The following is a 1,153,433-nucleotide window of genomic DNA, read 5'->3' as shown; positions in this document are numbered from 1 at the left end:
TTATCCTAATGTAAGTTTTTAAGTTTCACTCCACAAGGGATGCCAAATAAGATAAGCCAAATTTAATGAACAGCATGAACCACTTTGTTAAATTTTGGTGAATTTTTGCACTGTCTAGTCCAAGTTTGCACTGTCAAAAACTGATAGTATTGAGTTACAAATAAAAAGTGCTTTTATCTTTTTCAAAAACAGCGCCCCTCTTGTTGATATGTCCATATCTGGTATTGCAGTTCATCAGCATTAAATTGCATGGGGCTGAGTTTCTATACCAGACACAGCCCACTGATAAAAAATGGTATAATTATTTTTTACAACCTATTTAGCGAACCCCCAGCACCAATAAGAAAGGTATTGTGGAACTGGAGAATTATTCTACATTCTCCTTGTGTAAAGACCATTATTAATAATGCTGTGACTCCCTCCCACCCAGAACGGTGAGCGCTCAGGTGTTTGAGCCCCGTGTCTAATCATCTTGGATAAAATAGACATCTCAGGGTTATTGAAATCCAAAGCTAAAGTCTCCTGACGGGGGGCTTGTCCTGGCCATCGGCTGCAGGAGAGCCAATGATTTGAATGCACACAAGACAGCTCATTAAGGATTTCATTAAGATGCTAATGTTTAGCGCTTCCTAGAAAAATGAGATTTTAGCTGTTCAATTATGTAATTAGAGCCATGGAATGAAGGGAAGAATTGAAAAGCAATTGTCTAATGGGAAAACACAAACATCTCACCATAACATCGCAAGCAAAATCCATGATTCCCTACACTCCAGACACTTCCACACAAACATCTCACCATAACATCGCAAGCAAAATCCATGATTCCCTACACTCCAGAGACTTCCACACAAACATCTCACCATAACATCGCAAGCAAAATCCATGATTCCCTACACTACAGAGATTTCCACACAAACATCTCACCAAAACATCGCAAGCAAAATCCATGATTCCCTACACTCCAGAGACTTCCACACAAACATCTCACCATAACATCGCAGGCAAAATCCATGATTCCCTACACTCCAGAGACTTCCACACAAACATCTCACCATAACATCGCAAGCAAAATCCATGATTCCCTACACTCCAGAGACTTCCACACAAACATCTCACCATAACATCGCAAGCAAAATCCATGATTCCCTACACTCCAGAGACTTCCACACAAACATCTCACCATAACATCGCAAGCAAAATCCATGATTCCCTACACTCCAGAGACTTCCACACAAACATCTCACCATAACATCGCAAGCAAAATCCATGATTCCCTACACTCCAGAGACTTCCACACAAACATCTCACCATAACATCGCAAGCAAAATCCATGATTCCCTACACTCCAGAGACTTCCACACAAACATCTCACCATAACATCGCAAGCAAAATCCATGATTCCCTACACTCCAGAGACTTCCACACAAACATCTCACCATAACATCGCAAGCAAAATCCATGATTCCCTACACTCCAGACACTTCCACACAAACATCTCACCATAACATCGCAAGCAAAATCCATGATTCCCTACACTCCAGAGACTTCCACACAAACATCTCACCATAACATCGCAAGCAAAATCCATGATTCCCTACACTACAGAGATTTCCACACAAACATCTCACCAAAACATCGCAAGCAAAATCCATGATTCCCTACACTCCAGAGACTTCCACACAAACATCTCACCATAACATCGCAGGCAAAATCCATGATTCCCTACACTCCAGAGACTTCCACACAAACATCTCACCATAACATCGCAAGCAAAATCCATGATTCCCTACACTCCAGAGACTTCCACACAAACATCTCACCATAACATCGCAAGCAAAATCCATGATTCCCTACACTCCAGAGACTTCCACACAAACATCTCACCATAACATCGCAAGCAAAATCCATGATTCCCTACACTCCAGAGACTTCCACACAAACATCTCACCATAACATCGCAAGCAAAATCCATGATTCCCTACACTCCAGAGACTTCCACACAAACATCTCACCATAACATCGCAAGCAAAATCCATGATTCCCTACACTCCAGAGACTTCCACACAAACATCTCACCATAACATCGCAAGCAAAATCCATGATTCCCTACACTCCAGAGACTTCCACACAAACATCTCACCATAACATCGCAAGCAAAATCCATGATTCCCTACACTCCAGAGACTTCCACACAAACATCTCACCATAACATCGCAAGCAAAATCCATGATTCCCTACACTCCAGAGACTTCCACACAAACATCTCACCATAACATCGCAAGCAAAATCCATGATTCCCTACACTCCAGAGACTTCCACACAAACATCTCACCATAACATCGCAAGCAAAATCCATGATTCCCTACACTCCAGAGACTTCCACACAAACATCTCACCATAACATCGCAAGCAAAATCCATGATTCCCTACACTCCAGAGACTTCCGTCTACCACTTACATCTTAACGCTCTTCAAGCCATCTTCTGACATGTCTACATGCCACCGCTGCCATGTTATCAATAACTCCATGTGATCACCTCGTTTAAAGGCTCGTGAACATGAACGTGTTTTCAGTCTGAGTGCAATCGGACAAAACATTGGACCAGGATCAATTTTATTCTATGGGGCTGTGCACACGTCAGAGTTATTCCTCGGTTTGGCATGGTTCTAAAAACTTGGCAAGTTTTTGGTTCCTCTTGGGCAATAGCTCTAAAAGTTGGCACGTTTTTAGTTCCTCTCAGACACCAACTCTAAAATGTTGGCATGTTCTTGGTTGCTCTCAAACCATAGCTCTATAAGGCAGGCACACTTTTGGTTCCTTTTGGGCAATAGCTCTAAAAGTTGGCACGTTTTTAGTTCTTCTCTGACACTAACTCTAAAATGCTGGCATATTCTTGGTTGCTCTCAGACCATAGCTCTATAAGGCAGGCACACTTTTGGTTCCTCTTGGGCAACAGCTCTAAAAGTTGGCACGTTTTTAGTTCCTCTCAGACACCAACTCTAAAATGTTGGCATGTTCTTGGTTGCTCTCAGACCATAGCTCTATAAGGCTGGCACACTTTTGATTCCTCTTGGGCAATAGCTCTAAAAGTTGGCACGTTTTTAGTTCCTCTCAGACACCAACTCTAAAATGTTGGCATGTTCTTGGTTGCTCTCAGACCATAGCTCGATGAGGCTGGCCCACTTTTGGTTCCTCTTGGGCAATAGCTCTAAAAGTTGGCACGTTTTTAGTTCCTCTCAGACACTAGCTAAAATGTTGGCATATTCTTGGTTGCTCTCAGACCATAGCTCGATAAGGCTGGCTCACTTTTAGTTCCTCTTGGGTGCCAGCTCTGTTAGGCTGGCATGTTTTTGGTTCCTCTTGAATGCCAGCTGTGAGAGGTTAGCACAGGTTGGTTCTTCACCCATTTTTCAAAAGTGCCTAAAGGGAAGGAATCATTGTAGAACATAATAAGAAGCACTAACCTTTTCGAGCCCTGCCGGTACTTTGGTGGTCTCCATCAGATCTGGAAGTGATGACATCCTATCTATGAAGTAAACACAATTTGAAGGATGGAAGATAATATTGAAGAACAGATCTAGAATTTGAAATTAAAATTGAGTTTTTTTAGTTTTCCCCAGATCTTTGCTTTGGTTGCGTGGTCTGTCTCAAATTCCTTGATTTTTAGCAGAAGAAAAACGCAACACGCTGCACTTTTCTTGCAAAAATGACATACACCCTCCCCGATACAATCATGGATCAATAACACTTTACTTATTCAAATACCCAATACAGTATATGAAGATGTCTTTGGGTCATGATTTATGCTTCTAATGGTGGACACTACTGGCAGATCTCAGATCTTACATTTTACAAAAAAAAATGAGCCATTTTAGCTAATATTCCAGTGTTCTCTGTGTAAATGTTATCTGGGTATCGCTTGTTGCTTTGAGACCTGAGAACAATTTCCGAGGCTTATCTTGCTCTCAACCTCAGGAATATAGATGGATCGAACTCAAACTACAAAATCGTGCTTGTTTTAAAGCATCTGGGTACGGAGCTGAATCCAGGAGTTTATCAGAACGATTGCACGCAAACATCTATCTATCCATCCATGAACATATGAATGGGGTCCAATTGACAATATTTGTATCTGTCATAGGACGGAGATCCATTCTTCTGGTCCTTTATCTGGGTAGGTTCAAAATAGGCCACTCGTTATAGGGAATGTGTAATCAGAAAATGGCCAATTGCTTAAATCGAGATTTTCCATTGTATCTTTTTTCATAAAGTTTTATATAAAAAAATATTTTTCATTTTTCTGGCTGCTAGATTAGATTTTAGTTCTTGCCCTTCAAAAAGACATTTGCAGCAACAGATTTACTGATTCCCTATTTGTATAGCAGTGTATGAATTGGGCATGTGCTAATCTGGGCAGTGGTCACTGTACAGCAGGAGGAGGAGGTGAGCTGTGACGTCACCTATTGTGAATGGTGGATCCTGTGCTATCTATTCTATATAGAGGTGTTATCAGTCATTGTACAGGAGGAGGAGGAGGTGAGCTGTGATATCACCTATTGTGAATGGTTGATACTGTGTCATCTACTGTATATAGAGGTGTTATCAGTCATTGTACAGGAGGAGGAGGTGAGCTGTGACATCACCTATTGTGAATGGTGGATCCTGTGTTATCTACTGTAAATAGAGGTGTTATCAGTCATTGTACAGGAGGAAGAGGTGAGCTGTGACATCACCTATTGTGAATGGTGGATCCTGTGTCATCTACTGTATATAGAGGTGTTATCGGTCACTGTACATCAGGAGGAGGAGGTGAGCTGTGAAGTCACCTATTGTGAATGGTGGATCCTGTGTTATCTACTGTATATAGAGGTGTTATCAGTCATTGTACAGGAGGAGGAGGAGGTGAGCTGTGATATCACCTATTGTGAATGGTTGATACTGTGCCATCTACTGTATATAGAGGTGTTATCAGTCATTGTACAGGAGGAGGAGGTGAGCTGTGACATCACCTATTGTGAATGGTGGATACTGTGTCATCTACTGTATATAGAGGTGTTATCAGTCATTGTACAGGAGGAGGAGGTGAGCTGTGACGTCACCTATTGTGAATGGTGGATCCTGTGTTATCTACTGTATATAGAGGTGTTATCAGTCATTGTACAGGAGGAGGAGGAGGTGAGCTGTGATATCACCTATTGTGAATGGTTGATACTGTGTCATCTACTGTATATAGAGGTGTTATCAGTCATTGTACAGGAGGAGGAGGTGAGCTGTGACATCACCTATTGTGAATGGTGGATACTGTGTCATCTACTGTATATAGAGGTGTTATCAGTCATTGTACAGGAGGGGGAGGTGAGCTGTGACATCACCTATTGTGAATGGTGGATCCTGTGTTATCTACTGTATATAGAGGTGTTATCAGTCATTATACAGGAGGAGGAGGTGAGCTGTGACATCACCTATTGTGAATGGTGGATCCTGTGTTATCTACTGTATGTAGAGGTGTTATCAGTCATTGTACAGGAGGAGGAGGTGAGCTGTGATATCACCTATTGTGAATGGTGGATACTGTGTCATCTACTGTATATAGAGGTGTTATCAGTCATTATACAGGAGGAGGAGGTGAGCTGTGACATCACCTATTGTGAATGGTGGATCCTGTGTCATCTACTGTACATAGAGGTGTTATCAGTCATTGTACAGGAGAAGGAGGTGAGCTGTGACATCACCTATTGTGAATGGTGGATCCTGTGTTATCTATTGTATATAGAGCTATTATCAGTCATTGTACAGGAGGAAGGGGTGAGCTGTGACGTCACCTATTGAGAATGGTGGATCCTGTGTTATTTACTGTATATAGAGGTGTTATCAGTCATTGTACAGGAGGAGGAGGAGGTGAGCTGTGACATCACCTATTGTGAATGGTGGATCTTGTGTTATCTACTGTATGTAGAGGTGTTATCAGTCATTGTACAGGAGGAGGAGGTGAGCTGTGACCTCACCTATTGTGAATGGTGGATCCTGTGTCATCTACTGTATATAGAGGTGTTATCAGTCATTGTACAGGAGGAGGAGGTGAGCTGTGATATCACTTATTGTGAATGGTGGATACTGTGTCATCTACTGTATATAGAGGTGTTATCAGTCATTGTACAGGAGAAGGAGGTGAGCTGTGACATCACCTATTGTGAATGGTGGATCCTGTGTTATCTACTGTATATATAGGTGTTATCAGTCATTGTACAGGAGGAGGGGGTGAGGGTGAGCTGTGACGTCACCTATTGTGAATGGTGGATCCTGTGTTATTTACTGTATATAGAGGTGTTATCAGTCATTGTACAGGAGGAGGAGGTGAGCTGTGACATCACCTATTGTGAATGGTGGATCCTGTGTTATCTCCTGTATATAGAGGTGTTATCAGTCATTGTACAGGAGGGGGAGGAGGTGAGCTGTGACATCACCTATTGTGAATGGTGGATCCTGTGTTATCTACTGTATATAGATGTGTTATCAGTCATTGTACAGGAGGAGAGGGTGAGCTGTGATGTCACCTATTGTGAATGGTGGATCCTGTGTTATTTACTGTATATAGAGGTGTTATCAGTCATTGTACAGGAGGAGGAGGTGAGCTGTGACATCACCTATTGTGAATGGTGGATCCTGTGTTATCTCCTGTATATAGAGCTATTATCTGTCATTGTACAGGAGGAAGGGGTGAGCTGTGACGTCACATATTGAGAATGGTGGATCCTGTGTTATCTCCTGTATATAGAGGTGTTATCAGTCATTGTACAGGAGGGGGAGGAGGTGAGCTGTGACATCATCTATTGTTAATGGTGGATCCTGTGTTATCTACTGTATGTAGAGGTGTTATCAGTCATTGTACAGGAGGGGGTGGGGTGAGCTGTGACATCATCTTGTAAATGGTGGATCCTGTCTTATATAGAGGTGTTATTAGTCATTGTACAGGAGGAGGGATGAGCTCTGACATGTACAGAACATGCAGTATGAGTCTGGGATAACATCTAGTAGTCAAATGTGAAAATTGCAAGATTTCTAAGTTTTTTTAACATGGAAAACTGGAAAAAAAACAATATCATTTTTCTAATATGCATTCATCATAAAACCCAATTTAAACAATAGGTCATTTTCTGATGCCACAATCCCTTTAAGGGGTGAAAGTGAACCTGTCAGCAGGATTTTGCTAAGTAAACTACAGGTATTGTCAGGTTGGCAGTGTTAAACTGATTAAAATGATACCTGGGGTGAAGAAATCCGTCTTGTGGTTCTTGTGTAATCAGTGTTAGACGTTTTCAGTTAATGAGATGTCAGTGCTGCACTGCGGGACTGTGGGCTGAGTCTTATCTTCCTGCTCTAAGCCAAAGAAACCAAGGAGAGACCTGCCCACAGGCCGCCCCGAAGCACAAACATATTCCTCATCATAGAGACTGACTGTTTGTGCTTTTGGGTGGCCTGTGGACAGGTCTTTCCTTGGTTTCTCTGGCTTAGAGCATGGGCATCTCATTAACTGAAAACTTCTAACACTGATTACACAAGGACCACAAGAGGGATTTCTTCACCCCGGCTATCATTTTAATCAGTATAACAGTGCCAACCTGACAATGCCTGTAGTTTACTTAGTAAAATCCCACTGACTGGTTCACTTTAAACATAATTATAGAAAAAATATTGCTATAGTACCATACAGTCCATGTAAAAAAAGTGCTACACTCGACCTATGAAATAAATCACCCAACTATATAGTGCCTAGAATACTTCACTTTTTTTCGGATAGTAATAACAAACAAAGCCAAAAAGAACCACATGGGGGAATTTACTGACTTTACTGAACAGATGCCCCCCGGAGTAGGATGTGACAAATTTATTAGGAGGCGCATGCGGTGTCCAAGTGACAAAAACTGGTGCAAATTAATTTCCACCTCCACTAAGCCTCAAATGTCTGCACAAATTTGATAAAAGTCACAAAAAATTAGAAAAAGCGTGCAATTTTTTTTTCCACTCCAGTTTTCTGATAATTTCTCCCTATTGTGTTCTTAACCTAATAAAAAAGTATTAGTAATATTATGATTCCACATATAATAATGGTGAAGAGTATTACATTAGTTATCTTAACATATTAACCCCTTCCCAACGTAGAATTAATAGTACTTCCAATGTCGAGTTCCCATGTATGGAACGGGTTCAAAAGCTGAGCTTGCACCAAACCCGACAGATGCTGGCTGTGTTACACAACCAGCATTTGCCTGTAACAGCAGCGACTGGAACTAGCTCCAATCGCTGCTGTTTAACTATTTTAATACCACTGCTATTGGCAGACAGAAGCATATAAATGAGGCATTTGCCAGTGCATACACAGGAAAACTTCATTTTTTCTATATATACTGCAGCACAATAGTATAACGGTATATAGAACAAGAGGTGAAATGATCTCAGATTCATGTTCCCTAAGAGGAGTAAAAAAAGAAGTAAACGATAAATATAAAATATCTAAAAAAAAAAAGAAGCTAAAACAATAACTCCCCTTTTCTCCTGTTAAAAATAAATAAAAAAATAATAAAAAAAACATGATAGGTTTCGTCGCATCCATGACAGTCCATCAAAATATAAAACTAATTAAAACAAAAAGAGAAAAAAAAAATCAAAATGCCAGAATTGCTTTTTTTGAGTCTCCACAACTCCATAAAAAAATGCAATAAAAAGCGATCGATATATTGTAAGTAATCCAAAATGGTGTCAATAAGAACATTAACTCCCCACGTAAAAAAACAAGCTCTCACCCAGCTCCGTCAACTGAAAAATAAAAAAAACAGGACTTTGGAAAATTGTGATAGAAACCAATTTTTTTATTTTTTTTTCCGCAAATGTCCACATTTTTTCACCATAAAAATTTAAAAAAAGGTAAACCAATGCAAGTTTGGTATCAACGTAAACGTGCTGACCTGGATAATCATATTGTCTGGTTATTGTTAACGTAATAAAAGCCATAAAAACACAACACAACACAATCCATTTGGATTTTTTTTTTTCAGTACAACTCATTTAAGAAAAAAATGGCAAAAAATAAAAAAGTGAAAGCTCTTGGACGAAGTGCAAAAATTAAAATTGTCTGCGGTGGGAAGACGTTAGAGGCCCTGGTGTCTCAGGTGGCTTCTGAGCATCACTGATATACAGTATTGTGAATCATCTGGGCTTTATTATACCTTTGTCGTGTATTATGCCTCATATATGGGCATTTCTTAGGGCCTTGTTGTATGAGCGTATCTCAGCTGTCGGTCTTACATAATTGAGATCACGTCGTCTTATAAATAAGGCATATTTCCTTTTATTGAGAAAACCAGCATGGTGACGGTTATCTACCATTGTATGAATTCATTCCGCAACCAATGTAGGCTGATGATATGATAAAACTGAATCACTCATCGCCAGGCGCCGTCCCCTCGCTCCGCTATAATGAAGGTGCCCCTTACCGTCGTACTCCGAACACAAAGATCCATTCCCAAGGAATCCGATCGTCTTAACTCTTTGATATGCGAACGTTGCCCCTCCGCTCCAGTCTCTTCACACCCAGAGAGACGAGCAGCTCTTCAACCTTTTCGTAAATGGTTTTTGTGTCAGATAAGTGGAAGCTTCAAATATTCATAATCCCTAATCTTTTTTCTTTTTGAATGTAAAGTATTAATTTTAGTCTGCGCTTCAGGGCTTGTCACATCTGTCGCCCTTCTCTGAACACTGCCTGGGGCAGAGAGAACATGCCGTACATCTTTCTGAGATTGGCCACATTGTCCCTCTCCGGAATGATAATGATCGAGGAGACGCAGGAGCTTACCTGTGCGTTTCTTTACTAAACCGAATCGGCCCCCTGCATTGTAAAGGAGCTGTCCAATTTAAAATAATACCCAGTCAGGGAATTCAGAGTTAATAATGGAGAAAGAGTCTTTTCAGGGTCCTCAACTCTTGGCTAGAGAGTAGAAGGTTACCAAGAACAACTCTTGCGCTGGAGGACCTGTCCTGTTCTGGATGATATAGACCAGTGGTAGTGCTTTGGGGAAATTAAACACTTACTGTTTCTACCTTTCTAAAGCCTCCCATATAAATTAGATCGGAGTCAGCTGAACACGCTGATATCAACAAGGTCAGCCAACAGTTGCCATCCCCAAGATGATTTTGGGGCTGTTAAGTATCCTGCATGTCAGAATTTGGACTGTCGTTCCTTTTGTTCTCTCCACCACCAGAGAGGTCTGCTCTCATAGAAACACAGGAGCGCTCCTCCGAGCAAGTGCACGTGTGTAAGGGATAGATGGCCAAGATAGCGGCCAGCCGAACTACCAGTCAACGTATTGTTCGACCGATTGCCATCTAAAGGGGACGGGCGTCCAAAGGACATGTTTGGAACCTCCCAGAAAAGTTGAGTTGATAAATCTCCCAGTAGGCCATCGAAACCTTCCTAAATTTCACCGAAAACAGTACTCATGGAAGGTTTTCTGTGTGTGACTCAGAGATGTTCCATCAGAGTAGACACAACGACGATTTCTAATCACAGGGTCAAGGAAGGAAAATAGAGTATGGTTGGCTGAAAAGGGGGCATGGTTATAGGTAAAAATTTTCAGTCACACTCAAAAATTTCCCAGAAAGGCATCAATAATAGCTGTCCAGTATGATACGAGGGCAAAATTTGCAAAAAATGTGCGTCACAATCTGCAGCAAAATCCACATGTAAGACTTGAGGAATCTTCTGTAGAAGCTACTCAATTTTCCATTGATTCGTAATAGGGATTGTCTAAAGTGGAAAAATAGTATAAAGTTCTTTATATGCCAGATACTCTCGTAAATACTCGGTATACAATATATATACTAAAGCTATACCTATACAGATACTTTTTAAGCTATCACTGGTCATTTCCCAATATAATACTGCCATACGATACCTATTTAGCAGAAGGTAGAAGATAAGTGTCTACAGAATTTGGGGACATTTCTAATGAATTCAAACCCTGTGGGATAAAGACAGATGGCCGGACGGCTAGCACTGCAATACCACCCAGTTCCTACTTCATGATGCTTTTTGAGCAGATCTTTTTAAAGTATATTGATTGGCTAGAGCAGGGGTCCCCAACTCCAGTCCTCAAGGCCCACCAACATGTCATGTTTTCAGGATTTCCTTAGTCTTGCCCAGGTAATAATTGCATCACCTGTGCAATGCAAAGGAAATCCTGAAAACATGACCTGTTGGTGGGCCTTGAGGACTGGAGTTGGGGACCCCTGGGCTAGAGGCTTTAATGGGGTATCAACCCCTATTCATTCGAATAGTGGCAGATATACAGTACTCAACTGTGACAACTATCCTTTCCAGTTCTCCCAGTAACTCTTCGTCATAATGACATGCTGCAGCCAATCATCATCACAATCCAACACCAGGTTCTTCCTGGGCATGCTCTACTATGTGTACCTCCCCCTGTAGCTGACACCTTAGAGGACTATCATCGTCACTGCCAGCTATAGTATCCTTACCTGGTACTGCTGCAGGGAATCACAACCTGTCGTTTGGGCAACATTTCCAGAATGTGCCACCAGATGGCTCTGCGTTGTATTAATGCAGCACCACCTATGCGTCCGTTATACGTAACAATCCTTTACAGTAAATGATCACGAGGCAATGCTAATTAGATAGCATCAGGGCCACTTATATCCGTACAATATGTTTATGTCTTTTTGATCAGGCTAGGGCTCACTGATATGAATGTATTCATTCCTTGTACACTCCTGCTGAATATGTATACAGAAGCAAGTGCTAGTTAGTATTTAGAGCATATTATATTATATATTATTATTATTTATTATTATTATAGCGCCATTTATTCCATGGTGCTTTACAATTAGACATTCATTGTGAGATATATATATAGTAGCGACACTGATGTTGAACATAGGACCTTGAACACAGTGGGACAATGTTGTAACACAGCCAGGTCCAGTACTGTATAGAATTATATGCGCTACATCTATTATGTGCTTGGAAATACCTATTCTGTATGGTGCTCACTTCAAATCCATGTGTTTCTGTATTTTTCCTTTATCATTTATCACCCGTACCTCCATACGTGTCTGGATAAGGTGTTATCTGAGACGCTCAGGGACTAACCGAATGACTTGAAAAATATATTCGAGTCCCAGCTACTGCATGTCTCGCGGCTGTTTGACAGTTTCTGCTCTTTCCCTAAACCCAGCACTCACATGATGACCACTGGGTCCAGAGGAGGAAGCACTATCAGTGCTTTCTAATCTGTATACACAAGCACTGGTTCAGTTTGTGTATACAGCGATCGAGAAGATACACATTGTAACAAATCATGTTTGCCTTCTCCGTGGGCGATCTGGCTGTGTCTGACAGCATGGTGTCTGCTCCCACAGCAGCACAATCTTTTACAAGCAGCTTACTCTGCATTGACATTTTATAACATCACTGCAGAGTAAAGTGTGGACCCTCTGAACGATTATGGTCAATGGGCAGTCCAGAAAGATTTACAATGGTATAATACTCTACATAAATGATCATTTAATCACTGAATAGGTAATAATTGTTAGGTTGGTATGGTTCCCAATACTAGGACCCCTACAAAACTGCTAGTACAGGGGATTGTGTCGCCATCCTCCACTAGTTTCCCCTTGATAAAAGACTGTGTATAGGAGGAATGCAATAAAACTATGTATGCTCAGCTATCTTCCATAATACTATAACAGCTGCGCTATCCGCTCCATTCAACTTGTCGTGCTCACAGTTTGCATCCACAGCTAGGGGTAGAATGGGGGCAGATATTGGTGCTGGTCCTATCAGTGTATAGGTGAAAACTTATATAGCCTTTTAAGCCTCCGCAAAGATTTCTACACTATATTCAAATAGTTTGTGTATAGCATTACCTTATTTTGTTTCCTTCTCTCCCAAACATTATTTTGCAGTGCTGATTCAATGCTCAGTTCATGCTCCTTTATAAGCTGCTTTCAACTGCTGCTCATCAAAATTTGTACACTACATTCAAACAGTCTCTGTACTTTATGATCTTATTTTACTTCCTTCTCTCCCAAACATTATGCTGTAGTGTAATTTCAATGTCCAATTCATGCCCCTTTAGAAGTTGCTTTCAACTGATGCTCATCAAAGATCTGTACACTATATTCATTATGTGTACTTCATTACCTTATTTTGCCTCCTTCTCTCTCAAACATTATGCTGCAATGCTGTTTCAATTCCCAACTCATGCTCCTTTAAAAGCTGCTTTCAATTGCTGCTCAATAAAGGTTCATACACTACACTTAAACAGTCTGTGTGCTTAATTACCTTATTATGCTTCCTCCTCTCCCAAACATTATTTTGCAATTCTGTTTCAATGCCCAGTTCATGCTCCTCTAAAAGCTCCTTTCAACTGCTACTCATCAAAGATCTTTACACTGTATTCAAACAATCTGTGCACTTCATTACCTTATATTTATTTCTTCTCTCCCAAACATTATGCTGCAAGGCTGTTTCAGCTCATGCTCCTTTATAAACTGATTTTGATTGCTGCTCAGCAAAGGTTCATATACTATACTCAAACAGGCAGTGTACAGGAATTCCTTTGTCTAAGCAGAGTGGTTGGGTGAAGAGAGGCTCAGACAGGGAAATTCCTGCACAAAGTCTCTTTCAATATAGTGGATCAATCTTTCCTGAGCAGCATTTGAAAGCAACTCCTAAAGAAGAATGAATTGAGAATTGAAACAGCACTGTAGAATGGTGTTTTGGGGAGAAGGAAGCAATATTAAGCAATGAACTATACAGATTGTTTGAATATTATGTCCGGTAATAAGGCAATGAAGTTTATTACAAAAAATCATAACTTTGCGCTACCTTGACGATAATTAAAAATGGCAAAATTGCACAATTGCTGTTAATGGATCTGTACAGGTCACAGGACAGGTCTTGTACTCAGGAGCAGAGCTTCCCAAAAGAAGAGGGTCATTAGAATTTTTAGCAAAATTTGAATATTTTACTTGCGGATATTGCCATTAATGTTTTCCAAATTTGATCACAGACTTTACTGGTTTCCACTTTGGAATCTTCAAAAATTCTGCACCCCATGGAGCATATACAACATGCCAATTACCCTTGCCACTCAGGGTCCTTTCTCTGTATTGGGATTAATAAAATTAAATATAATTATTTTTGCAAAATTAATGAATGTGACAACACATTTTTTTTTCCCATAGAGGAATATACACTTTATCACTTGATAGTTAAGAAGAAGAAAAAAAATTTAAATGATGACAGCAATGGGCACAGTTAAGTTTATTCTTCCAGTAATATGATAGTTACTATATATATCTAGATCTATATTGACATACTGATGGTCTATTGCTTCGGGCCTTGAATGCCTTTAATATCCAATTAGAGCCGGGTAAACAGAGGCCTAAAATGATCTACGCAAGAGTACGCGCTGAATGGGAGAGCGACATTTCATTTGCTCAAAATCAATTTCTCCTCTTTTCCCCTCCCGTATCCCCAAACAACAATGATTTGTCTCTAATTACATGAAATGGAGGAGTCCTCGCTGGTCGTTTCTACTGACAGATCTTCCTCCCTGCCAATCAGCTTGAGCAGCATAGTACATCAAGGTGACGTTCTATTCATACGGCTCCACTCTCTTCACATTACCTCTGAGCCTTGACCAGTTTGATTTCCCCTAAGACTTCCACCAGTTTCGCAGCACTCTATCAGCAAAACTGTGGGAAGACGCCGGTGCCTGGTGTAGGCCAAGCTCGGGTTAAGTTCCTGCAAATAAGAAAAATCTCTCCCTGCTGTTTCCTAGCTCTACGTTTCACGACTTGTTAACAGCTATAGAATATCGTATTGGCATGTCTCGGGCATGGCGTATTTCGTACCATGTATTTTTCATGGTTTATGTTGCAACATATTCCGCAGTGCTCTACATAGATCATACACAAGGGGTTCATAATCTAATTTTTCTATCAAAACACATGGGGGGGCAATTTAATCGAAAGTCCCCTACCTCTTTGGACTCGTGCAGATGATCGTGAGAATCGGACGATTACTAGTCCCCATGTTATTCAATGTGACAGTGCACATGTCCAATTTGATCCTCAGACTGAGACTGTCCAAGGAAAAAAATCGCAGCATGTCCCAGGGTCGTTTGAGGCTGTCCAAAGATATGGCTCCTTTCTGTGAAAAACCCCAGAAGGAACCACTTGCAGTTTATGGGCACAGCCAGTCGGACAAATAACATGACCGACGATTGCATTGTGGCACCCCAGGAGTCCGGTTGCCACAGTGGAATTGCCTCCCTCACAGGGGGTGATGTCATGCCTGGAAGCAAGAAGGGGTCCCCTTACCAGGTAACACAGCATCCAACACATTCCTGACTCCAGACCAGAAGGAGGCGCTCTAACACCCAGTTTCAGGGGAGCTTCCTTATAAGTTCTGGCCTAGAGACGGAGTTAGTTAGTCGGTAGTCTGAGTCTGAGAGGAGAGGAGTGAAGTCGTGGAGAACCTGGGGAGTGGAGCTGTAACCAAGCTCACCCCAGAATGGAGCGCTGACAAAATAGGACGCCAGAGTCCTTGGCTGTGTGGGTGCTATACGCACCGACAGCCGAATCTGGAGGGCAGGGTACTGCAAGCTCCCTGGCCACACTGAACACCCAGAGGCACCACAGCAGATCAAGAGCCCGGGGCTGCCAGTGAAAAGTCAGTGCTCATGATAGGCTCATGCTGTCTGCCACACAGGTTAGAAGCAACACGCAGGAGAAGAACTTGAGCAGAGCTTAAAGCAGCAAGGACCTAACAGAACAGCGCAGAAGAAAGACCTCCAAACCCACCTAGTTAGATGGATCCTAAGTTGCTTCCAGGCTGCCCAGACCCCATCATCACCTGTTACCCGTGCCCCGGACTGCACCTGCAACTAACTAGTAAAGGTAAAGGAAACTGCAGTCCTTGTGTCCTCTAGTTATTTTCCACACCCTCAGTCCTGCACCCCAACCTCTACGATCCCTTACCAACTGTACCGGTAACCCTGGGGCCCCGCTCCACCTGTGGGGAGCAGAACCATCCCAGCTGCATCACCATTGGCCCCAGCAGTTCCCTCAAGCAGCGTCCGCCACTCATTGCTGAACACCACAGGTGGCGTCATGAACTAATCTCCCATTAAACTTTATTCCCCTTTCAATTCACTTTCATTGGAAGCCAAGGGCCATGGATCGGGTCCCTGCTGCCGTGACAATCCCCTTTAAGACCCGTCCGGCCCAGCCAGAGTACCCCATGGCTCTAGCAGGCACTCCATCATCGCAGTGTACAGACTGGTGGCGGCTCTCCTGACCTGAGCGTGACAACATTTGCAACGTGATCATTGTCCATCTTATGCGTCCATCTGACTGCGCCCTATGAATTTCCTCTCACTGAGGGGTAAAATGACGGATGACACCAAAAACTGAATCGAATTGTAGTGATTTTTCCCATAATTATGTGTTCACCTGCTTGTAAATACATACAGTATGTATTAGGGATCCGTCTGGGATCCAAAAGAGCCAGTTCTTTTCAGGGATCCTGATCACAAAAAAGAGCTAGACTGCTTGTTATGGTCTCACCTTGTGAGGTGATCCTCTAGGCCCAAGTCCAGATGGGTACATGGCACTGATGCAGCACGCAGGTAAGGTACTTGGGAAGCAAGTACTAGAGGCACTGGATGCTGCAGACAGACAGGACACCAGAAAGCAGGTATAGAGGAGCTATTAGAAGGACTAAAGGCCGCAGGCAGACATGACACCAGTAAGTAGGTGTGGAGCAGGTACCAGAAGCGCTGAAGGCCAGGGTTGAGATTAAAGTCTCTCTATGTGACTACAGGCTTCTGAATTCTCACAGCGCATGCACTGCACACTTTTAGGATTCTTCCTTGCACAAGTATGTGATTTGTATATGGAACGCCCTGCCAGGGTCTAGGGATACTCGGTACCGGGTCCGGTACTTAAGAGGAGGTGTCATGGCAGCAGCGACCACTGGGGTGATGTTATGGCAGCTAACATGATATGGCTTCCTACAGGTGAAGCTGGGTCCCCAGGGCTCCCGGTGTAGTTGGAGATGGTGGGTAGTGTAGAAAGAAATGGAGGACACAGGTTTGCAGTCTCTTTACCTGGTTTATTGAAGACTTCAGGCAGCCACAGTCCAGAGCACCAGATCACAGGTACAGGTAGGGTCCAGCCGGCTTGGAAGTGAGTTCAGAGTCCCCTTTACCAGGTGGAGTTAGAAGCCTTCTTACTAGCGCGGTGATGTAGTCCCTTGATGCCTGTGGCTTCTATCAAGGTCCTCACTGTTCTCTCTGTCCTCCTTAAAGGGTAGGACACTAACCCGTATGACAGGTGGCTCGAGCCTTTTTACAGGGTCTCGATCATGACCCAAGCTCTATGCGGCACTGGGTCTCCAGGTGTTAGGGCGGACAGGTGACATGTAGTCCAGCTGTCCTTCCAGTTTCTGCTGTGAGTCTTGGAGTCCCTCACAACCTCGGTCTTCCGGCTTCCAGTGTCTGCGCTCTGCAGGGGGTATCTCAGTCACAGCTATTCTCCCCAAGTCTTTACTCTCCTGAGCTTCGCTTCTCCTACATGCTAACTACAAACTGTTATTCTTTCCGTGTTATCTCTGTCCAGGAGCTGCAGCACCCTCTTGGCTGCACGGCCCCTTCAGTCCTTCCAACTCTCACTGTTTGACTGCTCTCTTCTCTGTCTCTCTGACAGACTGACTGACCTTCCTTTCCCTCCAGACCAGAATATATATAAGGGAGCAACCCACAAACTGGATCAGAGCTCCCCCTTCTGGAGTGTGAACATGTATGCTTGTGTATGCCTGATAAAGAAGAAGATCTTCCCTCGCTCTCAAACGTGACATCACTCTCCCTGCGAGGAAAGCAATGCACTGTGACAACCAGGACCCTGGGGTGTCACATATACTTCTGGCTACATTCCGACTAGAAGTGTCCGGCTCCTCTCATTTTATTTTCATTCAGTGAGACCATGCATATCTATTCAGCACGTGACTGTATGTATGCGAATCGCCGGCACGAGAAAATCCTGACAGTGTGCAGTGTGCACTGTGAGAATTCAGAGATCTGCAGTCACATAGATTGACTGCAGACTCATCACAAACCTGGACATCCCCTTTAATGCTTCTAACATAAATGAAAATATGAGATTTAGTCAGTATCACAAATAACATTTACATCCAGGTACCTGATGACGCTGTCTCTGGAGTTGTTCTCTTTCTTTTCTTCTTTATCTTGTCGAGACACCATGATGAGTTTTCTCATCCACAGCCGTCTCTGCAGACTTCCATCTTCTCCGGTCTCCTGCAGCACATCCCCACACGACACCCTTAAAGATAGCAGTTCCATTATAATGCTCCTGAATAAAAATATCTGCTCTACACTGATCCCCTGAATAAATAATTGCCCCTCACTATATTCCCTGCACAAAATATGACCCACCCACTGTCCCGCTTATGGTACATGCCCTTCACACTGCCCCTTCCTTTCCATGCAGGGCTCCATCTTCACACTGTGCTCTCACACTGTGTCTCCCCATAGGGCCCAGTCTCTATAATATGCCCCTCACCACACTCTCCCTCCTTGGCTTACTATAACTTCCTGGCTGTGCCATTACACTGTCCTCCTATGCTACTCCTCCACACTACTCAGTTTTTATTTTGTGCTCACACTTTTCTTCCCCCATACTGTCTCCTCGCACTATTCCTATCAATAGTCTCCTCACACGTTTCCCCCTCCCTACTCCCCATACATTTACCCTCTCAATCTTCATACTGCCTCCTGACACATCCCCTGACCCCACATTCTGTGTCTGCACCCATCCCATCACCCATGTCCCCATACTGTGTCCACATATACTTTCCCCTTGCTCCTCATACTGTGTCCGCACCATCCCCCCACTCATCATACTGTGTTCGCACCCATCCTCCCATACTGTTTCTTCATACATACCCCCCATCTTATTGCGTCTTCAAATTTCTCCCCCTTCCCATATTGTGTCTGTACCTGTCCCTTCCTTGCTCCCCAAACTTGTGTCTAAAAATCACCTCTCCCATTACAGTATATCTCCCCCACCACGGTAAATCTTCCCCTCACACACAGTAAATCTCCCACCCCATTACATTTAATCTTTGGGGTCTTCAGCCACTTACCACCAATGTTCTTCGCGCCACTGCCTGCCGGCGAGTGATGCCAGCAGAGCAATCACATGACCTGAGCAGATTTAGTCCTTTGTTCTTTATAGGATTTCCCGGCCAGGGTCACACTTGCGTGTGCATGTATTTCTTTGCAGCCCCACGCTCCGGTCCCGAGTGCCGGCGGCAGCGCCGGGTATTGATGCGAGAGACTCGTGTGAGTTTCTCGCATTGCACACGCAAGTGTGACCCGGCCATATAGAGATAATTCTGCAGACTGATGATGCAGGGAAATATTATTTCCTAATTTATAGATGTATTGTTCGTTTAAGACTTAAAGGCATATGTGCCCTTTAATTTTTTTCCGTGCTGTACCCTAAATAAATAGTGTGGCTTTTATTGTTCTATACATTAATTTAGCTTTTAGTTAGTGTTTTTTCTTTTTTGTTATTTCTGGCTTGACAGTCGTACCACTTACTTTCTCTCGGATGCAATTATATATTATATAGTCATATTATTATGTACACAGTAAATGCACAGGACGAGCTCACCGGCTCGTCCTATTACATGCTATTCTCAGTATCTGCAATTATTCTGTGTCTTGTACTTATTGAAAGAGTTTAAACTGGAAGGAATTGTATTATACACAGTCCAGTAGCTTTGACATGTCCCTGGAAATTGTATTCAAATGTGTGTTTAAGCATTATTTGCATGATTACACTGTAAAATTATTTATTTTGGTATGATTGACTCGCCCTATAGTGTATATCGTTTAATTAACCCTGTGTTACAAATCAGATTTGCTGCAGGAATCCGACCCTGCTGTGATCGACTGATCGTATCTGCAGTCTGAAACTAAAGAGACAACCTGTTAACAAAAGTTCTCCACCGAAATGTATGTAAAATCTGATTACTGCCAGTGTCCACGTAATGCCGCCATATAGATAGGAGCAGAGCAAAAAAAACACCACAATCCAGTTTTGTCTATTTTTCTCCACCTAAAATAATTTTGTTTAGTAAAATCTGATTTACAATATGGTTTTAGCTGGAAAATGGCCTAACTACTTCCAGTGACCACATAAAATTGCATATTAAACCACATAATACCGCCATATAGGTCAGCACACAGAGGGATATCAAAAAGACAGTTTTCCTTATTACTTACCTTAAGGTATTCATTTTTGTAAAATCTAATTTATAATGCATGCAAACTGGACAATGGCCTGACTTACTGTCTGCAATCTGTATATACAGCCCATATAATACCGCCAAATACCGTCAGCAGAGCCGGATACCAAAAAGACTGTGTTGTCTATTAGTCTCAACCTAAGCGTATTTCTTTCATAAAATCTGATTAAAAATGCAGCTCTTGTTGTAGATTGGCCTGACTTTCCTACTGCCATTGTCCATATAAAACTGCATATACAACGTATGCAATACCGCCAAATAGATCAGTGCAAAGAAGACCGTAAAGAGTATTTTCCCTGTTGTTCTCCACCTAAATTTATTTTTCTTAGTAAAAACTTTTTAATAATGCAGCTGAAGCCGGAGAATGGCCTGGCTTGTCTACTGCCAGTGGCGACATAAAGCTGCATATACGGCACATATAATACCGCCATAAAAATCAGCACCGAGTAGAAAATCAATAACATTGTTTTTTCTCTTGCTCTCCACCTAAATGTATTTTTTTTTAGGAAAAATCTGATTAATAATGCAGGCATAGCTGGAGAATGGCCTGGCTTTCCTACTGCCAGCATCCGCATAAAACTATATGTATGGCACATATAATAGCGTCACATAAATCAGCGCAGGGTAGAAAAACAAAAAGACTGCTTTTTTTTTCATTATTCCCTGCCTAAATGTACCTTTTTTAGTAAAATCTGATTAATAATGCAGGCATAGCTGGAGAATGGATTGACAGCGTCCATATAAAACTGCATGTAAGGCACATGTAATAATGCTGCCATATACCGTAAGTTAGTGCAGAGTAGAAAACCAAAAGGACTTTTTTACTATTGTTCTCCACCCAAATGTATTTTTTCAGTCAAATCTAATTAATAATTTAGGTGTAACTTGAGAATGGATTGACAGCGTCCACATGAAACTGTATGTAAGGCATATGTAATAATACCGCCACATAAGTCAGTGTAGAGTAGAAAAGCAAAATGACTTTTTTTTCTATTCTTCTCCATCTAAATATATATTTTTTTCTAGTAAAAGCTGATTAATATTGCAGGCATAGCTAGAAAATGGTTTGACAGCATCCACATAAAACTGTATGTAAGGCACATGTAATAATACCACCACATACAGTAAATCAGTGCAGAGTAGAGAGTCAAAAAGAGTATTTTATCAGTTATTGGCCATACTGCTCAGTGTAAAGGAGGAATCCTTAGTCTACTGAAACTGATGGTGCAAGTTTCAACCCTAGGAAATGGCAGCCCTGTTCAATTGCCTAGTTTGCCAAACCCTACAACCATCTCCAATCACCCAATGACATCTAATAACACTGACGCGATTCCGCATATTGCATGAGCTGTGCCCCTTTATGTCATCGAAGACACCCATAAAAAAAAACAGAACTAGGTGCTCCTCTATTTTTGCTGTGCAACGTCTGACATTGATATTGCTACTGTCTTAACAATAAGCCACCCATCTCCGGAGTGGAGGGAGGGGTGACACCAAGTCAGGACAGATAAAACTCTCGTCTTAATATTATGGCAAAAATCTATTTTTGTAGAGTCCCAGATAATGAGTTCCAGGGAGAGTGACAGCTGGTAGGAACGCATGGTCAGGACACTGCAGCTTTCCCTGCGACCTCCAGATAATCCAACAAACAGACAGATTGCCAGAGGCTTCCCTGGGACCATGATATATATGTCAGCTTCACGCCCACCTTCCTCCTCTAGAGGAGCCTTGGCATTATGGTCTTCTTAACCCGCTACGACTACGGATGGAATTGTCTTCTTCCGAACCACAGTAATACAGAGACGTGTGTCTGTGATGGCAAGTTATAGAGACGGCAAAAGCTTGTTAGCCTCCACAAAATGATATAGAACACATCATCTAAATCTGTATGGCTGAAGAGTTTTTAGAATTTAAGAAAACATAATATTAGACACTTTAAAGTCCAGCAAATAAAATATAAAGTGTTTTCGTTATTAATGCAGTCATCCAGTACCCAAATAGTCAATGAGAAAAAGTACTATGCCACTTCCACCACCTCATGCCATACAACTACCACCACTTCATGCACTATAACTACCAACTCGTACCATACGATTACCATCTCATACCATGCAACTACCACCACCTCATGCCATACCACTAACACCTGATACCATGCAACTACCACCATCATGCCATGCCATACATGCCATTATGCCATACACCTCATGCCAAACCACTACTGCCCCTCATGCCATACAACTACCACCACCAGTAGCTTTGCCCTTCAGCCCATGCTGGGGGCTAAACGCCCCCCCTCCCCCCCCCTTCTCTCTCTGGCTCTCTTTGCTTCTTTGTGTCGGAATGTATGGTAGAAGAGGGTTTTATTGCCCTGGCCTTAAATTCCAGGCTCGAAGCAAGTTAGTCGTCCCCCTCCCATCTGTACTAGCTAGAACTGGTATAGAAGTCTCCAAAATCTATGAGGGTCTTTGTTCTAATATGATAAGGTTCTGGGCCACCGACTTGGGCTAAGAGAATAATAAATACATATTACTAACGTCCATCGGCGCATCTATCCATCACTGTAAGCAGGAGTCTCCAAGTCCAACAGGGACAGAGTACGGATTTCTCTGGAATGGAGTGTCCCTACTAGCCTGAATTTAGTATCTATAGAGAGAAAATCCTAATACAAGATGAATGCTGGGTGTGTTATGATCCTGACATGTTCTGTAGCGGAGATACAGTCATTAGACAAACTTGTGTTAAATCTAGTAAGACGGAAGAGATAGGAGGGTCTGGGTAAGCCAGCCCTGCTGGTGATGTCACGGGCTGCGGTTTATACGTTTCTGACAGACTCCCAGCAGTTAGTTTTTACCTGGGAAGCCCTGACTGCTAGCCCGATGCATTGGGACATATGGAAACTAGCCTGGTTGCCTGCAATGCTCTGAACACATGTAAGTGTTGATTTCTCATTCAACCCCTGTTATTTTTATAATTACCTTGTACATATTTTCAATTGTCTCATATTGTAACATCTTTATATAACTGTTTATAAACACTGCCTTAAACCTTTGATGGAGTATAATATTTAATATTAGATTTGTTCATCCTGCTCTAAAACGTACCCTAAGTCTTCTGAAGGGAATTACGCTACTGTTTTGGGTTAGGTTCGGACTCGTTTAATCGAAGCTGGTGGCAGCATACCTTTGTACAGTGCCTTTGGGAGTCGTTGTAGCGACTGCGGCGTTGATAATTATTGTTCCTGCCTGAGTGGGAGTAGTTAATCGCGTCGCTGCAGCGTGCCCAATAGCCAGCACATAGCAGGCAGCCTTGCTGGCGACTAATTACCCTACGTGCAGTACCTAATCTGACCTGAGAGTAAGGGGGCCCCAGAGAGCTGCAAGTTTCAAGTAGAACTGTAAGTGGGATATACATAAATACCTGCAGTTTGTGGTATATTGAAGAGCAGTGGGATACCTAAAATAAGCCCCTGCTGCAAACTAAGAGGTCAATAGCCTTTTGTGTGTTTTTTATCACATTGTGGAGTGGAGGGATAACTAAGAAAAGCCCCCCTGCACATGTGATAGACGTCTGTTGGCCTAAAGTCACCCCGACCCGTGACGTGGGGGTGACGGTCACGGTGTGAATCGTGACACCACCTCATACCATACAACTAGCATCACCACATACCATACAACTAGCACCACCTCATACCATACAACTATCACCACCTCATACCATACAACTACAACCACCTCATACCATACAACTATCACGACTTCATACCATACAACTAGCACCACCTCATACCAACAACCACCACCACCTCATACCATACAACTAGCATCACCTCATACCAACTACCACCACCTCATACCATACAACTAACACCACCTCATACCATGCAACTATCACCACCTCATACCATACAACTACCAGCACCTCATAACATGCAATTAGCACCACCTCATACCATGCAACTACCACCACCTCATACCATACAACTACAACCACCTCATATTATACAACTATCACCACCTCATACCTTACAGCTATCACTACCTCATACCATACAACTAGCACCACCTCATACTATACAACTACCACCACCTCATACTCTACAACTACCACCTCCTCATACCATACAACTACCACCACCTCACACTATGCAACTTCCCCCACCTCATACCATACAACTACCACCACCTCACACTATACAACTACCACCACCTCATACCATACAACTAGCACCACCTCATACCATACAACTGCCAGTACCTCATACTACACAACTAGCACCACCTCATACTATACAACAACCACCACCTCATACTATACAACTACCACCACCTCATACCATACAACTACCAGCACCTCATACCATACAACTACCAGCACCCCATACCATACAACTAGCATCACCTCATACCATACAACTACCACCACCTCATACCATACAACTACAACCACCTCATTCCATACAACTATCACCACCTCATATTATACAACTAGCACCACCTCATACCATACAACTACCACCACCTCATACCATACAACTAGCACCTCCTCATACCATACAACTACAACCACCTCATACCATACAACTGTCACCACCTCATATTATACAACTACCACCACCTCATACTATACAACTACAACCACCTCATACCATACAACTATCACCACCTCATATTATACAACTACCACCACCTCATACCATACAACTACAACCACCTCATACCATACAACTACCACCACCTCATACCATACAACTAGCACCTCCTCATACCATACAACTACAACCACCTCATACCATACAACTAGCACCACCTCATATTATACAACTAGCACCACCTCATACCATACAACTACAACCACCTCATACCATACAACTATCACCACCTCATACTATACAACTACCACCACCTCATACCATACAACTACCACCACCTCATACCATACAACTACCACCACCTCATACCATACAACTACCACCACCTCATACCATACAACTAGCGCCTCCTCATACCATACAACTACCAGCACCTCGTACCATTTAACTACCACCTCATACCATAAAACTACCAGCACCTCATACCATACAACTACCGCCACCCCATACCATACAACTACCACCACCTCATACCATACAACTAGCGTCACCCCATACCATACAACTACCGCCACCCCATACCATACAACTACCACCACCCCATACCATACAACTACCAGCACCTCACACCATACAACTACCACCACCCCATACCATACAACTACCAGCACCTCACACCATACAACCACCGCCACCCCATACCATACAACTACGACCACCTCATACCATACAACTACCACTGCCTCACACTATACAACTACCACCACCTCATACCATACAACTACCACTGCCTCACACTATACAACTACCACCACCTCATACCATACAACTACCACTGCCTCACACTATACAACTACCACCACCTCATTCCATACAACTACCACCACCTCATTCCATACAACTACCACCTCCTCATACCATACAACTACCACTGCTGCCTCTTTTTTGAGTGTCTGTAAACTTGCTGCAATCGCTGGACTGGTTGCTTGAGGCCCTGCACCTGAAGATAAGTACTAGAGTTGTGCTGTTCCTTTTTTTCTACTATATATATTTATATATATAAGCGGTTGTGGTTTCCATGTTCCTGTCTTCGCTGCATCGCGTGTAATATTGTGATAACGCCAGATTTGTTTACATTGTATTCTAATTTAGAAGTCTTTATCTGCCATTTTTTCCTGCGCTGACAGACACGTTACCTTATAAATAAAGCATAAACTGATTTCCATTATTCATGTTTTCTGCATTTTCTAGGACCATTTATTCTCTACTTTGTATGTCTTTTATTTCCAGTGATGAGACGATTGACAGACAATTAATAGGAATGGGTAATGTTGGGAGTCTGCGAAGATGCAGAAAATTAATGGGGACTCTCAATTTACAGCTCTCTCACAGGCCCAGATTATAATTTGTTGTCTACATTGATATCTATAGAGTAGGTTCAATTTTGATGACCTATGTGCAAGATAGGCCTTAAATGTCAGATTTTTGGGGGTCCGAGTCGACACCTGGCACCCCCATCAACAAGGCTGCGACGTGAGCAAGGAGGTGGATGAGTCATGTTTTGGGCCAGAATCATGGGGAAACAGCTGGTGGGGCCCGTTAAGGTTCCTGAAGGTGTGAAAATGACCTCTGCAAAGTACGGTATATAGAGTTTCTGACTGACAACTTTCTTCCATGGTCTAAAAAGCAGAAACATGCATTCAGGAGCAAAATCATCTTCATGCATGACAATGCACCATCTCATGCTGCAAAGAATACCTCTGAGTCATTGGCTGCTATGGGCATAAAAGGAGAGAAACTCACGGGTGGCCACCATCTTCACCTGATCTCAACCCTATAGAGAACCTTTGGAGTATCCTCAAGCAAAAGATCTATGAGGGTGGGAGGCAGTTCACACCAAAACAGCGGCTCTGGGAGGCTATTCTGACTTCAAGCAAAGAAATACAAGCAGAAACTCTCCAAAAACTCACAAGTTCAATGGATGCTAGAATTGTGAAGGTATTATCAAAGAAGGGGTCCTATTAGTGATGAGCGAGTATACTCGTTGCTCGGGTTTTCCTGAGCACGCTTGGGTGACCTCCGAGTACTTGTTATTGCTTGGAGGTATAGTTTTTATCGCCTCATTTGCATGATTTACGGCTTCCAGATATGCTGAATTCATGTGGGAATTCCCTAACAAAGAGGCATTCCTCACAGGTATTCAGTGTATCTGGAAGCCGTAAATCATGCAACTGAGGCGATGAAAACTACAGTATATCTCCGAGCAAAATCAAATACTCGGAGGTCACCCGAGCCTGCTCGGGAAACCTGAGCAACGAGAATACTCGCTTATCACTAGTTCCTGTGTTAACATGTAACTTGGCCTTTTAGAATGTTTTGGAGTTAAATAGTTTTTTTTGTTCAGTGAATGTGACCTCCTAATGCTGCAAATTCCACAAATGAGCATTTTCAGTTCTTTAAAACATATCAAATGTTTACAAATTCTACTGTGCCTAATAATTTGGAACAGTGCATTTTGATTTTTTATCCATTTTGGAATTACTGTTTGAATTATTACTGTTTTCATTGGGAGGTTTCTTCAATAAAATTCGATGTATAATCTAACGGGTGACGAATTTTATTAGACTGACTGTCATTTGCACCGACCGTTTAAGAAAATCTGAGAAAAATATAATTGCATAATAATTTGGAACATGGTGTAGGTCATCAATATCATAAGCTTGGACAACCCGTGTTAAGAGTTTTTCCTTTTAGTTTTGCTATATCCATGCTTGATGACTCTCCCAGAATGTTGGATAGACTACCTGAAAAAGGGGATACCTTCTAGACTTCTGGAGGATTTAGCAAATAATCTCCTAAATTCTGCCAAAGCCTGCCAGAAAACAGGTTTTTAAGCCATCGGAAGCGCCAAAACAGCTATTTAAGGGACGTACAGTATAAGATTAATGGAAAAGGTTTGGAGGGGTGAGTAGAGAAAAAAGTCTTAGCTACACAGAGAATATGTACCGCTATCTGTTTCCTTCTGGACATCAAAAAAGTTGGTAAGTATAGTTGTATCCCAAATCTATATTTCTTGGTGGTTATCATCCATGATGACCAGGAAGCAGTTGCATAAAATCTTTGCTTGTTTCCAAAAATTCTGAAGATGAAACTATCTAAGATTTGTAAATGCAGTTCAACCATCATAAATAATAGCATAACATACAGCAGAATATCTATGGAGTAGATTGCTCACCCGTTTTGTGGTGTAGACCAGGGTATAGAATGTAAGGGATGTCTTCAACTTTTCCTTCCTGCAAGGAAGTTTGGACTTGGCTATAGGAGAATCCTCTACGTCAGACTTCACAGAATTATTGCTGACTGGCTGTAGAAACACGGAAACATTTGGAGAAGTTGTGTAGATGGGTGTAGCTCTGATACAGGTACAGGAGATCATCACAGGTACCAGGCATGGTATGCAAGAGTCCAGCAGTAGTGTAGTCAGCAATAACTGGGCTGAGGTCCAAGTTCAGCAATGAAGTAACCAAAGACTTCACAGAGAGGTCAATTTAGAGATTAGAATTATGAACTAGGAAACCAAGTAATTTTTAACTAAAGACTAAAAATGAAATAGAACACATAGCATTCCGACTGGGTGGCCAAGATTGTTGATTCTTTAACCCTCAATGATGCCACCATCTTGCTGTACTTCTGAAAGTAATGGTGGTAGGTAGGAGAATGTTTCACAATTTACTGTCAACGTAAGAACACTACACCATCATTATCCAAACTGTACAAATATAATCATGATTGGAAGCCAAATGGTTCAAAATTGATATGAAACCAATATGTACTATTGACAAGTGGCCCTCCAGCCGTGATCTCCACTTTTATTTTATAATCTGCAAAGGTCTAAAGCTCTGTATTAATCAACTTCTAATTATATCTTCATGCTGCGAATGCCCAGTACAGACATGGTACAAAAAATTAAAATTATGGTTGACGCTAGAAGGAGCGTAGCAGCTTACTGCATGCAGAGATTGGTCTGTCATAATAATTCATGACCTGTTCATAGGCTGGGACCACCACTGATCATAAGAATGGGGTTCTGGAGTCACCCTTTGAATGGAGCGATGGATGAGAATGCTGTTGCTCTGTTCAATGTCTATGGGCCAGACTCAACTACCCGAGCATTGTACTTGGAAAAATGTGGAGTTCTATCAACTAACAATGCACCAATTTTTATCTTTAGGCCCAATGACAGTGTTTGGTCCTGGAGATGATGTCCTTTTCCACCAGAACGTTTCCGATTTTTGTGCCAGAAAGGAAACTTTTTGACTTATCCCTGATGGGAATTCAAAAATATCCTACATATCTCTATGATCTACATGTACCGTTATATATAAGACAAGTTTCCTAATCCAGGTCGAACTTCACTTCTACGTATGCACAAGCTGATGCCTTCAGAAAGCTCTCATTGAGTGAAACGACCATAGGCAAAGTGCTCCACATTTCCTTTCACCTATTTTAGTACATTCATCAAATAAAGTGATTTTTACTACTTAAAGATCCGTCAAGTGAGCGGAGTATGTACTTATTCTTTGTGTTACAAATTGTATTCTGCCTATAGTTTTTGGAATGTTGATATTCAAGAAGTCAATGAAGGATTAGTCCATGGGCAGGACAGAAAGGGTTCAGACTCAGTGGCCAGTTCTTCTCATTCATAATTTTCTTTGGTTCCTCGAAATATTCAGTATTCTTGGGACCCTATATGATAAAGTTCACTGTCTCTTTTAATTATCTAATTTTTATAAAGTATCAAGGACATATTAATATAAGTCGAGCTTTATCTTCTGCTGTTGCAGAATTTAAGCTTTTCTTTGCCACTTGTACTATAAGATAGCAAAACACAAGCTAATAATAGTGGAATGAATCTAGGTATCTATGGATTTCTCTTGCAGCCGTATTGATCGTCGCCATTGACATAAAAACTGTTACAAAATATGGTAACCCTTTGATTTTCTTTTTTTTTTTTTAAGCAGCACTAAAGACAACGAGTGGCATCCTACTTAGTTCACGTATTGATTGTAATTCCTTGTAATTAGTCTGACTTAGGGAAGTGCCAAAGTTTCACACAGTAATATCCACAGAACAACCATTAAGATAATGAAATCGGAAGGAACTCAATGCCTAACTTTCTTTCTCTGTCTCAATAAACCAAACTTCTTCTAGCTTCTCTTTTTTCTACCCCACCAGATTCTCCTACAGTGATTATATTGTCCAGTCCAGATTATTTAACTAGATAGACATATGGACATACAGTGGGGCAAAAAAGTATTTAGTCAGTCAGCAATAGTGCAAGTTCCACCACTTAAAAAGATGAGAAGCGTCTGTAATTTACATCATAGGTAGACCTCAACTATGGGAGACAAACTGAGAAAAAAAAATCCAGAAAATCACATTGTCTGTTTTTTTAACATTTTATTTGCATATTATGGTGGAAAATAAGTATTTGGTCAGAAACAAACAATCAAGATTTCTGGCTCTCACAGACCTGTAACTTCTTCTTTAACCCCTTCACCCCAAAGCCTGTTTTCACCTAAGTGACAGGGCCAATTTTTACAATTCTGACCACTGTCACTTTATGAGGTCATAACTCTGAAACGCTTCAACGGATCCTGGTGATTCTGACATTGTTTTCTCGTGACATATTGTACTTCATAATAGTGGTAAAACTTCTTCGATACGACTTGCATTTATTTGTGAAAAAAACTAAAATTTGTCGGAAATTATGAAAATTTAGCAATTTTCAAACTCTTAGTTTTTATGCCCTTAAATTAGAGAGTTATATCACATAATATAGTTAATAAACAACATTTCCCACATGTCTGCTTTACATCAGCACAATTTTGGAAACATAATTTTTTTTTGTTAGGACGTTATAAGGGTTAAAAGTTGACCAGCGATTTCTCATTTTTGCAACAAAATTTACAAAACCATTTTTTTACGGACCACCTCACACTTGAAGTGACTTTGAGGGGTCTATATGACAGAAAATGCCCAAAAGTGACACCATTCTAAAAACTGCACCCCTCAAGGTACTCAAAACCACATTCAAAAAGTTTATTAACCCTTCAGGTGCTTCACAGGAATTTTTTGAATGTTTAAAAAAATTGAACATTTAACTTTTTTTTCACAAAATTTTTACTTCAGGTCCAATTTGTTTCATTTTACCAAGGGTAACAGGAGAAATTGGACCACAAAAGACGTTGTACAATTTGTCCTGAGTACGCTGATACCCCATATGTGGGGGTAAACCACTGTTTGGGCACATGGCAGAGCTCGGAAGGGAAGGAGCGCCATTTGACTTTTCAATGCGAGATTTGCTGGAATTGAGATCGGAGCCCATGTCACGATTGGAGAGCCCCTGATGTGCCTAAACAGTGGAAACCCCCACAAGTGACACCATTTTGGAAAGTAGACCCCCTAAGGAACTAATCTAGATGTGTGGTGAGCACTTTGAACCTCCAAGTGCTTCACAGAAGTTTATAATGTAGAGCCGTAAAAAAAAAATTATATTTAATTTTCACAAAAAATGATCTTTTTGCCCCAAATTTTTTATTTTCCCAAGGGTAAAAGGATAAATTGGACCCCAAAAGTTGTTTTTCAATTTGTCCTGAGTACGTCGATACTTCATATATAGGGATAAACCACTGTTTGAGCGCGTGGCAGAGCTCGGAAGGGAAGGAGCGCCATTTGACTTTTCAATGCAAAATTGGCTGGAATTGAGATCGGACGCCATGTCGCATTTGGAGAGCCCCTGACGTGCCTTAACAGTGGAAACCCCCCACAAGTGACCCCATTTTGGAAAGAAGACCCCCTAAGGAACTTATCTAGATGTGTGGTGAGCACTTTTAACCCCCAATTGTTTCACTAAAGTTTAGAATGTAGCATTGTGAAAATTAAAAAATCATTTTTTCTTTTCACAAAATGATGTTTTAGCCCGCAATTTTTTTTTCTCCCAAGGGTAACAGGAGATAGTGGACCACAAATGTTATTGTCCAATTTGTCCTGAGTACGCTGATACCCCACATGTGGGGGGGAACCACCGTTTGAGTGCATGGCAGAGCTCGGAAGGGAAGGAGCACCGTTTGAAATGCAGACTTAGATGGAATGGACTGCAGGTGTCATGTTGCATTTGCAGAGCCCCTGATGTACCTAAACAGTAGAAACTACCCACAAGTGACCCCATATTGGAAACTAGACCCCCCAAGGAACTTATCTAGATGTGTTGTGAGAGCTTTGAACCAACAAGTGTTTCACTACAGTTTATAACGCAGAGCCGTGAAAATAAAAAATATATTTTTTTCCACGAAAATGATATTTTATCCCCTATGCTTTCATTTTCCCAAGGGTAATAGGACAAATTGGACCCCAAAAGTTGTTGTCCAACTTGTCCTGAGAACGCTGATACCCCATATGTTGGGGGGAACCACTGTTTGGGTGCACGGCAGAGCTCGGAAGGGAAGGAGCGCCATTTGAAATGCAGACTTAGATGGATTGGTCTGCATGCGTCATGTTGCATTTGCAGAGCCCCTGATGTACCTAAACAGTAGAAACCCCCCACAAGTGACCCCATATTGGAAACTAGACCCCCCAAGGAACTTATCTAGATGTGTTGTTAGAGCTTTGAACCAACAAGTGTTTCACTACAGTTTATAACGCAGAGCGGTGAAAATAAAAAATTTTTTTTTTCCACGAAAATGATATTTTATCCCCTATGCTTTTATTTTCCCAAGGGTAACAGGACAAATTGGACCCCAAAAGTTGTTGTCCAACTTGTCCTGAGAACGCTGATACCCCATATGTTGGGGGGAACCACTGTTTGGGCACACAGGAAAACTCGGAAGGGAAGGATCCCTGTTTTACTTTTTCAAAGCAGAATTGGCTGGAATTGAGATCGGACGCCATGTCGCGTTTGGAGAGCCCCTGATGTGCCTAAACAGTGGAAACCCCCAATTATAACTGAAACCCTAACCCCAACCCTAACCCTAGCCCTAGCCCTAACCCTAACCCTAGCCCTAACCCTAGCCCTAACCCTAGCCCTAACCCTAGCCCTAATGGGAAAATGGAAATAAATACATTTTTTTACATTTTATTATTTTTCCCTAACTAAGGGGGTGATGAAGGGGGGTTTGATTTACTTTTATAGCGTTTTTTTGGCGGATTTTTATGATTGGCAGCTGTCACACACTAAAAGACGCTTTTTATTGCAAAAAATAGTTTTTGCATCACCACATTTTGAGAGCTATAATTTATCCATATTTTGGCCCACAGAGTCATATGAGGTCTTGTTTTTTGTGGGACGAGTTGATGTTTTTATTGGTAACATTTTCGGGCAGATGACATTTTTTGATCGCTTTTTATTCCGATTTTTGGGAGGCGGAATGATTATGTTTTGGCGCTTTTACACAAAAACTATTTTATATAAAAAAATAATTGTTTTTGCATCGCATTATTCTGAGAGCTATAACTTTTTTATTTTTCTGCTGATGATGCTGTATGGCGGCTTTTTTTTTGCGGGATAAGATGACGTTTTCAGCGGTACCATGGTTATTTATATCCGTCGTTTTGATCGCGTGTTATTCTACTTTTTGTTCGCCTGTATGATAATAAAGCGTTGTTTTTTGCCTTGTTTTTTTTTTTTTTTTGCGGTGTTCACTGAAGGGGTTAACTAGTGTGATAGTTTTATAGAGCGGGTCGTTACGGACGCGGCGATACCAAATATGTGTACATTTATTGTTTTTTTTTTTTTTTACATAAATAAATGTATTTATTGGGAAATGTTTTTTTTTTTTTTAATTTGGGGATTTTTTTAAATTTTTTTTTTACACATTCTATTTTTTTTTTTTTACTTTCTAACATTGTCCCAGGGTGGGACATCTCTGTATTAGATCAGATCGTTGATCTGACACTGTGCATAGCACACTGTCAGATCAAAGATCTGACAGGCAGCTTAGCTGGCTTTCCAGCGCCTGCTCTTAGCAGGCGCCGGCTAGCCAGGTCACTTCATGACCCGGAAGGAGTCCGGCGGCCATCTTGGATCCGGGGACTCCTTCCGGGTCACCGGAGCAACGCGATCTCATTGCGTTGCTCCGGTGGGAGAGCGCAGGGAGCCCCCGTCCCTGCGCGATCCCCCTCTATGCCGCTGTCACTACTGACAGCGGCATCAGAGGGGTTAAATGCCCGCGATCGGCGATAGCGCCGATCGTGGGCATTGCTGCGGGGTGTCAGCTGTCATATACAGCTGACACCCGCAACCGATCACCGCGGCGCTCAGCGCGAGACCGCGGTGATCGGTGCGCCGTACTAGTACTGCTGCTGGCACTTATGCAGTGCCGGCAGCGCAGTACTAGTACGGCGGCTGGCGCGAAGGGGTTAAGAGTCTCCTCTTTCCTGCACTCATTACCTGTAGTAATGGCACCTGTTTAAACTTGTTATCAGTATAAAAAGACACCTGTGCACACCCTCAAACAGTCTGACTCCAAACTCCACTATGGTGAAGACCAAAGAGCTGTCAAAGGACACCAGAAACAAAATTGTAGCCCTGCACCAGGCTGGGAAGACTGAATCTGCAATAGCCAACCAGCTTGGAGTGAAGAAATCAACAGTGGGAGCAATAATTAGAAAATGGAAGACATACAAGACCACTGATAATCTCCCTCGATCTGGGGCTCCACGCAAAATCCCACCCCGTGGGGTCAGAATGATCACAAGAACGGTGAGCAAAAATCCCAGAACCACGCGGGGGGACCTAGTGAATGAACTGCAGAGAGCTGGGACCAATGTAACAAGGCCTTCCATAAGTAACACACTACGCCACCATGGACTCAGATCCTGCAGTGCCAGACGTGTCCCACTGCTTAAGCCAGTACATGTCCGGGCCCGTCTGAAGTTTGCTAGAGAGCATTTGGATGATCCAGAGGAGTTTTGGGAGAATGTCCTATGGTCTGATGAAACCAAACTGGAACTGTTTGGTAGAAACACAACTTGTCGTGTTTGGAGGAAAAAGAATACTGAGTTGCATCCATCAAACACCATACCTACTGTAAAGCATGGTGGTGGAAACATCATGCTTTGGGGCTGTTTCTCTGCAAAGGGGCCAGGACGACTGATCCGGGTACATGAAAGAATGAATGGGGCCATGTATCGTGAGATTTTGAGTGCAAACCTCCTTCCATCAGCAAGGGCATTGAAGATGAAACGTGGCTGGGTCTTTCAACATGACAATGATCCAAAGCACACCGCCAGGGCAACGAAGGAGTGGCTTCGTAAGAAGCATTTCAAGGTCCTGGAGTGGCCTAGCCAGTCCCCAGATCTTAACCCTATAGAAAACCTTTGGAGGGAGTTGAAAGTCCGTGTTGCCAAGCGAAAAGCCAAAAACATCACTGCTCTAGAGGAGATCTGCATGGAGGAATGGGCCAACATACCAACAACAGTGTGTGGCTACCTTGTGAAGACTTACAGAAAACGTTTGACCTCTGTCATTGCCAACAAAGGATATATTACAAAGTATTGAGATGAAATTTTGTTTCTGACCAAATACTTATTTTCCACCATAATATGCAAATAAAATGTAAAAAAAACCAGACAATGTGATTTTCTGGATTTTTTTTTCTCAGTTTGTCTCCCATAGTTGAGGTCTACCTATTATGTAAATTACAGACGCCTCTCATCTTTTTAAGTGGTGGAACTTGCACTATTGCTGACTGACTAAATACTTTTTTGCCCCACTGTATACATGCGATTACGAGTACCGCTATGGGGCCACTGGAGAAAGGCATTTTGAGGCTGGTTTTATCCCCAGTCATATTAGCCTACCAACACCACCGTGTCAGGTCGTCCCCAGTCGTTCCTTGGTCTTCTCTGCTCTTCTGTTGTTGTTCCTGACTCCATATCCCCAGTCATATTAGCTTACCAACACCACCGTGTCCGGTCATCCCTAGTCCTTCCTTGATCTTCTCTGCTCTTCTGTTGTTGTTCCTGACTCCATATCCCCAGTCATATTAGCTTACCAACACCACCGTGTCCGGTCGTCCCCAGTCCTTCAATGGTCTTCTCTGCTCTTCTTTTGTTCCTGACTCCATATCCCCAGTCATATTAGCTTACCAACACCACCGTGATCGGCCGTCCCCAGTACTTCGATGGTCTTCTCTGCTCTTCTGTTGTTGTTCTGTGGTTGTTCCTGACTCCATATTCCCAGTCATATTAGCTTACCAACACCACCATGTTCGGCCATCCCCAGTCCTTCGATGGTCTTCTCTGCTCTTCTGTTATTGGTCCTGACTCCATATCCCCAGTCATATTAGCTTACCAACACCACCATGTTCAGTCGTCCCCAGTCCTCCGTTGGTCTTATCTGCTCTTCTGTTGTTGTTACTGGCTCCAGTTTCGACTCTAGTTCACCTTCCCCATCTATTGCTGAATTAAAGTAGAGTATTTATGGGTCCCTCATACAAGATCCTAACTGTGCGAAGTGTTTTTTCTGAATTGTCATCAAGTTAGTGAAATGGCTTGAACCCTTACCTAGATGTTTGAATGCCGCCTGCCCTGACCTTCTGACATTCAAAGCCATCCTCAACCTGTGTTCTCCATGCATCTGTGATCTAGCCTCCCAGTACTTGCCTGCATGCAACCGATCTTCATAAGATCTCCTTCTCTACTCCCCTCTTATCTCCTCTTCCCACAGTCGCATACAAGATTTCTCCTGCCCAATCCCCCTACTATGGAACTCAACCCCAACATATCAGACTCTCGCCTACCATGTAAACCTTCAAAAGGAGCCTGAAGACCCACCTCTTCTGACATTCCTACAACCTGCAGTAACCACCGATCCACCAAACCGCTGCACGACAGGCTCTGCCCTCACCTACTGTATCCTCACCCATCCCTTGTAGATTGTGACCCCTCACGGGCAGGGTCCTCTCTCCTTTTGTACCAGTCATGACTTGTATTGTTAAGATTACTGTACTTGTTTTTTATTATGTATACCCCTCCGCACATGTAAAGCACCTTGGAATAAATGGCCCTATAATAATAAATAATAATAATTATCAAATTTCAGTGTTGTCCAAAGGACTGTCCTTCTCATCCACTAACGAATTTGATGTTCATAAAACGTTTCTAGATGTGAACAAATTTGCAAGAACATAGACATTATGCTGTCATTTTCATGATACAGATGAACAGGTTTCTAATACTAGCAATAATACAGGAATTTCCTATCTACCTGATGTGACTAATATAAGACATTTTCAGGAACAATGTTCAATATTAAAACTGAAATAATTAGCCAATGAAATAAAACAAGACTCCATAAATTTGAATTCCTTTTTTATAGCAAAGAAACCCTTTTATTATCCCATCCAGTTTCGCCCTCCAATACTGGATTCATTTCACGAGGTCATAGAGGAAGAACTTCACCTTCTGAAAAAATCTATTAAAGCGCAAGACATCTCATCTAATGTAACGAAGAATGAAAGAGAAGACATACTGGAATGAAGGGAAAATCGAGATTTAATTGTTAGACAGGAGGACATGGGGGGATGCAGGTCTTTATGAACTATTACATTTTTCTATGCTACAGAATTCTAATGTATAGCAGGAGCTGAGCTTCAACCCCACTGCTAAATTCCAAGCTAAATTAGACACATACCTCAAAGAAGGAGTTTCTATGGTTGTTATATCGAAAAAATTGAGGATCTTATGGTACAATTTCCTGTGGTTCCAATATTTTCATTATTTTCCAAAAAATCACAAAAATAAATCCCCCCCCCCCCTCTGCTGAGACCCTTTGTGGCCAAAATTCGCAGTTTGGCCCAAACCTGTCAATGGATAACCTGTTATGTCATTGGTTCCTACCCCAGTATTCCACATGACCATGCAGTATCAGGATTAACTTACCATTTAAACACTTACAGTAATTATCCCACTGAAATTCAAAAATGTCTTCTCATGGTTGTGGATTTTTTGTTGCACCTTAATTATTTTTCCTTTAATGGAACTTTTTATCTCCAGGGTGCTTATATGTGGTCTCTCACCATCTGTAGCAAACATTTATACTGTATGTCCAGGTGAGAAGAACTATGTTCGTTTTCCGATTCAAATCCATCTTTCTTCCATATCAGTTGGTACGGACGATATATAGACGACCTCCTCCTGATATGGGATGGTACCAGAGAGTCAGCACTGAAATTCGTTCAATATCTTAATAACTATGATATGAATCTAAAATTTACTCATAGTAACATAGTAACATAGTAACATAGTTAGTAAGGCCGAAAAAAGACATTTGTCCATCCAGTTCAGCCTATATTCCATCATAATAAATCCCCAGATCTACGTCCTTCTACAGAACCTAATTGTATGATACTGATACAATATTGTTCTGCTCCAGGAAGACATCCAGGCCTCTCTTGAACCCCTCGACTGAGTTCGCCATCACCACCTCCTCAGGCAAGCAATTCCAGATTCTCACTGCCCTAACAGTAAAGAATCCTCTTCTATGTTGGTGGAAAAACCTTCTCTCCTCCAGACACAAAGAATGCCCCCTTGTGCCCGTCACCTTCCTTGGTATAAACAGATCCTCAGCGAGATATTTGTATTGTCCCCTTATATACTTATACATGGTTATTAGATCGCCCCTCAGTCGTCTTTTTTCTAGACTAAATAATCCTAATTTCGCTAATCTATCTGGGTATTGTAGTTCTCCCATCCCCTTTATTAATTTTGTTGCCCTCCTTTGTACTCTCTCTAGTTCCATTATATCCTTCCTGAGCACCGGTGCCCAAAACTGGACACAGTACTCCATGTGCGGTCTAACTAGGGATTTGTACAGAGGCAGTATAATGCTCTCATCATGTGTATCCAGACCTCTTTTAATGCACCCCATGATCCTGTTTGCCTTGGCAGCTGCTGCCTGGCACTGGCTGCTCCAGGTAAGTTTATCATTAACTAGGATCCCCAAGTCCTTCTCCCTGTCAGATTTACCCAGTGGTTTCCCATTCAGTGTGTAATGGTGACATTGATTCCTTCTTCCCATGTGTATAACCTTACATTTATCATTGTTAAACCTCATCTGCCACCTTTCAGCCCAAGTTTCCAACTTATCCAGATCCATCTGTAGCAGAATACTATCTTCTCTTGTATTAACTGCTTTACATAGTTTTGTATCATCTGCAAATATCGTTATTTTACTGTGTAAACCTTCTACCAGATCATTAATGAATATGTTGAAGAGAACAGGTCCCAATACTGACCCCTGCGGTACCCCACTGGTCACAGCGACCCAGTTAGAGACTATACCATTTATAACCACCCTCTGCTTTCTATCACTAAGCCAGTTACTAACCCATTTACACACATTTTCCCCCAGACCAAGCATTCTCATTTTGTGTACCAACCTCTTGTGCGGCACGGTATCAAACGCTTTGGAAAAATCGAGATATACCACGTCCAATGACTCACCGTGGTCCAGCCTATAGCTTACCTCTTCATAAAAACTGATTAGATTGGTTTGACAGGAGCGATTTCTCATAAACCCATGCTGATATGGAGTTAAACAGTTATTCTCATTGAGATAATCCAGAATAACATCCCTCAGAAACCCTTCAAATATTTTACCAACAATAGAGGTTAGACTTACTGGCCTATAATTTCCAGGTTCACTTTTAGAGCCCTTTTTGAATATTGGCACCACATTTGCTATGCGCCAATCCTGCGGAACAGACCCTGTCGCTATAGAGTCCCTAAAAATAAGAAATAATGGTTTATCTATTACATTACTTAGTTCTCTTAGTACTCGTGGGTGTATGCCATCCGGACCCGGAGATTTATCTATTTTAATCTTATTTAGCCGGTTTCGCACCTCTTCTTGGGTTAGATTGGTGACCCTTAATATAGGGTTTTCATTGTTTCTTGGGATTTCACCTAGCATTTCATTTTCCACCGTGAATACCGTGGAGAAGAAGGTGTTTAATATGTTAGCTTTTTCCTCGTCATCTACAACCATTCTTTCCTCACTATTTTTTAAGGGGCCTACATTTTCAGTTTTTATTCTTTTACTATTGATATAGTTGAAGAACAGTTTGGGATTAGTTTTACTCTCCTTAGCAATGTGCTTCTCTGTTTCCTTTTTGGCAGCTTTAATTAGTTTTTTAGATAAAGTATTTTTCTCCCTATAGTTTTTTAGAGCTTCAATGGTGCCATCCTGCTTTAGTAGTGCAAATGCTTTCTTTTTACTGTTAATTGCCTGTCTTACTTCTTTGTTTAGCCACATTGGGTTTTTCCTATTTCTAGTCCTTTTATTCCCACAAGGTATAAACCGCTTACACTGCCTATTTAGGATGTTCTTAAACATTTCCCATTTATTATCTGTATTCTTATTTCTGAGGATATTGTCCCAGTCTACCAGATTACTCATAACTTTCAAGATAAAAATATAGGTTTTTTAGATATTACATTAACAAATGATCCAATCACAGGGGTCTCAGTTGTACCTTTCAGAAAAAATGAAGCCACTACATCCTTCTGGCAACATCTTGTCATCCTAGACAAGTAATTAAAAATGTCCTAACAGGAGAGCTTATCCGTATCAAAAGAAATACTACATTAGAAACTAAATTTAAACAAGAAGCCAAACTAGTAGAACAGAGGCTACAGGCTAGAAAATATCCAAATATAATGCTAATGAGGGCAAATGGTATTGTACATCACTCTCTTTAAATGCAGTGCTTAAAGACTTCTGTCTGAAACACGTAAGTTCTCCCCAGGGTAGTAATTTTTTATTATCTATATATTTTTTTAAATGTGTGTTTTTAATACTTACCTAATTGCCGGTCTCTGTGCATTGGACTTCTAATATGGGTGAGGTGACTCTTTCTTCAAAATTTTCTGTAACATTCTGCTTGACTAGTGTATTGCATAAGTTCTGTCTGCACAGTCATCAGCTTGCCTGACTACGTTTCCCGGATCTTGTTTTGTTCATATATTTAGGTTTCAATCATTGGAAACTACTCTGTGGCTTAGGAAGCCCTTCAGCAAAGCTTAGATCCATTTACAGTGGCATGTAAAAGTTTGAGCACCCCTGGTTAAAATTACTGTTGTTGTGAACAGTTAAGCAAGTTGAAGACGAAATGATCTCTAAAAGGCCTAAAGTTAAAGATGACACATTTCCTTTGTATTTTAGACAAAAAATATAAAACAAAAAGGAAAATGGACTGATGCAAAAGTTTGGGCACCCTAGGAGATTTGTGTGCTCAGATAACCTTGACCAAGGTTTTAGACCTTAATTAGCCTGTTAGGGTTAGGGCTTCTTCACTATCATCGTTAGATGTCAGATCTTTTGGAACTCCTAAAGTAAACCATGACAACGAACCTCGCAAGGGTGAGCTGGCCTGGTGGGACACCCCCAATACAGGGAGTGTTAGGGGCGGGCCCGAGGGAGACTATTGCCGCATAAGCTGATACCCGGGGACAGGAAGTAGGAGCGGAAAAGACGCAGAACTGGCTATAACGGAGACACAGGACAGACTGGCAATGACTGAGACTAAGAATAGGCAGGATAGGCCGGACACCCAGGGCAGACTGGATATGGCAGAAACACAGGACAGGCAGGGTATTATTATTATTATTATTATACATTTTTATAGCACCATTTATTCCATGGCGCTTTACATGTGAATACGGGGCAAATATAGACAAATACATTAAACATGAGCAAATAACAAGGCACACAGGTACATAAGGAGGGAGGACCCTGCCTGCGAGGGCTCACAGTCTGCAGGGGATGGGTGATGAAACACTAGGAGAGGGTAGGGCAGGTTGTACGGCGGTTCAGTAAGTTCAGGATCACTGCAGGCTGTAAGCTTGTCAGAAGAGGTGGGTCTTCAGGTTCTTTTTGAAGGTTTCTATGGTAGGCGAGAGTCTGATGTGTTGGGGTAGAGAGTTCCAGAGTATGGGGGAAGCACAGGACAGGCAGGTTATGGCGAATGCCCAGGACGGACTGGATATGGCAGAAGCACAGGACAGGCAGGGTATGGCGGAAACACAGGACAGAGCAAGGTATGGCGGACGCACAGGACAGAGCAAGGTATAGCGGACGCACAGGACAGAGCAAGGTACAGAGGGACCTGTGTCAAATGAGGACAAATCAGGCATGGAGCAGAGGAAGGAGTTACCTTAAATAGACCGAGTGCTGCAGAACTTCCTGGTCAAGATCCTCCAGAATCATAGAGTGGAGGAACGGAGCATCTGCAGTCCAGAGCGAGGAAGTGGTGAGCACTTTGAACCCCTAAGTGCTTCACAGAAGTTTATAATGTAGAGCCGTAAAAATAAAAAATCTTATTTTTTTTCACAAAAAAGATTTTTCGCCCCCAAATCTTTATTTTACCAAGGGAAACAGGAGAAATTGGACCCCAAACATTGTTGTGCAATTTGTCCTGAGTACGCTGATATGCCATATGTGGGGGTAAACCACTGTTTGGGCGCATGGCAGAGCTCAGAAGAGAAGGAGCGCCATTTGACTTTTCAATGCAAAATTGGCTGGAATTGAGATAGGACACCATATCTCGTTTGGAGAGCCCCTGATGTGCCTAAACAGTGGAAACCCCCCCAAATGTGACCCAATTTTGGAATGTAGACCCCCTAAGGAACTTATCTAGATGTTTGGTGAGCACTTTGAACCCCCAAGTGTTTCACTAAAGTTTATAATGCAGAGCCGTGAAAATAAAAAAATTTTTTTTCCACAAAAATGATTTTTTAGCCCCCAGTTTTGTATTTTCCCAAGGGTAAAAGGAGAAATTGGACCCCAAAAGTTGTTGTCCAATTTTTCTTGAGTACGCTGATACCCCATATGGGGGGGCAAACCACTGTTTGGGCGCACGGCAGAGCTCGGAAGGGAAGGAGCACCGTTTTACTTTTTCAACACAGAATTGTATGGATTTAGATTGGACGTCATGTTGCGATTGCAGAGCCCCTGCTGTGCCTAAACAGTGGAAACCTCCCAATTATAACTTCAACCCTAACCCCAACACACTACTAACTCTAATCCCAACCCTAACCACACCCCTAACCTCAACACAACATAACCACACCCCTAACCCAAACACACCCCTAACCAGGGCCAGACTGGGAGTAAAATTCAGCTCTGGCATTTGAAGTTACACACGCCCACTTGTCAGATGGTGACTGCATAATATCTTTGTACACTTGTAGGTTACAAGAAGTTTGGGGAGTGTAACACGACTATATAACATATAATCACAGCTGTATCCAGCATTACAGCCCTGTCCTATTTATTGCTTTTAGTTGCAGTACCAAGAAAAGCCGCTACTTTACCTACATAACTGGATCTTGTAGATAATGAAGGGATGAGACGACCAAAGGCTGTGGAACCTCATTCTGATGCTCCATAAACGTTGCCTACAGCCACTTTTGGTTCCGCTGTGCAGCATGAGACCCGGTGACTCTGAAGAGCGGTGACATCAGTAACGTCAGAGCTCTTCAGATATTCCGAGTCTTGTGCTGAGCTCGGCGACTGTGAAGAGCGGTATTGTTACTATCGTCACCGCTCTTCAGAGTCGCTGGGTCTCGCCAGGTCTTGGCTAGTAATGGGGGTATCTGATAGACACCTCTCCATTACTTACACCAGGAATTGATAGCAGCTGACATTATGCAGCTGACATCAACCCTAAAAATCATTACACATACCAGATTTAAATGCTCTGGCGGCTGGGAACTACAACTGTCATCATCCTTGCCTCATCTCCCTGCGAAGCATTTCTTTTTTTTTTTTTTTTATTCGTTTATTAACAACAACAATAACAAAAGAAAGAACAAATAGACATACATGGTTTACATATATCCAAGTCCGCACGGATACACTCATGTAAATCTCAAACCATAGACTGGTTCATATAAACTCAAAGTATTACAGTATATCTAAAGTACTTGAAACCCTAAAACTATTTTACTGCCAAAACAATCCCCATCACATTAATAAAATATATAAGAAGAAATGTGACACTCACCCCAACGATGCTGTAGTGAAAAGTCCTTTATTCGCTGAGATCAGCGCTCAGGTACACATGGAGAGGCGGCAGGGAATAAACAGGAGAGGGTGCGGGGAAACAGGTGAGGACAACGGCCGTTTCGCGCTGTGCGCTTCAACGGCGCAAAAGCGCTGAGCGCTGATCTCAGCGAATAAAGGACTTTTCACTACAGCATCGTTGGGGTGAGTGCCACATTTCTTCTTATATATTACTGCAAGTGAAGTCTCCGATCCACTGTTTGGTGTGCACCACCCCTGAAATGCTTTAATCTGGCTAGTGTCAGAAGTCTGTGTGCCTCAGCTTGCTGAATTGCCTGTGAAGATTTACTTACCTGGTGCCGCACAGTCTCTGTATCTTGGCTTGTTTCACATTAATAAAATAATATTGAACTACAGCGTGAACAATGCATATTTTACCGTGAGCTCTATCATATTGGAGCTAGGCCATCAGCTACGCAAGGATATAGTAAGGTAAGCATTTCTGCTGTATTTACATGCGCTGATCTCAGGCCACTAAACGAGTGTTATCGACAATACTGAAGTCGTTCGCTTGTTTCCTGGGCTCTTTACACCAACTGAGAAAGAATGATGGAACAGAACAATCACTATTAGATCAATCTGTCCCCATACAATATCATGTTATCAGCAGCACATCTACAGTTTACACCGGCGATGTGCTGCTGAGAACAAGGATTTCTGTTCCCACATAAACAATCCAATCACTCAATGAATAGGCAGCATTTTGCTTGTTTAGTATAATACATAGTCCTCCATATATTATAATGTGGACCTCAGTTCTCCATATAGTATAATACACTCCTCAGTCCTCCATATAGTATAATACACTCCTCAGTCCTCCATATAGTGTTATACACTCCTCAGTCCTCCATATAGTATAATACACTTCTCACAGACCTCCATATATTAAAATACACTGCTCAGTCCTCCATATAGTATAATACATTCCTCAGTCCTCCATATAGTATAATGTACTGCCATAGTCCTCCAAATAGTATTATACACTCCTCATAGTGCTCCATATAGTATAATACACTCCTCAGTCCTCCATATAGTATAATACACTCCTCAGTCCTCCATATAGTGTTATACACTCCTCAGTCCTCCATATAGTATAATACACTTCTCATAGACCTCCATATATTAAAATACACTGCTCAGTCCTCCATATAGTATAATACACTCCTCAGTCCTCCATATAGTATAATGTACTGCCATAGTCCTCCAAATAGTATTATACACTCCTCATAGTGCTCCATATAGTATAATACACTCCTCAGTCCTCCAAATAGCATAATACACTCCTCATAGTCCTCCATATAGCATAATACACTCCTCATAGTGCTCCATATAGTATAATCCACCGCCATTGTCATCCATGTAGTACAATTCACTTCCCATAGTATAATGCACCCCATAGTTCTTTATGTAGTATAATTTATTCCCCATAGTCCTCTACAGTATATAATGATGCCACTCCAGAGTATAATGCAGCCACCCCACAGAATATATTGTAGCCCCCTGAGTATAATGTAACCCCCCAGAGAATATAATGCAGCCCCCTCATATAGTATAATGCAGCCCCTGCATATATATGGTAGCCCCCTCATAGAGCATAATGCAGCCCCCCATAGAATATAATGTAGCCCCTCCATAGAATTCAATGCAGCCCTCCTCATATAGTATAATGCAGCTCCCCATAGAATATAATGTAGCCCCCTCATAGAGTATGATGCAATCACCCCTCATAGAATATAATACAGCCCCCCATAGAATATAATGTAGCCCCCAGAGAATGTAATACAGCCTCCCATAGAATATAGTAGAGCCCCCATAGAATATAATACAGCACCCCATAGAATGTAATACAGCCCACCTCCCCACAGTATATGATAAAACCCCCATTGATATATAATGTAGCCCCCTTAGAATGTAATTCAGCCCCATAGAATGTAATACAGCACAGCCCCATAGAATGTAATGCAGCCCCCCAATAGAATGTAATACAGCACAGCCCCCATAGAATGTAATGCAGCCAGCCCCCATAGAATGTAATGCAGCCAGCCCCTAGAGTGTAATGCAGCCAGCCCCCATAGAATGTAATGCAGCCAGCCCCCATAGAATGTAATACAGCACAGCCCCCATAGAATGTAATGCAGCCAGCCCCCATAGAATGTAATGCAGCCAGCCCCCATAGAATGTAATAAAGCCCCCCATGGAATGTAATAAAGCCCCCCATAGAATGTAATACAGCACAGCCTCTATAGAATGTAACACAGCCCCCCTAATTGCCCCATAATCATTATCACTCATTGATATATTAAATTAAAAAAACACTCTCCTCACCTCTCCTCGTGCCCCGTGCTGCTCACGGCTCCGGTCTCAGCAGCTGCAGTCTGCCCGCCCAACAGACAGCAGGTGCACGATGATATGACGTCATCGTGCACCCGCAGTGTCAGAGCGAGGCAGAGCCGGGAATGATGGGAGAGGGAGTGTCAGCGGACGCTCTCTCCTCCATCATTGCATTCAACTGTACCAGCATCATAGACACCGGTATAGTTGAATGAGGGGCAGGGCGGGCGATTGGAATGGGGGGGTGAGTCGGCGCTGGCGGGAGGAGTTGGCCCTGGCGCCGCTGATAGTGGCAGCAGCCCACTCCTGGCACCGGCCCTTCTGGCATTTGCCAGAAGTGCCCGATGGCCAGTCCGGCCCTGCCCCTAACCCTAATCCCAACCCCAACACACCCCTAACCCCAGCACAACCCTACCCCTAATCCCAACCCTAACCATACCCCTAACCCTGACACACCCCTAACCCAACCATAAACGTAATCCAAACCCGAACTCTAGCCTCAACCCTAACTTTAGCCCCAGCCCTAACTTAAGCCCCAACCCTAACCCTAACTTTAGCCCTAACTTTAGCCCCAACCCTAACCCTAACTTTAGCCCCAACCCTAACTTTAGCCCCAGCCCTAACCCTAATGGGAAAATGGAAATAAATACTTCATTTTATTTTGTTTAAATCATGTTTATTGAGTGAAGCAAGAAGAATAAAAGTAAACGATGCACTCTAGTATATCAGCAAAATACCAGGTAAAATTACACGTTAGACAAGAAATGCATTACAGCAACATCATGTATCTTGCACTTAACATTCTAAAAAGTAATACTACTGATTGATATTATAATATGTTGACAGTAAAGAACAATTGAAGTGAATAATAACCTATATTAATTCTCATTATGACTATTCAGTAATCACAATGGATATTCAAACTAAAGAAGGGGTGGAAAACAAACAAAGAGATTAGAGTAGAGAAGAGATAGAGGGGTAGAAAGAAGAAGAGAGGATTGGGTAGGGTAATGGGGCAGGGTGGGGAAAGGCGCGGCCATCATCCCGTCCCAGTTGTCAGGACGTAAACTGATGAATGATCTAATGATAAGCGAGAGCGAGTCATGTATTACATCGGGCTTCAGAAATCCAGAGATCCAGGTCAGGGGTTTCCCTGAAAGCTATCCAGGGGGCCCATGTGATATAGGTTTTATTTACATTGCCTAGAGATTGATTTATTAACTGCTCCATCCTATAGATGTCATTGAGTTCCGCCACAAACTCCGCACGTGAGGGAAATTTTTCCTGTTTCCAAAAGCGTGGAATCAAGTTCCTAACCGCGGTGAGGAAGTGTCTGAGGATGCTCTTTTTATATCGGGAAATCGACAAATCACATAGGGATAGTAATGCTATGCATGGAGAAGGTTGAATCTGAATGATAGACATCTTGTTATAAAGCTCAAAGACAGCCAACCATAAGGCTTTTATGGGGGGGCAATCCCACCAAATGTGCATATAAGAGCCAGTCTCCTTTAAGCATCTCCAACAAGTGTCAGGAGTAGTGGGGAACACGGCATGTACCATAGAGGGACATCTATACCATCTTGCCAAGATCTTGTAGCTCCTCTCCTGTGATACCGCGTATAATGACGATCTAAACGTGAAGAGAAGAATTTTTTCTCTATCCTCAGGCAGTAAAGGCTTTCCCAGATCACCTTCCCATTTCGAGAAGAATGCTGGTGATCCCTGCAGTGGAGCCCTTCCCCCCTGGAAGATTTTATATAGCAGCGAGACAGTATGATCTGGAGGGCATGTTGATGTGCAAAGCGTCTCAAAAGGAGTTAGCGGTCTGCCAATATTGGTTTGTTTAGAGATTGCGTAAATGAAACTTTTGAGTTGTTCATAAAAAAACCAATCAGCAAAGGGTGCTTCCTCCTCTGGAAATAATTCCTGGAGGGATTTCATCCTAGTCTCATTTAGATAGTCATGGAGAATGGGTTTGGAATCTTTTCTCTTGTTTAAATACATCTCTCTTTTTAGCCCCGCAGGGAAGGCAGGGTTGTCATAGATTGGGATCAAAGGTCCTGGGAGAGTTGTGATCTTGAGGTCTGAGTTTCTATTTTTAATGAGAAGCGATATGTTTCGTGTAAGGAAGGGTAGGTGGGCGCCCGCTCCCGATCCACCCCCGGACCAGAGAATAATCTGAGAGTCACAGCCATTCAGATCATTCTCTAGCTTTACCCATTTTTTACTATTTATGTTGTGATAGAGGTCTAGTATACATGTTCCTAATGAGGCGTAACTATAGGTCGCAAGATCCGGGAGGCCTAGACCGCCTGTCAGTTTTGATCTGCTTAATAACGTGTAGGAAATGCGTGCCCGATTATGAGACCATATAAACCTGGTGATTATTTGTTTAAGGCGAGAAAAAAAGGAAGCTGGCAAGTATAGAGGTATTGTTTGGAAAAGGTATAAAAGGCGCGGTAAGAGGTCCATTTTTACTGCGTTGATCCTGCCTAGCCAAGACAACTGGAGCCTATGCCATTTTTCTAAATCTAGATTAACCTTTTGTAGGGCTGTTGTAAAATTGGTCTCAAACAATTTGGATATCTGGCTGGTTATTTTAACGCCTAAGTAAGTGATGGAGTCAAAGCGCCATTTAAATGGAAAGGTGGACTTTAGTTGTTCGACCAAGGGAAGTTGTAATGAGATGTTTAAGATTTCGGATTTGTGGGAGTTCATTTTAAAATTACTTAGGAGGCCGAATTTGTGCAGTTCCGAGATAATGTTTGGTAGGCTCGTAGATGGGGACGTGATGTATAGCAGAATATCGTCTGCAAAAAGTGCTATCTTATGTTCTTCGGAACGCAGTTTTATCCCTTTGATTGAGGGGTTATTTCTCAATGCCACAGCCAAATGCTCCATTGTTAGTATATATAAGAGGGGAGAGAGCGGGCACCCCTGCCTTGTACCATTCCTGACCGGAAACACGTCTGAAAGTTTGCCGTTGACCTTGACCTGGGCACTAGGAGAGGTATATAGAGCAGAAATTCTGTGCATCATATTTTCTTTTAAGCCAATTTCTTCCAGGGTTTGAAAGATAAATTCCCAGTGAACCCGGTCAAAAGCTTTTTCAGCGTCAATTGACATGATACACAGGGGGTCCCCCTCCCTGCTCGCTCTGTCGAGTAGAGAGATAGTTCTGATTGTGTTGTCTCTCGCCTCTCGCCCTGGAACGAAGCCTACCTGGTCCTGGTTTATTAGTTTAGGTAAGAGGGGGCATAATCTATTTGCTAACATTTTAGCGTATATTTTAATATCAACGTTTATCAAAGAAATCGGCCGATAATTATTACATGTAGAAAGGTCTTTACCAGGTTTGTGAAGCACTGTAATGTGGGCGGCGAGTGATTGAGCAGGGAAAGAACCTCCCGAAGAGACAAAATTGCAGGCCTCCAGAAACAGTGGGCACAGTGATGTAGTAAATGATTTATAGAAGCCCGCTGAGAACCCATCCGGGCCCGGGCTTTTCCCTTGTTTTAGGGCGCTAATGGTTTCGGATACCTCTTCTGTAGAGAATTCCTTTTCGAGGTCGGCTAGGTCGCCTTCAGGCAATATGGGCAATTTGTGTTCCTGCAAGTATGATTTAATTTTATTATGAAGAAATTGTGGAGGTGCATCTTTATAATGTCCTGCTATATTGTACAGAGATTCGTAATATCTACTAAAGTTGGAAAGGATATCTTTAGTGTTGAACACTTTATTCCCTTCTTTGTTTTTGATAAAGGGAATGTAGGTATTAGGGCTGTGTTTGTTAAGGGCTCTGGCTAAAAGTTTACCACTTTTATTGCCGAGTTGGTAAAAGCGGCTTCTGAGTCTCTCCCTGAGACACTTGGACTTTTGATCTATGATAGTCAATAATTTCTGCCTAACTGAAGTAAGCCGAGCAAATGTACTGGCGTCGAGATCTCGTTTATGCTGATTTTCTAATTGATGGATTTGATCTGTTAGGATAATTATTTTCGCCGCTCTCTCTTTTTTCAACCGGGCGCCGTGGGAAATGAGAACGCCTCTCACTACACATTTCAAAGCCTCCCATCTCATAGTGGGAGACGTGGTGTCCCCACCATGGTCGGCCACGAAATTCGCGATTGTCTGTTCAATCTCGGATTTACATAATGGATCCAGGAGCAGATTTTCATTCAAACGCCAGGAGAATCCCGATCCCAAGGCGGAATGAAGTGAAAGAGATAAGTAAATAGGTGCATGATCCGACCACAGTATCGACCCCACGTCCGCCTCCATCTGTAAGTCCAGTAACCTATGTGAAATAAAGAAGTAATCTATTCTGCTGTATGTGTTATGGATTTTCGAGAAGAAGCTATAATCCCTGACTGTAGGATTTAGAACTCTCCAGACATCTACTAGTCTCAGGCTGCGTAGTTGGGATCTAATTTTGTTGATAGAAGATGAAGAATAGGAGGACCTACCTGAAGAGACGTCCACCGCAGGGTCCATTGGAATGTTAAAGTCGCCTCCAAGTATCACAGGAGAGGAGCCAGCAAACTCCCCAAGACGCCTCTTGCATTCAGCTCCAAAAGTCTGTTGCCCTTGGTTTGGAAAATAAACATTGGCTATTACAAGTTTATACGTTGCCCATGAGATGAGTAGGAAGATATATCTGCCATTTTTGTCGATTAAAGAATCTAGAATTTCAGGCATGAAGGATTTGTGGAAAGCTGTGATACCATTTGGGATAATTTTTCGTGACACAATGCGGTATCACTCCAGTTTTGAAGTGAGTCTCCTGGAGCAATAGCACAGAGACCCGTTGTTTATGACTATCGAACAGGATCCGCCTCCTTTTCTCTGGAATATTTAGCCCCTTTACGTTAAAGGAGCAGAGTTTTATTTTATCCATAATCTAAAATTTTGACAGTTTCTCGCGACATCGTGCGCCCCACCCGCCGGGACACGGGATAGCCAGGTGTGGTAGGGGAAAAACAATGGGAAAGAGGGAAGAAAGACAGGGTAGGAAAAAGGTAGAAATATGTGAAGAACATAGGAAAAGGTGCGTTGAGATTGACGCACCAAGTCTGGTCTCGCATCAGTATGGCGGAGGCAACCAGAAGGGGAAGAGATAGCTCCCCCCCCCCCGTCCCCGAACCGTGCACCTCAAATGGAAAAAGGAAGCCGAGGAGAACACCGACCCCCCACTTCCCCATGAACTTGATAGGTCCTACGATCAAGAATCTACATGCATATGATATTCAAGCAAAGCAGAATAATAGTAATATTAATAGCATATCTAATAAGGTCAAGGTGTCTCGCTTATTGACAGAGAGTTGTAAAACATTAATAACATTCGCGATACCATAAATTTAAAGGTTCAGAACTTGAGCCAGACCCCCATGGCAGGCCGCCAGTATGTCCGCCTATCCGGCCAGGGGGATCGGCCCATTAACAATATACTAACATAGGACCTATCTAACTGCAGCAGAACATCTGGACACAACACAATAATTGCCAGGAACTTATTGAAACAAATGAAAAAAAAAATGTAGAAAACAAAAAGAAGAAAGAAGGACTTCATGGAGGATCAGAAGGGACCTCATTAGAGAGCTTTTTCTTGGACTGAGGGACCTTGAGCCACCTTGGAGGAGCGTCCGGAAGTGTTGGGGTTGAAGGCCATTCTGGGAGATCTATTAACGGCAGTTCCAATGTTCCTAGGAAATTGGCCAGGTCCCCAATTCGGCGGAAGTATGCGCTTTTCCCGTTTTTGAATGCTGTTAGTTGAAATGGGAACCCCCATCTATAAGGGATATCTCTTTCCTTAAGAACTGCTAACAGGGGTTTTAGGGCTTTGCGCAAAAACAAGGTACGCCTGGATAAGTCTGATAGAAGTAAAATTGGTTGGCCTTCATACTGGAGAGGTCCCTTTTTCCTAGAGGCCATCATGATGGATTCCTTGGTTCTGAAGTAATGCACCCTACAAATGACGTCTCTAGGGCGTAAATCAGAGGTGGGTTTGGGACCAAGAGATCTATGGATCCTATCAAATTCAATGGTACTATCTTCACAATCACCCAGGATGTCTAGAAATATTTTTTGGACTGTGCGATCTAAGTCCTGAGGACTAACGGACTCTGGGAGGCCCCGTATGCGAATATTGTTACGCCTGTTGCGATTTTCCAGATCCTCAAGGCCAGAAGACATTTCCTCCATTCTTATAGTATGGTCCATTAAAATTTCTCTATGTGCCTGAAGTTCCTGTGAGATGTCATCCTGCGTCTTTTCTACATCCTCTATCCGTGATGTAAACTCCTTCTGTAGGTTATGTATCTCCTTTTTGTACGAGTTCTCAAGCCTGCATGCAAAGCCTTCCAGGTCCATTTTTGTTGGTAGAGCTTTAATATATTTGCTTAGATCAGCTATATTCATATCTTCAGGCAAGTCTTTGTCTCCCTTATTGATATCTGATGATTTTTTGGGAGAAACATGTGGAGCCTGTGACTCTCCCGAAGAAGAGTTGCTTTTATGTGGGGCTTGCGACATTGTTGATCTCGTGCTCCTTGTTTGGGTCGGCTGATTTAGAAACCGTTTCATATCCTCCGGAAGAGGTTCCTTATGCAGGCTTGTGGGGTCTTCAGTGATCTTTTTGTTTTTGCCCATAGATGTCTGCTGCTATCAATTATATCCCAGATAAGTGTTTAGGGGAACATGGGGGTGCAGCCATCACCACATTAGCCGTGGCCCCCCATCAGCAAGCCCCCTCCGAGATGCGTGCGTAAGTCTATAGTGCAACTGTTTTTAACTCTGGGCAGCCAAAGGGTTACTGTGTTATTCCACTATGAGTCTCAGGGGGGGAGCAGGTGCCACAGGGGCTATGTAAATGTGTGTCGTTTTACAGGGTGTTAGCGTTGCTTTAAGCCTCCTCCAGCGTGACCCAGAAGCTGGTGGGTATGGGGCAGCAGCAGGGACGCAGTGCCGCGCCACGAAGGAGAGGTGGGCACAGACCGCCAGCGGCGCACACACACAGGCACTCCAGCCCCTTGCAGGGGCAACAAGATGGCGCCGGGAGTGGCGGGAAATCCCCAGAATCTCCACCGCCGGCAGATTACTTCATTTTATTTTATTATTTTTCCCTAACTAAGGTGGTGATAAAGGGGCGTTTAATTTACCATTTATAGCGGGTTTTTATGTTTGGCAGCTGTCATACACGAAAATACGCTTTTTATTGCAAAAAAATATTTTTTGCGTTACCACATTCTGAGAGCTATAATTTTTCCATATTTTGGTCCACGGAGTCATGTGAGATCTTGTTTTTTGCGAGACGAGTTGACGTTTTCATTGGTACCATTTTCAGGCACATGACATTTTTTGATCGGTTTTTATTCTGATTTTTCCTAGGCAGAATGAACAAAAACCAGCAATTCTTGAATTTCTTTTGGGGGGGGCGTTTATACCGTTCCGCGTTTGGTAAATTGATAAAGCAGTTTTATTCTTCTGGTTAGTATGATTACAGCAATACCTCATTTATATCTTTTTTTATGTTTTGGCGCTTTTATACAATAAAAACGTTTATATTATTTCTGAGGGCTATAACTTTTTTATTTTTTTGCTGATGATGCTGTATGGTGGCTCGTTTTCGGCGGTACCATGTTTATTTATATCTGTCTTTCTGATTGCGTGTTATTTCACTTTTTGTTCGGCGGTATGATGATAAAGCATTGTTTTTTGCCTTTCTTTTTATATCATTTTTTTTACGGTGTTCACTGAAGGAGATAACTAGTGGGACAGTTTTATAGGTCTAGTCGTTATGGACGTGGCGATACTAAATATGTGTACTTTTATTGTTTTTTTATTTACATAAAGAAATGTATTTATTGGAACAATATACAGTATATATATATTTTTTAATTTATTAAGTTTTTTTTTACACCATGTACCATAAATATATATTTTTTACTTTTTTACTTTGTCCCAGGGTGGGACATCATGCTATAGTGTCAGATCGCTGATCTGACACTATGCACAGCACTGTGTCAGATCAGAAATTTGACAGGCTGTGCTGCAGGCTTGCAAGCCACCTCCCTGCAGGTCCCGGAAGGCTCCCCTGAGGCCATCTTAGATCCGGGGGCCTGCAGGGAGGAGGACGGAGGAGATGCTCGGAACAACACAATCACATCGCGTTGTTCCAAGGGTCTCAGGGAAGCACGCAGGGAGCCCCCTCCCTGCGCGATGCTTCTCTATGCCGCCGGAACGCTGCAATCAAGTTTGAGATTGCAATGTTCCGGGGGTTAATGTCCTGGGAGCAGTCTGTGACCGCTTCTGGCACATAGTGCCGGATGTCAGCTGTGATAATCAGCTGACACCCGGCCGCGATTGCGATCGGCCGCGCTCCCCCCGAGAGCGCGGCTGATCAGTGATGACGTACGATCCCGTCAGTGGTCATAGGTGCCCAGACCACCTCGAGGGGATAGTACGTCTGATGTCAGAAAGGGGTTAAATAAAAATGACATATATAAAAATGACATATATATATATTTGTTTGCCAAAATACAAAGTAAATGTGCCATCTTTAACTTTAGGCCTTCAGTAAATTTTGATCAGGGGTGACCAAAGGGATAAATGGTGAATATTAGGGAGTTCCAGGGTTCTCCACTCATTATTGTAGTCAAAGACCCCAAGGGGGTCTATTACTTTGGTCATGCTCATTTTAATGTGTACTAATTCACTTCCCAAGCATGTAGTTTCCGAAGGCAAACCAAGAATGTGGAAAATGTACTGAATTAGCAGATACCGATTTTGCATTAGAATTTAAGAGCATTTAGCAGGCCATTTGAAGGCATCCCACAGGACCCCTTAGCTTACTAAAAGTAATGCCCCGCTTTCCCCAAAGCAGGGCAGTGAGAATTTGGAATTGCTTGCCTGAGGAGGTGGTGATGGCGAACTCAGTCGAGGGGTTCAAGAGAGGCCTGGATGTCTTCCTGGAGCAGAACAATATTGTATCATACAATTATTAGGTTCTGTAGAAGGACGTAAATCTGGGGATTTATTATGATGGAATATAGGCTGAACTGGATGGACAAATGTCTTTTTTCGGCCTTACTAACTATGTTCTCTGGAAGGGCCTCCACTGAGCTGCTACTGAATTTTTTGTGGAAAAGATCTCCAGCATCATCTTCTCAGGCTCACTGGTGAAAGACCCACAAGCCACAACCAAAACAAGCATGTCTGGTCCCACCTTTGATATAGAGGAGGGCAAATACTTTTACTATGCACACGACAGTCCTGTATAGAGTATATATGCAAGTAGAATATATATGTATGTGTCAAATGCTGTTCTGTCAAATATTCTTGCTCATTACTAAGATTTCCTTCACATTAAAAAATACATCAGAGAAATTTACTATGAGTCTATATTCCTAATAATTCAACTGTCAAAAATATCTCTGCTACTCCGCTTCGTCTTGCTGCTGCCTGCAGTTATATTAAAGAAGATCCAACCTCACCATATTCCCAATTTCAGGATTATATAAATTGAAATCTTAGCAGAACATTCAGCTTGTTCCTAATTTAGAATCTTCAAGTTTAAACTCTGTCTTATCAGAAATTACTTCTAAGCTTCTAGAAACTTGGATTAAGCATGAGACATCTTTTTAAAACCTTGCAGGTACGCTAGACAGCATGTGCCAAAGCTTTGGAGACCTCTATTCTCTCGTTTTCTTAAGGCTCATATACATGGTTCAATTACTGCTACGATGACCTCGATAACAAGCTCTCTTGACGATAATTGAACTGTGCACATGAGATAAAACTTAGTCACCTACTTATCTCAGCAAGGTTAGAGTGAGGAGGGCTGAAATGTATGAAACACATCATTTTGTTATTCAATTTGGAATTCTTTAAGATCTTCTTAAAAATAAGATGGTTAAGGGTTCACCGGGTGAGGTAGATTCTCTAAGCCATAGAAGAGAGTGAGTAGCACGGACTGATGGCGATGCTGCACCGGAGTGGATCATGCCAGACGGCACATGGATCAGTAAAAACTAGGAGAGTGGGTTATGCAGGACAGCAGATAAACAAGTGGAGAAGGATACACCAGAGCATAGCAAACTTAGTTGTATGAATATACGTGGGAATAGTAGATGTATAATCAATCTGGTATTTGCAGCAGACAAATGGTAATAGCAGAATTGTATGGTTGCAGCAAACAAATGGATAATAGGCAAACTGATTTCATAGATAATTACACTGTTGCAGCAGAGTTGTAAGTATGAACATTTTGGGATAATGGATCTGGAGACATTTTAGTTATTTGTTGCTCTAGTGGCCAAAAGTGTATCAGGAACCTCTGGTGTATAGCACTAATACAACCTAATAAGTACAGAGTGATTTATTCCAATTTTCACACAGTAATTTCAGGCCTAATGGTTTTCATCATTGGAAGACACAGAAATGATGGCTCAGTGTATACAGAGCTTCAGAGTTCATTTATAGCGAATTGTTACTTCGATCAAAAAGATTTTACTTACCCAGCAACTGTGAATACCTGTAGAGTGAAAAGTTCTCCAGATTTGCGTTTAAGCATTTTATGCAAGAAATGGAGATGAAATCTGCATCTGATCAATGTGAATGTAACCAACTTGGGACGTGCAATAATAAATTATGAAGATAAGGTATTTGGGACCATTGGATACCCATTCATGATGAGATTTGTCACCAACACTCGTCATAGCCTATGTTCTGCAACAGTTATCACCAGTGTGGGGGCAACGAGGGTCACGCTGTCCGCAGTTATTTTCAAGTTCCTAAGTTAATGGACCCCTAACCACAGTAAAGCTTCTGTAAGAAGATGGTCATATTGCCCACAATCCAAACAAAAAAAGTAAATTGTTGTGATTTATAATGTGAATTGTGCTATGCATTAAGTTAATGAGTTAATGATGTGTCTTGTTTGACAGTAGGGAATGCAAGAATTAATGGTTGGGACTAGCACAGAGTGGGAAGGGACTAGACTGAATGGAAAAGAGACAGTTTCCCATTGAGACATAAGATAGGGTCTACAGTGCATAGAGAACGGACCTAAGGTTCAATGTGAGCAGTGCCACATTCTGGGGTGTTCCAAGAGAGTGAGGAGACCAAAAGAAAGAGATAGTGTGATCCAAAGCAGTAAAACTGAAAGACAGAGTGATTATCTGGAGATGGGTCCTGGAAGAGGACGCCTAGCAGTAAGCCCCAGAGTTTATAACTCCTGAAGGTGACGGGCCTAGACAGGACTAAGCCCGAGATGAATACAGTCACGGGAGCTCCAGAGCTTCAGCATTAGTGAAGATAAGTACCAGCCATACTGACACCATAGCCCCCTAAGGGGAAAAGAGAGGCAAAATCACAAGCTGAGTAAAGCACTCTTGCTAGCTGAACAGTAGAGTGAAACTGGGTTGCGGAGAAGTAGTGAGGCACAGTCAACAAAGACAGAGAAGATAAAGGGACTAAATTTGTGTGAGGAAAATGTTGCACGTTATCAAGGAAATGTTTGAGATGGTAGATACATGCTGTCTACTGCATGTAACCCCCCTAAGTTAATGTTTAATTTAAAGTTTTATTTTGAGCTGGTGGTGTCCCTCCTTGAACTGTAAAACATCTGGTCCTGGCCAACCAGCAATATCGGTAACATGCTGTCTGTACGGGCTTAGCACCCCCCTCACAGCACAACTCCACACATCCAGCCAGGACCCCCACCTTCATGTAACATGCTGGGGCGTAAGAGACAAGTACTTCGCACATGGCTACCGCTTTGCGCAATGCTAGCTGCATTTTTAGGCATTTCGTACCAAAACTCCATCCAGCAATATACCTGAGGACATACTTTATTATTTTAATGCTATACTGCCTGACATAACGGGGCATGTCATAGCATGGAAATCCAATACTCTCCCGTCTCCTTGTCTCAGAAAATGTGCTGAAGTCTCGGAGAGTAGCTGACAGGGAAGGAGTTAGGATACCCACGCTGCCACACGCCACGCTAAGTCAGGCAACAGTTCATTAAAGTAATGGAGGTCAGCCGTAGAGGTGGAACTATTACTTTGTGGGGGCATAAGGGGCTATTATTATTTTAAGAGCAAAAGGGGGTATTATGACATTTTGAATCACAAAGTGGGCACTATTACCTCATTGCAGGGCACAAAAGTGAATTATTACTTTGGGGGTCACAAAGAGGATTTATTGTGGTGTCATAAAGGGGTATTTTTATTGTGTCGCAGAAAAATAGAGGGCAATTATACTTAGAGGCGCAAATGGGACATTATCAATTTGTGGGGCATAAGAAAGGGTTCATCTTTACTGGTGAGTATATAAAAACACTTTTACATCCAAGTATTCCTTCATATCTTGAAACACCTACGCGTTACACCTTAGACCATGAGTAAACGTGCCATTTGCACCAGAAACGCGTCAGTGTTTCTACACATGAATTAACGCTTGGATGGAAAAATGTCCTTATATACTTGCCAATAAAGATGAAGATTTTATGTCCATTAAGCGGAATCCTTATCCATTGCTTGATGATTAGCTTCGTCCCTGGCAGTGATTCTTTTCCATGTTGAATAGGGCAATTGCTGTGAGCTAGTTTTCACATAAAAAAGGGCACTAATAACCTGTGGGGCAAAAAAAGAGTATTATTGTGTAGGGAGCAGTGAAAGAAGCTTTGTGGTTAGCAGCAGAATTAGGAATATGTGCAGAGACAATTCATGGCTGGGAGAAGTTGTCATGGCGGTCTGGACCTGGAATGAAAAAAATGGAAAAGTGGTCAGTTCCCGTCAGAGCAGACGTTTTTTTCTTATTTACAAGCTCTAAACATTCTACATAAGTTGTTTTATGAGTGATTGATAGTATTGCCGTCATTCTCCTGATGACTTAGTGGTTAATACTTAATATATCTTGTGGTCTCAGGGGGGTTGAGGTTAACATACTGTAGTTTATACATTATACATGGTGCTGTAGAGCGGTTATGGCTTATGAGACACTGAGAGTATCTGATTTTCAGGCATGGTGACCGGTCCATCCATACTTTATCGCCAGTTCTCTTTCTCTAACGCTGACCGGGACATTTGGATATTTATGTGACTTCGGAGAAAATCCATATTTGCTTTATTTCGTGTATCTTTTAGCACAGATGCTTTTATTTGATGCATTGCGTGATTGATTTTTTTTATAGCCTCTTCAAGATAGTCATATATAACCCAATCCTGGCATAAAGAAAGAGCTCCAGACAGTATGAAATGTTACCCTGGGCAGAAATAATCGCTGCCCCTGAAATAGTTAATAACATTTACGTGCAGTCTAGTAGGAGATTTAAGGGGAACTTGGTTTCATCTTAGAAAATAGCTATGTATGCTGGTTCCTCTAAACAGGGACAGAGCAGCCACGGCCTATAGCTCCTTAAAGAAGATCTTTCACTTAATTTTTTTCTCTTTAAACTGAGTACTCTCATCCATTTGGAGCATCTGCACTGATTCTGGAACAGTTTTTCTTTTTCTCCTGTGTCTCTCCGTTCCAAAGTTATGCCCCCTGGTAATAATGGTTCAAATGTTTCCTTCAGCCAACTGGGTGTGTACCACAGAACTCTGCGGGGGTGTGGCCATGTTTTGATTGGCCAGCAGCAGAGGTGAAAAAGCAAACGCCCACAGAGAAGTCCTGTACTATATGCCCAGTTGTCTTTTCGGAACATTTGCACCTTTATAACTCTGAAATAAATGGGCATAGATGAAAACGAAAAACTATTTCAGAATCTGTCCAATTAGAGGAGGAGCTCAGTTTAAAAATCCAGTGAAATGGTATTTTTACAATTTTGGCTCTAAAGAATATCTAACTCTAAATCATTTTTTTCTTTTTGATTACTCTATCAAATTACATATACTGTAAAACAACTTTACAGTCTTGATTAAAAATTTCCTACTGCAGGGCGGGCTGGGCCGGGTGGCAGGAATGCATATGCCCCCTAGGTCGGTGCCTAAGCAGCTGCTCAGGGCTGCTGGAGGACTGGCAGTGTTTGTAATATATAGCGCACCTGTAGGCTGCAGCAGTATGTGAAGAGCAGGCTCCTCCTGTGCGGCACTGCCACTCTGAGACAGTGCAGCCAGCAGCAGTCAAGATGAAAGGTCAGCATACCGGCCTGTGTGTGCGAGCGGAGCTCCCAGGGAGAGAGAAGCTCCAGCTCCTCCTCTTATCTGCTATCCTGGCAGAGGAGAGACCGGGGGATGTGACCGGACAGTGCAGAGCTGTGATCAGGAGAAACCAAAGAGCTGCACATGGACATCAGCCACCCCTGCACCACAGAGGAGAATGTGTGATGTGTGTATGAGGTATCTGATGTGTGTGATGCTGCTTGTGTGTGTGATGCTGCGTGTGTGTGATGCTTGTGTGTGTATTGCTGCGTGCGTGTGATGCTTGTGTGTGATGCTGTGCTTGTGTGAGAGCTGCGTGTGTGTGATGTTGCATGTGTGATGCTGCATGTGTGATGCTTGTGTGTGTGATGCTTGTGTGTGTGATGCTGCGCGTGTGATGCTGCGTGTGTGAGAGCTGCGTGTGTGTGATGCTGGGTGTGTGTTATGCTGCGCATGAGAGCTGCATGTGTGATGCTGCGTGTGTATGTGAGCTGCGTGTGTGTGATGCTGTGTGTGATGCTACGTGTGTGATGCTTGTGTGTGATGCTTGTGTGTGATGCTGTGCGTGTGATGCTGCGTGTGTGAGAGCTGCGTGTGTGTTATGCTGCGCGTGAGAGCTGCGTGTGTGATGCTGCATGTGTATGTGAGCTATGTGTGTATGTGATGCTGCGCATGTGAGATTTGTGTGTGAGAGCTGCATGTGTGATGCGTGTGTGTGAGAGCTGCATGTGTGTGAACTGCGTGTGTGAGCAGCATGTGTGTGAGCTGGGTGTGTGTGAGCTGTGTGTGTGAGCTGCGTGTGTGTGTGAGCTGCCTTTGTGCGTGTGAGCTGCGTTTGTGTGTGAGCTGCGTGTGTGTGTGAGCTGCGTGTGTGTGAGCTGAGTGTGTGTGTGATAGCTGCGTGAGTGTTAGCTGCGTGTGTGTGATAGCTGAGTGTGGGAGAGCTGCGTGTGTGCGATGCTGCATGTGTGCGATGCTGCATGTGTGTGAGCTGCGTGTGTGTGATGTGTGTGTGAGATGCATGTGTGAGCTGCGTTTGTGTGAGCTGCGTGTGTGTCATACAGTGGGGCTGTGTGAGTCATTATACAGTGGGGCTGTGTGAGTCATTATACAGTGGGGCTGTGTGTGTCATTATACAGTGGGGCTGTGTGAGTCATTATACAGTGGGGCTGTGTGTGTCATTATACAGTGGGGCTGTGTGAGTCATTATACAGTGGGGCTGTGTGTGTCATTATACAGTGGGGCTGTGTGAGTCATTATACAGTGGGGCTGTGTGTGTCATTATACAGTGGGGCTGTGTGAGTCATTATACAGTGGGGCTGTGTGTGTCATTATACAGTGGGGCTGTGTGAGTCATTATACAGTGGGGCTGTGTGAGTCATTATACAGTGGGGCTGTGCATATGTGTGTCATTATACAGTGGGGCTGTGCGTGTGTGTGTCATACAGTGGGGCTGTGCATGTGTGTGTCATACAGTGGGGCTGTGTGTGTGTCATTATAAAGTGGGGCTGTGTGTGTCATTATACAGTGGGGCTGTGCGTGTCATTATACAGTGGGGCTATGTGTGTCATTATACAGTGGGGCTGTGCGTATATGTGGCATACAGTGGGGCTGTGTGTGTCATTATACAGTGGGGCTGTGCCTGTGTGTGTGTCATTATACAGTGGGGCTGTGTGTGTGTCATTATACAGTGGGGCTGTGTGTCATTATACAGTGGGGCTGTGTGTGTCATTATACAGTGGGGCTGTGCGTGTGTCATTATACAGTGGGGCTGTGTGTGTGTCATTATACAGTGGGACTGTGCGTGTGTGTGTCATTATACCGTGGGGCTGTGCATATATGTGTCGTTATACAGTGGGGCTCTGTGTGTCATTATACAGTGGGGCTGTGTGTATGTGTGTGTCATTATACAGTGGGGCTGTGCGTGTGTGTGTGTCATACAGTGGGGCTGTGTGTGCCTGTCATTATACAGTGGGGCTGTGCGTGTGTGTCATACAGTGGGGCTGTGTGTGTCATTATACAGTGGGGCTGTGCGTGTGTGTGTCATTACACAGTGGGGCTGTGTGTGTCATTATAAAGTGGGGCTGTGCGTGTGTGTGTCATTATACAGTGGGGCTGTGTGTGTGTGTGATTATACAGAGGGGCTGTGCGTGTGTGTCATTACACAGTGGGGCTGTGTGTGTCATTATAAAGTGGGGCTGTGCATGTGTGTGTCATTATACAGTGGGGCTGTGCATGTGTGTGTCATTATACAGTGGGGCTGTGCGTGTCATTATACAGTGGGGCTGTGTGTGTCATTATACAGTGGGGCTGTGCGTGTCATACAGTGGGGCTGTGTGTGTCATTATACAGTGGGGCTGTGTGTGTCATACAGTGGGGCTGTGTGTGTCATTATACAGTGGGGCTGTGTGTGTCATTATACAGTGGGGCTGTGTGTGTCATTATACAGTGGGGCTGTATGTGTTTCAGTCATTAGTGCATTCACTCGGTGTCATTCTATGTGGCTGCAGACTTGTGCTTCTCACATTGTTCGCAGTGCTGTGGTTATTCGGCGGGTGTGTGGCTGCAAGTTTGTGATTTGCATACATGCGGTCACATGCTGACTAGACTTGCATGGCGAATGCAACTGTATTGAACAAGGCCAAAAACAATCTAGTCGGAACGTATTTGGTAAGAAGCAGAGTATAGATGGAAGAGAGTGTGACATCTGGAAGGGTCTGTTTGTAGTCTGTTACCACAGAGACACATAGGTCTGCGGAGAAGATGTGTTCACAGAATAGTAAAAAATCTGTAGTGAACTATAACAACGCATTGTAATGATAAAAAAACAATTGTTAAGGTGGACACAGCAAAATATTTTGTATTAACCCGTTTCCGACATTGGGCGTAATAGTACGCCCATGTCTGAATCCCTCCCTTTGATGTGGGCTCCGGCGCTGAGCCCACATCTTTCCCAGCACATGTCAGTTGTTTTGAACAGCTGACATGTGCCTCTAACAGCCGTGGGTGGAATCACAATCAACCCACGGCTGTTAACTAGTTAAATGCCGCTGTCAATCTCTGACAGCGGCATTCAACTCGCACTTACTCTAAGTGCATCGGAAACCCACCCATCGGTGACCCTGTCACTTGATTGCGGGTCACCAATGGGTCAGCATGACAACTAGAGGTCTGAAGCAGACTAAATGGTTGTCATTGCCAGATTACCATGAGCGCCGCCCGGTGGTCGGCACAAATAGCAAGTAAGCATTTCTGCTACACACAGGCGACTTGATCATCGCTTGTGTGTAGCAGAGGCGATCAGACAACTACAGCTTCTAGCCTCCCATGGAGACTATTGAAGCATGCAAAAAGTTAAAAAAGTTTTTAAAAATATTGAAACAAAAAACAAAAATATAAATCTTCAAATCACCCCCCGTTCACCCCATTCAAAATAAAACAATACAAAAAAAAAAATCAAATATACACATATTTGGTATCACTGCGTTCAGAATCGCCCCAATCTATCAACCTATAAAAAGAATTAACCCAATTTTATCTACACCAAAATGGTACCAATAAAAACAACAGCTCGGAACATAAAAAAAATAAGCCCTTACCCAGCCCCAGATCATGAAAAATGACGCTACAGGTCTCGGAAATAGCGCCATTTTTTTTTTACACAAAAAAAGCATTTAGTGAAAAAAAAACAACTGTGGGAAGAAAGGGAACAAAAAACAAAAACGCAAAAACCGAAAATACCTCCGCTGATCTAGCACTGCTACACTAGTCTTCACTGATTCAGCTCTGTGACACCAGTTAGTGTTGATCCCTCGTTAATAAACCAGTCATTATTATTATTATACATTTTTGTAGCGCCATTTGCGTCTGAAGAAGCAAGACGTGTGAAACGCGCGTTGGAGTGTGAGGAGGCAGCTCCGGTTCATCTGTTATGACTACTAGTTAGTATGTATACTTTTGCACTATGCACTATGCACTTTTCTTGCTTTAAAGCTGCTTTATGCGAGGGGTAGGTACATAATACTGGAAGTTACTTTTAGAATATTTACTCTGATATAGATATTTATGCACTTTCTCCCCTATACTTATGTCCCATGGTGGAAATACATTGATATAGTAACCCTGCGAAATATGTTTATATAGCAGCTTTGAGAAGCAGGTGTATTACTTTTTCCTGACTAGTGGTACTCAAATATTATAATAGGAAATATCCTTCTACAAAACATTGTATACATTATTATTTTGGATGTCCAGAGCTGCTCCTCCTGTTTTTATTATTTGTGTATTGTTCTATTGGTGTTAATAAAATATTTTGAATTTTTATATATCTTTCTGATTATTTATATTCAAGTGGTTTTTTTCTCGATTGGTTTAAAAATTGGTGCATCTGCTTGAAGTGTAATTATCTTTACTTTGGGATTTTTTCCTTGTCGGATTAAAACATAAGGAGGAGGCTCTGCTACATCAGTCATCGCTGATCCATCTTTGTCCCACCAGTCATTTCTTATCTAGATCTGCAACACCAGTCTTCATTGATTTAGTTCTGCTACACCATTCATTGCTCCTCCTGCTCTACTACACCAATAATCGATGAAAACAGAAGGAATCGGGTCAATAAAAATAGGGGTATACACATACCAAATAAAGATCTAATTAAACCATGATAATAACCTAGTTCTAATCCTATTTTACCCATTAGATGGACACAATAACTGTTCAGTACAGAAAAATATGAAAAATCCGATAAAAAAAATGTACACAAGAACAAAGTAAAAAAATACAAATTTTATTAAAGAAAAAACACAAAAAACAGTAACATACAAAACAACAAAATACTAAACCTGGTAGGTGTCACAGAGTGGGAAACCAAAAACGGCGCAGGAACCCACCATACTCAAAAGAGGCACTTCACAGAAAACTAAATGGACCAAAATGGTGCACATGGTAGGTCTGTAAGCATGATATCAAAAAGAATCACTAATCATAGAGAACCTCCAAGAGCAATTACCTATATCCATCTGTAAGTAGATACCTCCGGTGGGTGCCGACGCCTGCCCCTACGCACGTTTCGGCAATCAGCCTTCTTCTCCACAGAAGCCTCCACAGAAGAAGGCTGATTGCCGAAACGTGCGTAGGGGCAGGCGTCGGCACCCACCGGAGGTATCTACTTACAGATGGATATAGGTAATTGCTCTTGGAGGTTCTCTATGATTAGTGATTCTTTTTGATATCATGCTTACAGACCTACCATGTGCACCATTTTGGTCCATTTAGTTTTCTGTGAAGTGCCTCTTTTGAGTATGGTGGGTTCCTGCGCCGTTTTTGGTTTCCCACTCTGTGACACCTACCAGGTTTAGTATTTTGTTGTTTTGTATGTTACTGTTTTTTGTGTTTTTTCTTTAATAAAATTTGTATTTTTTTACTTTGTTCTTGTGTACATTTTTTTTATCGGATTTTTCCTTTTTTTTTACACCAATAATCGCTAATCTGGCTCTACTACACCAGTTACCACTGATCCAGCTCTGCTACACCATTCATCGCTGATCCATCTTTGTCCCACCAGTCATGTCTTATCTAGATCTGCAACACCAGTCTTCGCTGATTCAGTTCTGCTACACCAATCATCGCTCCTCCTGCTCTGCTACACCAATCATCGCTAATCTAGCTCTCCTACAACCTTTCAGCATCTCATCTTTACTTACTCCTTTATCCTGCTGCACCAGCACCACTTGTCCGAGCTGCTCCAGAACTGCTCTTCCAGATTGGAAACTTCTATGATCCGCCTCACCAGATGAGAAATAACAATTCTAATGTGTGCGCTGTGACTTTTTGTAGCGCCATTGATTAATGTTAACTACTTAGCTACACATGCAGTACATTAAATTGTGTGCAAATAGATGGAGAGCAGCTGCCATCTAATAGCTAAAAATCAATCAGTAGTGCTACAAAAAGTCACAGTATAGCCTAAGGCGTAACTTATGGGCCAATCCTATGGGCTGAAGGATCACACAAAAAAACATTTTGGATCACTCATCCCAGTTACCAGGATTTATGACAGATTAGAATGGATGATCACGAGCTACAATAGCCCAGGGAAAACCAAAGCAGAAGAGCCACAAAATGCATTTTCGAAAATGAAATCCACCAATGATAAAAAGGAAGCAGAAAACAGCGGAGAATAACTTACATTCTACTCATTAAACATAAATCATCTAAATAAGAAAGCAATCAATATGGAGCCTGGAGGCTCTAACTGATAAATAAGGTTAAAACAGAGAATATTCTATAATTTATAATCATCGTCATCACATAATCAATACTATTTAAAATATATAAACTCAGTATCAATAGGCAAAATCCAATAAACCAAGAAATAGGAGCAATTGTAAAAATGTAAAATGACGTTAATGAGCTGAAAACCGGCGGCTTGTGTCATGTGATATTATAGGTATTAAAATCAGGAAATACTTTTATTATATGTTTATGTTCTAGTTATATCGGCAGTATATGGTCCCCTTATTCCTTTAAGGAGTTGTATAATAAAGGCATATGCGGTTTTGGGGCATATGGACATTATAATGAGGGTCCATGATGCCTAGGTTTATCCTCTCAGGTCCCTAAAATAATGACAATGTGCATGCGCCAAGGAAACCCATCTTCTCTTATGTTATGCTGTAATGTCTATTGTCTGTACAAGTCCCCTCTATAATTTGTAATGCGCTGCGGAATATGTTGGCGCTATATAAGTAAAAATTATTATTATTATTATTATTCTCTTAGGACTCATTCTCACAGGTCATTGCCCTCAAGGAGGATTTGGTTTGTCACGGAGAGGAAGATGTATAGCTGTCAAGGTCAAAATTGGGAGACAAAGATGATCAAACACAGCCTTGGTCAAAGAAGGTGTTATGTTTGTGTAACAACTCACACAGGAGAGTAGGTAAAACACTAGAAAACTGCAACTGACCCAGCTGGAATAGCCCTAACTACAGACTAAACAATGGCAGCTCAGACCTATGCTGCCGGAAAGGCTGTCGAGGGCTTCACATTCCTCCTTAGAAATCGGAGGGCAAAGCAGAGTGTAAAATACCTACAGAAGGGAAGGAGTTCTGAGATAGAAAGAGATCCCAAAGTGAGTTAAAACAAACCTCAAAATAAAAAAATGAGACTATCACCAGCAGGAAATACTATCAGGGAAAAAGGTATATATAAGGCTACGTTCACATTAGCGTTGCGCGCCGCTGCGTCGGCGACGCAACGCACGACGCACGCAAAAACGCGTGCAAACGCACGCAAAAACGCTGCGTTTTGCGACGCGTGCGTCGTTTTTTGACGAAAATCAGACGCAAGAAAAATGCAACTTGTTGCATTTTCTTGCGTCCGACGCTAGCATCAAAAACGACGCACGTGTCGGAAAACGCAACGCGAAAAACGCATGCGTCCCCCATGTTAAACATAGGGGCGCATGACGCGTTCGTCGCCGCTGCGTTTCCCGACGCAGCGTCGGGAAACGCTAATGTGAACGTAGCCTAAGCGAACCCGAAAGGTGATAAGGCAGACAAATGAATAAATGAAAACACTTGTTAACCTAAAAAGACTAATGCCAAGATAACAGACGATAAACATCTGGAAAAAGGATGGCTCAGCAGATAGAGAAGCTGACCACAAAGCACAAGCTTAAGTTTTCGAACCCAGACGCATGACAAAAGGTTACAGAAGGTCAGGTAAGGTAATTGAGAAGCTGAGACTAGGATTGAAAGATGGGCTGGCGGGTGCAGGAACTCACTCAGGTCATGAATCACATCCACAGAAGAACAGGCCAAGATAAAACCTGTAGATATATTTTGCACTTATGCTCACCTAATCTCTCCAAAATGTTGCATGGGGAGACCTGTATGGGTCGGATTAGCCTTTGTTTGCATATAAAATAGATGAAGGTCAAAAATCAGAGGGTATGTGATCACTATTTGATCTTAACCAAAACCATTTTAGAATATTTCAATGCCATATGCGTTTGCCCTGGTTGGCAATAAATGGAGACCATGTAATGAAATTGTGGATGTGGTCCGCCATATAGTGACTATGAAAATCTCCATAATACAGCATAGTGCGGAGACAAACCATGCTACAGTATAAACTAACAAAAGTCTTTTGAAGCCATTCCAGAGCATGGAAGAAACAACCTCCATATAGCAGCTGCTAAGTACACCTGGTAAAAAAGTGGTCTCTCAATAAACTTAATAATATAAATTGCATACATTGTTACATAGGTTTCTTAGACCTTTTGAGACTGCTGTGCTCACTTTTGAAAATCCATGTCACAGTGGCTCTAAAATCCTGATATTAAATGAATCCAGCTAAAAACTGAGGGAGCTCATGAGACCTCGTGTAGTCAGTCTCCACCCACCCAACTTGATCGGCAGCTGCAGCTTGTACTGAGAAGTGTGAGATCTCAACAGGGAGGAGGGACACTGAGGAATTGTCAATGAGGCTGGGTGGTCCAGGAATAAGTTTAAACTTTCAAAAACATAACACAGCCTTTTTAACATGGTTATTAACTCCTTGGTTATATCTTCCGTACATGTATGGAAGATGTGCATACCACACATGTGTTGCAACAGAGAGTAACTGCTGCTCTGAGCTCAAAAGTATAACCTCTTTCACTCATGACAGTGGCATTTAAAATGGGTGGTGTCCATTCCTTCACTCATTGCCCACACCTCACCACGATACGATCGCCACTAGGTGATTATTTAAGACCCCCATAGCTGCCATGTTGGTGCACCAATGAGGCCCAGTACTGCAGAGTATTGTATAAGCAACTGTGGTGCCCCTGAGGGTCTAGTCACCACAGAGGTACTGCACCTCAGCCAGAGGTGTGGTACTCCGCTCTCAGGTAAGGAGAGGGCACTACCCTAGACCCATACTAGCATCCAACACCACATCACTCCAGGCCAGGGGATCTGGGCGGACCCTATTGAGGGAGGGCCCCATCTCAGGCTGGAGGGGAAACTAGGTAGAGGGTATGGGAGGAGAGAGTGACAGATAGAGGGAGGAGTTAGTTAGTCAGTTAGTGAGGAGTTGATCGGAGCAGATCGGAGTGGATAGAGAAGCTCCGGAGGGAAGGAAGGGGTCCTAAGGATCAGGGAAGTCAGGAATCCACCCTGGGTGCCCGAATCTAGGCCGATTGTAGTCAGATGGAAGGACCAGGTCGCAGTCGGGGGACAGGCCCCCAGACTAGTGGAGGAACTACAAGTCTCAGCTAGCAAGCCGGAGGCTGTGGCATCTGTATGTGCCACATCCACACACATTAACCAAAAAGGCAGCCACATAGGATCAAGGGGACCAGGAGGACCTCGCCCGGTAGGATCCCAGGCTGCTGGCTTGGGACACTGTGTGTGAGACGCAGGGCAGGAGGGCGAAGCCAGGGCAAAGAGGTGGCCAGGGAAGGAACATAAGAAGGGGAGTCTCGGGAAAGTGAACCCCAAATTACTTGAGAGCTGGCTGGACCACAGACCCAGAGGACACAGCACCCGGCTGGTGACTGCATCTAAGAACTGTGAGTAAAGTGTGGAAAGTGCACCCTGCTGTGTCCTCAGAATTATTTGCTGCGTCACCTGCCCTGCACTACAACATTCACCATCATTGACTTTAACTCTTTAACTGCCCTGGGGCTTAGCTTTAACATCCCTGCTACGTCACCAGCTGCCCCGGTGGACCTGAACCGCAGCGTCGACCATTTCTATATTGCCGAGCACCACGGGTGGTGTCACAAACAACTCTGTAAACTTTATTTACCCCATTTATTTTAATTTTAATTGGCCACGAACCGGGTCAATGCTGCCTGACAACCCCCCGAAGAAACGTTGGACCTGGCCCAAGTATCCCATGGCCCTGGCAGGCGCTCCACGACCAGGTGGTTCAAGTCAGCTAAATACTGTTAAAAATGTAAAAAAATAAATAAATATATAGAAAAAAGTTTAAATTGTCTCCTTTCACCAAAAAAAATAAATAGCAAAAAGAATAAATAAATAAATTAGCTTCACATATTTTAAATTCGTTTATTGAATTCAGGAAAGATCATACACATTTTGTTTGTATTTATCATTATCCATTGATTACAGGAAATCACCATACATAGCCATGTATAAGATATTATAAGGATAATAAATTGTGCATGTTAATCATTAATGCCTTATTTTAAACCTTAACTGTAACTACATTAACTTCTAATAAAGCCTCTAATACTAACGTAATGCCGCTTACGAAAAAGAGTTCTAAATAAAATCCCGCTCTGTTGGTAAATAGTGTCTAGAGAATCATACCCCCTTTTCTTATGCGTATATTCAGTCCTTTTAACTTATACAGTATGACAGGATGAATTCCATCTTCCCCATATCTTCTCAAATTTAGTTGGACAACCCCTATTCTGATATAGCGTCCGCTCATACGGAATAATTGAGTTCACTAAGTCAACCCATGCTCTAAGAGATGGACCAGAACCTCCCATCCAACGCAGCGCCAACACCTTTCGTGCCATAAACAGTGACTCCCTCAGAAATATTCCCGTGTGGTGATCCCAAGCCTCCGCCTCCCATACTCCAAACAAACATACCAGTGGCTCAAGTGGATCGACACCAAAGATGTCAATAGTACCGTCACTTCTCTCCAATATTGAAAAATAACAGGACACTTCCATATCATATGGATAAAATCTGCATCGCTAGAGTGACACCTCAAGCAGTCTGATGAATGAAGACGGCCCATTTTAAAAAGACGAGTCGGGGTCAAATAAGATTGATAGATTATATACAGTTGGATCATCTTATTATTGATTGATGGGGAGACCTTAGTTGGAGATTCCAAGATTTCATCCCATTCTTCTCCTAATGTATCCGGAAGAAGTCTCCCCCATTTTCCCTTAATTGAATCTATAGCAGATACTTCGCCTATGGATATCAGGTAGGTATATAAAGAGGAAATGAGTCCCTGGGGGCCCTGTGAGTTAAGAATTCCTATTAACGGCAGAGTTGAAATAGCTCGACCCGCACCCGTGTTTCGTACATGTGATTGGAAGGCAGATCTTAGTTGCAGGTAGCGGAAAAATTGAGACTTCGGTATATTATGAGTATTTTGTAATTGTTCAAAAGAAACAAAAACCCCCTGGCTATGTATATTGCTCACCGTGAGAACGCCATGTGATATCCAAAATTCGGTAGACGGGTGACCCAATAATCCCGGAAAGTAACTATTGTTCCATAACGGCATTTCTGCTGCTATATCGACATATTGTGTCACTTTTTTAATTTGTCTCCATATTGATCGTGCCAGGCGGAGCAAAGGAAGCAAACGAGGGACAGCAATTTTCTCCATCTCTAAAAAACCCATCGGGCAATCAACTTTAGCTGAATGTAATATATGGCTTTCAGAGTTGGGAAGAGATTTCCCGGGCATCCACTCCCTTATCATTTTGGCCTGCCCAGCAAGGTAATACAGATAGAAGTCCGGCAAGGCCGCCCCGCCCCCCTGTTTGGGTCTCTGCAGGGTGGATAATTTAAGTTTAGGTCTAGCCTTCCCCCATATGAAGGATGTAGTAAGGGAGTTTAGGGTTGCAAAGAAAGATTTAGGTATTAAAACGGCACTATGTTGAAAACAGTAGCTCAATTTTGGGAGTAAAATCATTTTGATCAGGTTGATACGACCAGCTACAGATAGCGGGAGCTTGTCCCAGGTAGCATATTTAGATTTAACCACGTCAATTAGTGGATATATATTGAGATGTAAATCTAGGTGACTGCGCTGAGTCATATGTATCCCGAGGTACTTAAAATTGGAGACAATGGGCAGCAGCGAGAGGGTTTCAAGGCTTGGCATTGGGGTATGAGAGAGAGGCATCAGAGCAGACTTGTCCCAATTTATATATAGGCCAGAAAACTTACTAAATTTATCAATCATCGTTATTACTTTTGGTAATGTATCTTCTGTCTGGTCCATAAACACCACCATATCATCAGCATAAAGACCTATAGTGTCCACCCGATCAGCAATATGTATCCCTTTAATATCTACCGAGGACCTCATCCGTATTGCCAAGGCTTCTATTGCCAAGGCAAATAAAGCTGGGGAGAGAGGGCATCCCTGGCGAGTTCCCCTATGCAAAGAAAATGGTGCAGACACAGAGCCGTTTACCACCATTCGCGCCCCAGGCTTCGCATATAATGTACCTATCCCTCTCAGAAATTTACTCCCAAACCCATATTTCCGTAGACATGCAATTAGAAAAGACCACTCGAGGGAATCAAAAGCCTTGGCTGCGTCCAGCGAAGCCAATGCCCACTTATTGTCCGGTTCTAGTGAACTATATTGAATAACTGATTGCAGCCGCCTGATATTAATAGAGGTATTTTTCCCGGGCATAAAACCAGTTTGATCTGGGTGTATGAGATCCAATATGATCGTATTCAGTCTAGTGGCTAGAATTTTCGTAAAAATTTTATAGTCAACATTCACCAAAGAAATTGGTCTATATGATCCACAATCTAGAGGATCCTTCCCTTCCTTCCTGAGCACGACAATATTAGCATCATAAAATGTTTCAGGTACAGATTCACCCTCCCATATTCCCCTAAGTACCTTTAGCAATATACAGTGGGGCAAAAAAGTATTTAGTCAGTCAACAATAGTGCAAGTTCCACCACTTAAAAAGATGAGAGGCGTCTGTAATTTACATCATAGGTAGACCTCAACTATGGGAGACAAACTGAGAAAAAAAAATCCAGAAAATCACATTGTCTGTTTTTTTAACATTTTATTTGCATATTATGGTGGAAAATAAGTATTTGGTCAGAAACAAAATTTCATCTCAATACTTTGTAATATATCCTTTGTTGGCAATGACAGAGGTCAAACGTTTTCTGTAAGTCTTCACAAGGTTGCCACACACTGTTGTTGGTATGTTGGCCCATTCCTCCATGCAGATCTCCTCTAGAGCAGTGATGTTTTTGGCTTTTCGCTTGGCAACACGGACTTTCAACTCCCTCCAAAGGTTTTCTATAGGGTTGAGATCTGGAGACTGGCTAGGCCACTCCAGGACCTTGAAATGCTTCTTATGAAGCCACTCCTTCGTTGCCCTGGCGGTGTGCTTTGGATCATTGTCATGTTGAAAGACCCAGCCACGTTTCATCTTCAATGCCCTTGCTGATGGAAGGAGGTTTTCACTCAAAATCTCACGATACATGGCCCCATTCATTCTTTCATGTACCCGGATCAGTCGTCCTGGCCCCTTTGCAGAGAAACAGCCCCAAAGCATGATGTTTCCACCACCATGCTTTACAGTAGGTATGGTGTTTGATGGATGCAACTCAGTATTCTTTTTCCTCCAAACACGACAAGTTGTGTTTCTACCAAACAGTTCCAGTTTGGTTTCATCAGACCATAGGACATTCTCCCAAAACTCCTCTGGATCATCCAAATGCTCTCTAGCAAACTTCAGACGGGCCCGGACATGTACTGGCTTAAGCAGTGGGACACGTCTGGCACTGCAGGATCTGAGTCCATGGTGGCGTAGTGTGTTACTTATGGTAGGCCTTGTTACATTGGTCCCAGCTCTCTGCAGTTCATTCACTAGGTCCCCCCGCGTGGTTCTGGGATTATTGCTCACCGTTCTTGTGATCATTCTGACCCCACAGGGTGGGATTTTGCGTGGAGCCCCAGATCGAGGGAGATTATCAGTGGGCTTGTATGTCTTCCATTTTCTAATTATTGCTCCCACTGTTGATTTCTTCACTCCAAGCTGGTTGGCTATTGCAGATTCAGTCTTCCCAGCCTGGTGCAGGGCTACAATTTTGTTTCTGGTGTCCTTTGACAGCTCTTTGGTCTTCACCATAGTGGAGTTTGGAGTCAGACTGTTTGAGGGTGTGCACAGGTGTCTTTTTATACTGATAACAAGTTTAAACAGGTGCCATTACTACAGGTAATGAGTGGAGGAAAGAGGAGACTCTTAAAGAAGAAGTTACAGGTCTGTGAGAGCCAGAAATCTTGATTGTTTGTTTCTGACCAAATACTTATTTTCCACCATAATATGCAAAAAAAATGATAAAAAAACAGACAATGTGATTTTCTGGATTTTTTTTTCTCAGTTTGTTTCCCATAGTTGAGGTCTACCTATGATGTAAATTACAGACGCCTCTCATCTTTTTAAGTGGTGGAACTTGCACTATTGCTGACTGACTAAATACTTTTTTTCCCCACTGTAGGTGCCAATTTATCACGGTATTTCCTGTAAAATTCAATGGGGAACCCATCAGGTCCCGGGGCCTTCCCAGTAGCCATATCTGCTATTGCATGTTCTACCTCTTCCAGGGTGAATTCAGCCTCCATAAGGGCTCGTTGAGATGGGCTTAGCAAGGGGAATGTTATATCTGATAGATAATCCAAGCATTCTTAGCTTCACATATTTGGCATCACCATGTGCAGAAAGGGAAAAATCATTAAAATGGCAGAATTGCTGTTTTCTTGTCACGTCACCTCCTAAATAAAATGGAATAAAAAGAGATCAGTCATTTGGATCTGAAAATAGTGCAAACAAAAATTATCGTTAGTCCCTCAGAAAACAAGCCTTCACAAAACCAGACCAGAAAATAAAAAGTTATGGCTCTCCTGATATAGCAACTGAATCCAAATTTATTATCTTTATTTTCAGAAGTGGTAAAAATAAAAACTAAGTGAGCATTAGAATAACAAAATAAAAAAAATTACAGTGGAATTGCTGTTTTATTTTTCTTCTGTTAAATTCCACCCAAGCTGGAATGTGTATCTTTTTCTCTTTTTTTTTTGTACATTGGATGATAAAATGAAGAGTGTCATTCATAACTGCAACTTGTCCCACAAAAAAACAAGCCCTCATACAGCTGTGTCTAATGAATAATACAAAAGATTATGGCAGGAGAGGAGGAAAAATTTAAAGCGAAAAATGAAAAATTCCTGCATCTCTAAGGGGTTAATATTAGTACACCATCCACACTAAGATATCTATTTACAGGGGCATAACAATCTTGGTCATAGGAGGTGTAACCGCTACTAGGCCCATGTTGGAGGGGGAACCTGGCGACACCACCGTCTATTTCAGCTGGATGTGCGTCCGAGGATGCACATTCAGCTGAAATTTATTGTGGTGCGCTCTGCACTGCAATAAACACTGACAGCCAATCAGAGACTGTCAGCTGGCATTGGCGTGCCTGTCACTGGGGTGCATGGCAGTGATGTCATGCTTTTTGCCCGTCGTTTACACGCTGAAATCATTGGCTCGCTTCTACATTGGCATGCTGGCATTCCGGCTTGGCTCGCTTCTACGTTGGCACTCTGGCATTCTTCTATAGAAGAGGAAGACGGTAAGAAGAACCACAGAACACGGACATTATTACAGGGGGCTCAGGATGGAGGACATTATACCAAGAAGGGACCCAGGATGGAGGATATTATACCAGGAAGTGGCCCAAGATGGAGAACATTATACCAGGAAGGGGCCCAGGATGGAGGACATGATACCAGGAGAAGGGAGATAATTACTGGAAGAGGCCCAGGATGGGGGATATTATGCCAATAAAAGGCCAGGGATGGAAGAAATATACCAAGAAGGGGCCAAGGATGTCAGACATTACACCAGAAAGAGGTTCAGGATGGGGGACATTATACCCGGAAGTGACCTGGATAGAGTACATTACAACAGGAAGAGACTCGGGATGGCGGTGTTATACCCGGAAGAGGATCTGGATGGGGGTAATTAGTACTAAAGGAGCCCAGGATGGGGAGTGAACTCATATGTCTTCACAGGATTTGGAACCCTACAATTTGATGAATATGTAGGTGGGGGCCCAGGTCCAAATTTTGCATTAGGGTCTATCGGACTCTAGTTACACCACTGTCTATTTACTAATGTGTGCTATTTCGTCTGTGAATTCTGGTAACAGATCTACTTTAAAAACCTAAGATTTGCTAAATTTTAGTCAAAATTTATATTTATTTCTCACTCAAAAACCTTTGGACTTTTAATGTCTGAAAACTTTTGACAGAAATATGAAGCCGTTCATACACAGACAAATGACGTGTCCATCTGGTACAAAGGGTTAAGATAGAGAAATCCTGCAAACACAGTCATGGTAAACTTACGTACAGGTTGACATTTAAATAACATTTTTATCGCCTTTAAATACTTCAGCTTTTATATTTTTGCTGACATTTTTACTACGTGATTTACAACCATACTTTTTTGTCTCAACTTTTATATCAAAAAGTTTTCTTTTTTTTTTTTCTTTATTTATGTTTTACTTCAATCATGTTTTAGTTGTTAAACCAATCATTTCTATTCTTCGACTAGGACTAAAATATAAAAAGAGCATGGTAAATAGAACGGTGGTAATATTGGTGACTCCATGGACCACCGGTGGGAATGCAAAATACAGCTCAACTCCATGTGTAGTGGTGGCTGCCAAGTACTGCAAAACCGCCCCCTATCCAAAAGAGTAGAGCTGCTCGACAGTACACGGTAGCGGCTGCTACATATGGAGTGGAGCAGTGCTCTGTAGCTTCGTTCCATGTGTCCACATCCAGCCGTTGCCTAAAAAAATAACTGATTGGATCAGACCCCCACTGATTTCATTTGATAGATCATCGTTATGGTGTTAGGCTGGGTTCACATTGCGTTAATGGCAATGCGCTGACGGCATCCGTTACATAGCGGCACTAGCGCTATGTAACGGATGCGTTAGCGCACCCATTAACTGCCATTATGTAGCGCATCGCTAACGCATGTCATAATCGGCATGCGTTAGCGATGTGCCGTCATTCTGTGACGGACCCTCGGACGCGGTCTGCAGCGTTTTCGGGTCCGTCACCGCTAGCACAGATAGAGCATCTGCGCTAGCACGATCGCATAAACACGATCTTTTTCGGCACTTGCGTTAACGCAGTCCGTTTAACGTAATGTGAACCTAGCCTTATTGATTAGACAAAATATTTCTGGAAAAAAACATTTAAAAAATGAAATTTGTATTTTGATTTTTGTACCTTTTACTGTGTATCATAACGTTAGATTTTAGCTTTATTCTGCAGGTCTTAACTTTTTGATAGTTTTTTTTAGAAGAAAATAAAAGCAATTCTGCTACGGTTATTTGGTTTTTGTGGCGCTCGCTGTTGGAACAACAAGTACAAATGATGCTAACTTATTTTTATTTTTTTCACTAATAAATTTGCCACTCTAAAAACATCTTTCATTTCTACTTAAATGTTTTTATATTAATACATTGAAAAAAAATCATATTATTAACGTTTCCGTCCACATAGCGATATGAGGACATGTTTTCTGTGGGACAAGTTGAATTATTTAATGCAAGTCTTTTGGGGTAGATATATTTTTTATTCTTTTTAACGTTTTAAGTGTTTTGAAAGGGGGTTTAAAGACGAGAAATTCTGCAATTCTTAATCAGGTTTTAGTATTACGGCATTCACCATTCTGGATGACTTTTGGTTTTCACAGGGATCAAGTTTGGGAACATATGACTTTGACTAAGGGCACTGACGTGCCAGAAATGCGTCAGGTTGTTTTTAAACATTTTTTATGTTTTGAGAACTGAATAAAGCTATGTTTTTGATTTCCTGGACCGCTGTGCTGAGCTCACTCCTCCCTCCTCTCCTTGCTTCCATTTGGCCACAATCACCGGCAGGACAAGCAGAGAGAACCGTCAACCGAAACTCTGTAGTGCACGGCATGGTAACCTGAATCTACCTTCCCTCCTTATCTACATATGATAGGATATACAGCACAACTTTCACATAGCCTCTTATATACAGCATGAGCCCCACAAAACCTCTTATATACAGTATGAGCCCCACATAGCCTCCTATACAGTATAAGATCACACATAACCCCCTGTCTACAGTATGAATCCCCACATAGCCCCTCTATATACAGTATACCGTATTATTCGGATTATAAGACGCACTCCCCCCCCCCAATTTTGGGGGTAAAATGGGTGTGCGTCTTATACTGCGGATATATCTTACTGGCCGTGGTGGAGCAGGGTCCCAGGATCGCTGCTGGAGGAGGAAAGAGTGGAGCGTTGCTGCAGGCCACAGGCTGGTATGAGGGGGTGTTCGGATGTGCGCCGCTGTGGTTGTTTGGTGGTTCGGAGGCTCTGCCAACATTTTGTGAAAGCTCAGAAGCCCCCGCACTTACATGGTTTACTATGCGGTGGACTCCGGGAAAATGGCTGCCGGGGGCGGCGCATGTGCAGATCGAGATCTCGACACCAAGATCTCGGGAGATGCAGCCTTTTTGCGATGTGTACATAATGTCTTTCTTATGTGGAATCCGTCACGAGAACGTGCTGCAAAAGTGGACCCAAAAATGAATATAATGTACAGCAATGTCAAAACGATATTGTGGGGCACCTGTTTCGTTTTATGTCACTCCAGTTAACCACTTTAGGGTTTGGAGAGTTATATTCTCATTCTTGAAAGTATAGAGTAAAAAATTCCAGTGGAAGAGCTGCCACAAGAACGATGGCAAAACTGCCAGCAAAGCCGCTTCTAGAGAGGGACCACCAGCGTTTTCATGAGGCAGGTTTGTCTGGAAAAACCCAGCTGCGCCACCGTCTAACAGACGCCGTCTGCACATAGCCTAGTTTGGAGAGATTTCCTTCAGGATCCATTTCAAAGAAGTAGAAAACGCTTTCTATTTCTTACCCCCAGGAGTTTTCTAAACCTTTTCAGGAACAAAATAGCTGAAAAAAACTCCTCATCTTTTGAACAGCAAAGTGGATTTGCCATAGAAATGAATTGGGAGGGTTTTCCAAAGGTTTTTGAATCAGCTTTTGTGGAGAATTTTGAAGTTTCCATACATAAAGATCCTAAAAAACTCTCAGTGTAAGGGCTTCTTCTCACTTGCGCGAAACTCGGATGAGTCTTGCACGGCAATACCCCGGCACTGCACCTGGTACAGAGGAGCGGAGCGTGCGGCTGCATGTATTGCTATGCGGCCGCACACTCCGATCTGAGTGCCGGGTGCAGTGCCCGGTTTTAGACAGGCGTGACTCATCCGAGTTGCTCGCAAGTGAGAAGGAGCCCTGAGCCATGTGCTCACGGGATCTTTTTGCTGAATTTTTCAGAGCAGAAACTGGCTATGTGCACAAAACGTCTTTTACCAGGTGGAATCCACCTGAAAAGGCTCGGCGAAACCAACTAAAAAATGGACATAATGAACACTAATGTCAAAACAGCATCGTTGTGCATATGTTCAGTCTTTTGTTACTTTTTTTAACCACTTCAGGGTTCGGAATCTCTGTAACGGTTAAAGGGAACATGTCACCTGAATTTGGCGGGACCGATTTTCGGTCATATGGGCAGGGTTTTCGGGTGTTAGATTCACCCTTTCGTTACCCGCTGGCTGCATGCTGGCCGCAATATTGGATTGAAGTTCATTCTCTGTCCTCCGTAGTACACGCCTGCGCAAGGCAATCTTGCCTTGAGCACGCGCAATATGCTTTGCCCAACTGCGGGCAAAGCTGAAAAGCTTTAGTGCGCATGCACCGGCACACTATGTCCCAGAACACAGCAAAATACTTCCGGGACATAGTGTGCCGACGCATGCGCACTAATGCTTTTCGGCTTTGCCCACAGCTGGGCAAAGCATACTGCGCGTGCGCAAGGCAAGATTGCCTTGCGCAGGCATGTACTACGGAGGACAGAGAATGAACTTCAATCCAATATTGCGGCCAGCATGCAGCCAGCGGGTAACGAAAGGGTGAATCAAACACTAGAAAACCCCGCCCATATGACCGAAAACCGGTCCCGCCAAATTCAGGTGACAGGTTCCCTTTAAAAGAAGTAACGTGTAATACAATATTTTAAAAGAAGATATAAGGAATCCTTTTATGAATGGTGGCGAAGCCACCGCAAAAGTGAGTGCAAAAATGCTGCCAGCTTTTTTCTCAATCGGTTTTGCGAAAGTAAACACGGCTGTGCTGTCGGATTAAAAACGCTCTGTGCACATAGCCAGTTTCCACTCCAAAAACGCCTCGGAGAACTCAGTGTGCACATACTCCTATATAGATATAAGCAAGTATGGGTTGAACTAGATGGACATATAGTCTTCCTTCAACCTTAATAACTATGTATGTATGTTAGGTAAACCACTAGCCACATCTCACTGACCAGGCACAAAAAAAGATGAAATAAGATATGAAATCATTCTGATGTCCCTCATCTACAGATGCCTTAGGCCACTGTCAACAAAATCCCATCTCAAGAAATGTTGCCTCTCCTTCATATCAAAGGCTGGCACTGTGTGTAAATGTTGATCCGGCGTGATCACAGACTCTTACCGTTCCTGACAGGACTTGCCTCCTCGTAGCACACGGCACCGCTAGCTCTAATTGGTGCTATCACATGAATTTCATGAAAGAACTGCTGATTCTCTCATAGTGGGACATCTCCGTATCGGGAATCCTAACACTTTCCGACACCTTTCTAAGTGTTTAGCTGGTGAGAGGAGGCTGATTTGTTTAAATGCTGAGTCGTGAGATTCCTCGTGGCATCCCCAAGTTGACTGCTAGAATTAAAGCCTTGCGAGAAGCGGAGGTAAATTCAAATTTCAATTAATACTGAAGTGGAGAGGTCAAGCTGGGCTTAAGAGGTGGTTTTCATCCATTTGCATACCATTATATGGGAAGACATGGGTACTTTCCTATAAAGCATTTATTCACTTTTGTAGTAAAAAGATTAAATTAGGTTCCTTTTACTAACTCGTTAATTCTTAAAATCAATCAACTGCACCGTAAATTAAAAATAGCAAGAGTTTAATACAAGAGCTCAACATATAATTAATGGACTGGCCTTGAGGGCTACTTGTAGACATCGGTTGTTGGTTCTGCTCCTTATTCCCCAAGGACCGATAAACTAAACTCTATGGACAAAAGTGTCAGACCTCCTCCACATCACATCTATTGGAGATTTTTATGATCTCTCATTCGACATCCATAGCAATTATTATGGAGTTGGTTTCCAGCTTCTATTTTAGGAAGACTTTTTACAAAAGTTTGGGATTTGTCTGGGAATTTTTCCTCTTCATACCGAAGAGCGTATGTGAGGTCAGACCCTGATGGTGGAAGAGATTTCAGAATCACAATCTCCATTCTAGTTCATCCCAAAGGTATTGGATGGGAATGAGGTAGGGGTTCTGTGTGGCTGGTCATGTTCTTCCACAGAACATTCCATCCAACCATGACTTTATGGATTTTGTTTTGTACAGGCATGCTGGAACAGAAAATGGCCTTCACCAAACTGATCCCACAAAGTTGAAAGCTGGAGCATTGGACCTGAGGGGCCAAGGCTGACCCCTGAAAAACAAGACAAAATTATCTCTTCTACACCAAAGTGTATAGCTGGCACAATGCAGTCATGCAGGTAATGTTCTCCTGGCAATCATGAAACCCAGGCTCATCTATCACACGCCAGACAGAGAAGTGTGACCTAGCACTCCACAAAAAGCATTTCCACTGCTCCTGCGTTCAGTGGCGGCTTTATACCACTTCATCTGACGCGCGGCATTGTGATTGGTGATGTAATATTCTATGCAGCTGCTCGGCCATGAAGATCCCGATGGGGGCGCAGTGTTTGTGCTCATCTTAATACCAAAGGTGGTCTAGACTCTCCAGTTATGGAGTCAGCGGAACATTGGTCACTTTTATGCCCTCTGCTCATCAGTAGTGCTAGGTGGATCTGTGGATGTTCGGGTCTATCGGGTTCCACCAAATTAAAAAAAAAAATTGTGGTACCCGGACCCCATTTAAACTTAGAAACATTGGCTATGATCGGCCGTAACCTTACATGTTACCGCCAGTTACAGTGCTGCGTGTGAGCCAGCAGTTGTGACCGGCCTTGAAAAGGTCACCACCCATCGGACGTCGGCTGATGAGTGCTACTCTCATCAGCGTAAGCCTGCTATAGCTGATAGCCGCGAGAGCAGGCAATGCTGATGAGAGTATTCACCAGTCGGTGCCTGTCCATAGTAGTAAACATGTCAATGAAGTAATTAGTGCAGTGTATGTGTATTTTAATTACCAGCGGAGATAAAGCTAACAGCTGCGGACTGCAGACCTCAGCTGTCAGATTTATCTTGGCTGGCTATCAAAAATAGAGGGGTCCCCACACCATAATTATTAAAAACACACATGGGGTCCCCTTCATTTTTGATAGCTGCCAAGCTAAAGCAGACAGGTGGGGTTTGGTATTCTCAGACTGGGAAGGGGACATGGATATTGGACCTCCCCAGCCTAAAAGCAGCCCACAGCCACTTCAGAAAAGATGGCTTCATTAGATGTGCCAATTCTGGTACTTTGCCCGACTCTTCTCACTTGCCTTGGTGAGGTGGCAAGTGGGGTAATAATTTTGCGGTTGATGTCAGTTGTTTTATGTCCCCTGACACTAAGCCCAGGGGTTATTAAGGGAGAGGCATCTACAAGACACCCCCATTACTAACCTCGTAATGAAAAGTAAGAGAGACTCACACAGAAAAAGTCCTTTAATTGAACAAAACATTTCCCTACAATAATTGTCTTTTATCCATTTATTAATGTAAAAAAAAACAAAAAAAACAAAGTTATATTAACTTTTCCGCCGATAATCCATAATGATGATGTCCCACGACGATCCCCAATTCTGCTACATCTGGAAGCATTGCTGAGCTGTGACAAATGTTACCGCTTAGCCCAGTAATGATGTCACCGTGGGTTATAGGCAGCTGCGCTCTTACACTCAACTCAATGTGAACTGACTGTTTGGGCATTTGTCTCTGCTCAGCAATGCAACCATTATATAGGCGCGTTGTATTCCCGCATTTTTTGATCCCTCGCCAGTGACGAAAGCAATGATGGCACGTTGTCCTTGTAGTGAAATCCAGCAAGGTGGCCACCCAGTAATCTGCACTGGCAATCTTGCCTTGCGCAAGCGTGTACTTCGGAGGAAACAGCATGAACTTCAACCCAATATTGCAGCCAGCATGCAGCCAGCGGGTAAAGAAAGGGTGAATCAAACACCCGAAAACCCCGCCCATATGACCGCAAACCTGTCCCGCCATATTCAGGTGACAGGTTCCCTTTAAGCTGTATGGGCACGAATAATCAGGATGTTTAGAATAGAGGGACTGCATGCATTAGGCCGGCTTCACACTCAGCATATGAAAATACGGTCCGTTTTTTACGGCCGTAATACGCTGAAAAGTCCCCAAAATAGTGGTCCATATCTCCTCCGTAGGCAGGGTGTGTCAGCGTTTTTTGCGCATGGCATCCTCCGTATGTAATCCGTATGGCATCCGTACTGCGTGTTTTTCTCGCAGGCTTGCAAAACCGACATACGGCTATACAAGGGATCCATGTGTAAAAAAACAAAAAACAAACATATATACTGTCTATATATATATATGTCAGTAGACACATATATGTATATATATATTATTACTTCATCCTGCGCGATATAGCAGAAAGCCGGTAATTCAATTACCGGCTTTTGCTTTCTCCTTCCTAAACCCGACATGATATGAGACATGGTTACATACAGTAAACCATCTCATATCCCCATTTTTTTTTCATATTCCACACTACTAATGTCAGTAGTGTGTATCTGCAAAATTTGGCCGTTCTAGCTATTAAATTAAAGGGTTAAATGGCGGAAAAAATTGGCGTGGGCTCCCGCACAATTTTCTCCGCCAGAGTAGTAAAGCCAGTGACTGAGGGCAGATATTAATAGCCTGGAGAGGGTCCACGGTTATTGGCCCCCCCCTGGCTAAAAACATCTGCCCCCAGCCACCCCAGAAAAGGCACATCTGGAAGATGCGCCTATTCTGGCACTTGGCCACTCTCTTCCCATTCCCGTGTAGCGGTGGGATATGGGGTAATGAAGGGTTAATGCCACCTTGCTATTGTAAGGTGACATTAAGCCAAATTAATAATGGAGAGGCGTCAATTATGACACCTATCCATTATTAATCCAATACTAGGAAAGGGTTAAAAAAAACACACACATTATTAAAAATTATTTTAATGAAATAAAAACAAAGGTTGTTGTAATAATTTATTCTACGCTCAATCCAATCACTGAAGACCCTCGATCTGTACCAAAAAAAAAAAAACCAATATCCATACCTTCCGAAGATCTGTAAAGTCCAACGATGTAAATCCATCTGAAGGGGTTAAAATATTTTGCAGCAAGGAGTTCTGCTAATGCAGCGCAGCTCCTTGCTGCAAAACCCCGGAGAATGAAGGTAAAGTAGGTCAATGACCTATATTTACCTTCATTTGCGGCGAGGCGCCCTCTGCTGGTTGTTCCTAGATCGTGGGAACTATCCTAGAAAGCTCCCTGGCTCGACTTCATAAGAGGCGCCCTCTGCTGGTTGTCCTCATATGAACTCGAGCCTGGGAGCTTTCAAGGAAAGTTCCCACGATCTAGGGACAACCAGCAGAGGGCGCCTCACCGCAAATGAAGGTAAATATAGGTCATTGACCTACTTTACCTTCATTCTCCGGGGTTTTGCAGCAAGGAGCTGCACTGCATTAGCAGAACTCCTTGCTGCAAAATATTTTAACCCCTGCAGATGGATTTACATCAGATAAACAACTACTGACATATTGGAAACACTAACAGAAATAATGATCCTGTAACCAGGATCTAAATGAGAGCGCGAATCGCTACTCCAAAATATGAATAACACCTACAAAAGAAACAGGAGTCTAAACTCTCAAAAATATAAGTATAGTGAAAAGGTTGAGCTCAAATGCCAGTGACATCATATCAAAAAAGTTTTATTTGTACAAAAAGCTCACTCACAAGTAATGGCAAAAAATAGCCAAAATGTAATAACAAGACAAAAATGAAAGGAACAGGAACAAGAATAAAAACATATGCAAACAGCCACTCAGGGTGTCTCTGTAGCAGAAAGCCCAGGGAAATGTGATCTAATAGATAAAGACACACATCCTAATAAATGTGCACACCAACTGGTGCTAGGGAGCACATACCAGCAAATTGCTGGTTCCACTGAATGTATAAGGTATGTGGACCCACCGGCTGACTGAAAAATGACAAGTGCTTACCCATGTGGGAGAGAGACCGTGACTGGCTGAAGGCAGGAGGACCCCGACGCGCGTTTCGCGTGGTTGGCTTCCTCGGGGGGCCGTATATTAGACCCTGCAGTGCCCCGTATTTATAGCAAACTAATTGATCTCAGAAATGCCGCGCTTAGTATGGCGCATGGATTTACATCGTTGGACTTTACAGATCTTCGGAAGGTAAGGATATTGTTGTTGTTTTTTTTTTTTTTTTGGTACAGATCGAGGGTCTTCAGTGATTGGATTGAGCGTAGAATAAATTATTACAACAACCTTTGTTTTTATTTCATTAAAATAATTTTTAATAATGTGTGTGTGTTGATTATAACCCTTTCCTAGTATTGGATTAATAATGGATAGGTGTCATAATTGACGCCTCTCCATTATTAATTTGGCTTAATGTCACCTTACAATAGCAAGGTGGCATTAACCCTTCATTACCCCATATCCCACCGCTACACGGGAATGGGAAGAGAGTGGCCAAGTGCCAGAATAGGCGCATCTTCCAGATGTGCCTTTTCTGGGGTGGCTGGGGGCAGATGTTTTTAGCCAGGGGGGGGCCAATAACCGTGGACCCTCTCCAGGCTATTAATATCTGCCCTCAGTCACTGGCTTTACTACTCTGGCGGAGAAAATTGCGCGGGAGCCCACGCCAATTTTTTCCGCCATTTAACCCTTTAACCCCTTAATCCCATATGACGTACTATCCCGTCCAGGTGACCTGGGACTTAATTCCCATGGACGGGATAGTACGTCATATGCGATCGGCCGCGCTCACGGGGGGAGCGCGGCCGATCGCGGCCGGGTGTCAGCTGCCTATCGCAGCTGACATCCGGCACTATGTGCCAGGAGCGGTCACGGACCGCTCCCGGCACATTAACCCCCGGCACACCGCGATCAAAGATGATCGCGGTGTGCCGGCGGTGCAGGGAAGCATCGCGCAGGGAGGGGGCTCCCTGCGGGCTTCCCTGAGACGATCGGTACACGGTGATGTGCTCACCGTGTACCGAGCGTCTTCTCCCTGCAGTCCCCGGATCCAAAATGGCCGCCGGGCTGCATCCGGGTCCTGCAGGGAGCACTTCCGGGTCAGGATCAGGCTGCAGCTGCAGCTCTAATCCTGCCCGGCTGTATGTCAGATCACCGATCTGACAGAGTGCTGTGCACACTGTCAGATCGGTGATCTGTGATGTCCCCCCCTGGGACAAAGTGAAAAAGTAAAAAAAAAAATTTCCACACTTGTAAAAAAAAATAAAAAAAAAATTCCTAAATAAAGCAGAAAAAAAAAAATATTATTCCCATAAATACATTTCTTTACATAAAAAAAAAACAAAAAAAACAATAAAAGTACACATATTTAGTATCGCCGCGTCCGTAACGACCCGACCTATAAAACTGGCCCACTAGTTAACCCCTTCAGTGAACACCGTAAGAAAAAAAAAAAAAAAACGAGCCAAAAAACAACGCTTTATTATCATAACGCTGAACAAAAAGTGGAATAACACGCGATCAAAAAGACGGATATAAATAACCATGGTACCTCTGAAAACGTCATCTTGTCCCGCAAAAAACGAGCCGCCATATAGCATCATAACCAAAAAAATAAAAAAAAGTTATAGTCCTGAGAATAAAGCGATGCCAAAATAATTATTTTTTCTATAAAATAGCTTTTATCGTATAAAAGCGCCAAAACATAAAAAAAATGATATAAATGAGGTATCGCTGTAATCGTACTGACCCGAAGAATAAAACTGCTTCATCAATTTTACCAAACGCGGAACGGTATAAACGCCTCCCCCAAAAGAAATTCATGAATAGCTGGTTTTTGGTCATTCTGCCTCACAAAAAATCGGAATAAAAAGCGATCAAAAACTGTCACATGTCCGAAAATGTAACCGATAAAAACGTCAACTCGTCCCGCAAAAAACAAGACCTCACATGACTCTGTGGACCAAAATATGGAAAAATTATAGGTCTCAAAATGTGGAGACGCAAAAACTTTTTTGCTATAAAAAGCGTCTTTTAGTGTGTGACGGCTGCCAATCATAAAAATCCGATATAAAAAACTCGCTATAAAAGTAAATCAAACCCCCCTTCATCACCCCCTTAGTTAGGCTAGGTTCACATTGCGTTAATGGGTTAACGCTAATGGACAGCGTTGCACGGCGAAAATGTCACAATTAACGCCGTGCAACGGGTCCGTTAGCACAACCATTGACAGCAATGTGATTTTCGGGTGTAGCGCATCGCTAGAGCGTGCCATTTTCGGCTCGCGCTAGCAAGGTGCCGTTCTTTTGTGGCGCGCCTCAGACGCTGCTTGCAGCGTCCGCGGCGCGCCCGAGGTCCGATCCCCGATCTTCCAGAGCGGGGACGTTAACGCGACCACTAAACACGACACCTAAAAAGACATTGCGTTAGCGCAATCCGCTAGTGCTAAACGGATTTCCCTAATGCAATGTGAACCTAGCCTTAGGGAAAAATAATAAAATTAAAAAAAATGTATTTATTTCCATTTTCCCATTAGGGTTAGGGTTAGGGCTAGGGTTAGGGTTAGGGCTAGGGTTAGGGTTAGGGTTTGTATTACATTTACGGTTGGGATTAGGGTTGGGATTAGAATTAGGGGTGTGTCAGGGTTAGGTGTGTGGTTAGGGTTACAGTTGGGATTAGGGTTAGGGGTGCGTTTGGATTAGGGTTTCAGTTATAATTGGGGGTTTCCACTGTTTAGACACATCAGGGGCTCTCCAAACACGACATGGCGTCCGATCTCAATTCCAGCCAATTCTGCATTGAAAAAGTAAAACAGTGCTCCTTCACTTCCGAGCTCTCCCGTGCGCCCAAACAGGGGTTTACCCCAACATATGGGGTATCATCGTACTCGAGACAAATTGGACAACAACTTTTTGGGTCCAAGTTCTCTTGTTATCCTTGGGAAAATAAAAATTTGGGGGGCTAAAAATCATTTTTGTGGGAAAAAAAAGGATTTTTTATTTTCACGGCTCTGCGTTGTAAACTGTAGTGAAACACTTGGGGGTTCAAAGTTTTCACAACACATCTAGATAAGTTCCATGGGAGGTCTAGTTTCAATATGGGGTCACTTGTGGGTGGTTTCTACTGTTTGGGTACATCAGGGGCTCTGCAAATGCAACGTGACTCCTGCAGACCAATCCATCTAAGTCTGCATTCCAAATGGCGCTCCTTCCCTTCTGAGCTCTGCCATGCGCCCAAACAGTGGTTCCCCCCCACATACGGGGTATCAGCGTACTCAGGACAAATTGAACAACAACTTTTGGGGTCCAATTTATTCTGTTACCCTTGTAAAAATACAAAGCTGGGGGCTAAAAAATCATTTTTGTGAAAAAAAAAAAGAATTTTTATTTTCACGGCTCTGCGTTATAAACTGTAGTGAAACACTTAGGGGTTCAAAGTTCTCACAACACATCTAGATAAGTTCCTTGGGAGGTCTAGTTTCTAATATGGGGTCACTTGTGGGGGGTTTGTACTGTTTGGGTACATCAGGGGCTCTGCAAATGCAACGTGACTCCTGCAGACCAATCCATCTAAGTCTGCATTCCAAATGGCGCTCCTTCCCTTCCGAGCTCTGCCATGCGCCCAAACAGTGGTTCCCCCCCACATATGGGGTATCAGCGTACTCAGGACAAATTGGACAACAACTTTTGGGGTCCAATTTATTATGTTACCCTTGTGAAAATACAAAACTGGGGGCTAAAAAATAATTTTTGCGAAAAAAAAAAAAAAATTATTTTAACGGCTCTGCGTTATAAACTGTAGTGAAACATTTGGGGGTTCAAAGCTCTCAAAACACATCTAGATAAGTTCCTTATGGGGTCTAGTTTCCAAAATGGTGTCACTTGTGGGGGGTTTTAATGTTTAGGCACATCAGGGGCTCTCCAAACCAACATGGCGTCCCAACTTAATTCCAGTCAATTTTGCATTGAAAAGTCAAATGGCGCTCCTTCCCTTCCGAGCTCTGCTATGCACCCAAAAAGTGGTTTACCCCCACATATGGGGTATCGTCGCACTCAGGACAAATTGCACAACAACTTTTGTGGTCTAATTTCTTCTCTTACCCTTGGGAAAATAAAAAATTGGGGGCGAAAAGATCATTTTTGTGAAAAAATAAGATTTTTTATTTTTACGGCTCTGCATTATAAACTTCTGTGAAGCACTTGTTGGGTCAAAGTGCTCACCACACATCTAGATAAGTTCCTTAAGGGGTCTACTTTTCAAAATGGTGTCACTTGTGAGGGGTTCCAATGTTTAGGCACATCAGGGGCTCTCCAAACGCAACATGGCGTCCCATCTCAATTCCAGTCAATTTTGCATTGAAAAGTCAAATGGCGCTCCTTCCCTTCCGAGCTCTGCCATACGCCCAAACAATGGTTTACACCCATATATGGGGTATCAGCGTACTCAGGACAAATTGGCCAACAATTTTTGAGGTCCAATTTCTTCTCTTACTCTTGGGAAAATAAAAAATTGGGGGCGAAAAGATCATTTTTGTGAAAAAATATGATTTTTTATTTTTACGGCTCTGCATTATAAACTTCTGTGAAGCAATTGGTGGGTCAAAGTGGTCACCACACATCTAGATAAGTTCCTTAGGGTGTCTACTTTCCAAAATGGTGTCACTTGTGGGGGGGTTTCAATGTTTAGGCACATCAGTGGCTCTCCAAACGCAACATGGTGTCCCATCTCAATTCCTGTCAATTTTGCATTTAAAAGTCAAATGGCGCTCCTTCCCTTCCGAGCTCTGCCATGCGCCCAAACAGTGGTTTACTCCCACATATGGGCTATCAGCGTACTCAGTACAGATTGTACAACAATGTTTGGCATCCATTTTATCCTGTTACCCTTGGTAAAATAAAACAAATTGGAGCTGAAATAAATTTTGTGTGAAAAAAAGTTAAATATTCATTCTTATTTAAACATTCCAAAAATTCCTGTGAAACCCCTGAAGGGTTAATAAACTTCTTGAATGTGGTTTTGAGCACCTTGAGGGGTGCAGTTTTTAGAATGGTCTCACACTTGGGTATTTTCTATCATATAGACCCCTCAAAATGACATCAAATGAGATGTGGTCCCTAAAAAAAAATGGTGTTGTAAAAATGAGAAATTGCTGGTCAACTTTTAACCCTTATAACTCCCTAACAAAAAAAAATTTTGGTTCCAAAATTGTGCTGATGTAAAGTAGACATGTGGGAAATGTTACTTATTAAGTATTTTGCATGAGATATCTCTGTGATTTAAGGGCATAAAAATTTAAAGTTGGAAAATTGCGAAACTTTCTAAATTTTCGCCAAATTTCCGTTTTTTTCACAAATAAACGCAAGTTATATCGAATAAATGTTACTACTAAAATGAAGTACAATATGTCACGAGAAAACAATGTCAGAATCGCCAAGATCCGTTGAAGCGTTCCAGAGTTATAACCTCATAAAGGGACAGTGGTCAGAATTGTAAAAATTGGCCCGGTCATTAACGTGCAAACCACCCTCGGGGCTTAAGGGGTTAATTTAATAGCTAGAACGGACATAGACACATTACTAACATTAGTAGTGTGGAATATGCAAAAAAAATGGGGATATGAGATGGTTTACTGTATGTAAACCATGTCTCATATCATGTCGGGTTTAGGAAGAGGAAAGCAAAAGCCGGTAATTGAATTACCGGCTTTCTGCTATATCGCGCTGTATGAAATAATAATATATATACATATATGTGTCTCCCTGACATATATATATATATATATATATATATATATATATATATTTATTTATATATATATATATATATATATATCTATTCTATGTGTCCACATTTATTCTACCTATTCTACTGTAAGCTGTCAGTGTGATTTTACTGTGCACCGCACTGAATTGCCGGCTTTTCTCGCTAACACCGCTGCGTATTTCTCGCAAGTCACACTGCTTGTCCGTGTGTAATCCGTATTTTTGTGGCTTCCATAGACTTTCATTGATGTTTTATTTGCGCAATACGGTGACAAACGCAGCATGCTGCGATTTTCTACGGCCGTAGAAAGCCGTATAATACTGATCAGTAAAATACGGCAGATAAGAGCAGAGGCATAGAGAATAATTGGGACGTATGTTATGCGAGTTTTACGGACGTAGTTTCTGTGCTCTTACGTCCGTAAAACTCGCTAGTGTGAGGCCGGCCTTAGGCTGTATTTCTTCTGTCTGACAACACGAATAATGGTGGCGCAACCTGACATGGCTGTGACGCAGCGGGAAGTGTCCACAGTTGTAAAGTTTGGCGATTTGGCTTCCAAACCAATCCTTGCTTCCAAACCAATCCTTGCGGTAATTTCTTGCTGTATTCGGGCCCTCATGTTCCAATTTCATATTTTATTGTTAAGCCCCAGTCTTAAAGCAATTTTACCGTTTCTGAAAACACCTCTTCACCGGCTGTTGTTTGTTTTAAAAAACAAATAAACTTCGCTTTGCTCACGCTCACCAGGTCCGGTACTTTGTCTCCACCCCTGCGCTCAGTGTCTGTTATTGTATACAGTGCTGACATCACGTCGGCAGCACTGCAGCCAATCAGTGAACTCAAGGGCTTGCAGCGGTTTATACCGCCTTTGACTTCTAATTGCGTGACATCAACGCTGCAAACAATGACATCGAGATCAGCGGTGGAGACCCAGCGCTAGACCTGGGGAGGGTGAGTAAGGCTCACTTTGTTTCTTTGTTAATCAAACTACAGCCAAGGGACAGGGGTTTTCTGAAACTGGAAAACCCCTTTAAAGCCTATGTAATACTATAGGGAATGCCTGTAAGCGTCAGAATGCTTTAGGTGAAAGCCATAGAACTGACATTAACTTTTGGGCAATTACAGGATCTTCAATCACCCTTGCTAAAAGCTCCAAATGACAGAGACATATCTAAAAATAACTGATCTAGAGACAATATCTTTACAATCAGGGATCCTTTTGTATATTCCGCTGGAAGACACATCGACATGCGTACGAAACAAGCAATCTATTACAGAGTATACAGACATATCGCACCACATGCGGGTGTGTAATTACACACAAGCTGGTTTACAATCACAAAATAATACATAATTACTCCAGAAATTATATGCAGGTACACACTCAAACATACACCAGATCCATAATTATACTCAATTATTCAGAATCATTTGATTGTGGACGTGCAATTATACATGGAGGCAAAAATGAGAAATACGAATAAAACTAGCTTTACTACATGTTAGACAGATGAACTACACGAGCCAGCAAGTCTTGATGGTCTCTGACTGGGGAACAAATTCATGCAGTATATTCCGAGATAAAGAACTATCGTAATGACTAAATGAATTTTTTTTTGTGCAAATATATGAATAGCTATGCAAATATATTATTAAATATACATCCCGGTCCTCATGGGCGGGGCTATATAATTTATTAACAGTGGAACTATTCAGCTCTCTCTCTCCCGCTTAAGGTTATCTTGTAGTTATGAGAGACCCAAGTAATTGCCCAGTTTTTCCTTACTCACCAAAGATGATAATCAGGTCACTTTCTGTGTCACCTGGTGAGTGGATCCTAGGAATATCTGGTCTGGAAGTGCAGATCTTAAGTAAGTGGCACTTGTGCAGCAGGATGGAAAAGTCAGCGCGCTGTGATGTCAAGGATATTGTGGGCCTCAGTAGTGAAGCTGAATTAATGTATTAAAGCTGATCAGCAGCAGCACTGGAACGGTCGAGACTAGATGCAGCAGAGCTGGAACAGCCGAGTCATAGTTATAGAGAAGAGATACTGCAGAGCTGGAATAGCAATATAATAAAAATGGAAGCTAGATGAAACTTAGCTGAAATAGGGGTGTGGTTGTGCTTGAGATCAGATGCAGCAGAATTGGACCAACTGGGTCATAGTACTGGATTCTGCAGAGCTGGAAAAAGTAAGTTGGTGTAGTAGAGACCAGATTCCGCAGAGCTGGAACCGCGGTGTTGTAGTATAGAGCAAATTCCGCAGAGCTGGAACAGCATCGTTATAATATAGACTAGATTTTTCAGAGCTGGAGCAGCAGAGTTGCAGTAGAGACAAATTGCAGCAGAGCTGGAACTTAGGAGTTGTAGTAGAGACCAAATGCAGCAGAGCTGGAACAGCGAAGTTGTAGTAGAGACCAAATGCAGCAGATCTGGAACAACAGTGTTGTAGTATAGACTAGATTCTGCAGAGCTGAAACAGCGGAGTTGTAGTAGAGATGAAATGCAGCAGAGCTGGAACAGCGAAGTTGTAGTAGAGACCAAATGCAGCAGATCTGGAACAACAGTGTTGTAGTATAGACTAGATTCTGCAGAGCTGGAACAGCGGAGTTGTAGAAGAGATGAAATGCAACAGAGCTGGAGCAGCAAAATTGTAGTAGAGACCAAAAGATGCAGAGATGGAACAGTGGAGTTGTTGTAATGGAGATGAGATGTTGTGGAGCTATAACAGTGGAGTCATAAAAATGGAAACTTATGGTTCCATGGAAAAAGAGGCCAGATAAAGCAAAGCTGGAACAGCAGAGTTTTGTAGTGAAGACCAGCTGCAGCAGAACTGGAAGAGCAGAGTAGTAGAGATTTTATTCAGCAAAGCTAAGTAACAATGTAGTAGGGCTTTAAAGGGAACCTGATAGCGGATACATGCTAGCTGATTCACGGACACTGGCAGTATGATTTCAGCCATACATGGCTGAATCATACAGTGTCTGGATTGGGCAGCATGAATGAGCTGTCAGGTTCCCTTTAATTCAGCAGAGCTATGCAACAGAGTAGAAGAAAATTGATGAAGCAAAGCTGAGCAATGAGATAGTAGAGACTAATATAATAACAATGATGCCAACTAGCTGAATAATCAGGTGGTATTCTGTCACCTGAATCAGGCTGGAGTGACGCATGAACGTCATTACAGGATGTTGGGTTGCATGCAGAAAAAGAGGCAGGACTATCCAGGGAAGGAGAACGATGCAGCTGAGTAACACTGCCACACATGTACTGAGACAAACAAGCCTCAAGTTTGGGCTTCTTAGAGATTTGCATTTTCCCAAAACAAATTTTAGTTTAGACTGGTATAAAAAAACTTTTCAAAAGTCTTACTGAATCTGATCAGTTATACACTGCTTAAAAAAATAACTCCAAGTAAATCAAACTTCTATGAAATCAAACTGTCCACTTAGGAAGCAACACTGACTGACAATCAATTTCACATGCTGTTGTGCAAATGGAATAGACAAGAGATGGAAATTATTGGCAATTATCAAGACACGCTCAATAAAGGAGTGGTTCTGCAGGTGGGGACCACAGACCACATCTCAGTACCAATGCTTTCTGGCTGATGTTTTGGTCACATTTGAATGTTGGTTGTGCTTTCACACTGGTGGTAGCATGAGACGGACTCTACAACCCACACAAGTGGCTCAGGTAGTGCAGCTCATCCTGGATGGCACATCAATGCGAGCTGTGGCAAGAAGGTTTGCTGTGTCTGTCAGCGTAGTGTCCAGAGGCTGGAGGCGCTACCAGGAGACAGACCAGTACACCAGGAGACATGGAGGGGGCCGTAGGAGGGCAACAACCCAGCAGCAGGACCGCTACCTTAGCCTTTGTGCAAGGAGGAACAGGAGGAGCACTGCCAGAGCCCTGCAAAATTACCTTCAGGCCACAAATGTGCATGTGTCTGCAAAACGGTTAAAAACCAACTCCATGAGGATGGTCTGAGTGCCCGACGTCCACAGATGGGGGTTTTGCTCACAGCCCAACACCGTGCAGGACGCTTGGCATTTGCCACAGAATTCCAGGATTTGCAAATTCGCCACTGGCGCCCTGTGCTCTTCACAGATGAAAGAAGGTTCACACTGAGCACATGTGACAGACGTGACAGAGTCTGGAGAAGCCATGGAGAGTGATCTGCTGCCTGCAACATCCTTCAGTATGACCGGGTTGGCAGTGGGTCAGTAATGGTGTGGGCTGGCATTTCTTTGGAGGGCTGCACAGCCCTCCATGTGCTCACCAGAGGTAGCCTGACTGCCATTAGGTACCGAAATGAGAATCTCAGACCCCTTTTGAGACCATATGCTGGTGCGGTTGGCCCTGGGTTCCTCCTATACAGGACAATGCCAGACCTCATGTGGCTGGAGTGTGTCAGCAGTTCCTGCAAGATGAAGGCATTGAAGCTATAGACTGGCCAGCCCGTTCCCCAGACCTGAATCCGATTGAACACATCTGGGACATCATGTCTCGCTCCATCCACCAACGTCACATTGCACCACAGACTGTTCAGGAGTTGGCAGATGCTTTAGTCCAGGTCTGGTAGGAGATCCCTCAGGAGACCATCTGCCGCCTCATCAGGAGCATGCCCAGGTGTTGTAGGGAGGTCATACAGGCACGTGGAGGCCACACACACTACTGAGCATCATTTCCTTGTCTTTCAAGCATTTCCACTGAAGTTGGATCAGCCTGTAACTTCATTTTCCACTTTAATTTTGAGTATCATTCCAACTCCAGACCTTTGTGTGATATTAGTTGTGATTTATGTTGATCGTTTTTAGGTTTTTTTGTTCTCAACACATTCCACTATGTAATGAATAAAGACTTACAGCTGGAATATTTCATTCAGTGATATCTAGGATGTGGGATTTTAGTGTTCCCTTTATTTTTTTGAACAGTGTATTTATGAGACAACCCTCTAGGTTCTGTTTGTCTGCCACTAGAGGAAGCGCTCTGAGTATGGATTTACATATTGCACAGATTGAGCTATGAGGCCGACCCTTAAGGAACATTACCCACAGCATTATCCCTCTTCCAACAAACTTTACACCTGACACAATGCTCCACCTTCTGGAATTCGCCAAACCCAGACTCCACCCTCAGACGTCAAATAGAGAAGTGTGATCCATCACTACACAGAACATGTTTCCTCCAAAGTCCAGTAGTGGCTTCTTTACACCACTCTATCCGACGTTCGGTATTGTGCTTGGTGATGTAAGGCTGCAAGCAGCTGCTCAACCATGAAGCTCCCGGCGAGGGCGCAGTGTTTGTGCTGATGTTATTACCAAAGGAGGTCTGGACTCTGCAGTTATGGAGTCAGGGGATGGATGTTATACACCGGGGGAAAAGGGACGGATGTGATACAGTGAGGGCGAGAGGCCTGATATTATACACCAGGGATGAGGGACTGAATGTTGTACATCAAAGGTGAGGTCTTGGATGTTATACACTGGAGGTGAAGGTCCAGATGTTATATAGTGGGGGCGAGAGGCCGGATGTTATACCCCAGTGTGAGGGTCCAGATGTTATATAGTGGGGCGAGAGGCCGGATGTTATACCCCAGTGTGAGGGTCCAGATGTTATATAGTGGGGGCGAGAGGCTGGATATTATACCCCAGTGTGAGGGTCCAGATGTTATATAGTGGGGGTGAGAGGCCGGATGTTATACCCCAGTGTGAGGGGCTGGATGTTATACACCAGGGGTGAGGGGAAGGATGTTATACCCCAGTGTGAGGGTCTAGATGTTATATAGGGGGACAAGAGGCCGGATGTTATACCCCAGTGTGAGGGTCCAGATGTTATATAGTGGGGGGCGAGAGGCCGGATGTTATACCCCAGTGTGAGGGTCCAGATGTTATATAGTGGGGCGAGAGGCCGGATGTTATACCCCAGTGTGAGGGTCCAGATGTTATATAGTGGGGACGAGAGGCTGGATGTTATACCCCAGAGTGAGGGGCTGGATGTTATATAGTGGGGGTGAGAGGCCGGATGTTATACCCCAGTGTGAGGGTCCAGATGTTATTTAGTGGGGGCGAGAGGCTGGATGTTATACCCCAGTGTGAGGGTCCAGATGTTATATAGTGGGGGCGAGAGTACAGATGTTATACCCCAGTGTGAGGGTCCAGATGTTATATAGTGGGGGCGAGAGGCCGGATGTTATACCCCAGTGTGAGGGTCCAGATGTTATATAGTGGGGGCGAGAGGCCGGATGTTATACCCCAGTGTGAGGGTCCAGATGTTATATAGTGGGGGCGAGAGGCCGCTATACCCCAGATGTTATATAGTGGGATAGTGGGGGCGAGAGGCTGGATGTTATACCCCAGTGTGAGGGTCCAGATGTTATATAGTGGGGGCGAGAGGCAGGATGTTATACCCCAGTGTGAGGGTCCAGATGTTATATAGTGGGGGGCGAGAGGCCGGATGTTATACCCCAGTGTGAGGGTCCAGATGTTATATAGTGGGGCGAGAGGCCGGATGTTATACCCCAGTGTGAGGGTCCAGATGTTATATAGTGGGGACGAGAGGCTGGATGTTATACCCCAGAGTGAGGGGCTGGATGTTATATAGTGGGGGTGAGAGGCCGGATGTTATACCCCAGTGTGAGGGTCCAGATGTTATATAGTGGGGGCGAGAGGCCGCTATACCCCAGATGTTATATAGTGGGATAGTGGGGGCGAGAGGCTGGATGTTATACCCCAGTGTGAGGGTCCAGATGTTATATAGTGGGGGCGAGAGGCCGGATGTTATACCCCAGTGTGAGGGTCCAGATGTTATATAGTGGGGGCGAGAGGCCGGATGTTATACCCCAGTGTGAGGGTCCAGATGTTATATAGTGGGGGCGAGAGGCCGCTATACCCCAGATGTTATATAGTGGGATAGTGGGGGCGAGAGGCTGGATGTTATACCCCAGTGTGAGGGTCCAGATATTATATAGTGGGGGCGAGAGGCCGGATGTTATACCCCAGTGTGAGGGTCCAGATGTTATATAGTGGGGGCGAGAGGCCGGATGTTATACCCCAGTGTGAGGGTCCAGATGTTATATAGTGGGGGCGAGAGGCCGGATGTTATACCCCAGTGTGAGGGTCCAGGTGTTATATAGTGGGGGCGAGAGGCCGGATGTTATACCCCAGTGTGAGGGTCCAGATGTTATATAGTGGGGGCGAGAGGCCGGATGTTATACCCCAGTGTGAGGGTCCAGATGTTATATAGTGGGGGCGAGAGGCCGCTATACCCCAGATGTTATATAGTGGGATAGTGGGGGCGAGAGGCTGGATGTTATACCCCAGTGTGAGGGTCCAGATGTTATATAGTGGGGGCGAGAGGCCGGATGTTATACCCCAGTGTGAGGGTCCAGATGTTATATAGTGGGGGCGAGAGGCCGGATGTTATACCCCAGTGTGAGGGTCCAGATGTTATATAGTGGGGGCGAGAGGCCGCTATACCCCAGATGTTATATAGTGGGATAGTGGGGGCGAGAGGCTGGATGTTATACCCCAGTGTGAGGGTCCAGATGTTATATAGTGGGGGCGAGAGGCTGGATGTTATACCCCAGAGTGAGGGTCCAGATGTTATATAGTGGGGGCGAGAGGCTGGATGTTATACCCCAGAGTGAGGGTCCAGATGTTATATAGTGGGGGCGAGAGGCTGGATGTTATACACCGGGGGTGAGGGGACGGATGTTATATAGTGGGGGCGAGAGGCCGCTATACCCCAGATGTTATATAGTGGGATAGTGGGGGCGAGAGGCTGGATGTTATACCCCAGTGTGAGGGTCCAGATGTTATATAGTGGGGGCGAGAGGCCGGATGTTATACCCCAGTGTGAGGGTCCAGATGTTATATAGTGGGGGCGAGAGGCCGGATGTTATACCCCAGTGTGAGGGTCCAGATGTTATATAGTGGGGGCGAGAGGCCGGATGTTATACCCCAGTGTGAGGGTCCAGATGTTATATAGTGGGGGCGAGAGGCCGCTATACCCCAGATGTTATATAGTGGGATAGTGGGGGCGAGAGGCTGGATGTTATACCCCAGTGTGAGGGTCCAGATGTTATATAGTGGGGGCGAGAGGCTGGATGTTATACCCCAGAGTGAGGGTCCAGATGTTATATAGTGGGGGCGAGAGGCTGGATGTTATACACCGGGGGTGAGGGGACGGATGTTATATAGTGGGGGCGAGAGGCCGCTATACCCCAGATGTTATATAGTGGGATAGTGGGGGCGAGAGGCTGGATGTTATACCCCAGTGTGAGGGTCCAGATGTTATATAGTGGGGCGAGAGGCTGGATGTTATACCCCAGTGTGAGGGTCCAGATGTTATATAGTGGGGGCGAGAAGCCGGATGTTATACCCCAGTGTGAGGGTCCAGATGTTATATAGTGGGGGCGAGAGGCCGGATGTTATACCCCAGTGTGAGGGTCCAGATGTTATATAGTGGGGGCGAGAGGCCGGATGTTATACCCCAGTGTGAGGGTCCAGATGTTATATAGTTGGGGCGAGAGGCCGCTATACCCCAGATGTTATATAGTGGGATAGTGGGGGCGAGAGGCTGGATGTTATACCCCAGTGTGAGGGTCCAGATGTTATATAGTGGGGGCGAGAGGCTGGATGTTATACCCCAGAGTGAGGGTCCAGATGTTATATAGTGGGGGCGAGAGGCTGGATGTTATACCCCAGAGTGAGGGTCCAGATGTTATATAGTGGGGGCGAGAGGCTGGATGTTATACACCGGGGGTGAGGGGACGGATGTTATATAGTGGGGGCGAGAGGCCGCTATACCCCAGATGTTATATAGTGGGATAGTGGGGGCGAGAGGCTGGATGTTATACCCCAGTGTGAGGGTCCAGATGTTATATAGTGGGGGCGAGAGGCCGGATGTTATACCCCAGTGTGAGGGTCCAGATGTTTTATAGTGGGGGCGAGAGGCCGGATGTTATACCCCAGTGTGAGGGTCCAGATGTTATATAGTGGGGGCGAGAGGCCGGATGTTATACCCCAGTGTGAGGGTCCAGATGTTATATAGTGGGGGCGAGAGGCCGGATGTTATACCCCAGTGTGAGGGTCCAGATGTTATATAGTGGGGGCGAGAGGCCGGATGTTATACCCCAGTGTGAGGGTCCAGATGTTATATAGTGGGGGCGAGAGGCCGGATGTTATATCCCAGTGTGAGGGTCCAGATGTTATATAGTGGGGGCGAGAGGCCGGATGTTATACCCCAGTGTGAGGGTCCAGATGTTATATAGTGGGGGCGAGAGGCCGCTATACCCCAGATGTTATATAGTGGGATAGTGGGGGCGAGAGGCTGGATGTTATACCCCAGTGTGAGGGTCCAGATGTTATATAGTGGGGCGAGAGGCCGGATGTTATACCCCAGTGTGAGGGTCCAGATGTTATATAGTGGGGGCGAGAGGCCGGATGTTATACCCCAGTGTGAGGGTCCAGATGTTATATAGTGGGGGCGAGAGGCCGGATGTTATACCCCAGTGTGAGGGTCCAGATGTTATATAGTGGGGGCGAGAGGCCGGATGTTATACCCCAGTGTGAGGGTCCAGATGTTATATAGTGGGGGCGAGAGGCCGGATGTTATACCCCAGTGTGAGGGTCCAGATGTTATATAGTGGGGGCGAGAGGCTGCTATACCCCAGATGTTATATAGTGGGATAGTGGGGGCGAGAGGCTGGATGTTATACCCCAGTGTGAGGGTCCAGATGTTATATAGTGGGGGCGAGAGGCTGGATGTTATACCCCAGAGTGAGGGTCCAGATGTTATATAGTGGGGGCGAGAGGCTGGATGTTATACCCCAGAATGAGGGTCCAGATGTTATATAGTGGGGGCGAGAGGCTGGATGTTATACACCGGGGGTGAGGGGACGGATGTTATATAGTGGGGGCGAGAGGCCGCTATACCCCAGATGTTATATAGTGGGATAGTGGGGGCGAGAGGCTGGATGTTATACCCCAGTGTGAGGGTCCAGATGTTATATAGTGGGGGCGAGAGGCCGGATGTTATACCCCAGTGTGAGGGTCCAGATGTTATATAGTGGGGGCGAGAGGCCGGATGTTATACCCCAGTGTGAGGGTCCAGATGTTATATAGTGGGGGCGAGAGGCCGCTATACCCCAGATGTTATATAGTGGGATAGTGGGGGCGAGAGGCTGGATGTTATACCCCAGTGTGAGGGTCCAGATGTTATATAGTGGGGGCGAGAGGCCGGATGTTATACCCCAGTGTGAGGGTCCAGATGTTATATAGTGGGGGCGAGAGGCCGCTATACCCCAGATGTTATATAGTGGGAGAGTGGGGGCGAGAGGCTGGATGTTATACCCCAGTGTGAGGGTCCAGATGTTATATAGTGGGGGCGAGAGGCCGGATGTTATACCCCAGTGTGAGGGTCCAGATGTTATATAGTGGGGGGCGAGAGGCTGGATGTTATACCCCAGTGTGAGGGTCCAGATGTTATATAGTGGGGGCGAGAGGCTGGATGTTATACCCCAGAGTGAGGGTCCAGATGTTATATAGTGGGGGCGAGAGGCCGCTATACCCCAGATGTTATATAGTGGGATAGTGGGGGCGAGAGGCTGGATGTTATACCCCAGTGTGAGGGTCCAGATGTTATATAGTGGGGGCGAGAGGCTGGATGTTATACCCCAGTGTGAGGGTCCAGATGTTATATAGTGGGGCCGAGAGGCTGGATGTTATACCCCAGTGTGAGGGTCCAGATGTTATATAGTGGGGGCGAGAGGCTGGATGTTATACCCCAGAGTGAGGGTCCAGATGTTATATAGTGGGGGCGAGAGGCTGGATGTTATACACCGGGGGTGAGGGGACGGATGTTATATAGTGGGGGCGAGAGGCCGGATGCTATACCCCAGTGTGAGGGTCTAGATGTTATATAGGGGGACAAGAGGCTGGATGCTATACCCCAGTGTGAGGGTCCAGATGTTATATAGTGGGGGCGAGAGGCTGGATGTTATACCCCAGTGTAAGGGTCCAGATGTTATATAGTGGGGGCGAGAGGCTGGATGTTATACCCCAGTGTGAGGGTCCAGATGTTATATAGTGGGGGCGAGAGGCTGGATGTTATACCCCAGAGTGAGGGTCCAGATGTTATATAGTGGGGGCGAGAGGCTGGATGTTATACACCGGGGGTGAGGGGACGGATGTTATACACCAGGAAGAGGGGAAAGATGTAATACACTGGGGGCGATGGCACTGTAGGTAAAATCTGAATTAAATGATTAAGAGGTGGGACTCAATACTTTAGGCCATTCAATGTAGTTTGGCCGTTACCTTCTTTTATTCTCTGCTTTGCCATGTACACAAGTATATACTGTATAGTCTGTTTACTGAACCAACGTAATTATACTCGCAGTTGATGAACATGTACAGTTTTGCGCACGGGAGGGGGAGCGATCTGTGCAGGGGATCTCTTAAGCGCCAGGACCTGGCTATAATTAGCTTAAGATGTCAGACACATTCACTTTTCTGCTAAGATTCGTAGCAGGAAGACAATTAGATTGTAGCTGCATGAGTTGGGTTGTAAATATGTAAACTCTGCAGGAAAATCCATAGTCTGTTTCCCTGTAAATCAGGACAAACATATAAAACCTGGTTTTATTTGTTTATCTGATGTTTCCAGGCCAAGTCCGTCTGGTAGGACACGTTCACATAGTGTCTAGCCGGGGGAGATCGTACTTACTAACTTCACAAGCCACAAAAGAAAAGTATTACTTAGAACTGTTTTTATAGAAAAATGTGCTGTTGTTTTTTTTACATTTTTGTTGTATTTTTCGATTTCTTTCTTTGACTTTTCTTTTAAACCATATAATACTACATTTCACCTGGTGTAACGCAGCGAGCAAGTGTCACGGGTATCAGCCACATCAAACCACAGGACAAAACTTTAAACCAATTGCTTCTCTAACTTATTTTAGATCTGTAAATTAATTTAGTTTAGATTTAATTTAGATTAAATAGACTTTAGACTAGACCCACTAAATGTTTCAGAACCTAAACCAGATCCATAAATTATTCAAACCCCAGAAGGGGCCCTTAAATTAATTGAAACTCCAGACCAGACCCCTAAAATAATTTAGATCTCAACTTCTACATTAACCAGACCCCAGACCATGAATCTAGACCAGACTCCTCTCAAGACCTTCAAATTAATTCCAAACACCCCAGATCAGGATACATTTGTTGAACCCCAAATTCAGACCCCAAACGAGCCTCCTAAATTAATTAACATCCCAGAGCCCTAAATGAAACCGAACTCAGTCTCCCGTAAATCAAACCAAACCAGAACCCAAAATTTATTCAGACCCTTAAACTCCCATAGCAGACACCCTAAATGTTTCAGAACCTAGACCAGATCCCAATCAAGGCCCCCATATTAATTCCAATCCTAGAAAAGTCTGATAAATTAAGCAGACCCAGGACCAGAACACAACATTTTCCAGACCGCGAATTCAAACCTCAATCCTGCCCCCTAAATTAATTAACATCATAGAGCCCAAAATAAAACAGACCCCAGACTACAAACTTTTTTCTGAATATATATCAGATCCCTAAAATATTCTGGCCTTGAGCAAGCCCCCAGTAAATTAATGTATGCTTTAGACCCGTGAATTAAACAAACCCCCAGACCAGACCCTCGAAATGTTTCAGAACCTAGATCAGATCTTTAAATTATTCAGATTTCACATCAGACCCTTAAATTAATTCAGATCCCTTCATTTCTCAGACTCCTTAATTAAAACTCGAATCCAGATCCCTAAATTAATTAAGACGCAGACCTTCCCCTAAATCAAACCAGACCTCAAAATTTATTCATACTGCAGACCCCTTAACTCCCAACCAGAACCTCTAAATGTTTCAGAACTTAGGCCAGAGCCCAACCAAGACCCCCAAATTCATTCCGACTCAAGACCAGTCTGACAAATTAAACAAACCCCAGACCAAAACCCTAATTTTTTTCAGACCCCAAACCAACTCCTTAACTTAATTAACATCCCAGAGGCTTAGATTAAAAAGACCACAAATTCCCTACATTTTCCTGAATCTATACCAGATCCCTAAATTATTCAGACCCCTAGCCAACTCTCCTAAAATTAATTTGTGCTCCAAACCTCTGAATTAAACAAATCCCCAGTCCAGACCCTCTAAATGTTTCACAACCTAGATCAGATCTTTAAATTATTCAGACTTCAAACAAGACCCTTAAATTAATTCAGATCCCAGACAAGACCAGATCTCTACATTTTTCACACCCTGAAATTAATTCAAACCCCAAACCAGATCCCTAAACTAATTATATCCCATTTAGGGTTAGGATATTGTATGGCAACCTAAAGCTGGACTTCATCAAGACCCCGTTTTCTTTGCCTTGTTTCAGGGAGACCTCTGCAGCTACCCCTATAGGTATGCCACTGGGTCTGATGCAAAGCGAGTAGAGGGGCAGCATGAGAGAAGTCTTAGGCTACTTTCACACATCAGGTTTTCGCTGTCAGTCATTTCAAATAATTGGTTCCGGCGAATGTTTTTTTCCCATAGACTTGTATTAGTGTCGGATTGACATTGCGTTTAGTCCGTTTTTCGCCGCATCCGGCAAATCTGCCTTTTCCGGTTTCTGGGAAAAAACGTCCATAGCAATGGACAGCTATGCTTCCGGCTGTTTGCTAGAATGGAAGCCTATGGGAGCCGGAAGGTGCCGGATCCGGAAAATGACAGATTCCGGTGCCGGATTCCGTTTTTTTAAACTGAGCATGTTCCAAATTTTTTTTTATCCAATAATCTAGATATGCTAGCTGGATCCGTCGACAAAACGGATCCGTCGCATCAGTTTTTCACAATCTGCGCCGGATCCGGTTTTTCCAACATTCACCTGGTTGTGCCTAATGCAAAAAACCTGATGTGTGAAAGTAGCCTTACACATGAATAGAAAAAGTTATGGTGAGTGCATGTAGACATACTGTAGCATCTAGAAGTAGTGATGAGCGAGTATGCTCGATCCTCGAGATTTCCGAGCATGCTTGGGTGATCTTCAGTAATGAGCATACTCGCTCATCACTATCTAGAAGGTTATGTTTCTCCTTGTGTAGAGTGACATGCCTGGCATACCAGTGTAAGGAGACTTTTAGGCCACGCAATGCTTGTCTGGTAAATTAAATATGCAAATTGTGTCTTCAGTCTGCACTAGAATTCTAGTCCTTTTCCTCTCTGAAGATGCAATAAAACAACAACAAAATGTGCACCCTATAAATGGGCATGTGAAATTTGGAATGTAATGTTTAGGTTCTCCCATTTTTAATCCCCATTAAAAATTATCTTAGTCCTGCCTGAAAAACCATGGCCATGCCGAGGCTTGTGGGTGCACATTCTGGCACCAAGCACCTGGTAAATTGCCCGCTTCCCGTACAACATTGGCATTTATGCACATACATAACAGATGGAATTGCATTTTAAGTCTCTTTTTTGTTTTCTTGAGACACATTTTAATTGCAATGTCCCGTCGGTTTCCACCTAATAACATTGGCAGGACTGCCTCCTGATCTATGGAGAAATGCATTCTGTAATGTGACTTCCAGATGCAGCGAGAGCCCAGTACAGAGGGCAGCAGGTGCGGTAATGACAGATGGGATAGCCATACAGTACACACGCCAGTCATAAAGGGAGGGCACTGTTCTATATATATGTCATCTCCTCTGCTGGAAATAGCCCATACTCCGCAGACAAGATTTACTAAGAAAGATTTCTCTCCTCGGCAGAACTTCAGAACGGTAGGACTGAGAATTTTTTTTTTTTTTTGCACCTTTTTGCTTTTTTTGTAGAAATCTTCCATAAACTGCGATCACTTAGGACAACGTGTTCTTCTGATCTTTGAGGCACAGCCGCCCAGATCATTACTGACCACGAAATTAGGTCAATCACCGTTGGCCGGGCCTCTGCAGTATCACTGTATATTGTCTCAAGAATGGAAAGAACTATTTAACTGGAGGTTCATGGAAGAAAATATGGAGGTTGTTGGGACAGTGATAAATTTGGATTACTTTTGTATTAATTTTAATTAAACTATATACAATACTAACAGTGGTGTGACGTGGCATGATTTGCCAGCGCTTAGGGCAAGGCAAATATTTTGTGCCCTCTCATTTGAAAAACAATTGTACATTGTTATAAACAATTGTTCTGTTTTTTTCTACTCTTTGTAAAATATTTATGGTTTTTATGTAACTATTTCTTTACGTTATCCCTAAACCTAGCCCTAGCTCAAGCTCTAGCATTAGTCCTAAAGTTAAAAGATTTATCTAAGACTCTTTTTTAATTATGGGGTTAAAAACCTCCCAACAGGTAGTTACTAACGGAGACAAATACTTGCCTGATCTGTTGGTACAGAGTGGTCATTGATCGCTCCTGCCGGCAATTCAGCTGCTCAACGTCAACAGAGCAGCTCTTCATATTTCGAGCTCTTCTGTCAACTCGCAATGATTGCCGTTGTCATGCTGATTGACTGCCAGCTCTCCGCAGTTAGGAAACAGGAAGCTGGCTGTCAATCAGCATGATGTCAGCAGTCACACCCCATCAATAGAGTAGAGCAGAAAACAAGCTGTTGATCTGTTGATGTCACGTGACATCAGTAGGAGCAGCTGAATTGCTGGCAGGAGTGTTCTGTGACTGCTCTTTTCTGGCAGAGATTGGCGCCGTGCACATCTTACCTGCCTGTTAGTTTTTAGGCCTATAGTAAAAAAAAAAAAAAATAGGCTTGGATAAGTCATTTAACCTTAGTCCTAACTCCAACCTTTGGAACCTGCACTGTCAGAAATGTTAAGGCAGCTCCTGGCTGCCTTAGTCGTCTAGTTCAGAGGTCCCCAACTCCAGTCCTCAAGGCCCACCAACAGGTCATGTTTTCAGGATTTCCTTAGTCTTGCCCAGGTAATAATTGCATCACCTGTGCAATGCAAAGAAAATCCTGAAAACATGACCTGTTGGTGGGCCTTGAGGACTGGAGTTGGGGACCTCTGGTCTAGTTTGACAGGAACTCAGTGCACTCTTCCTGGCTCCAAGGTGAAGCAGCAGTGCGAAGAAGAGGTGGTGCAATTTTGATCACCCATAGAATTTATTTTCTGTGGCAACTGCCCCTGGGAGCACTCCTTTCATGCTATGCCACAGATAACTATCATAGTTTAATATTAAAGGTGTTGTTCTAGCTTATGAAGTTTTCCAGATTGTTGTCCCAGGATGCTGAAGCAAAGGGGTATCTAAAGTAGTGGAGGGGGTTGCAGATGCACCCGGACTCGACTCTAGAGTGTAGGAAGGTCCAAAAGGTCCCTTTGGCGAATGCAAGAAGTCCAATACTAAAAAATACTTGTGATAGAGGGAAGACCTGTTAGAGGTTTTGCATTGTGGTCCATGAGCTTTATTTTATGTCCTTGCTCTGTTGTGCCCCACTAAAATGTAGTGATGGCTGCGCATGCGCATGACCACTTCCTTCATGGTCTTGAGTTCCGGAGATAGCTTTATTAAAATGGGGCACTTCAGAGCCCCATTCTCAGAATCTTTGGGGAACTATGTGATCCTGTAGATGGTTGATAACTTCTTAAGTTGAGACAAGCCCTTCAAGTTTGTTCTGAGAGATTAGGTCTGGTCATGTCTGTTGTGTATTGACAAAGCATTGATGTCATTCCCAAAAAATTGAAAAAAGGTCTTAAAAAACGGTCACTAACTAGAGATTACCATGAGATTACAAAATACAGTGTTAGTTCTTCACAGTCAAAGACGACTATGACTTCGGACTGCTCTGCTGCGTTCCTACTTCTGAAGGCAACAATTGTGCTATGTGTATGTAATGGGAACAGTGATGTGCATCTTCTATGTTGTGTGATGGAAATGTGTAGCGTATAAGAATGTAAAGTGTAAATGTATAAGGTGAGTAGTGCATAGTACAGGGTAAGCACAGAATAGATTAGGGATAAGATAAGTACTGTTTATATAGTAAGTGGTTTAGTAACGACATAGGACATAACATAAGTACAATAGATTTAGTCTATAGGATAGAATATAGTTAATGATAGAACTAGCCCAGTTTTTGGGAACTAGTGTTACTAAAAAGTGGGCACTTCCTGGCAGTGTCAAGAGATAGAGAAGTGTAGTACCAAGTCCAAGTTCTAGTTCCATGGGCTGCTAGGGTCAGCATGTGTCTACCTTCCTAGGCAGTGTGACACCATACTAAAATCCCAAGCGGACTCTCCTGTCGCTCCTGGAGCCCAAGGTCTGACATAAAGGCTGCCTGGCACATTGTGTCATTGGTGTGCAGGGGAAGATGGACAGGGAGCCAGAAGCTAATGGATCTCGGGTGCACTGACGAACACGAAGGGAGATCCATGGAGCTAACAGAGCCATTGGGCGAAGGGATGCTCAAGGAGGAACGAATGGTTGGGCTGAAGATGTGTTGTGCTAAGAAAGTAAGGAATATGAAGTGCGATGTCCTATCCTATGTGTTACCACTTGATGAACTTGAATTTACTATCAAACATTTGCTTGATGCAATGAACTTACGGTCCTTGAATTGTGTGCAGGTCCTGGAGGCCTGGAGACAGGGGAGGCCTGAGGCCTACAGATGAGTGTGATGCACCCCACACCTGACACCAAACTGGGACAGGGACACTGTTTTCCTGTAAAGTGCCATAGCGTAACCGGACAGCAGCTGAGTAACGACTAACCACTCTTGACACTTTACATGGCTGTGGGTCCAAAGGTGACTGATGAGGCCTATCCAGGCTTTGAATGCTCACCCACATATGTGACATAAGTAAGTAAATGTGGTCAGGACTGTCGATACCGCTGGTGCCTTGCTCACAGCTCGCTTTCTTTTAGCGTCAAAGATTCTCTTACCTTCAGCTGCAGGTGCTCCTGAGGTGATTTTGCCTCGCCAAGCTGGACGGTCCATTTGTTGATGTGGACTGTGGAAAATCAAAAAACCTTATACTCACCTAGTAAATCCCTCACTCTTCCAGTGCCACTGCTCAGAAGTGTCCCATCCGAATGAAGGGAGAAGTGAGCATGCGCATCACCACTTTATTGTCTTTAGGACTGCTGGAGACTCATGATCATTGAGGGTACTTGTTGATCGGTGATAATGTGCTCTTTCAGGACAACTCCTTTCAAATCTATTCTCGGAGATCAAGACCATGAGAACAGCTGGTCATGTATTGACAGACGAGTGACATCCCCAAAAAAGCCAAACTAAAGGAGTGATCCAATTTTTTAATGGCGACCATGAATGTCCTAAAAATAAAAAAAAATACCTTACACTCCCTTAGTAAATTCCTCACCCCTCTACCGTCACAGCTCTGGTGGTCCAGTCAGTCATTTTCAACTGTACTGCAGTGATGACGTGTTTGCCACTTCCATGTGACCACTGCAGGCGATCATCAGTTTCTACAGTCACGTGCTAACATCACCGACAAAACCATGTATGATGTTCATGAAAAGTCACAATTATAGAATATACTAAAGGAAAGCGTTTATAATGTAAGCTGATGTAATTTAACTCTTAAATTGCTTTTAGCCCACACTTCTACCTTCAATTAGTGTCGGCTTAGCGGAATATAAGATTGTAATTAGCAATTATGGAAAAAAATGTTCTAAACTTTTGTGCTATTTCTTAGACATGCAGCGGGTATACGCCAGCAGCTTTTCTCCGCAATCACAGAGAGAAAAACTTTAAATGTACAACACGGATGAGCCAGAGCCAATCTTAATTATAGGAGGCATTATTTGGCCGTCTAATAACCTTTGCCAAATATTACTCTGAAATTAATTGTCTCTTTGGTATGCAGAACGGGCTACTGAAATCGTAGTTTCATCACCCAACATCATAAGAAAAAAAATAACCAACATTATTTGCAGAAGCTTTGTAGGAAAATTAGGTTGAAGGGTAAGCAGCTAGGAAAATAAAGTAAAAAAAAAATATTAGAGAGGTGCAGATTATAGCAAATACTCAAAAATACTAGGATAAAAATAATCATAATGTACGAAAAACTAGAAAATTGTAAAAAGAGGTAAGTTTCATTTGAATAGTGCTCATATCAGAAATTTTCGCGAAGGCTTATGCTCTGGAAGATACACCACCAAGAAGAGGGGGTCTCCACTATCTAATTTTTCTAGAACCTATTTAGTTTTTCTGTTTAGCAGAGAGGAGGTGGCCATGCTAGAGGCGGACACATCATTTGTGCAACCTGTGTAGACGCACAGGGGCCAAGGGTTAAGGGGACCCATTACTACCTCCAAACCAGGAGGAATTCTACCTTTTGATGAGTTATTGGACTACAGATGGCCCATATACTGTTCTGGCACAGGAGCACTTTTTAACCTGTGTCTGCCAATAGTCTATGTAAGATAATTTTTAAAGGGGTTGTCCTCTTCTTGGACAACCCCTTCTCATTCCTCAGTTTGGCCTTGTTAAAATAATAACATCCATACTCACCTTTGATGCCGTCGTCATTCCAGTGGCATTGACTCTTGCATTTCCTGAGCTAACATGAGGTTATGTCACGTGAGCCCTGTGCCCAATCAGCACTGGTGTCACTGTCCTCGTCTTCGGACAAATAGAACATTAAAACGAAGTCGCAGTCCTGGCTTCCGGTTGATATGCAATACATCCAAAGATGGGGACAGTGACACCAGTGCAGGGCTCCTGTGATGTAACAACCTCACATGAGCCCCGGAAACGCGAGTGCTGACACTGTTGAAAAGGCACCAACATCAGAGGTGCATATAGGTGTTTTTATTTTAACAGGGCCAAACACGAAGAATAAGAAGGGCCCCCAACAGATTAGACTAAAGTCTGTCTAACCTGACAATATTAGCTTATCAGATGACATTCTAAGGTGTATTGGGGCCTCCTAATGATGCGCCCACAGGGCAGTGGGGTACTCGGTACCGGGTCCGGTCGCAAAGGGGGATGTCACGATGGCTGCAACTCGGTCCATGGCCCTGGGCATCAACGTTAAAGGGGGTTAAATGTTCAAAGTTTGTCGTGACGCCACCTGTGGAGTTCGGTCAATAGTGGGACCGACGCTGCATTAGAGGGGTCCCCTGGGGGATGTTGCAGCAGCCCAGATGTTACACTTCCCACAGGTGAAGCGGGGTCCCCAAGGGTAATATGGTGTGTGGCATAGATGGTAAGGCCGGTGAATAAATGGAGGAAACAGGTTGTAAGTCTTTACCTGGTTTACTTGTGGGTGACAGGCCACAGTCCAGGGCACCGGGAACAGGTGAATTAGAAGTCCGGGTAGTCCAGAGACAAGTGGAATCCCCTTGGCAGGTCAGGTAGGAGCCTTCCACTATGCGCTTACTGTCTCTGAGGTCCCTGCTGCCACTAAGTGTCCTAAGCAAAGTCCTTATTCGCTCTCCAGTCCAGGGACAGGTACCTGTATGGCAAGCAGCTTGAGCCGTGCCTACTGGGGTCCTATCACGGTGATTCCAAGCTCCAAGGTGCTGCTGTGCCACAGGTAAATATGGGCAAAGTCCATGTAATTCAATGCCCTCAGGTTCTGCTCTGTGTCTTATAGTCCACAAAAGCCTCGGGCTCCCGGTACCCGGCTACTGCGCTCTGACTTCCTGGAAGCCTTCCTAGTCCCCTTCTGGAGTCCTGTATCTCCACTGTGCTCCGTCCCTGTCTGTCCTCTCACACAGACCGTCTGCATGAACTGAACTAGCTCCTCCTCCACACCAGGATCTTTATCCAGGGAAGCTGCCCTAAAACAGGGTTTTGAGCTCCCCCTCATGGCCTGGATTTGGAAGGTGTTGTGTGTGTGATAACCTACCAAAGGGAATCTCACTTGTCTCCAGACATAGCACTACCTGTTGTGAATTCTGTGGCAGAGTTCACTCCTGTGGTCACAAGTGGTACTTCGGCTGATTCTCTCTGGGATCTTCCGTTTGTGGAGGAAAGTGGTACTGCAGCTTCTGAGTTTCCTCCCTCAGGTGATCTGGTGAGCTCGTTAGCTTCTTCTCTACTTAACTCCACCTGATGCTTTGATCTATGCTTCCTGTCAATGTTTCAGTGTGGGACTTGTTTTTTCCCTGGATCATTCCTGTGACCTGCTGCTCTGCAAAGCTAAGTTTTGCTTATGTTATTTTGTTGCTATTTTTCTGTCCAGCTTGCTTTATTGGTTTTTCTCGCCTGCTGGAAGCTCTGAGACGCAGAGGGACCACCTCCGTACCGTTAGTCGGTGCGGAGGGTCTTTTTGTCCCCTCTGCGTGGTTTTTTATAGGTTTTTGTGCTGACCGCAAAGTTATCTTCCCTATCCTCGTTCTGTTCAGCTAGTCGGGCCTCACTTTGCTAAATCTGTTTCATCTCTATGTTTGTGTTTTCATCTTACTCACAGTCATTATATATGGGGGCTGCCTTTTCCTTTGGGGAATTTCTCTGAGGCAAGGTAGGCTTATTTTTCTATCTTCAGGATTAGCTAGTTTCTCAGGCTGTGACGAGGCGCCTAGGTTCTGGTCAGGAGCGCTCCACGGCTACCTTTAGTGTGGTTTGATAGGCTTAGGGATTGCGGTCTGCAGAGTTCCCACGTCTCAGAGCTCGTTCTATTATTTTGGGTTATTGTCAGTTCACTGTATGTGCTCTGACCTCCATGTCCATTTTGATTCTGAATTGCCTTTCATAACAGTACAGGAAGCCAAAAGTGCTAATGATTCTCAATAGAGGGAAAAAAGAAGTTCTGAGACCATTTTTTTTTCTTTGCACTGTGTTTCGTCTTTTTTTTCCCCTAGACATTTGGGTGGTTCAGGACACAGGTGTAGCAATGGACATTAAAGGTCTGTCTTCATGTGTGGATCAGCTCACGGCAAGAGTTCAAAATATTCAAGATTTTGTGGTCCAGAATTCTTTGCTTGAACCGAGAATTCCTATTCCAGATTTGTTTTTTGGAGATAGAACTAAATTTCTGAGTTTCAAAAATAATTGTAAACTATTTCTGGCTTTGAAACCTCGCTCTTCTGGTGACCCAATTCAACAGGTTAGGATCGTCATTTCTTTTTTGCGCGGCGACCCTCAGGACTTGGCGTTTTCTCTTGCGTCAGGAGATCCTACATTGAGTAATATTGATGCGTTTTTCCTGGCGCTTGGGTTGCTGTACGATGAGCCTAATTCAGTGGATCAGGCAGAAAAAAATTTGCTGGCTCTTTGTCAGGCTCAGGATGAGATAGAGGTATATTGTCAGAAATTTAGAAAGTGGTCCGTGCTCACTCAATGGAATGAATCTGCGCTGGCAGCAATATTCAGAAAGGGTCTCTCTGAAGCCCTTAAGGATGTCATGGTGGGATTTCCTATGCCTGCTGGTTTGAATGAGTCTATGTCTTTGGCCATTCAGATCGGTCGACGCTTGCGTGAGCGTAAACCTGTGCACCATTTGGCGGTATTACCTGAGCTTAAACCTGAGCCTATGCAGTGTGATAGGACCTTGACCAGAGTTGAACGGCAAGAACATAGACGTCTGAATGGTCTGTGTTTCTACTGTGGTGATTCCACTCATACTATCTCTGGTTGTCCTAAGCGCACTAAGCGGTTCGCTAGGTCTGCCACCATTGGTACTGTACAGTCAAAATTTCTTCTGTCCATTACCTTGATCTGCTCTTTGTCATCATATTCTGTCATGGCATTTGTGGATTCAGGCGCTGCCCTGAATTTGATGGACTTGGAATATGCTAAGCATTGTGGGTTTTTCTTGGAGCCCTTGCAGTGTCCTATTCCATTGAGAGGAATTGATGCTACGCCTTTGGCCAAGAATAAGCCTCAATACTGGACCCAGCTGACCATGTGCATGGCTCCTGCACATCAGGAGGTTATTCGCTTTCTGGTGTTGCATAATCTGCATGATGTGGTCGTGTTGGGGTTGCCATGGCTACAAGCCCATAATCCAGTATTAGATTGGAAATCCATGTCGGTGTCCAGCTGGGGTTGTCAGGGGGTACATGGTGATGTTCCATTTCTGTCAATTTCGTCATCCACTCCTTCTGAGGTCCCAGAGTTCTTGTCTGATTACCGGGATGTATTTGATGAGCCCAAGTCCAATACCCTACCTCCGCATAGGGATTGTGATTGTGCTATCAATTTGATTCCTGGTAGTAAATTCCCAAAAGGTCGATTGTTTAATTTGTCCGTGCCTGAGCACACCGCTATGCGCAGTTATGTGAAGGAATCCCTGGAGAAGGGGCATATTCGCCCGTCATCGTCGCCATTAGGAGCAGGATTCTTTTTTGTAGCCAAGAAGGATGGTTCGCTGAGACCTTGTATAGATTACCGCCTTCTTAATAAGATCACGGTTAAATTTCAGTACCCCTTGCCATTGTTATCTGATCTGTTTGCTCGGATTAAGGGGGCTAGTTGGTTCACAAAGATAGATCTTCGTGGTGCGTATAATCTGGTGCGAATTAAGCAAGCTGATGAATGGAAAACTGCATTTAATACGCCCGAGGGTCATTTTGAGTATCTCATGATGCCGTTCGGACTTGCCAATGCTCCATCAGTGTTTCAGTCCTTTATGCATGACATCTTCCGAGAGTACCTGGATAAATTCCTGATTGTGTACTTGGATGACATTTTGATCTTCTCGGATGATTGGAAGTCTCATGTGAAGCAGGTCAGAACGGTTTTTCAGGTCCTGCGTGCTAATTCTTTGTTTGTGAAGGGATCAAAGTGTCTCTTTGGTGTGCAGAAGGTTTCATTTTTGGGGTTCATCTTTTCCCCTTCTACTATCGAGATGGATCCTGTTAAGGTCCAAGCCATCCATGATTGGACTCAGCCGACATCTCTGAAAAGTCTGCAAAAGTTCCTGGGCTTTGCTAATTTTTATCGTCGCTTCATCTGCAATTTTTCTAGTATTGCTAAACCATTGACCGATTTGACCAAGAAGGGTGCTGATGTGGTCAATTGGTCTTCTGCTGCTGTGGAAGCTTTTCAAGAGTTGAAGCGTCGTTTTTCTTCTGCCCCTGTGTTGTGTCAACCAGATGTTTCTCTTCCGTTCCAGGTCGAGGTTGATGCTTCTGAGATTGGAGCAGGGGCTGTTTTGTCGCAGAGAGGTTCTGGTTGCTCAGTGATGAAACCATGCGCTTTCTTTTCCAGGAAGTTTTCGCCTGCTGAGCGTAATTATGATGTGGGCAACCGAGAGTTGCTGGCCATGAAGTGGGCATTCGAGGAGTGGCGTCATTGGCTTGAAGGAGCTAAACATCGCGTGGTGGTCTTGACTGATCATAAGAACTTGACTTATCTCGAGTCTGCCAAGCGCTTGAATCCTAGACAAGCTCGTTGGTCGTTGTTTTTTGCCCGTTTTGACTTTGTGATTTCGTACCTTCCGGGCTCTAAAAATGTGAAGGCGGATGCTCTGTCTAGGAGTTTTGTACCCGACTCTCCGGGTTTATCTGAGCCGGCGGGTATCCTCAAGGAAGGAGTAATTGTGTCTGCCATCTCCCCTGATTTGCGGCGGGTGCTGCAAAAATTTCAGGCTAATAAACCTGATCGTTGCCCAGCGGAGAATCTGTTTGTCCCTGATAGGTGGACGAATAGAGTTATCTCTGAACTTCATTGTTCGGTGTTGGCTGGTCATCCTGGAATCTTTGGTACCAGAGAGTTAGTGGCTAGATCCTTTTGGTGGCCCTCTCTGTCGCGGGATGTACGTGCTTTTGTGCAGTCCTGTGGGATTTGTGCTCGGGCTAAGCCCTGCTGTTCTCGTGCCAGTGGGTTGCTTTTGCCCTTGCCGGTCCCGAAGAGGCCTTGGACACATATCTCTATGGATTTTATTTCTGACCTTCCCGTTTCTCAAAAGATGTCAGTCATTTGGGTGGTCTGTGATCGCTTTTCTAAGATGGTCCATCTGGTACCCTTGTCTAAATTGCCTTCCTCCTCTGATTTGGTGCCTTTGTTCTTCCAGCATGTGGTTCGTTTGCATGGCATTCCAGAGAATATTGTTTCTGACAGAGGTTCCCAGTTTGTTTCGAGGTTTTGGCGAGCCTTTTGTGGTAGGATGGGCTTTGACTTGTCTTTTTCCTCGGCTTTCCATCCTCAGACTAATGGCCAGACCGAGCGAACCAATCAGACCTTGGAAACATATCTGAGGTGCTTTGCTTCTGCTGATCAGGATGACTGGGTGTCCTTTTTGCCTTTGGCTGAGTTCGCCCTTAATAATCGGGCCAGCTCGGCTACCTTGGTTTCACCGTTTTTCTGCAATTCTGGGTTCCATCCTCGTTTCTCTTCTGGACAGGTTGAGTCTTCGGACTGTCCTGGTGTGGATACTGTGGTGGACAGGTTGCAGCAGATTTGGACTCAGGTAGTGGACAATTTGACCTTGTCCCAGGAGAAGGCTCAACTTTTCGCTAATCGCAGACGCCGTGTGGGTCCCCGACTTCGTGTTGGGGATCTGGTTTGGTTATCTTCTCGTCATATTCCTATGAAGGTTTCCTCTCCTAAGTTTAAACCTCGTTTTATTGGTCCGTATAGGATTTCTGAGGTTCTTAATCCTGTGTCTTTTCGTCTGACCCTTCCAGATTCTTTTTCCATACATAACGTATTCCATAGGTCATTGTTGCGGAGATACGTGGCACCTATGGTTCCATCTGTTGAGCCTCCTGCCCCGGTTTTGGTGGAGGGGGAATTGGAGTATATTGTGGAGAAGATTTTGGATTCTCGTGTTTCAAGACGGAAACTCCAGTATCTGGTTAAATGGAAGGGTTATGCTCAGGAGGATAATTCCTGGGTTTTTGCCTCTGATGTCCATGCTCCCGATCTTGTTCGTGCCTTTCATGTGGCTCATCCTGGTCGGCCTGGGGGCTCTGGTGAGGGTTCGGTGACCCCTCCTCAAGGGGGGGGTACTGTTGTGAATTCTGTGGCAGAGTTCACTCCTGTGGTCACAAGTCGTACTTCGGCTGATTCTCTCTGGGATCTTCCGTTTGTGGAGGAAAGTGGTACTGCAGCTTCTGAGTTTCCTCCCTCAGGTGATCTGGTGAGCGCGTTAGCTTCTTCTCTACTTAACTCCACCTGATGCTTTGATCTATGCTTCCTGTCAATGTTTCAGTGTGGGACTTGTTTTTTCCCTGGATCATTCCTGTGGCCTGCTGCTCTGCAAAGCTAAGTTTTGCTTATGTTATTTTGTTGCTATTTTTCTGTCCAGCTTGCTTTATTGGTTTTTCTCGCCTGCTGGAAGCTCTGAGACGCAGAGGGACCACCTCCATACCGTTAGTCGGTGCGGAGGGTCTTTTTGTCCCCTCTGCTTGGTTTTTTATAGGTTTTTGTGCTGACCGCAAAGTTATCTTCCCTATCCTCGTTCTGTTCAGCTAGTCGGGCCTCACTTTGCTAAATCTGTTTCATCTCTATGTTTGTGTTTTCATCTTACTCACAGTCATTATATATGGGGGGCTGCCTTTTCCTTTGGGGAATTTCTCTGAGGAAAGGTAGGCTTATTTTTCTATCTTCAGGATTAGCTAGCTTCTCAGGCTGTGACGAGGCGCCTAGGTTCTGGTCAGGAGCGCTCCACGGCTACCTTTAGTGTGGTTTGATAGGCTTAGGGATTGCGGTCTGCAGAGTTCCCACGTCTCAGAGCTCGTTCTATTATTTTGGGTTATTGTCAGTTCACTGTATGTGCTCTGACCTCCATGTCCATTGTGATTCTGAATTGCCTTTCATAACAACTACCCTCCCCGAGAGGAAGGCAGCACTACTGTGGTACCCGAATTCCTGGGGTGCCACATTAACTCTTTCCTGACAGATATTATAGGGGGAGAGAAGGATACATCATGTCAGATTTCCAAAGGCTTATCCTTTTGTTCTCTTGGTGACAAGCCGATTGGCTGAGCTATCATTCGGGATACAGCTATCTAATGTGTGTGGGGCTTTAGTGAGACATGTTTCGATAACCTCAGATTTAATTTGTGGTCCCAATCCAAGAGTGTAACCGAGACCGCTAAGTCTTCTGAGTAATTTCGCAATGCATCGTCGGGAACGGAAGATTGGCGGCAGGCGCATGCGGCTTGGCGGACTACGGAGGGTGAGAATAGCAGGTTTTTTGTTTTTTTTATTATTTTTAACATTACATTTTTTTACTATTGATGCTGCATAGGCAGCGTCAATAGTAAAAAAAGTTGGTCACACAGGGTTAATAGCAGCGGTTACGGAGTGCGTTACCAGCGGCATAACGCGGTCCGGTACCGCCGGCATTAACCCTGTGTGAACGGTGACTGGAGGGGAATATGCAGGCGCCGGGCACTGACTGCGGGGAGTAAGGAGCGGCCATTTTCTTCCGGACTGTGCCCGTCGCTGATTTGTCGTTGCTGTTTTGCCGCGACCAATCAGCGACTTGGATTTCCATGACAGACAGAGGCCGCGACCAATGAATATCCGTGACAGAAAGAAGGAAAGACAGACAGAAAGATAGAAAGACGGAAGTGACCCTTAGACAATTATATAGTTATTATATATATGTTTTTACATATGGAGGTAGTGGTATACTTGTATAGACGCTTGTCCCTCAATAAAAATGATACTTTTTTAATCAAAATCTGTTGTTCCAATCATGAGAAATCTAGTGTAGACTTCTTATGCAAATCAGGCTGGAAGTGAGGGCATGTCAATGTATTTAAAGTGCTTCTTCCACGCCCCCAGTGCTTTTCCAGCTTGATTTGCATTTGGCATCTTTCCTAGATTCTCATAATTCTTATAAAAGACAACATTTTTCATGAGGGACAAACACCATCATATACCAGATTTTGTACTGACGGTTTTACACATAGCAGTAGTGGTATGGCTGTATTGATGCTTGTCACCAAATATAAATTATACCTTTTTAATTGAAATTTCATGAGCCAGTCATGAGAATTTTATTGTAAAGGACATATGCAAATCAGGCTGGAAATGGGGGCGTGTCAATGGTCTTAAAGTGCTTCTTTCACGCCCACAGTGCATATGGCTTCTACTCTAAATTTCTCATGATTGGCAAATCGGATCTTTACCAAAAAATGCATCATTTTTCTTGAAGGACAAGAGCCTATAAGACCATAAAACTACTTCCATATGTAAAAAAAAACTGCTGTCAGGTTCCCTTTAACTGGGACCAGTGGAAGGAGATAGCCGTCACGCAATGTGCTTGGCTTTTATTAAGTGAAGCGTTAAACACATTGAGCAGCATGTCCCAATAACCGTAAAAGAGTACTCAAGGTTTTGTTGTAAGATGCAATACGAGATGCAATCATACGCTTTCCAGTAAATGGCTGAAGGTGCGAGACTGAACGCTGTCAGATCCATTCTGTCCACCCAGGGGAAATATCACTTAGTCAGACACACTGGTCACTGGAGGTTGATAGAGATGTTCTTCCCGCTTCATATAAAGAGACGTTGTGTTGTGTTTTAATATTATTACCGTGTACAATATTGTACTGCTTAGATCTTCTTAGTCATTACCCACCTCCTCTTCTACCAAGAACCTTCCACCTCCTTTATTTTTTCTCGCTTAGTGATTTCTCTCTTGAAGTCAATTTATTGATTAGGATAATTGGTAAGAATGAACTCGCATCAGGAACATCGCGGAGTTCGTAGGATCCGGACGCTCAAAAGTGTTTTGCTCTTTTAAGACATTTGAAATTCCCATCAGACTCATTAACTGCATCTGCGAAGAGTCAGATACGAACAGCGTCAATACTTTTTCAGTAAAACTATGCAGAATGACAGCAAAATTGCACTTGGAACATGTACCCCCTTGTGACCCTCCTCTAATCATTATCCCACCATCTTTATCCAGTCTGCTTAGGGATATGGCAGCTCAGAGCAGGATGGATTAATGAGAATGCTGCCTACGGAAAACCAAGAGATGGTTATAGAGACAGTCATTTTTTTGGCCAAAAATTGTGGCTTATTAACATGTGCACTTGGCTCATTCGTACATAGTTGTCATTTCCATGGACAGGGAAGATAAGTGGCTGCCAGGAATTATGGAAAACATCTCCGGGAAATAGGAGACAACCTGTCCATATTCTGAATCCACCAACAAATATCTAATGTCTACGAGCAGATTTATGATAAGGATACAGTTGTGGAGTTGATTTACCTAGAGTTGCCCTAGCTAAAAAAAATCCAAAAAATATGGACCGCAATTACAGAATCCCAGTTGAAAGCTTCAAGGCCCCAATTCGTCTTATGGACCTAAAATAGACTGGCACGGACATCATGAGAACTTGAAGATTTTTGTCTCTATTTTTCCATTAGATGCTACTAGATTTATTTTTCTCCATGTTCATGATTGTTCTGTTTGAGCCAAAATGCCAAAATCCTAATGAAGTACAAAATGTAAGGTGCCCTAAAACCTTCGATAGTCATTTGATGAAGGCTGATTTGGCCAACAGCTATTCCTTTTAGAACAAATCAAGCCAGTCACTCAAAGCAAGGATCACCAAACTATGACTTGCCTTCTTTGGACACATCATACGAAGAGAGCAATCACTGAAGAAGGACATCATGGTCGGAAGAATAGAAGGAGCAAGGCGAAGAGGAAGGCCAGAAACCCGATGGCTTGATATTATCAAGATATCGATGAAAAAGACCCTGGTGGATCTATCTAGGCTTGTGTGAGAGGAGCCACGTTCCCTTCAAGAAGATATTGAGGCAAGTTGATAGAAATTAATTGTGTGATTACATTTTTGCCTATGTTATATAAAGGGTGTATTTTATCCTTGTGGCTGGTGTGTGTCAGGTTCCTGGAGGGTAAACCTCAAGGCCGTCCTCAGGGAGAGGGGGTTGCGGTCCTACAGGGGGAACCTGTGTGAAGGCTATATGGATATGGAAAGTTGTTAGCCAGTGTTAGTTAATCGGGATCATAGCGTTACACGTGGACCTCTTTGACCCAATCCCTAAGAACAAGCAGACACTTCAAACATCTCCCTTTGCCCCCTGCAGTACCTGTTGCCAGGAACAAAGTGCAAACTGTAACTTTGAGAATGGAGCCGGTGTATTGTGTGAAAGTTGGAGGAAGAGAATGTATAACCTGTAATCCCCTGTTCACCAGTTTGGTCTAATATAAAATGGACATTGCTTTTAAGGACTGGTCCGGCTTATTTAATGAAATGGTTAAAGGCTGAAGTAAGTGCAATGGAACCATCGATGGAAGCAGCAGATACAGGTACAATGTCGTTACACACCCACCAACACAAAATTCTCTATAGCTGACCGTGATGTGGAAATGGCGGACCACTCACACCACAGTTTACACTTGCGCAAGATTGGTCTTTTTACAGATTGTTCATCCATCAAGTCGTCATGGCTGAAGATTGAACCGAAGCCGCTAAATTAGTAAATAATATTCCTTCCAAAACCCATCATACACGTGCATACTCAGTCTAGTCGAGCATGCATATATTTTTAATGGGAAAAGGGGAATAAGCCTGTGTCACACACCTCTGGCAGCGACTTATCTCCTTTAAACCCCTTCCCATCATGGTGATGTTCTGTTTTTTTGTGGTTTGTTTTTTCCTCCTCTTCTTCCAAGAGCTATAACTTTTTTTATTATTCTGTCGATATAACCATATGAGGACTTCTTTTTTGCACTTCACTCCATCCGCTTTATCATGTGATGTACTGAAAAATGTAGACTTTTTATAAGTGCAGCAAGATTGCAAAAAAAGGGCAATTCCGCAATTTTTTTTTCTTTTTACAGTGTTCATTATACAGTAAAAATGACCAGACAATATGATGCTCCAGATCAGTATGATTACAGCGATACCAAACATGCATAATTTTCATTATATTGAAGTGGTGAAAAAAAATTGGAAATTTATAAAATAACAAAAAATTTGCTTGTTGTTGTGGTGGCCGATAAAACACAATTCTGGGGTTTAGATTTTTGTTTTCTCATTGTGCTGTTTACCAATCGGGTTAATTAATTTTATTAGATTGGTCTTTTACAAACGTAGCGATACTACATATGGGTTTTTTTTTATTTCTTATGGGATAAAGATGAGCGATTAAAACTTTTAAATTTCTTTATTTTTTCATATTTTTAAAAACATTTTTTTTCCTTTTTACTTCATTTTGTAGCATCCTTGGGGATTATACACAGCAATACCAGAGGTTGGCTTTCATAGTAGCACAGTCATGACAGGAAAGGAGGTATTCAGCAGACCCCGGCCTTTATGACAATCCATCGGCGCCTCGCAATTGTGTCTCTAGGGCACCAGTGGCCTTCATTTATTAAGAGGAGTGCACCTCTTTAAAGAATTTTGGGCATCTTTCCACTGCCTCGTGCCACTGCCAGAATGGTATACCAGCCATTTTTCTGGCATAAATTATAATGAACTTGTCAGGTGGCATTGCCCTGACCTGTCTCAATGCCTCCTGCTTTGGTGGAACTGGCCAGGACTTTCATAAACATGGCAAAGGCTGAAAATTTCTAGTGGTGCGAACATTTCAAGGAGTTCTACAACTGAAAACTGGCAAAAACTTTTTGATGAATCGGGCCATGGATGCTTAAGTTCAACATGTCGAAATATTTTTTCCTCTGATGTCATCTGCCACTTGAGAGTCAAGAAGCTCCCAAACACATAAAATGGTTGAACGATCAGCTAAAAGGTCACAGTAAAGTCAACAAAGCAATATGGCTAAACCTAATATTAGAACCAGTGGTTGGGATCAAGCGCTGTCAGATGCGAAGTTAAGACCATTGGCAATCGAATGACCTTGACACCTGTTCTGTAAGGTCAAGTATATTTGACAATTATAAACCCACTTACATTGATTCTGGTCTTCACTGTGAAACTAGAAAAGTGATGTATATAGAGGAGATGGGGTCCCTTAGATTAAAACGGGCTTCCAGTTGTGATGCTACCTTTGCTACCCAAAAAAAGAAGGGTGTCTTGCTTGTTTTCCCATCCATGCCCTTTCTGTGGACTTGACCAATTTTCTTGTTGGAAGAGAATACAGATCTTATCACAAATTGTACAGCCTACCAACCAGCTTTAAGAGTGGAAGACTATGTACGTTCCCAGTATACATTTGTCAAGCCTGGAACGAGATGAAATTATGAATGACTCACATTTCCTTCTTATATCCACTACCGGTCAAATAGAGATTTTCATTATTCGGAGTTTTCAGGACGAATTTTTTGCAATCCATACTTAATCCTCCTACATAACACCGACTCCTCGCGTAAGAATGTTTTTTATCCTCTGCCTTCCTTGGAGACTGTCAGCTCGGCTGACAATATAGAATTCTAAAGATCTGATGTACTCAGAGGACATTTAATAGAGGAGTGAGGAATAATCAATGGCATCTTGGGATGCAGATCAATATTGTACAAGGGACAGACGAATCCCTATTAGAAGCTCTAAGAGCCGAGGCTTGGAGAGGTCGAGTGGGACTTGGTATGTTGTTCAAGTCACAGCTAGGAATGGTAATCTCTAGTGCCAGAATGAATTCATTATTTCGAGGAACGGAATGCTTATGGTTGGGCTTCTCGGAGATTGCCGGAGGTTTAACCATTTGCGCAATACATTATATATTGTAGAATTATTGCTTTATTCCAAATCCATACACATCAGTCATCCCGACCAGGTCTAATGGACTGTAATTGATATCTAGGGTCATTACTTATTGATATTTTAGGTACAAAACTCTTCCCTAAGATTGTGTAAATATCTTTTACAAGAATAGTAGGACTATTATAGAGCTGGATTAGAGCCTCTTACCCCATATACTCCACCGATCCATCTCGACCATGCATCCAGTGATATTTCCTACCTGTCTGGAACTGGCACTGTTGCATTTTTAAGGCACTATGTGGAACTTATCTTTGGGCTATGTATGCCATTATTATGTGTTCACTGTTGTCATGTCGGACGCTATTCACACTAGGGCGTCTGACAGACAGCGGTAATTCCACATTTGTCCACTATACGCTCAGTGGCGCCGGCTAGATTTTATCCAGGTTATCCAGGGTTAATCTGGCTGGTAATCTGGTTGGAGGTTGGGTCACGCCTGTGGTCTTTGAATAGTCATTCTGGACTTTGGGCGTCGCCGATTATAGCTTGTGTCTTGTGCCTGGTGATCTCGGTCTGGAGTGGTGGTCTAGGAGTTGAAGTATCGTATCTGGTGGTGTATTATCCTTTGTCATATTTCTCCTTCCTATATTTGTGTTTATTTTTGCCCTGTGCACATTATAATGTTTTCCTGTGTGTCTGCAGTGTGGTGTGTTTTCAGTTTTCCCTGTCTGTACTTTCTGTGTAGGTTGGTGTGGGGTCTTATCACTGGGTGGCGGGTGGAGGTTTCAGCATAGGGCTGAAACAGGAGTTAGGGTCAAGCCTGGCGGCCCAGACAAGCACACCATCAGTGTAAATTCTGGGAGAGGGACAGACAGGGTTTTCCCTAGTCTGAAGGATATCGCAGGAGCCCGGGTAATCAGCTTTAGTCTACCCAATACCCCCGTGACAACTGTATGACGCTATTTAGGCAACATGTTGAACTGTAAATCTGTGTTCACTATATGCCACCATAGGAAATGAGATGAGCAGATCGATTTGTGGGACTCCGATCCAGCATCCAGGTCAGCGGTTAGATGTGAGGCTCATGAACTTCTTACCTTCTGATGTCTCTGGCACAACTTTTGATTAGCCAGGGCTGTCACGATAACATCTGCACGTCACGTCGTAAAATCAAATGACGTATCGGGAACTCAGGAAGGTCCAACCTCCAGGTACCACGGAGTGTCACAAATCAACACACTCATCTCTAAGGCTTCTTTTACACTTACTGGGCCTGTTATTGTGGATCGCCGCTTTTCAAGTTCCCATTACTATAGCAAAAGTATTGGGAGAAAAAACGGCGGTCCGCAGAACCGGAAGTCACGGCGCACCACAAAAAACAATCTTCCGTTGTTTTTGCGGCCCCATTGATTGACAATTGAGGCTGTGTCCGTTAGCCGTGAAAAATATCAAGCAAGCTCGATATTTTTTCATGGTCGTAAATACGGCCCTCACGAACATACGGCGTACGGCCCTCCTACGTTTTTTTGCAGCCCGTTTTTGCAGCCCCATAGAAATCTATTGGGGCCGCAAAAAATGGGCCGCAAAACCACAGCAAGTGTAAAAGAAGCCTAATAGGAAGAATTATGTGGCCCTGTTTTTGTCACTGTATGATGGTATTTTTTAGGTGCATTATGGCATACTGTTTATATACTATTTATACATTATTGTGTCAGAATTCCTCCTTGTTTATCAAGTGGATACCCATTTTGCCAGTTGCATTGAAACTCAAATGGAGAAGATACAGATTAGATAATAGAAAAGCTTTTTGACAGTGAGGGTGATCAATTTGTGGAACAGGCTGCCACGAGAGGTGGTGAGTTCTCCTTCAATGGAAGTCTTCAAACAGAGGCTGGACAGACATCTGTCTGGGATGGTTTAGTGACTCCTGCATTGAGCAGGGGGTTGGACATGATGACCCTGGAGGACCTTTCCAACTCTATCATTCTATGAGTCTATGATTTCCTTAAAAAAAACATTTTTCCTCTAAAGCCTTAAAGGTGTCATGATCTACTGATTATTTTGCCTGGAAACTCTCTTCCTGGTCATTGATCTCTTTCTTAATGCGACTCATGTGGGTCAAAAGCATTCATCAGCCATTGTCTTGGCCTTGGCACCAACCAATGCCCAAGTGCCCCATGCTTTATAAAGGGGATTCCTACATCACTGTGGGATATAGTTAGCTGTAAGCCAAGTAGATCCATGTCTTCAGCTGACCTTTTGTTATAAAGGGGTAGTTTTGAGTAGGGTTGAGCGACTTTTACTTTTTTAGGGTCGAGTTGGGTTTCGCGAAACCCGACTATCTCAAAAGTCGAGTCGAGTGAAATCGGCTAGGGTTGAGCGAAACGGGTCGTTCATTTTCAAAAGTCGCCGACTTTTGGCAAAGTCGGGTTTCATGAAACCCGATCCGACCCCTGTGCGGGGTCGGCCATGCGGTACGCGACTTTCGCGCCAAAGTCGCTTTTCAATGACGCGAAAAGCGCCATTTCTCAGCCAATGAAGGTAAACGCAGAGTGTGGGCAGCGTGATGACATAGGTCCTGGTCCCCACCATCTTAGAGAAGGGCATTGCAGTGATTGGCTTGCTGTCTGCGGCGTCACAGGGGCTATAAAGGGGCGTTCCCGCCGACCGCCATCTTACTGCTGCTGATCTGAGCCTAGAGAGAGGTTGCTGCCGCTTCGTCAGAAGCAGGGATAGCGTTAGGCAGGGTCCATTAACCACCAAACCGCTTGTGCTGTAGCGATTTCCACTGCCCAACACCACCTTCGGTGTGCAGGGACAGTGGAAGCTACATTTTTTTTTTTTTCCCCTCAGCGCTGTAGCTCATTGGGCTGCCCTAGAAGGCTCCCTGATAGCTGCATTGCTGTGTGTACGCCGCTGTGCAAACCAACTGCTTTTTTCAAAGCACAAATCCTCTTGTTCCTTCCTTTCTGCACAGCTATCTTTTTTGTTTGTCCACACTTTTTATTTAATTTGTGCATCAGTCCACTCCTTATTGCTGCCTGCCATACCTGGCTGAGATTACTGCAGGGAGATAGTAATTGTTGGACACTCCCTGTTTTTTTTTTTTTTTTTTTTGTGGGAGATTAAGATTGACATTTCTGCTAGAGTGCCATCCCTGTGTGTGCCATCTCTCACTCAGTGGGCCATAGAAAGCCTATTTATTTTTTTGCTTGATTTGGGTGATAAAATCTACCTGAAAAAATCACTACATCAATCAGTGGGAGAAAAATATTGGCCTCAGGGCTTGTGTGCCACTCTTGACTCCTGTGTGTGCCATCTCTCAGTCAGTGGGCCATAGAAAGCCTATTTATTTTTTTGCTTGATTTGGGTTCTAAAATCTACCTGAAAAAAATCACTACATCAATCAGTGGGAGAAAAATATTGGCCTCAGGGCTTGTGTGCCACTCCTGACTCCTGTGTGCATCATCACTCACTCAGTGGGCCATAGAAAGCCTATTTATTTATTTTTTTTGCTTTATTTGGGTTCTAAATTCTACCTGAAAAAATCAATAAATCAATCAGTGGGAGATTAATATTGGCCTTTGGGCTTGTGTGCCAGTCCTAAGCGTGCCATCTCTCTCTCTCAGATAGTGGGCCATAGAAAGCCTATTTATTATTTTTTTTATTGGGTTTATAAATTTTCCCTGGAACAAAAAAAAAAAAAGTGGGAGATTAATATTGGCCTCTGGGCTAGTGTGCCAGTCCTGAGCGTGCCATCTCTCTCACAAATAGTGGGCCATAGAAAGCCTATTTATTTATTTTTTTTTGGTTTTATAAATTCTCCCTGAAAAAAAAAAGGGAGATTAATATTGGCCTTTGGGCTTGTGTGCCAGTCCTAAGCGTGCCATCTCTCTCTCTCTCAGATAGTGGGCCATAGAAAGCCTATTTATTATTTTTTTTATTGGGTTTATAAATTTTCCCTGAAAAAAAAATAAAAAGTGGGAGATTAATATTGGCCTCTGGGCTTGTGTGCCAGTCCTGAGCGTGCCATCTCTCTCACAAATAGTGGGCCATAGAAAGCCTATTTAGGTTTTTGGTTGATTTGGGTTCTAAATTCTACCTGAAAAAATCAATAAATCAATCAGTGGGAGATAAATATTGGCCTCTGGGCTTGTGTGCCACTCCTGACTCCTGTGTGCGTCATCTCTCACTCAGTGGGCCATAGAAAGCCTATTTTTTGTTTTATTTGTTTTATAAATTCTCCCTGAAAAAATCATTTTTATTTTATTTGGTTTCTAAATTCTTCCTGAAAAAATCTTTTTTTTTTTTATTATTTTTTTTTTATAAAGTCTCCCTGGGAAAAAAAAAAAAATCAAATCAGTGGGAGATTAATATTGCCCTTTCTGCTTGTGTGCCAGTCTTGACTCCTGGGTGTGCCATCTCTCTCTCTCTCTCCAATTGTGGGCCATATAAAGCCTATTATTTTTTTAGCTTGATTTGGGTTCCAAAATCTACCTGAAAAAAATCACTACATCAATCATTGGGAGAACAATATTGGCCTCTGGGCTTGTGTGCCACTCCTGACTCCTGTGTGCGTCATCTCTCACTCCGTGGGCCATAGAAAGCCTATTTTTTCTTTTATTTGTTTTCTAAATTCTCCCTGAAAAAATCATTTTATTTTATTTGGTTTCTAAATTCTTCCTGAAAAAATCATTTTATTCTATTATTTTTTTTTTCCTAAAGTCTCCCTGAAAAAAAAAAAAAATCAAATCAGTGGGAGATTAATATTGCCCTTTCTGCTTGTGTGCCAGTCTTGACTCCTGGGTGTGCCATCTCTCTCTCTCTCTCTCTCCAATTGTGGGCCATAGAAAGCCTATTATTTTTTTTGCTTGATTTGGGTTCCAAAATCTACCTGAAAAAATCACTACATCAATCAGTGGGAGATAAATATTGGCCTCTGGGCTTGTGTGCCACTCCTGACTCCTGTGTGCGTCATCTCTCACTCAGTGGGCCATAGAAAGCCTTTTTTTGTTTTATTTGTTTTCTAAATTCTCCCTGAAAAAATCATTTTATTTTATTTGGTTTCTAAATTCTTCCTGAAAAAATCATTTTATTCTATTATTTTTTTTTCCTAAAGTCTCCCTGAAAAAAAAACAAAAAACAAATCAGTGGGAGATTAATATTGCCCTTTCTGCTTGTGTGCCAGTCTTGACTCCTGGGTGTGCCATCTCTCTCTCTCTCTCCAATTGTGGGCCATAGAAAGCCTATTATTTTTTTTTGCTTGATTTGGGTTCCAAAATCTACCTGAAAAAATCACTACATCAATCAGTGGGAGATAAATATTGGCCTCTGGGCTTGTGTGCCACTCCTGACTCCTGTGTGCGTCATCTCTCACTCAGTGGGCCATAGAAAGCCTTTTTTTGTTTTATTTGTTTTCTAAATTCTCCCTGAAAAAATCATTTTATTTTATTTGGTTTCTAAATTCTTCCTGAAAAAATCATTTTATTCTATTATTTTTTTTTCCTAAAGTCTCCCTGAAAAAAAAACAAAAAACAAATCAGTGGGAGATTAATATTGCCCTTTCTGCTTGTGTGCCAGTCTTGACTCCTGGGTGTGCCATCTCTCTCTCTCTCTCCAATTGTGGGTCATAGAAAGCATATTATTTTTTTTGCTTGATTTGGGTTCCAAAATCTACCTGAAAAAATCACTACATCAATCAGTGGGAGATAAATATTGGCCTCTGGGCTTGTGTGCCACTCCTGACTCCTGTGTGCGTCATCTCTCACTCAGTGGGCCATAGAAAGCCTTTTTTTGTTTTATTTGTTTTCTAAATTCTCCCTGAAAAAATCATTTTATTTTATTTGGTTTCTAAATTCTTCCTGAAAAAATCATTTTATTCTATTATTTTTTTTCCTAAAGTCTCCCTGAAAAAAAAAAAAAAAATTAGTGGGAGATTAATATTGCCCTTTCTGCTTGTGTGCCAGTCTTGACTCCTGGGTGTGCCATCTTTCTCTCTCTCTCCAATTGTGGGCCATATAAAGCCTATTATTTTTTTAGCTTGATTTGGGTTCCAAAATCTACCTGAAAAAAATCACTACATCAATCATTGGGAGAACAATATTGGCCTCTGGGCTTGTGTGCCACTCCTGACTCCTGTGTGCGTCATCTCTCACTCCGTGGGCCATAGAAAGCCTATTTTTTCTTTTATTTGTTTTCTAAATTCTCCCTGAAAAAATCATTTTATTTTATTTGGTTTCTAAATTCTTCCTGAAAAAATCATTTTATTCTATTATTTTTTTTTCCTAAAGTCTCCCTGAAAAAAAAAAAAAATCAAATCAGTGGGAGATTAATATTGCCCTTTCTGCTTGTGTGCCAGTCTTGACTCCTGGGTGTGCCATCTCTCTCTCTCTCTCCAATTGTGGGCCATAGAAAGCCTATTATTTTTTTTGCTTGATTTGGGTTCCAAAATCTACCTGAAAAAATCACTACATCAATCAGTGGGAGATAAATATTGGCCTCTGGGCTTGTGTGCCACTCCTGACTCCTGTGTGCGTCATCTCTCACTCAGTGGGCCATAGAAAGCCTTTTTTTGTTTTATTTGTTTTCTAAATTCTCCCTGAAAAAATCATTTTATTTTATTTGGTTTCTAAATTCTTCCTGAAAAAATCATTTTATTCTATTATTTTTTTTTCCTAAAGTCTCCCTGAAAAAAAAACAAAAAACAAATCAGTGGGAGATTAATATTGCCCTTTCTGCTTGTGTGCCAGTCTTGACTCCTGGGTGTGCCATCTCTCTCTCTCTCTCCAATTGTGGGCCATAGAAAGCCTATTATTTTTTTTTGCTTGATTTGGGTTCCAAAATCTACCTGAAAAAATCACTACATCAATCAGTGGGAGATAAATATTGGCCTCTGGGCTTGTGTGCCACTCCTGACTCCTGTGTGCATCATCTCTCACTCAGTGGGCCATAGAAAGCCTTTTTTTGTTTTATTTGTTTTCTAAATTCTCCCTGAAAAAATCATTTTATTTTATTTGGTTTCTAAATTCTTCCTGAAAAAATCATTTTATTCTATTATTTTTTTTTCCTAAAGTCTCCCTGAAAAAAAACCAAAAAACAAATCAGTGGGAGATTAATATTGCCCTTTCTGCTTGTGTGCCAGTCTTGACTCCTGGGTGTGCCATCTCTCTCTCTCTCTCTCTCCAATTGTGGGCCATAGAAAGCCTATTATTTTTTTTGCTTGATTTGGGTTCCAAAATCTTCCTGAAAAAATCACTACATCAATCAGTGGGAGATAAATATTGGCCTCTGGGCTCGTGTGCCAGTCCTGAGCGTGCCATCTCTCTCACAAATAGTGGGCCATAGAAAGCCTATTTAGGTTTTTGGTTGATTTGGGTTCTAAATTCTACCTGAAAAAACCAATAACTCAATCAGTGGGAGATAAATATTGGCCTCTGGGCTTGTGTGCCACTCCTGACTCCTGTGTGCGTCATCTCTCACTCAGTGGGCCATAGAAAGCCTTTTTTTGTTTTATTTGTTTTCTAAATTCTCCCTGAAAAAATAATTTTATTTTATTTGGTTTCTAAATTCTTCCTGAAAAAATCATTTTATTCTATTTTTTTTTTTTTCCTAAAGTCTCCCTGAAAAAAAAAAAAAATCAAATCAGTGGGAGATTAATATTTACATTTGTGCTTCAGTGACAGTCCTGCGTGTGTGGCATCTCTCTCATTTGTTGCCACCAACAACAGAGTGTGTAACATTGTGCCTGATTTTCGTTGTGGTCTCACTCACCTGTAAAGGGGTAGCTAAATCATACTGAAGTTATAGCTCACCGTGTAAGTTGTGTGACAGCAACAAATACCGTTAGTTTGTTTACGTTTTTAAAACAATGAGGAAGTCTGGTGGAAGAGGTCGTGGCCGGGGGCGTTCATTGTCAGCTGGTAATGAGGGTAGTGGTAGTGGTGGAGCATCAGCTGGTCGTGGGAAAAAAAATATTGCACCTAAGTCTGGAGCTGTGGAGCCAGGTTCGTCGTCTGGCTACACAAGGCCTCGAACGCTCCCTTTTCTGGGAGTAGGAAAACCGCTTTTAAAGCCGGAGCAGCAAGAGCAAGTTTTGGCTTATCTTGCTGACTCAGCCTCTAGCTCTTTTGCCTCCTCTCGTGAAACTGGTAAATGTCAAAGCAGCGCGTCGTTAGTGGATGTTCACGGTCAGGGACAAGTCGCTTCCTTGTCCTCTTCAGCAAAAACAACAACAGAGAAGAATGCAGCAGGCGACACAACGGGTTACTCCATGGAGCTCTTTACACATACCGTCCCTGGCTTAGAAAGTGAAGCAGTTAATAGTCCATGCCCATTACAAGTTGAATCTGACATGGAGTGCACTGATGCACAGCCACAGCCAGACTACTATGCTGGTCCTTTGACTCAGACCACAACATTGCCCTCGCAGGGTAATGATCAAGAATCAGACCCTGATGAGACTATGTTGCCCCATCACGAACGCTATACCACCGACCGACACGGTGACACAGACGAAGTTGCACACGAGCTACAAGAAGAGGTAATAGATGACCCAGTTCTTGACCCCGATTGGCAGCCATTGGGGGAACAGGGTGCAGGCGGCAGCAGTTCTGAAGCGGAGGAGGAGGGGCCGCAGCAGGCATCAACATCGCAACAGGTTCCATCTGCCGGGCCCGTATCTTGCCCAAAACGCGTGGCAAAGCCAAAACCTGTTGGAGGACAGCGTGGCCATCCGGTTAAAGCTCACTCTGCAATGCCTGAAAAGGTATCCGATGCTAGAAAGAGTGCAGTCTGGCATTTTTTTAAACAACATCCAATTGATCAGCGCAAAGTCATCTGTCAAAAATGTTCAACTACCTTAAGCAGAGGACAGAATCTGAAAAGTCTCAATACAAGTTGCATGCATAGACATTTAACCACCATGCATTTGCAAGCCTGGACTAACTACCAAACGTCCCTTAAGGTTGTAGCACCCTCGGCCAATGAAGCTAGTCAGCAACGCAACATCCCTTCCGGCAGTGTAGGGCCACCATTTTCCGCACCACCTGCAGTATCTGTGCAGGTTTCTTTGCCAGGCCAAAGCAGTCAGGGTCAGGGAATCACCAGTTTCGTAGTAGGAAACACTGCATCTAGGGCACCGGCGGCAACAATACCATCTCCCACTGTCTCTCAGTCTGCCATGTCCACCGGCACCCCCGCTAGTTCCACGATCTCCAGCTCTCCAGTCCAGCTCACCCTACATGAGAATATGGTTAGAAAAAGGAAGTACTTAGCCTCGCATCCGCGTACACAGGGTTTGAACGCCCACATAGCTAGACTAATCTCGTTAGAGATGATGCCCTACCGGTTAGTTGAAAGCGAAGCTTTCAAAGCCCTGATGGACTACGCTGTACCACGCTACGAGCTACCCAGTCGACACTTTTTTTCCAGAAAAGCCATCCCAGCCCTCCACCAGCATGTTAAAGAGCGCATCGTCCATGCACTCAGGCAATCTGTGATCACAAAGGTGCACCTGACAACAGATGCATGGACCAGTAGGCATGGCCAGGGACGTTACGTGTCCATCACGGCACACTGGGTGAATGTTGTGGATGCAGGGTCCACAGGGGACAGCAAGTTTGGGACAGTTCTGCCTAGCCCACGGTCTAGGAAACAGTTGGCTGTAGCCGTTCGCACCCCCTCCTCCTCCTCTTCGTCCTCCTGCAGAAGCGAGAGATCGTCCACAGACCGCAGTCGCACAACCACTCCATCTGCAGCTGCCACTGTTGCACACCAGGTCTCCCATTATGGGGCAGCTACTGGCAAACGTCAGCAGGCTGTATTGGCTATGAAGTGTTTGGGCGACAACAGACACACCGCGGAAGTTCTGTCCGAGTTCTTGCAGAAAGAAATGCAGTCGTGGCTGGGCACTGTAGATCTTGAGGCAGGCAAGGTAGTGAGTGATAACGGAAGGAATTTCATGGCTGCCATCTCCCTTTCCCAACTGAAACACATTCCTTGCCTGGCTCACACCTTAAACCTGGTGGTGCAGTGCTTCCTGAAAAGTTATCCGGGGTTATCCGACCTGCTCCTCAAAGTGCGTGGACTTTGCTCACATATCCGCCGTTCGCCCGTACACTCCAGCCGTATGCAGACCTATCAGCGTTCTTTGAACCTTCCCCAGCATCGCCTAATCATAGACGTTGCAACAAGGTGGAACTCAACACTGCACATGCTTCAGAGACTGTGCGAACAGAGGCGGGCTGTTATGTTTTTGTGGGAGGATACACATACACGGGCAGGCAGTAGGACGGCAGACATGGAGTTGTCAGGTGTGCAGTGGTCGAAGATTCAAGACATGTGTCAAGTCCTTCAGTGTTTTGAGGAATGCACACGGCTGGTTAGTGCAGACAACGCCATAATAAGCATGAGCATCCCCCTAATGCGTCTGCTGATGCAAAGTTTGACGCACATAAAGGATCAGGCGTCTGCAGCTGAGGAAGAGGAAAGCCTTGATGACAGTCAGCCATTGTCTGGCCAGGGCAGTGTACAGGACGAGTTAGCGGGCGAAGAGGAGGAGGAGGACGAGGAGGATGATGGGGATGATTATATTTTTAATGAGGAAGCTTTTCCGGGGCCACTGGAAATTGGTGGCGCGGCAAGGCCGGGTTCTGGTTTTTGGAGGGACACAAGTGACGTGGATTTGCCTGAAACTGCCCCTCAACCAAGCACAACCGCAGATTTGAGAACTGGAACTTTGGCCCACATGGCGGATTATGCGTTACGTATCCTCAAAAGGGACACACGCATAACTAAAATGATGAACGATGACGATTACTGGTTGGCCTGCCTCCTTGATCCTCGCTATAAAGGCAAATTGCAAAATATAATGCCACATGAGAACTTGGAACTAATATTAGCAACCAAACAATCAACTCTTGTTGACCGTTTGCTTCTGGCATTCCCTGCACACAGCGCCCGTGATCGTTCTCACACGAGCTGCAGGGGCCAGCAGACCAAAGGAGTTAGAGGGGCAGAAATCAGAAGTGGCGTTGGCCAGAGGGGTTTTCTGACCAGGTTGTGGAGTGATTTTGCTATGACCGCAGACAGGACAGGTACTGCAGCATCAATTCAAAGTGACAGGAGACAACATTTGTCCAGTATGGTTACAAACTATTTTTCATCCCTTATCGATGTTCTCCCTCAACCGTCATTCCCATTTGATTACTGGGCATCAAAATTAGACACCTGGCCAGAATTGGCAGAATATGCATTGCAGGAGCTTGCTTGCCCGGCAGCTAGTGTCCTATCAGAAAGAGTATTCAGTGCTGCAGGTTCAATACTAACAGAAAAAAGGACTCGTCTGGCTACCCAAAATGTAGATGATCTAACCTTCATTAAAATGAACCACAACTGGATTTCGAAATCTTTTGCCCCACCTTGCCCGGCTGACACCTAGCTTTCCTATGAAAAGGTCTTGCCTGTGGACTATTCTGAATGCCTTTTCCAATCTCGTAATTTTCTGCACCTGATTGTCCAGCATACGACATGTTTACACCTCACTAAATGGCCAAACTCCCCACACGGGGCCGTGGTATCGACACTTGGCGACAGCACCCGTGAGAGTGCTGTTTGTCTGAAGAGGTGGGTGTGCCCGCTTTTGGTCGACGGCATTGCCACTGGGTCCCTCCTAGTACAATAAAGTGTCTCTGGCGGTGGTGGTGCGCACCCAACGTCAGACACACCGTTGTAATATGAGGGGCCTTGGGCCTGTACCGCCGGCCACAAGACAGTTCCCCCCCCCCAGCTCAAACAGTGCTCTACCACTTGCAAAATTATCTCACAGCTCCACCAATGTTTACTGTATGCGCTGACATCCTTCAATGACTGCCACTGACAATACCATTGTATTGACATTTTTGTTATGTTAGGCCTTCGAAGCCTGTCTGCGGTCACTCCTTCCACTATGCCTCCACTGACCACACCACTGCTGCCCGTGTACCCCTGGAACCAATTTAAAATTGCCTACAGCCATGTGTTATTATTTTAGGCCTTCGATGCCTGTCTGCGGTCACTCCTTCCACTAGGCCTCCACTGACCACACCACTGCTGCCCGTGTACCCCTGGAACCAATTTAAAATTGCCTACAGCCAGCCCAATTTTTTTATTTTAGGCCTTCGATGCCTGTCTGCGGTCCGTTCTTTCTACTACTACTACACTGACCAGGCCACTGCTGCCCGTGTACCCCTGGAACCAATTTAAAATTGCCTACAGCCATGTGTTATTATTTTAGGCCTTCGATGCCTGTCTGAGGTCACTCCTTCCACTACGCCTCCACTGACCACACCACTGCTGCCCGTGTACCCCTGGAACCAATTTAAAATTGCCTACAGCCATGTGTTATTATTTTAGGCCTTCGATGCCTGTCTGCGGTCACTCCTTACAATATGCCTCCACTGACCACACCACTGCTGCCCGTGTACCCCTGGAACCAATTTAAAATTGCCTACAGCCAGCCCAATTTTTTTATTTTAGGCCTTCGATGCCTGTCTGCGGTCACTCCTTCCACTAGGCCTCCACTGACCACACCACTGCTGCCCGTGTACCCCTGGAACCAATTTAAAATTGCCTACAGCCAGCCCAATTTTTTTATTTTAGGCCTTCGATGCCTGTCTGCGGTCACTCCTTCCACTAGGCCTCCACTGACCACACCACTGCTGCCCGTGTACCCCTGGAACCAATTTAAAATTGCCTACAGCCATGTGTTATTATTTTAGGCCTTCGATGCCTGTCTGCGGTCACTCCTTCCACTAGGCCTCCACTGACCACACCACTGCTGCCCGTGTACCCCTGGAACCAATTTAAAATTGCCTACAGCCATGTGTTATTATTTTAGGCCTTCGATGCCTGTCTGCGGTCACTCCTTCCACTAGGCCTCCACTGACCACACCACTGCTGCCCGTGTACCCCTGGAACCAATTTAAAATTGCCTACAGCCATGTGTTATTATTTTAGGCCTTCGATGCCTGTCTGCGGTCACTCCTTCCACTAGGCCTCCACTGACCACACTACTGCTGCCCGTGTACCCCTGGAACCTATTTATAATTGCATAGAGCATCCTTTTTTTAATAGTAGGCGTACAAAGTCTGCCTGCGGTTCACTATTGAAATTGTCCTCCACTGCCCAGAGCACTGCAGCTTGTGTACCCCTGTAACTTTTTTCTGCTGCAGTGAGCCACATTTTTGGTTTGAGTCCTACTACCTGTGTCTGTCTGCGCCACTCAATTCAGCTGTGTTCCTTTGAAAAAAGCTGAGCGTCAATAGTCTTGTTTTCAGCCTCTAGGAATTTTAAAACTGCATTGGGTGTACAACTTTGGTAGGGCCTACTAACGGTGTCTGCCTCCCCAAGGTGTGCCCCAGGTTTCCTCTCCATTGCTTCGATCATCATGCTCTCGTTTAGTAGTTGTTGGAAACTACGCTGCATTAGGCCTACAAATTGGGTATGGGGTGTAGAGAGATGGTGTGTTCCACTCCAAGGTGTTCCCCAGGTTTCCTCTCCATTGCTTCGATCTTCATGCTCTCGTTTAGTAGTTGTTGGAAACTACGCTGCATTAGGCCTACAAATTGGGTATGGGGTGTAGAGACGGTGTGTTCCACTCCAAGGTGTTCTCCAGGTTGCCTTTCCTGAACTTCTATCTTCAGGCTCTCATTAAATTGTAGTTAAATGGAACAACTGCATTTGGCGTACTAGTTGGTTTGGGGCCTACTATCGGTGTCTGCCACTCCTTGCTGTTCTCCTGGTTTCCTGTCCTGAAATTCCATTTTCAGGCTCTTGTTAAGTAGTTGTTAATGTTAGACTGCATTTGGCCTACTAGTTGGGTTGGGGCCTACTATCGGTGTCTGCCACTCCTTGCTGTTCTCCTCAACTGAACAAAGCTGGGCCGCCTGTTTACTACGGTTGCCAATTTTGAACTGCATGTCGACTACTTACTGATTTGGGCCTACTCTCTGTGTCAGCCTCTCATTCCAGTTGTCCTCCACTGCAATGCCCCCTGGTTAGTCCTGTGTTACCAATTTTGAACTGCATTTAGCCCACTTTATTCTTTGGGCCTATATCTGTGTTTCCTCCTCATCCTGCCCATTGCCCAGCCAGTGATAGATGAGTCTGCTGGTACATTGACCCATAACGCAAAATTCCCCGTGCACGCTACACAGCAAGATTGTGACCCTGCTGAAAGTCAGGTTCCTCTTCCCGCATACCATACCACCTTACACGGGGACAAAGAGGAAGGTGCAGATGAAAGTGCAGGTTCCTTCATCAGGTGGGGGGAGGAATACTAGTTGGCGACGTCACTGGCACAGGGCCTCTCATAGTACGCAAAAGTGTTGCTGCCGGTGGGAGGCGCCCCCGCCGTGCAAACACACCGCTGTACTTTGAGGGGCCCTGTGCCAGTGCCAATGCCAACAAGTGGGCCCCCCCTGCTTGCTCAGGATCACAGCACTTGCAAAGTTTAAATACTTACCTCTCCCTGCTCCACTGCCGTGATGTGGTCCAGATTTACTGGGCCCAGTAATTACTTGAACCAGCCCTACCCCCCACAACTTTAGCCAAATGACCCCCAATTTCAAATGCCTTCCAATTATTATAAGGTAAATTACGATTGATAAGCTTCTTTAACAAGAATGGATGTTTTTGCCATTAAAATGGGCAGTGTAGGTGTTTTCCTGGCCTCCACTCACTGCCGACTATGCTCCCCCATTGACTTGCATTGGGTTTCGTGTTTCGGGCGATACCCGACTTTTCGCGATAATCGGCCGATTCCACTCGACTCGACTTCTAAGATAGTCGGGTTTCGCGAAACACGGCTCGACTCTAAAAAGGTCAAGGTCGCTCAACCCTAAAATCGGCCGATTAAGGCGAAAAGTCGGGGATCGACCGAAACACGAAACCCAATGCAAAGTCAATGGGTAATTTTTTTTTTTCCTGTCTCTCTCTCTCTCTCTCTCTCTCCTCCGTCCCTGAACAGAGGAGCTGGTGTTACACATTGCAAATCGCTACAGCGCACAAGCGACAAGATGGCGATAGGCGCCCACGCCCCTAAGACCTATGTCATCACTCTGCCCACGCTCCTTCATTGACTGAAAAAATGGCGCCAAGCGCATCATACGAAACGTGACTTTGGCGCGAAGATCGCCGACCGCATGGCCGATCCCACACTAGGATCGGGTCGGGTTTCATGAAACCCGACTTTGCCAAAAGTCGGCGACTTTTGAATTTGTCCGATCCGTTTCGCTCAAGCCTAGTTTTGAGTCCTCCGTCTTACGACCTTCATACATATTAAGCTAATGTTGGCAGATATCGATGGTTTTCGCCAACACTCTAATGTGTTTTCGAGACTATTTACTGTCAAGGAGATATCGATCAGTATGAAGATAAGGCATGTCAGCCGAACGACAGCTCCTGTGTATGGGAAAGACGGCCAACATGGCCGCCAGCTGAATGAAGCATTGGCCGCAGCTATTCCATGGGTATGGCAAGATTTATAAGAAAATGTGCCGAATCTGACAATCTATGTATGTATGTACTCTACCCCAAAAAATGATGTTGGGGAAGATAAGTATCGGCGCAGGCTGAATATCAACGTCTAATCTTTTTATTGGAAAATAACTAATGCCCGAGATGTCTGGCATTGGCTACTTCCACTCTTTCTTATCAGACCACATGCACATGTATAGGGTCAGGAGATGTTGGCAAAAAAGTTTATGGGCACCTTTAATAATGATCTACAATATAATATTCTTATTTTAAATAAAGTTTGAAAGCATCATGATGTAGGGGAAGAGACCCTGATTCCAGAAATGCATCACTTACTGGGCTGCTTATTGCAGTTTTGATAGAATCCCTGTTTTCTCTGCTGTAGATGTAGCAGTGCTCAGAATGCTGAGCTGTTTATAACCCCACCCACACTGGACACTGCCAATCAGTGGTGGGGGCGGGGTTACACAGATTAGCTGGACTAACTTGCACATGATGCCTAGTCCAATAGTGATAATCTGCTGCTGATAAAACACTGATTGTTATGAAACTAGAGCAAGCTTATGAGCAAGTGACACATCGCTGGAATCAGGCTCTCTGCCCTTATATTATGTTGCTCTCAGATTAAATCTGCTGACAGACTGTCTTTAAAGCTTTCATGATTTGTTAAACATTGTATAACATCTTTAAAAACTCAACCCTTACTTTTTTTTTTTTGCGTGGTTCATTATAATTCGCCCACCTTCGTTCGCCATTCTCCAGAATTTCATGCATTCTGTCTGGACCTTCAGATTCTTTCTCTGGTTGGTTACATCCCTCCATATTGTTTCCTTTTCTGCGTCAATACAAAAACGTTGCATAATAATAAAAAAAAAACCTTGAGAAGTTTAAAAAAAAAAACATAATAAATTGCATAATACAAAAACCTTGAAAAGACAAAATTCTTGGAAAGCAGCAAAGTCACGATAGATATTAATTTACTAGACGAAAAAAAGGAGACAATATGTGTCCCCCGCTGTATAACTTCCTTCTTGTTGTGACAAGCCCAGTGTTTTATTACAGGCCTAAAGAATAATTTCATTTGTGTGGCAATCTCATAACCTTTTCGAAGAAGCAAATTGACATTCATAATATCCAGGTCAAAGATGGACTTAGTGAAGTGAAACAGATACTTAATTTCCTTGATCTATCACTCGCTCGTTAGAGAACACGTGGGCCGACAATGCTCCCACTCTTTTTGTACAATGTCACAGTGTCAAGATAATACAATTGTTAAAAACAATTGTGTCGATGAACTGGATTTATTACAATTATACAAAAATGTATTGTCAGAAGAGCAGTTTATGGCAGGAAAAATGGCTTCCATGGGGTTGTAGAAAATCATGTTGTCTAAGTTATGAATTTGCTGATCCATTAAAGGCTACGGACACCGATCGTGTTGAAAATTATTTTTTACATATGTTGGTGGATAACATGAGTTATTCCTTTATTTATTTTCAGACCCCCCGCGGCACACAGTATGAGGAAATGAGCAAATTAATTTGAAATGAACCAAATTTGACTTGAATTTAAAAAATATTAGGCTTTGCCCAAGTTCAATTTTTTTGCGATTTGTTTCTGGTGATTCTGGCAAAATGGCCAGGAAAGGGTTAAAAAAATGTATACCCGCAACCACAGCTCTCCACCCGGTCGTCCGATCTCTACCTGCCACCTCACTGTTCCTCTGTCCCGTTGCCATTGCGCTCAGCCCGGTCATCCCATATTTATCTGCGATCTCCCTGCTCATCTGTCCTACTGCCACAGCTCTCCGCCAGGTCATCCGATCTATACCTGTGCCTCACTCTTCATCTGTCAAGCTGCCACACTCAACTCCAAGTCATCCAATCTGTACTTGCCACCTTGCTGTTCATCTGTCCCGCCACAGCTCTCCACCCGGTCACCCGATCTCTACCTGCCATCTTGCTGTTCATCTGTCCCGCCACAGCTCTCCGCCCAGTCACCCGATCTCTACCTGCCATCTTGCTGTTCATCTGTCCTGCCACAGCTCTCCGCCCAGTCACCCGATCTCTTCTCGCCACCTCACTGTTCTTCTGTCCTGCCACAGCTCTCCACTCTGTCACCCGATCTCTACTCACCACCTCACTGTTCTTCTGTCCCGCCACAGCTCTCCACTCTGTCACCCGATCTCTACTCGCCACCTCACTGTTCTTCTGTCCCGCCACAGCTCTCCGCTCTGTCACACGATCTCTACCTGCCACCTCACTGTTCTTCTTTTCCGCCACAGCTCTCCGCTCTGTCACCCTGTAATAGTATGCAGGTACTGAGTATGTCACCATGGAACAGAAAGACCAACAGTTTAGGGGTTTAATAACAGGAATCAGGTTCTCCTCGCAGGGAGGAAGCAATGGAAAATAACTAGCAATAAAACAGTGCAAAAATATGGGAGTCAAACAATGTAACAGAAGTAAGCAAGATTTCTTGAGAAAAGAACACTTATCAGTCTGATGAGGACTTGCTTGAGGGGTCGTCTTCTCCAACGTAGGTGCCGAGAAACAGCGGCACTTGTCGTCCCTCTGTTGTCCGTGGGCTGAGTAGTCCTGGGGTTTCGGGAGTTAATGTGATATGCACAGGCTCTGAGTCTTTAGCTTTTACAGCACAGCCAGGAATCACTGTCTTTGTACTGATACTGCGGGTACCAAGGGGTCGCAGTCTCTGCACAGGCCAATGTCTCTACACATGTCTCAAAGCGCCCCTCTCCAGTCACAGCAGAGTCCGCTTTCATGTACTCACAAGATGCAGTCTTTCTGGGAAATCTCCCTGTATTTGTCCTCTGACCAGGCGCTCTCTCTCTCTCCCAGAGTGCAGCTGCACCCTGCTCTGACCGCTGCTCACGCTGCTCTGTCCCTTGCGCGCGTGCCTTTACCGCTCTCTGCCCGGCTTCCTTCCTGTCCCAGTCTCTAATTCTGCCCCCTAGGGAACCTGTAGTACAGCTTAATGGTTCCAGGCATAGAGCCGAGAAGGTAACCGCCCCCGGACTCTTCTTGTGCTTCACCTCCTTACAACCCGATCACTACCTGCCATCTTGCTGTTCATCTGACCCGCCACAGCTCTCTGCTCGGTTATCCGATTTCTACTCGCCACCTCACTGTTCATCTGTCCCACCACAGCTCTCCGCCCGGTCATCCGATCACTACCTGCCACTTCGCTGTTCTTCTGTCCTTCTGCTACCGCTGCTGTTTTCACTAGCTCTCACGTACCAGCATAGATTTCTACAGTGATTGCCCCACTGCAGCTTATGAAATATCTGGTACTTTCCTCCCTATCAACCACAAGAATAATCTGTCCTCCCTAATAACTTGTGCTTTCTTTCCTCACTCCTCTTTAATCTGCTTCGTGCAATCTCCTCCCCCTTCTTGCTGCCAACTCTAAGGTCTAAGGGTCCATGTATACTAAATGGTTATGGTTGTTAATTGGCTACATGCAAGCCAGGAGTGACTCTCTCATACAGAACTAAGGAGCCGAATGCTCCTGTATATGGCAGAGTTAGGATAGGCAGTGGGGGGTCCTATGGGGGGTCTTCATCAAGTAATTTATCTGACCCTGCAACTGAAATTGCTATGACTTCAGACTCTGGCATTCCTTCACCAGATCCCGAGTCACCTGCATCAAATTCGCCACCTGGTCACAAAGCGTGTGAACAGGAACCATACTGGCAAAAAAGAAAAATGTATCGGTCAGACGTAATGTGACGCTGGTCACTTCTCATGGCCAAGCTGTGAGTCAGAGTGGTCAAGGAATCCAAGGTCAGAAGCCAGGAAGGTATATCATAAACAGAAGGAAGAGACAAAAGCGCAGTCAAGTAACGTTCCGAGGTCAGAGTACCGGGAGGCTAACGGATCGGAGCATAAGGGATTAAACAGGCGGATGGTCAGAATGAAGTCCAAGATCAGGCAACAGATCAAACATATAGAACTCAAGGCAGGAGAACAAACCTCACAAGCTGAATGTATGTCTGGCAGAGTTCTGGGAGATACAGCTCAGTTAAGTAGCATGGCAATCACCTGGGATAATGAACACTTGGAGACAGCCGATGCCTCACAGTCTCTGATTGGATAGTCAAGCTGTCAATCAACACACTGAAAGCTCAGCACAACCCTACACCAGATTAGACAGCCGAGTTGTCAGTAACTGCATTCCAGACACACTGGGGGGTGGAACCGTGACACAAACATACCAGTGCCATTCACATAATGCTCCACATACCAGTGCCAGGCACATCACTATCACATATAACAGTGCCAGTCACATCACTACTCTACATAACAGAGCCAGCAAAATTATCTTGACACATTACAGTGCGGGCCACATCACATCCACACATACCAGTGCCAGGCACATCACTGCCCCACATACTGATGCCAATCACTTTACCTACACACTTAAAAGTGCCAGCCATATCACTTACACACACAGCAGTGCCAGCAGCATTACTGCCCCACATCACAGTGCCAGCAAAAATAATGTCGACATATACGGTACCAGTGCCAGCCACATCACCGCCACATATCAGTGCCAGACACATCACCGCCTCTCATACCTGTGCCAACCACACTGCTGCCCCTCTTATCATTGCCTGCCATATCACTAGCCCCATAACATGTGTTCATTTGTTTGTTCATAGAATTACTGTAGGTTACTCATCGTGTAATGTCGCCCGGGTACGTGTAAGTTATATCTGAGGGAAGATTACCTCCGCATGAAGCTAATGGATTAAAAACCTTCACTCGAAAAGAGGTGAACTTGACCGAGCGATAATGGACTGTCTGTTTGTTTTAGATTCTCTGAACGGCTATTAAAAGATGCGCATTTTTAGGTACGGGTACATCTGTTACCTAGCTACTAACGTGTGAAAGACAATACATGGGAACATTCTTCAGTATGCAAATATTATACACGTCTTTATACAAAATTGTAAGTTACATAACACTCCTTACTAATACTTCCAATTATTGAAAAGTTTCTTACCAAATGTGTTCTCTTATATAGACATTAACTAAAATTTTAATGCAAAAAAAAAAGAATTTTATGCAAGTGCTTTAATGCATGTATTAAATTAACACTACCGGTACAGTTGAAACTACAAGTTTACATAAACTATAAAGAAAGACACATATATATGTTTTTCTCAACATCTAATATAAAATCAGAATTTGTCCTTGGACTGATATGCGCATGTTGGACCAAAGCACGTTCATCTCTGGGACACAGAACCCGTCTCCTACCTGAGCGGTATGATGGCTGGACATTCCCATCGTTGTACTTGCGTATAATTGTTTGTACGGATGAACAAGGCACCTTCGGGTATCTTGAAATTTTACCCAAGGATGAGCCAGACTTGTGCAAGTCCGCAATTCTCTTCCTGATATCTTGGCTGATTTCTTTAGACTTTCCCAAGATGCTACACAAAGAAGCAGTGTGTTTCAGGTGTACATTAAAATACATCCACAGGTGTGTCTCTAAAAAACTCAAAAAAAACAGAAGCTTTGAAACACATGACATCATTGTATGGGCAGTCCAGAATTGTTTAAAGGTATAGTAATCTTTGTGTAAACTTTTGATTTTGCAGTAAGTAATAAAAATGCTTTAAAGCCCCCATCACTCATAGCGAGATCGCTAGCGAGATCGCTGCTGAGTCACAAGTTTTGTGACGCAACAGCGACCTCAGTAGCGATCTCGCTATGTGTGACACGTAGCAGCGACCAGGCCCCTGCTGTGAGATCGCTGGTCGTGTCGGAATGGCCTGGACCATTTTTTGATCGTTGAGGTCCCGCTGGGTAGCACACATCGCTGTGTTTGACACCTTACCAACGACCTCGTTAACAGGACGTCCCATTGAATCGTCATGAAATAGCATCGTTGTACAGGTCGCTACAGGTCGCCGCATCGCTGCTGCGTCGTTGGGGAGATCTCACTGTTTGACATCTCACCAGCGACCACATAGCGATGCAGCAACGATCCCTGACAGGTCGTATCGTTGTCGGGATCGCTTTAGCGTCGCTATGTGTCACGGGGCCTTAAGGCATTCTCTCTCTCTCTCTCGCACTCATTATTCTGGCATTTGGCAAAGATTAATAATTATGGTAATCCTAATCGACCGAAAACGGGAAAGGTTTATTCTGATTTCATGTCAGATATTGAGAAAAGCATGCAGATGTGTCTTTTTATATAGTGTATGTAAACTTCTAGTTTCAACTATATCTATTAAAATAGTTTTTCGAGGTCCTACTCTTTAATATTTGGTCAAGCCGGTATTGTTTCTCCAGGTGAAGTTGGAAAACTCATGCAGAGCAATTCTCCCTAGGAAAATATATGCAAATATGGCCATACACTATACAAAATGTTGGACAATATTACTTAGATATTCATAGAGCTTTACGTCCAACCTAACTGGCATTGCTCTTACAATTAGGACTCATTCAGACATCAGTTTTTCTCATACATTTTTTTTTCACGGACAGCACTATGATAGTCTATTGGGCTGTTCACATGTCCGATTTTTACGTTGGACCGAGTGGTCCGCACAAAAGCATGGAGACTTGTCCGATATTGATCCAAGTTTCGGACCATGTTTACTAATGCAAGTCTATGGATCCGTGAAAAAAAAAAATCGGACAAAACTATGCTTCCATTTTTCTCTAATTGTTTGATAGAAGAAGCTTGAGAAAACTCCATTAGTTTTTTTTTTTTCATCTGAGAAAAACGGATGGACCTTTGATCAAACTCTGATCAAAAGCAGTGATGAAACTTGGACCGTACTTTTTGCGTACTGATGTCTGAATGAGCCCCTATTACGATAAGTATGGTGACTTCTAGCCACAGGAGCATGGTCATTTGACCATTATGTAGCAATGCTACCCATGCCAAGTATTAGAGATGAGCAAAAAAATTCTTCTCACTACTCTAGTCCGTCATTCACTTTGGTACTGCGTGGCAGCCGGACCAGAGCATAGCATAATTCCTTGGATGATGACATCTTGGATGCCTCTTGTCATTATCAGGACTCTGTAACATCATGAATTCATGTGAGACCTTTTGACAAAAGGCACAAAGAATTACGGCATTCGGATGCAAGCCATGAAAGTTCTCACAGACCTAGTCTGGCTGCAATGAAATATCCAAGTGGATGTTGGACCAGGTTAGCTTTAATTTTTTGGCTGATCTCTACCATGTAGCCACCACGATCATGATAACATTTTTGTAAAATGTTGGGAACTCATGGATATAAAGCGAATAACCACTGCAGCTAGAAGCTTTGGGTAGAACTATCCACTAAGGACATTCCTATGGTTTACAAAAGGGATCGGTGATGTGTATTTGTCAGTTATGAGATACTCATTGAAATTATACCCAAAAATTAGGGATCAAATATTTAGAAAGATAAGTTCCTTTTGATCTTGCTTATTCCTCCTTGGATTCCCATGTAGAATCATGTGCATATTATAATAAGACGCTTGCTACTAAGGCCATGATTAAATTATTTTTAAAAAGAAGCTGTCTGGGGCGATCAGATAATTGCAGCAGATCCTTGGTCATGACAACAGTTGGGTCACCACCTGGCTCCATCCATACGTTACATGGTCAACCATCGATTTGACAATCACAAGTGTCATCCGGATCTGCTGCAATTATCTGATCGCCCCAGACAGCTTCTTTTTAAAAATAATTTCATCACATGAAACAACTGTTGTTGTGTTTCCCAACAAATCCCGGGTCTAAAAATCAGAAGGACAACCATAAGAGGAACTCTTTGGCTAGAGTTGCATGATTGTATTTTCTCTCATCCGAGAAAATCGGTCCGATTGGGCTAATCACACTGTGATCAAATTCTCAGCAGTGTGATCCAATTTTCTCGGGTAAGGAGATTAGAAAAAAATGTCTCCATCTTCTCTGTTCTGTCAGGGCTTGAAAATCGGACTGCAGTCAGATGTCTCCTGAGTCCAGTACGATTTTTTTCCATGGATTGATTGACTTGCATGGCCAAGTGCGATCCAAAAATCAGTGCATGTTTTGATATTTTTCCCGGACAGTCTCGGTTTGAGGAAAAGAAAGGAAATGTGCAGGGCCACATAGAATAACATTGGTCCAACTACGATCCAATGTTTTGTAGGATCGCACTTTGATCCCTTTTAACAAAAAAAAAGTTTTGTCCAAAGCCGACAACCCCATTAAAGACTACGTTGATGTCTCCCTTCCCCAACAACAAATTTCTCTAGTGATTAACAACTAGCAATTATTATTTTTTTAGCGGTTTTGATGAATTTTCATTGCAGAAGAAATTTCCTTCATTTCTAAACAAACATGCGATGATCATTATGGCTTAATCAGCCTTGTAAATTGCACCAGGCCTATCATTTGCTATGCAATAGATGTGCTCTATCCCAGCATAAAAAAAAAAGCACAAAAAAACCTTTGCGTACGCCGATCTAATGTTTTAGAACTAGAGAATATCGAGTCATTAGTTAGAATAGGAAGACTTGACTTATGGTTGTGTAGAACATGTCAAAAATAGGAGTCAAAAACTTCATGTGGGTTGAGGAATCAATGTCACTGGACTCAAGGGAACCTGTCGCCAGGTTTGGCGGATATGAGATAAAACCACCACCTGCACAAAACGAGAGAGAAAAAAATGCAGCACTCACCCACGATCTTCATGAAAAAATATGTGTCCTTTATTCAGCACAACAAGCCATAGTGGGCATAGCATGGCATAGGCAGGAGAGTGTTAGGGAGCGGGAGTGTGGAGAGACGGGATGACGGCCGTTTCGCGCAACAGCGCTTCTACGGGTCCATGTTCATAAGACCACCACCTATCAGGCTTGATATTCAGCATTCTATAATGCTGTATATTTTCCCCCAACCCGACCTGCGAGAGAAGAAAAAGAGCTTTAATTATACTCACCTACTGGATGGTCCGGTCCGAGGGGTGTCACAGGTCCAGGTCCGGTGCCTCCCTTTTTCTTGCCATGTCGTCCTCCTTCTTGCTTCGTGTGGATGAGGCATCGCTACGTCCTCCACATAGGGTTGCCGGCATCGTGCTCCTGCACATAGGGAGGCGTCATCCACACGAAGCAAGAAGGAAGACGGCATCGCAAGAAGAAGGACGCCCGACCAGGACCAGCGACGCCCTCTAGGACCGGTATAATAAAAGCTCTTTTTAATGTCTTGCAGGTTGAGTTGGGGGCAGATATACAGCTTTAAAGAATGCTGTATATCAGGCCTGAAAGGCGGTGGCCGTATCTCATACCGGCCAAATTTGGTAGCAGATTCCCTTTAAGGAGAAGAAAACGCAACATAGGCAAAAAAATCTATAACAAAATGGTGATGAGGTTAAAGGGCTTGCAGATGACATAGAAAATCAATGAAAGGTAAAATATTTGACAACAAAACATAAAAGATAACAACATGGATAGAGAGATTTTTCCGAGAGAACAATAGAATACATTCGTTGGACAACAGAATGGAAGGATTTCAGAAGGATTAAAGTGACGGGAAGCAGGTGTAAAGTACGTCTTCGAAAGAAATGGGTCCAGTTCAATGTTTAGTATAGGGGAATTGGGAAAATGGAAGGCAGATAATACATTTTCCGTGGGATACACATGGATAACAGTTAATGGATGTCTTTGAAGAAATAGGGACTCACACAGTTTTTATGCATCTAAACAGAAGAATAAGAAAGTGGCATAAAGGGTATAAGTGCTTATGGGGGAAATGAAGACTACAGCCAGGAGAACGAAGAACAGATAATGGAGGAAGAGAAGTGATATGTAATGTTTAGAATATTTTATATATTATATTTTGATTTATTTCATTAGATTTTACAGGAGATCATAAATATTATATAGGATACCATATCTCAGAGGCAAGTATAAATACATATTTTTTTGACTCTTTAAAGGAATCTGTCAGTAGGATCAACCCTCCTAAGACGTCTATATGGGCATGTAGGTCATAGGAAGCTGAATGAAATGATACCTTGATATCTGCGATACGATGTCTTATTCAAGAGAAATCCACGTTTTTCTTAATATGTAAATTAACTGTTAAGATCTATGGGCCGGCCATAGATCTCCCCGAGAATCTGCCTCCAGAGCTTAATTTAAAAAGAGAAGCGTTACCAGTGTGAGACATAAAGATCAGAAGAGCAGACTGTCTGTCATTACAAGTCTCATACTGGTAACCCATTTAATTTAAAGTAATCTCTAGAGGCAGATTCTTATGGAGATCTAGGTCTGGCCCATAGATCTTAACAGCTCATTTACATATTAGGAACAATGTGGATTTCTCTGGAATAAGACATCGGATCGCAGATATCAAGATATCATTTTACTCAATGTCCTATCACCTACATGCCCATATAGACGGTTTAGGAGGGTTCTTCCTACTGACGGACTCCCTTTAAATGGTTGTCTCATCACAGACAACTCCTTTAGTATCAGAGCTTTAGGCAAGGTTCAGAAAAGCTCTGGTCACCAGTTGACTTTGCCATGGGAAGTTTCTATCAGTGGATTAGTTACACTGAAATGGACACTAACCGGTAGATGTAGTATTACGTGGCCACATAAAAGAATGCATAATCGTACCATGACTGTTAGACCAAGAGCCTCTGCTTATTAATGGCTCTCTACTATGGCACTTAGAGAGGGGTCCAAAACAATAAAACCTCCTGCTCCTGTATGAAGCTTTTGTGCTACAAGAGAGTATATTGGAAAGGATGTCAAACTCAGATGACCCCTTTAAAGGAAATCTGTCATGATGTGTTTGGAACCCCATCTGAGAATATCATTATACAGGGGCAGAAACCCTGATTCCACTGATGTGTCACTTACTGGGCTGCTTGATCTAGTTTTGATAAAATCACAGTTTTCTCTGCTGCAGATCTACCAGTTCTCTGAATGCTGAGCTCCCTATAACCCCGCCCACACTACAGATTGGAAGATTTCTGTGTACGCTGTGCACAGACAGAAAGCTGCCAATCAGTGTTGAGGGCGGGGTTATACAGGACTCTGAAATATTAGCTCACTAGTGATAATCTCCTGCTGATAAAACAGTGATTTTAATAAAACTACATCAAGTAGCCCAGAAAGTGATACATCACTGGAATCAGGGTCTTTGCCTATACATCATGCTGCTCTCAGATTAGGTGGCAAAAACCTGATGGCAAATTCACTTTAACGAAATGAGTTACAAAAATTGTAGCACAGTATTATAGAGATAAGTAAGGATTGAATCAGAAAAAAAAGAAGACATACTAGAAGTTGATGGAGTGAATCAAAGGATATTAGAAGATAAAAGAATTAATCAGAGTAGGAGTTAATGAAGTGAATCGTGAACTACATGAAATAATAGATAATGAAGACGTTGATCAGGGAAGAAGAGATATTAGATGATTAGGAAAACAAGACATATTGGAAGGTGGGAGTCATGCAGAACCCCAAAATAATGGTGGGTTGAAGCTGGTTGAGTGAATCACAATGCACAAGAGATACACAGTGCCTTTCCTTACCCTTGATCTTGTCTCGACATGGCCAGCTTTGAAAGAAAATCTGATTGTCTAGATGGGACCACCATTGATTGTGTTCCCAAAACTGAGAGAAGTTTGGGAATTAATGAGAATGAATAAAAGATGTTATGAAAAAAATACCGTAAAAAGGTAAATCAAGTGGACAACAAGATTGTCTAGGCGACTGACGGGGAACAGGAGATGTTTGATGAAGGTAAATGATAGAATCACTGACAATGGAAATCAATGTAGAGAGAAAACCCCCTGGTGAGGAGGAGGCACCCAATGCTGGGAGTGTGGAGGACGGGGGCACCTTGCCAGAGACTGTCGGAACTATACTCAAGGCCAGTGGAAGCCGTCGTTAAACTACCAACCCCCGCAGTAGTGCGGCACTCTGTGGGGGAGGCGAGGAGAGAGGCCGCTCCATATCATAACGAACACTTGATTGCTGGGAGCCCCATCCTATGTGCTGAATTCGAAGGGGTTCTAGTAGATTGCCTGATAGATACCGGGTCACAAATGACAACGATGCCAGAAGCGTATTTCAAGCAGCATTTCCAGGACCTGGCCAAGCCAGAAAAAGAGACATTGATCCGGTTGTTTGCTGCCAACCAACAACCGATCCCGGTCACAGGGGTCATGTGGATGAATATTCTAATCTGTGGGCAAGAAGTTGGAAGAAAAGGGATCCTGCTAGTCCCTGAGCCTATCAAGGAAGATGTGCCTGTAGTACTGGGAATGAACATCCTACGTGAACTCGCTCAGATTATGTTTACCAAACGGGGACCTGGATATTGGAAGAAGGCTACTACATATAAGCCTACTCAAGAAGCCCTTCAACGACTGATCCGCGTCTGTGGGACGCAGAAGAGTGTTCCATCTTATCAGACGGTAGGGGTCTTCAGGGCTCCTGGTAAAGAACCTGTAATCCTACCTTCCGAGCGAGAAACTATAGTATACCTTCCAGTGGGGACTCACCGCAACCTTGACGGGTTGGAAGCGGTTGTTCAGCCTGTGGTAAGCGGAGGAGTGGACCAAGAAGTCATGATAGCTCGTTCAATAGCTGTGGTCCAGCGAGGACATGTCCCCATAAGAGCTTTGAATGTGGGCCCCGGTGAGGTCACCTTGCCACAAGGGACAGATCTGGCCCTGGTCTACCTACATAAGGGTGAAGTGGTGAGTCAGAAGGAGATGTCTTTATCACCGAAAGAAGGCGTGGGGTGGACCCTAGCAGGTGCTGGGGGGGACGAAGAGACGCCATCCCCGCAGTGGAGTGGACGGGTCATCCTTGATCAAATGGAAGTGGATGTGAAGGCTCTGGGCCCTGAGCATGTGCAAGCAATAGAAACTATGCTGTGGGAAAATCAGGCCACATTCGCCTGTCACGGCGAAGATTTCGGTTGTACTGAAGCCATCAGACATGAGATACCGACTGGAGAAGCTCGTCCAATTCGAGAACGATACCGGGAGATCCCGCCCAAGATGTATCAAGAGGTGAAAACATTACTGAGGCAGATGCTGGATTCGGGAGTGGTGCAGAGTAGTCAGAGCCCTTGGGCAGCCCCGGTGGTGCTCGTCAAGAAAAAGGATGGGACCATCCGGTTCTGTGTAGATTACAGGAAACTTAATGCATGCACTGTTCGAGACTCGTATCCCTTGCCCCGCATCGAGGAATCCTTGACAGCATTGGGGAAAGCCACGTACTTCTCCACCCTGGACCTAGCAAGCGGATACTGGCAAGTAGCCGTGGCAGAGAAAGACAAAGAGAAAACCGCCTTCATCCTCCCTTTGGGGCTGTTTGAGTTTAACGGCATGCCATTCGGGCTCTCCAATGTTCCAGGCACATTTCAAAGGCTGATGGAAAAGTGTTTGGGAGACTTAAATTTTGAGGCTACCCTGATCTATTTGGATTACATCATTGTGTTTTCGGCCTCATTCGAAGAACACCTTGCCCGGCTTGGACAGGTACTCGGAAGACTGCGGGCTCATAACCTGAAGGTGAAGCCAAAGAAGTGCCACCTCTTCAAGAGAGAGATCAAGTACCTGGGCTACATAGTGTCACAAGATGGAGTTCTACCCTCACCAGAAAAAGTGGCTGCTATCCAGAAGTGGCCAGTCCCTCGAACAGTGAGAGAACTCCAGGCCTTCCTGGGACTCGCTGGGTACTACCGCCGGTTTGTTAAAGACTTCGTGAAGGTGGCGGGTCCTCTCAATGAGTTGCTGAGGGGGACCGCTGGAGCGCCAAAGACCAAGCGCATCCCCTGGGCACAGTGACATGACGAGGCCTTCCAGGCTTTAAAAAATGCCCTTACTTTAGCCCCGATTTTGGCCTACGCAGACTTTGATCAACCGTTCCTGTTGTACACAGATGGTAGCCTTCATGGACTCGGTGCAGTACTTTCTCAGATACAGGATGGACATGAGAGAGTTATCGGGTATGCCAGCAGGTCCCTGCGAGACAGCGAAAGAAACCCTCACAATTACAGCTCCTTCCGGTTAGAGCTCCTGGCCCTGGTGTGGGCCATGACAGAAAAGTTTGCAGGCTTCCTGACAGGTACCAAGATTCAAGTTCGAACAGACAATAATCCCCTGGCCCACCTTTAAAATGCTAAATTGGAGACCTTAGAACAACGGTTGCTCGCCTAGCCAAGTTCGACTTTACCATCCGTTATCGCTCTGCTACCGAAAACGCAAATGCTGATGGGCTGTCAATAGTGACTGTGGAGACTCCAGTGAGGGATCTTGATGAGCAACTCGAAGAGGAGGAAACCCCAGACTTTCGCAAGTTTAAGCCCCAATGGTTGCAGCCCAGTCAAGAAGGGAGGCCTGTGCATTACCCCGGTCCCTGGGGAGAACCAATGAGGAATGGGAACAGGTTCAGGATGAAGACAAAGGGCTGAGACAGATGAAATGGTGGGTAACTCAAAAGCAGAAGCCTGGCAAACAAGAAAGAGATGATCTGGACTCTGAAATGAGGAGTGTGTTACATCAGTGGGATAGACTGGAGGTGCGAGAGTCAGTGCTATATCGTAAGAGGCAACAGCCAAAAGATATGGAAGCAAGGTGGCAAGTTGTCATCCCAGGAAGAATGGCTCAAGAAGTAGCTAAAGAAGCCCACGAAATTGGAGCGCACTTTGGCCCCAGAACGACCTACCAATGGTTACAGCGGTATGTGTATTGCCCCCGGTTGGAGTTGGTGGTGGAAGAGGTTTGCCGGCAATGTCGAGTATGTGACCTCATTAAGAGTACCGAACAGAGGGCACCCATCTGTTATGACCTGGTGGTTAGGAGCACCCGACCTGATAGTTAAACTCATACAGGACGAACTCTGGGATGTGGGAGCTCTGCTGACTGCAAGCCCTAATCCTATCACACACACTAAAAATAGCCGTGTTGCGCTCCTGACGCTCCCTAGGCGTCTCGTCACAGCCTCAGAGCTAGCTAGCCCTAGAGATAGAAAATAAAGCCTACCTTGCCTCAGATAAATTCCCCAAAGGAATAGGCAGCCCCCCACATATAATGACTGTGAGAAAAGATGAAAGTCACAAATGCAGAAATGAAATAGGTTTTAGCAAAGAGAGGCCAGACTTACTAAATAGACAGAGGATAGGTAAGGAATCTTTGCGGTCAGCACAAAAACCTACAAAAGACCACGCAGAGTGTTGTGAATTCTGTGGCAGAGCTCCCTCCTGTGGTCACAAGTGGTACTTCGGCTGATTCTCTCTGGGAGCTTCCGTTTGTGGAGGAAAGTGGTACTGCGGCTTCTGAGTTTCCTCCCTCAGGTGATCTGGTGAGGTCGTTAGGTGCTTCTCTACTTAACTCCACCTAATGCTTTGATCCTGGCTTCCTGTCAATGTTCCAGTGTTGGACTTGTTTTTCCCTGGATCATTCCTGTGGCCTGCTGCTCTGTATAGCTAAGTTCTTCTTTGCTATTTGTTTGCTATTTTTTCTGTCCAGCTTGTCTAATTGTTTTGCTGGAAGCTCTGGGACGCAAAGGGTGCACCTCCGTGCCGTTAGTTCGGTACGGAGGGTCTTTTTGCCCCCTTTGCATGGTTTTCTTTAGGGTTTTGTGTAGACCGCAAAGTTATCTTTCCTATCCTCGCTCTGTTAAGAAAGTCGGGCCTCACTTTGCTGAATCTATTTCATCCCTACGTTTGTCTTTTCATCTTAACTCACAGTCATTATATGTGGGGGGCTGCCTTTTCCTTTGGGGTATTTCTCTGAGGCAAGGTAGGCTTATTTTCTATCTTCAGGCTAGTTAGTTTCTCAGGCTGTGCCGAGTTGCATAGGCAGAGTTAGGCGCAATCCACGGCTGCCTCTAGTGTTGTTTGGAGAGGATTAGGGATTGCAGTCTGCAGAGTTCCCACGTCTCAGAGCTCGTTCTATTATTTTGGGTTATTGTCAGATCACTGTATGTGCTCTGACCTCCATGTCCATTGTGATACTGAATTGCCTATCACAACAGTACAGGAAGCCAAAAGTACTAATGATTCTCAATAGAGGGAAAAAAGAAGTTCTGAGACCATTTTTTTTTCTTTGCACTGTGTTTTGCCTTTTTTTTCCCCTAGACATTTGGGTGGTTCAGTACACAGGTGTAGCGATGGACATTAGAAGTCTGTCTTCATTTGTGGATCAGCTCTCGGCAAGAGTACAAAAGATTCAAGACACTATTGATCAGAAATCTATGTTAGAACCAAGAATTCCTATTCCTGATTTGTTTTTTGGAGATAGAACTAAGTTTCTGAGTTTCAAAAATAATTGTAAGCTATTTCTGGCCTTGAAACCTCGCTCCTCTGGTGATCCAGTTCAACAGGTTTTGATTATTATTTCTTTTTTGCGCGGCGACCCTCAAGACTGGGCATTTTCTCTTGCGCCAGGAGATCCTGCATTAAGTAATATCGATGCGTTTTTCCTGGCGCTCGGATTGCTGTACGATGAGCCTAATTCAGTGGATCAGGCAGAAAAGAATTTGCTGGCTCTTTGTCAGGGTCAGGATGAGATAGAGGTATATTGTCAGAAATTTAGAAAGTGGTCAGTGCTCACTCAATGGAAGGAATCTGCGCTGGCAGCTATGTTCAGAAAGGGTCTCTCTGAAGGCCTTAAGGATGTCATGGTGGGATTTCCTATGCCTGCTGGTTTGAATGAGTCTTTGGCCATTCAGATCGGTCGACGCTTGCGTGAGCGTAAATCTGTGCACCATTTGGCGGTATTACCTGAGCTTAAACCTGAGCCTATGCAGTGCGATAGGACTTTGACCAGAGTTAAACGGCAAGAACACAGACGTCTGAATGGGCTGTGTTTCTACTGTGGTGATTCCACTCATGCTATCTCTGATTGTCCTAAGCGCACTAAGCGGTTCGCTAGGTCTGCCACCATTGGTACTGTACAGTCAAAATTTCTTCTGTCCGTTACCTTGATCTGCTCTTTGTCATCGTATTCTGTCATGGCATTTGTGGATTCAGGCGCTGCCCTGAATTTGATGGACTTGGAGTATGCTAAGCGTTGTGGGTTTCTCTTGGAGCCCTTGCAGTGTCCTATTCCATTGAGAGGAATTGATGCCACGCCTTTGGCCAAGAATAAGCCTCAATACTGGACCCAGCTGACCATGTGCGTGGCTCCTGCACATCAGGAGGTTATTCGCTTTCTGGTGTTGCATAATCTGCATGATGTGGTCGTGTTGGGGTTGCCATGGCTACAAGCCCATAATCCAGTATTAGATTGGAAATCCATGTCGGTGTCCAGCTGGGGTTGTCAGGGGGTACATGGTGATGTTCCATTTCTGTCAATTTCGTCATCCACCCCTTCTGAGGTTCCAGAGTTCTTGTCTGATTACCGGGATGTATTTGATGAGCCCAAGTCCGATACCCTACCTCCGCATAGGGATTGTGATTGTGCTATCAATTTGATTCCTGGTAGTAAATTCCCAAAAGTTTGACTGTTTAATTTATCCGTGCCTGAGCACGCCGCTATGCGCAGTTATGTGAAGGAATCCCTGGAGAAGGGGCATATTCGTCCGTCATCGTCACCATTAGGAGCAGGGTTCTTTTTTGTAGCCAAGAAGGATGGTTCGCTGAGACCTTGTATAGATTACCGCCTTCTAAATAAGATCACGGTTAAATTTCAGTACCCCTTGCCATTGTTATCTGATTTGTTTGCTCGGATTAAGGGGGCTAGTTGGTTCACCAAGATAGATCTTCGTGGTGCGTATAATCTGGTGCGAATCAGGCGAGGCGATGAATGGAAAACTGCATTTAATACGCCCGAGGGTCATTTTGAGTATCTAGTGATGCCATTCGGACTTGCCATTGCTCCATCAGTGTTTCAGTCCTTTATGCATGACATCTTCCGAGAGTACCTGGATAAATTCCTGATTGTGTACTTGGATGACATTTTGATCTTCTTGGATGATTGGGAGTCTCATGTGAAGCAGGTCAGAACGGTTTTTCAGGTCCTGCGTGCTAATTCTTTGTTTGTGAAGGGATCAAAGTGTCTCTTTGGTGTGCAGAAGGTTTCATTTTTGGGGTTCATCTTTTCCCCTTCTACTATCGAGATGGATCCTGTTAAGGTCCAAGCCATCCATGATTGGACTCAGCCGACATCTCTGAAAAGTCTGCAAAAGTTCCTGGGCTTTGCTAATTTTTATCGTCGCTTCATCTGCAATTTTTCTAGTATTGCCAAACCATTGACCGATTTGACCAAGAAGGGTGCTGATGTGGTCAATTGGTCTTCTGCTGCTGTGGAAGCTTTTCAAGAGTTGAAGCGTCGTTTTTCTTCTGCCCCTGTGTTGTGTCAACCAGATGTTTCTCTTCCGTTCCAGGTCGAGGTTGATGCTTCTGAGATTGGAGCAGGGGCTGTTTTGTCGCAGAGAGGTTCTGATTGCTCAGTGATGAAACCATGCGCTTTTTTTTCCAGGAAGTTTTCGCCTGCTGAGCGAAATTATGATGTGGGCAACCGAGAGTTGCTGGCCATGAAGTGGGCATTCGAGGAGTGGCGTCATTGGCTTGAAGGAGCTAAGCATCGCGTGGTGGTATTGACTGATCATAAGAACTTGACTTATCTCGAGTCTGCTAAGCGGTTGAATCCTAGACAGGCTCGTTGGTCGCTGTTTTTTGCCCGTTTTGACTTTGTGATTTCGTACCTTCCGGGCTCTAAAAATGTGAAGGCGGATGCTCTGTCTAGGAGTTTTGTGCCCGACTCTCCGGGTTTGTCTGAGCCGGCGGGTATCCTCAAGGAAGGAGTAATTGTGTCTGCCATCTCCCCTGATTTGCGGCGGGTGCTGCAAAAATTTCAGGCTAATAAACCTGATCGTTGTCCAGCGGAGAGACTGTTTGTCCCTGATAGGTGGACCAATAAAGTTATCTCTGAGGTTCATTGTTCGGTGTTGGCTGGTCATCCTGGAATCTTTGGTACCAGAGAGTTAGTGGCTAGATCCTTTTGGTGGCCGTCCCTGTCGCAGGATGTGCGTGCTTTTGTGCAGTCCTGTGGGATTTGTGCTCGGGCTAAGCCCTGCTGTTCTCGTGCCAGTGGGTTGCTTTTGCCCTTGCCGGTCCCGAAGAGGCCTTGGACACATATCTCTATGGATTTTATTTCAGATCTTCCCGTTTCTCAAAAGATGTCAGTCATTTGGGTGGTCTGTGATCGCTTTTCTAAGATGGTCCATCTGGTACCCTTGTCTAAATTGCCTTCATCCTCTGATTTGGTGCCATTGTTCTTCCAGCATGTGGTTCGTTTACATGGCATTCCGGAGAATATCGTTTCTGACAGAGGTTCCCAGTTTGTTTCGAGGTTTTGGCGAGCCTTTTGTGGTAGGATGGGCATTGACTTGTCTTTTTCCTCGGCTTTCCATCCTCAGACTAATGGCCAGACCGAACGAACCAATCAGACCTTGGAAACATATCTGAGATGCTTTGTTTCTGCCGATCAGGATGACTGGGTGTCCTTTTTGCCTTTGGCTGAGTTCGCCCTTAATAATCGGGCCAGCTCGGCTACCTTGGTTTCGCCATTTTTCTGCAATTCTGGGTTCCATCCTCGTTTCTCTTCAGGACAGGTTGAGTCTTCGGACTGTCCTGGTGTGGATACTGTGGTGGACAGGTTGCAGCAGATTTGGACTCATGTAGTGGACAATTTGACCTTGTCCCAGGAGAAGGCTCAACGTTTCGCTAATCGCAGACGCCGTGTGGGTCCCCGACTTCGTGTTGGGGATCTGGTTTGGTTATCTTCTCGTCATATTCCTATGAAGGTTTCCTCTCCTAAGTTTAAACCTCGTTTCATTGGTCCGTATAGGATTTCTGAGGTTCTTAATCCTGTGTCTTTTCGTCTCACCCTCCCAGATTCTTTTTCCATACATAACGTATTCCATAGGTCATTGTTGCGGAGATACGTGGCACCTATGGTTCCATCTGTTGACCCTCCTGCCCCGGTTTTGGTGGAGGGGGAATTGGAGTATATTGTGGAGAAGATTTTGGATTCTCGTGTTTCAAGACGGAAACTCCAGTATCTGGTTAAATGGAAGGGTTATGCTCAGGAAGATAATTCCTGGGTTTTTGCCTCTGATGTTCATGCTCCCGATCTTGTTCGTGCCTTTCATGTGGCTCATCCTGGTCGGCCTGGGGGCTCTGGTGAGGGTTCGGTGACCCCTCCTCAAAGGGGGGTACTGTTGTGAATTCTGTGGCAGAGCTCCCTCCTGTGGTCACAAGTGGTACTTCGGCTGATTCTCTCTGGGAGCTTCCGATTGTGGAGGAAAGTGGTACTGCGGCTTCTGAGTTTCCTCCCTCAGGTGATCTGGTGAGGTCGTTAGGTGCTTCTCTACTTAACTCCACCTAATGCTTTGATCCTGACTTCCTGTCAATGTTCCAGTGTTGGACTTGTTTTTCCCTGGATCATTCCTGTGGCCTGCTGCTCTGTATAGCTAAGTTCTTCTTTGCTATTTGTTTGCTATTTTTTCTGTCCAGCTTGTCTAATTGTTTTGCTGGAAGCTCTGGGACGCAAAGGGTGTACCTCCGTGCCGTTAGTCCGGTACGGAGGGTCTTTTTGCCCCCTTTGCGTGGTTTTCTTTAGGGTTTTGTGTAGACCGCAAAGTTATCTTTCCTATCCTCGCTCTGTTAAGAAAGTCGGGCCTCACTTTGCTGAATCTATTTCATCCCTACGTTTGTCTTTTCATCTTAACTCACAGTCATTATATGTGGGGGGCTGCCTTTTCCTTTGGGGTATTTCTCTGAGGCAAGGTAGGCTTATTTTCTATCTTCAGGCTAGTTAGTTTCTCAGGCTGTGCCGAGTTGCATAGGCAGAGTTAGGCGCATTCCACGGCTGCCTCTAGTGTTGTTTGGAGAGGATTAGGGATTGCGGTCTGCAGAGTTCCCACGTCTCAGAGCTCGTTCTATTATTTTGGGTTATTGTCAGATCACTGTATGTGCTCTGACCTCCATGTCCATTGTGATACTGAATTGCCTATCACAACAGTACAGGAAGCCAAAAGTACTAATGATTCTCAATAGAGGGAAAAAAGAAGTTCTGAGACCATTTTTATTTCTTTGCACTGTGTTTTGCCTTTTTTTTCCCCTAGACATTTGGGTGGTTCAGTACACAGGTGTAGCGATGGACATTAGAAGTCTGTCTTCATTTGTGGATCAGCTCTCGGCAAGAGTACAAAAGATTCAAGACACTATTGATCAGAAATCTATGTTAGAACCAAGAATTCCTATTCCTGATTTGTTTTTTTGAATAGTTGCATAGGCAGAGTTAGGCGCAATCCACGGCTGCCTCTAGTGTTGTTTGGAGAGGATTAGGGATTGCGGTCTGCAGAGTTCCCACGTCTCAGAGCTCGTTCTATTATTTTGGGTTATTGTCAGATCACTGTATGTGCTCTGACCTCCATGTCCATTGTGATACTGAATTGCCTATCACAACAGTACAGGAAGCCAAAAGTACTAATGATTCTCAATAGAGGGAAAAAAGAAGTTCTGAGACCATTTTTTTTTCTTTGCACTGTGTTTTGCCTTTTTTTTCCCCTAGACATTTGGGTGGTTCAGTACACAGGTGTAGCGATGGACATTAGAAGTCTGTCTTCATTTGTGGATCAGCTCTCGGCAAGAGTACAAAAGATTCAAGACACTATTGATCAGAAATCTATGTTAGAACCAAGAATTCCTATTCCTGATTTGTTTTTTGGAATAGTTGCATAGGCAGAGTTAGGCGCAATCCACGGCTGCCTCTAGTGTTGTTTGGAGAGGATTAGGGATTGCGGTCTGCAGAGTTCCCACGTCTCAGAGCTCGTTCTATTATTTTGGGTTATTGTCAGATCACTGTATGTGCTCTGACCTCCATGTCCATTGTGATACTGAATTGCCTATCACAACAGCAGAGTGTACAAAAAAGACCTCCCCACCGACTCACGGTGCGGGGGGGGGGGGGGGGCACTCTGCATCCCAGAGCTTCCAGCTAGCAAGACAAAATCAGAATAACCAGCTGGACAAAGAAACAATGAGCAAAAATAACAATAAGGAACTTAGCTTCTGCAGGAGAAGACAGGTCACCAGGCAGATCCAGGAGCGAACTGAACCAATGCTAAAACATTGACAGCTGGCATGGAGTAACGATCTGAGTGGAGTTAAATAGAGAAGCCAACCAAAGGATAAACCACGTCACCTGTGTAAGGAACCTCAGAAGCAGCAGTTTCACTCATAGCCACCAGAGGGAGCCCATAGACAGAACTCGCCGAAGTACCATTCACGACCACAGGAGGGAGTTCGACAACAGAATTCACAACACCCATCCAGACCATACAAACTAAGGAACCGCTAGAAGTCTTGATGATCGACTATCTCCTCATGGGACACTCGGCCCGGGGGCTGCAATACTGTTTGGTGATGACCGATCATTTCTCTAAGCTCGCAGTAGTCACTCCGACTACAGATCAGACTGCGGAATCGGCGGCGCGAGCCATCTGTCAAGACTTCATCCGGGTGTATGGGAGCCCAAGGCGCATCCACTCCGACCAAGGTGCATGTTTCCAAGGCAAGGTGATGGAAGAATTGTATCGTATGTATGGCATCGAGCGGTCCCGGACCACCCCTTACCACCCTCAAGGCAACGGAGCTTGTGAACGCTTCAACCGAACCTTACTTCAAATGCTGAGAACGTTGGAGGAGGATAAGAAGGCGTGTAGGCCAGACTATCTGCCGGAATTGGCAACTCCTGGTGGTCCGGAAAATGGGTAAGATCCTGATAGGGATTGTGAGCATCCAGTATGTTACTTTGTATGGCAACCCCTGTTTTGGGTAACAGTATTTAGCACAGTTTGCTTACTCTCTCTCAGTAACTTCCTGCTTGCCCAATTCTATGATATGCACTAGTGGCACTTTACTTGTCTATACGGACATTTCCAGGGGGTTCTCCCCGGATGTGTGTTGTCTTTTTCAGTGTTTTTCTAGTTTTTCCCTCATTATTATTCTGTAGTACTGGTATTGTTATGTGATGTGTTTTGTATTTATCTCATGTAATAAAATTTGAAAATAATTTTATATCAAATAATTGTGGACATATACTCCAATTTTTTTCTCTCGGTTTTCATGATTATCTGCCGGAATTGGTCTGGACCTACAACAATCGGGTCCACTCCACCACGGGTTATACCCCCTATCTACTGTTGTTTGGAAGAGCTGCACGAGAGATCATTGAGCTGAATTTGGAACAGCCAGAGGAGCTGATGGAGCGAACTGTCACCTCATGTGTGAAAGAGCATCGGCAACGATTGCAAACGATATGGCGGTTGGCGGGTCAGCAGCTGCAAGAAAAAGAACATACGGGCCGCAAACCGACTCAAGAGTTACCGCTCCAACCTGGAGACCGAGTATTAGTCAGAGAGAAACGCCCCAAGGGAAAACTAAGTGAGAGATGGGAAGTACAGCCGTACAAAGTTATCCAGCGAGTGTGTGCTAATGGCCCTGTCTACAAGGTACAGATTGAGTCCGGGGCATCCGCCCCTGGAGTACTTCACAGAAATATGCTGCGGCCTTGCCGGTCTGAGGTCTGTTCTACGCCATTGTCGCCTGAAGGCGCTACTCCACTTGCTGAATCTGTCATGCCTGATGGTGAAATTGATGATGAGTGGTGGACCGTCCTTGACACAGTAGGGGGTCCTCAGCCGCACAGAAACGGTAATCCCATGGATTTACCAGTACCGCCACGTGAGGACGAGACCAGACAAGAGCCCACGATGACTCCTGCAGCAAGTGTTCCTCTGGAAGATAGTCAAGCCTTGCCTGACAGCCAAGAGCTTCGGAGAACCCATAGGTCTAATGCAGGGGTTCCACCAGTCCGATATGTAGAACAGTGTGTTCTGTCTGTTTTTACACCTTTATTGCCTCCTCTATAGGTGCTGTTTCCGCATTGCACGTTCCTCCATTACACTTTGACCCTGACGCTGTGATGGCCGAGGACGACCATCATTAAGAAGGGAGGCATGTAAGAGGGTGGTGCTGTTATGGACAGTAAGGAACTGTCACTTTAAGAGGCTGCACCCCCTTGTCTGGCATGATGGAATGCTCTGCTTCTCCCCTGCAATAATCGTTGTAATGAGCTAGTCTGTGCAGAGTGCAGGTGTGAAGCTGGAGCAGTGTGTCAGCTGAGGCTGCTGGAGAGAGGACTTGTGGTGCTAATAGCTGAAAGAGAGAAGAACTGTGTCCTGATATAGCTGCAAGAGAGCCGCGAAGATACAGAGAAAGGTATTTACAGTTTCCAGGAGCATCCCTAGGATCCAGAAGCAAGGAGAAGACCACATTTCACAGAGCTGACAGAAAGCCGTGCGCACCACCATATTAGACTGCTGGGGGCCCCCCCCCTGGGACTGGACCTGATTCCCCAACATCACCGTGAGTCTGTTCCTGTTTGGTGCACCTGTTAGGGCCTAGTGTAGGCTTCAATAGTCAGTACACGGGAGCCGTGTGGCCTGCTTAGTAAAGGCCAGGGAGATTATACGTAGAGTAGCATCATCAATAGTTTATTGTTTACGTTTGCTTGTTAGACATATTTTGAGTCTGTTATAGCTGGAGCACCCTGCTATTTTATGGAAAAGATAAAGTTTATTACTCTTGTAAATTGTCTGTTGCCATTGTATACCCGTTTGCATCTCTTCCTCATTCCCTTCTTTCCTTGCCTCCCAATAAATCTACCCTTTGTTGTTTGCACCTCATCTTGTGTACAGTAGTCTTCCTGCACCGTGGTGGTCCCCCGACCATCGCTTCACTACGGTCCAGCTCACCCCAAACCATCTCGATTGGGTTCAGGTCTGGTGACTGTGGAGGCTAGGTCATCTGGCGTAGCACCCCATCACTCACCTTCTTAGTCAAATAGCCCTTACACAGCCTGGAGGTGTGTTTGGTTTGGGGTCATTGTTCTGTTGAAAAATAAATGATGGTCCAACTAAACGCAAAGCGGATGTGATAGCATGCAGCTGCAAGATGCTGTGGTAGCCATGCTGGTTCAGTATGCCATCAATTTTGAATAAATCCCCAACAGTGTCACCAGCAAAGCACCCCCACACCATCACACCTCCTCCTCCATGCTTCACGGTGGGAACCAGGCATGTAGAGTCCATCCGTTCACCTTTTCTGCATCGCACAAAGACACGGTGGTTGGAACCAAAGATCTCAAATTTGGACTCATCAGACCAAAGATTTCCACTGGTCTAATGTCCATTCCTTGTGTTCCTTAGCTCAAACAAGTCTCTTCTGCTTGTTGCCTGTCCTTAGCAGTGGTTTCCTAGCAGCTATTTTACCATGAAGGCCTGCTGCACAAAGTCTCCTCTTAACAGATGTTGTAGAGATTTGTCTGCTGATAGAACTCTGTGTGGCATTGACCTGGTCTCTAATCTGAGCTGCCGTTATCCTGCGATTTCTGAGGCTGGTGACTCGCATAAACTTATCCTCAGAAGCAGAGGTGACTCTTGGTCTTCCTTTCCTGGGGCGGTCCTCATGTGAGCCAGTTTCTTTGTAGCGCTTGATGGTTTTTGCAACTGCACTTGGGGACACTTTCAAAGTTTTCCCAATTTTTCAGACTGACCTTCATTTCTTAAAGTAGTGATGGCCACTCGCTTTTCTTTACTTAGCTGCTTTTCTCTTGCCATAATACAAATTCTAACAGTCTATTCAGTAGGACTATCAGCTGTGTATCCACCAGACTTCTGCTCAACACAACTGATGGTCCCAACCCCATTTATAAGGCAAGAAATCCCACTTATTAAACCTGACAGGGCACACCTGTGAAGTGAAAATTATTTCCGGTGACTACCTCTTGAAGCTCATCAAGAGAATGCCAAGAGTGTGCAAAGCAGTCATCAAAGCAAAAGGTGGCTACTTTGAAGAACCTAGAATATAAGACATAATTTCAGATGTTTCACACTTTTTTATTAAGTATATAATTCCACATGTGTTAATTCATAGTTTTGATGTCTTCAGTGTGAATTTACAATTTTCATAGTCATGAAAATACCAAAAAATCTTTAAATGAGAAGGTGTGTCCAAACTTTTGCTCTGTACTGGATAGTTTTGAGTAAAATGTAAATTGTTCTTTTATTCTATAAACTAATGACAACATGTCTCCAAAGTTCCAAGCATTAAATTTTGTATTTATTTTCGGAAAATGAGAAATGGTCAAAATAACGAAAAAATGCAGTGTTTGCAGACCTCAAATAATGCAAAAAACAAACAAACAAACAAGTTCATAATCATTTAGAAACAGCAATACTAATGTTTTAACTCAGGAAGAGTTCAGAAATCAATATTTTGTGGAATAACCATGATTTTTAATCACAGCTTTCATGCGTCTTGGCATACTTTCCACCAGTCTTTCACACTGCTTTTGGGTGACTTTATGCCACTCCTGGTACAAAAATGTAAGCAGTTCTTTGTTTGATGGCTTGTGACTATCCATCTTCCTCTTGCTTACATTCCAGAGGTTTTCACTGGGGTTCAGGTTTGGAGATTGGGCTGGCCATGACAGGGTTTGATGTGGAGGTCCATTATCCACACTTTGATTGACCTAGCTGTGTGGCATGGCGCATTGTCCTGCTGGAAAAACCAGTCCTCAGAGTTGGGGAACATTGCCTGAGCAGAAATAATCAACTGTTTTTTCCTGGATAACCTTGTATATGGCTTGATTCATACGTCCTTCGCAAAGATGAACCTGCCCAATTCCAGCCTTGCTGAAGCATCCCCAGATCATCACCGATCCTCCACCAAATTTCACAGTGGGTGCAAGACACTGTGGCTCGTACGCCTCTCCAGGTGTCCGTCTAACCATTAGACGACCAGGTGTTGGGCAAAGCTGAAAATTAGACTCATGAGAGAAGATTACCTTTATGGTCCAGTATAATGTATGAGGGGATATACACTGTATAATGTATGAGGGGATATATACTGTACAATGTAGGAGGGGATATATACTGTACAATGTAGGAGGGGATATATACTGTACAATGTATGAGGGGATATATACTGTACAATGTATGAGGAGATATATACTGTACAATGTATGAGGGATATATACTGTACACTGTATGAGGGGATATACACTGTACAATGTATGATGGGATATATACTGTACACTGTATAAGGGATATATACTGTACAATGTATGAGGGGATATATACTGTACAATGTATGAGGGGATATATACTGTATAATGTATGAGGGGATATATACTGTATAATGTATGAGGGATATATACTGTACACTGTATGAGGGATATATACTGTACAATGTAGGAGGGGATATATACTGTATAATGTATGAGGGATATATACTGTACACTGTATGAGGGATATATACTGTACACTGTATGAGGAGATATATACTGTACAATGTATGAGGTGATATATACTGTATAATGCATGAGGGGATATATACTGTATAATGTATGAGGTGATATATACTGTATAATGTATGGGGGATATATACTGTACAATGTATGAGGAGATATATACTGTACAATGTATGGGGGGATATATACTGTACAATGTATGAGGAGATATATACTGTATAATGTATGAAGTGATATATACTGTATAATGTATGGGGGGATATATACTGTATAACGTATGAGGTGATATATACTGTACAATGTATGAGGAGATATATACTGTATAATGTATGAAGTGATATATACTGTATAATGTATGAGGGGATATACACTGTATAATGTATGAGGGATATATACTGTACACTGTATGAGGGATATATACTGTACACTGTATGAGGGATATATACTGTACACTGTATGAGGAGATATATACTGTACAATGTATGAGGTGATATATACTGTATAATGTATGGGGGGATATATACTGTATAACGTATGAGGTGATATATACTGTACAATGTATGAGGGGATATATACTGTACAATGTAGGAGGGGATATATACTGTACACTGTATAAGGGATATATACTGTACAATGTATGAGGGGATATATACTGTACAATGTATGAGGGATATATACTGTATAATGTAGGAGGGATATATACTGTATAATGTATGGGGGGATATATACTGTATAATGTATGAGGAGATATATACTGCACAATGTATGAGGAGATATATACTGTATAATGTATGAGGTGATATATACTGTATAATGTATGAGGGGATATATACTGTACACTGTATGAGGGGATATATACTGTACACTGTATAAGGGATATATACTGTACAATGTATGAGGGATATATACTGTACAATGTATGAGGGGATATATACTGTACAATGTAGGAGGGGATATATACTGTACACTGTATAAGGGATATATACTGTACAATGTATGAGGGGATATATACTGTATAATGTATGAGGGGATATACACTGTACAATGTATGAGGGGATATATACTGTACAATGTAGGAGGGGATATATACTGTACACTGTATAAGGGATATATTCTGTACAATGTATGAGGGATATATACTGTACAATGTATGAGGGATATATACTGTACAATGTAGGAGGGGATATATACTGTACACTGTATAAGGGATATATACTGTACAATGTATGAGGGATATATACTGTACAATGTATGAGGGATATATACTGTACAATGTAGGAGGGGATATATACTGTACACTGTATAAGGGATATATACTGTACAATGTATGAGGGGATATATACTGTATAATGTATGAGGGATATATACTGTACAATGTAGGAGGGGATATATACTGTACACTGTATAAGGGATATATACTGTACAATGTATGAGGGATATATACTGTACAATGTATGAGGGATATATACTGTACAATGTAGGAGGGGATATATACTGTACACTGTATAAGGGATATATACTGTACAATGTATGAGGGATATACACTGTACAATGTATGAGGGGATATATACTGTACAATGTATGAGGAGATATATACTGTACAATGTATGAGGAGATATATACTGTATAATGTATGAGGGAATATATACTGTACACTGTATGAGATGATATATACTGTATAATGTATGAGGGATATATACTGTATAATGTATGAGGTGATATATACTGTATAATATATGAGGGGATATATACTGTATAATGTATGAGGGGATATATACTGTACACTGTATGAGATGATATACTGTATAATGTATGAGGGATATATACTGTATAATGTATATGGAGGATATATACTGTATAATGTATGGGGGGATATATACTGTATAATGTATGAGGAGATATATACTGCACAATGTATGAGGAGATATATACTGTATAATGTATGGGGGGATATATACTGTATAATGTATGAGGTGATATATACTGTATAATGTATGGGGGGATATATACGGTATAATGTATGGGGGGATATATACTGTATAATGTATGAGGGGATATATACTGTATAATGTATGGGGGGATATATACTGTATAATATATGAGGGGATATATACTGTATAATGTATGGGGGGATATATACTGTATAATGTATGAGGGGATATATACTGTACAATGTATGAGGGGATATATACTGTATAATGTATGGGGGGATATATACTGTATAATGTATGAGGGGATATATACTGTATAATGTATGAGGGGATATATACTGTATAATGTATGAGGGGATATATACTGTATAATGTATGAGGAGATATATACTGTATAATGTATGAGGAGATATATACTGTACACTGTATGAGGGATATATACTGTACAATGTATGAGGGATATATACTGTACAATGTATGAGGTGATATATACTGTACACTGTATGAGGGATATATACTGTATAATGTATGAGGGGATATATACTGTATAATGTATGAGGTGATATATACTGTATAATGTATGAGGGGATATATACTGTATAATGTATGAGGGATATATACTGTATAATGTATGAAGGGATATATACTGTACAATGTATGAGGGGATATATACTGTATAATGTATGAGGGGATATATACTGTATAATGTATGAGGGATATATACTGTATAATGTATGAGGGATATATACTGTATAATGTATGAGGAGATATATACTGTATAATGTATGAGGGGATATATACTGTATAATGTATGAGGAGATATATACTGTATAATGTATTAGGGATATATTCTGTACACTGTATGAGGGATATATACTGTACACTGTATGAGGAGATATATAATGTACAATGTATGAGGTGATATATACTGTATAATGTATGAGGGATATATACTGTATAATGTATGAGGGATATATACTGTATAATGTATGAGGGATATATACTGTATAATGTATGGGGGGATATATACTGTATAATATATGAGGGGATATATACTGTATAATGTATGGGGGGATATATACTGTACAATGTATGGGGGGATATATACTGTATAATGTATGAGGGGATATATACTGTACAATGTATGAGGGGATATATACTGTATAATGTATGAGGGGATATATACTGTATAATGTATGGGGGGATATATACTGTATAATGTATGGGGGGATATATACTGTATAATGTATGAGGGGATATATACTGTACAATGTATGAGGGGATATATACTGTATAATGTATGTGGGGATATATACTGTATAATGTATGAGGTGATATATACTGTATAATGTATGAGGAGATATATACTGTATAATGTATGAGGGATATATACTGTATAATGTATGAGGGGATATATACTGTATAATGTATGAGGGATATATACTGTACACTGTATGAGGGATATATACTGTACAATGTAGGAGGGGATATATACTGTATAATGTATGGGGGGATATATACTGTATAATGTATGAGGAGATATATACTGTACACTGTATGAGGGATATATACAGTACAATGTATGAGGTGATATATACTGTATAATGTATGAGGGGATATATACTGTATAATGTATGAGGTGATATATACTGTATAATGTATGGGGGGATATATACTGTATAATGTATGAGGTGATATATACTGTACAATGGATGAGGGGATATATACTGTATAATGTATGGGGGGATATATACTGTATAATGTATGAGGTGATATATACTGTACACTGTATGAGGAGATATATACTGTACAATGTATGAGGTGATATATACTGTATAATGTATGAGGGGATATATACTGTATAATGTATGAGGTGATATATACTGTATAATGTATGGGGGGATATATACTGTATAATGTATGAGGGGATATATACTGTACAATGTATGAGGTGATATATACTGTATAATGTATGGGGGGATATATACTGTATAATGTATGAGGTGATATATACTGTATAATGTATGGGGGGATATATACTGTATAATGTATGAGGTGATATATACTGTATAATGTATGGGGGGATATATACTGTATAACGTATGAGGTGATATATAATGTATGAGGGGATATATACTGTATAATGTATGAGGTGATATATACTGTATAATGTATGGGGGGATATATACTGTATAACGTATGAGGTGATATATAATGTATGGGGGGATATATACTGTATAATGTATGAGGTGATATATACTGTATAATGTATGGGGGGATATATACTGTATAATGTATGAGGTGATATATAATGTATGAGGTGATATATACTGTATAATGTATGGGGGGATATATACTGTATAACGTATGAGGTGATATATAATGTATGGGGGGATATATACTGTATAATGTATGAGGTGATATATACTGTATAATGTATGGGGGGATATATACTGTATAATGTATGAGGTGATATATAATGTATGAGGTGATATATACTGTATAATGTATGGGGGGATATATACTGTATAACGTATGAGGTGATATATAATGTATGGGGGGATATATACTGTATAATGTATGAGGTGATATATACTGTATAATGTATGGGGGGGATATATACTGTATAATGTATGAGGTGATATATAATGTATGAGGTGATATATACTGTATAATGTATGGGTGGATATATACTGTATAACGTATGAGGTGATATATAATGTATGGGGGGATATATACTGTATAATGTATGAGGTGATATATACTGTATAATGTATGGGGGGATATATACTGTATAACGTATGAGGTGATATATAATGTATGAGGGGATATATACAGTATAATGTATGAGGGATATATACTGTATAATGTATATGGAGGATATATACTGTATAATGTATGGGGGGATATATACTGTACAATGTATGAGGGATATATACTGTATAATGTATGAGGGGATATATACTGTATAATGTATGAGGAGATATATACTGCACAATGTATGAGGAGATATATACTGTATAATGTATGAGGTGATATATACTGTATAATGTATGAGGGGATATATACTGTATAATGTATGAGGGGATATATACTGTATAATGTATGGGGGGATATATACTGTAAAATATATGAGGGGATATATACTGTATAATGTATGAGGGGATATATACTGTACAATGTATGAGGTGATATATACTGTACAATGTAGGAGGGGATATATACTGTACACTGTATAAGGGATATATACTGTACAATGTATGAGGGGATATATACTGTATAATGTATGAGGGATATATACTGTACAATGTAGGAGGGGATATATACTGTACAATGTATGGGGGGATATATACTGTACACTGTATAAGGGATATATACTGTACAATGTATGAGGGATATATACTGTACAATGTAGGAGGGGATATATACTGTACACTGTATAAGGGATATATACTGTACAATGTATGAGGGATATACACTGTACAATGTATGAGGGGATATATACTGTATAATGTATGAGGGGATATATACTGTACACTGTATGAGATGATATATACTGTATAATGTATGAGGGATATATACTGTATAATGTATGAGGTGATATATACTGTATAATATATGAGGGGATATATACTGTATAATGTATGGGGGGATATATACTGTACACTGTATGAGATGATATATACTGTATAATGTATGAGGGATATATACTGTATAATGTATGGGGGGATATATACTGTATAATGTATGAGGAGATATATACTGCACAATGTATGAGGAGATATATACTGTATAATGTATGAGGTGATATATACTGTATAATGTATGAGGGGATATATACTGTATAATGTATGAGGGGATATATACTGTATAATGTATGAGGGGATATATACTGTATAATGTATGGGGGGATATATACTGTATAATATATGAGGGGATATATACTGTATAATGTATGAGGGGATATATACTGTATAATGTATGAGGGGATATATACTGTACAATGTATGAGGGGATATATACTGTATAATGTATGGGGGGATATATACTGTATAATGTATGAGGGGATATATACTGTATAATGTATGAGGGGATATATACTGTATAATGTATGAGGAGATATATACTGTATAATGTATGAGGAGATATATACTGTGTAGTGTATGGGGGGATATATACTGTACACTGTATGAGGGATATATACTGTATAATGTATGGGGGGATATATACTGTATAATGTATGGGGGGATATATACTGTACACTGTATGAGGGGATATATACTGTATAATGTATGGGGGGATATATACTGTACACTGTATGAGGGGATAGATACTGTATAATGTATGAGGAGATATATACTGTATAATGTATGAGGAGATATATACTGTGTAGTGTATGGGGGGATATATACTGTACACTGTATGAGGGATATATACTGTATAATGTATGGGGGGATATATACTGTATAATGTATGGGGGGATATATACTGTACACTGTATGAGGGGATACATACTGTATAATGTATGGGGGGATATATACTGTACACTGTATGAGGGGATATATACTGTATAATGTATGAGGGGATATATACTGTATAATGTATGAGGGATATATACTGTATAATGTATGAGGGGATATATACTGTATAATGTATGAGGGGATATATACTGTATAATGTATGAGGGGATATATACTGTATAATGTATGGGGGGGATATATACTGTATAATATATGAGGGGATATATACTGTATAATGTATGAGGGGATATATACTGTATAATGTATGAGGGGATATATACTGTACAATGTATGAGGGGATATATACTGTATAATGTATGGGGGGATATATACTGTATAATGTATGAGGGGATATATACTGTATAATGTATGAGGGGATATATACTGTATAATGTATGAGGAGATATATACTGTATAATGTATGAGGAGATATATACTGTGTAGTGTATGGGGGGATATATACTGTACACTGTATGAGGGATATATACTGTATAATGTATGTGGGGATATATACTGTATAATGTATGGGGGGATATATACTGTACACTGTATGAGGGGATATATACTGTATAATGTATGGGGGGATATATACTGTACACTGTATGAGGGGATATATACTGTATAATGTATGAGGAGATATATACTGTATAATGTATGAGGAGATATATACTGTGTAGTGTATGGGGGGATATATACTGTACACTGTATGAGGGATATATACTGTATAATGTATGGGGGGATATATACTGTATAATGTATGGGGGGATATATACTGTACACTGTATGAGGGGATATATACTGTATAATGTATGGGGGGATATATACTGTACACTGTATGAGGGGATATATACTGTATAATGTATGAGGGGATATATACTGTATAATGTATGAGGGATATATACTGTATAATGTATGAGGGATATATACTGTATAATGTATGGGGGGATATATACTGTATAATGTATGAGGGGATATATACTGTACAATGTATGAGGGGATATATACTGTATAATGTATGTGGGGATATATACTGTATAATGTATGAGGTGATATATACTGTATAATGTATGAGGAGATATATACTGTATAATGTATGAGGGATATATACTGTATAATGTATGAGGGGATATATACTGTACAATGTATGAGGGGATATATACTGTATAATGTATGAGGGATATATACTGTACACTGTATGAGGGATATATACTGTACAATGTAGGAGGGGATATATACTGTATAATGTATGAGGAGATATATACTGTACACTGTATGAGGGATATATACTGTACAATGTATGAGGTGATATATACTGTATAATGTATGAGGGGATATATACTGTATAATGTATGAGGTGATATATACTGTATAATGTATGGGGGGATATATACTGTATAATGTATGAGGGATATATACAGTACAATGTATGAGGTGATATATACTGTATAATGTATGAGGGGATATATACTGTATAATGTATGAGGTGATATATACTGTATAATGTATGAGGGGATATATACTGTATAATGTATGGGGGGATATATACTGTATAATGTATGAGGTGATATATACTGTACACTGTATGAGGAGATATATACTGTACAATGTATGAGGTGATATATACTGTATAATGTATGAGGGGATATATACTGTATAATGTATGAGGTGATATATACTGTATAATGTATGAGGGGATATATACTGTACAATGTATGGGGGGATATATACTGTATAATGTATGAGGTGATATATACTGTACAATGTATGAGGGGATATATACTGTATAATGTATGGGGGGATATATACTGTATAATGTATGAGGTGATATATACTGTACACTGTATGAGGAGATATATACTGTACAATGTATGAGGTGATATATACTGTATAATGTATGAGGGGATATATACTGTATAATGTATGAGGTGATATATACTGTATAATGTATGGGGGGATATATACTGTATAATGTATGAGGGGATATATACTGTACAATGTATGAGGTGATATATACTGTATAATGTATTGGGGATATATACTGTATAATGTATGAGGTGATATATACTGTATAATGTATGGGGGGATATATACTGTATAATGTATGAGGTGATATATACTGTATAATGTATGGGGGGATATATACTGTATAACGTATGAGGTGATATATAATGTATGAGGGGATATATACTGTATAATGTATGAGGTGATATATACTGTATAATGTATGGGGGGATATATACTGTATAACGTATGAGGTGATATATAATGTATGGGGGGATATATACTGTATAATGTATGAGGTGATATATACTGTATAATGTATGGGGGGATATATACTGTATAATGTATGAGGTGATATATACTGTATAATGTATGGGGGGATATATACTGTATAACGTATGAGGTGATATATAATGTATGAGGGGATATATACTGTATAATGTATGAGGTGATATATACTGTATAATGTATGGGGGGATATATACTGTATAACGTATGAGGTGATATATAATGTATGGGGGGATATATACTGTATAATGTATGAGGTGATATATACTGTATAATGTATGGGGGGATATATACTGTATAATGTATGAGGTGATATATACTGTATAATGTATGGGGGGATATATACTGTATAACGTATGAGGTGATATATAATGTATGGGGGGATATATACTGTATAATGTATGAGGTGATATATACTGTATAATGTATGGGGGGATATATACTGTATAATGTATGAGGTGATATATAATGTATGAGGTGATATATACTGTATAATGTATGGGGGGATATATACTGTATAACGTATGAGGTGATATATAATGTATGGGGGATATATACTGTATAATGTATGAGGTGATATATACTGTATAATGTATGGGGGGATATATACTGTATAACGTATGAGGTGATATATAATGTATGGGGGGATATATACTGTATAATGTATGAGGAGATATATACTGTATAATGTATGAGGTGATATATACTGTATAATGTATGAGGGGATATATACTGTATAATGTATGGGGGGATATATACTGTATAATATATGAGGGGATATATACTGTATAATGTATGAGGGGATATATACTGTACAATGTATGAAGGGATATATACTGTACAATGTAGGAGGGGATATATACTGTACACTGTATAAGGGATATATACTGTACAATGTATGAGGGGATATATACTGTACACTGTATAAGGGATATATACTGTACAATGTATGAGGAGATATATACTGTATAATGTATGAGGAGATATATACTGTACACTGTATAAGGGATATATACTGTACAATGTATGAGGGGATATATACTGTATAATGTATGAGGGGATATATACTGTATAATGTATGAGGGGATATATACTGTACAATGTATGAAGGGATATATACTGTACAATGTAGGAGGGGATATATACTGTACACTGTATAAGGGATATATACTGTACAATGTAGGAGGGGATATATACTGTACACTGTATAAGGGATATATACTGTACAATGTATGAGGAGATATATACTGTATAATGTATGAGGAGATATATACTGTACACTGTATAAGGGATATATACTGTACAATGTATGAGGGGATATATACTGTATAATGTATGAGGGATATATACTGTACAATGTAGGAGGGGATATATACTGTACAATGTATAAGGGATATATACTGTACAATGTATGAGGGATATATTCTGTACACTGTATAAGGGATATATACTGTACAATGTATGAGGGATATATACTGTACAATGTATGAGGGATATATACTGTACAATGTAGGAGGGGATATATACTGTACACTGTATAAGGGATATATACTGTACAATGTATGAGGGGATATATACTGTACAATGTATGAGGGGATATATACTGTACAATGTATGAGGGGATATATACTGTACAATGTATGGGGGGATATATACTGTATAATGTATGGGGGGATATATACTGTACAATGTATGAGGGGATATATACTGTACAATGTATGAGGGGATATATACTGTATAATGTATGGGGGGATATATACTGTATAATGTATGGTGGGATATATACTGTATAATGTATGAGGGGATATATACTGTACAATGTATGAGGAGATATATACTGTACAATGTATGAGGAGATATATACTGTATAATGTATGAGGGGATATATACTGTACACTGTATGAGATGATATATACTGTATAATGTATGAGGGATATATACTGTATAATGTATGAGGTGATATATACTGTATAGTATATGAGGGGATATATACTGTATAATGTATGGGGGGATATATACTGTACACTGTATGAGATGATATATACTGTATAATGTATGAGGGATATATACTGTATAATGTATATGGAGGATATATACTGTATAATGTATGGGGGGATATATACTGTATAATGTATGAGGAGATATATACTGCACAATGTATGAGGAGATATATACTGTATAATGTATGAGGTGATATATACTGTATAATGTATGAGGGGATATATACTGTATAATGTATGAGGGGATATATACTGTATAATGTATGAGGGGATATATACTGTATAATGTATGGGGGGATATATACTGTATAATATATGAGGGGATATATACTGTATAATGTATGGGGGGATATATACTGTATAATGTATGAGGAGATATATACTGTGTAGTGTATGGGGGGATATATACTGTACACTGTATGAGGGATATATACTGTATAATGTATGGGGGATATATATACTGTATAATGTATGGGGGGATATATACTGTACACTGTATGAGGGGATATATACTGTATAATGTATGGGGGGATATATACTGTACAATGTATGAGGAGATATATACTGTATAATGTATGAGGGGATATATACTGCATAATGTATGAGGGGATATATACTGTATAATGTATGAGGTGATATATACTGTATAATGTATGAGGGGATATATACTGTATAATGTATGAGGTGATATATACTGTATAATGTATGAGGGGATATATACTGTATAATGTATGAGGTGATATATACTGTATAATGTATGAGGGGATATATACTGTATAATGTATGAGGAGATATATACTGTATAATGTATGAGGGATATATACTGTATAATGTATGAGGGATATATACTGTATAATGTATGAGGAGATATATACTGTATAATGTATGAGGGGATATATACTGTACAATGTATGAGGAGATATATACTGTATAATGTATGAGGGGATATATACTGTATAGTGTATGGGGGGATATATACTGTATAATGTATGAGGGGATTTATACTGTATAATGTATGAGGGGATATATACTGTATAGTGTATGGAGGATATATACTGTATAATCTATGGGAGGATATATATATATATATACACACTGTACAATGTATGGGGGATATATACTGTATAATGTATGGGGGATATATACTGTACAATGTATGAGGAGATACATACTGTATAATGTATGGGGGGATATATACTGTATAATGTATGGGGGGATATATACTGTATAATGTATGAGGGGATATATACTGTACAATGTATGAGGGGATATATACTGTATAATGTATGAGGTGATATATACTGTATAATGTATGAGGGGATATATACTGTATAATGTATGAGGGGATATATACTGTATAGTGTATGAGGGGATATATACTGTATAATGTATGAGGGGATATATACTGTATAATGTATGAGGGGATATATACTGTATAGTGTATGAGGTGATATATACTGTATAATGTATGAGGGGATATATACTGTATAATGTATGAGGGGATATATACTGTATAATGTATGGGGGGATATATACTGTATAATGTATGGGGGGATATATACTGTATAATGTATGAGGGGATATATACTGTATAATGTATGAGGTGATATATACGGTATAATGTATGGGGGGATATATACTGTATAATGTATGAGGGGATATATACTGTATAATGTATGAGGTGATATATACTGTATAATGTATGGGGGGATATACACTGTATAATGTATGAGGGGATATATACTGTATAATGTATGAGGAGATATATACTGTATAATGTATGAGGTGATATATACTGTATAATGTATGAGGAGATATATACTGTATAGTGTATGGGGGATATATACTGTATAATGTATGGGGGGATATATACTGTATAATGTATGGGGGGATATATACTGTATAATGTATGGGGGGATATATACTGTATAATGTATGGGGGGATATATACTGTACAATGTATGGGGGGATATATACTGTACAATGTATGAGGAGATATATACTGTATAGTGTATGGAGGATATATACTGTATAATGTATGAGGAGATATATACTGTATAATGTATGGGGGGATATATACTGTATAATGTATGAGGAGATATATACTGTACAATGTATGGGGGGATATATACTGTATAATGTATGGGGGGATATATACTGTATAGTGTATGGAGGATATATACTGTATAATGTATGAGGGGATATATACTGTATAATGTATGAGGAGATATATACTGTATAATGTATGGGGGGATATATACTGTATAATGTATGAGGAGATATATACTGTACAATGTATGAGGGGATATATACTGTATAATGTATGGGGGGATATATACTGTATAATGTATGGGGGGATATATACTGTATAATGTATGAGGGGATATATACTGTATAATGTATGAGGAGATATATACTGTATAATGTATGGGGGGATATATACTGTATAATGTATGAGGAGATATATACTGTACAATGTATGAGGGGATATATACTGTATAATGTATGGGGGGATATATACTGTATAATGGATGAGGAGATATATACTGTATAATGTATGGGGGGATATATACTGTATAATGTATGAGGGGATATATACTGTATAATGTATGGGGGGATATATACTGTACAATGTATGAGGAGATATATACTGTATAATGTATGGGGGGATATATACTGTACAATGTATGAGGAGATATATACTGTATAATGTATGGGGGGATATATACTGTATAATGTATGAGGGGATATATACTGTATAATGTATGAGGTGATATATACTGTATAATGTATGGGGGTATATATACTGTATAATGTATGAGGAGATATATACTGTATAATGTATGGGGGGATATATACTGTACAATGTATGAGGAGATATATACTGTATAATGTATGGGGGGATATATACTGTATAATGTATGAGGAGATATATACTGTATAATGTATGAGGTGATATATACTGTATAATGTATGAGGTGATATATACTGTACACTGTATGAGGTATATATACTGTATAATGTATGAGGAGATATATACTGTATAATGTATGGGGGGATATATACTGTACAATGTATGAGGAGATATATACTGTATAATATATGAGGAGATATATACTGTATAATGTATGGGGGGATATATACTGTATAATGTATGAGGTGATATATACTGTATAATGTATGGGGGTATATATACTGTATAATGTATGAGGTGATATATACTGTATAATGTATGAGGTGATATATACTGTATAATGTATGGGGGGATATATACTGTATAATGTATGGGGGGATATATACTGTATAATGTATGAGGGGATATATACTGTATAATGTATGGGGTGATATATACTGTATAATGTATGGGGGGATATATACTGTATAATGTATGAGGGGATATATACTGTATAATGTATGGGGGGATATATACTGTATAATGTATGGGGGGATATATACTGTATAATGTATGGGGGGATATATACTGTATAATGTATGGGGTGATATATACTGTATAATGTATGAGGGGATATATACTGTATAATGTATGGGGAGATATATACTGTATAATGTATGGGGGGATATATACTGTATAATGTATGGGGGGATATATACTGTATAATGTATGAGGGGATATATACTGTATAATGTATGGGGAGATATATACTGTATAATGTATGGGGGGATATATACTGTATAATGTATGGGGGGATATATACTGTATAATGTATGAGGGGATATATACTGTATAATGTATGGGGTGATATATACTGTATAATGTATGGGGAGATATATACTGTATAATGTATGGGGGGATATATACTGTATAATGTATGGGGGGATATATACTGTATAATGTATGAGGGGATATATACTGCACAATGTATGAGGAGATATATACTGTATAATGTATGAGGTGATATATACTGTATAATGTATGAGGAGATATATACTGTACACTGTATGAGGGATATATACTGTATAATGTATGGGGGGATATATACTGTATAATGTATGGGGGGATATATACTGTATAATGTATGAGGTGATATATACTGTATAATGTATGGGGGGATATATACTGTACAATGTATGAGGTGATATATACTGTATAATGTATGGGGGGATATATACTGTACAATGTATGAGGTGATATATACTGTATAATGTATGAGGGGATATATACTGCACAATGTATGAGGAGATATATACTGTATAATGTATGAGGTGATATATACTGTATAATGTATGAGGTGATATATACTGTATAATGTATGGGGGTATATATATATATTCTGTACTATGTATGGAGGAGATACACCGGGTCTGGAGGAGCCGGGCACAGCAGTGAGGGGCAGTACACACAGGGCAGCAGATTGGAGCTGGGTGAGGGAGGGTGAGGGATGAAGGAGGAGGAGGAGGAAGGAGGAGAGCCGGGAGGAGGAGGAGGAGAGGGAGTGCTGGCTGATCAGAGGCCGTCCTGCTCCCGGGCACTCATGGACTTTCCCGGAGCCTCCGGCCGCCGCTTCTGGATAGCTGGAGCATAGACGGGAGAGCCGGCATCTCGGTGAGTGCAGCTACCGGGCACCGCGCCCTCCGCTCGGGGCAGCACCGATGACTGACGGGGCAGTGTGAGCTTGTCGCTGGCTGGCACATCTGGACATGACAGCTGCAACTGGCACTAGTGGGTGCATGTCATTTATCTGCGGGCTCGGGTGGCATGATCGGGCTCCATGGTGTCATTAGTAATCCGTGTCTGTCCTTACTGATCCATCTGTGGCTGCAACTGGCACCTGGCAGCAGAAGCTGGGACATGGGCAATCGTAAGTTCAAGACTCGTCTGTTATTGCAAGTGGGGTGCCAACATTGTATCACACAAAATGGGGTGCCAGCATCATATAATAATAATAATAATAATAATAAGTGGGGTGTCAGCACTGCTCTGTAATAAGTGGGGTGTCAGCTCTGCTCTGTAATAAGTGGGGTGTCAGCACTGCTCTGTAATAAGTGGGGTGTCAGCTCTGCTCTGTAATAAGTGGGGTGTCAGCTCTGCTATGTAATAAGTGGGGTGTCAGCACTGCTCTGTAATAAGTGGGGTAACAGCACTGCTCTGTAATAAGTGGGGTATCAGCACTGCTCTGTAATAAGTGGGGTGTCAGCACTGCTCTGTAATAAGTGGGGTGTCAGCTCTGCTCTGTAATAAGTGGGGTGTCAGCTCTGCTATGTAATAAGTGGGGTGTCAGCACTGCTCTGTAATAAGTGGGGTAACAGCACTGCTCTGTAATAAGTGGGGTATCAGCTCTGCTCTGTAATAAGTGGGGTGTCAGCACTGCTCTGTAATAAGTGGGGTGTTAGCACTGCTCTGTAATAAGTGGGGTAACAGCACTGCTCTGTAATAAGTGGGGTGTCAGCACTGCTCTGTAATAAGTGGGGTAACAGCACTGCTCTGTAATAAGTGGGGTAACAGCACTGCTCTGTAATAAGTGGGGTAACAGCACTGCTCTGTAATAAGTGGGCTGTCAGCACTGCTCTGTAATAAGTGGGCTGTCAGCACTGCTCTGTAATAAGTGGGCTGTCAGCACTGCTCTGTAATAAGTGGGGTAACAGCACTGCTCTGTAATAAGTGGGCTGTCAGCACTGCTCTGTAATAAGTGGGCTGTCAGCACTGCTCTGTAATAAGTGGGGTGTCAGCTCTGCTCTGTAATAAGTGGGGTGTCAGCTCTGCTCTGTAATAAGTGGAGTATCAGCACTGCTCTGTAATAAGTGGGGTAACAGCACTGCTCTGTAATAAGTGGGCTGTCAGCACTGCTCTGTAATAAGTGGAGTGTCAGCTCTGCTCTGTAATAAGTGGGGTAACAGCACTGCTCTGTAATAAGTGGGGTAACAGCACTGCTCTGTAATAAGTGGGGTGTCAGCACTGCTCTGTAATAAGTGGGGTAACAGCACTGCTCTGTAATAAGTGGGGTAACAGCACTGCTCTGTAATAAGTGGGGTAACAGCACTGCCCTGTAATAAGTGGGGTAACAGCACTGCCCTGTAATAAGTGGGGTAACAGCACTGCTCTGTAATAAGTGGGGTAACAGCACTGCTCTGTAATAAGTGGGGTGACAGCACTGCTCTGTAATAAGTGGGGTGTCAGCACTGCCCTGTAATAAGTGGGGTGTCAGCACTGCTCTGCAATAAGTGGGGTGTCAGCACTGCTCTGTAATAAGTGGGGTGTCAGCACTGCTCTGCAATAAGTGGGGTGTCAGCACTGCTCTGCAATAAGTGGGGTGTCAGCACTGCCCTGTAATAAGTGGGGTGACAGCACTGCTCTGTAATAAGTGGGGTGTCAGCACTGCCCTGTAATAAGTGGGGTGTCAGCACTGCTCTGCAATAAGTGGGGTGTCAGCTCTGCTCTGTAATAAGTGGGGTAACAGCACTGCCCTGTAATAAGTGGGGTAACAGCACTGCCCTGTAATAAGTGGGGTAACAGCACTGCTCTGCAATAAGTGGGGTGTCAGCACTGCTCTGTAATAAGTGGGGTAACAGCACTGCTCTGTAATAAGTGGGGTAACAGCACTGCCCTGTAATAAGTGGGGTAACAGCACTGCTCTGCAATAAGTGGGGTGTCAGCTCTGCTCTGTAATAAGTGGGGTATCAGCACTGCTCTGTAATAAGTGGGGTGTTAGCACTGCTCTGTAATAAGTGGGGTGTCAGCACTGCTCTGTAATAAGTGGAGTATCAGCACTGCTCTGTAATAAGTGGGGTGTCAGCACTGCCCTGTAATAAGTGGGGTGTCAGCACTGCTCTGTAATAAGTGGAGTATCAGCACTGCTCTGTAATAAGTGGAGTATCAGCACTGCTCTGTAATAAGTGGGGTGTCAGCTCTGCTCTGTAATAAGTGGGGTGTCAGCACTGCTCTGTAATAAGTGGAGTATCAGCACTGCTCTGTAATAAGTGGAGTATCAGCACTGCTCTGTAATAAGTGGGGTGTCAGCACTGTTCTGTAATAAGTGGGGTGTCAGCACTGCTCTGTAATAAGTGGAGTATCAGCTCTGCTCTGTAATAAGCGGGGTGTCAGCACTGCCCTGTAATAAGTGGGGTGTCAGTACTGCCCTGTAATAAGTGGGGTGTTAGCACTGCCCTGTAATAAGTGTGGTGTCAGCACTGCTCTGTAATAAGTGGGGTGTCAGCTCTGCTCTGTAATAAGTGGAGTATCAGCACTGCTCTGTAATAAGTGGGGTGTTAGCACTGCCCTGTAATAAGTGGGGTGTCAGCACTGCCCTGTAATAAGTGGGGTGTCAGCACTGCTCTGTAATAAGTGGGGTAACAGCACTGCTCTGTAATAAGTGGGGTGTCAGCTCTGCTCTGTATTAAGTGGGGTGTCAGCACTGCCCTGTAATAAGTGGGGTGTCAGCACTGCCCTGTAATAAGTGGGGTGTTAGCACTGCCCTGTAATAAGTGGGGTGTCAGCACTGCTCTGTAATAAGTGGGGTGTCAGCACTGCTCTGTAATAAGTGGGGTGTCAGCACTGCTCTGTAATAAGTGGGGTGTCAGCACTGCTCTGTAATAAGTGGGGTAACAGCACTGCTCTGTAATAAGTGGGGTGTCAGCACTGCTCTGTAATAAGTGGGGTGTCAGCTCTGCTCTGTAATAAGTGGGGTATCAGCACTGCTCTGTAATAAGTGGGGTGTCAGCACTGCTCTGTAATAAGTGGGGTAACAGCACTGCTCTGTAATAAGTGAGGTGTCAGCACTGCTCTGTAATAAGTGGAGTATCAGCACTGCTCTGTAATAAGTGGGCTATCAGCACTGCTCTGTAATAAGTGGGCTGTCAGCACTGCTCTGTAATAAGTGGGGTGTCAGCACTGTTCTGTAATAAGTGGGGTGTCAGCACTGCTCTGTAATAAGTGGGGTGTCAGCACTGCTCTGTAATAAGTGGGGTGTCAGTACTGCCCTGTAATAAGTGGGGTGTCAGCACTGCCCTGTAATAAGTGGGGTGTCAGCACTGCTCTGTAATAAGTGGGGTAACAGCACTGCTCTGAAATAAGTGGGGTGTCAGCACTGTTCTGTAATAAGTGGGGTGTCAGCACTGCTCTGTAATAAGTGGGGTGTCAGCACTGCTCTGTAATAAGTGGGGTGTCAGCACTGCTCTGTAATAAGTGGGGTATCAGCACTGTTCTGTAATAAGTGGGGTGTCAGCACTGCTCTGTAATAAGTGGGGTAACAGCACTGCTCTGTAATAAGTGGAGTATCAGCACTGCTCTGTAATAAGTGAGGTGTCAGCACTGCTCTGTAATAAGTGGGGTAACAGCACTGCTCTGTAATAAGTGGAGTATTAGCACTGCTCTGTAATAAGTGGGGTGTCAGCACTGCTCTGTAATAAGTGGGGTGTCAGCTCTGCTCTGTAATAAGTGGAGTATCAGCACTGCTCTGTAATAAGTGAGGTGTCAGCACTGCTCTGTAATAAGTGGAGTATCAGCACTGCTCTGTAATAAGTGGGGTGTCAGCACTGCTCTGTAATAAGTGGGGTGTCAGCACTGCTCTGTAATAAGTGGGGTGTCAGCACTGCTCTGTAATAAGTGAGGTGTCAGCACTGCTCTGTAATAAGTGGAGTATCAGCTCTGCTCTGTAATAAGTGGAGTATCAGCACTGCTCTGTAATAAGTGGGGTGTCAGCACTGCTCTGTAATAAGTGGGGTGTCAGCACTGCTCTGTAATAAGTGGGGTGTCAGCACTGCTCTGTAATAAGTGAGGTGTCAGCACTGCTCTGTAATAAGTGGAGTATCAGCACTGCTCTGTAATAAGTGGGCTATCAGCACTGCTCTGTAATAAGTGGGGTGTCAGCACTGCTCTGTAATAAGTGGGGTGTCAGCACTGTTCTGTAATAAGTGGGGTGTCAGCACTGCTCTGTAATAAGTGGGGTGTCAGCACTGCTCTGTAATAAGTGGGGTGTCAGCACTGTTCTGTAATAAGTGGAGTATCAGCACTGCTCTGTAATAAGTGGGCTATCAGCACTGCTCTGTAATAAGTGGGGTGTCAGCACTGCTCTGTAATAAGTGGGGTGTCAGCACTGTTCTGTAATAAGTGGGGTGTCAGCACTGCTCTGTAATGAGTGGGGTGTCAGTACTGCCCTGTAATAAGTGGGGTGTCAGCACTGCTCTGTAATAAGTGGGGTGTCAGCACTGCTCTGTAATAAGTGGGGTGTCAGCACTGTTCTGTAATAAGTGGGGTGTCAGCACTGCTCTGTAATAAGTGGGGTATCAAAACTGCTCTGTAATAAGTGGGGTGTCAGTACTGCCCTGTCATAAGTGGGGTGTCAGCACTGCCCTGTAATAAGTGGGGTATCAGCACTGCTCTGTAATAAGTGGGGTATCAGCACTGCTCTGTAATAAGTGGGGTGTCAGCACTGTTCTGTAATTAGTGAGGTGTCAGCTCTGCTCTGTAATAAGTGGGGTAACAGCACTGCTCTGTAATAAGTGGGGTGTCAGCACTGTTCTGTAATAAGTGGGGTGTCAGCTCTGCTCTGTAATAAGTGGAGTATCAGCACTGCTCTGTAATAAGTGGGGTGTCAGCACTGCTCTGTAATAAGTGGGGTGTCAGCTCTGCTCTGTAATAAGTGGAGTATCAGCACTGCTCTGTAATAAGTGGGGTAACAGCACTGCTCTGTAATAAGTGGGGTGTCAGCACTGCTCTGTAATAAGTGGGGTGTCAGCTCTGCTCTGTAATAAGTGGAGTATCAGCACTGCTCTGTAATAAGTGAGGTGTCAGCACTGCTCTGTAATAAGTGGGGTAACAGCACTGCTCTGTAATAAGTGGGGTGTCAGCACTGCTCTGTAATAAGTGGGGTAACAGCACTGCTCTGTAATAAGTGGGGTGTCAGTACTGCTCTGTAATAAGTGGGGTGTCAGCACTGCTCTGTAATAAGTGGGGTGTCAGCACTGCTCTGTAATAAGTGGGGTGTCAGCTCTGCTCTGTAATAAGTGGAGTATCAGCACTGCTCTGTAATAAGTGGGGTAACAGCACTGCTCTGTAATAAGTGGGGTGTCAGCACTGCTCTGTAATAAGTGGGGTGTCAGCTCTGCTCTGTAATAAGTGGAGTATCAGCACTGCTCTGTAATAAGTGAGGTGTCAGCACTGCTCTGTAATAAGTGGGGTAACAGCACTGCTCTGTAATAAGTGGAGTATCAGCACTGCTCTGTAATAAGTGGGGTAACAGCACTGCTCTGTAATAAGTGGGGTGTCAGCACTGCTCTGTAATAAGTGGGGTGTCAGCTCTGCTCTGTAATAAGTGGAGTATCAGCACTGCTCTGTAATAAGTGAGGTGTCAGCACTGCTCTGTAATAAGTGGGGTAACAGCACTGCTCTGTAATAAGTGGGGTGTCAGTACTGCTCTGTAATAAGTGGGGTGTCAGCACTGCCCTGTAATAAGTGGGGTGTCAGTACTGCTCTGTAATAAGTGGGGTGTCAGCACTGCTCTGTAATAAGTGGGGTGTCAGCACTGCTCTGTAATAAGTGGGGTGTCAGCTCTGCTCTGTAATAAGTGGAGTATCAGCACTGCTCTGTAATAAGTGAGGTGTCAGCACTGCTCTGTAATAAGTGGGGTAACAGCACTGCTCTGTAATAAGTGGGGTGTCAGTACTGCTCTGTAATAAGTGGGGTAACAGCACTGCTCTGTAATAAGTGGAGTATCAGCTCTGCTCTGTAATAAGTGGGGTGTCAGCACTGCTCTGTAATAAGTGGGGTGTCAGCACTGCTCTGTAATAAGTGGAGTATCAGCACTGCTCTGTAATAAGTGGGGTAACAGCACTGCTCTGTAATAAGTGGGGTGTCAGCTCTGCTCTGTAATAAGTGGGGTAACAGCACTGCTCTGTAATAAGTGGGGTGTCAGCACTGCTCTGTAATAAGTGGGGTAACAGCACTGCTCTGTAATAAGTGGGGTGTCAGCTCTGCTCTGTAATAAGTGGGGTGTTAGCACTGCTCTGTAATAAGTGGGGTAACAGCACTGCTCTGTAATAAGTGGGGTGTCAGCACTGCTCTGTAATAAGTGGGGTGTTAGCACTGCTCTGTAATAAGTGGGGTAACAGCACTGCTCTGTAATAAGTGGGGTGTCAGCTCTGCTCTGTAATAAGTGGGGTAACAGCACTGCTCTGTAATTAGTGAGGTGTCAGCTCTGCTCTGTAATAAGTGGCAGCTTTACTAGATAATGAATAAGGTGCCAATATTGGCCAAGATTTAGTGAGTGCCAGTACTGTATAATAGAAATTATGATTGTATACAAGTTAGGGGATCTTGTCTTTGAGGGGTCGGAGCTGGCACAGTGATGGTGGTGATCTCACACTATATACAGGTGTAGTAGAGCTGGCACAGTGATGGTGGTGATCTCACACTATATACAGGTGTAGTAGAGCTGGCACAGTGATGGTGGTGATCTCACACTATATATAGATGTAGCAGAGCTCCTCCTCTTGGGCTATCTGCACAAAAGCTGTTCTACCCTGTATGCACACATGGATTTTTCCTTTCTGAACCCTGTTCACACAGGTTATATACAGATGATCAGGTTTTTAAATACATCAGATAGGGATTGCATACATTAGTTAGGACTGCTCTGATAAGGGTATACCGTGAAGATTGGTGGAGCAGCTTAGTATACATTTTTTGCAAAAAACGTATCAACCAAATACCCTGTTTTTTACATCTTTTACTAGCACTTGCGGATTACTGCAACATTTTTTCAAACTGAGTGTTTTTGGTTTTACTATTCTCTTTTGTGTCTTTATATACAGGTGTAGTAGAGCTGGCACAGTGATGGCGGTGATCTCACACTATATACAGGTGTAGTAGAGCTGGCACAGTGATGGCGGTGATCTCACACTATATACAGGTGTAGTAGAGCTGGCACAGTGATGGCGGTGATCTCACACTATATACAGGTGTAGTAGAGCTGGCACAGTGATGGCGGTGATCTCACACTATATACAGGTGTAGTAGAGCTGGCACAGTGATGGCGGTGATCTCACACTATATACAGATGTAGTAGAGCTGGCACAGTGATGGCGGTGATCTCACACTATATACAGGTGTAGTAGAGCTGGCACAGTGATGGAGGTGATCTCACACTATATACAGATGTAGTAGAGCTGGCACAGTGATGGTGGTGATCTCACACTATATACAGGTGTAGTAGAGCTGGCACAGTGATGGCGGTGATCTCACACTATATACAGGTGTAGTAGAGCTGGCACAGTGATGGTGGTGATCTCACACTATATACAGGTGTAGTAGAGCTGGCACAGTGATGGTGGTGATCTCACACTATATACAGGTGTAGTAGAGCTGGCACAGTGATGGTGGTGATCTCACACTATATACAGATGTAGTAGAGCTGGCACAGTGATGGTGGTGATCTCACACTATATACAGGTGTAGTAGAGCTGGCACAGTGATGGCGGTGATCTCACACTATATACAGGTGTAGTAGAGCTGGCACAGTGATGGTGGTGATCTCACACTATATACAGATGTAGTAGAGCTGGCACAGTGATGGCGGTGATCTCACACTCTATACAGATGTAGTAGAGCTGGCACAGTGATGGCGGTGATCTCACACTATATACAGGTGTAGTAGAGCTGGCACAGTGATGGCGGTGATCTCACACTATATACAGATGTAGTAGAGCTGGCACAGTGATGGCGGTGATCTCACACTATATACAGGTGTAGTAGAGCTGGCACAGTGATGGCGGTGATCTCACACTATATACAGATGTAGTAGAGCTGGCACAGTGATGGCGGTGATCTCACACTATATACAGGTGTAGTAGAGCTGGCACAGTGATGGTGGTGATCTCACACTATATACAGGTGTAGTAGAGCTGGCACAGTGATGGTGGTGATCTCACACTATATACAGGTGTAGTAGAGCTGGCACAGTGATGGTGGTGATCTCACACTATATACAGGTGTAGTAGAGCTGGCACAGTGATGGTGGTGATCTCACACTATATACAGATGTAGTAGAGCTGGCACAGTGATGGAGGGGATCTCACACTATATACAGGTGTAGTAGAGCTGGCACAGTGATGGTGGTGATCTCACACTATATACAGGTGTAGTAGAGCTGGCACAGTGATGGCGGTGATCTCACACTATATACAGGTGTAGTAGAGCTGGCACAGTGATGGCGGTGATCTCACACTATATACAGGTGTAGTAGAGCTGGCACAGTGATGGCGGTGATCTCACACTATATACAGGTGTAGTAGAGCTGGCACAGTGATGGCGGTGATCTCACACTATATACAGGTGTAGTAGAGCTGGCACAGTGATGGTGGTGATCTCACACTATATACAGATGTAGTAGAGCTGGCACAGTGATGGCGGTGATCTCACACTATATACAGGTGTAGTAGAGCTGGCACAGTGATGGCGGTGATCTCACACTATATACAGGTGTAGTAGAGCTGGCACAGTGATGGCGGTGATCTCACACTATATACAGGTGTAGTAGAGCTGGCACAGTGATGGTGGTGATCTCACACTATATACAGATGTAGTAGAGCTGGCACAGTGATGGCGGTGATCTCACACTATATACAGGTGTAGTAGAGCTGGCACAGTGATGGCGGTGATCTCACACTATATACAGGTGTAGTAGAGCTGGCACAGTGATGGTGGTGATCTCACACTATATACAGGTGTAGTAGAGCTGGCACAGTGATGGTGGTGATCTCACACTATATACAGATGTAGTAGAGCTGGCACAGTGATGGTGGTGATCTCACACTATATACAGGTGTAGTAGAGCTGGCACAGTGACGGTGGTGATCTCACACTATATACAGATGTAGTAGAGCTGGCACAGTGACGGTGGTGATCTCACACTATATACAGATGTAGTAGAGCTGGCACAGTGATGGTGGTGATCTCACACTATATACAGGTGTAGTAGAGCTGGCACAGTGACGGTGGTGATCTCACACTATATACAGATGTAGTAGAGCTGGCACAGTGATGGTGGTGATCTCACACTATATACAGATGTAGTAGAGCTGGCACAGTGATGGAGGGGATCTCACACTATATACAGGTGTAGCAAGGGAATGCATACATTAGTTAGGACTGCTCTGATAAGGGTATACCGTGAAGATTGGTAGAGCAGCTTAGTATACATTTTTTGCAAAAAACGTATCAACCAAATACCCTGTTTTTTACATCTTTTACTAGCACTTGCGGATTACTGCAACATTTTTTCAAACTGAGTGTTTTTGGTTTTACCATTCTCTTTTGTGTCTTCAGGTTTCTTGGTGGTGTGTGAACATGATCATACAGACTTGTTCACTGTGCAAGTAGCCCATGTGTTCCTGTTTCCATAATTATACAGGTGTAGTAGAACTGGCACAGTGATGGTGGTGATCTCACACTATATACAGGTGTAGTAGAGCTGGCACAGTGACGGTGGTGATCTCACACTATATACAGGTGTAGTAGAGCTGGCACAGTGATGGTGGTGATCTCACACTATATACAGGTGTAGTAGAGCTGGCACAGTGATGGTGGTGATATCACACTATATACAGGTGTAGTAGAGCTGGCACAGTGATGGTGGTCATCTCACACTATATACAGGTGTAGTAGAGCTGGCACAGTGACGGTGGTGATCTCACACTATATACAGGTGTAGTAGAGCTGGCACAGTGATGGTGGTGATATCACACTATATACAGGTGTAGTAGAGCTGGCACAGTGATGGTGGTGATATCACACTATATACAGATGTAGCAGAGCTGGCACAGTGATGGCGGTGATCTCACACTATATACAGGTGTAGTAGAGCTGGCACAGTGATGGTGGTGATCTCACACTATATACAGATGTAGCAGAGCTGGCACAGTGATGGTGGTGATCTCACACTATATACAGGTGTAGTAGAGCTGGCACAGTGATGGTGGTGATATCACACTATATACAGATGTAGTAGAGCTGGCACAGTGATGATGGTGATCTCACACTATATACAGGTGTAGTAGAGCTGGCACAGTGATGGTGGTGATCTCTCACTATATATAGATGTAGCAGAGCTGGCACAGTGATGGCGGTGATCTCACACTATATACAGATGTAGCAGAGCTGGCACAGTGATGGTGGTGATATCACACTATATACAGATGTAGCAGAGCTGGCACAGTGATGGTGGTGATATCACACTATATACAGATGTAGCAGAGCTGGCACAGTGATGGTGGTGATCTCACACTATATACAAAATAGATAGATAAATGATAATAGATAGATGATAGATAATAGATAGATAATAGATAGATAGATAATAGATGGATGGATAATAGATAGATGATAGATAGATAAATGATAGATAGATAGATAATAGATAGATAGATAATAGATGGATGGATAATAGATAGATGATAGATAGATAAATGATAGATAGATAATAGATAGATAGATAGATTGATAATAGATAGATAGATAATAGATGGATGGATAATAGATAGATAGATAATAGATAGATGATAGATAGATAATAGATAAGATAGATAGATATAGATAGATGATAGATAGATAAATGATAGATAGATAGATAGATAATAGATAGATGATAGATAGTTAATAGATAATAGATAGATAATAGATAGATGCTAGATTTGCTAGATGTGAGATAGATAATAGACAAATAAATAGTTAAATCTTGGGTTCAAATCCCACCCAGGATAACATCTGTAACTAGGTTGTATGTTCTCCCCGGGTTTCCTCCGGGCACTCCGGTTTCCTCCCACATTCCATAGACATACTGATCGGGAATGTGGATTGTGAGCCCCAATGGGGACAGCGATGATAATCTTTGTACAGTGATGCGGAATATGATGGCGACATATGAGCAAGTGAAAGTAATTCATACATAATTCCAGTGGTTGGATAGCGAACAGAGTAGCAGATAGATATGATGTGCACAGTTGTGACCTCCATAGATATCTGTGTGTAGCGGTTCTTATGTATTATCTATGTATATACTGTACGCTGTATATGCCCCGGTCAGTACCTGTGTTTTTGTGGGGTACTGGTAATTACCCACTGAGTGCGCCCGTGTTGCGGAGTCTCTGCGAGATGTGGAGTCATCGCTTACATGAGAGATTTCCATTCTGTATCCAGAAGCTCAGTGATTTGCAGAGAATTATAATTGGATGTTCAGGGAGAAGCGTGTGAGCGGAGTGATATTATATAACCGCGCAGTCACTGGAAGCCCCCGTACATATGGCGCGGAGTCAGAGTTTGGAGACTTCGCCTTTTGGAACCGATTGATAATTTATGGAATTAGTTTGTTTCCTGGGACTGACACTGATCTAGATACAACTCACTGCCTGATGTAAGGAGCCATAGTGGTAGAATCTCAAAATAATCCCACTAACAAGTGCAGGAGGAGAAACTGTAATACAACAAAATCCCAGATACATTAGTTATAGTAAAGATAAAGTGGCGAACTCCTTTAAGGAGGACCTGTCACTCCGCATAAAAATGTAATTTTTCTACCTGGTGTGAAAGCCGCTGTTCTCCTGAATCTGACGTTGTTTTTCTTTTGTTCCTGCGCCTCTCCATTCCTGAGATATGGCGCTTTCTTTTCCATTGTCCCCTCGGGGGCGTGGCAATCAAGATGTCTACTTGAAGACCACGCCCAGTTGGATAAAAGGCTGTATTAATATACAGGGAAGAAGGGGGCATATCTCAGGAATGGAGAGGCGTAGAAACAAAAGAAAAATATCGCCGGATTCAGGAGAAGAGTGCCGTTTACATCAGATTTAAAAAAAAAACATATTTATGGTAATTGCAAGGTCCTCTTTAAGTAGATGAAAAACTTATAAGATTATCTTATTAGTTCCCAGGGTATATTGCGGAGTTTGTACTACAGAAGCCATTAAATAAAACGATTTATTGCTTATATACAGAATGTTGCATTAGATTGGGGTGCACAGATGGGAGGAGAAGTCAAGACCCAAGAAGACTGATCTGGGCCATCTAGCATAAAAGTATATGGACACTTTATCAACCACTCTAACCATGAAACACTTGACACTTACACTAAAGAGGGTATTGCCTGAGCAAAGAGGATCTGATGAGCTGCAAACCAACAAATTTCCCATGTTGCGTTTTTTACTATTCAGTCATAAAATTATTTTTATATAGAGCAGTACCGCTTCTGTCCAGCAGGTGGTGCTACACTGTAGAACTTTCCCATGAGCAGCGCCCAGGTGACTGACCGCTCACACTGCCCCTATTGCTGCATCTGCTGCCCGTCTGGTTTGTTTTAGAACTAAAGTGGGGACTTTACTCACTGATTCATCATAGATGACAAATCGGGGTAAGGGTTTTATGTTTCTTAAAATATCTGTTAGACATTTTGTCAGAAGATACATTTAGGTGACGTTCCCCTTTAAATGCACATTTTATAGAGCGCACTGTCATTGTATTTGAATGTATGTGAGATATGGTTTGTGCAATTGCCCATAAAGAGATCACTTAGTGCCAGATCTGTTTTCTGCCTCCGTCCAAATATTATTTTTAGCCTGCCCTTATTAAAAGTCTATTCTCATCTATTGATACATAAGTCTATTTGTTCAGTGTTACAGTCTCCAAAAATAGTAGGTAGTGTTTGTCAGAGGTGCGTATAAATTAATGAAAGGGTATCTATTATCTATCCATCTATTATCTCTCTCTCTCTCTCTCTATCTATCTATCTATTATCTATCCATCTATTGTCTCTATCTATCTATCTATTATCTATCTATCTATCTATTAGCTATCTATTTATCTATCTATCTATCTATCTATCTCTATATAGTATCTATCTATCATCTATCTATTATCTATTATCTATCTATTATCTTTCTATATATCTATTATCTATCTATCTATCTATCTATCTATCTATCTCTATATAGTATCTATCTATTATCTATCTGTCTATTATCTATCTATCTATCTATCTATCTATCTATCTATCTATTATCTATTTATCTATCTATCTATCTATCTATCTATCTCTATATAGTATCTATCTATCATCTATCTATTATCTATTATCTATCTATTATCTTTCTATATATCTATTATCTACCTATCTATCTATCTATCTATCTATCTATCTATCTATCTATCTATCTCTATATAGTATCTATCTATTATCTATCTGTCTATTATCTATCTATCTATCTATCTATCTATCTATCTATCTATCTATCTATCTATCTATCTATCTATCTATCTATTATATATCTATCTATCTATCTATTATCTATCTATTATCTATCTATCTATCTATTATCTATCTATCTATCTATTATCTATCTATCTATCTATTATCTATCTATCTATTATCTATCTATCTATTATCTATCTATCATCTATCTATCTATTATCTATCTATCTATCTATTATCTATCTATCTATTATATATCTATCTATCTATCTATCTATCTATCTATCTATCTATCTATTATCTATCTATCTATTATCTATCTATCTATCTATCTATCTATCTATCTATCTATCTATTATCTATCTATTATCTATCTATCTATCTATTATCTATCTATCTATTATCTATCTATCTATTATCTATCTATCATCTATCTATTTATCTATCTATCTCTATATCGTATCTATCTATTATCTATCTATTATCTATCATCTATCTATCTATCTATCTATCTATCTATCTCTATATAGTATCTATCTATTATCTATCTATCTGTCTATTATCTATCTATCTATTATCTATCTATCTATCTATCTATTATCTATCTATCTATTATCTATCTATCTATCTATCTATCTATCTATTATCTATCTATCTATCTATCTATCTATCTATCTATCTATCTATCATCTATCTATTTATCTATCTATCTCTATATCGTATCTATCTATAATCTATCTATTATCTATCTATTATCTTTCTATCTATCTATCTATCTATCTATCTATCTATCTATCTATCTATCTATCTATCTATCTATCTATTATCTATCCATCTATTCTCTCTCTCTCTATCTATTATCTATCTATCTATTATCTATCTATCATCTATCTATTTATCTATCTATCTATCTCTATATAGTATCTATCCATTATCTATCTGTCTATTATCTATCTGTCTATCTATCTATTATCTATCTATCTATCTATTATCTATCTATCATCTATCTATCTATCTATCTATCTATCTATCTATCTATCTATTATCTATCTGTCTATTATCTATCCATCTATCTATCTATTATCTATCTATCTATCTATCTATTATCTATCTTCATCCAACCATCCATCCATCTCTCTATGTAGTACCCGCACTGGCACATCCTTCTCTGCACTTTTCCTTTCTCAGCTTGTTGTGTGCACACACAGAGATTAAGAAAATAATCGGTGAATGACTTAATGATTTGGGTTGAATATCCGCATTTCCGCTAATTGCTTTGCAAATTAAAATGTAGATTTTTTTTCTAACTCCAATTTAATCAGGAGAACTTAGCTCCGAGGTGTTCGGTGCTACTAGATATTCAGTTTCGGGGTCCGTGACCTATCTGCGTGGCGAGTAATACCCAGGTCGATTGTTGATGCCTTGTACATTCACCATATTTCTGAGGGATCACTATATCGGGGTGTGATGTTGACCCTTAGTCACTAGATATCTGCATATATGATTGTTCCTCTATACTCTCATGTCCTTGGGTTCGCTCCTTTCTTGTTGAGCTGCTGTTTATGGATCCTGACTCCTGTGTATGGCGCCGTAGACAGTGACTCAGAGAGTCTGCTCCTCAGGTCTGGTGGCATCTCATCAGTGTCACCCATCAGTGGCTTGTCCTATTCAGAACCTCCCACTAATCAAACAATGCCTATGAATGATGACTAACTTTTTTTTTTCCTCTTGAAACAGCGCCTCTTTTGGCCATAGTCCATGTCTGGTATTGCAGTTCTGTATGCTAGGTTCCAATGCCAGACACAGGCTAAATATAAGAATGGTCCCATTTCTAGAGGAAAGAAACCAACTTTCTTTAATCTCCTACATCCTTCTTATTGGGATAATTGTCACCTTAGGGCAACCCTTTTATTTTAGACCCTAGGCATTAGAAATTAATTTGATTTGTGTCGCCTTGGTCCAACATTGCGTTCAGTCCCCCGTGGCAGCTGGTCTTCATTTCTGTACCCATCATCCTCGGCAAACGGGAACTTACTAGGCTTCTCAACATCATGGCGTTGTATGATGCCTAGTGACTGGGTCTTAGGCAACGTCATGGCGTTGAATGATGTCTAGTGACTGGGTCTTAGGCAACGTCATGGCGTTGTATGATGCCTAGTGACTGGGTCTTAGGCAACGTCGTGGCGTTGAATGATGCCTAGTGACTGGGTCTTAGGCAACGTCATGGCGTTGAATGATGCCTAGTGACTTGGTCTTAGGTAACGTCATGGCGTTGAATGATGCCTAGTGACTTGGTCTTAGGTAACGTCATGGCATTGAATGATGCCTAGTGACTGGGTCTTAGGCAACGTCATGGCGTTGAATGACGCCTTGTGTCTGGGTCTTAGGCAACGTCATGGCGTTGAATGATGCCTAGTGTCTGGGTCTTAGGCAACGTCATGGCTTTGAATGATGCCTAGTGTCTGGGTCTTAGGCAACGTCATGGCTTTGAATGATGCCTAGTGACTGGGTCTTAGGCAACGTCATGGCTTTGAATGATGCCTAGTGACTGGGTCTTAGGCAACGTCATGGCTTTGAATGATGCCTAGTGACTGGGTCTTAGGCAACGTCATGGCGTTGAATGATGCCTAGTGTCTGGGTCTTAGGCAACGTCATGGCGTTGAATGATGCCTAGTGACTGGGTCTTAGGCAATGTCATGGCGTTGTATGATGCCTAGTGACTGGGTCTTAGGCAATGTCATGGCGTTGAATGATGTCTAGTGACTGGGTCTTAGGCAACGTCATGGCGTTGAATGATGCCTAGTGACTGGGTCTTAGGCAACGTCATGGCGTTGAATGATGCCTAGTGACTGGGTCTTACGCAACGTCATGGCGTTGAATGATGCCTAGTGACTGGGTCTTAGGCAACGTCATGGCGTTGAATGATGCCTAGTGTCTGGGTCTTAGGCAACGTCATGGCGTTGAATGATGCCTAGTGTCTGGGTCTTAGGCAACGTCATGGCGTTGAATGATGCCTAGTGTCTGGGTCTTAGGCAACGTCATGGCTTTGAATGATGCCTAGTGTCTGGGTCTTAGGCAGCGTCATGGCTTTGAATGATGCCTAGTGACTGGGTCTTAGGCAACGTCATGGCTTTGAATGATGCCTAGTGACTGGGTCTTAGGCAACGTCATGGCGTTGAATGATGCCTAGTGTCTGGGTCTTAGGCAATGTCATGGCGTTGAATGATGCCTAGTGACTTGGTCTTAGGCAACGTCATGGCGTTGAATGATGCCTAGTGACTGGGTCTTAGGCAACGTCATGGCGTTGAATGATGCCTAGTGAGTGGGTCTTAGGCAACGTCATGGCGTTGAATGATGCCTAGTGACTGGGTCTTAGGCAACGTCATGGTGTTGAATGATGCCTAGTGAGTGGGTCTTAGGCAACGTCATGGCGTTGAATGATGCCTAGTGTCTGGGTCTTAGGCAACGTCATGGCGTTGAATGATGCCTAGTGTCTGGGTCTTAGGCAACGTCATGGCTTTGAATGATGCCTAGTGTCTGGGTCTTAGGCAGCGTCATGGCTTTGAATGATGCCTAGTGACTGGGTCTTAGGCAACGTCATGGCTTTGAATGATGCCTAGTGACTGGGTCTTAGGCAACGTCATGGCGTTGAATGATGCCTAGTGTCTGGGTCTTAGGCAATGTCATGGCGTTGAATGATGCCTAGTGACTTGGTCTTAGGCAACGTCATGGCGTTGAATGATGCCTAGTGACTGGGTCTTAGGCAACGTCATGGCGTTGAATGATGCCTAGTGAGTGGGTCTTAGGCAACGTCATGGCGTTGAATGATGCCTAGTGACTTGGTCTTAGGCAACGTCATGGTGTTGAATGATGCCTAGTGAGTGGGTCTTAGGCAACGTCATGGCATTGAATGATGCCTAGTGACTGGGTCTTAGGCAACGTCATGGTGTTGAATGATGCCTAGTGAGTGGGTCTTAGGCAACGTCATGGCGTTGAATGATGCTAAGTGACTTGGTCTTAGGCAACATCATGGCGTTGAATCAGGAACACATGGGCTACTTGCACAGTGAACAAGTCTGTATGATCATGTTCACACACCACCAAGAAACCTGAAGACACAAAAGAGAATAGTAAAACCAAAAACACTCAGTTTGAAAAAATGTTGCAGTAATCCGCAAGTGCTAGTAAAAGATGTAAAAAACAGGGTATTTGGTTGATACGTTTTTTGCAAAAAATGTATACTAAGCTGCTCTACCAATCTTCACGGTATACCCTTATCAGAGCAGTCCTAACTAATGTATGCAATCCCTATCTGATGTATTTAAAAACCTGATTTTAAATGCAATCCCTATCTGATGTATTTAAAAACCTGATTTTAAATACATCAGATAGGGATTGCATACATTAGTTAGGACTGCTCTGATAAGGGTATACCGTGAAGATTGGTAGAGCAGCTTAGTATACATTTTTTGCAAAAAACGTATCAACCAAATACCCTGTTTTTTACATCTTTTACTAGCACTTGCGGATTACTGCAACATTTTTTCAAACTGAGTGTTTTTGGTTTTACTATTCTCTTTTGTGTCATCATGGCGTTGAATGATGCCTAGTGACTGGGTCTTAGGCAACGTCATGGCATTGCATGGGAGAGAAAACTCCACCGGTGCCCTGGATGCCAGGCTGAGGATGATGGGCACATAAGTAAAGACCGGCTGCCACAGGGGACGGGTTTGGATGCTTGACACAAATCGAATTGCTCATCTCTAGTGCTATACATTATTGGAGAATACAGACATTTTAGAGGGGAGTCTCAACCACTCGTTAGTTGATTAGTGTCTTGGGTTAAGATTTTTAAGAATGTGGCCAGTAGAACTGTAATGTTTTCCTGACTTTGCCTCAAAAAATTTGAAGGCCATTTCCTCCTCAAATAAAATCACAAGCAAATATTTATTCTTATTTCAAAAATTCTCGCCCGCCATTTCTTAGATATATCTGTCTTGGTGACTACCAATAAGAAATAGCCCATAGGTGAGGGTTGTTTCTCATGGGTGGAGCAATCTTAAGCTGGGACGGCCCTTTTCCAGTGTATTACAAAAAAGCCAAAAACCAGGAGGAGCTAGCCAAAAGGAGACTTCCACAACCCTTTCGCCTATAAAATAAGAATGGGGTAGGATGGTGCAGCTGCAAAAGCCACATCCACATAGGGGGTGCAAAATGCCTGAAAGTTTACAGTAACCTTAAGTTTTTAATGGCAAAATTGTGTTCTCATTCGTTCCTGTGTGTGGCCAGATGCTGCATTTTGGTACCAAGCCAAATGAGTCAAGAAGCATTGAGCATTATTATCCCAATTCAGGAATATGTATTGATGCATAGAAAGGACCCCATTACAAAGGTCAATAAGGGCCCCATCTTCTTAATGCATACCCCAGGAATTAAGTACCGTACTTATATGTACTGGTGATTTGTAGATTTTTGTAGGTAATACCATTTAAAGGGAACCTGTCTGCACATTTTTACCTATTGAGGTTGTGGTATGGTTGAAAAGGCGTTTGTCTCCCAATCACAATGATACCTTTTTTGTAGAGATCCGATGTGCCAGTCATAAGAAATCTAATGTAGAAGCCATCATCAAATCAGGTTGGAAGTGCACTGTGGGCGTGTCAGTTCACATGGGCTTGGCATTGATGACAGTGCACTTCCAATCTCATTTGCATATGGCTTCTACACTAGATTTCTCATCAGTGACACATCGGATCTCTACAAAAAAGGTATCATTTTTATTGGGGGACAAAGGCCTATTCAGGCATACCATACTTATATGAAAAATTCTCGACAGGTTTCCTTTAAAATAATTTTAGAGGTCAGTAGATAAAATTGACACTGGAGCCGGTGAGGGAAATTTTTTAGGCTGGCACACAGTTAAGTGTTCTGAGTCTGGAGGAGGTAAGGTGAAGTGGGAAAAGATGCTTTATTAAGGGAAACAAAGTTATCTAGTAATGTCTCGAGTGAAAGAGGAGAGACACAAAAGAGCGGAAGGAAAATTGCGTATATTTCTCGCTGAGTAGAGAAGAAAGACAAGACGCCCGTTATTGGCATTTTCCACTTATGTTTTCCCGCTATGGTGTAATGTCTTTTCTCGTACCTCTTTTAACTCAGCGGCGGCTCTCGTGTACCCACTGCTCTGTTTACGTTGCTTATGCTGAGCCTTCCATATAATGGAGCGATACTCTTACCGGTGAGCTAATGCTTGGAGTATACGGAGACAGCTGGGCCCTCTATTACTGGGTCTGGTGTGAATGCGAGGGTCAGTAATGCCCGTCTTATCTTCTATCATCCTCGGTTTTTCTTTGCCATTTTCTTGCCATGTTTCCATTGTAGCGGATAAGAAATAATCCACTGCTAGATAAGATCGTGTAGATAACCTCTTCCTCTCCAGAGAGATGTAGGATGCTATGGAGCTTCCCGCACTTTCGTAAGAGAGATTATCTCATGCAACCCTTTAACAAGGTGGCCTCTTCGGCCAAATCCATGACTCATGAAAAATATGAAAAAAAAGAAGGGAAAGGAAGTAGGTTTTTCATAAAAGGACACTTGGATAGTAAATTAAATGGGTCGTCCAGTAAAGACAAGTTATCACCCGTCTATAGGGCGGGAGATCATCTATTGATCGATGAGGGTTCAACCGCTGGGACCTGCACAGATCGTCAGAACAGATCATTTTTATCCATGATAGGGTTCTTCCAGACGACCATAAACGCTGATCAGAGTGTGGTTAGCATAATCGTCCTGATTTTCTAGGATGAGAGAATATACGGTCGCGTGACCCTAGCCTTAGAATGAAGGGTCAGTGCGTATGCTCACGAAGGGTCAGTGCGTATGCTCTGCGGGGCCGCCGAGTGCTGCTCTTCGCTGCAGCCCCATAGAGAATGAATGGAGCGGCCATTACTTTCTAACGGGAATAAAAACGCCATGTCAAGGATAAAAATTCTCCATTCTGTCGATTAGTTCACATCCCGGTCATTAGACGCCCACTGATTCATAACTTTTGTCACCTATCCGCAAAACTTGTTTCCACTAGAGAATCCCTTTAATTAAAAACTTGATATAATTGTAGCGGTAGCAAAATGTACGTGGGCTTTCCAGCAGGCATTTCACCATAAAGGTAAACTAGACAGGAAGTGCTGAACGGATTTATAGCTTTATGGGGAAAGATTCCAAACAACTTGTATTTTACTCATTGAAATCTCTGCATTATTTATGTTTTGGAGTCCAGTGGGCGGTCTTATTCAGTGATAGCATTCAAGTAGGACCTCCCACTGGACTACCAAGTTTAGAAACTTTTAAATTAGTGAAGTATAATTTATACTTAGTCATTCCTCACAATTAATCTTCTTCTCTAAACCATGCTTCCATTGCAGTAGGCGATAGATTCCCTTTAAGGTGGACATGTCACCACCCCTGACATATTTGTTTTAGTAAAGGCTGGCATTCCTCAAGAAATGACCTTTTTGGGTAATCTATTATTATTACAATCTGTTGTACTGTTTCTCTGTTATATCTTCTAGAAATGGGCTTTACTTTATTTAAAGTGAGTGTGTCCCTTCACTGTCAGCACTTATTGAACAATGTCAGACACACCCCCGACTAGTAAAATGTTAGACACTCCCCTAGGTAGTAAAATGTCAGACACACCCCCAGGTACTAAAATGTCAGACACACCCCCGAGTAGTAAAATGTCAGACACCCCCCTGAGCAGTAAAATGTCAGACACCCCCCTGAGCAGTAAAATGTCAGACAACCCTGAGTAGTAAAATGTCAGACACGCCCCTGAGTAGTAAAATGTCAGACACCCCCTTGAGTAGTAAAATGTCAGACACACCCCTGAGTAGTAAAATGTCAGACACACCCCTGAGTAGTAAAATGTCAGACACACCCCTGAGTAGTAAAATGTCAGACACCCCCCCGAGTAGTAAAATGTCAGACACACTCCTGAGTAGTAAAATGTCAGACACACCCCTGAGTAGTAAAATGTCAGACACACCCCTGAGTAGTAAAATGTCAGATACACCCCTGAGTAGTAAAATGTCAGACACACCCCTGAGTAGTAAAATGTCAGACACACCCCTGAGGAGTAAAGTGTCAGACACACCCCTGAGTAGTAAAATGTCAGACACACCCCTGAGTAGTAAAATGTCAGACACACCCCTGAGTAGTAAAATGTCAGACACACCCCTGGGTAGTAAAATGTCAGACACACCCCTGAGTAGTAAAGTGTCAGACACACCCCTGAGTAGTAAAATGTCAGACACACCCCTGAGTAGTAAAATGTCAGACACACCCCTGAGTAGTAAAATGTCAGACACACCCCTGGGTAGTAAAATGTCAGACACACCCCTGAGTAGTAAAATGTCAGACACACCCCTGGGTAGTAAAGTGTCAGACACACCCCTGAGTAGTAAAATCCAGTTCTCGATTTATTTATATTTTTCTACGAGGAATGAAAGGGGAAAGGAAAAATGTAGAATTATAGCAAAATATGCTTCAGAAGTGTAATTTTGTGGGTAATTGAAGAAATTTGGTAAAATGGGAGTGGTGGCTGCTGAATTAAGGTAAGGCAGGAAGAGCAGCTGTGGAGCACAAACTTTTGCGTCAAGAAGAAAATTTCCGTATAGATAGTATGTGTTCTTCTAGCAATTTCCATCATTGCCTGTCTGGATTGTATGATACGCATGTCACTATGTAGTTAGGATCATTTTTAACGGATTTTTGCCAGAAGCAACATTGCTGCATTTAAGTGTTAGAAGCGCTTTAAATTGACCGCTTTGTGCTCCGTTTAATTGGTGCAGCGACTTCAGACTGAAGGGCCTTTCTAATGGTCGCTTCAAAGGCACAAACTGTTTGTGATTTTAATATCAATGAACAATGGGCCCTTTTGTCAAGCATCACTAGTGGCCCAGACCAAAAATTTGCATATCATTTGCCCTGATGTTTTAATTCTTTTTTAATTATGGTTTTGTTTAAAAAAAATCTGCTCATAAGGTGCAAAAGTCAACATTAAATCATCCCTCTTTATACCATCTTCATGGGAAAATAAAATACCCTTCCTAGGACTTTTACCCCCCTACTGTAAGCCTACTATAAAGGGCAAAAAAAAAAGTAAAAATGTCCCCTTTTAACCCTTAAAAATAATCCTAGGGTAAAAAGCATTACTTGACATGCTTCTTAATTACTATGAAAAAAGGGTCTGTGGATGTGGAATAACAAGATAGGACAAGATAATATTCTTTAATGAGAAGGGTCCTCCTGCCAAAAAAATATCCCCACTGAAATTCCTCGGCCAGGTCCAGTTCATTTTCTCTGCAGCACCTCCGCAGGAGTAAGGAAGTATTACATGCTAATCCACCTGGGTCCTTTAGAATAAGAGCTGCGTTTTGTAGATATGCACTGCCCTGGTTAAAGTGGTATCCCCATCTCCAAGATCCTATCCCAATATGTAGTAGGTGTAATAATAATATTAGCAAATAACTTTAATTAGTAATGTAGTATAGTTCTACTGATTTGCTATTTCTCTTCCCTCATATGCAGGCATTGCAGGACCAAGGGTATCCATGATTACGACCACTGATATAGTGACAGTTAGCTAGTTGCTAATGGTTGTAACCATGGATATCTAAGGTCTTGCAATGCCTGCACATAAGGAAAGAGACATAGCGAATCAGAAAAACTCATACTACATTTCTAATTGGAGGTATTTGCTAATATTATTATTAGAACACCTACTACATATTGGAATAGGATCTTGGAGATGGGAATACCCCTTTAAAGATGACTTGTCACTTGTCATAAATCTGCATTTTTTTTACACGGTGTAAATGTCGCTGTTTTCCTGAATCCGGCAATGTTTTTAGTTTGTTCCTACGCCTCTCCTTTCCTGAGATATGGCTCCTTCTTTCCTATATATAAATCCAGCCTTGTTAACCAACTGGGCGTGGTTTTCAAGACCCTACCCACTTGGTAACAAGTCTTGATTTTTCAGACAGGGAAAAAGCGTTCATATCTCTGGAACGGAGAGGCGCAGGAACAAAAGAAAAACATCACCGGATTCAGGAGAACGGCGGCGTTTACATCGAGTGAAAAAAAGGACAGATTTTTGATAAGTGATGGGTCATCTTTAATTAAAGAATGTGTCTCCATTGACTCAAATTTAATAGATCGGGGACTGAAAATAGGTTTACTGAACCTCACAATCCTATCAAGGTTTGGGAAGTAAGAACCTTTATCTGTCTGGTAGTTAATTAAGCTCAGGAGTAAAAGAAGCAGAGTGCCAGACCTGCAGGTCCTGGAATATGCGCCTCATCCATGCTACACCGTATTTGGAGGAAGAGTCTGTGTACCGAAAAGAAAGTAAAAAATATTTAATGCTTTCTCCCGTGTTAGAGAGCATGATTTGTTTGTTGTGTCTATGTAGGTTTTCATAGAAGTTTTATTCAAAAACAGAAGGATATTTATGATCCGCAACATTTAAAGAGGACCTTTTACTCGATTTTTTAATTTCAACTCAGTACCTCTTCTAATTCTCATTGCTCCACTGATTCTGGAACAGTTTTTCTTTTTTTTCTGCGCCCCTCCTTTCCAAAGTTATGCCCCTTCGTAATAAAGGTGCAAATGTTCCATTTAATGAACTGGGCGTGTACCACAGAACTCCTCTGCGTTTTGATTGGCCAGCATCAAAGAAAAAAATGCAAATATACCGCAGAGCACTTTTGTGGTACACGCCCAGTTATCTAACGGAATATTTGCACTATCATTACCCAGGGGCATAACTTTGGAACGGAGAGGCTCAGAAAAAAAAGAAAAACTGTTCTAGAATCAGTGAAACAGCGGCAATTGGAGGAGGTACTTAAATTAGAAAAATCCGGTGAAAGGTCCTCCTTAAAGGTGTTCCTTTTTCACATTGAGCCAAAACTGTTGTTGTATGTGAGCTGTAGGCAGCGATAAGACTAATGTCCTTCTCTGTGCCTGGTAACTGGTTATATGTGTACAGGTGTCGGAACCATAAAACATGCGGTTACAGAATGTAATAAGTCTCTCCGTGCATAATAACTAACGGCCATATGTTTCCATGAACACTAAGTGATAAATTTAAAAAAAATAATCCATCTTTCTTGAAACATTTATTAAAAAATCATAAAATCATTTATTCTACATAGGAGATTTTGGGACCCCTTTGTCATTAAAAGATTGCTGCCAGTAGGAGTAAACAGAGGGTGAGGGTTACAAAAATATATATATATTTTTTTTTTTATTGAATTAAAAAATGCTACTCGTTTCCAAAACGGTCAGTTTTCTTCATTAAGCAAAATAGGTGTTCATAAATACAGCAATGGGCCCTACTAGTGTTTCTCTACTCTGATTAACACATAGGAAACCCCTACTTATGGAGTTGAGCTAGCAAAAAAGGACTGTACCTTTAAAGAGGCTGGCCACTACTTTTTTTTTAGTGATGGCCTATCCTTGTGATAGGCTATCAATATCCAATCGTGGGGGTACAACACCCAGGACTCCCACCAATCAGCTGTTACCGGCTCCTGAAGTTCTCAGATTCTGTCGAAACACAGCAGCTCTGTCAACACTATAGTGGCCGCCGATGGTTACTACAGATCCACGCCCTATTCATTTCAATAGGGAGTTGCTCTGCAGTACCCGGTTGTGGCCACTATGAAAATGATGGCGCTGCTGTGTTCCAAACTGCATCTGAGAACTTCTGATTGGTGGGAGTGCCGAGTGTCGCACTTCCACGATTGGATATCGATGACCTATCCCTAGGATAAAAAAGTAGTGTCTGACCCCTTTAAATATTGGACCATAAACGCAGTTCTCCTATAACTAAGAGTGGGACAAACTCCACAATAAAGGCATACCAGGAGTATACATACCAAAGAGTAGAAAATTCAATATACTAATGCCACGTAGATTATTCTATGACACGTGGTACCTTTCCTTGATGGGACCCTAATTTTTCATTAAGCACAAGGCCTACAAATTTAAAGAGCAGATAAGATCCAGCCCTAATTAAAAACAGCCTTAGGGCTCATTCAGACGTCCGATTTTCTCGTAAGAGCGCTATCAATGGTTTCATGGATAGCACTCACATCTGTGATAGTCTATGGGACCATTTACTTGTCCAGCATTATTCACGGTCGGTGTAAGTTCTCACAGTGTCCAATTTAGATCCAAGGATCAGATTGAAATCGGCAATGAAAGTCTATGGGTTCCGGAAAAAAAATTGGACCACCCTCGAATGATTTTCCCGGGCTGTCAGAAAAGAGAAGGTTGAACATTTTTCTCCATGTACAAGAAAAACTGATGACACTCGGGTCAAAGTCAAACTCTGATCCAAATAATCGGTCCGTTTTTTCTCGTACGTCTGAATGAGTCCTTAGACTGATGCGAGGAGGAGTTGTCAACCGAATATGGGACCTCGAAATGTATGCTACAAAAAAACTGACCTGCACCTCCAAACTGAACGAAGCAAATGTCAACAGGCGCAAATGTAGTGACTGCAATTTTGAGATACAAGAAAGAGCAGCATATATAGACCATATTGTCCTGTCTTGGTCATGGGAAAACCAAGAATCTGGTCATTTCTAATCATTGGCCTCTTCTACATCTCAAAAATGGCCCCATCGAATAATCCCATGATCGATTGGATCAACATTCATTTTGCGAAGTTTCCCTAGCAGAGTCAACTCCCTACTTTTTCCCGTAGCGCCGGCTGCCAACCGCTGTCTGTACTAAGTGGCTAAAGGCAGCGAGTATAAATGGTCGTGTCATCGTGGCGGAGACAGACACTTGATGTTCCGGAGATGATGGGGAGGGAGAAGAAGCCTCCTTATCGAGGTCCTTGGGGAATCCTTGTCACTCAGATACTTAAGCTTCGAGCTGTTCCACTTATCTGCACTGCTACATCGGGAGATGGAGAAGTCTCCGGCAGATAGAGCGTATCGTGGAGAAGCGTCTCGTGGGGGGCGGTCAATCCTTAACCGTGGACCGATGTGGTCCGTCACATGCTTTCGTACAGCATTTTGGCAAAACAGTTTGGAGCATAATGGCTTTTATGATGTCATGACTTATGAGGTCATCAGTCAATGATGTCAAACCAACTGGTTATTAACAGTCCCCACCCAAAATTTTTTTTTATGGCTTTAGCTGAATTTTTGTGTTTCTGTTCTTAGATAGATTTAATACATCTCGCAGACATGGACGTATCGCTCCGACAGGCTGGAAGTTTACGACGCATGCTGGTTTTCTTTTGCATTTATGACTAGCTGAGCTGTATCCGCTCCGCGCGTTGCATGCTGAGTGCTCGCACCTAGTGATCAGAGTTAAACAGGAAAGTTGTTTCTGTACCGAGAGCTCCGGGACGCATTAATATTCCTCAAAATAGACAAGTGAAAGACAACTTCTAAGTAGGTTGTGTGACTCGAATGCAGAGAGCCGGAATAGACAGCATAGCCTTCTCAACATTTCCTCTGCAAGAACAATAAATGGAGCCTTTTCCGTCCAATAGCTCCTCATAAAGCACAATTCCTCTCGCTTTTTAGGTGGAAATGGGCCCCTTACCTTTTGGGCCCCTGTGCACCAATGATACGTCATCCCCAATTTCACCCTCTTTTCTTCCTCCGAACTCTACTCTTTTCCATATTTTCATAAAGAGCCCCCTCCGTAGAACTAGACTGTCTCCTTACTTCCTCTTCCTCCAGGGACAGGCATGTAACTGCAGCAGTCAATCATCAACCCCTATATCTGTGATTGGCTGCAGTGGTCTCATATCTATACAACCAGAACAGGAAGCATAGAAATCTGGATCAATAACAGAAATGTCACATCTGTCTGCTCTTGTCATTTTCTGCATCTTAGCAGAACGCTCCCCAAATGACGTGTAATTACAAATATCCTGTATACTAAGCTATATTAGTTGGCGAGAGTAGTATATGTGACTATATCAGAAAAGGAGAAATCTTTCCAGCACGAATCCCGTGATCCACAGCAAATTTTCAGAAAGGAGGTAATTTTATAAAGGTTCTAAAACGGTTTATGATCACTGGTAAAGAAAAGATTAATCCCAGAAAACGCCATCCATTTGTCTTTACCCCATTTCTAGTTTAGTTGCCTCCTTTCCCTTTATGCTCATTTCCTCCTTTCCACCTTCCTTCCTATTATGTTCATTTCCTTCCTTTATTTTTCTCTACTTATCTCCCTTTACTCTATTTTTTCTTTATTTTCTAATTACCTACCAAGCTCTTTACCTTCTTTTACTTTATTTTTTCATCTTTCTCTACAGCAATTATCTTTTCACCTAGTTACACCCTTTTTCCTATTTTTTTCCTTTTTCTTGATTTACTTACATCCTTAGCCTTTTACTCCCATTTTCTTCTTCCTTACCTCCCTTTGCTTGACAACCATTTACTCCATCCATTATTTTTATGTCTTTGCATCTATTTCCTCCTTCCTCCTTGCTTCTATTTCCTCCTTCCTCCTTGCTTCTATTTCCTCCTTCCTCCTTGCTTCTATTTCCTCCTTTCACCTTGCTTCTATTTTCTCCTTCCTCCTTGCTTCTATTTCCTCCTTCCTCCTTGCTTCTATTTCCTCCTTTCCACCTACTTCTATTTTCTCCTTACTCCTTGCTTCTGTTTCCTCCTTCCTCCTTGCTTCTATTTCCTCCTTACTTCTGTTTCCTCCTTCCTCCTTGCTTCTGTTTCCTCCTTCCTCCTTGCTTCTATTTCCTCCTTGCTTCTATTTCATCCTTCCTCCTTGATTCTATTTCCTCCTTCCTCCTTGATTCTATTTCCTCCTTTCACCTTGCTTCTATTTTCTCCTTACTCCTTGCTTCTATTTCCTCCTTCCTCCTTGCTTCTATTTCCTCCTTGCTTCTGTTTCCTCCTTCCTCCTTGCTTCTATTTCCTCCTTCCTCCTTGCTTCTGTTTCCTCCTTCCTCCTTGCTTCTGTTTCCTCCTTCCTCCTTGCTTCTGTTTCCTCCTTCCTCCTTGCTTCTATTTCATCCTTCCTCCTTGATTCTATTTCCTCATTCCTCCTTGCTTCTATTTTCTTCTTCCTCCTTGCTTCTATTTCCATCCTTTTTCCTTTGTTCTTCTATACTTCCTTCGTCTTTGCATTTTCTTGCTTTATTCCTTCCATCCATCTTTTTCTCATTGTAGTCATTATTTGCCTTTTTATTTTTAAGTCCTTCCTCTGCCTCATTTCCCTTTTTAGTTTTATTTTTATCCACTAGTCCATGTTTTTTTCCTACCAGCTCTTCTCTCAACCCAATAGAAAATAAATTGGGCAGAAATTAAAAAAGTAAAAAGTAGAAAAAGTAATACGGTACATTTCAAGCACTGACTTGGAATAGATTGACGTTCAAGTATTACATGGCGTAGTAAGTAGACTTTCCTACCTGGAATGTGTTTACCCTAGGTGGTCAGTGGTACTCATAGACCTTTTTTGAGGGGTGTCCGAGAGTTGCACCAAGTTTCTTTTAGAATTTGTGGTGCAAACCAGTAAGATGTTCTCTGATCATGACATGTCAAATTTATTGTGTCACTTATGCTATTTTCACTTAAAGGGAATCTATCACCAAGATTTTGCCATCTAATCTAACAGCAGCATGATGTTGGGGCAGAGACCCTGATTCCAGCGATGTATCACTTAGTTTACTGGGTGCAACAGTTGTGATAGAATCACAGTTTTCTCTGTTGCAGATCGAGCAGCGCTCGGAATGCTGAGCTGTGTATAACCCCGCCCACACCAATAATTGGCTGCTTTCTGTGTATGCTGTCCATTGAGAGAAAGCTGTTAATCAGTAATGTGGGCGTGGTTGGACTAGAAGGCACGTGACACCTAGTCCTGTTGTGATTATCTCCTGCTGATAAAACACTGATTTTTTTGAAACAGCAATACACAGCTTAGTTGCTTGTTTTCATTTGTACTATTGATTTATGAAAAAAATAATGATTACTCTTCAACAATTCTCACGAAATGTCCTACAGACTACTAGAAAAAGGAACGTTTACTAGTCCTGTAAGTGGAGATTGGTCACAGAGAGGAGCATCTGTTAAAAGGGGGCATGGTTGGCGTTTAGACTTGCAAGGTATCAATGTCCTTGAGAGTCACCACGAAGGGCAGTGTTATGGCTGGCAATCAGGCAACACAGCGTGCAGTAATCAGCGCACATACAGAGATCTGGCAATAACCAAAAACAATAGGACGAGCTCTGAGACGTGGAATCTCTGTAGACTGCAGTACCTGATCTATCCTCACACAACTATAAGCAGCAGTGGATTGCGCCTATCAACTACCTATGCAACTCGGCACTGCCTGAGGAGCTGACTAGCCTGAAGATAGAAATACAAGCCTGACTTACCTCAGAGAAATACCCCAAAGGAATAGGCAGCCCCCCACATATAATGACTGTTAGCAAGATGAAAAGACAAACGTAGGAATGAAATAGATTCAGCAAGGTGAGGCCCGATATTCTAGACAGAGCGAGGATAGCAAAGAGAACTATGCAGTCTACAAAAAACCCTAAAACGAAAACCACGCAAAGGGGCAAAAAGACCCACCGTGCCGAACTAACAGCACGGCGGTGCACCCCTTTGCTTCTCAGAGCTTCCAGCAAAAGTTAATAGCAAGCTGGACAGAAAAAACAGAAAACAAACTAGAAGCACTTATCTAGCAGAGCAGCAGGCCCAAGGAAAGATGCAGTAGCTCAGATCCAACACTGGAACATTGACAAGGAGCAAGGAAGACAGACTCAGGTGGAGCTAAATAGCAAGGCAGCCAACGAGCTCACCAAAACACCTGAGGGAGGAAGCCCAGAGACTGCAATACCACTTGTGACCACAGAAGTGAACTCAGCCACAGAATTCACAACAGTACCCCCCCCTTGAGGAGGGGTCACCGAACCCTCACCAGAACCCCCAGGCCGACCAGGATGAGCCACATGAAAGGCACGAACAAGATCTGGGGCATGGACATCAGAGGCAAAAACCCAGGAATTATCTTCCTGAGCATAACCCTTCCATTTGACCAGATACTGGAGTTTCCGTCTAGAGACACGAGAATCCAAAATCTTCTCCACAATATACTCCAATTCCCCCTCCACCAAAACAGGGGCAGGAGGCTCCACAGATGGAACCATAGGTGCCACGTATCTCCTCAACAACGACCTATGGAATACATTATGTATGGAAAAGGAGTCTGGGAGGGTCAGACGAAAAGACACCGGATTGAGAATCTCAGAAATCCTATACGGACCAATAAAACGAGGTTTAAATTTAGGAGAGGAAACCTTCATAGGAATATGACGAGAAGATAACCAAACCAGATCCCCAACACGAAGTCGGGGTCCCACACGGCGTCTGCGATTAGCGAAAAGCTGAGCCTTCTCCTGGGACAAGGTCAAATTGTCCACTACCTGAGTCCAGATCTGCTGCAACCTGTCCACCACATAATCCACACCAGGACAGTCCGAAGACTCAACCTGTCCTGAAGAGAAACGAGGATGGAACCCAGAATTGCAGAAAAATGGAGAGACCAAGGTAGCCGAGCTGGCCCGATTATTAAGGGCGAACTCAGCCAACGGCAAAAATGACACCCAATCATCCTGGTCAGCGGAAACAAAACATCTCAGATATGTTTCCAAGGTCTGATTGGTTCGTTCGGTCTGGCCATTAGTCTGAGGATGGAAGGCCGAGGAAAAAGATAGGTCAATGCCCATCCTACCACAAAAGGCTCGCCAGAACCTCGAGACAAACTGGGAACCTCTGTCAGAAACAATATTCTCAGGAATGCCATGTAAACGAACCACATGCTGGAAGAACAAAGGCACCAAATCAGAGGAGGAAGGCAATTTAACCAAGGGCACCAGATGGACCATTTTAGAAAAGCGATCACAGACCACCCAAATGACCGACATTTTTTGAGAAACGGGAAGGTCAGAAATGAAATCCATCGAAATATGTGTCCAAGGCCTCTTCGGGACCGGCAAGGGCAAAAGCAACCCACTGGCACGTGAACAGCAGGGCTTAGCCCTAGCACAAATTCCACAGGACTGCACAAAAGCACGCACATCCCGTGACAGAGATGGCCACCAGAAGGATCTAGCAACCAACTCCCTGGTACCAAAGATTCCTGGATGACCGGCCAGCACCGAACAATGAAGTTCAGAGATAACTTTACTAGTCCACCTATCAGGGACGAACAGTTTCTCGGCCGGACAACGATCAGGTTTATTAGCCTGAAATTTCTGCAACACTCTCCGCAAATCAGGGGAGATGGCAGACACAATGACTCCTTCCTTGAGGATACTCGCCGGCTCAGATAACCCCGGAGAGTCGGGCACAAAACTCCTAGACAGAGCATCCGCCTTCACATTTTTAGAGCCCGGAAGGTATGAAATCACAAAATCAAAACGAGCAAAAAATAACGACCAACGGGCCTGTCTAGGATTCAAGCGCTTGGCAGACTCAAGATAAGTAAGGTTCTTATGATCAGTCAAAACCACCACGCGATGCTTAGCACCCTCAAGCCAATGACGCCACTCCTCGAATGCCCACTTCATGGCCAGCAACTCTCGGTTGCCCACATCATAATTACGCTCAGCAGCAGAAAATTTCCTGGAAAAGAAAGCACATGGTTTGAACACTGAGCAACCAGAACCTCTCTGTGACAAAACCGCCCCTGCACCAATCTCAGAAGCATCAACCTCGACCTGGAACGGAAGAGAAACATCAGGTTGACACAACACAGGGGCACAGCAAAAACGACGCTTCAACTCCTGAAAAGCTTCCACGGCAGCAGAAGACCAATTAACCAAATCAGCACCCTTCTTGGTCAAATCGGTCAATGGTCTGGCAATGCTAGAAAAATTACAGATGAAGCGACGATAAAAATTAGCAAAGCCCAGGAATTTCTGCAGACTTTTTAGAGATGTCGGCTGAGTCCAATCCTGGATGGCCTGAACCTTAACCGGATCCATCTCGATAGTAGAAGGGGAAAAGATGAACCCCAAAAATGAAACTTTCTGCACACCGAAGAGACACTTTGATCCCTTCACGAACAAGGAATTAGCACGCAGTACCTGGAAAACCATTCTGACTTGCTTCACATGAGACTCCCAATCATCTGAGAAGATCAAAATGTCATCCAAGTAAACAATCAAGAATTTATCCAGATACTCACGGAAAATGTCATGCATAAAAGACTGAAAAACAGATGGAGCATTGGCAAGTCCGAACGGCATCACCAGATACTCAAAATGACCCTCGGGCGTATTAAATGCCGTTTTCCATTCATCTCCCTGCCTGATTCTCACCAGATTATACGCACCACGAAGATCAATCTTAGTAAACCAACTAGCCCCCTTAATCCGAGCAAACAAGTCAGAAATCAATGGCAAGGGATACTGAAACTTAACAGTGATCTTATTAAGAAGGCGGTAATCAATACACGGTCTTAGCGAACCATCCTTCTTGGCTACAAAAAAGAACCCTGCTCCCAATGGTGACGACGATGGGCGAATATGTCCCTTCTCCAGGGACTCCTTCACATAACTGCGCATAGCGGTGTGTTCAGGTACGGACAAATTAAATAAACGACCCTTAGGGAATTTACTACCAGGAATCAAATCGATAGCACAATCACAATTCCTATGCGGAGGTAGGGCATCAGACTTGGACTCCTCAAATACATCCTGAAAGTCCGACAAGAACTCTGGGATGTCAGAAGGAATGGATGACGAAATAGACAAAAATGGAACATCACCATGTACTCCCTGACAACCCCAGCTGGTTACCGACATAGAGTTCCAATCCAATACTGGATTATGGGTTTGTAGCCATGGCAACCCCAACACGACCACATCATGCAAATTATGCAGTACCAGAAAGCGAATAACTTCCTGATGTGCAGGAGCCATGCACATGGTCAGCTGGGCCCAGTACTGAGGTTTATTCTTGGCCAAAGGTGTAGCATCAATTCCTCTCAACGGAATAGGACACCGCAAAGGCTCCAAGAAAAATCCACAACGTTTAGCATAAACCAAATCCATCAGATTCAGGGCAGCGCCTGAATCCACAAACGCCATGACAGAATATGATGACAAAGAGCACATTAAGGTAATGGACAAAAGGAATTTGGACTGTACAGTACCAATAACGGCAGAGCTATCGAACCGCCTAGTGCGTTTAGGACAATTAGAAATAGCATGAGTAGAATCACCACAATAGAAACACAGTCTGTTCAGACGTCTGTGTTCGTGCCGTTCTACTTTAGTCATAGTCCTGTCGCACTGCATAGGCTCAGGCTTACTCTCAGACAATACCGCCAGATGGTGCACAGATTTACGCTCGCGCAAGCGACGACCGATCTGAATGGCCAAGGACATAGACTCATTCAAACCAGCAGGCATAGGAAATCCCACCATTACATCCTTAAGAGCTTCAGAGAGACCCTTTCTGAACAAAGCCGCTAGTGCAGATTCATTCCACAGAGTGAGTACTGACCATTTCCTAAATTTCTGACAATATACTTCTACATCATCCTGACCCTGGCATAAAGCCAGCAGATTTTTCTCAGCTTGATCCACTGAATTAGGCTCATCGTAAAGCAATCCCAGCGCCTGGAAAAATGCATCAACATTACTCAATGCAGAATCTCCTGGTGCAAGAGAAAACGCCCAGTCCTGTGGGTCGCCGCGCAAAAAAGAAATAATAATCAAAACCTGTTGAATAGGATTACCAGAAGAATGAGGTTTCAAGGCCAAAAATAGCTTACAATTATTTCTGAAGCTCAGGAACTTAGTTCTGTCACCAAAAAACAAATCAGGAATCGGAATTCTTGGTTCTAGCATCGATTTCTGATCAATAGTATCTTGAATCTTTTGTACATTTACAACGAGATTATCCATTGAGGAGCACAGAGCCTGAATATCCATGTCCACAGCTGTGTCCTGAAGCACTCTAATGTCTAGGGGAAAAAAAAGACTGAAGACAGAGCTAAGAAAAAAAAATGATGTCAGGATTTCTTTTTTCCCTCTATTGGAAATCATTGGAGGGCTCCTTGTACTGTTATGGCTGGCAATCAGGCAACACAGCGTGCAGTAATCAGCGCACATACAGAGATCTGGCAATAACCAAAAACAATAGGACGAGCTCTGAGACGTGGAATCTCTGTAGACTGCAGTACCTGATCTATCCTCACACAACTATAAGCAGCAGTGGATTGCGCCTATCAACTACCTATGCAACTCGGCACTGCCTGAGGAGCTGACTAGCCTGAAGATAGAAATACAAGCCTGACTTACCTCAGAGAAATACCCCAAAGGAATAGGCAGCCCCCCACATATAATGACTGTTAGCAAGATGAAAAGACAAACGTAGGAATGAAATAGATTCAGCAAGGTGAGGCCCGATATTCTAGACAGAGCGAGGATAGCAAAGAGAACTATGCAGTCTACAAAAAACCCTAAAACGAAAACCACGCAAAGGGGCAAAAAGACCCACCGTGCCGAACTAACAGCACGGCGGTGCACCCCTTTGCTTCTCAGAGCTTCCAGCAAAAGTTAATAGCAAGCTGGACAGAAAAAACAGAAAACAAACTAGAAGCACTTATCTAGCAGAGCAGCAGGCCCAAGGAAAGATGCAGTAGCTCAGATCCAACACTGGAACATTGACAAGGAGCAAGGAAGACAGACTCAGGTGGAGCTAAATAGCAAGGCAGCCAACGAGCTCACCAAAACACCTGAGGGAGGAAGCCCAGAGACTGCAATACCACTTGTGACCACAGAAGTGAACTCAGCCACAGAATTCACAACAGGGCAGCCAGTATAAGCAGCAGTCTAGGGCGCCATGAAAGAGTGGGGCTTTGTCCTCAATATTTGTAAAAGACTTATCTGCACTCGGATGATATATATCCCTTATATTTTAGAACCAGAAACACATGGGCTACTTGCACATTGAACAAGTCTGTAGGAACCTGTTCACGCACCACCAAGAAACTTGAAGACACAAAAGAGCACAGTGAGGTAAAAAAAAAAAATCACAGTAATAAGCAAGTGATAGTCAAAAGATGGAAAAAAAACCAGGGTATTTAGTTGATACGTTTATTTGCAAAAAAATGTATACTAAGCTGCTCCACCAATCGTCAAGGTTTACCCATATAGAGCAGTCCTACCTAATGTATATAATCCCTATCTGATGTATTTAAAAACCTGATCAACTGTATAGTACCTGTATAAGCAGGGTTCAGAGGAGGAATATCCATGTGGACATGCTGGATGGAACAGCTTTGATGCAAATGACCCATAAGGAGTGGTGGACTCCCTAGTCTTGTAGAAACAAGAGAACAATTACAGAACCAGAAACACATGGGCTACTTGCACATTGAACAAGTCTGTAGGAACCTGTTCATACACCACCAAGAAACTTGAAGACACAAAAGAGCACAGTGAGGTCAAAAATACTCTGTTGTAAAAAAAAAATCACAGTAATAAGCAAGTGCTAGTCAAAAGATGGAAAAAAACAGGGTATTTAGTTGATACTTTTTTTGCAAAAAAATGTCCCTTATATTTTGTACTCTATGGTCATGTTAACGTTAGTCCCGGCGTTATGGAGTCCTGTTGCGTATTAGTCAGGGTTCTGTACATAACGCTTCCTTACTACATAGCACAGTGTGTCACGTCATCTGTAGCTGTGCCGGTGACAAGGACAACAGCGGGGAAGAATGTTTTAAAAGTGTAATTTCAAGGAAAAATTGTTCTTTACTCAATCTTCACGTCAACTCCCTGTCGTACGACTCGAGAACATTCAAACCTTAACTTTAAAGGTATAAATGTTTGATTGAAATCTGTTTTTTTTCTTATCACTACACATATGGATATATTTTTGTGAATCGACCTCTGAAATCCACACTTGCTGTCATTCAATGGAACCAGGGGATACAAATCCATCCTGGTCATGCGGTGGTTGCAGAGGCGCATGGTTCGTTATAAGAAGGAACTTTAATGGATTCACCTTGTCGCGGTGGGATGGTTTTACGCTTTTTTGATCAAAACAGTGTCAACTAAGTTCCCTATGATATTTACATTGGCTATTTACTTACTATGGGGTATATGTTTTTTTGTTTTTTTTTCTTGGCTTTTGTCTGTGAAATAGCCACAGTGTGAACTATACACTGCACATATACCAATTTATGCTCCTGCTCATTTTTTTGTTTTCCATACATACAAATGTGTCAACTATTTAATTATATTTAATAAAAGTTACATTTTACCCTTAGTTGACACTGTTTTGATCAAAAAAGCGTAAAACCATCCCACCGCGACAAGGTGAATCCAATCAGGATGGTCCTAATCATAGGGAACTTAGTTGACACTGTTTTGATCAAAAAAGCGTAAAACCATCCCACCGCGACAAGGTGAATCCAATCGGGATGGTCCTATCTCGAGTATTAAAATGTCACATTATGTCAGTCAACCACCATATAGATAAAATCCTTGTCATAAATTGTATATATCTATATATATAATTGTCTAAGGGTTTTTCCGTCTGTCTGTCTGTCTGTCTGTCCTGGAAATCCCTGCTCTCTGATTGGTCGAGGCCGCAAGGCCTCGACCAATCAGAGACCGGCACAGCATCGACGTAGAAATCCCGCGTCTCTGATTGGTCGAGGCCGCCAGGCCTCGACCAATCAGCAACGGGCACAGCGACGATGATGTCATAATGGTTGCCGTGCCGACGATGATGTCATAAAGGTTGCCTCGACCAATCAGCGACGGGCACAGTCTGCCGCGAATTCTGGAATCATCATTGTCCATATACTACGGGGACATGCATATTCTAGAATACCCGATGCGTTAGAATCGGGCCACAATCTAGTGTATATATATATATATATATATATATATATATATATATATATATATAAAAATATGGTAAAAAATAATGAATAACTATGTTCAATTATTGAACATATACAATATATTAGCTGATTTAGATTGAAATATGTTTTCTGTAAAGTAAGTAACATAAGGAAAAAATAATGGCAACACAGGAGCAACAGGCTCACCCACCAAACACCCAACACATGTTTCACCAATGCTTTGTCAGGCATCAGACCCCTGACGAAGCATTTCCGAAACGCGCTTGGTACCTCCCACTTCGCCTCAGGTTACAGTTTTTGTAACTCAAGAGTAGGCAAATTGTGGCCAGGTCTAGGAGCCAGTGACAAAAGTTAGGCCCAAGTCATGATACAGAGCATGGTCGGCACTGCAACTAAAGCCCTCATCAACATTAGAATAAAATTATCCGAGACTCTGAGTCTGGTGGAAATAGACATCTGATGTGTATGGGGGCCTCATGAAAATTGAACAATATGAATAAAACCCCAATCCTATTCCTCTTTCCCCATTAAAAATACATGAATATATATATTCTCAGCATTTATGTATATGCGTTAGTCAGGAGAAATAGCTATTGGCCGAACGAGGGTTCAGCCGACAGCTTTCTAAGCAGTATGGACATATTACAGAGGATCCGTCACCAGAGTTATCAATGCAAGTTGCATATAGTATTAAATCGATCACTTAGACCTGATGAGGCTGGTATATTTACTGTGAAAAGTCAGAATGGATAAATTTATTTATTTCCTTTATTAAATTCCTTATTTATTCCTTCATTAAATTGAACATTTTACACTTCCAGAGCTGGACTCATCAAATCATTATGTTAATATTAGGCAGTGAAAAGTTTAAAAAATGATTTTGCAGCCGTTCTGACATGGATCTTCACAGTAAGTACATCAGCCTCGTCATATCTATGTAATAATGAATGCAGTTGACATTATCAAATCTGATGACAGATGCGCTTTAAGGATGTGCGAGCCTGACCTTGCATACCACTGTAAATCAATACATGATTGTGGCAAAACTATGGCAAAAACGCATGCCTTTAGATTAAGTTTTGCCATGATGATGCAGTGGTGCCATTGTGCTGCCGACCTTTTTGACTGTGCTCCCTACACCCCTTATTGTCAGAATTAGCCCCTTTCTTCTTCAGGAGTTAGTCACCCACTTTTCCCCTACAAGTTATAGCAAGTTTTCCCCTTACCCCACCGCCTCTTCTGCAAGCAAGGATCCAGCTTATTCACCCTCCTAGTAGTTACGGCAAGGTTTGGCAGCTTTTCTACAGCCCTGCAGTAACAGTAACGAGCCATGCACTGATGTGTCCGGTGTTTTTAGCTGATTGCGGGCAGAGTTTTTAATTAGCCTAAATAGCTATTTTGGAAAATTATCTAACTTTTCGTAGTCGAAATCGTAATTCCAGTTTAATCCGTTTGCTAGATCAGACTACAAGGTTTGTTCGTAGTCTGTAACCATGGCGAAACATAGGTCAGCATAAGAGCTTCATGTCCCAAAATGATCAGAGATTTTTAATGACGTCTATTTGCAAAATTGTCTATTTTTTTAAAATATATTACGACATTGGTAGCCAAACCTTTTGACATAATGTAATATATTTACAAGGTTCAAAACCCCCTTTAAATGTCTATATGAAGAGGTAATCGGCTTGTTTAACCAAGTTATAGAGAACGTAGGGTAAAAAAATAAAAAAAAAAGAAGGTTTGCTCTAAAATTCACTGACTTAGATGTATTCGCAGAAAGGAATCTGAGCTGGGTAATGATCGCGCCCGGTGTAGTGGGGATATTGTGACAAATACCACTGTCAATATAGAGAAATGGTCTCTTTGTGTTCGGCTTCATTGTAAAATCCCACAACTAATGTTCCCTTCTCAGCAGCCTCAGATATTTCCTCCTTCTGCATAGTGGTAGGAAAATAAAAGCTGGCGTGAAAGTCGGCAGATCTCATAGTTGTATTTACGGCGCTGAAAAAAATCCCCAGATTTTGCTTTTCATTATTGCATTTATGACAGCAAACAAAAGATGGTTGTTCCTAATTAGATCTGCGCGCGGTGCCAGAGAAGAGGCCTGTTGTGTGCGATTCTGCCGTATTTATGTCTAGGGGTATTTCAATCCGTGGATTAATTACATTTCGCTCAAGTTTATTCCCTCTAATTGTTGTTAAATTGCTTATATCAGACATTTATTAAAATATGTGCCCGCTGTTATTAAGCTACAGACTGGTTAGTTTCACACATGGCTTACCTGTTTAAACAGCATTTCCGCAGGGTTGATAGTTATCGGTGAGGAACGACTATGTATAAACATGATTCTAGAGGAGACTAAGACTAAAAAGAAAATAATGGAGCATCTTTTTTTTAGATCTCTGCTTTGCGATGTTCTTCTGCTATTCTTTCCGGAAACGTAGCAAGAAATTGACCATATTCCACAGTTTCAATGACATGTCCCTGCACAATCAGTGTCTGGGTAGACAGAGGGAGAGGGTAGCGGGTGACCTAGTCTGCTAACCTAAACCGCGTGGACTAGGGATCATCCCACAGAACGCCAGCTCTCCTTTTACCGTGGGCTTAATACTACTCAGACAACACAGGGTGAGGGTAAAAGAGTGTGGCAATACTTTATTAAACCACAAAACAGGCAAATAACACAAAGAATAGTGCCATCAAAATATCCAAGATGGTGCAAAATTACAAAGTCTCACCCTTCCACTGACTTGCCAGGATAAGAACAACTGTGAATTTAGAGCTTCCAGGGCTGACTACCCCCCACCTGTATAACGCACAGAGAGGAGGTAATGACAAGCTTAGGAAGGTGAGAGTCCATTGAGGTACAAGGGCAGGTGACCAGAGGGTCACAACCTGGCTTCTCCGAACATCTCCATGGAGCCAGGTGACTGGTGGGTTCCAATCCTGGCTTTCCCAGACATATCCATGGAGCTCAGGTGACCTGTGGGTCCAAATCCTGACTAATCCAAATGTATCCATGGTTCAGTGATGGTCAATGGAGCAGATCTGTTTTCTTTCAGCCGGCGCCGTGGTCCCCTAAGCCAACATCCTGTAGAATGTCAAATCTGTGTCCCTCGTGATGGAGCCATGATCTGACAGCTATCCGGTACAGTGTTCCTGGCTGTGGTATTGTAAAGAGTCTCTGGATCTCTTGGCTGTCTGGATGCTTTAACTTATCCCTTGTCTCCCCGTCCTCTACTTTCAACCCATCTATTGCTCTTCTATAATCTATGAGGTTTCCGACTCTTGCTCTACACCATCTTCAGACCTCCTGGTTTCTTCCAAGCTCCTGACTCTATTGTCATATATTTCTGGTAACAACCCAAATACTGCCTCTCTTTTCCTTGTAACACCAGATTCCTCGAAATTTCAATCTCCTTCCAAGATTATGATTACTTATTACTTAATTCTGTCTTCCAACTTTTCAGACCTTCTGACTTTTTCTTTCCGACTCTCACAATTCACGTTCATGTTTTCTAAAAATCCTTCTGTAAATCCTCTTAAAGTTCTGTATTTTTCCCCATATCTTGCCACTGAACCCTCTACTGTGCCCCTGACATGTCCTACCATTTTCTTTCTGTTGTGTGTAGATAGTAACTTTCTTAATCTGCCCTATCTTTTGTCTTCAATTCCATCTCCTAGCTACGATTGTCCATCTCATCTCCTGTTTCCATGTTCTTTCCCAACTTTTTGTTTCTTTCATTATGGGCTCTCTTAAAATGCTTTATTTTTAACACCAGTTACTTACCCAACTCAACTTCTTTTTATCTGCTTAACCTCGTGTCTAACTTCTACTCCCATCCAGAGAAGGGGTGCCAGTCTACTGCCTCCTGGCTCTCTACCCAGCTACTGAATGCCACGTTTTAGCCAATTTCTTGCCTTCCTGCTCTCTACTCAACTACTGTTTCCAAGTTCTACCCAAAATCTTACCTTCCTGCTCTCTACCCAGTTACTGACTGCCAAGTTCTACCCAATATCTTACCTTCCTGCTCTCTACCCAGTTACTGACTGCCAAGTTTTACCCAATGTCTTACCTTCCTGCTCTGCACCCAGCTACTGACTGCCACGATCTATCCATTATCTTATCTTCCAGCTCTCTACCCAGCTACTGATGCCAACCTAAGTCATGCCCAATATCTTACCTTCCTGCTTTCTACTCAGTTACTGACTGTCAAGTTCTACCTAATATCTTACCTTCCTTCTCTCTACCCAGCTACTGACTGCCACGCTCTACCCAATATCTTACATTACTACTCTCTACAAATCTGCTGACTCCCAAGTTCTCTCCAATATCTTATCTTCCTGCCCTCTACCCAGGTATTGACTGCCAAGTATTTCCCAATATCTTTCCTTCCAGCAGCATGCAGCTAGTAAAGGATCCATACACATTAGACTAAAATCAGCCAAAATCTAATGTATTTGTAGGTCTTTCAACCTCCCCCCTCCCAGCAGATGATGTGTCGGGGAGGAGAACCAACTAGCCGGTTTTATTTCAATGGCTGATCCAGTTGTTCGTCAGGAAAATAAGCCGCCACAAGAGGAGTTTGGCAGCGACGTTTTCATAGAGGACATAGGAGGGCTTGGCCGAGCCGTGCATTCATGTGTATGGGTCAAGAGACATAGTTGATCATATCATTAGTCTGACAGCAATCAATTTTTTATACTGGTCTTAACGCCACCTTAGCCGATATTCAAGAATTAATACTCCTAACTTGTTTGTTGGGTGAGATAATTTTTAGACTTGCTTAAAAAACATCATTATCGATAGCACACCGCCCGCTACAAATAGAACATATGCTACCAGTGACGTGTTGTTCTTTGCTCACAAAACAGTCATACTAATGATCTTTTCGTGAGCATGAAAATTCACTTTGCCTATCTAAAGGGTATTAAACAACCATCGGTTGTCTTTAATGTTGTTTTACGACTGGGAACGTGCAGTGTAAAACTGGCTAAGGCCAGTTTGCCTTCCAAAACTCATCGCCTGATTTCCTCTTTGTACTCCACGTCAAACTTTTTTTACCCCATGTTTATGCTTTTTGTCTAACTTCTACCCACCTTCTGACTTGTTGTCTACCCATGGACAGACGTTTTAAATCTCACCTTTTGTCCCCTTCTCCTTTTGTCCCCCTTGCCCATATTCTGACTCTGTTCTACGCCACCTTGTACCTCCTCTATATCCATCCCTCTCCGCCTTCTTATTTCCTTTGAGTTGTCTTGTATTCTTGTCTACTATTGTCTTTAGCACCCATCTTTTATGCGCTCATTATTCTCTCCTCCCTCCTGAACTTCTATATCCCTACTTCTCAACTGTTTCGACTCTTCTGTTTCGCACCTGTCATATTCCTTGCGTAGACTTGGATGAGGTCCGTAGCGGGGCGTGCATGCAAACACTGCACTCTTTCTATATTAGCATCTTATTGCATAACACTATTTATAGAAGCCTTATGTTTGGCTCCTCGCTGATACAAGGACTTAGTCGCTGCACTATTAATGTGAGCAGGTCTATTATTCTGTGTGCTTAGCTTTTATATTTATACCCAGGCTTAGAGCACACAGCATATATCAATGCCAAAAATAAGTCTGCCACCAACAAATCAGAGGCAGTATAATATGGCGTATTAACATAACTGTTCTGGTATCAGCAAAACCCTTAGCAAATATAAGCCAAAAATACCCACAAATGAAGGAATACAGACATAGATCAATATGCAAAATTATTACATGACTTTTGACTGATCTGTGAATAAAAAATTTAGGTAAGAATTTGGTTAAGCACAACTAATATAGGGTTGTTTCGCAAAGAAAACTCCTTTTTAAACAGAAGCCAGAATGATGATCAGTTTATTTTTGTGGGTTTGTCTCTTCATCATCTGGTCGACCTATTGTTCTGGGTTTACTATAGCATTAACCGCTCATGCATCACAGCTCTGGTTCTTACCTGATATTACGTCTATATGCCTTAAAAGTAAAATATAAAATCTTTCTCAAAGATGTATATGTAACTAGAAAAAGTTAAAAAAAAAACCTGTTTACGTTTTAGGTAAAAACTTTGGCCACATAAGAGAGGGAGACTGGAATCAACTTAAGTTGGGATATATCACTCTGAGGGGATAGACTGTAGGTATGCAGCTTGTAAACACAGGGGAGATCTGTGCTGCAGTCTTATTATTTGCTGGGTGTTACAAAAATAACCCTTTAGAAGCAGTTATGTCCTCTTCCTTTAGATTGACCTTTTAGAAGCAGCTATGTCCTGCTTTTGAAGATTGACCCTTTTGTAGTAGCTATGTCCCTTAGATTAATCCTTCAGAAGCTGCCATGTCTTCCTCTAGCAGATTAGCCCTTTTAAAGCAGCTATGTCCTCTTCTTGTAGATTAACCCTTTAGAAGCAGCTATGACTTCACATGCAGATTAACCCTTTAGAAGCAGCTATATCCTCTCTTGTAAAGTACGGTAATCATTTAAAAGCAGTTATGTCTTCCCCTTGTAGAGTAATCTTTTCGAAATAGCTATGTCCCCACTTGTAGATTAACCCTTTATAAGAAGCCATTTCCAGCTCTTGTAGATTAACCCTTAAGAAGCACCTATGTCTTCCTCTTGTAGATTAGCCCTATAGAGACAGATGTATTGTCCTCCTTTAGCTGAGCTGCATAATACACAGAGACATCTTATTACATGTCTGATAAATGACAATATTCTGTATGAAGTAAAGTTCAGGCTCATGGCAGGAGGTAAGAAAAATATTCATCTAATTTTCATTACACTGCACATTGGGATACATTGATGAATTAATTCACTGTGTTTGTACTTGACTTGTGTTCCCATCTTTGAGAAAAATTGTTGAATTATTTCTCCCCTTGTATTCTATTGACCCTCAATTCTACAAAATAGTGAAACATGGAAAAGTAATCTGTTTTCTTTGAATCCTGCCAGATCTGAGCACTTGGCCATTCAGATGGCGCATTAGATACAATTCACCCCTCACAGTTGGTATCTCCCAGAGAAAATAATCTCACAATATTGTGTTTCATTAGTAAAATTAAAGTAAAACCTATGTTCCTAAAATAATGAGGGTGTATTTGAGAAAAGTCTTATAATTACATCATCTATTATACTTTTTTTTCTCACAACTGATAGGAATACTTTTAAATATAATCTGTCAGCAGGTTTTGCTATGAAATCTGAGACCAGCAGGATGCAGGGGCAGAGACCCTGATTCCAGCGATGTGTCACTTGCGGGGCTTTGTTTTTGTTTCAATAAAATCAGTGTTTTATTAGCAGGAGATTACCATTACAGGACTAGGCGCCTCGTGCTTCCTGGTCCAACCACGCCCCAACCACTACACAGAAAACAGCTAATCAGTGGTGTGGGCGTGGTTATACGCTGCTCAGGGTTCCCAGCTTTGTTCGATCTGCAGCAGAGAAAACTGTGATTCTATCACAACTGCTGCACCCAGAAAACTAAATGACACATCACTGAAATCGAGGACTCTGCCCCTACATCATGCTGCGGTCAGATTACATAGCAAAAATCTGCTGAAATGTCCCTTTAAGGAGCAGAGTCGCAACCCCTTTTATGTCTTTTGTAGCTTGTCTCCTAGTCTTTGAAGCTAAAGTTACACTATGCTATAGCCTTTTGTCCTGGCATTCTATATGGGGCAGGTTTGCAGTGTAGATAGAGTATACGATACTATATGGTGAGAATCCGCACGGCTGTGTGCATTCTGTGTGTACACAGCTCCGTTGTGTATACATGGCCTTAAATGAAGATGCTGCAAGCATTAATTTTCACTTTGAGGAATGATGTTTGCTTTGCAAACAATGGTTTACCAGAGGAAATGTCGGTGAGCTGTCAAGATATTTATTTGGTTAAATGAAGTTATCGTGTTGGCAGCAGAGATGATTTGCTCACAACACTAGATTTCTAAATGTTATTCTCTTCCATTTCTGAAATAAATAAAAAAAACATTTCCATTTTCGGTAATAAGAATTGAACGGAATAATCGTCAAAGTCAGAGCAACATAGAAGTAGTGAGCTAAGCTTCATTGTGCATCAGCAAAGCAGGTGTCATGATCCAGGCCGGGTTTTGAGTCCTGTCTACCCCTTTCCCGGTCTGGTCATGTTAATGTCAGGGGTTAACTTTGCTCTGCCTCATTTTGGGTTCATGTTTGCTATTTATCTCCGCTGCATCCTGCAGGCGGTGTCAGTTATATTTTCGGCCTTCGGCATGAGTATCTGACTCTGAGGTTACCCTGATTTGTCCTGCTGCTTCAGCTGACTTTGCTCATTTCTGTTCCCTCCTATCTCCTCGTCCTGATTTAGTGTTCCTGTTAGTATTTGGATTTCCTAGTGTTTTGACTCAGCTTTGATTTTGAGCTGACTTCGTCTCTTGCTTCTGGTACTTCGGCTTCTGACTGGTATTGACCTCTTGGCTCCCCTCTGACTTTGTATTTTGTGTTTTCCCTCTGTACTGCTTTACACTCTAGGTTTTGACCCAGCTTGTTTGACTTCTCTGATGCCACCTGGTGGTAGCCTTGCTGCAGAGCTACAAGGTCTGTTCTAGCAGACTTGCTGTCCTCCCTCCACTCTATTGCCATCTAGTGGAGCTTGAACCATCCTGCATAGCTGCAGGGTGACAGCAGGGGTATTCATAGAAATCCAGGGGCTCCAAATTAGCTATGGATGCTGTTCACCGCGGCACCTGAGGGGTATACTGCTGTGATCAGAACTGACTCCAATCATAGCAGGTAACAGTGGTTGTCCGCTGTATAAGGATCTGGCCCAGTGCGTGAACCTGGTGCGTAAAAATCCTTCCAACTTCTGTCGTACGTATACGTCGGATGTAGGGAGAGGTGAGCTGATGCAAAACACAGCCCCGGGCTCCACAGCTAACCGGTCCCACAGCAATCGTATGGCCTGCCGCATTGACGGTACACCACTGACGCCCAATCCTGTGCCAAGAGTAAAAAAAAAATGGAGACTACATAAATTTAAATATAATCTTTATCGGGTCAACAAAGACAACATGATAACAAATTCTAAGAAAAGGAAAAATGGATTCCTATGATACAACAGTGTATAAAATGACCTAGATATGTAAAAAAAATACATATATTCGACAAGTATAGTCCACTTGACAAGTAATGTCACATCCGTCAAAACTCCTAAGTATAATGCACTAAACATAGTAGCACATAATTGATATTTATGTAGTAATCTTAAACTAAGTCTGAATATAAATTAAGTAGAGAGGTAATCAAGTATAAAGTACAGTAATTACTAGATATTGTATGATGGTTAATACACACTTAATAGTCAAACCACTATTGTAACAGGTAAATAATATTAAATATTCAGTAAGTCATCATAATAGTGAGGTCAAGTAGTAACAATAGAACCCCCTCCCCCAACGCGCGTTTAGCTTTTGGATCTTCCTTAGGCGTTATGGTAGCTGAGGAGGAGGGGGCTGAGATTTCACAGGACTGTGTGGCTGAGATTTCACAGGACTGTGCGGCTGAGATTTCACAGGACTGTGCGGCTGAGATTTCACAGGACTGTGCGGCTGAGATTTCACAGGACTGTGCGGCTGAGATTTCACAGGACTGTGCGGCTGAGATTTCACAGGACTGTGCGGCTGAGATTTCACAGGACTGTGCGGCTGAGATTTCACAGGACTGTGCACCTGAGATTTCACAGGACTGTGCGGCTGAGATTTCACAGGACTGTGCGGCTGAGATTTCACAGGACTGTGCGGCTGAGATTTCACAGGACTGTGCGGCTGAGATTTCACATGACTGTGCGGCTGAGATTTCACAGGACTGTGCGGCTGAGATTTCACAGGACTGTGCACCTGAGATTTCACAGGACTGTGCGGCTGAGATTTCACAGGACTGTGCGGCTGAGATTTCACAGGACTGTGCGGCTGAGATTTCACAGGACTGTGCGGCTGAGATTTCACAGGACTGTGCGGCTGAGATTTCACAGGACTGTGCGGCTGAGATTTCACAGGACTGTGCGGCTGAGATTTCACAGGACTGTGCGGCTGAGATTTCACAGCACTGTGCGGCTGAGATTTCACAGGACTGTGCGGCTGAGATTTCACAGGACTGTGCGGCTGAGATTTCACAGGACTGTGCGGCTGAGATTTCACAGGACTGTGCGGCTGAGATTTCACAGGACTGTGCGGCTGAGATTTCACAGGACTGTGCGGCTGAGATTTCACAGGACTGTGCGGCTGAGATTTCACGGGACTGTGCGGCTGAGATTTCACAGGACTGTGCGGCTGAGATGTCACGGGACTGTGCGGCTGAGATGTCACGGGACTGTGCGGCTGAGATGTCACGGGACTGTGCGGCTGAGATTTCACGGGACTGTGCGGCTGAGATTTCACGGGACTGTGCGGCTGAGATTTCACGGGACTGTGCGGCTGAGATTTCACGGGACTGTGCGGCTGAGATTTCACGGGACTGTGCGGCTGAGATTTCACAGGACTGTGCGGCTGAGATTTCACAGGACTGTGCGGCTGAGATTTCACAGGACTGTGCGGCTGAGATGTCACGGGACTGTGCGGCTGAGATTTCACGGGACTGTGCGGCTGAGATTTCACAGGACTGTGCGGCTGAGATTTCACAGGACTGTGCGGCTGAGATTTCACAGGACTGTGGGACTGTGATTGTCCAGCACACCGTCAGTGTGGTCTGCCTAATTACTGGAGCGGACTATGAAAAATGTTTTCCTCTTTACCCCCAGTTTGCTCTTGCATTTCCCACAGTTGGATCGACCCTAGGTCCTGGCCATTCGCCCTGTCCCCCCTTATATAGTTATTTCTATTAGACACACAGGCAAAAAAAATCACAGTTCTTAATTTGCCAGTTTCATCACAACCTTACAAAAACGAATATATTTATAAATAGCTGGCAAGAAACTCAAGAAATCAGCTGCCAGATCAGACGCTATGTGATAGATTTCTTTTTACAAGGCATGTGCCCCTTTCCGGGCTGTATCAGCTGCCCTGCATTTAACACCAATGCAAATAGTTTAATTACGGTAAATGGAAAAGGAAAAATGACTCTGAAAACACCAAAATTTTGCAGTATTTTTTTTTTTAAATAAAATTATTATTTTTTCAATAAAAGGACGATTTATCGAAATTTATTTAGTACAGTATATTTAAGCTAAACTCGCAATTTACTTAGAAACTAATTTAAAAGGTACAACCGACATTTCCTTTTGTCACCTTTGCAAAAAAAGAAAGCAACAAAGCAGAAAATAACAATATTTCTGCACGTAGATAAGATAGACGCTAATTATCAGAATTTGGGCATTGATCTAAATTGTAATAAAAAAATTTGTTCCCAATTTTTATCTTTTGGGTGGAAATCCCCCTTAAATTTTCATTCTGTTCCAGCTTTGTTTCTTATGGTGTAGCAGATGGTGAAGATTTTAGTTTGAGTAGTAAATCGCCTGCAGCTCTCCTTTACATCTTGTTTGACCCTCTGAAGAAGCCGAAAAAACAACAGCGATGAATAATATATTATATATGTATGTTTTATGTGGCTTCTAATAACTGCAATCTGTTTTATTTGTATCTGTACGTACTGTAATATATACAGTACCATGTATACAGTTCATTTGTAAAGTTCCGGTAGTGTCACCACCCTCCAGTCATATCCTGCCCTGGGTTATATAAAGGACCGTGCTCTAAGAAAACAGATCTTTAAAATTAGATGCCTGTCGGCGAAACGATGCTCCTTCTGATCGTTGAGCCGACAGCCATCTCTCCCCTGCACGGGAGCTCTCATTCAGTCGAGTTCTCTTGTGTTCTTTGAGAAAGCCGCCATCAGTCATCTTCTCTACCAATGGCTTACCTCCTGAAGAACAAGGTAGTTCAAAATTGGACTTGCCCGATCAACACCTACCCCAAAAATTAGTTGTCTAGTGCCCCATGCCCATTAGACTGTCATCCGAGCTGCTCAATATCGGTGGGTGCTGCAAAAATTTGTCTAATCTGTGTCACAGTTCCACCCCTCAGTGTGTCTGGGATGCAGTTACTGACAGCTCAGCCATCTAATCTGGTACAGGGGCATGCTGAGCTGTCAGTGTGTTGATTGACAGCTCAACTATCCAATCTGAAACTGGCAGGCATCAGCTGTCTCCAAGTATTCATTATCCCAGGTAATTGCCATGCTACTTAACTGAGCTGTTTCTTCCAGACCTGTGTCAGACGTACATTCAGCTAGTGTCGTTTGTTTCCTCTGTGCCTCAAGTTTTGTAAGTTGATCTTCCGTTGCCTGATCTTGGACCTCGTTCTGACCATCCGTCTGTTTAACCCCTTCTGCTCTGATTCGCTATTATCCTCGTATTCTGACCTCGGAACATTACCTGACTATGCTTTTGTCTCTTTCTTCTGTTTATGACAGACCCTCCTGGCTTCTGACCATGGATTTCTTGACTATCCTGACTCATGGCTTGGCCATAATAAAAGTGACTAGCATCACAATCTGTATGCCGAGCTTAAGATTTCTGTGTAAAGGTGTTGAAATGAACTTTTGACTTCAACAGGGCTAATTTTATGATCATGTCTACTTGTTTGTTGTCTGCCCTGATCTTTTGGCTGTCTACCATCATGAAAAAATGATGCCAGCCTAACCCCTGACTCTTGTCTGACGACTTCTTCTGTTTGTTGCCTGGGTGCTGTGTTATGGTGCTACCTCTTTGTTGCTGTTTCGACAGTAATGACCTGGGGTTTCTCGATGGCATTGACCTTACCTCCTTGTGGAGGTTAAGGGTTAGGAACACACAATCCTTTAGATTCTGCCCATAGTAGCCATAATTGCTGTAAATATATACCACACGTAAACGCTAGCCAGTTCTTGCACAGATGTGCAGGTATAGTCTTACTATACAATTTTTGCATGCAAGGGTTGAAGAGAATCTATCAGCAGGTTTTTGTTATGTAATCTGACAGCAGCATGATGTAGAGACAGAGACCTTGTTTCCAGTGATGTGTCACTTAGTTTAATGGGTACAGCAGTTGTGATAGAATCAGTTTTCTCTAGTAGAGCTCGGAATGCTGAGCCATGTATAACCACGCCCACATCACTGATTGCTTGCTTTCCGACAGAAAGCTGCTAATCACTGGTGGGGGCGTGGTTGGACCACTAGGCACGAGGTACCTAGTCATGTTGTGATAATCTTCTGCTGATAAAACATTGATGTTATTGAAACAGCTAAACACAGCCTAGTAAGTGACACAGCGCTGGAATCGGGATGTCTGCCCCCACATCATACTGCTCTCAGATTACATAGCATAAACCTGCTAACAGATTGCATCCAAACACAAATTGTAATCTGTTTCTCTCTTCCACGACATCATTAAACTTCCAATTTCATTTAAAGCAGCAAACCTCATCTGTTTCTTCCACAGATAGGGGAAAAAAAGTGATTGGGCATATTGAATTTCAATATACCCTATCTATTTTTCTAATGAAAGATATGCTGTTACCAGATATTTCTTGCTGTGGCCTCTTGCATTTTTTTCCATTGAGAACGTGTGTATATTCTGTGTATGGGAGGTGCTCAGGAGAAATAGTTGGCGGTGAGAACCAATGAAATTGTATGGCTGTCATTAGGCCAAGTTTTATGTAGAGACAATATGTCTATTATTATGGTTAAGTATTGGAGCAAACTGGTTGGCTTTGATCCCAGCAAGCACTTGGCCACTGCATTGCCCCTTGGTAACCCAAAAGTCTCGGTTCTGAAAAGCATTACTAAAAGGAAGTAGAAACAATACCAGTAGACACTATTAGATCGATGTGTTCTTCTTGGAACCAGATGACTAGAAAGTCAACTTTTTGTTATGGGCACTATGGTATGGTAAGTCCCAATGGGGTAAATTTTCAGAACCAAAAGGGACTCAATTTCCTCATCTTCCATGTTGAGTGCAAGGTATAGACCCATATGCAGAACGATTTTCCATCCCTCGTCCACTCATCTGATCCCTGACCCGTGTACCAATTTAGAGCAAAACATAGAAAAAAAAATTCAAGCAGGGTCTATATCCATGCCAGCGTCCCGAAAGTTTGAGCCGAAGTTAACCTTGTGTGTGAGCCGTGAATCCAATGTACCGAGCATGAAAAATTAATTTATTACATTTGATGCACTAACAAAAGAAAGTTCTAGTGAATAATAGATGAACTACATGTTGTTACAACAGTCTGTTTGATTCATGGCGCCCTTTATCTCATAGCATGTGCCGGCTTAAAAGAATTCTCTGTTTCTGCTTAGAGAATGAAGAGCGCAGAAGATTTTATAGAAGGGTAAACCTAGAGGTGTTGATTCAAGCTGGTCTTTCGCGATGTCCTGTGACCATCACAATCCCACCGCACGATCAACATTGCGCTGTATAGGATGTATGCAAAAATATATACCTTCCGCCGGTACACCATTGTCCCGTGAGGGCCCTTCTACTTTAAGAGAAATCCTACTTCTATTCTAGACTCAGACAGGAAGCATTTTGCCATTTTTACTATAAAAGAGACAGCTCTTGATGCAATTGTCATCTGTATAACCGAAATAACCCCTAGAAAAAGCATGTTTGTGAAACACTGCTATTTAGGGATGACACAAGAAAAAAAGAAGACTTTTGTATTTTAAGTTCGTTATCTTTTCCAAAGTATTATAGTCTTGTGTAGACTCTTTAAGATAATGTCATGGTTAGGACATGGTTAATGTCCTGTTCTCTCAGGGTTAATTTTGCTGGCCTCCCTTTCGTTCTGGGAGGGGTATTTATAGTCACTCGAGACTAGCATTCGCTGTCAGCTATACTTTCTGTTCTAGTCTGTGTGCCTGACCCCCCTGGAGTGTGTGCCTGCTTTGCAATTGTTTTCCTTGCTCTCCGTGCGGTACTCCGTTTGTTTGTTCTTCTGGATTTCTGACCTCTGGCTTCACTTCTGGCAACCCCCTGTCTCACCCCTTTGGTACTTTGTGATCTCCTGGCTCTGATCTTAGCTCGTCCGACTACTCTCTTGCGTTTATCCTTTTCTCTGTTCCCCGGTGTTTGCCCCCGATCTCCTCCTACTCTGTCACATGGTTCAGGTCCTGTTTGTACATGGTTAGTAATCTGGCACTTTGCTAAGCTCCCTTGCCGCTGTGTGCTGCGTTTCCCACAGCAGTATTACCCGGGAGCCATGACAGATAACTTGTAACTAGTTTGGTTATCCTATGGAACTTTTAAAATTGGTCAACGATATGTCTTTAGTGTCAGCAGATGCTCTAGTTTCCTCCATGAGATGAGCTCCACCAACGCTTATCATGCTAAGCATGACAGAAGCTTCTCAAATCTCTTCATGTTATAGGTATAAATATAGGTATACCAATGTATTCCTTCTATCTGCATCCTGAGGATGCGGATAGCGGTGACATCGGGAAGAGGGTGATGGCGGACGGGCGGCGGGAAAGGGCATGGTGTGTTTTCAGCCTTTTGTTTGACTTGATCCGCGGGCTGGATTGAACAGCCAGAGGGCCAGATGTGGCCTCTGCTCTAGGGCGATGAATAGTAAGGCTTGGATCACATATATTTAATGCTCTACGCTGATCTCTACGTCCGTCGGAATGATATTTTTGGGGGATTCTGACGGAAGCCCCAATAAAGCCATTTACTCGAGCTGTCTTCTGTCTTGGCAGTGTTCTGCCTTTTTTAAACATGCACAAAACCGTAGTCTACCATGCTTTTGTGCATGTCTGCAAAAGACAAATACAGCAGGAACTGCGGCTAGACGGAATCCGGAGTGACTCCGTCAGTTTCATAATGGCTCTGTCTGGGGTTTCCATTGGAATCCTATTTTTCGGCTATTCTGACAGAAAGCCCGGGGCAGTGTTCAGCATTAAACACTGCATACTTGGGAACCTATCCCAAAATATATTTACACGTGATATTAAATCGTGTAAAGGAATTTACAGAAAGGAAGTTACAAATGGATCTGGATGGCAGCAGAACATACATGAAATATTGTGTATAGTTTATGGCACCAGTCCATAATGGAGCTACATACAGTTAGTTCAACCTAAGGAACAAATGGATGGAAAAAAATGATCAAAATGAAGGTCATTTAGTTAAAAAAAAACATGCCTGATGGTGATGTAATAACTATAATAATCAATTGTAGAGGTCTTTCATATGATCAATTATGCTCCTGTAAAGGAGGCTGGAAGGTGTCTGCAGCAATGGATTATTCAAGACTATAGAGCTTTCTGAAAGAGAAAGTTGTCATGTAGAATTCCATAAGAGTTAAAGGGAACCTGTCATGTCCCAAAATGCTATTAACCTTCAGAGATGGGATTAAAGAAATTCTAAAGCAATGCGGGCCGATGTACTGAAAGCCCGGGTTTCAGAGAGACACGGCTAGCAGTGCTTCAGTCACTGCTCTGTACATACCGGTGACTGAAACCTTGCCGGCTGCACCTCTGACTGAAAGCCGGAGGCTGCCTGGAGGAATAAGATTCATTTCCTCCCAGTAGCCAGGCTTTCAGTAAAATGGTCGGGCAGCTTTAGAAAGCTGTTAGCCTGCACATTAACCCCATATCTGCAGATTAATAGCATTTTTCACATGACATGTTCCCTTTAAACCGAACCTGCACAACATACGACCCACAGGCCACTTGTGTCCCACCAAAGGATGTTTTTTTGTCCTGTAGAGAACCAGGAGCCTCCAGTTCTCATCTTTCTAAATTCATTTGTATTCACAACTTTTAGACGTGAATACATTTTAACACTTTGGTGCCAGGACAGGGCACAGCAGCGATTGCCACCCTCCTTCTCGATCTTCAGCAGCGTGATGAGTTCATCACGCTGCTGACGTCATCACAATGCTTCTGTCGCTGGCGTGGATGGTAATTCTGGTGATGTATTCATGTAATCGTGGTGATCCTAGTGATGTATTCATGTCCTGATCGTGGTTCTGATGCTGCATTCATGTACTGACGGTAGTTCTGATCATGTAGTAGTCCTTAATGTACTTCGTATTAAAACTGAAAAATCCTCAAAACTTGAGATTATGAGGCGGATTTGGTCGATTTCTTGCTCCAAAAATGCAGTGTAAGTTTGAGTCTGTTCACACTGATAATTTTGAGCAGAAGCTGAAAAGAAACTCTCCAAATCCTTCTTAAATGATCAAAACTTGGTTCTGATGATGTGTTAATGTGCTGATGATGGTTCTGGTGATGTATTCATGTACAGTAAGTAATTTTTTTTTCGGCCCTTCATATATGTTCACTATGATATTGTTGTCTTTGGATCAAAAAATTTTGTGCACCCTTGCTTAAAGGAGCTGTCGACTATTAGGACAATCCCTTCTCGATCTCATAACAACCTCATGTGTGCCTGGGGACTTAAATACCGACATCGCTGCAATGGCGCCAGCATGGGAGATGAGTATATATGTTTTTATTTTAACAAGGACAAACATTCAGATCGAGAAGGAGTTGTCCTCTATATTGGACAACCCCTTTAAAACCATGGAAAGGATGCATTTCTGGAGATGGTTTGTGAATTTATGGCTTTATTCTGATTGCCATACTTGAAGTTGGGAAGGAATTTTTCCCTAAGATTAGAAAAGTTGACTTTCACCTCAAGAAGGTTTTTGACATCTCATGGATCATTAGTCTGAACCTCTGGATTTATGACTTACGGTATTTTCAACCCTACAAACTACAAGGAGTTGAGAATAGGACAGTGTAGTTTCTCTATTACAAAAAAAAAAAATCCAGTACAGACTTCCGTGGCTTTACCCTGCAATATGTTCCCATAAAGAACATTCTTTTGGAACTAAATTTACAAGGCAAGTATGAGGGTCCTATAAAAGTTTTACTTTATGTGACATTAAATGTGAATTTCATGACTTCAGCAAATTTTAGGTCATATCGGTGTGCTAGATTATAACCTCTAATTGATGGAAGCCGGCGGCGTATATCATGTAAAACTTTTTTACGTGCCGTCATGCTTTAGGAGCCTTTACGTATCCGCCGGTGTATTTTACATTTTATCACCCGTAAAGTTGTTTTACGCTGTTTGAATAAAAGTAACAACAGTCGTTTTATGAAAACCATTTATTACCTCGAGCTTGTGAAAGTCAAGTTATTAAAAACGATCTCGGTAATTTGATATTATCAACATTAATTTCAGCTTTACGAACGGCCTCCTTTATCACCGCGACACGCCAGCGAGAATGCGTGGTCCTTATTGTCGAGGTTTATTAAAAGCTTATGACTGTAGTGTCTGTGGTCGACTTTGACCTATTTCTGAGCTATCTACTGTGGACAGGATAGGACGGGGAAGAAAAAAAAAAACCTTTCGAGTTTAATGAAAGACATTGATAATGGTGATAAGAGTATCTGGACGGGAATTAAATCACATGTGGCCCTCCAAAACGGTTGTGTAAGCTCATAAGAGGTCACGGGAACACAGGCTTATTTCTTCCAACCCGTCAAGATGTAATAAGTGACCTTTGCCGGAAAGGTCATTGGCGTGTCAAGCAAGAAAGAGGTAGATATGGATTGACAGGACAAAAGCTCATTTGAGTGAATTATTTGTGTTGATTGGTGAACTTGGAGCAGATTTATCACTGTCCCTCGGAGGACACTGATGTTCAAGGTAAAACGAGATTCATTTTGTACCGGGGTTCTTTTCTATTGACCTGTATTAAGCAATCTCCGAGACCTTCTGTACAAGACGATAAAAATATTCGAGTTTCAAAGTAAAATTTTCTGAAGGCAATAGAAGATAGAAGGAAGGATAATAACACGTTGCGGTCTTTTTTGGTTGTTGTAAAGGTTGATATAATAAGTTGCTGCTTAATCCACCTTTATCTTCTGTATGCTTAGAAAAAGAAGCATATTGGATTGAACTCAAGTCAAACCTTAGGCTATGTGCACACCATGTCATTTTTCAGGCGGATTCCCCTAAAGAAACCAGCCATAAAAAAATAAATCATAAAACAATCAAAAGAATGGACTTATGCGTCTCTTTGTAAAAACGACTTGCTGTGACATGTTCAGGCTTTTGAACGTCTTTTAACCGCTTCAGACTTCTGAAAATACCAAGCAGTTAAAAGACGTGACATTTTCATTCTTCTAGTGGTTTCGCCTCGGAAGACGTTCTCCACTTTACAAGTCAATTTAAAAGTTCAGAAGATGCCCGGTCGTTTTTGGAGTGATTTGCCATCCTTGCTTACAAAAAAAACTCTACTGGTTCCTTCATTATTCAATAAAGTAGAAAAAAGATAGTAAAAAAAGATTATGTGAAAACCCAGCTAAAACCATCGAAAAGACGCTTAGGAAATGACCGGAAAAAAAACACATAAAAAACCTCAGGAAAAAAGATGCATGAATTTCCTGAAGCCTCATCTGCTTGAAAAGCTCGGAGGGTTCACCTGAGATTAAAAGACATTGTGTGTACACACCCTTGAAATTTGGGTTTGGCTGGATTTAACAATTTTTTGGTGGTTTGGCCATAACAATCACACATGACAAGTGAAGCTGAGATAGTCCATTAGTACTAAGTGCCATGCTTGATATGGATCTTGATCTTGACTTAAGGACGATTTCAAGTGGTGGCTTATTACCGTTAACTAAGCCTCCCCTTGGAGACAACCCCTTAATTAGACACTCTATTTCTCTATCACCCTTCTTACCAAGTAAAGACATCACTATACAATGATTAATATATAGAAACAGGAACACATGGGCTACTTGCACAGTGAACAAGTCTGTAAGAACATGTTCACACACCACCAAGAAACCTGAAGACACAAAAGAGAATAGTAAAACCAAAAACACTCAGTTTGAAAAAATGTTGCAGTAATCCGCAAGTGCTAGTAAAAGATGTAAAAAACGGTATTTGGTTGATACAGCGATTTCTCATTTTTACAACGAAATTTACAAAACCATTTTTTTTAGGGACCACCTCACATTTGAAGTCAGTTTGAGGGGTCTATATGGCTGAAAATACCCAAAAGTGACACCATTCTAAAAACTGCACCCCTCAAGGTGCACAAAACCACATTCAAGAAGTTTATTAACCCTTCAGGTGCTTCACAGCAGCAGAAGCAACATGGAAGGAAAAAATGAACATTTAACTTTTTAGTCACAAAAATGATTTTTCAGCAACAATTTTTTTATTTTCCCAATGGTAAAAGGAGAAACTGAACCACGTAAGTTGTTGTCCAATTTGTCCTGAGTACGCTGATACCTCATATGTGGGGGTAAACCACTGTTTGGGCGCACGGCAGGGCTTGGAAGGGAAGGAGCGCCATTTGACTTTTTGAATGAAAAATTGGCTGCACTCTTTAGCGGACACCATGTCACATTTGGAGAGCACCCGTGTGCCTAAAAATTGGAGCTCCCCCACAAGTGACCCCATTTTGGAAACTAGACGCCCCAAGGAACTTATCTAGATGCATAGTGAGCCCTTTAAACCCCCAGATTCTTCACAAATTGATCCGTAAAAATGAAAAAGTACTTTTTTTTCACAAAAAAAGTTTTTTAGCCTCAATTTTTTCATTTTCACATGGACAACAGGATAAAATGGATCCTAAAATTTGTTTGGCAATTTCTCCTGAGTACACCGATACTTCACATGTGGGGGTAAACCACTGTTTGGGCACATGGTAAGGCTCGGAAGGGAAGGAGCGCCATTTGACTTTTTGAATGAAAAATTATCTCCATCGTTAGCGGACACCATGTCGCGTTTGGAGAGACCCTGTGTGCTTAAACATTGGAGCTCCCCCACAAGTGACCCCATTTTGGAAACTGGACCCCCCAAGGAACTTATCTAGATGCCTAGTGAGCACTTTAAACCCTCAGGTGCTTCACAAATTGATCCGTAAAAATGAAAAAGTACTTTTTTTTCACAAAAAAATTATTTTCGCCTCAATTTTTTCATTTTCACATGGGCAACAGGATAAAATGGATCCTATAATTTGTTGAGCAATTTCTCCCGAGTACGCCGATACCTCATATGTGGGGGTAAACCACTGTTTGGGCACACGGCAGGGCTCGGAAGGGAAGGCGCGCCTTTTAACTTTTTGAATGGAAAATTAGCTCCAATTGTTAGCGGACACCATGTCGCATTTGGAGAGCCCCTGTGTGCCTATGCAATGGAGCTCCCCCACAAGTGACCCCATTTTGGAAACTAGACCCCCCAAGGAACTTACCTAGATGCATACTGAGCACTTTAAACCCCCAGGTGCTTCACAGAAGTTTATAATGCAGAGCCATGAAAATAAAAAATAATTTTTCTTTTCTCAAAAATGATTTTTTAGCCTGGAATTTCCTATTTTGCCAATGGTAATAGGAGAAATTGGACCACAAATGTTGTTGTCCAGTTTGTCCTGAGTATGCAGATACCCCATATGTGGGGGTAAACCACTGTTTGGGCGCACGGCAGGGCTCAGAAGGGAAGGCACGCCATTTGGCTTTTTAAATGGAAAATTATCTCCAATCATTAGCGGACACCATGTCGCGTTTGGAGAGCCCCTGTGTGCCTAAACATTGGAGATCCCCCATAAATTACCCCATTTTGGAAACTAGACCCCCAAAGGAACTAATCTAGATGTGTAGTGAGCACTTTGAACCCTCAAGTGCTTCACAGAAGTTTATAACGCAGAGCCATGAAAATAAAATAAAAAAATTATTTTCTCAAAAATGAATTTTAGCCCGCAATTTTTTATTTTCCCAAGGGTAACAGGAGAAATTTGACCCCAAAAGTTGTTGTCCAGTTTCTCCTGAGTACGCTGATACCCCATATGTGGGGGTAAACCACTGTTTAGGCACATGCTGGGGCTCGGAAGTTAAGTAGTGACGTTTTGAAATGCAGACTTTGATGGAATGCTCTGTGGGCGTCACGTTGCGTTTGCAGAGCCCCTGATGTGGCTAAACAGTAGAAACCCCCCACAAGTGTCCCCATTTTGGAAACTAGACCCCGAAAGGAACTTATCTAGATGTGAGGTGAGCACTTTAAACCCCCAAGTGCTTCACAGAAGTTGATAACACAGAGCAGTGAAAATAATAAATACGTTTTCTTTCCTCAAAAATAATTTTTTAGCCCAGAATTTTTTATTTTCCCAAGGGTTACAGGAGAAATTGGACCACAAAAGTTGTTGTCCAGTTTCTCCTGAGTATGCTGATACCCCATGTGTGGGGGTAAACCACTGTTTGGGCACACGTGGGGGCTCAGAAGGGAAGTAGTGACTTTTGAAATGCAGACTTTGATGGAATGGTCTGCGGGCGTCACGTTGCGTTTGCAGAGCCCCTGGTGTGCCTAAACAGTAGAAACCCCCCACAAGTGACCCCATTTTGGAAACTAGACCCCCAAAGGAACTTATCTAGATGTGTGGTGAGCACTTTCAACCCCCAAGTGCTTTACAGAAGTTTATAACGCAGAGCCGTGAAAATAATAAATACGTTTTCTTTCCTCAAAAATAATTTTTTAGCCCAGAATTTTTTATTTTCCCAAGGGTTACAGGAGAAATTGGACCACAAAAGTTGTTGTCCAGTTTCTCCTGAGTACGCTGATACCCCATGTGTGGGGGTAAACCACTGTTTGGGCACACGTCGGGGCTCCGAAGGGAAGTAGTGACTTTTGAAATGCAGACTTTGATGGAATGGTCTGCGGGCGTCACGTTGCGTTTGCAGAGCCCCTGGTGTGCCTAAACAGTAGAAACCCCCCACAAGTGACCCCATTTTGGAAACTAGACCCCCCAAGGAACTTATCTAGATATGTGGTGAGCACTTTGAACCCCCAAGTGCTTCACAGACGTTTACAACGCAGAGCCGTGAAAATAAAAAATCATTTTTCTTTCCTCAAAAATGATGTTTTAGCAAGCAATTTTTTATTTTCTCAAGGGCAACAGGAGAAATTGGACCCCAGTAATTGTTGCGCAGTTTGTCCTGAGTATGCTGGTACCCCATATGTGGGGGTAAACCACTGTTTGGGCACACGTCGGGGTTCGGAAGTGAGGGAGCACCATTTGAATTTTTGAATACAAGATTGGCTGGAATCAATGGTGGCGCCATGTTGCGTTTGGAGACCCCCTGAAGTGACTAAACAGTGGAAACCCCTCAATTCTACCTCCAACACTAACCCCAACACACCCCTAACCCTAATCCCAACTGTAGCCATAACCCTAATCACAACCCTAACCCCAACACACCCCTAACCACAACCCTAACCCCAACACACCCCTAACCCTAACCACAACCCTAATTCCAACCCTAACTCTAAGGCTATGTGCCAACGTTGCGGATTCGTATGAGATTTTTCAGCACCATTTTTGAAAAATCCGCGGGTAAAAGGCACTACGTTTTACCTGCGGATTTTCCGCGGATTTCCAGTGTTTTTTGTGCGGATTTCACCTGCGGATTCCTATTGAGGAACAGGTGTAAAACGCCGCGGAATCCGCACAAAGAATTGGCATGCTGCGGAAAATACAACGCAGCGTTCCCGCGCGGTATTTTCCGCACCATGGGCACAGCGGATTTGGTTTTCCATATGTTTACATGGTACTGTAAACCTGATGGAACACTGCTGCGGATCCTCAGCCAAATCCGCACCGTGTGCACATATCCTAATTCTAAAGGTATGTGCACACTCTGCAGAAAATGCTGCGGATCCGCAGCAGTTTCCCATGAGTTTACAGTTCAATGTGAACCTATGGGAACCAAAAATCGCTGTACACATGCTGCGGAAAAACTGCACGGAAACGCAGCGGTTTACATTCCGCAGCATGTCACTTCTTTCTGCGGATTCCACAGCGGTTTTACAACTGCTACAATAGAAAATCGCAGTTGTAAAACCGCAGTGAGATGCGCAGAAAAACCGCGGTAAATCCACGATAAATCGGCAGCGGTTTAGCACTGTGGATTTTTCAAATCCGCTGCGGAAAAATCCGCATAGGACCAGAATATGTGTGCACATACCGAAACCCTACCCCTAACCCTACCCCTAACCCTAACCCTAACCCTACCTCTAACCCTAACCCTAGTTCTTACCCCAACCTTAGTGAAAAAAAAAAAATTCTTTATTTTTTTATTGTCCCTATCTATGGGGGTGACAAAGGGGGGGGGTCATTTACTATTTTTTTTATTTTGATCACTGAGATAGGTTATATCTCAGTGATCAAAATTCACTCTGGAACGAATCTGCCGGCCGGCAGATTCGGCGGGCGCACTGCACATGCGCCCGCCATTTTGGAAGATGGCGGCGCCCAGGAAAGAAGACGGACGGACCTCGGGCGGCCAGGTAAGTATAAGGGGGGGGAGATCAGGGCACGGGGGGGGGCGTCAGAGCACGGGGGGGTGGATCGGAGCATGGGGGGGTGGATCGGAACACGGGAGGGAGGATTGGAGCACGGGGGAGGATTGGAGCACGGGGTGAGGGATCGCTGTGCGGGGGGGGTGGATCGGAGCACGGGGGGGGTCGCTGTGTGCAGGGGGGGTCGCTGTGTGCGGGGGGGTTTGATTGGAGCGTGGGGGGTGTGATTGGTGCACGGGGGGAGCGGACAGGAGGACGGGGGAGCGGAGCACAGGACGGAGGGGAGCGGACCACAGATCGGGGGGCTGGGGGGGCGATCGGAGGGGTGGGGTGGGTGCACATAAGTGTTTCCAGCCATGGCCGATGATATTGCAGCATCGGCCATGGCTGGATTGTAATATTTCACCAGTTTTTAGGTGAAATATTACAAATCGCTCTGATTGGCAATTTCACTTTCAACAGCCAATCAGAGCGATCGTAGCCACGAGGGGGTGAAGCCACCCCCCCTGGGCTAAACTACCACTCCCCCTGTCCCTGCAGATCGGGTGAAATGGGAGTTAACCCTTTCACCCGGCCTGCAGGGACGCGATCTTTCCATGACGCATATGCTGCGTCATGGGTCGGAATGGCACCGACTTTCATGACGCAGCGTATGCGTCAAAGGTCGGGAAGGGGTTAAGGCTCCGGGACACATTGGAGAAAAGTTCTCCAAATTTCTAATCTATGGAGGCCTTCTTTAGAGGAGGAATGGGCGCGAGTTGGCTTAAGCTTGCCATGCACATTAGACAGTTGTCAGATGAATGATCGTTTGGCTGACAGCTATCTACCAACTACCTTATACACAAAACCTCTCAACTTTTTCGAGTCTTCTCCGTGGGCAGGGTGGAGTTAGCCTCTGCCAGAATCCTCTCATTAGAATCAGTGGCTTATATACAAAAGCACAAGGTGATTAAATTCCAATCGCCTCATCCTTATCGCTCCCAACATAAGGAATTTCCCCCCCTAATACAGAGCTATTAGTGCTGCCCCATGGGGTTTTTACCTTCCTCTGGATCAACATGTTAGGATATAGGTTGAACTCGATGGTCTTAAGTCTACCTTCAAGCTCAAAAACGATGAAACTATAATCAGACTTATGTGGAGTCGGAAAGGAATTTTTCCCCTAATATGGGGATATTTATGCCTGTCTCATGGGGTTTTTGCCTTTCTATGGATCAGTATGTTAGGTTATAGGTTGAACTCGATGGACTTAAGTCTACCTTCAACCTTAAAACCTATGAAACTATCATCTGTGTTAGAAGAGTCGGGAGGCTTCCATACACAATTAGATTGCCAAACTCACCAATATCAGTGGTTTTATTCAACATTAGCTTAACGTGGCCTTCAAGACACAGTGGCGTTATCCAGCACCAAAAAGGAGCCCTAGTAGTATCCTTCAATGTCATTTCCGAAGTGATGATCACATTTTGTCAAGATCAGGTAGGAACCATGGAAGCACGAGAAAATCCAACCAAAATAATAACATTTTTGGTGTGTCCCATTGGTATTTAATGTTACTTATTTGTGACTAGGACACATCTCCAATCGGATCAATGGATCGCCCATGGCTTAGTTGCCTTAAATATCTCTATACCCATGGCCAGATCTTGTATCTGTAAAATTCCGCCAATGACGGTAACCTTGTATTTGTCTATGTAAGAGACCAATTTTAATTTTAGAAATTGTCAGTAAGGGCAAGCATCACCCTTAATATGATTACGGTAAACACTGACATGATGATATCATCTCAAGTCACCGATAATGATTTGATTTAGAAGGTGAGAAGCAGTCAGCCAGCTCAGCCCATTAAGCATTTCACATCCTTAGATCAATGTGGTCTGCATCTTAAAATAGGACATTCTCATTAGCATTGTCAGCACTGATTTTCATGTTATGAAAACCCCCTTCCCCCGACTTCGTTGTTATATCGCGCCGATTAATTATCTTATCAATACGATACCCTGAAAGTGGTCAAAGATGACGTTAAATCACATTGTCACTTTATCGATAGGGAAAAGCAAATGAGACCAAAGACGGGCCAACTTTCTACCGGGGGGTTAAACGCCATCTTTAGCCTCTACTCATTAGATCTGTCAGTATTTGCTTATTAAACGTGTGTCATTTATTACCTTTTTTTTGGAGAATGAATTATTTTGTCAATTTCGGCAGTAAAAATGATGGAAGATGGGATTAAATTCCATCCCGGGCTTAGCGGCGAGAGGAGGCCGAATGCTTATTGAAGCAGCTGTTAATACCCGTCCTAATCACATCCTTCGCTGCAGAAACCCCCACTTCTTTTTTACTTTATAGAAATATTGGTGTGAAATATTTTTTGTCTGACCTTTAAAAAAAAAAATGTCCTCCGTCATGGTGTATGGATGGAGGATTGCAAGGAGAGCTGGATTTTTGCTCTTCCCTACTGGTCTTGGCTTTTCCAACTGAGAAAGTAGTTAATTGACTTTCAATAACTTCTTACATCCGATGCGCTCAACAAAGGTCAAGTAGACAAGATAACTTGCCGCTTCTTAAGATCATATTTTATATATATAATATTATGCCAGTATTTTTTTTAATATCACCCACCATAGTTATTCTCATCACTATCGTGGAGCAACACGGTGGCTCAGTGGTTAGTTCAAATCCCACCAAGGACAACATCTGCAAGGACAACATCTGCAAGGAGATTGTATGTTCTCCCCGTGTTTTCGTGGGTTTCCTCCGGGTTCTCCGGTTTCCTCCCACATTCCAAAGACATACCGATAGGGAATTTAGATTGTGAGCCCCATTGGGGATAGTGATGATAATATGTGTAAAGCGCCGCGGAATATGTTAGCGCTATATAAAAATAAAGATTATTATTATTATACCAGACCTATAAGTTTTTTTCATATTTTAGTGGTTAAAATTTTTTTAAATTTTGTTAAAAAATTCTTTTGTTTGTGTCGCTGTAGTTTTTTTTGGAGCTTTGTGTCAGTTTTTCTGACACCATGATACCAAATATGTAAATTTTTTGTATTTTGTCATTTTTAAATACGGGAAAGGAGATGATTTAAACTTTTCTATTTTTTATTGCTCCCAATATTTTTTTAAGTTTTTTTAATTATATGTTTCATTCCCCTTAGGGATAGTTAAGTCTTGGATGTTCGGGTCCGTCGGGTTTGACCGAACTTTGAAAAAGAGTTCTGGCATCCAAACTGGGGCGTGAACATCCTGCGTTTCCCATGCTGTCATCTGTGTGACATCGTGAGAAACACCAGCTCTGGTCGCAGCACTGCAGTTCCCACGCTGTCACACAGATGACAATGTGTAAGCCAGCAGCTGTGACCGCTGGTCAGGCGTCGGCTGATGAGTGCAACTCTCATCAGTGTAGGCCTGGACTCCCTGATAGCAGCGAGGGCAGGCTACTCTGATGAGAGTATTCATCAGCCGGTGCCTGTCCATTTAGCTAATAAATAATAAAAAAACATGGGGTGGGTTCTTGCTAACTATCGCAGGTAAAGCTGACAGCTACGGGCTGCAGCCCTCAGTTGTTAGCGTTCTTTTGACTGGTTATCAAAAATAGAAGGGTGCAACGCTGTATTTTTAAATTATTTAAATAATTTTAAAAAATTTGGGGTTTTGATAACCAGCCAAGCTAAAGCAGACAGCTGCATGCTGGTATTCTCAGACTGGGAATAGACTGGGTGTCTTTATTAAGTTTGACAATGAGGTTAGTATGGGGCGTGTCTGATAGACGCCTCTCCATTACTGACTCCTGGTCTTGGTGTCAGCGGACGTAAAATATCTGACATCAACACCAAAAATATTACCACACTTACCACCGCACAAAGGCAAGTGGGAAGATCTGGGCAAAGAGCCAGAATTCGTGCATCTAATGGATGCACCTCTACTGGGACGGCTGCAGGCTGTTATTTTTATGCTGGGGAGGTCAATATCCATGACCCTTTCCCAGTCTGAGAATACCAGCCTCCAGCTATCAGCTTTATCTTGTCTGGTTATCAAAAAAGGGGGGACCCCATTCTGTTTTTTTTTTTAAGTATTTATTTAAATAATAAAAAAACAGGATGGAAACCTCTCTATTTTTGATAACCAGCCAAGATAAAGCTGATAGCTGAGGGCTACAGCCCACAGCTGTCAGCTTTACCTGCGCTGGTTATCATAAATAGGGATACCCCACATCTTTTTATTTATTTTTTCCCATGACTCGCCGGCCAATCTCAGTCATGCCACAGTCACATGGCTGTGATTGAGCCGGAAGTGCCCACATAGGAAAGGCTTGTTGATTGTCTGCGCTGCAGGCTTTCAAAAAACTTTGTTCAGGCTGCCAAACCCGAACAGTAACATAGACCCCCCAGCGACCAGAAAATTATCTTCTATCTAATAAATAAGGGATATTTTTTTCTAACCCTTTATTGTTTATGCATTTGTTATGATATCATTATATATACTTTTGGGCATTTGGGGGTAAAATAAACAAACCAACACTGATGCCCCAACATGAACCTGATTTTCACTGTTCTCTAGTCCATTATGCTGCTAGTCCTATGAAAATTAATGCACTTTATTCCAATTAATCTAATCTGTAAATCCATTAAATCCATATTTTTTAATGTTATATTGCCTTTATATCTATTTTATTTCTAATATTAGGTAATGTTTTTTAAAGTACAGAAAATCAGAAGTTTTATGAAAAAAAAAGTAATGGAGTAATGGTGAACCTATGAGGTGTAGGATCTGCAGTCGGCGAGAATCTTATATCACTCGGTTTCCAATTCTCGTATTATTCCTATTCTTTTCTTCTCGGCTGTTCTAGTAAACTGCTAATAAAATATGCATTACCGACAAAATGGTGCAGTGAACCTGATAAGACACTAGAAAATGAGCTTCAAAGTGAATCTCAGGCTTTAAAATAAAAAGGTGTCATATGTATTTAACTATAGACTACTTTAGGAGGGCATTTGGGTTTTTTGATTTTAGTCTTTTTTTTGTGTGTGTGCCAACTTGACCGTTACGCGAGTATTACAGATATACCAGATAGGAAGAAAAAAACTCAAGGAACTCTTTTACGGTACGTGCAAGCGGCGTCAGGAAAACGCTGGCGGTGTATTTCCTGAAGTGTCGTCTTCTGTTTCTCTTTGGTCGTTTTTGTGGCTCTTTAGCCGCCGGTGTCTTTTTTTTTTTTCACTTTTACATATAAACTAGTGAGCGGTTTCCACAGATCCATTCACCTGAATAGGGGAGTTTGACCTGCAAGTCAGATTAAAAAAACGGACAATCAGTCTGCAAGAAAGGGACACGAGACCAACCCCGTGGACTATAATGGGCATATGAAGAACACATTTGTGAAGCCGTAAGGTAGAATCCACATCTCAGTTGTTTTTTTCTCATATTTTAAAGCTCAACTTTTTGGATCTGTGTTTGGTCTATGTGTCTGTTTTTGAAATGTAGGCGTACTGTTATTCTTATGTGAACAATATCGGATCAAAATAGGAAAGGTCTTGGGTTTTGTGGGGTTTTTTTTGTGGCTGACTATAAGTCACACCAAGAAATGGACATGTGAATAAACCAACAGAAATTGATGGGTTTGTGTTGAATTTTCAAAAATGGACAGAAAATGTACAACAAAAGCGGACAAGTGAATGAGACTTAACTGGCTCATGTGGTATAAGACTAGATGCAGAAGGCTGATCTATCCATCCGTCTATACATCTATCAGTCTCTCCATCCATCTATCCATCCATCTGTCTATACATCCATCCATCTATCCATCCATCCATCTGTCTATCCATCCATCCATCTATCTGTCTATACATCCATTTATCCATCTATCTATCTGTCTATACATCTATCCATTTATTCATCCATCCATCCATCTGTCTATACATCCATCTATCCATCCATCCATCCATCCATCTATCTATCAGTCTCTCCATTCATCTATCCATCCATCTGTCTATCCATCATCCATCCATCTATCATCCATCTATCCATCTCTCTGTCTTTACACCCATCCATCAGTCTCTCCATCCAACTATCCATCCATCCATCTATCATCCATCTATCCATCTGTCTATACATCCATGCATCCATCCATCTATCTATCTATACATACATACATACATCCATGCATCCATCTATCTGTCTATACATCTATCCATTTATCTATCCATCCATCTATCTATCTGTCTATACATCCATCTATCCATCCATCTATCCATCCAGCTTTCTGTCTATACATCCATCCATACATTTATCCATCTATCTATCTGTCTATACACCTGTCCATTTATCCATCCATCCATCCATCCATCTATCTGTCTATACATCCATCTATTTATCTATCCATCCGTCTATCTGTCTATACATCCATCTATCCATCCATCTATCCATCCAGCTTTCTGTCTATACATCCATCCATACATTTATCCATCTATCTATCTGTCTATACACCTGTCCATTTATCCATCCATCCATCCATCTATCTGTCTATACATCCATCTATTTATCTATCCATCTATCTATCTGTCTATACATCCATCTATCCATCCATCCATCTATCCATCCAGCTTTCTGTCTATACATCCATCCATCCATCCATCCATTTATCCATCCATCCATCCATCCATCCATCTATCTGTCTATACATCCATCTATCCATCCATCCATCTATCCATCCAGCTTTCTGTCTATACATCCATCCATCCATCCATCCATCTGTCTATACATCCATCCATCCATCCATCTGTCTATACATCCATCCATCCATCCATCTGTCTATACATCCATCCATCCATCCATCTGTCTATACATCCATCCATCCATCCATCTGTCTATACATCCATCCATCCATCCATCTGTCTATACATCCATCCATCTATCTATCCATCCATCTGTCTATACATCATCTATCAGTCTATCCATCCATCCATCTACTGTATCTATGTATCCATCCATCCATCTATCCGTCCATCCATCCATCCATGAATCAGTCTCTCCATCCATCCATCCATCCATCCATCCATCTATCCGTCCATCCATCTATCTATATATACATCCATCCTCTATCCATCCATCTATCCATCCGTCTATACATCCATCCATCCATCTATCTGTCTATACAGCCATCCACCCATCTATCCGTCCATCCACCCATCTGTGAAATCCATCTATTCATCTATCGGTCTATACATACATCCATCTATCTGTCCATCCATCTATACATTTATTCATCCATTCATCTATTATCCAATCATCTATACATTTATTCATCCATCCAGCTATCATCTTTCCATCCATCTATCATCTATCCATCCATCCATCCATCTATCATCTATCCATTCATCTATACATCTATTCATTCACCCATTCATTCATCCATCCATCCATTTTTGGGATAAAAGGCCTCACCAAAATTAGGCCATAATGAATATATTGCTGGCTGACAAATTGGTAACTTTTGAGGTAAAGTCTATTTCACATCCAGTAAATGCATATCACATTTACCCCTTCATCTCCATTCATACTCATAATGACGTCCAATCAGGCCTTATACAGTGACTGTCCCTTTAGTCAGAACACTTAATGAAAATTGTAGAGAAAAAATACACTGTGTGCTTGTAGTCCCGATAGAAATGTATCGTAATGGACGTAGTTCCCCCCTTGGAAGAGCAATAAAAGCTCCTGATGTGGTTTCTTAAAGGGACATTCAGCACAACATTGATTTGTCCCCTGAACACCGCTGTCATCATGCTTGATGCAATGCCTGTTTTTGGACCCTTACTTCCCATCTACGTAATTTCGATATTGCTGCAGAAGACATACTCAACTAATATAATATATACTATATGGAAACACAATTTAATTTGTATGCGCCATCCTCATACCAATCATTCCATGTAATGTGTTTAGATAGGTCCTATCATCAGGTCAAAATTGGCCACGTTTTTTATCTTATTTTTCTGGTCTTTACCGAGAGGGTGGTACTCTCAGGGAAATTATACAGAGCAACTTATAGACATGCCCTCACAAAACCATATGTGAACCGCCCCCAAGGAACCCTGTAGGAACAGAACCCAAGGAACCCTATGGGAACCGCCCCCAGGGAACCCTGAAGGAACGGAACCCTATGGGAACCGCCCCCAAGGAACCCTGAAGGAACTGAACCCTATGGGAACCGCCCCCAAGGAACCTTGTAGGAACAGGACCTAAGGAACCCTATGGGAACCACCCTCAAGGAACCCTGTAGGAACAGAACCCAAGGAATCCTATGGGAACCACCCCCAAGGAACCCTGTAGGAACAGGACCCAAGGAACCCTATGGGAACCGCCCCCAAGGAACTCTGTAGGAACAGAACCCATGTAACCCTGTGGGAGCCACCCTTCTGTAAGTATTATAAAAAGTGTCACTAAGTCAAAAGGTCCAAATGGTGGATTTTACAAAACTCAGATTTTCAGATATGCTTTTAAGGCTATCAGAGTTGGGTTGTTCAGGGTTCAAAAAACATGGTTGCTTTCTATTAAACCCATGACAACAGATTGTGTTTGGTTTTGTTGCTCAGCCTTATTCACTTCAATTATACTCACAGTACGGTGTAATGCCACTTCAGGAAGTGCGCGAGCAGTGGAATAGAACAGAGTCTCTCTTACAACCTATTGGAAGTAATAATCCTTATCAGCCGATATCGACCCTTTAAAGAGCCTTTCAACAAGACATGGGATATAAAGCCAAACCAGAATCTACTTTTGCATACAGCTGTTTCGGTCATCTTGCCCCTCATCAGTGCAAAGTAAGAGACTGGTTGCCTCCATGTCACCACACCAGCCAGTGTCCTGCTTTGCACTGATGAGGGGCAAGAAACCCGAAACAGCTACATGCAAATGTAGATTATGGTTTGGTTTTATATCCTGAGTCTTGTCGCAAGGCTCTTTAAAGGGTCGAGACTTTGTTCTCTCTGAATAGGCTAGTTGAATACTTTTGTTTCCAAAGAAGAATTTGCATGGCCTTTCAGTTTACCTATACCAATTTGGCCATCTCCTTATGGAGAAATGTTACCCATTAGACCTTTCCTTTCAAGGAATGAGGTATCCCATTCGGTTCCCACTATTCACCATTATGGGTTGTAGCTAAAAAGTGAGTATCATCTGCTCTTCTGCTGGAGAGCCTTGTATGTCCATTCATTAAACGGAAATCACTTCAATGCCAGTAGGCCCCTTGTAATGCTTTATTTTTTGTGTGGTGATGGTTCAGGGAAATTGAGTATCAATCGCCAGGTATCTTCTCCGATGACTGTGAGCCAAACAAATAATTCACCAGTATGACATGCCCTATTTTTCACCATGGCCCTGGTGATTGGATGCTTACCATTGACTACTTTGCCAGAGTTGTGAAAATTTTAGTTTTTTAGAAACACACTGTCTTTTACTAGTCATGTCACTTACCATCGTTCTTGCTCTTGAACGTACTCAGTACGAAAATGAAGCGTCCTTCCTGGCTTTATGCACAGAAGAGTGTTCTAGAAGTACCTCTTACTGTCTCTCTCTTCTCGTTGAAGACACTAAGCTAAGCATGGAGGAGTCGGGAGAGTTCTCTGTCTGTTGAATGAATGTTTGGCTAACAGCTATCTCATGTGTATTCCCCGCTTAAAGGGTTTGTCTACTATTGGACAACCCATTTTGAATGTCCCCAGTGCGCTAAGTAAAATAAAAAAAGGATATTTCCCTCCCGGACCAACGTCTCTTCTACGCAAACTCTGAGTTTCCTGGCGATCTCGCGACTTTGTTTCTGTCACATGATTGCTGCAGCCTATCAGCGGATATTGATGGGTTGCAGCTTTCATTGTTCCATCAGATAAAACAGGTTCACAATCTTCACAAAATGGCTTGGACATTGTCACCAGATCGCGGAAGAGTAGCACCGGTCCAAAACGTAAGTAAGCTTATTTCATTTACCACACAGGGCACATTAGAAATTGGTTGTCCAATAATGGACAAACCCTCTAAGACCTTAGACTTAAACTTAAAAAAATATGGGCATATATCAGTCTTGAAATCCAAAAATGGACTCGGCGTCCACACCAAACCTCAAAATTAACACAGACCCCAGAAGAAATAGACTCTAGACTAAACTCCAGCCTAAATACTTTCTTAAAAACAGTAGCAGATACCAAACCCCAGACCAGGCTTCAAAATAAATTACCACTTTTCTCTTAGACCCCACTAGTTACTTAGATCTTAGTTCCTGATGGATGAGGGGTCTAGTAAGAGGGCACCGGTTGGTCTTCACGTCAGGATAAGGCTAGAAATGTCTAGATTATCAATATGATTTTTTGACATGTCTAACATGAGACATATGGAAAATGATAAAATTGGATAACACTAGTGACGAGTGAAGGTGCTCAGATAAGGCGTTATCCGAGAATGCTCGCGTGCCAACAGAATGTCTTCGGCGTGCTCGAAAAATAGGTTAGAGTCCCCGCGGCTGCATGTCTCGCGGCTGTTCGACAGCTGTAATGGGGCCCGGTGAGCAGATGGATAAGAGGCGGGGCCTGCCCCCCTCTTTACTGCTACTCACCAGGCCTCACACAGCAGTAAAGGCAGTAATGGATTGCTTGTTTGTTAGGCAATCCATGCATGTGTTGCGGCTGTCGACCAGCCGCGAGACATGCAGCCCGCGGAGGCTCGAACGTATTTTTCGAGCAAGCCAAAGACACTCGGTTAGCATTCGAGCATGGGGGACAACACCTTATCCAAGTATGTTCGCTCATCACTAGATAAAACCAACTATAAGTCTACTGATTGCCGACCATACGTTACAGATCACTTATGTTCTTCTTTCCGTCTAAATTAGTCGGAGTGTCTGCTGTCGTTGGCTTTTCCGCGAGAGAAGTCTCTGTTTTTTAAAATTTCGAACTGAATTCTATTAATTCCCAAGAGCGTAAAGCTGTCTGCCCCCCCCACTCCCGGTGACGCATGATCAGTGCAGACATCTCACCGCTAGCCTGGACCTCATCTTCCTTCTATAATGAGCTAAATTTCTGAATCGGGGAAGAAGTCTTTCCTACTTGGCTCACAGCGAAGATGCTGATCATGTAACCCATTGGATTATCCTTTCAGCAATTCGCCGCGCGCACGTTCCTAATTAGTGCTAGACCGCTGTTTGATTTTCTTAGTTTACTGCCTTGTGTCGCTCTAATAAGTCTCACTCTCCCCTGCTCGTGTTTGCCATTCCCAGCAGTTGAAATCAGCCTTTTTTTAATTGCAGTAGTGGAAGAGACGTTCTCTCAGTACTCTGATTATCTCCCTCCCACAATGGAAGACGGCAGAGCAGACTTTCAGCCTCGGGCTGCATGGTATCACGTCTGCTCCATCAAGACTCGCCTGAACAACCGTGCGCCCGCTCTGTCCAGATCCTCTTTAGTCTTGCGGATGTCACCAACTCCAGTAGGTTTGTCCCAGCCTATGGAGGACAGATGCTGCCAACCCTCGGGCAATAAAGCAGAAAATAACTATCCACTTGAATTAATCAGGCACCCACCAAATTCTGTCAGTCACGGTGGCGGAGTCAAAAACCTAGACATTAAGTGGAAAAAGCATTTTTTCTTTTCGAGCGAGCAGCTAAACTGTGACAGACTTGAGAAATCTAGCTGTATCCTTACTGCAGTTAAAAAAAAATAAAAAAATAAAATATATATATATATATATATATATATATATATATATATATATATATATATTTTTGCACTTTGTTTTTCCCACTCGTTATTCGCCTTATTTTTCTTTTTCTTTTTTTTTTAAGCCAAGGCGACACCATTGCAGGTGTATAATCAAAAATAACAGTGATTATCGTTTACTGGCAGGAAAATATTCCCTATGAGATTTGTTATGCATGAAAAAGGAATATGCCTTAGGTAGAAACTCTTGTTTGTTTTATCTGGAGTTTCCGCAAAAAAACAGAAGGATTTCAGTTAAGGCTTCCCAAATTTGCATTTAATTAAAGGAGGTGGAATTGCAATATAGATATAATATCTTTAATATTTTATAATTTGTTAGGCTTTTTTTTTTATTTTAGTTTTTTTTTAAATTGGGGTTCTATCTATTAAAAGTTGCAAAAAAAACCTCATTCTGAATTAATAGATGGGCTTCTATATTCAAAATCATCACCTTTTTACCAGCGAGAATAGTTATAAAGAGTATCTTAAGCTCTAGAGCAATGTTCCCCAAGTCCGGTCCTCAAGAGCCACCAACAGGTCATGTTTTCAGGATTTCCTTAGTATTGCACAGGTGTTCATTGCATCACCTGCACAGGCATTAATTCCATCACCTGTGCAATACTAAGGAAATTCTGAAAACATGACCTGTTGGTGGCTCTTGAGGACCGGAGTTGGGGAACACTGCTCTAGAGTATTCACTTTGTTCATGCATTGCATGATATATACAATATATATATATTTTTCATACCTGTGTAATGCAGGGGTAATTAAAAAGGGTTGTCCAAGCTTGGGGATTAAGTCTCACTCTACGCGACTGTAGACTCGAACAATGTGCACGCTGTCAGGATTCTCCGGTACCGATTTTCATACAGGCGGTCACATGCCGACTAGACGTGCACAGCCGACCTCTAGTTGGAATGTGGCCGGAAGTATGCAAATCGCATGACCGCACTGTTAGAGCACTAGAGAACCCTGACAGTGCGCACAATGCGCGCAGTGAGGATTCACGAGTCTGCAGACACATAGGTTGTATGCAGACTTTAGCCCCAAACCTGTACATGTCCTTCTACACCTGATGATAAGAAACTGCACATTTGTATTTTGAACTGCATTACTGTTATATAGACCGTACTTGGAAGTTTGAAGCACATTTTGATCAAATTGTGCAAGCCCATGTGCCAATGACAAGGAGACCTCTTTGGGGTATGTGCACAATTTTAATATTTGCAGTTTTTTATGCTTCAAAAAAGTGTTGGCAGGAAAGACATTGTGTAAAATCCGCAGGTTTTGGTCTAGTTTTTGAGGCTCTTTAGTTGCTTTTTCTCTCCCATTAATTTGGGTGAAAAGAACTGCAAAAACGCTGAAAGAATTGACATGCTACAAATTTGAAAAAAAGCTAAAAAACAAACAAAACAAAAACAAAATAAACAACATATGCTTGAGATTTCAGAAACTGATTCACTGTGTAAAATGTGAAAAACGCAGCATGTGAACAAGCCCTTAGATAGAGACCTATGTTTACTGACTTACCTCTGCAAAATGAGATTCTGGTTTGGCTTTAACCAAAGCCATGTGACAAGGCTCGTTAGAGGGTCAATAATGACTTTTAGGATTGCTACTTCCAATAGGTGGCGCCCGCTTCAAGCCGTCTTCTTCCCTAAAGAGGCAATTCGCATGCTAAATTTCCCAGAGGAGCATTAAATTGCCTATAAGTCTCTTTACGCTGAAGTCTCAGGCATGTCACTCCTCACAAGGAGAGACGTTACACTTTAAACCCTAGTCAAAGGAATCTCATACAGTAAAATCAGATCTCCTGCTTTGCTCTGAAGAAGGGCAAACACCCCGAAACATGTTTCTGTACATTTAGATTTTGATTTGGCTTTTATCCTAAGTCATGTGACAAGGTTCGTCAAAGGGTCGATATTGGCTTTTAGGATTGCTACTTCCAATCACTTGCGCCTTCTTCAAGCTGTCTTCTTCCCTAAAGAGGCAATTTGCATACTACATTTCCCAGAGGAGCATTACATAGCCTATAAGTCTCTTTACACTGACATGTCAGGTATGTTACTCGTCAGAAGGAGAGACGTTACACTTTAAACCCCATTCAGACGCTTTTCATACGGTAAAATCAGATCTCCTACTTTGCACTGAAGAAGGCCAAACACCCTGAAACACGTTTCTGCACATTTAGATTTTGATTTGGCTTTTATCCTAAGTCATTTGACAAAGTTCGTCAAAGGGTCGATATTGACTTTTATGATTGCTACTTCTAATAGATGGCTCCCTCATCAAGCCGTATTCTTCCCTAAGAGGCAATTTGCATACTAAATTTCCCAGAGGCACATTGCATAGCCTATAAGTCTCTTTACACTGACATGCCAGGCATGTCACTCGTCACAAGGAGAGACGTTACACTTTAAACCTCAGTCAGAGGAATCTCTTACAGTCAAATCTGTTATCCTGCTTTCCACTGAAGAAGGGCAAACACCCCGAAACACGTGTCTGTAAATTAAGATTTTGATTTGGCTTTTATCCTAACTCGTGACAAGGTTCGTCAAAGGGTCGATATTGACTTTTAGGATTGCTACTTTCAATAGGTGGTGCTAGAGTTCAAGCCCTCTTCCTCCCCGAAGAGGTAATTTGCCTAAAACAGAAGACTTTTGAGACTTTGCGAACTGGGTGAAGGAACAACCAAGACCCGAAAATGTTTTTCTGACACCTAGCTATCTGCAAAAAAAGTAAACATTTTCTTAAAGGAAGAAGAAAAAAAAAATCATCAACATTATCTCAGCAAATGAATGGGTTATGGCAAAATCAATGTCTGCGTCTATACTCTTGTTTTTCAGGTCGTTCTGGCAGTTCTGTTAAATTTGTGCTCCCTTCCATCTCTGTGGGGACCAATATATTCAATTAAAACAGTACAAAGCAGCAAATAAAATACAATCGTGACTTGTTCCACCAGACTCATCTACATTAATTCATTCTTTTTTTTTTCAAGTAGAAAGGTTGAAACGGTAAAGTAATAAAAGCCATATAAAAATCATAAAAACGCATATACCGGAAAAATACATCACAATTATTTAAATTTAAAGGGGTTTTCTAACATTAGCAAAAGGTCTGTTTGGTAAAAGGGTCTGTTATTTCTTCCTAAAAGCAACAGCAGCTTTGTCCATGGGATATATTGGGTGACAGCTGTAGCCGTATTTGCTTTACAGCACAAAATGACGGTTCAAACCAAGCACAAGTGCGTAGTGCACCCTTGGTGTGGCCAAATACTAAAGTGCACCTTCCCACCTACTTGTTTTTCATCTATCTCCAGTCTTCTCTTGTACCTTTAAAAAAAAGAGCTGTCAATCAGGCAAGAGGAGGGCAGAGACAGATGGAAAAAAGTCGCTGGAAAGGCGCGCTGAACTGCGCTGCCATGCCAAGGGTGCACCTATCGCCTGTGCTTGGTTTGAACAGTTATTTTTCACTGACAAACTCCTTTTAATGAGCAGAAACGTCCTATAGACCAAAGCGATGCTGTTTCTTGGGAGAAAAAAAACAAGCTTTTTTTTTTCTAATTTTGTACAATCACTTTAAGTTGTATGCCTTACACCAGGGGTGTCAAACTGCATTCCTCGAGGGCTGCAAACAGGTCATATTTTCAGGATTTCCTTGTACTGCACAGGTGATAATTTAATCACCAACTCATTATTTGTGTAGGTGATTAAATTATCACCTGTGCAGTACAAGGAAATCCTGAAAACATGACCTGTTTGCAGCCCTCGAGAAATGCAGTTTGACAGCCCTGCCTTACACTGAAGATATTAAAGGACTAATTGTATAGAGTAGGATACTTTATATATCATAACACAACATAAAGTCATCAAGTGCTCATATTTGGGCAGAGAGTTGTGTTTTTTATGAAAATATTTGACATTAGCTGCCAGATCATACACATTTGGATGATGCTTTGCTGTGTAGACTGGGACAGAATAAGCCAAGTCATCTCAACTTTATTTTGGATGTGATATGACAGCATTATTATAGTGTTGTAGGCCTAGATAATGCAGGATAGCAGTCCTATAATCTGGGATCTCATGATTGATGTTCTCCATTTTCGTCTGGGGACTATATAATCGAACCAGAAAAGATGTGTCTTTTTTAAAGGAACAGTTCATGTGTTTACGACCTCTGTAAGCTTCACATTGGTGGGTTTACTAGTTAAAAATCCGTAAATGTGTTTTTATTAATACTGGTTACCGGTATAGCATCTGGTATACGGCAATTATACGTGCCCTTTTATGGGAAGAAAACATCGAGGTTCATTACAGGGAGTCGTGTTTATGAGGTTATGTGTGAAATGGCCGCCAATGACATAGTGTTTTAGTTATTACTAAGGTGAAAGTGATAATGATCATTATCAGATAGGTCTGTCTTCCCGTCACCTAGAAGCAGATGGTCACTTTCCTTTTTTTTTCACTAATGCCCGTCTACTTGTGGGAATCAGGCAAGGTCAGCGCGTGAATGATGTGAGCGGCAGCTGGGTCTATTAGTGCTTCCAATGCAGGCTTCACGGGCTTGTGACGGCTCAGCTCAAGGCCTAGGGTTTTTCGAAATTCGGCTCAGCCATGTTGAGTTGTTTTGAAGGCAGAAAAGCAGATCTTCAGACGTCCTCTCTGCTCGGTACAATACAGGGTACGCTTCAACGGAATCTGCCAGCAGGTTTAATCTGAGAGCAGTGTAGTATAGCAAAAGAAAGCCTGATTCCAGAGATGTGTCACTTACTAGACTGTTTATTGTAGTTTTAATACAATCAGTGTTTTATCACTGCAGGACTAAGACTCACAGGCAGGCCAGTCAGGCTAATCTGTATAACCACGCCTCCCACCACTGATTGGTAGCTTGCTGGCAACTGTACACAGGAATCTGCCAATTAGTGGTGTGGGCGGGGTCATATGCAGCTCTGCATTCTGACCACTGCTACATATTCAACAGAGAAAACAGGGATTCTACCAAAACCGTACCAAGCAGCCCAGTAAGTGATACATCACTGTAATCAGGGTCTCAGCCTCTACATCATGCTACTCTCAGACTACATAGCAAAATCTGCTGACATATTCCCTTCAAGGAAGCATTGCCACTACGTACTAGCGGATTCAGTTCAGTCCTTGGTTGAAATAACACTTTCCCACATGACTTTCTGTCCTTTGTACACATGTTGTAGAGGAATATATTTAAAGAAGTTGTCTGAGCTCACAAAAATATAGCGCCTCCATGGTCTGTATTGGTCATGTCTGGTATTGCAGTTTAGCTCCATTCTAAATAATTAGGCTGAGTCGCAGTAGCAGAACAACTTTAAAGGGAACCTGTCACCCCCAAATTCGAAGGTGAGCTAAGCCCACTGGCATCAGGGGCTTATCTACAGCATTCTGTAATACTGTAGATAAGCCCCCGATGTATCCTGAAAGATGAGAAAGAGGTTAGATTATACTCACCCAGGGGCGTTCCCGCTGCGGTCCGGTCCGATGGGCGTCGCGGTCCGGGGCCTCCCATCTTCATAGGATGACGTCCTCCTCTTGTCTTCACGCTGCGGCTCCGGCGCACGTGTACTTTGTCTGCCCTGTCGAGGGCAGAGCAAAGTACTGCAGTGTGCAGGCGCCGGGCCTCTCTGACCTTTCCCAGCGCCTGCGTACTGCAGTACTTTGCTCTGCCCTCAACAGGGCAAACAAAGTACGCCTGCACTGGAGCCGCAGCGTGAAGACAAGAAGAGGGCATCATCGTAAGAAGATGGGAGGCCCCGGACCGCGACGCCCCTGGGTGAGTATAATCTAACCTCTTTTTCTCATCTTTCAGGATACATCGGGGGCTTATCTACAGCATTACAGAATGCTGTAGATAAGCCCCTGATGCCGGTGGGCTTAGCTCACCTTCGATTTTGGGGATGACAGGTTCCCTTTAATGAAAAATTGGGCCTACTTCTGTTCCTAGTCAACATCTTTAATAGTCATCATGACTTAGGCTTGGGTCATACCAACATATTTTCTCTTATCCGAGCAGATTACGTTCACCAAACTCTGATCAGAGTTTGATCAGCATGTGATCATAGCATTATCTGATTTTCTCGCTTGAGTAGAAGATGGGGAACACAAATTTCTCCATCTTCCCTATCCTGCCAGTCTGTGGAAACTCGGATGTCACACGATTACAGTCCGATGTTCTCCACAGACTCATTAACTTGCATGGCCGAGTGTGATCCCAATATCCGATCCAATTGGGGCATGCTGTAATTGTTTTCCTCGGTCATTGTCTTGAGGCGACTTCGCAGGCAGCTTTTCTGTCGTCCTTGCTATGGCTCAACTGCCAGTGCCATTCCCTTTATACTGCTTAAGTATAGAGCAGGCTGCCACGAGAGGTGGTGAGTTCTCCTTCAATGGAAGTCTTCTTGAGACTGAACAGACATCTGTCTGAGATGGTTTAGTGAATCCTGCACTGAGCAGGGGGTTGGACACGATGACCCCGGAAGTCCCTTCCAACTCTAACCTTCTATGATTCTATAATTATAGCCTGTGAACGGCTTTCTAGCGAAAGCTGCCCAAAGAATGAGCATGTCATTTTAGCGTTTTAAGGGTTACAGAACAGTGGTTTGTTGCTGCTTCATCGCAGCATGCATACACCGCTTACCTGCTCCTGTTAGTGGATCTTCACGGCACACCGATGACAACACACAAGAACGGCTGATCAAAAAAAGCCAAGGTTGATGCCAGGTAAGAAGCGGTTCTCCCGCTCTCGTCCAGTGGACAAAGGAATATTCTCAAATAGCTTCCCGATTGTGGAGATTCGACCACTGGGATTCCCACCGATTGAAAGAGCCAGGTGAATGGAGCAGTGATCGTTCATAAGCGCCGACACTCCATTTATTCTTAATGAGATAGTTGGGTGCTTCTCTAGGCTGGTCATCGGCACTCCAACAAGAATGAAGGGTACTGTTCAAAGAAAGAAATGAGTGTGGCACTCACCGACCCAATAAAATGTCCTTTATTCAGATTCACATTAAAAAACAGAGGCAGGAGAGTTCTGTGTGAAGAGACGCATCGAACGACGACCGTTTTGCCCTGGTATGTTCTTCTACGGGTCCCTAGCATGATCCATCACCACTCCATTCGCACAGCGCTCCTCAGAGTTCCACTTATTGAGAACGGTGGTGATCCCAACGGTCGGACCACCAGCAATTGGGACGTTATCTCCTTTCTCAGTGATAGGAGGTAACATCCAAACTCGAAAGTACGTCTTTAAGGCCATGACAGGCTCGTTCAATAAGATAGTCCTGATGAAGTGATTATCTATAACTGACCAACCATTTTGCTCACCTCATGACTTTTTATAAAGAGAATTACAAGAACATGTTTTAACGAAAAAGACATCAGTGTATTCGCTGTCTGCCATTTTTTGCTGTCACAGTAGAAATCCTTCCATTGATGGGATAATTGCCCAAACCTGCTGCATCTACAGCTTCAGGAAAAACACACTCCACCTATTATCCATATGGTCCCTGACTAACGCAAGCCGGCACCGAGCTCAATGTCCCAGAAATGTTACTCTAGGTCAGTTGAAAGCTCAATTCTGAAGTCGAGGGGCTTTTGCAATTACATGTGGTAAACGGCGTGAAAATAAACAACATTTGCATTTTTTACGGAAATTGATATAAATACTGCTGATCGCTATTTTAGCATGTTTCTACACCATACAATGACATTTCATGAAAACCGGACAAATTATGAGACAGGAGGAAAGCGTAAATTAGAAATTCAAGGATATAAATATCAATTGCCAGATGAGCAGGGTCTCCAATAGTTACGAAGATGTCGTCTACCACTCAAGAAGAACCAGCTTGGTAAAAATTGCACCATTGAAGGGGTTATCGCTTTAATTATTTTAATACCAGAAAGCAAGAAAGGCTGTTTTAAAGTAATTTATAGTGTTATAACACAAAAAATCTATCTAATTTATTAATTTTTGCAGCTATTTGTCCCTTTTACGCTGCTTGAGGAAGCTCTTCAGAAAATCAGTCTCCTTCTCCTTCTGGCATCTGACATATAGTCCCTTTTTACTACCCATGTAGGATTTTCAGCTATGCTGTCATGCTAATTCAGAGACTATGCTCCTTATCTGACAAATAGGCCCAAGAGCTTTCTGTTAGCTGCTCTGCAGTGATCATAGGATCGCTCTGCAGGGACATGGGTGTGGGGAGAGTGACTGAGCATGTGCGACCACCAGCACGCAGCGCATTAGGTGGACGTGCACATGGCTATAGATTTTGACTTCCAGATAGCGTTATACTTGTAAGTAGATGTCATAACTCTTCACTGGACTATTTTTTAACTGAACACGTGCCATTATAATGTCTACAGAGCAGGCTCGGGAGCTGAGCCTGCACCACACCAAGGAGATGCCAGCATCTTCCTATAACAGAAGTGACCAGTCTGACCGCTGCTGTTTAGCCATGAAAATGCCGTCATCAACTGCAAATGGCATTTAAATGGTGTGATCATGGATCATGGGCGCCGATGATTTGTCAGACAGCTATGGGCCAAAAGAAGGACGATATGGCAGCAGTTTCAGGCTTCCTCTGAAGCCTAGCCTGTAGCGGAAGCAATTTTCATTATATATTTCAATACGAACAAGTGATCAGATGATGGCAGGATTAAGCCCCTAAATAAAAAAAAGTTTGAAAAATAAAAAAAAATGTAAAAATTTTGAATCGCCACACTTTTTTCCCCATTTCTAATAAATCAACATTTTTTAGAAGCCATTTTGTATACAATGTGATGGAAACCAGGCATGTGTGGTTTCAAAATGGAGTCTAGTGGCAGAAGCAAGCACCTGGATAAAGAGGATCTACTTTGCGTGTTTTTTTTTCTTAAAGGGATTGTCTTGTGAATCTTCACAGCGCATCAGGATTCTCTACTGGAGGGGGCGTCAGAAGCGGCGGTCATAAGAACGCAAGTATGCGATTTGCATACTTCCTGACACATTCCAACTAGACATGCCTCGCTCAATTTACTTGTATTGCGCGAGGCCGTGCACTTCTAGTGGGCATGTGACAGCATGTATGCAAATCACATACTTGTGGACATGCATGCATCATCTCCCTACATCGGAGAATCCTGACTGCACGCTGAACCTTGACACCAGCATATTTAGCACCTGCTCCTTGGCATTATGTTCTTAGCCACAAGATAGGGAATAACTTGTGGATTGGTCGGGGCCTAACATCTGTGGACGCCACAGATCCTGAGATCGAGGCTCTAAAATGCCCCTGTTGGAATAGCCCTCCATTCATTCTTTGAGATAGTGGAGTACAGTGTGTTAGGTCTCGAGTTCCCGCTTCTGCACAGGGGGAATCTCGAGCCATCTCTGCTGCGGTCTCCCATTCTTATCCAGCCGCAGTGGAGTCTGCTCAGCAGGGACGTCGGTCCCAGCGTCTTGCTCAGTCTCACTCTGTACAGAGAGTTACTGCTGCTTCTTCAGCTTCTGCCATTAAAGCCAGTGCTGGTCAGCAGCGAGCGGACTTCTCTGGGACTAAGTCCTTGTCTGCACACACTGAGCATGCCCAGGGCAAGATCTCCCGTTGGAGATCGAGGGTCATGTGCTCAGGCTCTGCAGCACATTCCATTGGTCCTCTTGGCAGGTCTTGGAAGGGCAAAGTTTCTGTGGCCATTTCCTGTGCTGCAACTATATAAACTGCGCATGACCGCACGGCCATGTGCTAGTGTACATTTGCATACGTGTGTTTGTTGTGAGTGCAAGTCGTCCTTGGATACCCCTTCCCTATTGAATGTCTGTTCGCGGAAGGTGTATGGTTGCTATCTAGCGCCCGACTTATCCTACAGCACTATCACACATTACAGCGTCCAGTTGCTGTGACCGCCAGTACGGCGCCGTGCACTTCCTCTGTGCTTTCCTTACCCAAGCCTGGGTGGTTAGTGGCGTTCGTCAGTGCGGCACCGCATGCACTCTTGTGCCCTAAATATTGTTATTTTCCTTACACACCCAGTTGCGGTGTTGTGCCAGCAAGGGTCTAATCGGACTTCAATCCTAGTTGGGGTTGAGTTCGCTGACTACTTGCTCGCGCTCTATGTGCGGTACCGCGATCCTGTGACGCAACAGGATCGCTTCCTTCACGCTGGGTGAAGTCTAACCCACGTGTGTATACTTATGAGTACCGCCATATAGTCCGTCATTACTTGGCAGCAGGTTCCATCTCTGCACGGTGGACCCCGGGCTGCGAACGCACCATACTCTATCTGTCTCATTATTTGGTGCGTTCCGCTAGCCTTAACATTACACTAGCGCCAGGGTCTGGCTAGTAATGACGGACAAACAGCAATCCTTGCGGTATATCCAGCAGCTGGAGGGTAGGTTGGCGGCTCTTGAGAGCGCAACCTCAGCTGTGGATGTTACCGCAGTTGCTGTACAGGCTGCTAGCGTGGCTGCAGCAACCCTGTCCATTGCCACCCCTGCTCCGACATTTTCTCGCCTCCCGCTGCCAGAAAAATTTTCTGGTGATAGCAAATTTTGTAGGGGATTTGTGAGTCAGTGCTCTATTCACCTCGAGCTCCTGGCTGCACGTTTTCCCACAGAGCGGGCTAAGGTGGGATTTATAGTGTCTCTCTTGTCGGACAGGGCGTTGGAATGGGCTACGCCGCTGTGGGAGCGTGGCGATCATGTGGTGCAGAGTGCTCCGCTGTTTTTGAGCACTCTGAAACAGGTCTTTTTAGGACCTCAAGTCACCCATGATACTGCGCTCCAACTGCTGGCATTAACTCAGGGTGAGTCCTTGGTCAGTCATTTTGCCGTCCAATTCCGCACTTTAGCTTCTGAGCTGGATTGGTCGGATAAAGCTCTTATCCCCATATTTTGGAGGGGCCTGGCTGACCACGTTAAGGACGCTCTGGCCACTAGGGAGATTCCTGCCACACTGGAGGAGTTAATAACTGTCTCCACTCGAATTGACCTCCGTTTTAACGAGCGGAGGTTAGAGCGAGTCCAGTGTAGGCAGAGGTTTCGGCTGGCTCCTACCTTCGCCAAACCTCTGGAATCTCCGGTCCTGGTTCCTGAGTCACATGAGGCCATGGAAGTGTCACAAGCGGGATCTAAGTCCCGGACCGCTTGTGCACTCAAGGTCTGTCATGTTTGCCAGCAGTCAGGACATCTAGCCACCAGATGTCCTCAGCGGTCGAGGAAACGTCAGCGTCTAGTGGTAGTAGGTGGAGGTACACTAGACACGGCGACGTTTGCCTCTAAATTGTCCTTTAAGGGGACAATTACTATAGGCTCATTCTCCCACTCGGTAGAGCTCTGCGTGGATTCTGGGGCGGAGGGCAATTTTATGTCTTCTGCCTTCGCCCAACGTCACGCAATACCCCTGGTTATGCTAGCTCAACCAGTAACGGTACGAGTGGTGAATGGGTCGACACTGCCATCACAGATAACACACCAAACCATCCCTTTTACTCTGTCCATGTCGCCATCTCATCAGGAGATTATATCTCTGCTCATCATTCCTGAGAGAAATGATGAGGTCCTGTTGGGAATACCTTGGCTACGGTACCACTCTCCTCATATCGAGTGGTCCTCTGGCAGAATCCTGGGATGGGGCGAATCTTGTGGGGGTAGGTGTCAGAGGGAGTGCGTTCAGGTTGCTACTACAGAGGTACCCGCAGATCTTTCCTCTCTCCCCAAGCAGTATTGGTCTTATGCAGACGTGTTCTCCAAAAAGGCGGCGGAGATCCTTCCGCCCCATCGCCCCTATGACTGTCCTATTGATCTCTTGCCTGGTGCTGAGCCTCCCCGGGGTCGAGTCTATCCGCTATCTCTCCCGGAGACGGAGGCAATGTCACAGTACATCCAGGAAAATCTGGCAAGAGGATTCATTAGGAAGTCAGTGTCACCTGCTGGGGCAGGGTTCTTCTTCGTGCAGAAGAAGAATGGGGAATTGCGTCCATGCATAGACTACAGGGGTCTTAACGCCATCACCGTTAAAAATAAGTATCCTTTGCCCTTGATATCTGAGCTCTTCGATAGGCTTCGGGGAGCAAGGGTATTTACTAAACTAGATCTGCGGGGTGCTTACAACCTGATTCGCATCCGTGAGGGGGACGAATGGAAGACGGCTTTTAACACCAGGGATGGGCACTATGAATATCTGGTGATGCCCTTCGGGCTCTGTAATGCCCCAGCCGTTTTCCAAGACTTTGTGAACGATATCTTCCGGGATATGCTTTCCACCTCGGTCGTAGTCTATCTGGATGATATTCTCATCTACTCTCCAGATATTGACTCCCACCGGAGAGATGTTTGCAAAGTCTTCGACCTCCTACGGGCAAACTCCCTCTATGCCAAGTTGGAGAAGTGTATGTTTGAGCAGGAGTCCTTACCTTTCCTAGGCTACATCATCTCTGCCCAGGGATTGGCTATGGATCCTGCCAAACTACAGGCTGTGATGGACTGGCAGGAACCCCATTCTCTTAAAGCGGTGCAGCGCTTTATGGGGTTCATTAATTATTATCGCCAGTTCATTCCGCACTTCTCAACTTTGGTAGCTCCCTTGGTTGCCCTCACCAAGAAGGGGGCGAATCCCAAATTGTGGTCTGAGGAGGTCTCCAAGGCCTTTAACTCTATAAAGTCACACTTCGCTAGCGCTCCCATCCTACATCGCCCCGATGTTGATAAGCCATTTATCATGGAGGTGGATGCCTCTTCTGTTGGTGCTGGAGCAGTCCTCTTCCAAAAGGATGCTCAAGGTCGGAAGCATCCTTGCTTCTTTTTCTCCAAGACCTTCTCACCAGCAGAGAGGAATTATTCCATCGGGGACAGGGAGTTGCTAGCCATGAAGTTGGCTTTCTCGGAGTGGAGACATCTCTTGGAGGGAGCACGTTTTCCCTTCCAAGTCTTCACAGACCATAAAAATTTGGTGTACCTGCAGACAGCCCAGCGGTTGAATTCTCGCCAGGCCAGATGGTCCTTATTCTTCTCCCGGTTTCATTTCACCCTCCATTTTCTTTCTGGGGAGAAGAACATTCGGGCCGACGCTCTCTCTCGCTCCGTTGTGTCATCTGCGGAGGAGGAGGAGGAGCCTCGGCTTATTGTCCCCACCGAGAGCTTGAGAACTGTGGCCCCGCTTTCGCTAGAGTCTGTGCCTCCGGGCAAGACTTTTGTACCATCCAGTTTGCGACCGGAGGTTCTCTCTTGGGCACACTCGTCCAGGGTGGGTGGACATTTTGGTACCAAAAGGACATCTGAGTTACTGGCGAGGACATACTGGTGGCCGCATATGGCTCGTGATGTCGCAGAGTATGTTCGGGCGTGTGTCTCTTGCGCCAAGAACAAGACTCCTCGGCAACGGCCAGCTGGTTTGCTTTATCCTCTGCCGGTGGCGGACAGGCCCTGGGAGATGGTCGGGATGGACTTTGTGGTGGCCTTACCCAAGTCTCGTAACTGCACCATTATCTGGGTGATCACCGACTATTTTTCCAAAATGGTGCACTTGGTGCCTCTTCCACGGCTACCTTCTGCACGGGCGTTGGCTGTCTTGTTCGTCAAGCATATCTTTCGCCTACACGGTATGCCAGACAAAATTGTTAGTGACCGGGGTCCCCAGTTTGCGTCTCGATTCTGGAGAGAGCTTTGTCGTCTACTCAGTATTGAGTTGAATCTCTCTTCGGCATATCATCCCGAGACGAATGGGTTGGTAGAGAGGGCCAACCAGACCTTGGTCACATATTTACAACATTTTGTTTCTGCCAGGCAGGATGACTGGGCATCCTTGCTACCGTGGGCAGAGTTTGCACTTAACAATGCCATAGCCGACTCCACCGGTCAGACTCCATTCCTCCTAAATTACGGCCAGCATCCGCGTGTTCCTGTGCCCATGCCTGTGTCTTCTGCTGACTCCAGGGTGGCAGACTGGGCTGTGGAGGCACGGGACATTTGGGACCGCACGCAGGATGCCATTTGGGCCTCCAAGGAGAGAATGAGGTCCTCTGCCGATGTTCATCGGTGCCCCGCTCCGACCTTTGCTCCTGGCGACTTGGTGTGGCTCTCCGCCCGTAACATCAGGCTGCGAGTTGAGTCCACTAAGTTTGCTCCTCGCTACTTGGGTCCCTTCAAGGTTCTCGAACAGGTTAATCCTGTGGTCTACCGTTTGGCTCTTCCTCCACGCTTGGGTATCACCGACACCTTTCATGTGTCCCTCTTGAAACCCGTATACATGTCCCGGTTTTCCGAGTCATCTGCCGGGACATCGGGTTCGTCTACGGACGATTACGAGGTGAACGCTATTTTGGGGTGCAAGGTGGTACGCGGCAAAAAGTTCTATCTGGTGGATTGGAAGGGTTATGGCCCAGAGGACAGGTCATGGGAGCCTGCTGAAAACATTCGGGCCCCACAGCTCATTGCTGCCTTCGAGCGTAGCGAGGCCCAAGGAGGGGGGGCCCTAGGAGGGGGGGTAATGTTAGGTCTCGAGTTCCCGCTTCTGCACAGGGGGAATCTCGAGCCATCTCCGCTGCGGTCTCCCATTCTTATCCAGCCGCAGTGGAGTCTGCTCAGCAGGGACGTCGGTCCCAGCGTCTTGCTCAGTCTCACTCTGTACAGAGAGTTACTGCTGCTTCTTCAGCTTCTGCCATTAAAGCCAGTGCTGGTCAGCAGCGAGCAGACTTCTCTGGGACTAAGTCCTTGTCTGCACACACTGAGCATGCCCAGGGCAAGATCTCCCGTTGGAGATCGAGGGTCATGTGCTCAGGCCCTGCAGCACATTCCATTGGTCCTCTTGGCAGGTCTTGGAAGGGCAAAGTTTCTGTGGCCACTTCCTGTGCTGCAACTATATAAACTGCGCATGACCGCACGGCCATGCGCTAGTGTACATTTGCATACGTGTGTTTGTTGTGAGTGCAAGTCGTCCTTGGATACCCCTTCCCTATTGAATGTCTGTTCGCAGAAGGTGTATGGTTGCTATCTAGCGCCCGACTTATCCTACAGCACTATCACACATTACAGCGTCCAGTTGCTGTGACCGCCAGTACGGCGCCGTGCACTTCCTCTGTGCTTTCCTTACGCAAGCCTGGGTGGTTAGTGGCGTTCGTCAGTGCGGCACCGCATGCACTCTTGTGCCCTAAATATTGTTATTTTCCTTACACACCCAGTTGCGGTGTTGTGCCAGCAAGGGTCTAATCGGACTTCAATCCTAGTTGGGGTTGAGTTCGCTGACTACTTGCTCGCGCTCTATGTGCGGTACCGCGATCCTGTGACGCAACAGGATCGCTTCCTTCACGCTGGGTGAAGTCTAACCCACGTGTGTATACTTATGAGTACCGCCATATAGTCCGTCATTACTTGGCAGCAGGTTCCATCTCTGCACGGTGGACCCCGGGCTGCGAACGCACCATACTCTATCTGTCTCATTATTTGGTGCGTTCCGCTCGCCTTAACACAGTGCTTGTAATTGAATGGAGCAGTGGCACTCGCATGACCATCGCTCAATGTCCGACCAGGCATTTCAGACCCTCGTTCTCAGGATCGGTGCGGATGACAGTGGTGAAACCTCCAGTGATCAGCAAGATTTCTCCTATCCTGTGAATAAGTGATAACTAGAGATGAGCATATCGATTCGCGGGTCGACGGTCCTGGGTACCGATCCACTCATCTCTAGTGATGACTAATATGGAGTTTTCCACTCAATTATAACTTTTTTCCACATAGGAGCAAGGATGGTAAAACAATAAAAAAGGTATACAAGCCCCAAGATAACTGTCACCACTCCAGTGTTCTCCGCTGGCCCGCAAGTGATGACGTCACCGACCATAAGTAACCTAACTACTGCGACTACTAGTGACCTAACCGCTGCAGCTAGTGATTGGCTGCAGGTTCAATAGTGGTCTTAGAGTGTCGAAGCGGTAGTACTGGTGCAGAGATGGAAGTTCAGTCTTGACTCATGAGTATTTTTTCTTCGTAGTTTTACCACCTTGGCTCCGATATGGCAAATTTAATAGTGTACAAAACTTACAAGAAGCAAAATGAGCAAAAACCCTACTGTAACTAAATATGTAAAAAGCAAAAGTGCATTTAAATAACAAAGTGTTCTTAGTAATACTGTTTTTGATCAAAAATAGCATAAAAGCCATCCCACCGTCGACAAGGTGACCCTGATCGGGACGGTCCTACACTGTCTAATATTAAAAACCTTACCATGTGTCAGAGTTGACACAGACAAAAGGACCGGGTGCCGACTTGTGGATACCAGTCTGGCGAAGCCTTTAAATGTGATTTCCAGCTCAGGAGAGGGAGGCCACCAGCTAAAAACCAGCTCAATTTTTGTGTTTATTTAATTTAAATTTAATAGTGTGGTGGAGATCCCCTTTAATTGTTGGGAATAATTCTTTATGAATACGTGTGATTTTTTTCTCCTTATGGGAGCTTACCCTAATAGTCTCAGTACCTGTGGATTTTTTTTTTTTGGCATAGTAAGGGTTACTTAAAAGGCCGAACTTCCAATACTCCAAATTAATGAGACATAAGACAACATGTTAATTTAATGGACGCAAATTGACGGGAATCCGCAGGGTCAGAGACGAAAGAATAATTCTTAAGCCATCCATTATGCCTCCCCGTTTCATTAAAATTCTTCATCACTTGTCTCCTTCTCGGAGGAGCCCTTTTATGCCCCCTCTGCACACTATATTAAGCTGAGCGTGTGCAGACAGGCACTGCCCCTGGAAATAACAGACAGAAATAACAGGACGCATTTATCAAACACGTCACCCTGTCAGGGCCTTGCAGCTCCGTTGAGGGACTTTATTATCGGGACCCGAGCTGTGGGAGAAAGCAGGAAAATGGGAAAGAGATTATTACTGTATTTTTTATAAAGTGCTGATCTTGCAGACACAGCTTGACGGTATAAGTTGGAAAGCAATGTCACACGCTGAGAATTGGTTAAAGAGAAAGCAAAGCATTCTGGGACAACCTGACCATTAGAGGCGAAATCACAAACGCGAAGCTGAAATCACAAATTATCAAGGAATTATAAACTAGACAAAAAAAAGGCCCAAATGCAATAATGAATCAAGAACAAACAAATTAAACCCAACCCCTCTGAAAAAGCTACAATTACTCAACAGAATACAGGGCAGCCTGCATTCTGTGAATAGACCTCAATGAGGGTTAGAACATTCCGAGGTTCAAAATACAGATTTCGAAAATTGTCTAAAAGAATAACTGCCTTTGTTTCCCATTGCAACTGATCATACCGCAGCTTACATTTTACCAGGGCAGCTTAAGAAATGAAGGCTGAACTTTGATTGAAGAATTAATTTTAGAGTTTCTGAATCGAGAGCAGTCGTTCTAAATAATAGAAACCTTGTGAACCAGAATTAACACCCACCTAGAATTTTGGTATCAGTCGGCTTTCATTGATTTTCTAGGCTCTTTACCAACTATCTGGACACCCTCACGTTCTTCTTTCTTCTCACTTTGAGACCCTTAACATTATTATTAGACCCTTTAGTTGAAGGGGTTATCGTGGACTATTTTTTTTTTAACAATATGTGTTGTTAACTACCTGCTTGTTGTGCCAGACTGCTCCTGCTGGTGATTCTGCAGATTCCAATGATGCACGTCAACAGAGCAGTGGCTTCTCTTCTGACTGATAACGTCATGCTGATTGACAGCCGGCTCACAGCTGCCTAATGCGGGGAGCCAACTGTCAATCAGCATGGCATTGAAAGTCACGCCCCCATTGACAGGGCAACCTGGTAGAAGAATAGCTGTTCTGTTGACATTGAGAATCTGAATCGCTGGCCGGAGTAGTTGTGTTCAACAGGCAGGCAGTTAGCAACTACCTGCCTGTTGGCTTTTAGGCACATAGTAAAAAAAAACTGGAGAACCTCTATAATATTAGTTAGTGGTGTGATGCAGTGACCCCTGTAACAGGTAGGGGGCGCTGCATAGTCTCCCCAGTATACGCACGGAGGCGTATTGAGGCTGTGAGAGTGCATGGCAGTTGCATGCATGGATGTGATGATGTGACAAAGTCCGGCATTGTGGTGAATGGCCGATATATGTGTCGCAGAGGAGGGGACTCTGCGCTGCCAGCCTGAAGCGATGTGGTATTCTGGGTCCTATAGTCCCACAAGTATGTTGCATGTTGTTTAATAGTCATGGGAGGTTGGCAGGGCTAGTTATGTGAGATGGGCGGGACAAACTAGCCACACACTCCCACCCAGGGGAGTGGTTTAAAGGTATATAATGTGGCCAGGGTGTGGGTCACATGGTCCTGTGTGGGTCCTGTGTTCATGTTCCTGTGTGGTTCCTGTGTGGTAGGTCCTGGGAGTAGGACCGGATCCCTGAGCAGCACACAGTGAAACTGTGGACCTGGATAATCTGTGTTGGGGAAGCTACCGACCTTCGGTGGGTCTGGACTAACTAAGGTGTGCCGCCCAGGCAAGTTGGTGATCCCCGTAGGCAGCTTTCCCAGAAGAGAGGACTAACAAGGTGTCAGCGGGTGGAGCAGGAGCTCCCGTCAGGTACCGATACGGACTACTGGTGCTTGTGTTATGAACTGTGTGGTAAAGCACGGCATCTGGTCAGGAGAGGATCAGCGTGTTTAGTTGCTGCAACCGTAATGTCGTATGATGGTGCTTGTTGTGCTCCATGGGCATTATTGAACTGTATGGCGTGCGGTCACCCACGATAACTGGACACAGAGGTTCGGCGTGTTTAGTGACCGCGTTTCAAAGCCGTAGACCATGATCTGAAGACTGATGTAAAGACTGTGTGCTTATTGTTCATATTTCTGTGGCTTATGACTCCATAATAAATCACATGGACTGTTTTGTTTTGAAAAACCGTGACCGTGTGCTTGAATCCCGTGCCTAGTGAGTGTCCCCCAATACACTCTGTGAGAGCAATCTTACAGTGGTTAAACAAAACCCAAAATTGGTTCGGAAAAAAATGTTGGCCAAAAGCTGAACGGAACGGAAGCCGGCACATGCATCGCGGAGAGGCGGGAGAACTCCAGGGGCCGTCGGAAGGTAAGTATATCCATATTTTTTATTTTTATTCTTTTTTCACAAATATAGATCCCAGGGCCTGAAGGAGAGTCTCCTCTCCTCCAGACCCTGGGAACCATCCGGGACCACTCCCTGCACGCGCCGTTTAAGACGACACCCGGTGTATGAGATGACCCCCGAAAAGTTGGGGGTCGTCTTATACGACGAAATATACGGTAGATCCATTCCGGTGAGAATGTATCCTTGTTCTCAGTTTTAGCCCTGTCTCCCCAACGTACAGACCCCCAGCTGGACATTTGGTACATATAATTAGGTACACCAAATTAGATGTGATGCAGCTGAAAGTACCTGGGATCTTGCAGTCCTGATGTGAATTGGGGATCTTTATCTTGTCCGTGAGGGGAGAGATACATACTCAAAAAATGTCCGAGAGCCCAAGATAATGAACAGGAAGAGGTAGAAATGCCATAAAGTGCATACATAGTGATAACAGTATATGCTTACTTAGAAAAAATGTAGCCAACGTGCGTTTCGCATCAAGCTTCATCAGGGGATTTTTAAAAAATGTTACAAATCTAAATAATTACTGTTCGGTATAGCTTGATCTCATTTATTCTCCAAAGTAATACATCTCTAGCATCCGATTTCTAAAGATGGATTATAGGAAGTGGGATAGTTTTTTGTTTCTATGCTCCTGCTCTCCTGTCTCTGAAACTGCATACAGGTGCAACCCAGGGATGGGCTATCAGTTCAGGACAGGCACTAGTAGGAATAAGCTCAGGAGTGAGAAAATGGAAGTTCCAGTTCTTATAAGCCTGGCAAAATGCTGATGAAAAGGAACCACCCATCCAAATAGAGTGGATGGCAAGTTAAAGGGCATGAAATGCCAGACTTTTTCTGGATTCTTATGTGAACCAATAACAAGTTTAACTTTTGGGGGATTGTGAGCAGGAAGGCTATACTTTTCTGTTTGTGTTATAGAAAAGGTCCAATTTTAAGGCACAAGCGCCATTGTGGTGGTGACTTTCTAGCAGAAAATAAAGAAAGGTAAAAATTACTTTGTCTTATTAATTATTCTCTTTTAGCATTGAATGAGTTAAATAATAAAATGAGAAAAAGTCTGTTCTGGCATTAACTCCAGTAGGCAGGAATCTTTAAAAACTGTTCATTTCATATGATGAAGCCATTAATGGAATCTACATTTTTGTTTTACACTTTTGAAAACTTTATTTAAAAAAAAAAAAGTTTTATTTGAAAAGCTTTACACTGTTGAGAAGCAATTATTTATTGTGAACTGGAGATTTGCTTTTCATAGGTCTAGTGAAGGTCATTACAGCGTGTGCAGCTACTCTCTAAAGCAAATGTGAAAGCGACGAACAATAATCTGACTTTACTGTGAGGTTATAAAATCCTATACGCGATGTGTCTACCCATATGGTAGCTTGCAATTATCTATATCCCATTAGTTATAGAGGCAATATAAAATATATATATATATATTTGATGCTAGTATACGAGACCATTATTTATATATAAATATATATGTATATATACATGTACATAATCTTTATTCTGCCCCCGTTGTAAATTAGGTTTATTAGCAAAATGTACCCATTTTCTGCACTTTGCAATAAACCAATGAAACAAGAACAATGCAAATTAATCAACACAACTAATACAAGTGGTTTCTCCAGATTCAACTCAAAATGACATGGTTACTGGCCGCTGCAGTGTCAGAACTATTCACCCCTTCACGAGAAGCATCTTTATGTTTTAGTAGAGGACCTCTGGCTGTTATAACCTGCTGCAAATATGATGCATAGCCAGACGTCAGCTTCTGGCAGCGTTCCTGAGGAAGCACAGTCTTCATGGGCATTGACCTCCGGGTAACTAATATTCTTGGGTTTGTGACCTTCAACCGCCTTCTTAATTTCCCATCTAAGATTTTCATTGGGGTTTAAGTCATGTGACATAGACGACCACGCCATAATCTTCCAGGACTTCTTCTGAAACCAAGGATTGTTGAACTTTGAGATTTGATTGGAATAATTGTATTGTTGGAAGATCTATTAGCGCCCACGCTTTATCTTCCTTACAGAAGGCATGACGTTTTCTCTTAAGGTTTCCTATTACTTGATTGAATCCATTTTGCTCCTCTTACCTTGCAGGTTTCCAGGGCTAGTTGAAGCAAAAAAAGCCCCAGAGCATCACTGAGTCATCGCCAGGCATCATTATAGGCATCACCGAACCACCGATTGCTTCACTGTAGGCGGCACCAAGCCAGCGCCATGTTTCACTGTTGTCAACAACGGGCAACCACCAAGTTTCACTGTACACATCACAGAGGCACTGACATGCTTCACAGCAGTCATCACTGAGCTACCTCTATGCTTCACTGTAGGCATAACAGAGGCACCACCATGCTTCACTGTAGTCATCACCATTCCACCACCATTTTTCACTGTAGGCATCACCAAGTCCCCACTTGTCTCACTCTATGCAGGGTGTTCTTTTCAGTATATACTTAATTATTACTTCTTCAAACAAACTGGTCCTCAAAAAGATTTAGTTATGTTTCATTGCTTGTTTTGTAGTTTATTTATATGTTTTTAAGCTTATTGGGGCTAAATTTTCTTGTGCTTTTGGGTCAGTAGAGGTTTGCTTCCTATAGTCTGAGCATGAAGATTTTCAGCATTTAGTTCACACAACTGTATAAAAAATAATTTAATTTATTTCCAGAAAAAAACAAATGATTATTCATCTGTATTGCCATCCGTATGGAATTAAGTTTTATACATCAGCAGTTTAAAACATTTACAAGATCAAATACAGTTTACCGTTAAGAATTGCAATGTATCTGTAGAAATAGAATGTTATACAGTGGCATGTAAAAGTGTAGGAACCCCTGGTCAAAATTACTGTTATTGTGAACAGTTAATCAAGTTGACGGTGAAATGATCTCTAAAAGAGCTAGCGTGAAAGATGATATATTTCCTTTGTATTTGAACAAAAACGAAACCAAAAACAAATATATTGACATTTTTGTAGCTCTTAAAAATTACAAAAAGGAAAATTTGCCGAGGCAAAAGTTTGGGCACCCTTGGAAATTTGTGTGCTCAGATAACTTTAACCAAGGTTTCAGACCATAAATGTCCTGTTAGGGTTATGGCTTGTTCACTATCATTGTTAGGAAATGCCAGGTGATGCAAATTTCCCAGTTTTACAAAAACCCAGCCTCCTCTAACCTTGTGCCCAAAAACAACAGCCATGAGTTCTTCTAAGCAGCTGCCTACCACTCTGAAAATGAAAATGGTGTTGCCCCACAAAGCAGCGGAAGGCTATAAGATGATAAGAAAGTGTTTTCAAGTTGCCCCTTCCTCAGTTCAAAATCTAATTAAGAAATAGTAGTTACCAGGAACAGTGAATGTCAAGATAAAGTCTGGAAGACCAAGGAAAATTTCAGTGAGAGCTGCTTGTAGGATTGCTAAAGAGGCAAATTAGAACCCCCGCTTGACTGCAAAAGATCTTCAGAAAGATTTATCAGACTCTGGCGTTGTGGTTCATTGTTCTACTGTTCAGAGACACTTGCACGAATATGGCCTTCATGGAAGAGTCATCAGATGAAAACCTCTCCTGCGTTCTCACTATGAAATTCAATGTCAGAAGTATGTAAAAGAACATCTAAACAAGCCTGATGCATTTTGGAAACAAGTCCTGTGGACCGATGAGGTTAAAATAGAACTCTTTGGCCACAATGATCAAAGGTTTGTGTGGAGAAAAAAGGGTACAGAATGTTTAGTAAAAGGACATTTCGTCAACCATTAAGCATGGAGGTGGATCAATCATGCTTTGAGGTTGTGTTGCAGCCAATGACACAGGGAACATTTCATGGGTAGAGCGAAGAATTAAATTTCAATAAATTCTTGATGCAAACATAACACCATTTTTAAAAAAAAAGCTGAAGTTGAAAAGAGGATGGCTACTACTAATGGATAATGATCCTAAACACACATCAAAATCCACAACAGACGACCTCAAAAGGCGCAAGATGAAGATTTTACAATGACCCTCACAGTTCCCTGATCTGAACATCATTGAAAATCTGTGGCTAGACCTCAAAATAGCAGAGGATGCAGGACGACCCATGAATCTCACAGATTATGTACATTTTTGCCTAAAATGCAAAGGAAATGTGTCATCCAACATATGGAAGAGACTAGAGCAAATTTAAAAAAACAGACCATCACATTTGTTTTAGAGACTAGAGCATGCAGCAATGTGAAAAAATTATCATCTGAACAGCCCCTTTGAACAACATTGGTTGTAGTGCTGTCCACGTGATGTCAATTCTTGCCACGGACAGCACTTCAACCAAAAATACCGTCATGTGAATATAGCCTTAAAGGGACACTGTCACCTGGATTTGGAGGGAACAATCTTCAGCCATGGAGGCGGGGTTTGGGGGGTTTTGATTCACCCTTTCCTTACCCGCTGGCTGCATGCTGGCTGCAATATTGTATTGAAGTTCATTCTCTGTCCTCCGTAGTACATGCCTGCACAGTACAATCTTGCCTTGCGCAGGTGTGTACTATTGAGGACAGAGAATGAACTTCAATCCAATATTGCAGCCAGCATGCAGCCAGCGGGTAAGGAAAGGGTGAATCAAAACCCCCCAAACCCCGCCTCCATGGCTGAAGATTGTTCCCTCCAAATCCAGGTGACAGTGTCCCTTTAAGGTACTGTCACACATAACGATATCGTTAACGATATCGTTGCTTTTTGTGACGTAGCAACGATATCGTTAAGGAAATCGTTATGTGTGACAGCGACCAACGATCAAGCCCCTGCTGGGAGATCGTTGGTCGCTGAGGAAAGTCCAGAACTTTATTTCGTCGCTGGATCTCCCGCTGACATCGCTGGATCGGCATGTGTGACGCCGATTCAGCGATGTCTTCACTGGTAACCAGGGTAAACATCGGGTTACTAAGCACAGGGCCGCGCTTAGTAACCCAATGTTTACCCTGGTTACCAGCGTAAACGTTAAAAAAACAAACACTACATACTTACCTTCAGCTGTCTGTCCCCGGCGCTCTGCTTCTCTGCACTCCTCCTGCATCCTGTGTCAGCGCCGGCCAGCCGGAAAGCACAGCGGTGACGTCACCGCTCTGCTTTCCGGCTGACCGGCGCTGACAGTGCAGAGGAAAGCAGAGCGCCGGAGGACAGACAGCTGAAGTTAAGTATGTAGTGTTTGTTTTTTTAACGTTTACGCTGGTAACCATCGTGAACATCGGGTTACTAAGCGCGGCCCTGCGCTTAGTAACCCAATGTTTACCCTGGTTACCGGGGACCTCGGGATCGTTGGTCGCTGGAGAGCGGTCTGTGTGACAGCTCTCCAGCGACCAAACAGCGACGCTGCAGCGATCGACATCGTTGTCGGTATCGCTGCAGCGTCGCTTAATGTGAAGGTACCTTTACAATGCAATCTGAAAACCCAGTGCCTGCTGTTAAGGCTAGTGGAACGGACTAAGTAATAGAGAGATTGATACGAGGTGCGTTCGCAGCCCGGTGTCCACCGTGCAGAGATACCTGCTGCAAGTAATGGCGGATGGACACTGAGTTCACATGTGGGTTAAACTTCACCCCGTGTGAAATGAAATCGAGCTCTGTTGCCTCACAGAGTTGCGCTGTACACAGGGACTAAAACCCTAACTAAAAAAGTTGTGCTTGCTCTGGAACTCTTCTGTGCTAACTGCACACATGAGGGAACCAATTGCCCCCACTGACGCTAGCTGCCTGCCTGAGTGTACAGCCCCAAGGCTAAACAGACTCACACCACTTATATACAGTGTGGCAGAGTATCCACTTGCAACTGCCAAACACAAATGATACTAGCTCATGGCTGTGCGAACCTTTTATAGCTGTAGCAGTTCAGGACCTTCCTAGTGGACCATTAGGAGTTGCTACAGGACCTGAGCGTGTGACCCCCAACCTCCAATGAGAGGTCTTCCCCTGGGCATGCTCAGGAGGGGAAAAGCAGGACTTAGTCCCAGGAGCGCCTGCTCGCAACAGCACTAGTTATGATGGCTGAACCTGTAAGGGCAGCAGTAACCAAACGTGCAGTATCTGTCCTGGCCAGGCACTGGGACCGACGCCTCCGCTGAGCAGGCTCCACTGCGGCTGGAGAAGAATGGGAGACCGCAGCGGACATGGCTCGAGATTCCCCCTGTGTAGCGGCAGGAACTCGACGCCTAACACCTGCTACCACCAAATCTTCCAGCAGGTCTTTTGCATTCACTCAAGGGTTTTTAACCACCTGCGCCTTCTAGCGGCAGCCGGTGACAGCTTCCTGTTTCTTCCACATCCAGATAGTGTAGCCAGTCTTCCTGCAACTTCAAAATCGCAAACTATGTTTTCAACTCTACCTTTGCCAACATTCAGTGCCTTTGTATCTCCCTTGCATCCTTTTTCTTGAAGCAGTGATCTCTTAACTTTTGGGGCCACTCAAGAATATTAGTAAATAAAGATTCCTCAGGAATATTGCTAGAAGCAGTCATAATAGCAGGTCATAACAGCCAGAGGTGCTCTACTAAGTAGTAAGACGCCCTGAGTTCTTTATTCCTCCATATCATGGAGTAGTAAATTGACAAGTCGGCAGTACTATTCCACTGTTCAATAGATTGATTGGACAGTGTTAAAGTAATGCAGGTACACTCCCCAGTGAAAATAGGAATAGTAACACCCGGTTGTAAATATTTCATGGAGGACTATTACAATGCAGATTTCCCATAATTATTATTTTGTGGGGAATACAATTATCTATAAACATGGATACTGTAAATCAGGACTGCAAACACATTGTCTCTAAATCAAACTTTTATTGATGTTGGATATTCAGCAGAAATCGGCAACATTTTGAAACGTTGATGTTGCTAATTATGCTTAATTATAAGGCTTTGTTTCCAGCACTGTTATGTCAATGCATTGTCTTTTTCACAGTGGGTCGGATACATTTGTTTGCATATGTTATGCAATCTGTTGTTCGTAGGAACTAACATAAAAAATAGAATAGGAAAAAATGTTATTTCGATTTATGTAAGTTTGCAATTTAGTCTCTGTTAGGGGAGGCGATATTGGAGAGTCCCACACCTTTAGGACCTCCATTAATAACACCCTCAGTTAGCCGAAAGTGGCGAGGAAGAGCACATCTTTGCATAACATTGATTTTGTTAGGTGGACAGCCCACCCCCCCGAACGAACTTGACACATGATGGCCTATTTATTGTGCCGTACAAGTTCTCCTGTGTATGGGAGAACTGGCCAAGATGGCTCTCGGCCAACGATCGTCCAATTATCTCCTGTTTCCTGGCTTCCTTCGGGTGAGGGACGTCACTTGATTGCTATGGTCACTGAACAGTCACATTGTCTGAGAGCCAGATGATAGATTATCTCTCCTGGCTTAGGTAGACTGTGAAGGCTGCGGCCAATCAGTGGACGCTGGTTGACTATAACAGTCAAGTCACTTCCATCGCCGGAAAGGAATTAGAGGAGACCTGCATAGGTAGTGGTCCAGTAGATGAGTATTTGTTCTTTATCATTTTAACAACCCCTCATGCCCATTTTTGGGACCAATCAACCTTCCACCAGGGGAAGATAAGTATTCGGCATTTCCCGAGAACTCTGAGAACTTACCAGTCTCCATGATGAAGCATCATGGTCCCTTCATGGCTTCTTCAGGCATGTCCTACTGGGTCTCTCATACTGCAGAACACTGTCCTCACTGATCACATAGTCATTGCCTTGTCTAAGAAGACTATTCATATTTTTCTCCCAAAACCCTTTAATCTTTAAACATCTCTTTCCCGTTTTCACTCTTTATTTTACAGTTTTGGTGCTATGATGATTGTCCGGCCTCCTCAGTTTTTGTAAAAGTGATCAACATGGTATAAAATAATAAAAGTAGTAATACGTAAACCACCTATACACACGAGACTAATGTTGGCCGATATCGATGGGTTTTGGCCAAGAGCCTAATTTGTACGGCAACCACAGACAATTGATTGTCGGAGGAGTTAAGGATTCGGCTGCCGATCTATGTTCTCTCTGTGATAAGCCTCTGTCAAACATGTCTAGCAGCAGCGCTCTTATAGAAATCACTGGAGTTCTCAGTCAAGTGAGCGCTGCTGTGTATCTGAGAGTCCTCCAAGAACCTTGCGGCCAACAGCCGTTTAGTCGTTAAGAGAGTGTTACCTTGATGACTCAATGATCCCCCAGGAATCTAGTTCCGATACTTCCCTGGAACCCTCACCAGCACGTTTCACAGCCAGTGATTGGCTGCAGTGGTTCCACATCCATGGAGCAGAAAGTACAGGGACCAGACATGGATCTGAGAAGTGGTAGAAACAGAGCTGTGGTAACGGGAGCATTGCTTCTATTTTATTTTTCAGAGCAAAAATGCAAGTGGCCGGAATGTTAATGATGAGTAGAATTTCTCTTAAAAATATTAAATAGGATCATTTGCAAAAGAGAGGAATTAATCAAGGTAAACCAAGGATAAACTGAGACATAAGTCATAGGGGAAATATGTATTTTGGTCGAAATGACTTTTTAATTAAAACTCAGAAATCATTTTTAGTAGAAGTAAATTGATTTGGTGTGATGTCATTACTTGGGAACACAGGTCAGCTCAATAACAAAAAGTTAAGGAAAAGTTAAGTCACCCGTGATACGGTTTAAAGCAAACGTATCACTTCATAGTTTATGGTCAGTGGGTGGCGCAATGAAAGTAATTATTATACAGGGATGTCTACCAATCCAAATATTAGGGGTGTAGCAAGGTAGTGGTGAAATTACTAAAAGTATTAAAATATACCTTTTATTAATAAATCGTTAAAAAAACCAATTACGACAAAAAAACGACAAACCACATTTAAACATTAACAAAAAAATCTCAAATTGTTTGTCAACATCAGGCTCACAGAATTATCAATTCCATTATGGCACAATCACAATCTCTATCCAACCTTAAATTGTGCTATCAAGTCTGTGCCCCCAAAAAATCATGCCACTATACCATACATGTGTACGTGTAAACACATGATGCAAACAATCTGTGAAAACTGCCTGTATATTATAAGGGAACACTCTCACCCGGGTTAGTGTTCACCAATTCACAACGTCCCAGCCTTTGAGGTGACTCCAAAGATGATCCTGGTGGTCCGGGAGTAGAGGATAGATAATCAGAGGTCCTCATTTACTTAACAACCCACCACTAGGAGTCCCAGGTTATTTGACCGTTTCCCCATAGTCTCCCAACGCGTTTCATTTCTGAAATCATCAGGGGAGAGAAGAAAAAATATCTTTGTACACGAAGGACGTTCATCCTTTTTAAGGAGAACCCTCCCACCTCCCCGATATTTTTTCTACTAGGAGCTGGAGACAGGAACTAGACTGAAGGCTAGACACAATACTCAAGCAATGAGTGATGTTCCATGTGGCTTAAGTAGGCCCAAACAAGAAGCCAGATGGCTTCCATGGTTTCAACAATGGTCATCTTACTAATGGGTGGTGGCAGAACACAATAACAGCCTCCAGTGGTAAGGAGTAGAATTGCAGCACAATTTAGGAAAGTGAATAATGTCAGCCACTAGTGGCCAATCCGCAGAACAACAAAATCCAAACACTCCATCAATTTTTTTTTTCATCTGATAAAAACTGATGAAACTCTGATGGTAAAAACTGACATTGACCAAACTGATGAAACTTCGATGAAAAACATTAAAGAAAATCAAACGGAGTTTGGCTTACGAAAAAAATCACTGATGACTGAATGAGCCCTAACATCCATGCAGATAATGCATTACTTCCTCCTTATTGACTTGGAATAGTACAGGGTGGGCCATGTATATGGCTACACCTAAATAAAATGGGAATGGTTGGTGATATCAACTTCCTGTTTGTGGCACATTAGTATATGGGAGGGGGAAACTTTTTAAGATGGGTGGTGAGTGACCATGGCGGCCATTTTGAAGTTGGACATTTTGGATCTGGGTCATCCTTGTTGAGATGCTGCAGCAGCTGGATTTTGTAAGGGTGCCATTTGTGTGTAGCAAACATCCGCCAAAGAGATGTTCGACTGATACCAGATCGGAGCGCTGAATTTGCAGAATGGGCAAAACAAAAATTGGAACAGGACCCTCAGTTTACACAGAACATTATGTTCAGTGATGAGGCAAACTTTTTTGGGTGGGCCCTTTATATGGATACAGCTAAATAACATGGGAATAGTGATAGTTTTCTTTGCGTAGGGTGTCTTGAATTGAAATCTGCTGCAGTGACCCGGGTACTGCGTTCACCAGACATCTACACAATTTCTATCTGCTTCTCACGTGTTAACCTCTGCGACATGTCAATGGTTGTAAACAAAGAGAAACTTGCAAATAACTCATGGAAGAATAAAGATACGTTAAATCCAAGCACACCATTGTTTTTCTTGTGAAATTCTCAATAAGTTTAATGTGTCACATGACCCTCTTCCCATTGGAAAAAATAAAGTTGGTTCCAAAATGGCCGACTTCAATATGGCCACCATGGTCACCACCCATCTTGAAAAGTTCCCCCCCCATGTACTAATGTGTCACAAACAGGAAGTTGATATCACCAACCATTCCCATTTTATTTAGGTGTATCCATATACATGGCCCACCCTGTATATAAGACACTTCTACAGTGAATTAGGCTTTGTGTACATGTTGTTATATAACAACTAGATGGTAGCCCGATTCTAACGCATCGGGTATTCTAGATTATGTATGTAGTTTATTTATGAAGATTTTAGAATAATACATTGAATACACAGGATTTGGCCGGCCGCGACCAATTAGCGAAGCGTGGTTCAAATCCCGTGCTAACTGTTATGATCTGGTGGTTTAGGAGCAACATGGGACGAGCTCTGAAGGAGGTGGTACCTGTACTGACCGCATTCCCTAAGCTCAACACAACACTAGAAGTAGCCGTGGGATGCTCCTGTCACTCCCTAGGCACCTCGTCACAGCCTGAGAACTAACTACTCCTAAAGATAGAAACAGGAAAACTATCTTGCCTAAGAGAAAATCCCCAAAGGATAGATAGCCCCCCACAAGTAATGACTGTGAGTGGAGAGGGAAAAGACATACACAGAATGAAACCAGGATGTAGCACAGGAGGCCAGTCTAGCTAGATAGATTGGACAGGATAGAATACTATGCGGTCAGTATTAAAAACTACAAAAATCCACACAGAGTTTACAAAAATCTCCACACCTGACTAAAGGTGTGGAGGGTAAATCTGCTTCCCAGAGCTTCCAGCTTAACTGAATTAATCCATACTGAAAAGCTGGACAAAACATAGAATGCACAAAACGAATAAGTCCACAACATGTGGACAGAAAAGAGCAAAGCAAGGACTTATCTTTGCTGAACTGGTCAGAATATCAGGGAAATCCAAGAGAGATGTGAATCCAACCAGGAACCATTGACAAGTGGCACTGGCTGAAGGGAAGAGCCAGGCATAAATAGCCGAGCAGAAAGACAATCAGTGGAAGCAGCTGCAGACTGCTAAATCCATGGAGCATCCATACCACTTAAAACCACCGGAGGGAGCCCAAGAGCAGAACTCACAAAAGTGCCACTTACAACCACCAGAGGGAGCCCAAGAGCGGAATTCACAACAGCCAACTGCGCCTGTCGCTGATTGTTCACGGCCGGCCACTTAGTATATAGCACAGCCATGTAGTATATAACAACCCACGTAGTAAATAGCACAGCCATGTAGTACGTTGCACAGCCACGTAGTATATTGCACAGCCACGTAGTATATAGCACAGCCATGTAGTATATAGCACAGCCCACGGAGTATATAGCACAGCTCACGTAGTATATAACAGCCCACGCACGCAGTATATAACACAGCCTATGTAGTGTATAACACAGGCCACGTAGTATATAACAGCCCACATAGTGTATAACACAGCCCAGGTAGTATGTAGCACAGCCCATGTAGTATATAGCACAGCCGCGCAGTATATAACAGCCCACATAGTGTATAACACAGCCACGTAGTATATAGCACAGCCCACGTAGTATATTGCACAGCCACATAGTATATTGCACAGCCCACGTAGTATATAGCACAGCCGATGTAGTACATTGCACAGCCCACGTAGTATATTGCACAGCCCACGTAGTATATTGCACAGCCCATGTAGTATATTGCACAGCCCACGTAGTATATAGCAATGTGGGCATCATATCCCTGTTAAAAAAAAGAATTAAAATAAAAAATTGTTATATACTCACCTTCCGTCGGCCCCCGGATCCAGGCGAAGCGGTTACCGACGCTCCTCGCGCGCTCCGGTCCCAAGAGTGCATTGCGGCCTCGCAAGATGATGACGTAGCGGTCTCGAGAGATCGCAATGCATGGAGCGGTCACCGGAGCGTCGCGAGGAGCAGGAAAGGCCTGTTCTGAATCCGAGGGGCCGACGGACGGTGAGTATATAACTATTTTTTTTATTATTATTAGTACTTTTAACATTAGATCTTTTTACTATTGATGCTGCATCGGCAGCATCAATAGTAAAAAGTTGGTCACACAGGGTTAATGGCAGCGTTACACCGCAGCATAATGCGGTCCATTAACGCTGCCATTAACCCTGTGTGAGCGCTGACTGGAGGGGATTATGGAGGGGGCACTGACTGCGGGGAGTAAGGAGCGGCCATTTTCCCGCCGGACTGCGCCCGTCGCTGATTGGTTGCGGCAAAACAGCCACGACCAATCAGCGACTTGGGATTTCCGTGACAGACAGACAGACAGAAGGACAGACAGAAAGACAGAAGTGACCCTTAGACAATTATATGGTAGATATTTGTCGCACGCTTAGTGTGAGCTGTTGATGCATACGCCAAATGCCATAGGCTCCTCCTATTCACCTGATGAACGCCAAAAGAATGTTCTCTCAGTTGGGGTGAATTTGCACAGCAGAGAACACTTTCCTACATAGTGAGCCAGCTTGAAAAAACCTTTTGTTAACATTGTGGCTAATAGACAAGATATGGCACCGTATCGTATATCAGAGACTTCGAACGAGTGGTATACATGGTGGAATATTCTCAACACAAGCTTTAGACCTGATTATAACCCAAATGGCTGCTCACAACTATCTATTGATTCAGACAAATATGGACTTGTAGTTATTCCATTAAGTGCAGTAAAACACATAAAATAAGCAAATAAGTTGCCAGAGAAATGCTTCAAAGAGGACTTTGCCATAAATATGTACCTGGTATAAATGCCGCTGTTTTTCTGAATCTGGCGATGTTTTTCTTTTATTCCTGCGCCTCTCCATTACTGAGATATGGCCTCTTCTTTCGTGTATATAAATAAAGTCTTATTAGTCAAGTGGGTGTGGTACACTATTCTCTGTGGGCGTGTTCTTGAGGATCATGCCCAATTGGCTATAAAAAAAAGATTTATATCCCGGGAAGAAGCGACCGTATCTCATGAATGGAGAGGCGTAGGAAGACAAAATAAGTGACCCCAGATTCAGGAGAATAGCGCCATTTACACTAGGTAAAAAATTACATATGGCAATCGACAGGTCTTATTTAAGCACGGCGTATATGGCAATGAAATTTGGCGCTGTCTCGTCTTCCTCAGCTTTCATGAAGTCCCTACGATAATGCTTTTAGGCTCTATGATTAAATACCGCTAAACATGAAGAATCCATCGAAAGGCTCGATGGCCAATGTTCTTTAATTCAGATACAATTAGGATAATTAATTTAACCCCTCCCCACCACGATGCAAGAAAGGGTTCGCGAAATCAGATGTCTGATTGGTTGGCAAAGGTTAGAGATTGAAAAGCCATAAAGTCATTTATCCTGTTTGTTTACTTGCTGTGAACGTTTCTACGCATAGTATGACGTCTCCCGAGTTACAAGAAGGGAATCTGATATCGTTAGCTGACACTAATTGAAAAAATGTCATGTAGCGTCGCTTCGCAGCCTCGTGACGTACACAGACAATGGAATATACATTCTTTTCAATAAAAAGAAAAATGAAAGGGAAAACATGCTTTTCCGGGGCTCTCGGAGATCTGGCATTGATAAGCAATTAGGAATGATTCTTGGGTCTTGAGAATGCATTCAGCTCTTCGAGTGCCTGACGATATTTAAAGGGTTTGTGTAAGCTTAGAAAAACATGGCTGCTTCAGGCATAAAACAAAAATCATATTAGCTTCCTAAGCAGCTGATGACATACTGTATATATTCCATGTTATGTAGTCAGCCAAGTATTTCGGGCATTTTTCCTACCCTCTACATTTTATTCTACATGCTTTCCGGTAAATATTATCCTTTTTGTTGTTCCAATACCTCCCTTGTTGTTTCTTTGAGTAAGGACACATTTACATTGGCCTATAATCAGGAACATTTCCCGATTATCAGTCTAAATGGACTGCCGATCACCCAATGAATGAGTAGGTGGAAGGTCAACAGACACGGGTCGGGTCAGATAAACGCAACAGGACAGATCAGGAACTCACCAGAGCCAGCTAGCACACCAAAGGCAAGCGATATAACTGGCATTGCACCAAGACATAGCAGACCGGACATGGGAACGAGGCAGGGAAGGTTAACCCCTGACATTATCAGATCGGGAAATGGAAAGATGAAACCAAACCCCGGCCTGGATCATGACACAGTTGTTGCTTTGATAATTGTGAACCGGCATTCCTAAGAATGCTCGTCTACCGATCGGTCTCTCTAAAAAGGCTACTGATCACTCGTTCGTCTAGTGAAATTATTTATAAGCTTGCTTAAAAATCATTCTCAGCAGCACATTCTCCTGTGTAAACAGGACGTGCTGCAATGAACATGGTACTTTATGTCCAAAAAGTGATCGTATTAACAATTGTTCTGTGCCCATAGAAATTAGGGCAGCCAATCTAACCAGTCTACGAAGTTAAAGCTGATCGGCTTAATCGTTGATGTTCGGGAGTCCTTAAATGGCTGAGTAACTGCAGCTGCATCTCCCTCCTCTTCCTTCCATTTTTTTTGGTAACAGACTAATTCTAGAGGGATCATGGACGTAGGATTAGGTAACTACAGGTGACCAAAACGTCTTTACTTTCTGGTTAGAAACCTTGGAAAATGTAATATATTCCTGTGCATAAAATTGATTAATTAATTAAAAAATTGGTGAGAACTTGTAATTCAGTGGGAGCTCGATTACTGGAACACTCACTGTCTCTGAAAGCCCCATCAGAATAGGGTTACCCAAAAAAGAAGACAGTGTATTTTGCCATCTCCTGCCATCCTATAGAGAATAAACGAGGAGTGGCGCGCATGCGTGCATGACCATGGGGCATTACAGAGCCACATTTTTGAGTTCCGGCGGACAGACCACCGATTCACATGTCATCACCTATCCTTTAGATAGACCTCCACCGATTCACATGTCATCACCTATCCTTTAGATAAACCTCTAGGTAGACCTATTATTACAATATACCTTGTGGCCTCACGTTTCACTGAGCAGAACAGCTTGAAAAAAGTCCATTTTTTAGTTTAGCATTTTTGTCGTAATGTTTGTATTAGTCAGTAGAGAAGCGGAAAATAGAACGTAATATATATGTAAAAAAAGGTTATAAAAAAATTATCCTGAGTTCACAACCACAATCCATGTCTCTGCTCCGTGTGGTCACTCGACGCAGTGCTGAATCGGGAAAATACCGATACGAGCGCCACTTCCTTGACTTCAATTGATCATCTGGATTTTATCTCTCATTGGCCGTGCCACCAAGACACTCGAAAACCCAAAGGGCTGAGGATTTATCTCAGCAACCGTTAACTGATGGTTGTCAACACTTTGTACCCATTGCCGCCTTCGGCAGCTGACATATATAGATGAGGGAAGCCGGCGGATGGAATTTGTGAAGTTTTCTGCAGCTGGAAAGAACTGATTTTTTTTAGATCTTTCCATTAAAGTGGAAGCTCGGCCGTGTGGAGTAGAAATCACCTGTCACATGGAAGCCACCATCCTGGAATAAAGCAAATCAATCAGGAGATTACACAATCAAGTAGAGTGCCGCCGGGTGCCAGGGTCCCACATTTATCATTTATGCGAAACACGTCAGCTGCTCATTCCTATTCCTCACACTGGCCCAGCCATGGCAGATTACACACATATATCTCACCAATCAAGAAGCTCCAGCATGATCATAAGAGCAGCTCTATGGTAGTAATCATTGCCTCCATATCGCAGACGCCGGCGTGTTGGCTGTCGGACTCGTGACATGTCTCAGATTGTGTTTCTTTAAACTAAACCTTACAATATATCGTATTTCAGCCTACCATGCATTTGCTTGTAGGTGTGAGATCTCCTTAAAGTGTAATATTGTAATGAGGATTACACATAAGGAAGCCCAGATGATAGCGGTATGGTGGTAGACGATGTTACTATTGCAAAAGGGAAAAGCCACCACCACGTGGTGACAGCGCTGTTTCTCCCCCAGATCTCCGTTGGTGGCGTAGTGGTGTGCGCATGTCCAAGTGGCGAATCCACTGCGCAGCTTCAAGGAAAACAGCGCGATCTGCGCTATTCAGCCGTTTATCGGTGGGCGCGGCCATCTTTGTGAGGCCGCGCGTGCGCAGATGGTTCTTCTCGGTTTCCCGGGGCTTCAGGAAAATGGCCACGGGATGCCGCGCGTGCGCAGATGGAGATCGCGGCGGCCATTTTCCTGCAGCCGAGATGCGAACTGGTGACTGTAGCCACTTCGTGCACACCCCTATCACTGAAAGCCAGCGGCTCCTGGGAGAAAATAAATTAACTTCCTTCCTGTAGCTGCACTTTCAGTAAGGTGGCCAGGCAGCATTGTAAAGCTATTTACTTGTAGAAAAACCCTATATCTGCAGGTAAATATGCAAATTGCCTCTTCAGAGAGAAAGAGGACTTGAACTCTATAGTGCCACCTATTGGCAGCAGCGATCCTGCAAGTCACAATCATCCCTTTAACTAGTGTTAAATCTGGCGGCTGCTGTTAAGATCTACGTGTTCTTTTGTTCTCGATAGAGATCATTAAATTATGACTCTCCAAGAGTCACCACCGTAAAGTTCCTTTTTCCTGATTCTCCAAAAAATGTGGTGGCGCAATTGACTTTGGTCATAACAAAAATCCAGATCATCGCGATATGTCAAGGACTAAAGAGGTTGTCCATCTTTTTAGGCATTTTTCCATTACTTAGATGCAAGTATTTGGGGCTAAAAATAATTTTTACAATTGGGTTTGATTAACAATTTTGCTTATTTTCCCTCCAATAACCTCTATTGGCTGAAAAATCCAAATCTGTCAATCATCTCTCTATGACTGTCTGATAGTTAGTTTGTAACTTTTACCTTTCTTCTGAGCTCCTCTCAGCTGATTTATGACCAAAGTTGAATAGGTAGGGAAACAAAAAGCCTGTAAAAGCCAAATGGTTTAAATATTTTAATGGAAACCAAATGCAAAAAAAAAAAAAAGATTTTAGCCTCAAATAATTTAAATTAAAAAGTGAAAGACTTTGAAAGTTCGGGTCTTGGAAGTGACCCATGGCCACGATTTCCATTTAAACTTTCAGCTAAGGGTTTGGTGTGTCAATGTTGGTTTGCAAGCAGCAGAGCAGGAGGCTCTGTATATGCAATGGACTGATACAGACGATACGGCTGTCAACCGGATGATAACGTTTTGACTTTCGTAAGTTGGCAAAATAAAGCCATTTAAGATGGAATATCTTGGGCCACTACCTCATTACTGCACTGACGTGAAAGATGCTGCCTTACAGTATATATGTTTTAATATTTAACTATAGACGGCTTGCTGACCACTGTTGGTGAGGCATTTGATCAGCCACTGTTGGTGAGGCATTTGGTCAGCCACTGTTGGTGAGGCATTTGGTCAGCCACTGTTGGTGAGGCATTTGGTCAGCCACTGTTGGTGAGGCATTTGGTCAGCCACTGTTGGTGAGGCATTATATCAGCCACTGTTGGTGAGGCATTTGATCAGCCACTGTTCGTGAGGCATTTGAGCAGCCACTGTTGGTGAGTCATTTGATCAGCCACTGTTGGTGAGTCATTTGATCAGCCACTGTTGGTGAGTCATTTGATCAGCCACTGTTGGTGAGGCATTTGAGCAGCCACTGTTGGTGAGTCATTTGATCAGCCACTGTTGGTGAGTCATTTGATCAGCTACTGTAGGTGAGGCATTTGGTCAGCCACTGTTGGTGAGGCATTTGATCAGCCACTGTTGGTGAGGTATTTGGTCAGCCACCGTTGGTGAAGCATTTGGTCAGCCACTGTTGGTGAGGCATTTGAGCAGCCACTGTTGGTGAGGCATTTAAGGAGCCACTGTTGGTGAGGCATTTGATCAGCCACTGTTGGTGAGGCATTTGGTCAGCCACTGTTGGTGAGGCATTTGGTCAGCCACTGTTGGTGAGGCATTTGGTCAGCCACTGTTGGTGAGTCATTTGATCAGCCACTGTTGGTGAGGCATTTGGTCAGCCACTGTTGGTGAGGCATTTGGTCAGCCACAGTTGGTGAGGCATTTGGTCAGCCACTGTTGGTGAGGCATTTGATCAGCCACTGTTGGTGAGGCATTTGATCAGCCACTGTTGGTGAGTCATTTGATCAGCCACTGTTGGTGAGTCATTTGATCAGCCACTGTTGGTGAGTCATTTGATCAGCCACTGTTGGTGAGGCATTTGATCAGCCACCGTTGGTGAGGTATTTGGTCAGCCACCGTTGGTGAGGCATTTGGTCAGCCACTGTTGGTGAGGCATTTGGTCAGCCACTGTTGGTGAGGCATTTGAACAGCCACTGTTGGTGAGGCATTTGATCAGCCACTGTTGGTGAGGCATTTGATCAGCCACTGTTGGTGAAGCATTTGGTCAGCCACTGTTGGTGAGGCATTTGGTCAGCCACTGTTGGTGAAGCATTTGGTCAGCCACTGTTGGTGAGGCATTTGATCAGCCACTGTTGGTGAGGCATTTGATCAGCCACCGTTGGTGAGGTATTTGGTCAGCCACCGTTGGTGAGGCATTTGGTCAGCCACTGTTGGTGAGGCATTTGGTCAGCCACTGTTGGTGAGGCATTTGAACAGCCACTGTTGGTGAGGCATTTGATCAGCCACTGTTGGTGAGGCATTTGATCAGCCACTGTTGGTGAAGCATTTGGTCAGCCACTGTTGGTGAGGCATTTGGTCAGCCACTGTTGGTGAGGCATTTGGTCAGCCACTGTTGGTGAGGCATTTGATCAGCCACTGTTGGTGAGGCATTTGATCAGCCACTGTTGGTGAGGCATTTGATCAGCCACTGTTGGTGAGGCATTTGATCAGCCACTGTTGGTGAAGCATTTGGTCAGCCACTGTTGGTGAGGCATTTGGTCAGCCACTGTTGGTGAGGCATTTGATCAGCCACTGTTGGTGAGGTATTTGGTCAGCCACTGTTGGTGAGGCATTTGATCAGCCACTGTTGGTGAGGCATTTGATCAGCCACTGTTGGTGAGGTATTTGATCAGCCAGTGTTGCTGAGACATTTGATCAGACAAGAGGTGGTATGGGCAAAGGGTGGTGTGGTGTGGGCATGTCAGGAACAAAATTGAAGGATTCATGTCACGATTGTACTTTTCATGGAAGCTTTGCAGCTGTTAATAGAGTTTTGTAGGCAGACTTTGGAAAGCCACTCCGTTTACCAGATCCCAGGATCTGGACTTACACCGGAACGCCTAGGCTGGGGCCACAGAGTTAGCTGATGACTGGTGGAGCAAGCTGGCTGTAAGAAAGGTCATCACACAGGGTCAAAATCAGAAAAGCAAGCAGGTGGTCAAAGTACAAGCTGAAGTCAGAAAATGGGATAAATCAGGAGACACAACAGAAGCAAGGACTAGGGCTATAGACCAGGTAAGCGGAGCCTAATTACTGGCAGTGGAAGTCAGAGGTTCAGGGGTTTAAATGCCAAACAGCCCCACCGAGTGCTCTCAGTAATGAACACCAGACAAGCAATAACCCCATAGCTATCTTTCACTCAGCAGCTGAAGCGGAACCAGAGGGTACAGGAACCGGCACAGATCTTACAATGCCCTATATATGGTACAATTATTGTCTTATTGGTCAGAAATGTCGAAATGTTGTGCCGGATACGACAAGCTGTTTTTAAATCAATATGTACCCACATTTATATTATCCTGTGGAGTCCTTTTAAGCATATGTCACCTGCATAAATGATTGAACAGATAACATTCCAAACCCGTGATAAGTGATGGGGGTGAAAATAAAATCTGATCACAATCAGATCATGATTAACGATGGCTGCTTCCTTTTCTAAATGATACTTATGGGTCGCTTTTATGAATGTTTAGGGTTGGAAATTAAAATAAATGTGATTTGACAAAATTGTGAAAAACTTTTTAAAGGTGTATTTAAAAAAAATAAGTTTTTCACAATTTTTTTTATTCAATATTTTCCAAACTGCTAGGGCAGGCGAACGTACCCAGAAACTTTTTCTCCCTTCTCTTCTAGCATATTATCCCTTTTATATATGAAGAATAGCGCTGCAGAGCCGCATTATACAAGGCAAATAAATCTCGTATTAAAAAGAGATAATGAATTTGGTTGGACTTTATTTCGCGTCTCAGCCATAAACGCAGTTATCGTAGTTTTCTAAGTTTTACGGCTCCACGCAAGTTTTTATTTTATTGTAGTTTTTTTTCCTCCATTTAGAAAAAAATAAAATAAAATTTAAAAAAAATCTGCACATTTTCACTTAATTATAGCAAGATCTATTTAGGACTGAGGCGCAATATCTATAAAACAAATAGGTCTAAAGCAGAGTGAGCAGATAAGCGATCAAAATGTAGGCGCCTAAGAGCTATTGCTTGTTTTTCAATTTACTCCGCTTTCTAGCCCAGTAGTCGTGCTGCAACGCATGTATACAGAAAATATCGCCTGCGGTATATTTATGATTTTAATCAAGCCGGGCCCGTGTGTGCTTATATTCATGTCACTGCAAATATCGGGCGTAATAAAATCCAAGTGCATCTCGGGTGATTATATTGTGCTCTGCTGAGATTTATTTTACGTTTAGTTGAAAACTTGGCTTAATGCATAAAGATGGCAGTATTATTAGTGCACTATATGGTGGTATATGTTCGCTATGTACCATATATATGTATAGGTGTGCCTTATTGTGGTATCAGTTGGGTATTGAATGTATGCAAGATGGCATAATTTAAAGGGGATCTTTCAGTGATTTTTTGCTATGTAATCTGAGAGCGGCAAGATGTAGGGGCAGAGATCCTGATTCCAGCGATGTGTCACTTACTGGGATGTGTTTTGCTGTTTCACTGTTTTATCAGCAGATTCTCTTGACAGGACTAGGTCTCTCATGCCTCCTAGTCCAACCACGCCCTCAGCACTGATTGGCAGCTTTCTGTCAATATACAGTGTACACAGAAAGCAGCCAATCGGTGGTGTGGGCGGGGTTATACACGGCTCAGCGTTCCGAGATCTGCAGCAGAGAAAACTGAGATTCAGTCATAACTGCCCCATCCAGTAAACTTAGAAATACATCACTGGAATCAGGGTCTCTGCCCCTACACCATTCTCCCGTCAGATTAGCTACATCCTGCTGACAGATTCCCTTTAACTGGTTATCTCCATCTTCATAATAGTGCTTGTAAATGCAAGCAATTTTACAAATAAAATTCACCGTATTAACATTTTCAGCCGTTCTTGAAATAGTAACATTCTGTTGTTTACAGTTCGTTGCCTTGGAGACCGACCGACATGCGCCGCGTTTACAAGCACTTTTCTATTGACCTTGTAAGAACTCCTCTGAAGCTGGCCAGGATCGCTGGTGCGCGCTGTTACATCTCACTAGATTCAGCGCAGTATTTATAAAATAGCAGCGGTGGTCGGTCTCCTGGGCAACGAGCTGTGAAACAAAAGAAAAGTGATAATATCTCCAGAACCGTTGCAAATTTTAATAAGTAGTAAATTGTAAAAGTGCTTGTTTGTACAAACTCTATCTGACAGTATTCATCTAAGCACTATATGGTGGTATAATACCCACCCACCTCACAACGTCTCACCAGAAATGGCATTATTACTGATGTCCTGTTGGCTGTAAACCACGTGACCTGTCCACGTGACTGCAGGGAAGAACGGGGGATGTTTCAGTAATGGAAGTACATTACACCGATGCAATTTGATGGACAGCTCATTGCTTACAAAACTATGGTATGATCCCAGAACGCCCCTTTAAGATATATTATGTATCGTATCTACGTTCACATCCAAGTAATGTAAAAAGTCTGCCAGCTGCTCCTGCGTCTTTGGGACCTGGCAGCTTTGTACGCAGCCATATTACGGATTTATGTCGGTGTGGATCCATATTATCACCCCCATAATACACACGCCGGGTAATTTTTTTACCGATTCTGTATAAACTTATGAGAAAATATCGCAGGACACCATATTAGATAGATTTGGGGAGAATATATGGGGACATACGGGCTCATGGGGTTCCTGTGAGTCGGTATCACAGTATCTGGGACTGTGTGTTCAATGGCGTAACTTTACAAAATCTCCAACAGGCCCTCAACTGTCACGGATCTTTATTAGTACTGATCTCATATGGGCCAAAATTACCTTTTGGGGCTCCTTAGGCTTTAGGGCTTGGGTGTAACTGCCACCCCTTCACCACTGCCATTACACCCCTGTGTGTGTCCCTACACACCTTACATTGCAATGTACATGAGCCATCCATCGTGGTGTCAGGAGAATGGAAACTTTGTATTTAAAGGGGTTGTTTAAAGGCATCCATATATACTGTATTGGTTGGCTCAGCCAACATCCTAATGTGTATGGAGGCCGTCCGAATCTACCCCGACTAATGAGAGTGCAGATAAGGATCCAGCATGTCTGATTTAGGACTCCTGATCCTTTTGTTGTTGGCAAGATAAGCCACCGCCAGAGGAGTCTGGCAGCAGCTTTTTTTGTAGAGAACACAGGAGATCAGCAGAGCGAGCGCTCCCGTGAATGGAGCTGTTTGGAGAGATAGATAGTTGATTATGCCAACAGCTGGGAGGATTTAATCAGTTAGCGGCCAACTTGTTATATACTGTGAAGTGGAACAGTAATGGATTGTTGGTTGTATCAGGTGTCAGACCCTACCATAAGGATGGTCCATTAACATCAAAGGTCTGGAGAACCTCTTAAAGAGAATCTGTCAGTAGGATCAACCCTTCTAAGCTGTCCATGTGGGCATGTAGGTCATAGAAAGCCGTATAAAATGATACCTTAATATCTAAGATCTGATGTTTTATTCCAGAGAAATCCACGTTTTACTTAATATGTAAATGAGCTGGTAAGATCTATGGGCCTGACCAGGGCCGGACTGGGACTAAAATTCAACCCTGGCATTTGAAGTTACACAGGCCCACTTGTCACATGGTGACTGTATAATATCTTTGTACACTTGTAGGTTACAAGAAGTGAGGGGAGTGTAACACGACTATATAACATATAATCACAGCTGTATCCAGCATTACAGCTCAGTCCCCATAGAATGTAATGCAGCACAGCCCCCATAGAATGTAATGCAGCACAGACCCCATAGAATGTAATGCAGCACAGACCCCATAGAATGTAATGCAGCACAGCCCCCATAGAATGTAATACAGCACGGCCCCCTTAGAATGTAATACAGCCAGCCCCCATAGAATGTAATGCAGCCAGCCCCCATAGAATGTAATACAGCCAGCCCCCATAGAATGTAATGCAGCCAGCCCCCATAGAATGTAATACAGCCAGCCCCCATAGAATGTAATGCAGCACAGCCCCCATAGAGTGTAATACAGCCAGCCCCATAGAATGTAATACAGCACAGCCCCCATAGAATGTAATTCAGCCAGCCCCCATAGAATGTAATGCAGCCAGCCCCCATAGAATGTAATACAGCACAGCCCCCATAGAATGTAATGCAGCCAGCCCCCATAGAATGTAATACAGCCAGCCCCCATAGAATGTAATGCAGCACAGCCCCCATAGAGTGTAATGCAGCCAGCCCCATAGAATGTAATACAGCACAGCCCCCATAGAATGTAATGCAGGCAGTCTCCATAGAATGTAATGCAGCCAGCCCCCATAGAATGTAATGCAGCACAGCCCCATAGAATATAATGCAGCCCAGCCCCACTGAATGTAATGCAGCCAGCCCCCATAAAATGTAATGCAGCCAGCCCCCATAGAATGTAATGCAGCCAGCCCCCATAGAATGTAATGCAGCCCAGTCCCCATAGAATGTAATACAGCCAGCCCCCATAGAATGTAATGCAGCCAGCCCCCATAAAATGTAATACAGCTCAGTCCCCATAGAATGTAATACAGCACAGCCCCCATAGAATGTAATACAGCCAGCCCCCATAGAATGTAATGCAGCCAGCCCCCATAGAATGTAATGCAGCACAACCCCCATAGAATGTAATGCAGCCAGCCCCCATAGAATGTAATACAGCCAGCCCCCATAGAATGTAATGCAGCACAGCCCCCATAGAATGTAATGCACCCAGTCCCCATAGAATGTAATGCAGCCAGCCCCCATAGAATGTAATGCATCCAGCCCCCATAGAATGTAATGCAGCCCAGCCCCATAGAATATAATGCAGCCCAGCCCCACTGAATGTAATGCAGCCAGTCCCCATAGAATGTAATGCAGCACAGCCACCATACAATATAATGCAGCACAGACCCATAGAATGTAATGCAGCCAGCCACCATATAATGTAATGCAGCCAGCCCCCATAGAGTGTAATACAGCCAGACCCCATAGAATGTAATGCTGCACAGCCCCCATAGAGTGTAATACAGCCAGCCTCATAGAATGTAACACAGCACAGCCCCCATAGAATGTAATGCAGCCAGTCCCCATAGAATGTAATGCAGCCAGCCCCCATAGAATGTAATGCAGCCAGTCCCCATAGAATGTAATGCAGCCAGCCCCCATAGAATGTAATGCAGCACAGCCCCCATAGAATGTAATGCAGCCAGCCCCCATAAAATGTAATGCAGCACAGCCCCCATAGAATGTAATACAGCACAGCCCCCATAGAATGTAATGCAGCACAGACCCCATAGAATGTAATGCAGCCAGTCCCCATAGAATGTAATGCAGCACAGCCACCATACAATATAATGCAGCACAGACCCATAGAATGTAATGCAGCCAGCCCCCATAGAATGTAATGCAGCCAGCCCCCATAGAGTGTAATACAGCCAGCCCCCATAGAATGTAATGCAGCAAAGCCCCCATAGAGTGTAGTACAGCCAGCCCCATAGAATGTAATACAGCACAGCCCCCATAGAATGTAATGCAGCCAGTCCCCATTGAATGTAATGCAGCACAGCCCCATAGAATGTAATGCAGCCCAGCCCAATAGAATGTAATGCAGCCAGCCCCCATAGAATGTAATGCAGCACAGCCCCCATAGAATGTAATACAGCACAGGCCCCATAGAATGTAATGCAGCACAGCCCCCATAGAATGTAATGCAGCCAGTCCCCATAGAATGTAATGCAGCACAGCTCCATAGAATGTAATGCAGCCCAGCCCCATAGAATGTAATGCAGCCAGCCACCATAGAATGTAATGCAGCACAGCCCCCATAGAATGTAATACAGCACAGCCCCCATAGAATGTAATGCAGCCAGTCCTGTTATGACCTGGTGGTCAGGACAATAATGGACCTGGTGGTTAAGAGCACACGGAATGACCTGATAGTTACTGATAATAAAGGACGAGCTCTGGGACGTGGGAACTCTGCTGACCGCAATCCCTAATCCTATCAAACACACTAGAAATAGCCGTGGATTGCGCCTAACGCTCCCTATGCAACTCGACATAGTCTAAGGAACTAGCTAGCCCTGAAGATAGAAAAATAAAGCCTACCTTGCCTCAGAGAAATTCCCCAAAGGAAAAGGCAGCCCCCCACATATAATGACTGTGAGTAAAGATGAAAATACAAACACAGAGATGAAATAGATTTAGCAAAGTGAGGCCCGACTTACTGAACAGACTGAGGATAGGAAAGGTTACTTTGCGGTCAGCACAAAAACCTACAAAAAGACCACGCAGAGGGCGCAAAAAGACCCTCCGCACCGACTCACGGTGCGGAGGCGCTTCCTCTGCGTCCCAGAGCTTCCAGCAAGCAAGACAACAATAAAAATAGCAAGCTGGACAGAAAAATAGCAAACCAAAGAAATACAAGCTGGAACTTAGCTTCTGCTGGGAAGACAGGTCACAAGAACGATCCAGGAGTGAACTAGACCAATACTGGAACATTGACAGGTGGCATGGAGCAAAGATCTAAGTGGAGTTAAATAGAGCAGCCAGCTAAGAGAATTAACCTCGTCACCTGTGGAAGGAAACTCAGAAACACCCACCAGAGGAAGTCCATGGACAGAACCAGCCGAAGTACCATTCATGACCACAGGAGGGAGCCCGACAACAGAATTCACAACACAGTCCCCATAGAATGTAATGCAGCACAGCCACCATACAATATAATGCAGCACAGCCCCCATAGAATGTAATGCAGCCCAGCCCCATAGAATGTAATACAGCACAGCCCCATAGAATGTAATGCAGCCAGCCCCCATAGAATGTAATGCAGCCCACCCCCCAATAGCAGCACAATCCAGTTATCACTCATTGATATATAATAATAATAATAATAATAATAATAATAATAAAAAAACACTCTATTCACCTTTCCTCTTGCCCCGCGCTGCTCCTGGCTCCGGTCTCAGCAGCTGCAGTCTGCACGCCCGGTCACACAGGCAGAGCGGGGAATGATGGGAGAGGGAGCGACAGCAGACGCTCTCTCCTCCATCATTGCATTCAACTGTACCGGCATCTATGACGCCAGTATAGTTGAATGCGGGGCCGAGAGTGTGCCAACAGCGGGGGGAGTGTGCCAACAGCGGCACACTCGAGTGGCCCACTACTGCCACCGGCCCTTCTGGCATTTGCCAGAACTGCCCGATGGCCAGTCCAGCCCTGGGCCTGACATAGATCTCCCTGATAATCTTCCTCCAGAGCTTAATTTAAATAAAAGGGGGTGTTACCAGTGTGAGACATGTAGCTCAGGAGAGCAGACTGTCAGTCATTACATGTCTCACACTGGAAACTCCTCCTTTAATTTAAAACAAGCTCTTGAGGCAGATTCTCAGGGAGATCTATGGCCATCCCATAGATCTTAACAGCTCATTTACATATTCAGAAAAACATGGATTTCTCTGGAATAGGACATCAGATCGCAGATATCAAGGTATCATTTTATTCGGCTTCCTATGACCTACGCCCATGTAGACGGCTTAGGAGGGTTGATCCCACTGACAGATTCCCTTTAAAACTTTGGCCATGAACAGAAAATATTTTTTTTTTCAACGCAATTATGACTCAATGCATTATGGTGATATCAATTTTGGAATTTGTGGTGTTTCCTTTAATGGCTGATTTGCCAACCCTAAGCACGCTTGGCAGATATGTATTGTCAGATGCAGAAAACATTAAGCCTCCATCACCGTAAGTAATGAGCTAAGGAGAAAAATATTTAGAATTGAGAGTCCTCAGTGGTTGAGACATGGTCTTTCCTAGAGCAATCTTAGCTGTATGGAATCTTTTCCCTTCTTTCTCCGGGAAAGTGACTTCTTTGTTTCTGGTCCTTCTTCTGGAGTCATTGTCTGCAGGATTTATCATTTTTCATCCAGTCACAGATCCGTTTTCCAGCTTCTTTGTGGATTTCTGTATGTTCTCTCCATCTCGTTCTCTGTGCCGCTTGGAGACCCCCTCCCTTCTCCTTCTCCTTCTCCCTCGCCTCCCCCGCTCGCTCCTTCATGTCACAGATAATAGAGCTTTAAAGCATTTCATGGGCTCTGCGACAGGACAGAACAATTTCAGACTGATTTTCACATACCAGCAGAGTTTCCCGATACCAATGTGATATTTATGAAAAACTGCTAAACTAATTCAATACCAAGCAAGGGCATGCAAGGACGAGGAGGTACCTTGTGGGTACAGGAGCTGCTGGTATCAGCCAAGACGAGCTGGCACTTGCATAAAGGTTGTATCCTCTAACTATCCTTTCTCTCCGAGTGACCCGGAATTTTTCCAGCTATGTACGACTTAAAATTGTAACACGGCAAATACTACGGAAGTAGCGCTGCCATTGGAATCAGAAATGATAGTTAAATATGGTCCCTTAGAAAGCTGGCATTTCTAGACAGGAACTTGGAAATGCCACCACTTTACCGCCTTGTAAGAGCCCTTGATATCCAAGATTACTCCAATATTATGTTATAATCGCATTGTTGCCTTATGGAATCTTGTTATATTTCCACCAATTTCTACATTTAAAAACACTGTTTCGCTCTTTTTACCAGTCATCAGTGCAGGTTAGAGTTGTCGTTAAAATTTCGAAGTTCCTTCTATATTTTGAGACAAGAAACACATCACATAGCTCAGTGTCTGATCAACTGACGATATAGCAAGTCGATCACCAGTTGTTTAGTTTAGTCATTGTGAGGGTCCATAAGAAAGATTGTTCATCTGATCGTTCATCTGAAAACTTGATGTGAACCGATGAATAAAGTATATTGAATATATCGAATTTGAGAGTGCGGTGGATGTTCCTTTCCATACGAAATCTTTGACATTATCATCACTGGTACTGTTTACACTTTACACTACATTGATTAGGAACGTCTTAGATGTTTGTATAAAAACTCAACCTTTCAACCCAAGCTCCTTAACTGCCCATGTGTGTAGGTCTTTATTCACCCTCGAATACTAGTGTACTGTGTATATCTAAATATAATCTCTAAATATAATCTGCGTAAAAGGATGTGCTTGTGTAATATACAGTAATTATAACTGTATAATGCATTGATCCAAAACATGCATCGGAATTAGGAAACAATGGCACAGATTTACTGGGCTAATGGTTTTAACTTCAAAGATACGTACAACCACACAAACGTTTGAAACGTGGTATAGTTAAAAGAAATGCTTAAAAGCCCAAACATATGAACAGCAAGTAATTTTAACATAGACATGAAGTCAGCTGCAAACATGCATGAAAAAAACATTGTCTGAACATACGCTAATGGAGTTTACTGTGCTGCTCTTCTAAGTTATGCTCTCCATTGTTTTACCAAAAGTTGTTTGAACCAACTAATTTGGAATGTATGGGAACTTCTAGACAATACTTTGATGCAGGATGTTGGTGGAAGGAAAAATCAGTCATACTCAGTCAACATGGGGAATTTTTAACAGCTAGTGCCTTGGTCTTGAGGCATGGCGACTCGATGGATGAATGCTCTGTAGGAAGATCGATCTTGTTCAAGCCTAAATTGGTCCACCAGGGCCTTCTTTGGAGCTATCTTGATTGTATCAAATCATCGAGTTACTGGTCTTCCTCTACGAGTTACTGGACTTCCTCTATGCCAGTGTTCCCCAACTCCGGTCCTCAAGAGCCACCAACAGGTCATGTTTTCAGGATTTCCTTAGTATTGCACAGGTTATTGAATGCTTGCCTGGCCAGGTGATGCAATTATCACCTGTGCAATACTAAGGAAATCCTGAAAACATGACATGTTGGTGGCTCTTGAGGACCGGAGTTGGGGAACACTGCTCTATGCCTTGTTCCTTCTATTCTTCTCACCATGATGTTCCTTCTCCAGTGATTGCTGTCTTTGTCTGATGTACCCAAAGTGGGCAAGTTGTAGCTTGGTGATCCTTGTTTCGAGTCACATGTTTGGCTTGATTTGTTCCAAACTTGATTTGTTTGTTCTTCTTGCCATTCATGGTATTGTTGACATCCTTTTCCAGCACCACATTTTGAAGGCGTCGATTTTCCTTCTGTCTTGTTTCTTTATCGTCCAGGTTTCACATCCATATGTTACCACAGAAAAGACCAAAATATGTACCAGCTGTGTCTTGCTCTCAAGCCAAATGTTCCTCGATTTGAAGACCTTGTCTAGAGACTTCATTGTTGATTTGCCCATAGCTATTCTATTCATTTCCGGTATCGTCGTTGCATCTTGAATGATCGTTGATCCAAGTAGATTGAAGTTCTTTACAACTTACAGTTTGTCCATATCAAATGCGTCCCGTTGTACCTGGCAGTAGTCAGCATCATACATAGCTAGGCATATTGACATTCTTATACCCGTAAGTAACGCTCCAGAGAAAACCTATTCACTATGTTATGCCTAGTGCAGGGCGAAGGAGTGAGGTACATGAACTAAGACGTCAAAGAAAAAGTTCTTGTGTCATGCCCTGCACACCATATTGCACGGAAAATTCCTTTAATTTTCAGGTTGGTATGGAAAGCTTTTTTAAATGACTATCATTAATCCTCGTGCCTTCTGTTCACCTTCGCCATCTACTTCTTTTTTAGAGACTCATCAAGGATCCAATAAATTTGTGCCGCGTCAATTGATTCCTTTTCTCAAGTTCATTCGTAGTTCGCTATAATGTAGGAAAGTGAGATAAGACACTCGGCAATGTACAATTTAGAAGATTACATCTGTTTACCTTATCATTGATGTATTGAATTACAGATTATACCGCAGCGTATGGTATACCGCAACTATGTCTGACGGTTTTATTTTATGGTAATCATCTCACCGGGGACTCATTAGCAGTTGATACTATAAGTTCTGATAGATTGATACTAATAAATGACAAAAATTAAGATTAATAATAAAGTCTTCTTTATTTTACAACTTATCCACTAATTGACCATACAGGAAAGATGTTGGACTGGTCTGTAGTTACGTCTTTTCATTGATATCAGTCTCAGTCCAAGCAGCGCTTGCCATTTCATTTCCCAGGGAGGAGTTAATGCTAGTGGAGAAGTCATAGGATGTCACTTGAGATTATGAGTATACAAGAGCAGATGCTGCTCTTTTCAGACATAGGTGATATATTCTTATTTTCTGAGACAACCCCTTTAAAATCCTGAGTGTGAGAAAAAAATCCTACACTGATATGTTCTACAGTATATGCGACGCATACACCAATTATGTATGCAGTGTACCTGTTTTGCCAACCATCCAAAACTTGTACGTGCTGCACCAATTTTATGGATTACGCTACCCTGAATAAGCAGATTAAAGAGGACCAGTCACTTGCTCAAAAATTGATTGAAATGCCTTATTAAAATCCCCGAGCTACCCTGATTCTGAAGTTTTTTTTCCGTGTTGTACTGCGTCACTCCATTGCAGAGATATTCACATTTGTTTATTTTGTAGGATAGTATGTGAAATCTCTGCTTGCAGACCAACTGGGCATTTACTCAGAGTCTTCTCTGGAAGCATACGTGATGCTGCCAATCACAGTTTGGCAGTTTATCAGTCTCTGATGCTGCTGAGATATGATTGGCAATGGAGGGAAGGGTAAAAGCGCATACCCCCAGAGAAAACTCTGAAGAAACGCCCAGTTGAAGTACAAGTAGAGATTTCACATAGTGCACTCCCAAATCAACAAATGTGAATATCTTTGCAATGGAGCGACGCAACACAAAATAGAAAAAAGTAGCAGAATCTGGGGGAACAGGGATTTTAATGTGGTATTTGACAATTTTGTTTTTTTTTTTTGGGGGGGGGGGGGGGTGTCAAGTGACTGGCCTTCTTTCAAAAGTGCGCACCGGAAGACACAAATGTGAATGGAGCTCAGATGCATTTTTAAGTGTAGAATTAAAGCTTCTCTGCCCTAAAAAACGCTGCATTCAATCAGCTGCTTCAAATCTGCCCCAAAAACGCATCGAATACAGGGGTAAATGTAAAAAAATACAGGTTTGAAAAAAGATTAACACAAAATATTGTTATTACATAGTGTAGTGCGGACACCTGTGAAAAAAAAAAATGCAGCATTAACTCAATGAGTGAACGTGGCTTTACTGCTATTTACTGTTTTGTGGTGCATTTTTTTCTGCCGGAAAAATGTGCGGGGGTGAGGGGGAAACATAAAAAAATGTATCGTGTGCATTGACTCTACATTTTGTTCTGTACATACACAGCTAAGGGCAATTTGGCTTCATCTGCTTTTTTTTTTAACAAACAACGGCTGGAATATTACTTTTTACATGTTGTGTTCATCCTTCTCGTCAGTCGACACCATCGGTGGTGTTCACGGATTCATTGCCTTCATAATCTAGGGCTGTTTTGTCAGCAGGCAATGTTAAGGAAGGTGGTTTTAATGTTATGGCTGACGTGCAGTACGCCATACGATAATTGAAGGGAGGTTATACTTAAGGGTTAGAGGCTATTTTTCATTATATAGAGTATATCGACATGCCTAAAGCAACAACAACAGCAAAGTCGCTCTGATAGTAAAGCAGTCACAACTCGATGATTTGGAGGCTATTAATAACAAATGAACCTCGGACAAGGGATGGTCTTGTAAAACCGAAATCACTATTACTACTACTGACAAATGGAATCCGGGACCTGTGTACTGTTAATTTGACGGCCAAGGTCATTTCAAGGTTACAGTATAGATTGAATGTTTGTAGCACAAATTGGTAAAATTCACAATTTTTTATTCCTTCTAGTATTTCTGTATTGTCAGTAGCCATTTAAAGTATATTTATATTTTTTAAAAAGTCAAATATGTGTCGTAGGGACTCGTAAAACATCAGATTGTACATATTCATCCAATATCTTATCAAATGCCAAGTTCCGTGTGAGAGTAATAGAGCTGTGACCCACAGAAAAATATATTAAAGGGAATCGTTGCTATTTAAATTGACAGCAGCATGATGTAGGGACAGAGACCCTGATTCCAACGATGTATCACTTAGTTTACTGGGTGCAGCAGTTGTGATAGAATCACAGTTTTCTCTGCCGCAGATCTCGGAATGCTAAGCTGTGTATAACCCCGCCCACACCACTGATTGGCCGCTTCCTGCGTAGTTGTTGGGGGCGTGGTTGGACTAGGAAGCACAAGACACCTAGTCCTGTAGTGATAATCTCCTGATAATAAAACAGTGATTATATTGAAACTAAAAAGCACAGCGTAATAAGTGGCACATCACTGGAATCAGGGTCTCGGCCCCCACTTCATGCTGCTCTCAGGTGACATAGCAAAAACTTCCTGGCGGATTCTCTTTAAGTAATGGATCTATTAAATAAAATGTATTCTAAAAGGTACCTCTTTAAAATGTCTCCAAAATGGCAAGCCAAGACATCAAAAGACTTGGGAATAAATTAAAAGAGGACATTGATTGTAACCTAAACAGTGATGACAGTCAGATGCTTTTTACATTGATATCTGTATAAAATTCCCGGCTCAACTAAAAAAAAAAAGCTAAATATTGAGATAAATCCTCATCTCATTATAAGCAGACAACCCTTTTTGGCTATGCCGATGCTTACTAAGCAGTGATTTTTTTGGCTGTATACACATTTTTTGGCATTTTTTGGGGGGAGGATTTATCCAGGTTTTTATGTTGCTTTTTTCAGACTTTTTATGGGTCACTTCTTTTAACCACTTGGCGTTTTTCAAAAGCTGAAATGGTTAAAAGGCTGAATATATACACAGCAAAAGAAATTAATATGTTAACTCTTTTGAGTATTTTCTAGGTGCTTTTTTTCTGGCAGGTTTCAAAGCAGGCCCTCTCCAAACCTGCCTGAAAAAAATGACATGTGAACATACTTTAATGAGTCAATCAGCCTCATCCCCTGGGATTAACTCAAAATTCACTATCGGGATATTTTAAAAATTTGCAACTTTCACAAAGGCCGCCAGGACTTTTTAGATTCTAACTATTTGTGCTTTCAGGAAGAGTTTACAGCAGTCTCCTTATCATCAGAGGCAGGATTTACATTACAGGTTACACCTCAATACACAGCTGATTAAACAGGATCCACCAATCATTATAGGCTATGTCACAGCTCACTTCCTCCTCTCCCTTCAGTATAACATTTGCACACGCTCATTACATGCATCAATGCAATATAGGGTGGAGTTTGTTCATTGTGGCTAATCTACATGTGCATTTCCTGAAACAGTAGGAAGCTAGAGTTAAAAAAAAAAACCTGTTGGCCGGTGTGAACAAAGCAATATGTCTTATTTTTAATTAAGATTTTGATATGGAAAAAAATACAAAATTATAATTTATAAAATATTGTAATTTTCTGATTACACATTCCCTATAAGTATTATTTACATAAAATGTGACACCCTTTAATTGCATTTTCTTCATTTGTAGCATAAAATCCTACCTCAATTCTACAATTACTTTATCATCCTACTCGTCTCCGGAAATACATTATGCAGGTCTAGACTTTCCAATAAGTTGGTTGGCCAAAGTGAATTGTGAGTCTCTCGCAGGAAATCAAAACCAAAGTGATTTCGCCCAAAGCAAGCAACAACCTAATTGGTAAAGAAGCAGGAACCACCTAGACTGAAGATGTAATGGTCCCTAAAATACCATTGCTATTTGTGTTATTGCCCATTTTACAAAAAAAAGGCATTTTCCTGAATATTTACTCTGTTGTGTACAGATATTTTATGATGCCAACAGATCACATCATTAGGTATATGGTTTGCCAGTGAAGGTTACGTTCATCGAAGTCATAATATATTAGTCCTCAGAAAAGTCACCCGGATGAGGACAAAATATCATTCATGCGATTGTCTGGTTTTGAAAAATTATTTTCAAATAGCTTATTGGGAAACTATGGGTTAATAGAAGGTGTTCCTTGTCCAGGACCATCATCTTTTAGGGGTTAATAGAAGGTGTTTCTTGTCCACGACCATCATCTTTTAGGAGTTAATAGAAGGTGTTTCTTGTCCAGGACCATCATCTTTTAGGGGTTAATAGAAGGTGTTTCTTGTCCAGGACCATCATCTTTTAGGGTGTTAATAGAAGGTGTTCCTTGTCCAGGACCATCATCTTTTAGGGTGTTAATAGAAGGTGTTTCTTGTCCAGGACCATCATCTTTTAGGGTGTTAATAGAAGGTGTTCCTTGTCCAGGACCATCATCTTTTAGGGTGTTAATAGAAGGTGTTTCTTGTCCAGGACCATCATCTTTTAGGGTGTTAATAGAAGGTGTTCCTTGTCCAAGACCATCATCTTTTAGGGGTTAATAGAAGGTGTTTCTTGTCCAGGACCATCATCTTTTAGGGGTTAATAGAAGGTGTTTCTTGTCCAGGACCATCATCTTTTAGGGTGTTAATAGAAGGTGTTTCTTGTCCAGGACCATCATCTTTTAGGGTGTTAATAGAAGGTGTTCCTTGTCCAGGACCATCATCTTTTAGGCGTTAATAGGTGTTCCTTGTCCAGGACCATCATTTTAGGGTGTTAATAGAGGTGTTTCTTGTCCAGGACCATCATCTTTTAGGGGTTAATAGAAGGTGTTTCTTGTCCAGGACCATCATCTTTTAGGGGTTAATAGAAGGTGTTCCTTGTCCAAGACCATCATCTTTTAGGGGTTAATAGAAGGTGTTTCTTGTCCAGGACCATCATCTTTTAGGGGTTAATAGAAGGTGTTTCTTGTCCAGGACCATCATCTTTTAGGGGTTAATAGAAGGTGTTTCTTGTCCAGGACCATCATCTTTTAGGGTGTTAATAGAAGGTGTTTATTCGGTCGTCCATGACAGCACTACGGAGAGAGGGGATCCGCCCTTCAGGAACAGGAAACCTACAGATACATAAGGGCGGCACCTCTCCCCACGCATCAGTTGGTTTCCTGTTCCTGGAGGACAGGATTCCCTACAGATTTTCTTCAGTTTCTCCTCATTAACACGCTGCTGAAAAGCAGGAAAATGATTACCACAAAAATCTATGTCAGAATCTGGAAGAGATTTCTTCAGAATTCGGGCGCAACAGCTGGACAGTCAATACCGATTGTCCAGATCTTGGAATTCTTACAAAGGGGGTTAGATATGGGCTTATCCCCAAATACTCTTAAAGTGCAGGTATCAGCCTTAGGGGCTCTCTTTGGCTGTAACATTGCTGAGAATCACTGGGTAAGCAGATTCGTTAGGGCAACAAAACGATCTAGGCCAATTATGAAGAATAGAGTCATGCCTTGGGACCTGAACCTAGTCCTCTCAGCCATGACAGAGGCCCCATTCGAGCCAATTACTTCAGCCTCTATTAGAAATCTATCCCTTAAAGTAGCCTTCCTGGTAGCCATAACATCGGCACGTAGGATAGGTGACATACAAGCATTATCCAGGGTTCCCCCTTACATGCAGCTTAGAGATGATAGAGTGTTACTATCCCCTGATCCAGCATATCTCCCTAAGGTAGTGTCCAGTTTCCACAGAACACAGGAAATAGTTCTTCCATCTTTCCTCCCCAATCCTACTAACGATAAGGAAAGGAAGTTACACACTTTAGATGTAAGAAGATGTATCCTGGAGTATCTAGCGGTATCTGATCCCTGGAAGTTAGATAACGCCCTATTCGTGTCCTATCAGGGTAGTAGGAAAGGGCATAGAGCATCGAAGTCTACTCTAGCTAGATGGATCAGGGAGGCTATCTCGCTGGCATACATCTCAAAGGGCAAGTCGGCGCCTGAAGGTCTTAAAGCGCATTCCACTAGAGCTATGGCGGCTTCGTGGGCGGAAAGATTGGAGGTGTCGATCGACCAGATTTGTAAGGCTGCTACTTGGTCTTCTCCAAACACTTTCTATAACCATTATAGATTGAACCTGGATGCCTCTTCTGACCTCTCTTTTGGTGTAAGGGTGCTGCAAGCTGTAGTCCCTCCCTAGTTAGTTACTCTCTGTAATTCTCTCCGTAGTGCTGTCATGGACGACCAAATAAAGTCTTTGTTACTCACCGGTTAACGGTGTTTTTCGGAGTCCATGACAGCACCTGTACATACCCTCCCGTCTTCTTAAGTTCTGGGTGTACACCTCTTCCTTTGTTTATATATAATTCACGGGTAGTGAATAGTTAATTATTGTGTTATTGTTTATTATGTATGCTATTAACCTTGGTGGTCCTCTTGTGCTCTGTAAACCAACTGATGCGTGGGGAGAGGTGCCGCCCTTATGTATCTGTAGGTTTCCTGTTCCTGAAGGGCGGATCCCCTCTCTCCGTAGTGCTGTCATGGACTCCGAAAAACACCGTTAACCGGTGAGTAACTAAGACTTTCTTGTCCAGGACCATCATCTTTTAGGGTGTTAATAGAAGGTGTTCCTTGTCCAGGACCATCATCTTTTAGGGTGTTAATAGAAGGTGTTCCTTGTCCAGGACCATCATCTTTTAGGGTGTTAATAGAAGGTGTTTCTTGTCCAGGACCATCATCTTTTAGGGTGTTAATAGAAGGTGTTCCTTGTCCAGGACCATCATCTTTTAGGGTGTTAATAGAAGGTGTTTCTTGTCCAGGACCATCATCTTTTAGGGGTTAATAGAAGGTGTTTCTTGTCCAGGACCATCATTTTTTAGGGGTTAATAGAAGGTGTTTCTTGTCCAGGACCATCATCTTTTAGGGTGTTAATAGAAGGTGTTTCTTGTCCAGGACCATCATCTTTTAGGGTGTTAATAGAAGGTGTTTCTTGTCCAGGACCATCATCTTTTAGGGTGTTAAAGGGAACCTGTCACCCCGTTTTTTCAGATTGAGATAAAAATACTGTTAAATAGGGCCTGCGCTGTGCGTTACAATAGTGTATGTAGTGTACCCTGATTCCCCACCTATGCTGCGCAATACATTACCAAAGTCGCCGTTCTCACCTGTCAATCAGGCAGGTCAGGTCAGATGGGCGTGGTGACATCGCTCTTTTCTTCCCCAGCTTTCCGTTGGTGGCGTAGTGGTGTGCGCATGTCGCAGTGACGATTCCACTGCGCGCACGTGAGGAAGCAGCGCGCGATCGCGCTATGAGCCCTGTCAGCGGTGGGAGCGGCCATCTTCCTGGGGCCGCGCGTGCGCAGATGGAGTGCTCTGCTGCACGGGGCTTCAGGAAAATGGCCGCGGGATGCCGCGCGTGCACAGAAGAGATCGCGGCGGCCATTTTCCCAAAGCCGAGATGCAAATTTGGCTTTGGGAAAATGGCCGCCGCGATCTCTTCTGCGCACACGCGGCATCCCGCGGCCATTTTCCTGAAGCCCCGTGCAGCAGAGCACTCCATCTGCGCACGCGCGGCCCCAGGAAGATGGCCGCTCCCACCGCTGACAGGGCTCATAGCGTGATCGCGCGCTGCTTCCTCACGTGCACGCAGTGGAATCGTCACTGCGACATGCGCACACCACTACGCCACCAACGGAAAGCTGGGGAAGAAAAGAGCGATGTCACCACGCCCATCTGACCTGACCTGCCTGATTGACAGGCGAAAACGGCGACTTTGGTAATGTATTGCGCAACATAGGTGGGGAATCAAGGTACACTACATACAGCAGGGGTGTCAAACTGCATTCCTCGAGGGCTGCAAACAGGTCATGTTTTCAGGATTTCCTTGTACTGCACAGGTGATAATTTAATCACCTACACACATAATGATTACAGCACCTTGTGCAAAGCTAAGGAAATCTTGAAAACACGCATGGTTTGCGGCCCTCGAGGAATGCAGTTTGACACCCCTGACATACACTATTGTAACGCACAGCGCAGGCCCTATTTAGCAGTATTTTTATCTCAATCTGAAAAAACGGGGTGACAGGTTCCCTTTAATAGAAGGTGTTCCTTGTCCAGGACCATCATCTTTTAGGGGTTAATAGAAGGTGTTCCTTGTCCAGGACCATCATTTTAGGGTGTTAATAGAAGGTGTTTCTTGTCCAGTACCATCATCTTTTAGGGGTTAATAGAAGGTGTTCCTTGTCCAGGACCATCATTTTTTAGGGTGTTAATAGAAGGTGTTTCTTGTCCAGGACCATCATCTTTTAGGGGTTAATAGAAGGTGTTTCTTGTCCAGGACCATCATCTTTTAGGGTGTTAATAGAACGTATTCCTTGCCCAGGACCATCATTTTTTAGGGTGTTAATAGAAGGTGTTCTTTGTCCAGGACTATAATCTTTTAGGGGTTAATAGAAGGTGTTCCTTGTCCAGGACCATCATCTTTTAGGGGTTAATAGAAGGTGTTTCTTGTCCAGGACCATCGTTTTTTAGGGTGTTAATAGAAGGTGTTCCTTGTCCAGGACCATCATTTTTTAGGGGTTAATAGAAGGTGTTCCTTGTCCAAGACCATCATCTTTTAGGGTGTTAATAGAAGGTGTTCCTTGTCCAGGACCATCATCTTTTAGGGGTTAATAGAAAGTGTTCCTTGTCCAGGACCATCATCTATTGGAGAAGGATGGCTTCAAAGAATGTCTGGAGGACTTGGCACAGCAAAGTGAAATAATTGATTTTAATATGCACCTTGTAATACTTAATTTCCCCTGTAGGAGCGCTGCAGGATAATTGAACACTTGCTACCAGATTCCGTAACAGATCAGAGCCGATCATTTGAGATCGTAGCAAAAGGACATCCTGCGATCTGCTTATGTTCAGAGGGCCCTCCTGACAAAAAGAGATTGTACAATTCCTTTAAGATTTCTAGTTATTTTTTGGTTTATTCTATTAAAAATATTTTATGATCCAGATTGGGACTTAAAGGATTTGCGGTGTAAAAGTCACCAGTGGGAAGCCATCTTTATAAAAGTGAAAAAAAAAAGCCATACTTAGAACCGGAAACCACCCTCTACTCCTGTGCTACCACTGATCGGTAGGGATTGCATCCTCACCACCAGCCACCTGACCCCGTAGCCAATTAGTGGCCACAGCAGTCAGGCCACCACTAGTGGTCACTTACTATCCGGCAGAGGATGACTTCTTTAGAAAACCCCTTTTAAAAGGGAATCTATCATGAGAAAATAACCTATTGTTTAAGTTAGTGTTTTGTGTTAAATGTATTTTTTTTTATAATTTTGTTCATCTCACGATCTTTATTAAAAAAAACAGAATTAGCAATCTTGCAATTTTTTTTCACACTGGTCATTGGGGTATTTTTTAGACTTGTCCTTTCAAGAAGAGTTTTCAACAGGCTCGCTATCATCAGAGGCAGGATTGCAATGACAGGTTACACCTGATAACACAGGTTACACCTGATAACACAGGATCCACCAATTACAATAGGTAATGTCATAGCTAACCCTGTTCCCCTTCTTCAAAAGGACTTTTACGCAATCTCATTAGATGCTTCAATGTCATAGCGTGTGCAAAACACACTCTCTTCTATGTCTTTTGAACCCCAAATTGATAAATTTTGTTTTTTGAGCACTTGGGAAATCAATTCAACACAGCCTTGCATGGTGTACTCAGGACTTCTACTTTGTTAGCATATGTAAGCTACTTAAGTGGTGTCCCAGACTAAAGAAAAGTTATTTCTGAACTATTAGCCAAAATGTAAAACTTCCTCTCCCATCCGTGTTACAGGAATTTGATCACCTTGACACAGGGGTTACAAGACAAGATAGATACCACAGTCACAATGTGGGTTCTGTTCTCTCTGATCCTTGTGGCTAAAATGTGTGTGGATTTCCCGAAACAACAGGAAGTTACAGTCGAAAAAAAAGGCCTAGTGGCCGGTTAGGAGCATTGCAACTTTTGTATTTTTTATTTTTAATACTGATTGCGATATGAAGAAAAAAATATATATTGCCGAAAATTAAATAAAATTTTTTTTATCAAATAAACCTGATTAAAACAATAGGTCATTTTCTGATGACAGCTTCACTTTAAAGATCGAAACATAGTGTTCAGCCTATGAAATAAACAGCTCCGTTAGACACTATACAGTGTATACAGTATATACAGTGTGTACAGTGTATGTGTGTAGACGGCCATATTTTCTGTTATCTTATTGTGCTCAACAAGTAAATAATCCATTTTTGATTCATGGCCTAAGAAGCCGGATACTTGGTAAGAGCACTAAGCAGCGGCAGCAGAATGTCTGCACATTTACGAGGCTCAGGAGACTCACATAGTGTATGTAAATGTCAAATCTTAAAGTGTTTTACGGCTTGTTTTTGTTTAATCCGAAACCAAGGATGGATTGTAATCTGTTTTTTTTTTATATCCTTGATTCCACGTACTAAAGGACCACCTAAGTTGTAAGACTTAAATACTGAGCCCAAGTTGTAGACGTCAGCCACTGACATTCACCATTTCCATAGAGTTGTTTTGCATATGTAATTTACATAAAGGGCGGTTAGATCTTGACAGAAATACCATAGACAGCTTATTGCTCAGAGTTGGACTATGGGATGGGAATTAGCAAAAAATAAAATAACCTCCCCCCTCCCGATCCCCACCAGTTAGAGACCTCCATCAACCCCATCGGGTGGCTTTCGCATGGGGATATTTTTGGCACTGTACAATGCTATTATTTAGAAAGTATATTGCATTACCATTTAGGTAGTGTACGGCACTAATAAAACGAGTATGGCATCTCTAGATGAGCTTGTTCCAGATAATGGGAAACAATAAGACCCTACAGATGTTTCTATTAGCTCCCATTTATTATGATAACCTGAATAAATCGTTGAATGGGCTTGGGGACACAATCTCATATATTATGATGCCACCAATTTGTGACCTACCACCCATTAAGAACTCCATACACCATAGATGGTTCGGTTGATCGTTCAGCCGGCACATATCTTGCCCTGCTCTCCTATGAAAGAGCCTCTGTCAGACATCTCTGATGATGGCCTATCTCTAGCAAACAAGAGGATCGGCCGTACGAAATCGGATCCTTAAAGAGGTCGGCCACTACTTTTTGAGTGATGGCCTCTCCTTACGACAGGCCATCAACATCTGATCGTTGGTGGTGCATTACGTGGTACTCCCGCCGTTCAGCTGTTACCCATGCCAGAAGTTCTCGAATTCTGGTAGAATACAGTAGCTCCTTCAAAACTATAGTGGCCATCACCGAGTACAGCAGATGAATGAGTACGGGGTGGATCCACAGGACCTTACTTTGTCAACTATAGACAGGACAGAACTGCTGTGTTCCGGCAGCATTCGAGAACTGCTGGACCCTGTAACATCAGACGGGCACAAGGGGGCATTCTTTGCGTCTGGAGGAGAGAAGGTTTTTCCACCAACATAGAAGAGGATTCTTTACTGTTAGGGCAGTGAGAATCTGGAATTGCTTGCCTGAGGAGTTGGTGATGGCGAACTCAGTCGAGGGGTTCAAGAGAGGCCTGGATGTCTTCCTGGAGCAGAACAATATTGTATCATACAATTATTAGGTTCTGTAGAAGGACGTAGATCTGGGTATTTATTATGATGGAATATAGGCTGAACTGGATGGACAAATGTCTTTTTTCGGCCTTACTAACTATGTTACTATGTTACTATGTTACTAATGCACCCCTACCGATCAGATTTTGATGGTCTATCTTCAGGAAAATGTAGTGCCCAACCACGACATTTATATGCTGGGTGTGCCCAATCATATTAGATTGTTGGCCGAACAACTCAATATCGACAGGTTCGGATGTGTTTGGGGGCCTTTAGCTTTTACCTCCACAAAACAGAAAGTCAAGATTTGGTGAACCAACCAATTGGTGAATTGAGTGCATGAATTTACTTATCTTTAGTGACCAAGCCAAGCCAAGAGACCAAGTATTGGTTGTTATTTCAAACAATTGCTACTATGTGAATAGTAGGAAGCTCATGGAGGGCATGAATCGTGGAGGAGTAACTTGAGGCCAAGGAGGCCATAGTGCAGAATCTGTACCAAGTCACCCACCGGCCATGTGCTATTATAATAATGTTGTCTTTTTAGTGGACAAAGGGGCATTTTGGCTTCATTTTCAGAGCCTGGGTTTATCTAATACCTCTGCGAGTGCATCTGCTTCCTTCGTGGTTTCTGTGTAGTATAGACACCATGGACAGTCAGTGCTTGATTGCGTGAGGCCAATCGTCAATTAAAATTCATTGGGTTGGAATAATGAACATGTTGACATGAGGGCAGTGATTCGGTACTAAACTTATTGTTAATTGATATCCCATAAAATTCATGTGTTGTTAATTAATTCCCAGTTGATTATTATTCCCCAGGGAAAAGAAGATCCTAAATAGTTACGAGGCTCCTAAGACCCCAATCTGAGAGACAGTGTACATACAGTATTTCTTGTCTGGTAGACTGCCTTTTGGATTTTAATATTTTCGTTTTGATAGACTACAGAAACATATGCAAATTTTTATTTTTGGACTGAAGACATCATCAAGTATGGGCGTGAAATCTACTGTAGTTGGTTTTTCCGGATTTTAGTATTATGACCTATCTAGAGGATAGGTCGACGATGTCAAATCGGTTGGGATCCAACTCAAGGCACCACCATGACATTATAAGCAAACCATCATTATATCCATAGGTAGGAAATGATATTGGTCATTGGTAGCTCGAATTGTGGTAAATCCGAGAGCAAAACTGGACTTTCCCAGGGCCTCCACCATTTAGATACGTCCACCACCCCATCTTTACCATGTGCTGCCTGGTAAACTTCTTACCTAGCGCCTTGGCGTGAACATTTCTCATACAGTTCTACTGTTTGGAAAGGGTATTACTTTGCCATTTAGGTATTGTATGGCACTGTTATGTATTCACTATATGGCACTATTATTTAGGTGCTTTATTTATGGGCAAAACTGTACTTTTTGGGGTCTGGAACCATTAAAAAATGTCCATTAACCCATCTTCACCACGTGCAGCTCGTTAAAAACTTCCTACCTGGTAACTTGATATGAAAATTTTTCATTACGATTGTATTAATATAATTTGCTATGTTATCCTGTATGGTGCTACCGTTTAGGTGCTTTATGACGGTATAATTTAGTTGCTTATTTGGCACCACATAGTTGTAGGCACATTACGGCAGTAATATTTAAAGGGAATCTGTGAGAATTTTTTTTTTACCATGGAAACTGAGAGCAGCATGATGTATGGGCTGATACCCTGATTCCAGTGATATATCACTTATAGTTCTGCATGCTGTCATTTTGATACAATCCCTGGTTTATCTGCTGCAGATCTAGAATGCTGAGCCCTGTATAACCCCACCCACACCACTGATTGGCAGAAAACTGCCAATCAGTGTTGGAGGCGGGGTTACACTTAGCAGTTGACTAGGAGGCACAAGACACCTTGTCCTGCTGATAAAACACTGATTTTATTAACACAGCAACACATAGCCCAGTAAGTGGCACATCGCTGGAATCAGGGTTCCAGCCCCTACATCATTATGGTATCTGATCACTTAACAAAAACTGCTGACATATTCCCTTTAATTATTATTAAGGCAGTATAATTATCCAAAATTTGGAATGGTTTTTACACACATTCAAATCTGGGCCCTCAACAAACATTGTCCCTTTTTTAGTCCCATGTCGGATGGTAGAGATGTCCTTAATCCATGAAGATCCTCATAAAAAATCCGGTGATAAGTTGTGCTTTGGGCACATGATACAGCTCTGGAAATAAGAGCATTATAATACCCCAAGTAGGGGCACTATCAGCTAAGTAAGCCTTCTGGAGAAGTTGCTTCCCTATAGACAGAAATTTGGCTTTTTTTTTTTTTTTTAATAAAAATTAATATGCAAATGAGAAAATGACATTCACAAACTCAAATTTTGGGGAAGAAAATGATACAAGGGTTTAACGTGCTCTGTGTCTTGGGTATGCTCTACGCCACTGTGTGTAAGGCCTTAATTAAGCAGCCCCCGTGGAAGCAGGTCAGCATAATCCTTGATGAGCCACCATGACGTGAACATAGGTGGCTTGGTGACAGGTTGTAGAATCACCTACGTAACCCTTAACTGCAAGTGCGATTGTCTGCCATTAACTCGGAGAAGTTAGTAAAACATGCTGCATATGTACGAATGGCAAGGACAGGCTTTAGATTAGCCTCTGGCTATTTCTACCAGGCTAAAGGCCCATTTAGTCAAGCTGATTTTGGTCAATTATCCACCTCTATATCAACTATATACAAGTCTGTCGGAGCTTGTTTAATGGCCCATTCCATTCACCCGAGACGCCAAAAACCTGTAACGATCGTTAAAGGGTTAATATTCCCATCTACATAAATGGGTATTGTCCAAGTAGTGCTTGTGAAAACAAGCAATTTTGCAGTTTACTGCTTATGAAAATTTTCATCCGTTCTTGAGATATTACCACTTTTCTTTGGTTTAGCGCATGTTGTCTCCGACACCGACCACTTCTGATGTCTATAGCTTGAAGGCACTGCCCTGAAGCCGCTGAGGATTAGGAGGCAGCGGTAATCCAATCCTGTTTCAAAAAGGTCAATAGAAAGGATCTTATGAGCCCAGGGGTGGTCGGTCTCCATGGCGACCAGCTATAAACAAAGTAAAAATGTTAATATCTCAAGAACAGATGAACATTTTCATAAGCAGTAAATTGCAAAATTGTTTCTACAAGCACTATCGGACAATACCGATTTATGAAGATGAGGAAAAACCCTTAAATTTGATTGTTCAGTCCTCGTACAGGATTATGTTGTCAGCAGCACATCCACCCTATAAAAGCTGCCGGGAAATACTGCACTTCAGTCGTCTATAGGCAGAACTGACACCCGTCTCTACAGCATACTTGTCTGCTGATACCGTTATGGGGGTACTGTGGGTATTTTATGGGAAAAGTCTAAGTTTTGCTCCTAGGGGGTGCTGTAGTGTTAATTTGGGGCAGTTAAAAGTCTGCCATTTTTTTCTAGTGTCAGACATAAAGTTAAGCTAACGTCCCCAATTAATTGCTATTCCCCTTACCCTTAAAAGGCAGGTTTTTACCTATCCACATAATAGATGTTAACTCTCTGGGGTCTGACAGCTGAGATCTCCATCAATCCTGAGAATGGGAATCTGAAGTGCCTAATAGAATGGATCAATGACCAAGTTGGGGCGCCACCGCTCCATTTTTTGTCTATGGGCCTATGAGAGATACCGGAATGCATGCTCACGTACCACTCCATTCTAATTGGGCTTTTCAGTGCCCCGTTTTCCGGATCAATGGAGATACCTTTGGCCAGACTTATCCTGTGGTTAGAACAACTTTTTTATTTTTAACACATTTTTGCTTTCCTCTTTATGATAATAGTGGCTACGAATATCCAAATAGTCGAAGAGTATCTTCAAATGTTTCCCTTTTGCTTAGCCATATACTCCCCTCCCTCCTTCCAAATAAAGAAATGTAGTATGCAATTTATCTGTCATCTGAAGGATGGTTGAGCCGATCGTTCAGCTGACAGTTATCTATCCCGACTTCCCCATACACAGGAGCACTCCTGTATTTTCTATGAAAGAGCCACTGGCAGACATCTCTGGCAGTGGCTTATAGCTCAAGAACAAAAGGATCAGCAGCATGAAATCAAACACACCAGATCCTTATCTCTCCCCAAAATTACCTGTTGAAGACGAGTTGGGAGCCTGTATATACCTAAGGCTAGTTTCACATTTGCGTTTAACAATGCAGCGTTTAAAACGCATCCGCAGGTGGTGAAAAAACGCATGTAAACGCGTACAAACGCTGCGTTTTTTAGACACATGCGGTTAAAAAAAACGCCGCGTTTGTACGCGTTTACATGCGTTTTTTCCTGCGTTTGCGCTTTTGGTACGCATGATGAGAAATTTCACAAGAGAAAAGTCAAGATCCAGACACCGCCAATGGGCGTGTGACATGACTCTGTGGACCAAAATATAGAAAAATTGTAGCTCTCAAAATGTGGTAACGCAAAAAATAATTTTTGGAATAAAAAGCGTCTTTTAGTGTGTGACAGCTGCCAATCATAAAAATCAACTAGAAAACCCACTATAAATAGAAATCAAACCCCCTTCATCAACTCCTTAGTTTGGGGAAAATTAAAAAATTAAAAAATTGTATTTCTTTCCATTTTCCCATTATGGTTAGGGTTAGGGTTAGGGCTAGGATTAGGGTTAGGGTTAGGGGTAGGGTTAGGGTTATGGTTAGGGTTATGGCTAGGGTTAGGGTTATGGCTAGGGTTAAGGTTATGGTTAGGGTTATGGCTAGGGTTAGCATTATGGCTAAGGTTAGGGTTATGGCTAGGGTTAGGGGTAGGGTTAGGGGTAGGGGTAGGGTTATGGCTAGGGTTAGGGTTAGGGTTTGGATCCCTTTATCACCTTGATGGTGGGGGGTGGCTTATCAGTGTCTAGACTTGTTTTTCTCTATTAAAACGCATGCGTTCAAAAACGCAACCAAACGCATGTGCTTAAAAACGCATGCGTTTACATAGACAACAATACGTTTTTTTTACGCAATTGAACGCATGCATTTTTTTGCGGCAAAAAAAACGCCTCTAGAAATTACTACATGTTGCATTTCCACACCAAAACGCAAGCATCGAAACGACGCATGCGTCGTCAAACGCGGCCAAACGCGTACAAAAAAGCGCATTTAAACGCATGCGTTTTTTCCCCTATATTTAACATTAAAAACGCATGCGTTTATATGCGTTAAAACGCAGCGGCAAGAAATGCCAATGTGAAACCAGCCTTAGATTGTCATCCGAACCTTTCAATATCAGCCAAAAAAAGGGCAATTTTGCGGCTCTCCCAAAAATTACCTGTTGAAGAAGAGTTGGGAGCCCATATGCACCTTAGATTGTCATCAGAACCTTTCAGTATCAGCCAAAAAAAAGTACAATTTTGCAGCATGACACTAGAGACATGAGCAGGCTCTCCTGGCTCAAACATACTCTGAGAGCTCCTGTGTTCTCTATGAGAGAGCTGCTGCCAGAACAAAAGGATCGGCAGTTCGAAATCAAACATATCAGATCCTTATCTCCTGCTCAAAATCATCTGTTGTGGGAGATTCGGGATCCCCTACACACATTAGACTGTTGGCCAAACCTGTCAATACCAGCCCCTTAAAAAACACATTAACTTTGCAATATGGCTCTAGGGGAATTTAGGGATAAAGGTAAGTCTTTCATAAGTAGATATTGCAAAACAGAGGAAATGTCTCGTAAAAGACTACAGGATGTACAGATTTGAAAAAAAAATTGAAATTGATCTTGAACCTTTTGTTCTTAGTCCTCAACACAGTGCTGAGAAGAGATGATGCGCCTCTGGCGATGCAGCGACCTCAAGGACAACTGTGGTGACATTATATAGCAATATAGCCATGACTGCTAATAAACATGTAAAAGGATTAGCTCCAGTAATTACCATGGGGAATTTATTGCATTTTTCTTTTAGGCTTTATAGATTTTTTTGAATTTTTTTTTTTAAATAAATCCCAGGTTAACCAAATGAGAAGAAGTGATTAGCATTAGAAAATTAACCTGATAAAATTAGTCTGTATTTTACATTAAATGTGGACTGTGCAATCAAATAAGGAAAGAAACCGATGTAAGGCATCACATGCATGACAGCATAGGGTTTGTATGGCAGCACACCGGGCCTGCAATCCATGTGCCACCATAGGATGCCTCTATTTGGCACCGCATTGCTATGACATTTTCCCCATAAAACCAATGCTTTGAGGCTAGATCACCTTTGTTTTATGGTAGAAGGGTGTTACGGCTCACCTGGTGAGGTGGATTCAATAAGCTGCAGGTCAGGGTGAACACATGGATCGAAGGCGATGGCACAGCGGGCAGGACTTGCCGAATGGCACTTGAAACAGCAAGGATTAGGACAACAGGGGGAGTTAGGCAGCAGGTAGACAGAACAGGAAACAACAGGAGTCAGAGCACCAGGGCTGCAGACAAGCAGAGAAACTGAAGATGTACACTACCATTCAAAAGTTTAGGGTCAACCAGGCAATTTTGTGTTTTCCATGAAAACTCATATTTTTATTAATCAAATCAGTTGCCAAATGAATTGAAACTCTAGTCCAGACATTGACAAGGTTCGAAAAAAAGATTTTTATTTGAAATAATAATTTTCTCCTTCAATCTTTGCTCCCTTTGCTGAATTCCAGCATTGCAGACCTTTGGCATTCTAGCAGTTAATTTGCGGAGGTAATCTGGAGAAATTTCCCCCCCCATGCTTCCAGAAGCCCCTCCACAAGTTGGTTTGGCTTTATGGGCACTTTTTGCACCATACGGTCAAGCTGCTCCCACAACAGCTCAATGGGGCTGAGATCTGGTGACTGCGCTGGCCGCTCCATTACAGATAGTATACCAGCTGCCGGCTTCTTCCCTAAATAGTTCTTGCATAATTTGGAGGTATGCTTTGGGTCATTGTCCTGTTGTAGGATGAAACTAGCTCCAATCAAGCGCTGTCCGCAGGGTATGGCATGGCGTTGCAAAATGGAGTGATAGCCTTCCTTATTCAATAGCCCTTTTACCTTGTACAAATTTTCCACTTTACCAGCACTAAAGCAACCCCAGACCATCAAATTACCTCCACCATGCTTGACAGATGGCGTCACGCACTCTTCCAGCATCTTTTGAGTTGTTCTGCGTCTCACAAATGTTCTTCTTTGTGTGATCCAAACACCTCAAACTTGGATTCGTCTGTCCATAACACTTTTTTCCAATCTTCCTCTGTCCAATGTCTGTGTTCTTTTGCCCATATTAATCTTTTCCTTTTATTAGCCAGTCTCAGATATGGCTTTTTCTTTGCCTCTCTGCCCTGAAGGCCAGCATCCCAGAGTCGCCTCTTCACTGTAGACGTTGACACTGGCGTTTTGCGTGTACTATTTAATGAAGCTGCCAGTTGAGGACGTGTGAGGCGTCGATTTCTCAAACTACAGACTCTAATGTACTTGTCTTGTTGCTCAGTTGTGCAGCGGGGCCTCCCACTTCTCCTACTCTGGTTAGAGCCTGTTTGTGCCCTCCTCTGGAGGGAGTAGTACACACCGTTGTAGGAAATCTTCAGTTTCTTGGCAATTTCTCGCATGGAATAGCCTTAATTTCTAAGAACAAGAATAGACTGTCGAGTTTCACATGAAAGTTCTTTTTTTCTGGCCATTTTGAGAGTTTAATGGAACCAACAAATGTAATGCTCCAGATTCTCAACTAGCTCAAAGGAAGGTCAGGTTTATAGGTTCTTTAATCAGCCAAACTGTTTTCAGCTGTGCTAACATACTTGCCCAAGGGTTTTCAAGGGTATTCTAACCATCCATTAGCCTTCTTACATAGTTAGCAAACACAAAGTACCATAAGAACACTGGAGTGATGGTTGTTGGAAATGGGCCTCTATACAGCTATGAAGATATTGCATTACAATCCAGCCGTTTGCAGCTAGAATAGTCATTTACCACATTAACAATGTATAGAGTGCATTTAATGTTAGCTTCATTGGAAAAAACTGTGCTTTTCAGAAGAGAGTTTGTTATGCTTACAGCAGACGAAGAGTTAATCGCCAAATAAATGGATAGCCACTGACAAAGATAAAGAAGAAAGCTCGTTTGAAGAGAAGATACAATATGATGCAGGAACAAGTCCAGATAACAGTTTATGATTACAGCAGACAAAGGGTTAATCAACAGGTCTGCCCCACAAGTGGATAAAGCTTGTAGAAATCACAAGAGTTTGCAGGGTTAATTACAGCTGAGAGAACTGGATGGCAAAGCAGAGGATAACAAAACACAAGGCTCACTCAACACTCAAAAACTCATGACTGTCCAAGTCGGCCTTAAAAGGTCTTGAGTGATGATGTCACTGGACGTATTACATAGTATTTAGAAGGGATAATATATACTCCTGAGGTCAAATTAATAAATAAAAATACTTTAAAAATCTCATTTAATTGACAATTATACCGACATGTATGCACGAAAACTGAAAGTAGAGCTATTTTTGGAAGCAATGTGGACAACAGTAAACTTAACTGTGAACTACACTTTCTAGTGAGGAGTTTCCAAAAAGTCTTGAGTGTGCACAGTAAGTAGATATTGCAGTTTCACACTAACGAACATCTTATCAAGTGTTTTGAGCTACTTATGGCTCCTTAGGTTTCATTGGTTCTTTCTGACCATACAGGAAAGAGGAGGCGATATATCTCAGGAGTGGGGAGGAACAGGAACAAAAGAAAGACAACACCGGATTCAGGATAATAGTGGCATTTACGACAGATAATAAAAGTACATATTTATGGCAAGTGTCAGGTCCTCTTTAAGTTTTTAAAGCAGTGAGAACATGGGATGTCTCATCAGCAATGAATCCTTTGAAAAAGAGCCACTGGGACGGTCAGTCACTCTTCTAGCATCTGGAAGCTGCTGTCAACCAGGCATCTGCTGTAGGGAATACGTAATACTGCATGGCAGAGATTTACATAAATGGCTGTCCTTGTAATAAAAGATGGCTTAGTTTTCCAGGATGGGAGAAACTCACAGAGAGCAGCTATCCATCCTGATTACGAGTACCAAAAAGTACTTTATGAAATCCATATGGGGTTTTCTTCATGAGACAACCCCTTATTAATAATTCAATTTTAAATGGTGTCAAAATAGGAGAACCTAACCTCATAATTGGTTCAATGTCTAGGAAGGCTTTTTCCAAAGTTTTTTTTTTTGGCCAAGGGGAAAAATGGATTCAACAAATCCTTTATATGTGTCACTAATTTCAGAAATAACAGAAATCATAGAGCCAGCCTGTACAAAGCTGAAAAGTGCCACACTTGAATTAAGTCATTTGGCTTGTGTTATCACAACAGCCTTGTTATAATTGAAGGTGGCCAGGAGGTGAGCTGATCGTGGCAAAAGTAGATTCAGAAACTCAGTGCCATATTTTCATACTGCATACGAGTACCTGCCATCTGAATGTGCAATGATGAAATAAATGGATGGTGCTGTGTCTGACAGATCCAGTTTTTCTTAGCACCTCTAGTAGAGGCACATCCTAAGCAGAACTCTCCTCTTTATGACGTTCATGTGATCCAAATAAAACATCTGGAAAGGGGATGTTTTCATGATTCCATGATAACACATTAACCATCTAGTAGTAACAATTATTTAGAATATATTGTCTTTCTTCTACCTTGATTATTACTATGATAAGCCTTGAATACCGGTTACAAACTACTTAATCAAATGCAAAATATAACCACACGGCTCATGGGAAGTGCTTTGTGCCCCGGGCTGTTAATTGAGATATTCTTTATTTTTCATGTCATGAGTATGAGTTGTGTGCCCGGTGTGTTAAATGCAGCCTGACATGTGAGAGGTAACATGTGTGCAGTGCGTTGGCCATTACATCACCGACTGATACATTTTGCCAGTGGGACTGCTGCTTTATCATGGCTGGCTGGAGGGGCCGGCAGCTGTGTGATGTATTGAGTCATTGTGTGACACTTTTCGAGACAGATCAAGGACTTTAAAAATATCTCTGAGGGCTTCGTCATTGCTATTTAAAGCACAGCAGATTTGTATTAGTTTATGTAGATGTACTCTGCTACGCTACTCTGGATCTACCACTTGGCACCGGTGCTTGGATAACATTGAAATCAGGCTGGAAGTGTAATTAAGCCGATTTCATCAGCGGAGCCCTGCAATTTTATACAGGACGACCTAAAACATGACAATTTAGAGGGCTTAGAAGCTGCGAATTGGGCCAATAAAACAGGACGTGTTATCTGGATGAGACCTGAAAAAAAAAAATTAGACTGTACAACCGTAACCGAATTCTGGCCCAAATGAACCATTCTGCAGCCAAAAAAAGGGTTAATGAGTGCCAGCTTGCTCCACTAGTAACAAAATGCTGGCTCCGCACAAGTAATTCTTTTACAACAGGAAGGAAGGCAGAAAATGTAATGTACTCAATCAGAATAAACGCTAATTTATGGGTCATGCCTAATACTTAGTTCCCCTACACCAAAATGACTCAGGATATTTGGTGATGTCCCATATCTAACCATTTGTAAGGTATTGATGTTGCATAGTGTCACGATAATCAGTTACAGGTTTCACCCGGGACTATCTCTGATGGTGGACTCGTCAAACGAATTAAAGGGGTTATCCAGGTTGTTGTTTTTTTTTACTATGGGCCTAAAAACTAACAGGCAGGTATTTGCTAACAGAGGCAATTACCTGCCTACTCTACCCAGCTCAGAGTAGTCACTGACCGCTCCTGCCGGCCAATCAGCTGCACTACGTCAACAGAGCAACTCTTCTGCTTCCGGGCTGCTCTGTCGACAGGGCGTGACTGCCAACATCATAATAATTAACAATTCGCTCCCCACAGTTAGGCAGCGGGGAGCCAGCTGTCAATCAGCATGACATCGGCAGTCACACCCCGTCAACAGAGCAGAGCGGAAGAGAACCAATGTTCTATTGAATTGGCATAGTGGAAGCCCGTGAATCGTCAGCAGAAGCAGTCTGTGACCACTCTGTGCTGGCAGAGATCGGCGCCGGCCACATGCAGAAAGTAGTTAGCAAGTACCTGATGCCTGTTAGTTGCATGAACCGTAATGCAGAATCTGCAAAGTCACCCTTCCATCTACCATGTGCCATTTATAGTACTAGTATCTTCTTATGTGTCAAGGAAATTTTTGGGCCCCCATTAGGCACCCAGGACCAAGTATGACTGCTGATTCCTATACCTCAGACACACTGGTATAGTTTTATTGAATTGTGAAGATGCCCTTCTAATGTCCAGGTGACTGGTCCAGTAAAAATGGCTTTTTTTGTCCCTGGAACTAAAAACTAAAGTTGGCTAACTATAATCAAAATATATTAAGCTGAATTCTCACTTCATTTTAACACCGAAAGTAGACAAAGTGGCCACCCGGAATAAAAGAGTCTGAAACCTTTCCTTCAAAAAAATGTTTTCCTTCTTCTAAGCATTAGTGATGAGTGAATGTGTTGGGATAAGGTGCTACCCGAGTATCTTTGGGTGTGCTCGAATAGTATATTCGAGTCCACGCGGCTGCATGTCTCGCGGCTCTTAGTCAGCCGTTACACAAAACACAGCAAAAATGGGACTAAAGACACTCTTTGCGGCATGACCCAGATGACGTAGCGGTCTTGTGAGACCGCACGTCATCACAGGTCATTTTCGCAAAGCATCCCTGGGAACGGGAGCATCGCGAGGAGCGGGAAAGCTGTGCGGGACGCTGAAAGATGAGAATATCACTATTTTTATTTTAATTCTTTTTTTTAACAATTATATGGTTCCCAGGGCCCGGAGGAGAGTCTCCTCTCCTCCACCCTGGGTACCAACCGCACATGATCCGCTTACTTCCCGCATGGTGGGCATAGCCCCATGCGGGAAGTAAGCGGATCAATGCATTCCTATGTGTGCGGAATCGCCGCGATTCCGCACTTTAATGAACATGCTGCATTTTTTTTTCCGGAATGCGATTCCGCGGCGGAAAAAAACGCAGCATGTGCACAAAAAATGCAGAATGCATTCTCATAATAGGATGCTTAATGAATGCATTTTTAACCCGGTTTTATTGCGTTTTTATAGCGGAAAAAAACGTGAAAATTGCTGAACGTGTGCACACAGCCTTAGGGTATGTGCACACGTTGCGGATTTGCCTCTGGAATTTTTTGTGCGGATTCTGCATCTCTTGGTAGAAAACGCAGGTGTGGATTTGATGCGTTTTTTATGCGGATTTTGTACGGATTTACTGCGGATTTTGTGCGGATTTCATGCGTATTTACCCCTGCGGATTTCTATAATGGAATGGGTACAAAACGCTGCAGATCCGCACAAATAACTGATATGCTCCTTCTTTCAATCCGCAATGTTTTCCGTGTGGAATTTTCCGCACCATTAGCACAGCATTTTTTTTTCTCCATTGATTTACATTGTACTGTAAATCACTTGCGGATATGCAGCGTTTCTTCGCAGAAAAAAACGCTGCGGATCCGCAGTAAATCCGCAACGTGTGCACATAGCCTTAAGGGTCTCCGTCCATGCTGCCCAAACCATGGGAATCGGATCAGATCCCGGCTAAACAATTGCAACCATGTAAAGTATGTTTTTCTCTGAAACTCAACATCTCTGTTGTTCTCCTATTTCCAAACTATTCATAGTGTTTCAGAGAAAACATAATTTGAAGAGCGTCTCCACGCTCCATCCCTAGTTGATTAGCAGGTCTCTCTCCTGTGCCTCCTGTGTACATATCCAGAGACCTATCAATCAAACAGAGCAGTATGGGGTAGAATGGCTGTGAACTAGTCACTTCTTCAAACTGTTTTCTCTGACACTCATTTGAGAAAAACATATGTGGCTATGTAACGTGGCTCTGGGCGGTAGCCGTGGGCGAGGCACTTGTCTTTCACACCATGCCACGCTACATTAAGATGGGGATTCTGGCTGGGTGTTTGGACTTTGGGTACGGAGATGTCACGTCTTGTAGGCCACATAATGCCGGCCGGCCAGGACACAGTTCAGTGAGGGAGACCACCACTTAAAAATGAACTGTCCTTAACTGAAAAATAACTTGGTGGGAATTATATGCAACAGATAGCAGGGACATAACTTCATGAACATTTCTCTTAATACATGAAACACATTTTCTATAACCCTCCTTACTTAGTCCTCTGTCTTCACCACCATCCAGCACGATACTTCGGGAACTTCCCTATTCCCCAACAGCGGTACTGCAGTCAGTAAGAACCTTCGAGAACTTCCCTCTTCCCCAACAGCGGTACTACAGTCAGTAAGAGAGTGTCCGGTAGTTCATTCCATGGTTTTGTATCCTTTTCCCCTCAGGGGAGCTACTAGAACCACTGTGGCCATTACTCAGTCTACTGGCCAACGCCTTGGACACACCACCTGGGGCACTCTCTTCATCTCACATTCCCTGCTCTGATCCTTCCGTTACCTCCTTGTCTCGCAAGTTTAGTATTGCGTTGCTAGGTTTCTTGCCCCAGATCCCATCTTTGGAGAATCACTCACACTTTCTGTTACTTTCTCTTGCCTCTTTCCTGGATCTCGCTCTCCATTCCCTAGGTTTCCACTCACTCCAGGGACACCCACGTAATGTGACTCTGCTTACCTATCAGACCATAGGTCTGGTTCTACTGCAGGATTGGCCCAATCTGACCTCAAAACAGGAAACCGTCTCTGTCCCTTCACTTTATCCCCTTCCACTCCGGGTTAGTCCCAATCATTTACCATAACTCTCCCTACAGTTGGGCAAAATACAACACCGTCACTAATAACGCATGTCACCACACACATTACACATTACAACAACCCATGGGTCTTCAAGGGGGAACATGGGCAGCATGTCCACCTCCTCACATCTTCAATTGTGCAGCCAGGCTCTGATTCAAGTGGCCGTGGTTTGGGTATCAAAAGTCAAGTGACAAGTTCCTCCCTTTAATCAAAATGTTACACAACGCAATGGGGTAATGATTAACTTTTGGGTTGAGTAACATAACACTATTAAAATGTTTTTTAGCACCAAGTGGTCCAATTAAGTTACTTAAAGGGGCTAATTTTGTATAATCCCTACTTGTTCGGAGGGTCCCTTGTTGAACAGGCAGATAACAAAGTGCTCCACATGCTGGAACACCAAGCAATCAGGTGTAACCTTTTTGGAAACCTAAGGGCTCATTCACATGTCTGTGATTCTCTCATGTGTGAAAATCGGTTTGCATTTCATCAGAGTTTGGTCAGAGTTTCATCACTTTTTCTCCTGTTTCTCCTAGGAGGGCAAATAGACTTTAATTGCCAACATTGATCTGAGCCTTGGATCAACATTGGGCATGCCTCCAGGATTTTTCCCAGACCATTCGGTTCATAAAATATCACGGACATGTGACCAGCCCCATAGACTATCATAGGTACGAGTGCTATTACACATCTGTCCCGGGCTTTGCTCCCTTCACCTTTGTCCACTGTTGGTCTCCATGTCAGGCTTTGTAAGTGGCCCGACATGCTCTTATTAGGTGGTCTACCTATGCTTATACAAGGCCTACCAAGACATACAACTGTGTCTTGGTATTAAGATTCTTAGTTTTCCTGCAACCTGTGTGCTTCCAGTGCGTCTAGTACCTGCTCCATACCGGCTTTCTGGTGTCTTGTCTGCCTGTGGCCTCCAATGCTTCTAGTCCTTGCTCCCCACTTACCTTACATACCTCCTGCTTTGATGTCCATGACCGGTGTTCCCACCTGGACCTGGGTCTTAAAAGATCCACCTCACCAAGTGAGCCGAAACAAGTTTTATCCGTGAAAAATATGGATAGCACTCGTACACGAAAAACCGACATGTGAATAAGCCCTTATATGAAGTGTTTAGTTTCCTTGCAGAGCTACCAAGGAGCAATTAAACAATAATTAGTGCATATTCAAATTATTGGATTGAGTTTGTAATGTAGGACAAGACAGGTCCTCAGGGGCGGGAGACATTCTTTATCACTTCTCCCCGCTCTGGATGTGAGAATTTAGAAGATGGGATGAACTTTATGAACTAAGAATTTCCTAATACATTAAACAAAAATGTTTTTCTGAACAAGCCTTTTGTCGCTATGCCCTTGACTGATCCAACAATCACTAGCTCAAACAATAGAGATGTTCCTCTTAGTCTTTGCCTTATTGCATGAGTTTTATTCTATTTCCCTTATTAATGCTAATGTTGATTAAGACCGAGGTGGTTCACAGACTTTGGTGGATGTGTTTGCTGTGCAGCTGTGCCCTCTAATCTGTGCCGCTCACCTTCCTCACATCTTTCATCCGGTGAGAGGGTACTATTTATCACTCTCTACTCTTGGGAGCAGCCACTGACCTCCGCTCCCCTTGACCTCCACTCCTGGGCTGGAATGATGACTATTTTTCAGCAGCTTGGTCCTAGATAAATGGTTCTCAGAGGGGTAAATGAGGGAAGAATATGTATTAACCTTTTAGGCTCCAGGTAAGCTTGTAATGCTGATAGAGTATATCTTCGGATGCCATTGATGTTACCATGATTGATTCATTACATATCAATCATCAGGTCACCACAAGTCCATTTCATCTCAATTTTAGTATATTAATTATTATTCTAGTATATGATTAATGATTATGCTAAAGAAAGATATCCATGCTAACTTTTGTTGCCCTGGTCCATTTTATATTGTTTGTTTTATTTATTTTTTTCATTTATTTCACACTGTGCCCCCAATAAGGCTTAAAATACCTTTGTGGAACATTTTAACATTAGTTCATTATTTTTATTGCTGATACCCCTGTAACTGGGGCTTTTTATTTAGCCCCAGTTACAGGGGAATTTCAGCTTCCTGTCTGCATACCGAAGCTGACTGAGTCTCATAGGACCCAGCAGCTCCTGCGTATTCCTTACACCTAGCAATCACATGACTGATGGGTACTGAGGAGGAAGCACAGTCAGTGATACTGCTTCCTTATTTGTATATACAAGTGCATACAGTGATAGATAAGGTAAACATGGAAATAAATCATGTGTATCTTCTCTTCGAGGAGTCTGGCTGTGTCTGACAGCCGTCTCAAAGTTGCTTGCATTGTATTGAAGTTTCAGAACGTCACTGCGCAGTAAAGTAAGGGCTGTCATGTCATTTATAGTCCTTGGACAGTCCAGAAGTAGTTAAAAGGATGAAAATTACTGATCTGTTCTGATGTTAAAAAGAAAACCGCCAGCCAACCTTCCAGCTCACAGGAGACTAATCTCATAATCTGAGGGGGGGAAAATACAGTAGTCATTATACTAATGAATCCAATCAATCTAGAATTTAACTGGATATTCTTTCATTGTCATGTATAGAAGCCATTTTCTAGAAGGCATTCTCTCAGAAAGCAAGGTGTCTTTTTTGTCCTACAAGATTATATTACCTACGCAATTATTCATAACTAGATTTATTATCATCATTGCTGCTTTAGGCAACTTTTTTATGGATGGTGGCACCACTGGTATACAGAAGTCTTTTCTTTGTAGGTTAACCAAATCATGTCTCTTATCTCACTCTACTTACTACAACACCCCAAATATTTTAGATAGCTCTTGGTTATGTCGGTAGTTATCTTGTCTGACTCTTCCATACTCAGAATGGCTCGTTCTCTATGAGAGAGCTACTGCGAGACTCCTCTGGTGGTGGCTTATCTGTTAGAAAATAAAAAGATCCTCATCTGCCCCTGACATTATCTGTCCTTGGCATCCATACACATTAGATTGTGGGACGAACCTGTTGCTATCGGTGGGTTCTGTCAACATTAGTATAATGTGAACAGGGGCCTATACTTTCATAAATGTCTCTTTTGCCTACATGAACTTTGCTTTAACCAATATTACAAATATAGACCCATTGGGCTAACTACACAGTTGTCAAGAACCTCTTAGGTAGAGCAGTGTTCCCCAACTCTGGTCCTCAAGAGACACCAACAGATTATGTTTTCGGGATTTCTTTAGAATTGCCCAGGTGATAATTCCATTACCTGTCAATTCTAAGGAAATCCTGTAAACATAATCTGATGGTGTCTCTTGAGGACAAGAGTTGGGGAAAACTGTCACAGAGCATGTACTTTTCAAAAAAGGGGGAAAAATATTTAAAAAATTCTAGCCCACATTTATCGTGACCATTGACATTACATTTTTATTATGATTATTATTGCTCCATTTATTCCATGGACCTTTACATGTGAGGAGGGGTATACTTAATAAAAACAAGTATAATAATCTTAAACAATACAAGTCACGACTGGTACAGGAGGAGAGAGGATCCTGCCCGGAGGAGCACACTGTGATGAGGTCTTGCAGTGGTCGCCTGGCAGCTCTAAAATGACTTACAGTAAGCCACTCCATTTACCAGATCCCAGAGGTTACACTGGCCTTCATTATTTAACCCCTGTAAAGGGATCTAACCTTAAATAGGGGCCCCTGGGCTGGGTCCTCAGAATAAGCTGCTGTCTGGTAGTACAGACTAGTAGGAGTGGTCAGATAGCAGGGTCAGAAACAAGAGAGCAGGAAAAGTACGAAATCAGAAGATGAAAGAATCGTTAGTAAAATAAGCCAAAGTAAAAATAGAAAACAAATACACTGCACAGGATCTGAACAAACAGGACTAAACCAGAGGAACATAAGGATATATCTGGCAGCTTCCAGCAGTAAGCTTAGAGCTTAAATAGGGTGTGGTGCTCTCCAGTTGGCTGAAGCAGGAAGCTGATAACTCCATTTGGACAGCACACACCCATACTGCCAGACTGGATGGTACTGCAGATCCAAGCCACCCTAATCTCAGTGTCTGTACAGAGCCCGCGCCATTCTGATCCTCTAGTTCCTGATGGAGATGTACATATGTACATATGAGAACCGTCACTCATCAAGGTCTGCTTTTTGTTCTTTGTGTCAGTGGAGTAATCCTATCTGCAAACATGAGAAAAAGAGCAGTAAAGAACTTGACACATGCTCAGTCTTAAAGATTCCCTTTACCGTGGTACATGTCATACATAGACTAAAGATGGAAATGAGATGGGGATTATCCAGTGACCAACTGAAAGAAGATGCAGAATTCTTTTCAGTTGGTTTTCCTTTTTTTATTGATCCATCGCCACCCAAACCATCTAGTGTAGGTTTAGGTCAGATGACTATGAAGCTCGAGTTATATAACGGTATTCTCTCCTCCGATGCCAAATAGCTTATGGGGGTCTATCATTTCAATTTTTGTCAAGATGAGCCAACTAAGCCGAAAACTAGTTGGGAAGGTTATTTGGACAGGTTGACCAGTGAACCTGAGAAGTCAGGTTTTGGCAAAATAATGACCTTAGAAAGTCGAGAAAAAGGCTATGTGCAAAAGAGTGTTTTTGAGAAGTCTTTTGGAGTAGGTCCACGTTGAAAATTCTCCTAAAGAATGCAAAACTCCTCAAAAACATGAAGGTTCTGCTCAGTTTCCTCAGAAATAAAAACAGCAAAAAGACCCATTGTACACGTAGCAACTGAGCAGAACCTCCAAGTTTTTGAGGATTTGGATAGTTTCTGCTCCGTTTCTTCTCCAAAACCTCTTTAAGTATTAAGGCTTCATTCACACAATCGTTAAGTTCTCTAATCCTCTGTTGGAAGTCTTGGCATCTATGCTTGAAGGGATGGCACTGCACAGACACTGTTCTTCCAAAAATTACGCAAACAATTACTTAGTCCAATGGATCCATCCAGTAAAAATCTATAGGGTCTGTCAGGCATCAGTGGTCTGGTGATGACAGCAATGAAGAATTGAGACATCTTGTATACATGGAAGCTGTGTCACTAGTGTGAACACATCCTTGATAAATTCATCAAAGTGATAATGGGTCATGTTTTATTGTTACGACTTTCCACTTTACATCTTACACGTGGTTTAAAAATTTGGGTTACAAATCACCCGTAGGGCTCGAATTTCTCGTCGTTTCTGTGGTTTTCACAGATAGCACTCGAACCTATGATATTCTATTTGGCTGTGCACATGTCCGATTTTTTTTCCTCGGACCACAGAAAAAAATCTGAGACTAAGAGTCAGATCAAAATTGGTAATGGAATCTGAGTGAGGTAAGATTTTCACAAACTGCAAAATTGGAAAACCTGGAAAAACTTTGTCCAAGAAAAACTGATGCCACTCTGATCAAAGTCTGATCAGAGTAACGGGATCGTTTTTCTCAGATGAGGAGAACACGGTCAATTGAACCTACCCTTATTGTTAAAGCTTTATAAATCAAATTCATTAAAAAAAAAAATTTTAAAGTCTAAAATTTAGATTCAATTAGTCTTCTACCACAAACTGTTGTTCTACTTTTTTTGTTCTATATTGGAATAAAATTATTATATTTTCTTTCGACAGGTGCGGGGCCTCTGGAGATGGACGCCTTGTAGCTGAAATCCATAGGAGCCTTTGTGTTCTCAAGGTAAACAAAAAAACAAGACCTTGTCTCTAAAGTACATTGTAATCTCCTAATGCATCACTTGGCAGGGCCTACAACTCCCTTCTGCCAGGACATGATGTACAGCTGTAAACATAGTGGTTTTCTACAATATTCTTCAACGTCCATAGAACCGTTATCATTTTTCCAACAATTTTCTTTTGTCTTATGAGTAAGGGTGAAGCCCGATCCTTGCCAAAATAATTTGGATATAGCTAAAGTGCAATGAAATATTTTATTTAATTTTTTCCCGGTAATGTAAACTAGTATTAAAAAGTAGAAAAATTGATGTCGTAAAACAATATAAACAATATAAATCACCTCTGCATAGGTAAATGTTTAACGACTCGATGTCTGATTGCTGGGAATCCCACTGATCATAACAACAAGTGTCTTAAAGTTTCCTGTATGAATAATGAATTACTGAGCATGTGCGAACTCAGTTATAGGCAGCTGTTGCACATGCTCAGTAACCCCGGAGACCCAGCAATCTTCTATTTATCACCTATATTGTTGATTTGGGATAAAAGTTGTTTAATTCTATAAACCAGTCCATTTGGAACCCAACAGGTGTTTTTTTGGGGGGAATATTTTCCTTATTTTTAAATACTCAGATTGTAAAATTGGAACAGGAATTTTGGACTTTGTAACACCTACAGAACCCTGAAGTTCTGATGATCCGTGGTGGCTTTGGAAAGGTAGGTTGAAACGGATCAGACGATCCAAAGGGAAAAACACGGATGGATATCTGGTGAGGGGCAGCAGTGTCCTCCTTCAAAATCTTAATTCGTACCTGTGTAGTTTCAGTGATTGTTCAATCTGAAACAAAGATACAGATCCCGTGCTTAGACCTACCTTCAGGATATGTCATCAGCATCAATTAGGTAGGGGTCTGACTGCCGGCATCCCCATTTATCGTCCAGTTACAGGTCCAGTAGCTGAAAACAGTGTGTGGAGCCGGAATGGTGCAGCTCTGTACACTCTGTAGTGGTCATACTGGGTACTGCAGCTCAGATCCCAATCATTTCAATCTCAGCCGATCTGTAGTACCCAGCAGCAGCCACTGCATTGTGTGCTCCATACACTCTTTACATCTGACCACGAACAGCTGATTGGTGGAGAAATCTAAAGTCTTCGACAACCCCTTTAAAACTGTTTTTGGTGCACATACCATTCTAAAAGGTCCTTGAACTGTCTTAGCACTGATTCTCAGGCTCTGTAATTTTCAATATACTGTTTCAAGTGTGTAGTTCCTCTTCATCAGCATTCTATCGGCACTATAGGTGCTGGAACTTCCGTTCCCTCACTTCCTAGTATACATTGTCCATACTTGCCTGCTCAGAACCAAAATCCCGCCTCTTTGTCATCTCTACAAGCAGTCTGACACACAGTAGAGGCGGAGCAGGAGAGTAAGCTGTCAGTAGGTGACCATTTGCATTCAATGCTTGGTGGGGATCTGAGAAAAAGTTGGATCAAGAGGGTGCAGACAATTGGACTAGACCTTTTTAACTCTTCCTCAATGTAGGTGCTCTCTATTAGCATCCCGGATAGGACCCGTGCACAGTATATACCTTATGGGAATAAACATACTAGAAATAGAAGGAAACCAATATGGCTAAATAGAGCTGTAAGGAGCGCAATAAGGGACAAAAAGAAAGCATTTAGAGAATTAAAGGAAGTAGGTAGTGATGAGGCATTAAATAAATACAGAAAATTAAATACATTCTGTAAAAAGCAAATTAAAGCAGCAAAAATTGAGACAGAGAGACTCATTGCCAGAGAGAGTAAAAATAATCCCAAAATATTCTTTAACTACATAAATAGTAAGAAACTAAGAAATGATAGTGTTGGCCCCCTTAAAAATAGTCTGGGTCAAATGGTGGATGAGGATGAGGAAAAAGCCAATATGCTAAATGACTTTTTTTCATCAGTTTTTACTCAAGAAAATTCCATGGCAGACAATAATGATAACAACAATTCCCCATTAAATGTCACCTGCTTAACCCAGAAGGAAGTATGGCGGCGTCTAAAAATCACCAAAATTGACAAATCTCCGGGCCCGGATGGGATACACCCAGGGCCGGACTGGCCATCGGGCAGTTCTGGCAAATGCCAGAAGGGCCGGTGCCAGTAGTGGGCCGCTGCACGCCGACTCACCCTTAACCCCCCTCGCACCGCCGCTGGCGCATTTAACTATACTGGCGTCTATAACTATGTAGGCTGTGCTGTATACTACTGTGTGGGCTGTGCTGTATACTGCTATGTGGGCTGTGCTATACACTACTATGTGGGCTCTGCTGTATACTACTATGTGGGCTGTGCTATACACTACTATGTGGGCTCTGCTGTATACTACTATGTGGGCTGTGCTACACACTACTATGTGGGCTCTGCTGTATACTACTATGTGGGATGTGCTATATTCTACTATGTGGGCTGTGCTATATACTACTGTGTGGGCTCTGCTGTATACTACTGTGTAGGCTGTGCTATATACTACTATGTGGGCTCTGCTGTATACTACTGTGTGGGTTCTGCTGTATATTGCTATGTAGGCTCTGCTATACACTACTATGTGGGCTGTGCTATATACTATTATGTGGTCTGTGCTATATACTACTGTGTGGGCTCTGCTGTATACTACTGTGTGGGCTGTGCTATATACTACTATGTGGGCTCTGCTGTATACTACTGTGTGGGCTGTGCTATATACTACTATGTGAGCTGTGCTGTATACTACTATGTGGGATGTGCTATATTCTACTATGTGGGCTGTGCTATATACTACTGTGTGGGCTCTGCTGTATACTACTGTGTAGGCTGTGCTATATACTACTATGTGGGCTCTGCTGTATACTACTGTGTGGGTTCTGCTGTATATTGCTATGTGGGCTCTGCTATACACTACTATGTGGGCTGTGCTATATACTATTATGTGGGCTGTGCTATATACTACTATGTGGGCTCTGCTGTATACTACTGTGTGGGCTGTGCTATATACTACTATGTGGGCTCTGCTGTATACTACTGTGTGGGCTGTGCTATATACTACTATGTGGGCTGTGCTGTATACTACTGTGTGGGCTGTGCTGTATACTGCTATGTGGGCTGTGCTACAGACTACTATGTGGGCTCTGCTGTATACTACTATGTGGGCTCTGCTGTATACTACTTTGTGAGCAGTGCTGTATACTACTATGTGGGCTGTGCTATATACTACTGTGTGGGCTCTGCTATATACTACTATGTGGGCTGTGCTGTATACTACTATGTGGGCTGTGCTGTATACTACTATGTGGGCTGTGCTGTATAATACTATGTAGGCAGTGCTGTATACTACTATGCGGGCTGTGCTATATACTACTATGTGGGCTGTGCTATATACTACTGTGTGGGCTCAGCTGTATACTACTGTGTGGCCTGTGCTATATCCTACTATGTGGGCTGTGCTGTATACTGCTATGTGGGCTGTGCTATGCACTACTATGTGGGCTCAGCTGTATACTACTGTGTGGGCTGTGATATATCCTACTATGTGGGCTGTGCTGTATACTGCTATGTGGGCTGTGCTATGCACTACTATGTGGGCTCTGCTGTATACTATGAGGGTTGTGCTATACACTACTATGTGGGCTCTGCTATACACTACTATGTGGGCTGTGCTGTATACTACTATGTGGGCAATGCTGTATACTGCTATTTGGGCTGTGCTGTATACTGCTACATGGGCTGTGCTGTATACTGCTACGTGGGCTGTGTTATCTGCTATGCGGGTTGTGCTATTTACTATGAGGGGTATATTCTATTCTATGGGGAGGCCGTATTATATACTATGTGGCTGTTATATACTATTGTGGGGATATATTATTTTCTATGGGGGAGGCTGTGTTATACTATGGGGGCTGCATTATATTCTATGGGGGCTACATTATATATTATGGGGAGGTGGGCTGTATTATATTCTGGGGGGGCTGCATTATACTGTAATGAGGATTATGGGGAATACATTATACTATATGAAGAACACTGGGGTGCATTATACTATGGGAAGTGAATTGTACTACATGGATGACTATGGCAGTGCATTATACTATATGGAGCACTATGAGGAGTGTATTATGCTATATGGAGGACTATGAGGAGTGTATTATGCTATATGGAGGACTGAGCAGTGTATTTTAATATATGGAGGACTATAGGGAGTGTATTATACTATATGGAGGACTTTGGTGCACATTATAATATATGGAGGACTATGGGGTGTATTTTACTAAACAAGTAAAATGCTGCATAGTCAGATTGTTCTCAGCAGCACATGGCCGGTGTAAACTGTAGATGTGCTGCTGATAACATGATACTGTATGGTGATCTGTTAGTGATCTATTAGTGATGGTTCTGTCCCATCATTCTTTCTCAGACCGTGGAAAGAGGCCGGGAAACAAGCGTTGAACAACTCCAGTATTGTTGATCAAACTCATTTAGCGGCCTGAACTCAGCGCTTGTAAATACAACCAAAATGCTTTTGTGTGATGTGCAATATGTTAGCATTTGGGGCCCCATTTTAAACTTTGCCTAGGGCCCCACTTTGCCTAAAACCGGCCCTGCCTACAAGTGTACAAAGATATTATACAGTCACCATGTGACAAGTGGGCCTGTGTAACTTCAAATGCCAGGGCTGAATTTTAGTCCCAGTCCGGCCCTGGATACACCCCCGAGTACTGCAGGAATTAAGTACAGTCATTGATAGACCATCATTTTTAATCTTTAAAGACTCCATAATAACAGGGTCTGTACCACAGGACTGGCGTATAGCAAATATGGTGCCAATATTCAAAAAGGGGACAAAAACTGAACTCGGAAATTATAGGCCAGTAAGCTTAACCTCTACTGTGGGTAAAATCCTGGAGGGCATTCTAAGGGATGCTATACTGGAGTATCTGAAGAGGAATAACCTCATGACCCAGTATCAGCACGGGTTTACTAGGGACCGTTCATGTCAGACTAATTTGATCAGTTTCTATGAACAGGTAAGTTCCGGACTGGACCAAGGGAACCCAGTGGACGTAGTTTATATGGATTTTTCAAAAGCTTTTGATACGGTGCCACACAAAAGGCTGATACATAAAATGGGAATAATGGGGATAGGGGAAAATATGTGTAAGTGGGTTAAGAGCTGGCTCAGGGATAGGAAACAAAGGGTGGTTATTAATGGAGCACACTCGGACTGGGTCGCGGTTAGCAGTGGGGTACCACAGGGGTCAGTATTGGGCCCTCTTCTTTTTAACATATTTATTAATGACCTTGTAGGGGGCATACAGAGCAGAATTTCAATATTTGCAGATGACACTAAACTCTGCAGGGTAATCAATATAGGGGAGGACAATTTTATATTACAAGATGATTTATGTAAACTAGAAGCTTGGGCTGATAAATGGCAAATGAGCTTTAATGGGGATAAATGTAAGGTCATGCACTTGGGTAGAAGTAATAAGATGTATAATTATGTGCCTAATTCTAAAACTCTGGGCAAAACCGTCAATGAAAAAGACCTGGGTGTATGGGTGGATGACAAACTCATGTTCAGTGGCCAGTGTCAGGCAGCTGCTACAAAGGCAAATAAAATAATGGGATGCATTAAAAGAGGCATAGATGCTCATGAGGAGAACATAATTTTACCTCTATACAAGTCGCTAGTTCGACCACACTTAGAATACTGTGCACAGTTCTGGTCTCCGGTGTATAAGAAAGACATAGCTGAAATAGAGCGGGTGCAGAGAAGAGCGACCAAGGTTATTAGAGGACTGGGGGGTCTGCAATACCAAGATAGGTTATTACACTTGGGGCTATTTAGTTTGGAAAAATGAAGACTAAGGGGTGATATTATGTTAATGAATAAATATATGAGGGGACAGTACAAAGACCTTTCTGATGATCTTTTTAATCCTGAGACAGGGACAAGGGGGCATCCTCTACATCTGGAGGAAAGAAGGTTTAAGCATAATAACAGACGCGGATTCTTTACTGTAAGAGCAGTGAGACTATGGAACTCTCTGCCATATGATGTTGTAATGAGTGATTCTTTACTAAAATTTAAGAGGGGACTGGATACCTTTCTTGAAAAGTATAATGTTACAGGTGATATATACACTAGATTCCTTGATAGGGCGTTTATCCAGGGAACTAGTCTGATTGCCGTATGTGGAGTCGGGAAGGAACTTTTTTCCCCAATGTGGAGCTTACTATTTGCCACATTGTTTTTTTTTGCCTTCCTCTGGATCAACATGTTAGGGCATGTTAGGTTAGGCTATGGGTTGAACTAGATGGACTTAAAGTCTTCCTTCAACCTTAATAACTATGTTACTATGTTATATCTTTCTTATCGTGGCCTATTACTTTGCAAGTTAAAAAATAGTTTAATAGCACTTATTTTTGCTAAATCCAGCAGATATCGTCAACCTTTTGTATGTCCTGGTGGAACTGCAAAGTTCCCTTAGTTGTGTAACCTTATAATTGTAATTAAGCTAATCCCCCAAAATTTGATTTTGGTGGTTTCGCTCAGTTTGGAGGTGCAAAACGCCTTTCCGATGGTCTGCGAGCAGCTTTTTTTTTTTGGGCTGGTAGATCATTAGAGATTATCACTCCATTATGTTGTCATCATTAACCAAGATATCAAAGAAAACGGAGCCGCTTTGAGTTTACGAAAACTTTACAATTAGCAGCTGAGGTAAATGTGATGAAAAATTTAGATTTTCGCATTAAAATAAAATCAGTTCTCATAATTTCACCCATTTGATCATAGAATATCGGAGTCATTTACATAATAAAGTAGTGAAAATACATGGAATTAGTTATCATGCTCTGATCTTTAAGGGGTCTCTGAGTTGGAAAACCCAAATTTAAAATGCCCTAATAGTTAATTTTGTGTTAATTGTGGGGGTCTTTAGGGTGTTCATCTATTAGCCAGACCACACAAAGAGTCTCTCACTCTGGAGGACCCGACATGTCCATGTATACACTGCACAGTATGTAATGCCTCATTTGTCCTGTAGGGGAGCTGCAGGGAAATAAAACACTTCCTTTCAGGTGGTTCTTTCAGACATATGTGATATTACATGCTGTATTATTGCATGCTGACCATTTATTTGACAATTTTGACCATTACATGGCCCAATGCTTGCTCCTACAGCGAGATAAATTATTTTTTTCTGAGTGGTTCTCCATTCTGGTTCAGAGAAGGGGGTTATTTTAGGTTTCCTTTCTAAATAAAAAGTACAGTGTTAAGAGTATTAGTACTGGTATCCTCTATGTAATCTATATATATTCCTTGTACGGAAGCATAGAACGCTTCGAAGTTTTTTTTACACACTGGCTTGTCCTGTTATCTCACATCCCTTTAAGAACACCTAGGAGCTCTTATTGTCCTTATGGATCTCACATATTAAAGGAATATATTGTAAGCTCAGCAGGTCAGAGGTGACAAGGATTGTAGACAGGTCACTGTCCCGTAAATATAAAATATTATCTTTTTTTTATAGATTGACTTTAGCTGTTCGGCTTATGTATTGCTCAGTGAAGAATGGACCGAGCAGCCATGTAGGTCACGGCCACTGGAAGAAATTACTTTTTTTTTCTCTGTGTGTACGGTCAAGGGTGAGAGGTCTTTATCGCTGATCATTTGTTATTTCCTGGCCACTATGAACCATTGTTTTCTTTTTACTACATGTCCCATCACATTTCTCTTTATCTGCTCGCTATCTATAAATGTGGTGCAATGAGAAAATGTTTGAAGCTTTTCAAATATTTTGGAATTTTTTAGCATTTTTTTTTGTTCTTTAGATTGACATATATATGAGTTTACCAAATTACCATAAGGGTATGCTTGAGAAAATATTTCCTGCCCCAAGAAGCCCTAACCCTAACCCCTGCCAGTGCCTACAGTGATATCCACGTAGCTCAGTAGGAACCCAAAGACTTACCGTACCTGTTTTAATGACACAGAGCAGCTTTATGTGAAACCAAGTTCTTTAGAACTTGGATCTGTTGGTATATAAACCCAACTGAGCATTGTATCCATACTGAATCATATGTTATATCAGGGAACACGAAACTTTGTCTGTGTTAGGCTCACCTGGTGAGATGGATCCACTAAGCTACAGGTCAAGGTGAACACTCGGGCCGAGGGTGACGGCACAGCAGGTCAATAGCAAGCAAACGGGATACTCCAAATGTCACAAAGCAAGAAATGGTCACAAAAGAGTAGATGCAAGGTCGTGGACTGTCTGAACCATGTTATAAATGCAGGTTGTAGGAACCACACAAGATGACTGCTGTGATGCTTGCTATGTAATATGAACAGTGTCTAAAAAGCAGCTCAGCAGAAAATGGGTAATTCAGTAGGTATCAAGTGGTGGATTAACAATTAGGCCTGAAGGTCGGCAGGTGCATGTTACAGAAATCACAGGAGTTTACAAAAATGAATGCAGTGTAATATAGACAGTCTCTATTAAACAGTTCTTGATGCTTACAGCAAACGATGGGTTAACCAGCAGGTCTTGATGACCGCAATGAAAGAAACTAGATGGGGACAAACTCCGAAGCCTTCAAAGTGTTTGGGAGATGATGTAAGTGAGGAACACCGGGCCTCTCGTAAGACTTGATTTTGAGTTCAGCAAAGTATCTTAGCCATAAGGGAAGGGAGCCCTGAAGATGAGAGTCTATACAGACATCCATGTGGTCAGGTTAGAGATAAAGTTCCTATACGGTGAGGGTAAAGTATCATTTTGTCAGGAGACCGACCTTACAACCATCAACCATCATTCACCAGGATCTATCAGTTTCCAAGTAGACTACACCCAGAAACGTAGCCAACCCCCATTGGGGTCAAATAGTTGCCATTTTTCAGGATCGGTTCCACTACTGGCACCATATCATCTTCTTCAACCAATACCAGGGATTGGATTTTTGGTAGGTTGAACATTGGGCTTGAAAGTAGAGCCATTTCCACATGACTGTCTACCCTCCATAAAATACAATATCAGACACAACCCATGAAATATCTTGTCTTCTTCAATTTTGATAGACTTAAACCCACAAACGTTTCCTGAAACAAGAGAACCATGAGCCGCCATAGACTTTTGCTCATTTTGTTTTGTAATTTTCAGGCTGTGTAGTTAATTCGAAAAGCATTGCAAACTTTCGTGACAATTTTTATATTTGATGAATGATAAGAAAAGTTGATCTTTTTGCGTTAAATTGGCACTATGATCATTTCTGACTTTTTATAATAGTTTACAACAAAAACCGGCATAAACTGCTTAGTAAATGTGGGCCGTGTTGTGTAAACAGACAGAACTCTGCGGGCTATTTCCCTTATTAATTGATGTATGATTAATCAAATAATTTGCTAAGAAACGGGCAGAATTCTTCAAGCATCCCCAGAACTAAGAAATCATTCGTTATGTTCAAGTATGGCAGGAAAGTGTAGATATTATCTCATGAGCTACAGCAAAAACAAAAAAAAACATAAAGTAAAATAAAACATTTCCGGCTAGATTACTAGATTTTCTGGATTGTTAGGCTGGCAAAATCCTGAAATTCTCCTCATGTATTTTTCCTGTTCTTCAGGCTGGATTCACACATAGCTTTTTGCTATATTTTTTGGCATCATGGACCCCAAGTGCACCCCTAAACAAAAAAAGAAAGTAAAGAATTTGTGGGGTTTTTATGCAATTTTTTTAGCTCCAAATTTTTCAAATTGTTGCACAAATTTTGATAAATTTTGCGAAATTATTAGCCAATTTTGTTAAATATGTAAGTGATATTGTGCAATGTAATAAAGGACCAGATTTTTCATCACCGGTGTAGTGAGTGACTACTTGGGTGTCCAATTACACCTCTCCCATACAAAAACTGAAAATGTCTGACGTACCACAAAAGCAACATATTTAGACTATATTCACACATTGAGTTTTTGCTGTTTTTCTTAAATGCATATTTTAAGCTGTGTTTTACAGTATCAGCAAAAGCTTTGTGATTTCAGAAATGCACTCACATTGTTTTTTTTCTTGAATGAATTGGAAAACTTCTGCGGTTTTTTAAAGAAGCAGCATGTCACTGCTTTCAGCAGGTTTTTTCAGCTTTTTTGCAGTGTTTTTTTCACCCATAGAAAGCAGTGAGTGAGTGCAAAGACGCTGCAAAAACGCAGCAAAACCTGACACCTGAAACAGGCAATGCACCATAACACATAATGTGAATTGAGCTGTATCTCGAGTGGCTATGTAGCCTTAATGGGGTTGTGTGGCCTTGGGGTACACGTCTGCAGTCACTGTATGTGACTTCAGGCTTGTGAATCCTCGCAGTGCGCAGACTGCGTGCTGTGAGGATTCTCCAGCTTCGGGAGCATGCGGTCTTTTGCATACTTCTGGCCACATTCCAAATAGACGTGTTCGGCCTCACTCAATTCACTTGCACTGAGCGAGGCATACTTAGGGTCACACACCTTGAATCCAGAGAGTGCGCATTGTGCTGACTGTGAGGATTCACAAGTCTGCAGATTTCTAACCTAAGGTTCTAACCTGAGGATTCGCATAGAGTGACTGCAGACTTCTAACCTAAGGCTGTAAAACCCCTTTAAAGGGGTATTTAATTTTTGGAAAACTTCTGTCCCCTGACCTACTTTGTTAAAACACAAACAAACTGTGCTTTACTCCCTCTCCCTATTTCCAGGTCTCTGCCACTGTTCCTGGTGTCTGTTATTGTCTGCAGCGCAGACGTGACGTTGACAGCTCTTCAACCATAAGTGAGCTAAACGGCTTTGCCCAAGCTCTGACACGAACCACTGAGTTCACTGATTGGCTGCAGTGCTGTCAACGGGTCATCAGTTAATGGGTGTCCGTACTGTTCGGGCACAGACACCCAACACGGACTTCACCAGGAAGTCCGTGCTGTTGTTCGGGTTCAGCCTTCCTGAACACCGGGTGTTTGTTGTGCTAACATGTGCATGACAGCGCGGCAAACACTGCCTCTGATCGGCGGTAAGATCTGGGAGTATTCATCAGCTGCCGCCTGCGCTCTAGATAAATAATTAATAGATGTGCCTTCTGGGTGGTTGCGGGCTGCTATTTTTTAGGCTGGGGGTGACAATGTGAGCGGTCCCTTACCAGCCAGAAAATACTAGCCCACAGCTGGTTGCTTTAGCTTGGTTGGTTGTCAAAAATTAGGGGGACCCCACACCGTTTTTTTTTAAATTATCTATTTAAATTATTAAGAAAATCGGAGTGGCGACCTCTCGATTCTTGATAACCAGCCTTGCTGAAGCTGACAGCTGAGGGTTGCAGCTGTGAGTTTTGCCTGGCTGGTTATCAATAATGCAGGGGAACCCATGCCATTTAAAAAAAAAAAATAATTAATTTAGAATGCAAGCTGATGAATACACCGATCAGTCACCAAATTTCTCTCACTGTTATTAGCGGCAGAAGGCATAGGCTGATGGGAGCAGTAGTCCCATCAGCTGACGCCAGTGACTGGAGGTATCTTTTTACCTCTGATCACAGCAGCAGGCTCACGCTGTCATTTGACAGCGTGGGAACTGCGGTTGTCTGGCCAACGGTGATGATTTTACCTCCGATCAGAAGCTATGTTTGCTGCGTTGTCATGCACATGAGCATGGCGAACACTGGATGTTCGGGCCCCTCATTCAAGAGAATAGGGTCCGGATTTGGGTCCAGGTACTGTTCTGGTACCCAAACTATTTTTAGCTGTTCGGCTGAACCCGCCAGACCTGAACATACAGGGTCCGCCCATCTCTAGTCATCAGCACTCCAGACGATAACAGACACCGGGAGGAGCGGTGGAGACTCAGCACTGGACCCAGGGATGGGGAGTAAAACATAGTTTATTGTTTTTTTTTTCACAAGCTGAGCAAGGGGGGCAGGGATTTTCAAAAAGGTGAAAAAGCCTTAACAGTCCGAGCACTGCGTTTCGATTTATACGGCCATCTGACTGCTCCAGAGGCATTGCACTGTGCCCATTGACTTGTCACGCAATGCATGTATCATATCATCTGGGCTTGGGCTATTTTTTTCACTAATCTTCATTTTATATTAAATAATTTAATTCAAATAACATAATAAAATAGTATTATTTTTTTTTTAAACTTCAAACCCCTATTTTGCTAATACTGGGAATCAAGCCCTCCCTTATTAACTAAAATTAAGAGTAACATTCATACTCTCAACACTGGACAAATATAAGAGGCGCAGGGAAGGGACTCATATTGGCCACGCTAGAGTTTAATGCATTGCATTACTGTGTTTTTATAGGCAAATTTTTTTTTTCTCTATAGGCCCCTGAGAGCTGCATTTAATATACATAAACAGCTTTTTCTGTACTTAACTGTAGTTTCTTTAATTCCACCCTCCGGTATTGAATTCTCATGCCTGTAATAACCCAGCTATAAAGTAAATTTCTACATCAGTAAAGAGCTGTATGAGAGCGGGTAGAATTACTATTATTATTTTGGAATTGTGCATCAAACTTTGAGAACTTATCGCCCGTAAACTGAGTTTCCAGACTAAACTTCTGATTTAATTCTCAACAGACGTGGCAGACACAGATTATAGTCATCCAAAAACAGCACTTACATTTTTCACTTTGTGTTCAGAAAAGAGTAAATTAGAAAACCATTATCTGTTTCCTTTAGTAAGATGAGGACACTAAGAAAGAGTGGAAACGTTTTTTGTCTATTGTATGGCAGCTATTGGTCCAGGAAGGCGTAAATCTGTAGATTACTGTCCTATACCTCTTACAAATAATCGTTTAGTCATTTAGTCCTCAAAGCAGTTTAAAAAAGAATCCTTCCCAATCTCCCGGGTGTTTGAGTCCTTGTCTATTCCTCAAAATGTCAGAAAAGTTGCAGCCCATTCAGGTCTTGTTACAGAATGGTGAAGACACAAGCCCTCCATTGAGGTGACTGGGACCCAGTGGTGGAATCCATGTCAATCTAACGTGTATCACCTGTTTAGTGGAAGGGTGATTACTGGTTTAGGTTGGAATACCTCTTTCAGGTGTGTCAGCAGCTCTATGGCATTAAGCTTTCAGATCCCGGCTGTAATAGTCTTCAACTGTCAAGACTGAACTCCCAACCACATTGGATCTCCAACCACACTACTAAAAGTCAGGGCTGCTCTTATCTCCAACCACACTAGTAAAAGTCAGGAATGCTCTTATCTCCAACCACACTACTAAAGGTCAGGAATGCTCTTATCTCCAACCACACTACTAAAGGTCAGGACTGCTCTTATCTCCAACCACACTACTGAAGGTCAGGACTGCTCTTATCTCCAACCACACTAGTAAAAGTCAGGACTGCTCTTATCTCCAACCACACTAGTAAAAGTCAGGACTGCTCTTATCTCCAACCACACTAGTAAAAGTCAGGACTGCTCTTATCTCCAACCACACTAGTAAAAGTCAGGACTGCTCTTATCTCCAACCACACTACTAAAAGTCAGGACTGCTGTTATCTCCAACCACACTACTAAAAGTCAGGACTGCTCTTATCTCCAACCACACTACTAAAGGTCAGGACTGCTCTTATCTCCAACCACACTACTAATGGTCAGGACTGCTGTTATCTCCAACCACACTACTAAACGTCAAGACTGCTCTTATCTCCAACCACACTACTAAATATCAGGACTGCTCTTATCTCCAACCACACTACTAAAGATCGGGACTGCTGTTATCTCCAACCACACTGTTGAAGGTCAGGAATACTCTTATCTCCAACCACACTACTAAAGGTCAAGACTGATCTTTGCTCCTACCACACTACTAACAGTCGGGACTGCTCTTTACTTCCCCTCCACTACTAAAGGTCAGGATTGCTCGTTACTCCCACCACATTACTAAGTGTTTTAGTACACTCTTTACTCCCACCGTACTACTAAGGGTCAGCACCGCTCTTTACTGCCACCACACTACTAAGGGTCAGGACTGTTCTGTATTCCCAAGACACTACTAACGGTCAAGACTGGTCTTTAGGCCGGAGTCACACATGCAAGAAACACGTCCGTGTCTTGCATGTGAACAGCAAGCTCTGGCGCCGGCACTTCGGAGCGGAGCGTGCAGCTCCATGTGTTGCTATGCGGCCGCACGCTCCGCTCCGAAGTGCCGGCGCCAGAGCTTGCTGTTCACATGCGAGACATGGACGTGTTTCTCGCATGTGTGACTCCGGCCTTACTCCTATCATTGTACTAAGGATCAGGAATGCTATTTAGCCAACCACACCATAAAGGGTCAGGAAACTCTTTATTCCCATCACACAACTAAGGGTCAGCAATGCTCTTTACTCCCACCACACTAAGGGTCAGCACTGCTCTTTACTCCCACCACACTAAGGGTCAGCACTGCTCTTTACTCCCACCACACTAAGGGTCAGTACTGCTCTTTACTCCCACCACAACACTATAGTCCAAGGACACTACTAAGGGTTGGGACTGCTTTTTGCTCCCATCACACTACTAAGGGCCCTATACAACTCAACATGAGAATTTTTCCCCCACAATCCCTGCACCCAGTATAGTTAAACTCCTGAGTATGGAATACATGCATATAACTATTTCATACATATTGGCATGCAAGTCGTGCTTAGATACCAAGCAGTGAATGTGCCTAGAAAATACTGTATTTGGAACGTCACAGGAAAATATAGCTGTAAGTTTCGCTATTGTCCTATTGTCAGCAGTCCGTTCTGTTCATGCCTAATGCAAATATGTGGATGCTGTCACAAAGGAGGAGATTATACTGAAATTACCGCAGTAAAGACGTCTTCATTATACTAGTAGCTTACCTATATTTACACATCTCCAAGAGGACTGAGAATCCGCTAATACCATAAAATGCCATGCTGGGATAAAGACCTCTTATCAATAAACAGATGTAGATGAGTCCATATTGAAATGACCTATTTATTGTCTACCTAGTCTTTAGCATGCATATTTAGGTAAACCCCACTGCTAACCCTATTATTTGCTTAGTGAGTAGCAAAATAATCAAAATCTCACGCACCTCAGTACTGTAATAATTGCTGGATTGAGTCGCCATACACTGAATCTATGATTTTCTAGATATTCAACAGGGGCAAATATTTTCAAGTTGAATATTGGCAAATGCATCAAGGGCTGGCCTTAGGGGTGTTAGACTGCACAGGGAGTAATCGCCATCTTCCTTGAGCAGGGAGCTATCAGGTACTGTCTCCCTCCCTTAGAGGTGCAGTAGGGGTACAATACGTTGTTCTTGAGGCTGTTTGAGACTTTTTGGGATTTCGGGGTCCATGCATCACCAAAATGAGCAGTGCAAACCTATGTTGGGCATATGTGTGCCGGTGGTCTGAGGGTCATGTTGACCTTCCCTCCACAAAGCATGGGACTTCTCCAGTCCCAAGAAGAGGAGACTACATTTTGTTTTTCTATATGGTGCCTGCTTCAATATAGGGTGGACACATTAAGCATGTCCTTTAGGACCTCTAGTACCCTCCCTGAGAGTTTTTAGGAGATCCTATCAATTCTAAGGCTGGTTGCGTGGTTTTGGCCATGACATGGCAAAGGTCGCTTTGTGCGGCTGCTACATTGCAGTTTATTGCCAGTGAATGGTGTCACATTGCACCCACTTAGGTACCACGAAAAGCAAGTTGAAAAAAGTCTCCATGTAGCCAGCGCTGTGGAGTCGGAGTCGTGGAGTCGGAGCCAATTTTGGTGGAGTTGGTGTCATGGAAATTGAGGAGTTGGAGTCGGAGGTTTGGTTTACCGACTCCACAACCCTGTCAGGGCTGTGTAGTCAGAGCCCATTTTGGTGGAGTCGGAGTCGGTGTCATGAAAATTGAGGAGTCTGAGTCCGAAGTTTGTCTTACTGACTCCACAGACCTTCATGTAGCCCCAGTCTCATATGGAATGAAAACAAAAAAACCTCATGTTTTCAGGCTGTTTGTGACATTAAAGTCTAAGTTATAGATACTTAAAGTAACCAGCTCATCTGGGCGGCTCTTGGCATGCAGAAGCAGGGAAAAACGCATGACTTCACGTAAACAGTCCAAGAAAAAAAGGAAAAATTTTCCAGTTTCTTAAAATTCCAAAATCTTTTCGATGCATTTTAAAAAATTTACACACATGGAACCATGCGGTGATAAAAAAAACACAAAAAAAATACAAAACAAAACTGAGCAATCAAGAGCAATGCGTTTTGAATTCTCCAAATGCGTTGCTCTTGATTTCTCAGTTTTTTGTTTCATTAAAGTCTAACTTTGGGGACAATTTTGTTCATTAAAAAAATGTTGCACCATTTGGTTTTACGGCCTTTTTTTTGTCGATACACATTTAATTTTGATGGGGTTGTCGGCCATAAATCAGTTAAGGGGAGCTGAATACAAAATGTTACACCTATTACAGATACACCTTTTTTTGATGATTCCTCAATATTGAGTAATTTATGGAATTACTTTATGATCTTTTTACTGCCGCTTGGATGATGGTAATTCCCTCACATCGCAGGACAGCTGATATCTCATTGTATTCAATAGACGGTCATTTTTTTTTCAACAGTACATTGTGTATAATGGTCTGGAACAAATATCATTTACACAGTAAACATCTCTATTAATCCCAATAACTTGGGCAGAAAAAAAAAAACGTGAAAAGTAAAAGTGAAAAATAAACACTAAATATGGCCATGATCAGAACGGGCCTCAGTAAAAGTCTATGATTCTGTCAGGTATTTGATGTATCCATCATACTTGGCAGTGGAAGTGTGGACAAAGCATTCAATATTAAAAAAATAACCTAAATAGAAATAATAAAAAATATATTTACTGAGACAAAGTAGGCCTCAAAGTAGGCCTCATATATCAACTATGCCTGGTACCCATAGCAACCAGTCAGAGCATAGTTTTCATTGTAGGTAAAGTAGAAAGTGAAAGCATTAATCTGATTGGTTATTATGGGCAAAATGTCTCCACTTCCTGGAACTTTGAAAGTACCACAATCAATACCGATCACATTACTAAAAAAGTGTTGGGATTCCTCTTATTCTATGCCCGGTCCACCCAGGGCCATTGTATAGTGTGAGTCTTGGGCCTAGCAAAGGCCCAGTTCCTCATTTTACCACCTGTTAGGCGTTCCTAAAGGCACAATACAAATGTTTAGAAAGTTAAAGTCGCCTGATGGGTGAAAAATAATGTAAAATAAAAAATAATTATGATTACTGTATAATTGTCATGTCGGACGCTGTTCATACTAGGGCGTCCGACAGACAGCGGTAATTCCACATTTGTCCACTATACGCTCAGTGGCGCCGGCTACATTTTATTCAGGTTTTCCAGGGTTAATCTGGCTGGTAATCTGGTTGGAGGCTGGGTCACGCCCGTGGCCTTTAAATAGTCATTCTGGACTTTGGGCGTCGCCGATTATAGCTTGTGTCTTGTGCCTGGTGATCTCGGTCTGGAGTGGTGGTCTAGGAGTTGAAGTATCGTATCTGGTGGTGTATTATCCTTTGTCATATTTCTCCTTCCTATATTTGTGTTTACTTTTGCCCTGTGCACATTATGGTGTTTTCCTGTGTGTCTGCGGCGTGGTGCGTTTTTAGTTTTCCCTGTCTGTACTTTCTGTGTAGGTTGGTGTGGGGTCTTATCACTGGGTGGCGGGTGGTGGTTTCAGCATAGGGCTGAAACAGGAGTCAGGGTCAGGCCTGGCGGCCCAGACAAGCACACCATCAGTGTAAATTCTGGGAGAGGGACAGACAGGGTTTTCCCTAGTCTGAGGGATATCGCAGGGGCCCGGGTAATCAGCTTTAGTCTACCCAATACCCCACCGTGACAATAATACAAAATAATAAAAATAAGATAAAAAATAAAATCCAGGTTTCATAAATGTTAGTAAAAGATAGTTAATTGTATTCAGAAGCATATGCTTATTAGGCACTATGACACTTATAATAACTTATATAAAGTTATACATCCATCAAAGGTAATCTTGTATTAAAACTGAGGTTAAAGGGATTGTCTAGGACTTACAGTATATATTGATAATCTGTCCTTAAGATTGGTTATTAATATCAAATCGGTGTGGTGAGGTGGTATGGAGGTGAGCGACACCTGGCTCATGCCCCAATCCGGTGTTTGAAGTGGATTGGAGTTCAGCTGCAGGTACCCGAGAATGGCCAGTACACAGTGTACGGTGCTGGGGTGCCCCATCTGCAAACAGCTGATCGATGGTGACGCCGAGTGGTGGACTCCTACCATTTTGATATTGATGACCAATTCTAAGAATAGGTATTCAACATCTACGGTAAGTCTTTTAAGTCCTGGCTACCAACAGCACATTTAAGGCATACCTTTCACTACATGTTTTTTTTATTATTTGACCTTAGTAGCTCATCCAATTGCCACTTCTGCACTGATTCATGAAGATTTTTTCTTCTGTGGCCCTCTGTTGCAAAGTTATGCCCCCCCCCGATAATAAAACTGCAAAGTTTCCATACAACCAACCAGGCATACACCACAGAACTTCTCTATGTGGGCGTGGCTGTGCTTTGATTGGACTGCATTAAAGGAGAAAAACCACACGCCTACAGAAAAGTACTGTGGCATACCCCCAGTTGATTGAAGAAGAAAAAAATTGCACTTTCAATTCCAGGGGTCATAACTTTGGAAGGGAGACGCACAGAAGAAAAAGAAAAAAGTTCTAGAATGGTGAAAGGTCCACTTTAAAGGGACTTTAACAGTTTATTTATTACAACAATAATGATGTACAATAACAATAATAAAATAGCATGCAATTAGTATAAATAATGCGCCTCATAGTGGCAGAGGCAGGAAAGCTGAATTTTTAAAATTCATTTATATATATATGACCAGGCGCGTTTTCGAGCGCAGCGTGCACTTTTAAACTTGGTTGTGCTCGAAACGCGTTGGACATCGCAGAAACCCAGGTGTGAATTCATGGAGTGTTCCGTATGCCTTTTTCTTTTAATATCTTAAAACAAAAAGCAATAAATGTTATGCTTACCTTGAAGCTGGATCATTTTCTTCTTTCTGCAAATGTGTCAGATAATCAAATTTGCGTAAAGAAAAAATGACAACTGGGATCTGATTGGTTGTTATAAGCAAACAGGAAACATTCTTTTCTGTTCCAGTATTTTTTATTTTAGTCGAGACCCGTATTGTTTTGATCTCATGGTGAAATTTATCAAGCTCATCCAGCGTCAATAGCGATAAAGAGATGAAATCTCTGAAGACAACATTTCAGCTCGAAACAATGCTTTCAGCGTGTTCTGCTATTCGTTCCTGTGCAGCGAAGATAATATGATAGAAAGCTTTCGTACGCAGTAAAGGATGGAGAATCTTATGCCCTGTGATGGAGCCGTAACCTGATTGTAAGGCTTTTAAGATTTTGAAATATGACTTTTAATGATAAAAAGTTCAGTATGAAAAAAAAAAAAAAAAAAGCGGAAACTTTTTTAGTAAGATTTTTTGAAGTTCTGCGAACCTTAAAACTAATTATCTTTATTTTAATAATTCTATAAGAACTTTTATAAAAACGCTGTTGTAAACAAACAGATTTTTTTTTTGTATGAAAAGGTCCCCAATTTTTGGCAGGTGCCTTATCTATTCGAAATGGTGGGACATTTAGCCTTCCTCCCACTTTTTAAAACTGTTAATAAAAATGAGTGTTAATGGCCAATGGTGGTTCAATGGTTTTACAATAGGAATTGGAGCAAATTATTGCACTATAGTTGTCATGGCCTCATTATAAATGCATATTTTTTTTCCCAAAATCTCTGGATTCCCAGAAAAGAGGGAAAGCTCTTAAAAAGAATGTCACTAAACATTTACTATGTTATTTGACAGCAGCATGATGTAGAGGCAGATATACTAATTCCAGCGATGTGTCACTTAGTTTACTGGGTGCAGCAGTTGTGATAGAATCACAATTTTCAGATCTAGCAGAGCTCTGAATGCTGAGCTGTGTGTAACCCCACCCACACCACTGATTGGCTATTTTCTCTGTATGCTGTATATTGACAGAAAGCTGCCAATCAGTGCTGGGGGCGTGTTTGGACTAGAAGGCACAAGACACCTAGTCCTCTAGTGATAATCTCCTGCTGATAAAACACTGATTTTATTGAAACAGCAAAATACAGCCTTGTAAGTGACACATCTCTGAAATATGGGTCTCTGCCCCCATATCATGCTGCTCTCGGATTATTGAAAATGCTGCTGTCAGATGCCCTTTAAGGCCAAAGTCAGATGGGCTTATGAAAAATCGTCCAATTTTTTAGAACACGTTTTAAGAATTTGATTATCTGTGTGACATACGTGTGTCCATTTTTTACACTGTTGTAACATCTAGTTGTATACATCGACATTTTAAAATGTACATGATCAAAGCAGTTTCCTAGTTTAGTAATGGCATGATAAAAATCGGATAGAATATAAATGTTCTGTGTGGGATCCGATTGTTTTTTTCTGTTTGTGCACCCATAGACATCAATGGGCGAGTGTCATCCGTGACTCGAAAGAGAATAGTGCATACTGAGATTTATTTTATTTATTTTTACTCGGTCCATGTAAAAACCTATAATAATATTAGTCAGTGTGCTGTCTGATTTTTAAGGCATGGATTAAACAGGCTGAAGTATCACATGCCTGACGCGCCTTTGTCCTGCCCAAGCTCCATCCATTTTTTACAAAACTAGCCTAAAAACCCCAAAAGTAGCAAAACTTTTATGGCACTCTACGTTGCGCCAGAAAATAACGACTTTCACAAATAATTGCTTTGATGAATCCGATTCAGTGTTTTGTTTTGTTTTTTTAAAAAGTATCACACAACTGTCGCGCCTTTGTCCTGCCCCAGCTCAGTCCATTTTAGGCAAAACTAGCCTGAAAACACCAAAAGTAGCAAAACTTTTATGGCACTCTACATTGCGCCAGAAAATAACGACTTTCACAAATAATCGCTTTGATGAATCCGATTCAGTGTTTTGTTTTATTATTTTTTAAAGTATCACACAACTGTCGCGCCTTTGTCCTGCCCCAGTTCAGTCCATTTTAGGCAAAACTAGCCTGAAAGCACCAAAAGTAGCAAAACTTTACATTGCACTAAAAAATTACGACTTTTATGCATAATCACTTTGATGAATCTGATTCAATGTTTTTTTTTAAATGAGATATTTCACCATTTTGTATATTGAGGTCGGGAAGTTTTATTTTTAGACAGCCAGATATAAGAGTACGGTATGTTGAGTATGTTGAAAATGCATTTATGATATTTTTTCTTAACGTCCTTTGGAATTTCTTATTCCTTCAAGTTGGGTTGGAAAGACGATTCTACAAGGAAGATTTTGTTCCTGAAGGCATGTTTGAAATTCCAATGAAGACAGATTTTATGCTAATTTTCAAATTTCACAATTAAAGATGTATGCAAAATCCATATATAATAGAAGACCTTTTATGTCCTTAGAGGCAAGAAGAGTTTCTCGAGTTTGCCTAGGGTTCTCGGGTATGCGCCGAATAACGCGGGTGCTCGAGTGACATGTTCGAGTCCCTGTGGCCTCATGTTTCACTCGTGTATGTCAGGAAATCCCTGCATGTTTTGTAGCGGCGAAACATGCACGGGGACTCAAACATATCACTTGAGCAGCCGCATTATTTTTATATCTTTTTTTTTTTTTTACTGGAGGAAAAGAGGAGGGATTTGAATTTTTATGTTTTTTTATACTTCTTTTTTTTACCTTTTATTTTTTTTAAATTTATTTTTTAGTCCCCTTAGGGGACTGGAATCGGCGATCATCCGTTTACCTGCACTGTGTAACAGCAATACTTCACTATATAACAAAAATCCCAGTCTTCTTTGAAGCCCAGGTTTTGTTTCAACTGGGCATCCTGATGGCAGATACGAGGATCATATCAGCCCCACAGCACCTCGCGATCGCATAGCAGGGAATTGGGTGATGGGTGCCCCGGACTGCGTGCCTTAAATCTCTCTGTTAGAGGTTGACAGCAGCAGTTAAATGGTTAATAGCCGCTGGAGGAGGTAAGCTAAACCCGCCGCTAATAGAGGCATGATCCTGGCTGTGTATTACGTATCATACAGCCGTTCCCTACTTGCGTCTTACATGTACAGATGATGTCGGGGAAGGAGTTTAGCAATGCTGTAAAGAAGAGTGAGCAAAAAAAGAGTGAGTCTGCATGTCTCGCGGCTATTCGACAGCTGCAACACATGGAGGGATCTCCTGTTTGTTAGTCAATCCCTGCATGTGTTTCGACTGTCGACCAGCAGCGAGAAATGCGGACGCTGGGACTCGAACATATTTTTTGAGACTCTCGGTTAGAACACTAGCATTCTCCGATAACACCTTATCCAAGCACGTTCACTTTTCATTAATGACTAAGCCATGCCTCCTATCAGAAATCCAGCTATCCCCTCTCCTCCACCCGCCTGCGTTAAAGGGAACCTGTCACCCCCAAAATCGAAGGTGAGCTAAGCCCACCGGCATCAGGGGCTTATCTACAGCATTCTGTAATGCAGTAGATAAACCCCTGATGTATCCTGAAAGATGAGAAAAAGAGGTTAGATTATACTCACCCAGGGGCGGTCCGATCCGATGGGCGTAGCGTTCCGGGGCCTCCAATCTTCATAGGATGATGCCCTCTTCTTGTCTTCATGCTGCGGCTCCGGCGTACTTTGTCTGCCCTGTTGAGGGCAGACCAAAGTACTGCAGTGCACAGGCATCGGGAAAGGTCAGAGAGGCCCAGCGCCTGCGCACTGCAGTACTTTGCTCTGCCCTCAACAGGGCAGACAAAGTACGCCGGAGCCGCAGCGTGAATACAAGAAGAGGACGTTACCGTAAGAATATGGGAGGCCCCGGACCAGATCACGACGCCCACCACAGCGAGACCGCCCCTGGGTGAGTATAATCTAACCTCTTTTTCTCATCTTTCAGGATACATCGGGGGCTTATCTACAGCATTACAAAATGCTGTAGATAAGCCCCTGATGCCGGTGAGCTTAGCTCATCTTTGATTTTGAGGGTGACAGGTTCCCTTTAAGTCAACAATTATTGGGTTCTGAAATATAGCCAATAGAGGCAAAATAGGTTTCAGGTGTACTGTCCCTTTAAGAAAACAATGGTAATTGAGTCAATTACGTCTTAAATTGAAATCGCTGCAAAATTTGGCTGTAAAGCCACCCTTGAGGACGAAACAGTATAGGGAAGCTATTACAAGTGCTTAACTCAAATTTGTTTGTACAAAGAGATTAACTCTCCCAGCATCACCCCCAGCGTGTTTCAAGCTTGTCTGATATTAACAGTAGATGGTGATTGTTATGTGGACCTCATAGTCAAATGCTGATAATTATTCCATTGATGAGATGCTGCGATAATCTTTGACTTTACACTGATTTTTTTTTTTCCTTCCCACACTTCATTCTTCTTCATAGTATGGATTGCATGTGTATGACAGAGAGTGTGCGCACCGCATATTATCGCAGGTAATGAAGGATTCATTGATTGTATGTTTGCCATGAGCCTGGCTTGCAATCACAAGGTAGAACAAAAATCAATCACATGTAACGGCATGTGTAATTGAATACCCCTTTTTGATTGCCCCACTGAGGTTCGAGAGGCTGAATGTCTGCGGGAAAATAAAAACTTGCATTGTCCTGAGCTGTTGGGAATTCATTGACTTTTCCGAGAATATTTTTTTTTAAGGAATAAAATACAAGTCAATTATAATTTTTATTTTATTTTCTCTATATAATGAGTGATCAGTCTCCTCAATGGGGCGATATAACTACACTTATTATATATAACAGGGGTGTCCATCTGATGGTCCTGTAGGATTCACAATTTTGGCTCCAATAATGTTCAGGAGTCTCAGTCATTGAAGTATAGAAGAACATCAATATTTTTCACATTTAAATAGTAACTGCACTTTAAGGCTGTATTCACATGCAGCTTTTTTTGTGCACTTTTTTTAGGCAAATAAAGCTGTTTTTTACAGTACCAGCAAAAGCTATGATATTTCAGGAATCTTATCCACACGCTTGGGTTGTTTTTCTCCTGACTGAATTGGAAAACTGCCGCGTTTTTGAAAACTGCAGCATGTCACTTCTTTCAGCATTTTTACAGCAATTTGTTAATTATATAAAGCAAGAAGAAAGTAAAAAAAAAATTAAACATGGGTTTTTGTTGCTTTTTTGGTGACTAAAAGTAACATTGCTATGATTATGTCGTTCACCGTGAACAAAGGAACATGAAACTCTCCGGAGATGGATTTGTGACCTTGTTGATATTTTTCAATAATTTTGGTTCTCAAGTCCTCAGACAGTTCTCTTCTCCTCTATCTGTTCTCTATACTTAGTGCGGCACACACACACACACACACAATGCAAAAGATTGAGTCAACTTCTCCCCTTTTTATCTGGTTTCAGGTGTGATTTTCATATTTCCCACACCTGTTACTTGCAACCGGTGAGTTTGAACGAGCATCACATGATTTAAACAAAGTTATTTCCACAATTTTGGAAAGGTGCCAACATTTTTGTCTTGCCCATTTTGGGAGTTTTTTTGTGAAATTACGTCCAATGGAATTTTTATGACAACCACATGGTACAGAGTCACTGCCAGCATTCCAAACATAGCCATTTTTATTACCATTGCTTTATAAATAAGAACATTGTTTTTCGGAAGGAAAAAAAAGAAGAATGTGGCCCTAACTGTTACCACGAACGTAGATACAGCATAATCCACAAAATTTCCCTTAAGTGAAAATGGAGTGAAAACAAGACCAGAAATTATCACTGAACAGCAATGAATGTTTTGTAGTAATGGTTCTTTATGGTGTATAGATGATTAAACATTCATCCAAGACTGGGCCACTGTCAAGAATATACCTCCTGACTGTACGTGGCTAACAGTGGCTACATACTTCTTGTGCACCTGCAATTTTTGACCAATCCCTATAAGCAAGAGCAGAGAGCTGCCGCAGTGAAAATTTGCAATTCTTGTAAAAATCTGCAATTCTTGTATGCGTTATCATTCCATATGGCACCATAAGGAAATCTGTAAGTAAGATCAACCCCACCTCTCAAAAACAGAAATTTATCTACAATGACTTCTTTACATCTTCTATCTGTTGCTGCATTCCCCCCAAAAATAGTGTTTTCATTCATTTGCAAATGAGGTGTTAAGTGTTCTTGGCGTAATAAGGCACTTCTGCTCCTCTAGGTTGTTCCACTCACCAGTACCTGCCTGTTTCTTTGAACTTGATTAAACCTCACTGTCTGTATGACGTCAGGAACAAGTAACCAGCTCATGCAGTGAGCTATCGATCAAGTAAAAGGGGCTGGTGCTGGACGTGGAAACAACCTTGGGAGATAAAGATTCAGAAAATGCTCGGAGCACTTAACAACTCATTTGGATATCAATTAAAATGATGATCTTTCTGGAATGCAGCAACAGATAAAATATATAAAGGTGTGGATAGATTTAACTTTCAAAGACCAGCATATATGTCGTTTGGGAGGATTAATCTTACTGACTGATTCTTTTTCTTAAAAAAACACTAGTGGAATAAGAAGCATAGTAACAACCAATAAAGCTAGATTCATTTCTCATTCCCAGCATTTTTAAAATTTCCTGCATTTGTAGAGTGACACCCATTGATAATAAGTAATTATATCTTCTTGTTTCATTCTGTCAGCCAAGGTGATAAAAGAAAAGGCTTATATTAAGTGGCGCTTCTTCAGTATATACCTCATTGATTTTCTTCTAGAAATCCATTCCACATTATTTTCTAACACGACCATTACAATTTTAGTGATTATTTTCGTAAATTTAATTTTCTTGGAAAAATCTGATTAATAATGCAGTAAGGTGTAGATTACCCTACTGCCAAACCTTTGTAAACTTCTCGGTTATGAATGCGCACCGTGGACAAAGGAACTTCAAGATCTCTGAAAATGGACTTGGAACCTTGAGATTGTTGATATTGTTCAACAATTTTGGTTCTCAAGTCTTCAGACAGTTCTCATCTCCTCTTTCTGTTCTCCATCCTTAGTGTGACGCACACAGATGCACAAAAAGGGGAGAAGTTGACTCAGTCTTTGAATTATCTGGTTTCAGGTGTGATTTTCATATTGCCAACACATGTTGCTTGCCACAGGTGAGTTTGATCAAGCATCACTTTCTTGAAACAAAGTTTACCCTCAATTTTGTAAAGGTGCCAACAATGTTGTCTGGCCCATTTTTGAGATTTTGTGTAAAATTATGTCCAATTTGCCTTTTTTCTCTTTTTTTGTGTTGTTCCAATACACACAAAATAAATAAACGTGTGTAGCAAAACATGTGTAATTACAATAATTTTCTGGGAGAAATACTTCATTTTCTGGATTTCCATGGGTGGCAATATTTTTGGCGATGACTGTTGGGAGACCTTCCGACCAGACCGTGCATTGTCGTCCATGCTTGGGCCAATTTGCATGGATGTCTAAAGCCTTTATTCTTTTATTTGTCTTTTTCTGAACTCTTCTAAGCTGATTTATGATCACAGACCGTTTCAAAGTTGAATGTTCAGTAAAACAAAGAGCCTGTAAAAGCCAAAAGGTGCAACATTTTTAATGAAACCCAATCGGAAAAAAATGATTTTTTTTTAGCCCCAAATACAAGTATTTAATAAAGAAAAAAAAAGGAAGAAGGAAGAATGGATGTAAGTTTAGGACAGATTAGCTTTGAAATAAATACTTTTCTCCATATATTGATTATACTGTATAGTATTGAAAAATTACCACCGCTAAAAAACATTAGAACGCGTTTTCTCCAACAACTGCTTTGTGGTCGAGTTGGGATTTCAAGATTAGGATAGGGAGAAATAGCGTGAACTGACTGATTCCAACCTCTGGATGGATCTGTGTACCCTAAAATGTGAATTAACATTTATTGACGTATATCACTTTAAAGAGGACCTGTCACTTGCCATAAATATGTACTTTTTTACCTGATGTAAATGTGGCTGTTCTCCTGAATTCTGCATTTTCTTTTTATTGTTCCTGCGCCTCTCTGTTCCTGAGATATAGCCCTCTATTCTCTATATGTAAATCAAGTCTTTTTTTTTTTTTGGTAACGGGGCATGGTCCACAAGTTGCTCACGGAGAACAGTTGATGACCAAACCCATTTTGTTAACAAGGCTATATTTACATACAGGATAGAGCAGGCCTTATCTCAGGAAGGGAAAAAAATAGGAACAAAATAAAAATGTCAACTACCAACGGCATCCAACATCCATAGTTCTCCAACGTTAAAATGGTATACATTATGTGGATGTGTTTTTATTTATCTGGATTTTGTATGGAATAACAAAGTTTACTTTTGCGGTACACCAATATTTACTAGCCCAACAGAAGCCTAAAGGACACTGAATGTAATGACAATACCATAGAGATGCTCAGCTTGTACGTCTGAAGCTTTTCCTGACGTTAACATTAAGAGGAGGCCAAGTTCTGAACTTTGCCTAATATAGGTACTTCTTTGTGACTAGGATTGAGCAGTGAGAACCAAAAGATTGGCCATTGGAGAACCAAAGGATTGGCCATTGGAGAACCAAAGGATTGGCCATTGGAGAACCAAAGGATTGGCCCTTGGAGAACCAAAAGATTGGTCGTTGGTGAATAAAAGGATTGGTGTTAGAATCTGTTTTGTTTTTGACCATTCGCCATCTTGTTGTCGTTTCTGGCTGCTGGTCTTTTTCCCCTGGAGCTGGGTTGTCTTAGGTCAGGTGATTGTATTACCCAGCACCTGCCTCCCAGTCCTTGCTACACAACAGTGTTAATCCGCTAGAGTTCTGGCTAGGTGCTTTGATAGCTTTCTGTGTTTGATATGGTGCAGTTCTGGGACCCCCAGTTCTGCTGTCCTTAGTTTCTGGTTTCTGTTGTTTCTGCAGCCTTCTCTGTATTTTCTACTAGGAGGTGACCTGTTTTTATACCCAGTCCTTGGATCTTTTAGGGACCTCCTTCCCCCTGTCTATAGGTCTTTACTTGAGATTAACCTAGGATCGTCGGTGGGTCTATTCGGAATTGGTCGCCCACTCCATCGTAGGGTATCAGCCTAGTCTCAGTGCAGGGTCAGTTTTCCCCCTTCTATCCTAGTTCTGTGTTGCAGTTCGGCCATTGGAGACCCAAACGATTGGACGTTGGAGAACCAAAAGATTGGCTGTTGGAGAACCAAAGGATTGGCTGTTGGAGAACCAAAGGATTGGCCATTGGAGAACCAAAAGATTGGTCGTTGGAGAATCAAAGGATTGGCCGTTGGAAATACAAAGGATTGGCCATTGGAGAACCAAAAGATTGGTCGTTGGAGAATCAGAGGATTGGCCGTTGGAAATACAAAGGATTGGCCATTGGAGAACCAAATAATTGGTCGTTGGAAAACCAAACGATTGGCTGTTGGAGAACCAAAGAATTTCTCTTTGGAGAACCAAATGATTGGCAGTTGGAGAACTAAAAGATTGGCCGTTGGAGAACCAAAGGATTGGCTGTTGGAGAACCAAAGGATTGGCCGTTGGAGAACCAAAGCATTGGCTGTTGAAGAAACAAAGGATTGTACGTTGGAAATCAAACAGGTTGGATCCTTCTTTCCGAGTTGAGAGGCCCCTATACACAAGGGTGAGGTCACACATCTACAAAACCTAATCCTTGTGCAGATCATGATGCAGAAATTTCCAGCAGGTATCTTGACCTGAAATCAATAGCCTCATATATGCCTATAAGGGTGTAAAGTTTACACCAGGAGATCGGCAATTTTAATCCGAAAGCGGAATGTGTTTCACGGACAACTGAATTCACCATTATGTGGAGGGAGCTTCTGACATCCCCTAGCAGATGATGTTGGGGGAAAGAAGCATTTAGCCTTTTGGATTTCCAATGGCTATTCTTTGGTTCTCCAGAAGAAGAAGAGTGTGAGTACGCCATTATAAGTATGGGGGGCCTCATGACTGTCTCCAGACTGATGTTGGGGGGAGAGAGGATCCGGCCTGTCAGATTTCCAACGGTCATTCTTTCGGTTCTCCAGAAAATAAGCCAGAAGAAGAGGAGTCTGAATTCACCCTCCTTACAACATCAACAGATCTTGATAATAAAGTGCATGGGGGCTTTAAAGCAGTTGGACCCAAACCCTTCCTACATCAGATTACCGTGGATTTATGTACATTATATCTATACACGAACTGTAAAATTGTGTTCCGATCTGGACATACCCTTTAAGGTATTATAATATAAGGTTGTTTACTTCCATGAGATCATAAAGTAAAATATTTTTCAGGAGAAAACATTGTACCAGCCATGCGTGGGCTCTTTTTCAGCTGGTTGCAATTTTCCTGTGTGTCCTTGGCCCTGTAATTTCCGTCTAATCCTTGCAGGTATGCAGCATGCCGAGCGCATTGTGTGCGCGCTGTAGGGCATAGAGGAAATGTTACGATGTTTAGAAATACATTCTCTTTCTGCAGCTTCTCCATTCTGACTCGGAGAAGATTAATAGTGTTTTATTCATGATAAATGCAGGTTTGCTAGTGTAGCCTTACTCATTCTCCTATAAGCATCTGTTCCCTCTGCAAACATCTGGCCACGGGAGATAAAAAGCAAAAGAGCGCAGAGCCAGAACCTGCATCAAACAGATGAGATTCTTCCCGAATTTAAAAGAACAAGTCTGCCAAACCAATGGTTCTTCAGGGAAAATGATGCCGAGCCGTGCTATACTTCAGTATACAATTTAAAGGGGGTGTCCATCACAAGCCATTTCTGTATATCATGACTTCTTGATGGACTTGCCACTTGCATACGGTCCTTTGTTTATTACTAACTATAAAAAAAGGCATAATTTATGCCAATTGTTTTCATGACGGTCCTTTGGTAATATGGAGAACCCCTAAGGTATCTGATTTGTAAATATGACTCCCACTAGTGAGGATTAATTTATTACTTCTTATTTCCCACCCACATAGACAATTTTTTAAGGGAGTTTTGGGTCGTCTTTTAAAAGATGTTTACTTATAGTGCCTTTTGCTGTTTGGTTATTGGATGTACTATTTTAATGGGATGATACAAAGATAATTAACAGGGTCTTGTCACTTTCCATAAATATGTAGATTTTTTTAACAGCTGCTGTTTTCCTGAGTCCGACGTTGTTTTTCTTTTGTTCCTCCTCCTCTCCATTCCTGAGATATGGTCCTTTTTTTTCCTGTATATAAATCTTGGCATATCCTAGTGGGTGTGACCCTCATCTCTTCTTCGTGGGTGTGCTCTTGAACCTCACACCCCTTTGGCTAAAAAGACTAGATTTATATACAGGGAAAAGGGGGCTATATCTCAGGAATGAAGAGGAGCAGGAACAAAAGAAAAACAACGTTGGATTCAGGAGAAGAGCGGCATTTACACCAGGTTAAAAAAAAATGGTTGACAAGTCATCGGTAATCTTTAAGCCGGGCATGTACAGTTTTGTAACTTCATATAAAAATCTAAATTTCTAAATTTGCTGTTTTTTATAATATGATGTAGAAAATGTCTTACAGGATTTTCTTTTCCTGGATAAATGTAAAATCTAACCTTTTTGGCTTACAAATGTGAACTACTAGATCTGCACACTTTACTGTTCTGCTTTTGTCATATACTTAATTCCACATTTCCCAGCAGGGCCACACTACATTTAGATAACAGTCTCATTCTGGGTTTAATATCCATATTTTAAAACCATTCTTTTTCGGTTACTGACAACTCTATAGAGAATTTTACTGCCCAGCAAAATTCTGTATCTCATTTTAGTACTTTCTGTAAAGTGACTTGTCCGAGGTCAGCCTTTGAACTTTCGTTGAAGAAGCTAAAATAAAATGTTGGCTACTTTATGTAAAAATATATGAATTATACATATGAATTCGTGATCCTGGTCAGCACGATCTCGTAGAGCACAGTAATGAACATTTAGTCATTAAAGGTAGGCAGCTACTGTTTCCCTAGCACTGAAATGGGGTTGAGGGTTGAATGACGAAAGCCATAATTCCCAACATTAAAATTGCCAACTGTACTTTAGAAATTGCCAATAATTTACAGTTTAAAAGAAAACATTAACTATCCTGGTTTCTTTGTTCTTAAGTTAGTCTGTTTTATGTGACTATGAAGATATTCAGAAGGTTTTACTCTACAAAGTGGTCTAATATCGGCCGGCTCAGCAAACAGTCTAATAAGAAATATGGTGGGCCTCCCAATTCTCCTCCCACAGATGTCAGGGGAGATAAGGATCCAATCTTGGACTGCTGATCCTTTTGTTTTCGTCTGGCATAGAGAACATAGGACCCCTCGGAGTAGGAGCTGCCAGTTGAACAATCGGCCAAATCATTATTCAGCCCCTAAGGTTTTTCGATCTGTAAAATGTGCCTGGTTTGTAAAGGTGGAAAATGGCCCGGTCCTAAACTGAATAAGGGTTACCAGATAAGAGGATCGATGCTTGGAGAATTGAGTTAAAGTTGAATTCCCCGAAATTTCTAGTTCCATGAAAATTTGAACAGTTTGTGATTCGATTATTGAGGAGCTGCAAAAAAAAATTTCTTGGCCACCACTTTGGTAAATCGTAAAGGACCAGCAAATAGTAGGGAAGAAGGAAATGGATACTTAGCTCACCTCTTCAGCCACTCCACCGCTTCATGCTTGTTGTTTGGTCCTCATGGCCTTTTCTTTCAGCCGTTGCGTGCCTTCTCTGCTTGTTCTTCACTATAAGCTGGGACTTCCGACCATGACCAGGTCTCGGGGGTCATTTTGTTTTCGTGAGGTCATGACATCATGATGGCACGTAAAATATCTGGAGAGCTAAAAATGCGCAAATAGGGTCTTAACTCATTAAAAACATGAGTTGCATTGGGGAGCGGTACTCTCACCTTGTTTAGTTGCAACTAAGCAACATGTAAAAAGCATGGATCAGCTGCTGAAGGACCGAGGATAATGGTGAAACCGAGTGTATGTGTCCAAATCTGCACTGCTGATGAAGCAGGACAAAACCTTGAAAACTTCTTGTCCTGTTCTGTCCTGAGGAAGAGGTCCTGCATGACCTCGAAACGCGTTGACTATTAACCTGTTTTGAAATAAGGCTTTGAAGAACATCGCCTGCCATCCATCTTTATCAGCAGTGGAGATTTGGACACATACACCCGGTTTCACCCTCATGCTGTCAAAACACGCGTTGTGACTTTTAAATGTGGCGCTGGAAACCTGAACAGTAAGGTGAGTATTGCTTTGGGATTTTTTTTAGGACTTACATTTATTATGCTCTTGGGAACATGGAGTGCTGAACTTTTTTCATACTTGAAGATAAAAATTATATATCCATCGTCAAGAAAATGTTTTTATCTCTTCAATTGACCTTATGTTGTGAGTTGAGTTTTATGACTCATTCTTCAAAACTAGACAACCTTCTTTACTTGTACTTCATTTCATACACATTTATGTTGCTCATATATCTCATTTGGTTTTGATATATCATATAATTTTATTTCTCTTGGTCACTTTCTTTGTAACGTTCTTCTGAAACATCTGCACACTTTGGAGCCGGAGATCAATGTTCATGACCAGCTGGAGAAAACCGTTAGGATGACTTTGGAGAGTTCTCTTCAGATCTTCAAAAACATCATTACAGATTTGTCTGTGGTTATTTGCCTTGCTGATCTTCTAGTTTCCTCTTTTGCACCAAAGTTGTCAAGGATATTAAAGAGATCATAAAATTAAGCCACAGAGGTTAACGATAGAACAAGATGAACAGTACTTTTACTTTATGGGCCATCCAATATGGCTTACCAAGAAGAACTTCCAGCATGAACCAAGTCTTCTAGGGTGCTCATGAAAACCTCACAGCGAGGCAGCTTCTTATTGCTTTCTTTGCAGCAAAGAAGCCGCCTCATCATTACGAGCTGTTTATGAATAAAATCTCACAGTGCTCATTATTCAGCTCCCGCTGGTGACAACCCCATACCTTAACAGATACAAGAACCTGACTGCGTAATATACAGGAGGTGTATATCAAACAGCAGAGTGTGGGAGTCGATGAGCTCCTTCCTAGTCTTTCTGCTTATTTTCTTTCAGGATAATAAAGTATCTAATGGAGCAAGAACACAGATGAAATTCTATTTGCTTCTAGACCCAGCTGTTGTAATAGATGCCTGCAGCTTTTTAGAAGATAGAACTTGGAGGCAGCTAATGGGTTAATCAATTTGTCAGGGCTGTAGACAGCACTACATTGTAAGAGCTTGTTTACCATACAGGAAGATTTTTACAGGAAGACTCCTTACCTTAATTTTTCTAACACTTGATCATCATTTTACCCCAGATTTAATTTTTGTATAATTTTAGCATATTGTACGGTCAAAAGGTGTCACGGATGTGTCAGAGGCTGCAGACAGTTGCACTGCATCTGTCTGCAGAAGGTCTTAGCAATTTGCTTTGCAGACTTCTGGATGGTCCTTCTGACACTAGGACCCAGTGGCCACCTCCCCCGACTCTAATGGTCACACCTGGATCTGGGTGTTTATAACTTCCAACTTGCTGTTGGGATTTGCAGGTGATATTTTCTATTTGCACTTCCATGTTGAGGCTTGGATCTACAGCCGTCGGCTAGCGTCTTCTTTGGAGTTTGGAGGACGTTGGTGTTTCTCTCTGAGTCTACTCAAGCTAAGTGTTTCCTTGTTTTGTGTATCCAAGCTGTCCTTAGCAGTAGTGGGGATTGACTCGCGGTCATCCTGTTCTTCCCGGTGCAGGACTTATCGCCAGGGTCAGGCAGGGATTAGGCATCCTGCTCGGCGATAGGTACAGAACCTATGTAGGAACAATAGGGCAGACAGGGTGATGTTAGATCTGTCTAGGGGTCTCCACTCCCTCCTTCTCAAATGTTTGGTTCCCTTTCCCTTATCCTTTTGTATTGCACTTAGCCATTCCTATACGTTGCGTGACTAAAGGTTCCCACAGACTGGTAAGGTTCAATCTTTTCACCATGTTGAAAAAATATCAACTTCCTAAAGAACCCCCAATGCCTTATGGGAAAATAGGTGAATACTTAATCAAGTTCTAAGGAAACCAAGAGTTCTCAAGAAGTTCACGTTTTTTGCTGGTTCACTACTAGTGAGTTTTGGCTGTTTATAGCCTTCATCAGAAGACATTACATTGTTTTGGATTAACTTTAAATCCAATTCCTTTTGAATAAAATACTTTATGTAAAGGCACCAAAGGCCAATTTCAACAACACACTCTTGTATGTTCCATGATGTGATTGGAGATTAAGCAACCCAACTTTGACAGGTCTAAGTGGAACCAGTTTCCAAGGAACTCAGGTCTTAAGTGTTCTATGTCAATTACCATAATTAAAAATCATTATAATTTTTTTTTTTGGATTGCCTGATAAATTAGCCATCAATGATATGATTGAGTGCATACACGTAGTCAAATAATGTGCTACAGTGACATGTAAACGTTTGGGTACCCTTGGTCAAAAATACTGTTATTGTGAACAGTTAAGCAAATTGAAAATTAAATGCCTAAAGTTAAAGATGTCACATTTGCTTTGTATTTTAGGCAAAAAAAACACATATATAGTCTTTTTTACATTTTAAAAATTACAAAAGGAAAAATGGTCCAGTGCAACAGTTTGGGCACCCTGCATGGTTAGCATCCAGTTGCAGTCCCTTTTGAAAGTGTCATAGCTTCTAAACACTTTTTGTTGCCAGATAAGAGTCCTTTCATCCATTCTTCCTCGGCGAATTCTTCCAGTTCTGTGAGATTCCTTTGTCGTCTTGCATGCACTGCTATTTTGAGGTCTAGCCACAGATTTTCAATGATGTTCAGATCATTGAACTGTGAGGGCCATTGTAAAACCTTTATCTTGCGCCTTTTGAGGTAGTCTATTATGGATTTTGACGTGTGTTTAGGACCATTGTCCATTCGTAGAACCAATCCTCTTATCAGCTTCAGCTCTTTTACAGATGGTGTTATGTTTGTTGTAGTTGTAAAATTGACCGATTTTTTAGGATGATTGTGTGCACAACTAAGAGTAGGACACAAATGTTGATATTGAAGTTGCTCACACCAGAAGAGGAAAATATTGCCATTTTGATAATTGCTTTTGATATATTCTGTAATAATTTTCTAGAGATTCCTTGTGATATCCAAGGACAAGCCATCCATTTATTACTTGCGCCTGAATAGAGCTTGCAAAAATTGCGAGGGACTGCGTAACAGACCTTGAAACGACTTTCTCAATGCTAAAGGAGAAAGGAATCTGATTCATAGTCAATAATTCAGGGTGATTTGTTAGCATAATGATGGACTGGAAGAGAAAAGATTATAAAATATGTATTCTTGTCACCTTGTAAAGTCATATGCAAAGAAGTCATATCCTTGTCCTTCAATGACTGTTGTCTTTGGAGGTCTTTGTTTTCACTGTTGATTTCGGGCAGAAATATTATGTTTCCCCTAAATTTTCTAATTGTTTCAATGAGTGTTATAGTTAACATTGTTGTCACTGGGTGTTAGGAGTCGAGTTTCCTCTGCTGCACAGGGGGAATCTCGATCCGTCTCCGCTGCGGTCTCCCATTCTCCTCCAGCCACATGGAGCCTGCTCAGCAGGGACGTCGATCCCAGCGTCTCGCTCAGTCTGACTCTGTGAGAAGAGTTACTGCTGCTTCTCCAGCTTCTGCCTTTAAAGCCAATACTGGTCAGCAGCGAGTGGACTTCTCTGGGACTAAGTCCTTGTCTGCGCACACTGAGCATACCCAGGGCAAGATCTCCCGTTGGAGATCGAGGGTCATGTGCTCAGACTCTGCAGCGCATTCTATTGGTCCTCTTGGCAGGTCTTGGAAGGGCAAAGTTTCTGTGGCCGCTTCCTGTCCTGCAGCTATATAAACTGCGCATGACCGCACGGCCATTCGCTAGTGTACAACTTTATACGTGTGTTTGTTGTGAGTGCAAGTCGTCCTTTAAATACCCCTACCCTACTGTATGATTGTTCGCGTATGGTGTATGGCTGCTATCTAGCGCCCGACTTAACACTCAACGTGTCACACACGTGTCAGCGTCCTCTGCTGTGACCGCCAGTGCGGCGCCACGCGCCTGTGTGCGCTTCCTGACCCATGTCTGGGTACTTAGTGGTGCCTGCCAGCACGGCACAGTTTGCACTTCGGTGCCTCTATTGTATATACTTTTCACACCCAGTTGTGGTGTAGTGCCAGCAAGGGTCTAATCGGACTACTATCCCTGTTGGGGTCTAGTTCGCTGACCACTTGCTCGCGCTCTATGTGCGGTACCGCGATCCTGTGACGCAACAGGATCGCTTTCTTCACGCTGGGTGAGGTTTAACCCACGCGTGTATACTTATGAGTACCGCCATATCGTCTGTCATGTCCTAGCAGCAGGTTTCACCTGCACGGTGGACCCCGGACTGCGAACGCATCCATTACATCTCTCTTGGTGCGTTCCGCCAGTCCTAACATTACACTAGCGCCAGGGTCTGGCTAGTGATGACAGACATACAGCAATCTCTGCGGCATATCTAGCAGCTGGAGGGTAGGTTGGCGGCTCTCGAGAGCGCGACCTCAGCTGTGGATGTTACTGCAGTAGCTGTACAGGCTGTCAGCGTGGCTGCAGCTACTATGTCCATTGCCACCCCTGTTCCGACATTATCTCACCTCCCGCTGCCAGAAAAATGTTCTGGTGATAGCAAGTTTTGTAGGGGATTTGTGAGTCAGTGCTCTATTCATCTCGAGCTCCTGGCTACACGTTTTCCCACAGAGCGGGCTAAGGTGGGATTTATTTTGTCTCTATTGTCGGACAGGGCGTTGGAATGGGCTACGCCGCTGTGGGAGCGTGGCGATCATGTGGTGCAGAGTGCTCCGCTGTTTCTGAGCGCTCTGAAACAGGTCTTTTTAGGACCTCAAGTCACCCATGATACTGCGCTCCAATTGCTGGCATTAACTCAGGGTGAGTCCTTGGTCAGTCATTTTGCCGTCCAATTCCGCACCTTAGCATCTGAGCTGGATTGGTCGGATAAAGCTCTTATCCCCATATTTTGGAGGGGCTTGGCTGACCACGTAAAGGACGCTCTGGCCACTAGGGAGATTCCTGCCACACTGGAGGAGTTAATAACTGTCTCCACTCGAATTGACCTCCGTTTTAACGAGCGGAGGTTAGAGCGAGCCCAGTGTAGGCAGAGGTTTCGGCTGGCTCCTACTTTTGCCAAACCTCTTGAATTTCCAGTCCTGGTTCCTGAGTCACATGAGGCCAGGGAGGTGTCACAAGCAGGATCTAAGTCCCGGACCGCTTGTGCACTCAGGGTCTGTCATGTTTGCCAGCAGTCAGGACATCTAGCCACCAGATGTCCTCAGCGGTCGAGGAAACGTCAGCGTCTAGTGGTAGTTGGTGGAGGTACACTAGACACGGCGACGTTTGCCTCTAAGTTGTCCTTTAAGGGGACAATTACTATTGGCTCATTTTCCCACTCGGTAGAGCTCTGCGTGGATTCTGGGGCGGAGGGCAACTTTATGTCTTCTGCCTTCGCCCAACGTCACGCAATACCCTTGGTTATGCTTGCTCAACCAGTAACGGTGCGAGTGGTGAATGGGTCGACATTGCCCTCACAGATAACACACCAGACCATCCCTTTTACTCTGTCCATGTCGCCATCTCATCAGGAGATAATTTCTCTGCTCGTCATTCCGGAAGGAATTGATGAGATCCTGTTGGGAATACCTTGGCTACGGTACCACTCTCCTCATATCGAGTGGTCCTCAGGCAGAATTCTGGGTTGGGGTGAATCTTGTGGGGGTAGGTGTCAGAGGGAGTGCGTTCAGGTTGCTACTACTGAGGTATCCGCAGATCTATCCTCTCTCCCCAAGCAGTATTGGTCATATGCAGACGTATTCTCCAAAAAGGCGGCGGAGACCCTTCCGCCCCATCGCCCCTATGACTGTCCTATTGACCTCTTGCCTGGTGCTGAGCCTCCCCGGGGTCGAGTCTATCCGCTATCTCTCCCGGAGACGGAGGCAATGTCACAGTACATACAGGAAAATCTGGCAAGAGGGTTCATCAGGAAGTCAGTGTCACCTGCTGGGGCAGGATTCTTCTTCGTGCAGAAGAAGAGTGGGGAATTGCGTCCATGCATAGACTACAGGGGTCTTAACGCCATCACCGTTAAGAATAAATACCCTTTGCCTTTGATATCTGAACTGTTCGATAGGCTTCGGGGAGCAAGGGTATTTACTAAATTAGATCTGCGGGGTGCTTACAACCTGATTCGCATCCGTGAGGGGGACGAATGGAAGACGGCTTTTAACACCAGGGATGGGCACTATGAATATCTGGTGATGCCCTTTGGGCTCTGTAATGCCCCAGCCGTTTTCCAAGACTTTGTGAACGATATCTTCCGGGATATGCTTTCCACCTCGGTCGTAGTCTATCTGGATGATATTCTCATCTACTCTCCAGATATTGACTCCCACCGGAGAGATGTTTGCAAAGTCTTCGACCTCCTACGGGCAAACTCCCTCTATGCCAAGTTGGAGAAGTGCATGTTTGAGCAGGAGTCCTTACCTTTCCTAGGCTACATCATCTCAGCCCAGGGATTGGCTATGGATCCTGCCAAACTACAGGCTGTGATGGACTGGCAGGAACCTCATTCTCTTAAAGCGGTGCAGCGCTTTATGGGGTTCATCAATTATTATCGCCAGTTCATCCCGCATTTCTCAACTTTGGTAGCTCCCTTGGTTGCCCTCACCAAGAAGGGGGCAAATCCTAAATTGTGGTCTGAGGAGGTCTCCAAGGCCTTTATCTCTATAAAGTCACACTTCGCTAGCGCTCCCATACTTCATCGCCCCGATGTTGATAAGCCATTTATCATGGAGGTGGATGCCTCTTCTGTTGGTGCTGGAGCAGTCCTCTTTCAAAAGGATGCTCAAGGTCGGAAGCATGCTTGCTTCTTTTTCCCCAAGACCTTCGCACCAGCAGAGAGGAATTATTCCATCGGGGACAGGGAGTTGCTAGCCATGAAGTTGGCTTTCTCGGAGTGGAGACATCTCTTGGAGGGAGCACGTTTTCCCTTCCAAGTCTTCACAGATCACAAAAATTTGGTGTATCTGCAGACAGCTCAGCGGTTGAATTCTCGCCAGGCCAGATGGTCCTTGTTCTTCTGCCGGTTTCATTTCACCCTCCATTTCCTTTCTGGGGAGAAGAACATTCGGGCCGATGCTCTCTCTCGCTCCGTTGTGTCATCTGCGGAGGAGGAGGAGGAGCCTCGGCTTATTGTCCCCACCGAGAGTTTGAGAACCGTGGCCCCGGTTTCGCTGGAGTCTGTGCCCCCGGGCAAGACTTTTGTTCCATCTAGTTTGCGGCCGGAGGTTCTCTCTTGGGCGCACTCGTCCAGGGTGGGTGGACATTTTGGTACTAAAAGGACATCTGAGTTACTGGCGAGGACATACTGGTGGCCGCATATGGCTCGTGATGTCGCGGAGTACGTTCGGGCGTGTGTCTCTTGCGCCAGGAACAAGACTCCTCGGCAACGGCCAGCTGGTTTGCTTTACCCTCTGCCCGTGGCTGACAGGCCCTGGGAGATGGTCGGGATGGACTTTGTGGTGGGCTTACCCAAGTCTCGTAATTGCACCATTATCTGGGTGATCACCGACCATTTCTCCAAAATGGTGCATTTGGTGCCTCTTCCACGGCTACCATCTGCACGGGCGTTGGCTGTCTTGTTTATCAAGCATATCTTTCGCTTACACGGTATGCCAGACAAAATTGTTAGTGACCGGGGTCCCCAGTTTGCGTCTCGATTCTGGAGGGAGCTATGTCGTTTACTCAGTATTGAGTTAAATCTCTCTTCGGCATATCATCCCGAGACGAATGGGTTGGTAGAAAGGGCCAACCAGACCTTGGTCACATATCTGCGACATTTTGTTTCTGCCAGACAGGATGACTGGGCATCCTTGCTACCGTGGGCAGAGTTTGCACTTAACAATGCCGTAGCCGACTCCACCGGTCAGACTCCATTCCTCTTAAATTACGGCCAGCATCCGCGTGTTCCAGTGCCCATGCCTGTGTCTTCCGCTGATCCCAGGGTGGCAGACTGGGCTGTGGAGGCACGGGACATTTGGGATCGCACGCAGGATGCCATTCGGGCCTCCAAGGAGAGAATGAGGTCCTCCGCTGATGTTCATCGGCGCCCTGCTCCGACTTTTGTCCCTGGCGACTTGGTGTGGCTCTCCGCCCGTAACATCAGGCTGCGAGTTGAGTCCACTAAGTTTGCTCCTCGCTACTTGGGTCCCTTCAAGGTTCTCGAACAGGTTAATCCTGTGGTCTACCGCCTGGCTCTTCCTCCACGCTTGGGTATCACCGACACCTTTCATGTGTCACTCTTGAAACCCGTATACATGTCCCGGTTTTCCGAGTCATCTGCCGGGACATCGGGTTCGTCTACGGACGATTACGAGGTGAACGCTATTTTGGGGTGTAAGGTGGTACGCGGCAAAAAGTTCTATCTGGTGGATTGGAAGGGTTATGGTCCAGAGAACAGGTCATGGGAGCCTGCTGAAAACATTCGGGCCCCACAGCTCATTGCTGCCTTCGAACGTAGCGAGGCCCAAGGAGGGAGGGGCCCTAGGAGGGGGGGTAATGTTAGGAGTCGAGTTTCCTCTGCTGCACAGGGGGAATCTCGATCCGTCTCCGCTGCGGTCTCCCATTCTCCTCCAGCCGCAGTGGAGCCTGCTCAGCAGGGACGTCGATCCCAGCGTCTCGCTCAGTCTGACTCTGTGAGAAGAGTTACTGCTGCTTCTCCAGCTTCTGCCTTTAAAGCCAATACTGGTCAGCAGCGAGTGGACTTCTCTGGGACTAAGTCCTTGTCTGCGCACACTGAGCATGCCCAGGGCAAGATCTCCAGTTGGAGATCGAGGGTCATGTGCTCAGACTCTGCAGCGCATTCTATTGGTCCTCTTGGCAGGTCTTGGAAGGGCAAAGTTTCTGTGGCCGCTTCCTGTCCTGCAGCTATATAAACTGCGCATGACCGCACGGCCATGCGCTAGTGTACAACTTTATACGTGTGTTTGTTGTGAGTGCAAGTCGTCCTTTAAATACCCCTACCCTACTGTATGATTGTTCGCGTATGGTGTATGGCTGCTATCTAGCGCCAGACTTAACACTCAACGTGTCACACACGTGTCAGCGTCCTCTGCTGTGACCGCCAGTGCGGCGCCACGCGCCTGTGTGCGCTTCCTGACCCATGTCTGGGTACTTAGTGGTGCCTGCCAGCACGGCACAGTTTGCACTTCGGTGCCTCTATTGTATATACTTTTCACACCCAGTTGTGGTGTAGTGCCAGCAAGGGTCTAATCGGACTACTATCCCTGTTGGGGTCTAGTTCGCTGACCACTTGCTCGCGCTCTATGTGCGGTACCGCGATCCTGTGACGCAACAGGATCGCTTTCTTCACGCTGGGTGAGGTTTAACCCACGCGTGTATACTTATGAGTACCGCCATATCGTCTGTCATGTCCTAGCAGCAGGTTTCACCTGCACGGTGGACCCCGGACTGCGAACGCATCCATTACATCTCTCTTGGTGCGTTCCGCCAGTCCTAACACTGGGTGCCATTATTAGCCTCCCTATAAGTCATTGTCTGTTCATGAGATTAGTGGGTGCCATGGTTTTCAATGTTGATCCAAGAAGTTAATTTCTTCTGTCATCAATGTTGTCATTGAGAGGCATTATTAGGCTTCCCGCAAGGCTGATTTCCACCATCTGGTTGACTACATGAGATTGTTGACTTTGGGTTAGGAGACCGGAGGCCAGTTCATACATGGCAGTCTTTAGGTGGACAACGAAACATGGACGTTTGAGCTCGGCCTAATGTGCCCATAGACATTAGACTAAAAATGGACAATTTCAGCCAAATCGAACATTCGTTGGGTGAAGTTTTAGCAGGAATGATAGGTTTGGCCTACTAGGAACATACCATCATCATCTGAAAAGAAGTTTTCAGATATGGGCATCCACAAAACAAGGTTTCATTGACAGAACATTCCCAAAAAGATCCTTGACCCTTCAATTTGTGCCATGAAGCTGGTTGAAAACTAACAACTAGTATAAACTAAATTGTGCAAAGTGATCATTCACTAGACAATCATTCATTCATCCATTCATTCAACGTACGTCTATCTAGTGTACATGGCCACCTTGTCTCCTTATTTTCATATGACTGATCTGAGTGACTATATTTGTTGCACTGGGTGGCATTACAACATCGTTTCTAAGTCCACTTCTTCCCATGAGTGTTGTCTACTGACCGATTATCCTGAACAAACTCGTTCACAATTATCAACCTACCAACTACCCATCGAACAGGCAAAATGATTCTTCATTGGGTGAAATTATTTGTAAACTTGCTTAAAAAATCATCATTCTCGGCAGCACATCAACTTGTGAACAGGGTATGTGCTGCCGAGAACAATGATACTCTATGCACACAGATTATCATATTAGCAACCTGTGTAAACAGGCCAGTAAATGACGGTCTATCTGCTTCAATGTAGCCCATCGGCAGTCATCTAATGACAGCTTGTTGGTCAGTCTAAATACACCCTTCACGTTAGGTAGTTGTAGGTGGGAGAGTCAGGACTAGGTAAACGCTCGTCAGGTAAAGTGATCATTTGATTTGGCCAAAGGATCATTTTTCTTTGGTAGCACATTGTCCTGTGTATACAAGACCTGTGCTGCCGAGATTCAGTGGTCATTTAAAGGAAATATGTGAACGGGTTTTGGCTACTTATTCTATGAGCAACATAATGTAGGGAAAGAGACCCTGGCTCCAGGGATGTGTCAATTGCCCAGCAGTTTCTTGTAGTTCAAATACAATCAGTGTTTTATCAGCAGCAGATTATCACTGCGGGACTAGGTGTCCCATGCCAAGCAGTCCAACTAATCTGTCTAGCCCCACCCTTTTCCCTGATTGGCAGTGTAGACAGGAAGCTGCCAATCAATGATGTGGGCGGGGTTATACATAGCTCATCATTCTTAGCACTGCTAGATCTTCCGCAGAGAAAATGTGGATTTTATCAAAACTACAGTAAGCAGCCCAGTAAGTCACACATTGCTGAAATTAGGGTCTTTGCCCCTACATCATGCTGCTCTCGGATTCCAGGACAAAAATCTGCTGACATATTCCCTTTAATGCCTCATATGACATAACGTAATGGGACGCTTAATTGTGTTCATGTTTTCTTGTAGATGTTGGCAGTGGGTGCCATTGTTATCAGGATTAGCAGTAGCTTTCTTATTTATTGTTAGATCTCAGTCCCCTGAAATTCTATTTAATTGATTTTCTAGATGAATGGTATTGTTATAAATGTTGTCACTGGGCACCATTGTGTAGCGTGCCGCGAGTCCTTCTTTTCTCAGGGTTTTCTGTGCTTCTCATTTTACTTGTCTAACTTATAACAGTATATTACTAATGTCCAGATTTCTGATTGAAATGCTTCTTTATAGACAATTTAACAAACATCCTGCTTCCATGTTCTGCCTTTGTATTTGTCAGAGATGAAAATAAAGTAAAATTATATATATATATATATCTGTGATTATGATGGTGAAAGAGTGAGCGTCAGGATTGTAAATGGCCAGTATGTGTCACAGAGGGAGTCTGCGCTGTAATCCAGTAATGTTGTTGTTCTGGGACCTGTAGTCCCACAAGTTTTTGTATAGTTTGTATAGGGAGGCTTGCAGGGTTAGTTGGAGAGCTGGGCGTGTCTGGCTAACCACACACACCACCCATCTATGGGAGTGGTTACAACTACATAATGTGACCGTGATGTGGTCACATGGTCTCTGTAATGGTCTCTGTGGTCTCTGTAATGGAGAGTGTGTAGATCCTGGACGGCTTGTGTGTTGGGAGGTCCTGTGTGTGGACCGAATCCCTGAATAGCGCACTGAGAGGCCATGGATCTGAAGACTTGTGTGTTGGGAGATCCTGGGAGTAGGACCGGATCCCTGAATAGCGCACTGAGAGACTGGTGTGTTGGATGGTCCCAGGTGGGGATGGACGTCCTGAAGAGCACACGCAGTGGCCTGTCTGTTGGACAGTCTCAGGTGCGGACGCACATCCTGAAGAGCACACGGAAAGGCCGAATGTATGCAGGATCTGCAATGGCACTGCATTGGGGGAGCTACAGCCCGTCTGAGGATCTGGACTGTCAGGTGGCCTGGTGAGCAAGGCATTGTCTGGGACGGTGATCCCAGTTCGGCAGCTTCCCTGGAGGAGAGAGGACTGACAGGAGGTCAGCGTGTGGAGCAGGAGCTCCAGAAAGGTAACACCCAGGAGGGGGGCTATCATACCTGCAAAGTATCTACCAGTGGAACAGACTGTTGGTGCTTGTTGTGTTCCATGGATATTGATGAACCCTTTGGCGTACGGTCACCCATGGTAACTGGACGAAGTGAGAAGTCCAGCATGTTTAGTGACTTTGAGTTGAAGCCGTATAAAATGTATTTAATGAACTGTGCATGACCCAGTTTATGCTGCATAAATTAAACCGGATAGACTGTTTAAGTGAAAAACCGTGCCTGTCTGCGTTTATCCCGTTGCCAAGCGAGTGTCCCCCAACACATGCGGTAAGCGCTATCTCACACGGTACTGAAGTTTTTTTTTTACACTAGAAAGTATACTCTAGTCTCTGATTGGAGTAGCATTTGTGGTAAGGTGCAACGGGAAAGTATACTCTAGTCTCTGATTGGAGTAGCATTTGTGGTAAGGCGCAACGGACGCCATTGAGAACATGCGCCAAGTTCAATAAGTGGCGTGCGCCTGATTGTGAATTCGGTGCATCGTACTCCGGCGAGCCCTTCATTATTGGAGTGCGCAATGAAAGTTTTAATGAATCGGCCCCCAAGTTTCATTCACTGTGCAGTCGTTCGCTTTCGGAGCAGGGAGCAGATACGGTCATCGCTCACTATACAGTGAGTGTGGTAAGTTATCACTCCTCAGCACTTTGATTCACAGCCAGCTCTGCAGCGTATGTGTGCAGAAGAGCACCAAGAGATCAGTAAGTTAGTATAGATTTTTTTTGGGGGGGTTTTGGACCCCACTGGGCATGGTTTAACAAAGCGTAGGTTGACAATCCCTTTAAAATTCCGTCATGCACAAAGTAGCATTACATTTTGCAAATTTATATGATCAAGTCTCCTATTTCCTAAGCCTTATCCAACAGGTGATTCCTATTAGTCCATGACATTATGTCTCCGACATGACATCCGCTCCCTCTAGTTTCTTGCAGAGCTAATTGATTAGTAAGGTGTCATTTTCTCGAACAGCACAAGTCATCTACTCCAATCCTGAAAATTGCTCCGCTCACCAGCCGGAATTAAAAGTTATCACAGTCAGCTGCACATTTGGACGAGTTTGCAGATGATGATAAAGCACAATACGATAGTTCTCAGCCCTGATCCTAATACTCAGAGACAGCCGGAGTCTGGGACCAATAGCCTACTTAAGAAATCAAACCTTAGATGCAATTACATGGGCTCTACAAAAGTATGACAGATTATCGACCTTTCTACTGAGCAGGGGCTAAAGATATTGTGACAGCCGATAAAGGGATCGTTGGGGATCGGTGCGGTGAAGGTTCACTAAAAGTGTTTATAAAAACTCGTCTCAAGGGGTGCAAAGTGACCAGAAGACCGATATAATTTGGACGTGGCATCCTGACCTGTTTTAGGGGGTGTTCACACTTCGCAAATAAGATGCGAAAAGTCCACAATACATCGGTCCCAAGTTAAAATAGGTTATGGTCTCTGGATGTAAAAAAATATATATTTTTTTCATTAAGTTTGGATGCACTTTTTTGATGGAGCCGACCCTTGTCCACAGCGTTGGACTGGGGTGTCAAGGGACCACCAGTAACCAACCGCCCACTTTTCAACTACATGAGGTGTGACCTTATCGTCTATCACAAATTTTTATAACGATGAACTGGGTAGATTGATAAATGAATAAAATGCCGCCTTTTTGTCTGTACATAGTAATTCAAGTATATTGTGCCAAGTACTGCTCATATAAGTGGGTGGTGGCGGCCCACCGGAGGATTCTCTTCTTCTCCTGTGGGCAAGTCCAAGCCTGCTGGTCAATGTGGCGTTCTAACTCATATGGACATCATGGAAGGTGGTGTTTTGCCTGGGATTCCCCGCTGTAGGCCACTGTGGAGAGGCTCTCACAAAGAGAACTTTTCGAACTGTTGGACCCAGTTAGACTCTTGATGATCAGCTGATGACTGTGTCTGGATTAATTAGGAGTGACCTTTAAGAAAAAATTTCCGTTAAGTGTACCATACATAGTCGTGTGTAGAAAAAAAATGGATTTTATGCCAGGGAAACAACTTTGGAAATGTCAAGAGATGTCCAACAGTAAGAGTCTTGGCTTCTTGTTGAAGACCTATGGGTGCCTCATATTATTGGTAACAAGGCCAAAGCACAATGTGGTCCATGAGGTTCAGCAGAAGGCCAATTGTCTTTTAATTTGGAATTAAACGGACTCAATAGGTTTATTTGTAAAAAAAAAAAAAAGTCTACCCTTTCACTCTACCCTCCTGTCATTGTGTACATTGTATGACATGATATCATAATATCTTGACCTTTCGTTGAAGACGCTTGGGTGCCTCATATTCTTGTTAACAAGACCAAATCACAACACAGACCATAAGGTTCAACAGAAGGCCATACTTCTTTTAATTAGTATTAAATGGACACAATAAGTTGGTTGTCACAAAAAAATGTCCACCCTTTCACTGTACCCTCCTGGTATTGTGTACATTGTATGACATGATATCTTGACCTTTTGTTGAAGACCTTTGGGTGATTCATATTCTTGATAACAAGGCGAAAGCCCATCACAGACCATAAGGTTCAGCAGAAGGCCATACTTCTTTTAATTGGAATTAAATGGACACAATAAGTTAGTTGTCACAAAAAATGTCTACCCTTTCACTGCACCCACCTGACATTGAGTACTTTGTATGACATGAGAACAGTGAGGTAACATGGAAGGAAGTTTGCTGCTACTTGGAAACTACTTGTTACTGCTTCATCAAACTTGTGAGATGATCTTTGTTGATGGCTCTGCCCTTTATTGCTGATGAGACATTTCTCTTATGCAAATTGGAAACATCACTGACTGTAAAGTCGGAGAGATGACAATTCCTAATACAATGTGCTACCTGAAAATGTCTCCACATGGTATCGCATGCGTGCCCTTCTTATTATGCAATTCTTCCAACACTGCGCTTCACTTCTCCCATCTGCTCTCCTAGCGCCCTACGTAGGTGCAGACATGTGGATATACATTTTTTATAAATTGCTGTATGTAGCCATTTTTTCTGCATGCACTAACAATTACTGTCTTCTAAATGACAACACACGCAGACACTTATAAAACATCATTCTATAAATTTCCAGTCCCTTTAGAATAATTTATGTCCATTGTTTTGAGTCACATCAGCAGTTGTGAGAAAGGTAATAGCCATACATAGCAGTATAGGATGATGGGTAGCTCCATGGAGACTTAAGGGGAATGAACCCAGGTAGCAAGAATCCTCAGTATACATATGTGTTCTTGGTTTCCAATTTCCCCTCGGATATATTTCTTCAAAATTAAGACATTTTTCGTAAAACATACATTTTATGTATACAGCTCCCATACAGACATATGTGTCTCCATAGTTTCAGACTATAAATACTCCCTGCGAGCAGTAGAGTGAAAGGCATGTGTGTCATAGACACAGGAGCTCAGTCCCCTTAACGTAGTTTTTCTTTCAATTTACTCATAAGTTTATGCTCATGATAGGTTCTAAGCTTGACGATCAACTCGGGGGAAGTCATAGGCCTGAGGGTCACACAAGTGGGGAGTGGTTGCGCTCCACTTTCACTAAATATCAGGTGTTGTTCCATAATACCTTTACCAGTTTCTCTCTCACTAGAGATGGGCTCCCAGTTAATGGCAGTTCACATTCTCATTCTGTGAGTGACTCTGGTGGTCTCATCCTCGGGTCACAATTAGCAACTCCCAGCCTTGTTTGGCCACTGCATCATTAGTCTGACCAGTCCAGACCCCGTCTTCAGATGTTGTCATCATGCATGTTGTCATTATGCTGGTGTTACACACTTGTCCTGCATATCCCAGGCTCTGCTTCCTTCCCCTGGATCTGCTGCCCTCTGTTGTGCTCCACATCAGGTTTTGCAAGTTGCCTGGCATGGATCAATGATTTCATCTCCCTAGTCCTTTTTAAGGTCTATTAAGACACACACTTGTGTCTTGGGAGTGAAACTCAACTTCTATGTTTGGTGTGTTCCACCTTCCGTGTATCTTGTGCTTTAACTTGCTTCCATCTCTGCTGGAGTCCAGTTCATCCATCATACTGCATCTGAGATACCTGGCTGTAGCAAGTCCTCGCTTCCCACGTGCCTTCCTGCTTGCTGCATCAACGTCGGGGGTCTGTATGCCCACCCAGACCTGAAGTGTAGAAGATACTAAGAATGCTATATAGTTATGATTCACAAAGGGAGCATGTATGGATTGGATTGGGTTTCTGAGGACATCATTGAGTCCATTGTCACCTTTGTTATCAAGAAGGTAAAAGTAATGTTTTGGGGTTTTTTTGTTTTAATTTTTTTTATTTTAAATTTAAATTAGGCAAATAAAAGGGACTCAGCACAGAAAACAGCTAGCGTTTATCGCCTGGCCGGGGCTAATGCGTGCACATTGTCTGGCTATGACATTTCCATTCATATTTAAATTGCTCAATAGCAATAATTGTGTCCCCGCGTGCGACTCGGTTTCTGAACTTTGATATTTGCAAAGTCTGTTTTTAGCATCAGAGAGTATTTTAGCTCTAAAGTGAGAAAAACTGAGCGCTGACATGACAAGACGGGCATCAGGTTACCCTTTTTCCCATCTGCCAATAAATCAACGATAGTATTTCAAAATGAAAAAAAAATAAATAATATTCCGTATTTTATCACAGGTAGTTTTTCACATCCAAGTGGTTTTCATGTCCTTTTTGACCCCCACTGCATGGCCATTATTCATAAACGCGGTGAAATGGAGTACAATTCATATACAGAAAGATACAAGTGGTACTCGTGAATTGAAATAATCCAAAAACGCCTTAATATCCACTTTTTGGACCTGATTCCTAAGGCGAGGTCGTAGAACTCATGGATAAAGTCATAATGGACCTCAAGCTACACTGAGAGCCAGGATAAATGTATGGCACCTACTAAAGGGTCACTCCCAAAGTAGCAAGTATTCATCACATAGGGGATAACTTGATGATTACTAGGATGCAACTGCCGGGACCACCACTGATCCTGAGAATGGGGCTCTGGAACCCTAGAGACTGGGCTCTCCAGAGCTCCATCATGAATAGTGTGCATTCTCAACTTCCGTTCCATTCATTGCCAATGGCAGTGTTGGAGAAAGTCGAGCATAGCACTTGACTATTTTCAGCAGTCTCAGAGACTGTGAATGTGGTGGACAATGAGCATGTTCACCTCCCCTCAATTTTAGATGGGGTTCTACATAGCTTATGTCTTAGATTGTAGAACCTCATTCTTATGATCACAGGTTGACCCAGCAGTCTAACTCCGAGTGATCAGCAAGTTATAACCATATCTTATGTGTTGGGGACCACTTCATGATCATTAGGCTTGCAATCACTGGGACCACTGTTGATGACTGGGGCTTTGGAACCCTGGGAACTGGGCCCTCTTGAGCCCTATCAGGAATGGAGTGGAAGTGTGCATGCTCAACCTCCACGTCAGTATTGTCAATAGGACTGCCATAGAAAGTAATGCACGGTGCTTGGTTATTTCCAGTAGTCCCTTAGACAATGCATGGAGAAGATGATGAGAATGGTCACCTCCCCTCCATTCTTCGTAACTTAGTTCTTAAATTCTAGAACCTTGTTCTTGGGATCACGGGTGGACCCAGCAGTCTAACTTCCAGTAATCATCAAGGTATAACCATATCTCATGGATAGGCGATAATTTTATGATCATTAGGCATGTGATCATTGGGATTCTGAGAATCAACCTCCACTCTATTCATAGTCAATAAGACTGACAAAGAAAGTCAAGCACGGCGCTTGGCTATTCCCAGCAGACCCATAGACAGTGAATGGAGCTGACAATGAGCATGCCCACCTCCTCTCCATTCTAGATGAGGTTCTGCAGAGCCTAGTTTCTGAGTTCTAGAACCCCCATTCTTGGGATCACTAGCGGACCAAGTGGTCAGGCTCCCAGTGATCAATAAGTGATCTCATGGATAGGGTTTGGGAATAACCCTTTAATATTCACTTCTCCATATTCAGGTCTAACCTTCTTTTACGATGCCTCCTTTATTGAAGGACATCAAACATTTATTAATGGGTCAAATACACAATCTGGGTAAATAATACAATCTTGGAGCCTATAACATGGAATAATCCTAGAATCTGCCCCTTCGCCATATCTTCCATGCATGGAACATTAATGGAGGGAAATCCACTGCAATGTCCAAGTGGAAGAAAGGCAACTATATGGTCATTTCTGTAAAGTAGACCAATTCTTGCTGAAACTGTGGTGTTAGAGTAGGGTTGAGGGATCTAAACTCTGATGTAGAGGTCCAAGTTATCCCGGTTGCTAGAGATGAAAAGATTTCCTGCCATAATAATTTGTCTGAATGCCATACAAGAAAAGGCACTTTACTATGATTGCTCAATTTTTCTCTATTTATATGCCCTATTATCCCATGCTGAGTAAATATAGCCGATTCTTCCACTCAGGGCCCTCTCCCGTAAACTACAGCCAATATCTAGATTTGGCGCAGTTCTAGTGAATCCAAGCAATTATTAAAAACAATCGACACCCTATTGATTTTATTTGGGGCCATGAAATCCTATAGTTTCATTGCAATAACAGGTGATTGCTGGGTTTTGCTGATGGTGACTTGATTGCTGGCGACCAGCAAAGCTCAGCTACCAAAATTTGTTTATGTATGTCCCTCATGAAAAAAATCATGAAAAAAATCAAGGTTGAGTCCTTAACTTGTATTTTTTCATGTTTTTATTTTTTTTATATTTTTCTTTAATATACTGTACATCCGTTTATAGCTAATCTGATAGATAAAGAGTATTACCAACATGACATCATTTCAGAAGTTATAATCCAGTCCTTAAAAAGGTTGTCTGGTTTGGCAACATAGTATTAGGGACTTAAAGGGAATCTGTCAGTAGGATCTACCCTCCTGAGCCGTGTATATGATCATGTAGGTCATAGAAAGTTGAATAAAATGATACCTTGATATCTGCAATCCGATGTTCTGTTCCAGAGAAACCCACATATCTCTTAATATGTAATGGAGATGATAAGATCTATAGGCTGGACATAGATCTCAATGAGACTCCTCCCACATAGTTTATTTTAAATGAAAGGGGACACTACTAGGGTGAGACATGTAATGACTGACAGTCTGCTCTTCTGATCTACAGTCTATGTCTCACACTGGTAACGCCATTTTCCATTTGTAATAGTCTCTGAAGGCAGATACTTGGGAAGATCTATACCCGGCCCATAGATCTTAACAGATCATTTACATATTAAGAAAATGGTGGATTTTTCTGGAATAACACGTCGGATTGCAGATGACAAAGTATCATTTAGTTCATCTTTCTATGTCGTGCATGTCCATATAGAAAGTTTATGAGGGTTGATCCTAACGACAGATTCCCTTTAAAGGGTTTTTCCAGACATTGGAAGTCATCATCTATCAAAAGATGCTGACTAACTGGGGTTTGACTGATGGGAAGCAGGAAAAACTGATTCTTAGAAGTTCTCCACTCAGTCTCCCAACTGGGAACTCTCTCTCTATAACATCTTTTTGGAAATATAGAACTTATTGAGAATAGCTATCTTTGAGAAGAGTTGCCCTTCTGGTTACTGCTCTTCTCTGAGCCCTGTTCTTCAGATTAGTGGAGATCCCACTGGTCAAACCCCCATAAATCAACACGTTATTATCATTTATCCCATGGATAGGTGATGACATCTAATGTTGGGAATAACCCTTTAATCCTGTCCATTATTCAGAGCCTCAGGGCCATCAACCAAAGCCAAGAGTAGCTACAAGCAATGTTTATCAGCAGGAATTTACACAAGCAGCCAAACTGTGTACTGCTTACTTTCTCCTCTAGTGGTGCTGCAGGGAATTTAATATTTGCTGCTTGTTTTCCCCACTGATTGTTGGTGATCTAAGCAATTAGAGCTGTTAAGTTTCAGTGGTTACGCAGAAATCTATTCATTTGAAAGACACCATGCAGTACTACATCTGTCCCGTAGTGGCCGCTGCAGGAGAAATGAATAGCTACTCATAACTCCTCCCACTGATCGGCGATCACCTGATCACTGGCTGATAATTCATGACAATTCCTTTAAGGGACTGTAAACACAGATTAGATCTTCCTTTTAGTCAATTTTATGTGTAGTATAAAAGGAGTCTGTTTCTGACTTTTCATATTTCAGAAGCCACGTACGCGTCTATCGGGTGGCGGTGTAATACTTGTATACACTGTGTTTATCCTGAGCTAAGTCAAAGCCTTCAACAAGCCGCGTATTTCCACTGTTAGTTTAATATCAGCATGTATCATGCAAATTTAATCTATTATACCGGCTGGCAGCTCTATGCTAATGTACTATCTCGTGTTCATGTTATCTATCCTCCACTAATGCCATTTCTTACTATGACTATTACCTTTTAATTTAATACATTCCCGATTCTGCTAATCCAATATTTATTTGAAGGCAACTTCGCGTGCACAGGACTAATACAGTAAGCTGTAGCAAATACTTTCTGTGTGTGAATACATTGTGACGCCCAAGAGACCGGGATACCCAGCACCGGACCAATGGGGTCTGTCTCTTGAGGGGGGTGTCACGGGTGGCTTGACCCGGTGCTGTGGCCTCAGGCAATGCACAGTGTAAAGGGTATCGTGAGGGAACAGGCACTTACTTGATCAGCAGCAGGTTCTCCCAGCGGTGATGATCCCAATCCTGGATAGATGGCTATTGTCCAAATGAAAGACTGAGGCACTGAAACGTTTAACCAGTTTACTTTAACAAAAAAGGATTTACAACCAGTCCTGTCACCGGAGTCTGTATGGGAACTCTGAGTTACTTTGACCCTGCCGGGGTCTTCGCCTCTTATTGTACGCAATATCTGTGTGGCCCTGCTGCTGTATGTGAACTGGCTGCCGGCCCAATCTGTCCCCTCCGGGTCCTGGTTCGACGGGCAACCCGAGTCCTTTTATCGGTTTACCCCCTCTGGGAGTACCGCTGAACTCTGTGTCTGTTGCTGCGTCCGGCCCTAGTGAAGCTGATATCACCTCACGTTTTTCCGGTTGCTGTATTATATATAATGAATACAGCCACGGATCCGGTATCCGTCTTTGCGCCTGTTCTGGGTAGTGATTAATGCTACCCGGTTCTCACAATGTCCTTTTTCTCTATCCCTCTTCTCCTCAGGCCGGTGATTTAGGCCTGGTAACAGTCACAGGGCTGTTAGAGATTCAACTGTATGATCTCTCACTATCAGCTCCTTAGCCCAACTGCCATTTCTTCTCTCAGACCAGAATGGATCAAGAGGAGTCTCTGGAGCTCCCCCTTCTGGCCGGAGGTGGTAGTGCAGTCTTGCTATTTTAGTATTTGTACTTACTGTCAGTAACTATTTTTGTGGCAAATACCCCTAGGGGTGCCACATTCCCCCTTAGTTAAGAACAGTACTCCGGGACTGTGGGACAATAACATTTTGAAATAACAATTAATATGTACAGAGTCTTAAAAATGAAAAGTTACAAAAACCACTCAAGGAAACAAAAATAGAGTTCTGTAAAAAGTCACTTCAAATAGCGTCCATTAATACAGTTCTATCCTTGAAGGTATTAGGAAAGGCACTGTACTTAGTGTCCAGGAATTTAGTTCCATTTTTCCAACGGAGTTATCAATATAAAGTCTAAAGAAAGTTCAAAAAGAGCAAAAAGCAAAGTTCAAAAAGCAGTCTTTCCGGAGCTTTGATTTAGTGCCTCCGGGCTGATAAAAAGTTCAAGAATATGCAATAAGTTCATACAGACAAGTCTCTGTAGGCACTGGGCTTAAACGTTGCAGACTGATAACAATGACTATACTACATTTTCTGTTTAACTATATACGGCATAACATATATACAATTCACATTATGAGCTTTATAGTTGGTAATCTGCATACCTGGCCGGTAATTGACCCTGGGTACTACGCTGTGATCTACGTAATAGCGGTGTCTCTTCATGTGGTGTACTACTGTCTACTGCGGATGTAGTATCTGCCCGCTCTGCTAAAGATAATTCCACGACTATGGAGTTGGCAAGTCCACCGTGAATGGGATTACTCTGACCAGGAATCTGTTCTTCCTGGCCTGGAACCTCCTGTAGTACGGGGTCAGCCTCTTCCTGTCTTGGGACTTCTGGTATTGGGTTCGGTGTTGGGTAAAAGGCCACCATGGGAACCACTACTGCACCATGGTATGTTAGTAGGGTTTTGGGAAAGTCTCCTATACAGGTGTGATACACTTCCTCTTCTTTTTCCTTTACTGGTTGAACCTGTATGGGTTGAATAACTTCTGGTTCTGGCTGGACAACGTCTGGCTCTTTCAATGCTTCCAGACATAATTTAAGATTGTCTCTTGACACTAGTACAGATGTTAAGCCTCCGTTTTTGCTAATGAGACACATTTTAGGATTATCCACTCTTGTTGGTAAAACTGTGTAGGGTACGGCTTCCCACTGATTGTCCAGTTTATTGGTTCGACGATTTCTCTTGAGCACTTGGTCACCCGGTCTTAATGGGGTCGCTAGAGCATTCTGGTTGAAAGTTCGCTCTTGTCTTTCTCTAGTTTGCTGAAGGCTTCTTTCCACACTCTCTTGCACTTGGCGATACTGCTTTTGCCGTATGATATCCCAATTGGAGTCTTGAACTTCTGCGTCTGGTTTCAGAATTCCCATTTCTAGATCGATTGGTAATTGGCCGGGTCTTGCACGCATAAGGTAAGCTGGGGTGCAGTTGGTGGAGCTCACCGGGACATGATTATACAGATCCACCAAGTCAGGCAATTTCTCTGGCCATTGATTCCTTTCTGTCTCAGGTAAAGTCTTTAGTAGGTCTATTACAATATGGTTCATCTTCTCGCATAAGCCGTTTGTTTGTGGATGATAGGCCGTCGTCCGGATCTTTTTGCAACCATACATATTACAGAATTCTCTGAAGATCTCTGATTCAAAGGCTGTACCTTGGTCGGTGAGAACCTGTTCCGGATATCCATGGGGTCTACAAAAGTACGTTTGGAACGCTTTGGCTGCTGTTTTTGCTGTCAGATCTTTTACGGGTACTACTACCAAGAAACGTGAATAATGGTCCACGATGGTCAAGGCATAGACATAGCCGGACCGGCTTGGTGTCAAATTCACGTGGTCTATGGCTACAAGTTCAAGTGGTTGTTTGGTGATTATGGGCTGCAGTGGTGCTCTTTGGTTCTTTTGATCGTTTCTTCTGAGGTTGCACGGGCCACAATTTCTGCACCACTGTTCGATTGATTTTCTCATCCCTACCCAATAAAATCTTTCTCTTAGAAGTACTTCTAACTTTTTCCAACCGAAGTGACCAGCACCATTATGGTAAGCTTCGAGGACCATCTTCACATCTTGTTTAGGCACAATAATCTGCCAAACCAATTCATGTGTTTTCGGATTGGTGTATCTTCTACAGAGCTTCCCTTGATACAGGAACATTTTGCCTCTCTCTTTCCAGAGTTGATGCGTCTCTTCTGGGGCATCCTCATCGGGATATGCACTTTGCTCAGTCAACAGTTCCTTCACCAACTTCACAGCCGGATTGCTGTCTTGGGTGTCAAGATTAAAATTCACCTCTTGTTGTTTCTGATAGGTACTTGACTGATGATGTTTTGCCTTGGGACGATGGAAGGCTGGTAGTTCAATTTCTTCAAGCTCCCCCGTTTCCTCTTCTACATCTCTCAAGTGTGGCATCCGGGATAGGGCATCGGCATTTCCATTCTTGCGACCTGCTCGATACTTGATTATGAAGTTGTAATTAGATAACCGGGCTATCCATCGCTGTTCTAACGCACCTAATTTGGCTGTGTCCAGGTGGGTCAACGGATTGTTGTCAGTATAGACAATAAATTCTGCAGCGGCCAGATAGTGTTTGAAACGCTCCGTCACAGCCCAAACTACTGCCAGTAGTTCCAATTTGAAGGAGCTGTAATTTTCTGAATTTCTTTCAGTAGGCCGGAGCTTTCTACTTGCAAAGGCGATGACTTTCTCCCGACCTTCTTGCTTTTGTGACAGCACCGCTCCTAGTCCCACATTACTGGCATCGGTGTAGAGGATGAAAGGTTGATGGTAATCTGGGTATGCCAGAACCTCTTCTCCGGTTAGTGCCTTCTCTAGTTGTTCAAAGGAGTCTTCCCTTTCGTCGTTCCACTGAAAAGGAGGGTTTCGGTTTGAAGGTTTCTTCGTCTGCCCTACCAAGGTGTCTTGCAAGGGTGCTGCCAACTTGGTAAATCCTTTTATAAATCTGCGATAGTAACCCACCAATCCCAGGAATTGTCTCACTTCTTTTGCGCTGGTAGGTCTTGGCCAATCCCTTATGGCGCTTATTTTCTCGGGATCTGGTGCTACTCCCTCCGAACTCACGATGTGTCCCAGGTACTGTACCTTTGGCTTGAGAAGGTGACATTTGGATGGCTTGACTTTCATGCCATACCTGGATAAGGCTTCGAACACTTCTGCCAGGTCTATTAAGTGTTGTTCGTAAGTCTTTGAGTAGACGATCACATCATCTAGGTACAGGAGGACGGTCTCGAAGTTCTTGTGTCCGAGGCAGCATTCCATCAGCCGCTGGAAGGTACCAGATGCGTTGCAGAGTCCGAACGGCATGCGATTAAATTCACATAGACCCATTGGTGTGGTGAATGCCGTCTTTTCCTTATCTCTCTCAGCCACAGGGACTTGCCAATACCCGCTTGTTAAGTCTAAGGTGGAAAAATAATTAGCAGATTTCAAAGCAGTTAAGGACTCTTCTATCCTAGGCAAGGGGTAGGCGTCTTTATGGGTGATGTTATTAATCTTCCGGTAGTCTACGCACATTCTCATGGTTCCGTCCTTTTTTTTGACAATCACTAGAGGGGCCGCCCAGGGGCTACAGCTGTCTCTTATTACCCCGGCCTGTTTCATTTCCCTCAGCATATCTTTTGCACATTGATAGTGAGCGGGCGGTATGGGTCTATATCTTTCTTTTATTGGGGGATGGTCACCTGTGGGGATTGTGTGTTCTACCCCTTCTATCCGTCCGAAGTCCAATGGGTGTTTACTGAAGACTTGTTCATATTCCGTCACTAGCCTATACACCCCTTGTTTTTGATGGGTAGGTGTTGAATTTATGCCCACGTGTAGCTGTTGGCACCAATCCTCCATTTCTCCATCTGAGCCATTGCCTTCCACCTGACAGGTTGGTTCTAAGGGCTCAATGGTTGTGATGGCATTGTTGTCAACAGTATATAGCTTTGCCATTGTAGCATATCTTGGCAAAGTGACCTCTTCCTCTCCACAGTTTAAAAGTCGTACCGGCACTCGTCCCCGGTGTACCTCGACTATCCCTCGTGCTGTGAGTATAGTGGGCCTGCTGTCGGTGTACACTGGTTCTATTAAGGCTTGATAATCTCGTCCCTTAGTACCAATGGCTGCTCTACACCATACCAGCATTTCTGTTTTTGGTGGGATTACAATAGACGTTGGATCACTTACCCTCACACTGCCGATTTCTCCACCTGCAACTTCTACCTGTTGCCTTAACATCAATACTTTTATTTCCCTCCGGAGAACTCTCTGCCGGCAGGATTGGGCAGTTTCAGCAATTTGCTGTAAGACAGAAATGACTTCGGAAAAGCAGTTCTCTAACACATTCATTGCTATCAATACAGTTGGTTCACATTTCCGCCGGTCAACATCAACAACAATTATACCCTGTTTCTTCAGTTCTACTTTACCAATCTTTATGGTCATCTCCCTGAATCCTAGTTTCGGTACCAACTTACCATTACTGGCCCATATATCTAGTTCAACATCAGAGGGCCCTTTATCAATATCTGCATCAGCCCAGTACCTCTTATAAAGGATATACGGTATAGATGAAATCTGGGAACCTGTGTCCAGCAAAGCGTTGAGGGGAATTCCGTCCAGCACGATAGGGATAATGGGTCGTCCTCCGATGTACCTGTCGTGCCAGGGTGTTGGGCCTTGAAAGTTCATTCCTGCGAAGCGGCCCGCATTCCCAGGGGATTCCCGTTTAAATCACAATCTCGTGCAAAGTGGCCCGGCTGCTGGCAACGGCGGCAAATGGGCTGTCCATCCGGTTGGTAGCGGTCGCGGGGTCGTCCTCTCCATGTCGGGTATCTCCGGGGTCTCATCCATGGAACATCCTCTCTACAGTTTGCCAACTCCATCTTGTGTCCTCTCATCTCCTGCATGGTTTTAGCCATTGAAGCAACAACATCAGCTAAAGAGTCAAGCTTTTGTTGAAGAGCCTCATTAGTACTGGGCCCCAGGGGCTTAGCAATGGCCCCAGACATAGCTGATGTCACTGGCACTCCCTGTTGTTGAGGTGCCTCTGCCATGGGTTGCGCAGGATCCTGATCCCGAGGTGCCTCTGCCAGCTGGAGACGTATAGCGCTCTCCTTTAATTGGGCAAATGTCAATTCAGGGTTCTTAAAAACAAGCATGCTCACATGCCCCCGGTGAGAAGGGGTGTAGAGTCCCTCAATAAATTGATCTCTTAGCAGTTTATCCGCTCCGGTGTTAAAAATGGGTTCAGCCAGTGTAAGTGATTTAAGGGCTTCCTGCAGGTTTAAGGCAAAGTCTCTCACGCCCTCATTAGCTTTTTGTTTGCAATTAAAGAATCGTATTTTAGCTTTGCTGCTGGCCGTGGTTTCAAATGTAGCTTTTAATCCAGCAAATATGCGTTCAACAGTGCCTTTTAGATCAGCTGCCCATGCTGTGACTTCTCGCTTAGCATGGCCACTTAACTGCATCATCAGGAGACTAACACGCTGAACTTCACCCACGGGGAACATGTCAAAATGGGCCAGCATCTTTTCTCTGAAATCGTCAAGGGTATTAGGCTCACCTTCATACATTGGAAGCCATGGGCCACCCGGGGTATATGGCATCAGCACCGGCATGATGGGCGCCACTCCTTGCACCGCTGCGCTGCCGGACTCTCTATTGACACTCTGTCTTTCAGCTGCATTAGCGTTGCCGGGTGCTGCGGCGTCTCCGTGCTGCGACATACTGTGCCCCCTTAGTTAATCCGGACCCTTCCGGTCCTCCGCTTCCGTCGGGATAGTGTAGATTCGTTCCGCTGTGCAGCAGGATCGATTTTCCCCTTGCTCTGATGTCAGAGCGCTCAGCTTGGTGCCGCCCACAATGACACGCCCCCTGCTGCTCTCACCCACCGCACTCTGTAATGGCGGATTCTGAAGTTTTTCAGTTAGACTGGGGCTCAGGTGATGGCGTAGCTCAATTAACAGTCTCGTGCCTAATGGTTATGAAGTGATTACCTCAGGGGATGGCGGCCATCTTTACTCCATTATAACCAATGGGGAAAAGTCACTTTCAATAGTTTTCAATGGGGAATGGATTTTTCTTTAATAAAGTCAATTTTCAAGATTTTTCATCCCAGTTTTCACAGTTTTGGGCTCCAATCACGGCACACAATACCCGGTATACGGGCTGGCTAGATCCTGTTCGTGACGCCAATTGTGACGCCCAGGAGACCGGGATACCCAGCACCGGACCAATGGAGTCTGTCTCTTGAGGGGGATGTCACGGGTGGCTTGACCCGGTGCTGTGGCCTCAGGCAATGCACAGTGTAAGGGGTATCATGAGGGGACAGGCACTTACTTGATCAGCAGCAGGTTCTCCCAGCGGTGATGATCCCGATCCTGGATAGATGGCTATTGTCCAAATGAAAGACTGAGGCACTGAAACGTTTAACCAGTTTACTTTAACAAAAAAAGGATTTACAACCAGTCCTGTCACCGGAGTCTGTATGGGAACTCTGAGTTACTTTGACCCTGCCGGGATCTTCGCCTCTTATTGTGCGCAATTTCTGTGTGGCCCTGCTGCTGTATGTGAACTGGCTGCCGGCCCAATCTGTCCCCTCCGGGTCCTGGTTCGACGGGCAACCCGAGTCCTTTTATCGGCTTACCCCCTCCAGGAGTACCGCTGAACTCTGTGTCTGTTGCTATGTCCGGCCCTAGTGAAGCTGATATCACCTCACGTTTTTCCGGTTGCTGTATTATATGTAATGAATACAGCCACGGATCCGGTATCCGTCTTTGCGCCTGAGATTCAACTGTATGACCTCTCACTATCAGCTCCTTGGCCCAACTGCCAGTTCTTCTCTCAGACCAGAATGGATCAAGGGGAGTCTCTGGAGCTCCCCCTTCTGGCCGGAGGTGGTAGTGCAGTCTTGCTATTTTAGTATTTGCATTTACTGTCAGTAACTATTTTTGTGGCAAATACCCCTAGGGGTGCCACAACATCTTGCTTCTATGTGATGGTATTATCCCTTTTCCCTTTATTCCTACTCCTGTGTATCCACCGCCTGCAAAAATGGAGATAGATATGAAGGTATATTCCAAACTGGGAAACCGTTTTAATTTTTAATATATATATATATAGTTATATTTTTAAATGTTTTTGTTCTTTTGCTTGTTTGATCAGGCCTTGCTCTGATTTTTGGATTTTGTTTTAGATCACTGTATTTCTTAATTTATTTTATGCTTGTTATTATGTCTATTTTTGTATACCTGGCAAAAGAGATTTGTTTAGGTTTTTAGAAGCAGGAGATGGAATGATGGACTGAGGTATGATGAACATAAAAAGTCCTGGAGCGCCACGTAGCGTAAAAATATGCCTGAAGTAGAATGCATGTTGTAGATCTTGGGCTTGGGCGTAGTATCTAAAAATTTCCGAAGAGATGTATGGAAGAACCACTAGACATCTCTGTAAATGGTGAACTGTATTGGTTGGATAGTTGGCTCACTGTAGGGCAAAGTGGTATAGTGCTAATTTAAGTGGTCAATCTAATACATAAAAGACCACCAAGCAAAACACTACAATAGATGTAGAGGTGAGTGGATCGCTTTGCGCAAACCTCGCTCTATGATCCAGGTCCGTGTTCTTTGGCCGTCAGCAGGAGCTACGCAAATTTCCTGATCTTCCAGGTTTCCCATTTGATTCACCGACCTGGCGTAACTTCATCTTTGCAGTGCACCGTTTACGTCTCGCTAGTTCAGCTAATCATAAGCCAAGCCTGTGATCCTGGAAGGTCATGAAATCCGTATAGATCCTGTCCATGGCCAAAGACTGTGCACCGGATTTGCGCGAGGAGATCCACTCATTTATCTCTAATCAGATGGTTACTTTTGGTAAAGGAGCAATACAAAACTGTTGCATATTTCTGCTTTCGGCAGAATCATCAGCACTCACTCTTTATGGGAGAAAGAACTGTTTTAATTGAGACATACAGTAATGATTATCTGTACCATCACCCTAAGGAGGATTACAGAGCAACTGAGAGGTCAAACAGTATAGTATTAACAAACTTAACTGTTTGCTCAACATAAGCCTGTAGCTGTTGTATAATCCAACAGAAATAATGAGCATCTCCTGTTGTGAAAAGTAGGCTTGAGCGAAACGGATCGGACAAATTCAAAAGTCGCCAACTTTTGGCAAAGTCGGGTTTCATGAAACCCGACCCGATCCTAGTGTGGGATCGGCCATGCGGTCGGCGATCTTCGCGCCAAAGTCGCGTTTCGTATGACGCATTTGGCGCCATTTTTTCAGCCAATGAAGGAGCGTGGGCAGAGTGATGACATAGGTCTTAGGGGCGTGGACGCCTATCGCCATCTTGTCGCTTGTGCGCTGTAGCGATTTGCAATGTGTAACACCAGCATTTCTGTTCAGGGACAGAGGGGAGAGAGAGAGATATTTCCCATTGACTTTGCATTGGGTTTCGTGTTTCGGTCGATCCCCGACTTTTCGCCATAATCGGCCGATTTCACTTCGCGAAACCCGACTCGACCCTAAAAAAGTAAAAGTCGCTCAATCCTAGTGAAAAGCTTTTGCGTTTTGACTCAATCTTGTTGCCATGGTCCTACTTCGGTGAATCCCTCCTGGTCAAGAGGACTACTTTAATGGGACACTTTATGAAAAAAATACTTTGTGTCTAGTTTAAGCCTAAAGCGGGTAGTACAAAACTCACACCTTTTAAGACCATAGTCAGACCCTACACCGAGTATATCCTAGGTATTGCTGAAGAAAACATCTTTAGATGCCGTCAATACCAAAGCTTCACCATACAAGCGCTGGCCCTGGTAGCTTCTCCTCCATCATTGTTTTGAGAATAAAGAGTACATCCTGTGTTGGCGCTTTACCAATCATATGTATAGACGGCTGGCTGACTGTTTCATTTCAAGCGAGCCCTTCTTCTATGTCTATGAATCAGTCGCGACTGAGAATGTCACCCTACATAGTCTGGATGTGGAGAATATGCAAGTAGGACAGACCATATCGGTTAGGCCATCAAGATGTCAATCAGATCCTCCTTTACTGTATATTCCTACCCTAACCTGAGTAATCTTAGGTGGCATTTTTTGATTCCTGGGTAATTGTATATGTATTTGTCACTATAGCGATGGTTGATGGCTAAAGTTTCTTGAGTCTGGGATTTATTAGATTTCACCACCCAAATAAGGATCCCAGGTGGAGAAGTCGGAGTGGAAAGGATTTTTATTGAAGTTTTCTTTTCTCTGTCTGACTGCAAGCTTTTAATGAGAGCAGCAGGTCCATGTGAGAGCTAACAGGGAAGCTAACAATCTTCCAAAATTACCGTCCTCGCAGACCCGTTACTGAATCTATTTTCTGCTTTTCCTGGTATTTGATTTTCGGCTGGTCAGATATTGTTTTATAATAAGAAAGCCCATTTGTAAGAATTTTGCTCTCAGCTGCACATTATATAAATATTTCTCCCAACTGTTCTATGTATATCTTACCCGGATAACGTATAATCTTGTCACGTTATTAACAGAATATTTTTATTTTTTTATTTTATTTTTTTTCATTTTTGAAATATATATTTTCCATTGAATGTGGAATCTTCTTATCTACAAAGAAAACAGATCCCTGTTGTGTGGTTTCTACAGGATAATGGCTAATGGAAGAATGATATATTTACTCATTCCTAGAGATGTTGGAAGTCCAAGGGACTGTCTACAATCACATCTAGTAGCTAACTGCAATGCTCCACATTAGGGTTGAGCGACTTTTACTTTTTTAGGGTCGAGTCGGGTTTCGCGAAACCCGACTCTCTCAAAAGTCGAGTCTAGGGTTGAGCGAAACGGATCGTTCATTTTCAAAAGTTGCCGACTTTTGGCAAAGTCGGGTTTCATGAAACCCGACCCGATCCCTGTGTGGGGTCGGCCATGCGGTACGCGACTTTCGCGCCAAAGTCGCGTTGCGTATGACGCGCTCGGCGCCATTTTTTTCAGCCAATGAAAGAGCGTGGGCACAGTGATGACATAGGTAGGGTTGAGCGACCTTGACTTTTTTAGGGTCGAGCCGGGTTTCGCGAAACCCGACTATCTCAAAAGTCGAGTCGAGTGAAATCGGCCGATTATGGCGAAAAGTCGAGGATCGACCGAAACACGAAACCCAATGCAAAGTCAATGGGATTTTTATTTTTTTTCTCTCTCTCTCTCTCTCTCTCCCTCTCTCTCTCCCCCTCCGTCCGTCCCTGAACTTTACACATTGCAAATCGCTACAGCGCACAAGCGACAACATGACGATAGGCGTCCACACCCCTAAGACCTATGTCATCACTCTGCCCACGCTCCTTCATTGGCTGAAAAAAATGGCGCCGAGCGTGTCATACGAAACGCGACTTTGGCGCGAAAGTCGCGTACCGCATGGCCGACCCCACACAGGGATCGGGTCGGGTTTCATGGAACCCGACTTTGCCAAAAGTCGTCGACTTTTGAAAATGAACGATCCGTTTCGCTCAACCCTAGACATAGGTCTTAGGGGCGTGGACGCCTATCGTCATGTTGTCGCTTGTGCGCTGTAGCGATTTGCACTGTGTAAAGTTCAGGGACGGATGGAGGGGGAGAGAGAGAGAGAGAGAGAGAAAAAAAAAATCCCATTGACTTTGCATTGGGTTTCGTGTTTCGGTCGATCCTCGACTTTTCGCCATAATCGGCCGATTTCACTCGACTCGACTTTTGAGATAGTCGGGTTTCGCGAAACCTGGCTCGACCCTAAAAAAGTCAAGGTCGCTCAACCCTAGTCGAGTCGATTGAAATCGGCCGATTATGGCGAAAAGTCGGGGATCGACCGAAACACGAAACCCAATGCAAAGTCAATAGGAAATCTAACTTTTTTTTTGTTTTTCCTCTCTCTCTCTCTCTCTCTCTCTCTCTCTCTCTCTCTCCTCCGTCCCTGAACAGAAAAGCTGGTGTTACACATTGCAAATCGCTACAGCGCACAAGCGACAAGATGGCGATAGGCGTCCACGCCCCTAAGACCTATGTCATCACTCTGCCCCTGCTCCTTCATTGGCTGAAAAAATGGCGCCAAACGCGTCATATGAAACGCGACTTTGGCGCGAAGATCGCCGACCGCATGGCCGATCCCACACTAGGATCGGGTCGGGTTTCATGAAACCCGACTTTGCCAAAAGTCGGCGACTTTTGAATTTGTCCGATCCGTTTCGCTCAAGCCTACTCCACATGTTTCTATTTATCCCCTTCCTTTTAAAAGATATTCACAAGATAGTAAGTTACCGCCTATCCATAGGACCCTCGGTGCTTCCAAGGACATTGCTCGGAAGATAATGGATCATTAATGAAGTGGAGGTGCACATGCTTCGCTCTATTTATTGTCTATAGTACCCAAGCACAGTGATCCACTATTTCTGGCAGTCTCATACACAATGAATGGAGCGGAGTTTGAGCATGGGCACCTCCTCTTCATTCAAGATGGGGCTCCGTGGAGCCCGGTTCATGGACTCTAGAGCCCCATTCTCTGGATCACTGTAGGTCCCAGCATTTGAGTCAATAAATTATCCCTTATGCTGGGTATAGAGGATAATGTACTATCTTGGGAATAATCCTTTAACTTTTGTACTGATCAGTATGGTTCTAGGTGGTCATTTCAATACAAGTCGACAGGTTGTTCTGCTGATATGTGCCTGCTCCATTCAGTTTTGCATCTACTTAATTGGACTTCTCATAATTCTCTCCGAGACCTTTCAACAATGATGGGTGTCTAAACACAACCTTGGCTAATTTTTTGACATTGGCCACAAATCTACAAATGTTTTGCTGCAACGGGAAGGTCCAATAATTCCTTCAGAGCAGTTATGTGTTTCTGGGAAAGAGCAACATTATTTCTAATTTTATGCACTGTTGTAAGATACTGTACATCTGCTACCAGTCAAGTATGTGCAAATCAAGACAACCTTCACCGGTTCCGTGCAACAATACAATTTCATAGAAGAGTATGTCTAATCAATGCAATGTTGCAACTTCCTCGGAGCATTGAGGGCAGATCAATAGATTGTTCCTGTTTTTTTGCAGAACGCAGAGCAGATACCAGTTTGAGCGCTGATGAAATTTCAGCGTTCTATTGATTGACCATGCTATGCCTGCCGGTATTGTTTTTTGGAGTGTGGAAATGAGGCTTGGACAGAAGCCATTATAATGAAGCCTGAATCAAGCAGAATTTCTGCAATCACTGGCTCTATCTCGTAGTTTCCTAGAAGACATTTTTTTGTCAATAAGCCAACTGGTTGTTCTTGGGCAACAAACCGTAGTCATAGATTTAAGAATTAGTGATGATTGTTGCAAAATGTATACTCTGCAGGTGACATGCGTAAGGCCTTATTCACACATCAGTTTTTTTCATATGAATTCATTTCATCTCTTTTTTACGGATTGCACTCGTACCTGTGACAGCCTATGGGGCTGTGCACAAGTCTGATTTTTTTCCCTAGGAATGGTCCATGCAAAATTACGAAGACACGTTGGAGTTTGATCCGAGTGTCAGATACAAATTGGGAAAGTAAGTCTATGGGTTCATGGCAAATTCAGACCGCCCTTGGGTGGCATTTGAGTACAGTTCACTTTTCACAAACTGCCACATAGGAAAAGAATAGAAACATTTTTTTGGTTCCTTTACATGCATGATAAAAACTTATGACATTCAGATGAAACACAGATGAAACCGAAACGAAACTTGGATGAAACTCGTACGAAACTGAAACGAAACTTGGATGAAACTCGTGCAAAATTGAAACGAAACTCGGATGAAACTCGTATGAAACTTGGATGAAACTCTGATGACACTCAAACAAAACACGGATGAAACTCGTACGAAACTGAAACGAAACTCGGATGAAACGCGTGCAAAACTGAAACGAAGCTCGGATGAAACTCGTACGAAACTCGGATGAAACTCGTGCAAAACTGAAACGAAACTCGGATGAAACTCGTGCAAAACTGAAACAAAGCTCGGATGAAACTCGTACGAAACTTGGATGAAATTCTGATGACACTCAAACGAAACTCGGATGAAACTTGTACGAAAATCGGATGAAACTTGTAGGAAACTGAAATGAAACTCGGATGAAACTCATGCAAAAGTGAAACAAAACTCGGATGAAACTCGGATGAAACTTGTACGAAACTTGGATGAAACTCTGATGACAAACAAAACTCGGATGAAACTCAGATGAAACTCGTACGAAACTGAAACAAAACTCGGATGAAACTCGTGCAAAACTGAAATGAAACTCGGATGAAACTCGTACGAAACTCGGATGAAACTCGTACGAAACTTGGATGATACTCTGATGACACTCAAACAAAACTCGTACAAAACTCGGATGAAACTTGTACGAAACCTGGAGGAAACTCTGATGACACTCGCACAAAACTCGGATGAAACTTGTACGAAACTTGGATGAAACTGATGACACTCGAACAAAACTCGATGAAACTCGTACGAAACTCAGATGAAACTCATACAAAACTCTGATGAAACACAAACGAAACTCAGATGAAACTTCTGCGAAACTGGGATGAAACTCAGATGAAACTCTGACCAAAAATCACTGATGAAACTGTCAGTTTTTATCGTGTGTGAAAAAAATTGACATGTTAGTGAGCCCTTATAATACATGGCTGGCATTTATCTGTAACGTCCTGTGTACTATCATGTGTTTTTACTGGTCTTCTCATATGTGTTAGATGAACCTTACACCTTCCCTCCAGCTCCTCTGTCCAGTTGTGTCCTCATTAGGGTTGAGCGAAACGGATCGTTCATTTTCAAAAGTCGCCGACTTTTGGCAAAGTCGGGTTTCATGAAACCCGACCCGATCCCTGTGTGGGGTCGGAAATGCGGTACGCGACTTTCGCGCCAAAGTCGCGTGTCGTATGACGCGCTTGGCGCCATTTTTTCAGCAAATGAAGGAGCGTGGGCAGAGTGATGACATAGGTCTTAGGGGCGTGGACGCCTATCGTCATGTTGTCGCTTGTGCGCTGTAGCGATTTGAGAGAGAGAGAGAGAGAAAAAAAAGAATAAAATGAAAAAAATAAATGAATAAAAATTTCCCATTGACTTTGCATTGGGTTTCGTGTTTCGGTCGATCCCCGACTTTTCGCCATAATCGGCCGATTTCACTCGACTCGACTTTTGAGATAGTCGGGTTTTCTTGCATTAATGCAAGAAAGCTTGGCTGAGTAGATTACACAAGAAGGAAAACACACAGCAAGTCAGCAGGATCTAGGAGCAACATGGCAGATGTGACAACCTACATGGTGAGCTGCAGCATGTGCTACATGTTCACAGATCGACCAGAAGAAGAATCCAATTTCACCTGTCAGAAGTGTAGACTAGTGGCCCTTTTAGAAGAAAAGGTGCGGGGTCTGGAAGAAAGAATAGCAACTTTGAAACTCATCAAAGAGAATGAAGACTTTCTAGACAGAACAGAAGCATCTCTACTGGTCACAGAAGGTGAAAAAAGTGTCAGAGAACCTCCAAAAGCAGATGAGTGGAAGCATGTGACCAAAAGAAGCAAGAAGACCATGGAGAAATCACCAACCACACAACTGAAGAACCGATATCAAATCTTTGTAGAGGATGAAGATGGCACACCTAAGGATGAAGCAATACCAGCAAGCAAAAAAGAAAAGGGCACACAGCAACAAGTGACAGCAAAAAGTACAGCCAAGAAGCAACGAAGAGTGGTGGTGGTGGGAGACTCACTACTGAGAGGCACAGAAGCAGCCATCTGCAGACCGGACATAACTGCAAGAGAAGTATGCTGCCTTCCAGGTGCGATGATCAAGGATGTGACTGATAGGATACCAAAGCTCTTCAACTCCAAGGACGTCCACCCATTTCTTCTGATACATGTTGGCACCAATGACACGGCAAGGAAGGACCTACCGACAATCTGCAAAGACTTTGAAGAGTTGGGGAAGAAAGTAAAGGAACTGGATGCACAGGTAGTTTTTTCTTCTATCCTTCCAGTAGACGGGCATGGCACCAGGAGATGGAACAGGATCCTTGATGCAAACAACTGGCTAAGACGATGGTGCAGACAACAAGGATTCGGATTCCTGGACCACGGTGTGAATTACTTGTACGATGGACTCCTCGCCAGAGACGGACTACACCTCAACAAACCTGGGAAACACACATTCGCCAGAAGACTCGCTACACTCATCAGGAGGGCGTTAAACTAGAAGAAGAGGGGACGGGAAGAAAAACATTAGACTTGAACAAAGAAGATCCAGAAAAACATACTCAGAAGGGAGGTAAGAACATTTCTAAAACAATCCACAGCGAGGAGATTGGAACAAAACAAAATCCTCTAAACTGCATGCTCGCAAACGCCAGAAGCCTGACAAACAAGATGGAAGAACTAGAAGCAGAAATATCTACAGGTAACTTTGACATAGTGGGAATAACCGAGACATGGTTAGATGAAAGCTATGACTGGGCAGTTAACTTACAGGGTTACAGTCTGTTTAGAAAGGATCGTAAAAATCGGAGAGGAGGAGGGGTTTGTCTCTATGTAAAGTCTTGTCTAAAGTCCACTTTAAGGGAGGATATTAGCGAAGGAAATGAGGATGTCGAGTCCATATGGGTCGAAATTCATGGAGGGAAAAATGGTAACAAAATTCTCATTGGGGTCTGTTACAAACCCCCAAATATAACAGAAACCATGGAAAGTCTACTTCTAAAGCAGATAGATGAAGCTGCAACCCATAATGAGGTCCTGGTTATGGGACTTTAACTACCCGGATATTAACTGGGAAACAGAGACCTGTGAAACCCATAAAGGCAACAGGTTTCTGCTAATAACCAAGAAAAATTATCTTTCACAATTGGTACAGAATCCAACCAGAGGAGCAGCACTTTTAGACCTAATACTATCTAATAGACCTGACAGAATAACAAATCTGCAGGTGGTTGGGCATCTAGGAAATAGCGACCACAATATTGTACAGTTTCACCTGTCTTTCACTAGGGGGACTTGTCAGGGAGTCACAAAAACACTGAACTTTAGGAAGGCAAAGTTTGACCAGCTTAGAGATGCCCTTAATCTGGTAGACTGGGACAATATCCTCAGAAATAAGAATACAGATAATAAATGGGAAATGTTTAAGAACATCCTAAATAGGCAGTGTAAGCGGTTTATACCTTGTGGGAATAAAAGGACTAGAAATAGGAAAAACCCAATGTGGCTAAACAAAGAAGTAAGACAGGCAATTAACAGTAAAAAGAAAGCATTTGCACTACTAAAGCAGGATGGCACCATTAAAGCTCTAAAAAACTATAGGGAGAAAAATACTTTATCTAAAAAAACTAATTAAAGCTGCCAAAAAGGAAACAGAGAAGCACATTGCTAAGGAGAGTAAAACTAATCCCAAACTGTTCTTCAACTATATCAATAGTAAAAGAATAAAAACTGAAAATGTAGGCCCCTTAAAAAATAGTGAGGAAAGAATGGTTGCAGATGACGAGGAAAAAGCTAACATATTAAACACCTTCTTCTCCACGGTATTCACGGTGGAAAATGAAATGCTAGGTGAAATCCCAAGAAACAATGAAAACCCTATATTAAGGGTCACCAATCTAACCCAAGAAGAGGTGCGAAACCGGCTAAATAAGATTAAAATAGATAAATCTCCGGGTCCGGATGGCATACACCCACGAGTACTAAGAGAACTAAGTAATGTAATAGATAAACCATTATTTCTTATTTTTAGGGACTCTATAGCGACAGGGTCTGTTCCGCAGGATTGGCGCATAGCAAATGTGGTGCCAATATTCAAAAAGGGCTCTAAAAGTGAACCTGGAAATTATAGGCCAGTAAGTCTAACCTCTATTGTTGGTAAAATATTTGAAGGGTTTCTGAGGGATGTTATTCTGGATTATCTCAATGAGAATAACTGTTTAACTCCATATCAGCATGGGTTTATGAGAAATCGCTCCTGTCAAACCAATCTAATCAGTTTTTATGAAGAGGTAAGCTATAGGCTGGACCACGGTGAGTCATTGGACGTGGTATATCTCGATTTTTCCAAAGCGTTTGATACCGTGCCGCACAAGAGGTTGGTACACAAAATGAGAATGCTTGGTCTGGGGGAAAATGTGTGTAAATGGGTTAGTAACTGGCTTAGTGATAGAAAGCAGAGGGTGGTTATAAATGGTATAGTCTCTAACTGGGTTGCTGTGACCAGTGGGGTACCGCAGGGGTCAGTATTGGGACCTGTTCTCTTCAACATATTCATTAATGATCTGGTAGAAGGTTTACACAGTAAAATATCGATATTTGCAGATGATACAAAACTATGTAAAGCAGTTAATACAAGTGAAGATAGTATTCTGCTACAGATGGATCTGGATAAGTTGGAAACTTGGGCTGAAAGGTGGCAGATGAGGTTTAACAATGATAAATGTAAGGTTATACACATGGGAAGAAGGAATCAATGTCACCATTACACACTGAACGGGAAACCACTGGGTAAATCTGACAGGGAGAAGGACTTGGGGATCCTAGTTAATGATAAACTTACCTGGAGCAGCCAGTGCCAGGCAGCAGCTGCCAAGGCAAACAGGATCATGGGGTGCATTAAAAGAGGTCTGGATACACATGATGAGAGCATTATACTGCCTCTGTACAAATCCCTAGTTAGACCGCACATGGAGTACTGTGTCCAGTTTTGGGCACCGGTGCTCAGGAAGGATATAATGGAACTAGAGAGAGTACAAAGGAGGGCAACAAAATTAATAAAGGGGATGGGAGAACTACAATACCCAGATAGATTAGCGAAATTAGGATTGTTTAGTCTAGAAAAAAGACGACTGAGGGGCGATCTAATAACCATGTATAAGTATATAAGGGGACAATACAAATATCTCGCTGAGGATCTGTTTATACCAAGGAAGGTGACGGGCACAAGGGGGCATTCTTTGCGTCTGGAGGAGAGAAGGTTTTTCCACCAACATAGAAGAGGATTCTTTACTGTTAGGGCAGTGAGAATCTGGAATTGCTTGCCTGAGGAGGTGGTGATGGCGAACTCAGTCGAGGGGTTCAAGAGAGGCCTGGATGTCTTCCTGGAGCAGAACAATATTGTATCATACAATTATTAGGTTCTGTAGAAGGACGTAGATCTGGGGATTTATTATGATGGAATATAGGCTGAACTGGATGGACAAATGTCTTTTTTCGGCCTTACTAACTATGTTACTATGTTACTATGACCCTAAAAAAGTAAAAGTCGCTCAACCCTAGTCCTCATTAATTAAAACCCTTTTAGGGTTAAAATAATCAGTTAAGATTCTGTTTGATATTTTCCCCTGGTATAATTTATTTATTTATCTGGTTCTTAAAAAAAGTTTTTCTATTTTTTTTGTACAGAATTTGGCAGCATAATTTTTTATTAAAAAGAAAAATCACCACTACCATACAGTTCAGTGCCAGCATTGTCTAAAACAGAGATTATGATGAGCCCCGTATGCAAATGCAAATATGCAAATTACCGATGTGGAGTAGAGTGGGTAGAAACACAGTACCAAGAATTAAACCAGTTTGTGCCCTAATCCCTGGTGGCCCCTGAAAGCAAGGGGAATGTAACATGCCCTCAGGAACATCAAGCCAAGACAAGAAAAAATGGACGGAATTAGGGAAAAGCCAGTTTGACCTTTTGGCACATTGTTTCCAACTCCTTGAATTAAGGGTATAGCTCCAGACGGTGCATCTCGACCCCTTATGATCTCAAAGTCCTCCCAGCCACTAAAGTCACTGGTAGCATATATGGAAAACTTGCTGGAGAGAGATTTTTCTCATTTTTATCAACACCCCCAGCTTAACTTTTTCAAAAAATTCAGCAACTAAGTGGTCCCAAGTAGGCTTAAGCGAAACGGATCGGACAAATTCAAAAGTCGCCGACTTTTGGCAAAGTCGGGTTTCAAGAAACCCGACCCGATCCTAGTGTTTGATCGGCCATGCGGTCGGCGTTTGGCGCCATTTTTTCAGCCAATGATGGAGCGTGGGCAGAGTGATGACATAGGTGTTAGGGGCGTGGACGCCTCTCGCCATCTTCTCGCTTGTGCGCTGTAGCGATTTGCAATGTGTAAAACCAGATTTTCTGTTCAGGGACGGAGAGAGAGAGAGGGAGAGAGAGAGAGAGAGAGAGAGAGAGAGAGAGAGAAAAAATAGATTTCCCATTGACTTTGCATTGGGTTTCGTGTTTCGGTCCATCCCCGACTTTTCGCCATCATCGGCCGATTTCACTCGACTCGACTTTTGAGATAGTCGGGTTTCGCGAAACCCGAGTCGACCCTAAAAAAGTAAAAGTCGCTCAACCCTAGTCCCAAGCATTAGCGGATTTTTAGAATACACTTGAATTTAGTTTTATTTGTTGGAGCGTTCTGCACAGATGTGAATATAAATTAATTTTAGCGTTGGGGTTTTTTTTTTTCTTTTTTTTTAATATAGAATTCTTATCAAAATATCTCTTTGCCATCTTCTCTTGCAGTCACAGCCAGATGACTCCTGATTAGGGTTGAGCGAAACGGGTCGCTCATTTTCAAAAGTCGCCGACTTTTGGCAAAGTCGGGTTTCATGAAACCCGATCCGACCCCTGTGCGTGGTCGGCCATGCGGTACGCGACTTTCGCGCCAAAGTCGCGTTTCAATGACGCGAAAAGCGCCATTTCTCAGCCAATGAAGGTAAACGCAGAGTGTGGGCAGCGTGATGACATAGGTCCTGGTCCCCACCATCTTAGAGAAGGGCATTGCAGTGATTGGCTTGCTGTCTGCGGCGTCACAGGGGCTATAAAGGGGCGTTCCCGCCGACCGCCATGTTACTGCTGCTGATCTGAGCTTAGGGAGAGGTTGCTGCCGCTTCATCAGAAGCAGGGATAGCGTTAGGCAGGGTCCATTAACCACCAAACCGCTTGTGCTGTAGCGATTTCCACTGCCCAACACCACCTTCGGTGTGCAGGGACAGTGGAAGCTCCTTTTTTTTTTTTTTCCCCCTCAGCGCTGTAGCTCATTGGGCTGCCCTAGAAGGCTCCCTGATAGCTGCATTGCTGTGTGTACGCCGCTGTGCAAACCAACTGCTTTTTTCAAAGCACAAATCCTGTTGTTCCTTCCTTTCTGCACAGCTATCTTGTTTGTTTGTCCACACTTTTTGTTTAATTTGTGCATCAGTCCACTCCTTATTGCTGCCTGCCATAGCTGGCTGAGATTACTGCAGGGAGATAGTAATTGAAGGACAGTTCCTTTTTTTTTTTTTTTTTTGTGGGAGATTAAGATTGGCATTTCTGCTAGAGTGCCATCCCTGTGTGTGTCATCTCTCAGTCAGTGGGCCATAGAAAGCCTATTTATTTTTTTGCTTGATTTGGGTTATAAAATCTACCTGAAAAAATCACTACATCAATCAGTGGGAGAAAAATATTGGCCTCAGGGCTTGTGTGCCACTCCTTACTCCTGTGTGTGCCATCTCTCACTCAGTGGGCCATAGAAAGCCTATTTATTTTTTTGCTTGATTTGGGTTCTAAAATGTACCTGAAAAAATCACTACATCAATCAGTGGGAGAAAAATATTGGCCTCAGGGCTTGTGTGCCACTCCTGACTCCTGTGTGCATCATCACTCACTCAGTGGGCCATAGAAAGCCTATTTTTTTTTTTTGCTTTATTTGGGTTCTAAATTCTACCTGAAAAAATAAATAAATCAATCAGTGGGAGATTAATATTGGCCTTTGGGCTTGTGTGCCAGTCCTAAGCGTGCCATCTCTCTCTCTCAGATAGTGGGCCATAGAAAGCCTATTTATTATTTTTTTTATTGGGTTTATAAATTTTCCCTGGAACAAAAAAAAAAAAAGTGGGAGATTAATATTGGCCTCTGGGCTTGTGTGCCAGTCCTGAGCGTGCCATCTCTCTCACAAATAGTGGGCCATAGAAAGCCTATTTATTTATTTTTTTTTGGTTTTATAAATTCTCCCTGAAAAAAAAAAGGGAGATTAATATTGGCCTTTGGGCTTGTGTGCCAGTCCTAAGCGTGCCATCTCTCTCTCTCAGATAGTGGGCCATAGAAAGCCTATTTATTATTTTTTTATTGGGTTTATAAATTTTCCCTGGAACAAAAATAAAAAGTGGGAGATTAATATTGGCCTCTGGGCTTGTGTGCCAGTCCTGAGCGTGCCATCTCTCTCACAAATAGTGGGCCATAGAAAGCCTATTTATGTTTTTGGTTGATTTGGGTTCTAAATTCTACCTGAAAAAATCAATAAATCAATCAGTGGGAGATAAATATTGGCCTCTGGGCTTGTGTGCCACTCCTGACTCCTATGTGCGTCATCTCTCACTCAGTGGGCCATAGAAAGCCTATTTTTTGTTTTATTTGTTTTATAAATTCTCCCTGAAAAAATCATTTTTATTTTATTTGGTTTCTAAATTCTTCCTGAAAAAATCTTTTTTTTTTTTATTATTTTTTTTTTATAAAGTCTCCCTGGAAAAAAAAAAAAAAATCAAATCAGTGGGAGATTAATATTGCCCTTTCTGCTTGTGTGCCAGTCTTGACTCCTGGGTGTGCCATCTCTCTCTCTCTCTCCAATTGTGGGCCATATAAAGCCTATTATTTTTTTAGCTTGATTTGGGTTCCAAAATCTACCTGAAAAAATCACTACATCAATCATTGGGAGAACAATATTGGCCTCTGGGCTTGTGTGCCACTCCTGACTCCTGTGTGCGTCATCTCTCACTCCGTGGGCCATAGAAAGCCTATTTTTTCTTTTATTTGTTTTCTAAATTCTCCCTGAAAAAATCATTTGATTTTATTTGGTTTCTAAATTCTTCCTGAAAAAATCATTTTATTCTATTATTTTTTTTTCCTAAAGTCTCCCTGAAAAAAAACAAAAAAACAAATCAGTGGGAGATTAATATTGACAAAAGGCAGGGAGCCAGCACACCGAGGAAATACAGGAAGCACGGATCTCCGTCCTGACGTGACGTGAAGAATATCCCAAAAACGAAAAGATGATCCAGCTTCCAAATAAAATATAAAAGTTTAATCCAACATATTAAAATAAGGAGACAACTCCTGGGACGGCATCATACACATAGTAAGGCGAGCGACGCGTTTCGACCAAGCGGTCTTTATCACAGCTGATCTGCTAAATGACATATCCGGTATATATACAATATAGCACCAATCAAATGCTAGAAAAATGTCATGTGATACATAGGTTAAAAAAAAAATAAAAAAAAAAAAAATTCACAAATGTACCCAATAAATTCAAAACAATAATGTGCAGAAGGATATATACAATAGATAATGAACAATAAACAATGCACAATGAATAAGAATAAAGACATAAAGAAAATGAAAAAATACAAAGGGAGGGACATTGCTAGTAATGAAACATTAGTTCATTTCGTTTGTTCAAACCACCTGGAAACCTTGTACCTAGATTAAAGATCCAGAACGCTTCTCTGGTAAGTAACACTCTGTGAATATCCCCACCGCGCGGAGGTTTTTTAATTTTCTCAATACCTATTACTTTTAAAGAAGCTGTATTGCGGGAATGAAAATCAATAAAATGCCTCGCCACCGAAGAAATGGTGCGACTATTATTTGTAGTGCATTTGATGTCATACAAGTGTTCGGATATGCGGTTTTTTAATTTCCGAGTAGTACACCCGATATATGATTTGTCACAAACCGTACATTCAATTTTGTAGACTACAAATCGTGTATTACAGTTTATAAATGTTTGAATTTTGTATTGATTTTTATTTCCTCCGGTACCAAAAAACTTAACGGTGGTAAGATGTCTGCACGTAGTGCAATTAGTTACATTACATTTATAACAACCTATACAATGCAACCAAGTATTAGTTGAATGATCAGAAGAAAAGTGATTAGGAGATATTATGTTGCCTAAGGTAGGCGCTTTTCTGGCTACTATATTGCATCCCTTAGACAGAATCTGAGCAAGAGTGGGATCTTCAAGTAAAATGGGCAAAGCTTTATTAATAATAGTTTTGATTTTATTAAACTGTGGACTAAATTGTAGACACACGTATGGTTTATTGCCTATATTAGTTCTATTTATAATTTTCTTTTTTTTTTTTTTATTATTATCGCTTGTTCCACTGTCTATCTCTGAAGGGATAAGACTTGATTGCTCTTTCTGATTTACTATATGTGCTGCTCTGTCTAGCATCCAATGCGGATATCCACGTTTTAAAAATTTGTTTCGTGATTGGATTAGATCTTTAAATAAATCATTATTATTGTTACAGTTTCGCTTCAATCTCGTGAATTCACCTACAGGAATTGCCTTAACTGTGTGCCTGGGATGACTACTTTTAGCGTGAAGTAAACCATTACCTGCCATTGGTTTTACAAAAGTTCGTGTGGAAATAAGTTCATTAGGGACACCTGTCAACTCCAGATCTAAAAAGGAAATCTTGGACACAGCCTGAACATATGTGAATTTTAAATTAAAATTGTTGTCGTTAATATAATTTACAAAGTCCTGTACGCCAAATAAACAGCGTATCATCGATGTATCTGCCATACCAATGAATACATGCAGAAAATGGATTGGAAACTGCAAAGAGGTGTGAATACTCCCAATAAGACATGGCCAGATTTGCTAGGGAAGGTGAAAATTTAGCCCCCATGGCCACACCTGTGCATTGCAAAAAATATTCAGAATCAAAAGAAAAGAAATTATGCGTCAAAAGAAAATAAGTTACCTGTAAAATAAAATTAATCAGATCACTTGAATATGAACTATACTTGTTCAGATGGAATTGTAACGCTTGTATTGCAACATTGTGAGGGATACAAGTATATAAAGAAACGACATCGCAACTTAGCCAAGTATATTCCAATTTCCATTTCTTTTTTGTTATGATACCCAGTATATCTTTGGTATCCTTAATATATCCTGGGGTCCTGGATACCAATGGCTGTAGTAAAGAATCAAGCCACTGGCCAAGAAATTCATTTAGAGATCCTACGCTAGAGACTAGGGTTGAGCGAAATGGATCGTTCATTTTCAAAAGTCGCCGACTTTTGGCAAAGTCGGGTTTCATGAAACCCGACCCGATCCCTGTGTGGGGTCGGCCATGCGGTACGCGACTTTCTTGCCAAAGTTGTGTTTCGTATGACGCGCTTGGCGCCATTTTTTTCAGCCAATGAAGGGGCGTGGGCAGAGTGATGACATAGGTCTTAGGGGCGTGGACGCCTATCGCCTATCGCTTGTGCGCTGTAGCGATTTGCACTGTGTAACACCAGCTTTTCAGTTCAGGTACGGACGGAGGGGAGAGAGAGAGAGAGAGAGAGAGAAAAAAAAAAATCCCATTGCCTTTGCATTGGGTTTCGTGTTTCGGTCGATCCTCGACTTTTCGCCATAATCGGCCGATTTCACTCGACTCGACTTTTGAGATAGTCGGGTTTCGCGAAACCCGGCTCGACCCTAAAAAAGTCAAGGTCGCTCAACCCTACTAGAGACTATGGGTCTCATAGGTGGAAAAGCAGCTTGTTTATGAATTTTAGGAAGCCCATATAAAATGGGCATCACTGGATGAGAAACTCGTAAAAAATCAGCCTGTTTAATGGTCAGAACCCCCAAAGATATTCCCTCTTCAATAATTTTGTCAATTTCAGATTTAAATGAGGGGGTAGGATCAGAAGTCAATTTTTTGTAAATATTAGTGTCCGCTAAAGATTTTAAAATTTCATTTTTGTAGTCCGAGGAATTCATGATGACAATTATGCCTCCTTTATCACTAGTTTTTATAACTATGTCATTCATATCTTTTATCTCCTGAATAGCTCGTTTCTGGTTTATAGATAAATTGTGTTTGACTGAAACCCTTTGATTCTGCAGGGTTTTAAGATCTCGTTCCACTATTTCTTGAAATTTATTCATACATTCAGCCTGAGACTGCAAAGGATAAAAAAAGGGATTCTTTGTTACCAAATCTAGAGATTGATTGACCAATTTATTGGATTCAGTATCCTGATCCTGTAAATCCTGCAGAATCAAAAGGGACATTTGTTCATGAAAATCCAAAGAATGAAAAACATTTGTTGTCCCATAATTTTCCTCAGACAAATATTCTTGTTGTTCAGCTGAAAAAAAATGTTTTTTAATTGTAAGATTCCGAATGAATTTGTTGATGTCCAAGATTGTTGCAAAAAGATTAAAGTCTTGATCCGGCGCAAAATTTAAACCAAAAGACAATACTTCCAATTGGTCTTGTGTAAAAGATCTAGATGATAAGTTTATAACATTATTATTCATCTCATTGCACCCTTCCTGCGGCGGGTCTGCATACCATATAGACTTTCTGTGCTTCCTCCCACCGCGCCTTTTGCGTTTTTTGGCTTATTCACATGTCTAATGGGACTGGTATCTGTGAGCTCATTGAGGGAGGCATCCGATGTGCTGCAGCCATTATCGTCAGAATCCCCCTCTCTTGAGCTAAAGCTTACAAAACGCTTGTTCTGTTTTTTGCGGCGATTGGAAAACTGTTGTGAATTCTGTGGCTGAGTTCACTTCTGTGGTCACAAGTGGTATTGCAGTCTCTGGGCTTCCTCCCTCAGGTGTTTTGGTGAGCTCGTTGGCTGCCTTGCTATTTAGCTCCACCTGAGTCTGTCTTCCTTGCTCCTTGTCAATGTTCCAGTGTTGGATCTGAGCTACTGCATCTTTCCTTGGGCCTGCTGCTCTGCTAGATAAGTGCTTCTAGTTTGTTTTCTGTTTTTTCTGTCCAGCTTGCTATTGTCTTTTGCTGGAAGCTCTGAGAAGCAGAGGGGTGCACCGCCGTGCTGTTAGTTCGGCACGGTGGGTCTTTTTGCCCCTTTGCGTGGTTTTCGTTTTAGGGTTTTTTGTAGACTGCATAGTTCTCTTTGCTATCCTCGCTCTGTCTAGAATATCGGGCCTCACTTTGCTGAATCTATTTCATTCCTACGTTTGTCTTTTCATCTTGCTAACAGTCATTATATGTGGGGGGCTGCCTATTCCTTTGGGGTATTTCTCTGAGGTAAGTCAGGCTTGTATTTCTATCTTCAGGCTAGTCAGCTCCTCAGGCAGTGCCGAGTTGCATAGGTAGTTGTTAGGCGCAATCCACTGCTGCTTATAGTTGTGTGAGGATAGATCAGGTACTGCAGTCTACAGAGATTCCACGTCTCAGAGCTCGTCCTATTGTTTTTGGTTATTGCCAGATCTCTGTATGTGCGCTGATTACTGCACGCTGTGTTGCCTGATTGCCAGCCATAACAGTACAAGGAGCACCACCAATGATTCCCAATAGAGGGAAAAAAGAAATCCTGACATCATTTTTTTTTCTTAGCTCTGTCTTCAGTCTTTTTTTTCCCCTAGACATTAGAGTGCTTCAGGACACAGCTGTGGACATGGATATTCAGGCTCTGTGCTCCTCAATGGATAATCTCGTTGTAAATGTACAAAAGATTCAAGATACTATTGATCAGAAATCGATGCTAGAACCAAGAATTCCGATTCCTGATTTGTTTTTTGGTGACAGAACTAAGTTCCTGAGCTTCAGAAATAATTGTAAGCTATTTTTGGCCTTGAAACCTCATTCTTCTGGTAATCCTATTCAACAGGTTTTGATTATTATTTCTTTTTTGCGCGGCGACCCACAGGACTGGGCGTTTTCTCTTGCACCAGGAGATTCTGCATTGAGTAATGTTGATGCATTTTTCCTGGCGCTCGGAGTGCTTTACGATGAGCCTAATTCAGTGGATCAGGCTGAGAAAAATCTGCTGGCTTTATGCCAGGGTCAGGATGATGTAGAAGTATATTGTCAGAAATTTAGGAAATGGTCAGTACTCACTCTGTGGAATGAATCTGCACTAGCGGCTTTGTTCAGAAAGGGTCTCTCTGAAGCTCTTAAGGATGTAATGGTGGGATTTCCTATGCCTGCTGGTTTGAATGAGTCTATGTCCTTGGCCATTCAGATCGGTCGTCGCTTGCGCGAGCGTAAATCTGTGCACCATCTGGCGGTACTGCCTGAGAGTAAACCTGAGCCTATGCAGTGCGACAGGACTATGACTAAAGTAGAACGGCAAGAACACAGACGTCTGAACAGATTGTGTTTCTATTGTGGTGATTCTACTCATGCTATTTCTAATTGTCCTAAACGCACTAGGCGGTTCGATAGCTCTGCCGTTATTGGTACTGTACAGTCCAAATTCCTTTTGTCCATTACCTTAATGTGCTCTTTGTCATCGTATTCTGTCATGGCGTTTGTGGATTCAGGCGCTGCCCTGAATCTGATGGATTTGGATTATGCTAAACGTTGTGGATTTTTCTTGGAGCCTTTGCGGTGTCCTATTCCGTTGAGAGGAATTGATGCTACACCTTTGGCCAAGAATAAGCCTCAGTACTGGGCCCAGCTGACCATGTGCATGGCTCCTGCACATCAGGAAGTTATTCGCTTTCTGGTACTGCATAATTTGCATGATGTGGTCGTGTTGGGGTTGCCATGGCTACAAACCCATAATCCAGTATTGGATTGGAACTCTATGTCGGTAACCAGCTGGGGTTGTCAGGGAGTACATGGTGATGTTCCATTTTTGTCTATTTCGTCATCCATTCCTTCTGACATCCCAGAGTTCTTGTCGGACTTTCAGGATGTATTTGAAGAGTCCAAGTCTGATGCCCTACCTCCGCATAGGAATTGTGATTGTGCTATCGATTTGATTCCTGGTAGTAAATTCCCTAAGGGTCGTTTATTTAATTTGTCCGTACCTGAACACACCGCTATGCGCAGTTATGTGAAGGAGTCCCTGGAGAAGGGACATATTCGCCCATCGTCGTCACCATTGGGAGCAGGGTTCTTTTTTGTAGCCAAGAAGGATGGTTCGCTAAGACCGTGTATTGATTACCGCCTTCTTAATAAGATCACTGTTAAGTTTCAGTATCCCTTGCCATTGATTTCTGACTTGTTTGCTCGGATTAAGGGGGCTAGTTGGTTTACTAAGATTGATCTTCGTGGTGCGTATAATCTGGTGAGAATCAGGCAGGGAGATGAATGGAAAACGGCATTTAATACGCCCGAGGGTCATTTTGAGTATCTGGTGATGCCGTTCGGACTTGCCAATGCTCCATCTGTTTTTCAGTCTTTTATGCATGACATTTTCCGTGAGTATCTGGATAAATTCTTGATTGTTTACTTGGATGACATTTTGATCTTCTCAGATGATTGGGAGTCTCATGTGAAGCAAGTCAGAATGGTTTTCCAGGTACTGCGTGCTAATTCCTTGTTCGTGAAGGGATCAAAGTGTCTCTTCGGTGTGCAGAAAGTTTCATTTTTGGGGTTCATCTTTTCCCCTTCTACTATCGAGATGGATCCGGTTAAGGTTCAGGCCATCCAGGATTGGACTCAGCCGACATCTCTAAAAAGTCTGCAGAAATTCCTGGGCTTTGCTAATTTTTATCGTCGCTTCATCTGTAATTTTTCTAGCATTGCCAGACCATTGACCGATTTGACCAAGAAGGGTGCTGATTTGGTTAATTGGTCTTCTGCTGCCGTGGAAGCTTTTCAGGAGTTGAAGCGTCGTTTTTGCTGTGCCCCTGTGTTGTGTCAACCTGATGTTTCTCTTCCGTTCCAGGTCGAGGTTGATGCTTCTGAGATTGGTGCAGGGGCGGTTTTGTCACAGAGAGGTTCTGGTTGCTCAGTGTTCAAACCATGTGCTTTCTTTTCCAGGAAATTTTCTGCTGCTGAGCGTAATTATGATGTGGGCAACCGAGAGTTGCTGGCCATGAAGTGGGCATTCGAGGAGTGGCGTCATTGGCTTGAGGGTGCTAAGCATCGCGTGGTGGTATTGACTGATCATAAGAACTTGACTTATCTCGAGTCTGCCAAGCGCTTGAATCCTAGACAGGCCCGTTGGTCGTTATTTTTTGCTCGTTTTGATTTTGTGATTTCATACCTTCCGGGCTCTAAAAATGTGAAGGCGGATGCTCTGTCTAGGAGTTTTGTGCCCGACTCTCCGGGGTTATCTGAGCCGGCGAGTATCCTCAAGGAAGGAGTCATTGTGTCTGCCATCTCCCCTGATTTGCGGAGAGTGTTGCAGAAATTTCAGGCTAATAAACCTGATCGTTGTCCGGCCGAGAAACTGTTCGTCCCTGATAGGTGGACTAGTAAAGTTATCTCTGAACTTCATTGTTCGGTGCTGGCCGGTCATCCAGGAATCTTTGGTACCAGGGAGTTGGTTGCTAGATCCTTCTGGTGGCCATCTCTGTCACGGGATGTGCGTGCTTTTGTGCAGTCCTGTGGAATTTGTGCTAGGGCTAAGCCCTGCTGTTCACGTGCCAGTGGGTTGCTTTTGCCCTTGCCGGTCCCGAAGAGGCCTTGGACACATATTTCGATGGATTTCATTTCTGACCTTCCCGTTTCTCAAAAAATGTCGGTCATTTGGGTGGTCTGTGATCGCTTTTCTAAAATGGTCCATCTGGTGCCCTTGGTTAAATTGCCTTCCTCCTCTGATTTGGTGCCTTTGTTCTTCCAGCATGTGGTTCGTTTACATAGCATTCCTGAGAATATTGTTTCTGACAGAGGTTCCCAGTTTGTCTCGAGGTTCTGGCGAGCCTTTTGTGGTAGGATGGGCATTGACCTATCTTTCTCCTCGGCCTTCCATCCTTTGACTAATGGCCAGAACGAACGAACCAATCAGACCTTGGAAACATATCTGAGATGTTTTGTTTCCGCTGACCAGGATGATTGGGTGTCATTTTTGCCGTTGGCTGAGTTCGCCCTTAATAATCGGGCCAGCTCGGCTACCTTGGTCTCTCCATTTTTCTGCAATTCTGGGTTCCATCCTCGTTTCTCTTCAGGACAGGTTGAGTCTTCGGACTGTCCTGGTGTGGATTCTGTGGTGGACAGGTTGCAGCAGATCTGGACTCAGGTAGTGGACAATTTGACCTTGTCCCAGGAGAAGGCTCAGCTTTTTGCTAATCGCAGACGCCGTGTGGGACCCCGACTTCGTGTTGGGGATTTGGTTTGGTTATCTTCTCGTCATATTCCTATGAAGGTTTCCTCTCCTAAATTTAAACCTCGTTTTATTGGTCCGTATAGGATTTCTGAGATTCTCAATCCGGTGTCTTTTCGTCTGACCCTCCCAGACTCCTTTTCCATACATAATGTATTCCATAGGTCGTTGTTGAGGAGATACGTGGCACCTATGGTTCCATCTGTGGAGCCTCCTGCCCCTGTTTTGGTGGAGGGGGAATTGGAGTATATTGTGGAGAAGATTTTGGATTCTCGTGTCTCTAGACGGAAACTCCAGTATCTGGTCAAATGGAAGGGTTATGCTCAGGAAGATAATTCCTGGGTTTTTGCCTCTGATGTCCATGCCCCAGATCTTGTTCGTGCCTTTCATGTGGCTCATCCTGGTCGGCCTGGGGGTTCTGGTGAGGGTTCGGTGACCCCTCCTCAAGGGGGGGGTACTGTTGTGAATTCTGTGGCTGAGTTCACTTCTGTGGTCACAAGTGGTATTGCAGTCTCTGGGCTTCCTCCCTCAGGTGTTTTGGTGAGCTCGTTGGCTGCCTTGCTATTTAGCTCCACCTGAGTCTGTCTTCCTTGCTCCTTGTCAATGTTCCAGTGTTGGATCTGAGCTACTGCATCTTTCCTTGGGCCTGCTGCTCTGCTAGATAAGTGCTTCTAGTTTGTTTTCTGTTTTTTCTGTCCAGCTTGCTATTGTCTTTTGCTGGAAGCTCTGAGAAGCAGAGGGGTGCACCGCCGTGCTGTTAGTTCGGCACGGTGGGTCTTTTTGCCCCTTTGCGTGGTTTTCGTTTTAGGGTTTTTTGTAGACTGCATAGTTCTCTTTGCTATCCTCGCTCTGTCTAGAATATCGGGCCTCACTTTGCTGAATCTATTTCATTCCTACGTTTGTCTTTTCATCTTGCTAACAGTCATTATATGTGGGGGGCTGCCTATTCCTTTGGGGTATTTCTCTGAGGTAAGTCAGGCTTGTATTTCTATCTTCAGGCTAGTCAGCTCCTCAGGCAGTGCCGAGTTGCATAGGTAGTTGTTAGGCGCAATCCACTGCTGCTTATAGTTGTGTGAGGATAGATCAGGTACTGCAGTCTACAGAGATTCCACGTCTCAGAGCTCGTCCTATTGTTTTTGGTTATTGCCAGATCTCTGTATGTGCGCTGATTACTGCACGCTGTGTTGCCTGATTGCCAGCCATAACAGAAAACCGCAGAATGGATCTGGGTGTTTTGGAGGAGTCTATGCCTTCATTCCAGTTGAACACTTTATTGGTTGCATAGTCGTCCAAATCTCGTTGAAATTTGCGTTTTTTTCGTTGTATAATTTCATCCTCTAATATTGTGACGTCTTCCTGAATTTTCTTGTACGAGATGTTATTTTCTAGAATGATGTCCATACTCTGCAGATTTGCTTTAGATACATCAATTTCTTTTTGTATGTCATTAAGTTTTTTATCCTCATATTTCACAATTAAACGCATGAGATTAAGTGAACAGGTGCTTAATATTTCGTTCCACTCCTCAGAGAATGAAGTGCCCAAATCAGTAGTGGCTTTTTTCTTAATTCGCAAGCCTCTTGGCACCATACTTTTGGATATGTAATTCTGAAGTGTGGTTAAATCCCACCAAGTTTTGGTTTCTTGGATCATGAGTTTTTTCAGTACAGACCAATTGCACTACGTGCAGACATCTTACCACCGTTAAGTTTTTTGGTACCGGAGGAAATAAAAATCAATACAAAATTCAAACATTTATAAACTGTTATACACGATTTGTAGTCTACAAAATTGAATGTACGGTTTGTGACAAATCATATATCGGGTGTACTACTCGGAAATTAAAAAACCGCATATCCGAACACTTGTATGACATCAAATGCACTACAAATAATAGTCGCACCATTTCCTCGGTGGCGAGGCATTTTATTGATTTTCATTCCCGCAATACAGCTTCTTTAAAAGTAATAGGTATTGAGAAAATTAAAAAACCTCCGCGCGGTGGGGATATTCACAGAGTGTTACTTACCAGAGGATCTTTAATCTAGGTACAAGGTTTCCAGGTGGTTTGAACAAACGAAATGAACTAATGTTTCATTACTAGCAATGTCCCTCCCTTTGTATTTTTTCATTTTCTTTATGTCTTTATTCTTATTCATTGTGCATTGTTTATTGTTCATTATCTATTGTATATATCCTTCTGCACATTATTGTTTTGAATTTATTGGGTACATTTGTGAATTTTTTTTTTTTTTTTTAACCTATGTATCACATGACATTTTTCTAGCATTTGATTGGTGCTATATTGTATATATACCGGATATGTCATTTAGCAGATCAGCTGTGATAAAGACCGCTTGGTCGAAATGCGTCGCTCGCCTTACTATGTGTATGATGCCGTCCCAGGAGTTGTCTCCTTATTTTAATATGTTGGATTAAACTTTTATATTTTATTTGGAAGCTGGATCATCTTTTCGTTTTTTGGAGATTAATATTGCCCTTTCTGCTTGTGTGCCAGTCTTGACTCCTGGGTGTGCCATCTCTCTCTCTCTCTCCAATTGTGGGCCATAGAAAGCCTATTATTTTTTTTGCTTGATTTGGGTTCCAAAATCTACCTGAAAAAATCACTACATCAATCAGTGGGAGATAAATATTGGCCTCTGGGCTTGTGTGCCACTCCTGACTCCTGTGTGCGTCATCTCTCACTCAGTGGGCCATAGAAAGCCTTTTTTTGTTTTATTTGTTTTCTAAATTCTCCCTGAAAAAATCATTTTATTTTATTTGGTTTCTAAATTCTTCCTGAAAAAATCATTTTATTCTATTATTTTTTTTTCCTAAAGTCTCCCTGAAAAAAAAAAAAAAATCAAATCAGTGGGAGATTAATATTTACATTTGTGCTTCAGTGACAGTCCTGCGTGTGTGGCATCTCTCTCATTTGTTGCCACCAACAACAGAGTGTGTAACATTGTGCCTGATTTTCGTTGTGGTCTCACTCACCTGTAAAGGGGTAGCTAAATCATACTGAAGTTATAGCTCACCGTGTAATTTGTGTGACAGCAACAAATACCGTTAGTTTGTTTACGTTTTTAAAACAATGAGGAAGTATGGTGGAAGAGGTCGTGGCCGGGGGCGTTCATTGTCAGCTGGTAATGAGGGTAGTGGTAGTGGTGGAGCATCAGCTGGTCGTGGGAAAAAAAATATTGCACCTAAGTCTGGAGCTGTGGAGCCAGGTTCGTCGTCTGGCTACACAAGGCCTCGAACGCTCCCTTTTCTGGGAGTAGGAAAACCGCTTTTAAAGCCGGAGCAGCAAGAGCAAGTTTTGGCTTATCTTGCTGACTCAGCCTCTAGCTCTTTTGCCTCCTCTCGTGAAACTGGTAAATGTCAAAGCAGCGCGTCGTTAGTGGATGTTCACGGTCAGGGACAAGTCGCTTCCTTGTCCTCTTCAGCAAAAACAACAACAGAGAAGAATGCAGCAGGCGACACAACGGGTTACTCCATGGAGCTGTTTACACATACCGTCCCTGGCTTAGAAAGTGAAGCAGTTAACAGTCCATGCCCATTACAAGTTGAATCTGACATGGAGTGCACTGATGCACAGCCACAGCCAGACTACTATGCTGGTCCTTTGACTCAGACCACAACATTGCCCTCGCAGGGTAATGATCAAGAATCAGACCCTGATGAGACTATGTTGCCCCATCACGAACGCTATACCACCGACCGACACGGTGACACAGACGAAGTTGCACACGAGCTACAAGAAGAGGTAATAGATGACCCAGTTCTTGACCCCGATTGGCAGCCATTGGGGGAACAGGGTGCAGGCGGCAGCAGTTCTGAAGCGGAGGAGGAGGGGCCGCAGCAGGCATCAACATCGCAACAGGTTCCATCTGCCGGGCCCGTATCTTGCCCAAAACGCGTGGCAAAGCCAAAACCTGTTGGAGGACAGCGTGGCCATCCGGTTAAAGCTCAGTCTGCAATGCCTGAAAAGGTATCCGATGCTAGAAAGAGTGCAGTCTGGCATTTTTTTAAACAACATCCAATTGATCAGCGCAAAGTCATCTGTCAAAAATGTTCAACTACCTTAAGCAGAGGACAGAATCTGAAAAGTCTCAATACAAGTTGCATGCATAGACATTTAACCACCATGCATTTGCAAGCCTGGACTAACTACCAAACATCCCTTAAGGTTGTAGCACCCTCGGCCAATGAAGCTAGTCAGCAACGCAACATCCCTTCCGGCAGTGTAGGGCCACCATTTTCCGCACCACCTGCAGTATCTGTGCAGGTTTCTTTGCCAGGCCAAAGCAGTCAGGGTCAGGGAATCACCAGTTTCGTAGTAGGAAACACTGCATCTAGGGCACCGGCGGCAACAATACCATCTCCCACCGTCTCTCAGTCTGCCATGTCCACCGGCACCCCCGCTAGTTCCACGATCTCCAGCTCTCCAGTCCAGCTCACCCTACATGAGACTATGGTTAGAAAAAGGAAGTACTTAGCCTCGCATCCGCGTACACAGGGTTTGAACGCCCACATAGCTAGACTAATCTCGTTAGAGATGATGCCCTACCGGTTAGTTGAAAGCGAAGCTTTCAAAGCCCTGATGGACTACGCTGTACCACGCTACGAGCTACCCAGTCGACACTTTTTTTCCAGAAAAGCCATCCCAGCCCTCCACCAGCATGTTAAAGAGCGCATCGTCCATGCACTCAGGCAATCTGTGAGCACAAAGGTGCACCTGACAACAGATGCATGGACCAGTAGGCATGGCCAGGGACGTTACGTGTCCATCACGGCACACTGGGTGAATGTTGTGGATGCAGGGTCCACAGGGGACAGCAAGTTTGGGACAGTTCTGCCTAGCCCACGGTCTAGGAAACAGTTGGCTGTAGCCGTTCGCACCCCCTCCTCCTTCTCTTCGTCCTCCTGCAGAAGCGAGAGCTCGTCCACAGACCGCAGTCGCACAACCACTCCATCCGCAGCTGCCACTGTTGCACACCAGGTCTCCCATTATGGGGCAGCTACTGGCAAACGTCAGCAGGCTGTATTGGCTATGAAGTGTTTGGGCGACAACAGACACACCGCGGAAGTTCTGTCCGAGTTCTTGCAGAAAGAAACGCAGTCGTGGCTGGGCACTGTAGATCTTGAGGCAGGCAAGGTAGTGAGTGATAACGGAAGGAATTTCATGGCTGCCATCTCCCTTTCCCAACTGAAACACATTCCTTGCCTGGCTCACACCTTAATCCTGGTGGTGCAGTGCTTCCTGAAAAGTTATCCGGGGTTATCCGACCTGCTCCTCAAAGTGCGTGGACTTTGCTCACATATCCGCCGTTCGCCCGTACACTCCAGCCGTATGCAGACCTATCAGCGTTCTTTGAACCTTCCCCAGCATCGCCTAATCATAGACGTTGCAACAAGGTGGAACTCAACACTGCACATGCTTCAGAGACTGTGCGAACAGAGGCGGGCTGTTATGTTTTTGTGGGAGGATACACATACACGGGCAGGCAGTAGGATGGCAGACATGGAGTTGTCAGGTGTGCAGTGGTCGAAGATTCAAGACATGTGTCAAGTCCTTCAGTGTTTTGAGGAATGCACACGGCTGGTTAGTGCAGACAACGCCATAATAAGCATGAGCATCCCCCTAATGCGTCTGCTGATGCAAAGTTTGACGCACATAAAGGATCAGGCGTCTGCAGCTGAGGAAGAGGAAAGCCTTGATGACAGTCAGCCATTGTCTGGCCAGGGCAGTGTACAGGACGAGCTAGCGGGCGAAGAGGAGGAGGAGGACGAGGAGGATGATGGGGATGATTATATTTTTAATGAGGAAGCTTTTCCGGGTCCACTGGAAATTGGTGGCGCGGCAAGGCCGGGTTCTGGTTTTTGGAGGGACACAAGTGACGTGGATTTGCCTGAAACTGCCCCTCAACCAAGCACAACCGCAGATTTGAGAACTGGAACTTTGGCCCACATGGCGGATTATGCCTTACATATCCTCAAAAGGGACACACGCATAACTAAAATGATGAACGATGACGATTACTGGTTGGCCTGCCTCCTTGATCCTCGCTATAAAGGCAAATTGCAAAATATAATGCCACATGAGAACTTGGAACTAATATTAGCAACCAAACAATCAACTCTTGTTGACCGTTTGCTTCTGGCATTCCCTGCACACAGCGCCCGTGATCGTTTTCACACGAGCTGCAGGGGCCAGCAGACCAGAGGAGTTAGAGGGGCAGAAATCAGAAGTGGCGTTGGCCAGAGGGGTTTTCTGACCAGGTTGTGGAGTGATTTTGCTATGACCGCAGACAGGACAGGTACTGCAGCATCAATTCAAAGTGACAGGAGACAACATTTGTCCAGTATGGTTGCAAACTATTTTTCATCCCTTATCGATGTTCTCCCTCAACCGTCATTCCCATTTGATTACGGGGCATCAAAATTAGACACCTGGCCAGAATTGGCAGAATATGCATTGCAGGAGCTTCCTTGCCCGGCAGCTAGTGTCCTATCAGAAAGAGTATTCAGTGCTGCAGGTTCAATACTAACAGAAAAAAGGACTCGTCTGGCTACCCAAAATTTAGATGATCTAACCTTCATTAAAATGAACCACAACTGGATTTCGAAATCTTTTGCCCCACCTTGCCCGGCTGACACCTAGCTTTCCTATGAAAAGGTCTTGCCTGTGGACTATTCTGAATGCCTTTTCCAATCTCGTAATTTTCTGCACCTGATTGTCCAGCATACGACATGTTTACACCTCACTAAATGGCCAAACTCCCCACACGGGGCCGTGGTATCGACACTTGGCGACAGCACCCGTGAGAGTGCTGTTTGTCTGAAGAGGTGGGTGTGCCCGCTTTTGGTCGACGGCATTGCCACTGGGTCCCTCCTAGTACAATAAAGTGTCTCTGGCGGTGGTGGTGCGCACCCAACGTCAGACACACCGTTGTAATATGAGGGGCCCTGGGCCTGTACCGCCGGCCACAAGACAGTTCCCCCCCCCAGCTCAAACAGTGCTCTACCACTTGCAAAATTATCTCACAGCTCCACCAATGTTTAGTGTATGCGCTGACATCCTTCAATGCCTGCCACTGACAATACCATTGTATTGACATTTTTGTTATGTTAGGCCTTCGAAGCCTGTCTGCGGTCACTCCTTCCACTATGCCTCCACTGACCACACCACTGCTGCCCGTGTACCCCTGGAACCAATTTAAAATTGCCTACAGCCATGTTTTATTATTTTAGGCCTTCGATGCCTGTCTGCGGTCACTCCTTCCACTAGGCCTCCACTGACCACACCACTGCTGCCCGTGTACCCCTGGAACCAATTTAAAATTGCCTACAGCCAGCCCAATTTTTTTATTTTAGGCCTTCGATGCCTGTCTGCGGTCACTCCTTCCACTAGGCCTCCACTGACCACACCACTGCTGCCCGTGTACCCCTGGAACCAATTTAAAATTGCCTACAGCCAGCCCAATTTTTTTATTTTAGGCCTTCGATGCCTGTCTGCGGTCACTCCTTCCACTAGGCCTCCACTGACCACACCACTGCTGCCCGTGTACCCCTGGAACCAATTTAAAATTGCCTACAGCCATGTGTTATTATTTTAGGCCTTCGATGCCTGTCTGCGGTCACTCCTTCCACTAGGCCTCCACTGACCACACCACTGCTGCCCGTGTACCCCTGGAACCAATTTAAAATTGCCTACAGCCATGTGTTATTATTTTAGGCCTTCGATGCCTGTCTGCGGTCACTCCTTCCACTAGGCCTCCACTGACCACATCACTGCTGCCCGTGTACCCCTGGAACCTATTTATAATTGCATAGAGCATCCTTTTTTTAATAGTAGGCGTACAAAGTCTGTCTGCGGTTCACTATTGAAATTGTCCTCCACTGCCCAGAGCACTGCAGCTTGTGTACTCCTGTAACTTTTTTCTGCTGCAGTGAGCCACATTTTTGGTTTGAGTCCTACTACCTGTGTCTGTCTGCGCCACTCAATTCAGCTGTGTTCCTTTGAAAAAAGCTGAGCGTCAATAGTCTTGTTTTCAGCCTCTAGGAATTTTAAAACTGCATTGGGTGTACAACTTTGGTAGGGCCTACTAACGGTGTCTGCCTCCCCAAGGTGTTCCCCAGGTTTCCTCTCCATTGCTTCAATCTTCATGCTCTCGTTTAGTAGTTGTTGGAAACTAAGCTGCATTAGGCCTACAAATTGGGTATGGGGTGTAGAGAGATGGTGTGTTCCACTCCAAGGTGTTCCCCAGGTTTCCTCTCCATTGCTTCGATCTTCATGCTCTCGTTTAGTAGTTGTTGGAAACTACGCTGCATTAGGCCTACAAATTGGGTATGGGGTGTAGAGAGATGGTGTGTTCCACTCCAAGGTGTTCTCCAGGTTGCCTTTCCTGAACTTCTATCTTCAGGCTCTCATTAAATTGTAGTTAAATGGAACAACTGCATTTGGCGTACTAGTTGGTTTGGGGCCTACTATCGGTGTCTGCCACTCCTTGCTGTTCTCCTGGTTTCCTGTCCTGAAATTCCATTTTCAGGCTCTTGTTAAGTAGTTGTTAATGTTAGACTGCATTTGGCCTACTAGTTGGGTTGGGGCCTACTATCGGTGTCTGCCACTCCTTGCTGTTCTCCTCAACTGAACAAAGCTGGGCCGCCTGTTTACTACGGTTGCCAATTTTGAACTGCATGTCGACTACTTACTGATTTGGGCCTACTCTCTGTGTCAGCCTCTCATTCCAGTTGTCCTCCACTGCAATGCCCCCTGGTTAGTCCTGTGTTACCAATTTTGAACTGCATTTAGCCCACTTTATTCTTTGGGCCTATATCTGTGTTTCCTCCTCATCCTGCCCATTGCCCAGCCAGTGATAGATGAGTCTGCTGGTACATTGACCCATAACGCAAAATTCCCCGTGCACGCTACACAGCAAGATTGTGACCCTGCTGAAAGTCAGGTTCCTCTTCCCGCATACCATACCACCTTACACGGGGACAAAGAGGAAGGTGCAGATGAAAGTGCAGGTTCCTTCATCAGGTGGGGGGAGGAATACTAGTTGGCGACGTCACTGGCACAGGGCCTCTCATAGTACGCAAAAGTGTTGCTGCCGGTGGGAGGCGCCCCCGCCATGCAAACACACCGCTGTACTTTGAGGGGCCCTGTGCCAGTGCCAATGCCAACGAGTGGGCCCCCCCTGCTTGCTCAGGATCACAGCACTTGCAAAGTTTAAATACTTACCTCTCCCTGCTCCACTGCCGTGACGTGGTCCAGATTTACTGGGCCCACTAATTACTTGAACCAGCCCTACCCCCCACAACTTTAGCCAAATGACCCCCAATTTCAAATGCCTTCCAATTATTATAAGGTAAATTACGATTGACAAGCTTCTTTAACACGAATGGATGTTTTTGCCATTAAAATGGGCAGTGTAGGTGTTTTCCTGGCCTCCACTCACTGCCGACTATGCTCCCCCATTGACTTGCATTGAGTTTCGTGTTTCGGGCGATACCCGACTTTTCGCGATAATCGGCCGATTCCACTCGACTCGACTTCTAAGATAGTCGGGTTTCGCGAAACACGGCTCGACTCTAAAAAGGTCAAGGTCGCTCAACCCTACTCCTGATCAGATAATAAAGATAAGCTGATATTAGACAGTTCTCACCCACTGCTTCCAACCACTCTGAAATTGAATTAATGTTCCTCCGGTGCTGCAATTGCCATCATTGCTTTCTTAACGGTTTAAATCCTGAGCAGCTGAGCTTGAAAATTCACTTAAGCAAATTTCAGTCCTAACCTCTCACCTTTCACGTGGAAATGTCTGTATGTGGTATATACAGTGGGGAAAAAAAGTATTTCATCAGCCACCAATTGTGCAAGTTCTTCCACTTAAAAAGATGAGAGAGGCCTGTAATTGACACCATAGATAGACCACAACTACGAGAGTCAAAATGAAAAAACAAATCCAGAAAATCACCTTGCCCGATTTGGTCGGTGTCTCTTTCCTCTGAGCCACAACTGATTCACCTTTTCTTTGGGTGTTTTTGTTCTCTTATCTTTTTTTCCTGTTGGTTTTGGGTAACAGGTATTTTTAAGTTACTCTGTTTGTCTGCCCGATCACCTTTTGGGTGCAGCTTTACATACCTTCCCTTGCTGGTGTTTCCTGCTGGTGATAGTGTTTCTTGGATTAATTCACGTTGCTGTTGTTTGTGTTGGTTGCAGTTGTTTCTTGGGTGATTCCTTTATTCCTTGGGGAATTGCTACTCATTCAGGGAAAGCTGCCAACGAGAGGGGGCACCATTGTGTCATCTTAGAGTGTCAACCTCTGCAGTCAGGCAGGGACAGACCAGGGTCACAGAAGGGCTTTCCTGGTCTGAACAGGTTTCTATCAGCTTCAGGTATTTGTCTCCCATTTCGAATTCTGCTCAAAAAGTGCCATATTTTGACTAAAGCAAACTTTCACACCATTGCCTAAATAACAATGCTGTAGTGCCACCACCAGTATGCACTGCAGAAAAACATACAGTACAATTTATAAAGTAAGTACCAACATACTGTGCACAAAATAATATGACCAACATCTAAATAAAGTAATATAAGAACACCTTTATACAATTAATATTACGATTTATGGTGGTCGGAAGAGTCTACGATGGCTCCTTCACCATCGGTGGTTGCTGTGCCTTGTGCGTCTCCACAACCCTAATGCAAACACTGTTTGTTGGCTGCACCAGACTTTTAAAAACCACAATTAAGCCCTTCCTTATTATACACGAGTCTGATTAGACTCCTATAAAAAAAATTCTTAAAGTATAGTGAAGAGAAAATATTGCCGGCGCATAGTAGCCTCGCGCCGTCTGAAACTGTGTCAAGGTCCTTTAGAGTGATTAATGAAGGTAGTCAATAATAATACCGAAAACTCAAATTCCCAATGTCTTTATATAGATGAGACAGAATAAATTAAGCTGATGGGACCTCTCCAACTCCGGCTGGATTGGGAGGCAAAATATATCTTTCACGGAAGGAGATTGTTACCTTAACCATTCTGATTCCAGTTGGTGGGATGACTTGTAATTAACCAGTAAGCACAATAGACTCGGATCAGGCAAGTTTTTAGATGACGTAGTGCCTCTTTAACACAAAGAGGGTCCCAGCGTAGGTTGGTTCCAGCTACTTTCCTGTAGGCAGTGTGGACCCTCAGTCTTTGTTCATGTGACTCCATAGCTAATGAATGGCCTTAGCGGTCATGGTCGGTACCACCACTCAGTAAAAGGAGCCATGATGGCGGTATTATGGCACATGACAACTGAGGCCACTGATTGGCTGCCACAGTCATATGCCGGCCCATAGTGAAGAAAAAATCAGCTTGGAAGCCATAGCTTCTGTGCTGTATCGGCAGAGGATTGGAGAGGCTGGGATGTTTGTGATTTTATTTTATTACATTTCCTGCAGTTTTTTATGTTTTTTTCTAAAATTTGCCATTTTTTCTTAAAAGGCATCTGTCACAAGTTTTCACAATTCAAATATTATTAAATAGATCTGAAGCAAACCTCACACATATAATTAAATAGATCTTATAGACCTGGTGGAGCTGGCGTACTTATTGTGAAAATCGGTGGTAGAATAGCTGTATGATCCTTTGTGAAAGTTTTTACGCCTGATATTGAAAGAGAATTTTATGAGTACAGTTAGAGCTGGAAATGCTGATCAAAATAGAATGATTTTCTAAGAATGTACAACACTCTTATCAGGTCTAAGGGATCTATATAATAATGTGTACAATTTGTATTGTGAAATCTTATCAAGGAAAGACTCCCTTTAAGTTATTTTTAATCAAATATGTGCATATGTGCATGTAGTGTAGAGTGTATGTGTTAATATATTCACCTAGCGCCACCTTCTTCTGGATCTAGTGCTGTTCTGCTCCTCTTCTCAGTGATGTCACAGTTTTCAGACTATACAGATCACTCTGTGCTCTATGCAAGAGACTGGAAAAATGTCATGGTGTTAAGTAATGGACATTAAAGGGTTGAAATATTGGGTGATAGCTTGCAGATCAATGGGAGTCTGATCACTGGGACTCCCACTAATCCCGAGATATCTGAGCTCTGAAATGAATGGAGCGCTAGCCACACATTTTTAAAGAGAAACTGTCTATTACCATAAATATGTATTTTTTTTTAACCGGTGTAATTGTCGCTGTTCTCCTGAGTCCGGCGCTGTTTTTCTTTTCTCCCTGCTCCTCTCCGTTCCTGAGATATGGCCCCTTATTCCTTGTATATAAGTCTAGTCTTTTTAGGAAAGTGGGCGTGGTCATCAACCCATTTAAGGGCATCTTCTTGTAGGTCATGCCCAGTTGGATAAAAAGGACAGATTTATATACAGGGAAGAGAGGGCCATATCTCAAGAACGGTGAGGAGTAGAAACAAAAGAAAAACAACGCCGGATTCAGGAGAACAGCGGCTTTTACACCAGGTATGAAAATAACATATTTATGACAAGTGACAATCCCCTTTAAGAATAGAAATGACCCATTAAAAAAAGGTTATATATCTATTCTTTTTCTTCCAATTCTGTTAAGATTATATTCTGGATAACCTTCTGTCAAGAACTGTTTACAATAGAATATCTGATTAGTTTCTATGATTTAATAGTAATGTTTAACATGTTATCCCCTTTGTTTAATTCTGGAAGCGTAGAATTTATAGAATCTGTAAGCAAGTGATGGAGCCCGCAGTATCCATGCTGTTCTCCGCGGATGGCTCTCATCAGACTCCAGACAATCTCTAGTTTACAGCTTTAAATGTCTTAGGATGAGTCAACAAACTAGGTCATTTACGGAGTGCTCTGTAGCCATCGCACTAAGAAGCTTAATTCCAGCTCCAGCTCGCTGCAAATATTTATTTGGAATGATAAGAAGAAATGTCTTTCTTGAGGTGTAAGTAACAGCTCTGCCGCAAGACTCTCCTTTCTTCATACCTTTGTCCTGAGCGTGATGCATTTGATTGACAGGCAGAAGATGTTATTTACGCCGGGATCTGGCTTCCGTGTAGCTACTTTATGATATAAACTGGATTTCCCGCTGTTAATTTTATAAACGAGAAAGATAATGGAAGAAGGTCACAGTTCTTCTGTGGTGACCTTGTTGGACAAATCGTCAAGTCTTAGAATGAAACTAACTCAAGATAGAAGTTTATAAACTAAACATACAGGAATATTTTGATTTTATTTTTTTTCAAATTTTCTTGGATATATTTGCTATAATCTGTTTCTCTGTGTTATGGGTGCTGAAATTAAATGTCGCCTTTTAAAGTCCAATAAAACGTTAAGAAAATTATATATATTGATTTAAGGATAAGCTGTCGCTTGCCAGAATTTTTCCCCCCCCTGGTGTAAATGTCGCTGTTCTCCTGAATTCGACATTGTTTTTCTTTTGCTTCTACGCCTCTCCGTTCCTGAGATATGACCCATCTCTTTTCTGTACATGAATCTAGTCTTGTTTGCCAAGTGGGTGTGGTTTTAAGAACACGCCCATAGAGAATAGTTGAGGATCACTTAAAGACTAGCTCCGTATAAAGGGAAAAGGAAGCCATATCTCAGGAACGGAAAGGCGCAGGAATAAAAGGAAAACAACGCCGGATTCAGGAGAACAACGGCATTTACACAAGGTAAAAAAAAAAATTACATATTTAAGGCAATTGACAGGTCCCCTTTATAGTCACAATTCTTTGTTATCAAATCTGGTATGGAACAAGAGGAGCTGAGAAGATTGATACATATTTTTAGAGGAAAAATTCATTTGGGATTGGAATCTGTTGACATGAATCGCTGTTTGCTCAAAATTTATGGGTGGTCCTACCAAGTGATTGACAGCTCAGGAAGAGGTTTGTTATTTTTTTCGAAATTCTTTCCTAAAGTGGATAAAGGAAATCAGTCTGGTGATTCATGCTGCCCAAATCGTCAGACCAAACATGGAGCCTGGTTGCACAATTGCAACCAGGTATATTATTCATTGAAACTCTTCAGCACTTCAGAGAAAATATACTTTGAAGTCCCCACCGGCTCTTCCCAGCGCTGTTGCTGGTGATTGACATGTACATAGAGAGGAGCCTGTCAATTACCTACAGCAGCGCTGAGAAGAGCCGGCATGGAAGCCAGAGGTGGACTAGTGTGGTCTCCAGCTATAGTTCCCGGCTGGATCTTCAAGGTATATGTTCTCTAGAGAATAATATACATAGCTGCAATCGTGCAGGCCAGTGTCAGACTGGAGAACATTGGGCCCACCGGAGGATTTGATTCTGAGGGCCCACATTTCTCCCCCAGTGAAGAGCCCCATAGGAACTGCAAGGTTTGCACTATGAACTCTTCTGAAGGAGAAGCCAGGGCCCACCAGAGGATTCTCCGGTTCTCTGGTGGGCCAGTCCAAACCTGCGTGCAGCCATCCTAGGCTGTCGAGGATTGGGCAGCATGAATCGCCTTGACAGGTTCCCTTTAAAAACAGTCTTCTTCATGAAGTATCCTTTGCAGTCTTTTGATATGACAGTACCTAGTTTGGAGCATTTTCTACCAGGATCCGCTTCAAAGAAGTGACGTGCACGACAGGTCAACTTTAAATGTAAGTTCACTGGAAGCGTTGGGTAGGTAGTCAGCAATGGGAAACTGCAACACCTGCCATGTCAGGCGTTTTCTATCGCTTGCACTGGCTGTTTTCTTTTCTGTAGACACCCTCCTTCCTGTAGGACAAGCTAATTTGCTCTCTTTCTGAGCTGATTAAGCTAGAACCTGATCTTGATGGCCCTTGTGAAGGCTCCTTGGAGCATGGATCTGCAGACTGATTGCTCTTTAAAGTGGTTTTGTGTTGCCTGGTGCACCGCTCAACTTCTTATCTCATTATTTATGGACAAGGAAAATACTGATATTGATACTTACATTTACCTGATGCTTCCACTTAAAGACCTTCTACATTGGAGATAAAACTGAAATTTTCTTCTATTTTTTAGCATCACAATGGATGCATCTTCGATTCCTTTGCCTAATTATATCCATAATATCCAATAATGTAATGAAGGTGTAAAGCAGTGGTCGTTACGGGTTATGGGTAATATCACCCTTACTGAATTCTCTTGTTCCAAGAACGTTGTTGGCTTAGTCAGCAAATGTAAAATGTAGTGTATTTATTATATACACTCATCAGCCAAGACATTAAAACCACTGACAAGTGAAATAAATAACATTGATCATCACGTAATAGTGGCACCCGTCAAGGGCGGATATATCAGGGAGCAAGTCAGCAGTCAGTTGATGTGTTGGAAGATGGAAAAAGCACCATGCTTAAGCATCTGATTGACCTTGACAAGGGTAAATTGTGTTGGGTCAGAGCATCTCCAAATCGTCAGGACTTGTTGGTCTTCTCGGTGTGCAGTGGTTAGTATCTACCAAAAGTTGTCCAAACTAGGGCAACTGATGAACTGACAAGAAAGTCATTGGTGCACAAGGCTTATTGCTGAACTTGGGGAGTGACCATGGAGCCATGGAAGAAAATGGCCTGGACAGATGAATCCCGTTTTCTTTTTCATCATGTGTACGGTCAGGTAGGTATATGTCACTTCCCTGGGAAAGAGATCCCACCCAGATGCACTATGGCAAAAAGACAAGTTGGCGGAAGCAAAGTAATGTTCTGGTAATGGTCTTTTGGGAAACCTTTGCCCTTGCATTTATGGGGAGGGTTACTTTGACAGATTCCATCTTTTAAATATTGTACCCATTTCTTGGTATCGGTCCTCCGTAATGGCAGTCTATCAGCAGAATTATGTCCTTGTCACTCTGCAAAAAATGTTCAGAAATTCTTTGAGGAACACAACAAAGAGATCACAATGTTGATTTGTCCTTCGGGTTCTCTAGATCTCTTTCCAATCAATCATCAGTGGAAGGTTCTGGAAAATCCAAATCAAATTCCAATCCGTGGAGGCCACATCTCGCAACTTGTAGAACTTAAAGAATTTTTCTGATAACGTCCTGGTGAAAGATACCACAGGATATATTAATAAGTCTTGCAGAGTCAATGCTTTGATGGATCAGAGCTCTTTTGGTGGCACAAGAGATAATTTCATATCAGACAGGTGGTATAAATGTTATGACTACAATGAATGAGACTCGTTAAAGGCTGCCCTGACTTTTCAAACCTATCCGTAGCATACAGTAGGTTATCAATATGATATTGGTTGGGTTCCAACAATTGGCACCCTCCACTGATTAGCTATTTTCAAGTCTATGAAAGTTTAAGGGGTTGTCAAGTCTTATGGTATTGATGATCTTGCGTTAGGATAGGTCATCAATATCAGATGGGTGGGCAACCAACACTTTGAAATCCCATGATCAGCTGTTTTCATTTGTGGTGGTGGCCGGATGTAAACAGTGTCTAGACACTGGGTCGGAAAAACTCATTACTATTCACCGTATAGTGACTATTGCCAAGAACTGCAGGTCCACACCTATTAAATAGGAGCTGAGCAGAGGTGCTCAACCATGACCATTACACAGGGAATGAAGCTGTGCTGTTTCAGCTCCTATCACTCTTTACATGTGGCCACCACCACATAGTTATTAAGGTTGAAGGAAGACTTTAAGTCCATCTAGTTCAACCCATAGCCTAACCTAACTTGCCCTAACATGTTGATCCAGAGGAAGGCAAAAAAAACCATGTGGCAAAGAGTAAGCTCCACCTTGGGGAAAAAAAATTCCTTCCCGACTCCACATACGGCAATCAGACTAGTTCCCTGGATCAACGCCCTATCAAGGAATCTAGTGTATATACCCTGTAACATTGTACTTTTCCAGAAATGTATCCAGTCCCCTCTTAAATTTAAGTAATGAATCACTCATTACAACATCATACGGCAGAGAGTTCCATAGTCTCACTGCTCTTACAGTAAAGAATCCGCTTTTGTTATTATGCTTAAACCTTTTTTTCTCCAAACGTAGAGGATGCCCCCTTGTCCCTGTTTCAGGTCTATGATTAAAAAGATCATCAGAAAGGTCTTTGTACTGTCCCCTCATATATTTATACATTAACATAAGATCACCCCTTAGTCTTCGTTTTTCCAAACTAAATAGCCCCAAGTGTAATAACCTATCTTGGTATTGCAGACCCCCCAGTCCTCTAATAACCTTGGTCGCTCTTCTCTGCACCCGCTCCAGTTCAGCTATGTCTTTCTTATACACCGGAGACCAGAACTGTGCACAGTATTCTAAGTGTGGTCGAACAAGTGACTTGTATAGAGGTAAAATTATGTTCTCCTCATGAGCATCTATGCCTCTTTTAATGCATCCCATTATTTTATTTGCCTTTGTAGCAGCTGCCTGACACTGGCCACTGAAAATGAGTTTGTCATCCACCCATACACCCAGGTCTTTTTCATTGACTGTTTTGCCCAGAGATTTAGAATTAAGCACATAATTATACATCTTATTACTTCTACCCAAGTGCATGACCTTACATTTATCCCCATTAAAGCTCATTTGCCATTTATCAGCCCAAGCTTCTAGTTTACATAAATCATCCTGTAATATAAAATTGTCCTCCTCTGTATTGATTACCCTGCAGAGTTTAGTGTCATCTGCAAATATTGAAATTCTACTCTGAATGCCCCCTACAAGGTCATTAATAAATATGTTAAAAAGAAGAGGGCCCAATACTGACCCCTGTGGTACCCCACTGCTAACCGCGACCCAGTCCGAGTGTGCTCCACAGCTGAAAACAGTTGCTCTTGGTGATGGTTGCCCACCAATCTGACGTATCCAAAGAATAGGTCATCAATATCATAAGCCTTGACAGTCCCTTAACTTTCATAGCCTTGAATGGAGATTTTACTGCTCAGTTTAACATCTACCTGGATGTGGTGGCTTCCGGTCAATTTTATGGCTGAAATAATGGTTAGATATTTATGGAATTTTATGTTGGAATAGTCTTTGAAGCCATCAAATTAATCTAATTTCAACAAATCATCTTCAAGTCCCATTGACCATGACATTGCATGCTTCTTCCATCTCCAAAGTTTTTGTCTGTACTTAAGCGCGATCCAAGGGGTAACTCGGAAAGTGACATGTCAAGCCTGCCATGCTCCTGTGGAAAATTAAATATGCAAATTGTCTCTTCAGAGAGGAATAGGACTAGAACTCTAGTGCCACCATTTGATATTGCTACTTCCAATAGTCTGTCCTTAACCAATGACTCAAACCTCTTCTATGGTTTGCCTTTTAAAAATACTTGAATTATACTGGAAATCCCACCCGAATCCAACCCAACGAGAAATGTAATCCAATTCTTACCATAAATTGTTCTAGGAAAGTCCTACACAAACTCAATCTGTGTCTACAAGGTGGGAAAAATTGCGTAGGAGCAATTTCCAATAGTGCTGGTAATAAGGTACAGTTAGTTTTCCACTAGTTCTACATCTATGGCTAAACATTCTTTCGACGTTTGGGCTAAATGAGCCACTGCTGTTCACTTTAAAAGCTTTTAAGAAGCCGCTACTGATTTACAGTGCGACTATAAAAAGAAATCAGCGGCCCGGCTAACATCCCATTCCATCACAAGTCACCCCTGTGTTCATCATTATTGCACTTAGGATCTGATTAAATGTTATTACGCCTTGGCTCTCTCATCAAGAGGCGGCTACTCGAAGAAGCTATTCTTTTGTACGTGTCATGACTTCCCTCATTTTTAATGAAAGGAACACCAGATAACCTTGTTTTGAGTGGAAGGCCTGTAATAAAGTTACATTTATTTAATATCATACGAGGCGATGCTTTCCCTTGCCCTCTCGAGCTCGTTCTCTCTGTATCTAGCTCAAAGTGCATTAGAAAGATGCGGTGGTATTGTAATTGAGCGCAGGGCAAGATAATCCCGCTGTACGAGGAAGCACGGCAAGTTCAGACTGCTTTTTGAAAAACTATATAATCCATTGGAACAGTTGGGTGTTTGTACTAAGTACTTACTCTTATTGATGCCATTGAAACGTGCCGCTGTTTGAGAGCCAATGTGGTCAGCAGGCCTCAGGTCAGAGAGGAAACCTAACAGTGCCAATCTTTGATGCTTTTACTTTTTTTCTGAAGTTATACAATTAAAGAGGGCAAGCAAAAATTCTATATGCAGTCCTTTAATATTGAAATTGCAACACCGAGAAAAAATTTGGTAAAATTATGGAAATCATAGGATGGATATACATGATCTGCAAATGATTAAAAAATGGAAATTAAATTTTTGAAGCATCTCGATTCATTCAGTATGGAGTATGAGCACCATGTGGAGAGATCCCTGCAATTATAGAATTGGATTCTATGAATAAAGTTAGAAAAATATTTAGAATTGAGAGTCTTCGGTGGTTGATACCTTTTAATGGCTAACTGAAAAGATGGTAACAAATTGCAAGCTTTCGAGACTACTCAGGTCTCTTCATCAGGCATAGACCTGAGTAGTCTCGAAAGCTTGCAATTTGTTACCATCTTTTCAGTTAGCCATTAAAAGGTATCAACCACTGAGGACTCTCAATTCTAGATATTTTTCTATCTACTGGCTAACACGGTACCAAGATATATATCTTTCCTGTGTCATGAATGAAGTTAATAATGGTTGTCTTAGGAATGCTGAATACTGTTAGACAAATCATCAAGATCCACTTCTGGCAGCTCCCTTTGCAATTTCTGACCACTGTCATGTCAGATGTTCTCGATGGGAGATGCTGCAGGCTATGGTAGCATGTTTAAGCCACACAGTCTGCTCACAGTAGCACACGTAGCATTGAGTCTGGCATTGTCGTGTTGAAAAACATCATTCTGAATTCACTTGCACACACAAATCATCAAGATCCACTGCTGGCAGCTTCCTTTGCAATTGTCAACCATTGTTACCCCAGATGTGCTCAATGAGAGATGCTACAGGCCATGGTAGTGTGTTTATGCCACACAGTCTGCTCACAGTAGCATTGTTGTGTTGAAAAATGTCATGCTGAATTAACTTGTGCACGTAAATCATCAAGATCTGCTGCTGGCAGCTGCCATTGCAATTGTTGATGAATGACATTCCAGATGCTATCGATAGGAGACAAGTCTAGATATGCTGCAGGCCATGGTAGCACATTTTTACCATGTGTGTAACGCCACAATGGAATGTCACACTGTATTTGGACCCCTGCTGTATTTTTTGTTCCAGGGACACGAACAGCTTGGGGTTACATTGATTTGGTCAGTGGACAAATCTGAAGGCCACTACCTGTTTGCAGGTACACAGCACACAGCTTGGAGAGATCAATACTGATCCTCCAGTAAAAAAAATGTACTTAATTGGACCCTCCAGCTTGCATGTGCCATTTGTAATACTGGTTATGTGGAATAATGGCTTGTGTCCCCCTAGAGCACTTGTGCGTAGGTGCAATTGTAAATTTAGATGGAAAGTACATGGAAAGATGAGTTTTGGTAGTGGTTCTGTATGGCAGCCATTGTGTCTTAGAGGTAGTTTGGCTCAAAGGCTGGGGTGGCTTTGCCTGGCAGCAGCAGTGCTGTTGGACGCCTAGGCGGCTCTCCCTGCAGGAGCAGTGTAGCAGCAGCGCTGGTGACCATGTTGTGCTACAGTAAATAGAGATGGGGCCCACTCCAAAGGTTGCCATGACATGTCATTGGGCTTGTACACTTTGATCAAAATGTTAACTTAGAACTTCCTTCATGTTCATTATTGAAAAATGTGGCTTATTTACAATAGATCAATGTATAATATTTCGACATGCGCCCTTTTCTACACTTATGGTGCAATTGTTAATTTGGCAATACATTTTAGAAAGCTGTCAGACGATTGGTTCTTCACCCCAACACCTTCATACCCATGCACGTTTTGGTCCACCAGTGTCACGAGGGTGTCATGTCCTTCTGAAAGACTTGGAGTTAGACAGTCATGTCGGGTAATGAATCCCAGAACTTCTTTAGAGATGGTGTGATTTGTGTGTTTTTCTCCTGGTCCCTGTACTCATTTAGTTTATTCCTCCCTGTCCCTATCCTCCTCCCTATTGGTTAGTGCTTTTGTATGATAAAGGTTTTCTGCGATCACTGTTTTGTCTTTGTGTCTTGCTTACCCTATGTCCCATTCCTCATGGGGTGGGGAAAGGATACAGATCAGGGTTTAGCAGGAGCATAGTAAGGTCAGAGACTCAGGCCTCTCTACCTTTAAGAGTACCTCTGATACAGGGATAGATAGGGTCTCAGTTCCAGGGACATTGAGTTTCCCCTTCTTTTCCGAAGACCATCACAGCAACAAGGCATACATATGTTTTCAGTATTTACAGGGATACCTTCACTCATCTCCCTCCCGGTTTCTGCTTTCAGTGGGCAGTGGGGATGTCTTCAAACCCAAAATTCTCACAGAAATCTGCATCCTATCGATATGGCCACCGTTACATATGCATCTGCTATAGCTATGACCTTGGGTGGTCCCAATGTAGCTCTATCCAAATATCTGTCAGTGTACTCTATGAAAACCCCTGTTTTGCGGGCAACTTTCACATCCCCTTGAAAAATACAAAACTGAATATTGCAGATTGTTTCTAGTCTTTCCAAGTTGAAGCTGGAACACAGCAGTGAAAAAAAATAGGTTTTGACTGCATAAAAAAAAAAAATGTCAGCCGGCATATCTCTGCTTGCTTCTCCTCTCCACTGACGTCTTCATGGACGCTTCACAGGTAACAAAGAAATCAAGCTTTTTCCTTTCATGCCGCTGTGTCACAAGAGGAGTTTCAGAAACTGCCCTAAGACGGTAGGACATCTTACTCTCCAGAATACGAATGAGTAGTTGTAAAATCTTAATTCACTCTTACGCTGTTCACGGACACAAATGATCGCAAGGCTACAGCGTTGAAAACTCCTGAAAAACCTGTAAATATCCCTCATATATATTTTAGAGTGGTTTTAAAAGAGTGGGAAAACATGACAGCTTTCTTACAAACAGTGCCACTCTTGTCCTTAGGCGATGACTGGTATTGCCACTTAGGAGCTGCAATGCCAGACACAACCTAAGGCTACAGCGGCACTGATTTAGTAAGAAGTATTCCTTATCTGACACATCTTCTTTAAAGGAGTTTTCTAATGACTGATCCTTGGGACAAGCCATCAATAATAGATTGGTGAGGGTCTGACAGTCAGCCCTTCTCGATGAATCGTTAAATGGGTTCCATGTAGCAAAACTCAATTCTTGAACGGAACAAATCTGTAATACCAGGAATGACCACTAGTACATGTTGTAGTTGCCCCTGGTAAGTAATGAAGAGAATACAAGAGACATGAGACCCTTCCAACAGCCGAAGTTCCAAGAGTCAGATCCCACCAATCAAATATTCACAGAACTGGATGAAACATTTAGGAAAACTCATCATTATATATGCACCATTTTTTTTAGTGATTTTCTCCTTTTTATATTTTTCCTTTTGCTGTTTTTTTTTTGCCTAATTCAATAGCTATTTTGTGCCTCTTTTTTTAATCTCTATGCGACGTTTATTTTTTTTTTGCTAAATCCAGATGCTTTTGCTTAATTCATCATTTGCATTATTTTTCAAAACTATCTTCCACTCCCTCCCTGGTGTGTTTTTTTATGTTTTTTTGGAGGGGGCACAGATAAAGAATAATATGCAACATTTTAAAGAAACACTCTTCCTCCCATCAAAGTTTTTATCCTCCTAGTATATTACAGTTGTATTATTATGCAGCACTGCGTACTTACAATTGCTCAATTTGCCTTTCTACCCAGATATATCTTCTCTTTTCTCTGCTCTGTGTAGAAGCAGGAAGTCGCTTTTCACTGCAAAAATCAATCCCCTCTTCAACTCTTAACCAAACTTCTCACTCCTCCCCCCATCAGAGACTTTTGCAGTGACTCGTGAGCAGGGAAAATTGACCTCCTGTTTCTACATACAGCTTAGGAAGATTTAGCTAGTCAGTTTTGATGTCATAGATCTAATGGAAAAGAGAAAAATTAGCTGGGTAGAATGGCAATATCAGCAATTCATGTGATGTCATAGATCTAATGGAAAAGAGACAAATTTGCTGGGTAGAAAGATAAAATAAGCAATTGTAAGTATACCGTGCTATATAATAATATGACTGCAATATATTGAAGGCAGTGCTTCTTTAAAGGATGGTGCGATTTTTAGCTCTAAAAAGGCGCAAAAGAGAAAATAAAAAAGCATCTTTAAATTTGCTCAATTCATCAAACATTCTGCGCCGTTTTAATAAATTTGGTGCAAAATCCAACAAGGCAAAAAAAAAAAAATGATAAGACATAAAACTGACTTTAAAAAGTGCAAACTGTGAATCGGCGCACTAATTTTGCTAGAGGTTTCTCGGACGTGTACGAATTGGTAATTATGGGTGCAGATATTTTCCTGGAGTTTCTATCTGTCACACAAGTTCTCCTCCGCCTGGAATAACTAATTTTATTCTCCTCTGGAAATGCCCATGCTTTAAGCTTTTCATGGTATGACTGGCATGGCTTGTCACTCTGCATCATACACTGATCAATCTTACCGGGCATGGTGTGACAAGCTTGCCACCTGCCCAGCTCCATCAGTGTCACCAAGAAGAGCTCCAGTGATCAAAGCCCGTTATCCATCCTTGCACAAAACTTTTCCCCGGATAAAGTACAAAATGTCGAACCAGTAGGAGGAAATTATATTTTACTACTATCAATAGATGCATGATTCATTATAACGTTATAACGCACCGCCATCTCTGAGCAAATCATAGTCAATCACGCACCCCGCAGATACCATAAAAAGGTAGAGCCTGTTACTTGGATTCTTGATGTATTATTTTAGTTCTGTCCTTCACAGTAGGAATTTGGGAAATATCATTTGTGGAGGAGATGACTTTAGGCAAAGATCCGTAGAGAAGGAACAGATAATAGGGAGCTTTTTATAGTCCTTATTTTTGTATGGGTTGTGATATAGGGTTGATTTATGCTCAAACTGGCCAAGAAAGCTAAGCATAAGATTCAGGCACGTGAGGCCCTTTTTTCGGTGATCTTGGTTGAAATGTGAAAATACTCGTTAGAAGATCATATAATATACGGTAGATAGGATTTTGGGAACTGGAATCTTAACTAACTTTCTAAAATAATGAATTAATGTTCTCGGACAGTGATGGTGAGTAGATGCATGTAAAGAAGCTGCGGAGACACCATCACGTGTTTCTCGACACAAGCAGTGAATAGCCAGGCCTTTCCCCGGGAAGGAACAACCACGGGAAGGGCAGCATCCTATGAAGGAAAGCCACCTATGCCAAGCATGGTATCCATCCACAGACAGCTGTTTCGGGGTTTTTGCCCCTCATCAGTGTGGAGTAGGAATCTGGCTATTAGGAGCAGTGCCTAGTAAAAAGGCTATAAAGGCACAGATGATTGGCCTCGGGGAGACCAAAACATCCAACACCGCGGAGACACCATCACGTGTTTCTCAACGCAGTGATTCCAGAACACTGCCCCCATCCCTTATGGGAAATATGCAGATGCATGTAAAGAAGCTGCGGAGACACCATCACGTGTTTCTCGACGCAAGCAGTGAATAGCCAGGCCTTTCCCCGGGAAGGAGCAACCACGGGAAGGGCAGCATCCTATGAAGGAAAGCCACCTATGCCAAGCATGGTATCCATCCACAGACAGCTGTTTCGGGGTTTTTGCCCCTCATCAGTGTGGAGTAGGAATCTGGCTATTAGGAGCAGTGCCTAGTAAAAGGCTATAAAGGCACAGATGATTGGCCTCGGGGAGACCAAATATAGCCTTTTTACTAGGCACTGCTCCTAAAAATTTTCCCACATCATTGTTTATGCTCGCCCAATCCATGTATAGGCTCCCATCCTAGTACATGCTCCTCCATCCTGATATATGTTCCCCCATCCTGGTATATGCTCCCCCATCCTAGTATATGCTCCCTATCCTGGTATATGTTCCCCCATCATTGTATATGCCCTTCATCCTGGTATATATGCTCCCCCATCCTTGTATATGCCCCCATCCTGGTATATATGCTCCCCCATCCTTGTATATGCCCCCATCCTGGTATATATGCTCACCTATCCTTGTATATGCCCCCATCCTGGTATATGCCCTTCATCCTGGTATATATGCCCCCATCCTGGTATATATCCCCCATAGAAAAACAAACACAATAAACACTGCTACTCACCTTCCTCTCCCCCTCCGCGTCATCTTTTGAAGCTGGCAGGTTACTCAGCATCCAAGTGACGGGGACACATGACGTCACTGCAATGCGCCCAGTCATGTGTACACTGATGTCAGCTGCTGGCATCTGATTGGCCAGCAGAGTGTATTGTGGCGCACGGACCGGCACTTAAGCTGGATGTGCGTGTGTCCTTGGACACATATCTAGCTGAAGTAGGGGCTGGTGTCCCGGGGCTCCTCACCCGCCGGCCTCGGTCCATTGATGTGGAACAGCCATGGCTCGCGTGCCCGCTGGGATGGCTCTGTGTGCCCCCTCTCACATGTGGGCCATAGGTTCGCCACACTTCTCTCGGACTTATAGTTTTAAAATATTAATATGAATGGTGATGTAGCAACATTGGTGCAGGACTATATGGAAATAAAGAAATAGATCTCGCAGATCTACTGTCGCATTGGATCATTGAGTCTTTGCTGATCGATGGTGATGTATTTGTGACTTCTATAGATGAGTGGATCAGGATAAATTAAAAAATTGCCTGTTCTAATTTATTTCCCAGAAAATTTGTTTAATGGCGAAGTTACTCCAGACTTTAGCGCATAATAAGCTTAATATATATATATATATATATATATATATATATATATATATGCATATATATATATATATATATATATATATATATATATATATATATATATATACACAGCACAGACCAAAAGTTTTGACACACCTCATTTAAAGATTTTTCTGTATTTTCATGACTATGAAAATTGTACATTCACACTGAAGGCATCAAAACTATGAATTAACACATGTGGAATTATATACTTAACAAAAAAGTGTGAAACAACTGAAAATATGTCTTATATTCTAGGTTCTTCAAAGTAGCCACCTTTTGCTTTGATGACTGCTTTGCACACTCTTGGCATTGAGGAGCTTCAAGAAGTAGTCACCGGGAATGGTCTTCCAACAATCTTGAAGGAGTTCCCAGAGATGCTTAGCACTTTTTGGCCCTTTTGCCTTCACTCTGCGGTCCAGCTCAACACCAAACAATCTCAATTGGGTTCAGGTCTAGTGACTGTGGAGGCCAGGTCATCTGGCGTAGCACCCCATCACTCTCCTTCTTGGTCAAATAGCCCTTACATAGCCTGGAGGTGTGTTTGGGGTCATTGTCCTGTTGAAAAATAAATGATGGTCCAACTAAACGCAAACCGGATGGAATAGCATGCCGCTGCAAGATGCTGTGGTAGCTATGCTGGTTCAGTATGCCTTCAATTTTGAATAAATCCCCAACAGTGTCACCAGCAGAGCCCCCCACACCATCACACCTCCTCCATGCTTCACGGTGGGAATCAGGCATGTAGAGTCCATCCGTTCACCTTTTCTGTGTCGCACAAAGACACGGTGGTTGGAACCAAAGATCTCAAATTTGGACTTATCAGACCAAAGCACAGATTTCCACTGGTCTAATGTCCATTCCTTGTGTTTTTTAGCCCAAACAAGTCTCTTCTGCTTGTTGCCTGTCCTTAGCAGCGGTTTCCTAGCAGCTATTTTACCATGAAGGTGATGACCTTTTGCGCGCTTGCTCAGAAAACTCCAGGGTCTCATCGGAGCGGGAAGTCTGATTAAGAAGCCTGGGAATTTCAGAACGAGTGGTGGGGATTAGAAAATGTGACGTGGACTGGATTTTCTATATATATACAGTACAGACCAAAAGTTTGGACACACCTCATTTAAAGATTTTTCTGTATTTTCATGACTATGAAAATTGTACATTCACATTGAAGGCATCAAAACTATGAATTAACACATGTGGAATTATATACTTAACAAAAAAGTGTGAAACAACTGAAAATATGTCTTATATTCTAGGTTCTTCAAAGTAGCCACCTTTTGCTTTGATGACTGCTTTGCACACTCTTGGCATTCTCTTGATGAGCTTCAAGAGGTAGTCACCGGGAATGGTCTTCACTTCACAGGTGTGCCCTGTCAGATTTAATAAGTGGGGTTTCTTGCCTTATAAATGGGTTTGGGACCATCAGTTGTGTTGAGCAGAAGTCTGGTGGATACACAAGCTGATAGTCCTACTGAATAGACTGTTAGAATTTGCATTATGGCAGAAAAAAAAGCAACTAAGTAAAGAAAAATGAGTGGCCATCATTACTTTAAGAAATGAAGGTCAGTCAGTCCGAAAAATTTGGAAAACTTTGAAACTGTCACAAGTGCAGTGGCAAAAACCATCAAGCGCTACAAAGAAACTGGCTCACATGAGGACCGCCCCAGGAAAGGAAGACCAAGAGTCACCTCTGCTTCTGAGGATAAGTTTATCCGAGTTACCAGCCTCAGAAATCGCAGGTTAACAGCAGCTCAGAATAGAGACCAGGTCAATGCCACACAGAGTTCTAGCAGCAGACACATCTCTACAACAACTGTTAAGAGGAGACTTTGTGCAGCAGGCCTTCATGGTAAAATAGCTGCAAGGAAACCACTGCTAAGGACAGGCAACAAGCAGAAGAGACTTGTTTGGGCTAAAAAACACAAGGAATGGACATTAGACCAGTGGAAATCTGTGTTTTGGTCTGATGAGTCCAAATTTGAGATCTTTGGTTCCAACCACCGTGTCTTTGTGCGACACAGAAAAGGTGAACGGATGGACTCTACATGCCTGGTTCCCACCATGAAGCATGGAGGAGGAGGTGTGATGGTGTGGGGGTGCTTTGCTGGTGACACTGTTGGGGATTTATTCAAAATTGAAGGCATACTGAACCAGCATGGCTACCACAGCATCTTGCAGCAGCATGCTATCACATCCGGTTTGCGTTTAGTTGGACCATCATTTACTTTTCAACAGGACAATGACCCCAAACACACCTCCAGGCTGTGTAAGGGCTATTTGACCAAGAAGGAGAGTGATGGGGTGCTACGCCAGATGACTTGGCCTCCATAGTCACCAGACCTCAGCCCAATCGAGATGGTTTGGGGTGAGCTGGACCGCAGAGTGAAGGCAAAAGGGCCAACAAGTGCTAAGCATCTCTGGGAACTCCTTCAAGATTGTTGGAAGACCATTCCCGGTGACTTCCTCTTGAAGCTCATCAAGAGAATGCCAAGAGTGTGCAAAGCAGTCATCAAAGCAAAAGGTGGCTACTTTGAAGAACTTAGAATATAAGACATATTTTCAGTTGTTTCACACTTTTTTGTTAGGTATATAATTCCACATGTGTTAATTCATAGTTTTGATGCCTTCAATGTGAATGTACAATTTTCATAGTCATGAAAATACAGAAAAATCTTTAAATGAGAAGGTGTGTCCAAACTTTTGATCTGTCCTGTATATATATAGAAAATCCAGTCCACGTCACATTTTCTAATCCCCACCACTCGTTCTGAAATTCCCAGGCTTCTTACTCAGACTTCCCGCTCCGATGAGACCCTGGAGTGTTCTGAGCAAGCGCGCAAAAGGTCATCACTTCATGACATCACAACGTGCGCCATGACCTTGCTCTCACATATTTAGAAGCTTCCCAGGCCTCTGCAGAGCCAGAAGTCATGGCTTAGTGTGAGAGGTCAATGGATTTCAGTGCTCTAGGCTGAGATCAGAAGATGCAACGAGGCCCAAACAGGTGAAGGTGAGAAGTGGAAGGGCCAGAGAGGTGAGCGGTGAGGTAGGGCTAAGGATGTTTTTTTTTTTAATTTTTAATTTTTTGATGGCTCTTTACGGTTCAAATAAATGGTGAACAACGGCCACCATTTTGCTGAATGCGTGCAAAAGTAAATTATTTAAAAAAAAAAACACATTTGGGTTAATGCGCATTCTTGTAAAATTGACCTTTACTGGAATTTATTCTGTCATCTCTAGTGACTTTTCTCAACTAAAATCAATGTATGTAGATATTTGAGTAGTAGAAAAAGTTTTGGGAGTCTCTTTATTTAAGACTTTAATGAGTTAACACAAAACATCTTATTAAAAATCACTTGTCCATCTCAGCAGGTGCTGAGATAGGACTGCTCATGGACAACCAATGCAGTAAGCCCTACTATCTCAAGTTCAGCACTTTTGTGGCTGTCACCAAGGCCATAGTCCCCCAATTTTTCTATATAAGCGACTTTTAATTTGCACAATAACCCCCGCAGTGACACTGATATCAGACTAGGTTAACACAATTCTGAAAACTAGTTTTGAATGTCCCTGAAATTGCGCCGTCCATGCTCTGAAAGGCAGATTTTAACCTTTAATGCCTTGAAATTTCGCCAGCATTTAGTACTGCAATTTACAAAAGTGCATACCTTGGCTTGTCCTCTGTATTTCTGCCAAGTTTTGTAATCTTCTACTTAGTCCTCTCTTTTTCTTTAATTTTACAGTTTTTCCACTTAAAATGATGTTTCTTTTTAAATGTTTGCTTATAATAATAAACGCTACATGAAACCATAAGTATGGCCAAGTCAGAAGAAGGCATTGGTGGGTCAGTGTAACCTTCACAGATCAAAGAAATATAGTGCTACTTTATATTGGGTTCAGCTACACAGACATACTTGGTCGCTGAATCATTTTCACCCTGTTCTTCAGAAATGTAACAGATGTGTGTTTTGAATCATTGTCTGGTTGGAAAAGAGCATGTCTACCAAGGGCACCGAGTGATGGCGACATCTTTTCTTTCAATATACAGCAGCACATCTGTGAATTTATAATACAGTAAAAGAAATATAGGTTCCCAACACCAGCAGCACTCCTGCAACCCCACATAAGGACTGTGCCACCACCATGTTTCACTGTAGGCACTATGCATTTTGAAAAACGAATTTAGAAAATTGTATTTACACAACTACTTAACTATGGCAAGTGACAGGTCCTCTTTAAAAGAAATATTACAACCACTCGGATTGCTGTTTAAGTCTTTAACTTGTCTTGGAAAAATAATTCCCCCTAGTTCTTAATATAACGTATCTCACCTGAAAAGGGTTTACTGAAAATCTGGTCACCATCAAAAGATTTCACCCATGGTAGCTAGGGAGCTAAGTTTGTTTCCAGTGTTCTAAATTACAGCAGTGAAAAATAAGGCTCAAAAAGAGGAGAGGTAACCCCCGACTCAAAAATCAAAATGGCTTCTGTTTCTGCCAAGCACTCATCTCCATTTCTCTTTGGAAAGGACTATTTATTTCTTTTTACGTTTCGTTACAAGAAATGGGACCTGTAAGGTCAGCCCTAACCATGCCCGAAAGCTTCACAAAAAGTATGATGTCCCCACAAAGTATGATTGCCCACACAGCCTTCTCAGTATGATACCCCATCACAGTTTGATCCCCAAAAGCTCATCAACACAGTACGATGGCTCCCACAGCTCTCCACATAGTATGATGTCCCCAAAAAAGTATGATCCCACACACAGAATGATGATACCCATGCAGTATTAGCTCCCTATATACAGAGTAATGACCCCCACAGTATGATCCCCCACAGCCCATAAACACAGAATGATGACCTTCACGGTCACCCAAACACAGACTGATCACCCCTAAAATAAGATCTCCACAGTTTCCAACACAGAATGATCACCCCTACATAGTTAAACTGCTCACATTCCCCCCAGCACAGAATGATGATCTCCACGGTATGATCCTTCAGAGCCCCGCCAACACATTATGATGGGTCTGTATACAGTATGGTCCCTCACAGCCCCCAACACAGAATGATCACCCTCACACAGTATAACCGCTCACATCCCTCCCAACACAGAATGATGATCTCCACAGTACCACAATATGACCCTTCAGAGTCCCCCAACACATTATGATGGCCTCTACACAGTATGATCCCTCACAGCCGCTAACACAGTATGATCACCCACGCACAGAATAACTCATCACAACCTCCCAACACAGAATGATGACCTCCACAGTATGATCCCCTACAGCCCCCCAGCATATTATGATGTCCCTAAATGCAAAATGATGAAGTCCATAGTATGATCACCACAGTTCCTAACCACAGAATGATGAACTCCACAGTATTACCTCCACTGTCACCAAACAGATATTGTTGGCCCTGGATATTGCCCACAAACGAATGACAAAAAAATAAATACTACTCACTTCGCCCTCACCCACTGATTTGGTCTTTGCTCTGCATGCTGAGGCTCCACAGCAGTTATGATCTAATGATGACGTCATCGTGCCCGCTGCTCTGAGACACTCAGTTGCACAAACTGAATGGTGGAAGATGGACCCAAAGGCTCCCTCGTCCACCATTATATCTACTCGTATCGACATCAAGATGATGCAGATACTCGTGAAATCAAGACGTTGAGTGGAAGTGGGAAGGACCATAGTTTCTTGCCTTTTTGATGTGCCGATCGGAGTGCCAGATTTGAACAGACAGTTGACCGGATATGGCCCACGGGTCATTGTTTGCCCGGGTCTGCTCTATGTGCATTGTAGATATCTCCTTTTTCAGTGATCATCCCATCAAAAACTTAAAAAAATATATTGGCTGTTCCCCTCTTTAATGGCACGTTTGCCTTTTGTGGTTGCCTTTCTCATTGTAAGACTCTTTGGCCATTCTTCTAGCTATACGATTATTACAATGGACTTTTAAGCCAGCCGGATATATTCAAGATAAATATGTCTCAGGATGTAGTAATACATTTCTTCTAAAGCACTCAAGTAGTCGTTTGTATTAAGCGTCATTCTAATTTTTCCTCCCCCCCCCCATTGTAGCACTCGTGCTGACTAAAACCAAGAAAATTAACAACGCATCCACAATTGGGCTTAAATCACCTCTCAAGACAGATCCAGAAGTGTTTTATTAGGATCGTAGAATCTATGTATCATACGTCTGACAGGCGGCATAGTAACGGTAATTAAAATCTCCGATGATAAATTCAGAATGCATTTCTAACGCACCGATGAAAAATCTTCAGTGCTCGGTCTCAGAAATGACGGCTCGTTCCCTGTTGGATGCCAGAAAACATTTAGTTATTTGCACTCTGAACACAAGACAACTTGTTGAGCTAAGAAAAAAAAAAAACTTACAGAAGGGCTTGACTTGCCCAGCGGGCATCAGTCGTACCGCTCTGTACTTTCATTAATGGATGTACTGTGGAATAGAGTCACAAAACTTGAGTCACGCAATGGATGTTTCTTACGACTAAATGAGCTTACTGTATACAGTTGTATACATCAAAGACAACCAGTCGATATATATATACTACCCAAACCACGGGCTGCATGAATCAGAGGGTATACGTTTGATGGTAGTCTTGTATACAGATATTTAAATAATCAGTATGCGGATATAGACCAAACAAATGGAGGCCTGGGGGACACCCATCTGGTGAACAGTGGACTTTATTAATTTTAGCATAGATGCTGAGAGCTATTCCTGGCATATAGGCTTATCTAAGTCCACAGTGCCTATTTAATAGGGATAGACTGTCAAATATTTGTCGTTACTAAGGCGGGAAGTCCATAGTAACCAGGCTGTCTTATGTTACTCACTTCCTGTCCTTAGAAGAGATCTATCAGTGTCTTAGATTACTCACTTCCTGTTCTTAAAAGGGATCTGTCAGCAGTTTAAAAGTGTCCAGTTTTTGTTCTGATTTAATTTACGCTGCTCACCTGAATGTGTTCCTTTTTTGTTTTTTAAAATCCACCATACGGTTCCAGAGATATGGGTCTTTTAATTTAGAGCTAATTCTTATGGTCTTTGCTAAGGGGGAGTGGCTCACAATGTAACCAAACAGTGCAGCTTAAAGACACGCCCTAGAGGATCTTGTGAGCCTCGCCCCCTCGAAAAAGAATTTAAAAAAAAATAGTACTAAATAGGCTCATATCTCTGGAACAGAATAGCGGAATTGAAAAATAAAAAAAAATTGTATACTCAGGAGAACAGTAAGAATGAAATAAGAGCACAATTTGGCCACTTTTGCTCTGTTGACAGGTCCTTTTCAAGGCTGAATTAGCGCTGGTCAAAGAGGTCGAGGACAGAGGTAAGAAGACTGGACACAAACCTCTCTACTTTATCTCCCACTGCCACGTTAATCCAAATTTTTGGTAAAAATACTATAAATTGTACACAGTGCAGGTTTATGCGATATTTTCGGGCAGATCTGTCACCAGCTACTTGTACGAATGATCCGCTCCTCGTTTACTTTTCATGATTATTTCTCCATTAGGGGGAAAATTAGTGACATTTATTCCGACAGCGGGAAGACAGAGAGTGAGGGTTATTACCATTATACCTACATCAACCCGAGAGGTGATGATAGACATTGCTACTTGGCTAAGAGACAAAGATAAGTAATACAGATAATCATCCTCTATTCAATTTGCCCCATCGGAATAGATTTAATGGCATAAGAAGTCTTTTACGACGCCGGTGACAACCTCTGGTTTCTTCGAGGGGGGAAATCCTACAAGGTTTTTGTTGCACCATACGGAATTAATTTGGTCTTTTCTACTGATGCAATTGAATCATTGCACTTCACTTTGAGCAGAACAAATCTTGGCAATTTAGCAGACACCCGAGACATAGTGTAAAAGTATTTATGTAGTGTGTTAGCGTGGCACCCGGGGTCCATTTGTCACTGTCTCCGGGAAGTGTGTCTATCCCAAGCTCTGTGAAAGGGCTTATAAAGAACAGCCAAGAAGGTGCGCACCTTTCAAAGATCAGCTTGCCATTTAGAGAAATGTACCTTGTTGTCTCTGCAGACCATTTATATTCTTGACTGCTCTGTGCCGTGGTATAAATGCAAAGATTGGCAAGGGTACACTACCGGAGAAGGAAGAGAAGGGGTCGGCAGACGCGCTCTTCATTCCTCGGCTAGGCCAATAAATAATCTACTGAAATAAATACTAAAACCGAGCCCTATTTAGTGACCGTAGTTTTGTGTCTCTGATTAAGATCTGCAATTTTCTTCTGATTCATGGCCGCCGTAAAGGTATTTATACACGTGTGAATCATTCGGCACATTGGGTCAGGTTGCTCATTATTTCTGAGACTTGCTAAATCTTTTTTGGTTGTGTGTTATCTCACAATGCCTGGATGGAAATGTTTTCTGTGTATACTTGTTGGAATTAGTTTTATGTATTTATTATTATTATTATTATTATTATTATTATTATTATTATTATTATTATTATTATCATTTCATTATTATGTACTGTTATGTATAATTATTTATTATTAATTATTTTATTTCTTATTATTTAATTGTACTATATATTCTTTATTATTATTGCTTTTTATTTATGTATTTATTCATTTATATTATTTATTATTATATGTTTGTTTCTTATTTGATGTTAGGGATCCATATTGTGCAAATTATGGATATGCCATTAAGGGGTGAAATGGGGGTGGCGTGTAGGTAAACCGTACTGATGACTATTTATGACCGTTTTCTAATTGCAATTATCTGCAATAGAGATCATAGAAATCAACACCTAGTTGCCAACCTGTCTATTTTTTCACGGATAGTTTTGTGAAAAATGAGGTCATTATGGGCCTGTCTGGGCACCTAATGATCAAATTTTTCACAGACTGTTTGTGAAAAATCCGTGGGACTAGCATCCTTGCTACCTACCATCTACTTTCAGTATCTACGGTCGTTATAGGAATCATTATCATGTACTTAAATGGAATATACTTAATTAGAGGGAGGAGGGGTGTTACTGGGAACCTGTCAATAGAATTTCACCCCCAAACTATTTCTACGCGCATTTAGCTCTTTAATTGACTAGTCCAGCAATACCTTTACATGGCCAGTCCGTTCCTCTGTTACTGAGAAATCAGTGTTTGAATTAATATGCAAATGACGTTGAAGAGCTATGGTAGATCAGAAGCCTCTGTCACTTCAGCTCTATTTCTTGCCCAGTGCCACCGCCTCCTACTTGACTGGCAGCATCTTTGCTGTGTAACTTCAGGCATAGGAGCCGCCAATCAACCAGAAAGAAGCAATAGACATGGAGTGATGGAGGCTTTGGATCTACCATAGCCCTTCAGCCTCTATTGCATATCTATTCAAACACTGATTTCTTTGCAATGGAGGAATGGGCTGGTCATGTAAAGAGCTACATGAAAATATAAGTTGTTAGTCTCTAGCAATAGCTAGGATACTGCCCAGAGGAACGTAGTGCCAGTTGAGCTGTAAATAGAGCCCTACATGTGTCTATATTGTGTAGATAATACTGAGATGACTCTGCTGACTCTTTCCCAGTCTACACATCAAAACTTACAAGTGAACTGCAGAAAACCAGACATATAAACCTTATTGTGAACTTTGAAAATTGATTTTTTTGTATGGATAGTGACATAGAGAGGCTGGGCTTCACAGGAGTTAGGTCATTTTACATTATCAAACTTTTACATTGTAGTCTACTCCATCTCATATCGCTAAAAAAGTGACCTGATGTTAGGGGTCGAGTTCCCGCCGCTGCACAGGGGGAATCTCGAGCCGTGTCTGCTGCTGTCTCCCATTCTGCATCAGCCGCAGTGGAGCCTGCTCAGCGGAGACGTCGGTACCAGTATCTCACTCAGCCTGATACTGTGCAAAGGGTTACTGCTGCCTTTCCAGGCTCTGCTTTTGTAGCCAGCACTGGTCAGCGGCGAGCAGGCTTTTCTGGGACTAAGTCCTGCTTTGCACACATCGAGCATGCCCACCGGAGGACATCTCATTGGAGGTCAGGGGTCACACGCTCAGGTCCTGTAGCAGCTCCAATTGGACCACTAGGAAGGTCCTTGTCTACTGCAGCTATATAAGGTTCGCATGGCCACACGGCCATTCCTAGTTTCAACCTATGTTATGAGCTTTGCTACTTGGTGGTCATGTCTGCATGTTGTCAGGGTTGGCTGAAATAAGCCCTTAGACTACAGGCACCTCCAGTGAGGAGTTTTGTATGCTTGGATTCAGGGTCCAGCTGAAATAAGCCCCTAGAATACCGGCACCCCCGGTGAGGAGTTGTTTGTGTGCTATGCTGTCTGCATGACCACTCTTTGCTTTGCTCAGTTAGGTAGCTGTGATCCTCTGTGAAGTTAACAGGGCACAGCGTTTTCATATCTTTGCGAATCTGTGAAGTTAACAGAGTTCGCTTATACCGCCATATAGTGCCGCCAATTACTTTGCAGCAGATATCTCTGCATGGTGGACCCCGGGTTGCGAACGCACCTTGTTTTTTCCTTCCTATACTCGGTGCGTTCCGCTAGCCCTAACACCTGATAGAATTCAAAAATACCTCTTATAAGGCGAGAAGAAAAAACCCAAAGCCAAGAGTTCCAATGGGACTCAAGGGCCTACATGAACCTGGAACCGGTCCTGTATGTGGGCAGAGCTGTCAATCACATTCCATGTGTAGAGGGGTCGGATAGAATCTGGACTCACAGGTTTACTCCATGATTCTTGTTAGACTGTATGCGATGTTAAAATACCGCATACTAATCACCTATACATCACGAGCAGATAGGGCAGCACAGGACGGCTACATTTATAATCCTTCTCTCAGAGGACAGCGGTTTATTTTCAGAATGTCAGCTTTTTTTTCTGCTGCTCTATGTTTCTCTGTGGCTTATTTATCCCTCAAAATGCTTACTGGAAGATTTAGCCCATTTTGGGATTTTATGAGAGCAGAGGAGCCAAGAAAATTCCGCTCTAATGTTGACCCTCAGGTGTCCGGGGAACAGCTTCCCCCAAAAAGTCTTATGCTCCCTATAATCCTGCTATTCTGAGCTACCATTGACATTTCACTTTCTGCATTTATGTTGTTTTTCCGGTTCTTAGTGTTTTAGTAAAAAGGAACAATACAACTTTTGAATATATGTGTTGTGTTTTGTTGGCACAGAGGCAAAACATTTCCCCCTTAAATGTACAGTACATGTGTGCTATCGGCATCGGCAAAAGTATAGTAAAAGGTAAGCGATAAACTCGAATGAATTGTTTCACAGGACCCTTCTGCGGAGGCTACTTCGGTATTCCATGATGTGCGAAACACCTCCTACCTGCCGGCATCTTCCCTCTTTAATTTTGATTACCCTGCCTGGTGTGACATCATGTGTGCATCACTCCACAACAATGATGTGACGCCACTCCATCTAATCAAAAAAGGAGTCTGAGATATCGGTAGTTCCGTCCGGCGTTCCTGGAATGCTGATGTGGCCACTGGACCAGGGTCCTACAAATTTATTCACTCATCTCTAATAAGTGGCAACTAGTAGTCATTTTACCTTAAAGAATTCATCCCACTAAATACTATTAACACGTATCCATAGGCGTTAGGACCTCCACCAACAGTTTGGACCTACACAAAAACCCAAGATCATAGGTTCTGAGTCCTCTGTATTAATCGAGCGGTGGTATGCATACTCTACTGATGCTATCTCCATAAGACCCATTGAACTGAATAGACTTTATAGATAGTTGATAAATGTTTTTAGTGTGAAAAAAGCTTAGATTTTTTTTGGCTTTAATCTGTGAGAAAATATAGCATAAAGTGGGTTATTTCTCTAGAGTGGCATCTTCTTCGGGAGCCCCCTAAATGCCTTAATATTGTGAATCTTATCTGGACAGTAATTTTTTTTTTATTACTGGTGAAATTCAGGTCCTGGATTACTTACATCTAGACCCTCCTTAAATTAACACCATTATTCTTTTTAGCAAAGTTTGATAATTATTAGCCAAATTTGAAAATTTGTAAAGTTTTCAATTTAAGAGAAGTCTTTTTTAGATAATTTCTTTTATCGTTAGAAGAGTCTCTGACCATGAACTGATCATCGATCATGTCGTTCTTGTGAGATTCGTTTGTAAGTGTTTAAGTATAGAAAACAGCAAAAATGGTTGAGGCCAACCACAATATTTATAAAAGCCAAGGGTACCCAAAAATATTTTCCACCCAGGAGAGAAAGTATTGATGGCTCTGTATTCCATCATACAAGACTGCTACCTGACCCTCATATCCCCTGATGAGTTCCTTTTCCCGGAATGAAACACGTAGGGAGGTGGTCCTGAATAAGAAAATGGTCTATGGAGTGTTATACCGATTTTTTTGAATCTCCTAAATGACTGAGTGGTGGAGTGCATCCTTTGTATGGCTTCTTCAGGAACGGGTGAGATTGTTCCATACTTTATGGTGCATTTTTTGTTAGTGACTTTTGCAGATGCAATGAGAATTGGTGATACTGTTTTGATGTCACATTTCTGAGCAAAAGCACACAGGTACAAATAGCAGCATTATTATATACCCTCCTTCAGCCGTTGTTCTGGAGCCTTGGGTAAGGACATGCTAGCAGGAGAAGCAGTTGTAAATTTGAGTATTTTTCTGCTTTAAGTACCGTTTCTCTGTGATTTCCTTGGATAACTGTTTGACCAACTGTTGGTATTTTACATGTTTGTCTATGTGTGTTGGGTTATGTCATTTTTTAACTAGTATATTAAATGTTATGTTTTAGGTCCCTTTATTGTGCTATTTACATAAGTGTTTAAGTACCCTACAGCACTACCAGTGGAAAAATGAAGAATTACACCCTTCTAAATTGAAATTAGTGAATTGGGTCCTCCAGACTGAGAAATGTTCTACAATTCAGAATCTTTCCCAAAAATTTTTTTCCCCTCTAACCCAGACAACCCTATTACATATCCACGTCAGAAATGTTAGCATTGTATGAATGAGATGTGAAAATTATCGTAAGAAATTTTGGTAGTTGGCAGTGTCTCATCTCTGTCCTAAGCATCCCACAGGCCATGCTGAGATAATTCAGTTCATCAGGAGGAATTGAAATGGATGAGAAAAGGAAGTTAATAAAGTCTGGGCTATTTTAGTGATCTACATTAATCATACATGAGCACTGCTGTGTTATTAGGATATGAAAACGAATCTCTCCGGTGCTCTTACCTCTATTGTATAACCATCTCTGGTTCTTTGATTTTCTAAGTAGATTACTATTAAAAATAAAATTCTAATAACTAAATGTTCAGAATTGGGTTTGTGCAGCCAGAGGAACATTATAATCGGCGTGAGAAGGGTTTGTCACAAATGGGGCATGATTCTGTTTCATGTATTCTGAATGGAAGCAAAAGACTATTGATAAAAATCTCTATGTGTTACTGATAGATCTTTGCTTTTCTGTACAAACATACAAAAAAACCCTTATAAGTCAGAAATATATATATTTTTTTTAAAAATGGATAACTGAATACCTCGGGGACATTAGCTAAATGTGCCATTTTGGCAAGTCGGGATTAGTAAATTTGACCCAAAGAATTTTGAAGTTATGACTATCTATAAGGATACTGTGTGTGCCAGCCAGAACAGTGACCAGAGGTAATTAATCTAAGGCGTTAACCCCCTTCTCCCATACAGAACATGGGCCTATCCATTGAAAACTGCTTCACATCGTCAGTATATGGCTGTTGGCTGAGCAGTGCTTCGGACAATCGTTTGACCAACAGCCATCTCAGCTGACACTTCCATACACACTCGCTCGGCTGAGACTTCCTGTGTTTCCGATGAGAAAGTCACCAGACAGCAAAGAGACCGTTGGGGAACCCAGGCATTCTTAGGGGAGGAACAGCATCAGTTCAAAAGTTTACTTTTCAGTACTTACATTAGATGCCCATTAGATGTTTTTCAAAAAACTTGATTCTGTGGGATATTTACTAAGCTAAATGTGTCATTCTGCCAATTCAGGTTTCGAAAACTTGCCCCAAAGAATTTTACAGTTATGATTATCTTCAAGGATACTGTTGTATGTCATACATTGAGGCCAACCAGATGTAATTACTATAGAACATAACAGAACATATGCTTATCAGAACATATGTCTATCTATTTTTAATTGTATTATAAACCTTATTACATCAATGAATTGGTGGAGAAAAGTTGAATTTGATGGACCTGAGTCTTTTTTTCAACCTATGCAACTATGTACCGTAATTATATAATAAGGTCCATGGTTGCCAACGATCCAACCAAGTCACCTTTGTGGTCAATGATTTGCTACATATGCCTGTATGCCTGTCCTTACAGGACAAGGATGCAAGGAGGCTATCGGGGAACCCAGGCATTCTTAGGAGAGGAACAGCTTGGGACCACTAGGTGAGTATGCTGTATTTTTAGAACAATGTTGGGCCATTTTAAAAACAAAAACAGAGATGGGCAAACCTTTAAGATGGTATTAAAATGTAGATAAAATCTATAGATTTGGCTTATTTGTTTTACCAGAAATGTGCTACCAAATGTAAATAATAAGATCGACACTAAGCCTTAGTTTTCCCAAACTGAATAACCCCACGTTTAAAAATATGTCTTGGTATTGCAGTCCACCCACTCCCTTAAAGAAATTTTCCACTGCTAGGACAATACCTTCTCAATCTGAAAGAAAGTAAAAATACTTATACTCCCTGCTGGTGCCGTTCCAGTGGTGTTAGCACTGTCATGCGGTTGTTATGACATGTGAGTCCTGTGCCCAACCAGTGCTAGCGTCACTGTCCCCGCCTACAGACAAATTGAACAGGAAGTCAGAGAGCAGTCGCTACTTCCTGTTGATGTTCGATTTTTCCGGATTCGGGACAGTGATGCCAGCGCTAATTGGGCATCGGGCTCACATGTCATAACAACCACACAAGTGCTCTGGGGACGTGAGAGCCGATACCGCTAGAACAGTGCTGGCACGGGAGGTGAGATTACATGGTTTTAGTTTATCGGCGACAAATTTTCAATTAGAGAAGGGGTCGTCCTATTAGTAAATTTTTTTAAAAAAACCTATGTTTTTATGGGTATATCCACAAGACCACAGTACTGGCTATATCTGTCGTTGTGCATGAACAAGCACTTACCTGAAAAGATTTATGAATAGATTAATAGATTAATAAAGTATAACCTCCCAAGCCTAATATAGTCCTATAAGTATAAGTGTTGTATAATAGTCATGGGAGGTTGGCAGGGCTAGTTATGTGAGATGGGTGGGACAAACTAGCCACACACCCACACTCCCATCTGGGGGAGTGGTTTAAGGTATGTAATGTGACCAGGGTGTGGGTCACATGGTCTGAGTGAGGGGACCTGAATGGTCTACGTGCAAGGTCCTGGCAGATACCTCGGTGTTGGGTGTGCTAAGCCCTGAAGAGCACGTGGTGGGACTTTGCTTCTGGTGACCTGGTTATTGGACGGACCCAGCTGGGGTTGGACGTCCTGGATTGTACCCGGACAGGCCACCTGTGTGATCCCGAGTAACCTGGGTGTTGGGAGGTCCTGGGAGGAGGACTGGATCCCTGATCAGCACAAGCTGAGGACAGGGATCTGCAGAGCCAGAAACAGGTCCCGTGTGGTACTGCCAGTGGAAAGCCTGCAGCACTGACAAGCAGGTAATACCAGACTGTGTGTTTGGCTCCAGAGCGAGCCTGAACATTGGACTCGACCAAGAGTGTATGGTCACAGTCCTGAAGGAACAGAGTCACGCTGTGAGCATTGTTACCATATTTTGCCATGCTATGAAGATTGTTGTTTTGTGTTTTCTGCCACTGGGGTTTATGGAGTTATAAACCCAGTTGAACTTTTAGAAGAAAATACAGTCGTGTGTTAATCCCGTGCCAAGGGAGTATTCCCCAATACGCTAGTGAGCGCAATCTTACACTATGAACTTGTAATGACCTGGAGAATTTTTAAGCCTTTGCTTAACATGGTCAAAAAAAAAATCACCAAAACATTTGTGGATTTGCACTTTTTTTGCAATTTCATTGCACTTGGAATTTTTTCCCGTTTTTGAGTACATGATATGGCAAAACCAGTAGTGTCTTTCAAAAGTACAACTTGTCCCGTAAAAAAAAAAAAAACTCACATGGCCATATTGACAGAAAAATAAAAAAGTTATGGCTCTGGGGGAGAAGGGGAGCGAAAAACAGAAACGCAAAAACGAAAAAGGGCTCCGCCATGAAGGGGTTAATGAAACAGTCGAGAGTTCCTTAGATTTCCTTATCCACTGACAAGCACAGGATGGAAATATCACTGCATCCCAATGGCTGTGAAAATCCTTCATCCAATCCCGTGGCCCATGCTGATCATCAGTTCCACGAGTCACGCTGTGCAGCCATTACTCCCAGCAAGACCGCTTCCCATTAATATTCTAATGACGTCAAAAGGAGCGTTCATGATGCTTAACTTTGAAAGGAGCGCATCAAATTTAATGCACTGCTTTACATTAGCGAGAACAGTTCAGACATGCCCGTGCTCATTAAGGACCCTTTTCTTTTATAATGATACGTAAGAGCTGTACACTATTTTCCGCTTAATAGACCATTCACCGATTCTGAGATTTGGAATTAAACTACCGAGTGACCATCGATAGCAAGTGGATTGAAGTGTGTATTACCATTATTCTGTATTTCACGCTACCAAAGCTTCAGTCAAATTAAATACACTCCTGTACATTTCACACGAGACGCTTGTAAATCAGACCAAGGATATTTCTATCTGGATGCCCACTTTAGTCACAGAACCACTAGCAATAATGAAAAAGAAAAACTCATTCTATCATCACCTTACATTCCATTCCGATTTTTTATTTATTTTTTTTATCCGCTTACAGCTACTTGAAGTCAATGCCGAGACTTTTTTTTTATTTGTGAGACATTTTCCCGATTCCGAGATACGAGTCCTAATAGAGTAAGTTGTCTTACGATGCTCAGCGTTGCAGAAAGAGTATAAAATTAATGCAAAGCACCTGAGTGAATTTTATGAAAATGGCACTTCTCTCCATCTTTCCATGCATTGTGCCAAGGTCCGTGGACAGTCAAGAAAAAGACCTGAGGCGTTTAATTGGTGAGAAAAGGAGAAGTGCGAAATGTAGTTGTAAAATTGAATGAATCGTTTGCAACCGTGAAGTAAAGAGCTTAAATTGACCTGTTGATTTTCGGAGATAGAGAAAGCACTTTGTGTGTTAGGTTTGTAGCTGGCGGTAAGACGATTTGCAAAACATATGGAGGTTTTTTATTTCTTCTGGAAAGAAAACAAGCAATTATTGAGAGTTTAGCGCAAATTCATGTGTAAAGGTGATTTCTCCACTTCCATTCTTTCCCAAAATTAAAGAGAACTTGTCATCAGGATAAAAGAGGCCAGAGTTTTCTCTTATTTTATTCCTGTTGCTCCACTGAGTTTTTTTGCTTTTTGTTTTTTTTCAATCCTCCATACGGTTGCAGAGATATGGGCCTTTTTATTTAGGTCTCATTTATATGTTCTTTACTAGGAGGGCGTGGTTGACACGGTAGTCAAAGATACGCCCCCATGGAATCCTGTGAGCCGCGCCTCCTTGATAAAAGCCATAAAAATTAGAACTAAATAAAAAGGTTGATATCTCTGGAACCACAAAGCCGATTTAAAAAAAGAAAAAAATGGAATACTCAGGAGAGAAGCTGGGAAAAAATAAGAGCAAAAATTGGACACTTTTGACCTGGTGACTGATTCTCTTTAAAGTAAATTTTATAGATGGAAAAAATGTAGTAGCAAAAGGCTAAGTTTCCACAACACGAAAATGCAGTAGATGGGTGAATTTAGCTTAAGGTAATTTGATAACAAGATGTCTTATCTGTATTTTGAAACAGGAGTGCAATAAACAAGTCTCAAATAGTAAGTAAGGGTACCGTCACACAGTGCAATTTTCATCGCTACGACGGTACGATCCGTGACGCTCCAGCGTCGTAACAATATCGCTCCAGCGTCGTAGACTGCTGTCACACTTTGCAATCTACGACGCTGGAGCGATAATTTCATGACGTATGTGCGATGTAGAAGCCGTTGGTTACTATGCGCACATCGTATACGATATATGTTACACCATGCAATCATGCCGCCACAGCGGGACACTAGACGACGAAAGAAAGTTTCAAACGATCTGCTACGACGTACGATTCTCAGCGGGGTCCCTGATCGCAGGAGCGTGTCAGACATTGCGATATCGCTCGAACGTCACAGATATATCGCTCGAACGTCACGAATCGTGCCGTCGTAGCGATCAAAATTTCACTGTGTGACGGTACCCTTAATAACAACGTGCTGACATCTTGGGGTCCCTCAACTAAGACCCACCCCAGGGATCCAAAGATTGGGGCTTTGGATCCCAGGAACGGAGCTCTGAAGTGCCCCGTTAGAGACGGTACACTCTTCATCTGTGAGACTGCCGGAGACGAGCAAGATCAGCGCACCGCTATTTCCAACAGTCCCACAAGACGAGCGTATTTGCTCGTTGCATTATGTGACCCTGCTTTTGTTTGGCAACATTTTTAAAATGTTGTAAATTTCTTTTCACTGAATCCGACAAGAAAAATTAGAATTTTCGTTCATTTTATTAATTAAAATGAAGCCTCTTGTTTTGGTTTTTTTTATACCAATTATCCTACTTACACAGCTGGCAATTTTATTCTTTGTTTACTCTTTAATTAGCGAATACTCTTCATTTGGCGAGCAGTGTATTTTTATAAAAGTCAAGCGACAATGAACAAATACTGTTTGTACGCACGCAGTGCATTAGAATGCTTTTTCGTCAAGGGAACAGATTGTTCTCTGGCAACGAGGAGAAGCTTGAAATTGTGCCATGTAAGGGGTTAAATCTAGGCTACCGTGTAAAGTTTCAGTCAATGCGTCAAATTTCAAGGGTCCGCTTTAGTCAATCTCAACTAATTGTGTTTTAATTAAAAAATTCTGTTTTGTAAGTGACAAGTGAAAAGTAGTTTGTGAGCACTGAGCAGTGAGAAGTGACAGACTAAGATTTTGAGACCATAGACCGCAAATATTTTGGCTGCTATTTAAGATAACAAGCACTTGCCCTATGCAACTGCCCTTGGCTAATACTGAGAGGGTCCTTTCCGAAGAAGAGAACTTCCAGATATCTGCCTCTACTCATTCCAACCCCCAAATCAGCAGCAAATGTTTTGCCTTACTAAGAGAGATAAGCAAATTGATTCATAACGCATCACGTTTGTTACAAATATTTGAGGATTCAATGAACATGAAGCCGACAAAATGGCATCCAGTCGGTTACTCTATAGGGGGAAGGGGTTAAAAAACAAAAAAAACGTATATTCGCCTGTCCTTTGCCTGCCCCTCGCCTCTCCTGTGCCTCACATGTGGCCTTTTGAGAGCCAGAAGATCCAGTTTGAAGAGAAGTCCTATCCAAAGTGAGCGAAGGATCAGGCAGGAATACATTTTGGGATCTGGGGGGCTCTACGAGGATGAAAGATGTATTTTCGGTGCATTTTCGGTTCGAAATGGAATGTTATTTCGACCGAATTTTCTTCTGACCAAATCGAATCTGCAAGACAATTCAAGCGAATCTGCCGGAAACTAATTTAGAAAGATTCGCTCGTCTCTGGTTTGTAAGCCAAACTATTTCCCTTTTAGGATTTGTAGGTGTGGAGAAACGGGGTCAGTGGGTGCTCTCGTCCACTGGCTCAGCTGTCTTTAGCAAGACTGCATGGACCAGGGCTCATACCACTGAACACCTGCTCTGTCTCCCGGTGGGCAGTACACTACACAGACAACACAGGGTTAAGGTAAAACAGTGTGGCAATACTTTATTGAACCACAGACCACAATAGCAAACAGAACAATCTCCGCAATTACACCAAGATGGTTCACATTACAGGGCCTCACCCTTCCGCTGCCTCGGCAAGATAATGGTAGATGTTACGTCAGAGCTCCCAGGGACGCTACTCTGTCTGTGGTATGCACGCAAAGAGGAGGTAACGACAAGTGTAGGGAGATATCCAGGAGCAGTCCTGTGTTCTTTCATCCGGGTCCGATGTACCCTCGGCTGAGATCCTGAACAGCGTTTTTAACCAGAAGAAAAGAAGTCTCTTTTATACCCGAGGCCTGTAAACTATTTTTAGATTTACCCAGTGTCCTTCAGTCCAACACCAAGATAAGGTAAACAGTGGTGATGAGATCAAGTAGCACTACTTGACCATTCAATCTATTTGCACAGTCTTTCCCTCTCTGCTTTCAAAGTCAACAAGCTGGTTCCAGAATATAATGCACTTTTAGCATATCAGCACACATCAATAATCAGCTAAACACACTATGTACAGTCATTATTACAGACTTACACTATGTTAAATAGTATATCAATTTGCAAGTCTGTCTTCTTGACCCACTAAACACTTAAATCCACAAGCCAATATACAGATAAAAAGTCAGTTCTTTTTGGTTTGCAAAAACATGGTTTCTTCACAGTAGGCATCCTCTGGTGGGTCCAAATGTCATTTTCTCTGCTGATGAACTTCCAATTCAAAAAAAGAGTAATATAAAGGGGGGCTTAAATATATCTGAGCTTTAGACAATAGGGGTGACAAGTTTGTCCAAGCAGGTACCAATATTGTCGAGAGGGGTTATAAAAGAAGACAACTTCGAATTATGGTAGACTCCTTCTTTATTGTCCCGTTATCATTGTCACCCACTGATGAGTTACTTACTTTGCATGAACTACCAAAAGGAGTTGGGAAAGAGGAGAAACAGATAATAGTGTCCCTTATGGACAAAAAGTGTTGATCCGATTGAAAAATGTATTAATCTCACAGAAAGGATTGTCTGTTACTCCTCTCTATGATGTCCATAGTAGGTCATGTGGACAGGCGTTATCATAATAGGAAAGAAGAAATGTGGCACTCACCCCAGCGATGCTGTAGTAAAAAGTCCTTTATTCGCTGTGATTAGCACTCAGGTATACATGGAGAGGCGGTAGGGAATGAACAAGAGAGGGTGCGGGGAAACAGGTGAGGACAACGGCCGTTTTGCGCTGTGCGCTTCAACGGGTCCAAGTGCGAATAAAGGACTTTTTACTACAGCATCGCTGGGGTGAGTGCCATATTTCTTCTTTTTTATTACTGGAAGTGAAGTCTCCGGTCCACTGTTTTGTGCGCACCACCCCTGAGTGCTTTAATCTGGTCAGTGTTAGAAGTCTGTTCGCCTTTGCTTGTCGAATTGCCTGTGAAGATTGACTTACCTGGTGCCGCACGGTTTCTGTGTTTTGGCTTGTTATCATAATAGGACCACCCCTTTAACGAATCGAGAGGATAAAGATTGACTAATGTCTTATTGTTTGTTGCCCAATTTCTTTGTATCCAAATACTGTATATCCATTTCCAAAAATCTTTAATTCAGCCAACCAGTATAGTACCTTGTATTAATGAGTCAGAAGAATCAGAAGAACTCTGCTTTTAATGATATAACTAACCGTGGTTTAGGATTCTTTAACAGGTTGGACATTATTGATCTATGAGTGGTACTAATGAGACTATTTTAGTCTAACTGGAGGAGAGCTAATTTGCATGCCTTTTTCCAAGAAACATTGCCTTTAAGACCCCCTACAGAGCTGGATCTCCACAGTCAGTACCAGTACCATAGTCATGTTTGCACCGAACGAGGAAAACTGATACTTTTACTGCTAATTTTCCTATAATATGTTATGGGTTCCCCTAGAGGGGTTCTAAAAGCCTCTGGTCTGAGCACAGACTTGGGACAATTATTCAGCAGAGCGAGTTTTGAAAATCTACGCATGAATCAATATTAGGACAGGAGGGTATGCATTACATCAGCAAACTATCGGAACAGATAGTGCCAGATGAAGCTCAGCCAGACATAAAGCTAGATGTATATGCAAGATATAGTAATATAAATATAATTTGGTATCTTCCAGCAAGGAAGCAGTTAATGCCAAGAAATACAAAAGAGTAAATGCAGTCCCGTATCTTTCAGCAGGGCAGTGGTTAATAGCAGCAATGTATGCAAACTGGGACTTGTATCAAGGAAATGGTTAACCACGGGATAGCAATGAAGTATAATCAAACTTGCTTGAAAGTATGCGTTACCTTGATTGCAGAAGCTAGGTGTGGACAACACCTAGTCTCGGGACAGAGCCTGGGAATAATGCTGGTTATAGCATTGAAGTTAGGAGAGTAGCAGTAGAGATGAGTTTATATAGCTGAATTTGAGCCAACTGAAGTTGAACCAAACCCCTGATAATGTAGAGACTGTTCCCATTACTACTTAATATCCAAGCACCTGACCTCTGTCTTAAAAGGCCTAGGGTGCTGATGTTAGAGGAGTTACCTGAGAATCCCAGAGTGGACTACTGCAAATGGGGGCAGCCATAGAAGAAGGGATCAAGGCCTGGAGCTGGAGCTGTTATAAAAAACATAATTAAGAAACTATGTCACATGGCACAGTCATTGATTGATCTCCAATGTTAATTTCTCTGCTTGTTACATTTTAATGGAATATAAATCAAAGCATAAAATTATTTACAGAATCATAACACAAAAATATATAAAGAATACAAAAAATAATGACTTCTTAATGTCATTACATGAATCACCTGCTTTACGATCACTCGTCTCAGTGCAAGGAGCCAAGAAGCATCGAGATATTCTTTGGGTTTAGTGAGATCTTGGCAAAATGGCAGGAATCCCAGATTACGCTCACGGAGCCACTTCGCAGACGCCGATACGCTCTTTTCTCATCCAGGATTTTAATTCAAAGCTTCTTCTAAAATGTAAAAATTAGAAGATATAAAACATGGATCAGATACCGGCAGATTTCCCAATCCTTCACGGCAATGACCTCCTTAGTTATATATCCCTCAGCCTTGCGGTATATGATTGATTTCTGAAATCTATGTCAGCCAGGAGAACATAGCCTCGGAGTATGTTGAGCCAAAGTCCCATGCCGCATTTCTTTTTAATGACTAGTCAGTATTTTCACTTCATAGCCCTGGGGATAAAACTATATTAAATAGATTATCAGCCTATTTAATTAAAGTGGAGGGGATAGAGGGTCATTTTAATGGTTGTTAAAATGTGGAAGCGGCACAGTAACTATAATGGGTTAATGTGTCATGTATTCATACTATGATTTTACTTTTTTTTGTTGTAAATTAATGGCATTTAATATATAAAGAATCCTTACAACCCTCAAGGCTGCTCAGTGATTGACAGGCAAATACATCACCATAATGACTGCTTAGTACGCATTTTGTACACAGATCCAGTAATCAATTATCAAGGAAATTTTCAAATTACTTAGCTTAACTTATCTTGTATGAATATGTCATGTCTCAAAAATTTGCAAAGGATTATGAGCAAGGGCACGAAAAAAAAAACCACGCATGCACAAATACAGATTTCTTATAACAAGTGCAACTCATATTATCTTCTTAAAGAGGTTGTCCTGGACTTAGGTAATGATGTCCTTGGAATAAGTCACTAATTTATAATCGGTGGTGGTGCGATAGCAACACTCCCAACGATCAGGTTTCGTGGTGGCAGAAAAAAAAACATTTTACTGTGCTGGGTTTCGCCTTCTCAGCTTTATCAAGGGCATATGCGAAACCTAGGTTAGGTCAGGTGTGCTGTTTTCTGTTTTTTTAATGATTTAAAACACTGTTTTAACTAATTGAGTGATACTAGTTGAGTAATACATTGGACCTAAGAAATAAATACATGTCTGAAGATTATTCATCTTGATGTTATGCATTCTGTAGAAATGGATGCCAAAGAAAACCTCTATCTCATGTGACAACAGATGATAGAAACATCTGACGTCGGTCGTGAGTGGATTCAAAAATTTATACTATTTCATAATTATTTGTGTAACCAAAAACAGGTCATTTATACCCCACCCTAGAACTTCTCTCAAAATACCCAGAAATGCAAGATTTGGGTAAGGTTTGCCTAAATCAGTCCCTTATATATTTCAGGTCAGGTAAAATTGGTATCGTCGGCAAGCATGATTTGCTGTTCATAGCATATAATGGTAGACGTGGCAAAATTTGTGCAATTGAGACAATGGTGTTGCCAATAGCAAACAGGTTGAAAAATGCAAGAGTTGGGTCTTGTTGTGATTGGCAAAATTCTATGGATAGGCATGGGTCTAAGTTTCTAGCACTTGCGCCTATAATTTTTCCTGTTTTTATGGGATTTGTAACTACATCAAAGATGTTGTTTTCTCCATGTACAAAGGATGAATTTGTCACTTATTTTTAAATCAAAGTGGTTGTTAGTTAACTCTTTCATTCAACTTGGATAAGGAGACCCTGAAACATTACCTACCCATCTCCGATCTCTTTTTGTACTCCACAACTGTTCTTGTTCCGACTGCGACTGTGTATAAGCATGAGTGCACCATTAGCTAATCAGGAAATCAATGCGTGAAGAACATCAGTAGGGAGCGGATGGGGAATATGGCGGTCCACAACACTTAGGAGTATACCTATTAGGTATATACTCACCCTCGGACGCGCCATGCTTCTTTCCGGCAGCCTTCCTTCCTAAGAATGAGCGCGTGAAGGACCTTAGATGACGTCGCGGCTTGTGATTGGTCGCGTGACCGCCCATGTGACCGCTCACGCGACCAATCACAAGCCGCGACGTCACCGCAGGTCCTTCACGCGCTCATTCTTAGGAAGGAAGGCTGCCGGTTAGTACCAGGGCGCGTCCGAGGGTGAGTATATCAATATTTTTTATTTTGATTCTTTATTTTACACTTAAATATGGATTCCGATACCGATTCCCGATATCGCAAACATACCAGATATTCCGATACCAGATTCAGAAGATCGCCGACCTCATGGCCGACCCCACCCAGGGGTCGGGTCGGGTTTCATGAAACCCGACTTTGCCAAAAGTCGGCGACTTCTGAAAATGGCCGACCCGTTTCGCTCAACCCTAGTAATCACTAAACCAATTCTCCTCCACCTTTAGCGGAACATATTGACACATGTACACCACTATTCTTTCAACTTTGCCCTTTTTTAATCTGGATTTAGACAATGATCTTGTTTTCTAGCATCGAAAAAAAATTAATAGAAAAAGAAAATAAAAAACTGAAATCCTGCGCTACAGTCTGTATGACAGATCTGACTTATTGATTTATTTCAAGGTGCCGCTACATAGCGCGAGCCTTAAATGAAGAAATCATTCAGCGTCAACATCCATATAATAAGTGTATGCAGGAAGCCCGGTGTCTTGTGTTCCTCTTTCCAGATTATATTTATCACTAGAAACTTCTGTACAAGGAGCTTAGACAGCAAATGAGTTTGATGGAAACCCTCTAGATTGCTGCTTTAGGAATTTTCCATTATAATATGGTCACACTGAGTTTTGTACGTGGAGTCTGAAGCTGATCGGCTTAAGGGTATGTGCACACGAAACCTGTTAGACCCTGGTGTACCTGGTGAGTTTTTCAAGCAGAAGGCAATTCAGGAAAATTCCTGCGGTGTTTTTCCTGAAACATCTTTCCTGGCGTCACGAGGGTGTCATGTTCCCATGAAAGTATGATAGATAGACTTGGAACACACAGGACGTAGATGCAGTGAAAATTTTATGAGGTAAAGTATATACAGTAGACGTTTCGGTCTGTTTAGACCTTCATCAATGTACCTCACATGAGGTACAATGTCCGGTTGTCCAGTTTTGCCGGGAAATAAACAAATCAAGAGGCGATGGTGGGTGCATGGACGCAGTATCCACCGCTCGAATCAACCCATTACTATAGGGAACCAATATCCATATTATATGACCCTGAGACTCTTAAATACTCTTGTGAGGTACATTGATGAAGGTCTAAACAGACCGAAACGTCTACTGTATGTATTTTACCTCATTAAATTTTCACTGCATCTACGTCCTGTGTGTGCCAAGAATATCTATCATATTGAAACGGTTTGGGCACCTACTTGAGCTCCACTAATTTGTAGTGCCTATGATTTTGATTTTGAATGTTCCCTTGAAAGACCTGGAGTTAGAAAGTCACTTTGGGTAATGAATCGCAGGACTTCTTTAGAGATGGTGTGATTTGTGTCCCATATTAAATAAATTTAGCTTCTTCTTGAGCTGAAGAGGTTAATGTCCCTTTCTATGTTGGTCAGAAACTCCAGCTCCATTTCAGCTGCTTCTGATCTGGTCATTACCTCTTCCTTTATTAACTGGTCAGACCATCTTGTCTTTGTCGGTGAAAGATTTGTCTTCCTGTGCTGTGTGCTAAAGCTAAGTGGTTGGAGTGGAGTTGTTGTAGTAGTGTTCTGTGGTTTGTTGTAGTACGTGTGTGTTTATCTCCTGGTTCCTTTTCCGATTTAGTTGATTCCTCCCTGTCCCTATCCTCTTCCCTATAGTGGGTAAGTGCTTTTGTATGATAGAAATTTTCTGTTATCCCTGTTTTATCTTTGTGTCTTGTATGCATGACATTTCTGTCCAAGACCTCATGGGGTGTGAGAGGGGACAGATCAGAGTTTAACAGGAGCATAGAAAGGTCGGAGACTCGGGCCTCTCTACCTTTAAGATTACCCCTGGGACAGTGATAATTAGCAGGGCTGGCTCCAGGTTTTCGTGGGCCCCGGGCGAAAAAGCCTCAGTGGGCCTCTTTCACACATACCACGATTCATGATGCACAGATACAGCAGCGAAATATAAGTATAGTCCAATGCTAAAGATTTCACTTACTTCTTACATTAGATGAGTAAAATCTATTGTAATTTCTAAAATAGTTCAGAAACCAGACAGTATAGTCCTCAATACAGTATTATGGGCACCACATAGTGCTCCACACAGAATAATGAGCCTCATATAATTCTCCATACAGAATAATGGACCCCATATAATGTTCTATGCAGTATAATGAGCCCCATATAATGTTCCATACAGTATAATGATCCCCATATAATACTCCATTCAAAATAATGTACCCATATATTGCTCCATACATAATGTGTAGCATATAATGTTCCATACAGTATATGATGGGCCCCATATAATGCTTCATACAGAATGGGCTCCATATAATGCTCCAGTATATGATGCGCCCCACATATTGCTCCATATATAATGGGCCCCATATAATGCTCCATACAGTATACTGTGCCCCATATATTGCTCCATACAGTATAATGAGTCCCATATAATGCTATAATGCTACATACAGTATATGATGGACCCCATATAATGCTCCATACATAATGGTCCCCGTATACACTGTGTGCAGTATTATTAGGCAAGTTGTATTTTAGAGGATTATTTTTATTATTGATCAACAACTATGTTCTCAATCAACTCAAAAGGCTCATAAATATCAAAGCTTAATATTTTTGGAAGCTGGAGTGTTTTTTTTAGATTTGGCTATTTTAGGAGCATACCTGTTTGTGCAGGTAACTATTACTGTGCAGAATTATTAGGCAACTTAATAAAATCCAAATATATTCCCATCTCACTTGTTTATTTTCACCAGGTAAACCAATATAACTGCACAACATTTAGAAATAAACATTTCTGACATGCAAAAACAAAACCCCAAAAAATTAGTGACCAATATAGCCAACTTTCTTTATGATGACACTCAACAGCCTTCCATCCATAGATTCTGTCAGTTGCTTGATCTGTTTACGACCAACATTGCGTGCAGCAGCCACCACAGCCTCCAGACACTGTTCCGAGAGGTGGACTGTTTTCTCTCCCTCTAAATCTTACATTTTATGAGGGACCACAGGTTTTCTATTGGGTTCAGATCAGGTGAACAAGAGGGCCATGTCATTATTTTTTCTTCTTTAAGGCCTTTACTGGCCAGCCACGCTGTGGAGTAGTTGGAGGCATCTGATGGAGCATTGTCCTGCATGAAAATCATGTTTTTCTTGAATGATACTGACTTCTTCCTGTACCACTGCTTGAAGAAGTTGTCTTCCAGAAACTGGCAGTAGGTCTGGGAGTTGAGCCTCACTCCATCCTCAACTCAAAAAGGTCCCACAAGTTCATCTTTGATGATACTAGCCCATACCAGTACCCCACCTCCACCTTGCTGGCGTCTGAGTTGGAGTGGAGCTCTCTGCCCTTTACTGATCTAGCCTCTGGCCCATCCATCTGGCTCATCAAGAGTCACTCTCATTTCATCAGTCCATAAAACCTTTGAAAAGTCAGTCTTAAGATATTTCTTGGCCCAGTCTTGACGTTTTATCTTATGTTTCTTGTTCACAGGTGGTCGTTTTTCAGCCTTCCTTACCTTGGCCATGCCCCTGAGTATCGCACACCTTGTGCTTCTTGTTACTCCAGTAAAGTTGCAGCTCTGAAATATGGCAAAACTGGTGGCAAATGGCATCTTGGCAGCTTCACGCTTGATTTTCCTCAATTCATGGGCAGTTCTTTTGCGCCTTTTTTGCCTAACACCCTTCTTGTGACCCTGTTGGCTATTGGCCATGAAACACTTGATTGTTCGGTGATCACACTTCAAAAGTTTGGCAATTTCAAGACTGCTGCATCCCTCTGCCAGACATCTCACAATTTTGGACTTTTCAGAGCCCGTCAAATCTCTCTTCTGACCCATTTTGCCAAAGGAAAGGAAGTTGCCTAATAATTAAGCACACCTTATATAGGGTTTTGATGTCATTAGACAACACCCCTCCTCATCACAGAGATGCACATCACCTGATTTACTTAATTGGTAGTTGGCTCTCAAGCCTGAACAGCTTGGAGTAGGACAACATGTATAAAAAGTATCATGTGATTAAAATACAACTTGCCTAATAATTCTGCACACAGTGTAATGCTCCATACAGAATAGGTCCAATATAATGATCTGTACGGAATAGGCCCCATATAATGCTCCATACATAATGGGCCCCATATGATGCTCCAGTGTATGAAGAGACCCATAAAATGCTCCATATATAATGGGCCCCATATATAATGCTCCAGTGTATGATGGGCCCATATGATGCTACATATATACTGCTCCTTATATAATTGGCCCCTTATATTGCTTCAAACATTAAAAAAAATGAAATACCTCTCGTCACTGGCCACTGCTCCGTTCCGGATTCCTCAGCCTCGGTGTCTTCCGGCTCTCTAGACTGACTGCTCAGGCAGAGGTCACACAGACGTGACGTCATAGCGCCGTCTGACCTGAACGTCAGAGTCAGAAGATGCCGCAGCACAGGAACGGGGAGAGGTAAGTATCGCAAGAGCGGGGTCCCTGAGCAAGTGGGTGACAACTGGGCCCCCTCTATGCCTGCTCAGGGCCCGGGTGCTTGCTCGGGTGCTGACGCCGGCTCTGATAGTTAGAGTCCCAGTTCCAGGGACATTTTTTGTGGCAGCTTCAACTTTCAACTTTTTTTTTTGTTAACATAAAATAGTGAGCAGTTTCAAGCAGAAGCCACCTGAAGAATGGTCAGGTCAATTCTTTTAATCGTTTTGTGTCTTTGCAGGCTTGAAGCGGCTGAAAGAAGCTCAAAGGATTGAACGTATGCACGAGTCCATTATACATTGCATACGTTTATTCTTTTTAACATACCAACCTGAAAAAGGTATCGTGTGCCCATTACCTTAAAATCCACATTTAAAAAAGAAAAACACTTTAAAAACTCTTTGAATACCGTTCGCAGTAATTTCAATGGAAAATCCACATTTCTGTTCATACAGTGAGTTTTGTGCAAGCTTTTGTTCCAAAGATGTCTTGAAAACCTTGCCGTGGAAAAAGAGGAGTGACATGATATTTCTTTGATGTGGATTCCTTGTGAAATCCATTCCAAACTTGGTGCTGTCAAGTTAAAAGGCTGAAAAGAAAAAATGTGTAATAAAAAAAATAAGTGTTTTAAAAAAATCTCGTCAACTACCGCATGAATTTTGACATGGCTTTCTCTCGAAACCCTCGTTTAATTTTTTCCATTTCAAGAGAACTCTGAACATATCCTAAAGTTTAGAGAAACAGGTGTAATGTTAGAAATATGCTGGAAAAGATGAAAATCTGCTCCCAAAAAAGTTTTTTTGTTGTAGGCTTTTATAAGATGCACCTGAACAACTTTGAACTCCATTAGAACTCATACTATCATAGTGTGGTTTTGTTGGAAGGGGATAAAACAGGGTACACTTTAATGTTTTGGATTCCTTTTGCCTTTAGTCTATGGCTCGGTCATGGGCACTTCTGAATCCTGTTGTTTAGGGATTTACACAGAAACCCCAGATGGAGTCATGAATTGGGACACAGATGTGCTTTAAACTTGGCCTTACCCATCAGAAATATGCTAGCCGCTTAATTTGTCTCATCACAATTCCATTTCATCTATACATTTTGACTGATTTATTATGTGCAGCTATGTCATGCAATTTCCATTCTGACCACTAGTCCACTACATGATCTCCTGTGTAGAGGGGTCAGTTTCTGACTTCCCGTGAGCTGCAGGATTACACAATTATCTATCAAATCCTTCCTGCCTGCTTTCAGACACCTACTTCCACACCCAGCTCTGTACTCTTTGTTTCTGTTTATCTCTTCACGCCGCCGAAGATATAGTTTCTATTTAACATTATTGCATTTGTATAATAGATGAGTCCAGGCAACAATTATCTGCAGAATTATAAAACTCTCTTGACTCACGGTGATGGTGACTCCAGTGTAAACTGTGAGATGCAGCCTCTTATTATCTATGGCTCCTGCTTATAAGTGTTAACAAGGAGAAGCCTATCACCAGCAGGAGGCAGAGGAAACAGGCAAACTATACATAATTTAGAATACTGTGAGATTCTGCAGTGTGAGTCAAAGGTCAGCAGCACTTATAATTCAATGATCTATTGCTGTTGTTCTTAGATGGAACTCGGAGAACTCCGCCCTTGTACATTGTATGTCAGCACACCATATGGGGGCTGCAATAGAAAGTATTGTACAGGACATCATCAAATATTAAGTAAGCTTTTTCACCATATAGAGCAGGCAGAACTTTAAGACCCCTAAATTTCCAAAATACATCCACTTGTATATGTCACGAGGGTGTCATGTCTACCTGGAAGATCTGGAGTTAGACAGTCACGTTGGGTAATGAATCGCAGGTCTTCTTTAGAGATGGTGTGATTTGTGTCCTATATTAAATTGATTTAGTTTATTCTGGTGATGAAGAGGTTAACTACGCTTTCTATGCTGGTCGGAAACATGCAGTTCTTTTTCAGCTGCTTCTGATTTGGGCATTACCTCTTCCTTTATTAACTTGTCAGACCTTCTTGTCCCTACCGGTGAAAGATTTGTCTTCCTGTGCTGTGTGCTAAAGCTAAGTGGTTGGAGCAGAGTTGTTGCAGTAGTGTTCTGTGGTTCGCTGTAGTACCGGTGTGTTTATCTCCTGGTCCCTCTTCCCATTTAGTTTATTCCTTCCTGTCCATATCCTCCTCCCTATTGTTGGTTAGTGCGTTTGTATGATAGAGGTTTTCTGTTATCCCTGTTATTGTCTTTGTGTCTTGTTTACCTTACATTTCTGTCCCAGGCCTCATGGGGTGAGAGAGGTGATAGATCAGGGTCTAACAGGAGCATAGTAAGGTCGGAGACTCAGACCTCTCCACCTTCAAGAGTACCCCCCGGGACAGGGATAGTTAGGGTCTCAGTTCCAGGGACAGATAGAGGCCCCCCTTCCCTACCGAAGACCATCACGGCATGACGGTATTGTTAAGAATTAAAGAATTAGCACCATCTCACAATTGCTCTACTCACAACTCTGAAACAATGGGAGCAAATTATTTAGTCGTCTTGTACATTTTGTTAGTATTTTGCATCTACATTATTTGTGACTTGTATTTTTTCATTACTATTCAATTCTTTTCGCTCTTCTGCTCCATACATCTCTATCTCTCTTAATTAATGCTTGATGAAATCATGTTGTGTTACAATTGATGGATTTTCTAATAGCTCTGCTAATTTATTTGCAAGTAAATTTGCATTGCATGGTGTGCTCATTTTCGAAGCCTGGCTTGTGCAGTATCGGACGTCATTTCTCCTACCGACAAGTATTTGCATATTTTATCTGTTCTGTTTAAATACCGAAACTGTACGGATAGGTGTCAGAATGCTACTTAGTAATTACTCTGTCTCTTGGTGGAGATCGCTTTCTAGAACGTGCCGTGCTGATTAAAAGGTCTCCATGTGACAAATCTCCTCCCATATGATAATTTTTAAGATTTCAAAGCAGGGGAGGGATTCCCAAGACTACTTTATACATCCGGCTTTGGCCCCTCCGGCGCAGAAGGGGTTACACCTCTGTCTATTGCTCTGTTGGATTTCTGTCTTATAGCTTTGATATGCTAATGCAATTTCGCTCACTGGGAAAGCTCTCTCCATCTACATCAAGACCGGAGTATTCGCTCCCTGTCTCCAGACTAATGTACTCTACGCTTGCGTTCTTGGCTTTTAAAGATTACAGTAAACAAAGAACAAGATGAAGAATCGGGTTTTATAGCCCATACTTTTCTTAAATGTAATTTTTTTCATTAATTTTTAATTTGTTCACGTTCATTTATTTTGTTTTGTATTTGCCTTATAAGGTTGAATTCCCCCATGCCAAGCGAAACGTCAGTTACATTTTACCATTGTGTCTGAATCTTTGGTTTTCTTGTGTTCTATTTGATACGTTGCTGTGCAAAAGATTTAGGCAGGTGTAGAAAAAAATGCTGCGATTGAAGAATTCTTTAAAAAATAAAAAGTGTAAATTGTTTATTTTTATCAATTTGCAAAATGCAAAGTGAATACAGAGAAATCTAAATCAAATCAATGTTTAGTGTGGGCCGCCCTTTACCGTCAAAACAGAATCAATCCTTTTAGATACACTTGTCATACAGTTTGGGAAGGAGCTCGGCAGGGAGGTTGTTCTAAACATCTTGGAGAACTGACCACAGATATTTTGTGAATGCCGCTTGTGCATCAGTGCTATGGGGGGCCATATCATATCTTTCAGGATTTCTTGTTCTTCTTTACACTGAAGATCATTCTTAAAGGGAACATGTTGTTAGGACTGGCGGAACGCACCATGTATAGATGGTAAGAAACTAGGTGCGTTCGCAGTCCGAGGTCCACCGTGCAGGTAAAAGACCCTGCAGCTAGCAAGACGGACAATATGGCGGTACACTAAAGGATACACGCGTGGGTTAAACCTCACCCAGCGTGAAGAAAGCGATCCTGTTAATCCACAGGACCGCAGTACCGCACTAGTGCGCGAGCAAGTGGTCAGCGGACTTAACCCCAGAAGGGATTGGAGCCCGATTAGACCCTTGCTGGCGTAACACCGCAACTGGGTGTGTAGAGAACCTTAAGGAATATAAGTGCACAAGAGTGCGAGCGATGCCGCACTAACGGACGCCACTAACCACCCAGACTCGGGTATGGAAAGCGCAAGACAGGCGCACGGCGCCGTACTGGCAGGCACAGCTACAGGACGCTGAGATGTGTTTTTAGTGCTGTAGGCTAAGTCGGGCGCTAGGTAGCAGCCATACACCTTCCGCGAACAGACATTCAATAGGGAAGGGGTTTCCAAGGACGACTTGCACTCACAACATACACACATCAACAATTGTTTGACAATACTAGCGCATGGCCGTGCGGTCATGCGCAGTTTATATAACAGCAGCACAGGAAGTGGCCACAGCACTTTTGCCCTTCTAGGACCTGCCAAGAGGACCAATGGAATGTGCTGCAGAGCCTGAGCACATGACCCTCGATCTCCAACGGGAGACCTTACGCTGGGCATGCTCAGTACATGCAGACAAGGACTTAGTCCCAGAGAAGTCCGCTCGCTGCTGACCAGCACTGACTTTAATGGCAGAGACTGGAGAAGCAGCACTAACTCTCAGAACAGAGTGAGAATGAGCAAGACGCTGGGACCGACGTCCTTGCTGAGCAGGCTCCACTGCGGCTGGACAAGAATGGGAGACCGCAGCGGAAGTGGCTCGAGATTCCCCCTGTGCAGAAGCGGGAGCTCGACCCCTAACATTACCCCCCCTCCTAGGGCCCCCCCCTCCTTGGGCCTCGCTACGTTCGAAGGTAGCAATGAGCTGCGGAGCCCGAATGTGCTCCACAGGCTCCCAGGTTCTATCCTCTGGACCATGACCCTTCCAATCCACCAAATAAAATTTTTTGCCACGTACCACCTTGCTTCCCACAATAGCATTCACCTCAAACTCATCCGTGGATGAACCCGATGTCCCAGCAGATAACTCAGAAAACCGAGACAAACGAACGGGCTTTAAGAGGGAAACGTGAAAGGTATCGGTGATACCAAGGCGTGGAGGAATGGCCAAACGGTAAACCACAGGGTTGACCTGTTCCAGAACTTTAAACGGGCCAATGTAGCGAGGAGCAAACTTAGTGGACTCAACTCGCAGCCTGATGTTACGGGCGGAGAGCCACACTAAGTCGCCGGGAGCAAAGACCGGAGCGGGACGCCGGTGTGTATCAGCCGAAACCCTCATTCTCTCCTTGGAGGCCCGAATGGCATCCTGTGTGCGGTCCCAGATGTCCCGTGCCTCCACCGCCCAGTCTGCCACCCTAGAATCGGTGGATGACACGGGCATGGGCACAGGAACACGCGGATGCTGGCCGTAATTAAGGAGAAAAGGAGTTTGGCCAGTGGAATCGGCTACGGCGTTGTTCAAGGCAAATTCCGCCCAAGGTAGCAAAGATGCCCAGTCATCCTGCCTAGCGGAGACGAAATGTCGCAAATATGTCACCAGAGTCTGGTTGGTTCTCTCCACCAACCCATTCGTCTCGGGATGATATGCAGAGGAGAGGTTTAACTCTATGCTGAGCAAACGGCAGAGCTCTCTCCAAAACCGAGACGCGAACTGGGGACCCCGATCGCTGACAATCTTATCAGGCATACCATGCAATCGAAAAACATGCTTCATGAACAACACCGCCAAGGCCCGTGCTGAGGGTAACCGAGGAAGCGGTACCAAATGTACCATCTTAGAGAAATGGTCGGTGACTACCCAAATAATGGAGCAGCCATGCGACTTGGGTAAGCCCACCACAAAGTCCATTCCGACCATCTCCCAGGGCCTGTCTGCCACCGGTAGAGGGTAAAGCAACCCAGCAGGCCGTTGCCGAGGAGACCGATTCTGGGCGCAAGAAACGCACGCCTGAATATAGTCCTTGACATCTCGGACCATATGCGGCCACCAATATGTTCTCGCCAAAAGCTCAGATGTCCTCTTGGTCCCAAAATGCCCACCCACTCTGGAGGAGTGAGCCCAAGAGAGAACCTCCGGTCGCAAGTTAACTGGCACGAAAGTCTTGCCCGGGGGCACAGACTCCAGCGAAACCGGAGCTACAGTTCTCAAGCTCTCAGGCGGGACAATAAGCCGAGGCTCCTCCTCCTCCTCCTCAGATGACACTACGGAGCGGGAGAGAGCGTCGGCACGAACGTTCTTCTCCCCGGAGAGAAAATGGAGGATAAAATGGAACCGGGAGAAAAACAGGGACCATCTAGCCTGGCGAGAATTTAGCCGCTGGGCCGTCTGTATATACACCAAGTTCTTGTGATCAGTGAAGACTTGGAAGGGAAAGCGAGCTCCCTCCAAGAGATGTCTCCACTCTGAAAAAGCCAACTTCATGGCTAGCAACTCCCTGTCCCCGATGGAATAATTCCTCTCCGCTGGTGTGAAAGTTTTGGAGAAGAAGAAGCAAGGATGCTTCCGACCTTGAGCATCCTTTTGGAAAAGGACTGCTCCAGCACCAACGGATGAGGCATCCACCTCCAAGATGAATGGTTTATCTACATCGGGGCGATGTAGGATGGGAGCGCTAGCGAAGTGTGACTTAATCGAGAGAAAAGCCTTGGAGACCTCCTCTGACCACAACTTGGGATTTGCTCCCTTCTTGGTGAGGGCGACCAAGGGAGCTACCAAAGTTGAGAAGTGTGGAATGAACTGGCGATAGTAATTAATGAACCCCATAAAGCGCTGCACCGCTTTAAGAGAATGGGGTTCCTGCCAGTCCATTACTGCCTGTAGCTTGGCAGGATCCATAGCCAAACCCTGGGCAGAAATGATATAACCAAGGAAAGGCAAGGACTCCTGCTCAAACACACACTTCTCCAACTTAGCGTAGAGGGAGTTTGCCCGTAAGAGGTCGAAGACTTTGCGAACATCTCTCCGATGGGAGTCTATATCTGGAGAGTAGATGAGAATGTCATCCAGATAGACTACGACCGAGGTGGTGAGCATATCCCGAAAGATGTCGTTCACAAAGTCTTGGAAAACGGCTGGGGCATTACAGAGCCCAAAGGGCATCACTAGATATTCATAGTGCCCATCCCTGGTATTAAAAGCCGTCTTCCATTCATCCCCCTCACGGATGCGAATCAGGTTGTAAGCACCCCGCAGATCTAACTTTGTAAATACCTTTGCTCCCCGTAGCCTATCAAAGAGCTCAGATATCAGGGGTAATGGGTACTTGTTCTTAACGGTAATGGCGTTAAGACCCCTGTAGTCTATGCATGGACGTAAGTCCCCAGTCTTCTTCTGTACGAAGAAGAACCCAGCCCCTGCCGGTGACACTGACTTCCTAATGAATCCTCTTGCCAGATTCTCCTGAATATACTGGGACATTGCCTCCGTCTCCGGGAGAGATAACGGGTAGACTCGACCCCGGGGAGGCTCAGCACCAGGCAAGAGGTCAATAGGACAGTCATAGGGACGGTGAGGCGGAAGAGTCTCCGCAGCTCTTTTGGAGAACACGTCTGCATGGGACCAATAGTGCTTGGGGAGAGAGGAAAGATCTGCGGGTACCTGTGTAGTAGCAACCTGAACGCACTCCCTCTGACATCTACCCTCACAGGATTTACTCCATCCCAAAATTCTCCCAGAGGACCACTCAATATGAGGAGAATGGTAGCGAAGCCATGGCATCCCCAACAGGACCTCATCAATTCCCTCAGGAATGACTAATAGGGAGATTATCTCCTGATGTGATGGAGACACAGACAGCGTGAAAGGAATGGTTTGGTGGGTAATCTGTAAAGGTAGTGTTGACCCATTTACCACTCGAACGGTCACTGGCTGGGCGAGCATCACCAAGGGTATTGCGTGACGCTGGGCAAAGGCGGAGGACATAAAGTTACCCTCTGCCCCAGAATCCAAGCAAAGCTCGACCGTAAGAGTGGATGGGCCTATGGTAATTGTCCCCTTGAAGGACAACTTTGAGGCAAACGTCGCCGTGTCTAGTGTACCTCCTCCAACTGCCACTAGACGCTGACGTTTCCCCGACCGCTGAGGACTCTTGGAGACAAGACGTCCTGACTGCTGGCAAACATGACGGACCTTATGTGCACGAGCGGACTGAGACTTAGATCCCGCTCGTGTCACCTCCAAGGTCTCATGTGACTCAGATGCCTGGACTGGGGATTCCAAAGGTTTGGCGAAGGTAGGAGCCAGCCGAAACCTCCGCCTACACTGGGCTCGTTCCAACCTCCGCTCGTTAAAACGGAGGTCTATACGAGTAGAAATAGATATTAACTCCTCCAGTGTGGCAGGAATCTCCCTAGTGGCCAGAGCGTCCTTAACATGGTCAGCCAGGCCCCTCCAGAATATGGGGATAAGGGCTTTGTCCGACCACTCCAGCTCGGAAGCTAAAGTACGGAATCGGACAGAAAAATGGCTGACCAAGGACTCACCCTGAGTTAATGCCAGTAGTTGGAGCGCTGTATCATGGGTGAGTTGAGGTCCTAGAAAGACCTTTTTCAGCGTGCCCAGAAACAACGGAGCACTCTGCACCACATGATCATCACGCTCCCACAGCGGCGTAGCCCACTCCAACGCCCTGTCCGACAACAGCGAGACAATAAATCCCACCTTAGCCCGCTCTGTAGGAAAACGTGCAGCCAGGAGCTCGAGGTGGATAGAGCACTGACTCACGAATCCCCTACAAGTTTTGCAATCTCCAGAAAATTTTTCTGGCAACGGGAGGCGGGATAATGTCGGAACAGGGGTGGCAGTGGACAAGGTTGCTGCCGCCACGCCAGCAGCCTTTACAGCAACTGCGGTAACATCCACAGCTGAGGTTGAGTTCTCGAGAACCTTCAACCTACCCTCCAACTGCTGGATATACCGCAAAGATTGCTGAATGTCCGCCATACTAGCCAGACCTTGGCGCTAGTATTCTGTTAGGACTGGCGGAACGCACCATGTATAGATGGTAAGAAACTAGGTGCGTTCGCAGTCCGAGGTCCACCGTGCAGGTAAAAGACCCTGCAGCTAGCAAGACGGACAATATGGCGGTACACTAAAGGATACACGCGTGGGTTAAACCTCACCCAGCGTGAAGAAAGCGATCCTGTTAATCCACAGGACCGCAGTACCGCACTAGTGCGCGAGCAAGTGGTCAGCGGACTTAACCCCAGAAGGGATTGGAGCCCGATTAGACCCTTGCTGGCGTAACACCGCAACTGGGTGTGTAGAGAACCTTAAGGAATATAAGTGCACAAGAGTGCGAGCGATGCCGCACTAACGGACGCCACTAACCACCCAGACTCGGGTATGGAAAGCGCAAGACAGGCGCACGGCGCCGTACTGGCAGGCACAGCTACAGGACGCTGAGATGTGTTTTTAGTGCTGTAGGCTAAGTCGGGCGCTAGGTAGCAGCCATACACCTTCCGCGAACAGACATTCAATAGGGAAGGGGTTTCCAAGGACGACTTGCACTCACAACATACACACATCAACAATTGTTTGACAATACTAGCGCATGGCCGTGCGGTCATGCGCAGTTTATATAACAGCAGCACAGGAAGTGGCCACAGCACTTTTGCCCTTCTAGGACCTGCCAAGAGGACCAATGGAATGTGCTGCAGAGCCTGAGCACATGACCCTCGATCTCCAACGGGAGACCTTACGCTGGGCATGCTCAGTACATGCAGACAAGGACTTAGTCCCAGAGAAGTCCGCTCGCTGCTGACCAGCACTGACTTTAATGGCAGAGACTGGAGAAGCAGCACTAACTCTCAGAACAGAGTGAGAATGAGCAAGACGCTGGGACCGACGTCCTTGCTGAGCAGGCTCCACTGCGGCTGGACAAGAATGGGAGACCGCAGCGGAAGTGGCTCGAGATTCCCCCTGTGCAGAAGCGGGAGCTCGACCCCTAACACATGTCACCCCCAAAATCGAAGGTGAGCTAAGCCCACCAGCATCGGGGGCTTATCTACAGCATTCTGTAATGCTATAGATAAGCCCCCGATGTATCCTGAAAGATGAGAAAAAAAGGTTAGATTATACTCATCCAGGGGCGGTCCCGGTCCGGTTCTGGTTCGATGGGCGTCGTGGTCCGGGGTCTCCCATCTTCTTACGATGACGTCCTCTTCTTGTCTTCACTCTGCGGCTCCGGCGCAGGCATACTTTGTCTGCAGAGCAAAGTACTGATGCGTCGGGAAAGGTCCGGCGCCTGCGCACTGCAATACTTGCAGAAGAAGAGGACGTCATCATATGTTTGAGGTCATTGTTTGACTGCAGAATAATTTAGGAGCCAATCAGATACCTTCCAGATGCTATTATTTGATGGATAATTCATCTGCCCGTATTTCTCAGGATTGAGAACACCAAACAATGGGCAACATTGAGGACCATAGATGCAGTGGTCAGCCATAGAAAATTAGTGCAGCAGATGACAAGTAGATCATGCTTACGTCACTTTGATATTGTGACAACGAGTGTCTCTCCACTTTGCTCCTACTTCGCTCATCAGCCAACGCAAAGTGTCTATTGAGTAGCCCGGATTTATCCCAATTATTTATTGGGATATGTGGCTCTAGCCAGTCCCAAAGCCATGGAGTTAGGTTCTGTTAGGTTGTGTTTCTTCCTGTTACCAGCACTAGTTGGGACGAATCATTATTATCCTCCAGAAACAATTCTCACTGCCAGTGAATAGTTCTGATGTCCAGGTTTACACCTCTGTGTTGTGTTCCTGTGTTTTTGTCCTGATTATTCCCATTCATTGACCTCGGCTTGCCATTTGACTACCCGTTTGCTTTATGAATTTGTCCCTGATTTGACCTCTTGACATTGATCCTGTTTGGCCACCCTTTCTGCCTCCGGTTCGTTCCTCCATCTAGTAGCCCCTCTGTGGAAGCAGTTCAGTGGATCCCATTGTAAGATGTACAGGGGTTAAAGTATGAAGGTGGGGGTTCCTCTGTAAGATAGAGTGGCTTGCGCCAAGTCTGTACGAAGTAGCCTTTTTGATCCTGTAGCCTCAGACAGATGTGACAGATATCAGTGGATGTTCAGCAGTAACATCAAATCAGAACTGTCACCAACCAGTGGGGTGCAGTTTCAACATCTACTTCTGGCCAGAAGTGGTTTTCATTGAAGAACTGCAGCTAAAATCCATGGCATACTTGAGGATTAGAAATATGACCACAAGTGTTCTGGACTGATGGGTCAAAATGTGAAATATTTGGCTAGAACAAAAGCCAGTTTGTTCGCTGTATATAATACAATAATGAGCGTCGAGAGAAATTCTTCACACTCTTATTTCATTGATGTAAAAAGTTTTTTGTGGGAGCTGGTAAATACAAAATTATAGTTTTGCGTTTGAGCGACAAAGTTTAGACAAAAATATAAGTACAGGTATACATTAAATTAAAAAAAAGCAATAAACATAATATTATGTTTATTGTGTTTTCTTTGTTTTAAATTCATGTATACCTATACTTATATTTTCCTCCTCTCTTTGCAGCAACTTAACAAAATAGACGCTGGTGGGTTTGAAACATCTAAACTTTGTCGCTCAAACCCAGAGCTACAATTTTGTCTTTACCCGCTCCCACAAATAAACTTTTTGCATCAATCAAATAAGAGTGTGCTGTGAATTTCTCTTGCCTCAGGTTCTGGGGTCATGTACCCCGTTACACCTGCACCTCGAAAACCGACCAAGTGCACGACAAACCTCTGAATCTACAATAATGAGTGTCTGCAGGCAGCAGTGAAGCATGGTGGAAGGTCCTGCATTTTGTCAGTTGATCAAATGTATTATCTCGTCTATTTTTTAAAGCAACCCTATTTTCCAGCCTTTTTTTTGCACACCTGCCTAAAACATTTGCACCATACTGTGTATTTTTCATGCTTTCTGCATATAACATTTTTTAAAAAATGTTAAGCTCAGTCTCATCTGTAGAGACTGGTTCGAATCTTAAACTTGCTGAAAAGGCTTGAAAGATTCTCTTAAATCTAGTTGCTTTCATAGTGTTAAAGGAAATGTCTATTATTTAACACCATGTAGTTTTTAGGTCCAACTTTTTAGAACAGATGAAGTGGGGTTTTTATGATGCAAAGCTCCAAATCCTCTGCATAGACACAGAGGTAAATTATAAACTTCTGTCTGCCTGAAACCACCACTAGAGAGACCGTGATTATTGGCTATTCTTTGGTTATTGATTTTAAAGAGTATGCAGTTCCCTCATAATGACTCCAGTCAGCTTTCCTTTTCGGATGTCAGAGGTCCTGCATTATATATTTAGGGGTTAAATCCTCTTGGACCCAAAGGAGATCATCAATATTAATTACAAACCTTTGTCCCTCTCTATTGAGTCTGATCTAAATCAGAATGGAATCAATTGGCACTTTCTTAGTTTGGGAAGATAAATATTGTACAAATGGACTCCTTACCTAAATTATTAGACGCACTTCAGACTCTTGTCACCGTCTCACCAAATATTATTTTGGTAGGCTATATAGAATGGTTTTGCCATTTGTTTGAAGAAATTCTAAATCACGGCTAAGATACTCCTAGTAGACGAGACCCAAGGCGCACGGGGGCACCGGCCTTCTTTATTTTTCCCTTCATCATAAAGCAACTACAGTGGCATGTAAAAGTTTGGGCACACCTGGTCAAAATTCCTGTTATTGTGAACAGTTAAGCAAATTGAAGATGAAATGATGAGCCCATTTTCTTTTTTTATAATTTTTAAAATCTAAAAGATTTAAAATATATACGGTATATTTTTGCCAAAAATGCAAAGGAAATGTGTCATCTTTAACTTTAGGCCTTTTAGAGATCATTTCATCTTTAACTTGCTCAACTGTGCACAATAACAGTAATTTTGACCAGGGGTGCCCAAACTTTTACATGCCACTGTACAAGGGCAGCATGGTGGATCAGTGGTACCACTGTTTCTTTGCAGCACTGGAATCTCGCCGAGGGCAACATCCGTAAGGAGTTTGTATGTTCTCCCTGTGTTTGCGTGGGTTTCCTCACGGTTCCCTGGTTTACTCCCATATTCCAAAGACATACTGATAGTGAACGTAGCTCGTGAGCCCCCAATGGGGACCTTGATGATGATTTCTGTAAAGAGCTGTGGAATTTGATGGCCCTACATAAGTGAGTAAAATAAATATATAATTGTATTCTAGATTTACTCCACCATTGCACTAAATTAGGAGCGGAGATGGAATTTGGGATTAATTTTAGCCAAGCTCGGGGAGTCTTCTGGCTGCATCCAGGGACAAATACACACAATCTAAACCTATCTCCGACCCTATGTAACCTTCTGACTCCCTCGCCTGAAAATCCAAAACTGGGTACAACTGGGAATTCCTTTTTGCTTCTATCACGTCCTACTTCTTCGATACCGAGGATCAAAGATGAAGTGTTACCTTCTAGAATTAGAGTTGACAGTTGTAAGAGGCCTGGATACAGTACTTATAATTATGCTTTTGTCTAAACTCTTGTTCGAGTCTCCAACACACACAATTTCTTAGCTATGTTGGACTTGCTGGTTTGAAGGACTCTAAACCCATTTTTTGTTCTTGAATGGAAAGAAGAACTTGGTCAAAAACACTTTTGCGGGAGCTGTGGGACAAATCTTTTATAGTATTGCACAAATTATCAGTCTCCTGTAGATAGCAGGAACTCAACTTTAAGATCCTTTCCCAATTGTATAGAACATTTGCAAAAGTATATTGAATGTATCCCTCAGTCTCAAACACTTATTGGAGATGTGCCCCAGCTGCAAACCCTATGTTCCCTGTCTGGTAGAGTTGTCCTCCTCTTTTGCGTCTATGACAGGTAATTACTTTGGTATCACTAATCTCCTGATGACTTCTGAGGTGGCCTTGCTTTAAGTGCTTCATGTTCCCATCCTTGTAATCAAACATGAGCTACATTTTATTCTCGCAGTCTGCCAAATTATCCTCATCATTCCAGAGAACAGTACTCTGGATCCCAGAAACCATGAAAGGAGTGGATGTCCATATGTTCAACCATCACTCTTTTGTCTATAGGACAACCGGACCAAGCCGAACTTAGCTTCCTCTTCATCTTCAGGATCAGTTGGGTCATTAAGTGATGGAATTTACTGAGAATATTCCTTTAATATAACCTGAAACGATATAGTAAAGGGTGAAAGGACATTTTATATTTGAAAGTGTAGATAAATAATGGACTGTACAACCTTAATCCAGTCTGACAACCAGGTTGGGATTTAGTGTGTATCACACATCTGTTTCCATCACGATTATATAGTAGCTGCTTATCTCTGCATTTGAATCTACCATCCAGAAACTTGGAAAGGACGGTTTACAAAGTTAAAAAGATTTAGAGAGGGGAAAAAAGGCAAAGACATGTTTAGAATGAATGCAAGGGAAGACTTGTATCCTGTACAGTAAAATGTGTAAAAGCAGAGAAGCATTCCTGCTGTATTCCAGATGCTATCTCCGTAGATAAATGTTGGACAAATGATCAACGATGATTGGCCCTAATGCCCCCAATAACATTAACTTTTCTCTTGGCCAAAAACAGACCCTCAAAAATAGGATTTGGAGTGTTGATTCCACTCATCCCTGACACGTAGTTGCAAAAGTTGAAGATCGTAGGCCAATGCAAAATCTCCAACAGAACCCCCACCAATCAGTGGTCTTTAATAGTATTGGCCTTCTCATATGAGCCAAAGGAACCTATTTGGCCTCCCTAAATTCCAGGGGTCGGGTGCGACTGTAATTTCAGGACCTAGTACAGTTACACCCCTGCCTGCATCATCAGTATCTGATCGTCTCAAAATATTCCATGACGTTGTCCCCTACGTTCCAAGAATGAATGCCTGTTCGGGAATGGTATTGCATGTCCATAATTCACAATAAAACGTTGATACAGTATGTATGGCGTTTTAAAGGTTTTTTTTAAAGAAATTTTACAACATAACATACCAAAAAAATCGATAGAATAGATCACCAGGGATCATACTCAAATTGATTAGTCCCAATTGATTAACCTTCTATGACACATTCTAACTACTGTATATGTTTTATAAATGTATCTCTTGGGAAAATCCTTATAGGTTTGCGTGTTGCATTGAAAGTATTGTCCTAGTTTAGAGAAAACAAATTTATATAACCCATTAGTGATTTCTAAATTGTGTTCAGGATCAGAATGTGGAATGTCTTTCTCTTTGAAGGACATGTCCTATCCTGCCAATTTAATTAGATTGGAACTGTATAATACCTTAGTTCTCCTGTGGGGGCACTGTAGGGAAATTGAGTACATACTTCCAGGATTCCTCACCGATCACAGCTGATTACCTGGGATCTGAGCAGGGGCACAAATTGTGACTGGACTTTTCTAACAATTATGGCTTGTGTAAAGAAGAGAACTTCCATTAATGTAGAGAATTTGATGGCATAAAGAGTAAATTAATTGCACCACACTTTAAAGGGTACCTGCCACCAGGTTTTCCTACTATACTGTAAACTATGGCCCCCACATTTAATGACTCTTTTACAACGTTCTGGCTTGAAGCTGTCACTGTCTGATCGGGAGAGCCGTTGACCACTGCATACATTGTGGTCCAATTAATACGGCCGAATGACTGCGCCCTTAGACCGTCATAATGGGCTGATTGACGGATTCTCAATTAACGCATTCCATTCCCAACAAGAAACAGAGGATATAGAAAGCAAATGGTTCAAAATTTGTAATGAAACCCAATTGGAAAAATGATTTTTAACCCCAAATAGATGAATTTAAGTAAAAAAAAGTCTAAAGATGGTGAACAACCTCTTTAAGACGAAAGTCAATTGTTTTCCGTGGAGCAGAGCATGGTACTGTGACTATGTACACGGCCTACAGTAACTCGATGCCAACATAATGTCGTCCCCATCCCTCCAGTCACAGAATTAATGTGAATTTTATTACTTTTGTGGAAATTTTCACATCCGCTGACTCCTTTGTTTTACGCGGGAGGGAATGTCTGAATTTTTAGCAGGCTCCGGAGAACTCGACTTGTTTTCATACAATCTCGTTGTGGCACCGGGGTCCCAGACTGGGACATAGGTGACATTTTCCCAAACTGCTGCAGATGCTGATTTGTGCTGGAGGTCATGGCGGGAAATAATGGATTTTTCTCCGGAGGTTATGATAACTTACTATTTTGCCAGTTTTGATTGCTTGTTCGCATAAACAGCATTCCTCCATATGCAAAGGGGAGTAAAGGCCAAACTTGAATGAAAATTAATCAACATTCACGTGTATCTGGTGTAGTCACAGAATGGAGAAATATATTTCAGTAGTGTTAAACGGATTTTCCAGAATACAAATGGGCTGTACCATGTGATGGGACCCTGACGCGTTTCTGTCCTAGCTAATGCTATCTATCTTTTTGTGGCACATTGTCCATTTACATCTGGAATCTCCAATGGAAATGAAAGTGTGTTATGTAAGGAATGTTTTTCCCAAAGCACTTGGTACAGTTTCCGACTCCATTAATATATATTGATTTTTTTTTGTCATGAGTTGTCCGTGTCAATGTTCTCTACCAGCATGCCCAGAGCATCTTGCCTGCAGTGAGATTTAGCGAGTGACTCAATCCATTCACTAGGGTTTGACCTTGACCACTTTGTATATAACGTAAATCTGGTCCCTCAGCTCTATAAATCGTGAAACATTTCAATACGATGGTCACAATGTGTGCCTGTGCCATTTCTCGTTCCTCATGTATCCCTGTGTATCACTTGATTTTACAGTGCAGATTGCCTCTTCAGAGAAGAAGAGGTCTAGAACTCCAGTGCTACCTACTGGAAGTAGAGATCCTAAAGGTCATTATCTACGCATTAAGGAACCTTGCCACATGACTTAAGATAAACACCAAACCAGAATTTGCACACATGTTTTGGGGTGTTTACCACTCCTCAGTGCAAAGCATGAGGTCTGATTTGGCTGTGTGAGAGGCCTCTGACTGGGGTCTAAGGGGTAATGTCTCTCCTTGTGGAGAGTAACATGCTTGACATACTAGTCTAAGGAGACTTATAGGCCATGCAATAATTCTTTGGGCAATTAAAAATGCAAATGAAGAGAACTAGAACTGTAGTGTCACCTACTGGAAGTAGAAATCCTAAAAGGCAATATAGACTCTTTAATAAACCTTGCAACACTCCAAAACAAGTGTCTGCAAATTGAGATTCTGATTTGGCTTAACATAACATAAGTTAAGTCATGTGGCAAGGCTCGTTAAGGGTCGATATTGACTTTTTAAATGACTACTTCCAGTAGGTGGCATTAGAGTTCTAGTCCTCCTCTTCTCTGAAGAGACAATGTGAATATTTAATTTACCAGAGGAGCATTGCATGGCCTATAAGTCTCCTAACAGCGGCATTACAGGCATGTCACTCTCCACAATGAGAGACTTTAGCCCTTTTGATTTTTCAGGATACAGTACTTGTTTAAGTTTATTTTGTTCAATTGGAATGGTGAACTTCAATCTCGTCTTTATTCCTTGGAATAAAAAAAGTTTCAAAAATATTTCCAGGAAAATTAATAAGAAAGTTGCTGAAAAGGCGCCGTCAAAAACTGCACAAAAAAAACAGCATATGGAACCTTGGACGTGGAAATTAAATGTTAGTTTTCACAGAAGTATGTTGTGTGACCTATCCTTAGTATAAGCCATCAATGTCAGATCGGTAGGCCTTCAACACCCAGTGCATCCACTGATTAGCTTCAGTAGCGGACTGACGGAAACAGTGAATGGAGCAGAACAGCACGGCTGAGTACGCAGTGTAGCGGCCACATAACACTGGACCAAGCTGTGCTGTTCAGCACCGTTCACTGTTTACATCTGGTTGTCAGAGCCGGTAACAGCTAATCAGTTGGGATGCCGGATGTTGGACCGCCATGATCTAATATCGATGACCTATCCTTGAGATGGGTCAATCATATCGAAAACCTGGAAACCCTTTCATGGACAAAGTGGTCTCCTGTTCATCCTGGAAAACCCCTTTTATGAATAATGGATCCCTGTTCAGTTCCATTAATTGTTTACATCTGGTTGTTGAAGCTGGCAACATCGAATCAGTTGGCATTCTGTGTGTTGGACTGCCACTGGTCTGAGATCGATGATCTGTCCTTGAGATAGATAAAGAATATTGAATGCCTGGAGAACCCCTTTAATAACTAAGGAAAATAGTGCCACCTGAAGAATGGACGAGCCACTTCTTTTAGCCGCTCTACGGCTTTAGTCACACCCTTTGCACCTCTCTATGCAGTCCAAGGATGGAAGGTTGGGATGGGACTGCCTATACCAATAAAAAAAAGTTAGAGAAAAAAAAATACTTTCGTTTAAAAAAATAAAGAAAAATTAGACATAGTACAAACGTTAAACTTATAGATCGAAATATAAACAGACGTAGGTCAACACCTGCAAATGCTTGTTGATAAAATATGTTTGCAGATTTAGAAATGTGAATCTGTCCTAACAAAAAAGAACTAACAAACATGAACAGAACTTTTAAGTTTTCCATTTTGGAATTTTCCTTTTTGTTAGAAGAGTCAACTGATCGGACTGCTAGAGATCAGCTGTCAGGTGTTCAGTTTCTCTGCAGCACCACTACAGGAGATCTGAGGTATTACACGTGTGCAATTGGAATCAAAGGGCTGTGTGTAGAAATAAAGGACATGTTGTGTCCTCAAGAGCAAAATACATTCTTCGGGGCTTGATCTTGCTCTAGTTTTTCTGAACGTTCCCTTCCAAATTTTCTACTGAGCATGAGGGGTGGATTTCTTCACAAAGATTCATTTTCAGTAGTCAACACCATTGTGATGGATCCAATGACATACTTAAGGGTCTAGAAACTACAGAAGCTTGTTTGGTCGCACTTGATTCTGGAAAGTACCCAAAAGTGCTGATGGTAAGTTAGCGGCCACATTAGGCCAGGAACATGTGTGGTGGCCACTGCTCCTGGGCCCTAATGCAAAATGAGTAAGCCCAATACCAACCGATATGGGATTCAGGCCTCGTAATCATCAGGGCTTGGGTGTAACTGCTGTTAAACATTGTACGGTAAATGTCAAAATTTTGTAGAATTGCATTTTAACCTACAGAACATGTCCCAGCGTTGAGTTCCCTTTAAGTTCTGTTCGGTCTGGGGAGACCTATTTTGAACTTTGGTATTTTTTGGGGTGTTCAAGATGCGGTTCTGAAACTTGTGGTTGATTGACTTAAATGAGGATGGGTCGGTCGGCCACGGGTTTCAGAGCCGCATCTTGAATATTTTAAAGAATATTGAAGTTCAAAGTCGGTCATTTTTGACCAACAGAACAGCAGGGTTTTAAAGCTTGCTGGATGATTTTGTAATAATGAGTTCAGTACTTGGTATACCGGAACGACATCTTTAATGCTTCTGCTCCAAGGACATATAGAAATGAGTCAGGAAATGAAAGCGGACAGTACATTAACATACTGCCACCAGATACTAATGGGGGAGTTTATCAAAATTAACAAGTTTGTTAGAAACAATGAGGTTCAGAATAGATCTTTGTTGTCACCATGGGCCATTCATTATAGCTGCCAATGGCATACAAGAGGTGGCTGGGTTCTTGCGTTAACACTCATTTGCCCAAGCCAAGCATCAAAAAGAGACAGCGCCACTTATATATATTCCATTTATTTATTTTTTTCTTTATCTCATTCATTCCTGTAATTCTTACAAGTTCTCCATAAGTAGCTCCATAGAATTCCCCTCGAATGTCTGCCATAGCTGTCTGCCTGAGTTTAGTCAGATACCATACTGGGTAAGCCTCACGGAGCTCCTTGTTTCGGAAGCCAGGCAATGTTTACTTGTTGCATTGAGAAAACCCAACCCATAAATCTTAATTTATGCTGTTACGGCACCAGTACCCCCGTAAAGACATGCTCTATATAGACAAAAGTATTTGGACGCTACATTTTACATCTACAGGAGTTTATTCTACATCCTTAGACATTAATATGGAGTTGGTTCCTCTTTTCAGCTATAGCAGTTTCCACTTTTTATGGACTTTGCTTTGTGCACTTGGGTATAGTCACGAGGAACATAAAATGGATTTCCTCAAACTGGTCCCTCAAAGATAGAAGCTGTGAACCCATTCATCAAGAAGAGCATTTGTGAGGTCAGACCCTGATGTTGGAGGAGAGGCCTGGCTCACAATCTCCTTCTTGTTCATCCCAAAGGTGATGGATGGGGTTGAGGTCCGAGCTCTGTCCAGACTGTCATATTCTTCCACAAAACTACTCCAACCATGTCTTTATGGACCTTATGAGGAACAGAAAAAACGCCTTCCCCAAACCGTTCCCACAAAGGTAGAAGCTATAATTGTCTAAAATGTCTTGTATGCAGTAGTATTAAGATTTTCCTTAACTGGAACTAAAGTTCCAAGGCTGACCCCTGAAAAACACCCCAACACCATTATCCCCCCTTCACCAAACTGTGCAGCCGGCACAAAGTCAGGCAAGTAATGTTTTCTTGGCTTTCAACAAACCCAGACTCATCCATCAGAAAGTAGGTAGAGGTGATTGGGAATATTTATTAGTGAAGAAATGTCATGTTCTCAGCAGGCGCAAGGGTCCAGATGTTATTCACAGAGGGGTGAAGAGCCGGATGTTATATACCGGGGGTGAAGGGCTGGATGTTATACACTATGGGGTGAGGAGCTGGATGTTATACACCGGGGGTGAGGAGTCTGATGTTATACACCGAGGTGAGGGGCTGGATGTTATACACCAGGGGTGAGGAGCCGGATGTTATACACTGGGGGGGTGAGGAGCCGGATATTATACACTGGGAGTGAGGGGCTGGATGTTATACACCAGGAGTTGAGGAGACAGATGTTATACATCGGGAGGCGTGGGGCTGGATGTTATACACCGGGAGGTGAGCAGCCGGATGTTATACACTGGGGGTGGGGGGCTGGATGCTATACACCAGGGGGCTGGATGTTATACACCGAGAGGTGAGGAGCAGGATGTTATATACTGGGGGCGGAAGGCTGGATGTTATAGAATGGGGGGTGAGGAGCCAGAGTGTATTTACTGGAGGCAGGGGGCTGGATGCTATAAACCAGGGATGAGGGGCTGGAAGTTATACAATGGAGGCAGAGGGGCCGCAATTTATACAACCGGGGGCGAGGGGACAGATGTTAAACACCGTGGGGTGAGGAGCCGGATATTATACACTGGGGGGTGAGGAGCCGGATGTTATACACCGGGGGGTGAGGAGCCGGATATTATACACTGGGGGGTGAGGAGCCGGATATTATACACCGGGGGGTGAGGAGCCGGATATTATACACTAGGGGGTGAGGGGCTGGATGTTATACACCAGGAGTTGAGGAGACAGATGTTATACATCAGGAGGCGTGGGGCTGGATGTTATACACCGCGAGGTGAGCAGCCGGATGTTATACACTGGGGGTGGGGGGCTGGATGCTATACACCAGGGGGCTGGATGTTATACACCGAGAGGTGAGGAGCTGGATGTTATACACCAGGGGGTGAGGAGCCGGATGTTATACACCGGGGGGTGAGGAGCCGGATATTATACACTGATGGGTGAGGGGCTGGATGTTATACACCAGGAGTTGAGGAGACAGATGTTATACATCGGGAGGCGTGGGGCTGGATGTTATACACCGGGAGGTGAGCAGCCGGATGTTATACACTGGGGGTGGGGGCTGGATGCTATACACCAGGGGGCTGGATGTTATACACCGAGAGGTGAGGAGCCGGATGTTATACACCGGGAGGTGAGCAGCCGGATGTTATACACTGGGGGTGGGGGGCTGGATGCTATACACCAGGGGGCTGGATGTTATACACCGAGAGGTGAGGAGCCGGATGTTATATACTGGGGGCGGAAGGCTGGATGTTATAGAATGGGGGGTGAAGAGCCAGAGTGTATTTACTGGAGGCAGGGGGCTGGATGCTATAAACCAGGGATGAGGGGCTGGAAGTTATACAATGGAGGCAGAGGGGCCGCAATTTATACAACCGGGGGCGAGGGGACAGATGTTAAACACCGTGGGGCAATGGGGCTAAATGAAAAACCTGAATTCAATTGTTAAGATGTGCGACTTTACCATTTTGTCCCTTAATTGTCTATTGCAGCAAACTGGGCAGTGTACTGTTAATTCTTGCCCAAACGTACATGCAATATCAGCTGTACCTCTATATTTAATGTGTTTTCTTCTCTCTGTGTTAAATCAGCTTGTAAGACCCCCCTCTTCTTCCCAATGCTCAATACCGGCACTATTGTCATCGCTTTCTTAATCCCTCTTGCGGAGTCAGCAGGTTCTGTATAAAATTCTTCACTGGAGGGTTTTCGGTTCCCAGGGGGGCTCTGTTTGGTCCTACTGTAATCACTAATTCAAAGGCATCTTGCTTTGTGCACAGAGCGATGCGCATTTATCACATTTTTTCCTGTTACCTTTATATATTGTTTGCTGGGGAGTCCGCCTGCCCCCACTGAGGTGTATGCACAAATAATAGGCCCTGTCTGGGGGAGAGGAGTAGGTCCTGGAGGTAAGGTTTTATAGGATTTACTCTTGATACGAATATGGTTGCAATTTTTTTGGTAATTCTTTTACGTCTCACCATCACCATTCTACTACCTGACCTTGATCTTGACCTTCAAACTATCTTTTTTTTTTTCATATTCTTTAGACTGTAAAATCAAATCTTCAGCAGCTCATCTACAAACTTGTCCTCACGCCCATCTCTCCCGACTCAGGTTGATGAAATAGAAACAATTAACGTTGGTTGTCTCTTGTGTTGGTTTCCATGTTCCCTTCTTTTACTTTCTAAACTTTTTAGAATTACTATTTATTACCCTAACCTTTCTTCACTCGCCCATCCCTAATCTTCTGCATCTGTCCTTACACCCCCATCCTCAAACTTGTCCTTTACTAATTTTTGACCAGAATTTGGCAAATTTTTCTCTTTTGTCCCTTATCCTTTTCTCCCCCACTTTTGCCCTCTCGTTTTCGGTGACTTTTCCATTTCCTTTTCCTCATTCGGCTCCTTCATGTCTGATTGGACATTGTGTTTGCTCCTACAATGGAACAGACCAAAGGAACGTCCAAAAAGGCAAGTGCAAAGAGCCTTAAAGAGAACCTGACAGCTGATATATATGCTGCCCGAACCATGGGCAGCATGTATCAGACATTGGCCACCTGATTTCAGTCATACGTTTGACATGTCTCCCTGCATGCGTGTATAGGGAGAGATTTGTTACTCCAGAGGAGCACCCGGAGAGAAACCGCCAGGGGCCCACATGGCTCACTTCCGGGCAGCTTTTACAGTATTTATTTTCTGAAATGCTGCAGATTGTGAGTCAAAAATACATGGTTGAAATCATACAGCCAATGTCTGATATACACTTAGGTCCAGAAATCTTTGGACATTGACAAATCTTATCCGGTGAAATATTTAGGAATTGCAACCATATTTCTACAAAGCCTCCTCATCTCAGGGGCTCAAGAGTAATTGGACAATTTAATTTTATCATAAATAAAATGTTCATTATGAATACAATGTTCATTATGAATATAGAGAATCCTTTGGAGGCAATGATGGCATGAAGTTTGGAAGCCGTGGACATCACCAAACACTAGGTTAGGCCTTTATTGCAGATGACTTCAGTTGTTGCTTGTTTGTGGGTATTTCTGCTTTATGTTCTGACTTGATGGGGCTGAAATCTGGTGATGACTCGGCCGTTTCAGAATATTCCACTTCTTTGCCTTCTCCTGAGTTGCTTTCGCAGTATGTTTTGGGTCATTTTCCATCTGTCGTGTGAAACATTGTCCAACCAACTTTGTTGTATTTGATTGAATCTGGTCATACTCTTCAGAATTCATCCGATTGCTTCTGTCTTCAGTCACATCATCAGGAAACACTAGTGACCCAGCGCCATTGGAAGCCATGCATGCCCATGATATCGCACGGCCTCCACCATGTTTTACGGGGAGTGTGCTGTGCTGAGGATCATCAGCCATCTCAAGCTTTCTCCATACTTTCTTCTTCCCATCATTCTGGTACAGGTTGATGTTAGTTTTGCTTTTCAAGAACTGAGCAGCTTCTTTGGTTGTTTTTTGGCAAAGTCAAACCTGGCATTTCTATTTTTAAGGCTGATTAATGGTTTGCACCTTGTGGTGAACCCTCTGTATTTGCTCTCATGAAGTCTTCTCTTTATGGTAGACTTATATACTGAAACACTAACTTCATGGAAAGTGTTTTTCACCTGGGTGGATGTTGCGAAAGGGTTTTTCTTTACCATGGAAAGAATTCTACAGTCATCCAACACTGTTTTCTTCTGTGGACACCCAGGCCTTTTAAGTTTCTAAGCTTACTAGTGTTTCTCTTTTTTTCATTGCAGAATATACCAAACTGTTGATTTGGTCACTTCTAACATTTCTCCTATCTCTCTGATGTATTTCTTCTTTTTTTTATTTCTTCCTGATGATGGTCTGTTTCTCTTCCATTGAGATTTTTTTTTTGACAGCATGTTGTGGGTTAACAGCAACAGCATCCAAATGCAAATGCCACACCTGGAATCAACTCCAGACTTTATCTGCTTAATTGTTGATGGAATAATGAAGGAATAGCCTACGCAGCACATTGAAGAGCTTTTGAGTTAATTGACCAACTACTTTTGGTCAATTTAAAAAGAGGCAGCTACATAATAAAGATCTGTAATTCCTATACCCTTACTCCAATTAGGATGTGAATACCATCAAATTAAAGCTGAGAGACTGCAATTTTTGAAGATTCTTTTATGGAGATAAAAAGTTGCCCTATTCAGCCCTCTCTTCCATTCACACCTTTTACAACTGAGGTATGAAAATAATATATATGCCATGGATAAGGAATGATCCAGGGAGAGAAACTGGAGAGGAGACAAAGTGCAAATAGGGTCTTATCTGGTTTACAGTGTTAGAAGATATGTACAACTGCGCTTACCACCACTGATAAAGCTTAAGGCTGCTGCAGATCCATGAGGAGATGAGTGAATAAAATAGAAAGACAAATGGGTTAATTTTCTATGCCATAGAGGAAAGGATGAGAGATGCCAAATCCAATTTAAGGCGGTTTAGTCGTCAACGCGTTTTGAATTATACAACTTCTTAATCAGGACAAACCACGATAAAGAATGGGATCTAAACATCCTCCAGGAGCAACTTCTCGCAACTATCCAAGAACAATTTGGTGATGAACAAGGCTTTTTCTGCCATGGTTGAAGCCATGTTACAAGGCAAAAGTGATAACTAAGTGTCTCGGGGGACAAAACATTGACATTTTGGGTCCATGGCCAGGAAACTTCCCAGATCTCAATCCCGTTGACCAGTGTCGGACGGGAGCATCTGGGGCCCACCAGAGAAAATCATTCTTAGGGTCCACTCTGTAGCTACATAGAAATAAATACAAGATCACTAATTGTGCGGTAAAACATGCTAATATCAGGGTATAATATAAGGTAGTACATGTCTTAATTATGTAGCAGGGGTTGGGGTAGCCCCTTATAGAATATAAAGTAGCACACTCATAGCATATAATGCAGCCCTCATATAGTATAATGCAGCCCCCCATATAATATAATGTAGCCCCCTCATATAATATAATGTAGCTCCCTCATAGAATATAATGTAGCTCCCTCATAGAATATGATGTAGCCCCCTCAGAAAATAATGCAACCCCCTCATAAGGTATAATGCAGCCCCTACATAGATTATAATGTGGCCCCCTCATAGGGTATAATGCAGCCCTCCTCATATAGTATAGTGCAGCCCACCTACAGAATATAATGTAGTCTCCTCAGAGTATAATGCAACCCCCTCATAAGATATAATGCTTCCCCCTCATAGAATATAATGTAGCCCCCCTCAGAGTATAAGGTAGCCCCCTCATAGGGTATAATGCAGCACCCCTCATAGGGTATAATGCAACCCCCCCAGAATATAATGCAACCCACCCCACAGAATATAATTTAGACCCTCATAAAGTATAATGCAGCCCCACATGCAATATAATGTAGCCCCTTCATAGAATATAATTCAGCCCCACAGTCCTACAGTCTTTTGGTCACCAGGACTCACTCACTGATATGTATATATATATATTAAAAAAACAAACACAAGACTCACCTTTCCTCCTCGTTCCCCCACCGCTCTCGGCTCTGCTCCGGTATCAGCAGCTGCACTGTCGTCTGCCCGACACACAGCGGGTACGCGATGAAGTGGCTTCATTGTGCACCCACATTGTCAGAGGCAGAGGGGAATGATGGGGGAGGGAACGTCATCCGACGCTCTCTCCTCCATTATTGCTTTCACAATATTTGTGGTATGTCCTGATGAAGGGGTCACCTGAACCCTGAAACGCGTAGATTAAACCACGCTGAAACCTCTACACTTTTTGGAATTCTTCTTGCGGCAGCACGGGAATGATCCTTTTTTCCTACCTACTGTAAGTGTATGTTTCAACTATATTCGCATCTATGAAGCCGATACAGTTGAATTCAGTGCGCACTGGGGACACCGCTGGTGCCGGGCTCCCCTGACTTACAGGCCCCATAGCGGCCACGTGGGCTGGGGGTCCCTGGGTGAGCTAGGGCCCTGGTCTGCTGGCCCTGATAGCGAGCAGTGTTAACGGCAGCCGGCAGCTATTAAAGTGAAATGAATGTTCACTCCTCTCCACGCCCATGGGGGCATGGGGAAGAGGGAACATTCAGTTCTCTTTAGCAGCGGGGACAGGCTTTAGCCGCAGCAGCTGGCTTCTGCCTCCTGTCACCCGTTGCTGCTCCACTGGCACTGGGCAGGCCCCCCTGACATACGGGCCCCATAGCAGCTGCGTGTTGTGCCACTGCTAGCGACACACCACTGGCTGGGGGCCCCTGGATCAGCAGGGGCCCTAGGCAGCTGCCGGCCCTCTATGCCAGCAGGTGTCAGTGCCTGGGCCCACCAGAGAATCCTCTTGTTCTCCAGTGGGCCAGTCTGACCCTGCCATTGACAAACAAAAACACAGATAAATGCCAAGAATTGATTAGACAAGAACGGGCTGCGATCAGTCTGAATGTGACCCAGAAGTCAACATCCAGCTGCCAAGATGAAGGGCAGAAGTCTTGAAAAATAAGGGATAACACTGTAAAAATCGAGTCTTTACATAATCTTGATGAATTTGTCAATAAAAGTATAAAAACGTATGAAATTCTGACAATTGTACTTCAGTAACCATAGAAACAACTGCCTAAAATGTCTAAACTCAATGAAGTAGAAAACTGTGTGAAAAACAAAATTTGTGTCGATCTCAATTTTTTTGACCAGGACTGTACAAATGGCATAAGCAAAAAATCTATCAATCAAGTCCTACAAATACTTTCCAAAACTTTTTTTATTAGCTAGGGTTCTGACTTTTACCTAAATCAACAATTCACCAGGGGGTGCCAGGGACAAAAAAACACATTTATAATGTGACTCTTTTCTGAAATAATGTAGTATGCCCAGTTAAAGACCCTCATCTATCTGCCAGAGTTGAGACACCCTATAAAATGTCTGCCATTCTGGAGGACCTGACATGTCCGTACATTATACACATACAGTTCATTGATGATAATGAGCTATATGTAACGGATCTCCTCCTGAACCTGCTTCTGATGTCACCAGGTGCCTTCACATTCAAACTGCTGGCGGTGCAAGTGATGGGGAAAACATTGGGACCAGAAGCTCTGGTTGATACAGGCTATGTCCAGCCACTGACTACATTGGCTGAGACCTGTAGTGTCATCCAGTCTGGCACAATAGGCATATATGTGCTGTCAGCTGGTGTAAAAAAAAAAGTCCCTACCCTGGCTGGTTAGACAGCACAACACCTTACTAATACTTCCTGCTTCCTGCCGGAAGCTGCCAGTTATAGTTCTGTTTACCTGGTTCACACATGTTGATCTTCTGCTCCTATTTCTTTCTGGATTTTCCTGTATCTGATCTTATCTCGTTTATTGATCATTCTCTTGCCTAACGTTTTTGGACCTTGTCTGCCCTCCTGGTTCTGACTTGGCTACCTGACCATTTCTGCCAACACGCACCACCGGACAGCGGCAGAGGATTTTCTGTGTACGACCAGATCCCTGTATAGAGATTAAAGCGTGCAAGCCAGGGACCTGGTAGATGGAGTGGCGAGTGCCAAGCCTGTTCATGGTAGCCTTATTTAGAGCTGCCAGGTAACTACAAACTGTGCTCCCCATTATATGAAACACTGCCAGATTTCCCCACAGATCGCAGCTCATCGATAGAGTTCCGAATAGGATACCCTATAAAATGGATTGTTCAGCGTAGACATACCTTTTTAATAAAAAAATAACTTTGAATTTCTTGTATTTTCCCACTATCCTCTACAGTATTAGTAATGCTTCATTTTACTTCAAAATGATAGCGTGAACCCAACTAGATATTGAAAGTGCCAACACTATGTATGACCCTGAGATATAAGCTTTATCTCCCAGGCAACAAGAAGTTTGAAGGGAGCTATATTATCTCCGCGATATACCGCGACTAGTACGGAACGCTCTCTACGGAAAAACATAGGCATAATTATATAAAACACTTGTTGATTTCCACTTCCATCTCGTCTAAGAAGGTAATTTCATAAGTAATATCATAAAATGTGTGGACTTAAAATGGCCAAAGTGAAATGCTCATTTATCAACGACCACGGCGCTTATACAATCTCACAGACGTCTCAAGATTACGGTATATATTTTTTATATGATCAAAATAATGTAAAGCACTAAAGCTGAAAGAAATTTCTGAACCTTTTGAGTGTATTTTTTCATGCAAAGGGATAATAATAATAATGAATATCTATAGGATGACTAGGCTCCCATACACGTTAGACTATTGTTGGCCAAGCCTACTGATTTCGACAGGATTGGCTGGCTGTCTACTGTGTCTTGATTCTTTCCCGACAGATGATTTTGGAGGAGATAGTGATCTGAGGAGCCCAGCAGCGTTTACTAGAGAATACAAGAATGATTGACTGGGCTGAGTGCTCATTTGTATGAGGGGACTTGAAAGAGATAGCTGTTGGCCAACAATCGGCTGAATGATCATTCTTCGACCGACAGCTATCTATTATGTATTATGGGAAAATGTAAGGCTGGGTGCTTCAGAAGGGAAAATACATTCCACCAATACATGTACCTAACAGAGGATCTAAGGCATGACGACTCTCCTTGTGGAGAGTGGCAAGTTAACGTAAGGCGTAAGGAGACTTATAGGCCATGTAATACTCAAAGGAGTTAAGACCTATGACAAGAAGTGTAAGGGGTAAAGACTCTCTGTGCGAAGTAGGTGAAGTTAGTGAAAGGAGACTTAAAGGCCATGCAATGCTCAAAGGTGTTAAGGCCTATGACAAGAAGTGTAAGGGGTAAATTCCTTCCGTGTGGAGTAGGCGAAATTGGTGAAAGGAGACTTAAAGGCCATGCAATGCTCAAAGGAGGTGGCGAGACCTCTGACAGGTGAGAGACCTCTGACAGGAGATGTAAGGGGTAAAGTCTCTATTTGTAGAGAATGCAAAGTTGAAGTAAGGAGACTTGTAGGCAATGCAATACATTCTTTGAGCATAATGTAGCATCTCTCCTCAATCAGAGACATTACCACTTAGATCCCCTGTCAGAGGCCTGTCATTCAGCTTAAGTCAGACCTCATGCTTTGCATTGATGAGGAGCAAACAGCCCGAAACACGTATCTGCAGATGGAGTGTTTCTCGTGTCTTAAGTCGTGTGGCACGGTTAGTTAAAGGGTTGATATTGACTTTTAGGGTTGTCACATGCAATAGGTGGTGCTAGAGTTCAAGTTCAAGTCTTCCTCTCTGAAGAGGATATGAGGATATTTGCATACCTGCGAACATGTCTGCTGGGCTAAAAGAGCCTAACAAGTAATATAGTTATGAAACAATTGTATTCATGAGTATAGCACCCCCTACACCATCCCCACTCCCCAATGACTGGTGACTGTCATGTATCTGCACAGTCTAGAGATAGATCCCGGGATTTGGATGCCTTCTTTAAAATGTAGCAGTAATTTGAAAAAAAAAAAAAACCTTTGGCATATCATAGAGTCTTAACTGTTGGGGTCTGAGTGCTGAGACCCCTACTCACTGCTAAAACAAAGGAGCTGAGCTTTGCTCTCCTTGAACACTGAAAATGGACTCAATAGACATCCTATAGGGTGGCGTATATGGCTGAGGAATTCTGCTCCCTCCATTGTTTTAGCAATCAGTGAGGGACTCACCACCCAGACCCCACTAATCAAAACACCAAAAAAGTAAAGGTGAAATCCAGCAGACATAAAACGTGTAGAATAAAAGCATCGTATTTATTAATGATCCATTAAAATCCAAAAAAAATGGTAGAAACACATGACCAACAGGTTCCCTGGGGAAATCATTAGTCAAAACTCTGGCTAGATTTTAGGTTGAACTAACAGAGGTTTAGCTATAAAGGGTACAGTGGATGGATTTTGACCTTTCTCGTCGTGCCTGAGGAGGTCCAATGGCAATTTTGTTACTTAACCCTGCTGTTCTGTTCGGTCTGGGGAGACCTATTTTGAACCTTGGTATTTTTTGGGGTGTTCAAGATGCGGTTCTGAAACTTGTGGTTGATTGACTTAAATGAGGATGGGTCGGTCGGCCACGGGTTTCAGAGCCGCATCTTGAATATTTTAAAGAATATTGAAGTTCAAAGTCGGTCATTTTTGACCAACAGAACAGCAGGGTTAAAGAGGACCTTTCACTGGATTTTCTTTACTAACCCTACAATTTACGCTGCTCCACTGATTCTTGTACAGTTTTTATTTTTGTTCTGTGCCCCTTCATTCTAAAGTTATGCCTCTCGAAAATAAAGACTTACGTTTTCCTTTTAACCTACTGGGTGTGCACCAAAGAACTTCTCCGTGGGCAATTGCTTTTTCTTCTCTGATGCTGGCCAATCAAAACATGGCCGCACCCCCGAGGAAGCTCTGTTGTATACTCCCAGTTGTGTCAAGGGCTTGTTTGCACCTTTCCTATCGGGGGACATAAATTTGGAATGGAGGGACGCAGAAAAAAAATAAAAATCAGTGGACCAACATCAATTGGAGGAGGTTCTCAGTTTAAATTAAAAAAAGCCAGTGAGAGGTCTTCTTAAAAAATACAACACTCCTATAAATGAGCCATCATGATTGAGGTTACAGGTTTTCATCATTGACCTATCATCCAATTTATGCCACTACCACAAATAGTGAAGTATTTGAAGTATGAGAGTATTCTAGTCAGTCTGGTATCAAATTATGTGTGTCCAAAAGCTTATGCTTTTAGGAAGCAAATTCCAGTAGATCATTTTTTTTTAAATTTTTACATTAACCAGTCTTTTTCATTATGGAGCACAATATATTAGAGCCTCTCATATAGACATGACAAGGATTAGAGAATGTCCTAAAGCCACTTAGAAGCTGTTTTTGTCCTTCTTCCTCCATGTAGGAAATTATAGTGTTCTGAGCTGTATTTGCAAAACCTCAAAGACTTCTACCTGAAGTGTACACTTGAAGACAACTAGATTATTTCAACAGCTCTTCATGTAATAAATGACAGGTTTCTTCATAAATAAAATGATAGCGAAAAGAGATTTGGAAACCTTGAGGTGCTGAAGGCCTCATGAGTCTTATTAAGTGTTCTTATAGAGTGTTTGACTTTATTGAGAGCATATAAATCCTTTGGAAAATGAGGTGGAAAGCTTAGTCTTCTAATACAGCTGGAAAGCAAAATTAGCAATGGTTCTTACAGTTTAGGATCTTTATGCCTACAATTATGTTACATAGACAGCTTAAGAAGTGAAGTACCATTAGATATGTTTGAGGCAACATTATAATTGATGGCGTGATACATCAGATGAAAAGGTCCCATAGGGATAACTCATGAGATCCAACAGGATAAGCCGATACAGATAGCCCATGAGATCTAGGAGAACAACCTCATAAAGACAGCGCACAAGCTGCAGTAAAACATCCCTTGTAAGACAGCCCACTAGGTCCAGCAGAACATCCCTAGTATGACAGCCAATGAGTTTCAGCAGGACAACTCCAACAAGACAGCACATATGATTCTGAAGGGTTCTCCTAACAAGACAATCAATGAGATCTAGCAACACAATCCCAACTAGGAAGCCCACGAGGTCCTGCAAGATAACAGCAACTTCACCTGGTGCCTGAGGAGGTCCAATGGCAATTTTGTTACTTTAAGAGGACCTTTCACTGGATTTTCTTTACTAACCCTACAATTTACGCTGCTCCACTGATTCTTATACAGTTTTTTTTTTGTTCTGTGCCCCTTCATTCTAAAGTTATGCCTCTCAAAAATAAAGACTTGCGTTTTCCTTTTAACCTACTGGGCATGCACCAAAGAACTTCTCCGTGGGCAATTGCTTTTTCTTAATAATAATAATCTTTATTTTTATATAGCGCTAACATATTCCGCAGCGCTTTACATTTTGCACACATTATCATCACTGTCCCCGATGGGGCTCACAATCTAAATTCCCTATCAGTATCTCTTTTTGAATGTGGGAGGAAACTGGAGTACCTGGAGGAAACCCACGCAAGCACGGAGAGAACATACAAACTCTTTGCAGATGTTGTCCTTGGTGGGGTTTGAACCCAGGACTCCAGCGCTGCAAAGCTGCTGTGCTATCCACTGCGCCACCGTGCTGCCCACACTTTTCTCTGAAGCCATTCACAATCTGACTCCTCCATACATCTGTGACATGGTCTCCCGTTACCTACCTACACGCAACCTTCGATCATCTCATGATCTCCTACTCTACTCCTCTCTCATCTCTTCCTCCCACAACCGCATCCAAGACTTCTCCCGTGCTTCCCCTATACTCAGGAACTCTATCCCAACACATCAGGCTCTCTCCTACCACGGAAACCTTCAAAAGGAACCTGAAGACCCACCTCTTCCGACAAGCCTACAACCTGCAGTGATCCCCAGTCTACTGAACCGCCACATGATCAGCTCTACCCTCATCTAGTGTATCCTCACCCATCCCCTGTAGACTGTGAGCCCTCGCGGGCAGGGTCCTCTCTCCTCCTGTACTTGTGGGTGCCTTGTTTTAGTCATGTTTATTGTACTTGTCTATATTTGCCCCGTTCACATGTAATGCGCCTTGGAATATATGGCGCTATAAAAATGAATAATAATAATAACTTGACAGTCCATGAGATCCAGCAACACAACGCCAACATGACGGTCCATGAGATCTAGCAACACAACTCCTACAAAACAGCCTTTGAGGTCATGATGGATTTCCATAACAAAAAACATCCATATCTAATAAATTGACTTTGAAGCAGGTCACCTGCCATTAGCAGTTATTATTTTGTTAATTTTATTCACAAATAACCTACAAATCTTCAAATGAATTTTGTATGCAATGTTGACAAGCCGCCGTTTCTTGAAGTGATAATATGTTGTTAGTAGTGACTGCGGTATTGGGTGGTGGGCAGTATCAAACACAAGGCCCCTGTGCAAGAACACTATATGGCCACTTTCCAGTGCAATAGTTCATCATTCCACCTGTTTTGGAGATGGAAGGCCTCTTGGGCCTCTGCACAGGATGCACCAATGGTGTGTCCACCACCGGTGATGTGGATCCTCAGAAACTAGCATCCAAAGAATGAAGGATGAACAAACAGTTGGAAAGATCCAATTTGGCAAACTTCAGGAGGTGTTCTCACCCTCTCTTTAATGATTTTTTTTGGTTTGAGAAAGAGAGCAGATGTTGTGGGATGCTATTGTATTAGTATACGGGTAGCACATTTGCAATAATTGAGAAGACATCTGAGCACAGTTTTCTACATACAAATTCCATATCTGGTGACATGCTTTATGCAAACATGTAAAGTACATGAATGGCCCGTTAGCAAAGTTCTGACAGTGAACCAAAAAGGCTCCATCAGAAGGCCACCCCATTTGAGTTTACGTTGGAGCCAATTCTCACTTCTTGCTGCCTTGGGTTAGTATTTTTTTTTTGTAATTTAGTGAAAGAAAATTGCATCTGTGGAATTAAACGAATTTTGGTTTGATCATTTTAAACAAATTGACCCTTTCTACCAATTTTTCCCTCTTCGATAGGGGCCACGCCAGTGGGAAAGTTTTTACCTTGCAGGATATATAGATGGTAATTACCTGGTCATACATGCAATTGATTTTGGTCATGGAAATCAAAGGATTTTGGTTTGATAATTGTTAAATATTTTGCTGACAATGTTTCTGTTTCGGACTTGTCCTGTGTATGGACTGCACACCCGTGAAAGTGTTGACTTTGCAGGGAATTAAATTAGGAAACACAAAGTGCGATTAGGAAACACAAATTGTCCTACTAATATGTCATTCCACCAACCCAAAAATGTTAAATTACATTAAAAAAATAAATAAATTAATTTTAGAATTAAGAAAAACTCACTTTTAAAGTAAAAAAAAATTTGGTTTGATAATTTTCAACAATTTTACCCTTTTTCACATTCTGATCAAGGTGCTACCAGGAAAATTCCACCCAGATTTAGTCACAATAATATTACATTTCGGACTTAGGTGAGTTTGGCTATGTCAAAAAAATTGCACATAAATTTTGTTTGTTGATATTTTTGGGATGGCTCTCAAGAAAATTATCAGATCGTATTGATTATATGTCGTATATCTGTAATGATAAGAACAAAGATTCCGATGCAATCAAAAGGAGACATGTTCTCGATGGAGGATGGTCCTCAGAATCATTTCCTCAGGTGGACCCAAGAAGTAATAATTTAGCACTAAGAGTACATGTAGCCTTGTTCCCTTGGATCTCCTCTCAAGTTCTGGTTTTGTACAAAGTACATTACATTTTTTGACCCAAAGGGATGAGTCCACCATAACACAAGTCCATGGAAAGTTTATGGCTTACATGCCCAAAAAGTTTGACCACATGATTTACACCTGAAATCACTAGTGTAATATTTAGAAAATCCCTGAATCATGGTCTTTCAACTGTCCTTGAAAAATAGTTAGACATAATATTATCTTGCAGGAATTGCATTGGACTGGATTGATACAATCTGATTGGATATGTGTTCATTATGAAGATTGTGCATGATATTATGATAGTAGAACATCGAGCTTTAGCTGATTCTCGTCTTGTGTTTCTACGGGCTTTTCGGCATCTCACCTCTCTCATTAGTTCCCTTTTCCATGATTATTTGGGCTCAGCATGTGAGGAGGAATAGCCTCCCCAGATTTTACTGCTGAAATGTTAAAATATTCATGAGACTCTTCAGCTCCACACGCTATTGCTTATACTGTTAACCTGTTGTTTCCCATGAATATGCTCCACAGCAGGACGCATGCAAACAAACTGAGAACAGAACAAAAAACCATCGGTGTTCAAGGGCTTGTCTTATGTGTACTTATTATTATTATTTATCATTTTCTGCTGCACTTTGCAGACATTATAATCCTGGGATCTCCTCTGATTCCTTACAAAGAGCTTTTGCATTGTTTGACCCGTAGGAATTGGTCCACCGTAATGCATTGCATAGCTATCAATGGAAAGTCTATGGCATAGAAAACACCCCCTCCCCAAATATCTATTCTTCCTTTTTGTAGAAACTTTACTTTTTTGACTCTTCGGCATCCCCTAATTATTGCCTTCCTAATTGTTTACATCTCTAAAAAGCTGTGCCTGCGCTACACCAGTATGTCACAGACAACATCACCTGTTCCCTGAAAAAATCTACAGTATGTCTGCCAGGGTGCATTTCACCACTGAGACCTGGACAAGCAAACATAGGCAGGGGCATTACATCTCGCTGACTGGGCACTAGGTGACTCTGGTGGCTGGCGGGCAAGGAGCTGCTCCACAAGTCTCGGAATCCCCAAGGTTTGGGGGACAAACCTCGGTATCTTTCACTTCCTGCACTGCTTCTGAGTCCAAGCCTGACACGTTGTGAACAACTAGTGAGGATGGTGCAGGAGTATCTCAAGCTTAATATCAATGCCATCAGGGGGAATTTGGACCCTTCTGCATCTTGGTATTCAAAAATGGAAGCGTGGCCTGAGCTTGCCTGTCACGCCTTGGAGGTTTTGTCATGCCCGGCAGCTAGTGTCCTCATAGAATGTGTCTTCAGTGCTGCTGGTGGTGTCGTGACGAATAAGCACATCCGGCTGTCCCCTGTAAGTGTAGACCGCCTAACTTTCCTCAAAATAAACATGTCATGGATCTCCAATGACTTTTGCACCCCAGTCGAAGACTGGGCAGACTAGGCGATGGTGTCGTTTTTAGTGTTATTCCAGTCTGTGTCACCTTTGTCGTGGAGACTGCTAGGTCTCCATGTGTTGGGTTGCCTGTTGTGGAACATGTGTCAGAGGCCCATTATACTGTTTCTACTCTGTGGAAATTTACTGGTGTGTGACAATAACTTTTTGAAATATGGAGAATCCAAGTTGGGTCTCCTTCATGTGTGTTGCCTGTAGCAGTAGGGCTCCCAGACCGGCAGGCCTGCACTTACTTTCAATCAACTACCTGTGTTACTATCCTTACATTTTTATAGCATTAGTGCTTGACCAACTTGAGTGTGGCTGGGAAAAATAAAAATGAGCTGTTGCATGAGGTATCAGGGCTCCGAGCAAAGAACGTTTACACCGCTCCTTACTCACCACGTCTTTATTGAAACTTCAATTCCAAGCTGTAAATGTTAGGCCGGACCCTGATACCTCATGCATGGCCCATGGCTGACTGCTTCTGTGCCATTATCAAATTTCTTCTGTGGGTCAATTGATGCCACTTTTCTTGATGTCTGCCCTTAATTTGAGCCGTGTGGGAAACTTGTTGTCACCCTCTTAAGGTGTTGTGTATACATTTGGTTTTGCCTTTCATTGAATTTAACGGGGTTCGGTTACGTTCGATGAATATTGAGCCGTTCGCCGAATCGAACCTGTCTCTGTTAATGATGCTATGCTCCTTCCATTCTACAGTTCAGTGAGACCCTTTATGAATGGAAGCTGCCATGACACTAGTGTGAACGGAGCCTAATGTGGGATTCACATGCCATACACATACAGGTATGCACAGTGTGGGGCGTGTAGGAGACATACGGTATATGAGTATATATCAGTAAGCAGTTGTTCGCATTACTTGCATTACAGAGTCACACCTGACTGCCATGAATGAATGGCAGCTCCGTACAGCAGCAACGTATAGGAAGACTGCTCCATCTGTGTGTTCTGTTAGCATATGTCATTCTGCGCTTCCCACGCAATAACACAGTACTATATAAATGACTGTTAATAATGGTAATCATCATTATAGCAGAAAGAACAGCATGTTGATACAGACTGTTGTGCCACCGAGAGAAATATTAACTCTCTAATAGACAATGCAATAATCGTCAGCGCATCCAAATATGAATGAATGGCCCAAAAGGGCGATGTGATATAAATCAAAGGGGTCGGCATTGGACTTTATATTTTCCGGGTTTCAGAGCCCTATTTTCAGTATCGCTGGGGGACCCAGCAGCTATAATTATTCACTATATAAGATTTCAGTTTGAAATATTCTTCTTTTAGTAATGACTACATGTTGATGGGTAGTGCGCTTTCTTAATGAATTATTAATTTTTTCAGTGCCTGAGCCTAACAGACATGTTTTTTTTTTCTCTCTGACTCTTCTGTCAAAACTTTCCTTCTTCCATTGCCTATCAAATGAATGTGAGAGGCTTTAATAATGCTCACTAATCCTGAGGAGTTTAGGAGACAGAAGTATTTATGGTTACATTATGCACAGGGAGAGTGGAGCGGATAGTACTATCTGTGCCTGTATAACTGGCAGGCAGACAACACTATGTATTCTTAAATCAGTTAAAGGTAGTGCTAGAATGCAGTAGTATCTGGTCCTATATGATTTTCAGTGTGAAACTGGAAGGTGGTACTATCAGTGCTTACATCATTTACAGGTAAACGTAAGGAGGCAACTCTATCTGTCTCTACGTAATTTACAGAGAGAGTAACGCAGTACTATCTGTGCTTACATAATTTACAAGTAGAGCTAAGGAGGCAGCTATGTTTGTGCTTATATACTTTACAAGGAGAGAGTAACACAGCACTATCTGTGTTTACATTATTTACAGATAGAACTAAGGAGGCAGCTCTGTGCTTACATACTTTATGGGGAGAGAGTAGCACAGTACTATCTGTGCTTACATCATTTTCAGGTAGAGCTAAGGAGGCAGCTCTATTTGTGCTTACATACTTTATAGGGAGAGAGTAACAGTACTATCTGTGCTTACATCATTTACAGGTTTAGCTAAGGAGGCAGCTCTATTTGTGCTTACATACTTTACAGGAGGAGAGTAACGCAGTACTATCTGTTCTTATATTATTTACAGGTAGAGCTAATGAGGCAGCTCTATTTGTGCTTACATACTTTACATGGAGAGAGTAACGCAGTACTATCTGTGCTTACATCATTTACAGTTAGAGCTAAGGAGGCAGCTCTATTTGTAATTACATACTTTACAGGGAGAGAGTAATGCAGTACTATCTGTGCTTACATCAGTTACAGGTATAGCTAAGGAGGCAGCTCTATTTGTGCTTACATACTTTATAGGGAAAGAGTAACAGTACTATCTGTGCTTACATCATTTACAGGTTTAGCTAAGGAGGCAGCTCTATTTGTGCTTACATACTTTACAGAAGGAGAGTAACGCAGTACTATCTGTGCTTACATCATTTACAGGTAGAGCTAAGGAGGCAGCTCTATTTGTGATTACATACTTTACAGGGAGATAGTAATGCTTTACTATCAGTGCTTACATCATTTACAGGTATAGCTAAGGAGGCAGCTCTATTTGTGCTTACATACTTTATAGGGAGAGAGTAACAGTACTATCTTTGCTTACATAATTTACAGGTTTAGCTAAGGAGGCAGCTCTATTTGTGCTTACATACTTTACAGGAGGAGAGTAATGCAGTACTATCTGTGCTTATATTATTTACAGGTAGAGCTAATGAGGCAGCTCTATTTGTGCTTACATACTTTACACGGAGAGAGTAACACAGTACTATCTGTACTTACATCATTTACAGGTAGAGCTAAGGAGGCAGCTCTATTTGTGCTTACATACTTTATAGGGAAAGAGTAACAGTACTATCTGTGCTTACATCATTTACAGGTTTAGCTAAGGAGGCAGCTCTATTTGTGCTTACATACTTTACAGGAGGAGAGTAACGCAGTACTATCTGTGCTTACATCATTTACAGATAGAGCTAAGGAGGCAGCTCTATTTGTGATTACATACTTTACAGGGAGAGAGTAATGCAGTACTATCTGTGCTTACATCATTTACAGGTATAGCTAAGGAGGCAGCTCTATTTGTGCTTACATACTTTATAGGGAGAGAGTAACAGTGCTATCTTTGCTTACATCATTTACAGGTTTAGCTAAGGAGGCAGCTCTATTTGTGCTTACATACTTTACAGGAGGAGAGTAATGCAGTACTATCTGTGCTTATATTATTTACAGGTAGAGCTAATGAGGCAGCTCTATTTGTGCTTACATACTTTACACGGAGAGAGTAACGCAGCACTATTTTATATTTGAGACCTTGCCTACAGACCTGAGAACCGAACCACAAAAGGGATGGAGTTTTGATAAAAGTTACACCCAAAAGGGGCAGTTTTGAGTGTGTTCCTGGATAAGCCTGGAGGTAGGGCTTAAATGTCCAAATTTGGCATACTAAATGTTCGTACATTCTTATCAGTCTTTCTTTCCAGTCTGAACAAGTTCAATTCTTACAGCTCATTGTAACCCCCCCCCAAAAAAAAAACAAAAAAAAACAATTATATCATTTATTAAATCCCACTTATTATTCTACTTGGCCACCATTGAACTGTCTACCGGATTCCCATGTCTAGGTTGTGGTCTTACAAGATATTTATAAAGGATCCAGGTGGATGAACACGTAGGTATTTATAAAGGGGTAAATATTACTTTGGAATCAGAGGATATTGTCCTGCTGGAAGGTAAACCTACGTCCCAGTCTCAAGTCTTTTGCAGCCTCTTAGCAGGTTTTTCTCCAGGATTGCCCTGTATTTAGCTCCACCCATTTTCCCATTAACTCACACCAGCTTCCCTGTCGCTGCTAAATAAAAGCCTCCCCACAGCATGATGCTGCCACCACCATGTATGACGGTGGGGATGGTGTTTTCAGGGTGATGTGCAATGTTAGTTTTCTGCTATATTCAAATTGCCTCTACAGTTTTCTGCCACACATAGTGTTTTGCATTTAGCCCAAAAAGTTCTACTTTGGTCTCATATGACCAGAGCACCGTATTCCACATGCTAGCTGTGTCTCCTAACGGCGTTTTGAAGACTGCAAATAGAACTTCTTATAGCATGCTTTCAAAATCACTTTCTTCTTGAAATTCTTCCATAAAGGCTAGAGTACTCGACTAGGATCAGATTCTCCCACCTGAGTTGTGGATCTCTGAATCTCCTCCAGAATGACCGTGGGCCTCTTGGCTGCTTCTCTAATTAGCACTCTCGTTGCTTGGGATGTTAGTTTAGGTGGACGGCCATGTCTTGGTAGGTTTGCAGTTGTGCCATACTCCTTCCATTTTTTGAGGCTGGATCGAACAGTGCTTCATGAGATGTTCAGAGGTTGTTTTTTTTTTATAACCTAACCCTGCTTTACTCTTCTCCACAACTTTATCCCTGACCTGTCCAGTGTGCTCCTTGGTTTTCATGATGCTGTTTGATCCCTAATGTTCTCAAACAAACCTCTGAGGCCTTCAGAGAAAAGCTGTAGTTATACTGAGAATACATTACACACAGGTAGACTAATTTTAAAAACTTCTTATGGAAATGAGTGACTCAGGATTTCATTTAAGGGTATGAGACTACAGGGGGCTGAATACAAAGGCACGTCACAAATTTCAGATTTATATTATCAAAATATTTAGAAAACCATGCCTCATTTTTTCCTCTGCTCTTGTGTCATGTGTGAATTTAAATATTTCCCGGTGTTCCCAGCTTCCATTATTTTGCTCTGTAGACGTGAGTGACAGATATTAGAAGTACATGACAGCTGGGAAGGGTGCAGGGGAACTGTGAACTTATCACAACAGCGGGAATATACTCATAAGCATATTTAGGAAATGCTGTCAGTCAATTAGCGGAATAACTTATACTCAGCCTTAATATTCAAATAAATAACGCTATTGCTTTTTGTAAATTCAGCTTCTTTTTTCCGAGATAAATTAACATAATTAAAAGTTATGTTTCTGAAGATATTTTTTTTTTCTTCTTTTTTTTTTTTCGCCAACGAGATCTAAATCAAGCAATTAAAACCGCATGTTTTCCGCATCAAACGATATGCCCGTGTAATACGAGATAATAATTGTTCTTTCTCTCCTACCCCCTTCCGGGTCAAATTTATTGCAAGGATGCAGAAAGAAATTATTTTTTTGGAATCAGTTATCAGCCAGTACGATCCCACTATTGTCCCTACATGAACCCCCCCCCCCCCCCCCGTGAGTTTTATCTTTCATACTGTCCTCTATGTGACAAAAAAAGAAAGAAATGTAGAATTCTGTAGTTTAAGCCTTCGCGTCCTTGTGGCTCATGATGAAGGGTGTCTGAGATATTATTTTGTTCTTCTTTCTAAAGTTTTACTATAATATATTGATAGGAAAAAGAACATTAATATAAAATAAGAAAAACGCACATTCAGACGAGTAAAAAAAAAATTGTCCGTTTTTCATCCTAAAACCACCACCCAAAAAAGGGACGATATTCATCCGTATTGTTATCCGAATTCCATCTATGTATCATCCGTGGGTCCATTTCTTACTTATATAGTATATGCTATCCTTTTTTATATATTCAACAGTTAAAAAAAGTAGTTTCCTATATTAATAATTGCAGTGTGTCTGAAATAAACGAATGCACTATGGATGATCCATATGGGATCCATTGTTTTTCGCACCCACAGACTTTAATAGGCGAAATACGGAAGAGATTGGTACATAATCAGATTTTTTTTTCATTTGGTCACATGTAAAAAAAAGTCATCCGAACAGCCCTTTTCAATAACATTTAATTGTAAAGTACTGCAGAATATGTTTACGATATATATATATTAATATTAATATATTAAATTATTAATTATTAATATAATTGGTCCGCAAGTGCTGTCCGTATGATATCCCATCTTTAACATGGACTTCACACATACGTATAATAAGTTCGTCAGGACCTGGTCTAAGAATTCGAAAATGATAATAAAAACTATAATATGGAATGTCGTCTATGTAGCAACGATATAAGATGGAAACCAGCAGCCCCCGCTATAATAAAAATAATGGCTTGCTTAAAGAGAAGCTATCATAAGAAAATGAACTATTGATTAAAACACTAATTTTTTTAAATGTTTGGCAATTTTTTTATATATAGCAGAATCTGCATAAAAAAAGATGAAATCTTGCAATTCTCACATCGACCACTGGGGTTCTTAGATTCTGACTTCCTGTTGTTTCAGGAAATAACACATGTACATTAGCCACAATGGTCTGATCCCACCTCTATCTTTTGTATTGAAGAGTCTAATGAGCGTGTGCAAATGTCAGTGTTACCTGTCATTGTAATTCTGCCTCTAATGATAACAGATCTCTGTTGTTTTTGTTTCATTCCTTGTTTATGGAGTTATTCTTTTCTAGAAGCATTGCTACTACAGGAGAATATCTTTGACACATACTTGGAAACTTTTACTAATGACCATATATTATTTTTCTGTCCATGCCCCCTTACTCCTTTATTAGGCCATGCTCCTTCACATACTGCGTCACGCATCACATACGTGAAATCTTCCAGAAATCTTCCATAAGGTTCCTGAAGACTTTGATGATGCATGGAAAACGTGCTAACATTTTTAAAGGGAATGAGTTGCCAGTTTTTTGCTACCCCATCTAAGATCATCATGATGTTGGGGCAGAAACTCTGATTCCAGCGATGTGTCACTTACTCTGCTCCTTGCTGTCGTTTTGATAAAATCACTGTTTTATCTGCTGCTGATCAAGCAGTGCTCTGAAAGCTGAGCTATGTATAACTCCGCCCACACTACTGATTGGCAGCCTTCTGTGCATATTGTCAGCAAGCTGCCAATCAGTGGTGAGGGCGGGGTTATACAGAGCTCATGAATGAGGAGGTCTACATGGCAGCAGGTTTACTAGCGATAATCTTTTGATAAAACCAGGATTTTATCAAAACTACAGCAAGCAGCCCAGTTAGTGACAAATCGCTGGAATTAGTGCCTGTGCCCCTACTTTATGCTGCTTTCAGATTAGGTGGCAGAAAACTGGTGACAGATTCCTTTTAAAACGATATAGCCTTTTTTCAGGTGATCTCTGTTCATACACAGGATATCCACTCTTCACAAATGCTATAACTTTAGCAAAGGTGGAGGATGTTGGAACTGAAGGTTCCTTGTACCCTTCTCTCCCACAAGGGTACAACGTTCACATGAATGGGTCCAGTTCCTGCCCAGTTGGATGGCCACAAGGGGGCATCAGCACTAAATCAGAGCTGCTACCCCTTAATTTTAAGGATTTGTAAGGGTCCCACCCATCATAGCGATATCATCATATCCTAGCGATGTGCAGCCAGTCGGGCTTACCCCATTAATTTAAAGGATCTTACGCAAATGGTTCTTATAAGCGATTTTCGAATGTTCCTTTTTTTAAGATATCTAGGTCTTTGAAGGTGACCCACAAAAAAAAATTCTCTTTCAATGCGTTCTCTCTCCTCTTCTTGAGTTTCCAGTATAGTGAAGAGACACATTTCATATGCAAAGGTATTTTATTCCCACAAGTCAGAACAAAAATACCCGTAGGGCAGACACCAAGTTTCGAGTTCCCAAGCATTATAATGCTCATCCCAATATATTTCTCCTTGATTTGCAGGTGGCACAGATATAGACCCCCCTCTGGGACAGCGACGAGTCTTGTATAGAAACTCTAACTCTCATCTTTCAACCATCCTACGTCTAGATGCTTTGATACGGATTCTGCCCAAAGCTGATTAGGTCTGATCAAGGTAAGGTTCACAGTGCGCCCGTTCCCGTGCACCGGGCGAATGTAACGCCTTGTTATCCAAAATTCATTTCGCTGAATGGTTCAACGTCCTTATGCACAATGATCATGGCGCCGCTCATTGATTTCAGTCTAAATAGGTGCCAAATGTATGAATGGTCGTATTCGACCACAGGGCCCTGCGCTATGGACCGGTGGTGGGCACGTTTGTCTATCGCTCAATTCACGTCTATGGGTTACGTTAAATTAGCTGCAAAATGGGATCACATACAGAAAGAGACAGAAGTTCAGTTTAAACAGAGCTTCTCCTGTTTTTTTGGGGTTCAAAATAAATGTATACTCATCATTTGCATTATTAAAGGGAATTTTTCAGTAGTTTTTTTTTTGCTATGTAATCTGAGACCATCATGATTTAGTGGCTAAGAGCCTGATTCCAGTGATATGTCACTTACTTGGCTGTGTGTTGTTTCAGTAAAATTAGTGTTTTATCAGCAGGAGATTATTACTACAGGACTAGAGGCCTTGTGCCTCCTGATCCATCCACCCCCCCCCCAGCACTGATTTGCAGCTTTCCATTAATATACAAATTTTTCTATTTTATATGCAGTGTACAGAGAAAGCGGCCAATCAGTGATGTTGACAGGGTTATACACAGCTCAGCATATAGAGCTTTGCTAGATCAACAACAGATAAAATAGTGATTTTATCACAATTGCAGCACCAAGTAAATCAAGTGACATATTGCTGGCACCATTGTCTTCCCCTACACCATGCTGCACTCAGATGGGGTAGCATATACCTGCTGACAGATTCCCTTCAAATCATTTTCCTTTTTTTGTCTTGTGGTATTCGTTGACGTTTTTGCACAAAATTCTTCAAAATAGTTTTCACTGTTCATGATGTTTGTGCAAAATGACAAAATGCTCTTACACATTTTTGCAATTTTTTAGGACAAAAAGTCTTACATTCTGCTAAAACGTTGCAAAATCTGCACATGAAATCACTCCAGGAAGGGGGAACGGGCTTTTTAAAAAGTTGCAATTGATGAGATCGTTAGTGCTTCCTATTACTGTATACCTGTATACGGAATGTGTTTAGCACCTTCTATGCAGCAATTGAGAAGGCAGAGACGGTAATAAACCATCTGTGCCTTCTCTATGAGGAATCAGGCTGTGTCTGACGGCCGACTACCTGCAGCTGCATGATTGCCTGCAGCTGCTATTCTATGCAGAGATGTTCTAGACTTTCACAGGGAAAATGGAATGCGGACCACTAGGATGTTTAAAGTCAATGGGAGGTCCGGAGGTGGTTAAAGAGCAATAGGTATATATATATATATATATTGTAGGGATTTCACTCACTCAGGTGCGACGGCTGACACTCAGGAGGCACGTTCCTTTAAAAGTTCACAGGGTTTATTACTTCATAAACCACATGGCAAAATAACAGCAAACAAATAGCCTTTAGCTCAGGAAAAGAAAACAAAGTGTCCAGTCCATCAGGCTCAGTCCTGGAGCCTTCACACACTCAGGAGGGTTTTCACCTCCACACATATCTGCTGTGTTAAGCATTAGCCTGTCTTATATAAAGCTAACCACACCCAGTAACCCATCACATGATTAGCCATGTGGTCTGACATCACCACAGGTCCTGAAACACATATATATACATGGTTATGTACAACAAAGAAATACTCCGGGCTACATTACAGCAGCATGGCACTTATGTGGCACATACCTCCCGTCGACTACACACCCTACACACACGCCATGCTACAATATATATATATATATATATATATATGCACAATACGTGCTTCGTGCAAGAGATGGCCTGTAGAGAATGTTATATACTAAATTGTCTAATGAGATCGCACTCTCGCCATGTGTGTATCCATGTGCTTCTGGCTCTGAGGCATCAGCGGCACATGCTAGATATTTCGTGAGAGATTTTTTTTTATTGGCTTGACACCCCTTGAGGGTTCCTGGGAGTTCTTACTTTGTATATAGTGGAGACATCTGTTGGCTTTGATGAACAATGGCCATGAGAGTATCAGGCAAAGACTCGTTCTGTTTCAATACATCTAAAATTTTGTCCTTATTAATTTCGTAATTTTTATTTTTTAGCGGTTACGGCTAAAAACAATTCCCATCCTAGACATGATTACATGATAGAAAAATGTTGGGGGGGCTTATGCTGTTTTATTATTTAGTTCATTGTATACCAGTATACAGTATGCGCCCTCTAGTGGCAGCGTCAGGCATCCAAAATATTGTGTTTTACCTCTATGACTTTGCAGAGATTTGGGGCAATGTATACCCAAACCGTAGCTTGGATCCAAAATGGAGAAACGGTATAAAGGAGGTGGTTGGAAGAGTTTTTCAGATCCTAAGTTTTCATATTATCACAGTCTGTTCATACAATTGTATTTTCATTGTGGAAATTTACATGAAATTAAACTCCAAAGGATTCAATGGGAAAATCCAAGTGTCTGTACAAAAAGCAACAACCAAATATCAATGCTGCAAAAATAAAAGTGTGGATTCCGCATTGAAAATCTATTGTATCTCCACATGCAGAATAGATCCATTGAATTGAGCTAATCAGTGTATGGTCTAATACCGTATATCAGATCGACTCAGACTTGCAAAAGGATTCATAGTAAACCCTTGGATTTCTGCGTCAGATTCTATGATGGATTATTGTTTCAATAAAATCAGTTTTTTATCAGCAGGAGATTATCCCTACAGGGCTAGGTGCTTCCTGCCTCCTTGTTCAGCCACGCCCCCAGCACCGATTGGCTGCTTTCTGTCAGTGTACACGGTAAGCAGCCAATCAGTGGTGTGGGCGGGGTTATAGAGGACTCAAAATTCCGAGCTCTGCTAGATTTTCAGCAGAGAAAACTGTGATTTTATCAAAACTACAACAGGCACAGCAGCGAGTGATACATTTCTGTACCGGCTAATCAAAAAGAAGAGCCGCTAATGCCGGCAAGTAAGAGGCGGCACTATGGCTTCTGCACAGCCCAATATCATATCGATTCGTGCCAATGCTGCTTATTCTTTAGATAGGCGACAAGTTGCAAGTGGGCAGCCACTAGAATTAAAGGGGTTGTTCGGCGCTGCTTACTGGAGGTGAGAATTGCCGAAGATGTCGTGACCCCATATGCCTGCCTGTTGTGAATTCTGCTCTTGGGTTTCCTCCAGTGGTGGTAGGTGGGAATGCAGTTGTCTCTGAGTCACAGTCCTGGCCAGGTGTATCTGCTAATTGCTGTTCTGTCTGGGATATTTAAGTGTGCAGGATTCATTAGCCCTTGCCAGTTGTCAATGTTTCTTTGGAAGTATTGGACCTCTGCCTGGCCTCACCTGCTTAGCTGCCAATTTCAGCAAAGATAAGTGTTTTGTTTTTTTGTATCTGTGGCACACTGTTGTGTGTTTGTTTCAGTTTACTCCTGCTCTGTTTGTAGGATTCACTGGAGTTGCAGATATACGCTCCTACATCTTTACTTGGATGTAGAAAGTTTTTTGTATATTCTGCTGTGGATTTTTTGAAGGGTTTTAATACTGACCGCACAGAACTCTGTCCTATCCTGTCCTATTTAGCTAGAGTGGCCTCCTGTGCTAAATCCTGTTTTTCTGCCTGTGTATGTTTTTTCATCTCTGACTCACCGCCAATATTTGTGGGGGGCTGTCTATCCTTTGGGGATTTTCTCTGAGGCAAGATAGTATTCCAATTTCCATCTTTAGGGGAATTTAGTCCTCCGGCTGTGACGAGGTGTCTAGGTGTGTTAGGTGCACTCCACGGCTACTTCTAGTTGCGGTGTTAAGTTCAGGATTGCGGTCAGTATAGTGGCCACTTTCTCCAGTGAAAGTTCTCATGCAGCTCCAAGGTCACCGGATCATAACACCTGCCCTTTACGCGTACCCGCTCGCCAGGTGCCATTCCTTAGAGTAGGATACCTGCACAATACCTGGGGATTGTGCATGCGTTTCAACAGGTCCGTCATCATCACCCAAGGAGGACGTGGCTACCCCTTTAACCGTAGCTGTCAATCACTTCTGTAACCCACAAGATACCTAATAAACAAATAATGGCTGCATCAGGAAGAAGAACAGTAATAATTTGTCTCCGAAGGCAGAAAGGGCTCCGGGCTCCTTGAAAATCCTGCGAAATCTGCTGCCTGGGTAAAATATGCGCTAATAGTCCAGGACAAGTTGGGAGCACTTAGCATGAGATCCATTTATTAAACTCATATCGGAAACATGAGATGAGTTCTAGACGCTGATCAGAGACTTGCGCGAGAAAAACAGAGGGAAAATTCCAAGCGGAACTGAGAGGCGGTGAGTGTAACTGTACCAGGGCTCCTAAATTGGCACGTAGAGCTTAAAATAGCCATGAAAGCCGAGCTTAAAAGATCCCTTATTAAATTCTCCAGCTACCCTGGCGGACATGACAAGGGGAACTGTTCCTGAACAAAAAAGGGCGCAGCAAGCTTCAAATGGAATGTTGCCCTTACTTCATCCGTCAATCATGACCCCCATTCCCTCCCCCTCCTTGACTTGTTCGGCTGCAGGCCACCTTCACCTTAACTTACGACCGTGAAAAATGCATTTAGACCTTTGGAGACTCTGCCGGATTACTGTACGCGGCTGTGTTCTCGCGCCGTATCATTCTCTGGTGGGCATGATGATCCACGCATGGAAGAATCGCACTAATGTCTATTGGCACATGAGTCTCCAAACAAGACCTAACAAGGCAAAGCCTAATTTTTTGAGTTACGTTGACATACTGCAAACCGCAGAAGGATTAAATCATTGGAGCGTGAGACATCAGAACATTTGCTCGCGGAGTATAGGTTTATAATACAGGTTCAGTAACGGAGATTTAAAGTAATTCTCCACATGTCTTTTTTTTTTTTTTTTAAATCCAAAATACCTTGCTGATTAATTTTCTAAAATATCTTCATGGCAGACAAAGCTTTGTTTTTTCTGATACGGAGCTCCAAATTCATTGCATAGATATAGATTTTTAAGAAATAACATTGCGCTTCCTGCAGCCACCACTAGAGGGAGTTCAGACTGTTCTCTATAGTACAATAGTATGCAGTAAGCTCCCATGCTCCCTCTAGTGGTGGCAGCAGGATGTTTGCATTTTGCAAATCATCATATGTATAAAGTCTCGGAAATGAATGGTACTTTTGAAATAAATAATAGTAGACTTTTAATAATACTGAATGATGAAGAAAACTGCAGTTAGTATCACCTTTATAAACAGAGTTTTTGAACTTAACCTTTTAATATGAATGAGCATCATTAAAATACCAAAATCTGCCATATTTTCCTGCTGTCACCCCCTTGGTGATGTCACTGTCCCCTTATCACTGGACTGCTGCCACCTGTGATTGGCTGCAGTGGTTAAGTGATTTGAATATCGTGTCAATGGTTGTTTTTCTGATAATGTCCTGTTTAAGTCAACTTACAGCTGCTGCCAATCACTGGCTGCAGCGGTCCTATGACAAGGGAAGAGTGATATAATCCCTTCTGATGCACTGGATCCTTTGGGGTGAGAGCAGGTGAGTATGGCAGATTTTGTTATTTTGAGAGCCCAGTTTACGTTGCTTTTAGACTGGACAACCCCTTTAATTTTTAATGTATCACTTATGGACAGTTTGCCAACAGATTCACCTATTCTCTGGGGGACATTTTGTCATCTGCTTATTATTATCTTACGAGAAGGGATTGTCTAAACTGAAGAGCCCCTTTAAATTGAATATGAGAGTGTTCTATACAAATCATTGCCTATTACTAGTATTTCCTTTAATTAAAGGCATGTATTCAAAGACCACCAGCCATATTTCTTACCTTTTTGTATGCCCTAAACTTGACTCTAAAGGTGTCCACATTTGAGAAGATTTTTTTTCTACTTAATTGCATTTATTTAAGATTCAAAATAATTTTTGCCCTTACGTTTCATAAAAATTTTTTGCGCCATTTGGCTGTTACAGGCTCATCCAACTTTGATCTGGTCTGTGGTCATAAATCTGCTGAGAAGAACTCAGAAAAAGACAAATAAAAGAGTCACAAAATCTCCAGTCAGACTGTCAGAATGAGCTCCCTGACAGATTCTCAGTTACCTCATTCTACAGCCGGCAAAAGAAGTTATAGAAGGTAAACCATGCAAAATTTTTATTAAAACCCAATTGCAAAAATTATTTTCCTAGCCGAAAAATACATGCGTTTAGGTAAAAAAAAAAAAAAAAAAAAGAAAAAAGAAAGTCGCCTCTGTAAGGCTGGTTTCACATTTGCGTTTAAAAACGCAGCGTTTTAAACGCAAAGGCATGTGGTGAAAAAAAGGCATGTAAACGCGGTAAAACGCCGCGTTTTTTAGACGCATGCGTTTTTGCATGTTTTATTACAAACGCCGCGTTTTGATGCGTTTGCATGCGTTTTTTCATGCGTTTGCGTTTTTTAAACGCATGATGAGAAGTGTGTCACAGCTTGCCAATCATCAAAATCAACAAGAAAACCCACTATAAACAGAAATAGCTAGGGTTAGGGTTTGGATCCCTAGTAACCCTAAGGATCCTAACCCTAACCCTAACCCTACCCCTAACCCTAAGGAATCCTTAGGGTTAGGGTTAGGGTTAGGATCCCAAGGGTTAGGGGTAGGGGTAGGGTTAGGGTTCGGGTTAGGATCCCTTTATCAATTTTATGGTGTGGGGTGGCTTATCAGTGTTTTTTCTTGTTTTTTTTATAAAAACGCATGCGTTTTTAACGCAACCAAACGCATGTGCTTAAAAACGCATGTGTTTACATAGACAGCAATACGTTTTTTTTTGCGGCAAAAAAACGCCGCTAAAAATTACTACATGTTGCATTTCTGCAACACAACGCATGCGTTTTTGATGTTAAGTATAGGAAAAAAAAAATGGATGCGTTTTTTGCGGCAAAAAAAGCCGCTAAAAATTACTACATGTTGCATTTGTGCAACACAACGCATGCATACAAGACGCATGCGGCGGCAAAACGCATGCAAAAAAACGCATGTGTTTTTAATGTTAAGTATAGGAAAAAAACGCATGCGTTTTTTGCGCTAAAACGCAGTGGCAAAAAACGCAAATGTGAAACCAGCCTAAACTCTCTGACGTCTATGAACGTGTTAATTGGGTCACATATTCAATAAATGGAATACTTAAAAGCATTAAAATGCTTGGGAATAATAAACAGAAGTCAATTAGAAACCAGGAAAATTATGACCTAGCCCTTTAAGAAATAATTAATGTCAAGGATTTATGAAAGGGGCAGGGGGGATTTAGGTGGTAAACTGGATATTCTGTCATAATACAGTGTAACAGTAAAGATTAATTATACTCCACGATGAACGTAACTCAAGCCGGGAGAAAACAACATGGTAAGCAGAATAGAAAATGATGTTTAGGTTGACGGTATCGGCCAGAGGTTAGTAGCTGGAAGGCGTTCTCTGTATTCCCTTTATACATACAAGGCATTTATATACAGTACAGAGCAAAAGTTTGGACGCACCTTCTCATTGAAAGATTTTTTTGTATTTTCATGACTATGAAAATTGTACATTCACACTGAAGGCATCAAAACTATGAATTAACACATGTGGAATTATATACTTAACAAAAAGTGTGAAACAACTGAAATGATGTCTTATATTCTAGGTTCTTCAAAGTAGCCACCTTTTGCTTTTATGACTGCTTTGCACACTCTTGGCATTCTCTTGATGAGCATCAAGAGGTAGTCACCGGGAATGGTCTTCCAACAATCTTGAAGGAGTTCCCAGAGATGGTTTAGCCCTTGTTGGCCCTTTTGCCTTCACTCTGCGGTCCAGCTCACCCCAAACCATCTCGATTGGGATCAGGTCTGATGACTGTGGAGGCCAGGTCATCTGGTGTAGCACCCCATCACTCTCCTAATTAAAAATATAGAAAATTAGGTCACCCTGTCTAAGGTTTCTCGGGGTTCCATGTTTTGGACATATATTACTTTCTTTTTCTTTAGTATTTTTTCCAGCGTGTCACCCAACAGAGTTATTGTTTTAGTAAAGCAGAGACTGAAAATTAAAAAGTGTGACATCATATTTTTCACAGGAAATTAAGAATTTTTGATGCCCTAAGGTACGCACATCTGTGTCAGTATAGAGTCATATTTCCACGGGCTGTTTATTTGACACTTCGGAAAGACCTGGATATCACACACATCAAAGCTTGGAATATTGCTGTCAAGATTAGATTGATGAAAGCCATGTTCTCTTTATCCCAATATGTAGGCATCGATCTCTTCATGAAGTTGGATTTACGGGGCAGACGGTAAACATGGAGGCTTAGACGACCAAACAATTTTTCAGACACTGCTCCGCACAGAAGAAGGTTTGGGATATATGAATAGAGAGGAGACTTGTGAGTTGGTAGAGTCATCGTACCGTCAATTTGATGGGACTTTTCCATAAAGGTCAAAGATTTATGGGCTAATGGAAAGGAAGTTTTTTAGGTGAACCCCAATAATGTCAGAGCTGTGTCTCCTACCACAAGTTGGCGACATTATCGAACGTGCTGAGCATGAACTCGATGTATAAGAGCTCTAAAATGTCATCAGAATTGGCTTATCATGATGTTAGGAGGCAGTCTACCGGCTATTCCTCCGATGACGAGGGCAGACAAACCAGGTGATAATTTGCCTTGAGAAAGGCTCATTTGTAGCCGAAACGTCGCCCAGACATGTGGGTTGATTAAAATCCTGCACATTTTTCCACTGAAACAATAGAGTGCTGCCTCTTTTTTGGAATTCTATCTATCTATCTATCTATCTATCTATCTATCTATCTATCTATCTATCTATCTATCTATCCTCTGTATAACTTTGTTAAGCATCTACTTTCCTATCCTGTGATGACCAGAGAGTGACAGTGTTGTGCCTGTGATGCCCTGACCACCTTGTATTTAGTCTTTCTATATAACATGATGTCCGTCCAGGTATAAAACTTGAGAGGTGAGAGGAGACAACACGAATAGTGATATTTACGTACCCAGAGCCGTACAATTTGTGAATAAATTCATTTAAAATGCCACCAAGTATCCCGCCTGCCTGCTGTCTGTCCTTCGCAATGATGATGAAGGTGCCTTGTCTGAGAAAAGGGGATTGATTGAATTTGCGCAAACAAAATATGAGAAGAGCAAGGAGGAGATTGTTCTGAAAGATATTGCTCTTCTAAATGTTACAGTAGAAGATTGTTCATGATGGTTCTTAAGAAAGTGAATCAAAATAATTAAAATATAACAGTCTGGCAATGTCCATGTATTACCCTGAGAGCAGGCGAGAGGAGCCTAGATTTATACTTTTTTGCTTTCTCCAATCTAGAATTTATAACATATAAAGTCAGTGACAGTGTTGTAAGCTGGTCTAATGCCACCTTATTCCTTTCTTCTTTGCTTTTTTACTTCCCTTCATTCCTTTTTTAATTCATTCCTATCCTAATATTTCAAGCTTTCTTCCTTTCAAACTTTTTTCCTTCCTTGTATTCTTTTTTTTTCTCATTTCGTATTATTTTCTTTCCTTTTTAACTTCCCATTCTTTTCATGCCCTTCTTTTCTTTTTAATTTCTTCATTCCTGCTTTCCTTCCTCACACCTTCATCCTATATTTTTTTCTTACTTCTTGCCTATCTTACTTCCTTCATTCTTTCCTTCCTTACCCCTGCTTCATATCTTTCTTCCTAACAACCCATTCTTATCCTGCCTTGCCTTCCTTTTTTCCTTCCTTCCTCCCTTTCCTCCTTTTTTCCTTTTCCCCTTCCTTACTTCTTCCTATCTTTCTTTCATCCTGCCAACCCACCTTTTCCTGTCATTTCTTGCTTCCTTCCTTTCTTTCTTTTCAGTCTTCCTTCATCCTTTTCCTTCCTTCCTCCCTAAGTCTTTCCTTCTTTCCTGTCTTGTTTTGTTTTCTTTTTCTTTCTTTCTTTTTCTTTCTTTCCTTATTTCATTTTTACTTTCTTCCTCCTTCGTCATATCTTCCGTCTTACATATTCATATTTTTCCATCCATTCTTACTTCCCTCCTTCCTTCATTCCTTCCTTCCTTCCATCATTCCCTCCTTCATTTCTCCCTTCCTTCCCTCCTCCTTCCTTCCCTCTTTCCTTCCTCCCCTCTTCCTTCCCTCCTTCTTTCCCTTCTTCCCTCTTTCTTTCCTTCCTGCCCTCCTTCCTTCCCTCTTTCCTTCCTTCCTTCCTTCCCTCTTTCCCTTCCTCCTTCCTTCCTTCCCTCCTTCCTTCCTCCCTTCATTCCCTCCCTCCTTCCTTCCTCCCTTCCTTCCTTCCTTTCCTCCTTTCCTCCTTCCTTCCCTCCTTCCTTCTTTCCCTTCTTCCCTCCTTCTTTCCTTCCTGCCCTCCCTTCCATCCTTCCCTCTTTCCTTCCTCCCTTCCTTCCTTCCCTCCCTCTTTCCCTTCCTCCTTCCTTCCTCCCTTCCTTCTTTCCTTCCTTCCCTCCTTCCTTCCTTCCCTCCTTTTTTCCTCTCTTTCTCCTCAGCCTAGCATTCATAACACTAATGAAGTGTGTGCTGCCAGTTGTCCACATCTAGGGGCCGCAGACTTTTCAGTAACAAGTCATATTTGGCTTAACATTTCCGGCTCGTCCGCTCACACTAGACCTCCGCTGAGCTCCCCCCTCCATGTAGACAGAAGCACACATGACCTTTAAGCTCTGTCAACTGTAGGCGATGGGGAAAAGTGTCAGGAGGAGCGCAAGAACACACAGGGATTTTGACAGAGAGGAGGGAGCTGATATTTACCATCAACTTGTGGTTGTGAAAGGTCGACAAATTAGATATTGTAGGCATTCCCCGGGGAAGGATGAACCATCCCTTGAATACATTTTTCAGATCCTGTTGGACAAAAAGTAGGCTATGAAGTACAAAAACCCACAAGCGTGTAATCCACAAGAGTGTTCCTTGTCAAAGCTTTTGATATATTCCCACTAGCTGTGTGAACTTTCTAGCTCCGGGTCCTGGGGATAAAGCTTAGTCGGATAATACAGATATGAGTAATATGCACCAATGATTACTATTATACTGCTCGGCTCGGGGTGAGACGGCGAGGACCTAATGAACAGATTTATGAAAACTTGTCTGATCGGGAAAATATCTTTTTGTCTGTGTCAATCTCTGACATGGCGGAAGGAAAAGCCTAACCTGAAAAACGTCATAGATATTTTAATTAGGCAGAAAAATAGATAGAAGGATAATTAGAAAGAGAAATAAATTATAGAGTCATATATAGATGGACGTGAGATAGAAACTGTATAATCCTTAGCTAAACCTGCTCCGTTGACGTTTGCCTCTCTCGTCAGGTGCCGCATTCACTCTGCAGGCAGTGCTAGTAATCGAGATCTTCTGGTCCATATCTTGTGCTGTCCGGCTGCTGAACATATATAATCAGCTCCATGCTGAGCTTTTGGGGCCGCACCACACCCTATTTAAACTCCAAACAGTCACCAGTTACTATGTCGGCGTGCTCTTATGGCATTCTGTCCTTGACCCTGATTCCACTTGTTTCCTGACCTTTATTATCAGTTATCCCTCCAAACTCTGACCCCGGCTTGTCTGTCTTCACTGGTGACTGACCTCGTCCATTTTCTTGATTATCGTTTGCCTCCTGATTCTGTCCCTCTGGTTACAGAACTGTCAAGTTTGATATCTCTTGTCTCAAGTTTGTTCCTCCTCCAGCAGCCACTCTGTGGATACTACCCTGGGGGCCCCAATGTGAGTCCAAATACTTACGAGACAGATATAAGATAGGTATGAGATAAATATTTATGATAGATAGATAGATAGATATAGTTGAATGAAAAAGAGGTAACACTCCAATGCCATTAAAATGTGAAAAAATTACTATTTTTATTTTCACCCATTGGTGATAATAAGTAATGTTTTGTCTCCAAACACAACACTGAGTTTTCCTGCTCAGCAGGGATAATCCTCTCCCACTGTGGCCTTTGGAGCTGCACCACACCCTATTTAATCTTTGAACAGTCTGCTGGGAGTTGCCAGTAATTGTATTTGTACACTGCTGGTATGCTCTTATGGTATTCTTGTCCTGAAACAAACATGGATCCGGCTCATCGGTGCCATACACACACATGTAGTGGGTGCTTTTAGACTTATTGTTTGCTTCTGGGAATCGCCAGTGATATTTCCATTTTCCCCTGATGAGGCTTGGAGCTATAGCAGTCGGCTATCTTCCACTTTGGTGCTATTAGAGGACATCTGTGTTACCGCTCAAGATACGTGTTCCCATTGTTTGTCTATCCCAGCTGTCTTTAATTGTAGTGGGGTTTGACTAGTGTATAACCCGTCCTTCCCTAAGCAGGGCTTATTGCCAGGGTCAGGCAGGGATTAGGTTCCTGCTCGGCGATAGGTTCACAACATATATAGGGATGTTTAGGGCAGACAGGGTGACTTTAGATCTGCCTAGGGGGTCCCCACTCCCCCCTTCTTTAATGTTGGGCTTTCTTCTCCTCATCCCTTTGTGTTGCACTTAGTCTTCCCACACTGTGCATGACACAAACACAGTATATAAGCTAGCGTACGGGTATTTACTGACTGCTAAAAAAATAAAATATGAACCCGTCCTTCCCTAATCAGGGCTTATTGCCAGGGTCAGGCAGGAATTAGGTTCCTGCTCGGCGATAGGTAAACAACCTATATAGAGACGTTTAGGACAGACAGGAGATCTGCCTAAGGCTCCCCACTCCCCCCCTTCCCTAGTGTTGGGCTCCCTTCCCCTCATCCCTTCGTGTGGCACTTATTCTTCCCACACTGTGGGTGACAGAAACACAGTGTATTTACGGGTATTAACTGACTGCTGAAAAAGTAAAATATGACCATTTTCCACTGTGCAACAAACGTTTTGTGTTTTAAATGGCTGAACACTTTAACATTCCTCTGAGATATCATCTGGAAGCTGGAAAGGTTGATGATTAGCTTAGTCTCTCTCATCTGCAGGGTTAATATCCACTAATAAATAAAAGTAAATTGGCAGATCAGAAGGGAAGCAGAAGGTGCGGCAGCCATGCCAGGGTCAGCACTCCTCACACACCTGATCAGTAAGTATAGGCTGCAGTCAGGCCGCCTGTTGCCTTTTGGGCTTTCCGTGTGCAGAGCCTCCATTCATTAGCATGCTTTCATAACTCCATATGGACGGCAGTGATGATTATTAGGCTGAATGCACAGAGCGTCGGCCTCGCTAGCTGGATGGCGTATTACAGGCATGACCCTCATCAACTCTCCATGCTACAGTGATCGTGATTGGTATCATGACTCAGTCTTTTTATTGCCGGCTCGGTTAAATATTGATTTGTATAAAACTGAATTTTATATATCTTTGATGGCGACGAATGAACAAAACACAAAAATTACTACCTAAACCTACAGTATGTTCACACTGAGTTTTTGAGTAGTTTTTTGTTCTAGACAATCCAATCCAAAATCCTCAACCAATTTTTCGTTCAAATTGATTAGAAAACTCGTCCATCCACTTGCTGTTCGTATGAAGAGTTTTTCTTTTCTGGAGAGTTTTCTAAAAAAAAAAAACTTGGTGGGAAAAAAAGAAGACGAAGATCCTGATGGAATCTGTGCCAAACTGGACACTGTCCATACAACGCGTTTCAGAAAAAAAAACCTCCTACAAAACGCATCAAAGAAAAACTCCTCCAAAAAAGGAAGAGGTTTCCACATGAAGAAACATCATTTTTGTTTTTGACCGTCACTACAAACTCAGTGTGAACATAGCCCAAATCAACAGTTCTCAAGGTGCCGACGGGTCAAATTTTCAGGATCTTCTTAGTATTGTGCAGGTGTTGGAAGAATTAGGAAGGCATCAGAAATTGCAACAGGTTCTTTCTGTAGGATAGCCACAAATCCTGACCTGTTGGTGTGGGCATTGAGGACTAGAGTGGGAAAACTCTGCCTAAAATGTTTATTTTGAGTGGGTAAAATACACTGGTCATGCCTGTGTTATGTAGGCGGCCAGTTTGGCTGATGAGCCAATGTTCTTCAGAGTAGCTATCGGTTTACTGACTATTAGCTTGGTTGTCAATTATCTTGGGTTTCCTGGAATTTATGGATTGAAAGGATGTGGTTTTTGCAAACCCCTCCCAAAAGTGGGCAATCCAGGGCATTTTGGGGTTGTTACAAGGTGGGATTGGGGCATTCCTTGGAGGAATGGGACTCAAATGCCCAAGAGACATTAGTAACTATGTATTAGTGATGGTTTAAATGGTTTAAACACCTTACTGATATGTGTGGCAGAACAACCGGTGGTAAAGAGCTCACAGATACCAGTGCGTTCCTGTAATAAGAGCCACTAGGGTAACAAGTCAGATCATGACATTTCTTCCTTCTTAATCTTCCCCCATCACCTGTAAGTGATATTATTAGTTAAAGGAACCGCAGCAACTCATATACCCCGTAATATTACAGAGCGGGGTCACCGAGTGCTGAGGAGCAGAGGGCAGGAAAGTCACCAACGCTCTCCTGACTCCATAACTTCAGAGTCTAGACGTCCTTTGGTACGCCCCCCCAGGCAGCTTAATTGCCGAGCAGCTGCATGCTGCCTTACATCACCAAGCACAATGCCGAGTGTCGGATGGAGTGGTGTAAGTCCACCACCACTGGACTCTGGAGCAGAGGAAACAGGTTCTGTGCAGTGACAATCACACTTCTCTGATGGGCAAGTCTAGGTTTGGTGAATGCCAGGAGAAAATTACAGGCCTGACCTCATTGTGCCGACTGTACAGATTGGTGGAGTAGGATAATACTATGCCGTTGTGTTTCAGGGGTCGGCCCCTTAGTTCCACTGAAGGGAAATCTTAATGCTTCTGTACAAGATATTTTTGGATATTTTCCATCTTTGTGGGAACGGTTTGGGGAAAGCCCTTTTCTGTTCCCCATGACTGTGCCCTGACAACAAGATCCGTAAAGCCATAGTTGGCGGAGTTTGGTGGTAGAACATGAACGGCCGCACAGAACCTGGACTTCAACCCCATCCAACGCCTTTGGGATGACCTAGAACAAAGATTGTGAGCCCGGCCTCTCCTCCAACATCAGCGTCTTCTGGATGAAGGGGCAAAAAATTCCCACACACGTCACCAAAATCTTGTAGAAAACGTTCTCTGAAGCACAGAAGCTGTGATATCCACTAAGGAGTCAACTCCATATTAATGTCTATAGATGTCGAATGGAAGGTGAGAAAAGCCTCCGTAGGTGGGACGTGTAGTGTCCCAATACCGCAGTCCATGGGGTCTATATAGAATTACAATATTATAATATAAGTTATAGATTGGGAAGTATCGCTATGAAAAGGAGCTCTCGGGAAAAAAATACGGATCTGCAAAACTATAAATACATGGCAGATGAGTGCGATAACTACAGTCCAGATATTAATGTGCTAATCTGTCCAGACAGCTGACGTAAGACGTCTCACAGAAGTAGGGGGAGCTGTATATTTGCTCAGTTGTGCTGTTTACAGAGCGGGTAAAATTATTTCGCTCCAATTGTCCTGACACTTGGCATTTGTGTTACTTCACGCCTGGGATGTTTCTGACAATAAATCAGTGAAATTATTGAATAATTGACAGTAACCCCCCCTGAATGGAATTCTGCCTTATTAATATTCAAAAATGTACATGTCTCATTAAAATATTCAATATTCAGATGCGGAATGAAAATATACTCGAAACTGGGCCATAGGTATGGTTTTTTCATAGCTAGCGATGAATTAAGGGTAGGTATACTTACGCAACCACTTTTTTTTATAGTTTATAGCAATTTTGCAAATCATTTTCATAAAAATATTGTTAAGTACATACACGTTAAACTATCGTCGTCCAAACTCGCCAATGTCGACGGATTACCAGAGAAGTCAGTGGAGCTGTCCGGGCCGGGGGCTCAAGTCTGCAGTCACTCTATGTAATAGCAGACTTGTGAATGCTCACAGTGCGCACTGTCAGGATTCTCCGGTGGCGAGAGAGCTCAAATTAGCATTTGACTTTTTTTTTGTTAGCTTGTATGTTACTCCGAAGGTGTTGTCCAGGCTTGGAGTACAAGTTTACGTACAGTGAAGGAAATAAGTATTTGATCCCTTGCTGATTTTGTAAGTTTGCCCACTGACAACGACATGAACAGTCTATAATTTTAACGGTAGGTTAATTTTAACTTTGAGAGATAGAATATCAAAAATAAAATCCAAACAGCTCCAAAAAAAAGTACATAAACAGAATGATGACCCCCATGCAGTATGGTCCCCTACAGCGCCCCAAATACAGAATGATGCACCCTAGCACAGTATAATTGACCCACAGCCTCCTATACACTGTATGATGTATGTATGCTGTATGATCCCCACTTTTCTCAGCACAGTATGATGGTCACCATGGTTCTACCACACAGTATAATCATCCACAACCCCCAACACAGTATGATGGCCCCCACATATCCCCAAATTGGCCTCCACATAATTTCAATAAACAAAAACACTACCTACCTTGCCCCCATTTTACCCTGCAATCTTTTCCTGTCTTTGCTCTGTGCTAACTAAGGCGCGACAACAGGCGCGATCTAGTGACATCATCGCGCCTGCTCTGCTGAGATATTCAGTCACACAGGCTCAGTGTCGGACTGGGGTGCCACGGGCCCACCAGTAACCAACTCCAGGGCCTCACTTTTCAACTACATGCAAACGTGACATTATCCTCAATCACAGATGTATATAACAATGAGCTGGGTAGATTGGTAAATGAATAAGATGCTGAATGTCTGTAGATAGTGATTGAAAGATACTGGTCATATTAGAGGGTGGTGGCCAACTACTGCGCAGCGGCCCACCGGAGGATTCCCCTGTTCTCCTGTGGGCCAGTCCAAGCCTGCGAATGGTGGAAGAGAGAGCTGACGGCTCCCACCTCCACCATTGTATTCACCGTGTCTGCATTCTTAGGAGGTAGATATTGGTTAAATCGGGAAGTCGGATAGAGGTGGGTGGTGTGCGGCCCATTGTTTCCAGCCCTTTCGCTGTCCCCGTCAGTGGGCGAGACAAGAAAGGCCAAAGGGCCAGATGCGGCCCATGGGCCATACAGTGGGGCAAAAAAGTATTTAGTCAGTCAGCAATAGTGCAAGTTCCACCACTTAAAAAGATGAGAGGCATCTGTAATTTACATCATAGGTAGACCTCAACTATGGGAGACAAACTGAGAAAAAAAAATCCAGAAAATCACATTGTCTGTTTTTTTAACATTTTATTTGCATATTATGGTGGAAAATAAGTATTTGGTCAGAAACAAAATTTCACCTCAATACTTTGTAATATATCCTTTGTTGGCAATGACAGAGGTCAAACGTTTTCTGTAAGTCTTCACAAGGTTGCCACACACTGTTGTTGGTATGTTGGCCCATTCCTCCATGCAGATCTCCTCTAGAGCAGTGATGTTTTTGGCTTTTCGCTTGGCAACACGGACTTTCAACTCCCTCCAAAGGTTTTCTATAGGGTTAAGATCTGGAGACTGGCTAGGCCACTCCAGGACCTTGAAATGCTTCTTACGAAGCCACTCCTTCATTGCCCTGGCGGTGTGCTTTGGATCATTGTCATGTTGAAAGACCCAGCCACATTTCGTCTTCAATGCCCTTGCTAATGGAAGGAGGTTTGCACTCAAAATCTCGCGATACATGGTCCCATTCATTCTTTCATGTACCCAGATCAGTCGTCCTGGCCCCTTTGCAGAGAAACAGCCCCAAAGCATGATGTTTCCACCACCATGCTTTACAGTAGGTATGGTGTTTGATGGATGCAACTCAGTATTCTTTTTCCTCCAAACACGACAAGTTGTGTTTCTACCAAACAGTTCCAGTTTGGTTTCATCAGACCATAGGACATTCTCCCAAAACTCTTCTGGATCATCCAAATGCTCTCTAGCAAACTTCAGACGGGCCCGGACATGTACTGGCTTAAGCAGTGGGACACGTCTGGCACTGCAGGATCTGAGTCCATGGTGGCGTAGTGTGTTACTTATGGTAGGCCTTGTTACATTGGTCCCAGCTCTCTGCAGTTCATTCACTAGGTCCCCCCGCGTGGTTCTGGGATTTTTGCTCACCGTTCTTGTGATCATTCTGACCCCACGGGGTGGGATTTTGCATGGAGCCCCAGATCGAGGGAGATTATCAGTGGTCTTGTATGTCTTCCATTTTCTAATTATTGCTCCCACTGTTGATTTCTTCACTCCAAGCTGGTTGGCTATTGCAGATTCAGTCTTCCCAGCCTGGTGCAGGGCTACAATTTTGTTTCTGGTGTCCTTTGACAGCTGTTTGGTCTTCACCATAGTGAAGTTTGGAGTCAGACTGTTTGAGGGTGTGCACAGGTGTCTTTTTATACTGATAACAAGTTTAAACAGGTGCCATTACTACAGGTAATGAGTGGAGGAAAGAGGAGACTCTTAAAGAAGAAGTTACAGGTCTGTGAGAGCCAGAAATCTTGATTGTTTGTTTCTGACCAAATACTTATTTTCCACCATAATATGCAAAAAAATGATAAAAAAACAGACAATGTGATTTTCTGGATTTTTTTTTCTCAGTTTGTCTCCCATAGTTGAGGTCTACCTATGATGTAAATTACAGACGCCTCTCATCTTTTTAAGTGGTGGAACTTGCACTATTGCTGACTGACTAAATACTTTTTTGCCCCACTGTACCTTGCTCAGGTCTGATCTTCTGTATCAGGAAGCAGAATCGCTTCTCATCTCTAGATTTCTTTTGAAATATTTCTACAATTAGTGCGCCGACAACAAGAAACAAAAGACTCGGATACACAGTTAAGGCGTCATATAGATGAATGGTAGAAAAATAAAAATAATCTGCAAAAATCAGACAGAATTGACGTCTGATAGAAAACTGATGGTTTGGAAAGAGAGAGGATTTTAGCATAAAAAATCAAATGGCCCTTCATGCTTTTGATGCCGGCCCGGCTCGGCAATCGGTTTAACCACGACGGTATTTAGTGTTAGAAGTAAAAGTGTTTTTTGTCAGCGCAATCCCAGTGCAAATAAAAGTGTTTTGGTGTTTTATCAAAGGGTAATGAAATTTTTAAGAACGTCTTTTAGTAAAAGATGAAAGTCTTTATCGTACAGGTCATTTTGTTTGTTTGGAGAAAATTCCGAAAAAGCTTCGAATACCCAGTTCTGGATATGAGGGCGCATAACTCCTCGGCTGAAATCCCCCTGTTTAGATAACGTTCAGAGGAAATGACAAGGATATAACGAAATGTATTCTTCATTTCTTCCAAGCCTCATCTCAGATTCTCCAAATCCCACGTCGGTGCTGCCCCTCCTCGTATCTTAGATCTTATCGCTCGGCAGTCCCTGCAAAGCTGTTAAACACTATCCTCAATCTGCCTTCTGTGTCTGCAGCCGTACTTCCCTCCGCTGTCCTCCGAGTGTTCTAAATTCATCGTCAGACACCATTTCCATACAGAGTTTAATTCTGATTAAATGCCGCACGGCCTTGTCAAAGCCGACAGGTCTCTAAACAAATGTATAGCGGAAACTCAAGGTGATCGTATTCAGCTTGGAGCAGTCCGATCAATGGTCGACTGGAATGGACTGGGAAAACTCAAACACGACCTGTCACTTGCCATAAATATGTATTTTTTAAGCTGGTGTAAACGCCGCCGTTCTCCTGAATCCGGCGGTGCTTTTCTTTTTTTCCTGCGGCTCTCCGTTCCTGAGATATGACCTCTTCTTCCAATTCTAGACTTGTTATACAAGTGGGCGTGGACATTTGAGGACCACACCTATATGGAAAACAGGACTCGATTTATGTGCAAGAAAAAGAGGGCCACATCTAAAAAACGGGAAGGCGCAGGAACAAAAGAAATACGACAGCGTAAAATAAATACATATTTATGGTCTTTTTTATTTTGTGATATTTCTATCCGTAAAGGGAATCTGTCAGCAGGTTTTTCCTATGTAATCTGAAGACAGCATGATGTAGGGGTTAAAACACCGAATTCAGAGATGTGTCACTTATCAAGCTGTGTGGGGCTGTTTACTTACAGTGAAGGGTTTATCACTAGGACATTATCATTGCTGTGACTAGCTAGCACGTGAGCAGTTGTCCAACCACGCCCCCCTTCTTTGATAAGCAGCTCACTGTGAATAGACTATGTACATAGAGAGCCTGGTGTGGGCGGGGCTAGCTATCTGAGCTCTGCTTCATGTTACATCTAAAGAACTCTGATTGTGTCACAACTGCTGCACCCAATAAACTAAGTGATACATCGTTGGATTCAGGGTCTCTTTTCCTTCATTATGTTGCTATCTGATGAGGTAGCAAAAACCTGCTGACAGATTCCCTTTAATGTGCGCTGATCTCTTTTTTTTTCTTTCTTGCAAGCATGTGTTTTTTTCCTAGGAAACCAGCCACCCCTGGTTAAATTATAAATCCCTGTCAGTACATTCTTGCTATATATTCTCAGAGCAGCATGATGTGGGGAAATGAGAGCCTGATTCCAGCTGTGTATCACTTACTGGGCTGCTCCTAGTTTTGATAGTATCCCTTTTTTCTCTGCTGTAGATGTAAAAGTGCTCAGAATGGTAAGCTGTGTATAACCTCGCCCACACCCCTGATTGGCAGCTTCATGTGTATGTGTACACTGTCAGCAAGCTGCCAATCAGTGGTGGGGGCGTGGTTTCCAAGATTAGTCTGACTAGCCTGCATGTGACACCTAGTCAGACAGTGATAATCTCCTGCTGATAAAACACAGATTGTATTGAAACTACAGCACACAGCCTAATAAGTGACACATCCCTGGAATCAGACTCTCTTACTCTGTATTATGCTGCTCTTAGATTAAATAGCAAAAACCTGCTGACAGATTCCCTTTAAGGATATTGGTGGTCATTTTTTTGCTCATGAAGTGTTGTTTTTCTTGCATTTCTTGCAGTGTTGTTTTCCCCAGTCTAATTTTGGGTCTTTAGCTGCAGTGATATACAGAACATACTCATTTGGAGTACAGATGATGGCAGTGATGGGTCAGCTCAGCACCTATGGGTCTCACTAGTTCTGCAGGAGATTGTTCTGAAAAACAGATCACTGATGAATCTTTCTGGTGTCTGCCATTGGCTGCTCTGCTGATGTCACAACGAAAGCTCGGCAGCCAATCAGTGAGCTCAGCAGCCCTGAGTGCGGCGTTCCATCTACACTGGCAGAGCTCACTAATGGGTGATGTCAGCTCTGCAGCCAATACCAGCCACTAGTAGCAGCGACAGAGACTGATCAGTGGACCTGGGGATGGTGAGAATGTCACGGAGTGTTGTTTTTATATAAAACTGCGCCCAGGGAACAATATTTCCTGAAAGGGGACAATCCCTTTAAATTGCATCCATTTACATGAATGTATGCCAAAGTGGGATTCAGTTGCTATATGTAAAAACTGACTAAAAGAGGGCAGTCTAAAGCAGAGGACCCCAACTTTGGATGTGCGTAGCCTCGAATGGGGCATATGGACAGTAAATGTAAGACAACCCCTTTAAGATGAATGCAATGTCTGAGTTGAAAGAAATGATATAAATTATGTGGACGCTTACCAAAAGTAAAATCGTTACGTGAATTTAATATAGTTATGGACTGTACAGTATAAATCTGCCAGTAATTATGGTTTAGTGTGTCCTCAGTACCGAATAATTCTCATCCCCGGCCTCCCAAAATGAGAGATGGAGGTCTGGTCTGATCAATGGTCTTTAATTTGTCTAAGTGGAAAGCATTTGGTGTTAGTAAAACAAGTGAAATCATCGTGTCTTGCGCTCAGTTCTGCGCCTACCAGGCCCGTTGTTACTGTGGTAGTGTAAAGTACCAGGTCTTGTTCACACTGGGCATTTGTCACGCTGTTTTCTGCACAAATCTAGATTGGTAAGTGGAGAAGTGTACATATTAGACTAAAGGCCCCCAAACAAATTACACCAAAATCTGCCGAACATTCCGTATTGGCCGACAGTCTAATGTGTATGGGGGCCTGCCGACCTAACCCCTATAGGGGGAGATGAGGATCTGGCATGTTGAATTTCAATGGCCAATTTTTTTTTGTTCTCCTTGGATATAAGAAAGTTCTGGAGGAGACTCAACATCCCTATCATAGAGAACATTAAGAGCGCTTGGCTGATTGGATGGGGGAGTCGGGAGTCACGAGGGTGTCACATCCCCAAGGAAGACCTGGAGTTAGACGGTCACGTTGGATAATGAATCGCAGTTCTTATTAAGAGATCGTTTGCTTTGTGTTCCATATTAAATGGATTTAGTTTCCCCTGGTGCTGAAGAGGTTAATGACCCTTTCTATGCTGGTCAGAAACATGCAGCTCCATTTCAGCTGCTTCTGAACTGGTCATTACCTCTTCCTATAAAAACTGGTTAGACCTTCTTGTCCCTGCTGGTGAAAGATTTGTCTTCCTGTGCTGTGCGCTAAATCTAAGTGGTTAGAGTGGAGTTGTTGTAGTAGTGTTCTGTGGTTTGCTGTCGTACATGTGTGTTTATCTCCTGATCCCTGTTCCTTTTTAGTTTATTACTCCCCGTCCCTATCCTCCTCCCTATTGTTGGTTAGTGTTTTTGAGTGATAGAGGTTTTCTGTTATCCCTGTTTTGTCTTTGTGTCTTGTTTACATTTCTGTCCCAGGCCTAATGTGGATGGGGGAGGGGACAGATCAGGGCTTAACAGGAGTATAGTCGGAGACTTGGACCTCTCTAACTTCAAGAGTACCCCCGGGACAGAGATAGTTAGGGTCCCAGTTCCAGGGACAGTTTGAGGCTCCTCTTCCTTACCGAAGACCATCACAGCGTGACATCGGGATAAAGCTTTCTAACCTGTATGTTACCCCAAAGGTTTGACAAGCCCTACAATTTTGGCAAGACTAGACCACCATGTTATGTGTAGTTGATGTTCCACCTACATTCGTTTGGCCTATATTGGTTAAATAAAGGATAAGGCCTATTGAATTTGAACATCCCTAGTCATTTGTTGTCAAGGGAGTGGAGCCATCTCCAGATGTGTCTGACGACGGCCTACTTCCCTCTCACTATCCCATAACACATGAACAGAATCAGCTGGCCACCTTAACTCTTAAATTCTGGCCTTCGAGATGACAACACCATAATTCTAGGTACACATGCTCTACATTATTCTGACGCCTCTACGGACATTTCACATGTTCCTTTTGGAGCCCTATCACTGCCATCATCTGTACTCTAAATGAGTAATAAAGGGTTTTGCAAAGTTTTAGAATTTTTTATGCTGGACAAAATGATTCATAAATAAAAGTTGAGTTGAAGGATTGCTCCTATAAGAGACGCCCAGCACTATAAGAGTATGCAGAGCCCTATAAGTGTCGTCCAGGGCTACCAGCCAACGAGAACTGTTATGGCTGGCAATCAGGCAACACAGCGTGCAGTAATCAGCGCACATACAGAGATCTGGCAATAACCAAAAACAATAGGACGAGCTCTGAGACGTGGAATCTCTGTAGACTGCAGTACCTGATCTATCCTCACACAACTATAAGCAGCAGTGGATTGCGCCTATCACTACCTATGCAACTCGGCACTGCCTGAGGAGCTGACTAGCCTGAAGATAGAAATACAAGCCTGACTTACCTCAGAGAAATACCCCAAAGGAATAGGCAGCCCCCCACATATAATGACTGTTAGCAAGATGAAAAGACAAACGTAGGAATGAAATAGATTCAGCAAAGTGAGGCCCGATATTCTAGACAGAGCGAGGATAGCAAAGAGAACTATGCAGTCTACAAAAAACCCTAAAACGAAAACCACGCAAAGGGGCAAAAGACCCACCGTGCCGAACTAACAGCACGGCGGTGCACCCCTTTGCTTCTCAGAGCTTCCAGCAAAAGTTAATAGCAAGCTGGACAGAAAAAACAGAAAACAAACTAGAAGCACTTATCTAGCAGAGCAGCAGGCCCAAGGAAAGATGCAGTAGCTCAGATCCAACACTGGAACATTGACAAGGAGCAAGGAAGACAGACTCAGGTGGAGCTAAATAGCAAGGCAGCCAACGAGCTCACCAAAACACCTGAGGGAGGAAGCCCAGAGACTGCAATACCACTTGTGACCACAGAAGTGAACTCAGCCACAGAATTCACAACAGAGAACCCATAAGTAGCCTCAAATAGGAAACAAGTCAAGATTTAGCCCATGAATGGTGGTGATTATACCCCGATTACCACTTTTATATGGATGTTAATGTTTATTAATAAAGAAGTGATTTTTTCCATGCGTGGGACTGGTGTTCGCAATGTACTTTGTCATCGTTGTGATATATTCCTCATTCCTCATCTATCCTCATGTTGTTAATGTGACATGGTTGAATGGCTAAGCTTTCAGCCCTTGTCATTTGTGCAATTTTCCTTGATACTGCAACATTTTCTAAACTGTGATTGGCATTTTATTTGTTTGTCTGTCCAAATAAATAAATTAAAATTAAAATAAAAAGTGATTTTTATTTGTTTTAGGTTGACCCGGACGAACCTTTGTTTTAGCATATGAATACATAAAGTACATCCCAAATAGTTTTGCTTTGAGGATGCGTGTATATAAGCACAGTAGGAAAATTCCTTGTAAACAAAGAGGGTCTTTAGCACTGACAAAGAGACATTAGCTCATATTTAAAGGGTCTGTTCAGGCTTGGGGCTTAAGTCTGCATTCACTCTTTGTGACTGCAGACTTGTAAATCCTTGCAGCTCGCATAGTGCGCGCTGTCAGGATTCCCATGTGCCGGCACCAGGAGCGGGCTGTCATGTGACAACAAGTATGTGATTTGCTTACTTATGGCCACATTCCAACTAGTCGTGTCTGGCCTCAGTCAATTCACTTGTACTGATTCAGAATCATAGAATGTTAGAGTTGGAAGGGACCTCCAGGGTCGTCGTGTCCAACCCCCTGCTCAATACAGGATTCACTAAACCTATTGAGTGAGGCCACGCACGTCTAGTTGGCGCATGACCGCATTTATGCAAAACACATACTTGCACACGTCCATCAGCTTCTGGCACCTGAGAATCCTGACAGCGTGCACATTGCACGCTGTGAGGATTCACAAATCTGCAGTCGCACAGATTGACTGCAGACTTGAGCTTCAAGCCTGGATAACCCCTATAAATCTGAGCAGTGGAATACATGTGATGAAGACCAACCGTCACATTTCTATGGCTTAATTGCTTTTTACAAAAATGTCCAAATGTGTCCATAGGGTATACTGAAAATGTTGGTGTTGTGGTAGTGGTGAGGTCAGAAAGTCAATTTGATTGTTTAGTAAAAAAAAAAAAAAAAAGTCAAATCCATAGTTATGTTTAACCCCTTAGTGACAGAGCCAATTTGGTACTTAATGACCGAGCCAATTTTTGCAATTCTGACCACCGTCACTTTATGAGGTTATAACTCTGGAACGCTTCAACGGATCCCGCTGATTCTGAGATTGTTTTTTCGTGACATATTGTACTTCATGTTATTGGTAACATTTCTTCGATATTACTTGCGATTATTTATGAAAAAAAATGGAAATATGGCGAAAATTTTTAAAATTTTGCAATTTTCAAACTTTGTATTTTTATGCCCTTAAATCAGAGAGATATGTCACGAAAAATAGTTAATAAATAACATTTCCCACATGTCTACTTTACATCAGCACAATTTTGGAACCAAATTTTTTTTGGTTAGGGAGTTATAAGGGTTAAAAGTTGACCAGCAATTTCTCATTTTTACAACACCATTTTTTTTAGGGACCACATCACATTTGAAGTCATTTTGAGGGGTCTATATGATAGAAAATAATGAAGTGTGACACCATTCCAAAAACTACACCCCTCAAGGTTCTCAAAACCACATTCAAGAAGTTTATTAACCCTTTACGTGCTTCACAGGAACTGAAACAATGTGGAAGGAAAAAATGAACATTTAACTTTTTTTTGCAAACATCTTAATTCAGAACCATTTTTTTTTTTCACAAGTGTAAAAACAGAAATGTAACCATAAATTTTGTTATGCAATTTCTCCTGAATACGCCAATACCCCATATGTGGGGGTAAACCACTTTTTGGGCGCACCGCAGAACTTAGAAGTGAAGGAGCGCCGTTTGACTTTTTCAATGCAGAATTGGCTGGAATTGAGATCGGACGCCATGTCACGTTTAGAGAGCCCCTGATGTGCCTAAACAGTGGAAACTCCCCACAAGTGACCCCATTTTGGAAACTAGACCCCTTAAGGAACTAATCTAGATGTGTGGTGAGCACTTTGAACCCCCAAGTGCTTCACAGAAGTTTATAACGTAGAGCCGTGAAAATAAAAAATCGCTTTTGTTTACACAAAAATGATCTTTTCGCCCACAAATTCTTATTTTCACAAGGGTAACAGGAGAAATTAGACCACAAAAGTTGTTGTGCGATTTCTCCTGAATACGTCGATACCCCATATGTGAGGGTAAACCACTGTTTGGGCGCACCGCAGAGCTTGGAAGTGAAGGAGCGCCGTTTTACTTTTTCAATGTAGAATTGGCTGGAATTGAGATTGGACGCCATGTTGCGTTTGGAGAGCCCCTGATGTGCCTAAACAGTAGAAATCCCCCACAAGTGACCCCATTTTGGAAACTAGACCCCCCATGGAACTTATCTAGATGTGTGGTGAGAACTTTGAATGCCCAAGTGCTTCACAGAAGTTTATAATGCAGAGTCGTGAAAATAAAAAATATTTTTTTTTCCACAAAAAAGATTTTTTAGCCCCCAAGTTTTTATTTTCACAAGGGTAACAAGAGAAATTGGACCCCAAAAGTTGTTGTCCAATTTGTCCTGAGTATGCTGGTACCCCATATGTGGGGGTAAACCACTGTTTGGGCGCACGGCAGAGCTCGGAAGGAAGGAGCGCCGTTTTGGAATGCAGACTTTGATAGAATGGTCTGCGGGCATTATGTTGCAAAAAGCAAAAGGTACACATACATGTATCTGATTCGCGCTAAGAAGAAAAGCCACTAGTGACTGGAAGTGTGTCCATAAAATAATAATCTTAAAAGCAACCAAAAAGGTACAACAGAGAGCGTATCTAAATATATCCCTAACAGCTGGCTGACGATCGTATACTTGCACGTAGTGGAAGACCGTGCCCGGAAAAACAAGTGTTCTTACCCGCCGTACAGGAGATCTCCCAGATGCAAGTGATAACCCACTAGAATAGCGATGAAGGAAGATCTAAGACGGAGTCTTTTGATACAGTCTTGAGTGGCTGCCCCGGCCGGTAGCAGCCACTACTCACCAGGCTATAGCTCACAGCGGACGTCCGATAACGCCGGCGCCGCGTGTGGTATGAGCGGCGATTCCGGCGTGAATGCAGGACCTGTCTGACGTAGTAGCACGTGACCGCTACTACGATCCCGGTGATGTGTGCACAGTGCGCAGTGCGGTACGGACCCAATAGTTGTTGTCCAATTTATCCCGAGTACGTTGATGCGCCATATGTGGGGGTAACCACTGTTTGGGCGCACGGCAGAGCTCGGAAGGGAAGGAGCGCCTTTTTGGAATGCAGACTTTAATAGAATGGTCTGTGGGCGTTATGTTGCGTTTGCAGAGCCCCTGATGTACCTAAACAGTAGTAACCCCCCACAAGTGACCCCGTTTTGGAAACTAGACCCCCCAAGGAACTTATATAGATGTGTGGTGAGCATAAGTCATAAAAAAAATATATATATTTTTCCACAAAAAAGATATTGTAGCCCCCAAGTTTTTATTTTCACAAGGGTAACAAGAGAAATTGGACCCCAGAAGTTGTTGTCCAATTTATCCCGAGTACACTGATGCCCCATATGTGGGGGTAACCCACTGTTTGGGCGCACGGCAGAGCTCAGAAGGGAGGGAGCACCATTTGACTTTTTGAGTGCAAAATTGGCTGTCGTGTTTGGAGACCCCCTGATGTACCTAAACAGTGGAACCCCCCAATTCTAGCTCCAACCCTAACCCCAACGCACCCCTAACCCTAATCCCAACCTGATCCATAATCCTAATCACTAACCCTAACCATAATCACAACCCTTACCCCAAAACAACCCTAATGTCAACCCTAACCATAACCCTAATCAAAACCCTAAATACAACACACCCCTAATCCTAATCTCAACCCTAACCTCAAACCTAACCCTAATCCCAATATATTCCTAATCACAACCCTAACCTTAACCCTAATCCCAAACCTAACCCTAATCCCAAGCGTAACCCTAATGCCAACCCTAACCCTAATACCAACCCTAATCCAAACCCTAACCCTAATCCCAACTCTAACCCTAACTTTAGCCCCAACCCTAGCCCTAACTTTAGCCCCAACCCTAACCCTAGCCCTAAGGCTACTTTCACACTTGCGTCGTTTGGCATCCGTCGCAATCCGTCGTTTTGGACAAGAAACGGATCCTGCAAATGTGCCCGCAGGATGCGTTTTTTGCCCATAGACTTGTATTGCCGACGGATCGTGAAGGATGGCCACACGTCGCGTCCGTCGTGCACTGGATCAGTTGTGTTTTGGCGGACCGTCGGCACAAAAAAACATTCAATGAAACGTTTTTTTGTACGTCGCTTCCGCCATTTCTGACCGCACATGCGTGGCCGTAACTCCGCCCCCTCCTCCCCAGGACATAGATTGGGCAGCGGATGCATTGAAAAACTACAGCCGCTGCCCACATTGTGCACAATTTTCACAACGTGCGTCGGTATGTCGGGCCGACGCATTGCGACGGCCCCGTACCGACGTAAGTGTGAAAGAAGCCTAACCCTAAATTTAGCCCCAACCCTAATTCTAAATTTAGCCCCAACTCTAACCCTAAATTTAGCCCCAACCCTAGCCCAAACCCTAACCCTAGCCCTAACCCTAGCCCTAACCCTAACCCTAGCCCTAACCCTAGCCCTAACCCTAGCCCTAGCCCTAACCCTAACCCTAGCCCTAACCCTAACCCTAATTTTAGCCCCAACTGCTGTTCTCCTGCCGGCCAGCAGATGGAGACAGATGGCGGGCGCACTGCGCATGCGCCCGCCATTTTCTTTTGCCGGCGGCCAGGAGGAGCAGCAGGAGGATCCAGGGACACAGGTGAGTATGATAGGGTCCCCGAATCCCCCTATTTCTCTGTCCTCTGATGTGCGATCACATCAGAGGACAGAGAATTACACTTTACTTTTTTTTTTTTTTTGCGGTCGCCGGTAAACAGTTAATTACCAGCGATCGCAAAACAGGGGTCGGTAAAACCGACCCCAATCATGCTCTTTGGGGTCTCGGCTACCCCCGGCAGCCGAGACCTCAAAGATTCTCCCGGGGCCGGCCGGCGGGCGCACTGCGCATGCGCCCGCCATTTTGAAGATGGCGGCGCCCACCGGGAGCCACGAGGAGCAGCGGGGGAGATAGGTGAGTATTGGGGGGCTACCTGGGACCCCTTTTCTCTGTCCTCCGATGTGCGATCACATCGGAGGACAGAGAAATTAAAAAGAGATCGCGTTTTTGTTTTTTTTTTGCGATCGCCGGTAAACGGTTAATTACCGGCGATCGCAAATGCGGGGTGGGTAAAACCCCCCCCGAATCATGTTCTCTGGGGTCTCGGCTACCCCCTGCAGCCGAGACCCCGGAGAAAATCCGACTCTGGGGGGCGCTATTTACTTTTTCCACTGTGGTTTAAGTACCCTTAGCGGCCGCCATTAAAAGGCGTATCGGCGGTCGCTAAGGGGTTAAAAAATAATGTGAAAAATTAGAGGTTTACTGGCAAAAAAAAATAAGACTAAACAATTATTCCCAAGAGGATATAGGCCGCGTTCACACGCTTAGTATTTTACATCAGTATTTGTTTAGCCAAAATCAGGAGTGGGTGATGAATACAGAAGTGGTGCGTATGTTTCTATTATATTTTTCATCTGATTGTTCCTCTCCTGGTTTTGGCTTACAAAGACTGATGGAAAATACTGACCAAAGACTGAACGTGTGAACGTGAACATCGAGTAACTTACTGATTGCTTTGGGTCCAACTGTTGGGACCCCAGTGATTCTGAGAATGGGGCTTTGGAACTCAGGAACTGGGCTCTGCGTATGCTTGTCTTGAATAGAGTGGAGATGCGCATGCTTGACATTAGTTCCATTTACTTAAGCATACGCACATCCACTCCACTCAGGATGGAGCTCTGAAGGATCTGGTTTCCAGGTTCCAGAGCCACATTCTTGAGATCGCAGGGGGGCAGACAGTTATCTATATCCTATTAATATTTTGGGAATAAACCTTTATTCTATGTTCACACGTTGTTTTTGCTCATTTTTTTCAGCAAATTTTAAGCTGCTTTTTACAGTACCAGCAAAGCTTGAGACTTCTCATGAGAAATCTCATGCACACACGTTGTGTTTTTTTTTCCTAATTGGGAAACAGCTGGGTTTTTTACAACTGTAGCATGTCACTTCTTTCAGCATTTTGGCAGCGTTTTTCACCCATAGAAAAAAATGAGCAAGTGCAAAAATGCAGCAAAAAAACACAGGTATCAGGTTTTGCGGCATTTTTAGAGACAAAAAGCAAGTGCGGCAGTTTGTGAAATCCATTTATTTTTGTGATTTTCCCACGTTTAAGCCATAATGTCTTCATCTCTTCACCTGAGAATGGCAGTCAGGATTAGTACAGTTTAACTAAATTAATCATATGAGATCAAGTAAACATTGGCCGACCAGAGTGTGAAATTGAACAATACCTGATCAACTCACAGGCCAACCAAAGTGTGAAAGTAAACAGTGTCCTACAAACTCAATGTTCTACCAATGTTTTAGGTAAACTTTTCTCGACCAATTGGTAAACTATTAGGTAAACTATTCCCGACCGCTGTTACATTTGTAATTGCGTATTTTTTCATGAGCTCATGCGATCTTTATTGTTCAGAATAGTCACTGTTTTTTCAGACGTAAAAATCTTTTTTCCACTCAATAATTTGAACAATTTGTCCTTTTTTTTCCCAAATGGTTCTCTGCTTACACATACTGTATGTCTTGCATTGCTGACCTGACACCTTGCATTGTTCATGCTTCTGTGGAAGCAAGCAAGGCTGAACTTTGAGATCCTGAAAAACGCCGAAAAAATGCAGCAAAAAAAAAAAAAACACAGCAAAACCTGCTTTTAGTAAGCAGTTTATTTTGCCTGCAGAAGAAAAAAACTGCAGCAAAAACGCAACGTGTGAACATAGCCTTAATCCAGCTACTGCTCCATTCAGAATGCTAATAGTAAGTAAACTTTTTACGTCAGCTTCTGACGTTTCAACAGATCAGCTATAGATTTCTGTTCTTCTGGTCGCGTGCCGACCGGTCTGCTCAGTGTTCTTCTCCTGTTCTGGCAATGTTTGTGATATCAGCAGTTGCATTAATGCATCAATGTCAATTTTTTCTATAAGAGCAGTTACTCTTTCAGAGAGTTTTCTGGTCAGAAATTATATTAGCGCCAATTTTTTTTTTTTATTTACCAGAAAACTCTTTTAATGGGTAACTGTACTTTTAGAAAAGTTTGTAAAAAGTTTTTGATCAGTGGATGCCAATCGTTAAAATAAAGGATGATCTCAATAGAAGGTCTACAGAGTCTTCAGTCAGAAGACATGACTATGGATATTATCTAAAGACAACTAAAGGTCTCTAATTTGGCCGATATTCCAATTCGGTTGTAAAAAAAAATAGTTTACGGGTTCTCTTGTTTTTACCCTCAAAATGTAACTCATTTTCATGCTTGTTCATGAAGATCTTCAAATCTTGTAGCAATGAAGATTTACAGAAACAAGAGATAGATGGGTCTGTGGGGACCGATCTTCACCTGGGCTAGGAAATGTGGTGCTATCTCAGGAGGCTTCTTGTCCATCACAATAAGCTCCCTGCTCACGGTCATATCTCCTGGGAACAAGAACTGACAATCAGTGATGGACTTCTTGGGTGGTTGTTTGGAGGAGACAGACAGTTTTATCGTACAAACTTCAGCGTTAACATCTACTGAGAAGTCTTGTTTGAGACCTTGTATTGGCAGTTTTCGTTGAGGATTGTCTATGTAGACTATAAGTGTAAGTCTTGTTGGCAGGTCAGAGCTTAACCTTTTCCATGTCTATACCTGTGTATGATTGACAAGGTCTGCAGAGTTCAGGAAAATGCGGCAGACATCTCAGGGCTGTGTCGTAATTTTTTTTTTTGTTGCATTATTCAATCAATGTCTGGAAGCAGTTTTGACGTCTACAGGGCAAGGAGACAGGCTGCCAGATTTCATTTGTCTCGCACCCCAAATACATTGCAGTCATAGCACCACACATTCCTAATAGTAATCCGCCCCAGGGAACTTTTATAGGTGTATGCAATCAGTAATTATAAATCTAAATTAAAAATTGCTGTTTTAAAAAGTTTTGCCAAAAGTTTGTAATAGCACAAAAATATCTCATCATCCTTGATGGGTTCCAAAATGTCCTTCCCTTTTGTCTTTCACTTGGAAAAAAAGTCATCGTAACTATGGGAAGAACCAAACGTTTTTCATGTTGTTTTCCCTGCACCCTCCGAGCCAAAGTCACTATATGGTTGTCATAAGACAGTGTTTTTGAGCTATAAAACTTTCAGAACTGAGGCCAGATATTTTGGCTAGTGTTGGGACTCGAAGGATCTAGGACAGAGGTCTCAAACTGCATTCCTCAAGGGCTGCAAACAGGTCATGTTTTCAGGATTTCCTTGTACTGCATAGGTGATAATTTAATCACAAACTCAAGATGTGTGTACTGTGTAGGTGATTAAATTATCACCTGTGCAGTACAAGGAAATCCTGAAAACATGACCTGTTTGCTGCCCTCGAGGAATGTAGTTTGAGACCCTTGATCTAGGACAATGGTGATGGATCTAGAAGGATTGTTATCCAACAAGGATAAGGAAAGACCCATTCACTCAACTTTTAAGCTAATCCTACTGGGGAACCTAAAGAGGACCTGTTACTTGTCATAAATATGAAAAAAAAATGTAACCTGGTGTAAATTCTGCTGTTCTCCTGAATGTGGAGTTGTTTTTCTTTTGTTCCTGCCCATCTCCATTCCTGAGATATGGCCTTCCCTGTATGTAAATCTAGTCTTTGTCAAGAGTGGGTGTGATCTTCAACTGTTTTCTGTGGGTGTCTTCATGAGGATCACACCCCTTTGGTGAAAACAAGATTTATATATCGAGTAGAAGGGATCATTTCTCAGGAACAGGAGCAAAATCCTTGGTTGGTTGATAGATCTTCTGATCTTTTCCAAATGACCACCACTGGAGCGTAAAGGTCTGTTTCCACAAACCGACTGGCGGCACGATACGACTGCCAATCGGTAAACTTTCACCGATCAACGGTCGTTTAAATGAGACCAAAGTAAACGATGCCCTGAGGGATCTATACTGGATCACTCAGTGCACGTAGGTTACCATTGTTCTCGGCAGTGAGAGTCCTGTTTACATAAGATGAAGTGCTGCCGAGAAAAATGACTTAATGTGCTGCAGAAAAGATCATTTTACCCAATGAACAATCATTTTACTTTTTCAACGAATGATCGGCAGCTTGTTCACAATTCGTGATAATCTTGCAGTGTAAATGCCTGTTAAAATCAAACTTGAGAACATATACAGTAACTAACCTCAAGGTGACCTAACCCATAAACTAATATTTTCTATATGTTCTTTTTTTATGGGTATAATATCTTTTTGGGGCTTTTTTCCAAGATTTTATAATTAATTTCCTTCCTCCTTCTGACTTACTAGAAAGAAGGAAGGCAAGTCAAAGAGGTTTTCACATGAAAGACACTCATTATGTATACTGGAACCCCACCGGTCACAGGGATCTCGATCATCCATTCCTCCTAACTACTAGGATTGATTGGATTAGAGCTGTCGTTGAAGTGTTCCTCAGAGGCGGGACCCTGTGGATAATTGATAAATATCTTTCGCGGGAATACCTCAAAACGAACGTAGTTCGCATTATCTAATTCAGGGTACTAAGTTACATGAGCCCCACTTTGTTTGGGGTGCTTAGTTTTATTTTGTATATCTACTATATAATTGTCTAAGGGTCGCTTCCGTCTTTCTGTCTGTCTGTCCTGTCACTGATATTCATTGGTCGCGGCCTCTGTCTGTCATGGAATCCAAGTCGCTGATTGGTCTCGCCAGCTGCCTGCTCCATACTCCCCGCAGTCACCGCTCACACAGGGTTAATGCCAGCGGTAACGGACCGCGTTATGCCGCGGGTAACTCACTCGTTACCGCCGCTATTAACCCTGTGTTACCAAGTTTTTACTATTGATGCTGCCTATGCAGCGTCAATAGTAAAAACATCTAATGTTAAAAATAATAAAAAATCATTATAAACTCACCTTCTGCCGCCTTTCCCACACCTGGCTACGCTCCGGTGACCGCTCCATGCAAGCGGCAGGTTTCGGTGGCAAGGATGGTTTGGGAGAAGGACCTGCCATGATGTCACGGTCATGTGACCGCGACATCATCACAGGCCCTGCGCGAGAACGACCTGCCATGACGTCACAGTCATGTGACCGCGACGTCATCACAGGTCCTGCGCGCCTGCACGAGAAGGACCTGCCATGACGTCACGGTCATGTGACCGAACTACAAGGGGCCCTCGGAAGGTGAGTATATGTTTATTTTTTATCTTTTAACCTGTTACATGCGTGGCTGGGCAATATACTACGTAGCTGGGCAATATACTACATGACTGGCCAATACACTACATGGCTGGGCAATATACTACGTGGCTTGGCAATATACTACGTGGCTGGGCAATATACTATGTAGCTGGGCAATATACTACGTGACTGGCCAATATACTACGTGGCTGGCCAATATACTACGTGGCTGGGCAATATACTACGTGACTGGGCAATATACTACGTGGCTGGCCAATATACTACGTGGCTGGGCAATATACTATGTGGCTGGGCAATATAGTACGTGACTGGGCAATATACTACGTGGCTGGGCAATATACTACGTGGCTGGGCAATATACTACGTGGACATGCATATTTTAGAATACCCGATGCGTTAGAATCGGGCCACCATCTAGTATTACTATATTCTTAGAAAACACCTGTCCTTGTGGCATGTTTGCATAGAAAACTCCTTGATTGGCGTTGGCACTGCACAGTAGAGCTTGATGGCCTCAGGGGTGGCCTGCGCGGTGGAGATTGGCCATAAGCAATGCCCGACTGTGCTAGATTTTGTTTGGCTAAATTACAAGGTTAATTGTGAACTATGTAAAAAAAAAAAACCTCAGCAGCAAGAACAATTTGGACATGCTTCTCTCTGGAACATCATTTCCAGTGTCCTCTACGTGACATTGAATGAGATATAGCATACATTAATCTAAATGCCGAGACAAGGTGCCTTCTACTGGAATAAGGAACGGCAGTCAATGCTAAAAAAATTTTTATAACAGTATCATTTCATTCCGTGCATCCGTTATATATATTCCTAGTTGTCATCCCGTACGTGTAGATGTGTACATCCTGCCCTTCGAAAACTCCTCTGTTACTTTATTTTAGAGTTATGGCTTTGTCTGTAAGCAACTAAACTTTTTTTTCCCTTTTCACTTCATGAATGTAGAATTTTATGGTGTCAAAAAAAGAAGAGTTTTTCATAAAACCTAATGCAAACAAACAAAAAAAACAAAAACAAAATCCTTACCCCTAACCCAATAAACTTTTTAAGATACTGGTCACACGCAGTCACCAAAAACGTAACTGTATGCAGTGTTGTGACCCGGATCAAACAATTAAACAGTCCAAAATTAGTTTTCTAGTGAAAACCGTTTCGGGATACTCTACTTCTCTAGGAGTCTTTTTGTTGAGTTTTTGGAGAAGAAACTAAGTGGAAACTCAAAGTTTTTGAAGAGTTTTGAGAGTTGGAGGAGGTCTTGGAGTTTTTCCACAGTTTCTGCTCAAAAATGTCCTTGAAAATCTCTGTGTTTTGCAAGTTGCCCCATGATGGTCAATTACATTATTTCCTTAGACCTATTTAAGGCCCATTAAGACATACAGTTGTGTTTTGGAAGTTAGACTCTAGACTTCTATGCTTAGTGTGCTCCACCTTCTGTGCATAATATGTTTTCACTTTCCATCCCTTTTGAGTTCCACTTTATCGGTCCTGTTGTTCCTGAGAGTCCTGTGTGTGCCAATCCGTGCTTACCACTTGCCTTCCAGCTAGCTGCATCAATGCTCACCTGAGATTTAGAAGATCCTCTTCACCAGACTAGCCTAACAAATTCAAACACTTGGAGGCCTGATCGGCTGGTGTGTATTCCTACCTCATGTCTAGGTCAATCCAAAACTTGCTTCTCCTCAGCAATTTGGATGTGAGCTTTATGCTTTATTTAGTTGTAAGTTGTCCAGACCTGGCCTGACACAATAAAATACCTTCACTGTTTCACTATTCTCCTTTACCTTCGTTGTCCCAAAAATTTGTCTACAAAAGAGTAAATCAAGGACTGGAAATCAGAGAGCTGCTTTTTAATTCAACTGTGGGAAAAGTATTGATGTTACTCTCGAAACATAAGAGGTTTCCACCTTGCTAGTTTTCTACAAAGCCCATTTTTGTTGACTTTTTGATTTCTTTTTGGCCACTCACTTTTCTTGAAGCCTTAGAAGACTTGTAGATTTTTTGAGGTTCTTTTCAGTTTATTGTTGTTGCGATGATAAACTGTTGCGGTGTATCCAGAGTAATTTTGGTTGGCTATCCTAGAAAGTTTTCATGAGTGATCCAAGTATTCTCCTTTTGAAGATTTAGTCTTATGTGTGGTTTGATGGACGCACAGAACCTTGAGAATCAATCAACAGTTGGAACTAAAGAAGAAAACTTGACATGTCATCAGAAGTTTAGATTGGCGGAGAACTGGGTGATTAGGCCTTCACCGATTGCTGAAAAAAACGGGGAAAAACTGCTCAGTTGAGGGCATTATCGTTTCAACTCTCCTAAGAGAGGTGGTATTAGCTGAACAAAGGTTTGAAGGACGTCTATGAACACATCTACTCAGGAAGAGCCAAAAGAGCACAGCATGTGACCAAGTGCTTCTTCGCATTTGTTGAAGTGGTCAGTGGGGGTCTTAGCATCGGTACCACCACAAATCAAAACGTCTGACATCTGACTATGACATGTCAAGTTTTACAAAGTACAATTAAAGCACAATTACTCTTTAAGTTCTAAGTCTTCGCGCTAAAGCAAGAAGCCATAAAGAGCTATTTTTGTTCTGATGGACCCATCCAAACTCATAGCCTTCGTAAAGAGACCTGATGCAGTCAGCTGATCGCCAGTTACATAACAGGGTTGACCAAATGAGTAACTTTGAGTTGGGTAACTTCGAAATAATTCAGGAACTATGTTATGTGTTTACTCGAGTTCTCTTGTGTATTACTGCATTTTGCTCGAAAATACAAAACCGCAAAACCTAACCACGTCTCCAAGGAGGCAAACAATTTTCATGTTGTACTGTATTTTACCTCCCAATAGGTATTGTTATAAGTTCTTGGTTCACTTAGATGTCTTAAAAAAAAAGAAAGAAAAACATAACGAAGAAAGAATAAAAAAAAGAACAAGTTTTGTTCCATAACCTGACAAACGTCTATAAATCACAGAGCGCTGAATGCACATCAGACCTGCGGATTCACTGTGTGAGTTGGTATTGTGATTGTAGCGGAACAGACTACACTTGTTAGTGCAGCCTTTGTCACATTAAATATATGTAATGCGTCCAAAACACTGACTAAGAAAAGGCAGAGTTTGGGCTTTTTGCATTAGTGACAGCAGGTAGACACACTGGAGTCAGGCGGGGACATGGCTCATTCTGCGACGTCCTCTCCTCTGACAGCACAGCACATCTTGCATGCTGATTGCGACATGATGTCAGTCTGTGGACCACTTTCTCCCTTAGCGCTATCTGTAACAGCGAGTGAGTAACCACAAGAGACAGACGACTGCACAGGACTGGCTCTGGAGTGTGTGTGGGTTACTGCGCCACTCGTTGTACTCTGAAGAGACAGCTAGAAATTAACCATTTCATTAGGGAACCCAATCGTCAGTCTTGCTGGGTCTTTCAGAAATAAAAACCATCAGGGTATATAGGTGACGAAGTGTTCGGGATCCATCACCAAGTATGTTCGTCTGTGAGTCAGTTTGGAAATGCGCAGCTCTTGCTGACTAAGGCTATCTCTTTAATTAAAGGACTTGTCTGGCCTTGGGGTACAAGTCTGCAGTTACTCTATGTGATTGCAGACTTGTGATTCCTTACAATGCGCACTGTTAGGATTCTCCTATGTCGGTACCGGGAGATTTGCATATTTCTGGCTACATTCTGACTAGACGTATCCAGTTTCGATCAATGCACTTGTAATGAGTGATGCCGTGGACATCTAGTTGGGATGTGACCCCATGTATGCAGTTTGCCAGCATAGGAAAATCCTCAGAGCACAGGAGTGAAGATTAATAAGTCTGCAGTTACGTAGAGTGACTGTGTCTACTTGAAACCTAAGGCCGGACAATCTAGTTGCATGCAATGGTGTAATTTGAAGCTTGTGAGCCCCAATCTCCATTGGGGCCTCAACAATCAGATATGTTTAATATTAATAGTCTTTTCATATGGCCAAATTGACCTTTTGGGCTGAACTACAGTAGACTCCTGTCATGGTTAGGACAAGGTTAATGTCCTGTTCTCTCAGGGTTAATGTTGTTAGCCTCTCTTTCAAGATGGGAGGGCTATTTATACTCGCTCCTAACCTGGTATCCTAGTCAGCTATAGGTTTTCTGCAGTCTGTATGCTTGACCTCGGAAGTGTATGCTGGCTTCTTTAGTGTCTTGCTGTCACATGCTTTATTCATTTTCCTGGATAACTGACTTCTGGCTTGGCTTCTGACTATTCCCTGACTCTCCCTGTTTGGTTTCTTGTAATCTCCTGGCTACGACCTCTGCTTGTTTCACTATTCTTTTATGCTTGTCCCACTCTGTAACATGGTCTAAGGTCCTGTTGCTTTACCTGATCACTCTGTCTCATGTGTAAGGTCCCGTTGGTGATCATTTTAGTTACCCGGTGTCTGGTCAAGCTCCATTGCTGCTGGGTGCAGTTTCCCCTGCAGCATTAATACCCGGGTATCGTGACAGCTCCAGGGTCTGGGTACAATGACAACTTTCCCCTGGTTACATGTAAAGCTACTTCTCCCATAGTGGCAGTTGTTGGGAATATGTATGGCCGATAGCTCTTCAACTGTTTGCCAGTGGTGTGGGAAGCCAGATGTAAGTGGTGGACTTTCGGTGGAATTAACGGATGTACGCAAAAGTTTTGGAGTGAAAAACTAGTAAGTTTTGGTGGGTAAAAATGTGCAACTTCTGGTGGTTTTGAGCTTCCGTGGCTACTTTTTAAAAGTTGTCAAAGTAGTGGATGGGCAGAATGGACCGTCAGATTTACTATAACTTGGCTAGAAATTAGCTTATGGGGATTGTCTCACGAACAGACATTTACGGCATAACCATATGTGGGGGCATTTCCTGCTTGTTAGGCAATCCCTGCCTGTGTTGTGGCTGTCGAACAGCCGCGAAACATACAGCCGCTGGGACTCGAATGTATTATTCGAGCATGCCGAAGTCACTCGGTTAGCACCCAAGCACACTCGGATAACACCTTATCCGAAGACATTTGCTCATAACTACTAACTACGTAAAGTCATGTTTTAGAACAGCAATCAATTAAAGTTCTTCAGGGCGGCAAACCAGGGCTCCTTCTAAATCCAGATCAGTAATGGCACCAACCCCTTCCTTGGGTCACGTATCCATGTACAATATGACCTAATAGTTTGCCTTTGTGAAACTAATTTGAGCTCCCACATTGCACTTAACGCTGGTAATAGGGAACCTGCAGATACCTAAATTTAGCTGTGAATGGAGAATAAAACAACGTGTAACTCGAAAACAGTGCAAAGTACAAAGCAAATGATCCATTGCAGATGACTTATCCGAGGCATAAGATTGGCTTCAGTGTGATCCCCCTCCCCGACTAAGTAATAAAGTCACATCCATATGTGGTGATGTGCATACATAGATTTGTAGTCTAATCATCAGATTATCTGCTGGTGGGTGGCAGTGTAACGCGTGGGGAAGCATTCATGGCCGGAGTGTGCACACTCTGCGTCCTACCACACTAAGGGAAAATAGGGATTCTGGCTGTGTGTTTGCCTCTGTTCCTTAGCAATACGCCTCTGAAGACCCCATGCTGCCATTTCACTTGGCAGGTCAAGACCAGATGTTATAGAAATGAATAAGTCAATAAATATGCTTTTCTTTACAGAACAATTTGATGAGAAGCATATACATCAGATAGGAGACACAACACTTCTAGAACGCTTCTTCTGCGCAATCCAGAGGCAAGAACTTCACGGTTACATGTGTGATGGTACATTACGTTCATTAAATGTTACGTCAGTCTAGTATACCAATATGGGAACTCCATATTTCCCTGTGAAGACCGCACTGGTCAAGGTGCGTTGTTACAGCCCCTCACAGCTATTCTCATGTTCCAGTTGATTTGTGAGGACCTCACTGGCTGAGGTACGTCGGTGCAACACCTCACTACTACTCTCAAAGTCCATTCGATGGGGGCCACACGCTCCTTACTGTGCCACTGCATCTTCAGCTCCCCATAGGCGAACTCGTGTCCCACATCCGGTCCATGTTCTCCTCTATGAACCTCAGGTCTGGCTACACTCTAACTTCATATCTAGTATAGACGAACATTTGCTGAAGGCCCTCTTGCCCAAGATAAGAGATCCTTAATCCTTGTTTTCTTCAGAACGTGCTATCCGATATATGGTCTCCCCTTCGCACACAAACCGCTGTTTCAATAAAGGTCTTCTATATCAAGACTATAGGTCCTTTTACTTTGCAATACTCTCCCTACCTGCCTAACAACAGAAAACTGCATTTGTCTTGTGCCCATGTAGCTTTTCCCATCCTGGGCTGGTCCCAGTAGTTAACCCCGTCTACAGCTAACCCACTATTGCAAAACACAAACCTAACAAAACAATATTAAAACCATTGCAATTCATTAGATAACCATATGATCTTCAAGGGGAGTGTGGGAACCTTCTCTACTTTCCATCAAACCCACCATGCAAAGTGAGTCTTAAGCGAGGAAGGAATGTTTCAAAACTGATGGCTAGACGTTTTCTATTTTGCTAAATTATAGAAATGGTTTGACTCCAGATCTCATTGCCTTTTGCTTATGCTAGAGATGACAAGGTGGAACCACACCACCACAAGGTCCTACCTCATCATCTGTCTCGTAAATGAAGTTCCTACAGTATGTTGTCCTGGTTTGCCCCTTCATTTAACATCTGGTTGTCATCCATAATTAACCGCCACCGTTTCGCACCATTGCTCCAAAGTGGTAGCCAAGTATCCACTGAGTTAACAGTCCTGTACACGCCTCGGGGAGGGATGCAGGGTATATGAATGGATTCATAAGTTGGCAGATACATAAAAACACAAAAAAGATGTGTTTTGTGTATTTCAGACTGGCATAAGTCAGCCCAAAAGAGGTTTTCATTTATCAGTGTTACTTTAAAAGTTTACCACAGAGTGCCATACTCAGCTATTGACGTGACTTAAAAGATCGGATAACACCAGGCCCAAGACTATATGGCTGCCCTATGATAGACTGCCCCAAAATATGGCAATATCATGCTAACTTAATGGCAACTTACCACAGTTTGAATTGTCACGATAGGCAGACTGAGCTCCGTAGATGAAGGCTGAAAATAGGTATTATATTGATAACCAACATGTTTCAGCGCCAGACCGATACCTTTTTCAAGGTAAATTAAAAGCTGAAACGCGTTGGTCATAAATAGAAAAAAAACATATTTTGAACCCCAAGGCTCCATCTCCTTAGCTTAGCCCGCCTTTAGTGATACCTTCATCTCTGATAAATATCCATCTGGAATGCTTCAAGCTTCTTGACACAACACCTCCAAGTGAGCGCTACTACCCCTTAGACACCCTTTTTATCCAAAAGTATTGCCCTATTTTGTGCACTTAATGGTCATAAAGTTCGTAAAAAAAATGTTTTAGTACATTATTAATGCCTTTGGTTCAGCTACAACTGCACTCTACTGATGCGGCTGATCGCAGGAGTGGAGTCCGGCTGCAACACCGGACCGGACCAGAGGTTGGATATGGGAATGCATAAGAACATCTTTGATTACATTAAAAAATGTTGTAAATGTAAAAAAAATGGAAATGTTTTGTTTTAACAGTAGTCTAACACGAACACAAAGACTTTTTTATACATATTTTCTGGGTTTTATTTCATACTGGGGACCATCTGCTAATATCACCAAGGGTGAAAACTTGTCGACAAGACCTTCTGAAACTATTCCAACAAGAATTTGTGGCCACTTTCAGCCATATTTGTTCTGTCGACAGATGCCCAGGGATAATACTTTGCTTGGTCTTGCCTTGAAATGCATTTCTTGTAAGAAAAGAGTTAACCAAAGTTTATTTTTCTCAGTTTTTGAGCTTTATATATAGAAATTAGAGCTTAAGCTCTCCTGGCCGAAATTCCAACAGCACCAGTATTGTTCTACCTTGTAGAGAACAGTGCATGCAGACGATAGCGGCATGCTGTAAGATAGTGATAGGCTTATCAGGAGTCTCTAATGGATTCACTTGCTTCTACTTATTTCGCTTTTTACCGCACCATCCTTTTCTATCCCATGTTCCTGTGGTCTTCAGTAATTAATGTCAGACGAGGGACTTGCATTATAAGCTGCGCTTTTCTTCATTCCCTTGACCCTGTCAGGCTACGTCTAATCTTCCGCGAAGCGGCTGCAGATTTCACTGCGGAGACGATATAGAAAGAGGCTTCTCGATGGACGCCGTACAACAGTGGTTTGGCTCAGTTCAAAAGACATGGTTGGGCTCGTACGAGAATCTGCTGCTCGTTTCTTCATCTGGAGAGATAAATCGATATGTAAATTCAGTCTGCAGTATCAAATTCTCAGAAGCAACCGGTAGGATCTCAGATGGGTGAATTTTCAGGAAAATTAGGTTTAAGGAAGTATCGTCACTCATAGAAGTGTTGCCGTATTAATATTCATCTATCGTGACCTCGTAGACCTTCAAAGTTGGCAGCTCATAAAACGAGCTACTATTGCTCTACCAACATAGGATGTTACTCCTGTAGATCACCAGGGATTTTACTATTGAAAGGGTTATCCAGTCTTAATAAAAATTTACCCTGGACATTAATGGCGTAGAAAAACTGAGACATACTCAACTGATGTCACTCCTGTAGATCCAGTGATCTTCACTAGCTCAGTGACCACGAAAGAAACATCCGATGATGTGCCATTCTTGCCACTTGACTGCTGCTACCAATTATTGGCCTCAGTGGTCTCATAACATAAGAATGTCACGGGACCACTGAGGCCAATAATTGTGATAGCAGTCAAGTGTCAAGAATGGAACGTCAGCAGATGTTTCTCCCGTGGTCACTTATTGCTCCACTCACAAAGGATTTTGGGACCCTTATTCTCATGATTGGTTGGATCCCAAAGGTCAGATCTACAATGGTCAAACTTTCCACTTATCCAGTGTTTAGGTGATGAGGGGTATTTATGGTCGAAGAGTCATGACTAGAGTGTTCAGCGTGAAAAAGACGTGTGGAACCATACAAAGGCTCCTAAAACTTTTCAGACACAAAGGGAGCAATTATTAATATATGGAAGCACAAAGTGGGCATTTATTAATACGTTGAGGCACAAAAGGGGGCATTTAAAAATATATAGAAAGGGGACATTATTAATATATGGTGGCATGGGACGGTATTATTGATATATGTAGGCACAGAGTCGGCATTATTAACATATCTAGTCAAAGAGGAGGCTTTATGAATATATGGAGACATAGTGAGAGCATAATTAATATATGTAGGCACAAAGAGAGCCTTATTAATATATGGAGGTAAAGTGAGAGCATTATTAATATACTGCACAAATAGGCACATGGGGGAACTATTAAGATATAGTCATGGCCGAAAGTGGAGTTTCAACGAGCATGACATGTTTGAAACAAAGTTGCTTACCCACAATTTTGGCAAGGTGCCGACAATATTGGCCGGTCCATTTTGGGGGGTTTGTGTGAAATTATGTTCAATTTACCTTTTTTCCCTCCGTTTTTTTGTGTTATTCCAATACCCAGTAAGGCATAGAGGGGGCTTCATTATTAATATACCGTATGTAGCCACAGAGGAGGCATTAGGAATATATGTAAACACAGAGGGGGCATTATTAACATGTATAGGCACAGAAGGGGAATTAGTAATATATGTAGGTATAGAGGGGGCATTATTATTATAGGCGTAGCTAGCGTTTTGGTTCGGGGGGGGGGGGGGGCGAAGCTTCTGAGTGGGCCCCTAACCAGGTAACCTTCATTACAATTATGATTGTCCAGGTCATTACGAGTTCATAGACACCAACCATGTCTAGGTTATTTTTTTATCTAAATGGTGAGAAAAAATTTCCAAACTTTGCTAAAAAAAATTAAAAAAATTGCACAGTTTTCCGATAAACGTAGCGTCAATTTTCCGATACTGGTAGCGTCTCCATTTTTTGTGATCTCGGGTCAGGTGAGGGCTTATTTTTTGCGCGCCGAGGTGACGTTTTTAATGATACCATTTTGGTGCAGATACGTTCTTTTAATCACCTGTTATTGCATTTTAATGCAATGTCGCAGCGACCAAAAAAACGTAATTCTGGCGTTTTACATTTTTTTCTCGCTACACCGTTTAGCGATCAGGTTAATTCTTTCTTTATTGATAGATTCTGAACGCGGCGATACCAAATATGTGTATGTTTGATTTTTTTTTTAATCGTTTTATTTTGAATGGGGCGAAAGGGGGGTGATTTAAACTTTTATATATTTTATTTTTTTTCATATTTTTTTTAAACATTTTGTTTTTACTTTTGCCATGCTTCAATAGCCTCCATGGCAGACTAGAAGCTGGCACCACTCGGTCGGCTCCGCTACATAGGAGCGAAGCTCAGATCGCTCCTATGTAGCTGAATTACAGCATTGTTATGAGCGTCGACCACAGGGTGGCGCTCACAGCAATCCGGCATCAACAACTCAACTCAAGGAGACCTCTGGTTGTCATGCCGACACATTGCTGACCCCCGATCACGTGAAGGGGGTTGGCGGTATGCTCATTTCCGGCCCGATGGCTGGAAGTGCTAGTTAAATGCCACTGTCAGCGTTTGACAGCGGCATTTACCTAGTTAATAGCGGCGGGTGGATCGTGATTCCACTCGCCGCTATTGTGGGCACATGTCAGCTGTTCAAAACAGCTGACATGTCCCGGCTTTGATGTGGGCTCACCGCCGGAGCCCACATCAAAGGGGGAGACCCGACATGCGCCGTACTAGTACGGCGCATGTCATGAAGGGGTTTAATATATGGAAGTGCAGAGGAGGCATTATTAATATATTGATAGTGGTGTACAAACTTAGTAGCCAAGACACTTGAACACCCTCCATGACTCCCTGTGTGTAGGGTTATGTCTTAAAGGAAGATTACTTGTACAATACTCTTTGACTATCCCGATTCCCCGGCATGTAATTACCAGCTATCCCAATTCCCGCACATATAATCCTTAGTACAATTTATCTAATACATTCTGTTACCAACCAAATCTGAGATCTCAGAACAGAGATACATTGATATTAGAGGAATCAAGAAAAAATACATGCTGAAAATGTATTGTTCCATCTATAAAGTGACGGAGCTTTGCCGGTGTAGACCATCTCCGGACTCGAGCTAATGTTCTCTCATTCGTACAGTGGTTTCTGCCTTGACAAAGACATCGTCGATTACATATTCACTGCTACATGAGAAATGATTATAAATTACTTGTGGCAGGAAAGGAAGAGGATTTTGTCAGTTTAATGTGTTCTCTGCTACTTTGTTGACGAGCAATGAATTGGATAATACAGTACAATAAAAGGAAAATCCATTTCTTTAGACTTGTGTTCTTTGGAGACTCGGGTGATGTGACATCGTCCCCACTTAGTGATAAATTCTCACACTTCTAAATTCGTTTAGTAATTTAAATTCTGGAGGGATATCAAACATCTGTCTCAATCTAAGACTCTGTCACTTCAAGATGAGGCAAAGTTTTATATCATATATTGTGAGTTACCTTCAGCTCTCAAGACCTTGGATTGGGAAATTTGATAAAGTACCAAGTAAAAGATTGGTAGAACGTGTCTAATTTGGCTCATTAACGAATTCCAATAGTCTATATACAAGTCGATTGGCATTCGGTAACTACCTGTGTAGCGTCACTAAAGTTCTACGGACCCCAGGGAAACTTTTAGCATTGGCCACTTCCAGTAGCAGCTTGTTGCTCGAATGCACCTTCTAGTATCTATGCCTGTTACCCATCCCTCAAAAATAAAAGCACAAATATATTTACTATGTGTTTTAATATATTGTTAATATTAAAAAAGCCATTTGTCATAATTGCTCCCCTCGGCATGTCATGGGCACAGTGAGTGATAGCTCAGTCATCCAATCTGGTACAGGGGCGTCCTGAGCGGTCAGTGTGTTGATAGCTCAGTCGTCCAATCTGGTGCAGGGGCGTCCTGAGGGGTCAGTATGTTGATAGCTCAGTCGTCCAATCTGGTGAAGGGGTGTGCTGAGCAGTCAGTATGTTGATAGCTCAGTCGTCCAATCTGGTGAAGGGGCGTCCTGAGCGGTCAGTGTGTTGATAGCTCAGTCATCCAATCTGGTGCAGGGTGTTATGACCTGGTGGTCAGGACAATAATGGACCTGGTGGTTAAGAGCACACGGAATGACCTGATAGTTACTGATAATAAAGGACGAGCTCTGGGACGTGGGAACTCTGCTGACCGCAATCCCTAATCCTGTCAAACACACTAGAAATAGCCGTGGATTGCGCCTAACGCTCCCTATGCAACTCGGCACAGCCTTAGGAACTTGCTAGCCCTGAAGATAGAAAAATAAAGCCTACCTTGCCTCAGAGAAATTCCCCAAAGGAAAAGGCAGCCCCCCACATATAATGACTGTGAGTAAAGATGAAAATACAAACACAGAGATGAAATAGATTTAGCAAAGTGAGGCCCGACTTACTGAACAGACCGAGGATAGGAAAGGTTACTTTGCGGTCAGCACAAAAACCTACAAAAAGACCACGCAGAGGGCGCAAAAAGACCCTCCGCACCGACTCACGGTGCGGAGGCGCTCCCTCTGCGTCCCAGAGCTTCCAGCAAGCAAGACAACAATAAAAATAGCGAGCTGGACAGAAAAATAGCAAACCAAAGAAATACAAGCTGGAACTTATCTTCTGCTGGGAAGACAGGTCACAAGAACGATCCAGGAGTGAACTAGACCAATACTAGAACATTGACAGGTGGCATGGAGCAAAGATCTAAGTGGAGTTAAATAGAGCAGCCAGCTAACGAATTAACCTCGTCACCTGTGGAAGGAAACTCAGAAACACCCACCAGAGGAAGTCCATGGACAGAACCAGCCGAAGTACCATTCATGACCACAGGAGGGAGCCCGACAACAGAATTCACAACAGCAGGGGTGCCCTGAGCAGTCAGAATGTTGATAGCTCAGTCGTCCAATCTGGTGAAAAGGTGTACTGAGCAGTCAGTATGTTGATAGCTTAGTCGTCCAATCTGGTGAAGGGGTGTGCTGAGCGGTCAATATGTTGATAGCTCAGTCGTCCAATCTGGTGAAGGGGTGTGCTGAGCGGTCAGTATGTTGATAGCTCAGTTCTCCAATCTGGTGCAGGGGCGTGCTGAGCGGTCGGTGTGTTGATAGCTCAGTCGTCCAATCTGGTGAAGGGGTGTACTGAGCGGTCAGTATGTTGATAGCTCAGTTATCCCATCTGGTGCAGGGGTGTGCTGAGCGGTCAGTATGTTGATAGCTCAGTCGTCCAATCTGGTGAAGGGGTGTGCTGAGCTGTCAGTATGTTGATAGCTCAGTTGTCCAATCTGGTGCAGGGGCGTGCTGAGCGGTCGGTGTGTTGATAGCTCAGTCGTCCAATCTGGTGCAGGGGTGTGCTGAGAGGTCAGTGTGTTGATAGACAGCTCTGTCATCCAATCTCGTGAAGGGGTGTGCTGAGCAGTCCATGTGTTGATAAACAGTTTAGTTTTCCAATGCAGCGGAGTGCTGAGCTGTTGGTACTTTGATTGGCAGGTCAGACGTCCAATCAGACTGGGAGGTGTTGGGTTTCTTGCAGCTGCTCCCTGTTTCTAATGAATTCCTTGGCACTTCACCGAGCTCTCAGCCCAGATCTCTGCCAATCGCAGCATTCAATCGGTTGTGCTATTTGCCTGTTTTTTTGTGCTCTGTTCATTGATTTATTGCTGCCTGACTTTGGAACTAGTTCTGACTATCCGCCTGTTCAACCAATTTGCTCTGATCCGTATCCTGACTTCGGACCGTGACATGGTACTATGTGGCTGTGTTATATACTACGTGGCTGTGCAATATATGTGGCTGGGCAATATATGACGTGGCTGTGCTATATACTACATGGCTGTGCTATATACTACGTTTGCTGTGTTATATACTGCGTGGGCTGTGCTATATACTACGTGGGCTGTGCTATATACTACGTGGATGTGCAATATGCTACGTGGCAGTGCTATATACTACGTGGTTGTGCTATATGCTATGTGGCTGTGCTATATACTATATGGGCTGTGTTATATGCTACATGGGCTATTATATACTATGTGAGTGTGTTATATGCTACATGGCTGTGTTATATACAATATCGCAATATATTGCGTGGCTGTGCAATATATTACGTGGCTGTGCTATATACTACGTGGCTGTGTTATATACAGTGTGAGCTGTGCTATATACTATGAGAGCTGTGTTATATACTACGTGGGCTGTGCTATATACTACGTGGCTGTGTTATATACTATGTGGGCTATGCTATATACTACGTGGGCTGTGCTATATACTACATGGCTGTGCAATATACACGGCTGTGCAATATATGTGGCTGTGCAATATACGTGGCTGGGCAATATACTACGTGGCTGTGTTATATACTACGTGGGCTGTGTTATTTACTATGTGGCCTGTGTTATATACTACGTGGGCTGTTATATACTGCGTGGGCTGTGCTATATACTGCGTGGGCTGTGCTATACACTGCTTGGACTGTGCTATATACTATGTGGATGTGCAGTAAACTACGTGGCTGTGCTATACACTATGTGGCTGTGCTATATACTACGTGGCGGTGTTATATACTACGTGGGCTGTGCTATATACTAAGTGGCTGTGCAATATATGTGGCTGGGCAATATATGACGTGGCTGTGCTATATACTACGTGGCTGTGCTATATACTACATGGGCTGTGCTATATACTACGTGGGCTGTGTTATATACTACGTGGGCTGTGTTATACACTGCATGGGCTGTGCTATATACTGCATGGCTGTGTTATATACTATGTGGCTGTGTTATATACTACGTGGGCTGTGCTATAAACTACATGGATGTGCAATATACTATATGGCTGTGCTATATACTACGTGGGCTGTGTTATATGCTACGTGGGCTGTTATATGCTACGTGGGCTGTTATATACTACGTGGCTGTGTTATATGCTACTTGGCTGTGTTATATACTACGTGACTGTGCAATATATTACATGGCTGTGCTATATACTGCGTGGCTGTGTTATATACTGCATGGGCTGTGCTATATACTACGTGGGCTGTGCTATATACTACGTGGGCTGTGCTATATACTACGTGGCTGTGTTATATACTACGTGGGCTATGCTATATACTACATGGGCTGTGCTATATACTACATGGGCTGTGCTATATACTACGTGGCTGTGCAATATATGTGGCTGTGCAATATACGTGGCTGGGCAATATACTACGTGGCTGTGCTATATGCTACGTGGGCTCTGCTATATACTGCATGGGCTGTGCTATATACTTTGTGGCCTATGTTATATGCAACATGGGCTGTGTTATATACTACGTGGGCTGTGTTATATACTACATGGCTGTGCTATATACTACGTGGCTGTGCTATAGTTCTCTGCTGTATCTGTGCATCTTGAATCGTGGTATGTGTTAAAGAGGGGGGCCCACTGAGACTCTTTCGCCCTGGGCCCTGTTCATAACCTGGAGCAGGGCCTGGCTTCCCTGATTGGTCACGCCCGGCCAGCCGCGAACAATCAGCAACAGGCGCAGTCCGGCCACGAATTGGCGCAGAATTTTAATTGGTCGCGCCCGGCCGGTTGAATCCTGTGTATAAATTGCATTATTCTGAAAACTTCATAAATAAACTGCATACATATTCTAGAATACCCGATGCATTGGAATCGGGCCACCATCTAGTATACTAATAAATACCCACTTTGTGTCTCTATACCTTAATAATTGCCCCTTTACTGTCTCTATATATTAGTTAATGACCCCTTTGTGCATGCATATATTAATAATGCCTTCATATATTTAATCATTCTCTCTCTGTGCCTCCACATATTAGTAATGCTCTCTCTTTGCCTACGTATATTAGTAATGTCCTATGTGTGCTTCCATACATTAATAATGCCCTTCTCTGCCTTTATATTTTTTTAAATGACCCAATACATTAATAATTGCTCCTTTTGTGTCTCCATGTATTAGTAAATGCCCCTATTGGGTCTTCATTTATTAATAATCCCCCTTTGAGCCTGGCTCCATATGATCACACGTCCCATACCTAACTCCACACCCAACATGAGTGACGGGACTTTGCTTCCACCTGTAGGTTGCAGCCTGGCCAAGGTGACTCGATGACTTGGTGTCCTCGAGCTACCTGACATCTTCCACCCACTCTTGACCTCTCGTAGGCCATGTGCCTAAAAGAGACTTGCCTACGGAGAACCAATGGCCACAGGCTTCAACAGCGTTCTCCTCCGGACATGGTTGTGATCACACAATCTATGATAATGATCGTTTCCCCTCTGACTGACCGATAAGAACAGAAAGATTGTTAAAGGGCATCGATCAATAGGATCCACCTTCCTAAGCCGTCTATACGGGCATATAGATCATAGGAAGCTGGATAAAATGATACCTTGATATTTGCGATCCTATGCGCTATTCCAGAGAAATCCACATTTTCCTTGTATGCAAATGAGCTGTTAAGATCTATGGGAGGGACATAGATCTCCCGAGATTGAAATTTTGCTAAATAGGTGATCGTTGCTTTAGGAATATGTAAAATTTTGGTATGGCTTCTCTACAGGTTGCCCTTTAGATTGCAGATATGAAATAATAAATCAAGCAGGAGGGAATATCACACAGATTCAGAAATCCATAGCTGAACATATGGACTCCATATTTTTCTGATTTTTGTTATCTGACTTCCAGAACATCCTTGATGTTTCGTGTTTGGAAATGTTTACTGGGAATAATCAAAACATTGTGTATGAAAAAGGGATTCCAACTATGTCTGGATAGTTTTTTGTGTATACGATTTAATTATCTGACCTGGTTTGATATGTTAGATGTTTGGTGTGAATGGGGTCTAAGGCAGGACCAGCTTTATGGGTGTGTGACCTGTGCATTAGTGATGAGCGAATGTGCTCAGATAAGGTGTACATGCACACTGAAACTTTTCGTTGAATTTTTGGAGTGGAAACTGAGGAAAAACTTCCAACCTTTTGAGAAGTTTTGTGTTTTTGCCCATTTTCCGTTCCAAAAACTCCTCAAAGAGATCAGAGTTCACATACCCTTAGGTCTGTGTTCACTGAGCTTTTGGAAGAGGTTTTGGAGAAGAAACTGAGGGGGAAACTCAAAGGAAACTCTTCAAATCCTCCTCAAAAGTACAAAACACCTCAAAAACTTGGAAGTTCTGCTCAGCTTCTGCTCCAAAAACTCTGAAGACACAGTGTGTACATAGCCACTGCGCAGACATGCCACGTTTTTGTGGAGTTTTGAGCAGGATTTTGGAAAGTCAGCAAAAGGACTCAATCTGAGCACACCACCGTACGGTGTACCGTATGTATCTTTCAAGGATTATTTGGAGCAGAAACCGAGTGGAATTCTCAAGATCCTCCTTAAAAACTTAAGTCTTAAAAAACGGAGTTCCTGCCCCAAAAACTAAGCTAAAAGTCTCCGCGTTCATATAGCCTAATCATTTCCTTACAGCCCAGAGCTACATTTACCATTCTGCTGGTTGTGATCCAAAACAGGCAATGATCCCCTAGAGGCCTAGAGTATATTCACGCTGAGGTTTTTGTGAGGAGCTTAAAACATTTCTTTAAAAAACGCTCGAGAAATTCTTTCAAAGTTAATCCAATTTCCTGTTCATACTTTCATTTTTTTTAAGTGTTTTGTCCTCTTGTTTGAGGCGGATTTCTTCTGGAATCTGTTCCAAATTTGACACCTCAAATCAAAAACCTGCGAATGAGAACACTTTAGAAAAAAAAAATCTACAAAAACTCTTCATGAGAATAAAAAGTAATAGAAAAAACCTCCCTAGTAAAAGGATCGTTTCCTGAAAGCAATTTATGAAAAAATAGTTGTTTTGGAAAAAAACCACAAAGAAGAAAACTCGGTGTGAACATAGCCTTACGATGTTGCACTCCATCATCATTAAATCAGGTGGATCTTTTTATTTGCTATAAATAAGATTATAACTGTTTATATCAAAATGTAAATGATGATAGAAAGGGTCTGCGCACGTTTAAAGGGCACCCGCTCCCATTTCTATTTATATCATACAGTCACTTGTGCACCATTCATTAAGGAATAAGATGATGAAAGAAACCTGTTTGTAGCATAACATACTTCAGAATAAAAGCAGTTTCCCTTGAAGGGCATAAAAAAGTAAAGTCAAGCAGCCACAAAGCCTTCCCCGCACAACGGTATTTATCCCCCCTGCCTGTAATGAGCGGCAGACCACAGAAGATCAGACAGGTGACTGTGTTGCTTCCTAATTGCCCAGCAACGCCTCGCTGAGTTGACGGAAAACATCCCCGGATTACAGAATTGTACTTTCCGCACCGAATATCTGTTGCAGAGAAGAAAGGTTCTTGTTTTCCGTATCAACCAATCACAATCCATGTATTATTTTTCCAGTGCAGGTTACAGGATAGAAGATGAACTCTCATTGGTTGCAACCAGAACGTTGTTGCTCCGTAACAGTGGTGGCCTCGATCCATAAAAGCTATTCTGTTATTGATATTTTCAATGGCAACCAAATTCCAGATTCCATTTTTTTTTTTAGAGCTCTGAGCAACACGTTCACTGCCACCGTAACATGAGGAATACCGTCAGTGTTGTGTCAGTTTCATAGGACCGTGAAACAACGCCGCAACAACGGTTCTGTCGAAAAAGTCTTCTGACCGGAGCTGGAACGCTAAGCTCAGGTCAGGAGAGGAAAAACTCTCTGTACAGTGCAGATTTTTATTTTTCCAGAGCAGAATTCAAAATGAAATCTGAGCTTTTGTTGGTTGCGATCGACAGCAAAGATTTTTTTCTTCAGGGTGTTGCCATGGGCTTCTGCTGGTGGCACATCTGAGGTTCCACCCATCCCAAGGGACGGCATGATCGTGAACCAAAATCGTTCATCAATTGGCTAACGCGGTGGGCAGAACGTGGTCTCACCCTTAGGCCTCATTCTGACATCAGTTTTTCACGTACGAGAGTTATCCGTGTTTTCAAGGAGAGAATTCATATGTCGAATACTCTATGTAGCTGTTCACATGTCCGATTTTTTTTGTAGACTGTGTGGTCCACGCAAAATCCCAGAGATATGTCCGAGTGTTGGATCAAAATCAGCAATGGCTCCATCAAAAAAATTGAACGGCACTCAGACGCTATCCAAGTGATGTCTATTTTTCACAAACTGCTAGATAGACGTGTAAGAAGATGAACGCTGTGCCAACGTTCCCCCTTGTTGATATGTGATGTGATCTATTATAATGTTTTACATTGTTATGTGATAGAGTTGTGTTCTGCCCAGCAACAGGTAGTGAGTAGGTATGGCTAGAATTAAGAGTTTGGACTAGCCCAGAGAGGGAAAGGCTATGTAAGAAGGTCAGAGAGGGGTTCTTGGTAGTGAGTTGGGTAGGACCTAGCTTGCAGGTAGAGCAGACCTTTGGTCTGAGTGTTCAGCACAGCCGAATTAGTTGGGTGTCCCCAAAGTGAGTGGAGACCAAGGCAGTGGATAACGAGATTGGGTGTCCCCAAAGTGAGTGGAGACCAAGGCAGTGGATAACGAGATTGGGTGTCCCCAAAGTGAGTGGAGACCAAGGCAGTGGATTACGAGATTGGAGTAGAGACGTGGAAAAGCGACAAAAACAGAGTGATGCACTAGAGGCAGGTCCTGGGAAAGGATGCCCAGTACGACCCTGAGTTAGCGACTCAGAGACGTAGTGACCACGGGCCAAGACAGAACAGGTAACGCGAGATGAAGAGAGTGCCTGGGCGGGAGTTCCAAGGCGTAAGCAAGCAAAGATGTTAAGTAACGGGCCATAGTGGCAAACTAGCTCCCCAAGAGGGAAAAGAGGATGTGGAACCACGGGTTGAGGACAGGACTCTCCCATACTAGACTGTAGTATTGTGCTGGGTTGTCATGAAGACAGAGGAACTTAAGGCAGAAACAAGCAAGCTTGGAAGAAGTAGAGCGACTGTGTGTGAAGATGCTCCGTATTGTAAAGGAAACATTTGTGAAGTTACGCACGCGCTATCTATTGTAAATAGTTCCCACCAAGTTAATGTTAAGTAAAAGACTGTTTGAGTTGTGGTCTCCCTCATTGAACATCCGGTCCTGGCCAGCCAAAGTCACCGGCATCATGCGACCTGCAAGGGCGTAGAGCCCCCATCTTCTTGTAGCGTGTCAGGGCATGAGAGACAAGTACCACTCGTTCAAGTCTGTAGTCACTCTATGTGACTGCAGACTTGTGAATCCTCACAGTGTACTCACTGCGCGCTGTCAATATTCTCCGGTGTCGGGTGCGAGCGGTCATGTGACCGCAAGTATGAGATTTGCATTCTTTTGGCAACTTTCCGAATAGACATGTCAGGCCTTGCTCAATTCAGCTATATTGACCAAAGCCGCGCACGTCTAGTCTGCACGTGACCGCATGTGTGGAAATCACATACTCTCTCTATTCCCATACCCCAGCGGGTATGCGCCCACTAGTGAGTGCAGAGGTTGCACCACATACACTGACTCCCTCCATTCATTGCGATGGGAGATTAAAATACAGCTGAGCAAATACCGTCCGCTGTATTCTGAACTCCCATAGCAGTGAATGGGAAGAGACGCCACACCTCAATTCACCGGGGAATCAAAGCCAGAACCTGAACCCCCATACTATAAATATCTATCATGAGACAACCCCTTTAAATCTTACGGGAGCTGACATGTAGTACCAGACACAGCCAATGGACAAAGATGGCGCTGTTTCTTCAAAAAAGTGTGGCTAGCACCATTATTTAATTGCTTCGCTGTAGTCATTGGTTCTAAAACTGGATTTACATTGTGTTTGTGACTCCGTCACTGGCTTCTGTATGAATTCCAATAAACAACAGGACTCAGACAGGCCCCTGACTAAGGTTCAATTAGGCAGTCTGTCAGTCTGTGGAAACTAGAGCACACTCGGATGTCATCCGAGTGCAGTCCAATCGGATCAAACTTGTGCATGCTCTGTCCGAGAAAAAAATTGGACATGTGCACGGCCCTATAGACTAACATTGGTCCGAGTGAGATCCAATGTTTTATTGAATCGCACTTGTGTGCACGAGCCCTAAATTAAATTAATGACCCTGTTGGCGGCACATCCGACTGCCACTTTTTTGAAGGCTCAGAAAGAATCATTAAGGAGAACACAAATGTTGTTTGAAGCCGTCCTAATTCTGACCAAGTGTAGGATCTAAGTGACATTTGTACTAAGTGGCGTGACTAGAGTCCGATGGGACCCGGTGCAAGATTTGGGGGGGGTGCCCTGCCGCATTTTGGTCAGATGTATGGGCCATTTTAGCGTTCTAAATCCTATAAGGACATACAAGTTTCACCTGCCCCCCCATTATGTAGAAATATCCCACATCTTGAACTCCTTTCTGTTATGCATGTACCCCATCCTGGGCCCATCCTGGTATATATATCCCCCATCCTGGTCCCTTATTCTGGGCCCCATCGTGGTCCCTTTATCCTGGTATATATCCCCCATCCCGGTGTATATGTCCCTTATCCTGGTATGTATGTTCCCCATCCTGGGCCCATCCTAGTATATATGTCCCCCTTCCTGGCCCCATCCTGGTAAATATATCCCCCATCCTGGTATATATGTGCCTTATCCTAGTCCCCATCCTGGTATATATGTCCCTTATCCTGGTCCCCATCCTGGTATATATGTCCCTTATCCTGGTCCCCATCCTGGTATATATGTCCCTTATCCTGGTCCCCATCCTGGTATATATGTCCCTTATCCTGGTCCCCATCCTGGTATATATGTCCCCTATCCTGGGCCCCATCCTGGTATATATGTCCCTTATCCTGGTCCCCATCCTGGTATATATGTCCCCTATCCTGGGCCCATCCTGGTATATATGTCCCTTATCCTGGGCCCCATCCTGGTATATATGTCTCCTATCCTGGGTCCCATCCTGGTATATATGTCCCTTATCCTGGGCCCCATCCTGGTATATATATGTCCCCCATCCTGGTATATATGTCCTTTTATCCTGGTATGTACCGTATGTTCCCCATCCTGCTATATAAGACCCCGTTCTGCCACTGTTCTTTAATGCATAGACGAACAAAATGATTCTACTCACCTTCCCTCCGCTCCCCCGCCACGTGACGTCCTCTTCTGAGGCCGGCAGCTGACTTCAGCGTGCAAGCGACGAGAGCGCATGACATCACTGCCATACAAGTCACATGCACGCTGACGTCAAGTTACTGGCCTCTGATTGGCTTGTCTCTTCGCCGCCATACACTTCAGCTGAATGTGCGCCCGAGGAAGCACATCCAGTTGAAGTTTGCAGTGACGTCAGCTTGTCCCTTACCCACACGACTTCTGCGACCGCGACCATTACGCGCCTGTTTGTATGATGGTTTTTTTTTCTGTGTATATAACGGTAGGGAAATTAGATTGTCAGCTCTGTTGCAGAATAAGTTGGTGCTGTACGAATAGCAAAAAAAAAAAAAAAACGAAAGCAGGTCAGGCGTGACCAATTATTATTTTATTATCGCCACATTTCGTTGCCGGAGCTCGCTGTCTGGCGCATGGCTGTGCTTTTGTTTCTGGTCTGTTTGTTTCTATGTCGAGTATCATTATCTCAGACCCTGGGGGTATCTAGGAGGAAGAAGAGGAAGCCCAGTAATGTAAAACATGTGTCCCCCACCATATTTCAGTGAGCAGGGAGCCGCTCAGATCCTGGCAGTGTGTCCATGCAATAGTGAGGCCGAAAGCCTTCAATAGAGATGAGGTAGGGAGCCGTCCAGGAAATTCTTAGGGGCTGGGCAGGGTCTTGGCTGCAAGTTTGTGACTGGAAAATGTGAGACAGAGACAGTGCAGGCATCTGAGAGCTCGGGCCTGGCGGACTGGGTACGGAGAAGCCCGTGGAGCCCCTTCTCTATGTTCTTGGCGAGGGGCTTGTTTATGTCCGGATATTAAAAGGTAAGGCGAATATCCAGGGAAAAGGCCTTCTAGAAATCAGAATTGGGGGTGTCCAGGATAAACAAACTGTCTATGGCCTGGATTGGGGGGTCTCGTGGTTTGACAGACAGCGCTGATCTTTAACGCCTCACAATATGGAAGGGACAGGAACATTCAAGCCATAGTTATACCTCCCAATTACCAAATTTGAACCTTAAACCCACCTAGGAGGATCTGACTAACTAGTCCGAGGTATGAGATTTACTATACAGTACTGCCCTTGTTTGTTATCGTATATTATTTTATGACGTATAGATTTTTTGGGGTATTGTAATAAGGCCCCGTTCACATTGCATTTTTCAGTTCTGTTTAACGTATCCACTGGAGGCTGACGGCGGTGTCCATCTCCTATGAACTAATATAGGATCCATTAAAAGAATTCTTTCATGACTTACCGTATATATGAAACCAAAGCTTTTATAGCCCACGAGTGATTAAAGCTTATATACATCCTTCATACAGATTTTTTTTAGAAAGGACGAGGAAGGGGTTGTATATAGATCTGCAGTAGAGAGAGGGGAAAGTAGCTAAGGTTTTATGTACAGTAGAGAAAACAGGCCGCAAACAAAGAGTTAAGCACATAAAGAAGAAATAAGTGCAGGATAGAAGCTGGATACACACCTCACATCCAGCCTATATTACACGGAGGGACGCTCCTAAAAAAAAAAAAAAAAGCGAAAAATCTGCAACTTGATTCAGGCGGCAAACTGATTATCAAGGGGTTTGAATAATGAATGAAGGAATAAAGATTGGAGACTGAAACTTGTGAAAATCATTTTTTTTCCCATGCCAAGGGTGTCCATAACCTTTATTTCTAATGTTTTCAGGTCTTTCAGTCTCCGCTTGGCAATAGAGCCCTGTGGATATATTTAGAATTTACAGAAGCAGCTGTGCGCTAATTGTAGGGTAAAAAAAAAAAGATCTGTCCAAGGGCTAACGTGTATATTTTAAGATTGAAAGTGTACGTTCATGGAAAATGGATTTTACAGCTGAAGAATCAAAATCCCTTCAGACCAAGCAGACTTAATATGGTTCTGTATGACGTGTAAGTAGTATGGCGCCATAATGCGTCACTTATAGTATTTTGGGGGCATTACTTTACCGACATGTGCTTTTCATTTCGTGCCAAGTTCCATCCATTAGGCTACGTTCACACTAGCAGTATTTGGTCAGTATTTCACATCAGTATGTGTAAGCCAAAACCAGGACTGGGTGATAAATACAGAAGCGGTGACGTGTTTCTATTACACTTTTTCTCTGATTTTGCCACTCCTGATCTACCCTTATCTCTATTGCTGAGCTATGAGCTCTAACATTCTATCACTATGCAGATTCACCACAGTATGGCTGCTGAATTTCCTGCCTCGACTTTTATGCAGTCAATGATAGTTACTTCTAATTGGCTGTGCTATACCATGTGATGCAAAGCATTGTGAGGAAACAAGCCTGGCTGCATCCCAGGTCATGTGAGACCTCATTCAGATGTCCGTTTTTTGCGTACAAATCATCTCCTTGTTTTTCAACTACAAAAGTAAATGGGGTCATTCACACGAGAGGGCCATGCGAAATCGTAGGGACATGTCAGATTTTGATCTGAGCGTTGGATCAAACTAACCAGTGCCAGTCTGTGTCCATAAAAAAATCGAACATCACTCTGATGGCATCCGAGTGCAGTCCGATTTTCACAGACTATTACGTAGGAAAAGAATAGACTTTTCCACGTATGAAAATAACTGATGACATTCGGACCAAACTTTGATGAAACGCTGACCAAACTCACAGATGAAATTCGCTCAGTTTTTCTCATATGGGAAAAAAATGACATGTGAGTGAGGCCTTACCTGCATGATGCAATGTTCTGCAAGTGGTAAAATGGCGGTGGCGTATTGTTTAAAATTGCCAGGTTTAGTGAGTTCCTAAAACTTCTACAGAAATTTGATTTGCATTGACTTGATTTTTTCATCTCAAATAGATATGGTATATTTGAGATAGTTTGAGATAGGAAGCAGATAGGACGGCTGTATAAACTGGGCTGAGATTGGATCGCAGTGGACGGACTGGCCGGTGGCTCTCCCGACCTGAGCGTGACAGCTCCATAAAAATACAGGACTCCGACACGCTCAGGTGGGGAGAGCCGCCGGCCAGTCCGGGCACTGCGATCTCATCTCGGTCCAATTTAAATGGCTGGAGAGATAGATGAGTGGATGGGTAGGTGGATGGATAGGTGGATGGATAGATGGATGGGTAGGTGGATAGATAGGTGGATGGATAGATGGATGGATACATGGACGGGTAGGTGGATGGATGGGTGGATGAATAGGTGGATGGATAGATGGATGGTTGGATAGGTGGATGAATAGGTGGATGGATAGATTGATGGATGGATAGGTGGATGGATGGTTGGATCAATGGATGGATAGGTGGATGGATAGATTGATGGATGGATAGATTAATGAATGGATAGATGGATGGATGATGAATAGGTGGATGGATGGATACATTGATGGATGGCTGTATGGATGGATGAATGAATAGGTGGATGGACAGGTGGATGGACAGGAGGATGGATAGGTGGATCGATGGATGGTTGGATAGGTGGATGGATAGATTGATGGATGGATAGATAGATGGATGGATGGATGAATAGGTGGATGGATGGATGGATGGATGGATAGATTGATGGATGGCTATATGGATGTATGAATGAATAGGTGGATGGATTGATGGATAGGTGGATGGATGGGTGGATGGATAGATGGATGGTTGGATAAGTGGATGGATGGTTGCATAAGTAGATGGATGAATGGATGGATAGATGAATGAATTAATGAATAGGTGGATGGATAGATTGATTGATGGATGGATACTTAGATAAAACATGTGGCAAACATTATTTTACCTGTGGATTCATGTAGATACGGGAGCCATTCTGGACAGGGCCCAAACTATTCAAGTGGAGGGAGCAAACACTTACACATTGAGCCAGGAGCGCCCACACACATAATTGCATAATTACAGGGAACCTGTCATCATGTTTTTCATAGGGATGTAGTGGTACAGCTGTAAAGCTGCTTGTCCTCCAATAATCAGGATACCTTTTTAGTAAAGATCTGATGTGTCAATCATGAGAAATCTAGTGTCGAAGCCATATGCAAATCAGGCTGGAAGTGCACTGGAGGCATGTCAATGCACTTGGAAAACCAGTCCCCAGTGCACTTCCAGCCTCATTTGCATATGGTTTCTACACTGAATTTCTGATGATCGGCAAATCAGATGTCTACAAAAAGGATAGGTAAAGTAGTCCTGACAGGTTCCATTTAAAGTCAGCAATTTAAATATCCACCTTTCATTTCAATGGCGGAGAACTTTACCTATAAAAATTTGATGCGATTTTTATATAAAATATTCTGACATTTCTTTCCGCCCCTCCTTGGGCAGATAAGTAAGTAGCTGGCAGTGGTCATACATAGACTGTCCTCTTGGGCACGCCATCTCACTGCCGGCCTCCTGGGCACGCCATCTCACTGCCGGCCTCCTGGGCCTGCCATCTTACTGCCGGCCTCCTAGGCACGCCATCTCACTGCCGGCCTCCTAGGCACGCCATCTCACTGCCGGCCTCCTGGGTACGCCATCTCACTGCCGGCCTCCTGGGCCTGCCATCTCACTGCCTGCCTCCTAGGCACGCCATCTCACTGCCGGCCTCCTAGGCATGACATCTCACTGCCGGCCTCCTGGGCACGCCATCTCGCTGCCGGCCTCCTGGGCACGCCATCTCTCTGCCAGCCTCCTGGGCACGCCATCTCACTGCCGGCCTCCTGGGCCTGCCATCTCACTGCCGGCCTCCTGGGCCTGCCATCTCACTGCCGGCCTCCTGGGCACGCCATCTCACTGCCGGCCTCCTGGGCCTGCCATCTCGCTGCCGGCCTCCTGGGCCTGCCATCTCGCTGCTGGCCTCCTGGGCCTGCCATCTCCCTGCCGGCCTCCTGAGCACGCCATCTCACTGCCGGGCCTCCTGGGCCTGCCATCTCACTGCCGACCTCCTGGGCCTGCCATCTCACTGCCGGCCTCCTGGGCCTGCCATCTCACTGCCGGCCTCCTGGGCCTGCCATCTCACTGCCGGCCTCCTGGGCACGCCATCTCACTGCCGGCCTCCTGGGCCTGCCATCTCACTGCCGGCCTCCTGGGCCTGCCATCTCACTGCCAGCCTCCTGGGCACGCCATCTCACTGCCGGCCTCCTGGGCATGCCATCTCACTGCCGGCCTCCTGAGCATGCCATCTCACTGCCGGCCTCCTGGGCCTGCCATCTCACTGCCGGCCTCCTGGGCACGCCATCTCACTGCCGGCCTCCTGGGCACGCCATCTCACTGCCGGCCTCCTGGGCAAGCCATTTCACTGCCAGCCTCCTGGGCACGCCATCTCACTGCCGAGCCTCCTGGGCATGCCATCTCACTGCCGGCCTCCTGGGCCTGCCATCTCACTGCCGGGCCTCCTGGGCCTGCCATCTCACTGCCGACCTCCTGGGCCTGCCATCTCACTGCCGGCTGGTCCTCGCCCACTTTACTTATTAATACAATGCAGTCTTTTATTTATACCCGTCAATTCCGTATTGTGTTCTGCATTATTAAGTCGCATACAACTACAGTGTGTTGTCATGACATTAGGAAATGGAAACTAAAGAAATGAGAACTTCATAACCCGCACCATGGACCCACCATTAAACATTTAGGTGGTATGTAATTGTTTATCAGCGGTGCCATCGTACAGTCGGGATTTTGCCCTCGGAATAATAGATGTTTTCTGATGTGACCTGCAGTCTTACATGACATAGAGCTTCATGTTCTAATGCTCGGGGTCATCTTACTCATTTGTGTTCTCTTGGGCTTCTGTGCACCACGCCACGCCGCCGATGCCCTTTGCTGGGGACCTGAGTAGCATAGATTTTAACCCCTTAATGATTACCAAGACACCTTCTGCCATGAAAAGGGTATTCCCACCTCTAAGATCTTATCCCAATATCTAGTAGGTGAAATAATATTAGCAAATCCCTCCAATTAGAAATGTAGTATAGTTCTTCTGATAAGCTATGTCGCTTACCCCATGTCCAGGGCATTGAAATAGCTTAGGTATCCATGGTTGCGACCACTCATAGAGTGGCAGTTGGTTGTTAGTGGTCGTAACCATGGATACCTAAGCTACTGCAGTGCCCTGCACATGGGGTAAGCAACATAAAAATATAAACTATAAAGTTTAAAAGCAGGAAAAAAAAATCCTACATGCTTCGAATCTTGAAATGTGAACGGTTTCTGCCTTGATTAAGAACCGTTCACATTTCTAGGTTCGAAACGCGTAGGACTTTTTCCAGGGTGTCCTGATTTTAAACTTTTGTGTATCTTTATAGTTTATACTTTTAATGGATCAATAAAATGTTCTTTTTTTTTGTGGAGATTGAGTGCTGGATATCTTATCGGTTTTCTATAAAAGTGAATTCCTTTTATAAATTGACGGTATATCGCACTCACCCAGTGATCCAAGTGGACCCTAATTCGTTCCCATCATATAAATTTGGATTTAGTTCTGTGTCCATTTCACTGGTTTTCTCTTGCTCGATGGTTCTCCCTGCCGCCCAGTTGTATAGGAAACTACGTATGTTTTATAGACAATCCCTGCATGTTTTGCAGCTGTCGAGCAGTCACGAGACATGTAGCCGCGGGGACGAGAACATATTTTTCTAGCACGCCTATCACACGCGATTAGCACCCGAGCATGCTCAGATAACACCTCATTCGAGCACGCTCGCTCATCACGTAGCCAACAGCTATCCGTTCCGGTTTCCCATACACTTGTGTTTCAATGGGCAGGGAGGAGAAAACATCTGCCGAAACCTTTGTAAGCGGTTTATATCTCATGCAAACAAAAGGATTAGGGATGTAAATTGTAACTGACTTATCATTATCTCCTGCCGACATCTGTCAGGGGTGAGTTGGAAGACCTCCACACAGATGTTTATCTCGTCCCCCCAAAATCATCAGGTCCGGATAACTTTTATCTACTGCATGGGCTTTACAATCTGAGGATTGCCTGTACAGTCAGCCCTGCAGGGCCTAAACAATACCCCATGGTTGTCCCTCCGCATATGGCCTGTTAGGGCACAGATGTATGCTAATGTGATGGAAGGTCAAAGTAAGATTTAAAATGGGTATCCCTCAGTTTAAGGTAATCTTTCAGCAGGTTTTTGCTATCTTAGAGCTTCATAATGTAGGGGCAGAGACCCTGATTCCAGCGATGTATCACTTACTGGGTTTCGTGGTGTAATTTTGATAGAATCACTCTTTTCTCTGCTGTAGATGTAGCAGTGCTCAGAATGCTGGGCTGTGTAAAACCCCGCCCACACCACTGATTGGCAGCTTCCTGTGTACACTGTCAGCAAGCTGCCAATCAGATTAGCTGGACTGCCTGACACTCAACACTTAGTCTTGCATTGATAATCTCCTGTTGATAAAACACTGATTGCATTTAAAATACGGCCTACAATGAGGCCCAACAACGGGAACAATGAAAATGGGCCTTACCCCAACTGTTCCCACAAAGTTTGAGGCTACAAATGTCCAAAGTGTCTTGTGCTGAAACAATAACATTTTCTTTCACACTAACTTAGAGGATGAGACCGATGACTAAAAAACACCCCCATAGTATTATTCCTCTTCCACCAAACTTTTCAGTCACAATGCGGTCAGGCGGGTAACGTTCTCCTGGCATTCATCAATTCCAGACTCGTCCATCAGACACTAGATAGAGAAGTTTGATCTGTCACTGCACAGAACATGTTTCCTCTGCTCCAAAGTCCAGTGATGGCGGCTTCACACCACTACATCTGACGCTCGGCATTGTGCTTGGTGATGTAAGGCTGCGTGCATCTGCTCGGCCATGGAGCTCCAGGCGGGGGCGCAGTGTTTGCGCTGATGTTATACCGGAGAAGGTCTGGATATGGAGTCAGCAGAGTGTTGGTGACTTTTCTAGCCCCTGCTCCTCAGCACTCGGTGACCCACATCTGTAGCGTCACGGGGTCTCCACTTTGTGGCTGAGTTGCTGCGGTTCCTTGCACTTCTCAGTAATATCACTGACAGGTGATGGGGAGATTTAGGAGGAAGAAATGTCATGAACAGACTTGTTACCCTGGTGTCTCCTATTGCTGGTTCCAGTGAGCTCTGGACCACCGGTAATTCTGCACGATGTTAGTAAAGGCAGATGGCATGGCAGGGGGCTGGATGTTATACATCAGGGGGGAGGGATAGGGGGGGGGGGGGGTGCTAAAGGCCGGATCTTATACACTGGAGGGTGAGGGGCTGGATGTTATATACTGGGGGAGGGGCTGGAGGTTATACACCAGGGGACAGATATCATATACTAGGGGGGTTATACATCGGGGGGGGGGGGGGGGGGCGAGGGGACAGATGTTATATACTGGGAGGTGAGAGGGGCTGGATGTTATATACTGGAGGAGGGGCTGGAAGTTATACACGGGGATGAGGAGACAGATGTTATATACTGGGGGGGTGAGGGGCCGCATGTTATACATGGGGGGGGGATGGCTAGGGGACAGGTGTTATATACTGGAAGGTGAGAGGTGCTGGATGTTATACATCGGGGGCGAGGGGCCGAATGTTATACACGGGGCGAGAACCCGGGTGTTATACACCGGGGGGGTGAGGGGACGGATTTTAAACAAGTGGGACGGAGAGCCAGATTTTATACACTGGGGGTGAGGTGCCAGATGTCATACACTTGGGGGATCAAGGGTGGCTGGATGTTATACACTGGGGGCAAGGGTCCGGATGTATGGATGTCATACACTGGGCGCGAGAAGCCAGATGTTATACACCGGGGGCTAAGGGTCGGATGTTAAACAAGGGGGGCGAAGGGCTGGATGTTATGCACTGGGGGCAAGGGGCCGGATGTTATGCCCCCGGGGGCGAAGGGCCAGATGTTATACACTGGGGGCGAGGGGCCAGATGTTATACACTGGGGGCGAGGGGCCGGATGTTATACACTGAGGGCGAAGGGCCAGATGTTATACACTGGGGGCGAGGGGCCAGATGTTATACACTGTGGGGGATCAAGGATGGTCGAATGCTATACACTGAGGGTGAGGTGCTGGATGTTACACACTGAGGGGGATCAAGGATGGCTGAGTGCTATACACTGAGGGTGAGGTGCTGGATGTTACACACTGAGGGGGATCAAGGATGGCTGAGTGCTATACACTGAGGATGAGGGGCCGGATGTTACACACTGAGGGGGATCTAGGATGGCTGAGTGCTATACACTGAGGATGAGGGGCTGGATGTTATACACCAGGGGTGAAGGGACAGATGTTACACACTGGAGGGGATCGGCCTGATGATATACACTGGTGGCAATGAAGCTGAATTAAAAAAATCTGAATTAATTGTTTAAAATGTGTTTCCCATTACATTTGTCTATGTAGTGTTTAGGATTAGAAAAGCATGGCTGCTTTCTTAAAAGAAAAAAAACAGCGCCTCACCTATCTATACGTAGTGTCTGGTATTGCAGCTATGCTCCATTAACGTGAAAGAAAGCAGCTACATTTTTCTAATCTTGGAGAATTGTGGTACACCGAAGCGCAGGGTGGAAGCCTCCAGTACGCCGGGCATGGGTCGGATCTTCTGGTCCCTCTTACACGGCCGGTGGGTGGCCTTGCCCGGTGGCTGGCGCTTTGGTGGCACAGTGATAAGGAGGCACAGGGCCGTTGGTGTCCGGGGGTTAATCACCGCTGTTTTACTGTCCCCTCTAAGTGTGGTGGTGGTGGCGTTCCCCATGATGTAGGTGCAGAGGGAGGACAGGAGAGTCAGGGTGTAGGCAGGAGTCAGGTAACTTTTACTTCAGCATAGCCAGAGATGGCACAACAAACAAGTACAGATGACTAAAGTGCCAACATTTCACTGACAGCTGAGGTCCGTATATATGAGGAACGTATGACAGCAAGCCCCTCCAGTGTCTAGATCTGATGTCCAATACTGATGCGATGGAAATATCTTCCACCCTTTCAGGGCTGCAATCTCTAGATGGCCTCCATATCCCAGCCTCACTAACCTTCATTATGTGTGAGTCCTGTTAGCAGACGTTTTCCCCATCGTTCTTATGGGTAACTTATTTCTGGCTGAGTGATCTTCCTGCATTCTAGGCGTCTAGGCTAGTAGATCATTGGGCACGAGAGAATCAGGGCATCACTCCACCCCAGTAGTAGACATTTCAAGAGTTCACTCGCACTTTCTTCCGACTAGTTCATCCATAACGGTCCGGTGGAACAAGGGAATAAATTCCCTCATATGTTTTCTGAGCTGACTTGGTGCTGTGGACCTCACGGAGATGTCTTCATTAGGGTTGAGCGAAACGGGTCGAACATTTTCAAAAGTCGCCGACTTTTGGCTAAGTCGGGGTTTCATGAAACCCGATCCGACCCCTGTGCGGGGTCGGCCATGCGGTACGCGACTTTCGCGCCAAAGTCGCGTTTCAATGACGCGAAAAGCGCCATTTCTCAGCCAATGAAGGTAAACGCAGAGTGTGGGCAGCGTGATGACATAGGTCCTGGTCCCCACCATCTTAGAGAAGGGCATTGCAGTGATTGGCTTGCTGTCTGCGACGTCACAGGGGCTATAAAGAGGCGTTCCCGCCGACCGCCATCTTACTGCTGCTGATCTGAGCTTAGGGAGAGGTTGCTGCCGCTTTGTCAGAAGCAGGGATAGCGTTAGGCAGGGTCCATTAACCACAAAACCGCTTGTGCTGCAGCGATTTGCACTGTCCAACACCACCCTCGGTGTGCAGGGACAGTGGAAGTTTTTTTTTTTTTTTTTCCCCTCAGCGCTGTAGCTCATTGGGCTGCCCTAGAAGGCTCCCTGATAGCTGCATTGCTGTGTGTACGCCGCTGTGCAAACCAACTGCTTTTTTCAAAGCACAAATCCTCTTGTTCCTTCCTTTCTGCACAGCTATCTTTTTTGTTTGTCCACACTTTTTATTTCATTTGTGCATCAGTCCACTCCTTATTGCTGCCTGCCATACCTGGCTGAGATTACTGCAGGCAGGGAGATAGTAGCTGCCTGCCATACCTGGCTGAGATTACTGCAGGCAGGGAGATAGTAATTGTAGGACATTCCCTGTTTTTTTTTTTGTTTTTTTTTTGGTGGGAGATTAAGATTGGCAATTTGGCATTTCTGCTAGAGTGCCATCCCTGTGTGTGCCATCTCTCTCACATAGTGGGCCATAGAAAGCCTTTTCATTTTTCTGTATTTTTTTTTGTGGGGTGTATAAATTCTCCCTGATAAAAATACAGTGGGAGATTAATATTGGCCTTTGGGCTTGTGTGCCAGTCCTGAGTGTGCCATCTCTCTCACAAATAGTGGGCCATAGAAAGCCTATTTTATTTTTTTTGGGGTTTTATAAATTCTCCCTGAAAAAAAGGGAGATTAATATTGGCCTCTGGGCTTGTGTGCCAGTCCTGAGCGTGCCATCTGTGCCAGCCCTGAGCGTGCCATCTCTCTCACAAATAGTGGGCCATAGAAAGCCTATTTATTTTTTTTTTTGGTTTTATAAATTCTCCCTGAAAAAAAGGGAGATTAATATTGGCCTCTGGGCTTGTGTGCCAGTCCTGAGCGTGCCATCTGTGCCAGCCCTGAGCGTGCCATCTCTCTCACAAATAGTGGGCCATAGAAAGCCTATTTAATTTTTTTTTTTGTTTTATAAATTTTCCCTGAAAAAAGGGAGATTAATATTGGCCTCTGGGCTTGTGTGCCAGTCCTGAGCGTGCCATCTGTGCCAGCCCTGAGCGTGCCATCTCTCTCACAAATAGTGGGCCATAGAAAGCCTATTTAATTTTTTTTTTTGTTTTATAAATTTTCCCTGAAAAAAGGGAGATTAATATTGGCCTCTGGGCTTGTGTGCCAGTTGTGAGCGTGCCATCTGTGCCAGTCCTGAGCGTGCCATCTCTCTCACAAATAGTGGGCCATAGAAAGCCTATTTAAATTTTTTTTTGGTTTTATAAATTCTCCCAGAAAAAAAGGGAGATTAATATTGGCCTCTGGGCTTGTGTGCCAGTCCTGAGCGTGCCATCTGTGCCAGCCCTGAGCGTGCCATCTCTCTCACAAATAGTGGGCCATAGAAAGCCTATTTAATTTTTTTTTTTGTTTTATAAATTTTCCCTGAAAAAAGGGAGATTAATATTGGCCTCTGGGCTTGTGTGCCAGTTGTGAGCGTGCCATCTGTGCCAGTCCTGAGCGTGCCATCTCTCTCACAAATAGTGGGCCATAGAAAGCCTATTTAAATTTTTTTTTGGTTTTATAAATTCTCCCAGAAAAAAAGGGAGATTAATATTGGCCTCTGGGCTTCTGTGCCAGTCCTGAGCGTGCCATCTGTGCCAGTCCTGAGCGTCCCATCTCTCTCACAAATAGTGGGCCATAGAAAGCCTATTTTATTTTTTTTGGGGGTTTTATAAATTCTCCCTGAAAAAAAGGGAGATTAATATTGGCCTCTGGGCTTGTGTGCCAGTCCTGAGCGTGCCATCTGTGCCAGCCCTGAGCGTGCCATCTCTCTCACAAATAGTGGGCCATAGAAAGCCTATTTATTTATTTTTTTTGTTTTATAAATTTTCCCTGAAAAAAGGGAGATTAATATTGGCCTCTGGGCTTGTGTGCCAGTTGTGAGCGTGCCATCTGTGCCAGTCCTGAGCGTGCCATCTCTCTCACAAATAGTGGGCCATAGAAAGCCTATTTTTTTTTTTTTTTGGGTTTTAGAAATTCTCCCTGGAAAAAAAAAGGGAGATTAATATTGCCCTTTGGGCTTGTGTGCCAGTACTAAGCGTTCCATCTCTCTCTCTCTCTCTCAGTCAGTGGGCCATAGAACGCCTATTTTTGGTTTTATTTGTTTTCTAAATTCTCCCTGAAAAAATCATTTTATTTTATTTGGTTTCTAAATTCTTCCTGATAAAATCACATTTTTTTTATTATTTTTTTTTCTAAAGTCTCCCTGAAAAAAAAAAAAAAAAACAGTGGGAGATTAATATTGGCCTTTCTGCTTGTGTGCCAGTCTTGACTCCTGGGTGCGTCATCTCTCAGTCAGTGGGCCATAGAACGCCTATTTTTGGTTTTATTTGTTTTCTAAATTCTCCCTGAAAAAATCATTTTATTTTATTTGGTTTCTAAATTCTTCCTGATAAAATCACATTTTTTTGTATTATTTTTTTTTCTAAAGTCTCCCTGAAAAAAAAAAAAAAAAACAGTGGGAGATTAATATTGGCCTTTCTGCTTGTGTGCCAGTCTTGACTCCTGGGTGCGTCATCTCTCAGTCAGTGGGCCATAGAACGCCTATTTTTGTTTTTATTTGTTTTATAAATTCTCCCTGAAAAAATCATTTTATTTTATTTGGTTTCTAAATTCTTCCTGATAAAATCATATTTTTTTTATTATTTTTTTTTCTAAAGTCTCCCTGAAAAAAAAAAAAAAAAAAAAAAAAAAAAAACAGTGGGAGATTAATATTGGCCTTTCTGCTTGTGTGCCAGTCTTGACTCCTGGGTGTGCCATCTCTCTCTCTCTCTCTCTCTCTCTCCAATTGTGGTCCATAGAAAGCCTACATTTTTTTTCCTTGATTTGGGTTCCAAAATCTACCAGAGAAAATAACTCCATCAATCATTGGTAGAAAAATATTGGCCTCTGGGCTTGTGTGCCACTCCTGATTCCTGTGTGCGTCATCTCTCACTCAGTGGCCCATAGAAAGCATATAGTTTGTTACATTTGTTTTCTAAATTCTCCCTGCAAAAATCTTTTTTTTTTTTTTGGGGGGGTTTCTAAAGTGTTCCTGAAAAAAATAAAAATAAAAAAAAAATAATAGTGTGACATTAATATTAACATTTGTGCTTCAGTGACAGTCCTGCGTGTGGGGCATCTCTCTAATTTGCAGCCACCAAAAAAAGAGTGTGTAACATTGGGCCTGATTTTCGCTGTGGTCTCACCAACCTGTAAAGGGGTAGCTAAATCATACTGAAGTTATAGCTCACCGTGTAAGTTGTGTGACTGCAACAAATAACGTTAGTTTGGTTACGTTTTTAAAACAATGAGGAAGTCTAGTGGAAGAGGTCGTGGCCGGGGGCGTTCATTGTCAGCTGGTAATGAGGGTAGTGGTAGTGGTGGAGCATCAGGTGGTCGTGGGGGAAAAAATATTGCACCTAAGTCTGGAGCTGTGGAGCCAGGTTCGTCGTCCGGCTACACAAGGCCTCGAACGCTCCCTTTTCTGGGATTAGGAAAACCGCTTTTAAAGCCGGAGCAGCAAGAGCAAGTTTTGGCTTATCTTGCTGACTCAGCCTCTAGCTCTTTTGCCTCATCTCGTGAAACTGGTAAAAGTAAAAGCAGCGCGTCGTTAGTGGATGTTCACGGTCAGGGACAAGTCACTTCCTTGTCCTCTTCAGCAAAAACAACAACAGAGAAGAATGCAGCAGGCGACACAACGGGTTACTCCATGGAGCTCTTTACACATACCGTCCCTGGCTTAGAAAGTGAAGCAGTTAACAGTCCATGCCCATTACAAATTGAATCTGACATGGAGTGCACTGACGCACAGCCACAGCCAGACTACTATGCTGGTCCTTTGACTCAGACCACAACATTGCCCTCGCAGGGTGCTGATCAAGAATCAGACCCTGATGAGACTATGTTGCCCCATCACGAACGCTATACCACCGAACGACACGGTGACACAGACGAAGTTGCGCAGGAGGTACAAGAAGAGTTATTAGATGACCCAGTTCTTGACCCCGATTGGCAGCCATTGGGGGAACAGGGTGCAGGCGGCAGCAGTTCTGAAGCAGAGGAGGAGGAGGGGCCGCAGCAGGCATCAACATCGCCACAGGTTCCATCTGCCGGGCCCGTATCTTGCCCAAAACGCGTGGCAAAGCCAAAACCTGGTGGAGGACAGCGTGGCCATCCGGTTAAAGCTCAGTCTGCAATGCCTGAAAAGGTATCCGATGCTAGAAAGAGTGCAGTCTGGCATTTTTTTAAACAACATCCAATTGATCAGCGCAAAGTCATCTGTCAAAAATGTTCTACTTCCTTAAGCAGAGGTCAGAATCTGAAAAGTCTCAATACTAGTTGCATGCATAGACATTTAACCACCATGCATTTGAAAGCTTGGACTAACTACCAAACGTCCCTTAAGGTTGTTGCACCCTCGGCCAATGAAGCTAGTCATCAACGCAACATCCCTTCCGGCAGTGTAGGACCACCATTTAGCGCACCACCTGCTGTATCTGTGCAGGTATCTTTGCCAGGCCAAAGCAGTCAGGGTCAGGGAATCACCAGTTTCGTAGTAGGAAACACTGCATCTAGGGCACCGGCGGCAACAATACCATCTCCCACCGTCTCTCAGTCTGCCATGTCCACCGGCACCCCCGCTAGTTCCACGATCTCCAGCTCTCCAGTCCAGCTCACCCTACATGAGACTATGGTTAGAAAAAGGAAATACTTAGCCTCGCATCCGCGTACACAGGGTTTGAACGCCCACATAGCTAGACTAATCTCGTTAGAGATGATGCCCTACCGGTTAGTTGAAAGCGAAGCTTTCAAAGACCTGATGGACTACGCTGTACCACGCTACGAGCTACCCAGTCGACACTTTTTTTCCAGAAAAGCCATCCCAGCCCTCCACCAGCATGTTAAAGAGCGCATCGTCCATGCACTCAGGCAATCTGTGAGCACAAAGGTGCACCTGACAACAGATGCATGGACCAGTAGGCATGGCCAGGGACGTTACGTGTCCATCACGGCACACTGGGTAAATGTGGTGGATTCAGGGTCCACAGGGGACAGCAAGTTTGGGACAGTTCTGCCTAGCCCACGGTCTAGTAAACAGTTGTCTGTAGCCGTTCGCACCCCCTCCTCCTCCTCCTCCTCGTCCTCCTGCAGAAGCAAGAGCTCGTCCACAGACCGCAGTCGCACAAACACTCCATCCGCACCTGCCACTGTTGCACACCAGGTCTCCCATTATGGGGCAGCTACTGGCATACGTCAGCAGGCTGTATTGGCTATGAAGTGTTTGGGCGACAATAGACACACCGCGGAAGTTCTGTCCGAGTTCTTCAGCAAGAAACGCAGTCGTGGCTGGGCACTGTAGATCTTGAGGCAGGCAAGGTAGTGAGTGATAACGGAAGGAATTTCATGGCTGCCATCTCCCTTTCCCAACTGAAACACATTCCTTGCCTGGCTCACACCTTAAACCTGGTGGTGCAGTGCTTCCTGAAAAGTTATCCGGGGTTATCCGACCTGCTCCTCAAAGTGCGTGGACTTTGCGCACATATCCGCCGTTCGCCTGTACACTCCAGCCGTATGCAGACCTATCAGCGTTCTTTGAACCTTCCCCAGCATCGCCTAATCATAGACGTTGCAACAAGGTGGAACTCAACACTGCACATGCTTCAGAGACTGTGCGAACAGAGGCGGGCTGTTATGTTTTTGTGGGAGGATACACATACACGGGCAGGCAGTAGGATGGCAGACATGGAGTTGTCAGGTGTGCAGTGGTCGAAGATTCAAGACATGTGTCAAGTCCTTCAGTGTTTTGAGGAATGCACACGGCTGGTTAGTGCAGACAACGCCATAATAAGCATGAGCATCCCCCTAATGCGTCTGCTGATGCAAAGTTTGACGCACATAAAGGATCAGGCGTCTGCACCAGAGGAAGAGGAAAGCCTTGATGACAGTCAGCGATTGTCTGGTCAGGGCAGTGTACATGACGAGGTACCGGGCGAAGAGGAGGTGGAGGATGAGGAGGATGATGGGGATGAGTATATTTTTAATGAGGAAGCTTTCCCGGGGGCACGGGAAATTGGTGGCGTGGCAAGGCCGGGTTCTGGTTTTTTGAGGGACACAAGTGACGTAGATTTGCCTGCAACTGCCCCTCAACCAAGCACAACCGCAGATTTGACAACGGGAACTTTGGCCCACATGGCGGATTATGCCTTGCGTATCCTCAAAAGGGACACACGCATTACAAAAATGATGAACGATGACGATTACTGGTTGGCCTGCCTCCTTGATCCTCGCTATAAAGGCAAATTGCAAAATATTATGCCACATGAGAACTTGGAACTAATATTAGCAACAAAACAATCAACTCTTGTTGACCGTTTGCTTCTGGCATTCCCTGCACACAGCGCCCGTGATCGTTCTCACACGAGCTCCAGGGGCCAGCAGACCAGAGGTGTTAGAGGGGCAGAAATCAGAAGTGGCGTTGGCCAGAGGGGTTTTCTGACCAGGTTGTGGAGTGATTTTTCTATGACCGCAGACAGGACAGGTACTGCAGCATCAATTCAAAGTGACAGGAGACAACATTTGTCCAGTATGGTTACAAACTATTTTTCATCCCTTATCGACGTTCTCCCTCAACCGTCATTCCCATTTGATTACTGGGCATCCAAATTAGACACCTGGCCAGAATTGGCAGAATATGCATTGCAGGAGCTTGCTTGCCCGGCAGCTAGTGTCCTATCAGAAAGAGTATTCAGTGCTGCAGGTTCAATACTAACAGAAAAAAGGACTCGTCTGGCTACCCAAAATGTAGATGATCTAACCTTCATTAAAATGAACCACAACTGGATTTCAAAATCTTTTGCCCCACCCTGCCCGGCTGACACCTAGCTTTCCTATGAAAAGGTCTTGCCTGTGGACTATTCTGAATGACTTTTCCAATCTCGTAATTTTCTTCACCTGATTGTCCAGCATACGACATGTTTCCACCTCACGAAATGGCCAAACTCCCCACACGGGGCCGTGCTATCGCCACTTTGCGCTTGGACCCTTGAGAGTGCTGTTTGTCTGAAGAGGTGGGTGTGGCCGCTTTTGGTCGACGGCACTGCCACTGGGTCCCTCATAGTACAATAAAGTGTCTCTGGCGGTGGTGGTGCGCACCCAACGTCAGACACACCGTTGTAATATGAGGGGCCCTGTGCCTGTAACGCCGGCCACAAGACAGTTCCCCCCCCCCAGCTCAAACAGTGCTCTACCACTAGCAAAATTATCTCTCACAGCTTCACCAATGTGTAGTCTAGGCGCTGACATCCTTCAATGCCTGGCACTGACAATACCATTGTTTTGACATTTTTGTTATGTTAGGCCTTCGAAGCCTGTCTGCGGTCCCTTCTTTCTACAACTACTACACTGACCAGGCCACTGCTGGCCGTGTTACCCTGGAACCAATTTAAAAGTGCCTACAGTCAGCCCAATTTTGTTATGTTAGGCCTTCGAAGACTGTCTGCCGTCACTCCTTCCACTAGACTTCCACTGACCATACACTGCTGCCCATGTACCCCTGGAACCAATTTAAAGTGCCTACAGCCAGCCCAATTTTGTTATGTTAGGCCTTGGAAGCCTGTCTGCGGTCACTCCTTCCACTAGACTTCCACTGACCAGACCACTGCTGCCCGTGTACCCCTGGAACCAATTTAAAAGTGCCTACAGCCAGCCCAAGTTTGTTATGTTAGGCCTTGGAAGCCTGTCTGCGGTCACTCCTTCCACTAGGCCTCCACTGACCACACCACTGCTGTCCGTGTACCCCTGGAACCAATTTAAAATTGCCTACAGCCATGTGTTATTATTTTAGGCCTTCGATGCCTGTCTGCGGTCACTCCTTCCACTAGGCCTCCACTGACCACACCACTGCTGTCCGTGTACCCCTGGAACCAATTTAAAATTGCCTACAGCCAGCCCAATTTTTTTATTTTAGGCCTTCGATGCCTGTCTGCGGTCCATTCTTTCAACTACTACTACACTGACCAGGTCACTGCTGCCCGTGTACCCCTGGAACCAATTTAAAATTGCCTACAGCCATGTGTTATTATTTTAGGCCTTCGATGCCTGTCTGCGGTCACTCCTTCCACTAGGCCTCCACTGACCACACCACTGCTGCCCGTGTACCCCTGGAACCAATTTAAAATTGCCTACAGCCAGCCCAATTTTTTTATTTTAGGCCTTCGATGCCTGTCTGCGGTCCATTCTTTCAACTACTACTACACTGACCAGGTCACTGCTGCCCGTGTACCCCTGGAACCAATTTAAAATTGCCTACAGCCATGTGTTATTATTTTAGGCCTTCGATGCCTGTCTGCGGTCACTCCTTCCACTAGGCCTCCACTGACCACACCACTGCTGTCCGTGTACCCCTGGAACCAATTTAAAATTGCCTACAGCCATGTGTTTTTATTTTAGGCCTTCGATGCCTGTCTGCGGTCCATTCTTTCAACTACTACTACACTGACCAGGGCACTGCTGGCCGTGTTACCCTGGAACCAATTTAAAAGTGCCTACAGTCAGCCCAATTTTGTTATGTTAGGCCTTGGAAGCCTGTCTGCGGTCACTCCTTCCACTAGGCCTCCACTGACCACACCACTGCTGTCCGTGTACCCCTGGAACCAATTTAAAATTGCCTACAGCCATGTGTTATTATTTTAGGCCTTCGATGCCTGTCTGCGGTCACTCCTTCCACTAGGCCTCCACTGACCACACCACTGCTGTCCGTGTACCCCTGGAACCAATTTAAAATTGCCTACAGCCATGTGTTTTTATTTTAGGCCTTCGATGCCTGTCTGCGGTCCATTCTTTCAACTACTACTACACTGACCAGGGCACTGCTGGCCGTGTTACCCTGGAACCAATTTAAAAGTGCCTACAGTCAGCCCAATTTTGTTATGTTAGGCCTTGGAAGCCTGTCTGCGGTCACTCCTTCCACTAGGCCTCCACTGACCACACCACTGCTGTCCGTGTACCCCTGGAACCAATTTAAAATTGCCTACAGCCATGTGTTATTATTTTAGGCCTTCGATGCCTGTCTGCGGTCACTCCTTCCACTAGGCCTCCACTGACCACACCACTGCTGTCCGTGTACCCCTGGAACCAATTTAAAATTGCCTACAGCCATGTGTTTTTATTTTAGGCCTTCGATGCCTGTCTGCGGTCCATTCTTTCAACTACTACTACACTGACCAGGGCACTGCTGGCCGTGTTACCCTGGAACCAATTTAAAAGTGCCTACAGTCAGCCCAATTTTGTTATGTTAGGCCTTCGAAGACTGTCTGCCGTCACTCCTTCCACTAGACTTCCACTGACCATACACTGCTGCCCATGTACCCCTGGAACCAATTTAAAGTGCCTACAGCCAGCCCAATTTTGTTATGTTAGGCCTTGGAAGCCTGTCTGCGGTCACTCCTTCCACTAGACTTCCACTGACCAGACCACTGCTGCCCGTGTACCCCTGGAACCAATTTAAAAGTGCCTACAGCCAGCCCAAGTTTGTTATGTTAGGCCTTGGAAGCCTGTCTGCGGTCACTCCTTCCACTAGGCCTCCACTGACCACACCACTGCTGTCCGTGTACCCCTGGAACCAATTTAAAATTGCCTACAGCCATGTGTTATTATTTTAGGCCTTCGATGCCTGTCTGCGGTCACTCCTTCCACTAGGCCTCCACTGACCACACCACTGCTGTCCGTGTACCCCTGGAACCAATTTAAAATTGCCTACAGCCATGTGTTATTATTTTAGGCCTTCGATGCCTGTCTGCGGTCACTCCTTCCACTAGGCCTCCACTGACCACACCACTGCTGCCCGTGTACCCCTGGAACCAATTTAAAATTGCCTACAGCCAGCCCAATTTTTTTATTTTAGGCCTTCGATGCCTGTCTGCGGTCCATTCTTTCAACTACTACTACACTGACCAGGTCACTGCTGCCCGTGTACCCCTGGAACCAATTTAAAATTGCCTACAGCCATGTGTTATTATTTTAGGCCTTCGATGCCTGTCTGCGGTCACTCCTTCCACTAGGCCTCCACTGACCACACCACTGCTGTCCGTGTACCCCTGGAACCAATTTAAAATTGCCTACAGCCATGTGTTTTTATTTTAGGCCTTCGATGCCTGTCTGCGGTCCATTCTTTCAACTACTACTACACTGACCAGGGCACTGCTGGCCGTGTACCCCTGGAACCAACATCAGAAAATATAAAAATAAGTATTTTGCTTATAAAAAAGAAAATACTGGTGAGATATCAAATGCAGACATTTTAACATTAAAAACAAACACACAACTAAAATCTGGTACAGTACTAAAAATGGCCACCAGCTACAATTACTTTCTCCTGCAAGTAGTTAACTGAAAGTTTTTTTAAATTGAAAACACACATATGGCATCCACCGAGTGTTGTCCTGTCGCGTCTTCTTTATATTATTGCCGAGAAGATGCAAAATAATGAAAATAATAAAATCATTAATTACCAAAATAATAGAGAAAGTCAACACCACATTGCAAATAAACATTCATTCCAAATAAAGAAGCAGGGCGCGTCCGAGGGTGAGTATATACCTAATAAGAATCTAATCACCCTCGGACGCGCAATGCTTATTTCCAACAGCCTTCCTTCCTAAGAATCAGCCCTTCCGTCGTGTAGAGAGACGTTGTGTTACACTCCAAGGTGTTCCCCAGGTTGCCTTTCCTGAGCTTCGATCTTCCGGCTCTCGTTTAGTAGTTCTTGGAAACTACACTGCATTAGGCCTTCAAATTGGGTATGGGGTGTAGAGAGAGGGTGTGTTACACTCCAAGGTGTTCCCCAGGTTGCCTTTCCTGAGCTTCGATATTCCGGCTCTCGTTTAGTAGTTGTTGGAAACTACACTGCATTAGGCCTTCAAATTGGGTATGGGGTGTAGAGAGAGGGTGTGTTACACTCCAAGGTGTTCCCCAGGTTGCCTTTCCTGAGCTTCGAAATTCCGGCTCTCGTTTAGTAGTTGTTGGAAACTACACTGCATTAGGCCTACAAATTTGGTATGGGGGAAACATTGGCGCATCTGCGGTCCCTCCTTCCTCTAGGCCTCCACTGACCTGTCTACTGCTGCCCGTGTTCCCCTGGAACCAATTTTAAATTGCCTACAGGCAGCCCAATTTATTATGTTAGGGCTTCGAAGCCTGTCTGCGGTCCCTCCTTCCACTAGGCCTCCACTGACCTGTCTACTGCTGCCCGTGTACCCCTTGAACCAACATCATAAAATAAAAAAAAAAGGATTTTGCTTATAAAAAAGAAAATACTGGTGAGATATCAAATGCAGACATTTTGACATTAAAAACAAACAAACAGCTAAAATCTGGTACAGTACTAAAAATGGCCACCAGCTACAATTACTTTCTCCTGCAAGTAGTTAACTGAAAGGTTTTTTAAATTGAAAACACACATATGGCATCCACCGAGTGTTGTCCTGTCGCGTCTTCTTTATATTATTGCCGAGAAGATGCAAAATAATGAAAATAATAAAATCATTAATTACCAAAATAATAGAGAAAGTCAACACCACATTGCAAATAAACATTCATTCCAAATAAAGAAGCAGGGCGCGTCCGAGGGTGAGTATATACCTAATAAGAATCTAATCACCCTCGGACGCGCAATGCTTATTTCCAACAGCCTTCCTTCCTAAGAATCATCCCTTCCGTGGTGTAGAGAGACGTTGTGTTACACTCCAAGGTGTTCCCCAGGTTGCCTTTCCTGAGCTTCGATCTACCGGCTCTCGTTTAGTAGTTGTTGGATACTACGCTGCATTAGGCCTTCAAATTGGGTATGGGGTGTAGAGAGATGGTGTGTTCCACTCCAAGGTGTTCCCCAGGTTGCCTTTCCTGAGCTTCGATCTTCCGGCTCTCGTTTAGTAGTTCTTGGAAACTACACTGCATTAGGCCTTCAAATTGGGTATGGGGTGTAGAGAGAGGGTGTGTTACACTCCAAGGTGTTCCCCAGGTTGCCTTTCCTGAGCTTCGATATTCCGGCTCTCGTTTAGTAGTTATCGGAAACTACGCTGCATTAGGCCTACAAATTGGGTATGGGGTGTAGAGAGAGGGTGTGTTACACTCCAAGGTGTTCCCCAGGTTGCCTTTCCTGAGCTTCGATATTCCGGCTCTCGTTTAGTAGTTGTCGGAAACTACGCTGCATTAGGCCTACAAATTGGGTATGGGGTGTAGAGAGAGGGTTTGTTACACTCCAAGGTGTTCCCCAGGTTGCCTTTCCTGAGCTTCGATCTTCCGGCTCTCGTTTAGTAGTTGTTGGAAACTACGCTGCATTAGGCCTTCAAATTGGGTATGGGGTGTAGCGAGAGGGTGTGTTACACTCCAAGGTGTTCCCCAGGTTGCCTTTCCTGAGCTTCGATCTTCCGGCTCTCGTTTAGTAGTTCTTGGAAACTACACTGCATTAGACCTTCAAATTGGGTATGGGGTGTAGAGAGAGGGTGTGTTACACTCTAAGGTGTTCCCCAGGTTTCCTTGCCATTGCTTCGGTCTTCCGACTCTCGTTTAGTAGTTGTAGAAAAGTACACTGCATTAGGCCATACAAAATGGGTATGGGGTGGAGAGAGATGGTGTGTTACACTCCAAGGTGTTCCCCAGGTTGCCTTTCCTGAGCTTCTATCTTCAGGCTCTCATTAAATTGTGGTTAAATGGAACAACTGCATTTGGCGTACTAGTTGGTTTGGGGCCTACTATCGGTGTCTGCCACTCCTTGCTGTTCTCCTCCACTGAACAAAGCTGTGCCGCCTGTTTACTACGGTTGCCAATTTTGAACTGCATTTCGACTACTTACTGATTTGGCCCTACTCTCTGTGTCAGCCTCTCATTCCAGTTGTCCTCCACTGCAATGCCCCCTGGTTATTCCTGTGTTACCAATTTTGAACTGCATTTAGCCCACTTTCTTCTTTGGGCCTATATCTGTGTTTCCACTTCATCGTGCCCATTGCCCAGCCAGTGATAGATGAGTCTGCTGGTACATTGACCCATAACGCAACATTCCCCGTGCACGCTACACAACAACATTGTGACCCTGCTGAAAGTCAGGTTGCTCTTCCCGCATACCATACCACCTTACACGGGGACAAAGAGGAAGGTGCAGATGAAAGTGCAGGTTCCTTCATCAGGTGGGGGGAGGAATACTAGTTGGCGACGTCACTGGCACAGGGCCTCTCATAGTACGCAAAAGTGTTGCTGCCGGTGGGAGGCGCCCCCGCCGTGCAAACACACCGCTGTACTTTGAGGGGCCCTGTGCCAGTGCCAATGCCAACGAGTGGGCCCCCCCTGCTTGCTCAGGTTCACAGCACTTGCAAAGTTGAAATACTTACCTCTCCCTGCTCCACTGCCGTGACGTGGTCCAGATTTCCTGGGCCCACTAATTACTTGAACCAGCCCTACCCCCCACAACTTTAGCCAAATGACCCCCAATTTCAAATGCCTTCCAATTATTATAAGGTAAATTACGCTTGACAAGCTTCATTAAGAAGAATGGATGGTTTTGACATTAAAATGGGCACTCTAGGTGTTTTCCTGGCCCCCACTCACTGCCGACTATGCTGCCCCATTGACTTGCATTGGGTTTCGTGTTTCGGTCGATCCCGACTTTACGTCATAATCGGCCGATTTCACTCGACCCGACTTTGGACATAGTCGGGTTTCGCAAAACCCGGCTCGACTCTAAAAAGGTCAAGGTCGCTCAACTCTAGTCTTCATAAGACTCCGACTTCAACTCCATCTCTCGACTCAACAAGGCCTCAGGCATACTGGTATGACTGTTTTAAGTATTTTAGAACCTGTATGCCCATATTAAGTATTCTAGAACCTGTATGCCCACATTAATAGGTGAGGTACATCCAAGCCAAGGGTGTGACCGATTCCTTAAATGCTCCTGTGGAAGCCCAGACTTTATCCTTCAAAAGAAGAACCAGGTAATCAAGCGTCTTCTTTAAGAGACTTAGAAAGACAGAAGCTCAGGGAAAACATCCTAGAATAACCAAATATATCCCATACTAGTCATATGTGAGTCAGTGATAAGTCTAGTAATTATATAGTAGCAGGGAACACATTCTCTATTAATTACAGGAGACAGAAGAGGATAATAAAAGAAATTTCAAAGGTTGACGGGTTCCAAAATAAATGCACGTTGTCCATCCAGCGGATCGTTTCCATGGTCACACAAGAACAGTCTGAAAATACCTATATTAAATCTGACCTGTGGGCTCACATCTTGGTTGTCCTGACTGAAATGTGGCAGAAAATGTCAACAGAAACGTCAAGTTGCCCTTGACGTCAACATAGTCTGGCCAAGGCTTCCACGTATATATTTTTGCACTTTACTCATATGTTTTGTGTTAGAATTGGAACTGATGTCCCGCCTTATAAATACAGTAGGATACTCTTATGGGGTGTTTGGACTTACAAAATTATGGGGGCATTGTGCCTGGTAATGTTATAAGTGTGTTGAGGTGGGCTTACGAGCACAGCCGACTCACTTCACATATGAATCCACTACTCACCGCAATATGCTGTCAATGAGCTAAGCGCACCACACGTCCACACCACACTTTTTTCTGCCACCACTCGCCGTTTTGATAGACCAGCAGGACGCAGGGCTGTATTGGAGGGTACTGTTTGCAGGGCTATGAGAGTGGCCATTATATTGTTGGGGGCTATTATACTGTTGGCAGGGCTATGTGGGAGTTATTATAATGTAGGCAGGGCTATGTGGTAGTTATTATAATGTTGGCCGGGCTATGTGGGGGCCATTACACTGTTGGCAGGGCTATGTGGGGACCATTATACTGTTGGCAGAGCTATGTGGGCCATTATAATGTTGGCCAGGCTATGTGGGGACCATTATACTGTTGGCAGGGCTATGTGGGGGCTATTATACTGCTGGTAGGGCTATTTGGATACCATTATACTGTTGGCAGAGCTATGTGGGCCATTATAATGTCGGCCGGGCTATGTGGGGACCATTATACTGTTGGCAGGGCTATGTGGGGGCTATTATACTGCTGGCTGAGCTATGTGGGCCATTATAATGTTGGCAGGGCTATGTGGGGACCATTATACTGTTGGCAGGGCTATGTGGGGGCTATTATACTGCTGGCAGGGCTATGTGGGGACCATTATACTGTTGGCAGAGCTATGTGGGCCATTATAATGTTGGCAGGGCTATGTGAGGCCATTATATTGTTGGTATGGCACATCCACACCACAGTTTTGCTGCTTCCGCTTGCCAATAGGATTTGCACTCTGGCGGCAAAGAGGGTAACACAACCAGGTTATATTTTCCCTCTTCAGAGTTGTGGGCACATTTAGAGCAAACATATCCAAGTTTAGGTTTGATATGCGATAAAAAAGGTACAGTGCTTGTAAAAGTTTCAAAAGGTGAAATAATAAAAAGACACACACAAAAGCAAAAAAATTGTATAAAATAAAAAGGGATAAAATACAGAAACGTCTTACGAATTGGATCTGTGAACTTTTTGGGCAGAAGAGAAATTTGGGCTGAACGACCATGCACATGGTTCTCCTTGGAACTAACCCTGAGTTTCTCTTGATGAGGTGTTTTATCCAGACCGTGTATCCCACCCTCTGATGAAGTGAGAGGACGATTGCTAACCATATGTGTGGACCACCAGAGTTTTGGACATAATTCTACTTTAAGTCGTATTTTCCCACAGGAAACTCCCAGTGGAATAATCTGTCCGCCATGTTTCCAAGCATATTTTTACCATCCTAGCCCCACCAAATATGACTGATATATCCATAATTCAGGGGTGATTTTACATTCTTTTGGCGTTTGCAGCCACAGAAACAATTGGGTTTCCCGAACCCAGGTATGTATTGCCACGGATAGTTTTGACAGCGGAGATTAAACATATGGCATGGAAAACATTGCACTCCCATTGTAATGTCAGATCTCTGAAGTGTAGCCATGGGGTCTACCTTAGGGGCAGTCATCTCCCCATCCATCGATTATGACTTTTTTGGTAACGAGGATGTACACAGTCAAAGCTTGCCCTTCCGACAATTGTCAGCTACTCGCTAATTTAATTTTTCTACACAACGAACAAGCTGCCAGGTGTCCTGGGATATCAGATTTTGATTAATCTAGTCCATATTTCCTCCATAATAGGCAATATCGCAATCCCAGTAGATGAGAATTGGTACTGGCACTGGGGCCTTCTGTTACTGACAATGTTATGGGGGGGGCACAGGTTTTGAGATGGAAGAAATAGTGGATGGCAAAAGCCAAAAGTTCACAACATTGTTACCCTTTAGCTTGTCAGTGTATTTACGGGAAATGAGGCTTTACATAGGACTGCCATCGAACCTTCTATATGATAGGGACCTTGAATATGCCTAAACATTAGATCCAGTTATGGCAAGGAAGAGGTTAATGTCTACAGCGTCTGCCAAATCTCATAGGGTGTGTTAATTCTCACTATAGCACACTTAAATAAAGACTATATTCCTCCACTTAGAATACAAACACCTTATACTCACGTCCGGTGCTGGCTTGCTTGACTTTTTCATGTCACGGGAGCCCTGCAGCCAATCAGCGGCCGTTAATAGGCCACGTCACTCTGACTTCCTAGGGATGTAGCTGGCATCCGGAGGTAGTCTTTGACCTCTGGAGTAAGTGAGAGGTGTCGCAGCTCTGTTTCATCAGAAACCAGTGAGAATGAAGCGGCCTCTGATTGGCTGCAGGGCTCACGTGACATAACAATTTCAAGGGAAACCCAGTGCCGATGTCGTTGTAACAGGGCCAGCTCCGTAGATGAATATATCGTGTTTTTATTCTATGTGTGGGGGGGGGGACTGAAATTGAGAAAGGGTTGTTTCAGTGATGGACAACCCCTTTTAAGGAGTGGAACTAAGCTGGGTGGATACAGGGAGTGTATACTTGTTATTCAGCTTTGTAATTCCGCTATAACTTAAGCTTTTGTGAAACGCGCGTCGGGTGTCTGGTGGGTGCGTTATTTACAAAAAATTTAATATTTATGATTATTGTTGTAATGCTTTCAACTGTGGGATATTCTCTGTACCAACTATATGTATATGTATGTTAATCATAGGCTTGTTGCACTATGCTTATATGATTGCTCAGTACATATATATTTCCCTATATAAGGGAAAACTTTGCTTTTGGGTCCCTTCAGTTACTCCCCCAACAATATGTCTTTGTTTCTTTATTTTGGATTTTACCAACATTTTATATCTTGTACTTAATAAAGTTTAAGATTTTTAACTTAATAGTTATGAGTTTAGTCCTGGCTGGCATTTTTTGTTTTTTTTGGGGGGTTTATTCATGTCTTATATTGCCTTTTGGGACTTATTACCCTCATTTTGTTTTTTTTTGTGCAGATTTCTAATGTTATGTCATCTTCTATTTTTTATGTACGAAATGTCTAAATTTATGTACGAATCGCCCATATTCATGAAGGGTATAAATAAACGAACACTCCAGAACTCCTTGGAGATTGTTGGAAATGACAAAAAGCCTGGAAAAAGGGCAGCTCCGTTAACCCCATAGAGTCAAATGACAAATTTGGCTTGCTCTGCTTTTTTTTTTTTTTTTACGACAACGCATTTCGGTTGAGATATAACCCGCCATTACATATTGTATACGACCAGTCCTCCTCCTCATGTGCCTCACTCTCTGTACGTTTCTGTTACAGATGCCTCAGGAACAGTATGCTCACAGGAGTACGCTCTCCAGCACCGAAGGACCCCACATCTACAAGGTGGGGATATACGGCTGGAGGAAGCGATGCCTCTATTTTTTCGTTCTGCTCCTCATGATACTCATCCTGGTGAACCTCGCCATGACCATCTGGATCCTCAAAGTCATGAACTTTACTATTGTAAGTAACCATGGAAACCAGACTATCTAGAGGGAATGGGAACAGAGGGGAGCTTCCTTATGGCGTGGAGAAAGAAAAAAGCAGCAGGAATGGGATTATCACTCTACGGGAGCTGGAGGGAGAACAATATAGAGGTTATGGCGGGCCACGGACTACATTCCCTACTGATAGAACTTTATCCTAAAGCTGAATTCCCTCCCGGAGCGTAATTGTACCATAGAAGCAGCGGGGAGCTGAGATGGAGCACAGGGAGGCGTAGTTACAAATTTGGCGTACAGCAGGAAGCCTGGTCAGGGTTAGCATCCAGTTACTTAACACACGGGACGGAAAAAAAATAGAGAAAATGTCACCGTGTGGTTCATTTGACACACATAGCAGAGCGTAATGAACTGTCTGCAACCTGCGGTTCTCCCTCCGCTGTGAATCTAGAATGATGGGGGTCGTACAGGTAGAAGTGTGCTTGAAAATGCAAGCATATATCTATGTTAGGCGTGTATTAAGGCTTTTTGTTCATTTTCTGGTGTTTAAAACCAAAAATTCAAAAATTTGAGGGAGTTTTGGGATTTTCTACTGTCGGATTTATGACCTTAACAAAAAAATTACAAAAAAATTGTAAATATCGGGGTGACGTAGAAAGAAGGGTTAGGCTACTTTCACACTGGCGTTTTTTGCCAGACGTCGCAATGCGTCGTTTATGGCAAAAAACGCATCCTACAAAGTTGTTTGCAGGATGCGTTTTTGCCCCATAGATTAACATTAGCGACGCATTGCGACGCTTTGCCACACGTCGCAACCGTCGTGCGACGGTTGCACCGTGTTGTGGTGGACCGCCGGGAGCAAAAAACGTTAAATGTAAAGTTTTTTGCTCCTGACGGACCGCTTTTTCCGACCGCGCATGCGCCGCCGGAACTCCGCCCCCACCTCCCCGCACCTCACAATGGGGCAGCGGATGCGCCGGAGAATGCATCCGCTGCACCCGTTGTGCGCCGCTAACAACGCTAGCGTTGGAATCTCGGCCCGACGCAATGCGACGGGCCGAATTCCGACGCTAGTGTGAAAGTAGCCTAAAATGTGCCAAATTTAAGAACAGTGGCTTTAAAAAATCTCTCCATAACTTTTTCTCCTTTGTCTTGGTGTATTTGAATCCGTTTTTCGTCCCAGACTATGAGAAATGAATTCCAGTTTATTTTATGCAAGCATTATTACGTCATAGATAGTTAAAAAACCTAAAATTGTATTAATTAATGTTTTCATGCTTATATAGCGCCATCATATTTATTTTTTACATAAATCATCATCTCTGTCCCTATTAGAGCTCATAATTTAAATTCCCTTCCAGGATGACTCTGGAGGAAACCGTAGTTATAGCTTTTGTCTCTGTGATCCTTATTGACATGAATGGGGAGTCTAGGAATAAAATATTCTCATTGTTGGCTCCAAGAATATATGTGGGCTGTCATGCATGCATTCCTATTTAAGTAGGCACAGAAGAGACATTACAACGGGAATAGTATTTTCAGAATTTCACACTATTTAAAGACGTATCGCTAGGTCAAAAATGTCCATGCTTCCATTTTATTTTTTAACCCTGCTGAGTAATAAGTGGAGGAAGGATAATGGCAAATATCTTCTGAGAAAAACAATGAATTGCAAGTAGCCATTGATTTGGCAAACATCTGAGAAGTTTGGTAGTTTGCCTAGCATTAAGCTGAAAAGGTGAGCCAATCAAGTTTGATATTGAGATCAGCTGACATGAAGAGTTTACAGACTCCTCCCAAGAATCCTATTCAGCTGAATGCCAGGCACAATATACAACCCTTTCCCTCCAAACTTTGGTGCTAGGATTGATCTATATGAAGTCCTCTATTTATCGTCACTGATTGTCCTAGAGAATTATGTTTGACCACATTGGATAAGTTTACGTCTAACGGTAAGATTTATTTTTGCATAAAGTTTATATTAACCTTTGTTAATTGGTTATATGATGTAAAATATTTTTTCAAACCTCTCCGATTACAAGCAGGATTCTTATTAAAGGATATAACAAGAATACTTTTCTAATTTTTCTGAACATTTTCCCTCTTTGTGGTTAGCGCTTTACCCAGTTTTTAGGAAGGAGAGATTTCGAGTGGTGACACCTAGTAAATATTAGCGGAATCAGTGTCCATGGCTACCTAAACCACAGCGGCGGAAAAATGGAAGAAAATAAGGGTGATTTTTTTTTTTTCGTTTTTCTTCCCCGCGGACAGCGAATTGTGTGTAAGGAATGAAATTCAGGGAGGGATTTTTGTGCAAATATCATCATTTTCCTAGTAATCCCGGTGTCTCTGCAGGGAGCACGCCTCGCTTTGTAATTAAAGGCTTTGTGAGGGGAAATATTGAGAACAAAGTGGTTTCATTTCACCTGCCGTCCTTACCCGCCGGCTCATTTAGTAACGCTTTCTCTATGATAGGCATGTGTGGGTTTGTGTTTACCGCCGTCATTAAAGCCATTAAGATAACTAGATGCCTATTTGGACATTGGCATTCTTTCCGAAATTAATTTTTAGATCTTATCTATTTTTATATATGTGTCAGCGAAATGGCCTGTTGAGTAGGTCAAAACTTCCTTTCCCACACCCGACTATGGTTTGAGAAACACTACAGTATGACTACTTTGGCCCAGGAGATATGGAGGCAGATTACGTTGAGTACAAATTTTGACACTTTTAATGTTTTTACACTGGTTTGAATCGTTATCGTTGAAATGGGTGAGCTGGGAAAGAGCTGGGGGCGGAATCAGGCCACGACCACCCATCCAATTCTTTAAAGGTTCTGATTTTTTGTATGGCAGAAATACTACTCCAATCCCTGACTGGAGTAGGATTTTTGTTGCGCTGCACGGAGGTGCACTCAGAAGATGCGCCAAATTCGTTAAAGGACATGTTCCTCTTAACGAATTTGGCGCCTTGTGACTGGCGTAGTGCGAATGTGTGCTATGCCTGTCTTGATTAAATTGGTCCCATTGTGTAAGTTGGTGCCAATTTATCCTGTATGGAAAGGATCCATATAAATCTCTTTATGGTCATATGCTAATCATATAAAGTAATGGTGTAAACAAAGCGTATCACTATAATAATTAAATCCACCCCAAGGACACCAGTGACATCAGAGGAAGGCAAATTTCAATAAAGCGGTCCAACACACCTCATACTAAAAACAAATACTTTATCTGCGGTCTTTAGAGCAGAATCCATATCATCTGGAATCCTCCTTCTTCATCACACTTTCAGTATTAATGGATTCCTCCAATGATGTTGCTATCTGTCCTGCTGACACCAGTAGTTCCACAAGTGTTAAATACTGTCATGAGCTTCCCTTAAATAACCACTGAACATAGAGCAGCAATGTCAAGCAATTACTGTATCTTCCAACTTCAGTTTTTTTTATTTATTATACTCAAACACTTAAAAAAAGAAGTTAAATACGCGGCACACAAGCTTCTACCTAACACAGGGTTTCGCCTGTTGGCTTCATCCTGGGGCAAGCTTGAATGAATTGGATGAACATACCAGTACTGGAAACGTGACGAAGAGAGAGGATTCCGGGTGATGTGAATTCTGCTCTAAACTTTATTGATGCTGTCAAGTTGTATTTTATCTGTTCTTTTCACATAAACTAACATTGGCACTATCATCTCATTAAAGCTGCCAACACCTCATACACTCTCATCACAAGGGCCATTGTTTCCTCAAAAAACAGCAGAAACAGGGACCATTGCTCACTTCACTTATTTTTTAGGGCTGTGTCCCAGCATCAACTGGCTCTGTTCCTGACAATGCTATCAGCACTACTAACGCCAATCCTTGACTATTTTTGTGGAACCTCAACCTGAAAAGTCCTTACCACCTACTTGACTATGTTGGAGGCTATGGGGTTCCGCACGTGATTCTGGCCAGTGCCAAACAGATTACGACTAGGTAGTGTCAATGTTTCAAGAACGACTTCTTTTCCAAACATTCCTCTGTCAGAACTAACCAATTTGGCATTAGATAGTAAAAAGATTTATATCTCACTGACTTAAGACTCACTGATGAGTCCAGTGATAGCATGTGCCATAGGGTGTAGATGTAGCACACCTTGAAATACTGAGCTGTGTATAACCCCTCCCACAAACACCACTGATTGGCCACTTCCTCCTGTGTACACTGTGCATTGTGAGAATGCCGCTAATCAGTCATGGGGGCGGGGATTATAAAGATTATCTGGACTGGCATGCATGTGAGACCTAGTCCAGCAGTGATAATCTCCTGCTGAAGTATTGAAACTACAACTCATAGCCTAATAAGTGATACATCGCTGGAATCAGGCTCTCTTCCTCTACATTATGCTGTGCTCAGATTAAAGAGCAAAAACCTGCCGACAGATTCCCTTTAAATATGGTGAAATGGATAATTAATAGAGATGAGTGAATTGATTCACAAGACTCAGTATTCCACGGCCACTGAATGGGAGCACTATGAACAGCCTCCTTCCTGCTGGCATCTCTGGTTCGTCTTTCGATCTTTGCCGCATGATGCACACATGATGCCAAGCCAGATAATCAAAAGATGAGATGTTTTGCAAGGTTCCCATCCAGTAACCAATAAATACGGTCCTGTCTGGTGGACCAGGGTCCTTCGAATTCACCTTCGTTAGTTACTGTACCTGCAGATACAGGGTTATTGTGCAGGTACATAGCATTAAAATGATGCCTTCCTGCCTTACTGAAAGCACGGCTAATGGGAGAAAACAAACTTATATCCTCCCTGTAGCCGCATGCTTCCAGTCATAAGGGTGTGGAGTGGTTACAGTCACGGCCTTAGCAGTTTGATTGACAGCCTGCTCTGCACACAGATGCTGTATACACGTGCTGCAGAGTTGGCTGACAAAGTGCTTGCAAGTGAGTATAGCCCCCCACTCACAGTATGGTGAGCCATGACTAACTGCACCGAGGATGCCCTTATGACTGGAAATGAGCGGCTAAAGGGTGGAAATTAGTTCATTAGCTCCCTGTACTAAGTGCTAGTGATGAGTGAACATACTTGTGTTATCCGAAGATGCTCGGGTGCTGAGTGTCTACGACGTGCTCGAAAACTATGTACGAGTCCCCGCGCCTGCGACCAGCCTCAACGCATGCAGCAATTTCCTGTTTGTTAGGCAATTCATGCATGCGTTGCGGCAGTCGAATAACCATGAGACATGCAACCGCGAGAACTCAAACATATTTTTCAAGCACGCCGAAGACACTCGGTTAGCACCCAAGCATGCTGAGATAACACCTTATCCCAGCACGTTCGCTCATCACTACAAACCACTAAAACTGGCACCATATGGTGACCACACACGTATATGGTGCTCTCTCCTCTGATTGGACAAGTGGCTTTTCACATGTCCTGCCTGACCCGCCACAGATAATAAAGTGGTGGCCAGAACATGCAGGTGACCAACAGTGAAGCAAAGATAGCGTATCACCATTATCCACCATCGCACCTTGAGGTCTATGGGGGTAAAGTTAGGACGAAGGTGGCACATCCTAATATCCACCTTAAATCAAGCTGCTGCTCGATATAACGTTTAATTGGAAGACATTAAACTATGTTCTCAGCATCTCCTGTTTGTTTTGAAGCTGTGATGGATCCTGTATACCTTCACCATAACGATTCATTTCTAAATCAGCGCCTACAAATTAAAACTAGACAGCTGATTGGCAGCGGGTATGGAATTGATTAGTCTTCCATTTTTCTTTATCAGTTTAATACCACGTTTTCAAAAATTCTAAAACGAAATGCCCATCTTCTGCTAACCAGCACATAATTATGTATATATTTATCTAATATATCTTTACAGTAGTCAGAGCTACATTTTTCTGATGCTTAGCATCAAATCCCCTCCAAAAACTTAAAGTTGAGTCATAATATTCTGTATGCCTGCAGCCACCACTAGGGGGAGCGTAGGAGCTTGCTGTATACGGCTTATGCATTGAACTTAGTAGTATAAATGTATGCAGTATGCTCTTCATTGCCCTCTAGTGGTGGTTGCAAACAGGCAGAGTGTTATCATTTAGCCCTTTGTCTCTGGAGGGGATTTGGAGCTTTGTATCATAACAGTGGTAGTAATAACATTATAAAGATATGTGAAAAAAAAAATGAACAGCCCAAAACTTCAAATTTGAAAATATGTTGTCAAAAGGCTGGCTCCCATCTGGTAGGGTTGCAAAAAAAACAGTCCTTTTCAGACGAGGGGTGGGGGGGAAAGGGCTTTATAGGAAGCAAATCAAGCTGGAGATTAGTGGGTTAAATCTGCACTGCCGGCGAATGCGATGAGGATGTACAAAAATGCGGTTTATTGCTCAACGCGTTTCGACATAAACCTCTTCTTCATCGGGAACAAACCACAAGAATGTTTCGCCGGCAGCACACATTTAACCCACTACTCTCCAGCTTGATTTATTATTTTACAAACATGAGGATTGAGATGGGATTGGACAACCCCAGTACAGAGCAACTAAACTTTTATTTTATTTTTTTTTATATATATAGAATTTTGTCGAACACAGAAAGTTATGACATTTTGCAAATCACTTTATTAGAGGGTTTATCTTCATTCTTGTAAAACATTCCATATCAGTGACCTCCTTTTCCCCAGTCCGTTTGCATTCTTTCAGCTGCATTGGTATCAGAAGGTAACTGATTTGGAGGACAGATGATGGCAGTGAAAGAGTCTCCTCCCCTGAGGTGTCTGCCCATCACTGCCATCATCTGTACTCCAGCAGGAGTTTCGAAGATCCTTACAAGCCTTTTTTTACAGGAATGAAGAAGAAACCCCCCAATAAAATCCTTTACGCATTGCACAATTTTTTTGCGACGTATCAAACACCGAACGATCAAAAACGATAAGGGTGACGGTACTCGGAAATAAAAATGTTATGGGTTAAATCACATGATGGGTTAAAAAAAATGGACTGTCCAGAAGACCTGACAGTCTAAACCTTGGTATTTTATAAGATGCAGTCACCGCTACACTGGAGGCCGCTGTAGAATTGTCGGATTGTTCGAAGAAATCTCTAACTCTTTTCCAGTTATGAGCAAACATGAAATGTAATGGAATTTGTTGCACTATATATCGCGGTAATTGCTGTTGTGTGGTCTGGAGCCAAGGTTTCGGGTCTGGAAGCAGAACTGCTATTAAACATATTTTAAATTATTGAGCAAGTGATAAAAATGGTATAGAGGATTATATGACTTAATTCCCGTACTTTATTTAAATGTCTGTGAGTGGAATGGGTAATGTCTGGCGGAATACTTAAACTAAATATATCCTGTATTGTTAGCCGATCCTTTTTAGAGGTTTCTTCCTGGAAAAAAATACAAAATAAACATATACCAATATTTTTTTTTCCTTTTTTTTGCTTTTTTAAGACAATTTTTATTTTTTATTATTTTTTAAGACAATTTTATTTTAATATTTTATATTATTTTTTAAGACCATTTTATTTTAGTAACATAGTAACATAGTTATCAAGGCCCCCCCAAAAAGACATCTGTCTATCCAGTTCGGCCTATAAATTTTAATATTTAATTTTTTATTTATTTTTTTTATTATTTTTAAGACAGTTTTATTTTAATATTTTATTTTTTATTATTTTTAAGACAATTTTATTTTAATATTTCACTGTTTTATTATTTTTAAGACAATTTTATTTTAATATTTTATTTTTTATTATTTTTTAAGGCAATTTTATTTTAATATTTTACTTTTTTTTGTTATTTTTAAGACCATTTTATCTTAATATTTTATTTTTTATTATTTTTAGCTTTTTGTTATACTTTTATGCTCTATGGAAGCACCAAAAATGTCCTAAATGAGTATCTTCCTTGAACTTCAAAACATATGTACCCTAATAGTTGTAGGATCCCAACCAAACTAGTAGCTAAATTCAGAGTTGTGGACCTATGACAGTACCCTTGACTTTGGTGAGATGCGCGATGGTCCATTCGGTGAGTCGGCCATGCCTACTTTTGATATGAGAATCGGTTAAGTGGATGGAAGATTGTAAGGGGTCTACATTCATTCACTATATGCCTTTATGTTCCTGTTGGCGGCTATGGTTTTCCAACAGGTGGAAAGACACAGGTTGGAGACCACTTATCAAGATCATGGTTGAGTTGTGATTACCGTTCACGTATTTTATGCCATTGCTATTATTATTATGCTAGATGGTGGCCCGATTCTAACGCATCGGGTATTCTAGAATATGCATGTCCATGTAGTATATTGGCCAGCCACGTAGTATATTGCCCATCGACGTAGTATATTACCCAGCGACGTAGTATATTGTCCAGTCACGTAGTATGTTGCGCAGCCACATAGTATATTACCCAGTTACGTAGTATATTGCCCAGTCACGTAGTATATTGTTCAGCCACATAGTATATTGCACAGCGACGTAGTATATTGCCCAGCGACGTAGTATATTGTCCAAAGTTCAAAAGTGAAGGACAGCATCCAATCCGGGTGAAAAGAAATAAACAATTTATTGTGCCTTAAATGCGACGTTTCAACCCCATTGGGGTCTTTATCAAGCATGCTTGAACTTTGAACTTTGGTATGTATTCCTCCACTTGGATCATGTGGAGTTAGGACGAGCAACCATTATATACCACATAGTGCTCTCTGTCGCCATTTTGTTGTTTGTAGTATATTGTCCAGTCACGTAGTATATTGCGCAGCCACATAGTATATTACCCAGTTACGTAGTATATTGCCCAGTTACGTAGTATATTGCCCATTTACGTAGTATATTGCCCAGCCACGTAGTATACATCACAGAGCCACGTAGTATATTGCACAGCGACGTAGTATATTGGCCAGCCACGTAGTATATTGCCCAGCCACGTAGTATACAGCACAGAGCCACGTAGTATATTGCACAGCGACATAGTATATTGCCCAGCCACGTAGTATACAGCACAGAGCCACGTAGTATATTGCACAGCGACGTAGTATATTGGCCAGCCACATAGTATACAGCACAGAGCCACGTAGTATACTGCACAGCGACGTAGTATATTGGCCAGCCACGTAGTATACAGCACAGAGCCACGTAGTATATTGCCCAGTCACGTAGTATATTGTTCAGCCACGTAGTATATTGCACAGCGACGTAGTATATTGCCCAGCGACGTAGTATATTGTCCAGTCACGTAGTATATTGCGCAGCCACATAGTATATTACCCAGTTACGTAATATATTGCCCAGTTACGTAGTATATTGCCCATTTACGTAGTATATTGCCCAGCCACGTAGTATACATCACAGAGCCACGTAGTATATTGCACAGCGACGTAGTATATTGGCCAGCCACGTAGTATATTGCCCAGCCACGTAGTATACAGCACAGAGCCACGTAGTATATTGCACAGCGACATAGTATATTGCCCAGCCACGTAGTATACAGCACAGAGCCACGTAGTATATTGCACAGCGACGTAGTATATTGGCCAGCCACATAGTATACAGCACAGAGCCACGTAGTATACTGCACAGCGACGTAGTATATTGGCCAGCCACGTAGTATATTGCACAGCGACGTAGTATATTGCCCAGCCTTGTAGTATATTGTTCAGCCACGTAGTATATTGCACAGCGACGTAGTATATTGCCCAGCCTTGTAGTATACAGCACAGAGCCACGTAGGATATTGCCCAGTGACGTACTATATTACCGAGCCACGTATGTCACAGGTTAAAAAAATAAAAAATAAACATACTCACCTAACGATCCGAGGGCCCCTTGTAGTTGAACATACTCACCATTCTGGTCGCTGCTCCTCAGCGTCCTGTCTCTCCGCTTTCTGGGATCCAACGGCGCTGTGCAGATGGGCGCGCGGCTGCCACCATCTTGCGTTCCCAGGATGCTTTGCGAAATTACCCATATGACTTAGCGGTCTCGCAAGACCGCTAGGTCTTATGGGTAATTTCGCAAAGCATCGCTGGGAAAGGAAGATGGCGGCAGGCGCGAGCGGCTCAGCGGACAACGGAGTGTGAGTATAGCAGGTTTTTTGTTTTTGTACTATTTTTAACATTACTTTCTTTTACTATTGATGCCGCATAGGCAGCATCAATAGTAAAAGGTTGGGGACACACAGGGTTAATAGCGGCGGTAACGGAATGCGTTACCGCCGGTATTAACCCTGTGTTAGCGGTGACCGGAGGGGAGTATGGAGCGGGCGCCAGGGACACTGAGTGCGGGGAGTAAGCAGTGGAGCGCTGGGGACACTGACTGCGGGGAGCGGAGCGCCGGGGACACTGACTGCAGGGAGCGGAGCGCCGGGGACACTGACTGCGGAGAACGGAGTGCCGGGGACACTGACTGCGGGGAGCAGAGCGCCGGGGACACTGACTGCGGGGAGCAGAGCGCCGGGGACACTGACTGCGGGGAGCGGAGCGCCGGGGACACTGACTGCGGGGAGCAGAGCGCCGGGGACACTGACTGCGGGGAGCGGAGCGACGGGGACACTGACTGCGGGGAGCGGAGCGCCGGGGACACTGACTGCGGGGCGCGGGCACCGGCCACTGACTATGGGGAGTATAGAGCAGCCATTTTCTTCCGGACTGTGCCCGTCGCTGATTGGTCGTGGCTGTTTTGTGGCGACCAATCAGCGACTTGGATTTCCATGATAGACAGAGGTTACGACCAATGAATATCCGTGACAGAAGGACAGACAGACGCAAGTACCCCTTAGACAATTATGTATATAGATTTCCATTCTCTGATGTGCATAATCTTTTTACTTGCAGGAGTTTGTGCTCCAGAGCTGCTTTTCCTTTTTTAGAACTTGCATTTAGAGTCAAGTGAGAGCTGTCTTTGGTCATCTGGTCATCCATCTAAATCCTTTTCTCTGTTGAGGTATAGAGGAATTAAAACTTGACCCCCTTTGGAACATAAACAGAAACCAGGATCACAAATGGCTAATACTGGGTGGGGCCAGTGAGTTTTGAGTTGCACTAAGAAAAAATCATACACAACTTCAGCGGGATCAACCGACCATCCATAAGGATCAAGTGGTTGGCATTCAATCACCTGATCCTTTTGTTCTTGGAGAGATCAGCTGTTGAGACAGCTGTTGAGGAACACCCAGCCACAACGAGTGTTCCTGGAATGGGGGAAGTCTGGAGAAATAGTTGTCGACCAAACGAGAGCTATCTAATGGCCAACTTTATCCCAAATTCAAGATTCAATCACCCGATCCTTTTGTTCTTGGAGAGCTAAGCCGTTGAGACATTATTCTGGTAGTGGCGGCTCTTTCATGGAGAATACAGGAACACTCGGCCACAACGATTGTTCCTTGAATGGGGGAAGTCTGGAGACATAGTTGTTGGCCGAACGAGAGCTATCTAATGGCCAGCTTCATCCCAAATTCGAGATTCAATCACTCGATCCTTTTGTTCTTGGAGAGCTAAGCCGTTGAGACATTATTCTGGCAGCGGCTCTTTCATGGAGAATACAGGAACACTTGGCCACAACGATTGTTCCTGGAATGGGGGAAGTATGGAGACATAGTTATCAATCAAGCGAGAGCTATCTAATGGCCAACTTCAACCCATAGTCGAGATTCAATCGCCCGATCCTTTTGTTCTTGGAGAGCTAAGCCGTTGAGACATTATTCTGGCAGCGGCTCTTTCATGGAGAATACAGGAACACTCGGCCACAACGAGTGTTTCTGGAATGGGGGAAGTCTGGAGACATAGTTGTCGGCCGAACGAGAGCTATCTAATGGCCAGCTTCATCCCAAATTCGAGATTCAATCACCCAATCCTTTTGTTCTTGGAGAGCTATGCCGTTGAGACATTATTCTGGCAGCGGCTCTTTCATGGACAATACAGGAACACTCAGCCACAACGATTGTTCCTGGAATGGGGGAAGTCTGGAGACATAGTTGTCAATCAAGCGAGAGCTATCTAATGGCCAACTTCAACCCATAGTCGAGATTCAATCGCCCGATCCTTTTGTTCTTGGAGAGCTAAGCCGTTGAGACATTATTCTGGCAGCGGCTCTTTCATGGAGAATACAGGAACACTCGGCCACAACGAGTGTTCCTGGAATGGGGGAAGTCTGGAGACATAGTTGTCAGCCAAACGAGAGCTATCTAATGGCCAACTTCATCCCAAATTCGAGATGAAAGCACTCCTGCACTGTGATAGGATTGACCTATCACATGCTATCTAAGAGTAAGCAGGACACATTTTTTAGGTTATTATGAGTTGAAATTAAAAAATATTCTGCCATCCAACTATTTTGGATTTTTGGTCACAACTTGCAAGATGCACATCAATTTTCCCCACAGACTTCAGTGTAAATCGCCAATATTTTTGGACTGGCAAATTACCTAAGAACTGTTCTTGCCCGACAAGTGTCTCAGTGTAACCGTAGTTTTAAAAAAGAAGAAAAGAGAAGAAGCTAATGAATAGACCTTTTAGGGAACATTTCCAGCTCCTTAGAATTTACCATAAAAGCAGATATCACTTTTTCTTTAAGTAATTTATCGGCTTAATTGTCTTCGAAAGTTTTTCACCTACTGAAATGTTGAAATTGTTTTCATTTTTGTGTTTTGTTTTTTTCTTTGCTGTTATCCCGCAGTAATTTGAACGTTATCTAGTAATTATTGTTCATTGTCATTAATCTTTACAAACAAATTATTCTGCCACCGTTTTCTAAAGAATACATGAAAGAGAGAGGAGTCCGGAGGGAAAAATATCCGCCAGTACGCCAACCTGTACACAACGCTACAGTGTCACAAATGGGATTACGAACATTTCCAGGGATTTTTTTTTTATTTTTTGTTACTAGGGGACATTTTCTAAAAGATTATTTTATGTTGTTTTTTTATTTGTTTTAACTATTTTAATACTACAGTAATAATCCATTTAAAGGGAATTTGGCATCAGTTTTTACTAACCCATCTGAGAGCAGCATGATGATTCCAGTGTGTATCACTTATGATAAAATCAATAAAATCACAGTTTTCTCAGCTGCAGATTTAGCAATTCTCTGAATGTTGAGCTCTGTATAACCCCGCCCACAACACTGATTGGCAGCTTTCTGTAAACACTGTGCATAGCCTACCAATCAGTGGTGGGGGCGTGGATATACAGAGCCCATGAATATGGAGGACTACATGACCGCAGGTCTACTAGTCCTCTAGTGATAATCTCCAGCTGATAAAACAATAATTTTATCAAAACTAAGGCAAACAGCTCAGTAAGTGACACATCGCTGGAATCGGGGTTTCTGTCTCTATGTTACGCTTCTCTCAGATAAGGCAGCAAAAACCTGGCAATGGATTCTCTTTAAAGGGATAATACACAGAATAATGAGATTTTTGTTATAATTTATTAGTTCGGTTTTTGTGTTCTTACGGCCTATGCCTGGTGGAGAGCCACTAGTTAAAGAAAACAGCTATAATAGATACCGATTTTGACACATTTTATAGTTTCTAGGGCAATATACTTAATATAGTCTGATAAATATACCTGTATCTATAAATTTAAAGGGGGTTTTCACATGCCATTATTGGTTTGACCAGTGGGCCCTCGACGATTCCAAAAAACAAGTCTTACAAATATGATCTCTCGATATGGTATTGGAAAAAACTCGAGTGACCAATAAAATACAATTATGCGAAAAACATTTGCTAAAATATTTCAATGACCACCCTTGAACTCCGATTTTAAAGGGGTTATCCAGATTTTTGAAGGGTAGTACTGGATTGTGTATATACTCTAGAAGCAGTGGTAAAAAAAAAGGATCTCGAATGAGAATCTTCCATGTTTTGTCCACATTCTCGGTCACCTATATTTATTGATAAAGTGAGCCATTGTCCTTGGCGTGCCTCACTCTTGACGTGCCCCGGTGTTTCTTTGACCTTGCCGATTAGATTTTTGAAAATATAATCTCGTTCTCCAGCTCAACATTGGGATTTTACCGTGGAAGAAATTGGGTGTTTGGTAAACATGTCTCTTCTTGTCACAATAGCTCAGGGGTTTAGCACAAGACCTACGACCTGCCAATCCGGTATTTTTAAGCTTTCGTAATGGAGGTCTTTGGACACAATCCATTACCCCTTCCAGTCCCTTAAGGACCACAAGCAATAAAGGTGACAGTGTCAAGCCTCTCTGTAATCATTGTGTTCTTTACCGTCAGCGATCTGTATTCTCTCTCAAGATCCCCTAGAACTGTTTTATTTTCTTTCCTGATTGCTTTGTGTTGTTTTTATTTATTTATTTATTTATTTTTACTACATTTATTCTGTTTTTATTAGTTTCACGCGGGTTACAGATATCTGAAAGAAAGCCTCCAAAAATATTTATCTTGGGTTGGAATAAAGTATTTTTCCATCATAATGTATTATAGTATAATTATATTTTTTTTTTTTACATTTTGTTTATAATCTGTATAGATGTGTGCGGATCATATTCTCAATATACCTTTATAAAAAGGTCGTTTTTTTCTGATATTGGTTCACGTACCAGTCTAATATCTAATATCATTAGGATTTACCCTTATAAACTGCTCCTGTCACCATTTGTGATCTTTCAAAATCTTTTTAAACTTATGTGAATTAGTCAATCATTGTACCTTATAGAAAAAAACTTTAAAAAACTCCTTTCCCGTACCTAGATTAGAACAATTTTTTGGCTCGCTTGGTTCATCTAAATCATCCTAATGTCTTGATCAAACCTTTAATTTACCAGAGAAAGGCTTAACAAAGTTTGACCTGGACGCGTAGATGGTCTGGATTTGCTCAATGGACACCTAAGCCCTTCATAGCATACAGTACAATGTAGGAGTTTTTAAAGCTTTTTTTTTAGTTGTTGGGTTTTACATGCATATTTAGAACACTTTTTGGGCAGTGGTGAAAGCCAACTTTCTTACGGTGGCATCCAGGAGAACAGGGGAGTTGTGATACGTAGGGATCGCCTCCAGAAATTGTCATTGGCCATGATACTTTTACAGACCATGACCCTCCGTGTTCACTTCGCGCCAAATATTTAGTGCTGCTTTCTTAAGATGCCGAGGCACAAGAATCTTGTTGATTTCCTTCATTTTTGTAGGCTTAGTAGGATACTGGTGGCCATTAGATCTTTCCTTTTTTATGGGTGCCTCAAGGATGTTGCAGGGTAGTTGGCCATTGTGGCCTAGGTCCTACAGATCATATATTTCCACTGCTTGCTAGGACTTGTCTGAACATTTCACCCAAAACCAGGGTAATAGTATAGCCTTGTTGCACTTATCCCACTTCTTGTAATCCGTCTATGATTCTCTTTCTGGAGACAGATTGCACTTGGCAACAGGCAGTTGCACAGAAGGGACGCACCTTGTGGCTGACACTTTGAAGAGTGATTTTTCCATCTGAAAATATAAGTTTGGGCGATTTTATTATCTGAGTTTATTGAAACCACAGGGACCAATTAAGTTTATATCTGGAATCCCACTTTAAATTTTGCAAATGTTTCTGCATATTGATACTATGTTTTATATTAAACTGTGAATATTCAAACAGAAGTGCATCCTTAATAACTTTATTAAAAATTCAACACTTCTGTTTCTCGGGCTGACACCGTATGATAATAGTGTAGTCATTTATATCACACAAAGGAAGAAAGACTCGGCTCACACTTTTATCCAATGCAGATTCTCGCCAGCTTCATCGCCTTTAGATAAATTAGAAAATAGGCAAAATTATCCAGAAAAGAAATAAATAAAACTAAGCAGGCAGTTTATCACACTGAAAAGCTTTTAAAAGAGTCCTGGGGCTGGTTCTCCATAATGTGCTTTTACTCACTGGTTGACAAAATGGTAGAGAGACAGTTACCGCAGGCGAGTAACTCATAAGCGTTGTGTTTCCTAGACAGTGGTTAATGCATAACTTCACTCCCGGGAGTCCGAAGGCAAATTGTAATGATTCTTCTGTTTCCCATAGTTCAGCACCTTCCGCCCGCTCTGCCTCCGTAATGACCATGTTGGTAAATGGGGCTTGTTTATTCTGGAGGGAAAAGTCCACCTAGAAAGATATTAGATAGAGCGATCGATTAATCAACAGATAGAGCGATCGATTAATCGACGGATCAGTCAATTGATTGACAGATAGGTAGAGCGATCGATTAATCGGCAGAGCAATTGATTGATTGACCGAACGATCGAGAGAACGATCGATTAATCGTCCGAACGATCGATTAAATGACTAAATGACCGATTGATCAACAGATCGATGGATCGTCAGAATGATCAATTGATCAACCGATAGGTAGAGCAACTGATTGATCGGCAGAGCAATCGATTGATTGATATATTGATTAATTGACCGAATGATTGATTATCGATTGATCGAGAGAACGATCGATTAATCAACCGAACGATCGATTAATTGACTAAATGACCGATTGATCGACAGATCAATGGATCGTCAGAATGATCAATTGATCAACAGATAGGTAGAGCAACTGATTGATCGACCTGTCGACTAAATTGACCAAACGATCGATTGATCAACAGAGCAATTGATAGAGCGAACAATCGATTCAGTCGATCGACAGAACGATGAATTGATCAACAGAACGATCGATTAATCGACCGAACGATCGATTGATCGACAGATCGATTGATAGAGAGAACAATCTATTCGATTGATCAATAGAACGATCAATTGATCAACAGAACGATTGATTGATCAACAGAAGGATCGATTAATCGACCCAACGATCTATTGATCAATGGATCGATTGATAGTCAGAATGATGGATTGATCAACAGATAGGTAGAGCAATCAATTGATCGAAAGAGCGATCGATTGATCGACATATCGATTAATTGACTGAATGAACGACTGATTGACAGATCGATTGATAGAGAGAATAATCGATTCAATCGATCGACAGAACGATCACTTGATCAACAGAATGATCGATTAATCGACCAAACGATTGATTGACAGATCAATTGATCGTCAGAATGATCAATTGATCGTCAGAATGATCGATTGATCAACAGATAGGTAGAGGAATCGATTGATTAAAAGAGCGATCAATTGATCGACATATTGATTAAATGACCGAACAATCGATTGAACGACAGATCGATTGATAGAGAGAACAATCTATTCGACTGATCAACAGAATGATCAATTAATTGACCGAACGATCGATTGATCGACGGATCTATTGATCGTCAGAATAATCGATTGATCAACAGATAGGTAGAGCAATTAATTGATCGAAAGAGTGATCGATTAATCGACATAAGAATTAATCGACTGAATGCTTGACAGATCGATTGATAGAGAAAACAATCGATTTGATTGATCGACAGAACGATCCATTGATCAACAGAGTGTTCACTTGATTGACGGAGCAATCAATAGATATATAGATAGAACGAACGATTGATTGACAGATAGCTTTATATATAAAGATAAAGCAGCACAGTCCTCCAATAGAGGTGCAAAAATCCTTTTTTGGATGTTACTAAATAAAAATCCTCCTAATATAGAATATCAATATGATGATAGATATATTGATGACCCAACATTTAGTGACCCACTGGTCATTAGATTGAAGCACCCCTTCTTCATTTTCTTAGTTCACCGCTGGAGTGGTATGGATAATCCAGTTTCCTGCCCTGGCTCCGGTGAACATTAGTATAGCTGGGACATATGGTGCGGACATGCCAGAGAATCCATGTATTACTGCTGAGTGCTGATTATCAGTTGTAATCTGTGCTGTGAGCCTTGGGTGGCGCCACACCCTATTTAACCCCCCAGCAGATTGGGGCAAGCTGCCTGGTATTAGTGTATTCGGATTCGGTGGCGCCACACCCTATTTAACCCCCCAGCAGATTGGGGCAAGCTGCCTGGTATTAGTGTATTCGGATTCGGTGGCGCCACACCCTATTTAACCCCCCAGCAGATTGGGGCAAGCTGCCTGTTATTAGTGTATTCGGATTCGGTGGCGCCACACCCTATTTAACCCCCCAGCAGATTGGGGCAAGCTGCCTGTTATTAGTGTATTCGGATTCGGTGGCACCACACCCTATTTAACCCCCCAGCAGATTGGGGCAAGCTGCCTGTTATTAGTGTATTCGGATTCGGTGGCGCCACACCCTATTTAACCCCCCAGCAGATTGGGGCAAGCTGCCTGTTATTCGTGTATTCGGATTCGGGTTGCTCTCTGGAAATACTCTGCTGCCTGACATAACTTTTGATACTAGCGATGAGTAGATCAATTCACAGGACTGTGTAAAGAAATATTGCGCTGAGCAAGGGGGGGCCGCTCAGACAAATGATCTCAATAAATGGGAGTACATCACAGCCACAGCGCCACCACACAAGCAGGCACTGCTAGGTACTACAACCTAAAACCAATAAACCCCAATACGACCGATGAATTACAATAAGAAACGACCCCCTGACTTTTCAACTTTTTTTTCATTCTGAATGACAGCCAATGTCATTAATTCCTCTTTGTGTATTTAAAAAAAAAATTAAATTAAATTAGGTTCTGGCTTAAAATGAAATTGAATTAGTTTTTTGAAATATAAAATAAATGAGCAGATAAACAGCCGATTACATAATTTTATAACTCTGATTAAAAAAAAGAAAGAGGAAAGAAAGGTTCTGGACTTGACTAACCAAACGAATGAAACAAAATCGCTTTTTCTCCTTCATGTGGAAAATGAAGATTTAACTCTTTCCTGACGACCCTTTGAAATTAAAGAATATTTGCATTTAATTAAGATACGTACGCCGGGTAAGTGAATCAGCTGAAATCTCCGGCAGCAGATATCCAGTCTAATTGGCCTCTCCATAGTAACCCAGAGATGGAGTGTTGAATGAGACAATTGGGCACGCTCAGCAGTGCACCAGGCGCGCTCAACGGTGTACCGAGTGCGCTAAGCAGTGTATCGGGCGCGCTCATCGGTGTATCGGGCGCGCTCAGCGGTGTACCGACTGTGCTCAGTGGTGTACCTGATGTGCTCAGCGGTGTACCTGGCTTGCTCAGCAGGGTATCGGGCGCGCTCAGCAGTGTATCAGGCGCGCTCAACGGTGTACCAGGCGCGCTAAGCAGTGTATCAGGCGCGCTCAGCGGTGTACCGACTGTGCTCAGTGGTGTACCTGATGTGCTCAGCGGTGTACCTGGCTTGCTCAGCAGGGTATCGGGCGCGCTCAGCAGTGTATCAGGCACGCTCAACGGTGTACCAGGCGCGCTAAGCAGTGTATCAGGCGCGCTCAGCGGTGTACCGACTGTGCTCAGTGGTGTACCTGATGTGCTCAGCGGTGTACCTGGCTTGCTCAGCAGGGTATCGGGCGCGCTCAGCAGTGTATCAGGCGCGCTCAACGGTGTACCAGGCGCGCTAAGCAGTGTATCAGGCGCGCTCAGCGGTGTACCGACTGTGCTCAGTGGTGTACCTGATGTGCTCAGCGGTGTACCGACTGTGCTCAGTGGTGTACCTGATGTGATCAGCGGTGTACCTGGCTTTCTCAGCGGTGTACTGGGCGCGCTCAGCAGTGTACCGGACGTGCTCAGCAGTGTACTGGGCGCACTCAGCGGTGTACCGGATGTGCTCAGCGGTGTACCGGGCGCACTTAGCAGTGTACCGAGTATGCTCAGCAGTGTACCGGACGTGCTCAGTGGTATACTGGGCGCACTCAGCGGTGTACCTGGCGTGCTCAGTGGTGTACCTGGCTTGCTCAGCGGTGTACCGTGTGTGCTCAGCGGTGTACCGAGTGTGCTCAGCGGTGTACCCTGTGTGCTCAGCGGTGTACCTGGCTTGCTCAGCGGTGTACTGGGCGCACTCAGCGGTGTACCGAGTGTGCTCAGTGGTGTACCTGGCTTGCTCAGCGGTGTACCGTGTGTGCTCAGCGGTGTACCTGGCTTGCTCAGCGGTGTACTGGGTGCGCTCAGCAGTGTACCGGGTGCTCTTAGCGGTGTGCCAGGCAAGATCGCAATCTTCTCCATAGAAACTGAGCAAAAGCTTCCCGAGATCAATCTCCTCTCTGCATCATCATTGCTGCCATTCAGTCCCCTTAATTTTACTATTGGAAAAAAAAATAAGGTTAATCAGGAGCCGTTTTATAAATCTTGTCGTTTTGTGTGCATGTTGTAAGCAAGAGGCGAATAACTGGAATCCTACACATTCCTACCCAGCTGGTCTATATCAGTCCAAACAAAGTTATGCCTATTCTTAAAGGGAAATGTGCCGCTCCGGCCGGGCCACTGCTGTCACGGTACTGGGTCACGGCGGTCTGAGTGCTGGTCCGACCGGGGGGCGCGCCAGTCTTTGTCAATTGTGGGGTTAATATTAATATTAATAAAAAGGTTTGTGACGCCAGTTGGGATGTTTGGCCTGGTATGGCCGGGCACTGATGAAGGTCCCTGGGAGTTAGGTGGTGATGGATAATGCCAGATGATTAACCCCTTCCCAACTGGGCTGGCTCCCAGGGGAGATTGAGCAGGAATGGTGCAACAGAGAATAATCAGCGTTAGACAGGATAATTATTATTTGGTACCTTTTACTGAAGTTCTGCAAACAGTTCTAGAAGTTTCCATACAGTTCACACACAAGTTTTGGTCAGACCTGCATGGTGTGAGTCCAGTTTCTCTGCTGTGACATAGTGTAGCCTTCCTGCTGCTAATTATACCTCTGGTAAAGGATTCTTTGGATCCCCAGGGGTCCAAGGTAAACAGTTACTGGATCCGTGATCCCTTCCAGGGAGCAGGCAGCTCGAATTCTGTGGAAAACACTCTTTCTTGCAGCCGTGTCCCTGATTCTATGCTCTGCTGAACTCCTGGGCAAAAGCACACTACTGCTCGTTATATGAAAACCGAGCAGTCCTTCAGTTTAGCACGGACCCTGGAAGTCTCTGTGCTCTAGGGACTGATACCCTGCCTTATGCAGCTTGTCCTGGCACAGAGAGCACGTTCCTGCAGACCTCCATGTTCCTACATCTTCACTGCTCTGCACATTGCAACCTCTCAGAACCACTTACTCCCCCCCTATAGAAGGCTATGGAGAAACAATTCATCAAAAGCCGCATAGTTCAAGTGTGTAAAGTTTACATGTGTTTGTATATTTGTGTAATGTGTGTGTGTGTATGTGTATATCACACCTATTCTCAAAAAGCCCTCTCTTGACCCATCCTCTGTATCTAGCTATCGCCCTATATCACTTCTACCCTATGCCACGTCCATCTTGAACTGTCCTCCCATCTATCTTCCTGCTCCCTCTTCAACCGCTTACAATCTGGCTTCCAGTCACACCACTCCACTGAAACTGCTCTAACTAAGGTCACCAATGACCTATTAACCGCCAAGAGCGAGCGACACTACTCTATCCTCCTCCTCCTGGACCTGTCCTCTGCCTTTGACACAATGGACCATTCCCTGCTGCTGCGGACCCTCTCATCCCTTGGCATCACAGACTTGGCCCTAACCTGGATCTCGTCATACCTAACTGACCGGTCATTCAGCGTCTCCCACTCACACACCACCTCCTCACCTCGCCCCCTATCTGTCGGAGTCCCGCAAGGTTCAGTTCTAGGGCCCCTGCTCTTCTCCATTTACACCTTTGGCCTGGGACAGCTCATAGAATCTCACAGTTTTCAGTATCATCTCTATGCTGATGACACACAGATCTACATCTCTGGACCAGATATCACCTCCCTACTAACCAGAATCCCTCAATGTCTGTCCACTATTTCATCCTTCTTCTCCGCTAGATTTCTGAAACTTAACATGGACAAAACAGAATTCATTGTCTTTCCCCCATCTCACGCGACCCCCCCAACGAACCTATCCATTACAGTAAACGGCTGCCCACTCTCCCCAGTCCCACAAGCTCGCTGTCTCGGGGTAATCCTTGACACTGATCTCTCCTTCAAACCACATATCCAAGCCCTTTCCACTTCCTGGCGCCTTCAACTCAAAAATATTTCATGGATCCGTACATTCCTCAACCAAGAATCTGCAAAAACCCTAGTCCATGCCCTCATCATCTCCCTCCTTGACTACTGCAACCTCCTGCTCTGTGGCCTCCTTTCGAACACTCTCGCACTCCTCCAATCTATTCTAAACTCTGCTGCCCGACTAATCCCCTCGCTATTCCCTGGCCTCTCCCCTCTGTAAATCCCTTCACTGGCTCCCAATTACCCAGAGACTCCAGTACAAAAGCCTAACCATAACATACAAAGCCATCCACAACCTGTCTCCTCCATACATTTGTGACCTTGTCTCCCGGTACTTACCTACACGCAACCTCCGATCCTCACAAGATCTCCTTCTCTACTCCCCTCTTATCTCCTCTTCCCACAGTCGCATACAAGATTTCTCTCGCGCATCACCCCTACTCTGGAACTCTCTACCACAACATATCAGACTCTCGCCTTCCATCGAAACCTTCAAAAAGAACCCGAAGACCCACCTCTTCCGACAAGCCTACAACCTGCAGTAACCACCGATCGGCCAAACCACAGCATGACCAGCTCTACCCTCACCTACTGTATTCTCACCCATCCCTTGTAGACTGTGAGCCCTCACGGGCAGGGTCCTCTCTCCTACTGTACCAGGCGGGACTTGTATTGTTTAAGATTATTGTACTTGTTTAATTATGTATACCCCTCCTCACATGTAAAGCGCCATGGAATAAATGGCGCTATAATAATAAATAATATATTTGTGCAAGTTACATGTTTGTAATGCATATATGTGTTTGTATATGGCCATCTGTGTATTGTTTATTTTTATATGTGTGTTTGAGTATTTATATGTGTGTTATTGTGAATGCTTGTATGAGTGAAATATATATGTGTATATGTGTGTTTGTGAATGCTTATGTGTGTAATCTTTATATGTGTGTGTTTGATGTGTATACTTATGTGTGTATTGTTGTTCCTGACATCCTTATAAAGCTCTTTGGTCTTGCCCATGTTGTAGAGGTTAGAATCTGACTGATTAATTGAGTCTGTGGACAGGAGTCTTTTATAGAGGTGACTATGTAAGACAGCTGTCTTTAATGCAGGTAACGAGTTGATTAGGAGCGTCTAACTGGTCTGTAGGAGCCAGAACTCTTAATGGTTGGTAGGGGATCAAATACTTATTTCTCACTGCAAAATGGTAATAAATGTACCGGTATATAATTTATACAATGTGATTTTCTGGATTTTATTTTTGATATTCTATCACTCAATGTTAAAATTAACCCACCCTAAAAATTATAGACTGTTCATGTCTTTGTCCGTGGGCAAACTTCCAAAATCAGCAAGGGGTCAAATACTTATTTCCCCCACTGTGTATGTGTGTGTAAAGATTTAGCAATTTTATTTATGCTTACAGTATATAACTCCCAGGTTTTGGCAACAGGAAAAAACATGGACTCTCAGCAGAATAATATTATTTGTAGAAAGAGATATTTGCATTAAAGATCTTCTGTCATCAGGAAGATTTATTGTAAAGGGTTGTTCAACTTAAAAAGAAAAAAAAAAAACTTTAAAGGGAACCTGTCACATCATTATTAGCAACTAATCTGTCCCCAGTGTGTGCGCCACTAACACATTGTTTTCAATCAGCACAGCGCCGTAATCATCTCCAAAAATCACTTTGTATAGTTATATAGTGCCTTCTCTTTCAGTAATAGGTGGGGCTTCATTTTAGTTCCATCATGGGCTTGTCATATTGTCGACGCACTCTGATTGGTGTTTCGGGGTGCGCTGACGTCACGGGAATCTGCTCTAAAATTTCGCGCATGCGCAGTGTCATGTTGCTCCCCACGCATGCGCACTGTGAAGCTTCTCCTCACGCATGCGCAGTGTCATGTGGCTCCCTGCACATTTGCAATGTCAAGCAGCTCCCCACGCATGCGCAGTGTCCAGCGGCTCCCCACGCATGCGCAGTGGCGCACATTTATGTGTACAATATAGCAAAAAATTTTATGCGTATGGTATAGAAGTGTTATTTATGTGTACAATATAGCAGTGCTATTTAGAAAAGGGTTTGTCCACTGCTATCATATTTATGACCCACAGTATCTTTAGGATCGGTCATCAATATCAGATCGGTGGGGGTCACACACCTCGCGCCTTCAACGATCAGCCGGCCAGTGCAAAGTGTTTGGAGCGGAGCACCGCATCTCCGTCACACAGTTTAGCGACTGCGTTGGCACATGACCACGTATGTATATAAAGGGTCACTGTTCTCTCTCTGTGACATCCAGCCAGCCCCCTTCATCCACATCACTGAGTACATGCCAACGACGTTAGTTGGGTTTGCCAAGAAGCGGGATCGGCACTGGTATCGCGAGGATGAGGTCACTTTCTTATTTCATGTATATTTAATCTGTTTTCCATTTAAACACATGAAAATAAATTATGTTTTTTTAACTGAATACCTTTAAAGTGGCTCTTCCTAATGAAAGCGACCCATCTACGCAAATATCTCCTTCTAGAAATGATTGATATTAGAATTTTTTGCAGTCCCATCCATCTTCTTCTGCTAAGTGTCCATGTTTTTCTCTTTTGTCCAAGACCTGGAAGTCATATAAATAGATGTCAGTTGATTTTTCAATTTAGGTTTATGGACGTTATGGAGGAGAATACGGCTGTAAAACAAGGTTATTCCTATTAACCTGATTTAAAGAGCTTAATTTGGCAGAGATCAAATATCTACATTAGGGCCACAGAAGGTACGGCTTGGAGAGATAAGATTGACGCTCCGCTTTATAACATTTCCTTGGAAATCTGTCATAATATTGCATCTGTCCTGGACGTTCTGATCAAACTTAACTATTTTTTGGGGAAGATTTATGAGGGAAATTTGGAAGAAGGGCAAAAAAATTGAGTGGAGTTTTCTTTTAACATACCTTAATAACAAAAAACGATTGTGAGATAGCAGCGTTTATATCATAGGAAATGTTTGACTTTAAGGTATTCCTTTCCTTAAAGGGAACCTGCCATGGCAAAAAACACTGTTAATCTGCAGGTTAACAGCGTTCTAAAGCTGAGCGGCCCCTGCACTGATAGCCCAGCTGCTGGAAGAAAATGAACTTTTTCCTCCCAGCAGCCTCCGGCTTTCAGTCATAGATGCATGACTGGCACAGCTTCAGTCACTGCTCAGTACATAGTTAGCAGCGTCTGTAAACGCATCCCACCACTGACTGACAACTGGCTTTGCAGTGCATTAGTACAGTTGTCAGTCAGTGCCGATCAGTGCAGGTTAATAGAGTTCGAAAGCAGAGCGACTCCTGCACTGACTGCCCAGCTGCTGGGAGGAAATTAACTTTTTTTCTCCCAGCAGCCTCCGGCTTTCAGTCATAGATGCATGGCTGGCATGGCTTTAGTCATCGCTCAGTACATAGCAGTGTCTGTAACCGCATCCCGGCACTGACTGACAACTATCAGTGCCAATCAGTGCAGGTTAATAGCATTCGAAAGCAGAGCGACTCCTGCAGGGCCGGCTCCAGGTTTTTGAGGGCCCCCGGCGAAAGAGTCTCAGTGGGCCCCCCCCCTTTAACACATACCCGATTTCTGATGCACAGATACGGCAGAGAAATGTATAGTACAATGCCAGATTTCACTTCTTACATGAGTGACAGCTATTGTAAATTCTGCAGTGTATATATACAGGACAGGAGGAGTGGTACTGTGCAGTGTATATATACAGGAGGAAAGGTGCTGTGCAGTGTATATATACAGGAGAGGTGCTGTGCAATGTATACATACAGGAGGAAAGGTGCTGTGCAGTGTATATATACAGGGGGAAAGGTGCTGTGCAGTGTATATATACAGGAGAGGTGCTGTGCAGTGTCGTGAGCAGGGCGTTGTTGTATCAGAAAATCTTTTCTGTTTTGAGTTTTTCTATGAAACAAAGACTTTTCTACATAAACAACGTTGTTTGGTTTTGCGGCCCTAACAGATCTGTGCTACAAAGTAACATCGCTCAGGCATTAATGAGGGACCTGATGCTGAATCCTTTCCACAAACCCTAATGACCCAATTAGTGCCCCGTCATTAGAAGCTCATTAAACGCCTCCCTGTCCCGAGCAATCATGTACAGTATGGGGGGATCCTGCAGCCCACCCGTGACTGCTCCATACCATACACTGCCCTCTGTCGCTCTCACTATTATCCTGTGCATTTCTCTGTCATCATTACCCCATGTTACACTTGTCACCCCCCACTACAGAGTAGCAGGGCAGCCAATGTCACCCCCTCCCGGACCCTAATGGCAGCAGGAAATGTCTGCTCCTCTATTGGGTTGGAACCTGATTTAATCAAGGAATAATGTGGATTTGTTGCCGGTGGCTGCAGGGGAAGGGTTAAGTGATGCCATGTCCTTGGTGGGAGCAGTGGCAGCTGCTGGGACCTGGACAGACACAACCAATGTTGCTGTGACTGCACAGTGTGATGTGGAGGAGAGAAGCTGAGACTCCGGAGCAGAAATCACCCACATGCCAGCACTGGGCAGAGTCCCTCCAGTCACCAGCATGGGGCCACGGGGCCCCAACCTACAGCCCACATGGCAGCAGCTCCCCTTCCTCCTGGCATCTGGTTAACCCCATTTATGCGGGTCGGATTGTTATATTTAAGGTTTAGCAATAACCTTCATACAGATGGGAAGGGGTAAAGCTTCTTCCTACCCCACTGGTGCAGGTTTGGTGCAGCATGCATGTATTCTGGGGTTCTGGGAGAGCTGGGTGGCTGCAGGCTGCACCCCACCAGCTGCTCCTCCAGACATCACCCACATTTTTAGGCAGCGGAGACAGACAGCAGCAGACTGAGCCACAGGACCAACTGCAATTATTGCTGGATACCTTTGCACTCTGGTAGGACTAGCTCCTCCGGAATCTTCCTGATAAGTTCAGCTCAGCAGCACTGTCTGCAGCCAGCCAGGGGCCAGAGCAGAGAACTGCTCTCTCCGCCCACAAACAGTCACGCTGGCTGCCTTCTGTTAACCCCTATGTGTGCCTGCCTGGCTGCACTGACTGAGTGAGAAGATGCTTGTGTCAGAGCTGGCACATAGGGGTTAAGAGAACGCAGCCAGCAGTGACTTTGTGGGCGGAGAGAGCATGTTATCTCCTGCTCTGCTCTCCCAGCTGCTAGTGGGCCCCCCTTTCTTCCCAAGGCCCCGGCATTTGCCCGCTGTGCCAGGTGCTGACGCCGGCCCTGGACTCCTGCACTGACTGCTCAGCTGCTGGGAGGAAATGAACTTTTTTCTCCCAGCAGCCTTCGGCTTTCAGTCATGGATGCATGGCTTTAGTCATCGCTCAGTACATAGCAGTGTCTGTAACCGCATCCCGGCACTGACTGACAACTGGCTTTGCAATGCATCAGTACAAAGTCAGTTGTCAGTCAGTGCCGAGGCACGATGCCGCTCACTATGTGCTGAGCGGTGCCTGAAGAGGAAGCTCCTTCCGCGAATGTGGCTCAAATCTTTGTAAGCTTAAATGCCACAAGCATAGATGGCTGCCTGCAAAGCTCATAAATTCATCTTTCTGGAGTAACTCATAGGAGTCAAGAGACCCCATTCTCCTAAAATGTATGGGGGACACAAGAGATGAGCAAATATATTCCCCTCGAACTTTACAAAAATCCGCGGTTGCAAAAACGCTGATTTTTTTTTTGTAAATAGCTTCTACGTAGATACAGCAAGATGGTGGCCACTATGTTTCTGACTCTTAATATGCCATTAAAAGGTTAAAACAAATTACCGTAGTGATATTCATCTCACTGCTCACCTCTCCAGCCCCTCTAGTACTCACCGTCACCGCCACTCTTCCTGATCACCTGCCGCTCGGGTTGGAATTTTCAAGCCTTTCACACTGTGTCAGACTTTCGGGTGTCATGGCGTCCCAGGAGAATCCCATGACATTATGACACCGTTGATCTCCTGTGCGCCATGACACCCGGAAATTCGGCACCGTGCAAGAGTTTAGAAGATTCCAAATCAAGCTGCGGGAGATCAGAATATGCAGCGATGACGGTGAGTAGCAGAGGGACCAGAGAGTTGAGCTGAGCATGTGTATAACTTTTTATTTTTTTACATACTACGTTTTTTTATGTTTTGTGGTCTGGATGGACCCTAGAACATAATAAGAGACGTTAAATTCGGGGAGAATAACTTTTTTCGTGAATTAAATTCATCGGGAACAATGACTCAAATAGGCAAATTGGAATTTTGCCTGATCCAGACACAAAAATCAATGTCTTTCACCCCACTTTTCTATTGTTATGGAAACTACTTGCACACAGCCACACACAGGCAAGCATTTCTGTGGCCAGATGGTTGGGGGGCGCACAAAATAACATATGGCCCCCCATTACTTCTGGACTATTGTCAACTATGCAATTGGTCACATCTTTTGTTCTTATTTCTCAAGTCTTCATTGAAGCTTTGGTATTTGATTAGTAAACCAGAAAATGTAGGAACGGCTTACCTATGACCTACCTAGGGATAAATGCGGCCCATCGTTACATGCCTGATGGGAAATCCACCCGAGGTGATTGTGATATAGGAATTTGTGACTGCAACGTCTTAGGTCCTCCTCGAATACTCGTTTACCCGCAACAGGGTTAACCAGCCGTCTTCTCACGTACTCTTAATTTGTGCAGGCCTTAGAGATGTCATACTCGTAGCGGCATAAAATACTTATTTGTCCCAGGAGCCCTTGAAGACAGCTTGCGGGCCAAGCTAAAGATTTGTCTTGATGCACGCAACCGACGTGTTGTCTCCTGGCAGCTCCTCTATATTACAGAGCTCCTGCGAATACTCGGGGAGCCCCGAGGGGATCCCAGTCTGACCCCCCAGAGAATATGTGATGAGAAATCCATTAATGACTGATGACTGCTTGTTCTACAGATTGATTTCAGATTTTGACCGTCTCTAGAATAAAAAAAAAATAGAAGTTTCTGCCAAAATCAATGTGCTTACAACATTAAAATACCAGCAGGGACATGTATCGCTTTATTAGCTCCTTTCATGTATTCTCTACAGTTCTAAAATTAAAAGGGAACTTATTTGCCTTCTTTTCTGGTATGCTCTCCTCTTTTCTTCTGTCCTCCTCGGTAGACCTGTATATTTGTGTTATTGTAAAGATCTGAGATAAGACTTGGCAAGCTACACAAGTTATCCAAGGTTCAGTACGGAATGATTGTGCCAACCTTTATCATGTACTCCCGGCAGTCATAGTAAATTACTGCTACTTCTTATTGACTTGGTAAAATGACCCTTTTGCCAATTATTGCACAGGATCTGTGAACTACATGACAGGTCACAGGCAGATAGAAGCATTAAAAAATGATGGTGCAAAATATATAGAGTCAGGGTTTTGGCATTCATCATCATAAAGCTTCTATTGCCAGATATGAAAGAATTTAGGGTCGGAACAAGACGTAGTAATGGAAACAGAGGCATGACTAGTTGTTCTCAAGTAGCAAACATACTTGTCAACGCTCCGTGGAGTTGTGGGAAGCTCCTTCTGAGAAAAAGAGCTCCCAGAACACGTGGTATAGTAACCAAATTCCCACACTACCTTCTGAAAAGCAGTACTTCCAGAAGGCTTCTTCCATGGAGGGGTAGTGGAAAAAGTGTGTAGGGATCATAAAAGAGATGTAGATGGGCATAAAAGAGATGTGAAGGTTGCATGGAAGAGTCATGAAGGAGACATTGGGACATGGAAGGGTGGAGGGGGCATGGTAAAGTCATGGAGGTTACATAGGGGCATGGAAGAGTGGAGGGGGCATGGAAAAGTCATGGAGGTGACATTGGGGCATGGAAGAGTGGAGGGGGCATGGAAAAGTCATGGAGGTTACACAGGGGCATGGAAGAGTGGAGGGGGCATGGAAAAGTCATGGAGGTTACACAGGGGCATGAAAGAGTGGAGGGGGCATGGAAAAGTCATGGACGTTACACAGGGGCATGGAAGAGTGGAGGGGGCATGGAAAAGTCATGGAGATTACACAGGGGCATGGAAGAGTGGAGGGGCATGGAAAAGTCATGGAGGTGACATAGGGCCATGGAAGAGTGGAGGGGGCATAGAAAAGTCATGGATGTTACACAGGGGCATGGAAGAGTGGAGGGGCATGGAAAAGTCATGGAGGTGACATAGGGACATGGAAGGGTGGAGGGGCATGGAAAAGTCATGGATGTTACACAGGGGCATGGAAGAGTGGAGGGGGCATGGAAAAGTCATGGAGGTGACATAGGGGCATGGAAGAGTGGAGGAGGCATGGAAAAGTCATGGAGGTTACACAGGGGCAAGGAAGAGTGGGGGGTATGGAAAAGTCATGGAGGTGACATAGGGGCATGGAAGAGTGGAGGGGGCGTGGGGCATGGAAGAGTCATGGAGGTGACATTGAGGTATGGAAGAGTGGAGGGAATATGGAAGAGTAGTGGAGGTCACATGGAAGAGGTATATAGAGGGCATGGGAGAATGGGTGCATGGAAATGTCATGGCGGTGACATGGGGCATGGAAGAGTGGAGGGGGCATGGAGAAGTCATGGAGGTGACATAGGGGCATGAAAGTGTAGAGGGGTATAGAAGAGTAATGAAGGGCACATGGAAGAGGTATATAGATGGTATATAGAGGGCATGAGAGAATGGAGGGGCATGGAAAAGTCATGAGGTGACATAGGGGCATGGAAGAGTGGGGGGCATGGAGGAGTTATGGAGGTGACATGGGGCATGGAAGAGTAATGGAGGGCACATGAAAGAGGTATATAGGGGGCATATAGTGGGCATGAGAATGTGGATGGGCATGGCAAAGTCATGGAGGGCAAATGGTTGAGGTGTACAGGGGTGTTGTGAATTCTGTTGTCAAGCTCCCTCCTGTGGTCATGAATGGTACTTCGGCTGGTTCTGTCCATTGGCTTCCTCTGGTGGTGGTGAGTGGGGCTGCGGCTTCTGAGGTTCCTTCCACAGGTGACGAGGTTAATTCGTTAGCTGGCTGCTCTATTTAACTCCACCTAGATCATTGCTCCTTGCCACCTGTCAATGTTCCAGTATTGGTCTAGTTCACTCCTGGATCGTTCTTGTGACCTGTCTTCCCAGCAGAAGCTAAGTTCCTGCTTGTTTTTCTCTTTTTTGCTATTTTTCTGTCCAGCTTGCTATTTTGATTGTTGTCTTGCTTGCTGGAAGCTCTGGGACGCAGAGGGAGCGCCTCCGCACCGTGAGTCGGTGCGGAGGGTCTTTGTGCGCCCTCTGCGTGGTCTTTTTGTAGTTTTTTGTGCTGACCGCAAAGCTACCTTTCCTATCCTCTGTCTGTTCAGTAAGTTGGGCCTCGCTTTGCTAAATCTATTTCATCTCTGTGTTTGTAATTTTCATCTTTACTCACAGTCATTATATGTGGGGGGCTGCCTTTTCCTTTGGAGAATTTCTCTGAGGCAAGGTAGGCTTTATTTTTCTATCTTCAGGGCTAGCTAGTTCCTTAGGCTATGACGAGTTGCATAGGGAGCGTTAGGAGCAATCCACGGCTATTTCTAGTGTGTGTGATAGGATTAGGGATTGCGGTCAGCAGAGTTCCCACGTCTCAGAGCTCGTCCTATATTATCAGTAACTATCAGGTCATTCCGTGTGCTCTTAACCACCAGGTCCATTATTGTCCTGACCACCAGGTCATAACAGTACAGGTGGCCCAAAGTACTAATGAATCTCAACAGAGGGATAAGAGAAGTTCTGAGACCTTTTTTTTTTCTTTGCAGTGTGTTTTGTCTCTCTTTTCCCCTTTACCTATGGGTGGTTCAGGATACAGGTGTAGATATGGACATTCAAGGTCTGTCCTCTTGTATGGATAATCTCACTGCAAGGGTACAAAACATTCAAGATTTTGTGGTTCAGAATCCAATGTTAGAGCCTAGGATTCCAATTCCTGATTTGTTTTTTGGGGATAGATCTAAGTTTCTGAATTTCAAAAATAATTGTAAATTGTTTCTTGCTTTGAAACCTCGCTCCTCAGGTGACCCTGTTCAACAAGTGAAAATCATTATTTCTTTGTTGCGTGGTGACCCTCAAGACTGGGCATTTTCCCTTGCGCCAGGAGATCCGGCATTGTGTGATGTTGATGCGTTTTTTCTGGCGCTCGGATTGCTTTATGATGAACCTAATTCAGTGGATCAGGCAGAGAAAATCTTGCTGGCTCTGTGTCAGGGTCAGGATGAGGTAGAGATATATTGTCAGAAGTTTAGGAAGTGGTCTGTACTCACTCAGTGGAATGAATGTGCCCTGGCAGCAATTTTCAGAAAGGGTCTCTCTGAAGCCCTTAAGGATGTCATGGTGGGATTTCCAATGCCTGCTGGTCTGAATGAGTCTATGTCTTTGGCCATTCAGATCGATCGACGCTTATGTGAGCGTAAAGCTGTGCACCATTTGGCGGTATTATCTGAGCATAGACCAGAGCCTATGCAATGTGATAGGACTTTGACCAGAGCTGAACGGCAAGAACACAGACGTCGGAATGGGCTGTGTTTTTACTGTGGTGATTCCACTCATGCTATCTCCGATTGTCCTAAGCGCACTAAGCGTTTCGCTAGGTTGGCCACCATTGGTACGGTACAGTCGAAATTTCTTTTGTCCATTACTCTGATCTGCTCTTTGTCATCATATTCTGTTATGGCATTTGTGGATTCAGGCGCTGCCCTGAATTTGATGGACTTGGAGTTTGCTAGGCGCTGTGGTTTTTTCTTGGAGCCCTTGCAGTATCCTATTCCATTGAGAGGAATTGATGCTACGCCTTTGGCCAAGAATAAACCTCAGTACTGGACCCAATTGACCATGTGCATGGCTCCTGCACATCAGGAGGATATTCGCTTTTTGGTGTTGCATAATCTGCATGATGTGGTCGTTTTGGGGTTGCCATGGCTACAGGTCCATAATCCAGTATTGGATTGGAAATCTATGTCTGTGTCCAGCTGGGGTTGTCAGGGAGTACATGGTGATGTTCCATTTTTGTCTATTTCGTCATCCACCCCTTCTGAAGTCCCAGAGTTTTTGTCGGATTACCGAGATGTATTTGATGAGCCCAAAGCCAGTGCCCTACCTCCTCATAGGGATTGCGATTGTGCTATCTATTTGATTCCTGGTAGTAAGTTTCCTAAGGCCCGACTTACTGAACAGACAGAGGATAGGAAAGGTAGCTTTGCGGTCAGCACAAAAAACTACAAAAAGACCACGCAGAGGGCGCAAAAAGACCCTCCGCACCGACTCACGGTGCGGAGGCGCTCCCTCTGCGTCCCAGAGCTTCCAGCAAGCAAGACAACAATCAAAATAGCAAGCTGGACAGAAAAATAGCAAACCAGAGAAAAACAAGCAGGAACTTAGCTTCTGCTGGGAAGACAGGTCACAAGAACAATCCAGGAGTGAACTAGACCAATACTGGAACATTGACAGGTGGCAAGGAGCAATGATCTAGGTGGAGTTAAATAGAGCAGCCAGCTAACGAATTAACCTCGTCACCTGTGGAAGGAACCTCAGAAGCCGCAGCCCCACTCACCACCACCAGAGGAAGCCCATAGACAGAAACAGCCGAAGTAACATAGTAACATAGTTAGTAAGGCCGAAAAAAGACATTTGTCCATCCAGTTCAGCCTATATTCCATCATAATAAATACCCAGATCTACGTCCTTCTACAGAACCTAATAATTGTATGATACAATATTGTTCTGCTCCAGGAAGACATCCAGGCCTCTCTTGAACCCCTCGACTGAGTTCGCCATCACCACCTCCTCAGGCAAGCAATTCCAGATTCTCACTGCCCTAACAGTAAAGAATCCTCTTCTATGTTGGTGGAAAAACCTTCTCTCCTCCAGACGCAAAGAATGCCCCCTTGTGCCCGTCACCTTCCTTGGTATAAACAGATCCTCAGCGAGATATTTGTATTGTCCCCTTATATACTTATACATGGTTATTAGATCGCCCCTCAGTCGTCTTTTTTCTAGACTAAATAATCCTAATTTCGCTAATCTATCTGGGTATTGTAGTTCTCCCATCACCTTTATTAATTTTGTTGCCCTCCTTTGTACTCTCTCTAGTTCCATTATATCCTTCCTGAGCACCGGTGCCCAAAACTGGACACAGTACTCCATGTGCGGTCTAACTAGGGATTTGTACAGAGGCAGTATAATGCTCTCATCATGTGTATCCAGACCTCTTTTAATGCACCCCATGATCCTGTTTGCCTTGGCAGCTGCTGCCTGGCACCATTCATGACCACAGGACGGAGCTTGACAACAGAATTCACAACACAGGGGCCATGGGAGAGTTGGAATGGAATTCGTGTGAAGGGACATGGAATATTGCAGGGCACATGGAGGAAATGTATAACGGGCATGGAGAGATGCATGGAAGAAGTCTATTGGGGCATTGAAGAGATGTGGAGGGAGGAATGGAAGAGGAATGGCGGGAGGCATGGAAGTTGTGTGGGGAAGTGTTGTGTTTCTCGGAGGCTCCTAGAACTCCTGATATACGGTATTTGGCAAATATTCAGGATACACACTGAATCTTTACCAAGCCTTCCGAAAAGCAGCACTTCTGGTTTATTCCGTGAAGGGAGAATGGATCAAGTATGGAAGGGGGATTGAAAAGGTGTGGAGGGGCATGACAGAGATATGAAAGAGGCATGGGGATTTTGCAACAAAAGGGTTTGAATAGTCCTGCATATCGCCTCTGAGAAATTTTAACCCATTCCTTCCTACAAAACAATTTCAACTTTGCTACACTGGTGGGTTTTCACCCATTAACTGCTCATTTCAAATCTTCTCCAAAACTTTAGCTTTATTCTTCTTTAACCATTCTTTTGTTGAACGATTTGTGTTATTTTAGCAGTTGTCTTGCTGCATGACCCACATTCTACCAAAATTATACAATGCAGTTAATGGACAGATATCCTGACATTATATTTCAGAATTTGCTGGTTAAATTCAGATTTCACTCATGAACATTAACATTAACTAATGTGGGAGAGACCTTTAGTTGCTTAGAGCTTACCTTGGGTTCCTTTGTGACCTTGCATACTAATATACGCTTTTCTATTGGAGCTATCTGTGTTGTTCAACCACTCCTGGGGAGAGTAATAATGAATTTACTCCATTTGTCTTACCGTGGATTGGTGGAATCCAAACTCTTTAGGGGTGGTTTTGTAAACATTTGCAGTATGATGAGTAATAACAACTCTTCTTCTTAGGCTTCTTAGGCTGATAAATCTCCTTTGTTCATACAATGATGCATTTCCACAGTGTTGTGAAGATCAGACTTTGCTAGATCCCTTTTCTTTAACTATAACAGGTTGTCCACTAACACCCAATTATGATCCCATTGATTGAAAACACCACCTTGTAATTATCTGCTAACCCTAAAGGTTCACATTCTTTTGCCACTCACAGACAAATGATATCGGATCAAACAAAAAGTCTAATATTTTTATATTCATTGGTTTTTACCTATTTTTGGGATTTGTGTAAAAATCTGATGTAATTTTACACCATGTTTATGCAGAAATATGTAGAAATATGGAAAATTCGGAAGGCTTTACAAACGTTCAAGCAGCGCGGTTAGGGCCTTATTGGGAAGCAATCCATGTTGAATTGGACCTCACAGTAGGTTTCTGCAGTTGTCCATATGTGACTGTATGCTTGACATGTTGAGAACTACTGTACAATATGTGTATTGGTTACTCTTTTGGTCGGTAATAAATTCCTAGCTTAACATTACTAAAACTTATGTTTTACCAATTGAAAATTTTGTTGCAAATAGACTTCTTCATTGACAAGACCAGTTTTCCTTTGACTATTCATGCAAATGTTTCATCAGAAAATGACCTATTGTTTAAATCATGTTTTTATGTTAAACATACTTTTGTTTTTACATTTTTATAATTTTTTTAATATAATTTTCTTGCCGTTTTTCTCACAACCCACTAGGTTTTATAGTATAACTAGATGGTGGCCCGATTCTAACGCATCGGGTATTCTAGAATATGTATGTATATAGCAGCCACATAGTATATAGCACAGGCCACAACATATTCTTGAATACTCGATGCGTTAATACAGGCCACGCAGTATATAACAGTGGCCACGCAGTATATAACAGTGGCCACGCAGTATATAACACAAGCCAATCAGTATATAACACAGCCCACGCAGTATATAACATTGCCCACATAGTATATAACACTGGCCACGTAGTATATGGCAGCCATGTAGTATATAACGCAGCCCACACAGTATATAACACTGTCAACGTAGTATATAGCAGCCATGTAGTATATAACACAGCCCACGCAGTATATAACATTGCCCACATAGAATATAACACTGCCCACATAGTACATAGCAGCCATGTAATATATAACGCAGCCCACGCAGTATATAACATTGCTCACATAGTATATAACACAGTCCACATAATATATAGCAGCCATGCAGTATATAATGCAGCCCACACTGTATATAACACTGCCCAAATAGTATATAACACTGCCCACGTAGTATATAGCAGCCTTGTAGTATATAACGCAGCCCACACAGTATATAACACTGCCCACGTAGTATATAGCAGCCATGTAGTATATAACGCAGCCCACGCAGTATATAACATTGCCCACATAGTATATAACACTGCCCACATAGTACATAGCAGCCATGTAGTATATAACGCAGCCCACGCAGTATATAACATTGCCCACATAGTACATAGCAGCCATATAGTATATAACGCAGCCCACGCAGTATATCCCATGCAGTATATAACATTGCCCACATAGTATATAACACAGCCCACATAATATATAGCAGCCATGCAGTATATAACGCAGCCCACACAGTATATAACACTGCCCACATAGTATAAAGCAGCCCTGTAGTATATAACGCAGCTCACGCAGTATATAACATTGCCCACATAGTGTAAAGCAGCCCTGTAGTATATAACGCAGCCCACACAGTATGTAACACAGCCCACGTAGTATATACCAATGTGGGCACTATATGCGTGGTTAAAAAAGATTTAAAATAAAAAATAACATATACTCACCTTCCGAAGGCCAATTGAAGTCCTGGCGCCTGTGTACAGTGCATGCGGCAGCTTCCGGTCCCAGGGTTGGTATGAGCGCAGGACCTGTGATGACGTCATGGCAGGTCCTTCTCGCATAGCATCCTTGGCACCGGAACCTGCCGCTTGCACTGCCGAGGACCGGACACCACGTCGGAGGGTGAGAATAACGTTTTTTTTTTTAATTATTATTATTTGTAGCACTAGATCTTTTTACTATTGATGCTGCATATGCATCATCAATAGTAAAAAATTGGTCACACAGGGTTAATAGCTGCGTTAATGGAAAGCTTTACACCGCCACATAACGCGGTCCATTAACGCTGCCATTAACCCTGTGTGAGCGCTGACTGGAGGGGAGTATGGAGCGGGCACTGACTGCGGGGAAGAAGGAGCGGCCATTTTGCCGCCGGAATGTGCCCGTCGCCGACTGTGCCCGTCGCTGATTGGTCGTGGCAATTGTCGTGGGGGTTTTGCCACGACCAATCGGCGACTTGGATTTCCATGACAGACAGAGGCTGCGACCAATGAATATCCGTGACAGACAGAAGGACAGACGGAAGTGACCCTTAGACAATTATATAGTAGATGTCTTGCTCTGTATATGCTTTTCAGCAGTTTTATTATCTTCAAAGGCAGGAATAAAATAACACTTCTATATACAGTAGATAACACAGGATCCACCATTCATAATAGGTGATGTCACAGCTCACCTCCTCCTCCTTCTGTATAATTAGTGATAACACCTCTATATACAGTAGATAACACAGGATCCACCATTCACAATAGGTGATATCACAGCTCACCTCCTCCTCCTGTATAATTACTGATAACACCTCTATATACAGTAGATAACACCGGATCCACCATTCACAATAGGTGATATCACAGCTCACCTCCTCCTCCTGTACAATGACTGATAACACCTCTATATACAGTAGATAACACAGGATCCTCCATTCACAATAGGTGATGTCACAGCTCACCTGCTCCTCCTGTACAATGACTGATAACACCTCTATATACAGTATACATAACACAGGATCCACCATTCACAATAGGTGATATCACAGCTCACCTCCTTCTCCTGTACAATGACTGATAACTCCTCTATATACAGTAGATAACACAGGATCCACCATTCACAATAGGTGATATCATAGCTCACCTCCTCCTCCTGTACAATGACTGATAACACCTCTATATACAGTAGGTAACACAGGATCCACCATTCACAATTCGTGATGTCACAGCTCACCTCCTCCTCCTGTACAATGACTGATAACACCTCTATATACAGTAGATAACACAGGATCCACCATTCACAATAGGTGATGTCACAGCTCACCTCCTCCCTCTCACTTCACAATTTTCTTTGCCCAGATTACAGGATGCTTAGATAACGCTTCTATGGAAACAAATAGGGTCTGAGTCAATCTATTTCTGCTAATGTCTTTGTGTCCAAGAAGAAGTAGGAGTCTAATACTAGACTTATTGGCCAGTATGAAAATTGCAGGATTTCAGATTTTTTTTTCTATAGAATGATATGAAATAAAGAAACAACAACAAACATTTAACTTAAAAACCTGCTTTAAATAATAGGCCATGATCTAATGACAGATCATGAGACAGGTAAGAAAAACTAAATCTAATCCATATTCACTTGAAACAGCACAAATACTCACCATATTTATTTGTATAATCTATATTCTGGCTGCTGCATTCACTCACATTCACCGCCCTTGCATTAACTCTCTACACTCCATCCATATCGGCCCCTCTGTCCTTGCCTCTCCTATGTATAGCACTCATGCTCTATTCACATTGCTTAACAGCACAGATCCATTCAGTCCCAACATCCAACACAAGAGACGCTCTCACAAATCACTTAACCATCTGCTCACTCTTTCGATCCTCCTTCTCCTAGTCGCTGGAGACATATCTCCAAACCCCGGCCCCCCATGTTATAGCCAGTCAAACCTCCCAATTGCTACACCCAGAAACCCCTCTAACCTTATTAATATTCCCTGCATGCCTGCTGTCTCTTTCAATTGTGCCCTTTGGAATTCTCGCTCTGTGTGTAATAAACTCTCCTTCATTCATGACTTCTTCCTTTCTAATTCTCTTAATCTCCTGGCTCTTACTGAAACCTGGATTCAGCAGTCAGACACCACTGCTGCTGCTGCTCTTTCATATGGTGGACTACATTTCTCTCATACCCCAAGATCAGACAACAGAGCAGGTGGAGGCGTTGGTCTGCTCCTTTCACCCAAATGTACTTTCCAAGTTATCCCCCAAGTACCCTCACTTGTCTTCCCTTCCTTTGAGGTCCATGTGGTCAGACTCTACGTCCCCTTCTCCATGCGAGTGGCGGTGGTGTATCGTCCTCCCGGCCCCTCTCATCAGTTCCTGGATCACTTTGCCACCTGGCTTCCACACTTTCTCTCCTGTGACACCCCCACCCTTATCATGGGTGATTTCAACATCCCCATTGCCTCTCCCCTCTCCCCATCTGCTTCTCACCTTTTATCTCTATCCTCCTCTTTTGGCCTCTCGCAGCATACTAACTCTCCAACACATGAAGATGGAAACTCCCTTGACTTGGTCTTCTCCCGACTTTGCTCAGTGGATGACTTCACAAACTCCCCTCTCCCGCTCTCTGACCACAACCTTCTTTCATTCTCTATCAAGAACTGCCATCCCGCTCAGGTCACCCCCACTTTCCACACCTATAGAAACATACAGGCCATTAACACCCAGAAACTTATGATGAACTTGCAGTCCTCATTGGCCCCTATTTCCTCCATCTCATGTCCTGATTCTGCATTGAAGCATTACAATGAAACCCTGCAAAGTGCTCTGGATGAAGCTGCTCCTCCTATACATAAAACAACTCGGCACAGACGGCAACAACCGTGGCACACGCTGCAAACACGTTTCCTGCAGCGGTGCTCCAGGTGCGCAGAACGTCTGTGGAGAAAATCTAATCTACCCGAAGATTTCATCCATTATAAGTTCATGCTAAAGACATACAATTCTGCCCTTCACCTCTCCAAACAAACCTACTTCAACACCCTCATCACCTCCCTGTCCAATAACCCTAAACGTCTCTTTGACACGTTCCAGTCCCTACTCAACCCAAGAGAGCAGGCCCCAACCACGGATCTCCGTGCTGACGATCTGGCCAATTACTTCAAAGAAAAAATTGACCACATTCGACAGGAAATCATCTCCCAATCTCTTCATACCATGCACTGTCCTCCCTCCCCCACTGCATCTAGTTCACTCTCTGACTTTGAAGCAGTTACAGAAGAAGAAGTAAGCAGGCTCCTTGCATCTTCGCGCCCGACCACTTGCACCAGTGACCCCATTCCGTCACATCTCCTCCAGTCCCTTTCCCCGGCTATCACCTCTCACCTAACAAAAATATTCAACCTTTCCCTCACTTCCGGTATTTTTCCCTCCTCATTTAAGCATGCCATCATACATCCATTACTTAAAAAACCATCCCTCGATCAAAACTGTGCCGCTAATTATAGACCTGTCTCTAATCTTCCCTTCATCTCTAAACTCCTCGAACGCCTGGTCCACTCCCGTCTTACCCGCTATCTCTCAGATAACTCTCTTCTCGACCCTCTTCAATCTGGCTTCCGCTCTTTACACTCTACTGAAACTGCCCTCATTAAAGTCTCTAATGACCTACTAACAGCTAAATCTAATGGTCACTACTCCATGCTAATTCTCTTGGATCTCTCTGCAGCATTTGACACTGTGGATCATCAGCTCCTCCTCACTATGCTCCGCTCCATCGGCCTCAAGGACACCGTTCTCTCCTGGTTCTCCTCCTATCTCTCTGACCGATCCTTCACTGTATGTTTTGCTGGTTCCTCCTCCTCTCACCTTCCCCTTACTGTTGGGGTTCCTCAAGGATCAGTCCTAGGCCCCCTACTCTTCTCGTTGTATACTGCCCCTATTGGACAAACAATCAGTAGATTTGGTTTCCAGTACCATCTCTATGCTGACGACACCCAATTATACACTTCTGCTCCCGATATCACACCGACCTTTTTAGAAAACACCAGTGATTGTCTTACCGCTGTCTCTAACATCATGTCCTCCCTCTATCTGAAACTAAACCTGTCAAAAACTGAACTCCTCGTGTTCTCTCCCTCTACTAACCTACCTTTGCCTGACATTGCCATCTCCGTGTGCGGTTCCACCATTACTCCAAAGCAACATGCCCGCTGCCTTGGGGTCATCCTTGATTCTGACCTTTCATTCACCCCCTACATCCGATCACTGGCTCGCTCTTCTTACCTGCATCTCAAAAACATTTCTAGAATTCGCCCTTTTCTTAATTTCGACTCTGCAAAAACTCTGACTGTTTCACTTATTCATTCTCGTCTGGACTATTGTAACTCTCTACTAATCGGTCTCCCTCTTGCAAAACTCTCCCCGCTCCAATCTGTCCTGAATGCTGCAGCCAGGATCATATTCCTCACCAACCGTTACACCAATGCCTCTACCCTGTGCCAGTCATTACACTGGCTACCCATCCACTCCAGAATCCAGTACAAAACTACTACCCTCATCCACAAAGCACTCCATGGCTCAGCACCACCCTACATCTCCTCCCTGGTATCAGTCTACCACCCTACCCGTGCCCTCCGCTCCGCTAATGACCTCAGGTTAGCATCCTCAATAATCAGAACCTCCCACTCCCGTCTCCAAGACTTTACACGTGCTGCGCCGATTCTTTGGAATGCACTACCTAGGTTAATACGATTAATCCCCAATCCCCACAGTTTTAAGCGTGCCCTAAAAACTCATTTGTTCAGACTGGCCTACCGCCTCAATGCATTAACCTAACGATCCCTGTGTGGCCTATTTATAATAAAAAAAAAAAAAAAAAAAGGTTCCTCGCATCATGTTCTCATACACTTTATGCAGTATTAGCCCTCTGTGTCTGTACTGCTACATACTTAGGCAGGTAACTGGTTCATGCAGCTTTACATGAACACCTGAGCCTTACACTATAGCTGGTCCGAATAACTAAAGCAATTGTTACCATCCACCTCTCGTGTCTCCCCTTTTCCCCATAGTTTGTAAGCTTGCGAGCAGGGCCCTCACTCCTCCTGGTATCTGTTTTGAACTGTATTTCTGTTATGATGTAATGTTTATTGTCTGTACAAGTCCCCTCTATAATTTGTAAAGCGCTGCGGAATATGTTGGCGCTATATAAATAAAATTATTATTATAGATTCCTTTTATATCTTCTTTTACTTGGGTATACAATCTGCAGATTGTAAATGCGTAGGCAAGCTCATGCCCGATAATTGCTGATATTCATTGTGAATTATGGGGAGTTTACAGCGGGGGAAGACTTTTTCTACTACGTCTGAATCCGAAAAGACAAAATGGAAAAAAAAAACTTCAATCAACTATTTGTTTATTAATAAAAAAAGTTGCTTTAAGCACATGAAAAATGCCAGACTGTGGAGTTAAGTTGTGTGTTCTCCCTGAAAAATGTATATTTTTCTGCAATGTATTTTTTGGCAGCAATTAACATGGCTGGAGGAAGCCTCTAAAGCTTCCTTTTTTAAGTGTCTATATTTGATCTCAGTTTTTTTTTCTTTTTTGACTTTCCAACGCGAAGATACCAATTAGGGTCTTAGATGGCACAGACGTCGTCTACCTAAATATCTCATGTCAAAACAAATTTGCTAAGAGCATTACAGCCCTTGTAGATCACAGAGAATGGGCCTGGATTCAGAATGTAATTTTCTAAAAATAATAATAATAATTATGTGAAATCCAAAGAAACCACTAACTTCGTATTTCAATGCTGTTGATTTTACAGAATTATTATTTTACAAAATATTCCCACCTGTCCCCAAATTGATTAGAGCAACGATCAGCACAGATCTCGTTTTTTTTTTAATTAGTTGTAATCTGAGAGAGAATCTGGTTCCGTTTCCCTGCAGTGCCCCCACAGGAGAAATGAAGTATTACATGGCACCCATTGAAATATCTGATACATAGATATTCTGGGTCCTCCAGAAGCATCAATTCAGTTTGTAGCTAATTAATGGAGGTTACAAGAGATTCCCCTTTATTAACTCAGGCCAATTTTTGAAGGCCAGGATACCTCTTTAAGGAATTTGAAAGCCCTTATCTTACCAGATGTCTTAATCAGCTGTGCTACCCTAGGTTTGTGTGAGATATCAAGCAGGGCTCCTTTGGAAATGAAGGGTAGCCGTACACATTGGATAAAGTTTGGCAAATTGCACCAATTGTAGTGGGACCAGGCAACCATCTACTGTATAGAGGAGTGTCCTAACTGTCCCCAGGTGGCAGATGTTGCCCTCAGGAAGGATCAGGCATGATGGAATTTGGCAGGCCTGCTTCTCATAAGAGATAAGCCACCAGAGGTGTCTGGCCATGACTTACCCCCTTCTTCTCGTTGAGGGCACATACACAATTGAGCATGTTGAGCATGAAAGGAATAAGGAGATGGGAGGAATATGGTAGATGTTCCATCAACAGCTAAGGGTTAGAAACCAGGAAGGATTTGTGGGCTTGTTCGCGCTGATGATTATTGAAGACGCCAATTTCAGAAAATTAATTAGACATGCTTTTTTATATTGCGGTTGAATAAAACCACATGTCTAATTAATTTTCAGAAATTGGAGTCTTCAATAATCAGCAAGAGTGAATAAGTTCACAAATCCATCATGGTTTCTATTGTAAGTGGTTTGACGACCCGTGGATCCGCAACATTATGAAACGCACAATTCTATGGATCGGGTTAGCAGAATCTGCTATTCTTAATTCTGATTTTTTTGGGGGGGATAAAAACCCTATTGTGCTATTTTTTTCTCCAGCCTATCTACTTAAATCATAACAGCTAAGGTTTAGGCTTTAATATTTCAGTTACGTACAGATCATTTAGGAAAACACCACAATGACTTAGGGTTACCTTACAGCCAGGAGTGGAAACTGACCGACCTCCTTGGACAGATATATTTTGATACTCTTGGGTCATCATATACTAAAGTAAAGGAGGCCTGAACTGCAGTGCTATGCACAGTCTATAGATTGACCATTTAGGATGGGTCAGCAATATCAGTTCCTTGGGTCTCCCATTCCCGTTTACCTTACCGATTGTTTTTTTTTTTCATTGAAAGCCCAAATTCGTGTCTAAACCAAAGTGCGGTTAAAAAAGTGTCAATGCCACCAAGAAAGTGCACTTGAATGCTAGTCATCTTGAAACCTTCTCCAAAAGGAGAAGAGTCCATCAAACTCAGCCAGAGGAGACCCAATCTTACTCCCAGCATCTGCCCGAGTTCTCACCCAATCAAGACACTGGGAGCCTAAGATTGTGTTCTCCTCCCGGAAGAGGGGAGCCAACAGCTTACCGATAGGCTAATTGAACTGCTACAGCTCAGTACATTGTCTAGTATGACCATGAAAGATGTCTCCCATTTCAAGTGAATTAGGGAGAGTTAAAGTACCAATCAGGATCACAATGCAACGTGCTGATGTAGTTCAGTCTTTTACCCAAATGGGAGGAGACCAGACAACTATAATAACTATGGGTCATTAAACCTATCACTAGTTTTTTTGCCTTATAAACCATGCCTGTCATCACCTTTAGGATCATGTAAATGAGGTTCCTACAGACCCTTAATATCCTCGTAGGTGCACCAGCATACCACAGAAAAAGTAGGTTATTTGTGTCCCACTCCACATGCAAACTGTGTCGTCCAGTTGATGGGTAAATCCAGATTGCGATTAGTGCCGTCCTTTCAAAATCCGCCTCTTCTATCTGGATGGAAGTGGATGAATTCTCCAGGTCATCCACACCGGCAATCCGAAACCTGCAGCTCGAAGTAATGTAATGCGCAGGTTCCAGCTTCACTTGTACATCACCAGCTCCCTGCGGCGTGGCTGCGGAGGTCTCTGATTCCACTGCGCAGGCACGAGACTTTGAGCACTGTGTGGAGGACGTAGACACATCATCTACTTCCATCCAGATAGAAGAGGTAACATTCGAAGGAACCAGGGCGGCACTGATCCCAATCCAGATTCGCTCATTGGGCCTGACCTTACAATCTACATGCAGTGCGGGACATGCCGAAAACACTTTTCCGAGGGTATGCAGGGGCACCTAAAAGGATATAAAGGGGTTGTTACACGATTTTAAAGGTGATGGGCATGGTTTATAAGGCAAAAAACTAATAACTGGTTCTCTTATTGAAGGGGAACAGTAGTATATATTTTTTAGCATGGATTTATTAAAAATAAGGCTAATCACCTTCCAGCGCCCCCGTAGATCCATCATAGGCCACTCTGGAGGTCCAGAAGGTTGCCTGCTCCACTCAGAAGTCAGATGACCACAGCAGCCTGGTCAGTTGACTAGGTCTTTAGAAAAACATGACGTGCTCCTCTACTTATCTAACCGCTGCATCCAATTACAGGCTGCAGCGGTGCTGTGATTTCCACCGTCGACTTGTGCTGGAAGGTGAGTATATTTATGCCTCTGTTTCATTATTTTTAATCAATCCAGGCCTATGAAGAAAAACATTTTATTGCCGGACAAGTCCCATTAATTGAAGGTAGACGCTCACTCTAAGTTGCCTCTGGATTGCTTGTCTGCTTCCCTGCCTTCCTCCATCGCTTCGCACTCTTTGATTGTAAATGTATGCATACATTAACGCGTGTTTATTTGCTGCCTCTGCCGCGGAGTATCTCTATATACGGTAACAAAGACTCCACTTGAATGCATTCCTTGGCACAGCGCGCTTTATGTATTGGTCCTGCCACCATCTATTACCAGAAGGGAATTCTTGAGCTGTGAAATAAAGAAGATATAAAATGCAGCCAAAAGCTAAGAAAACCTATTTTCTTTTCATTTATTTATTTATTTTTTTCCTTGGGAACAATTTGTGCCACCAGTTATAAGAAAAAAAAAAGTCATTTTGTTCTGTAAACCCCATTCATGTGTTGGATTCCGTTCAGATGTATCCACGAAGGGCAATCCACCATATATTGCCATCCAGCTGATGTCAGTTACATGTAATGCAGAACGACACAATTTATATTAAAAGGAAAGGTACCATAAAACATGATCTGCTCTAATATATCGTTCTGTGGGGTTGGATAAGGTTACAGGCAATAAAACAGTGAGTTTTATATGTTATAATGGTTCATTGATCTGGAATTCTTGGTTCCCCTTCTGTTAGGGCATTGTTACTGGTGCTTGAAAGCTGATGAACGGCGATAGTAATCTTCTTACAGTCTATAGTGTGCTGGAGAATTAGCTAGGAGACCTCGGGGAGTTAGATATACGGTATATCCATGGCTCTCCTCCTGTCTTCAGTCACTAATGGGAATATCTTAGACACTAGAAACTACATCTACTCATATATTGTAAAGCACAGGCTCAATATGGAAGTCTGTAGGTGATCACACAAGACCCATGGTTGGGGTTTTGACCAATAGTGGACAAAGACAGAAGAGGGCTCCCGGGCAACAATTTATGGACCCTTTGCAGCCCAATATCTCATCTTAATGCGCAATCCCACCTATTTTGGGGTAAAAGTGGCCTCCTTACCTCTTGGCCTCCAGTTCTGGTGCACAGGTAGCACCAATGGTATGTCTGTTTGTGCTTTTGACCGTAAGGTATGAACACCTCACATCAGATGCCATCACAGCCATTTAGGTACATTGTCCCAAGATGCGTTTCTTTCAGGAATGTCAAAGGTTAGAAAAATGCACCACTATTGTCCAATGGCTGTTTCGGAATTGCAGCTCAGTCCCATTCAGTGGGGGCATCTCTAGCTTGGCACACGATGGGATATAACTACAGAGTTCCACCACTCAATGTCCTCTCCTTTTGGGGAAGATTCTGGTTTGGCTTTATATTCTAAGTCATATGTCAAAGCTCTTTAAAGGTTCAATAGTGACTAATAGGATTGCAATTTCCAAAAACAGGGTTCTAAAGACCCCGTTCTCTTCCTCTTTGAAAAGGCCATATTCATACTCTTTTTCCCAGAAAGAATTGCTTGGCCTATAAGTCCCCCTTATGTCAACTTGGTGGTCTCCTCAAAGGTCTCTCACTCAGCCAACCAATTTCCTACATTGCATTAGGAAGGGGCAAGATCCCTGAAACATCTGTCTGTCTGTTCCTTTTGACAAAGATTTGGGTTTGGCTTTATATCCTAAGTCACATAGGAAGACAACACAAAGTGTTATTATTGACATTTCGGTGTGCTCCCTCCAATTGGTAGCACTAGAGAGTCTGTTGTCTTATTCTTCTTTACCGAGGATATTTGCATGCCTTTTTAACATGGATTATTGCCCGGCCTGTAATTCTTCCTATGCCAGCTAGCTACCCCTTAGATCATATAATGCCAGAAGTAACATAGTGTTGGGCAGTGCGGTGTAACAGGCCAAATTAACCCTTGTCCAGATTTAACTTGGATATAGTTTGGCCCTGGACAGAGTATACCCAATGGGATAAACTGTCCTAGGCTAAACTATACCCAGGAAGTGTAAAATAGCCTGGGCCAAACTATATCCCTCCAGGATTCAATATACCCCTTTATTTTATGAGGCATTGTAAAGAGATATATTTTAGATGCCATTTTTTAATTACTTAAAACTGACTGTCCATTTGTAGTATTAAAGGAGTTGTCCACTACTAGGACAAAGCCCTTCTTAAACTAAATGTTATGCTCCAATAAGCCTATACTCATCTCCAGTACCGGCCCCGCTCCAGCGGTGTCTGCACTCGCGGTCCGGGGGCTGTGATGCAGTGTTGTGACACCCGGCACCCAATCAGCACTGGTGTCACTGTCCCCACCTTCGGACAAACCGAACATGTAGAGGAAGTCAGGGCTACGGCTGATCCTGGACTTCCTCCTTATGTTCAGTTTGTCCGACGGTGGGGACAGTGCCGCCAGCGCTAATTGGGCGTCATGTGTCATTCCACCACATCACAGCCCCAGGACCACGAGTGCCGATACCCCTGACAGCTGCTTTTAATGTGTAACTACTGAGAAGTGCGGTAGGATTCTTTACCTCATTATATCTTTGCCTAATATTTTTTCTGGTTCAAGTAATAAAAGTTTGTGTTTAGAACATTAAGATTTAAGTCAGTCATCTACTCACATAACTTTCCTGACAAACCTGAACCTCCAATAAGATGTTGAAAAATTAAGTAATTCTTTTGTATGTCACTAAACACTGTTGATATCAAGAGGGCTATAATCTGGGATGGAGGGGCCTAGGCCAATATGTACCCCAGAGTATAAATTGGCCTAGGCCATAATATTCCCAGGATATATTGAAGCCTAGGATGCTTTATAATCTGGACGCAGGGTATACTATGGCCTGTTACACCAGCAACTTTTTGGTGATCTGGATCATTTGGATCCACTCACCAAAAAATAGCCAGCTCTCCTGGATCCCAAATGGTTCACCATTAAATATGTGTTCACCCTGGGCGAGCACATGTTTAAGGTAAAATCAGCGGAGACCGATGCTCTCGAAACTCTGTTAATCTGTTGCCAGCCAATGGCATAACATTTTTTAGTCTGGGTGGGTAAGGTTTCGGTCGTATCAGAAGCCGAACACCCTTACTTACACTCGTTCACAGAAGCTATCAGCACCTTTTTTCAAATCATAAGACTATCTTGAAGAAATAGCTTCGAAATGTGTCATGGATTTGCCTGTTCTTAAAAATAAAGCCTGTTCTATCTACTCGACCTATAAACATGGCAAAAGCTTATCCTTGATCAGATGTGCCAATCGGTATGTCCATCTGGATCCCATTTGGATTATAATATCTATAATTAAGAGGGTTTAGGGGAGAATTTTTTTAGGGGAGCCCGACTCTGGGTTTTGATGTCTCTATAATCAGTGTTCTATAAGCAGGAGATTATCTTGAAAGGACTAGGTGTCACGTGCCTCCTAGTCCAGCCACACCCCCACTACTGATAAGCAGTAGTGAAATCCTTCATGATCTGGAAATTGAAATAAGCTTTTACAAGCTCCAAAACACTATACATTATCAGACGTCCAGTTTCCATGTAGCTGTAGACTTTGTGAGTCTCCATGTTGTATTTCGAAAGCATTTTGCATTGTGAAAAATTTAAAGAAAGTGTCTCACATCTTACTGCGCGGCTAAATCGGTGGGAACGAGAAGACACTTCACTTCCCATATTTATGGATCGCTTTTTAGCACTAATCCATAAATCCCGAACTACAAACGTATCTGAAATAAAATAATCATCTGAGTATTTGACACTTAATAAGGCATCATATACGAGCGATGAAAATATAGAGTGCATTATTAATCGCCACGCAGGATGTCTGGGTGACATTTCCACATATTAGCCTATTAAATATAAGTTTGCACAGGCTGGCGCTGGACGGAGAGCCAACTTATTTGATTAAATGCATGGGCATCTGCCAGCTGGAGAGATATTTTTTTTTTGTTTGTAGGAAGCAAATAAAAACCAAGCATGACCCAGAAAAGAAATCTGCTAAATGCCTGTAACAAGTAAGGCATTTTCAGTCAAGCTTAGTCACTTGGGTTATTAATGGGTGAGATTTGCGTGATTAATATGGTTGAGACCCTTGAGATAGTTGAAACCTACCATTACTCAGTTAGTTCTCAATTGAAGGGACATCTTGATAAATAGGTTACTCTGTAGGATTGATCTCAACACTCTATTCTCACTACTCGGAGGTGGGAGGCCTTTGGGGTATTTTAACCACTTGGGTACAACTATGGATTTTTTGGTGATGGATGAATCGCATTTAAGACTTTCGATTGATCCTTATTAAAGTTCCTTATCAACGAGGCTCCTTATTCAAAGAACAAGGTTAAAGAGAATCAGTCACAGACATTACCTTTAAAATGAGGACACCTATAAGATGCCCACAAAAACATTTAGGGGTCTATATTGATTAAATGCCTCCTAGAGAAGTGTACACTTCTGAGCGATCTCGGCCAGTCATAACATCACGTCACACCTTGGGTATGATCTTCCGAGATTCGGGGCATATATGCACTCTCACTGCTTCAAATGGAAGCTTCCACATGGGGTCATTGTGATTTTCTTTTTCTTGTCTCAGAAATAATTCCAAGCAGAGCGCGTTCTTGCGGTAAATTTGTAATCCCCCCCCCCCCCCTGGTATAAATGCTGCTGTTCTCATGAATCCGGCGGTTTCTCTTTTTTGTTCCTCTACATCTTCGTTCCTGAGATATGGATCCATCTTCACTGTATGAAAATCTATCATTTTTAGCCAAGTTGGGGTGGTCAGCAACTCTTCTCTATTGACTTCTTTTTTTAGGACAATGCCCAGTTGATTTACATACAGGGAAGAGGGGCTAATATCTCAGGAGTGGAGAGGAGCAAGAACTAAAAAGAAATATTTCCAAAATTCAGGAAAACAGTGAAATTTACACCAAGCAAAAAAAATACATATTTGTGATCAATCCTTTTAAAAAAGGAATTCCTATTTCGACCAGTTCATCCAATGGTAATCTTTATATTGAAGGAGTCTCTGCTTTGTACAATCTCTAGTATTTAGAATGGTCCCTTGATAATAGGCAGATGAAAAATGTATCTCTGTTTATGGGAAATCCTTTTAGTAGGTATTAAATTTCTCTGTAGTGCCTCCACAGGAGAAATTAAGTATTACATAGCTCATATAAATCAATAGATTGTATGTGCAATGCAGGACAAGATGGGTCCTCCAAAGAAATAGATGCTGTTTGTAACCAGCCTCTCCTCTGACAATGGGTGAGGATCCTAAACAGAGGAACTATGTGATCTCGAAATGCCCTAAAAGGTGTATGACAATGGGTTTTCTAAACTGGAGGACTGGATTCAGGATTTGGGTGCCTTTTTCTTTCAACTGTTCGAAGAATATTTTTTCTCAGTTGTGTCTAATCATGGTATAAGGATAAGACCTGTAGGAGAAATAGGCATTATCCGCACAGCACAGTTTTAGAATTGTTTTTGTAACCAAATCCATTCATCCTAAACAGAAGAAAAGTATCATGGAAACCTTGAAAGGACTTCTCCACTTATGCCGCCCATACACCTTAGATTACTGGCAGCCAAACAATGGTTAGTCCGGAATTTATTTTGGCCCTCTCTCCCATACACAGGTAGGAAGCCAAGCGCTCTTGTGTTCTGTATGAGAGAGCACTGTCAGGCATCTCTGCTAGCAGCTTATCTCCGGGAGAACAAAAGGATCTGCAGTCCGAAATCAGAAATGCCTGATCCTTAGTTTCCCTGACAGTCATCTCTGTGGGGCCTCCATATACATTAGACTGTGGCAAAACCTGTCAATATTGGTCAACGTTAATCTAAAGTATATTGGGGGTTTAGACAACCCCTTCAATCACGTGCGAGTTAACACACCATTGACTCAAGACCTAACATCAAGATTTACAGATTTCTACTCTTTAGATCTACCAGTAGATCTCAGTCTACTATTTGGCCACCATTGTCGTGGATCCTAGACATGATTTTCTTTTGGCAAAATTTTTGCCCTCTAGGTCCATCAAAGCAGCAGACTGGAATATAATAACTCAAGTATGGGTATATTTTAATTTTTTTCAGACTTCATCTGTTTCCATACACCCTTTTTTTGTGTTGTATGAAGATAACCTTTCCATTGCTTGATAACCACTGGCCTATGTTGGTATGGAAATTATATTTCATGGTACTTGACTTTAAAACTAATCATAAGAGAATGCAATAAATATGCATGGATGAAAACAGTGGAGCTTCTGTTCCGGGTGTACAAAACTGCATACTGTATTAGCACAAAAAATATCAGGTTGCCATTAAAAAAAAGTCATAATCTGCTTTGTAGTCATTTCAATGACCGTGCTAATAAATACCACTAGATCTCAGATGTTCACATTTCGGCCCCCCGGTTTCCATGACTTTCAATTTCCTTTAAACCTTGTTCTTCAGAGACTGAGGCTAATAGGTGTTGACAATTTGCAACTCGAATTAAGTGATGGAGCGTTGACCATTATTAGCAGAGCATTAATGAGCATCTACCTGCTGATCATTAAACCACACAGCGGTTCACAGGTCCATTTTACCTTTCAGAACAAATTGCCAAGGTCCTGTATTTTGGGTAAGGAATTATGTAATTTTCTATAGAGGGAAATTACACAAGAATTCTTCACTCTTTGCATTTATTCACTTTCCGTCATTTCCAGTTTCATGAATTCTAGCCGTGATGAAGAAAGTGCTTTTTTCTCGCTAAGGTCCAAAGTGGAAAATCTGACAAAACAGAAGTGCATTCGGTATAATTGCTGATGAAACAACAGCATGAGCTCCATCTTGTGAATATTGCAGGGCTTTTAAGGTATCGAGTTGGCATTACTGTATTACTGGGCACATAAGATATAGTAAATATTTCAGAATGAGGGCCACATAGGACACTTTTACCTTCTACCATCTTAACCCTGCTGTTCTGTTCGGTCTGGGGAGACCTATTTTGAACTTTGGTATTTTTTGGGGTGTTCAAGATGCGGTTCTGAAACTTGTGGTTGATTGACTTAAATGAGGATGGGTCGGTCGGCCACGGGTTTCAGAGCCGCATCTTGAATATTTTAAAGAATATTGAAGTTCAAAGTCGGTCATTTTTGACCAACAGAACAGCAGGGTTAATGTTGAAGGGGTTATCAAGAGCTATTTAATTTTTTTTACTATGGGTCTGAGAACCAACAAGCAGCTAGTTGCTAACTACCTAGGACCAATCGATAGTCCTATAACCAAAAGTATCTGGCTAAATAAGAGAGCCCTGTTAAGTGTGTAGACTGTACCACAACGCGCGTTTCACCCAGCTTCGTGAAGGGTTCTTTCTTTTGAGTTTATCAGTTGCTAACTACCTGCCTGTTGTGCCCGATGCCAATCTCTACTGGCACAGAGCAGTCACAGACCGCTCCTGCCGGTGACTCAACGGCTTCTGCTGACTTCACGTCACCTGAGCAATGGCTTCTCTTTCACTCTGCTCTGTTAAAGGAGCATGATGTATGACATCATGAGGATTGACAGCCAGCTCCCCGCTGACTAACTGCAGGGAGCTGGTTGTCAATCAGCATGTTGTCATCAGTTGCTCCCCGTCGATAGAGCATCGCAGAAGAAAAGCTGATCTGTTGAGGTGGAGCAGCTGAGCCAGTACCGAGTAGAACAGACAGGTAGTTGCCTCTGTAAGCTATTAGCTGCCTGCTAGTTTTTGGGTCCATAGTGAAAAATAAAAAATAAAATAGTGCTGGACAACTCGTTTAATATTGATTATTCCAATGCATAAGGGCTATGTATCAATAAATAGCTCATATCGGGTAGATGCACAGATTTCCCGTGGCACTGTTTTGCCACAGAGTTTGCTTTTATGCATTGTAGTGGGAAAAAATCCATCATGAAAATCTTGAAAAAATCTTGAAACTCTATGGATTTCTGATTTGGCGGACGATCTTTAACTCAAAACTCCATAAATGTTCAGCTCTAAGATATTGGAGTAACATGACTTAGAGCCTGCTGCAACTACTCCAATCCCAATCAATGGACCGCTTAGATGCCACAGTCAAGAGCAAGTGCGCATCTAATCGGTTAGATAGAGGGGAGGCGCTCCCGCTGTCACTCCAATTGTGACCCCGCAATGTGATTACTGGGTGTTCATAGGTTTCTATGGAGGCTGGAAGTCTAAAAGCAAGGACTTTTGCCAGGGACTAAAACTGCCCAAGTATTGCATTTTTTTTGCATCAGCTATAACAATTTAACGTTCTCATGGTCAAATCCTCTAGTGAGACTTAAAAAGTTGAAATGTACAAAATAAAAATTAACATTAAAGTAAAGAAAAAAAAAACAACCATTTTCCTGTAAAAATAAAAAAACCTTAATCAAATCAATAAATAGTGTAACAAAACATCAAAAATTAGTTTTGTACCCCAAAATCTTAAATGTTATGGGTTTTGAAACACGGGTTTCAAAATTTGGCAAAACAAAAAAGGTTAAAAGAACTACGGAAATGTGGTATAGTCATAATCATACTAACCCAAAGAATAAAGTTGCATAAAATTTTATTTTGCATGAGAAATGCTGTAAAAATAAAACCGAAAAAGCAAAGGGAATAGAAATTGTGTTTTTTAAAAATGTTAAATTACGAAATAGTTTTAATTAGCAAATCACACTCATTTTTGTTGATAGATATAATCAATGTAATACATGAAAATTGCCTTCATCTTGTTACACTCACAAAACCCGAGTCTTAGAATATTAATAGGACAGCATCATGTGCAGTAGGAAGCTCCACTCCTGTCATGTGTAGGAAGATGTGCACCCAGTGGATATTCTGATCTAATTCAGGTGATACCAAGAGTGTTGCAGGAAGCAGAGCCTGTTCACACTGCTGTCCAACCTGTCTGTTTGATCTAAAGCTGTCTGATCGGGCAGCACGGTGGCTCAGTGGATAGCACTGCAGCGCTGGGGTCCTGGGTTCAAATCCCACTAAGGACAACATCTGCAAAGAGTTTGTATACTCTCCCCGTGTTTGCGTGGGTTTACTCCGGTTTCCTCCCACATCCCAAAGACATACTGATAGGGATTCTAGATTGTGAGCCCCATCGGGGACAGCGATGATAATGTGTGCAACCTGTAAAGCGCTGCGGAATATGTTAGTGCTATATAAAAATAAAGATTATTATTATCTAAACCTGGAGATACCAGAGGTTCTGAGGTAAGAAGAGGCTGCTCACACTGCTGTCCACCCTGACTATCTGATCTAATACTGGAGATACCAGGGCTGCTGAGGTAAGAGGAGGCTGCTTACACTGCTGTCCATCCTGTCTATCTGACCTAGTACTGGAGATACCAGGAGGTGCTGAGGTAAGAAGAGGCTGCTCACACTGGTGTCCACCCTGTCTATCTGATCTAATACTGGAGATACCAGGGGAGCTAAGGTAAGAAGAGGCTGCTCACACTGCTGTCCATCCTGTCTAACTGATACATACTAGAGATGTCAGGGTTTCTGAGGTTGAAAAGGCTGCTGTCTATCCTGTCTATCAGATCTAATACTGGAGATAAGAGGCCGCTCACACTGATGTCCACCCCATCTGATCTAATACTGGAGATACCAGGAATGCGGATTATATTAGGGGCAGCTCACACTTCTGTCCACCCTGTCTTTCTGATATAAAGCTCGAGATACTAGAACGTCTGAGGTATGAAGAGGGTGCTCACACTGCTGTCCACCCCATCTGATCTAATACTTAAGGTACCAATGGTGCTGAGGTAAGAAGAGGCTGCTCACACTGCTATCCACCCTGTCTGATCTAATACTGGAGATACCAGCAGTGCTGATGTAAGAAGAGGCTGCTCACACTGCTGTCCACTTTGTCTATCTGATCTAATACTGGAGATACTGTGGATGCTGAGGTAAGAAGAAGCTGCTCACACTACTGTCCACCCTGTCTAGCTGATGCATACTAGAGATGTCAGGGTTACTGAGGTTGAAAAGGGTGCTGTCCACTCTGTCTACCTGATCTAATACTGGAGATACCCGGAGTGCAGAAGTAAGAAGAGGCTGCTCACACTGCTGTCCACTCTGTCTATCTGATCTAATACTGGAGATACCCGGAGTTCAGAGGTAAGAAGAGGCTGCTCACACAGCTGTCCACCCTGTCTATCTGATCTAATACAGGAGATACCCGGAGTGCAGAGGTAAGACGAGGCTGCTCACACTGCTGTCCACTCTGTCTATCTGATCTAATACTGGAGATACTATGAATGCTTAGGTAAGAAGAGACTGCTCGTACTGCTGTCCACCATCTTTCTGAATGCTGAGCGCCTGGGATCTGAAAATAGCTTGACAATACGTGGTACTGCAAGTTTCTTTCAGTGTAATGAAATGGTGGCCATTTTGAAGTACAGTACTATTGTGATAGCCTCCATAGAAAAAGCTATTATGATTTGGTAATTAAAGATTATTAAGGAATTTATTTATAATGACATTTTGCTTCTTCATATTTTCCTGTATTCGAAGGACACTAATATTTTAGGTCACTTGGCTATAAACCTTTTATTTCACTTCTCCAAAACAGTAATTTATTTAAAATATTGTAATTGTCCATTCAAATGAGACAATTCAGACTATCTGGAGTTTTTATAAAAAGTTGTCAGGGTAATATATGGAAATTGTGGAATCTGGCTGTAATTTCGGTCAAAATTTAAATCCTATAACATTTGTGCAGATAATTTTAGAAACCTCAAGGTATGTCTAAGTATATCTCAATGTTATCTCCTGTATGGTAATTGGACTCCAAAAATGTGATCCAGGGGCTAGGATTGTGTGTCACACCATAATTTGCATGGGTCAAGTCAATGGTGACCTTGGTTAGGCTATGCTCACATAGAGCTTTTTGGGAGATAAAAAGTTTTGGCCCAATTCAACAAGACCAGCAACTCTCTCACCGGTCTTCTTGAAGGGGCGTGTTGGAGTCAGACTCTCCTGCTTTATTAAGGGGCATATTCCATGCCAAAAATCTTACTCCGGTCCATGACTGGAGTAAGATTTTTGGCATACAGCTCGTCATGATTTAGAAGAGCTGTGGCATCACACACCCCTGTTGTCACCTAGTCCCATCCCAACTCTGCCCATTTTGACGGATCTGCGAAAGACCAAAGTTGGACCATTTCTGCACAACTCTTAGTTGGTTTGATGGATGAGGAACTTAGTTTTTCAAGCAGAAACTGTTTCAGGAAACACTTCTTTTTGGAGCACCTTTTCTTTTCCTATAAGAGGTTTTGTACGTTTTTTTTCCCAAAAATAATTTTTTTTTTAATATTTTAATTTGACCATGCCTAGTTTCCTGCGTTCCATCGGGATCTACCTCAAAGAAGTGACCTAAACTTTTTATTCCAACAGGAATTTTCAAAACCTCTTCAGGAAAATAAAAACATTCAAAAAATTGTGGATTTCCTATAGAAAGGAATAGAAAGAGTTTTCCAAGTGTTTTTAAAAGCAGTTTTTGGAGTCAATGTGAACAATGTGATTTAATTAATGTGGATATCAACTACGATTTTTTAGAACTATTCCTCAATTTCATCTGTTATACAATCCTGAATATTTTTTTTTATTTTTTTTGTAGCGTCTGTTTTATATTTTGGGTCTTTTGATGCTATGTTTTGAGTTTCTTTGAGTTTTTTTGAAGTTGTGTATCCTAGACAATCCTATATCCGAAAGACTTGTTACTATGCTAAGGTTGTAATGAAACCAGGATGACATTTTAATAACAGCCTACCCTAACTAGCTGTGATTTTATCACATTCAGAACCGAAAATCAAAGAACTATTCCAGATTTTCTACAAGTAAAGTACATTTTCTGGTAAATGAGCGAGGAGGATGAACGCTTCAAATGTTTTGACTTTAGTAAATGACATGTGAGGTTTTAAAAGTTTTCTACTCTATAATTTTACCTTGCGAGAGTTCCCGTCTTATTCGCCTAAAGAATCGCAGACTGTAATTAATTTTCTTTGCTCTTTCACCTCTTTCACAGTAATTGGTGCCACCGTCACCTATTTCAAGCAGCACTAAAGCGATGTAGTCATTTTATATTGCATTATTATTTTATTTTTTTCAGATTATATGTGTCTACATCCACTTTTTGTTATTTAAACCTATAGTTATAGCACTTGTTTGTAGTGAGAAAGTGATGAAAATCAAGTTTATTTTGCAAAGGGTGTTTAAAAGAGTCAGAATTGGGGTCATATACCATGTACGGGAGAAACCGCGAATCCATGAAATATTTCTGTGAACTCATTATCACATCTATATTTTTTTTAGCTAGTTATCACATGTAAAGATAAAGATATATAATTACGTAAAAAAAATGTATAATTGCCAATGGGATCATAGAAAAGGAGAAGTTTTTAACAAGGTGCGTAAAAATTAACATTTAGGTCATTTTTGAAATATGGGAAAGGGGCTTAAAATGTTCCAAAATTTGGGATTGAAATGATAGTTTGTGAAACATTCTATTATACAGATGTATAAAGATCCATCGATAGTCCTACGTGCACTATGGCGGTATTGTGGCATACCTACACATTATAGGGCACACCTACGCATTTAATGGCACACCTGCGCATTTAATGGCACACCTATGCATTTAATGGCACACCTATGCATTTGTATCAAGACTGCCATTCTGCACAATTAGCGTTTGTGCTGTGCCTAGTGTTTGTTTCAATTTGCAACATCTGGACTTTGTGCATTATTCCCCTACTCCCTTAGCTTTCCAGATCTTTGCTTGCTGGCAGCAATTAACCCTAATCGGAGGCTGACTTAAAGGGAGAGTGTCACCAGAAAGTGAGATAAAGCTTTATATTATAAATGGACCTTTTTTCTCACATCTCTATCTATAACTAATAAAATAAATCCTTGTCAATTTTATAACGGCCATGAGGTGTAATTTTAGGTTCCTGCTTCCTATTGGGCACATGAACATTAGCAGCAATAGACTGACTCAGACCCTATAATTGTATAGCAGCCTAGTGAGCTTCTAATCTGAGCATGCTCCCATAAGGACAAAGATGATTCAGAAGTGATGGGTGGAGGTGAGCTGTGATGTCACCTATTGTGAATGGTGGATCCTGTGTTATCTACTGTATATAGAGGTGTTATCAGTCATTGTACAGGAGGAGGAGGTGAGCTGTGACATCACCTATTGTGAATGGTGGATCCTGTGTTATGTACTGTGTATACTGGTGTTAACAGTGATTTTATAAGTGGAGGTGAGCTGTGATATCGCCTATTGTGAATGATGGATCCTCTATTACCTACTATGTATAGTGCTGTTATCAGTGATTATACAAGAGGTGAAGGTGAGCTGTGAGATCACCAACTCTGAAAGCTGGATCATGTCTTAACTAATTTTTATAGAGGTGTTATCAGTCATAACAATGATATCACCTATTGTGAATGGTGGATCCTGTGTTATCTACTGTATATAGAGGTGTTATCAGTCATTGTACAGGAGGAGGAGGTGAGCTGTGATATCACCTATTGTAAATGGTGGATCCTGTGTTATCTACTGTATATAGAGGTGTTATCAGTCATTGGACAGAAGGAGGAGGTGAGCTGTGATATCACCTATTGTGATTGGTGGATCCTGTGTTATCTGTTGTGTATAGTAGTGTTATCTGTCATAGTAATCCGATACGTGACTGTGGAAAAGTTATCTCTACAGAACAAGAAGTGTGAGTCTAGTTTTCAGCTTAGAAACTGAAAGATTTTTTGAATTTTTTTTATTTTTAAATATAGTGATTTGGAAAATGGAGGGAAAAGAATAAATTTACAACATTTTTAAAAAATTACATTTAACAAAAATATGATAATAATGTGCTTCCTCGGGGGTGTGGCAATACTGCATGTAAAATACATAGGATACCACTCTGAAGACTGTGACAGTCTCTGTATGCAAGATTTAATACTTTTGCAATCCAACAAGCATTTTGTGACGTTTCTGTCTATGTCTCTGGGTCTTCATCAGACTTACGAATTGCCACCATTAGAAAAGCAGATGAAAATAAAAAAAGCTGTACTTGTGGAGAGAAGTGATGTCCATTGCTGGTGAGCACAACACATTACCCACTAGTGATGGACATAAGATATCACAGGATCACTTGGATTGGATTTTCCTCTACATCTGAGTCATGATAACTCATTTTCTAGTATCTGCTGCAAAACCAAAATCAGATTGCGAGTTTTGAAGAAAAGAAATCCTGGGGTCCGCTGATTCCTTTTTTTTTTTCTGCTGATCTTTGCATGAGGAGCAGATTAAACTCCAGCGATCCCCTGATAGGGTTTTCTTCTAAAGAATTATCATTATTATAGTCTGGACTCCGCCATGCTGCTCCCTGAGCTACGTGGCTTTTTTTGCTATTTTTTCTTCCCTCTAATTTCTTTCATTACAGCATTAGCCGGTGAAAAATCACTTTGTTCATTTTAACAATGCCGATGGGGGTCTGTCTTTTAATTATTCTGGTCCTTCCATAGTATTAATTTTTAATTATTATCTTTTATTTTTTTTTCGCAGCATAAAAAGCTTTTTAGTCTATTAAAACGCTATACTTTCATTTGTGCTCTCCATGTGGGAATTTGGAGGTTTTTGATTACCTGACTAAGGTGCAAATCGCCCTGGTCTTATATACTTTATATTAATGCCTTTATTAATACTTTATATAATATATTAATATATAATATACCGCCACCCCCCCACACACACACACACACACTGCCCCCTCCAACCTCCCTCATCTCTGCTGAGGACTTTGCCACACACTTTAAAAATAAGATCAACCAAACAAGGCAAGTCTTCATTGGTCAACCACCACAATCCCTTTGTACACCAGACCAATGCTCAAACCCCATAACCTTCCTCTCCAACATCACTGAAGGGGTGCTTAATTGTCTCCTCTCCAAATTGCACCTCACCACCTGTGTGCTCGACCCCATCCCATCCCACCTCCTCCCCAACCTCACCACCACACTTATCCCATCCCTAACCCACCTCTTCAACCTATCACTAACTTCTGGTACCTTCCCTTCTGCTTTCAAACATGCCATAATCAAACCTATCCTTAAAAAGCCAACCCTCGATCCAACAATGTCCAGCTATCGCCCAATATCGCTGCTCCCATTCGCTTCCAAACTCCTGGAGCAGCGCTTCCACGCTGAACTTTCCTCCCACCTCTCATCTAACTTGCTCTTTGACAATCTACAATCTGGTTTCCGCCCCCATCACTCAACTGAGACAGCCCTGACCAAAATCACTAAAGACCTACTTACAGCCAAAGCTAATGGACAATACTCTGTACTCCTCCTTCTAGACCTGCCCTCTGCTTTTGACACAGTTGACCACTGAGTCCTACTACAGATCCTTTCATCCTTTGGCATCAACGACCTCGCCCTATCCTGGATCTCCTCATACCTCAACAACCGCACATTCAGCGTCTCCCACTCCCACACTACCTCCTCATCCCACCCTCTCTCTGTTGGAGTCCCAAAAGGCTCTGTTCTAGGACCCCTACTCTTCTCAATCTATACACTTGGCCTGGGACAACTCATAAAGTCCCATGGATTCCAGTACCACCTTTATGCTGATGACACTCAGATCTACCTTTCTGGCCCAGACGTCACCTCTCTGCTGTCCAGAATCCCAGAGTGTCTATCAGCCATATCCTCCTTCTTCTCCTCTCGCTTCCTCAAACTCAATGTGGACAAATCTGAATTCATCATCTTTCCTCCATCTCATAGATCTTCCATACCTGACCTATCTATCGCAATTAACGAAATTATGCTTTCCCCCATACCGAAAGTCTGCTGCCTCGGAGTAACCTCGACTCTGCCCTGTCCTTCAAACCGCACATCCAAGCTCTTTCCACCTCCTGTCGCCTCCAGCTCAAAAATATCTCCAGAATCCATCCTTTCCTCAACCGTCAATCTACTAAAATGCTTGTGTATGCCCTCATCATCTCCCGCCTTGACTACTGCAACATCCTTTCCTGTGGCCTCCCTGCTAACACCCTTGCACCTTTCCAGTCCATCCTTAACTCTGCTGCCCGACTAATTCATCTCTCTCCTCGCTACTCCTCTGCTTTCCCCTCTGCAAATCTCTTCACTGGCTCCCATTCCCTCAGCGTATCCAGTTCAAATTACTAATACTGACCTACAAAGCCATCCATAACCTGTCTCCTCCATATATCTCTGAACTAATCTCCTGATATCTTCCCTCATGTAATCTCCGGTCCTCCCAAGACCTTCTCTCCTCCACACTTATTTGTTCCTCACCCAACTGCCTCCAAGACTTCTCCCGAATATCCCCCATCCTCTGGAATTCTGTGCCCCAACACGTCCGACTATCAGCCACATTCGGATCCTTCAGAGGGAACCTGAAAACCCATCTCTTCAGGAAAGCCTACAGCCTGCACTGACCCCGCTGCCTCCTCACCACTACCAGAGCTACCGCCTCACCAACACCGGAGCTCCTACAACCTCAACCTATTGTCTCCTTCCCCACCATCCTGTAGAATGTAAGCCCGCAAGGGCAGGGTCCTCGCCCCTCTGTATCAGTCTGTCATTGTTAGTTTACTTTAAGGCCGGCGTCACACTCGGCGTAAGACAATACGGTCCGTATATTACGGCCGTAATACGCTGAAAAGTCCCCAAAATAGTGGTCCGTAGCTCCTCCGTAGGCAGGGTGTGTCAGCGTATTTTGCGCATGGCATCCTCCGTATGTAATCCGTATGGCATCCGTACTGCGTGTTTTTCTCGCAGGCTTGCAAAACCGACATACGGCTATACAAGGGATCCATGTGTAAAAAAAAACATAAAACCTTTTATACTGTCTATATATATATATATATATATATATATATATATATATATGTCAGTAGACACATATATGTGTATATATTAATATTTCATACAGCACGAGATAGCTTTAAAGCCAGTAATTCAATTGCCGGCTTTTGCTATCTCCTTCCTAAACCCGACATGATTTGAGACATGGTTTACATACAGTAAACCATCTCATATCACCTTTTTTTTTTTGCATATTCCACACTACTAATGTTAGTAGTGTGTATGTGCAAAATGTGGCCGTTCTAGCTATTAAATTAAAGGGTTAAATGGTGGAAAAAAATGGCGTGGGCTCCCGCGCAATTTTCTCCGCCAGAGTAGTAAAGCCAGTGACTGAGGGCAGATATTAATAGCCTGGAGAGGGTCCACGGTTATTGGCCCCTCCCTGGCTAAAAACATCTGCCCCCAGCCACCCCAGAAAAGGCACATGTGGAAGATGCGCCTATTCTGGCACTTGGCCACTCTCTTCCCATTCCCGTGTAGTGGTGGGATATGGGGTAATGAAGGGTTAATGCCACCTTGCTATTGTAAGATGACATTAAGCCAAATTAATAATGGAGAGGCGTCAATTATGACACCTATCCATTATTAATCCAATAGTAGTAAAGGGTTAAAAAAACACAAACACATTATTTAAAAGTATTTTAATGAAATAAAAACAAAGGTTGTTGTAATAATTTATTCTACGCTCAATCCATCTGAAGACCCTCGCTCTGTAACAAAGAAAAAATAATAAACCAACAATATACATACCTTCCGAAGATCTGTAACGTCCCACGATGTAAATCCATCTGAAGGGGTTAAAATATTTTACAGCCAGGAGCTCTGCTAATGCAGCGGTGCTCGTGGCTGCAAAACCCCAGCGAATGAAGGTAATGTAGGTCAATGACCTATATTTACCTTCATTTGCGGTGAGGTGCCCTCTGCTGGTTGTCCTCATATGAGCTCGAGCCTGGGAGCTTTCTAGGAAAGTTCCCACGCTCGAGGAACAACCAGCAGGGGGCGCATCATTGTGTCCCCTTGGCACAGTCGCGGACGTGCGCTGGCCTTATTGTATATGCTCCTCCTCTTTGCCACTTTATTTGGTTATACGGGCTTTATGCCCAGCTTTATTTCAAGCGGCGCACTGCTGTTGAGGCGGATGCTGGGTAGTGGCCATGATATTCATATAGGCGCAGTTCGGCCCGTTTTGTTTGTTCTTTCCGGGTCCGTCTGCGCATGCGCATACTTTATGCAGCCCTGGTGTGGCTGCTTGTTATCTTTATAGTAGCGCCGGTGTTCACACAGGCGCAGTACGGCTTTTAGCTCCGTTTGGGTCCACGCATGCACACTTGCGATTACCCTCCCGCTTGGGCGCAGGCGCGGTATGGCTTCTGGCCCCATGCTTATGGAAAGGTTCACGCAAGCGCATATACTATCACCCTCCTGGATGGGCGCAGGCGCATCACATGCCGGATCTTTTAGTACTATGAGGCATGTCATTTCCGGTCTGGGGGTGACGTACCAGCTCTGCTCCTATGATAGGACCCTACACACACCGGTAGGTGCTTGAAGCAATTAGTATGGTTCTATATAAACACTTGGGCATTATTTGACCACATACTTCCCCTGACGAAGCCTCATTGAGGAGGCGATACGCGTGGGGCTATGGTCCACTGGCCCCCTGGATGCTTCAGCTTATCGGTTCATAGGTTGGTATGCGTCCTTATCAGGGATATCTTGCCCCTATGACTTAGGCTTTTTTCTCCATTATATATGGGAGTTTTTGTGGTCATTTGGCCCATTTTCCCTCTTGGGTTCTGCGGGTCATTATGCATATGTTCTAGATCCCCCATGAGCCGTTAGGTAGGATGTTACTACCATATATGTCTTTACATTTATCTTGGACATATTGATAAGCTGTATAGTCATTGTTTATATACATGCATGCACGTTATGTGTCCAGGTGGTTTACAGTAGCATAGTGATTTTAATTGTTTTTATTGTTTATGCCAATAAAGTGTTTGTTTTGTATGGTTATATACTGGGTGGTGTGCAATTTGTCGCAGCGTCCTTTTTTCTCTCTTTTTTTGTCCATGTTTTCATGCTGCTGCTTACACCCCCTATTTATATTTATTTTCATGGCTGTGCACCAGCTTTTCTGGTAATTAAGTGTTGTGGCGTGTTGTGGCGGACTGTCGGCAGCAAAAAACGTTACATGTAACGTTTTTTGCTGCGTTGTAAAAATCCAAAAAATGCGTTAAACCGCACCCTACACCCATACGGCCTTCATAGGCTTAGTGGCGCACGTCACTGCCAGGGCGTCAGCCCAGCTACAAAGTCCAATCCATAACAAAAAAGAAGTCAGCGCCACACCGGTCAGTGAAAAAAGACTTACAGATTTAATCTGCCATCTGCGGCAACGTTTCGGCACAATGACCTTTATCAAGCACTTTTGGTCCATTTAAAAACAGGGTGGCACATGTTAAGGAGCTGAAACTCCTAAACCCTTCATCCAATTTTAATGTGGATACCCTCAAATGAAAGCTGAAAGTCTGAACTTCATCTGCATCTGAATTGTTTTGTTTAAAATTCATTGTGGTAATGTCCATAACCAAAATTAGAAAAATGTTGTCTCTGTCCAAATATATATGGACCTAACTGTATAGATAGATAGATAGATAGATAGAGATAGATAAGAGATAGATAGACAATAGAAAGATGATACATCGATAATAGATAGATAAAGATGATACATCGATAATAGATAGATAGATAGATAGATAGATAGATAGATAGATAGATAGATAGATAGATAATGGATAGATAGATAATAGATGATAGATTGATATAGATAGATAATAGATAGATAGATAGATAATAGATAGATAGATAGAGATAGATAAGAGATAGATAGACAATAGAAAGATGATACATCGATAATAGATAGATAGATAGATAGATAATGGATAGATAGATAATAGATGATAGATTGATATAGATAGATAATAGATAGATAGATGATACATAATAGATCAATAATGGATAGATAGATAATAGATAGATAGATAAATAGATAGATAGATAGATAGAACCTGAACTGAAACACCATGCAGTTTATATCCCTTTGTCAGTGGTCGACAACAGCATTTAAGGGTTATATTCTACCAATAACTGTGAATATCCACAAACCAAAAAGATTTTCTCAATTAAAATTTAATTTTGTTAGTACATCAAGATAAAAATAATAATAATAATAATAATAATATTAATAATTAAAAAAATGTATGGGGAGGGGAGCCATACACAGATAAACTTTCATAGTGAAACGTATAGAGGATAGGTACAATAAAATTAACAATGTTATCGTCCTCAATCAAAATTATAAATCTGTACATAGATATAGTAGCAGGATCATTACATCTGCAAAAAATCCAAGTGGGTAGATAACAGGTATAAGAGAACAATAGCAAATACAGATATACCCTTTGCACAGGTTAATACACCCCAGGAATCCAACATATGTTTCGGTTATTCTCTTTTATTGAAACGATATAATAAATTGTATAGTGAATATCCACATATGTAATTTGATGTTAATTTTCTTTGGTGGTGTATTCATAGCATTTAAGGGGTTAAACCGCGTCATTAGCTAGCTAGCGCCAATCGCTGCTGTTAGAGGCAAGTGCTGGAGGTATAACACAGCCTTCACCTGTCCTGTGTGGAGTGGGCTCCTCAGCCCTGTCCATAAACCCCAACCCACTTTGTGATGGATATATATACAGTACAGACCAAAAGTTTGGACACACCTTCTCATTTAAAGATTTTTCTGTATTTTCATGACTATGAAAATTGTACATTCACACTGAAGGCATCAAAACTATGAATTAACACATGTGGAATTATATACTTAACAAAAATGTGTGAAACAACTGAAAATATGTCTTATATTCTGGTTCTTCAAAGTAGCCACCTTTTGCTTTGATGACTGCTTTGCACAGTCTTGGCATTCTCTTCATAAGTTTCAAGAGGTAGTCACCGGGAATGGTTTTGATGCCTTCAGTGTGAATGTACAATTTTCATGGTCATGAAAATACAGAAAAATCTTTAAATGAGAAGGTGTGTCCAAATTTTTGGTCTGTACTGTATGTATTATGGAGTGTGAAGAAGTTACATTTTAAATATACTGGACAAACTTCTTGGTTAAGGGTTTTGTCAAATTTGGACATCGATTGTTTAAAGGCAAAACTGTATCTGTGATATGGCTAGTGCAGGGCTCGATGGGATTTTGTTTTTTTTGGAGTGTACCTTTAAACTGAAAGTTTAATTCAAATTACGGTAGTTGGTTTTTACAATATATCATTTTTGTTTTTCTTAATTGTACCATTCGTCAATAATTGGCTATTTGGGCTGTTTCTGTGTATTTTCATATGACGTCTTTTATTTGTATTGCTCTGTGCTATTAATATGGAACTACTTAGAGCCCATTTTTCATTGAGGCAGGGCGCCATTGTTAGCCACTTTTAGGGTACCAACATCCGCAGTCATTTACGGTCTTGTATAGAGGCCAATTAGATCAATTTGTTGAATGTATTTCTCTTATTTATCTTCCTGTCTGTATTAATAGTATTACACAACCTGCTTCCTGTGCCTCTAATCAATAGTTTTGATTGGGTTAATAATTGTTGGTGAAATAATTTATCAGTGCTGTTGTGATTAATCATTACTGTGGTTTTAATATAACATAATAAAATATATATGAAGGTACAATTGTACCTCTGCAGCCTGTTAACGTTGTAAAATTATGCAGCCTGACGAAGGTTAAGAGATTGCAATTTTTGCAGTGAAACCCAAGCCATTCTCGCAATTGGGTTTCATTAAAAAAAATGTTGCACCATTTTACCTTTTAAAGTCTCTGTGTCACACTGTCTATTACTGGCTATAGAATCAGTTAACTGAGAATCCGTCAGTGAAATCATTCAGATACCTCTTTTATCTGTCTTTTTCTGAGCTCCTTTCCGCTGATTTATGACCACATCAAAGTTGAATGTGCAGTGAAACAAAGAGCCTCTTAAACCCACATGATGCAAATCCAATTGCAAAAATAATTTTTACCCCAAACGTGGGATCTTCTGAAATGTTATTAACCAGCAGAGGGAAAGTGGACAGCTGAGGACAGATCTTTATAGCCTGGGAAGGGGGTCATACCCATGGAGCATCCCAGGCTATTAACGTCAGCACTCAGCTGTATACGTGACCTTTTCTGGTTATTAAAATGGGAACCCCTCCAAAAAAATGACGTAGGGTTCCCCTATAATTAGTAACCAGCAAAGGCTAGAAAGAAAGCTGTGGGCTGATATAAAGAGGCTAAGAAAGTGACATGGATATTGGACCCTCCAAGACTCAAAACTTTAGCTCTCAGCCTCTCCAGAAAAGGCGCCAATTCTGTTGCCTAGCCTCGCTCTTCCCATTTGCCTTGGAGCATTGGCAAGTGGGGTAATAGTATTGGAATTGATGTCGGCTTTGTATTGGCAGCTGACATCAAGCTCAGGGGTTAGTAATAGAGAGGCGGCTATAAGACACTCCCATTACTAAACCCATTGTTATATTGTAAATAAAAAGCACCGCAAAAAAGTACTTTACTTGAAATAAAGACACTGACAATTTTATTTTTTATTTAAAAGTAAAAAAGCAAAGTTATACTCACCTTTATGCCCAATCCAGTGAAGTCCATGTCACCTGTAAAAAAAATAAAATAATAAACAACCATATTCCTCACCTGTCCCCGACGTGAAGATAATCTTCCAACGCCCATGTCCTCTATATAAGAGTTAAACAAAAACAAGCAACCATATTCCTCCCCTCTCTGACGAGAAGATAATCAATTTGTTCATAGATGAGTTTAGCGCTGCTACATATACTTGGCATGCTGAACACTTGCATGATGCGAGCGTTCAGCATGCTAGGCAGCAAAGACAATGAGCTGCACGTGCCTTGCGGTGCCGTGAAAAAGATCAGCGGACTTCATATCCAATGAACTTCGTTCACCTCAATTACGTCAGCCCGAGTGCCGATGAGAAAGTTCTCATGGTGCTTTCACTGACGCAATCGAGGTGAGGAATATGGTTGTATATTTTTTTTAAAGTCTTTTACAGGAGACATAGGCATCGGAGGATTATCTTCACGTCGGGAACAAGTGAAGAATGTAGTTGTTTATTATTTTAATTTTTTACATGTGACATTGGCTTGACTGGAATGGGCGTAACAGTGAGTATAACTGCTTTTTATTTTTAAATAATAATCAAATTGTCTTTATTTCATTTATTGTCTTTATTTCAGATATAGGACTTTATTCAGGGTGTTTTCTACACAAAAACTTTAATATAGGTGGGCACAATATTCCTTTTGTCTCGCCAACAATCTGCTCTATGAATGCTTCTGCAGAGTAGCAAAAGGCGAAAACCGGCATCTGGACATTTTTCGAAAACACTTAGTTTCTGTAAAAGGAAAAAAAAAAGGAATAAAACTTTCCAGTAGGTTTGGTCTATGATTTCGGCTTCTGTCACCTTGTTCGATAATGTCATGTGCGAGATGTCCAACTGCTACCATGGGAGAGAGCCAGGAGCGAAACGAGACTACAGCGAAAGGATGGCAGTGCCTGGAGGTATTACATGTTTATGGATGCAACATCACCACGGCCTTGTAAACCAACAGAACGGCTGGGGACAGAAAGAAAATTTATAAAGGAAGTATATTACAAAGGTAAAAAAAATGTCTGTATCAGGACAACTTTGTAAAACTAAACCTAAAAATGGATGATAAAAGCAAAAAACTTCAGGGTTTGTCGGTCTTCTTGCTCCTGAAACAAACATTTCTGTTATACTTGTATTCACCAGAACAAATTCTGTACCATTATTTATTAGAACATTGCGTTTCACTGTCCTTCTGATATTCCTCCTGGAAATTTACTAATTAAAGAAGCATTTCCATCAAAGTTGCAGTCATATTTTAAAGCACTGTGTACTTACAATTGCTCATTTTGCCTTTCTACCCAGTTAATTATTCTCTTTTCTCTGCTCTATGTCAAAACAGGAAGTTTCTTGTCCCTGCAGAAATCATCAACTCCTGACTCAACTGCTCCGCTCCTCCCCCCTGCCATAAACATTTGCAGCGACATAACTTGTGCAGAGAAAATTGACCTCCGGTTTCTACATAGAGCTTAGGCTTCTTTAACACTTCCGTCTTCTGCTGTACGTCGTTGTGCAGTCAAATGACGTATCGACAGACGTCACGAAAATAGTGAAAAACGTGTGTGACGCATCCAGTGTGGGAGAGAGAGACCTTTTCCCGGATTTGAAAATCCTTTCGGGCATGCTCAGAGGGGAAAACTGTGATACGTCGCTGGATTCCTGTGTGTAACGGTCAGCAACGGATCCATGACGGACCGCTATTTTCCGACGGATCCAGTGCACGACGGATGAAACGGATGGCCATCTGTCCCTAATACAAGTCTATGGGAAAATGTAGTGGAGTGCCCCCAGACACAGGGCCACGCGTTCTCGGTACCAGGCCTCTCTAGTTCGGTTCTGATGCTGTCACGGTGGCTAGACCCGGTCCGCGGCCCTGCTAAGGGGCGCCCAATAAAGGTGGTGCAGTCTATCATGGGTTCGTGACACCACCTGTGGTGTTCGGTCAGGGTGACCGACGCTGCTGTGGGGTCCGCTGGGGTGATGGAATAGCAGCTGGATGGTATACCTTCCCACAGGTGAAGTATGTCCCCAGGGCTTCCCAGTAAGGTAGATGGTGATGGTGTGAGGTGCAGGCAATAACGAGGACACAAGGTTGCAGTCTCTTTACCTCTTTACTGAAGACTTCAGGATCCTCAATCCAGAGAAGGTTTAACAGGGCTATCAGAGACCGGCCGGTCCGATGGGCACTTCCAGAGTTTCCCTCGCAGATGGAAATCGTTGCCCACCACTAGCGCCTGTGTGTTGTAGTCCTGCCCTGCTGAGCATTCAGAATAGTCCTCACAACTGCTGTTCTCATTCGTCGTTCTCTACAGCTCTCTCTCACTCTAGTTCCAGATGTTGCTAGTTTCTCATCCCCCAGTATGTTTTGGCTAGGACGCACCCGTATGACGGGAAGGCCTGGAGGTCTTCCGGGACCCTAGAGACGCCCCTCTCCCACTGTTGCCCCCTATGTCTTCTTAGGAAATTTAAGGTAGACAGCCAACCTATAATTAACTGTCCTGCGGAGTTTGAAGTAAGGCCTAAAGTCAGTTACTCCCACGGTGTTCCGGCCACCGGCTACGCGCCTCAGTAGGATGTTGCCTCGGTCTCACGGCATGACTCCTACTGGTACTCCTTTTTGCTTGATCTCGTTTACACTGTTCCACAATATCCTTCCCTTCTTGTCTCTTTCTTAGGATACCGCCGCAAGGAGGTGCAGGCGCGGCTCCGTAACATTCTGTTCTGTTCGCTAGGCACCTGCCAGGTTCCCACGCCTGACAGGGACCCCCCTGTGTCTTCTCCCTGCAACACCCCTTGCCACGGGATGTTGCCTGAATCCAACCCAGTCAGCTTCTGACTAACTTTCTATCCAACCCCTAGTTTTACCAGTGTGAGGAGGGGCCCAATAAATAAAGCCTTTTGCTTCCCCTAGTGGCCGGAGTGTGAAGTGTAATGTGTGCTGGTGATACCTGGTCAGGAGAATTCCTTCAGTGTCATCAGACGTACCATCACTCCCCTTAGTGGCAGAGTGTCATACTGCAACGACCAGATGTCTGGGGCGCTGCACTAGGATCCTGCAAATTTAAAAATCGACAGATTGTGACGGAAGCTGAAAAACGCAAGTGTGAAAGTAGCCTTAGAAGGATTCAGCTAGTCAGTTTTAAATCACATGATATCATAGACCTAATGGAAAACAGAAGAATTATCTGGGTAGAAGGGAAAAATGAGCAATTGTAAGTACATAGTGCTGTATAATATAATGAGTGCAAAATGATAAAAACTTTGATGGGAGTGGTTCTTTAATTGGCAGCTGGGGACATGCCCCTACACACTTATCGAGAATGGGGCAAAATAGATACCGGTAAATAAATATATTTAGAAAAAAATATTTTTCTAATTCTAGTTCAGAGGAAAAATAGTGAAAAGTAGTGGACAATTCCTTTAAGTTTTTCCTGGTCCCTTTAATTTGGGGCTGAAAATACAACAGGAGTTAACTTTCTTGACTCCTATTGCAAAGAGCAATGGGGGAGGGATCCTACTGTAGCCGGTTGCTTACTACCTACCTAAAGGAGGAGGGACTAATCGCTCCTGATGCAGAGAGCTGCTTATAGTCAGAGACAAGGAGGAAGGACTAATCGCTCCTGATGTAGATGGCTGCTTACAGTCAGAGACAAGGAGGAGGGACTAATCGCTCCTGATGTAGATGGCTGCTTATAGTCAGAGACAAGGAGGAGGGACTAATCGCTCCTGATGTAGATGGCTGCTTACAGTCAGAGACAAGGAGGAGGGACTAATCGCTCCTGATGTAGATGGCTGCTTACAGTCAGAGACAAGGAGGAGGGACTAATCGCTCCTGATGTAGATGGCTGCTTATAGTCAGAGACGGAGGAGGGACTAATCACTCCTGATGTTGATGGCTGCTTACAGTCAGAGACAAAGAGGAGGGACTAATTGCTCCTGATGTAGATGGCTGCTTACAGTCAGAGACAAAGAGGAGGGACTAATTGCTCATGATGTAGATGGCTGCTTACAGTCAGAGACAAGGAGGAGGGACTAATCGCTCCTGATGTAGATGGCTGCTTACAGTCAGAGACAAGGAGGAGGGACTAATCGCTCCTGATGTAGATGGCTGCTTATAGTCAGAGACAAAGAGGAGGGACTAATTGCTCCTGATGTAGATGGCTGCTTACAGTCAGAGACAAAGAGGAGGGACTAATTGCTCCTGATGTAGATGGCTGCTTACAGTCAGAGACAAAGAGGAGGGACTAATTGCTCCTGATGTATATGGCTGCTTACAGTCAGAGACAAAGAGGAGGGACTAATTGCTCATGATGTAGATGGCTGCTTACAGTCAGAGACAGGGAGGAGGGACTAATCACTCCTGATGTAGATGGCTGCTTACAGTCAGAGACAGGGAGGAGTGACTAATCACTCCTGATGTAGATGGCTGCTTATAGTCAGAGACAAGGAGGAGGGACTAATCACTCCTGATGCAGATGGCTGCTTACAGTCAGAGACAAGGAAAAGGGACTAATCGCTCCTGATGTAGATGGCTGCTTATAGTCAGAGACAAGGAGGAGGGACCAATCGCTCCTGATGTAGATGGCTGCTTATAGTCAGAGACAAGGAGGAGGGACTAATCACTCCTGATGCAGACGGCTGCTTACAGTCAGAGACAAGGAGAAGGGACTAATCGCTCCTGATGCAGATGGCTGCTTACAGTCAGAGACAAAGAGGAGGGACTAATCACTCCTGATGTAGATGGCTGCTTACAGTCAGAGACAAAGAGGAGGGATTAATCACTCCTGATGTAGATGGCTGCTTACAGTCAGAGACAAGGAGAAGGGACTAATCGCTCCTGATGTAGACGGTTGCTTATAGTCAGAGACGGAGGAGGGACTAATCACTCCTGATGTAGATGGCTGCTTACAGTCAGAGACAAAGAGGAGGGACTAATTGCTCCTGATGCAGATGGTTGCTTATAGTCAGAGACAAGGGGGAGGCACTAATCGCTCCTGATGCAGATGGTTGCTTACAGAGACAAGGAGGAGGGACTAATCGCTCCTGATGCAGATGTTGCTTATAGTCAAAAACAAGGAGGAGGGACTAATCGATCCTGATGCAGACGGTTGCTTATAGTCTGAGACGAGGAGCAGGGACCAATCGATCCTGATGCAGATGGCTGCTTACAGTCAGAGACAAGGAGGAGGGACTAATCACTCCTGATGCAGATGGCTGCTACAGTCAAGAGACAAGGAGGAGGGGCTAATTGCTCTGGATGCAGATAGTTGCTTATAGTCAAAGACAAGGAGGAGGCACTAATCACCCCTGATGCAGACGGCTGCTTACAGTCATAGAGAAGGAGGAGGGACTAATCGCTCCTGATGCAGATGGCTGCTTACAGTCAGAAACAAGGAGGAGGGACTAATCGCTCCTGATGCAGACGGCTACTTATAGTCAGAGACAAGGAGGAGGGACTAATCGCTCCTGATGCAGATGGCTGCTTACAGTCAGAGACAAGGAGGAGGGACTTATCGCTCCTGCTGGGCCAGTTGCTACAGACAAGGAGGAGGTGCTAATCTCTTGTGACACATACAGTATAGAAAAATCTTTTGTATATAGTCTCACAGCTGAGGTTGCAATATGAGATACAATGGGATCAAAGGAAAGGAAGTGGAATTTCACAAATAAAACATGATTCGTTATTTTATTTTTTTTATTACTGGCACTTGCCTTTAAACTTTTATCTGCCATATGTCACTTGCTTTCTAATATTCGCCTTGTCTATAAAAATATCAAACAAACTGTAATTTGACCAAGTATAAAGACCACCTTTATTGGCATCAGCATTCTGTGAGGACGGAGACTAATATTTATTTCCGAGGCATGCTCTCGTAATTTTACTTGACATTTCAAACATAAAAAAAAAAAAAATCCGGCAAAGACAAATTGTTAAATATGTCCACCAGATGTGAGAGCATTAAAAAGCAGCTGCAGCTATTTTACTTAACGGGATTAAGCATTTCTTTTGTTAATTACCTTCAAAGCATTTGCAAAGCTATGTCAGCGGGATTTGTAAATATGAGGCGCATTCGGTTAAACTGGACATACAAGGCGCACTTTTTCTTTCAAGTGATCCTGGAATCTGAAAATGAAGGGAAAATAATAATTGGAGATGATCTGAAAGGGTCAATATTGAACACAGAGATTTTTTGATGAGCTGCCTCCATTTCCCGGCTGCTCCCTCTCCCCTCTCACAGCAGGACTCTCACAGCATCTCTGGCTTTAGTGGATGTGTTTTATAAATCTCATTCAATAATGATCACAATATTCATCAGCCCTCCATATTTATTAAGTATACAGTTATAGTTGCTAGCCGCATTGCTAGAATATTCAGTTATCGATTAGGATCGAGCTTGGGACAGAGAAGTGGAAGATTTTAGCAGCTGTGGGTCCCAGTGTTTAATTTCTATGGTCAGTGCCCCATTTGTCAGTAATCACCATAACCTCCCATCTTCTGTGAAAGCATCATTAGTTCAGGGGTTTAAAATAGGATCTGTCAGTCACTAACACTTTACTTTCTCTACTGGGAACCCACCTATCCATGACCCTGACTTCTCCATGCTTGATGTCATGTCATGTGCCTGTGCCTATCAGGCATGCTTTCACAATCCTTTTGAGAATCAAGTTTTTCTTTATTTCTTACACAGCACACCAAACCTCCCTCACTCCTACAACCTGCAGCAGCATGCCCTCTTCACTCCCATGTGCTGCAGCAGCACACCCTCGTCACTGCCACCTCCTGCAGCAGCCCACCCTCCTCACTGCCACCTCCCGCACTCTTCACTCCCATCTACTGCAGCTGCACACGCTCCTCACTGCCACCTCCTGCAGCCTCATGCCCTCTTCAGTCCCATCTACTCAGCAGCAGCACTCCCTCCTCACTCCCATCTACTCAGCAGCAGCACACCCTCCTCACTCCCATCTACTCAGCAGCAGCACACCCTCCTCAGTCACATGTACTGCATCTGCACACCTTCTTCATGACCATCAACTGCAGCAGCACAATGTCTTCACTCCCTTCTAAATATGCAGAACCTCCTCTTCACTCCCATCTACTGCAGCAGCACTCCTTCAACATGGCCACCTCCTGCAGCAGCACTCCCTCATCTTGGCCACCTCCTGCAGCAGCACTTCTTCATCATGGCCACCTCCTGCAGCAGCACTCCCTCATCATGGCCACCTCCTGCAGCAGCACTTCCTCATCATGGCCACCTCCTGCAGCAGCACTCCCTCATCATGGCCACCTCCTGCAGCAGCACTTCCTCATCATGGCCACCTCCTGCAGCAGCACTCCCTCATCATGGCCACCTCCTGCAGCAGCACTCCCTCATTGTGGCCACCTCCTGCAGCAGCACTTCCTCATCGTGGCCACCTCCTGCAGCAGCACTCCCTCATCTTGGCCACCTCCTGCAGCAGCACTTCCTCATCATGGCCACCTCCTGCAGCAGCACTCCCTCATCATGGCCACCTCCTGCAGCAGCACTTCCTCATCATGGCCACCTCCTGCAGCAGCACTCCCTCATCATGGCCACCTCCTGCAGCAGCACTCCCTCATCATGGCCACCTCCTGCAGCAGCACTCCCTCATCATGGCCACCTCCTGCAGCAGCACTCCCTAATCATGGCCACCTCCTGCAGCAGCACTCTCTCATCATGGCCACCTCCTGCAGCAGCATGCCCTCTTCACTTTGGTCTACTGCAGCTGCACACCCTCCTCACTGCTACTTCCTGCAGCCCCATGCTCTCTTCACTCCCATCTACTCGGCAGTTGCACTCCTTCCTCATTACCATCTACTGCAGCAGCACACCCTCCTCAGTCACATGTACTGCATCTGCACACCTTCAAACCATCAACAGCAGCAGCACACTGTCTTCACTCCCTTCTAAATAAGCAGAACCTCCTTCTCACTTCCATCTACTGCAGCAACACCCACCTCCTGCAGCAGCACACCCTCCTAACATCCAAAACCTTTTTAAAAACATTTTGACAGTGATGGCGATCAACGATTGGAATAGGCTGCCACGAGAGGTGGTGAGTACTCCTTCAATGGAAGTCTTCAGAGGCTGGACAGACATCTGTCTGGGTTGATTTAGTGAAGCTTTATCGAACAGGGGGTTGGACACAATGACCCTGGAGGACCCTTCCAACTCTAACATTCTATGATTCTATGATACCTGCAGCAGCACACCCACCTCTCATTTCTACGTCCTGCAGAACCACACTCTACTTAGTCCCACCTTCTTCAATAGTACACGTGCTCCACTCACACCCTACTAAATTGGCACACCTTCCTCACTCCCACCTCCTACAACAGTGCATCTGACTCAGTCTTACCCCCCTGCAGCAACACAAACTCCTCATGGCCTCCTCCTGCAGCAGCACACTCTCCTCACCCACCTCCTGCAGCAGGAGACCCCCCTCATGCCCTTATTCTTCAGTAGTAGACCCTATACTCTCCCATATTCTTTAGCAGCACACCATACCTACTCCCACCTTCTTCATAAACACACCATCCACACTCCCACCTTCTTTAGCAGCACACCCTACTCCCTCCCACCTTCTTCAGCAGCACACCCTACTCCCTCCCACCTTCTTCAGCAGCTCACCCTTCTCCCTCCCATCTTCTTCATCCGCAGGGCCTCTCCACTCCCACCTTCTGCATCAGCACACTCTGGTTATACACCTGCATCAGAATAGTCTTCTCATTATCACCTCGCAGGTTAACTTATTCGCCAGCCATCAATTATACTATTGTGGGAAAATGATAGAATCCTGGGGGCTGGCTGCTATGGGTAACATTGTCAGGTTTTTCAATAGACCATTTTGATAAATTAGACTTTTTTTCAGACACTTCACTCAAAATATGGATTTTTTTTTTATGGGGGGAGGGGGGCATTAAATATTGATGGTCAAAATCTCTGAAAAAAATACCACCTGAAGACTTGTCCTTGGCCCTCATGCACATGGATGAACCATGTCCATGGAGGTTGTACAGAGTCCCTGCAGCGGTGATCTACAAAGCTGTAGATACTCTGCGTGCCGCCATATAATGCTTCAAAGAGCTCTGCACTACAGAGATATATTTTTTTCGCCTAGCCTCAAATCTTGAATGCCTTTTTAATACTGCATGCGATATGGCACTCCACTGTTTTATTTTTTTTCTGTTGGTTTTACGTAGGATTTGTCAAGTATCAAATGGGAGCCATATATATTGGCGCTATAGGGCACTAAAGTAAAGAAATATGTGTACAGAAAAGTTACACTTTATAGGGTAACTCAGTTTTTGAATTGCTGGGAGTTCATTGCCCCCCACTGCCAAAACCACCTTTGGGAGGTCACTTTTTTTACACGGATTTATGGTCGCAGTTGACCGCGATACCGTATAGCATGTCACCATCATCTAGATGTTAAGCGCGTCATTCTGTCTTCCGATTCCTAACAATGTTTAACAAGCAAAACCCAATTATCAGCACATTTAATCAGACTAAAGTCAGAGAAGAGCTCATCTATTTTAATGCCATCCACTGTCCCTGAATAATTCACTAGCTGCTTGGACCATCAAAGTAGCCGCTAGTCCATTACCACAGTGAATCCAACCACTTAACTCCTTCACCGAAAATGAGCATGTATCACTGTAGGCTACGACTAACGACAAGTAGATCTGAATGTCGGTATGTCATGCTAATTGCTCTTGCAGCGACTGACCCTAGGAGGTTTTCTGTGCTTCAGGTCTGTTTATCCAAGGACTGTTTACAGATGGCCGTCATGCGGACATGTCTGGACCACCGTACCATGAACTCCTATGGGTCTACTGAACCCCCACAGCTATCCTGAGCTATCAATTTATAGCATATACCAAATGTCTTCTGAAACCGTCAGTGATCAACTGATCGTCAGCTTAAAGGGGTTGATTGGTACTTTAATATTGATGGCCTATCCTTAGAACAGGTCATCAATACCAGATTAGTAGGGGTACAACTCCTGGTACCCCAACTGGTGCCGGATGTGCTAAGTTGCAAAGAATAGCAGCCCAGCGCCATCAACTGCATAGTGGCCACAATGGGGTACTGCAGGTCCAGCCTTAATCATTTCAACTGGGGCAGATGTGTAATACCCGGCCGTGGCACTATGCATTTGACAGAGCTGTGCTGTTCCGATTGGTGAGGATTCATGTCCCAGCACCCTCATGATCAGCTGATTGAAAGAGCACGGATCACCCACTTGTATGGGAGAGATCTTGCAGTACCATTTATGACCACCAGGAGCTGTATTGCACCCACTGTACCACTGGCCCCTTCAATCACCTGATCGATGACACAGCTGGGAATTGACCCTCCACGGATCTTACGTCTTAAGGATAGGTTATCAAATTAAGTCCCAGATAGTCCCTTTAAGGGAGACAGGACAGAACTGTCTGTTTCGGTATCTGCTGTTTTATCTGCTGCAGATCTACTACTTCTCTGAATATTTAGCTGTGTATAACCCCGCCCACACCACTGATTGGCAGCTTTATGTGTACACTGTGCATAGGCAGCAAGCTGCCAATCAGTTGTGGGGGGGGGGGGGGGGTGGAGTAGAGCAGATAAAACAATAATTTTATCAAAACTGGAGCAAGCAGCACAATAAGTGACACATCACTGGAATCACGTTCTCTCTCTACATTATGCTTAGAACCTGATGACAGATTCCCTTTAAACGATACAATTCTTGTTGCTGGCAGCCCACACCAGGGGAAGCTTAGTGGCATACTTTTTTTTTTATACATTTTGGAGTCTGACATTTTATTTTTTTTAATTTTCACAAACCCTATATGATTTTATTTATGAAATCCCCTTGAATCCTTATTATCAAACTAATACATTCATTCAGTCCTATAGAAAATCAATACTGCATATCCGTTTTGCTCCAGCTCACGTTACAGAAATATCATTGGCAGCTTTCCTTTTCCAAGCCGGCTCGCTGACGTCCCTGATGTAATAATTAATACATGACGATAAAAAGTAAACCAGCGAGCTTAACCACAGCGTACGTGAGACGGTACCGCGCAGCAGCGAGCATTTGCATGGGACTGATGAAGCTTTACGTTTTCTCCCGGCGCCAAAATTCTCCCCGGATCCCTCCAATTCCATATCAATTATCAGCTTGAAAAGACAATGCTGGCATTACAGTCTGCTAAATAAGCAAGAGTGAGAGAGAAACCAGCAGTTGGCTGATCTTTCCTTCCTCCTGAAATACATAAATAAGGCTACTTTCACACTAGCGTTTTCTGCAATCCGTCACAATGTGTCGTTTTGCAGAAAAAACGCATCCTGCAAAAGTGCTTGCAGGATGCGTTTTTTCCCCATAGACTTGTATTGACGACACATTTGCGACGGATTTCCACACGTCGCATCCGTCGAGCGACGGATGCGTCGTGCTTTGGCGGACCATCGGGAGCAAAAAATGCTACATGTAACGTTTTTTGCTCCTGATGGACCGCTTTTTCCGACCGCGCATGCGCGGCCGGAACTCCGCCCCCACCTCCCCGCACCTTAGAATGGGGCAGCGGATGCGCCGGAGAAATGCATCCGCTGCCTCCATTGTGCAATGCGTTAAACGCTAGCGTCGGAATCTCTCCCCGACGCATTGCGACGGGGAGATTCCGACGCTAGTGTGAAAGAAGCCTAAGTGAATTTTCAGCAGTCTCATGCATCACCGTTCTGGGAGTTATTTAGTGGGTATCATTGCAGACATGTCAACCTAGGAGAGCGCTTCCCAGGAGGACAGATCACGAAAAAAGTGGAAATGGTGCACATTCTGCTGAAATGTATTATGGTGCAGTGACCGTCAGCTTCCTGCCCTACAATACACGCCGTCGGCAAGTCAAAGGCCGGCAGCTGACATCGGTGTACCCCTCATGGGTGGCGCATGGCAGTGACATCATACTCAGTCTGCCGCTGGCCTCTACACCGGCTACAGAGCGTGAGAAGGGAGGAAGAATCGATTGATTTTTTTTAAGTGTTTGAGAAGAGTGGCAGAATGGAGAACACAATAGGAAGGGGCTCAGGATGGGGGACATTATACCAGGAAGGAGCCCATGATGGAGAAAAAGTGAAAACGGTGCACATTCAACTGAAATGTATTATGGTGCAGTGACCGTCAGCTCCCTGCACTGCAATACACGCCAAGTCAAAGGCATGCCCTTCACGGGCAGCACATGGCAGTGACGTCATGCACTGCCCATGGCTGGCACTGCGCAGTAAGCTGCTGGCCTCTGTAGTGGCTATACAAGGGGATGTCACACATCGTGGGAGAAGGTAAGAAGAATCTCCGTTTTTTTAATGTTTTGGAGAAGAGTGGCAGAATGGAGAACATAACAGGAAGGGGCTCAGGATGGGGGACATTATACCAGGAAGGGGCCAGTGATGGGGAAAAAGTAAAAATGGTGCACATTCAGCGGAAATGTGTTACGGTGCAGAGACCGCCAGCTCCCTGCCCTACAATACACGCTGCCGGCAAGTCAAATGCCGGAAGCTGACATCGGTGTGCCCGTCATGCGCAGCGTATGGCAGTGACATCATATGTTGCTCATGGCTGGCACTGGGCAGTCAGCTGCTGGCCTCTATACCGGCTACAGAAGGGGATGCCGCGCATCGTGGAAGCGTGAGAAGGTAAGAAGAATCTTTTTTTTATGTGTTAGAGAAGAGTGACAAAATGGAGAACATAATAGGGGCTCAGGATGGGGGACATTATATCACGAAGGGGCAAAAGTGCAAATGGTGCACATTCAGCTGAAATGTATTATGGTGCAGGAACCGTCAGCTCCCTGTACTGCAATAAACGCCGCTGGCAAGTTAAAGGTCGGCAGCTGACATCGGTGTGCCCCTCACGGGCAGCACATGGCAGTAATGTCGTACACTGTCCATGGCTGGCACTGTGCAGACAGCTACTTGCCTCTATACCAGCTATAGAAGGGGATGACACCCATTTTTTTTAAATGTGTTGGAGAAGAGTGGCAGAATGGAAAGCATAATAACAGGAAGGGGCTCAGGATGGGGGACATTATACCAGGAAGGGGCCCACGATGAAGGGACATTATTACTGGAAGGTGCCGAGGTTGAGGGACATTATTACTGAAATTGGCCCAGGATCGGGGACATTATTACAGTAAGGATCTCAAAATGAGGAATATTATTACAGGAAGGCTGCCATGGTGTACATTATTACTGCAAGGCACCCAAAATGGGGGACATTATTACAGTTTAGGGACTGTATTGCAACATGAGGCCAGTATGGGAGGCATTAAGGGGGTTAACACTTATGTTTTTATAGGATCTAGAACGCTATAATGGCCCATATGTCTATCCAATATGCAGATGGGGGCCAGGATCCAAATTTTATACCTGAGCCCATCGGACTTTAGTTATGGCTTTGTTTGAGACTACTTATTTCCTTCACTCTGATGCCGTTATATATGGCTTTTTGGCTTTTTCTTGCATTGTCATTCTCATTATTCACATGCATCTTGTTGCACTAGCACTTTACTGAATCAATGAATTTTTAATTTGGTGGAAGGGACTCGGGTAGTGCTGGTGGTCTACAGGATAGGACAGGGGTCTCAAACTCGGCAGGATATATATGGGCCGCACACGGAAAAACATTTCGTTTCGGGGACCGCATTATTTGCATGACAAAATTACATTTTTAGTGATACCATTTTTTTCTCTATACACCTTTTGAACTGGTCCCTATTTTGTAGTAATGTGCCCCATGCTGGTCCCTATCTTGTAGTAATGTGCCCCATCCTGGTCCTCATCTGGTAGTAACGTCCCCATCCTGGTCCCATTCTTATTGTTATGTCCCCCATCCAACGTACCCATCTAGGTTCCCCCATATATTGCAGACACGTGCCCCATCCAGGTCCCACCCATATTGCAGACAGGTCTCCCATCCAGGTCCCCCCCATATATTAGACAGGTCCCGCATCCAGGCCCCCCATATTGCAGACAGGTCCCCCATCCAGCCCCCCCCCCCCATATTGCAGACAGGTCCCCCATCTAGGCCCCCCCATATTGCAGACAGGCCCCCCATCCAGCCCCCCCCCCCATATTGCAGACAGGTCCCCCATCTAGGCCCCCCCATATTGCAGACAGGTCCCCCATCCAGGCCCCCCCCCCCCCCATATTGCAGACAGGTCCCCCATCCAGGCCCCCCCCCATATTGCAGACAGGCCCCCCATCCAGGCCCCCCCATATTGCAGACAGGTCCACCATCCAGGCCCCCCCATATTGCAGACAGGCCCCCCATCCAGGCCCCCCCATATTGCAGACAGGTCCCCCATCCAGGCCCCCCCATATTGCAGACAGGCCCCCATCCAGGACCCCCCATATTGCAGACAGGTCCCCCATCCAGCCCCCCCCCCCCCATTGCAGACAGGTCCCCCATCCAGGTCCCCCCCATTTTCACATAGACATAACACTAGTATTGCTGTAGTATAGTGCAGAGAGCCGGTCTCTGCGCGGCAATACACTGCACTACAGCGTGGAGTCGGCGGCTGCTGGAGCGAGCGCGATCGTTATGAGGCCTATATGCCTGCGGGCCGCATGAAGCAGCCGGAGGGGCCGCGTGTTTGAGACCCCTGGGTTAGGGGGTGCAGTATATTTTGCCCACAACACTGAAACCCATTTATGTGCCACTGGTCTTCCATATCGGGTCTGTTGAGCATTATGCACACATTGTATGACCGCACACTTTTACTTCCACTGCTACAAGAGTAATAGGGGTGCATTTCTGTGCCCGTTTTATGACTACAAGTCCCAGCTGTATTACAGGTCTTCTGACAGAGCTAACAGTATCATAGTGATTTTTTTAAGGCCATGTCACTTTTGTGAAGGAGAATGTACAGTATAAGAAATGGAAGCCGATGGCAAATTGAATTGGGAATAGCTCTTTTTAGTGCCTGCTATTTAGATTTTTTACATAGGACTGCGGGTAAACCTTCTGCATTATCTTTAGCGCACTTTTACATCGGTCTGTGAATATTCCTTTATCTATGCTGCATGTACTTGTATGTTCTCAGGAGTTTTTATACAATAAAACAATTTGCTTAGACAATAATCAATGTTTTTTTATTTCTTTTATTTTTCCACTTCACATCAGCAAAATATCACAAAGATCCTCTACATAAGTCTTCAGATAGAGCAAAGTAGAGCCTTGAATGGAGGAGCGTACGAAACACACACACAATGGCCTGCATAGCATTTCATGGTTACCATGGGAATAGTGGGAGTCAAGGTTGAGGCCTACACTCGAACAGAACAAAATGCATAATCATTATTACACAAGAATAGCTTGAATAGAAAACTAAATGTATGGAAACCAGAAAAAAAATGAAATACAACATTAAAATGTGTGTGTGGGTTAAAAATAACAATGAATTATGTATATAAGTAACTAGATTAGGCAATGTCCTGACTTCACTAACGCCCGGCAATACCGCACACCGGAATTTTTTACCTCAAGTAATGACACGAAAATCCACCAAATATCAGACCATTTTTTAGAAATGTTGGATGATGACGCTTGTGAACCCTCGCGGGCAGGGTCCTCTCTCCTCCTGTACCAGTTGTGACTTGTATTGTTCAAGATTATTGTACCTGTTTTTATTATGTATACCCCTCCTCACATGTAAAGCGCCATGGAATAAATGGCGCTATAATAATAAATAATAATAATAACGCATCTTTCTCAGATTTCCGAAGTCATTTTACTCCAGAGTGCTGCATCTTCACACCACTGGTCAAGGAGACATCATCGTAGGTATAATGGCCGCCTTTTCCTATTAGGCTACTTTCACACTAGCATCGGACTCGGCCCGTTGCAGTGCGTCGGGCCGAGGTTCCGACGCTAGCAGTAAATGTGCCGCACAACGGAGGCAGCGGATGCATTTTTCCTGCGCATCCGCTGCCCCATTGTAAGGTGCGGGGAGGTGGGGGCGGAGTTCTGTCCGCACATGCGCGGTCGGAAAAAGCGGTCCGTCGGCAGTAAAAAAACGTTACATGTAATGTTTTTTGCTCCCAGCGGTCCGCCACAACACGGCGCAACCGTCGCACAACGGTTGCGACGTGAGTCAATGCGTCGCAATGCGTCGCTAATGGTAATCTATGGGGCAAAAACGCATCCTGCAAACAACTTTGCAGGATGCGTTTTTTTCCCATAAACGACGCATTGCGACGTATTGCAAAAAACGCTAGTGTGAAAGAAGCCTTAGTTGTGGTAAACCGAGGAAATGTCACTTAGCATTGGTTGAATATGACGATTCAAGGAATTTGTATAGCGATTTTTTTTTTCTTTTAGGGGAAAATAGGGGTTGTCCAGTTTTAGCAGCCTAGGTTCACATTTATACAGTGTTTTCTACTGGACGTATATACCTGAATAGTGAAAAAAAAACTATGTTCGGGCATATATGGTAGACAAAAATGGGCAAGACGAAGTAAAGGTTATGTTCTACGTCTTGTCAGGGTTTACTCTTGTATTGTGTTTTTTTTGGGAAAACGTTTTTTGGCTCTCAATCAGGGCTGCCACCAGGAATTTTAGGGCCCCATACTAGCAAAACTTTCGCGCCCCCTTGACACTGCACCAAAGTCCACCCCAGCTCTGCCTCCACCTTTCGAATATTCCACTGTCCTACCACCCACTCTTGGAAAAACACCACTTCTGCACCACATTCTCACCAATCCCACATTAACAGTTCCCATCGAACACCATGGCACATACATAGTTTTTATTTTGGATGAGCAACGAGGGAGGCACAAGAAGAGAATCGGGTGGGTGGGCCAGCGGGTGGGCAAATGGGACAGGTTGGACAGGTGAATAGGCGTGCGCGCACACCTCATCAATTTGGCCCTTGACTCCTGCATATAATGTGCCGCAAGGGCCCGCGGCGCACCAGCAGCTTTGGAATAGAGGGCGGGCTGGCAGCATCTGACGTCATTGATCTCAGACGCGGTTGGTCCCTCTTCTGCATCCATACAATGTAAGTATCTGCAGCTGTGAGAGACTGGGGTCCAGAGTCTTAATAAAGCAAATTAATTAGCCCGGGCCCCAGCGTGCCAGGCTGTTTATACAGTGGCTCGTTGTACTGCCTCAGCGCAGCATGTTTCAACCAGTCCAGGCCCCCCCTCTTTGCTTCTGCTCACCGAGCCCCATAAAGCAGTAATGCCTTAATGGTGGCCCTGTTCTCACGTATGAAAGCCATCTACATTTTTTTATTCATTATTCTCAATGCGAGATGTATAAAAATGTATAGTAGTGCGTTTTAATACATCTAAAACGTTCACCTTTTCCGGTCTGTGCCAGTAAAAGTTAGTGGAAAAAATAAAAACTTTTATTTTTACATTTATATAGATGTAGACATCGAAATTCAGTCAGACATCGTTAGACATACGGAGCAGGCTTGAATATGTTTTGGACATCTATGACCTTCACGCATGTCATACGACTGCAGACGGAAAAATGTGAACTTAGCCTTACATAGGCTTTCAATTGATACAGAAAAAAGGGTGTTCCAGCTCCTTAAAATAGAAAATCTTTATTGATCCATTCAAAACTCCATAGTTGGCATAAAATCCTTGTGTAGGATGGATGCAAGCATATTAGAAAAAGAGATAGAAGCGACGCGTTTCGATCTAGGTAGATGTTTGTCACAGCTTAGCTCTGTGTCTAACTCAGAGATCTTTTCTAATGTTCAACAGCCTATCACATCAGCTTGGTTAATCACATGATTTTAATTAAGGTCCTTTCCGATATCCAACTCCGTGCATAGCTTTATGTATAGGTTGTTCAAAATGTTATATATATATATATATATATATATATATATATCTTTTTCTAATATGCTTGCATCCATCCTACACAAGGATTTTATGCCAACTATGGAGTTTTAAATGGATCAATAAAGATTTTCTATTTTAAGGAGCTGGAACACCTTTTTTTCTATATTTTCCTAATTGCTGCACTTCCAGTCAAGATGGAGTTCCGCGCACCTGTGGCTGTCGGCGAGCTGGCTGAGGCTGTTGCCTCTTACTTTATTTTATTCCCTACTGTTCAATTAATACGCTTTATGTGCTGGTGCAGACAACCATATTTTCGGTCCAAGTGCAATCCAACAAAAACATCAGATCGTACTTGGCCAGTCATCCTATGGGGCCACATCACACGCACATGTGCAATTTTTTCCTTGAACTGAGTCTGTTTGAGGAAAAAATTGAAGCATTCATGATTTGCATCTGTAAATTGGATAGAACTCAGCCATACAAGTCTATGCTCATTTTGTTTTTATCTTAGGTTCTGTCTGTTAAATGGCTACAGTGTGAATGTGCACCTACAATTTGGACATATACCAACATATGTTCCATTTTTTTTTAGCTCATTAAAACAATATAGTATTTCAAAGTATAACATGGCTGCATATAAATAGATCCTATCCCCGATTAGTACTTGGACAGCAGGGTTCCATAACAAACTTATCAATATTTTCCCTGTCTTTACTGATATTAACAATTGTTTTTCTATTGTGCACCAATATTGGCCACCGTTACGGTCTAGCAGCAGTGGCCGAATATGCAGAGTACTTTCAAGCTTTTTTATGGTGAGCTTGTAAGCACGGCACTGAATTGCTAGTGCGAAATGTTGGCTCCTGCTTCCATCCGGCCTCAGTCCTACCGCACTTCTGATGCCACATAAGTCACGTTGCCTCCTTTAGCGGTATCAGCAGTGGACAGTTTGGGACGCTGAGCGCCGGAGCTGCCGGCTTGAACTGTTACTCAGGCACGCACACCCCGCTCTGCAAGCAAAAAGTTTCGAGGCTGAGGAGTGGACTTCTGGGGAGCTAGTATGACATTTCCTAAATCTCTGTATATGAAGTAGATTTGTTGCTTTTTATCAGAAAAAAACAAAGCACCCAACCACCATGAAGATATTTTAAGAAATTAATTAGCACAGAATTTTGAACTTATTGAGATTAAAAAAAAAATGATATTCAATGGTGAACATTCACTTTATGACCGATCTGCAGCTTAGTCTCATACTTTTCAATGGGTTTCATTTCCAAAATGCAAAAGTTCCTACAAAAGCCTAATTGTGCATGTGAAAATGAATCTAAAATACTTTTGTACAAATTATGCCACCAGGAGTCCTCACATTAGGCGGAAAGACACGGCCCACGTAGCGTAGACGGCGGCACATCATTTAATCCTTCCCTTCATTTTACGTGGCTGGCTTTCCACGCGTTTCTGTCCCTTCAGCACTGTGGCGAAATACATATTGGGCTGCACGCATCCGGCCAGCAAAACTGGGAAGCAGCTGTTTCTATCGTTCATGCTCCATTAAATGTTAAACTGTAATACAGTGTCGCCGTCTTATCAAGAAACCAGGCATTTTGAGATGTTTTCTATCTGTGACTCTCTAGGACAATGGAACATCGGGGCTGAGCTTTTAAGTGCTGTCCCCTTAAAGGAGATGGCCAATTTTATTTTAGGTATTCTTTTATTTTAGATGTTCTGAAGACATTCTGTAATGTAATGCCCCCAGCTGGCATAGGTATAGGGGGTATAAAGATATAAATTGTGCTTAGACCCGGATTCCTGAGAAATGTGGTTATGGCACAAAGCCTGGACTTCCTAATACTAGGAGAGATCATCCATCCTCAATCATGAAAATATATTCATTGGTGACTTACCTACCTCTCTCCAGATTAGTTTCCAACTTTAGTTTACAAAATTTAATTCTTCTTGAAAAACAAGATGGATTTCTCCATCTCCAAAAAACCTCTGTGTGAACCTAGCCTCTAGATCTTGGTTCAGTTTCTTGGTTCAGTTCTACTCCGCTTACTATGACCTTAAAGGTCCTTAGTTATAGAATGTAAAAGTGGCACCCGTTGAAAACATCGAAATAACCAGATTCGCTTACGGTGACATGAGCTAAAACTGGAGACAGGAACTTCAATGTCCTCCAAAAGTGCCTCCAAACTGGGTTGAGGAGAAGTAGGAGAAAGACGTTCTACAGTGCCGGCAAAAAAAATGTAAAATCCACATCATAATTTCACTTTTTAAAAGTGTACACAATGGGGGAGATAATAAAAAAACTGTCTAATATTAAAGCTGGCTTTGTTGCAAATATCAACCAATCAACGCTCAGTTTTCACTTCTCTGGTTAAGGAAAAGCTGCACTCTGATTGGTTGTTATGTGCAGCTCAGCCAGTTTTGCTATTAGGCAGTCTTTTATTATCGCCCTCAGTTTTTTATTATCTTCCACAATGGGTCGAAAGAAGCTTAAAATAGAAGAGAAATCCCGTGCCTTTACTCTGCTCGAGAAGGGGGATTCGGTGATTGCTGTAGCTAGAGATCTGGGAGTGTCAAGAGAAGCAATTTATCAACTGAAGCGGTCGGCGGCATCATTGCCTCCTGGGATGGTACCGCAGAGGAAGTCAGGCTCTGGCGCACCTAAGAAGACTTCACCAAGGACTGATAAGCTTCTGAAGCGTGAAGTGATGTCACATCCTTCTATAACTGCCGTTGAACTAAAAAACAAGTACCCTATGCTCCTCCAGAACATCACAACTAGGACAATTCGTCACCGCCTGCAGAAGGACCTGGGTCTACCAAGTTGCCGTGCCGCAAAGAAGCCCCTGCTCACAGCAGCAATGACGACGAAAAGGCTTGCCTTTTGTAAGAAATATCAAGATTGGACATCTGAAGAGTGGAAGAAAGTGATGTTTAGTGATGAGAGCACTTTCAGGCTGGTCAGGGGAGGCTCAAAGGTTGTGCGTCGTCCGAGTACTGTGTCACGGTATGACCCAAAATATACAGTACTAAAGGAGGTGCTGAAGACACTGTGGGTAAACATGGACTCCACATACTTAGCCAGCCTTGCTGAATCCATGCCTAAACGACTGCAGATGGTGATAAAATGTAAGGGTGACATGTCAAAATACTAATTGTAATAAAATATCCACAATAAAACACTTGAATCCACTTGAATATTAAGATTTTGTGGTTTCATTGAACTTGTAAAGATTTTTTTTGCCGGCACTGTAGTTGACGGCGCTGCTGTGAGAAAGGAGCAGTTCGACATGTGGTAATACTTTTAGCAGCTTGTATTAACGCGTTTCAGGTTTGTTCCGAGCTCTTTCTCAAAACTGTCCCACAATACAGTATGTCCAAACTGGGTTGCACTCTAATGACTAGACTAATAGACCAACCATCTGTGCCACTGTGGGTCTCTGATGGGCTAATTTCTGAAACAGTCTGCCTGCTTACATACCACATGCTGGGTGGCACTAGTATCTTATAGGAATAGATCCTCATTCCTACTGTGCTACTACATTTTGCTAAATCCCAAGGATCCTTAGCTGCCATCATGCAGAACACACATTGCAAATTACTCTGCGCAATAGAGATAGGGTCTCCAGGTTGCAGAGTCTAATTTCTTGTTGGAAAGAGGTGCAATTATTTTAATATGCTTGCAAAAAAACATAACTTTACTTGGTATGCTAATCCCTTCTCTGACAAGATGGCCGTCTGAAGACTGCATCCTATCGCGATCGTCAAAATTGGTAGAGTTTTTCGCACTGGTTCCTACAAAACCCAATAAAATTTGATAATAAAAGGCAAACAGGCAATCCCTGCATGTTATAGCCACGAGACATGCAGCCGTGGTGACTCAAACACATTTTTCAAGCACGCCGAAGACACTCGGTTAGCACCCGAGCATGCTCGGATAGCACCTTATTTGAGCACGTTCACTCATCACTAATAGGGTCCCATCTTAAGTAAGTATGACCCACATGGTCTTAAACTTGAAGTCCAGAGATGTGCTCTAAAGTTTGGTTCTACTTGACGAGGAACTCATTTTTAGAATCTAGGATTCTCAGGTGACTATGAACTTGGCAGTTGGGAAGTTGGCCAAAATTTGTAGGTCTAGCCATTCCCCATAAATGAAGGCGTTGTAGTCTGTAATATGGAGTCTATAAAAGGTTGTTGTACTTAATTGTGATTATCGCCCTTTCACATAGAGCTAATACACTCAGCTTCACTGCACAACCCTGAGGAACGTAATGGCGTTATTACTTTATATGCTGGTTTGAGCAGTGTCTCCATTAGACTATATATAAATACATTTCAGTTTTATTGGCTTGCTGACTTCCCTAGAGATCTGCAGAACAATGACCCATTCCCGCTATTACTTGACAGGTATATATTGATTTATTTTGCACAGTATTAAATGTTTGCAAACAAGCTCAGGTTGAATACGGCAATTATTTTTGTTTGTGATACATCTGCAATTTTTAGAGTTACTGTTCCGGAAAATATGTCTTTTCGACAAGGAGCAGTGAATTAACTCATGGGGTCTTAGGCAGGTGACCCACTGCGGTTTGAAAGATAGCAGTATCTTTATTAGACCTATTCATTGGCTTATGTAGAAAGCAGACGGCTCAAATTTTAGCTTTTAAAATTAACAATAAACCTTAAAGGGATTGTCCAGTTAAGAAAAGTTATCACCTATCCATAGAATAGGTGATAATTTACTGATCTGTGAGAGTCCGAGTGCTGGGATCACATTGATCGGCAGAAAAGGGAATTGACACATGATACAAAATGGAGCTTCAAGTCTGATTCCCAAATACCAGCAGCCCCATATAGAATGAAAGGAGCGGTGGCCGAGCATGCACATAGCCACTCCATTCTAACAGGGATAAAAATGCCGCCTTCTGACGATTGTCGCGTGAGCTACCGGTCGGACCACCACCAATCAACAAGTTATCACTAATGATGAGCGAGTATACTCGTTGCTCGGGTTTATTCAGTGTAGAATTACACGCATCACTCTGATACTGCCTTTGCCTGAAGAATCAGGTACTGTATTTTGCAGACTATAAGACGCATCGGACCATAAGATGCACCCCAAATATTTGGGAAACAATATAGGACAAAAAATATTTTTTATGTTGCTGTGTCTTGTAGCCGATTTTAAAGTAGCTTACCGGTGGTGGAGCTGGGTCACATGAGGCAGGGTCGCTGATGCACGAAGCTAGCGGTGGCAGGAGTGGGGCAATGCTGCGGTCCCCGGACTGGGAGAAGGGGGTGTACGGCGGTGCAAGGCTGCTGGCCCTTGGCTTTCAGAAAATGTTGGCGGTGAGCGGAGTCCCATCACTTCTCATTGATTTTCTTGCGGTGGGCTTCCAGCGGAAAATGGCTTCCGAAGGCATCATATGCGCAGATTGAAATCTCGGCAGCCAAGATCTCGGGAGCCGAGATTTTTATCTGCGCATGCTTTGCCTTCTTCGGCCATGTTCATGGGAAATCAATAGGAATAGTGCGGGGACTCCTCTCACATTTTCTGAAGGACCAGGGCCTGCAGCCTCGCACTGCTGGGACACTCACGCCTCCCAGCCGGAGGCCCGCAGCATCGCCCTGCTCCTGCAGCAGCGACCCTGCCTCCTGTGACCCCGCTCCACAACAGCCACCCACCTCACCCCGGTAAGCTACATTCGGATTATAAGACTCACCTCCATTTTCTTCCCAAATTTTGGGGGAAAGTGCACCTTATAATCTGAAAAATATAGTAATTCTTTTATTAGATGGGAGTCGTACAGTTGAGAATCCTACTTATCAGAGATGTCTGTGGCCCTACATAACGCTGCTGTCAGATTCCATTGCAAAAACCTGCTGACAGATTCCCTATAAACCTAAAACTCCCACTTATTAACAAGGCCCCATAAGCGACTAACCTAAATCTCATCTGCTACGGAAATTAGATCTCTATGAAATACCACACCCATACGGGATACACAAGTGGCAAAAAGCCATTACCTAGAAATCAAACATCCGGAGAAGGTCACTTATCATAAAATAGTAACAGCATGGAGGGATGTCACCGTCATTGGCACAGGGATGTCACCGTCATTGGCACAGGGATGTCACCGTCATTGGCACAAAACTTACTTTACCCTCCCAAATTAAATATTAAAGCCCTTTTCTGGCTTTCAAAGCAGAAGAATTCTCTGGAAATCGGAGCGTTCCAGCTATTATTGTGCTATTTGACACGGAAAAGCAAGTCAGCAATATGTGCTTGACTTTTGGCGTGTCACATTGCAGTAACTAATTGTTGCAAATTACCTTTTTCCATCTCATCTACAGCGGATAATTCTGTAACGATGACGTTTGCTCAGCATGTGTTTGCATTGTGTGACTTGCGTGATTTACTTTTCCCGACTTTTCAGGGTAGAAGGTTCTTTTTTTTTTTAACCCGTACATTTGAAGAACCTTGACTTTCTGTCACCGGTGTGGTGGCTGCACGCAGTTTGAGGTTATATTTCGGGAGCACAGTGTAATTGTGGTAGCAAATTGTAGCCTTTCATGATTTAGAATATCCCTCTGCACCGCTAATTGCAAAAATAAATAGCAAGCGTGCCATGTATTGTATTGTGCCCACCATTGTACACATGTAAATGGGGAAGGACAAGTTCGTTTTCGGAGACGTTTAATTCTTAGTGGACCAGCCGTCCAAACTTGGGTTATGTGATTAAAAATCCAAAATGTAAACGAAACAATCAGTTTGATTCTACATTTCAATGTCATATGAGGCATGATACCATAATTTTACATTCATTTAATACAAGGATGTATTTATGGCTGCAAGAACGCAGCTCGACTAGCTTTGACGAACCAAATTAACTGCATCCTAAAGGGATTGTCCGGCCTTAGGTTACAAGTCTGCAGTCATTCTATGTGGCTGCAGACTTGTGCATCTTCGCATTGTGCGCACTATGAGGATTCTCCAGTGTCAGCGTCATGTGACTTCAAGTACACCGCGATTTGCATACTTTCGGGCACATTCTGACTAGACTTGTCCGGCCTTGCTCAATGCACGTGCACAGTCTAGTTGGCATGTGTCCGCATGTATGCAAATCACATACTTGCAGTAACGCGCCCGCCACTCTCAAGGCCGGCACCAAAGGATCCTTACAACGCTCACAAGTCTGTAGTCACATAGAATGACTGCAAACATGTAGCCTAAGGCCGGACAACCCCTTTAACGATCTTTGATCCTTGTAGTTTAAGTCATTTACCAGAGATGAGCAATTTAATTTTTGCTGCCCTGGTCCGGCATTCATTCCAGTCCTCAATGTCAGCCAGACTTTACTTATGCTCCCGGCATCCTTGGTCTGGCATCCTGGATGCCTCCTTAGTTGCTCCCACCATTTCATGAAGTTGCTGGTCCTAATAAGTGCCAGAGGTGCCCAGAATGCCGGGCTGAGGATGCCGCTTGTAGACATGAAGACCGGCTGCCACGGAGCAACGGACTGGATGTCGGACCAGGGCGCTAGTCGGTTCGGCCTTGCACTCGTAAAATGTGAAATTGACCTTAGGCTCTATCATATTCCAAAGGCCATTTTCCATCATAATTTTTCCGTGCATTTCAGCTAAAACCCATAGATGCTCCAGCATCAGGGAAATGAGACAAGATATTATCTTCACATTTAAGACCCCAATGTAAAGACATTAAGAGGACCCAACCATTATACCTCCAATTGGCTTCTCTAAATGGGGAAAACAGGCTTTTGGAGCACCCCAGGCTTCATCTATAGTTATGCCCAGGGAGAATGTGGGCTTCTTGGGCTTTCCAGAGGAAATTATTCTAAAATTTCACTCTCTATCTATATAAATAGTATTAAAATATACAACAGCTGCAGGCTCATGTTGGCTGGATTTTGTTGTGCAGACAGCAGATGGCGCTGTATTGAAGTGAAGCTGACATCTGATACATGCTGCCTGATCCGCTGCAATACCAGACACAGCCCGTACACAAGAGTGGCGCTGATTTTGAAAAAACTAACAGATTTCCTTTCCTGTATTCTCTAAATCTTCACAATAATTGTCCTTCAGGAGACACATGAAAAAAATATTAAAATAAATTCCTGGACTGCTTTTTATGGCATCCGCTACGCAGACCCGACCGCTAACCTCTCTCATTTTCTGGTTTGTATTCACTGAATGAGGTTAGTTTTACTATTGATTTCTTTGTAGTCTCCCCACCAGAGCACACTGTCAAGTACACAAACACAAACCTTGTCGGCAAAGAAAAAAAGGGGGGAAAAAAAAGCTTTTAATCCAAATTCCACCACCTCTGGGATTGCCTCCTCTCTCCCGCCTGTCTAGACGGATAAAGGAGCGGTATGGAGCCTAATAGGAAATAATGACAGGTATTTTGTTCGCTATTATGACCTGTCAGACGACTTACAGCATCCGGAGATGGCAGTACCCTATGCGGAAATGCCATCTGTGCACGGATGAGGTCCATGGTGGCGATCTGGGGGGGAAGGGTGTAAAAACAAAAATCTCCATTCCGTCATGGCAGCCATTAATATTTCTGAAATGAAAAATTTATAAGTCCCAGGGGACTAAATATCATCCCAGTTACCGCTTGGTTTGTGATTTCCCATTTTTTTTTAGGTAAGTGACAAGAACAGCAGACCAATTATACGTAATTATCTTAGTTAAAAAGCCTAGTGCCAGCTCATTTCTCAAGGTGCAAAGTTGTAACTTGTTCATTTTATCGTTATGGTTAAGTTAAAACGCATGAAACGGCACGCATCTTATTTTATCGGCTTTAAAAACAGGCTTGAGTCATCCAAAACTCGACATTACACCGTTCCTCCGTTACTCTTCCTGAAAAAGGACAGCTGGGTGTTACCACTGTCTTTCCCTTGAGGCGTGTTACTACGGAGTCTGACACTGTCCAATCCATGCTGATATTGTCAGACAGTGTAAGGGTACGTACTATTGACACAGGAAATGATAGCACCTAGTTGGTAATTTAATCATACATTTCCAAGTGGAATAATAACGAAAAGCATGGTGGAGACTTTTAAAAAAAAATTATACTCTAGAATTTTTTTCATAATATGGAGAATAAAACAGATGTTATACATTTTACTAGTCAATTTCTAAGAGTTTAGAAATAGGGGCTGCGGCACTTCAGAGAAAATATATGTTAAAGTTTGGGACCAAAGCTGGACACTGGTCCGGCTGGGTATACCCTGTGTTGCACATGAGGAGAGACCTGTCAATCACCTGAGCGGTGCTGGCAAGAGCCGGCCAGGGGGCGTTGCTGGACTAATCTGGTCTAATAAAAGATCTATGGTATCTAAATCTAAGCTTTATTACATGACTCTTTTCAAGTCTCTATTGGCACTTATAGAGGGTGTCTCTCAGCCCAAAATGATGGCATAATCCGAGCACAGGCACTTGGTGCACCCTTGGTGTGGCCAAGCAATTCAGTGCACCTTCCCACTTACTTGATTTAAATCTATAGTTGCCCTCTTCCTCCTTGATTGACAGCTCTGGCGTTATTTGGGGCCAGAAGAACTTGGAGACATATAGTAAAACAAGTAGGTGCGAAGGGTACTGAACTGTATGGCTACGCCAAGGTGGCACCGAGCACCTGTGCTTTGTTTGAACAGTCAATCTGTTCTATCAGAGTCCCTTAGAAACACTGGTTACAAGGTGACAAGATCTCTGAGCTAAAAGCCTAAGGGGCACAGACACATTAGGCTACTGTTACCAGAACCCACGCTCACCCTCTTGTTTGGATTTTTTTAATTTGGAGGTCAAAAGACACTCTCTCAAAGACAAATCGGTAAAAATAAGGATTGGAAATGTGGGATTTTAATATGTCTGATCCTTTGTTCCCACTCAAGATAAGTCATATACAAAGGCATCAATCAGATGTTTAGTCACTTAAAGGGGTTGCCCATGCCTGGGGATCAAGTCTGCATTTATTGTATGTGACTACAGACTTGTGAATCCTCACATCGCGCGCACTGCACGCTGTCAGGATTCTCCAGGACCAGCTCAGCTTCTCCTTCTCCATACCCTGATGTCTACATGTGTAAAGTGCCAAGTTCCCTTTAAGAACATAGGCGCCTACAAAATGACTTATAAGCTTCTTAAATGGACCCAAAGGACGACTACCCTGCTCATATATGTGAAGTGCAGCAATACTTTATCCGTTTCAGGCAATGACCGGAGTCACAGTAAAAAAAAAAAGAATCCATAATGGCATGACACGCTGATGTATGCGGCTTTATAAACTGCATTAATGTGCGGCACTATATATCACTTATTGAGGAGAAATGCTTTTAAATCCATTATTAATACTGAAAGCGTAATTTAAATTCTGGGCTTTTTTTTCTGCTATGATTAATGTGAATTATTTCTTCCATTCAAACTTAATGTATATTTTAATATACTGTATATTATAAATGAGAAAGGCATACATTATAATACATCGCTTAAACTGTCTGTGTGGACTTTAAGGGACAGCAGACTAATGCTTTCAAGAAACCTTTTGCATTAAGCTTTCCAAAATCTACTACCGATGGATCCGGAAGATCAGGGTTGTGAACAGCATGAGGAACGCTATGAACCTCATAGGAGAAGAGGACGGTGTTTGGACACAGAAAGAAGAGCTCTTCCTCTAGTATACTCAATAGGATCATGAAAGCCCAATGATTGTAGGGAAAATGTGAAGGTAGTCAGCCCATATGGAAAGGAAGTGGTCTTCTTTGAAAAAAAAACCCTTGGCCAGTGGCATAACTAGAGTTTGATGGTCTCCGATGCAAAATTTAGACCTGTCTGTTGGTCAGTAATATGGGCCCTTGAAGCTTTCTAGAACCTATAAAAACATGCAGATTTGCACCCCATATAATAATGTCTCCCGTCTTGTCTCATTCCTGTAATAATGCCCCTTGTCCTGGCCTCTTCTTGTAATAATGTCAGGTCAAACTGTCGCTGGCATTGACAGGCCCAACTCCCGCATGGTTTGGTCGCGGTTGCGCCCTCTGCCACCAAAATCCTTACACCCTTGCCCTTGACTTTGGACAACTCCTTCAAGCAAATACATATAAATTAGGCTAAAAAAACCCATTTCCCATAATTTTAAATACTTTACCATGCATGCTCTTTGCTAATAAGTGCCCTGATATTTGTTTGAATTTGATTTGTTTGGAGTTCATTGAATTGTGGACTGATCTTCTCAACCAAGATAGGGACATTAGTGCCTCTTATCACGGCTATTCAGGTTCATTGGGTGTGATGGCTCCAGAAGATGGTGAAAGGTTTGGTAATAAGAAGATAGGCACATGTGTAAATTAAGCAGAAAGGATATTCTTATTGTAATGTATTTTAGGGTGGCACCTCCTTGTTTATGTTGGAAGAGCTCCTCAACGTGTTGTATATGTAGTCTTTGATTGATAGAGGTACAGTTAGTGAGTGACTAATATATTGGCTCCATTGTTCGATATAATAAGGATTTAATAATGGCAGGTTGGGTGTTTTAAGATCTGGTGGTAGGTTATTAAAGATTGGTTTTGGAGACAAGGATAGATGATACCAGCCAACAGACCTGTAGGATGATGTCCTCAAGAACTTTGTAATATTCTCAGTTTTTTTAACCAGGTTCTCCAAATACTGTATGTGTTTGTTTTTTTTATCCAGACATTCCATTTGATTGTCCAGTTCTAGTAGACCTCCAAGGCTGGAGCTCTTTCACCCAAGCTCCGAAGTCGCAAGGTTTAAGGTGGTGGTACACACACTCTGTAAGATTGTCCTATACTGTAGCATAGAAACAACCTTGTTAGGTAGATGGTGAGCATTTAGGAGTTCCTCCAACCATCGTTACCTGTCTTTGCCCCTTTCTTCTGAATTGAATGTTGTTCACTTTCATCTAGTGATGTAGAGCTTCACTAATGAAAATGTAAAAAAAAAACTCCATGGGGACAATTCTTCCAAGTGTCTTCTGCCAGAAACCTGTCATAAAACACTTTGAAAATTTGCAAAATTTTTGCGCAATGCAGATTTGAACAAAAATTTTAGGACTTTTGAGGTCACTGGTTTGAAGCAGCTCCGCTAAAATGGGCAGAACTGGGGAGAAGCCAGGTGGGACGGGCATTTCCGGCAAGAGCAGGCCACAAAGAAGATGCCACTTAATAAATTTTCCAGATCGTTAACCAGCGACTCATTAAGACTGTTATTATGCATGCCAGTCTTAATCAATCAGCCCAAATATCTTCCCATGATCATAAGTCAAGATATTTAATCTTTATGCTTTTTCCCAGTTGATGTTTCTGGACCTTTCTATGTTGGACAGTTGCAGATATCTTATGCAGTGGTGCTTGAAAGTTTGTGAACATTTCATAACTTTTCATATTTCTGCATAAATATGACTTTTAATCATATCAGATTTTCACACAAGTCCTAAAATTTGATAAAGAGATTCAGATCAAACAAGTCAAAAATATAAGATGTCATGATCCAATATCACATTTGAGAGTTGTAAAAGTATGTGAACCTTTAGGATTAACAGATCATTTGAAAGTGAAATTAGAAGGTGATGTTTTCAATCAATGGGATGACAATCGGGTAAGTGTGCGACCTGTTTTATTTCAAGAACAAGGATCTCTCAAAGTCCCAACTGTATATGTTTACTGGTCATAGTAAAGAATGAAATGTGTGCATTTATTATAGTAGAGGACTACTTAATCATCTGCTAAAATCTTGAGAAACATTTTAGGAGACTATTTTTATTCCATTGTTCAAATTTGTTTTTTTCACTTGTGAAAATTGTGACATCCATAGCCAGCAAGTGAATTTGGGAAGCCTGTAGCAACGAATTGTGAAGTTTATCATCTTTATGAAAAATCCCATAGAAAAACATCTTTTATGCTTTTTTCAGATAACACAATTTGAGTATGTAAATGTATCTTTAAAAAAAAAAAGTAAAAAGAGGACTGTAACCTACCGGAATTTTTAACTTTAGGCATCACCAATTTTTTTCTTCTTTTTTTTTTTCTTTCTTCACTCTTGAATTTATGACAATGGTTTGTTGTGATGATATTCTTAGTATGTTGTGTGCTGTGTATACTGGAGCAACCATCTTATGTGACGTCCCACACACATTCCTGTAGGCGCTCGCTGATGAATGCAGATCCTCCTTCATTAAATATTTCTGTAAGGTCAAGTTTCATCAACACAAGGGTTTTTTTTATCTTTTATCAGACAATGACCGAAGTCAAAGCCAAATGTAAAATTAAAAGCCTATTCGTAGCAATATTATGGTAACATAGAATAATATCTGGTGAGGGTTGTTTTATATGGAAAAAATTGAGCAGCTTTGTAAATACACTTTATTTCTCATTTTGCACATGTTATGATTTACATGCGTGCAATATATATATATATATATATATATATATATATATATATATATATTATATGATCTTAAAGCTGCATTCAATGGTTGTCATTAAAAAGAGTCAACAAGATTGTTGCCAGACACACCCCTATGAGCTCAGTCTAGCTCCTGTAGTGCAAGGAGATAGTTTCTGTGATATACTATTACTATGCTTTGTTAAAGATCTTCTGCTCTGTCATCAGGATTTTGCTATGTGATCTGACAGCAGCGTGATGTAGAGACAGAGACCTTGATTCCAGGGATATAGCACTTAGCTTACTGGGAGCAGTAGTTGTAATAGAATCACAGTTTTTCTTGCTGCAGATCTAGCAGAGCTCAGAATGCTGAGCTGTGTATAACCCCGCCCACACAACTGATTGGCTGCTTTTCTGTGTAGTGGTGATTGGACCAGGAGGCACGAGACAACTAGTCCTGAAGTTATAATCTCCTTCTGAGAAAACCCTGATTTTATTAAAACAGCAAAGCACAGACTAGTAAGTGATACATCGCTGGAATCAGCGTCTCTGGCCCTACATCATGTTGCGCTCTGATTATCTAGCAAAAAAAAAAGTTGGCTTTAGAGAGCAAGTAATGAAGGCTAGATGTTATACTAGTGTAGCAACTCACTCGGGAAAATAGGTAACAAACTAAAAACTGCAACTGACCCTGCTGGTTTATGTACAGAATAGAGATCCTGACTAGCAGTCCCTAAAGGATCCTGTGTAAGCAAAGATAGCCCTAACCACAGATCAGAGGATGGCAGCTCATACCTATACTCGCTGAAAGGCCGTCGAGGACTGCATGTACCTCCTAAACAACTGAAGGGCAGAGCAGAGTGTTAATTACCTACAAAAGGAAAAGTGTGCTAAAAAAAGGAAAGATCCCATAGTGAGTAAAGTAAACCACAAAATACCAAATAAAGTATAACGTTTGTACTGTTAAATTATATGTTGCCTACTTCTGAAAAGAAACAGAAGGAAGATGCATAGTAAAGAACAGAAACCGCAAGAAGAATAAATCCTAGCTGCAAATTCACTGACTGGCTGTAAGTTATAACTGAATGCCTGAACATCCAATAGAAAGTATCACCAACAGGAAATGCCAACAGGGGGACAGAACATAAAGCTGCACCCGAAAGGTGATAGGACAGACAAATGAGAACACCTGTCTTATGCTAAATAGACTTCAGCCAGTTAAACAAAATCTAAACACCTGGAGAAAAGGTGCGTCAGCTGTGGCTCGGTGGACAGAGAAGCCGACCACAAAACACAAGCTCAAGGGTTTGAACCCAGGATCATAAGACTAGGAGATTTAAGTTTCGCAATCTATAGAATTATTAAAGGAGTTGATCCAACTTTTTACAGAGTTAAAATTGTAAAGTGATTGTGATTTGGGCATATGCTCCTACGTGGCCGTTTTCTATAATGATGCCGACGGAGTCACAGTGTGTTCTATCGTGCATCATTTTCGGCCATATACACCCATTTGAGGCAAGCAGTGAGATGTAGATATGTCCCCATGCAGGTTCTCATATTCATATTATAGTCATGCCCCCATATCCAGGTCCCTATATTTTAGTTATGCTCCAATCCAGGTCCTCATATTGTAGATATGTCCCCATCCAGGTCCCCATATTGTAGTCATGTCTCCATATCCAGGTCCCCATATTGTAGTTATGTCCCTAGGTTTTAGGGGCGGAAAAGAGAAAAAAAAAGTGAAGCAAAAAATGTGGTAAATTCTATATTAATATCCTGGAATATATATGTCCCCAATCCATGTATACATTGCCCCCTAATCCCTATCCTGGTATGCATGACACCCATTCCCATCCCTATCCGGGTATGCATGGCACCCATACCCATCCTAGTATGCAAAGTCCCCTCATCCCCATCCTGGTAGGCATGGCCCCCGCATACCCACCCTGGTATACATGGTCCCCTCATCCCCATCCTGGTATACATGGTCCCCATTATCCCTTTCCTGGTATGCATGGCCTCCTCATCCCTATCCTGGTATGCATGGTCCCCTCATCCCTATCCTAGTATATATGGTCCCCATCCGTATCCTGGTATGCATGGCCACCATCAGAAAAAAACATTACAAAACAAAAACCAACCTACTTACCTTCCCTGCGCTGCCTCGCAGCTTCTTGTTCTGATTCCATCAGCTGATTTATGCTTGTAAGCATCGCATGGCAGGCACAGCATATGCTGCTTACAAGCAGAGGACAGCTGCCGAAATATTCACTGCTCTCCACACCGGGATTATAGGAGTGGAGAGCAGTGAATATTCATTGATCTTTAATAACAGGAAAAGTAGATGGCTTCCTGCGGCAGGGCGATCATGTGTGCCCGCTACTTAAGGGAATTAATATTCACTGCTCTCCACTCCTACAGTCCTGGCATGGAGAGCAGTGAAAATTTGTTCTCTTTAGTAGCGGACACATGTGATCGCCTGGCCACTGCAGGAAGCCGACGGCTGCGCTTACTGTGCCCGCTATTAAAGAGAAATGAATATTCACTGCTCTACACTCCCATGGGCATGGAGAGTCGTGAATATTAATTCCTCATTAGCAGCAGGCACAGGGGTTTGCCGCTGCTCTGCCACAGCCGCCTCCCCATCTCCCTACCACAGCAGGTACATCATTTCAATTGAATGTGTGTCTAAGGGCGCACTTTCATCAATATAGGAATATAGGCTGAACTGGATGGACAAATGTCTTTTTTCGGCCTTACTAACTATGTTACTTTCATCAGAAATAAAAAGCTGCCATTGGTGGCCCCCTGAACCAGGCAGGGATGCCAAGGGATCTACTTTGCCTGAAACAGCCTCATGGGCTGCATGCTGCCCATGGGTTTGAGACCCCTGCTCTAAACAGTGGTTTCGCACACAATGACAGTGGCGCATCTTGACTTATAGGTCACCCTCTCCTCTTTCACTTTACTTTTGCCTTGGTCCTGCTGGTCCTCAGAGCTAACTACTAGGCCACCATGGACACTAATTTTTTTTTGTGCATTTACAGTAAAAAAAATTCCTTATTACTTCCTTATTTTTATATATCTCCAATATCAGGGGTGCAAAAAGACCTAATTTAATTTTTTTTCTCTTATGTACCGTATATTCAGATTACATTGTGAGAGATCATTTAAATTTAGTTTTAAGGTTTCTGTTTATAACCGGCAGCGGCATAATGTACATCAGCCTCCGAAGTAGAGGTTAGGTATGAATGGTAAAAGCTCCAAATGTATAATTTGCATGAGCATTGATAGTAAAGCCACACATGACTTATCCTCACAACAATGAAAAATGTCACAGAAAGAAGGGTACTTGATGAAAATAGTAAACCCTTTCAGCAAACTGCCATGATCTAGACATCAATGGCCGCTCCGTAATCACTGTTCCCACTCAACTCTCTGCAGTGCACTTATTGCACTTGGAGATGGCTTTTTTGTTGCTATTTCCACTATTACTAAAGTGTCGAGTACACAAAATGGCCTTGGGTACATAAAAAAAAAATACTAAGCACATAATATATTGCAATTGTGCGGAGTACCACTGTGAGGTCACTGTGTTCTCTTACCCTGGTATCACATTGTCGAATGAGGTGCATTTAGATGAGTGACCAAAGTTCACTTTTTTCTATTTCTGTTAAACCCCTTGGAAGTAATTTGCAAAATGGTGCTCTATGCCTAATCTCTAGTTATTCATGAGGCACATCCGAAATATGTCGATATTTTTGTAGATACAGTGCCTTGCAAAAGTATCTGGCCCCCTGGAACTTTTCAACCTTTTCCCCACATATCATGCTTCAAACATGAAGATACCAAATGTAAATTTTTGGTGAAGAATCAACAACAAGTGGAACACAATTGTGAAGTTGAACGAAATTTATTGGTACATTTTTGTGGAAATTCAAAAACCGAAAGGTGGGGCGTGCGAAATTATTCGGCCCCTTTAACTTAATACTTTGTGGCGCCACCTTTTGCTACGATTACAGCTGCAGTCGCTTGTAGTATGTCTCTATCAGTTTTGAACATCGAGAGACTGAAATTCTTGCCCATTCTTCCTTGGCAAACAGCTCGAGCTCAGTGAGGTTTGATGGAGATCGTTTGTGAACAGCAGTTTTCAGCTCTTTCCACAGATTCCCGATTGGATTGAGGTCTGGACTCTAATTCGGCCATTCTAACCCCTGGATACGTTTATTTGTGAACCATTCCATTGTAGATTTCGCTTTTGTCACTCTACAGATAGTGAGGGAAGGTCTTTGTCTCTCTACAGGAAGTGGTGGCGGTTCTTTGTCTCTCCAGATAGTGAGGGCAGGACTTTGTCTCTCTACAGGTAGCCCAGACGTTTGTTTGCAAGAAGTACAAGCTGTTCTTTGTCTCTCAACAGGAAGTGGGGACAGATATTTGTTTCTCTACAGGAAGTGGGGGCAGTCATTTGTCTATCTACAAGATATTGAGTCGGGTCTTTGTCTCTCTACAGAAAGTTGGGGCTCGTCTATGTCTGTACAGGAAATGAGGGCAGGTCTTTGTCTCTTTACAGGAAGTGGGGTCAAGTATTTGTCTCTCTACGAGAAGTGCGGGTGAGTCTTTGTCACTCTGCAGATAATGAGGGAAGGTCTGTGTCTTTCTTCAGGTAGTGGGGGTGAGTCTTTGTCTATCTACAAGAAGTGCAAGCTGATCTTTGTCTCTGTACAGGAAGTGGGGGCAGATCTTTGTCTCTCTACAGAAAGTGGTGGTGGGTCTATGTCAGCAGGAAATGAAGTTGGGTCTTTCTCAATCTACAGGAAGTGGGTATGGGTCTGTGTCTCTACAGGAAATGAGGTTGGGTCTTTGTCAATCTACAGGAAGTGGGGGTGGGTCTGTGTCTCTACAGGAAATGAGGTTGGGTCATTGTCAATCTACAGGAAGTGGGGATGGGTCTGTGTCTCTACAGGAAATGAGGTTGGGTCATTGTCAATCTACAGGAAGTGGGGGTGGGTCTGTGTCTCTACAGGAAATGAGGTTGGGTCGTTGCCTCTCTACAGGAAGTGGGGGTGGGTCTGTGTCTCTACAGGAAATGAGGTTGGGTCATTGTCAATCTACAGGAAGTGGGGGTGGGTCTGTGTCTCTACAGGAAATGAGGTTGGGTCGTTGTCTCTCTACAGGAAGTGGGGGTGGGTCTGTGTCTCTACAGGAAATGAGGTTGGGTCATTGTCAATCTACAGGAAGTGGGGGTGGGTCTGTGTCTCTACAGGAAATGAGGTTGGGTCATTGTCAATCTACAGGAAGTGGGGGTGGGTCTGTGTCTCTACAGGAAATGAGGTTGGGTCATTGTCAATCTACAGGAAGTGGGGATGGGTCTGTGTCTCTACAGGAAATGAGGTTGGGTCGTTGTCAATCTACAGGAAGTGGGGATGGGTCTGTGTCTCTACAGGAAATGAGGTTGGGTCGTTGTCTCTCTACAGGAATTGGGGGCTGGTCTATGTCTCTCTGATCTCTTGTATTTCAAACTATATACAGGCATAGCAGAAAGGCAGGCATTCAGTTCCTGGCAGGCAAGCAGTTGGACAGAGGCAGTTGCAATGCATGCTGAAAAGTGAGGGGAGGAATCTTCAGCATCTATAATGCTGGTAGAATCCCAATGTGGCCAAAAGGGAGACTCGGTGGATGGCAAGCTACAAGGCATGTAAATTTGGACAATTTCTGCATTAATTAGACCGATATGTAGATCAAAGGCCTTTTTATTTTATTGTGGGGATTAGGGAAGCAAAACCATGGCAAATTGACAGGTACACGTTAATCTTCTATGTGATATATATATATATATTCCATTTTCTTCTGATTGCCGAGAACCTACAAGAAGCAAGGGTCTATTGGCCCAAGGGTCAAGAAGAAGAAACGAAGGGGGAAAATGGATGCAGTACTAGATTCTTCTGTTCGCTACGCCAGAACCTGCTCTATAATTAAAGGCCCATTGTGATCCGAGTGTTGCTTTAGTGATATTTTCAATCCAGAAAGCCTAGAGACTGTTTTGGCAACTGGACGCCCCAATTCATAATCTCTAGGTGTGATAAAGGCCTATTGGACTTGAAATGTTGCGATGTCTTGTCACTGAGCTAGGATCTGCACAATCGCTGAATTCCGAGTGGACATATTTTGGATTACTCTGTGGTTTATGACAATGGGACCCCCTGAGAGTTGCACCGTATACCCACGAGCTCTGCTTTGCTCCGTTATCTATCATATGTAGAACGTGATGTCATTCTCATCCTTCACTGTGAAGGGGGCACTGCCGGTCACATACACACACAGCTTGAGATAAAGGAAATATTACAGCATGCCGTAATGATGATTATTCAGAATTGCTAACTAGGATGGATGACGGCGATCTACCAGGACAATCTGAGATTCCAGCTTATAAATGGATAATGACATTTTTGGCTACGTGTGGGTAGGCAGCTCACTGGAGGGTGGACGAGTGAGTTGTAAGGATCACTAGAGATGTAAATGATACATCGGTGCCAGCTTCCCAGTGGAGTGAGTGATCGGCCTTTCGTGTTTGTCACATACTCCTCTTGCTGTCACCCGCGTTTGTAAGAGGCCTCCGCGTGATGAGCAAAATCTGGAATAAGCTGGGAATTAATATAATTTACTCGCTCAGCCTCATTTCATCAGAAAATGCTAAAATAACATTAAAATCAGTATATTTAATGTCAAACAATGTTAGATTCATGTCCTTGACATATAGGCCTATCTATGGTGTTTGCATGTCCATAGAGGTCATAGGTCCTATGACTGGTCCCATATCCTTGTATACTGGTCTTACCTAGTGCTGTATGCTGCTCTATTTGTCTCCATAATGCATTACTAGCCCTATATACTGGTCTCTGTATACTATCCGTATAAATGTACCGTATATACTGTTCCTTGTGTCCTAGTCCTCAATACTGGTCTACTGGTCTTTGCATACTAGTTTTTGCCCTTTACACTGATCTACTGGTCTGTATACAAGCCTATTCTTATATACTGCTGTACTGCTCTCTGTATACAAGTCTAATCCTATATACTGGTCTACTAGTTTCTGTATACAAGCCTAAACCTATATACCTATTTACTGGTCTCTATAGCCCTGTGCTGTATTATAGGTTTCCAAATAATAGCCCTCGGCCTCTATGTTGAACCACTAGTCCAGGTATCTTAGTCTTTCTTCTGTATACAGGTCATCTATTTGGCCGAGACAGATGGCAGCCAAACGATCAGGCGAATTATCATGTGGACCACAGCTACCGTGTTTCCCCGAAAATAAGACGGTCTTATATTACTTTTTGCTCCGAAAATGGGTTTGGACTTATTTTCAGGGGATGTCTTATTTTTTTTCCATGAAAAGCAATCCACATTTATTCTTTAAAAAAACAACAACTTTTATTCAAATATAATCGTGTCCTCACACATACACACTGCACATACACATGTACATACACACACACTGCACAGACACATTGCACATACACATGTACATACACACACACACTGCACATACACATGTACATACACACACTGCACATACCCATGTACATACACACACACACTGCGCAGACACATGTACATACACACACACACTGCGCAGACACATGTACATACACACACACACTGCGCAGACACATGTACATACACACACACTGTACAGACACATTGCACATACACATGTACATACACACACACACTGCACAGACACATTGCACATACACATGTACATACACACACTGGACATACATACACATGTATATACGCACACACACTGTACATATAGGTACTTCTCAATAAATTAGAATATCATCAAAAATTAATTTATTTCAGTTCTTCAATACAAAAAGTGAAACTCATATATTACAGAGTCATTACACACAGAGTGATCTATTTCACGTGTTTATTTCTATTAATGTTGATGATTATGGCTTTATTGAGAAGCACTTGTAAATATACATGTATATACACAAGCTGCACATATGGTACATAAACACCAATTAGACAAATAATACACAGGGTTAGTAGTCCCAAGCCCCTGTGCTCATCAGGAAATAATTCTAAGACGTCCCATGCAAGGAAGATATTACCCTATAGAAGAAATGTTTGCACATCAGAACTAGACTAGTAAAAAAAGTAATTTTATTGAATAATAACAATTAAAATCATAGACAATATCAACAAATGGTGAACAGTGCCAAATGAAAAAGGCACCACAGACCAGAGGAAGGTTATATCCAGAAGATGTGAACCGTACCGCCATAAATAAATGCACCCTGTGGCCAATTAATAAGCAATGCCATGAAGGACAAAGTAGCTATACGAAAGCCACACACAGATTAGTAAAAAGGTGGCATAGTAACGGTGAGTATAAGTTAGTAATACTTACCTCTGGTCTGATGGTGCCACGGCCCCTACCTGCGTTTCGGCTGCATGTGCCTTCTTCCGGGGGTAGTGCTCCCTCCGGAAGAAGGCACACGCAGCCGAAACGCGCGTAGGGGCCGTGGCACCATCAGACCAAAGGTAACTATTACCAAACTTATACTCACCTTTAAATGCTGTTCACCATTTGTTGATATTGTCTATGATTTTAATTGGTATTATTCAATAAAATTACTTTTTTACTAGTCTAGTTCTGATGTGCAAACATTTCTTCTATAGGGTAACATATGGTAGATAGTAGCCTAGTTCCTCTAGACATCACTGTCACATAACCATGATCTCAGCACAGGTGCTTGCAGTCATAACCTCAGAGTAGAAACGCTGAGGGCCCTGTGCAGTTGCCCAGTTTGCTAACTCCTAATCAACAGCCCTGACTGTAACTGGGGCTTATTGTTGCAGTAGGGTTTATATTTGCACAATACTCCGAAAATCCAGTAGAATCATGTTAGGGCTTATTTTTGGGGAAGGTGGGTTCTTTAAGCTAAAAATATTCTTATATGCAGGTATTTGTTCTTTATTTCAAGCCCATAAAAACAGGATTGGTCTAAATCGTCTGAACCCGATAAGGTGTCTCATCCTCATTCTGTCGAGTCTCTCGGTAACAATACTTTTCTTTGAATGCCAATTGCGCCTTGATGTTACCTACAAGCCTTATCTTATAGCTCTTATAAATAATTCTGCATTTCACGTTTATGGATTTGCTGTATCTAAAGTCCCCGAGTCCTTATAAAAAGGCTTGGATTTAATTTTCGGTCTTACTGTTCTGTGTTACAGGATGGAATGGGTAACCTGAGAATCACAGAAAAAGGTTTACGGCTTGAGGGAGATTCTGAATTCTTGAAACCTCTGTATGCCAAAGAAATCCGCTCCAGGCCGGTAAGTAAAAAGCTGACTTTCTAATCCCTAATTAGCATTTCTGTGCGGAACCACCGTCAGAGCAGCAGTACCACTGTTACTACTGCTAGGGACCCATGCAAATAATGGGCCCAAACTCAACCCCCTGCCCACCTTCACCCAATAAATAATGCAAGTTATCTCCTTCCTAGAACAAAAGATAACAACCTCGCAAGTGCCTCCCAGTGGAGGTTACAACCATATATGTCAGGGTCAGACCCTCTAATGAGCCTTGCAGCATGACTAGTTTTTCATCCTTACGTACAAGTCTGTAGTCACTTTGTGTTTATTGCACTTAGTGTATGCTGATAGGGTTCTGCGAGCAGGCAATCATGTGGCCGCAAGTATATGATTTGCATGCTTCCGGCCCCATTCCGACTAGACGTGTCCGGCATTGCTCAATACACTTGCATTGAGGGAGGTCACACACGTCTAGTTGGCATGTGACCGCATGTTTGTAAATCACATACTTGCGGTCATGCGTTCGCCACTCCCGGCACCACGGAACCCTCACAGTGCCAGCAAAACATTTTCCCACCCACTGAAAATAATTATGCACATATTACATACATGCACATTATTGGGGGTCAGGAATTCAGTGTGTAAAGTCCATTCAGGTGGATGTGTCATCATTTTTGAATTCTCATTATGAACCAGGAGGTTTCAGGATGAACAAAGGAAAGTTTAAAGGGAATCTGTGAGTAGGATCAACCCAACTAAGCCGTCTATATGAGCATGCAGGTCATAGGAAGCTGAATAAAATGATACCTTAATATCTGCAATCCGATGTCTTAGTCCAGAGTTACTCCACATTTTTCTTAACATGGAAACGAGCTGTTAAGATCTATGGGCCGGACAGAGATCTCCCTAACAGCTCGTTTGCATATTAAGAAAAATGTGGATTTCTCTGGAATAAGACATCGGATTTCAGATATCAAGGTATCATTTTATTCAGCTTCCTGTGACCTTGATGCACGTATAGACGGCTTAGGAGGGTTGATCCTACTGACATAATCCCTTTAATATCACTGAGGAAGGACAGATAAAATCTGAATTTTAATGGCAAAAAAAATGTAATTATTATGAGCATGCGTTACCTCTTCCTGTACATAAGTCCCCCTATTGTTAGATTGTAACAATCTCGCCTATTTATCATCTCCTCCGGAGGCTTGTTCATAAACGTGATATTTTTACGTGTGAGAAATAGGTTCAAATCCCAAGTGAGAGAGGGACATCTATCTCATGCCATTGCCTTGCGCCATCCATTAATAGTACTGTTCTCTTGTAAATTATTCTTGCCTGCAGGTGTAAACAGCAGGTTTTCTAGATCTGTCCTTCGGGAACCAGAGTCACTCCAGGTTTTCAGCATAACAAGTGAATCTGCACTTAGAGGTTTTAAAATTCAATTAAATGAAATCGACCAAGAGAAGAATTTGTGTAATCGTTTCTTTTACTTGCTTTTCTATTAAAACATTTTTATTGACATCATATTTCAGAAGTCCTTGTTAGGCGAATCAAGTGTGACGAACATTTAAGAAAGGGGGGCGGCAGAAAAAATAAAGTCAGATGGAATTAATATACGGTATATATATATATATATATATATATATATATATATATATACAGTACAGACCAAAAGTTTGGACACACAAAACTTTGAATTAACACATGTGGAATTATATACTTAACAAAAAAGTGTGAAACAACTGAAATTATGTCTTATATTCTAGGTTCTTCAAAGTAGCCACTTTTTACTTTGATGACTGCTTTGCACACTCTTGGCATTCTCTTGATGAGCTTCAAGAGGTAGTCACCGGGAATGGTTTTCCAACAATCTTGAAGGAGTTCCCAGAGATGCTCAGCACTTGTTGGCCCTTTTGCCTTCACTCTGCGGTCCAGCTCACCCCAAACCATCTCGATTGGGTTCAGGTCTGGTGACTGTGGAGGCCAGGTCATCTGGCGTAGCACCCCATCACTCTCCTTCTTGGTCAAATAGCCCTTATACAGCCTGGAGGTGTGTTTGGTTTGGGGTCATTGTCCTGTTGAAAAATAAATGATGGTCCAACTAAACGCAAACCGGATGGAATAGCATGCCGCTGCAAGATGCTGTGGTAGCCATGCTGGTTCAGTATGCCTTCAATTTTGAATAAATCCCCAACAGTGTCACCAGCAAAGCCCCCCACACCATCACACCTCCTCCTCCATGCTTCACGGTGGGAACCAGGCATGTAGAGTCCATCCGTTCACCTTTTCTGCGTCGCACAAAGACACGGTGGATGGAACCAAAGATCTCAAATTTGGACTCATCAGACCAAAGCACAGATTTCCACTGGTCTAATGTCCATTCCTTGTGTTCTTTAGCCCAAACAAGTCTCTTCTGCTTGTTGCCTGTCCTTAGCAATGGTTTCCTAGCAGCTATTTTACCATGAAGGCCTGCTGCACAAAGTCTCCTCTTAACAGTTGTTGTAGAGATGTGTCTGCTGCTAGAACTCTGTGTGGCATTGACCTGGTCTCTAATCTGAGCTGCTGTTAACCTGCGGTTTCTGAGGCTGATGACTAGGATAAACTTATCCTCAGAAGCAGAGGTGACTCTTGGTCTTCCTTTCCTGGGGCGGTCCTCATGTGAGCCAGTTTCTTTGTAGCGCTTGATTGTTTTTGCCACTGCACTTGGGTACACTTTCAAGGTTTTCCTAATTTTTCGGACTGACTGACCTTCATTTCTTAAAGTAACGATGGCCACTCGTTTTTCTTTACTTAGCTGCTTTTTTCTTGCCATAATACAAATTCTAACAGTCTATTCAGTAGGACTATCAGCTGTGTATCCACCAGACTTATGCACAACACAACTGATGGTCCCAACCCCATTTATAAGGCAAGAAATCCCACTTATTAAACCTGACAGGGCTCACCTGTGAAGTGAAAACCATTCCCGGTGACTACCTCTTGAAGCTCATCAAGAGAATGCCAAGAGTGTGCAAAGCAGTCATCAAAGCAAAAGGTGGCTACTTTGAAGAACCTAGAATATAAGACATAATTTCAGTTGTTTCACACTTTTTTGCTACGTATATAATTCCACATGTGTTAATTCATAGTTTTGATGACTTCAGTGTGAATGTACAATTTTCATAGTCATGAAAATACAGAAAATCTTTCAATGAGAAGGTGTGTTTAAACTTTTGGTCTGTGCTGTATATATATATAAATATATATATATATATATATATATATATATATATATACACACATATTTTTTTATAGCATTAAGGGGGATTTATTTATTTTATTATTTATTTATTTAAAAAAAAAAAAACTGCTCAAAATAAAATAATGAAAGGAGTGATATTCGCCGTGAAAATTGAATGCAGACACTTCCTTGGTTCCCCTACCGGTCTCTGTGCACCAACTATCATGTGACTACTGTAGTGTCATTGCTGGAGCTGGGGGAACAGAGACCGGCAGGGGACCAGGGAAGTGTCAGCACAGAAGGATCAGGGGGTTGTTAAAGGGACACTGTCACCTGAATTTGGAGGGAACAATCTTCAGCCATGGAGGCGGGGTTTTCGGGGTTTGATTCACCCTTTCCTTACCCGCTGGCGGAATGCTGGCTGCAATATTGGATTGAAGTTCATTCTCTGTCCTCCATAGTACACGCCTGCGCAAGGCAAGATTGCCTTGTGCAGGCATGTACTACGGAGGACAGTGAATAAACTTCAATCCAATATTGCAGCCAGCGGGTAAGGTAAGGGTGAATCAAACACCCGAAAACCCCGCCTCCATGGCTGAAGATTGTTCCCTCCAAATTCAGGTGACAGTGTCCCTTTAAAGTTAGTACTACTCTATTTGTTATTTTACCCCCTATTACGTTGTTATTAAAAATGTCATGGGGCTGGAGAATCTGATTTAAGACTTTTTTTTCCTGCAGCGATTGCAAACTAATGGCTCCACAGGTATAGCCAGAGACAGCTAGATGCTAATGCCCCCATTCATCATTATTTTTTATACTGTTTTGGAGGCATTTTTATGTTTGTGTTAAATTCATTATGGCTTTTACGCCATGTTTACACTGGGATTTCAGTCCTTGTCATTTTTTTTAGGTTTGGCATTGTGGACGTAGGTCATCAATATGTTTGTCCTAGACAACCTCTTTTAAAGGGAATCTGTGAGCAAGTTTTTGCTTTTTAATCTGAGAGCGGCATGTTGTAGCAGTTATGATCTTGATTCCATGGATGTGTCACTTGCTAATCTGTTTTTTCAATAAAATCAGTGTTTTATCAGCAAGAGATTATCACTGCCTGACTAGGTGTCACGTGCACAGCAGTCTGCATATCTGGGTAACCCCGCCTCCTACACTGATTGGCAGCTTCCTGATAATGTAGGCAAGTAACTGCCAATCATGGGTGTGGGTGGGGTTTTATACACAGTTCAGAAGACTTAACAGAGAAAACAGAGATTCTAACAAAACTACTCCATGATGCCCAGTAAGTGACACATTACTGGAATCGGTCTTGGCCCCTACATCATGCTGCTTTCATATTCCATAGCAAAAAACTGCTTACTGATTACCTTTAACTCATGATAAACATTTATCATCAATTTATAGGTTTGGTGATAAATGTAAGTTTGGTGGGTGTCCCAGCAGTTCAATAAAGGGAATTAGGGACTCGTGTCCCGCATGTGAATGGAGTGGTAGTGGACATGGGTAACCAGCGATCCATACACTTCTATAGGACTACTAATGCATGACCACCACTCTCGCTGAGTGACTGCCACTTTTGATACTTTTTAAAAAAGTTTTTAGGGCCTTTAACCCCTTCATGACCCAGCCTATTTTGACCTTAAAGACCTGGCCGTTTTTTGCAATTCTGACCAGTGTCCCTTTATGAGGTAATAACTCAGGAACGCTTCAATGGATCCTAGCGGTTCTGAGATTGTTTTTTCGTGACATATTGGGCTTCATGTTAGTGGTAAATTTAGGTCAATAAATTCTGTGTTTATTTGTGATAAAAACGGAAATTTGGCGAAAATTTTGAAAATTTCGCAATTTTTACATTTTGAATTTTTATTCTGTTAAACTAGAGAGTTATGTGACACAAAATAGTTAATAAATAACATTTCCCACATGTGTACTTTACATCAGCACAATTTTGGAAACAAAATTTTTTTTGCTAGGAAGTTATAAGGGTTAAAATTTGACCAGCGATTTCTCATTTTTACAACGAAATTTACAAAACCATTTGTTTTAGGGACCACCTCACATTTGAAGTCAGTTTGAGGGGTCTATATGGCTGAAAATACACAAAAGTGACACCATTCTAAAAACTGCACCCCTCAAGGTGCTCAAAACCACATTCAAGAAGTTTATTAACCCTTCAGGTGCTTCACAGCAGCAGAAGCAACATGGAAGGAAAAAATGAACATTTAACTTTTTAGTCACAAAAATGATCTTTTAGCAACAATTTTTTTATTTTCCCAATGGTAAAAGGAGAAACTGAACCACGAAAGTTGTTGTCCAATTTGTCCTGAGTACGCTGATCCCTCATATGTGGGGGTAAACCACTGTTTGGGTGCACGGCAGGGCTTGGAAGGGAAGGAGCGCCATTTGACTTTTTGAATGAAAAATTGGCTGCACTCTTTAGCGGACACCAGGCCGCGTTTGGAGAGCCCCCGTGTGCCTAAAAATTGGAGCTCCCCCACATGTAACCCCATTTTGGAAACTAGATGCCCCAAGGAACTTATCTAGATGCATAGTGAGCACTTTAAACCCCCAGGTGCTTCACAAATTGATCCGTAAAAATACAAAAGTACTTTTTTTTCACAAAAAAATTCTTTTAGCCTCAATTTTTTCATTTTCACATGGGCTATAGGATGAAATGGATCCTAAAATTTGTTGGACAATTTCTCCCGAGTACGTCGATACCTCACATGTGGGGGTAAACCACTGTTTGGGCACACGGCAGGGCTCGGAAGGGAAGGCGTGCCTTTTGACTTTTTGAATGGAAAATTAGCTCCAATTGTTAGCGGACACCATGTCGCGTTTGGAGAGCCCCTGTGTGCCTAAGCATTGGAGCTCCCCCACAAGTGACCCCATTTTGGAAACTAGACCCCCCAAGGAACTTATCTAGATGCATACTGAGCACTTTAAACCCCCAGGTGCTTCACAGAAGTTTATAACGCAGAGCCATGAAAATAAAAAATAATTTTTCTTTCCTCAAAAATGATTTTTTAGCCTGGAATTTCCTATTTTGCCAATGGTAATAGGAGGAATTGGACCCCAAATGTTGTTGTCCAGTTTGTCCTGAGTACGCAGATACCCCATATGTGGGGGTAAACCACTGTTTGGGCGCACGGCAGGGCACGGAAGGGAAGGCACGCCATTTGGCTTTTTAAATGCAAAATTAGCTCCAATCATTAGCGGACACCATGTCGCGTTTGGAGAGCCCCTGATGTGCATAAACATTGGAGATCCCCCACAAATAACCCCATTTTGGAAACTAGACCCCCAAAGGAACTAATCTAGATGTGTGGTGAGCACTTTTAACCCTCAAGTGCTTCACAGAAGTTTATAACACAGAGCCATGAAAATAAAATAAAAAATTTCTTTTCTCAAAAATGTGACTTTTGAAATGCAGACTTTGATGGAATGGTGTGCGGACGTCACGTTGCGTTTGCAGAGCCCCTGGTGTGCCTAAACAGTAGAAACCCCCCACAAGTGACCCCATTTTGTAAACTAGACCCCCCAAGGAACTTATCTAGATATGTGGTGAGCACTTTGAACCCCCAAGTGCTTCACAGACGTTTACAACGCAGAGCCGTGAAAATAAAAAAAATCATTTTTCTTTCCTCCAAAATGATGTTTTAGCAAGCAATTTTTTATTTTCTCAAGGGTAACAGGAGAAATTGGACCCCAATAATTGTTGCGCAGTTTGTCCTGAGTATGCTGGTACCCCATATGTGGGGGTAAACCACTGTTTGGGAACACGTCGGGGCTCGGAAGTGAGGGAGCACCATTTGACTTTTTGAATACAAGATTGGCTGGAATCAATGGTGGCGCCATGTTGCGTTTGGAGACCCCTGATGTGCCTAAACAGTGGAAACCCCTCAATTCTACCTCCAACACTAACCCCAACACACCCCTAACCCTAATCCCAACTGTAGCCATAACCCTAATCACAAGCCTAACCGCAACACACCCCTAACCACAACCCTAACCCCAACACACCCCTAACCCTAACCACAACCCTAATTCCAACCCAACCCTAACCCTAAGGCTATGTGCCCACGTTGCGAATTCGTGTGAGATTTTTCAGCATCATTTTTGAAAAATCCGCGGGTAAAAGGCACTGCGTTTTACCTGCGGATTTACCGCGGATTGCCAGTGTTTTTTGTGCAGATTTCACCTGCGGATTCCTATTGAGGAACAGGTGTAAAATGCTGCGGAATCCGCACAAAGAATTGACATGCTGCGAAAATTACAACGCAGCGTTTCCGCGCGGTATTTTCCGCACCATGGGCACAGCGGATTTGGTTTTTCATATGTTTACATGGTACTGTAAACCTGATGGAACACTGCTGCGAATCCGCAGCCAAATCCGCACCGTGTGCACATAGCCTAATTCTAAAGGTATGTGCACACGCTGCGGAAAACGCTGCGGATCTGCAGCAGTTTCTCATGAGTTTACAGTTCAATGTAAACCTATGGGAAACAAAAATCGCTGTACACATGCTGCAGAAAAACTGCACGGAAACGCAGCGGCTTACATTCTGCAGCATGTCACTTCTTTCTGCGGATTCCGCAGCGGTTTTACAACTGCTCCAATAGAAAATCGCAGTTGTAAAACCGCAGTGAAATGCGCAGAAAAACCGCGGTAAATCCGCGATAAATCCACAGCGGTTTAGCACTGCGGATTTATCAAAATCCGCTGCGGAAAAATCCGCAGAGGACCAGAATACGTGTGCACATCCCGAACCCTAACCCTAACTCTAACCCTAACCCTAGTTCTAACTCCAACCTTAGTGGGAAAAAGAAAAATTCTTTATTTTATTATTGTCCCTACCTATGGGGGTGACAAAGAGGGGGGTCATTTACTGTTTTTTTTATTTTGATCACTGTGAGGTTTTATCACAGTGATCAAAATTCACATTGGAACGAATCTGCCGGGCGGCAGATTCGGCGGGCGCACTGCGCATGCGCCCGCCATTTTGGAAGATGGCGGCGCCCAGGAAAGAAGACGGACGGACCCTGGGAGGCTCGGTAAGTATGATGGCGTGGGGGGGGAACACGGGGGGGTGGATCGGAGCATGGGGGGGTGGATCGGAACATGGGGGGGTGGATCGAAACACGGGGGGGGTGTGGATCGGAAGACGGGGGGGTGGATCGGAAGACGGGGGGTGGATTGGAGCACGGGGGGTGGATCGCAGTGCGGGGGGGGTGGATCGCAGTGCAGAGGGGTGGATCGGAGTGCAGGGGGTTGGATTGGAGCACGGGGGGTGGGATTGGAGCACAGGGGGAGCGGACAGGAGGATGGGGGAGCGAAGCACAGGACGGAGGGGAGCGGACCACAGATCGGGGGGCTGGGGGGGCGATCGGTGGGGTGGGGGCACATCAGTGTTTCCAGCCATGACCGATGATATTGCAGCATCGGCCATGGCTGGATTGTAATATTTCACCAGTTTTTTAGGTGAAATATTACAAATCGCTCTGATTGGCTGTTGAAAGTGAAACTGCCAATAAGAGCGATCGTAGCCACGGGGGGGGGTGAAGCCACCCCCCCTGGGCTAAAGTACAACTCCTCCTGTCCCTGCAGGCCGGGTGAAATTACAGTTAACCCTTTCACCCGGCCTGCAGGAGCCCAATTCGGCCATGACGCATATGCTGCGTCACAGGTCGGAATGGCACGGGTTTTCATGACGCATACGGTGCGTCAAAGGTCGAGAAGGGGTTTTAATTAGCTGCAGATTGCTGGGTCCTGGGTCCTGAGACCCCCACGGATCGTTCAAAAGACCGCTGAGGAGGCACGTCTGTGATGTTGTATTGAATCAATATTACACTATGTGCGCTCCTGCCTCCAAGCTACGCATTTTTCACAGGTTTTTTGAGGGATTGGTAGGGGGGGTCTCGTGACTTGGACCCGCACCAATTGTTGCAGGCAATTAAAGTGACAAAAAAATCTAAAAGAAATGGTCAAAAGTTTCTTACTATTTAAAGGGAACCTGTCACATTGTACTCTAGTGGCATCCGAGTGTGTTCCGTTCTTCACAGACAGACATAAAGGAAAAGATGGAGAAAGTTGTTTTACGTATGAGAAAAACTGATGCCACTCTGCTCAAACTCAGATCAAAATCGGTTGAAAGTCTGATCAGAAGCATCGGTCCGTTTACCACTTATATAGAGACATCAGTCATGTGAACCTACCCTAAGATTATTATTATTAACTGAAATCCCCAGTGAGTCTAGTGGCCGGTCCAACTAGTAACTGACAGCAATCTCTCCATGCACAATCATACAGCGAAGACTGTCAATCACTGAGTAGGACCGCCCACTGGACTCATATCATGCAAACAGCAGGGATTTAAATTAATAAAATGCAAGTTTTACCAAAACTTTTCCCACAAAATGTATATCGATCTGATCAGCTCCTCCTGCTCTATAACATCCTGCCCGCAGATCAGATATTATGTTCCCTTTAATCCAAGGGCATTTGATGCGGGCTCCAGCTGTGATCCCGCATCTTTTCAGGCGTCTTTTCGATTTGAATAGCTGACACGTGCCCCTAACAGCCGCGGGTGGAATTATGATCCACCCTCGGCTGTTAACATGTTAAATGCCACTGCCAATCTCTGTATAACACGATCGCATAGGAAATGCATCACTAACCACACCAATCGGTGCCCTTGTCACATAATCATGGGGCGTCAATGGGTTGGGATGACAATCGGGAGTCTGCGGAAGATCCCCGTTCTTGTCATTGTAGAACGCCACGGGCCGGCATTCAGAAGAGATGATGATTTTTGCTACGTGTAACAGGGCTGAAACCATGCTACAAGATCAGAAGATCTATTGAAGCAAATAAAAATTAGTGAAGAAATGTTTTTAAAAATATGGAAAAATATAAAAAAGTTCAAAACACCCCCCTTTGCCCCATTCAAAAGAAAACAGTAAAAAAAAAAAAAAAATACACATATTTGGTATTTCAGAAAAGCCAGATATATATCAAAATATAAACTAAATTAATCTGATCGGTAAATGGCGTAATTGAAAAAAAAAATCAAAATTAAGTTTTTTTGATTCATGCAACATTGCAATCGAATGCAATAAAAGGTGATCAAAACATCATATCTACCCCATTATGGTATCAATAAAAACATCAGCTCAGCACGCAAAAAATAAGTCCCCACCCAACTCCAGATCCCGAAAAATGGAGGTGCTACAGGTCTCGGAAAGTGGTTCCATTTTTTTTTTTTACAAAGTTCTTTTTTTTATTACTTACGGTAAATAAAAAAAGAACCTAGACATGTTTGGTGTCTACGAACTCGTAATGACCTGCAGAATCATAATGGCAGGTCAGTTTTAACATTTAGTGAACATGGTAATAAAAAAACAACTAAACAACAATTATGAAATTGCACTTTGATTTTTTTTCCCCGCTTTCAAGTACACTATATGGTAAAACGGTGACGTTCAAAAGTACAACTCGTCCTGCAGAAAACAATCCCTCACATGGCCATATTGATGGAAAAAAAAAAAGTTATGGATCTGGGAAGAAGGGGAGCAAAAAACAAAAATAGAAAAAAAAAACGGAAGATCCCAAGGTCGTGAAAGGGTTAAATATGATCATCTGATATATCGTAGATCCATGTGGTGTGATGCACACATAATAGAACCATATGGTGCCTTTATAATAGCGCTGTACCATGAAGATATGCTCAAATTGGAAAGTGCGAGATAACTCACCGTAGAGGATATTAAGAATGGGCTGCGGACCCCTTAATGGTGGCCGTGCCCTCCTTTACTATCATTTAGCGCTAGAAGTTACTCTTCGGACAGAATGTCCTTTTGTCCTTTTTTGTAAGCCACTTAGCTTCTAGTCGAGTTGACGGTATAAACGTTTTTTCAGCCCTCCAGATATATTAGAGAGGCGGCCATTAACCCTTAGTTTTACTGACATCGCAACTGAAGACGGGAAACGTATGCTGCGGATCAGTGGGCGCATAAACCGCCTTTACAGCTTCCTCGCCGGCAGGTTAATGACAAAGATTTATACAGACAGCGGAGGTCAGCGGGATCACCATCTGCATATGCGGTAGCCGGGTCTCTGACTGACATAGTGTATGCCGAAGACCAGACATTCGCTTTCCGCTGGGAGTCAGGGCCTCCTACCGCCACCGCAAGTCTACGCTACTGGAACTCTTACTCCCAGACTGTGGTCGAATTAAGACGCAAAAGTACTTGACACTTTCTAGATGACTCCAGTATTCCTCGGAAATGGAAATAACTAATATATATCATCTAAATCCAGATGCTTTTTTTTCTTTCTTTTTATGACTGTAATATATATAAACCCTTGAAGCCGACTTGGTAATATACTTTCCAGGCAGTGTCTTGATTGGTTTGGTCCCAAAGGTTGTGGCTGGTGGACAGTTTTATATTCGAGAATTGACTTCCAACATATATTTATCTACACATGGTTGGGTTCCTCTTGTAAGAAAACCAAAACGGTCATTCAGCATCAGCCGTCCGGTTGAATAAATGAGTACAGTCGAGAGGCGAGACGTCTAATAAGATGTATCACGCTAGGCCCCTACGCAGTAACGAGCATTTCGCCTGAAAAAAGGAAAGACAAAAATCATCAAGAAAAGAGTTGTTGAAATGCTACTTGTCAAGCTCTTAAAAATGTTCCTCAACTTTTTCCTAGTTTTATCTGATATTGGCACAACTGGGAACAACCCCGTTGGCCACCATTACAGATAAATAGTTAAAGGGGTCCTCCAGGATTTCTAATTTTTTTTTTTACTATGTGCCTACCTGTCTGTTGTGCCCTGCGCCAATCTCTGCCGACACACATCAGTCACAACCCGCTCTTGACAGGAGTTCACTCTCTGCTCTGTTGACAGGGCGTGACTGCCAACGTCATGCTGATTGACAGCCGGCTACCTGCTGCCTAACTGCGGGGAGCTGGCTGTCAATCAGCATGATGTCCGCAGTCACGCCCCATTGACAGCAGCGTGGAAGAGGAAAAGCTGCTCTATTGATGTGGAGCAGCTGAATCGCCGGCAGGAGTGGTCAGTGAACGCTTTGAGCCGGCCCCGTGACGAACAGGCAGGTAGTTGCCTCTGTTAGCAACTACCTTCCCATTAGTTTTTAGGTCTAAAGTAAAAAGTTAAATAAAATAGTCCTCAAAAAGCCCTTTGATAGACTAGTTATACAATGATATAGATTATGTCATTCTTTGTAAGAAGGTAGAATTGCCAGGTAGAAATCTCTAAAACTGGTTGATGACTAAATTAAGAGCCAGTAGGGATCAATGGCCGCCGTATTTACCCACACCGGGTCACAATACTAATGCACTAGACGATCCAGCAGGCCTCCATTGTAAAGGTGCAAAATAGTGATGAAACAACCACTCACGAGCCGACCATTCATGGAGGGGTTGACGCCTAGTATTATTTATGCACATGGATGAGGCCATACACTTTTTTTTTCTTCACAGGATGCAGCCAGGCCCCATAGTGTTGGCTGGGCGAATTTGGGGCGCCTGTCCCTGTAGGGTGCACTTACATAATGCTGGACAGCCCGCCTGATCTATTGGTTTAGGTGTGACTATACACTACATGAATCTGAGTGACTGGCCCCCTATACAAGTAGGCAGGTCCTTTTCAGATGGTCCCTAAATAGAAGACCATAAACCAGGGACTTCATCAAATGGCTGCCTTGTCGCAAAAATGAAGACATAGTCCCTTTATTTATTTAAGGACAACAGATAGGCCAAGAACGATGGTATATAAAGGTAGATGAATGGATATACTGTATGCACTTCGGGCTACCAGTTGGACACCAGTCATAATACGACAATCATTGAGTAAAGAATTATACTGTTAAGGCATCTACAGTGTCGAATTGGACCATGTTCTGCAGGTTTTGAAGGATCTAAGCCAGTGACGTAATATAGAGGGCAAATAGAAATAAAGCCCATGAAGAAAGGGCCCACCTCAGTATTTGCCCATATTGCATCCTTACTGGTGGTATGAGGCTTGTGGTATTTCCTGATGATTGGCACGGCCACATTAGGGTGACGTAAGAAATTAAAGATAACTTCTCAATCCTGCTGTTAAAGTGGACCTCAAACTTTCAATAAATATGTAATTTTAATTTTTTTTTATCTGGTGTAAATGCTGCGGTTCTCCTGAATCTGGTGATGTCCATCTTTTGCTCCTGCGACTCCCCGTTCCTGAGATATGGCCCCTTCTTCCCTGTATGTGATTTAGTCTTTTTTTTTATCCAAGTGGGTGTAGTCTTCAACACTTCTCATAGTGTCTTCTTTATGACCACACCCGCTTGACTAAAATAAACTAGATTTATATACACGGAAGAAGGGGCCATATCTTAGGAACAGAGAGGCGCAGGAACAAAAGAAACAACGCTGGATTCAGAAGAACGGCGGCATTTACACCAGGGTAAAAAAATACATACGGTATTTAGGGCAAGTGCCACGTTCCTGTATAAACAAGGGAAAGGACAGGGCCTTGTTTTGTAACCCCTTCCTCTGATTATGCGTTTACTCCGATTTTTATGTAACTTTGATATTTTTCCATTATTCCTACTGATGTGATAGAGATGGAGATTTTTGTAAAAAATGGGAAAAATTCTATGGAACATTTGCAAAGATAAACTTTAGTAAGAATGGCTAAGAATTAATGGTCACCGTCAGACACTCGTGAACATAACCCGACAAATGGTGATTTAGGATTCTGATATAGAAATGATTCTCATGATGAATTTCTAGTGTGTGGATGAAATAGCGCATCCTCCTGGGTATGTAAATGATTAGGCGGTGTGCGCCACTTCCAATGTCTTGTGTGATCTTTTGGTATTGTAAATTATTAAGACCTAATCTGTTCTCCCCGTGTTGTTGTACCCGCAGGGGAGCCCGTTATACCTTCAGTCGGATCGAAATATAACTCTAAATATTCTCAATGAGGATATGAAGCCCGTCACTCAACTTGTCACAGGTAAGAAAGTCGAAAGTTCTTAAAAACTTTCCAAGGAGGTCGATACGAAGATCGAGAAGTTGAGAGGTCTTTGTGACAAGTTACGTAGATAATTTGGTCTACTCTTAAAAATCTGTACATTTTATTAAACATTTTTTTGGGGTGACTTGAAATTCTCAATCCTTTAAAGACTATTTATAATATATTTGAAGGTTTGACTCCAGAATTGCCTTTTCCTTGGTCCAGAATATGTTGGATGAATCATGAGTTTTTAAAATTTTAGTGATTATACATGGGATAATGTGCTGTAAATTTGGAGATATGTGACCTCAAAAATAAGTTCACATGTCGCATATTTTCCATCGGGATTTGGAAGCTGCTGATTAGCGATAAACTATAAATTACAGTTAGAACCTCAGAGGAAGTGTGGAATTTTGCTGCAGCACTCCCACAGGAGAATTGGAGTATTACATGGAGTCCATGTATTACATGGGTGCTTAGCCCCCCCAGAGAGAGATAGACACTCATTGTAGCCTTCTCTGTTCTAAGAATTTGATGGACGTTCCAGATGACAAACTTTCCTCTTTTATGTTATAATAAAGTGCTTAAAAATAAATGCTATAAACTAGACAAATCCCTTTAAAAAAAGTCTAGCTGGACACCACTATCATCCATTTTAGAAAACAAGTTCGAAAACATAATAACTTCTGTGGTCCTAGTATTGAGACTCTCTCTGCCTTCCAACCTCTCAGCTGTGAGAGGTGACCCTCTGTCCTCTGCCATTTATCCTATTCTCCTATCTCACCCTTTAGAACCATCGTTGATTATTTCGTAGAGGAGAAGAAGTCTTGACGCTGCAATCTGTTGGTATCGCCAACACTTAAACTAGATGAATGTGGAGGTCTTTACATGTCACTTTCAATCATTTTGGCAGATAAAAATGTCTCTCCTGCTACCTTTCAGTTCACTGAGAGATCAGATTACGGCCGTCTATTGAAGTGTGGGAAGGGAGAGGAGGAGGGAGGAGCAAAGTGTGAGAATAGGTGGAGGGAGACACAAACAGATAGTGCTGCAGCTTTCAAGTATTTACCATGTTTTAGTATTTGATTCACAATTACACTGCCAAGTTGTGCTGTGTAATGCCCCTCATGCTGCTCTTCACTGTGAAGATGTGCCACATATAGACCATGAGCAGGTCTGGGTGTGGGATAGCTGCTAGTTTCCCCATACTGGTCTCCATCTTGTACTTGTAACAATGTCCCACATTCTGTCGCTCTTTACACACACATAAAAAAATCCTTCTCACCTGATCTTGCTCCCTTGGCGAACAGTGTCCCCTACCTCCTCCGCAGTTGGGGTGGCACACGGCAGTGAGGTGACGCACAGCCGCGACGGAGATGCCAACATCAGCTGATGGCCTCTGATTGGCGGCATCTGGGCCGCAATACATTTCAATTGAATGTGCGTTGCAATTCATATTCTGACCACTTAGAGTTGAGCAGATCTATTCGCGTGACCACAGTCCATGGTCCAGGTCAGTAGTATCTGGGCTTGGACATGAACTGTGCGAATGTCCATATCCTTGGGGATGCAAGCGTGGCTTATGATTAGCCGGGCTGGCGAGACGTCACCTGTGCGTAGCACAGATCCCATCACACCAGGCTTGGGAAAACCCGAAAAGTCAGAAAATTGAATGCATCTCTTGTTCCTGGCCAGAGAGCACTGACCTGGTCTGTGATCCGCTCAGCTCTATAACCACTGGTGGCCTCTTATAGACACATATAGCAAAACATCTCCAAACAGAGTATCACAAAATCATGGTTTTTGGAATTTTTCTTAATGCCGATCTTCTCATGTGACTCATCTTGGGATATGTCAAGTCAAGGGGAAACGTACGGAAGGACACATCAGTACGTAGCAAAAGAAATGCAAAGATGAGTAAGAGAAGCTCTAATTTGACTTGATTGGACAAGTCCTATGTTGGCATTGAACAGCACTGAGATATTACTACTAGTGATGAGGGAACGTGCTCCGATAAGGTGTTATCCAACCATGCTCGGGTGCTAACCGAGTGATTTCGGCGTGCTCGAAGAATATGTTCAATTCCTCGCGGCTGAATGTCTGTTTGACAGCCGCAACACATGCAGGGATTGCCTGTTTGTTAGACAATCCCTGCATGTGTTACGGCTGTGGAACAGACGTGAGACATGAAGATGCGACGGGGCTTGAATATATTATTCGATCACACCGAAATCACTCGGTTAGCACCCGAGTATACGCCGATAACACCTTATCCCAGCACGTTCCCTCATCACTAGTTACTACATTTTTACATTTTGGGTCACTTTTACTAATTAAATCCTTCCGTGTGAAATCGTTACTTACAACCCATTGTTAATTTGCAGTTAAAGCCATGAAGTCCCTACGTCTTTCCCGGGACTTGCAGGAGACCCATATATGCCAGTGACTTGCCATAAGTGCCTGCCATAGAGGAATGATTTGCTTACTGAATTTCCTTCTACAGTGTCTTGCATGATAATTACATCTCTCTGGATATGTAAGGCCATAGATCAATATCTGTTGTCTGTTCTAAGTAGGCCATTCATGTCATTTATTTTATATGGCAGGGCCTTTTGTTCCTAACCCGAATAGTTATTCAGTATTCTCCTTTTTTTTTACAGTAATAATTTTTCAGATTTTTAATACCGGTAACCTTTTACAATAATAGAGAAAGGTTTCTGAGCGGTAGATCTTTGTTCTAAAGATTCAGCAGCTAATACAATAAGTTCAAGGTATGGTTCACCGGAGAATTAAAGGGATTTTGTCCTATTTTTTTTGCTCAAGTTCAAATAGTTGGAGCAGTGGGAAAGAGCCACCTTCTCTCTGTGTGTGTAGATGAGGAATAAAAAAACGCTTCTGGCAATCATATGACTTGTAACAGGAATTGTTCTCCAGTTTTCCTCTCTGCAGGCTATGTTTCTAATTTTCAATTGTCTCTGAGCTGGTGGGTGGTAACTATCTGCAGTGAAATCTTCCATACCCTGCACACAGAGACATAAGGAGATCCTGAGCTCCTGTCTGCATGTAGAATTTGGTCAGAAGGAACAGCAGCAGCATGGATGATATTTTACAGCAGTAGTGAGCAGAGTTACTGCCTCTTTACACTACTCACTCATTCTCCAACCTCCCTGAAAGAAGTTGTCTGGGACTGTAACATTGATGGCCTATTGTTAGGATAGCTCATCAATGTCTTATTAGTAGGGGGGGGGGGGGCGACACAATTTCTGGCCATTATATGACTTGTAACAGGAATTGTTCTCCAGTTTTCCTCTCTGCAGGCTATGTTTCTAATTTTGAGTTGTCTCTGAGCTGGTGGGTGGTAACCATCTGCAGTGAAATCTTCCATACACTGCACACAGAGACATAAAGAGATCCTGAGCTCCTGTCTGCATGTAGAATATGTTCAGAAGGAACAGCAGCGGCATGGATGATATATTACAGTAGTTGTGAGCAAAGTTACTGCCTCTTCTCACTCATTCTCCAACTTCCCTGAAAGAAGTTGTCTGGGACTGTAACATTGATGGCCTATTGTTAGGATAGCTCATCAATGTCTTATTGGTGGGGGGGCGACACAATTTCTGGCCATTATATGACTTGTAACAGGAATTGTTCTCCAGTTTTCCTCTCTGCAGGCTATGTTTCTAATTTTGAGTTGTCTCTGAGCTGGTGGGTGATAACCATCTGCAGTGAAATCTTCCATACACTGCACACAGAGACATAAAAGATCCTGAGCTCCTGTCTGCATGTAGAATATGTTCAGAAGGAACAGCAGCGGCATGGATGATATTTTACAGTAGTTGTGAGCAAAGTTACTGCCTCTTCTCACTCATTCTCCAACTTCCCTGAAAGAAGTTGTCTGGGACTGTAACATTGATGGCCTATTGTTAGGATAGCTAATCAATGTCTTATTCGTGGGGGGAAGGGGCCACACAGTTTCTGGCCATTATATGACTTGTAACAGGAATTGTTCTCCAGTATTCCTGTCTGCAGGCTATGTTTCTAATTTTCAGTTGTCTCTGTGCTGGTGGGCGGTAACTATCTGCAGTGAAATCTTCCATACACTGCACACAGAGACATAAGGAGATCCTGAGCTCCTGTCTGCATGTAGAATTTGGTCAGAAGGAACAGCAGCGGCATGGATGATATTTTACAATAATTGTGAGAAGAGTTACTGCCTCTTTACACTACTCACTCATTCTCCAACTTCCCTGAAAGAAGTTGTGTGGGACTGTAACATTGATGGCCTAGAGTTAGGATAGCTCATCAATGTCCTATTGGTAGGGGGGCAACACCATTTCTGGCCATTATGACTTTTATCCCTCTGTATTAGAAGCCTCAGCATTTTGTTTCTCTTCTCCCCCCTTCCACACCAAAGGCTTTTATATTCACTGCAGACAGATTTGTAGGCAGATCTGAGCAGTTTTTGAGCGCGAATGATCAAGAGTCAAAAAAAGTCCAATAAGTAGAGAAAAAAGCAGATTTCTCCTATTAGACAGATGACAAAGTTTCTTATCTTCAATTGTACTATTGATTTATGAAATAAGTGTAGTTACCATTTAATATTTAACTCTAGTTTTGTTTTTCTTCGCAGCATCGGACGGTATTCGGGCGCGAGGGAATAATCTGGAGGTGATGTCAAACAAAGGAAAGCTACTGTTTTCAGCAAATGACAAGGAAGTGGTTGTGGGAGCGGATAGATTGCGCGTTTTAGGTACATTTTTATTAGTATCTTAATGTCACGACTGTTCTTTTAAAGACTGTATAGAGTGTTAAAGGGATTGTGCAGATTTGCAAAAAACATGGCTGATGTTTCCTCATGAAATAGCACCACACCTGTCCCAAGGTTACATGTGGTATTTCAACTCAGCTTCATTCACTTTCATCACAATAACATTGCTGAGCTTCAATAGCAGGCACAACCTGGAAAAAAATTTTTTGCTTCCATGCTATATACTCACTAGAAGTGTCGAAAAAATGTGGCAGAGGTGAGTTGTAAAATGTGGCAAATTGATTAATGGCACAAAATAAGAGCAAAGTCAGACGGCCATATAATTTGGACCAAGATCGTCATGGAGTGCATGGACTAACCGGCGGCTCTCCATACCCAAACGTGACAGCTGCATAGAAATACATGGAGCTGTCATGGTTGGGTCAGGACTCAGGAGAGCTACTGGCCAGTTCGTCCACGGCGGACCGAACTCGTTCTGAGTTATACTGCCATCTGACTGCACCCTAATGGCGTACAATAAGCCAACCAAGAGATAGTGTACGACAGAGAAAAGTGTCTAATCCCTTGCAAGGTGGACCAAGATACACCAGATCTTTCAGATATCAAATGTCACTGTGATAAATTTGGAACATCTTCTGCCTGGTCTGGGTTCATAATATCAAGCTTAATAAGAGTATTAATAAATCTGCCCCAATGTATGAGTGTAGGAAAAATTTAAAGGAGTTTTCACCGGATTTATTAAAAATTTAACTGATTATCTCTTCCAATTGCCGCTGTTCTACTGATTCTGGAACAGTTTTTCTTTTTCCTCTGCGCCCCACCGTTCCAAAGTTATGCCTCTCAGAAATAAAGGCGCAAATTTTCCCTTCGAGCAAGTGGGCGTGCACCACAGAACTTCTCTGTGGGTTTTTGATTTTTCTCCTCTGATTTTGTCCAATCAAAATACAGCCACGCCCACAGAGAAGGTCTGTAGTACACGCCCTGCAGCTTCAAGGGAAAATTTGCACATTTATTTCCGGAGGGCCTAACTTTGGAAAGGAGGGGCGCAGAAGAAAAAGAAAAACAGTTCCAGAATCGGTGCAGAGCAGCAACATTTGGAGGAGGTACTTGGTTTTAATTTTCAAAAATATACTAAAAGGTCCTCTTTTAGCAACCTGGGGTGCAGGTGGTTACACCCAGAGACTGGATGCAAGTGTCTTGGCTTAGCTAACAGCAGGACTTAATTGGTACAGGTTTCACCCTTCAGACTTGTGAATCCTCAAATCAAAGGCACAATGCGTTCTGTGAGGATTCTCTGGTACTGGCGCGATTTGCATTCTTGTAGTCACATGCCGACTAGACGTGCGTGGCCTCGCTCAATCCAGCATATTGAGCGAGTCCGAACACGTCTAGTCGGAATGTGGCCGGGAGTACACAAATTGTGTACCTGGAGTCACAGGATGGCCGTTCCGGCATCGGAGAATTTAACAGCGCACACTTGATGTGAGGAGTCACAAGTCTGCATTCGCATAAGGTGACTACAGACTTGTAGCCTAAGGCCGAACAACCCCTTTAAGGATCAGCCATCAATGTAAAAATCCTGAAAAAGTCCTTTTAAATAAATATGTGAATACATACAGTTATAAACAAATATTCGAAACAATCCGGCTATCTAATCGTTTCCATTATGGCAGTGATCCTCCGGATTTACTAGTGTTCGGCTGCTAAATCTCGCAAAATGCGAGTATAGCGGCCGCAGTCTTTCCCGCTTGTAGCCATGGTAACAACGGGCAACTTAGCACAAAATAGTTATCTGGCGTACGATGTTCCTGTTACTGAAGGAACATCGTAATTCCTTGTAGAAGGAGCTGTTTTTTTTTTTTTAAGACCCTAGAGAGTCTACTTCAAGTTCTCTTAAATTACACAGAGCGATGGAGGTTTATAAAGCAGGCTGTCAGCGTGATTGAATTCCCAAAACGACGGCATCTCCGATAAAATGACAATTTCAAAAGGAATCTCTTAATTCAAATCTTATCGTTCACTCCGTATTTGACGTATTATTTCAAGGAATAAGTGACTGGTGGCAATATGGAGGCCTCGTAAACAAGTGAAATCTAGTCGTAGCCAGGAGAGCCAGAGATTTGTTGATCTTTGGATGTTGTGAGCCTCTAGTTGAAGGAAGTAAGGAAGATACAATCATGGACGAAAGTGTTGGCACCCTTGAAATTGTTCCAGAAAATCGAGTATTTCTCCAAGAAAATTATTGAAATTGCACATGTTTTGTTATACACATGTTTATTTCCTTTGTGTGTATAGGAACAACCAAAAAACAGAGAAAAAAGGCAAAAAGGACATACTTTCACACAAAACCCCCAAAATAGTCCTGACAAAAATTGTCACCCCCAACTTAATATTTGGTTGCACACGCTTTGGAGTAAATAACTGCAATCAATCAATTCCTACAACCATCAACAAGCTGCTTACACCTCTCAACTTGGATTTTAGACCACCTTTCTTTTGCAAACTGCTCCAGGTCTCTCATAAGTGAAGGCTCCTTCTCCCAACAGTAATTTTAAGATCTCTCCACAGATGATCAATGGGATTTAGATCCGGACTCATTGCTGCCACTTCAGGGCTCTCCAGCGCTTTGTTTGCATCCATTTCTGGGTGATTCTTGAAGCGTGTTTGAGGTCATTGTCCTGCTGGGAGACCCATGACCAAGGAGGATGCAAACCCAACATTGCGACCCAAAATCCTTTGGTAACCTTCAGATTTCAAGATATCCAAGGCATGGAGTGCCAGAGGCAGCAAAACAACCCCAAAACATCTTTGAACCTCCACCATATTTGATTGTAGGTACTGTGTTCTTTTCTTTGAAGGTGTCATTCCGTTTTCGGTAAACAGTAGAATGATGCGATTTACCAAAAAGCTCTATCTTTGTCTCATTTGTCCATAGACACTTTCCCAGAAGGATTCTGGCTTACTTACATACATTTTGGCAAACTGCAATCTACCGTAGCTTTCTATGTCTCTGTCAGCAGAGACAGAGTCTCCTGCCAAAGCATTTCATAACATTCAAATGTCGACTGATATTTTGCATGGATACTGATGCACCCTGAGCCTGCAGGAAAGCTTGAATTTCTTCAGATTTTGATTGGGGCTGCTTATCCACCATCTGGACTATTCTGCGTTGCAACCTTTCATCAATTTTTCTCTGCTGTCCAAGAAGATTAGCTACAGTGCCATGTGTTGTAAACTTCTTGATTTATGTTGCGCACTATGGACAAAAGAACATCAAGATCTCTGGAGATGGACTTGTAACCTTGAGATTGTTGATATTGTTCAACAATTTTGGCTCTCAAGTCCTCAGACAGTTCTCTTCTCCTCTTTCTGTTCTCCATTCTTAGTGTGGCAATCACAGATATACAATACAAAAATTGAGTCAACTCCTCCCCTTTTTATTTGGTTTCAGGTGTGATTATTATATAGCCCACACCTGTTACTTGCCACAGGTGAGGTTGAATGAGCATCACATGATTGAAACAATGCTGTTTGCCCACAATTTTGAAAAAGTGCCAACAATTTTGTCCTGCCGATTTTGTGGGTTTTATGTAAAATGATGTCCAATTTGCCTTTTTTTTTTCAGTTTTTTTTTTGTGTTGCTCCAATACACATAAAGGAAATAAACATGTGTATAACAAAACATGTGTAATTGCAATAATTTTCTTTACTTTATTTACTAGAACAATTGCAAGATTACCAACACTTTCGGACATGTCTGTAATCTATAATCATCTCACCCCTTAGTACCATATCATATGTGATACACTTCTTCCTCAAAAAGTCAAGCAGAAGACAGATGGGCTGCGTTATGAAGGATTTCTGTTGTATTCGGGGGCATCTGTGGTAGGCACTTAGAAGGTAATTTCTAAGGCCTTGTTTTGTTGCTGTCTGTGATGGTAGTCTCTGTGGCATCTAGATCACTATCCCTAAAGGTACTGTCACACTAGACGATATCGCTAGCGATCCGTGACGTTGCAGCGTCCTCGCTAGCGATATCGTCCAGTGTGACAGGCAGCAGCGATCAGGCCCCTGCTGGGAGATCGCTGGTCGGGGAAGAAAGTCCAGAACTTTATTTCGTCGCTGGACTCCCCGCAGACATCGCTGAATCGGCGTGTGTGACACCGATTCAGCGATGTCTTCACTGGTAACCAGGGTAAACATCGGGTAACTAAGCGCAGGGCCGCGCTTAGTAACCCGATGTTTACCCTGGTTACCAGCGTAAAAAAACAAACAGTACATACTTACATTCAGCTGTCTGTCCCTTGCCGTCTGGTTCCTGCCTTGACTGCTGGCCATAAAGTGAAAGCAGAGCACAGCCACAGCGGTGAGTCACCGCTGTGTGACTCACCGCTGTGCTGTGCTTTCACTTTCACTTTACGGCCAGCAGTCAGTGCAGGAACCAGACGGCAAGGGACAGACAGCTGAATGTAAGTATGTACTGTTTGTTTTTTTACGCTGGTAACCAGGGTAAACATCGGGTTACTAAGCGCGGCCCTGCGCTTAGTTACCCGATGTTTACCCTGGTTACCGGGGACCTCGGGATCGTTGGTCGCTGGAGAGCGGTCTGTGTGACAGCTCTCCAGCGACCAAACAGCGACGCTGCAGCGATCCGGATCGTTGTCGGTATCGCTGCAGCGTCGCTATGTGTGACGGTACCTTTAGACCTTGTATAAGGACATATGTGATTGCCACTTTATTGGTTAGTTAATATTATTATCTCTGAGGACTTGTATGAGGGCTTCTGTGACTGACACTTCTTTGGTGGTCTCTGTGCCATCTAACTGATGAGGCATCTCTAGCACACTATGAAAAAGGTGGTCTCACAAAGACAATCACTGTCCATATACCTTTTATCTGCATATAGATGTCATAAAAGGGGTACCGACTTGGAAATTGCATCCATGTCCCATATTGGAGATCCAACACTTGAAAACAAGTCAAAGTCTTCTAAAACATTAGGGATAGCCATTGCGTCTGTCAACGATATCAGGGTGAGAGAAGACAGACCTTGGGTTGACCACTATATTTGATTAGATTAAATTTAAGTCCATGGCCAGTCCCCGTATAAAAGAAAAACACACTCTAACCCACAGGATCCCCCACCAGTCTTTCACACTGTCATCGGTGTTCCGTCACCAGTCTGCTGCTTCCTCCACCAGAAAGCTATGTCAGTTGATCCCTGCATCCTGTTAGCAACCAGCGATTGGCTTCAATAGCCACGTTTTACCTGACGTTGCAGAGGGAGCTACAAACTACTTCTTTTGACTAAAACAAAGCTTGACCGCTGCAGCCAATCAGTGTTGGTTGATTGGCTGTAGTAGTCATCTGACACTCCTCTTTCGAAGAGAAAGCCAGGAGAGTGGTGGGACACACTGACAAGTGAGTGTAGAAGTACGTCAGTGGTCTGGTAAGTGAGTTTGTGTTTTTTTTTTTAAATTTTAGGACTACAAAAAAGGCCTATTTTTATTTGGAAGTGGACACCTCCCTTAATTTCATGGCAGCTGGGATAGGGAGTCAACGTGAAATTTCTTCAGAGGTCCTCCTCTTCGAGGTGACCACTGAAGATCTCAGATTTCTCAAAGCTATGTTAATTTCTAGATAGAACATCATTACTTTTTTGTATTGAATCCATCTTTTGTTGTTTTATGTGTGATATTATAGATTATACACAATGTGGCGAGGGCTTTACTGTTTTATTACTGCTTACAGAAAGATTTCAGCCTCTTTAAACCTAAGAACATAATGGAACCCAATCGATAAATCGATTAGAATCATGAACACTTTAGGAATAAGATCATCACTCCAATGAATTTCTAGTGAAGGTAGGCCAGGCCATGGCGTGGGCAGAAGAGGCATCTTCCTCGGAGAGAATTAACTGTTCGTAGCTTGTAAAATCTACACAACGATAGCACTTTATCAATGCTTTGCAATCCCCGACACTCAGTTTTTGACATTTTTACAGAAAGCAAAAATGGACTACTCTCTGGGCATTTTTGGGAGGGACATTCTACTGGCATTAGACATGGTAGAAATCAATTCGTAGGACCTGGTCCAGTAGACACGTCAGTAATCTGTCAGGAATCCACTGCTCTTCTTTTGATTAGCCAGCCTGGAGCGTTGTCACATGGGTGTCACGGCGCAATGATGATGTTGCACCCGGCCGGCGAATCAAAAGAGGACCCGGCGATGTCAACAGGTAGGAACCCCGCCTGGCGGCAGAAGGTTTTAAAGATTTGGTCTCTTGATTGGGTCTTGCTAATCGACTCTCGCCTTCTTTCACTAGCTCTCTTTAAAGATCTACACTGCTATGGTTCCCGTACACCCAAGATATCTTACGCCTGACGTCCTGATACAGATGAACTCTCGGCTTGGCAGACCATTCATGTGTCTTTTCTATGTAGAGTAGAGAGTCACTGCCAGACACCTCCATCAGCAGATTATATGGCAGGAGATCAACTGTCTGATCGTTCAAGACTCATCTGGCATCGGCTTATCTGCCTGAAGAACAACAGGATGGGGCAGCTTAATTCAATCTGCTTGATCCTTGCCTCCCCTGACCTCATCTCTGGAGGGAGAGTCAGGAATACTCCATGTAGATTGGATATATGGGGTCAATTAGTTACTAAAATCCACAGATTTTTCTAATTTAAATTTATATTATAATAATAATAATCAAAATTAGCCAAATCTATGGATTTTAGTAAAATAAATAATATATATACATATATATATATATATATATATATATATATATATATATATATATATATATATATATATATATATATAATATATATATATATACAGTGGGGCAAAAAAGTATTTAGTCAGTCAGCAATAGTGCAAGTTCCACCACTTAAAAAGATGAGAGGCGTCTGTAATTTACATGATAGGTAGACCTCAACTATGGGAGACAAACTGAGAAAAAAAAATCCAGAAAATCACATTGTCTGTTTTTTTAACATTTTATTTGCATATTATGGTGGAAAATAAGTATTTGGTCAGAAACAAAATTTCATCTCAATACTTTGTAATATATCCTTTGTTGGCAATGACAGAGGTCAAACGTTTTCTGTAAGTCTTCACAAGGTTGCCACACACTGTTGTTGGTATGTTGGCTCATTCCTCCATGCAGATCTCCTCTAGAGCAGTGATGTTTTTGGCTTTTCGCTTGGCAACACGGACTTTCAACTCCCTCCAAAGCTTTTCTATAGGGTTGAGATCTGGAGACTGGCTAGGCCACTCCAGGACCTTGAAATGCGTCTTACGAAGCCACTCCTTCGTTGCCCTGGCGGTGTGCTTTGGATCATTGTCATGTTGAAAGACCCAGCCACGTTTCATCTTCAATGCCCTTGCTGATGGAAGGAGGTTTGCACTCAAAATCTCACGATACATGGCCCCATTCATTCTTTCATGTACCCGGATCAGTCGTCCTGGCCCCTTTGCAGAGAAACAGCCCCAAAGCATGATGTTTCCACCACCATGCTTTACAGTAGGTATGGTGTCTGATGGATGCACCTCAGTATTCTTTTTCCTCCAAACACGACAAGTTGTGTTTCTACCAAACAGTTCCAGTTTGGTTTCATCAGACCATAGGACATTCTCCCAAAACTCCTCTGGATCATCCAAATGCTCTCTAGCAAACTTCAGACGGGCCCGGACATGTACTGGCTTAAGCAGTGGGACACGTCTGGCACTGCAGGATCTGAGTCCATGGTGGCGTAGTGTGTTACTTATGGTAGGCCTTGTTACATTGGTCCCAGCTCTCTGCAGTTCATTCACTAGGTCCCCCCGCGTGGTTCTGGGATTTTTGCTCACCGTTCTTGTGATCATTCTGACCCCACGGGGTGGGATTTTGCGTGGAGCCCCAGATCGAGGGAGATTATCAGTGGTCTTGTATGTCTTCCATTTTCTAATTATTGCTCCCACTGTTGATTTCTTCACTCCAAGCTGGTTGGCTATTGCAGATTCAGTCTTCCCAGCCTGGTGCAGGGCTACAATTTTGTTTCTGGTGTCCTTTGACAGCTCTTTGGTCTTCACCATAGTGGAGCTTGGAGTCAGACTGTTTGAGGGTGTGCACAGGTGTCTTTTTATACTGATAACAAGTTTAAACAGGTGCCATTACTACAGGTAATGAGTGGAGGAAAGAGGAGACTCTTAAAGAAGAAGTTACAGGTCTGTGAGAGCCAGAAATCTTGATTGTTTGTTTCTGACCAAATACTTATTTTCCACCATAATATGCAAATAAATTGTTAAAAAAACAGACAATGTGATTTTCTGGATTTTTTTTTCTCAGTTTGTCTCCCATAGTTGAGGTCTACCTATGATGTAAATTACAGACGCCTCTCATCTTTTTAAGTGGTGGAACTTGCACTATTGCTGACTGACTAAATACTTTTTTGCCCCACTGTATATATATATATATATATATATATATATAATTAGCCAAATCTGTGGATTTTAGTAAATAGTTGACTATCTAATATATATTAGGCAGCATATCAGCTTGTAAAGGTGAAACAAGTGCTATTTAATAGCCTATAATGGCGACGTTTCGGCTCCAAATTTGAGCCTTTCTCCAGCTTTGTTTCTGGGACGACCCCTTTGAGTTTCTTTCCATATGAAAAAGTTCATTATATTTGATAAGTAAAAACTTCCTCAATCGTAGACATTTATAAATAAATCAGGTCGGCCCGCGACTTTACCCAAGCTTTTCACTTTGACCCTCTGTGTATCTGAGATTGACATCCCGGCTTTACAGTAACAACAAAAGGAATGAGATTTCTAAAGCCACATTACATTTTTTGCAGTGCGCTTTTGACCTGTGATGCTCTTTTTTTTTGTTTATTTTTTTAGAGTTTTTACCGCACTTCTTCTCCGTTGAGATAAAAATGGCTTAGCTCTGTAACAGCATAAAAAAATAGATAAAAAAAAAACCACTTTAAAAACATAAAAAAATGCACAAAATTCCCACTACAGTTTTCTGGCCATAGATTGCATTTTTCATGCAAAAAATCCACATAAAAATATTATGTGTGAACAAGCCCATAAGTGAGTTTACTCCGTTTGGTCTTTTTTTTTTCTGAATATAGTGAATTGCATAAAAGTGCATGTTCTAATGATTCTTTGAGAATTCTGGCTCCAGATTTTTGCTATGTAATCTAAGAATTGCACGATGTAGGGGATAAGACCCTGATTCCAGCGATGTGTCACTTACTGGTCTGCATCCTGTCATTTTAATACAATCTCTGTTGCAAATCTAGCAGCGCGCGGAATGCTGAGCTGTGTATAACCACGCCCACACCACTGATTGGCTGCTTTCTGTGTGCCATGTATATTGACAGAAATCGGCCAATCAGTGTCTGGGGCAGGGCTGGACTAGGGGCACGAGACAACTAGCCCTGTAGTGATAATCTCCTGCTGATAAAACATTGATTTTATTGAAACAGCAGCACACAGCCTAGTAAGTGATACATTGCAGTAATCGGGGTCTCTGGCACTACAGCATTCTGTTCTTAGATTACATAGCAAAATCCTGCTGACAGATTCCCTTTAGTGCTAGGAAAAAAATGTGTGCTTTGTTAAACTATTTGAAATTTTTATTTCTGAGAAAAACAGAAATCGACTGCACAACCCATCTCCATTAACAAAAGGTTTCTACAGAAAGCCCTCCCTATAAAATAAAAATAATAGTGGGTACATGAAAAGCAAAAGATGTCACCATGTTCGTACCAGTTGATGTTTTTTTTCTTGTCAATTCAAAATTATAAATATTCAAAAATAAAAGTTTTATTCATCAGATTTGGGTTTTTATTTCATAATCTGCAAACACTTCTAGAAGCATTTTTATTTTATTTAGGTGTAACTTCTATCTATGAATTATTTAATAATTTTTACAAAACAACAAGAAAAAACAGGAAACTAGTATTTCTTTGGCTTGACCTTTTAAGAAAAAAATAAAGTAGAATGATAAAAGCAAAAAAAGACATAAAAAATGATATAATAAATATATACGAAAAAGATAGAGAATGTCTAAAAAAATGAGAGGGATATAAAAATAAAATAATGTATGAAAGTAGAAAACAAGGTATAGGAAATGTTAATAAGGTAAAGAAAAAAAAGGTAAATAACATAAAAAATAAGATATAATGTAATAAATAAAAAAATTAAAAAAATTGGTAAATTACATAAAAAATAAGATATAATGTAATAAATAAATAAAAAATTATTGGAAAATAGCATAAAAAGTAAGATATAATGTAATAAAAAAATAAAAAAATTAATCGGTAAATAACATAAGATATAATGTAATAAATAAAAAGTAATGGGTAAAAATTGCATAAAAATAAGATATACTGTAATAAATAAAAAAATAAATAAATCAGTAAATAACATAAAAAATAAAAAAATAAGATCTAATGCAATAATATAAAAAAAAATTAATCGGTAAATAACATAAAAAATAAGATATAATGTAATAAATACAAAAATAAAAAATTAATCAGTAAATAACATAAAAAATAAGATATAAAAAAAATCGGTAAATAACAAATAAAATAAGATATAATGTAATAATTAAAAAAATAATGAGTAAATTGCATAAAAATAAGATATACTGTAATAAATAAAAAATAATGTAAAACAAATCAGTAAATAACATAAAAAATAAGGTATAATGTAATAAATAAAAAATTAATCGGTAAATAACATAAAAAGTAAGATATTGTAATAAATAAAAAAAATCGGTACATAAAAAGTAAGATATTGTAATAAATAAAAAAAATCGGTAAATTACAAAAAAAAGACATAATGTAATAAATGAAAAAAAAAATGGATAAATTACATAAAAAATAAGATATACTGTAATAAATAAAATTTAAAAAAATTAAACGGTAAATAACAAATAAAATATAATTTATTAAATAAAAAAGTAATTAGTAAATAACATAAAAAATAAGATATAATGTAATAAATAAATAAAAATTAAATAATCTAAATTATTTTTTCATTTAATTACCAGGAATAAAATAACCTTTAAAGAGTATAATAATTAAAAAATAGTTAACGTAGACCTGTGTATTTTTATGGATATTATGACCCCTCTCCTCCCACAAATCTTATGCGGTTTTGTTTATCGGCTTCCCGGTGGGGTGTCAGTGATAAATGACTTGTATTGAATCCTTCCTAATGAATGGTCTCCCACTGACAGCCCTTAATAACGGATCGAGCCTATCTATGTACTTACTGTTGTGATATTGATATACACTGCAGGCCACAAGGTGATTTTCTCCCCGTTAATTAGTCAAAGGTATTTTTCAGATTAATAATAAAATTGCCCTCTAGATACCACCTGATCTTAATTACTGTCATTTGTATCTCATCTCGATTCAACGGCAGTTTTTAATTAAAGCATTAGGTTAGTTTGGCTTATTAAGGACGGCTTAACTCCTTCTGTCCAGTAAATGCCTCTTGTTCGTAATTAACAAAAATAAAAAAATGCATGAATTATAAACCAGGAATCGTGCGAATGCATTTCATCAAGGTTAATGTCTCTTTTGAATTTTGGGGATTTTTAAAAGATGATTTTTCAGTAACAGAAAACTTTTGCCATCATGCTGATTTGTCACTGAAAACTCCTACCTCCCTCTATAAAAAATATTACAGTCAACGAGGTTCCGACGACCTCAAAAGTACTAGAACCTTTAGGCTATGTGCACACGTTGCGGTTTTGCTGTGGATCCGCAGCAGCTTTCCATGCGTTTACAGTACAATGTAAACCTATGGAAATAACAATCCGCAGTGCCCATGCTGCGGAAAAAAAAACGCACGGAAATGCTGCGGGTTACATTCCGCAGCATGTCAATTCTTTGTTCGGATTCCGCAGCAGTTTACACCTGCTCCATAATAGGAATCTACAGGGGTAAAACCGCAGGTGGAATCCACACAAAATCCGTGGTAAATCCACAGGTAAAACGCAGTGCCTATTACCTGCGGATTTCTCAAATCCGCTGCGGAAAAATCCGCAGAGCTCAAAACTACGTGTGCACATACCCTTAGCTGTTTGTTTGAGATTTACGTAAGATTCACATAGCACTCATAGTACTATTGATATAAATCTTATCTTGGAGCGTTTTCTCTCTTAGATTCATACAAAACATAAAAATAAAAAACCTGTGTTATATATTACCAGATTCTCTGCAGCTTCTGTAATGCTGTGTATTCTTTACTGTAAGAGCAGTGAGACTATGGATTCTTTACTGTAAGAGCAGTGAGACTATGGATTCTTTACTGTAAGAGCAATGAGACTATGGATTCTTTACTGTAAGAGCAGTGAGACTATGGATTCTTTACTGTAAGAGCAGTTCTACTATGGATTCTTTACTGTAAGAGCAGTGAGACTATGGATTCTTTACTGTAAGAGCAGTGAGATTATGGATTCTTTACTGTACAAGCAGTGAGACTATGGATTCTTTACTGTAAGAGCAATGAGACTATGGATTATTTAATGTAAGAGCAGTGAGACTATGGATTCTTTACTGTATGAGCAGTGAGACTATGGATTCTTTACTGGAAGAGCAGTTCGACTATGGATTCTTTACTGTAAGAGCAGTAAGACTATGGATTCTTTACTATAAGAGCAGTTCGACTATGGATTCTTTACTGTAAGAGCAGTGAGACTATGGATTCTTTACTGTAAGAGCAGTGAGACTATGGATTCTTTACAGTAAGAGCATTGAGACTATGGATTCTTTACTGTAAGAGCAGTGAGATTATGGATTCTTTACTGTAAGAGCAGTGAGACTATGGATTCTTTACTCTAAGAGCAGTGAGACTATGGATTCTTTACAATAAGAACAGTGAGACTATGGATTCTTTACTGTAAGTGCAGTGAGACTATGGATTCTTTACTGTAAGCAGTGAGACTATGGATTATTTACTGTAAGAGCAGTGAGACTATGAATTCTTTACTGTAAGAGCAATGAGACTATGGATTCTTTACTGTAAGAGCAGTGAGACTATGGATTCTTTACTGTAAGAGCAATGAGACTATGGATTCTTTACTGTAAGAACAGTGAGACTAAATTCTTTACTGTAAGAGCAATGAGACTATGGATTCTTTACTGTAAGAGCAGTGAGACTATGGATTATTTACTGTAAGAGCAGTGAGACTATGGATTCTTTACTGTAAGAGCAATGAGACTATGGATTCTTTACTGTAAGAGCAGTGAGACTATGGATTCTTTACTGTAAGAGCAATGAGACTATGGATTCTTTACTGTAAGAACAGTGAGACTATGGATTCTTTACTGTAAGAGCAATGAGACTATGGATTCTTTAGTGTAAGAGCAGTGAGACTATGGATTATTTACTGTAAGAGCAGTGAGACTATGGATTCTTTACTGTAAGAGCAAAGAGACTATGGATGCTTTACTGTACGAGCAGTGAGATGATGGATTCTTTGCTGTAAGAGCAGTGAGACTATGGATTCTTTACTGTAAGAGCAGTGAGACTATGGATTATTTACTGTAAGAGCAGTTCAACTATGGATTCTTTACTGTAAGAGTAGTTCGACTATGGATTCTTTACTGTAAGAGCAGTGAGACTATGGATTCTTTACTGTAAGAGCAGTGAGACTATGGATTCTTTACTGTAAGAGCAGTGAGATTATGGATTCTTTACTGTACAAGCAGTGAGACTATGGATTCTTTACTGTAAGAGCAATGAGACTATGGATTCTTTACTGTAATAGCAGTGAGACTATGGATTCTTTACTGTATGAGCAGTGAGATTATGGATTCTTTACTGGAAGAGCAGTTCGACTATGGATTCTTTACTGTAAGAGCAGTAAGACTATGGATTCTTTACTATAAGAGCAGTTCGACTATGGATTCTTTACTGTAAGAGCAGTGAGACTATGGATTCTTTACTGTAAGAGCAGTGAGACTATGGATTCTTTACTGTAAGAGCAGTGAGACTATGGATTCTTTACTGTAAGAGCAGTGAGACTATGGATTCTTTACTGTAAGTGTAATACACTGATCAGTAGTGACATTGTACACAGGACCACTGTATATAGTATACAGTGTATAGCATCAGATAATAAGAAAATAACAGTTACCTAGAACACCGCTTGCAGACACATTACTTATTTTTTTTCCCCAAATTCTAAACTACAACAGATGAAGAAAAAAAGCAACAGTGTTGCTCTGCACAGTAACAGGACCGCCCCCCATTTAACACAGTATCATCAAAAAATAAAATAAATACATCACTGCAGTAATAATATCCCTTAATCCCATTTTTCCTCCATTCTGCATCGGGCAGGATGGAGACACATGGTCCATGTGTCTCCATCCTGCCGGTGAAACATTGCAACTTGCCGCTTTCAATAAAAATAATTTAAAAAATAAATAAATAAACCTTTCTTCTTAGGCTCCTTTCACACTAGCGTCGGAATCTCCCCGTCGCAATGCGTCGGGGAGAGATTCCGACGCTAGCGTTTGCTGCATTGCGGTGCAGGGGAGGTGGGGGCGGAGTTCCGGCCGCGCATGCGCGGTCGGAAAAAGCGGTCCGTCGGGAGAAAAAAACGTTACATGTAGGGTTTTTTTCTCCCGACGGTGCGCCAAAGCACGACGCATCCGTCGCAAGACGGATGCGAAGTGTGCCAATCCGTCGCAAATGCGTCGTCAATAGAAGTCTATGGGGAAAAAACGCATCCTGCAAGCACTTTTGCAGGATGCGTTTTTTCTGCAAAACGACGCATTGTGACGGATTTAAAAAAACGCTAGTGTGAAAGTAGCCTTACCTGGCCGCGATCCTGCGGCGGAGATCCCTCCCGCCGTTTCAGCGCGTACTCGCCGGTGAATGACAATGACGTCATACGCCGGCGATGCGCGCTGACGTCAGCTGCCAGCCTACGATTGGCTGGCGGCTTTAACCATTACCGTGCCGATGAGCAGAAGAGATGGGGCCCGATACCGGCCCCCTCTGCCCACTGGGCCCCATACGCCAGTCAGGGCAGTAATTCCCTGAAGGCAGCCCTGATTGTAAGAGCTAATGGGTGGGAACGTTGAGAGTTGGACACCCACCGGTCTATATAGTGATGGCCTACTCTAAGGATAGGTCCCCTATATATCCAATTGTACAGTGTAATAAAATGTACATGCAGTAAGAAAACAGCCTTGATTTAAATACATTACATTATTGCATGCTTCTAAGCATCAAGTTCATTCATTATATTAGATGACTAGATGTTTCATCATCTGTATAAACCGGGCCAATAGGGGCATTTGGCAGGAGAGGTAGCGGCCATGGTTCACGTGTGTCGTCTGTGCGCTGGCCATGCAGCCCATTACCGGCTACGGCTCATTTGATCACAATTATTCCTGTTTGTTCTCTGGATTAGAAGAAATATCTGGTAGAAATGTTTATTACTGTCTGAGCTGACCGTGATCAATAATGAACCTCGGCACGAGAAGCTGATAATACGTGTCAGAATAAGGGGGTGATATGCTCTGCGGTTATTACTATGCTCATGGGCTTCATCTCCGCCGGGATTTGGCAGAGGAAAGGTGATAAGTGTCACACAGCTTCTTTCTAGAGAGAAACTAAGAAGATTGTTGTCCCCTATTGATTTATATTAAATTCAGCAGCTCATACAGTGTATGTATGATGATGTTCTGCAGCAGCTGAGATGTGTATTATTTTGGGGATGTGCAGCAGATGAGGTGTGTATGATGATGCTCTGCAGCAGCTGAGGTGTGTATGATGATGCTCTGCAGCAGCTGAGGTGTGTATGATGATGCTCTGCAGCAGCTGAGGTGTGTATGATGATGCTCTGCAGCAGATGAGGTGTGTATGATGATGCTCTGCAGCAGCTGAGGTGTGTATGATGATGCTCTGCAGCAGATGAGGTGTGTATGATGATGCTCTGCAGCAGATGAGGTGTGTATGATGATGCTCTGCAGCAGATGAGGTGTGTATGATGATGCTCTGCAGCAGATGAGGTGTGTATGATGATGTTCTGCAGCAGATGAGGTGTGTATGATGATGCTCTGCAGCAGATGAGGTGTGTATGATGTTGTTTTGCAGCAGCTGAGGTGTGTATGACGATGCTCTGCAGCAGATGAGGTGTGTATGACGATGCTCTGCAGCAGATGAGGTGTGTGTGATGATGCTCTGCAGCAGATGAGGTGTGTGATGATGCTCTGCAGCAGATGAGGTGTGTATGATGATGCTCTGCAGCAGATGAGGTGTGTATGATGATGCTCTGCAGCAGATGAGGTGTGTATGATGATGCTCTGCAGCAGATGAGGTGTGTATGATGATGCTCTGCAGCAGATGAGGTGTGTATGATGATGCTCTGCAGCAGATGAGGTGTGTATGATGATGCTCTGCAGCAGATGAGGTGTGTATGATGATGCTCTGCAGCAGATGAGGTGTGTATGACGATGCTCTGCAGCAGATGAGGTGTGTATGACGATGCTCTGCAGCAGATGAGGTGTGTGTGATGATGCTCTGCAGCAGATGAGGTGTGTGATGATGCTCTGCAGCAGATGAGGTGTGTATGATGATGCTCTGCAGCAGATGAGGTGTGTATGATGATGCTCTGCAGCAGATGAGGTGTGTATGATGATGCTCTGCAGCAGATGAGGTGTGTATGATGATGTTTTGCAGCAGCTGAGGTGTGTATGACGATGCTCTGCAGCAGATGAGGTGTGTATGACGATGCTCTGCAGCAGATGAGGTGTGTGTGATGAGGTTCTGCAGCAGATGAGGTGTGTATGACGATGCTCTGCAGCAGATGAGGTGTGTGTGATGATGCTCTGCAGCAGATGAGGTGTGTGATGATGCTCTGCAGCAGATGAGGTGTGTGTGATGATGCTCTGCAGCAGATGAGGTGTGTGTGATGATGCTCTGCAGCAGATGAGGTGTGTGTGATGATGCTCTGCAGGAGATGAGGTGTGTATGATGATGTTCTGCAGCAGATGAGGTGTGTATGATGATGCTCTGCAGCAGCTGAGGTGTGTATGATGATGTTCTGCAGCAGCTGAGGTGTGTATGATGATGCTCTGCAGCAGATGAGGTGTGTATGATGATGCTCTGCAGGAGATGAGGTGTGTATGATGATGTTCTGCAGCAGATGAGGTGTGTATGATGATGCTCTGCAGCAGCTGAGGTGTGTATGATGATGCTCTGCAGCAGATGAGGTGTGTATGACGATGCTCTGCAGCAGATGAGGTGTGTATGAGGATTTGCAGCAGCTGAGGCGTGTTTGACGATGCTCTGCAGCAGATGAGGTGTGTGTGATGAGGTTCTGCAGCAGATGAGGTGTGTATGACGATGCTCTGCAGCAGATGAGGTGTGTGTGATGATGCTCTGCAGCAGATGAGGTGTGTATGATGATGTTCTGCAGCAGCTGAGGTGTGTATGATGATTTTCTGCAGCAGATGAGATGTGTATGACGATGCTCTGCAGCAGATGAGGTGTGTGTGATGATGCTCTGCAGCAGATGAGGTGTGTATGATGATGTTCTGCAGCAGCTGAGATGTGTATGATGATGCTCTGCAGCAGATGAGGTGTGTATGATGATGTTCTGCAGCAGATGAGATGTGTATGATGATGCTCTGCAGGAGATGAGGTGTGTATGATGATGTTCTGCAGCAGATGAGGTGTGTATGATGATGCTCTGCAGCAGCTGAGGTGTGTATGATGATGTTCTGCAGCAGCTGAGGTGTGTATGAGGATGTGCAGCAGCTGAGGTGTGTTTGACGATGCTCTGCAGCAGATGAGGTGTGTATAATGATGCTCTGCAGCAGCTGAGGTGTGTATGATGATGTTCTGCAGCAGATGAGGTGTGTATGATGATGCTCTGCAGCAGCTGAGGTGTGTGATGATGCTCTGCAGCAGATGAGGTGTGTATGACGATGCTCTGCAGCAGATGAGGTGTGTATGAGGATGTGCAGCAGCTGAGGTGTGTTTGACGATGCTCTGCAGCAGATGAGGTGTGTGTGATGAGGTTCTGCAGCAGATGAGGTGTGTATGATGATGCTCTGCAGCAGATGAGGTGTGTATGATGATGCTCTGCAGCAGCTGAGCTGTGTATGATGATGCTCTGCAGCAGATGAGGTGTGTGTGATGAGGTTCTGCAGCAGCTGAGCAGTGTATTTTCACATCCGATCTGTGACATAATCAGCGCCTCTTGGCCCCGCTCATCTGACTGTACTTTATATGATATTCCGGCCTCTGCTGCCGCGTATTATATAATGTATAATGAAGCATGGGCATACGCTGCGTCCACAATGGATGGCACTGTATACGGAGTGAAGCATATACTATGTGTACAATGCGCTCGCTTTTCCAGAACATCCTCTATTCAGTGAGACATGGCTGAATACTAAGCTTACCTTCTCAAGGTGATGTACAAACTCCTCAAGGATGCAGATTTCTGCGCAGCGAGTGAGTGAACTCTACGGCGGATGTTCTTCAGGAGATTTAAGAGGATTACCATGAATATTCAGATTTATCGTTTTTATTGAAGAGGAAAATCTTACGTCACAATATCCATTCGGGTCAATGTACAGCGTCGGAAAAAAATAGTCTTTTTTTTTTTTTTTAATTCCTATAGATGTTGTTGACTTTGTCTGCCCTTCTCTCGGAGACGAGAATCAGCAGTGTCCCGCTAACTCCATTTTATGTATTTGGCATGCAACGTTCGCCATATATCTGGAAGGCAACACCAGGAAAACACATTAGCAAGCGGAGCCCATTTACAGGGCAATTTCACAAATTTATTAAAAATTGTAGGCAAAGCATGATTTGTATAATAAACCAATATCTGCACAATATCTCAACACTGGAACTGGCAATTCCTTTGATTTCAAAATGTGCAACTAACTCTCCGTCAACCCAAGTTAAAATGGTTGTCCAGGACCTATCCTATATCTAGGTGGGGCTCTGACACCCAGCACTTCCACTAATCAACTGATATTTGGTACAGAGGCTGCCGGAAGTTCATGGCATATGTAACTGAAACACCACAACTCCACACACTACCTCGCCTACAGCTACTACCCCGCACCACATTACAAATGATACTGTAACTGTCAAGATGGTCATTCATTCTGACAGATATTATCCATGATTCCTCCAATAATCATGCACATTATACAACCCCAATTGTAAAGAAGTTGGGTAAACTCGCAAGCAAAAACAACAAACTGAAATGTAATGCTTCGTAATGCGCTAAATGTTTTTCTATTAGTGAAAGGTCTGTCCTGTAGATCACAAGCACCCAATATTGACCATTGGCATTCGCCCTTGTGCCCATGGATTTCTCAATAGCGTCTGGATCCATTGATGATATTATGTACTGTAGATTTGGGGACATTCACATTTTTCAGTTTTTACATGCAGTTCGCAGATTGGTGAACCTCTGACCATGTTTGCTTCTGAGAGACTTTGCCTCTCTAACATGTTCTTTTTATACATTGGCTGTTTTTCATTAGTACCATTTACTTACCATCGTTCCGTTAATGCTGTCCCAACTTTTTAGAGATATGTTGATGCCATCAATTTCTAAATAAGAAAAAAAAATTCAAATGACATGGAAAAATGACAATCATTCAACTTCTGATCTGTGTTCCCATAAAATATGTCTATAAGAGATTTCCAAATAGTTGAATTTTTCCTTTCTTTACATTTTACAGAGCGTCCCAACGTTTTTGGAATTGGGGCTGTAGATAAAGGTAGAGAAGGACTGATTTTAAGAGATAAATTGTGCCCCCTTTCAACGAATCGAGCCCTAGACAGTCACCTACTCTGCCTATCCTTCAAGACATGCTCTGTTTTATAAGTTTATGGGCTCCTTTCTGGCATCCAAGGTATATCCTCCCCTAAGATCCTTGTCTTGGGTGGTCTGTTCAGGATTCGTGAGTTGATGAGGGGAATGATAAATGCAGGGGCAAGAGACTTCATGTTTCTACACAGAGCAGAGAAAAGAGAAGAATTATCTGGGTAGAAAGGCAAAATGAGCAATTGTAAATACACAGTGCTATATAATTGGATGACTGCAATATATTAATAGGATGGGAGGAGGATTGCTTCTTTAAAGGGAAGCTGACTTCAATGTCAAGCTACCTGAACAACAGTTAGCAAGAAATTCTGATGGTGTTCCACACTATGAATGTAGAAGGTCAAAAGAAAACATTGTTTTGAATAAAAGGACCAGAAAGAAAGTGAAAAGTCCAAATATGAGGAGCAGTGTCCGATGGAAACAACTCCCCACTGGGTTTCTCTCCATGTCGGTCAGCTTGATTGACAGAGACATGTCAACCAAGCCAAGCAGTCATGTACCACTACCGCACATCACTATTTCAAAAAAATAAACAAGGATCAGCGGGGAACACCGGAACACGGGCACTAGAATTGCAGATTTAGCAGCTGAATAATGTTTGTTTTTTTTATTTTAGAACTATTGGAGAACCTCTTTAATTTTGTTTGTATTTTAGGAATTTTTGGGCCTTAAAATGTTTGTGTTGGAAAAAAAAAATTAAGCGTGGATGTTTGAAAACAATAGACAGGCATTGACACCTACTAGCACTCCCATGGATCCATTGCAGGTCGTTCTGGAGGTTTGTGCGGACCTTGGAACTCCAGAAGTAATGTCTGCTCGATTTGAAAGTCAACATGACCACTGAAGACTCCAGCAATCAGGTAACTAGAAGAGCATGTCATCACGCTCTTCTAGTCACCTCACCGCTGCAGCCAATCAAAGCCTCCCAACAGTAGGACTCTTGAACAGAGCAGACCTAGCTTCCAGAGCAATCACAGACCTTCAGAATGACTTGCTCTGGATCCACGTCAACGATGTAGGAAGGTGACAATGCCTCAATTTTTTTGTTTTAAAAACATCTATGTCTTAAAAAGATTTTTTTTTCACGGTTGGATGGCCACCATATTTTCGTAATGACCTCCAAAATTGCCACCTTTGCAGCAACTCATGTCATAGTTGGTATTTTATTTGTCGTTACCAGCTTTTAGTTTTGTGCTTCAGCCGAGTTTTATTTTACACCTTTTTAATTTTTGCTTCATCTTATTAAGCGTTTCGAATTCACAAAACCTGAATACGAAAAAAAAAAAAAATACCGTAGATGTGCAAATATACATTAAATTCTGCATCATTATTCATACCGTGGTGATGAAGTGTGACAGCGACGTATTTGCATACCATAGTTTTAAGCACACCATCGCGATGAATATTTCATCCATTCCGCTGAATTTTTTATTTGTTCAATATCAGGAAGTCACTCACAAAGGCCCTTCGTGGAAAGTCCCATCATTCTCCATTAGTCCTGCGCTCACACATATAAATATGCAGATTTTAAGTCATTGTGAATTTGGTATCGGATGCCTCGAGCAATTATTTATGTATTAGCGGCATTTTTAGCCATTTCTTTACCTATTTTTGACTGCCTTGTTATAAGAGTCTATAAACCAAAATGCAAGGAATCTGGAATCTGTACATTTCATTCAGAGAAGACCTGATTCTCATCTCTCCTGACATGTTTGTTTTAGTAATAACTTGATATAACTTGACACTTCTTCCCGTAGAGCTTTACGTTGTGCCGTTTCTCTGTCCTCCTGAAAATGGATGAATAAGTTGATAACTTGGTGTCGCCATTCAAAGTGCCAATAGACTGCGTCGAAGAATCACCCACTCGCGGCAGGGCCTTTGGTGGCACAAAATCATGAGCCTGTTGACACTTAGTCGCTCGACTCGGCCACAGCGCGTGGCATTTAAATCGACCAAATCGACAAGTGGATGTTGCTCAGTCCCAATTATCAGCTGGTCTAAACATGTCGCCAACCAGCCAATGAAATGCCCATTTCTCAGCGAATCGGATACATAAAAATTTGCGTAGTCGGCAGCACATTACCCCTTGTAAACAGGGAATATGCTGCCGACAACAAGGACGTATGATGACTGAACAATCGTGCTAGCAATCGCTCTGTTCCCATACAGTTTTTGACCTTGTGAACAGGATCGTTAATGAGCATCGATCGACAATGATCTGTGGTGCTCCTGATGAAGCTCGAATACTTTGAAACGCAACAATACTAGATGATAGAATACTTCGAAACAGATGTTTCGCCATAGCTTCATCAGGGAGCAGCATCTGGTATCTGCCCCCTGAGGCAGCTAAGGCGATACATTCTGTAGGTTTTTTACTTCTGTTAAAGTAGAACCGCCTGCTGGACTCCCTAGCCAAGAAAAACCAGAGATTTAGATGCATAGATAACAAGTCATCAGTTTGTTTAGCTTTTCCTTTTTTTCGCCTGCAGATGGGACATTTTCAGCGTAGAAAATATAGACCAAGGCCAGTACTCATTTTCTTAAAGGGGTTGTCTGGTCTTGTGAATCCTCTGAGCGCACCCACAGAGAAGCAAAATAAAAAAAAATAAAAAATACATCGGGTGTCCAGTTCAACTTGAAAAACTTGAAGAAGATCCCTTTTACCTGCAGAAGGCTTTTGCGTAATATTTATATATACATAATATGATAGGATCTCTTTCAAAGCACCTTTACTTATATGATCTTACAGACATAATGTTATAATCTCCGGGTCCGGATGGCATACACCCACGAGTACTAAGAGAACTAAGTAATGTAATAGATAAACCATTATTTCTTATTTTTAGTGACTCTATAGCGACAGGGTCTGTTCCGCAGGACTGGCGCATAGCAATGTGGTGCCAATATTCAAAAAGGGCTCTAAAAGTGAACCTGGAAATTATAGGCCAGTAAGTCTAACCTCTATTGTTGGTAAAATATTTGAAGGGTTTCTGAGGGATGTTATTCTGGATTATCTCAATGAGAATAACTGTTTAACTCCATATCAGCATGGGTTTATGAGAAATCGCTCCTGTCAAACCAATCTAATCAGTTTTTATGAAGAGGTAAGCTATAGGCTGGACCACGGTGAGTCATTGGACGTGGTATATCTCGATTTTTCCAAAGCGTTTGATACCGTGCCGCACAAGAGGTTGGTACACAAAATGAGAATGCTTGGTCTGGGGGAAAATGTGTGTAAATGGGTTAGTAACTGGCTTAGTGATAGAAAGCAGAGGGTGGTTATAAATGGTATAGTCTCTAACTGGGTCGCTGTGACCAGTGGGGTACCGCAGGGGTCGGTATTGGGACCTGTTCTCTTCAACATATTCATTAATGATCTGGTAGAAGGTTTACACAGTAAAATATCGATATTTGCAGATGATACAAAACTATGTAAAGCAGTTAATACAAGAGAAGATAGTATTCTGCTACAGATGGATCTGGATAACTTGGGCTGAAAGGTGGCAGATGAGGTTTAACAATGATAAATGTAAGGTTATACACATGGGAAGAAGGAATCAATATCACCATTACACACTGAACGGGAAACCACTGGGTAAATCTGACAGGGAGAAGGACTTGGGGATCCTAGTTAATGATAAACTTACCTGGAGCAGCCAGTGCCAGGCAGCAGCTGCCAAGGCAAACAGGATCATGGGGTGCATTAAAAGAGGTCTGGATACACATGATGAGAGCATTATACTGCCTCTGCACAAATCCCTAGTTAGACCGCACATGGAGTACTGTGTCCAGTTTTGGGCACCGGTGCTCAGGAAGGATATAATGGAACTAGAGAGAGTACAAAGGAGGGCAACAAAATTAATAAAGGGGATGGGAGAACTACAATACCCAGATAGATTAGCGAAATTAGGATTATTTAGTCTAGAAAAAAAGACGACTGAGGGGCGATCTAATAACCATGTATAAGTATATAAGGGGACAATACAAATATCTCGCTGAGGATCTGTTTATACCAAGGAAGGTGACGGGCACAAGGGGGCATTCTTTGCGTCTGGAGGAGAGAAGGTTTTTCCACCAACATAGAAGAGGATTCTTTACTGTTAGGGCAGTGAGAATCTGGAATTGCTTGCCTGAGGAGGTGGTGATGGCGAACTCAGTTGAGGGGTTCAAGAGAGGCCTGGATGTCTTCCTGGAGCAGAACAATATTGTATCATACAATTATTAGGTTCTGTAGAAGGACGTAGATCTGGGGATTTATTATGATGGAATATAGGCTGAACTGGATGGACAAATGTCTTTTTTCGGCCTTACTATGTTACTATGTTACTATGTAATTGAATGGCGATGTTGAGCACAATAACATGGTTAATAAAGGTTTCCAGTCTCTGATTACGTGTGCCTGAAGTCACCGAACTCTTATAACGAGCCTTTTTTATGACCCATCAGAAGCAATTTTGAGAGTTTTCATTATTGCCCCCAAATAACATGTCTGCCTGAGCTGTACGGACGGCAGATTGTGGATTCTCTCCAAGGTTAATTGCTGCTTTTTTTGTCTTCCTTTTCTGTCACAACTGGTTTGTGCAGAGTACTGTACCTTCCACCAAGACTATTTCCCAGAACATTCGACTATTGCTCTGATCTTGGCTATTAAGCACATTTTGGGAGTGTGACGATGCTTTCTGAATACCTTATTTTTATTATTTGTCTTATTCCCCAGATCATGGTATAAGATTCAATATTTATCCATGTACTAAGGACTAGTGCGTTTACTAAGAAGTCATGCTCCATGGAGGGTTGAATGTACGGAGCTACTCTACTTCTGCGGGAGAATAACTTTGTACATATGGCATCCAATGGTCACGGGTGTTCGGCCATTCGTAGGTACAAAATGCCCCTTGTACCATTCTAAACAAAGCCTAATACTGTCATAGACATAGACATAGATGGCGAAATGTAACCGAAAATCACATGTCACAGGAAATGGGGTCTGGCTAATGGTGTGGGCTTCCCAAATTTTTGAGAGAGGTTTTACTCTAATCTTTTAAGGAACGTCCAGCACCAGAGGGCATATTAAGAACTTAATTAAGAACTTCTTTTAACGTTCATAACGAACAGACGATATATTAGTTCTGACGCGTTTCAGACAATAATGTTGCTTAAGGAGTAAGAGTTGGTGTGTCCCAGGCACTACCAAGGATTTTTGAGGACCAAATGGATAAAAGATAGTTTAATTTACACCCAACATTTCAGAATTGATCCAACTCTTTCATCAGGTACCTGATGAAGGAGTTGGCTTAACTCCGAAATGTGTTGTATGAATAGTCCTCTTTCTCCTCTGGATATACATTTCAGCAGCTTCAGGGTGAAATGTACCATTACTTGCTGGTGTTTCAAGTGAATGGCCATCTCTGCAAGGCATGGAAACATTTGAGCTCCACTATCTGGCCCATAGAGTCAGATATTTGCCTAATGAGGGAGCCTTTATGACATTCATATGAGTTAATAAGAAATATGGACACATTTTTTTCTTTAATAATCGTCTTTCAGGCCTCTCGTGGATGGCTGTGTTATAGATCTGTGCTGTACAGATCCAGAATCTTCAGGTCCGTACCATACCTCCATGGCATGCAGGGGGCTTTTTCTTAAAAAAAACATATAAAAATCACTGAGTAAAATAATTGTAACATGGATCATTATATGCCACGTTATTGAAATATAAGGTGCTTTGCTTTTTGGGCATGTCCAATTTCAGACTGCTGATCTCTTTGTTCTCGCAGAGATAAGCTAACTGATTGTCAGAGGATATGTTGATCAGGCATGTCCAGTTTTGGACTGCCGATCTCTTTGTTCTCCTGGAGATAGGCCAACTGATTGTCAGAGGATATGTTGGTTGGGCATGTCCAATTTCGGACTGACAATTTTTTTGTTCTCCCGGAGATAAGCCAAATGATTGTGAGATGATATGTTGATTCAGCATGTCCAATTTCAGACTGTCGATGTCTCTGTTCTCCTGGAGATAAGCCATCTGATTGTCAGAGGATATGTTGATCGGGCATGTCCAATTTTGGACTGTCAATCTCTTTGTTCTCCCGAAGATAAGCCAACTGATTGTCAGAGGATATGTTGATCGGGCATGTCCATTTTCAGACTGACGGTCTCTTTGCTCTCCCAGAGATAAGCGGTAAGGCAGGTCCAATTTTGGACTGCCGATCTCTTTGTTCTCCCGGTTATAACCCAACTGATTGTCAGAGGATATGTTGATCCAGCATGTCCAAGTTTGGACTGCCAATCTCTTTGTTCTCCCAGAAATAGGCCAACTGATTGTCAGAGGATATGTTGATCGGGCAGGTCCAATTTTGGACTGCCGATCTCTTTGTTCTCCCAGAGATAAGCGGTTGGACAGGTCCAATTTTGGACTGCCGATCTCTATGTTCTCCCAGTTATAATCCAACTGATTGTCAGAGGATATGTTGATCGGGCAGGTCCAATTTTGGACTGCCGATCTCTTTGTTCTCCGGGTTATAATCCAACTGATTGTCAGAGGATATGTTGATCAGTCATGTCCAATTTCGGACTGACAATCTCTTTGTTCTCCCGGAGATACGCGGCCGGTAGAGATATCTGTCGTCGGCTTTCTCATAAAGAGCACAAGGGCGTCCAGCTGAATGAGTGCTCCTGTTTATGATAGAGATGGCTGCTGGACGAACAATCGGACAAAGTATCGTTCGGCCCACAACCATCCAATGTGTATGGGGGGCGCTCATAGTACCACCTGCACCGTAATATAAAACCAATGTAATTCCACGTTTCGTCCTATAAGCTCTATACACCCAGTAGGAACCTAAGCAACAACAAAAAAAAAAGTACCTAATCCACAAGCCCCGGATTAAAAATAATAAATCTTGTTGCCTACTATACATTTTAATAAAAAAAACCTGCCTTTAAAGGGGACAAAGCATTAATAACCATCTCCATAATAAGACTCGCGATTAATACCAGTATAATGCCTGCTCAGCAACATCGAGCGCAGAGGGAACATTCGTTATATGAAGGGGATGGGGTGTTGAAATCTGATTTCAGCTCTTTCAATAAAGTGTCTGTTCTCTGTAAACATTATACCCAGATAAAAGCTATGAATAGCATATATATACGCCATAGAAAAGTCTGACTGTGCAAGCGGATCTCTCTGTTCAGCAGTATTATCACGCATTGTGTTTATGAAGCCGAGTGGGGAAGGCAGAACAGATAAACCCGTATCTGTAATTCCATGCGATTGTGTTTATGCTTTTATACCACAGGGTAGCACTTGCGATGAACACATATTTCACTGCTGTATTTTTTATGATTTTTTTTATGATTTTTGCCTATCCTGTTTTTATACTGCAGAGAAAGCATTGCATGTTAAATTATAATTCCCCACATAGAGGTCGGCGATGCCTTTTGGGGCATTGTGTGTAAATGCTGCGGAATCTCATTCATTTTAGCACGGAACTTAGATTTTAAGCCTCTGGTTCGGCTAGAAAAAGGTAGGAATAAAAAAAGGAAAATCTCAAGAGTCGAGCGCGGTAGGAGCTAGTTGTATTACAGCTGGGAAGAGCTAAGGGTAAATCCATATCTTATAGGCCACTTCTATGTATAGAGTTTATTTGACAGGAATAAATCCATATCTCGCAGGTCATACCATGGCGGAGAAACTTAGCGAGGAGAAATCTATAACGCGGGGCGGAGGTGGAGGGTTGGAGGAGGCGGAGGGTTGGAGGAGGCGCTCACAGCGTCGACAGGAAACAGAAAAAGATGCCTATGGCGGTAATGAGACTATAGTTTGCAGGTGGTAAACAAAGTACATGACTGTCGAATGCGACCATGAAAGGGATCCGCGGCAATGAATTTGTATTCTATGGTGGTGGTTGATCACCTTGGGAAATGAACTTAAAGAAAAAAGATGTAATGACTTCAAAGCCGATTCTCAAATTATTTGTGGATGATAACTGGCCTAACAGAAAAAGGTTGGATTTTGGTGATGGTAAATATATTTGGTGATGCATATATACTGTAGATAGGTGCATGGACAGATAAGATAGGTATCAAATAAGGAAGCAAAAAAAAGGAAAGAAAAAAAAGAAAGAAAAAAGACAAGAAACTGGAGGAGATAAATTGGAAGAAAGAAAGAGAGATTAAAAAGGGAATAAAAAGCGAGAGATGGGTTGAAAGAAAAAGGGAAAAAGAGAGAAATGTTAATAAAGAGGAATAGGAAGAGTGAAAGAACAAGAGAAATGGAAAGAGAGAGATAAAGAAATGGGAAGAAAAGGAAAGAGAAATGAGAGGGAAGAGAAAAATGGGAAGAAAGAAAGAGAGAAATGGAAAGAGAAATGAGAAAAGAAAGAGAAATGAGAAGAAAGAGAGAGACAAACAAATGTGAAGAAAGGGAGAGAAAGAAATTGGAAGAAAAAGAAATTGGAAGAAAGGGAGAGAACGCGAGAGAAAAATGGAAAGAAATAGAGAAAATTGGGAAGAAAGAGAGAGAAAGAAAAGAAAGCAAGAAAGAACTGGCAAGAGTGAGAGAGAAATGGGAGGAAAGATAAAAAGAGAAATGGGAAGAGTGAGAGAGAAAAAGGTGAAGAAAGTCAGAAAAAAATGGGAAGAGAAAATGGGAAGAAAGAGAGAGTAATGGGAAGAAAGAGAAATGAGAAGAAAGAAAATGGAAAGTGAGAGAAGGAAGGAAAGGAGAATGGGATGAAAGAGAAATGAGAAGAGAGAGTGAGAGACAAAAAGAAATGTGAAGAAAGAAAGAGAAATAGGAAGAAAAAGAGAAAGAAATAGGAAGAAAGAGAGAGAGAAAGAAAAAATCAAAGAAAGCAAGAAAGAACTGGCAAGAGTGAGAGAAATGGGAGGAAATAAAGAGAAATGGAAAGAGAGAGGAAAATGGAAAGACAAATGGGAAAAAAAAGAGAAATGGGAAGAAAAAGAGAGAAAAGGGTAAAGAAAGTCAGAGAGAAAAATATGGGAAGAGAAAATGGGAAGAAAGAGGAATAGGACAAGAGAGAAATCAAAAAAGGAATGGTCAAAAATAGAGAGAAATGAGAAGAGAGAATGAAAGTAGGAAAGATAAAAAGAGAGACTTAGAATAATAGAATGAAAGAATGCTAGAGAATAAAAAAAATAAAGATAAAGTCTAGTTTTATTGGCTCCATCCCATCCGTTGCTTCCCAACTTTTTATCTAAGAGGCTTCTAGGATCAGAGAGATCAGTGATTGCAGAGCATATACCTGAAAATATCTCCAGATTCCTCAGCTGCCCCCAGCCTGCCGAAATACTCAGCACCCAGGATGTCATGACTATTAAATATCTTCTGTCCACCTAAGCATTGACTATGTGTCTGTGATTACTCCCGAGATCTATTAGATCAGACACACACGGGCACATCTCTTTCCCTGAGATTCTTTGTAATGTGATTTTTTTTTCTCTCATTGATTGACTCGTCGTGGCATTTGACCTCGGTGGCAAGCTGTGGATGATTATCCCTCAATGCTGGAGCGTGCAGGTTCATTATTCCTCGTCATGATCCTTTTTTGAAAATTATATTTGAAAGCGTTATATGCATGAGAGTGGTTTTAATGCCAATAATGACAATAGCTTGACTCTTCTGACCTTTAGGAGAACGGTGCCTAGGGGGAAATCTTACCGTTAGCTGGTTAGGCTTTCTGAAGGATCTGTATTGTAGAAAGCCATGTCCAGAATGTTTTCCCAGATTTGGGAACATTTTAGTAAGTTGGTTATGGACCTCAATGTGTTCTAGTTCTGGGTTCTGTATGAAAGACTGTAGGTTATGAACGCCATCATTTACTCAGTTATTACTTAGAAGACAAATCTGAGGATATTCTGACATAACTTAGGAGTCCCCTGTTTAGGATTTTCCTCTTTTGGTCAAAATAGAGAACATCTACAAAGAACTGCCTTCTGTTTGGAGGACCTGCCCTATATTGATTTCAGTTGGAACTATGTAATATTTAATTTCAACTGTGGTGGCACTGTAGGGAAATTCAATGCTTACGACCTGGTTTACTTTCTCTTAGGGGTCCCACCGACTTATCTTCAATAAACTCAACTCTATCCAATACTCACACTTAGAACAGGTGTGCAATAACTGTGCTCCATACTGCCCAATCTCATACGCTCTTTCTGATATCTACGGTCTCACCACAAACTGCTCCTAACCCCTCTTTTTATATTCCATCTCTACCTACAACAGACCCTGCGCTACCATGTGACCTCTAGCTTAATGGAAAATCGTCAGTAAGCTCAGCCACCCCCTCCAACCACAAACACACAAAAACCACATAGGTCTTTAAAACGTAAAACCATTGACACCTTTATATCTTCTATCTGTTGCTGCATTCCAAAATAATTGGCATCTTCGTTCATATGCAAATAAGGTGTTAGTTACTCAGGGTGTGGCAAAGCACCTAAAGAGTCTCCTTCAACCTCTTTATCTTGATCAATAGCTCACTGGCTGATTTCGTTACCTACTCTTGCCAACAGACAGTTAGTTATCATTCAAGCTAAAGAGGCTGATTCTGGGTGGGGAAACAACTTTGGGTTGTAGACGTTCGGGGAGCTGCTGTTTCACACCCAGAGCATTTAATTCTTCATTTTCATTTGGATTAAAATGCCAATTACCTGGGAATGCAGCAACAGATAGAAGATATAAAAGTCTCATTGGATTTACATTTCAAAGAACTACATGCCCACATTTTTTGTTTGTTGACCAGTTGGACTTAGTGATAGATTCCCTTTAACCACTCTGTATGGCCACTACCTTTTGACACCCTTAAACGTCTAGTAGCACAAAACGGCTAGGCCTACTATTAGCCATAAGGGCCTGTCACTGGGTCCTTCTCCGGTACCACACAATCAACAGAGCCAGCGAAGAGTGAACAATCCCAAGACCTTTATTTAGGCAAAAATACAAAAGGTCCATATACGATCCACCACACAAAGGATAAAATAGTCCAGAACACGAATGCAGTTCAGTAACAGGATAAAAGTCCAACAATCCAACACCTGAGGTGCTGTGATAACATCATCATTCCACATAGGACTGATCTGTATCTCACCTCCCTGATATTTTAAGTCTCCCTTCTCATTAACAGGTCAGGAGGGGGAAGGTCTCAGGGGCTCATTGTTTCAACAAGCTAGGTCAACATGTCATTAGCATATTAGCAAACAGGTTTATTCACTGACCCTGTGAGAAGACAACAATACAGTTGGGGGCTGATATCAGATGGCAACCACAGCCATTCATCAATTAGCAAATACCGTAACTCATCCTACAAGAGAACACCATGATAATCAGTAAAATATTAATACAAATAAAATGATATCCACATAGCATATCACACCATCACAGGGCCGTACTCTGGTTCCACCAATATGCTTGTTTGTTTCCATGATGAAACTCTTTACAGTTGGGTCATTCCATCTTACAACAGGTATGAGTAATGGTTCAGGACTTCATTTCTACATAAAAACCCACGATACAAATGTGAACAGGGCCTAAGAGGTACTTGAGTATGACCTCAAGGCCCTTTATTAAGAAAAAGGGCCATATATTGTCCATTAAAGAGATATTCCCATCTCATACGTGGCATATCCACTCTCTGGAGAACAGGGCCCTGACTAGCGGGATTTTGGCCACCTTTCCACTGAGAGCAGCGTGGGGGTCCGGCTCTCGAGACAGATGTAGTTCCCATTACTATACATTTTTGTCATCTCATAAATGTATGAGATGGGAATGAACCTTAATAACTGGCTTGAAATATGATCACCCGAACTTGGAGGCCCAAAGCCCGAGGCTGCACCACTGAGACATTCATATATTTCCCTTCCTGATTGAGGTGGGGTGTTGTGATGGAGACTAATATGACTAGATCAGTGCGAACTTTGCTTTCTTTGGTGAATAGACTTTAGTAATGTACAATATAGTAATATATCATGAATATAATCACGGATAATGATCCTCAATGGCAAATCTTAGAAACCATTTTGCAATCCGTTATCCATCTGTACACAAGAAAACAAGCCTTAGAGGGATCTCTTAATATTTTGGCACTCTCCCCAGACTCTGGTGTCACCTGCTGTGCCCCTGTCCCCCCACCGGGCTCCAGGCAATCACTGGTGGCTCTGTCACACGCACAGTGACTTCCTGACATATCACTGTAGAGGGGTAGGTTACTGGACGGAGAAGCCGCTAATGGAATAGCATTGACAAAATCATTTTTGAGGGGTATTAAATGAAACGTAAAATAAAGCTAGAATAACTGTATGGATTTTCTACTCAGCCTGTTTATGAACATTTATTGTCTGTAAATTACACAGTGCCAGGGCTGGAATCAGACTGACAGGTTAATGGGAGTCTGCAGAATAGAGAATAAATTAATAAGTAACTATTTATTACCTGCGCGGTGTGACCTGCATCTAAACACCAGGTATGGCGGTCTCCATAACTGGACAGGACAGCGGCTGCAGTTATCACAGCGGCATATTTTTATTTTACTGCAGTATCTATCCTAACTTTTCTTTTAAATCTTTACTGAAAATGTGTCAGAGCTCAGCCTGTTACACAAGTCTGTATTATGCTCCACTTAAGATTAGTGCGGTTTCCTTTATATGTAGCACCAATGGCCTCCTCACTCAATATCAAGGTCCCTACTCCACTTTTGAGACTTGGAAAAATTGAGCGATTGTATAGTTTTTACTACTTTCAATTATTTTTTTACTGTTTGAGTTTCTCCCATCACACGATCAAAGAGTTTAGATAAAGGGCCTTAAAGAATTTAAATAAAGGGCATAAAGAGTTTAGATAAAGGGCCTTAAGAATGTAAATAAAGGGCCTAAAGAGTTTAGATTTAAAGGTACCTTCACACTGAACAACTTAACAACGATATCGCTAGCGATCCGTGACGTTGCAGCGTCCTGGCTAGCGATATCGTTGTGTTTGACACGCAGCAGCGATCTGGATCCCGCTGTGCCATCGCTGGTCGGAACAGAAAGGCCAGGACTTTATTTCGTCGCTGGATCTCCCACAGACGTTGCTGAATCGGCGTGTGTGACGCCAATTCAGTGATATCTTCACTGGTAACCAGGGTAAACATCGGGTTACTAAGCGCAGGGCCGCGCTTAGTAACCTGATACTTACCCTGGTTACCAGTGTAAATGTAAAAAAAAACAAACACTACATACTTATATTCCAGTGTCTGTCGCGTCCCCCGGCGTTCTGCTTCCCTGCACTGTGTCAGCGCCGGCTGGCCGTAAAGCAGAGCACAGCGGTGACGTCACCGCTCTGCTTTACGGCCGGCGCTTACACAGTGCAGGGAAGCAGAACGCCGGGGGATGCGACAGACACCAGAATGTAAGTATGTAGTGTTTTTTTTTTTTTTTACATTTACACTGGTAACCAGGGTAAACATCGGGTTACTAAGCGCGGCCCTGCGCTTAGTAACCCGATGTTTACCCTGGTTACCCGGGGACTTCGGCATCGTTGGTCGCTGGAGAGCGGTCTGTGTGACAGCTCTCCAGCGACCACACAGCGACGCAGCAGCGATCGGCATCGTTGTCTAGATCGCTGCAGCATCGCTAAATGTGACGGTACCTTTAGACCAAAACTCAGAATGAGTTTCATTTCCATCAAAAGTACTACACCTTTATTAAGTTTTCCGAGAATTTTATAAATTTACTGCAGTTTATGTTTTAAAGTGGAACAAAACAAAGGATATGTCATGAGAAAAGGGCCTTCTTACTTTTTGGACTATAAGACGCACCGGAATACTTGCTGCTCCCGACTCCCATAGTCCTTTTTGGACTCTTGGCGCTGGCATAATTGCATAGAAGTGGATGGGACTGTGGGCATGGAGAGCAGTGAATATTCACTTTCTTTAATAGTGGGCACAGGTGTTAGCTGCAGCCGCCGACTCTTGCCTCCTGTGACCCACTCCTTCACTGCTGCTGCTTCTACCACTTTCCTCCAAAATTTTGGAGGAAAAAATGCATCTTATAGTCCGAAAAATAAGTTATGTTAAGTGCATGGTTTTAAAAAAAAGGGGCATTTTTTATTTTTCAAATTACGTTCTGTATTAAAAAAAATATTAGAACACTTTCATTTTCCACTCTGACCTCCAGGGTTATTCTAGACTCATACTTCCTATTCTTTCAGGAAATTTACATGTACATTAGCAGCAATGAACAGACTTGTACCCAATCTCTTGTATTGAAGCACCTAATGAGAATGTGTTAAGGTCATTATGAAAGGAGGGGAACAAGTGAGCTGTGGCATCACTTATTGTGAATGCTGGGTTCTTTGTTATCAACTGTATATAAAAGTGTTATCAGTAATTATAATCCTGCCTGTGATGATAATGAAACTGCTGAAAAATCTCCTGTAAAGAATAGGAAGTATGAGTGTAAAATAGCCCCAGTGATCAGTGTGAAAACTACAAGATTTCTCTCCCCCCTGAAAAAGAAAAATTTGGCGGGGTCACAGAGGAGCATATTTCATAACTTTGTAGCCCTTACAAAGTAATTTTGCTTCTATGGAAGCCCCTTAGTGTCCCCACACACACTAAGACATCCCTTTCATGGCCCCCATAAAGTATTGTGCCAACAAAAGTGCCCCCAAATACAGGATGATACACAGTGAATTCCTTCACAGTACCCTCTAAATGCACATTATGATGACCTTACAGTACCCCTCACTACCTCTCCGCAAAGTATGATAGCCCCACAGTAACTCCAACACAGTATGATGGCCCCCACACACAGTATGATGGTCCTGACACAGACCTCCATATAATATGATGGCCCACACGCAGTAAAATTGCCCTCCAGTATAGTGGAAACCACACAACACTACACAGTATTATGAACCTCGCCCATCCCTCCATACTGTATATTGTCCCGCAGACATTGCCGTCACTAGCCCATGAAACAATATAATCGCCCCCCACATAGTATATTATAGCGTTTTAAATAGTATATTGTCCCCCAACATACCCCTCCAAATAGTTTAAGACCTTCATAAAACCCTCCACATAGTATAATGGCCTCCACATAGCCCTCAAAATAGTATAATGGCACTCATAGCCCTCCACATAGTATAATAGCCGCCCACATAGCCCTTCAAACAGTATAATGGCTTCGACATAGCTCCTACAAATAGTATAATGGCCCTCATAGCGATCCACATAGTATAATAGCCCCCTACATATCCCTCCAAATAGTATAATGGCCCCCAAAAAAGCCCTCCAAATAGTATAATGGCCCTCATAGCTGTCCAGATAGTATAATAGCCCCCTATATATCCCTCCAAATAGTATAATGGCCCCCAAATAGCCCTCCAAATAGTATAATGGCCCTCATAGCTGTCCAGATAGTATAATAGCCCCCTACATATCCCTCCAAAAAGTATAATGGCCCCTGCATAGCCCTCCATATAGTATAATGGCCCTCATAGCCCTCCACATAGTATAATGGCCCTCCACATAGCCCTTCACATAGTATAATAGCCCCCTACATAGCCTCCAAATAGTATAATGCCCCTAAAATATACTCATTGAAAAAAAAGCACACTATGGTCTCTGCGGTGTGTCTTCTGAAGCTCTGCACATCGCACGTTGAGACATCAGACGCACAGGGAGAATGATGAAGGAGGGAGCCCTGTTCCATCATTGCTTTCAACTATATTTGCATCCAGGATGCAGATACAATTGAAAGTCTGATGCCGGATGGGGGGGCCTAGCACTATCACCGGGCCCCCCCGACCCATGGACTCTATACATAAACACTATAATGGTTGACACCCAGCATCTAATAACCGCAGAGACTATAAAATAACGCAGAAAAACAGGTTGTCAGATGTATGTATAGATCCAGGGATTTTATAATATCGGAGGCTCAATTTTACTTTTTATCTACGTGTTTCTTTTGCTTTTATGCAGTTTTAGAAGCACGGCAAATCTAGCCGCCGGTTGCATGCACCTTCTAACGAAGCGCTTGAGAGATGACACCATTAGAAGTTGATTATTTCGATTGATCTCAGTGAATAAATACAGATTTAGATGGGATTTATGCTAGAAATGACTTCCAAGTCCCAACAAAGGGCAAATTATGATTCAACACAACAGCGCACGTCCAGCCATTTACAGGAAGTGCTCCATTAAACACACCTGGGATGACCTTTATCGTCATTATCGATAAGGAGCCAATATGTTCCACATCACAGTACCGGGCTATTGAAAAAAATGCAATGCAAAATAGGTAACCTTTCCCAGTGACGGAGGCCTGCGGTCGTATCTCTTGAGGATCTAAGGAGAGAGATTGCTGGTTTGGGTCTGACTGCAATATTAGATGCATAAAGCCCTACGTAATACAGGGTGAGCAGAGCTACATAAAAGCTAAAAGACATCTCAAGAATGTGAAATGTTAGAAACACAATAATTGGCAGGATAAAAGATTTGATGGGTCTCCTTTGTGTCAAGCTAAATAGATAATTGTTGAGTATTAAAAAGAATCTGTCAACAGGATTTTGCTATGTAATCTGGCAGCAGCATGATGTAGGGGAAGAGACCCCGATTCCAGCGATATATCACTTAGTTTACTGGGTGCAGCAGTTGTGATAGAATCACAGTTTTCCCAGCTGCAGATCTAACAGAGCTCGGAATGCTGAGCTGTGTAGAACCCCGCCCACACCACTGATTGGCTGCTTTGTGTATACTTATTGACAGAAAGCTGCCAATCAGTGCTGGGGGCGTTGTTGGACCAGGAGGCAGGAGACACCTAGTCCTGTAGTGATAATCCCCTGCTGATAAAACACTGATTGTATTGAAACAGCAAAGTAAGTGACTAATCACTGATATCAGGGCCGCTCTCAGATTACATAGCAAAAACCTGCTGACAGATTCCCTTTAAAGTATTCAACCCCTTGCCTTGTTTTCATTTTTCCCTCCCCTTCTTCCAAAAGTCATCACTTTTATATTTTTCAGAAGCTTGTTTTTTGGGTTTTTTTGCGACACAAGTTGTAGTTTTGAACGACAACATTCACTTTACTTTATAATGTACTGAAAAAGAGGAAAAAAAATCCAAGTGTGATGAAATGATGGGAAAAAAGTGCAATTACAACACTATTTGGGGGGGATTTTATTTTTACAGCATTCGAATGACCTGGAAACATGATGCAATACCAAATTTGCATAGATTTTTTTTTTATTTAAGTGATTAAAAAAAATTCAGACATTTGTTAAAAAAAAAATAATTATTATTATTTTGGTTTGTGTTGTCATTTTCCAAGACTTCTAACTTGTTTTTTTTTCCATCAGTGAAGCTGTGTATGAGCTTGTTTTTTTGTGTGGTGAGATGATGATGTTTATTGATACCACTTTGGGGTTACGATTGCTTCTTATTGCATTTTTTTAAGGTAAAATTACCAAAAAAAAACACAAGTCTGCCATTTTTTTCTTGACGTCGTTTACCGTATGGGTTGATTAATTTTATATTTTGATAGACCAAACTTTTATGGATGCGGAAATACCAAGTATTTTTTTTTCTTTATTTTAAATTGGAGGAAAAAGGGTGTGATTTTTTTTGTTTTTCTAATTTTAACCCCTTCCCGACCTGTGACACAGCGTATGCGTCATGAAAGTCGGTGCCAATCCGACCTGTGACGCATATGCTGTGTCACAGAAAGATCGCGTCCCTGCAGGCCGGGTGAAAGGGTTAACTCCCATTTCACCCGATCTGCAGGGACAGGGGGAGTGGTAGTTTAGCCCAGGGGGGGTGGCTTCACCCCCTCGTGGCTACGATCGCTCTGATTGGCTGTTGAAAGTGAAACTGCCAATCAGAGCGATTTGTAATATTTCACCTAAAAAACTGGTGAAATATTACAATCCAGCCATGGCCGATGCTGCAATATCATCGGCCATGGCTGGAAATACTAATGTGCCCCCACCCCACCCCTCCGATCGCCCCCCCAGCCCCCCGATCTGTGGCCCGCTCCCCTCCGTCCTGTGCTCCGCTCCCCCGTCCTCCTGCCCGCTCCCCCCGTGCTCCAATCACACCCCCCCGTGCTCCAATCAAACCCCCCCGCACTCCGATCCCCCCCCGTGCTCCGATCCACCCCCCCCTGCACACCGATCCACCCCCCCGGCACACCGATTCACCCGCCCGCACACCGATCACTCTCCCCCATGCTCCGATCCCTCCCCCCCCGTGCTCCGACGCCCCCCCGTGCCCTGATCTCCCCCCCCCCCTGTGCCCTGATCTCCCCCCCTTATACTTACCGATCCTGGCGGGGTCCCGTCCGTCTTCTTCACCGAGCGCCGCCATGTTCCAAAATGGCGGGCGCATGCGCAGTGCGCCCGCCGAATCTGCCGGCCGGCAGATTCGTTCCAATGTGAATTTTGATCACTGTGATATAATCTATCACAGTGGTCAAAATAAAAAAACAGTAAATGACCCCCCCCATTTGTCCCCCATAGATAGGGACAATAATAAAATAAAGAATTTTTTTTTTTTTTCACTAATGTTGGAGTTAGGGGTAGGGTTAGGGTTAGGGGTAGGGTTAGGGGTAGGGTTAGGGGTAGGGTTAGGGGTAGGGTTAGGGGTAGGGTTAGGGTTAGGGTTTCGGTATGTGCACACGTATTCTGGTCCTCTGCGGATTTTTCCGCAGCGGATTTGATAAATCCGCAGTGCTAAACCGCTGCGGATTTATGGCAGATTTACCGCGGTTTTTCTGCGCATTTCACTGCGGTTTTACAACTGCGATTTTCTATTGGAGCAGTTGTAAAACCGCTGTGGAATCCGCAGAAAGAAGTGACATGCTGCGGAATGTAAACCGCTGCGTTTCCGTGCAGTTTTTCCGCAGCATGTGTACAGCGATTTTTGTTTCCCATAGGTTTACATTGAAATGTAAACTCATGGGAAACTGCTGCGGATCCGCAGCGTTTTCCGAAGCGTGTGCACATACCTTTAGAATTAGGCTATGTGCACACGGTGCGGATTTGGCTGCGGATCCGCAGCGGATTGGCCGCTGCGGATCCGCAGCAGTGTTCCATCAGGTTTACAGTACCATGTAAACCTATGGAAAACCAAATCCGCTGTGCCCATGGTGCGGAAAATACCGCACGGAAACGCTGCGTTGTATTTTCCGCAGCATGTCAATTCTTTGTGCGGATTCCGCAGCGTTTTACACCTATTCCTCAATAGGAATCCGCAGGTGAAATCCGCAGTAAATCCGCAGGTAAAACGCAGTGCCTTTTACCCGCGGATTTTTCAAAAATGGTGCGGAAAAATCTCACACGAATCCGCAACGTGGGTACATAGCCTTAGGGTTAGGGTTGGGTTGGAATTAGGGTTGTGGTTAGGGTTAGGGGTGTGTTGGGGTTAGGGTTGTGGTTAGGGGTGTGTTGCGGTTAGGGTTGTGGTTAGGGTTACGGCTACAGTTGGGATAAGGGTTAGGGGTGTGTTGGCGTTAGAATTGAGGGGTTTCCACTGTTTAGGCACATCAGGGGGTCTCCAAACGCAACATGGCGCCACCATTGATTCCAGCCAATCTTTTATTCAAAAAGTCAAATGGTGCTCCTTCCCTTCCGAGCCCCGACGTGTGCCCAAACAGTGGTTTACCCCCACATATGGGGTATCAGTGTACTCAGGACAAACTGGGCAACAATTACTGGGGTCCAATTTCTCCTGTTACCCTTGAGAAAATAAAAAATTGCTTGCTAAAACATCATTTTTGAGGAAAGTAAAATGATTTTTTATTTTCACGGCTCTGCGTTGTAAACGTCTGTGAAGCACTTGGGGGTTCAAAGTGCTCACCACATATCTAGATAAGTTCCTTGGGGGGTCTAGTTTCCAAAATGGGGTCACTTGTGGGGGGTTTCTACTGTTTAGGCACACCAGGGGCTCTGCAAACGCAACGTGACGCCCGCAGACCATTCCATCAAAGTCTGCATTTCAAAACGTCACTACTTGACTTCCGAGCCCCGACATGTGCCCAAACAGTGGTTTACCCCCACATATGGGGTATCAGCGTACTCAGGACAAACTGGGCAACAATTACTGGGGTCCAATTTCTCCTGTTACCCTTGAGAAAATAAAAAATTGCTTGCTAAAACATCATTTTTGAGGAAAGAAAAATGATTTTTTATTTTCACGGCTCTGCGTTGTAAACGTCTGTGAAGCACTTGGGGGTTCAAAGTGCTCACCACATATCTAGATAAGTTCCTTGGGGGGTCTAGTTTCCAAAATGGGGTCACTTGTGGGGGGTTTCTACTGTTTAGGCACACCAGGGGCTCTGCAAACGCAACGTGACGCCCACAGACCATTCCATCAAAGTCTGCATTTCAAAACGTCACTACTTGACTTCCGAGCCCCGACATGTGCCCAAACAGTGGTTTACCCCCACATATGGGGTATCAGCGTACTCAGGACAAACTGGGCAACAATTACTGGGGTCCAATTTCTCCTGTTACCCTTGAGAAAATAAAAAATTGCTTGCTAAAACATCATTTTTGAGGAAAGAAAAATGATTTTTTATTTTCACGGCTCTGCGTTGTAAACGTCTGTGAAGCACTTGGGGGTTCAAAGTGCTCACCACATATCTAGATAAGTTCCTTGGGGGGTCTAGTTTCCAAAATGGGGTCACTTGTGGGGGGTTTCTACTGTTTAGGCACACCAGGGGCTCTGCAAACGCAACGTGACGCCCGCAGACCATTCCATCAAAGTCTGCATTTCAAAAGTCACTACTTCCCTTCTGAGCCCCGACGTGTGCCCAAACAGTGGTTTACCCCCACATATGGGGTATCAGCGTACTCAGGAGAAACTGGACAACAACTTTTGGGGTCCAATTTCTCCTGTAACCCTTGGGAAAATAAAAAATTCTGGGCTAAAAAATTATTTTTGAGGAAAGAAAACGTATTTATTATTTTCACTGCTCTGTGTTATAAACTTCTGTGAAGCACTTGGGGGTTCAAAGTGCTCACCTCACATCTAGATAAGTTCCTTTCGGGGTCTAGTTTCTAAAATGGGGTCACTTGTGGGGGGTTTCTACTGTTTAGCCACATCAGGGGCTCTGCAAACGCAACGTAACGCCCGCAGAGCATTCCATCAAAGTCTGCATTTCAAAATGTCACTACTTGACTTCCGAGCCCCGACATGTGCCCAAACTGTGGTTTACCCCCACATATGGGGTATCAGCGTACTCAGGAGAAACTGTACAACAACTTTTGGGGTCAAATTTCTCCTTTTACCCTTGGGAAAATAATAAATTGCAGGCTAAAAAATCATTTTAGAGAAAATAAAATTTTTATTTTATTTTCATGGCTCTGCGTTATAAACTTCTGTGAAGCACTTGGAAGTTCAAAGTCCTCACCACACATCTAGATTAGTTCCTTTGGGGGTCTAGTTTCCAAAATGGGGTCATATGTGGGGGATCTCCAATGTTTAGGCACACAGGGGCTCTCCAAACGTGACATGGTGTCCGCTAATGATTGGAGCTAATTTTCCATTTAAAAAGCCAATTGGCGTGCCTTCCCTTCCGAGCCCTGCCGTGCGCCCAAACAGTGGTTTACCCCCACATATGGGGTATCAGCGTACTCAGGACAAACTGGACAACAACATTTGCGGTCCAATTTCTCCTATTACCCTTGGCAAAATAGGAAATTCCAGGCTAAAAATCATTTTTGAGGAAAGAAAAATTATTTTTTATTTTCATGGCTCTGCATTATAAACTTCTGTGAAGCACCTGGGGGTTTAAAGTGCTCAATATGCATCTAGATAAGTTCCTTGGGGGGTCTAGTTTCCAAAATGGGGTCACTTGTGGGGGAGCTCCAATGCATAGGCACACAGGGGCTCTCTAAACGCGACATGGTGTCCGCTAACAATTGGAGCTAATTTTCCATTCAAAAAGTCAAATGGCGCGCCTTCCCTTCCGAGCCCTGCCGTGTGCCCAAACAGTGGTTTACCCCCACATATGAGGTATCGGTGTACTCATGAGAAATTGCCCAACAAATTTTAGGATCCATTTTATCCTGTTACCCATGTGAAAATGAAAAAAATTGAGGCTAAAAGAATTTTTTTGTGAAAAAAAAGTACTTTTTCATTTTTACGGATCAATTTGTGAAGCCCCCGGGGGTTCAAAGTTCTCACTATGCATCTAGATAAGTTCCTTGGGGCGTCTAGTTTCCAAAATGGGGTCACGTGTGGGGGAGCTCCAATTTTTAGGCACACGGGGGCTCTCCAAACGTGACATGGTGTCCGCTAAAGAGTGGAGCCAATTTTTCATTCAAAAAGTCAAATGGCGCTCCTTCCCTTCCAAGCCCTGCCGTGCGCCCAAACAGTGGTTTACCCCCACATATGAGGTATCAGCGTACTCAGGACAAATTGGACAACAACTTTCGTGGTTCAGTTTCTCCTTGTACCATTGGGAAAATAAAAAAAATGTTGCTAAAAGATAATTTTTGTGACTAAAAAGTTAAATGTTCATTTTTTCCTTCCATGTTGCTTCTGCTGCTGTGAAGCACCTGAAGGGTTAAAAAACTTCTTGAATGTGGTTTTGAGCACCTTGAGGGGTGCATTTTTTAGAATGGTGTCACTTTTGGGTATTTTCAGCCATATAGACCCCTCAAACTGACTTCAAATGTGAGGTGGTCCCTAAAAAAAATGGTTTTGTAAATTTCGTTGTAAAAATGAGAAATCGCTGGTCAAATTTTAACCCTTATAACTTCCTAGCAAAAAAAAATTTTGTTTCCAAAATTGTGCTGGTGTAAAGTAGACATGTGGGAAATGTTATTTATTAACTATTTTGTGTCACATAACTCTCTGGTTTAACAGAATAAAAATTCAAAATGTGAAAATTGCGAAATTTTCAAAATTTTCGCCAAATTTCCGTTTTTATCACAAATAAACGCAGAATTTATTGACCTAAATTTACCACTAACATGAAGCCCAATATGTCACGAAAAAACAATCTCAGAACCGCTAGGATCCGTTGAAGCGTTCCTGAGTTATTACCTCATAAAGGGACACTGGTCAGAATTGCAAAAAACGGCCAGGTCATTAAGGTCAAAATAGGCTGGGTCATGAAGGGGTTAAAAACCTTTCAAAAATATTTGTACTTTATTTTTTAGTCCCATTAGGGGACTTAAACCTGCGATCATTGATTGTTTATTCTATGTACTGTAATACCATGCTGTTGCAGTACATAGTAAAATTGTGGTCTCCTATGAAGCTCAGCTTGTGGCTAAGCTTCACAGGAGTACCTAGATGGCAGCAACAGGAGCCTTCGGCACGCCCCCCGGCTGCCATGATAACCCATTGCATGTGTCCCTGTAACTGCTAAGTACAGCGGCTTTGCAGTGCTAGGAATAACCCTTTAATATGAGTGTTGATTCTTGAATATCATATCATTCTGCAGATGAAGATACTGTACCATTGAAATTGTGATGACAGGTGGGGATAGTTGGGGGGAGCAGTACGTCCATGCATTCTATCTATCTACAACCATCACTAGTGGGAGCTTATTGATTTCTATTTACCATTAATAATCTGCCAATGTATCTTATCTGAGAGTGCTGTGTGCAGAGTCTGCAGTGTATCACATGAAATGCAGCATCACTCTGTCTTCTTTGCCTTCTGCTTTTTAAAGCTAGCTGGGGAAAACCCACATCACAAGCAGGAGGCAGGGAAGTCAAATTAAAGTTGTATCACATAGGATGCTCAGCAAACATGGGACTACAGCTTTATGTTACTGATCTATCATTGGCTGTCATATAGGACTCAGAGAAGAACTATTACAGTGATGAGACGTTATCTTCTCACCCAGAGGCATCATGGGAAATGTAGTCAATATTAGGAGAACCTTATTAGCAAGAGGAAGGCATCAAGATGGCAGACAACCCAGAAATAGCAGATTAACTCTACACAAGGTCATTAGGGTTACAAAAACAGATACTAGAGTCTCTACATTATCTTTAATAACCTATGCTGCATTGAAAAGGCAAAAAAGGGATTTTTATCAAAGTGTTTTTTTAATGACCATTTACTTTTTTTAATCTGTGCATATCTTCTTTTCATGCCAAGAATCTGTGAATGGTTTAAGTGGTATTAAATGGGTTGCCCGATACATGAGTACTAATTGATTCTTGTTTTGATACTCAATAGGCTCAATTTTAATATAAAAAAAATAGTGGAAAACCCCTATAAACATTTAACTAAATAATAATAATATGGTAGGTGGCAAGCTTCTCAGCTCCCCCTCGTGGTGGCTACAGTCAGATGGCATTTTGTCATTTATTTTCCTTACTAGATGGTGGCCCGATTCTAACGCATCGGGTATTCTAGAATATGCATGTCCACGTAGTATGTTGCCCAGTCACGTAGTATATTGCCAGTCACGTAGTTTATTGCCCAGACACGTAGTATATTGCCCAGCCACATAGTATATTGCCCAGTCACGTAGTATATTGCCCAGTCACGTAGTATATTGCCCAGCCACGTAGTATATTGCCCAGCGACGTAGTATATTGCCCAGCCACGTAGTATATTGCCCAGTTGCGTAGTATATTGCCCAGCCACGTAGTATATTGGCCAGCCACATAGTATATTGCCCAGTCACGTAGTATATTGCCCAGCCACATAGTATATTGCCCAGTCACGTAGTATATTGCCCAGCCACATAGTATATTGCCCAGTCACGTAGTATATTGCCCAGCCACGTAGTATATTGGCCAGCCATGTAGTATATTGCCCAGCGACGTAGTATATTGCCCAGCCACGTAGTATATTGCCCAGCCACGTAGTACATTGCCCAGTCACGTAGTATATTGCACAGTCACGTAGTATATTGTCCAGCCACGTAGTATATTGCCCAGTGACATAGTATATTGCTCAGCCACGTAGTATATTGCCCAGTCACGTAGTATATTGCCCAGCGACAAAGTACATTGCCTAGCCACGTAGTATATTGGCCAGCCACGTAGTATATTGCCCAGTCACGTAGTATATTGGCCAGTGACATAGTATATTGCCCAGCCACGTAGTATATTGCACAGCGACATAGTATATTGCCCAGCCACGTAGTATATTGGCCAGCCACATAGTATATTGCCCAGCCACGTAGTATATTGCCCAGTGACATAGTATATTGCCCAGCCACGTAGTATATTGCACAGCGACGGAGTATACCGCACAGAGCCACGTAGTATATTTCCCAGTCACGTAGTATATTGCCCAGTCACGTAGTATATTTCCCAGTCACGTAGTATATTGCCCAGCCACGTAGTATATCTCCCAGTCACGTAGTATATTGCCCAGCCACGTAGTATATTGCACAGCGACGGAGTATACAGCACAGAGCCACGTAGTATATTGCACAGCCACGTAGTATATTGCCCAGCCACGTAGTATATTTCCCAGTCACGTAGTATATTGCCCAGCCACGTAGTATATTGCACAGCGACGGAGTATACAGCACAGAGCCACGTAGTATATTTCCCAGACACGTAGTATATTTCCCAGTCACGTAGTATATTGCCCAGCCACGTAGTATATTTCCCAGTCACGTAGTATATTTCCCAGTCACGTAGTATATTGCCCAGCCACGTAGTATATTTCCCAGTCACGTAGTATATTTCCCAGTCACATAGTATATTGCCCAGTCACGTAGTATATTTCCCAGTCACGTAGTATATTGCCCAGTCACGTAGTATATTGCCCAGTCACGTAGTATATTGCACAGCGACGGAGTATACAGCACAGAGCCACGTAGTTTAGAGACTTAAAATAAAAAATAAACATATACTCACTTTCCGAAGGCCCGTTGAAGTCCTGCTATACTCACCATCCGCCGCCTTTCCAGCTCCTCCCGACGCTCCGGTGATCGCTCCATTGCAAGCGGCAGCTTCCGCTCCCAGGGCTGGTATGAGCGCAGGACCTGTGATGACGTCGCGGTCACATGACCGTGATGTCATGGCAGATCCTTGTCGCATACAATCCTTGTCACCGGAACCTGCCGCTTGCATGGAGCGGTCACTGGAGCGTCGGGAGGAGTGGGAAAGGCGGTGGATGGTGAGTATAGCAGGTTTTTTGTTTTTTTTTTAAATTATTTTTGACATGACATATTTTTACTATTGATGCTGACTATAAAATATACACTATAGCCCCTATTAAAAAAAAAACAAACATATACTGTGTTCTTTAAATATAAAAAATGTGCACTGTGCCACCAGATATAAAAACAAACTATCCTATGCTGCCTAAGGATATAAAAACACATACCCCCTGAAAATAAAAAAAAAATATACGAGAGGCAGAGAGAGGATTATGGCCTCCTGCAGCGCTAGTGCTTTTTTCAATTGAATCTGGCTTATAAGGATGCGGAGGCAATAGAAGATCTCAGCAGCTCCGCGGGAAGCCGTGAGTCTCTTCCTACCTAGCGTCCACTCGCCTAGTACGGCCTTTTTTTTCCTACCGGACAGTATTTTGAGAATTGCAGCACCCTTGGGTGTGGGGACACCGATGGAGGAGCTTGCAATAAACATGGTGTGAACAGAGCCTAACCATGTTTGTTGTCTCTTGTGATCTTCTTCCCCCTTTGACCCTGGAGAGTCTGGAACATTAAACAGGAGGAGAATTTCAATATTTGACTGCAATTGATCAATCTGTTTTCCATAAATTGACATACGTGGTGATTAAAGTAATTAACGGGGTGTCGAAGGTGAAAGGATTGCGGCCGATTTGTGCCATTTCTATAGCTGAAGGTCTACGGGCATGAGTAGTCGTTGGCATCTCGTTGACCTCTACTGCCATGAAAGTGTTAAGCCGTAAAAACCGGTAGATAGGGGAGTCATGCCCCAGAGGATTTCCAATCTGTGGGGAAGAATGGAGACACTAGACACTTGTATAGAATACACAATCCAATACAAGGCAATGACAATCTATCTTCTACACAATTACCGTTATCTCAAAGTCAATGAGGTTAAGAAAAGACGCAGGTCCATCTTGCTAAATCGGGGGCAGAACCTGGCGCGATCCTTATCATGTGTAGATAGAAAGTTGGAGGAAAAAAAATAATAAATTCCCTTCATTAAGTCAACGCGCTAAGCAGGGAGTCAGAAATGAGCCGGACGCGGAGAACCCTACTGACTGATTTTTTTTCCATTAATAGATGCAGGTTTTACTTTGAAGACGGGGGGGAGGTCAAGAAGTGTTCACCAAGCGAGTGCATAAAAGTGACGAGCGTAGACTGGGTTAACACTTGAGTTACACCGCCATACTACCAAAAATGGACGACTATAGTACAAAAACTGGATCAGACTAAGAAAAAATAGTATACATTTTAAAGGTGGCAGGAATTCCGACTGTCACTGTACTTTGTGTCTTGTTAGACCACAGTCGTGACCAAATGTAAAAAATTGTTGTAGCTATCCATTGACCCATAGACATTTTTCTTTGCAGAACACGCAGATTTCAGTAGGGTGTGACAAACATCTAATATAGTTGGTGCTTGTCAGACAGTGAAGCCTTTTTAGAATTTTGTTGTCTTATGAATGGTATTGTTTTTTCAGGTCATAAGTAACTTTAAAGGGAATCTGTCGTTAAGATCAACCCCACCAAATGGACATTCAGGTCTCTGAAATGTAAATCCATTGACACCTTTATATATTCTATCTGTTGCTGCATTCCTTAGTCATTACCATTTTCATTCATATGTAAATGAGCCGTTAAGTGCTCTGGGTGTGACAGAGCTCTTAACAAACCACTGCCTCCTTAGGTTGTTTCCCCACCCAGCAGGAGCCTCTTCATCTTGATTGATAACTCATTGTCTGATTTCCTTGCCTAGCTCATAACATCACACAGATAGTGAGCTATCAATCAAGCTAAAGAGGCTGGTGCTGGGTTGGGGAACAACCTAAAGAGGCGGTGACTTGTTAAATGCTCTGTCACACCCAAAGTGAATATATAATTTGCATATGAATGAAAATGCAGCAACAGATAAAGGATGTAAAGGTTCAATTAATTTACCTTTGAAAGACCTGCATTTCCAGATTTCTTTGAGCCCTGATCAGAGTGGTATCTGGGTGGTATGTAACATGGTGCCTTGGAGAACTGGCCTTAATGCCATACAATTGGGGATTCTTTAGCAGGCCCTTAAGGGAGATTGCAAGTAAAGAAGCTGCGGAGACACCATCACGTGTTTCTCGACGCAAGCAATGAATAGCCAGGCCTTTCCCCGGGAAGGAACAACCACGGGAAGGGCAGCATCCTATGAAGGAAAGCCACCTATGCCAAGCATGGTATCCATCCACAGACAGCTGTTTCGGGGTTTTTGCCCCTCATCAGTGTGGAGTAGGAATCTGGCTATTAGGAGCAGTGCCTAGTAAAAAGGCTATAAAGGCACAGATGATTGGCCTCGGGGAGACCAAAACATCCAACACCGCGGAGACACCATCACGTGTTTCTCAACGCAGTGATTCCAGAACACTGCCCCCATCCCTTATGGGAAATATGCAGATGCAAGTAAAGAAGCTGCGGAGACACCATCACGTGTTTCTCGACGCAAGCAATGAATAGCCAGGCCTTTCCCCGGGAAGGAACAACCACGGGAAGGGCAGCATCCTATGAAGGAAAGCCACCTATGCCAAGCATGGTATCCATCCACAGACAGCTGTTTCGGGGTTTTTGCCCCTCATCAGTGTGGAGTAGGAATCTGGCTATTAGGAGCAGTGCCTAGTAAAAAGGCTATAAAGGCACAGATGATTGGCCTCGGGGAGACCAAAACATCCAACACCGCGGAGACACCATCACGTGTTTCTCAACGCAGTGATTCCAGAACACTGCCCCCATCCCTTATGGGAAATATGCAGATGCAAGTAAAGAAGCTGCGGAGACACCATCACGTGTTTCTCGACGCAAGCAATGAATAGCCAGGCCTTTCCCCGGGAAGGAACAACCACGGGAAGGGCAGCATCCTATGAAGGAAAGCCACCTATGCCAAGCATGGTATCCATCCACAGACAGCTGTTTCGGGGTTTTTGCCCCTCATCAGTGTGGAGTAGGAATCTGGCTATTAGGAGCAGTGCCTAGTAAAAAGGCTATAAAGGCACAGATGATTGGCCTCGGGGAGACCAAAACATCCAACACCGCGGAGACACCATCACGTGTTTCTCAACGCAGTGATTCCAGAACACTGCCCCCATCCCTTATGGGAAATATGCAGATGCAAGTAAAGAAGCTGCGGAGACACCATCACGTGTTTCTCGACGCAAGCAATGAATAGCCAGGCCTTTCCCCGGGAAGGAACAACCACGGGAAGGGCAGCATCCTATGAAGGAAAGCCACCTATGCCAAGCATGGTATCCATCCACAGACAGCTGTTTCGGGGTTTTTGCCCCTCATCAGTGTGGAGTAGGAATCTGGCTATTAGGAGCAGTGCCTAGTAAAAAGGCTATAAAGGCACAGATGATTGGCCTCGGGGAGACCAAAACATCCAACACCGCGGAGACACCATCACGTGTTTCTCAACGCAGTGATTCCAGAACACTGCCCCCATCCCTTATGGGAAATATGCAGATGCAAGTAAAGAAGCTGCGGAGACACCATCACGTGTTTCTCGACGCAAGCAATGAATAGCCAGGCCTTTCCCCGGGAAGGAACAACCACGGGAAGGGCAGCATCCTATGAAGGAAAGCCACCTATGCCAAGCATGGTATCCATCCACAGACAGCTGTTTCGGGGTTTTTGCCCCTCATCAGTGTTGAGGGGCAAAAACCCCGAAACAGCTGTCTGTGGATGGATACCATGCTTGGCATAGGTGGCTTTCCTTCATAGGATGCTGCCCTTCCCGTGGTTGTTCCTTGCTTGCGTCGAGAAACACGTGATGGTGTCTCCGCAGCTTCTTTACTTGCATCTGCATATTTCCCATAAGGGATGGGGGCAGTGTTCTGGAATCACTGCGTTGAGAAACACGTGATGGTGTCTCCGCGGTGTTGGATGTTTTGGTCTCCCCGAGGCCAATCATCTGTGCCTTTATAGCCTTTTTACTAGGCACTGCTCCTAATAGCCAGATTCCTACTCCACACTGATGAGGGGCAAAAACCCCGAAACAGCTGTCTGTGGATGGATACCATGCTTGGCATAGGTGGCTTTCCTTCATAGGATGCTGCCCTTCCCGTGGTTGTTCCTTCCCGGGGAAAGGCCTGGCTATTCATTGCTTGCGTCGAGAAACACGTGATGGTGTCTCCGCAGCTTCTTTACTTGCATCTTTATATTTCCCATAAGGGATGGGGGCAGTGTTCTGGAATCACTGCGTTGAGAAACACGTGATGGTGTCTCCGCGGTGTTGGATGTTTTGGTCTCCCCGAGGCCAATCATCTGTGCCTTTATAGCCTTTTTACTAGGCACTGCTCCTAATAGCCAGATTCCTACTCCACACTGATGAGGGGCAAAAACCCCGAAACAGCTGTCTGTGGATGGATACCATGCTTGGCATAGGTGGCTTTCCTTCATAGGATGCTGCCCTTCCCGTGGTTGTTCCTTCCCGGGGAAAGGCCTGGCTATTCATTGCTTGCGTCGAGAAACACGTGATGGTGTCTCCGCAGCTTCTTTACTTGCATCTGCATATTTCCCATAAGGGATGGGGGCAGTGTTCTGGAATCACTGCGTTGAGAAACACGTGATGGTGTCTCCGCGGTGTTGGATGTTTTGGTCTCCCCGAGGCCAATCATCTGTGCCTTTATAGCCTTTTTACTAGGCACTGCTCCTAATAGCCAGATTCCTACTCCACACTGATGAGGGGCAAAAACCCCGAAACAGCTGTCTGTGGATGGATACCATGCTTGGCATAGGTGGCTTTCCTTCATAGGATGCTGCCCTTCCCGTGGTTGTTCCTTCCCGGGGAAAGGCCTGGCTATTCATTGCTTGCGTCGAGAAACACGTGATGGTGTCTCCGCAGCTTCTTTACTTGCATCTGCATATTTCCCATAAGGGATGGGGGCAGTGTTCTGGAATCACTGCGTTGAGAAACACGTGATGGTGTCTCCGCGGTGTTGGATGTTTTGGTCTCCCCGAGGCCAATCATCTGTGCCTTTATAGCCTTTTTACTAGGCACTGCTCCTAATAGCCAGATTCCTACTCCACACTGATGAGGGGCAAAAACCCCGAAACAGCTGTCTGTGGATGGATACCATGCTTGGCATAGGTGGCTTTCCTTCATAGGATGCTGCCCTTCCCGTGGTTGTTCCTTCCCGGGGAAAGGCCTGGCTATTCATTGCTTGCGTCGAGAAACACGTGATGGTGTCTCCGCAGCTTCTTTACTTGCATCTGCATATTTCCCATAAGGGATGGGGGCAGTGTTCTGGAATCACTGCGTTGAGAAACACGTGATGGTGTCTCCGCGGTGTTGGATGTTTTGGTCTCCCCGAGGCCAATCATCTGTGCCTTTATAGCCTTTTTACTAGGCACTGCTCCTAATAGCCAGATTCCTACTCCACACTGATGAGGGGCAAAAACCCCGAAACAGCTGTCTGTGGATGGATACCATGCTTGGCATAGGTGGCTTTCCTTCATAGGATGCTGCCCTTCCCGTGGTTGTTCCTTCCCGGGGAAAGGCCTGGCTATTCATTGCTTGCGTCGAGAAACACGTGATGGTGTCTCCGCAGCTTCTTTACTTGCATCTGCATATTTCCCATAAGGGATGGGGGCAGTGTTCTGGAATCACTGCGTTGAGAAACACGTGATGGTGTCTCCGCGGTGTTGGATGTTTTGGTCTCCCCGAGGCCAATCATCTGTGCCTTTATAGCCTTTTTACTAGGCACTGCTCCTAATAGCCAGATTCCTACTCCACACTGATGAGGGGCAAAAACCCCGAAACAGCTGTCTGTGGATGGATACCATGCTTGGCATAGGTGGCTTTCCTTCATAGGATGCTGCCCTTCCCGTGGTTGTTCCTTCCCGGGGAAAGGCCTGGCTATTCATTGCTTGCGTCGAGAAACACGTGATGGTGTCTCCGCAGCTTCTTTACTTGCATCTGCATATTTCCCATAAGGGATGGGGGCAGTGTTCTGGAATCACTGCGTTGAGAAACACGTGATGGTGTCTCCGCGGTGTTGGATGTTTTGGTCTCCCCGAGGCCAATCATCTGTGCCTTTATAGCCTTTTTACTAGGCACTGCTCCTAATAGCCAGATTCCTACTCCACACTGATGAGGGGCAAAAACCCCGAAACAGCTGTCTGTGGATGGATACCATGCTTGGCATAGGTGGCTTTCCTTCATAGGATGCTGCCCTTCCCGTGGTTGTTCCTTCCCGGGGAAAGGCCTGGCTATTCATTGCTTGCGTCGAGAAACACGTGATGGTGTCTCCGCAGCTTCTTTACTTGCATCTGCATATTTCCCATAAGGGATGGGGGCAGTGTTCTGGAATCACTGCGTTGAGAAACACGTGATGGTGTCTCCGCGGTGTTGGATGTTTTGGTCTCCCCGAGGCCAATCATCTGTGCCTTTATAGCCTTTTTACTAGGCACTGCTCCTAATAGCCAGATTCCTACTCCACACTGATGAGGGGCAAAAACCCCGAAACAGCTGTCTGTGGATGGATACCATGCTTGGCATAGGTGGCTTTCCTTCATAGGATGCTGCCCTTCCCGTGGTTGTTCCTTCCCGGGGAAAGGCCTGGCTATTCATTGCTTGCGTCGAGAAACACGTGATGGTGTCTCCGCAGCTTCTTTACTTGCATCTGCATATTTCCCATAAGGGATGGGGGCAGTGTTCTGGAATCACTGCGTTGAGAAACACGTGATGGTGTCTCCGCGGTGTTGGATGTTTTGGTCTCCCCGAGGCCAATCATCTGTGCCTTTATAGCCTTTTTACTAGGCACTGCTCCTAATAGCCAGATTCCTACTCCACACTGATGAGGGGCAAAAACCCCGAAACAGCTGTCTGTGGATGGATACCATGCTTGGCATAGGTGGCTTTCCTTCATAGGATGCTGCCCTTCCCGTGGTTGTTCCTTCCCGGGGAAAGGCCTGGCTATTCATTGCTTGCGTCGAGAAACACGTGATGGTGTCTCCGCAGCTTCTTTACTTGCATCTGCATATTTCCCATAAGGGATGGGGGCAGTGTTCTGGAATCACTGCGTTGAGAAACACGTGATGGTGTCTCCGCGGTGTTGGATGTTTTGGTCTCCCCGAGGCCAATCATCTGTGCCTTTATAGCCTTAAGGGAGATTGGACCCAGTGCAGGACGTAATGCCTGATGTCACCACAGTGTGTTAGACATGGGCAATATAGGGACACTTTTGGTTTTGGTGTACTTTCAAGAGTTGCCTGGGAGCCTTGTGACCTGACCCCTTGTTGTTGCGTGCCATAGACCGCAAAATAATATCCCAAAAGGCGCCCTAATCTGACCACCTATAGTGACTGACAACTAATAGTATTAGGGAAGAGCTGGTTGGATCAGAAGGGTCCCTGTGTAATGTGTTCTGGCAGGAGATGCGAGTTTGCATTAGTCTTCTTCCTATGTTCTGATTCTGAAGCTTGTGGGTCAGAGAAGTGATGGTTACACATCCAGAGAGGTACCCAAGAGTGTCAAGTCTTCTCTGGATGTGTAACCATTATTCCAATGTGCCTCATTTGAAGGGTAACCACTAAGTTTGTGGGTGTCTATGGAGAAAAGTAGCCATAAGGCTCTTGTAAGACTACTTCTGTCTATTCTATGAAGACTTACCAAACCTGGCGACCGCCACAGTCCACATTCCATGTGCTTTTCTCTACCACAATCGTTAAAAAATTTAGGGTAATTTAGAAATCCATTCTCAAAAATACTGTATATGTCCTTTTTACTGCAGGTGCAGAAGGAGCTGTGTTCCCAGCATCCCTTGAAACGCCCTATGTCAAGGCCGAACCGTTCCACCACCTACGGTGAGTAAGAAGACACCCGATCGCTGCACGATATTACTTTTTGTATTCTAATCCAGATATTATACTAACTAAGGTGATATAAAAAAAAAATTTAAAGGGATGTTTGGGAGGAGCACAATTAGTCACAAGTAGTTCTCGCAAAATTAGAATATCATCAAAAAATTAATTTATTTCAGTTCTTCAATACAAAAAGTGAAACTCATATATTATATAGAGGTCTTACAGAGTGATCTATTTCACGTGTTTATTTCTGTTAATGTTGATGATTATGGCTTACAGCCAATGAAAACCCAAAAGTCATTATCTCAGTAAATTAGAATACTTTATATCACCAGCTTGAAAAATGATTTAAAAATCTGAAATGTTGGCCTACTGAAATGTATGTTCAGTAAATGCACTAAATACTTGGCCCGGGGCTCCTTTTGCATCAATTACTGCATCAATGCGGCGTGGCATGGAGGCGATCAGACTGTGGTGCTGCTGAGGGGTTATGGAAGCCCAGGTTGCTTTGATAGCAGCCTTCAGCTCGTCTGCATTGTTGGGTCTGGTGTCTCTCATCTTCTTCTTGACAATATCCATAGATTCTCTATGGGGTTAAGGTCAGGTGAGTTTGCTGCCAATCAAGCACAGTGATACTGTTGTTTTTACACCAGGTATTGGTACTTTTGTCAGTGTGGACAGGTGCCAAGTCCTGCTGGAGAATGAAATTTCCATCTTCAAAAAGCTTGTCGGCAGAGGGAACCATGAAGTGCTCTAAAATGTCCTGGTAGACGCCTGCGCTGACTTTGGTCTTGATAAACACAGTGGACCATTATCTGTGATAGGAGCTTCTGTTCCCCACCACCCTCTTGCCCACGGAAAGCTTTTAGTGGTACAGTCAATGCATTTGCATCATGCTCGAATTCCTGTTGACTGAAATGGTGACCCCCTTGAGAGAACATAAAGCCATGAAATTATTTAAATGTGTCGGGAGGCTACCATAAGACCTATCTGATGAGAAGTATACCATGAATTTCCAAATAGAAAGGAACAACTAAATCCTGGTAACTGCCATCAATTTTCTGAACGACATGCCAAAGGCGCCTGTATAAGAATATGTAATAAGGTCATATATGATACTATATAATTTGGGGTAAATAATGGTTGCAAATGTCCTTTAGGCCTCATGTTTACGACTCCATGTTGTTTGGATCTGTAGTTAAGAGCTCATACTATACCTTGGGGTCCATACAAAGGAACACAAAATGTGTTTTCTCATTCAGATTCATATGGAATCTGTAAGAACAAAATGGTGGCATGCTTCTAGAGGAAAATATAGTAACCTACAGGCCAGCCCTTTGATTTTCTCATCAAAAGAAAAGCTCAATCAACCCGATCCCACCAACCAAGACTCTCCACTGTACTAGGCTCTTTATAGGGTTGGTACTGATTTTTAGGATTGCTGATTACAATAGGTGGTGATGGAGAACCTGTTCTCTTCATCCGTGAAGATACAGTTTTGGCGACACCAAACTAAGCCAACATTGTGCTATAGTTTTTGCAAGCTTGGGAGATGGCAATGGGGCAGACAGCACCAAACGTTTATGTTCCAGACTACACAAACAATGCTAGCTGTCTTGTTAAATAAAATTTATTTCTTGCCTTAAATATGTAATTTTTGTAACTGATGTAAATCCCGCTGTTCTCCTGAATCCGGCGTTGTTTTTCTTTTGTTCCTGCTCCTCTCCGTTCCTGAGATATCGCCCTCTCTTCCCTGTGTATAAATCTAGTGTTGTTAGTAGAGTGGGCGGGGTCCTCAACTTTTCCCTGTGGGTGTGTTCTTGTGGACCACTCCCCCTTAGCTTACAAGACCAGATTTAAATACAGGGAAGAGGGGGCCATATCTCAAGATCAGAGAGGAGCAGGAACAAAATAAAAACAGCACCGGATTCAGGACAACAGTGGCAATTACACCAGGTAAAATAAAATACATATTTTTGGAAAAAGAAAAATCCCTTTAATAACAAAAAGATCTAGGGAATGTGGAAAAAAATCCAACAGCAACTGAACTTTTCCATCTGGCTTCATTCTTTTTCATATAAGCGATTCGTAAGCCTTTATATAAAAGATAAGCAGAAGCTGAGAGTCACTCATAGTCTTTGGCCAGCCTTAGGCAAGATGATAGCTGTTGACCTCTTAAAGCAATTTTAGTGGGATATGCTGAAAATGTAATGTATTTGGTGGAGGGAAAGGGGGGAAAGTAGAAAAATGTTGGTTGGCTGGCATCTTCTATATAAGGAAATAAATGAGATTACTGCAGACTGATCTTGATGTTTGGAGGAACATTCAGATATCTGTCCCATTAATGGGATGCAATGCTCATTTCCAGCAGAGACCTATGTGTTCAGTAGTAACCGACTCTGACAGACATTTGGGTCCTTATTACATTTTTCTGAGACCAATATTTTTGTAATACAGGGAGCTACCAGAGCTTCTCATAGTGAATCACTGTATGTGTCCAGGATCGAAAATCATGGAAGGCATCTCCTGTGCAGATATGCACACATGGAAAATACTTACTACAATGATCAGCTTTAATGTGAGGCACTAGCGCCCTCTAGAGGGGAAAAATAAAAATAAACCACTATATGTGCTGTGTTTACTTGCATAGGTTGGCACCACTATAAGTAATTCTGCACCAGTAATTATTCTAGCCCTAGACCGCTCATTCTGACACTCATTGATGTGCTTATAGTCCGGTATTGAATTGCAGAGAGTATGTGATTCACTTTATTGCCCACGTTCGATTTGGCGTCATCGATAACGTTTCAATGACATCAATGGAAATTGCATGTGGATGAGATCTTTCTATTGACTTCCATAAAGAGAAAATACATGTATGCCTCTGGATGGCATGCTTATCCTTAACATAATCATGTGTTCCAGTGATAAGGTCCAGGTTGTGTTTTAGGCTGTGTTTAAATGTAGCAATACTGTCAAAACTCATGGAAATTTGCGATGAAGGCCACAACACAAATATGATATAAGCTATATCTTTTATTTTTAAGCTTCAAGTTGATAGTCAGTTCTATTCTAACCAGAGGAGAAACCACGTGGAAGTGTTAGAAGCAGACATTTTCAAGATTTCTTTGATGGTCTCCTTCCATCATGTCGCTGATTTTCTTAACATAATTAGGTGTTCTAGTGATAAGGTCTAGGCTGTGTTCACATGTGGAAATCCTGTCAATGCCATAATGTTGCTAGTCTTCTTAGCATACTTATGAGTTCCATGATAAGGTCTAGGCTGTGTTCACATGTGGAAATACTGTCAATGCCATTATGTTACCGGTCTTCTTAACATAATTATGTCCCAGTGATAAGGTCTAGGCTGTGTTCACATGTGGAAATCCTGTCAATGCCATAATGTTGCCAGCCTTCTTAGCATACTTATGTGTTCCAGTGATAAGGTCTAGGCTGTGTTCACATGTCCATATCCTGCCAATGCCGTTATGTTACTGGTCTTCTTAACATAATTATGTCCTAGTGATAAGGTCTAGGCTGTGTTCACATGTCCATATCCTGCCAATGCTGTTATGTTACTGGTCTTCTTAACATAATTATGTCCCAGTGATAAGGTCTAGGCTGTGTTCACATGTGGAAATCCTGACAATGCCATAATGTTGCCAGTCTTCTTAGCATACTTATGTGTTCCAGTGATAAGGTCTAGGCTGTGTTCACATGTGGAAATCCTGTCAATGCCATAATGTTGCCAGCCTTCTTAGCATACTTATGCGTTCCAGTGATAAGGTCTAGGCTGTGTTCACATGTGGAAATCCTGACAATGCCATAATGTTGCCAGCCTTCTTAGCATACTTATGCGTTCCAGTGATAAGGTCTAGGCTGTGTTCACATGTGGAAATCCTGACAATGCCATAATGTTGCCAGTCTTCTTAGCATACTTATGCGTTCCAGTGATAAGGTCTAGGCTGTGTTCACATGTGGAAATCCTGACAATGCCATAATGTTGCCAGTGTTCTTAGCATACTTATGCGTTCCAGTGATAAGGTCTAGGCTGTGTTCACATGTGGAAATCCTGACAATGCCATAATGTTGCCAGCCTTCTTAGCATACTTATGCGTTCCAGTGATAAGGTCTAGGCTGTGTTCACATGTGTATATCCTGCCAATGCCGTTATGTTACCGGTCTTCTTAACATAATTATGTCCCAGTGATAATGTCTAGGCTGTGTTCACATGTGTAAATCCTGTCAATGCCATAATGTTGCCATTCTTTCTAGCATAATTATGCATTCCAGTGATAAGGTCTAGGCTGTGTTTTAGACTGTGTTCACATGTAGCGATACTGTCAATACCATCATCTTTACGGTTTTCTTAACATAGTTATGTCTTCCATTGATAACAGATCTCTATGGGGTATTCTACCCTAAAATCAAACTTTGCTTGTAATCATTGGCATGTCTAGGTATAGTATGGACCCTATGTTTCTAATATTCCTGAAGAATCACCTATGGAGACTTTAGGTGTCTCACTGATATCTTCATGATTTCTGTGATGGTCTCCATCCATCATGTTGCTGGTCTTTTAACATAATGATCTAGTGATAGTGATAAGGTCTAGGCTGTGTTCACATGTATTTAAAAATCTGATGGAATCTGCGAAAGAGGCTAGAATGTCATCACGTTTCCGGTCTTCTTAACGTAATAGTTTATTTCAGTGATAAGGGCTATGCTGAGTTTTAGGCTGTGTTCACATGTAGCGATACAGTCAAATCTGACATAATCTGTAACAGAGGCCAAAACGCAAATATGATACAAGTTATATATTTTATTATGTTTCAAGATGATAGTCTATCTTTTTTCGACCGACTGGAGGAGGGATTATTATTATTATACATTTTACAATTACAATCACAAAGCAGCATTAGAAGCTGACATTTTCCAGAGTTCTTAGATGGTCTGTTATTATCCTTTTTTGGGAGTGTTATTGTTATAAGATCTAGGCTGTGCTTTAGGCTGTGTTCACATGTAGCAATACCATCAAATCTCAGGGAATCTGTGACTGAGGCCACAAAGCCATCATGTTGCCGGTATTCTTAACATAATTGAGTGTTCTAGCGATAAAGTATAGGCTGTATATTTTAGGCTGTGTTCACATATGGAAATCTTGTCAATGCCATAATGTTGGCAGTCTTCTTATCATAATTATGTGTTCCTGTGATAAGGTCTAGGCTGTATTCACATGAGGAAATACTGTCAATGCCGTTATGTTGCCGGTCTTCGTAATATAATTTTGTCCCAGTGATAAGGTCTAGGCTGTGTTTTAGGCTGTGTTCGCATGTAGCGATACTTCAAGAGTTCTTAGCTGGCCTCCTATTATCATTTTGTGTGAGTGTTCTTATTATAAGATCTAGGCTGTGCTTTAGGCTGTGTTCACATGTAGCAATACTGTCAAATCTTATGGAATCTGTGACTGAGGCCGCAATGCCATCATGTTGCTGGTTTTCTTAACATAATTAGGTGTTCTAGTGATAAGGTCTAGGCTGTGTTTTTGGGCTGTGTTCACATGTAGCAATATTGTCAAATCTGATGGAATCTGTGACGGAGGCCACAACGCAAATATATACAAGCTATTTTTTTTTATGCTTCAAATCATGCTAATTACAACTAGAGGAGGAATCAGAGGGTAGCATTGGAAGGAGACCATAAAGGAAATCTTGAAAATGTTTGCAGCTATCACGTTGCGTATCTTCTTAACATAATTATTATTTGTTCTAGTGATAAGGACTAGGTAGGTTTTTTAGGCTGTGTTCAGATTTATCAGGAAATCTGTGACTGAGGCCACAAAGCCATCATGGTGCTGGTCTTCTTAACATAATTGAGTGTTTGTAGTGATAAAGTCTACGCTGTGTTTTAGGCTGTGTTCACGTGTAGCAATATTGTCAAAGTGAACGGAATCTGTGATAGAGGGCAAAACACAAATGTGAAAAGAGACTTAGACAAGCTGGATTTTTAGCTTTTATTACTTCAAGTGGATAGTCTTTCTCATTCTAGTCTTCTTCTGACCCTTCCCTTATTCTGATCTCAAAGACGGCCATTAAAGAAAAAAAAAATCACCCTGTTCCCAGGATCATCTCACCATTCAGTTATTCATGTCGCTGCCTTCCATGTCCTCTGCTCAGATTGAAATGTTATCCTGTGATTTATTCTTTTTAATTAAAAGCTTTCACCATTTTATTTGAATGCCTACACCACTCCATGCCTCCATTTCCGACTGGTAGTTTGGAGGTTCAATAATTATGTATTGTTAAGTGCCGGAAGATTCATTGCGACAACTGAAGAGCGAATGAGGCCAGCTGACCTTGGACGTCACACGAAGCCATGGACTTTTACCCCCACATGCAGACCACCCTATGATCTCCTGTAGCTAAAGATTTACCCATTTTTGGACTGCCGCAGTCATTTACTTTTAGTCACTGATGACATTGTTCCTAATTTGGACCCTTGTAGTGTTAAAGTAACACTTAAATGGGTTTATAATTTTTATATTTTTTGGGGAAAAAAATGTTAAAAAGTGATAATAATGATTTGAAAAATAGAAGTGTTAATAGTTTATTTTTATCAATTAGCAAAATGCAAACTGAGTGAGCTAAAGAGAAATCTAAATCATCTCAATAGTTGCCCTTCGTCTTCAAAACAGCATCAGTTCTTCTACGTACACTTGCACATCTTGGAGAACTAACCTCAGATCTTCTGTCGATGTCTCTTCTGCAAATCTTTCTGTCTTTCATGTAATTCCAGACAGACTGGATGATGTTGAGATCGGGGCTCTGTGTGGCCGGATCATCACTTCCAGGACTCTTTGTTCTTCTTTACGCTGAAGACATTTCCTAATGACATTGACTGTTTGGAGTCGTTTTCCTGCTGCAGAATAAATTTGGAGCCAACCAGACGCCTTCCTGATGGTATTACATGATGGACAAGTATCTGGATTTATTTCTCAGCATTGAGGACACCATTATTCCTGACCAAATCCCCAACTCCAGTTGCTGAAATGCAGCCTCAAACTTCCAAGGACCCTCCACCATGCTTCACTGTTGCCTACAGACACTCATTATTGTGCCACTCTCCTGCTCTTTAGAACAAACTGTCTTCTGTCACAGCCAAATATTTCACATTTTGATACCTCAACCCAGAGCACCTGCTGCCAGTTTTCTGTCCCACTATTCCTATGTTCTCATCCATACTGTCCTTATTTCCATGTGGAAGGTATGTTTTTTTGGCTGCAATTCTTCCATGAAGAACCACTTCTGGCCAGGCTTCTTCAAACAGTATATGAGTGTAGCTAGGTGACACTGGTTGCTGCCAGTTCTGTGTTGATGGCACTGCTGGACATCTTCCGATTTGAAGGGAAGTAAGCATGATGTGTCTTTCATCTGTAAAGTTTCCTTGACCGACCACTGAGCTTACAGCCCTTGAGATTGAACATTTCTTGGTACTTCTTTAATGCCCCAACTATGGGGATTACATTAGTATTTTGAGTATGTTATATGCTGCAGCGTTGCTTCCTTTATCTTTAAGCTGTTTATATATGACATCATATATAATCTTGATATACAGCATTATAGAACTGTAAAGCGCTGCGGAATATGTTAGCGCTATATAAAAATAAAGATTATTATTATTAATGCTGTATATTAGCCCTGAAAGGCGATGGCCGTAACTTATATCAGCCAAAACTGGTGACCAGTTCCCTTTAATGTGTTCAGGAACAGCCCAGTGTGGGAGGAGTGGGGCAGTTAACAATAGGAGGACTTCCTGGTTAGTGCCGTCTGAGTAACAGATTAGATCGGCAGAGATCAGTAGTTGGAGGTCTGAGGGCATGAGCAGCACAAGCTGTTCAGCAGCAAGAGGACGTCAGCCATAAACTTGGAGCAGACGTTCCTGGAACGTCCGGGGCCTACGGTCCAACTGAGGCACTGAGGAGTGTGCCTTAGTATCTTCCTAGGAGAGGATGTCAGACAGGGAATTGTATAAGGGAGTTGGGACGGCACTCATGGAAGCTGCAGACCAGGATAGAGTATCCCAGGGGCCAGAGATGCCAGTGAGGAAAGGGATAGCTCAGGGCGAGCGAACAGCGGACATTAGAACGTGCTGTGTAATGGACTTTGAAAATGGAAATCTTTGTGCCCAATGCTACTTGTTTCAATATAGTGAAATTGGACAGTTAAGTAAACTTCTTTATTATAAAATGCATTTGATGACCCCTAATGTGTGCGACGATTCCTAAAGTTGAAGAACTGGAGACAGTAGACCTGCAACCAAAACATGAGCGTTGCACACCACACCCATAGCACAGGAGAATCGGGACACCGTTTGTAGGGTGCCAGAGTGTGGGAACACAGCAGCCCCTCGCCCATGACTACCACCCCACCTCGTGCATCTTTCAAGTGCGACCACGCACAGTGTGCGTGAGCACGTTGTCCTCTTTGATGCCGCGGCTCACTACACTGATAAACCCTGAAGAGAAGAGCCACATGGTGTGCGCACCTACACTGACACTATGTATGCGTGGCTGGTCTCAGGCAGTGTCAGTGCGCATTCCTGAGTTAAGTTAAGGTAATGCTCACTCTGGGCAAGCGAGTGCTGCCAGTCAAACATGGGGGAAGTCCAAATAAGGGAAATTGAGGGGCCATAATGGTACACTTAAGCCTCCTTGTCCACACCAAGGGTGCACTCAAGCCCCCTCATTTGCATTAAAGGATACCTGTCACCAGTTTTGCGATGTAGCAGCTAAAAACATCACCTTAGCCAGCATCTGCGCTACATTCCCTAAATCCTTATTTAACCCTCTGACTCCCCCTGTATACCACCGAAAACCCTAATGTCTCCCATCACTCCCCCGACTGCTGCTCGCCATCCTCATTCTCTAATTGACGTGGATGTTGCCTCCTGCGTCACCCACATCGATATGAGACGTCTCGTGTCTGCGCAGAAATATTCACTTTAAAGTCATTTTCTCAGACACTGTAACAATAAGCTATAGCACTGGTGTGACTTTTATAGGGGCTACATCCCCTATATCACTGTACAGCTATTTTATTGTGCATTTTGGGAAATCTCTTTAAAGGGCAGATGTGTGATCTGTTTAAGGTTCCATTTTTTATAAGAAAAAAAATGATTTTTTTTTTATAGACGCAAGAGAGCTCATGAAATGAAATGAATTTGATCTAATTAGTGCTAAGAACCGTGTTCTTTTTATCGCCACCATTCTTTTTGATGTGCACAGTAGGAATCTTGTTATACTTATTAATACAGTCACAAAATGAAATTTCCCTGTAGATCAGGGAGTTTGGAGCCATTTTGCTTGTCTGTCACTAAAAAGTTTGTGCATCTGGAAGAAAAAAATATGAATGTCACAAAGGTTTGGTGGATGATATGTATTTTATTAATCAATTTTATGTGGACTGTCAAAGATAACAGCCAGGGAGAGCTTAGCGGACGGGGGTACTCCTTAGGAAACCGCAGCAAGCTGTACCTTCCAGGTCTGACAAAAGACCAAAATCCAAACTCTGATTTTTATTACATCAAGGTTACGCCCACATACCTCTCCTTTTTTAGCTCATATGGGGATGGGTGTAGGATAGGCTAGCTCTTTTAGAGGTTTATGAGATCACCAACTTTCAGGATATTTTCGCCCTGAAGGTCCCAGGCGACAGATACCCTGGTCATGTTTCCTATCACGATTTTACCTTTCTATAGAGAGGAAACATGGCATGGATAGCATCATCCATCGGTCTGTTAATAAGTTGGAGCATCACATGGTTGAAACAAAGTTGTTTACCCACAGTTTTGGAAAGGTGGCAACAATTTTGTTCTGTCCATTTTGGGGGTTTTCTATGAAATTATGTCCAACTTGCCATTTATCTGTTTTTTTTTTGTTCCAATACACACAAAGGAAATAAACATGTGTAACAAAACATGTGTAATTGCAGTAATTTTCTGGTAGAAAGATTTAATTTTCCGGAACAATTTCAAGGGTGCTGTCAGTAGAGTTCCCCTATTAACAGCAGAATACCCCAATCAGCAATGCAGTCAGTAGAGTGCCCAAATTAAGAGTGCTGTCAGTAGAGTGCCCCAATTAAGAATGCTGTCAGTAGAGTGCCCCAGTTAACAGTACTGACAGCAGAATGCCCCAATAAACAATGCTGTCAAGTAGACTGTATCAATTAAGAGTGCTGTCAGTAGAGTGCTCCAATGAGGAATGCTTTCACTAGAGTGCCCCAATAAGCAATGCTGTCAGTAAAGTGCCCTAGTTAAGAGTTCTGTCAGTAGAGTGCCCCAGTTAACAGTACTGACAGCAGAATGCCCCAATAAACAATGCTGTCAAGTAGAGTGTATCAATTAAGAGTGCTGTCAGTAGAGTGCTCCAATGAGGAATGCTTTCACTAGAGTGCCCCAATAAGCAATGCTGTCAGTAGAGTGCCCTAGTTAAGAGTGTTGGCAATAGAGTGCTTCAATTAAGAATGCTTTCAGTAGAGTGCCCCAGTTAATAGGACTGACAGCAGAATGCCCCAATAAGCAATGCTGTCAGTAGAGTGCTCCAAAGAATAGTGCTGTCAGTAGAGTGCCTCAATAAGCAATGCTGTCAGTAGAATGCCTCAATTAACAGTACTTACAGCAGAATTCCCCAATAAACAGTGCCGACAGGAACAATTTCAAGGGTGCCAACACTTTTGGCCATCACTGTATGTATGGAAAGCTTTCTGATGAAAGCTGCAACAATGAAAAACAACTCTATAATTCTAAATTCTACCCAGCAGTTATTAGAGCGCGGTTTCTGTGCCCGCGGGTCGCTTCTTTCCATATGACAACTTTTCATTATGTACTTTAGTTTTCAGTGGGGAAATGATTTAATAACTGGAGGTTGGAGATGATGTATCCTGCACTTGAGGTATTTAATAGTGTTGTACAGTATTAAAAAATCATGACGGCTTTATTCCACAAACAGCCATCATAGTGCAGCTTGACTAAAGTGAACAGGATCTGCAATACCACATACAACCTGTTTGCTGGTGTGGCGCTGTTTTTTGGAAGGATGCAGCCATGTTGTATTGGTCCTTTACAGAGTTACCTTCATGTAACGTTATACGATTACCATAGTTTAGTTTTTATTAAAATTACATATTTCACTTTTATACAACAGATTATTGTAAGATGTTTTGACCTAGTAATGGAAACGATTGGTTGTCGGCAGAGGGAAGGTTAATACTACAGGTCGCTGGACAGTAAGAATTGGGCGTAATTACCAGGAAACTTCAGCAAAATCACCCACCGTGACAAATTCTGTTCTGATTGGAGGTGTCTTGCGTCTCCTTTGTCCCGTTAACCCTTACGATGAATAAAAATGGAATTTGCATTATTAGTTCCCAGGGTGTATGTGGGGGATGGGTCATAGGTTGCCTGAACCGGGAGGTGTCAACGGGATCTGCCGACTAGATACTGAAGCAAAGATCGGGCATGTTGGATTTCAACATGCCTGATTCTTTGTTCCCATAGGAGATGAAGTTCCGTTATCGAGATAAATATGAATGATCAACCAATCAGTGCTTGCATGTTTATGGGGGAATTGGGAGTATTAATTGTCGACTGGAAGTTAATTAAAATGGGCATCCCACCAATAACATTTTAAAGGGAATCTGTCAGCAGGATTTCACCCCAACCCCCTCCAAACTATTTATTCAAATACACGTCCAGCAATACCTTTACATGGCCGGTCCGTTCCTCCGTTACTGAGAAATCAGCTTTTGAATCTGAAGCCTCCGTCACTCCAGCTCTATTCACCGCCCAGTGCTGGCTACATTCATTAGAATGCCTTAATAGACAAAATTGACAGCAGAATGACCTATTAAACAGTACTACAACCAAAATGCCCCAGTAAACAATCAGTAGACCAACTGAACAAACAATACTGCTAGCAGAGTGCCGCAATAAACGGTACTGCCAGAAGTGCTGTCAGCTGAATGTCTCAACAAACAGTATTGCCGGCAGAGGCCCCCGGAAAAAAAAAAATTCCTCAATAAATAATAATGGCAGTAGTGATCTAATAAATAATATCGGCCAGCAGAATGCCCTAATAAACAATTCTGTTAGTAGAGTGCCCCAATTAAGAGTGCTGTCAGTAGAATGCCCTATTTCATAGTGCTGTCAGTAGAGTGCTCTAATTAGAGTGCTGTCAGTGGAGTGTCCCCATTAATTGTACTAACAGCAAAATTCCCAAATAAACATTACTGACAACAGAATGCCTTAATAAGCAATGATGTAAGTAGAGTGCCCCAATTAAGAGTGCTGTCAGTAGAATGCTCTAATTAAGAGTGCTGGCAATAGAGTGAGTGCTCCAATTAATATTGCCAGTAGAATGCTCTAATTAAGAGTGCTGTCAGTAGAATGCCCTATTTCATAGTGCTGTCAGTAGAGTGCTCTAATTAAGAGTGCTGTCAGTGGAGTGTCCCCATTAATTGTACTAACAGCAGAATTCCCAAATAAACATTACTGACAACAGAATGCCTTAATAAGCAATGATGTAAGTAGAGTGCCCCAATTAAGAGTGCTGTCAGAAGAGTGTCCCAATTAAGAGTGCTGTCAGAAGAGTGCCCCAATTAAGAGTGCTGGCAATAGAGTGCTCCAGTTAATATTGCCAGTAGAATGCCTCCACAGTACTGACAGCAAAATGCCCTAATAAGCAATGCTGTTAGTAGAGTACCCCAATTAAGAGTGCTGGCAGTAGAGTGCCCCAATTAACAGTTCTGACAGCAAAATGCCCCAATAAGCAATGATGTCAGTAGAGTGCTCCAATTAAGAGTGCTGGCAATAGAGTGCCCCAATTAACAGTACTGACAGCAGAATGCCCCAATAAGTAATGCTGTCAGTAGAGTGGCCCAATGAAGAGTGCTGTCAGTAGAGTGGCCCAATGAAGAGTGCTGTCAGTAGAGTGGCCCAATGAAGAGTGCTGTCAGTAGAGTGGCCCAATTAACAGTACTGACAGCAGAATGTCCCAATAAGCAATGCTGTCAGTAGAGTGCCCCAATTAAGAGTGCTGGCAATAGAGTGCTCCAATTAACAGTGTTATCAATAGAATGCCTCAATTAACAGTACTGACAGGAGAATGCCCTGATAAACAACCATACCAGTAAAGACATACTGATAGGGAATTTAGATTGTGAGCCCCATCGGGGACAGTGATGATAATGTCTGTAAAGCACCGTGGAATATGATAGCGCTATATAAAAATAAAGATTATTGTTATTATTATTACACCAGTAGAGTGCCCCATTTAACAGTGGTGTCAGCAGAGTGCTCATTCATGAATCCATGTTTAATATCCGCTTCCTGCTCTCTCCCACCTCATTCCCCCCTCCCTAGTTCTGCACTCCGAGCCTCTGTGTCGCCTCCAGTGGAGGAGATAGCGGGGTACAGACCGGGGCCTCCTTATTTTGACTCGATAAAAGATCATGTTAAGGGCTCATCTCCACTTGTGAGAAAAACGGACGAGTGCAATCCGATAAAAAATCGGATTGCACTCGGACCAATGTTTTTCAATAGGTGACAATCCATTAGCGATTTTTTTCCCAGCCGAAATCGGACTGAGAAAAATCTGTGTCGGCTGAGAAAAAAATCGCAGCATGCTGCGTATTGCTGAGATTCTTGGACGAGACTCGCCAATGCAAGTCAATGGGTGCGAGAGAAAAAACGCACAGCACTCGCACCATGCGAGTGCTGTCCGATTTTTACGCACCCGTGTCCTTAGAAAAGCCGGCAATTCAGTGCAGAGTACAGTAAAATCACAGTGACAGGTTAGATGAGAGTAGATATATACACATAGAATAGGTATATATACATATATATGTCAGGGAGACACCTATATATATATATATTTATATTTAATGCAGCGCGAGACAGCTTAAAAGCTGGTAATTCAATTACCGGCTTTTGCTTTCTCCTTCCTAAACCCGACATGATATGAGACCTGGTTTACATACAGTAAACCATCTCATATCACCATTTTTTTTGCATATTCCACACTACTAATGTCAGTAGTGTGTATATGCAAAATTTGGGCGTTCTAGCTATTATATTTAAGAGTTAAATGGCGGAAAAAATTGGCGTGGGCTCCCGCGCAATTTTCTCCGCCAGAGTAGTAAAGCCAGTGACTGGGGGCAGATATTAATAGCCTGGAGAGGGTCCATGGTTATTGGCCCCCCCCTGGATAAAAACTCCTGCCCCCAGCCACCCCAGAAAAGGCACATCTGGAAGATGCGCCTATTCTGGCACTTGGCCACTCTCTTCCCATTCCCGTGTAGCGGTGGGATATGGGGTAATGAAGGGTTAATGCCACCTTGCTATTGTAAGGTGACATTAAGCCTAATTAATAATGGAGAGGCGTCAATTATGACACCTATCCATTGTTAATCCAATTGAATGAAAGGGTTAAAAAAAACACACACACATTATTAAAAATTATTTTAATGAAATAAAATCAAAGGTTGTTGTAATATTTTATTTAACGCCCAATCCAATCACTGAAGACCCTCCTTCTGTAAAAGAAAAAACATAATAAACCAACAATATACTTACCTTCCGCAGATCTGTAAAGTCCAACGATGTAAATCCTTCTGAAGGGGTTAAAACATTTTGCAGCCAGGAGTTCTGCTAATGCAACGCTACTCCTCGCTGCAAAACCCCAGGGAATGAAGGTAAAGTAGGTCAATGACCTATATTTAGCTTCATTTGCGGTGAGGCGCCCTCTGCTGGCTGTTCATAGATCGTGTGAACTTTCCTAGAAAGCCTGGGAGCTTTTTAGGAAAGTTCCCACGATCTATGAACAGCCAGCAGAGGGCGCCTCACCGCAAATGAAGCTAAATATAGCTCATTGATCTATATTTAGCTTCATTCTCCGGAGTTTTGCAGCAAGGAGCAGCCTGCATTAGCAGAACTCCTGGCTGCAAAATGTTTTAACCCCTTCAGAAGGATTTACATCGTTGGACTTTACAGATCTGCGGAAGGTAAGTATATTGTTGGTTTATTATGTTTTTTCTTTTACAGAAGGAGGGTCTTCAGTGATTGGATTGGGCGTTAAATAAAATATTACAACAACCTTTGATTTTATTTCTTTAAAATAATTTTTAATAATGTGTGTGTGTTTTTTTTAACCCTTTCATTCAATTGGATTAATAATGGATAGGTGTCATAATTGACGCCTCTCCATTATTAATTAGGCTTAATGTCACCTTACAATAGCAAGGTGGCATTAACCCTTCATTACCCCATATCCCACCGCTACACGGGAATGGGAAGAGAGTGGCCAAGTGCCAGAATAGGCGCATCTTCCAGATGTGCCTTTTCTGGGGTGGCTGGGGGCAGGAGTTTTTAGCCAGGGGGGGGGCCAATAACCATGGACCCTCTCCAGGCTATTAATATCTGCCCCCAGTCACTGGCTTTACTACTCTGGCGGAGAAAATTGCGCGGGAGCCAACGCCAATTTTTTCCGCCATTTATCCCTTAAATATAATAGCTAGAACGCCTAAATTTTGCATATACACACTACTGACATTAGTAGTGTGGAATATGCAAAAAAAATGGTGATATGAGATGGTTTACTGTATGTAAAACAGGTCTCATATCATGTCGGGTTTAGGAAGGAGAAAGAAAAAGCCGGTAATTGAATTACCAGCTTTTAAGCTATCTAGCGCTGTATTAAATATAAATATATATATATAGGTGTCTCCCTGACATATATATATGTATATATACCTATTCTATGTGTATATATCTACTGTCATCTAACCTGTCACCGTGATTTTACTGTACTCTGCGCTGAATTACCGGCTTTTCAAAGGAGACCCGTGCGTAAAAATCGGACAGCAATACGGATGTCATACGGATGTTGCGATAAAAAAATCGCATGACACTCGCATGGCACTCGCAGACGTTACATCAGTTTTTTCGGTCCGTAAATCGGACCATTTTTTTCTCACACAAGTGGAGATGAGCCCTAAATATTGTGTTTTTCTCACAGCAGGGAAAGTCGCTCATAAATAAAGTGCAGATTGCAGTGCGAGTGTCTCCACTGATCCCGCAGCTCAGCAGAGATACAAATGGTCTCGTCCTTTGAACATCGGAGCACAAGATGAGAACACGGCTTTGAACTTGACTCTCTGTAGTGAGGACTTCGGCCTTTGTACATGATGTACATAATGATTACATGGCAATTTCTCGCTCTTACCTCTACAGTACACAGGTTTCTCATTGAAGCCGGGTGACAAATATTTGGTGAATTTTGGATTAAAAAAGACCTGTCACCTCTCCTGACATGTCTGCTATGGTAACTATTTGTGTTCCCTGTAAAGCTGCAAATCAGGAACATCTTTTTTAGAACTCTGATGTTGTGTTGATCCTTTCTTAATCATCCAGGAAAAATATGAATAAATTAACAACTTTGTGTTCCTGCTCCCATAGCTTGTCTGACACTGTCCAATCAGGTCTGTTTGGGGATACGTCTGATTGACAAAAGGAATGGTGACATCCATTGTTGGGCTATTCTTCCATATTCAGGAGGAGTAGCAGAAAAAAGTTTATGTTTAGGCTTTAATGAATTAAACTCTCCATAATATAAGAATTCTGAAGCATCATTTCTTATAGTGCTGCTTCATTTTATTTCAGCATATATAATATAGCAGGTGAAATATTGTAAGTATTGAAAATGTCACCAATTTTCTAAGTAAATATATTTTTAAAGGTGCTATTGACATGAACTTCTCACCAGATGTCGGTAACAACCCATCCAATCCACACAGGCAAATCATACATAGATGTCCATAAATTATGTTAGGTGTAATAATGAGAAATGACACAGGAAAAAAGTATTGAACACATGAAGAAAGAGAGGTGCGAAAAGCCATGGAAAGTCATTGTTAAGGACTGGCGGAACGCACCAAGCACAAGATGAAATGGAACTAGGTGCGTTCGCAGTCCGAGGTCCACCGTGCAGGAAAAACCCTGCTGCTAGTAAGACGGACTATATGGCGGTACTACAAGTATACACGCACGGGTTAACTACACCCTGCGTGAAGGAAGCGATCCTGTTGCGTCACAGGACCGCGGTACCGCACATAGAGCGCGAGCAAGGAGTCAGCGAACTCAAGCCCAACTAGGATTGAAGTCCGATTAGACACTTGCTGGCACAACACCGCAACTGGCTGTGTAAGGAAACTAAATAATAATATTAAGGCACAAGAGTGCTGCGGTGCCGCACAGACGAACGCCACTAACCACCCAGGCTTGGGTCAGGAAAGCGCAGAGCAAGGGCACGGCACCGTACAGGCGGACACAGCAACTGGTAGCTGTAATGTGTGTTACGTGCTGTTGGATAAGTCGGGCGCTAGATAGCAAACATACACCTTCCGCGAACAGACATTCAATAGGGAGGGTTATTTAAAGAGCGACTTTCACTCACAACACACACACATATTTACAAGACAATACTAGCGCATGGCCGTGCGGTCATGCGCAGTTTATATAGATGCAGCACAGGAAACAGCTACAGAAGTTTTTCCCTTTCAGGACCTGCCAAAAGGACCAATGGGATGTGCTGCAGTACCTGAGCATGTGACCCTCGATCTCCAACAGGAGATCTTGCCCTGGGCATGCTCAGTGTGTGCAAATAAGGACTTAGATCCAGAAACGTCCACTCGCCGCTGCCCAGCACTGGCTTCAAAGGCAGAAGCAGGAAAAGCAGCAGTAACTCTTCGCACAGAGTCAGACTGAGCGAGACGCTGGGATCGACGTCCCTGCTGAGCAGACTCCACTGCAGCTGGAGGAGAATGGGAGACCGCAGCGGAGACGGATCGAGATTCCCCCTGTGCAGCAGAGGAAACTCGACTCCTAACATTACCCCCCCCCCCTCCTTGGGCCTCGCTACGTTCGAAGGCAGCAATGAGCTGCGGGGCCCGAATGTGCTCAACAGGCTCCCAGGACCTGTCCTCGGGGCCATAACCCTTCCAGTCTACCAAATAAAATTTTTTGCCACGTACCACCTTGCACCCCAAAATAGCGTTCACCTCATAATCGTCCGTAGACGAACCCGATGTCCCAGCAGATGACTCGGAGAACCGGGACATATACACGGGTTTCAAGAGGGACACATGAAAGGTGTCGGTGATACCCAGGCGTGGCGGAAGGGCCAAACGATAGACCACAGGATTAACCTGTTCGAGGACCTTGAAGGGACCCAAGTAGCGAGGTGCAAACTTAGTGGACTCTACACGCAGCCTGATGTTACGGGCGGAGAGCCACACTAAATCACCAGGAGCAAAGGTCGGGGCAGGGCGCCGATGTGCATCGGCGGAGGACCTCATTCTCTCCTTCGAGGCCCGAATGGCATCCTGAGTGCGGTCCCAAATGTCCCGTGCCTCCACTGCCCAGTCTGCCACCCTGGAGTCAGCAGAGGACACGGGCATAGGCACAGGAACCCGCGGAAGCTGGCCGTAATTAAGGAGGAAAGGAGTCTGACCGGTGGAGTCAGCTACAGCGTTATTAAGGGCGAACTCTGCCCATGGTAATAAAGATGCCCAGTCATCCTGCCTGGCAGAAACAAAATGTCGTAGATATGTGACCAGAGTCTGATTGGCCCTCTCCACCAACCCATTCGTCTCGGGATGATATGCGGAAGAGAGATTTAACTCAATGCTGAGAAGACGACAAAGCTCTCTCCAAAACCGAGACGCAAACTGGGGACCCCGGTCACTGACAATTTTGTCTGGCATGCCGTGTAGGCGGAAGACGTGTCTTATGAACAACGCTGCCAAGGCCCGTGCAGAAGGTAACCGTGGGAGCGGCACCAAATGCACCATTTTCGAGAAATGATCGGTAACAACCCAAATGACGGTACAGCCGCGAGACTTGGGCAAACCCACCACAAAGTCCATCCCGACCATCTCCCAGGGCCTGTTTGCGACCGGCAAGGGATAGAGTAACCCAGACGGCCGTTGTCGAGGAGACTTATTTTTGGCGCATGAGACACACGCCAGAACGTAATCTCTGACATCTCGGAGCATATGCGGCCACCAGTACGTCCTCGCCAGCAGCTCAGATGTCCTTTTTGTCCCAAAGTGTCCACCCACCCTGGAGGAATGAGCCCAAGAGAGAACCTCCGGTCGCAAATTTATGGGCACAAAAGTCTTGCCCGGAGGCACAGACTCAAGCGACACCGGAGCCATGGTTCTCAAGCTCTCAGAACGAACAATAAGCCGAGGCTCTCCTTCCTCCTCCTCAGATGACACAACAGAGCGAGAAAGAGCATCAGCTCGAATGTTCTTCTCCCCAGCGAGATAATGGAGGGTGAAGTGGAATCGGGAGAAGAATAAGGACCATCTGGCCTGGCGAGAATTTAGCAGCTGGGCTGTTTGCAAATATAGCAAATTTTTGTGGTCTGTAAAAACTTGAAAGGGAAAACGAGCCCCCTCCAAGAGATGTCTCCACTCTGAGAAAGCCAATTTCATCGCTAGCAACTCCCTGTCCCCGATGGAATAATTCCTCTCCGCTGGTGTGAAGGTCTTGGAGAAGAAGCACGGATGCTTCCGACCTTGAGCATCCTTTTGGAAGAGGACTGCTCCAGCACCAACGGAAGAGGCATCCACCTCCATTATAAACGGCTTATCGACATCGGGACGATGTAGGATGGGAGCGCTAGCAAAATGAGACTTAGTAGAAGAAAAGGCCCTGGAGACCTCTTCAGACCACACTTTGGGATTTGCTCCCTTCTTGGTGAGGGCTACCAAGGGAGCTACCAGAGTTGAGAAGTGGGGAATGAACTGGCGGTAATAGTTTATGAACCCCATAAAGCGCTGCACCGCTTTAAGAGAATGGGGCTCTTGCCAGTCCATCACAGCCTGTAGTTTGGCAGGATCCATAGCCAATCCCTGGGCGGAGATGATATAGCCCAGGAAAGGTAAGGACTCCTGCTCAAACACACACTTCTCCAACTTCGCATAAAGAGAGTTTGCCTGTAGGAGGTCGAAGACTTTGCCAACATCTCTCCGGTGGGAGTCAATATCTGGAGAAAAGATGAGAATATCATCCAGATAGACTACAACCGAGGTGGAAAGCATATCCCGGAAGATGTCGTTGACAAAGTCTTGGAAAACAGCAGGTGCATTACAGAGCCCGAAGGGCATCACCAGATACTCATAGTGCCCATCTCTGGTGTTAAATGCCGTTTTCCACTCGTCCCCCTCACGGATGCGAATCAGGTTATAAGCACCCCGCAGATCTAGCTTAGTAAACACTCTAGCTCCCCGAAGCCTATCGAAAAGCTCAGATATCAAAGGCAAACGGTACTTGTTCTTAACTGTGATAGCATTAAGACCCCTGTAGTCTATGCATGGACGTAGTTCTCCATTCTTCTTCTGCACGAAAAAGAACCCTGCCCCAGCAGGTGACACTGACTTCCTGATGAGCCCTCTTGCCAGATTCTCTTGAATGTACTGAGACATTGCCTCCGTTTCCGGGAGAGATAATGGATAGACTCGACCCCGGGGAGGCTCAGCACCAGGCAAGAGATCAATAGGACAGTCATAGGGGCGGAAGGGTCTCCGCTGCCTTTTTGGAGAACACGTCTGCATAAGACCAATATTGCTTGGGGAGAGAGGAAAGATCTGCGGGTACCTCTGTAGTAGCAACCTGAACGCACTCTCGATGACACCTGTTCCCACAAGATTCACCCCATCCCAGAATTCTGCCTGAGGACCACTCGATGTGAGGAGAGTGGTACCGTAACCAAGGTATCCCCAAGAGAACCTCATCAATTCCCTCAGGAATGACGAGTAGAGATATAATCTCCTGATGAGATGGTGACATGGACAGAGTAAAAGGGATAGTTTGATGTGTAATCTGTGCGGGCAGTGTCGACCCATTCACCACTCGTACCGTTACTGGTTGAGATAGCATGACCAGAGGAATTGCGTGACGCTGGGCGAAGGCTGAAGACATAAAATTGCCCTCCGCCCCAGAATCCACGCAGAGTTCTACCGAGTGAGAGGATGGGCCCAATGTTATTGTCCCCTTAAAGGACAATTTGGAGGCAAACGTCGCCGTGTCTAGTGCACCTCCACCAACTACCACTAGACGCTGACGTTTCCTCGACCGCTGGAGACATCTGGAGGCAAGATGTCCAGACTGTTGGCAAAGATGACAAATCTGGAGTGCACGAGCGGTCCGGGACTTAGATCCCGCTCGTGACTCTACCACAGGCTCATGGGGCTCAGGAGCCTGGTCTGGAGATTCCAAAGGTTTGGCGAAGGTGGGAGCCAGCCGAAACCTCTGCCTACACTGGGCTCGCTCTAACCTCCGCTCGTGGAAACGGAGATCAATACGAGTGGATAGAGTTATTAATTCCTCCAGTGTGGCGGGAATCTCCCTAGTGGCCAGGGTGTCCTTAACGTGGTCAGCCAGCCCCCTCCAAAATATTGGAATGAGGGCTTTATCCGACCACTCCAGCTCAGATGCTAAGGTGCGGAAGTGGACGGCAAAATGACTGACCAAGGACGAGCCCTGAGTCAATGCCAACAATTGGAGCGCCGTATCATGGGTGACACGAGGTCCTAGAAAGACCTGTTTCAGAGTGCTCAGAAACAACCGAGCACTCTGCACCACATGATCACTACGCTCCCATAGCGGCGTAGCCCACTGCAATGCCCTGTCCGAAAGAAGAGACACTATAAATCCCACCTTAGCCCGCTCTGTAGGGAAACGAGAGGCCAGAAGCTCGAGATGGATAGAGCACTGACTCACGAAACCCCTACAAGACTTACTGTCACCAGAGAATTTCTCTGGAAGCGGGAGGCGAGTTAGAGTCGGGACAGGAGCGGCAGTGGACAAGGTGGCTGCAGCAACACTAGCAGCCTGAACAGCGACAGCAGTGACATCCACAGCTGAGGTTGAACGCTCAAGAGCCGCCAACCTTCCCTCCAGCTGCTGGATGTACCGCTGTGCACACTGATCGTCCATCATTTACTAGCCAGACCTTGGCGCTAGTATTATGTTAAGGACTGGCGGAACGCACCAAGCACAAGATGAAATGGAACTAGGTGCGTTCGCAGTCCGAGGTCCACCGTGCAGGAAAAACCCTGCTGCTAGTAAGACGGACTATATGGCGGTACTACAAGTATACACGCACGGGTTAACTACACCCTGCGTGAAGGAAGCGATCCTGTTGCGTCACAGGACCGCGGTACCGCACATAGAGCGCGAGCAAGGAGTCAGCGAACTCAAGCCCAACTAGGATTGAAGTCGATTAGACACTTGCTGGCACAACACCGCAACTGGGTGTGTAAGGAAACTAAATAATAATATTAAGGCACAAGAGTGCTGCGGTGCCGCACAGACGAACGCCACTAACCACCCAGGCTTGGGTCAGGAAAGCGCAGAGCAAGGGCACGGCACCGTACAGGCGGACACAGCAACTGGTAGCTGTAATGTGTGTTACGTGCTGTTGGATAAGTCGGGCGCTAGATAGCAAACATACACCTTCTGCGAACAGACATTCAATAGGGAGGGTTATTTAAAGAGCGACTTTCACTCACAACACACACACATATTTACAAGACAATACTAGCGCATGGCCGTGCGGTCATGCGCAGTTTATATAGCTGCAGCACAGGAAACAGCTACAGAAGTTTTGCCCTTTCAGGACCTGCCAAAAGGACCAATGGGATGTGCTGCAGTACCTGAGCATGTGACCCTCGATCTCCAACAGGAGATCTTGCCCTGGGCATGCTCAGTGTGTGCAAATAAGGACTTAGATCCAGAAACGTCCACTCGCCGCTGCCCAGCACTGGCTTCAATGGCAGAAGCAGGAAAAGCAGCAGTAACTCTTCGCACAGAGTCAGACTGAGCGAGACGCTGGGATTGACGTCCCTGCTGAGCAGACTCCACTGCGGCTGGAGGAGAATGGGAGACCGCAGCGGAGACGGATCGAGATTCCCCCTGTGCAGCAGAGGAAACTTGACTCCTAACAGTCATGACATCAGATGAAATTTATCAGTTATTAGAAAGCAATCCTGCCACTTAGTGACAATTAATATCAGCTGGTTCAACTGATGGCCTATATAAAGATGTCTTATTACCAAGGTGCCACACAAGATACATCTTATAATGGATAAAACCAGTGAGCTGTCTCAAGTCCTTCACAACCTTATTGTTGCAAAACATACTGGTACGGGTTACAGAATTTCTAAACTACTGAAGGATCCAATGAACATTGTTGGGGCCATTATCCGAAAATGGAAAGAACATAATTTCAGCATAAACTGGCCACTACCAGGTGTTTCCCACAAGATTTCAGACAGTGGATTGAAAGGTTTTATCAGAAGAATTGTCCCAGAGCCAAGGACCATCTGTAGAGAGTTACAGAAAGACATGAAATCAACAGGTACAATTGTTTAAAAGAAAACTATAAGTAATGCACTCAACCTCTATGGCCTGTATGCACGCTCACCACGCAAGACTACATTACCGAACAAAAAACATGTTCAGACACATTTAAAGTTTGCTCAATAATACTGGAAGAATATAGTCTGGTCATATGAGACAAATATTTAACTCTTTGGATGCCATAATGCACACTATGTTTGGAGTCCAAAAGGCACTGCATATCACCCCAAAAACACCATACCAACAGTGAAGTTTGGAGGTGGGAACCTCATGGTGTGGGGCTGTTTTTCAGCATATGGCACTGGCAAACTTCATATAATTGAAGGCAAGATGAATGGACAAATGTACTGAGACATTCTTGACTAAAATCTGCTGCCATATACCAGGATGATGAAGATGAAACAAGAATGGACATTTCAGCAAGTCAATGATCCCAAACACACAGCCAAGGAAACTATCAATTGGTATCAGAGAAAGAAAATAAAGCTGCTAGAATGGCCGAGTTTCATAGAAAGAACTCACGGGCCCTTCAGAATGTGAAGAATGTTTGTGTGGAAGAATGGGCCAAAATCACACCTGAGCAATGCCTGTGACTAGTTTCTTCATACAGGATGTGTCTTGAAGCTGTCATCACCAACAAAGGCTTTTCTATGAAGTATTAAATGCATTTGGATTGGATGGGTTGTTACCGACATCTGGTGAGAATTTCATGTCAAATAGGACCTTTAGAAATATATTTACTTAGAAAATGGTGATGTTTTCAATACTTATTTTACTTGTTATGTGTGTATATATATTTATATATATATAGGCAAGCATGGGCAGGTATTAATGAATTTCTACCCTGCCTTTAACAGGCTGGAATCACCGACACGGACCTTGACCATGGAGGCACCAAAAGGAATTGAGATAAATGCAGAAGCTGGCGGGTTGGAAGCATCTTGCAGAACAGACCTGCGGCTAGATTCTACAGATGGAGAGGTAGGACATAATTATTTTTGGAGGCTGTGAGGGTGAAGGGAGACTTGTAATTGCATGCTGTGCCAACACCCAATATAAGTGGGGCTTCTATGACTGGTGACTCTATGACCAGGATGTGTTCATAGATTTTTATGGATTGATGGATTAATATGTAATTTTCTTATTACCTGGTGTAAATGCTGTTGTTCTCCTGAATCTGAAGTTGTTCTTCTTTTGTTCCTGTGCCTCTTTCCTGAGCTATTCCTCACTCTGCCATGTTTATAATTCTGGTCTTTTAGCCAACTGGGTATGGTCGGCAAGATGATGCCCACAGAGAAGTGTTGTGGACCACAGTTGGTTGATAAGACTAAATTTATATGCAAAGAAGAGAGGGCCATGTCTCAGGAACAAAAGAAAAACCACACCGAATTCAGGAAAACAGCGGCGTTTACACCAAGTAAAAATAAATCCATATTTATGGCAAGTGACCGATCCTCTTTAAAATATCCTCCTGCTGATGACCTTAGACTTACTTATAGAGAATCAAGCTATATAATAATTCTCATTCATTGGACTCGGTCCCATCTGCCCGATCAGTAGTGTCTGTCCGCTCGACGGCAAGCTCGCGAATCTCTTACCTTCCGCGATCCCTGGGTGGCTTTCGATTAGCCGGCTATCTGGATTTCACACCACAATGATAACGTTGCGTCTGCCTGGCTAATCAAAATCTGCATCGGGGATCCTGGAAGGTAAGAGATTTGTGAACCTCCTGTCCAAGTGGTCAGCGACTACTGACCTGGCTTTTGGACCGGAGTCCTGCAAAATGGTTGGTCCATCCCTATTCACCACCTATCTTCGACAGATAAGATCAATTTATAGCGTGAACGCAACTGGGAGGTGTTTGATGTTAGTAGCACTTGTGCATTCAAGTTGTCCGTCTGTTCAAAGTTTATGGTTATTGTGGATTTTTGGGTTTCTAAAAAAAAAAGAATTATATGTCCATCGTGTTTAAAACAAGTTTCCATGTTCTATGTTTTTCTATGGTATGTTTTCTATGATAGCTCTTTCTTTTCTCCTCCAGATCCACTTGAAAGCGGCTAATGTAAAGCTTCCACAGCTGCCGCGAGGATCATATTCTGCGTCTGCACCTCGTCAAAATGTATTTGAGATCTGCGTATGCGCCAGTGGGAAATTATTCTTATCACAAGCAGGCAGTGAATCCACCTGCCAGACAAATAACAATATTTGTCTATAAGAGACTGGAACGCCAAACTCCAAAGACCAGGAGTACGACTGTAACCAGACACAGGAAGCCTCAGAAAAAAACTATGTGTGTGTGTGTGTGTGTGAATATATACAAATATATATAGAAATATATCTGTAAATCTATTAATCTCCCATGGAAGAGATGTTTCAGTGCCAGAAGCTCAGGGTGACCCCCCAACCGTCTTCCCTTTTTTTCCTTTCCCCTCGTAAGTCTTCTCATTTTAAGAGTTGGCCATTCGTTAGCGAACCCAAAGAATCGACTTACATCCTTATCCACCACATACAGCCAGAAAGCTTTTCCCCAATATGTGGCATCCTGTTCTACTCTACATTTTTAGAATTTTTGTCTAAAAAAAAGCCAATTTTAAAAAATGGCCACCAAATTTATCATGGATTGTTGAATTCCGATTCAGTGCAGCAGGGAAGAAGATGCTCCTAGAGAAGATCATACTTTGCCAGAGTCTATGGCTTGATACTATTGGGTAATAGCCAAGAGCTAGGCCATGTAGGCAGATGATTAGAAGAATGAAATGTCAACATGTCTGAAAATTTCTGTAAGATCCTTCCAGTTGAAATGAAAGTTGGCATTTTGTTTGCTAAGGCAGTGTAGAAGATGTCTTACCAACCGTTGACGTTAGTAATAGGACAACTCGGCTAGAGTAGTTTGATGGAACTTTTCAGGAAGTGCTAAAGCCGCCCTTACAGTTCATCTTCCAGCCAAGACACGTGACCCATCACAATTCTAACAAGCTTTCATCATCTACAAAAAATGTACAGAGAAATATGTTTTCTCAGAACATCATGATGACTTTTATGGGTCGTGGGGGGGTGGGATTTGGTTCTAGATGATCAAAGTAGACTATGTTGTCCAGATCCAACATCTTCTTCCTTAAAGTATCATTTATAATCTAATTTAGGGGATTATAATATGAAATTTGATTCTGGTAGATCTGTCAGAGATAAAATACATATCGTTATCAGTACCCAAAACTGCGACAAACAATGATCCATGCCAAGAGTGGCGTGGTCCACTCAACGAAGAGGTTAATGTACCAAAAACGACCATCATTTCACATTGCCAAAATACTACTTGCCAAGGAATCTTTTTTTATTCTGTGTAGAACATGTGAAATTTATTACACCGCCCTCACCTCTTGACAACCCAACCATGTGACAAAGCCAACGCGTTTCAGGTTTGTCGAACTCCACATACAGGACGTTTTAGACAAAGCCAGAAATCATCTCATTTTAATTAATGGCATTGATTGCCATTAATTTTCGTTGTCTTGCGTGCGGACCACTTTTTTTGTTTGTTTTATCGTTTGTGGAACGTCTATTACTTGCACCCCGTAACGGCCAATAATCAACTCTTCCATTTGTCCATAAGGTCACCCAGAGCCTTGGTATTAAAGGAGGGCACTGGACTGAACCATCTCTTATCAAAGAGGGGGGAAATGTGCCTATGCCTTAAGACAATGCACTCTGCAAGGAAAAGCACAGAGGGGAAAGTTTCTGATTTCTTTGTTTGCCGTCAATATTTTTTTTGTTTTTTGTTTTTTTTTTGTTTGTGGGGGGTGGATATGACGTATGTTGAGTGAATGATGATGAGCGGTGAGATTTCTATTTCAGAAACTATTTTGTATGATCAATAACATTACAGGTTACTAGAAAAATATGCTGCTACAGTCTCATTAACTGGCTATAGGGCACTTACGAGATGACCCCAATCTTATGTCCATGGAATGAGGTTGAAGTCATCTGTCCTCTCTGTCTTTCTATTTTTTTATTCCCACTTTGCCTTTATTTTCCCATCATTCGCAGTCACGCCTAAATGTTACCTTACTAAAAGAGGATAATTATGGAAAATGTAGACTAGTTTATATAAACCCAACATGAAGACCAAGTCTTGTAAGAAACTCCAGCATTTTCATGCCACCCATGGTTGTAAATATTTTCATAACATAAAAGAATTTGATAAATTTAAGATTCTATATTTTTTTTAGGAATGTGAAGAACCTCCAGTATTACAGTCATAAAACCATGGAGCCTTTCGGGAAATTAGATTTCTTATCATGCCATATAAAATATATCAAAATATATACAAAAATTGTAGCCAATGTATCGAAACCACTTGATGTTTTGGATTCAATTATTTTAGAGACTTTTTGTACTTCTGTAAAATGCTTGATTTTGACATTCGTGTCATGTAATAATTACAGCCTGTAATTCATTTCCATTGATCTATTAGGTTCTAAGTAAGCTCTAGGGTTTAGATCTTCCAACCTCTAAAAAATCATTTCTCACGGGCCAAAAATGCCCTCAAAAATTTCCTCCAAAATTTAAATTTGGTGTCATAATTGTTGTGATGCAGCAGTGGATATGTAATGATGACAAGACACAGCTCCGACCACCATGATGATGTTACTGTAGATGACCCAACTTTAAAGAATAACTGTAGTTTTAATTTCATAAATCAATAGTACACATTCACTCTGCAGTCGGGGTTAAAATCGGTAGAATCTGTATTGAGGGATGGCAGATTTTTCCCATTACTAAGATAGGAGATGAACGTTGGCGCTTTTAACTTTTTATGGAGGAGGAGGAGCTAGATGCAGACATAGACATTCTAGGGTGGAGCTAAAGGCAGACACAGACATTCTAGGGAGGAGCTAGAGGCAGACACAGACATTCTAGGGATGAGCTAGAGGCTGACAGACATTCTAGGGAGGAGCTAGAGGCAGACACAGACAGTCTAGGGAGGAGCTACAGGCAGACAGACATTCTAGGGAGGAGCAACAGGCAGACAGACATTCTAGGGAGGAGCTATAGGCAGACACAGATATTCTAGGGAGGAGCTAGAGGCAGACACGGACATTCTAGGGAGGAGCTAGAGGAGACACAGACATTCTAGGGAGGAGCTAGAGGCAGACAGACATTCTAGGGAGGAGCTACAGGCATGCACAGACAGTCTAGGGAGGAGCTAGAGGCAGACAGACATTCTAGGGAGGAGCTACAGGCAGACACAGACAGTCTAGGAAGGAGCTAGAGGCTGACAGACATTCTAGGGAGGAGCTAGAGGCAGACACAGACAGTCTAAGGAGGAGCTACAGGCAGACAGACATTCTAGGGAGGAGCAACAGGCAGACAGACATTCTAGGGAGGAGCTATAGGCAGACACAGATATTCTAGGGAGGAGCTAGAGGCAGACACGGACATTCTAGGGAGGAGCTAGAGGAGACACAGACATTCTAGGGAGGAGCTAGAGGCAGACAGACATTCTAGGGAGGAGCTACAGGCATGCACAGACAGTCTAGAGGACAGTCACAGAGGAGCTAGAGGCCAGCACATACTTTCTAGGGAGGAGCTAGAGGCAGACACAGACATTCTAGGGAGGAGATAGAAGCAGACATAGACATTCTAGGGAGGAGCTAGAAGCAGACACAGACATTCTAGGGAGGAGCTAGAGGCAGACACAGACATTCTGCTGCAAGTTATCCTGAAACGACAGTTACACATCTCCATAGACCTTTAAGACTACTACTGTCATCTCCTATCTCAGTAATGGGAAAATCTGTACTCACTGGAGACAGATTTTACTGTACCTATGAATTTAGAATTTTGAGAATGAAAGATCAGTCCAGAAGAAGAAAGAACTTCCATCTTGTGACTACAACTTATGACTGTCCGGAAGTTAGAAGTTATGTCACAAGCTCTCAATGCAAGTTTATGAGAGCCACAACGAGGCCAGAACTAGGATCTCAAAGACTTTTATTGGGTTTTGACCTCCAGGTCTCTCAATCTGGCAGGTCACAAACTGCTGGAGACATGAGATAAAAGGTGACGACAGTGGCAGGTTAGTAAAAGACTAGGATCAGGGACATTAGATTAGAAGCATCACTCCAAGGGTAAAATAAATAAATAAAAAACTGGAGTGGTGCTTTAAGCTCCTAATGGTATCATCGATATGCTCATGGCCCATCTTCTATGCCAAACTTTGGAGCTCAAAAAAAACCCTAATGTATTATATATCCCGTACAAAGGTACCATGTGTATACCATAGAGTGTCGTTGGGACAGAGGGGTACAAAGAGAAGAATTCCCCTTAGCTTACTTCCTTATACTGAGACAAGAGCCTGGCAATTGCCTCTATCCTACTTCTTGACCTACTTGCCAACTATATCGGATTTCCCAGGGCACCTGGACTGAAAGGTAGTGGAGTTTATCTAAACTTTGATCAAATGTTGGCATTCCCAGGAGGGATGTGACCTTCCTAAAAGGGGCATGGCTGAGTTTGAGGCATAAACTCCCCCAAAAAATGTTATACCATGCACAAGAGTAGATGTCATCTTTGAAAAGACCCATCGACCCTTTTACTAAAATTACGTTGTCTGTGAAGAGAGGGAGTCCTGCTCTGGTTTATATTGCCCACTCAGAAAAGAAGAGAGGCCAATCTGAGCTGGGGTGTTCCTTTAAGGACAGCCCCAGAAGAGCCACATAGGCATCTTCAGACAGTGGGTACATATGCCCTAGTTTTACAAGGGCCTTTGGTTTAGCATCCCGCAGTCTACAATGTATTAGCTTCTGTCCATTTTATTTATCCACAAAAAATGAGAGTCGGCCATTTATTTTCTTAACTACAAGTGTAATATTTTTTCAGTTTCTTTTTTTTTATTAATGTACATAAAAATGGGAATAAAATTTTAAAGGCTTCATTATGCTGTTTAACCTTTTTGTTACTGACAGCCAACATAATCTATTTCTGGCACATTACGTTAAGTTGATATTCACATCCCTAATGTAACAAGCGCTATACATTGGATTAAGCACATTTCTCAATTGGACAAAATCCAAGTTTTGCTTTAGAGCTGAATTTTTCAAATATATTTGCTGGAAAATAAAAAAATAAAAAGAGATTTTCTTGCAAATTGTTAAAATTGAAGATTTGTACTGGACGTCCCCACGGGTTTATGAGTTAATATCCGGTTCCTCGTTGTATATTTGGCCCTATTGGGTTTTATAGAAAGAATGACTTTTTGAAGGAATATCACTAAATTGTCATATTGCCCATAGATGATAGGATTGTTACAGTTGTGTATGTCTTCATACAATCTCTGGGGTATGTACTAAGCTTACAAACCATGGAACTCCAGCATAACACTGTATCGTGAGTTTGTGTACGTCTGCGAGGTTTATACTACTAGCGTGCGTGGTTCACAAATCTTATTTTCCTGGTTAGATATTGGAATTAAATTAAAATTCCCCTCTAGAGTGAAAATTCCTTGTTAATACTGTTCACGATTTGTCCTGTTCTGTCATGTCGTTAGTATAGTTTCTTAATTATGGCCTTACACTACCTGTAGAACCTTGGGTAGAAAACCTTAAGGGGGTTTCCCAAGTGTGGAGGTTATCCCCTATCCCCCTATCCCCAGGAGTTCCCGATGGCTTGAGGTCCAACCTCCACCGATCCTGAGAACCAAAGCTCTGAAGATCTCCGTGTAAATGGAGCAATCATGCGCTCCTCCGCTAAATTCATTCTTAATGGGAGTGCTGAAGCTCAGCTTCATTATCTCCGGCGGTCCCAAAAAGAATCAATTGAGCATAGATTGAGCATAGATGTTCATGATCAACCATGCACAGTCCATAAAGGGTCCTTCAGAGTTCCAATTCTCGGTATCGGTGGAGTTCCCGCTGGTGGGTTCCTTCCACCTCTCAGTCATGTCGCTCACAGGTGATGGCGGAATATTTGGGAGGGAAGAAATATCATGAACGTTAATAATCAAATGGATAAGGTTATGTATCTCTACATAACGGGCAAAATTAAAGCTTTATATTTACTGTCGAAAATGCCCTTTAAAGGGAATTTGAATCCGATTTGGGCAACCAAAAATATAGGCAACATGAACCAGATGTCAGCTGTGCTATTGCAGTTTCAGAGAAAGCAAACTTAGAAAAGCAGTCCGGAGACCATGCATCTAGTATGACTAGTCCAAGAGGCTGGTTCTCCGCGACTTCTACCCGCCCCAGTTCCCTAGACTGACAGGTCTCTCCCTATACGCACATAGGACTGGCCAACTTTTAAAAGTATGTTTTCTCTGAAACGCCCCTGAGTATATTGTTGACTTTGAAATAGTCATGGTTTTGGGCAATTCATTTTTAAGCCCCCTTACCCCTAGTAGATCACAAGATGTTCCACTAGAACCACTAGAAATTAGCTGGAATCTGCAGGTAGACAAGACAGTAATTATTTTGTTTCCCTGCAGCACCTCCACAGGGGAAATGAAGTATTACACTGTACTATTGCATTTAATAGGCTGTCGGTTTTATGGGAAAATGCAGTGGGCCCTCCAGCATTAAAGATGCTCTTTGTAGCCATTTGTCAGAAATTAACGGGTGTTGTTAAAAGGGTCTAAATTACATTTAAATTCTTTAATAGAGAGTACAAAATAAAAATTCTACACCAGACTAGTTTATAAAATGGAAGTTCTGACTAGTTGATGTCAAGATGTTATTTTGCCACTTTGGGGCCCAATTTTTAGTCTTTAGAATGTAATCTTAAAGGTGTTTTCTAGCGAAAACAAGTTATGACGTATCCACAGGATAGGTGATGAGTTACCGATTTGGGATCGGCACCGATTGGCAAAATGGGGCACTTTCAAGACCGGATCAGCAGCAGTGTGCATGCTCGACCAATGCTCCATTCATTCTCTATGGGGTGCCGGATCGAGCCAGGTGCAGCACTCGGTAGCCCAAGGTAGCCCAAGGAGAATGAATGGAGCAGTGGTCAAACATGTGCACTGCCGCACCATTCTGATGCGGATAAAAGTGCCCCCATTTTGCAGATCCCAACAGTCGGACCCCCACCGATCAACGTTATCACCTATCTTGCATAGAAGTGTGAACTTGTTTTAACCCCTTATTAAAGAGTAACTTCACTTTTTTTTACATTTTATAGTTCAGATCTACATAAAATGTTGTAAGTGCTTTGCCTGACTTATCTTGTACTGATTTTCAATAGCTTTATGTATTTTTGTTCCTGTTAAATTTCCATCAAAATTCTGGTTTTCCTTAAAGACAATCTACAGGATTCCACTGACAGATATTGGACTTTACACTAAAGGTGCCCATAGACCGCAGATATCTGTTAGACAAACCCTCGCTTGGCCGACAGCTATTTCTCTGGACTCCCCCCCAACTTGGTCGAACGTCTGTGTTTCCCATGGGGGGAGAGGAGAAAGCCACTGCCCGACAGCTCTGGCATCTGCCCGCAAAACAAAAGGATCGGGCTTTTTAATTCAAGGTGTCCAATCCTCCCAATAGATGTGGCTAGCCTCCAATACTCAATAAATAACCTTCCTTGTCGAAATCTATGGGTTCGACCAACTTTAATGTGCATGGGAGTTGAGTCCTAAGACTTGGGCTCCATGACAATTTTTGGTAAGAGATAATGCTGGAAACAAAAATTGCGAACACCTAGTGGCAATTGCAAGAATTCCCGACAATGATGGATTTCTTGCAGTAGTTGCACAACTTTTTCTCCCATGGGGAAACAAGGTTATGCAACGGTTGTGCTAATCTATTAAAGGGAGTTAGTCAGTAGGTCTTTGCTATGTAATCTGAGAGCAGCATGATGTGGAGGAAGAGACCTTGTTTCCAGTGAAGTATCTTTGTTTTGGACTTTTTGTTGTAGATGTAGTAGCGGTCAGCATGCTTAGCTGTGTATAACCCCGCCCACACTCCTGATTGGCAGCCTCCTATGTACACTGTCACCAAGCTGCCAATCAGTGATGGGGGTGTGGCTACACAGATTAGCAGGACTCACTTGCACAGGACACCTAGTCCTCTAGTGATAATCTCTTGTTGATAAACTGATTGTTTTGAAAGTACAGCTAGCTGCTGAGCAAGTGACACATCCCTGGAATTAGGGTCTCTGACCCTACACCATGCTGCTCTCAGATTACACATAAAACCCTGCTGATAGATGCACTTTACTGAGACCATTGTCGGCACGGTGCTTAAATCCGTAGAATGTAATCCTAAAGACATTAAAGTGTAAATTTTAGCAATTAGTACATGATAATAAAAGCGAACTGTCTGCAAAAGTTAAAACAGTGGAGTTTCCCTTTAAGACCCATAGATACCATTGATGTCACTGGTTCTTAGATACAAGGAGATGTGATTATGCTCACAACATGGTGAAGCTCATAAGCTCCCAATATGTTACTGTGTCCGTGTCTCAGTTGTGAGTGGAGTGTGTGTGTCTGCTTGAAGTGATGACGGGGTGACATATACAGCTTTTTGGGGTTGTTTTGTATTTGGGTTATCCGTGAGTCTGTACTCACTCTATGCAAAAATTTTGTAAGCATTTGCAATAATGCTCCGTATAATAATAAGATCTTTTAACTTTATTACACTTTCTGTACAAGAATAAAAAGTGATTTGTATTTAAATGATTTCAATTGCAATCTTGTAAGACCTCTTAATAAAATAACGATTGATACGAATGTGCTCCTTTTTATCACCTGTATTGACAAGATATTGAATAGAATTAGGGCACAATATGTCAGGGATGTATCTTTATTGTACGGAGTTTAATTTCCTTATTATTTATATGTACATAGAGAATCCATAGCACGATAAGAAGAGCTGCCTGACACCATCATATTCCTACCTACAGTCATGGCCAAAAGTGTTGGCACGCTTGAAATTGTTCTAAACAATGAAGTATTTTTCCCAGAAAATTATTGCAGTTACACATGGTTTGTTATACACATGTTTACTTCCTTTGTGTGTATTGAAACAACACAAGAAAAAAAACAGACAAAAAGCAAATTGGACATAATTTCACACAAATCCCCCAAAATGGCAGGCCAAAATTGTTGTCACCTTTCCAAAATTGTGGGTAAACAACTTTGTTTCAAGCATGTGATGCTCGAACAAACTCACCTGTGGCAAGTAACAGGTGTGGGCAATATGAAAATCACACCTGAAACCAGATAGACAAGTGAGAAGTTGACTCGATGTGTACAAACTCACCTGTGGCAAGTAACAGATGTGGGCAGTATGAAAATCACACCTGAAACCAGGTAGACAAGGGAGAAGTTAACTTGATCTTTGCATTGTGTGTCTGTGTGTGCCACTCTAAGGATGGAGAACAGAAGGAGAAGAAGAGAACTGTCTGAAAATTTTAAAACCAAAACTGTTCAAAAATATCATCACTCTCAAGGTTACAAATCCATCTCCAGAGATCTTGGTGTTCCTTTGTCCACGGAGTGCAACATAATCAAGATGTTTACAAGCTATGGCACTGTGGTTAATCTCTCTGAACGTGGACGGAAGAGAAAAACTGATAAAAGGTTGCAACGTAGGAAAGTCCAGATGATGGATAAGCAGCCTCAATCAAGTTCCAAAGAAATTCAAGCTGTCCTACAAGCTCAGGGTGCATCAGTGTCAGTGCAAACTATCCGTCAACATTTGAATTAAATTAAACACTATGGCAGAAGACCCAGCAGGACTCCACTGCTGACACAGGGACATAACAAATCAAGACTGCAGTTTGCCAAAATGTATTTGAGTAAGCCAAAATCCTTCTGGTAAAGTGTCTTGTGGACAGATGTGACCAAGATGGAGCTTTGTGGTAAAGCACATCATTCTACTGTATAAAGAAAATGGAATGAGGCCTACAAAGAAAAGAACACAGTACCTACAGTCAAATATGGTGGAGGTTTAAAGATGTTTTCGGGTTTTTTGCTGTCTCTGGTACTGGGTGCCTTGACAGTGTGCAAGGTATCATGAAGTCTAAAGATTACCAAAGGATTTTGGGTCGCAATGTCATGCCCAGTGTCAGAAAGCTGGGTTTGCGCCCTAGGTCATGGGTTGTGTATAAGGATAATGACCTTAAACATACTTCATGAAGCACCCAGAAATGGATGGAAACAAAGTGCTGGAGAGTTATGAAGTGACAAGCAATGAGTCCGGATCTAAATCGCATTCATTATTATCATCAATTATTGATGATTAATTATATATACCGTATTTTCCGGCATATAAGATGACTTTTTAACCCCTGAAAATCTTCTTAAAAGTTGGGGGTCGTCTAATACGCCGGGTGTCGTCTTGTATGCCGGGTGCAGACCAATGTGTATATGGTGGGTGGGGGGGGGAGTGGTCCCGATGATGAAGAGGGGGCGTCTCACAGGAAAGTGTGAGTGGAGTATCCCCCTATTACCTCATTGTAGCAGCGTGGGGTCTCTGTGCTGGGGAGCGGCGGCGGCTGCTCCTCTTTGTGCTGCGTGGGTGCTGTGGGGCGGTGGCTCCTCTTAGTGCAGCGTCAGGGCTCTGTGCTGTGGGGCGGCGTATCTTCGTGCAGAGTCAGGGCTCCTCCGGCATTTCCCATTTCCTCAAAGCCCGGAGGCACCGGCAGCTCCATTGCTGCGATGCGGTGGCCTCCAGGAAAATGGCCGCTGGGGGCGGCGCATGCTCAGATTCAGATCTCATCCCGAAAAGTGTGAAAATTTAAAAGCAGCTCCTAGTCATGAATTAAGACACTTGATTCAATACTGTCTTCATTCTGATCTTTGGTCATCTTTTTTGTTGCGTGTGCAGAGCGCAGCAGCCAAGAGGAGTTCGTCATCAGCTGCTACACTCTGCATAGGCAGCGACTGAGATGACAAAGCTCGCTTCATCATGCTGATCTTGTTCATTTCGGTCGCCGCCTATGCAGAGGGCAACAACCGCTGACAAACGCATCACTTCACAAGGAGCTTCATGTGAGTGCCGTTCTAAGATGAAGCCATGCTTGCCGGCGCCAATCAATAGACATGGGTGATAGCAAGGGGCATGGACAGGAGGCAAATTTTTTTGATCCCTCTACAGACTTTAGTGCCCACTCTCATCCCCCGCGATACACCAATGGCACAATATTGCTTGTCTTCCATACTTCTGCTTCTGAACATGTGCTACACAGACAGAGAAGAGCAGGAATCCCACATATCTGCGTGTGCTGTGTACAGGAGACATCACATTGGGTAGTCTGCACCCACTAGCTCAGAGGGAACTGGAAATTAGAAAAAGCCCGCAGAGGGGAAAACTGGTTAAAAATTCAGGATACAAGTTACATAATTGTCAAAAATAGAGATATTGCTCATGCTCACACACAGGACCTTTCACTACTCCAATGACTAACATGGCCATTATGTGAATTTTGCATTTTCTGAACTACCTAATATACTGTAAGTACAAATATAAATCACCGATGCACAGTGTGAACGTGATTTTTCTCTGTTTGGGCGTGAAGGATTTTTCAGGAAGACGAGGCAGAGGAATTTATGATTCCGAAAGACATTTACAACAATCACATTGTATTCTCTGTAAGTCTCTCTGTGAGACATGTAAGTGCCTCCTTGGGGATATAATCGAACCTCGTGCTATGCCAGCAGAAGATGTATTCCTTGAGTTGTGAGCTCCCTACCAGGCCCTCCAGAAAACGTATCACAGGAAGCGTCTCGGCAGCTGTTGGTGCAGGTGTTAAATGCTTCATCTGCTGCTATCTCCTCGGGGTTCCTGCTGTCTCATCCACTCCAACATCGTGTCCAAAATACATATGTCTAATCTGCCCCAATGTACGTCCGATAATGGGGAAACGTAGGATGACATGGTTATCCCTCTAAGGTCATAAAAGAAAATAACGGCTAACTATTAATATTCCCGAAATTCCTGCAGTGAGCGAAGAACGTTATATGGGAAAAGGTAACAAGAATTTTCCAAATTTAGAGAGAAGGTAATGTACGACAAAGTGAAAAGCAAATTTCCATCCTTCTAATCTTTCGCGTTTTTCTTCTGCCTGCATTGTAATTCTGGTAAGGATTCATCCGCCAATATTCTCCAAAATTCAACCAAGGACAACCCCGTGGAGCTGATTTTGGGACCAATCACTTACCACTAAAGTCTCAGAACTGATCCCAAAGAATCTCAGTCTGACACCATAAAAATGTTGATGTTCTCCATATCGTGTACATTCATACAGTGTGCAAATACCGATACCAAACTGATTATAATATGGTCCCCAAATAAAAGCCATACTACTTCCATATAGATGCCTAAAATTATTCTATAAAGTGCTGCCAGTACCATACCCTACAAAAATACCATAATGTACAGTGCTGTCACCAGGTCAAAAGCGTCCAGCTTTTGCTTTTATTTTATTCCCCGAGTATTTCGCTTTTAATTTTTTTTAAATCCGCCATATGGTTCCAGAGATATGGACCTTTTTATTTTGCACTACCTTTTATGGTCTTTACGAGAGGGCGTGGCTAACAGGATAATTATACAGAGCAGCCTAAAGACACGCCCCAGAGGATCCTGTGAGCCACACCCCCTTTGTAAAAATAAACCCCAAAATTAACACTAAATTGAAACGCCCATATCTCTGAAACCGTGAGGCAGATTTAAAAAAAAAAATAGCGGAATACTTAAGGGAGCAACCGGAATGAAATAAGAGCAGAAACTGTGCACTTTTCACGTTAATTTTAAATCGCAGTACCTTACAATGTAAATCATACCAACATACAGTGACCAAAAGCCATCAAGATAAATAATCTAACAACTGTGCTAGATTACAATTTGTGATGGTCACATAACTTGGCAAGGCTGGTTTTAGACAAAGTGGGGGCCCTAAGCAGCTGCCTAGTCTGCCTTGCCCTAACGCCGGCCCTTAAACTTGGCCTATGTGTCCTGTGCACATTAAACATATAGCTTTCCTGAAACAATATGCAGTTAGAGTTTACAAAAGCCCCATTACACAGATTGTGATATGGGAAAAACATGGCCAAATTGAAAAAAAATATACCAGAACTGTAGAGAAGGACATGGACCGCACATCGAAAAATCACATATTGATCAATTAGGGCTAAGCAAAACTTTACAGAACTGAACATGAGGTTCTTAGTTTAATATTCTGATCATCCTGTATGAAGCCCACTGCCACGCCATGTCGGACCTCTCAGAGGATCCCAGGCCTAAAAGGTGCGGCATCATGCTTCGACCACCGCCAAAGCAACAGCACACCAGCAGAGGGAGCAATATATATATATATTTAACACAAAAGCCTGATTTAAATAATAGGCAGTATTCTTATAACTTCCCTTTAACCCCTTTCCGACCTTAGACATATAGTTACGTTTATGGTCGCCTTACCGTCTTTACAGCGGGCTCCGGTGATGAGCCCGCAACTTTTCCCGCACATGTCAGTTGATTTCATCAACAGCTTACAGGGAGGAATGGTTTTCCTTAGGGCTCGCTCACCGAGTGCTATCCAATGTTTTATCCGATAGTATTCAGCCCAGTGTCATACTATGGGGCAGTGCAGATCTGCTACATTGTTCTAATGTCGAAAAAAATTGCAGCATGCTGCAAGTGGCTCTGCAAGATGGATCACGCGCACCCATACAAGTCTAAGGGTGTGTGTGAAACATCGGACTGCACTCAGATGTCATCCGAGTGCAATCTGACATCCCTGGACTCAGACAATGCAGAAAATGGAAAAATAAAGTTTTCCATCTTCTTCACACCTGTGCTGCGATTCTCTCATCAGAGTTTGAGCCAAGTGTCATTAGCATAATCGGCCCCATTCTCCCGCATGAGAGAATCTATGGTCATCTGACCGCAGTCTTAAAGTGACCCTCCACTCCCCATATTTTAGGGCATTACATGATTCTAAGAATGGATGCGGACGGATCTGTGGTGCTCTCTCCATCCACATCAATGGAAGGACTGGGAGGCATTGTCCAGACATTCCCTGTGCCCCCCATGCCTCAGGAGTGACTATTTCGTAGATGAAGATGTGACACTTATCTCAGCGTCACATTAAGTATAATAACTACAGATGAGCAAATTTATTCGAGTGGAATCGAATTCTACTCAAATATACAAGAAAAATCCACAATACAGATTTTGGGGAAATTCTCCACCCATCATCTGGTCCTCAGAGCCGCCTTTTCTTTCACCACACGTCCTGTTCACTCGAGGTCATGGCCAGAAGTCCCGGCCTAGAGTAAACCAGTCGCAGATACGACCGCAGAAAGAAGAGAACTAGACGCCCATTGTCTGTTATGTTTTCTCATTGTGCCCCCCAACATTGGTAAAGAAAGACATTAGTTTGTCAAGGGTCCTGAATTTGCCGAGACTGGCCTCAATGTTCTACATTGTTTGATTCCAAAAAAGAGACGCGATTTACCAAATCCCTACCTAAAAACTGGCACTTTTGGATTGTGGGACCAGAAATGGTGGGACTAGCGCATTTCTTTATGGCCAACACTAATATTGGTTGCTATGGAAGAGGCTCCTATTTTCTTTATAGGTTCCAATCGTTATGTTGAGACAATTAATATCAACCGGCAGAACCCAAGGACAATACAGACCTGAGCGTCCTGTGCTACCAGATTTTGATGGAAAAAACCCTTATGATATTTTATTCTGTTATTCTAAGATTTCGGCGCTGCAAAGAATCTCGTTTACTATAACCTGTCACATTATATGGGCACATTGATTTTTCATTCTCCCGGTAACATCTGTTCTGAGAGAACAATATTCACTCCCTGTATAAAGAGGCCGGCGTAAAGCCTGCGATATTTGTGATGTGAGGCTACAAGGCCATTATTGTGCTCCTAGTAATTCTCATGTCTCCGGAGTTCCTCGCCCTACTTATTGCTGAAGGATTTTGAAGAATGCATCAACAAAAGAAACCTGTCCTAGTCAATTACAACTTCAGTGTTGTCATAAACGCATCAACGGAGCAGCCGGAAGCTTTGATTTTGGAAAATCTGAGATATCGAACAATAGGCGAGATTCTATGACTGTCTATTATTGGTCTTAAAGAGACAGAACAAACAATTTAACTCACTGGGGCCATTGTTTCAGAGACAACGTAAGACAGAAGACCACATTTCATTTCTCCAATAAAGTTGAGACAATGGAAGATGAATAATGATTTGCTGCCATGGGTCGCAAGAGACAAGGCCATTTGTGTTGGGTGCACACAGGAAAAATGAGTTTCTACATTCTACTTAGAATGTACTTAATTACTGTATCTCCAGAAAACCCCAAAACAATGAATGGAGCGTAAGTGGACACTGTGCCATTCTAGTGGAGCTTTTCATTCTTCGGATTGGTGAAGGTCCAAGTGGTTGGAGCCATTCCTAAGCAATCAACAAGTTATCGTCTATACCATAGAAACTTTTTAGGAGACAAGTTCGAGTTGTTTTTTTGGACTGTCCATGTAAAATGTGTGGCAGCCACAGATGCCTCATAAATGTCTTGTCTTCAGATGCCCCCTGATTACCTGCCACTAAGACTACCAACAAATTACTGGCCATAAAAAACTATGAACTAATAATGTCCAAACTTGTTAAGTGTTCCAGAATGTCTAAGGTGAGACCACCTGAACTCCAGAAGAGACATCTCAAAAATCAACGCTTCTGGAAGTTTTCTTGTGTGTAATGCCAGATTGCTTTATCAGACGGACACCTAGCGTGAAGGTTTCGGAGATTTTTGGTGGTCTGGCTTTGAGTTGGAGATGTGCCATAGCTATTCTGCGGCTCTTATACCTCGAGAGTCCTATTTTTTTTAAAGAGTCCTGACCCTAGTACATTGTACTGTCTGACATAGACCTAATGAGCTAAAACTTGGCACTAGAGTTGAGCGACCTTGACCTTTTTAGAGTCGAGCCGGGTTTTGCGAAACCCGACTATGTCCAAAGTCGGGTCGAGTGAAATCGGCCGATTATGACGTAAAGTCGGGATCGACCGAAACACGAAACCCAATGCAAGTCAATGGGGCAGCATAGTCGGCAGTGAGTGGGGGCCAGGAAAACACCTAGAGTGCCCATTTTAATGTCAAAACCATCCATTCTTCTTAATGAAGCTTGTCAAGCGTAATTTACCTTAAAATAATTGGAAGGCATTTGAAATTGGGGGTCATTTGGCTAAAGTTGTGGGGGGTAGGGCTGGTTCAAGTAATTAGTGGGCCCAGTAAATCTGGACCACGTCACGGCAGTGGAGCAGGGAGAGGTAAGTATTTCAACTTTGCAAGTGCTGTGATCCTGAGCAAGCAGGGGGGGCCCACTCGTTGGCATTGGCACTGGCACAGGGCCCCTCAAAGTACAGCGGTGTGTTTGCACGGCGGGGGCGCCTCCCACCGGCAGCAACACTTTTGCGTACTATGAGAGGCCCTGTGCCAGTGACGTCGCCAACTAGTATTCCTCCCCCCACCTGATGAAGGAACCTGCACTTTCATCTGCACCTTCCTCTTTGTCCCCGTGTAAGGTGGTATGGTATGCGGGAAGAGCAACCTGACTTTCAGCAGGGTCACAATGTTGTTGTGTAGCGTGCACGGGGAATGTTGCGTTATGGGTCAATGTACCAGCAGACTCATCTATCACTGGCTGGGCAATGGGCACGATGAAGTGGAAACACAGATATAGGCCCAAAGAAGAAAGTGGGCTAAATGCAGTTCAAAATTGGTAACACAGGAATAACCAGGGGGCATTGCAGTGGAGGACAACTGGAATGAGAGGCTGACACAGAGAGTAGGGCCAAATCAGTAAGTAGTCGAAATGCAGTTCAAAATTGGCAACCGTAGTAAACAGGCGGCACAGCTTTGTTCAGTGGAGGAGAACAGCAAGGAGTGGCAGACACCGATAGTAGGCCCCAACCCAACTAGTAGGCCAAATGCAGTCTAACATTAACAACTACTTAACGAGAGGCTGAAAATGGAATTTCAGGACAGGAAACCAGGAGAACAGCAAGGAGTGGCAGACACCGATAGTAGGCCCCAAACCAACTAGTACGCCAAATGCAGTTGTTCCATTTAACCACAATTTAATGAGAGCCTGAAGATAGAAGCTCAGGAAAGGCAACCTGGGGAACACCTTGGAGTGTAACACACCATCTCTCTCCACCCCATACCCATTTTGTAGGCCTAATGCTGTGTACTTTTCTACAACTACTAAACGAGAGTCGGAAGACCGAAGCAATGGCAAGGAAACCTGGGGAACACCTTGGAGTGTAACACACCATCTCTCTCCACCCCATACCCAATTTGTAGGCCTAATGCAGCCTACTTTCCGACACCTACTAAACGAGAGCATGAAGATCGAAGCTCAGGAAAGGCAACCTGGGGAACACCTTGGAGTGTAACACACCATCTCTCTCCACCCCATACCCATTTTTTAGGCCTAATGCAGTGTACTTTTCTACAACTACTAAACGAGAGTCGGAAGACCGAAGCAATGGCAAGGAAACCTGGGGAACACCTTGGAGTGTAACACACCATCTCTCTCCACCCCATTCCCCATTTTTTAGGCCTAATGCAGCCTACTTTCCGACACCTACTAAACGAGAGCATGAAGATCGAAGCTCAGGAAAGGCAACCTGGGGAACACCTTGGAGTGTAACACACCATCTCTCTCCACCCCATACCCATTTTGTAGGCCTAATGCTGTGTACTTTTCTACAACTACTAAACGAGAGTCGGAAGACCGAAGCAATGGCAAGGAAACCTGGGGAACACCTTGGAGTGTAACACACCATCTCTCTCCACCCCATACCCAATTTGTAGGCCTAATGCAGCCTACTTTCCGACACCTACTAAACGAGAGCATGAAGATCGAAGCTCAGGAAAGGCAACCTGGTGAAAACCTTGGAGTGTAACACAACCTGTCTCTACACCCCATACACAATTAGTAGGCCTAATGCAGCGTAGTTTCCAACAGCTACTAAACGAGAGCCGGAAGATCGAAGCTCAGGAAAGGCAACCTGGGGAACACCTTGGAGTGTAACACAACCTCTCTCTACACCACGGAAGGGCTGATTCTTAGGAAGGAAGGCTGTTGTAAATAAGCATTGCGCGTCCGAGGGTGATTATATTCTTATTCGGTATCTACTCACCCTCGGACGCGCCATGCTTCTTGATTTGTAATTAATGTTTATTTGCAATGTGCTTTTGACTTACTCAATTATTTTTTTAATTATTGATTTTATTAAATTAATAGTTTAACATCTTATTGGAAATAATTTAAAGGAGACGCGACAGGACAACACTCGGTGGATGCCATATCTGTGTTAACAACTCCAAAAAACTTTCAGTTAACTTCTTGCAGGAGAAAGAAATTGTAGCTGTTGGACCTTTGTAGTACAGTTCCAGATATTTGTTGTGTGTTTGTTTTGATTGTTAAAATGTCTGCATTTGAGATCTCAACACGATCTTATTTTTTATAATCAAATTAATTTTTTAAATATTTTATTAGGTTGGTTCAAGGGGTACACGGGCCGCAGTAGACAGGTCAGTGGAGGCCTAGTGGAAGGAGGGACCGCAGATGCGCCACTGTTTCACCCATACACAATTAGTAGGCCTAATGCAGCGTAGTTTCCAACAGCTACTAAACGAGAGCCGGAAGATCGAAGCTCAGGAAAGGCAACCTGGGGAACACCTTGGAGTGTAACAACAACCTCTCTCTACACCACGGAAGGGCTGATTCTTAGGAAGGAAGGCTGTTGTAAATAAGCATTGCGCGTCCGAGGGTGATTATATTCTTATTCGGTATCTACTCACCCTCGGACGCGCCATGCTTCTTGATTTGTAATTAATGTTTATTTGCAATGTGCTTTTGACTTACTCAATTATTTTTTTAATTATTGATTTTATTAAATTAATAGTTTAACATCTTATTGGAAATAATTTAAAGGAGACGCGACAGGACAACACTCGGTGGATGCCATATCTGTGTTAACAACTCCAAAAAACTTTCAGTTAACTTCTTGCAGGAGAAAGAAATTGTAGCTGTTGGACCTTTGTAGTACAGTTCCAGATATTTGTTGTGTGTTTGTTTTGATTGTTAAAATGTCTGCATTTGAGATCTCAACACGATCTTATTTTTTATAATCAAATTAATTTTTTAAATATTTTATTAGGTTGGTTCAAGGGGTACACGGGCCGCAGTAGACAGGTCAGTGGAGGCCTAGTGGAAGGAGGGACCACAGACAGGCATCGAAGGCCTAAAATAATAACACATGGCTGTAGGCAATTTTAAATTGGTTCCAGGGGTACACGGGCAGCAGTGCCCTGGTCAGTGTAGTAGTAGTTGAAAGAATGGACCGCAGACAGGCATCGAAGGCCTAAAATAAAAAAATTGGGCTGGCTGTAGGCAATTTTAAATTGGTTCCAGGGGTACACGGGCAGCAGTGGTGTGGTCAGTGGAGGCCTAGTGGAAGGAGTGACCGCAGACAGGCATCGAAGGCCTAAAATATTAACACATGGCTGTAGTCAATTTTAAATTTGTTCCAGGGGTACTTGGGCAGCAGTGCCCTGGTCAGTGTAGTAGTAGTTGAAAGAATGGACCGCAGACAGGCATCGAAGGCCTAAAATAAAAAAATTGGGCTGGCTGTAGGCAATTTTAAATTGGTTCCAGGGGTACACGGGCAGCAGTGGTGTGGTCAGTGGAGGCCTAGTGGAAGGAGTGACCGCAGACAGGCATCGAAGGCCTAAAATAATCACACATGGCTGTAGGCAATTTTAAATTGGTTCCAGGGGTACACGGGCAGCAGTGGTGTGGTCAGTGGAGGCCTAGTGGAAGGAGTGACCACAGACAGGCATCGAAGGCCTAAAATATTAACACATGGCTGTAGTCAATTTTAAATTGGTTCCAGGGGTACTTGGGCAGCAGTGCCCTGGTCAGTGTAGTAGTAGTTGAAAGAATGGACCGCAGACAGGCATCGAAGGCCTAAAATAAAAAAATTGGGCTGGCTGTAGGCAATTTTAAATTGGTTCCAGGGGTACACGGGCAGCAGTGGTGTGGTCAGTGGAGGCCTAGTGGAAGGAGTGACCGCAGACAGGCATCGAAGGCCTAAAATAATAACACATGGCTGTAGGCAATTTTAAATTGGTTCCAGGGGTACACGGGCAGCAGTGGTGTGGTCAGTGGAGGCCTAGTGGAAGGAGTGACCGCAGACAGGCATCGAAGGCCTAAAATAATAACACATGGCTGTAGGCAATTTTAAATTGGTTCCAGGGGTACACGGGCAGCAGTGCCCTGGTCAGTGTAATAGTAGTTGAAAGAATGGACCGCAGACAGGCATCGAAGGCCTAAAATAAAAAAATTGGGCTGGCTGTAGGCAATTTTAAATTGGTTCCAGGGGTACACGGGCAGCAGTGGTGTGGTCAGTGGAGGCCTAGTGGAAGGAGTGACCGCAGACAGGCATCGAAGGCCTAAAATAATAACACATGGCTGTAGGCAATTTTAAATTGGTTCCAGGGTTACACGGGCAGCAGTGGTGTGGTCAGTGGAGGCCTAGTGGAAGGAGTGACCGCAGACAGGCATCGAAGGCCTAAAATAATCACACATGGCTGTAGGCAATTTTAAATTGGTTCCAGGGGTACACGGGCAGCAGTGGTGTGGTCAGTGGAGGCCTAGTGGAAGGAGTGACCGCAGACAGGCATCGAAGGCCTAAAATAATCACACATGGCTGTAGGCAATTTTAAATTGGTTCCAGGGTTACACGGGCAGCAGTGGTGTGGTCAGTGGAGGCCTAGTGGAAGGAGTGACCGCAGACAGGCATCGAAGGCCTAAAATAATAACACATGGCTGTAGGCAATTTTAAATTGGTTCCAGGGTTACACGGGCAGCAGTGGTGTGGTCAGTGGAGGCCTAGTGGAAGGAGTGACCGCAGACAGGCATCGAAGGCCTAAAATAATCACACATGGCTGTAGGCAATTTTAAATTGGTTCCAGGGGTACACGGGCAGCAGTGGTGTGGTCAGTGGAGGCCTAGTGGAAGGAGTGACCACAGACAGGCATCGAAGGCCTAAAATATTAACACATGGCTGTAGTCAATTTTAAATTGGTTCCAGGGGTACTTGGGCAGCAGTGCCCTGGTCAGTGTAGTAGTAGTTGAAAGAATGGACCGCAGACAGGCATCGAAGGCCTAAAATAAAAAAATTGGGCTGGCTGTAGGCAATTTTAAATTGGTTCCAGGGGTACACGGGCAGCAGTGGTGTGGTCAGTGGAGGCCTAGTGGAAGGAGTGACCGCAGACAGGCATCGAAGGCCTAAAATAATAAAACATGGCTGTAGTCAATTTTAAATTGGTTCCAGGGGTACTTGGGCAGCAGTGCCCTGGTCAGTGTAGTAGTAGTTGAAAGAATGGACCGCAGACAGGCATCGAAGGCCTAAAATAAAAAAATTGGGCTGGCTGTAGGCAATTTTAAATTGGTTCCAGGGGTACACGGGCAGCAGTGGTGTGGTCAGTGGAGGCCTAGTGGAAGGAGTGACCGCAGACAGGCATCGAAGGCCTAAAATAATCACACATGGCTGTAGGCAATTTTAAATTGGTTCCAGGGGTACACGGGCAGCAGTGGTGTGGTCAGTGGAGGCCTAGTGGAAGGAGTGACCGCAGACAGGCTTCGAAGGCCTAACATAATAACATAGGGCTGGCTGTAGGCACTTTTAAATTGGTTCCAGGGGTACACGGGCAGCAGTGGTCTGGTCAGTGGAAGTCTAGTGGAAGGAGTGACCGCAGACAGGCTTCGAAGGCCTAACATAACAAACTTGGGCTGGCTGTAGGCACTTTTAAATTGGTTCCAGGGGTACATGGGCAGCAGTGTATGGTCAGTGGAAGTCTAGTGGAAGGAGTGACCGCAGACAGGCTTCCAAGGCCTAACATAACAAACTTGGGCTGGCTGTAGGCACTTTTAAATTGGTTCCAGGGGTACACGGGCAGCAGTGGTCTGGTCAGTGGAAGTCTAGTGGAAGGAGTGACCGCAGACAGGCTTCGAAGGCCTAACATAACAAACTTGGGCTGGCTGTAGGCACTTTTAAATTGGTTCCAGGGGTACATGGGCAGCAGTGTATGGTCAGTGGAAGTCTAGTGGAAGGAGTGACCGCAGACAGGCTTCCAAGGCCTAACATAACAAACTTGGGCTGGCTGTAGGCACTTTTAAATTGGTTCCAGGGGTACACGGGCAGCAGTGGTCTGGTCAGTGGAAGTCTAGTGGAAGGAGTGACCGCAGACAGGCTTCGAAGGCCTAACATAACAAACTTGGGCTGGCTGTAGGCACTTTTAAATTGGTTCCAGGGGTACATGGGCAGCAGTGTATGGTCAGTGGAAGTCTAGTGGAAGGAGTGACCGCAGACAGGCTTCCAAGGCCTAACATAACAAACTTGGGCTGGCTGTAGGCACTTTTAAATTGGTTCCAGGGGTACACGGGCAGCAGTGGTCTGGTCAGTGGAAGTCTAGTGGAAGGAGTGACCGCAGACAGGCTTCGAAGGCCTAACATAACAAACTTGGGCTGGCTGTAGGCACTTTTAAATTGGTTCCAGGGGTACATGGGCAGCAGTGTATGGTCAGTGGAAGTCTAGTGGAAGGAGTGACCGCAGACAGGCTTCCAAGGCCTAACATAACAAACTTGGGCTGGCTGTAGGCACTTTTAAATTGGTTCCAGGGGTACACGGGCAGCAGTGGTCTGGTCAGTGGAAGTCTAGTGGAAGGAGTGACCGCAGACAGGCTTCCAAGGCCTAACATAACAAAATTGGGCTGGCTGTAGGCACTTTAAATTGGTTCCAGGGGTACATGGGCAGCAGTGTATGGTCAGTGGAAGTCTAGTGGAAGGAGTGACGGCAGACAGTCTTCGAAGGCCTAACATAACAAAATTGGGCTGACTGTAGGCACTTTTAAATTGGTTCCAGGGTAACACGGCCAGCAGTGGCCTGGTCAGTGTAGTAGTTGTAGAAAGAAGGGACCGCAGACAGGCTTCGAAGGCCTAACATAACAAAAATGTCAAAACAATGGTATTGTCAGTGCCAGGCATTGAAGGATGTCAGCGCCTAGACTACACATTGGTGAAGCTGTGAGAGATAATTTTGCTAGTGGTAGAGCACTGTTTGAGCTGGGGGGGGGAACTGGCTTGTGGCCGGCGGTACAGGCACAGGGCCCCTCATATTACAACGGTGTGTCTGACGTTGGGTGCGCACCACCACCGCCAGAGACACTTTATTGTACTATGAGGGACCCAGTGGCAGTGCCGTCGACCAAAAGCGGCCACACCCACCTCTTCAGACAAACAGCACTCTCAAGGGTCCAAGCGCAAAGTGGCGATAGCACGGCCCCGTGTGGGGAGTTTGGCCATTTCGTGAGGTGGAAACATGTCGTATGCTGGACAATCAGGTGAAGAAAATTACGAGATTGGAAAAGTCATTCAGAATAGTCCACAGGCAAGACCTTTTCATAGGAAAGCTAGGTGTCAGCCGGGCAGGGTGGGGCAAAAGATTTTGAAATCCAGTTGTGGTTCATTTTAATGAAGGTTAGATCATCTACATTTTGGGTAGCCAGACGAGTCCTTTTTTCTGTTAGTATTGAACCTGCAGCACTGAATACTCTTTCTGATAGGACACTAGCTGCCGGGCAAGCAAGCTCCTGCAATGCATATTCTGCCAATTCTGGCCAGGTGTCTAATTTGGATGCCCAGTAATCAAATGGGAATGACGGTTGAGGGAGAACGTCGATAAGGGATGAAAAATAGTTTGTAACCATACTGGACAAATGTTGTCTCCTGTCACTTTGAATTGATGCTGCAGTACCTGTCCTGTCTGCGGTCATAGAAAAATCACTCCACAACCTGGTCAGAAAACCCCTCTGGCCAACGCCACTTCTGATTTCTGCCCCTCTAACACCTCTGGTCTGCTGGCCCCTGGAGCTCGTGTGAGAACGATCACGGGCGCTGTGTGCAGGGAATGCCAGAAGCAAACGGTCAACAAGAGTTGATTGTTTTGTTGCTAATATTAGTTCCAAGTTCTCATGTGGCATAATATTTTGCAATTTGCCTTTATAGCGAGGATCAAGGAGGCAGGCCAACCAGTAATCGTCATCGTTCATCATTTTTGTAATGCGTGTGTCCCTTTTGAGGATACGCAAGGCATAATCCGCCATGTGGGCCAAAGTTCCCGTTGTCAAATCTGCGGTTGTGCTTGGTTGAGGGGCAGTTGCAGGCAAATCTACGTCACTTGTGTCCCTCAAAAAACCAGAACCCGGCCTTGCCACGCCACCAATTTCCCGTGCCCCCGGGAAAGCTTCCTCATTAAAAATATACTCATCCCCATCATCCTCCTCATCCTCCACCTCCTCTTCGCCCGGTACCTCGTCATGTACACTGCCCTGACCAGACAATCGCTGACTGTCATCAAGGCTTTCCTCTTCCTCTGGTGCAGACGCCTGATCCTTTATGTGCGTCAAACTTTGCATCAGCAGACGCATTAGGGGGATGCTCATGCTTATTATGGCGTTGTCTGCACTAACCAGCCGTGTGCATTCCTCAAAACACTGAAGGACTTGACACATGTCTTGAATCTTCGACCACTGCACACCTGACAACTCCATGTCTGCCATCCTACTGCCTGCCCGTGTATGTGTATCCTCCCACAAAAACATAACAGCCCGCCTCTGTTCGCACAGTCTCTGAAGCATGTGCAGTGTTGAGTTCCACCTTGTTGCAACGTCTATGATTAGGCGATGCTGGGGAAGGTTCAAAGAACGCTGATAGGTCTGCATACGGCTGGAGTGTACAGGCGAACGGCGGATATGTGCGCAAAGTCCACGCACTTTGAGGAGCAGGTCGGATAACCCCGGATAACTTTTCAGGAAGCACTGCACCACCAGGTTTAAGGTGTGAGCCAGGCAAGGAATGTGTTTCAGTTGGGAAAGGGAGATGGCAGCCATGAAATTCCTTCCGTTATCACTCACTACCTTGCCTGCCTCAAGATCTACAGTGCCCAGCCACGACTGCGTTTCTTGCTGCAAGAACTCGGACAGAACTTCCGCGGTGTGTCTATTGTCGCCCAAACACTTCATAGCCAATACAGCCTGCTGACGTATGCCAGTAGCTGCCCCATAATGGGAGACCTGGTGTGCAACAGTGGCAGGTGCGGATGGAGTGTTTGTGCGACTGCGGTCTGTGGACGAGCTCTTGCTTCTGCAGGAGGACGAGGAGGAGGAGGAGGAGGAGGGGGTGCGAACGGCTACAGACAACTGTTTACTAGACCGTGGGCTAGGCAGAACTGTCCCAAACTTGCTGTCCCCTGTGGACCCTGAATCCACCACATTTACCCAGTGTGCCGTGATGGACACGTAACGTCCCTGGCCATGCCTACTGGTCCATGCATCTGTTGTCAGGTGCACCTTTGTGCTCACAGATTGCCTGAGTGCATGGACGATGCGCTCTTTAACATGCTGGTGGAGGGCTGGGATGGCTTTTCTGGAAAAAAAGTGTCGACTGGGTAGCTCGTAGCGTGGTACAGCGTAGTCCATCAGGTCTTTGAAAGCTTCGCTTTCAACTAACCGGTAGGGCATCATCTCTAACGAGATTAGTCTAGCTATGTGGGCGTTCAAACCCTGTGTACGCGGATGCGAGGCTAAGTACTTCCTTTTTCTAACCATAGTCTCATGTAGGGTGAGCTGGACTGGAGAGATGGAGATCGTGGAACTAGCGGGGGTGCCGGTGGACATGGCAGACTGAGAGACGGTGGGAGATGGTATTGTTGCCGCCGGTGCCCTAGATGCAGTGTTTCCTACTACGAAACTGGTGATTCCCTGACCCTGACTGCTTTGGCCTGGCAAAGATACCTGCACAGATACAGCAGGTGGTGCGCTAAATGGTGGTCCTACACTGCCGGAAGGGATGTTGCGTTGATGACTAGCTTCATTGGCCGAGGGTGCAACAACCTTAAGGGACGTTTGGTAGTTAGTCCAAGCTTTCAAATGCATGGTGGTTAAATGTCTATGCATGCAACTAGTATTGAGACTTTTCAGATTCTGACCTCTGCTTAAGGAAGTAGAACATTTTTGACAGATGACTTTGCGCTGATCAATTGGATGTTGTTTAAAAAAATGCCAGACTGCACTCTTTCTAGCATCGGATACCTTTTCAGGCATTGCAGACTGAGCTTTAACCGGATGGCCACGCTGTCCTCCACCAGGTTTTGGCTTTGCCACGCGTTTTGGGCAAGATACGGGCCCGGCAGATGGAACCTGTGGCGATGTTGATGCCTGCTGCGGCCCCTCCTCCTCCTCTGCTTCAGAACTGCTGCCGCCTGCACCCTGTTCCCCCAATGGCTGCCAATCGGGGTCAAGAACTGGGTCATCTAATAACTCTTCTTGTACCTCCTGCGCAACTTCGTCTGTGTCACCGTGTCGTTCGGTGGTATAGCGTTCGTGATGGGGCAACATAGTCTCATCAGGGTCTGATTCTTGATCAGCACCCTGCGAGGGCAATGTTGTGGTCTGAGTCAAAGGACCAGCATAGTAGTCTGGCTGTGGCTGTGCGTCAGTGCACTCCATGTCAGATTCAATTTGTAATGGGCATGGACTGTTAACTGCTTCACTTTCTAAGCCAGGGACGGTATGTGTAAAGAGCTCCATGGAGTAACCCGTTGTGTCGCCTGCTGCATTCTTCTCTGTTGTTGTTTTTGCTGAAGAGGACAAGGAAGTGACTTGTCCCTGACCGTGAACATCCACTAACGACGCGCTGCTTTTACTTTTACCAGTTTCACGAGAGGAGGCAAAAGAGCTAGAGGCTGAGTCAGCAAGATAAGCCAAAACTTGCTCTTGCTGCTCCGGCTTTAAAAGCGGTTTTCCTAATCCCAGAAAAGGGAGCGTTCGAGGCCTTGTGTAGCCGGACGACGAACCTGGCTCCACAGCTCCAGACTTAGGTGCAATATTTTTTTCCCCACGACCACCTGATGCTCCACCACTACCACTACCCTCATTACCAGCTGACAATGAACGCCCCCGGCCACGACCTCTTCCACTAGACTTCCTCATTGTTTTAAAAACGTAACCAAACTAACGTTATTTGTTGCAGTCACACAACTTACACGGTGAGCTATATCTTCAGTATGATTTAGCTACCCCTTTACAGGTTGGTGAGACCACAGCGAAAATCAGGCCCAATGTTACACACTCTTTTTTTGGTGGCTGCAAATTAGAGAGATGCCCCACACGCAGGACTGTCACTGAAGCACAAATGTTAATATTAATGTCACACTATTATTTTTTTTTTATTTTTATTTTTTTCAGGAACACTTTAGAAACCCCCCCAAAAAAAAAACATTGATTTTTGCAGGGAGAATTTAGAAAACAAATGTAACAAACTATATGCTTTCTATGGGCCACTGAGTGAGAGATGACGCACACAGGAATCAGGAGTGGCACACAAGCCCAGAGGCCAATATTTTTCTACCAATGATTGATGGAGTTATTTTCTCTGGTAGATTTTGGAACCCAAATCAAGGAAAAAAAATATAGGCTTTCTATGGACCACAATTGGAGAGAGAGAGAGAGAGAGAGATGGCACACCCAGGAGTCAAGACTGGCACACAAGCAGAAAGGCCAATATTAATCTCCCACTGTTTTTTTTTTTTTTTTTTTTTTTTTCAGGGAGACTTTAGAAAAAAAAAATAATAAAAAAAATATGATTTTATCAGGAAGAATTTAGAAACCAAATAAAATAAAATGATTTTTTCAGGGAGAATTTATAAAACAAATAAAACCAAAAATAGGCGTTCTATGGCCCACTGACTGAGAGATGACGCACCCAGGAGTCAAGACTGGCACACAAGCAGAAAGGCCAATATTAATCTCCCACTGTTTTTTTTTTTTTTTTTTTTTTTTTCAGGGAGACTTTAGAAAAAAAAATAATAAAAAAAATATGATTTTATCAGGAAGAATTTAGAAACCAAATAAAATAAAATGATTTTTTCAGGGAGAATTTATAAAACAAATAAAACCAAAAATAGGCGTTCTATGGCCCACTGACTGAGAGATGACGCACACAGGAATCAGGAGTGGCACACAAGCCCAGAGGCCAATATTTTTCTACCAATGATTGATGGAGTTATTTTCTCTGGTAGATTTTGGAACCCAAATCAAGGAAAAAAAATATAGGCTTTCTATGGACCACAATTGGAGAGAGAGAGAGAGAGAGAGAGAGAGAGAGAGAGAGAGAGATGGCACACCCAGGAGTCAAGACTGGCACACAAGCAGAAAGGCCAATATTAATCTCCCACTGTTTTTTTTGGTTGTTTTTTTTTTTTTTTTTTCAGGGAGACTTTAGAAAAAAAAATAATAAAAAAAATATGATTTTATCAGGAAGAATTTAGAAACCAAATAAAATAAAATGATTTTTTCAGGGAGAATTTATAAAACAAATAAAACCAAAAATAGGCGTTCTATGGCCCACTGACTGAGAGATGACGCACACAGGAATCAGGAGTGGCACACAAGCCCAGAGGCCAATATTTTTCTACCAATGATTGATGGAGTTATTTTCTCTGGTAGATTTTGGAACCCAAATCAAGGAAAAAAAATATAGGCTTTCTATGGACCACAATTGGAGAGAGAGAGAGAGAGAGAGAGAGAGATGGCACACCCAGGAGTCAAGACTGGCACACAAGCAGAAAGGCCAATATTAATCTCCCACTGTTTTTTTTGGTTGTTTTTTTTTTTTTTTTTTCAGGGAGACTTTAGAAAAAAAAATAATAAAAAAAATATGATTTTATCAGGAAGAATTTAGAAACCAAATAAAATAAAATGATTTTTTCAGGGAGAATTTATAAAACAAATAAAACCAAAAATAGGCGTTCTATGGCCCACTGACTGAGAGATGACGCACCCAGGAGTCAAGACTGGCACACAAGCAGAAAGGCCAATATTAATCTCCCACTGTTTTTTTTTTTTTTTTTTTTTTCAGGGAGACTTTAGAAAAAAAAATAATAAAAAAAATATGATTTTATCAGGAAGAATTTAGAAACCAAATAAAATAAAATGATTTTTTCAGGGAGAATTTAGAAAACAAATAAAACCAAAAATAGGCGTTCTATGGCCCACTGACTAAGAGAGAGAGAGAGAGATGGAACGCTTAGTACTGGCACACAAGCCCAAAGGGCAATATTAATCTCCCTTTTTTTTTCCAGGGAGAATTTCTAAAACCCCCAAAAAAAAAAAAATAGGCTTTCTATGGCCCACTATTTGTGAGAGAGATGGGACGCTCAGGACTGGCACAGATGGCACGCTCAGGACTGGCACAGAAGCCCAGAGGCCAATATTAATCTCCCTTTTTTTCTGGGAGAATTTATAAAACCAAAAAAATATTTAAATAGGCTTTCTATGGCCCACTATTTGTGAGAGAGATGGCACGCTCAGGACTGGCACAGATGGCACGCTCACAACTGGCACACAAGCCCAGAGGCCAATATTAATCTCCCTTTTTTCAGGGAAAATTTATAAAACCAAAAAAAAAATTAAATAGGCTTTCTATGGCCCACTATTTGTGAGAGAGATGGCACGCTCAGGACTGGCACAGATGGCACGCTCACAACTGGCACACAAGCCCAGAGGCCAATATTAATCTCCCTTTTTTCAGGGAAAATTTATAAAACCAAAAAAAAAATTAAATAGGCTTTCTATGGCCCACTATTTGTGAGAGAGATGGCACGCTCAGGACTGGCACAGATGGCACGCTCACAACTGGCACACAAGCCCAGAGGCCAATATTAATCTCCCTTTTTTTCAGGGAGAATTTATAAAACCAAAAAAAAAATTAAATAGGCTTTCTATGGCCCACTATTTGTGAGAGAGATGGCACGCTCAGGGCTGGCACAGATGGCACGCTCAGGACTGGCACACAAGCCCAGAGGCCAATATTAATCTCCCTTTTTTTCAGGGAGAATTTATAAAACCCAAAAAAAAATAAAATAGGCTTTCTATGGCCCACTATTTGTGAGAGAGATGGCACACTCAGGACTGGCACACAAGCCCAAAGGCCAATATTAATCTCCCACTGTATTTTTATCAGGGAGAATTTATACACCCCACAAAAAAAAATACAGAAAAATGAAAAGGCTTTCTATGGCCCACTATGTGAGAGAGATGGCACACACAGGGATGGCACTCTAGCAGAAATGCCAAATTGCCAATCTTAATCTCCCACCAAAAAAAAAAAAACAGGGAATGTCCTACAATTACTATCTCCCTGCCTGCAGTAATCTCAGCCAGGTATGGCAGGCAGCTACTATCTCCCTGCCTGCAGTAATCTCAGCCAGGTATGGCAGGCAGCAATAAGGAGTGGACTGATGCACAAATGAAATAAAAAGTGTGGACAAACAAAAAAGATAGCTGTGCAGAAAGGAAGGAACAAGAGGATTTGTGCTTTGAAAAAAGCAGTTGGTTTGCACAGCGGCGTACACACAGCAATGCAGCTATCAGGGAGCCTTCTAGGGCAGCCCAATGAGCTACAGCGCTGAGGGGAAAAAAAAAAAAAAAAAACTTCCACTGTCCCTGCACACCGAGGGTGGTGTTGGACAGTGCAAATCGCTGCAGCACAAGCGGTTTTGTGGTTAATGGACCCTGCCTAACGCTATCCCTGCTTCTGACAAAGCGGCAGCAACCTCTCCCTAAGCTCAGATCAGCAGCAGTAAGATGGCGGTCGGCGGGAACGCCTCTTTATAGCCCCTGTGACGTCGCAGACAGCAAGCCAATCACTGCAATGCCCTTCTCTAAGATGGTGGGGACCAGGACCTATGTCATCACGCTGCCCACACTCTGCGTTTACCTTCATTGGCTGAGAAATGGCGCTTTTCGCGTCATTGAAACGCGACTTTGGCGCGAAAGTCGCGTACCGCATGGCCGACCCCGCACAGGGGTCGGATCGGGTTTCATGAAACCCCGACTTAGCCAAAAGTCGGCGACTTTTGAAAATGTTCGACCCGTTTCGCTCAACCCTACTTGGCACATCAGAGTTTCGGTCAATGGCCCAGTGCCTTAAGCAACTTTCATTTTCAGTGCCAAAATAATTTCATTTTCAGGGTTTTTTTTTATCAATAAGCCATTAATATATTATTATAGGGGTCTGATCTCTAGGATCACACCAATTTTCAGAAAAGAAGAACAACAGATTTCGGTGCCGCACTCACCTCTTAGTTCTTCCAGTAAAGCCCTCCATACACTTCAGATAGCTGTTGGCCAAATGAGGGTTCAGACGGAAGCTATCTTGAGCATCACTCCCATACACAGGCGTGCTTGCTCAGCCAATATCTGGGGTTCTTAATTAGAAAGTCACTGCTAGATATCACTGGTGGCGGCTTATCTCAGGCACAAGTAAAGGATCGGCAGTCCAAACTTGGACATGCCGGGTCTTTGCCTGCTCTAACAATCATCTATCGGAGGCCAACATAAACATTATATTGTCCGTTGAATCTTTCTACATCGGTGGGTTTGGTCAATGTTTGTCTGAAGTGCATGGAGGTCTTCAGTCCTGGTTACCGGAGGATCTAGAGAGCAAGACCTTTATTGACAGTACATCAAAGGGAACCTGAGAACTTCCCGATCTCCGAGCAGCATGTATCAGACACTGACTGTATGATTTCAGCCAGGTATATTTGACTCTGAAGCACTGGGGCATTTCTGAGAAAAACATACTTAAAAAGCAGGAGACCAGCCATAAAGGTGGGTCCCAGGAGACCTACCAGTCACTGGCAGTGGGCGGGGAAAATCCACCAGGGACTCGTCTCCCTGACCAGTATTGGTCCCTGGTGGCTTCTAAAGTCTCTTTTCTCTGCAACGCCCCAGCGTTTCAGAGTCACACATATCTGGCTGAAATCACACGGCTAACGCTTGGATATATGCTGCCCATGGTTTATATATCAGCTGTCAGGTTCCCTTTAATGGCCTATCCAACTCAAAAATATTTCACGGGTCCGTACATTCCTAAACCAAGAATCTGCAAAAACCCTAGTCCATGCCCTCATCATCTCATGCCTCGACTACTGTAACCTCCTGCTCTGTGGCCTCCCCTCAAACACTCTTGCACCCCTCCAATCTATTCTAAACTCTGCTGCCCGACTAATCCACCTGTCCCCCCGCTATTCCCCGGCCTCTCCCCTCTGTCAATCCCTTCACTTGCTCCCCATTACCCAGAGACTCCACTACAAAAGCCTAACCATGACATACAAAGCCATCCACAACCTGTCTCCTCCATACATCTGTGACCTCGTCTCCCGGTACTTACCTGCACGCAACCTCCGATCCTCACAAGATCTCCTTCTCTACTCCCCTCTTATCTCCTCTTCTCACAATCGTATAAAAGATTTCTCTCGCGCATCACCCTACTCTGGAACTCTCTACCACAACATATCAGACTCTCGCCTACCATCGAAACCTTCAAAAAGAACCTGAAGACCCACCTCTTCCGACAAGCCTACAACCTGCAGTAACCACCGATTGACCAAACCACTGCACGACCAGCTCTACCCTCACCTACTGTATCCTCACCCATCCCTTGTAGACTGTGAGCCCTCGCGGGCAGGGTGCTCTCTCCTCCTGTACCAGTTGTGACTTGTATTGTTTAAGATTATTGTACTTGTTTTATTATGTATACCCCTCCTCACATGTAAAGCGCCATGGAATAAATGGCACTAAAATAATAAATAATAATAATATTATTAAAAAAAATGGAAAACCCTTTGGGGCTCGGGTCACACAGACAGCAAAATAACTGTGTTTTGTGGCTTAAATTTTATACAATGATACATTTTGGGCAATTTTTTTCAATTTCTCACACATACAGAAAACACATTTCCTTTTAACAAATTTTATAACTTTAATTTAGCTTAATAATGGAAACAAAAAAAAATCTGTTTTATTATTTCCATACAATTTCAGGCATGTGACAGAATCCATGTATCACGGTAATGAAGTCTTCCCATCCTTCCCAGATGGTTAATAGGACTTTAAAGCCATTATACTACACTTACGTCTAGAGATATTGCAAAACGAATCCTATCTTAATCTTTGATCTTGAAGTGATCGATATAACTCCTAAGATCTAGGGTGGATTAATGGCAATTAATTAAAATGAGCGACCATTTATAGCCCACGATGGCGGATCATTAGGCCGCATGGGAGAAAATGCAAATATACAATATGGCTCCAGAGACTGGTTCAAAAAGTTTTGCACGTTTGGTTCATTTCAAGCTCATTAATTTAATCGAGATTAGAAATATTGATTTTCTGCATGAGATGACGCTTCATTGTCTTCTCCAGAGGAAAACAATTATCATTTGAGGGTGGTCTGTTAGAAAATAGAATCTTTGGTGGTTCATAGAACACATTTAATGATTCCTAACAAATCAGTTGGTGACTTGTTCTAGAACCGTAGAACATTCGTTGAGGTCAACCCTCTTTCATTGAAGACATTATATAGTAGCTATTTCATTTACAGTTATAGAAATGAATAGCTTTAATTCTCATTTTATAAATTAATAGTACTCATAAAAATAAGTAACGTTGTAATAGTTCTTCAAAGAAATCTATTTTGTTCTCCTGTGCTAATTATTTATTCTCAATCACCGGTAAAATCTATATGCAGTGTTGACAGATTTTCCCATTACTGAGATAGTAGATGACAGTTAGTGATTATAATATTCTATGGAGAGGGGAGGAGCTAGAGGCAGATAGACATTCTAGGGAGGAGCTAGTGGTGATTCCTGATGAAGGAGTCTTGAACTCTGAAACACGTAGAATAACAAAGCCACATGTACTAATAATTCTTGAATTCTAGTGATTCAGCAGCGCAGAAATTTACCACAATTATTGCAATCTGTATCTACAGACATTCTAGGGTGGAGCTAGAGGAAGACACAGACATTCTAGGGAGGAGCTAGAGGCAGACACAGACATTCTAGGGAGGAGCTAGAGGAAGACACAGACATTCTAGGGAGGAGCTAGAGGCAGACACAGACATTCTAGGGAGGAGCTAGAGGAAGACACAGACATTCTAGGGAGGAGCTAGAGGCAGACACAGACATTCTAGGGAGGAACTAGAGGCAGACACAGACATTCTAGGGTGGAGCTAGAGGAAGACACAGACATTCTAGGGAGGAACTAGAGGCCAACACAGATATTCTAGGGAGGAGCTAGAGGAAGACACAGACATTCTAGGGAGGAGCTAGAGGCAGACAGAGACATTCTAGGGAGGAGCTAGAGGCAGATAGACATTCTAGGGAGGAGCTAGAGGCAGACACAGACATTCTAGGGAGGAGCTAGAGGCCGACACAGACATTCTAGGGTGGAGCTAGAGGAAGACACAGACATTCTAGGGAGGAGCTAGAGGCAGACACAGACATTCTAGGGAGGAGCTAGAGACAGACAGAGACATTCTAGGGAGGAGCTAGAGGCAGATAGACATTCTAGGGAGGAGCTAGAGGCAGACACAGACATTCTAGGGAGGAGCTAGAGGCAGATAGACATTCTAGGGAGGAGCTAGAGGCAGACACGGACATTCTAGGGAGGAGCTAGAGACAGACATTCTAGGGAGGAGCTAGAGGCAGACACAGACATTCTAGGGAGGAGCTAGAGGCAGACACAGACATTCTAGGGAGGAGCAAGAGACAGACATTCTAGGGAGGAGCTAGAGGCAGTCAGACATTCTAGAGAGGAGCTAGAGGCAGACACAGACATTCTAGGGAGAAGTTAGAGGCAGACACAGACATTCTAGGGAGAGGCTGGAGGCAGACACAGGCATTCTAGGGAGGAGCTAGAGGCAGACACAGGCATTCTAGGGAGGAGCTAGAGGCAGATAGACATTCAAGGGAGGAGTTAGAGGCAGACACAGACATTCTAGGGAGGAGCTAGAGGCAGACACAGACATTCTAGGGAGGAGCTAGAGGCAGATAGACATTTTAGGGAGGAGCTGGAGGCAGACACAGACATTCTAAGGAGGAGCTAGAGGCAGACACAGACATACTAGGGAGGAACTAGAGGCAGACACAGACATTCTAGGGAGGAGCTAGAGGCAGATAGACATTCTAGGGAGAAGCTAGAGGCAGACACAGACATACTAGGGAGGAGTTAGAGGCAAATAGACATTCTAGGGAGGAGCTAGGGGCATATAGACATTCTAGGGAGGAGCTAGAGGCAGACACAGACATTCTAGGGAGGAACTAGAGGCAGACACAAACATTCTAGGCAGGAGTAGAGGCAAAGACATTCTAGGGAGGAGTTAGATTCAGATACAGACATTCTAGGGTGGAGCTAGAGGCAGACACAGAGATTCTAGGGAGGAGCTAGAGGCAGACACAGACATTCTAGGGAGGAGTTAGATTCAGACACAGACATTCTAGGGAGAATCTAGAGGCAGACAGACATTGTAGGGAGGAGCTAGAGGCAGACACAGAGATTCTAGAGAGGAGCTAGAGGCAGACACAGACATTCTAGGGGGGAGTTAGATTCAGACACAGACATTATAGGGGGAAGCTAGAGGCAGACATAGACGTTCTAGGGAGGAGCTAGAGGCAGATAGACATTCTAGGGAGGAGCTAGAGGCAGACACAGACAATCTAGGGAGGAGCTACAGGCAGACACAGACATTCTAAGGAGGAGCTAGAGGCAGACACAGACATTCTAGGGAGGAGTTAGATTCAGACACAGACATTCTAGGGAGAATCTAGAGGCAGACACAGACATTGTAGGGAGGAGCTAGAGGCAGACACAGAGATTCTATGGAGGAGCTAGAGGCAGACACAGAGATTCTAGAGAGGAACTAGAGGCAGACACAGACATTCTAGGGGGGAGTTAGATTCAGACACAGACATTCTAGGGGGAAGCTAGAGACAGACACAGACATTCTAGGGAGGAGCTAGAGGCAGATAGACATTCTAGGGAGGAGCTAGAAGCAGACACAGACAATCTAGGGAGGAGCTACAGGCAGACACAGACATTCTAAGGAGGAGCTAGAGGCAGACACAGACATACTAGGGAGGAACTAGAGGCAGATAGACATTCTAGGGAGGTGCTAGAGGCAGATAGACATTCTAGGGAGGAGTTAGAGGCAGACACAGACATTCTAGGGAGAAGCTAGAGGCAGACACAGACATTCTAGGGAGGAGCTAGAGGCATATAGACATCCTAGGGAGGAGCTAGAGGCAGACACAGACATTCTAGGCAGGAGCTAGAGGCACAGACATTCTAGGGAGGAGTTAGATTCAGATACAGACATTCTAGAGAGAAGCTAGAGGAGACAGACATTCTAGGGAAGAGCTAGAGGCAGACACAGACAATCTAGGGACGAGCTAGAGGCAGACAGACATTCTAGGGTGGAGCTAGAGGCAGACAGACATTCTAGTGTGGAGCTATAGGCAGACACAGAGATTCTAGGGAGGAGCTAGAGGCAGACACAGACATTGTAGGGAGGAGCTAGAGGCAGACAGAGATTCTAGGGAGGAGCTAGAGGCAGACACAGAGATTCTAGGGAGGAGCTAGAGGTAGACACAGACATTCTAGGGAGGGGCTGGAGGCAGACACAGACATTCTAGGGAGGAGTTAGATTCAGACACAGACATTCTAGGGGGAAGCTAGAGGCAGACACAGACAATCTAGGGAGGAGCTAGAGGCAGATAGACATTCTAGGGAGGAGCTAGAGGCAGACACAGACATTCTAGGCAGGAGCTAGAGGCACAGACATTCTAGGGAGGAGTTAGATTCAGATATAGACATTCTAGGGAGAAGCTAGAGGAGACAGACATTCTAGGGAAGAGCTAGAGGCAGACACAGACAATAGGGACGAGCTAGAGGCAGACAGACATTCTAGGGTGGAGCTAGAGGCAGATAGACATTCTAGGGTGGAGCTAGAGGCAGACACAGACATTCTAGGGAGGAGCTAGAGGCCAACACAGACTTTCTAGGGAGAATCTAGAGGCAGACACAGACATTCTGGGGAGGAGCTAGAGGTAAACACAGACATTCTAGGGAGGAGCAAGAGGCAGACACAGACATTGTAGGGAGAAGCTAGAGGCAGACACAGAGATTCTAGGGAGGAGCTAGAGGCAGACACAGAGATCCTAGGGAGGAGATAGAGGCAGACACAGACATTCTAGGGAGGAGTTAGATTCAGACACAGACATTCTAGGGGGAAGCTAGAGGCAGACATAGACATTCTAGGGAGGAGCTAGAGGCTGATAGACATTCTAGGGAGGAGCTAGAGGCAGACACAGACAATCTAGGGAGGAGCTAGAGGCAGATAGACATTCTAGGGAGGAGCTAGAGGCAGACACAGACATTCTAGGGAGGAGCTAGAGGCACAGACATTGTAGGGGGTTGTTAGATTCAGACACAGGCATTCTAGGGAGAAGCTAGAGGCAGACACAGACAATCTAGGGAGGAGCTAGAGGCAGATAGACATTCTAGGGAGGAGCTAGAGGCAGACACAGACATTCTAGAGAGGAGCTAGAGGCAGACACAGACATTCTAGGGAGAAGTTAGAGGCAGACACAGATATTCTAGGGAGGGGCTGGAGGCAGACACAGACATTCTACGGAGGAGTTAGATTCAGACACAGACATTCTAGGGGGAAGCTAGAGGCAGACATAGACATTCTAGGGAGGAGCTAGAGGCAGATAGACATTCTAGGGAGGAGCTAGAGGCAGACACAGACAATCTAGGGAGGAGCTAGAGGCAGCTAGACATGCTAGGGAGGAGCTAGAGGCAGACACAGACATTCTAGAGAGGAGCTAGAGGCAGACACAGACATTCTAGGGAGGAGCTAGAGGCACAGACATTGTAGGGGGGAGTTAGATTCAGACACAGGCATACTAGGGAGAAGCTAGAGGCAGACACAGACAATCTAGGGAGGAGCTAGAGGTAAACACAGACATTCTAGGGAGGAGCAAGAGGCAGACACAGACATTGTAGGGAGGAGCTAGAGGCAGATAGACATTCTAGGGAGGAGCTAGAGGCAGACACAGACATTCTAGAGAGGAGCTAGAGGCAGACACAGACATTCTAGGGAGGAGCTAGAGGCACAGACATTGTAGGGGGGAGTTAGATTCAGACACAGGCATACTAGGGAGAAGCTAGAGGCAGACACAGACAATCTAGGGAGGAGCTAGAGGTAAACACAGACATTCTAGGGAGGAGCAAGAGGCAGACACAGACATTCTAGGGAGAAGCTAGAGGCAGACAGACATTAGTAACATAGTAACATAGTTAGTAAGGCCGAAAAAAGACATTTGTCCATCCAGTTCAGCCTATATTCCATCATAATAAATCCCCAGATCTACGTCCTTCTACAGAACCTAATTGTATGATACAATATTGTTCTGCTCCAGGAAGACATCCAGGCCTCTCTTGAACCCCTCGACTGAGTTCGCCATCACCACCTCCTCAGGCAAGCAATTCCAGATTCTCACTGCCCTAACAGTAAAGAATCCTCTTCTATGTTGGTGGAAAAACCTTCTCTCCTCCAGACGCAAAGAATGCCCCCTTGTGCCTGTCACCTTCCTTGGTATAAACAGATCCTCAGCGAGATATTTGTATTGTCCCCTTATATACTTATACATGGTTATTAGATCGCCCCTCAGTCGTCTTTTTTCTAGACTAAATAATCCTAATTTCGCTAATCTATCTGGGTATTGTAGTTCTCCCATCCCCTTTATTAATTTTGTTGCCCTCCTTTGTACTCTCTCTAGTTCCATTATATCCTTCCTGAGCACCGGTGCCCAAAACTGGACACAGTACTCCATGTGCGGTCTAACTAGGGATTTGTACAGAGGCAGTATAATGCTCTCATCATGTGTATCCAGACCTCTTTTAATGCACCCCATGATCCTGTTTGCCTTGGCAGCTGCTGCCTGGCACTGGCTGCTCCAGGTAAGTTTATCATTAACTAGGATCCCCAAGTCCTTCTCCCTGTCAGATTTACCCAGTGGTTTCCCGTTCAGTGTGTAATGGTGATATTGATTCCTTCTTCCCATGTGTATAACCTTACATTTATCATTGTTAAACCTCATCTGCCACCTTTCAGCCCAAGTTTCCAACTTATCCAGATCCATCTGTAGCAGAATACTATCTTCTCTTGTATTAACTGCTTTACATAGTTTTGTATCATCTGCAAATATCGATATTTTACTGTGTAAACCTTCTACCAGATCATTAATGAATATGTTGAAGAGAACAGGTCCCAATACTGACCCCTGCGGTACCCCACTGGTCACAGCGACCCAGTTAGAGACTATACCATTTATAACCACCCTCTGCTTTCTATCACTAAGCCAGTTACTAACCCATTTACACACAATTTCCCCCAGACCAAGCATTCTCATTTTGTGTACCAACCTCTTGTGCGGCACGGTATCAAACGCTTTGGAAAAATCGAGATATACCACGTCCAATGACTCACCGTGGTCCAGCCTATAGCTTACCTCATCATAAAAACTGATTAGATTGGTTTGACAGGAGCGATTTCTCATAAACCCATGCTGATATGGAGTTAAACAGTTATTCTCATTGAGATAATCCAGAATAACATCCCTCAGAAACCCTTCAAATATTTTACCAACAATAGAGGTTAGACTTACTGGCCTATAATTTCCAGGTTCACTTTTAGAGCCCTTTTTGAATATTGGCACCACATTTGCTATGCGCCAATCCTGCGGAACAGACCCTGTCGCTATAGAGTCCCTAAAAATTCTAGGGAGAAGCTAGAGGCAGACACAGACATTCTAGGGAGGAGCTAGAGGCACAGACATTGTAGGGGGGAGTTAGATTCAGACACAGGCATTCTAGGGAGAAGCTAGAGGCAGATAGACATTCTAGGGAGGAGCTAGAGGCAGACACAGACATTCTAGGGAGAAGTTAGAGGCAGACACAGACATTCTAGGGAGGAGCTAGAGGCAGACACAGACATTCTAGGGAGAAGTTAGAGGCAGACACAGACATTCTAGGGAGGGGCTGGAGGCAGACACAGACATTCTAGGGAGGAGCTAGAGCCAGACATAGACATTCTAGGGAGGAGCTAGAGGCAGATAGACATTCTAGGGAGGAGATAGAGGCAGACACAGACAATCTAGGGAGGAGCTAGAGGCAGATAGACATGCTAGGGAGGAGCTAGAGGCAGACACAGACATTCTAGAGAGGAGCTAGAGGCAGACACAGACATTCTAGGGAGGAGCTAGAGGCCGACACAGACATTCTAGGGAGGAGCTAGAGGCAGACACCGATATTCTAGGGAGGAGCTAGAGGCAGATAGACATTCTAGGGAGGAGCTAGAGACAGACACAGACATTCTAGGGGGAAGCTAGAGCCAGACATAGACATTCTAGGGAGGAGCTAGAGGCAGATAGACATTCTAGGGAGGAGATAGAGGCAGACACAGACAATCTAGGGAGGAGCTAGAGGCAGATAGACATGCTAGGGAGGAGCTAGAGGCAGACACAGACATTCTAGAGAGGAGCTAGAGGCAGACACAGACATTATAGGGAGGAGCTAGAGGCCGACACAGACATTCTAGGGAGGAGCTAGAGGCAGACACCGATATTCTAGGGAGGAGCTAGAGGCAGATAGACATTCTAGGGAGGAGCTAGAGACAGACACAGACATTCTAGGGAGGAGATAGATGCAGACACAGACATTCTAGGGAGGAGCTAGAGGCAGACAGACATTCTAGGGAGGAGTGAGAGGCCAACACAGACATTCTAGGGAGGAGCTAGAGGCAGATACAGACATTCTAGGGAGGAGCTAGAGGCCGACAAAGACATTCTAGGGAGGAGCTAGAGGCAGACACAGACATTCTGCTGCAAGTTCTCCACTGCATTTTAAATCTTGGGGGGAAAAAACATAATTTCATGAGAACTTGCAGGAGAATGTCTGTGTCTATTTCTAACTCTTCCATCCCCTCTCCTTAAAATGTTATGAGCACCAACTGTTATCTCTTACCTCAGTAATAGGAAAATCTGTCTTCACTGAATACAGATTTTACCCCTGAATTGAGAGTTAAAGATCAATCTAGGAGGAGAAAGAAGCATTTTTAGATACAAAGTTGCTTATTTTCAAGTGTTTTTTATCGAATAAAAATTAAAGTGACAGTTACCCTATAACCCCTTCACTACATGCGCCGTATATGTACAGCTGTGTGAGAGCTGCGCTCCGGCAAAGCGCCATACATATATGGCACCGCAATTGCAGGTGCTGACGCTAAGCGCAGACACGATCGGGTGCAGGTGTCAACCCTGCAGCTCCGCCGATGATTGTTGCTAATGGAGCACCCCCAGACACAGGGCCGCAGGGTACTCGGTACCGGTCCTCTCTGTCTCGGTGCTGGGGTTGTCACGGTGGCTGGACCCGGTCCGTGACCCTGCTAAGGGGCGTCCAATAAAAGGGTGATGTAGTTTGTCAAGTATTTGTGACACCACCTGTGGTATTCGGTCAGGGGGACCGACGCTGCTTGGAGGTCCGCTGGGGTGATGGAATGGCAGCTAGATGGTATACCTTCCCACAGGTGAAGTATATCCCCAGGGATTCCCAGTAGTGTAGGTGGCGATGGTGTGATGCGTGGTGTGAGGTGCAGTCAATAACGAGGACACAGGGTTGCAGTCTCTTTACCTTTTTACTGAAGACTTCGGGATCCACAATCCAGAGCACTGCTAACAGGGCTGGCTGAGTCCGGCCGGTCCGAAGGCACATCCAGAGTTTCCTTTGCAGGTGGAAATCAGTGCCTACCAACTAGCACCTGTGTGTTGTAGTCCTTCCCTGCTGAGCATTTGGCACAGTCCTCAGAACTTTCATATCTGTTCTTTCTCTCTGTCCCCTAAGTTTATATCTGGATAGGACGCACCCATTTGACGGGAAGGCTCGGAGCAATTCTGGGACCCTAGCGACGCCCCTCTCCAACTTTGCCCCCTATGTCTGCTTAGGTGATGTAAGGTAGACAGCCAACCTAAAATCAACTGTCCTGCCACTGTTTGAAGTAATGCTTGAAGCCTGTTACTTCCTCGGCGTTCCGGCCACCGGCTACGCGCCTCAGTAGGATGTTGCCGTTCTTGGGGCACGACTCCTACTGGTATCTCCTTGTGCTGCGATTTCGTTTCTCACTTCTCCACAGTATCCTTCGCTTCGTGTCCTTCCTTAGGATGCCGCCGCAAGGTAGTGCAGGCGCAGCTCCGTACATTCTGTCCTTTCTGCTAGGTACCTGCCAGGAACCCACCCCTGACAGGTCCTCCCTGGAGCTCTCCCAGGCTGCGTTCTCCCTAACTTCCTGTCCAACCCCCAGTTTTACCAAAGTGTGAGGAGTGGCCTAATACATAGTGCCTTTTGCTCCCCCTGGTGGCCGGAGTGTGAAGTGTAATGTGTGACTGTGATACCTGGTCAGGTGAACTCCTTTAGTGCAATCAGACATAACATCACTCCCCTTAGTGGCAGAGTGACATTACTGCAACGACCAGGACTCTGGGGCGCTGCACTAACACAGTTCGCAGGCATTTAACCCCTCTGATGCTGCTGTCAATACTGACAACAAAATCGAGGAGACCGCGTAGGGAGTGGGCTCTCTGTGTGCTTTCATCAAGACAAAGAGATATGGTCGCGTTATCCTGATGGTCTCCATGGAGACCCCCGGTTGAAAGATTGCCGCAGGTTCCTTCAGGGTCCTGCAGGGAAGGTGGCTTCTCAGTGCCTCCTCAGAGCAGGACCTGAGATACCTCCTTCCCTGCCTGTCAGATGCTGATGTGATGCTCTGCAGTGCAGAAGCATTGAAGAGTACCAGATCAGCTATCTGATACTGTAAAGTGATGTCCCATCATGGGACAATGTAAAAAGTGAAAAAATTATTAAAAAGTGTAAAAAATATATATGTATAAAATCACCAAATAAAGAACAAAAAAAAATAAAAAATATTATGCCAATAAATACACTTATTTATGTAAAAAAAAAATATCCATATTTGGTATCACCGCACCCAGTTAACCCCTTCAGTGAACAATGTAAAAAAAAAATAATGAGGCAAAAAACAATGCTTTATCATTATACCACCGAACAAAAAGTGCACTAAAACATGATCAAAAAGATGAATATAAATAAAAATTGTACCGCTGAAAACGTCATCTTGTCCTGCAAAAAAACAAGCTGTCACACATGAGCAGAAAAATAAAAAAAGTTAAAGCTCTCAGAGTAAGGGAATGCAAAAAAAAATATTTTTTCTATAAAATAGTTTTAATTCTTTAAATGTAAAAAAATATAAAAAATATATATAAATGGGGTATTGCTGTAATCATACTGACCCGAAGAATAAAGCTGCGTTACTAATTTTACCACACGTGGAATGGTATAAAAAGCAAAAATAAAAAACAATTCCTGAATTGCTGTTTTCTGTTCATTCTATCGCCAAAAAAATGAAATAGAAAGCGATCAAAAAATGTCGTGTGTCCGAAAACGGTGCCAATACAAATGTCAGCTCGTCCCACAAAAAAAACAAGACCTCAAATGACTGTCGACCAAAATCTGGAAAAATTATAGCTGTCTAAATATGATGATGCAAATATAAAACCCCCAGGTCCCTGGTTTGAATAAAGAAAGGTTGGAGGGCACCACTAAACAATGTACTCGGGGTTCTCCATAAGCATGTGAAATATACTATGGAAGAAAAAGAAAACAGAACATGCCCACAGAATGGGAACAACCGTAACAGATAAAAAACATACTTTATTATCCAAAAAATACAAAAAATTCACAATTCAAACAAATTTGAACAGGACACAGCAACAACAGTGTTAAAAACATTTAAAAACCATCAAAGATTCATGTGCTAGTCAGGCCTTGTGGTAATGGCAATGACAACCCACAAAACAACCCCTCACAGCATAATGGTATTATATGGTTCACAAAAAGGATAGATCAGATGATAGCAATATAATGCTACACAAAACTAAGGCACGGTCAAATAAACATATAAAAAAAGTGCTTATTCACAGTACCATATTGGAAATAGAAAGGGGAGTTGCCATTCCTTTTCTGATAGTAAGAAAAAGAAAGAAACAAAAACCCAAATACTCAGACCAAAAGATGTAGGAATCCTCAAGTCCTGGATGGAGCCATAGTAGCTTGAATGGAAGAGAGTGTGGGATAGACACTCACGCGTATCGCCGCACTGACTGTGGCTTCTTCAGGGAAAATAGCGTCCCTGGTTGTTACAGTGGCATTGCTTTCCTCAAGGGGAGAGTGATGTCATGCTTGGAAGCGAGGAAGGATCCCTTTTTTCAGGTATCACAAACATGCAAACATGTTCTTACTCCAGGCCAGAAGGGGGAGCTCTGATCTAGTTTGTGGGTGGCTCCCCTATATATATTCTGGCTGAAAGGGAAGTGAGAGCAGTCTGTCAGGGAGACAGAGCAGAGAGGAAAGAGAGGGGCCGTGCAGCCACGTGAGGTGCTGCAGCTCCTGGAAGAGGGAGAGAAAGACGGAATAAGTTGTAGAGAGCGTGAAGGAGGAAAAGAAGCAAAAGGCAAAGTAGAGCTAGAGAAAGAAGTTGCTAGTGAGCTTCCTCCACGCTGAGCGCAGATACCGGTAGCCCGAAGACCGAGGTTGTGCAGTACTTTATGTCCCACAGCAGAAACCAGCGGACGGCTGGACTTCAAGTTACCTGTCCACCATTAACACCCATGGACACAGTAGCAGATAGAGCCCGGGTCGTGATAGAGATCCTGTAAAAATGCTTGATTTACCTGTCGAATGGGTTAGTGTCCTACCTAAAGGGGGGACAGAGAGAACGTGAGGTCTTTGTGTGAGGCCTAAGGCAGCAAGGGACTACACCACAACGCTAGAGGGAAGGCTTCCAACCCCACCTGGTGAGGAGGATTCCAGATTCGCTTCCGAGCTGGCTGGACTATACCAGTTCCTGTGATCCGGTACCCTGGACTGTGGCTGCCAGAACTCTACAGTAAGGAGGTAAAGAGACTGCAACCCTGTGTCCTCCGTTTCTTTCTACACCACCTACCACCTGTCCCTACTACACTAGGAGCACTGGGGGCCCAGCTTCACCTGTGGGAAGTCATACCATCCCAGCTGCCATAACATCACCCCAGTGGATCCCTTTAAGCAGCGTTGGTCATCCCTGATCAAATGCCACAGGTGTCGTCACAAACATTTATTATTTTATAAATCCCTTTAAAGACTTTCCTTTTAACATGTGCGCCCAGGGCCACGGACTGGGTCACCGCCACCATGACACATCCCTTTAAGTACCGGACCCGGTACCGAGTACCCCATGGCGCTGGCGGGCGTTCCACAAAAACTTTTTTTTTTGCAATAAAAAGTGTCTCTAATGTGTGTGACGGCAGCCAAACAAAAAAACCCCGACATAAATCTGGTATCGCTGTAATCGCACTGACCTGAAGAATAAAGTCACCTAATCACTTCTACCACAGAAGGAACTGCGTAAAACAGAAATAAAAACAATTCTGCTGTTGATTTTTTAAATGTTGCCTTCCTAAGATCACAGTAAAGCTCGGCGCACATTTATCCTGCACTCTATGCTGAGCGCTTACATTGGGGTTTCCGTGTAAATCTCTGAAATATGTGATTCAAACAGAACCACTGGCGGAAGACTCTCTGTAATGAAGCAGATGCAGGCATTGTGGACGCCATAGGACCTGTGAGACGGCAGCGTCCATCTTTTTAGGTGTAAAAGTGCCGTCGGCCACAGTTTTGTGTGTTTCTGAAAAGGACAATGCTGAGCAGAGGTCAAACGGAGTCCACAGTAACTACTTGTTTCTGGAAAACACCCATGCAGTCAAAATAGTCACTCACTACACCTACAGATAAATTGCCAAAGGGTATTTCTAAAATGGGGTCACTTGAGGGGGGGATTCTGCTTTTCTAGCACTTAGGGGCTCTTTTTATGGAATCGCGAACTATTCTAGGAAAATCTGCGTTCCAGGAAGCAAATAGCGCTCCGTCCCTCCCGAGTCTCACCATGTGGCTAAGCAGTACTGTACATATGGGATATTTCTACATTCAGCAGAAATTGTGGGATACCCATTTCCCCAATGTGAAAACGTAAAACTTGGGGCTAATACACAATCTTGGTGGGAAAAATTAAACTATTTTTTGTTCACTGTCCAATAATATAAAATTCTGTGACACACCTGTGGTATCAATATAATCCCTGCACCCCTAGATGAATTCATTGAGAGGTTTAGTTTGTAAAATGGGGTGACTTATGAGGATTTCTGCTGTTCTGGCACCTCAGGGGCTCTGCCAATGTGACATGGCACCCTCAACTAGTGCAGCAAACTCTGCACTGTAATATGGCGCTCCTTCCCTTTAGGTCTAAAAGGAAAATTTTTGTGAAAGAAAAGTAAATATTTTTTTTTTTCTTCCACATTCCAAAAATTCCTGTGAAGCAACTGAAGGGTTAATAAACTTCATGAATTTGGTCCTGAACACCTTGAGGGGTGCAGTTTTCAGAATAGTGTCACTTTTGGGTGTTTTCTATCATAGAGACCCCTCAAAGTCACTTCAAATGGTTTTGCAAATTTTGTTGTAAAAATGATTAACCCTTATAACTCCCTAACCCAAAAAATTGTTTCCAAAATTGCGCTGATGCAAAGTAGACATGTGGGAAATGTTATTAATTAGCTATTTTGTGCGATATAACTCTCTGATTTAAGGGCATAAAAATTAAAAGTTTGAAAATTGCAAAATTTTCACCAAATTTCCGTTTTTTTTCACAAATAAACGCAAGTCATATCAAAGAGATTTTTACCACCATCACAAAGTGCAATATGTCACAAGAAAACAATGTCAGAATCACCGGAATCCGTTGAAGCGTTCCAGAGTTATGACCTCATAAAGTGACTGTGGTCAGAATTGTAAAAATTGGCCTTGTCAGGAAAGTGAAAACAGGCTTCGAGGTGAAGAGGTTAAACATTTCAGAAGTAGTCTGCAAATTGAAAAAAAATGCAACATCTGTGTGTGGGTTCTATTTAAATTTTCACAGACTTCCTCAGGGTAATATTTTGTAAAGCAGAGGAAGGAGAGGAGGGGGATGCGGCTGCAGTTTCTCACTCTTTTTAGTCTTAAGAGACAATGACTACTGCACAAGTCAACATGTTTAATGGTCCGTATAGATGCCTCTACAAGAAACTGGAGCAGTGGCTGAACAGACGATGGGTGTAGTCTACCAATATTTAATGGGGTAGTCCAAGACTTTAACATTGTTGGCTTATCCTTAGGACAGGTCATCAATGTCTGATCAGTGGGGGTGTGACACCTGGCACCCCCGCCAATCAGCTGATATCAGTCGACTGAATAGTGGCAGTGGCCGGGTACTGTCCATCTGGTTCCTATTCAAATCAATGGAGGGTGGATGTGCAGTACCCAGCAGTGGCCACTATTCCGTCAATGGAGCTGTGCTTTGTAGCTCCGTAACTGAGCAGTTCCAGCTCTCGCCGACACTAGGAAAAGCTGATCTGTGGGATGCCGGGTATTGCACCCCCACTGATCACACATTGATGACCTATCCTAAAGATAGGCATCAATGTTAAAGTCCCGGACGACCCCTTCAAAGGTCTTTTCAATTACTATAAAACATATATGGCCTAACCTTAACACAGGCAATCAATATGAGATCAGTTGGGTCCGACACTCTGCTCCCTCCTTCTGACCGGCTGACTAAAAAGGCCAAAGAAACGGAAGCATCCATTTATTTCTTTACAAGGCACAGCATTGTATGTTTGGTAGTGCCTGTTCTTGGCAGTGCCTGGTAGTGCCTGTGCCTCTTAGTGCCTGTATCTGGTAGTGCCTGTTTCTGGTAGTGCATGTGTCTGTTAGTGCCTGTTCCTGGCAGTACCTGTCCCTGGTAGTGCCTGTCCCTGGTACTGCCTGTCTTTGGTAGTGCCTGTGTCTGGTAGTGCCTGTATCTGGTAGTGCCTGTTCCTGGTAGTGCATGTGTCCATTAGTGCCTGTTCCTGGTAGTGCATGTGTCTGGAAGTGCCTGTGCCTGGTAGTGCCTGTGTTTGGTAGTGCCTGTGTCTGGTAGTGCCTGGGCCTGGCAGTGCCTGTGTTTGGTAGTGCCTGTGCCTGGTAGTGCCTGTGTTTGGTAGTGCCTGTGCCTGGTAGTGCCTGTGACTGGTAGTGCCTGTGACTGGTAGTGTCTGTGCCTGGTAGTGCCTGTCTTTGGTAGTGCCTGTATCTGGTAGTGCCTGTATCTGGTAATGCCTGTTCCTGGTAGTGCATGTGTCCGTTAGTGCCTGTTCCTGGTAGTGCCTGTGTCTGTTAGTGCCTGTATCTGGTAGTGCCTGTGTCTGGAAGTGCCTGTGCCTAGTAGTGCCTGTGTTTGGTGGTGCCTGTGTCTGGTAGTGCCTGTGCCTGGTAGTGCCTGTGTTCGGTAGTGCCTGTGCCTGGTAGTGCATGTGTCTGGTAGTGCCTGTGTTTGGTAGTGCCTGGTAGTGCCTGTGCCTGGTAGTGCCTGTGTCTGGTAGTGCCTGTGCCTGGTAATACCTGTGCCTGGTAGCTCGGTTTCATTCAAATGAATGCCTCTAGCTACTTCTTGTCAGTGACATAACTATAAAAGGTGAAGAGATAGAATTTGCAAACCTAATGAAGCCCAAAAACATTATAGTAGTGGATGGGGGTTGTTCAGATTTTGAATGTGGACCCAAGAATGTCTACATCTTACTATAATGTGCCATAGTCTCAAATTAATTGAATACATTTTTAAGCAACTGATAGATTTTGGAAACTTCAATATAACATTTCAATACTAGAAGAAAAGAAGAATAAACTTTTTTACCACTGAAGACTAAAGTAAAACAAAGCTTCTTTGTCGAGTTCTGCATAATTAGGGGGATTTCTATCTAGTCACGTATGTAAATCTCCGAGTGAAATCATGTAACCTTTTGTATCAGCTCACTTTGTATTCAGAAGTCATTTGTCACCCAAGAAAAAACATCATTGTAATAAGTCTGCAATACGCGTCCTAATCCCGATTCACTGTTTGTTATGCTTCAATAAAGAAGGATTTTTTCTTTCAAGTTTGGGTGACAGACTCCCATCGTGAGAGAATATTGGAAGATTTACATTTTGAATAATTTTTCTCTGCAAAACATTTATTTTCTTTCACAGCAGATAATTTCCTGTCGTCAGTCACCGAGGAGATTTATAGCATGAAAGCTGCATATAAACGGCAACACTGGAGAGATACTACACAATTCGTTCGCAGGTAATAGGCTTTGAGAAGTGGCAGAGGCAATGAATTCTAAGTATTACGTGGTGTGTGTCTATTTGAATATATATCATGATGAAGCGGTGTTATTGGATCGGCCATTTTTCATTTTGGTATCCTTAAATGGGTATTAGTAGTAGTTAGCTAGTGGCTTTAGTGTCACTTGCTTACTGTCCTTAGTAGCAGCAAAAAGCATCTGAAAGAGTGACACCAAGTGCTGCTTTGTAATTTCTATTAGGGTATGTTATAGTAAACCTTCCAGGTTGTATATACCATATGACAGCTATGGGCCGTTTTGGAGAGATGAAGAAAGGAGGAATCACATTACCAGCACCAGGCATTTATTTTGCTCAGTGTCCCAGATCTCCAAATGCCAGGAACTGCCACATTCAAAATATATTCCTGTATTCACCACCTATGCCAATGTTCTACAGTACCTCATATATTAGATCTTCAGAGTCTCCGAACATCCCTGACACTATCCTCATGGTTATTTGTTAGTGACCTCTGCTACTTGTTACCGGTCTTCCATGACCTCTGCTACCTGTTTCTGGTCTTCTAGGACTTCTGCTACCTTTTATCACCATTGAAGGACCTCTGCTATGTGTTCCCGGTCTTCCATGACCTCTGCTACCTGTTTCTGGTCTTCCAGGACTTCTGCTACCTTTTATCGCCCTTGAAGGACCTCTGCTATGTGTTCCCGGTCTTCCAGGACTTCTGCTACCTTTTATCACCCTTGAAGGACCTCTGCTATGTGTTCCTGGTCTTCTAGGACTTCTGCTACATTTTATCACCCTTGAAGGACCTCTGCTATGTGTTCCCGGTCTTCCAGGACTTCTGCTACCTGTTTCTGGTCTTCCAGGACCTCTGCTTCTTGTTACATATCTTCCAGGACCTCTGCTACATGTTCCTGGGCTTCCATGACCTCTGCTTCCTGCTACCGGTCTTCCATGACCTCTGCTACCTGTTTCTGGTCTTCTAGGACTTCTGCTACCTTTTATCACCATTGAAGGACCTCTGCTATGTGTTCCCGGTCTTCCAGGACTTCTGCTACCTTTTATCACCCTTGAAGGACCTCTGCTATGTGTTCCCGGTCTTCCAGGACTTCTGCTACCTTTTATCACCCTTGAAGGACCTCGGCTATGTGTTCCCGGTCTTCCAGGACTTCTGCTACCTTTTATCACCCTTGAAGGACCTCTGCTATGTGTTCCTGGTCTTCTAGGACTTCTGCTACATTTTATCACCCTTGAAGGACCTCTGCTATGTGTTCCCGGTCTTCCAGGACTTCTGCTACCTGTTTCTGGTCTTCCAGGACCTCTGCTTCTTGTTACATATCTTCCAGGACCTCTGCTACATGTTCCTGGTCTTCCATGACCTCTGCTTCCTGTTACCGGTCTTCCAGGGCCTCTGCTACATGTTTCTGGTGTTCCAGGACTTCAGCTACCTGTTACAGGTCTTCCAGGACCTCTGTTAGATGATCCCGATCTTCCATGAGTTCTGCTACTTGTTCTCAGTCTTCCAGGACCTGAGCTACCTGTTCTTGGTCATCCAGGACCTCTAGTACTTGTTTCCTGCGTGCCTCATTTAATTGCTGCACCGACACCTATGGCCCGTGTGCTCACCCAAAACTTGGGCTTTGAGGATCCACCTCACCTAATGAGCCTAACACAAAATAATACTCCTTTATGGTGCCTACATCTTGGCAGTGGATTAATCTCTGTACCGTCCAGCCGTTCAATAGTGAATATATATATATATATATATATATATATATATATATTCATTCAGGAACAAAGAAAACACAGCTCACAAATGGTATTTGTTATAGATAAGGATCTTAGCATCTTGTCTGTCAGCTTACAAAGTGAAAGTAAAATGTGCTCCATTTACACACACAGTGAGCAGCAACTTCCAGTTTTGTTTTGTTTTTTTTTGTTTTGTTTTTTGTCATATTGCTTTACTGGCAATAAACTATTGCTGGAGACAGAAATTAATGCACTGTTAAACAGTAGTAAATAGTAGTTGATGCAATATATATAATAATATGCATTATTCTAACACTACACAACACTGCCTTATATTTCTAGCACAATTCAATGGCCAAGTTAAAACATATATTCTGCATCCAAATAATACCACACAATGCCTAAATAGAGAAGGGGTTAATGGTGGAGTTCCTGCAGGTCTATGGCAGTGACAGTTTCCTTAATCCTGCCTTTTCCATGGCAAGCTACTAGCGTGTACAATCATTGCCCGAGGCAAATATGCTGTAGATATAATATCTTTTCCAACCTAATATCCCAGTAATGCTGTTTCGCGAATTGTCCCTTTGAGTGTAGACAGCTGCCATTTTGCACACTTCAAAAAGCCCTGCAAAATACAAACCCACTATAAAACAAAAAGCAAATAATCACTGTGGGAAGCATAAAGCGCCTGGTTAAAAGGCTGCATCCATAAAACTAAAGCGTCATGAGCTGCACCTTTGAAACCCCCCAAGCTCCGCATTGTTAAAAGAGCTGCTCCAAGCAGGACTCGGTATTCCTATCATTATCCGCAATCAGATCATCCGGGGGCTTAACACCTTGTAGGAGTGATAGCTGTGCTGGGTAATGGATACCCATGGGTGCTGATTGTGTTTTTTTTTTTAACTTTAACTCAACCGGCGCATAAAAAGAGGCCACAAGTCAATATTTTTAAGGAGGTCCTGCCATGACAAACATAAGACCCAGCACTTCTGCCTTTACATTGTGCTTAGCAGGAGCAAATGAGCAAACTGCACCATCAGGATTTTCTGGCTCGTCAAATCATGGCGTCAATTTGATTAACTACAAGGGGCTCATGAAGCTTTACAGCGCACAGAAGAAAGATGGAACTTTTATTTTAAGCAAATCACATGTTATCTGAGCTGGTGAATAAGTGTTTTACAGGGCGCTATATATTTTTGTAACACAGTACATATTGTGCTCACCCCCTATTAGATTATATTATGCTACTGTAGGGGTAAGATGTTGTGGATAATTATCATAAAAACATGTTGTTAAAAGCAGTTAAAGTTAAATCTAGTTTTGGGGCACATTAAAATCTAATGACCAAGAACTGTGCAAGTTAAACTGTTCTGTAACTTGCCATTATTTTTTTCTGAGGGGCAAGAATTATGCAAGTGCTATGTGTGCTGGAACTTCCTTTCCCTCGTGCTATTGTCTAATACCTTGCCTACCTTGAAGCTGCCTCTTTGTTATTAAGGTATGCAGTTTTGAGAGAGTGAAAGGGCCACCCTACTTCCTGTAAAAAAAAAAGAGAGCGATCCACCTTCACTTCCTGAAAAAAGACAATGACCCGGCCTCACTTCCTGTAGAGACAAAGGCCTGACCCCAACTTCTGAAGAAATGGAAAGACACACCTTAAATTCCTGTAGAAAAATAAAGACCCAGATAAACATCCTTTACAGATAAGAAGACCCAACCCACTTCCTATAAAGAGACAAAGGCCCTACATCTTGCAAAAAGACAATGACAGGGCCGCACTTCCTGTAAAAAGACAATTACATGGCCCCACTTCCTGTAAAAAGACAATGACACTGTCCCACTTCCTGTAGAGACAAAGGCCTGACCCCAACTTCTGAAGAAATGGAAAGACACACCTTAAATTCCTGTAGAAAAATAAAGACCCAGATAAACATCCTTTACAGATAAGAAGACCCGACCCACTTCCTATAAAGAGACAAAGGCCCTACATCTTGCAAAAAGACAATGACAGGGCCGCACTTCCTGTAAAAAGACAATTACATGGCCCCACTTCCTGTAAAAAGACAATGACACTGTCCCACTTCCTGTAAAAAGACAATGACACTGCACCACTTCCTGTAAAAAGACAATGACACTGCACCACTTCCTGTAAAAAAACAATGACACAGTCCCACTTCTTGTAAAAAGACAATGACACTGCACCACTTCCCGTAAAAAGACAATGACAGGGCCGCACTGCCTGTAAAAAGACAATTACATGGCCCCACTTCCTGTAAAAAGACAATTACACGGCCCCACTTACACGGGACTAGCGGTGGATACTGCGTCCTTCATCAAACTGAGATTCTGTGCTATCTTCCGGCATATCTGGACAGTCCAGCATTAAGGGGAATCTTGAGTTCCATTGACGACCCATAAAACTTTACTAGTACTCTATTTAGGTACATTGATAAAGGTCGAATCAGACTGAAACGTCTACTGTATGTACTTGTATCTACTGTATGTACTTGTTTCCATTAAATCCTCACTGCACCAAGTGACTTGTGTGTGCCAAGTTTATCTACTAGCAGAACAATTAACCCCTTCACCCCAAAGCCTGTTTTCACCTAAGTAACAGGGCCAATTTTTACAATTCTGACCACTGTCACTTTATGAGGTCATAACTCTGAAACGCTTCAACGGATCCTGGTGTCTCTGACACTGTTTTCTCGTGACATATTGTACTTCATGATAGTGGTAAAACTTCTTCGATATGACTTGCATTTATTTGTGAAAAAAACAAAAATTTGTCGGAAATTATGAAAATTTAGCAATTTTCAAACTCTTTGTTTTTATGCCCTTAAATTAGAGAGTTATATCACATAATATAGTTAATAAACAACATTTCCCACATGTCTGCTTTACATCAGCACAATTTTGGAAACATAATTTTTTTTTGTTAGGATGTTATAAGGGTTAAAAGTTGACCAGCAATTTCTCATTTTTGCAACAAAATTTGCAAAACCATTTTTTTACGGACCACCTCACACTTGAAGTGACTTTGAGGGGTCTATATGACAGAAAATGCCCAAAAGTGACACCATTCTAAAAACTGCACCCCTCAGGGTACTCAAAACCACATTCAAAAAGTTTATTAACCCTTCAGGTGCTTCACAGGAATTTTTTGAATGTTTAAAAAAATTGAACATTTAACTTTTTTTTCACAAAATTTTTACTTCAGGTCCAATTTGTTTCATTTTACCAAGGGTAACAGGAGAAATTGGACCACAAAAGTCGTTGTACAATTTGTCCTGAGTACGCCGATACCCCATATGTGGGGGTAAACCACTGTTTGGGCACATGGCAGAGCTCGGAAGGGAAGGAGTGCCATTTGACTTTTCAATGCAAAATTGGCTGGAATTGAGATCGGACGCCATGTCGCATTTGGAGAGCCCCTGACGTGCCTTAACAGTGGAAACCCCCCACAAGTGACCCCATTTTGGAAAGAAGACCCCCTAAGGAACTTATCTAGATGTGTGGTGAGCACTTTTGACCCCCAATTGTTTCACTAAAGTTTAGAATGTAGCATTGTGAAAATTAAAAAATCATTTTTTCTTTCCACAAAATGATGTTTTAGCCTGCAATTTTTTTTCCCAAGGGTAACAGGAGAAATTGGACCACAAATGTTATTGTCCAATTTGTCCTGAGTACGCTGATACCCCACATGTGGGGGGGAACCACCGTTTGAGTGCATGGCAGAGCTTGGAAGGGAAGGAGCACCGTTTGAAATGCAGACTTAGATGGAATGGACTGCAGGTGTCATGTTGCATTTGCAGAGCCCCTGATGTACCTAAACAGTAGAAACCCACCACAAGTGACCCCATATTGGAAACTAGACCCCCCAAGGAACTTATCTAGATGTGTTGTGAGAGCTTTGAACCAACAAGTGTTTCACTACAGTTTATAACGCAGAGCCGTGAAAATAAAAATTATTTTTTTTTCCACGAAAATGATATTTTATCCCCTATGTTTTTATTTTCCCAAGGGTAACAGGACAAATTGGACCCCAAAAGTTGTTGTCCAACTTGTCCTGAGAACGCTGATACCCCATATGTTGGGGGGAACCACTGTTTGGGCACACAGGAGAACTCGGAAGGGAAGGAGCCCTGTTTTACTTTTTCAAAGCAGAATTGGCTGGAATTGAGATCGGACGCCATGTCGCGTTTGGAGAGCCCCTGATGTGCCTAAACAGTGGAAACCCCCAATTATAACTGAAACCCTAACCCCAACCCTAACCCTAGCCATAACCCTAGCCCTAGCCCTAACCCTAGCCCTAACCCTAGCCCTAACCCTAATCCCAACCCTAGCCCTAACCCTAGCCCTAACCCTAGCCCTAACCCTAGCCCTAATGGGAAAATGGAAATAAATACATTTTTTTACATTTTATTATTTTTCCCTAACTAAGGGGGTGATGAAGGGGGGTTTGATTTACTTTTATAGCGTTTTTTTGGCAGATGTTTATGATTGGCAGCCGTCACACACTAAAAGACGCTTTTTATTGCAAAAAATAGTTTTTGCATCACCACATTTTGAGAGCTATAATTTATCCATATTTTGGCCCACAGAGTCATATGAGGTCTTGTTTTTTGCGGGACGAGTTGACTTTTTATTGGTAACATTTTCGGGCAGATGACATTTTTTGATCGCTTTTTATTCCGATTTTTGGGAGGCGGAATGAACAAAAACCAGCAATTCCTGAATTTCTTTTAGGGGGGGCGTTTATACCGTTCCACGTGTGGTAAAATGGATAAAGCAGTTTTATTCTTCAGGTCAGTACGATTACAGCGATACCTCATTTATGTAATTTTTTTATGTTTTGGCGCTTTTACACAATAAAAACTATTTTATATAAAAAAATAATTGTTTTTGCATCGCATTATTCTGAGAGCTATAACTTTTTTATTTTTCTGCTGATGATACTGTATGGCGGCTTTTTTTTTGTGGGACAAGATGACGTTTTCAGCGGTACCATGGTTATTTATATCCGTCATTTTGATCGCGTGTTATTCCACTTTTTGTTCGCCTGTATGATAATAAAGCAATGTTTTTTGCCTTGTTTTTTATTTTTATTTTTTGCGGTGTTCACAGAAGGGGTTAACTAGTGGGATAGTTTTATAGAGCGGGTCGTTACGGATGCGGCGATACCAAATATGTGTATAATTATTGTTTTTTTTTTTTTTTACATAAATAAATGGATTTATTGGGAAATGTTTTTTTTTTTTATTTGGGGATTTTTTTTTTTTCTTTTTTACACATTCTATTTTTTTTTTTTTTTTAACTTTCTAACATTGTCCCAGGGTGGGACATCTCTGTATTAGATCAGATCGTTGATCTGACACTGTGCATAGCACACTGTCAGATCAACGATCTGACATGCAGTTTAGCTGGCTTTCCAGCGCCTGCTCTCAGCAGGCGCCGGCTAGCCAGGTCACTTCATGACCCGGAAGGAGTCCGGCGGCCATCTTGGATCCGGGGACTTCTTCCGGGTCACCGGAGCAACGCGATCTCATTGCGTTGCTCCGGTGGGAGAGCGCAGGGAGCCCCCGTCCCTGCGCGATCCCCCTCTATGCCGCTGTCACTACTGACAGCGGCATCAGAGGGGTTAAATGCCCGCGATCGGCGATAGCGCCGATCGTGGGCATTGCTGCGGGGTGTCAGCTGTCATATACAGCTGACACCCGCACCCGATCACCGCGGCGCTCAGCGCGAGACCGCGGTGATCGGTGCGCCGTACTAGTACTGCTGCTGGCACAAATGCAGTGCCGGCAGCGCAGTATTAGTACGGCGCATGGCGCGAAGGGGTTAAAGGCCTTGTTGAAACACTTAGTGACAGCAGGGACTTAGAGACAGAAAGCGCAGAGTGGTAGGCTCCCACCTGACATACCCAGGGGAACTTGCTTGTCTCTGGACTGCCCGGACTTCTCTGCCTGCCCTGTGATCTGGTGCTCTGGACTGTGGATGCTGAAGTCTTCGGTAAAGAGACTGCAACCTTGTGTCCTCGTTCTTCTCTGCACCTCTCACACACCGGGAGCCCTGGGGATATACTTCACCTGTGGGAAGTTATACCATTGCAATACCCCCCAGAAGTGAAATGTTGATATGGTGTCGGGCATCAGTAGGTATCAGAAGTAAAGACTACCAGGCGCTAGTAGAACCTGTGTATTCTGATAGTAGGTCTACGATCCTGACAGCCAGAGGGGTGGTTAAAGTCCGCAAAGGGAGAGTACCAGTACATGTTCTCAACTGTGGAGAGAAAGAAGTTCATCTAACCATGTAAGAGCCATGGGACAAATGGCGCTATAACAATAAATAATAATAATAATAATAATCTAACCAGATATGCCACAATTGCCGAACTGTTTACTGTTGATAATAATGTGATCCAGGTGGCAGAACCCTTGGTCCCGTCCACCCAGGTGGAGGACAATGGCTCTGCAGGTCAAATGGAAGATTGGTGTCAAAAATTGCACTTGGGCACTGACTCTACACCTGCACACCAGAAACAAGGGGTTTACAGGGTGGTCCAAAAGTAAGAACGAGTCTTCAGTAAGCACCCACTAGACTTCGGGCAGGTAAAAGGGGTACAACATCACATCCCCACGGGTAGTCATCCACCCATCAAGGAGAGGTACCGGCCTGTACCTCCAGCTCATTACCAGTGTGCCAAAAGTATGTTGCGAGAGATGAAGGAGGCTGGGGTAATCAGAGATAGTTGTAGCCCCTGGGCAGCTCCATTAGTCCTCGTCAGAAAGAAGGACAGCACAATGAGGATGTGTGTAGATTATAGGCAGATAAAGCGCATTACACACAAAGATGCATACCCATTGCCCAGAATAGAAGAGTCCTTAGCTGCTTTAAAATCTGCTAACTCCTTCTCTACCTTGGATCTCACCAGTGGGTGCTGGCAGGTTCCTGTAGCAGAGGCAGACAAGGAGAAGACAGCCTTCACAACACCGATGGATCTCTCCGAGTTCAATTACATGCCGTTCGGACTGTGCAACGCCCCAGGAACATTTCAGAGGATAATGGAATGCTGTCTCAGACACAAGAACTTTGAAACTGTCTTGTTGTACCTGGACGACGTCATTGTCTTCTCCAAGACGTATGAGGACCATCTGAAGCACCTAGCCGAGGTGTTTGAAGCCGTGTCCAACTTTGGCTTGAAGGTAAAACCCTCAAAATGTCATCTGTTGAAATTCAAAGTGCAATACCTGGGCCATGTGGTGAGCTCAGAAGGAGTGGCCCCAGATCCAGACAAAGTCACCGTCATCAAGAACTGGCCAAAACCCAGTAACCAGTAACCCAGTAAGAAGTCCGACAGTTCCTCGGGTTGGTAGGCTATTACCGGAGATTTGTGAAAGACTTCACTAAGATAGCCGCACCACTGCAAGACCTGTTAGTGGGCCATTCCAAGAAAACCAAGGGTAAGAATACCCCATTTGACTGGGACAACGGGCAGGAGAGATCCTTCACTCGATTGAAGTTGGCTCTCACGGGAGAAGAAGTACTGGCCTACCGAGAATACAACCAACCATTTGTGCTGTACACGCATGCCAGCAACGTGGGATTGGGAGCAGTACTGTCCCAAGTACAAAAAGGCAAAGAGAGAGTAATCGCGTACACCAGCAGGAAGCTGCGCCCCACAGAAAGGAAAATGACAGCTCCTTTAAGCTGGAATTCCTCGCCATCGTCTGGGCAGTGACAGAGAGGTTCAAGCATTACCTGGCTTCCGCAAGATTCACAGTATACACGGATAACAACCTGCTGACCCACTTAGAGACTGCAAAACTCGGTGATCTGGAGCAGCGATGGATGGCTCGGTTGTCCAGTTACGACTTCACCATCAAATACCGTGCAGGGAACAAGAATGCCAACGCAGATGCATTGTCCAGAATGCCCAATCTACCAGACATGGGAGAGGATCCAGAAGAACTTGAAGAAGTAGAGCTGCCAGCGTTCCATCACCCTGGAGCGACTCAATACTCTCATTACGTTAGAAACAGACGGAAAAACAAACACAAAGCCATGCTGAATCCGTTGCCGCACCATAGATGGGCAGAAACGCAGGATAGCGACCCCGCAATACATCTGGTGAAAGAACTGCTGACACAGGCAGACTCGCACCCTGGTCCAGATGATCCACAAGAGACACAGCGATTCTGGAAGGAAAAAGGCAAACTATTCATCTACGATGGTAAGCTGTGCAGAAGAAACATTGATCCACGCACACATGAGCTAGTCTGGCAGATAGTAGTCCCAAGACGAAATGCGCCCATGGTTCTAGAAGTGTACCACGACGTGGCAGGACACTTTGGATAGAAGAAATTAAAGATCATGTTACGTGGAAGATTCTACTGGCCTGGCATGAGGAAAACCATCGAAAAGTGGTGCCATGAGTGTGGCCCATGTAGTCAGCGCAGAAAGCACAGTGACAGCCAAAGGTCTACCCTCTCCTAGTGTTTCATCACCCCTCCCCTGCAGACTGTGAGCCCTCGCGGGCAGGGTCCTCCCTCCTTATGTACCCGTGTGCCTGTTATCTGCTCATGTTTAATGTATTTGTCTATATTTGCCTCGTATTCACATGTAAAGCGCCATGGAATAAATGGCGCTATAAAAATGTATAATAATAATAATAAATAAAAGGACTCCCCTACAGCCCATAGTCACCAAAAAGCCACTTGAATTGATGGCCTTAGACCATGTGAAGCCAACCCCAGGCTATATCTACGGTTTGACTATTGTGGATCACTACTCCAGATTCCTGGTGGTTGCACCTGTCAAGGATTAGACAGCCAAGACAGCACCCCAAGCCTTCCAACAGTACTTCTGTAGACCATATGGCTACCCTGAAAAAGTGCTTACTGATCAAGGACCAGCCTTTGAAGCGGAGGCATTCCAGAAATTCTGCCACTTGTACGGATGTAAAAAGATCAGAACAACTCCCACAAACAAATGGAATGTGTTAGAAAATGAATCAGATAGTGATTGATCTCCTGAAGACACACGAAAGGATCTTATGGCCAGAAAAGTTACCAGACTTGGTAGACTTATACAGTACAACCATGTCCCAGTAAATTCCACCAATTGTACGCCAGCATACTTAATGAAGGGGAGGTCCAGTCAACTACCTGTCGATCTAGACATGGGAGTCTTAACCCCAGAAGATATCTCACCAGATACAGATTGGGAAACTGAGAGAAAAGAAAAGTACCGCCAAGTGCAAGAATGCGTAGAGAGAAGTTTAGCTCAAGCCAGACAAAAGCAAGAAAGAGACTTTAACCAATATGCTCCTGCAAGTCCCTTGTCACCAGGTGAACAAGTGCTCAAGCGTAAAAGGAGATTACACAAACTTGATGACCAATGGGAAGCGGAACCGTATACTATCCTGCCTTCAAACTTCGACAACACAAAAGTCTGCCTTATCAGAAAAGATGGAAGTGCATTTGGACAGCAAGGTGGATTGCTGTTAAGGGAGAGAAAAAAAAAAAAATCTTTAAATCTTCAGCATAGCGAGCTGAGTGTGGCCTGAGTGTAAGTGTGGACGGCGGTAAGTGTGACTTGTGATTCAGTGACTTTGGAGTCAGGGAGTTTCCAAGGGAGGAATTACTGAATTGCTGTCTGATTTTTATTAATACTTTGTATTTATTTATTTTTTTTATTGAACTGTTCTGTCTGGTGCAATCCCCATTAGGAAATGTGCTCCACGATTGTTAATGCCATCCAGTGCACATCTTGCCACATGTATGCAGTCCTTGAGCAGCCGATCGAGGGTGCATACTGCTGTGCGAGATGTGAGCACGTTGTGCATTTGGAAACCCAGATTCTGACTCTAAATGTGCAGCTGGCAACACTGAGATCCATAGACAATATGGAGAGGAGTCTTCTGCTCACGGAGCAGACGCTCAATGGGACAGATGAGGGGGGGAGGGGGGGATGGAGCTGCAGGATGGTGAAGTAGCAAGCTGGGTGACAGTTAGGAAGCGGGGTAGAGGGAAGAGTGCCAGGGAGGCTAGTCCTGATCTGGAACACCCCAATAAGTTTGCTAAGTTGGCAGATGAGAGGGGTGACTGTACAGGGGTAGCACTGCTGCAGCCAGGCATGTCCTCTGAAAGCCGGGGGAGTGATTGCTCCAGTAAGGAGGGAAATAGGAGAGCAGGGCAGGCCAGACAGGTGCTGGTAGTGGGGGATTCAATTATTAGAGGAACAGATAGGGCAATCTGTCACAAAGACAGGGATCGTCGAACGGTGTGCTGCCTACCTGGCGCTCGAGTCCGACACATCGCTGATCGGGTGGACAGATTACTGGGAGGGGCTGGTGAGGACCCAGCGGTCATGGTGCACATTGGCACTAATGACAAAGTTAGAGGTAGGTGGAAGGTCCTTAAAGATGATTTCAGGGAATTAGGCTGCAAGCTGAAAGCAAGGACCTCCAACGTGGTATTCTCCAAAATACTGCCGGTACCACGTGCCACGCCAGAGAGGCAACGGGAGATTAGGGAGGTTAATAAGTGGCTCAAGAATTGGTGTAGGAAAGAGGGGTTTGGGTTCCTGCAGAACTGGGCCGACTTCTCAGTTGGCTACAGGCTCTACGCTAGGGATGGGCTGCATCTCAATGGGGAGGGTGCAGCTGTGCTGGGGAACAAAATGGCTAGAAGGTTGGAGGAGTGTTTAAACTAGGAATTGGGGGGGAGGGTATTCATTTTATAGGAGGGGAAGATAGTGCAGACATAGACCTGGGCACAAATAAGGAAGTTGGGGGTGGCGGTGGCATGGGGGGTGGGGTCAGAACAGTTAATAATTTAAGAAATCGAAGTACAGAGAGGGACATAAAGTGCATGTATACTAATGCCAGAAGCCTCGCCAACAAAATGGACGAATTAGAACTAATGTTGTTGGAGCATAATTATGACATGGTGGGGATATCTGAAACGTGGCTGGATGAGAGCCATGACTGGGCTGTTAACTTGCAGGGCTATAGTCTGTTCAGAAATGACCGTACAGATAAGCGAGGGGTAGGGGTGTGTCTATATGTAAAATCGTCCTTAAAACCCATCCTGCGCGATAATATAGGTGAATTTAATGAAAATGTAGAATCCCTGTGGGTGGAGATAAGGGGAGGGGGAAAAATAATAAATTACTGATAGGGGTTTGTTATAAATCTCCAAAAATAATGGAAGCAATGGAGAATATCCTCGTAAAGCAAATAGATTGATAGTCCTCCCTCAATGTGGATACCCCGTGGATTACAAACACGGGGACACCTGTCAGTCTAGAGCAGACCTGCGCAAAGTGTGGCCCACAGGCCATATTCGGCCCTCTGGCTATTCCAGTCTGGCCTGTGAACCGAGACAGCCAAGGGGGTGAAAACACTGGCCGACGGGCGGCACCGTGCCCTCTGCCAGCCGCCCACTGTCACCGTTCTCTGCATCCGATGCAGACAGCGGTGAATACATTGGTGGAGGAGGGGCCGCCGTCCTCTTCTTCCACCAATCAGCGTGTGAGACGGCTGTGCAATGACGTCATTTGATCACCAGAGTCAGGAGCAGAGCGCCAGGGGAACGGGAGCAACGTGAGTATGTGGTGGTTTGTTTTTTTCATGTGTATGGGATGTTTGTATGTACATAGGAGGCTATGTGAGAGCTCCCACTGAATACAAGAGGCTAAGTGGAGGCTCATGCTGTATATGGGGGGCTCAATCTGTAAATAGGAGGCTTTATTGGGCTCATATTGTATATAGGAGGGCTCAAGCTATATATAGGAGGCTGTGTTGGGCTCATACTATGTATAGGGGGCTCAAACTGTATATAAGGGGCTATGGGGGTGCATATTGTATATAGGGGGACTCAGCTGTGTATAAGGGGTCAAGCTGTATATAGGAGGCTGTGTGGGCTTCATACTGTATATAGGGGGCTCAAGCTGTATATAGGAGATATGTGAGGCTAATACTGTATATAGGAGGCTATGTGGGGCCCATGCTGTATAGAGGAGGCTATGTGGGGCTCATGCTGTATAGAGGAGGCTATGTGGGGCTCATGCTGTATATAGGAGGGCTATGTGGGGCCCATGCTGTATAGAGGAGGCTATGTGAGGCCCATGCTGTAGAGAGGAGGCTATGTGGGGCTCATGCTGTATAGAGGAGGCTATGTGGGGCTCATGCTGTATATAGGAGGGCTATGTGGGGCCCATGCTGTATAGAGGAGGCTATGTGGGGCCCATGCTGTATAGAGGAGGCTATGTGGGGCTCATACTGTATAGAGGAGGCTATGTGGGGCTCATGCTGTATATAGGAGGCTATGTGGGGCTCATGCTGTATAGAGGACGCTATGTGGGGCTCATACTGTATATAGGAGGCTATGTGGGGCTCATGCTGTATATAGAAAGCTATGTGGGGCCCATGCTGTATAGAGGAGGCTATGTGGGGCTCATACTGTATATAGGAGGCTATGTGGGGCTCATGCTGTATATAGGAGGCTATGTGGGGCTCATGCTGTATAGAGGAGGCTATGTGGGGCTCATGCTGTATAGAGGAGGCTGTGTGGGGCTCAAGTTGTATATAGGAGATATGTGAGGCTAATACTGTATATAGGAGGCTATGTGGAGCTCATGCTGTATATAGAAGGCTATGTGGGGCTCATGCTTTATAGAGGAGGCTATCTGGGGCTCATGCTGTATAGAGGAGGCTATGTGGGGCTCAAGCTGTATATAGGAGATATGTGAGGCTAATACTGTATATAGGAGGCTATGTGGAGCTCATGCTGTATATAGGAGGCTATGTGGGGCTCATGCTGTATAGAGGAGGCTATGTGGGGCTCATGCTGTTTATGGGAGGCTATATGGGGCTCATACTGTATAAAGGAGGCTATGTGGGGCTCATGCTGTATAGAGGAGGCTATGTGGGGCTCATGCTGTTTATGGGAGGCTATATGGGGCTCATACTGTATATAGGAGGCTATGTGGGGCACATGCTGTATAGAGGAGCTTATGTGGGGCTCATTCTGTTTATGGGAGGCTATATGAGGCTCATACTGTATATAGAAGGCTATGTGGGGCTCATGCTGTATAGAGGAGGCTATGTGGGGCTCAAGCTGTATATAGGAGATATGTGAGGCTAATACTGTATATAGGAGGCTATGTGGAGCTCATGCTGTATATAGGAGGCTATGTGGGGCTCATGCTGTATAGAGGAGGCTATGTGGGTGCTCATACTGTATATAGGAGGCTATATAGGGCTCATACTGTATATAGGAGGCTATGTGGGGCACATGCTGTATAGGGGAGCTTATGTGGGGCTCATTCTGTTTATGGGAGGCTATATGGGGCTCATACTGTATATAGGAGGCTATGTGGGGCTCATGCTGTATAGAGGAGGCTATGTGGGGCTCATGCTGTATATAGGGAGGTTATGTGTGGGATGATGCTGTACATAGGAGGCTATGTGGGGCTCATGATGTATACACTGGGCTGTGTATGGGCTCATACAGTACCTAGGAGGATGTCAGCATACTTAATTCTGCTTAATATTAAATGGTTCAATTAATATTAATATAAAATAATTATAATTAATATATTAATTAAATGAATTCAAAGTATTGGCCCACCCCTTCTTTAGAGGGATCATCCTTATTCTCAATTGCACATGGAAACACGAGAAGCAATGGAATGAAACTGAAAAGGAGAAGATGCAGAGTAGATAATAGAAAAAACGTTTTTGACAGTGAAGGTGATCAATGAGTGGAACAGGCGGCCACGAGAGGTGGTGAGTTCTCCTTCAATGGAAGTCTTCAAACAGAGACCGGACAGACATGTGTCTGAGATGGTTTACTGAATCCTGCATTGAGCAGGGGGTTGGACACGATGACCCCGGAGGTCCCTTCCAACTCTACGATTTCATGATTCTGTGGCTCAATCTAAAGAATGTCATATTTTTATCCCCTACAGAGCACTCTCACTTTTGTTTCAAAATAGAGTGCCAGGTGGGATTCCCGGCCATTACTTTATTTAATCTCTATGGGGCCATTGGCAGCACTCAGCAGATAGAGGATAAATGGAGCGGCCGTCGAGCATGCACACTGACACTCCATTCTAAGGCCTCATACTCATTTGTGAGAAAAACGGACGAGTGCAATCCGATGAAAAATCGGATTGCACTCGGACCAATGTTCGTCAATAGGTGACATCTCATTCGCGATTTTTTCTCAGCCGAAATCGGATTGAGAAAAAAATTGCAGCATGCTGCGATTTGATGTGATTCTCGGACAAGACTCGCCAATGTAAGTCAATGGGTGCGAGAAAAAAATTGCAGAGCACTTGGACCATGTGAGTGCTGTCTGATTTTTTCGCACCGGTGTCCTTTAGAAAAGCTGGTAACTCAGTGCGGTGTAATGTAAAATCACACTGACAGGTTAGAATAGATAAAATAAATGTGTGACGCCCCAGGGTCCTGGTCGTCACAGTGACATTGCTTTCCTCACGGGGAGAGTGATGTTACGCTTGGATATCTCTCTATCAGGTAATCACAATGCACACAACATGTTCACACTCCAGGCCAGAAGGGGGAGCCCACACCCTGTTTATGGGTGGCTTCCCTATATAATTTCTGATTTGGAGGGAAAAGGGTCAGAAAGTGAGTTACAGAGAAGAGTGCAGACCGACATAGAGTGTCAGAAGCTCTGAAGGGGCCCTGTAGTATGAAGTACTACAACCCCTGGAGAAAGAGACATACAGAAGGAAAGAACATCGTTCAGTGAGCATGAAGGAGAGCGAAGCACAGGGGAGTGACATCAGGGGAGACCAGCTGCGAATGAACCATCTCCCTCTGAAGCGCAGATAACTGGTAGCCGGAATACCGAGGTTGTAAGGGACTCTACGACTTACAGCAGAGACCAGCAGGACAGCTGAAGTGCAAGTTACCTGTCAACCTCAATACCCAGGAGGCACAGTGACGCATAGAGCCCGGGTCATGATAGAGATCCTGTAAAAAGGCAAACAATTCGGCCTTCAATGTCTCTTTCTGGGAGCTGCAGCTCTGTGGGTATGCACAGCTCCGTGAACCTTCTATCCTCCTCAGACGGCTGTCTGGAACTGACTGAGCTGAGCTCAGACAGCAACTAACTTTTGTCTGGAACTGACTAACTTTCCCTACAGACTACCAGTTATATATATGTGGGGAGTGACCTAATGAATAGGAGCAAAATCTCACCCTGGTGGCCTGGAGTGTGAAATGTTGCATGTTCCTGGTACCTGGATGCAGTTCTCCTTCCTTGCCTCCAAACGTAGCATCACTCTCCCCGAGAGGAAAGCAATACCACTGTGATGACCAGGACCCTGGGGCGCCACACTAACTCCTTACCGAACCCGACAGGATATGAGACATGGTTTACATGTCTTTTATCGGATTGCACTCGTCCGTTTTTCTCACAAATGGGTATGAGCCCTTAGGCCGGGGGTCACACTAGCGTAAGGCATCCAAAATAACAGTGCCCCCAAACAACACTAGTGTACCCGCCCAGATCTCCCATGCCCCTTTTGTGCTAATAAGAACAAAATAAACGTAATCTCACCTCGCCCCATTACCAGACTCCATCTTGTCACCTCTGTCTGCGGCTCAGCGGAGGAGACAAGATGGAGTGACGTCATGGTGGTCTTCCGCGGATGTTGGCGAGTACGGTTGATCGCTTGATTGCTATCTCCAGATACGGAGCCGTTCTTTATATGGGACCCTTTAATGAACCCCTGGTTATCTATCTAATGTGTATGGTCGGCTTTACGGAGGGATCCCAGCACACAGCCATATTATGGTGTCTTCTTGTGCTTGGGCTCCAATGGAGCCTATCTCGTGGGCAGAATTTATATGCCAACCTATACAGTACACGGATTGCCATACGTAGGTAGAGGACATGTTTTTCTATAATAGTTACAGCTCGGGATCTCACATTCAGAGACGCCAGGCGGCTCGCAGGGATTTATTTTTAGCAGGTTTAGGCTTTTCTGAGACCCATCCGTCCAGGGCCGAGACCTTCGCCTGTGGCTCATCTTGCCGACAATTACCTGACAATATATGTATGTATAAAGTCTGCCCTCTAGTGGAGCATTTGTGAATACTTAAAAACTAGGAAACCTGGCGATTATAGAAAAACCTGCTGTATCTTCAATGCGGTAATGTTGTAATTTAGTATTCTGGCAGAGGCGTAAGATGGAGTTTAGCACAAGGTGGAGGGCGAAAAAAGCAAACAACAACCAATCTGTACACATTTCCCACCCTGCTCATACCCTTATACGTCTGTTGTTGCCCCCGCAGTGTTCTACGGTACCCTAAATACTGTCCGTCAGAAATATTGGTGCCAATTCTAATGCCCCCTATACAGTAATAATGTCCCTTTGAAGGCTACACTTCTCCAAGTGACTCATACAGAACCAGTGCCCCCTTATTAAAGGGCATCAATCAGTAGGATCCACCCTCCTGAGCCGTCCATATGGGCCTGTAGGTCATAGGAAGCTGAATAAAATGATACCTTGATATCTGCGATCCGATGTCTTATTCCAAAGAAATCCACGTTTTTCTTATATGCAAATGAGCTGTTAAGATCTATGGGCCGGACATAGATCTCCCCGATAATCTGCCTCCACAGCTTGTTTTACATGAAGGGGAGTGTGAGACATGTAATGAGTGACAGTCTGCTCTCCTGATCTGCATGTCTCACACTGGTAACGCCCCTTTAATCTAAAATAAGCTCAGGAGGCAGATTCTCGGGGAGATCTATGTCCGGCCCATAGATCTTAACAGCTCATTTACATATTAAGAAAAACGCGGATTTGTCTGGAATAAGACATCGGATCGCAGATATCAAGGTATCATTTTATTCAGCTTCCTATGACCTACATGCCCATATAAACGGTTTAGGAGAGGTTGAAGCTACTGAAAGATCTCTTTAAAAACCAAATTACAAATATGATTTGTAATTAATAATAACATGTGCCCCCGAAATGGACAATGTCTCCTTAGCAAGTAATAATGCCCTGATTGTCCACAAATAGTGATGGAACTGCCCTATAAAATGGAATAATACCCTCTAAGTATCCCTATAGGCAAAAGGCAATAGACCAAAAAAAATAATCTCCACTTTTTTTTTTTTTTTTTATTAGACTGTTCATGGACATAAATTCATCATAATCTTGGATTTATTTAGTTTGTTGCAATCTGATATCATCCAGCAGAGGCCGCCACTGAGATCCTAGTGTGCTCAAATCACGGTCAACAGCGCCATCTGGTGGTCAGCTCTGGTTCCGCAGTTGGATATAGTTTTTAGCTTTGACTAAATAAATAAAATCAGCGAATAAATATAAATGCAGGTAAAATATCAGATCCTAAAATTACCTCGAGCTGGAAATGCCGGACATTTACGTGCACGGGCCGTAGAATTGCTCCTGATGTGCGCCGTGCTGCAAACTGCTGTGCAGTACGCTCTTATGACCAGCAGGAGGCAGTTGTAACGATCCTGGGTATGTAGACATAGAAGAAGGCAGTAATGGGAATTGCTAGTGATGAATCACCAGTAAAACGTCACAGAAATGCTTCTGTAGTAAATACCGCAGCGCTTTCCGTACACACATGACCTCAGAGGCTGTGACGCGTCACCTGTGCTCGGAGACCTGTGAGAAATCTCCGCAGACTTTAACATGGCGCTGTGATGGCCGAGTGGTTAAGGCGTTGGACTTGAAATCCAATGGGGTCTCCCCGCGCAGGTTCGAACCCTGCTCGCAGCGAAACTTTTTATTTTTTTTATTTTTCCAAAATTGTTTTTAAATGTAAATGTTATTTTTTACAGTAAAAAAAAAAAATAAACAAAACAATGATCAATCCCATTTTCTTTACACTAACCTTCTTTATTGGGTATTTGCTTATCGCCTCTACTGATCATTCTCCCCAAAGTAGTATTTTGCGACCCCGCGTGTTTTCAAATTTTTAAATCATATTTTTGTCTTGATTTATTGTCTGCCTTGATGGATTTTGAGCCAATTTTCTTTTATTATTATTTTTTGCTACTTTTTTTTTTTAATATTTCCCAATTTTTAGATTTTTTTTTTTCTTTTGCACCACATTTTTCTTTTAAATCCATTTTCTATTTTTGGATTATTTTTCATATTTATATTTTTATCTGATTTTTTTCCCCCTCTGGTCGCCATCGCAGACGTGGTTTTTGTAACACAAATCTTAGTGGCCGCTTCATTATTTTGCGACCTAAAAAGTCGTTAAATGTTTGCGCAAATGTACTTTATCCCTCACAGAGTGATATTCTATGGGGGGCTGTATTACATTCTATGGGGGGCTGTATTACATTCTATGGGGGGGAGGGCTGTATTATATCCTATGGGGGGGGGCTGTATTACATTCCATGGAGGGCTGTATTACATTCTATGGGGGGCTGTATTACATTCCATGGAGGGCTGTATTACATTCTATGGGGGTCTGTATTACATTCTATGGGGAGCTGTATTACATTCTGTGGGGTGCTGTATTATATTCTATGGGGGGCTGTATTACATTCCATGGAGGGCTGTATTACATTCTATGGGGGTCTGTATTACATTCTATGGGGAGCTGTATTACATTCTATGGGGGGCTGTATTACCTTCTATGGGGGGCTGTATTACTTTCTATGGGGGGCTGTATTATATTCTATGGGGGATGTATTACATTCTATGGGATGCTGTATTATATTCTATAGGGTGCTGTGTCATATTCTATGGGGGGCTGTATTATATTCTGTGGGGTGCTGTATTATATTCTATGGGGGGCTGTATTAGATTCCATGGGGTGCTGTGTTATATTCTATGAGGGGGGCTGTATTACATTCTATGGGGGCTGTATTACATTCTGTGGGGTGCTGTATTACATTCTATGGGGGGCTGTTTTACATTCTATGGGGTGCTGTATTATATTCTGTGGGGTGCTGTATTATTTTCTATGGGGGACTGTATTATATTCTATGGGGTGCTGTATTATATTCTATGGGGAGCTGTATTATATTCTATGGGGGCTATATTACATTCCATGGGGTGCTGTATTATATTCTGTGGGGTGCTGTATTATATTCTATGGGGTGCTGTATTATACTCTATGGGGGGCTGTATTACATTCTATGGGGGGCTGTATTACATTCTGTGGGGGGCTGTATTACATTCTGTGGGGTGCTGTATTACATTCTATGGGGGCTGTATTAGATTCTATGGGGTGCTGTACTATATTCTATGGGGGCTGTATAATATTCTATGGGGGCTGTATTACATTCTACAGAGGGCTGTATTACATTCTGTGGGGTGCTGTATTATATTCTATGGGGTGCTGTATTACATTCTATGGGGGCTGTATTATATTCTGTGGGGGCTGTATTACATTCTATGGGGGGCTGTATTACATTCTATGGGTGGCTATAATATATTCTATGGAGGGGCTGTATTACTTTCTATGGGGGGCTGTATTACATTCTATGAGGGGGTTGTATTACATTCTATGGGGGGCTGTATTACATTCTATGGGGGCTGTATTATATTCTATGGGGGAGGTGGACTGTATTATATTCTATGGGGGGCTGTATTACATTCTATGGAAGGGCTGTATTACATTCAATGGGGGGCTGTATTATTCTATGGGGGGCTGTATTACATTCAATGGGGGGCTGTATTATATTCTATGGGGGCTGTATTACATTCTATGGGGGGCTATATTACATTCTATGGGTGGCCTGTATTATTTTCTCTGGGGGGCTACATTATATTTTATGGGGGATGTATTATATTTCGTGATGAGCGAGCATACTCGTTGTTCGGGTTTTCCCGAGCACGCTCGGGTGGTCTCCGAGTATTTGCGACTGCTCAGAGATTTCGTTTTCCTTGCGCAGCTGAATAATTTACAGCTATTAGCCAGCTTGATTACATGTGGGGATTCCCTAGCAACCAGGCAACCCCCACATGTACTCAGCCTGGCTAGTAGCTGTAAATCATCCAGCTGCATAAACAAAAACGAAATCTCCGAGCAGTCACAAATACTTGGAGACCACCCGAGCGTGCTCTGGAAAACGCGAGCAACGAGTACACTCGCTCATCACTAATTACATTCTATGAGGGATGATTGCATCATACTCTTTTATGGGCTACATTATAGTCTATGGGGAGGTAGGCTGTATTATATTGTATGTATTAAACGTATTCTATGTATTAAATTTATTATATTCTATGAGGGGTGATTGCATAATACTCCATGAGGGGGCTACATTATATTCTATGGGGGCTGCATTATACTCTATGAGGGGGATACCGTATATTATATATGCAGGGGGTGCATTATACGATATGGGGGTTACATTATACTCAGGGGGCTACAATATATTCTGTGGAGTGGCTGCATTATACTCTGTGGGGTGGCAGCATTATACTATATGTGGGCTGCATTATACTGTATCGAGGACTATGGGGAATACATTAAACTATATGAAGAATTATGGGGTGTATTATACTTATGAGAAGTGAATTGTACTACATGTATGACTATAGCGGTGCATTATACCATATGGAGCACTGTGAGGAGTGTATTATACTGTATGGAGGACTGAGGAGTGTATTATAATATATGGAGGCCTGAGGAGTGTATTTTAATATATGGAGGACTATAGGGAGTGTATTATACTATATGGAGGACTGAGGAGTGTATTATACAATATGGAGGACTGAGCAGTGTATTATACTATATAGAGGACTGAGGAGTGTATTATACTATATGGAGGACTGAGGAGTGCATTATACTATATGGAGGACTGAGGAGTGTATTATACTATATGGAGGACTGAGGAGTGTATTATACTATATGGAGGACTGATGAGTGTATTATACTATATGGAGGACTGATGAGTGTATTATACTATATGGAGGACTGAGGAGTGTATTATACTATATGGAGGACTGAGGAGTGTATTATACTATATGGAGGACTGATGAGTGTATTATACTATATGGAGGACTGATGAGTGTATTATACTATATGGAGGACTGAGGAGTGTATTATACTATATGGAGGACTGAGGAGTGTATTAAACTATATGGAGGACTGAGGAGTGTATTATACTATATGGAGGACTGAGGAGTGTATTATACTATATGGAGGACTGAGGTCCACATTATACTATATGGAGGACTGAGGAGTGTATTATACTATATGGAGGACTGAGGTCCACATTATACTATATGGAGGACTGAGGAGTGTATTATACTATATGGAGGACTGAGGAGTGTATTATACTATATGGAGGACTGAGGTCCACATTATACTATATGGAGGACTGAGGAGTGTATTATACTATATGGAGGACTGCGGAGTGTATTATACTATATGGAGGACTATGGGGAGTGTATTATACTATATGGAGGACTATGGGGAGTGTATTATACTATATGGAGGACTGAGGAGTGTATTATACTATATGGAGGACTGAGGAGTGTATTATACTATATGGAGGACTGAGGAGTGTATTATACTATATGGAGGACTGAGGAGTGTATTATACTATATGGAGGACTGAGGTCCACATTATACTATATGGAGGACTGAGGAGTGTATTATACTATATGGAGGACTGAGGAGTGTATTATACTATATGGAGGACTGAGGTCCACATTATACTATATGGAGGACTGAGGAGTGTATTATACTATATGGAGGACTGCGGAGTGTATTATACTATATGGAGGACTATGGGGAGTGTATTATACTATATGGAGGACTATGGGGAGTGTATTATACTATATGGAGGACTGAGGAGTGTATTATACTATATGGAGGACTGAGGAGTGTATTATACTATATGGAGGACTGAGGAGTGTATTATACTATATGGAGGACTGAGGAGTGTATTATACTATATGGAGGACTGAGGTCCACATTATACTATATGGAGGACTGAGGAGTGTATTATACTATACGGAGGACTGAGGTGCACATTATAATATATGGAGGACTATGGGGTGTATTATACTAAACAAGCAAAATGCTGCCTATTCATCGAGTGATTGGATTGTTTATGTGGGAACAGAAATCCTTGTTCTCAGCAGCACATCGCTGGTGTAAAGTGTAGATGCGCTGCTGATAACATGATACAGTATGGGGACAGATTGATCTAATAGTGATTGTTCTGTTCCCTTCATTCTTTCTCAGTTGGTGTAAAGAGGCCGGGAAAAAAATGAATGACTTCAGTATTGTCGATCACAACCGTTTAGCGGCCTGAGATCAGCGCATGTAAATACAGCAGAAATGCTTCGCAGGGAGACCAGGCAAGGATGATGACAGTTGTAGTTAGCGCCCGGCGCCTGGGAATAGCGCTAACTCTACTGCTTTTCCCAACAACCAGAGCATTTAATTCTGGTATGTGTAAGGGTATGTGCACACGTATTTTGGAGCTCCACGGATTTTTCCGCAGTGGATTTGAGAAATCCGCAGGTAAAAGGCATTACATTTTACCTGCGGATTTACCGCGGTTTTTGTGCGGATTCCTATTGTGGAGCAGGTGTAAACCGCAGCGGAATCCCCACAAAGATTCAACATGCTGCGGAATGTAACCCGTAGCGTTTCCGCGCAGTTTTTTCCGCAGCTTGGCAGTGCGGATTGCGGTTTCCATAGGTTTACATTGTACTGTAAACGCATTGAAAGATGCTGCAGGCCCGCAGCTGCAGATCCGCTGCGGATCTGCAGCAAAATCCGCAACGTGTGCACATAGCCTAATGGTTTTTAGGGTTGATGTCAGCTGCTATCAACCCCTGGTGTAAGTAATGGAGAGGTGTCTATCAGACACCCCCACTACTAGCCCAGACCTGGTGAGACCCAGCGACTCTGAAGAGCGGTGACGGTAGTAACAATACCACTCTTCACAGTCGCCGAGCTCAGCACAAGACCCGGAATATCTGAAGAGCGGTGACGTTACTGATGTCACCGGGTCTCGTGCTGCGCAGCAGAACCAAAAGTGGCTGTAGGCAACGTGTATGGAGCATCAGAATGAGGTTCCACAGCCTTTGGTCGTCTCATCCCTTCATTATCTACGAGATCCAGTTATGTAGGTAAAGTAGCGGCTTTTCTTGGTACTGCAATAAATAGGACCGAGCTGTAATGCTGGATACAGCGGTGATTATATGTTATATAGTCGTGTTACACTCCCCTCACTTCTTGTAACCTACAAGTGTACAAAGATATTATACAGTCACCATGTGACAAGTGGGCGTGTGTAACTTCAAATGCCAGGGCTGAATTTTAGTCCTAGTCCGGCCCTGGGTGGCACCAAATCTACATGTAACACATTTCTTTTCTTGCACCCTGTGTAACCGTGTACCTGTTGTCCAGCACTAAATTATTATTTTTTACTATAAGCCAACAAACTCTCCTCTCTCCAATCTGTCCTGAATGCTGCAGCCAGGATCGTATTCCTCACCAGTCGTTACACAGATGCCTCTGCCTTGTGCCAGTCATTGTACTGGTTACCCATCCACTCCAGAATACAATATAAACTTATCACTTTCACCCACAAAGCACTCGATGGTTCAGCACCACCCTAATCTCCTCCTTCATCTCAGTCTTCATCCCTTCCAATATTTTTTTTTCTTGCACAATATCCTACAGCAGGACGGCTGGAATATTCTATGCGAGAATAGAAAGCAGTTTTCTTCCAAAGTATGAAATACAAAGGGGGCATCAACTCATGATGGATGGGAGTCCAAACTATGGGGTCCTCATGTTGAGTCTCCTTCAGCGTTGCCCCATTCACATGGCTGCACAGGCGAGCGGCTGGGAGCAAAAAGTGGATGCTGCTGTTGAGCGAGCTCGCCACTTGAGTGAGCATCCGGGTGCTCGGGAGGTACGCGCAGTGTCGCGGGTGCTCGGGAGGTACGCGCAGAGTGTCGCAGGTGCTCGGGAGGTACACGCAGAGTGTCGCGGGCGCTCGGGAGGTACGCGCAGTGTCGCGGGTGCTCGGGAGGTGCGCGCAGAGTGTCACGGGTGCTCGGGAGGAACGCGCAGAGTGTCGCGGGTGCTCGGGATCCATGCACGAGTGGTGAGCACGCTCGCTCAACACACCTTAGTCACCCACTGATTGGAATATCGCCTCTGGAGTTATACGACTGATTTTTTGCATATACAGTGCGCAATAAGACAATATAGAGGGCTTGTTAGGACAGGTATAAAGGGATCGATAAATAATTGGTGGTTAGCAGTGGGCCCTTTAACACTTGAGACCGACCACCACTGTTAGAAAGCAGATGTGCAGCGCTTAGGCTGGTTTCACATTTGCGGTTGGAGGTGCTGCAGAGGGCTGCGTACGTCCTCCGTGAAGCTCTGCCCACTGCCACACCTCCTACGGTCAGCTCCACCTACGCCGCCGTGCATACCCTATCTTTACCATTAGGTACGCAGGCCATGCCATTTTGATGGTGCGGCGACTGCACCAAAATGCAACTCGTTGCGGTCGGCGCAGGTCACGGTACCGTCAAAACGACGCATGCGGAGGCATCCACATACATCGGCATGGCCTGAATATCTAATGGTAAAGATCGGGTACGCGCGCCGCATGCCGATGTAGGCGGAGCTGACCAAAGGAGGTGTGGCAGTGGGTGGAGCTTCACGGAGGACCGATGCAGCCCTCTGCAGTACCTCCAACTGCAAATGTGAAACCAGCCTTACACGTTATTTTCTATTGAGCTTGTACGCACTGATTAGAAGCTGACAAGGATCGCTGGTGCATGCTGGTACCTCTATCTCAGAGCGGTGCTTACAACCTAGAGAGCAGCGGTGGTCAGTATCCTAAGCAACGTAAGCACAATAAAGCATTAATGTATAAAGAATGGATGAAAAATTGAATACGCCGTAAACTGCTAAAGCACTTTGCACTGACAATATCCCTTTAAAGAGAATCTGTCAAGAAGGTTTTTACTATGTAATTGTGAAGGAGAGAATGGCTAATGAAATTAATTATTAAACCCCCGATATAATCTGAGAGCAGCACAACATAGCGACTGAGACCCTGATTCCGGCAAATGTTTCGCTTATTAGGCTGTGTTTTGATGTTTCAATAAAATCAGTTTTATCAGCAGATTATCGCAACATGACTAGGATTCTCGTGCCTGCTGGTCCAACCCATCCCCACCACTGACTAACAGCTTTCTCATGCTGCTGTCAGATTACATAGCAAAAAACCTGCTGAAGATTCTTTAGATTAGTGGGAGTTCTTTAGGTCAAACACACTGATCATAAAATGATTGAATATCCCATCAATTGGTGAGACAGGAAGACCCCTTTAATAAGGTGGTTTTAGAATCAAATGACAAATTACGCATCAAAAATAAAAGCTTTAAAAAGTCACATAAAAAACACATCAAGTCATGATTAATAAACAGCAAAGTTTACTTATTCACAGGAAAAAAAAATATCTCCATGAAGACCACCCACTGGGTGCATAAATAACCAAATAATCCCGCTGTAACATGATATGGGAGCGTCAGTCTAAGTATTAGGTGAAAATTCATTCCTGAGAAGATTCAATTAGTCCAGAACGAGTTCCTACTGCTGCTGATGAGACCACCCAACAATATGTCCGGGGTGAATGGATGTTGCAGGACCCAAGATTGGGTCACAAGGTACAAAAAACAAACAAACACCAAATCATCTAAATCACATGACATTATGTCATCTCATCAATGATAACACACATGGCTGCATCTTTATCTACTGTCTCTTTAAGAGGAGCCGGTGCCTCGGGAGGGACGTCCTGCTGGTCTATACTGGGTTCCTGCATTTCCACTGGCTCAGTCTTAATGGTGACCCCGTTATCAGGCACAGGCAGGTCATCCGGTAACGAGGCCAAACAGTTCTGGATCATCTCCATCACCCTCTCCAGATGCTTCTGAAACCTCTCCGCCGTCTCCAGACGTTGCCTTTTCTGCACCTCCATCATCACCCGGAGGGTCTCCCGCGCCTGGTGGGGCCGGTACTCGTTAATAAGGTGGTGCATGTGGACAAACAGCAGCTTCAGGTCTTCCAGCTTCTCCTCGCGCTTTATGCTTCCGGGACTTCGGATCAGAACGTCCAGCAGGTCTAGGAAGTTGATCAGGATGGACATGTTGAGCTTTCTTAGCTCCTTTTTGTGGTCGAACTGCTGAGGATGGAGTCGCTCGATACCCTGACTCTCCAGGGGTCGGATGATCAGGTCGTCGCACTGGAACTGGTTCCCAAACATCATGTAGCTGTCCTTAACTGGAGCGGGCGGCTTGGGGACCAATCCTTTCCGGACATTGTCATCTGTGTACTCTTTGATGTACTGAAGAGGAGGGAGAGGCAGAGCGCTCACTTGCTGGGGCTCACCCATTGTGAAGGAGATCTAGAGAAAAAAGATAAAGCACCATCAGTAAATTAGAGATATATTTCGCACACAATCCCTTTTTAATAGCTGGGTTCTCCAATCATCAGTGACACTATGGGGTCAGGACCCCAGCGGTAATAGGAGGAGCCCAGTAGGACGTGTTTAATTCCACTGCAGCACAGCTCCCCCAGTGGTGAAATGAAGCATTACACGACCACACACCTACAAGATGATCTTTGTATTGGTCGTACATGAAGATAACAAATTTGGTGTTGTCTCTCTATTAACCATTTCCTAAAAGAAGGTTTCATTTGGAAAAGTGATGATAGGGGAGCAGAAAAAAAAATAAAAATGTAGTGTTGAATGTAACACATTGGGGACCAGAGGTTTTAAAAAGCATCTGTCAGGTACAGAAATACTGAATAACATTAAAGGGGGTTATCTGGGTTCCATGTACAAGTCTGGAGTCACAAAATGGGACTGCAGCCTTGTGAATCCTTACATCACACGCACTGCGATGATTCTCCGGGTGGGCATGTGATGGCAAGTAGGGGTGCCAACTAGATCAGTGCACGGGTATTGAGCTAGGCCGGACACAGCTAGTTGGAATGTGGAGGGAATTATGGATCCTCACTGGACGCGCACCATGAGGATTCACATAGAGTGACTGCAGACTTGTAGCCTAAGCCGGACATTACCTTTTACAAATCCTGCCTGCCTTACTAGAAGAGCGCCTACATGGAGAAAACAAGCTTATATCCTTCCTGCACCTCGTACTTATGCAGGGGTTGCTGCAAGCACTCACTATACTGTGAGCGGAGGCTGTAATCACTCTCCAACACTTTGATTGACAGCCTGCTCTGCACACACGTGCCGCACAGCGAGCTGTCAATCATAGTGTCAGGGAGGGATTACAGCCTCCGATGTGAGTATAGTGACTAATGTCTCCATGTACGGCTCTGATGGCTGCAGGGAGGACACAAGCTCATTTTCTCCTCCTTGCCACTGGGCATATCAGACTTCCATTCTTGTGAGTGGCGGAGGTCCCAGCGGTCAGACCCCCAGCTACCTGACGCGTATGCTTTGGATATAGCTCTGTGGGAGATATTGGTGCACCGACATTAGCGGAAGAGGTGGGGAGTGCCTGACAACGGACATCTGTATACGTACATGTGCAGGCGTCAGGAGCATACGTACCCACTGAGTCAGCTCCTTGCCCAATATCTTTGGGCTGCCGGCATGCCCACAATCTGACCCCTTAGATGCCATGGGTGTGCAGTGACCACCGGATGTAATGGGTTAGATGGGGAGGGGAAGCTGGTCACAGCCATACACCCCTTCCCCCCCGGAGTCCATGGGAACCAAAAAAGGGAAAAAGGGAACGGAGAACCAATTTGGACCTTTTCTGCACCCCCCCCCCCGGATTTCCATGGTCGGTGGCACACACTGCAAGTATTCTGGGGTGCCCATAGGCCCCCATGCATCAAAAAATGTGTCCTTAAGGACTAAAAGCGATGTTAATGGGAATTGTAAGACAATCAGCCAAAGAAAGTGACGCAGAGAAAGCCTCCATGGCTGTAATAGTAACCGCACAGGAATACAGAGGTCAGAGCTGGAGAACATGGCTATCCTAGTGCAGGAGGGCTAATAATGGCGTCACTACAGAGCACCAGCAGCACCCCCCTGGGCCAGGACAGCCCTGATAACACAGGGAAGCCCCTCACAGTCGGTACCTGCCGCTCTACGCGCCGGGACAGACGTCTCTCCTCCTGCACAGTCCGGAGACACAGCTTCCGGATGTGACGTCAGACGGCCGCCGTCGCCTCAGCAGTGACTTCCGCTTCTTGAAGAGACGCGTGCTGATTGGCTGAGCTGAAGAAGTGAAGTGCGCGCTTATTGCGCATGTCAGAGCTGGTATTGGAGGTGGAGTGACGCTAGAGGGCGCCAGACTGTGATATAGTGTGAGGAGGAGGAGGAGGCGGGAAAAGCTGCTGCACACACACAGTGCACACAGAGCAGAGCTGATATATACGTATATATACGTACTACATGTGTAGTTATATCCGTGCACAGCCGAGGTATAGCACTGGCCTGCTGATGCCTTATGTATGAAGCCATGTAGCAAGGCGCCCTACTATATGGCTGTTGGGAAAAAAAAGCGAAAAATGAAAAATGTTATGCTCTGCCTTCGATTTCTTATGTGATGCCTTTATGTTGCCTCTACAGGATCTTTTTGTGGGACCCTCAATTAATTTTAGTGTTGTGATGATTGTCACTGCAGAGGGGTCTTTGCCGCTCCTCTATGCAGAGACCCCCTGCCCCACAATACCTATACAAGCCATAGGGCCATCAGGGGCAGCTGACATCATGTGTCCTCCCGCAGGCAAATAATAACCCCCTGTATACACTCCAGGTGTTTACATAGAGCGCCGGGGAGTTTTAAAAGGTTTTTGGGGGTATACAGGGGGAGTCGGGGTTATATACCACTTTATGGAACGCAGCACAGGCGCTGATTAACGTGCTAGCCTTAGGCTAGGGTCACATTGCGTTAGTGCAACCCGTTTAGCGCTAGCGGGTTGCGCTAACGCAATGTTTTTAATGGGGCCGCGTCCTGGGGTCGCGGTAACGTCCCCGCTCTCGCAGATCCCCGATCTGCGAGAGTGGGGAACGGACCGCGGGCGCGCCTCGGACGCTGCGAGCAGCGTCCGCGGCGCGCCAGGAAACACCGGCGCGTCGCTAGCGCGTGCCGAACATGGCACGCGCTAGTGCTGCGCGTTCCCATTGCCGTGAATGGGCGCGCTAACGGACGCGTTGCACGGCGTTAATTTCGCCATGCAACGCTGTCCGTTAAGCGCGTTCCCATAACGCAATGGGAACCCAGCCTTAGTTCAGATGTGAACACACTGGTGACAGGTTCCCTTTAAATATTCTTACAGCCAACACATGGTCCTATTACTGTGACATGTTGTTTGCCTTATTATTGTGAAGATATTATACCATCAAAGTTTTTTATCCTCTTAATATATCGCAGTCATTATATTATACAGCACTGTGTACTTACAATTGCTCATTTTGCCTTTCTACCCGGTAATTCTTCTCTTTTCTCTCCTCTATGTAAAAACAGGAAGTCTGTACTAAAATCATTCCCCTCTTCAACTCCTGGCCCAGCTGCTTCAGTCTTACCCCTTCCAGGGACTTTTGCAGCGATGACTCATGCAGGGAAAATTGACCTCCTGTTTCTACCTAGAACTTAGAAGGATTCAGCTAGTCAGTTTTTAGTCATATGATGTCATAGACCTAATGGAAAAGAGAATAATTAACTGGGTAGAAAGGCAAAAGGCTGAAGCCCTGCTGTGTGTAGGACAGGCGATCGGATGATCGCAGCTTCTAGTCTTACATGAAAAAAAGTTTTTAAAAATAGTAAAAAAATTAAATGTTAAATCACCCCATATTCGCCCCATTCAAAATAAAACAATAAAAAATACAGATATTTGGTATTGCCGCTTTAAGAATTGCCAGATCTATCAATATATAAAAATAATTAATCTGATCGGTAAATGGCGTAACGAGAAAAAAAAAAAAACGCCAGAATTGCTTTTTTTGGCTGCAGCAACATTGCATTAAAATGGAATAACGGGTGATCAAAAGATGGTACCGGCACCAAAATCGTATCAATAAAAACGTCACCTTGGTTCGCAAAAAATAAGCCCTCACCTAACCCAAGATCTCGAAAAATGGAGATGGTACTTGTCTCGGAAAATGGCGCTTTTTTTTTTTTTAGAAACTTTGGAATTTTTTCACTACTTAAATATAAAGAACCTAGACATGTTTAGTGTCTACGAACTCGTAATGACCCGGAGAATCATAATGGCAGGTCAGTTTTAGCACTTTAGTGATCATGGTCAATAGAAAAAAACAATTGTGGAATTGCATTTTTTTTTTGCTGTTTCACTATGAAGTCAGGACAAATGTGGAATGACCGACCAATTTTGATATGGCGAGATCCAGTTGGTTACTTGAGACAAGCCTCCGGACGTATTAGAGCCCATCATGGCGTGTCACATCCTTATGACGTGGCTAACTACGAGAACAATTAATATTGACACGCGCTATTAATGTGATTGGCAAGTGACCACTTGATCAATCATAGGATAAAACAAAATGGTGACACATCACCATTGTCAACTGAATGCTTCTCCCTATCATGGAGCGCGACGTCATCAGAGCATAGGATGACGAGCACAATTACTATTGATGGAAGTCAAAGGGGATATGTCGCATTTTTGGCTGCTGTTTATCGAAGCATATTGTCATTATGACGTGGTGGGCCTTATTCACATGTCAGTATTTAGGCATCAGTATTTCTATGCCAAAACCAGAAGTGTCTCCAACACACAGAACAGGGGTCAATCTTTCAATTATAGTTTTTCTCTGTATATCTCGCTCCTGGTTTTGGCATACGAACTCTGCTGCAAAATACTGACCTAATACTGACATGTGAATGAGTCCTAGCCTAAGGGCATGTCTGGTCGAGCGCCATTCACACTAGTGTCCCAGCCCCTGATGACGCCATTTCTCGGTGAAACACGTTGGGGAGACCTGTGCTGCATATTTGAACTTTAATAGATGTAGTATTTGCCTGCTTACATGTTGATGGTACCCAGGGGTACTATTCTCACACGAGATAAGCAATTGCTACCCAATATATTCCTACTATAAATAATAGTAAATATGAATTAGTTTAACTATTTCCTCATCACATTATTTTATAATTAGGACTAATAAAACTGGGGACATTTCTTCTTTGAGGTGGTCAGAAAAGGGGACATCACTAATGTAACATGTCTTTTTGTTATACTGTTACAGTAGACGGAACAAAAGGGAAATATTATTACTGTGTGCAGCTTCAGTGTGGGAATATGTCACTTTACTCCTTTCTCCTCATTTGGCCTAGAGTGAATTGGGGAGGATGCACTAGGAGCGAGCAGCCATAGATGTGTGTGCCTTCCATTCTGCAAAGACAATTTGTGGCTGGATATACTGAAAGGGAATTTAGATTGTGAGCTAAAATAAGGTCAGTGTTGATAATGTCTGTAAACCATTGTGGAATTAATGGTGCTATATAAATGAGTAAAATAAATAGCGGTCTGTGCTAGATGATGAAGAAAAGCGAAGATGAATGACTTCAATTGAAGACATCAGTGAGTCACTGTATTATCTGTACACTGACACTATATACAGAGCTCCCGTGTATAATGTCACTGGTGATCACGGTATTACTTGTACACTGACACTATATACATAGCTTTTGTGTATAATGTCAATGGTGATCACTGTTATCTGTACACTGACACTATATACAGAGCTCCTGTGTATAATGTCAATGGTGATCACTGTATTATCTGTACACTGACACTATATACAGAGCTCCCGTGTATAATGTCACTGGTGATCACTGTATTACCTTTACACTGACACAATATACAGAGCACCTGGGTATAATGTCACTGGTGATCACTGTATTACCTGTACACTGACTCTATATACAGAGCGCCTGTGTATAATGTCACTGGTGATCACTGTATTAACAGTACACTATATACAGAGCTCCTGTGTATAATGTCACTGGTGATCACTGTATTACCTGTACACTGACTCTATATACAGAGCTCGTGTGTATAATGTCACTGGTGATCACTGTATTAACAGTACACTATATAAAGAGCTCGTGTGTATAATGTCACTGGTGATCACTGTATTAACAGTACACTATACACTATATACAGAGTTCCTGTATATAATGTCACTGGTGATCACTGTATTATCTGTATACTATATGCTATCTATAGAGCTCCTGTGTATAATGTAACTGGCAAGTCACTGTATTATAAAGAAGAGTGAAGATAAATTAATTCAGTTGAAGACATCATCAATTATATAGTATCTAGAGAGCTCCTTTGTATAATGTCACTGGTGATCACTGTACTATCTGTACGCTAAATGCCATCTGCAGAGCTCCTGTGTATAATGGAGCGTCCGCTAGGACCGTGGGGTACTCGGGCCGAGTCCGGTGGTTGTTAAAGGGGTAGTCACGGTGACCCTGTCTGTGGCCCTGGGCATCCAAGTTAAAGGGAAGGTCTTTAAAGGGGTTGTTTTGAATAAAGAATGTTCGTGATGCCACCTGTGGTATTCGGTCAGGGATGACCAACGCTGCTTAAAGGGGTCCACTGGGGATGATATGGCTTCCTGCAGGTGAAGCTTAGTCCCTAGGGCTCCCGATGTAGTGGCAAAGATGATAGATGCTGTGATGCCAGAAAGAATTAGAGGACACAAGGTTGCAGTCTCTTTACCTTTTACTGGTAGTATCCAGCCACAGTCCAGGGTACAGATCACAGGTGATGGTGGGGTCTGGCCAGCCTGGAAGCAATTCGGAATCTGCCTAGCCAGGTGGGATTGGAAGCCTTCCTTACTGCGCTGTAGTGTGCATCCCATGCTGCCTGAGGCTTCGCACAAGGTCCTCTCTCTCTCTCTCTGTCCTATACATAGGACAATACCCGCATGACAGGCAACTCGAGACTTTTTACAGCCTATTTGTGGTGACTCCGGGCTCTATGTGCTTCTGTGCTTTCGGGTGTAATGGTGGATAGGCGACTTAAAATCTCCTGCCCGCCGGTTCCTGCTGTGGGGCATAGAGTTACCCCCACAACCTTGAGATTCCGGCCCCCGGTCTCTTGCGCTGGTTCTGGAGTGAGCCCTCTTGCAGCTCCACTCCCAGTATCTTTCCTCTCCTTTGCCTCTTTTCCCCTCACAGTCTCTCACACAGACTGCTCTGTCAGGAGCTGCAGAACCTCGTGTCTGCACGGCTTCGGCTCTTCTCTTGACTCTCTTTCCTCTACTTATTGACTGAACTCAGCTCAACTCCTAACTCCTCCTCCAGCCAGAATATATAGTGAAGCCACCCACAAACTGGATCAGAGCTTCCCCTTCTGGCCTGGAGTCAGAACAGTGTTGTGTGTACATGTTACCTGTTAAAGGGATCCTTCCTCACTTCTAGGCATGGCCTCACCCTCCCCGTTAGGAAGGCAATACCATTGTAACAACCGGCTTCCTGGGGTGTTACAATAATGTCACTAATAAGTTACTGTATTACCTGTACAATAACACTATATACTGTCTACGGTGCTCCTGTGTGTAATGTCACTGGCGATCACTGTAATAATGTGTACACTTACACTGTACATTGAATATTATCTACAGAGCTCCAGTGTATAATATTGCCAGTGATCACTGTACTACCTGTACACTTACATTATATACTATATACAGAGCTACAGAGGATAATGTCACTGGTGCTTACTGTATTACCTGTTGCCTTACACTATATAATATATACAGAGCTCCTTTGTGTAATATCACTGGTGATCATTTTATTACATCTACATTTGCATTATGTAATATTTACAGAGCTCCAGAATATAATGTCACCGGTGATCACTGTATTAATTGTACATTTACACTATATACTGTACTATTTTACACTGGGGCGCATAGTAATCTAGTTATGCCTATGGCTGAGCTTCACAGGAGGACTAAGATGACAGCGACGGGGGTCTTTAGCAGACCTCTGGATGTCATAGTAGCCCCTTGATCCCCTTTGATCATGGGGTTGGGTGGTAGAAAATAGGAATCGGTTCTTGGTTGGAGGATCCTGTGTTATCAGCTATATACAGAGGTGTTATCAGCCATTGTAATCCTGTCTCCAATTATAATGAGTCTGCTGAAAACTCTTCGTTAAACAGTACGAGGATTCATAAAGATGAAGATATGAATAAAAAGCACATGCAACACAAAAACCTGATTTAAACCTCAAGTTATTTTTCGCAAACACATTCCTATAAGTGTGCATTCGGACTATGGAGCAAACCCGATGCCCAACATAGGAGACTTTCCAAGAGGTCTGATATAAGTGACATATTGCGAGGCCCCTGGAAAGATTTATAGAAGGGCGATATTATTAACCTGAAGCAAGATGAAAAATACTCAAAAGATAAAAACATAGGACCAGCAAGTAGTTTTACATTAGAAATTAATTGGAGGAGTTTTTGAGAAATGGTCAGGTTTTTTTGAGTGCACTTGCTCCAAAAGACTCCTAAAACAACCTCTGTGTGCACATACCCTAAGGGCATGTGCGTAATGTGCCTGATGGGAAAATAAATCTATTTAGATGGTCCATATATTCCTTGACCAGACCGTAAATAAAGGAAACCATATATATTACCTCCGCCTTATATTTATGTCAATCTCCTAAACTGCAGACAAGTGCAGTCGATCAGTTCCTTCCTCCATCGCTGTCGCGATACTGCAGAATAGTATGTACAACCACAGACAAAATCTATAACATTTTGATATCTGATAAATTGTACTATCTATTTATTTTCTGTCATATTCTGTTTAGCAGGTCCACATGTATTGCCAGGATCCAATATCTTTGCTCTATGGGGCTCAGTTAGTATTAAATCTCTCTGGTTGTTGAACACTAAGCTGGTCTGCAATCTTTCTAAAGAATTGTTTTGGGCTTTTTTTTATGTAGGCACCTTGCGAGAATGATGATGGAAGGTTAGTGGCTAAACATTTTAGGATGGAAATCCCCATTGTGCATGAGTTTGAGTGTTCCAGAAACCAACCAGTTGTCTTTGAGGATGGAGGCATAAATATCTGAATTCTACCAGGTAGGTAGGGAAGTCATGGTCCTAGTTGCCATGTTATGGTCTAATCGACGCCCCGGGCAGAGGACCACCTCTATCAGTTCAATATGCCAATACTAGGCATTTAGTTCAGGCATCTTACAGGGTTGTTCCAAAATCAAACATGTCCAGATGACCCAACTGGTAGGAACAACTCAGTCAGGAAATGGTGGTTCTTTGTAACCCATTTGAATGGAGTACATCCACAAGCATAATCTATGGGACTGAGGCAAGTACAGTGCTTACATTCCTATGGGGAAAGAACACAGTGAATTTGGCAAACATACTGAAATGATTATGCCCATCTTCTGTCTTCAGGACCTTTAGTTAATAGTTAGACGGTGACCAGCGGCAGGGTCATGATGGTGGTTTGAAGTCTGTGTCCTCCGATCCTGTGTTACCCCACCGTGTTGTTTGCAGCCTGATGTCTCTTCTAGTTGTCGCCAACATTTCAGACTCAAGGATCCTACAGACCATATACACCTGACATATTTTCTTCTCTCGTTTAGTCAATTTACTGTACAAGTATTCAGCTCATGATGAGGAGTACATACATAACATGCGACTGAAAGAAGCAAGAATTCAGTCGAAAGGAGGATGTGGTTATAGTTTGAGGTCACATAATTCAAGTTTAACACCTTTGCTGCACTCTGAGATCTCCAGATAGGACTTCATGAGCTCCACCTCCGCTCACCATGTCTGTTTCATACCCTCGTTCTTCATCATTTTTACTCTCCCAGAGCTCGTGGCGTCCAACTGTTGTCGTGCTGTCCATGTGTCTGTACTTGGATTTATCTGTTCGTCATTGTAAGTGAAATTAAAGGATTATGTGCGGCACGTATTAACATCTCAGGGTCTCCCTGTGACTCTGGGAACAGCGGTTGATGTTCCAGATGAATAGTTCAGTCATATTACAACAGCAACTTATCAAGAGGTCTCAGCAGAAAAGGAGAACATCTCCAGCCAACTTCAAGTCAAGGGTCTTCATCCTGACTCCCACCTCACTCAACTACTACGAGCATCGGCACGGGGTAAGTTAATAGATTGGACTAAGTAGCTAGCTACCAGGCTTAATAACTTTGAAGTATTTTGTTGAGAAGAGTTGAGTTAAACTGTCCATTTTTTTATGACTTAAATCATTTTTAATGGGAAAAACTAAAAATTTTCCTAAATTATCCACCACTTATCTCTCTTCTGCCACAGAATTACCATGTTTCATTAATCGATAGCCATGGGGAGCTTTGGAGCTTGAGCTATTAGCTAACAGTCATCTAAATTCTAAGACCCCCAAATATATTTGATTACCGTTGGCCGAATATGGAAATAATGATGATATTGTCCAACAGTCTAATGTGTATTGGGGCCTTTCGACTCCTCCTTGACAGATGATGTTGGGGGAGCGAATTATCCAGCATTTCTGATTTCGGAGGTCCAGTCCTTTATTATTCCAGGGAATAAGCCACTGCCAAATACCTTTGTCGTAGAGAACACAGGATCCACCCAACCAAGCCGAGCATTCCTGGGAATGAGGAACTTGGGAGAAACAGTTATCTATTGTGTGTGGAGCTTTAACGCTCCTATGCATATCAAAATAAAGTCGGCCAAGTGAGCTAAACATCTCTCCCTTAACAGATGATATCGGACAAGAGAAGGATCTGGCATGTTCAATTTTAACTCCCGATCCATTTGGTAATCCACCGTCTAAGGTGTCTCATAGCGGTTTAAGGCCCCTGTACACATATGAACTTTGGCCGAACCTTCCCGCAGAAGTAGCAAGCCATCTGACGTGTATGGAGGCCTCCTGACCCTACCTTGACAAATGAGAGAAGAATCAGTTGGAATTTCAATAGTCAATTTGGATTATCCTTTAGTTTTCAGGGGAGACCAGCCACTGCCAAATGTGTCTGTCAGTGACTTTCTCTGCTCTCTTGAAAATTCATAAACTCTAGGTCGCGCGAGCGAGATGTCTCCTGAAAAGTAGCTACCCTGTGCATTACTAGCTTAACTCCACTCTGCCCATAAAATGGGTGGAGATAGCGGTCTGTCAATTGAGTGCTCCGCCGATGCTATTTGCTTCAAGAGACCTACAACGATGTTGCGTTCTGATCAAAAGACTTGTGTCTGTTCATACTTTTAAGGTTAAAAGAAGATACAAGTTCAACCTATAACCTATGTTGATCCAGAGGATGGCAAAAACCCCTTGAGGCAGATGCTAATTGCCCCATATTAGGGGGGACATATGGCAATCTGACTACACTCCCTGACAGTAGTTATGTCGCTTATCCATGTTATCTAAATAAAAGCTTATAACCTGATGTTAAATTCATCCATTGGTTGTATAAATTATTCTTTTGAAAGCTGAAACCCTCCAAAATGTGGTTTAGGTTAAGAAAATAAATTGGCATCAATGCAGAAATATTGATCAGTTACTGGACACAGAATGGTCAGATTTTGGCAAGACAAAAGTTTTGTCACCCACAGAAAGTAATGTGATATTCAAACAAATAATTAACTTTAGATACAAATATATGTTGCATAACATTGGTGAATGAAGATGTGGTGCTATTAGAGTCATATTTAATATTGTGTGTGACTTCCATGAGCTTGAAGGACTGCATCCATGCGGTTCAACAATGATTCATACAATTTATTAATGAAGTCATCAGGAATAGCAAAGAATGCAGTCTTACATGCCTCCCAGAGTTCATCTAGATTCTTTGGTTTTGTCTTCCAAGCTTCCTCTTTCATCCTACCCCAAACATGCTCAATGATGTTCTGGTCTGGTGACTGGGCTGGCCGGTCCTTGAGCACCTTGATCATTTTTGCCTGGAGGTACTTTGTTGTAGAGATGGTTGTATGAGATGGAGCACCATCCTGCTGCAGAATTTGACCCCTTTTATGATTTTGAATATAAGAGGTAGATAATACTTCTTGATATTTTAGGCTATTGATATTGCCTTCCACCTTGCAAAGGTTTCGCACACCCCCATACTGAATGTAACCCTAGACCATGATTTTTCCACCACCAAATTTAACTGTTTTCTGGGTGTATTTTGGATCCTTACGGGCTCCATTAGGTCTCCTGCAGTATTTGCAGCGACTGTGGTGTAATTCTACTGAAGATTAATCAGAGAAAACCACCTTCTGCCACTTTTCCAGCTGCCATCTGTTTAGTAGGCTGTGGGACTTTGCAAATGCCACACGTTTTTTTATTCACCTTTTGTTTAGTGCTGGCTTCTGGGCACTGATTCGACCATGGAGGCCATTTCGAGACAGAATCCTACAAAACTGTTCTAGTTGACACAGGGACTTGAGGTGACCAGGCCTGTTGGAGCCCTGCTGCAGTGGAAGAGGGGCTTGCTTTGGATTTTCGAACCAACAAACGTTCCTCCTGAGCAGTTGTCTTGCGGGGTCTGCCGGACCTGGGCTTGTCAAACACATCTCCAGTCTCTTCAAATCTTTTTTTAATTCTTTGTACTTGACGCTGAGACACATTAAAGGTGCCAGCCACCTCTGCAGTGGATCTGGTCTTCAGCCTCTTGATAATCCAGGCTTTGGTCGCAGGGTGGATTTTTGGCATGTTGTCAGAGCTCAAGTTGCAGTTCAAGTGAAGGTCTGGGGTGCTGGGTTTCTTTTTATACACACACACTAATTAACCGATCATTTACTGAGCACAGATGAGTATGTAAACTAGGATTAAGTGCATTATATGACCAGGTGACAAAACTTTGTCTTGCCAAAATCTGACCATTCTGTGTCCATTAACTGATCAATATTTCTGCATTGATGCCAATTTATTTTCTTAACCTAAACCACATTTCGGAGGGTTTCAGCTTTCAAAAGAATAATTTATACCACCAATGGATAAATTTAACGTCAGGTTATAAGCTTTTATCAACATAACATGGATAAGCGACATAACTTCTGTCAGGGAGTGTAGTTTCCTGGATCAACATGCCATTTCCAAAATCTAGTACCCATAACCTGCAATATTATATTTTTCAAGAACGGCATCCAGGCCTCTCGTTAAACTTTTTTAGTGAATAAATAATCACAGTATCGTGTGACAGAAAGTTCTATGTTTCACTGCTGTAAAGAATCCATAGTCTCACTGCTCGTACAGTAAAGAATTCATAGTCTCACTGCTCGTACAGTAAAGAATCCATAGTCTCACTGCTCTTACAGTAAAGAATCCATAATCTCCCTGCTCTCACAGTAAAGAATCCATAGTCTAACTTATCTCACAGTAAAAAATTCATAGTCTCACTGCTCATACAGTAAAGAATCTATAGTCTCACTGCTCATACAGTAAAGAATCCATAGTCTCACTGCTCGTACAGTAAAGAATCCATAGTCTCACTGCTCGTACAGTAAAGAATCCATAGTCTCACTGCTCTTACAGTAAAAAATACATGGTCTCACTGCTCGTACAGTAAAGAATCCATAGTCTCACTGCTCATACAGTAAAGAATCCATAGTCTCATTGCTTGTACAGTAAAGAATCCATAGTCTCACTGCTCTCACAGTAAAGAATCCATAGTCTCACTGCTCGTACAGTAAAGAATCCATAGTCTCACTGCTCGTACAGTAAAGAATCCATAGTCTCACTGCTCTTAAAGTACAGAATCCATAATCTCCCTGCTCTCACAGTAAAGAATCCATAGTCTAACTTCTATCACAGTAAAAAATTCATAGTCTCACTGCTCGTACAGTAAAGAATCCATAGTCTCACTGCTCTCACAGTAAAGAATCCATAGTCTCACTGCTCGTACAGTAAAGAATCCATAGTCTCACTGCTCGTACAGTAAAGAATCCATAGTCTCACTGCTCTTACAGTAAAGAATCCATAGTCTCACTGCTTGTACAGTAAAGAATCCATAGTCTCGCTGCTCTCACATTAAAGATTCCATAGTCCCCCTGCACATACCCCAGCGACACAGCACACGGATTTAAGAAGCACCATTACTCCAACTTGACACACTGCTTATAACCTTGGCGACAAACGGTCGCACTACGTGGACATATCACTCCTTTATGCATTGGACCCTTATAATCCAGGCACCATAACATTTCCCCTGAGTCACTATATTTTGAGGAATATCTACAATACTGAACCAGTGAATTCTGATGAAGGCCCAATGGTGGGCCGAAAAAGTTTAAACTATACATTCTCTGGATGCAAAATAAATGAACACAAAATTATATTTTCAAAGCTTTGAGTGCCAAGTTTATTTTGACTTTAATAATTTTGGTCACCCTTGTCTGCACCCAGTCTCTGCAACTGGTTGTAGCCAAAAATTGTACACAATATTCCAAATGTGACCACACTGGCAACTTGTAACACTAAATTATTCTCCTCTGTGTTGATTACCTTGCAGAGTTTAGTATCATCTGAAAAATATTTAAATTCTACTCTGTATACCCCCAACCAAATCATTAATAAACATATTGAAAACAAGAGGGCCCAATACTGACCCCTGTGGTAATCCACTATTAACTATGACCCAATTATAGTTGTGTTCTGTTAATAACCACCCTCTGTTTCCTATCACTGAGCCAGTTTTTAACCATTTATTCATATTTCTTAGGAAACTCTCAAAGATTTTGCCCACATTAGAGATTAAACTTCGTTTTTGTTCTCTTTTGAATATTGGCGCAAAGTTTGCTACGAGCCAGTCCTGTAGAAGAGACTCTATTATTGTGGAATCCTTAAATATTAGAAATAATGGTCTGTCTATCATGGTACTTAGTTCCTGGGCTATATGCCATCCGCTCCTGGTTATTTGTGGACTTTAGTGTTTTTGAGCCGGCTTTGTACTTGATATATAATAGAGAATTTGTATTTTATATTTATTTATATATTCGTTAATCATAGTGTTTTTCTAACTTTCAAGATTTCCAACGTCTAAATTTCTAACCTGCTTATTCATATAGGGTACATATAGTAAGGAGGATCTATTCAGGATGCCTATAAACGTCTCCCATTGGCTTTGTGTCGTTTTTTGTGGCCATTTATCCCAATTTATGGCAATAAGATAATTTCTCAGCCAATTGAAATCGGCCTTCCTGAAGTTTACTGTTTGTTTTTTTCTTATTAGGGGTTGTCCAGACTTGGGGTCTAAGTCTGCAGTCACTCTATGAATGCTCACAGCGTGCAGTGTGCACACTGTCAGGATTCTCCCGTGTCGGGAGCTAGCGGGAAAGTGACCGCAAGTATGCAATTTGCATAGATGCAGTTACGTGCCAACTAGACATGAGCGGCCTTTCTCCATACGAGTGTATTGAGCGAGACAGGATACGTCTAGTTGGAATGTGGGCAGATGCACGCAAATGTCACATGACCGCCAGCCGCCAGCATCGGAGAATCCTGAATGCACGCGCTTTGAGGATTCACAAGTCTGCAGTCACATAGACTTGAGCCCAAAGCTTGGACAGCCCTTTTAACGAAAAGTGAAAACTTATTATGTTTGGACCACTATTAGTGATGAGCGAGCATGCTCAGATAATGCGTTATCCGAGCATGCTCGGGTGCTAATAAAGTATCTTCGGCATGCTCGAATACTATGTTCTAGTCCTCACGGTTGCATGTCTCACAGTAGAGATTGCCTAACAAACAGGTAATCCCTACATGTGTTTTGGTTGTTGAACAGCCGCGAGACATGCAACCGCGGGGACTAGAACATAGTATTCGAGCACACCGAAGACACGCTGTCAGCATGTTAGCAACCGAGCATGCTCGCTCATCACTAATCACTGTTACCCAAATAACCCTCAACCTGTACATATGATATGTACATTTGCCTGGTTTATTGGTTAAAATTAGGTTTAGGTGTGTCCCCTGTTGTTGGGTCCTGCACCAGTTGTGAAAGCTAATTGTCTATTATTATTGTGAAAAACCTTTACAGGACCCGCAGGTTTCTGATTCCACTCTCAAATTATAATATAGTACGTCTTGTCTAACGTTTGGGGATTTCAGCATGAGGAAGTCGAGTTCTGATGTCATCTTTGCTGTCGATGGAAAATGTTTAACCTGCCACATCTATAAAAGTCATCGGTCATCAAGTCTTGCATTGGTTGTACACATCACTATTCAACTGTGGTTGTAGAATTACAAATACTTTATTTTGCATAGTTTATACTCGACATAATTCTTTGTTTTTACGATTGTTTCAATTATTAAAACACTATTCTCTCCCCTAGTTTTCTTCGTTTTATTTTTTTAAAGGGGTATTTACATCACTTTTATTACTAGGACATTCCATCACTTTCTGAACTGTGGGGACTGACTTCTAGGACCCCATCGATCCTAAGGCCGAATAGCCAGGAGCATAGATGTAAAAAGGAAAAAAATCCCTTAATTTTTAGGATCAGTGGGCGTATTGTCAGACACCTACCAGTCAGAAAGTGATGTCATATTCCAGCAATCTACCATAACTATACCACATAGTGAAACTCCTATTTTTTTTAAATGTCTTGGAACACTTTCTATTAAGATTCTATGTTTCTTTGAAATGCGCTCACCTGGTGAAGTGGATTCTATAAACTGTAGCTCTGTTTGAGCAGCACGGAATGAAGGCGATGGTGCAGTGGAGAGTGTTTTCATGGACAACATGTGGATCAGGGAGTAATACCAGAACAACAGATTATGGCAGACAATCAAATGGAGCAGGAAGTACTAGACAAAACTCAGCCAAGTGTACAACAAATACTAGTTTCCTATACAGTTACTGTTCTTATTTGTATCTTCCAACAGGAATACTGAGATTTATATGCAGTCTAGTATCTTCCAGCAAGGATGCAGTTAATCACATGATTGACAAAGGAGTAAATGCAGTCTGGTTTCTTCCAGCAGGGCAATGGTTAATGGCCGCAATGCCCATAAACTGTGACTTGTGTCAAGGAAATGGTTAACCGCAGACTAGCAGTGAAGTATAAACAAACTAGCCATGCGTAAAGAGATGCATTACCTTGATTGCAGAGGCCAGGTGTAGACAAGAATAGCTGCAAAAAGTTGGAAATTTGCTAGCTGAGTGGTAGATGTAGACAACACCTAACAAACTGGACTAAGTTTGGAAATTCCACTGGTTGGAGCATAGAAGTCAGGAGTAGAAGAAGTGACAGACACTTGGCCGTAGCTAAGTCAAGTGAAATAGAAGCAATGGCCAGACAATCTTAAAGCAACTGTGTGCTATTCTACTTAATACCCAAGCAAGTAACAACTACATCAACAGCCTTGAAAGGCCTTGACTGATGATGTAGAGGAGCTCGCCAGGTTACCTGAAAAATGCATGTGGACTACTGCAAAGGGAGGAGTAAGAAGGAGAAGGGAGCAAAGCCTGGCGCTGGAGGTAGGACAAATGAGTAAAATTCGAGGACTTTATATATTAGGAGCCAGGACAGCAGAGTATGGATTATGGCAGACAAACAAGCAGAGCAGAAAGTACTAGACGAAGCTGAGCCAGATGTGCAAATACATATAAGAACAGTAACTAATGGAAACTAGTATCCAACAGGGATGCAGTTAATCATAGGAATACAGAGATGTATATAATCTATTATCTTCCAACAAGGATGCAGTTAATCACTGGATCATCACCCTTAAAAAGCCTAGGGTAATGATATCAGAGGAGATTCCGAGGTTACCTGAGAATCCGGGGTGGACTACCGCAAAGGAAGACGGCAGTAGGAGAAGGGAGCAAAGCCTGGCACTGGAGCCGGGACAGATGGATAACATTCTAGGAGCCCCTTTAGATCTTTGAGCTATAGTAATAAATCGGTTTTGGATGTGACTTTATACAGTGGGGAAAAATGTATTTAGTCAGCCACCAATAGTGCAAGTTCTCCCACTTAAAAAGATGAGCGAGGCCTGTAATTGACGTCATAGGTAGACCGCAACTATAAAAGTCAAAATTGAGAAAACAAATCCAGAAAATCACCATATAGTGTATCGGTGTAATCAGGAGCAATTGCACACCAAATTTTGCAATCCATTTTCTCCTGTTACTTTTGTGAAAAAAAATAAAAAATTTGGTCTAAAACAATATTTTTGTGAGAAAAATTAGTTTTATTTTCTCTGCTCAACATCATAAAATTCTGTGATACACCTGGGGGTTCAAGGTGCTCACAACACATCTAGAAAAATTCCTTGAGGGTTGTAGATTCCAAAATGGTGTTATTTGTGGGGGGTTTCCACTGTTTAGGCACATCAGACGCTCTGCAAACGCGACATGGCGACCGCCATCGATTCCAGCTAATTTTGCATTCTGAAAGTCAAATGGCGCTCCTTCCCTTCTGAGCTTTGCTGTGCGCCCTAACAGTGGTTTACCCCCACATATGGGGTATCGGCGTACTCAGGAGAAATTACACAACAAATTGTATGATCCATTTTCACACGTTACCCTTGTGAAAATGCAGAATTTGGGGCTAGAGCAACATTTTTGTGGGAAAAAAAGTAAAATGTTCATTTTTTCCTTCCAGATTGCTTTAATTCCTGTGAAGCACCTAAACGGTTAATAAACTTATTGAATGTGGTTTTGAGCATCTTGAGGGTGCAGGTTTTAGAATAGTGTCACGTTTGGGTATGTTCTGTCACATAGGACCCTCAAAGTCACTTCAAATGTGATGTGGTCCCTAAGAAAAATAGTTCTGCAAATTTTACGGAAAAATGAGAAATTGCTGATAAACTTTTAACCCCTTTTAACCTCCAAACAAAAAAAAAAGAATGCTTCAAAAATGATGCTGATGTAAAGTAGACATGTGGGAAATGTTATTTATTAACTATTTTGTGTTATGTAACACTCTGGTTTAAGGGCATAAAAATGAAAAGTTGAAAAATTGCGAAATTTTTAAAATTTTTCACCCAATTTCTAATATTTTTACAAATAAACGCCAAAAATATTGTCCTAAATTTACGACAAACATAAAGTACAACGGGTCACGAAAAGATAATCTTAGAATCACGTTCCAAAGTTATTACCTCCTAGTGACACTGGTCAGAATTGTAAAAATTTGATAAAATTTGGTCTGGTCAGGAAGATGAAGAGTTTAATTATGAACCATGCACCTATTAATGAATTTGGCACATCTTTAGGCTGAAGTACATTTCTGCTATAATTTCCACCACCTGTGTGGCATACATTTTCCTGAAATTGTCAGGTTAGGCCACTGCCGTTCTGCTAAGCTCTGCCCAGTTTGTGGATCCATTGTAAAAAAAAATGTCAAAAGTTGCAAAAAATTTTTGCGTAATTAGTGTACGTGTTGACTTTTTACCACCGTTTTTCTGACATACAATGCTTCATGCTTTCATACAATATTTCCTAGAATGACAGTGGATAACCATTTTGGCAGTGAGGAGAAAGGGGAAAAAAATAGTCTATCCCACCCTATGAAAATTGCTTTGAGAGTCGTAGTAAACGAAACAATGGTTTCAAATCTGAAGGAATCACTTAGAGGGCGAAATAAGTATTGAACACATCATCATTTTCTAAGAAAATCTATTTCTAAAGGTGCTATTGACATGAAATTCTCACCAGATGTCAGTAACAACCCATCCAATCCACACAGACAAAGAAATCATCGATAGAAGTCCATAAATGAAGTTATGTGTAATATGAACAGAAGAGCTAACCGGACCTCGTTATCAGTAGGTAAGTATACGATATATTACCGGACCTAGTTATCAGTAGGTAAGTATACGATATATTACCGGACCTCATTATCAGTAGGTAAGTATACGATATATTACCGGACCTCGTTATCAGTAGGTAAGTATACGATATATTACTGGACCTCGTTATCAGTAGGTAAGTATATGGTATATTACCGGGCCTCGTTATCAGTAGGTAAGTATATGGCATATTACCGGGCCTCTTTATCAGTAGGTAAGTATATGGTATATTACCGGGCCTCGTTATCAGTAGGTAAGTATAAGGTATATTCCCGGGCCTAGTTATCAGTAGGTAAGTATACGATATATTACCGGGCCTCGTTATCAGTAGGTAAGTATATGGTATATTACCGGGCCTCGTTATCAGTAGGTAAGTATATTGTATATTACCGGGCCTCGTTATCAGTAGGTAAGTATATGGTATATTACTGGGCCTCGTTATCAGTAGGTAAGTATATTGTATATTACCGGACCTTGTTATCAGTAGGTAAGTATACGAAATATTACCGGTCCTCGTTATCAGTAGGTAAGTATACGATATATTACCGCACCTCTTTATCAGTAGGTAAGTGTTGTGAATTCCGCTCTTGGGCTCCCTCCGGTGGTTGTAAGTGGCACTTTTGTGAGTTCTGCTCTTGGGCTCCCTCTTGTGGTTTCTAGTGGTATGGCTGCTCCTTGGAGTTAGCTGTCATCAGCTGCCTCCACTTATCGTCTCTTCTGCTCGGCTATTTAAGTCTGGCTCTATCTTCAGCCAGTGCCACTTGTAAATGGTTCCTGGTTGGATTCACATCTCTTTGGATTTCCCTGTTATCCTGACCAGTTCAGCTAAGCTAAGTTTTTGCTTGCCCTTTTCTGTCCATAGATTGTGGACTTATCCATTCTGTGCTTTCTATGTTTGTCCAGCTTATCAGTGTGAATTAATTCTGTCTTGCTGGAAGCTCTGGGAGGCAGATTTGCCCTCCACACCTTTAGTCAGGTGTGGAGATTTTTTGTAAACTCTGCGTGGATTTTTGTAGTGTTTCATACTGACCGCACAGTATTCCATCCTGTCCTATCCATTTAGTTAGACTGGCCTCCTGTGCTCATCCTGGTTTCATTCTGTGTATGTCTTTTCCCTCTCCACTCACAGTCATTATTTGTGGGGGGCTAAACTATCCTTTGGGGATTTTCTCTGAGGCAAGATAGCTTTCCTGCTTCTATCTTTAGGGGTAGTTAGCTCTTAGGCTGTGACGAGATGCCTAGGGAGAGTTAGGAGCATTCCACGGCTACTTCTAGTGTTGTGTTTAGCTTAGGGCCTGCGGTCAGTACAGTTACCACTTCCTTCAGAGCTCGTTCCATGTTGCTCCTAGACCACTGTATCATAACAGGTAAGTATACGATATATTACAGGACCTCGTTATCAGTAGGTAAGTATACGATATATTACCGGACCTCGTTATCAGTAGGTAAGTACACGATATATTACCGGACCTCGTTATCAGTAGGTAAGTATATGATATATTACCGGGCCTCGTTATCAGTAGGTAAGTATACGATATATTACCGGACCTCATTATCAGTAGGTAAGTATACGATATATTACCGGACCTCGTTATCAGTAGGTAAGTATATGGTATATTACCGGGCCTCGTTATCAGTAGGTAAGTATATGGTATATTACCGGGCCTCGTTATCAGTAGGTAAGTATACGATATATTACCGGACCTCGTTATCAGTAGGTAAGTATATGGTATATTACCGGGCCTCGTTATCAGTAGGTAAGTATACGATATATTACCGGACCTCATTATCAGTAGGTAAGTATATGGTATATTACCGGGCCTCGTTATCAGTAGGTAAGTATACGATATATTACCGGACCTCGATATCAGTAGGTAAGTATATGGTATATTACCGAACCTCGTTATCAGTAGGTAAGTATACGATATATTACCGGGCCTCGTTATCAGTAGGTAAGTATACGATATATTACCGGACCTCGTTATCAGTAGGTAAGTATATGGTATATTACCGGACCTCGTTATCAGTAGGTAAGTATACGATATATTACCGGACCTCGTTATCAGTAGGTAAGTATATGGTATATTACTGGGCCTCGTTATCAGTAGGTAAGTATATGGTATATTACCGGACCTCGTTATCAGTAGGTAGTAGGTAAGTATATGGTATATTACTGGGCAGGCTGTGAAGTTCTAATAATAGACAGGAAATTAGATTATGCCACACAGACAATGTACACCGGTATCCTGCCCGCGGGTTCACACGCATATGAGAAACGTGGGAAGCGTTCAGTGTGACGCCAATGCCACTTTCTGGTTAATGTTATGTAGGAAACAAATTTTTTATCAAAGCCGTTCAATCAAAATTATGTGGCTAGAACTTGTCACATGCCGACTTTTGAAGTTAGTAGAATAGGTGAAGAGCTAGCACTCGACTGTAGATGGGATGTAGGCGGTGCAAGTGAACGGAGTCGGATGACCCCCAATACTTGAAGAAAACGAATCACTGCACACGTCCGAACAAGTCAATTTTGCTGAAGTGAAAGTTTTATTCAAGGTGCAAAAAAATTTGAAGACGTAACAAGGCAACAATTCAAATTCTCTGACGTTTCGGCCACACAGTGGCCTTGATCACAGAGTAGTGCTGAAAAGATGGAAAACAACGTATAAATATACAATATATACAATAGTAGACAAAACTTATATACAAAATATTTACAAATTACAAGGCTCAGTGTGGAACGACGGACCACATCCTGAGTCCTAAGGGCAGTGGAACACATGTCAGTAGAGTTAATGAGATCGGCAGGATAAGGAAATCAGCGCCCTGTAAGTAACGTTTACGAGTAAGGAAAAAAGACGAGGAGATGGGTTCTATAGGAGTTAATATAGACAGGGATCAACAGGATGTATGGATAAAGTCTAACAACAGGAGGACAAGATAAAAACACATACCCTCAGTGGTCGTCCAAATCGAATAATATGGTCAATAGTGAATTCAATAATGAGTACGGTTCCGTGGTCCCCTAGTGACGCAAATAGGGAAGCAAGAAAAGGTATTGGAATATGAATGGGATATGTGATAGGAAACACATGTGGGTATGTACACCCTTTATGAAAAATGGAGGCTGAAACGGTATATGCGATAGGTACCTCAGAAGAAAAGAAGGGGGATAAACGGATATGGAGGAGGTATTTACCCAGATGGATGCCAGTGGATGCTTAATGATTAAATTATGAGTAGTACAATGGTCCAGTGTGGGCTTCGGCTGAAATAAAGCATATGTAAATGCATACGTAAATGCATCCATGTATACAAAAACCCCACCTCATGTGTGTGGTTCTATACTTGGCAATAAAGTAACGAAATGTGCTCCATATTAAGAGAAATAACTACCTAAGGTCCTAATGTAGCAAAGGTTCCAGAGAACTACATAGAAGGAGTGAAGGAGGCAGGGGCATACAGCATAGGTATGTTCGTCTGGGTAGACCCGTCAGGCTCTGTAGAGAGATGCATGTTAAAGAGTGTGTGGTGGTCACCCACAGGAGGGGTTAAGTTAAATTAAAAGACGTGGTCTAAGGATAATGGTATATGTGCATATGCCAAGGAACTGCCTACCTAGGGTCCCAGTACAGTGAGTGTAGTTGAAGGTTTGCCGGACAATTAGCCTTTAAGTGAAGCACTGGTATAGCGTGGGTTCACCTGTATAGCATCTAAAAAGAGATGCATAGTAAATGAACGGCGGAATAACCAGACAAGGAGTACTTATCTGATATCTGTATCTCACTACCATCGGTGGTGCAGGGGTCACGTCCGCAAGGATGATCCAGGGTCAGGTGCCGACACACAACAGTGTCCTGGCGAGGAGGCGGATGTGGTGTGAGGCCGACGGAGCGCTGTTATAAAGGGAGCCGGCCGGAAGTGCGGGGAGCAAACCGGCGCCTGCGCAGAGCAAGCAAGACACAGGAACGTGGAACCGGCCATCGGAGATCCGCGCTTGCGCAGTATCCCCAATGTGCTGGTGGGCAGCCAGTAAGGGCGGCGTACGCGCCGTCATCCTGAGGGGAGTAGGCGGGAGCGGCATAAGAATCGCCGCTTGCGCACTAACGCCAAAGAGTGTTGGTGTAGGGCGCATGCGCAGAGGGAAACCGGAATAGACGGAGTGAATTGTGTAATGCTATGACAAGAAACTGTGTGCCAGGCATAGATCAAGAGATAGCGCAAGGGGACAGTTGTAAATGACTACAAAGTGTAATGTAAAGCACAATCAACCCCATATATAAAGAAAAAGGCATATACACCATGTATACATATATAAATGTAAAGGGATCAAGAGATAGCGCAAGGGGACAGTTGTAACTGACTACATAGTGTATTGTAAACCCCAATCAACCCCACATATAGGAAGGAAAAGACAACTACAACACGTATACATATATATATATATATATATAAAGGGATACACGCCCATATGAATTTCTATACGTGGATTTGTCAGCATAAGCTATGTATAAATGGTAACAGAATATAGCCATGAGTTACATATACGTAGTAGGAGTCCAAAACATCTTGATTATTCACATGAGGAGCCTTGAGTTGAAAGGGTCAATGGAATGAAGTTAATGGTTAAAAAGTCAAAAAATAAAAAATAAAACATAGATACTACACCTGGGTAAAAAAGAGGGGGGGAAAAATCAAAAATAAAAAATAATAAAGGAAACTTTTTTATAAAGAAAGGAAACTTTTTTTAAAAAGGAAAACTCCTAAAGGGTATGTGTGTTACCATCCTGTTGAAGTATAGTGCGAATTCTACGAGTGCAGTGGGTTAGTTTGCCTGGGGGAAAAATAGAAACCTGGTTAAGATAGCCAATCGATTTCCCTGTTAAGACCCCTAGGGTGGAGAGTGTCTAGCGTGTAGATCCAGTACGACTCTCGTTGTTTGAGCAATTGGATGTGGTTACCCCCTCGCCTAGGGCGCGGGACTCTTTCAATTATTTGAAACCTAAGTTGGGCAACCGTGTGTTGGGCTTCTTTGAAATGTAGCGGTAGTGGCAGCCAGGTCTTACCACATCTAATGGTGGATTTATGGCTAGAGATCCTGTTTCTGATGGCTTGGGTGGTTTCTCCCACATACAGTAATCCACACGGACATTTGATGACATAGATTACAAAGTTTGATGCGCATGTGTGATACTCTCTAATAGGGAAAGCCTTCCCAGTGTGCGGATGTAGGACTTCATTACCCTTAATGATATTAGAGCAGCACATGCAATTAAGACAGGGAAATGTGCCCATTCTTCTTTGACCTGTCAGAGTCCTCTGTGGAGGTGTTTTGGATGAACCTAAGTCAGCCCATACCACTTTATCCTTTACATTGTTGGGACGCCTCATGCTCATTGGGGTGGGGGGTCCCTAAAAATAGGGATCTGTGGGTAGGCTTTACTCAAAAGTGGCCAGTGCCCCCGAATGATGTTATGAATCTTGTGCATGGTCGGGTGGTGGCTATGTACAAAGGGGAGTCTGGGATTTCTTTGTGTGGTAATTGCGGTATTGATGGTGTCGTTAAGGACTTTGGATAATTCTATTTCAAGGAGTTGAGCCGGATAGTTGCGTGCTCTAAACTTGTCCGCCATTTCATTTATTCTAGTGTTTCTAGTCTCTGGGTTAGAGACAATCCTAGCAACCCTCGTGAACTGTGATCTAGGAAGACTGTCACGGGTAGATTTAGGATGACAGCTATTGTAGAGCAGCAAACTATTACAGTCTGTAGGTTTCACATATAAATCAGTACTTAGACGCCCAGTAGGGTCCTTAAGAATTTTTGTGTCGAGAAATGAAATCTCCTCGTGGTGTTGTGCCAGTGTAAAGGATAGTTCTGGTCTAGCCTCGTTAATGGTGTTAAAAAACTGCTGAAGACTTGTCCGATCACCTTTCCATATGCAGAAAATATCGTCTATGTATCTGTACCATGTGAGGGCATTCTGTTGGAAAACCGGGTTGGAATATACATGTGTAAGCTCAAAGTGGTTCATGTATATATTCGCATATGCCGGGGCCACATTGGACCCCATGGCTGTGCCGCAGGTCTGTAAAAAGAAGTCATCCTCAAACATGAAGAAGTTTTCTCTCAAGACCAGATTAAGCAGATCGATGCATAGATTCTGTAAGTCGATGTCAATGTTGGCCTCACGAAGGGTTAGTGTTACAGCTTCAATGCCTCTGTCATGTTCAATGGAGGTGTAAAGACTGTTTACATCTAGAGTACACAAGGTACTCTCTGGTGGAACAGTTTTGAGGGTATGAATTTTATTCAAGAAATCGCTAGTGTCAAGGACATAGGACCTAGTTGAACGGGCATGTGGAGTAAGAATTTTTTCAAGGAAGATGGACAGTGGATTTAGTATGGAGTTGGTCGAAGCCACTATCGGGCGACCAGGAGGATTATGGAGATCCTTGTGTATTTTGGGCAAAATGTAAAGTACTGGAGTCACCGGGTGGTGATTGGTGAGATATGTTCTAGTTTTAGAATCGATGGTCTTAAGTTGTACATACTTGTCAAGCACCGTATTGATTTTCTGACGTATAATATGGGTAGGGTCAGACTGTAATTTCTTATATGTAGTGGGATCAGAGAGTTGTCGTTTAATTTCTGTGACATATTGGCTCTTATTCATGACAACTGTGGCTCCCCCTTTATCGGCCGGCTTAATGATGATATTTTTGTTCTCCCTTAGGGCTTCAAGGGCCTGTTTCTCTGAGGTGCTGAGATTGTGTTGTACGGGGAAGAGGCCCAAACGTTGATCACGAATAGTGTTCTTGATGTCCCTATCGAGTAGGCTAATAAATGTTTCCACTGCATGGTATGATTTAGGTGGCATGTATGTGCTCGGGTTCCTGAGACCTAAAGAGTCGATGGTAATCTTAGGTGTGTCCTGATCAGGTGTTGTACCTAGCGTGTTAACCCTGTCTATCGTGTTAGAGTCAAAGTGGACCTTCAATCTGATACTCCTATAGAAACGTTGTAGATCATTCTCTAGTTGGAAAGCATCCCATCTTGGTGTGGGACAAAAAGAAAGACCCATGTTAAGTACCTTCAACTCAAGGGGAGATAAAGAATAATCAGAAATGTTAATTACTGCATTTGGACTCCTACCTGGGACCTCAGGGTCATGTGGCGAGCTTGTGTTCTTCCTCCTGGACCTCCTGGTAGGCGTCCGTTTGCCCCTAAAAAACGCGGGCCTGGAGATGTAGCTTCGCTGCCGGATCCCGCTGAGGAACCTTTTGCAGGTGAGGAGCCCCCTGAGCGGTAATTCCCCTTCCTTGTTCGGCGATAACGTTGACGTTGTTGACGAGGAAACAGGTCCTCCCATCTATGGACTTTGTTTGTGAGGTAATCCTCAGTGTCTCTCTGGAATTTAGTTCTCTTCCTTTCTTCCAAGTTTTTCTGATGGGTGGATAATATAGAGTCCACTTTACTCTTCAGGGTAGAAAATTCGGTATTGCTCAATGTAGAAGTTAATTGGGTTTCGATAGACGTAATTTTTTCCTCGGTAGTTTTAATAGCCTCCTGGAGGTATTCGATGGTTAACAAAATAATGTCAAAGGAACACTTATTTAAGATTTTTGGGAAGTTTGTGCAGTATTTCTCGTTGTCGGCGAAAAGGGTAGGGCGCAAATTACACCGTAGTCTACGTGGTATTTTCCCTTGACGATGATATTCTCCCAATGTAGCGCAGTGTAGGTCGAATGAAACAAGTCTCTTTCTCTCCTTCTCCCAGTCCCTTGTCTTAATATCCTTACTGGGGATGTGTAGAAAATCTGTTTTGGTCCTTATCTTTGATAGGATGGTAGATCCATTAGTGTCGTCATAGACATAAGTCTCGGATGACATGAGTCCGGTCGGTGCTCAAAACTCCAAAGGTCAATGTAGTAGAATAGGTGAAGAGCTAGCACTCGACTGTAGATGGGATGTAGGCGGTGCAAGTGAACGGAGTCGGATGACCCCCAATACTTGAAGAAAACGAATCACTGCACACGTCCGAACAAGTCAATTTTGCTTTCCATCTTTTCAGCACTACTCTGTGATCAAGGCCACTGTGTGGCTGAAACGTCAGAGAATTTGAATTGTTGCCTTGTTACTTCTTCAAATTTTTTTGCACCTTGAATAAAACTTTCACTTCAGCAAAATTGACTTGTTCGGACGTGTGCAGTGATTCGTTTTCTTCGACTTTTGAAGTTAGACAATGTTCAGGCAGATTAAAATCACATTTATTTCATAACCCTTTTGGGACCGGCGGATTTTAAATTTTTGCTCTTTTGTTTTTTTTCTTCCCTTTGTTCTGAGAGCTATATTTTTTCTTCATTTCTTTAAAAAAAAGTATTCATACCCCGTGAACTTTTCGATGTATCTGTGAATGCAGCACTGTATTAATTCATGTGGCTGTGAATCCAGCTCTGTATTAAACAGTTTAGTAAATGTGAGCCAGATATGTTTTCCATGCTGTCTGAAAAATACTGAATATGAGGCATTTATAGTTTTACTCAGAAGCATTAACCAGACATAGGACTGTGGTCGTTTCCTCTGTGTGGGAAGAAGACGATCATTCGTAAAGATAGCAAAAATTTGTTGATATCATTAAATGTTTCTCACAGCTGACAGATATATAGAAAGATAACAAATGAGAATAAATTATAGTTCTGAGATCTGCATTGATCTAAACTTCATCCATGGTCACCATCTCTGGTTGATTCACCAACTCTACAAGTTTTTTTCCGCCCTTATTATATTCCGCAGCATCCAAATTTATTTCTGCTACACGTGACCAGGATTGGTCTGTCAGTATTAGAGATAGCAGCAGGGAGGTGGAAGGGGTTGTACACAGATCTCCACAGCATGGATAGAAGAGGAATCTTTCTCAAGGAGGAAAAAGAAAACAGGCTATAGAAAAGGAGGTAAGCACATGGAGAAGAAAGAGTATAATAGTAAATGTGATGATAAATAGGCTGCTGAAAACCTCAGCACCTTGGATACACACAGATATCACATCCAGCCTATATTACTGAGAGGGACACTCCGACAAGAGAAAACACTGATATTTAGATTAGGCTGCAAAATGCTTTTCTGTGGTGTCTAAAAAATAATAAAGGTTAAATAAATGATAATAAAGTTCATCACTAACATGTAAAAAAACATTTTTTTCCCGTATCAAATATGTCCATAACTTTTAATGTTTTGGCATTTTAGCTTCTCACCAAAAGGTGCGATTGCGGATCCCTTTAAGATTCACTATGGAATATTATTTTATTTCTAGAAAGTGCGCAGTCTTCGTGGTTTTGTGGAAGTGCCTCGTATCAAATGTGTAGAAATAGTGACCACAGATGTCACAATTGCCTGCAGAAACAAATACGCTTTCCAGGTGAGTCATGAGTAACAGTTACGGTATGGTGGGAATAGTTTGCCGCCGTCATCTTCTCTTTGCTTTCCACCAATGACTATTCTAGATCTTCCGAAGCAAACAGTCATTGTACTGTACTTCTGAATTAATTAGCAGAAGTTGTATGTATTTTTATTATATTTTTATACCTTTTTCTTACTGTAAGCACTGAACCTTTTTGTATTAAAGTATAAACTTTAACAAGTTGAACCTTGAATGTTCTAACGAATCCATAGCCTAAGGTGTGTGAGCCTTATGAGTGGTAGACAATATTATTATTAATATTTCCGGGACTCATCGCCCGTGTGTTCGATGAGTGGTGCCAGCATGTATGAGCGGGTGTGTGGCCTGGGTCAGTGTGTTATTTATGCTCCCATTACAACAAAGTACAGAGGTTGAATGCTGGACTGAGAGTGGGGAGATAGATTAAGCCTTGCAGACACAACCCCAAGTCATGTGCTGAGAGCGGGCACGTGACGAATTAGTTACACCACGGAGTGGGGATCCCTGACAATTCTATTGTTTCGTTTTTTTTTTCTTGTTACACCGTTTACGAATTAGATTAATCTATTTTAGATTTTGATAGATCGGATTTTTATGAATGCGGCAATACCAAATATGTGTATTTTTTTATTTCTTTATTTTTAATGGAGTGATTTTAATTTTTATATTTTTTTTTATTTGTTTTCCATATTTTTACAAACCTTTTTTTCACTTTTTACTGTATTTGTTAGCCCCCATAGGGGAATTGAACCTACGATCATCTACAGGCGCACAGAATGACGTGCCCCACTCATGAATAAAATTATAGCATCAATATTTCACCTAATCTGAACCTTTCCCACTCTTCAGGTCGTCCATGATAATTATTTTCTATACATCTTTGCCCCGGACAAAGAAAGTCGTCAAGAATGGGTTCTGCATCTTAAAGAAGGTATGGTCAAAATGTGAATAGTCTGTAGGAGGAAAATTAATGGGGTTTACCCCAATCAAATGACATTGTGCTGATGATCGATGGAGGCCTCGGGGACGTCATCCGATCCTGAGGATGGACAGATGACAGTATTACCGTGTACTGCGCTTAGAACTGCAGCATGGATGGACCCTCACATATCCTAAGATATGCCATCCCTTTATTAAATGGGAATGCCCCTTTAAAGGGAATATGTCAGCAGGTTTTTGCTATGTAATCTGAGAGCAACTTGATGTAGGGATAGAGACTCTGATTCCAGTGATGTGTCACTTACTAGGCTGCTTGGTGTAGTTTTATTAGCAGGAGATTATCACTAGACGACTAGTTGTCTTGTGCCAGGTAGTCCTCCTGCACAATGTAACCCCGCCCCCACCACTGATTGGCAGCTTTCTGCTTATGCACAGTACACACAGAAAGCTGCCAATCAGTGGTGTAGGCGAGGTTATACAGAGCTCAGCATTCAGAGAGCTGATAGATCTGCAGTGATTTTTTTTCAACAAGCAGCCCAGTAAGTGATACATTGCTGGAATCAGGGTCTCTTCCCCTACATCATGCTGTTCTCAGATTACATAGCATAAAAACAGATGACAGATTTCCTTTAGGGTATGTGCACACGTTGCGGATTTCCTGCGGATCCGCAGCGTTTTTTGCAGTGCAGAAACGCTGCAGATCCGCAAGTGATTTACAGTACAATGTAAATCAATGTGAAAAAAAAACCGCTGTGCACACTTTGCGGAAAACTCCGTGCGGAAACGCTGCGGATTAAAAGAAGTAGCATGTCACTTCTTTTTTTGCGGATCTGCAGCGTTTTTGTACCCATTCCATTATAGAAATCCGCAGGGGTAGAAAACGCACAAATTCCGCACACAAAAAAACACGAGAAATCCGCACCTGCGTTTTCTGCCAAGAGATGCAGAATCCGCCCCAGAAACTCCTAACCCTAATCCACAACGTGTGCACATAGCCTAAATGTGGTTTTACGAATTTAAGCCACTCTAACCGAGTAATGTGGTTTTTTTTTGTGGTTGTCAGTGGCTGATGTTTTTAACTTTATACCCAGTGACAAAGAGCAATCATTGTCTGGTGCCCAAGTATCACCCCAATTTCTGGGTGGAAGGACGGTGGAGATGTTGCTGCCAGACGGAGAAGTTGGCAGCAGGATGCACTGTATACGACCCAAGCAGCAGTTGTAAGTAGTCAGACATGTTTCGGCTCCTTGTTATAGGCATAAAATGTATATACGGTAGTCATCCCAGTACAGTCCCTGCATATTATACACAGCTAGACATGTTGTTATACACATTACTACAAGTATAACTATACTTGTAATTACACCCAAATAAACTCTCAATATATTCCGCTTAAGAGAAAAAATGTATGCCTGCACTTATAGCTTAATGTATATCTTTTATCAAATACTCTATAAAGCCTGGAAACAATGGATTAGAAGTCATAGTCAAAACATGTTGTGGGGGCATCGTAAAGTATGGGGGACTTTCATACAGGATGGGAGCTAATGCGGTCACCATTATACAGCATGGGAGAAAATGCGGGGGCCATTATACAGCATGGCCAGAAAAAGTGCTCCATAGAGTATAACGGCCCCACATAGTGCACGATAGAGTATAATGGCCAGAAAAAGTGCTCCATACAGTATAATGGCCACACATAGTCATCCATACAGTATAATGGCCACACATAGTGATCCATACAGTATAATGGCCACACAGTGCTCCATACAGTATAATGGCCCCACATAGTGCTCCATACAGTATAATGGCCCCACATAGTGATCCATACAGTATAATGGCCCCACATAGTGATCCATAAAGTATAATGGCCCCACATAGTGCACGATAGAGTATAATGGCCAGAAAAAGTGCTCCATACAGTATAATGGCCACACATAGTCATCCATACAGTATAATGGCCACACATAGTGATCCATACAGTATAATGGCCACACAGTGCTCCATACAGTATAATGGCCCCACATAGTGCTCCATACAGTATAATGGCCCCACATAGTGATCCATACAGTATAATGGCCCCACATAGTGATCCATACAGTATAATGGCCCCACATAGTGCTCCATACAGTATAATGGCCCCACATAGTGCTCCATACAGTGTTATGGCCCCACATAGTGCTCCATACAGTATAATGACCACACATAGTGCTCCATACAGTATAATGGCCCCACATAGTGATGCATACAGTTTAATGACCCCACAAAGCGCTCCATACAGTATAATGGACACACATAGTGCTCTATTCAGTATAATGGCTACACATAGCGCTCCATACAGTATAATGGCCACACATAGTGCTCCATACAGTGTTATGGCCCCACATAGTGCTCCATACAGTATAATAGCCCCACAAAGTGCACCATACGGTATAATGGTCAGAAAAAGTGCCCCACATAGTATCATGGCCCCACATAGCGATCCATACAGTATAATGGCCCCACATAGTCAATGCAATGGCCCTACATAGTGCTCCATACAGTGTTATGGCCCCACATAGTGCTCCATACAGTATAATGGCCACACATAGTGCTCCATACAGTGTTATGGCCCCACATAGTGCTCCATACAGTATAATGGCCCCACATAGTGATGCATACAGTGTAATGACCCCACAAAGCGCTCCATACAGTATAATGGACACACATCGTGGTCTATTCAGTATAATGGCCACACATAGTGCTCCATAGAGTGTTATGGCCCCACATAATGCTCCATGCAGTGTTATGGCCCCACAAAGCGCTCCATACAGTATAATGGACACACATCGTGCTCTATTCAGTATAATGGCCCCACATAGTGCTCCATACAGTGTTATGGCCCACATAGTGCTCCATACAGTGTTATTGCCAAACATAGTGCTCCATACAGTATAATGGCCCCACATAGTGCTCCATACAGTGTTATGGCCCACATAGTGCTCCATACAGTGTTATTGCCTCACATAGTGCTCCATACAGTATAATGGCCCCACATAGTGCTCCATACAGTGTTATTGCCCCACATAGTGCTCCATACAGTGTTATTGCCTCACATAGTGCTCCATATAGTATAATGGCCCCACATAGTGCTCCATAGAGTGTTATGGCCCCACATAGTGCTCCATACAGTGTTATGGCCCACATAGTGCTCCATACAGTATAATGACCCCACAAAGCGCTCCATACAGTATAATGGGCACCACATATTGCCCCATAAAGTATAATGGGCACCAAATATTTCTCCTTACATTGGACTGAGTCAATTGAAAATTGCCAATTTTTCCTCTAAAATGTTGCTTTAGCCCCAAGTTCTTCAATTTTCAAAAGGGATGATATGAAAAAAATGAACTACTTTCGAGGCACAGTGTAAAGCTCAGAAGGGAAAGAGCGCCATTTTGGAGTTCAGATATTGCTGTAATGGTTTGAGGGTGCTGTGTCACAATGGCAGAGGAGATAGAATAGCAGAAACCACCCATAAGTGACCCCATTTTACAAACTACACCTCTCAATGAATTCATCTAGGGGTGCAGTGATCATATTCACACCACAGGTGTGTCACAGAATTTTACACCATTGGGCAGTGAAGAAAAAATAATTACATTTTTACCACAGAAATATTGTTTTAGCCCTATGGCCTCTGTTCAGTGGTATCTTTTCAGAGGTACACAAAACTGTGGCCGACCACACTTTTATGCACGCTTAAAAAGACAGACATCACCGAATCATAGGCCAGACGGCGTCCACAGTGCCTCCATCTCCCTCATTATAGGGAATATTCCACTGGGGGTTCCATCTGAATCACGGATTTCAGACATTTACACGGAAACCCCGGTGTAAGCGCTCTGTGTAGCGCGCAGGATAAATGTGAGCCGAGCCTTACTGCGATCTCTGGGAGGCAGAATGAACAAATCAACAGCAGATGAACTGGTTTTATTTATTTTTTATGCCGTTCCTCGTTCGGTAGAAGTGATTAGATGACTTTATTCTTTGGTCGATGCAATTACAGCGATACCAGACTTATATCTTTTTTTTATATTTGTCTGCTGTCACACACTAAAGAAGTTTTTGCATCGTCATATTTTAAAAGCTATAATTAAAACTTAAAAATCTCAAAATTTAGAGATTTGAGTTTTATGAGGAGGATTTGGCAAGTTTCTGTTCTCAAAACTCAGTTTAAGTTAGCGTGTTTTTTTTAAGCAAAAACTCTCCAAATCCTACTCAAATACTCAAAACTTGGTTATGGTGATGTTTTAATGTACTGATGGTGGTTTTGGTTATGTATTCATGTAAGTACCCCTTTACATTTTCATGCGGCCCTTGAGATTGGTTCAGTAGGGCGATGTGGCCATTGGACTAAAAAATGTTGTGCACTCCTGATTTACAGTTTCCTATGCTACAGAATTGTAATGTATCTGCAAATATCAGATGCCATACTGATGGCCCACTTGGCATGCAATTTTTTTCTCACATTGTCGGATTTTGGAGTGAAACTGCAGCATGCTGCGATATGTTTTTCATGCAGAATCAGCTGAGAAAAAATAGGCAGATCTGCACTGCCTCATTGAATAACATTGGTCCGTGTGCAATCCGATTTTTTTTCGGATTGCGCTCGTCCACTTTATACGCTAGTGTGAAAATCTTAAAAATGGACCTATGATTGTCTTAACAGGAAAAAAACAAATACCCATCTACTGAACCATGCTGCTCCTCTATGCTGCTGCCAATATCCCTCATTGGACTCTTGACTTCCTCTTCTGGTAGGGAGTGAGAGATAACCACTGCAGCCAATTCAGCACCAATGATTGACTGCAGTGGTCACTCTTGACTTCCTCTTTTGGTAGGGAGTGAAAGATTACCACTGTAGCCAATTGAGCACCAATGATTGACTGCAGTGGTCACATGCCATCTGACGGTCTTCTGTTTGCAAAAATTGCTTAAGAAAGCCAATTTGTCTTCAACTATAAGACTCTGAAATCTGTATGAGCACAGATCCATGAAGACGACTTTGGGATTTAGGTCCCGTAACTTGAGTTTTAAAATCATCTGTAGAGTTTTGGAGAAAGCATTCTTTATGTTCATATGGAAATATAAATGATCAGAGCATGGTAGGTGGGGTCACGTGTTCTCGAGCACATTATGTGTATTTCTCTATGGAAATATGATAACAGATCTGGTTGCAAGTATTTGATTCCCCCACAGCACCTCCGCTGGGGAAATGAGGCATTACATGTTCCAACCTTCTTAGTGTATGTTTTCCATGTTGATGACTCAAAGTTGCTTGTATATAATATGAGTCTGTAATTTTGGAAATCGCTTATTTTAATCACTGTGAACCTTAAAGGGTCCTTCGCCCTGACCCAGTTGCGCCCTAGATCTGATGTAATGGCTGTAAAGAAATTACATGATTCACTGCAGTCTTGAATCATCAACCTGTATACTTTGGTGCTATAGTCTCTTGTTCTTGTGATAAATGATACTGTCGTTGTGGAAGAATCCGAAGCGATGGCTTGTTGATATCATAAAGATAAAAAGAGGTTGCATTTTTACACATCGCCCCTTCGTGTGTACAGCCAAGAGTCCTGACCACAAAGAATTTCCTATGCCTGTAGTGATGTTTCGCAAGCTTCATCAAAAGATTACATCAGTGAGAAACGGTAAATCACCATAAATGTCACAAGTAGCAGCTAAAATGGTGGCCTGTTTAGGAAGCGGTAACAGTCTACAGTCCCCTAAACAATGGAGTATAAATTCATAGTGCTACTAACATACACACTACCACTGCAGAACAAAGTGTGAAAGTGCCTTACTATTTTTCTGTTGAGTTTATAGTCCAGAGGAAATCCACTGTGAAAACTTTTTTAACATACTGTATTTCTCCTTACCATAGCTACCATAGTTATGTCTACTTAAAGATTACCTGTCACCGGGTCAAAAGTGGCCAGTTATTCTTTGTTGAATTTCCAAATATTTTTTTTTTTTTAAATGAACTGTGTTACCAAGGTTTATTAGAACCTTCTAAATTCTTTTTATACCATACTTAGTTTCCTAAGTACCAGAGGGTGTACTGTTCCTATTTTCCATCTCTGGAACTCAAGACCTTAGAGAAGACCTGTTTTTTTTCACCATACTTTATTCCTTCTGCTCTCCTAGGTATTCGTTTTGGCTTTTTTTTTTTCTTTATATCTGACTAGCAGTTCCCAAGATATGGTCTTTTTCTTAAGGGCTAATTTTCTGATCTTTACAAAAGTGAGCGATAAAATCTTAATTAAAATCAGATTAAAAAGAAAATGGAAAAAAAAAAATAAAAGCAAAAACTGGCCACTGCTGACCTGGTGACAGGTCCTCTTTTAAAGTTCTTAGTTCCAGGGATGTAAAAAAGAAGCAGTGCACCCTTTGGCAACTAGGAAACTAAGTATGGTTTAATGAGAGTTTTGAAAGATTTGTAGTAACCCCCTGTCACACTTATTTTTTAAGATTTGATATGGAAATCATTTTCATATGAAATCAGGGCATACAGAAGTACGCAGAGCCCTGAGTCAAATACTGCACAAAACAATACACCATGAGATAACTGAATGACCAACCGACCCTTGTTCTCAAATCCTGTTTGACATAAGGAAATGGTCTAATAACTACAACAAACCTTAGTGGAACATGAATTATTTCAGAATGTAAACAAGGACGTAATATTTCCGAATATTTCACAACACCCCCCTATCATAAGTGATACAAGAATATAGGGTACAATCAACACTCTGCTGAATGCAACCACGTTGCGTTATATTGGGGATGGGACTACAAGCTCTTAGGTCATCAGGGTTAATGGGGTCACCTTCAGGGAAAATCACCTCCCCTTTAACAAACGCAGTAGAGCCACCCTATTTGTCCCACAAGTCACACACCCATCAGGCTTGCTTTGCCTAAAATGTTATATATGTCCAGGTTAAGGAATCTGTTATCAAATACACATCTGCATATATTATTTTTTTTGTCTTACAGGGAAACCACTGCCTCCCACTCCGGTTGACAACAGTGTAAGTTTAAAATTTTTATTCTGGAGCCACAATCTAAATGATTGACACCGCAAAATTAGTATAGTGTATAAACATGAAAGGTTTGCAAACATCTTGTAGAAAAATATCACATAGGTCTTAATTGGAAAACCACCATGTCACACATATCGGTCTGCACCGAGGCCTTTTTTTCTAAATTCCGCACTTCTGAGCAAATAATGGATTGGAATTTGTTTGTTTTTGTTTTTATTTTCCTGGGAACTAGTGAATACAACTACTAAACATGGAAAATACATATAATGTTTTTTTTTATTATATATTATAATGCTTCCTCTTATTTAAGCCTATTGTTTCACTGCACATAAAGCAGTTAAATAATATATACAGTACAGAGCAAAAGTTTGGACCCACCTTCTCATTTAAAGATTTTTCTGTATTTTCATGACTATGAAAATTGTACATTCACACTGAAGGCATCAAAACTATGAATTAACACATGTGGAATTATATACTTAAGAGTGAAGGCAAAAGGGCCAACAAGTGCTAAGCATCTCTGGGGACTCCTTCAAGATTGTTGGAAGACCATTCCTGGTGACTTCCTCTTGAAGCTCATCAAGAGAATGCCAAGAGTGTGCAAAGCAGTCATCAAAGCAAAAGGTGGCTACTTTGAAGAACCTAGAATATAAGACATAATTTCAGTTGTTTCACACTTTTTTAGTTAAATATATAATTCCACATGTGGTAATTCATAGTTTTGATGCCTTCAGTGTGAATGTACAATTTTCATAGTCATGAAAATACAGAAAAATCTTTAAATTCGAAGGTGCGTCCAAACTTTTCCTCTGTACTGTATATAGATATATAAAAATGTGTGTCCTAGGAAATCAAACATCTTCCTCACAATCCCATCTTTGTCATTAGGCAACTAACCGATGCAGGAGCTCTGCCCAACTGATGTCTAAAATAGAAGACAGAATACTAAGCATGGCAACTTTTTTGTCAAAGGAACCATGTCATATCCCCAAATGCTATAAACCTGCAGATATGGGGTTAATCTGCAGGTTAGTAGTGTTACAAAAGTTTTACAAAAGTGCCCGGCCGTCTAGTGGAAAACAGGAGAAAACTTACTTTATTCCTCGACTGAGCCGCCTGCTTTCAGTCATAGAGGCGTGCCCGGAGCGGTTTCAGTCACCGATCACTATAATGACAGCGGCGGCTGTAAGTACACCGTGGCATTTTGACTGGCTGCTCGCTCTGTAGCACAGCTGTCAGTGAAAATGCCAGAGTGTGCTTACAGTGAGCAGTGACTGAAGACACTCTGGACACGCCTCTATAACTGAAAGCCGGCGGCTCCTGGGAGGAATAAAGTTCCTTTTTTCCTGGTAGCTGAACTTTCAGTAACACTATTAACCTGCAGATTAACAGTTTTTGGGAACATGACAACTTCCATGTAAGGTGGATATTTTCAGTATCTGCCAGCCGAAAATGGAAGTCATAAGATCATCTATGTTCTCTGCAAGATTTCTACAAGACTGTATGCTGTACAAACAAGCGGAAAATCTTACAGGGCTGGCAACACAGTGGGGGAAAAATGTATCTCTTGCTTATATTCATTAAAGGGGTAATCCCATCTTGTACATTTAGGACATAGCCACATGACTATGCCGTAAATGTAGAGTAGAGGCAGATCCCATTTTTGAGAATTGCCTGTTCCATATATTTATGGCATAACCTCTGGCTACATCCTTAATGTAAGAGATGTGAATATACCCCTTATCAAAGACATTATCTTTTTTTTTTCAAATTTCTTACAGAGAAGCCATTTAGATAAAGGCTGGGCAGTGGCATTATATGATTATACGACAAAGAATTCCCAAGAGCTGGCACTCCGTAGAGGGGAAGAATATCTACCGCTGGATACCTCAGAAATGCATTGGTGGAAAGTACAAGATAAAAACGGGTAGGTAGCAATACCAACCCCCACAAGGGTGATTATAATACATTTAGATTTCAGAAAATGTAGGATTTTTTTTTATTGAACCGAGATTGTAGTAGTGACATATTTTTCATATTAATTTACTCTTCATTGGAAATTATTTTAAAAAATGACACAAATACTCTAATCTACATTCAGTTATATTGAAATGAGACATCCTGAAAATCTACTTAGATGCAACCTGATAAATTACTGCCCTTAAAGGGGACCTATCACTTGCCTTAAATTTGTATTTTTTTTAATTTGGTGTAAATGCTGCTGTTCTCCTGAATCCGGCGTTGTTTCTCTTTTGTTTCTGCGCCTCTCCGTTCCTGAGATATGGCCCCTTCTTCCCTGTAGATAAATCTAGTCTTGTTAGCCAACTGGGTGTGATGCTCAAGTAGACGCCCACAGAAAAGAGTTGAAGACCACGCCCAGTTTGATAATAAGACTATAATTATATACCGTGAAGAAGGGGCCATATCTCAGGAACGGAGAGACGCAGGAACAAAAGAAAAACAACACTGGATTCAGGAGAATGACGGCATTTCCAGCAGGGAAAAAAATCTACATATTTATGAGAAGTGACAGGTCCCCTTTAAATTCCATTTTTTGTAATTTTCAATGGAAGTAACTGTTGAGAACTGTTTTATCCTTGTTAATGCCAATATTAAAGGGTGCGTTACTTATTTTTATATAATCTTTCATACGGGATGGTCTGAATCATCACTTCTGACATGTCCCTTTTATAGTAAAAAAAAAGTATATTCTTCATATAATAACAATTTTAGGCATTTTGTCTCATTGCTCTGCATCTCTAAGAAATGTATGAATAAATTAAGACTGGACAGAACCAAATTTAGGTGTGCTCCTACATTACAAGACTGGGAATGGAACACAATACATTTCCAGCAGGAATAACAGAGGGACAGCCACATAGAATGTTCTAAGGATATTTTTATCTCATGGGAAAGCATTTACTAATACAAATATCTAAGGATAGCCGACAGATACACTTGTCATATGAAGTCACTTACTAAAAGTCAGTTTTGTGCTAAGAGCAGAATAAATTCCCCATCCCAATAAAATACGGTATCCTAATATTTGTTTTTTTTTCAGACATATTGGTTATGCCCCAAGCAGCTACCTAGCGAGTCAAAGTGAAGACAGCCTGCTAACCTATGAGTAAGTACATCAAGGACATTTCTGCCAGTATAAAATGTCTGAGATTTCTCATTCAACATGTACAGGTAATGCCATGCCTCACTTAAAAAAATCATCTCACATCAACGTATTATAGTAAACATGAAGGGACCCTGATTGGATAAAACTGGCCATATATGCTGGATAAAAATTTGTGGAAGTTTCAGGAAGTTGGATTTTATCATATTTCCACCTCCAGCTGACGCTGATCATTAATGTTTACAGGAGAGATAACTTTCAGCAGAACTCTCATGTATAACTAGAGTTATCTAAAGAGGAATTATCTAAAGTGCCATAAATATGTAATTTTATTACCTGGTGTAAATGCCGCTGTTCTCCTGAATCCGACGTTGTTTTTCTTTTGCTTCTGTGCCTTTCCATTCCTGAGATATGGTCCCCTTTTCTAGTCTTTGTATCCAACTGGGTGTGGTCCTGAAGATGGCGCCCATGAGGAGCTGATGACCACGCCCATGAGGAGCTGATGACCACACCCACTCGGTTTAAATGACACTAGATTTATACACAGGGAAGAAGAGACCATATCTCAGGAACGAAAAGGCGTAGAAGTAAAAGAAAAACAACGCTGGATTCAGGAGAATGGCAGCATTTACACCAGTTAAAAAATATTAACTTTTTTGGCAAGTGACAGGTCTTTTTTAAGGTGGTTATCTCTGCAGCAACGTTTATGACTTATCCATAGGAAAGGTGATAAATGTTTTATTAGTGGAGTCCGACTGCTGAGACCCCCACGAATGGCAAGGACAGGGATCCTTTGTGTGAATTGAACAGTAGTGCGTATGCTTGACCACCGCGCTAGCGCTGCTATGGTCACACATGCGCAGCACTGGTCCTATGGAAGTGAATGAAGGGACAGCCACATGCGTGCACTTCTGCTTCATTCATATAGAACTTTTGGAATCCTGATCTTCTGCTCAGTGGAGAATCATACATTTATTACAAATTATTTGAACAATTTTTCTATCTGAGATCACCCGTACATACGATTATAAGCGCTGGAGTCAGTGACATTCTCACATTCCAATGGACAGACTCCTAAAAAAGGAGGAAGTGTTTTGCGGTTACTCTTTTCACTTTCCATGAACTTTCTGTGCAAAATTTAAACTTTTTGTTAATAAATGAGGAATGTACTTTAAAAAATAATTCCTGTATTTGTGGGTTTTGAAGGGGATGTTGAGTTTAGAACATCCAATGGGGCATTTTGCAGGTAATAAAAGGACAACGTTTAATTCACAACCTGTCAATCATGTCGAATAAAAAAAATAATCAAAGCAAATTTGCAAAAATATTCTCAATAAAAAATGCATTTTTTTTGTCCACAGCTCCCATGCAGATCTATGTGTCTTTATTGTAACAAATTTTCTGAAATGCAGACATTTTTCCCTTTTTTTTTTAAAGATGGTACAACAGGAACATTAGCAGGAACCAGGCTGAGAAACTTCTCATTGATAAGGTATGTGTCCATATAGAACATAATGGAAGCTGTCACTTTATTACCTGTGACCATGAGACTATAGCAGCGATCCACAAGATCAGTGTATCTAAGCCACGTACCTGCTACTAAAGTAAATTACTGTACATCCAGATACCCCCGATCATAGACTGTCTAGTACAGTAAATATTAGATATTATCCCCTTATCTTAAAACCTTACATATGATTAAAGCCCCCCAGGAATTGGACTTATTATAATAATTTAGGGGCATCAGAATTCTTTATGTGCAGTACCTGGCACTACTACTTTACCCCACTAAATTAAATGGGTGATAGACACCGACACCCTCATATGGACATCACTGGAGTAAGCACTGCTGCTTTTTGTTCTTTTCACCACAAGGTTAGGCTATCAATGTAAAATTATGGAAAACCTTTAATTTAAAGGGACTGTCAGCAGAAAATGACTGTTCAACCCAAGCACAGACAAGCACTAACAAACAGACAATCCCTACATGTGTTGTGGTTGTCGAACAGCCGCAAGACATGCAGCCGTGGGGACTAGGACATATTTTTCGAGCACCCCGAAGTCACTCGGTTAGCACCTGAGCATGCTCAGATAACACCTTGACCGAGGACGTTCGCTCATCACTATTGACTAACTTATTTATGACCGGTTTGTAGATCGGAGGGGATCTATCACTCTGCACTCCCATCGATCAGCTGTTATCTGCTCTGGCAGCAGCAAGATAGGATCAATATATGGAACCGGAACAGCAGGACTCCTTACAGTCACCGGAATAGGAGATAATGTGCGATACCCGAGAATGGCCACTTGACAATTTGTGCGCTGTTCTGATTCTGGTCTCCTAAGGAGACCGCGATTTTCCTTATACGTAGCAGTATTGTAGTATTACTCGGTATGGTATAAGCAATCAGTTGACCGCAGGTTCAAGTCCCCTAAAGGGACTAATAAATACAGTGGAAAGTGAAAAAAAGGCCGTTCTGATTCTTTATATTGTTTGCATCCAGCCATCAAGTGCAGATAACAGCTGATCAGTCAGAGTGCAGGATTATGGACCCCCAGCGATCTGAATAGATCATCAATATATTACTCCTGGACTACTTTTGTAAGGGGTCTGGCCCATGAAAATCATTTATTACTTGGATAGATGATAAATGTATAATTGCAGGTTGTCCCTAGCCCCAGTTCTGGAAGAAGTTGAGTGCAGTAGTGATCAAACATGCACTCTACTCTCATGTATGCTCATGGTTATCATCAGCCTCATACAGATTCAGTCAGCTGTAGTACGCTCATGTCTGTCATCAGTCCCATACAGGTTCAGTCAGCTGTAGTACGCTCATGGCTGTCATCAGTCCCACACAGATATAGTCAAGCTGTAGTACGCTCATGGCTGTCATCAGTCCCACACAGATATAGTCAAGCTGTAGTACGCTCATGGCTGTCATCAGTCCCACACAGATATAGTCAAGCTGTAGTACGCTCATGGCTGTCATCAGTCCCGCACAGATATAGTTAAGCTGTAGTACGCTCATGGCTGTCATCAGTCCCGTACAGATATAGTCAGCTGTAGTACACTCATGGCTGTCATCAGTCCCGCACAGATATAGTCAAGCTGTAGTATGCTCATGGTTATCATCAGCCCCATACAGATTCAGTCAGCTGTAGTACGCTCATGGCTATCATCAGTTCTGTACAGATTCATTCAGCTGTAGTACGCTCATGGTTTCATCAATCCCATACAGATTCAGTCAGCTGTAGTACACTCATGGCTGTCATCAGTCCCGTACAGATTCAGTTAAGCTGTAGTACGCTCATGGTTTCATCAATCCCGTACTGATTCAGTCAAGCTGTAGTACGCTCATGGCTATCATCAGTTCTGTACAAATTCAGTCAGCTGTAGTACGCTCATGGTTTCATCAATCCCGTACAGATTCACTCAGCTGTAGTACGCTCATGACTGTCATCAGTCCCATACAGATTCAGTCAAGCTGTAGTATGCTCATGGCTGTCATCAATCCCGTACAGATTCACTCAGCTATAGTACACTCATGTCATGCCTGTCATCAGTCCCATACAGATTCACTCAGCTGTAGTACGCTCATGGCTGTCATCAGTCCCATACAGATTCACTCAATCTGTAGTATGCCCATGGCTGTCATCAGTCCCATACAGATTCAGTCAATCTGTAGTATGCCCATGGCTGTCATCAGTCCCGTACAGATTCAGTCAAGCTGTAGTATGCCCTTGGCTGTCATCAGTCCCGTACTGATTCAGTCAATCTGTAGTATGCCCATGGCTGTCATCAGTCCCGTACAGATTCAGTCAATCTGTAGTATGCCCATGGCTGTCATCAGTCCCGTACAGATTCAGTCAAGCTGTAGTACGCTCATGGCTGTCATCAGTCCCGTACAGATTCAGTCAAGCTGTAGTATGCTCATGGCTGTCATCAGTCCCGTACAGATTCAGTCAAGTTGTAGTACGCTCATGGCTGTCATCAGTCCCGTACAGATATAGTCAAGCTGTAGTATGCTCATGGTTTCATCAATCCCATACAGATTCAGTCAATTTGTAGTACGCCCATGGCTGTCATCAGTCCCGTACAGATATAGTCAAGCTGTGGTACGCTCATGGTTTCATCAATCTCGTACAGATTCAGTCAAGCTGTAGTACGCTTATAATTGTCATCGGCCCCGTACAGATATAGTCAAGCTGTAGTACGCTCATGGCTGTCATCAGTCCCATACAGATTCAGTCAAGCTGTAGTACGCCCATGGCTGTCATCAGTCCCATACAGATATAGTCAAGCTGTGGTACGCTCATGGTTTCATCAATCTCATACAGATTCAGTCAAGCTGTAGTACGCTTATGGTTGTCATCGGCCCCGTACAGATATAGTCAAGCTGTAGTACGCTCATGACTGTCATCAGTCCCATACAGATTCAGTCAAGCTGTAGTACGCTCATGGCTGTCATCAATCCCATACAGATTCACTCAGCTGTAGTACGCTCATGGCTGTCATCAGTCCCGTACAGATATAGTCAAGTTGTAGTACGCCCATGGTTTCATCAATCCCATACAGATTCAGTCAAGCTGTAGTATGCTCATGGCTGTCATCAGTCCCATACAGATCCAGTCAAGCTGTAGTACACCCATGGCTGTCATCAGTCCCATACAGATATAGTCAAGCTGTGGTACGCTCATGGATGTCATCAGTCCCATACAAATTCAGTCAGTTGTAGTACGCTCATGGCTGTCATCAGTCCTTTGCAGATTCAGTCAGCTGTAGTACACTCATGGCTGTCATCAGTCCTTTGCAGATTCAGTCAGCTGTAGTACACTCATGGCTGTCATCAGTCCTTTGCAGATTCAGTCAAGCTGTAGTATGCTCATGGCTGTCATCAGTCCCATACAGATTCAGTCAAGCTGTAGTACGCTCATGGCTGTCATCAGTCCCATGCAGATTCAGTCAATCTGTAGTACGCTCATGGTTTCCTCAATCCCGTACAGATTCAGTTAAGCTGTGGTACGCTCATGGTTTCATCAATCCCGTACAGATTCAGTCAAGCTGTAGTACGCTCATGGCTGTCAGCAGTCCCATGCAGATTCAGTCAAGCTGTAGTACGCTCATGGTTTCATCAATCCCGTACATTCAGTCAGCTGTAGTACGCTCATGGCTGTCATCTGTCCCGTACAGATTCAATCAGCTGTAGTACGCTCATGGATGTCATCAGTCCCGTACAGATTCAGTCAAGCTGTAGTACGCTCATGGCTGTCATCAGTCCCATGCAGATTCAGTCAAGCTATAGTACGCTCATGGTTTCATCAATCCCGTACAGATTCAATCAGCTGTAGTACGCTCATGACTGTCATCAGTCCCATACAGATTCAGTCAAGCTATACTGGGCCTATGTGACCTGGAGGGGAGTAAGGACCCCCATTCTAGTGGACAGTGTGGATCCCAGCATAATAGAAATAATTAGTAGAAATCCTGTTACAGGATGTATTCCTTATATGAGCTAACGATGAGTGACATTATTTATCTCCCTTTGAATTTCTCTTTTTCTATGCAAATTTTGATTCTTTTTTGGAGGGAGATGATTAATGATGATTAATGATATGTTTGGTGTAAGTATTTGGCACGCTGCGTCCGGATGATTGCTGGACTATACTGTGTGTCCGCTGAATCTTAACGGCTCTGATGCAGAATAGCGGTATTTTTAGCAGGGATATAGATGACGTTTCTTTCCTTATTTTAGGCACGGTCCGCCTCCTCCAGTGTGCTCCACTTTAGAGCTGTAGATAGAAATGGGATTTGTTCTCATATTAAGATTTTTTTTTTCTCATTGTGTCCTGTTTAACATTTCTACACAGGGGAAGGAAGGGGCATTCATGGTCCGGGATTCAAGACAGCCAGGGATGTACACAGTGTCCATCTTCACCAAATCATTAGGGTAATTGTTGAACTGTCCACCTGTTATATCTCTTATTTCTAACCTATATTTACGGTATATCAATCCAGGGGCTCCATAGGAAAGGTCCAAATTGGCATCCCCATCAACGGGCCCACAGCTACCATGGGCCCGTTGTGATGGCTCAGTGGGGGTAAGAGAGGGAAGACCCATGTAACCACTTAGATACCGAGCTCGCTGTTCACCACAGCATCTAAGGGGTTTACTTGCTGCAATCAGACCAAGCTTCGATCACAGCAAGTGTCTGCTGTGTAAAACAGCCAGCACCCGCCAGGTATGAAGAGAGCTCAGTACATGGCCCCGACAAAGACTTAGGCTGTGTTCACACATTGTGTTATAGCTGTGTTTTTTTTTAATGCAAATTTTAAGCTGTGTTTTAAATTACCAGCAAACACTATGAGATTTCAGAAATCTCATGCACACAGATTGTTTTTTTTTTTTTCTTGACTGATTTGGAAAAACTGCCGCGGGTCACTTCTTTCAGCTTTTTTTCACCCATAGAAAGCAATGAGTAAGTGCAAAGACGCAGGTATCAGGTTTTGCTGTGTTTTTGGTGCAAAAACATCTAAGGAAGTTGCATCATGTATTTTTGGGGGGCACTACTCTTTATCAGCATGCACAAGAGACAATAAAAATGCAGCCCCCCCAAAAAAAAAAAATTGCGACAAAAATGCAATGTGTGAACATAGCCTAAAGCTTCTACTATGGCTAGATTTAAAAAAAAAAACACGAAAATTGGCAGCAAAAAATCTCTACCTACTGCCACAATGGGCAGACAGTGAAAAATAGGGGGCGACCGCTCAAGAACACTATGTCAAACCAACCTGATTGGCCAATAGACCCTCCCAAATTAACCCCTGTAGCCTACAGTACCAGGTCCTTCCCCCAGCAGCAGATCTGACCTTCTACTTTCCTATGGATCCCCCCAACACAGCGCCACTCATGTACGTAGGCTGTGTTTGGTATTACAGCTCAGTTGACCGTTCAAGCGAGTCTCATTTTGTAAATTTTCTTCCAAAGGGACGGTATTCACACGGTGAAACATTATCATATCCGGGAAACAAGCGATTCCCCTCCACGTTATTATTTGGCTGAGAAGATTGTGTTTTCCAACATCCCCGAGCTCATTAATTACCACCAACACAATGGCGGTGGTAAGTATTGTATGGGAAGGACTCAGTTAGTTATGGTGGTCAAAAGGTTGTAAGCCATCGGATCATCGTAAATATTCAGATTGGCAATGTCATTGTTGCAGGTCTGGTGACAAGGTTGCGTCACCCGGTGTGCTGCTGGAAGGAGACCACCCCCATAACGGCAGGACTGAGCTACGGTGAGGCTGATTCCTGGTTGTCCGCTTTGGGTGATATCACAAGTTTCTTAGAAAAATGGCACACAATTTTTTTTTTTTTTTTTAACAATTTTTGTAATTTTGCTTCCAGAGTTATTCTAGGAGGCCATATTCACTGCATAACACAGCCAATGTATATGGTTGCCATCCAGTATTTGTGTGGGAGACCTGTTGTACCCAGACTGGTGACTTTTTTTATTTAAAGGAAATCTGTTGCCAGTTTTTTCAATGTAATTTGACATCAGTGCAAAGTAGAAACCTGTTATGATCTGGTGGTTGGGACAAATAGTGGACTTGGTAGTTATAGCACCAGAAAAGACCTGATAGCACATTAATACAGGACAAGCTCTGGGAAGTGGAACCTCTGCTGACCGCAATCCCTAATCCTATCACGCACACTAGAAATAGCCGTGGAGCGCTCCTATCATGACCTAGGCGCCTCGTCACAGCCTCAGAACTAGCTAGCCCTAGAGATAGGAAAAATAAGCCTATCTTGCCTCAGAGAAAATTCCCCAAAGGAAAAGGCAGCCCCCCACATATATTGACTGTGAGTAAGATGAAATCACAAACACAGAGATGAAATAGATTTAGCAAAGAGAGGCCCGACTTACTAAACAGACAGAAGATAGGAAAGGTCACTTTGCAGTCAGCAAAAAACCCTACAAAAGCTACACAGAGAGTGCAGGGAAAAATACCTTCCGCACCGACTAACGGAGAGGAGGCGCCCCTCTGCGTCCCCAGAGCTTCCAGCAAGCAAGGCAACATTCACATAAGCATGCTGGGCAGAAAAAATAGCAAACAAGAAAAAAGCAAAGCAAAACTTAGCTTCTGCTGGAGGAAACAGGTAACCAGGAAGATCCAGGAGCGAACTAGACCAATGCTACAACATTGACAGCTGGCATCGGACAAGGATCCAAGTGGAGTTAAATAGAGCAGCCCACTAACGAATTAGCCTCGTCACCTGTAGAAGGAAACTCAGAAACACCCACAGGCATCAGAGAAAGTCCATAGACAGAACCAGCCGAAGTACCATTCATGACCACAGGAGGGAGCCCGACAACAGAATTCACAACAGAAACCCTGATTCCAGTGATGTATCATGTAGTTTACTGGGTCCTGCAGTTGTGATAGAATCACAGTTTTCTCTTCTGCAGAACTCGGAACACTGCGCTGTGTATAACCCCGCCCACACCACTGATTGGCAGCTTTTTGTGTACACTGACAGAAAGCTACCAATCAGTGCTGGGGGCGTGGTTGGACCAGGAGGCACGAGATACCTAGTCCTGTTGAGAAAATCTCCTGCTGATAAAACACTGATTTTATTGAAACCGTCAAGTAAGTGATACATCGCTGGAATCAGGATCTCAGCCCCAAAATCATGTTGCCCTCGGATTACATAGCAAAAACCTGCTGACAGATTCCTTTTAATGGAAGGAGAAATCTCAGTATGACCTCTGGATATCGTAGAGACAAAGTCTCCTAGTCAACACGCCATCAGGGTTATCTTGTTTCTTGAAATATACTGCAATGTTGAAGTCATCCCTTTCATTCCTCCTTAGGAAAATGGGAAATTGACCCCACCCACTTGACTTTTGTTCAGGAGATCGGCAGCGGCCAATTTGGGGTGGTCAAACTGGCGTCTTGGCAAGGAACAAGAAAAGTGGCAGTAAAGATGATTCGGGAAGGAATGATGTCCGAGGAAGACTTTGTGGAGGAAGCACAGGTGTTAATGTAAGGACCCTGTGTGGCGGGGGGTACAAGGTACATACATGTGCCTGCATATGTGAATAGGCAGAGCTGCAGTGTAAAGCATGGAGGACACACAGAGCAGTAGGCGCAGCATCTGATGAAGCAGGAGCCTCCTTATGTCCCATAGCATTGCATATACATTATTTTATCGTCTCATTATGTTCTATAGGAAGATTTCTCATCCTAAACTAGTGCAGCTACTGGGGGTCTCTACCCAACAAGTGCCCATCGTCCTTGTATTTGAGTTTATGGAACACGGCAGCCTGAACGACTTCCTGCGGAGGAATCGGGGCACTCTGACGCGGAGCACGGCGCTGGGCATGTGCCAGGATGTCTGTGAAGGGATGGAGTATCTGGAGGCCTCGAACTTCATACACAGAGACCTGGTATGTACCCCATCTCACCGGATTCACCGGACCCGATCCATCCGCCATTCCAGCCATCTGTGATCGCTGGGCGGGAGCCTGAGATGATGGCATCCGCCACTCTTCTTTCGATTACCCGGTCTGGCGCAACGTCACGTCTTAAGGATGAAGTGCGCCGGTCCGGCAAACTATTCAATGAATTGTCCCACAGACAAGTTATATCAGCTATCCATAGGATAGGTGAGAAATGTATGATCGCTGGAGGTCTGACTGCTTAGACCCCACCGGTCCTGAGAAGGGTGGGCCTAAAGTAATCTGTGTAAATGGAGCCGTAGTGAGCATGTGCGACCGCTGCTCCATTCACTGTCTATAGAAGTGGTGGTGGCACATGCTCACTACTGTTCACCTGACACAGGAGATTTTGGGCCCACCTTTCTCAGGATTGGCAGTGGGCCCCCAACGATCATACCTTTATTATACCCTGGTATATGCGGGACAATGCCTTTAATATTAATAAAAACTTCTGAAAATATCCAATTCAATTGATTAAAGGTAATTTGTGACCAGGATTTTGCAGCCCTATCTGAGAACTGTATGATGTAGTGGAAAATATTCTGATTCCAGCGATGTGCCACTTACTGGGCTGCTTGCTGCAGTTTTGATAAAATCACAGTTTTCTCTGCTGCAGATCTAGCAGTTCTCTGAATGCTGAGCTGTGTATAACCCCGCCCACATCACTGATTGGCAGCGTACTGTGTACACTGTGCATAGACAGAAAGCTGCCAATCAGTGCTGGGGCATGGTTGGACTACCTAGTCCTCTACTGATAAAACTACAGCAAGTAGCCCAGTATGTGACATATCGCTGGAATCAGGATCTTTTCCCCTACATCATGCTGCTCTCAGATCAGGTAGCAAAAAGTTGGTGACAGGTTCCCTTTAAGACGAGATCATGTCGACTTTGATGAGATTTTCAAGGAGGAAGGGGTGGGAAGTTGTAAGAACCTTTAAAATTGACTTTTCTGAAAACACATTTATAGAATAAAGAGGTTATTTCATCTTGAGCGTGGGGAGAGCTGAAAAAAGCAGCACATCCCAGTTCCTCCATGTAACACCACATTCTTCCTGTAGTGGCCGCTACAGGGAAAATAAGCAGCTGGAAGCCATAAAAAATGATCAAAATCATCCAGATCACCTGTTTGCCAAGGGTCTGGGGAGCTGCTAATTAAAGGCGCTGCCTGTGATAAGACAACTCCTTAAATTTATGAGTTATGTATATATTAAAGTGCACTTTAAACATGTAGATTATATGTAGAGTATATCTCAGAAATGTCCTATGGGGTCTTTTCAGGCTGCCCGGAATTGCCTGGTTGGAGAATCATTTGTCGTTAAAGTATCAGATTTTGGCATGACAAGGTAATAATTATTATTATTATTATTATTTATTATTATTATTAATTAATTATTCTAATTATTATTAGTATTTATTATTATTATTATTATTTTTATTGATCCTTCAGAATTCTATTTTATCAAAAGGATAAGTTGAAATTAAATGGTTAAATTGGGGTTCTGTCCTTAAATCGTGGGACCCTTTTTATTTGTTTTTGTATGTGAACATTGGGGGTCCCAGCAATTAAACCAAAGCTGATCACACATTGGTGGTATATACTAACCATATGCGCTCAGCGTATTACCCATTTAACTCATTTTGGACCTCTTACTTTTGTATGTACGGGGGATCTACTTTAGACAAACCCTGCACTGGCAATCCCACCAAACAGCTGAAATCTGCAGGGAAATCTCACAGTTTTCAACAGGGAGAGAGAAAAAAGCCACTACCCATCTCCTACAGCAGTGGGTCGTCTCCCCTAAAAACTGTGGGGTTCCGGCTCTCTGGTAGCCGCGTGGATACTCACAGGTATCTCAAAACAGAAAAAAAGTTTATGGTCCTTCATAAACTTTACAGCTCAAAAGATGAAAACAGCCTCTCTTCAGCACGAATAATAAAACAGTCGTTTCTTCAGCACAAATTAACAATAAAATAGTCCTGTCTCTGGGTAAGGTAAAGTAAAATAAATGGTCTCCCCAACTACGTATTACAGGCACGTCTCAGTCTCTAGCATATACTATCCACCATGAACGGTCTTTTTCCTGCTCCAACACAACACACACACAGACTGGAGTATGGGAGCAACCACTCCCACCCAGGCTCTTTTGGTCGCTCCTAAATCTGGACCCAAAATCCAGTCAACAGGAAAAACATCTCAGTAACACATACCTGCATCCAGGACCCTACCTCCTGCTTTCTTACAACAAATCGGGCATTGAAAATTCGAAATGATCCATCCTTCTTTCCCCCAATGCAATATGTTGGGGAATATTCTCAAAACCCCCATCCCCACCAGATGGTCAATTGGTCCTGGAGAAATTAGGGGGTCTATTCAACTTCTATCTGATGTGTTTGAGGTTACAGTTAATAACAGAGCCATGGCAGCTCTGCTGGATCCATATCCAAATGGATAATGACAAATTGTGATCCGTTTGATGTATACTGGGTTTATCAGGTTTCCATACTGGTTCCGGTGTTTTTGCCTGTAAGAAAAGCCAGATATATAGTCTACCTCTCAAATCCGTTTTTTTGTATAATTGTCTCATATACTGTATTATACAGTGGTTCTGTTTAATCTGTATAATCCTCTGGAGTTTACCAAGCACATATGCACTGAAATCTAAGTATCTCTGTTACTTTTTTAGGTTTGTTCTTGATGACCAGTACACGAGCTCATCCGGCACAAAATTTCCAGTGAAGTGGTCAGCTCCAGAGGTGTTCAGATATGGCCGCTACAGCAGCAAGTCCGACGTGTGGTCCTATGGTGGGCTTTATTCTCTTTACATATATAAATATATATATATATATATGCACACAGTATATAACAATATGATGTGCTGTATATTCTTTTGAGCAGGCGTTCTGGTTTGGGAGGTCTTCAGCGAAGGGAAGACCCCATTTGAACACCTTAGTAATGCAGATGCTGTGGAAGAAATATCAAATGGCCTGAGGCTCTTTAAACCCAAGATGGCATCAGAGAAGTTCTACCAGTTCATGAACAGCTGCTGGCAGGAGGTGAGTAGATATTCACACTGGGCAAGTTTTGGGCCATATGGTGGCCAAGAAATGGATCCACTGCTAAACCTCAGAGAGGCGCCAAGAGATCTTGTTATAAGGCCACCGGATTCTCTTTTTGGGCTCAGAAAACCCCATATTACAAAAGCCTGCCCGCTGCTTATCCAGACATGGCTGCGATACAGACATATGTACGCAAACACTATGTAACTGAACTCTGCATAAAGTAGCGCAGAGATTAGCTGTTCTTGATTCCTGCTGCTGACAGATCAGTGTTGTGAAACCCCAAATGCTGCTCTGTTGTTGTTTGCTGCATACAGCAAAGGATTATCTTCTGCCATATGCATCAAAAGAGCAGCCTTTGCTGGAGGCAGAGCAGAACATTGCTGGCAAGAAGCCAGCTGAGAGAGACTGTGCTGCGTATGATTGACCAGGAGTACTGAAACTACAGCAGACCCTGAAAGGGTATCTTTTAGGTGGTGATATGTGCAAAATTTGGGCAGATTTAAAATGGAGTTACATTGGTATAAATTAATATATGTGTGTGTACATTATTAGAAGACCACATGGTGATTTTGGGAATAACCCTTTAAGGAAGAGGGCCATATACAATATACGTAATTTGTCCCAGAGTTCTCTGGGGAACATATTTTTTTTTCTTTTGATTGGTCATTTTTTTGCACTGTAACTAGGGAATCAATAGTAGGTCCACTTACAGGAGAAAACAGCCCCCTGATGTGCCACACGGCACTGAAAGAACTGATCTGGGTCTGCTATGCAGGGCAGACACTCAGCCATCATGTGATCGCTAGGTCCTACAGAAGTATCAGCAGGGCAATGCATAGCGCTCATGAGTCGGCAAAATAGAAGACAGAAGCAGTCATAAACCGCTTCTGTCTTCTCCGCAGGGTCCATGGCTGTATGTGACAGTAGGAGATACCTGACTTGCTCGTGCTAGATTAATCCTTGTCCTGTAAATTTCTGGTTCTTGGTCATTATCAGGTTAAAGTTCAGGCAACCCATTGATTTATATAGTGTAGTGTAATACTTCATTTCTCCTCTGGAGGAGCTGTAGGGAAATTGAACACTTAATTTCTGGTTTAATCACAGGCTGCAGACGAACAAATATCTACTGTACTTTGTCAGCCATAGACATATGATGGATGTCAGCTGAATAGTCAATATTCTGACAACTATTAGCCTCAATTCTACCATAAATGTGCTCTTAATATGGAGATCAGCAGCCGGCAGACATCTTGGCGTCCGCTGATCTCCGTATGTGACATTAGGAATATACTATGGAGAGAATACCATCACTATCTGCACGATGCCTCAATAAATATCTATTTATTTGCCACTTTTCTCCATTTTTTCCTTTATTTTTTTTACAGAACCCGGAACATCGCCCATCATTCTGCCGTCTGATGAAAGAGATCACGGATATTGCAGAGATTGAAATGTGACCAGCATGAACATATTCCGATATCTTGGTTGATCATGCCTTTATTTTTTTTCTGTGTATTTCCGTCACTGCACCATATAGCGGTACATATACTGTGCACCATGTGGTATACGGACATATTATGGTTATTATAGCCTAATAATAGGATGCATGTGTAGGACATGCTGTGTACAGGCAATGGATAGACAGGACGGTTTGTTCGCTGCTGTCAGGTTTTCCAAGAAAAAATGGCTGGTGGTAGCAAATCGGCCCGTCATCATGCCCACCTTAAACCAAAACATCCCACAGTGCCAGCGAATAGCATGCGATCTTCTCGTCATGCACACAGATCACAGTGCCATCTGCTGGTCAGAAGTGGTACTGCAAGAATTGCGGTTCTTCATCTCGATTCTTTGTATATGTAGTACAGTATTTATCTTCCTTATTTGAAGCATTTCATATAACCACATTTTTTTGTTGGCAATTGCCACATAAATAGACTCCTGTATTACAAATAGTGCATGTTTGGAGGGGGCACCGTGTTACATATTTTGCTTTATGGTCCCGAATCCTCAACATTACACCTCTGACTTTGCATATTGGATGCATGGATCGCTATGATTTCAATGTAAGTGATTATAAGTATGGCCGTATTTAGGGATTGGAGGCTGCTATGGGTCTATATTGTAGCTTTGCAGGCTATAAAAAGAAATTGTAGTATAGTGCAATTTATACTGCTTCTTAATCCACTTAAGAGCCACTTCTTCCCTTCACTGCTGCCTCTTGAACTCATCATTCCAGCAGAAATAAAGTTAAAATCTATTTTCGCCGAAAACAAACTGCCATCTCACTGGGGGATCAGGTCTAAGGGGAAGGCACAGGGAGAAAACAAAAGATCCCTTAGAAGCTTTTTAGTAAGTGTTTATCTCACCTGACTGCTGGATTCACAGCTATACTGCTCAGTACTACTGTATAATCTATTTATATAATTGCCTTGTAGTGTTTTCATTTCCTGTTCTGTCCAGATGTCACCGTATCCCAGAATTCCAAGCGGAGGAAGTTCACCGACCGCCATATTGGGACACCCAAGTGATGGGTGTCTCAATATGGAAACTGCTGCTGGTACCAACCTATTGCGTGGTACCACCAGTGGGATACCGTCGCAAACACGCCGCCGCCGGGATCAGCCGAATGATTCACTGACTGCTGCCATCTTTGCCCAGGAGGAGCGCACTTTCACATTCACACTCATACACACACTCACACTCACTTTCACACACTCATGCTCACACACTCACATTTACACTCGCACACTCACACTCACGCAGCCTCTTGCACGGTAGCAGCAGTGGAACACCGTCGCGAACACGCCGCCGCCGGGATCAGCCGAGTGATTCACTGATGCCGCCATCTTTGCACAGGAGGAGCGCATGCGCACGCAGTTTTAATGTGACCGCCGCTATCTGTCTGCACAAATATGGCGGCGGTCTGATTTACAGCGCCTGCACAAATTACGCACAGGTGCAATGAATCATTCGGTTGAACCCGGCGACAGATGCGCGACGTGTCTACAGGCAGAGGAAGCCGTCACAGTAAAGGGGTTTTCCCACGACCAAAAGTTCATTTTAAAAATTGTCTGTGTCTGGCCGTGTACGGAGCATCCCACATCTTCTGGGCAGGGGAAGAAGCAAAAGAAAATACTGACATTACAGCAAGGGATCACAGAGGATTTTTTTTATGAGGTAAAATATTTCACCGACTGTTTTTAAAAATTATTTTACCTCACAAAATGTATCCTCTGTGATCCCCTGCTGTAATGTCAGTATTGTATTTTGCTTCCTCCCCTGCCCAGGAGCTGTGGCATGTTCTGTACACGGTCAGACACAGGCAATCTTTAAAATAAACTTTTGGTCGTGGGAAAACCCCTTTAAAAAGCAAATATCAACGCCAACATGGCTCTTCCTAAAAAGTACGCCAATGACAATGAAAGGAAAGCAGCAAAGGCACAACGTCGAAGACAACGGGCCAATGAGACTAACAAAGAGCAACAGCATCGCTGGGACAAAATCAATGCACATAAGCCTAGGCGTCAAGCACATGAGTCCCCTGATGTAAAAGTAATTAGATTATCACAGGATACTGCATGCCTGCCCCCATCGTAACGTTACCGCCCTCCCAATGCGATAGCATCGGGCCTCCATCTAGTGTCCTCCATACTGCTGCTACTGCTTTTCTAACACGAATAGCACTTATGTCTGAATGAGCCCTTGTAGACGTTAAGGTAACATCTGGTCATATAGAAAACAAAAAAATGATAAAACTTGTAAAAAAAAAAAAAGCATCAAAAAGTGTAAAAAGAAAAAAGCTTTAAGTAAAACTTAAGAACATTTCTATGAGCGAGCATGCTCGTGTGCTAGCCGAGTGTTATCAGCGCGCTCAAAAAGTATGTTTGAGTCCCCGCTGCTGCATGTTTCATTGCCGTTCGACAGCCTAACAAACAGACAATCCCTCCATGTGTTCCGGCTTTCGAACAGCCGCGAGACCTGCGGCAGCGGGGACTCAAAACAGGTTTTTTGAGCACGCCAAAGACCATCGGTTAGCACCCAAGCATGCTCAGATAACACCTAATCCGAGCCTGTTCGCCCATCACTATGGACCAATATGGAGTAGTGGAGCTATGGGCTGTGCTGCTGTACAGGGGCCGTGTAGTAATCATCACTGTGTATGCTGTGACCTGAGAACAGTGAAAAATGGATGGAGAGCTACAACACGTGACGCTACGGCCATTCTGTCACCCAGCTTTCCTCAGAACAGAAATGGATGAATCCTATCTTGCACCAATGTTTGATTTTCTCCTTTTCTCTTGTTACTTTTATTGTTATTCTTGTGAAAATACATTATTAATAAGGTTTATTTGTTTTTTTACTATGATCTAATACATTATTTTAATTAATTTTCTTGGTGTCTCTTTCTGTTTAATCACCGTCGAGCCAAGTTCACACAACTGTATTTTTGCTGTCTGATGTTAGTCAGGGCAGATGAGTAATTTTTATTTTTTAGTGACCACGTCTACACGTAAAAAAAAATAGATTTTATGTGACATTCGAGTACTTACAATTTCTCCAAAAATTTGAGTTAGATTATGTATAAGATCAACTCTTCCTTTGCACCATTTTTGATAAATCTCCACCATGCTGACATTACTCAAAAGGTTACATAAACCTTAATACAGAATTTTCAGAATTTTTTCTTTATTGATTGATTTTATTCCCTAAAAACGTAGATAACATTCTAAATTATTATTTTTTTTTACAATTTTGCTGCTGCACAGTGTCTGTAAGTCCTTTATCTAGCTGAATGTTCTGCAAAAGTGTTACAAATTCATCAGAGCTCCTGCTACTGATTCCGACAGTTCTCTCAGCTTTCTTCCCGTCACTTAGTGTTCGATATAGCAGCAGAAAGCGCACTGAGAAGAAAGCATGTAGAGTCTCAGAGAGGGCAGAGAACAACAATCTGTAAATAAAGAGGAAAGAACATCAAAGATGAAATAAGTGCAGTGCAGAAACGGTGCTGTCATATGGACTAATAAAAACAATAGTACGCTGGATATACACGGAGCTCACATCCAGCCTAAATTACTGGGAGAGCCACTCCCACAAGAGAAAAATCTAACTTGGAACAGGCACTCCTCCTCCCTTCAAAATTGTTATCCTCTTATTATATTGCACTCATCATATTATATAGCACTGTGTACTTACAATTGCTCATTTTGCTTTTCTACTGTGGTTCCTCTGCAGATAAACGCTTAGTTTCTTATACCCTCCAGCTGTGCTATTTAATATCCTCCCATTTCTCACAAGGATTATTGGGAGGCTTCAAATATCAAAACCGCTCTGAGAAAAAAAAAATGAGATGAGGGAGATTTCTTCCTCTGTTTTGCGTACACAGGATCACATTTCCCTACTGGATGATGAAGCAAAAGACAGAGCCGGAAGTGAGAGTGCAGGAGATTGCGTCACAGCTGGGCGCTATGTATGTATATAGAAAAACCTGACAAGCACCTCCTTAGTGTGAACAGGTGCAAGCTGCAATAACCGCACAATATGTAAAAAGAAAACAGCAGCTCTCAGCAAGGGCCAAGGCGAGACATACAGAAACACTGGAGACATAAACTCCAGGCTGCATTGTTACTCAGTAACATGGACAACAAGGTTCTTAGCGCAAAAAGAGAGTGGCATGTTTAGTAGGATAGGAAAGGGGTGTGATAGCACCCATCAGAGAAGTGTCACTTGCCGTGGCTGATGGGCTCACATGAATTGGTCAAATTATGCTCTAAGAACCTTCGCTTTTTTTGTAATTACATGTTACTGAGTGACAATACAGCTTAGATTTAATGTCTCCAGTGTTTCTGTATGTCTTGGCCCTTACAGAGTGCTGCTGTGTTATCCTTTTACTTATCTATTTTATTATCTACTATCTATCATCTATCTATCTATCTAATTATCTATCTATTATCTATCTATTACCTATCTATTTATTGTCTATCTATCATCTACTGTATCTATTATCTATCATCTATCTCTCTACTATCTATCTATTATCTATCTATCTATTGTGAGGGGTTGTGGAAAACAAAAGCAGAGCCTTCCTGGCTTAATGGAAAACAGAATAAAGTATAACAGAGTCCTTTCACCTGCAGACGCCTTGCAATGTCCTCAGCTCCTCCTGCAGCCACATGAGAGTCCTTCCTCTCCCACTTCACTCACCCACCTGACTCTCATGTCCAGGTATTTAACATCCCATGTAATGGTCACATGACCTTGACTTCACTCAGGTCCTGTCAGGACTCTGCAGGTGGAGATAAGGTGGACCTCCTCCCACCTGCTCTATGAAGGTCCACTAAAACCAGCCCAAAACATAGGTTCCTATTAACCCTCTCAGCAGTTAGGGTGCTGGAGGCAAAACCACTGTGATTTTACATCACTGACCGCAGTATGCGCAGTGACACGTATCTCCCTTCACATAATATGCCAGTGACTCTGTAACACTATTTATCTATCTATCTATCTATCTAGTATATATTATCTATTATATCTATCTATCTAGTATCTGTCTATTATCTATTATTATCTATCTATTATCTATCTATCATCTATCTATTTATCTATTATCTATCTATCTATCTATATACAGTATCTATTATCTATCTATTATATGTATATATTGTGGGAATATAGCTCATCAGGGATCTCTGCTTTGGCCCAAGCAGGTGGCTATGGAGTCACAATGAACAATAGCAGGCTAGCGAGTTCCACACAGGTATGTGTCAGGTGTATTTATTGTACACATTTGCCGTACAATGTTACACGTGCCAAACATGGCCGTCTGGCCACTAACTAACAAGATACTAACTACAAAATAAACCTATACAACAAGAAAGAAGTTTGTGCAACCTTACTGTGTCAGCTCCCAGACCAGCAGATGAGAGACTGAGATCCCAGCAGTTCCTTGATTATATCAGCTGAAGCAAAAGCTGGATCGTATGTGTGGAAGGGAAGCACCAGAGCTTTCAGGCTGATCACTAAAGAAACCAGGACCGGATTACAGAGAAATAAACAGCTTCACAATCAATACCGTGATACATATGAAATGAAACGGGGAGAAACATATCTGTTTTCTAGTACTTCTCCCCTTGGCACCTCACATACCCCCTTCCTTTGTTCGAGCCTGTAGGGTCGGACACGATGAGTCACTAAGCAGTGTGTTCTGGATAACGCATCTGCATTCCCGTGCGCTGCGCCTGCCCTGTGCTCAACGGAAAAGTTAAAAGGTTGTAATGCCAAGAACCAGCGTGTCACCCTCGCATTGCCCTCTTTTGCGCGGGACATCCATGTTAGGGGTGAATGGTCCGTTACTAGCCTAAATTGGCGACCTAGTAAATAATAGCGTAAGGTGAATAGGGCCCATTTCACAGCCAGGGCTTCGCGCTCAACCACGCTATAATTCTTTTCTGCCCTGGTAAGCTTCCTACTCAGATAGCTTACTGGGTGTTCCTCGCCATTCACTTCCTGTGACAACACTGCACCGAGGCCGACACCAGAGGCGTCCGTTTGGACAATAAACTCCCGTTTAAAGTCAGGGGCAACCAACACTGGTTGGTCACAGAGGACCGTTTTCAAATACTGAAAGGCCTTCTCTGCTTCTGCGTTCCACTTTATTGTGATAGATTTTGAGCCCTTGGTAAGCTCTGTGAGAGGGGCCGCGATGGTGGCAAAATTTTTAATGAAGCGCCTATAATAGCCAACGATCCCTAAAAAGGCTCCGACCTGTTTTTTGTTGACCGGTCGTGGCCAATTCTGAATAGCGTCCACTTTATTGGTCTGTGGCTTTACGACTCCTCGCCCTATGCTATATCCCAGATAGCGAGCCTCTTCCAATCCCAAGGTACATTTCTTAGGATTGGCAGTTAACCCAGCAGTTTTTATCGAGTCTAAGACGGCTTGTACTTTTGACAAATGTGTGTCCCAGTCATCACTAAAGACAATGATATCGTCCAAGTATGCGGACGCATACCGGACGTGGGGTTTAAGGACAATATCTATTAGACGTTGGAAGGTGGCTGCAGCACCATGCAACCCAAATGGCATATCACGGTACTGGAACAGTCCCTGGGGCGTTACAAAGGCTGTTTTCTCTTTGGCTGAATCCATGAGGGGAATCTGCCAATAACCTTTTGTTAAGTCGATAGTAGATATGTACCTGGCCGAACCCAGTCTCTCTATAAGTTCATCAACTCTCGGCATCGGGTAGGCATCGAATTTTGATACCTCATTTAATTTCCGAAAATCATTACAAAACCTAATAGTCCCATCGGGTTTGGGCACTAGCACGATTGGGCTAGCCCAATCACTCCGGGACTCTTCAATGACTCCAAGTTCTAACATTTTCTCGACTTCCTGGGCAATGGCTTGTCTCCGAGCCTCCGGAATTCGATATGGTTTTAGTCGTACACGGACCTGTGGATCAGTAACAATGTCGTGTTTAATTAAGTGAGTACGACACGGAAGCTCTGAAAAAACCTCTGCGTTTTTCTGTATAAATTCCTTAGTCTCTCGTTTCTGACTTTCGGATAGTGTCTCTGCAATACCCACCTCTGGCAATGCTACCTGGGGGTCATTTACCACAGATGGGGGTGCCCTACGAGGTCCATCATTAAGGGTGGCTTTTGCCATTAGACTCTCCCTATCCCGCCAGGCCTTAAGCAAGTTTATGTGGTAGATTTGTTCGGTTTTCCTCTTGTCTGGTTGATATATCTTATAATTCACTTCACCTATTCTCTCCAACACCTCGTATGGGCCCTGCCACTTCGCAAGAAATTTATTTTCTACAGTGGGTACTAATACTAACACCCTGTCTCCGGGTTGAAAGACTCGTGTTTTAGCCGCTCGGTTATATACCGTGCTTTGGGCCTGTTGCGCACGTTCTAAACATTCTTTAACTATTGGCATGACCGCCTCAATTCTATCTTGCATAAGCATTACGTGTTCAATTACACTGCGATAAGGAGTCACCTCTTGTTCCCAAGTCTCTTTAGCAATATCTAACAGGCCTCTAGGACATCGCCCGTAAACTAACTCAAAAGGCGAAAAGCCTGTGGAGGATTGGGGTACTTCCCGTATAGCGAACAGGAGATATGGTAGGAGAGCATCCCAATCCCTCCCGTCCTTATCTACCACCCTTTTCAACATTCCCTTCAGGGTTTTATTAAATCGCTCCACCAACCCGTCAGTCTGAGGGTGATATACTGAAGTACGCAAGTGGGAGATTTTTAGTAGCTTACACAAGTCCTTAAGTATTCGAGACATAAAGGGGGTTCCCTGATCTGTTAGTATTTCTTTCGGAATGCCGGTGCGAGAAAACATATTAACAAGCTCCTTTGAAATTGCTTTCGCATTGGCATTCCGCAGAGGCACTGCTTCAGGGTAACGAGTGGCATAATCTAGTACTACCAAAATGTACTGATGTCCCCTGGCAGATTTAACTAATGGACCCACTATATCCATTGCTATCCTCTCGAAGGGCACCTCTATTATTGGTAAGGGCACAAGGGGGCTTCTAAAATGTGACATAGGTGTGGTCAATTGACACGTAGGACAGGACTGACAATACCGGGTCACGCCCCACCCTAGACCCGGCCAAAAGAAACGCTGCAGAATACGGTGTTTTGTTTTTTCTCCGGCCAGGTGTCCCCCCAAGGGATGTTTATGTGCCAGTTCCAAAACTACCTGGCGAAAGGACTTGGGCACCACTAGTTGCTCTACCGCCACCCCCCGCACTTTGTCTATATGATACAGCATACCCTGTTGCACAGCTAGGTGTGGGAACTCATTTTGAGCCCCTGGGTACAATGGTCTTCCCTCAGAGACCTTTACATTTTCCCATGCCCTTGCCAGAGTAGGGTCCTGGTGTTGAGCGGTCCCGAACTTACCACGGGCCACCTCAAGACCTGGCATTTCTATAGCCTCCTCTAGTTCACTTGCGTCGCCTGCATATACAGCCAGAGGTGAGTCTACAGATTCTGGAGTTACCTCTGAGATGGACTCCCCCCCCTCTTGCTGCAATAGCTCAGGGGTTAGCCCCACGGCACCCTCCTCAACTAGAGTGCTCATGCCATTTTTAAGGTTCCACAAGTCCCAAAATAAGGGAAAGTCTCTCCCCAATATTACATCATGTCCCATAGACTTTAGGACTGCCGCTTGATGTCTTTTGTTTCCTACTGGCGTGGCAAGGGTGACCCAGGCAGTGGGGTAGTTTTTTTATATCGCCATGGATGCAACTAATGCCCAGGGTTGAGTTCGTTAGGGCTCTAGGGTCCACCAAACTGGCATGTACCAGAGTTACTTGACTGCCGGAATCCAAGACGGCATTCACACTATGGCCGTCGACCTCGAGGCAACACACGTGTCGTTCATTTCCTGTGAGGACCTCTGCAACACAGACTGACTGTACATATAACGAAAGGCGTCTCATAGCGTTACAGTCCATTGGCTCTGTAGTCATTGGGCAGTTAGCTGCTACATGGCCAAGCCCGCGACATCGCCAACATTGTATAGGTCCTTGCTTCCTCGCCGGAGACGCCTGATAGGGTCTGCTGAATTGCTGTGAGACTGTACCGCCTCCATAGTTCTTTGTGGGTCTGCTACCCTTTATTGCAACGTTCTCTTCTTTTGAAGATGAAGTAGGTCTCGCAGTATTTTCTGGCGATTTCTTGGGAGCCCAGCGAGGTGATAACGTCCCTTGGAGTAGGCTTTCGGAAGCATTGTAGCGTTCGACCATATTCACCAACTGGTCGGCTGTACATGGGTCACCTTGTCCAACCCACCTCTGTAACTTAGGGGGCAAGGACTGCAGGTACTTGTCTAGAACAACACGTTCCACCATCTCTGCAGATGTCAAAATCTCTGGTTGCAGCCATTTTTTTACTAGATGGATAAGATCATGCATTTGTGAGCGGGCTGGCTGATCTTCCACAAAAGTCCATAAATGTACCCTCTGTGCTCGTACATATGTGTTTACTCCCAGCCTTGCCAGGATTTCGCTTTTTAATTTGGTATAGTCCATAGCATCCACTCCACTTAAATCGTAATAGGCCTTTTGTGGATCTCCACTCAGAAATGGCGCAACCACTTCAGCCCACGTGTCCACCGGTAAATGCTCACGTTCTGCAATACGTTCAAATACGGTGAGATACGCTTCTACATCATCGTCAGCAGTCATTTTAAGCAGGGTTTTTTGTACGGCTTTCCGTGCACCAGCAACACTTTGTGCATGATCCCTCTCATCTCGGGGCTGCCGAATCAAAGCCTGCTTTATTGCATTCAACTGCTCTTGCTGAATCTGGTTTTGCTGGTCCAGGGCTTGCTGGAAGTAAGTATTGGTCTGCTGTTGTTGCACATTTGCCTGCAATAACTGTTTCACTAGTTCCTCCATATTACTGGACTCTTGGCTCTTCAAAAGCACCGGAGCTTTCAGCCAGGACATACACAGAGCACTTTATCTGCAGTCACAGTCCAACAGCCACTATGCCCGCATTCTCCACCATTTGTCGGAATATAGCTCATCAGGGATCTCTGCTTTGGCCCAAGCAGGTGGCTATGGAGTCACAACGAACAATAGCAGGCTAGCGAGTTCCACACAGGTATGTGTCAGGTGTATTTATTGTACACATTTGCCGTACAATGTTACACGTGCCAAACATGAAATAAAATGTCTAAGGCCGTCTGGCCACTAACTAACAACAAGATACTAACTGCAAAATAAACCTATACAACAAGAAAGAAGTTTGTGCAACCTTACTGTGTCAGCTCCCAGACCAGCAGATGAGAGACTGAGATCCCAGCAGTTCCTTGATTATATCAGCTGAAGCAAAAGCTGGATCGTATGTGTGGAAGGGAAGCCCCAGAGCTTTCAGGCTGATCACTAAAGAAACCAGGACCGGATTACAGAGAAATAAACAGCTTCACAATCAATACTGTGATACATATGAAATGAAACGGGGAGAAACATATCTGTTTTCTAGTACTTCTCCCCTTGGCACCTCACACTATCTAGTATCTATCTATTATCTATTATCAATCTATCTATCTGCAAAAAAAGTTGAGGCAGCTCACCAAATTTGGTGTGCTGCCTCAACTTTTTTGGATAAGTATTTACTAGGACTGGTATGTACCTGTGAGGTGTATGCACCCTACCTCTTAACTGTACTGTTTTTTCTATTTTTTTTTATCTATCCATCTGTCTATTATATATCTATTAGCTATATATTAATCTATCTATTATCTATCGATCTATCTATCTATCTATCTATCTATCTATCTATCTATCTATTAACTATCTATTATCTATCTATCTATTATCTATCTATTATCTATTATCTATCTATCTATATATTATCTATCTATTATCTATCTATCTATTATCTATCTATCTAATATCTATCTTATAACTCAAATAACATCCACAAATAATGTACCTGTAACCACAGATTGGGTTTTAGCACTTCAAAGAATACATACTTCACTCAAAATTTACCACTAAGATGTAACCATTGGTAAAAAAAGAAGTGCATGAATTAAAGAATAAACAATAAATATTTTATTAATAATAATATTAAAAAGTGTATTTTTTTGGGTCAAAAACACATTGTTACAAAGAAAGGTGCGGGAATAAAAAAATATGCCTCTTCAGAATAAAAGAGGGACACAAAGCATAACCAGGCTTGGATGTTTTCTTTGTAAGAAAAGACTTCCATTTTGCCACCCTGTCCTACAGGCCTGACATATGAAGAATACGGGAGATTGTTGTCATATGCAGTACACAACTAGTACTTGCCAGAATTTCCTGCAGCTCCTTTAATGTTGCTGTAGGCCTTTTGGCAGCCTCCCAGACTAATTTTCTTCTTGTCCTTTTATCAATTTGTGAGGAATTTCCAGTTCTAGGTAATGTCACTTTTGTGACAAATTTAAGCCACTTTTTGATGACATCTTCAGTTTTTCATGGTGTATCTAATGCCTTGAACATTTTTTGTACCCTTCTCATGACTGATAGCTTTCAACAATGAGACCCCTTTGCTGTGTTGTACGCTGTTTACGGACCATGACGTAAAATATTATTTCAGCTTGTTTCTCAATGGATTCATACGGTGGCATGCCAGGGCAGGAAGATGCCCAATACGCAAAAGGAGGGGGTGAGGAAGTTAGTAAAGGAACACCCTGACGATAGGGAAAGAGTGAAAATGGTGACCCCTCAAAACTCACCTTATGGTGAAATCTGCCCTCTCTATCGCCCTAGATGGGTCCTTCCCTCTCGTGAGCTGTCACATGCCTAAGCTCTGACTGACCCTGCACCTTGCCTTGTCTAGTGTGCAGGACAGTAAAGGCCCCTTCACATTTAGCGACGCTGCAGCGATACCGACAACGATCCGGATCGCTGCAGCGTCGCTGTTTGGTCGCTGGAGAGCTGTCACACAGACCGCTCTCCAGCGACCAACGATGCCGGTAACCAGGGTAAACATCGGGTAACTAAGCGCAGGGCCGTGCTTAGTAACCCGATGTTTACCCTGGTTACCATCCTAAAAGTAAAAAAAACAAACACTACATACTTACCTACCGCTGTCTGTCCCCGGCGCTCTGCTTCTCTGCACTCCTCCTGTACTGGCTGTGAGCACAGCGGCCGGAAAGCAGAGCGGTGACGTCACCGCTCTGCTTTCCGGCTGACCGACGCTCACAGCCAGTACAGGAGGAGTGCAGAGCACAGCGCCGGGGACAGACAGCGGTAGGTAAGTATGTACTGTTTGTTTTTTTTACTTTTAGGATGGTAACCAGGGTAAACATCGGGTTACTAAGCGCGGCCCTGCACTTAGTTACCCGATGTTTACCCTGGTTACCAGTGAAGACATCGCTGGATCGGTGTCACACACGCCGATCCAGCGATGTCCACGGGAGATCCAGCGACCAAATAAAGTTCTGGACTTTGTTCAGCGACCAACGATCTCCCAGCAGGGGCCTGATCGTTGGTCGCTGTCACACATAGCGATTTCCTTAACGATATCGTTGCAACGTCACCAAAAGCAACGATATCGTTAACGATATCGTTATGTGTGAAGGTACCTTAAGGCAATAGTCTTGCTACTATGGTAAAGACAACAGAGGGAATGAGACGGGGAAAACACACAAACAAATGGAAACCGCCAAGCTTCAAAGAAGTGCAACAGTTTCTGCAAGAATACCTTCTCCAGAACAGTCAGGGACAGGATACTAATTCTATAGCTGGCATGGGAGACAGCCAGTACCAGGTTTAAATAATGACAAGGGTGTAGTTACAACAAGCAGCAGCCAACACAAGAGCCAATCCAAAAACTCAGCACAGTTACCAGGAACGCTTAACCCCTTCCATACCACAAGAAAAAAAATAAACCTGTTTAACTCATGAATTGCTGTATAGATTTCAAAGGGGACCTGTGCTCGCTGAGATCTTCTAATCCCAAACGCACTATTGGTCCCAGCAGAGTGCAGCACATACGCGACATACAGATTATGGGTGACAATAAAGGTGGAAAAAGTTCAGGAATGACTCTTCTTGGTATGATTTTTTTTACATGATGAAATTCTGGCATTTTAACATGGATGTACAGGGTGGGCCATGTATATGGATGCACCTAAATAAGTGGGAATGGTAGGTGATATCAACTTCCTGTTTATGGCACATTAGTATATGGGAGGGGGAAAACTTTTCAAGATGGGTGGTGACCACGGCGGCCATTTTGAAGTCGACCATTTTGGATCCAACTTTATTTTTTCCAATGGGAAAAGGGTCGTGTGACACATCAAACTTATTGAGAATTTCACAAGAAAAACAACGGTGTGCTTGGTTTTAACGTAACTTTATTATTTTATGAGTTATTTCCAAGTTTCTCTTTGTTTGCAGCCATTGACATGTCGCAGAGGTTAACACGTGAGGAGCAGATAGAAATTGTGTAGATGTCTGGTGAACGCAGTACCCGGCTCATTGCAGCAGATTTCAATGCAAGACACCCTACGCAAAGAAAACTATCACCATTCCCATGTTATTTAGCTGTATCCATATAAATTGCCCACCCAAAAAAGTTTGCCTCATCACTGAACATAATGTTCTGTGTAAACTGAGGGTCCTGTCACAATTTTTGTTTTGCCCATTCTGCAAATTCAGCGCGCACAGGTTAGAATTTCTCCTTGAACTTAAAGGTCCAAAGAAAACAAATCGCAGCATGCATGAATTTCCTCCCATAATCGGATCACACTCTATTTATTATCTATTTTAGCTATATATTATCTATCTATTATCTATCTTTTAGCTATCTATTATCTATCTTCTATCTATCTATCTATCCATCTATCTATTAGATCTATCTATCTATCTATTATCTATCCATCTATCTATCTATCTATCTATCTATCTGTCTATCTATTATCTATCTATCTATCTATCTATCTATCTATCTATCTATCTATCTATCTATCTATCTATCTATCTATCTATCTATCTATCCACCTGTTTCCCTTCTCCCTGAACCTCATGTATAGGGGATACTGTTGTAGCCTGTGCATGATCAGTGACCATCACTAGCCCTCACTGCAGGGTGACGGTGGGTGTTGGATGCTGGGCGGTGGGTGCTTTGTGGTGGGTGTCAGGTGGTGACTGCTGGGTGGTGGATACTGTGTGCTGGGTGCTCTGTGGTGGGTGCTGTGTGGTGGGTGCTGGATACTGTGTGTTGTGTGAGGTGGGTGCTGTGTGGTGGGTGTCAGGTGGTGACTGCTCTGTGGTGGGTGCTGTGTGGTGTGAGGTGGGTGCTGTGTGGTGGGTGTCAGGTGGTGACTGCTGTGTGGTGGGTGCTGTGTGCTGTGAGGTGGGTGCTGTGTGGTGGGTGTCAGGTGGTGACTGCTGTGTGGTGGATACTGGGTGCTGTGTGGTGGGTGCTGTGAGGTGGGTGCTGGATACTGTGTGTTGTGTGCTGTGAGGTGGGTGCTGTGTGGTGGGTGCTGGATACTGTGTGTTGTGTGCTGTGAGGTGGGTGCTGTGTGGTGGGTGCTGGATACTGTGTGTTGTGTGCTGTGAGGTGGGTGCTGTGTGGTGGGTGTCAGGTGGTGACTGCTGTGTGGTGGGTGCTGTGAGGTGGGTGCTGGATACTGTGTGTTGTGTGCTGTGAGGTGGGTGCTGTGTGGTGGGTGCTGGATACTGTGTGTTGTGTGCTGTGAGGTGGGTGCTGTGTGGTGGGTGCTGGATACTGTGTGTTGTGTGCTGTGAGGTGGGTGCTGTGTGGTGGGTGCTGGATACTGTGTGTTGTGTGCTGTGAGGTGGGTGCTGTGTGGTGGGTGTCAGGTGGTGACTGCTGTGTGGTGGGTGCTGTGAGGTGGGTGCTGGATACTGTGTGTTGTGTGCTGTGAGGTGGGTGCTGTGTGGTGGGTGCTGGATACTGTGTGTTGTGTGCTGTGAGGTGGGTGCTGTGTGGTGGGTGCTGGATACTGTGTGTTGTGTGCTGTGAGGTGGGTGCTGTGTGGTGGGTGTCAGGTGGTGACTGCTGTGTGGTGGGTGCTGTGTGCTGTGAGGTGGGTGCTGTGTGGGGGAGCTGCAGAGGAGCACAGTACTTCCCATCTGCTGCTGCAGCCATGTTGAGCTCTTTGTGAGGGGGTGGGAGAGAGGGGAGGAGAGATCAGACGCTGAGAGCTGGAGGATGGTGGCAGACATCAGCCCAGAATAGAGCAGAACAGAACCTCGGTCCACACAGGAGCAGACACCTGCAGCCTCAGCATCCTCCTCCTCCTCCTCCTCCTCCTCACTGCAGCACTCCCTGGACCATGAGCCCCTGCTCAGCCTGGTAAGTGGTGACATCATGGGGGGATTATGGTGACCGGATCTCTGCCCTCCCACTGTGCACGTTGTGTGCTCTGTATCATGGATGCTGAGCCCACCACCCACTGCAGACAGGACCGAGTGCAGCATCCTGATGGCATCCCTGAGGCAGTGTGACAGGTGCCTGCAGCCCCCCAGCCCTGGTCCTGCAGCCCCCCAGCCCTGGTCCTGCTGCCTGTGGTGGGTTGCATTGGGCCCCTTGATGCCTGTAGCTACTAAACATGGCTGTCAGGCCTGTGACTCAGTATTTTACTCTCACCAGGCCAGTGTTTGCCCCATCCTTATTCATCATCATCATCATCATTATTACTTATTGTTTATTATTATTATTAGTGTTTGCACATCATTGGGCATGTTGGCACCAGGCGCGTGGCCACTTGGTGCCTGATCCTTACTACCTATGGATAGAGGAGTGTTTGCTCATTATATATATATATATATATATACACTTTCAAACCTAGCAACGTTTCTTTAGGACTCATGCACATGACTCTATAAGACGGACAAGTGCCATCCATGGTTTTGACAGACTCGTCCCCATTTTATTCTATGGGGTCATGCACAGGTCCTGTTTTTTTTTTTTCCCAGACCAAGCCGCCGTGTACCATTTGTCTCCTATAATCATAAGACACTCGCCCATTGATGTCTATGGGTCCTTACAAAACGTCATGGATGACATCAGAGTGGGCTCCGATTTCCACGGACTGACACAATGGAGAAGATGGAGACAATGGAGAAGATGGAGAAACTTTTTTTTTTTTAATTCTCCACATTCGAGAAAATCGAATCCCACTCCGCTCATACTCTGATCTAACCCTGATCAGCGTAATCGGACCCATCATGATGGTCGTGCTCATCATCAAGTCTACATTTTCACCGACCTAGTAACATTTTCCACAGTTTGCCCATATTGGCACCATGATAGTGACTGCCACCCATCATTTGCCAGTGTTTGCCCATCATCTGGATCAAGCTTGGTAACATTTGCCCCAGTCTGATATCCATATAGACTAGTGGCCATGATACGGTGGCCGTGTCCAGCTTGGCATCTGCGTGGCTAATAAGTAGTTATGCCTCACACAAGGGTCCGGCTCACATCTGATTCCTTTTCTCTCATCTCATGTGTTTTAGGTCAACGTTTACTCATCATCGGGTCGCCTTGTGCCGATCGGCCATGTTTTCTGTGCCCATGTGTCAATCATCTCGGCTCAGCATTTTATTGTATTCAGATCTTCTTGCATCATTTTATATGGGCATCGTCAGTTTCTTATATCTTGCACCCGTCGTTATCTGGCTTCATATGGGGTACGGTGTGAAATCTGGATAGTATTGGGCCATCATCGGGTTATAAATGCCCCCTGACGGTGTGTATCTATCATCAGATGCTCTCCGATCTGTGCCCCCTGGCATCATTTGGGTGTCATCTGGGCACAAGTTCCTTTTTCCTGCACAGTATTACATAACTAGGTTATTATTTACTTAGATCCCAGATCCTTTTTCTTTGTGTACCAGTGATGTGATGTTTGCCCATATCTCCGTCATCATGATATGCCACCCCTTGTTTGTGTGCCAGGCCTGGGTATTATTGTGGCATGTGATGGGGCTGTGCAGCAGGTGCTTTCACAGGAAGGGCCGGGCTTAGTTCTGCTGGGCTGACTGATCTCTTTACATCTCACATCCGCAGCATCTGAGCTCCAGCACATCCTCCCCCAGCAGCCGGGTTCCTCCACGACACCCAGAGAGGTAATCACACAAGTGGGGTGGCGTCGTACAACCAGACCATAGATCCATGCACAATGCTTGTCTGGTATAAAGATGGGTCCTGATGGCCGACATGGTGACATGCCAGTGATAATTGTCTCCTTATTTTTTGCTATTGGGATATACGGACAGAATCCGCCTCCTTATTCTTGTGATAATACAAGATTTAGCAGTCACGCTTTAATTACTTTGCACCGTGTATTGATGAAAATTCCATTGATAATTAACGGGTGTGTTCAACTTAGAGGACAATTATTTTAACTTTAAGGCATGTATTTGGGGATAGGCTATTGCTTTTCATTGAAAAATTTGCACCTCTTGCCTTCTACAGCCTTTGTGTTGCACCGTCTATTGCTTACTGAAAAAGGAGTTAACTAAGAGCCCGTCAGCGGGCTTTGCTGACAGTCTTAAAGGGGTCGACTGGCATTGGGGTACAAGTCTGCAGTGACTCAATGTCGGTGCTGGGAGCTGGCAAGTGCGTGACTGCATATATGTGATTTTCATACATTTGGTCACATTCAGACTAGACGTATCCGGCTGAACACGTCTAGTCGGCATGTGACCATATGTATGCAAATCACACACTTGCGGTCACTCACACGGCGCCAACACTGGATAATTTTGACTGCGCACTGTGAAGGTTCATAACTCTGCAGTCACATACAGTCACTTAAGACTTGTACCCCAAGGCTGGACAACCCCTTTTAAAGTCTTATGGGAGAGATTGTAGATCTTTTTACCTGTCTCCTGAATGTGCATATATGGATTTTTTCATTGCGGATTTCCCCCTATACAGGGCTTTGTAATGGAGGAGGCAGCCAAGGGATGATGGTTGCAATCACCTGTATGGGTTGTGTAAGGAAACAACACCTGTACAAGTATGATGTGCAGCCCCATGGCTGGAGGAGAGTATCGTCCAGATAGCAGTGTGGCAAAGTGGAAATTATCACGATGTGCAGGCTATAGACGAAAAGGATGTTACGTGGGCTTTTTACCTTGAGAAAGATGTCGGTCTGGCACCGAAACGCGTTGGTTGAACAAAAAACCTTGTCCATACTTTCCAGATCTCATCCTTTCCATGATCTCAGCCCGTATATCATGATAATCTCTATTTTGCCAAACATATTATCTGGGATTGGCATGTTATATGATTACTATATTGTGTTTGGTATGTCAGTATAATCTTGGCACTAAATGGCAGTATCACTCATCCATAAACGACAACAATAAATGAAAACCTGCAAAACCTGCGAAAAGTCTAAAACTGAGATACCTATTCATTGCCATATAGCATAACCCCCTTGTATCTAATTTTTAGACTCCTCGTAGGTCTTCTTGCCGGTTTGCAGGTTTTCGTTAATTGTTGGCGTTTATGGATCTGTGAAAATGGAATAATTGTTAGCAGGAAAAAAAACAGGGATTTCTTAATGCATAAACAACATAATACATCCCATCGGACATGTAGTGGGACCTCGTCGGAATCAGGGCTGTGGTATCGGTAAGCCAAACCTACGACTCTGACTCATCATTTTCCATGACACCGACTCTAACTCCACCAAAATGGACTCCGACTCTCTGACTCCGACTCCACAGCCCTAACAGGGCTGTGGAGTCGGTAAGACAAACCTCCGACTCCTCAATTTCCATGACACCAACTCCGACTTCACCAAAATGGGCTCCAACTCTGACTCCACGACTCCGACTCCACAGCCCTGGTTGGAATTAAACATCTTCACGCTGCCTTTGTAGTATCCGACGATGGTATATGGCAGGAAGATTTCTAAACATATACCTAGTAATACAGGAACGTAGAATGTGGTTTCCAAAGGGGCTTTTGACCCTAAGTGCAAATTTTCTAAAGAAAAGGAAAAAAGAGAAAGTACTAGATTCTTTGGAAATTTTGCACCTCTTAGAAAAGACGTCCTTCGTGCTGAAGACCTGGAGAGGTGTACATACTGTGAATTTCTATCCAAGTGCTCTGGAGCGAACGCCGCTTCGAACTGTATCGGTGTTGACGTGATACCAATAGATTTGGATCCTGTGGCCCCATCATTCTTCATCCTGTAAGCTGCCGGCTCCCTTAGGGATTTGGCCTACAAGACGTCACCGGCACAATGGAGCCTCTGCATTTCGTTGCCTGTACCAGCCTGCTCTTTGTGCCAGGAAGAAGAAGCACAAAGTTGGCTACCAGCACATGACACGGCCTAATTTTTACATTCCTATAGCGTTCGAGAGATCTCGTTCAGCATATTCCAGTCCCTTAGGAGGTGGCTTTACGGTGACTTTGGCCGAGACACAGGTTGCGTGACCGAAGATTGTTGTATGCCGTTATGTTATCCCGGAATAGGGCAGGTGGATGGAGTCGCATTGCAACCCTCAAGGTGCCACTTTACGCAAGGTGCAAAAATACAACTGGTTCTGACTTTTTGCCATTTGCTTGTTGTGGTCACTACGAGACCCTATCCACTTGCATTATTTCTGCGATGTAGCACACAATGATCTTTGGCCAAGTGACTTTTTTCCTGGGGCAAAGTCACCTTGTGGCACCAATGGTAGGTCCAAAATGGCAAAAATGTTCCATTATGGATGTGTTTGACGTGATTGTGATTGACATTCTCCAAACAAGCTACGGCATCTTAGGACTCAGAGGTGGACGTATCATTGGTGCAACCTCTGCAGCTGTACCGAGGCCCAAAAGGTAATGGGTCCATTTCCACCTCTAAAACAGGTGGAATTGTGCATTATGATGACCTCTTGGACTCCAAAGGACCAATATATTGTTCTTGCACAGGGTTCTTCTATGTCTTTGTCCACCAATGTTCAGATTGTTGAGGTTTTTGCCTGCCTGGATATGCAGACTTCACCGATAAAGCCGGGAGAGCACAGCCAGCTTCATGTGCAGGCAGACAGGAGGGCGCGCGTGTGTTTAAGATTATCGACAGTCCGATAATGCCGGAGTTTTGGGGGATCTGAGATCAGACATATCGGGGAGATTGACCCTCGATAGGATTAGTCCTCCCTAATTAGGGATGCAATAGAAGGAGGAGGCCTAACAGGTTACCTATAAAGAGACATTTCATGAATTTACAGATAAATATCAGAGAAGTGGATGGATGAACTGATGGATGGATGATCCGATGGAGGGATGGATGGACCGATGGATGAATGGATGGACCGATGGATGAATGGATGAACCGATGAATGGATGGAGGACCGATGGATGAATGGACGGATGAATGGATGGATGGACCGATGAATGGATGATGACTAGATGGTCCAATGAATGGATATTGGATAGACCGATGAATGGATGATGAATGGATGGATAGATGAATGGATGGTGGATAGAAGTCCGATGAATGGATGATGGATGGACCGATGAATGGATCGATGAATGGATCGATGGATGGACCGATGGATAGATGGATGGACCGATGAATGGATGATGAATGGACTGATGGATGGATTCACCAATGAATGGATGGATGGACTAATGAATTGATGATCAATCAATGGATGGTTCGAAGATGGATGGATCAAGGATGGATCGATCCCGTGTACTATATATTGGTTTGGTGTTGTCCTCAGCCAAAATATTTACCACACCCAGTAATATAATTAAGTAACATAAAGCGGTGGCCGATGTGCCCTTCATATATGTGACTAGTAACTGACTATTCCTTTCTTGTCTGTCTTTCAGAAAATTCGATGATCCGTCACTCGTGAAGAGACGTGAAAGTAGAATAAACTCCCTCTACAATCCCATTTCTTCAGGTGAGGCCTTCAGTTTTCCCTGCTTCTTATTTTACAGGGATTAGATCTGCGACGTGCGCTTCATCTGAGTTTATACAACCTTCTTTTGAGAATGTCGCCATGGTAACATGAAATAATGCCTGTTGCTGACAGGACCCCACACACACAGCGGCACTATTCCCCGGTACTAGTCATGACTGATTTGAGCTGTTATATTCTTGATGACCATTTTGTCAGATGAGACATGAAATGATCGGGTCAGCCATTTATGGTTGCTCCTCAAGGATTTGTCCTGTCCTTGTGTGAACACATGTTTGCCAGCTATCTCAAATTTATCGGAACTGTTCTCAATTTTCCAAATTACAAATTCAGGCAGGTCCTGGTGTGAAAGGGGATAGGGTTTATGTAAACATTGCACCAAACATGGTTTAGGGCAGGACCTGTCACTTAAATACGTCATTTTCTTACCCGCTGTTCTCTTGAATCCGGCGATGTTCTTCTTTTGTTTCTGCCCCTCTCCATTCCTGAGATATAGCCTCTTCTTCCCTGTATATAAATGTAGTGGTTTTAGCCAAGTGGGCGTCATCTGCAATTTTTTTGGAGTGTTTTCATGAGAACCTCGCCTACTTGCTTAACAAGATTAGGTTGATCTACAAGGAAGAAGAGGCCATATCTCAGGAACAGAGAGGCTCAGAAACAAAATAAAAACAGCATCAGATTCAGGAGAATGGCGTCATTTACACCAGGTAAAAAAAAACATACTCTATAAAATTACCATCTATCATCATGAGGCCTCCTAAATATATATGAACTCTTTTTAGTCTTCTCAATTTTTAATATCAGGACAATCACCATGACAATAAAGTCAAAACGAGTCATCCATAGTTTTCTATTGGTGTCCGTCCACAGTGGGTGATGCCAAGTCATGGTTTTACCCAAATCCATATGTACATGGGCCTCTTAAGGCTCCGTACAGCCTGGAGGCATACCTATAGTGGTTGTAGGGGACACATCAAGGCCTTCAAACCTACCGAAGCCCAAAATGAGAAAACCAATACTATTAAAGTTGGGGGATGGAATGTTGATGGAGAATTTGCATTTCGGGCCAATGAGCTTCAAATTGATCCACTGTTCCATACACACAGAACCAACAGAATAAATCAGATGGTTTTTGACAAAGCTATAGAGAAGCAGAAGGACTGTAAATTTAGCCATTGTTGTGGGATCTGAGTGGGCCACATAAGGGGACACCCAATTATAAATGGCATCTGGTAGGTGGAAGGCCCAGTACAGACTCTACATTCCGTACCAGCGGTACCAAGCACAACGGACCTCGCATTGACCGATTTTAGCCTATGTACATAGCTAGTGCACAAGGACAACCTCAGGTACATGTGGAAAAAAAATGCAATATGCTCTAATTTGGCCTGATTTACGGTTAATAGTTGGCGGACTAGCACACGGAGCCAGTCACATGATAAATTTGTTGACGTGACCGGTCCGGAAAGTTCAGTGCTCGTATAAAGATAGCACAGTATGGCAACATGTGCGCCTTTGACTGTGTGGGTTTGCCGGCTTTGCTCTATGCATGACGGCAAAGACGTATTTTAGCTTGAGAACCTGTTCTCGCGGAGCGAAAACCTATCAGATTTTCTCCTGAATTTTTTTTTTACTAACTTTGCTGCGTTTTATAGTTCAAGTAAAGTGGGTCCTGAATCTCTTACTGACCTGCTTAAAAAATGCTCAGTGATTTTTGTTTTCTCCCTAGACTTCTATAGGAAGTCTGAAAAAAAAGCTCTTATGTTGTGCTTTTTAAGTGCAGAATTGCGATATTTCTTCTCTAAAAACTGCAGCCGACAAAAATTTGTTAAAAAAAAAAGGTAAAGGCATCCAACAAAACATAACAAATATGCATAAAACAGTGCAGATGGCTAGGGCATATTTTGGTGCAGAAAACATGCCCTAAAACCGTGAGAACCACAGGCTTTCATCCACGCCGAGATTTTGTTTGTATCGGGTTGTTATATGCACATTTCTCAGCGTTGGACAGTGTGAGAGCCGCCAGTGAATGTTGGTTTTAACTCGGACATGTTGATGTGGTTTGTTTTCGTAGCTTTTTTGACTGCATGATCCCAAGATCGGTGCACAACCACGTGTAATTAATTTAATTATATCTGCGTCTCAAAATATCCTATCAGCGATGTTCATTTTTTGTGGACAGTCTGCTGAATTCATGGGATTTATAAACAGTCAGTTGTTGAAGCTCCTAGGAGTGTGCTGCAGCCAATCAGTGCCTAAGTAATTGGCATGAACCGCTGAGCTCACTGATTGGCTGCAGCGCTGTCAATGAGACCTGTTGAGGTGGCAAGAGGGAACCTACACATTATGACCGAATACAATTAATTTTTTTCAGATGATGTTTAGGCCCTCAGACTTGCCAGTAGCCTCTATTTTGCTGGGACAATCTGGTAAACTGGGTCACTGAAAGGGGGAAAGTAACAAACTTACACCCTAAAGTCGGCACTTTGGGGCATTTCTTTATATTGGGAGATAAAAAGGATATTGCAAAGGGCATAGTGCCAAATCATAAATGACCAAATTTGAATAAGTTCTCGCTTGCCAAATCTGAAAATTGACTAGAAAAATCAAAGTAGCCGTGTTTTGCACGGTTAACACAGACCTACTGTGAAATAGCAAATGGGCTCCTACACTATTCCTCAGTCTAGGAGTCCCTAGCTATTCCTGTCCTCAGGATTACCCCTGATGGTGGGGATGCCTGGGTCTCGTTCCTCACTCTGCTCCTGAGCAGCACCAATCTATAAAGTGTATGGAGAGAACACAAACAAGACAGACAGGGTAAAACAGAAGCACAGACACACAGCTCTTTCACAGGTAAAAACACTAAGGTACAAAAGTGTAAAGTCGGTCTGGCATCAAAATAGCATAAAGACACAAAGGGAAAAGGAAAGGTTTCACGAAACACCGCTAGCAACAACTTTGGAATAACCACCAGTTATTAAGGATGTGTCCATCTCTCCAGGCCGGGATAGAATAACTATAACTGGCATTACCAGCATAGTAAAGCCAGCATTTATAGAAGGAGAGCAGACATGACTGGTTCTCTCACAGCATGTGACTTAGGCCGGTTTCACACGTGCGTTTTTTTCCGGTTCTAGAAAAAAAACAGCACCGGAAATGACAGTGTCCGTGTGTGTAATACTTGCGGCACACGTGTGGCAAACGTGTTCCACCCGTGTGATGCATCAGTACCACACGGACAGACACCAGGGAAGAAGCGCTATAGTAAGCACTGTTCCCCGGCGCCGGGTGCTGAAGACGGTTCTCATCATTCTCCCCTGCTCTGCCAGTGATGAGCGCTAGCAGGGGAGAATGGTGAGAGTTGTATTCAAGTGATAACAATGACAGCAGGCGGCAGCTGATGGGACTAGTACTCCCATCAGCCTACACCTGCTGCCGCTAATAACTGAGAGCAGGAACAGCTGATGGGAGTATTCAGCAGCCGGCTCCTGCGCCATAAATAAATAATAATCTTAAAAAAATGGTGTGGGTTCCCCTGTATTTTCCATAACCAGCCAGGTATATATATATATATATATATATACACAGCTGGTGAAATAGCTATTGAACATGCCACCAATTTTCTAAGTGAATGTATTTCTAAAGGTGCTATTGACATGAAGTTCTCACCAGATGTCAGTAACAGCCCATCCAGTCCACACAGACAAAGAAATCAAACCATGGATGTCCATAAATTAAGTTATGTGTAATAATGAAAAACGACACAGGGAAAAGTATTGAGCACATGAAGAAAGAGAAGTACAAAAAGCCATGGAAAGTTGTGACACCACATGAAATCTATCAGTAATTAGAAAACAATCCTAAAACTTAGTGACAGATAATATCAGCTGGTTCAACTGATGTGCTATAAAAAGGTGTCTCATTACCAAGGTGCCACACAAGATACATCTCATGATGGCTAAAACCAGTGAGCTTTCTCAAGACCTTTGCAACCTTATTGTTGCAAAACATACTGATGACATTGGTTACAGAAAAATTTCTAAACTACTGAAGGGCCAAGTTGGGGCCATAATCCGAAAGTGGAAAGAACGCCATTTTACCATAAACCGGCCACGACCAGATGCTCCCCGCAAAGTTTCAGACTTAGGAGTGAAAGGAATTATCAGAAGAGTTGTCTAAGAACCAAGGACCACATGTGGAGAGCTACAGAAAGATCTGGAATCAGCAGGTACAATTGTTTCAGAGAAAACGATGAGCAGTGCACTCAACCTCCATGGCCTGTATGCACGCTCACCACGCAAGACACCATTGCTGAAATAAAAGCATGTTCAAGCGTTTTTAAAGTTTGCTCAACAACATTTAGACAAGCCTGGGAAATACTGGGAGAATATAGTCTGGTCAGATGAGACCAAAATTAAACTCTTTGCATGCCATAATAATTACCCTGTTTGGAGGTAAAAAGGCACTACATATCACCCCAAAAACAAAAGACCAACATTGAAGTTTGGAGGTGAGAACATCATGGTGTGGGATGTTTTTCAGCATACGGCACTGGCAAACATCATATAATTGAAGTCAGGATGAATGGACAAATGTACTGAGACATTCTTGATAAAAATATGCTGCCATCTAAAAGGATGATGATGAAACAAGGGTGGACAAACACGCAGCCAAGGAAACTATCAATTGGTTTCAGAGAAAGAAAATAAAGCGGCTAGAATGCCCGAGCCGATCACCGGGCCTGAATCCAATAGAACATTTATGGAAAGACCTAAAGCTCAGAGTTCATAGAAGGAGCCCACGGGAACTTCAGGATTTGAAGAATGTTTGTGTAGAAGAATGGGCAAAAAACATATCTGAGCAATGCCTGGGACTAGTTTCTCCATACAGGAGGCATCTTGAAGCTGTCATCATCACCAGCAAATGCTTTTATATGAAGTATTGAATACATTTCAGTAAGCGTGTTCACTACTTTTCCCGGTATCATTTCTCATTATTACCTTTATATATATATATATATATATATATATATAACCTACACAGGTTTGGTATCGCTGTAATCGCACCCACCTAGAGCATCGTGTTACCACATAATTTTTACCATAAAATGATCATTAATTAAACTAAAAAAACAATGGCGGCATTGTGTGTTTTATTTCACCATTTCACCTCACCTACATATTTTTCCCATTTTTCAGTATGTTATATAGTAAATTAAATTATGTCATTCAAAACTACAACTCGTCCTGCAAGAAAACAAGCCGTAACAGACAGATAAAAAAAAGTTGTGGCATTTAGAAAAAAAGGTAGAAACAGAATTGCAAAAGTGGCAGTACCACCCATGGCCACTATAATATGTATGGAGCCTTGCCACTTCCGGTGCACCGCTCCTCTTTTAACCCCTTTCTGACGTTGGGCGTAGTAGTACTCCCACGTCAGACTCCCCCTGTTTGGTGCGGGCTCCGGCGCTGAATCCGCACCTTTCCGGGCACATGACAGCTGATCTATACAGTTGACATGTTCCCGCCACAGATGTGGGTGGAATAGCGATCCACCCGCGGCTGTTAGCTAGTTAAATACCACTGTCAATTTCTGACAGCGGCATTTAACTCGCGATTACCGGAAGTGCGTCGTTAATCCCGACCATCGGTGACCCCATCACATGATCACGGGTCACCGATGTGTCGGCATGACAACCAGAGGTCTGCAGCAGACCTCTGTGATAGTCATTGCAAGATTGCTATGAGTGCCGCCTGGTGGTCGGCGCTCATAGCAAGTGAGCATTTCTACTACACACAGGTGAAAAAAAAACAACTGTGGAATTGCACTTTTTTTTGCAATTTCGCCACACTTGGATTTTTTTTTTCTCCGTTTTCCGGTACATGATATGGTAAAACCAATGGTGTCGTTCAAAAGTAAAACTCGTCCCACAAAAAACAAGCCCTCACATGGCCATATTGACAGAAAAATAAAAAAGTTACGGCTTTGGGAAGAAATGGAGCAAAAAACAGAAATTCAAAAACTGAAATACCCCTGGTCGTTAAGGGGTTAATCAATCAGTCGGTTTGGACCTCCACTGATCTGCCTCTTTTCCTTCGTACAACTGTTGCTGCTGAGACCACACTTCTGTCGCCTCTGGTGTCTAGACATTACACACCAAAAACGTGGCCTTTTAAAGGGGGCCAGTCCATCTTTTATGTCCTCACTTGAACACGGGATGGATCTTACTACGTCCTTCCAACCAGATCCTTTTGAGGCAGCCGAGCCCAAGAACCATAACGAGGACCTACAGACATAACTATTATAATATAAAGTTCAGCTATATGTAATTATTATTATTATTATTTATATAGCACCATTGATTCCATGGTGCTCTACATGAGGAGGGGTTACATACAAATTACAGATATAACTTACAGTAAGCAAACTAACAATGACAGACTGATACAGAGGGGCGAGGACCCTGCCCTTTCGGGCTTACATTCTACAGGATGATGGGGAAGTAGACAGTAGAAGTAGGTCGGGGGTTGCAGGAGCTCCGGTGTTGGTGAGGTGGTAGCTCCGGTAGTGGTGAGGCGGCAGCGGGGTCAGTGCAGGCTGTAGGCTTTCCTGAAGAGATGGGTTTTCAGGTTCCGTCTGAAGGATCGGAATGTGGTTGATAGTCGATGTGTTGGGGCACTGAATTCCAGAGGATGGGGGATATTCGGGAGAAGTCTTGGAGGCGGTTGGATGAGGAGCAAATAAGTGTGGAGGAGAGAAGGAGGTCTTGGGAGGACCGGAGATTACGTGAGGGAAGATATCGGGAGATTAGGTCAGAGATATTTGGAGGACACAGGTTATGGATGGCTTTGTAGGTCAGTATTAGTAATTTGAACTGGATATGCTGAGGGAATGGGAGCCAGTGAAGAGATTTGCAAAGAGGGGAAGCGGAGGAGTAGCGAGGAGAGAGATGAATTATTCGGGCAGCAGAGTTAAGGATGGACTGGAGAGGTGCAAGAGTGTTAGCAGGGAGGCCACAGAGGAGGATGTTGCAGTAGTCGAGGTGGGAGATGATGAGGTCATACACAAGCATTTTAGTAGAGTGAGGGTTGAGGAAAGGACGGATTCTGGAGATATTTTTGAGCTGGAGGCCACAGGAGGTGGAAAGAGCTTGGATGTGCGGTTTGAAGGACAGGGCAGAGTCAAGGGTTACTTTGAGGCAGCGGACTTCCGGTACGGGGGAAAGTGTGATGTCATTTATTGTGATAGATAGGTCAGGTAAGGAAGATCTGTGAGACTGAGGAAAGATTATGAGTTCAGGTTTGTCCACATTGAGTTTGAGAATTCGAAAGGAGAAGACGGAGGATATGGCTGATAGACACTCCGGGATTCTGGACAGGAAAGAGGTGGCATCTGGGCAATTATAATATAAGATCCATAAAGGAAGACAACACGACTAAGGGAGACGCCGACCTCTCCCAACCCTACAAGTATAATGCCAGCAGATACACCCAATAAAGGGCAATTCTGAGACCTGCAAGAGGAACTGCTCCGTCTTCTGTGCATTTCCTGTATGTAGGTTGAGAAAAGCTTCCGTTGAGGTTAATTGAGACGAAACCAAACTAAAGTGATGACTTCATATGATATCACATATATAATTATAACATTGTCATGGTATGGTGACTGCCTCCTCAAATTTAGAAATATAGTGCAGAATGTCCCAGAATAAGAAATATAGCACGTAATGCCCCCAAAATAAGAAATAAAGCACGGAATATCCTCCAAATAAAAAATATAGTGTAGAATTCCCCAAACATATGAAATATAGCACAGAATGCCCCAAAATGAGAAATATAGCTCAGGATGCCCCCAAAATGAGAAATATAGTCCAACATGCCCCCAGAATAAGAAATACAGTGCAAATACCCCCAAAATTAAAAATATAGTGCAGGATGCACCAGAAATTAGAAATATAACGCAGCTTGAAGGAAATGGTGATCACATTAGGTTTTGCACTTTCTTACATTTAGGATTTGATGTATTGGTAAAATCCTGTAGCTGCACCCATACTGCGCCTCCACTACTGGTAATACTTCTTCCCCTCCCCCCTTGTTCACACTTCTGTTTATTATTTTGCCAAACACGATGTATTTGTCCTTGTCACAATTTTCGGTGTAGGTATAACTTATTGATTAACTTTTATAACTCTTTTTTGGGGGGGAAAGAATGGAAGAAAAACAGCAATTTGGTGATACTAAGTTTATTTCTTTATTTTTTTTTTAAATGTTTGAAAACTATATGAAAAGGGTTGAGGCTTTTATTGCTGTTTTGTGGAATGTCTACGGTATTTTATTGATTCATTTTTTATAAAGTCTTTTAAAGAAAAAAAAATAGCAATTCTGCCATAGTTTTTCTTTTTTTTATTATCATTACAGTTGTGGTAGAATCCATAGGATATGGGATAACCTACTGATCGCTGGGTGGTCCGACTGCTGGGACCTCCCGTGATCCCACGAATGGTGCTCTGCATGGATAGGGCATAACTGTCATGGTAAAATCCCTTTAATTGTATTTTTTTGGACCTCCTAGGTGACTAGACCAGCTTCTATAATACATTAGTGTGTGTCACTTTAACATCATGGACGTCTTCCGCAAAAAAAGGGTCAGACGCCTTTAAAAAAAATCGATGGCACTGTCACCTGATAAAAACAGCAATCCTACCATTGATCATTTAATTTTGTTAGAAGAATGGCCCCCAAAAATAGAATTATATTGATAATATCACTGTTGCTATTTTTCTTCTTTTTTTTTGGTCCAGGTAAATTTGTCACAAAATCCCTAGAGACTGGTGCTACCGGATTTACTCAGCATGACCACCCACGTGACGCTGGAAGATGCGTTATCTAACGTGGACCTACTGGAGGAGCTGCCCCTCCCTGACCAGCAGCCATGCATCGAGCCTCCGCCGTCCTCCATAATGTACCAGGTAACCTAAATCCACACGCTCCTGTTCTTACATTGGTACGTTACTGGGTAAATTTTAATATACAGGGTTCTTCCAGGACTTAGGATAGGTCATCAATATCAGATTGGTGGCGGTCCAGCTTACGGCCCCCACACCGATCAACTGAATAATAGGGCAGTGATGCACTGGAAGTGGCACAGCTCGTGACCACTATAAAGTGTACAGAACTGTCCCAGTTCTGGTGCACTGCGCCCTTTTAATCAGCCAACCAATGGGGTTACCGGGAGTTGGACTCCCACTGATTTGATAGTAATGACCTATACTAACAATAGATCAACAATATTAAAGTCTTGGAAAGAAACACCTTCCACAATTCTTGGTGCCGATGTATGCAGAGACATGGGTTAGATCAATATCGGAAAGTGGATAAAGGCCTATAGCAGGTGCTGAGGTCAACGGTGTCCTTTATCCTCAATCATGTCAGACCTGATGGCCGGGAAGCCCAACAGAATATGGATGTTGAGTCCCGGTTTCCTGTAAATGCATGGGAGACAGCTTTCTGTAAAAGCAAGCTACCTCCCAGACAGTTATAAATCATTTCTCTGCCTGTAATGGGACATGACATTATAAACAAATCTGTTAGGCTCACTGGGTGAGGTGAATAATCAAAGACTAAGGTCTGGGTGGGGACATTGGCCACAGGCCTTAGTGCAGCAGGCAGTTGAGGCAGACAGATAGGAGTCCCAAAACAGGTAGCGGAGATCCTGGAAACCGCAGACAGATAGTAGAAGTTCTAGAGAAAGAAGACAGGTAGCAGAGGTCCTGGAAACCGCAGACAGATAGTAGAGGTTCTAGAGAAAGAAGACATGTAGCAGAGGTCCTGGAAACCGCAGACAGATAGTAGAGGTTCTAGAGAAAGAATACAGCTGAGGTCCTGGAAACCGCAGACAGATAGCGAGGTCCTGGAGAACGTAAACAGGTAGCAGAGGTCCTGGAAGATTGTGAACCAGTACCAGAAGTCCTGGAGGAATGGGAACAGGTAGCAGAGGTCACTGAAGACGATGTAGAGGTAGCAGAGGTACTGGAAGTAACAGGCAGACAGGAGACATCCTGGAATCCTCAGGTTGACATGTAGCATAGGTAATGGAAGACCGGGATCAGTTAGCAGAGGTACTGGAAGCCGCAGGCGGACAGGAGACATCCTGGAAGTTGCAGGTGGACATGTAGAAGAGATCCTGGAACAGGTAGCAGAAAGAACTCTGGATTAACTAGAAAGTCTGGATACCAAGACACAGCATAGGTCCTGGAAGACCGGAAACAGTTAGCAGAGGTACTGGAAGCCGCAGGCAGACAGGAGACATCCTGGAAGTTGCAGGTGGACATGTAGAAGAGATCCTGGAACATGTAGCAGGAAGAACTCTGGAGTAACTAGAAAGTCTGGATACCAAGACACAGGCCCAGGCAGATGATCATGTGGAATCACACTGGGCCATCTGCAAAGCCTGATGTGGAGCACAACCAAGTTCAGTGGACCAAGGTGAGGGGAGCAAGGCACGGATCCTGGGCAGGTACGTAACAAAATCATTATGAATTACTCAGCCAATTGTCATTCGTATATTGATCATGTTTTTTCACACAAGGGCTGATAAATGTGCTAGCCACTAACAGATGACTGTCCGCTTATCCATCTGTGTGTGGGTATAAATAAATGCCTATGTTAGTGTGAACAGTTCAGCAAGTTAAAGAGGAAATGATCTCTAAAAGGTCTAAAGTTAAAGATGACTAATTTTCTTTGTATTTTAGACATAAAAAATATTTATATTGTCTTTTTTTTTTCATTTTTAAAATTGCAAAAAGGAAAATGGGCAAATGCAAACCGTTGGGCACCCTTGAAGATTTGTGTGCTCAGATAACTTTGATCAAGGTTTCAGACCTTAATTAGCCTGTTACGGTTATGACTTGTTCACTGTCACCGTTAGCAAAGGCCAGGTGATGCAAATTTCCAAGCTATACAAAAACCCAGCCTCCTCTAGTCTTGCACCAAAACAGCAGCCATGGGTTCTTCTAGGTAGCTGAAAATGGTGGAGGCCCCCAAAGCAGAAAAAGATATGAAGATAGCAAAGTGTTTTCAAGTTGCCCTTTCCTCAGTTCGAAATGTAATTAAGAAATGGCAGTTACCAGGAACAGTGGAGGTCAAGATAAGGTCTGGAAGACAAAGCAAAATTTCAGTGTGAGCTGCTCATAGGACTGCTAGAGGGTCACACTGTGACGGTTTTTGGTAAGGCAGTGGGGGCCTCAAACTGTCCCTGGAACTGGGACCTTAACTGTTCCTGTCCCGGGGGTACTCTTGAAGGTAGAGAGGCTCGAGTCTCCGACGTTACTATGCTCCTGTTAACGTCCCAAGCTTTCTCTCCCCCAGGAGACCTGGGATACGTATGGTAGTGTATATACACATAAGAAACACAGGGATAACATAAAGCAACTTAAATACAAAAACACTCACCAAGAGTAGAGAGGAATAAAGGGAAGGATAGGAAGGTGCAAACCAAATGGGAATAGGCTAATGGAGAAAGCTTACACCCAAAAACAGCAGCCAACAATCACCAGCAGCACCTACGAATTCCAACTTCAGTACACCAACTCCAGCAAGCCAGGAAGTAAAACTTTCACAGGCAGGGATGAGAAGGTCTGGTCAGGTTTTAGAGAGAGAGGAAATGAGCAAGACAGGAGCAGCTGCAAGTTGGAACTGCATGTCTCTAACCAGCATACAAAGAGTTGTTAACCTCTTCAGCGCCAAAGGAAAGTTCATTTAATATGAGGAACAAAACACACAGGCTAAATGGAAGACCTGCAATTCACAGTACATAATGATCGCCTAACCCCAGATCTCCTAGGAGGACGTGACACACTCGAGACATAAAGAGGCAAATCAGAACTCCCGCTTGACTGCAAAAGACCTTCCGAAAGATTTAGCAGACTCTGGAGTTGAGGCACATTGTTCTATTGTTCAAACACATCTGCACAAATATGGCTGTCATGGAAGAGTCATCATGTGAGGAGACAGCAGGCACGTAGGATACAATAACGGATCATATACAGACCAAGGGTAACAGGGGTTTATTGTACAGCGAATTCTCCACGCAGGGAGGGAACGGAGGGATAATTTTCCCTAATACAGCCAGTAACAACAAACAATAACTTAAGTAACAGAACAAACTAGACAGCAAATTCAATGATAAAGACTTATCACTCTGGCGCCAGTCACTGTTGAACTCCTGAAAATTGCTGGTGATGCCTAGACTGTGACGCAGTAAGGGTCTGAGGAAGTCGGTGTCCAGAATTCTGAAGATGGCGGTGTTTTCTCATGGTCCTGACGTTGGCGGTGCTTCCTCGTGGTTCTGACGCGGGTCTTGGGCACAGAAGTGATGGAGGCCGAGAAGAATACGTCCTTATCACCAGCTGTGATTGTCCCAGGACGACGGAGGCGTGCAGCACTCTCAAAGCACAGTTCACAACGGGCAGCCCGGTTTGTCGCACCGTATAGATTTGCACCTACATCCCGCTCACAGACCTTATCCCTCACAGTTAGTGATGTCGGCAGAGTCAGCGGTGTTAGCGAGGTCAGTACAGCACTCAGTCGACAGTTTCTAGAGGTATCTCTGTGACGTCTCAGGTTTGGACCTAATCCTCCGCGTCGCCTCACAGCTCTAGCCTTCCCACAGGCGTCTCGCTCGTTCGAAGTTCCCACCCAAACTGATCACTTGCACACTGCAGTTCCCTCAGCTGAGCCACGCCACCTTTCCTCAAGTGAGGGGAACGGTCCGGGGCCCTAAGTCCTCTCCTTGCAACATAGGTGACAGCCCCAACAGCGCTGGACCCGTCATGGAGGAAGCACGCCTAGCTGGGTTCTTCTCCTTACAATCAGAAGAAACTTGTCCTGCGTCCTCACCATAAAATTCAGTGTCAGAAGTATGCAAAAGAACATCTAAACAAGCCTGATGTATTTTGGAAACAAGTCCTGTGGACCGATGACGTTAAAATAGAACTGATGGACCACAATGATCAAAGGTATGTGTGGAGAAAAAAGGGCACAGAATTTCAGGAAAAGAACATCTCATTAAACATTAAGCATGGGGGTGGATCAGTCTTGCTTTGCGGTTGGGTTGCAGCCAATGGTACGGGGAACATTTCCCAGGTAGAGGGAAGAATGGATTCAATTATGAAATTTCAACAAATTCTTGATGCCAACATAACACCACCTGTAAAAAAAAGCTGAAGTTGAAAAGAGGATGGATTCTACAAATGGATAATGATCCTAAACACACGTCAAAATCCACAATAGACAACCACAAAAAGTGCAAGCTGAAGGTTTTACAATGGCCCTCACAGTCCCCTCATCTGAACATCATTGAAAATCTGTGGCTAGACCTCAAAATAGCAGAGGATGTAAGACGACCCAGGAATCTCACAGAACTGGATGAATTTTGCAAGGAAGAATGGATGAAAATCTCTCAGACAAGAACTGAAAGACTCTTGTCTGGGTTCAAAAAGCGTTTACAAGCTGTGATACTTTCATAATGGAGTGCTACTAGGTACTAACCATGCATCAACCAATTTTTCTTCTTGTAATTTTTAAATTGTAAACGATCAAAATATATATATTTTTTTGCCTAAAAATACAAAGGAAATGTGTCATCTTTAACTTTAGGCCTTTTAGAGATCATTTCATTTTCAACTTGCTTAACTGTACACAATAACAGTAATTTTGACCAGGTGCCCAAACTTTTACAAGAAAGGCATACTAAAACTTCTGTGAAGAACACTACCAGAAACCTTTTTTATTCTTCTTTTCCATCATTTCTAAGATGAATTATGAGCTTACGTTGCCTCTTTTTCTTGCAGGCTAACTTTGATACCAACTTCGAGGACCGGAATGCTTTCGTTACTGGCATCGCCAGATACATAGAACAAGCTACTGTTCATTCTAGCATGGTGAGTAATTGTGATAAACGGCTCACAAGATTGGTCTGGATTTAAAGGGTACCTATGTGTTTCAATATTTTTTTTTACATTTTATTTCCCCTTAAATATGTCGCAGATCGGTGGGGTTCCGGGTCCTGAGACCCCAACCGATAGCTCAAAAGACTGCTGACAAGCACTCCGATCAGCAAGCAGCAGCGCTCGGTTATTGTTTAGACATCGGAAGACTCTTTCTGATTCAATTAATTGTTTTTCTTCTCATTACCTGCAGAATGAGATGTTGGAGGAGGGGCAGGAGTATGCCGTAATGTTGTATACATGGAGAAGCTGTTCTAGAGCCATTCCACAAGTAAGTAATGAAGTTGAGGTCAAATCATTATCCCATTCATGTGCGATAATATGGACCTGATATCTTCAAGATATGAAAGGTCTACTTCTTTGGAGTCTTCTCTGTGAGCGCTAACTAACCCAGCCTATTACATAGACAGTTATGTTGGAGTATACAACAGCTGCAGGCTTATGTTGGAGGGAAGGTATTAAGCAGGTACCAGATGGCACGGTGCTAACTGTTACAGCTAGTTCATGTGTGTGGTTCCTCTCTAGACTGGACTGTATGACCTCTCAGGTTCTTTCCTGTAATCCGCCATGTTGTAACGATGAAGATAATTTTTGGGGTATGTCTAAAAATTATACAGTTCATTCTTCCACAATGTCTGAATGCTGATGATTCTGCTGAAATTTGCAATATCTGCTGTATGATGCCACTGTAGTGGAAATCTCTGATGTACTGTACATTTTTTTGGGGGTTAGAAAATTTGGACCCTGGAATTGGTACCATCTTTCATGTGACTATGGATTGTGTACCCCTTTAAAAAAAAACATTGACGACATAAATCAGCTGCCAATGTGTCTTGTCAGGTGAAGTGCAATGAGCAGCCAAACCGCGTGGAGATTTATGAGAAGACAGTGGAAGTGTTGGAACCCGAAGTCACAAAATTAATGAAGTTCATGTATTTTCAAGTAAGATATTCGACCTTTATAACATTTAATAAATTGTTTCAATACTAAATCACTTGATGTAATATTCCAAAAATGTATAATGATGTGTTCACAAGTGACATTATTGTGTGTGCTTTACTGCTTCATTATAGGCTGATACCTACTTGTAAGATCACCTACAACTCACCTTACTCACACCAACTTTTAAGGTCACAGCAGCTTACCTTACTGACACCTACTTGTAGGATCACAGCAGCTTACCTTACTGACACTTACTTGTAGGATCACAGCAGCTTACCTCACTGACAGCGGCTTGGAAGGTCCCCACAGCAGCTTACCTCACTGACAGTTACTTGTAAGATCACAGCAGTTTATCTTACTGACACCTACGTGTAAGATCACAGCAGTTTATCTTACTGACACCTACGTGTAAGATCACAGCAGTTTATCTTACTGACACCTACGTGTAAGATCACAGCAGTTTATCTTACTGACAGCGGCTTGGAAGGTCCCCACAGCTAACCTTACTGACACTTACTTGGAAGATCACAGCAGCTTACATTACGTACACCTACTTGTAAGGTCACAGCTGTTTACCTTACTGACACTTACTTGTAAGATCACAGCAGCTTACATTACATTCACCTACTTTTAAGATCACAGCAGCACAGCTTTCTGACACCTATGTGTAAGGTCACAGCTGTTTACCTTACTAACACCTATTTGTAAGGTCAAAGCTGTTTACCTTACTGACACTTACTTGGAAGATCACAGCAGCTTAACTTACAGACATGTACTTGTAAGGTCATAGCTGCTTAACTTACTGACACTTGTAAGATTATTGCTGCTTACCTTACTGACATTCACTTATAAGATCACAGCAGCTTACCTTACTGACACCTACTTGTGAGAACACAGCATTTACCTTACTGACACCCACTTGTAAGATCAAAGCAGCGTTCCTTGCTGACACTTACTTGTACGATCAGAGCAGCTTACAATACAGACACTTACTTGTAAGGTCATAGCTGCTTATCTTACTGACATTCACTTGAAAGGTCACATCTGCTTACCTTACTGACACGCACTTGTAAAGATCACAGCATTTATTTTACTGACACTCGCTTGTAAGGTCCCAGCAGCTTAGCTTTCTGACACCTATTTGTGAGGTCACAGTTGCTTACCCTACTGACTCTCAGTTGTAAGATCGCAGCAGCTTACATTACTGACACCTACTTGTGAGATCACAGCAGCTTACGTTACTGACACCTACTTGTGAAATCACAGCAGCTTACCTTACTGACACCTACTTGTAAGGTCACAGCAGATTACCTTACTAACACCTACTTGTAAGGTCACAGCAGCTTACCTTACTAGCACCTACTTGTAAGGTCACAGCAGCTTACCTTACTAACACCTACTTGTAAGGTCACAGCAGCTTACCTTACTAGCACCTACTTGTAAGGTCACAGCAACTTACCTTACTAACACCTACTTGTAAGGTCACAGCAGCTTACCTTACTAGCACCTACTTGTAAGGACACAGCAGCTTACCTTACTAACATCTACTTGTAAGGTCACAGCAGCTTACCTTACTAACACCTACTTGTAAGGTCACAGCAGCTTACCTTACTAGCACCTACTTGTAAGGTCACAGCAGCTTACCTTACTAGCACCTACTTGTAAGGACACAGCAGCTTACCTTACTGACATCTACTTGTAAGGTCACAGCAGCTTACCTTACTGACATCTACTTGTAAGGTCACAGCAGCTTACCTTACTTGCACCTACTTGTAAGGACACAGCAGCTTACCTTACTAACACCTACTTGTAAGGTCACAGCAGCTTACCTTACTAACATCTACTTGTAAGGTCACAGCAGCTTACCTTACTGACATCTACTTGTAAGGTCACAGCAGCTTACCTTACTGACATCTACTTGTAAGGTCACAGCAGCTTACCTTACTGACATCTACTCGTAAGGTCACAGCAGCTTACCTTACTAGCACCTACTTGTAGGGTCACAGCAGCTTACCTTACTAACACCTACTTGTAAGGTCACAGCAGCTTACCTTACTAGCACCTGCTTGTAAGGTCACAGCAGCTTACCTTACTAACATCTACTTGTAAGGTCACAGCAGCTTACCTTACTGACATCTACTTGTAAGGTCACAGCAGCTTACCTTACTGACACCTACTTGTAAGGTCACAGCAGCTTACCTTACTAGCACCTACTTGTAAGGTCACAGCAGCTTACCTTACTAACATCTACTTGTAAGGTCACAGCAGCTTACCTTACTGACATCTACTTGTAAGGTCACAGCAGCTTACCTTACTGACACCTACTTGTAAGGTCACAGCAGCTTACCTTACTAACAACTACTTGTAAGGTAACAGCAGCTTACCTTACTGACATCTACTTGTAAGGTCACAGCAGCTTACCTTACTAACGTCTACTTGTAAGGTCACAGCAGCTTACCTTACTAGCACCTACTTGTAAGGTCACAGCAGCTTACCTTACTAACACCTATTTGTAAGGTCACAGCAGCTTACCTTACTAACACCTACTTGTAAGGTCACAGCAGCTTACCTTACTAACACCTACTTGTAAGGTCACAGCAGCTTACCTTACTGACACCTACTTGTAAGGTCACAGCAGCTTACCTTACTAACACCTACTTGTAAGGTCACAGCAGCTTATCTTACTAGCACCTACTTGTAAGGTCACAGCAGCTTACCTTACTGACATCTACTTGTAAGGTCACAGCAGCTTACCTTACTAACACCTACTTGTAAGGACACAGCAGCTTACCTTACTAACACCTACTTGTAAGGACACAGCAGCTTACCTTACTGACACCTACTTGTAAGGTCACAGCAGCTTACCTTACTAACACCTACTTGTAAGGTCACAGCAGCTTACCTTACTAGCACCTACTTGTAAGGTCACAGCAGCTTATCTTACTAGCACCTACTTGTAAGGTCACAGCAGCTTACCTTATTGACATCTACTTGTAAGGTCACAGCAGCTTACCTTACTGACATCTACTTGTAAGGTCACAGCAGCTTACCTTACTAACACCTACTTGTAAGGTCACAGCAGCTTACCTTACTAACACCTACTTGTAAGGACACAGCAGCTTACCTTACTAACACCTACTTGTAAGGTCACAGCAGCTTACCTTACTAACACCTACATGTAAGGTCACAGCAGCTTAATTTTTGCCTTGTGCTTCCTTACAGCGTAAAGCCATTGAGAGATTCTGCAATGAGGTGAAACGATTGTGTCACGCAGAGCGCCGGAAAGACTTTGTGTCGGAGGCCTATCTACTCACCTTAGGAAAGTTCATCAATATGTTTGCCGTGCTGGATGAGCTTAAAAACATGAAGTGCAGCGTGAAGAACGATCATTCTGCGTACAAACGGTGAGAATCCATGAGAACCATGGTTATTAGTCATTATTCTGTAGCTCTGATTGATGGGATGAGGGGAGACTCACCAATAAGAGCTGCTTCTAGGCTCATTGCTGTGCCCCAGTGGCCAAATAGTTCATCGATAACTGGTTGAGTAAACCTCACCACGGGTTAACAATAAGATTTATACGGGTCACGTCTCATCTGGGGAGTTGGATCCTCCAAAGCTCTTGGTGCAGATAAGCAGTTGTTATACAGCACGGAACGATGACGTTGGTGCAGCAGAAAGGTCCGTGAAGAACATGGGAAGTGGTGGGTCCAGAATGGCGACTGGAGGAGTAAATAGGAATCAAAGGATCTGATGGAGCAGAAGTTGGCAACAGATGTGTTGTAGTCTACAAGGAAGCAGAGTAGACTCAGTGATGAGGATCCGGAGAACCGGTGCTCGGTGATATAGGAGGCACTAAGGCAGGATGGACCGGCGGTGAGGCAGAGTTAACTCATCGAGGTAGCAGAGCTGAGTTTACAGAATTTCCAAATAGAACAGCAGAGTTGACACAGCAAAGTAACAGAGCTGAATTTGTCATAGAGTCCAATGCGAAACTGGAAGCGGAGCAGCAGAGTTTACTTACCGGTATAGCAAAATTGAGTTTATCATAAGGCCAAAGCAGAAATGACCAGCGGTATAGCAGAGTACCCAGAGATGTAGCAGAGGTTGGTTTTTCACATGTCCAAGATAGGACTGGCCAGCAGCACAGCAGAGTACTCAGTGATGTAAGAGAGCTGGATTTGTCACAAGTCTAGGGCAGAACTGACTAACAGTAAGGCAGATATTCCAGAGATGGATGCTTCAAGTGATTCAGGAGTGATGAAGCAGTCCAAGTAGTGGCACGGACACCAACTACCTGAATACTCAGGCAGTAATGCCTGGGAGTATGATGTCAGAGGTGTGCGCCGAAGAACTCGCAGGGCATGGATGTAGTAGTACCACTTTACAAAGCGTTATCGCGACCTCATCTGGAATATGTAGTTCGGTTCTTGGCAATAGTTCATACAAAAGGAGGTCCTGGAACTACAAAAAAATGGGCACTGCCTCTATTCAGAGAAAGAAAGGTTCAATCTCCAGAGGACACCAGGCTTCTTTACCATAAGGACTGTTAGTCTAGGGATTAGTCTTACCTCAGGAACCGGCCACAGTAGGATCCCTCCATTGTTTGAAAAAAATGGCTTAGAGGCTTTTTTTTGTAAGAAAAAGCATAAATAATTATGTAAATTATTTTCTGAATGTTTAGTCCAGTGGATCGAGAGTTGATATCAGTAGGGAAACCTTAGCTCTTATGTGGCGGACCTTTTATCTTTTCCCATCCATCGGTTGAACTTGATGGACTTTGGTCATTTTTCAACCGTTCTGTTTAACAGAAAGAGCCGGGAAGAGGGTGCAAAACCCATCACTGGATGTAGAGGAGGAAAGTAAGAATACATAGTGTCAGGGTGGCTCTCTGTTTCTGGTCTGTGACCATGGAGCGGACGGACCTCTTTTTTTAGATAGGCGACCAGGTTGGATCCCAAGAAGAGAATAAATCTTCTCTTGATCCTAAATTTTCCACCGTCGCTCAGAATTCGGAAGAGCAAATTTGGAGACAAACTGACCCAAGGGTCCTTCACTGTAAAAGAGATAAAAATATTATGATTGTATGTGTGTTTTATCCTCATTTTATTACTCACTCCTCCTTCTTGGCAGTGCTGCCCAGTTCCTACGAAAGATGGCTGACCCCCAATCTATCCAAGAGTCACAGAACCTCTCCATGTTCTTGGCCAACCATAACAGGATCACTCAGGTAGCTTAAATATTTTGCAGCTTTTATTTGTTATGTTTTATGTGCGAATTATTAGTTTTTCTCTTCATTATATTCTTTAGCTTTTTCCTACCTTCCATCATTCTTAGTTGTTATTAGCTATGTCCCCCAGGAACCATCCAGTGCCGCCCGAAAATTGCGTCACCGATCGGTTCCCGGGAAATACTCTGTACAAAAGCACAAAATCGCAAACTGAGTGCATTTATAGAGGACAGGGTGATAACTAATGTCCTGAAATAGGAATAAACTAGATTCCTGAGCTGCTGCGTAACTTCTTTTTTTTTTTTTTTTTACCGTAAAGCCATGTCCTGACCGCAAATCCATCACGGTTTATAATAACCTGAGAGTAGATAGAGTTTCCTATCCACCATTACTTGATCAATGTAAAAAGCCATCCGCCATTGAAAAAAAAAAGAAGTTCTGCAGCATCTAGGATATTAAGAAGTTCTGCAGCAGCTGGGATGCAGTATGATATAATTCACATTGCAGCTACCAGGGCTGTGGAGTCGGAGTCGGAGCCCATTTTGTTGGAGTCAGAGTCGGAGCCGGTGTCATGGAAATTGAGGAGTCGGAGTCAGAGGTTTTGCTTACTCACTCCAGAGCCCTGGCAGCTACTGAAGAACCTCTTTTTGGGGGGTCTTTTTGGATTGAGGGGCTGGTGTCAGTGTTTCCAGATCTTGCACTTTTGAGTGACAGCTGACCCGAGCGTCTACTGGAAGAGATGAGCGGCGTCTACATGATGCCGCTCTTCTTTGTATGATCATCCTCACGTCAAAAGGTGACGTTCTGATATTATACGCAAATATTTCTAGATGTGTCGACGCGCCAGTCCGAAATATTCCAGTAAGAAGTATGGCGGTCTTATAATGTCCTGTCTTTTCAGTGCCTGCACCAGCAGCTGGAGGTGATTCCTGGTTATGAAGAGCTTCTGGCCGACATAGTCAACATCTGCGTGGATTACTACGAGAACAAAATGTACCTGACCCCGAGCGAGAAGCACATGCTGCTGAAGGTGAGCGGCTCCCACCCGGGCAATAGTTCTTGCAATGCAGATTAGTTTTCCATTTTTGCTGACGGATGAAAAATGCACTCAAAAATTTCAAGAAGCGGAGGATCATTGGAAGACAAGGCTGCACTTTTTTGATTATCCCTTTAACCCCTTAAAGAGAACCGTAAACGCTATTTACCTGCAGATTAATCTCACTGCTGCTCAACCTCCTTAATGAAACTGCGGCTACTGGGAGAAAATGAAGTTACTTTCTCCCAGGAGCCGCCGGCTTTTAGTCATATCTTCGTGCACGGAGCGGCTACATCACCTTCCACGTCTGATCATGTCCTAATGACTTGTACCATCTCCTACAGGTGATGGGGTTTGGACTTTACCTGATGGACGGAAACGTCAGTAACATCTACAAGCTGGACGCTAAGAAGAGGATAAACCTGAGTAAAATTGACAAATTCTTTAAGGTGATGAGTGAAGGTCATTACAGGGCGCCATGTTCATCATGATCCAGCAGTGACAGAATCGCCGTGTCTTGCACCTTCCTGTTAGGTCCTTCACAAAATATAGAACAGTTTATATGTTTGGCCAAAGTTCCCCTTTAAATCTATGCTCAAGAATATGATATTTTCCTTGATACTTTATAAGAACTTTCTGAAATTCTCAGTGCTGGACTTTAGAGACATATAGACCCCTTGCTCCTGTCCTTCTGTTCTAGGACTGCTGCCACCTTATTCTCTGCTATCTCGGGTTAACAAGTCTTGCTTAGTAAAGTCACTCGGCTCTTCACAGCTCGGACCCTAGAATTGTCATTTTCGGCACAAAACGACTTTTTGAAGCTTAGTCCCAGGCGATAGTGCGAAATTATCAGGGCAGAGGAGTTACGCTGCTGTGTAACCAGGACTTAAAGGTCCAGGTTTTTTTATATATATATATTTGTATTCCTGCTAATCCCCTGAGTATACCGCTTTTTGTTTTTCTTAAATCCACCATACGGTTCCAGAGATATGGGCCTTTTTATTTAGTGATTTTTATGGTCTTTACAAAGTGGGCGTGGCTCACAGGACAGCCAAAAAGACACGCCCCTGTAGAATCCTGTGAGCCACACCCACTTTATAGAGACCATAAAAATTAGCACTAAACTTAAAAGGCCCATATCTCTGGATCCGTATGGCGGATTTAAAAAAAACAAACAATGGAATACCCAGAGGAGCAGTGGGAATAAAACAAGTGCAAAATCTGTGCACTTTTGACCTGATGATAAGTCTCCTTTAACCCTGCTGTTCTGTTGGTCAAAAATGACCGACTTTGAACTTCAATATTCTTTAAAATATTCAAGATGCGGCTCTGAAACCCGTGGCCGACCGACCCATCCTCATTTAAGTCAATCAACCACAAGTTTCAGAACCGCATCTTGAACACCCCAAAAAATACCAAAGTTCAAAATAGGTCTCCCCAGACCGAACAGAACAGCAGGGTTAAGTAAGGAGAAAGAGGAAGGGCTCAGTACAGATCTGTTTCATGAACCCCAGCCTATGTTCGGCGGTCTCGTAGAGATTACCCCCATCTTTTTATTTAGTCCATCTCTTGTTTTCTCTTGCAGCAGCTGCAGGTGGTCCCGCTCTTTGGAGACATGCAGATAGAGCTGGCCAGATACATTAAGACCAGTGCTCACTATGAGGAGAACAAGTCAAAGTGAGTGCAAGCCGTAATGTCTGGACCGGACGAGAGCGGTTATAGGACGACTTACTGATTGGAGAGGAAATAATTAACTGCTGAACTAAGCAGCTCGTGGTTGTGAAGTGTTTTCATTGTCTTTCCGCTTTTACTGCCAAGAGCTGCTTACTGCTGCCGTGCGTCAGTGTAGTATTAATACGGCTCCTGGGTATTTTAGTATTAGTGCCCCAAGTCCTGGTATTTTTCTGGGCATATTTGGCAGACGGGTTCCCAATGTTTTCTGGATATGCTTAGTAAGAGCCGGGTATGGGAGCATTTACGTGCTAAAATAACCAGGAGCTGTATGCGTATACAGATTTTTAGAAAATTCTTTTCACCCTTTAGTGGTATCTTCTCGAGTCTGATTTTTTTTTCATGCGTGCAAAGGTTTAGTGCCAAAAAAAGTGCATGGCCCTTTAAAATAACATCTTTTCTTAGAGCTTTGTATTGGGACGTCCCTCTGTTACTCCTCCGGAAAATGTATCAGAACGTTCTGCCTAGGAGAGCACGGCTACCTGAATTTCCTAGAAGATCGAAAGGGTTAAATCATGGGTTGGGATAGATTTTTATTTAAAGGGCACTTCTAATTTCCAAAAAATCCTGTCCCGCCCGGCTGCAGTCTCTTTTACTCACTTTCCCTGGGTCCAGTGCTAAGTCTCCACTGCTGCTCCCGATGTCTGATATTGTCTGTAGTGCTGAAGTCATGTCGACAGCGCTGCAGCCAATCAGTACCCTCAGCTGCTCTGTTGATGGCACCAGCTGCTGAGCTCGCTGATTGTCTGCAGCGCTGTTGATTTTACATCAGTGCTGAAAACAATAACACATATCGGGAGCAGTGTCGGAGACTCAGTGTATAAGGGTCATGTCTGCAGGGCTTCACTGGGTAGTCTTGTGTATAGTAGTCCGCTGTCACTATCAGGGTAGCACCTACCTAACCAGTGTTCACAGCCTCTCTCCACTCGCCCCTCGGAGGCCGTCCGCAGGCTTAAAGCAGCTGTTTCCTGCCCAGGTGGACCTGCACCCAGAGCAGCATCAGTCCGCAGTACAATATATGTGAGCAGATGGTACAGATACGAGACGACCACATCCGCTTCATCTCCGAGCTGGCCCGCTACAGCAACAGTGAGGTAAGGACCGATAGCTAGATAGATTGGGCACCCCGCACGGTTAGTATCTAGTAGCTCCTCCTTTTGCAAGTCTCACAGCTTGTAAATGCTTTTTGTAGCCAGACAAGAGTCTTTCAGTTCTTGTGTGATCGATTTTCATCCATTCTTCCAGTTCTGTGAGATTCCTGGGTCGTCTTACATCCTCTGCTATTTTGAGGTCTAGCCACAGATTTTCAATGATGTTCAGATCAGGGGACTGTGAAGGCCATTGTAAATCCTTCATCTTGCTCCTTTTGAGGTCATCTATTGTGGATTTTGATGTGTGTTTCGGATCATTATCCATTTGTAGAAGCCATCCTCTTCCTCTTTTCACCTTGAACTTTTTTACAGATGGTTTTATGTTTGCACCAAGAATTTGTTGAAATTTCATTGAATCCATTCTTCCCTCTACCTGAGAAATGTTCTCCGTGCCATTGGCTGCAGCACAACCTCAAAGCATGATTGATCCACCTCCATGCTTGGAGTTCTGTTTTAACCTTATTGGTCCACAGGACTTGTTTCCAAAATGCATCAGGCTTGTTTAGATGTTCTTTTGCATACTTCTGACGCTGAAATTTATGATGAGGGTGCAGCAGAGGTTTTCTAATAATGACTCTTCCATGGAAGCCATATTTGTACAGGTGTCCCTGAACAGTAGAACAATGTACCACAACTCCAGAGTCTGCTAAATCTTTCTGAAGGTCTTATGCAGTCAAGTGGGGGTTCTGATTTGCCTCTCTAGCAGTCCTACTAGCAGTTCTCCCTGAAATTTTGCTTGGTCTTCCAGACCTTTTCTTGACCTCCACTGTTCCTATTAACTGCCATTTTTTAATTACATTTTGAACTGGGGAAAGAGCAACTTGAAAACACTTTGCTATCTTCTTATAGCCTTCTCCTGCTTTGTGAGCCTCCCCCATTTTCATTTCCAGAGTGCTAGGCAGCTGCTTAGAAGAACCCATGGCTGCTGTTTTTGGCACAAGGTTTGAGGAGGCTGTTTTTTTTTATAAAGCTGAGAAATTGGCCTCACCTGGTGGTTCCTAACGATGAGAGTGAACAAGCCCTAACAGGCTAATTAAGGTCTGAAACCTTGGTCAACGTTATCTGAGCACACAAATCTCTGAGGATGGCCAAACATTTGCATTGGACCATTTTTCTTCTTGTAATTTTTTAAATGTAGAAAATGACATTTTATTCCCCTAAAATACAAAGGGAATGTGACATCTTTAACCTTAGGCATTTTTGGAGATCATTTAATCTTCAACTTTCTTAACTGTTCACATTAACAGTAAATTTGACCAGGGGTGCCCACACTTTTACATACCACTGTAGATAACAGATAGATAGATAGATAGATAGATAGATAGATAGATAGATAGATAGATAGATAGAAGCACAGTTGTGTACAGACACTTATATCATGTACTCTTATAAAAAGTAAGTGGGGAAAATAGCGTTTAGTCAGCCACCAATTGTGCAAGTTCTCCCTCTTAAAAAGATGAGCGAGGCCTGTAATTGGCATCATAGGTAGACCACAACTATGAGAGTCAAAATGAGAAAACAAATCCAGAAAATCACCTTGTCTGATTTGGCAAGATTTATTTTGCAAATTATGGTGGAAAATAAGTATTTGGTCACCTAAAAACATGCAAGATTTCTGTCTCTCACAGACCTGTAACTTCTTTAAGGGGCTCCTCTGTCCTCCACTCATTGCCTGTAGTAATTGCACCTGTTAGAACTTGTTATCAGTATAAAAGACTCCTGTCCACAACCTCAAACAGTCTGACTCCAAACTCCACTATGGTGAAGACCAAAGAGCTGTCCTAGGACACCAGAAACAAAATTGTAGCCCTGCACCAGGCTGGGAAGACTGAATCTGCAATAGGCGAGCAGCTTGGTGTGATGAAATCAACTGTGGGAGCAATAATAAGAAAATGGAAGACATACAAGACCACTGATAATCTCCCTCGATCTGGGGCTCCATGCAAGATCTCACCCCGTGGGGTCAAAGTGATCACAAGAACGGTGAGAAAAAATCCCAGAACCACATGCGGAGACCTAGTGAATGACCTGCATAGAGCGGGGACCACCGTAACAAAGGCTACCATCAGTAACACACTAGGGACTCAGATCCTGCAGAGCCAGACGTGTCCCCCTGCTTAAGCCAGTACATGTCCGGGCCCGTCTGAAGTTTGCTAGAGAGCATTTGGATTATCCAGAAGAGTATTGGGAGAATGTCATATGGTCTGATGAAACCAAAGCAGAACTGTTTCGTAGAACCAAAGCTCGTTGTGTTTGGAGGAGACAGAATGCTGAGTTGCATCCAAAGAGCACCATGCCTACTGTGAAGCATGGGGGTGGCAACATCATGCTTTGGGGCTGTTTCTCTGCAAAGGGACCAGGACGACTGATCTGTGTACATGAAAGAATGAATGGTGCCATGTATTGTGAGATTTTGAGTGCAAACCTCCTTCCATGAGCAAGGGCATTGAAGATGAAACATGGATGGGTCTTTCAGCATGATAATAATCCCAAGCACACCGCCAGGACAACGAAGGAGTGGCTTTGTAAGAAGCATATGAAGGTCCTGGAGTGGCCTAGCCAGTCTCCAGATCTCAACCCCATAGAAAACCTTTGGAGGGAGATGAAAGTCCATGTTGCCCATCGACAGGCCCAAATCATCACTGCTCTAGAGGAGATCTGCATGGAGGAATGGGCCAACATACCAACAACAGTGTGTGGCAACCTTGTGAAGACTTACAGAAAACGTTTGACCTCTGTCATTGCCAACAAAAGATATATAACAAAATATTGAGATGAACTTTTGTTAATGACCAAATACTTATTTTCCACCATAATTTGCAAAATAAATCTTGCCAAATCAGATAAGGTGATTTTCTGGATTTGTTTTCTCAATTTTGACTCTCATAGTTGTGGTCTACCTATGATTTCAGTTACAGGCCTCTCTCATCTTTTTAGGTGGGAGAACTTGCACAATTGGTGGCTGACTAAATACTTTTTTTCCCCGCTGTAGCAGGTATCTAAAGAAAGGCCAGTCACTGAGATAAAACCACATGTTTATTCATACATCAAAAATAAAATACACAGATGGAATCAGTAGTATTGAGATAACACAAGGTCACCAGAATACAGATAATCCGGATGGGAAAACACCTGGATAAGAACAGCATGGAGCCATGGATCCTTTACATCGGATACGTGTTTCGCTTGGAAGGCTTCATCTGGGGGACAAACCTTTGCGCTTTTTTTGCGAGATTCTAGAGTTTGTTAGTTACTTATTTCCCTTTGTTTTATTTTAATACCCCGTACACTCTATTATTTCTCATTGCCAGCAGACGCATTAGGTTTCTTTGCACTTGTGCACTCTTATCCGGGTGGTCTTCCATCCGGTTTGCCTTGCTCAGATATTGGCCTTCTTTCTCTTGGTGCGTGTCACACAGTGAGATGTAAGAGCTGATGGCGGTGACATCTGTGCCCTGTTGTCGGCAGGTGGTGACAGGCTCAGGTCTGGACTGCCAGAAGTCGGATGAAGAGTACCGAGAGTTGTTTGACCTGGCACTGAGGGGTCTGCAGCTTCTGTCTAAGTGGAGTGCCCACGTCATGGAAGTGGTGAGTGGGGTACCGGTACCCGAATCTGAGAACCCTATCATTTATTATCAGGCATCGCTTCTGGAACCGCGCGCCCCCTCATATATACATCCCCTCTGCCCTATAGAGCATACAGCGCTGACTTCCCGTATCTGCTATTCTCTACCTTGCAGTATTCCTGGAAGTTGGTTCATCCTACAGACAAGTTCTGTAACAAGGACTGTCCGGGCACGGCCGAGGAGTACGAGCGAGCTACAAGGTATAACTACACCAGTGAGGAGAAATTTGCCTTTGTGGAGGTAAGTCGTACATCGCTATCTATTTATATAATTGCCTTGTAATGGTTCCTGTTCTGTCCAGATGTCACCGTATCCTAGAATTCCAAGCTGTGGAAGTTCACCGACCGCCATATTGGGACACCCAAGTGATGGGTGTCTCAATATGGAAACTGCTGCTGGTACCAACCTATTGCGCGGTACCACCAGTGGAACGCCGTCGCACCACACACACACACACACTCTATACGCCGTATGCACGCACCACACACTCACACACACTCACATTTACACTCGCACACTCACGCAGCCTCTTGCGCGGTACCACCAGCGGAACACCGTCACGAACACGCCGCCACTGGGATCAGCCGAATGATTCACTGACTTCCGCCATCTTTGCACAGGAGGAGCGCATGCGCAGGTTTTAATGTGACCGCCGCTATCTGTCTGCACAAAGATGGCGGCGGCCTGATTTGCTTCGCCTGTGCAAATTCTGCGCAGGCGCAGTGAATCATTCGGCTGATCCCGGCGGCGTGTCTACAGGCAGAGGAAGCCATCACATTAAAGGGGTTTTCCGCCGAACGAAAGATCATTTAAAAAATTGTCTGTGTCTGACCGTGTATGGAGCATCCCACATCTCCTGGGCAGGGGAGGAAGCAAAAGACAATGCTGACATTACAGCAGGGGATCACGGAGGATTCATTTTGTGAGGTAAAATATTTCACCGACTGTTTTTAAAAAATATTTTACCTCACAAAATGTATCCTCTGCCATCTCCTGCTGTAAAGTCAGTATTGTCTTTGAGGGGATAACACGGCACAGGAAGGAGAGAGACAGAGGGGGATAGAACATGGGGTAGACAGGTGAAAGAAGAGAGCACAGATGGGAGAAGTCAGCACATGGGGAAAGAGAGAGTGGTTAGTTGGGTGAGCACATGGGGGAGAGATTCTCAACGCTGCAAAGCCTGCCCCCATCGTGACATTACCGCCCTCCCGATGCATTAGCATCCGGCCTCCATCTAGTAGATCTTATATTTTGGTATATAATGGTCCAAGAAGAGGCATCATAAGTGCTTAGTAACTGCACATTTGTGCAGAAATCGCAGTGAATGGAGACATATGCGCATTAAGAAGCGTCAACTTTACTTTTTCTTCAAAATATTTCCCAAGATATAGTCATTTATTTTCTGTGTCGCCACCTGGTGGGTGTAATGTGAATTGCAGCCTATCATTCTCTCTGGGGCCACCTAGTGGTTAAAGTGTGAATCGTAGCCTCACAAATGTTTTGGCTTTTCCTCACATCTGATCCAAATTCCTGAAGACAGGCCGGAGTTTAAGGACATTTTTTAAGGTAGCTATATTGAATGTAGTGGTGGAAAAGGGTGCGTCGGCCTATCCACCATCCACCTGTGACTTCTGTCTGAGGCTCAGCGCAGGAGGTGCTGTGTGTGGGGACATCATACTGTTCATGGTAGGGGAATCGCAATGTGTGGAGATATAATACTGTGTGTGGTAGGGGAATCATGTGTGGGGTTATCATAAGGTGTGTGGGGACGTCATACTGTTCATGGTAGGGGAATCGCAATGTGTGGAAGCATCATACTGTGTATGGCGGCATTATATTACCCCTTGGCATCACAGACTTGGCCCTATCCTGGATCTTGTCATACCTAACAGACCGTACATTCAGCGTCTCCCACTCACACACCACCTCATCACCTCGCCCTCTATCTGTCGGAGTCCCACAAGGTTCAGTCCTAGGGCCCCTGCTCTTCTCCATTTACACCTTTGGCCTGGGACAGCTCATAGAATCTCATGGCTTTCAGTATCATCTCTATGCTGACGACACACAGATCTACATCTCTGGACCAGATATCACCTCCCTACTAACCAGAATCCCTCAATGTCTGTCCACTATTTCATCCTTCTTCTCAGCTAGATTTCTGAAACTTAACATGGACAAACCAGAATTCATCGTCTTTCCCCCATCTCACGCGACTCCCCCAACGAACCTATCCATTACAGTAAACGGCTGCCCACTCTCCCCAGTCCCACAAGCCCGCTGCCTCAGGGTAATCCTTGATGCTGATCTCTCCTTCAGACCACATATCCAAGCCCTTTCCACTTCCTGCCGCCTTCAACTCAAAAATATTTCACGAATCCGTTCATTCCTCAACCATGAATCTGCAAAAACCCTAGTCCATGCCCTCATCATCTCCCTCCTTGACTACTGCAACCTCCTGCTCTGTGGCCTCCCCTCAAACACTCTTGCACCCCTCCAATCTATTCTAAACTCTGCTGCCCGACTAATCCACCTGTCCCCCCGCTATTCCCCGGCCTCTCCCCTCTGTCAATCCCTGCACTGGCTCCCCATTCAGAGACTCCAGTACAAAACCCTAACCATGACATACAAAGCCATCCACAACCTGTCTCCTCCATACATCTGTGACCTTGTCTCCCGGTACTTACCTGCACGCAACCTCCGATCCTCACAAGATCTCCTACTCTACTCCCCTCTTATCGCCTCTTCCCACAATCGCATACAAGATTTCTCTCGCGTATCACCCCTACTCTGGAACTCTCTACCCCAACACATCTGACTCTCACCTACCATCGAAACCTTCAAAAAGAACCTGAAGACCCACCTCTTCCGACAAGCCTACAACCTGCAGTAACCACCGATCGGCCAAACCGCTGCACAACCAGCTCTATCCTCACCTACTGTATCCTCACCCATCCCCTGTAGATTGTGAGCCCTCACGGTGCAAAATTTTTAATGAAACCCAATTGCAGAAATTATTTTTATCCCCAAATACATGCCTTTAAGTAAAAATGTGATTTCTTTAAGGTGATTGCCATGGTAAAGGGTCTGCAAGTGCTAATGGGCCGCATGGAAAGTGTGTTCAATCAAGCCATAAGAAATACCATCTACGCTGCCCTACAAGACTTTGCTCAGAGCACCCTACGAGAACCGCTCCGCCAGGCCGTGCGCAAAAAGAAGAACGTGCTGATAAGGTGATGTAGTGATATTAGGGTCGCCGCTCAGAGACCTTTATGTACAAAATGCCTGGGACTAAATAGTTAATTAGGTAAAGTAGCATTATGGCTACATCACATGTATAAAAGAACAAAATAAAACACACAATGCCACATAGACTAATTATTGCTATGGCTTCGGAGTTGCCACCCTAGGGGAGTTGCCGCCCTAGGCGAGGGCCTCTTGTTCTCAATGGCTCTGTTCACAGCATCAACGGCGATGTGACCGAGCAGCCACGTGTGTGACCCGTCAGTGATTTCCTTGTAGTAAATGTGTCTCTGCTTCTCTTTAGTGTCTTGCAGGCCATACGTAAGACTATCTGTGACTGGGAAGCAGGTCGCGAGCCCCCCAATGACCCATGCCTGAGAGGAGAGAAAGACCCCAAAGGTGGCTTTGACATCAAGGTTCCTCGTCGGGCGGTGGGACCCTCAAGCACTCAGGTCTGGATGACATTTAGATTAATTTCTCAAAATACAGATTTCCTTTTTACATTTATATATTTTGTGAAAGATCAGGTCTTACTAGGATAGGATGGTTGGCACCGAGGGGGAGGATATCATCGCCTCGGAGGTAGATGAACTTTTTAAAGTTCACTTTAAAGGACTTTTCTGCTTTCTAAAATGATGGCATAGCCCTAGATTAGTGATGTGATTGGTGGGGATACAACCTCTGAGACCGCCACTAACCCTAAAGCTAGCCGTACCGATTAGATGACTGACGGCCATACGATAGTTCGGAAGATCGTTTGGCCCGGCGGCCGTCTCGCCCAAACACAAGAGCGTTTGTTGGGGCAAAATCAGGAATCCGGCGCCCCCCATACACATTAGACTGTCAGCCAAACTCTTTGATATCGCGAGTTTCGTCCACCATTACCCTAATGTGTATGGGGGGGGGCAAAATTTACCAAAACAACCGCTCCATTCAACTCAGAGAAGTATGGCGGCCACTTCGGTAAAACTCCCGTTAATGACTCGCGTCTCCTCCGTAGCTGTACATGGTGCGCACAATGCTGGAGTCCCTCATCGCGGACAAGAGCGGCTCCAAAAAGACGTTGCGCAGCAGCCTGGACGGTCCGATCGTACAAGCCATCGAGGAGTTCCACAAACAGTCCTTCTTCTTCACTCATCTGCTCAACTTCAGCGGTGAGTAGAAGGGCAGAAAAATACGGTGACCGCTGCAGCCAGTCAGCGGCCATTGATCGGCTTCAGTCTACACCATTTTGTCCAAGTGGAAGAACAGTGTTTCTTCTGCTCAGACTTAATTCTCAATGCTGCAGCCAATCAATGACCGCTGATTGTTTGCAGCGGTCACATGATATTCTTTATATCATGAGACCGGCAGGGGACATAGGGCAGCATCGGCGCTTTCTTTATTTTCCGCCTAAACTTTTTTCGTTTTCTGCAGGACACATTTATTGCATTTTTTTATTTATTTATTTATTTTTGGATATGAAAATTGGTGATGTGAATTTTTTTTTTTTTTTTTTTACATTTTGACTTTATTTTTTAGTTCCCCTAGGGGACTTGGACATGTGAATTTTTTACTCCACCCATTTTTTGGTATCGGCTCCTCACCAGATAAGCCTTATTATTGACCCAGGCTGCAGTGATGAGTGGAGCGGTCGGTAGGGTCTGATGTTTCCACCTTGGAGTGTTTGGGGTTTGCTACTAGTCCGTGACTTTGTTTTGCGGCCCGCTCTCGTTACAGAGGCGCTGCAGCAGTGTTGTGATCTGTCTCAGCTCTGGTTTCGAGAATTCTTCCTTGAACTGACCATGGGACGACGCATTCAGTTCCCCATCGAGATGTCCATGCCCTGGATCCTCACTGACCACATCCTGGAGACCAAGGAGCCGTCTATGATGGAGTAAGGGATCGCCGAGACAAGGGATATGGGGTCTCCTGGCACCATATTAGATGGAAATGTAAAAAAGAAAGGAAGAAGAAATTCCTGTGGGGATGCCCAATAAGCACCTCCTCCTCTGAATTTGTCAAACTCAGCTCTGCTACATTAGACAGGTTCTGCTCTACTGCCTCCGACAAACACAACTCTGCTACATCAGACAAGTTCTGCTCTACTGCCTCTGACAAACACAACCCTGCTACATCAGACAAGTTCTCTTCTACTTCCTCTGACAAGCATAACTCTGCTACATCTGACAAGTTCTGCTCTACTTCCTCTGACAAGCACACCTCTGCTACATCAGACAACTTCTCTTCTACTTCCTCTGACAAACACAGCTCTGCTACATCAGACAACTTCTCTTCTACTGCCCCCTGACAAACACACCTCTGCTACATTAGACAAGTTCTGCTCTACTTCCTCTTACAAGCACACCTCTGCTACATCAGACAAGTTCTGCTCTACTTCCTCTGACAAACACAACTCTGCTACATCAGACAAGTTCTGCTCTACTTCCTCTGACAAACACAACTCTGCTACATCAGACAAGTTCTGCTCTACTGCCTCTGACAAACACAACTCTGCTACATCAGACAAGTTCTGCTCTACTGCCTCTGACAAACACAGCTCTGCTACATCAGACAAGTTCTGCTCTACTTCCTCTGACAAACACAACTCTGCTACATCAGACAAGTTCTGCTCTACTTACTCTGACAAACACAACCCTGCTACATCAGACAAGTTCTGCTCTACTTCCTCTGACAAACACAACTCTGCTACATCAGACAAGTTCTGCTCTACTTCCTCTGACAAACACAGCTCTGCTACATCAGACAAGTTCTGCTCTACTGCCTCTGACAAACACAGCTCTGCTACATCAGACAAGTTCTGCTCTACTTCCTCTGACAAACACAACTCTGCTACATCAGACAAGTTCTGCTCTACTTCCTCTGACAAACACAACTCTGCTACATCAGACAAGTTCTGCTCTACTTCCTCTGACAAACACAACTCTGCTACATCTGACAAGTTCCTCTCTACTGCTTACGACAAACACAGCTCTGCTACATCAGACAAGTTCTGCTCTACTTCCTCTGACAAGCACACCTCTGCTACATCAGACAAGTTCTGCTCTACTGCCTCCAACAAACACAACTCTGCTACATCAGACAAGTTCTGCTCTACTGCCGCCAACAAACACAGCTCTGCAACATCAGACAAGTTCTGCTCTACTGCCTCCGACAAACACAACTCTACTACATCTGACAAGTTCCTCTCTACTGCTTACAACAAACACAACTCTGCTACATTAGACAAGTTCCTCTCTACTGCCTCTAACAAAGACAATTCTTCTGAATCAGACAAGTTCTGCTCTACTTCCTCCGACAAACACAACTCTGCTACATCAGACAAGTTCTGCTCTACTGCCTCTGACAAACACAACTCCGCTACATCTGACAAGTTCCTCTCTACTGCCTCCGACAAAGACAATTCTTCTGCATCAGACATGTTCTCCACTGCCTCTGACAAACACAGCCCTGCTACATCAGACAAGTTCTCTTATTTACAAACACACCTCTATTTACAAACACATTTCCACTACTGTCTCTGACAAATACAGCTCTGCTACATCTGATAAGTCATTTTGTTTTTACATTTTCAAAGTCACGTAATATTAGCTCTGCTCTATCTGAATACATCAGCTATAGAAGCAATGGATGTGCATGGCTACACCGCCCTTTTATCTTAAGGAATGTAAGGAAAGATAAGCCTTACTTTTTTTCAATAAACAAATGCAGCGCTACTATCACACAATCTCCACACTGCTACATCTCTATTTTTTTTTCTTACTTTTTCACCACCCTGGACCCAGGAGGCATCTGTTACACAGTACACCTGCACAGACCAAAAATATGGTAAAATCCTGACTCCCTGCAGTCTCCACCAGAGGGCGCTCATTGCATACTGTTATGCATTGAAATCAATATGTACCGTGCTCGTTCACTCCCTCTAGTGGATAGTGTAGGTATCACACACAAAGAAAAATGTATTGGTAAAAAAAATTAATTATGTAATGTGCCTAATTTATGAAAGTGGGTTCTACGTACATAAAAGACAGATGACCTGTATAATATGTTCTTCCCCAGGTACGTCCTCTATCCTCTTGACCTGTACAATGATAGTGCCTACTATGCTTTAACCAAGTTTAAGAAGCAGTTCCTCTATGATGAAATTGAAGCCGAGGTAAGAGGGTCACTGTGTTTCGCGGACATTAATGGGTTAATCCCAAGGTGTATATCGGCATAATTTTGTCTTAATTCTTCCGTTCCAGGTGAATCTGTGCTTTGACCAGTTTGTGTACAAGTTATCAGACCAGATCTTCGCCTACTACAAGGCCATGTCCGGCAGGTACAGAGAACTACTGACCCCTAGAGAATTTTGGCCGTACACGTAAGATTAATTTAGGCCAAACCTGTCGATTTCAGCTGGACTGTCCTCCCGACGATCCTCTGATGTGAGATGTCAGTAGATAGAGTGATGGGGCAGTTGAATTTTAACATGCCCGATCCTGATTGTTCTCCTGATAGCGACCTACTACCCTCATCCCAAAAGGAACACATGCATGCTCGACGAAGCTGAGAGTGATAGCTGTCCACTAACTGAGACCAGGCAGTGTTAAAGGGGTTGTCTGTATCGGTATGTCATATGTCAGATCCCTGACTTTGACGCACGCCGTATCGTTCCCAGCAGATGATGACTGATTTTATCAGCCATCATGTGCCTTTAACCTGGCAATCTCTGACGGCGGCCTTTCTTGCAGAAATTCTTCTGTTCAGGAACCGATTTTCAGTTGCGGACATTTCGGCAGCGGATCGGCCACGTGTGAATTAACCCTATGTGGTAGTTATACGTTATGCATATTCTTCTTCCAGCGTCCTGTTGGATAAACGATTCCGGGCAGAATGTAAGAACTACGGCGTGATCATTCCTTACCCACCATCCAATCGCTATGAGACATTGCTGAAGCAGCGACACGTGCAGGTGCGGAATCCTTGGTCTTTGTATCGATCGTCCTCCTTGGGCTGAAGATGATACGTTGCCTATAATCATATATTCATCTTCCCTGTAGCTGCTCGGCAGATCTATTGACCTGAACAGGCTGATCACTCAGCGGATCTCAGCCGCCATGTACAAATCGCTGGATCAGGCGATCAGTCGCTTTGAGAGTGAAGATCTGACCTCCATAGTGGTGAGTGTCATCTGTACAGCAGTAATAGTGAGGGATGTTCTGGTGTCCGGCCACAGGACTGGCCCGGCCACAGGTCCAGCTCGGCCACAGATCCAGCCCAGCTACAGGTCTGACCTGGCCACGGGACAAGCCTGTCCATAGGTCCTGTACAGCCACAAGTTCAGCTCGGCCACAGGTCCAGCCCAGCTACAGGTCCTGCCCGGCTACAGGTCCAGCCCAGCCACAGGTCTGGCCCGGCCACAGGATCATCCTGGCCACAGGTACAGTTCGGTCACAGGTCCAGCCCAGTTACAGGTCCAACCTGGCCACAGGTTCAGCCCGGCCATATATCCTGTGCAGCGACAAGTTCAGCCCGGCCACAGGTCCAGCCCATCTACAGGTCCAGCCCAGCTACAGGTCCTGCCCGGCTACAGGTCCTGCCCGGCTACAGGTCCAGCCCGGCTACAGGTCCAGCCCGGCTACAGGTCCAGCCCAGCTACAGGTCAGGCCATCTACAGGTCCTGCCCGGCTACAGGTCCTGCCCGGCTACAGGTCCTGCTCGGGTACAGGTCCAGCCCGGCCACAGGTCCAGCCCAGCTACAGGTCCTGCCTGGCTACAGGTCCAGCCCAGCCACAGGTCCGACCTGTCAACTGATCCCTTGGCCCAAACTCAACTACATCATAGGTATATATGAGGCTATTGAGCTGGTCCAGACATGGCGGTCTGTTCCATTATTGGGATCGATACTGATCCCATCAGTGGGACCTATATTTATACTTTATCTTGTTGATATTCCCCAATTCTCAAATTCTGGTGCTGCCATTACTGACAGAATCTTTTTCCCTTCCACCATCTTTCCTAACCATCACCTATAATGACCCCCTTCAGCCATTGTCCATGTTTACAGGAACTAGAATGGCTCCTTGACATCAACCGCCTGACGCACCGACTTCTATCCAAGCACTTAACATTGGACAGCTTTGACGCCATGTTCCGAGAAGCCAATCACAACGTGTCCGCTCCGTATGGAAGAAACACCCTGCACGTCTTCTGGGAGCTCAACTTCGACTTCTTGCCCAACTATTGCTACAACGGCTCAACCAACCGGTGGGTGCAGCTATTTCCATAAAATGTCACAATGTGAATATACCCTAGAGCCAATATTACCTTGTGGGTGTCATGGCCGAGTCTTAAGACAACTATGGAATCTGTAATTTTTCTCTAACCCTTTTCATCTCCTTCTTCAGGTTCGTCCGTACAGCCATCCCATTCACCCAGGAGCCGCAGAGAGACAAGCCTGCCAATGTACAGCCTTATTATCTGTATGGATCCAAGGTCAGTGTCTTCCAGTACTGAGACTGCCATGACAGGTGCCTTCTCTATATATTCTTCCATTTTTGAACTTCTAGACTGAAGGATTCATTTCAGACACATTTTCCAATCCGTTACACAATTTTCTTCTAACATATCAAGTGCTAGGAGACTCCTGCCTTCTTAAAGGGGATCTGACACCAGGTCAAAAGTGACCAGTTATTGACCTTATTTTGTTCCCGCTGATCTCCTGAGCATTACGTTTTTTATTGTTTCAAAATCTGCCATACGGTTTCAGAGATAGAAGACTTTTTAATTAGTGCTACTTTATTAGGGCTTTACAAAGGGGCGTGGCTCGCCAACTATTCATGCAGACACGCCCCCAAAGAATATGTGAGCCACGCCCCTTCTAAAATACCATGAAAATTTGCATTGAATAAAAAGGCTTGTATCTCTGAAACCACTTGGCGGATTTAAAAAAAACAAAAAACGCAATACTCAGGGGAGGTGTTGGAATAAAATAAGAGCAAAAACTGGACACTTTTGTCCTGGTAACAAGTCCCCTTTAAGCTGAATTTACGCTGTTTTTTAGTGTCGAATTGTGCATATACCAAATGTATCCTTACATCCTTTTGGCCTCCATTGAGCTAGTTCCCTACAAGCACGGTGTGAATTGACTCTTATTTCTTCATGGACCAGTTCTTACTCTTTTTTTTTTTTTTGCATTTTCCATTTTGTTTTTAACTCTTTTCTGTAGCCTCTCAATATAGCCTACAGCCACATCTATAGCTCATACCGAAATTTTGTGGGTCCGCCACATTTCAAAACCATCTGCCGCCTGCTGGGATATCAGGGCATCGCTGTGGTGATGGAGGAACTACTGAAGATTGTCAAAAGTTTGGTAGGTGCCTAGACAGCCGATTTCAACAGGTCAACGATACGTCCATAACAATAGTTTATTTGAGCGTGCGCATGTAATATTATATTCTCGGCAGCACATGTCTTGTTTACACAGGACAGTGTGCTGCCGACAATGATGATTGAACGGGAACGAGCTTCCTATGTGCTCTTGATTATCGGCCCTAGTGCAGTTACTTTCTGGGGATTTATTGTGACATCTCCCTGTCTTCCGTCCACAGTTACAGGGTACCGTATTGCAGTATGTGAAGACTCTCATTGAGGTCATGCCAAAAATCTGTCGCCTGCCTCGCCATGAGTACGGATCTCCAGGTAAAGTCAGATTGAATTATTAAGGAGCTGGGGAAGGGATCTCGTAAAAAGAGGCTCCTGCCGAATATACAGCACATAACGCACATCTCAGCTTTGGTCGTGAATCCTACTAACAGTCAGAATGTAGAGGTCTTTTCAAACCAAGTGATTGAGATTGTGTTAAAGGGTTGTTCTCCTGTTCTTAAAATTGCTTAGACAGTATGAAAATAAGCAAGTTTGCAATTGACTTGCTTTTTCTATCTGCTGTCTTTTTCACGCAATGACAGCTTTTATCTTATGTAGCGTACAGCTGGTTTTCATGGAGTTCGGGGCTTCCTGACTCTATCCAAGAGTGCACAGTAGTTACATTCCAGGAGAGGAGTTAACTCTTAACATTCCGGCCACCTCTCTCTAGTCCATTTATTTCTATACAGCAGTTATCTGCTCACCTCCCACCCTGACCCTATCATCTTCTGAAGAGATGCAGTTATAAATCACCAGCTGGCAGCTATCAGAGCAGGTCTGCTAATCTGGACTTTCTGCTTTTACTGTCCAGAGCTGTATGCTTGTTTAAATACCGTATTATCTCATGCACACCCCAGAACAAACCACTGAGGGCTGATTGCGTAACAGCAGAACTTGTGCCCAGCTTTATAGTTCTACTATTACTACAGTTCTACTAGTCACCAGAGCTGTCACTCAAGGATGAGAGTCCGCCCTGCCAGAGACAAGGAAGTAAGGAGACTGCATTGCTCTGAGCTGCTTGAGACACTTAAGAACACCCCTTTAAAGCCATATTCCAAACAAATTCATGCATTCCTACAGCCATTTGCCACATTTTGACAATGTGGTAATTTCCCTCAAGGTTTTTATAGATGAAACAAATTTAGGGTTTGTTCACACTGAGTCTTTTTGCTGCATTTTTGGAGTGGAAACTAAGCAGAAACTTCAAGTTTTTGAGGCATTTTAAGTATTTGAAGAGGATTTTGGGGAGTTTCCGCTCCATTTCGGTTTTATGAGTACACTGTGTGTACACGTAGCCTCTAAAGATTGGAGGTTTCACGGTTTGCATCTGTTAATGACTTGTAGGCATCCTGGAGTTCTTCCACCATCAGCTGAAAGACATCATTGAGTACGCGGAGCTGAAGACCGATGTCTTCCAGAGCCTGAGAGAAGTTGGTAACGCCGTGCTCTTCTGTCTGCTCATCGAGCAAGCTTTGGTACGAATTTCATGAACCTCATTAGTTCTTCATGACTATCTATGATAGAGGAGATATTTTAAAGAAAGTTTCTGTATCAATTCCTCATGTCTTTTTTAAGATCTCTGCTTGTTTACGTTCAATGGATAAAAACAGATCTGTCCTGGTCATGTCATGGACTCACAGGTGCCGCATCATGGGACAACTTGTGCATCTGTCCAATCATCAGTTGGCCAGGACTAGACGTAAATATGGAAGGTCCCTATTGAGTGACTGCAAGCAGAGATCCTAAAACCTTGAGGAACTGATACAGAAAGCTAGTCGATAGTCCGCCAAGCTTCTACTACCTAGTAGACCCTCTGTCGTCAAGCGCTATGATGTAGGCCAAGATGTCGTGGTGGCTGGTGATACCGCAGGTAGGAGAAGGTTCCCATTGCTCTGGTCCGGTGGCCATGGAATACAAGCAGGGTCCTGCGACTCGTTTTGCTCAACATTAGCACATTATCAACTCCTCGTATTTTATTCACTGTTTTATATCTTTTTTTTTTGTTTTTTTGCTATAAACATTTTTTTCTTGTTTTCTTTCCCAGTCCCAGGAGGAGGTTTGTGATCTCCTTCATGCCGCGCCATTCCAGAACATCCTGCCTCGTGTGTACATCAAAGGTGAGTCTGGCCTGGTAACGCATGGATGAGCAAGTTGAAAGAGTTTAGGTTGTCGGGTCCAGAATGACAAGTCTGCAGTCACTGTGCGCTGCGAGAATTTGCTGGGAACGGTGGGTAAGTATGCGATATGCCTACTCCTGGCCAGAACTCGCCTAGTGGGCGCAGCCTTGCTCAGTACACTTGGGTTGAGAGAGTCCATGCCCCGTCTAGTAGCCAGGAGTATGCATATAGAATACTTGACCGCCGTTCCCGGCACAGACTCCAGCGCACAGTGACTGCAGACTTGTCATTCTAGAATGGACAACCCCTTTAAGGCCAACATGTGCAGTTCATTAATTATATCCAAGTGTTGAACATTGTGTCATAAGATTTGATGGCCATAGAAGTGAGATAGCATCTGGCTCGGCCAACTGCTCAAGTGTTTTCAACGAGGAGAGATGAGAAAGCCGCTGCCACCTGACAACTAAAGGATTGTCCAATAAAATCCCAATTGCCCGTTCCTTCCCTTCGGAAAGTCCCCATACACATCAGATGGTCGGCAGGCCCATCATTTAATATGTATGAGGATCTTTGGTTGTACCATGTGCCATCACGTCATGAGCGCTGGTTTTTTTTCTCCATTAGAGGGGGAACGTCTGGAGGTGAGGATGAAGCGTCTCGAAGCCAAATATGCTCCACTGCATCTTGTTCCATTGATTGAACGACTGGGCACACCACAGGTAAGGAAGACATCAGCTGGGGAGTAAGTAATGGCAATGGCGATACTAGCACTGACACGAGAGGTTGGCATTCCACAGTGCGCCTGTCGAAAAGCGGCTGTCACCCATGGGCAGTCATAGTGACCACTGAAGTGTTACCTGCAGACTCGTGCTGTCATTTTCCCCTTCAAAGGGTAACACATCTTGTAAATGGCAGCCTTAGGATGAAAACCTTAAAGAAATACCCTCTCTGGCCTCCCTATATCCATCCATTTGGTGGCACTTCATGAATCTGAGGAGCACAAGAGCTTCTAAACGTCGAGAGATGACTCCAGAGGTGTCCAGCAGACCCATACAAATCCAGCGCAATCATCTCGCTAAAAGAGTGTACCATCATGAATGCCTTCAAAGTGTTTTGTGAGAAAAATAGACAGTAAGGTTTCTCCTTGTGGAGAGTGACAAGCCAAGCTTGGCATGTCAGAGTGAGGAGACTTATAGGCCATGCGTTCTACTCTGGGAAATTAAATATGCAAATTGTCTCTTCAGAGAGGAATAGGACTCCCACCCATTGGAATCAGTGATCGCAAAAGCCAATATCGACTCTTTAACGAGCCTTGCAATAAGCCAAACCAGAATCTCAATTTGCAGACACAGTGTTTCGGGGGTGTTGCCCCTCATCTGTGCAAAGTATGAGATCCCATTGGCAGGACACTAGGAAGCTTTATAGGGGAGAGATGACAGTGATGGGCCGTGATTGCTAAGAGGGTGAGAACATGAAGAAATGTTCCTGAATTTCTCCCAAGAGGCGCTATAGGAGAAGAGTTGACTTTTCTTCTTGTTGTCACTTCTCCCACAAAACCAGAAACTTTTCCCCAACTGTTCATGGAATATTTCTCCTAACCTGATATCTAAGAACGATCATATAATGCCGAGATCTGTGCCCCTCCTTATATTCTAGTGTAATATGTCTGACTTCTCGTCTATCTACGCTCCTCCAGCAAATCGCCATCGCCAGGGAAGGTGACCTGCTGACTAAGGAGAGACTGTGCTGTGGTCTGTCCATGTTTGAAGTAATCCTGACCCGGATACGCAGTTACCTGCAGGACCCCATATGGCGCGGCCCCCCGCCCACTAACGGAGTGATGCATGTAGATGAATGTGTGGAGTTTCACCGGCTCTGGAGCGCCATGCAGTTCGTTTATTGTATTCCCGTGGGGACCAATGAATTTACAGCAGAGTGAGTAACGGGGGGCATCTTTCATATGGTCGATAGCAGCCCATTTTTTGATTAATACATTTTTTTTTTACTTCCATGCAGGCAGTGCTTTGGAGATGGCCTGAATTGGGCAGGTTGTGCCATTATCGTGCTACTCGGACAGCAGCGTCGCTTCGATCTATTTGACTTCTGCTATCACCTTCTGAAAGTCCAGAGGCAGGATGGGAAGGATGAGATTATCAAAAATGTGGTGAGTACAATCTGCAGGAACAGGGCGCATAATGGAGAACAAGGAATCGTGTTATATCTGGTGCAGGACGCGACACGGAGACCGAAAAGATCCGGCGTAATATTCTGCCCTCCCTAAACCGGGTAGAATGCAGTCCCCATGGCCCCCAGTGTATAACATCTGACCCCTTGTGTATAATTTCTGGCCCATCACTCCCAGTGTATAACATTCAACCCCTCGTTCCCCAGTGTATAACATCCAGCCCCTTACCCCAATGTATAACATCTGGCCCCTCGCCCCTCTCGATGTATGTTATCCAGCCCCCCATGTACTGTATATCATCCGGCCCCTCACCGTGCTGTCTGCCTTTACTAGGCTGGTGGTTAGACTCACTGATACCAGCGCGATCCTGTAATAGGAGCCACCGAGGTACAAGTCCGGTTATGACATTTCTTCCTCCTAAATCTCCCCCCACCACCTGTGAGTGATATTATTGAGAAGTGGAAGGAACTTCAGAAAGTGGAGACCCCGTGGGGGGAGTTTGGCGTTAGAAGATGACCGGCCGCACTGAGCCGGGACTCAGTCCCATCCAACGCCTTTGGGATGACCTAGATCAGAGATTGTGACCCCGGCCTCTCCCTAACATCAGGGTCTGATACTGTTGTATCTGCAGACTCCATATTAATGTCTGTGGGTGTGGAATGATAGGCCATAAACTCTCCGGCGGTTGTAATACGGTGTATATTTCTGATCGTATCACCTGACCTCTTGTCTTCCCTCCAGCCACTGAAGAAAATGGCAGACCGAATACGAAAGTACCAGATCCTGAACAACGAAATCTTTGCAGTCCTGAACAAGTACATGAAATCTGTGGAGAGCGACAGTTCCACGGTGGAACATGTACGGTGCTTCCAGCCGCCCATCCATCAGTCACTGGCGACCACCTGCTGAAGCGAACGCAAGGGATGAAACGATCTGGACGGTTTTGGCAGATTCCATGTTGTGGTGCATGTTCGTCCTTTACACCGTCATGATGCTGTGGAAACACCAGGACTGTACAGGAAGTAGCCATGTAACGGGGTGTGCGTTGACTATCACTCCTATCAGGGTCTGTGGTGGTTAATTACCGATCGCCGACGGAGTTTGCCGAGATCTTGTGACGACAGAGCAGTATCAATGTTTTTTTTACTGGTTTGAACCAAGTTTTAAGTATTTTTTTTTATCTACTAATCATAGACTGACGCTTCGAGGGATTGTCCAGAAATGTGCCGGAGAGGACTATTTGTGCTGGAAATTGTGCTTACACCTTGTAATATACGTCCTGTACACAATCCTAGTAATTAAAGGGGTCGACTGCCTCTTCACCCTTCCAGGGGTCACATATACGGTACTGCACAAGGACCCCTCTTACTCCTTTAGGTATACGGACCCCCAAAGATTAGATTTCGGAGATCACTGTGGAGGGCACGAATGTTCGCTACCTCCATAAATGAGGTTATGTGTGTGGACCGTTTTATGGACGCGCTGTGGTCATATCAGCCCCCATAGCCGCGGCCCCCGAGATCTGCCCCCCTATATTACTGTGAGACATAAGCACATCCTAGCTGTACTTGTACATTGCAGAGGACCCCTTTAACCGTCAGTGTCTACCTGCCCTATTTATTGTGACTGTACAGTGTTGTGCAATTCTCATCTGCTCGAAGAATATTTTGCCAACTTCTACATGTTACCGGTGGGTCCAGTTTACCAGTGAGGGGGGACAAGAAAGGCCGATGAATGTCACCCACTAACCGCCCGTCGCACACAGTCATATTGTATCACGGATATATAGGGGTTTTTTTAATTATTGTATTTACGTATTGTGGTAACTTCATTTTTTATAGTTTTTTTGGTCTTTTATTTTATTTAGTTCTTGGATTTAAATTATTTTGCTTTCTTGCTTGTGAATAAAAAGAAAGATAAATTCTCATAAATAGACGTGGGACTAATTTTTATTCTACATTCTATTTTATGGTTGTAATATAAAACCCCATATTAGTGCGGTCCAGTAATAGTGGCACAGTGATACGCGGTGAGCAAAAGGGTAACGATTAGTGATGAGCGAATATACTCGTTACTCGAGATTTCTCCAGCACGCTTGGGTGACCTCCGAGTATTTTTTAGTGCTCGGAGATTTAGTTTTTCTTGCCGCAGCTGAATGATTTACATCTGTTAGCCTGCTTGATTACATGTGGGGATTCCCTAGCAACCAGGCAACCCCCACATGTACTTATGCTGGCTAACAGATGTAAATCATTTAGCTGCGGGAAGAAAAACTAAATCTCCGAGCACTAAAAAATACTCGGAGGTCACCCGAGCGCGCTCGGGAAATCTCGAGTAACGAGTATATTCGCTCATCACTAGTAACGATGTTGTGAACTTTTGATTTTCAGGCTTCATATCTCACCATTTTTGAACATGAGACTATGATCATTTTATAGACAATCATCTTGGTTATCTCATACCTAAATTTGACTTACAGCTATTTATCTTATGCTTAGTTATGTAGATTCTTGTCATGTCACTGCATTGTTACTGCTTTGCTCCTAAAAATTAAAATTTTATTTTTTTATTATTTTGTAAATCCACATTTTGGCTTTCAGCACTGCCTGGATCCTTTTGGACATGCTCTTGGTCAGAATCAAGCAGTTCTCTTGTACATGTTTCCAAAAGTTGGTGCCTACTGGTCGACTCACTTGTATATGTATACAGGTTTTTCTTCAACCACAAGTGTTCGATTGGGTTGAGGTCTGGGGACTGTGAGGGCCAATCTAGCATCTCTACTTCATTGTAATTGAACCATTTATTCGCCAATTTTGACATATATTTTGGGTCGTTGTCCTGCTGGAACACTATGTCGTAATTTTCATACCCATAGTACTCGAGTGTAAGAAGTAACTCATCTTATAGGATACTCACATATAGCTCAGCATTGAGACCACCATTGATTCTGGTCAAGTGTCCAAGCCTTTGGCTGTGAAACAACCCCATATCATCAGGCTTCCTCCACTGAACTTGACAGTTACCTCAATTTCTTGATCCGTTAGCCCCTTTTTCCATTGTTTCTTTCAGGCACATTCGTACCCATCAGAGCTTAGTCTATTGACATTCATCTCATCCCTCCAAATCACCCGTTTCCAATCTTCTACTGACCACTTTTTTTACTTTTTTGTAAACTCAAGCCAACGCTTCTTATGACTATATTGATGTTGAGGCTTCTTCACCTATTTTCGAGCCACCATTCCAGACTTGTATAACGTGTGTCGCTCGGTGCTTTCATGGACGTCTGTTATCTCGCTATTATGAAGCCTACGAGCCATCTCCACTGACGTTTTTGTCGCTCAAGAACTGATAAACCTTAGGATGGGCCGAATTGTTGACTACGATATTTTGCCTGGACGTCCACCTCTTGGCTTCTGAATGGATGGACGGATTTCATTTTGTATTTTTCCAACTGTCATGGTGCTCACATGACAAATTTTGGCAATTTTTTTGGCGGAGAGACGACGATGGATGATGCTGTGTCCCTTTTCTTGGGAAATAGTCTTCATGGCTGCTCCACTGACCTTTCACTTGGAGGAGGATAAAACAAGCAATAAAATACACAATTACACAACTGGGGTCCTCAGAGGGGGGTTTTATGCCATGTTTTCCAGCTTTACACTCATACACATAGAAACCACACACAGAAACCATAGAATCACGATCATCTCCATAAGTACAGATCCACCATCCTGAAGCAGCTGCCGCAGATTTACATAAATTCTTCCCCTCTGAGGTAAATTTCCCTCTAATCTCCTTGTGGGAGGATCAGAAACTGAGGAAACCTTTGCTTGCTTTTCATTTTAATGAAGAAGTATCCAGATCTGACTGAGATAAGGCCTATAATGTCAATAGCAGCTCTTTAAAGTGATAATGACTTGGACACAAGCGCATTGTGACTAAAAAATCTGTTCTCTGACCCCTAAGGGGGCTTTCTCATTGAAGTCTGTGCCCCTATCGGGGCATAGGTCCGAAATTGTCCACAAAACAGGGCCCGAACACTGTGAAAGCAGAGCAAACGTGAGCTCTGCCGTGCACATTTTTTCGGGAGTGTACACCTACAGTAGGCGGACACTCAGACATAGTCTACTACTTCTGAGTGTCCGCCTCCTGAAGGCATACGCTCCCAAAAATGATGCACGGCAGTGCGCACAATCGGACCCCGTTTTGCGAGGGATTTCGGACGTATGCCCCAACAGGGACACGCACAGAAGGCCGCCATACACACAAGGTGGCTGTAGGCCAAATGATGGCTAACAGCCATCCCAGCCGACTCTCCCATACACCTAAGAGCTTGTTCAGCCGATCACTCCTGTGTTCTCTATGAGAAAACAGCTGACTGACACATCGGTCGGCGGCTTATCTCAAAGAGAACAATGCAATCAGCAGTCCAAATCAGACATACGCGGAAAAAAAAGTTGGCGCAAAAATTATCGAAAAGCCACCAAAGAGGACGCTTGAGGACAAACAATGCTGGCATTTTCCTTTAGCGTCTTTATATATCTGTCAATTTAAAAAAAAAAAAAAGGCCGCGTTCAAAAATGATGTAAAATTCTGTGTACTATCTAAATGTTTTACCTGCAGATCTTGCAGCATATTTCACTTTGTGAAGCCCCATTGTTTGTTGCTGGGAAATGACCCCAGTTCTAAGTGTGAGAAGTGTCACCTTTCTACGTACACAAGTCACTTAGTAGGTGGCATGGGTCCCATTGTTTGGGGTTTTTGTGATCCGCCCCCTATTGTCATATTGTGGAGACTTGTACAATTAGTACAATTAATTACAGTTATATAGTGAGTGGAGACAGGATTCCAGTACATGGGTGTAAAAAATAAGGGGAGTGTGTGAATTGTTGGACATCCAACACATCCACATGGAAGTCCTTGAGGAACCCTCTGTAGGGACTGGCGTGAAAAATGCACATATTACATAGCAGTAGTTATACAACTTAGATCTCTTGCAGAAGGAATAAAACGGTGGGTTTCCAGGAAGGTGGGGGTCCAATCGCTGGGATAGAGCGGCAGGTTGGATTCCCAGCCGATGTTCCATTAATTCTTTATAGGGCTGCTGGAAAAAGCCAAGCGCAGCCCCATAGGGAATGGACCTACAGGCGGTAAACCATAAGCACTGCCGCTCCATTCGAAAGGGGATAAAACAGGTGGTTAACCATACGTACTGCCGCTCCATTTGAAAGGGGACAAAACAGGTGGTCAACCATACGTACTGCCGCTCCTTTCGAAAGGGGATAAAACAGGTGGTCAACCATGCGTACTGCCGCTCCATTCGAAAGGGGATAAAACATGTGGTCAACCATATGTACTGCCGCTCCATATGAAAAGGGATAAAACTGGTGGTCAACCATACGTACTGCCACTCCCTTTGATAGGGGATAAAACAGGTGGTCAACCATACGTACTGCCGCTCCATTCGAAAGGGGATGAAACAGGTGGTCAACCATACGCACTGCCGCTCCATTCGAAAGGGGATAAAACAGGTGGTCAACCATACGTACTGCTGCTCCATTTGAAAGGGAATAAAACAGGTGGTCAACTATACGTACTGCCGCTACATTCGAAAGGGGATAAAACAGGTGGGTAACCATACGTACTGCTGCTCCATTTGAAAGGAGATAAAACAGGTGATCATTCAACCATACGTACTGCCGCTACATTCGAAAGGGGATAAAACAGGTGGTCAACTACATGCACTGCTGCTCCATTCGAAAGGGGATAAAACAGGTGTTCCTTCAACCATACGTACTGCCGCTCCATTTGAAAGGGGATAAACCAGGTGGTCAACCATACATACTGCCACTCCATTCGTAAGGGGATAAAATGCACTTGTTCTACGGGTCCCAGCAATCGAACGTCCACAGATCAATAAGTGATCATCTATTCTGTGGATAGGTAATAACTTGTTTTTACCGAACAACCCCTTTAAGTGCTACGTATAGTAGTTAGCTAGCCCATATGTTAATGGTTAGGGGGCTGCCATATCTATAAGTGTTGACAATAAAGAAAGAGCACTCTTATACTCAATCTATATTCTTTTTGTTCATATGCAAATAAGCTGCTTAGAGCATCATGGGCGTTGCCACAGTTAAGAGCACCCTTCATCCCACAGTTAAGCAATGTCGTTCAATGTCGAAGGGGGTGGCGCTAATCAAAAAACAAAAGGAACCATGCAACAAAACCCCTCTAAATGTAACCCAAGTCCTGAAGAAAGTTATAAATCACATCCAAGAGATATTTGGAGGAGCGAGTACACAAGTTGAGTATCTGTATCCATCTCAACCGCAGGACAACCTCAGGTCCCAGGCATGTGGTGACACCTGAAATACCTGCCCGACTGGTCTGGACATGGACAGACTAATGTAGTATAAAGGATTTAGTGGAACTTGCTCTGAGTCACTTGCTCCTGACCCACAAAGGCAAGAAAATTTAGAAAGAAAGTAGAGAACAGACAACAAACTGACCAAGTAATAGCCTATGTGCCAGTGCACATGGGTTATTTTTCACCTGGACCTCAGATGCATTAGTATGGACCAATTTCCGGACCAGATGAGTGCAGCTCCTGGTACTGTCCTCAATTTGTAAACGTAGGATTTTACAACTGTTGCCTGTGCTTAGCCATGGGGTTTGTGCACAAAGAGATTTTTGAAGAGCCTTTTGGAGCTTGTCCTCTCCAATAGACACCTGAAAAGTCACACAAAGTCTATGTGCACATGGAGTTTATACAAGAGTTATTGCAGAAACTGAAAGATTCTCCAAAACCTCCTCAAAAATGCTAAATTCCTGATAAAAAAAAATGAGTTTGCTCAGGTTCCTCTAAAAAAAACTCAGCAAAAAGACTCCATAGTCTGAGGCAATGTGCTCACAGAGCCTTTTTGCTGAGTTTTTGGAGCAGAAAACTTGGATTCATTTCTTATTTTTTAGAAGGATTTGGAGAGTTTCCACTTCAAAAACTCCTCGAAAAACTTAAAGGAATGCTTGAAATACTCCTCATAGCTGTTTTCAGCTATGAGGAGTATTTCAAGCATTCCTTGAAGTCTTTTGTGTGTTTTGTGTGTTTTTCCTCCTTTTCAGACTTTGAAAAACACATGATGGGACAAAAGAAAGAGCATGTCACTTCTTTGAAGCGGCTCTTGATGGAAAACATTCTAAACTGGGCACTGTGCGATTAAAAGGCTGCAAAAAAAAAAAAAAAACGCTTAAGGAAAAAAAAAACCTTTCTGAAAACACTTGAAAAACTTTTCAAATCCACCCCAGGAAATTAAAAACTCCTCCACAAACTCCCCCAAAACTGAGCTTTTCTTAAAACAGTCTCTACTAGAAAACTTTTCATTTTTTTACCACTTTAGGGTATGTGCACATGACGACTTCTTTCCAGCAACTGAGCTTTAAATGAAGTAACAAAAGGTTGAAACCTGTCGCTTTTACGTTAATGTGCAGAGGTTCATTTTTTGCGGCGGATTTCAGGTGGAACTTTGGCTAAGTTCTGTGGTGCAGAACTGGGGCGTTTTTGATGCTGCAGATTTTAAGCAAAACTTCTGCACCAATTAGCCTTTTCTATTACGTTTTTTATTACACTTTTTTTTTTTTTTTTTTAATTTTAGCTGCTGTTATGTTTTTGGTATCTCAAATCTAAAATGAAACTTTTTTTTTTAAGGGGGGAACTTCAAATTTGCTCAGTAACTTTGTTTTCATAAAATCTGGAGCAGATTTTAGGTGCTTTACTCCCATTTCTACAGCGAATAAAAAGGCTCACCTGAAATTTTGGTACAGAAAATCTAAACCCCAAGTACCCGAGGTGGGGATAGTATATGGGGCGCTGGAAGTTTCTGTGACTAGTGAAGATTGGATTGTACCTGAGAAAGCAACAAGGGATGAAAGGGGCCAAACTACAGGAACTAGAGGTGTGTGCCAGTAATTTAGGAGGAGGAGGCTTATAGTAGAGCCTGATTACCAGCCCTCCTCACTAATCAGGCCAGAGGAGCCAGATAGTCACTGACTCTGAACTTGTGTCCTGGCCCAGAACGACATGACGGCGCCAGCCGGCCACAACTGCGCCAACGGTGAGTGCAAAGTGCAGCCGATCCGATCGATATCATGTGTGTGATTAGCGCAAACTCCGTGCTACTTATTATATATATCCTATATTTTTATTATTTTTTTTTTTTAAGGGAGGAAGAGTTTTATTTCTTGCGACTGTTTGAAAAAATGCTTTGCGCAAGGGCACTGCTGTACTTAAGTAGTAGTGTAGAAGTGTTAAATAGGGGATATTTGGGGTAATTTTGCTGTCATTTTGGTTCTTAAAAAAATTATACTTTTTTTTTTCTTTTTTTCTTTTTAACTAGTTTTGCAACATATCTATGGCACATCAGGTACGCACAAAAAAAGGCTCAAAAACTCGAAAATAAAGTAAAACACAATTCAAATGTTTAAAAAAATAAATACCCCTCCTCCTCATGGTGAACCCTGCCCTTCCCCATAGAATTCTGCTAAGTTCCCACAATGATCTTTGGATTATGCAGATTTTTTTGTACCCATTAAGTAAAATGGTTTACATTTTTTTTTTTTCTTTCTTCTGGTCCCCACAAAAACATATCGTTAGGTATAGGCAAGTTCTTCTTCTGAAGGCCCATAAGATATTTTAGGAATTATTTTATAAGACTTTTTGTTTGGGTGTCCCAGGAAAAAAAAATACAACCATGGCAAAACACAATAAATACAAAAACTATTTTTTTTTTCCCATATTTTTTTTTTCTGGAAGTCTTACCCAGGGTTATAGACACTTATATTTTATTTTTTTTTTCTTGGCTTGAGGATCAGGGGAAAAAAAAAATTGACATGAGGTTCTGGAGCGACTTTGGCTGCAAGATCTACTTCAAATACACTTTGAGCTGTTTAATTATATCATTGAACCCCGATTAATCACGTTATGAAAAACTTATTTGACCAGAAAAATCAAGGTAAAAAAACCCCCATCCATGTGATCATACATTTGTGTGCCCCATACACATGGGTAGGAATCGGACACCGTCCCTTGTGTTGCATACTGGAATCCATTGCCTGTTACAAATCTCCACCTCAATAGGGGATTATACCCCCTACAATGGTGGAAATGGTCGGTGTTTGCTCTTTTTTATGGCTTTATTGTTCTTCATCTTTGCTAATCCCAAGGTCACTGATCCTAAATGACTCCATTAACCTGGAGGAACAGTCAACCACTATGAACATGCAAAGCTGCGGGAATGGCTGTCTTATTTACAAAGGACCAGTCACTTGCCATAAATGTATGGTTGTGTTTTTTGCTTTTTTTTCCCCTGGTGTAAATCCCGCTGTTCTCCTGAATCCGGCGTTGCTTTTCTTTCGTTCCTGCGCCTCTCCGTTCCTGAGATATGGCCCCTTCTTTTCTGTATAAAAATTTAGTCTTGTTAGACAAGTGGGTGTGGTCCTCAACTCTACTGTGGGTGTGTCCTTAAGGACGACTCCTGGTTGGCTAAAACAAGACTTGATTGTTACACAGGAAAAAGGGGCCATATCTCTGGAACGGAGAGGCGCAGAAACAAAAGAAAAACGGCGCCGGATTCAGGAGAACAGCGGCATTTAATCTATCTATCTCCTATTTTATTACCAGTTTTTACACCAGGTAAACTACTCTTCTTCTTCTAGTTTCATTCACCCAACATATATAAATTCTTTCTCGGAAATTATGATCTATGCGATAGAGTAGTGATTGTAGGGGGCACTTATTTTTCTGGACATTTTCATTCCTTTAGGGAAGGGGATGATGACCTGTCTGTTTCATGTTTTATGACCCTCTGCTTTATTAATGTGCTCTCTCTATAGGGACGCTGGTCATCCTAACCTGCCCTTCACGCCGGGTCACCTGTCAGATTTTAGGGGAAGTTGACTTGTCAGTCTCCGTTTATCAGAACCTGACCCTGGATGCAGGTTGGTCCTCTTCGGTGCAGTCCAACCATGACTTTCTCATCGGCTTGGCCCTGGCGGTCTTCTCCAGCATCCTCATTGGGAGCAGTGTTATCCTGAAAAAGAAAGGTCTTCTTCATCTGTCAGAGCAAGGACAGACGCGTGCAGGTATGGACCTGGGGCGCTCCGGTCTAGATGGACTTTGGGTTGGATAGGCGAGAGGGAAATGTGACCATCCACAGGATAGGATTAGTGGGGGGCTGACCACTAGTTCTCGAAGTCTGTGGGGGTCCCTTGTAAAATCGGAGAGGTAGCTCACAAGTGACACCACTACCCCACTCACGTCTATGGGTGGATGTCATCTGTCAAATTCCATTGAAAAGGCACAATCCTTATTTATTATTTTTGTCTAGGTGCTGGTGGACACGGATACTTGAAAGACTGGTTGTGGTGGGCTGGACTTCTCACAAGTAAGTTTAAAGGAGAAAACCCACTTTTGAATACCCTATTGGGGATTTCAGAGTTAATAAAAGGGGGTAGCAATGTGTAAGGCTTTGTTAACATTGAGTTTTTGTTTTTTGGGAGGTATTAAACTGGTCTTTGTTTTATCAACCAGAAACTGCTTTAGGAAATGTTAGTTTCTTGTTTTTTTTTTTTTAATTTCTGCTTCTAAACATATTTTTGCAATTATTACTAATTCCAAAAAATGGGTGTGTATATGAGATGTGTGTGTATATATATATATATATATATATATATATATATATATATATATATATATATATATATATATATATATATATATATTTTTTTTTTAAGAGAGAGAAAAAAGACACACGACCCAAAACTTATAGTAAAATAAATATGTATATTTATGTTACTATTAGTTTTTGGTTGTGTGTGTTCCAAATCCATCAGAACTCCAGGTTCTGATGGCTCTCTGCTCCCTTGTCTCTGCGTTGGAGATAGCAGCAGGGAGGAGTTGTACATGGATTTCTAGTGTGGCGAGGGAATAAAGCATCTAGTGTCTCAGGGAGGGCAAAGAAAATAGCCTGAGGAAAGCAGGAAGAAATGGGTGCAGGATAGAAGCTGTGTTGCTAATGAAGATGGCATCACCCTGGATAGACCTCACGTCCAGCCTATATTACTGGGAGAGACACTCCCACTAGAAAAATCTGAAACTTGGCCCGGGCTTCAAAATGCGTATCAGTGGGTCTGAAAATGATGAATAAAGATTGCAGACTGACACTTGATGGTTACTTGAAGCTAATAACATTCCAAGAACATAAACTTTTTTTTTTATTACATTTCACATGATTTCAGACGTTGTGACCCCATTTTTAATGGGTGTCTATACCCGCGCTGTCTTGATCTGCTTACACCTGGTGGGTATCAGCGGTACTGCAGGCGGATGGATGTCCAATATGTGATAGTCAGATTATATGCCTTGATTTGTTATTACAGTGGGAGGTGGAGAAGCTGCCAACTTTGCCGCGTATGCTTTTGCTCCGGCCACCATTGTCACACCACTTGGTGCTCTCAGTGTCCTGATAAGGTAAATGTAATTTAATCTGTGACTACATACAAAAACAGATCGTCAATTTGAAAGTAGAGGGGGGGGGGGAAGCACTAAATACATGCATTTAAATAAAAAAAAAAAAAGTGACCAATACTATTGCTATGGAAGATCTATCTATCTTATAACTCCTAATCAACGCTCTCTCCCTGAACTTGAGTCAAAGTTTTGGCATGAATGAGAAATAAGCATTATTATAATAGGAAGAAGTCTAATCATTTTTTCCTTTTGTAGCGCTGTGATGTCCTCCTATCTGTTGGGTGAGAGGCTGAACCTTTTAGGGAAGTTGGGGTGTGCGCTCAGTGTTTTGGGAAGCACTATTCTGGTAATACACTCCCCAGAAGAACAAGAAGTGACCACATTAGAAGAGATGACTTCAAAGCTTAAAGACCCAGGTATGGGGAACAAGTGCATGTGTCTGTATATCGTACAGAAACCAAACTGGGCCTTCACACATCTCAATAAAGTCAGGAAAACCATTCTAGAAATATAGTGTGGTTTATTAAAGTGTGGGGGGGAAAAAATATTCTTTTAGAGAATAAATCTAAATCAAATTGATATTTAGTGTGACAACCACTCTAGGTACTTGTATACCATTTTTGAAGGAGCTGGGCATTGAGGTTGCTCTAAACATCTTGGAGAACTAACCTCAGATCTTCTGTGGATGTCGCTTGTGTAAATCCTTCTGTCTCTTCATGTAATCCCCAGACAGATGGTTGATGTTGAGATCGGGGCTCTGTGGAGGTCATTATCATCACTTCCAGGACTCCTTGTTCTTCTGAAGATGGTTCTTAATGTCATTGGCTGTATGTTTGGGGTCGTTGTCCTGCTGCAGAATAAATTTGGAGTCGGGCGCCTTCCTGATGGTATTGCATGAGGGATAACCTGTATTTCTCAGCATTGATTACACCAAGAAATGGCAACTTTGAAGACTGTAGATGCAGTGAGCAGCCAAGGAAACTTAGTGCAGCAGATGAAAGGCACATGATGATTACTTCTCTTCGGAAGATGTCCAGCAGTGCCATCAGTTTAGAATGGGACCCAGCTAAAGTCGTCTTCTTCTGGAAGAAGTATGGCCCCAAGTTGGAAGAGTTGTGGCCAAAAAAAACATATCTGTTATATAGAAACGAGGCACATGACTCCGCTATCCACAAAAATATAGGAACTAGGATGCAGGAAACTGGCAGCAGGTGCTCTGGACTGAGGAGTCAAAATGTGAAATATTTGGCTGTAACAGAAGAATTTGTTCACTAAAGGGCCGGAGAGCGGTACAATCATGAATGTCTGAAGGAACCGTGAAGCATGGTGGAAGTTTCTACAAGTTTGGAGCTGCATTTCAGCAGAGGAGTTGAGAATTTGGTCAGGACTAATGGTGTCCTCATGGCAGAGAAATGCAGCTAGAAGCTTATCCATCATGTAATACCATCAGGAGGCATCTGATCATCTCCAAATGTATTCTTCAGCAGGACAATGACCCCAAACATACAGTCAATATCAGAAAGAGCCTAAGAGTCCTGAAAGTAATTTATGAGAACCACAGAGCCCAGATCTCAACATCATCCAGTCTGTCTGGGATTATATGTAGAGACAGAAGATCTGTGGTTACTTCTCCAAGATGTTTGGGGAAAAACCTCTCTTCCAAATTACTTCCCTCCCATTCCAACCCCCTTATACCTGTTGTGAAGTATGAGGCGATGTATGGCAGACCCAGGGAAAGGAAAACTTGAGAATTTTTTTTTTTTTTTTTAATTTTTACACTGATCACTAGGCCTCATTTTATATATCTACATCCTGTTGGGCACAAGGATACTGGCAGCAATAAACTGACTTAGACCCTGTCTTTGGAAATTCAGAAGGCCTCTATACAAATCAGGTCACAGGCCATCACATAGGAGGTGAACTGTGAATTCTGTTATGTACTCTATATAGAAGTGTCTTCTGTCTGTAATGATAAGACTGCTGAAAAGTTATCTTTACAAAACTGTAAGTGTGACTATAGCGTAAAGTGTAGATGTGACTGTGGATTTTTATGCTTTGTAAAGGATTGGGTGAAATGTGTGGCAAATGTACAAAATCAAAGTGCAAAACTTTTTTCCTTGGGGGATAGGTTTGACTACACAATGGTCATTTTTGTTTCTTTTTTAACAAACAGGCTTCATTGTCTACATCAGCGTGCTGCTCATCTTCTCACTGGTCCTGATTTTCATTCTCTCGCCCCGTTATGGCCACCAAAACATCCTTGTTTACCTGGCAATATGTTCTCTCCTTGGCGCCTTCTCCGTGTCTTCTGTGAAGGGCCTGGGCATCGCTGTGAAGGGTCTTCTCGCCGGTCTACCAGTTGTCCAACATCCTCTTCCATGGGTCCTCATCCCCATCCTGATCATCTCGGTGGTCACACAAGTGAACTACCTCAACAAATCCCTGGACGTGTTCAACACCTCCTTGGTCTTTCCCATCTACTACGTCTTATTCACCACCGTGGTGATCACTACGTCCCTCATCCTCTTTAAGGAATGGGTGTCTATGTCTCCACTGGATGGCGTAGGTGCAGTTTGCGGATTCCTCGTCATCATCCTTGGTGTCTTCATGCTCCACGCCTTTAATAACCTGGATATAAGTCTTAAAAGTCTAAGTCAACAACTACATCGCGTAGCTTCTGTGTCTACCGAACGGCCTGCCAAGAAGGAAGACAAGATTACCCTCGTAGACCACATGGAGACGGAACACACTGGGAACATTCCCAAAGTGTTCGTTATCTACACCTAAGGTAGACTTGGGATGGATAATTTTTGGACTAGTTGACTTGGTGCTGTGGTAAAACTTCATTGGCTTGACTCTTCATCCAACGTATGATGCCTTCTGCCTCTAAGAACCTTCCTTTTTAGGCAACCTCATAAGATGTGGATCTTTGGTTACGTCTCTGGTCCGTTCCCAAGCGCCATAGGCATGGAAAAGTTTTCCCTTCCAGAGGGAAAATCCTGAATGGTTCTGTTACCTGTCACAATGACTTTGTCAAAAACTTCCATTTTTGTAGCATTTACCAAGTAATAATCCTATTGATATTTTTGTGCAACATGACCTCTTCTGCCTACAGACAAGAATGCAGCAACAGAGGCCGGATCTCTACCGAATTTTTTTTTTTTTGCCTGCATTTATTGAAGAGTTAAGTATTGTACAAACTTTTAATCTTAGTGTTTTTTTTGTTTTGTTTTTTTTCCCCATTACACCCAATGTGTCTTTTTATCTGAAAATTTTAATTTAAGTTATAAAGTTTACTGTGCGATCATACGTGGTGGTAGATTAATTTTTACCTTTGGTTTGTGTACACGGTGTTGATTCTCGGAGTTTAATGTGAAAAAAAATCAATTTTTTTTTATGAAATACAATATTAAAGGATGGCACAATATATATATATTTTTTAAGCTTTTCTATACAGTTAGGAGTTGGGTCTTATTCGGATGTCAGGTTTTTTTGTTCTCCCCACCATGTACGAGGAAAGGAGAAAACAAGAGACAACTGTGCCTTCCCATTTAATTTTTTTGCGGACCTATATATTTGCATTGCCGATTCCGGCACGACACTCTGATTAAAATCAGACTTGTCTCCTGTAACTTTGCACGGTGTTCGGACAATCTTTGCATGAAATGGGAGACCATGGAAGTACCAAAAATCTCCATGGACTTTGATGGTCACCGTCCATCTCGGAGCTTCTACGGAGTCCTAGTAAAGTGGTGGGCAGGGGAAGATGATTCGACTGGGAGTTGTAGTTGTACTAGCAGTAGTCCACAATAATCCCATGGCTGGTTCTTGCATGACTGGGTTCCTCCATCAGGTCTATGGAGCAATAGTTGGACCACAGTACAACTGCAGAGGGTCCGGGTGGTGCGTACGGTATACTAGCATCAAAAAGTGGTCTTGTGCCACCGGTCTGCGCCCATGTGGGCCGATTTACCAAAGTAATCTAACGTTTAAACGCTGTAGACTAGAGCGTCCTAAAATGCCTCTGATTTGGCACTGTGCTCATCTTGCCACATTTATCACTCTTTTTAGTCTTTTTTCACCTGTTTAAAATGTGACCCTAATTTGGGCCATGTCACTTTTTTTTTTTTACTTTGATTTACACTAATGCTTTTTTTGGGATAAAAATTGCCACAAGGTTTCATTAAAACTTTTGCCTTCAATAGTCTGTGTTGCACTAGCCATTGCTCCAGAATAGGTAGAGAGTCAGGTAGCCTATTAGGACAATGGGAAGCTTTTTTTTTTTTTTCTCTGCCTCTTTGATAAATTCTGACCACAGCAGAGTTACATGTGCAGGAAAGAGTTGCCTTAAAGGCGCATTCAGACATCAGTGCCCATCTGTCCAAGATGAGACCACAAGGTACAGACTGGCCGTGATGGCTTCATGTATTTCTCTGAAGCCATCATGCTCGGATTGGGAGACCTGCGGCCAGTCAGTGCATTGCTCTCCGACCAATTTGCTCTGATGTCTGAATGCCCCCTACGTCAGATTGCTGCTCCTCAGTGCCTCAAATGCAGGATAACCATTTGTTCTTCGGGAGGAGCTGCGGTCCCAGACCAGCTAAACAGACCAAGGGGCACTGTTACTGCACAAAAAGGGACCAGCTTCACAATTGCACAAATGGGTTCTAGGTATTAACATTTTTTTTTTTTTTTTAAATAATGGTGTTTATCATGGGTTATGGTAGTAGTGTTTTGTACATAAACTCTGTGGCAAATGTTTTTTTTTATATACTTTATGGTCCCCCCCCACATACTGGAAATTTATATACATAACACATTTTACCATCTTTGCCACCACCAAAGTCATAGGTTATGTCAGGTAGGAAGATATGGTGTGAATTTTTTTCTCTAAACAGCGCCACTGTTGTCTATAGTCTGTTTGGTACTGCAGGTTTACCTGTTTGGTATTGCAGCTACGACTCACTTTAGAGACAAACACAGGATGGCAGTGTTTCTTAAACGGATTCCTGTTATAATCCCACGTCACACATTTTAGGCTGTGTACACGTTTAGGATTTTTCGCTAAAAAAACACATATTAAGCATCCTATTAGAATGCAATCCACAGTTTTTGCGCACGTTGCGTTTTTTTTTTTCTGCGGCGGAATCGCATTCCAGAAAAAAACATAGCATGTTCATTCCTTGTGCAGAATCGCGGGGATTCCGCACACATAGGATGCATTGATCCACTTACTTTCTGCATGTGGCTATGCCCACCATGCGGGAAGTAAGTGGCTCATGTGCGGTTGGTACCCAGGGTGGAGGAGAGGAGACTCTCCTCCAGGCCTTGGGTACCATATAATTGTTAAAAAGATTTTTAAATAAATTATATTCTCACCTTCTGGCGTCCCCTGCAGTCTTCCCCCTCCTCGCGATGTTCCCGTTCCCAATAATGCATTGCGAGAATGACCTGTGATGACGTAGCTGTCTCCCGAGACTGCTATGTCATCTGGGGTCATGCTGCAAAGCATTACTGGGACTGGAGCATCGCGAGGAGCAGGAAGACTGCGGGGGACGCCGGAAGGTGAGAATATTACGATTTATTATTAACGTTCTATCTTTTCACTATTGATGCTGCATAGGCACCATCAATAGTAAAAAGTTGGTTACACTTGTCAAACACTGTTTGACAAGTGTGACCGACCTGTCAGTTTTCCAAGCGATGCTACAGATCGCTTGGAAAACGCTAGCATTATGCAAGCTAAAAACGCTTGTAAAACGCATGCCAATTCCACATGCGATATACCCGTGGCAGGAGTTGTGGAATTCTGCAATGTGTGAACATTTACATAGTAACACATAGTAACATAGTTAGTAAGGCCGAAAAAAGACATTTGTCCATCCAGTTCAGCCTATATTCCATCATAATAAATCCCCAGATCTACGTCCTTCTACAGAACCTAATTGTATGATACAATATTGTTCTGCTCCACGAAGACATCCAGGCCTCTCTTGAACCCCTCGACTGAGTTCGCCATCACCACCTCCTCAGGCAAGCAATTCCAGATTCTCACTGCCCTAACAGTAAAGAATCCTCTTCTATGTTGGTGGAAAAACCTTCTCTCCTCCAGACGCAAAGAATGCCCCCTTGTGCCCGTCACCTTCCTTGGTATAAACAGATCCTCAGCGAGATATTTGTATTGTCCCCTTATATACTTATACATGGTTATTAGATCGCCCCTCAGTCGTCTTTTTTCTAGACTAAATAATCCTAATTTCGCTAATCTGGGTATTGTAGTTCTCCCATCCCCTTTATTAATTTTGTTGCCCTCCTTTGTACTCTCTCTAATTCCATTATATCCTTCCTGAGCACCGGTGCCCAAAACTGGACACAGTACTCCATGTGCGGTCTAACTAGGGATTTGTACAGAGGCAGTATAATGCTCTCATCATGTGTATCCAGACCTCTTTTAATGCACCCCATGATCCTGTTTGCCTTGGCAGCTGCTGCCTGGCACTGGCTGCTCCAGGTAAGTTTATCATTAACTAGGATCCCCAAGTCCTTCTCCCTGTCAGATTTACCCAGTGGTTTCCCATTCCGTGTGTAATGGTGACATTGATTCCTTCTTCCCATGTGTATAACCTTACATTTATCATTGTTAAACCTCATCTGCCACCTTTCAGCCCAAGTTTCCAACTTATCCAGATCCATCTGTAGCAGAATACTATCTTCTCTTGTATTAACTGCTTTACATAGTTTTGTATCATCTGCAAATATCGATATTTTACTGTGTAAACCTTCTACCAGATCATTAATGAATATGTTGAAGAGAACAGGTCCCAATACTGACCCCTGCGGTACCCCACTGGTCACAGCGACCCAGTTAGAGACTATACCATTTATAACCACCCTCTGCTTTCTATCACTAAGCCAGTTACTAACCCATTTACACACATTTTCCCCCAGACCAAGCATTCTCATTTTGTGTACCAACCTCTTGTGCGGCACGGTATCAAACGCTTTGGAAAAATCGAGATATACCACGTCCAATGACTCACCGTGGTCCAGCCTATAGCTTACCTCTTCATAAAAACTGATTAGATTGGTTTGACAGGAGCGATTTCTCATAAACCCATGCTGATATGGAGTTAAACAGTTCTTCTCATTGAGATAATCCAGAATAACATCCCTCAGAAACCCTTCAAATATTTTACCAACAATAGAGGTTAGACTTACTGGCCTATAATTTCCAGGTTCACTTTTAGAGCCCTTTTTGAATATTGGCACCACATTTAGCCTTACAGAAGTGGCTGTAATACCGCACATGACCAGCAGACAGATGTGGTGCCTTTTTTTGGGAGGGGAGGGAAGAAAGGTTACATTTTTCTTCCATTCCGAGGAAGATTGATGTCTGTCTCTTCTTGTGGAGTCATTAAGCTATGGACGTGATGTCAACGAGTCCATCAGCAATAAATGCAGAATAAACTCCTATAAAATGTTTTATTTTAACACTTTGAAGCTGAAAGATCTCAAAATACAATCGTCTAACCTCATTGAATAAATAACAGAATAAAACTTCCATCATAAGAACAAATCTTTGGTCCGTGCAGGGAACGTTTCAAGACAATAAAATCATCAACTTTCACAAGACAGAACCTCCGGATGATCGACCCAGAACGCGTCGCTGATGAGGTCACAGTGCAGGACGACAGTCTGGCTCCGCACCCGACAAACCTCCACTTCCTCCTGCTCAGCCCGGTCTGGCAGCTTTATTATTTTCTTGCTGATTTCATTAACCTAAAAATATTAAGGACAAAAATAGAAGTGGAGAACTACGAATAAGGTCGGTGACAACTGACTCGGCCATCGTTATTGCTCTATAGGGTTTTCACAGCTTTTTGATCCATGTAAACCAGGTTTGATGTTAGAAATGTGCTGCCCATTTCGGACATACTCCAGACCCGCCATTAATAAGAGTGTACCCTAAGCGTAGCTACGCCTCCGGAACTGCGCTCAAATTTTTTTTTTTATAAAAAAGTCCTTTTACAGGATTTTTTTCCCCACCCTCCATCTACATAGTTAAAGGCTCAGCTTATATGGGACTTTAATGAGATCTGACAATTCCAGTATTTTATGAATGCGAGAACGGCGCTGCAGCAGATCGTTTATCATCTCTCCGTACAGCGACGTTCCCTCTCCCACATCCCCTTCTTACCTTGTTCCGTACAATAACTGAGCCTTTCCTGTACATTGCCGGCTCGTTGTTGTAGTTGATGTTGAACTCTGAATACAATATTTCGTTCTTCTCTCCGGAGAGGGTTCCCTGCGGGAAATAGAAGGAGCCATGAATATGAGTCCAGTGGGCGATGCTCTTCAGTGATTGACCGTCTTCCCTGTATGACTGTGCGTGCAGATAGACGGCAATCACTAGTAGGACCGCCCACTGGACTCCTAAGCATAGAACCACCACAAGAGTGATATTAAATCTTTTCCACCAATCCTATATATCATTCTGCTCAGCTTCTCCCTATCTATACCATGCTGTCCACAGATCCACGCGACAGGTTCCCTTTAAAGCAATCTTATACCTCCTGCCATTTGCGGGAAATAAGATGTAGTGACAACATGAACCATTTCCTGCCGAAAGCTGAATGTAAACTGATGGACAATTTGATAATCGTCAAAGAAGAGTTCATAAAAACACTCGGCCCGATAATTCACCCATGTAAGCATTCCAGTCCTCAGATGTAAAAATTCATATTAAAAAAGAGGGCTCGTTAATCTCTGCAATGACCAATATAGAAGGAGGAGGGGTTCCTCGCTGATCGAAATGGGTCACAAATCTATGGAAAGCTACATAAAAATGCCTAAATGCAATCGCAAGGCAATCTGATAGCTCACCTTTAGCCGGTCCTGAGCCTGTGCCGGGGTCAACCCTTTCTGCTGCACCAGAGCCCAAAACACTGTGTTGTACAAGTTGTTGATGTGACCTGCAGACACAGAATGGGAATCAATCTCAATAAAGCTATTAATGGGTTAATTGCGTGAAATTAAAGCAGCATCCAACTTGTCAGATGTATTATAGATTGCAGAATTAGGGCGATACAGAACTTCAGAAACGTACTTGATGCTTTTATAGCCTACAGATGGTGCTATTGTCAAGAACAAACCAAAGGGGATAATGATCTTATTAATGATTGTTCTGTTTCCATCAGTTTTCACCGTCCAGAGTAATTTTAGCGGTTGAGCTAGTTCCTGAGCGATGTGCACAATGACAGTGCGCTCTCTGTTGCCGGCTCAGATCAGCAGTGACGACACGGCAACAGAGCGCAGTTAGTGTGTGTTCTAAGACTACCCGGCATCAATTACGGTTGCGGCGCTGGTCTCTGCATGCCGGGTATTCTGACACAGTGCACTTTCCTACCGGCTTGTTACTCCTGACCTGAGCCAGCAACAGAGAGCGCACTGTCATTGTGCACATAGCGCATGGACTAGCCTAACCCCGGAAATGAAAGTCACTGATGACTCTTCGTTTCACTGCGGCAGTGAGGCACTGAGGCCTCTGCCCTCATTGATGAAGCTTTGTCTGAGTTTCCCAGCATGCACTGGGGATTCTCAAAGTGTCATCAAAAAGAAAATGGGGGGGAAAAAAAGCAGTTAGATTTTGTAGATTGTGAAGTATAGAGAATTTCTAATTAATGTAGATTGAAAAATAGTTTTGATTATGGCACTAGATAGGGATTTTAGATGAAAATTAATTTGTATGTCGGACCACCCCTTTATGCCTTCTCCTATCCTATGGAAGAAGGGAGGGTTTGGTCACCACTTCTAAAACCTCTCCTTATATAATTTGTTGTCATGAGTTGCTTTTAATTTTAAATGCAGGACCCCATCTGATCTAATAGTATGGACGTCACACGTCAATCGGTCCGAAATCGGACTGCAGGCATGGACTGGTCGAGGGTCTCCCAATCAGAGCATAGCAGTTTCATAGAAATATATGAAGCCATCATGCTCAATCCAGGAGAGCTGCGGCCAGTCTGAGCTCAGATGTCTGAATGAGCCTTAAGCCAGACATGGTGCACTACAAGCCTCATCCATGTGCATCCATAATATTATGCAACCCCCATCCCTATGAACAGTAGGTGTCAGCTCATCAGTATTTTGCACCTGTGCTGCCCCCCGCCTTTATCATTGGGGCTGCTGCATATTGCAGCGCATTAGTACTGGGACCAGATATTGCTAATATAGCAGATTTTTGGGATTTACATGCTTTTCGGGAATTTGCTAACACTTACAGTCCGCTTGTCTCCAGCTGAGGTAATCCTTCAGGTTTTGCACGCTGGGGTACAACACAACTCTTCCATCGAATCCTGGTGGATAGAGCATCGTCTGGTCTGGAAAAAATTTGTTCCAGTAGAAGACGTAACTGGAGGAAAGCTGCGAGACCACGTGTGTGATGAACTTGCTTACAAAATGGGGGGAAAAAAAAAAGAAGAAATTCACTATTGTGACAAGTCTGATGTGGTAAATGAACATAGTATGCAAAAGACATCTTCCCAATATCACTATTAGATGGGTCATCCAAAGTTTTTTGTTTTATTACTGAGGGATACATATCTCATGAAGGGATGGATCCTGAACGACCTTCCACCATTACCCAGATTGTGAGTCACTAGGAAGAAAGAAAAAAAAAAAAAAAAAAAAAAAATCACAGGAGTTCACCGACCTCGCCCGACGCTTGTACCAGTTGGATTTCTTGTGGAAGACAAAACTGTATTCATCGCTTTGCCCGTACGCCAGGCAGATGTCTTTGATTTCTTCCATCACGGTCTCGGCACAGCGGTTCATGAGCAGCAGAGCCCGGAGATCGTTGGGTTTGGTGAACTTGTGCTGCTCAGAGAATCTGAAAGAAAGACAAATATTAGAATAGGATAGAAGTAAACATGACAGTAATATCTCCCACCTGGGACCTCCAGGGGGGCTGCAGAGATCATCGAAGCTGGGGGACCCCATCATTTTCTAAAAAGAATAGCCACATATCTGACTAGCCCTGTTATTAATCTGCGGGGGTGACGGGTATGTGGATGTGGCGTGTGCTAATAAAAGCAAATACCGAACTGTGATCAGTGTCAGTCCTGGGAGACATAACACACACTAGTTCTGTCAGTTAACCCCCCACCCCCCTCAAAAAAAAACAAAGCGCTCCCCTAAATAAAAGCCAACCTTGTCACATCAGGTTTAGTACAGTTCTTCTGTTTAGCTTTTCTATTTTATGTATACCGTATTATTTTGTTCCCATTTGGTATCATCTTTGCCCATGACGTGACAAGAGAGGCGCCAATGGGTTGTCATGACAGCTGGGGGTCCGCTGACTCCTTCACGTCATCGGTGCGTCGGCACGACAATCAGAGGTCGGAGACCTCTATGGTTGTTGATGCCATATTGCTATGAGCGCCACCCTGTGGTCGGCGCTCATAGCAATGCAGTAATTCTGCTACATAGGGGCGATCTGAGCATCGCCTCTATGTAGCAGAGCCGATCGAGGTGTGCCAGCTTGTAATCTTCCATGGAGGCTACTGAAACATGCCAAAAGTAAAGAAAAATGCTTTTAAAAATATGAAAAAAAAACAAAACAAAAAAAAAAAACAAAGTTCAAATCAGCCCCTTTCGCCCCATTCAAAACAAAACAAAAATAAAATCAAACCTACACATATTTGGTATCGCCAAGTTCAGAATCGCCCGATCTATCAATAAAAAAACGGATTAACCTGATCGCTAAACGGCGTAGAGAGGAAAAAAGTTAAAACGCCAGAATTACATTTTTTTGGTTGCCGCGACATTGCATTAAAATGCAATAACGGGCGATTAAAAGAACGTATCTGAACAAAAGCGGTATCATTAAAAACGTCAGATCGGCACGCAAAAAATAAACCCTCACCTGACCCCAGATCACGAAAAATGGAGACGCTGCGGGTATCGGAAAATGGCGCATTTTTTTTTTTTTTTTTTTTTTTTTTTTTTTATAAGCAAACTTCTGAATTTTTTTCACCACTTACATACAAAAAAAAAAAAAATAACCTAGACATGTTTGGTGTCTATGAACTCGTAATGACCCGGAGAATCACAACGGCAGCTCAGTTCTAGCATTCAGTGAAGCTAGCAAAAAAGCCAAACAAAAAACACGCATGATATTGCACTTTTTTTTTTTGGCAATTTCACCATACTTGGATTTTTTTCCCCCCCGGTTTAGAGTACACGACATGGTAAAACCAACGGTGTCGTTCAAAAATAAAACTCGTCCCGCGAAAAACAAGCCCTCACATGGCCATATTGATGGAAAAATAAAAAAAAAAATAGTTATGGCTCTGGGAAGGAGGGGAGCGAAAAACGAAACAAAAAAACAAAACAAACAAAAAAAAAAAGCTCCAGTCATGAAGGGGTTAAAAAAAAAAAAAAAAGGAACATAAAAAAAGAAACCTGGCGAAGGAAATTTTTATGAAAAAAATAAACCAAAACACCAAACTTAAAAAAAATATGGGCTTATGGCAGCAAGCGTCTAAAAATAAAATTGTGCGACTCCTTCACTGTCACACTGCAATCCCCAGCATGGACTGAGAGCATGAGGCATGCTGGGAGTTGTAGTTTTGCACCAAGCTGCAGCCCTCCCCCCCATTTAGTATGACACACAACTGCCAGCATGACATCACACACGACCCGTGACGTACAGCAGCGGGTCACGTGACCTCCTCACCTGTGGAAGTTCCTGCCGTCCACTCTCACCACCGCCCAGCAGTTGGGCAGACACGTGTCCGGCACCTCGAAATCCCTCACGTACTCAAACTTACTCTTCGCCATTTCTCGCCTCTGCCGATAATTAGCCGGTGACCGCGAATCCTTCACCAAAAGCAAAGCACGCTTTAGCATTACCGGAAGCGGAAGTGGAATGGAAGAAAGAAGAAGCTGGTGGCGGCGGAGACGTCTCTATGGTGACAGAGCCGCACAAGACCCATTGGCTCTCACTCTATGGTTTTCTGGAGGAACGCGGGGGTCACGTGACGCTGATACTAGTGCTGTGTGTGTTTTATTAGTATTATATGTGATTTTTATTTTTTTTTTACAGCACGTTAATCAAGTTACTTTTATTCACCCAAAAAAATAAAAACAACAAAAATGTTTACTGCTGTGTTTTATTTTTTTTATTTTTTATTTTTTTTTCACAGTGTTTCAGAATTTTTCATTAGGGTAAAAAAAAAAGAAAACCTTCAAAAACGCTGCAATAATTCACATGCTGCAGATTTGAAAAAAAAAAAAAAAAAACTCCAGTGCTCAAATTCAGTCAGGGAAAAATAAAAAACAGCGCTTGCAGATTTCTAGAAACCCATTGCTTTGGCTGCTTCTTTTCTGCCCCCGAAAAGCTGCAAAAAAACGCCAAGTGTGAACGTACCCTTAGAACTGGATCTCTATGTGTAGGTATCATGTGGTCGCCGACATTTCTGGGGATCGTTAAAACTATCTACCACCTTTAAAGGGGATGTCCAGGACTATTATATATATATATATTTTTTTTACGATGGGCGTAAAAAAAGGCCGGAAGTTGCTAACAAAGGCAATTACCTGTCTGTCCTACCCGATGCCGATGCTGCAGCTGCTCCACGTCCATAGAGCGGCTGTTCTTCGGGGCTGCTTTGTCAATGGACTGTGACTGCCAACGTCATGCTGATTGACAGTGGGCTCCCTGCAGTTAGACCGCAGGGAGCCGGCCGTCAATCAGCATGACATCGGCAGTCACCAGAACAGAAGCCTCAGGATCTCCACGAGGAGCGGACTGTGACTGCTCTGTGCCAGCAGAGATCTGCGTTGGGCCCAGCAGCAACCGGGTCTCTGTTGTTTTGTCTGCAGCGCTACATCAATTAGGGAGATCAGCAGCTTGTATAGCCTTTGGGTATGTGCACATCTTGCAGATTTGACTATGGAATTTTCTGTGCAGATTCTTCCTCTCTTGCCAGAAAAAGCAGGTGTGGATTTGATGCGTTTTTTTAATGCATTTTTTTTTTATGCAGATTTGTATGCGTTTTTGAAAGCTGAATAAAGACCTATTATTGAACAAAAAAAAAAGAATTGTGATGTCTTTTCTGGTCCAACCTCTTCATTTACATACACCATTGAAGAATAATGTTTACACACACAGATAGATGATAGATATATAGATAGATGATAGATAATAGATATATAATAGAAGGAATGAGATAGATAGATAATAGATAGATAGATAGAAGGAATGAGAGATAGATAATAGAAGGAATGAGATAGATACATAGATAATAGATAGATGATAGATAGATAATAGATAGATGATAGATAGATAATAGAAGGAATGAGATAGATACATAGATAATAGATAGATGATAGATAGATAATAGATAGATGATAGATAATAGACATTTGTATAGATAAATAGATATATCTATAGATAGATAATACCAAGCCCGATGTTTAGTAATAAACATAATAAAATAGTAGTTAAAGAGTTAAAGACACACACACACACAAAATCTGCGTTGGCCGGGGTCACACTTGCAAGAAACTCGCACGAGTCTTGCACCTCAATACTCGGCACTGTCGCCGGCACTCGGGATCGGATCGTTCAGCTACATAGAAATACATTCAGCCGCACGCTCGCACGGGTCCCAAGTGCCAGCACCGGTGCTGGGTATTGAGGTGCGAGACTTGTGCGAGTTTCTTGCAAGTGTGACCCCGGCCTTAAACGCAATATTTGTTTAAAGGGAACCTGTCACCCCGAAAATCGCAGGTGAGGTAAGCCCACCGGCATCAGGGGCTTATCTACAGCATTCTGTAATGCTGTAGATAAGCCCACGATGTTACCTGAAGAGGACGTCTTGTAATGAAGATGGGAGGCGCCGCAGCGGACCGGAGACACCCATCCGACCGGACCAGCAGCGGGACCGCCCCTGGGTGAGTATAATATAACCTCTTTTTCTCCTCTTTCAGGTAACATCGGGGGCTTATCTACAGCATTACAGAATGCTGTAGATAAGCCCCTGATGCCGGTGGGCTTACCTCACCCGCGATTTTCGGGGTGACAGGTTCCCTTTAATTTACAAAAAATGGAACAAAAAATTGCGTGGGCTCCCGCACAATTTTCAAGTCCAGAGTGGGAAAGCCAGCGACTGGGGGCTGATGTTTGTAGCCTGGGAAGGGGTTAATAACGATGGAGCTTCCCAGGCTATGAATATCAGCCGGCAGCTGTCTGCATAGCCTTTACTGGCTATTAAAATAGGGGGACCAGAAAGGCTACGCAGACAGCTGCGGGCTGATATTCATAGCCTAGAGGGGCTATGGATATTGCCCCCCAGCTACAAATACCAGCTCCCAGCCGCCCCAGAAATGGCACCAATTCCGGCACTTAGCCCCTCTCTTCCCACTCCCCTGTAGTGGTGGGATATGGGGTAATAAGGAGTTAATGTCACCTTGCTAATGTAAGGTGACATTAAGCCCGGTTAGTAATGGAGAGGCGTCAATAAGACGCCTATCCATTACTAATCCTATAGTAGTGAACGAGTTAAAAAAGACACAGCCAGAAAAAAAGTATTTTAATATTCTTAATTTCACCATACTTACAACCACCATCAATCACCTGCAAAAAAAAAATAAACCAACCGTATACTCCCTGTCCGACGTAGTCCAATTAATAACGAGTGTCCCACGACGATCTCCCCTATAGAACAGGGACATCGGGTGATGTCACCGCTCTGTAAGCCTCCTGTGATGCACTGACGGGAGACAATGGCTCCTGCAGTGCATCGCTGAAGAGGTTACCTGAGTTCATTCTCTCGCTTTATGGCAATGCTGCGTGGGAATTTTCTCACACAGCGTTGCCGGCGACAAAATGAACTTAAGTGACCTCTCTCCCGGCGGCGGCGGAGGAGGAATATACATCACGGAGGACTACCCCCGCTGTCAGTTCATCGCGGGGCCCCTGTAGAGCGCTGACATGGGCCGAAAGGTAAGTATAGGTTGGTTTATTATGTTATTTTTATTACAGGAGATCGAGGGCTTCGGGGAATAGGTGGTTGGTGAGTATGTACTCTATGTTATATGTTGCATGTTCTGTGTCAGACAATGGCTGCCTTACACAGACACGCACACACACCCGCACACAGACACAGATTCACGCAGAAACCGGCACACACACATACACGCACATAGCTCCGCCCACACACTCCCTCCCGATCTGCAGCGTTTCATCCGCAGCTAGACCCCAGATCTTTTCTACACCTGCGGTTTTGCGGTGGATGTGCCTGACTCAATGGAAGTCAGTGGGTGCAGAAACGCTGCAGATCCGCCAAAAGAATTGACATGCTGCGGGGAAAAAAAACTCTGCGATTCCGCTCGTTATTTTCCGCAGCATGTGCACAACAAATGTCAATTTCACATAGACTGACATTGGCTGTGCACTACATTGCGGATTTGATGCGAATTCGTGTGGCCAAAAACGCCGCGTAAATGCATCAAAATCCCCAACGTGCGCATATAGCCGGGTTGGCCATTACATTTTTATTGATGGCCTATCCTTAGCACCCCCACCAATCAGGTACTGATTGCCTATCTTGAGGATAGACCATCAATAAAAAAAATAGTAGCCCACTTTTCATTATTAAAAATGTCTTTCCCGCAGCTCCCATACCGACCTATGTGTATCCATGGTAACAAACTTCAAACAGTCCGATGTTACAGTCCTAGTCGTTTCCTTCTGTTTTAGTCCCATCCACAGTTCCCACACCCGTAACACAACCAGCCACGGTGCTCACGCCCCAAGACAGACTGTGGACCACCATAAAAAATCACAAAAGGACGTAAAAACACTAAGGGAGCTATATACTGTATATATACATATATACAGTGGGGCAAAAAAAGTATTTAGTCAGTCAGCAATAGTGCAAGTTCCACCACTTAAAAAGATGAGAGGCGTCTGTAATTTACATCATAGGTAGACCTCAACTATGGGAGACAAACTGAGAAAAAAAAATCCAGAAAATCACATTGTCTGTTTTTTTAACATTTTATTTGCATATTATGGTGGAAAATAAGTATTTGGTCACAAACAAAATTTCATCTCAATACTTTGTAATATATCCTTTGTTGGCAATGACAGAGGTCAAACGTTTTCTGTAAGTCTTCACAAGGTTGCCACACACTGTTGTTGGTATGTTGGCCCATTCCTCCATGCAGATCTCCTCTAGAGCAGTGATGTTTTTGGCTTTTCGCTTGGCAACACAGACTTTCAATTCCCTCCAAAGGTTTTCTATAGGGTTGAGATCTGGAGACTGGCTAGGCCACTCCAGGACCTTGAAATGCTTCTTACGAAGCCACTCCTTCGTTGCCCTGGCGGTGTGCTTTGGATCATTGTCATGTTGAAAGACCCAGCCACGTTTCATCTTCAATGCCCTTGCTGATGGAAGGAGGTTTGCACTCAAAATCTCACGATACATGGCCCCATTCATTCTTTCATGTACCCGGATCAGTCGTCCTGGCCCCTTTGCAGAGAAACAGCCCCAAAGCATCATGTTTCCACCACCATGCTTTACAGTAGGTATGGTGTTTGATGGATGCAACTCAGTATTCTTTTTCCTCCAAACACGACAAGTTGTGTTTCTACCAAACAGTTCCAGTTTGGTGTCATCAGACCATGGGACATTCTCCCAAAACTCCTCTGGATCATCCAAATGCTCTCTAGCAAACTTTAGACGGGCCCGGACATGTACTGACTTAAGCAGTGGGACACGTCTGGCACTGCAGGATCTGAGTCCATGGTGGCGTAGTGTGTTACTTATGGTAGGCCTTGTTACATTGGTCCCAGCTCTCTGCAGTTCATTCACTAGGTCCCCCCGCGTGGTTCTGGGATTTTTGCTCACCGTTCTTGTGATCATTCTGACCCCACGGGGTGGGATTTTGCGTGGAGCCCCAGATCGAGGGAGATTATCAGTGGTCTTGTATGTCTTCCATTTTCTAATTATTGCTCCCACTGTTGATTTCTTCACTCCAAGCTGGTTGGCTATTGCAGATTCAGTCTTCCCAGCCTGGTGCAGGGCTACAATTTTGTTTCTGGTGTCCTTTGACAGCTCTTTGGTCTTCACCATAGTGGAGTTTGGAGTCAGACTGTTTGAGGGTGTGCACAGGTGTCTTTTTATACTGATAACAAGTTTAAACAGGTGCCATTACTACAGGTAATGAGTGGAGGAAAGAGGAGACTCTTAAAAAAGAAGTTACAGGTCTGTGAGAGCCAGAAATCTTGATTGTTTGTTTCTGACCAAATACTTATTTTCCACCATAATATGCAAATAAATTGTTAAAAAAACAGACAATGTGATTTTCTGGATTTTTTTTTCTCAGTTTGTCTCCCATAGTTGAGGTCTACCTATGATGTAAATTACAGACGCCTCTCATCTTTTTAAGTGGTGGAACTTGCACTATTGCTGACTGACTAAATACTTTTTTTCCCCACTGTATGTGTGTATATATACTGTATATATGTGGGTATATAGTCTATATACTGTATATATGTGGGTATGTAGTATATATATATATATATATATATATATATATATATATATATATATATATATGGGTATATAGTCTACATACTGTATGTATATGTGGGTATATAGTCTACATACTGTATATATATGTGGGTATATAGTCTACATACTGTATGTATATGTGGGTACATAGTCTATATACTGTATATATATGTGGGTATATAGTCTACATACTGTATATATATGTGGGTATATAGTCTACATACTGTATATATATGTGGGTATATAGTCTACATACTGTATGTATATGTGGGTATATAGTCTACATACTGTATATATATGTGGGTATATAGTCTACATACTGTATATATATGTGGGTATATAGTCTACATACTGTATATATATGTGGGTATATAGTCTACATACTGTATATATATGTGGGTATATAGTCTACATACTGTATGTATATGTGGGTACATAGTCTATATACTGTGTATATATATACATATATGTGTGGGTATATAGTCTACATACTGTATATATATGTGGGTATATAGTCTACATACTGTATGTATATGTGGGTATATAGTCTATATACTGTATCTAGCCATTTGGCTTTCTTACAGTGCCAGGCTGTACTGGTGCCAGTGGTGTATGGTGAGTGGTGACACATACTGATGTGTTATAGGCTTGGGACACAGTTTATGAGGGAAATGATAAGGGGTCTCCATGGTAACTGAATTTGGTGACTCCGCAGTGAGCGCGGAGCGAAGACTCGTAGCTCCGCCCATTTTCCCTTCATGCGCGCCGGCGTTCACTGGTCCGAGTGGTGCGGTAGATAATGGACAGTTCAGTATGGGGGCGTGGCCTGCTCGCGTTCTGCCCTCCTATTGGGTGGCAGAGATGATGGACGTCTCGCAGAGCCAATATGAACGCTAGGCTGCTAGGAGGCGTGCATTTACTGTTTAAATGCGGTTAAGACCGTTTTGGTTAGGAGGACATTAGTGATGGAAAGAAGACAGATAACATCTGTGCTGTAAAGAGGAGTGGTGGTGATACAGACAGCACAGAGGCAGAGCTGGTCACCTGCAGAGGAACCAACATGGAGAGCAAAAGAGACCAAAACAGGAAAGACTTCCCCTTATGTTCTATAAAATCAGAAAAGAACTCCCCAACCTACAGTGCGGACATCGTCCAAAGCGCCATGGACTCTTGTGACCTACAATCCGGGGGGATCGGCGAGACCCTAGACCAGGATCTGACCGTGGGTCTGGCCGAACACCTAACACTTCCCGTGACTCTTCCCCCGAGGATACAAGCCCACCTTCCCCTCTTCCCATCATTTGGGAGCGCGTCCGACCCTCTAGTGATGGAGCCATTGGTGAAGCTTGAGACCGAAAATGTCCCCCTCACGCTACCTCCTGCCGCGTCAGGTGAGACCGCCCGTACGTGGCGCAGCGTGAGGACATTTCAGCCTTTCACACATCCTATCTGAGAAACCCCCCCAAAAAACCCGGCCATCGCCCGTCATGGCTTGTGAACCCCTTTAGACGCCACTGTCCATCACTGGCTGCGGCATTTAAACGGTTTGATCCTTTTACGTTGCTCGTTGGTCCTTGCAGCAAGACAATTGCTGGCATTTTTTGTACTTCGCTCCAGTCTGTGTGGAATAAGGGACTCGGAGCAACTTATCTTTTAATGGGCGTAGAAGTTTCCGACAGGTGGTTCCCTTTATTTTTCAAATAAAATAAATATCATTAAAAATAAAAAATATATACGTTATATATAATGGATGCAATTTTTGCGCACAAATTTATCCATGTGTCATCCGTATATCCCCATATCCCACCGCTACACGGGAATGGGAAGAGAGAGGGTAAGTGCCAGAATAGGCGCATCTTCCAGATGTGCCTTTTCTGGGGTGGCTGGGGGCAGATGTTTTTAGCCAGGGGGGGGGGGGGGGGGGCAATAACCGTGGACCCTCTCCAGGCTATTAATATCTGCCCTCAGTCACTGGCTTTACTACTCTGGCGGAGAAAATTGCGCGGGAGCCCACGCCAATTTATTCCGGGATTTAACCCTTTAATTTAATAGCTAGAGACCCCAAATTTTACACACAGAAACTTCATCCATTACTAAAGAGAAATATGTAATAAAAGAAGGGATATGAGATGGTTTACTGTATGTAAACCATGTCTCATATCATGTCGGGTTTAGGAAGGAGATAGCAAAAGCCGGCAATTGAATTAATGGCTTCTCTGCTATCTAGCGCTGAATTAAATATATATATATATATATATATATGTATCTTCATAAACAAAAGTTGAAAAAGTAGCGGCACTCACCAGTCTGCTCAAAATTATGTCTTTAATGTGTCTTCAATCCATAGTACAGATTATGCGGACACAATGCAGGTAGTTACGAGGGTGCGGGGAGTGAAGGGGGACATGTCCCCCTTCACTCCCCGCACCCTCGTAACTACCTGCATTGTGTCCGCATAATCTGTACTATGGATTGAAGACACATTAAAGACATAATTTTGAGCAGACTGGTGAGTGCCGCTACTTTTTCAACTTTTGTTTATGAAGATTGGTATTACCTCATTAGCTGAGCACCGCATCTCAGTGGCTTTTTGCATACCGCATGTGTGAGCGATCCATGTAATGAGTGCGAGGAATATAAAGCTGCAATTGATATCCTAGTGCCATTCCCTTCTCCAAGGAATTTTCTAGACATTATCTTGATATATATATGTATATATAGGTGTCTCACTGACACATATATACGGTATATATATATATATATATATACAGTGGGGCAAAAAAGTATTTAGTCAGTCAGCAATAGTGCAAGTTCCACCACTTAAAAAGATGAGAGGCGTCTGTAATTTACATCATAGGTAGACCTCAACTATGGGAGACAAACTGAGAAAAAAAAATCCAGAAAATCACATTGTCTGTTTTTTTAACATTTTATTTGCATATTATGGTGGAAAATAAGTATTTGGTCAGAAACAAACAATCAAGATTTCTGGCTCTCACAGACCTGTAACTTCTTCTTTAAGAGTCTCCTCTTTCCTCCACTCATTACCTGTAGTAATTGCACCTGTTTAAACTTGTTATCAGTATAAAAAGACACCTGTGCACACCCTCAAACAGTCTGACTCCAACCTCCACTATGGTGAAGACCAAAGAGCTGTCAAAGGACACCAGAAACAAAATTGTAGCCCTGCACCAGGCTGGGAAGACTGAATCTGCAATAGCCAACCAGCTTGGAGTGAAGAAATCAACAGTGGGAGCAATAATTAGAAAATGGAAGACATACAAGACCACTGATAATCTCCCTCGATCTGGGGCTCCACGCAAAATCCCACCCCGTGGGGTCAGAATGATCACAAGAACGGTGAGCAAAAATCCCAGAACCACGCGGGGGGACCTAGTGAATGAACTGCAGAGAGCTGGGACCAATGTAACAAGGCCTACCATAAGTAACACACTACGCCACCATGGATTCAGATCCTGCAGTGCCAGACGTGTCCCACTGCTTAAGCCAGTACATGTCCGGGCCCGTCTGAAGTTTGCTAGAGAGCCTTTGGATGATCCAGAGGAGTTTTGGGAGAATGTCCTATGGTCTGATGAAACCAAACTGGAACTGTTTGGTAGAAACACAACTTGTCGTGTTTGGAGGAAAAAGAATACTGAGTTGCATCCATCAAACACCATACCTACTGTAAAGCATGGTGGTGGAAACATCATGCTTTGGGGCTGTTTCTCTGCAAAGGGGCCAGGACGACTGATCCGGGTACATGAAAGAATGAATGGGGCCATGTATCGTGAGATTTTGAGTGCAAACCTCCTTCCATCAGCAAGGGCATTGAAGATGAAACGTGGCTGGGTCTTTCAACATGACAATGATCCAAAGCACACCGCCAGGGCAACGAAGGAGTGGCTTCGTAAGAATCATTTCAAGGTCCTGGAGTGGCCTAGCCAGTCTCCAGATCTCAACCCTATAGAAAACCTTTGGAGGGAGTTGAAAGTCTGTGTTGCCAAGCGAAAAGCCAAAAACATCACTGCTCTAGAGGAGATCTGCATGGAGGAATGGGCCAACATACCAACAACAGTGTGTGGCAACCTTGTGAAGGCTTACAGAAAACGTTTGACCTCTGTCATTGCCAACAAAGGATATATTACAAAGTATTGAGATGAAATTTTGTTTCTGACCAAATACTTATTTTCCGCCATAATATGCAAATAAAATGTTAAAAAAACAGACAATGTGATTTTCTGGATTTTTTTTTCTCAGTTTGTCTCCCATAGTTGAGGTCTACCTATGATGTAAATTACAGACGCCTCTCATCTTTTTAAGTGGTGGAACTTGCACTATTGCTGACTCACTAAATACTTTTTTGCCCCACTGTATATACCCCTATTCTATGTGTACACATTTATTCTACCTATTCTACTGTAAGCTGTCAGTGTGATTTTACTGTACACCGCACTGAATTGCCGGCTTTTCTATAGAACAGCGCTGCGTATTTCTCGCAAGTCACACTGCTGGTCCGTGTGTAATCCGTATTTTTCTCGCCCCCATAGAATTTCATTGGTGTTTTTTTTGCAGAATACGGTGACAAACGCAGCATGCTGCGATTTTCTACGGCCGTACAAGACCGTATAATACGGATCAGTTAAATACGGCAGATAGAAGCAGGGGCATAGAGAAGCATTGGGCCGTGTGCAATCCGTATTTTCTGCGCTCATACGTCCATAAAACTCGATAGTGTGACGCCGGCCTTAGACTACAAGTCTCTATGTGAGTGCAGGTTTGTGAATCCTCCCACCATGAGGATTCTCCGGTGCTGGCGTAAGTATGTGATTTGCAAACATGCGGTCACATACCTTCTAGACATGCACAGCCGGAAACGTTTAGTCTGAATGTGACCGGAAGTAGGCAAATCACATACTAGCGGTAACATGACTGCCTGGCATCAGAGAATCCTGACAAGTGTGTACTGTGTATACTGTGAGGATTCACAAGTCTGAAGTCACATAGAGTGACTGCAGACTTGTAGCCTAAGGTTGGACAACCCCTTTAACTACTTTAGATGCTGCTGTGTTTCTAAGCAGGAATTGGGTGTCCGTTATTGTGTCCATCACCCCTTATTCACAATTCACCAATCAGAGAGGAGATCATAAATTTCACCTTATACTAAAGTAGAGAGGAAAGGGGGGTAACTAAAAAAAATGTAAACAATAGTTAAAAATTAAGCAAAGAATTAAAATCCCCAAAATCTTCAATTACAACTTTTTTTCCCAATCCAAAAATCATGAAATTTAAAAAAACAAACAAACAAGTGCACTTGTCTATAAAGTTCGGTCTATTAAAATATAAAATCAATTATCCTACATTGTAAATGCTGGGATCCCATCGCCTTGGAGACATTGTGCCGGGCCGGCTAATCAATAGAAGAGCCACGAATGCTGAGGCGACTCTCAGGGTTACCATCCAGTGGCCACAGATTGATGATGTGGCTGCTGGATGGGAACCCTGAGAGCCACCGCTACATTTGTGGCTCTTCCTTTGATTAGCCATCCTGGTCGGTGTGATGCCCATGTGCCAGGCCAGCTAATCAATAGAAGAGCCACAGCTGCTGTGGTGGCCCTTAGGGTTCCCATCCAGTGGCCACAGATTGATGATGTGGCGGCTGGATGGGAACCCTGAGAGCCACCACTGCATTCGCGGCTCTTCCTTTGATTAGCCAGCCAGGTCAGTGTGATGCCCATGTGCCAGGCCAGCTAATCAATAGAAGAGCCATGGATGATGATGGGGCTTTCAGGGTTCCCGTCCAGTGGTCACAGATTGATGATGTGGCTGCTGGACGGGAACTCTGAGAGCCACCACTGCATTCGCGGCTCTTCCTTTGATTACCCAGCCAGGTCAGTGTGATGCCCATGTGCCAAGCTAGCTAATCAATAGAAGAGCCACGGATGATGAAGGGGCTCGCAGGGATCCCATCTAGTGGACACAGATTGATGATGTGGTCGCTGGACAGGAAACCTGAGAGCCACCACTACATTTGCTGCTCTTCCTTTGATTAGCCAGCCTGGTCAGTGTGATACCCATGTGCCAGGCTAGCTAATCAATAGAAGAGCCACGGATGATGAAGGGGCTCTCAGGGTTCCCATCTAGTGGCCACAGATTGATGATGTGGTCGCTGGACAGGAAACCTGAGAGACACCACTACATTTGCTGCTCTTCCTTTTGATTAGCCAGCCTGGTCAGTGTGATACCCATGTGCCAGGCCAGCTAATCAATAGAAGAGCCACGGATGATGTCGGGGCTCTCAGGGTTCCCATCTAGTGGCCACAGATTGATGATGTGGTCGCTGGGAAGAAACCTGAGAGACACCACTACATTTGCTGCTCTTCCTTTGATTAGCCAGCCTGGTCGCTGTGATGCCCATGTGCCAGGCTGGCCAATCAATAGAAGAGCCACGGATGCTGATCCGGTTCTCACGTCCATTTCTGACGTGGTTGATGGACCGGACCCTGCTAATCGATTCGCTTCGACCCTATAAACTTTGTATTTAGGAATAATTTAAAGGGATTTTATTTAAAATCTGTCGACGAACTTATATTGTATAAAGTAAGTGTAGGATCCCTTTAATTTGTAGTGCTGTAGTCACGTATATATTTTAACATGTTTCATCGCAGGAATGTCCTTCAAACCAATCACTTATGAAAAAAATGGGTACATCAAACGGCCGATGAACGCTTTCATGGTATTTGCCAGAATCCACCGTCAGGCACTGGCGAGAACCAACCCTAGAGCCAGTAATGCCGACATCAGCGTCCAGTTAGGCCTGGAGTGGAGCAAGCTGAGTGAGGAACAGAAGGAACCCTACTATGACGAGGCCCGAAAACTGAAAGCGAAACACAGCGAAACCTTCCCAGGTACCTGAGTAATGGCATTGAACCATATAGTGTACGGGGACATTTTCATTTTTCGGCATCTGGGGCTGGTTGAGGGCTTATTTTTTCTGCCCTGAACTGACATTCTCACTGATACCATTTTGGGGTAGATACGATGTTTTGAAGGCCTTTTATTGCATTTAATTGCAATTTTGCAGTGGGCAAGAAAAACTTAATTTTTGGCGTTTTGATTTTTTTTTCGTTACGCCGTTTACCGATCAAATTCTTTTATTTCATATTTTGATAGATCGTACATTTCTGAACACAGTGATGCCAAATCTGTATTTTTTATATTTTATTTTTAATAAGGGGGTGGTTTGAACTTTTAAAAAAAAATATTTTTTATATTTGTAAAATTTTTACTGTATTTAATAGTCCCCTTAGGGGACTTGAAACTGCGATCATCTGATCATTTGTACTGTATACAGCAGGGCATCAGCACTTCTATGTATAGCAAAAATCATGATTTCCTATGAATGCCGACTACAGACCGATGTTCATAGGAGGATCGTAATGACAGGCACGGGTGTCATCGTCACACCCCTGACTGTCATAACAACCCATCGGCATCCCGCGATCATGTCCCGGGCGCGCCATTGGGAGAGTGGAATGTTCCTTTCCACCTGCACCTGTAAGGCCGGCGTCAAACTCGGCGTAAGACAATACGGTCCGTAATTTACGGCCGTAATACGCAGAAAAGTCCCCAAAATAGTGGTCCGTATCTCCTCCGTAGGCAGGGTGTGTCAGCGTATTTTGCGCATGGCATCCTCCGTATGGCATCCGTACTGCGAGATTTTCTCGCAGGCTTGCAAAACTGACATACGGATATACAATGGATCCATGTGCTCAAAAAATTGTAACAACATATATACCGACTATATATATATGTATATATATATATATATATATATATGTCAGTAGACACATATATGTATATATATTAATATTTCATTCAGCGCGAGATAGCTTTAAAGCCGATAATTCAATTACCGGCTTTTGCTATCTCCTTCCTAAACCCGACATGATATGAGACCTGGTTACATACAGTAAACCATCTCATATCCCCTTTTTTTTGCATATTCCACACTACTAATGTTAGTAGTGTGTATGTGCAAAATTTGGGCGCTCTAGCTATTAAATTTAAGGGTTAAATGGCGGAAAAAAGTGGCGTGGGCTCCCACGCAATTTTCTCCGCCAGAGTAGTAAAGACAGTGACTGAGGGCAGATATTAATAGCCTGGAGAGGGTCCACAGTTTTTGCCCCCCCCCCCCCCTGGCTAAAAACATCTGCCCCCAGCCACCCAAGAAAAGGCACATCTGGAAGATGCGCCTGTTCTGGCACTTGGCCACTCTCTTCCCATTCCCGTGTAGCGGTGGGATATAGGGTAATGAAGGGTTAATGTCACCTTGTAAGGTGACATTAAGCCAGATTAATAATGGAGAGTCGTCAATTATGACACCTGTCATGATCCCAATGGCAGGGGATCACAAAAGGACAAGCACAAAAACTAAACAAGCTCTAGGGTGATGGAACCTGAGCTGACCGCGATCCTGAACCTAAACACACAACTAGCAGTAGCCGGGGAACGTGCCGATACAAAAGTGAACTGCGCGGTCAGCGAAAAACCCTTCAAAAAACCATCCTGAAATTACTTGAACTCATGTGCCAACTCATGGAACATGAGGAGTAATTTCAGCCCACTAGTGCAACCAGCAGCAAGGAATCACATATCTGCAAGCTGGACTAAGACAAAAATAAAGCAAAACGTGGAACAGGAAAATCAAAACTTAGCTTGTCCTGAAGATAACAGACGCAGGGAGCAGAGGTAAAAAGACACGCTGATTACATTGATAGCCGGCGAGGAAATGACAAAAAAGCCAGGTTAAATAGGAAACTCCCATAACCTGATGGAACAGGTGGACACCAGAGACCGCAGAGAACACAAGTCACCCAGTACCATCAGTAACCACCAGAGGGAGCCCAAAAACAGAACTCACAACAGTACCCCCCCTTGAGGAGGGGTCACCGAACCCTCACGAGAACCACCAGGGCGACCAGGATGAGCCCTATGAAAAGCACGGACCAAATCGGCAGCATGAACATCAGAGGCAATCACCCAAGAATTATCCTCCTGACCATAACCCTTCCACTTGACCAAATACTGGAGTTTCCGTCTGGAAACACGAGAATCCAAGATCTTCTCCACAACATACTCCAATTCACCCTCCACCAGCACCGGAGCAGGAGGCTCAAGCGAAGGAACAACAGGTACCTCATACTTCCGCAACAACGACCGATGGAACACATTATGAATAGCAAACGATGCCGGGAGATCCAAACGAAACGACACAGGATTAAGAATTTCCAAGATCCTATAGGGACCGATGAACCGAGGCTTGAACTTAGGAGAAGAGACCTTCATAGGAACAAAACGAGAAGACAACCACACCAAGTCCCCAACAAGAAGTCGAGGACCCACGCGGCGACGGCGATTAGCAAACTGCTGAGCCCTCTCCTGGGACAACTTCAAATTGTCCACCACATGACTCCAAATCTGATGCAACCTATCCACCACCATGTCCACTCCAGGACACTCAGAAGGCTCCACCTGACCAGAGGAAAAACGAGGATGAAACCCCGAATTACAAAAGAAAGGAGAAACCAAGGTAGCAGAACTAGCCCGATTATTAAGGGCAAACTCGGCAAGCGGCAAAAAGGAAACCCAGTCATCTTGATCAGCAGAAACAAAACACCTTAAATAAGTTTCTAAAGTCTGATTAGTTCGTTCCGTCTGGCCATTCGTCTGGGGATGGAATGCAGACGAAAAGGACAAATCAATGCCCATCTTAGCACAGAACGTCCGCCAAAATCTAGACACAAACTGGGATCCCCTGTCAGAAACGACGTTCTCCGGAATGCCATGCAAACGGACCACGTTTTGAAAAAACAGAGGGACCAACTCAGAGGAGGAAGGTAACTTAGGCAAGGATACCAGATGAACCATCTTAGAAAAGCGGTCACACACAACCCATATGACGGACATTTTTTGAGAGACAGGGAGATCCGAAATAAAGTCCATGGAAATGTGCGTCCAAGGCCTCTTCGGGATAGGCAAAGGTGACAACAATCCACTGGCCCGAGAACAGCAAGGCTTAGCCCGAGCGCAAACTCCACAAGATTGCACGAAAGAACGCACATCCCTCGACAAGGAAGGCCACCAAAAAGACCTGGCCACCAAGTCTCTAGTACCAAATATTCCAGGATGACCTGCCAACACAGAAGAATGGACCTCGGAGATGACTCTACTGGTCCAATTATCCGGAACAAACAGTCTTTCCGGCGGACAACGATCAGGTTTATCCGCCTGAAACTCCTGCAAAGCACGTCGCAAGTCTGGGGAGACAGCCGACAAAATCACCCCATCCCTAAGGATACCAGTGGGCTCAGAATTTCCAGGGGAGTCAGGCACAAAACTCCTAGAAAGAGCATCTGCCTTCACATTCTTTGAACCTGGCAGGTATGAAACCACAAAATTGAAACGGGAGAAAAACAGTGACCAACGAGCCTGTCTAGGATTCAGACGCTTGGCAGACTCAAGGTACATCAGATTTTTGTGATCAGTCAAGACCACCACACGATGTCTAGCACCCTCAAGCCAATGACGCCACTCCTCAAATGCCCACTTCATGGCCAAAAGCTCCCGATTACCAACATCATAATTCCGTTCAGCGGGCGAAAATTTTCTAGAAAAGAACGCACATGGCTTCATCACTGAGCCATCGGAGCTTCTCTGTGACAAAACCGCCCCCGCTCCGATCTCGGAAGCATCAACCTCAACCTGAAAAGGAAGCGACGTATCTGGCTGACGCAACACAGGAGCAGAAGAAAACCGGCGCTTAAGTTCCTGAAAGGCCTCCACAGCCGCAGGAGACCAATCAGTAACATCAGCACCCTTCTTAGTCAAATCCGTCAAAGGCTTAACAACACTAGAAAAATTAGTTATGAAGCGACGATAAAAATTAGCAAAGCCCAAGAACTTCTGTAGACTCTTAAGAGATGTAGGCTGCGTCCAGTCACAAATAGCCTGAACCTTGACGGGATCCATCTCAATAGTAGAAGGGGAAAAAATATACCCCAAAAATGAAATCTTCTGGACTCCAAAGAGACATTTAGAACCCTTTACAAACAAAGAATTGGCCCGCAGGACCTGAAACACCTTCCTGACCTGCTGAACATGAGACTCCCAGTCATCAGAAAAAACCAAAACATCATCCAAATACACGATAATAAATTTATCCAGATATTCACGGAAAATATCGTGCATAAAAGACTGGAAGACAGAAGGAGCATTAGAAAGTCCAAAAGGCATCACCAAATACTCGAAATGGCCCTCAGGCGTATTAAATGCGGTTTTCCACTCATCACCCTGCCTTATCCGCACAAGATTATACGCACCCCGAAGATCAATCTTAGTGAACCATTTAGCCCCCTTAATGCGAGCGAACAAATCAGTCAACAATGGCAAAGGATACTGATATTTGACTGTAATCTTATTCAAAAGACGATAATCTATGCAAGGCCTCAAGGAACCATCTTTTTTGGCCACGAAAAAAAAACCTGCTCCCAAAGGGGACGAAGATGGACGGATATGTCCCTTTTCCAAGGACTCCTTAACATAATTCCGCATAGCAGTATGCTCTGGCACTGACAGATTGAACAAACGACCTTTAGGGAATTTACTGCCAGGAATCAAATCTATAGCACAATCGCAATCCCTGTGAGGAGGAAGCGAACTGAGCTTAGGCTCCTCAAAAACCTCCCGATAATCAGACAAAAATACCGGAACCTCAGAAGGAGTAGATGAAGCGATAGAAATCGGAGATGCATCATCATGAACCCCCTGACATCCCCAGCTTAACACAGACATTGTTTTCCAGTCCAGGACTGGGTTATGAGTTTGTAACCATGGCAGACCAAGCACTAAGACATCATGTAAATTATACAGTACCAGGAAGCGAATCACCTCCTGATGAACGGGAGTCATAGGCATGGTCACTTGTGTCCAGTACTGAGGTTTATTCATAGCCAAAGGTGTAGAGTCAATTCCTTTCAAAGGAATAGGAACTTCCAGAGGTTCCAGACTAAACCCACAGCGATTGGCAAATGACCAAACCATAAGACTCAGGGCAGCGCCTGAATCTACATAGGCATCGACGGAAATGGATGATAATGAACAAATCAGAGTCACAGACAGAATGAACTTAGACTGTAAAGTACCAATGGCAACAGACTTATCAACCTTTTTTGTGCGTTTAGAGCATGCTGATATAACATGAGCTGAATCACCACAATAAAAACACAATCCATTTTTCCACCTATAATTTTGCCGTTCACTTCTGGACTGAATTCTATCACATTGCATTATCTCAGGTGCCTGTTCAGAAGACACCGCCAATTGGTGCACAGGTTTGCGCTCCCGTAAACGCCGATCAATCTGAATAGCCATAGTCATGGACTCATTCAGACCTGTAGGCGCCGGGAACCCCACCATAACATCTTTAATGGCCTCAGAAAGGCCATCTCTGAATTTTGCAGCCAGAGCGCACTCATTCCACTGAGTAAGCACCGACCATTTCCGAAATTTCTGACAATATATTTCTGCTTCATCTTGCCCCTGGGAGAGAGCCAATAAAGCTTTTTCAGCCTGAATCTCTAGGTTAGGTTCCTCATAGAGCAAACCCAATGCCAGAAAAAACGCATCCACATTGAGCAACGCAGGATCCCCTGGTGCCAATGCAAATGCCCAATTCTGAGGGTCACCCCGCAGGAAAGATATAACAATCTTGACCTGCTGAGCAGGGTCTCCAGAGGAGCGAGATTTCAAGGAAAGAAACAACTTGCAATTGTTCCTAAAATTCAGAAAACTAGATCTATTTCCAGAAAAAAACTCTGGAATAGGAATTCTAGGTTCAGACATAGGCGTATGTACAACAAAATCTTGTATATTTTGAACCTTAGCAGCAAGATTATTCAAGCTGGAAGCCAAACTCTGGACGTCCATGATAAACAGCTGAGGTCAGAGCCATTCAAGGATTAAGAAGAGGAAAGAAGCAGCCAAGCTGCAATTAAGGCTAGGCAGCAAACACTGAGGAGGGAAAAAAAAAAAAAAAAAAAAAACTTCCTCAGACTACTTTTCCTCCTACTTCAGCCAAAACGATGACCAATTTTTTTTTTTTTAGGCCGGCTATACTGTCATGATCCCAATGGCAGGGGATCACAAAAGGACAAGCACAAAAACTAAACAAGCTCTAGGGTGATGGAACCTGAGCTGACCGCGATCCTGAACCTAAACACACAACTAGCAGTAGCCGGGGAACGTGCCGATACAAAAGTGAACTGCGCGGTCAGCGAAAAACCCTTCAAAAAACCATCCTGAAATTACTTGAACTCATGTGCCAACTCATGGAACATGAGGAGTAATTTCAGCCCACTAGAGCAACCAGCAGCAAGGAATCACATATCTGCAAGCTGGACTAAGACAAAAATAAAGCAAAACGTGGAACAGGAAAATCAAAACTTAGCTTGTCCTGAAGATAACAGACGCAGGGAGCAGAGGTAAAAAGACACGCTGATTACATTGATAGCCGGCGAGGAAATGACAAAAAAGCCAGGTTAAATAGGAAACTCCCATAACCTGATGGAACAGGTGGACACCAGAGACCGCAAAGAACACAAGTCACCCAGTACCATCAGTAACCACCAGAGGGAGCCCAAAAACAGAACTCACAACAGACACCTATCCATTATTAATCCAATTGTATGAAATGGTTAAAAAAAAACACAAACACATTATTACAAAGTATTTTAATGAAATAAAAACACAGGTTGTTGGAATATTTTATTATCCTGGTAATCCACCTGAAGACCCTCGCTCTGTAACAAAGGAAAAATAAAAAAAAACAACAATATCTCATACCTTCCGATGATCTGTCACGTCCCACGATGTAAATCCGTCTGAAGGGGTTAAATAATTTTACACCCAGGAGCTCTGCTAATGCAGCTGTGCTCGTGGCTGTAAAACCCCAGCGAATGAATGGAAAGGAGGTCAATGACCTATATTTACCTTCATTCGCGGTGAGGCGCCCTCTGCTGGTCCACACTCCACCTCCGCACCCTCCTGTAGACCTGATGTCCTAACGGATGTTTTAAATAACTTTCTCCAATAAAGAGCACGATTTCACAGCTTCAAAAGGGTGAGTGCCGCACTGTTTTCTTTTCTTGCTTTATTGAATTTATTGTTGGTTGCCTATCAGTGCAGAGCACCGCATACCCAGAGCGTTCGTGCCACCTGTATTTTTCGGACATTCTCCAAGGAGTCAAGGTCTATACTAATTTGTGCTCCTCTAGTGCTGTCCATTGTTCATTCTTTTTTTGTTGTACATACAGTATATATATATACCTATTCTATGTGTCCACATTTATTCCACCTATTCTATTGTAAGCTGTCAGTGTGATTTTACTGTGCACCGCACTGAATTGCCGGCTTTTCTCTCTAACACCGCTGGGTATTTCTCGCAAGTCACACTGCTGGTCCGTGTGTAATCCGTATTTTTCTCGCCCCCATAGACTTTGATTGGCGATTTTTTTGCGCAATACGGTGACAAACGCAGCATGCTGCGATTTTCTACGGCCATAGAGGACCGTATAATACGGATCCGTTAAATACGGCTGATAGGAGCAGGGCCATAGAGAATCATTGGGCCGTGTGTTATGCATATTTTATGGATGTATTTTCTGCGCTCATACGTCCGTAAAACTCGCCAGTGTGACGCCGGCCTTAGAGGCACATGATGGCTGATTAAATCCCCTGTGCAGTATGATCTTGCTATCATATCCTCTTCCTTGTATCTTTTAGATTGGGAATATCGGCCAGGGAAATATAGGAAATCTCAGCCCAGTGTCGGTACTAACTATTCTGGGCTCCAGTACCAAATACCGACCTACACCTTCAAGATGGAGCCATTCGATCAAAGTACAGGTACCCGAAACCTCCAAAAATGTGTTATAAAGTGGTATTTCTGAAAAACTCTGATTAATTAGGCAGACATGCAAATAACGGTAAGTATGGCTTCACTTCTGCTGATTTCTTTCTCTTTCTAATACAAAGAATCAACCTTCCCTCTCTAGTTTATTTTTTATTTTTTCCCTATTTTTGTTTTGATGATGCTTTGTTTGAGACTACCCAGAGCAAGCTCAGATACTCAAGCGGGACATCATCAGAGGGGCAGAGGATGCTGTCACTGCCACAGCCCCTGTCCCCACCCTGGAACGGTGTTCTGACCATGTATCTATTGTCAATACCCACATATGCTCAGTTTGAGCTCCCTTCTTTGCAATATTCTTATCAGCGCGCAGTGACAGTGCGCTCCCTCACCGGCTCTGATCAGAAGTGTCAAGCCGACAACAGAGCGTATTGTCTGTGTACATTAAAAGGAGATAGCCCAACGAGCAGAGACAAGCCCGGCCCACTAAAGTGACGTCTGTTTGCCGCATTCTCTCCTTACAGTGTGCACTCTGTCGCTTGTTTGTCACTTCAAATTAAGAGTCATCGAGTGAGCGCACTGTGCACTGAGAAGAATGTTGTTGCTAAAGGGGGTTGTCTCCTGCTATTAAATTGATAAAATTGCAAAGTGCTTGTGAAAATCATCAACTTTGCTATTTAACTCTTATTAAAAATCCTCTGCGTCTCGAGAGCAAAGGAATTTTTAACCCTATAGCCCATTTTTAAGGTTACTGGCCACCCCAGGGGTGTTGGGTTTCCTAGACTAGAAGCACTGCACTTACAAGCTGTTTGCTGTAGAGCTTGCAAGCACTGCGCTGAAGCTCACCTAATCCCTGGGTCTTCACTGCCTCCGGGCTCCTCTGATGCTGCCTCTATTTGCAGTATTAGATGGTGCCACCATGTCAATTTTCAGGAACGCACTGCCCTTCCCCGGCAAGCAAGAAATTAGAAGGCGGGGGAGCGCTGTGCTTCTGAAGAAAGAAGATGTGACCCCTGCACTTGGCTGAAATGTAGAAGCAAAGCTGGCCCTGCGTGCAGAATGGGAGAGCATACTGCTGTACCAACAGCCCGAACTGTCAATCTTCAGGAGGTCACCATCCCCTGTCAGGCGGGAATTCGGGAGGTATAGTAGCGGTGCGCTCCTGAAGATTGAATATGAGACAACTCTTTTAAATGCAAGTATTGTCACCTTAAATCTGACAATTGGATTTCATTAAAATTTCACACCATTTACCTTCTATAGATTCTACTTTGCAATGTCTACTGAAACCAAATTGAAACCAAAAATCCAAAATTAACATTCTTTAAAGAGTTGTTCTCCCTTTCTGTCTTCAGAAGTGCACCACTCCTGAGCCTCGCAGCTTCCTCCAGGGGGTGGAACACTCTGGATGATTAAAAGTTTGGGCCAGCGTCCTTTTTGTGCTGCTGTCCCAAACTGTGAGCTCTCCCCTCACGCTGCAAACAGAGGTACTTTGCCAGGGGCACTAAAATCCAGTGACCCGACCAGCCTCAGAGCAGCACTTTCAAGCTCTTTCGTAAAAAGCTTGGGTGCACTGCTCTGCTTGCCCAGGAAAATACTTACCGATTGCCGGCTTCCCTGGTTTCCATCGTGGCTCCGCTCCTCTTCTGGCTCTTGTAACTTCAACGAACCAAACAGGGATTTATGTTACTTAAGTCTCGGGACGTTACTTTTACAATGTAAGTCTACGGAGCCTCAAAACATTAACCCTAGTGTGATCTGGAGAGTCGGAATTAAAGTCACATGAGTAAGAAGAGGAGTGGAGCTGCGCTGGAAGCTGGAGAAGCCATCATGTCCTGCTTCCAGCACAGCTCTGCTCCTCTTTTTATTAGTAGGTATTTTCATGCACTTGCACTCAATAACTTAATTAACTTCCTTTAGAAATTCTGTACCCTTTGTTCCAAAACACTTGTCTTTTGTAGGTTTTTTTAATTGATATTTGTTACTAATATATTTTTTTCTTTTTTTATGAAGGTGAAGAAGCTGTCATATTGCCAGCGGCTGCCGACAACTCGGTATCCACCCCACTGGTGCATCCCAGCACTGTGGAACCAGCGGAGACAACTCCATCGCTTGCTCCGATCCCTCTACAGACCATAAACCCAGATTATCTCCTAGAGGAGGACCCGTCTCCATTAGTGTCCAGCCCAGAAACGGCCGAGTCTTCAGTGCAGCCATCATCTGAATCACAGGAGAGACCACTCATACAAGAGCTGCATTATCCCAGCGACTACAGTCGGCTCCCGGCCTGCGTGCCACAACCTGGTATTCTGCCGTACCCTCCCGTGTACCCGGGCTACTTTGGGTTTCATCCACAGTTTGGTTTCCGAAATCTATTTCAGCCAGGATACTATTTTGTCCCCTCTAGGTGAGCAGGATTAGCACTTTGTAGGTTGTGTTTTATATCTAGATGCCGATCTGTTTCCCGATTCATGGGAATATTAGTCTGGCTGTCAGGAGCAGGCGGAGGGTTGGCAGAGGAGCATTCATCACCTCTATCGCACCACCACAACTCTGAAGGATATGAAATAGGGACACACATTGTGTCATGCAGAGCATGACATGGCAGCTCTCCTAACCTCTCCGAGTCCTTCGTATGTGCCCATACTGTACGATACCCCATTCATGGCCCCCACATAGTATGATGCCCCCAGTGCCCCTCCACAGAGTAAAATTTCCCTATAGTATGATGCCTTCCATGTCCTTCACATGCATACTGTATGTAGTCCCCACTGTCCCCCAGAAAGTATAATAATCTGATAGTATGAAGACCCCCATGTCCTTCACATACAAACTGTATGTTGCCCCCAGTGCCCCTCTACACAGTATAATGCCCCAATAGTATGATGCCCCCCATGTCCTTCACCTACACACTGTATGATGTCCGCAGTTTCCTCCCTCACAGTATAATGCCCCAATAGTATAATGCCCCCATGTCCTTCAAATACACAGTGTATAATGTCCCCAGTGTCCTTCCACACAGTATAATGCCCCAATAGTGTGATGCCCCCATGTCCTTCACATACACACTGTATGTTGCCCCCACACAGTATAATGCCCCAATAGTATGATGCCCCCATGTCCTTCACATACACACTGTATGTTGCCCCCACACAGTATAATGCCCCAATAGTATGATGCCCCCATGTCCTTCACATACACACTGAATGTTGCCCCCACACAGTATAATGCCCCAATAGTATGATTCCCCCCATGTCCTTCACATTTGAACTTTTATTTTTTTATATTTTTAAACACTTTTTTTTTTTTACTTTTGGTATGCTTCAATATCCTCAATATAGGAGGCTAGAAGCTGCCATAGCGCGATCACCTCTGCTACATAGAGGTGATGCTCAGATCACCTCTATGCAGCAGAATTACAGGCTTGCTATGAGCGCCTACCACAGGGTGGCGCCCATAGCAATCTGCTATCAATAACCATAGAGGTTTCCAGGAGACCTCTGACTGTGATGGTAATGCAGCGATGACCCCCGATCATGTGACGGGGGTCGTCGCTGCACGTATTTCCGGACCGGCGTCCGGATGTGCATTTAAATGCCCGCTGTCAGAGTTTGACAGCAGCATTTAACTACTTAATAGGTGCGGGCGGATCGCGAATCCGCCCATGTCAGCTGCGGGCACATGTCAGCTGTGGGCACATGTCAGGAACACTCAAAATTGTCCAAGGGACAAAACCTTTGTAACACAGTGAATTGACCACTGATTCTCTGGAGTGATGGGGGCCCAGCTGTCGGACCCTCAGTGATTCGCATGTTATTATCTATCCCATGGATCCAAACTTCCAAACTTGAGAATACCCCTTTAATCACTGAGATGAACCAAACGCCAGCAGTCATGTAAGGTAATAAAGCCAACTGGTACTCAGCCTCTCCCAGTTTAGGACTGGTTCTCTGCCTCTGATCTGGTCTGCATGTCAACTGCTCACATCACCACTGCAGCCAATCACTGACCGCAGGGGCCTGACAAAGCAGTCCGCACACTGATCGCCAAAGCAGGATGTGTGAAGCCCGCCTTAGAATATAGTTGCTCATACCTCTTTGGCCCACGGGTCCTGGGGTCCGGACCGTCCACATTTCCCACATATCCCATGAACTACCAGTATGACATCTTCAGGTCGGGCACAAAGAACGGACTGTCTGTGGACGGCTCTAGTGCCCACCCAGATGCAGCCGATAGGAAGGTGGGTGTAGAATGACACGGATTACATTTTTCACTGCATCGATCGGTCTTGTGAGATAAACCAGTGGCTGAACAGTAAGTTCTGTGTCTGCAGGAGGATGGGGGAGTAGTCCTCTGATGAGCGGGAGCAATATCTGATCACTGGAGACTTTGAAGTGATAAGAAAAAACCACAGAGAATATAACGAGGATGGAATCTCAGGGTGATTTGGGGTCTCTGAGACATTTTGCCTTTTTTTCAATGGTCATAAAGAGGACCTGGGACCTGGATGTATCTCCATGACCCACCAGCCCTTTTTGTTTTCTCGATGGAATTTCATGTTGTTTTTGGACCTTTTTACCTGAGTCATTTTTATGTTTGTCACTGTCATATTTTCATCTTTTTTAAAAATTTATTTATAGGTGTCAAAATAAAGGAAATTAATGTGTTTTCCGTATTTTTTATGACCACAAAGAATTACTAAAATACATTTAAAAAATGTGTTCCCCATTCTGTAACAAATATTTTTTTTATACTGGACAATATTTTTTTTTTATATAGACAACAACGATTTAGAGTGACAGTGGCAATTTAGTTTTTTATTATTATTATTTATTTTTTTACCTGTACATTTATTTCTCATTTATTTTGCACATTGTGCCCCCATAAGGTCACAAAAGACCCTTTGGGTTGGTTGGGCGTGAGGAACAGGGGTCAATTCAATTTTTAAAATTCTATCTTATTTCCACTGTAACTGGGGTTGGTATATTAGCCCCAGTTACAGGGGAAATGCCGCATCTTAATTGCATAGCAGAGCTGCCTGTGTCTCCTATGACCCCCTCACTATACACAGCGATCACATGACTGCTGTGTATGGACGTGGAAGCTTCTTGGGGCTTCGGAGCCCCTAACATGAATGTGGATAAAGGATCTCTACTCTCCCAACCTGAGCGAACTGCTTCATAGGCATATACAAGGCAGGTGACACACTGGACGGACCGAGTCTCCTGAGCATTGACCATGTTTCTTGAATTTGTGAAAGGAGGAGTAGCTTTCACCCCAATGAGCGTCTCAAGGGTATATCCACACCAACAGCTATTTCTCCTGACCCCCATATACACAAAAAGATAGCTCAACCCATGTGTGCATGTATTCTTAATGAAGAGAGGGGTGGTAAGAAGTTGCCAAAAACCTCTTGTACATTTATGGCATATTCACACATTACCTCCTGAGGATATGCCATAAAATATGAGAAGGAAAAACCCCTTTAAAGAGGACCTGTCACTTACTAAAAAAATAAGTTAAATAACTTGTAAAAATCTCTGAGCTCCCCTGATTCTGTCACTTTTTTCAGTTTTTAGCTGCGTCGTTCCATTGCAGAGATATTCACATTTGTTTCTCCTGCAGTACACTATGTGAAATCTCTGCTTGCAGAACAACTGGGCGTTTCTTCAGAGTCTTTTCTTGACAAGTGCGCTTTCACCCCTTCCTCCCATATGTTACCAATCACAGTGAATGCTAGATCAGGTACAAAACTGTGATTGGCAGCATCTGATAGGAAGGGGCGTGAAAGAGAACGCTCGGAGAGAAGACTCGGAAGAAACACCTCGTTTGTCTACAAGCAGAGATTTCACATATTGTACTCCTAAAGTAAGATATGTGAATATCTCTGCAATGGAGCATCGCAGCACAAAACGGAAAAAAGCGGCAGAATCGGGGGAGCGCAGGGATTTGACTCAGTTCTGGTTGAGGAAGTAACGTGTCTTCTTTAAGATAACAATTGAGGTTTGGGAATGAAATTCTTCATTATTAACCGTCTCCCATTTCATTGTTCGCAGCATGTATCCCTCCAACAGACTGCTTGCTCGCGGTGACATCGGAGGACAGCTGCCAGGTTACCGGAGGTATTATGAGGACCAGTACCACCAGCATGAGCCCATGTTTTCGGGCTTTAGCAGTGACCACCCTCGCCACGCATGTGATGATCAGCTGGTCGCTAGTGAAGACTTGTGCAGCTGTCACAGCCTGGAAGGAAACTCCTTCTACACAGAACCTGATGATGATCAGTCATCTATGGGGCAGATTTATTTCAGACCCATTGCTTTCGGCGAACGAGCACACGCGCAGGACGAAGACGTCAATGTTACCGACATTGAAAATGAGCCCGAGAGCACAGTTCTGAGACGGCTGTAAACTATGTTTGCGAAAACATAAAGAGTCAAGCAAATAAAATGTACAAATTTCCGTTTCCAGAGACTTTTCAATACTTCTAATCCTCCCCAGATCCAGCGCTGACGCATCGGTGGTCCTCCCAGTCACTGTCTATGTTTGCTTGGCACTTGCCCCCCCCCACTGGATTCCACAGGAGGATCACTCTATTTAAATGCCGCTTTCAGATTGGCAGCAGCATTTAAGTGGTTAAACAGCAGCGATCAGAGCTAGGTAGATCACAGCCTGAACCCGCCCATATGAGCCTGCTCCATGCACACACACTCTCTTCATCATGGAGGGGAAAGTGGATAAAGTTTCACTTCCTGCAGCTGCCAGTAGAGGGCGCTCAGGAGCGTACTGCATACATTGGGTATAAGGAACTCCTGAGCTCCCTCTAGTGGTAAAGGATGCACAATGTCAGTTATTTGTATTTATCATGCCCTTCGTTGGCTGTATGAGTGACGTGCCGCCCAAACTGACGTCAAACAAAAGGGTGTTACTCTCTAGGAAAAATTATCAATATATTTACCTACTTCAGCCAAAAAAGTATATATTATTTTTTTATTAGCGCATTGTGATCATCTTATGGTCTGGTCTGTGGTTTTTGCATAATGCATGAAATATTTCCTGACCCCAATGTGCGATTGCAGCCTTGTTCGTAGCTGTGATGTGGCTCAGTGGCGCCCCCTGTCGGTCCATCGTCTGATCTGACAGTATTGTTCGTTATGACACATGGCCCCCTATACTTAGTGCCTGGCAGCTGTGTAGGGAGCAGCTGTCAGCGCCTCACCCAGGAGGACTAGAAATAGTGCCGGGCAGAAATGCTTCTGATGAGAAGAATGTTACGCTGCTCAGCGATGGATGCCGGAGAGGGCGAGCCCCTGTAAATCACGGGAGGAAGGTCCCACCATGGGATTTATTTTTGCTGATTTTTACCATTATTGGGGCACGTGGCGTGCGGGCGGTTCTGTAGTGTCGAGATGTCCGCACTATTGTGTAGCACCGTATGCGGCACCGTACTACAAGGGCAGGATGCCTCCCTACAGTAATGGATGGATCACATCAGTTTGATGTCTTAAAGGAGTCGTCCACTACTTGGACAACCCCATCTGAATCCCCCCAGTAAAATAATAACACCTATACTCAACACCGGTGCCGACACCGGTCCAGCGACATCGCCACTGGCTCTCCCAGGGCTCCCGTGACATTATTATGTCACGCAATCCCTGCTGCCAATCAGCACTGGCTTCTCTCACCTCTTATATGGTGATAGAAGAGGCCGTGGCTCCTCTCTATCTTCTTCCCAATGTCTTTATTTGTCTGTAGGAGAAGGAGAGTGAATCCAGAACTGATTGGCAGCAGGGATTGTGTGACATAATAATGTCACGGGAGCCCTGGGAGAGCCAACGCTGACGTCGCTGGATCAGTGCCGGCACCGGAGTTGAGTATAGGTGTTATTATTTTACTGGGGAGAAACAGGGATTCAGGAGGGGTTGTCCAAGTAGTGGACAATCACTTTAAATGTGGACAATCCCTTTAAATGTCGCTTTCAAGCATGACAGCAGCACATAGGCTACAACAAAGCAGTTCAATAAAATGTAAAATTCCCCCATTCTTGAGAACAGAGGATTTTTAACAAGTAAAGTGCAATTGACCCATTTATAACAAGAGGAGACAACCCCTTTAAGAAACTGAAATGAATCAGCATAGGGGACGGGGCATTTATTTTAAGGCTATGTGCACACATTGCGGATTTGCCTGCAGATTTTTTCTGAATCCACATCTCTTGCCAGAAAACGCAGGTGCGTTTTTGATGCGTTTTTGAAAGCTAAATAAAGATCTATTATTGAACAAAAAAAAAGATTTGTGATGTCATTTCTTGTCCAACCTCCTCTTTTACATTTTTCCAACCCACACTCCATTACAGATAGATAATAGATAGATAGATAGATAGATAGATACGCAATTACTTTATGTTTGGAGACGCGTTTTATACGCAAAAACAGGGAACGGCTATGGGGGCCAATATGGCCCCCTCATACGCTAACCTGGTTATGGAAACCCTGGAGGAGGGCCTTATCTATGTGTCCCACCACTTCCGGCATGTGCTGGAGTGGTGGAGATACATAGATGATGTCTTCCTCCTGTGGACAGGTACTGAGGAGGAGTTGGATGAATTTCACGTTTATCTCAACACTATTGACCATACAATCAAATTCACGGTAGTAAAATCTTTGACTGAAATCCAATTCCTTGACGTATTGGTTGAGCAAAAAAATGACCAACTTATTACAACACTATATGTGAAAAACACAGATAGGAACAACTTGCTCCTATATGATAGTCAACACCCTTGCTCAATGAAAAGATCAATCCCCGTTAGCCAACTACTCAGGGTTAGACGTATAGTGAAGGAAGAGGACGTAGCTGATAAAACAATAGATCAGTTAATTAAGAAATTCTTGAATAGAGGCTACCCCAAGAGACTATTAGAACAAACAAAAAATAGGGTTATGGAAAAAGAGAGATTGCAACTAATACATGGAGAACCATGTGGTAGACGTAAAAATACCCAGAATAGAGTTCCCTTTGTGTCTACCTATACCGAGGAAAGTAGGGAAGTGTCTAAGATTATAAATAAACACTGGACCATGCTGGGGAGATGCTTGCCAAAAATACCCGAATTCAAAATGCCACCGCTATATTCATATAAGAGGAATAAAAATATCAAAGACATGGTCATACAATCGGATATCGGCCCCAAAAAGAAAGATACACAGAGATACCTTACAGGGAGTAAAAGAAAAGGATGTTTCCCTTGTTTGAACTGTGTTAATTGCATATATATGCTTAAGGGACCGACATTTGTACACCCGAAAACGGGAAAGACATATAATATTGATCAATTCCTCACATGTAGCTCAGACCACGTTATATATGTGCTCATGTGCCCATGTAATCTCTGGTACGTTGGTGAAACAACATGCGAGTTTAAAACAAGAATGAACCAGCACAGATTCAGTATAAGAAAGAACAGACTGGATCTTCCTGTTGCAAAACATTTTGCTGATTGCAAACATACAGAAAAGGACCTTAGATGTAAAATCATAGATGCTGTTCCGACACAGAGAAGAGGTGGTGATAGGGAGCTGATATTAAAGAAAAAGGAACTTATGTGGATTTATGAACTTAAAACCTTGAGACCGGGAGGACTTAACGCCGATTTTAAAATGCATACAATAATCTAATAATGTGTATGAACTCCGTTGTATATTATATAGAGTCCCTATGAGTCAGTAATGTGACTTTCTGTTTTTAAGTTTAGAGAATACTATGTAATTCACGTAATTGTATTTCTCTAATTTTAGATTTCGTCTGATGCCTCTAGTATAGCGGAAGACCAGTGGAGAAGTGCTTGCGGGCATGGAGGACATATAATTATATATTTGGATTGGAAGACTATTGTTATTTTTGTCCCATACTGTGTTGGACCATGGATTAATAAATAAAGCAGTCAAAATACTACATAGCAGTGGTCTACTACCTCTAACTTCAGTATAGTGTATATCCCGGGACGTCAACGCTATCGCTGATACAGTCTAAGCCTGGGGTGGGCTGACCTGAGAGGGTTGACCTGATGCTAGGCGTTTGATTGTATGACCTACGGACATCAGCTAATATATGGTTGAGCCCGTAGTGTCAGGGCGATGTTTAGCGCTACAATGTCCATAGGGCACGAACTAATAAAAGCATTGTTATGCGTGGTGAAGTTTGTGAGGACCACAGCCTTATACTTAATATGGTCCCGCAGTGGCTGGAATCTTTGCTGGCAAGTGAAGGGTGGTGTTAGTGCTGAGTAGCGCTGTATGCGCAGGCGCTGTCATCCGACTGAGGAATTGACCTTCCTGTATGAGATGCCACTACCAATATGGCGATACATAGCGCTACTGCGCAGGCTGATTGGTCCGAGGTCTAACACAGAGCGGTGACGTAGCGGACATGCGCAGTTGCGCATAGAGAACGCCGAGATGTGTGTAGATGTCCTCCATTGCCGGTAAGCAGCTCCACAAGTAAAGTAATATATAGTTTACACAGCAACACTTGCACAGAAGGTATGCACTATAGCACTTTATGATATTAATTGAAATTTGTATAAGAAATTTAAAAGCACATGTACTGTTCATTAATGGCTAATTAAGGATGGTTATGGTTTGGAATGTATTTATATGCACACAAATGGTTCACTCACTGCTTGAGAAAGGCTCAGTCTGAGCCGAAACGTTGCGATTAAGACATGTGGGTCTGAATAAACTGCACAAGATATTCAAGACTATGGAGTGCTGCCTATTTTCTGTTTGAATAGCTAGATAGATAGATAGATAGATAGATAGATAGATAGATAGATAGATAGATAGATAGATAGATAGATAGATAGATAGATAGATATATGGATAGTTAGATAGATAGATGGATAGTTAGATAGATATATGGATAGATATATCTATGTATCTATAGATATATCTATCTATAAATATATCTATAGATAGATATCCATAGTTATATCCATAGATATCAATCTATAGATATATCCATAGATATATAATAGCAAGGCCGATGTTTATTAATATGTTTAATTTTGATCAAAAATGGGGAAAAAAATGGCGTGGTCCCCCGCGAAATTTTCTCCACCAGAGGGGGAAAGCCGACAGCCAGGGGCCAATATTTGTAGCCTGGGAAGAAGGTAATACCCATGGCCCCTTCCCAGGCTATGAATATCAGCCCCCCCAAAAATAACGTGGGGTCCCCCTATATTTTATAGCCAGAAAGGCTACGCAGACAGCTGCAGGCTGATATTCATAGCCTAGGAAGGGGCCACGGATATTGGCCCCCCTGGCTACAAATGTGAACCCCCAGCCGCCCCAGAAATGACGCAATTCCAGCACTTAGACTCTCTCTTCCCACTGCCCTGTAGTGGTGGCATATGGGGTAATAAGGGGTTAATGTCACATTTGTAATGTAAGGTGCCATTAAGCCCGGTTAGTAATGGAGAGGCGTCAATAAGACACCTATCCATTACTAATCCTATAGTAGTGAACGAGTTAAGAAAAGACACAGCCAGAAAAAAAGTGTTTTAATATTCTTAATTTCACCATACTTACAAGCACTCCTAATTCTTGCGACGCCCTCGATCGCCTGCAAAAAATAATAAACCAACCGTATACTCCCTGTCCGACATAGTCCAATTAATAACGAGTGTCCCACGATGATCTCCCCTATAGAACAGTGACATGGGTGATGTGACCGCTCTATAGGGCCTCCAGTGACACACTGACATGAGACAATGGCTCCTGCAGTGTTATCACTGAAGAGGTTACTGTAGTTCATTGCTCTCACTTTATGGCAATGCTGCGTGGGAATTTTCCCACACAGCAGTGCCGCAAGTGACAGTATGAACTGTACTCACAGCGGCGGAGGGATACAGTGCGGAAGGATACCTTCCGTCATTGTATCGCCGGAGCCCCTGGAGAGCGGTCGCATCAGCTGCTGTGACAGCTCTCCACGGGAGATCTTCGTGGGACACTCGTTATTACATGGATTACTGCGGATCAGGGAGTATATTGTTGGTTTATTATTTTAATATTTTTTTACAGGAGAGCAATGGCTTCGGGATCAAGGTGATTGGTGAGTATGTACACTGTTGTATGTACAGTATGTTGTATGTACTGTATATGTATATGTGTTGTTTTTTTTTTTTTCATTCAACACATTAGCCGGATGATGGGACTACTACTGTCCCGTCATTGGCTAATGGGTCAATCACTGTCACTGTAGCAGGCATAGCCGGATGGGACTTGTAGTCCCATCGGACGATCCCTGCACACACACACACACAACCCCCCAGGACAGCGCCACACAGCCCCGCAGACCACCGGACAGCGCCGGACAGTCCCTCAGACCCCCGGACAGCGCCACACAGCCCCACAGACACCCGGACAGCGCCGCACAGCCCCGCAGACCCCCTGGACAGCGCCACACAGCCTTGCAGACCCCCTGGACAGCGCCACACAGCCCAGCAGACACCCCAGCAGACCCACGGACAGCCCGCAGACCCCGCCTGCACACACTATACATGCACACAGTCACCGCCTAGTAGCCTACACTCCGTGCACACACTTCCCTCCTCCCGATCTGCAGCGTTTCATCCGCAGCTAAACTGCAGATCTTTTTTACACCTGTGGTTTTGCTGCGGATGTGCCCGACAGAATGGAAGTCAATGGGTGCAGAAACGCTGCAGATCCGCAAAAAGACTTGACATGCTGCAGAAAATACACCGCAGCATTTACGCACGGTATTTTCCGCATGTGCACAGCGGATTTAATTTTCCATAGGTTTACATGTTACTGTAAAACGCATGGAAAAATGCTGCAGATCCGCAACGTGTACACATAGCGGCCCCCCATCCCCGTTACTGATCTGACACACCTCTTGTCAGTCTACCACTAGTATTTTCATTCTGGCTCCACAGCTGCCCCCAATCCAGACTTGTTATGAGGGTCCCCAGTATAATCCTCACATTCCTGTAATATATGAGGGGTCTCGTTAGCCGACATATGTCGCAGACAGGTGGGTGCACCTTTAATGAGTGACAGCTGCAAGGACTCCAAATGTAGGAAACTAATTAGGAAAATAATAAAAATTGAGAGAAGTCAATTAAAGACGAAAAAAAAATGAGAAAGACTTATTTTTTTTTTTTTGAACTCGGTCTGTACCAGTGCACAGTTTGCTTTTCTGGATCATGACATCCAGGTGTAAACTTTGGAATATACCAGTAGATGGCGCTGTGACAAGGAGTCTATGGAAAATCCCAGAGATGCAGGATGATGATCTGATCACACCTTCTATATGGAAACTGTCAGCAAGTAGATCTAAGAGTTGGGAGAAGCCATAACTTTTTTATTTTTCTGTCCCCATAGTCGTATGAGGGCTTTTTTTTCTGCAGGACGAGTTTTAATTTGAATGACCACATGTCATTTTATAGCAACAGTTTTTTTTTAAAGTGCAATACCGCAATGTTTTTTTTAGTGTTTTATTTACAGCTTTCATTTTATGGTAAAAATGATCAGGCAAAATAATTCTCCAGGTTAGTACGAGCGCGCAGATACCAAACATGGATAGATTTGCTTTTATTTTAGTGGTGAAAAAAATTAAAAAATTGTAAAAAAAAAAAAAATTCAAAAATTTGCTTGTAACGCAAATTTTTTTGAGAGCGTAACGTTTTCACTTTTTGGGTTATGGGTCTGTATGAGGGTTTGTTTACTGCGCCCAGAGGCGATGCTTTTACTGATATTATTTTGGGGTAGATATGATGTTTTGGTTGCCTTTTCTTCCATTTTTGTGCCAAAAAAATGCAATTCTGTCATTTCTTTTATTTTTATGCCGTTTACTGATCAGATTATTTTATATTTTGATAGATCGGACTTTTACGAATGCAGCGATACCAAATATGTGTATTTTTATTTTATGTCTTAATTTATAAAGTAGGGAAAAGAGGGACGAATTGAACTTTTATTTTTTATTTTATTTTTTTCCAACTTTTTTTTTCAACTTTTTCTATATTTATTTATTTTCTTGTATATCCGACATTTATGTTTTTTTTATATATATATTGCATTTTTTTTTTTGAACGGCTGAAAAAAACCCGATAATTCTGGAGTTTAAAATAATAATAAAAAAATCCTTCACGTTTGGTATCGCCGTAATCGTAGCGACCCGGAAAAAAAACATTATCGGGTCATTTTTAACCCCATAATGAGCAGCGTAAAGACGAAACCTATAAATAATGGTGGAATTGCATGTTTTTGTGTTTTTTTTTACGATTTCATTTTTTTTCTGCATTTTTCAGTACGGTGAAGGATAAAATAAATAATAGCGTTCATAACTAATCGCAAAAAAACGAGCCCGGGTACGGCGATGTGGATGGAAAGTCAAAAAGGGAGGGAAAAAGAATGAAAGAGCAAAAATGAAAACTTATTTGCGTCCTTAAAGGGTTAATATTATTAATAATAATAATGAGCGGCGTGTGTCATACTCCCTCAGTACTGTGGTAACATGAAGAAATGTCCTCACAGAGGCCAATGACACTACAACTCCCAGCGGGCACTGATAGCCGCCCTGACAGGACCTGCTGGGAGTGGTAGTTCCGCCCCAGCAGGAGAGCCCCGGGGTGATGCTGCGGTGGAGGAGGAGGGAGTCCCCGGTGCTGGTCCTCCTCCCGCTCCCTCCGCCGTCATCACTATATATACCGCGGCCCCGGCACCGCCGGGCTCTGCTGTGTGTGAGGCTCCAGCACCGGCGGGCGGCTCCGGGCTCCGCGGCTGGGGGACATGCTCCGGGGCTGCATGTGGGCTCGGGAAGAAGTCGGGGGGTCCGCGGATGGAGGACGGAGCTGCCTGGCCCGGGGGGACCCGTGTCTGGGTGGGGATCTGGATGGTGATGATGCTGGGGACACCTGCACCGACCACCGGGACCGGAGGTGAGGGAGCGGCAGACGGGAGGTCGGGGGGCTGTGTGTACCTGTGTGTATATATATATATACTGCTGGGCTGTACAGAGGATGTGTATATATATATATATATATGTATGTGTGTGTCGGGGGGCTGTGTGTACCTATGTGTGTATATACTGCTGGGCTGTACAGAGGATGTGTGTGTGTGTATATATATATATATATATATATATGTATGTGTGTGTCGGGGGGCTGTGTGTACCTGTGTGTATATATACATACTGCTGGGCTGTACAGAGGATGTGTATATATATATATATATGTATGTGTGTGTCGGGGGGCTGTGTGTACCTATGTGTGTATATATATACACTGCTGGGCTGTACAGAGGATGTGTGTATGTATATATATATATATATATATATATATATATGTATGTGTGTGTCGGGGGGCTGTGTGTACCTGTGTGTATATATACATACTGCTGGGCTGTACAGAGGATGTGTATATATATATATATATGTATGTGTGTGTCGGGGGGCTGTGTGTACCTATGTGTGTATATATATACACTGCTGGGCTGTACAGAGGATGTGTGTATGTATATATATATATATATATATATATATATATATATATATATGTGTGTGTGCAGGGAGCCGCAGGCGGGGTCGGGGGGCTGTGTATACCTGTGTGTATGTATACTGCTGGGCTGTACAGAGGATATATATATATGTGTGTGTGTGCAGGGAGCGGCAGCGCTGGGATCATCTATATACCAGCCCTGATCTATAGGGTCTATAATGTCACTCAGTCAACAAGAAACATTTTCTATTTATTCGCTCATTCATTCATCATCTCTCATAACAATCAGTTCTGTAATATAAATTCCATCTGTTTTTCTCTTCCTCTATCTCTCTTTTTCTTCCCATTCCCTCCCTTCATCTTTCTATTTTCTTTCGATCTTTCTTTTCTCTCTCTTTTTTCCTCTTCATTCTTTCTTACACCCTCCCTCTTTATTTTCTTCTTATTTTCGTTTTCTTTCTTTCTTTCTCTCTCTCTTCCTCTCTCTCCTTTCTCTTCCTTTCTTTCTTTCCTTCTTTCGTTCTTTTCCTTCATTCTTTTTTTTTCGTTCTTTTGTTATTTCATTCCTTCTTTTGTTTCTTAGTTTCCTTCTTTCTGGCCTTTCTTTTGTTCTTTCTTTCCTTCTTTCTGTCTTTCTTTTTTTCCTTCCTTTTGTTCTTTCTTCTTTCTTTTGTTCTTTGTTTCTTTCTTTACTCCTTTTTTTCTTTGCTTCCTCCTTTTTTTTCTTTCCTTTCTTTCGTTCTTTTCTTTCTTTTGTGCTTTCTTTCCTTCTTTTGTTCTTTCTTTCTTTTGTTCTATTTCCTTCTTTCCTTCCTTTTTTCTGTCTTTCCTTCCTTTTGTTCCTTCTTTGTTTTGATCTATTTCCTTCTTTCCTTCCTTCTTTCTTTCTTCCTTTCTTTCTTTCTTTCTTTATACTTCCTTCTTTCTGTCTTTCTTTCTTTTCTTTATTTTGTTCTTTCTTTCCTTCCGTCTTTCCTTCTTTCCTTCCCCTTGTCCTTCCCGTGAATGACACCTGTTTCCTCCATGCTGGGATTATACCTTGCAGGACTCTAGGAGAGCTGAGTGGGCCCTGCGGGGGTCTCCAGTGGCAGCCATATTGGTTGTGGACAGTCCTGTGTCTGCAGACACGAGCCATGTGGTGTATTGGAGCTGTACAATGTCTCTGTGGTGTTTATATGAGCCGTCCTGGTGCGGTATACATAGCTCACTATATATAGCTGAGTGGTGAGGAATTTATAGGCCCTGGCGGGGGGCCGTGGGGATGGGGGGATTCTCAGCCCTGACCGGACTTATCACTTACGGGCCATTTTTGAAGATATTTTCAGTAGGTTTGGTAGGGGATTTTGTCGCCTCCTTCACCTCACATTCTGGGCAGGCAGCCATATGTGCAATAAACGAGACCGCCGTAAATATTCCTGCAGTGTAGATGGCATTGACGGTTAGATGGGTATTCCGGCTCTGCTCATTTCCGGAGGGTGAGCGGAGCCGGTGACATCACGTCTCCTGATACCACCCAGGGGCCTGATAACTGCAGATCGAGCATCAGTAGAACTCACCGCCTCTGGTTACCCCCCGATGGGGAAGTGAGAGCAGCCGGAATACCCCTTTAACCTCTTGGCGACGTACACTGTGTTTATGAAATGGGCTCAGGAGCTGAGCCTGCACCATACCATATGGGTGACTGCTGTGTCATACAGCCAGCACCCGAGAGGAACCAGCTCCAATCACAACAGTTAAAGCTCTTAGATGCTCCTGTCAATCATGACGGCACTTAGGAGGTTAGGAATCGGAGGAGGGTCCGTAAGACTGCAAGATGCCCACATGGAGTCCGAGAACCTACTTAAAGGGGTATTACCATCTCCAAAATCCTATCCCTATATGTAGTAGGTAAAATAGTATTAGCAAATACCTCCAATTAGAAATGTAGTATAGTTCTTCTGATTAGCTATGTCGCTTACCCCATGTGTGGGGCCTTGTAGTAGTGTCAGGGTACGGCAACTCCTCCGCCTCCAATCGTCAGGACAACTACGCAATTGACTGACGAGTGATGGATGCGGCTGCGGCTGCTGCCACTACCATGCCAGTTATTGGGGAACTCACAGTGAGCGTATGATATATACACCTCCGATTACAACACATGGGATATATATATATACCCTGGTACGGTCACTATCATCTCACAATAACAAAAGGAACCACCATCTACCACCACCAATCGTTTTATACAGGCTGATTAGACCGCTGTTACAGGTAGCACATGGCTTCAGGGGGCGGTTTACAGAGCAAAAGGAACAGAGCTATTACATTTTATATATTTAATCTGGAAAGGTAGGCAGTGTTTATGAAAATATACAAAGATTACGGTATATAAACTGGGAACAAAACAATACGATAAATAAAATCACATGAAATTAAAGGGATGATAAAAGTAAAAGTACTAAACCTGTGTCACGGAAATGGCTCAGAGCTTTAGCAGAGGGAGGTACTTCTTATGAAATTGACAGAACCACAGCAAGCTGTACTTTCCACGACTGACAAACGACCAAAATCTAAACTCTCACTTTTATTCGATCAAGGTTACGTCCACATCATAGTGAGCTCTTAAGGGTGCTGGCTGTGGGATTTGCTAGGTCTTTTAGAAGTTTATGAGATCTCCAACTTTCAGGATATCTTCGACTCTGGAAATCGCAGGCGGTAGATATTGTCGTCGTCATGTTCCCTATTAAGATTTTACCTTTCTTTAGTGATGAAACATGGCATGGATAGCATCATCTATCTGACCGTATTACATTGGAGGTGTTCGGCCGGCCCTATGGTGATGTGTTTGGATGCGTTATGTTCATCTCTTCGCCACAACACCAAAATATGTCTCCCATAAATATCGGATCAATGCAAACCCCAATATTCATCACTGACCAATGGCTTCAGAGAGTCTGAGATCATTCCTTTGAACAGAGGAAGTCCCTGTACTTCTCTGCCTCTGAGTATATGAATACTAAACTTGTTGGCTGGTTCTACAGATCCCCTGTGGTAATTACCTGTTCACGGCAGGAGGTCCTATTTCAATGGAGTTTGAAGTGTCAGCTTTCTCACTTCCTCAGTTATAAATTAATCCCATATGTTTAATGTGATTGTGATATGTCCCCTCTCCGGAGATTGCTTTATTGATTTTACAATTTTTCTCTACGACAACTAGCTTAGGTATCCATTATTGCGACCACTCATATAGTGACAGTTCTTAGTGGTCATAAGGCCGTGTCTGCAACGTTACTTCTGTGAAGCCCTGCCAACACCTGGATGTTATAGGAGAATGGAAATTAAAAAGTTAAAAATTCAAGGGGTTAAAAAGTGCAAAAAAAATCCTATAAAAATAATATAAAAATATAAATCCCTCTCCCCCTTTTCCCATTATGCAAATAAAAGAATAGTTGAAAAAAAAGTAATATATACAGAATTATTAGTATTTTATGCACGTTTGAAATTTTTGGAGCTAAAAAGGCACATAAAAGACAAATAAAAATCACAAGAAAAGATAAAAGACTAAAATAAAAAGCATAAAAAAGATAAAAACAAAAATAAAAAGCACAAAAAAAGACAAAAATAAAAAGCACAAACAAAGATAAAATACAAAAATAAAAAGCACAAAAAAGACAAAAATAAAAAGCACAAAAAGATAAAAGACAAAAATAAAAAGCACAAAAAAAGATAAAAGGCAACAATAAAAAGCATTTTGGATTTTACATCAATTTCATGCGGTTTTGGATTTGGCACAAAAAAAGTCAGTGAATATCGCAAAAAAAAAGTGAACTAAAAAAAAAAAAAAAAATCCCCTAAAAACGTAAATGATGAATCGGAGCCTTGGTGTCCAATCTCCGGACCCTCTATCCTTCCGGAGTCACATAAGAGGTGAAACCTTTTGGATATTTGTTTTCTCAGATGTCAGAAAAGACTAGTTTTGCTGAGGATATGTGTTTCCTTCTTTATTCTCCTATTTCCTGTCGGTAAAGGGGTAGGAAGGAGAAGTTGGTCCTCCGTGGGGTCAAAGTGTACCCAAAGTGTCTTGTGGTATTGTTCCCTGTTATCAGCCACTATAGATCGTGACTGCTGTGGTTCTCCGTTGTATTGCTGAAAAAAAGTAACCAAAGTTTTAAAAACTTTCTTCGGAAGTTTTGATTTTTCGGTGTCCCAGTCTTGAGACTGCCCTCGATGACTCAAAAAAGGGTCAGAAATACTCAGATTATCCTCTTTTCCCCCTTTCTTTAAGTAATCGGTGGGGGTCTCAATGGGTCCAATCTTTTTGATGTTTGGCTATAACATGTCAAAAATGTTTTAAAACTTTAATTATCTCCACCTCCAGGTCAATTAAGATTAGAAAAACTTGGCTACTTTCCATAGGATTTGTCTGGTATTGCAACTCAGCCCCATTGATGTGTACGGAATTGAGCTGCAATACCACACACAGCCTGTAATCAGGTGTGGCGCTGTTTCTCAAAGCCATGTTTTTGTTATCCTGAACATCCCCTTTAACGACCTGTTTCCAAATGTGAGTGCATTGTCAAACAGCATCCTAATTCTCAGCTTCTCGGACCCTTGGGGGGTAGAGCATGGGGGATTAAGCAGGAACAGTCGTCACTCCTGCCCATGTCTGTTATATTCATTATGCAAAAAAAAAATCTGGAAAATCTATTTTTTTTTTTACAACTCAGCATTGTGTAATTCCTCTGTTAGTTCCTCCTGGAAATATATCATAAATTGACATCAGGGCATTTCACATCTTCCCTTTCCAGGAATAAGCCATCAGTCACGTCTGGAGAAGATTCGGGCTCATTCGGAAGTGGTGACCCCCCTATGGTTGACCCCCGGTGGTCTACAACATAAGCTCAGTGATAAAGTGAGTAGGTTGTGTCCTGAGGGCGATGATGCTGTGATTCAATTTAGAATATTCCTTCCAAAATGTCTTTTATCAGGCTTCTGATAATCCGGAAATTCTGATAATCAGGAGAAGACATTTATCCTGGGCACTTATAATGAGGACGAGACCATGAGTTTGAGGCACGCTCCATCTACCTGCGTCAAACAGTTGCATATCCAGTGGATTTGGTTGCCCCATTTAAATTTATACAGTATCAAATATTGGGATGGGTCATAACACTGTTCATCCTGATCCACCTGCTTCATGAATACAATCCTAGAATAGCTGAAATTTTGGAGAAATATATCTGCTTAACAATACAGATTAAATAAGCCATTCAGGATCCCAGGAAAGCTGGGTCTTTGTGTACAGTAATGGCCGCCATTACTTGATTTATTGTTATACGCAGCCCTAGATTCAGGGATGTTGTTAATAGGTTTATGCAGATAGGAAACTGTAAACCCGAGTGACAGATTCTCTTTAATTGGTCTCTGTCCTCTCAAACGACGTGATATCTTTAGATAATGTGATACGTAGACGATCTGCAGATTACTTTGTTTTACAGCTTTTGTTTTATGTTTTGATCCCCCAAAATCTTGTTGGCCACTAGATGCCCCCCTCAATTTGCTGTTCCCTGCCTGTTGTCAAGAGGACAGGTCTTTGTCTCTTGACAGGAAGTGGAGGCGGAGCTTTATCTTTCTACAGGAAGTGGGGTCAGGTGTTTGCTTCTTTACAGGAAGTGGGGATGGGTTTTGTCTCTTGACAGGAAGTGGGGGTGAAACTTTGTTTCTACAGGAAGTGGAGTCAGGTGTTTGCTTGTTTACAGGAAGTGGGGGCGGGTTTCTCTTTCCACAGGAAGAGGGGTGGGTCTTTGCCTCTTTACATGAAGTGGGGATAGGTCTTTGTCTCTACAGAAAGTGGGGGCTGGTGTTTGTCTCTGTACAGGTAGTGGAGATGGGTCGGTGTCTTTCTACAGGAAATCGGGCTGGGTCTTTGCCTCTTTACAGGAAGTGTGGTCGGGTCTTTGTCTCTTTACAGGACGTTGAGGAGGGTCTTTGTCTCTTTACAGGAAGTGGGGGGGTCTTTGTCTCTTTACAGGAAGTGGAGGAGGGTCTTTGTCTCATTAAAGGAAGTGGGGATAGGTCTTTGTCTCTCTACAGGAAGTGGGGTCGGTCTTTGCCCCTTTACCTGAAGTGGGGCGAGTCGTTGTCTCGTTACAGGAAGTGGGGGAAAGTCTTTGCCTCTTTACAGCAAGTGGCGGTGAGTCTTCGTCTTATTACAGGAAGTCTATAAAGGCACAGATGATTGACCTCGTGGAGACCAAAACATCCAACACCGCGGAGACACCATCACGTGTTTCTCAACGCAGTGATCCAGAACACTGCCCCCAAATATGCAAATGAATGTTGAGGAGCTGCGGAGACACCATCACGTGTTTCTCAACGCAGGCAGTGAATAGCCAGGCCTTTCCCCGGGAAGGAACAACCAAGGGAAGGGCAGCTTCCAATAAAGGAAAACATCCAATAAAGGAAAACCACCTATGCCAAGCATGGTATCCATCCACAGACAGCTGTTTCGGGGTTTTCCTTTATTGGATGTTTTCCTTTATTGGATGCTGCCCTTCCCTTGGTTATTCCTTCCCGGGGAAAGGCCTGGCTATTCACTGCCTGCGTTGAGAAACACGTGATGGTGTCTCCGCAGCTCCTCTACATGCATTTGCATATTTGGGGGCAGTGTTCTGGATCACTGCGTTGAGAAACACGTGATGGTGTCTCCGCGGTGTTGGATGTTTTGGTCTCCACAAGGTCAATCATCCGTGCCTTTATAGACTTTCTACTAGGCACTGCTCCTGATAGCCAGTTTCCTACTCCACACTGATGAGGGGCAAAAACTCCGAAACAGCTGTCTGTGGATGGATACCATGCTCGGCATAGGTGGTTTTCCTTTATTGGATGCTGCCCTTCCCTTGGTTGTTCCTTCCCGGGGAAAGGCCTGGCTATTCACTGCCTGCGTTGAGAAACACGTGATGGTGTCTCTGCAGCTCCTCTACATACGTTGTTACAGGAAGTGGCGGTGGGTCTGTCTTTCTACATAAAGTTGGGTTGGGTCTTTGTCTCTTTCTAGGAAGTGGCGGCCGGTCTTTGTCTCTTTTCAGGAATTGAGGACGAGTCTTTGTGGAGCGCCCCCAGACACAGGGCCACAGGTTCTCAGTACTCTGTCTCAGTTCTAGGGCTGTCACAGTGGCTGGACCCGGTCCGTGACCCTGCTAAGGGGTGTCCAATGAAAGGGGTGAAGGTAGTTTGTCAAGGGTTCGTGACGCCACCTGTGGTATTTGGTCAGGGTGACCGACGCTGCTTAGGGGTCCGCTGGGGTGATGGAATGGCAGCTGGATGGTATACCTTCCCACAGGTGAAGTGTGTCCCCAGGGCTTCCCAGTAGTGTAGGTGGCGATGGTGTAAGGCGCAGTTAATAACGAAGACACAGGGTTGCAGTCTCTTTACCTTTTACTGAAGACTTCGGGGTCCTCAATCCAGAGCACTGCTAACAGGGCTGGCTGAGTCCGGCCGGTCCGAAGGCACATCCAGAGTTCCCTTTGCAGGTGGAAATCAGTGCCTACCACTAGCGCCTGTGTGTTGTAGTTGTTCCCTGCTGAGCATTCGGGATAGTCCTCACAACTTCTGTTCTCGTTCTGTCTCTTTCTCTCTCTCTCTTTGTCCCCTAAGTTATCAGGATAGGACGCACCCGTTTGACGGGAAGGCTCAGAGCTATTCTGGGACCCTAGAGACGCCCCTCTCCACGCCTGCCCCCTATGTCTGCTTAGGTGATATATGGTAGACAGCCAACCTATAATTAACTGTCCTGCGGTATTTGAAGTAAGGCATAGTCAGTTACTTCCTCTGTGTTCCGGTCACCGGCTACGCGCCTCAGTAGGAAGTTGCTGTTCTCGGGGCACGACTCCTACTGGCTCTCCTTTGTGCTTGATCTCGTTTCTCACTTTCCACAATATCCTTCTCTTCTTGTCCTTTCTTAGGATACCGCCGCAAGGTAGTGCAGGCGCGGTTCCGTTGCTTTCTATTCGTTCTGCTAGGCCCCTGTCAGGAACCCACCCCTGACAGGTCCTCCCTGGAGCTCTCCAGACTGCGTTCTGTTCTAACTTCCTATCCGACCCCTAGTTTTACCAGTGAGAGGAGTGGCCTAATACATAGTGCCTTTTGCTCCCCCTAGTGGCCGAAGTGTAATGTGTGCTGTGATACCTGGTCAGGTAAACTCCTTTAGTGCAATCAGACATAACATCACTCCCCTTAGCGGCAGAGCGACATTACTGCATCGACCAGGACTCTGGGGCGCTGCACTCCCCCCCGGTTAAATCCAGTACTCCCGGACTGGGAAAAGAAGAACAACAATAGTTATTAGAAAAGGACATACAAAATTTTGGAATGCTTTAAACAAGTAAATATAACAATGCTTCCCTTTATGGGAGGTGAGGTCACTTGAACGTTACAAACGGAAACATGTTTAAATATTTTAAATAACATTCTATTCTACTGACTATAAATAATCTCTATTACCCAGCCGGGTATTCTACTAAGTGCAAATCTTTGAACAATAATTTAACTTCTCCTTTAAGGGCGTATAAGCTGAACCCACTAAAGGCTTACTATCAAAACACTATGGTACAAACCTAACTTTTTCTGTCTTTCTTCTGACTTCACACACATGCAGGACCGCCTGGCTATTCGTCCGGGCCTACTGCCTTTCTTCTTCTAGGTTCACAGCAACCTTCTATCAACCATCTCTCTATGGTTTTCAGACTCACTAATCCCTATGGGTTCACTTTCTAGCTCTTCTAGCTACATGGCATCTGCTATGCAAACATTATCACTATCTTACTATAACAAATAACATTTCCTTTAAGAGGGGAGATCAGTCTTTTCTGAGGTAGTTCAAACAATTATCAAGTCACTAAGGAACTGCAAGACTCAAGAAACTTCCACGTCGTCATCTGGAATCGTGTCTTCGCAAAGCCTTCTTTACTTGTAACACCAGTAGGGAGCGCCCTTAAGAGGGTGCAAACTACAGTGGGGCAAAAAAGTATTTAGTCAGTCAGCAATAGTGCAAGTTCCACCACTTAAAAAGATGAGAGGCGTCTGTAATTTACATCATAGGTAGACCTCAACTATGGGAGACAAACTGAGAAAAAAAAAATCCAGAAAATCACATTGTCTGTTTTTTTAACAATTTATTTGCATATTATGGTGGAAAATAAGTATTTGGTCAGAAACAAAATTTCATCTCAATACTTTGTAATATATCCTTTGTTGGCAATGACAGAAGTCAAACGTTTTCTGTAAGTCTTCACAAGGTTGCCACACACTGTTGTTGGTATGTTGGCCCATTCCTCCATGCAGATCTCCTCTAGAGCAGTGATGTTTTTGGCTTTTCGCTTGGCAACACGGACTTTCAACTCCCTCCAAAGGTTTTCTATAGGGTTGAGATCTGGAGACTGGCTAGGCCACTCCAGGACCTTGAAATGCTTCTTACGAAGCCATTCCTTCGTTGCCCTGGCGGTGTGCTTTGGATCATTGTCATGTTGAAAGACCCAGCCAAGTTTCATCTTCAATGCCCTTGCTGATGGAAGGAGGTTTGCACTCAAAATCTCACGATACATGGCCCCATTCATGACCGCGTATCGCCAAAACAGGGTCTTTCCCGTACTCAATCTTCCTGACCCCCACCCCATCCCCAGGGGGCCATTCTCCCCTTCTCCTGTAAATTTAAATTAAACACCAACACGTAAATTTCTTTGGATAATTTTGGCCACAGCGGCCATTTTATTAAACAAACAATAACATAAATAACAACATATATACCATATGTAAAAACCTGGAGGGGAGGGTTCTTGGGGGTAAGAAATCTGGCTCAAAAATAGGCATAAAGCCACCACCAACTTTAAAACCAAACACTTCTTTACCCTCAGCCGTGACCACCAGCTCAAGGGCACCATGTAACCCATTTCGGGCAAACCAAAACCCCAAAGCTCCCGAGGTAAATTCCCCGTCCAGAGCCCGTAAACAAAAGCCAGATCAACCCCGTAAAAACGTCATCACCACCTCCAAGAACCCCACCCCCCGCCACACACGAACAGCCCTGACCACCTCAGGCTCGTGAGTGCCCCACCGCCACCAAAGCTCTCTCGACTCCTTCCTGTAGCCCGAGTGCCCATAAATCCATACCAACATCATTAAGATGCACTCCATCATCCCTCCAATAATTGCCAATCCCATCCTCCAGCTCCAAATGTCTAACGGCAATACCCCCGTTCCGAGACACAAATCCTGCCACCGCCCTATTCAGCTTCACCCGGGCTCTATTGATCCCTCTATGGGACCGTACATCACGCCACTTCCGCCTTGGTACAATGTCCGACCACACCGTCACAACACCCGGGAAAGATACCCACAACCGTAAAAAATCAAAACGAATGTCTCTGATCAACTCCCTCACTGGCCTAACTCCCAAATCATTTCCTCCAAGGTGAACCACCAAAATGTCCGGGGGTCGATCCAATCTAGCGGCGTTGGCAACTGCCGGCAACAAACTCCGCCATAACATACCCCGAAATCCCAACCATCTAATAACCACCGAATCCCTTACAAAGCCTAATTGCCTACCATTTCGCCTGACATCCGCACGAAGCGCACCCCAATGAACAAATGAATGTCCGATAATCCATGCCAGGAGGGAGGTTCGACCTGAAAAAACACAACAATGATTAACACCATAACAAGGCTCTCTCCCCCACAGACCTAATTCCTAATATAAGACAGATATCGATCCGAACTCCATCTGCCTATTCTTTTGATAACATCAACGCCTAGGCCCAGACCATCCGCCTCGGACGCAGCACCAATTCGAAATGAATGCGACCCGAAATTCTTCGGGTCAACACCCAACGATCCCAAACCCCTCTTCAACAGCGCCGTAAATTGGTAGCGCGACAAAAATTCCCCGTTCTGATGTCGTAACAAAGGGCCTGCCCTCAGTGCCGACAGACGCCAATAAGATTCCAAACAGTGCTGCGGGCACATCCCGCTACCGTCAACTCTCCCCAGCACCACTCGCCTACCCCTACCAAGCTGATCAGTCTTAGAACGCCTGATCCAAAATACAATACCTCCTGCCCAAAAGTCAACATCTTCCGCTAACAGACCACCCACCTTATTTTTATTTGGGGACACCAGCTCCCCCAGGCGCAAAGCGCCAAAGAACGCTAAAGAGAAGGCTAACCTAAACAATACAACCTCAAACTGCGAACTACAAATACCGCCCAAAGCCTCCCCAAGCCGTTCCAGCATACCAAAAGAAATCGGCCTACGCTTATCAAAAGACACATTGCCCTTCCGAAAACCCTTCAAAGCCTGCCTTATCAAAAAATCTTTTGTCAGATCAGCTGAACCTTGCAACCGAAAACCAAAGGCCAGACCCGCAACAACTTTGTTTAACCTCGAAACGGACCATCCCCATTCGGCCGCCTTACCCATCAAAGCCAGCAGAGCCATAATCTTATCGCCGTCGGATTCCACTGGGCCGCATTGGACCAACCAACCTTCCCACATCTCCCACGCCGCTGCATAATCCGACCATGTCCTGCTCGACAGTGAGGCCTGTATCAAGCGACCTCCCCTTCCGCAACAATCTGCCACAGATGCGAAGGACATCCCGCTCCTGTAGGTTCCGAATCTGGCGCCAGTTCCCGGAATCGGTCCCACTGAAAACGAGATAAAGCATCAGCTATATTGTTTTGGACACCTGGTACATGCACCGCCGAAATCCACGAATTCAATTCCAAACACCTCAACACCAATTCCCTAACCAACCTAATCACGGGGGGAGAAGAGGAAGATAAACTGTTGATAACTGACACGACACTCAAGTTATCACAATGGAATCGTACCCGACGATCCTTAAAATTCTCGCCCCAAATAAACGCTGCCACTACAATTGGGAACAACTCCAACAATGCCAAATTTTTGGTTAGCCCGTTTTGCCGCCATTCTTCCGGCCACACTCCGACACTCCATTTGCCTGCACAGTAGGCGCCATAACCGGCTCCCCCTGCTGCGTCCGTATAAATTTCACAATCAAAGGCGTTCAAATCCTCCTGCTGAATCAATGATCTGCCATTATAATTTTCCAAGAAACGCTGCCAAACCAACAGATCGTCCTTGTGCTCCCGGCTCAAACGTATGAAATGATGAGCTGCACGGACTCCCGCCGTAGCTCTGGACAACCTTCGGCAAAAAATCCGGCCCATAGGCATGATCCGGCACGCAAAATTTAAGCGCCCTAGCAACGACTGTAACTCCTTCAACGTCACTTTCCTCAATTTTCCGATTCTGGACACCTCCTGCTTCAGCAACAACAATTTGTCGTCGGGCAACCTGCATTCCATCTTTCTAGAATCGATAAGAATCCCGAGAAAACTTAAGACCGTACAGGGACCCTCTGTTTTCTCCTGCGCCAAAGGGACCCCGAAATGCCCGGACACCCATTCCATGGTGGCCAATAAATTACCGCAAACCGCAGAGTCCGGGGGGCCCACAAACATGAAGTCATCCAAATAATGAATGACCGAAGCAACATCAGAAACGTCTCTAACAACCCATTCCAAAAAAGTACTGAAAGTTTCAAACAACGAGCAAGAAATGGAACAGCCCATCGGCAAACACCTGTCTAAATAAAATTCTCCATTCCAAAAACAACCTAGTAACGGAATGCTCTCCGGATGTACCGGCAGAAGCCGAAAGGCAGACTCGATGTCTGTCTTCGCCATCAAGGCCCCCGCTCCGTACATACGAACCCATTGCACTGCCGCATCGAACGACGTGTATACAACCGAGCATAATTCCTCCGCAATGCCATCGTTAACAGAACAACCTTTTGGGTACGATAGGTGCTGGATTAAACGAAACTTATTTGGCTCCTTCTTGGGCACCACCCCCAATGGAGAAACGATCACCCCTTCCATAGGCAGCGAACTAAACGGGCCCGCCATTCTTCCTAACTCCACCTCTTTTGCTAACTTACTCGAAACAACATCCGCATGTAAACTTGCTGACCTCAGATTTTTTGTAGAAAAGGGGACCGTATGATTCGGGTGAGGAATCCTAAAACCTTCAGCAAAACCGTCCCTAATCACCACCGCCTTCAACCGGTCCGGATATCTACTTAGATAAGGGGCCATCTTTTGAAGCCTCACCGGCGTCACCCCCATGACCGCTACCCCCTGCTGGCTTGCCCCTTGCTTTTCTGAAACATTTTGAAGCCCCGTGTGAAGCTCCGCTACAATGGGAACACACGTGCTTAAACCTGCAGGTATTGCCATACTTGCACTGGCCGTCGTTGAACTGCCAGCACGTTCCCGTTTTTTCCTTCGCCCCTTGATACCCCTGTCCTCCTCCTCCCCCTTGTCCTGATTGCTGACTACTACTCCCCGCGCCCCCTTGAAAGGACTGCCCGTACCTCACAGGGGCCATCACCTTCAGCCACAATCCAATGTCCTTATGCTCCCATTTTATCTCAGGCCTAACCGCCTTCCGCTGCCTGAATTGTTCATCGTAACGCTGCCAAGCCTGGCCCCCATACGTACGATGTGCCTCACCAATAGAATCAAAGTAACAGAAAAGACCCGAGCAATTTTCCGGGAATTTTTCTCCTATCACACTGGCCAAGATAGCAAAAGCCTGTTGCCAATTAACAAACGTTTGCGGAATCAGGCGCCAACGCCTTTTTTCCTCCTCTTCCTTTTTGCTATCATCTTTTTTCCCTTTGTCCAGATTAAATTTTTCCAAAGGGAGGAGGGAGAAAATCTCGACAAATTCATCCTTCCAGATCTTCTCCTTCACCTCCTTCTTTAAATGGGCACCGAGGGGACCCTCAAAGCACACAAAGACCTCCCCTTTTGCCCGATCATCCAACTTTATCTCATCCTTCTTACCCGTCTCCGTTTGAACCGACACTGACACCCCAGCTGCCTGGGCCGACGCGGCCGCCCCAGACCTCACTAATTCACCGGAGCCCCCTCCCCCGGCTGTACTAACAGGATCCACCAACCAAGCCCCAGCAGGTGACCCTCCCATATTACTTGCTGGCCCCGCGTCCAATCGCCTCAAAATATGCGACATACCTGCCAAAAGCTCTCTAACGCCAGGAAGCCCAGAACCAGCGTCCCCTACCCCCTCCACTAACCCCACCGTACCCGGCACCGAAATAGGAATAGACATGTACTCACGAGGCTGCGCAGGTGCTGTGTCCCCACCAGCCGTGTATCCGGAATCCCGCTGTTCGCCATCTTCTGGATGTTCGCTCTCAGATCCGGGGTCGTCGCTGCCGCTGAATTGCCCCAGGCCCGCGCCCCTGGCCTCCACGTCACCAGGGGGGACCGAGACTGGCGATACACTCCTGTCGCTGGACCTCCTGGCGGATCTTGACCTGACGGCTGTTTGCAATCCACCTCGGCCTCCTGGCCTACTTGCCCGACCGGCACCTGCCCCACGACCAACGCGTCCCGGGCCCAGCTGAACCACCGATGCCAGCCTGCCCGTCGCCCTACTCTGTCGTCTCGTGCCGCTGCCAGGCCCACCTAGGGGAGGTGAGCCCGCCGCTGTCACCGCTGCTCCATAGCTCCCCCTCACTGCTGCCGTCGCTGGACTCCTGGCTCCTCCTGTTGTCGCCGCCGCTAACTGTGCTGTAAGTCTGCTGTTCCTGGCGCCGCTGGGGGGCGCCGCACTTCCCCTCGATCCCGGACTAGGCCGCACTACCTGTGCGGCCCTCACCGCTGACGTCGCTGTGCTCCCTTCTCCTCCTGACTCTGCCGCCGCTGCCCGCGCTGTGCTCCGGCTGCTTCTGGCACCGCTAGAGGGCGCCGCACCGCCGCTCGCTCCCGGACTAGGCCGCACTTCCGTTGCGGCCCTGGCTTCCGCTGCGGCCCTGGCATCGGGCCGTGCCTGGCTGGTCGCCGCTCCACGTCGCCGCCTCGCGCCGGCAGAGCCGCCGGGTGGATTCCTGCCGGAGGGGGGGACGGGCAGGATGGTCGCGCCGCGTCCCGCAGCCCCCGCAGGGTCCCCGGAGGGGCTCCGCGGCCTGCGCCTGCCGCGCGGTGACATGTCGGGGGACAATCTTTCTGGGGGCCGGGTTCTCCTGGTCCTGCTGCCCCGGCTCCCGCAGTCGCCCAGCAGCCTGGTGAGCTGCTCTTCCAGCCATCCATCGCTCCTGGACCTGGATTCCCTGCGCAGCTGCTCCACGAGGCTGTCTATGGAGGCCATGGTGAGTAGCTGCACACTTCTTCTCTCCTGATGATTCACCTCACAAGTGATCCTTCCCGCACTTCTCCAGCCCCTGCCTCCTTTCCCCACTAGGTCCACCCCTTATTCAAAAATTTCCACCAATCACCTATAAGATCCCTTTTTTTATTCAAAACTCTAAAACTCCCTTCTTGGCAACGCAGTCATGTGGGGGCTTTCATCCAGCTGCGCCCATTACAGCCCCCCTTCTTTCTTTCATGTACCCGGATCAGTCGTCCTGGCCCCTTTGCAGAGAAACAGCCCCAAAGCATGATGTTTCCACCACAATGCTTTACAGTAGGTATGGTGTTTGATGGATTCAACTCAGTATTCTTTTTCCTCCAAACACGACAAGTTGTTTCTACCAAACAGTTCCAGTTTGGTTTCATCAGACCATAGGACATTCTCCCAAAACTCCTCTGGATCATCCAAATGCTCTCTAGCAAACTTCAGACGGGCCCGGACATGTACTGGCTTAAGCAGTGGGACACGTCTGGCACTGCAGGATCTGAGTCCATGGTGGCGTAGTGTGTTACTTATGGTAGGCCTTGTTACATTGGTCCCAACTCTCTGCAGTTCATTCACTAGGTCCCCCCGCGTGGTTCTGGGATTTTTGCTCACCGTTCTTGTGATCATTCTGACCCCATGGGGTGGGATTTTGCGTGGAGCCCCAGATCGAGGGAGATTATCAGTGGTCTTGTATGTCTTCCATTTTCTAATTATTGCTCCCACTGTTGATTTCTTCACTCCAAGCTGGTTGGCTATTGCAGATTCAGTCTTCCCAGCCTGGTGCAGGGCTACAATTTTGTTTCTGGTGTCCTTTGACAGCTCTTTGGTCTTCACCATGGTGGAGTTTGGAGTCAGACTGTTTGAGGGTGTGCACAGGTGTCTTTTTATACTGATAACAAGTTTAAACAGGTGCCATTACTACAGGTAATGAGTGGAGGAAAGAGGAGACTCTTAAAGAAGAAGTTACAGGTCTGTGAGAGCCAGAAATCTTGATTGTTTGTTTCTGACCAAATACTTATTTTCCACCATAATATGCAAATAAAATGTTAAAAAAACAGACAATGTGATTTTCTGGATTTTTTTTTTCTCAGTTTGTCTCCCATAGTTGAGGTCTACCTATGATGTAAATTACAGACGCCTCTCATCTTTTTAAGTGGTGGAACTTGCACTATTGCTGACTGACTAAATACTTTTTTGCCCCACTGTATATACAACACAGTTTGTGAATCATTCACCGTCCATGCTTCGGCAGTCTTTTAAACAGTGATGAACTTGTGCAAAATAAAACAATAGGGATCCAGGGTAAACGAAGGGACCCCTTTAAGGATTAACCCTAGACGGGTTCAAGTAGCAAAAGAGCAGGAAACAAAAAGTTAACTATTTACATTTGTCAGGGTTTAGAGGTTTATTCTCGCGACGGTAGGTTGCAAGGCATCAGTTGGTAGCTTACACTTCCTAGCCTGGAAAGATCTGTGTTCGGCTTCTCATCCGATGCGGTATCAATGTCACTAATCAATTTTTCAGGTATAATCTGGGTTCGAATGTCAATGTTGGTAGTGGTTCAGTAGCGGCAATAATGCCCACTGTGGTAGTAGTATTAGGATTTGTCAGTTCAGAGTTAGTCTTAGTCATGGCAGCAGGTGGCGCTGCTACTGGGCTCATCAGTAGGTCTTCTGTCCCTGGGGCAGGGTCGTTCTTCATACCTGCTTCAGATGCGGTCCCTCCGGTGCCGGCCTGCTCCGTCTCCGCTGGGATCTGGAACGCTGACTGCGGGGCCTTGCGCTGTGGCCTTGTCATCTGTTTGCAGTATCTCGCTTTCCGGCAGGGCCTTGTTTTCTGGCTTCGGAGCACTGGAACTTCTTTCTTGCTCCGGACTAGACGAGGCTGTCGACAGACGTCTGGTGAGGCCCCCGATGACGGTCTCCTTCCACCCGGCCTCAGTGCTCAGCTGCGTCCGCCGGAGTTGATCGCTGAGCTCATCCACTCTGGCCTGCAGGAAGTCGGGGCCAACAGGTGACGCCTGGCCGCGGTATCTCTCTGGGTAGCTGGGGGAGTCCTCGGCTTCCGACCCCACGCTCCGATCCCGGGCGGCTGGCCATGGCGTCTCCCACGTGGCTCACTACTTCTCCCTCCTTGTCCTTTTCCCGCTCTCTCCTTCGTGGGCGGTTTCGCTTCCTTTGTCTCCGCCCACCATTGAGGATCAGGAGGCGGATCTCGGCTGCTGACGGACACGTCCTCAAGGTACAGAAATATTTAGACTGGGCGGCCATTACTTTTCGCACTTCTCAGTTCGTTCACGCCCACAACTCCACGCCCTTCTTCTTCTCCTGCGCTCCTCGTGGCGCGGCAATGGCGGCGGTTTTGGTGGGAATCTTGGCGGCAAATAGCAATACACAGTCTTTGCAATAAATCACAGTTCAAGCACAATTCAATCACAGTTCCAAGGCACACATGACCTGATTCTTCAGGCTTAAGTACATCCTGTTCTTGACGCCAAGTTGGAGCGCCCCCAGACACAGGGCCACAGGTTCTCGGTACCGGTCCTCTCTGTCTCAGTTCTAGGGCTGTCACGGTGGCTGGACCCGGTCCGTGACCCTGCTAAGGGGCGTCCAATGAAAGGGGTGAAGGTAGTTTGTCAAGGGTTCGTGACGCCTCCTGTGGTATTTGGTCAGGGTGACCGACGCTGCTTAGGGGTCCGCTGGGGTGATGGAATGGCAGCTGGATGGTATACCTTCCCACAGGTGAAGTATGTCCCCAGGGCTTCCCAGTGTGTAGGTGGTGGATGGTGTAAGGCGCAGTTAATAACGAGGACACAGGGTTGCAGTCTCTTTACCTTTTACTGAAGACTTCGGGGTCCTCAATCCAGAGCACTACTAACAGGGCTGGCTGAGTCCGGCCGGTCCGAAGGCACATCCAGAGTTCCCTTTGCAGGTGGAAATCAGTGCCTACCACTAGCGCCCGTGTGTTGTAGTTGTTCCCTGCTGAGCATTCGGGATAGTCCTCACAACTTCTGTTCTCGTTCTGTCTCTTTCTCTCTCTCTCTATTCGTCCCCCAAGTTATCTGGATAGGACGCACCCGTTTGACGGGAAGGCTCGGAGCTATTCTGGGACCCTAGAGACGCCCCTCTCCACGCCTGCCCCCTATGTCTGCCTAGGTGATGTATGGTAGACAGCCAACCTATAATTAACTGTCCTGCGGTATTTGAAGTAAGGCATAGTCAGTTACTTCCTCGGTGTTCCAGTCACCGGCTACGCGCCTCAGTAGGAAGTTGCCTTTCTCGGAGCATGACTCCTACTGGCTCTCCTTTGTGCTTGATCTCGTTTCTCACTTTCCACAATATCCTTCTCTTCTTGTCCTTTCTTAGGATACCGCCGCAAGGTAGTGCAGGCGCGGTTCCGTTGCTTTCTATTCGTTCTGCTAGGCCCCTGTCAGGAACCCACCCCTGACAGGTCCTCCCTGGAGCTCTCCCAGACTGCGTTCTGTTCTAACTTCCTATCCGACCCCTAGTTTTACCAGTGAGAGGAGTGGCCTAATACATAGTGCCTTTTGCTCCCCCTAGTGGCCGGAGTGTGAAGTGTAATGTGTGCTGTGATACCTGGTCAGGTGATCTCCTTTAGTGCAATCAGACATAACATCACTCCCCTTAGCGGCAGAGCGACATTACTGCAACGACCAGGACTCTAGGGCGCTGCACTCGCTTCTTTACGTGAAGTGGGGCGAGTCTTTGTCTCTTTACAGGAAGTGGAGGAGGGTCTTTGTCTCTGTACAGGATGCTGGAGCGGGTCTTTGTCTTTCTACATGAAGTGGGGTCAGTTCTTTGTCTCTTTACAGGAAGTGGGGACGGGTCTTTGCCTCTTTACATGAAGTGTGGTGGGTCTTTATCTCTTTCCTGGAAGTGGAGGCAGGTCTTTGTCTTTCTACAGGAAGTGGGGGTGGGCTTTTGTCTGTTTACAGGAAGTGGAGGTGGGTCTTTGTCTCTTTACAGGAATTGGGGGCGGGTCTTTGCTTCTTAACGTGAAGTGGGGCGGGTCTTTGTTTCTCTACAGGCAGTGGGTTCCGGTCTCTCTCTACAGGATGTGAGGGCGGGTCTCTGTTTCTTTACAGAACGTGGGGTTGGGTCTTTATCTCTTTACAGGAAGTGGAGGAGGGTCTTTGTCTCTTTACAGGAAGTGGAGGAGGGTATTTGTCTCTTTACAGGAAGTGGAGGAGGGTTTTTGTCTTTTTACAGGAAGTGGGGGTGTTTTTTTTTGTTTCTTTACAGGAAGTGGAGGAGGGTCGTTGTCACTTTGCAGAAAGTGGGGGCGGATCTTTGTCTCTTTGCAGGAAGTGGGGGAGGGTCTATATCTATAGAAAGTGGTGGTGTGTCTTTGTCTCTCCTGAGGAAGAGGTGGTGGGGATTTGTCATTCTGCTCTCCTCTCTGTCAAACTGCATACAGACATAACAGAGAGGTGGACTTTCAGTTCAGGGCCAGTAAACCATTGAAAAGTGGCTAATGCAAAGCATACTAGAGTGAGGGAAGGAAGTTCCTGCACCTATAGTGCTTGCAGAATGCTCATAAATGGGATTCAACCACTCTAAAAGAGTGGCTGAAAAGTTAAAGCATTGTTCCCTGCTGGGCAGGATGAGGGCAGCAAATGTAGTGAAGCAAAATAAGGTTTACAAAAAAATGTTTTTGCTCTATTTTTTTTAGCATCCAACATATGCAGAAGTGATGGTGATGATTGAAGGGAGGGAGATGATTCTTACTCTTCAGAAAAACCAGTGAGTATGAAGTGATGTCCAACATGTCCAGTATAATAGAACTGCAATATTGTGTTTATTACGTGGGCTGTGTGTAGAGCTATTACTATACTTTCATATGGCGGTATGGTTTACGCACATTATGGGAGTATTTTCTGTTAAGTGTTATGGCGGTATTAACTGAGAATTTCCCAAAAACTTTAGTGACCAATCAGTTTGGACGGTAAATGAATGCGGCGCTTTGTGGTCATACATTACTCATCCAATAGTCGCGGCAGAAGTCATTTTTCATTATCTTGTCCCTTTAAGTGTCAACGGCCATCGATCACTGGTAGAGATATTTTCAGATCCTAAGAGCTTCCTGTCCCCTGACATGGGAGGGATATAACGGACTCGGCCTTTTATGTCAGAGGACGTCGGGTTAAAAGAAAATCTCAGATCAATCTATTGAAAGCAACAAAAGGGCAGTTGGTAGGAAATGGGGATAAGAAGCTGCGGAGCTGGGAAAAAGCTGGAATCTAGGGTGTGGGGCTGAGATCTATGGTGTGGGGCTGAGATCTATGGTGTGGGGCTGGGATCTATGGTGTGGGGCTGGGATCTATGGTGTGGGGCTGGGATCTATGGTGTGGGGCTGGGATCTATGGTGTGGGGCTGGGATCTAGGGTATGTATGGATCTAGGGTGTGGGACTGGGATCTAGGGTGTGGAGCTGGTATCTAGGATGTGGGGCTGGTATCTAGGGTGTGGGGCTGGGATCTAGTGTATGTATGGATCTAGGGTGTGGGACTGGGACCTATGGTGTGGGGCTGGGATCTATGGTGAGAGGCTGGGATCTATGATGTGCGGGGCTGGGATCTATGGTATGGGGCTGGGATCTATTGTGTGGGGCTGGGATCTATGGTGTGGGGCTGGGATCTAGGGTATGTATGGATCTAGGGTGTGGGACTGGGATCTAGGGTGTGGAGCTGGTATCTAGGATGTGGGGCTGGTATCTAGGGTGTGGGACTGGGACCTATGGTGTGGGGCTGGGATCTATGGTGAGAGGCTGGGATCTATGATGTGCGGGGCTGGGATCTATTGTGTGGGGCTGGGATCTATTGTGTGGGGCTGGGATCTAGGGTGTGGGGCTGGGATCTAGGGTGTGGGGCTGGAATTTAGGGTGTGGAGCTGGGATCTAGGGTGTGGGGCTGGGATCTAGGGTGTGGGGCTGGGATCTAGGGTGTGGAGCTGAGATCTAGGAGCTGAGATCTAGGGTTCAGTGCTGGGATCTAGTGTTCGGTGACTCATATGTAGGGCAGATATAATTTCCTACTTCCGACTTCTGGCAATCGGGACAAATACATCCACGAAGTCTACAAGATGAAATCTGAACATTGTAAATTTGTCTCCATCTTACCGTTTGGGATCAGGATCAACAGATATTTGCTGCCATCTGTCTGACAAATAATCCTCATTTATGGTTTAACAAAATTGATCATTTTCCCGACGCCAATATGACCAAACACTTTAGCATGAGCCGACAGCTGATCTCCCGATGCACATGCAAAATATTAGAGCTGGGCATGTCAAGAAACTCACTCGTAGCAATGAGAGCAGTGCCGAGTGGATCAGCAGAGAAGAGTATGTCACGAGAATCACTTGTAGCAATGTAGAAGAGCCCAGTGACACAGCAGATCTGGGTTTATCAGGAGATTCACATATAGTCATATAGCAGAGGCCAGGGAAACAGCAGAGTTGTTTGTTAGGAAACACACTTGTAGTAATGAAGCAGAGCTCAGTTGGTTAACAGCGTTAGGTAAATCGGGAGAGTCCCTTGTGACTCAGTTGTAGCTATGAAATAAGTACCAGTAGATCTGTAGCAGTGTAGCAGAGCCCAGCAGAATAGCAGATGTGGGTATGTCAGGAGAGTCACATGTTGTCATGTAGCAGAGTCCAGTGGAATAGCAGACATGGATACATCAGGAGACTCAATTGTAGCAGTGTAGTAGAGCCCAGCCGAATACGAGAAGAGGGTTTGTCAGGAGACTCACATGTAGTCATTTAGCAGAGACCAGGGGAACAGCAGAGTTGTTTGTCAGGATACTCACTTGTAGTAATGAAGCAGAGCTCAGTTGGTTAACCATGTTGGGTAAGTTAGGAGAGTCCCTTGTGACTCATTTGTAGCTATGTAATAAGTACCAGTAGACCTGTAGCAGTGTAGCAGAGCCCAGGAAAATAGCAGTAGTGGGTATGTCAGGAGAGTCACATGTTGTCATGTAGCAGAGTCCAGTGGAATAACAAAGGTGGGTATGTCAGGAGACTCACAAAGTGATGCAGTAGAGCCCAGCAACAAAGCAGAGTCCGATGGCATCAGCTAATACCTGAATACTCAGGCGGTCTATGGCTTCCTGAGCTGGCCTTAGACTGCAGCCTCAGGGATGCGTATTGGGTTACCACTGGAATCGGTCACACACAAAAGCAGAGGAAGACTGAAGATCCCAACTCTGGAGCTAGGACAGGCGACATCTTCTGTTGGGGACAATACTTTACACCCCGTCCACATCTGACGGTCTACTCGCCGCCGTCAAAGCAAGTCATGCTCCGCTCATATCGTAGCACGCCGACCGCTTGCTTATTTCCTCATGTTGAAGAGGAGCTGACAACGAGATTAGCGTGGAGGAATGGCTCTACATTTGTACATACAGTATATCATAGGTTCCTATTATACTAAATGATATTTATATTAATGCACCAGGCTGTTGGTGTGAAGACGCCCTCGGAGATAATCTCCACTTCATTCATGAAAATCCGCAGCACACCCCATCATCATTAAGATGCAAGATACGACCGTAAAAGACACTTTTATGCCCTTGTCTGGTGCGACTGATGACATCATCCCAGTGACATCATCGCCAGCCGTATCTGCGCTGACCCTGCTCACACTGATCTCATTGCAGCCTGAGCATTAAGGGCTTTTATCCAGAATATTCCCCCATGACATCCATCATGCTTTTAGCTTAATGAGACCTGGACGCCTTCCCCCGTCCTCCCTCCTCCCGGTCCTGCTTCATGACAATCCTTAATGACATTATCTTTCTCGGGCTTCCGAGAGACGTAAGTCTGAAAGGAAGAAAGCGAGAAAAAAAAGAAACTGAATGAGTAAGCGAGACGGCAGAAAGAAAACTGATTATTCAACAACTCTCAGAATTGATATTCGGCCTAATTCCATTTAAATGATATAATGCCTCGGCAAAGATGGCGATCTATCACCGCGCCGCACTCGATGAATGTAAATTCTGCAAAATGCCTTCATTGATCTCGGCAGCTCATTAGAAATTTCTTCCGTACATGCCAACTGTGCACCCGGTCAGGATGGCTCTCGTGGGCATTGGCTGCGGCTTGTCCTTTTTGTGCAGGCACTTGTTATGTTGCAGTTCCCCTTCATACATGGCAGGAGGCTCACAGTTATGGATTTTAAAAAAAAGTTTTTGTTGCCTCATCTGACAGCAGCATAGTGTAGAGGCAGAGACCCTGATTCCAGCGATGTATCACTTAGTTTCCTGGGTGCAACAGTTATGATAGAATCACAGTTTTCTCTGCTGCAGATCGAATAGAGCTCGGAATGCTGAGCTATGTATAACCCCGCCCACACCACTGGCAGAAAGCTACCAATCAGTGCTGGGGGCGTGGTTGGACTAGAAGGCACGAGACCCCTAGTCCTGTTGTGATAATCTCCAGCTGATAAAACACTAATTTTATTGAAACCTCAAACACATCCTAGTAAGTGACACATCGCTGGAATCAGACTCTCATCCCCTACATCATGCTGCTCTCAGATTACATAGCAAAACCTGCTGACGTATTCCCTTTAACTCGAGTGTTTAACATGGCTTCTGAGCCCAATATACACTGTCGTTTTTTTTTCCGTTTTTTTTGCATGATGTTTTGATTTTTTTTTTGCCCATTTCTTTATGAATATTTGACAATTTACCGTAATTTCTTTTTATTCTGTCTATTCTTTTGAGAAGATGAAAAAAAATTGGATGTGCTTTTAGATTCTTTTTTTGTTTTGCTGTGTTAATAGTTCGGGTCCGTATATATGCAGTTGATCTTTTTGTTGGTGTTTTTTTTTTTTTCCTTTCTTTGCGTTTTTCTTATTGTTTTTTTCTCCTTAATAACATATTAAGCATTACTGATAAATCTCAGACCCCCACATCCACACACTCCTGCTGATTAGCTCAGGACAAGTTACAACGTGATTTTTTTGCCTGCAAGACCATGTTCACACTGAATATTTTCGTTCAGTTTTTGTAGCGGCTTTTTTTTAATGCAAATAAAAAGCTCTTTTTGACAGTAGTAGCAAAAGATTTGAGATTTCAGAAATCTCATGTATGCTCTTGTTTTTTTTTGTTTTTTTTCCTGACTGATATGGAAAACTGCAGCGTTTTTTTTAACTTTCATCATGTCAGTTCTTTCAGCGTGTTTGCAACATTTTTTTTTACCCATAGAAAGTCAGTGCAAAAAATGCAGCCGTGCACCATAAACAGGTACTGTAGACAAATGACACCCAAAACAATCCACAAAAAACGCTGCAAAAAAAGCACCCAAAAAAGCATCAAAACCTTTTTTGTTTTTTTAAAGCAGTTTTTTCCTGCAGAAAAAATTCTGCAAAAACGCAACGTGTCAACATAGCCTAAATCCAGCTGAAAAACTCAGCAAAAAGACTCGGTGTGAACACACTCCTACGTGGATTGACCTGTGCATGCTTTGCATTGCCAATTTCAGGTATTCTTCACTCCAAATTCTTCACTCCAAAATCAATCACTTGGAAACTGTCAACAATGATGGGTTCCAGTGTACTTTCAGCCAGCAGAGATCTTGTGATCGGTTCCATTTTTATTACACAGTGATGTAAGACCTCTCCGACCCTGGAAATCTAATATGGGGACCAATCAGAGTTGTGCGCTGTCTCCGGAGGGCCATCTGCTTTCTGTAGATCTCTTGAGACAAGGCGGCCATGGCAGCGGAGATAGCGTCTTGCATTTGTCAGGTGTCACCCATGAGAAATGCAAAAGCTTTTAAGCGTTTTTTTTTTTTTTTGCAGAATGGGCATAAAGCTGGGGAGCTGCTTAGGCATTTAATTTGGGTGCAGACTCCACCGAGGGATTTAGATATAACAAAACAAAACGAGAAAAATTCTAACCTTTTTCTTCCATTTTTTTTCGGATTTAGGAGTCCGGTGGGCGGTCCTAGCCTTGATTGACAGCTCAGTCATTAACTAGACCCACCCACTGGACTCCTAAACTCAGAACAAGCAGAATCCTTTACTACCATGTCGGTACTACCCTGATGTCTGTACCGCACAAACAATGTGTCAGGATCCCTTTAATTTATGTCTGCAGCACAGTACAGGTCATAAATGACCCCTCATACGTCCCTGTTCCCACACTCTTAATTTTTCTCCATTTTAGCCATTTCAACAGGGAGGAATAGCAAAAAAGCATAAAAAAGGAGCAAAACCGGATAAATAATTAAGTGGGGAAAAAAAGAGGCACAAATTCGCAGATGTTTACTATCTCGAAAAGTCATCATCTATTCCGGCAAAAGGCTAAGACCCCCATTAATTAATTGTTTTGGTCACATGACAAGTTCATGTCATTTTTGGTTTATGGCCGCTGCGGTATATGTGGCCGCCCATCCCCCTACAAAGATTTATTACCGTCACTGATACTTCCTCAAAGTCACCTTCCACACATTCATCACCAAGGTCGCCCAAGGGCAAGTCTTTCCACTAGCGAAAAAAGATCAGGTGTCCTTATTTATCGCAGCTAATGTTTTTCCTGTTTTGATACGCAGTCAGCAAAATTCAGCATCCTTTTGACATAACACATTGCTTTTTAACTTTTTTTTTTATTGTTTTTATGCAGTGTGATGTTGAAAAATCTGCTGATAAAAGGAAACCGTCAGCAAGCTGGTTAGTCACTGCTGATAGGTGTAAATATTGTGAGGTTGGGAACTTCTGAACTGCTGTGGCGCCGCTAGGGGTTATTATTTAGCTTTTTTTCCAGATTGTCAGCACTACAATTTTTAGAATTGACTGACAAGTACAACCTAAGACCCTACCTGCCTTTGAGGCCCAGTGCCCAAATTACAAGGTACTGGATGTGTGCTCCTAGGACAAAAAAAAGACAATATATTGCCTGTGAATTGGTGGCTCCTGTTATTGTCCTAATACCCAAATCAATTCTTGCCAACAGTCTCCTGAATTGGAGCTTAAAAGGGCCAGAACCTTGTGCCCTCTTGCCAACAGTCTCTTAAATTGGAGCTCAAAAGAGGCAGGACGTTGTGCCCTCTTGCCAACAGTATCCTGAATTGGAGCTCAAAAGAGGCAAGCCCTTGTGCCCTCTTGCCAACAGTCTCCTGAATTGCAGCTCAAAAGGGGTAAGACCTTGTGCCTTATTGCCAACAGTCTCTTGAATTGGAGCTCAAAAGAGGCAGGACGTTGTACCCTATTGCCAGCAGTTTCTTGAATTGGAGCTCAAAAGAGGCAGGGCATTGTGCCCTCTTGCCAACAGTCTCCTGAATTGGAGGTCAAAAGGGCCAGAACCTTGTGCCCTCTTGCCAACAGTCTCTTATATTGGAGCTCAAAAGAGGCAGGACGTTGTGCCCTCTTGCCAACAGTCTCTTAAATTGGAGCTCAAAAGAGGCAAGCCCTTGTGCCCTATTGCCAACAGTCTCCGGAATCGCAGCTCAAAAGGGGCAAGACCTTGTGCCCTATTGCCAACAGTCTCTTGAATTGGAGCTCAAAAGAGGCAGGACCTTGTGCCCTCTTGCCAACAGTCCCCTGAATTGGAGATCAAAAGGGGCAAGACCTTGTGCCCTTTTGCCAACAATCCCTTGAACTGGGGCTCAAAAGGGGCAGGAACCAGTAATTCTAGGGGCACTGTTTTTTGTTTTCCTAATCACATACAACCCTATAATGTGTCAGCCTATCCTTCCCTTAATGGTGTAGGACACCCTGGGCCATGGAGATTTTCTGGGCCCGATTAATTATTTGCATTTTTCTCTTAAGGGGAATCTGACATTAGGATCCACCCTCCTAAGCTGTCCATATGGGGGTGTAGATCATAGGAAGCTGGATAAAATGATAGCTTGATTTCTGCGATATGATGTCTTATTCCAGAGAAAGTCACTTTTTTCTTAATATGTAAATGAGCTGTTAAGATCTATGGGTCGGACATAGATCTCCCTGAGAATCTGCCTCCAGAGCTTATTATTATAACGGAAAGGAGGAGTAACCAGTGTGAGAAATATTAATCAGGAGAGCCGACTGACAGTCATTACCTGAGACCCTCTGGCTTTCAGGTATGCAGGTGTAAGCACTCACTGGTACTAACTGATAGCAGGCTCAGCAGTACGTAATTATAGAGCTGGCTGTCAATGAGTGATGAGGCGTGCTTATAGCCACTGCCCTGCAGTGAGCCGACATGACTGAAAGCTTGCATGACTGAAAGCTTGCATGACTGAAAGCTTGCATGACTGAAAGCTAGCATGACTGAAAGCTGGCGGCTCTCGGGAGAAATTAGCAACTCTGTATTATATCTTATCCAAGAAATCTGCATCTTTCTCCTCCTGAACTGATCTTTCATTCCCCATTTTATGAAATAAAAATGAACCCATCAGTAAAACTCCAAACTGCATCACATTGTGGATGGAATATGGATTACCGTGGGCAATTAATTAACTCTGTTTTCATCCCTCAGGCAACTTCTCCACCCGAATTACAGAGAGATCCATTACAGCTCTAGCGACATTCCTATTGTGCATGAACCCAACATGATGGTAGGAACGGCTTCCTTAATGTCAACCTTCTGAACTTTGCACTGGCTTTTGTCTTAAAGGGGATTGTCCAACATTAGAAAATCACGGCTGCGTTCTTCAAAAAATAGTGCTACCCCTGTCCAAAGGCTGTATGTGGTATTGCAGCTGAGTTTTATCCCATATCACATTCTGTATTCAAAAGAAAAATTAAAAATCATGCAATTTTCACACCAGCCACTGGAGTTATTTCGGGTCTCATTATTGTATTTCCACCTTTTTTTTTTTTTTTTCTCTATTTTTTTTTTGTCTTTTTCGCCTGTTTTTCATTTGCACTTTATTTTTTGTAATTTTCTCTTCTTATCTCTATTTTATGTGGGTGAGATTTGAGGGTTCCAGATTTTTTTTTGGCTCAATCAAGTTCGCCTTTTTAAGAAGCCACAAAACTTTTGCACTAATGTATAAAGGGATGGGATGTCCTACAGAGATGGAGAGAAGAAATTCTGAATTTATGGCCTGATGTCGGGAGGTGAAGTTTTAGGCGGTGTCCACTTGTACTGGAATTTCTGATGGTGAAGTGATAACATTTACATCTGCCATCAGTGTCTGATCTGTGGTACCTACAGTATGGACGTGCCATGGGGTGATGTATCCAAGGGTGGTACCTACTGTATGGACGTGCCATGGGGTGATGTATCCAAGGGTGGTACCTACTGTATGGACGTGCCATGGGGTGAAGTATCCAAGGGTGGTACCTACTGTACAGACGTGCCAAGGTGGTGATGTATCCAAGGGTGGTACCTACTGTACAGACGTGCCAAGGTGGTGATGTATCCAAGGGTGGTACCTACTGTATGGACGTTCCGTGGGGTGATGTATCCAAGGGTGGTACCTACTGTACAGACGTGCCATGGGTGTGATGTATCCAAGGGTGGTGCCTACTGTATGGACGTGCCGTGGGGTGATGTATCCAAGGGTGGTACCTACTGTACAGACGTGCCATGGGGTGATGTATCCAAGGGTGGTACCTACTGTACAGATGTGCCATTGGTGTGATGTATCCAAGGGTGGTACCTACTGTACAGACATGCCATGGGTGTGATGTATCCAAGGGTGGTACCTACTCTACAGACGTGCCATGGGTGTGATGTATCCAAAGGTGGTTCCTACTGTATGGATGTGCCATGGGTGTGATGTATCCAAGGGTGGTACCTACTGTACAGATGTGCCATGGGTGTGATGTATCCAAGGGTGGTACCTACTGTACAGACGTGCCAAGGTGGTGATGTATCCAAGGGTGGTACCTACTGTACAGACGTGCCAAGGTGGTGATGTATCCAAGGGTGGTACCTACTGTATGGACGTGCCATGGGGTGATGTATCCAAGGGTGGTACCTACTGTACAGACGTGCCATGGGTGTGATGTATCCAAGGGTGGTACCTACTGTACAGACGTGCCATGGGTGTGATGTATCCAAGGGTGGTACCTACTGTATGGACGTGCCGTGGGGTGATGTATCCAAGGGTGGAACCTACTGTACAAACGTGCCATGGGTCTGATGTATCCAAGGGTGGTACCTACTGTATGGACGTGCCATGGGTGTAATGTATCCAAGGGTGGCACCTACTGTGCAGATGTACCATGGGTGTGATGTATCCAAGGGTGCTACCTGCTGTACAGACGTGCCATGGGTGTGATGTATCCAAGGGTAGTACCTACTGTATGGACGTGCCATGGGGGTGATGTATCCAAGGGTGGTACCTACTGTACAGACGTACCATGGGTGTGATGTATCCAAGGGTGGTACCTACTGTACAGACATACCATGGGTGTGATATATACAAGGGTGGTACCTACTGTATGGACGTGCCATGGGGTGATGTATCCAAGGGTGGTACCTACTGTATGGATGTGCCATGGGGTGATGTATCCATGGTGGTACCTACTGTATGGACGTGCCATGGGGTGATGTATCCAAGGGTGGTACCTACTGTATGGATGTGCCATGGGGTGATGTATCCATGGTGGTACCTACAGTATGGACGTGCCATGGGGTGATGTATCCATGGTGGTACCTACTGTATGGACGTGCCATGGGGTGATGTATCCAAGGGTGGTACCTACTGTATGGACGTGCCATGGGGTGATGTATCCATGGTGGTACCTACTGTATGGACGTGCCATGGGGTGATGTATCCAAGGGTGGTACCTACTGTATGGACGTGCCATGGGGTGATGTATCCATGGTGGTACCTACTGTATGGACGTGCCATGGGGTGATGTATCCAAGGGTGGTACCTACTGTATGGACTTGCCATGGGGTGATGTATCCATGGTGGTACCTACTGTATGGACTTGCCATGGGGTGATGTATCCATGGTGGTACCTACAGTATGGACGTGCCATGGGGTGATGTATCCACGGGTGGTACCTACTGTATGGACGTGGAATGGGATGATGTATCCAAAGGTGGTACCTACTACGGATGTAGCATGTGGTGATGTATCCATGGGTGGTACCCACTGTATGGACGTGCCATGAGGGTGATGTATCCAAGGGTGGTACCTACTGTATGGACGTGGTATGGGGTGATGTATCCATTGCTGGTACCTACTGTATGGACGTGCCATGGGGTGATGTATCCAAGGGTAGTATCTACTGTACAGACGTGCCATGGGTGTGATGTATCCAAGGGTGGTACCTACTGTACAGACGTGGAATGGGGGTGATGTATTCATGGGTGGTATCTACTGTACAGACGTGCCATGGAGTGATATATCCATGGGTAGTATCTACTGTACGGACGTGCCATGGGGGTGATGTATCCATGGGTGGTAACTACTGTATAGACGTGCCATGGGGGTGATGTATCCTATGGTGGTATGTACTTTATGGACGTGCCATAAGGTGATGTATCCATGGGTGGTACCTACTGTATGGAAGTGTCATGGAGGTGATGTATCCACGGGTGTTACCAACAGTACGGATGTGCCATGGGAGTGATGTAACCATGGGTGGTACCTACTGTACGGATGTGGCATGGGGGTGATGCATCCATGGGTGGTACCTACTGTATGGATGTGCCATGGGGGCGAGGTATCCACGGGTAGTACCTACTGTACAGACGTGCCATGGGGGTGATGTATCCACAGGTGGTACCTACTGTACAGACGTGCCATGGGGGTGATGTAACCATGGGTGGTACCTACTGTACGGATGTGGCATGGGGGTGTTGTAACCATGGGTGGTACCTATTGTACGGATGTGGCATGGGGGTGATGCATCCATGGGTGGTACCTACTGTATGGACGTGCCATGGGGGTGATGTATCCACGGGTGGTACCTACTGTATGGACGTGCCATGGGGGTGATGTATCCACGGGTGGTACCTACTGTACGGACGTGCCATGGGGGTGATGTATCCAAGGGTGGTACCTACTGTACGGACGTGCCATGGGGGTGATGTATCCACGGGTGGTACCTACTGTATGGACGTGCCATGGGGGTGATGTATCCACGGGTGGTACCTACTGTATGGACGTGCCATGGGGGTGATGTATCCACGGGTGGTACCTACTGTACGGACGTGCCATGGGGGTGATGTATCCATGGGTGGTACCTACTGTACGGACGTGCCATGGGGGTGATGTATCCACGGGTGGTACCTACTGTACGGACGTGCCATGGGGGTGATGTATCCACGGGTGGTACCTACTGTACGGACGTGCCATGGGGGTGATGTATCCACGGGTGGTACCTACTGTACTGACGTGCAATGGTGTTGAGGTATCCATGTATGTATCTGCTCCAAAAACACTGCAAAAAGGAGTTGTGTGCAGATGATCTTAGTCTGCATCAGTATGCTATTATGAGTAATGCAATGTTTTTAGGAAGTTTCTTAACGATTTCCTGTAGACAATTTTATATGTAAACCATTTATTGCTTCTTGTCCACGTGTTTGGGAATGTTTACTTCCCCGGCGTCTGTTCACCCTGCGCGACTCCCGCTTCTTATCCATTATTTGGTTTTTGGATAATCCATCTCCAGCAGCAGAAGCTCCTCTCCTTCTGGTCTGCATCAAAACATGGCGTCTTGTCGTCTGCCTCCCAGAACATTTTGCGGTTTCTTGGGTCCATTCTGCAAACTTTGTGTATTTTTCTGCTGGTGCTTTGCGGTTTCCTACCTCGGATCAGTTTTAGGTTTGACCTGTCATCGCTTTCTCTGTTTCCTGGCACACTTCTGCGCCGCCTGGGGCTGAGCGACATCGCTAAGTAGGTCAGGAGTGAGAAGTCATTGCTCTCCGCCGGCCACTTATTTATAGAGCGTGCAGATATTCGCCGTCACATGGCGGGCGCTGAGGTTAGAGAAGGACAGATGTGGCCGCATCCAGACATGTGGCACAAATGCAGATGTCGTTAAGCAGTAGCATGTCTGCGCAATACTTATTCCACACTGGAAGCTTAGATATGAGGAGCCGTTTCATGGCGGAAAAACTAAGATCTGCAGCAAGTATTTTTTTTTTCTATAACACTAAATAGCAGCTGCCAACGTTGTGGCTGCTGCACTACAGCAACAGCGCCCCCCCGCTGTGCTATTTGCGCATCGCGTCCAGTCTCGTTTCGAGAGGATGACGCACTAAACATAATGGATAATTTGTGCAAAAATTGCTGACCACCTCTCCATGGTTCGGCCCCCATCTACAGTATGTCTGAGGTGGGAATAGATGTAAGAGATGGGGATATCCCTTTAATAGAGGATAGGGGGGCACAGACATCTCAGACATTTAGAGGAAGCTCGTGGACCCCAATACAAAATGTCCAACCAGACCCCCAAATGTCATGGTCTTTTAATAGTATATGACTGAATAGTATATGATTTTCTCATATAGGCCACAGGGACCTTGTTCTCCCTAGATTCCAAGGCCTGGGTGCTTATAGTTGCATTGGTTGGAATAGAGACAGTGTAATACTTCATCTCCCCTGCGGAGGCGCTGCAGGAGAATTAAACACTTTCAGCCTTGAGAGTGATGGAAGGAGATACTTTCTTTAAAATGTCTAAAAACCCCTTTTACCATGCGCTGTACATTATAATTTGCTGCCTCTACGTACATATATGTCTAACCCTGTTAGTCTTGAATTAGTATAGTTTTTTTTCTTTCATGCATGTATTTTTTTGGCTAAAAATAATTTTTGCAATTGGGCTTTTTTAACAAAAATGTTGCAGCTTTTGCCTTCAGCAGCTTCTTGAATGTACTGTCTGTTACTGGCTGTAGAATGAGGTAACTGAGGATCTGTCAGTGAGCTCATTCTGACTATCTGATGGAAAGTTTATAACTACGGTATTTAATTCTTTTGTTTTAGTTTTTTTTTTTTTTTTTAGCTTTTCTCAGATGCTTTATGACCACGGCCTGTAAAAACCAAACGGTTCAAATATTTTTTAGGGAAATCCAATTGCAAAAAATGATTTTCTAGCCCCAGATATATACATTTTAATGAAAAAAATCCAATCTTTTTAAAGGAAGGAAGCTCTTTGACATTGAACGGGTTAATTCCTACTAGTAACACATTGCGGCCACCATTTACCGCATATGGTTTCATGATTGGTATTGATTGGTAATAGATATGGCCCCTAATGAATTGCCTTCCCAGGAAGAGGCGTGTAGACGGTGACATGTAGAAAGTAAGGCAGCCATGCTGTAAACCCCACACCGGGTCTTAATCCTCGCTGGCGCTGTCAAAGCTGAATGGCGGTGATGATATCCGACTAGTACAGTTATGTCTTTGTCTTACATATCCCCCCCCTCTGCTCCTCGGCCACATGTGGAGGTCAGCGTGGGCCGGAGGGGTTAAATCCGCAATGGTGAGATCATCAAGTAAGCGGGTAACGGGGGGATACGCGAAGACGGAAATGACCAGCGACTTAGAAGTATGAAAGACCCCACTGTCCATTGTGCCCCTCATAATATCTGATTGTTTTTGCCACCTTAAAGGGGCTCTCCGGGGCGAAACGGATAGAGCGGCCATTATGGAGCTGTTGGACGTGTCGTAATGTCTTATTATAGGATCTGGGCTGATTTCAGGGATGGTGGGGATAGTTGTAGAGGAGGATGGTTTTTTTTTTAAATATATTTTACCCATTGAGCTAAAAATGTGGCCAAAAATTGGTCCCTAAAAGGGACTGCTCAGCTCTCCTTACATGTCTTTCTTGGTAATCATTGATATTCTACCGTAATTCTGGGACATCTTTGCTTTGTCCCGTTCCTCTATTATGAAAAATTGACAACTGGGCGTTACCGTTTCCCATCTTAAGGGGGGGCGTGACTCTACTGAGTCTGATACTGTCCGACTCCTCACTAATTGGACAATGTCAGAGGGTGTAGAGATGTACTGTAAATATTAATTGATTCTATCATTTCCAGGAGGAACGACTGAAGAACAAAATAATGTAGATTTCCTAATTTTTGACCAATAATATTGTTGTACCCCTTTAAAGGGAAATTCACAGAAAACTATTGTCTATAGGATGTTCTAACATTTGTAAGGGTCATCGATATCAAATTAATGAACATCTGAATCTCCACTGATCAAATGGTCGGAGGGATCAAGATGGTTCATGAGTGCTGTGTTTAACAGGCACAGTGCCATGCATTTTGTAGTGGCTGAGGCTGGTATTGCAGCTTATCGTTTCTCATTTACGTAAATGGCTCTGAGCTGTATGAGTCTTTCACTGCGCCCCCTTAAATCAGCTGATTGGTGATGTTGCCAGGGTCAGCCCTCCGCCGCTCGCTTATTGATTTATATGTGGACAACCCCTTTAAACCAGTTGTTACAAGAAAGTAAACTAAGCAGTCTGATTGGTGGCTAAGCAGTACCCCCATAGGAGTATAATGCAGATCCCCCCATAGGAGTGTAAATCAGTCCCCCCAAAGGAGTACCATGAAGCACCCCCATAGGAGTATAATGCAGCCCCCCCAGAGGAGTATAATGCAGCCCCCCAGAGGAGTGTAATGCAGCCCCCCCATAGGAGTATAATGCAGCCTCCCCATATGAGTATAATGCAGCCCCCCATAGGATTATAATGCCGCCCCCATAGTAGTATAGTGCAGCCCATAGGAGTATAATGTATCCCCCCATAGAAGTATAATGTATTCCCCCATAGGAGTATCATGCAGCTCTCTCATAGGAGTATAATGCAGCCCCCATATCAGTATAAAGCAGCCCCTCATAGGAGTATAATGTATCTCCCCATAGGAGTATAATGTATCCCCCCCATAGGAATATCATGCAGCCCCTCATAGGAGTATAATGCAGCCCCCCCAGAGGAGTATAATGCAGCCCCCCAGAGGAGTGTAATGCAGCCCCCCCATAGGAGTATAATGCAGCCTCCCCATATGAGTATAATGCAGCCCCCCATAGGATTATAATGCCGCCCCCATAGTAGTATAGTGCAGCCCATAGGAGTATAATGTATCCCCCCATAGAAGTATAATGTATTCCCCCATAGGAGTATCATGCAGCTCTCTCATAGGAGTATAATGCAGCCCCCATATCAGTATAAAGCAGCCCCTCATAGGAGTATAATGTATCTCCCCATAGGAGTATAATGTATCCCCCCCATAGGAATATCATGCAGCCCCTCATAGGAGTATAATGCAGCCCCCCCTTAGGAGTATAATGCAGCCCCCCCAGAGGAGTATAATGCAGCCCCCCAGAGGAGTGTAATGCAGCCCCCCCATAGGAGTATAATGCAGCCTCCCCATATGAGTATAATGCAGCCCCCCATAGGATTATAATGCCGCCCCCATAGTAGTATAGTGCAGCCCATAGGAGTATAATGTATCCCCCCATAGAAGTATAATGTATTCCCCCATAGGAGTATCATGCAGCTCTCTCATAGGAGTATAATGCAGCCCCCATATCAGTATAAAGCAGCCCCTCATAGGAGTATAATGTATCTCCCCATAGGAGTATAATGTATCCCCCCCCATAGGAATATCAAGCAGCCCCTCATAGGAGTATAATGCAGCCCCCCCCTTAGGAGTATAATGCAGCCTCTCCATAGGAATATAATGCAGCCCCCCCTCATAGGAGTATCATGCAGCCCCCTCATAGTATCATGCAGCCCCCCCAGGAGTATAATGTATCCCCCCATAGGAGTATAATGTATCCCCCCATAGGAGTATAATGCAGCCCCCATAGAGTACAAAGCAGCCCTATAGTCCCTCCAGTATTATGGCCACCACGAACTCACTGTTTTGAAAAATAAATAAATACAATACTCAACTCTTCTCATTCCCCGAGGCAGCACGTCTCCTCACCTCAGCAGCTCCACTGCCTGACACAACTTGGTGCGCGATGAAGTGATGTCAATGTTACGTGATGCACTCTCCTCCATCATTGCTTTCAACTGTTTGTTATGTAGGATCCTGATAAAGTTGAATGCGCGATGCAGAGAAGGGGGGCACTGGCACTGGGCTCCCCCAACTGCTTAGTGGCCACGCGGTCTGCTGCTATTAGCGGCATGCCACTGGCTGGGAGTTCCTCAGGTAGTGGGAGTGCTAGGCAGCTGCCTAGTCTGCCTGCCCCATCGCTGGTCCTGGGAGCAGCTAACGCCCAGAGCCAAATTAAAGGTCGATTCACAAATTGTAAACGCATTTGCATCTTGTTATCTATGAACTGATTTATTAATGCAAAGATCATTACTGTTGGTTTTAGGACCACTGTTATTACCATGGAACAGTACGGGGGCAGAAAGACTCAAGCGTTGCCGTCAGCACCTGCTCAGGAATAAGGTGAAGAGAGAAGACTGCACAAATTATTGCTTTTTATTACGTGTTATAACATTGTGTTAATGGCTGTAACATTGTGAGATATTTCATTTAACAGTTTGCAGTGAGATTCATTAAAATGTTAGAAAATTGCATGAAGAACAACTCCTCATGTTCTGGTATTTTTTTGTAATTTTTTTCTCTTGCAATACCACATGTCACCACTTTGCCAGCAATGAGTCTTTTCCATAGAGATCAATCCAACAGCGCCACCATATATAACCTGTGTGTGGTTAAGACCATTTACCTTTAAAGAGAACCTGTCACTTCCCATAAATATCTATTTTTTCCTTCATTGTTAATGCCGCTGTTCTCCTGAATCCGGCAATGTTTTTCTCTTGTTCCTGCAACTCTCCGTTCCTGAGATATGGACCTTTCTTCCTTGTATATAAATTTTGTCTTATTAACCAACTGGGTGCGGTCCCCAAAAAGATGCCCATATATAGTCAAGGACTACGCTCACTTGGCTAAAAAGTCTGGATCTATACGCTGGAAAGAAGGAGCCATATCTCAGGAATGGAGAGGCGCAGAAACACAAGAAAAACAATGCCGGATTCAGGAGAACAGCGGGATTTACACCAGGTAACATTCTTACATATTTCTGGCAAATTATAGATTCCCTTTAAAATGAGGTAACATCATAATAAACAATGTAATTGAAGTGGAATCTTAAAGAATAAAAAGCAAACGTTGAGTTTTACAATCTTGGACATTACAGAGTCCGTTCATGAGTAAATGTCCAGTCTTGTGTCTGCAGGGGGCTCGTAACACTCAGCAATGGGATAAGTTATGTACTGGAACCATTACCAGGAGACAAGGAGAGACATCTCCTCTACAGAGCCGAACATTTGGAAGTGCGAGAAGGCAAATGTGGGTACATAAACTCTACTGGACCACACTTCTCCAACTCCACCTACCACCATCATCCTCCTCATCATTATCGGGTGAGTGTGGTGAATGCTATGCGGACTGAGCAGGGGGTTGGACACGATGACCTTTGAGGTCCCTTTCAATTCTAACATTCTACGAGTCTATGACTTAATCTAAACGTTCTAGGGGACAACACAATACGGTGGATGCCACCATGAAATCGGGGACACAGAGGAACAGCCGGAGATGTTGTATAACCAATCGGTACATCACACATCTGTGCTTGAGGTCTTATGATTAGTGATAACCAAAATGGATTTTCCCACCTTGGACATTTTTGACATATCCTGAGTATGTGCCATGAATGTCTCACTCTCAGAGGCAATTCCCACCGATCGGACCTGTAGTTATCTTCAGAATGGGGTCTGCTAACCCCTGTCTCGTTGTATCATTGTGAAGAATGAATAGAGAGGTGGATGAACATGTCCAGCTTGGCTGTATTCCGTATGTATGTCAGAACTCCGAGCAGATGTGTCCTCCTCGTCATTCATTCTCCACCTGGATGTGCCAGCTGAAGGCTTCCTCGTTCTGAAGATGGAGCATCTAGAAAGTAGAATTCAGATGCCTGTGACTCACCTTGATGTCTGATCTGGGCGTTGGTCTCCTGACCCAAACCCAACAGGATCAAAGGACTATATAAAGCTGTTGGGTTTGGGTCAAGAGATCTACGAACATTCTGGACTCAGACGTCTGAATTTGGGCTGAAGACATTTATGGCAACTTTGGTATGCTATGTGTCAATCATTAAAATAAAGGCTTTATAGGGTTTGACCGGCGACACTCACTTCCGCATCTGGAGGTGAGCGGCCCTGATGACGTCACAACTGGACATGTGCCCGATCGGCAGATGGCTGGTGTCCTACTCATGGCCCAGTCTAGGACAATGTTCACAATACCTGTCCCAGCAGGTAAATGCTGACCCGTGGGCACCAGTGGCGGTAGGTAGCGGAGACTTTTAATCAGATTGACATGTTGTGGTTCCAGATAATCTGCAAATGATTTTGCCCAATCCTTTTGGACGGACCCGAGTACCCGCCGAAACCTAAGAATATAACATAGAAGGGTCAGCGTAACATGTACAACCCATGGCAAAAATGATGAGATCACCGGTCTTGGAGGATGTTCATTCAGTTGTTTAATTTTGTAGAAAAAAAGCCGATCACAGACATGGCACAAAACTAAAGTAATTTCAAATGGCAACTTTCTGGCTTTAAGAAACACTAAAAGAAATCACAAACAAAAAATGTTGGTAGTCAGTAATGGTTACTTTTTTAACCAAGCATAGGGGGGAAAATTATGGAATCACTCAATTCTGAGGAAAAAATATGGAATCACCCTGTAAATTTTCATACCCAAAAATAACACCTGCAGCAAATTAGATCTGCTCGTTAGTCTGCATCTAAAAAGGAGTGATCACACCTTGGAGAGCTGTTGCACCAAGTGGACTGACATGAATCATGGCTACAACACGAGAGATGTCAATTGAAACAAAGGAGAGGATTATCAAACTCTTAAAAGAGGGTAAATCATCACGCAATGTTGCAAATGATTTTGGTTGTTCACAGTCAGCTGTGTCTAAAATCTGGACCAAATATAAACTACATGGGAAGGTTGTTAATGGCAAACATACTGGTAGACCAAGGAAGACATCAAAGCGTCAAGACCGGAAAATTAAAGCAATTTGTCTCCAAAACAGGAAATGCATAACCAGGGCTGCCACTAGAAATTTCGGGGCCCCATACTGGCAAAATTTTCGGGGCCCCCTTGAGACTCCGCCCAGGCTCCACCCCAGCCCCGCCTCCAGGCTCCACCCCTCGAACTGTCCACAGTCCCACCGCTCTCTTGGAAAAACTCCACTTCTCACCAATCACACATTAACAGTTCCCATCACCAGATCACACATATAGCAGGCAGCTTTTGTTTTGGCCAAAAGATTTTTTAAGCCGCCACCATAACACGGTAGACACTTTTGGCCGGGCCCTACTCTGCTGTAACCTATTAAATATTTGTTAAAATATGCAATACAATTTAGGTATATTTTTATTTATTTTTCAATTTTTAAAATGCCCAATAATATCATAGAAGGAACAAATACCACAACACCATGACCAGATGACATATTACCACCACAGTGATCGAATAATATCACATACAAGGAACAAATACCACAACACCATGACCAGACCAGATATTACCACCACAGTGATCGAATAATATCACATACAAGGAACAAATACCACAACACCATGTCCAGACCACATATTACCACCACATAGTGACTGAATACTACAATTCTGATCAGTAATTTTTAAAAAAGCACCATACTATCACCATAAGTGCCATTATACACAGGAGATCTGTACTTAGTATGCAGTGTCTGTGTACAGATAATATAGTGATCACTAGTGAAATTATACACAGGAGCTCTGTATACAGTGTATAGTGTCAGTGTATAGGTAACACACTGACTCACCAGTGACGTCTCTAGGTGAAGTCCTTCATCTTTCATCCAGCACAGACCGCCATCATTTCATCCAGCCAGGACTTCTCTCTGCAGGAAATAACACAGTTATCTCGAGCTCCGCTTGCAGAACACATTACTTAATTTTTCACAACTTCTACATTACACCACATGAAGAAGGCGACATAGTATCACTCTATACAGTAACAGGACCGCCCCCCATTTAAAACAGTATACTCAAAAAATAAAATAAATACATCACTGCAGTAATAATATCCCTAAATTAGCCCCTATGGTATTAATAATATCACCCAGCCTGGCCCCGTGTGTCTCATTCCTGGCGTCAGCCAGATATTCTCCCATCCTGCCCTCATGAGTATCCATTCTGCCCCATATGATCTCCTTATCCTGCCCCATATGATCGCCCCATGTGATCTCTCCATCCTGCCCCATCTGTCTCCATCATATCCATCCTGCCCCATGATCCTGCACGATCTGTCTCCAATTCTGCCCCCAGTGTCTCCAATCATGCCCCATGTCTCCATTCTGCCCCCTATGTCTCCAACCATGCCCCCATGTCTGCAATCCTGACACTTGTCTCCAATCATGCCCCCTGTGTCTCCATTCTGCCCCATCTGTCTCCAGTCATGCCCCCATGTCTTTCATCCTGCCCCGTGTCTCCAATCATGCCCCGTATCTCCATTCTGCCCCGTGTCTCGCATTCTGCCCCTGGGTCTCAGTCTGCCCCTGTGTCCAGCATTCTGCCCCTGTCACTGTGTCCAGCATTCTGCCCCTGTCACTGTGTCCAGCATTTCTGCCCCACTGTGTCCAGCATTCTGCCCCAATGTCCAGCATTCTGCCCCTGTCACTGTGTCCAGCATTTCTGCCCCTGTCTCCAGCATTCTGCCCCACTGTGTGTCCAGCATTCTGCCCCACTGTGTGTCCAGCATTCTGCCCCACTGTGTGTCCAGCATTCTGCCCCACTGTGTGTCCAGCATTCTGCCCCACTGTGTGTCCAGCATTCTGCCCCACTGTGTGTCCAGCATTCTGCCCCACTGTGTCCAGCATTTCTGCCCCTGTGTCCAGCATTTCTGCCCCTGTGTCCAGCATTTCTGCCCCTGTGTGTCCAGCATTCTGCCCCACTGTGTCCAGCATTCTGCCCCACTGTGTGTCCAGCATTTCTGCCCCTGTGTGTGTCCACCATTCTGTCCCACTGTGTCCAGCATTTCTGCCCCTGTGTCCAGCATTTTTGCCCCACTGTGTCCAGCATTTCTGCCCCACTGTGTCCAGCATTTCTGCCCCTGTGTGTCCAGCATTCTGCCCCACTGTGTGTCCAGCATTTCTGCCCCTGTCTCCAGCATTCTGCCCCACTGTGTGTCCAGCATTCTGCCCCACTGTGTCCAGCATTTCTGCCCCTGTGTCCAGCATTTTTGCCCCACTGTGTCCAGCATTCTGCCCCACTGTGTCCAGCATTTCTGCCCCACTGTGTGTCCAGCATTTCTGCCCCACTGTGTCCAGCATCCTGCCCCCATTGTGTCCAGCATCCTGCCCCCATTGTGTCCAGCATCCTGCCCCACTGTGTCCAGCATTCTGCCCCACTGTGTCCAGCATTTCTGCCCCACTGTGTCCAGCATTTCTGCCCCACTGTGTCCAGCATTCTGCCCCACTGTGTCCACCATTCTGCCCCTGTGTGTCCACCATTCTGCCCCTGTGTGTCCACCATTCTGCCCCTGTGTGTCCACCATTCTGCCCCTGTGTGTCCACCATTCTGCCCCTGTGTGTCCACCATTCTGCCCCTGTGTGTCCAGCATTTCTGCCCCTGTGTGTCCACATTTCTGCCCCACTGTGTCCACCATTCTGCCCCACTGTGTCCACCATTCTGCCCCACTGTGTCCACCATTCTGCCCCACTGTGTCCGGCACTTCTGCCCCTGTGTCACTGTGTCCAGCATTCTGCCCCACTGTGTCCACCATTCTGCCCCTGTGTGTCCACCATTCTGCCCCACTGTGTCCAGCATTTCTGCCCCACTGTGTCCAGCATTTCTGCCCCACTGTGTCCAGCATTTCTGCCCCACTGTGTCCAGCATTTCTGCCCCACTGTGTCCAGCATTTCTGCCCCACTGTGTCCAGCATTTCTGCCCCACTGTGTCCAGCATTTCTGCCCCTGTGTGTCCACCATTCTGCCCCACTGTGTCCACCATTCTGCCCCACTGTGTCCAGCATTTCTGCCCCTGTGTGTCCACCATTCTGCCCCTGTGTGTCCAGCATTTCTGCCCCTGTGTGTCCATCATCCTGCCCCCCGGGCCCCCCTGGATCGCAGCAGCTCTCAAAGAAAAAAAAAAACACAACTTCTTACCTGGCCAAGCTCCAGCGCCGGGTGAAGCTCCTTCTCCAGGCTCCACACAGACGCACTCGCCACCGGGCCCGGCGGCTGACAATGACGTCAGACGCCGGCGGCGGCGAGTGCGCACTGCGGCCCTATTCAGCCGCCAGCCTCAGACTGGCTGGCGGCTGTTAACTATTGATGTGCGGGCGCGGGCCCGCACGTCAATAGTGTGCCGCTGCCGCAGCGCCTGCAGGGGGGGCCCGGTGACCAGATGAGACGGGGCCCGATGCGGGCCCCCTCTGCTCACCGGGCCCCATACGCCAGTCACGGCTGTCATGCCCTGATGGCGGCCCTGTGCATAACAAACCAAATGAGGAACGAATGGGTGGAAACTGGAGTCAACGTCTGTGACCGAACTGTAAGAAACAGCCTAAAGGAAATGGGATTTACATACAGAAAAGCTAAATGAAAGCCATCATTAACACCTAAACAAAAAAAAACAAGGTTACAGTGGGCTAAGGAAAAGCAATCATGGACTGTGGATACTGGATGAAAGTCATATTCAGTGATGAATCGCGAATCTGCAGTGGGCAAGGTGATGATGCTGGAACTTTTGTTTGGTGCCGTTCCAATGAGATTTATGAAGATGACTGCCTGAAGAGAACATGCAAATTTCCACAGTCATTGATGATATGGGGCTGCATGTCAGGTAAAGGCACTGGGGAGATGGCTGTCATTACATCTTCAATAAATGCACAAGTTTATGTTGATATTTTGGACACTTTTCTTATCCCATCAATTGAAAGGATGTTTGGGGATGATGAAATCATTATTCAAGATGACAATGCATCCTGCCATAGAGCAAAAATTGTGAAAACATGCCTTGAAAAAAGACACATAAGGTCAATGTCATGGCCTGCAAATAGTCCGGATCTCAATCCAATTGAAAATCTTGGGTGGAAGTTGAAGAAAATGTTCCATGACAAGAATCCAACCTGCAAAGCTGATCTGGGGACAGCAACCAGAGAAAGTTGGAGCCAGATTGATGAAGAGTCCTGTGTGACCCTCATTAAGTCCATGCCTCAGAGACTGCAAGCTGTTATAGAAGCCAGAGGTGGCGCAACAAAATACTAGTGATGTGTTTTTTTGTTTGTTGGTTTTTCATGATTCCATAATTTTTTCCTCAGAATTGAGTGATTCCATAATTTTTCCCCTCTGCTTGGTTAAAAAAAAGTAACCATTACTGACTACCACATTTTTTGTTCTTGATTTCTTTGAGTGTTTCGTAAAGCCAGAAAGTTGCCATTTGAAATGACTTTAGTTTTGTGCCATGTCTGTGAATGAACACCCTCCAAGGCCGGTGATTCCATAATTTTTGCCAGGGGTTGTAATAGGCAGAAAACCTCGAGATATTGAGGATTCCGAGAATATTGCTTGTTCCTATGTTCCGCTCCCAGGAGATCGATTCATGAAGCAGATGTCCATTATCTGCTGCTCATTAGTGCTGCCGGCCTCTGGATGTCACACATTGCACACACGGCCAAACCAAGCACAACCCCCTCATTACACCGCCATCTGGTGCATCCGTACAGATGTTTGGAGCCATTCCTGCTGTACGACCCCAGATCTCTGATCCTTCAGAGATGTAACATCTGTCCTCAGCTGAGTCTGCTCTCCGGGGGCTGGAAGTGGCGCACTTGTGAATATTTACACTGGGACTATTATTTATTCCGGGAAGGTGAGAGGAGCGGACACATTCTTAGATTTCCCCTCAGAGACTTCTAAATTTCATATTGTGCGTCCCCCACTATAGTGTCCGAATATTAACCCCATAGTGATCGCCCACTGCAGGAAAAGTTTATTGCTTCACTGTCACATCTTTCTTTAGAGTTACCATATTTTTCGGACTAGAAGATTCACCCCAGGTTCAGACAGCAGAAAATGGGAAAAACATTTTTCCTATTAACCCCTTCAAGACCCAGCCTATTTTGACCTTAAAGACCTTGCCGTTTTTTGCAATTCTGACCAGTGTCCCTTTATGAGGTAATAACTCAGGAACGCTTCAACGGATCCTAGCGGTTCTGAGATTGTTTTTTCGTGACATATTGGGCTTCATGTTAGTGGTAAATTTAGGTCAATAAATTCTGCGTTTATTTGTGATAAACACGGAAATTTGGCGAAAATTTTGAAAATTTCGCAATTTTCACATTTTGAATTTTTATTCTGTTAAACCAGAGAGATATGTGACACAAAATAGTTAATAAATAACATTTCCCACATGTTTACTTTACATCAGCACAATTTTGGAAACAAAATTTTTTTTTGTTAGGAAGTTATAAGGGTTAAAATTCGACCAGCGATTTGTCATTTTTACAACGAAATTTACAAAACCATTTTTTTTAGGGACCACCTCACATTTGAAGTCAGTTTGAGGGGTCTATATGGCTGAAAATACCCAAAAGTGACACCATTCTAAAAACTGCACCCCTCAAGGTACTCAAAACCACATTCAAGAAGTTTATTAACCCTTCAGGTGCTTCACAGCAGCAGAAGCAACATGGAAGGAAAAAATGAACATTTAACTTTTTAGTCACAAAAATTATCTTTTAGCAACAATTTTTTTATTTTCCCAATGGTAAAAGGAGAAACTGAACCATGAAAGTTGTTGTCCAATTTGTCCTGAGTACGCTGATACCTCATATGTGGGGGTAAACCACTGTTTTGGCGCATGGCAGGGCTTGGAAGGGAAGGAGCGCCATTTGACTTTTTGAATCAAAAATTGGCTCCACTCTTTAGCGGACACCATGTCACGTTTGGAGAGCCCCCGTGTGCCTAAAAATTGGAGCTCCCCCACAAGTGACCCCATTTTGGAAACTAGACGCCCCAAGGAACTTATCTAGATGCATAGTGAGCACTTTGAACCCCCAGGTGCTTCACAAATTGATCCGTAAAAATGAAAAAGTACTTTTTTTTCACAAAAAAATTCTTTTAGCCTCAATTTTTTCATTTTCACGTGGGCAACAGGATAAAATGGATCCTAAAATGAGTTGGGCAATTTCTCCTGAGTACACCAATACCTCACATGTGGAGGTAAACCACTGTTTGGGCACATGGTAAGGCTCGGAAGGGAAGGAGCGCCATTTGACTTTTTGAATGAAAAATTATTTCCATCGTTAGCGGACACCATGTCGCGTTTGGATAGCTCCTGTGTGCCTAAACATTGGCGCTCCCCCACAAGTGACCCCATTTTGGAAACTAGACCCCCCAAGGAACTAATTTAGATGCCTAGTGAGCACTTTAAACCCTCAGGTGCTTCACAAATTGATCTGTAAAAATGAAAAAGTAATTTTTTTTCACAAAAAAATTCTTTTCGCCTCAATTTTTTCATTTTCACATGGGCAGTAGGATAAAATGGATCATAAAATTTGTTGGGCAATTTCTCCCGAGTACGCCGATACCTCATATGTGGGGGTAAACCACTGTTTGGGCACTCGGCAGGGCTCGGAAGAGAAGGCGCGCCATTTGACTTTTTGAATGGAAAATTAGCTCCAATTGTTAGCGGACACCATGTCGCGTTTGGAGAGCCCCTGTGTGCCTAAACATTGGAGCTCCCGCACAAGTGACCCCATTTTGGAAACTAGACCCCCCAAGGAACTTATCTAGATGCATATTGAGCACTTTAAACCCCCAGGTGCTTCACAGAAGTTTATAACGCAGAGCCATGAAAATAAAAAATAATTTTTCTTTCCTCAAAAATGATTTTTTAGCCTGGAATTTCCTATTTTGCCAAGGATAATAGGAGAAATTGGACCCCAAATATTGTTGTCCAGTTTGTCCTGAGTACGCTGATACCCCATATGTGGGGGTAAACCACTGTTTGGGCGCACGGCAGGGCTCGGAAGGAATGGCACGCCATTTGGCTTTTTAAATGGAAAATTAGCTCCAATCATTAGCGGACACCATGTCACGTTTGGAGAGCCCCTGTGTGCCTAAACATTGGAGATCCCCCAGAAATGACACCATTTTAGAAACTAGACCCCCAAAGGAACTAATCTAGATGTGTGGTGAGGACTTTGAACCCCCAAGTGCTTCACAGAAGTTTATAACGCAGAGCCATGAAAATAAAAAAAAAAATTATTTTCTCAAAAATGATCTTTTAGCCTGCAATTTTTTATTTTCCCAAGGGTAACAGGAGAAATTTGACCCCAAAAGTTGTTTTCCAGTTTCTCCTGAGTACGCTGATACCCCATATGTGGGGGTAAATCACTGTTTGGGCACATGCCGGGGCTCGGAAGTGAAGTAGTGACGTTTTGAAATGCAGACTTTGATGGAATGCTCTGTGGGCGTCACGTTGCGTTTGCAGAGCCCCTGATGTGGCTTAACAGTAGAAACCCCCCACAAGTGACCCCATTTTGGAAACTAGACCCCCAAAGGAACTTATCTAGATGTGTGGTGAGCACTTTGAACCCCCAAGTGCTTCATAGAAGTTTATAATGCAGAGCCGTGAAAATAATAAATACGTTTTCTTTCCTCAAAAATAATTATTTAGCCCAGAATTTTTTAATTTTCCCAAGGGTAACAGGAGAAATTTGACCCCAATATTTGTTGTCCAGTTTCTCCTGAGTACGGTGATACCCCATATGTGGGGGTAAACTACTGTTTGGGCACATGCCGGGGCTTGGAATTGAAGTAGTGACGTTTTGAAATGCAGACTTTGATGGAATGCTCTGCGGGCGTCACGTTGCGTTTGCAGAGCCCCTGATGTGCCTAAACAGTAGAAACCCCCCACAAGTGACCCCATTTTGGAAACTAGACCCTGAAAGGAACTTATCTAGATGTGTGATGAGCACTTTGAACCCCCAAGTGCTTCATAGAAGTTTATAATGCAGAGCCGTGAAAATAATAAATACGTTTTCTTTCCTCAAAAATAATTATTTAGCCCAGAATATTTTATTTTCCCAAGGGTTACAGGAGAAATTGGACCCCAAAAGTTGTTGTCCAGTTTCTCCTGAGTACGCTGATACCCCATATGTGGGGGTAAACCACTGTTTGGGCACACGTCGGGGCTCAGAAGGGAAGTAGTCACTTTTGAAATGCAGACTTTGATGGAATGGTCTGCGGGTGTCACGTTGCGTTTGCAGAGCCCCTGGTGTGCCTAAACAGTAGAAACCCCCCACAAGTGACCCCATTTTAGAAACTAGACCCCCCAAGGAACTTATCTAGATATGTGGTGAGCACTTTGAACCTCCAAGTGCTTCACAGACGTTTACAACGCAGAGCCGTGAAAATAAAAAATCATTTTTCTTTCCTCAAAAATTATGTTTTAGCAAGCATTTTTTTATTTTCACAAGGGTAACAGGAGAAATTGGACCCCAGTAATTGTTGCGCAGTTTGTCCTGAGTATGCTGGTACCCCATATGTGGGGGTAAACCACTGTTTGGGCACACGTCAGGGCTCGGAAGTGAGGGAGCACCATTTGACTTTTTGAATACGAGATTGGCTGGAATCAATGGTGGCGCCATGTTGCGTTTGGAGACCCCTGATGTGCCTAAACAGTGGTAACCCCTCAATTCTAACTCCAACACTAACCCCAACACACCCCTAACCCTAATCCCAACTGTAGCCATAACCCTAATCACAACCCTAACCCCAACACACCCCTAACCACAACACTAACCCCAACACACCCCTAACCCTAACCACAACCCTAATTCCAACCCTAACCCTAAGGCTATGTGCCCACGTTGCGGATTCGTGTGAGATATTTCCGCACCATTTTTGAAAAATCTGCGGGTAAAAGGCACTGCGTTTTACCTGCGGATTTTCCGCGGATTTCCAGTGTTTTTTGTGCGGATTTCACCTGCGGATTCCTATTGAGGAACAGGTGTAAAACGCTGCGGAATCCGCACAAAGAATTGACATGCTGCGGAAAATACAACGCAGCGTTCCCGCGCGGTATTTTCCGCACCATGGGCACAGCGGATTTGGTTTTTCATATGTTTACATGGTACTGTAAACCTGATGGAACACTGCTGCGAATCCGCAGCCAAATCCGCACCGTGTGCACATAGCCTAATTCTAAAGGTATGTGCACACGCTGCGGAAAACGCTGCGGATCCGCAGCAGTTTCCCATGAGTGTACAGTTCAATGTAAACCTACGGGAAACAAAAATCGCTGTACACATGCTGCGGAAAAACTGCACGGAAACGCAGCGGTTTACATTCCGCAGCATGTCACTTCTTTGTGCGGATTCCGCAGCGGTTTTACAACTGCTCCAATAGAAAATCGCAATTGTAAAACCGCAGTGAAATGCGCAGAAAAAAACGCGGTAAATCCGCCATAAATCCGCAGCGGTTTAGCACTGCGGATTTATCAAATCCGCAGCGGAAAAATCCGCAGAGGACCAGAATACGTGTGCACATTCCTAACCCTAACCCTAACCCTAGCCCTAACCCTAGCCCTACCCCTAACCCTAACCCTACCCCTAACCCTAACCCTACCCCTACCCCTAACCCTAACCCTACCCCTAACCCTACCCCTAACCCTAACCCTACCCCTACCCCTAACCCTAACCCTATTCTAACATTAGTGGGAAAAAAAAAATTTCTTTATTTTTTTATTGTCCCTACCTATGGGGGTGACAAAGGGGGGGGGTCATTTATTATTTTTTTTATTTTGATCACTGAGATAGATTATATCTCAGTGATCAAAATGCACTTTGGAACGAATCTGCCGGCCGGCAGATTCGGCGGGCGCACTGCGCATGCGCCCGCCATTTTGGAAGATGGCGGCGCCCGGGAGAAGACGGACGGGACCCCGGCTGGATCGGTAAGTATGATAGGGTGGGGGGGGACCACGGGGGGGGGGATCGGAGCACGGGGGGCGTGGAACGGAGCACGGGGGGGCTGGAACGGAGCACGGGGGGGTGGAACGGAGCACGGGGGGGGGGGTGGATCGGAGTGCAGGGGGGGTGATTGGAGCACGGGGGGGTGATTGGAGCACGGGGCGAGCGGACACGAGCACGGGGGGGAGCGGAGCACAGGGCGGAGGGGAGCCGGAGCAGTGTACCGGCCAGATCGGGGGGGTGGGGGGGCGATCGGAGGGGTGGGGTGGGGGCACACTAGTATTTCCAGCCATGGCCGATGATATTTCAGCATCGGCCATGGCTGGATTGTAATATTTCACCCGTTATAATGGGTGAAATATTACAAATCGCTCTGATTGGCAGTTTCACTTTCAACAGCCAATCAGAGCGATCGTAGCCACGAGGGGGTGAAGCCACCCCCCCTGGGCTAAACTACCACTCCCCCTGTCCCTGCAGATCGGGTGAAATGGGAGTTAACCCTTTCACCCGGCCTGCAGGGACGCGATCTTTCCATGACGCCGCATAGGCGTCATGGGTCGGAATGGCACCGACTTTCATGACGCCTACGTGGCGTCATGGGTCGGGAAGGGGTTAAATAAAACTTTCATGGCCGTGTAAAGTGGAGGGATTACTCATTATTACTAATTTTAGTGTAACAGGATAGAATAGTTAATGGCTCTCTGTGGTGTTATATACACAACACTGCTCTGCTACATATGTGCATATAGACACACACCGCTCTGCTACATATGTACAGTACATATAGACACACAGCTCTGCTACATATGTGCATATACACACACAGCTCTGCTACATATGTACACTACATATAGACACACAGCTCTGCTACATATGTGCATATACACACACAGCTCTGCTACATATGCACATATAGACACACACCGCTCTGCTACATATGTACACTACATATAGACACACAGCTCTGCTACATATGTGCATATACACACACAGCTCTGCTACATATGCACATATACACACACCGCTCTGCTACATATGTACAGTACATAGACACACACAGCTCTGCTACATATGTACAGTACATATATACACACAGCTCTGCTACATATGCACATATAGACACATACAACCCTGCTACATATGCACAGATAGACAGACAGATCTGCTGCATATACATATGTAGACATACACAGTTCTGCTACATATGCACATATAGACACACACAGATCTGCTTCATATACAGTGGGGCAAAAAAGTATTTAGTCAGTCAGCAATAGTGCAAGTTCCACCACTTAAAAAGATGAGAGGCGTCTGTAATTTACATCATAGGTAGACCTCAACTATGGGAGACAAACTGAGAAAAAAAAATCCAGAAAATCACATTGTCTGTTTTTTTAACATTTTATTTGCATATTATGGTGGAAAATAAGTATTTGGTCAGAAACACACAATCAAGATTTCTGGCTCTCACAGACCTGTAACTTCTTCTTTAAGAGTCTCCTCTTTCCTCCACTCATTACCTGTAGTAATGGCACCTGTTTAAACTTGTTATCAGTATAAAAAGACACCTGTGCACACCCTCAAACAGTCTGACTCCAAACTCCACCATGGTGAAGACCAAAGAGCTGTCAAAGGACACCAGAAACAAAATTGTAGCCCTGCACCAGGCTGGGAAGACTGAACCTGCAATAGCCAACCAGCTTGGAGTGAAGAAATCAACAGTGGGAGCAATAATTAGAAAATGGAAGACATACAAGACCACTAATAATCTCCCTCGATCTGGGGCTCCACGCAAAATCCCACCCCGTGGGGTCAGAATGATCACAAGAACGGTGAGCAAAAATCCCAGAACCACGCGGGGGGACCTAGTGAATGAACTGCAGAGAGCTGGGACCAATGTAACAAGGCCTACCATAAGTAACACACTACGCCACCATGGACTCAGATCCTGCAGTGCCAGATGTGTCCCACTGCTTAAGCCAGTACATGTCTGGGCCCGTCTGAAGTTTGCTAGAGAGCATTTGGATGATCCAGAGGAGTTTTGGGAGAATGTCCTATGGTCTGATGAAACCAAACTGGAACTGTTTAGTAGAAACTCAACTTGTCGTGTTTGGAGGAAAAAGAATACTGAGTTGCATCCATCAAACACCATACCTACTGTAAAGCATGGTGGTGGAAACATCATGCTTTGGGGCTGTTTCTCTGCAAAGGGGCCAGGATGACTGATCCGGGTACATGAAAGAATGAATGGGGCCATGTATCGTGAGATTTTGAGTGCAAACCTCCTTCCATCAGCAAGGGCATTGAAGATGAAACGTGGCTGGGTCTTTCAACATGACAATGATCCAAAGCACACCGCCAGGGCAACGAAGGAGTGGCTTCATAAGAAGCATTTCAAGGTCCTGGAGTGGCCTAGCCAGTCTCCAGATCTCAACCCTATAGAAAACCTTTGGAGGGAGTTGAAAGTCCGTGTTGCCAAGCGAAAAGCCAAAAACATCACTGCTCTAGAGGAGATCTGCATGGAGGAATGGGCCAACATACCAACAACAGTGTGTGGCAACCTTGTGAAGACTTACAGAAAACGTTTGACCTCTGTCATTGCCAACAAAGGATATATTACAAAGTATTGAGATGAAATTTTGTTTCTGACCAAATACTTATTTTCCACCATAATATGCAAATAAAATGTTAAAAAAACAGACAATGTGATTTTCTGGATTTTTTTTTCTCAGTTTGTCTCCCATAGTTGAGGTCTACCTATGATGTAAATTACAGACGCCTCTCATCTTTTTAAGTGGTGGAACTTGCACTATTGTTGACTGACTAAATACTTTTTTGCCCCACTGTACATATGGAGATATAGACACACACGGCTCTGCTACATATGCATATATAGACACACAGCTCTGCTACATATTCATATATACACACACACAGCTCTCCTACATATGCACATATAGACACACAGCTCTGCTACATATGCACATATAGACACACACAGATCTGCTTCATATACATATGGAGATATAGACACACACGGCTCTGCTACATATGTACATATAGACACACAGCTCTGCTACATATGCACATATAGACACACACAGATCTGCTTCATATACATATGGACATATACACACACGGCTCTGCTACATATGCACATTTAGACACACAGCTCTGCTACATATGCACATATAGACACACACAGATCTGCTTCATATACATATGGAGATATAGACACACACGGCTCTGCTACATATGTACATATAGACACACAGCTCTGCTACATATGCACATATAGACACACACAGATCTGCTTCATATACATATGGACATATAGACACACACGGCTCTGCTACATATGCACATTTAGACACACAGCTCTGCTACATATGCACATATAGACACACACAGATCTGCTTCATATACATATGGAGATATAGACACACACGGCTCTGCTACATATGATACATATGAACATATAGACACAGCTCTGCTACATATGCACATTTAGACACACACGGCTCTGCTACATATGCATATATAGACACAGCTCTGCTACATATTCATATATACACACACACACAGCTCTGCTACATATGCACATATAGACACACACAGATCTGCTGCATATACATATGGACATATAGACACACACGGCTCTGCTACATATGGACATATAGACACACAGCTCTGCTACATATGCACATATAGACACACACAGATCTGCTGCATATGCACAGATAGTCAAACAGATCTGCTGCATATACATATGTAGACATACACAGTCCTGCTACATATGCACATGTAGACACACACTGCTCTGCTACATATTCACATATAGATACACATAGCTCTGCTACATGTGCATATATAGACACACACACACAGCTTTGCTACATATGGACATATAGACACACCGCTCTGCTACATATGCACACATAGGGCTCATACTCACCTGCGAGAAACTCGGATGAGTCTCGCACGTCAATACCCGGCACTGCACTCGGCACTCAGGAGTGGAGTGGGCGGCTGCATGTATTGCTATGCGGCCGCACGCTCCGATCTGAGTGCCAGGTATTGACGTGCGAGACTCATCTGAGTTTCTCGCAGGTGAGTATGGGCCAATAGACACACACTGCTCTGCTACATCTCTGATCGAGACCTGTACAGAGGCTGCAGCAGAAAAGCTTTTGCAGGACCTTCCACTTAATTAACTCAAGCACCTTTCAAGTCATGTGATCAGTCAAATGACCTGAAAGCTCCTGGAATTACTGGTACAGAAGGTCCTGCAGCTGCTCAGCTCCTGCAGCCTCTGTTCATTCCTGGTGTCTTCCTCTCCTGCTCTGCACTGATCACATAGATGGAGAAGAACGAGGTGTCTGCGTTCTCCACCACAGGAAGCTGCTTCTGGACTCTAAGGCACACGCACTTTTTAATAAGTTTTTCATGTAAAAAAATGCGTCTTAGGCTTGTTTCACACGTCCGTTTATTTCCGGTACCGGAAAAAACGGAAAAAAACGGTATTGGAGATATCCGTGTCCGTGTGTGTAATACTTGTGGCACACGTGTGACAACCGTGTGCCGCCCGTGTGTCGCATCAGTATCATATGGACGGCCGCCAGGGAAGAAGAGCTACAGTAAGCGCTGTTCCCCGGTGGCTGATGCTGAAGACGGCTCTCATCATTCTCCCCTGCTCTGCCTGCGATCGGCGTGAGCAGAGGAGAATGATGAGTTATAATTAAAGTCCGAATGATTACAGCAGGTGGGGGCTTTTGATACTATTACTCCCATCATCCGACACTTGCTGCCACTAATAACAATGACAGCAGGAGCGGATGATCGGGCTACTCCTCAGCCGCCTGCGATATAACGAAAGAAATGGATTTAAAAGCTGGCGTGGGTTCCCCTCTATTTTCTTGAACCAACCAGGCAAAACTCACAGTTGGGGGCTGCAACCCTCAGCTGTCAGTTTCAGCAAGGTTGGTTATCAAGAATAGAGGGGTCCCCACACTGTTTTAATTATTTAAATAAATAATTAAAAACGGCGTGGGGTCCCCCCCATTTTTGACAACCAGCATTGCCAAAGCTCACAGCTGGGGGCTGGTATTCTCAGGCTGGTAAGGGCACCCCCCAACTTATAAACAGCAGCCCGCAGCTGCCCACAAAAGGCGCATCTATTAGATGCCCCAATTTTGGTGCTTTGCCCAATTCTTCACACTTGCCCTGTAGCGGTGGCAAATGGGGTTCATGTCACCTTTGTATTGTCCGGTGACATCAAGCCCACGGCTTAGTAGTGGAGAAGCGTCTATAAGACACCTATCCATTGCTAATCCTATAGTTATATGTTAAATAAAGACACAGTCAGAATAAAGTCCTTTAATTGAAAAAATGACAGGCTCCTTTAATATTCTCAATTAAACCATACTTACAACCTAGCCTATTTCCAGGGAAGCCCTTGATCTCCTGTAATAAAAACAAAATAAAAAACAACAATATACCCCTACCTGTCCGTTGTTCTATCCCATGCCGTAATCCATGTCTGGGGGACAATTAGTTTTCATCCTGGACGGTACCAAGATGTGACACCTCTCCATTACTAAGCCATGTGCTTGATGTCACCTGACATTATAGAGGTGACATCAACCCCACAAATATGAACCCCACTTGCCACCGCTACAGGGCAAGTGGGAAGAGCCAGGCAAAGTGCCAGAATTGGCGCATCTAATACATGTGCCTTTTCTGGGTGGCTGTGGGCTGCTATTTTTAGGCTGGGGGGGGCCAATATCCATGGCCCCTTACAGCCTAATAGCAGCCCCCAGCTGTGAGCTTTAGCAAGGCTGGTTGTCAAAAATGAAGGGGACCCCACAGAGTTTTCTTTAATTATTTATTTAAATAATTTAAAAACCAGTGTGGGGTCCCCACTATTTTTGATGTCCAACCTTGCAGAAGCTGACAGCTGAGGGTTGCAGCCCACAGCTGTGAGTTTTGTCTGGTTGGTTCAAGAAAATAGGGGGGAACCCACGTCGGGTTTTTCATTCATTTATTTAGTTATATCGCAGGCGGCGGCGGCTGTGGAATACCCCGATCATCCGCTCCTGCTGTCACTGTTATTAGCGGCAGCACGTGTCGGGTGATGGGAGGGGAGTAATAGTCCCAAAAGCCCCCCACCTGCTGTCATCGTTCGGACTTTAATATAACTCTCATCATTCTAAACCTGCTCTGCCGAGATAATGAGAGACGACTTCAGCACCAGCCGCCGGGGAACAGCGCTTACTGTAGCGCTTCTTCCCCGGTGCCGATCCGTGTCACATGGAGGACATCAATGTGTGTTCTCCGTGTGAACGTGTGTGGGATGTTCTGCCGTACGTGCTGATGGTAAAAAATGGACATGTCTACGTGTGGGGCACACGGACACACGGTCCGTGGAAACACACTGATGTGCACAGACCCATTCGTTTGAATGGGTGTACCTGTGTCAGTGTCTCCGGTACATGAGAAAACTGTCACCACATGTACCGGAGACACGGACGTGTGAAAGAGGCTATAGTCGGAAAAATTCGGTACCTGTATGGCTGGGATCAGAGGAGCCTCCGATCACGGCCGTTTATCCCTTCGGTTTTCATTGTCCCTTAAATGCGGCATTTAATAGAGGTCTCCCCACTTTGGATTCCTGGTTCCATGATTGTTTAGTAGATGCAGGTCCCATCTTTAGAAATGACAATGGGACAGACTTACTCTAAGCACCCTGAGAAGAGTACACCCCAGGCTCTCCTGCTCAGCTGCTCCCACAGACGTAGGCGCCTGAACAGCCCTCTATTCCTGTTATACATTGCAAGCACAATAGAGGCTAAGGAAACCCACAAATGACTGACTGATCGTATATCTTGGTAGATACTCCTGTTTCTCTTTGCAGAGATCTAGCCGGGTGTAAGGAGACTTAAAGGCAATGCTTTGTGGCGGGAAAAAAAATATATATAAATGAGCTCTCCTCTGGATTAAGGAAAAAACATGTCTCTCTAGTGCCATCTGCTGCACTGTCTTTCTGGCTGCTGAATGAGTGAACTGAAAATCCATCAGCGAGCTCTTTTTGGAGAGTTTCTAGCTCTTTTTTTTCCTTTTTTGGGGCTTCTCTCAGCTAATTTACGAACTAGAAAGTCAAGCTCAACCTTTATGTTATCGTGAATGGGCTGAGAATAGCTCAGAAGAAGGAAGACGAGTTGTCGGTACAAAATGAGCTCACTGATGGATCCTCAGTTGGCTCATTCTGCAGCCAATTGGTGAAAATTAAAACAATTCTTAAAATTATTTTTATATATAAAAAAAATACATATATTAAAGTAATAAAGTTCCCCCAAAGGTTTACACATTGCTTAATGAGCACTAAATATTATTAAAAAGGCATCCTGTCGCCTGCAGTGTGACTTCACGGTTTTCTGCTGCCTGTTTCTATATTTCTGTGATTACTTCAGTTTGGAATCAGAGCCCTTGTGTGTCCGGCAGGTGAGAAGAGAGGACGCGGAGGGGGACAGATGTGTGGAGCTGTACCTGGTCGCCGACTACGCGGAGGTAAAGCAGGAGATGACGGCCGCGCGCCTCAGGCTCAGAGATTGGATTTGCGTTGATTTGTGTTTTCCGCATTCAGTTCCAGAAACACGACCTCGACCTGGAGCGGACGCAGCGCAAGATGCTGGAAGTGGCCAACTATATGGATAAGGTACAGGGTGTAATGCCCGGACATCCGGGTCTGTAACCTTTCTTATCATGGGGGCCACATTCAGCTCTCAGAGATGGCCGAAAGCCACATTTTATGCGAAAAATATCGTGGAAGCCCCCTTATAAAGTAATGCCCGGAATGCCACCTTATACGGAACTTATGCCCTCATTGCCCCCTTATAAGGCAGTAATGCCCACAGTCCCCTCTTATGAAGTTGTGATGCCCTCAGTGCCCCCTTATGAATTAGTGATGCCCCACAGTGCCCAATTATGAAGTACTAATGCCCTCAGTGCCCAATTATGAAGTAGTGATGCCCTCAGTGCTCCCTTATGAAGTTGTGATACCCTCAGTGCCCCCTTATGAAGTAGTAATGCCCTCAATGCCCAATTATGAAGTAGTAATGCCCTCAGTGCTCCCTTATGAAGTTGTGATACCCTCAGTGCGCCCTTATGAAGGAGTAATGCCCTCAGTGCCCCCTTATGAAGGAGTAATGCCCTCAGTGCCCCCTTATGAAGGAGTAATACCCTCAGTGCCCCCTTATGAAGTTGTAATACCCTCAGTGCCCCCTTATGAAGGAGTAATGCCCTCAGTGGCCCCTTATGAAGGAGTAATGCCCTCAGAGCCCAATTATGAAGTAGTGATGCCGTCAATGCCCCCTTATGAAGTTGTAATACCCTCAGTGCCCCCTTATGAAGGAGTAATGCCCTCAGTGCCCCCTTATGAAGGAGTAATGCCCTCAGTGCCCCCTTGTGAAGGAGTAATGCCCTCAGTGGCCCCTTATGAAGGAGTAATGCCCTCAGTGCCTCCTTATGAAGTAGTAATGCCCTCAGTGCTCACCTATGAAGGAGTAATGCCCTCAGTGCTCCCTTATGAAGTAGTGATGCCCTCAGTGCCCCCTTATGAAGTAGTGATGCCATAAGTGCTCCCTTATGAAGTAGTTATGCCTTCAGTGCCCCCTTATGAAGTAGTTATGCCATAAGTGCCCCCTTATGAAGTAGCAATGCCTTCAGTGCCCCCTTATGAAGTAGTTATGCAATAAGTGCTCCCTTATGAAGTAGTGATGCCCTCAGTGCCTCCTTATGAAGTAGTAATGCCTTCAGTGCCCCCTTATGAAGTAGTAATGCCTTCAGTGCCCCCTTATGAAGGAGTAATACCCTCAGTGCGCCCTTATGAAGGAGTAATACCCTCAGTGCCCCTTTATGAAGTTGTAATACCCTCAGTGCCCCCTTATGAAGGAGTAATGCCCTCAGTGGCCCCTTATGAAGGAGTAATGCCCTCAGTGCCCCCTTATGAAGTAGTGATGCCCTCAGTGCCCCCTTATGAAGTAGTGATGCCCTCAGTGCCCCCTTATGAAGTAGTAATGCCTTCAGTGCCTCCTTATGAAGTAGTAATGCCTTCAGTGCCCCCTTATGAAGTAGTGATGCCCTCAGTGCCCCCTTATGAAGTAGTAATGCCTTCAGTGCCCCCTTATGAAGTAGTTATGCCATAAGTGCTCCCTTACGAAGTAGTGATGCCCTCAGTGCCCCCTTATGAAGTAGTAATGCCTTCAGTGCCTCCTTATGAAGTAGTAAAGCCTTCAGTGCCCCCTTATGAAGTAGTGATGCCCTCAGTGCCCCCTTATGAAGTAATGATGCCCTCAGTGCCCCCTTATGAAGTAGTAATGCCTTCAGTGCCCACTTATGAAGTAGTAATGCCCTCAGTGCTCCCTCATGAAGTAGTAATGCCTTCAGTGCCCCCTTATGAAGTAGTAATGCCTTCTGTGCCCCCTTATGAAGTAGTAATGCCCTCAGTGCCCTCTTATGTAGTAATGCCCTCAGTGCCCCCTTATGAAGGAGTAATGCCCTCAGTGCCTCCTTATGAAGTAGTAATGCCCTCAATGCTCACCTATGAAGGAGTAATGCCCTCAATGCCCCCTTATGAAGTAGTAATGCCTTCAGTGCCCCCTTATGAAGTAGTTATGCCATAAGTGCTCCCTTATGAAGTAGTGATGCCCTCAGTGCCTCCTTATGAAGTAGTAATGCCTTCAGTGCCCCCTTATGAAGTAGTTATGCCATAAGTGCTCCCTTATGAAGTAGTTATGCCATAAGTGCTCCCTTATGAAGGAGTGATGCCCTCAGTGCCCCCTTATGAAGTAGTAATGCCTTCAGTGCCCCCTTATGAAGTAGTTATGCCATAAGTGCTCCCTTATGAAGTAGTGATGCCCTCAGTGCCCCCTTATGAAGTAGTAATGCCTTCAGTGCCCCCTTATGAAGTAGTGATGCCCTCAGTGCCCCCTTATGAAGTAGTGATGCCCACAGTGCCTCCTTATGAAGTAGTAATGCCTTCAGTGCCCCCTTATGAAGTAGTTATGCCTTCAGTGCCCCCTTATGAAGTACTTATGCCATAAGTGCTCCCTTATGAAGTAGTGATGCCCTCATTGCCCCCTTATGAAGTAGTTATGCCATAAGTGCTCCCTTATGAAATAGTGATGCCCTCAGTGCTCCCTTATGAAATAGTGATGCCCTCAGTGCTCCCTTATGAAGTAGTGATGCCCTCAGTGCCCCCTTATTGAGGAGTGATGATCCTCAGTGCCCTCTTACGAAGTAGTAATGCCCCTCAGTGCCCCCTTCTAAAGTAGTAATGCCTCGAGAGCCCCATTATAAAGTAATAAGTGCTCCAATGCAAGTGATTTTGTCTTTCGTGCCCTTTCTGATGTAATAATTCCCCTTTAAAAAGTAACATTTTCATAACTATACACCAGGTTCTAAATAAACATTTTGATAAAAATGTGTAAGCCCATTTTTGGTCACATTTGTATGAAAAAGTGTTTGCCCCTTCCTGATTTCCTATTCTTTCGCATGTTTGTCACACTTAAGTTTTTCAGGTCACCAAACAAATGTAAATATTAGACAAAGATAACACAAGAAACATAAAATGCAGTTTTTAAATGAAGGTGTTTATTATTAAGGGAAAAAGAAAACCAAAGCTACAGTGCCCTGTGTGAATAAGTAATTGCCACCCCCCCCCCCCCCCCACCCTTAAAACATAAATTAACTGTGGTTTATCATATCTTTGGGAAGCTGAGTTCACATTCCCTAGTCACACCCAGACCTGATTACTCCCAAACCTGTTCTCAATCAAGAAATCACATAAATAGGATCTGCCTGACAAAGTGGAGTAGACCAAAAGTTCCTCAAAAGCTAAACATCATGCTGCGATCCAAAGAAATTCGGGAACAAGTGACAAGCAAAGTAATTGAGCTCTATCAGTCTGGAAAAGGTTATAACGCCATTTCTCAAGCTCTAGGACTCCAGCGAACCACAGTGAGAGCCATTATTATTAGTAGTGAACCTTCCTAGGAATGGCCGGCCAACCAAACTTACTCCAAGAGCGCAATGAAGACTCATCCAAGAGGTCACAAAAGACCCCACAACAACATCTAAAGAATTGCAGACCTCATTTGCCTTAGTTAAGGTCAGTGATGATAACTCCACCATAAGAAAGAGACTGGGCAAAAATGTCCTGCAATGTTCCAAGAGGAAAAACAATACTGAGCAATAAGAACATAAAGGCTTGTCTCAGTTTTGCCAGAAAACATCTTGATCATTTTTACTTTTGTGGACTGACGAGACAAAAGTGGAACTGTTTGGAAGGTGTATGTCTCATTACATGTGGCGTAGAAGTAACACAGCATTTCAGAAAAGGAACATCATACCAACAGTAAAATATGGTGGTGGTAGGGTGATGCTCTGGAGCTGCTTTGCTGCTTCAGGACCTGGAAGACTTGCTGTAATAGAACCATGAATTCTGCTGCCTACCAAAAAATCCTGAAGGAGAATGTCTGGCCATCTGTTCATGACCTCAGGCTGACATGCACTTGGGTTATGCAGCAGGACGATGGTACAAAACACACCAGCAAGTCCACCTCTGAATGGCTTGAGAAAAAACAAAATTAAGACTTTGGAGTGGCCTAGTCAAATTCCTAACCTTAATCCGTTTCAGATACTTTAGCATGACCTTTAAAAAAGGCGGTTCATGCTCGGAAACCCTCCAATGTGTCTGAGTTACAACAATTCTGCAAAGATGAGTTGGCCAAAATTCCTCCAGAGCGTTGTAAAGGACTCTTTGCCAGTTATCGCAAATGCTTGTTGTTGCAGCTGTTGCTGCTGAGGTCGAACCAGCAGTTATTAGGTTTTAGGGGGCAATCACTTTTTCACACTGGCCCTGTAGGTTTGGATTTCTTTTTCCCTTAATAAAGACCTTCATTTAAAAACTGCATTTTGTGATTACTTGTGTTATCTTTGTCTAATATCTAAATTTTGTTTGGCGATCTGAAACATTTATGTGTGACAAACAGGAATAGGAAATCAGGAAGGGGCAAACACTCTTTCGTATAACCGTATGTGCTTTCTTCCAAAAACAGCGCCACCTTTGTCCGTCTGTCATCTCTGGTATTGCATCCCAACCTCATTTTCTTCAAAGCAGTTGAGCTGCAGTACCAGAGACAACAGATGGACAAGGGTGGCGCTGTTTTTGGAAGTAATCAGTATTGTTTTTCTAACCCTGTACTAGTTGATTAAAGGGGTTGTCCAACTTTAGGACCAATTTCTCTTTTTTTTTTATATAACTAGTTGCATGTATTAGGTTATAAATGATCCTCGCTTTGATAGAAGTTGTGCGTCCAGTTTTACAGGGCTCTGAAGATACGTATCGCGCTGGTTGGATTGGAGGTCTGGACAACAGGAGATAAGTGCAACGTGTCGGAAAACCCTTACGTCACCTTACGTGCCTTCCTATCTTGGAGAAGAAAGATCCTATTGCAGACGCCGCATGACAATGCACAGCTCATAACGTAAGGAAATCGCTACCCTATACATTTGTACAGCATTACTTGGGGGGACAGATGTGCCCCCTACATAGGGCCATACATTACATTAAAGGATTGGGGGTCCGACACCCGGCACCCGCACTGATCAGCTGTCCCATGAAGCTATGACTCCACAGCGCCATTGTGGCCATTCTCCGGTACTGCAGCTGAGATCACATTCACTTTAATGAGAGCTCATCAGATACTAGCGATCTATCCTTTAAAGAGGTTTTCCATGATGACAAAAATGTTCTCTCCATAATGTTGCAGATATCAAACGTAGCCGGTACTTACTCTCTTTTGGTGCAGCGCTGCGCTCAGTGATTGGCTGCAGCGGTGATGTGTGCTATTGTTGTGATATCCAGTAATGGAGCAGCGACTGAGAGGCAATGTGTTGGCATTCCAGTAAGTGATGGCATATTGGAAGGCTATGTCATCCCTTACTGATCGCTTGTAGTCAGATTTGGGACCCCCACCTTTCCTGAGAATGAAGGAGATAGAATGCTTCCCCCCCTGTCACAATTTTTCCTTGCACAGCAGCACTCCGGCCCCTTAGAGTGCAGCAGCCCCCTTTAATTTGAATGGAGCCACCTTCCACTGGGTAGAGGAAAAACCCCAAATTTCGGACCTCCAGCAATCATTAAAAGGGTGTTCTCAAATTTGAAAGTTATTTCCTATTCATGGCATGGTGGATGGTGGACTTCACGATTGCCGGGGGTCTGACTGCTGAGACCCCCACCAACTCTGAGAACCGGGCCCCATTCTTATAGGAGTGCTGAAGACCACCTGAGTGCACTGGTTGGCTATCTTAGGTGGTCCCATTAAGAATGAATGGAGCGGCAGTGTTCATGATAGACCACTGCTCCATTCACATTGGACTTTTCAGAACTTAGGGTCGGTGGGGTTCCCAGTGGTCGGACCCCCACTCATGGATAGGAGATAAGTTCAAAATTTGAGAATATCCCTTTAAGCGATATGCCATTATTACCGTTAGGTCATCTACTAGAATAGAAAGGATTGAAATCCCAATAACTTGGCAAGAGGTAATTATCAGGTACGACAAGGTGACATACAGGGTCCGACATTCTGTGTACATCCCTACGGCATATAGAAGCACCAGCCGATAAATGACACAATGGAGGAGCATTGTGCCAGCAGCAGTGGTGGTTGGGGCTGTATTCTGCCTTGTCTGTAACATTTTCCTGTCTCTCCCATAGGGGGCGCACTTTCCACGGTACGACAATTGGACTGGCTCCATTGCAGGCAATGTGCTCTTCCTATCAGTCTGGAGGTGTGAATATGGTAAGCAAGTCTTCGAAGGTTTATTATGCGTACCTCCCAACATGGAGATCATGGGGCCCCATAGCAGAAATCCATATTGGGTGCGCATTTGGCGGGGTCACGGCACATAGGCGCAGTCACCGAACAACATACAGTCCAAATGTTATATACAGGTAGAGGGACATGTATTGTGGCACAAAAACAAAAATAGTGCTTGCACTGAAGCCCCTTAGTGTCTTCGTCCACTACGATACCCCCTTTCATAGCCTCAAGACATTTTAAGAAATGCCCCCCACAATATGATACCCCACAGGGAATTCCCACATCAAATTTTCTCCCACAGCTGCCCACACACAGTATGATGCCCCCACAATCTCACCACACACTCTAATTGCCACAACAGCACTTCAAAAATGTGGTGACCCCCACAGCCATCCACACAGCATGAGAGCTCCCATAGCTTCCATACGGTGTTATGGTCACCACAGCCCCCCATATTGTATTATTCCAGCCCCCTACACAGTACTATGACTCCCACAGTACCCCCCACACATTATGATGGCCCTTATGGTCTCCACACACAATATGATGCCCCACACACAAAGTATGATGACCCCCATAGAGTAAGATGGCACTCACAGGTCCCCATATAGTATGAAGTCCCCACAGCTCACCATACAATATGATAGACTTCACAGCCATCTATACAGTATGATGCCTCCCATAGCTCCCCATAAAGTATGATGGCCCTTAGATACCCCCCACACACAGTATGAGGTCCCCCACAGCTCACCATATAGTATGATATCCTTTACTGCTATCTATAGAGTATGCTTCCCACAGTCCCCTATACAGTATGATGGCCCTTAAATCCCCACACACAGTTTGATGGCCTCCACAGCTCACCATATAGTTTGTTCTTTACAGTATGATGCCTCTCATAGTCCCCCATACAGTATGATGTCCCTTAGATCCCCCCACACAGTATGATGGCCCCCACAGCTTACCATTTAGTATGATGTCCATTACAGCTACCTATAAAGTATGATGCCTCCCACAGTCCCCCATACAGTATGATGGCCTCATCAGCACCCCATACAGTATAATGGCTCTTAAATCCCCCCCACATATAGTATGATTGCCCTTAAGTCCCCCCACACACAGTATGATGACCCCATCAGCCCCACAAACAGGAATGTAAATGTGGGAAGGTAGATATGTATGCCCGGTGGTGCATATGCCTGGCCACTGTTCTTGGCTTACCTCTTGCAGTCGCTATAACCTGCTTCCATTATTGCAGGATCATTCAGACAATGCAATTGGAGTTGCAGCCACTATGGCCCATGAAATGGGACATAATTTTGGAATGAGCCACGACGCTGCCGGCTGTTGCACAGCAAAACCAGAAGATGGCGGTTGCATCATGGCCGCCGCTACCGGGTGAGTAAATGCTTTAAATCTTAGAAAGTAAGTGTGTCAACAATAAGGATGAAAGAAAAACAGTCATACATATTTAAATTTCTGTGGAGCATCTAACTGTATGGAATTTGTGGATAGACCCATTATTTGTACACATTTATAGCCTCATGAGGACATTGAAAATGAATGTAATTCTGGAAAATGCTGCCCCCTGCAGCTCTATATTGGAGTTGCCTCAGTTGAAATCTGATGGCCCACACAGCCCCCCACACAGTGTGATAGCCCCCACTACCCCTTACACAAAATAATGGTCCCCACACACAGTATAATATCCCACTAAAACCCCTTACACAATATAATGGCCCTCACAGCACTCCACACAGCGTATGATAGCCCTCAAGACCACTTACACAATATAATGGTGCGCACACACTGTATGATAGCCCACCAGGACCCCTTACAAAATATAATGGCCCCCACACAAGGTATGATAGCCCACCATGACCCCCCTATACAGTATAATGGATCACAAAGCCCCCATACAGTGTTTTGGCCCCCACAGGTCCCCACACACAGTATATCCCACCAAGACCCCTTACACAATATAATGGCCCTCACAGCACCCCACACAGAGTATGATAGCCCCCACTACCCCTTACACAATATAATGGCCCCCCACACACAGCGTATGATAGCCCACCATGACCCCTTACACAATATAATGGCCCCCACAAACAGTATGATAGCCCACTATGATCCTTACACAATATAATGACCCCCACACACAGTATGATAGCCCACCATGACCCCCTATACAGTATAAAGACTCCCAAAGCCCCCATCGAGTATTTTGGCCTCTACAGGTCCCCACATACAGTATACTAGCCCACCAAGACCCCTTATACTGTATAAAGGCTCCCAAAGCCCCTTATAGAGTGGTGTGGTCATCACTGCCCCCCATACCGTGCCTCATGGATGCTGCATTCCATCAGATCTGTAAAAGATGCCAGTGGAATCTTTATGAAAGTAGCAAGGCCATGGAAATGGAGGAAACTAATGATTTCTGCTGCTTCCAGACATCCTTTCCCCAAAGTGTTCAACGCCTGTAATAGACGGGAGCTGGAGCGCTTCTTACGCTCCGGGGGAGGAATGTGCCTCAGCAACACCCCGGACACCAAGACCCTGTATGGGGGAGCACGCTGCGGAAATGGCTTCTTGGAGGAGGGCGAGCAGTGTGACTGCGGGGACCTCGAGGTAAGAGATGAGATCTGCGGTGGCCACTTTGGCAACCAGTCTTGAATCCTATTAATATCTAGTATTTTTGTACACAGCTCCTAGGCAGAACTATGTGCATTAAAGGGGTAGTACCAAGATCGCAACCTATGGCCTATCCACAGGGGCGCAATAATCGGCTGTCGCCGTCGGTCCCGTGGGCACTGCTCCATTCGTACTGGGGATTTGGGACCCTCCGTTCTTGTGATCATAGGGGTCCTAGCAGTCTCATTCCCAGTGATCAGGGTTCTATCAATCCTATGGACAGGTGATAAGTTATGATCTTGGTACAGATTCACTTTGGGCAGATTTGCTTTGGTCCAAATGAAAAGTTCCCTGATTGAAGTGAAAAGACGTTTAATGTAGTCTGAGGTCTATCTGGACCCTGAAGTATAATCAACAGAGGGCAGGATGGGGTTAACCCCCCCAAAAAATACATTATACTCATCTGTCCTTGATTAATTGAGAGCCCACCCCGGATCCTCGGCGCCCGTCTCCGTGAATGATGTGCACCGGCCTCACGTGATCGCATACGGCTCAGCTCTGGTAAAGCCGAAGACGGACGCGGAGGACCGGGGGGATGCGGTGGCCTATGGAGCCAGATGATTATAAAGTGTCTCATTTTTTGAAAATTCTTTTAACCCTTTCTCACCTGTCAAGTCAGCCGCCTTTCCGCACCATTTTGCTGGACTTTTTTTTTTCAGCTGTAGTTTAATGGCCTGTTTAGGTTGTGGTTTTTGGAGAGGAAACTTAGTAGAAACCAGGGCTGTGGAGCTGGAGTCCATTTTGGTGGCGTCTGAGTCAGATTCGGAGTCGGTGTCATGGAAATTGAGGAGTCGGAGTTGGAGTCGGAGGTTTGGCTTACCGACTCCACAGCCCTGGTAGAAACTCCACTTTTTTTAGGAGGATTTTGAGAGTTTCTGCTCCCCAAAAAAATCCAATCTGAACATACGCTTAGACTAACCAAGAAGTGATCGTTAATCGGATGATTCTGTGCGCGTAGATCGTCATTTAGACAAGCTGATAATCTGGAGATGAACGCTCCTAGGGATGGTCTTTCCCGATTATCACAGTCAGCTATCCTTGTCGCATAGATGTGCATGGGAGCTGTATACATAAATCAAGGCAATATTTTAGTTAAAAAAAAATGTGCAGAATAGTTTTATTTTTTATTTTAGATGATTTTAAACAATGGCTGCCTAAGTGCACAATCAGGAGTCGAAAATTGCAAAATTCTTTCGAAATGCCGTGACTCCACCATAGATGAGTGTTCGCTAATAACTGTGATTAGTACAAATCGTTTTTGTTTTTCTCCTTGCAGCAGTGTGACAACCCATGCTGTAACGCCACCACATGCACGCTGCTGCCAGGGGCCGATTGTGCCCACGGGACTTGTTGTCATCAGTGCCGAGTAAGACATCTCATATTCATGGTGCATATCGCTGGTCTCTGTGAAACACGTGTAGCCTAATCCTCGCTTGTAACATTCCCCAATTAGCTGAGGACACCTGGCTTCCAATGTCGGAAGACATCCAGAGCCTGCGACCTTCCAGAATTCTGCACCGGACATTCTCCCGTGTGTCCTGCTAACTCCTTCCAGCTGGACGGCACGTCTTGCCAAAATGGAGAAGCTTTTTGCTATAACGGGAGATGTCTTACCCACCAGCAACAGTGTCGGCAACTCTGGGGAAATGGTGAGTAATGGATTCAATAAATTAGTCCATGAATATGTTCATTATTACAGTCAGATGTATGATCCATAAACATACCCTTGCACAGACTATAATTTCTGCTCATTTGCTTCCTAAATGCAAAGTTAGGCAACTTTCTAACCTGTCTATAATAAACTATTCTATCATGATGCTGCTGCAGAGTCTGTAAGTTCATTATCTAGCTGAGCGATCTGCAAAAAATGTTACAAAATCCATCAGTGTTCCTGCTTCTGACCTCTCTCTGCTCTCCTCTCCCTCCTCTCTGTAGTAGAGATGGCAGCAGGAAGATGAACACAGATCTCCACATTGTGGACAGGGGAGAAAGCATGTGATGTCTCATGGAGGGCAGAAAAAAACCAAGCTGTAGTTAAAGGGAACCTGTCACCTGAATTTGACAGAACACAGCGAAATACTTTCGGGAAATAGTGCACCGGCGTATGCGCACTAATGCTTTTCGGCTTTGCCCGCAGTTGGGCAAAGCATATTGCGCGTGCGCAAGTCAAGATTGCCTTGCGCAGGTGTGTACTACGGAGGACAGAGAATGAACTTCAATATTGCAGCCAGCATGCAGCCAGCGGGTAAGGAAAGGGTGAATCAAACACCCGAAAACTCCGCCCATATGACCGAAAACCGGTCCCGCCAAATTCAGGTGACAGGTTCCCTTTAAGGAAGGAAATATATGGAGAGGAAGTAAGTGCAGGATAGAAGCTGTGCTGATGCATGTGCTAATGAAGACAGCAGTACACTGGATATAGGCAGAGCTCATATCCAGCCTATATTACTGTTAGAGACAATCCCACAAGGTCAGGCTGTATACTGCAATTGAGGAGGTGAAGATTGCAGACTGTGCGTTAGTGCAGTTTAGCAGATGAGCATGATTGGATATCAGCTTACTCACTAATGATAACTCATCAGCACCACCGTAAGCATGTCTGTAGGGTGACAGAGCCTGAGTCTATCTTGGTCGAACTGCCTAGATGCTATGATTAATATTGACTGAAGCATCTAGGGGTTAACGAAAAACAGCTGCCAAATAACCCGGAGTGCAGAGATAACGGCACCACGATGTATGTAGCAGTGCGGAAAAGGTTAATGGATAAGGTTAAAGGATATACCCACAGCTGACATGTACATTGTGCTTGTGTTACAGGAGCGGGTATAGCGCCAGACATTTGCTTCGAAAGGATCAATGCAGCTGGCGATCAGTATGGCAACTGTGGGCGAGATATGAACGGTGAATACAGGAAATGTGAAGCCAAGTGAGTGGGCCGAGTGGTGACGCCAATCTGTACGATCAGTATGTGATGTACCGTAATGCTCTGTGCATCGAGCCTTCCATCAGAGGTCAGGAACATGAAAACCCCGACGTACGTCACGGTATAGCCGTACCATAATGTACGTCGTTCATTGGCCACAACCCTAAAATTACATCTAGCAGAACTAAAGGTGCAGTGATGTATATGGGGGGCAAAATTGCTCAGTTCACTCATTAATGTAGGAAAGGTCATCCATAATTTCCTTGTTAGGCTCTAAACCCATTTTTGTAGAGAGAGTACTTACCATATAGGTAGACCATGTGCCTAAGGGTAGGGTCACACCACAGTTTTCTCCACTCCATTCTGATCGGACTTTGATCAAAGTTTCTCCACCTTCTCCATTCTATCAATCCGCGAAAATCAGACCCCGACTTTTTTCTCGGACGCGTAGACTTGCATTGCAGATTATTTTCATCTGACCCTCAAATCAAAATTGGACATGTCTCTGATTTTCCTCTCGGCCCGAGAAAAAATGCGGACCTGTGCACAGCCCCATAGAATATCATAGGTACGAGGGCTATCTGTGAAAACCACGGATAGTAGTCGTCCGGGAAAATCGGTCGTGTGCGCGAGTCCTTAGAGAAAAGGGGTCCGGACGTGGTTTACTTTACATTTGAGTGGCTAGAGTCCCATCAATGACAAAAAGGTGGCCAAAGGAAAAATTTGGACCTGTGCACAGCCCCATAGAATATCATAGGTACGAGGGCTATCCGTGAAAACCACAGATAGCAGTCGTCCATGAAAATCGGTCATGTGCATGGGCCCTTAGAGAGAGGGTCCGGGCATGGTTTACTTTACTTTTGGGTGGCTAGAGTCCCCTCAATGACAAAAAGGTGGTGAGAAACTAGCCTAAGGGTCAAGACCAAGGTGACGGGGACAGACATCAGGTCTTCTCTTCCGGGGTGGAACCCACTTCGATCTTTGTCCCAATCTATATCCACCACTACCTCTTAGAGACATCACTGCTAAGCTTAGTTACTTTTGGGTGACGGGTCAGAAGATGATGGATGGCCCAGTCACTGTGTGTCCTCCAGGGCAGCGATGTGTATGGATGATCGGTGGTCATCTTCTCTCGGTAGACATGCCAAGTGCGGGAAGATCCAGTGCCTGAGCTCTGCCAACAAGCCCATCGAGCACAGTGCGGTGGCCATAGACACCACTATTACCGTGCAGGGGAGACGCATCCTCTGCCGGGGGACACATGTTTACAGGGTAACCGAAGAGGAAGACATGATGGATCCGGGACTCGTCCTTTCCGGCACCAAATGTGGAGTGAACCAGGTCAGATATAATCTACACTACGACTTCTGCCTATTTTTTATTAACTTCTGCAAGTTTTTAATAAACTTTGGTATTCAAAAGGTTAATCTCGATCTGTAGCATAGCTGGTAACTTACTGATTACAAGAGGTCCGATGCTTGGGACCCCCAGAGATCCCAAGAACGGGGCAGTACACCATACACAATGAATGGAGAACATGGTTGAGCATTTTCACCTCCGCTCCATTCTGAAGATCCCTGTTCTCTGGGGTCTCACCAACCGGACCCCCAGCATTTAGTAATTTATCCTCTATGGTATTGATAAGGGATAAGTTCTTATTTTGGGGAACAACCCTTTAATTTCTTCACCGTTGTCAAAATCATTACTTATCCCCACCACCCCACTATGATTTAGGAAGACGTGACGGGATAAGTAAAGGAAATATTTCAGATTTTATAATAGAAACTTATTTATTTTCTGCAGATTTGCTTCGAAGGACAGTGCAAAAATATTACATTTTTACAGGTGGATGAATGTGCGAAAAAATGCAACGGCAATGGGGTGAGTGCTTGCTGTCATTAATATCTGCGACGTTGGAAACTCCATAAAATGGAAAAAAATGGAAAAAAACTATAAAAATAAACAGTTGTTGTCAAATGAGTTTTCCATTTTCAGAAAACCCAGTACTATAAAAATAATCAGAGCTTTTGTCACCCTCCCCAGGTCCGGCGCTGAATCTCTGCTACTTCTCCATGTACCTGTTGTACAAATTGCGCCTAAGGTTTTCTGAAAACTGAAAACCGCTTTTAAGGGATTTTTTTATTCACATTTTTGTCGTGATAACGGCAAAACAAATGAGATTTTGAAAAAATTTCATTTGCGCTCTGTTTTTTTATTCCTTTGTGTTTAAAAGTAAAAAACGCAGCGGCTCAATTCTTCCAGCGGTTTTTCACTATGGAGATCAAAAATGGCATAAAAAACAAGTTAAAATAAATTCAACAAAAACGCGTGTAATTTTTGGGAGTTTTTCATGCGCCCAAAAACTACCATATAAAAAAAAAACTACGTGTGAACACATGGCCTAAAAATTATGGGGGAGGGTTGATTTGGAAATCACATTTTGTTAGATAGCACTTGTGCATGATACTTGCAGATAAAAAAAAATTAAATAAAAAAAATAAAAAATGTATAAATAAAATTAAAAAATATGTATACTGTATATATTTACCTCTTGACTCCCTTTGAAGTAATATACAATATAATTTTACAGATTTGCAATAATAACCAGAACTGCCATTGTTTCCCTGGATGGAAGCCCCCCTATTGTAACCAGACAGGTAACGGCGGCAGCCTGGACAGCGGACCGGTACCTGCAGATGGTTCGTCCTCTAAATCTCTATATTTCCAATGTTTAGATTAACATTTATTGGAATCCGGACAATTATATCTGATTTTTAACTCTGGTTTTGCCACCAGGTTCTCAGTCGGTGGTCTTCTGGATCTTTATTCCTCTGTCATTACTAGCTGGGATGATAGTGATGATTTCCGTATACCTCCACAAAAATGGGTGCTTACAAAGACTTCTCCATCCGGGCAATGTGTCTGTCGCTGGGTCTCTGCAGAAGAGGTGGGTGCAGTATTGCTACACATATACACTACCGTGTAAAAGTTTAGGGTCGCTTAGAAAGTTCCTTATTTTTGAAAGAAAAGCACACTTTTTTCCAATGAAGCTAACATTAACTGATTCAGAAATACACCCTATACATTGTTAATGTAGTAAATGACTATTCTAGCTGCAAACGTCTGGTGTGTAATGCAATATCTTCATAGGTGTATAGAGGCCCATTTCCAACAACCATCACTCCAGTGTTCTTATGGTACTTTGTGTTAGCTAACAGGCTAATGGATGGTTAGAATACCCTTGAAAACCCTTGTGCAAGTATGTTAGCACACCTGAAAACAGTTTGGCTGATTAAAGAACCTATAAACCCGACCTTCCTTTGACCTAGTTGAGAATCTGGAGCATTACATTTGTTGGTTCCATTAGACTCTCAAAATGGCCAGAAAAAAAGAACTTTCATGTGAAACTGGACAGTCTATTCTTGTTCTTAGAATTGAAGGCTATTCCATGCAAGAAATAGTCAAGAAACTGAAGATTTCCTACAATGGTGTGTACTACTCCCTCCAGAGGAGAGCACAAACAGGCTCTAACCAGAGTAGAAAGAGAAGTGGGAGGCCCCGCTGCACAACTGAGTAACAAGACAAATACATTAGAGTCTGTAGTTTGAGAAATCGACGGCTCACAGGTCCTCAACTGGCAGCTTCATTAAATAGTACACGCAAAACGCCAGTGTCAACGTCTACAGTGAAGAGGCGACTCCGGGATGCTGGCCTTCAGGGCAGAGTGGCAAAGAAAAAGCCATATCTGAGACTGGCTAATAAAAGGAAAAGATAATATGGGCAAAAGAATACAGACATTGGACAGAGGAAGATTGGAAAGAAGTGTTATGGATATACGAATCCAAGTGTGAGGTGTTTGGATCACACAGAAGAACATTTGTGAGACGCAGAACAACTAAGAAGATGCTGGAAGAGTGCATCACGCCATCTGTCAAGCATGGTGGAGGCAATGTGATGGTCTGTGGTTGCTTTGGTGCTGGTAATGTGGGAGATTTGTACAACGTAAAAGGGATTTTGAATAAGGAAGGCTATCACTCAATTTTGCAATGCCATGCCATACCCTGCGGACAGCGCTTGATTGGAGCTAGTTTCATCCCACAACAGGACAATGACCCAAAGCACACCTCCGAATTATGCAAGAACTATTTAGGGAAGAAGCCGGCAGCGGGTATTCTATCTGTAATGGAGCGGCCAGCGCAGTCACCAGATCTCAGCCCCATTGAACTGTTGTGGGAGCAGCTTGACCGCATGGTACAAAAAGTGCCCATCAAGCCAAACCAACTTGTGGGAGGGGCTTCGGGAAGCATGGGGGGAAATTTCCCCAGATGACCTCCACAAATTAACTGCTAGAATGCCAAAGGTCTGCAATGCTGGATCTGCTGCAAAGGGAGCAAAGATTGAAGGAGAAAATTATTATTTCAAATAAAAATCTTTTTTTCGAACCTTGTCAATGTCTGGACTAGATTTTCAATTCATTTGGCAAGTGATTTGATTAATAAAAGTATGAGTTTTCATGGAAAACACAAAATTGTCTGGGTGACCCCACAATTTTGAACGGTAGTGTATAGCGATTAGTGAAACAGTTTGGTCTCAGGTCTCCATATTCCTGCTTCTCCTGCACTCTGTGCAACACGACAGAGCACCAATTCTTAAGGATGCAGCCTAACATGGGCAATTCCCAAAGTCATAAGTTTTTTGTATTATTTCTGTAGTTAAATAGCCGTATAAGGTCTAAGATCTATGAAAATGAGCCACCATACAAATCTGGTGCCAGCTGCAGTGCACAGCCAGCATCGACATCTAACAGAAGTGACCAGAGCTGCCACCTATCGCTGCTGTTTAATAACCATTAAGATGACATTGTCTGACAGAGGCATTTAAATTGCTTCGATATTTGGGAATCAATCCAAAATCATGGCAGCCAGAGATCTACTAACTACCTCCATCACTGCCATCCTCATATACTCATGAAGCCTAATTTGTGGAAATATAAAATGAATTAACCCATATGATAAACGCCATGAAGAAATTATCAAAATTAGCAACAAAGTGCCTGCATTCATGTTTTTCAGTCATTTTGTATACCCACAAAATGGAATACAGATCAATTAAACAGTGGCATGTACCGAAAAATGATACCAGTAAAAACTACAGTGCAACATGCACAAAAAGTAAGCTATCGTACAGCTCCATCGATAAAAGAAAAAAGTTATGGGTTGTGGCGGCTCAAACAAAATTATTTTTTACAAAGTGTTTTTTTTTTATTACCACTACTATACAATATATACATATATATATATATATATATATATATATATATACAGTATAAATTATACAGGTCCTTCTCAAAAAATTAGCATATAGTGTTAAATTTCATTATTTACCATAATGTAATGATTACAATTAAACTTTCATATATTATAGATTCATTATCCACCAACTGAAATTTGTCAGGTCTTTTATTGTTTTAATACTGATGATTTTGGCATACAACTCCTGATAACCCAAAAAACCTGTCTCAATAAATTAGCATATCAAGAAAAGGTTCTCTAAACGACCTATTACCCTAATCTTCTGAATCAACTAATTAACTCTAAACACATGCAAAAGATACCTGAGGCTTATATAAACTCCCTGCCTGGTTCATTACTCAAAACCCCCATCATGGGTAAGACTAGCAACCTGACAGATGTCAAGAAGGCCATCATTGACACCCTCAAGCAAGAGGGTAAGACCCAGAAAGAAATTTCTCAACAAATAGGCTGTTCCCAGAGTGCTGAATCAAGGCACCTCAATGGTAAGTCTGTTGGAAGGAAACAATGTGGCAGAAAACGCTGTACAACGAGAAGAGGAGACCGGACCCTGAGGAAGATTGTGGAGAAGGACCGATTCCAGACCTTGGGGAACCTGAGGAAGCAGTGGACTGAGTCTGGTGTGGAAACATCCAGAGCCACCGTGCACAGGCGTGTGCAGGAAATGGGCTACAGGTGCAGCATTCCCCAGGTAAAGCCACTTTTGAACCATAAACAGCGGCAGAGGCGCCTGACCTGGGCTACAGAGAAGCAGCACTGGACTATTGCTAAGTGGTCCCAAGTACTTTTTTCTGATGAAAGCAAATTTTGCATGTCATTCGGAAATCAAGGTGCCAGAGTCTGGAGGAAGACTGGGGAGAAGGAAATGCCAAAATGCCTGAAGTCCAGGGTCAAGTACCCACAGTCAGTGATGGTGTGGGGTGCCATGTCAGCTGCTGGTGTTGGTCCACTGTGTTTCATCAAGGGCAGGGTCAATGCAGCTAGCTATCAGGAGATTTTGGAGCACTTCATGCTTCCATCGGCTGAAATGCTTTATGGAGATGAAGATTTCATTTTTCAGCACGACCTGGCACCTGCTCACAGTGCCAAAACCACTGGTAAATGGTTTACTGACCATGGTATTACTGTGCTCAATTGACCTGCCAACTCTCCTGACCTGAACCCCATAGAGAATCTGTGGGATATTGTGAAGAGAAAGTTGAGAGACGCAAGACCCAACACTCTGGATGAGCTTAAGGCCGCTATTGAAGCATCCTGGGCCTCCATAACATCTCAGCAGTGTCACAGGCTGATTGCCTCCATGCCACGCCGCATTGAAGCAGTCATTTCTGCCAAAGGATTCCCGACCAAGTATTGAGTGCATAACTGAACATTATTATTTGTTGGTTTTTTTGTTTGTTATTAAAAAACACTTTTATTTGATTGGATGGGTGAAATATGCTAATTTATTGAGACAGGTTTTTTGGGTTATCAGGAGTTGTATGCCAAAATCATCAGTATTAAAACAATAAAAGACCTGACAAATTTCAGTTGGTGGATAATGAATCTATAATATATGAAAGTTAAATTGTAATCATTACATTATGGTAAATAATGAAATTTAACACTATATGCTAATTTTTTGAGAAGGACCTGTATTAACTTTATTTTGAGGGTCGATGTGATGGCAGTGTTACCAAATTTATATAGTTTTTTTTAATATTTACTACTTTTACATATTAAAAAAAACATACAGTGACTTGAAAATTATAGGCAAAAATTACATTTATGGGACCAAATAACTAGAAATTGGCATGTGCATATGTATTCACCCCTTTTGCTATGAAGCCACTAAAAATTTCTGGTGCAAGCAATTATTTTCATAAGTCACATGGTTAGTGACAGGATGTCCCCTGTGCGGGATCTAAGTGTCACATGTCTGTCAGTATCTACATTTTACCTTTTCTGAAAGGCCACAGAGGCTGCAATGCTATTAACAAGAGGCACTACTAACCGAAAACCAACATGAAGACCAAGGAGATCTCCAAACACAACTACGAAGACCAAGGAGATCTCCAAACAACACCATGAAGACCAAGGAGATCTCCAAATACAACTACGAAGACCAAGGAGATCTCCAAACAACACCATGAAGACCAAGGAGATCTCCAAGCACCACCATGAAGGCCAAGGAGACCTCCAAACACCATGTAGACCAAAGAGATCTCCAAACACCATGAAGACTAAGGATATCTCCAAACAACACCATGAAGACCAAGGAGATCTCCAAACACCACCATGATGGCCAATGAGATCTCCAAACACCACCATGAAGGCCAAGGAGATCTTCAAACACCACCATGAAGGCCAAATAGTTCTCCAAACAAGTCAGGGACAAAGTTGTGGAGAAGACAAGTCAGTGTTGGGTTATAAAAAAAAAAAATATCCCAATCTTTGATGATCCCAGAAGCACCATCAAAGCCATGATCATCAAATGGAAAGAACATGGTTCCACAACAAACCTTGTCAAGAGATTGCCGCCCAACAAAACTCTCAGCCCAGACTAGGAGGGCATTATTCAGAGAGGCAGCAAAGGTAACCCTGAAGGAGGTGCAGAGTTTCCAAGCAGAGACTGGAGTATCTGTCCATACAACCACAATAAGCCATACACTCCATAGTGGTGGCCTTTATGGAAGAATGGGGAGAAAAAAGACTTTACATACACACAAAAATTGTAAGGCTCATTTTGAGTTTGCCAAAACACATGTGGGAGACTCCCCAAATATATGAAGGAAGGTGCTCAGATGAGACAAAAATTGAACTTTTTTGAACATCAAGGTAAATCTGTGTCTGGCGCCAAACCAACACAGCTCATCACCCCAAGAACACCATCCCTACAGTGAAACATAGTGGTGGCAGCATCATGCTGTGTGGATGGTTTTTGGCAGCAGGGAGAAAGAGTGGTCTGAGTCGAGGGGAAGATGGATGGTGCGAAATACAGACCTTAATCCAATTGAGAATCTGTGATCAGACTTGAAGATTGCTGCTCACCAGAGGAAACCATCTAACTTGCAGGAGCTGGAGCAGTTTTGCCTTGAGGAATGGGCAAAAATCCCAGTGGCAAGATGTGGAAAGCTCATAGAGACTTATAAAAATGCGACCTGCAGCTGTAATTGGCCTAAAAGGAGGCTCTACAAAGTACTGACTTTATGAGGGTGAGTACTTATGTCCTATTTGTTGCTTGCTTCACAATAACAAGAAAACCCAATGCTCACAGTTGCGGGCATGTTGTGCACATGATCTAATGCAAACCCTCAAAAAAACAAACAAACGGGAAATTCCAGGTTGTGAGGTAACAAAACACGAAAAATGCCAAGGAGGTGAATACTAACTCAAGCCACTGTAACGTTGAAGTGGCTGTTTGAGGGCTTACTTTGTGCAGGGTGTGTTATACTGACAGTTAGTAACTTTTTGTCTTGTTCTTGCTTTTTAAGGAGGTGAGATGACCAAACTTCAGCAATCTTGACATTGTCTTTTAGGGTATGTTCCCACGGTCAGTAAAAGCTGCGGGTTGATCGCTGCGTACATCCGCAGCGTTCAACTCGCAGGATCCAGATGTTACAACATAGTGGATGGGGAATCAAAAAATCTCATGTCCACTATGTGTGCACCGACGCCCGCAGATCAGTTGCAGAGACGGACATGTGGCACGTCTTTCCAGACTGCAGCATGTCCATTTATCATGCGGAGACGCGAGCGCTGCCAATTACTGACCGTGTGCAACTTGGGCTTTTTTTTGGCGCTGAGATTAATAACCTTTACATACTTATTACTTTATATTTTTCTTTTATTAACATAAAATTTTCTTCTTTTTTATCCTTTTAAGTGAAAGTGGAGAAAAAACAAAACTTGATTCTACCTCAAGACCCAAACCTCAGATTCAGATGGTAAGTTTTTGCAGAGAGATGAGCAAATCATTTTGTAATGTCAATCTTTTTTCTTGAAATTCCAGAACATTTCTTTTTCAATGGAATCCAAATTTGTCCGCAATCGATTTACACGATCCAGCAAAATGGTGTTTGGTTTTTTTTAGGGCCAGAAAGGGTTTAAAACATAAAATATTATACTTGCCCGTTGTGCCTATCATCCGTCCTGCCTCTAAAGCTTCCTTCTGGTCATCTAATCGCTTATTCTGGTCTTTGAAATGGCCTTCGGATCCTCCGGTGCTGACTAGTTGTCACACGGTCATGGTACGTGTCACCGCGTCTGGACTAGTCAGTGTTAGAGAATCCCAAGACCATTGGGTGTGAACAGAGGACCAAGCAGAAAGCTGTGTTGGTAGGATGGGTGTGGGGTGGACCTAGGATAGGTGTGGGACAGGTGTGGGACGGACCTAGGACAGGTGTGGGACGGACCTGGGACAGGTGTGGGACGAACCTAGGACAGGTGTTGGACGAACCTAGGACAGGTATGGGACGGACCTAGTACAGGTGTGGAACGGACCTGGGACAGGCGTGGGACGGATCTAGGACAGGCGTGGGACGGACCTGGGACATGCGTGGGACGGACCTGGGATAGGGATTGGGACAGACCTGGGACAGGCGTTGGGATGGACCTGGGACAGGCATGGGACGGACCTAGGACAGGTGTGGGACAGACCTGGGACAGGCGTGGGATGGCCCTGGAACAGGCGACGGATGGGCCTGGGACAGGCGGGAGGCGGACCTGGGACAGGTGTGGGATGGCCCTAGGACAGGTGTGGGACAGCCCTAGGACAGGTGTGGGACGGCCCAAGGACAGGTGTGGGACTCCCCTTTGACAGGCAAGAGACGGCCCTGGGACAGGCAAGGGACAGCCCTAGGACAGGCGTGGGACTCGTCTTGGACAGGCAAGAGACGGCCCTGGGACAGGCAAGGGACGGCCCTGGGACAGGCGTGGGACGGCCCTAGGACAGGCGTGGGACGGCCCTAGGACAGGCGTGGGACGGCCCTGGGAAAGGCGAGGGATGGCCCTGGGACAGGCAAGGGGCAGCCCTGAGACAGGCGAGGGGCGGACCTATGACAGGTGGGGGGCGGCCCTGGGACAGGCGAGGGATGGCCCTAGGACAGGTGGGGGCAGACCTATGAAAGGTGGGGGACGGCCCTGGGAAAGGCGAGGGATAGCCCTGGGACAGGCAAGGGGCAGCCCTGGGACAGGCGAGGGGTGGACCCATGACAGGTGGGGGGCATTTTCGAATGTGCAGCAGCAGCGTGCATGACCGACTGCCCATAGAGCATGAAAGCAACGGAAGTCGGGGGTGCGCACTGCTTCTCCATTGTAAATGATGGAGAGAAAGGTATCCCCCTTCGGCCGAATCCCAGCAGTCAGACCCCCACCAATCTATCTGATGGACAGGTGATAAATGATCCTCACTGGAGAACCCCTTTAGAATCCCAATCACATGCTGCTAAAAAAAGTTCAAGTATTTTATGTCAAAGGTCTACATGCGGCAAATTTGCTCCAAAATTCGTGATGTCTGGACACTTTCTTTCGATTGTGGTCACACTTGACCTGTAGATGTTTGGTAGTGTCCTAGCACTCCGCTATTATAGCAAGGTGTGAACAAGCCCCAGTCCTTCTTCAGCCTTGATATTACTACTAATGGAAAATGTGATGATTTTCCGCAGTGTCCGAAGAGCCCGAACAGCGTGCAGTCCAGTAACCGGGCTGAAGACGGGCGGTGTTCATCCAGGTACCAGCCCAGTCACCATTCGGTCAGCAACAAGCAGACTTCTCAAATGAGAATTTCTCCACCAAGCAGACCACCGCCACCACCGCCAACTCATCCACCCCCCAAGGTAAAGACGGTGTGTAAGGTGCCGAGATATTCTGTGCAGATATTGAATCGTCCATTAGGTTAATGTAATATAGATTTCAATAAGTTATTCCGAGAACAGCGCCACCCCTGTATGCAGGTAGTGTCTGGTATTGCAATCCTGATTAGCTGCAATAACTGGCGCAGTCTGTGGACAGGGGTGGCGCTATTTCCAAAACATAGCAGCCATTTTTTTGTAATCCTCAGCTATGTTTTAACCCCTTTCATGACCGGATGACTTTCCGTTTTTGCTTTTTTTTTTTTTTTTTTCTCTACTTCTTTAAAGAACCATAACTTTTTTTTATTTTTCCATCCAAAGGGCTTGTTTTTTTGCGGGACAGGTTGCACTTTTGTATGACACCATTTATTCTATCATGTCATGGAATTTTTTTCCCATTTTCTAGTGCAAGTGTGATTAAATTGCAAAAAAAAAAAAGCTTTTTGTGGGTTTTTTTTTTTACAATGTTTACTATATGCTTAAAATTACCTGGGAATACGACTCTCCAGGTCAGTACCATTATGCAGATACCCAACATGTATAGTTTTTTTTTATCTTAGTGGCAAAAAAAAAATCCAAAATTTGTAAAAATAAATAAATATTTTTCGTTTTACATTTTTGGTTGATGGAGCGGTGGGAGGGATTATTTTTTTGCGCCCAGAGCTATTGTTTTTATCGATACCATTTTGGGGTAGAACCGATGTGTTCATCTCCTTTTTTTGAAGTGTCCGGAAAAACGTAATTCTGGTGTTTTTGATTTTTTTTTACCAATCGGGTTAATTAATTTTTAAATTTTTATACAGCGCGGATTTTTACCGATGTAGTGATATCCAAAATGTGTATTTTTTAATTTTTATTTTAATGGGTTGATTTGAACTTTATATATATATTTTTTTTCATATTTTTAATTTTTTTTTCCCCACATTCTCCCATATTTATTAGTCCCCTTAGGGGACTTGAACCTGCGATCATCTGATCTCTTGTACCATAGTGTATAGCGAAAATCACCGTCTCCTATGCATCCCGGTCACGGGTTGGCTTTCACAGAAGACAGGCAACTTTAGCAGACCCCAGGCCGTGATGTCAACCATTAGCCCCTCGCGATCGCCTCACGGGTGCGTGGATGGGCACATAGAATGACGCTGCCCCCTGCTGGCACACAGTAAATGACAGCGTCATTTCACATGTTAACAGCCGCGGGTGGATCCCACGTCCAAATAAAAAATTTTCTGACTGATCTGAATGTTGTCTCCATTTTCTAGGCATTACAGCCCCCTGGAAAAACTCCCCCTCCGGTGCCCCCGAGCAGGACGCGGCTGACGGCCAAGGACTGAGGAGGAGTTACCTACAGGTCTTGGGTCTCATAGAGAATAAATGGCAGCGAGATCTCTGAAAATGTCCTCAGAACTGGAAATATGGGAGTGAAAGGAGTGTATATGGGGGCAGGGATAGTTCTCCGACTTCCTGCTAGTAATCCCATAGAAGAACATTATAGTCGGCCTCTCCCTCCGTGTGAAATGGCTGATAACAGGGAACAATAGACCGTAGAAGGTTCAATTAATAGAGACGCCACCATCCTGAGAAAACTGTACGTCTATTTTTTTTAAATCGCCATTTTGAAGTTTACACAAATAGTTATTTCTTATCCTGTACTGATCCTGAGCTACAGCCTGCGCTGTGCTCCAGAGCTGCGTTCACAGTTCTGCTGCCTTCCGTGTTACAATGTTACGGTCTGTGGTGGCCGACATTGTAGGAAAGTCACAGCAAATACCTCAGGAGCTTTCCTCCTGACCATCCCAATCTGTTTCCTCCAGAATTCAGCGATGGCGGCTTTACACCACCCCATCCGACCCACGGCATTGTGCTTGGTGATGTAAGGCTGCATGCAGCTGCTCGGCCATGAAGCTCCTTTATTTTTATAATTCGGGCTGTTTCTGAGGATCAGTATGAGATAAGTCCTGAGGTTACGAAGCCTTTTATGTAGATAAATTCTATGTAAACTCTAAGCCTTACCTCGCATACATGGACATGATACGCCGGCATAAGAGCAAATATCAGCGGATCGGGAGGATAAAGAAGGGACGTTTAATATGAGCGAATACTATTGTCATCCATCGAATATATGGGAGCCGCGGCCAGCAAACCAAAGAGGACCATCATCCTATACTCAGCGTCTGTGTAATAGGCTGAGCTGTAATACCAGGCTCGGCCTGGAGGAGAAAGTGGCGCTGTTTGTAGTAGACAGGTCTTTCTACCTTCCATGTTATCCTTTCTTTGCTGGTCCACATTTTTAATTGCTAGACTACAACTCCCAGCCAGCATATCATCCTGGGACTTGTAGTTTCCCGGCAGATTGAGATCACCGCTCTCCATTGTATATCCAAGTGACAAATCGCTTACGGGCAATCGCTCCGTGTAAACGGCCCTTATCATGTTTTCCGTATTATTGGGCCCCTCATTATACAATGTTCTGTACTTCCCATGTAAGGAAAGCTCTACAGTATATGTTTTAGATCGTTTATGATATATCTGTGATTTGGGGGGAGGGGGAATATTTTTTGCACAAGATTTAGACCCTGGAGGTCAATTTGTTTTTTTATTATTTTTTTTTGTTATTTGACGGTGTAATACAATGTGACAGAGCTGAGCCTCTCAGCAGCCAGAAGACAACCAGAAACGGTGCTAGTAGTGTTACCTACATTTTTTCGGGTCTGTTCACACATACAGGTGCGTCTCATAAAATTAGAATATCATCAAAAAGTTAATTTATTTCAGTTCTTCAATATAAAAAGTGAATCTCATATATAATAGTCATTACAGAGTGATCTATTTCAAGTGTTTATTTCCGTTAATGTTGATGATTATGGCTTACAGACAATGAAAACCTGAAAAGTCATTATCTCAGTAAATTAGAATACTTTATAACGCCAGCTTGAAAAAAGGTTTCAAAATCCAAAATGTTGGCCTCCTGAAATGTATGTTCAGTAAATGTACTCAATACTTGGCCCGGGGCTCCTTTTGCATCAGTTACTGCATCAATGCGGCGTGGCATGGAGGCGATCAGCCTGTGGCGCTGCTGAGGGGTTATGGAAGCCCAGGTCGCTTTGATAGCATCCTTCAGCTCGTCTGCATTGTTGGGTCTGGTGTCTCTCATCTTCCTCTTCACAATACTCTATACTCTGCTCCATGCCGCGCCGCATTGATGCAGTAATTGATGCAAAAGGAGCCCCGACCAAGTATTGAGCGCATTTACTGAACATACATATCAGTAGGCCAACATTTCGGATGTTAAAATCATTTTTTCAAGCTGGTGATATAAAGTATTCTAATTTACTGAGATAATGATAATAATCATCAACATTAACAGAAATAAACACTTGAAATAGATCACTCTGTGTGTAATGACTCTATATAATATGAGTTCCACTTTTTATATCGAAGAACTGAAATAAATTAACTTTTTGATGATATTCTAATTTTGTGAGATGCACCTGTATGTTCTGTACTTTGATGCAGTTTGCACTCGTTTTTACACATATTGTAATAATAATGCAAAGTCAGTGGTGACCAACATCAAAAAAATCAGGTTTAAGATCTAAAGCATGCTGGAAAAGGAAAAGCTGTGCTTTTTTTATAATTGCTTGTAGGACCCAGTGGAGAAACCCCTCTAAGATTTGGGTCCTACATTTGGTCACTTAGCGGTGGCAGTGACTGTGGTGTGGGTACTCCACTATTCTCAAAAGTCAAGAGCAACTTGAAAAACCCAAAATGTCGCCCACCTGCAATTTTTTTTATTTTACTCATTTATATAGCTCTATTAATTTCCAAGAACTTTACAGATTACATTGCTGTCCCCATTGGGGCTCACAATCTACATTCCCTATCAGTATGTCTTTGAAGTGTGGGAGGAAATCGGAGGAAACCCACGCAAACGCGGGAAGAATATATAAACTCCTTATAGATGTCGTCCTTGGTGGGACTTGAACCCAGGACCCCAGATTTGCAAGGCTGCAGTGCTAACCACTGAGCCACTGTGCTACTTTTTATCTTGACTACTGAGCCTCATAGATTCTAATTCCTGTTCTGTAGAGGTCACTTTTCGGCAGTCATCTCATTATCATTACAGGCCCTGTACTAGGGGTAACACGTCCTGTCGCCCCATGTGCGCTTCTGAGCCACCTAAAAACTGTAGCAGTCATAGATAATACCAAGCGATCAGGTATCAGTGATCCATTTGTACATCACTTGGGTAGATGCAAATTAAATTGTGGCCACTTTTCTTCTTATGGGTCTTCAAAAAATTACGTTTTTATGGTACACCTATAGAAATAAAATACATATTTAAGAATTTTTTTATTTAGCATATTATCTATAGTAAAGAAAATCCTGGAATCTTGTAGTTTTCTCCCGTAACTACTGAGCCTCATGATAAACTTCCCGTTTTATAGAGCTGTCATCTCATTATTGTCAGACACAATTAGAATGACGGATTGTATAGATTAACACAGGATCCGCTACGTACAATAGGTGATAGTGTCAGATCACCTCCCCTCTCTCTGCGCAGTGACCTCTGCACAGGACACAGAGCATGCCCACAACTAACATTTCAAAAAATTATTTCCTATGGTCTATATAGTTGCTGTAAAGCAATTTTCTAATTGCTGTTAAAGGGAACCTGTCACCTGAATTTGGCGGGACCAGTTTTGGGTCATATGGGCGGAGTTTTCAGGTGTTTGATTCACCCTTTCCTTACCCGCTGGCTGCATGCTGGCTGCAATATTGGATTGAAGTTCATTCTCTGTCCTCCATAGTACACGCCTGCACAAGGCAAGATTGCTTTGCACAGGCGTGTACTATGGAGGACAGAGAATGAACTTCAATCCAATATTGCAGCCAGCATGCAGCCAGCGGGTAAGCAAAGGGTGAATC

The 1,153,433-nt window shown here is 43.4% G+C and overlaps 7 protein-coding genes, 2 long non-coding RNA genes and 1 other non-coding gene across 12 annotated transcripts; 6 read left to right on the top strand and 4 right to left on the bottom strand.

Annotated features, from left to right (window-relative positions):
* The first annotated feature begins 182,122 nt into the window (after positions 1–182,122).
* On the top strand, positions 182,123–821,662 carry SGCD (sarcoglycan delta). 2 transcript variants are annotated; one of them, XM_069763505.1, is made up of 10 exons: positions 182,123–182,262; positions 336,726–336,789; positions 519,920–520,052; positions 605,463–605,648; positions 714,489–714,590; positions 728,747–728,834; positions 733,465–733,584; positions 787,387–787,459; positions 811,798–811,921; positions 812,982–821,662. In XM_069763505.1, exons 4-10 carry the CDS (start codon positions 605,463–605,465, stop codon positions 813,153–813,155), a joined length of 867 nt encoding a protein of 288 aa, XP_069619606.1. In that variant the 5' UTR covers positions 182,123–182,262; positions 336,726–336,789; positions 519,920–520,052; the 3' UTR covers positions 813,156–821,662. The 2 variants fall into 2 exon arrangements, with proteins under 2 accessions (XP_069619606.1, XP_069619608.1); XM_069763507.1 differs by lacking the exons at positions 182,123–182,262; positions 336,726–336,789; positions 519,920–520,052 and adding an exon at positions 577,737–577,869.
* On the bottom strand, positions 752,076–881,635 carry LOC138675375 (uncharacterized). The gene is made up of 3 exons (XR_011320672.1): positions 881,402–881,635; positions 753,167–753,222; positions 752,076–752,370 (listed from the first exon to the last, which is right to left on the bottom strand). It is a non-coding gene; the product is annotated as an uncharacterized lncRNA (long non-coding RNA).
* A 73-nt stretch (positions 881,636–881,708) lies between these two features.
* TRNAS-UGA (transfer RNA serine (anticodon UGA)) lies at positions 881,709–881,790 on the top strand. The gene has a single exon. It is a non-coding gene; the product is annotated as a tRNA-Ser (tRNA).
* Positions 881,791–889,435: 7,645 nt separating this feature from the next.
* MED7 (mediator complex subunit 7) lies at positions 889,436–892,234 on the bottom strand. Its single transcript, XM_069763504.1, has 2 exons — positions 892,148–892,234; positions 889,436–890,432 (listed from the first exon to the last, which is right to left on the bottom strand). Exon 2 carries the CDS (start codon positions 890,418–890,420, stop codon positions 889,737–889,739), a length of 684 nt encoding a protein of 227 aa, XP_069619605.1. The 5' UTR covers positions 890,421–890,432; positions 892,148–892,234; the 3' UTR covers positions 889,436–889,736.
* A 7,683-nt stretch (positions 892,235–899,917) lies between these two features.
* ITK (IL2 inducible T cell kinase) lies at positions 899,918–946,016 on the top strand. Its single transcript, XM_069763503.1, has 17 exons — positions 899,918–900,189; positions 919,136–919,240; positions 920,111–920,192; positions 921,292–921,420; positions 927,242–927,276; positions 929,070–929,215; positions 930,350–930,415; positions 931,850–931,904; positions 936,281–936,360; positions 937,399–937,532; positions 937,634–937,708; positions 939,286–939,457; positions 939,645–939,861; positions 941,191–941,255; positions 942,597–942,715; positions 942,809–942,966; positions 944,358–946,016. The coding sequence occupies exons 1-17, from the start codon at positions 900,043–900,045 to the stop codon at positions 944,427–944,429; spliced, it is 1,857 nt and encodes a 618-aa protein (XP_069619604.1). The 5' UTR covers positions 899,918–900,042; the 3' UTR covers positions 944,430–946,016.
* A 1,492-nt stretch (positions 946,017–947,508) lies between these two features.
* LOC138673924 (uncharacterized) lies at positions 947,509–950,042 on the bottom strand. Its single transcript, XR_011320372.1, has 3 exons — positions 949,101–950,042; positions 948,166–948,300; positions 947,509–947,920 (listed from the first exon to the last, which is right to left on the bottom strand). It is a non-coding gene; the product is annotated as an uncharacterized lncRNA (long non-coding RNA).
* Positions 950,043–959,395: 9,353 nt separating this feature from the next.
* CYFIP2 (cytoplasmic FMR1 interacting protein 2) lies at positions 959,396–1,010,005 on the top strand. Of its 2 annotated transcripts, XM_069763502.1 has the most exons (33): positions 959,871–960,034; positions 961,539–961,597; positions 965,316–965,389; positions 974,205–974,372; positions 979,254–979,343; positions 979,603–979,680; positions 980,250–980,351; positions 983,574–983,755; positions 985,485–985,581; positions 986,483–986,611; positions 986,962–987,066; positions 988,203–988,294; positions 989,325–989,442; positions 992,968–993,087; positions 993,240–993,365; positions 996,189–996,355; positions 996,670–996,817; positions 997,366–997,519; positions 998,085–998,241; positions 1,000,425–1,000,521; positions 1,000,610–1,000,686; positions 1,001,211–1,001,319; positions 1,001,408–1,001,527; positions 1,002,415–1,002,614; positions 1,002,755–1,002,842; positions 1,003,576–1,003,719; positions 1,003,958–1,004,048; positions 1,005,117–1,005,247; positions 1,005,817–1,005,889; positions 1,006,514–1,006,608; positions 1,007,586–1,007,824; positions 1,007,906–1,008,053; positions 1,008,816–1,010,005. In XM_069763502.1, the coding sequence occupies exons 4-33, from the start codon at positions 974,256–974,258 to the stop codon at positions 1,008,981–1,008,983; spliced, it is 3,762 nt and encodes a 1,253-aa protein (XP_069619603.1). In that variant the 5' UTR covers positions 959,871–960,034; positions 961,539–961,597; positions 965,316–965,389; positions 974,205–974,255; the 3' UTR covers positions 1,008,984–1,010,005. The 2 variants fall into 2 exon arrangements, with proteins under 2 accessions (XP_069619602.1, XP_069619603.1); XM_069763501.1 differs by lacking the exons at positions 959,871–960,034; positions 961,539–961,597 and adding an exon at positions 959,396–959,819.
* Positions 1,010,006–1,016,151: 6,146 nt separating this feature from the next.
* NIPAL4 (NIPA like domain containing 4) lies at positions 1,016,152–1,022,906 on the top strand. The gene is made up of 6 exons (XM_069762278.1): positions 1,016,152–1,016,185; positions 1,017,963–1,018,211; positions 1,018,457–1,018,513; positions 1,019,508–1,019,598; positions 1,019,854–1,020,014; positions 1,021,772–1,022,906. The coding sequence occupies exons 1-6, from the start codon at positions 1,016,152–1,016,154 to the stop codon at positions 1,022,383–1,022,385; spliced, it is 1,206 nt and encodes a 401-aa protein (XP_069618379.1). The 3' UTR covers positions 1,022,386–1,022,906.
* A 4,160-nt stretch (positions 1,022,907–1,027,066) lies between these two features.
* THG1L (tRNA-histidine guanylyltransferase 1 like) lies at positions 1,027,067–1,032,522 on the bottom strand. Its single transcript, XM_069763500.1, has 6 exons — positions 1,032,335–1,032,522; positions 1,030,310–1,030,486; positions 1,029,879–1,030,048; positions 1,028,482–1,028,570; positions 1,027,796–1,027,903; positions 1,027,067–1,027,377 (listed from the first exon to the last, which is right to left on the bottom strand). Exons 1-6 carry the CDS (start codon positions 1,032,505–1,032,507, stop codon positions 1,027,216–1,027,218), a joined length of 879 nt encoding a protein of 292 aa, XP_069619601.1. The 5' UTR covers positions 1,032,508–1,032,522; the 3' UTR covers positions 1,027,067–1,027,215.
* Positions 1,032,523–1,067,839: 35,317 nt separating this feature from the next.
* ADAM19 (ADAM metallopeptidase domain 19) lies at positions 1,067,840–1,151,429 on the top strand. Its single transcript, XM_069763499.1, has 22 exons — positions 1,067,840–1,068,112; positions 1,073,458–1,073,561; positions 1,088,627–1,088,697; positions 1,096,418–1,096,496; positions 1,105,188–1,105,264; positions 1,106,058–1,106,244; positions 1,125,362–1,125,427; positions 1,125,504–1,125,575; positions 1,130,240–1,130,406; positions 1,131,639–1,131,723; positions 1,133,003–1,133,142; positions 1,134,198–1,134,375; positions 1,135,715–1,135,804; positions 1,135,892–1,136,087; positions 1,137,256–1,137,364; positions 1,138,501–1,138,702; positions 1,139,165–1,139,242; positions 1,139,952–1,140,060; positions 1,140,158–1,140,308; positions 1,146,539–1,146,599; positions 1,148,319–1,148,489; positions 1,149,767–1,151,429. The coding sequence occupies exons 1-22, from the start codon at positions 1,068,013–1,068,015 to the stop codon at positions 1,149,836–1,149,838; spliced, it is 2,565 nt and encodes an 854-aa protein (XP_069619600.1). The 5' UTR covers positions 1,067,840–1,068,012; the 3' UTR covers positions 1,149,839–1,151,429.
* Positions 1,151,430–1,153,433: the final 2,004 nt, after the last annotated feature.

This window comes from Ranitomeya imitator, chromosome 4 (assembly GCF_032444005.1).
Source record: "Ranitomeya imitator isolate aRanImi1 chromosome 4, aRanImi1.pri, whole genome shotgun sequence".
In the NCBI taxonomy this organism is placed as follows: domain Eukaryota; kingdom Metazoa; phylum Chordata; class Amphibia; order Anura; family Dendrobatidae; genus Ranitomeya; species Ranitomeya imitator.
This window is presented reverse-complemented; position numbering and strand designations above follow the sequence as displayed.

Excerpts from the sequence above, each read along its gene's own strand:
- SGCD (XM_069763505.1), top strand. The coding sequence starts at position 605,463 with ATGCCTCAGGAACAGTATGCTCACAGGAGTACGCTCTCCAGCACCGAA. Across the intron at positions 605,649-714,488 it reads AAGTCATGAACTTTACTATT|GATGGAATGGGTAACCTGAG; the intron begins GTAAGTAACCAT and ends TCTGTGTTACAG. Across the intron at positions 728,835-733,464 it reads CGTCACTCAACTTGTCACAG|CATCGGACGGTATTCGGGCG; the intron begins GTAAGAAAGTCG and ends TTTTCTTCGCAG.
- MED7 (XM_069763504.1), bottom strand. The coding sequence starts at position 890,420 with ATGGGTGAGCCCCAGCAAGTGAGCGCTCTGCCTCTCCCTCCTCTTCAG.
- ITK (XM_069763503.1), top strand. The coding sequence starts at position 900,043 with ATGTTCCAGATGAATAGTTCAGTCATATTACAACAGCAACTTATCAAG. Across the intron at positions 921,421-927,241 it reads ATACGACCCAAGCAGCAGTT|GGAAACCACTGCCTCCCACT; the intron begins GTAAGTAGTCAG and ends TTTGTCTTACAG. Across the intron at positions 937,709-939,285 it reads AACGGCAGGACTGAGCTACG|GAAAATGGGAAATTGACCCC; the intron begins GTGAGGCTGATT and ends ATTCCTCCTTAG.
- CYFIP2 (XM_069763501.1), top strand. The coding sequence starts at position 974,256 with ATGACCACCCACGTGACGCTGGAAGATGCGTTATCTAACGTGGACCTA. Across the intron at positions 979,344-979,602 it reads CTACTGTTCATTCTAGCATG|AATGAGATGTTGGAGGAGGG; the intron begins GTGAGTAATTGT and ends CATTACCTGCAG. Across the intron at positions 996,818-997,365 it reads TGGGACCCTCAAGCACTCAG|CTGTACATGGTGCGCACAAT; the intron begins GTCTGGATGACA and ends TCTCCTCCGTAG.
- NIPAL4 (XM_069762278.1), top strand. The coding sequence starts at position 1,016,152 with ATGACGGCGCCAGCCGGCCACAACTGCGCCAACG. Across the intron at positions 1,018,212-1,018,456 it reads GCAAGGACAGACGCGTGCAG|GTGCTGGTGGACACGGATAC; the intron begins GTATGGACCTGG and ends ATTTTTGTCTAG. Across the intron at positions 1,018,514-1,019,507 it reads GTGGGCTGGACTTCTCACAA|TGGGAGGTGGAGAAGCTGCC; the intron begins GTAAGTTTAAAG and ends TTGTTATTACAG.
- THG1L (XM_069763500.1), bottom strand. The coding sequence starts at position 1,032,507 with ATGCTAAAGCGTGCTTTGCTTTTGGTGAAGGATTCGCGGTCACCGGCT. Across the intron at positions 1,028,571-1,029,878 it reads CAGCTGGAGACAAGCGGACT|GTCACATCAACAACTTGTAC; the intron begins GTAAGTGTTAGC and ends CTGTGTCTGCAG. Across the intron at positions 1,027,378-1,027,795 it reads CAGTTATTGTACGGAACAAG|GTTAATGAAATCAGCAAGAA; the intron begins GTAAGAAGGGGA and ends TAATATTTTTAG.
- ADAM19 (XM_069763499.1), top strand. The coding sequence starts at position 1,068,013 with ATGGAGGACGGAGCTGCCTGGCCCGGGGGGACCCGTGTCTGGGTGGGG. Across the intron at positions 1,134,376-1,135,714 it reads GTGACTGCGGGGACCTCGAG|CAGTGTGACAACCCATGCTG; the intron begins GTAAGAGATGAG and ends TTCTCCTTGCAG. Across the intron at positions 1,137,365-1,138,500 it reads TACAGGAAATGTGAAGCCAA|ACATGCCAAGTGCGGGAAGA; the intron begins GTGAGTGGGCCG and ends TTCTCTCGGTAG.